Consider the following 1099130-nt stretch of genomic DNA (forward strand, 5'->3'; position numbering starts at 1 on the left):
GATTTAAGGACCTCGGATTTCAAAATTGGGGGATTCAAGAAGTTAAAATTATGCCACTAGCACCCTACTATTGAAGAAATGGGCAATGTTTAATTGATTTGCTGAAATGTAAAATACTTGGTTGAGTAAATATTACAAAAAAGTAGACAACAATAAAATATTTTTACAAATAAAAACCTATGTATTCCATTATAATTCGCTCATTAAAATTTTCCCCAAATTTTATTTATTTAAAGCAAGTTTCGGTTATAAGAAATTTCAGTTATAAGGAAACAAATCTAATTACTCTTCAATGGTCTTATGAGAATTTATTTTATGTTTAATTGGATTATATTCAAGGAACAAGGCTGATACATTTGGAAAATTCTCTTGGTTTTAAAAAACAGTTCTAATTTCGACTAGCTAATTAAGCGACTTAAAGGACGATCTTTTTATTCCGTTTCATACAACAACTAAATTTCAGTCCAATAATCTATTTTTGTCTAATATTGATTGATTAAACAGATTACTAAAACGGATGCATAAAATTTTTGCATTATTTTCATTAAATCACTTTAAAGCACACAAAATTGTTACAGGACTCTATTTAATTCCTGTGAGTAATTTCTACTCTTTAAAGCAGCATTGCAGTTTCGTATTAAAGTACTTCAAAACAAATTTGCAAACTGTACGTTCTGTATGTGGTAGTTTTCTGGTTGCATAATATAGTACTTATAACAGTACAATGAAAATGCGTTTTATAACTATGTGATTTTCAAATCATTGATATTTTACATTTGTACATACATTATTTGCCATATAAACTTTTCCTTTGAAACAACTTTATCTCATCTGCACAAATTTTGCAAATTAGTAAGTTCGTTTATATGTCCATAATTATTTTATACATATGACGGTTAGCATGCATATATCATAATCAAGTGGTCTAAATAACAAAATAAGCACTTACAAAGAAGGTAGGAAGAATGGAAGCTCCTTTGGATTAAATGTGAAGTATTCGCGCTTTGAAAACTGTAGTCTCGGTCGAAATAAAAATTTATGAGTAAAATATACTTGGAAGAGTTTCTTTGGAAGCTAAAGAAAGCGAAGTGTACGTACTTAAAATTCTTCATCTAAAGTAATGCAGGCTTGCCCTTTGATTGTCGAAACTGCATGAAAACTATACTTCAAATGCATAATGCAAGAATAATGCTGAATATAATGCAAAACTTAACACGCTGGGGGAAAATATTATAGCTTTCATTGATAGTTTTTTTTTTCAATTGCTTCAATTCCATAAATGGATACACATGAATAATAAAAGCGATGATTTATCATGCTATTGAAACTTCATAAAAAGTGTAGAAAACATGAATTTTCTGTGTTGCTAATTTTCTAGATCATAATGATTGTATTTATCATTTCATTTAGCATTTCTCTTGCAATAACAGGATAAAAACAATTTCAAGTACTTTATCTTTTAAGTTTAAATTAATATTTTTTCTAAGTTTTTAATATCTTTTTACTCTTCTATGTGTTACATTTAATTGCTATAACACTGATACGGCTTCTTAAATCACTTATGTGATTTTTTTTTTTTTCATATACATTGCTCTAATAGTCTGAATTACCAGTTATTGACTTTTTTCTTTTACATGTTTAGGAAATGAAGAGACTCACAAAGAAAAATACAAGTAAGTACATAAGCTATGTTTTTATTGTTAAGAAGCTAAATTTACGGTAATAATTTTGAAAATTATAGAGAAAATATGGTCAAATTCAAAATCTAGGTTTCATTGCGAAGAAACTTAATTCCTAGTGAAAAGTTAGAAAATTTTTGTATTCTGTAATTTTATCTTCGAACAAAAACTTTTAGAGCGCAGAGACTTATTCAATTCTATGGTAACATTTCCATTAGCTTCAAATGTAAAGATACTGTTATATGCATCAAATGAATAGCAAATGAATAACACAATTTTAAACAGGTTTCAATGTGTTTTCATAAATTATTAATTAAAATAGTCGCGTGAAAGGTATGCAGTTCTTTAATGTTTTCCTAAGTAGCAACATTTATAGTATTTCATCATTATAGCCTATATTTCATTTTTACAAGAAATAGCAATTTCATTTTTACAAAAATAACATTTAAGAAACTATTAAAGCATATTAATTTCCATAACCTCTCTTTTGAGGAAATGAAGAAAATTTATGCAATCTAAAATCTTCGTCAAAAGTTTTTTTTTTTTTTTTTTTTTTTTAAATTTTAGTATCAAGATTTATGTTATTATTTACTAAAATAAACAATTCCGTTAGTAAATACTAAGAGCAGTACATTATAAAATATCAGGCATATCAAAGCTTCATGCAAACACTTTATAAATTCTGCTTGGCATACTGATTTTTGTTACACGTTAACTAAGGTAAAGCATTGCATTATTTTATCTGGTACCTGAAACACAGATAGAAATAAAGCATAATGCAAAATGCTAATCCAACAACAATATTATTAACTGATGCAAGCCTTTTATGCCCATTTAAAATGCGAATACCAAACATTTCCTTTAAAAATCTTAAGTTAAATATTATAGAAATATTTAAGAAATGAATTTCATTAGGAATGCTTCATTATTGTGTAACAATGTTCCATACTGCTTGTTTAAATTTCGAAATAGAGTATATTGGATTTCGAAAAGCGTCTCTCCACTTAGTAACTATGTATTAACTACGTATGTTAGTAGTGTGTATTAGTAACTATGTATTAACTATTGTATGTACACTTAGTAACTATGTATGTATAATTAGTAACTATGTATTAAAAATACACAAAACTAAATGATGTTAAGGATGGCGTCTGCTCCTGCACTCTAATCTTGAGCTTATCCATATTCTACTTGATTGTTTCACTTCTTTGACTGTCTTGAGCGATTTCGAAGATAAAGGAGAATAACAAGTTCTTGTCCTCAGGATGAGTGGTCTTGATGAGTAGTAGCAGCTGCTTCTGCCTGCTTTTTTTTTCTCTTTGTGACGCAATAATACACGTATACCACAGCAGCGATGAGAAATATAACAGCACATACTATTTCAATTAGTTTGCCTGCTGGCACTTTTATTTCCCCTAAAAAAGGCACTTAAAATTAAAATTTAGTTATTACAGAAAGCATTAGTTCATAAATTTAGTTTATGACATTCACTATCATGACGCTGACAGTATTAACATTTGCCGTTATCTATAACTTATGTTCACATTACGAGAGTTAACAATGGGTTACATTCAGATAAATATGCCTTATATAAAATTTTTAGCAATCTTATTTAATAATTCGACTACTTATGTCATTTTTTCCAATCTCAGCAGACAATTGAATATTGTAAGAAATGTATAGTAAATTGATAGCCAATTAAAATAAACCCGTCAATGAATGTATTAAGAGTGAAAGAGAAAAGATATAAAATAATTCACGTTATTTTATAGATATTGACTATACGTACCATTTTGAGTGAAGAAATCACAATATCCCCCCCCGGGTTATATAAGTAAAAAAGCGAAACGCATTTCGTAAACCTTTACGTTACATGAACTTTTTGTAAGCCAAGTCGACTTTGTAAATTCCTTAAGTATGAATTTGAAGGAAACCGCAAATATTTATTATATATAGTATATGTATGATTTGCACTGCATTATTTTGTAAGTGAAACCTCATCGAACAGTATTTACTCCGCTATGAACTATAAAAGCATGAGAAACATGTAAAAAATGTAATAAAATATAATAAAATACATAAAAATAAACTGAAACAACACTTTTCATAACTATAAACTATAAAAGCATGAGAAGCATGTAAAAAATATAATAAAATATATAAAAATAAACTGAAACAACACTTTTCAAATTAAAATTATTTTGTGTGAGCTTATCTGGTTCTGCAATAAAACGCTGGTGATGAAGGTGGATGTTTCTGAAGAGGAAAAAAAATTTTGATCTTTTTCTAAACCTCTGAAATGTTGCCGTTCATCATAACAGTGATCCAATCTTGTGCGATCTTGAATCCACGAAAAGATTTTTTTTTTTCTTTCGCAATAAATGTCTGTACAGTTTATATCATTCTGCAGTAATGTTTTTCAAAACAACACTACTTTGTTAACATTAAATATTTGTTTAGGCAAATGCTCTCATTCATTAGTTATTTCTTGAGACATGCCGCCGAGACATGAAAGTGGTTAGTCTGACTGCCGTACCGAAGGCCCCGGTTTCGAACCCCGGAGAAGTCATGGATGTAATTTGTCCGTCCTTTCATATCAGGCAATGGTGTCCCATCTACTGTGTGCCTCTATAAAAAAGAGACCACCGCTTCCGGCCTTAGTAGGGGCCAGCACCTTGGCTAAAGCCCACCACTAGAAGAAGAAAAAAAGAAAACGTTCAGGACATTAACTTGTCGCATTTGTATTTTCATTTGTTGCCTCACCATTCACTTATTTATTCCCTCAACCGTGCTGCTGCATAGAGTTTTAAGCTTCTTGAGTCTTTCAAACTATCCAGTACTAACTTTAAATGCAGTCCCCATATCCGTGAGACCAGCCTTTTCTTGTGAATCTCTATATAAAGACCGAATCTTCTTTTGGAATCAGAAAATTCAAGATTATCAGCTTTTGTGTTAGATTCTTGATACAGTTAGACAAAAATTTCTCCATCTTCAAAATTGGACCCGTCCTCTTCGGTAAAAACTCTGTCCTTTAACGTTACCAGATGTTTTATTCTTTCAACAATGAAAACGTTATCCTTCATCATCTTATTCACTGTCGAAATAAATCGATTTATATCCAGAGTTGTTGTTGAAATAATTTCCACGCCTTCACATTGTAGAGTCATTAGGTTAATTGGAAGCCAGAGAAGATGAAAAATATACAACCGCCTTCGCCGGGAATCGAACCACGGACCTCTGGAATACGGGCCCAGCGCGCTTCCGTTACACCACGAAGGCATCCTAGGGAAGTGGGAGAAATACCTTATATACTCCCCTTTTTAAAGGGCGACTAGGATTTTAGGGGACCTAGTCGCCAAATCCTGGGTGCGGAGAATCATCATCCACAACCCTTTTAGTTCGGGCACCCATTTTTTTAGAGGCAGAAAAGATGAAAAATTAGTAACCGCCTTCGCCGGGAATCGAACCACGGACCTCTGGAATACCGGCCCAGCGTGCTGAACCAATACACCACGAAGGACGCTAGGAAAGTGGGAGAAATACCTTATAACATATACGAATTATTTTTAATTTTTCTTCTAAAGTAAGGGCAAACTTTAGTTTTTAAAATTTATAGCAGGGCAGTAGCATTTTTAATCCATTTATCAGAGCATTTGAGTTTCTAATCTATTTTAGTTAAGTAAACAATGATCACTAACAGTAATCAGTAAGGGTTTAAATTAACGTGCGAATATTGTTTGAGCGCAAGAACCGGGACAAGGAGAAATTGTTTCCGAAGCCTTATTTTGAACTGGTAAATTACAGTTTGAATGTTACGACATTTACTCACGTAATTATGTAATTTACGTAAGTCGCATATTACGTAAATCGGAGGCCTAGTGAACATTAAAATTTGGAAGCTGAAGCACATTGTATTCCCTTTTATTTAATGTGCATTATATTTTTTATCTATATTTTCAAATTTTACTATCAATGATTTTTAATTTAAAAGCTGTAATTTATATCGATATTATTATGTTTCATATTGGCATTTGATAGAATAAACTAAGTTTAGATTTAGAAATCACTTTTAAACATTCATTTTTTAAAAGCTTAATATTTCTGAAATTAACTTATTTCCTTCTAATGTATCAAGAAAGAAATTTTTTCAGGATCTAATGATATGGAAATTTGGATTTAAAAACAAAAGTTCGTTATAACAACATGGGACGCAAGTAGTCATTTTAAATTCAAAAATATTTCCTTGCAGTTTGAAAAATTATTATTTCAAGTTAAAATCTTTATACACAATGAAATGAAAAATTACACTGATCAACAACGACTTTAACAAATAAAAATCTTAGAGATTCTTGTAGTTAATTTCGACTCTGAAATTAGAAAGTTTCCAATAAGCGTCCCTGTTTGATAACAGAACTTTCAGCTAATGGTATTCTGCACTAGTGTCTGAAAATTAAGCAACAAACGAAAATATTACTATGCTTATCAAAAGAACATGCTAATATAGTCATAGCTTTTGCATTCATAAAAGGTGCACATACAAAACAATAACTAACCCACAGAAAAGTTTCGCATACAAATATTTTTTTAAAAAGGAAATATGTTAGGTATAAAAGAACCTGCATCTCTGTGTTAAGGACTTCACAAGTATCATCAAATTATAAAAAATGTGGGGACGACACCATTTGAGTGACGCCAGGTAAGGGAAAGTACCTGGCGTACTCTTACCCATACTTCGGTTGTCTTGAAAGGGGCCAGCGACAGTCGGAAATAGTCTGAACCTTAAATATGAGTCGTCCCATCATTTGCTACGTGAGGAACCCACGTCAAAAAAGTAAAGGAAATGAATCAGGAAGACCAGTTAAGGGACGTCCAAGAGTCAAAGCAGCTGAGAATAAGTGCTGCCTATGTCTTCAAGAACTACGCCACAGGGCTAGTCACTGCACGTCAGCCAGCTTCCAAACTTCCAGTGTTGAAGAGATTTATATCTCTGAAAATTACTTACAGACGTCGACGTGCATGTCATACGTGCACGACGTACAACATACGTGCACGTCAGCCGCCCAAGTGATATAGTGGTTAGTGACGTTAATACCGTACTGGTGGTCCCGGTTTCAAATCGCAGAGAAAACATGAATGTTTGTAAGAGTGCAGTGTCTGTGAGGTAAAGGGGTATTCATAATACCGGCGATCCAAAAGTCATCTCTAGTGGCTTTAGCAACGAAGAGAGGTGGGAGACCCCTGGACCGCCCTCTGGCGTGTTCTCCATCAAAAGTTGGGTGGAACTTAACAGTTAGCAAAGCCCGGCGCTACTAATATACCTTCGGGAATGGAAAAGTGGCGACTTTCCTTCAAGACGTACCTGTATATACAAATTACTATGTACACGTGTACAGTGGTTTCCATTAAACTAACGTCAGTTCCTCTATTAATACCTGTTTCAGTACCTCATCAAAGGTAATGCTCCGATTTTTCAGCATCACGTTGAAACACCTACTGTATTTTGACTCATGTAGACCTCACAACTTATCTACCACGGCTCATTTGTTTCACTGCATTTTTATTTCTCAATTTGAAGTTCTTAATCCAGTTAAATACATAATTTCGTCGGGGAAGTTCCTCATCCAACGAAACCATACAATTCTCTTCTGTTCTCGTGTACCCTCCATTGTACCAAGAATATACGTATTCACGGTCTTCTCCATCGTGTTTCAGGTGTTAACTACTCACTACTTGCTCTCGTGCTGGGACTAGGCGATCCATCTTATGCAGAATGGCGAACACACAACACAATCTGAAACAAGCTTCCCCATGACGTTAAACTGTTTGTTACACTTGAATAGCAGCACTAGTCCAAAATCATTATCGGATGTGCTAACATTTTGCGTTATAGTTGGTTACTATAGTTAACTCGATACGTCAGTTTAAATACATATATCTTAGGGAAAATTATTGAGCAGTTGAAGGGTGTTGAGTGTCAAAAAATCGTAATGAAAGAGTAATTGTGTTTAAGAGAAGCAATTGGACATTTCCTCTCAAAAGTATCTTTTGTTATACACCACGATCTGTGAAAGCTGTGAACGAACTCAAATAAATACTTTTCACACATACCCGCATTTTTTTCTAATTTTTAGACATGAATGAATGTATTAGGCCAATTAGGCTATCTTTCTCAGACTGCCGTATACTGTTTCCAACTAGTCTAGCTATGCTCTTTTCTGGCTCTGGTTATATCCCAAATGAGCTTTTTCCTAAAACAGACTTGACGATTTTATATTCTCCATATATTCCTAACCAGAAATAGAGTTTAACCATCATCCTCATCTCAGCTTTCGTTTTATCTTCTATGTATAAACGTAAAGGAGGAGGAATTTATAGAATGAGGTCGTACAATAAGGCTACTTCATAGCCAGGCGGTCGAAGTGACCTCCGATCTATCTTACAAACAGTCTGCTTTATCAAAATAAAGACGCATTTCATATTAGCTTATCTCTGCATTTGATCTTTCTTGAGGACCGCTTTGTAGCAGTAGGTTTTTTTTTTTTTTTTTTTTTTTTTTTTTTTTCTTTTATTACCTTGAAACACTGCACAACACTAGTTATGTTAGGAGTTCTTTTAACAAGTTGGAGTAAACTGAGACTCAGGAGGGCTGAAAAGCCCTAGTTTATGATGGCAGGTCTTTTAGATTGAAATATAGGTATAAAAGTGGACAATAGGTTTGCCGGTCTAATAGTTACTATGGAAGTATTCTCTTAAGTACAGATGAAAAAGTTATTGACCAAAAAGTCATGTATACAAAAGAGATGAAGCAAGAATTGAAATACAAAAACATAAAATCAGTTGCTTTAGAAGAAGTCGAAAAACTTCAGACGATATGTAAAAATACTATCGTCCATGCTTTAGGTTCAGATTTCGTTTTAAAGGTACCAAACTTCGAATCGAAAAAAATATTAATGTTTAGACATCGCCATAGGACTATGGATTCCATTCCTTGCCAGATAACGTATAAAACATCATTATTCCAGAAAAATTTTTTAAAATTTTAATTTCGTGGTGATGGTCAGAAAGGCGGAATTCTTGCATTCAGAAACGAAAATGTTTGTCAGCAGTCATGCTGTTAGTGATCTACTGCGTTTTGCACATAGCAATAGAAAGCGATCGTCTGCCGTTGTATTAATCTTTCGGCGTTCAGACCCGTGTCTTCTACAGCAGTTTTGGTCTCTTTGGTAACGGTTTCACAGCCTATTTGATGACACTATGATGCATATTCAGCTCTCTCTCAACAGCGTATAATTACCGATATGCCCGTCTTCAATGCGTTGTGATGTGACTGCGGGATTGCGTTTTATGTTAATTTTGGTTTCTATTTGCATTCGGGGATGCAACCTCTGCATATTTTAATTCCCCTTTTTACATTCATACCTTTTTCTTCACAGTTTATTGCTATATATATCTATGTAAGATAAAAAATATGAAAGCAAACTTCTAATTTTAATTGGCTATAAACTGTTTTGTTTTTTATTTAATTTGCGGACTACTTCTATCTGTCTTAAAAATAGCGCTGTAAGTCTGAACTGCGTCACCGAAATTAATCATGCGATCTTACTCAACGCATAATGCAAATACCTCTTGCGCAGTCACATAACTGTAAACCAAAACTTTTTAACTCGGAATTGAAACTTCTTGATTCCCTCCTTTCTTTCTTTGAATTGCAGCGTCCTTTTTCACTTTCGCTTAAGCTTTTCAGCTAGCCAGACGCTTTACTGCTAGGCTTACTCATCTAAGGATGACGTCGTACTTTAACCCTTTGCAGCACAGTGTGTCCAGTGTGGACACACCTAAAAATTTCCTTCTGTACGCACAGAAAATTGAATGAAAAAGGATTTATAGATTACTATAGGTTACTCTGAACCTTCTTTATTTATAGTAGATGGCAGCTCAACACAAACCAGTCCATATATTTCAGCCATGTTTAGTTTTTTTAAGACCCTCATTTTTCAAAGTAATCTTCCAGATTTTTTTAGGGTATATAAGGAATTGTTTGAAAAGAAATTTCTATGTTATTTTTTGGCTGTATTCTAATCTCCTTATTGTATATTAGTTTTAAATTTTTACCTTGAAATCTTGCCTAAAATCAAGCGGCGAACCCTAGATGTGCCCAGACCGGGCTCACCGATAATCTAGGGCAACTGAGATTCTGTATTTGTTTCTCTGCATCTCATCGGTCAATTCACTGACAACAATGCTCGTTTCAGCACTCTTTTCGAAGCTCTATTCAATCAGTGGGCCACTTTGGGCACACCCACAGAATTAAAACGATAAGTTCTATCTTCACAAAATTTTACTTGTGTACTCCTCTAGGCCTAATTAGACTGCCTAACTTTTTTTTTTTTTTAATCAAAACTCCGAATTTAAAAGGTAGCGTGCCGGAAAGTGTTAAAACTCGTTTACATGGAAATTATTGTATTCAATATTGATTAAAATATATCTTGTCTGCAAGAGGATGATTTGATAAGCGTAAAAATAAAGACTGTGATACTTCAATCTCAGTTGTATTAAATGAGTCATCATGCTTTCCACTCAGCCCTATCTACAGCCACAAGCTGCTAAAAAGTACCGGATTCCTTCATCTACGCATTGAAACTTGACATATATATATATAAATAATTCAGGGAATAATATAGGTATAGAGGTAAAATTTGACACACATGCTTGAATATGACATGGGGTTTTATCGAAATCAAAAATAAAATGGCAAGAAAGATCAACATATAGCGCTGGGCAGCAAAATGTCAGGGACGCTACATGAGAATCGTATATGAAATGAGCTGTAGTGAGAGAGAGAAACAGAGGCTGATTGACTGACTGGCAGGGTATTGCCGAGAATGCCGTGAAGAGTGCGGCGTGTCCGGCTCAGTTGAAAATTTTTGCTCGTACGGCGCATCACATGAAACTATCCTAACATGAATGAAAAGGTGGGCTGGGCTGGGGGTAACCGAAACATCGCAGGTGTGAGAAACGACCAGAAGATAGCCGAAACAGAAAATAGTCAGAACAAGAACGAGACTGTACAACAGTCATAAAAGGTTGCGAAAATTAAAAGTAAAATAGTGAAGCAGCGAAAAGCTCATAAGTGAATACTTGTGCAATTCAATGAGAGCTAATTAATCAGGTGGGAAATTTAGAGTCACAGTCAAGGGGCGAATATTCCTATCCTGATAGAAAATCTCGAACGTGAAGAGGTTAAAAGCAATCATGTACTCACACTTCATTGCTTTAGCGAAAAATCCTCTATTGAGCTTTCTTAGGTGATCTTTGATCGTGTTCAGTTTCAAGTCTCTGTGAAGTGTAGGATTGTTCACATAGAAGTGTGCATCTGTAATCAGTCGAAGTAACTTATTCTAGGTGACCTGTAATATATCCAAGCTCTTGTGAGAGGCTGCCGCCCAGGCCGGCGACGCAAAAGTGATGATGGGCCGGATGATCGTAATGTACATAAGTCTTTTCTAGCGAAGATCAAGCAGTGAATATTTCCCCAGCAGCGGAAACAGACTATTGATCACTCCAAACGTTTTTCTTTTAATGATCATGATGTGGACATTCCAACTAAGTCTTCATTAAACATAACTCCCAGGTATTTAGCTTTACTAACCTGGGGAATCTCCTCATTAAAGAGATATAACTTATTTCTAAGAGGAGTCTGTGAGCGTCTTCGGCGAATAATACGTAGCTGGGGCTTGCTCACATTTATTTAGATACGCCAACTGGTACACCATTTTTCGATACAGGGTATAATATCTTGGAGCTTGCTTACTGCGTGGTTTGTATTTGGGGACTTTACAGCCAAAGCTGTATTGTCCGCGTAGCATCCTAAAAAGTGATTTGAGTTGATTTGCGTCCTAGGAAAATGCGCCAGGTAAAACAGATAGAGGACGGGATCCCTGCAGTGATGACTCTTGTACTAGAAGCAAAGAATCTCCTTAGAGATTCTTTGTCTAGAAGTGTCCTTACCTATGGCAAGCGATAACTTTCTGTTGTAGATAAAAGACATGATAAGCTGTATCAATTCCTTGTCGAGTTGATAGGTTTGTAAATAAGCCCCTCATGCCAGACGCGGTCGAACGCTTTCGCCAAGTCCAGCATGAGGATGGCAACGCTTTGTTTATTGTCGAGAGCACCTCCGCAGCACCGGCCGCACTTATTGCTTAGAAATTTACCAGCCGCACTAATTGCTTTGTTGTGGATAATTTTTGCCTGAAACCGAATTGCTCCGGCTGTAACAGTTCCATGAACAGCTTTAATCTTTTAAGAATTACGCTCTCGTAGATTACCCTTCAGGTCTGGTGGCATCTTTACCCGGTTTGGGGAGAAGAAGGATTATTTTAGCGCGCTTCCAGCAGGTCGTAGTACGCATTTATGATGCTAGTGAACTTGTCAAAAGTGCTGAAAGGTATATTCTTGAGAGCAGCACTACCAACAGTGCCAAAGCCAGGAACTTTGCGATGTCAGTGACGCTGCATGAGACATTCAATGTCTTTTGATGTTATCCTGAACTCCCGCAGGTGTAGCCAGTTTTGGGCAATTACGAGCCGAGGGAGACGTTAAGCCAGTCTCTTACAATAAAACAGACTTCGTAAATACCCCGAGGAGAAACATTTGGGGTAAACTGTATTTCCCCAAATGATCAGCTAGAACTTGCGTCTTGTCTTTGTCATTGAGTGCAGCGCTGGTATCCGTGAAGATAGGTCTATTACAGCCATACTGGTTTTTGAGCTTCTTAATGAAAGACCAAAGCGAGCCGTCATTGGGACTAATATTGCGTATTTTCTCTTCCCAGAGATCTCCGTGCTATGCGATACTCTTTTTAATGTCTCTAGTTAACTTATTGAGCTCCTTCTAACGTGCGGACTCCAGGTGAGGTGCCTACACTTGCGTAGCTTATTTCTCTCCCTGATTTTATCTTTAATGTCTCTTGGGAGTCTCTCTGTGTGCGAGTTCCTGTTGATAATGCGGGAGCCCTTGTTGATAGCGTCATTAATACTGCAAGTGAGACTTTCCACAGCGGATTCGATGTCTTTTCTGGAGCTGAGTCCGCCGATAATGGGCGGGTTATTGTACAAGATCTCACTGTAAAGTTTCCAATTCGTAATTTTGGAATATATCAGGTTCGCAATTCTTAGAAGTGCCTAAAGTGGCAAGAACTGGATATGGTCCGAAGTTAAGGCATGAAACAGTCGCTTCATGACTTTGTCACTTTTCTATCCTCGCCTTCGGGTGTTGGTCACGGCGGGATGTGGATTTATGACATCAGTCGTGATCGGACCTTTTTTCTTCGAGGAAATGCGTGGTTCTACTATTCAAACTGTCAGTGTGATAGGTGCGACGTAAGCTGATATATTACAGAATTGCGTAATCCCTAGTCTGGCTGATAAGCACCTGTTGGAAGGTATGACTTTTATGCGGGATGGTGCTCCCCCCCCCATATTGCTACATATGTGAAAGATATCTTGCACACATAATTTGTTGAAGATCGCGTGCTGAGCCGTCACTTTCGTCATGTGTGGCCTCTCAGGTCCCCAGATCTCAATCCGTGTGATTATTGGTGGTGAGGTTACCTGAAATCACAAGTTTACCGCTATCGTCTGACCTCATTAAGAATACTAAAGACAAAATCCGACCGCAATTTCTCACCATACCTACAGATATGTTGCACAGTGCTGTTCACAACATTGTTCCTCTACTACAGGTATTGTTAATGAATGACGGCCGACATGTTGAACGTTTGTTAAAAAGAACATAATCTTTGCTAAAAATCAATTGTTACACTAATTATTGCTTTTGTTATCATATGAAGCGCCATCTGTTGGCCATTTTAAGCACTTTTTTGCTTTCAATAAAATCCCATGACATTTCAAGCATGTGTATCAATAATTTTTACCTCCTTACCTACATTTTTCCGTGAATTATTGAATTTTCAAATGTTAATGGACCTTTAGGGTCACTCTGTATGTAAGAACATAAGTGGAAAATTCCATAACTATGCATACGAAAGCATAAAAACGTATATAGAAAAAATCATGCAGTAAATAAATGTTGTTTAAAAATTCCTTCCGTTATATCGACAAATAAATCTAAATTTCTTAGCACTATAATTTTGATATTTTAACAATTATACCCTTGACTATCCTGTACTTACCACAGTCTTTTTGGTCACTAAAATCGCCACAGTGATTATGACCATCACATTTCAAAATTTGAGCAATACATCTGTAGTTGTCACATTGATATTCATATGGCAAACATGGTGCATCTGTAAAATGTAACAGAATAGAATTATAGAATATAATTATAGAATATAATTATGAATATGATAACAAGAGAAACCATAGATTAAGTTACATATAAAAAGGAATAGCTCACACGAACAAATCATTTACAAATATTTTTCGATTAAAATGCGATGATATTAATTATATCTATATAATTGAAAGGAAGGCAAAATAACATTTTTGGCCTATTGAAGACAGATTTCTGCAGTTTAAATATGATATTACCTACATTACACTTTAAAAAAATAAAAATAAATAAATAATACGTATAAAAAATTAATAAATCATTTGAGAAATTTTTATGTTTTCTTATGTCGTTAAAATAACTTTTCAACTATGATAATAGATTTGAATTTTTTGCAAACCTTTTGATTTTTTACAAAAACCCACTGAGAATACTGAGATCCAACAGTGCCCTGAGAAATCTGAATACTTTCCAACAGGTAAGCAAAAAAATAGATATATTTTAGCTGTAAAAAACTGTCCCCAGTTATTCAACCCACAATTAAACAAAATTTTTAAAGAAAACGCGTTTATTGAAATGTAACATTGCTGAAAGCATGCAAAAAACTTATTTCAATAGTAGATCAATCTATTATGAAGGCATCTTTTTTTGTCTGTCGTTCATTTTTTTTAATGTGTTATGAAATATTGCAAATGTTTTAATTTTTGTAAGCAGGATATTGTTGAATCTAAAGTGATAATTTTGTTCTGAAATGTCTCTTAAGTTTGGAATGAAATTTCTAATGTCTCATTTTTCCCCCCTTAAAACGGGATTCCATTTTCCTAACATTCTATTCCACTTATATAATTTAATATACGCATCTTATTTCCCTAACCACATTTCATTAAATATGTGTATCTTATCTCATTATTTATATTTCATTAAAATCGCTAATTATGAATCTTCAAACATCATGTTTAAAAGAAGATTATTTATTAAGCTTAAAACATTACGTTTAATTTAAAAGGGATAATTTATTAAGCTTCAAACCTTATATTTCGGTTAGAATTAATTCAATTAGACAATTTTTAGGAATGCAAACTTTTCCACACACAAATAACATTTTAATGAAACTTTTATAATTGATGAGTTGAATTAATATAAATTATTAGGAAGTAATTAGATTTAGTATTATCACTTCACTAAACTACATTAGGTTAAATTCTTAACATTACCAAAATATAATTGCAATTTTAAAACATGCATTGAAATACTGTTAGGTAGCTTTTACATATTTCGTTGAATACGGTTTAGATTTCCGAACAGAATAAACTCTCCTTATCTATCAAAGTTAAGTTCTTCTAACGTTCTGCGGATAAAGAAGCATTTTTTTAAATCCAATTTCCAGCACTTGCCTATTCAGCATTGGCCATTCAATGACCATTTTATTGTGGAGGAAACTAATAGGTGGCCACCGTTGCATCCTATGAAGGAACGGACAGTTATAGCCATGCCTTCTCCGTGATTCGAACCCGGGCCCTTCGGTACCGCAGTAGGTTCCCCTAACGACTACACCGTGTGGTAGCCGATGACGAAAATGATGATAATAAGATTCCGAGAACGAAAATGTGAATCATTCATGTACATTCACATATTCATTTGAATTGGAATTCATTCATTTGAAATAATGACCATACAAATAAAGTTAGTTTTACATAAACTAACTGAACGTAATAATGAAAATTAATTTAATGAAAATATTAATCAATATATAGATCATTAGCAAAAGTAGAGGAAAACCTATGTTCTCGACCTTTTTCCTCTCCTCCCCCCTTCTTTCTCAAATTCTTTGCATAACTTTTATTACGAAAACTTAACATAAAATTAATTAGACTTAAAGTAGTTGCATTTTTTATTGTTGCGATTGAGTTTTTAGAAAAAATGTAGCTTCAAGAACCTATTAAATTTGCAAAATTTGATACACTGAAGAATCCCTCCCCTTTACTGATGGATGGAGATGAAGCATGAACCATAATTAAATCTTGTTTCATTATAAAACTGTGAGTATGTTGTTATTACATAAAACTGTTACCTTTGATGAATATAAAAATGTGTATGCATACAGCTGATGTTCATTGTAACATTTAGTGTCCTAAAAGCATTCTCTAACGAGTAGGCATGTAATGAGAAGAATTTAATGTACACTCATTAGCTGGAGACTTTTTGTACGAGTCGTTATAAATGAACAGTAGCTATTGCATTCATTTTAACGAGCGGTAGTTGTAGCTAAGGTGCACTGTAAATAAGGCTGGGTATAACTTTGTGGTCTTCAAGTGGAAATACATCCAAACACGGCTCTACTTCTGTACATATTGCTGTCACTACTACTTCTGTGCATAATGCTATTATTACTTCAAATACTTTACATGATCAATATTTTCAGAGTAAAGTTATTATTATTTTGTTCGATGATAGTGTAGAGACATTAGGTATTTTGGAAGCAGGAAAGATGAAAAATGAGCAACGCCCTCGCCGGGAATCGAACCACGGACCTCTGAAATACGCTTCCAGCGTGTAGACCCCCTCACTACGAAGGCATGCTAAGTAAGCGGTAGAAGTGCCTTATATACTCCCCCTTTTAAAGGACGACTGGGGTTTTAGGGGACCCAGTCTCCAAATTCTGGGTGTGGAGAATCATCATCCAACACCCTTTTAGTTCGGGTGCCACTGTAGAGACATTAGGCATTTTGGGGAACAGGAAAGAAGAAAAATAAGCAACACCTTCGCCGGGAATCGAACCACGGACCTCTGGACGTAATACGCGCCCAGCGTGCGGACCACCACACTACGAAAGCATGCTAAGAAGGCGGGAGAAATACCTTATAATAGGAACATTCTTAAATGCAGCATCAAGTATAATTATTGGCTTTTACAGAGGATCAATAAAACGAGTTCTCAATATAAAGATATGTTTAAAGTAGTTACATATTGTGAAGCTTATATAGCTAACGTGATAAAGAAGCGCTCATTTTACATAGTTTTCTTCACTGTTTCGCTCTAACATGAGCATTTAATAGTAAATATTTAAACTTTTATTTAGATCAAGGTTCCCACATTAAAGATTTGATTTTTATTAGTAAGCCACACTATGCCAGTAGAAAGCTAGAAAATGTTCGAACTTATTAAACATAAAAATTTAATGTGCCAACTTAGTTTAAAACATAAAGATACAGATTAAAATGTCGAGCTCAAATCCTTAGACTAAAATGCATATATGAGTAGTAACCGAAGGTACTCGGGCGGCGGAAGTGACATCACAGAAATGGGGTGTGTCCACCGCCATCTCGAAATCACGTGACAATTGAAAATGACAGAGACGTGTTTGAACAACGTTTCTTTCAAAGTTTTATTTTTGTAGCAACGACAATCTGTTTTTGGTATGTATCAACGACTTCTTGAACCACGAGTTTGGAATGGCAACATTAGTTTCTTGTTTGAGAACATGCTATTTTGCAAAATGGAATGCATGTGGCATGCACACACTTAAGAAAGGTCGCCATAATACCTCAACATCGGAGGTAAATGGAATTAGCTTTATTTGAAGCTTTATCATCCTTTCGGGGATTCTTAATTTAAGAGGTACTCGATTCTAGAAACTACGTCCAATGAAATTAAAATTATTTTCTGTTAAATCCTAGAAACTGCTTTTCCTGTTGGACACAATTTTTCCTCAGAAACGGCGGTCTCCAAATTAGAGTACGAGGAGCAATTATTGGAATGTGTAGAATAGTCTTAGTTTATAATTCAAGGTTTAAATCATAAGTAAATTTCATAATTTAATTGTCAAAAATGGTGAAATACAAATTAATCTTTTATAATTTTCAGTAAATCTGTTATGAAGCCAATTAACCAATAACGTATGCAGTATTTTCTCTGCATTGCATATATTAAATTTTGTAAAACTTAACATATATTCGGGTTAATATAATTAGTATATAATGAATATACTCGAATTTTCAGAGTTCATTAAATTTGATAAAAATAGTATTTATTAAACAGAATTTATCTTAAATATGATTATGATTTTAAATAATAAGTTAGTAATATATTATAAGGTTAGTTAGTTCTGAGCATTAGCCCCCAGCCCACCTAGCAGGCAAAACCTGCCGTATGGCTATGAGAGGACAGGCCAAGCCACAAAGGCATAACAAAAGAACGTAAAGTAGATACATACATTCCAAACACTCTCGATGAAATAATATATAAATGTGTCGTTTCCATTTCTGTGTTTTTTCCTAAGTTTAAAGTCTTCATAAGTTTTACTTTCAATTAGTTATTATTATTTAAATCTTCATTATATTATCAAAATTCATCTTAAATCTATAAAGTTACCTCAATTATTTCTGTTTTTAGTATGATTTTCTGCTTTGTTATATCTCGATACCAATATTCTTCTTATTCTCATTCACAGTTTGCATAATATCTCTTGCAATTTTCTAAACAATTTATAATTACTAAATAAATCTTCAAACTTCGCAAATTTATATTTTTCTCTCACACTTGCAGTCAGGCAACAGTCCTCGACGAAATGCTTTGAATCGCCGAATTTATTACAAACTTTACATATATCATTTTCCTGGAGGTGGAACCTTTTTAAGTAAACCTTCTATGTGCAGTGAGAATTTGATTGACATCTGCATCTCCTAAAATTCCCATTTTTTGCTAATTTTTAAACATTTTAGATAGTTTTTGTTTCTTTCAAGAGAGATCCCATAATTTTTTCCTGTCTCTAATAAGCTTGTCATATATTATAGTACATGTCTTCTTTTTCGAATCTTGAATAAAAACCTTTTCGTTCCCAACCCCCAGGGAGGCTTCTTTCGCAAGAGCATCTGCTCTCGCATTCCCATAATGACCAGCGTGAACTGTGATCCAATGTAAATTCAAAATAGGCTTCTTTCGTAGTTCTAAATATATATGCTTAATTTCATTAAGAATATTAATATTTTGAAAGGGGCGGGAGAGCGCCATAAGAGCAGATAAGGCATTCTGAGTATAAATTAATATAATACCCCACGGATAATTTCTTGATCCAGGATAAAGCCATTTTAATTGCCAACAATTCTGCTTGATAAACTGAATTCCTTGGTTTTAAAGTAAACGTTTTGCAATCGATTTCAATACCGTGGAAAAATACAACAAAGGCACAGCCGATGCTCTCCGCAATCCCTGATCCATCTGTATAAATTTCAATTTCTCCAGCTGAAATATAGTTTTTATCGTAGGATATACCGTAATATTCGCTGGGATGGCTTAAAGTCAGATCATGTTCTAAAAAAGCCTCGCTGGTAATTGCTTTATCTTCATACATTATTTTCTGTTTTATATTATATTTCAGACAAAATTTGTCATAAGTAAATTTAAATTGTAGTGAGAGAGGCGGTACACCAGCCAGTAAGAACGCAACTTCTGTCGGGACTGTTCTAAATGATCTTGTAATTGCAAGTGTCCAGGCCCTCTGCAATGAGTCTAATTTCTGTCTTGTCTTGACCAGCTCCCCTGCTCGATCACCTCATGCGCCAATACCACAAAGAATTTTCGGTATAATAACATTTCTGTAAATATCCCTCAGGGTATAATATTATAAGGTATTTCTCCCGCCTTCTTGGCATGCCTTCGTGGTGTGGTGGTCTGCACACTGGGCACGTATTCCGCGGTTCGATTCCCGGCGAAGGCGGTGGTTAATTTGTCATCTTTCCTGATTCCAAAACAAAATCCTAATGTCTCTACAGTGGCGCCCGAACTAAAAGGGTGTTGGATGATGATTCTCCTCACCCAGGATTTAGCGACTGGGTCCCCTAAAACCCCAGTCACCTTTTAAAAGGTATTTTCCCCGCCTTCTTAGCATGCTTTCGTGGTGTGTTGATCTGCACTCTCAGCGCGTAACTGAGAGGTCCGTGGTTCGATTCCCGGCGAAGGCGTTGCATATTTTTCATCTTGACTGCTTCCAAAAAAAGTCCTAACGTCTCTACAATATTATAGTCTATAAATGATGCAATAATTGCATTTTTGATATATTGTTAAACTTTACTATTAATTGAATGGAATATAATTATTATTTATTAACTGCTATTATTTTACTAGCGTACTTTATCGTGTATTTGAAAAGACGGAGAGAAAAAATTGTGTGGGGCGTGGACGCGCTCAGTTGATCAATGTGTATTAATATTTAAAAATGTTTAGCAATATTTTTACCCGAAACATTGCGCACAGTAAAGTTTTTGATTAATTTCATAAGTTGATTTATTTTATTAATTTTGCTCATTATTGCGCAAAGTTTGAGTTATGTTGTAAAATAAAATAATTGATCCATCTGCGTTTAATCTTTATTCAGTATTACTTATTTATTATTTAATTGCATATAACTTTATCACCAAGCCTCAAAACATATATACAACAAAGTTGGGTTTATTCTGTACATTTTAATTCTCCTATTCCCATATAGTTCACATAGTAACGAGTTTCACGCGTTCGTTTATTCGATTTGTTAGATAATCTGGGGCTTACTAGCACTTTATAGCACTTTATAGATCTACAATGTAAATGATTTATGGATTCAACCATTCCTTCCGAATGCTCAATAAGTTATAGAAAATTCAACTTAGGATGAAATCTCGGTTTCTTATTGAATGTAACAAATCTTCTTAGTTTTAGCAAATTTTCATAGTCTGCTGTTAAGTATTTGCGGTTGCTTACTGCGTAGTCCGGGTGTCAAGAAAAGAAAATTTTGGGAAGACGCTAAAAGATAGAGTAGATATATAAGAGTTTTAGCTACATAGCACTTAATGGCTTTTAACTTTACTGCCATATATGCGACATTTCGCAGGAGTTTAGATGTTATAATTTTACGCTGAATGGCATCTTAACCTTGAAATGACCTTTTTTCTCCTTCAGCTTATTGCAGTGACAGCAACGATAAGATTTTCGGTGTGGAAATGAAATAGAAAATAGTATTAATTTTAGGAGGAAGGGGACAGATTTTTTTTCGAAAATTTCTCCAAAATTAAGATATTTGATGTATTACTTTCTTTGCGTTACCTTATACTCTTCGCTAAATTTTCTAAAATTACTTTTGCATAAATCAGTTACCTGAAACAACGGTAAAAGTTAATTCAAATCCATCATACATATAGGAACTTCCTGGTTGTGTAGAAAAACTGACTACTAAGTTTCCGCTTAAAGCGAAGAATGTTCTGATCTCATGTGGGTCTTCTTCTCGACTACGATATGGAAATTTGTTGCAGATCGAAATCCGTTTGTAAGTAATTGCAGCATCGTACAGCTGAAAATAATACAAGTAAATTTAACATAACAAGTAATATAAATAATTAATATAATGCAAAAATCATGATTAATTATATTATTTCAGTTTTATTACATAATTTAAACACATTGGGCTGCTTCATGTATTTGAGCCAGTTACTTAATTTATACAGGTATTCTTTTAATTAATTTTAGCTTCATTGTCTTATATAAATTTCTCAGCTAAATTTTGCCTTTCTTTAAGTGAACTGCATCATGAGGTTCTGTGTTTTTAAAGCTAGATTATGAATTTTATTTTATAAGTCCTTAATATGCTATTATTGTTCGTCCCGTTTATAGACAATTTTTTTGCTTTTGTTTTTATTGCAGTATGTCGACATATAAGTTAGTGCTTATACAATTATTTTAAGCCTGTTGCAAGTTAAGACCTCTATTTTAATACCTACATTATTTGACTGCCATAAACTCCAAGCAGACGATTTATTCTCGTCTTGTAGAGCTCCAAACTTTCCTTAACTCAATTTAACTCCCTTAACTCATTATTTAACTTGCAGATTATCTGCTAACTGGCCAGGCGTAGTAGGCCAGTAGGCAACCTTGTCATCACGGAAGGCAAACTTTAAGGCAATAGAATTAAAAACTTCAGAGTTCAGGCATGTTCGAGAACCCAAATAGTTATTTATATCTGTTTCAAAGTGAATTTCTCATTTTTAATTAATATGATTATTTAAAGACAGAAATAAATTATCCTTGTTGCTGTTGCTGTGTATTCAGTGAAGTATGTTCCTACGATATACAGAAATATCTTGTCAGATAGGGAAATAAGCATTTTTTTTTTTTTTTTCTGGCTTACAGTTCTTCCCTGCTTATGAATGTAATGTGATTTTAATGGAGTACACTAAAAACGAAAGAAAATGTAGTGTTTATAACAATGTAAATCCCTTTTTATAATGAAGAATAGCTGAATAATTTAATGAAAGGAGCTAGTGATTTTTTTAAGTTTTGCTATATATGCACAAATTTGGAAAGCATAAATTAAATGAGATCCCATAGTTGACGTTAGAGGAAAACTGCAAGTCAAGATAAGACAATTATTTTTAAATTTGTTGTTAGTTTTCTAATGTCTTTGCATAAAAAAGCGTAGTTCAGCTTTTTCCAGACGACCAATGGAAAATAAACCAAGTCTTAAATCATTTTACCGCTTTGTTCATCATCAGACATAAACTAAATCATCAAATGTCCTTTGCTTTCTAAAGTCCAAACTGCAAATAAATACGCAGTGTATTCAAGCAAAGTTTGAAGAACATGATCAATGCAGCATTTTAGCTAATACACTAAGACCCCGCTTAACGCGGGGAATACGTTCCATCAAAGTAGAGCGTAATGCGAAACAGCGCTAAACGAGGCTATCTTTACATGTAAATATTGGGGTTAGGGGAAGATGGCTGGGAAATTGGTTAGGTATTAAATTTAAAAAAGTATGTTTTTTTAATAAAAATAAAATCAAACATTTATTTCTTAAAGCCCAAATTAATACCACATTATTATTTCTTGCAAAAATAAAAACAAAATATAAATAACAAAACGAATATTCTTCAAAAAAAATAAATAAATAAAATTCTCAGTCAGTCATATTTAGTTAGCCTTCCGCGTTTTCAGTGTTCTGCCTTTTTGTGACAAAAGCATCTAATGTTGTTTGCCTTTTTCTTTTGCGTTGTTCTCTTAAAAGTTCTTCATAAACGGATAGAGCATCTCTAACACCACGCCTTACTTTTGAGCTCCTGTCAAAATTCGGATCATTTTCAATGAATTGATCCATTATTTCAGTTATGGTAGACAAACTCCTTTTTACAAACGCCATCGAAAGTTCTTTTTGCTCTTCTTCTGAATCACTGCTGTCAACATTTTTGTTTTCTTCTTGTTCAGTTAATTCCTTGAGCTCATCATTAGAAAGACTAGCCGCTGCTTCTTGAATTATTTCTTCGACATCTTCCACATTTACCCCTTCAAAATATGTCTGTACAATACCGCACCAAACAAGAAATACAAGTACATTCTTTCGGATATGTATTTGAAACCTATCGCTGCATAATATTTCGGGGAATCCCCGTATGCTGCGAGCGATTTCGTGGAATCCCCGGGTTGAAATAAAAGAGCGCTAAACCGAAACAGCGCTAAACGGAACAGCGTTAAGCGGGGTCTTACTGTATAATATTTTGTTTTTGCTACTTTCCCAGTAGACATCATCATTTTTGAAAATGCATTTGCCAAGGCAGTAAATCGCAGAAATGGAATTATTTGTGCTTTGCTTATCACTTTGTTATATTAATTATAAGCGTACTCTACAATCTACATAGTTTAAAATTAATTTAAAATTGTTGGACACATAATGTAATTCAAAAACTTAAGAGGCCCACCAGCGGCCGAGAGGTAAAGTCGCTGAACACTGGTAGTTCGGTCCGAGGTTCGAATCCCGCGAACGGGCTGGCTGCATGGGCGTTTTCGTGGTTTTTCCCATGTGTAACGTGTGTACGAGCCAGTTTCCCTTAGAAAGTCCTCCACGAAGGCATCCCTCCCCTTAGGCAGATAGCCCTCAAGGCTTTGCCATAATCACACACACACAAAAAGAACTTAAGCCGTCACTTGTACTGTGGAAAGATTTCTCTTTCAAATTATAACTGTATTTCAAAAATAAAACTATTTTTATTCAAAAATAAACTATTATTTGTTACAAAGAAAGCCGCATTTAACAGGCCAATGATTCGCAAGTAGCTCTCCAGCCGCAGTAGCAGTGTGGGGAAATCAATGCGTTTGTTTTTTACAAATTAATTTTCTCTATCTAAACTTCTTGTTTAGAAAATAAACTGAAACTTGAGAGAGATTTGCAAAACTTTGATTATTAGTGTTGCAAAACTTAGGTTATCGGTGTTACAAATTATAAGTAGAATATTATATAATTTCAGTTTTCTGGTAACAATAATATAAGTGTGTTACAATTACAATAAGAATTTATAAAATTTTGATGGGTGAGGGGAAAGGTGTTTCGAACCAAATAACTGTTTCATATATTATCTTATTCAATATACTTTACTGTGCTTCAAGTAGGTATAATTTCATTAATTTGAAATAAATGTTTTTAATAATCTAAAAAAAATAAATAAAATTTAAAATTATATTTTGATTGAGTTTAGAATTGTCTTTTAATTAAATCCTTATTTCTTTTATTATTGTTTACGAAAATATTTGCAATATCATGCTTCATGAAATGGTTTTGAAACGGCAAAAAAAAATTATATAATTTTCATGTAAAATTATCTAGAAAATTATCTTGACTCACATACATAGAAAGCTGCCTTGAGAAAAAAGGACAAACAAATAAATAAAGATTTCTGGGAAAAAATAATGTGAAAACAAGACACATATAACTACTAATAATGTGATAATATTGCACATCACTTCACACATAGCGATGGGTGAAGTAATCATTAATAATCATGAATAACTAAGATACAATAACACGCCAAACAATGAATAAATGTTAACATTTAAATGATAATTATAAATTAATTGACAGTTATTCGGAGATTGATACAATTATAGAATAATACGAGTATAAAGAATACTTTAAGGCTTTTCATGGCATCTTGATAGTTTCTGATCTAAACAATGGTAACAACTCATGTATTTTATATGGAAAATTATATTTTCTGGAATTGGCACCTATTACCTTTGTAAAAAATTAGAATATTAATCAAATGTGTTATAAGAGTACAGGATAACAGAAAAGACTGAATCGCCAAAACTGTCTCCTAACGTGGAAATTTCAAATGTCGCATAATGCTAATAGGCTGGCCTCTTTAATGAGAAAGCACCTTATACAAAAACAAAGTGAAAACTGTGGGCTGTGCCAAAAAGGGGTTGTTTTTCCTTCAAAGTCGAGAGCGCAATTGCCTTTCATCGGCTTTGCTTCAATAGCGTTATAACCAATAATTCCATTCCGTTTCGTACTCTCGTGGTGTTAAATGGCGGCAAGTCCGCCTATGATCTGTTACTTTAAAATGGGGACTTCAGACAACATTTGACCCACACAGTTTGCTTTGTAACCATGGTAACGACAGGTGCGGCAGATAGAGTTCTCTCACTTTCTCCCCACTTCATTTCCGTTTAGTAAGTTCCGCATCCTGGAAAGTGGATAAATGAAGGCTGACTTGTACTACAGTCTCAGATGAGGGGGAGAAAATAAGTACTGTGCGATGATGACGACATATGTTACGATCACCAATGGGGAGCTAGGTCGGAAAGTCTTTGAAGTGCCTATTTTAAAGTAAGCGACTGTAACATTCGGAAGATTCGGGATTAAATCTCGGGCAAGGCAGAGATGATTTTTCGTGTTTTCTACTCTGAATAATAATAATAATAATAATAATAAATAAATAAATAAATAAATAAAATGTCTTTACAACTTAAAAATAGATTTTTATGATACACAGCTTCCATTTCTTCTTAGTATGCGTACTAGTGGTATGCATTCATACTCCAGTATGCTTGCATACTCTTCTGAAATTAACGGTTCTGTTGCAAATTTGCTTTCAACCATACACATTGAAGAACAGTCTTGATAATGTTAAGTTATTAATTTATAAACTTATAAGGATTTAGTTAATTTTACTAACCAGTTATTTTATGTTAATGTGCTTTGCTGGCTTTTTGCTTTCCATTTTCCTGCCAGAATGCAAATTTCTAGTTCGCGTGCATTCAAATGAGGTAGAAAGGAAATAATATTTAAATCTTAGAGGGTAGAATCACAGCGTGTTCCGCCTGCTGAAGGCCATATTGCTAATTGATTCTCCTGAGAACAGTGTATGTGCGGCGTTGCGTTATTTCCGCCATTGGGCTTGTCACGCCGGTATTAGGTTAGAGCCAACTTGCGCGTTTCTCTGTCTGTATCCGTTGGGCCGAATTATATTTTACTTAGTCAGTCAGATTCTTTATTTTTGATTTAAGCCACAAATTACATTTTACTTAGTCAGTCAGATTCTTTATTTTTGATTTAAGCCACAAACACTGGCTTTTCTGCAAGCACGAGTAGTGCCTTCTGTTAAACTTTCATCTGAGTTAAATAAGAAGCTCTTTTACACCCTTCGTACGTTTCTGTAGCAAATTCAAAGACATAGTGAAAAGTCACTTAGAGTTCTCTCTTTGTTACCAAAGAAGACGAAATTATATAAACTTCACATTTACATTGTGTGAGAAAATATAAATACTTATAATTCTGGGGATTTTATGGAAATATATCTTCTTTAGTACTATTTTCTTTTATTTATTTTTGAAAATTTTTCAAAGATGGAAAATTTAAGCCACCATATCAAATCTCATAAATCCTTTTCTAGAATGAATTGTTGAAGTTGTAGGTTTTACTTGTGTAGAAGGTTAAAGTGATGCTCTTAAGACTTTGTTAGACTGACAAACGAGCTATCGATCTTCTATTAACTCTCTAAATTTACGAGATGGCTCCACTTGTGCTACAATACAAAACTCTGCCATTTGCTGGTAATTAAACTAATATAAGTGAAACTAAAATTCAAGTAACGTATTCGGAGACTGCACATGTGGTCTACTTAAGTTGGTTCAATTATTTAAGGTCGGCTAGCAAAATGGCTAAAACCGGAATAAACTTTGTCAGAGCTGGCGATACTATGTAAACTGCAAACGAGGCTTCCAAAAGATCTAAAACATTCAATTCCTCGGCTGAAATACACAAGCAATTAATTCGCATTCTGGTGAGGACTACGGAAAGAAAAAGTTACAACGAAGGTTCAGATCATAATAATTGGTTAATTAGCATAAACTTTTAAAGTCAGGCAACCATTTGTTTTACAAGGTGAAACTCATTAATAAACTCATTACACACATAAAGTCAGCATCAAATAAAGTACGAAGACTGCACGAAATAGCAAGCACTTTATTATCGTTTCAAGAAGCCTACATTAGCGTATAGTCTAATTTCATAAATCAATAAAATGAAATTAGCACAATAAAATTTAAGCGATATATTAATAATCTAGAATATGAAAATTGATTGATTTTGAGCTAAGTTCGCTTAAGCTGGGTTGGTCTATATCAGTTCGTAAATCCTTTATTAACGAACAAGAACTGACTAAGAAATTCTAATTTTTAAAATCTTCTAGAGGGAGGTTCGTGGTAGATTTTCAGTACGCAAGTTTAAGACCATTACTTACAACTACATTTCTTTGCATAGTAAAAAAGACGGTTTTATAACTTTTTGAATGTGAAACCATCAATTAACACATTAAATCAATTGCTTGACATGACCTGGTATTACTTTGATGACTCTGTGAGATAATGAAATGATACAATGTAACAAGCAGTAGATTCTCCTTCATTTTTATGCCCTCATAACCATTTTGTATAGATAATTACAGGAATTTAAATAGCAGATAATCTAAAGAATGTACATTTCTTTCAACTTACCGTTAGAATATCTTGGCAGAAAGGCCGAAAGTCTAAGAGACGAATGCTAGCCGTTATTCCATTTTTTGGCGGAGCTGATATTATTAAGGATCTGTTTCTTCCTGTGCTGTACGAAGTTCCGGAGTGGGATTTTAAGACACCGGAGGAAATACGTCCACTGCTTGTGCTTCCTAAAACTATTTTACTACTGGCAATATCCATAGCATCTGTTAATGAAAATAATTAAAACGAGAAATAATTAAAACGAGAAGAAGAATTTAAAAAGTGGTTATTTAACGGCATGTGCGCAATATGTTTAACTCTCATTCATCTCACAGATATCACAGACACTCCAGCTCAAAAAATAAGCAACAAAGGCAAAATTCGGAATAAAACAAAAACTGTTTAGTAGATATGCGTGAAAATGATTCATGAGCTTCGTGTGGCATTACTAGACAACATAGCAAACAACAAAGCAAAGACGTATAAAAAGACATTTATTACGACCATCAAATCGCGTAAAAACAATAATAACATCACGTTAATAGCGAGTATGACACCTTCTAGCTGAAATGCGTGCTTGGCAATGGTGAGGCAAGCTGACAATAGTGTGGTTTATAGCTTGTTGTGGCAGTAGCGCCTAGTCCTGTAGTAAAGCATGTCGAAGCTCGTGGAAGGTGCAATCTGCGATCCGCCGTCCCAGTATGTCCCATACATGCTCTATGGGATTCAAGCCCGGTGATTTAGCAGGCCATGGCAGCGGGCGTTATCGTCCATTAATATCGTGTCGGTACCCATTGCAGTGATAAAAAAACACACAAAAGGGCGTAGAATTTTCTCGCCATAGCGAACGGCTGTGATGGAACCACCGTGAATCATGTAAAGGTTGGGGATTTCGTCCTCTGCTATCTCAGCCTACACAAGTAAGCCCTTTTAACGATATTTGGCGCCTGATAGCATGCCCCTGGTTTTCGCCATAGCATTGCCCATTGGAAACCCTTCTGGATGTGGCTCCACTGCTCTGGTGTCCAACTGCGATGTTCATGGGCCCAGTTCACTCGCGCTGTGACATACGATGGGAACAAAAGTACAGAAACCACAGATCGGCGGGATTTTGTTGTTTCACCTTTGTGCAGTCGAGACGACACATTGTGGAGGGATATGGGCGGTCTTGCAGCTGCAGAGAGATGCGACGCCAGCTGTTATGCTGTTAATGATCAACGGCTTCTTGCACATAGCAACAAGAAGTGGTCGTCTGCTGTTGTGGTAATCCTCCGACGTGCAGACCAGTCTTCTACAAGGGTTTTGGTCCCTTTGTTAACGATTTCACAGCCTATTGATGACACTACGACGCACATTCAATTATCTCGCAACAGCGAGTGATCTTGTACCAGTTTGCACCATTCCGACGCATTGTATGTTTTAATTTCCCTTCGTAAAATTCGTACCTCTTCTTTTACCTTTGTTGCTTATTTTTTTAGCTAGAGTGTAAATGCATTTTAGAATTTATATTTACAACTTTTTCTAGCTGAATGTGTTCGCTACATATATTTCTTTTCACTGAAATCATTATCAACAGTTATTTCCTGATGTTTAGATTAAAACTGTATGTTTCAGATTATATTATTATGTTATTCCAATATTAGGAACATATGGAAAACTAAAAAATAAATCTTTCTCAAACTACAAGGCTCGTAATACTTCACGTGCACTTCATAGTTGTTTCGTATCTAATCGCTCATTTATTTTCACTGACAAAATGATCTTAGGATGTCAAACAGGAATATAATGTCTTTCTTCGATTCGATATGTTTCCACAATAGTTGTTCATATTTACCAAATTTCAAAATTCATAAGTGCTGTCTCTCTCATATGTGACCAACTTAGATGTTTCCGTGATCACTCATTATCACTGCATTTTCTGAATTTTAATGCAGTATTTCATATATAATAATTTCGTAAGTGACAGTATAATCAATATAAATACTGCGTTATGATTCGAAAATTGCTTAAAATAGAAATTCAAGCTACGCTCTCTTTTTTCTTTTAAAGTTTTTGCAATTTTTGAAAATGTTTTACTAGCAAAAAAACATTTTACGTGGAATCAGTTTTCTCTATCCATATTTATTAAAGAATACCCTGGACTTTGAGAGAAGAATTTTACCTCATTATAGGCTTCGAGTTACTTATCTTACAACACTGACTGTAATTGTTAACATCATAAAAATTTAATTATATACGTTTAGATTGCGTTTCAAACAAATACGAATTAAAACTTCTTTAGTTCAAATATTTGAAAATTCATATAGTTTGGTTTGGTTTTGTTTATTACGACAAAACACACTAGGGCTATCTGCCTAAGGGAGGGATCCCTTCATGGAGCATTTTTAAGGGAAACTGGCTCGTATACACGTTACACATGGGGAAACCACGAAACCTACCATGCAGTCAGCTCGTTTTCCTGGACTCGAAACCAAGTCAAAGCTACCAGTATTCAGATACTTTAGCGCTCGGCCGCTGGTAGGCCCAACTAACTCATATAAGGGGGTATCAAAAAGTTCCCGGTCTAGCTCTATAGCATGCTAATAAAAAAGACGATGGGGGTTCCGCTTTCAGCTATAGTGACCTTTAATCTGGATGAAGAAATGTACCGAGACACATCGCTGTTTTAGCATCAGAGACAAAATCTGGAACAACCAACCAACGTGGAATTTTGCGCTAAACTGAAAAAATTAACTACAGAGACATTGAACATGCATCGTTAACTTAAAACGATGAAGTAATGAGTCATATGCAATGATGGTGGTGCTCGAGCAACACAGTTGTTACAAAGACGGAAAAGCGTCCCCTGAAGACGATGATCGACCTGAAAGACTTTCTAGAGTATCATTCTGAAAATGTGAAATAAATTCGGGAACTTAAGCACATGGATCATCGGAAAGCTATGGAGGTTTCCGACTTCTTTCACCAAGCCAGGGCGACAACGATCGCCAAAAAACAATATTTACCTTTTGTATAAAATTGCTTTTTCGAAGGCTACGACTTTGAGATGTATCGAAGTGCATCAGTTACGTTCTATACCAAAACGGTACTTTTCCGTTTCGCAGGCGCAAATCTCGCCAAGCAGACTTTGTTAGCGACAATATACTGTATACACATAAAAAATGTTAACAAATGTTAATGCTAAGAATTTTTTATTTTGAAGGCATAAACATTTTAATATAATTTAAAATTTTGTGAAAAGTCAATAAATAATGACAATAAATTTGTAAAAAGACATTAAGAATTTTCTATGCTTTCATGGTACAACATCCTGATTCACGTAACTCCCAATAATCGCATCTCACGTAAACTACACTACAAAAGTCTAATTCTCTCAATAATTATCTACATTAATTTCAAGTTCAATCATAATTTGGAATTACAAGTTTAAATGCAAGAATTATTTCAATTCGTATGAATAGCTTACTCAGAAATTATGTAAAACCGCAGTGCTTTACTTTGCAAGTGCATTCTCATTAGAATTGATGAATTTAACACTTGATTTTGCCTTTTCTATTTTTGCCTTCGGGTGAGCGGTGTGATTGCATTATAATTGACTTAATTACCTCGAATTGTCTTAGAGCATAAAATTTAAATATCTTGTAAAAATTCTATGTAATTGTATGCCAGTATTGAAAGAAACAATCAATCTGATAAGAAATGGCTGCGACTTGTTTTGAAAATGAAGCGTAAAAGGTTACCAGCAAAGATATTCCGTTTGGCATCAGTTGTACCATTATTGGCGATTTTATCTTTGGCGCCGGCAAAACGGAAAAGTACCATCAAAACTTATCTAAGTTTTGATCTAGAACGATAATTTATTTGCATTCAAGCCATTTTCTGTTCTAAGGTAGCTATTCTTGCAAATATAGCACCATTGACATTTATGTTTGGCGAAACAGCATAAATTTCTTTTTCAGATTTCCTCTCATGAATTTTGTCAGCCATCGTGGCCAATTTGCCTAAATTTTCGTCACTTACGAGAAGAATATTTGTTTTTTTTATGAAATCAGGCAATTTATTCAGTCGTAAAGATTTTAGCATGTTTTTTCGGAAAATCGTCTGTGGCTAGACTTCTCCTTTTGTTCAAAAGCTAACTTGGCTTATAATCTCCGAGTTTTAATCCAGTAATCAGACGCTGAATTCGCTTATTTTCACTTTCTTTGAAAATATTTAAAAGTCTGTCCTTTGCCATAGAATATTTAATTGGGTTAATGTCTTTAATAATGTCCCATATGTTTTCAACATACTTGGGTTTAAGCTGGGATATCAATTAACTGAATCTAGTTTCTTCAGTGGGGATTTTATTTATTTAAAATTGGGCTTCCACTTGGTAAAACCAAATGTCCGATGTTTCTCGCAAAAATGGTGGTATTTTAATGTTTACTTTATTCGTTTCGGCAGTCACTAACGTAATTGCTTCTGTTTCGTTTTCCGTAGGCATATTAAATTAACAAGTGGAACGCTACAAGTCACTAGTTATTATTTTTTAGCTGAGAGGACGTAATAAGATACAGATAATAACTTACTACCTAACAGTATTTTATTATACTGCGAATAATACTACCATATTAACACAAAGTCGTTCATTTTTCACTATAGTAGTAAAACTAATTTTCTTTTAAAAATAAAACATATGGATTCTAAAAGGAAATCCAATATGAAAACTGTTACCACAAAAAGATAATTAATATTCAAAGTGAACATTTATAATCATTAAAATGTTGAGTTGCTTTTAAATTAATTATTTATATTTTATCTCGTTACAGTACAAAACATTAGTATTCTGAGCTGTTACTTGTTGCCACTATTATTTTTTAAAAACTCAGGGTTTAAAATCTCTGTAAAAAAATTTATTCGTAATAAGTTGGTATATAAAAAGCAAGTATACATATGCGGGCCTTAACTCTTAATTTCGACAATAAATATTAAGTTATCGATAATGGGTTTCCCGTCGTGTTATAACTACTTATTTTTTAATGTATTTAGCAATACTTTTCAAGAATTTCTGTAAGTATTTCACTTTATTTGAAAATGGACATTAGAATTTTCATAACATTTAGTTTTCTTGTTATAAAAAATTTCATGTTCCTGAAATATTTTTTAACATTCTAAATGCAACTTTTTTGTACGGATTGAAATGTTTTCATAAGTTATGTGATTCAAAATTCATATTAAAACTAAAAATTAATTCTACTTTTAGGCTATTTTGTATGAGAGTAATATAATTTTGCAAACGCAAACTATATAAAAAAATTATAATAAGAATGATGATCGTTTGGCCGATTCTTAAAGAAAATAAAGATATTATTTGACTAATGATTAATTGAAAATAAGGATTCATTTGACTGATGATTAACCCTAATAATTGGATTTCTCATTATTTAACATTTCAAGTGGACCATCATTTACACTTCCAAGATAATTTTTTAAGATTTTAATCAGTTGTTACGGATTAGAATTGCTTCTTTCTGGAATTTATAAAGAAAGCATAGTGCTTCAGTAGTTTCAAAAAGATGAGATAAAAGTCTGGTTTTTCTCATAAAGGAAGACATAGACATTCTCTTCAAATTAAGACGATTATAACATACTAAAAAAAAAAAAATTGTGCAGTAGATTTTCTAATCATTTTATAAAAGTGTACCTTGACAATACAGGTCTTTTGAAGATTCTAGTAATAATAATACATCAATATATCATATATTTGTCTATAAATGTTGAACAAGAGCAGAGAATGTTAAATCTGTTCATGAAATTTAAAAATTAACAGCTGGGAGTTCTCTCGTGTTAACTAATAGATTTTTGTTGAAATAGAGACATAAATATTTGAATAAAATTTTTCTTATGAGATTATTTTTAAATAGTAATTTAAAGTCAAGAAAAATTGCACTTAAAGTTGGCAACAGTAGAGTGAAATATGAATTATGTCTTATTTTAGATTCAGTTTATCAGCTGAAACATTCTAACACTTTTGTTTGTTACTTAACACGTGCCTTGGTGATGATCAGAAGTCAGATCTGAGAGGAGAGCCAAAAATTTAGGCACAAGTATATTAGGTATCTTTACGTAAATATTTTGGCCTTTCTTAATACAAAAAAATATTTTAAACAATTTTATGTGATCTGTAATCTACATGTTTTGTGCTCACTTATAAGTTAGCATAGATCACACAAAATTTAAATCTAGACATTTATAACCGTTAAATAGCTTTTCAATTGCACTTCTCTAACGAAAACATTATAGAGTTTAATTATCATGATAAAAATACCAAAAAAGTACAAAACTTACATGTGTTTAAAGCTGATACACCACAGAATGCACACTTTAGGATAATATGAAATGTAAGCCATATTTCCCTCATGCTAAAAATCTTAAATTTGTTAATATTCTTAGTTTTAGGGATAAGAAATTGGCAGCTTCTAGGGACCTTGAACCCTAGCAACTGAAAGGAGGAGAGGAAAGAATTCTGATCATTTGACCCGACTTTCGAACCCTTCTATTATTTAGATAACGATAGCATTTATCTTGGTAATTAATTACAAAGTAGTGATGACTGTGCTCAGATAAGAAACTATGGATGTTACTTGAATTCGCACAGAGATCTATGGTCTCTATAAATTTTTTGAGAAGATAACCTTCGGCTTTTTTCCTCCCACTGTTGCTACTTTTCTCTTTCATTAGTGAAGCAGATAGCCCTTATGTTCTTCGCCATAATCGAGTAAACCAAACTAAACCTTCACTGGCATGTACTAAGACAACTAATACATCTTTCCTGTAACCAAGAAAAGCGAAATTTACGAAAAAGCGCATGTTGCGAAAAGACAGTGTTTGTTTTAAGTTTTTACATTATTAAGTGACAACACAACAAACAGCAAATCAGCGTCTCCGTTTACATAATTCTAATAATTTATTTTTTAATAATAGCGTTTTAACAGCTTATTGTAGTTGTAAATCTGATGCCAGCAGGTGTGCATGAAGTATGTTGCCGACAGATGTAGCTGCTTACTGGGAAAGCACCAGCCTCACTTAATCTGTAGTGTAATTGTCCAAACAATGGATGACTTAACAAACATCTGTTCGGGAAGCGCTCTTGGTACGTGCGTCTCGCTGCTCGCCCATTTTCATCAACGGCCCCATAAATTTAATGCATATTGACCAGTTCCTCGTTACTAAACCGATACATTCTTCTCTCGCCAGAATTGGCTTCACTTGCCCATTTTCTAACACATTTGCGAACATCACTCTTTTTGCGGCGGCTGCTCACCGTTTCGGATACAATTGCCTATGTAAAATTTGTTCTCCATGATCTGACAGACCAGCATGTAAAGTTTGTAAACGACCTTTCACGATACCATGTGTACATTCGTTGAGTTAAATTCTCATGCTTACTCGAACAATTTCGCATAGTTATAATTGTGGATTGAATGTTGTTACATTTTATAGTATTACTGACGGGGAAAGTGCAGAATCAACCACTGCTTGGCGCGTTTTTAAGAATTGCACATACTCGGTATCCATGTACACATCGACCTATTTTCACTTAAGAAAAAAATCCCATAATTGCACAAAAATGGCATTGCGCACTTCCTTGACTTTACCCATGTACACATCGACCTATTTTCACTTAAAAAGTCAAAGAAAATTGACAAAAATCCAATTCTTCTTACTCTTGTAAAAAGCGCCAAACAAATGCCAAATAAATAAGTCGGCGATTCTACACTTTAACCTTACTGAAAATAGTATACTATGTGTTGTGAATTTACTTTGATCAACCTGTTATTTTGTATTTCAGTTGCTTCGTTAGTATCTGTTTGCCTGTATTCCTTCATGTATATTTTATTTAATTTTTACGTACTAAAATTTACTGTAAAAATTTTTTTATACTGTGTTTAATTGCTTTTTAGTTGTGTATGATATTAAAATGCTTTCATACAGATAACAGTAATAGAGATATAAATATTATCAGTATCTTCTGGAAAATACTGTAATTACTTAAAAATCATAAATATTATTTTTAGTACGGTTTTAAATAGTAATTTTTTCCTAGTATTCGACTGTTCCTGACATCATTAATTGTCTGTTGCATGTCTGTGAACATTTTTTTTTTTTTACTATGAGAGGCACTGCCGTTATAGGCGTTAGCCATTACTAAGGCCGGAAGTGGTGGTCACTTTATTAGGAAGGCACCTAACACGTGGGCCACCGTTACCTCCTATAAAGGGCCAGATAATTTACATCCATACCTTCTCTGGGATTCGAACCCAGGCCCATAAACTAATAGCGAGATAGATGGTTTTGTGTGATTAAGGCAAAGTCTCGAGGGCTATCTGACTAAGAGGAGTGATGCCTTCTAAGGGAAACTGCCTCGTATACACGTTACACGTGGGAAAAACCATGCACTCAGCCCGTTTGCGAGATTCGAACTTCGGACCGAACTACTAGTGTTTAGCGACTTTACCGCTCCGCCGCTGGTGGGCCCAGTAGCGAGATACAGCGTGAACATTTTCAATCATTGAATTGACATTTTAAAACACAGGCAGTAGCAAATCCCGTTGGGCAAATTTTGAGTGAAACAGACACCTAATGAATCTCAAGTAGAATCCAGTGGCTCTTAAAAACAAAGATAAGATAAAAGAAAATGTCCTCTATAGACAATTTTCTGACGTTGTTATAGAAGGGAATTTCGCATCCAAATAATAACTTCTTCCTCGTCATTTTCTATAAGTCGTCTACTCTCATTTGTATAGATGCATTAAAATTTAATTTAATTTTCCTTTGTTCCTTTCGTTTTTCTCTCCCCCCCCTTCCTTTTGTGTGTGTGTGCCTGCGCGCGCGCATATGTTTTGTACTGGTTTCGGTTTCCGAATCTCTGCTAAACAAACTCTGATGCGTCTCTCACCTGGAATTTAAGCGAAGGGAATTGCTGAAACTTTCGCAGCCTCTCTGCGGTGTTGAAACGTCCTCCACTGGTAGCTTCTTCGGTAAAAACCTTCTGTGCCTGCCCTTCGTTGTACATGGGAACAGGCGCTTGCCATCCTTGCCGCACTCCAAGCCTGCGTTGATTGTCCCTAGGCTGTTCGCACGAACTCTTGGATTCTTTTACTTTTGGCTTCATTCTTAGCATCTTATTCCTTCTAATGTCTGACTCCCTTCTTAACTTTTTTGATTTTCTTCCGTACTTGCTGTTCGCTGTCTCTCTCTCTTTTTTTTTTTTTTTTTTTTTTTTTTTTTTCAGGAATGTATATTTCCGATCTTAATAGAAACAGAGTTACTCCTCACTTACAGTTACTCCTCACTAACGTTACTCCTCACTTACAGTGAACGTTACTCCTCACTTACGTTACCTCAGCCTAATGTTACTCCTCACTTACAGTGGCTTTCCTTGTTGCTCTTCCTGCAAAAATTCTTTAAACACTTAGATATAACTTCTATCAAATTAAATCTAGATCTGATCAATGTTAGCCACTGTGTGCTTCCCATTACTTTTTCAATAAATTGCAGTCTCTAGGATATTTTCTATAACTTAATGGTGCTTCAGACCAACGACAGAACTTCCACATTCTTTTATCTCCAGCACGTGATAAATAATGTTAAGTACTTTACCTCTCACCTTGTAATTAACTTCTTGCCTTTTCCTTTCGTACTATAAATTCTGCTTTTTCCTTGTAATGTCTGAATATTTAAATTCTTCTTTCCCCTTGTAATGTCTGAATATTTAAATTATGGTGCTCTCTTTTAAACAAAAATTACTTTATTCAGTGGGTAATTAATTTTTGCCCTAAAAATAATTCTGCTGGAGTCTTCTCCCTGGGTCTGTGACACTTAGCCGATATCCATTTAGATACAGAGACACATAGACGACAGGGCATTTAGCCGTCAAGGACATCGAGCCGACAGGACATTTAACCGACATGATCATTTAACCGACATGATCATTTAGACCAGCGATTTTCAACCGGTGGTACGAATACCACTGATGGTACGCAAAAGAAAAATAGGTGGTACGCAAAGAAACAAAGTATTTTCAACTATTAAATCCAAAAATTAATGCATTTTCATTTTCACAAATATTCTTTCATCCACAAACGTAACAAAATTTGTCTTAAATGTCGTCTTTAAAAGGAATAATAGAAATTGATGTTGTATTTAATGGGAAATAAAAATAAGTTCCTATAAAAAGATAACAGCATCTCATTAATTATTTTAGAGTTGATCGATTTATTAGCATGTCTACACTTTATGTGACCACCATTTCCGTGCTCATATTGCTCTACTTTCAATTAGAACCATTTTTTTAAGTTGGTTTGTTATTTCTAACAACAGGTTATTTTGTCTTCTTGTTACTTTGTATTCCTTACTTTTCTATTAAATTTGAGAATATTTGTCGTTTGTTTCTGAAGAACTCGTAATATACTGTGCATTTAAATATTTGGGAAAAAAATAATAAAACAAACCCAAGATTTTAAAATTGAAAAATGGCTAGGATTGACTAAGCGGAAAAGTGATGATTCATGGGTGATGGATCCAGGACTATCTACTAGCACTAAGAATTCTGAAAAGAAAAGAAAAACTATTTAGAGAAAATATAATGAAAGTTATTTATCATTTGGGGTTACTTGGAATAGACATGAAATGGACTCTCCTCTTCAATGTGCTGTTTGCGGTGAATTATTATCCAATCAACGTATGAAACCATTGTTTCATAAAAGATATTTTGAATCTAAGCATACCAGTTTAAAGGATAAATCTGAAGAATATATAAAGAGGAAATTATCGAAGTTCAGAAATTGTAAACAAGTAATGAAAAGTTTTGTTACTTTAAATAAAATTTCTTTGGAAGCTAAGTTACCTAGTAAACCTAAGAATTCGGCAAGTCTGGGCAGGCTCACACTATTGGAGAAAATTTTATGTTACCAACAGCTAAACATATCGTTTGAACATAATTCAAAGAAGTCTGCCGAAGAGTATAATTCCGTAGTTTTTGCTAGTGGTATTTTGGAAGTTGGGTAAGGAAATGTATGAACATTATAGAGAAAAAACAAATGAACAGGAAAGGAAGTTGAATATATAATTTTCTGTAATTTTAAGAGTGTACATGTTTTTCTTTTGGTGATGATAAGGAAGGCTATCGTTTTTGACATGCTTCGAGAATTTGAAAATTGCTGCAACCAGTAGGGTAACTAAAATATGTTGGACCCTAATGACACTACTGATTATTAACAACAACAAAAAAAAAAAAAAAAAAAAGAGATTCGGGGTCCATGATTTACAACACTGTAAGAAAAACAGTAGAAAGTGAAAACAATTTCTCAAATAATGATGAATTTTGTCAGGATGGATTAATTATTAAGTAATGTAAACACATGCTTATAGGGTTCCATAACTAAAAGAGTGACAACAGAATTTTTTTGGTAGGAGAATTGGCAGAATTTGCTTCCCCTTTATTTTCTCTATTTTTAAGTCGGCAAAGTTTAAAAAGAGTGAAAACTGAGGGGCTCAGTTTTGGTAGGAAATAAAGAATCAACTGTGTTCTTACTCAAATACTTTTTGGGGGAATCATTTTTAGAGGCATTATGATTTTTTGAGGAAGCAAATGTGAAAAATCAGGTATGCGAGATTCAAACCACGAATCATCCAGTGCCACTAGTTAGACTTGCTACCGATAAAACCCCGAAAGCAAGTATAGAATAATGCAATAGTTCCTTATCTCACCGAGATTTGTAATGGTGGCAAATAAATAAACCTACATAGAAAAGACATCACAGGTAAAATATAAGATTTAAAGGGAATGTGTAAAATATATAACTAAGGAAAGGAGATCTATATTCGTGGAGAATGTATAAAAAGTTGCATTTTGTGCTTTGATTAAGATTCAGACAGCACGATAGGAAAAAAGGAAAGCGCAAAAAGAAGTTAAGCTAATAATTTACCATGATTTACTACCATACCATGATACTATGATTGAAGGTCGTACTACACCATAAAGTCATAAATACGAATTATTCAAAAATTCACAAAAGATAATTTCAAAGTCGTTTTACACTATACATTTATAATCTCAAAACCTGCGTTTTATGATAAACCTTAAAATATATACATTTTTATAAGAACCTTCATAAGTAAAATTCTTTAAATATAATATTTTTTTATAAAATTATGTATGCTTAAGTTTTCCTCCCCTGTCTTCTTTAATTTTTTCGGTTTCTACTTCTCTTTTTTCCTATGTCCTTTAATTTTTTTATAATTAAAATAATTCTGTTATGTTGCTTAAGAAATAATTTATTAGGTTAAAAAAACCGAGACGACACATTTTAAAACACTAACATTTTATTTTTCACACCTACTATGTACAAATTTACAACGCAACTGTATGAAATGAAGAAATGATGCAGATGAAATGTATCTGAGCATGCACGCGGCGATTTCTCCTTTCTATCCGCCGAGTCTCTAGGAGGGGGGCAAGAACCCTCTCCTCGTAAAAGGGGGATGCCATCGGTTTGCCAATTCGGCATCAAGTCTGACGGCTATCGCAAGTCAAAACAGCCGGAGTCCATTGGTATACAGAATTCAGAAACAGCTTCTGACAATGCCTATTTCGCAAAGACCCGCCTTAAAATGGGTTCCCGCTCACACAGGGATTCAAGGCAACGAAGCCGCTGACCTACTGGCCAAGCAGGCAGCCAACTGTACGGATATATTAGAAAGACCAACTAAACTTCCTTGGTCTCATATTAAGCAAAGAACTTTGACAAGTCTGCTACAAAATTGGCAAAGTAGATGGACAGAGGTAGTGGTAGGACGAAGGACATTTCGCTTACTGCCAAAAGTTAACATGGAAATAAAGACCCACTGTGCTAGCCTAACACAGTTCTTGACAGGTCATGGACCATTCCCAGTATACCTGAACAGATTCAGACTTAGGGATACTCCTTTCTGCGAATGCGGAGAGGGAGGCGACACGGACCATTATTACTTCCATTGTGTACATACAAGAACCTGGCACTTGAAGAAACCAGCGGACTGTGCCTGGGCAATGTGGACGACTAACACACTCAAAAACAGAATAGCCCTTGATAAAATAGAGAAAATCTCAGAACACTGCCTAAGCAGAAACAACCGTGGATAATATTATAATGTTTCAAAAGTTCAGAACTTAAAGCAGATAACCAGAATAACGCTTAGTACCTTGCAGTTAACAATATGTAAAAACTGTTATTAGTTTATAATATTCAACCTTGTTACTCTGGAGTCTTCCCCGCCGTGATGGTATATAATTCCGTTTGGTTCATGTCCGTGGTCGGAAGCCATCATAGCGGTGCACTCACTCACTCACATTAAATATAATAATTTTTTATAAAAATCATGTATGCTTAAATTTTCCCCCCACCCCCCGGTCTTCTTTAATTTTTTCGGTTTCGACTTCTCTTTTTTCTATGTCCTTTAATTGTTTTATAATTAAAATAATTCTGTAGCTGAAAAATGTGGCTGCTAGAATTAATGGCCAACAATCAAAATCCTAATTCATTAAAATTTGCGTTTTCTTACTTTCATTAATGAAGAATTATTTTTTAATATTTGGACATTCATATTTTTCAGCCATCTGAACTTCAGTACCTAATAGTATCAAGACTGCATAACATTAAACGCACAAAAGACTGGAATTAATACTCATTTCTTTTTCAATATATTTAATTTATAGACCATCACAAGAGTAATAACCGCTGATTGAGCACTCAATCAACTATTTTGCAAACTTCCAATTTACATCCTGGGTTGTTATTTATTTATTTATTTATTTTTTTTTTTTAAGGAAAAAGAAAAACGTTTAAGAATAATTATTGAATACATTGGTGCTTGTTCTCTACATATGTAGCCAGTTTTTTATAAAAACATTTCCTCAGATCTCTCTTTTGAAAGTTCACAATCTTGAAACAGACTGGTAACAATTTTCAGTTCGTTGGAGAGTTTCGTCACAAGATTTGAAAAGAAGGGAAATTTATTTACTTATAAAGAAGTGTCATCGAAAAGGAAATCTGTTGGCTTATTTCCTTAAATATTAATTCTAGATGCAATATGTATCCAAGCAAAAAATTGTCAGAAAGAGGCATGTAATTTTAAGAAAACAACTTTCGCATAGTATATGGGATGGGTTTCGTAAGTAATAAAATATAACCTATCATATAGCCCCCCCCCATCTAACCAAATTCACAATTAATGAAATATTCATTATGCAGTACCCGCTCTTATTATGTTAAAATTTCCAGCAACCAGACCAAATACATACTAATCAATAGAACAACCGCCGTTTATTAAACTCATCTCCTCCGCATATTAAAGTCTGATTGGCAAAAGACTCATACTTGTTCCAGAATGAACTACTTATACCTAACAAAGCTTTTTGTAGTTCATCCGTTTAACGAATTGTAAACCGTATATTCATATCGTTCAGGTATGTAGAATTTGAACAAGACTAAAAGAATGAGAAAGAGTCCAACGGTAATTATAATAGCAGATTTATTCTTCTCTCCTGAGCATGGGATCTGTGTTGTTAAATTTTGTAATTCAAGCTGTCTTATGTCCCCATTCTGCAAAGAACCCAGAATCCATATCTAAAGAAGCTTGTTTAATGACTGAATAACGAATTATATAATCAAAAGAAAAACCGGGTTTAAAAGTTTAGTCTACTGTTATAAACTATTGAACTAAATTAAACTATGGATTAATTCTACATTTAAAAGAACTATGAAGTTATTAATATTGCAGGCGTGTAAAATCTGCGCTGTCCCACAAAATAACGAGGTATTGTCCCTCCATCTACCTTCCAACGAAGTACAGGAATCCGAGGACAAGCATTCTCTTTAGAGTAATTTAAAACTCATATAATGGGTTTATTTGAGGTTATTCAAGGAACAGTATTGTCCTTTGAATTACGCTTTTAACCAGAATATCAATGGGCTTTAACCAGAATACCTGTGGGCACTCGCTATTGCATTGCATTGGTTTTGCGCTAAAAATTCTGTTGTTTATAAGCCTAGTTCGGAAGGCAATACTGAAGAATACACGAAAATACGTTTTGAATATTCCTGAATTTAGGAGGAACAGGAAAGGAAAGTGGAGAACTGCATTTTAATAAATATAAATAAATATACTCTTTCTATTAAAGTTGTAGCTATAAGCATGCAAGTTCTTATCTAGAACACAATATTGAAGTGGTACGTTCTGGAAACGGTTGATTCTAATGATCAACATTTCACGCTGTAAGAAATAGCAAAATTCTACTTCTTAAAGTTGTTTTACACGAGTAAGTTAAAATCAGTAGAGCTGAATTTAAAACGTTCACGGAACAAGCGTGAATTTGAAAACAAAGTTATTATACGAATTATCGATTTTCCTAAATTCGCAGTTCGGAAAAGAACTCTATTTTTCACCTTCTAATTCTTGTAAATAATGCAGTTTATTTTTCGTTAAATTCAAAAACATTTAAATTACAGTTAAATAAATTATTTAGTAAATACCTTACTGAGTAACATCACGTTAGTATATTTTCTAATTTGTCAGTCCATTAATTTGCGAAGCAGACGCTTGCATACACTCTGCAGTGGGCGCATGCTTTTCTCAAAATAGTCTCATTTATAAGCTGAAATTCATTTAAAGGCTCATTAAAGACTAAGGATCACTTATAATTTGAAATTCATTTAAAAGCTTATTTATTAAAGGCTTATTCATTTATGAGCTGAAAATGTGGAAATAAAAGCTGAAATTCATTTTCGAGCATCAGACATGGAATTTTTGTAGCTTTTCCAGAATGAATAAGCAAGAATAATAGAACACTTATAAGCTATTTTCTCCCTCCTTAAGCGGGCCTTCGCCGGATAAACGAATAACACGTCCAGCTAGCAATCGGCAAGTAAGGTGTTCACATCCTAGCGATAGTACATTACATTTTTCAAGTCTTCTGCATCGATCAACTGAAAAGGTGATGGTCGGTAATTCTTCATCTCCCACTACAGTACACTCCCGATTATCCGCGGAATTGGGTGGCGCGACCGCCGCGGATAACTAAAATCGCGGATAATCCGAAAAAAGCTAAAAACGGGTCTAGCAAAAGAGAAAACAGTCATTCCAACTTTGAAAAATGTATATGTACAATAAAACGTAAGATAAACAGTAGGAATGTTTAACTAACGCTTAATATTTTAGTACATCACTCAAAACTAACCTAAAATGCATTTTGTTAATGAAAACAGAAAAGTGCTTTGTACTTACGAGAGGCGTCAAGGATACACAGAAAAATTAAAACATATGTACTGTTTTAATACTATAATGTATTATGTAATTACAAAAGCATAACTGTAAAACTACACCTTTTAGAAAAAATCAGTCATTTGTGTTTGCTTCTTGCTTTGGAAGCATTTTCTCTTGATCCGAGATTGTATTTTTCGTAGCATAAGTTTCTAGGCCAACTCCGCGTCGTCTTGTTCTTCCAAATAGCTCAGCAATCCGTCGACTTGTTGCAAAGCCGCTTCCGCATCTGCACAGTGGGCTCTTCTTCGCCTTCACTTCACTCTCCTTCATTCTCTTCCCTTGCTTTCTTCACAATTTCGTCATCTGTCAAGCGTTCGAAGCCAGGTTCGTTGACCCAACCACTCGTTAATGTTTTCAGCATCGACGTTCTCACCACCCGGAACTGTTTTCACCATATCGGCAAGAGTTGCCGTGGGCGTGTCTACATCTTCATTCTCTTCTCTTCTTCACAACTTGAAGGGCTTAGGTTGTTGTTGGCTTCAACATTAGGCATGAGTTTTCTCCATGATTTTATGAGGGTTGACGGTTTCACTGAGTCCCATGCAGATGCAATGTCATAGATGCTGTCCAAGATTGCGTAGTGTTTCCAAAACTCTTTCCGATCATAACCTTCTTCAATTTTGGTCATTAGCAGCTTGGTTCGTATGTTCCCTTCATTGCTGCAATAACTCCTTGGTCCATGGGTTGGATTAGCGCAGTAACGTTTTGGGGGGGAAGAAACTTTGCAAAAATTTGTCCATCAGAAGACTTTAGCACGCTTGTTGCTGGGTGAGAAGGTGCGTTGTTGATCAATAGCACAGCTTTTTCAGGCAAGTTTTCGATTTAAGATGTTTACGCACTTGAAGAAAAAAGATTTTTTTCGAACCCTCTTGAAAAATGTTTCGGTTCATCCATTCCTTTTTTTTTTTTTTTTTTTTTTTGTTAAAGTAATCAATGAGCAAACTTTCTATCCTTGTGCCTTTGAAAGATCTCGGTTTTCTTTTACCTTCCAATGACAACAAGTCTAAGTTTATGCCCACCGGTAGCGTTGCTGCAAGACATGATAGTGATCTTTCCTTGCTGCTTTTATGGCCCGCCGCTTTACTTTCACTTTCAAATGCTAAAGTGCGAGTGGGAAGACATTTTCACAAAAGTCCCGATTCGTCGGCATTGTAAATTTGTTCAAAAGATAGCTCTTCTTTTAAAACAAATTCTTCAAATTCATCGTGGAAATCTTCGGCTGCTTGTTGGTCACCACTAAGTTTCTCCCCATGAAGTCCAATTTCCGTGTCGCTGCTTAAAACGAGTCAGCCAGAAGACGCATCAAAATTTCCTTTCAGGCCTAACAACTCAAAAAAGTTTTTTGCCTTCGCGGCAATGATAGGCCCATTTACAGGAGTACCCTCTTTTCGAACTTGAGCTAACTACTCTGTCAATGCCGTGTCTAGCTCATCAAAGGTAGAACCCTTCATAGTTTTTCGCGTTTTCATAGCGGAAGCACTGTCCAACGATGCAAAGTTCACCAGTTTGTCTTTTTGCTTTAGAATGTCACGCACTGTTGTTTCCGCGATTCCGTAATCCAATTCCATCTGCTGCCTTGTAGCGCCGTTTGCTACTTTGGAAATTAATTCTAGTTTTTGCGCAATCGTCAATACAACCTTCTTTCGTTTTCCTGACATTTTAAATCGGTAACGAAAAACACAAAACCAAAATGCACAAGCACTGAACACAATAAAAGATAAAAAATTAACTCCGACCTGTTCGCAAATACTATCAGGCTTAAACTAACAATGGCGAGTGGGAGGAAGTGGACGTATCAGTAAGATTAAGACGAGAGAGGGCCGTGGAGCGGGCACTGCAAGGGTGAGTAAGAAATCACTTACTCATCACGATGTTTAGCAAATTGAACGTTTCGCTCAGTTTCGTGAACATTTTTATTTTCTTTGCTGTACGCTTGTAAAAAAAAAAAAAAAAAAAAAAAAAAAAAACTGTGCGGCAGGCGTGGATAATCGGGAGTCTACTGCATTTGGCAATTGGGTCCGCTCCTCCCTAATCGCCCTTAAATGGGGAGTATATAAGGTATTTTCTCTCTCCTTACAGTGTGCCTTGGGGGTGTAAATGGATACTACGTCCAGCTAGCAGTCTGGAGGGGGTATACCGGCGAGGGCACTGCACATTTTTCGTGTTCCCTGCAGCGACATAACTTACAATATAACGCCAAAAATGTGAAAAACATATGTTAATCATAGTTATTTCTAAATAAACTTTTTTTCTTATTCCATAAAATAATTACAGACATTTTTGATTAAACTGGATGAAGAATATTTCTATGAATAGTATTTCTGAAATTTATTTGCATTTACTTATTTAATCAGTTAACTATAAATAAAATTTTAGAATCGCAAGAACTCAAACAAAACACTGTTTGATAGCAAGGCTTAAAGGTTCGTGATTTGAACTATGAAACTCAAATGCCAGATAATTTGACATTTTTATTTATATTTCAAATTATATAGTTCAGTTAAATTTTGCTCTTCATTTTCCACAAACACCAAAATATAATTTTTACATAATGTTGCATTGTAATGACAATATACATCAATATGATGAAAAATGTGACTGCATATTCGAGTAATTACTAACATTCTTCATTAATATTGGGCTTGGTAATTGACGGAGGGGTGAGACACATCCTGGACTCAATCCAGTAGTATTCCTAAAAAAATTAAAATATTTTAAATCAATATGAATAACATTTAATTTTAAAATACATATACATTCATACATTTAAGACATAGTAATTATTACACATTATATAAGTAATGCATATATTGGAAATATTTCCACTAATTCTGAATGTATGAAATTATCCAATTTTTCTCCTTTATTCGTTCATGAAATTTACTGCAGTTTTACACATATTACTTAGTTCTTTAAAATATTTTGCTTCCATATTTTCTTCAATGAATTAGAAGTCATTCTAATGATTTAAAGTTTATTAAAGCAAACAAAAAAGACAATAATTGTACAGATTTAGGATATAAATGCTATGTTCTTGTTGTTGTTGTCGTGTCTATATTACATGGTATATAAATACTTTACGAGTGATGCTAATATGCTAAGGTACTCAGAAAGGGTTAAGTTAGTATACATCTTTACCGTTTACCAAGAGTCATTCTTACGTACGTATGCATCTTCTAACTGGCTATTGAATAAGCGGAAGTATGAAGCAGCAAACAAAGAGGAAGAACTCCCCCTCTAAAATCTCCTTTCTCAAAAGAAGAACAACAAAGCCAAATAAAGGCAATTCTATACTATATTTTTAAGTACTGAATGTCATTCATTTGTTGGGCCTGTCAAAGGCTAGGATCTTGTTTGCCATATAAACTTCTTACAACGGAAAATACATAGCTATTTCGCTGAAGTAAAACATTAATTGCACAGGATCCTCGAAAATAATAATCAGGTTATAAAACCGTGTTATTCCTAAACTGTTAAAGACATCGAAATGATTTTAGCACGTGACGAAACATTTTTTATTTTGTTTTATGTAAGGTTAAGATGTAAGTAAGAAGTTCTATTAAGCCTCTGTAGAGACAGATTGACAAATCCAGTTCTAGAAAGAGAGGAAGCCCTGATCTTACTCAGCTTAATAGGGTAAAATACTAGTGTCCAAATATTAAGCAACAAATAGAAAAACTTTGCACATTCGGACGAGAGAAAAGAAGTTTCATAAAGCCTGTAGATATAGATTAACAAATTCAGTTTTACAAAGTGGAGAGAATCCTGATCTTACCCAGCTCAATAGGGTACACTTCCAAACACTTCCAAATGTTAAGCAACAAATAGAAAACTAGCATAATCGGCGAGAGAAATAACATGTAAACCATAAAATCTGCTTACGTAATAGATGGATACAAACGGAAACTAGCATAAAAAATTTGCTTACCAACGTCTTTTAACCGGTTAGGCGTTGTGCGGAGGCTGTACGTCTGAGTTATGAACTCGAAGGTCAATTATTGCAGATCAATGTACTTCCGAACATTCAGCGCCGAGAAGAGCTGTACTTCAGCAAACTATTTACATTCCGTTACATACGGGTATACAAGACGATCAGTGAAATGCGTCTCACTGACACCTTCGCACAAAGGGACCCTGTAAGGTCGTTTTTATAAAAATTAAAGAGCTCAACGTTTCAGGCAGAGGTAATTTTCGCACTGCCCTTTCATTTTCATTGCTATCCTTAGCATCACTTTCATCACTGCAATTCTCTCCGCAGCCACAATGGGAACGGTTCGCTTTTTTCTATATCCATTCCGAAACGTCATCTTGAAACGTCTTAGCAACATTTTATCCTTTGAAACGTATCTACGAATTCATTGTCTGTAGACATTTGACTGTTAGTGTTACTTTTGTCTTTAACACAAGTAAACCAAACCAACCAATGAATCAATCATTAATAAGAGAATTCGCTAATGTTATGAATTTCCTTTGCACCTTTTCTAATGTTACTACATTTTTCCTAATGATTTCTTTAAACTGATTGCTGACTCGAATAACAGAGACCACGGCCCTCAGCTGAGAGAGATTTTGTAAAGGTGTAGAGTTATTAGGTTATTTCGATGCTGGAGACATGAAAAATGAGCAATGCCCTCGCCGGGACTCTAACCACGGACCTCTCGAATACGCGCCGAGTGTGCTGGCCACTACACCAAGAAGGCATGCTAAGAAGGCGGGAAAAATACCTTATAAAGGGAGGCTCTACTGTACTTCAAGGAATAACGTTATAAAAACTATTAAAATTCGTGTTTTACAAGTGAACTACGTTAGCTATTTCGAATGTTTGAAACAGCAAAACAAACGATGTACACTGGTTATCATAAATTAAGGAAAAATCACAAAAATAGCAATAACTCCCTCAAAAAAAGCCAAATCGTGTAAAATTTGAATATGTTGCCAAGTAAGAGTAGCTGAGTAAAACTGCGATATGCAAATTAGTGGCGCTGCTTTCGGAATACGTCATCTGCGAGGAGCATAAAAGTCCATGTTTGAGAACAAGCCCACATATTTCACTGTGACAGTGACATCAGAAATCTGAGATAGCCAATTCGTAACAATGACCTCCAGGCATCATTTGCCTGCAGAACTGTGATGGAGAGCCATTGGGAGACTAGAGGCAGGACAAAGTCAAACAGAAGTGGCCAGATGGGCTAAATGTGAGTCTTTCTGTGGTTCATAGACTTTGGAGGCAATTTCAAACCACAGATTCGGCATCTAGGAGGTTCAGCCAAGGACGGTCAACTGCTGCGATGAGCGCCGATGACCGATATTCGACATTATGTGCAAGCAGGAATAGAACCGCTTCTCCGACTCTTCTTAGATCCTCCCTTGCTGCAGCTACCGGAAGGTTCGTGTCTAGAAGGCTTCACTAAGGTGGTCTGTATGCGAGGCGACCAACCATTTGTGTGCTGCTCAGATCACACCATAGGATAAACCGTTTTCAATGGGCGCGACAATATGTCCACTGGACGCCTGATCAATGGAGGGCGGTTCTCTTTACGGTTGAGTCCAGGTTTAGTTTAGAAAGCGATAGTAGGCGTTATTTGATATGGAGAGAACCTAGAATCCGTTATCATACGTCAAACATCCGTGAAATAGATGCATACGGAAGGGGCAGTGTCTGTGTTTGGGGTGGCATCTTTTTGGGTGGACGCACAGACCTCCATGTCTTTCCAAGGGGAACCGTGAATGCTCAGGTTTATAGAGAAGACATTTTTTATGTTTATGTGTGCCCATATGCCGGGGCAATAGGTGAAGCTTACAGGGCGACAACGCAAGACCACACAAGGCTCTCATCGTAGATGATTATCTTCAACAGGAAACAATTATGCGCATGGAGTGGTCAGCTCGATCCCCGGACTTGAATCTTATCAAGCACGTTTGGGATGCTTTAGGGAGACGTCTAGCTGTTCTCAATCCGCCCTCTCAAACCCTTGTCGCGCTTGCAACTGCTTTGCAAAAGCAATGGCTCTCGCTTCCTATGGAACAGATAGACCGCATAATTGAAAGCATCACACATCGCTGTATGTGCTGTATTGCTTCTAGAGGCGATCATATTCCATATTGAAGGTACTTTTCCTATAGTAAACTGACACCTTCGAATTAGTCAATTTATACATATGCTAATTTCTATACTACCATATTTGTCTGGTAATTTCTTTTTATGTTATTTGATACCTTACTATGTGTTGTATATTGTGGGTAAGTTTCATTAAATTCTACATGTAACTTTTTCAGTAATCGTGATTTTTGTGATTTTTCCTTAATTTATAATAACCAGTGTATGAGAAAATGAAGGATATCTTTCATTGTTGTGTTCCCAATGTAAATATACACTTTAATACTGAAAATACTTATTCCCTCCTGGAAACCTCAAATTCATATTAGGGAAGTACATCCGACGGCTTAAACTGTGTGATGGATGTGCATTCATTTCCATGAAGCTATCCTGTCCTCGGTTTTCAAGTGAAGTAAATCTTTAAAATATCGTGTAGCACTACAACATTTCCCCACAGTTTTGCTTATTTGTAGCAGTATTTTCTAAACTTTTTTCATTGCGGAATACATTTTAAGTTCTAAAAATTTCAAGGAATTTTAAAGTAAATTTGGGTTTTTAGCTACAATAAATGAAACACAGATATATTAAATAAACAATAAAATATATAAAAGTTTATCCCAATTTCTACATAATGCATATGAAAGACATGTTTTTCAGTTTTAATATTGCACATGAAACAAATAATATAGGAAAAAAGTAAAGCATATTTAATTTTCAATATCTTCAATATATTTGAGTCTTTGATTTAAAGGATTTTAACTAGTAGAAAACTTATCGCAAAATAATAAGTGAAACTTGACTTTACTTATATAGTTGTATATCTTCATCCCAACAGATAACAACAGTATTAATTTTTTAAGTCAATAGTATTTCTGATGATTAAATATATTATACTAATTAGTTAGCAAAAATTTTAAACTTACTTATCAGTTTCAAAAAGAAGATAAAATAGAAAAATAAAAAATTTAATTAAAAAGAAACTTATGCTTTTAAAAGGACAATGAAACACTTCTTCACTGTCCAGAAACATTAGAACTCAGAACAGAAACATTACCAGAAATGCATTCTACATATATTTATTACATTGGCAATGTAAGCCGTCTGGTGTTATGCTGCTTTACTAAATTTATTATGTGCACGATTTAAATCACTTAGTTTCATATTTTTTCTTTAAATTTCTTTTAAGAGTTGTTTTAAATTGTGTTAAATGCATAAACGCAGACAATATTTTTTCTTCTCAAAAATAAATTTCATAACTTTTTGAAGAACACTTGGTGACTGTTTGCGAAACACAGCTTGGGAAACACCGACTTAGAGAAACAGATGTCGTAAGAAAGCAAATGCATGCATTCCACGCAGAAGACTTTTAAAAGAATTTCTGATAATGAGACCTATGAACAAAGGTAAAATAAAAATGTTGCGTCTTACGAGTTATTTTGCCTTTTTGAAGACAGAGAAGTAGAAATTCTTCCACAACATTGTTTATTCCGCTGATAAATGACAGGTAGAGGTTTGCTAGGAGGAGCGGCTACCCAGTGCAGTTCCACAACACCTTCTTCTATATGAGAGCTCGACTTTATTTTAGTTTTAGCCAGCAGTTTACTTCGTATGATAAAAATAATGCTTTTTAGGAGTTCAAAAACTTCCAGTATCGTAATCAAGGAAACACCTATGTATAGTCCTAAGCATCCTCCAAGATCAGCAAACAACTGTGATGTCTGCGAAGAAATACAAAAATAAGAATAGTTACCGATCATAGATTTGATATAAGAATCGTATATATTTTAAATCTGTATTGCTGAAGGATATTAACAGTTAATAAAATAAAAAAACAATGAAATTTTTATGATTCTCTTTTAAACCATAACCTAGATAGTAAACTTAAACTTCAGACACTTATAGCCTAGATAGTAAACTTAAACTTCAGTCAACACATTTGTTGGAGTTAATAAGTATTAGAAAGGTTAAGGTGATCCAAAATTAAGCAAAATTCATAAACGCTGGTTTCGAGAAAAGTAATTTTTGTTTCTTGGACAAAAGGAGTCCTATGCCAGCGTCCTTCGAAATACGCAGAGTTTTTTTTTTTTTTTTTTTTTTTTTTTATAAAACCTAAGAAAGGTTTAAGGAAAGAACCTAAGAAGGAGACTAAGACTCGGTTTTGCTTAATTTTGAATTTCATATTACTCTGCCTTTCCTTGTATATTACTAAAATGGTTTGGAGATTCGTAAGGGACCACTTTTGTGGGAAGAAAAGCAATAAATGTGAAAATCCGTATTTAAACGGCAGATACGATGACTTGACTTGTATCATATGTATTACCTTCCAGTTTCATCAGATGCTGCGCACATATAATAATAAGCGCATCCTTCCGAGGACATGTGGAAGGAAATTCTGTGCTTGTTTCTCCAAGTTCGATGCTAGATGATATACAATGTGTAATGCCCAATGACTCATCTTGAATAGGCCGTCCAGCCGATAGAGTGCTTAGCGACAATGACTCCCGTACTGGTGGACCCGGGCTCGAACCCTGGAGAAGCCATGGACTTTTGTAAGCGTTAGTGTCTTTGCGACAAGGGGTCACTCATATACCGAAAGTCCTCTCGAGAGGCTGGTGCTAGGGGAAGGGCATGGGTGATCCTCGTACTGCTCCCCGGGGTTTTCTCGCTCCCAACCGGTGCTGAACTGCACAGTTAGTGCGGGGGACTATTACCTGTACTAACAATGGTGACTTTCTGGTCTCCCACCCCTTTCTACCTGTACTTCTGTCATCTTAAATATGACACACTTCTCATTAAAATGTGCCTCATAAAAGTTGGTTAAATTTCATAGGTTGATAGACTCGTTATGAATGAATATGATGAAGAATCAAATAAATGGTAATTGAATTTTGTATTCATATTTTTTGAAAGGCGTATAGTCATTTTATGTTCACACGAAAACAATTTAATTTTATTTATTTATTATTTCATTAAAAAATGTAGGTACTGCGCACAGAATACATAAAGGGCTTCAGCAAGATACCTCCCCTCGTTGAAAAAAGTCAAATGTCAATTTATATTCGAAATGTATAGATGTTGATAGATTTGAGAGAGGTCGTGTAGTTGAGCTCAAAGAAGCCGGTTTGTCTTATCAGCGAATAGCTCGACATTTGAGCAGGAGCGATGCCAATATTAGATGATGTTGGCAGGAATGGTTGAACCATGGCCGCACACAGCGTCAAGAAGGAAGCGGTAGGCCTAGAGAAACAACAGAACGTGTAGACCGAGCAATCGTCAGAGCAGCACTCACAGCCCCAGATGCATCATTATCATCGATTGTACGTGCAACTAGTGCTTCAGTGACCGCAAGGACCATTCACAGACGGCTAAAAGAAAGGGCGCTGATGTCACGGCGCCCCTTGCGCCGACTAACATTGACCCCTGTACAACGTCAAGCCCGTTTGCAGTGGTGTCGGGCTCATTCGCACTGGAATGTCACTGACTGGAGTAGAATAGTCTTCAGTGATGAGTCCCGCTTTGAACTGAGCCCCGATGACCAGCGAAGGCGAGTCTGGAGACGCCCCAGACAGCGGTATGATACCAACCTGACTGTCTTCCGGCAGACAATGATGGTCTGGGGTGCCATTTCATTTCATAGTAGGACACCTTTGGTTGTCATCCGTCGCGAGATCCTTACAGAGCAGCGGTACGTCGACGAAGTTTTAAGGCCCGTTGTGTTGCCCTTCATGTCACGTCAAACTGCGCTTACACTTCAGCAAGATAATGCCCGCCCCACACTGCACATGTTTCTACTGCTTGCTGAACATTACCTTGGCCAGCAAAGTTACCGGATCTCTCTCTTATTGAGCACGTTTGGAGCATTATGGGCATGGCCCTCCAATCGGCTCGGGATGTTGACGATCTAACGCGCCAGTTGGACAGAATTTGGCACGATATCCCTCAGGAGGACATCCGTAACCTCTATCAATCGATGTCAAGCCGAATAACTGCTTGCATAAGGGCCAGAGGTGGACAAACGCGTTACTGACTTTTTCTTTTTGTGAAGCTCTATCACTTCAATAAATCATCCAATTTTTCTCAAACTGTAATCATTTATTTTTCTGTACATGTACATCACTTCTACTGATTTTCGTCCCATTCGGATAACTCTTTCTTGGTGAGTCGTTGTTTTTGTCTAAGAGTGTAATTGGAATAAGATAACACACAAGAGATTAATTAGAATATATGCAGCAAATTTCATGATGCTTCATGACGAAGCTTCAAGAAATTAATTCATATAAGGAACTTGCATTTAATGTTTACTTACTGAATAAGCTGGAACATCCCGCACTGATAAATAATTCATCTCTTGAATGAATACATGGACGCGTAAGAAATTTTCTCTGAAACAATAAAAAATTTAAATTATAATATAATCACTTTCATTATTTGCTGTAACTAGATGGGCCAGTTAACTTTAATTACGTTGTGATCAATTTTTCAGACTTAAGCGCTGTTTACTTTCATTAACAGAATTTAAATTCTTTTCTCTTTCCACATTTTTGGTTTCAGTAGAAATTATTATTATTATATTCTGTAAGATAATTTAAAAGAAACGCTACCTATCAGACTAATTTAGAGGTTAATCTGTACTGCATCTCAAGGAATGTTTCCATATTTTCGTTAAAAACTTCTTCGTTAAAAATCATACCAGCTGATATGAATTAAACAATATTTATTCTTGAGAATATCCAGTCTATTTACGAATGCTACATACATTCTAATCAAGATGTCAAAATTCCATTATTAATTCATGGGCTGAAAGAAACATAAATTTCTATAAGTGAAATGAAATAATGGCCGCTATGCATAATGTCATGTTTGGGTAATAAAATGCTTGCCCACCGGTATCAGCTTCCAAATTCAAGTTAAAACGGTTAAGTCACGCATCAAAGGACTTATGAGACACTTTTACTATTGGTTTCACAGCGAAGCTACCGACGTTTTGTGTTTGAATCTCTGCAGAATTTTAGCATATCGCCAATTATCGCCAAATGGTCGATTTCTCGCCAAATGTGGCAACCCTGCCATCCCTTTCCATTTTATGGCAACCCTAAAACTGCTTTGCGGGGAAGCCATCTCACCGCGCCTTGACATTTCGTAACAATACATATTCAGAAAGAATTACAGGTAATTAAATTAGATTGTGAAGAGTTTATTTACTATTTATCCAATTTCATAATAATTTTAAATAATTTTATTCGTATAGTGGATTATACTTGTTTCTGAGATGCATGGTATAAACAGATATTAATATTATTTAAACAGCGTTCTAAGATTTTGAAGTCTGGATTTTATGACCTGATAGTAGTACGGAAGTAGTTCATACCTTATGTGCTGCAAATCAATAGGATCAGGTTTAGCCCCTACAGCACTGTAATTCCCAGATACCGCTTTAGGTCCAAATTTTTCACGAGAAGAAGGCCAGCGTTTCAGTACAAAAAAATGGTGCTTTTTATTCGGCCACTCTGAGCGAGATATTGTTAAATCATACCGAATATCCCTGAAATATTAAATAAAAAATGATACATGAACTAGGAATGAAATTTAATCTTGAAGAACATACATGTTATATAAATAATTATATTAATTTTGTTTAATCAGACAATTAACAAAAACATTGAAGAAAATCTGAAGATAAATAAATTTCAAAAGTCTCTTCAATTCAGTTTCATATTTAAGAATTATAAATTAATATAGTGATTTTTTTTTCTAAAACCTATCAGTGGTCTTCAAATTTTGCATCCTATTCAAAATACTTGCTAAATCTTGATTTAGACTTTATGAACACTTGGAGAAATTGCATGGAACCCCAAGTTTCAGTTCAACATAATTTAAAATTCATTGATCTAAAGGAAGTAGCTCTATACAGAATAAATATGTATACTTAAATTCTGATTCTGAAGTCCAAAGGCAAACCTCACAGCTTAAGATTAATGCCTCACAAATGAGTATGGTGTGCTTTATTTAGGTTAATCAGCAGTACTGAGGCTTTCTTTACGAATATATAAAGGAACTATTGCGTAAAGAATATATATATATATGTAAAATATTAAAAAATATGATGGCTTTGCTTTTCGCGAACACTCAACCTTTAATTCACTTTCTGCAATTCAGGATCTTCCCCCTCTTTTCCGCATGCCTTCGTGGTGTAATTGGAAGCATACTTGACGCGTATTCGAGAAGTCCAGAGTTCGAGTCCCGGCAAAGGCATTGCATATTTTCCACTCCTCATACTTCCTGCTTCACTAATCTACTAATGCTTTGCTCACCCGGCCTCTTGTTTTGAGAGGGGGGAGAATATGTAAAATATAAAAAAATACGATGGCTTTGCTTTTCGCGAACACGCAACCTTTAATTAACTTTCTGCAATTCAGGATCTTCCCCCTAGACAAGTACCTTCTAGAATTCGCTAGCCTATTACGCAACCGCTGCTATAAATAACGAATGCGCGCCATTTTGCGTCAAAAGAAGCTCGCCGCTCCTCCTGTGCTATACATCTCGCTGCTGCTTGATCTATCTTTCCTTTATTAGAAATAGTAATGACGCATAACGTTTAACTTTAGTCGTACTTGGTTTAAACTACTATTGAATATGTCATTTAGAGAATTTCATATGAAGTAAAGCATGATCTACGGTAAAAATTGAATTAAAGCTATGGAATAAAGATGTATCATTAAAAGCTAAATCAACTTGCCTCTTTATATGGTTTAGCCTTACCACTCTGCAAAAACCATGCCTGAACTTTGATGCCGAAATATCACACACACACACACACACACACACATATATATATATCCTTTATATACACACAAAAAAAAGAAACTCAAAATAGTACATGGCTTACTACTAAGCTATTGTGTTACCTCTTTTGACACTAAATCGCCATCAAAACGTATCTTTACATTTTACTATGTCCGAATAAAGAGATATTTCTATCCACAGAAAAGGAGACAAACCCATAGCAATAACAGTTTAAAATGTACCAGCTTGATTTAGATTGTAACTGAATCAAATATACCTGACACTTTAAAGGAAAATAAAATGAGCTATGTACAAATTAAATTCCTTGCAACCTAGAAGGATGGAAATTAATGTTAGATTTCGTGCCTTTTCTTCGCTATTCTGTAAGTAACAAAGAATGTTTTCAAATCTTGAACTCTCAGCTTATCTGAAAAATGTATATATGAATGTGTTCATTCAAAAATATACGTAATAGTTAAACACCTTAACTGCTAATAGTTCATAAATAAGCAGTTAAACAGTGTGAGAAATAACGAATTTGGCGAAAGAGCGCTGTTGGGTGACCTTCAAAGTTTTCAAAATGTAGTTTAGAATACTGTGAATTTGAAAGCTTGAAATACTGTTTACATTTAGCGAACTGTGAATTTTGAATGGCGTGAAATGTAGCTTCGCATCTTTGTACTCGAATCTTTCATTAAATTGCTATATATCAGGACACGGACCCTTCTCCACATATTTCTGCGCAAGAAATATGGCTTATCCGATATCTGCATATGTTGGGTACGCTAACCCGGAGTGCAAGAGATATATAAAGATACCGGGAGATATATAAAGAATTTTAAGGAAGATATTAAACGAACAATTCAAATTTGAATAATTTTGCATATACAATAATGAAAATTATAAATATGTAATTTGGCACTGAGACTCAGATTTTGGATATTTTTTGTTTTTTCTTATATATATATATTTTCTGGCCAGTCTCATTTTTTAATCATACGGCTCGCTAGGAGGATCGGGGCTGTGCCCTTGTAATGATAATGACATGATCTGCATATGTTGTGGAACAGGGAACTCCTGATCATTACACTTTCTCATGCCCTTTAACTGAGGATATTCACATAAAATCCCCACTAACTAATCTTTTGGCATTCCAAAGGTTTCTAACTAAAGATAAACATCAGTATCCGACGTTTCAAAAAATTATACAACTCTCTTCCTACGGCCTAGATCTCTGTCAAGTGTAAGTCCTCATACTGCATAAATTTAGTGAGTTTTACATGCCGTGATTATGGACAAAATGACTCCCTTCGTGAAATTTATAAACTGCAATAAACTTTTACATGTGAAATAACCCATGGACACCCACATCTTTAGCATTATTATTAGAATTCATTATAACATTGTGTTCACAGTATTAATTATAGTTATCTCATTATGTTTATCCGTTTACTAATTATGTTTATCTCCTATTTTTGTTGCATCAAAACAGATGTTCAATTTAATTTGCGAATTTCAAATTGTATTCAGACTATACTGTAATCTTCTTATGTCCTACATAATTATTTTTAATAAATACTGGATGTGGGGCGTACGGTGGGATTGCACGATATAACATAATAGGAGCAAACTCTAGACTAATTGGAAAGCATCAGTTGCCAGATTCTTCAACTATTCTGTATAAATTCTTATAAAACTTGCAATGTTTCTCTCTTTTTTAGAGTGTGGGAAGGCATTACCACTTGACCCACAAGGTACATCGCTGGTGTTCCCCAAACTTTCATCTGTGCCTTTCTCCGTTTTAGAACCATCTGTGTATATACTCGTACAACTATGGTACAAGCAGGTATCTCATTGAGATACATTGTATCGCACAGATAAATTCGGTTGGACGGAAAGATTTGTAAATGCATTGTTCTTAGAAATTACTGTAACGGTAGGTGTGGCTCCAAACTTTGGTTGTTTATTCCAGTCTGACAACTCTGGTTATGGTTTCATCTCGTTTTCAAACTAGGTCTAGGAGAAGGACTCCTGCCAGTTGCCGCAATGCCAGCCTCGATGAAGTTGTGTATGCTCTGCTTATTTGAAATAGCTATAACCTTTGTACGGACTGTAAGGATCGTCTCATATGGAAAGTGATACTGCTTCCCCTAGTTTAGTTTATGTTACAGTTTTTTTCATTATCGTTTTGCACCAGTCTTTAATCTTGATCAAGTTCGACATCTCAGTGATGCTGCACATTTTATGCGATTGTTTAATACAATATTTCTTCCTGTATGTTTTTTACACGTGGAAGCCATGAGATCCTATTGCGTATTGTAATTAAAAGGTGTACTAGTTGAAGGACACAATTAAGAGGCAATTCGGGTAGTTATACACTAGTTTTGCATTAGTTGTCTTTTGTAGCCAGTTAGTGAGTCTCATTTTTTGTACCGAGGCACAAAGTTTACGTATTCAGGCCCCATCAGTCCTGGGCTTTAGACTCCAGGTCGCCACCACTAGCATGAAATTCGCTGCATACGCCATTAAAGGCGCTAACTTCAAATTGTGAAAGTACAGAAATACTGTGCTTCTCACAATATTCCAAAGGGTTAGTTTCAGGCACAAGCCCTGCGGACACCCTCTGGTGACATTTTTAAGTTCCCACTATCCGTAGTGATTTGCACCCTTCGACTGTCGAGGACTGATTATTTAGCGGAGTAATGTTATTATATCGGATGAACAGGCCAATTGTTTTAGTATTGTAATCACGTCTAGCCAGAAAACTGTCAAATGCTCCCTTTATGTCAATGGTTATTGCCTGTGTATGCAAGCTTTGCTCTCTATTTTGGCTGATTGCTTACGGAATGTCTTTAATGGAATGCTCCATAGAGTTGCCTGTGCGGAATCCATATTACTTTGTATTCAGAGCTTTAGTCTTCTTCAAGAAGTATTTAGGTATGGCCAACATTATTCAGTTTAGCACCCAGCCTAAGGCAGGTAAGAGACATTCTGGTCTGTAGAATGTAGGATCCGTTAGTGATCATCCTGTTCTTCTGCAAACTAAAACAACTTCCGCATACTTCATCGTTTTCGGAAAGTATTGAAGTTTCTTGCAGGCTATAATAAGAGTTGGTATAAGCTCTGGTAAGTCCCTGTTTATTACCCGTATGAAAATGTTATCTACGCCATCCGGACATCGTACTTTATTGGTGACAAGTTTACTAATGATAATGACAAATTCCGCTTTTGTAGGCAGAGGTTCCTCTCTCTTTGTTGTAGTTCTTCATGTTGTATTATAGAATCTCCTCGCCTCTCGTTCCTCCTCTTTGTGGTCTTGAGAGCCGTCGTCACAGAATACTGCATTAATTTTGTCACTGACTATTTCTGTGTTTGTCATAATTGTGTAGCTGGCTGGTGCTGTTAAGAGTAATTGGTCAGAAGACTCTATTGAATGCTGTTTTCTGTGCTGGTCCGTATGGTTAGCTTAGCTTGTATGATCTTGTTTTTATATGCAGCTTTGGCTTTGCTACAGAGATTCATCTTCTCTTACCTGAAGCTTGGTTAGGTTGGTCGCTTGAGGTTTACCGCACAATGCCTTTACTCTGCTTATTTCTGCTTACAGTATTGGGGATCCAAGAAGATGTGGTGAGGTATTTCAAAATTAAATCAATGATTAAAAAACATAAAATTTGCTTAAGTGTTTTCTGTGGATTTTTTGAGAAAGACCTTTGGCAATATTCATCATTAATCTAATCCTTCAAGGAACATCAATCCAGATGGTCAATATATATTTTGCTCAAAATACGTTTTAATGTTAACTAATATACATTAAATTTAACAGACATATGTAGTTATATGAGGTGTTAAGACCGTCTAAAAATTTCTAAGTAATTAAGCACGAGCGAGCGTGCAGGTCTCTGCGTTCCTTCAGAGATCTCGAACCATCCACCATGTAAGTTCATAGTTGAAATATATCACTCTCACGATGATGTTGCAGATGAGGCGCCTTCAATCGCAACATGTGGTACTTCTTGCTTTTCAGAGTTTTTATGGGATATGCTTAATTGCAAGCCTGCAGAATGGTTTCCACTTTCGCATGTCATGGAAAGTCTGATTTCTCGTTTGGTTTATTATATTACTGTAAAGCGTACGAGGGCGCATGAAGAAAACCACGAAAACGTACATGCAGCAATCCCGTTCGCCATGATTCGAACCCCAGACCGAACTACCAGTGTTCAGCGACTTTTACCGCTCGGCCCTGTCATGGAAGGCATCCAGCTCTCCCCTATCTTGTACAACTTTGAGTTTCGTGATAAATTTTTCCGAGTAATGTATAAGATGTTCGATCAATTTTCTATGTTCTCTAAATTTTGTTTTGAAATGCCTTTTGATGATGTATTCTTGAAGAGTATCTATTTTATAGATGATGATTTAATGATCACTAAGCGAAGAAGTGTCACTTACTGACGAATCCTGTATTAACAGGGCTGTATTTAATGTGGCTAACGTTAGGTCTGGCCATCCTCGGGCTGTGACTATTTCGAATATTGATGAGGAATCCTAAGAGCTGATCACAGCTAGCTGTTCGTTTTCTGTGTATTCGAGACTGCTTTTTTTTCCTCAGGATTTTTGAGTGGGATTCCCAGAGTGGATTGGGGGCGCTAATTCCCCCCCCCCCGCAATGATCGAGTGTTGTGCTCCAGTTGTGCAAACTTTTAGTTCCCCCAAGAGAATTCTTACATTTTCACTTGGAGAGAAACAGACTACCAATACCATGGTACTGCAATTATTGGCATCTATCTAATGATGACGGTGTAATCTGTGGTCCTCAGTGCTACTGGAGTGAGAGGGCCTCTATAGATTATTGCTGCAAGGAGATTCTTTAAAGTAAAAGTTTGTATTGCAAAGGAGTACTTAGAATTGCTACATTGATGGTTTAGGGCTCTTGAAATAACCTTATATTTACGTCGGTCTGCAATATTTGAATTATATTTATTGTTGTGGGGTATCATTTCTGTAGGCTTCATTGCAAGATCTTGAGATTTGGAATCTGTTTACGTAAAAATCGGTTGGCTTATCGATAAGCTCTGCCCTTTTCGGCTATTTGCTCGAGATAGATTAGACAATTACTTAGTAGTTTCAGTAGGTTAAATTAATTGATTAGTTAGTTTGCTGGTATCTATGTTACATATGGTGAAAACCACAAAAACTCCCATGCAGACAGCCTCTTCACTGGGATCCGAACCTAGGTCGAACTATCAGTCTTAGAAACTTCGTGCGAGTACTTTTTTGACCTAAGACTATTGAAAAAGTAGAATTCTTGAAGCATGAAAAATCCTGAGTTTGCCTTTCTCCCCTCTACTTTGTAGGAATTTAGTTGTTGCTTTATTTCCGTAGCGCTTTTTTTTTTTTTTTTTTTTTTTATTTTATTTTTTATTTAACGTGTAGCATCAACTGCATTTTTGTTTTCTTTCGAATCAGTTTGAAGTTCCAGTAAGAGATTTGAGTATTTTGGAAAAACTGAGAAAGAGTTTTCAGTAAGACCTTAAATTTATCCGAAATCAAGCAATACATAGAAAACTAGAATAGTTTTTGCTTACTTAGACGCAAATAAAAATTTTTAAAAAATTAACTGCTAAACTGATGTAAATTAGAAAATTAAAAATATACAAATATAACTTCATTTGGCGATGCAGCGATCAATGAAGATTTTATGAAATTTTAAAATGCTGCCAAATTTCATCAGAAAGTTCTCCATTGGTGATCAAAAACTCAATATTTAAAATTTTTTCTGAGTATCATTAGAATATTATCAGCTAATTTTTTACTATTATATATTTCTAGGTGAGCACTTTCATATATATAAGTTTGAGTATACATATTGTTACGAATTTGGTATTTAAAAAGCTAATGTTAGTTCAATTATAAATTAAATGGTTTTATTTCTCGCGCAGTGCAGCGCGTGACGAATATTAAAAGAAAGCTAAGCCGGAAAAATTAAAAATACAAGAGCGCGTGCGTTAAATAAATAAATTATTATTTGATTTCGAGAAAGTACTGGAAAATTCTAGCGCGTGATTTTAAAATCTTATAAAAGGAGGAAAACATCTCAGTTTGTAGTAGTTGCTTAGTTTGTTGTTGTTTAGAAAACTACTGTTGTTGATTGTAGCGAATTCGCGGATTAGCGTTCTTTAGCTGTTTTGAATTACGTTCTATTGGACATTTGAGTAGTTAAAAGATAACTACTGTGAGGTATTGTAATACTGCATGATAATTTGAGAAGATTTAAGCATTTTCGTTGTAATAATAATAAATTTTTGTTCATTTTTCATCGGACTTGTGCATTCATTTCATAACGAACCCGTACGCACGCAACAATATATATACATACAGTGAGTCCCAAAATTGAGGGTACACTTAATGCTAACATAATTTGTAGGCTATTAAGAATAGAAATTATTATGCAAGTTTTCCTAGTTTTGTCCCATTAAAAAATATACATTTTTCTTCTTAATTACACAAAAAATAAGTTATAAAACTCGGTTAAAAAATATTATATTACTTAAACGAAAACCTTCAACTTCTGAAAGTCACAAAATTGAGAGTACACTTCTTAAATGACTGTGTAAAACTACCAGTAAAATTTTAAAAATAATTTGTATCTAAGATTTATACAAAAATACAACCTTTTAGTATCCAAATATTTCAACTTCGAGCTCACTACCTTTCTGTGTGACAAATATGGAGAATAGGAAAGAAACGACGATTGAGGAAAGAAAACTGGCCATTAATCTGTCTAATCAAGGCAAATCTTTGAGAAAAATAGGAGAAATACTTGGGAGAAGTGTAAATTGTATTAGAAAAATCATTCAAAAATTTAGAAAGGATGGTACGCTGGAAAACCAAGCAGGGAGAGGCGGGAAGAAAATTCTCAGTTCAGCAGCAGAGAGGAGAATTGTACACAAGTAAGGATTGATCCTACAATAAGTGCCCCAAAAATTGCCGCAAGTACTTCGGAAACTGTGGGTAAATCTGTTTCTGCAGAAACATTGCGCAGAATCCTCAGAAGGGCTGGTTATAATGGCAGAAATGCTCTCAAAAAGCCCTTCATTAGTAAAATAAATAGAGCTAAGAGGTTAAAATTTGCTAAAGAGCACATTCTAAAGCCTAAAGAGTCCTGGAATGAAGTTATTTTCAGCGATGAGAGTAAATTTAATGTTTTTGGCAGTGACGGTCATCATATGGTATGGCGCAAGAAAAATTCAGCTTTAGATCCAAGAGACACAATTCCAACTGTGAAGCATGGAGGTGGGTCAGTAATGGTTTGGGGCTGTATGGCATCATCGGGAGTTGGAAAGCTAGTGTTTATTGATGGAATAATGGATAAAATGGGTTATCTTAATATATTGAAAAATAATTTGAAGGACAGTGCTACTCAATTGGGACTAGGATCAAAATTCACATTTCAACAGGATAATGATCCAAAGCATACAGCAAATACTGTCAAAGAATGGCTGCTGTATCACTGCCGAAATCAGCTGAACACACCCCCTCAATCTCCTGATTTGAACGTGATCGAAAATTTGTGGTCCCACTTTGAAAAAGAGGTCCGAAAACATCAGATCACAAGTAAAGAACATTTGAAGCGTGTACTAAAAGTGGAGTGGGAAAACATTTCACCCGAAATTACGAAAAATCTTGTCGATTCGATGTACCGGCGGCTGGAAGCTGTCATCAAAGCCAGTGGGTATGCTACAAAATATTAATGTGTTGTTTTTTTATAATTTATGTAATAAAATAATTACATGTACCCTCAATTTTGTGAGCTCAGATTTTTGACGATTTCTGTTGTACATTTTGTTTCTGTATTTCATGCATTTTTTTTATGTCTATTCATGAATAAATATTAAGATTAGGTATCTTTCTATATCCTCTTCTAAAGGTTTTGGTGACTGTCTTTATCTGACAGTTTTTGTTTTCATTCTAAACATGAATTCTGTCATAGAATGGAGTGTACCCTCAATTTTGGGACTCACTGTATGTATATATTGAAAGAAAATGAGAGTTCAAGCTTGGAAGATCTTCCTTGCAAATAAAACTCAGCACTTATTAAGAGCTTCGTTCACCACTAACGTAGTACAAATTCAGAGTACGATAGCATATCAATGGTTAACAGTGTGGAAGTAGAGCAACTAATGGATCATAGATTCAGTATTAATTTAAAAACAGAAAATGATTATAATGTATTTCTCTTTTTCCGCTGTCCTTGTAATGATCTGTAGAATCTTTCTACAGCAAACTAATACAAGGCAGGTAGACCTAAAACCGAACTGCGTTACATTCATATAAATTCAGCATTGGTACAAATAAGGCTGGCTCCAAGCATAGGTGAAATATCCGCCTACCTTATGAACAGTGCCCTTTTATTTAAGCAGCATTTTTCCTAAAGATTTTTTCAGCACCGATATTCTTTGTCGAAATTCATATGAAACAGAATAATGCGGTTATTTTGCAGCGTATTTAGAGGGAAATTTTAACGAAGGTTAGGTTATTTGAATATGGCAAAGTCATAAGAGCTACCTACCTGAGAGCAGGGATGCTTTCGTGGAGGATTTATTGAAGGGAATTGGTATTCACGTTACAAATGTAGAAGACCAACCATGCAGCCAGCCATTTCGCCTGGGATCAAACCCAGTGCAGGTCAAACTACCATTATTCAGCGTTCTTTAACCACTCGGCCACTAGTGGAGTTCGGGAAATTTAATGAATAGTAGCGTAAAAATTATTTAAGTATAAAAATAATCCATCACATATTAGATGTATATATGTGATCGCGCCCTTTTCCAATAGATGTCCTTAATGGATTTGTTTTGTTAGTAATTGAATCTGAGTATATTTTCATTTGGTAGGTTTCATTGCAACCTGTAATATGTGTATGATATTCAACATGCGATAGTTTTTAAGATGTAAACAATAATTATTTTTGCCTCATTAAAACTGTCGAGTTTTGAGAGAAGAAAAAAGCGTTTGCCAGGACGTTTTACTTTATTGTTTTATTGCAAAGAAAAATGCAGCAGTAACGCACTGATTTATGCTTGAAATTTATGATAATCATTATCCACTGAATACAACTTACAAAAAGTGGTTTCGATGCTTTAAAAATAATGATTTTGACACGCGTGAGAAAGAGCATGAAAAACCACTAAATAGCTGTCGCAATCAAGTCAGACAATCAACGCTGAAAGTCAAAAAGAACTGTTAAACAGTTTGAATGAAGCATTGAAGCGAAAACGATTAGAATATCTCCCCAGTATAACAAAATTATCTTCCAGTATGATCATGCTTTCCCTCATGTTGCAAGACCATTCAAGGAAACTCAAGAAGCACTTCCAAAAAATTGAGTTATATTGCCCAACCATCGTATTTAGCTCCTTCATATTGCCTTTTATTTAGAGCAGTGTAGAGCGGCCTTCTGGAAAGCGTTTCAGTTCTTAAGAGAATATCTAAAACTGGCTTGATAACCGGGTTCTATCAAAATAAACATACTTGTTTTTTCAGGGAATTTGTTTTTTTGCCTGATAGTTGGGCGAACGTTATAGCTTCGGATTGTAAACACTTTCAGTAAATTTTTCATTTTGAAAACAAACAAGATACGGGTATGTCTTTTAGTTAATCGGAAAAAGGCTGCAGTCGCATTTATACATCCAATGTAATATAAATTAATGAAACAGTAGAAAAAATTCGGAATTAGCAAATTTATTCGGCATTAGCGGGAAAAAAAATGATATCCGCAAACTCTTAAAATTCGCCTGAATTTCGTGAGATTAAATTGCAGAAATTCACTTCGCGATAAATTTATTGCCTTAGCTATAAATTCATCTAGTCTCTATGCATTGAGAAAAGCTACAGTAAATAGCACCCTTAGTAAAAATGGTGATATCAGTTAATCTGATTTTAGTATGTATTGTGTACAGTAGCATTTGACCATGTACAGTTTTAAGGTTATTTAAATTAATCAGACCATTTTTAGATAATTATTTCTACCTTTTTTATTTCCTTCTGTCGACTTTCAACAAAATGTATATAATGTGAACTATAAAAGCACGAGTATGAATAATTTAGTTAGCTTCCATTGGCAATTATTGCTAATTGTTTGCTAGCGATCATCTCCTGTTGAATTTGGCTCCAGAGACAGAGCTATAACCGGTTTTGTGCGCATGATTTGCTTGCTATTTATCATTAATTATAGTATTTGTTTATGAGAACAAGATTTGGGCTAGATTAAGTCCTGTGTAAACTAAACATTTCAGTTTGCTTGCTTCAGTTTCCCGTAGCTAAAAGTGATGGTGACAAATTATGCAGAGTTAGATAAAAACTGAAAAAGAATGTTACATTTTAACTTAAAAAAGCCAAGAAATTTTAATTTCATGGCGATAAAAAATATTCTGTAAGCGATGTGACCTTACTTTTATAAATTGCAGCCCTCGGATATGGCCTGACAGCTAGTGGATGATGTCCAATGGTAGGGCACAAAAGTCTAAAAGTATAAAGCGAGGCACCTGCTTTCACAATGGTGTACTGTAGTTAAATTTATTAGTATCATAGCCTCTCTACAGGATATTTATGAAATCCTTCTGTAACTTTAAGGCTAACAATACGGGGCATATCTAAGTTAAAGATATACTGTTAACTCCATACTTCAATAAAATATTCTATTACATATTACTTTCCTCACTTCGTTCCTATTTTATATCTTATTCCTAACTAGACTATCACAAAATGAAAGCTAATGATAAATAAGAGGGATTGGAAAGTAAAATACGAGTTTAAAAGTTATCTTTCGTATTCTGAAAGGTCCATATTTCTGCAGTAATTAACAAAATTTATCTCTCATTTTGAAAGATACATTTGATGTTATGAAAGTTTTCCAAAATAACTTGCAAAAATTTCCCGAAATAATCCACAAAATAAATCTGTCATTTAACTCGATAAGCCACGGAAGATCTTTTCATTTGTGTCCGCTTGATCATGAACTGTTTAGCCCTCTAGTAGTCTTACTGTAAACCTGCGTGGGTTAAAGTACAGTTTGATAGCGAAATAGGTCATGGTCTCAGTGCTTGTTAAAATTTTTTCACTCATGATCCCTCTTTATCACCGATATTTTTTCACCACCCTAGATGTTAAATAGAGAACCAAAATATAAAAATAAATATTTTCCCACAAATAATTTTTTGGTGAACAATATAAATATGAAAAGAAGTTACTAGATTTGTTTCAAGTCAGGCTTCCCTAACCACTATATCGTCTGGGCGGTAGTTTGTTTCAACTATACAAAAGCTGATGAAAGAAAATCACGTTTTTATGAGGTGTGCTTGTTTTTTGCTGCGTAGCATGTTAAATTTCTTTGTGCAGTATTTGAGATTGCTGGAAGTAAAGTAGTATCTTCAACGTGTTTCAGTGTTGAATGGCATATGGATTCAATGAGCGTTAAAGATGAAAAAAAAATCGCGTTACATACTAAAAATGTGATGCTGAACGGCAGAACATCTAATGCTATTTCAGAAATACTAGCAAATCCATTCTCCTCCTTCTTCTAGCTCCGATCAAGAGTTCAGTCAGGGACTTTTGTGGAAACTCAAGGTTTTAAGTTTAAATCACTTGATAGCTCAACAAATTCCTTTTGGTCTTTATATGGCAGGTGATTAATTTCATCAATGATAATTAATTTAATTTCTTTAAAAGACTCGTTAATGGAATTTCTTTTAATGTCATGGCAATCAATGTAATTTCTTTAAATGTCTCAGTAATGTAATTTTGTTTTTAATCCTTGTATGAGAATTAAATTTTCGCTTTGCATAACATTTCGCTTTGCGACCGCATTGGGGATCGCAACCCATAATTTAAAAAACGCTGGTCTAACTTCTAATATTCTCTTCCAAACTCTACTTTCACCTCCTGTAGGAGCAGATAAGACCATTAAAAGCTGATAGTTTGACCCTGTTGTGGTTGTTGCAGCACTCCAGGTTATCTCCCCAAAATTTCATGGTTTTCTCTTCCTTCGTTTAATTTCAATGTGAATCTGTTTTTCTTCAAAAAGTTTTCAGAAAAACATCCAAATAGGGACAGATAACTGTTAGGTTTTTTGCGATAGTAATTTACCAACTTACGCTAAAAATTAGTAAAAGAAAGGCAACAGAAGTTTATGCATTTTTTAAATCTTACCCCTCAAAAAATATAGAAATATAACTTTTAATTCTTCAGATATCTGTAAATATGTTTGAACAGTTATGAGTTAAATGTAAAATAGTAGTTAAAAACCTTCTACTTTAGGACTTCAGGAGACTTTATCGGGGAAAATCATGAATTCTGCGTTAATCATTTAAGTCATATTTATATATTCAGTTTTCTTTACTTCTTTAATTATAAAGTAAGCCTTCTTTCGATGAAAAATTTTAAATTCATTGTAAATGAACAGCTCACATAAAATGAGAAGCCGTAACTTTATTTAGTTAGAGGTTACTGTTATTTTTATTGCAAAACTTAATTATGAAATACAGCCAAAATTTCCTGAGAGACCTATCACAGTTCCAGGCAAGATTTCCTACGGATATAGTGGCCTTTGGCGAGATAATGTTCGATACTTCGTGTATTCACATGGATCATCCAAAGGACAAACTATTATTTAAAAAAGTTTTTTTATATAATGAATTACCTGGCAACCCGCAAAAGCAGCGATCACTCTTTTTTCATTATTATTTTACATTTATTCTCAAAGCTGTGACAAAACATAAATTTCAAATGTAGTTTAGTTAAAACTTAGTTCTTAGCCAAACTTGGTTCTCAGTGAAAGAAAATGACTGATTTGCTAAGTTTTAAAGAAGTAAGATAGTTGATATATAATTTGTTGATGTATCTGTAATCTCAGTCATAAAATTACTGAGGATATCGAGAGGTACTGCAACTAAAATCAACAGCATATTAATTTTTCCCGTAAAACAACATTCGAGAAACAGGCTTGTAAAGATCAGACGAGAACCGGTACTTTCAGCATGGTATGGCCGTTGACAAGGATTGTAAGGAGGAAAACAAAACTTGCTGACAGAACCAGAAGGGCACTGAAAAGTATTATTACATCAAAAAGAAACACTACTGCAAAAAGATAACTGCTGACTAAATATGCATCTACGGAATCCATTTTCGAGGTATATGGGAACCACATAAGCAGAGTTCTTACGGAAGATCTGCTATCCGAAAACCTTTCATTTTACAAATAAATGCAAATAGAGAATACAGAGTTGTCAGAAATAAAAACCATCGATAATTATGCAACTAACAGAAAGACCAGAAACAAAAAGCAGATCGTTGATAAAGCCAGTAGTTTTGTTTTTCCGGTCTATTATTGTCGCTTGAGCACAGCCATCTCATTCGTCCCTTTCTCATCTCATTCGTCAAACCTCGAAACTAGTCCTGCAAATTTATGTACCTGATGCTCATTTTTGTTGCTTCAGTATCTTCAACATTTGTTCTTAGGAGTTAGTTTTAGTTAATATAGGAAATAAGTACTATTCTGTTTCTAGCAAAAGCCTTCGATCCAGACTTTCTGAATCTTACAGTAGAACATGGTGGTGGTTCAATTATTCTTAAACAGTTATATTGGGATTTTCAATAAGTTTATTTATAACTTTATAAGAATTAATGAATACCTTTGACTATACAACCATATTAAGCGACCATGTTTATTCAGTGGCACAGACAATGTTTCCTGCAAATAGCACCATCTTTCAAGATGTAATACTCCCATTCACCGAAGTCAAACTGCTCAGCCGTAGCTTGACGAACATGAAGTTACACATCTTCCCTTGCCTGCATAACCACCAGACATAAATGTCATTGAACCAGCGTAATCTATGTTGGAAAATAAGGTGCGATCCCAATTTTCTCTCCCAATCATCTCTCGAAGAACTGGAGCAATTTCTGATAGAAGAATGGTTTAGCATATCTAAATTACTAGTACTCAGAACTTTTATGTCTCCATTCCAAACGCCATATTATTAGTACGTACACAGTTTCTCATATGTTTAGGTGTTTGCATTATTTCAGACAAGCCCTGTATGTTCTCAGAAATACCACTCACTTTTAGAGGTGGTCTTCTTAAGAAGGTGGGTTCGCTATGTAAAGCTCAACTGTATACGAGTATAATGTTTGGCATATAGCTAAACATACATTGGCACTTCATGCAGTCCTCTGGAGCTGAAGATCGAGTCTGTAAACGGGTCTTAGAAGTGATAACGTCTGCAGTATATCAAATGTTACTAAAAGCACAGCAGAATTATAAATTTCTCAGTAGCATATAAAGGACCAGAAGCTTCAGATATGTACTAGGAAAAAGTTCCTATATTACATCTGGTAGAAAATGAGAATAGCCCCACACAAAGCGTCGCCTATCGTAGAACAAAGAAACTTTCCCTTAGTCATTAAATGTTAATAACGACTTATTTTAATTTCAATAGCATAACAATAAAAAGAAAAATACGTGCTAGTATCTATGTGCAGCATTTATCCGTACGTCCGTCTGTCTTGTACTAAGCCAAGTTTGTAGTAAAATGTTGCTCTTTTGTTTCAGCGGGTCTATTTTAACAACCCATTTGTAGTAGTTTAAACTATTCTCTCACCTACTCTTCATTTCCGTTGAGCGGCCGAGCGGTAAAGTCGCTGAACACTGGTAGTTCGGGTCCGAGATTCTAATCCCGCGAACGGGCTGGCTGCATGGGTGTTTTTGTGGTTTTCCCTACGTTCCTTAGAAAGTCCTCCACGAAGGCATCCCTTCCTTTAGGCAGATAGCCCTCGAGGCTTTGCCGTAATCACACACACACACTCATTTCCGTTGACATAGGATCACGAAGGCTCCGCCAATGGCCGAGCAGTTAAAGACTGCTGAATACTGATAGTTTTACCCCCAGGCGAACCAACTGGATGCATGTTTGATTTCCGTGGTTTTCCCCGTGTGTTAATGGGAAAATTATGCAACAATAATGACAAGAGGCCCTTATAATTTTTAATATGCGTGATGCATTTCGCATATTATCAGAGTTGCTTGTTACCACAGAAATTTAATACTTACGAACACGCAGGTTTGCAGAATTTGTGGCATTCTCTTGATCTGTGATTTCTGTTGAATCTTCTAAGAAAATTTGTTCTGCACATAGCTGAAATTTAAAAATGAGCATTTTTGTATTCAATGATTTATACACAGAAGTTCATATAACATATAATAAAATGCAAAAGAGATATTGACGAAGATCTGAAAAACTTAATCAATATGTATCATTATTCACTTTTAAATAGAGATTATATATTCCATTATGCGATCTCTTATAAATGTAGCACAATTTTCTCCTTTTTTTGCGTGATAATTTCTCATATCTGAATATTTTAATATTATAAAGTTAAAAAAAATTCATGTCTGTTTCTAAAATTTTGAAGTTTTTTAGCTGAAAATATTTTGCCAGGTGATTGAAGGTTTTAGAGTATTAGCCGGTACTCGGATGCCAACAAAACCACTGTGATTCTGCTCTCCTTAGAGCATTACTCTAGAAACTCACACAGGATTCTGCTTTTCTGAGAAGGTTAAGGCATATTTAAAAGCTGTTGACAACGTAGGGTCGCAGGGTACCAGACAGTACACAAGTACCGGTTTTTGAAGTGGTTAATTTTTTTTAAGTAGTTGCGGAAATATTCACTGTAACTGGAAGTGCCCATTTTTATTCTTACGCTGCTGTCTTTTTAAGCATTAACATATAAAAATTATAATTTTAATAATTATAGAGGTAGAAGTGTAAGACATAAAAATCGTAAAATAGTTTCAAACAATGTGCATATACAAATTCTTTTCCTAGTTAAAAAAATGTATAAAATTTATCATATAATTATTACTGCAGCGGAATTAATTTTATTTATCGATTTATTTATCTTAAATTTGACTTTTCTTGAAAGATATTTTGTAATTAAGTCTGAACTAAACTGATTTTAAATTCATCTTTTTAAATTGTGGTATGCAATTTGATTTGTTTTACTGATGAATTTGTCACATGAGGAAAGTTTTCATCTCTATTTGGATATTTCTAGGGCATGGTAAAATTCGTATGCGAGCGTTATTAAAAATATTTACTATATTTAAATAACTAGCAAACGTAATCAATATCAAATGTTTTCGTTTTTAATTTTCTAGCTATAATAATAAAGCGGTATGTAACTTTTGCATATGAATAAATACGATTCTTAAAGGTACAATATGTTTTCATTGTTCTATCATCTATTGAAGGCTAGGTAAAAGGTCAGAATCCTTTGCTATTTTTATGCATGAGAAAGAGTGAAAGTACACTGTAAATATACAATGTAACCTAAAATACATTTTATTATTTATACATTTCAGTTGGTGATATTTTTTCGTATGAAATTTGACTTAACAACTAAATTTTACTGTATTTGTGCAAGTAACAAAAGTTTTACACCTTCATTCAAATATCCTCCTACAGAGAGAAGAGGAAAATAAAAGGAGACGGAGAATACTAGTCCAAGTTTAGATCTTCAAAATTCAATTAATGCGTGCATATTATATATATGCACCTTAATTATTACTTCGTTTCTTTCAGATTTGATAATTTGAGAACGTACATGTTAAAAACTGTAATGTGTTCAAGTAGTATTCCAATAATATATCGCAAGTTTACAGGATAGATCTATCATGCCTTCCCTCATTCGACTAAACAAATAAGTCTTATAAACTATCAGGAAAGAATTGTTTAACGCTTGAATGTAATTTTTCAGTGTCCTTGGTTAAGGTTGCACGTCTTATAATTCGAATGTTAAAATTTTCGAAAGCATCTTTCTTAGAAAGAAATGTTATTTTACGTTTACTACCTTATATTTTACATGAAATAACATTTTATATTAAGACAGAATGAAACATTTTTTAAATTTTCTCCCGATATATTACTTTCAATAATTTAGTCCAAACTGCAACTGAAAGCTCGTTATAGATTTGTGCAGTGCCATAATAAGTCCGACCAGATTTCCATCAAGTAAGTACCCTAGCTGCTTTAATATTGGTTTACAAAAATTTGCTTTTACTTTTTTAATTTGTTCTTAAATTAAATTTAACAAATTTTTTTATTTAATTAAATTTTGCTTTTTAATTAAACTTTCTTTTTAACTTTTAAAATTTTTTTATTTAATTAAATTTTGCTTTTTTATTAAATTTTCTTTTTAACTTTTAAAAATTTGTTGTCTGTAAAAGTTACTAAAACCTGTTTTAAATTTAGGTATTCACTTTAACTTTTTATTTCATTACTGCAAGTAATTAAATTTTTTCCAGTGTTTTCAAATGAATATTATTGCGAATGATTTGAGACCAAATATACGAGTATGTGCTAACCTTAGTATTAAAATGCTAAATTTAGTATTATAATAAATGAAATGCATAAAATTAATGGTCTTGTGTAATCACAATTATAAATTCATTATAATGTAAATATTCAGCTAAAGTGAAAGGCTATATCAATAATATGGTCAGAATACCTTGCGTGATGTTGCACGGATCACAGAATCTGCTGTTGCCTTGCGTGACTTCTTCGGAGCAATCACATTGCTTTAGTAAATAAGCGTCTCTGCATAACGTCTGGCAGTACTAAAGGAGAAAGAAAAGTTTAACTTTTTATAAAGCAAGAAATAAGAACATAAAAAGGATGGATTAGTTAAATATGCACAGTAAAGCGTATTTTATTCTCTTAAGACAAAATTTAAGCAAAAATTCCGTATTAAAATTATCTGATGGATTAATTTTATGTAGAAGTGAAACAAATCTTAAAATTTTTCCCGAATCTAAATCTTAAAAGTTCTGAAATACTTAAAGTCTTGAGTCTGTCGAATCCTTCATATAAAGTCGAAAAGGGAGGGAAGGTATAAGTTTTTATTAATGTTAAAAGATTTTAACAAAAAATTTCAAATTTGCTTTTAATGAAACACAAATTTCAAAAATACATCAGTTTTCAAAAATACATCTAAATTTATTTAGAAAAAAGAAATGAAATTTAGTAAATGAAATAAATTATTAAAATTCTTGAATCCTGAGGATCGATTTCTCAATGTAATTTGACAAAACGTATTTGAGTAACAGTTCAGAATTTTTAACAATTTACTATTTAGGATTATTTTTAAACCAAAGCAAGTGTGATGGGGAGTGGGAATATTTCAAGAGTTAACATAGACATACAGTATACATGGAACTGAAGAAAATTAAGAGTGTGGCGCTCAAGTTAGGTTAGGGTAAGGAAGGATAAATTAGGTTATTCGAATACGGCAAAGCACACGAGAGCTACCTGCCTAGAAGAAGGGATGCCTTCGTGGTGGACTTTCTAAGAGTAACTGGCTCGTACTCATATTACACTTGGAGTAAACCATGAAAATTAATCGTGAATCCAGTTCGGTCGTCTGGTTTCGAAACCGGGTCAAACTACCAGTACTCAGCGATCTTAACCACTAGGGCCACTGGTAGGACCGAGGCACTCAGGACTGCTACAAATTGACACAGGTGATCCTAGTTCATTGAAATTACAACAGTCACATTCATTTTTTAATGAATGCTTCTATTGGGCGCCAATGAAACTAATCTTTCCAGACCCCACCCATCAACTCATATTATTTCAGGTAACTAAAGTATGAGAGGATGTAGTTTTGATAGCTCACCAGCAGACGAGCGGTGAAATCGCTTAACACTGATAGTTCGACTTGGGTTTAATTCCAATTGAACAAGCTGACTGTATGAACATTTTCGTGGTTTTAGCCCTGTATAACGTGGATACTACTCAATGCTCGCTTAGAAAGTCCTCCACGAAGGCATCCCTTCCCTTAAAGCAGATAACCCTCGCACGCTTGCTATAACTAAATAAACAAATCAAGGGTCTGAATTGCAGTTCGTCGGAAGTTGAATCACTGAAGCTATAGAGATTGGTTCCTTGTGATGTTCGAAATTTTCCCCATGCATAGCATATAAATACGAATCAGGTTCCCTTTAGAAAAATATATAAGAATACCTTTCCGTAAGCAAATAACTCGAATATTTATACAATAACTAATCAATCAGTAATTTGTTTGATTTGTGGTTGAAAACAGAATAATAATAAGGTCTCGTACAGTCCTTGATATCGGTAGAAAAGATATGCTTTTATTTTTCCTTTAAAATATTACAAAGGCGGATTCAAAATATTACATTAAATAATCTCTTAATTTCATTTGGTCATTTGTTTTTCATTTTTATTGCATGAATTACTTTACTTAAAATAACTAAACAAGAATATTCAAACAATATTTTTAAAAACTCAGGAATATATTTTGAATTGTCAGCTGTTAGGAAAAGAATTGTTTTCTTTCTAATAAGTAAAAGAGTACATTTTCAGCTAACTGTAAGTAAGTATTAATCATACTAAATAGTATATGAAAGAACATTTTGAATCAACATGTTGGTTATCTTTTTCTAGTTCAACGATCATAAGATTAAGAATGAAAAAACATAAAATATTTGAAAATGTCACTCTAGTTACTGCCAGGTATTATTAGTTCATTGTGAGATAATAGTTTTAATTCTGTCAATTGTTAATTAATGATAGAAAACATTTAATTCCTTTTATGACCTTGAATTAGAAGAGCATTTTAAGGATATTCTGTCTACAAAAATTCTAGAATCTTCAAGCGACCTCACCTGATGCATTTATCAATCAAGTATTTACCACATTACAAAAGCCCTTGAGCAACTAATTTTGTTTTCCTTATTTTAATGACAATGTTGAGTAATTAATCATTAAAATGAGTTGGAAAAAGAGTTTACATCTTTCTGCTGTTTAAAATCATCAACAGTTTTAGGGTAAAATTAAAAGCATATCTCTTCAGCGATATTAGCTGCTATGAAATACTGTATTACTGTTTTGTTTTCTACCACAATGGACTAAACACGTAAACTTAAACTTTAATATATTTTTACTTCGTGCTCTTCTGTCGCTATTTGTTTTACTAATAGGATGCTTTTATATACCACAAATATATTATCTCCGCTAAATCTTCTTTCGCAGTGCTTTTACTGTTAAACAACAGCACCTAGTTTACCTGCGAATGCAGACTAGATGTTCTACAAACACAGAATTCTATAAAAACAGAAATGAAGCAATTACAAAAGTATCCAAATTAAACTACGTCATATTAACTTTAGCAATTAATAGTAAATTATTAATTTGCTTTCTCTGTCTTTTCATTTAAACTATTGTCTCTGAGAATGTTTACCTAAAATATTTCCATTGGCTGAGTTATATCACAAGGCACTGGCTTTCACAAAACAACAGTATTTGAATTTGAATTTGAAAGTTAAAATAAATGGAAAGAAATCAAAATAATCTTTATAACCAAATATACACCATTTTTGCAAACTTCAAATGTCTTTAGAGTAATATAATTAGAGAAGCGAAAAATCCAAACTTCCCTCGAACCTCAATACAAAAAATTTTTGAATCGCTTGAATTTTTTTAATAAGAATATGAGAAGAAGTAGACTTGAGAAAAGAAAAAAAATTGCTCAGCATTAATAGTTATAAAATAGTAACTATTAATGCTGAATTATAGTTACTATTTTATAACTATTAATGCTGAGTTATAGTTACTATTTTATAACTATTAATGCTGAGTAATTTTAAATAATAAAGCAAAATCAAAATCTGGAATTTGTTAATTTGAAATTTAAGATACGGGTTGTTTTTTAAATCACAGCCTCATTTTTAGATAATCCAAAAGAAACTTACCAAATGATATGTGCATAATTAAAATTATTGAAGCTTAAAGTTCATTTTGTCAACAAAATAATAATACTTGAGTAACATTTCCTACGCTTACGTTTTTCCTGAATCCTTTCAAACAAAAGTAAGCATAAAGAGAATAGGGTTATATCAAGAGTTTACAGAAATAAACACTAAGCATCGATTAAAAATCCTGTACAGTAAATAAAGAGTACAACTTTCAGAGCCGCTAGGGGCTATTCCTATCTATGCGAATTATTTCTTTCATTGAACAGCATGATTAACTTAATTTTTTAAGAAAGCCTGAAACCCAACAATTTATATTAAATTAAAATATAAATACATACCTCGTAAGTATAAATTCTGTGCTTCAACAAATCACGTTGACCAGTTTTACTAAGATGAGATAGTAATGGAGAATGCTCGAACTCATCTGTGCATTCGCCATAAGGCCATGGCAGTCTATCAATCTTGCGCTAAATAAAAGAAGAAAAAAAAAAACATTTTGTTTCTCTTTCTTTTCACGAAAATGATAAAACTAAAATTGTGTACTTTTAACATAATACAAAAGCAATTGCCAAGAGATGCAATACATTTAACTTCAGAAATTTCAAAAAGTATTGTTATTAGCATGTCTTATTAGTTACTATGATATCATTCAGTTTTTTTTTTTTTTTTTTTTTTTAAATTCTCTAAAATGCATAATAACCGTTTTCGTAATTAAGTTTATGAAGCAGATTTTCTCGGTAGAATAAATATAAAGGTTAGGAAAGTCAGACTACGAAGGATAAGATTTGGTTTTGGTTTATTTGATTATTGAAAAGCCCTCAAAGACTATTTTAATTCTCTAAAATGCATAATAACCGTTTTCGTAATTAAGTTTATGAAGCAGATTTTCTCGGTAGAATAAATATAAAGGTTAGGAAAGTCAGACTACGAAGGATAAGATTTGGTTTTGGTTTATTTGATTATTGAAAAGCCCTCAAAGACTATCTGCCTAAAGTAAATGATGCCTTCGTGGAGGTCTTTCTAGGGAAAAATGGCTCATATAACAAGTTACACATGGGGAAAACCACAGAAACGCCCGTGCAAACAGTCTGTTCGTGGAATTCGAACCTCGGACCGAATTACCAATGTTCAGGGATTACCACTGGGTCATTTGGTGGGCCTACGAAGGATAAGGAACAGCAGAACTTCAGCATTTTGAATTGAGATTCGGTCTTAAATCTAGAGCTCAAAATCTGGTTTTCAAATCGAAAGTCGCACAGAAACTGGAGTTATTTTAAATTTATATTTTCAGAAAGTTAAAACTATGGGCATATTTGAGGGGGTTTAGTTTTTTACTTATTTAATTATTTGTTCTTATCATTATTTATTGTTTTTAAGTTTTATTACGGGCTGCTACATTAGGCACTATACCTAAAGAGAGGGATGTCTCAAGGAGGACTTTCTAAGGAAAACTGGTTCGTATCCACTTTACACATGAGTGAAACCACAAAAATGACCAGCCAATTTGCCGGGACTCCAACCCCGGACCGAATTATCAGCGTTCAGCGGCTTCAACTGCTCGGCCGTTGGTAGAACTTGGAGGCATTTGGTGTACAAACGTTTGCTTACGAAGGTAACGAACGTACATCAGTATCACTGCGAGTAATAAAAATTGACTCGTTTAGAATTTAATTCTTAACGAGTATTAGTTATTAAAGATAAGCACGATTTTGGTTTTGCGTTAGCGTGTGCTGCTTTTTTGATTACTTTAGAGTACTGTTTGTTATTTTTGATACTTTTGAATTCTTTGATGTAACGCTTACAGACTAACTGAGAATAAAATTCCTCCATTATACTAATTAAGTAATTATTTCTTCTTCGTGGTTTATTTAACATTGGACTAACATGTTCTTAAAAAATTAAAATTAGCCAATTTTAATAAAATGTTAAAAACTGTTAGAATCTCCATTTGAATTAGATTTAAATCTTAAATATAGAAAGGCGGCTCTTTTTTACTTCATTTATTCTGATTGAGTAAATGAAGAGATCTTTAGATCTGATCTTTAGAGAGTATTATAACTCTCTAAATAATTTCCTTTTATCGAATAGGATTGCTTAGTATTTTAGTCCGACTTATTTTTATGCACCGAATGTGATTTTTCTACTGATGCTACGAACTTAAATAATTGCCATGCATATTTTCCCCTTTCTGTCTAAGCGTTGTTTATTAGACTCATTTAATATTTAGCGACAAACTTTTCTTCTGTTATGTTTCCTGAATCGTAAAGACAAAACTTAACACCTGAAGTTAATCTAAAAACTGTACCCTCCCCCAATCATAAATATTTCTCTTACCGGCAAAATCCTAGTATACGGTGCAGCCTTGGCGCGATTTTAAAAATTATCGCCAACACCAAAAATTACCAAAAGAACGTTCTATGTATATATAGTGATAGTACACTATAAACTATATACATAGTATACTATGTATAACTATATATATTTCTTTAAATACCCGTTTACTACTTATCCTATATGTCCCGTTTTTACTGCTCATCATAAAAGTCGCCAAAAAGTAGCCAAATCCCGTGTGCACCGGATACTAGGATTAAATCCTCTTACCATTTTGGTGTTAATGTACGTAATTTGTTGCATGTTTTCAGAGATTATCAGACATTTCGACCAGGAAACATGAAACATTAACCGTGTCCTTCACGGGATTCAAACTACAGATCTTCCACTTGTAGCTGAACATGCTAACCACTTACACTGGAAAAGCACGAATGTAGAAATGCGATAATTCGATACTTTATCTTCTACTTAATCTACTAAATACGGTGGTGACGAGTTATGGTCCATCACATTTTAGTTCGGATGCCATAGTAGAGAATATTATAAATATTTCGGAGGATCAGGATCAGGAGAAATTAATAATGCCCTCACCAGGATTCAAACCATGGATCTTTCAGCCGTTAACTGGATGTAACACTAAGTAATAACCACTTAACACCCGGACAGCACGCACGAGTAAATTAGATAATTCTTTACACTTTGCTTCCTCTTCCAGTTTTTACTCGATGGCAAGTGTCTGATTCTCTCCAACCTTTGGTACGGCTCTTGATGTATACTCCAGGATTTAACATTTTTGTGAAGTCGCCCAGACGGAGCCTACTGCGGTACCCCGGGCTCGAATTCCGGCATGGTTGTAATTGTCCGTCCCTTCATAGGAGGTAACGGTTGCCCATCTATTAAGTGCTTCCAGAATAAAGTGGCCACCAATTCTGGCCTTAGTAGTGGCCAAGCCTAAGTCGGCTAAGCGCTCGCCAGTGGGGCAAAAAACATTTTTATAGTATATACATACATATATTGCGGATATTTTTATCAGTTCTAATTACTAGTTCTTTTTTAATTACTAGTTCTTTTTTATCATCTGATGCTTCTATGTAGAATAAAAGCTTAACCGAAGTTCTTCTGCGATGCATCATTTAGATGTTTTCTTAGTTCGGATTTTTCTTTCAAGTAACATTTAACTGACAAGCGCGTTCAATATGATTTTTTGATTACAGGACAGCATGTACCAAATAATTTTCATTTTCAGTACGGAAATATAAGCGTCCACCTGATACTTCTGACGAAAATGCATACTTCGGTCACGAATTCCAATAGAGAAACCGGAATAAAGATAAAAACCCATTTAAACAGATTTTAAGGCGACACTTCTTGCTACTTATTGGCCAGCCCTAAATTAAATGTACTGGTCTTGCTTTCAATGAAATGAAATGCTATTGGAATGACTAACTTACCAGACATATTTCTTATGCTTAGCAAACTTTATCATTATTGTATTTTATAAAGTTAAAGAAGCAGTTTATCAATTTTTACTAAATTTTTCAAAGTTTTAGTACTTAATTCAGAAGTCAAACAACAAAAATCAGCGTTATACCTACAAAATTTTCACAGGACTAGTTTCGATGGTTTTACCGAACCACCATCTTCAGCTGCAAAACCGCAAATGAACAAGATAGGAAATAATGTATTATAATTTATTATAGGAAATAATTTATTTCCTATCTTGTTCATTTGCGGTTTTGCAGCTGAAGATGGTGGTTCGGTAAAACCATCGAAACTAGTCCTGTGAAAATTTTGTAGGTATAACGCTGATTTTTGTTGTTTGACTTCTGAATTAGTATTTATTCGGCGTGTTATTGTGTCTTAATTTTAGTACTTATTTTCATTTCTGCAGCTTGGATGTACGTGTATCCTCCTTTCTTGCGAATCTAATATCGGTCTACCCCTTTCTTGCATTTTGGGCAACATTCTCGATGACGAAAAATCTAAATGACTGATGGATTCGGCCATTCCCGATAAATGGCTTCGAGCAATGTCCGACCATTGGAGGTGGGGGTGGGCGAGTAAAACTTTCATTTTAAATGCTTATTTAGAGATATAAAAGTTAAATACTACTAGGGGTATCAAAAGCTTTGCTTTCTGTTTTCAGTCCGATTCAGTTTTTAGTCCTATGGATAATTTATTCAAGAATGCTATGAATCTGCAATATTATGCTTCAATATCTTTTACATAATTGAAATTTTAGCATAAAGATTTCTTAGGTTTTACTACTTCTGTGCTAAAATTACTGAGATAAAATCTATATAGGCTTTAAATTAATTTCATAGTTCTTAAGTTCTAAATTTTCAAAACGCCTTTACTTCATTCCTTTAAAATAGGAATTTTCCGTCATAATTTAAGCACGTTTCATTCAGGTAGAACAGAATGATCAAAGAAATGCCAATTTTCTGGCAGTCTTAAGCAGCTAAAGTAACTAACATACAGTTAAGAAAGAAAATCAAGGTTCTTGGAATAATATACACACAATTTTATTTCTGTAAATGTAATAAGTATTCACAAATTTGGAATTTAATTTTCAGTTTAAGCTATGTGTTTTACATTCCTCCCTCTCCTATTATTAAGCAGAAAATGAATATACCTATACGGTTTTTTAATGAAATTTCTTTTACCATATAAAACAGAAGATTTACTTGTTAACGTTAAACGTTTTGGAATCATAATATTCAGAAAATTCATATCCTCTGTGGAGCATTCCTCCTGTACGTCTATGTTTAATCTCAAATGGAATACTCATTTATTCTCAGATTTATCAATAATTCGTAATGACATATTTCATACTTACCATGCGAACACTGACGTATGTTTTTGTACCAGGCTGCAGCACAACACCACCTCTCTGAAGTGTTGGATAAGTACCAGGAGGATGTACTAAGAGTCTCGCTCCGTATTCTGGAGATAATAGGTCTAAATACTCATTTCGCTGTATGTTGAGAGTTAGACGTAAACCTAAATAAGAAGAATTACTAACTGACAAAACATAGCTTGAATAAAATCATATTTTACGTGAATAAATCGAAAATCATATTTCATATGAATACGTCGAAGTTCGTATTGACAAAGTAGTCATTATTTCATTTCGAATTTGTTGGTATGAACAAAAAGTCATTACTTCAACCCTTGAATCAGTCTTAAGTTAGGCCAATTCTCATGCTGTTATAATATCAAATGGCACGTTTCCAGATCGCTTGCATATCATCTGTTCGCTACCTATTAATGTATTCGCAGGGAATTTACTGCATGTTTTTTAACTTTTTTTAGTGAATTCACTTCTAGCAATGAATAAATCTAACCCTAAATTAAAACCTCTATCATCTTAAATAATCGAGGAAGAAAAAAAGCGGTTATTATCGGCATTATAAAAGTTGACGCATTTGCGTTAAAATATATGTAAGATATATAAAACAATTATTGCATTTAAATTAATGCACATTTAAATTAACTGCACATAGTTTTTATTTCTTTATGTTAACTTAAACTAAATATAAAACAAGATATTATTGGAATATCCTTCTCAATCATTTAGTTACACTAGCACTTTTTATAATACTGACGAACTTATTCTGCGATATTCATTGTTAATAATTTATGTCTTTTATTTTTATGGTAATTAGATACTATTTTTAAAACGTAATTTTACTTTTACTTATTTTTAAGCAAGCTTTTCAAACAGTAGTGTTATCGTGCATAGTATTTTGAATATGTGTTCATGAAATTCTAAATTTTTATTGATATTTTCTTGAGAATGGAATATACTTAAAAAAAGAAATTTTACGTAGTGAAATTACTAATGTTTTTGCACTCAGCATGCTCGTAGTTAAGCAACTTTGTATAAATTCTATGTAATATTCGTTTATAAGGTATCAGATATGTACACATGTGATTTTGCGTAATATTCGTTTATAAGGCATCAGATATGTACAGATGTGATTCTGCGTAATATTCGTTTATAAGATATCAGATATATACAGATGTGTGGCAATATTTTCTGTTTATAAAAACCATAATTCTTTCGATAATTTTCTAAAAAGTACAAACTATTCTCTTTCAAGGCTAAAAGGTCCTAACTCTGAACCACATTCCTCCAAACATTGAAAAAAGTACATTTGAAGCAGTTTGATTAGAAACGGAATATTTTTAAAGTTCTAAAAATAAATTATCACATGTTGTACCGTTCGCTACTGTAAGTACATTTTAAAATCATTGTAACTAGATTTTAAAATTCATTTCAAGCGCCATTGTTTCAGGCACTTTGTATTAAAAATAACCGGTTTTATTCGTAGCTCCCCAAAAATGCTGTTTACATAATGAATATTATTCCTGATTGATATTTGCTGTTGTCGCCAGATTTATATGTTTATAGTACTTTATACTGAGACTGAGATGACTTTTAGTGATTAACATTAAGGAAGAAATTAATATATAATACCGTAATGAATCGCTTCCCAGTACTCACGATAACTGCTACTGTTTTCTGAATAAAAGAGTCCTGTTTTTTAAATGAACCAAATACCTGAGCATGTTACGGTTAGAGAAGAAGTGCTCTTTGTTGTTTGACTTCTGAATAAGAAGTGCTCTGTGAAATTAGTATTCTTATTGTCCCTTTTATCATTTCAAAAGAATGAATAAAATGGCATCATGTTGCTTTAATACCTACCTAGAGAAAGGCCAGGTCTTGTTACATTCTGAAGGGACATCTGGTTAACTGATATTGTGTGGCATAATCCGTACCGAGGAGAAGGATATGCATTCACTTGAACAATTGAATGCCTAAAGAAAAAAATACAGCATTTCAAAAATTTACAACAGCGGAAATATAATGTAGTTAGTCTGTTCTTTTGCATGAAAATGATTAAGTATGTAAATAATCATTATAAAATTAAACCGAAATGTTTACCCTCCCTTATTAGTCACAGGACATTTTGAGTATTCTTGAGAATTTAAACGAGTCTTTCAAGAAATACTCTGTATAATGATGCGTAATTCACGCAATATGAGGTTAAAAATACCGCAGCAGATACTTTACTTGAAGAGAGACATTTACAAGCATCTCATGTGTTGTTGCTACAAATGCTAAGAAATGAAAATTCGTTGGCATTTGTACGAAAAGCCATCTAATTAACCAAAACACTGACCATGCCTAAGCCCTGATTTAAAACGAAAAATGGAGTTAAACACTATATTAAGCGTCTAATAATATTCCTGAGCGCAGTATTCCTCCCAAACATCTCAGTAATAAATATATGTCCATTCAACCTCGATAATTTCTACACATGCATATGCTACTTTATATCTTAATGTGGCCGTGAATACGCAAATGACAAAGTAGCACGAAATCGGGTGCCTTATCTTCGCTGTTACTAGTTCGAAAATGAAAAGAAAGGAACGGAAAATATAGATACGCGAGAAGATCCTCTAGAAACGATGTAATGGGAGTATTATACGACAGATATAGCTCATGAGCTGAACAAATCTATTGTCAAAACGCATCTCAGATACTACAAGAAAATATATGCCAATCTCATAAATGTAGCAGAAGTAAATCTCCAACTACTACTTGGAAAAAAATCATATTTTGCTTCTTCCTTTCAGAAGATAGACCTGGTACTTTCACAGACGCTGCAGATATTGAACAGTGTATGTACACAACGACCCGTATCTCGATGAACGACTAGTAATAGGCTACACCATATGGGGTACGTCCAGTGCATGAGAAAGTGAAGGAACATGTTGACTTCATTCCAAGGGGAAAAAAAAGGTTTATTTTGTCTAATGAATAACTCTTTCCAGTTCTATAAGGAAATATCGGAAAACAGAGTCATCCGCCGAGCAAATGAAAAATCCATTCAAAGTTGCGCGAAGCAAGATTTTCCAGTCATTATGCATAAAACGCAAGTGTTTTACTTTTCTTGCTTTCAACGATTTTCTTTCATATGATGACACTATCATTGCACAGAAGTACCATAGAAGTTTGCGATAACATTCACTGTACTCAGTGACTCGACTTCGTCTATAGAAAGATCTGCTTTTCCCTAAATACTGTTTTGTCACGGCAGATACTGTTTGCTCTACCGCTTTTTAATTTTGTCAACATGATGTTCTGGAAGGGAATCCAAATTCATTTAATGTCAATCCCATCGAAGGTCTGTCGTAAACATTCTAGAAAGAGGTTATGGTTATGCGCCACTGACGAGGCTTCTGACTGTGAAAAGGCAGGTGAAACGTGCGCCGACATTACATGAGAAACTGGCCATGCCTACATGAAATCATATGGATATGCCTCTGTCCACCCATGTATATCTTACACAAGGAAAACCTACGACATCATTAATATATGCGAAAGTTCGGTACGTGAAATATATACCTTGTTAAGTTTGAGAGAAGTATCTAGAAAACAATGTTTGTGTTAAACCCCCTTTTTTTAAGTAGAGTATTTTGTTTATGGAATAAGTTTTCTTACAATTCTGAACAAGTCCTTTCTTGCGTTCATTACAGGATTGAGAGTAAATTTACAGCTATGGAGAAGGTATTTACAAGTACTGGGTTAGTAAATTTTGAATTAAATTTCATAATTTAGTTTAGTAAAATAGTTTTGCTAATATTTTGCCCTACAAAGGTGAAAATAGGATTTATAATACAGAAACATGTGTTTTTATTACAGAAAAATCTCTTCTTATTTTATTGAAAGCAAAAGCAATAATATAATTTGCAACACAAAGTGAAGGGAAATGAAGACTACAAAAAAAGTGCTTTACTGTCATGCATTCACAGTTAAGTTGATTCTTTATGCCTTTAGAGAAATTCATAAATCGAACTTCACAAAATGTTGAATGTTAGCAATTTTCGCGACATACAATAATCTACTTATCTCTCTATCTACATATACATTCTTTATCTAGACTGATAAAATTGCAAATACAATTGCAGCCAAATATCGATAGTACGCCATCCTTGGGATTGATAAAAATTAAATTATTTAGCGAGACGTCTTCTAAGGCGAAGTTAAAATAAAACTGAAATAATTTCTGCAGTTTTTTGTTAGATTTAAAATACAATCTAGAATCAAGAAGAATATATTTATTTTATTTTATTTTTAAACAGCTGTCCATTCAATTTTAGTTACATGTAGAATTAAAAATCAAATTATTTTTTTCCTCAATTCTGGGCAACATTTTAAGTGAGCAAAAATGTCATCTGTTTTTGCAGTCATGTATGAAATTCTTAAAAGGTTTGCGCAATCTTTTCTTAGTTGGTGTTTTCGAAAGCCCTTTTTTTAGGATCACCATCCAATTAAAAATTATTTACTTCTAAAACTTGAACTACCTGGGTGAACTTTAGTTTTGCATTTTTTTTTTTTTTTTTTTTTTGGTAAGAAATTGTAAATATCCATATTTTATAAATATTTTCCATTTAAATAACAAGCTAAATGGGTGATCACAAAATAACGTATTAAATAGAATTTTTCTTTGAATAAGGCTGGGCAAACGGAGAAAGTTGTATGAACGATTAATTGAGATATTTTGGGAATATGAAAAAATGACCTAGACTGATGTGTCATGCGGGTAACGGTTTAAACAGATTTGATTGTACAATGAAATTAAATAAAATGTTCATAAAGTCTGGAAACCTATTGCAACATTATGTCTGGAGTTTGTCTGAACCATAAAAGTTACGTTGGCTTTTTAGCTTTTCACACATCTCTCATTTTTCCTGCCCATTTTTCCCTTTAAGTAACCCTTCAAACTAAAAAGACCAGGGATGGCAAAAACTTCAGCACAGAATAAAATCGGAAGTTTTTTGTTGTCATAATTTCTTCAAAATAATGCGACAGTTGGAATTAAAAACTTTACTAGAATATTAGTTGCAGTTGAATTCTTGTAGCTAATTATAAGCTACCCACTACTGAATATGAAGAATCATACGATTGTTACACATTACGCAAATAATTTTGTTTTGAAGTAGTTGGTATTTCCTGACTTTTATGAAAATGCTGTCATTAATATCTAAGAGTCCATAAAAGACACAAAGCAATACTTTTTATTCTTAAGACAGATCAGACAAAAATGGCTCATATGTGCTCAGTATTCAAAATAATCCTGACTTAAAAATGTAGTTCACGAATTTCATGTAATCCTGCAGAAAATTCTCATTAATTTTAAAAATTAAAATTACTCTTTCATTGTTGCACTAATATTCTGGAATATTCAGCAGCAAATCAGAAAGCAGAATTTCGGTGATTGAAGTAAAATAAATCGAAACTTAAAATAAAAATCTGATCATGGAACATCGTTAAAGCTGAAAATTATCAGCTTGCAAAGCCCATGTTGTTCATAGATTGGAGAAGAATAGTTTCAGGCAGAATTAAATATAAAAATGAAAAAAAAAATCTTATTTTCGTTTCTTTAAAAAAGGAGAATTGACAGAACTGGGAAAGGACACTGTTGAGCTAAATGCACACAAGGTGATAAATGCACACCTGATTTCATATATGAAAAACATTGACACCAAAAATACATCCAACACTTTATTGATATATATAAATTTTAAAGCAAACAAATAACTACCAATAAGTACAAACATGTTTTTGTTTCATACACATAATTAATAATTTCATTTCTGCCAAAATATACAAGACTGAAAGAAAAACCCTTGAAAATAAAATTACATGTTGCATTTAAAATAAATATTAGCAGACGCTTGCTCCAAAAAATAAAGAATACACTAAAAAAACTTCTGTTGTCTTTGATAAATAAGGAAGTTTCTCTCTTTTGCTGCATGTCCGTTAGCTTTTGTTGTTGCTTCCAAACGTGGTGATGCAGACTGGACTAAGTTTCTAGTTGTAACTAAAGATACTTTGTCCCATTCTTTTTACAGAACGAGTTTCAAATTACTTTCTTGTTATTTTATGCTGTTTCACAGCCTTTTCGAGCATGGACCATAGATTTTTCAATGACACTGAAGTCTGGGGCCTAGGGAAGAGCTTACAATAATAAAGATACCACATTTTTCACATTATGCGCCGTATGTTTAAAGTCACTATCCTGGTGAAATAAGCCTAACTTATACCACTTATATCTTAAGCTTTCCTTTAGATTGCTTTTGAGTGTACCTAAATACAAATTCCCAATGTAGATTTATTTTATGCAGGGATTTCTCCAATGTCAAAAGTATAGTAATATAAAAAAATCTGAAAGGTCTCAGATTTTAAATTATGTCCAAAGGGGCGTTTTTTTAACGTTTTGTGTGTTACCTTTATTTATTTAAATATTTCGTTCTTTGCACTTAAACCATAAAATTCAGTTCAATAGCAATGTAGCAAAATAATTTTAAAATGAGCATATGTTTAGGATTTCCGATATACAGTTTCGCGCGCTGGAGATAAAAAGGTTTTTTTTTTCCCTCGTAGAGTGTTGCCATTGCTCGCTTTTAAATCGTTGAGTTTGCTACTCAGAAATTCGTTTAAGTTTTACAAAATATTAAATCGGTCATAAAACAAATTCCAAATTTCATATTTGACCTTCCACATGCCCATATTCGTAGGAGGATTACGTCATTCAAAATTCGATGGCTCTATGTACCGTTGTTTTATCACAATGCGAGAAATATACATACATTTATGCAGATTTTTCATTATTTAATTTATTCAAACATAATGCAGGACTCTAACATTTGGTGGTTTGAAAAGTGAAACGAAAATTTATAGTGATTCAATGCAAAATCGCAAAACAAAAACAGTAGCCCTTCAGGGACAAAGCTTCTTTGGACTAATAATCATTTACTTTACATCTTTACATAGTCGACTACATAACTTTAAATAATACTTAAATAAATCATTTTTATGTATTTCATAATTAATTTTAAATGCCTCTATTTTATTCTAAATAAATTTTGAGAAGAGGTATATCGTCAAACTACCGATATAAATTTATTATACTTGTGATTGGCCAAGTGATGAAAAGTAGAAAATTTGCGTCTAAAATATGTAACAAAAATTATAGATAATTTTCATTAACTATATTAGCCCTAAAAATGCATCAAAAGTCATATTAACTTAATCACAAATGGAGGAACATATTTTGCAAAAATAAAAATGCATCAGATTAATATTACAGTACATTATTATATATTATATATTCATGTACCTTCAGCCGCGCAACAGGAGTAGTGGTTAGTGACCCTGACTGCCATACCGAAGAGCCTGGGTTCGAATCCCGGAGAAGGCATGGATGTTTGTAAATGTATAGTGTCTGTGCGGATGGGGTCACTCTAAATATGCGGTAAGACGAGATTCCTCTCGAGCCGTTGATAATTTTAAATAGTAGGGAAATAATAATAATAGTAGGGAAAGAGGCGTGGGAGACCATTGGATCCGTCCAACCGGGATGCTCTCTATCAAAACTGTGGGTGGAACTGAGCAAAGTCGTACTGTCACCTGTATGGTGTTCAAGGCTCTTGCCGACGTCAGGCACAATGTTGCACTCCTTGCCACGATGAATTTCGTGGGCTTGTTCTGAGGTTACTATCAGAAAAGGGAGACAAGTCACAACAACAACATACCTTCATATTTTATTACTTAGCTGTGATAAATTACTTTTTGCTAAGATTTCAAGTCTAGTTTTTGGAAAAGAAATTCCCTTTTCATTTCATAAAAACGTTGCATCTGTTTTAGAATTCATTCTGCTTACTCTATGAATGATGTTTTGAAAACTTACGAATATTCTTCTACAAGACGACTATTTTTTTTTTTTGCTTCATCCTGACTGTTTCACATATGTGAGATATTCAGTGACAGAACTACTTGGACAACTACCGCTCTGCAATCGAGAACACTCCTAGTATAAATTATCGTCGATCTTTCTCTTTGTACACTATACGATACAACCATCGTTTCACAGATCCTACAGTTTTCATTTCATTATCATATTTCAAGTAGGTCCTCAGATATAGTGTTTGTGGTTATGGAGTGGAAAACCAAAAGCAACGTCGTGTACCACAATAAATTCCTACAGGAAAACGTGGCAGCCATAAGGTACTCCCCAATGGCGGGCACTAACCATTATAGGCACTGGCTACTACTAAGGTCGAACGCGGTATTATGGAGGCACGTAATAGGGGCCACCGTTGCATCTATGAAAGGACAGGTAATTTACATCCATGCCTTTTCCGGAATTCGAACCCGGGACCTTCGATACGGCAGTCAGAGTCACTAACCACTTTCGCGTTTGGCCGGGGGTAGCCATAAAGCAGATCTGTGATTTCTAACAAGGCCAGTGGACAGACAGTTAGGCTCATCTCAATACCCGAGTTCTATGACGTTATTTACAGAAACGGAAGAAATAAAGACGCAATTACGTTTAGTTACCCAAGACAGTAGTTGCTTTGGAGAAGAATATCAACCAGTGACGTCATACGCTAAAAGATTCTGGTCAGCTAAAGCAAATTTTGTAGTATAGTAACTTTGATTATGAGGCAGTTTACCTAAGAAAGTTCTCCGCGTAGATATCTTTTGCCATAAGCAGACAACCTCAGAGTAATTTGCTTTAATTTATTAAGTCTAATCCATACCGGATGTTTAAGCTTTTTAAAGACTATTCGTTGAACTCATTGGCATAATATTTAGGAATGTAATTTGTATTCAATGCTGCTGAAGTCTAATCAAACAACTTTGGAATCATGCATCATTTCAAATTACAGATCGTGTGAAGCCGATTTTTAACAGAAAATATTTGAATGGGACTATTCGCCGCCGGGCCGTTTCAATCGGGACGTTTTGCCGTCAAGACATATTTTTCTTTACACGACTGTATTATATCTTGCCGCATTATATTAAGTTGATTTAGTTTAATGATTCTGTTTAGATTAATAATTTAATTTAATAAACATTTTATATAAAATAATGTATAAGATGTTTTTGTGTAAAATTTTATACAAATACATCGTTACACATGACATATTAATTTTAAGAGAGTAATGTGCTGACAAGATTCCAAAGTAATTTCGTTTCTCATTCAGATTTCATAAAAATGTGAATTTCCTGCTTGTATGAGGGATTTCTCTGAACTAACTGATTAAAATTTCAAGAAATTTTGACGAATCATGTAAATATTGCAATAATTTTAAAATCGATAATATAACTTATATATTTATGTTATATTAGAGGTTTGGCCCCAGTTTTCTTTGATACTGACATAATTTTCCAAGTAAATATGTCTAATTTCTTTATATCTCATACTTGTAAACAATTATATACATTACGAGCAACCTTTATTAAGTATACAAAAGGTAAACAGAATTATTAAACCAAATAAATTTAATACAAGTATAATACGGAAAGATGTAACACAATTATGTAAAGAAAATATGCTTTGACGGCAAAACGGCCCGACGGCCACGGTGAAATAGCGACGGCGAAATGTCCTAGATGCGAAAATATTCATATTTCTCCCACTGAATAAAGGGCCCACGAGCGGCCGAGCGGTAAAGTCGCTGAACACTGGTAGTTCGGTCCGAGGTTCGAATCCCGCGAACGGGCTGGCTGCATGGGCGTTTTCGTGGTTTTCCCCATGTGTAACGTGTATACGAGCCAGTTTCCCTTAGAAAGTCCTCCACGAAAGGCATCCCTCCCCTTAGGCAGATAGCCCTCGTGTGCTTTGCCATAATTAAATACACCACCCACTGAATAAAGCTACTGTTGTATCATATCTTCGTACTGCCACCAGCTTTCACGTGGACTGTTTCAACTGTACTTTCACGTTTCAACTGTACTTGGCGTGTTCTTGTAAATGCAAACTTCTGTGTTTGAAATGAATAACTCCAATCTACTTTCCGAAATATAACCTTTGAAACTTATTTTAAATGGCAAATAGTTTCATGCTACAGCAAATAAAATGACACTGTGTTACATAATTTGCTTCCTTAAAATCTTAAGAAAGCAAGTTAGCAAATGGCTTTGATTGCCAATGAACCCCCCCCCTTTTTTTTTTTTTTCTTTCCAAAGTACTTCAAGAAATCCTGCGTATATTTTTGCAAAGAGCTAATTGAACTTCTCAACCTGTTTCATCTACATGCATCTTTAAACAAATTCCATCTTATCGAATAGAGCCAGTGCAGTCTCATCAGCTTCCCATATTACTATATATCTTTACCGCTAAAGCCGATTTTATCTGTTACTTTGCATTTATTGTTAATATACCCAAGCTAACAACATTTAGATTATTGTACACTGCTTCAATATTTAAGTCTACGGTTCTTAATTCGTGGCCTGTGGAACTACTGGTTCTCCGTGAAACCACTTCGAGTGTTCTGCGAAAAAATTATACACAGTTAAAAATTGCCGCAAAAGAAAAATCGGTGCAATGTAAAGTAAATTTTGTATGGGATTGTAAACATCAAACGCTAATGACAATTAAACCTTTTGTGTATCTTTTTCGTAAATACATTATTACTAGGAAAAATAACGTCATATACTAGACTAAGTGGTAAAGGAAAACCAAACAATTCTAAATAAGAACTCTTACATATGCAAACTATACGTATGTAAATATATGTATGCATTTTTGTAATAAAACAGTAAGGAAACTAACGTATTGTTATAACAGTTTCTGGCATTGTAAGTGCAGTGAATAATTAGTTCTTCTTCCTGATGACCAAACTTCTGCAGGCTGTCTTTGTTGACAGTGAGGCTCATCCAGATGTCGCTCAGATCAACAGTTTTACTCCGATACATAAATTCTTCGAACGGTTTGTAACAGATTGCAGTAGGGTCAATACCCGCAACACTGAGAGTGGCGTTGTAATAGAAAGCCTGTGTCACCTGCCGTAGAATCTCTAATTGTTTGTCAACATAGCTCTGTGGATAATATAAAAAAATAATAATAATAATAAAAGGACAGTTAGCATAAAATTCAAAATACGGCAATTTAATGTTTTTATTTATCAAAATTATCTTCACAAAATATGATTTATATGCAGACGAAGTATAAGTAGTTGCATAAAAAGAAAGAAATGGATGTCATTCGGTTTATGTATTTCAAGTAACAATTTTCCTTTGAAATTAAATATTAAGAAAAACACTGCAAGCAAGCGATATACTCGTATTAACAGCATCTTCGGATCTAAGATTTAAGAGGAAAGAATTTTCTAATAATCTGTGTAATGTCAGTTTTAATCTTCCTTTCTTGACGCATTAAAATCAAACTTTGCAGGTTAGACTGTGCTTTGAATAGTTCTTCATAGCAGAAATGATAACATCGAAATTTGCTTTCTGCATTTATATTTTATAAGATATCACACTTAAACGAAATATAAAAATATTGAGCATGGCCTTTATAGACTTACTATTTAACTACTTAAATAACAAAGTATATTATTTACTGTCTAAGTAATTCTAGTTTATCACACATGTCTACTAATTAAAAAAATTAGTTGAATTCACATCCATCACATTTGCAGTCTTTCAGTTGGTATTGTAGTCTGCTGATTCAAAGATGAAAAGTTTGTGCAAGGTAAATAAAATGAAATCTGTAAACCAAAATATTAATCAAAAGTGTAATTATTAGTGATACAAATTAACACGAAGTTAAGAATATTAGCGATTAGATGCGAAGTATTGCTTATGAATATATAAGGTATTTCTCCCGCCTTCTTAGCATGCCTTGGTGGTGTAATGGTCAGCACACTCGTCGCTTTTTCAAGAGGTCCGTGGTTTGAGTCCCGGTGAGGACATTGCTCACTTTTCATCTCTCCTGCTTCAAAAATACCTCATGTCTCTACAAATATTTAAATATTTTAAACGAAAACTAACTCTTAAATAGAAGCTGGCGTTTATTTTAGCTAGTGTGAGCATTATTGGTGCTATTCTCAATGAATATTAGGAATTATACAACTCGAGTTTTGGTTTTCTAATGAAATGCTTTGAAAACGAAATTCTCTCCTGTAAAATACGAGTTCAAATAGTTTTGGTTTCTGACTTCTGTCCAAAAATTACGAAACTGATTCAGAATTTAGATGTAGCATTGGTTCAGGTGATTCAGGTTCTCTTCTTGAACACCATAGTGGTAGTTATTTTGAGTTTTACACAACCTATAAGGTTAATCACTTGGCTTTTATTGAAGTATTTTTCTGGCTAGTCACCAGAGAGCACCCTGATTCCTACAGTTAGTCCAATAATTTATATAAATAGCAGAGTTTATATTAAAGGATTGGTTACACTCTTAATTTATTGACACTTCTTAACACATTTTGTACTTTAATATATTTTTTATATATATACTACTGGGAAAGTTTTTTTAATTTCATCATGTGACGTGAAGTAAATGGAATTTTTGAAGAAGATAATACTATTTTAAAACTATTATTCTAGATGTAGATCTCAAGGAATTGCAGAATTGCTCAGAAGGATTATTTCCTTCAAGGGCACGCATATTTTTAAGAAACTTCTCATTGCTACTAAATTTACGAAACTGTGAATTTGCATTGAATTAAAGAAGGAAATTCGCTAAATTACTTACCTTTTTGTAGACATTTAAATTACATACAGTTATTGAAGGAAAAGTGATTTCATCTGCATGGATTTCTTCAGTAATGGTCATTCGTGGGTAACTGAGGTACGTTCTCACCAGAAAGAAACAATGAAATGTGCATCCCGTCATAGCTAAAAGAAAAACAGTCACCCAAAACACTCGGGTGTACATAGATCTAGCTGTGGCAGCTCTACGAAGGCCATGTGCTGAGCTCTGAATAGCGAATCTTCGGCATAAAGTACAAAAAGAGCTATTTTCCGGTACACGAGATAACTGGGCAGCATTCTGGTAGATATCATTGCTGGAAGACATTGGAGATTCTAAAACTGCTGATGAACTACCTTCAAAAAAAAAAAAAAAAAAAATGTGTTATATGCAAAACAAGAATCACTTGGGGAAACTCTTAAGATTTGTTTAAAAAGGGGATCAAATTGCATTTTTAATCATGGGTCTTAACGAAAGTTTCTATTTAGCTTTAATTTGGACATTTTTTCTTGTGGACTTTCTTTTTCGCTCCCATTCTTAAAGAAAGAAAGGTTAACATATTACTATACAAATGAATGAATATACAAATATTTATTTTAAATTTAATTTATTAAATTAAATTTATTTTAAAGCTTATACGTTAAGCCTTTCAAAACTACTTTTGTCTCTCCGATAGTTAGGAACAGAATTGTGGCTGTTCTTGTTCTACGCCGTGAACCGGAAGTTTCTGTTTAAGACCCCGGAAGCTGATGTCTAAAGGTACAAATAACTGAAATAACTTTAAAATGAGAATTTTTCATTTGAATACTTTTGGTGATGTTCAAAAGATGAATCTTCTGTCTGTTATTAAGCGCTCGGGAACAACTAGTTTTGCAATTTAATTTTCTTATTTGTCAACATTTTCTTTTCCTTCTGTTTGTGTTTGCATTATATTAAACCTACTTTTTGAAAAGTATGTTTTTTTTTTTTTTTTTTTTTACTTTCCTGTTTGAAACAAATTGTAACTTAAAATATTACTAGGGTAATTTTATGAAACTTTCCACAAGTATTCAATGAAATATTATTAATTAAATGGAATAAAAGTTTAGGTTTATATGCATATCTAAAATTTTTCAGACAATTTTCTAAAGGAAAAGAAACAAATTTCTCAAATATAGCTAGTGCATGCACTCAAAGAGGTATATTTAATAGACATTTTACTTTATCACTTAGATTTTAGTGCATTTAATTTCTTATACCTTAATAAATATAAGTGGCAAATATAAAAGTAAAATGTTGATAGTTATCTTTGTGGGAATCTAGTTAATCTTAAAATTTAACGCATTTTTAACCTAAAATGTAAGACAAAATCAAAAATTACACTTTGATATTATGTTTATTATTTTTTCTATCATTTTAAATAGTATTCTGCTAAATAACACCAATAATAGATTTATTTATACTGTTTTCTAAAATTTGGGTGTCGAACGTATTCGGATACCTTAAATTTAAGGTAAGTACTGTAAACAGATGTATGACTTCTAAAGCTAAAAGACAGTTGAAAAGTGAATAAAATTTATTATTATCACCAAAAATAAAACAAAATGCTTAAAGTTCCTCGGATATTCGTACAATATCCCAATATCTCACAGTGGTTATATTTTAAACTACTCAAAACTTTCAACAGAACTTAATTTAAAACAGAAACTCGTAAAGAAAGCTAATCCAATCTCCGCGAATTCGCTATAGTAAACAACAATAGTTTTCTGAAAAACTGAACTGAGATGTTTTCCTCCCGCTTTTTATAAGCATTTTAATCAGCAGGAGAATAGTCTGGTATTTTCTGGATTTTCCCCGAAAAGCAAAAGCGTACAATTACGAGATATCTATTTATTAAATGCACGTGCTCCTGTATTTTTAATTTTTCGGAGTAGCTTTCTCTTGAAATAAGTCTCGTTCTACATTGCACGGTAATATATAACAATTTTAATCATTTCTATTTAAAAATAGCTAAATCAATACAAAAACCGTAACACTGCCCCCTTCCCAAGGATTGCACGTCCCGGGCAGTACAATCCCTGGACAGGAAGCCAAACTTACAACTAAGGCATCAATGGAATAATAAACATTACATTACAATAACAAACAACATAAACAATAATTGCAATAGTAACTTAAAACAATTTAAATACTATCAAATACTAAATATAAGTCAAATCAAATACACATTTAGAAACAAAAAGGACCATGGTCTTACACTATTTACAATTATTTACACTACGTACTATGGCCATAGTAAGGAGCTAATCTGTCGTAATGAACGACTTTAGGTTTACAGCTCGATAACTTATGAATCCGAACACCGACGTTCAGCCTGTTTAGCACTGTATAAGGACCATCTCAAGGTGACTGCAGTTTCAGACAGAGTCCTTTCCGTCGAGTCGGATTTCACAGCCACACCTTGTCTCTTTCGTTGTGTCGATGTCCAGTAGCTCTCGTGTCGTATCGAGTCTTCATCTTCTCCGTCGCCGAGCTGACTCGCTCTCGTGCAAAATTTTGCATCATTTCAAACAGGGCCTGGAGATCTTGGATGTATTCCTCAGGCGCATCTTGAGAGCGACCAAACAAGAGATCACAAGGCAGACGAAGGTCACGACCGATGAGCATTTGAGAGGGGGAATAGCCGGTAGTCTCGTGGACAGCACTGCGGAAGCCAGTAAAACTAAGCGGTAAAGCCAGTAAAAACAGTGGTAACTTCTTGTCCCAGTCCTGTTGGTTTCTAGAAACCACCAATGAGAGGTTATTATGGCTGGTTCGATTGAAACTCTCTATCATGCCGTCCGACTGGGGATGTAATGTCATCGTTTGGGTTTTGTCAATGCCGAGTAGCTTGCAGAGTTCTTTGATTACAGTCGAGGTAAAATTCTTTCCCCCATCGGAATGTAACTGAAGAGGCACTCCGAACCTGGAAATCCAGTGCTGTATCATTACCTCTGCTACTGTGATAGCCTCTTGATCAGGAATAGGATACAGGCCACTTTTGGTGAAGTAATCGATGACAACGAGGATATATTTGTTGCCATCAGCAGTTCGTGGCAGAGGTCCTAAGATGTCAAAGGCGATACGCTCAAAAAGTGCTCCTACATTGTAACGTTGCAGCTTGCCTCGGCTGCGTTTCTTCGGTCCTTTCCGATTTGCACAGGCATCGCAAGATAGGCACCACTTTTGTACGTCATCCTTTGCATTATTTCAGTAAAAGCGCTCACGAAATCTCTGTAAGATCTTCATTATGCCAAAGTGACCTCCTGTAAAGCTGCTACGTAGTTCTTTAAGGATATTCGGGATTTCGGAAGTAGCAGCTGCCATTGGAATATCTTTCTATAATCCAACTCGAATTTCCGGTACAAGACGCCGTTTCGAATATGGAGTGAATCTCAGAGTGCCCAGTATTGTTTTGTTGTAGGAATATAAATCGAAATGTCCTGCCAGATAGGTTTTCGGTTTCATGCCTCCATTAAATCAATTATGGGCTTAATGTCACGATCTTCCAGCTGGTCTTTCCTGACCATCATCATTCCACGGGTCTCGATCAGCCGATGCTGATGTTGTAATTTGTTTTGCGACCGGACTCAGCAGCTCGTATTTCGCTTCGACTCTGGAATAATATCGGCAGCTTTCTGGTCAAGGTCTTCTAGACAGGGCGTCGGCGTTTCCGTGTGATTATCCCTTCCGATAACAGATAGTGATATTCCTGGAGGTCCACCTGGCTATTTGGCAGTCGGGATTCTTGAAATTTAAAAGCCAGGCCAATAATATATGATCCGTGCGGAGCAGGAATATTCTGCCGTATAGATAATGATGGAAATGTTCTACGGCTTTGACTATGGCGACCAACTCTTTCCTGGTGACTCGGTAATTCCTCTCCGGTTTTGACAGGAACTTGCTCGAGCATGCCACTACACGTTTTTGGCCGTCTGTTTCTCGGGACAAAACAGCACCGAGACTTTCATTGCTAGCGTCCGTGTCGAGAATAAATGGTCTGTCGCGCTGAGGATACGTCAGGATTGGAGCAGATGTTAAAGCTTCCTTTAAGTTGTTAAATGCATCCTCGCATTCTTTTCTCCACAAAAACTTTTGCTTGCTCTTCAGCTTGTGAAAGGGTTTTGCGACGGAAGAAAAGTCCTTCACGAATCTCCTATAGTAGGTGCAAAGCCCTAGAAAGCTTCTCAGCTGATGGACATTTTCGGGACGTTTCCGGCTTTAACGGTTGTCACCTTTTCAAGATCCGTGCTACAATTTTGCTGTGATCGTGTGCATTTAATTTGTACTCTGCACAGAAGGCTCTAGCTCCCATTACAAATCTGTTTTATTTACCGCAGTTCAAACTGGCTCATTAATTATATTAATTGCCAGTATAATTCTCTTGTATCAGTATTTGGTAATATGTTTTTACGGAATGCATAAACAGTAGCATTTCTTATCAGAGCATTATGATTTAGTTTCCCTGTACTTTATTCTAAATTTTTATGTGTGGTAATTGGCTTACCAACGTGTTTTAATTAGGCAGTAATTAAACATAAATAGTAATACTATATTATTTGTGTGTATCCCTCTGCATATTATTTATTCCGTGAATGTATAATAGTACTATTACAGCATTCTGGTCACCTTTTGATTATTCTATTTTATTAATTAGCATTAATTAATTTGTTGATCATTACATATTTCTTCGAATAAGAGCACTAGCGTTACTTAAAGTGCAAGTGTGTGTGAATTACGAGCAGAGTTAGTGTCACAGTGAAATTTTACTGCAGTGAAAGGGAATAAGTGATTATTAAGTGCTTGCAGTGATACGTGTGCAAGCAATTAGTGCACAAAAAGTGCATTAGTGACTAGTGCTGATTAGAGTTAGTGTCACAGTGAAATTTTACTACAGTGAAAGTGAATAAGTGATTATTAAGTGCTTACAGTGATAAGTGTGCAAGTAATTAGTGCACAAAAAGTGCATTAGTGACTAGTGCTGATTAGAGTTAGTGTCACAGTGAAATTTTACTACAGTGAAAGTGAATAAGTGATATTAAGTGCTTACAGTGATACGTGTGCAAGTAATTAGTGCACAAAAAGTGCATTAGTGATTAGTGCTGATTAGCACAAGTGCATTTACGTTCAGTGAGTGGATTTACGAGCAGAGTAAGTGTCACAGTGAAATTTTTACTACAGTGAAGTGTATAAGTGATCTTTAAGTGCAACAGTGATACCTGTGAAGCGACTTCTGTGTGTCTCTATGTGATTTTACTCTTTGCATCAAATTCAGTGCGCCATCTCAAGTCCACAATTGTTTCTCGCATTGTATAGTGCAAGTGATTGCTACTATGACACGGCCATCAACCTCAGTGGCTGAGTACAACAATTCTAACTGCGACTCTGATCCGGCAACTCTTGCTGGCTCAGAATTAGACTATCACACAAAAATCAATAAGTTCTGCGAAAGTCTTAGAAAAACAGCCTCCATACAAAGACGAGGCAGATACCTTCTTCCTTCAGACGTAAAGGTATCTCTCCTGGATTTGATAGACGCAGTGCACACTTTGGCACTCGAAGATCCAAATTACATACCGAAACCAGAAGCAGCAGACGCCTGTACCAACACTCCCTCCATAGTCTGTTGCGGTTCATTGCACGGCACAGCTCCCAACGATTCATCAGCGCTTAGCGATACCGTCGTCAGAGTCAAAACATACGCGCAAGCAACCAGACCGAAGCCAAAACATACGGTTTTAATTTATCCCTCTGAGGGTACTGCACAGGGTAATAAGGACCTAAAAGCTGTCCTTAACGAAAATTTCCCTATTTAGAAGCTTGGAGTTAAAATCTCCTCCATTAGAAATCTACAGAAAGGAGGACTAGCTGTAGACTGTGTTTCCAAAGAGGACGTGACCAAGCTCACTACTACTTTACAAAACACGCAGGAACAAGTAATAGTCAAGATCAAGCAACCACTGACTAGACTACCACGAGTGGCTATCCACAACGTATCTCCTGACGTCCAGCCAGAAGAGATAGAAAATGCACTCGCCTCAGAACTCCACCTCACCAAAACAACAGCCAAAGTCATGTACCGACTCAAGGACAGAGGAAACACCGTCAAATGGATACTTGAATGTCAACCAGCGGCATTTAGAAGCCTCCTCCAGTCATCCAAGCTCTTCATTGGGTGGAGAGGACATAGGATTGCTGAGCACTTCGACACAAAATGATGTTTCCGATGCCAGGAGTTTGGCCATCTGCAGCAAAAATGCACCAATAGAATCTACTATGCCTTCTGCTCTGGAAGTCACAGTGTTAAGGACTGTCACGCCAGCAGGCCAACATGCAACAACTGTTCAGACACCAACTATAAAACGCGCAGCACAATGCCATGCAACCATCCGACCTATGATACCAACTGCCCAACGTATGGACGATACATCGAACGCGTCAGAAGGAGCACTCTCTATGAATAATGAACAAGAGCCGAACAGCACGACAAGAGAACAAGCGATACGCGGGCCAACCCAAGAAACTTCAAGTGCGGAAGCTAATTCTAATCAAGCACAGATAAAGTGCACACAAATTAACTTACAACGGGCGGTAGCCGCGACCACGCAGGTAGTCCAGCATGCTATTCAATATAACTTAGATTTCTTGATAATTCAAGAACCTTATTGTCGCGAGGGCCAAGTGGCAAGCCTACTACTGGCATGGAAAATTTTTCAGAAGAAAGCCAATGCAGAACAAGCACCACGGGCAGCCATTGTCTGCTGCAACCCCTCCTGGTCTCCATACGTAGTAACCACAGAAAGAGACTTCGTTACTATTCTAGTCATCTTTGAAGAGCAGCAATTCCTCCTAACCTCAGTCTACTGCCCGCCCACGGAAGGTCTTACGGATGTGACTTGCAACTTTATACGAGTGAAAGAGAAATGCCTAACAGTACCTCACGTCGTTGGAGGAGATTTCAATGCACATAATATTATATGGGGCTACCAAGACACAACGCCTAAAGGGAGAGACATGGAAGACTTTATGGCCTGTCACGATCTACATGTACATAATAGTCAAGGGGCACAACCAACCTATGACAATACATATCATAAAGGATGGCCTGATCTTACACTCTCAACTGCTAATTTTGCTAACAACTTTAGCTCATGGGATGTTCTAGATGATGAGAGTAACTCAGATCATCGATACATCCACTTCACACTAACACTTGAAGCCAGCATTAATATCCTCCAGAGATTCAAACTACCGGGCGGAAAGATACGACGACTGAAGAATGCCTTTCAGGAGCTGCTCATCAGAGAAGAAGACATACTAGAAGAGCTTACCAAGCCCCAAGAACTGGATGATTACACAGACCACATTCTGTCATTACTCAGACAAATATGTCAGCAGATCCTCCCTACAAGGACCGCCAAAAAACTCCAAGGCATATCCTGGTGAACGGGAAGACTGAGAGAGATGAAACAGAGGTGCAGAGCTCTGCGCCGCCGCCTCAGATCTGCTACCAACGAAATTGTAGCTTCCAACATCCTTACGGCCTTTCGGCAAGAAAGGGCCGCCTACAAGAAAGCAATTCTTGAAGCTAAAATTAATAGCTGGAGATCTTTCTGCACCAGTAACAGTAATCCATATGGAATTTTACACAAACTGGCAACGCAGATCTTCCAACCAGCGCAAGTACCAGTTCAACCAACAGCACCACATACTATGGACGTAGCGGCCTCCACCGCCAAGGAAGTTTTAAATGCTATCTTTCCCACAGATGATACACAAGCAGATACTTCAGAACAGAGGCAAATTAGACAAGATACAAGGTCGCCATGCACACCGAACGATATACAGTTTTCTGCACAGGAGATACGTAATATCTTCCGGTATCTGCCACTAAAAAAGGCCCCGGGTCCAGACGGACTCGATTACGCAATTATCAAAGTTGCATATCAGGCACGACCATCCTACTTCCATAAATACTACAACCAGCTTCTGCATTATAAAATATTCCCCACAGCTTTCAAAAAAGGCAATGTGGTATTATTTTTAAAAAAGGATAAAGACCCCCTAGTATCGAGTTCCTTTAGGCCAATTTGCCTTCTGTCGGAGATGGGAAAGATTTACGAGAAGCTCATCGTCAACAGGCTAAAATTTCATCTACATCAATACCAAAACATTAGCCCAAGACAATTTGGCTTCAAACAAGGCAGTTCTACCACTCATGCCCTGCAGCGAATCCATGAAGTCATAATTCAGAACAAATCGCAGGGCTACCAGACGGCTTTTATATCGACAGATTTGCAAAGTGCGTTCGATACCCTCTCAGGCAGGCCCTCAGAGAGGCAAGATGCTCAAGAAATATCTATCAAGTTCTGGACAACTATCTGGAAGACCAGCAACTGATGATCTCTAACAACACTAGTACTGTTTCAATAACACAAGTGAGAGGATGTCCACAGGGGTCCTGTGCAGGGCCTCTGCTATGGAACCTCACCTTTAATAAAGTCTTAGAGGCAAGGTGGCCACAACATACTGTGTTAGTTGCATACGCGGACGACGCGGCATTACTGGTCAGAGGCCGCACACGCGCTGAGCTTGAAGCCCATGGCAGTGAGTCATGCACTATCTTTGCCAACCTCTGCGAAGAGCTAAAACTCAAAATATCCACCACAAAGTCCACTGCTATCATCTTTCCAAGAAAGGGTACAAATCCAACACGTAGCCCATGTATCAAACTACAAGGCCGGAATATTAAGGTCGTAAAAACTTTAAGATACCTTGGGGTAATATGGGACCCAGGTCTGACTTGGCTTCCGCATATCCAGGCACAAAAGATTAAAACATCTGCAATTGCCAGGAGATCACGACAATTCCAAGGCCGGAACTGGGGACGGAATCCCCACATTCAAAAGGTACTTTATAAAACTGTAGCTGAGAAGGTGGCACTCTATGCGGCAGCTATATGGGCACAACCCATGACCGCACGCAAGGTTAAGCAACTCCTATCACTACAGCGCCCATTCGCCATAGGCTTATACAGAGCCTACCGCACCACTGCAACTTATGCAGCACTCACCTTGGCAGGCATCATACCACTTCATATCCAAGCGGAGCTAGAGGCCACATATACTAAAATAATACATCTACAGAAAGACGCAACCTTTGCAGGCACCTTACATAGCCCTGCAAATTACGAACATCCATGTACTCCTCTCCACACGCACCCAGCACACAAGGGACTTGGCATTCACCCTATCCTCAAACCGTCACGAAGTCAACCAGAAGGAAACCTTAATATGCACGCGTTCTACACAGATGGCTCGAAAACTGCTGAGGGTGTAGGTAGTGCCTTTATATACTACAGGCAAGGCCATGCTGCACACCATTGGAAAGGGTACCTCAATCCAAATAATAGCATTTTTCAAGCAGAAGTAGTTGCCATAACAGCTGCCATTGAATACGTGGCGCTCAACAACATCACACATGTGCAGCTTTATACAGACAGTATGTCGACACTGCTTGCTCTTGACAAACATAGTCACGCCTCCCCGCTCATAATACGACTGCAGCATATCCTAAAAGATAATTGGCATGCACATGTTGACCTAGTATTGATTAAAGCCCATGCAGGTAACATGGGTAATGAGACAGCGGATGAACTCGCTAAAGAGGCTGCTTCGAACCAAAATGCCAGACCGATATCAGTATCAGCACCACCATCTTTCCTCAAAAGTCAACTGCGAAATGCCGCTATCCAGTGGTGGCAAAGAGAATGGGATCAGGGCGACACGGGAAGGAGAGCGCATAGCTTCTTGCCAAAAGTAACCACGGAGCGCCTTATGGCAATTGCTCCCCTTACCAACTTCATTACTGGTCATGGTCCCTTCCCCGATTACTTCTACCGCCGCACCATCTCAACCACGGATCGCTGTGTTTGCGGGGGTGAGGGGTCACCGAACCATTATATCTTTCAGTGCCCACTCACGGAACAGTTCCACTTCCCGATACCAGCCAATATCTCAGCATTTCACAAGTTCCTAGCCAAAACAGAGCGGCCATAAATAAAATCTGCAAAATGATAACCACCATTGCAGCATATGGCCAGGACCTCTGTCAACCAGAGTAATAGGGCTTACATGCATTACTTGCACTGACATATGCACTCTAATGCTCTACCATCTAATCTCTGACTGCATAGGGAGCAGAAGAAAATTGAACACCATTTTTAGGTGTTTAATTTTCTTCTTTTGTTATAACCTATTAAGTGGGTTTTTTTTACCGTGCCTGTATGTTAATTCAAATGTACTTCAAATGCCAGATGTTAAACAGTTGCCCCTGTATGGCCATGTATCCACACTTATAACCATTAAATAAACTCCAGGGGAGGACGCAGGACATATGCCTGTTAACCTCTGTTAAACTTCAGGCGTCCCCGTCCTCCGTCACCTGTCACCTGCAGGGAGCTCCATTAATATGTCCTATTATGAAAACTTCATTACTGCAGCCTCTCACTGCAGAAATCGGAAGCGCTTTAAGCTGGGTCTTTTCATTATCTGGCAACCTCCGCCCCGCGAGATGCCCACTAATTAGTTTCCCTACTGCTTGGTAGGAGCGTTCTTAACATCCGTACCCTGGGGTGTTCTGCAGTTCCGTCGTATGTGTCCTTCAGTTCCCCAGTTACAACATATTAAGGTCGGTTTCTTGTCACTAATATTCCGTCTCAAGGCATTGAGTTGTCGGGTTAAATCATCAGCCATTTAATCCTCTAGCTTTTGGTCTTGAGCAATTCTGACTGGGTGGTGGTCTCTAGGAGTTGCTTGCTGGGCTGCCTCGAATTTCATGGCGTACACTAGAGCGCTTTTTAAATCCTTCACATCCGCCATTCTCAGAGCTTTCTGTATTTCAGAATCCCGGGTGCAATCAATGAAATATTGCGGCGACAGGATTTCTCTTTTTTCTGTTGGGCACTCCGAGAAAGCGAGGTGGGACGGCCTTTCAACATGCGTGGTGAGCTCCTGGAGCTTTTCCGTGGGCTTCTGTTGACGCGATTTTAATTGAAGCCTGCTGTAGTCTTTTAAACACTTTTCCCTAAAGCGCAGCTCCAAAGCACCGGACAGAGCTTCGAAGTCCAGTCTCTAGTTTTCGGTAACCATTCGCTTCCGCCAGTATAAAAAAATTGTATCATACCTTTGCCAAGAGGTCTTCCCATCATATGTAGATAACTTCAGAGAGAGACAATGTGGCATGTGTCAAAATTTAAAGCCCTCCGAATTGCTTCTTGCTGTCGCTATGCATCGCTTTAATGCGTCAAATTCTTTGGCGACGACAGCAGAAACCTTGTCTTCAATTTGTTGTTCGATTTGTACTTGCACGACAGAAACTCTTCAATTTGTTGCTCTATTTGTTGTTGGACGGCCGAAACTCTTCCTTCGATTTGTTCTTTAACGGAAGAAACTCGTTCTTCAAATGTGTCCAACTTTATTTTCAACAGCGTCAATTCTGCCTTCCATAGCCTCGAATTTGTTTTGTATTACGCAGGTAATTTCTCTTCTCATCTCCTCTTGACCTGCTTCAATCTTTATTTAAACAGTCTTCATTTCCTCTTTAACAGATTCTTCCCTCTTTTCTTGAACGGTTTCATCTCTTCCTTAACGGATTCTTGGCCAACATTCACCTCCTCTTTAACTGAGTTGACGGCCCCTTCCATCTTTGGTGCGCCCACCAGCGGCCGAGCGGTAAAGTCGCTGAACACTGGTAGTTCGGTCCGAGGTTCGAATCCCGCGAACGGGCTGGCTGCATGGGTGTTTTCGTGGTTTTCCCCATGTGTAACGTGTATACGAGCCAGTTTCCCTTAGAAAGTCCTCCACGAAAGGCATCCCTCCTCTTAGGCAGATAGCCCTAGTGTGCTTTGCCATAATTAAATACACCACACCACCACCATCTTTGGTGCAATTTAATGGCAGTTGCAAATGAGTATGACAGAGGATAGTTTCGATCGACTTGGAACTTCTGAAAGAATTTTAAAACTATATACGAGGTTACAGTGCTTGTTCTAAGAACCTGCTTAGAAACGAAGATATTCCTGATCACGAAATTCCTCTCTGGTCAGTTTTAGTTGCTCAGTCCAATGGAAATGGCAAAGGATTCCTCAAGTGTATGTGTAAAACAAAGTGCCAAAATATGAAATGTCTTTGAGTGAAAAAAGTAACGAAGTGAATTCAAAATTAAGACACAATAACACGCCGAATAAATACTAATTCAGAAGTCAAACAACAAAAATCAGCGTTAATTTACAAAATTTTCACAGGACTAGTTTCGATGGTTTTACCGAACCATCATCTTCAGCTGCAAAACCGCAAATGAACAAAATAGGAAATAATGTTTAGATAAGATAAGAAAGCCTGGACAAGAATAAGCAAGTGGCGCCATCTGTTGGCGAAACCAGAACTAAAACATAATTTCTCTAAAAGCCGAAGGCAAATTTGGATTGGAATTAGGATCGTTAACTAGAACAGAAAGATTTTTATGAATGTGAAATGCCTCTAGAAAATCCAGTTCTCCAATGGAAGATGTTTTTTGAATAATTTTGGCAGCAGAAAAATTGAAAGTGTGATTTTCGGACCAACAATGTTGAGCAACAGAAGACTTCTGTGTTTCCTTTTTTCTAACATATGCCTCATGTTCTTTGACGCGAAATTTTAAGGCTCTCTTAGTTTGGCCAATGTAAATTAAACCGCACTGGCAAGGAATCCTATAAATACCCCAGGAATTCATATCCGGAATGGGGTCCTTGAGTATAGAAGTTGGAATTTTATTGATGGGAGAGTAAACAACCCGAAAGTTAAATTTCTGCAAAATATGTGCAACTTTATAGCTAATTGATGGAAAGAAGGGAATGACAACAGAATTTTTATAATCTCCTAAAATAAGAGTGTGGCTTTTAGTGTGTTGAGATGAGAATTTTTTAACTGCTTGATTAATAATGTTGGGTGAAAAGCCCCTGTCAATAGCTATTGCTTTTAAATAATTTAGTTCTTCATCAAGGGCTAGTTTGGAGGAGAAAACTTGAAGAGCACGGAAAACATAGGAATAAAATGAAGCTAACTTTTGTTTAGTCGGATGACATGATTTAAAGTGTGGTGGAAGGCAAACCGATGAAGGTTTACGGTAAACTGTAGTACTGAAGTTGGATGCGTTACGTGTGACCAGAATGTCGAGAAACGGAAGAGAATTGCAAGTCTCAAGTTCAAAAGTGAACTGAATAGCAGGATCAATAGAATTCATTGTTGAAAGAACTCTATTTAAATCATCTTTATTACCTTCAAACAGGGTAAAAGTATCGTCTACGTAGCGGAACCATGCCGGGAAGTTTAAAGTCTCAAATAATTTTGATTCATAATAATGCATGTAGATATCAGCCAGGATGGGACTGAGGGGGCTTCCCATGGCTAATCCCTCAGTTTGCTTGTAATATTTATTTTGGAAAACAAAATGTGTTTGTTTCAAACAGAGTTGAGTGAGAGAAATTAGCTCATCAATTTCGATGCAAGAGAAATGAAATTCGCGAAGTCTGGTTTCTAGACATCTTAATGCACCCTCCACTGGGACATTGGTGAATAATGATTTTACATCAAAAGAAACCATGAGTAAATTACGAGGAGAAATGTTTTTAACCTTTTTTACAAACTCTATTGAATTTTTTATGGTGTAAATGTTATTGTCTAATAGAGTGGAAAATCTAGAAACTAAATATTTAGCTAATGGATACGAGGCAGTACCTAAATTTGATACAATAGGGCGGAAAGGAATACCACTTTTATGAATTTTGGGAAGAGCATATAATCTGGCACAATTCGCAACAGATGGGATAAGCGAATGTTTTAAGTTGCTTGAAATGATTTGCGAAGATTTGATCGCAGTTTTTATTTTGGATAAGTCCGAAGGTGAAGGATCTTTAGGGATCGGATTATATGGTCCTTCGTTTAAGAGTTTAGTGACACCATCGATGTAAGTGTTCTTATCCATGACGACTATCTGGCCACCTTTGTCGGCCTTTGAAATGACAATATCCGGGTTAGAATGAATCTCGCGCATTGTAGCTCTTTCTCTCGCAGTTAGATTTGGTTTCAAAGGTTTATTATTGAATTTCACATTATGAGCGATAAGATGCCTAATCATTTCTTTCTGTGAATCTGAAACTTTACTGAACTTGAAAGCTTTTTCGATAGGAGCCAAAATCTTTGGAATCGAGGGTTTACAGGTTTGTGAGAAGTTAAAATTATATTTTAGAATTCTCTCTTGTTCTTCTGAAAGACTAACATTAGAAATATTAACTATTGGCTTGATGTTTACAATGGGAAGATTTTTTGAACTACTTGGACTGGAAGACTGTAAAAGAAGTTTTTCGAATTTAACTGCAAGGGTGTTTTTATGACGGTTAACTGCATTCTCCGTTCTGGACCAAGACTTTTGTTCAAGGGCAGTGAATTTTGGATATGTTTTAGCGAGTTCCAGATGAAGCTTATAGAGTTCATGTTCAATTTTGGACAATTGCTGACGTGTATCCCTTATCACGGACCGAAGTAAGGCAAGTTTGCAATTTAACAGAATTCTTGAAACGCGACTCGAAGGTTTTTGATTAGATTTGATTTGAATAAAATTGGGGATCAATTTTTTACATTTACATTTAAGTAAAAAGTCAAGATGATTCAGGAATTTTTGCCGTTTCAGGCGTAATTTAGTGAAACGATTAACGGATGAAGGCATGATAAACAATGCAGAAAATCAAACTAAATTAACTGAGCTGATTTTTGTTGTTTGACTTCTGAATTTGAATTCAAAATGTCATACAAGCCTACCATGTTCCAAAAAATACGTTGTTACTTTTTATGTGAAATGTTTTTTAATAAAAATGCATACGTTTGTTTCGTACAACTGTCATTTTTCTTTATATATTTTGAATAAAAATTTCTTAATGGCACTCTTTAATTATTTTTTCGAAACAACATTTGTATTTTTGAGGAGTGAACGTAGCGTTATAATTAACTTTTTTCATACTTTGCCTAAAGAGCATTTCTCACTCTATAGAATGCCTAAGTATTATATACAATATGTATGTAAAGTATATAATAATTCTCATAGTTCATACTTTGTTTGAAAACGCTAGGCATTCTATAAAATGCCTAGGTATTCTATGGAATGCCGTCATTTCATACTTTGCCGGTAACATGCATACATATATACAGGGTGTTTATAACGTCTCGTTATAATGGTGCGTTATAACGTCTCGTTATAATGGTTACTTGTTAATCGTCATAATGGTGCGCATATGGGGATCTGAAAACCCCCATGAATACCGTGAGGCACAAAGGGATTCCCCAAAGATTAATGTGTGGTGTGGACTAATGCACGACCGAGTCACTGGGCCTTTCGTTTTTACAGAAAAGATGGTCTCATCAGTCGTATACTTAGACATGTTGGAAAACTTCGTATTTCCACAACTAGAAGAGCTTCAGCCACATGTCTTTTTGCAACAAGATGGTGCACCACCTCATTGGAGTACCACCGTTCGTAGTTCTTTGAATGACCATTTTACAGGAAGATGGATTGGGCGAGGAGGTCAAATTCCTTGGCCACCCAGATCACCTGATATAACGCCACTGGACTTTTTCCTTTGGGGATTCGTAAAGGACAACGTTTACAGGAGGAGGGTGTCGAACATTCATGACCTAAAAGCCAGAATTACAACCGCAATGGCCACTATGAATGTCGACATGCTTGCCGGTACCTGGCGTGAAATTGAATATCAACTTGATATTCTCCGTGCGACGAAGGGGGCACACGTGGACGTTCATTGACAATGGTCATGAGGCTTTTTGAGTCTATCTAACCATTTATGTTATTAATTTTAATCTATCTTTATTATTTAATGAGTTATTAAACATCAAAATGGGTCCGAGACTTTATAAATACCTTGTATATAACGCTCTTTTAATACTGGCATATTTAAAATAAATCTGTCATTGCTGGGCCCACCAGCGGTAGTACGGTCAAACCATTATTAAAGAAAGTAATATACAGGTTAAACTGGTGCAAGAGGTGGGCACTTCGGTTGCCTTACTTTTTATGGCTGGTGGACTACATGTTTGCTTGGCAAAAACCAACTTAGAAAAACAGATGATTTCAGTTTAAAATTCTGTAAGGGAATACTAGTTCCTCAATTCTCTTTCTAAAGCAGTGGTTCTCAACCTTTTTTGCCTCTGCAACCTTTTCGCCATTACTAGATGAATTTTGATGTTTAATAACTCATAAAATAATGAAGATATAAACAAACTTATGGCATTTATTGATAGAATAACTTATATATTTTCCTTTCCAGGTTTGAATAGTAATTCCAGGTTTGAATTGTTACTTTTGTAAATATCGTTTGCGCGTGTGGTTAATTTCAGATAATTTCATTTTCCAGTCTAAATACCTGTACTTTTCTAAATATCGTCTGCTTATTAATTGCATTTTTCTCTCTTTTGTTTTTGGCAACTATTGCAATGTTATGTTTATTTTTGATGTGTTTGTTCTAGTATTTTTGTATGTGATGTTTTATTCGACCGGATTTTAAGGAGAATGCATACACCACAAGAGGAAGCACAGATTTTATGGTGGTTCATAGAAACAAAATCCATAATGCAAACACAGAGAAATTCCAGAAGAATTTACCAAAAAGATCATTCATCCAAAAGCAGCATCTTGCGATGGAAAAAGAATTTTCTAGAAACTGGAAGTATCGCAGATAAGGAACGTTCCGGACGTCCGTGCACAAGTGATTTTCATGTTGAGCGTGTCAGAGAGACATTTTTACACAATCCTAGAAGATCTGTGAGGTCAGCGGCAAGAGAATTGGATATGCAAATTTCGACGGTGTACAAGGTTTTTAAAAAAATTAGGACTGCATGCACACAAAGTTCAAATTGTTCAAGTTTTGGAACCGGACGATAGGCCTAGGAGGATGGCCTTTGCAACAGATATGCTAAGGAGGATAGAAGATGATGCTGAATTTCTGAAGCGCATAATGTTCTCCGACGAAGCATCCTTTCATCTTTCTGGCATTGTTAATCGTCATAATGGTGCGCATATGGGGATCTGAAAACCCCCATGAATACCGTGAGGCACAAAGGGATTCCCCAAAGATTAATGTGTGGTGTGGACTAATGCACGACCGAGTCACTGGGCCTTTCGTTTTTACAGAAAAGATGGTCTCATCAGTCGTATACTTAGACATGTTGGAAAACTTCGTATTTCCACAACTAGAAGAGCTTCAGCCACATGTCTTTTTGCAACAAGATGGTGCACCACCTCATTGGAGTACCACCGTTCGTAGTTCTTTGAATGACCATTTTACAGGAAGATGGATTGGGCGAGGAGGTCAAATTCCTTGGCCACCCAGATCACCTGATATAACGCCACTGGACTTTTTCCTTTGGGGATTCGTAAAGGACAACGTTTACAGGAGGAGGGTGTCGAACATTCATGACCTAAAAGCCAGAATTACAACCGCAATGGCCACTATGAATGTCGACATGCTTGCCGGTACCTGGCGTGAAATTGAATATCAACTTGATATTCTCCGTGCGACGAAGGGGGCACACGTGGACGTTCATTGACAATGGTCATGAGGCTTTTTGAGTCTATCTAACCATTTATGTTATTAATTTTAATCTATCTTTATTATTTAATGAGTTATTAAACATCAAAATGGGTCCGAGACTTTATAAATACCTTGTATATAACGCTCTTTTAATACTGGCATATTTAAAATAAATCTGTCATTGCTGGGCCCACCAGCGGTAGTACGGTCAAACCATTATTAAAGAAAGTAATATACAGGTTAAACTGGTGCAAGAGGTGGGCACTTCGGTTGCCTTACTTTTTATGGCTGGTGGACTACATGTTTGCTTGGCAAAAACCAACTTAGAAAAACAGATGATTTCAGTTTAAAATTCTGTAAGGGAATACTAGTTCCTCAATTCTCTTTCTAAAGCAGTGGTTCTCAACCTTTTTTGCCTCTGCAACCTTTTCGCCATTACTAGATGAATAATCCCCCCCTTTTTTTAAACTTGAAAAATACTCATACATTTGTTTAAATTTAGATATTAATGTGTTTTATAAATTAAATGAGAAAAAGTGTAGAAAATATTGATGAACATTAAAACTTGAATAAAAGTTTTTTTTTAAATATTTATATAGTATATACTGATAAACTAAATACTTAACTGGTAAAAAGGCTAACCGCATTCCCTCTTTTAACTGTAGAACCCCCCTTTTAGAGGATGTTATAACCGAAATTTGCCATTAATATCATATGGGACTGAATGAAAGGTTTGTGCCCTATGCTCCTACAGTCGAAACTCGAACCTCGCTATGACGAATTTCAAGAGACCTGAAGTTTGGTTCGCTATAAACGGTGGTTTACCGAATCGAATGGGTAAAGAAAAATCCATTATTTAACAAAACCAAGTAAAAATTAAATAATGAATCCCTAAAATAACCTAATTAATTTATCAAATCAACCATAAGAAGTGAAAAATAAATCTAACGTTATAGCCTGCTAAAAAATAAGATTAAGCTTTAATTACAAATATATTGAGGTGTTATTAAATTTATTAGTTGCTCTTTTGCAGTTTTACTGTAAGTTAATCATTTTAGATGATTAATTGCTTAGAATAAATATCATGGTTCTGAATCTTCCCTCGAATTACACATTTATAATTACGAATAATTATTTTATCCATGAAAATACAGAAATACTAAAAATGAATTAGAAAAAAATATTGACGAATTTGCCTTTAATTTAAATTTTGAGTACAAAAATTATCTAATTTTTCTCCTGGAGTGATGCAGATTGCAAGAAACTTTTATCCATATTTTTGCCGAAAATTGAAGAGATTCTATCACTTACGGTTTTACAGTTTATATGAATAAAACCTTAAAATAAAATGCATCGTAGCCTTAGTTTTGAGTTCACTTTTTGCGTATTGTGTTTACGTAACATTTTCATCAGCATTTCTCATTTTAGTTTTTGTCACAGTATTTTCATCACTTGGATCGTCAAGTGTAACATCATCATTTGCATGACTGAAAAACTTCATATCATATTCTGAAAACAATGAAACGGCATTTTTTTCCCCTAGCAGCGATAAACAAATAATCACTTTCATCTTCCTCTTCAAAACCCTTTGCTAAACCAGTATACCGAAAACAATTTTGGATAGTTGATTCTGTAACAAGTTTCTTAGTCTCTATCCTTGAAAAATAAAAATTCTATCTTAGCATCAACATTGAATAGCGCTCTGTCTGACAGCTCATAGAATTTGAATGGGATCAAAGAACTCATTCGGATTCTTTGTTTCATTGGTCATGTACACCATACGGTGACCTAAGATGAGCTAACTGTTTCCACATTAAAATTCACCTGAGCTACATTAAAATTCAGAGTTCACACCTGTCTTACACAGCTATAGTTTAGAACACTCAGAGAACTGGGGGTGAAAATAAAAGAAAAGTAATGTAAAAGTTAAAGTCATTTATGAATGGAATATAAATCCTAACATTTAAAATATAGATGATTGGAAGAATTAATAATTTTTTTCGTTAAAAATTGTAGAAATTCTGAAAAAAATATGAATAATACAAAAAATGCTTCAATTGAAAATATCCTTATAGTTCGATACATCCGATTTTCATACCTTTGCAAGTTTGCTATAGCAATATGACATAACAATAAATGTATGTCATATTGCTTAAGAGATGGAACCAAAGGGTTTATTCATTGTGTCCGGAAGTTCATTAAGTCGGGATCGTTATAGCGCGTCTCAAGTGTACTAAGATTTAGCATATATTTCCCGAGATAAAAAATAACAAAAAATTAAGAATGGTATGCTACAGTTAGAAATGATTTAATTAGTTAAGCATTCTTCTAAAAAGGTCACCAATTAATGACTCCGTGTTTAATTTTTGCTGAAGTAAAACAGAGCACGGTATGCGATGAAATTAGATGGAACTTAAAAAAGAGAGATTTGTAATTAAAACAAGAGATTAAAAAGCGCAAAATCAAAACTAAACTTCCATCTTATATACAGAGTGAAACACAGCTGATGGTCACAATTGTAAGGGGTGACAGAACATGACGAAAATAACAATTTCATAAAACAATGCGTTGTGAAATGTAAACATGAAAACACAGTAGTAAGTACAAAAAACACGGGAAACAAAAGTAATTTTAATCACTGATATTTACAAAAAAATAGAGTTTGACATTTACATCAGTTGTTGATTGTTCGAATGAATGAACAACAACTGCAATACAATGATGATGGAGACTGATTTTCCTAATGACCTTGTCGTCCGAGTCGCAACTGCAGAATTATATGTGACACTCCAGACAATCTTCCAAACTTAACTGTCTCCCACAGTGTTAATGCATACGCAGGACAGTGGCTCTCCTCCTTGTTGTATGTATGACATTTATAGCCTGCTGTCAAAGGACTTTGCAATGTATAGTATGTATTACTCATTTAGCTTTTGCAACGTCTTGTGAAGAATTACTCATCCTGGTGCTTAAACATTGAAAAGATTTTTCACATTTGCAGTTTAAATTAGGTTAACTGATTAAGGCAAAGCAACTCGAGGGCTACCTGCCTACGGAAAGGGATGTCTTCATGGTGGACATTTTGAGGGAAAATGGCTCGTATTCACGGTACGCATGGAAAAACCCACGAAAGCTCTCCCAAGTAGCCAACCCATTCGCCAAGATTCAAACAGAACTACTGATGTTCAGCGACTTTACCGCTTGGATACTTACTGTTGGGCATTTCAGAGCTGGAAGAAGAACGAATTAAGCAATCTAAGAGTCCTTCACTTTATGAGGTAAAATTGCCAGGGAAATAAATAAATTGGCTAAAACAGGAAACTGGAAAAGTGCGATTCTGATAATGGTCCCCTTTTTTGTACTATAATATCGTAAATATGTCAGAAAATTCTGTAATTATTCTTCGATTAATCTCAAAATTTTTATTTATTGCAATATTTACTCAATGATCTTTTTCGTGTAGCATTTTTGAAAGTTCCCTTATTTTCCGTCTTATTTAAAATTTACATTTCTGTAAAATAATAACGATTTACTTCAATTATTAATAGTCTGTTTATGGAACGTAAAGTTAAAAATATGATCAACCTTTTTAGAGGCGGTATATAAAATAATTTAAACTGTGGTAAAATTTTGCATGAATTGTAACTTATGGACCCTAAGAACACAAAATTGAGACTTCAAAAAAATCTAGAGCGAAATCCTGAATTTTGAGAGCCGGTATATATTTTATGCCGGTGCCCCTCTAACTGCCACATTTTGTATTTAAATTAATTTTGCGTTCTTTTGATGTGTGTCTATAGATATGCGTGCTTGAATATAGTTTATATAAGTCTGAAGACAGAAACTTTTAAAATTTCGCTAGAAATTTAAAATTATGAAAATTAAATTTATGTTTCTATGCACTTTGATGATGAAACCCACCTCAACATACTTATGTAAAATATGGGCAAAAAGCTTTTGATTTAAATTCAATATTATTAGTTTATGAAAAAAATTTAGCAAATATAACACTGCTTGTGTGAAGCGTATCATGCTGTAACTGAACTAATATAATGTTACAAGGAGATGTAACTCAGCCGAAAAATAAAAAATTGAAAAATGAAACAACGACTCAGCTGAAAAAGAATGTTGCATTTTTGAAGTTATTATATTTTATGCTTTAGATAATATATAAAAAAGACCATGCTTCATGCTAAGATACCAAAAATCGCTCCCCTCCCACACACACACTTTAGATCATCGAGGACATTAAGGCCCCTTTTTTTATTTTTTTGTAAATATAGGTTGTAATACATATTTTTCTTCAGGAAGAAACGCCATTCTTTTAACGGCGTTTGATTTTCAACCCCTTTGGCCTCCTAGGGGGCCCTTTTCAATTTCTGGATAAATTTTGATTTGCATCTAACACTGGCCTTAGAAATACTTTTCCTTCTTTCACAAACAGTGAAAATTTATTTCGAAAACCACCTATTCGTATCCTAACCCAGAGGGAAAATTTCTCTTGTGTTCCCTAGTCTCTCAAATTAACAAAGACCTAAAGAATAGAAGCACGCTTTCAAATCAGCAGTTTTTCTATTACACTAAGAGATGGACCTAAAGTGCTTTTCCATTTCCCGTAGTTTTAAGTGAGCATTCCCTTTGTGTGATAAGATCACACAAGCGGAAGAATGCGTGACATCCTAATGACAAATTAGTTGTCAATCACCTCTTTTCATTTTCGCTGCATTCTAAGATTTTGGAAAACATGAAGCAACAGGAGTTTTTCGGGGCTAACATGCCAGCCACATTTGACCCCTACAATTGTGTAAAGTTTTGACGCCAGACGACAATTGTGAAATCGATGAGTCTTTCTCCTGGGAAAGGATGAAGTGCTGAAATTAAAATTTTAGCTAAACAGAGACGAATGAAACTCGAGTAGAGTAAACAAAGAATAAAAAAAAAAAAAAAAAAAAAATATGTACTTTTATTCAGTCCTAGTGAATGGTCAGTAAACGTTCCCCTCATGAACATAATATTGAATCCTAAACAACATGGAAATTAATCATAAAAAAAAATATTATATCAGAAACTGCTATAATATAAGAAATTCTGTCATCTCACACAGTAGAAAAGGAGAAGACTGGCGCTGCATCGACTGGCATGGTACCCTCAGAATGGGTGCTGGTATATATTATATACCGGTCTTAAAATCGTATAAATAATCTGCTAATTATCCCTTCTGACTGAAATGAAGTAAATATATAAGATTCAGCATGTGTGCGTCATATGCTCGCAGAGTTTGAATTTTTTCTTCGCCTCCAACAGAATTTATGAATCTTCAAACATGATACCTTGGAACGAGGTATATTAATTTCATAATTGCAAACTATTGAGCATTCATAGTGCTGCCATTTAGAATCAAAAGGAAACACTAGAAACTTACGATTTCAATTTTTGATGTATAAAAATTAGCATTTTTTAGGAGGTTAAAAAACTGAGAAACAACCGGTATATTTTATACACGGGTGCTCTTTAAAGGGTTAAAGTGACTGCATATTATGTTTAAAAAAATACTCCGAGCGTGTATGCATAATTTCATTTAGAAAGCTCCCCCTTCTTTCCGATCCAAATGATGAAACAGATTAAATTAAAAAGAAATAAAACAATAATTTAAAATATAATAATTTTATAAGGAAGGGGGGTATGCAAGTGAAAGCAGAACAGAACGATTACGAGAAAGTCGGAGATCCGGGAATGAAATAACCAGGTACTACTCAGGTAAACCAAAAAACACGGTCCTTTGAGTAAGCGGCCCAATGATGTCGGAGAATTTTTGTCCGAAGATGTTGGATGATGCCTTTTTGCGAAACATTACGGACCTTTTTTACTTTTCATATATTCGAAAATCGGCATAATGTTATCCTCGAGGTAGCGCACCTGCGCGGGAGCCTGTTTTGAAAGTCAACGTGTCGCCTGAACCGAGAATTTTGTTCGCTACAATTGTACTTCATTTTCAGCATTTCCCGGAACCCTCTCCGTTACCTACCCAAACAAGTTTTAAACAAGGTCAAAAAGCCGTACCGATGCGCATGTAATCGGCATGTGCATATTATCGGAGGTAGCTTTTACATATTATATGTATTATTAGAAACAGAAAAAAGTGTTATTTATGTTTTGATTTCATTGCTGAAATGAATAATTTTTATGTGACGCTAAAAACAAAAGAATATTAAAATTGAATAAAATATTTGGCACTTGAAAGTGATTTAAATTTCAATAATAAACTAAAGTCTAAAACAGTGATTCTCAACCTTTTCTTGTCGCGGCACACAGAGACAAAAAAAAAATTTAAAGTTGTTTACTTACTTATAATACAGTGTGTAAAATAGTTTATGATAATAATTTTGAATGTAAAATAAAATATGTACTACAAAAACAGCAGTACGTGTACTAAGAGATTAATTACAAGTTAACAATAAGAATACTTTTAATGAGAAATTTGAGCTTGATATTTTTAACAATTTCATTTATATTCGGTCGTAAAAATGACAATGCTACTCTCATATCGTCTTCTACATTTAACAGTCTCGATCTTTTTTTTTTTTTTCCTTTTTATGTTGGTCAATACTGAAAATCCGAATTCACACAAAAAAAGATGTAGACTGTAATAATATTTTTAAAGCTTTTTTGGCCATTATGGGATAATCGCATCTAATGTTAATCCAAAATGGATTAATTGATTCTTCCGACTATTTTAAAATTAAATCTCGATTATTAGAAAGCGAAATTAGTTCTTCCTCTTCGTTCAAAGTTAATTCAAATACAGAAGTCTTCGGCACCAAAATCGGCTTGGATACCACAATTGGCGTGCATATTATGTCTTAAAAACTGAATTTTGCCAATTCTCATGTGTACCGTATACTAGGATTAAACCCATTATAATTTTTAATATATGCATTTCTAAAATTTGGCGGCACAATGGTATAGAATCACTGATCTAAAAGAAATATTACTATTATGTTTTTTGTTTTGTTCGTATTTGTGCATTTTGCAAATTAAGGATCTAAGAGCAATGACATTAAATGTTAAAATAGTTGTATTAAAATAATGGCAGACCTAATAAATTAAAAAAACTTAATTTCGATTAAGATCTACGGCAACTTTCTTCTACAGCTCTATTCACCAAGGAATACCACGAGGGGATAGCGATATAAAATTTGCTTTCATCAAGTTAAAAATTGAATTTCTTAAGGATGAAAGCCTTCATGCCGAGAAATCATTACGAGTAATGGTGTATTTAATTACGGCAAAGCACACTAAGGCTATCTGCCAAAGGGAAGGGATGCCTTTCGTGGAGGACTTTCTAAGGGAAACTGGCTCGTATACACGTTACACATGAGGAAAACCACGAAAACACCCATGCAGCCAGCCCGTTCGCGGGATTCGAACCTCGGACCGAACTACCAGTGTTCAGCGACTTTACCGCTCGGCCGCTGGTGGGCCCATTACGAGTAAATTTGGTTTATTTAATTATAGCAAAGCACACTAGGGCTATCTGCCTGGGAATCCTTACGAAGGTTTCTGTCTTGAAGAATGGTTTAATTGTTTGGGTACCATTATGTAGCGGTCCCTTGCACCAACATCTGAATACGTAATCATGTATCAACTAGAAATGGGATATCAGTCACAGCTTGGCCTTACGAAAGGCGTGCTTGTTTTGTTTAAAACCCCTTGTCGCGCAGTGTTCGTGCCCCGAAAGGTTGGATTTATGGTTGGATACACTTAATAATACATGCACATACCAAAAAAAAAAAAAAAAAAAGAGGGGTCGCATTTCGCTTTGTGCTGGTGTCTGTGTTGGACGCAATTTCTATTTCATCTATTTCATTAAAAATGAGAAAACTTTTCCTCGGGCATAGGGTTGGAAAATCCTGCTCTAGAAAGCTCAGTGCTCGCGTCCTAAAACCGTTCACAATGGTGTTGACTGCTTTCAAATAGGAATGCTTATTTTTACCCGGATATAGAAATTCTTTGGATAAGAGGCTCTGAGAATCCGCTGAGTAATAAGTAAACAATACACAGTGAAAATGTCTGTCATTTCCAAGGATCTTTCTCTGAGCTCAACACGCTTGCTTTCTATACCAGTATTGTGATTTTATAAATTATTTTGTGCGGCCTAAATATAATGTAAATATATTTTGCTACAATTAAAAATAGAAATCGCGTAAAAGTGTTATTTAAATTTTAAATATTTTGGGACGAAATAGAATAAAATAAATAGAATGGGAAACGAAGCCCCCCCCCCCCATTAACATAAAAAACCACAATCTTCATGTGCCAGACGAAGGAAAGTTGGACATATGCCAGTAAAATGCAAATCCCAGCGGTGTACATTCTGTAGCACAAGGGAGAAACCTCACGGAACAAGATACATCTGCGAAACGTGCAATGTTGGTCTATGTATGTACCAAAAAAAAATCAAACATGCTTTCGAACAGTTTTACAAACAAACTTTATTCTTTGACATTTAAAAAAAAAATCACTGTTTTTTTTAATCCATTTATTGGAACGTCCTTATTATCTACGTTCTTGTGTTTTCACTGCTATAGAAAAATTGTATAAATGTTTATTTTTTCAGACGACTTTACTTTGTAAAATAATGCAAATCTTAAATACAATTTCTTTTTTTAATTCACAAATTTCGTCATTTATTGGAGAAATGCGCAAGGTAAAAAGTAAATTTCTTTTATCCTACTACCTCAGCAGTGGCGTAGCTAGGGTGGGGCAAGGGGGGACATCTGTCCCCCGGCGCAGCATTCAGGGGGCGCCAAATTGATGTTACGAAATTTTAGAATGAAATGTTTTCCGTTCTTGGCACAGAGAAGGGGGCGCAAAATCTTCAGTTGTCCCCGGGCGCTGAAAACCCTAGCTACGCTTCTGTACCTCAGTAGGTGTCAAAGCCCTAGACGCGTGCTGGTTTCACACTGCAAGCACCACCCACAGATCAATGAGCAAGAGTAGATTTTTTTAATTCACATATTATTTATTTTTAGGATCATGAAATTCGATTTCTAGAGCTTTTAATTAAAACATTATAAAAATAGTATCGCGCGCATCAAAGAGTTAAGCAGGCAATAAATTGATATATTTGAAAAATCAAAGTATTTCTCATACATAGCACGCAAATTCATGCATTATCTTAAGTGTTTTAGTGCAAAATAAGGGTATATATTTTACACAGACGGTTGTTTGATTTATTAAAGTAATTAAAATAATTTAAGTTAAAAATGAAACCTATGTATGTGGCATATATTTAGTAAATTCATACAATGTATGCAACATTATTTGAACTCCTGTAATAGTACTTAAACTGTTTAAAAATGTAAAGAAAAATTTTAGTTTGAGTTTCTTATTACCTTTACCATAAATTTCATTGTCATTTATATAATATACTTTTGATTCGGTTTATTTAATCATGATAAAGCATCGAGGGCTATCTGCCTAAGGGAAACGATGCCTTCGTGAACGACTTTCTAAAGTAAACTAGATCGTATATACGTTACACATGGGGGGAAACCACGAAAACGTCCATGCAGCCAGCTAGTTCGCGGGATTCGAACCTCGGACCAAACTCCCAGTGTTCAGCGATCTTTTCCGCTCGGCCCCTGGTGGGCCTATAATACACTTTTAATGATTAGATTAAAATTTATGACCTATGTCTGAACTATCTGAAACAGATTAGTTACAAGAAAAAACTGTACAAGCTATAAGAAATAACTGCTTACAAGCATGTATGTTGATGAACTGTGGAACAGATTTATTATACCCAGCAGAAAATTATCACATAATAATTTAAGCCGAGAAAGTAAATTATTCTCTAAAACAAACAAAAATATGTATTAAAAATGTTTTTATTTAATTTTTAATATCCTTCGCGCGGTTTTTTTTTTATTAATACTTAAATTTAAAAAGTACTTTTTGTTTAGGTTTTGTTGTTTTATTATATATTATATAGAATATTCTATTATGTAAGGCCTTTTAGTACTGTTAAACATAACAATTACTGAAATGTACAACTGTATTATTAATGAAAACCTTTTTAAAAATCTCAATCAAAAGTTTACACTGTATTTAATATTAACAGAAAAGCACATGTATAATTTTAACACTTAGAGTTATCTTTTAAACAAAATTTTTTGCACGAATTGTTGCAAGGTCTATTTTGCAATAAATATTGTTCTTTTAGTTCCCTTTTTTTGCAATAACTAGAATATTTTGCAATCATATTTTCTTTAATCGTTAATTAATCTTGTTTACATTTTTATTAATACATATGTTTAACTTATTCAAAAATTAAATGAATATTACTACAAAAGAAAATATACAATCAATGAAATATTTATTGTAAATACAGCATTTTAATTACCAGTATCTTCAAATTAAAAAAAAAAAATTAAGTGCTATTTAACTAATTTCCCTCGAATGTCATACCAGTCACAATCGCTCCTATTAGCATTATTTAACTTTCGAATCTCATAAGAAAATATTTAAAACTTGTGAATATATTTTCGTTTAATAAATGAACTGATTCAATATTTATGAATTCGACATTTTGAACACTTTATGGAGTTTGAAATTTTAAAATAATTTCACGCTTAAAGTGAGTCATATGAAATGTTATTGCCAAATCTCAAACATGTGATGCTACATTGGGGACAGCTTCCTTTAATTCAGAAAAGGCTGAACTGCCAAGTAATTCTTGAAGTTGCTTCAGCACATGTAATTGGATAATTATCAGAAATTTTATCTGTCCATAACGTTATCAGTGGAGAAATTTCCCATTGTAAATAATCAGCAGATATCTAAATTCATGCTATCGCTACTAACTGAATTGCAGTAAAGTAAGAAATTTTCCTCCGCGAAAGAAATTTAATTTAGTTTCCGAATCAATTTGCAAAACTGCATGAAATAAAACGCGACAAAAAAGAATGCTGTGAAAACGTAAGAATAACTTTATTTTTATTTAATTTTGTTAAGAGCCGCCAACTTATAAAGGTCATTTTTCTCAACAAAACGAAAATAAATTAGAATATTCGGTGGATTTGCACAAATTAGCACATTCTTTCAAGGAAGAAAGAGGAGGGTCAGAGAAAAAGAAAAGATTTATTTTTACATTTCTGAAACCTTGTTGTAAAAGTGCAAAAACGCGAATATTAATTTTGAGGTTTAAGATCACTCTGTTAAAAGATTTTAGGATGGAAAGCATCATTTTTGTCACTTCCTTTATATGCAATGAGATACAAACTTCACATGAAAGATGTTTGCCGTAATGTTAGTTTACTAATAAATTTTCAAAGGAATTATGAGTTTTTAACTATCTCAGTACTACACTAAGTCGAATACAGGACGGTATTTTTCTCCCTAAAATAGTAGGCCCACCAAACAGTAAAACAGCTGAATAGTGGTAGTTCAACTTGTAACTCAAATTCTAGAGACGGAGCCGGCTGCACAGTCCTCGTGACATTTCCTATATGTTTTCCTTAGGCAGATTAATCTCGAGTGCTTTGCCATAATCTAAATAATCCTAATCCCTTAAAATAGCCTTTTGAAAACTAGACTTACATGAATAGTTTCACACTTAAAGGAAATATTAAAATAATTTTCCACCTGCTGTTACATTTCATACTCAAAGAAAACATATTTATTTAAAAATTAGATAAAGGTATGGTATTCAGTCCATTTAATCGTAATTCTTGCAAAAATAGCTATTTAATCAATATTATCGATCAATTATTACTATAGAATTTTCGTTTAGTTCTTAACGAGTAAAATACGATTTTAGAAAATGACAATTTTACGTACCTTTTTAAACAATTAAATGCATAAGTTGTTTTCTATACTCTACTAATAACAGTAAATTACGTTAAAAATATAGTTTCAGAAAAATAAATACAATATAAAAATTCATTATTACCGCTAATAATTGACGAAAGCAAGGCACACAAGGGCTATTTGCCTTAGAAATTTTGCTGGTACTCTTCTCTGTTATTGGGACTGGATTCAGGAATGTATGTATGTATGCACGCGTGTGTGTGTCTATGTGCATGTACGTGTGTGTATACACGCACATGCATACGTATATAGATGTACACAGATATACGCGCACAGATATACACATACATCCATACATATCGGAACCCTGTCCTGATAACAGAAGAGTACCATTTTGCTTTCGTGGAAGACTTCCTATGAGAATCTGTCGGGTACCTATGTTATGCATGTAGGGGAAAATGCAACACAATTAGCCCATTCACAGGGAAACGATTTACCAGTATTCAGTGGTGATTCTTTGGTTAAGAACCCACTAGTGGCCAAGTGAGAAGACGACTGAACACTGATAGTTCGACTCGAAATCAAATCCCCTCATATGGACTAGCTGCTTGGGCGTTTTCTTGCATCTCCTCATCCGATAAGATGAATATTAAGCCCATAGAAATTCTTTTTCCAAACTATCCCGCTTTAGGCAGGTAGTCCTGGTGTGCTGTGCGATAATCCTAATAATTCAATACAATCCTTTGTTAGATTTTAAAATATAAGACACTACACAATTTACGTGTATGCACGTCAAAATGCATTCAAATTTTAATACGAAATTTAAAGCACCTTTACATGCATTGAGAAATCAACCAATACACAATTATCTCAAGCACATTAGAGCAATTCTTTAAAGTACTTTAAAAGGACCTTATGAATTAAAAATTATATTCCGAAAAATGCATAACCAGTGCTTCGTTTAATCATGTTTTAAAGTTCACGAGTTTCATAGTATGCTAGATAAAGCATGTCTTGAAATTAATTAATACTAATCTTACTCCATGTACTCATACCATTACAGAAAGAAATGTGTATCTTAAGAAAAAGGAAAAAAACATTTTTAATAAGAAAAATATATTATAATTCTATTTAACCTGACAGCAATTCCATATTAATAATGCCATTTCTATAATCATTACTGCACGAATTCCTATAAGTAAGAACTGTATGTATAAGTAAAGACTCTATGTGCATATATTTAACTATAAGAATTTATTAGGAAACAATATTATAATTTTTATTTATAAATTGACGCCGTATGCGCTTTGCACCAAAGGAAAGCATTAGTTTACATGTACTTAACAATACTGGAATGTTGAAAAGAATATATTTTTATTCCAAAAGTTTCTTTTATTTTGCATTTGGAAATACGAATTTATCATCTTTCATCATTTGGATGACTGATTTCGGTGCTCTTAAGAAGATGAAGTATTTAGAAAGTTGCAAAATAAAAAAAAGGTACCGAAATGGAAAAACAAAACTTCAGTTTTTTATAAAGGAGGAACAGCCTACAAAGAAGTCTAATTAAAAAAAAAAAAAGAGGGGAAACAACCAGCAAATATTAAAAAAAAAAAAAAAAAAAAAAAAACTGCGCTTCTTCACCAGAAATCTTCCACAGCTTGCTGGATGGACCAATTACCATGTGAGTGCCTCTGCGGAAGTGTGATAATTCTTGAGTTGAAATGAAGTCAAATACTTCCTCTAATAATAACTCTACGATAAGAAATTCATGCTTTAAACGCATAAGTTGTATCAACAGTTTTACAAACTATATGTGGATTGTTCTGTCAATTTGTGAACGTAAACCAGTTGAAGAAGCTTAAAGTAATTTATGGTTCTGCGAGGCATATTTGAGAGAATGCGTTCGTAATCAATGGTCTGATTCTCGACAGAACTTTGATAAACTCTTTAACAACACATTGACACGTGTTTCATTTAAGCTGTTCTCAGCAGAATATCTTCACGGATGTAAAGCAGTATCATTTTAACTTATTTTCACAAAATCTTCTTAGTGCATTCTTTTTTAAATTGCGGCCATGCGGTAAAATTGCTGACCACTGGTAGTTCCGTCCTGGGTTCGATTCCAGGCGAATGGGCTGACTGCGTAGGCACTTTCGTGTTTTTCCCGTGTATATGAGCCAGCTTTCCTTAAACAGTCCTCCACGGAGGCATCCTGCCCCTTAGGGCTAGATAAGCTTTGCCAAAATAAATCTTTTCAAAACTAATTTAATAGCGTATTTTTCGAATCAAGGAGAATAAACGTTAGTAACAAAGAATTTTTTTCAAAAATCCTTTTCCTAGTTTCTGTCAGGAAAAGTCAACATAAAAAGATTTCATGCTTATAAAACCCTTCAGCATTAATTACCTTTATTTATTTTATTATTTTATTCAAATTTTTAAATGCTTGAATTATTTTCGAAACAACGCTCTAGTCTCTTTCAAAAAAATTTCATGACTTTATTTAATGCATAAGAAAGGCGAAATTTTAACAAATTTGGTGTGCTCGCCTTTTTTATGAAATAAATTGATTAGAGAAATTTCTTCAAAAATATAGCATTTAAAAAGTATCAAATACGAAAAAAAAATTTTTTTTTACTTTTATTATTCGATATTTTTACTTAACAATGCTATTTCGCACTTTGAATACACGCATTCAATATAAATTAAGGACAAATTTTAGACTCTTATTATCAAAAGAGTGCCAAAGTACCTAATATGCCATATCAAGCCAATTATAATTTATATAACATTAAATATATCTTAAAGTATTTAAACTTTGCCATTGTAAACTATTTTTATAACTTACATAGTTACAATAATATGTCATATCATACAGTTTCATTTCACAGTTAAAATAAATTGTGAAAAAGAAAAATTATAAAGAAAAATTATAAAGAAAGTATTATATTGCATTATCCACGGATATAATTAAATACAAATACATTATTAAAAGTAAATGTAATGATCCATATTTTATATTATTATTTTACGAAAAATCAAATTATTACTTACACAGACATTTACTTAAAAAATGGTATTTTTTATGACACATTTGTAGCTATCAAACTGATTTTAATTATATTACAGAGCATATAGTGAATATGCATAATAAGAAATCGAATAAATAAGAATAATGTTTACCAAAAGAAAATATAAATGTAAGCAACACAATTAATATTGAAACATACCATTCACTTGCTATCCGAATTTTAGTTCATTTCTAGCATTGTTCCAGATGCAAATTCAGACACTGAAATGAAATTACATTCAAGTACACAATTGTTGAATGGTTTTTCAAATATCCACAAAATATATATACATCCAAAAATGTTTGAGTTAATAACATAGGAAACCTAGTAATTTACTGCTAGTTCAGTTTTTTTATCATTTTAAGCAGTTCAAGGATTCATAAAAATATATATGCGTTCATCCAAAACAGAGTTTAAGAAAATGAATAATTTCCTTCAGATGAAGTGGAACGTTCCGATTCAGCTAACGTAGAGGTCTGAGAAAATGTCAAAACTGATGTTTGCATTGCTGCTAGCCGCTTTCTGTCATATACCTCACGATAGCACGTAACTAATTGAAACAACCCCCGCTTAAATGCTGATGTTCGCTCTAAGTTCGGATCATTTTCGTCTAGAAGTTGAGTGGCTAAGTCCAAATAATAAAAGAATTTAGCAAGTGTTTCTGTTCCTAGAACTTTATTGTGTTGTTGTAATTCTTCATTATCTTCTTCAGTTAATCTGGCTACATCTAACAGAATTACCTCTTCACCAGTGTATTCTTCCTGGTGCGATCGTATAAGTTCAGCAATATCCTTTTTGTCAACATCAAAAAACCCTGCTTGTGCTGCTAATTGTAATATATCGTCTTTAATTTTGTTTAAATCCTTCTCAAAACTTCGGTGGTCGTAGACGTATTTTGGCAAAAGATTTTTCCAACAGCGATTCATATCGCTTTTAGTAAGCTTAGTCAGAGCGGTGTCTATATTTTCAATTCCAATTTTAATGTTGTAATTCTCCCACACTTCTTTGACTGCTATTTTGTCAATGCTTCCTAAATTAGTTGCGATGCATTGCATCAGTTGTAGTAGATAATAATGCTGAAAAGAAGTTATAACACCTTGATCCATTGGATGAAAAGTAGAAGGAATATTTGGTGGCAAAAATATAATACGTATATTGTCACAATATTCTTCGAGGTCTAAAGGATGATAAGGAGAAATATCAAGAATAAGTAAAGATTTGTTGACAAAATGATTTTTCGCATTATATTTATCTATGAAAGGTGAAAGGTACTCTACTATGTAGTCGAGGAAAATTTTTTTTGTAATCAAAACTTTCCGATTAGAATGCCAAATCACTGGTAATGTTTTCTTACATAAACCTTTCAATGCCCTTGGATTTTCAGTATGATACACAAGTAGAGGTTTTAATCTGACATCACCTTCAAGGTTTCCTCCAATGAGTAAAGTTAGCCTGTCTTTAGATGCTTTATAACCCGTAGCATTTTTTTCGTGCTTGGAAATAAATGTCCGAGATGGCATTCTTTTCCAAAAAAGGCCAGTTTCACGTAAACTAAATATCTGTTTTGGAGAATATCCTTCTTTATCTACAAGAAGTTGTAGTTTTGCTGGAAAATCTTTTTCTTCTTCAAATTCTGTTGATGGTGCTGTATCATCACGGATCTGAAGGAAAGAACGCTTTTTGAAACGTTCGAACCACCCGTGACTAGCTTTAAAAGATATCTGTTTAGCTTCTTCATCACCCTCTTCTTCGGCTTCTTTTTTCAGTTTGGCAAACAAACTCAAAGCTTTTTCCCTGACGACTGTGAAACTCAAAGGAATATTACTTTCATCGTGACTGTGTATCCACACTCTTAACATTCTTTCAAGGTTTTCCATTATTTCAGCTCTACTTTTAGTGATTCGTAAAAGACTACCACCCCCCACAATTGTTTCTGCCCTTTTTTTCCACTCCTCTTTCTGAGAAAGTATAGTACTGATAGTTGAAGAAGCTAAATTCATACTGACACTAACTTCTTTTGGCCTATACCCTTCTTCTATCTTTTTAATAATTTCTATTTTCTTAGCTAATGATATTGCTTTCCTTGGCCTCTTAGCTTTTGTAATACAATTTCCTGACATTTTAGCAGTTTTAGGACCCATGACTGCTCTGATTTCGAATAAATAATTCTTGGGAAAGCGAGAAAACGAAACTATTTGAAGCGCACGAAAAGCGAAAGCCAATAGCTAACCCGAGGTCACAGCTACGAAAAGCAGTCGCTATCTTCGGAATAAACACCCGACTTTGACTGTATTCACCCGCTGCGTTCGAATTTACGAGCTACGCGCCCTTCTCCTCCGAACGTTCTCTTTTCCGAATCGATTTTCCCCGGCAAAGCGGAAATACGACTTTGGAAACTACGATGGGGAAAAAGGCGCTCTTCCTTCGGTTATACGAAAACATGGATCACTACCATTCGAATAGTGTGGGATGTGTGTGTTTTAGACTCAACCATTCGAATAGTGGAGGGTATTACGTTTTCGGACAGCCGCTATCTAGAACGAAACTTGTTTGCACCTGGTACTTAAAAAGCGTCTCACGACTCAAGAGACTTCGCTTAGCTTCGTCGCTCGCCGAAAAGAGCGCCGTTTAAAAGTTGTTTACTTTCAGATAGATCTGCTAATGACATGTCTTTCCTAGTATCTATCGTACAGATGAAAAACGTACCTGTAAAAAGTTCATATTTACGTCATGTTTTTAATTTGTACGTAGCAGGTACGAAACAATATCACATAATTTGAAAATTATACTTCACATTTTCATTTTCTTCTTAGAATGGCTGTCCAATTTTTGAAAGACTTTTATGTAACATTTTCTTTTCAAAATTGTAAATAATGGACTGACTATATACTGACAATTTATGTATATTTAATCCCACATTACTCTAACCATTCCTTAAAAAATAAAAATAATGATGAAAAAAAAGGAATGATTTTTAATTGTTAATATTGAAACATTAAATCCAACCAGGTAGATAGGAACATTTTTAATACTGTTTGGAAGTATGCTGTGTTTACTATCACTATACCCGAAATATAAAGGAAAATAATTTAGCATGAAATGAGTAAAGCATACTGTTTCTAAAGATACTCTTTTTCTTTTCTTCACTCATGGAATGTTCGAAATATTCTTAATAATTAACACGAGAACTTTAATTTGTATGTACATATATGAACAAATTCAAGTACTGCAAGGTATAAAGAGGGGAGTTTATACCTTGTTATACTTTTCAGCGTCGGATAAATGTAAAAAGACCTGACCCATTAAGAGAATTTAAATAAATATCATCTAAAATAGCATTTAAAATAATTTAGAACTAAACTGAATGCTTTGAAATAATGGATAATCAGAAAAAAGGGAAGCATTTGTGTTGACTCTGTAATTAACAATTAATTTCATTTGTAAGCACTATGTGTAATGTGTATACGAGCCAGTATCCCTTAGAAAGTCCTCCACGAAGGCATCCCTCCCTTTAGGCAGATAGCCCTCGTGTGCTTTGCCATAATTGAATAATCCAATCCAATCCACTGTAAGCACTAGCTATTCCTTTGAAATGAAAGCAAATTACGTGACATATTCTATCTTTTGAAGCCATCTCTTCCGTTATTCAGATAACTCTTGCGTGCTTTACCTTAACTAACTATCCGACCATCTAATGATAAGTAACAAAAATTAATCGATTAAAAGAGCTTTGATAAACTAAGTTATAAAACTTTTAATAAGAAATTCATAAACACAGCCGCATTGTTAAAATTAAAAGCACTGCTCAACAGTGGCCTTTTTGTTTAGCAGTGTATAGGAAGACATCGAGGGTTATCTGACTGAGAAGAAGAATGCATGCTTGAAGAATTTTTTGAGGGAAAATTGCCCGAGTTCACGTTAAACATGGCGCAAAGCCACAAATGTCTTTGTAGCCAGCCTTTTCGGTGGGATTCAAACGTCCTCTTGGCCGCTGGGCGTTAAAAAAAAAGTTTAGATTAAATATAAAATGTGATAAGAGTAAATAAGGAAAAATTATGTATAAAAAAAATAGTATGAAAGCTGACAGATTTTTATATTACGGCCAAAGGGGCGTTTTTTTAACGTTTTGTGTGTTACCTTTATTTATTAAATATCATGTTCTTCGCACTTAAACCATGAAATTCAATTCAACAGTAATATCACAAAATATTTAAAAGAGCATATCTTTATTATTTCCCCTACAGAGTCTCAACCGCTGGAGATTTTTTTTTTTTTTTTTTTTTTTTTTTTCGTATAGAGTTGCCATTGCTCGCTTTGAAATCGTCGAGTTTCTTAATTAAAGACTCATAAATGCTTTACAAAATAGGAAATAAATAATAAAACAAATTCCAAATTTGGGCTTCCAGATGCCCATATTTGCGTGGAGACGTACGTTATTCAAAATCTGATGGCCCCTAGGTACCGTTGTTTTATCACAATGCGAGAAACATATACATTTATGCAGCTTCTTCATTACTTAATTCCGTTAACTATAATACAGGGCTCTAATATTTGGTGGCAATAATTTAAAAAGTGATTCGCCGTTTATAGTGAATCAACACAAAATGCCCAGACGAAATTAATAGCTCTTCTGGGCAAATTGTCCCTTTGAGCTAATAAGAGCAGGAGAATGAGAAGGCTACCCAGCTGGGAATGACGCCATCATAAAGTACTTTTCGAAAGTAAGTAAATTCGTGTATGTCTTTCACCCTCGCTGGAGAGCCATTAATGTACTCACCTGGTTAGTTTTTTCCCAGCTGGAACTAGATTTAAATGCCAAGAAAATCTCAAAATGCATAAATATTCTAAAAGTGAATTTAAAAGTAAGGTCATAATGATCACAATCATTTGACATTTTAAATTCCCGCATATTAATGTATATTCGGAACTCTTAAATAATACTATAATTTTTACTACTTAGTTTGATATTGTGTCTTTGCAAATATATGAATTCTGGGAGAACACCAGCATCGACACCGAGCAGTCTCCAGACCCCTATCCGATCTTCAAATTTTAGAAGCAAAGCGCTTCAATCTGTTCTCTCCCCGTCAGGTACTTATCTCTTTGGGAGAATATTCTTTACGGTTGTATCACAAGTCAGGCCCTAATGAGACTCTTTCAATAACTGGCAGCTCTAATGGGACTCTTTCAATAACTGGCAAGAGTAGGGATCACTATCATCTGCTGCAAACCAGTATACCGACCAAGCATCAAATAATACTATATAACAATACTTTCGTGTTCAAAATATCGATTTATATAACCTCTTCAAATCTTTTTTCCAGATTACCTCTATTAGACCGTCTCTCCTTTCTATGTCATGAAACAAAATCCACTTTTCTATTAGCGTTACAAAAATGTTGCATGCCTTAAAATAACATTCTTTCGTACTTGAATCTGTACAAATATTGGGTGAAAACTCCCTTTCTATGCTTCTACATTTCCCTTATTTGATAAATGCCCGCATTTAAGTCATTTATTTTAGAGATGGACCATTCGAATTCAGTGAATTTTCAAAATAATCGAGATTGGAAAACTCGAACTTTCGTTCTTTGCTTGCAATTCAAATCGGCGATGTCCAGTTGCAGTAGTGGAATTGAGCCGAAAATTAAATAGTGGGCTTTTAGCCGAAAATTCTCCCTCCACTTAATGAACCCATGGAGGTAGGAAGTAAGGTAGGGCATTCTTACATCCCTGAATGAACCCCACTTAAAGTCGTCGAATGCTCGATTTCCTTAGTTTAGTTGCACATTTGGCGATAACTTGCTAAACTTGGCTTATAATGAATAGCACTTTTTTCTTGACAGAGTAGTCGAAGAGCGGTGAAATACAATTCATGTGAATTTGATCATTTTTAAAATTAATTATAATTTAAAATCAAAGTGAAGGATACAAGTTAGTTTTACTATACTCTTTCAAGCACGAAATTGCCTAACAAATGTAAAATAAAATTTACATGGATTTGAGACTAATTAACAATAAACTGTAATCTAAACTTAAACTGAAAACAAAAATCTTTCGCACAGATTCACTTAAAACTAAGCTACAGGAATTCCTCGCATAGTCTGGCTAACCAGTCCCGTCATTATCCCACACTGTTTGAAATCGGACTATAACTGGGAAACTAAATGCATATAAAAAATGCTAATGTGTTCCCCAAAAATCTTTTTTTTTTTTTTCTTTCTGTTTTTCAAAAAATAATACGCAATTTATAAATTCAAATGCCTTTATTATGAATAATTTTTAAAAATGCATATTTATCGTAGTTCACATCTTCTTGTCTAAAAATATCTGCAGATGTTTTTCTAGCCTTCAGTCATTTCTCTGTGGCAACGAACTGTATCGTTTATTGTTAAATAAGTGTATATTGTCGCAACTAGATAAATTTTAAAAGCAAAATAAAAGTTGTTGATTAGAAAGAAACATTTCAAATAAACCGATAAGGATTCATAGTTTTTAATCAATGCTGCTGTTTATAAACAAAAATAAATCATTCTTATTGCTATTATTCTGCATTGAAAGAAGTACGTTTCTACTCCATACGAATTCTAAACTTTTCAACTTTGCACTGAAAATATTTTATTAGATTATAAAATCAAGTATTTTTTACGAATTTCCGTTTTAATCTGTTTATAATTACATATTTGATAACTGATTTTAAAAAGAGTGAACAGAATTCAAAAAGTGATGTTATAATCTTTATAATAACAAAAATAACTTTTAACTCAAGTTAAGAATTTTGTTATGTTATGTAAAGTATATAAGCGGAATTTTTTCTACTCTCAATCCATACACAGTTCTAAAAGAAGAATAAAAACCAGAGATATCGATAGCGTATGGTGAAGAGAAATTACAAATTACTTACTGAAAATATGTTTAAAATGCTACCAGCTTAGCACAGTTTTGCATAAAAAATTATCTTTCAGTTTTTTACGTAAAACTACATGGTGACCAAAATACAGAGGGCTAGCCACACCTAACCCTAAATCATTTGATTAATTCATAATGTTCAAAAAAATTCAAATATTAAACACAGTTTGCTTGATGTCATTCAATAAGATACATTGGTAGAGTGTATTCCTAACGCATATGTCTTCTAAAGCCGCCCACCCGGTATAATGGTTAGCGTCGCTCACTGCCGTGCCGAAGGGCCAGGGTTCGAATCCCGTAAAAGGCATGGATGTTTGTTAATGTGTAGTGTCGGTGCAGCATGGCGGTTCTCTAACTATGCGACGAGCCGAAAGTCCTCTCGTGTGATTTAGTGGAAGGGGAGAGGGGTGGGAGACTCTCGGTCCCGCCCCTCCCCGGGGTGCTCTCCATGAAAATTGGGGGCGGAACTGAGCTAAATCGCCCTGTCACCTGAAAGGTGCTCAAGGCTGTTGCCAACGACAGACGTAATCTAGCGCTCCTTGCCACGAGGACTTTCGTGGGCTAGGGCTGACTACGTCAGACAAGTGAGCATATGCAACAACATCATATATCTTCTACGCTGTCTCTATAATAGTTGATGTCTATTCTAAAAACAATTCCTTCAGAAACGAAATTTTCTGTCTTTCTTTATTACTTCGACAATGTAACGCGCTGTACGCATTTTGAAATAATTATACACATAATAATAATCAAAAGATTAACCCCTTAACTGCCGCGGGCGTATATATACGCCTTGCTCAGCCGATGCGTTAACTGCCCCAGGCGTATATATACGTCCTTCCAAACTGCTATCATTTGCTTTGCGCTGCTACACCTAAAATTATTCGCAAAGTTAACGCATCGGCTGCGCATCTGGGGCAGTTAACGCATCGGCTGAGCAAGGCGTATATATACGCCCGCGGCAGTTAAGGGGTTAAGTTACTGATTCGTATAAGCAAGCTTCGCAGCGAGAAGATATTTTCGTTTTACGAAGCGAGCCTCATGCAGCTCTTCAGTTTCATGGAGCAAATTTTGATGAACTGTAAAATTTCCGACCATAACGCAAAAAAATTATGATCAAATCTTATCAGTGCCTCGCAATTTTAGTTTGTTCGTTGAATAGCTTTTTGCAAAGGACTGTTTGCCTAAAGCGAGGATGCCTTACAGGGTCGGTTGGGGGGGGGACCTTTTAACTCTTTGTTACCTGACGGGACTTTAAAAGTTCCATCAATAAAATGGCTCAATTGTGTCTCGATGAGACTTTTAAGCCTCAATTTTAATTTTTTTTTTTTTTTTTAAGCATTGAGAAACTTATAACATTTTTGTAAGTTTAATGTGACATGTTTCTCATGCATAAAGAAATATAATAAAAGAGTTACAAACTTTTTTTTTCAAAAAGTAAAGTAATTTGGAAACTGGCTCCTATTCACGTTGCACATGGAGAAACGTAAGAAAACGGCCATGCAACCAGCTAATTCGGAAGCCTCGCATTTTCTGGAATGATGAAAATTTTAATAAACTGAAATTCAGTTTTGGAAACATTACTCTCGCAAAAAAATGTGTAGAAAGATAAGTTGATCTTATCTCTTAGAAACATATTTTTATAAACTTCACTACTCAGTCTTTTGAGCGGCTTTTTCATTTGATTGGAATACTTTACATAATTAATGAAACGACTTTTTTTCTTCTTTGGTATACAAACATTTTATATATAATTTCCTTTTCCCGAGATAAATGAGTTCGAATCAGTCTTCCAAAGTTCAGTTTTAGAAATTTTTTTTTCCCCAAACTGTTTGCAGTGTCTTTAAAAGCTTTAACAATCCATTAATACTGATAGCAATTTCTGTGCCTAACGGTGAAATATCAAATATAAGATTGAACTAAAAATGTCAAAATGCAGCCATATTTACCATAAATGTTACGTTTGTTGATTCATTTCATTTTTAAATAATAATTATAATTTATAACACATATCAGGGAAACAATTTTTATATTTTCTGCTATGAAATTTAATTTAGTAAAATAACCATAAATTAAAATGAAAGAATAATCTTCCGAGAATAAAATCTGAAAGCTTTACCGCTTTTTTTAAGTAGTAAGTCGAAAACAGAAATATTAAGCTAGCTGAATAACAAATTACTTCTAACACTTATTAAGGACGGGGGTTATTTATAAATCCAAGCATTTTAGTTTGCCTCAACTTAATTTGTATGGATTTTTTTAAAAATCAAAATTACAAAGAAGAAAATTTTCGTCTTTCCAATTCTAAATAAATCGTATTGTAAGCTGATCGAAAGAGAATAACTTAAGTAGTCTGCTCTGTGGAAGTTAGTGCTATTAATTAATATACTAATTTTGGCAAACGGTCGCCAAATTTAAGCCAATTAAAGACATCGCATTTAAGAAAAAGTTAACTCCCGAATAAAAGGCGGCCAAAGTTGTGGGTCTTTGCTAGGTGGGGAGCGTTTGTTCACTTGGAACCTACTTCATTTCCCTTTCCGTGTGGGGACACCAAGCCTTCGAATCTTTCCAATCTCCCCCTCGTCTCAAAAAAAAAAAAAAAAAAAAAAAAAAAACTGCTCAAGGTTTAAATTTCTTTCTTCCAGGGCCGGAACTTTCGCTTGTTAAGCGTTTATCGGGAAAAGCTGAGACACTCGGTCATTTAAGCGAAACCTTGAGCGTAAGAAATGCGAGAGAAATTAAATGGTTCGATAAAGGGGGAGGGGAAGCACTCACTGTTTCTGAGATAAAATTGGTTTGTATATTTAATTAAAGTAATCAAGGGCTATCTGCGTAAGGGAAGGGATGCCTTCCTGGAGGGCTTTCTAAGGGAAACTGGCTTGTAGCCACGTTACACATAGGGAAAACCACAAAAATGTCCATGCAGCCAGCCCGTTCGCAGGATTGGAACCCTGGACCGAACTACCAGTGTTCAGCGACTTTACCGCTCTGCTCGAGATACGCTCGAGATAAAATTGAGAGATTGCATATATTACATAAAACAAATAAAGAGCGTAGGCTATAATGTCATTTAAGATTTCAAGAATGAAATATTTCCTCAACGCATGAAGTTAATTCTATTAAAAAGCCGTCTGATCACGGAGAAAGTTACTGCTACTTTAGAATAAGCACTTCGTAGTCGTTTTCATGTTAGCGGCCTGAGGTGTAGTTGCGCCTGAGGTGTAGTTGCGGTAACGACAGCGGCGGAAGATGACTGAGTTCCGGCCTACCCCCACTTCATTTCCGTTTGACGCATTTCGCTTACTAAGAAGGGCACGAATGAAGGCTGGTGTGAACCATAATTTCAGATGAGGTGGAGAACGTTAAATGCTGTGCGGTGACAGCCACACGCGTTGCGATCGTAAATGAGGAAAGATCGAAAAACCTTTTGCAGTGTTTATTTTAAAGTAACAGATTATGAAAGGAGAAAGAGAGTTAAACAACAACAATCAAACACACTTTCTCTGGGATCCGAACTCGTTTGGCTGCATGGGCATTTTCGTGGTTTTCCCCATGTGTAACGTGTATACGAGCCAGTTCCCCTTAGAAAGTCCTCCACGAAGGCATCTCTGCCTCTAGGCAAATAGCCCTCGTGTACTTTGCCATAATTAAATAATAATCCCATCCCGAACCCGTTCCGAATAATATGGCAGCCAGCACAGATAAATACCATATCGAATAGGGCGGGAATTTAGAAAGAAAGAGTAGTTTTATTGAAGTGCAATAAAAACGTTCATTAAGAGAACGGGATTGTTGCAATTTCAGCGGTACCTGAATCATGAATAGCTCTTCTGAGCGGCCCTGATGGTGGCACTGTGAAATCAGCCTATATGCGGTCAAGTTGTTAATTTACAACCCATTTTTTCACGCGGGGAGCTGAAAAGGAGGCATAATCTTGCTCGGGATCTTTAAAAAATATGAGGGTCGTTTAAACATCTAACTTCTTTACATTCAGTTTTATACAGAGGAAAATACAAATTGTATTCTTCGAGTAAATGTAATTTTGTACAATAAAATGTATTATTGAACGATAAACTGTAAGGAAAATAACATCTTTTTTTTTTTTTTTAAATCCATAGGAGTAGAAAGACAGATATTTGTTACATCAATGAATTTGTAGTAAATATTGAGTTTTTCATTTCGAATACTATGTTACATGTATGCGAAGTAGCTGAGTATCTGAGAAAACAGTCATAACCCAAATGGCTTTCAACCTTTTCACGTCTAAAGGACTGTTTTTCAATTACATTGTGGTCGCTGCTGTTTAGTTAATTTTCTAATGACATATAAATAATGATTGTTTTTATTTGAGACTTATGAATAAAATAACGAAAACTATACTGCGGAAAATTTTTAGAATGAAGTTAAATAATACTGAAAAATACATTATTGATGCACTTTTGGGTTTTATATGTAGTAGTTAATATGGAATCCTTAACATTATATATATCTATGTATAGGTATATATAAACGGAACAAAATATAGAACAAGGTATAAAATATCAAAAAAAAAATCTTTATTATACAAAGTTCATTACCATACGTATATTTACGTAATATCAATATAAATAGTTAGGTTTCGTACATATATAATTTATTTTTATATTTTGTATTATATTCAGTGTTGTATATGTATCTGAAGTTTAATTTTATTTGTTCTCCTTTTTGGTTACGACTTTAAGTGAGAAAGAATTGCCTTCATAGGGATTAAATTATATGCAATCGATTAAAATCCGACTTTTCCTTTCTTTTAATAATCATATATATTTATATACTATAAATATACATAAAATATAGCAGTTTGTTAAGCTACATATTTATATATGTATTGTTTGGTCTGATTTGTTTGATTATAGCAAAGCATTCGACGGCTATTTGCCTAAGGGTAAGGATGCCTTATGGAGAGCTTTCTAAACAAAAACTGACTCGTATGCACGTTACACATGGGGAAAACCACAAAAACGCAAATACAGCCAACCCGTTTACCGGGATTCGAACCCCGGATCGACCTACCAGCATTCAACGATTTTACCGCTCAGCCGGATAGTGAGCCACACACACATCCACAAATATACATTAAATCATATTTACATGTCTTTTATAAAGTATAATTCAGTGGAATTTAATCATAAACATAAAAATAGTCTACGGAATTACTTCACTTCGTAGACTTTTTGTAAGCTTCGCGATATTTTTTAAAGAGAATCTCAATGCTAGTTCCATTTCCAAGCCGTTTATTTACCTTATTTTTTATGCTTTGAATTATATAGAGAGAATTATTTCACGTGATTATAGCTGAAAATGCAATTTTTTTAGTGAAGAATTTAAGGATAAGAAGAGAATTAATTCCTTTTCTAATTATTCTTGAAGCATTATATACAAAATTTTTAATATGTAATTAAAAAAAGGCACATTAATAGAGATCACTGAACTAAGGTGCTCGATAGAAGACAGATTAATTAGCTACTAAATTTTGATTTTCATTCAGTAAAAATGAATTCATCTGCTTCTATAAGAAAGCAAATATTCAAAAAATGTTTTTTATATTCTCGCAGTCATAATATTTTTCTTAAATATTCAGCTAATTCATATTCAAATATTCCAATCCATTATAATTAGTAATAAATCGATATAGTAAATAAACAATTAAAATAAATTAAATGGAATTTTTACTTCAAAACTTTTCGCATCCTATACAATTTGTTTTCATTCTAGTACCATGTACATCCTTATATACATTACTGACTTACAGTGAAGAATAGAGAACTCTGTAGAATACATTTAGTAAAATGAGACCTAAAAACGCTTTTCTTTTACAATATATCTCCCCTTATGATCCCTAACGCACCTGCTTATTTTTCCCTTCGCAATTAACGTCAAGTTCCCCTCTTGACCGCATTCGAGACGCCACCGGCACTGTAACTGTATTTTTATGAACTCTTAATAGAAAAACAGTTTTTTTATTTTTCTTAGTTTCCTGGAGAAAGCTTAATGTTACATGTTTAGTTTTTATTTATGTTGTTCTTCCATTAGCGAGAACTTGCCGACTTCGGCTTGGCTGCTACTAAGGCCAGAAGGGGTGGTCATTTTATTATGGAGGCACCTAATAGGTGGGCCACCTTTGCCTCGTATGAAGGGGACGGACAGTTACAACCATGCCTTCTCCAGGATTCGAACTCGGGCACTTTGGTATCGCAGTCGGCTCCCCCTATATCGTCTGTGCGGCCTGTTTAATTTTTATCAATGTTTTAACTTGGGAAATGATCCACCCTCCCTTCTCTTACTTGCTGTTATTTAAAGAGATTCTAGAAGACTCTACTCAAACTCAATTATTGTTATTGGAATATTAATTTTCAAATTTTGCTGAGAAAATAAATCTTAATAAATAAATTTAGATTTATTTTTAAAAGTTGTATTCTTAGATAAGTTTTCGGTTAAATGCTGATTTCAAAACTTTTAAAATTCGTTTTTTTTTTTTTTCACATTCTTCTTCTTATTAGTATTATTATTACTTTTATATCAAGGATTCGAGAGCCTTTTAGGATTCGCATTCAAAACAGTTTAGGATATCACCTGTAATTTTCTTAATACAACAATCCCGCACCTCGTAGAAATAGCCAATAGTGCTTTCCGTAATTCATCATTTTATTAAACGGTAAATTGGCAGGGTTGGTTAGGGGGTAGGTAAACAGATATAGAGATATGAATTGTTATTTTAGCCCCCTACCTCCCCGGTGGCTGTGTAGCTTAAGATCGCTGAACCCAGTAGTTCGATTCTAGTTTCAAATCCTGTGTCGTATCCATGTTACACCTAGGAAAAACCACGAATACACTCATGCAGTTGAACCGTTCGCCTGGAATCGAACCGTCCAGGCGAACGGAATGGTATCGCTGAACACTGGTAGTTTGATCTGGTGAGCGGCTAATCGGTCAAACAATAACAGAGATTTTATTACTCATATAAAATGAAATATTTAAAAAATGATTAAGAAACAGACCATCATAATAAGACATCTTTGACGAGTAAGTTTTTATTTGCTGTTACAGTAATACTTAGCATATGAATAAAAACTTCCGATTTGCATTGTAAGAGTATTATTGTTCAAATGATGGTGTTATGAAATTAAGGCAAAAACTACGGGGAGGGATATCTGGCTTCGTTCAGGACTTCCTGAGGGAAACTGGCTCGTATACACACGTTACACTTGGGGAAAACCACGAAAACGCCCATCCCGTTCGTGGGATTCGAACCTCGGACCGAACTACCAGTGTTCAGCGACTTTACCGCTCGGCCGCTGGTGGGCGTTCAAATGATGGAATAATATCAGAAGGATAACTTCAAACCAGAACATTTTATTATGTATAAATATAACCCGTATATTTTGTGCAAATAAAGTAAAAAAGGGTTGCACATTATATGTATGAAGTACTAAACTATAACTTATGATAATGATAAAAAGGCATTTGATTGTAACAACAGTTTGAGAAAAATCCACTACCCAAAGAGTTCAAGTTCATAACAGCAGATATAGTAACGACTTCTTCAGAATTCCGCAAAATTAAAGAAGCTGTTAAAGGTAAATGCATTTGGAAAACGCCTAACTCGCTCTTCGGGAAAGAGATCTGTACTTACAAGTTTTCAAAAGAGTTACTACTTCGCATGAGAAGCTGTTTGTCTGATGTAGTAAACTTAGCCGTAGCATGTACGTTGTAAGGGGGAAATTATGGATTCGAAGCTGGTATTTCTTCTCTCTTTTTCAATATTGTTTTTATTAATTCTTTTAACATCCTGCCCTCTCCCTTTTTGTTTTCAGAACATTTTATTTATATAAAGCATTTTTAAATAAATGACGCAAAGCGTGTAATGAACTTTCTATGGCATAAGATAAAAAAAATATAATTACAGGAATACATTTTTCTGTACATATTTCCTTTCCCTCCCTTTTTTTTTTTTTTTTTTTTTTTTCCCGGCCTATTTCCTTTCCCATTTTCAGTTTTTTTGCATATCTGCTTTTCTTTTCTTTTTTTTTTTCCCCCCATTTATTTGCCTTGTGCAGAAAAGAAAAGTCAAAATATTATAGTGCTCCCCCCTCCCCCATTCTGGGGGCAGAAGGGACACAGAAATAGAAATTTTTTTTCTGAAAAACCCATGACACATGTTCCCTTTCCTCTCTCTTGAAAACTAGCAATTTTTACAATCAAATTAAATTTAAAAAATATTAAACAGAGTAAAAAAAAATCTGTAGAAATTATGATAGTAAAAATAAACTGATGTATACAGTATAATTGTGGAGTTTTCTACATGTGTAGCGTAAGCTAGCTTCCCTTAGAAAGTCTGCCAATTAGGCATGTCATATATTTGGCAGACAGCCCTCTCGCGCTTTGCTAGCTCGATTGCAAACAAAATTTAAAACAAATAAAAAGTATAATTTAAAATCAACCTGCTTGATCAGTATGAAGGTTACTGATGCTTGTTGCCATATTGTTGTATGCCTGGGTTAGAAATGCGGGGAAGTCCCGAATGTTAGTAGGTGTATAATGTCTGTGCGATATGGAGGCATTTAAAACACTGACGAGGTGGAAGTCCTCACGAGAGGTTTGGTGGTAGGGGAAAGAAGGGTGTGAGACCCTTGGATCCGTCCCTGGGGTGTTCTCCATCAAAAATGGGACATAACTTTTCATTTCTCTTAGATGTAATTCGATCGTCGCTTGTAGTGTACCCTGGGCAATACTCTTTGCGATAACACGGCTAAACGACTGACGGGTATTGGCATTCTCTATGAATACATTAAGTTGCCGGTGTCCGGCAATTTACGATAGCAACACTTTGAAACAAACAAGAAATGTAGTTGTAATTTCAAAACCATAGTAATGCGAAATATTTCTCTTACAATAATGTTCATATTAAATTTTTTTAATATTACTTAGGTAAATAAAGATATATGCCTTCACATCACCAATCAATACATGCTGAAAAAGATAAAAAAGACAAAAAATGAAATGTTATAAACAACGTAAAAATGACAAATTTAAAAATCCGATGACGCAATTTTTAGAGTGGGACAAATCATGTCATTCACTACGTAATATTCTGAAATATTTTGTGTTTCAAATATTAAATCACGTTACTTATTCATTGCTCACAGTTTGTATCATGTTATACTTTAAATATATACAAGGATATATTGGTATATTCCGAACATTTTTGCACTTTTTGTAGCAGTATTCTATTAACCCTCTGAGCGTCATGAGATTTTTGGTCACTTCGTATATATGAGCTTATAATTTAAGAAATTTTCCTTTTTCTTACTCGCTTTAATATTTTAAATGTCATCTTAATGAATGTAATTTTTTGGAAATAGAGACTAAAATAAATAAGTAATTATACAAATTTTGCAAATAAATATTGTTTAAATACAGGTCTTCTTGGCAGATACAAAATTGCAAATAAATTTCTAGAAAACTCTGGCACAAAAGAAATATTATTCTTTTTGAAACTATTTGTATCACGGCATTGCTTGTGATAATCGTTTAAAAATATCATTTATAAATACGTTTTCTTGACCAAAGAAATTTTGAAAAGCCTAAAGGTATGATAACAATGATAAAAAAATCGTTGCATGCTTTTGAGAGTGGAATTCACGAATCCAAAAGCTCGAGTTTCAAACTTACGTTGGCTTAGGATTAGCAGAATGCATGTTGCAGCTAAAGCCACAACAGGAATAAGTGGTAACAGGAATTTATGTTAGCTATTTAAAACATTTACGGAGCCATTGTTCTTTCTTAGTGTTTCAGAAGTGTTTCACAGACGATAACATTTTGAAGACCACTTTACTCATATATACGCAAAAATTTGTCTCTCGCAATAATTTAATTTCAAATAATTACATTTTTTACTTTAAAAAATTTAAATTCCATATGAATGATTACATTTTAAAACAGTCTTTTAAAGTTTCATTTTAATTACATTGCAAATGTCCCCGAATACAGTTTACGTAATTGGCTATCTGTTTTTCTGTTTAGCATTTCAACGGAATTTTGACTTCAACTTTAGAACACCTCTGATCATTATATCTGATTAACGCATGCCTTATTCTCGGTCATCGAATGAGAGGATTTCCGACGAGTTCTGCTTCCCGCATTTGCGAAGAATGTAAAGTCACAGAAGCTAATGCCTTACCTACGGCTCGTACCCTGGCCTATTGATATAAGCGTAGCCTCTGTTTATAACTGTAACGATCGTGTGTCTGAAAAATCTTTAGATATAATTTTATGCTCCTAATTAGTTGTAATTAATAGCTGTTTTTGCATAGAATATTGTTTTATTCTGTCGTATCTCCTTCAGTTTAGACTCCATAATAGTAGTCTCTGATCCTGAAATGTCCTGGCTCACATTGGCCCCCTACACACTTTCACATATGAATAAAAAAAAAATCTTTATATCGGAAGTCCGGTTAACATATGCCGATTATATTGGTGACGAGCTGCTCTCTTTAGTACTTGTAACAGAGAGTAAATCATCTGACTGACTAATTAATGACTTTCATTATGAATAGCGCTGGAATAACTGGAACAGTGCTACGAACTTTCAAAACTTACTTTTAGAGATTTTGTACATCGCATTAACATACAGCAATTTCCCCTGTATCAGTATTACAGCTTCTCGGCTGAAAGCTTATCCTGTCATGAGTCAGCTGCTTGTCCAGCGACATCATTGGCTGATAGGAGAAAATAAACAACAAACAAACAAACAAACAAAAAAGAAGAAGGCATTAAAAAAATTATTATAGTATTTTTTGGGGAAAAGATGCAGCTAATGTTCAGCTCCAATTCTTTCCTTTTTAACTTGTCCAATGTTTTTACACAATAAAATAGCAACACCAAAAGTTAACTAATTAATTGCTTAAAAATACTTTCAATTACATATGTGTGAATAATTGGTCATCTTTCTGAACAGAAAATAGCACGCCTTTTTATAAATGTTATTCTATTGGTGCGCTACAATAATTCACATTAAAGCACATCTAAACACAATAATTTACATTATTGTAGCACATCTAAACACAATAATTTACATTATTGTATTTCTTAACAGAAATAAAAAGAGCATTAATTTCTAAAATTGGGTAAAAACTTAGCTAAAAGTCAGAAGAAGGTACTACATGACTTTTAAAGTATTCAATACATAATATTATGTAGATTATTTGTATTTATTTATTTGATGTTATTATTTACCTTTTTTTTCTTCCCATTGAACACGCTAGATGCTCGCTTGGATTAATTCCTCACTTGTCTACTCTGGAAAAGAAATTCATGAAATGACGAGACGAGCTAAAAAAACAAACCTTGTTATGACAAAAATCATTTTATCTGGACAACTAGCAAAATTTCACATCACACAAATAAGTCGGGCGACCTCGTTTGATCTCTCTGTCATTGTTTCTTGGATGTTATTTCGAACGAATATATATATATGTGTTTTCTCTTCCATCCCATCTTTTACTTAAGTACACATTTCTATCATAGATGAATCGATAGCCCACGTGACAAACAGCCATTCACATTTCTTTCGCGCTATGATTAAAAGGGCGCACTCACAAACTGAATTTAACAAGTATCCTTATTCCAGAAAGAACTGTTTGGCATCAGAAACTAGACTGTATATGAAACAACCGTGGAGCTTCTAGAAAAAAAATTAGAAGAAAGCTAATTTTTCGATCTCAAAATTAAAGTGAAAAGAATGAAAAAAGCATTAACAAGCATCTCAACGAGAAATTAATGAAATCAAAATGTATGGATATTAAAATAAATGAAAAGTGTTTAAGTTCGATGCGATAACTATTTCAAACAGAGGCTATTTATCAGCCTTTGATTAATAAGAAACCTACTTTATCCCGCACTTAATTTCATTTTTCGTCTTTATTAGCATGTAATTCTTCCTTTAAGCATTCTTTTTAAGTAAATTTTTCGAACTATGGTTTGAATTGTTACATGTTAAACGAAGAAATGATATCGTAATCTATAAGTTTGTAGCTCCAGAGATTTGAGTATTGGTTAATACAACTTTCAGATACGTATTATAATGGTTTCCGTAAGTTTTGGGCCAATTTTCTGGAGAGTCTTATGCCAGATTGTTAAATTAGAATTTTTTTTCTCTATAGTTTTATCCTATTCTTTATGAATCTACTTTATTCTGCAATCTGAAAATCTGCACAATCTTTATCAAAATATTAATTTAAACTTTTTTAAAATTAATAAACAACTAACCTTTCAAAAGCTAGACCACAGAAAATTTTGAAGTACCTTTCTTTTCCTTTTTTATCCCCCCCATGAGAAATTAAAATTAAACAAAAAGTTTAATTTGTTATGCTAATTTTGTTTTGAAAATTTGACAAAATTTAAATATCATTCAACTTTACTCTTGGAAACTTATTTCGCAACTTAATTTCAGTTAAATGTGCTTCGTAAAATATGTTACGTTATCTTAAAATATTGTACTCTCAAGCTAGAAAATTACTTTTTTTTACTATACGAATGATAGCTTTGCTAGAGAAATTGTTAAAAACTGTAAATTTACTGCATTATACTGTATTCAAGTTATAAAACTGAAAAAAGTGAGTTTTAAACAAGAAAATATGTGGTCATTTTTTAAGTTTATCTGAGAAGTTAGAGTTTTATACTGATCAAAATTTCAAAAAGTTCACGATTAAGTGCTACAAAATCTTTCGCAAAATTTAGTAAAATATGTGATGCATCAATTTCTCCTTAACTCTGAGAAGTGTGATTAGATCAGTCGGAAATCATGATCGTTCCACAAAAAGAACTTAGTGAGAAAACAATTGCTACCACAAACCATCAGAATAAAGCAAAATTTCTAAGGAAAATACAAAAAGGAGAAGAAATTGCCCAGGATAATAGCGCCTGCCATGGAATCATGACATATATACAAGTGCGCCAGAATATCAAAATAAACCAATAGCAGAACGCAAATGACTGACGAGGCCCACAAATAACACACTCAGATGCAAGCTTTATATGTCAAATTACGTGGCGGGATAGTTAGAACTCTCCAGCACACTTCTACCTCCACGAGAGAAAATTTCTTTCAGGTTTCTACTCTGTCAGGCCCCACATGGGATCACATCAGGAACTGGCAAGAGCAGGATTTTAACTTCCTGCTGAAAGCCAGTATAACCGCAAAGTTCCAAAGTTCCAAAGGGATAGTTAGAAAGTTAATCATTCACTGCATATTCTATAAAACTTTGTTAATTTACAAGTTTTTGACATGGAAAACTTGATTTATAATCTAGATACTATTCTGTATATAGCTCATAAAATTTATAAAAGAAATATCCTAACGTTATATTTGGCCCACCAGCGGCTGAGCGGTAAAAGCCGTTAAACACTGGTAATTCGGCCCGGGGTTCGAATTCCGGCGAACGAGCTGGCTGCATGGACGTTTTCGTGGTTTTCCCCATGTTTAACGAGCCAGTTTGCCTTAAAAAGACCTCCACGGGGCATCCCTCCCTTTCCGTGTAGTGCCTGAGGGCCGAGCACGTAATAAATAAAAATAACGTTGTATTTTAATAAATTTTGATTAAAATCTTAAATAAAAAATTTACATTCTTATAATTATTTTTATAATATAGTTGGAAACTACAAGGAATAGTCTAATAAAACTTATTAAGGTTTGATACTGGAACTCGCTTCGCTTGTGATGAGTTACTGTACCGTCACAGACTGACTGATACTGGAACCTTAGCCCTACAGCTTTACTAGACAGGTAGCGAGTTACCGTTATTTCTGAAAATAGTATAACAGAAATTTAAAAAGGTTTTAAAACGTTTTTATTTAACTATTAAGAAAACAGGGGCCGGCTCGTGCTAGAAATTACCATCGATTGTGGCGATGGAAATTAAATAATAACAGTCAAATAAATTTAAACGTTGATTGGCAGTCCAAGGCTTCACAGTTATATAACTAAGCTACAAGCTAGCTCAAATAATTTACCGGCTCATAAGTTAAAATTATCGGCTGCGAGAAAATGCTAAACCTAGAACATTTTCTCTGTCCCAAAGATCTAAAACCCTCAACCTAAATACACTACAAACTAATTTGCATTCTGTTGAGGAATTTTCGGTTTCTTGAGATTACGGCAAAGCACGCTAGAGCTATTAAGTTTTGCTCCTTGCTTGCATTATTGAAGTTTAGTGAAATTTTATCTGTTTAGTTGTGAAGATAAAAATTCTTCGGGACAAGAAAGATTAGACTGTCTGCGGTTAAACTTAATAAGATAACTTATTCCACTTTTGTCTAAATGCAATTGTTCAACCATCGTTTAAAACTTAATTGAAAGGTTTATTAAACAACTTCTTGTAATTTTCAGCTGAAAATTAGCAAAAAACTACTCATTTCTTGCGGGGTTACAGAAATTCAGGAACAGGGTGCCCAGGAAGGAAATGATGAAAAAGAGAGGCTTATATATCCGAAATTAATATGTTTATTGCACTGTGGTTTGCATTGCTGGAAAAATAAACTCACAAAGTTTTGTACACCTCTACGTGAGAGCGCCCTTTTTAGCATGGGCTTATGCGTAGACGACACTTCATCTCATTCCCGCAGATTGGAAAGCATCGCAGGTATGACTTAGTTCTACCATTTCTGTAATTCGGGTGCTCAAATCTGCAAAAAACGTAAAGTCCACTCCTTCCGGCGAACAAAATTCTTTGAGTTGTTCTTTCCGGTTATATAAACCACAATGCATATTAATTATGCGCACGGTGGAGCACACTGGTTTCGGATGTGTCAAACACATTGATTTTGGATACATTGTATCATTCTTTTTCATCACTTCCTTTCCCAACATCTTGTATTTACGGCAGTAAAATCCATAACTTCCCTTTCACCTGAAAACTCGGTTCCAATTAGAGTAGATTCTAATTCTTATGCTCTAAAAAGATGCTAAATTCACTCATCATCCAACAGTAGGCTACATGGAAGGCTGCTCCTTTCACGCCAGACAGCTATATTGGATGTGTGCCATAGTATTCTCCATAAATTCCAATTTCGCTCCCTATTTAAACTCGAACTAATTTACATTCTTGGAAAGGTTAGCGAAAGAAACAGAGCCTATAGTAAAGCATTAACTTAGACTTTATAGTGTGAAATAAAAGTTGATGCTTCAAACTCTTGAAAGTAAAACATAAAATGCGGCAATGAATCCGATATTTCAATGCTTTAAGCTTTTAATGAAAGAATATTACTAAGGACTTTTGATATTTTAAAATGTAGTGAATTAATTCCTAAAAACTGTAATCACATTCTCTTATCTTTTCATTCTTAAACCTACGGCAGTCTCTTATAAATGGCCTAGCAGTGTGCTGACAGGTTAGCTTGGCAATGTGGTTGGTTTACTGTAAGATATAAGAGAAGACAAGATTCTTCTTCAGTTATTTTCAGATTTGCATCAATCGCGGTAAGCAGACGCAGTGCCTTTCTGTTATCTTCCAGAATCCTTATAAAAGTGCCATGAGAATATATTTTATACTACGGATATATTTTTACTCGAAAACAAATTTTCGATTAAATAACATTACGAATAACTTTAACTTTGCCGGAAATCCCTTGGCCAGGTTCTGATTAGGGCAGCTAATCAATAGTCAAATGGATAACACCTCCAAATATTTATAATTTTCTTCTGGTGCTCGATTCCGGATGCAGTAAGCTGATAGCACGGGAGTTTTCGTGATATCCCAGCTATCTATATATATGAGTTCCCGCTTTCTTTTTCCTGTAGAAAATCCATGATGAAAATAGTCCTCGCGTGGGCTGCCTTCGTCGTGCTTTCTTTCAATACCTTTGCATGCTCCACCATTATCCGTTATTCATTTCGAATTAATCAGGATCAATCGTAAACGAAATGCGCATTCCGGCCGTATTAATTAAATCGAACACTGCCTGTTTAGTTGGAACCCGGGAAAAAAAAAAAAAAAAAAAATACAGAAAAAAATATAGAAGATATCACTGATTACATCATCGTTAAGAAAACAACTGATTAAATAACAAACTGATTTTCTTCCCTTTACCGAAGCTCGTACATAAATGTAGCAACAATTTAATTGCATTCTATAAAGGAAACATTTCAAAATAACACAAGTCGTTTTCTTCAGTACTATATTTCTTACATAACGACAGCCAAAGCTTTTACAATGTACATCTATCCACTGATCGAAGAGCAAATAGACGTAACATAATTATTACAGCTACCTTATTAAATTGTCTCTAGTTGTCTGCTCTTAAAAGCTAAAACTCTGTAATGTACGAAAGAAAGTCTGTTTTCCCCATGACTCAAGTCCATTTGAGAAACTTACTTTGACTGATCGCAAAATGCTTTTATCAGGTGTTTCCGTTTTCGGCTGATGAGCTTTTAGAACGTCAATGCATTTTTTTTTTTCTCTTTTGTTCTTTTTGCTTATTTTCTAATTCTCACTCAATAAACGTTTATCTTTTTGGGGGGCATCGAATAACAAAAATGTATCCGAAGGGAAAGGTGTCAGTCCATTTCTTTTTAGAAATTTTTGTTTTGTTTCAAGTATCTGCTAACTATTCAAATGTTGATGTGAGTTGCTATTTGTTGCCATATACTGGAAAAATGTAAAATGCTTAAAAGTTTTGTCATTGCATAGAAGAGCAGACTGGTATTTTCTCTAATGAAATGTTAAAATAATAATGAAAACCTTAGTATATCTAATCTAGGTAACTGGATTTGATAACATGAAGACTGACATCCCCTTAGTCAACTGATTTTATTTTATGCATTGCAAACATTACTGAATATTTTAAACTTCAATAATTAAATCAAAGATTGAAAGCAATATGCTTAGTTACTCAATAAAATATTTTTTTAAAATGTACACATTAATAGCATTATTTAGATACGAGGAAATATAAAATGAATATTCATTTCATTTGCACAGAGCTCATTTTCACGAAACATTTCCATAATTTTCATTGCTTGTGTGCTGATCTGATAAGTGCAACAAACAATGTCGAAAGCAGAACTGGCTTTGTGCTGTCTGAAAACTTTAGTCTGAAATTACAATCTAACATCTCGAAGAATTTAACCGTTATTATTATTTTTTTTAATATGGAAGATCATTCAGATATTTTGCCTTTCGTTTTAAGTTAAAAATAACGTTTACTGTTGTGAATTCATAAAATTAGATCTCTACTCTCGAATAAGATTAAACTTCCCCTCAAAAAGAATTTCAGTTTTAAAAACTGTGGTGTAGTTTCTGTGTTTCTTTTCTGAATGTAAAATATTCTAAGCAGAACAATACGAAAATATTAGAAAAAAACTGCTTGGAAAAAATTTATATATGTATATATACACTTACACTGTTCGTCAGAATTAAAGCATATAAATAAAAGTAAAAACTTAGCTCATATTTATAGGAAAGTAACTGAAAATAATTTGTACAAAAGAATTATTTAATATAAATTACCATGTTTGTCACCTGATTAATCTCAAAATATTGAATTTAAAGCCAAATTATGAAGCCTTAAAAATGAAGGAAAATTATCTTCACTGTTTTGCAGCAAGTGTTTCTTTATGATGTATGGTTACCTCTGACAGAAATATAAATCTCACACTTTGATTTCATAGACTTTACAAAACTGTTGATCAAGTCTGTAAATTGTAAGCCATTCTTCTAAAATTTTCTTTTTCGGATCCTGGAGGGCCCATGGAAACATTTGGTGAGCTGTGAGCTGCATTTTGAGAGCCTAAAGCATCCCCCACATACTCAGTGAGGTTCAAGTCTGATGAAGAAACTGGCCTATCCATTCGAGTGATATCTTCTATTCAAAGTATTCTCAGATCAGAGATGTTCAGTGTGGTCGAGCGCTGTCAGCCATTAACAAAATATGTGGATCAATGGATTAACAGCATATCTATACAAGAGTTTCAAAGACCTCATTCTCATATCTGTGACTGAATATAGAAATCTCTATCAAAGATATGCTACTAAGTGCGGCCATTTTTTATTATTCCATCATAAACCATGAAACCGCTTACGTTATTGGCACAATTGGTCCAGGCCCTATTTTCCCATTAGGCTCGGGCCTAAGACCCACTTCTAAAGGGGAACTAATGCTTAAATCTGCACCAAACTCAAGGTTGTTGCGTTAATAATTTAAATTTATCAATCAACTATCTTATTTTTGTTTGTTTATACTATAATATATATATATATATAGGATGGATTAAACAACAAATAAACAGAATATTACGTATTGCCATGGGAAAAAGGCCCGACAATAAAAACAATTTTAAAAGGAATTACTTCGGGTTAAAAACATTCTTTAAAATATTATATCAAAAATACTATATTAACAGGAAATAAGTATAATACTTTTATGCTGCTAGTATACATGGTGGGGAAAAGCAAAAAAGTAACTAGCATTCTTACGTAAACAAGTTGTTGTTGTTATTAATGCTCACTTGTTTGACTTGTAGTCAGTCCACGAAATTCCTCGTGGCAAGGAGCGCAAGTTTACACCTGCCGTTGGCAACAGCCTTGAGCTCCTTACAGGTTACAGGGCGATTTAGCTCAGTTCGACCTCCAATTTTGATACAGAGCGCCCCAGGGGGACGGGTCCGAAGATCTTCCACCCCTCTTCTCCTACCACCAACCTATTAAAAGGACTTTCGGCTCGCAGCATATTTAGAGTACCGCCATGCCGCACCGACACTATGGGTCCGAAGATCTTCCACCCCTCTTCTCCTACCACCAACCTATTAAAAGGACTTTCGGCTCGCAGCATATTTAGAGTACCGCCATGCCGCACCGACACTATACACTAATAAACATCCATGCCTTCTCCGGCATTCGAACCCTGGCCCTTCGGCACGACAATCAGCGACGCTAACCATTATACTGGTTGGGCGGCTAAGCAAACAAGTAGAAGTATTAAAAATAATCCAAGCTAAAACGTTGATTGAATTTGAAAATAAAAAGAGGTCTTTTGCATATTACAAATCAAATATTACGTATGTAATGTATTTTAAAACTTAACAAGTGAAATCTATGTTTTAATAATGTTTGAACTAATATGCAAAAACAACGCTACAGCCAAAATTTTACAGAAGGGAAGAACAGTTTTCCCACGAGCAAGACTTCAATAGCATTTGTCAGAACAAAAGCTCGTTTTTTCATTCTTTTGCTAACGAGAATCGGATATCTACAGCAGGATACAGTCCAAAAATCTCCTTCGATTTCTCTCACCTGATTAGCCTAAAGCAAAGAATTACAAATACCCTTACAAATTCTTTGCCTAAAGCAAGCCAGAAAAGTCTGGTTTAACCCATGAGAAAAATTAATTCGCTGATTGCGCACAGAAGTGTTTCTGTCTCAGTACGAACGGCAACACAAGCGTCAACAAAGTTTAACTGCTAAATCACTCTGTTGTTTTGATTTATTTGATTATTTATGAAAGGCGTTATTTGTTTGGTTTTGAAAGTGAGTAGCCAGTGAATGATATATTGATATAGTATGTACTCTACAAAAATTTCACGAGCATTCGATCAGGGAAAAACATTAGTCATTTGGTTATGCTATTTTAGGTCCATTTTAAAAATTGCCTTGAATTATAAACATCTGAGCGACAGTGAAAAACATAAGAAACAAAAAATAACAGAAAATGAGTGGGAAAAGCAAAAAAGGGCTATAGTATGATTCTTTACGTCTTTTCTACAAGGTCAAAATAAAGGTCAAGTTGAATCATTACCCTCAAACAGTGGTAGTGAAACATCTGAAACATCACCTTTTCCAAATGTGGAAGCAGTTCATAATTTTGATAACAACACTGAAGCTAAGAAGACAATATCAAGGAAAAAGATGACCAACAGACCGTTTCCTACTGATTTGGCAGACTGGCTCGATGTATATAAATTCGATTGTAGGAAAGAAAGGCACCGAGAAAAAAAAAGGAAACGGAAAATAAGTCACCATTTATTTTGCTATGGGAAAACTAAGGCATGTTTAGAAATGTCGCCAAGATAGGAGAGAAAAGTTTTATTATGACAGCCTTGACTTCGAAACAGCGGAAACTTCCTGATGATGATAGCAGGAAGATAAGCGACTGGCCTGTCCGATGGTAAAAACAAAGGGTATCCAGCAGGTCATTGTCAGGCCATCAATAATTGTTCCCCTTGCACCCTATGTGTTATAGCCTTAAACTGTCGCTACGTGAAACACCGACTGTGGCATACTTGAATAAGAGTTCATCTGAGCATTAGTATGAAAGCAATATTAAAACAAACCATTGTACATGGAACTTAAAGACACGCATTTTGATAAGAATATTACTCAGTTTTTAGATAAATAAGTGTCGCATTTTTTTTTTTTTTTCATTTGATTTTAATTAAAAGTAACATATTTGCACAGGGAATAATTGTTTCAGTTATCAGTATTTAACTCTAAATAGGAAAACAAGAGAATTACAGTCAGTAAAAGTTTAGAGATTTATTTAAAAATTATATTATTTTTTAATATAATTTAAATCTAATTAAAATGGATCCTCCCCGTCATTTGGATTCAAAAATTTAATAGACATTGAACCTTCTTGTGGAGACCTCTTTCAAAAGTTACCGGTATTTTCAAGAGCAGAAACTTATCCTAAGAATCACCTCTCTAAGACGACCACGTCCATTGAAGACCGAATTAATTAGAAACGCGGATGGTCGGCTTAGAGAGAATTTAATATTTTTTTTTGCTAGAATTACTTTTAAAAGTCAGTACGCAATGGACCCTTCTTGTGGCGACCTCCTCCTTAAGACGACCACTTTCAAAAGTGAACAACATTTCCTAAAGTCTAAACAAACACTTAACTGAACATCATCTTTCTAAGAGGATCACCTCCACAGGAAACAAAAATTTACTTGAAACATCGATGGACGTCTCAGAAAATATTCAATGTGTTTTACTCATGGCAGTTACATTCATTACAGTTGGGTGTAAAGCTTAAGGAAACTTAAAAGCGCCCGAGCGGTTAAGTCGCTGATTACTGGTTCCTGGGTGATTACCTGGGTTCGATTCCTAGCGAAACCACTGGCTGGATGGGCGTTTTCATGGTTTATCCTAACGTGGATACGAGCAACTTAGAAAGATCTCCACGAAGACATCCCTTCTCTCAGGTAGATGGCCTTCGTGTGCTTTGCCATAACCAAATAAACCAAATCAAACTAAGGAAACTTACTCATTTTTCTCTCTGGACTGCACACCAACTAAATCATACGTGGCAGCTTTTCATATTCAGGAGCTAAAACATTTCTGAAAGGAAAACTAAATGAATTTAATAATTTAAACTGGTTATCCATAATGTCAAATGTTAATTTACCCTTAGGTTCCACAATTTTCAGCATGAGTAATCATGTAATAAAACATAGACCGGTAACAAAACGTATGGCCTAAAACTAACCGAACGGAGAGAGCTTAGACCAGCTGTTAATTGGAATCGTATTCGAGTGCTGGCAAATGAACTGGCTGTTTGTGTGGTTTTTCCTATGTATAATGCGAATATATACAATGAAAAATATTGAGTGATAACTTAAAACAAAACGTCCTTTAATATAGCATCAGGAAATAAAACAATCAAATGCAACTAAAATTGTAAGACAAGAAACAGGAAACATGCTAAAGTTTTCTGATAAAATTCTAGCCTAACGGGTGAGAAGATTAAAAATTTGCAAAAGCACATTTTCTTAAGAAATTAAATTTGCGTATAGATATTAAATTTGAAATGATTAATTTAAAAAGGTTAAAAAACTATAATTCCCCATATTAGCATTTTTACATACATTTTTATTAGAAAATTATTTTATGAGTAGTAGGTTTTAAACACATTAGAGCTTATTTTTTTCCTTAGAAACTGCAATGCATTTAGTTTGTTTAGTTGAATCGTTTTTCAGTTTGTGTTTTTCATGCATAACCTGTTACAGCATATCATTTTTAGCATTTAACATAATATTAAATCTCTTCTTTAAAATATGTAACTTCAAAAATAAAATGTTTAAAAAATATTAAATTTACTGTTTTAATAGGTAACGTAAAAAAATTAAATTCATACCATATTTTAAGAAGAATTTTTATGATATATTAGAATGTTTTTAAACCTATAAGGTATTTCTCCCGCATTCTTAGCATGCCTTCGTAGTGTAGTGGTCAGTACGCTGCGCGCGTATTTCATAGGTCAGTGGTCCGATTCGCGATGAGAGCGTTGCTCATTTTTCACATCTCCTCCTTCCAGAAAATGTCTCTACAGTAGCGCTTGAACTAAAATGTTGATGGATGATGATTCTCCACACCCAGGATTTGGCGATTGGGTTCCCTAAAAACCCCAGTCGCTCTTTAAAAGGGGGAGCATATAAGGTATTTCTCCCGTCTTCTTAGCATGCCTTCGTAGTGGTCATCACTCCTGCTTTAAAAAATAACCTAACGACTCTACAAACCGATATGAAAAATTATTTAATATATTTCTTATTTATAGCAAGAATGATCTATTTTTCCTCACTGTTTGAGTTTTAGAATGTTCTTATTGCAATCTCCTTTTCCCTGTCTTTTTTTAATAATATTCTGATAATTTATATTCTTCATCTTCATATTATTTGTTAAGGGGAATGGAATACGATAATTGTTACACAGTAAAAATGCTGTATTAAATAATGAAGTTTATGTAAAATTAAGTAGTTTTCATATTTTCAGTAACATAAGTCTGCAAGATTACACAGATTTTCGGTACGAAAAGTTAGGGCACTGAATTTTATGTATCATTTGCAACTTATTCAGTCAGCACTGAAAGTGCTAAAGGTAGGGTAAGTCACGTCGGTGGTATCAGAGCAATTGAAATAACAAAATTTAAACAAAACAAAAAAAGAATTCAAATATAGAAGAAATTCATAATTAGTAAAAAGTACTTATGGTTACAGTAGCAGAGCATAAAGCAGAGTAGAAAATATTGTAATTTACTTAGTAGAAACGATACATAAATACAAGTAAAGAAGTAATAGACAAACTCTTAATACTTGAAATTATATGTGAATGTAATAATGAAAACAATAGACTCTAGTTTAACACTTGGTGATGCATTATTTATATAATGTCATAACACAGGAGCGCGGTTGGCCCTCACACTGACCAAATGTAATCATACAGCAGGCGTACATAGTTTTAATCTCACTATGTACGCCTGCTATGTTTGACGTGCTTGTCATACAGTTCTTGGCCCAGCTGTTCCGGTATACTTCACTAAATTTCGGATAAGGAATATGGAAAATAAATAGCAGTCGAAGACGTAATAGTTGGAATGTCTACAGCGGCGTAAATAAGGGTATGCAAAGAACGCCGTCGCATAGGGGACCGAAAGTTTAGGGGGTCCTTGAATTTCTTGCTGAACTACATTTACATTAAGACACAATAACACGCCGAACAAATACTAATTCAGAAGTCAAACAACAAAAATCAGCGTTATATTTTCAAAATTTTCACAGAATTTTGAAAATATAACACTCATATATAGGATATGAACATTTTGAAGTGCATTATTTTATAAATGAAAATACATTAAGCCAATCTGATTGCGTGTATGCATATATCTATATTTATATATAGGAAAAATCATAGTATAAAATAAATATATAATATATATGTTACCGTTAAAGCACGTAATTCAGTTATTTCATCAAATAACTAAATAATTCATGAAAAAAACTAGCCAAGTCGGTTTAGCTAATTATTCTAAAAAATAACAAGTTATTCTATAAACTAACTAATGATAAACAGTTTAAAGTGAAAAATAAACAATCTCTCACAAAAGCAAATCTGTTGTTTTTTTATAAATTAACTGATGATTAATCGTTAATGTTTCGAAACGTATATTTCATATTATGGATAGATTAACTGATAAATAGTAAATTAAAATAGAACGTATTATAATAAAATAACATTAATTGCTAGATTTGTTAAACAGCAATAAAAAAAATAACAGACTATACTGCGCCAATAGTTCTGTTTAAATTTTTACAACTCATAAAATATTATTAGGCTACTTAGTACTGCAGGCAAAAAAGCAGCTTTTGAGCGCCGTCTTTATTAACATTTCGTCATAACCAACACTTTAACGAAGGGTCTTTACTGATACTTTAACGATTAGACAATCATTATTCTATAAAGTAACCGTAATCAATTAATGTTATATATTTTAACCGATTTAATTAAGTAATTAATGAAATTAGTTATTTTAGGAAATAACGGATTTTGTGCTGCTGTGTTTTCTGTGTGTGTAACTGTTAGTTTTTAGTTTGGGATGGGAAATTATTTAGTTCTTCAGCCAGCAATCATTTAATACAACACAGAAGAAAAATTTGCTTCATATTATTAATTCTTTCCTTCCGGGTGACCAGCCCTCGTCATCAGTCTATTTTCGAAACGGGAGAAACAAGCGTAAGAATAAGCGAGGGAGAGTATACGATTTTCTCAGAGGCAAGCTAGAAAAACCTGCTTTCCAAATGACCTTGCTAGGCCAAAGAAAGCTAGCTCAAAGCGTGGCCTTCTGTCACGAAAGGTGTCTGAACTTTAGCGCTGCACTGTGGACACTGCAAGCGAAGAATTCCTAGTTAGTTTGTGCGCTGTTCGTTAACATTGCAGAGTGTTTTTTCATTATTCATGTATTTTTTATTAATAAATTTGAGTTAAGTAATTTAAGTAAAGTAGTTATGCTCTTTTGGTTTTTAAGTTAACATTGATTAGTTAAGTTTACTTATTTCTTTAGTATTTGTTAATAAATATAGCTGTCGACTTCTATGTAGAGCTAAAATGAGTTAACGAAGGCACTGTTATTTAATTTTTTTAAATTACACCCTAAATTATAAACGATGCTTATCCATGCATTTTTCTAGTAATCCAAAATACTTATCTGAGAATCTGACATCTCCGAGAATGAGCGCAGAGGAAAAAATAGCTAATATGGATACACATAGTTTTAATGAATTTTTGAAAAAGGGCAAGATTGCATCTTTTGAGGACTTTTCGTCTTCGTTACGGAATAAACTAAACATTTCAGATGATTCAGATTTAATTTCACATAAAATCTACTGATGAAAATTTATATTTTATAGCTCAGTTTTAATCTACAGCCTAGAATTAGGAAAAGTTTCTATGTATCACTTCATACAGCAGTGTTTCTTGGACAAGAAGCTGTTAAAATGGGAGTATTTATAAATAAATTAAATGGAAATACTAAACATACTTTATGGACTGAATTTGAAAAAATTTATAGTCATGTCAAAAGAATAGTAATTAAAAACATTACAATTGAACCATGAATTATCGGTATAAAGCTAGAATACGTTGAACAAAAATCACTTACGAACCTTACTTGAGGAATAGAACATTTTATTTTAGAATAAATGAAGATGTGTAATGAAAGTAAAATGGCTAGAAGGTCTTTACATATTCGTTGTATATTATCCCACCAGCCACAGAGCGGTAAAATCGCTGAACACTGGTAGTTCCGACCTGAGTTCGAATCCTGGCGAAGGGGCTGGCTGCAAGGGCATTTTCGTGATTTTCCCCATGTATAGCGCGTATATGAGCCAGTTTGCCTGAGAAAGTCCTCCGTGAAGGCATACCTCAGGCAAATACCCTAGTGTCTTTTGCTATAATAAACTAAATTAAGTCAAATCAAATCGTTATACATTAAGTAAGCTGCTTGTTATAGTTGCCTCTATGACAGTCAACTAATCTGCCTTCCATGCATTGACCATTTGTGAAAAATCTCTTAAAGCTTGATGTATCAACGAAAAATGAAACTAATTACAAGTATGTAAAAGGTAAAGTTAAAAATTTACTGGGGCATTAACAATTCGTGAATTTATATATTGATGAGGTTCGAGTGAAAAAAGGTGACATAGAAAGGTAAGAAAAAAAAAAAAAAAATATTGACTTTCCTAACAATCTTGAAAGTATTGAAGCATCATCTGTTCAGTCTTTTATGATTTCTTCTTTATTATCAGATTATAAAGATATCGTTACATTAGTAATAATTCGCTTGCTGTAATGCAGCACAAAATTACGCTTTATTTAATTTATGTTGGCAAATCCCAAGAAGATTTAAGGAGATTTTAATTTTTCTGCGACTTTTGATCTCCATTTCTTTTTGTTAGATAATTACTGAAAGGAATAAAAAATACATTTGCACACTTTTTTAAGCTCTGCAGTAAAGCATAAGATATATATTACTGATCGTTCATTCAAGTTATTCTTAAAATTAAAAACAGCAGTAATTATTAATAAATAATCATATTGTGATGAGTTAATAAAAAATCGTTTTTATGTCTTTTAACTGGTTAAATAGGGTTTATATTTTGTCGGTTAATTATTTATACTTTGGAATCATTTCATTCGTTTCCTTCCATTTTCCTTCACATCTGCAGAACATTTTATTTTGGAATAAATGAAGGTGTGTAATGAAAGTAAAATGACTAGAAGGTCTTTACATGTTCATTATACATTATCCCACCAGCCACCGAGCGGTAAAATCACTGAACACTGGTAGTTCTGACCTGGGTTCGATTCCAGACGAAGGGGCTGGCTGCAAGGGCATTTTCGTGATTTTCCCCATGTGTAACGTGTATACGAGCCGGTTTCCCTTAGAAAGTCCTCCGCGAAGGCATCCCTCAGATAGCTCTTGTGTGTTTTGTCATAATAAACTAAATTAAGTCGAATCAAATCGTTATACATTAAGTAAGTTGCTGATTATAGTCGCCTCTGTAACAGTCAACTAATCTGCCTTCCGTCCATTGACCATCTCTGAAAACGTCTAGTCCTGTTAAAAGCTTGATGGATCAACGAACAATGAAGCTAACTGCAAATATGTAAAGTTAAAAAAATACTGGAACATAAAACAATTCATGAATTTATATATTGATGAAGTTCAAGTGAAAAAAGTGGCATAGAAAGGGGAAAAAAATAATTAGCTTTCCTGTAAATCTTGAAAGTATTTAAGCAACATCTGTTTAGTCTTTTACGATTTCTTCTTTATCATAAAGATTCATTTATTCAGATCATAAAGATATCATTGCATTAATAATAATTCGCTTGCTGTAATGTCGCACAAAATTACGCTTTATTTAATTTATGTTGGCAAATGCCAAGAGAATTTTAGGAAATTTTATTTTTTCTGCGACTTTAGATTTCGTGTTCTTTTTGTTAGATAATAACTGAAATGAATAAAAAACACATTTGTGTACTTTTTGAAAGCTCTAAAGTATTTATAATTTTAAAGCATTGGGTATATTACTGATGGGTTCATTCAAGTTATTCTTAAAATTAAAAGCAGCAGTAATGATTAATAAATAATTATACTGTGATAAGATAATTAAAAAAATCGTTTTTATGTCTTTTAATTGATTAAATAGTGTTTATGTTTTGTCAGTTAATTTTTTATCCTTTGGAATCTGTTCATTCCTTTCCTTCACATCAGCGAAACTAAACCTGCAAAATTTGGGATCAGTGAAATCAACAGTAAATTTTGTAAATATATTTTCCAGAGTATTTATTAAATAATTTTACTTTAGTATCTAGTGAAAGTAAGAATGATCAAACTGTAAAGATTTATTTATGTTAATAAATAGCTACCTTTATTTATTTATTTATTTTAAAACTTTGTTTTCAGCAAATCCTAAAAAGTCATTATTATACAGTATAAAAATAATTGTACAAAATATCGTAAAACATTGGATAGAAAATTTCATGAATATTTCTTAAAATAATACCTATTAAACTATCAGTCTTAACTGTAAATGAATAAACGACCTTTTATATACGTTTTTTAGTAAGTCTATTACTATGCATTATTTAAAACAAAAGAATCTAAACATTTAACGAAACGCGCATATTCAAACCTGAAACAAAGTCACGGAAGACTCAGACAAAGAATATGTATTGAACATAGACGTTCTTTGACTCAAACGCCTTCCGTGACGTCACTCTGTAACTAATTAGGCCATGTTCTTCCAGTTGACCGTGCTATAATCTTGCTAGTTAAATTAGAATTTGGCTGATTTCACCCTCTCCGACTGGCGAGATTTTAGAGTTCTTTTATTTTCCGTTTTTATCCAGTGCCCTTCTTCCGTTTCTTTTTTTTTTTGTTGTTTTTTTCCCGGGTAATAATTTTTCTACGCACCATAAATTCGGACTTTCAGAGATATTTTGCTAAAATTCGGCCGAGGCAAAATATTGATAAAATTAGTGATTGCGAGAAACAATTGAACAGTAATAAAATTCGACAACTACAAAGTTCATGATTTTATATAAGTAAGGTTAATGATGGAAAAGTTCTTCGAGAATGGTTAATATATAGCCCAAAATCAGGCCGAGAGTATTGCTACGTGTGTAAATTATTTTCAAATAAAAGTATCACTCTTACTGGGGGCTTCAATAACTAGAGAAATATAAGCCGTAAATCTAAAACCGCTATCACATACACTATATGTTGCCGGAGTGTGGTCAAGTCTTTGAGGGTTCAAAAGAGACCTGGCTACCATAGATTGTTAAAAGCTGACATGACATCCAACGAGATTACACATGCCAATTCTTATTCTCCTTAATAACCTTCAGTAGGTTATCTAAAGCATCGATCGTACTTTTACCAGGGGTGAACCTGTACTGCAGCGTGACCTTCGAGAGGGAGCACTCATTATCCTTCTCATTAAAGCATAATAATTATTTTACTACAATCAACTCCGTATTAACCAAGGGGGGATTAACTGAGCCCTTTCTAAAATACAATTAAATTTCCTTATTGCTATGCGTTGGAAAAACTACTATCACATACATCAACGTAAAACAAAACTGTCGATGAAAAATAAAAAAAAAAAAAGAGAGAAGAAAATAGTGTGGAGTAATGTCAAAGAAAGCAGATGTTGTCTGCCATATGAACTTTGCCAAAAGACAAACATTTCTAACCAGTATTCATACGCGAATTTGAACTGAATGACATTCTTCAAGGTTTCCTATAAATGTTGTTCTTTAATGCCTTTAACTCAGTTTCTTTATTTCCAATGAGTATTTGTAGTGTGCTTTCTTTGTGCTTTGAATGCAGATTTAATGAGCTTATTCTCCAGATTATACTGCTTAAAAAATCAGGTAACTTGTTAATAGTATTTTTCTGTTACTTAGTATATGCATTATTCATCTTTCTTGTGCATTTTGAATAGCCCTTGGATTAACAGTGATTTTTGAGTTAACCTTGGATGTCTTCCTCAGTATTACCCCGGTTAATAGGGAGTCGACTGGAACTGGAACTTTTGCTTTACGGAGATCATATTTAAGAATGTTTCAATACAGAGTGTTAAAACAATTTTCGTAAAACTTTGTACTGTATTTGAAAACTTCTATAATTGAAAATACATACATAGAATAAATAAAAGGCCTTACTCACGTTTTCAGAATAAAACCTAAATAAATCCTTTCGGATGTAAGATTCGACAAACTTCAGGTAGTACGAATAAGATTCTGAGAAAAATTGTAAACGCTCGTTACCTGATTAGAATCAAAGTGATCCATGACGACTTGACTTAGATGTGATGCGGCAAATTTTTCAGATGTTCTTAGTTACCACATCATTTCACAAGATAATTTGATCAGATCATTTGCTACTAACATACCACAACTTCGTAATCTAGCTCCAACTGCCGACTTTTAACTCGTTTCCTTGCACGACGTGACTTTTGTCTCTCGTCGTTTTCCATCCGATTGGCGTACATTTAGTACAGGAAACAATGGTCTCCCTACTTTTACCTCACTTTCTTGACCGTTCCTGGACTTTCACCTGCCTGCTAACCAAGGTCATACGCCCTTAGGGGCTTAATTTTCTTACCTAACTTATTAGGGCACCTTCGGGGGCCACATAAGCAACTTCATAATCCGTATCTGTATCCTTCACTCACAGTAAAGTATTGATAAACTTTTTGAAATGCTATCTGACGTAGTAAAATGAAGAAACATGCATTTAAGTGAATTTTGTAATAATTTAAGTGTTCATATGATAAAATAGTTCTTGTATTTTTCTCACATACCCAAAGCGAATTCATAAGTAATGATTTTTTTAACTAAATGCACGGTACTATCTTATCATTTCAGCTCCCGTCATTTAAGCGGTGCCGACGCATATTTGCAAACCGTCGCTAAATGGGCGCTAGGCCTAATCGTGGTCACTAATACTCAGTCCGCCCGTTACTCTGATTAAAAAGTTGCCATATTGGCGTTGTCCACTACCAAGAAGGATAATACGTTTAAAGACCCACAGAGAGGTAAAGTCGATGAACGCTGGTAGTTAAGCCCAGATTTCGAATCCCAGCGAACGGCCGGCTGCAAGAGTGTTTTCGGTGATTTTTCCCATGTGTAACGTGAGTCCGAGCCAGTTTCTCTTAAAAAGTACTCCATAAGTCACCACACCCTTGGGCGAATACCATTATGTGACTCGTCGTAGTAAGAAGAAACAACACCAAAAAAGTATGTTTAAAGTTGTAAGTTTAGGGTTTGCATGAAAATTGTTGGAATTAGAAAATGTTTTTCACACTCTGTCAAAAGCTGAAATATGGCAGCCACAAAGTGATAAGAGGAATAAACATGTTTGTTATGCAAGTTCTTAACATTTTCTTAGTGAAACTTAGCTATAATCTTGACGCCGTTTATATAAAGGGATGCCGTAATTATAAGTAAGAACCTATAGACTGGGACTTATTCCGCAATATACTCGTGACTTCAAATTTGAAAATTGGAAGTTTAAAAACTCCTGAAGATATTGACTGAGCTGTGAACAAACTCATGGGACTTTCTAAACCTTGCAAAAACAAGTGCCACGAAAGAGATCAACCTCGATAAATTTGAACATCAGCTCACAGAAAGCATCAGAGTCATCATTGCTTCCCACAACAGGCTCCGGAAGATTTTAAATCGCAAATAGGATCCGTCAGTAAAGACGAAAATAAATCACCTCAACCGTCGTATCAAACAAAAAATTCAAACGGACAGAACTGCAGTCTGGAATCACAAAATCGAAGACCTAAACCTCAACAGTAATAACATCTGGAAATTCGGTGAAAATTTTGAAATGCTCCTACTCATGTAAGAAACCCATCTGTAACGGAAGCGGTTTTGCTTACACAGATGACGAGAAAGTCCGAACTTTTAGCTTAACGTTTTCTGAGCAATTTAGGCCAAACAAGTTTCCTACAAATTCGGACTCGGACAAGGAAGTCATGGAATTTGTAAATTCCTGGCTAAACGCCCCCAGTGCTTCGATTATCACGAACTTTGCAACGTCTCATGAAGTAAACGAAATCATCCCGGCCTGAGAGAAAAAAAAAAAACTCCAGCCAGTTATAAAATCAGTAAAGGCTGAAAAATCTTCCATTTAAAATGACCTGCAAACTGGCAAACATCTTCAACGCTTGCATGCACCTAAATTACTTTCCGCATTCATGGAAACGCGCGAACATTTTTCTGATCCCTAAGCCGGGCAAACCGCACGATAATACAGCGAACTACAAGGACATCAGCCTTTTGTCTCCAATCAGTAAAATTCTCGAAAGCCTTATCTACCACCGACTGACTGACTGATAACCTCAATTTTTTAGCAGACCACCAGGCATGGTTTCAGAAAAAAAAATTTCCACCACCACACAACTTGTTCGTCTGACTGAAATCATCTGTTCAGCCATGCAAATTAAAATGGTGTTGCCATCCTGATGCTAGACGTGGCAAAAGCTTTTGACCGCGTCTGACATCAACGACTTTTACTCAAACTCATCAAGATCGACCTTCCGCGCGACCTCATCCTCATGATAAATTCTTCCCTGAGTGAACGGACTTTTACGGTTAAGCATGGAAAGGCGATTTCAAGTGTAAAAAATAACCAGGCGGGCATTCTTTAAGGTAGTATTCTTGGCCCAATATGCTATATTCTGTTTGTAAACGACTTCCCAAATTCCCACGATGATGCTAACTTTCTCCCTGCAAGCTACGCCGATGATACGGCAATCGCAGTAAAATCACATCGTCCTGACCATGCGTTCACTAAACTGTAGGAACGAATCCCGGCAACTGAAGAATGGTGTAGCCGCTGGAGAACTAGTATCCAGTCGACTAAATTGAAAATCTTGGTCATCAGAAAACACTGAAGACGTGATATTCTCAAAACAAAAATTACTTTATTTGGATATCCTGCCTCGCTTGTCAAGAAAACCAGCTACTTAGGAGTCACGTTAAATCACAACTTCACATGGAAACATCACGTGACCCAGGACTAGTGATGGGCAACTTCGGTACTTTCTTGTACCCGGTACGAGAGTAGCGGGTACAGAAAAGTACCCGGTACAAAATACCCGTTACTCAAGTAACCGTTAAAACAGTTTGAAAAGTACCGAAAACCGATTTCAAGTACCGAGTACCCAAGTAACGATTTGGAGTACCGAAGTAACGAAATACAGGAGTAACGGTTTGCTGTACCGGAGTACCCTAGTAACGGTTTGCTGTACCGGAGTACCCTAGTAACGGTTTGCTGTACCGGAGTACCATAGTAACGATTTGGAATACCGAAGTACCCTAGTAATGATTTGGAGTACTGAAGTACCCTAGTAACGATTTGGAGTACCGAAGTGCCCTAGTAACGATTTGGAGTATCGAAATACGCAGCTAACGATTTTGCGCACTGAAGGAACTAAGTGCAGTATCGTCTAATGATTCTATTAATCAGGCATGAAAGAGCAAAAAATGCAAAGGAAAAAAAGGGAGAGACATGTATGTTTACATAAACATGTCCGGATAATTTCCGGTGTTCCATTCGATTGTTCCCCCCCCCTCTAATAAGCTCCAGAGGGAGTAAAAAAAAAAGAAGATTCGGACTGCCAGGTCAAAGATCACCTCTCTTCCTATCGGAGAAGCGTGGTCACGTCCTGGGGGTAAAGCAGGTTGACAGTCCTGCGTTAGGCACGTGACTTGGGTTTAGTTTTTGGCGAGATGAAAATCTGTTTTTAGAAGGAGGAAGAATTATCATAACTGAGTCAGTTATCTTTGTTCTTTCATTAGAAAAGTTTAATATTGCGTCTGTATTTTATGTTGATTGGCTTAGTGATCCACTAGATGCTGTGACATTTTCTGAAGTAGGTACAGCTGGATAAAAAAGCATCATATTTATTTAAAAAGGTTCATATGATTTACGTTGCCCTATTAAGCAAGCAAATTAAAAATATTTTTCATGATTTATGCTAAAAATATGTTGAGGAAAAGGAAGTAATCTACACTGCTCAAAACAATTAAAGGATATTGCGGTTTTAGGTGGATCTTGTGGCTGGGAAACTTTTTAGCTGATTGATACATGGTCGACAGACGTAGTAGGTTATATGAGAATAAATTACACATGTTTGGCAGAAAAAAATGCATTTTATTGCGCATTTGTGTACAAAAGGAAAAAAGCACAATTTGTCCATATGAGAAAAAAAAGAATAAGAAAAGGTGTTTTCTTCAAAGAAAATCATTTTCAGTAGGAGGTATGGTTTCCACGAACGGCCAGCAACGTTGAACACCTTTGAGGCATGGAATCAATGAGGCTATTAATCACGAGTTGGGGTATTCTGTCCCACTCTTTCAGAAGAGCTCTTTCCAGTTCTTGGAGAGTTTGTGGGGGTGGTTGGCGGCCAGCAACTCGTCTTCCTAGAGCGCCCCAAACGTGCTCTATTGGATTCATGTCTGGAGAACACGCTGGCCATTCAATTCATACGATTCCTTCCTCGAAAAGGAAATCCTCCACCAGGTTAGCACGATGTGGCCTGCAGTTATCGTCCATTAAAATGAAGTCATCTCCGATTGCTGCAGCGTAAGGGACTACAATAGGTCTGAGGATCTCATCTCTATATCGGCGACCAGTCAGAGGTCTATCTCGAATGATGTAGAGGTCTGGGCGCCCGTCAATGGAGATGCCACCATACACCAACACTCCCCCACCGCCAAATCTGACACTTTCGTTCACGAACGCAGGATTATTCCTACTGCCACGGTCCCTCCAGATGAAAATACGCCTATTATCACGATGAACAGAAAAACGAGACTCGTCAGAAAAAAGAACATAGCTCCATTCATTTCTCCTCCAGTTCACATGCTCTGTTGCCCACTCCCTGCGGTCGCGAAGGTGCCTTGATATTAGTCTAACACATACCATCAGTCGGCGAGCATACAGACCTACATCACGGAGTCGGTTTCGGACAGTCTGAGTTGAAACCGTGCTGCCAGTAGCCGAGCGAAGGTGTTGTTGGAGAAGAGTAGCATTCATATTTCGGTGTCTCCGAGTCGTTAACACTAAATAACGATCTTCATTGGCCGTTGTTGCCAGTCGAAGACCTTACCCTGGTCTTCGGCCTGCACTTCCAGTTTCCAAAAAACGGTTCCAGATCCTGGAAATCACACTTTGTGACACTCCAATGGCTTGCGCTACTTCGGCTTGAGTTTGACCCCCTTCTAAACTACCAACAACTCTCCAACCTTCTGAATCGGTTAAATGACTTCGCTGAGACATCGTACTCATCGAAACAAAGCAGTCACTGAATGCCGATCATCCTTGTCTTCATTGTCTTTTGCTCAGTTGAAAGTCAAATTTCATTCGCTGCCGCTGAAGCGACGTTTTTGACGTCGAACTCAAAATTAGCATACTCCACAGTTTGAAAATCAGAAAAATTTGCATTTGTGATCCTCTTCTTCCATTTTCGGCAAAAAAAAATTTCGCTTATATCTTTGTTTTATATAAAACTTACAATATCCTTTAATTGTTTTAAGCAGTGTAGTTGGTAGTTGATGCCATTCACCAATCCAACAACAGCAACTTACCAAATCAGTCATTTCAGATCCACGCAGTTTTTCTCCTACAAACGATGAAAAATCAAAACATGCACAATTCGGATTGCAAATCATCCAGCGCCTCCCTCTCTTTCCCTCCTGACTATACCGACTCCAACCACAAGCGAGCAATGTCGGCGACACTGACTCCAACTGCTACTATTCCCCCCCACAACACACAACGAACGGCCTTTCGAAAAATTTCTACTATTTCACACTCGTCCTCTCGCGCACACAAAAGCAATTAATTATACTACCTCAAACTCTAGTCTCCGTGACGAACGGAACGGAAGTTCCCCCATTTCACGTTTGCCATTCCATGCCCTATTTCAAGGTCATTCATGGACACAAGGAGCGCATACCACCATTTTGCAAATACAACCAGATACTATTGTCCTCGTACCAAAACCGAAGTGAGCGGAACCGTCATCGATCCTCCAGTAACGAATACCGAAATACCGAGAAGAGACGCATATTTTCGTTACAAAGTAGCGAATACCGAAAAGTACCCGTTTCGGTACAGAAGTAACGAATACCGAAAAGTACCCGTTTCGGTACAGAAGTAACGAATACCGAAAAGTACCGATTTCGGTACTGAAGTAACGGGTACTTGGATGTACCGATTTTCAGTACCCGTTACAAAATACCCGGTTCGGTAGTACCGACTCATCACTACCCAGGACTGCCGGTAAGCTTACAGGATCACGTTCAACCTTTTCCACTTTTAAAGAGTGAGAATTTATCACCGAACCTGAGAAAAAGACTATCTTTCGGTCATCCGACCTATTCTGACCTATGCCTCGCCTACCTGGGCCAATGCCACAGATAAGGATATCAAAGAAATTAAAGTTGTGCAAAATAAATTTATTCGCACAATCACTGGTGCCCCATATTACGCCCGAAATAAAAGTCTTCATTTCGACCTTAAATCCAGCAAACCCAGGGAAGTTTGCTGAGATAAACAACTCAGCAAACTTCGCTGATGCGCTTTCCTACGAAATCCTGAGCCAAGACAAGTTTCTACGCCCATCTACTACGAACAAGTCAGACCAGCCAATGAGAGTGTAGATAGCTTCTTACTGACGCCGGATTTAATTAACTCCATTTTTCTTTAATTAATGCATCGCAACTAACCTCAAAAGTGTTTAAGATGAACTGTGTGTATTTTTACGAGCATTTTAAGGGGTCATTCTCGCGACTTCGGCCAAATCATGCAATTTTAGGACTCTTTATTCCCTTATTGTGATTTTTGACGTACTGGACTTTATAATGCCACCGCTCAGCCAGGCAATCTCCGGCCCCCAGTAGCCTGAAAAGTCACAGCCATTTCATTGCTGTTTTTAAAGAACATTTATTCACCATATAAATAGTGTACACAGCAATTTTTATATATTTTATCTATTTATTTTGCATTATGTGTATACATCTTTTCAATTAGTGCAGTAGTTGGCCAGCCACGACACAAGCCACCACAGCAAACAATGACATTGGATGCACTGCTTTAGGCCACTTTGTGATTTAGGCTTTAGGTCACCGGCTGACCACAGAGAACACAGCCCAAGCTCTAGCAGGTTCAAAGACCTCCCTTTCAAGAAAAATGACTGTCTCTCCAGGACCAATCCGAGAGGGCGCTACCCCTTCCGGTCGCTGCAGAGGGAAAACCTCCCTCAAAATTTAATTCATCTGGGCAGAGACCGACGGGCGACCATCACATAAGGATTCACAAGGCTGATCTCCACCCAGACTACTCAGAAACTCAAGTTACAATTCCCACGAGCGGGGTTACCACTCCCTCTCGTGGTACTCTTTATACGGACGCAGAAAATAAATTACGAGTTCATACGTCCTTTCACATCGACCGAGAGGAGCCAACTCTCTCAGACGGCCAGCACCATCAACCATGTAGCGTCCCCACTACAAAGGTTCAAGACAAGGAAGTACCAGAACGGTCCATGCCAAGCCTAAACCTACCACCGAATAAACAATGGTTCTAATCTATGTGAAGACTGATTATTTGCTCTGCAGGCCGAAGCTGTCTAGACACAAGTCTAGCCAGCGATCTGGAAGCACCCCGGGTCTCCGCCCATAAATGGTCGGTTCCGGAAATTCCGCCCAGTCGGACCACAGAGTTGGTTGTCCAGCATCGTTAGCCTATGCCAGCCTATATCTAGCCTTTTCCGGCATACTTACCAGCGGGCGCTACGAGGAGGCCGATGCTGATCTGAGGGAGACGTAGCGAATCACCTCCATTCGGCACCCGCACCATCGGTTCAAACCGCGGGTCTCCTACCGCCATCGGTCGGGTCCGGCAATTTGTCCTCGGATACGGGCGCCGCCCGCCACCGGCTGACCACAAACTCTTCTACAGTTCCATCCAGACTTGACATTTTCTCACAGGAAGCAAAGGGTTTCAAAGTTTCTCCCACCTCAGCTTATACCGCACATGGAGAATACTATTTACGGACTTTCTCAGACGTCAGGACCAATTCGGGATTCACTCAGAAATCTGGAAAGAGCAGGGATAAGAATTCCCTGCTGCATGCCAGAATAGTAATAGTATCAAAGTATCAAAAGTAAGAATCAAAAGTACTTCTGAAGAAGCAGGTGCGCTAGTAAATTCAAAGCTAATATTAAACGATGGCAAAAATTACTATTTATTTTTTAAATGAGTATTTTCTAGCATTTGCATCATTTGGAAAGTGCTAAAAGAAAAGAAAATACTTAGTTCTGTTTCATTTTTTAATCCATTTAAACAAATAAGATTCGTTTTGCCAAATATTAATTCATTTTAAAAAGGAAAAACATTAAACATACTTATTGACATTTACAATGTCAATAAGTATGTTTATTACAATTCGTATTAAGGTAATAAAAGGATTTAATCCGGCTTTTGCGCTAAGCTCAAAGCCAGAATGGTTATCAAAATGGATATCAACTAATTTATCAGGCGATATTATTTTGGGAGGGGGCATTGTGTCTCCTGAAACTCATATCAGAACCGACTTTTCGGTATTTTTCATTATAGTTGAACATTCAAGTCTAAGAAGACTCGTTTTTTTAAGACACCATTTAGTTCTATTTTTTTCTGATAACTTAGGACAACATATTTTAGGACTGAGGGCAATATATTTTAGTAGTTACAGATGAAAATTTAATCTGCTCATGCAGCAGAAATTCATACCTCTGTTTGTAAAAGGATTAATTTTTTCTGAGCGAGAAATGGAAGAATTCGGTAGTGCTCTCGCTAAGACTCGAACCGTGCATTGCTCACTTGCTATTTGCACGTACAACTATGACAGAGCGCACAAGGCAATGCGATAATGCTTTAAAAGTTTAACGTATGCAAATAACGAAGAAAAATAACAGTTGTGTATGTAACATATTTATCAGTTTCGCTTGCATTTCGGAGCTGCAACTGCCTTCAAGAATATTTTACGATTTAAATGTAACATAAAATCCTAGACACATTCAGCAGCCCGAATTGTGTTTCATGACAAGGAAGTAAAGATCACATTTCATAAAAGGTACGTGGAAAATTCTCTGGATTATTTCGAAGTTAAACATCTCTTTCATTCTCCTATTTCTTTTTTGTGGATACGACGCCTTCAGAATGAAACCGGAAATTGAGCAGGAAATTGGAAAATATAACCTCAACAAAATACGTTAACATTTTACGTTTATAACTTAAACAAAGGCGAATGAAAAGAAACCCCATTTTTCCTAATAATGCATAGGATGAGTCAGAAACGTCTTTGAAGTAAACGTAATTTATTACTGTATGCTGTAGAGGGAATTGTGAAGAGCATTTTAAATTTGAAACTTTATTTTTTTATTTCAAATACTAGTCACGTGCCTGCGTTTATATTATTAGCCAAGACGGTGCTGAACACAGCACCGTCTTGGCTAATAATATAAATATAGCTTTAGTAGCTATTTAAAAAAAACTAAAAAGGCAGTATAATTAATGTAGATTTACTTCTTTTTAAGAAGTAAAAGACACGTGGGCCTGCGTGAGACCTTGTAAAGCTCTATCACTCCAATAAATCATCCAGTTTTTCTCAAACTGCAACCATTTGTTTTTCTGTACATGTACTCACTCGTCGATTTTCGTTCCATTCCGATAACTCCTTCTTGGTGCGCCTTTTTTTTTTTTTTTTTTTTTTTTTTGTCTAAAAGTGTATAATAGCATGAGCTAATAGAAACATGCAGGTTTTATCAGTGTTAGAATATCTATGTCCAAAGTTTTCCAAACAATTCCAGAATTTTTAAGAAAATGTAACTCACTGATTTCTTCAAAATTCTTACAGATTTTTACTGATGGTATACTGACATAATGTAGCACTCAGAGTCACCATAAAATGATTTTGCAGCATCAGATGCTAAAGAAAACTGCAACAATCATGTTCCTCTTTAACGATCGCTTCTGTCTGCCATCATTAAAACTGGTTCTTCCAAAGTTTTCATTAAAACGTTTAACGGTTTTTTAATTTGGAATTTGAAATATTCAAGTGAAGAAAAAAATATACTCTTAAAAACTCGAGTAAGGGAGTTTCGAGGGACTCGTGAATTCGAATATCCCATCCTCAGTAAATACATATAGTTTGTGACGAAAACAATGGATCTCAAAATATTGTATGCACAAACGTAGAACTGTGAAGCCTCTGTCTAGGAAACGACCGTCATGTAAACTGGCCGTCAGTGAAACGATGTAGATAGTCGTGAGCGTTGTTAAAACGCAACTCAAAAGATTACTCATTATTTTAAATAATATAAAAGTGTAAATGAATAGTAATACATACTTCACGATATAATGCGTATTTATTTATTAAAAATCTAATAATATGATACTTTGCGTTACAATTCGTATTTAGCTCGCCCTGTAACTATAGAAAATAATTTCAGTGTGTTATCCGAAATGGTTACGATCAACTATGTTTGTAAACAGGATTCTTCTGTAAACGAATTTAATCACTTCTACATTCAGAATTGCATAAATAGAAATAAATGAAACAGAAAAGTAAATTTTTATTTAATAATAGTTATGCAATTTCAGTAACAATACAAGAGTTTCATGAAAACATTGAAGCGCTTTGTATAATAATTGCTTCTTATCGCTGATTTCATGAAAAGAATTTTTTCAGAGAAACAAAAGACGTCTGGAGATTCAATTTTACGACAGTCTCATTAAAATACAACTTAAGCAAACCCACCACTGGCTAAGTGATTAAGACCACAGACACGGATTTTATCCTAGGCATGGCTTGGTTTTGTCTGACTGCATGGTTTGTTTTCATGATTTGCCCCATGTGTAACATGAATACCAGCCAGTTCGAGGCAGAAAATCGTTCACGGAGAACGAAGACATCCCTTCCCCTAGAAAGACAGCCGTAATGTGCTTTGCAATATTCAATTAGCCTAAAATCTTCAGCGAGAATCGCAAAGTTTTTTTTGCCCTACCCAATTTCGATGAACTTTACACGAATGGACCTTTAGTTACACAAAACTTATTGTATCCAGTGCCACTGAATTGCAGTCATTTTTTGCATCATTTGGATTATATAATTTGCCTACCTAATATAGTGATTTACGTGTTCAAACATTGATAATTAGACAATGCTAGTCTTCTCTCATCGCATCCTCACTCGCCAGTGAGATTTAAGTGACAATGCGTCTCAATGTTTTCTTATTTTTATTGTATTTTATCTTACTGTACACATCTTTATGGTGGAACAATTTGATTAGCCCTCGTGGGATTCCGTGATAAGCTCTAGTAAGAGAGGAATTAATTCCCGCTATAAACAAAAATATGCGAGCAAAGTATCCACGTTACACATGGGAAAAAAAAAAACCCATGAAAACACCCATGCAGCCAGCCCGTTCGTCGTAAATCAAGCCCCGGGCCGAAATACCAATGTTCAGCAGCTCTTTCACCGCTCGGCCGCTGGTGGGCCATTTCCTTATCTAAAGTTTCATAATTAAAATATAAATAGCTTGATTTTTGTTTTCTTATTATCTCATGACGCAGATAACTGTGAATTAATTAATACATCTACGGATATGTACATATGTTCGCAATGATTTATTATTTCCCTTCTTTTTCATTCCATAAAAATTGTATATGAAAACTTAATGCTAAAAAATAATAACTTAAGGAAATTTTTATTTATTTTTTGCGAAATGTATTGAATATGTGAGAATATTGCCATTTAATTAAAATAGTTAAGCAATTGAAATTAAAATGGTTTATTCATATATATTTCCTACCGTTGTATATATAACTTAAAACAAAATTCAGATATGTGTTATTGATAATGAACGCACTTGCATGCAGCATTTTCTAATCTGTGTGTAGTTGAATTTAATTGTTTTTATATATTTAAAATTACATATCACAGTGCTATTCTGGATCAAGTTTCTCCTGAACTGAGGGAAGCAGAAACATTATACTGAAATTAATTGTCTATTTCAGAAATGCAAGAGTTATTTCAGGTTTTTATTTTAAGTAAGCCTTCAGTGGGATTTAATTAGATTATTTATGCTAAAAATGTATTCTTTGATATCATTCTCATAAACTTTCAAATGTAATATGAATTCTATTGTTAGTGAGAGTTTTGGAAATCGTCCCTGATTATAAGAACTAATTTACTTAAATTAAAATATAACATTTAGTTATTAAAAAAAGATTTTGAATACTGAAGTTTGTTAGAACACATTTAAAGTCACCTAGTGTAATTTTAAATTTTTTTTCAGGGATTTTTCACATGAAACTTACCTTTCTTGTTTCAAGTTGTTATTTATTAACTACTCTATTTAAAGCATTCCTTATTTTATCAGACTGATTGATGATGCTTATTGCATGTTGAGTTTTCTGAAAAACATTTAAAGGCGTCTTACGATAACGGAATTCAGAATAACAATTTATTATAATGGGTCATTCTAAATCTGAATTTGTTGAACAAAAATCATAAATTAGTTTACATTTATTAGAAATATATAGCAAATGTTAGTTACAGTTATATTGATTGTAATAAATTCTAAATTGATCCTAAAAAGTTCATCCAAAAATGCTTAATATGATGTTTAAGATTTTATTAATCAGTTTATAAGTAGAAAGTATAACCTTAAATGCTTTAAATGTTAGCGAATTATATAGTTCCACTTATAAGTTACATACTTATTAGCTAATAAGAGCTATCTTCAGCAAATGCTATTCTCAGATGGTAGAAAATGAATGCAGAGTTTTTTATTTCAAAAATATATTTGGTGTTAAGACACTATTTGGTGCTAAGAACATTACATTGTGAGAGGAGAACTGGATCATTCTGAAGTTTCAGATGACTGTTAATGCCATATTTCTTAGTAGAAAAGATATTTTTATAATATACTTTCCATATATATGTCATTAATAAAATCCTGGAAATATGTAGAAAAAAAATAATGAATTTGGGAAATTATAGTTTTTTGTCTATCATAGTTTTTTGTTTTGGGAAATCATTGTTTTAGTCTGGGTGCCCTAATATTAATATTCTAATGATGTCGTATAATACGATAATAATTAAGTGCATTAATATTCTACTGGTATCGTAAAATATATGGAAATTAATATTAAAAATATCAGAAAAAGAAAACTTTTGTTTTCCATGCAAATATATGAAATAATCAATAAATTAAATTTTGAATCGCAGAGGGTACAAAAAAATTTAGGTAGCATAAAAATAACCGCACTGTATGATGTTATTCATACAGTGATAAAAATAACACATTATTTAAATTATATGGAGATATTAGTTAAAGGAAAGTTGAATAATGTTTAATTAAATATGTAGAGTTTGATGCAATATAAATTTAAACCTTATCTGTCTAGGTATTAAAATGCTTATATGTCCAATAAAAATAAATACAAACATTTTTGCTCTGCAATGACTTAATTTCTTACGTGTATTTGTATAAATTTACAAGCAAAACATTTCACTTAACATATCCACTGATTAATGAAAATATTTTCTTCATTTTTATTGTGGTAAATTGTTCAAAAAGGGAACCGATTTTATCATAGAACATCTTTCTCCATTCAGTTTGTTAAAAATAGTTTAAAATACTTCGCAGTTTTTATTCAATTTCATTTAGCAATGTTTATGTAATTAATTTTTTTAAATATGCAGTTTTACACAAATATTCTGAATAATAATTAAGTAGATCAATTTCAGAATTTTAGGAAGCATGGGAAAAAGAACTTCAAGAAAAAAAAAAAAAAAAAAAAAGAACCTGAAAAATTTAGTAAACATGTTTTTTAATAGGAAATATATACGATGCCTTTGCGATAGTCGCAAAAAATGTAGACTTGGAAGACAATAAGGCGTCATTATAACGTCGCAATATATATCGTCTGTTTCACGGTATACACCTGGGTACCGGGGCCAAAGGCCCTACCCGTATGAAACAAATTTAAAAAATTACTAATTATGTGAGCATTAACGCAAAGTAAATTTCTAAATTTAGAAAACAAAAAATTGAGCTATATGAAGAAATTTAAGTAACAAGTTACATAATAAATTTTGTCACAAATAACTTTAAGGCAAGTCGTTATATTATAATAAAAAGGTAATAAAGTTAAGCAAGATATTAACATTAAATTATTATTAACAAGTTAATATGAGATAAGAATTTAAAAGGTGTAGTGAAACAGAGTCGACTAATGGGGGAAGCATCTGGTGAAAGTTTTCGAGCCGGTGACAAGCGATATGTCGTCGTTACAACCTAATAACACCGTACGTTTTTGCGATGAAAATGGGGTATATAATGGAGCGAAAGCATCGTCTTTGCATAAAAAGAGGTAAAGATGTGGAATAGACATATTTGCAATAGTCTCAAAAGAGAGGAATTCCGCGGACATCTGGTTGTCTTAACCTCTTGAGACCCGATAAGTAATTCCTCAATATTTTATCTAATTTTTTTTGTGTGTACTTAAAATGAAACTATTAAAAAGAAAAAAAAAGTACGTTTTGAAAATTTTATTTATGTTAATTAAGTGGTGCCCATATGGGTATCTTGGAACTACATGCATATAATGTCATTATAATGAAGTAAAGAGTTACATCAATTTACATAGTTTTTTAAACAGTTATTTGTTATGGAATTCAAAGATGCAATTCCTGTTTTGTAAGCTTAGATACAAATCACAAATACATTTTACTCTTGATTTACACGGGCATCCTGGGAGGCGACATTTCATTTGATTTGCTCTTTTTACATGTTCAGGAAAGTGGCCACCTTCACGGGCAAAGGAACAATTTGTTGACTTTTGTTACGTTGAGGTCTTTCCTGTATGGTTTCTTCAGAACCTTACAGCTTACTTTTATTAAGCTCTCAGCTATTACAAGCTTGAAGTCTATCAAATGAAGTCCATTTTTTGGAGGAACTTCACATTGCTTACAATGACGAATATACATAATCCAGTCATTGCAGGTTGCCGTATTCAAACAATGTGCAAAGACACGCATTGTCCATTTTTTTGTTCGTATGGATATCCGGTAAAATGAGATTAATCTGTCCATCATATCAACACCTCCCATGTAAGTGTTATACGCCCTTACAATAGCAGGTTGTCTGACATCTACTCGCTGTCTTTGTTCTTTTGCCCACCTCTTATAGCTGCTTTCAGGTTTGATACCAAATGCACTTGACAAAAGAAGTACACATTTCTTGTCTTTCCATTTAACAAGACAAGCTTTTCCATCCTCACGTTTTCGACAAGATGATGAACCTTTCTCCATATATCTTTTGGAAAACTTGCGGCGACACCATCAGTACGATTGGTCATTACAGTGCCAGTGAGATATATGTTTCTACTTACAGGGTAATCTAAAATTGCTAGTCCTGTAAAATACCTGTCAGTAAATAAATGGGTTGTTTTTGTTGTTGGTATAGTACTAACCAAATGTTTCACAACTGCTCCTCCTAAACCATATAATCGCTTGTCTTCAACTGGAACTGTCTTCAACAGTTCCTGTGTAAGTTAAAAAATCCAAAACAAGTCCATCTGATGCAGAAAGTACAAAAATTTTTAATCCAACATGGTTTGGCTTTGATGGTAAGTACTGTCTCATAGGGCATTTACCGAAATACAGCATCATTTGTTCATCAATTGACAGACATTCTGTCCGAGGTTGTTTCAAACAGGCATTTCTAAAATTGGACGAACTAAAAACATTTTTTTTTTTTTTTTTTTTTACTTTCCGTTACTTTGTTCTTATTTAAAAAATGCAATGTATTCCTTAACTCAAAAAATCTGTTACGACGCATATTTTCTGTAATTGTAGGTACATTGTATGTTTTTGACCAGTACATCCTTACTTGAGGGATTTGCAGTACTCCCATTATTAAATGTATTCCAGCAAAAGTTTTTATCTCATTTATATCTGTACTGGTATAACGTCCTCCCACCCTTTTTTTTTTTTCTAAAGCATACAAATTTGTCTGCTCTGCACATTCTTTCCAAAAATTTTCAGGAAAGAAATGACTAAAATATTTTTTAGGAGATAAAATTTCACGTTGAAAGGCAATATCTTTAAATTCAGCAGGTAAGTCACCCAGATTGCTATTTATAAATCTGCAAAAGAAAAAATACATATATGAATAAATGAAATTCAAGAAAAGAATTTATATTGTCTCAATGATAATTATATTTAACAATTTTGAAGTCCTATTTTGTACTATCAAAAATACTTACTCAGAATTATCCCATTTCGTTCTGTTTCTCTGTCGTTCTTGTCCTGCTTTTGATGTCGAAGGCTGTTCAATTTCTCCAGATGTTCGAAAGTTTCCATTTTCTTCACATGTTAAAAGGCTTTCATTTTTTTCAGATGTTAGAATGCCTTCATTTTCCAGATGTTCAGAATCAGTATCACTTTCTGGAATATTTTCGAAGTCTGGATCATCAATATCAGAAAGTTCCCCATCACTTTATTCAAGCAACACTTTGATTTCTTCATCTGTTAAATATTTTACTGAAAAAAATGAAAACAACATCTAGCATCATAGTTATACTCTGATTCCAAGGTACCCAAACGGGTACTTTCGTTTCTAAGTGAAAAAAATTGAAAACAACAGCAAAGTAATTTTACAAAAATGCATGTAGAATAAAGCTTATAGACGTCTTAATTGAAAAAATGAGTAAAAACTTAATAATTATAATCATTAATATTAAAAAAAATAAATCAACTTACGGTCGAGACGCCAATTTCTCTCCTTTCTCGATTTCAAAGCTGTATAAAATATTTCGACATCAGCATGGTGCTGCCCTCTTTTAGCCGGCAATAAAGATAAGTTTTTTCCCAATTGGGTACTCTGGGAGTTAAGTCAAATAAACGTTTATTATTGGAGTAAATGCTAATGAAGTCCCCAATTGGATACCAAAGGTCCCCGACACACTGCGACATCTTTGCAACGTCATAAGCGAAGAGATTGCTACGTCATTACGACGTCATCATAGATATAACTGTCTTATAAGTAGAACTCATATTTAACTGGAGTAGCCGCGAATGCATTTAAGGAAATAACGCTGACAAAGAAAAATTACGAAGCAGGAATAGAAATATCAAAAGAAAAATTTTACAAAAGGACTTTAGTCGTTAATTCTTGTTTAAATAAGTTACACCTGTTAGGAAATCAACAGACGATTCGTTCTCCACACGATTCGTTTAAAAGCAAAATGTAACCACAAACTACATTAAAAAATTTTAAAAAGTACTAAATGTTGTTTCAAAATGTTTTACATTCGTAAAAACTGTTGGTTTAACAAAAGTTTTTGTTTGAAATGTAAAAGCGAAAGTCGTCATAGTTTCATTTGGCTGGGTAACAACACAAATAATACTATTGCAAGAATTAATCAAACGATTAATGCCCACCAGCGGCTGAGCGGTAAAGTCGCTGAACACTGGTAGTTCGGACCGAGGTTCGAATCCCGTGAACGGTCTGGCTGCATGGGTGTTTTCGTGATTTTCCCCATGTGTAACGTGTATAAGAGCCAGTTTCCCTTAGAAAGTCCTACACGAAGGCATCCTTCCCCTTAGGCAGATAGCCCTTGAGGCTTTGGCGTAAATAAATAACCTAACCTAAACCTAACAAACGATTAATACTGAGGATGAATATAAAGAATCACTGAATTTAGACTGTAATGCTGAGCATATTCAAAGTTCAAATAATTATGAAACTGTCATTTTAGTTTCACAGTGTAACGCAGGCAAGATGTGTACAAACATGTAAAATTGTTGCAAGTTCAGAATTTAATTCTAAAGTGACAAGGCTTTTTATTAGACCATGGTAGACAACGTTGTTTTTGTACTGAGCATCAATATTCTTAAACTAAAACCTATTCCCAATGAACTACTTTCCATTTATTCTTTTGGAATGCAACAAGCAACACAGAAAAAATATCCACTCGTAAATTTCGAGATCAAAGCGAGAAATAATAATCATTACTCAATTAAAATCGAAACTCTCGTTATGCCAAGCACATCTGGAGCCATAATGTCTCCTCCAGATAATAAACAAAACAAGTGTCAGAGTTTAAGGCTAGTCGTGAATCATAGCTCTCTGACTCAGGCTACGGAGATAAATATTTGAATGTTGAAATTCGAATAGGATCCGATTTGTTTTGGAACTTTATCTTAGATAAAATAACACCAACTGATTAACATTTGGGCGAGATAAAAACTGTCTTTGAATGGGTAATTACAGATTCAGAAATGAGAAAAGAGAAAGCTTGTTCATAATATACTGCAGTTACAAAAGAATGCCATGGTGAATGACCTACGAGGGTTTACGAAATTAGTTGGCATTTCAGAAGGAAGCGTGCAATTGTTTGTGAATGATAAACGAATAACTGACCCGATTTAAAAACTCTTATCCTTTAATAATAGTAGATAACAAACTAAATTACTTTGGAAATCTAATCTTGTTGAATTAAATAATAATTTTCAAACTGGAATGAAACGTTTTGAGATTTTGAGAGGTGGACTGGATAATGATATAGAAATGGGCAAAGACTATATACGAAAATAACGGAAGAACAATTACAAAACGGAATTGTTGAAGTATATCAAAGATCTCGAATCGGGTTATTTTGTGCCTCACAAAGTAGTGATAAGACCAGATGAAGAAAGTTCTCATGTTAGAATTGTTTTCGATGCATCATGTAAAGAAAAAATTCTAAATCCTCAAATGATTTATTACAGGCAAGACCTAATCTAAATCCTAACATATTAGATGTATTCTTAAATTTCGAGAACTCAGTATCTTTTCTTTTTTTTTTTACTTCCAATGGCAGATTGTGAACAGTTACAGTTGTAACAGAGTCCATTAATCTATATTAACGCCAGATGTGGTGGTCTCTTTATTATGGAGGCACCTAATAGGTGAGCCACCATTGCCTCCTATGAAGGGACGGACAGTTACAACCATGCCTTCTCCGGGATTCGAACCCAGGCTCTTCGGTATCGCAGTCAGGCTCCCCTAACCACTATACCGTCTGGCCGGCTTTTTTTTCCCCGCTGATATAGGAATAGCATTTATCACGATAATTACTCGAGGATTATCCCGAGGAAAATCGTAAATATTTAAGATTCTTTTGGTTTCAGAGTAACAGTTGTGATTCGTTCAAAATAATGCCCATGAGACGCTTACCATTTGGTCTACCATTCGATTTATTCGAGAAGCTGTAATAAAGTACTATGCTGAAAAATACATCACTAAAAAATCTGAAAGTTGTCAAATGTTGAATTCATCTTTGTATGTCGATAATTTATATTATGGAGCAAATACACAAGAAAAGGCATACCAGCTTTCATCTGATGCAGTAACCATTTTAAAACCTTCGGCGACTGCGAGATTACGCTATTCTTTTTTCCCAAATACGTGCAATATCTATGTCAGGGATAAATCCGTAATGCGAGTTTGTTCGTTTTGCCCACTGCGATGCGTAACTGAAATGCGAGCTGAGCTCTTTCACGACCAACAAAGGGTTAAACACGAGTATGAATCTACGTAAATTTAATTCAAATTATAAGAAGCTAAAGATATGTGGTTAAATAAACAGTTTTATCAATCAATGATTCTTTTGCACGTGCTAAATTTTAGGTCTTGATTGGGATACAGAAATTAGCTCTATTAATCTAAATTTAAAATCTTTAGAATCATCTTCAACTAGCTGTGTGCTATATATGTTACCGGCAAGGTTTGGAATCCGGCATTCTACAGAATGTCTAGGCATTGTATATAATGCCTAAAACTAGTCGACAATGTATGAAACGATTCACATTTCACACATTTCCTAGGCATTCTATAGAATGCCAAATGACAAACCGGCAAAGTATGAAATATATTTCCGATTTGTTTCGAAGAACCGAGACTGCTTATCAATAAATGATGTAAAAATGCGAAAATGACTACTAAGAAGGAACCACGAGACTACTGGCAGCTGAATCGGTAGGATATGATGTTTGTGGAAAACAAAAGTACATTCATTTATCCTGTTAAAGAAACCGTCAGTATAAGGTTCCTATATACCTTAGATACTATACAGTACTACGTCGGTACTATGCAGTACCACATCAGTACTATACAGTATTACGTCACGGACGCTGACTTATTTCCCGTACTTCACGAAAACTCATTTGAGTACTAGACACGGACTACGTAACAGAATATTGAAAGAACTTTCAATCAAATGCAAAAACGTTACACGTAATGATATTGAACTGTACAACCATCTTTGTGAGCCCTATCAGAAAAAATCTGATGTGTACACCACATGACTTCCTTGTATGGAATATTAAATCATACGCATTTTTTCTTGCATTTCATTTAAACTTATTGGGTTGAATTAAATCTACTTCGCCGACAGCGCATAAACCACGATAGAATAAATGCATTCTTTAAAATTCACTCTAGTATTTGTTTACCATAGCGACACTCTGGCGATAGATTCACTTAACTTTAATAATTATATAACAGTTAACTTATATAATAATTATATAACGGAAACTAAGTTAACTGTTATATAATCCAATAATTATATACCAGTTAACTCATATATTCCGTTCATATTATAACTCATAATGCACAAAATTTATATCATTTAAAGAATAAAATTATCTAATCGTTGCCACATGTTCTATTCAAATACTATAATAAAGCTAGAATGATGTATAAAAGAAATTAAGCAAATGAAACAAAAAAGAAACAGTTTTTCACATACGATTGAGTATTTTTCATTTAATTAATTCAGTTCTCACTTCGCGAGAAGGCAAAAATACATAAAAACTCAAAATAGCTATATTAAAAATTACGAAGTAAATCTCAAACACTTATTTCCTCGAAAAAATTCCAGAAAGAATTAAGCATGATTTAATTGGCAATAATAAATGAATGCGTTATCTTTGTTGTTGCGAAGTTAAGTTTCTCTAGATTGGCAACAAATCCACTAGTCTCCTGTTTCAAATGTAAACATCAATGGCCGCCATAAAAAAAAAAAAAAAAGGCTTAGCGGCACTTAGACAACTTTAAAATTGTTGATAATTCTAAAAATATTGCATACAGATTTACTAAAGGCATAAAAACCTTAAACGGAAGATAAAAATAACATAATACAATCATTTTTAAAGCAAAAAATGTACAATTTACAAACATATAAGAGTAAAGAAACTAAGATCACTGAGCCGGGTAACAGAGTAGATATATATATAGTATATAAATATTTATATATGTTTGTTGCGGCTGATTGCAACCAAAATACGAGGTGCACATCTACATGTTATAGCAGTCCTATATACAAAATTTCAACGTTCTGGGGCTACTCGTTTTTGAGTTATGCGAGATATGTACGTACGTACGTGCCACGAAAAATTCTCTTCAGAATTAATTTTAAAGCATTTTTATAATTTTTTTGAAAGAAAAGAGTCTTTTATTCTGTCCTTACGTACAGATATCACGCAAAAACATCGTTAAATTGCATTCCATAGCGGTCAAAAAGGATATTTTCGTTGAAATATGCTGCCTGAAACTTTTCGCGTTTACAATACTTCCTTTTTACTTCGTAAAAGGAAGTAAAAGTTATTAAAAAGGGCATTGTTATGAAACTTATGACTCTTTCTGAATTTAATTTCCGTTGTCAGGTAGATCTTACCGATTTCCAGTGTCAGCCAGATAGAAAATACAAGTTTATCATCACTATTTTCAAATTTCATCACTATAAAGATCATCTCACTATTTTTTTACACATTGTTGCGTGCGTTCGGGTTCGTAATAAATTGAATGCACAAGTCCGATGAAAAGTGAATAAAATGTATTATTATCACAGCAGTTTTCTAAACAAACTCATAAAACAAGTGAAATGAGATGTTTTTGATCCCGCTTAAGGTTTTTAAATGCACGAGCACATTCTGGCATTTTTTCGATTTTTCCAGAAAAGCAAATGCGTTCAATTACGAGATATCTATTTATTAAATGCGCATGCTCCCTTATTTTTAATTTTTCCGGCATAGCCTTCTCTTCAAATAAGGCGGGTGCAACATTGTACTGGGAAATGAAACAGTTTAATAACAATTCTAATAAAAATAGCAAACTAAATAAATCAATACAAAAACCGTAACAAAATTTTGAATAACAGTTTTTTAATGGCACGCTTTCATTAATTTTTCAAAATAACATTTGTATTTTTGAGGAATGAACGTCTATTAAATAATAGCCTTATCATAACCTTTTTTTCATATTTTGTCTAAACAGCATTTCTCATTCTATAGAATGCCTAGGGCAAATGTGTAAAATTCTCATATTTCGTACAATGAATAGAATAATACATTATATACAATGAATTCTATAAAATGCCGGCGTTTCATACTTTGCCGGTAACATGTACAAATAGATCAGTATTACAAGTTATAGCTAAAATCTATGATCCAACTGGATTTATGTTCCCTTTCGTGATTATAATTCAAATCTTGCTACAAAGGATACAAAAGTTCTTAATATGGACGAACAACTCCCATATGATACTGAAACGTGGCTCGCGGAAATAATTCACTTAAAAGAGACATCGGCTGATAGAAAATACATTTAAAATGTTGATTCTCGAAATAGTGACATTTTTTTTTTTACATATATTCCGTGATGCAAGTATAATAACGCATATGGAAGCAGTGGCGTAGCGAGAGGGGGGCAAGGGGGTGCATGATGCCCCGGGCGCCGCTCGTACAGGGGCGCCAAATGGTCTCCAAACAAGATTTTCCGGAAAATTTCAGTTTTTATTTTGATCGATTTCTGGAAAATATATTTAAAATTAATAACTATTGTAATATAATTAATTATTTATTTTCTTGATTTGTGTAATAAAATGCTTGCAGTACATCAGCCAAAACGTTGTTTCTGACCACTTTATTTCTCTAAAGTAGAGATATATTTTAATTTTTTAAAACGAAATGCACATATATCTCCCACTTTTTATTTTAAAACGATAACACGACCTTGTCCCGAATTTCTCAAATATATCCAGTTTCCAAAATCCGATTCCATAATCTGGAAATGACATTTTTTGAGATTTCGCTACAATGGATTGCGTTTGACTCTCCTGTAAACGGCTGATGGCCTTCCTGGCTACTGATTCAACTAAGTCATCTTGCTGAGACGTCGTATATTCACTGCTACGAAGCATTCAACGCATGTGAATTGTTTTAATCTTCTATTACAAAACGCATTATTACGCGTCCCTATAGCATATGCAGGTCGTTCCTTACTCCTTATCTAAAACGCATAGTTTTCGACGTCACAGACTAAATTTGCATATTCCCAACTTTGTAAACGTTATAATTTTCCTGTATAATCTCTTCTATTTTCTTTTGTTCAAAAATGTTATCGATTATATGGTTATTTCATACCGAACCTACAATACAGCTTAATTGTTTTGAGCAGTGACTGTGACTGCATGACGTTACTCCGCAGTAGAAAAGAAACAGAACCTAAAACTCCACTGCAGATCTATAGAGAATATGTTTTTCCAAACCTAAGAGTCGCACTTTAAATACTACTTACTATGAACGTTCGTTCAGGAAATTAAAATAAATTTTCACATATTTACAATCAACGGTGGGACAAGATCCCCTAAGTCATCTAGCATTTTTAAGTGTGGAAAGAGAAAAATTTGAAAGGATCGACTTTGAAGTAAATGATAAATTTGCTTCTAAATTTTCAAGGTAAGAAAAATGCATACATAATAATTAATTTTATTCACGTATTATATTATTATTAATAAATATAAGTGCTCGACCAAGTTGAGGTGCACGTGATTGAAGCGAGATGAGGACAAATTAAAATTTTTAAGTTGGCTGGTGGTGTGTCTGACAGTTTTAGATCTTTGGCACTCCAAGCATGATGGTGTCCAATTGGCTATGTCCTTTTGCATGCTATTCCATACGAAACGTTGCTATATCAGTTTCCTTAAAGCCTTGATGCCAGGATGTGACAGACGATGTAACTGACTAAAAATGGCATGGCGAAACACGGAGGGAACATAAGGTCGAAATCTTGAATCCTGAACATCACAATAAAGTGATTTTCCAGGTGACAGCTGCATAGGCTGCAAGTTGAGATTGGTGAAAGATTTGCTTTTCAAGAGGGTTTGTAGTTCTGAATCCCGGTGTTGTTCATCCGCAAGGGCAGCAAAGTTTATTGGCGAAGGAACGGCTAGTTCTTCAATACGAGACAAGATGTCTGCTACAATATTCTGCGAACCCGCAATATAACGGATTTATCTGTTGAAAATTGCCCTATAAAGTCTAGGTGTCTCATTTGACGAGGAGAAGCTTTATCCGAACGCTGCTGTAAAGTATAGATTAAGGATTTGTGATCTGTGAAGATCATGAAAACGCGTCCCTATAGCATATGCCGATAATATTTGACAGCTTCATAAATTCCTAATAATTCGCGATCGTAAGTGCTGTATCTGGTTTGTGCTAGTGAGAGTTTTTTAGAAAAATATGTTTATATTTTATTAGAAAAATATATTTATATTTTTCTAAAAACTGTGGTTTTTAGAAAAATAAGTGGTTTCCATAAAAAATAAGTGGTTTCCATAATTCTTGACCTTTTTGTTTTAAAACTGCTCCTATACCTGTCGTTGATTTGTCAACGTGTAGAGATATTAGGTTATTTTTTGGAAGCAGAAGAGATGAAAAATATGCAACGCCTTCGCCGGGAATCGAAACGCGGACGTCTGGAGTACTGGCCCAGCGTGCAGAACCACTACACCACGAAGGCACGCTAGGAAAGCGGGAGAAATATCTTATAAACTCCCCTTTTTAAAGGGCGACTGGGGTTTTTAGGGAACGCAATTGCCAAATCCTGGGTGTGGAGAATCCTCATTCAACACCCCTTTTATTTTAGGCGCCACTGTAGAGACATTAGGATATTTGGAAGCAAGAGAGATTGAAAAAATAGCAATCGCCTTCGCCGGGAATCGAACCGCGGACCTCTGGAGTGCCGGCCCAGCGTGTAGAACCACTACACCACGAAAGCATGCTAGGAAAGCGGGAGTCCCTCACCTTATAAACGTAGAGTGATAATGGTTTAGATGCGGAAGGATACTGCAAATTTGTTGCCGAAATTAAATCATTTTTGCATTTTTGGAACGCTTCGCGAGATTCTGCGGTCCAGGTTATAACACGTTTATCGTTTTTCTTGATTCCAACCAAAAAGGAATTTAGAGGTGCTTGTATGGTTGCTGCATGAGGTAAGAAACGTCGATAAAAATTGAGCATAGCAAGAAATCTTCTTAAGTCGTAAGTTCCTCACTGTAGATGGTTCGGGCATATCGCGGATAGCGGTGACTCTATCTGGAAGGGGTCGAACGCCATCGGAGGAAATTTCATGACCAAGAAAGGATACTCTTGACTGGCCAAAAACGCATTTGGAAGGATTAAGACTGAACCGTACCTTTGAAAACGTTCAAAAACTGTTCTCAAACGTGAAAGGTGTTCTTGCTCTGAAGAGGAGGCGATTAAGACGTCATCAAAATAAGGTACACAAAAGTCAAGGCCGTTTAGCACCTGCTTCATGAAGCGTTGGAATGTTTGAGAAGCATTGCATAAGCCGAAGTCATAACCGGAAGCTCAAATAGTCCAAAAGGCGTAATAAACGCAGTTTTTGGAATATCAGCTGGCTTAACGGGCACTTTGCGATACACCTGCTCAAGATCAATGGCTGTAAAAATAGCTTTTCACTCGAAAATTTGCATACAGCCCTTGAATATGAGGGATTGGGTAACGATGAGGAATTGTAGCTGCATTTAACCGGTGATAATTGCCACACGGGCGCCAGTTACCATTTCGTTTCCGAACTAGATGGAGCGGACTGACCCTAGAGCTTTTTGAAGGACGGCAAATTCCCTGTTCCATCATGTATTGAATTTCCTCTTTGGCGGCTTTAAGCTTGTCCAGAGTTAAGCGTCTTCGTTTAGCGGCAATCGGAGGTCCGGTAGTTTCAATATAATGTAATACATCTTGCTTGGGTTCGGAAATACCCATAACTGGGCGCGTGTTTGTAGGGAATTCTCTGAGAAGTTGATGCCATGGGGAGTTACCCGAAATCAGTTTAATGCTCAAATCTTGACTATTGAGAATTACTCCCGGATAAGTTAAGTTGGTTGTGGAATCTATCAAACGGCGATTTTTAAGATCGGCAAGCAAAGAAAATTTTTGAAAAAAATCTGCGCCAATAATAGGACTTGAAACAGTAGCAATAATGAATGGCCATTGGAAGTTGTGGTGCAATCCTAAATCAAGAGATATCAGGCGTTCACCAAAAGTTTGAATAGGAGTTCCATTTGCTACATAAAGTTGTAACTTGGTAAGGCGATTTTGTTCGTGAAAATGTGGTGGAACGACAGAAACATCAAAAGACAAGAACAACAAGAAACTTAAGCCCGAATTCTTTTCGATGAGAAAAAGGCGTGCAAAATTCCAGCCGCTGTCGTTCACAACTTCAAGCAACGGCCCTTCTCGTTTCCCTGGTCGTTATAACGACACGGTGGGCGGTATTTGTTTTGCCTTGTTTCGAAATTTGTGGTGGTAAAAACAAATACCCGGTCATGAAAAATTATAATAAATTCATTGTTACCGGTGATTTTAACTCTAAACATCCAAGCTGGGGCGCAGGAGATATTGATGCAAGAAGGCGATTGGTATTTGACTTTATCGTCTCTAATAATATAATTTTACTAAATGATTTGAGTTTTCCTGCAACTTTCAAATCTACCATCGGTGAGGTATGGACTGATCTTGTTATGACCTCACCAGGTTTTTCTATCAATTCTGGAGCTCTGCAAGTTCTGATGGATGAGAGTCTTAGTGATCATCGTTATTTGCAGTTGAATTATGATGAAAATATTCATTGTGCTCCTAAGATTGTTTTAACAAGAGATGTCCACCGGATTACAAGGTATTGTTATAAAATTGCTCCGATAATGCAGAATCGATTTAGTTTATTGAAGTTTTAGTTTATTGATAATTAGTTTATTGAAGTGTGAAGACTCTGATACAATTGAAAATTGTATTGAAAAATTTTTGAGGATCTGTCTATCGATGTTAAAAAGAAGTTACGAACAAAACAAAAGGGAAGTAGGCAGATTTCGTGGTGGACTCCACAACTTACTTGTATGCGACGCCAGATACGTGCTTTGAGGAAAAGTTCGCAAATTTTGAATTTAACTGACAATATACGTAATGAAAGGAAAATTGCATATAAAAAAGAATTGGCAACTTATAAACGTCTAATTTGGAAGACAAAATTTGAAACTAAGAAGAAATTTTTTCTTAATAATCTTTATTATTATAATGGTTTTTATCGAATTGCCTCTGAAAAAGTGAGACGTGCTGTTGCTCTGTATAATCCTCAGCACGCTGACAATTTGATTGAACTCAATAGACAGAAGCTTTTGCAGTCACTCAAATTGGGAGCTCTTGAGGATATTTCATTAGATGAGGATAGACTTTCTGATTGCCCATTGGATGACGCTGTAATTACAGAGGCAGAGATCAGAAGTGCAGTTGAACAAATAAGGCGTCGAAGCGCTCCGGGTCCGGACTGTTTTAATCCTATATTTGTTCAGATTCTAATTTTTACATATCTGGATATTTTTATATTGCTTTTTAATTACTGTTTTAAATTTTATGTGTTTCCAAGAAATTGGAAAATCGGTCGAGTTGTTTTAATTCCAAAATGACAGATATAGACCAATTGTACTTTTGAGTGTTTTTGGGAAAGTGTATGAAAGAATCTTGGTTGAGAGACTGAAGTTTTACCTGAATAGTAGAATGATACTCAGTCGGCGACAGTATGGTTTCACAGCTGGCTGTTCTACAGATGATGCATTATATGATACTATTGACTTTATTAGAAGCAATAAGAGTTCGCATCACGTAGTGCTGCTGTCCTTGGATGTTTCGTCTGCATTCGATTCAATGTGCTGGAACTCTATTTTACAAACCATGATTAACCTTAAATTGCCAAGGAGTTTGATTCAATGTTATAGGAGTTATTTTAACAATCGCAAAATCTTGTTTAATGCTTTTAAGGATGAGACTGCAGAGATAGAACTAGAGATTTTCATTGGTTGTCCGCAGGGCTCCTGCAGTGCTCCCCTGCTCTGGAATATCATATTAAACAAATTTCTTATTTTGGAATTCCCCAGTGATGTTAACTGTATTGCATATGCAGATGATCTTGCTGTTCTGATGTATGGTGCATCATTGGAAAAACTCGAGAAATCATTTGAGAATGTTATGTTAAAACTGGAAAACTGGAGAATCGGCGAGGGTCTTGAATTCAACTTAGAAAAAACTTTTGCAATCATTTTCCCGCGGGCTGGGATCAAAGTGAGAGCTCCACGATTTAGATATCAAGGAAAAAGAATAAAGTTTGTTGATGTTATTAAATATTTGGGAGTCAAGACTGATTGCAAGTTGACCTTCGCAGATCATTTTAAAACAATTCATCGGCTCTCAGATGATATGTTAATGTTTTACAGGAGATCCTTTTTCTAGTGAGACACTTTGTAACAAATCATGCATTCTTAAAGATATTTTGAATAATATAATTATCCCTAGAGTTTTCTATGGAATTGGTGCCTGGGGATCCAGTGCCGGGGATTTGGTCAGGTTGAGGAACAAACTCGATGCGATACAGAGGAGCTGGTGCTTAATGATTACAAGATGTTTCCGTACTGTCTCAACTGAGGTGCTCTGCGTTCTAGCCGGCACGCCGCCTCTTTCAATTTTATATAAATTATATTTTGAAAAATTTTTGTTTAGAACTGGTAGACTTGATTTTAAATTGTATAAAGATATTTTGATTACAAGGCATATGTTTGAAAGAATTAATAATATTTTGGTACATCCTTCTGATTTATGTGTTTTTGAATTTGATTGTAAACTCCCCAATAGTCGGAGAATTGGATATTTATACTGGCGGGTCCAGGCAAGATGATAAATTGGGAGCAGCATTTGTGATTTATCATTATGGAACTGAAATTGAAAATAAAAAATATAAGCTTAATAATTATAATTCTGTATTTCAATCGGAATGCTGTGCTTTAGTTAAAGCCCTTCAATGGGTTAAGAAAATTTTGACTTGTGTTAATTCTATTCATATATATACTGACTGTATGTCTTTGCTTCAATCCTTGACCTCGGCCCGTCCTACTAATTTATTAATATTTGATATTAAATGTCTATTGAAATTTTTGATGCAGAATATGTGCATTCATTTACACTGGATAAAAGCGCATGTTGACTTTGTTGGAAATGAAAGGGCCGACGTGCTGGCTAAAGAGGCGACCACTAATGATGATTGTGAATATAAATAGAAATTTCTGGTTTGAGAAGTTATGCAATTAGAAACATGAAAAATTTTTATAATGATATTTGGAATACTACTAGATGGAATGAATCAGAGAGGTGCGTGGGTCTTTTGAAGTCTATTAAAATTCAAAATGGTATGCGACCAATTAGTAATATTGATTTAAACCAGTTTTTAACTGGGCATGAAAGATTTCCCGCGTACCTCTCGAGATTTAATTTACAAAATTCAGACTTGTGTGGTCATTGTCATCAAGTTGGTAACGCAGACCACTTCTTGAATCATTGTTCCTTATTGGAAAATTTGAGAAAGAAATGTTTGGGAGATAAGTCATGGAACTTGAAAATCGTAAAAACATATTCTAAATGTGCAATGGATTTGATCAATTCTAATATTGAATTTGGAATATTTGTTTAGTATTGTGTATATTTATCTTTTGATTATATGTATTATATTCTCAGTTATGAGTATTTATAGGTTTACTACGAAAATTTTGAAATTTTTCTGTGTACTGTTTTATTTAATGCATTGTGGATGTTTTGTACATGCGGTATTTCGAAGAGATGCAGATGATTGTTACATAGATATGGCCTTGCAAATGTTGATAATCCTGATGCAAATGTTGAGAATCCTAAATTAGCGAAATTAGTGGTTTTGAGTTTTAGGATTTTGATTTTTAAATTTTAAATTTTATGGAATTTTCATATTTTTTTAATTGTAGTTTTTGATTTTAAAATGTTCTGAAATTTTAAAGTTTTAAAATTTTTCTTATTTAATGCATTGTGGCTTACATTCTGTTCTTAATGAAGTAATTACTAGGGTTTTAATATGATACATGGCAATCTTAAATTTTTCCAGTTTCGGTTATTGGCAGTCCTGGAGCTTCTTTTCTATGATTATTAAGGATAATTAATACATTTAAATTCAGATAGTAGTAGGACTATTAAAGTAAATTTTTAAAATAAATTAATAGTTTAAATAGAATTATGATTATACAAATAATATGCTATTAAAGCAATACTGTAGGGAATTCGGTTTGACCTTCTGCAGGTTATTTAAATTGGGAATTCCTCGATGGCTTTGGACCGCCTGTGCCTGTTCCGAAAATTCATGTGAATGAATATTTCTTGAGAGTTTCCGCCACTCTGTTTGCTCGTGGGGTTTTTCATTGTTTTTGGATTTTGAATGTTGGTGTTGTGCTTCGTTGTTTGTATGTCTCTTCCTTATTTTTAGTTCGTTAATTAACCTCCAGTTATTTTTAGATAATTAGCTTCTTTTTCTCTCTTCTTTCCTTTTGTGGTTTTGAGGGGGTCGACCTTTCATAATCATATGGTCCATGGGACTAGGAGGATTGGGTCTTCCCTGTATTATGACTATTATGACTCAAAGGAGGGCTTTGATAACGTTTCCTCAGTTGGCTACAGCATGTATTTCGACGTGATGCGGAGCGGTTGCGCTGGAAAGGTTAAGCTTGGATGACTACTAACTGAGCAACCTGTTTGGACAAATCATCAATATAAGCTTGTAACGCCACAATACCTGGACCAGGAGCCTGCACTGCGTGTATTTGCGCTGGAATGGCCATCTCGTGAATTTTATCAGCGATTTCGGGAAGATTTTTAAGTGGCTCGCTACTGGCCGCTAAAATGGTTTGCATGTTAGATGGGAGTCTAGTCATCCATAATGTTTTAAGAATGTTATCCGTTAGGTTACCGGCGACTAAATCTGACATTTTAGACAGCAAGTGAGAAGGCCTCTTATCACCCAACCGTAAATCATGCAACAGCTGCTCGATTTTAACTGTCTCGGATGCTTCATAAACAGAAATTAATATTTTTTAAAAGTATTGTATTTGTCCGCCGTCGATGGATTCAAAATTATTTCATGAGCTGATTGCAGTACCTCTGATTCTAACGCAGCGATTACTGTATAAAATTGAGTTTCGTTGGCAGTAATGTGACTCAACTGCGCATCCAATTGAATGAACCATAACGATGGGTCTCGGCGAGAAAAAGGCGGTGGCTTAACTGCCACTTTCGCCAATTGCGAAGCAGCATCGTTGTCAACCACTTTAGCTCAATCAAATATGCACAATAATAATATGTATAGAATATGCACAATAATAATATGTATAGAAAAATAATCAATATGTATATAGTGACACAGTTTCTTGGTACTTGAAATCAGAGAAATTGGAGGCTCAAATGCAGCAGACGATACATATATCCGCTGAAATTATGACAGAAATATGTTGACTCACCGGAATGCGGCAAAAAGCTTGAAATGACAGGTGAATGTCTTACTTGCATCTCATCACACTGGATAACTTACTGCTGCTCAGAATTTAGACATATAAACTCCAAACTTGTGCAACATTGAAGGTTGCCATTCGTAATAAATACGTGTCACCAACTATGGTAGTACAATTTTTTGAGACAGATCGTTAAACAAATATAACAATTGAATGGAACAAATATTATTTTTGTTTTTGGTTGCTATGGGTTATCAGACCGGCAGAGTTGAGTTGTAGTAGGCAAGTTGCCACATATCTGTTTACCTATAATGTATATTAAACTTTATTAAACTTGTTTAAAAACTGTACTTTTTAAAAACATTTATATATATATGTGTGTGTGTGAAATAAATAACACCTTTTTAACTAATTCTAGATCATCGTAGGTCAGATTTTTCCGCCGACACAGATGCATTTCCTAATCCAAGGCTAGTGCAGTTAGGTAGTGATTAATCTTTATATATTTTTGAGTATTTTATGGCAGATTCAGCATTTTATTATCATTTGCATTATTTTCTTATTACGAATATATTCTATACATAATATTACTGAAAGTTTTTTTTGTGGGGGGGGGGGCGCCAAAAAGTTATTTTGCCCCGGGCGCCAGTTATGCTTGCTACGCCACTGTATGGAAGTGTAGCATATTTCAAGTATGTAAATTTTTATCTCCAATGGTGGGCACTAGCCATTATAGGCGTTGGCCACGACTAAGGCCGGAAGCGGTGGTCACGTAATCTAGAGGCACCTAACAGGTGGGCCACCGTTGCCTGTTATGAAGGAACAGGCAATTCACATCCATGCCTTCTCCGCGATTCGAACCCGGGCCTTCGGTACGGCAGTCAGAGTTACTGACTACTTTCCCGTCTGTGTATCTCTGGTATGTAAATAAGTTTGGTGAAATTAAAACAAGTTTAATTTCATCGAAAACCAGAGCACTTGCTATTAAAAAGCTTAACATTACCCCGATTGAAATTGGTGAGAGCAGTTCATAACAGCTACAATGGCAAAGTATTTAACTAAATTAATTTCATCATATTTATCAACAGATATACTTTTGGACAGATTCGTAAATCGTATTACACTGGATCAAAGGATCTTCTAGAAATTGGAACCATTTTATCTCTAATAGGATTGCAGAAATTCAAGCCTTGACGAATCTCAGTGATTAGAAACATTGTAGCGGTAAGGGAAATCCTGCAGAGGTTTAAGCATTAACTCTCTGAAGAATTGTTCACTTTGGTCATTTGAACCAGAAAACAGATATTAGACATAAGAAAATTCAGCAACGTGTTGAAATTTTTAGACTTGTATCATGGATCAAACACTTCGTTGCTACAGCAAGAAACGTACATGCAAAGAGTGGCCCATTAGGTGCTTCTGAACTTAAAGAGGCTGAAATATTTTGTGCTCGCAAAGCTAAGACCTGAAATTAGGCACTTCAGGACTGAGAAGTCAATTTCTCCGAGCTCTAGTAATATTCAACTTAGCATCCTTTTTTGATGAAAACCTAATACTTCGAATTAAAGGATTAGAAGAAACCGAATATACAATAGACGAAAAACATCTAGCAGTTCTGCCTAAAGACTGCAGATTTATTAAATTAATTGTAAATAGAGAACATAACAACGTTCCACACGCAGAAGTTGCTGCAACTTCAGTAAACTACAATAATGAAATCCCTCTACCCGCTCTTCGGCAAATATTCTAGATTGGATTTATTTAAAAAAAAGACTCATTTATCTCTCCACGATTCGGCCCATCATAACCTATGCTGCTCCAACCTGGGCCGCCGCCGCGGAATCAGACCTAAATAAACTGCAAATCTTGCACAATAAATATTTACAGATTATGACAAACGCCCATTACTATGTAAGAAATAAACGCCAAGACCTCAAGATTGACACGATCAAGGGCTATTTACGAAAACTAAACGAGAAGTTCTACAAAAGTGGAGAAGAGTGTAATCAACTCAGTGCATTCAATTTATTTCATTGCGATATTGACGGAAGACAAACACCTTCGACTTTCTGCGGCATTTATGCTAAGCAAAAACCTAAAAAGTCTTCACCACATAGCTCTAATAATTTCGAATGTGAATGCTCATTAGCAGTAATGAACTGTTTACTACTTTTCAAGCAGTATCTCCATGGGTCACAACTCGGGAGGGTAAACCTCTCACGTGACTATTACATGATTATGGACTCTTGACTACGTAGTCCGTCTTATCGCTTACACATTTTGCCGGCCTGTAAATAGCGTATATATTGTACATAGCATCAAGGAATTTGATTACTTTTCTTATATTTTTTATTGTTTATTCCTATGTAATTTTGTGCAAAGCCTGTATTCTCAAACAGGCTTGCACAAAATTACATAGGAATAAACAATAAAAACAACTTGCCTGAAACTACAGCCATTCAGATGTCCTCAAATCTCTCACGTGACAAATGGTCACTCCCCCTACACCTGCAAAGTCATGCATTTCCTCACCTGATGTGCTTGAAGAAGCGTCTACCTTACGACAGTTGGCATTGCAGCCAGCTATTCGCGGCTGACAGCGGAACTTGGAAATACTCATTCGCGAGCTACCTTGGCGCGGAGGTAACACGTTCAAGTAGAAAATTCAGCGGGTACTTGGGGCATGTATTGCGGGTTCGGGCGCGTTGTTTTTTTCCTACCTTTTATGATGGTACCGAATGCACCAATTTTTTTTAACCTACCGCGACTTTTTTTGGGGGGGGGGCACAAGAAGCTTGTATTTATTTTTCATTTCATTCACATTAACCTAACTTTCGCTCGATATTGTGTGCATTATTCTTCTTTTGACGAGCCTTTGGTATAATTCATAAGATGATCTGATTATATTTCGTTTGATACGAGACTAGCAAAAGCGATACTGGTATTAGTATAAAGTTGCTATTTCATCTATTTAAAAAAATTTAGAGAGTTCTGAATTTTAAACGAGTGGTGACTAATAAACCATTTGTTTAAACAAAATTAAGAAAACTATTTATACAGAAAAGAAGCTCGTTAGTATGTAGCTAGCTGATCTTACGGAATACTTCTATGCATTTTAATGGCTCCATGTTTGTTTTTCTTAACATGCATGACCATTTTTCGAACAATTTATGTGTGAACTTAACCAGAGGTTTAATCTTGATGATAATTTTTCATTACTAAAGAACTTTTGCATGAGCATTAGCAAATTTGCTAATTGTGGAATTTAATTTTTAACGCAGAAAAAGAAGTATTATATAAAATGAAGTTCCTTCAATAAGTTTTAGGTAAAAATGACCTTATAAAATAAACCTTTAGATAGTGGCTTTTCATTAATGTATGAATGCCTAATTGAAGTAATTACTGTTACATTTAAGGTAAAAACTAGGTACATAAGGCAGAAACAAACATTTTTTAGAAAAAAATACTGTTATTTAAAAATAACTTTTTTTCAGTGTGATATTTAATTTAGTAATGCTGTGAATCCTACATATATTTAAACAAAATATACTTTTTTATTGCATGATTTAACTAACGGAAGTTCATTTACGGAAGCAGTTAAGGGAAGTTCAGACATCATGCAAAAACATTCATGGTTCTACCTCATGAAAAATTTACTCTTCAAAACAGAATTTGTTAATTATGTTTCAACAAAATTCATAAACAAATTAACTTAGATATACACAATGATCCTTTTCTGGGATATTCTATTCCTGTCTTCCAAAGGATTCTTTTCTGCGATATTCTGACAAAAATTAGTGTTCTACTTTTAAACAAGTAGTTATTTATTACACTTATGTCTAATTTTTGCACATGTCTGTGAGTGTCCTACATTCTGCAGCCAAACGCCTACCTAAATTCTAAAATTTTGTTACCAGGTGCTTCTCTAATTCCAAAAATTTTGCCGCTGCTCCTAGTCGTTTCTGAATAACAAATCAGTTAATTCTCAATTCATACAGCATTAAATGCAATTTTTTTGGCCTACGAGGTATCATTTACAAAATCTCCCCCCCCCATCCCCACATGGAAAGACATTTCTATTAACTTACATATTTTGCAGCTCGAGTTAGCTGGAGTCTCTGATCATCGCTAAGCGAACTGTCAACATAAAGGTTACTACGCTCTTTGATATTCAATTACTAATATTTAAAAAAAAGTAATCGGACATCGCGATGTGAGACGTTTCTTAAGTGTTGAACGCAAAAAATAATAAATAATGATTTGCTAGGTTGGTGTCAGGGATATAAATTTTTCGCGCCCTGGAACTTAAAACTAATACAAGTAACCCTCCTATAACACGGTATACAGGTTCCTAGAAAATGCCGTGTTGTATGAAACCGTGCTGCACGAGACTCAGAGCCAGCGCAAAAAGAAGAGTTACATTCTGAAAAATTATTAAAAAACCAAGTATTTTTTTTAATAGTACATAAATAATTTCAATTTTTGTTAAAAATATAAATGTATGTACAACACAAAACAAAAAAAAAATTTATTTTAATTTAATGCAACTTTAATTAATTTCCTTGTCATCATTGCTCAGTATAATCAACCGAGGATGTTTTTTCAGTGGAATGAGATCGCTTTCGATTTCAAAATTTTTTTCTTCATTTAAAGTTCTGGCACCTTCTCTCCTCTTTAAAAAATCTGTAAATTTACTTTATTTGCTTACTAGTTCTTAGCAGGTCATAATAAATTTCTCTATATGGAGCTAGACAGTTTTGCAACTCCCTTTTGAATTTGCGGCTTCTTTTAGTGGAAGGGTCTGCATTCAAGAAAAATGATTGGAGATTTTCAGCCAAGCTTCTTTTAATTCTTTTACAGTTAAATTATTAACTGCACCATCTTCATCAGTGTCCTCAGAATCGATTTGATTTACAGCTTCGGATGACATTTCCATCAAATCTGCTTCGTCAATTTCTTCTTCCACTAATAAAACTTGAACGTCCTCAACAGTCATAATCAGAAAGCCTTCGCCTCCGATTAACTTAGCAAGTTCCAATATGCCACCAATTTCATTTTCTGAAGATTCAAGCACGTTTTCTATTTCAACTGAAGAGGGCTCTACCTTCTTCCAATACGCATGTTACGCTGATGTTTTCAGTTCTTTTAGGGACAACAGTATAATGTCGATACAGTGCTTGATTGAAAATTTCTTCCAAGCTTTCATTCCATTACATTTTAGACGTAACCGAAAAATTCACTGTAACGCATTTTTAAAGGTATAAATAATACCCTGATCCAATGGTTGGAGCAACGAAGTAGTGTTAGCTGGTAGGAACAGTATTTAGAAGTTGGGATGATTCAAATGTTGTGGGTGACATGGAGCATTATGTAATAGTAATAGCGCTTAAATAGCGTTCAATGTCTGGCACAAAACAATTTTGAAACCAGTATTTAAATAAATTTCCAGTTACCCTGTAGAAACATTAGGTATTTTTTGGAAGCAGTCAAGATGAAAAATTAGCAATGCCTCGTCAGGAATCGAACCATGGACCTCTCAATTACGCGCTGTGTTGACCCTTATATAGTCCCCCTTTTTTAAAGGCCGGCTGAGGTTTTTAGGGAACTCGATCGCCAAATCCTGGGTGAGGAGAATCTTCATCCAACACCCTTTTAGTTCGAGCGCCACTGTAGAGACATTAAGTAATTTTTGGAAGCAGGAAAGATGAAAAATATGCCACTCCTCCACTGGGAATCGAACCGCAGACTTCTCAATTATGCGTTGAATGTGCAGATCACTACACCACGAAGGCGGGAGAAATACCTTATAACCCAAGCTCTTGGATTTCCTTTCCACTATACCGGTAAGGTATTTTTATTCACGCACCAGGATTTAAAGATCTGTAAACTAGCAAGGGTTTTGTCATAAAGTCCCCCGATGCATTACTGCACAAAAGTAGTGTTAGATGATCTTTTAGGCACCTTAAATCCTGGTGCTGTTTTTTTTTTTTTTTTTTTTTTCGGTATAAAGGTTCTACTGGGCATTTTTTCCACCACTGTCTTGTTCCTTTAATTGGCAGAATATCAAAGCTGATTCTCACTCGGAAAAGGCATATCTACACGGCAATAGTACGCCCAATTTTCACGTACGGCTTCTCTGCTTGGGCAATTCTGACTAATAAGGATTTAAAGAGACTGCAGGTCATTCAGAATAAGTTCTTGAGACTTATTACTAATACGGACTATTATGTGTCGAACGATACCCTGCATCGGGATTTAAAGATTGAAAAGGTAGAGGAGTTCATTCATAAGACCAACAGTAACTTCTTTGATAAGGCTCTCAATTGCCCACACCTTCAAATTTTCAAGGTGTTTGATTATGTAATTCTTCCCGAGGATTATAAGTTTTGACCATTCGCGGCCCAACTCGGCCGTGACTCAAATTTCCCGACGTAACTTTGCACACTTCCTAGGCAACATCGCTGTACATATGTAAATAGTTTGCTTACTGCATTGTATCTCGTATTAGTATTTTGTATTTGTTATTTCTGAATCTTATTTTATTTGTTGTATTTCCAAGTACCTTTCACAGACCAAAAACGTGTCATGAGTGTATTGTGATATTTTCCACTCACTCATCATGATCATGCACATCTCTAGCAACGCCTCTCCTAGTCTTTGAGCTAATCTGAGTTATCGTTACTTGTGATGTCTTGAATCACACCCTTCTTTTCTAAGTCCGAAAATCCACCTACCACGTCTTGTACTTTCATGCGCCCTTGTGGCATATCTATCATTCAGCCAGATACGTCGTGTATCCACTGCGACACTCCGGCATAAGCTGCATTGATTGATTGATTTTTCCACCACCGCCCAGTTTCGTCGGCATTGAAAACTTTATCTGCTGTGTATCCCTGCTCTCCTATAATCTTTAGCAATCTTGCTTTTAAGCAAGAAGATGAGGACTTTAGCGAATGCCGTTTCCTCCAGTCCGTGAGGCTGTCCTATAATATTTTGAATTTTTTCAAGAAATGACTTAGCAGCTTCATAATCAGCCGATGCAGTTTCTCCTTGAATTCTTATGCTATGAATGGCAAAACGCTTTTTGAAATTTCCGAACCAACCTTTACTTTCTACAAAATTTGGGTCTCCATGTTCTTTAAGGTGCTTGTATATTTTGAGTGTTTTTTGTTTAATGATATTACCATCCAACGGAATTCTTTTTTGACAACCAACATCAATCCAAATGCTTAGTGCCTTTTCCATCTTGTCAATTATTGGCGCCCGGGAGGCAAGTTGCACATTTTACAGATGTCGAGGATCCTGCAGCAACTGCACTTCTTATTTCTTTTTCTTAATAGTTCGGATTGTTGCTTCATTCAAATTAAGACTTTTTCTAATGTGAGATGCTTTTTCTCATTTTAAAAGATGATCCAAAATTTTTATCTTTATTTCTAAAGAAATAAATTTCTTCTTACTTGTTGTTTTTTTATATTTATCGGACATATTTCAGAACTGAAATTTAATGTCTTAAATGCCCGTAGCTCCACGCAGACTGACCAAAGAACGTCTATAATTCAAAGAACACCAATACATATCCTCTGGACTACCGACAAGCGGTGTGAGATAGGCCACGTAGACGAGGATTCGAATTTTGGAAGCCGAACGTTCAGGTTCGGCGTTTACTGTGACCTCATGTAGTTCTTCCGCGATACTGAGGTTCCTTGATTGTTATATGGTGACCGTGGTGTTTCGTGACTGGATATTATGTCTATTGTGCTATACTTTAACAGTCATGGAAGGAAACAATTTTCCCTTGTTACTGGTTAAAAATTGAAGGGTCAGTCTTCCACCATGTGGCTCGTCTCCCTGAGGATTTTTGTTCTTACGAGAACTGGATCTTGGAAGACAGTTGGCAGGATACGAAACAAGGATTCTAATGTGTTAACCTTTAAAAGACTGAAAAGTTTGGAAAGGTTTACTTAAAAAGACCTTTAATCAGACTCAGGAAACAGGAATGTTTCTTCCACCCCTTCAATTGCCATTTTAATAGGAGACTACTCTTTTGAAACCTTCCTCTTTTAGCTGTCGCCTTTGTTAATTTTAAGATAACAGACTACGGTGAAGGCCATCGAATAAGTGGCAGGGAAGGTTGTCAGACAATGACTATCTGCACACCCTGAAGGGTGAGGGGAGCAGAATTTCTCTGATCGATATTTGGGTCAGAGCCCTTTTTTTGAGACAATGAAAATCTGGTCTATATTTCGGCCACCGTCTTCAAAGTGGACTACATTAGATTTGCAATTATGACTACAATGACCTAGCAAATATGGACAGGCCCATGGCCCAACTGAATGCATATATTATGCAATATTTATTATAATGCTTTTACGGTTTATGTTAATCTTCTCTTATTGTATCTGCTATGTATTCTTTTAGTCTTACTTTCATAGAATTTATGCCTTACTTATCGGATTCAAATTACCAGTGTTCGCCTAACCTTGCCGCATTCATTTGGCATTGCTTAACATTTTGATTAGCATTTCCTAACTTCTCACTTAAATATAAATTCTAGATTATTCATTTTAAAAACTTTATTATAAAAACAAATTATATTAGATATCTTTTAGGTTATTTCATCATACCATTCGCAATTTGCAAACTATTCTACAAGGGGTAGAGCCTTGTCGCTCAGGTACCCTGGTGTACCAAACACTATTCCATGGAGAAGTGGACTATGTTGGTGCTTTGCTCAATATGGAAAAACTTCATGCGGAGTTCGTTAAATTTCTTGGGCAATTCTCTGATCGTATTTTAGTTACAACAGTGTTTTAATTTGAGATATATGCCAAACAAAAAGGTGTCTACGGAGCCAAATTATTGAGATTCATGCTAATAATTGATATTTTTTCATCAGTATGGAGGTCTTTTGTTTAGTGCCGAAGTGAAATTAAGTATCAGGACTCTCCGCACATTTTGAAGGAAAAAAAAAGTGCAAGGTGTAATGCATCTCTCCCCCCAAACACAAGTTGCTGGTGTTCCAGATTTTCGATCATTCCATGTATATTATGTATCTAGATTTTAACTTCGTACTGCATTACTTGAAGATCAATGATATTTAAAAATCAGACTATCCTTGAACACTGCCAACAACTTATATTGAATTTGTTCTTTCACAACTAACTCGTTAGTTAATTTTTACATAAATTTGAGGGCTAACCAGTTTCCAGTGACATAATACAAGCCATACACCATTATTTCCTATCCGCCTGACCTTGACCCTTTCATGCACGAAGCAGAAACTTAAAAAGAAGCATTTCTTTGAAGTTTGCAGATATTTAGTTAGAATAATCTGTTAGGAATCTATTACAGCAGAACTGTTTGATATAGAATAAAATTACAGACTCAAGTTTTTTATATGCCCTACATGTCTCATCACAGAAATGCATTTTATATTGAATGTCAATGCCATTAATAGTGCTACACTAAAGAAATATGTACTTTAAAACTACTTGAACTATAAGTGAAGAGTTTTCTGAACTGTTGCCTAAAGAACAGATTTAAAAAAAAAAAAAAAAAAAAAAAAAAACTCTTCTGATACCAAAATTTCTCTTAAGAATCAAACTGCAAGTTTTCCGTGTTTGAAAGAATTGCTTCTGATTATAACAATAAAATTTAAAAAAAGAACACCTTTTTATTCATCTATTACAACATTACTTGATAAAATTAAGGCATTAAAATTCACTTAAAATAATTTCAGAGGACTTATATGAAACCAAGTTAAACAAATAATAATAATATAATAAAATAAAAAATTCATTTCACAGAGAAGGAAAGTACACTTACACTATCATCACACTTCAACATTTAAAATAAACATACGACTGGCATATCTTAATGTTTTCCAACATTAGTCAGAAAATAACACAGTATCGAAGCAATGTTAAAATACTGATTAATGACATCAAATATTAGCATTTCTTGAAGTAAACAATTTAATGCATATTGCCAAGAAACAGATCACATGTTTACATGTTCACAATAACTATTTTTACTCAACTATTGGGTCATTTAAAAAGTTCTGTCATTCCTGACAACCATTTTCTGTAAAGCACTAGTACCACAGCGTACATACACATGAGCAGGAAGCACATTTCTTGTGTAAAGGAATGCATGATCCACACACTATACCCAAATAACAGCAGCATGAGTGATGTTTTTAAAAAGGCAAATTATCTGCTAACATCTGAGCAGAAATGTCAGTAGTCTATGAAACTTCATAAAGGAATCATAGCAAAGCTGGCAACAAACAACATTAATGAAGTAATCCGGATAGCAATGAATATAAGGGTATATCAGAAGTAATTTAAAAAAAGTTCAGAAATAGTGACTTCTCTACTCAGCCTGTTTTAAGATCCAAACAATGTTGTCACATTGATCTAGTGCAGCTCTGAGCTATAGTGGAAGACTGTTAACAATAGAATTACATATAATCAAAGGACCGTCAGCTATACACCAAGTAACAATTTCTGGCAACTGTATGCAAAGTGAAAGACAAACGAGGCTGGAAAACTGGTTTGGATGATTACACTCAGGACCAGAAAAACGCAATATTAACCTTTGTGCTTTCCTTTTGTTTTAACACTGCAAGGACACTTTTCTAGTTTTGGTTAGGTTTATTTAGTCATGACAGAGCATTGAAGGGCTGTCTGCCTAATGGGAAGAATGCTTTTGTAGAGAACTTTTTAAGGGAAACTGTCTTGTATACATTTTACACGTGGGAAAACACCCATGTAGCCAGCATATTCACTGGGATTCAAACCCTAGACTGAACTAACAGTGTTCAGCGACTTTACTGCTTGGCCCACTGGTGGGTCTTTTCTAGACTGGATCACCACAAGTATTGAAAATATGTGTTGCATCACAACACCCAGCACAAAAGACAATAGTTAGCACCGAGTAACATGAAAATGACTGCAGAGAATGATTGCCATGGAAAGAAAGTGGCATCTGGTACGGAACTTTCATTACAAGCTTATTGCTCCACAGTAAGGACAACATGCCTAATGAAGCACATAACAAAATATCAAAAGTCTTATTCCATACACCTGATAAGCCCAGACATGTCTGCTTATCATTTGTCTTCATCTTTGCAACAGATCTTAATTGTATAATATTTCCAAACATATGAAGCTGCTAAACAGAGTATCAAACACAGTATTTGCCACTAAGGCCCCTGCATTTTTTTATTGAGATGCTGACAGCTTGGTTTTCAGATGGTAAAAGGTGACAAACAATGATGATGCCTATCACCTTTTACCATTTGGATGTTACAAACATCTCATGTTACATAATTTGTTCAGAATTTCCCTTTAAACTTTTATGTTTTACAGTTTTTTAATTTGCTGAAAACTTTTAATCAGTAACTTCGAGATATTAGATCATAATCATAAGTTTTCAGAGAATTTTTTCTTTTTAATATATGAAATGAATAGCTGCACAAAAACATAACAAATTTTAGCATGAGAGGTTTTCTTTGTAATGATTAGAAGTGTTTTTCAACCATGCTGATTGCTTTGCATGAATTTAATGATGATATTAACTCGCATATAAATTAAATTTGCAGATTTAGAGCTACATACATTAGTGAATATCAGTGCTCTCCGTGCAATGTGACTTTACAACACGACTCAAAATTACAGAACTTTTAAAATGATCCAATGTATTATTTCTATCTACATGCTGACAACAGAAATGACAACTGCTATTAAAGAAAAAGATGCTACATTCCAGTAGAGAAGGTAACTTTGCCTGATAAAATATTATAAATGCAATCCTTAGACAGAAAAGCCTTACAAATGTGATAAAATAATTTAAGTGCTATGAACAGGCAGTCGGGGGGGGGGGGATATTTATGCAGATTTGAATGTACAAGTACATGAAAAATTTTTATCCATCCACAGTTGTTTCAACATCATTAATGTTAAAAACACAGATTAACAATTAAAACAGAGAAATTTTTAAACTTGAAATGACAGTATACTGTGCTGCAAAGAATATTATGACAAGAAACATTTATGGCACAAGGCTATAATAATTTTCTAACACAGAAATCAATTTAAGATTATGAATTTAGTGCACTTATGTATATGCCCAGCTTTAATATTATTTTACATAAAGCTATGAATTCTCAAACCAAAACATTTACATTTATGAATTCAAACTTGCACATGAAACAGAAGAAATCAATTTAAGATTGAATTTGGTATATATACATATATATATCCAGCTTTAATGTTACATATGCCATTACAAATTTTCAACAGAAAATATTTACATTCACTTACACTAATCTGAATATAAAACATTAACAATCTCTACAGAATTTCATATTCAGTTACACAAAAGAATTAGAAATAAGTCACAATTCGCCTAAGGACACACATATTACAAGGACTGGTTCTTATTGGTTATAGGAAACCATGAAGCCGGACGTGGCACTGCATCAAATTTTGGTTTATACTAAAAGCTGATGATATAAATAGATGGTGCTATTTTGCAGTATCATTAACGTTTTAATAGCAGCTAGTTTAAATTTAGGGAATTTTGGTGCAATGCTGAAAAAACCATAATATGCAAATGAATTAAGATGCTATAGCTTCTTATAACAGAAGAAAATTTTACCACAATAAGTTTTTTGTCCAAATGGTCCCGCAATGTGGCTACAAGTAGGTAAGAAGTGCTGCTAGAGGTGTAGCATCTTTGGTAGTTGCTGTACTGTAGGCCTTTGTGCGATGAACTGGTTTCAGGATCTAGGAATCATTTTCAGAAGCCTTATGCTTTATTTACTGTTTAGCTGATGAACTTACTTCTGTGTCATGGTGTCAATGTCAGACGGATTTCAGTCCAGAAACAATTGCGAGCATGAAATGCTTTGAGTATCTGCAAAAACGATTTATGAAGATCAGGGGAACAGAGAAGATTGCTGAAGCCTTGACAAAATTCTGTTCATGAAATTTAAAAGTAATTGTAGCCAATCACTTCCTGAGCAATCGGTGTTTGGCGGCATTTGCCAGAAAGTTAAGTAATGTTTTATGTGGTAGTAGTGACTAATTGGCATGCACTATGCTCGAAGAAACTTAAATACACTGAGGATGGCTGAATAATTTTTTTCACACTGCTACTATAGTTATAAAACTGAAGAACAACATTCAAAAGCATCAGCATAACTTCATGGATCTTGAAACCAGGACTCATAAGCAGACCATAGAAAGACTCTGGGGATTTATGAAATAAGAAGTATGGAGGCACAGCGAGACAGCATTTGGACTCGGATCTCACAGAATTCATGCGACACAGCACTGCTAGTAGTGATAAATTTAACAAAATTTTATTGGGAATACTTGGCTTACACCCACCACAAACCCCACTACAATTCAAGTTTTTATCATTAACGTTTGTAGTGGATTTATGGTATCAGAAAAATCACCAATGTGTGCTGCGGACAACTCAGAAAAGCAGTAACCAATACATGGTTCCTATAACTGATAAGAACCTAATAGTTTAACACCTCGAAGATGCAGTATTTTATTTAGTTATCATCATTTAAACTACATCTGACCAAAATTAAATCTGTATAAACAACCATGCCTCAGAAGGAATGATTGACGAAGAATGGAAAAAATCTAAGCATTTACCATCCACATGGCCTCAAACACAGCTAATTATTAACGCTGCCATTTGGTAAAGCATAATACCTTAATTTTTGATAAATTCTCATTAATTGAAATTATGCAAACATTTGAAGTTTTGTTGTAATGCATATATGTTTCAAACACCATATGTTATGCAATTTGCACAGAATTTCTTTAAAAACTTTTATGACCTTTTACGTTTTTTATTTCTTGAAAACCAAAAACTCTTCGAGATGTCAGACTTTAATCTGAAATTTTCAGATTTCATTTATTTATACATAAAACCGGTAGCTACATCATAAACATTCAAATTTAGCATGGTGGTTTTTTTCTCATGATTAGAAGCGATTTTTAAACATGCTGACTGCTTCATAAAACTTAAAATATGATATTAACTTACATGACTTACATGTCTTACATGTAAATCAATCTTGCAACTTTACACATCTTCTAAAACTTACACAAGAAAAATAAAACTAAAATGTGTAACCTGGACATTTTATCCCATACTACACATTAACTTACTGAATTCATTAAGTCAAGTTTTAAATTGAGACAAAAATCTTTGTTTTATACAAGGAAGTGAATTTCATGCACAAAATTCTCCATAAATATGACTGAAACTAAAGGCTCCTTAACCTTACTAATGAACTATTTCTACCACTACATTCCCTTACACACTTCTTGAGATATTTATTTTTATTCTCATGTACTGGACGGATTAATTGCTTTAGATTTTCATAATTAGCAATTCCAAGCAAAGCCTTAGTTGGGGAGAGAGGATTAACCTGTGCCTTTTGGTTTGTGTACTTTTTTAAAATTAAATCTATATTTAAAGTACATCTTCACTGCAATAATCCAGGTAACACTGTATGCAAAAGCATGATAAAAATAATTTGTAAACACATTAATAGTAACATCAAATAAAACAGAGAAACAAGTAGATGCAATAGATTAAGGAAATAATGATTTAAAACATGAATAAAACAAAATGGAAGATAGTAAGCAAAATAATTTTAAAGATTGTCTTATGAAAATATAAAAGTAACACATTCTATCTTTAACACACATATACACTCATAAATCTTTTAAGTAGCAAAATGTACAAGTATTCAGAAAACAAATCTTTCCTACAAGGACAACATAAGGACTTAAAAGTAACAATGTTACACATTTTACCGGGATGCGAGTGGCCATATCCAAACAAGGATAGAAACATCCAACAAATTGCTAAAAACCACCACTTTCAAATTACACACACTATAATATTTACACAATGCAATGCTTTAAGCACCCATTTAAGAGAAGTAGAAAAAAATAAGCTCACCACTTTCAATAATACATACTTATCTCTACAGAATTTTGCCAAAATTTGAAAACTGATAAAGGTAAAATAACTGTACTCTTAACAGTTAAAAATGAAACTGAAACGTTTCCTAAGCTCTTTTGATTTCATTCATAGGAAAGAACCTTCTTTCCTATGTGTATTATACAATAAAATACAATTATACAATAAAACAAAAAAGTTCCTGAAAACTTTTGAATTTACAACTACTGTGACTGCGGGAACAGGAAACAAATGAAACTTTGGCTTAGCATAGTACGAGCCTTAAGAACCTAACCATTATGTTTTATACTTTTTTTCGCTTCTTAATATGGAAAATAACATGAGTGTCACGGCGCCTACGTTTAGTGAAAATATCTAGCACCCTTTACCATAAACAAAATTATTATAATCTTTTCTATAACTGACTAAACATATATCTGAAAAAATGTTTACAAAAGTAGTTTTACGTTTTGCCCATAGGACACCATCATAAAAGTTACTAAGTTCTACCATACCATTTAAAGATTAACCTGAGAATTAGACTTGATACTTCCCAAAATCACATCTGACATTTTCCATTTAATTTTATACAAGTCAAATCACATAATTACCTTTATCCTATTTCTGTACTGCTTGGCACTTAAAAAGCACTTTCAATACAACTTCTGTAGGGTACGGTACAAGGATCTGGTGATTTTCATAACACTATGATGGCATGAAGCAGGTTAGACAGGTGCATCATACATGAAATTTTCTTACAAGAATGCATTAATTGTAATGGAAACTAACTTTGTAATAAAATTTTTAAGTATATGAATACAACTCAATTAACTGCAATACAACTTCTTCACACTTCTAACACAACTATAGTATATTCTTGACCCATTATCTTGTAACCCTATCTTAAGTAATTCCATGCTCATGACCCAATTGGTACTTTCAGTTAATAATAGTCCATGTTTTTCATCTGAAAATATTTCCTTCGAAACATCAAGAATGTTTTAGAACTAATAAATAAAGAGAGGTATTTTCCACTGAAGTTCTACGAGACTTGAACGCAGATTTTTTTTTTTTTTTAATGTTTTCTGCTTTGTTTCAGAAACAAGACACAATAAGGTAGGTAGATCTTCAAGAACATACCACATAAATTCACATTTTGAATTATAAACATACTCTTCAGGATTAACATTTATACATACATATAACATTACAGTTTTCATATCCTTTTAAGGATCAACTAGGCATTTTCCTTTACTGAAAACGACTGCCAAAACCTTACAGAAAAACTGCACAGGTAAAGTTTGCGAAACATTCATGTAGAAAATATAAAAAGCATTACAGAACTTAGTCTCAAAATACAAGCAATTACTACGAAATGCCTATCTATGAATGAATTTACTTGAATAAGTATCAGAATAATAAACTGCATTAGCAAGAACTTGCAAAGGACTCCAATTTCAGAGCAATCTTACAAAAGAAATTACAGAATAATTGTTAGAGGAACTGCAGTTTATGAGGTTAAACAGTAAACATGTTGCTTGGCAATAATTTTCCTGTCCCCTTCTTGCTACTAGCTAGGGTTATACTACAAGGTTTACTCCTTCTAACATGAAATTTATTTCAAAAGTCAAAATTTTAAAAGTCTGCTTCAACAACTACTACCCTAATTTCTCGTAATATGAGCTGCAGAAGGCACTTCAACTAGCAAATAATAATAAAAATAAGTAAATGAAAACTAATGAAAGTTGTATTAATTCTTTCTTTTTCAGTAGGAACAATAAAAATAATTTTAAAATCAATACAAATGAAAAAAATTTGTCAGAAATTCAAAATTTATCAGATTTTCACTTGACTTTCTATTTACATATAACTTTATCAATAAATTCTAAAGAAACCGCTTGATCATAAGAGCCACAAATGCTGTAAAATTAACTGAAGAAATTTACTGAAATATCCTCAATCTAATGATAAAAAAATACATAGCTAATTTGGTAACAGAAATATGCTTTGATACACAAAATTATAATTAACAGACGTTGAAAATACGACAATTTATACTTTTCATTTACCTTTTTTTCCCCAGAAAACAGTTTACATACAAGTTTACTATGTGACTCATATTTAATCCACTACAATATATTTTATCAGCAAATAGTTTATGGCAATTTAAAATATTAAAGAACTGATCAATTAAAGTCTATAATTCATCTTATAAATGAATCCTTTAGTAATACACAGAAAATGTTTTCAGAGAATAATTCATTAATCTTTGTTTTTGAGATCCTTCTCTGTCAATTTAGATAATTATTTTAAATTTTTTTGAAAAAAATCATCCTGCTTACTAGATGTATGCATAACAAGGTACACTGGCAGAAAATGCAACTACATCTACTGTTGTAACTAGGACTAAAAACAAATGATTGTTGATGGAAATATTTAAATCCTTCTCAATATTTTGACTTGTAAGGTTTATATGGACATAACTGGGTGGCTGATGACTTCAAAGGTTTTAATTTTAAAAATTAAAATGGATTCCATATTATAATATATAACATCAAAACTGCACTAAATTAGATCCTTCTTGGGCTTCAGTTTTCCTCCATTTTAATTATAATGTTTATCATTTGCCTAGTTTAATAGACAGCTTGCTTGTCCACTTTCATACATTGTGCAATTTTCATCTGAATCTTTAAATGGATGGATGTTTCTTCAAAATACAGCCCTTTAAAGTAATTGTAGTAGCAACAAGATGTTGCTACTACAATTATTACAATGATTCAAAAGATTTGAATTCCATACAATCTGCTTGGCATCTGATAACATCTTTATCCGGTTTAGTGTAAAATCGTTTAAAGAATCCTTTTGATATGTATTCTTTTTAGTTTGTTTTTATTGCTTAATCAGCTAAATTTGGTTTCATATGCATTTTTCTTTTTTCAGATATCCATTCTAAACTTTAAATAAGTCTTTGTTTTTCTTCAAGACAGTACCATCGTTTTTTGGTTGTAATTTTCTTTTAGTCTTATTCTAATGATTTTACAGATTCTTTCTATTCATGATTATTACATCAGTCATCATGATTATTACCGTTAACAATTAATGGTGCAAAGTTTACTTACATTTTCTTTTGATGTTTTATTTGTCACTTATGTAATTTTAATGATATTTTTTTAATATTCAGAGAGTGCATTGCATCATGTTTCAAAATGGTACAAGAGGTAATCCCAGAAGTTCATTTTGGAAATCCCCCTTAACACCCCAAAATCATCAGCTTTGAATTATATTAAGCAAATGATCATGATAAAACTGAAGTTTTGATTTAAATTGAAAATTAAGCCACTGAACATGACACTATAGAACAGCTCAACCTTCATCTGTCTACCAAGTTTATTAAGTTTGAGAATATTACCAATACAAGAAAACACAGCTTACAAATAAAATGATGAGAACAGCTTTAGCTAAGATTTTTTGACATCTGATTCTTGAATTTTGATACACATTCCCCCATTTCCCAAACATTTAGACAGAAATTAATGACTTCAATATGCATGCGGTATAATACAAATGACACATTTCACATTGAAAATAAAATGATGTCGTTATGTACAGTTTCTAAGCATTAAATTAAAAACTAATAATCAAAGTATGTATGAATGCATGCATAAAGAATGTCCAGTGTTGATTGAAATGTCCTTTAGAATATTTTTTGTACTAAAAGTACTAAACGTTGAAATACTTTCCATGTCACAGCAAGAAAGTATTCTAAACTTTGCATTTGTTCACTAAATACTATGGCAAAAATTATGAAAGCATAAAAAGTAAAGAAATAAAAATGGAAAAATAATTTTGATTATTTATCACAGCTGCATACATCCCTTCCATGCCTGCAGAAGAAATAATACTTCACAAAGATAAAAATTACAGGATGAGATCTAATGTGATAAAAAAATGGAAATGTACTAACATCGACTTAACTCAATGTCTAAAAAATAATCAGTCATTCATTTGAATTTCAAATGGGGTATATATAGAACTGGTATCATGTTTAAATCATACTACAAATGGAAAAAAAATTATAAGCATTATAGCAATGCACATTCATTATCACATGGAAGTGTAAGACAGTTAACGACCCATTCATTAATGCACACAAATTCCCCCCTCTCCACACTGAAATCAACATAATTTATTCATTTAATCATTCACTTTAAAGTTTTTTTTAACAGCATTCTCCATCTGGAAAGCCAATTACTCCTGCCAACATTACCAGTAAAAATGTCTCAGTCCTTTTCCTAACTTTGACAATGCTCATTTATTAGCACCTGTAGATTATAAGCTACAATCTGCTACAAATGTCTGGCACACTACATATTTCTTTTCATAACTTAGATAATGGACATTTATCAGCTCTTGGAGAGATCACAAAGTACAACATGTCATGTTGTCTGACACATTATACACTGCAGACAGAAGACACATTCTTTCATAATTTCAGAGTGAATTTTAAGGAAGCTGATGTACAAGTGTATGCAAAGTTTTATTTAATCAATTCAAAGTACAGAAAGTATATGGGATGCCTTTCTAAACGAAATTCATTTTCCTGTTATATATGCCAGACAATCATTCTGGACTTCATCCTCTAACTATTAGATCAAAACTTGTAGAATCCATATCAACAGGTGCTGAAGATTAGAAACTGTTAGATGTAAAAGAATTTTGGTAAGCTGTCCAGTTATGCAATAAATTACAGCTAAAATCTTTACCAACTTTAAGATGGTTTTCTGATACAAAAGTTTCATACGTAATGAGGATAAATAAATTTTAGTTTGGACAACATCTAAGCTATTACTGTTTAAACAAGGTCTTCATTTTAGCATAATACTACTTCCAGATTTAAATTAACATTCGACATCAGGTCCATGGAAAGAAGTTAAAACAGATATAATCAGTTTTGTCAATACTGGGTATTTCTGTTTGCCATTTTCCTTGTCATCTTCAGCCCGAAACTTTAAGAATTTTTTAGTTTCCGTATAAGATAAACCACACACACACACACACACACACACACACACACACACACAAAAAAAAAAAAAAAAAAAAAAAAAAAAAACCTTTTTGAACAAAATAAATTTAGTTTGTTCAGTTTGTTAGAAGTGTGGTCGCCTACCACAGATAATCTAAGGTTTATATTTAAGTAATTTTAAAATATCTTTGTTCTAAAAGAAAACTGGAACAATATTTTGATTTTATAGATTCAAGATCCTACATTTCAAAAATTCAGAAATTTTGGGTTTTAGAAAATTAGAAATCCAGTATTCTGGCTATATCCAGCCCATAATCACTCCTTTGAAAATATTAAATGCCCAACTAAGATGCTTGGAACAATAATCTACCCAACTGCACCAAAATCTACAGTCAAATACATTAAATGAAAATCCATAGTAAGCGAAATATAACTACAATATCTACACACATGCAACCCACTCATTTTTGCAGAAATCCTTGTTTTGTGAATGATACAGATTTGAATTTACCAACATTCTAGATTTAATTTTTACAAAAAAAAAAAAAAAAAAAAAAAAAAGAGGTAAAGAACAAATTAAGATAGTAAAGTAGTTCTGAAAGTTACACTCAACTTGTAAATAAAACTCAATATAGATCATTTTATGAACATTTTAAATAATCAGAATTCTCAAAAAAGCCAGGTAAGTCTATAAATAGATCTTTCTAAATAGATTATACTTTTCGTGATGCTTCAACTTTCACTGCACACGTCTATGAACTTTGAAATGACTTTTTTTTTTTTTGCCTTGCTGATGTTCTAACCCACTGCAAAAATTGCCTTTTAATTTCAATGTGATATTTGTAAATGCATGTTTATCACCTGCTATGACATTTCAGAAAGTTTTGATCTGAATTCTAACAACTCCTGATTAGCTGCAGTAAGATTAAAATTTTCTTTATCAGCCAACAGACAAAGCACAAATTTTGCTGTTATGCAATTTTCAATCAAAATTGGGTGAACATATTTTTGTAAAAGGCAATAATCTATCTAAAAAGGAAACAGTATAAGCAAGAGTGGCAGTTGCTTTAACATTATCCACATGTATAGACACATGATGAATCCACATGATGAATGTATAGACATCAACCCTAATTAACTATAATTTCATAGAAAGAAAAAATAGTACATAAATACTAACATTGATTAGATATTTGTAGACTGTTGCCCTCCTCTTTCTTATATGACTCAGCTTCTTGTACTATCAGCCTTCAAATGAGCTCACTAACTTCACAGTTTTGGAAGTTGAAACAGAAATAACATTTAGAATAGAAATAACATGCAATGTCTCTGCATGTTATTTCTATTCATATGGACTGGATATTTAACACATCATTCTTGTTTTTAATGTTGGTTTAAACTTTTGGGGGGGGGGAAGAAAAGGGCTATGAATTGGAAATGTTAAATTTTTTAAGGATATTAATGATGGTTACTTATCTACTTTGCACTATTTTTACTTCCAAAGGATTTCTAAGAAACCTATTCTAGTATAGTAGAAAATCTGAATCAAAAGGCCTTTCAATATCAATTGAGCAACATGAGTTTATGTCATTAATGAAAGAGCACTGTCAATTAAAGCACATTAAAAAAAAAAAAAAAAACTAATATGTTGTGCCTGCTTTATCTTGTTTTAAAACATACGCTATTCAAAACAGAAATGCCTTCATTCACACATTACAACAAAAACTGAAATTTTCTAAAAATAGCCTAACTTTGATCACAGACCTTGAAATTTGAAACTCAAAATAAAAAAAATTAATAGTCACGATTTTAAAGATGGCAATAAAGTACGACTAAATAACAAAACCTAAAGTTCTAATTTTGGTATTTAATATTAAACCTTAATTTTAGTTATTTATATGAACGCTATAATAAACAAATGTGCACAATTACAATCTAGACAAAACTTTTCATTCATTCACATTAAATATTTTCATTAACTGACAAATCAACATAACAATGCATCAATTAACTGTCAACATCTTATGCAGATCTGTACTCTGTCATAAACAATAAAACTATGTCAAATCAGAACTTTCTTCATACTATTAAGTATCAGTTTCTTTCAAATATGTACCATTTCATTGTTGGATTATATTTACAAAAAAATTTGATAAACACTTTCCGGAGATGTAAAATTTATATATGATTAATTCTCTGTTTGAAGATGAAGTTTTATGGCACTGCATTCGAACGAAGTCTATATTATAAAAGCTTCTGGATGAAGAAATTAAGTTGAGAATTGCCAAGACTCTTATTATATTTATACAAATAAACTTTTACAGTAGAAGAACGTTTATCAGAAGCCAAACTTTGGTTCCTAAGTGAATATCTATCTTACTTGAATGATTCTGATCATGCATAATTTCAAGTTTATTAATTTAATAATATTACTTGCAACTGTTTTGATATCTCATTAACAAATATTTCAAACATTAAAAACAGAATAAATTACATATAAATTTCATGCTAGTTCTTAAGAAACTTATAATAATAATAATAATACCTAATACAAAATTTGGAAGAACAGCAAATGGGAAGATTTCTTAAACCAGTATTTTACTATTTAACGAGATGGAAAGCTTCAATCTTCTTTTTGCTAAGCAAAAAAGTACAGTTAGGACAAAACCATTTTATCAGCCACTCACAAATTAAGGCACAAAATTTTACGTACATGGATACATAAAATGCACATTCCATACAAAACTAGTTTTTGCTATAAATAAAACTAATATTTAGAGGGGAACATTAAAAAAATCCTTGCACTATTCAAATATCTGATATTACACATTTTCTAAAGGTAACAATTTCTAACATACAAATGATAACAGACAGATAAGACAAACATGAATAAAAAGTACATGAACACCAGATATGGAGTGATACTTCAACTAATTCCTCCTAATCTAGGAAACATACCAATCTCGTGATACACAATTACTTATGAAGATTGCTCTGATTAAATTCAGAAACATGTAATATGATTTTATTTCATACAGGATTTTAAAAACAACTGATGTAAAAATTAATAATCAGCATAGATGTGGCTGATGATACACATAATAAACCCAACAGATGACAGCATTATCACTGCATCGATAATCAACATAAAAGTTACTTCAAATATTTACAGGGGGGAAAAAAAGTTAGATTTACTTCTATGAATAATTGGTATCTTTTTCACAACTTTCAAATTTTAATCATCCATAAATTATTGAATCCAGTAATACAGTACTGGAAAAAACTGTAAGCCTTCGGACATTTCTAGTAAAAGAAATTTTTAGAACTTAAAAAATTCTTCTATTAAATAACTACTTCACTCAATCAATTAAACATAAAACTTGGTTTTAGCTTCTTAAAAAACAATTTTCTAACAGTAAAACAGCTAAATGTTTAGTATAAACACATTTAAGTAATCACATGCAACTTTATTACCAACCTCCCATATAGAATGCTGGTTGCCAGAATTAACACTTCAGTCATTCTAGATGCAATTACATCACATAATACAAGTCATCAACATTAAGGTCATTTCACAGTTAAATTTTATTAAAAACATGCAAAAATTTTAACCACAAATTATGAATTACTCTGGATTATTTCATACAGATGATAACTCATAATGTGCAGTAGTTTATGTGTGTGTGTATATATATATATCAGGATTCTTGAAAGATTAAAGTATTAATACCATTTACAGTTAAACAAATAAATTCTGAACAAAACTGACAGACAAGAAGCACTGATTCTTAAAATTAGTGTCTTTGCCTATTTATGATTTACAGAACTCTCTTGTTATAACATGTTAGGTGTGGCCTGAATTAAAGCATATATGTTCTGCTGAAAATGAAGAAACAAGATAAAATATTTACATACAATGAAGGAACTATGTATATTAAAAATTTGGATATTTAACACAGTTATTAAATTTATACAGATATTAACATAGTTACTAAAAAGTTCATTTCAATGATCATTTTAAAGAATTGCAGCCAATAAATTATGGAAGTAAAAATTTAAAGCAAACAAACTTATGCATATGTAAATAATGGCTATCACATATTTGCACATATGCATTACAGACATTTGCTCTTTCTAAAATGTAAGCAAAAAATAATAAAATTAACAGCTGCCATTTCGCTGCTACCTTTTTTGGGAGAACTTAACTACAAATAACTGCAGTATTTTAATGAAAGCCACATCTAGGATTGATGCATCTACACATCACTTATGCCTCAACGCATCCCACAACTTTCAATGCTTTCTAATCTGAAAGTGACATTTGTTTCCAGTAAAGGGTCTTTCTGATTTGATTAAGATGTAAAATTTCTTTGAAAATAATCTGACTTCTTTTGCTGCTGGCTGATCTTAATTACATATGATTTTAAGCAATACACATCCTATATCCAATACTGTAGTATATAAAACAGTTATAACAGGAGAGTACTGTAATTAAAACAAAACTTTAAATATCTCTATAGTCAAAATTATTTTCAGGATAAAACTTCAGATGAATTTTCATTACAAATTTTACAATATTTTATAACAAAGTTTTGACAAAAGGCACACCAATCAGCTTTAACATTTTGAATTATTTTTTATTCAACAATAAAAACAAACTTTCAAACTTGCTGAATTTCACTCTTTGTTCTAAACAAGAATCTCATAAAATATTCTCAATCTCAGTTTTATGACAGATTCAAAGAGCAGATCTTTATATACAATAACAAATGAACATTAAAAGTTATCAGAAAATTTTGAAATATGTATGACTCATGGATTTGAACTTTGGAATGAAGCTTAACATTTCAATAGTATGAACACATTCAGCATGCACTGAAATTGTTAAACAGTCAGTTCCACTGAACAGTGCAGCAAAAATACATTTAAGTTTATAACTGAGCACAATGAGGCAGTGCAGCAAACTACACCAAAGGAACATACTGCACCTGTATCAGAGACATTTGTCTCTTGTACAGCAGCAGAGGGTAACCACTGATATGATTTCACTCTTACAACAAATGGAATCAGCAGCACAATGAACACTGTGCAATATGACATATCACATGGAACGATAAGGACCCTTCATTTTCAAAAACTGAAACACAAAAGAAAAATCATGTACTTCACATGAAGTATTTAAAACATTTAAAGCTTGCACACATTTTTCCAATGAAAAAAAAAAAAAAAAAAACTAATGATGTCTAAAATGCCTATTATAACAAAAAATTAATACTTACACTTTCTGGTTTCCCAAACATCATGTTTTCATCATTACTCCTATAAACTCTTTAGTATGGTAGTATGTGGGAGTCAAATAACATGAAAACCGTCTACTTTTGCAAATGCATTTCTGCTGAATTATTCATATAACTGCCCTGTTATAAAAATAAGCTGTTGAAAATTTTTAGATACGGATTTTTTTCTTTCAATGGAAAATTCTTAACCTTGGAGGAACACCCCAGAAATATATGATTTACTAAAATTTTGTGAAAACAGCTCAACATTATGGTATTCATAGAAGTTTAATAAAGAATGTGGGACAAAGAAAGCTTTTACTCTCTGTCACATATGATGAGTTTCAAAACTTAATACATGAAGATACATTAATACTTGAAGATGTAAATGCAGAGCCAGGTAAACGAAGGCACTGATAACGATACCGGAAAATATGGACAAAAATTATCTAAAGAAAAACATTCTACTTCAAAATAAAAAAGCATTATCACACTTACAAACAAAGAAATTTTTTACAAAGGCTGATGAACACTATGTGAAAAGAAGACCATTTCCTTCCAAGATGCCGCTTTACCAACCATTGACATGATTTATACATTTAAAAATCAAAATGCTAAATTGGAAAATTAGTGAAAAGAATACCCAATTTAATGACCACACTCTCTTCTAACTGTTATGGTTATGCTACTAAACAGAATCAATGAAACTTAGGGGAAGAGATTCCAGATTACATTTAGCAGGAAAAAAGTAAATATTCAAGCTATGAAATAGAAATTAAAGCAGTTGTAGCTCTAAAAACATTTCGGGTGTATATATTAGGGATTCCATTTAAAACAGTGACAGATTGTAATAATGCATTCAAACAAACCACCAGCAAGAAAGAATTATTATATTAAAATATCTAGATGGACATTAATGTAACAAGATTACGATTACACAACTGAACACAGATCTGTTACCCATATGCAACATGTTGACACTTTGCATAAAAACCCTGTATATATGGCAATTCAAGATGGTGTAACATTAAGCTCAAGAAACTGATACAAATAGAAAAGAAGTTTTGAAGTCTAAGCTGTATGAAGATTATTGCTTATGGAATGATATGCTTTACAAAATGGTGAATTGAATTTATAAAATGGTGAAATACTAGTGGTACATGACATTAAGCAAATTGAAATAAAGACGCGCATTTACAAGGTCATTTTGCTACCAAATGTACAAAGAACTTTGAAACAACACTTTTATATCCCTAAGTTAAAAAAGAAAACTGAAAAATGTATTACCAATTGTATTATTTGTATACTCGCTAATCAAAAATCTGGAAGGATTATTACACCCTTTACCTAAAGAATGTATTCTCATCAAAACTTAGACCACCACTTAGGACCTTTAGCAAGTTCCAACAAGGATTTAAATACATTTTCGGGGTTACTGATTTGTTTACAAAGTTTGGTTATAATCTGACTGAAACCATTTCTAGTAAAGAAGTAATAGCTTAACTTGAAATTCAGAAATCATTGCTTGGAAAGCCCTGCAGTGGCTGACAAATGAGCTGCACTTACTTCTCAAAAATTTGCTTATTACTGTACTAAAGAAAATATTTGTTTATCCTTATTCATAACAGGATTACTAAGAGCTAACCAACTAGTCTAACGTTTGAATTCCATTATCACATCAATCATTTCTAAATTGGTTATAAATGACCCTGCAAAATGGTATAAGCATGTAAATGATGACTGACAAATTATTAATTTGGCTTTTCTCAAGAGCATAAATTTGACACCCTTCGAGCTTTTGTCTGGCATGAAGATGAATAATGATAGGACGATCAAAGAACAAATAGAAATTGAAATCCAGAAGGACTCCATCAAATCTAGAGATAATCTATGTAAAAAGGCAAAAAAGTAGATTCAGAAGATTCAAGAAGAAAACTGAAGGGCTTAAAAATCAAAGCTGAAAATTCTGTTGCAAATACAAGATCAATGATATGGTAGCTATCAAAATCACCCAATTAGGGTCTGGTATAAAGCTAATACTAAAATTTTTAGGTCCATGCAAAATCATCAGAGTGAAACATAATGACACAGATGACGTGGAGAAGGTTAGATTTACCAAAAGACCTTTGAAGACTAGCACTTATGCTATGCTAAATACCTGAAATCATAATCAGTAGATCTTTGATAATACAACATCAATTCTGAAGATTCCTGATTTAGACCAATTCCCAACTTCACAGATTTCTCTCTATTTCACCAAAGGCCTATTCTTTTAAAGACATTAATTATTTAATTATTTTCAGAAGAATGAAGATGATGTGTAGAGTTAAAATGAAGATGGGTTAAGGAAGACTATGTTTGACATGATACAATTAGAAAATGTATCCAAAATGATATTAAAGAAGATGAAGAGACACTCCAACGATAATGTTCACTTTTTTTGCAGTAAAACTTGAAATTCCCTTTGTCTCTCTCTGTCTTTTTCATTTTGCAGATCCCTATAGGATGATGATGTCATTTCCAGCAGGCGAGGATACACACCTTCAGAATGGTCGACTGTATGTAGCATGTCCCTTCTCTCGACCAACAGATGGTGCTGCACACTGTCTGGGAGAATTCTGTTTTTGTGTGTGGGGGGGGGGGAAGAGAAGCAAACGAGGCTGCCATGACAAAGAGACACCTAACAAAAAGATGGTGCAAGTGCACTCAAAACACGAAAGGTCGTTTCTATTTTTCTTTACTCTGACAGTTTTCATCTTACTCCGACAGTTCATATCGTCCATTTTCATAGCGTTTAGAAATCATTGATATCTCCCTTTTCAGTTTAAATTATCAATTGGATTAGTCGATTATTTTGCCCTAGACATTAAATTCTTCAGCCATTCATGTAGTAAGTCATCAGAAGACAAGATAATATAGTAAGTATTCTAGCCCATAGAAAAGTTTAATTAAAAAATTTAAATCTTTTGGTAAATTATTTATTTTTAGTTCATTTTGTACTGCTAAAGCACACTTGGCAAAACAATTTCAAACATGAAGTATAAAAAGCAGTAAAATGCGTTCAAAATAAAATTTTAAAAAATACTATAAAAATTTTATTAGAGTTTCAGAGATTTTGCAGTTTTCTTGAGGTTTACTCTGAAAATGAAAATAATAAAGTTCCATATCATTATTTTCTTACATGTTACATATTTTGAAAAGGTCAACAATAAGAGCTATTTCATTTCTACTTCTACAAATTGCACTGTTTTTCAGAAATCACTGTATTATTGCGATAATAAAGATTTCTTTCAGTAAATTAACAGAAAATCAACACATTTATTATGGATATAAGGAGGATAGTGATATTTTGTCATAGATTGTTTTATGTGAAAACACACATAAACCCAAATCTCTAACAATTTAGGAATGCTTTTGATTGTGATCTATGATGATAAAACACATCGATGTTCAATTTTCCTTATGATTAAAACATGAAATAAATTGTTTGAACAAGTAATCAGTTCACTTTTATAGCTAAATATTTTATACAATTATACACAATGACATAAAATATACGAGTGATTAGTTTCAGAAATATTAAATTGTTTCTGTATGCTTAGTTTATTGTTTATATGTCATAAATAATAATATTTTAGTTGATCCTTTTAACTATAACTTTATTTATTTTAAATTAAATCAATTGTATGTGCTTACAAAAACCACAAGGCTTAATTGTTCAAGACTATTTTATTATTATTATTTTTAATTCAGCAAGAGACCTATGCGAGTATTTTAATACAAGTATTGTGCAATTTTTCATTTTCAAAATATGCAATTCTCTAAGCTTCTATAATCAAAGAAAACTCTATGAAAAATTTGATTATGTGATTATGGCAGAGCATTCAAGGGCCATCTGGCTAAGGGGAGGGATGACTTCGTAGAGGACTTTCTATGATAAAAACTGCGCTAAAAGTTTTATGAAAATTTAAGTTTAATTACTATGCATAATTTTCCCCACATCTGTTTTTCCATTTGGCTCAACAATGGCCCAGCAGTAAAGTCGCTGAACACTGGTAGTTTGATCTGAGATTTAAATTCCAGGAAATAGGGCAGCTGTTTCCATGACTTTCATTATGTGTAACATGGATACAAGCGAGTTTCCCTTAAAAAAATATTCTTTACAGGGCATACCTCCCTTTCGCGAGATACAAGCGAGTTTCCCTTAAAAGATATTCTTTACAGGGCATACCTCCCTTTCACAGATACCATTTTGTTTGTTGCCATTATAAAAAAAAATGTCTATCTTTTCGCTAAACATGTCTTATTTATCAGCATTGCATTAAAATCCACATCATAGTCATGTGAAAAATGCTGTTAATTTAATTATTTTTAATAGTCTATTGGTCATGGCTGCAGTGGTCAGACTATAGTCTACATTATCTTTCAAATGAATAACTGGCTCAATATTCACGGAAGATACTTCAGTGGATTAAAATTACTGGCAGCTATTAGACATACATTTTCACACTTATAGTACCTTTTCTTTGCTTCATAGTTAGTCAAGTTTGGTTCATAAGAACAGGGTAGAATTTCCCCCTAAAGATGAGATTTGGGGGGGGGAGACAGAAGGGACTAAGAACAGCATTTAGTGAGACTAACTGATCTGCAAGGCCCCCCCGGAAAACTTGAAACAAAATTCTGTTCACATAGATCCTAGTATTTACACACCTTGTCTCCACACACACACAAACACACGGAAGGAGGGACTATACTCAGAAAATATGCCCAGCAATCTTCATAGTCAACATGCAAATAAACACCTTTAACCAGGCATCCAAATGCTAGGTGAATCTGCAGCACACAGAAAATACGCGTAAGCCAAACAAACAGTATGTGGCTCGGCTGTTGCGCCAAGAGGATAGCAAACCCATTCAAGTGTAATATTTTGTCATTAAAAAGACCAGTTATACACCATGCAATTTGATGACCATGAATATCCACAAGAAGTAGCCACAGAGATTAAATCTTTCTGCAATACTGTAAAATCTCAACATGCTTAAAAGTTACAACATATATTGGCTGCAAGATTAACCCTGAAATGAGCAATCTATTACCAGCTCTATTAAGAATGCAAGAAATGAGCAGTAGTGATGGGAGTAACGACTTCATCAATAAAACAAACAAGCAAAAAAAAAAAAAAAAAAATGCCAATGCTCAGTTTCCAGGGCTTATTGCTACATATGGACACTATATAGTTTGAAAATACACAATTACTGGAGCAAAAGCAGGCAAAAGATTTCAAGATATGCTGCATAATCGGCTTCTAGTAATAAAAATATCCTGAAGAATGAACTATTTACACTTTTAAATGTAAAAATAAAATTATCAATTAATATACATGCTCTTGCATGTGTTTAATTTTGAACATTGAATTCTCATGTTCATTTTACAATTACACAAGAACATTTCCTTACATGTAAAGTTTTATTACATTTTTTCCAAGGAAATATTAAAAATTAATTTATAGCTTGTGACAGAGTTAGTGAACACAAGACTGTTTATTAAAAAATGCACCATATAATGATGTAAAACAAGGCACAAATAATGAACTGATTAAGAACAAACATGCTACAAATTATTAAGGACGGGAATTGAACATTTTAAGTTTCATTGATTCAATATTTTTCATTTACTGCACAGAAATGCTATCTTACGTAAACGTTAAAAACCTTGGAGATTCAGTAATTTGGGAGTGCGACAAAAAACCGCATTTGGCAGCTACAATATTATCATTCTTGCACAAATTGCATGCAATGTTTAAAGAAGCTTAATATGAACAATTTTTTCTTTTCATTTCTGGAGATCATCTTCAAAATTATTCATCTTATTGACTGATGCAGTAGTAACATTTGCTTTGACAAATGAAAATATCCTTAAGACCCACCCATGAATGGTATAGAAAAAACAACTATATAGGTTGGACACAAACTGCATCATTGCTTTAAAAAAAATTGGCCAGTTCCATATTCTTTACATAGTTTGTGCATAAACTTTGGTATCAAGCTACAATATGAATTACAGCTACATTGTGGTCTAAACCGGAAAACTTTAATTACAAGCACCATACATAAGAACTCTTTCTGTTTCAAGAATTATACTCTTTCTAAGCAGTACAACTAAAAATCGCAAATACGATATGAATTTCAATTCAGTACTTCTCCCCAAAAAAGCAGAAGTATTCATTTTTGCTTTCTCCTGTGATCTTCCAAATGGTGGCTACTGTTCAAATCTACCAGGTTAGAATTTTTCCTTGCAAGCAAGGGATTGTTAAATACTTAAAACATTCTTGCAGGAAAAAGTTAATAACAAAGATTGTTGATGATAAAAATGGAATTAACAAATATGATGCTTCAGAAATACTGCTTTTGATTGTACAAAGCAGTAACATAACATTAAAACATGATCAAACACTGCTTCCAGTAGTCTTGGTTCTTTAAAAGGCGAGTTTAGAGATTTTGAAAACTAACTAGTAAAACACTAGTACTAAAACAGTACTGAACTTACTGACATACCTGAGCGAATAAAAAGAATGGAAAGCAATTACCACCTCATAATAATATCTCGAAAGGAAAAAGGGCATACAAATTTATCTTTTAGTTACCAAAAAGGAACGATTTTATACCACACACCAAAAAATTGCTCTCAAACACATAGAATTAACAGTGCTTTACAGAAAATATGATTATGCAAATATTTCTATACATACAAACAACTGCATGTTGAGTGACATTAACAATGTAAGTACATTTCTTTCTGTTCAGTAATTATTTATTTAACAACAAATAGTTTAAAAGCTTTCCGTAATGGCCCTAACTTGAGAAAATTACTTATAACAATACTGCCAAAATTATTCAATGAATAAATTGTGGCACTTTCAGTAATTGAAACTGTACTAACAATTAAGGAGAATTCATGGTGGAAAGGCTTCCTATCATACTAACTTTATTTTCCCTCCAGCTATTAAAAAGAAAAAACTCCTTCCAATACATAAGTAAAATTCTATCTGCAACTAAATTTGTCAAGTAAACAGCCCAAAAATGTAATTAAATTGCTCAGACAAAATATTACAGATACACAATTTCAAAAATAATAATGAATTATAAAAAGCCGATTACCCACTTGAATGACTAGTGAAGGTCCACCATTTACAATATCTGGAGGTATCTGGGATAAAGGAGAATTCTCTATTCCCATGATCTGAAGATTGCTACACAATGCCAGCTCAAAAGGTAAATGATGAAGACTAGGATTATCATTAATGAGCAAGTTCTCCAAATTCTCCAATGTTCCTACAGAAATAATTGGGCAGAAACTTCAGTATAGCAATTTAATTATAAAGACTAAACCTTTGATTCTGAATTAAAGATATCAACATAAGAAACAAAAATAATGGACAAGAAAATTGTAACAAAATTCATTTTATCAACACATAAACATCAGATTTCACAAATACTTAAATCCAATTCTTTAATGCCTAGCAAAAATAATAAAGCAAAACGGAAAACCTGAACATACCAGGGGAGGAAAAAATTATATTTACTACTTTCACCACGTGCAGTTAGCTTAGCCTACAAGAAACAGATTAAATGCTTATAAATCAAAAAGAGTTTCTTTTTACCAAGAAGCATTTAATAATACTGTTTTATTGTGGAAGTCCTTAATTTATGAGCTCCAAATAAAAAATTTGTTTTCGTTACATTCAGCATCCCACTAGAACTCTAGATATCAGTCAAGCAAACACAGCCATCAGTCAGATACAATACAAAGTCCAAGATATATACTTCATACTACAGATTTCGCCTTCCATTAGTCGATTGGGACATTGCCTGTGCAATCAAAAATATCTTAACCTTACAAACGAGAAACTTCTGATATCATTACATCATCTTCATTTATTACATTAATACTTTCTTCTTAATTCTTTACAATTTCATGTTCATTTATAAAGATTCCACTGTTTATGTCCTGTAATTTCTATGTCCAGAATTACTAACTACTTTTCTTTCACAATCGGTAGCAATATTATCTGGATTTAGAGCCAGACTATGCCATTCATTTGTTAACTGGTGATTGGGGCATTGTCACTGGAATGAAAAACTCTTATAGTATCTTCATTTATTACCTTTTTGTTTGTGAAATCTCAAAACCTTGAAGTTCAAGGCTATAATCATAAAGCTTAGCTAGCATCCACTATACATTATTAGCAATCATAAGATTGGCACTGTTCCGCTGAATTATACTAGTTATTTACAGGGTTGCCACTCAAACAGGAGAATGAAATACCCTGACTTTTCCATATGTGTTTCAAGAAAACTCCATGGTATCTGCATAGTGTGCATTGGCAGTGCTGAGAGTAAACTAATTATGGTACCGACTGAAAACACAGAAATTTGCCAATTACGTACGACTATATATACATATATATATAGGCTATGAAGTGCATGAAGATATACTGATATTGATAGTATTCACGGCACAACTAATGGGAAGGTATTTTTAAGGGAATTCAGTATGCCTTCAATGGGGAAACTTGAAATCTATTACAAATGATGGAGGCAGAAACATGTATGATAAAAATAAAGGAGTGATTGCTCTTAAGGCTGTAATGGTGGATCAAAACCATTAGTCTTACACTGTATCATTCATCAACAGTCCTGCAGGAAATGTTTGGATTTGTCTGAAGTTCTAAAACCAGTCATATCAGTTGTGAATTTCATCAGATCCATTGGGCTGAATCACTGAGCCCTGGCCTAGATGACAGATAACTATTTTTTTTTTTTTTTTTTTTTACTGCAAAATGACAAATAAGGTAAATGCCAAATTTAAGAAAGAAGAAAAAGTTTAAAATATTTTGTTTAATACGAGAATGGGGGGGGGATTTAGTTTCGCTAAACTAGCACTGCACATGCGCATGCCAATCTCTGGATTCTTGAAGTTACTGGAAACTTGCTTTGCCTTTTATAAAGACAATCTGATTGGTGCTGCGAAATCAGCTCTACAGCTGCTGTCCAAATGATGCTCACACGATACATGATTTGCTAAAAAAAAAAAAAAAAAAAAAAAAAAAAAAAAAAAAAAAAAAATTGCTTCCAACATTGGCACGAAAAGTGCTTTTTTTGGGAATTACCATATGAAATTCCCTGACGTTTTTGGTCAATTTTCAAATTCCCTAATTTCACAGGTTGCATGGCAACCTTGTATTTATTACACTTATGCCTATTTCCTGCCCATGCTTAAAGCTTATCTGAGCCCTGAATAAGTAAATTCCCACACAAACTCTGGCTTATTCAGGGGTGGCACTAGACATTTTACGACCCAGTGCAGTCTCTGCAGAAACTGCTGCCAAGTGCCTAAAAATTTTGCATTCCACTCATTCATTCCCTAAATTCTAAATATTTTACCATTTCTAAATTTTGTTTTTCCTTGCTTCTCTAAAAAAAACCCTGCCTTCCCTAAATCCCATTACAGTTACGCCAGTTCTAGTGGCAGTAATGTGCTTATATGAATAAAAACCAGTTATTCTCAATTTAAATAGCACTAACAGTAATTTTTGGCCTTATAAGCATTACTTGCGATTTTTTCATATGGAATAAAATTTCTGTTAAATTTCTCCTCATCAATACACTCAACACTTTGCAGCACAATTAGCTGAAGTCTACAATCATCGCCAAGCATAAAGTAAACACTTAACTGTTACCATGCTGATTGGTATTCAATTACTATTTTTTTTAAATAAATTGTTTGGAGATTACAGCACAAGTCATTTCTCAAACTATCATGTGTTGATAGTCATGCAACGGATAAAAGTCAAAAACAATAATGATTTGCTATGTTCGCTTCAGGGTATAAATTATTCAGTAGGTGTAAAACCCTTAAGGTTTTGATGTTGAACATTTTGTTTTGAGACAATATGCCAAGCAAAAAGTGTCTATGAAACCAAATTATTGATTATACAGACTAATGTTAACCCGGCGGAAGTCGCACCAAGAAAAGTTACTAGAGTGGGTGCGTACCCCAATATTTAAAATACGATAAAAATAGTTTTATTTAGTTTTAAAGCTGTTTTTCTTGTTCTCGTGTATTATAAATACGTGAATAATAAATGGGGTTCAAAAACTTAATTTCCAAAATAATCTTAGAGTTAAGATTAATAAAAAAATAAACATCACGCCTCTAAGTTTCATTGCATCTCTAATACACAATGCTTATTTTATTTCTTCACACTTTGAACGAAATACATATTTCGTTCAAAGTGTGAATTCAAACGTGTTCTTGGCACAGAATGTTTTCACATTTTAAACATTGCATTCACATTCTTCTGACCTCGGCACGAGGGCAATTTATCACATCTTTCATACTTAGTTATTTCGAATTTCATGTATTCGTTTTAATTCTTCGTTGAAAGTTTTGCTTTTGTTTTGCATGCAGTACATCAGTTTCTTGGTAAAGGATTAATCTCTGATTCTTTGTTCAATACTTTTTTTCATTAATTGCAATGCTAAGTCCTTCAAAATTAGCGGTTGAACGTAATATAATTCAAGCATTTATTACAGCAACCTTCAGTGCAGGAAAGAAAATTACCATTGGCCATCTCCTGGTTATTCTGGCAATTGAATAATTGGCTGACATTTCATCCCCCATATCCACTGCTCCTTTAGTCATATTATAAAAACATATAATTCCTGATGTTTTATTTTCTCCAATAGTATCATCTATAGTATGATCCTTATATAATGTTATATAAGCATAAGAACAGTTTTCCCTTTTTTTAGGAACATTAGGAATTAATGTTTTATCTTATCGAAACCAAAACAGTGTAGAAAATATTCCTAGTTTCTACATTTTCTCATCTTCAGCTTCCGAAATGCAATCTTCATCGCTTTCAAATATTTGTAGTAAATCTCACAGGCGTTGGCATCTCCAATTCACAGGGAGTCATTCTTTTTATCATAATGCAATTAGAAATTTTTAAGAATTTAATGTCAAGTACTTTAAAATCACTTGCGAGTAGAAATATTTACTGTTACACTCTAGAAATAAATTTCTGAATTAAATATTCCGTCAAAAAAACACTTACGCGGACAGGCGTATGGGGTGTGTCATACCCCAGGTTCCAACAAAATACTGATAAATCTTTTTATGAAACACTCAGGCAAAGAAAAAGTGGTTCTAAACATCAACCACAACTAGCAACTCAGCTACTAAATACAGCACAGAATTTCAGTTTCACAAATTAGGAATATTCCACTTTTATGTAGGGTTGGGGTATGATACACCCCACGCGCTTTCCTGCGGATTAATAAAGGATTGCTTTTCAATATGGAGGTATTTTATTTCGTGCCAAAGTGAAATTAAAAATCAGGACTCTCGACATTTTATTTAATATTTCACAAAACAGTGTTTTAAAGCAAGTATCTTTCTCTCAAATGCCAAAAATTGTTTGGCAAAATATGATTAAACACAGCAGCATGAACTGTTTGTGCAGGCTGCATTTGCAGTGGTCGGAAACTTTCGTCAAAACCGAACATTTCAAAGGGCAGCAAATTCAATTTTCTTCCAGCCAGAAAGGGTGCTTTTTTTTTAAGCATTTCTACCTGACTATCTGCCGAGATGAAATGGGAACCTCATCATTAATATAGAAATCTCTGCTGCTGACCTAGTTTATATAATATAAATGTCCCACATTAAAAATTTGAAAATGAGATAGTAAATTAGCAACGCCTAATTTTATGACTAAAAGTAATAGCATATGAAATAAATACATTGCTTAAAGCCAATGACTTGCTGCCTCTTGTTTTATAGGGGAAAATGACTAAAATGAGATAATAATATAATTAGCAAAAATTACAGCTTGTTACAGTCATTAATTACATTACTAAGTCCCAATTTCCATAATTTTTTAAATTGCAATCAATAAAATTTTATGATTTAGATGAACAATTTAACATGGTTCATTAAATCACAAGTTTTCGAGTTCTCATTACAATGGTCATTAATGTTGATAATTAGAAGTCAGCTATTAGTTTGATGACATAACATCAGATTTGGCAATAATAAATTAATTATATTAATAATTATCCCATCTAATGCAAGCTCAGTACACACTTAAATACATATGCTTTTCAAATACACAAATAAGGTTCAAGCAATTCAGAACTAAATATTTCCCATCAGAACACATTTAAAGTTTGGTTTGGTTCATTACAAAAGCACATTAGGGCTATCTGTCTAAGGGGTGGGATGCTTTCATGAAGGACTTTCTAAGGAAAGCAGGTTCATATCCACATTACAAATATGGAAAACCAGTATGTTTGCCCAGAGTTGAACCCAGGTCTAACTACCACTGTTTAGTAACTTTATCGCTCAGGCACTGGTGAGGCCTACAGTAAAAATTTCTGACCATCAAGACTTTACTGCTAGTTCAAACAAACATAACAAGTAATTCCAATGGCATGAAAGATTTTTAATTTAAAATATGTATATTTAGTATAGTATTTCATAGTCATCCAATGAGACACACAGACAATCTTATACAGTCTTTAATCCGAACTCATCGGGACTTAGGCGATTCCGAATTATAGATCATCAGTTTAAATCTGGTAAGATGGCATGCAGAAACTATAAAATTAAAAATATGAATCCGTAATTTATGAAATAAAGAGCAATTATGATATAAAGGGTATCAAAATTTACAAAAAAAAAAAAAAAAAAAAAAAAAAAAAAAAAAAAAAAACAGCTTAATATTTATTTGTTTACTTTATTAAACATTACTTTCAACGTGCGCATGCATAAAGCATACATTACGCATAGTCGAAATTAGAAAATTGCAACCAGAAAACTATTTGATGTGTATTCGTGATATTTATAATGATGAGGAAATTGATTTAAATTAATCGGAGTACATCGAGATGAAACATTACATTTAGTAAGGAATTATAAGATGAATAAAATAAAAACATCCGCCCTGAAGATGAGGATAGTGCTGACAGATCAACTTCCATTGCACTGCGCGTCGTGACGTTCCTCCCCTTCCGCAGAGCAGCGTGAAATTGATATACAGATTTCGGAATGGTTAGAGAAACAAATCACCCCTCTGTCACTTTCTTCATGTCTTTATCCATTTTTTGCAGCAGTTCTACTTTTTGTTTAATGGACATCAAAACATGCTTTCGCTTTCTATATCCTTTGGCAGCGGAAATTCTTTTTGACATAATCGAAAGTTCAAGCTTACTTTTATAAAATTGCTCTAACAGTCTGCAAAAAATAATGAGCCGGATTCAATTCGAAGATTAAGGAACAACCCAATCTGCAACATTAACTGAAATAGATAATTAGATAATTTTAGCATAGCTTATACTGTCTGTTATACATTAAACACACTTGCGTAAACGTATTATGTGCATGCGCACACGCATATGCACATGCATAAAGGTATTACGTGCATGCATAGAAAATTTGCAGCTTTGAGGTCCGGATTATGGGTGCACGGATTAACGACTTTTGACTGTATAGCAATTACTAATGTTTTCTTAGTTACTTAAAAGCCTGAAAATTTGCAATTGATATCCATATATTAAGAGGAAATGAAAAAGAAAAGTATTTTGCAATACAAAAGGAAACAAAAATTGAAATGGAGAGAGAATTCATGACAACATACAAAAACAGTTGAGTTTCAAGTGTGGGGTTAAAAAAAAAAAGACAGAGAAAGAGAATGAGGAAAAAAAAAAAAAAAAAAAAAAAGAAAGCATACCAATTTCTTCAGGAAGAGATGTAAGGTTATTTTCTCCAACATTAAGCAACGTGAGATTTGATAATCTCCCTATTGCTCTTGGTAGAGTTGTTAGCATGTTGGACTGCAGAATCAATTTTTGGAGATCACTTAAATAACCTACAAAAGAGAATATGAAATTATAAGTTGATCATATGAAAGAACTATTAATTTACATGAAATATTTTATTATTTACATGAAATACAGTTGACTCTAATACATTAATTTGAACTGCATGAGCTCTTACAATGGACCTTTTTGAATAATTAACAGAATTCTTAGAAGTATTAACAGCAGTTAAAGGAAAGAAAAAAGAATCATACAGCTAAATGTCCAAACAAATGAAATATTAGATGTGCTAAGCATATACAAAGAGTGCAGATATATGTCTATTTCATAATTTAGTACCATAAAATATCAAAAGTTTTTTACAACTCAAAATTTGCAGAAATTAATAAATACCTGCAGATTTCGTACATAGTTAACTGTTGGAAAGATATGTAAACAAATGGGAAAATAAATCATAACTGCATGAAATAAACTGCAGTACACAATGCCCTAATGTATGAATTTTGCAGCCACTTTCAATAGCTAGCATGACAGTGAACTTAAAATATTGATACACATAAGACAGAACAGGTTTACTCTGTTCCACACATTCTTTTTTTTTTTTTTAAACATATTTTCCCGTAGTTTACTTTACATTAAGAATACTGGATATAATTTATGTAGCAATGCACTATTCATGTTGCTGGTAATATATCTGAACAACAGACTTGTTTGCAGATTTGGGACTGCCCTGGATTCTAAAGCCCCAAACATCTACATAATTCAAGGGCCAACTAAAACATTGAATGCAACAGTATTTAAATGACTGACACTGCAGAACTTATTCTGATAAATATAAGCATTGAGATAATACATTTACGGAATTCTTACCTATATCATTTGGCAACGAGTCCAGCTTATTTTCTTCCAAGTCCAAAACTCTCAGTTTCCGAAGATTGCCAATGGTTTGAGGAAGCTTTTTCAGCAAGTTATTGCTGAGAATGAGAACTTCAAGGGATTGTAGAAATTGTATGTCATCAGGAATTTTTGTTAGCTGGTTAGTACCAAGGTTGAGCTCAACCATATTTGTCCAGGTTCCTATGTCTTTAAAAAAATATTTTGCAATAAAATAGTGTCTTATTACAAATTTAAACATTAAAAAATACATACAAGACTTATTGCATAACCAGGACAAAACTAAACCTTAAAAAAGAGTAGCAGCTGACATACATGCTAGACAAATTATTTCACGAGACACCTGTTAATTTAGATTCATTGCCAATGGTACTAGCAATTTTTTGAAGGAAACCAATTAATCTTTTTGCTAAAAAGCTTAAACAAGTTCTCAGCATTATTAATAGTACAACATATCAAGACCACAATTTCAATTCTACGAAGGTTGATCCAAAAAAAAAAGTTTACAAGCAGAAGCATTTGAAACGTAATAATTGTGGAGCGAATATTTCCACCCAGGGTGGTTGACAGATGGTGCTAGTTGTCCTACAGCGGTTCTACGAGTAAGTAGCATCAGTACGCAGACACTTAAGAGCGACAGTAATGGCACGACATCTAGAAAAGTGGTCTCGCATAGAGGTGCGAGCCGTAATTTGATTCTTATGGGCCAAGAATGTGGCTGCAACCGAAATTCACAGACAAATCATTGAGGTATACGGGGACAAAGCAATGAGTAGACAACAGGTAGCAAAATGGTGTCATTCTTATCAAGCGGGCAGGGAGCACGTGGAAAACCGCAATATGGAAGCGAGCGGCCGTCCAAGCTCTTCAAGGATGGATATCAACACGGCACATGTTGAAGAAATCATCCAAAGGGATCGACGAGTAACCGTGCGTGAGATTGCCTCAGAGTTGGACCTGAGTTGTGGTATCGTAACCAATGAGTTGCGATATTCCAAAGTTTGTGCCCGCTGGGTTCCATGTGCGTTGTCCGCGGAGCATAAGGCCACTCGAATGAGTTCAGCATATCGTAACCGATGAGTTGCGATATTCCAAAGTTTGTGCCCACTGGGTTCCACGTGCGTTGTCCGCGGAGCATAAGGCTCGAATGATGTGCAGCCTCACATTTCTTCAGCAATACAATTCAGACGACCAACACTTCATTGATGGCATCGTTACCAGTGATGAAACATGGCTTCATCACTTCACCCCTACATCCAAAAGAGCCACGATGGAGTGGACACACGCTGGATCACCAACGAGGAAGAAGTTTAAGGTCACACCCTCTGCCGGTAAAGTGATGGCAACTGTTTTCTGGGATACGACTGGTGTTATCCTAATCGAGTATTTGGAGCGTGGCCATACCATTAAGGCCTATCGTTATTGTGCCATCTCAACGAAACTGCGTAAAGCCATCCTACGCAAACGGCATGGATTACTGAGCAAAGGCGTCATTCTTCTGCATGACAATGCCAGGCCCCATACAGCTCGCCAGACTACTAGAATTGCTGCAAAGGTTCAAGTGGGAGGTCTGGAATCACCCCCATACAGCCCCGATTTGGCTCCAAGTGACTAATTTTTCCGGCGTTGAAGCGATACTTATCCGGAACACGGTTCACCTCAGACAATGCAGTGAAAACAGCTGCTAAGAAATGGCTCAATGAACAGGGCCCTGATTACTACCAAGATGGGATAAACAAGTTGGTCGAATGTTCTGACAAATGCTTAAACAGGTTTGGCGACTATGTGGAAAAGTGAAGGCCAGATGTGTCTTTTGATTCCCATTTGTATCTTGTTTCTATTGTTAATAAATACTTTTTCATTTGCATTGTAAACATTTTTTGAATCACCCCTCGTATTATCAATAACAATGAACTGATTATAACAGCTCTCCATTCTTTGAACATAAAAAATATTAACTACTATGACTTTGAAAATCTTTATACTACTTTGCCATTAAAAGAAATTTGTGATAGTCTCTAAACTCTACCAGATATGTTTTTGTACTTTCTTACAATAGTCCCTTAAGAAAATTGGCAGCTTTACTTTTTGTTTAGTGTTTTTTTTTTTTTTTTTTTTCATAATTACATCAAATTTAGTAACACACTTTTTAAACAAATCAATGCAATACCAATAGGTTCAAGCACATCTTCTGAAATTTGCAATATATACCTTTTTTTATAAAAGAATTTCAGTTTCGAAAACAACTTACACACATGGACCTTATAAGAAATAGACTAACCCAAACGGGTTTTCTCCCTTGTCTGAGGTGTTGCCGGCTGTCCCCTTGATCACATCCGGAGGATTACGGACGACTTGCAGAAATTTAACATTTGTTGCCTATTGCAGCATGTATAATTGTCAAGAAAAAGCTGGTAGTAGTGCCTCTTTACACAAATTGGAATTTTTACATATTTTTATTTTTGAAATTGAGATTTATTTTTAAAAATTTAGCATATTTATCAAGCATAATTAACATTCCAAATAATTATAAAGCTATTGCATGCTTTCAGGGCTGGATATTTTTGTAGCTTTTCCTATGCTGTAAGGAAATTTGTAACTACTTCTTTTAGAAAATAATATTTTAAATCTGAACTAATAGAAAATTTCAAACAAGCAATTTTCTCTTGCAATTTTTATGCTTTTTACTGCTGTAAATAAGTAAAAAGTACTAAAATATTTAAAAACGAATTTTCGAAAGTTTTGTTTAAAATTCTAAATTGTGCTGCTTTTTTAAAATTATAGATGAGTATAACAGCACAATTTCTATAAAGGAATTTTATTTCAATTATATTTCATAATACATCATAGTGATAAACACTTTTTTCTCCTTAATAATTTTTATACATTTAATTCTAATATTAAAATTGCATTTAACAGTAATATTTAATTTTAATTGTATTTTATAGTGATTATATTTTAAATTTATTTTTAGTTCTGCATAAGATTTTTTTTTCTGTTAATTTAATTCATTAGCTCAAAGGGGCGGTAGCCTAAAAAGGCTGTTAGTTTCGAAGCAGCATTTTGCCCTGTTTTACTATAAATGTCTGTGTCTCCTTGCAAACTGTTGTTACCAAATATTATCGCCCTGTATTATATTTAAAGAAATTAAATAATGAAGAATCTGCATGAATACATGTATGTTTCTCGCACTGTGACAAAAATGACAGTATCTACAGCCATCAAATTTTGAATAATGTAATCCTCCACCCGAACATGGGCATCTGGACAGCTGAATTTCGAATTTGTTTTAATCTATTTCATATTTGATAAAACATTAACGAATTTTTGATTAACAAACTCAATGAGTTCAGAGACAGCACTGTACGGAAAATAGCAGTTTTATCACCAGTGAGGAAATTCTAAAGATATGCTGTTTTCAAATGTATGTGGTTTGTGGGCGAAGAACATGATATTGAATAAATACAGAAAACACTCAAAACGTTAAAAAAGGTTCCTTTTGGACGTAATATAAAATCTGAGTGCTTCTAGATTTTATTTTACCTTCCCCCCTTCATTACACGCAGAAAATTTTATGCTCCGAATTTTATAAATTACTAAAATAAATATTCCACTTTAATGTTAATAATTTAATGACGATATAATCAAATAAACGATTGTTTTGTAATGTTATTATAGTTTTGGAAATCACTGCCTGAAAATGGTCACTAAATTTTTTTAAAAAGTTATCAGACCTTGTTTAATTTTACCCTATTTATTTCAGAGCACCACGTACTATCAATCTTATTTAATTTTACGTTATTTGCACGCAAAATTAAGTTAATACATTTTGTGCCTAGTTTTTACCGTTTTACCAAAGTAAAGATGTTTGTACACGAATTAGGCGTGAAAAGTACTTTAATGAGATATATTAAATCCTATTTGGAAAAGACTGTGGCTTTCATAACCTCATCGCTATACAACGTATCACATTTAATAATTAAAAAAAGTTATGTGATACAAACGCCATAGGTTTCAGTGTTAAAGCAAACCAGATCGTCCCTACTCTTTCTTGCCAACATGTCGGTGACGCATCCCCGCCCAATGGGTTAGTCTATCTCTTATAAGGTTCATGCTTACACATGAACAATATACGTACAAGATCTACAGATATGTCAATGATGTAATTGCATTCAACAACTTTGATAAGATCGAAGAAGCTAATATTTAGTCTACATGATTCAAACTTTAAAAAAAACGAACTAGCATTCAACAGAATATTAACTACCTAGATTTACAGATTTTGAACTAGAAGGTATTTAAATTTATAAGAGATTTTAATTTTCATACAATTAAACTCATAAAGTCGCACTCCAACATCTTCAAGAAAGTTATTACGACTATTCATGCAAAAATTCTTAGAATAAAAAAAGTCTGCAATGAGATCGATAACAGTCAAGAATTAGTCATCTTTATAGATCTTCTCATAGAAAATCATTCCCAAATTCAATATATCCCATACTTTAAGAAACATTGGTATTAACATCATTTGCTTACAGTGATATGATAACTATTATCTCAACCTGTTAAGAAGGTGATAGTTGGATGGCTATAACACGAAATTTAATGTGAATATGTAATTAAGTGCATTTATCACCTTTCTACATAAATATTCTATGCTTTCAATCACAATTTATAATTAAAATTTTTATGATTTATTATCCTTAAAACCATTATAGTAACAATGGTACTATTTAAAAATTTATCTGTATCGATATTTACTCTAATTATGTATATACTATTGGTTGCGTCACCAGTGGTACCCCGCTGTTGCCGAGCGCCGGTCACCGGTGACCCCCACAGCAGTCAAAGTGTTAATGCTTCAAAACACTTTTCCCTTGACAATTTCTGTTTGCAGTGTTAAACAAAGAAGATTTCCTTCATTTTATCACACCTTTCAGCCATTTTTGGCAAAAATATTCAAGTATGATTTACACTGTAGTTCTAATAGTTTTTGATTTGGATACTTTTAATTTCAAACATTTTTCCCGTTCAATAGAATTAATTTGGTGATTTCACCAAATTCACGTAGAATGGATAATTAGGATTACCTTTGCTTTTGACATTAAGTTTAATTTTCGTTCCATCTGTTTTCCTTCACTCGGAAATTAAATAACTACTCACACATATTTCAAATTTTTCCTTTTTTGACATATGTATATCTTTATGTCCTGTGCACTCACTTATTTTTTCAGTGAAGATATTGATAACCATTTTACACAGATCAAATTTTAATACAAGAAATATGTGCAAATTGAATGTTATGTAGTTATGTTAGTAATATGTCAGGTGTCTGAATGTAAATGGTGTAAATGGGCTCACCGCATGGTTGGTTTTTGTAACTTTCCCTTAGAAAGTTGTCCGATTTATTTTCCCTCTTAGATAGCTCTCATGTAACTTATCATATTCAAATAAGCAAACAATCTTTCTGATTTGATGAATGGAAGCACAAAACTTATGTAAGTATGATATTTTTGCATAATACATACTTGCCAACCTATGACACTCAAAAATCAGGAGATTTTTTTAAGAAATCAGGAGATTTTTCGCAATGTTAAAAAGACTTTTTAAATGATAAAAATATAGTTTTTAATAATGAATTAACTTTAAATAGTTACTAAGTCTTAAATGCAAGCAAAACAAAAATACCTTAGACATAAAAAACATTTTTATTACTTTCATCGTTAAAAAAAAAAAAAAAAAAAAAAAAAAAAAAAAAAAAAAAAGGCACTTTAATCAGTTTTCATACAAATGTTATGGACAGTGGCAGATTTTGCTCTCGTTAAGAAAGAAACTTCATAATTTTGTTCATAGCAATTGCCACATAGGCCTGCTTTCGCTAATAAAAGTTTTTCTAATGTGTCATCACTAATATTAGATCTAAATTTAGTCCTCGTTTTCGCAACAACACTGAAAATCCTCTCACACTCTGCATTACTATGGGGAACTGTCAAGATGGCCAACATAATTCTAGAGAGTTAACGATATTTTAAAATTCCATCAGCACCTTTCAATTTTCCAATTAACCTCCACTGGGTGTCAATCCTAGCTGATTTTATAACTTCATTCAAGTTTTCTAATTGTAAACTGCAAAATTGCAACTGCAATATATCAGTAGCAACATTAATATCATCATCTTTCATGACTAAACGAAGTAACACAGGAAATCTGTTCAAAAAGTACCTTATATCAAAAAGAGATGCATTTGCTAGAGCAGAAACATCAGCAACTTTAGCATGCAAAATCACTTCATCGTTGACTGGAAATTTATGTAGTGTTTTTAATCACATACTCGACAAAAGTAACTTCTAACATGAAGATAAAACTTATTTTTGTCTTCTTCTGAAAGTTCTTCCACTGCTTTTGTAGTTGCAGCTCCTATTACCAAATCTTCATCTTCCTTCTCATTTTCTGTTTCACCATAAATCACATCATATATTGAATTACAAGACAAAACACAGACTGGTTTTACAAACTTTGATAAAATGTCTTTAAACAGATCATAAATAATTGATTACAAAACATGAATTAATGGAATTTTGCTTTGTAGAATTGTGTTCAGAACATCGAATGATGGCAAAATGAATTGTAAAAAAAAAAGCAAAAAGCTTTGTTAAGGTCTGAAGAAAAAAGCATAAATATTCGTTCTTCACAAGATAAACTTACAGTAATCGGAAAATGTTTCGTGTGTTAAGCAATTTCTTTTTTTTTTATTTTTTATTTTGAGAGAAATTTGTATCAGCTTTACGCTTATATTTTGCAGTATTATTTTGAGAACTGCCAGTTGAATTGCTGAATGATGCAGAAATTACAAAAAATCAAAATTTTTCTCATTTCAGTATTATGCAGCTGTTGGAACTGTTTCAATTTTTCCTTTCTTTTAGAACTCCTTTCAAGATAATAAATATCAACAATGTGTTCATCCACATTTAATGGTAAAGAAGCTGCCCCTTTTTCAGCTGCTAAATTTAAGAGGTGACAGGTGCACCTCATAATCTGCAAATCTGAATTTGCCTTTCTTAAGATGCCTGCAACACCAGTCTTCCAGCCTACCATTACTGGTGCATTATCGGCATCAAGCGCTAAGCAATTATCCAGAGGGACTGCATTTTATTTTAAAGTTTTAATAATTAGCTGTGCTATATTAAAGCATGTCGAATGTCCTAAAGTGGGGACAGAAAGTAAACTGCACTCAATTTCTGAAGACTCTGGATTAAAAAAAGAAACAACAATTGGATACAGTTTTGAATTGGTATTATTGCTTGCATCCGTAGAGAGACAGAACGGAGCTGTTTTAATGCAATCAATAACTGAAGATTTATTTTTCAAACCCATTTCTTTAACAATCGCACCTGTTTTGGTCCTTGCGCTTGAGTATTTCTTAGCGATTTCACTATCGGGAAACATTTTTCTAAATAAAGCTGCAGCGTGATCCGATGCATTCAGTGGCAGGTTGTGCTCCAGTAAAAAGGCAGAGAACAGACATTCTGCATTAATCACTTTTTGGTCTTTTGTTTCCGAAGAAAAATTTAATTTTTCGTTTTTTCAAAACAACTCATGTTGTCCTTGTGTTTTTGTGTACGCACATGTCTGAGAACATCTGCCCTTCCACAAAGCGAAATCGAAAAATCGCAACGACAGATGGTACACCTCGCAAATTTATTACATTTCCTTGAAGAAATAATGGAAGGAAAGTCAACTGTGTACGATTTTTGAAACGTGCACGAGTATTTCACCTTTCTCGCAGACATATCAAAAGACAATAATTTTTAAAACTATTTCCTAAAGGCACGTGTACTCACACAACTCAGGACAAGATGAACGAAATAGCGAAAGAACATCCAAAGAACGGGCAACGGCCTTGAGCTTGCTTTGTGCTCATTGGCTAATATATGCCAGATGACACGCAGTGGAGCTCAATGCCCATTGGACAACTGTAGAACGAAGTTTCTGGATACGTATGCTGTCACTCACAAAGTAGAAATTCTCATCTGATTCGCAAGGTTTCATTTTAGATATGATCTAGAGAAAATTCAGTTGCTTTCAGACGTCCAAAATCACTTTTTTTTTTGGTTCATATAACGAAGTATTAAGCCAAGTTCCATAAAAATCGTGAGAAATATTAAGAATAAGAAAAAGTCGGGAGAAATATATTGTAAATCGGGTTGGTGGGAGAGCGGTCGAAAATCGGGAGAGTTGGCAACTCTGATAATAGCACAGATTCTTTGTTTATGATGGCTACAATGAACAAAAGAAATAGCTGTGACTGTACTTTGATCAAATTGCGATGATTACAGATTTAAGTTAAATGAGGTAAGAAATGTTGATAAGGACAAATTTTAACAGCAGAATTTAGGACCCGCACAGACTGCATCGGGCAGTAAGATATCTATCACTGGCCCTTGATAACCCTTAAGCATGTGCAAGAAATAGATATAAGTATAATAATAAACTAAACTAATAAAATTCATGTTTAATTGTCTCACTGCACGATAAAAGGAAGACAAAATTTAGTGGAACAACTTGCCTTTCTTCGCCAGTCTCATAGTACATAGCCAATAATGTAGAGAGGATGCTATTAAGCTACGCTGAAATTATACTTCACCGACTCCAAGGAATTCCTATTACTATAACAGATCATGCTGTTCCTTGACTTTCTGTTTCCATCCAGCTTATTATGTTTTTCAGGCTGTTATTTTTATAGCAATTTCAGGAAAATCAAAGTTTGAACTTTTGATTATGTCAAAAAGAGTTTCTAATTCTGTAGCTGCAACAGGATCTACAAATTGAAAGCACGTTTCGATGTCCATTTAAAAAAGTCGAATTGTTGCAAAAAACTGATAAAAGTACATCAGTCTCAAAATTATGTGAGTATGGCTTTGGAAAGTTAACTGTATATGACATAAGAAAACAGAAAAAGGAACTTTTTGAAATTTTTGTCAATTCTGACATCCCACCCACGACAAACAAAAATTATTCATTATGTTAAAAGTGACAATCATGACAAAGTGATGATTGAATGTATCAGACAGTTTCACAGCAAGGGCATACCGTTGATGGGTCTAATACTAATGGCTCATGCCAAAACATTTCATTGAAGTAATGAATTTGAAAACTGAGTTCATATACTAGTCAGTTTGGAAAATCAAATTTAAAAGTTGCCATGGTATAAGGGAATCAAAATTTCAGAAGAAAAAGATTTAGCTTAGCTTTTGAACTATTCACAGATGAATTGACTGAACTCTTTAATGGTGAAAGCTGATTTCAAAGTGAGACTAACAATTTTAGCATGTGCAAATGCAGAAACCCACAAGTGCAAACTTCTCGTAGCTGGGAAAAAATATGCGACTTTAGAGCATTTAAAAGAGTGAAGATTTTGCCTATTATATATCGTGGAAACAAAAGAGAATGGATGACAAAAGTATTAATGTACGATTGGTTTGTAAATGATTTCATACCAGAGGCTTGGCAAAATTTGTCCTGATTGTAGACAACTGTTTGGCTCATACTTCACCTAGTTTTAGTGAAAGATAATGTATGTGTATTATTCTTTCCTCCAAACTGTACATCCAACATTCCACCTATGGATATCGTAACCATGGGCATGCTGAAATGCAAATATAAAGTAGCATTTTTAAAATCCACGTTACATTTTTTGAATAAAGGCAAGATTATGTATGAATTAAAAAATACTTTAGCATAAAAATCTGCTGTGTAGGGCATCACAAGATCATGAGAGGATGCATCTCCAGATACTTTAAAAAATGCTTACCATAATTTATAGTCAGCTACCATATTTCATGGTGAAGATGTCTAAGATGATAGCCGCAAATTTGAAGTCTTCTGGATATCGCAAACCTCAGGTGAAATTTTCTAGTTAATGGATTATGTGAAGTGGTAATAAATGAAGATGATTTAACAGAAGTTTTTCATTGCAACGGCAATGCCCCAATCATCAATCAATTAACAGAAGGAGAAGCGAAGTTTTGGGAAATGAAAAAATTTCGACTGACAAGTTAGTCGGATTTCTCGAAACTTGAACAATGAAACTTTGTAACCAAACAAGAAATTATGTCTGTCTATAGAATTAAAAAGCACAAAAAACGAAGCAACTGAAATGACTTACACTGAAAGAAATGTTTAATAAAGTAAACAAATAAATACAGTACAAATTCTGATGGTCGGACTTGTCGGGACTTCAGAGATTCCGCATTTGGGATTTTTCTAGATATTAGATCATCAGTTTAAAACCAGTAAGATGGCATGCAGAAATTATAAAATTAAAAGTATGAAATCATGATTTATGAAATAATGAAGCATTTATGATCTAAAAGGTATCAAAAGCTACAAAAATAAGCTTAATATTTATTTGTTTACTTTATTAAATATTTCTTTCAATGTAAGCTGTTTAAGTTGCTTCGTTTTTGTGCTAATACTCTTTCTTTAATTCTACAGACAGACATAATTTCTTGTTCAGTTACAAAGTTCCACTGTTCAAGTCCTGTAATTGATGTGTTGAGAATTCTGACTAACTTGTCAATCAAAATTTTTTCTTCAATAGCTTCTCTGTCACTTTCTTCACTATCGATAGCATTATTTTCTGGATCTAGAACCATAACTACAGATTTCGCCATAAGTTAAGTGATTGACGATTAAAACATTGTTATCACAATGAAAATCGTCTGTTATACGATCTTCATTTATTACCAGTTCGTCACATTTGTTTACAAAATCTATCAATTGGAAAATTTCACCATTGGTTTGCAATATCTGAAAACCTTCTAATTCACAGCTATCATCTTCTGGTAGCTGGCCATAAAAATTATGGCAATCATTTTTTTTTTTTTTTTTTAAGTATCTGGAGACACATCTCACGATGCCCCCACACAGCAGTTTTTACGCTAAAATAATTTTAAAATTCTACTTTATATTTGCATTTCAATGTGTGCACTATTTCCATAACTGTAACCTGAATGATGACCATACAATTTGGAAGAAAGAATAATATGAGTACATTATCTTTCACTAAAACTTTAAGTGAAGTATAAGCCATACAGTTGTTTAAAAAATCAGGATAATTTTTACGGCATCAGGTAAAGCAACCGAATTCAAGTTGCCGAGCCTTGGGTATTAAATGATTTTGAAACCAATCATTCATTGACACTTGTGTCATCCATGCTCTTTTATTTGCACAACAAATAACGGGAAATCTTTACTCCTTTTTAAATGCTAAAGGTCGTGTATTTTTTCTGATTATGAAACGTTTCACTTGTACATTCCTGCAGCATTTGCACACGCTAAAATTGTTAAGTCTCCCTTTGGAATCTTTGATACTTGTTGGAGCCTTTTCTATAGAGGTTGCCAAGGTATTTAAGGTACACATTGCCAGAAAGGACCAGTTTCATCAACATTGTAAAATTGTTCTGGAAATAACTTCACTATTAATGAGTTCAATGAATTCCTCTGAAAATAGCTCAGCAGCTTTAGTATTAGCTGAAGCTTTTTCACCTTAAATTTTTAATTCCCTTATACCATGACGATTTTTTAATTTGGTTAACCAACCTGATGAATTTGTGAACTCAGGTTTTAAGTCTATTTCTCTGTAAAATATAGCCATAGCTTGAGCCATTAGTATTCGACCTTTCAATGGCACACCCTCGCTGTGACTCTGGCATGGTGAAGATCATGGAATCATTCAAAATTGATGCCATGATCATCACTTATAGCATAACAAATAATTTTTCCATTACTCATTGCAAGTGGGGTGTCAGAATGCATAAAAATTTTAAAAAACTCTTTTTATGTCATACACAGTTGACTTTTTAATGCCATACTCCTTGCATAATTTTGAGATGGATATGCCGTTATCCATTTTTTGTAGCGATTCCACTTTTTATTAAATGGACTGTATAGATCCCGTTGCAGCTCCAGAATTAGAAACGTTTTTCGACATAAAGCTGGATCAAATCAGAAAGTTAAGGAACAGCGCATTCTGCTACATTGACTGAAAGTTCTTGGAATCAGTAAAGTATAACTTTAGTCTAGCTTAATAGCATTCGCTATACATTATTGTCTATGAGTTATGAGACTAGCATCTATCTTCTATCACACACTGAAACAATTAAGCCTGAAATGTATTAGTTTAGTTATTTATTATACTTACATCTACTTCTTGCACATGCTTAAGGCTTATCTGAGTCCTGAATAAATAAATTCCAGCATACACTTAAGGCTTATCTAGGGCCTGCGCTAGATATCTCACCACCTGATGCAGTATCTGTACGCCCTAAAGCCTGCTACCAAGCGCCTAAATTTTTGCCGCCCCTTAATTCCGGATCCCAGTACTTTCTCTAAATTCTAAAACTTTTTTCATCTCTTAATTTGATCAGTGCTTCACCAAATAAAAAAAAAAAAAAAATATTGCCTTCCCTAAATTCTGCCACCCTGAACAGCCATACAAGCTTATGCACCATTCTGGGTTTAGGTGAATAACAAATCAGGTATTCTTAATTCAAATAGGACTAAATATAATCTTCTGGCCTAGGAGTATCATTAACAAAATCTATTTTTAGCATATAAATAGAAATTTTTTTAAATGTTTTCTCGTCAACATTTATTAATGCATTTAATTTTAAATCTGCAATCTCTGCCAAGCGTAATGTACACATAAAAGATAACCTACTCTTTGTTACTACGTTACTAATATAAAAAAAAAATTGTTTTGGAATTGCTACATGAGTCATTACTCAAATTGTTATCTGTTAAAAAACATGTGGTTGGGCCTCAGGGATATAAAATGTTAGTAGGTGTAAAATCAATGATGTTTCAGTTTGAGATGTATGCCAAGCAGATACGCAGCTACGGAGCCAAATTATTGATCACACAAATTGTTTATTATTGTTTCTTCAATAACGAGGTACTTATTTAGTGCTGAAGTTATATTAAGATCCAGGACTCTACACAAGTTTATTATGGAGGGCAGAAAATCAAATGAGCATGCGTTAAGGTCTTGAGGTCCGGATTCTAGATCATTCCGGAATAATGGATGTCAGAATCTCGGACTCTGTACTGTATTAAGACTTTTTTTTTTTTTTTTTTTCAAATTTTGATACTCTCTAGATCATAAACTTCATTATTTAACAAATAATGATTTCATATTTTAGATTTATAATTTCTACATGCCATCTTATTTGATTTAAACTGATGATCCAATATCCGGAATCACTTCAGACTTTTTACTGTACTATACGTGTGAAAGCAAGGCAAATTAAGAAAAAGTTAAAAGTATTAAATTTCTGAGATGGGAATGTATATAAACCATAAACTGTGCTAACCTATTAGATTTTTTTTAAAACCTTACCTCCTCCTTAATCATTAACCTACAGTATGAGGTACACTGTGTAAAAAAGTGGGATAGTTCTATACTTCCCATTCTACTAGGCCGAATGGCAAAATTCAATTTGCATTTTTCTTGTCTCGAAAGCACGAATTAGGATATGTATTAGATGTATATATAACATTGTTCTAATGTACACATTTTACGACAAGAGCGGACCTTTTCTGAAATGACACATCAGTTTCTTCCATATTTCGATTCTACGACTCAAATTATGTCAAACTGCCAAGTTTTGTAAAAATTGCACAAGTAGTTTTTAAGTCTCACTCTCAAAATTTCAGCACTTCAATGTCAATTGCTTTTGATATATATTCATTAGTATCTTTTTTTTTTATTAAACTTATTTGATTCTTCCTTTCATGTTTCAAAATTTTTAACCTGTGAAACTTTTATCACCTTAAAGTTGATGCTTTTCTGAGCATGCCTTCAAAAAAGAGTTTTTTTATTCAAAATTTCTTAAGACATATGTGAATTTACATTTTGGCATGTTTTGAAATTTGGAGTATTTATTATAAGCTGTAACAAAGAAAACATGTTTTATACACTTTGTTAAAATTGAAATGTGGAAAAAATTTTTTATGTCATTTCAGAAAAAGTCCGACTGTACGTCAAAATACCTATGTTAGAGCAATGCTATAAATAAAATCTAATATATATCCTAAGTTGCACTTTTGAGACATGGAAAACTCAATTTGAAGTTCGTCGATCAGCTTAGTAGAACAGGAGATATAGAACTGTCCAATTTTTTTCTGCACAGTGTACTTCAACATAATACCTAGTCCTAAGACCAGGGAAATCTCTCAGCTCTCATAAAATCCAAAAAAGAACTAAATATCATATATATACCTCTCCCTGATACAACCTAAAACTATTGTAATAATTTTTTATTTGTACAAAATATTAGCATTTTAAAAACTTAATGAATGAATACTGAAATAAGGAAAATATCCATTTTAATAAAAGTGATACAGAAAAAAAGATTTGTAAAATGTTGTGGATAAAAATTACCTAGCATTTGTTACAGAAATACAACTTACCCAAAGGTAAGGATGTAAGCTGATTTTCCTTCATATTGAGCTTTGTCAAATTTTTGGCACGAGAAAAGATTCCAAAGGGTATCTTACTTATCTGGTTATGTTCTAAATTCACGGTCTGAAAAGAATAAATTTCACAGTGAAACAAATCAAATCAAATAAATCTATTTGTAATTAAGAATAAATATAGAAACTTGACCTACATAAACACTACAAAACTGAGAAGGACCCCCTACAGGATATGATGTAAAGCAATTACGAGACAGAGTGAGGCTAGTCAGATTGCAAAGGCTTGATAATAAACCTTCCTGCAATACAGTCAATATAATAAATACAATACACAACAGTGATATAAAACTTTGTTTCAATATTTTAAATCAAAGAAACTTAAAACGAATATGTGTATTACAATAAATGAACTAAGACTTACTGGTAGTTGAGATATATTATTATTTTCTACATTAAATTCCAGCATATTTACACATCTACTAAGAGATCTTGGAATTTCAGCCAACTGATTATACCTAAAAATGAAAACATTAGTAATTGGGTGGAAATTTTACTGTCCAAAAAATAATCATTACTAATTACCACAAATATAACAATTCAAATGAATGACTATGTTTTTGCATATACTTGAGAAAAATTTATATGTTCTTTATACTTAGATTTTTCTAAAAGTTAAAAAAAAATTAATTTATCATACAAATATACAAACATACAACAGAACTCCAATTACCCAAACTCTAACTTTCAATATCAAGTTATAAATAGGAACACCCAGGTATGATAAAATTTACAACACTCATGCAAGTATTTCTTGTAACACTATGCTCACACTACATTTTTTAGCCAAAAGTAATATCTAAATGCTTTTTGCATTAAAAATATATAGCCAGACATGTTAGGAGTGGCTAATACAAAGGGGGAAAAAAAAATATTTAAGAATTATAAATAGATACTGCATGATTTCTGAAGGCTGAACTTCTATGGTCTTCCTTTGAATTTTAATACAGTACAGTGCTAAGCTAGCCCTCTGAGCGGCATGACCGGATATTTTGCTTTCTTACTTTCTTTAATAATGTAAATGCAATCTTAATGAATGTAAGTTTATAAAAATAGAGGCTAAAATAAGTAAATATATCAATTTAGCTAATAAATGTTGCATAAATACAGGTCTTCATGACAGATTCAAAAACTCGTGCCGCACAGAGGGCTAGAACAAATTTTACTTTGTCTGCTTAACTATCCAAACCAGGGTAGGAAAGTGACGTTCATGAAGACAGAGCTATGACACTCATCAAGTAACTCAAGAATGAGTCATCTTTTATGACCATCATTTCAACCTGGTCATTTTTGTAGCTGACCATGCAATGTGTAGGCATTACCGTTAAACTAAGTCATTACCAAGTAGCTTTTGAAATCATATAGTTCTAAAATTTTACAATTCAATTATTCAATCTAGGGAAGGACCAAGACCTTCACGAGAACACCGTGAAACTCATCAAGAAATTCAGGAAGGGGGTCATCATTTACAACTACTTTGGCCCAGTCATTTCTGTACTTCACTGCATCATTTATGTTTTTGGCAATGTTAAATTTGTCAATAGACTATGCTACTTCAGCATGATCATTGCTGGCTGCCTAAATGTTATGCCAGTTAATTATGCTGAACTAAAGAACTGTGTTAGGATTTATCAATCTCTGAAAGATAACATGAAAGTGTTAAAAATTCTTAAAGCTTATTTTACTAAAACAATATCCTAAAGCTTATTACAAGTAAAAAAGTCTTGTTTTCAAAAAGTATGGTTATAAGAGGAGATCCTTTTACAGTAAAAGATAGGTACTGACAGAGAAATTTAAAACCATTTGGAACCTTAAATTATGAGTTAGATGAGAGGCAGTGCAATTCATGCAGCTGCATGACAGTTCAAGAAAGCTTCAAGTGAAACATGTTACTAACAGAACATCCAAACATTTTGTAAAATACCCAACATTTGATGAATTTGCTTGCATAAATATTCAGTGATGTACAACCTTTCTTAAGAAAACACTGAATAAATTTGAAGTATTTGTTTAAATCAACCTTTCTCTTGCATCAACCACTTTTAAAAGAATGTCTGTCTTTGTGTGTGTATGTGCATACCATGCTAGACTGTTCCTCAATTTAAAAAATTAGTTTATGCACCCATTATTTGTGTAAAAGTACAAAAGTATATGACTTTAGACCCCAGCCACCACATCTGACACAAGTAAATTCAAAGTATATTAAAACATGCAGTACAACTTACTTACCTCAGGCCAAGGCGGGTCAAATTCACAAGGTTTCCTATTGAGTCTGGGATGTCAGCCAATTCATTATGATGGACATCTAATGTTGATAACTGGACACAATTACCTATTTCTAGTGAGGAGAAAAAAATAAGATTTAATAACTATTAATCTTATTTCCTCACAAGACTTGGATCCCCCCCAAAAAGAAACTGCAATACATTTGAAATTTATTAACATTTTCATTTAAATTTCTGAATTTTATTATTCAAATAAATAAAAAAATACCAAGCTCATGCTATTATGTGTTTTTATTAATCAGCAAATAATGATTAAAAATAAAACAATCAAGAAAAAAGGGTGGTGGAGGGTAATATGGAAATTTTGAATGCCATGTTAGCAACTCTGTAGGACCAACCACTGTTTGGGACTGATGGGACATCATTTAGAAAGCTTTGCCACTGGGCAGTACTGGAGCTGTGAAGTGGTGAAAACATGTTTCTGTGAAGATGTTCTATGAATACTGTAATAGTCTCATGTACACACATAGGATATTTAATTTTATTACCAGCTATGATACCACAGTTGTATCTCATCAGCTCATACAATTACAACATGATTGCATAATTTTGAAGAAACAGGTTTGCCCTGAAAAAGAAGTCCCCAGGTACCATCAAGAGGACCCTTTGGTGATCCGTTGAACAACATGCATCAACACTATAGTAGAGGTGAAGAAGTGCATAAAGAATATTGCTTAATTTAAAAAGTTCCATCCCTAGAAGTTACAGTTTGCTCAGAAATACAATCCTAAAGACCCTCTGTTGCATAAGGCATTTATCTGCAAACAGATGTATGATAAGGTTAACCACGATACCAGATGTTTTTTAATGGCAAGTGGGGTATTGGTTAATGGCTATTTCCAACTCAGCATTTCAGTTAGCAAACAAAATTTCTGAAACTGGGTAAAGGAAAATCCTTCTCAGCAACACAAGTGTATTCTTCCAATCATCAATGAACTAAACTATAAGACTAAAGAAAAAATAATTGTTTTCTTCAGGAGACGAGACAATGACCATCCAAAGTTCATTCAGCAGGCCATTACAGCATCAAAATGAAACATATCTTTCAGATGTTTATCTTCAAAAACTACTGTAATGAAGAAGTGCCATTCACAATGGCATAATCTGCACATGCACTTTGATCATTATGTGAAGTTTTCCCTGTGTTTATTTTCGCATTTCATCAACTGGGATTTTCCTGATTCCCCACGTACAAACAAGGAAAAAGATATTTCTAGTCAATTTACAAAGCATGTTACCTGCAGGCAAATGCTTCAGATGATTGTTAGAAGCTTCAAATGTAACCAGTTGTGTCAGTTTCCCTATACCAGCTGGAAGCTCCTGTATTTTATTTTCACGCAAACTGAGCATGGCGAGATTCTACAAAAGGAAAATAAATTAGCAAACAAAAAATATTACACAAACATAAGACACACATTTAAAAAAGAATTGATAGTTACTGTCAGATTAGAGATTTCTTCACCCACAATTCGAACACGATTAAAGCGCAAATACAGTGTGACTAACGAAGTAAGCTTATACACAACCTCTGGAATCTAAAAAAAGAAAAGAACTCTCAGAAAAATTTTGATTGATGAATTTATTAGCATTTTAATATATTTTTAAGTATCTACTCAAAATGCAAAACAATCAAGTTTACTAATTCTATGCAAGTGACTACATGAAACGAGAAGAAAAGACATTAACATGACAATAAAAATGAAACTAGATACCTTAAAAATACTAGACAAAGGGGAAAGTATTAATAAAATTATGGATTTATGTGTTAGATGTACTATAATTAGGGTGGTAAAGGAAGAGGTGCAAAATCTAGTCTTGGTGTGCAAAAGCAATCGTTTTAAGAATAATCATCATCATTTCTTTCTTTAATTAATGTTATAAGAACCATCATTCAAATGCCTGTTTAATATTGCATATAGAGATATATAGTAGTATCAGACATCTTGATCAGGCATAGCTAAACAATGGATTGTGAGCTTCATGCAGCTCTTTGGTTAATTAAATAAGTCAGAGGACAAGTTTCAATAGATCGCAGTATGGTGGCTGCTCTACTACTTCCAACACCCAGACCAGTACCTAAGTAGTCTACAGACTATTTGGCACCTACACATCACATCTGCACGGTATGGATTTTAAAGGTGGAACCATGTAGTAGAGTTTTTATTGTAACAACAAAATGTTTTAAGCATATGGATTGTAAACAAACCAGCTATGAAGTGCATTTTTATTTAAATGCAATAGCTGCAGTTGTAGATAGTTAAACTCTTGATACATGATTAATAATTTTAACTACATAAATTTAAACTTAATACTAAAAGACAATGGAATATGCCCTTAAAATTAAGAGTTTATTAATAAAAAATTCGTTGAAATTCATGATCCAAAAAGAAAGCACCGACACTGGCAAGAAAATTATAATTATTTCAGTAATAGTAAGTTTGCTTCTTAGCATCAAATTTCTCCCGCCTTCCTAGCGTGCCTTCGTGGTTAGCACACTGAGCCGGTATTTCAGAGGTTCGTCGTTCCAATTCCCGGCGAAGCCGACTGCTAATTTTTCATCTCGTCTGCTTCCCCCCCAAAATACCTAATGTCTCTACAAAATATGTACTTTTTTCAAATATTTATTTTTGTATATATATGTGTGTGTGTAAAAGAAAAAAATGCTGATAAATTTGCCATACTGAATTTTCTGAATATTAAAATTTTGTCTAAAAACATTTAAACTGAAAGCAAAATACAACCATTTACAGATTATTGAAATTTTACTATGTAGTATCCTGAATATATATATATAAGGTAAAAAATAAACCTTTTCCTAACAAATACATACAGCAGAATCCCCTTAACTTGCTTCCCAATATCTTACATTTCCATATAATTATTCAATAATTTTTTTAATCGCTCAATTATTTCTGCTGCTCAAGCAGAAGACTATCTTTGAAATAATGCATTGGTCTACTAACAGAGTGTATTACTTTATAACATCTATCACACACAAAAAATAGGTACATTTTAATAACTACATTATCACAATTACAGCACGTATTTATGGGTATGAATGCTTGCGTGTTTTCATATTCTGCTCAGATTTGTTTTCGTACTTTAGCATGCGTCTTTTTTTTCCTTCTTTGAAATTAATTCCTGGAACTAAATCCAATTATATGTTTAGCTCTTTTCGTGGAATCTATACCATTCTCTCTCTCAGTAATGAAGGGGCTGAAGAAAGTCAGGTACTATCAGGCTTGCTTAAAGGCCGTATCCTATTTATTATAAGCTCAACATTTCGGATATAGTGTCACAGGCTTATAAATCTTGTGTGGTTTATAAAGAAAAGAAATTAACATAATGGAAATGAAACTGGATAAAGGGGAAAGTACTAATAAAATTGATATGGATTTAGATGTTGGATATACTATTATAATAGGGTAGAAAAACAAGAGGACCAAAATCTAGTCTTGGCGTGCAAAAACACAATGTACTAACATTTTAAAAGAAAGGAAAAGTACGAAAGGTAGCAAATAAAAGAAAATGGGTGGGACACGATTTCTGTTTGAACAGCAAAGGGGAAAATGAATACACACTTCAGGACCTATTTTACAAAAGAAAGCTTTCAAATTCCATGAGCAGTTTCACGAAGAATAGCCTGGAATTTACTGCTAGTGTTTGATGGCTCAACAGTGGAGGAATACATGGCATGACAAGTGCCACAGAGTTAATTGTTTGTGGCAAAAATCTATGTGACATTAATAAATTTAAGGAAACTTTCCACAAATCAATTCAAAAAGAGGCTGTATCAGGAGACCAAATTTATAAGTGTCAAAAACGTAGTCCATACTTCACTTATTGCTCCTTGCACATCAGCTGGCTCTACACCCCCGTTTCTCCGTCTTCTCGCGCTTTTCACTCCTCTTACAATACCAGCTCCTTAGGTTGCTCGACCTCTTTCCCCCCGACCAAGGCATTAGCGAACTCCGCGGCCCTTCGAGTTGCCATGACAACATTTCCCGGGACTTGGAGGAATTCGCCACCTGTTCCATCTTCTTTCAACCTGTTTCGATACCATTCACGTGACACATACCGGTAATCGCCTTAATACTCACCTCTTTCTCTCCTCAATTGCTGTGGTGGGAGGTCTTTGACTCCTACCTAGGCGAAGTTAGGAGTTGAAAGAAGTTTTCGTCCCATTGTGTGGACTTTTTATTAATCTCTCGTACCTTTAAACCCTTAACAGTTTTCGTTCTTTACTTTAGCCATGCTTACTCTTAATTATTCAGTTTTTCTTAACGAAGTTGTGGAGGTAATTGCTATTTTCAGCAAAGGTACTCCGAAAGCCAACGCCTTGGCCCTTGGTCAAACGTGGTCCAGGGTTGCCACTTAAAGAGAATAAAATTCCCTCACTTTTCCAGGTATGCTTTGAGAAAATTCCAATCTATATGCATAGCACGCGTTGGCTGCACTTAGAGGTAAATTAATTATGGTACACCACTTGAAAATACTAAAATTTGCCAATTGCATACGACTTATTATATATATAATCCTGAAAGCATTACTGTTATAGCTATAATAGGAGTTGTTTTCTCCACTGAAAATTGAGATTAGAATCTGCCTAATCTGCATTAAAAAATGAGTTTTTTTGCAGACATTTTGCAGCTAAACAAAAGAAAGAAATCTATTTAATGATATTTTAAAATAAATTCAGGTATATTTATTTAGCAGCATACATAAACAAAAATACGAGGGTTGGAACTTTAATAGTGGCAGCACAGCTGAAAAAACGCTACGCAACAAAACCAAAGAATACCGCGTATACCACACGTAAACTACATACCCACCTTACCTCTCAGCAAAAAGACTCGTCCTGCCTATGTCATGCGCATGCGGAGTGACGCGAAGAACGGATCCTTGTATTAGCTCGCGGTCTAAAGTAAGTGTTGTCAGGATGTTTTCAAAACAAGAACAACGATGTTGGATAAAATTTGAATGTGCCAGAGGTCGTACAGCACAACAGTGTCATCAAGGGCTTCAAGAGGCTTGCGGGGAATCTGCATTGCCTTACAGAACTGTAGCAAGATGGGTGAAAGCATTCAATGAAGGACGCCAAAACGTGGCAGACATGCTGCGGCCAGGTCGTCCGACTGTCAGAAATGCAGACGTGCAAGCTGTTGCCGCACTAACGGACAGTGATCGCCGCCAAACGATTCGTCAGTTGGCCGGACAAACAGGATTAGCGCATACGACTGTACTGCACATTCTGAAGGAACGCCTGTCCATGAGAAAAATTGCTTCACGATGGGTTCCACATCAATTGATGGAAATGCAGAAATGGCTATGATACGATGCTGCCCGAACCCACCTGGAGCACTATGAGCGCGAAGGAGATGCTTTTTTATGCCGTATCATTACGCTGGATGAGACTTGGGCCCGATTGTACCAGCCAGAACTGAAACGCCAATCAAACGAATGGCGTAATCACGGGTCACCACGACGTTCGAAATTTCGTCAGAACCCCAGCAATGTGAAAGTTATGGTGATTCTCGTGTACGACTGTGATGGTGTCATCCTAACGCATACCGTTCCCCCACAGCAGACCGTCACTGCGCAGTATTACTGCTTATTTTTGGTGCACAATCTCCGACCAGCTTTGAGAAAAAAACGGCGACACTTTCTGAAGAACGCTCCTCTCATTTTGCATGACAATGCTCGGCCGCATGCAGCGCCAGCTGTGACTGATTTGTTCAAGCGATGGGGCTGGGAAGTGTTTTACCATCCACCATACTCCCCAGATCTAAGCCCTTGTGACTATGACTTAATTCCTAAGATGAAGGAACCACTTCGTGGCACTCGCTTCCAAACTGTTCCTGAGATTCCAGGCGCTGCTACAGGTATTCTGCGACTTCCACATCGTTGGAAACGGGTTGTACACAATGCTGGCGACTATATTGAAGGACTGTAAAACATGGTGACATGAATCACTTTTGTTTTCCTTGTAAATAAATAGTTGCCACTATTAAAGTTCCAACCCTCGTATGTGCATTAAATTTCGTGATAGTATGTCATCATACTGCTAGATTTAGTTTCAGAATTGTGCCAGAAATTTGAAATATTATTAACTAATAATAAATAAATTTAAAGGAAAGAACATTAAATGATATAAATAACATTAATTACTTAAAAATTGAATTATAATAATCAATGCTATTTTGGTGAATTTTAAACGTTAGCCTAGATGACTGATTACTATTTTTTTTACTGCAAAATGAAAAATAAGGCATTTATTAAAATGAAAAAAAAAATGTTTAAAAGATTTTGCGGTAAAATCCTAGTCTCTGCTACGGCCTTTATACAATTTTGAAAACTGCCACCAACACCAAAATAACCGGTTTACTACCCAACACCTTATTAAACAGAGACTAAGAGACAGAATAATTAACTGTTGTTACTGCTCATCATATTGTCGCCAAATCCCGTGTGTACCGCACATGGAGGTTAGAATAAAAAAATATGTATTGTTAAGATAAAAAAACTTCTCCGCAACAGGAATGGCTCCCTGCGTATGCACGAAATATCTATCGCCGCAGCTCGCGAAGTTCAAAGGTCAAGTTTATCAAGAGACATAAAACGAATATTGTTTTAAATTTAATTAAAGGAAAAGAAAATATGTTTTGTGCGAGTAAATTAACAGATTAGCATTTTTGAGCAAAAAAAAAGTACAAAAATCTGAGTATAAATTATTGCAAAAGTCAAAGAACGTTTTTTCTTAACACATGCTCCACAATTTCCTGTACACATCGCGAAGGGGGAAATTCTCGCCGTCAGGTTCCGTCGCCAAATCCCTTGCCACGTTTCCCCCTCCACTTTCTAGCAGCACTCTAGCATACTGATTTACATTACGTCTATGGAATCTTTCTTCCTTTAGATAGACATTCTTACATTAGAACAGAGTAAATGGGGGCTATTTTAGCCTCCATAGTACCGTATATTAGGATTAAACCGATTTTGTTGCATACGAGAATGGGAAAGTATTTTCTTTAATTTAACATAACCTGCACATGCGAGTCTTAGGATTCTCAAGGTTACTGGAAACCAAACTTTCCAGAAACTTGCTTTGCCTTTCTAAAAGACAATCTGATTGGAGCTGCAAAAATTGGCTCTATGCCAGCTGCCTGAATGATGCTCATCCGATACATAATTCACCAACAAAGCCATTGCTTCCAACAATGGAGCATAACTCGCTTTTTGGGGGATCGCAGTATGACATTCCCTGACTTTTCCAGATTTTGACTAAAATATTTCAATTCCCTGACTTTTTCTGGTTTTCCAGGTAGCGTGACAAACCCTGATGGTCTGAATTTTTGAAAATGTTTTGAATCCAATGAGGATTTTTAAGGACAAATAGGTGGAAGAACCATTAAGCTTCAAAGAGTTAAACATTTGCCATGAAGAACTACCTGCTGATTTTAAATAAACTCACGGAAAACTTCTAGAGACTGACTGAAAAACAGGCACTAACTGGGGATCAAATTTACAATTTTATTAAATTTAGTCTGAATTTTTAAAAGCTGCCTTTTGAAATGCTTGTTGCCCCAGACTACAAAAGATGTAATCAGTTACAATAGCAATGCTACAGGCAACCATAAGCTCTAACTAGTGCTCACATAAGCAAAGGGAAAAAATCCCAGACCATTTAAAACATAATGGGATTAAAATCTGCTTCTGCAATCTGATGCAGGACTCTGTCAAATGCAAGGATGAGTGGTGTCACTTTTAAGAACTGATTTTACCAGCAGTTTGTTTCTTCAGCATAAAAGTATCTAAAATTGAAAAGTCTACAAAGAAAAGCATTTCTCATTCTTAGCAATGCTTCATTCCTTTTGAAAAAAGATCAATTACAAGGCAAAGACATACAAGCAATGTTTCTCCCTCCTAATATGACTGGTACACACACCAATGAACTAGGGCATTCTGGAAGCACTGAAGAAGAAAAACATATGTACATTTCTTTCATGTCTTCTCTTAACCACAGAACAGAGTTATGACATAATCAATAAACTTGAGAAAATAGACACACTGGGTACAGCTGTGAGGGCAACTGAATCTTGACATAAAATCTAGCATACAAGCCTCAAGTGTTCCTGCAGAAAATTTTTGGGTTATTTAGGAAATGAGTCTCAAAAAAGCAAAGAAGATATTGAAAATTGTAAAATAATGGAATTACTGGAAAAAAAAAACACTCTAGGCCGTGAAGAAGATACTGATGGTAACACAGTGAAGGACGATGCATCAAGATAAAATAAGTTGACAGACCGTCTAGCTTGACAAGACATTTCTTCCCTCCAAAGAAGTACGAGTCCCCCCTTTTTTAAATTTTACATATAATTTCTTTAACTTTTAACAACTATTTAAAGTATATTATACATTTCTGTGTCATGGATTGTGATATATCTTTTATTATAGTAATCAGTAAAATATTTCCTTAAGTTGAAAATAATCCACTTCTTACTTGGTAACTTGTCTTTCTCCAGTCTACATTAATTCAAACTTGTAGGCCTCTAATGCTTCACCTTGAAGGCCATAAACAAGCAAATTTAGATGCACAGCTGCTTTCAATAGAAACAGAAATACTTCTGTTCTTATAGTAACAAAGAAAAAACTTAGAAAATTAACCTGTTAAGCATCCTTGCCTGTTAAAGGAAAATATAAATGTAAGGATAGAACGAAATGTTTTTTCAAGAATGAGCATAAAATTTTGGCCAAAAAATATCATTAAATGAAAGTATTCTATCACTCCTTGATAACTGTACTGTACATTGCCGAGATCATAGGGGAAATTCGTATTGTATAAGAGCAGAATTTCTTTCCTCAGAACTCAGTTCTACAACCTACTTGATCATATGCCTTTTAAAAGCATTACATAAAATGAATGAAAAAATTTTAATTGGATTAGACATTGAAAACCATACAATTTACAGATATGCTAAATTGCTCACCACCCCAAAACACTTGGGATGAATATAAGCACACATTGAAGATTTGCAATTGATTCCTTGTGGCAGGATTTACTAAGGAAAAAAAATCTTCAAAATTTTTTTCCAATTCCTTGCAGTAATGAAGGTGTGGGACTTTGGCCACTGATGCAGATAAGGAACATGAAACTTTCTTAAAAAAGTGAAAAGATTATGCAGCATATGAGAAAAATACTTCATACATAGATTTATTCACAGAAAATATTACTGAAAATTCATTAAATTTTCAACTAATCTACGCTAGCAATTCTGCTGAAGAAACAAAGGAAAATATCTATAAAAATTGAATACTGCAAAATTTGTTCCAAAGAGAAGAAAATAGAAGCGAAATTTTTAATGCTGCATAATGCTTGCCAATACTTCAGAAGATGAGAAATCCATATATTTATAAATTTAATAATCCCTCGTTTGATTTTAAGCTTTTTCATATACAGGGTATCCCTGAACGGCGTGTACAAACTTGGAGGGGTTGTAGGGAACATCGTGAGAAACCATAAGTACATCGGAAAGCATAAGCAGAAACAAAACCCTAATGAGATAAACAAACACAAACCGCAACACATAATGTAGTGTAATTTGCTTTATTACACACACACAAAAATAAATAAATAAATAAATAAATAAAAACCATGACATTAAAGCATCACAAGAGGTGTGCGGAAACTGGCATATATGCAAGCACAACACCGCTGTGACACGTTAAAAAATACCTCGCGTTTCATGGATCGTAGCAGTAGTGATGGATATTTGTGCCACCAGATCCATTTCAGAATTCATATGCGTGTTGTACATGACACTCCAGAGAAAAAAAACCCAGAGGAGATAAATCAGGGTTTCTGGGACGACAAGTGATGGGACCACCACACCCAATCCACCTGTTTGGAAATATCTGATCCAAATGGTCATGCATACACCTTCCATAATGAGATGGTGACTTGTCCTGTTGAAACCACATGTGCCGTCTAACAGGTGTGGGGACACTGATAAGCAGTTCCAGAGGTACCTCCTGTAGAAAGATGAGATAATTGTCAGAGTCCAATTGAGGCAGAAGGATGTATAGGCCGAGTAAACTGTTCCCTACAATACTTGCCCACACATTAATAGTGAAGCATTGTTGTGTGGCTTATGGTCGGGTGCTATGTGGGTTGCTCAAGGCCCACATGTACGCGTTGTGCATATTGAACACCCCTTAATGTGAAAAGGTTGCTTCATCACAGAACAAGATGGAACTGGCAAAGTGCATGTCTGCCGCACTTAGGTTAACAAACCACTGTGCAAATGCGACATGTCGTAGGTTATCTGGCTGTAATAACTGCACCCTCTGTAGAAGAAACGGATGTAAGGTTTTGCCCTGCAGTACACGACATAGTTATTCGAGATCTTCCGGTTGCAGTGGCAAGCACCAGTATACTGGTACCGGGATTTCAGACCACAGCATGCAACACACCCTCTGTGAATATGGGTGTTTATGCCCTTCATGGCTGCTCAGTATCTTCTATCCTGGCTCCGAAGGATCCATGTTCCGCCTACCGTTTTCCGATGTAATTATGGCTCCTAACAATGTTCTCCACCTCCCCTCCAAGTTTGTACATGACATTTGATGACACCCTGTATGTAAATTCATGGTTTTTGAAAGGCAACATCTGGCAATAGATAACAAAAGCAAGCAGAGGTACCACGAAAATGTTAGTGAACATAACTTCGTCCATCCTGAAAGTTTCTTTTGAACAGTGTAATTTGAGGGTAATGTATGCTCTTGGAAAAAGGTTTCGATCATTGACTGTAATTCTAATTTGAACTATAAAATGGTGATTTTCTTATGTCAAAGAGTGCCCCTACACAGATTTTTAAGAAAAGCAGCGTATATAAACTTGTAGGAACTTAAGTAAAAGGTTTAATTTTGGCACTTTATTTCAATATTGAAACATATGAAATGCCAAATTTTGGCCTAATTTGTTTTGTATAAATTGAAAATGGATTGTTTCCTTACTCATGGCCTATATATCCACATGGATATCTGTCATGTAAGCAATCAGATGTATAGGGTTCTTGTTGTAGATTTTTATCTGGTTACCAGTTTTCTTAGATAAAATTTTAAATTGACTTTTTATTACAAATGACTGAAAGCATAAACATATAAATTACACAATATTGTCAATTCATTGGTTATTTGGAATTTCATAGGAACAGCAATTAATAAAAGAACTTTTGCTCATTTTTCAGCAACATTCTTTTTTTTTCAATCATTTGTCATAAACCATTTTTTTTAGGGAAAGTGGATTCTCCTAGATTACTGATTCTTAAACTATGATTCACTGATCTCTTGGCATCCACGATTAAATATTCGGAGATTAGCGAGAGATTCTGCATACTTTAAATTTGTTTTATTTCATTTTGAAAAGTAATGCTTGTTGTTACAAGTCTGGCAAAATATACATCATGTGAAACGAGTCTTTAACTCAAAATTTAAGAACCTTTGCCCTAGATGAGTTACAACATAAATAGATAAATATATGCTAATATTGTTTCAAATACATCACACTTTTCTAATAGTGAATAATTTTATTAAAATTACATTTTCACTATAATAATTTCAAGATAATTCAGAAATATGCTACATGCACCTGATCATTAAATTAATAGAGAAAAGACAGGTAGTTCATTTTCTGTGACTTGCTATTGTGGTTATGTTATTTTTGGAACAGACACCAGCTAGAAAAAAAATGAATAATGATTTGAGGTCAATCCCTGTGCATATATGTTGATCTTCCCATTATTTGGAAGAAAAAAAATCACACCAAACAATTTTGAATCAAGTTAAGCTGACAGATTACATTTTTTTTAAAAAAAACTTGATGTTAATTTCTGTGCAGTATGTGTTGTTCCAACTTATTTGTTTTCATTTTCCCAAGAACTGCATACGGGTTAATATTAATAAAAACTGCTGACTCTGTTTTTTAAATTACTGCATTATTCTTCATTAAAAAAAAGCTATTCAGATTATTATGAGGACCTCTGAGTTTTCTTATGATTTCAGCTTTTTTTCTATTAAAAATCATTTCACGATTCTAATTAAGAAAGAAAAAGTACATACTGGAAACCAGTACCTGCAAAGGCTGGGTTTTCTGCAAAGGATTGATATACTGCAGAAAAATTTAAAATCCGCATAGCATTAGAATATGCTCATCTGAATACACAGCTACAGTAACAAAAAATATTTGTATTTATAAATAACAGCCTTAATTACAATATTTACAACGAATACAAAGCCTTATTAGTTTGCTTGAAATGTTTTTTTGTTCACAGACCCATAAAAACTACTTTACAGCTTTTAAATGCATTGTTTTCACAAACATGAAGGTTAGTCAACCTTGTACTAGATATACACACTGGACTGTAAACTTTAAAAAAAAAAAAAAAAAAAAACAGCATAAAACCACTTTAGAAATTTCTGAGCAGTGTCATAGTCTTTGAACAAACTCCAATATATAATTTACCTCATTGAGCTTGTTGTGTCTCAGATCTAGAACTTTTAACTCTTTCAAATTAACCAAGGTGTCTGGCAGACTTGTCAATGAATTTTCACTTAGAGCGAGAGTTCTTAAATTGACTAATCCACCTATTTCAGGGGGAAGAGTTGTCAGCTTGTTGCCATACAGATAAAACTCTGTGAGATGAGTTAGATCTCTGACTGAAGGTGGAAGGACAGTTATCTAAAACAGAAGGAAAACAAGACAATCATTCAAAATATCATTCTTGTAAAGGAAAATTATTTCAAAATTCATTATTAAATTGACTGAAAACTTTGTATGTAGCTGAATCAACTACATTATATAAAGAAAATTATCAAGAATGTTACTAAAGAATTGATAATATATACCTGGTAAATATATTTTTTATGCTCCAGCTATCAAAATATGTATGGCTTTGCTATGTTACCACTTATGCATTACTCAATGAAATTATACATCCACCAAGTTTAAGTTTTCAAGCTATGGTTAATTCTTGATATAGGATATCTAATAGCACGAAAGGTTTCAGCAGAAGCTTAACACGAGTTGGTTAACATTTAGATCAGTTAAGATTCTTGTCAATAAAAAAGACTGCATTAAAACAAAATATTTTGACAAATACAGACAAGTAAAAAATGCAACTACAACTCACTACTTGTGATCAGTTAAATCTTTTATCACTTATAAACTATAGTAAATTAGTTACTTTCCACTTAAATTTTTGACAAGGAAACTAAATAAAAAAATTATAAAATTTATTCCCTCTTTTTTTTTTTTAAGTCCATCAAATAGTTTCATTTTATAATCATTCAAAATAACAGATACCTTTATTTCTACGTGAAATTAATTCAGTCACATGCCTAATATGAAATTATCTGTTTCGTCAACATTGTTTCTTAAACTATTCAACCTACATAGTTAAAAGGTTATTTAATATTTTTTTGATTCAGTCTAATATGCAGTATAAGCCACATTCCACTATTATGCTGGCATAAGAAAAAATATTTGGCACTAACAAACAAGCCTGCATTACAAATTTACGAGTATCAGATATATGCATTTGGTAAGAAAGAACTGTTTAGGTTTGCAATTGCTGAATGATTCAATGTAAGAATTTCTGGAAGCTTACCAAATAATGTGCACACACACACACACACACAAAAAAAAAAAAAATTAAATTAAATAAATAAAAGGGCAACATGTGAAGCTGAGAAGAATGAGTTCATCATTCAAAAAAAGCTTAGATCTTTCTGAAGTAATCTCACTTAATGCTGCAATAAAAAATTACATGAAACCTTTTTCACTTAAACATTAAAATATTGATAAACTAATCATGAATCATCATAACCTTATGCCTGCAATAAGTACAAAAAAATTAATGAAATGTAAAGACTCAACTGGATGCACAATCAATCAGCTTAACTTCTTACAGGCTAATGTTCCCAACTGGGAACATCAAACTGAAAATGAATTTAAAAATGGAATTTCATCCATACTGACATGACAAAATTTATAAATGAAATATGACTTGATTATAAAAATCAGGTTTCAGACATAAAATGGGCTGAAATTTAGAATAGGATATCCCCCCTTCCAGTTTTCACATTACACAAAAATTCATATAAAACTGAAAAACAATTCAATATTTCTAAAAATCAGGAGAAATAGTTATAAAGTTTCACTTTATTAAAAGAACATAAATAATAATAAGAAATTCATCTGCTATAATTTGATAATGGATAAACATGGATAAACTTCCATGTTTTCAACTAGGAACACCGGCCAGTAACCACTATTCTGTCAAAGGAATTCCCCTTACCTTGAATTTCCACTAAAACAGTGTGTATGTGTGTGTGGGGGGGCTTTTTTTTTCCTTAGATTTTTTTTAGAAAGGGGAAATCCCCTTACATTTCAGGAAGGTAATCCCCCTAGTTAATCCTTTCATTTGTACAAAGGGAAATTTCCTAATTCTGACAAAGGAAAATTAGATTTCTATTCATAACCTAGAATATTTGTCTCACATTCTGTGGTGAAAGGTGTTGAATATTTTTTAGTCTGTGAATTATCATAACATGGAGGCACATTTTAGAACTGTAGAGGCAGCTATCTGTTAAGACTTACCAATTTTATCAATCAGATGTTTATAATGAATCTGAAGTTTGTCAAATTCCTTCAGAAGAAACAGATAAAATCTCTGAAGAAGAGAACATAGATGACAATATTTTTAATCTTATTGTGCCTTCTGATGGTCACAGGTTAGTACTACTAACAGACTCTCAATTAGCAAAAACAGTTCTAAAGAACAAGTTACAGAGCCAACTTTGAACGAACAATAATTCATGAAAAAAGTGAAGTCTTGTATACCCAAATGGAAAAAGAAATCTGTTTTTAAAAAGGGCATCAAAAATGAACCAACAGAGGAAATTGGTTATAAGTTTCTAAAATTAAGAAAAGCAATATCTATTGATTTAAATTTTTTTTTTTTTTTTTAGATTCATTCCCTAGAAATATATAAATTAATTGGCCAAATGACATCAAATTATGCAGCTCAAAAGGGGAATAAATTACAAACATATAAACTGACTGAAAGGGTTATTCAAATACGGGGAAAGCATGTAAAAGCTATTTGCCTTAAACCGACTGGAAAGATATTGTTCCGTTTTTCTGATTACTTTTATTATGTGGATATCTTCAAGTACCATTTGGAAATGATTGTGTTATTACTAAAATATAGCCTCATCATTAAAATAAAAATATTTCTTTCACTCATTCAAGATAGAGAGCAATCTAGAAAACAAAAGACAAAACTTACTTACTTACCTGGGTAGTGTGATGATGAATTGAAACCAATGCATGGGAAATAAAAACTCGAAGAAGTTGATTCATCTAATTATATTCTATCTATACTACAACATAATACAATTAAACTAAAATATATACATTATTTAACAATTTAAGGGACATTTTACTGTCCCCTAAAGTTATTAAACATCTTAATCAATTCACGTCACGAGGTCAAAAGGGAAAAACCCTTTTTCTTTTCCTACTTCAATGACAGCCAATGCCATCTGTACCTCGTTCATCAAATGAAGAGATTTGTTTTTAATGTTTGTAAGATACTACTAATCAGTTTCACAATGGATTGCTACAGTCCCAGCTGTCCCTAGACGTAACGTAACTATTACGTTACGTCATAAGACAAAGACATTAAAAGAAACTTTCATCTGAAGGATAATTCTGCATTGCATGCTGGTGATAAACAGGATAAAATTCAACTAATTTATGATGAACTGGACAAAAATACATTCAGTTTTGGATTATTTCACAATGCAGTTAGCACTACTGAATCAATGTTTTCATTTTCCAGTCACCAATCTTCTAAAATGTTCATTTGTGAAAAACCATTTCACTCCGGATTCAAAATTTGGAATATTTGAGCTATCAATGGTTACATAAGATAAAAATTTATGCATTAAAACAAATAAATCAATATGCACCTCTTGATATTAGAATTGTCAATGAGTTTCTATCAGTGGCTACTAACCCTCTTCAAGTAGAAACAGTTCTTGATAACTTTTTTACTTCTTATGATTTGATGAAGGAAACTAAATATATACATAAAAGCTACAGGACTATACAAAACATCAAATCTAGAACTGTCCACTAATGCCTTCTATAGAGATGAAAAGAAAAACATTTATTTGATTTCATTTTTTTTTAGGTATATGCGATACCAAGATCAGTATTCATGTGCCACTGGAATGATAATTCTGCTGTGACTGCTTGAAATTATTGCTCTCACCTTCCAATCCAGTTAATATTCATGTGCAGAAATATAATAAAGATATTCACATGCAGAAAAGAAAAAAGTAGATGTACAATGACCAGATTCATAAATACAATTCTGGAATGAGTGGAGTAGATAGAATGTTAAGCAGCTACTATTACCATCTTTGCAATAAGAAATGGTGGTGGAATTTATTTGCAAATGCATTAAATATGGCTGTTATGTGATAACATCAAAAGATAGTATCCTGCTTTGAAAAATTTAAAAGGCTACACAAGTGTAAGAATTGAGCCTTTCTATATTGCTAGAACTGAAAACCGTAACTCAGAATGAAGTGCCATGCCGAAATGCTATTCAGAATGCTGTCACCAACACTGTAATTCAACTAAGTTGTGGCATTCTAATGCAGGTCATTAAACCTTATTTCAACTAAGTTGTGTTAAACACTGTAATGTAGGTCGTGAAACATTTGCAACTTAATAAACAACCTGCTACTGCAAACTGCATTCTCATCATTTGTTTTCCAAATTATTTTTTAATAGTTTGAGAGATTCTGATCCATTCCATTCCGTAACAGAAAAATAAATTTAAGGTATATATCTTAAAAGACATATCCCCTCCCAAAAGAGATTAAAGAGGAATATTATATGTAAAAAAACACACACAAATGTGTAGTGATTCAAATGATATCTGTTTTACAATTACAAAAATGAAGCTGAAAGTAAAAGTTGTTTAAAGTCCAATTAGAATTTTCAACACTACTCTGCACAGATGTATATAGAGAATTAAATGTATTGAAATTTTATGGACATTTTTAATAAATTAAAATTACATCCAACACAGTTGTGAAGAAAATCCTTTACAGTAAAATAATAGCTTTGTTTCTTTGATTAGGATTGTAGATAATTTAAATATTAAGAAAATTATAGGATAGACAATTTATTAAATGCAAAGTCGGGCACTTACGCTTGATTTACTTAAGTCCAGCCTGGTTGAACCTTCTTCCTTGCAACGAAGAAATTCTTTGGCAACGTCCTACAAACGTTAAAACATTAAAATTAATAGTTATTACAATGAAACAACACTATTTCCTTATTTATTACACAAAGCACATAAATATTAAAAAACCATTTAAGAGAATTATTCATTTAATAAGCATGCAAAAGTTTAACTCTCGCTATGAAACACCTTGCACTTTTCCTAGTAAATTCACAAGTGCAACCGTGATTCGTGATTTTAAAGTGTAATGCTAAATAGTAATCTGTAAATTAGGTAAATGCTAATGAGTTATATTTTATGTCTTATATCGGTATACCCTGATTAATAACAAATAATAAATTATGTTACTCATATCTATACAGCTTCTAGGAGATTACCGTAATTTCTGGAAGAAACGTCGCGGCGTTTACGTGTTTAAAACTTAAATTTTCAGCGGGTGCGGCGTTTAGGTGCACTAAAAATAAAATATTTCCTATGATGGTCATTGTACATAGTTTGGATGCCCTTGTGCATAGACTGGTGCTATTCCCACACAAAAGACCACTCAGTTGCTTTTTGCGAACGTTATTTTGTTTACATTCTTTCCCTTGAACGGACCTACATGCCTTATTCACCCTAAACAAGATCTCAGAACAATAACATTCTTCCCCCTTTCAAATCAACATTCTCATCAGTTTGAATAGTCTCTTTCCTCTGCCATTCGATGAATCTTCCAGGACCCGTCCTCTCCCCACCCCTGCCTTTTCTGCAATTTTTTTCAAAAGCGGACACGACTCCACTTGCCTTGCAATAACGAACTCTGACGTATTTCCCCTTCAGCATGAATGGATTTTTCTTGGCATTCTGCCAAATACAGATCCCATCAGTTTGGGTACAAGTACTTGTTGGGTAGTTTTTAAGTAAGAAGGGAGCGGAAAATTTTTGAAAATGTCTCTAAACGGCACAGAAGCTATACATTTCTTACCTTTAATTTATTTTTGAGTTATGGTTTCATTTCATGCATTTTTCTTAACTGGTATGTCATATATCAGGACTTAGGTTGAGTTTTTGCATCTATACGGCCCACGACGTTGTCACGCGCAATTTAATCTATTGTGGCGTTTCTGTGTAATTTTAATTTTTTCCCACCATTTTTATCGAGTGCGGCATTTACGCCGATGCAGCCTTTCTTCCGGAAATTACGGTAGTTTTAAAATGCATATGAATGCTTATAAATTTGTATAATGGCAATAAATGCATACTATATTACTTTGGTCATATGAGCGATATGTGCAGCATTCATAAAATATGAAAAAAGCAGATATTCAGATATATAAAAGAAAATATTCAGAAGTACATTTCAAAAGAAATAAACAAAACAGTAATAAAATGACAATGCATTGATTCTGCAGTCAAGAGAATCTGAGAATAATGACTAGGTGCAAAATAATAGCGAGGAGATGATAGGGGAAGAATCACACTTTTAGCCAGTTAAATTACAATGATCATAAAATTTATTTAGTCTTAAAACTGATTTATTAATGTGTTAAATTTTTTTTCAGTCCTCATATGCTAATGCCAATTGAAAAAATGCATAATACTTAGATTTTAAATTTATTTTCATGGTAAATTAAAATTAATACAATAAAATTCAAGTTTGGATGTGATATATATTCAAATCAAAAATACTAATATATGCATTAGATATTGAAATTATTATTCAGTTAAACAAGTACTTCACCACTGACATTTAACATAACTCGCAACTTCTGTGTTAAGTAGGATATTAAACGGTATATTTTTAAATTGGAGATATTAAAGCTCTAATGACAGATTTTATTATATAAAACAAATTAATATAAAAGCATTGAAATACAAAAATAGTTTAACTAACTACACACACACTAAAAAACACTTAAATAGAAGAACAGTGAAAGAACACATAAATCTCAGATAGAAAGATAAACACAATATTAAGCAGCTTATATAAGATGAAAATTTAATTTTAACATACTATATGAAGATGAGTGAATGAAATAACTGGAAAATGATGAGAATGAAGCATTATTATTCAGATAATGGTCTTCATGAGACATCTTCATTTATCTTTTCTTTGTCTCTTGGCAGCACTCAATTCTGCTTAAGACTTGGTGGGTCGCCCTTTTGACTCAAATTTTATCCAATGCAATTTGTTGTCTATGTTTTAAAATATTTTGAAAGTGAGAAATGATATTCTCATTAAAAATGTTAATGCTACAGCTTGCTACTGTATCATCAGAGTGATAACGTTGCATAAAAACTTTATATTTACAACACTTTGTGAATCCAAGAACTTGGACAATCTTTCCTTTATCCTCAAAAGACTTTCCTCCACAACTGCTTCAGGGTTCGTACACATTTTTGCACACGAAAATTAAGGACTATTAATGAAAAAAATTAAGGACCTATGAGCAATGAGAACTGAATAAATTCAATTAAAAATATTACTACGCCTGAATTTCACTTTTGTAATTTCATTCAAAAAATAAAATAGATCCCTAAGTATGACACATTATTATTAAACATGAATTAATTAAAGTTTGAGAATAAAATAAACTTCATGCAATTTATCAAGTAGCATTCAATATTTTACACTTATAATAGTTGGACATATTTGAAAGAAGACACGTGACGGTTACGTTTTACTAACAGCTTTATGCTGATTTTTTTTATGTCTTATTTTGTCACATACTTATTCACTCTAGAGGTTTACTAAATAGCATGTAGATTTTATGTCAAGCGTCATAGGTTAAAATGAAAAGTAAGATCATAATCAGCATGACTGAATGTTGTCACCGCTGATGCTTGTCTAGAGAGAGACCTGCTGATTAGAACAAACTTGAAAGGCCTGTTGTAGACACAGCTGGCAAGTTTTGAAAGTTAGTTGGGCTTTGTTTGATGCAGTTAGTGTCGTAGCTTCGTGTACAGTTCCAGAGGTTGTAACCAGTTAATATACAATGTACGTCCAGAAAGTAATAAAATTGTTTACAGCTACAGAAAAGTTATTTATTGCACAAAATTCAACAACTCTTAAACTACTTTTCCACATAACTGCCGAAATATTGCAGGCATTTGTCATAGCGTGGCACAAGTTTTTGTATACCTTCTTCATAGAAATTTGCCGCCTGTGTCTTCAACCAGTTGGAAACAGTTTCTTTCAGCTCGTCGTCATTGTTCAAGTGTTGACCGCCAAGGAAAGACTTAAGAATGTAAGAACAGATGAAAGTCGCTAGGAGCGAGGTCAGGGCTGTACGGAGGGATGGTCAAACACATCCCAGCCAAATCCCTGTAGGAGGTTTTTCATCACATTTGCAGTGTGTGGTCATGCGTCGTCGTGAAGAAAAACAACACCTTTTGACAGCATCCTCGGCGCTTATTCTGTATTGCGGGGCACAATTTCCGAAGTGTCTCGCAATAAGCATCTGCTCTGATTGTTTGACCACGCGGTAAGAAATCAATGAGTAAGATGCCTTTCCAGTCCCAGAACACTGTGCACATCATTTTTCGAGGTGTCAAGATTTGCTTCGGCTTAACCTTTGCTGGGGATGAAGTGTGCCTCCATTCCACTGATTGACGCTTACTTTCAGGGATGTCATAAGAAACCCAAGTTTCATCTCCTGTGACTATCTGTGTCAGAAATTCTTCGCCGCTTTCAGCATAACGGGTCAAAAACTGAAGTGCACTACCCATCCGTTTTGTTTTGTGTTGCTCAGTAAGAATCTTTGGTACCCAACGTGAGCAAAGTTTACGAAATTTCAGTTTTTCGGTAACAATTTCATGCATTAGTGATCGTGAAATTTGGGGAAATTCCACAGGGAGAGCACTAATTGTAAACCTACGGTTTTCATGGATCTTGTCATCAATCGTGTGAAGATGGACGCCCACTTCGTTCTTCATCATGCACATCACTACGTCCGTCATTGAACTTTCAGACCCATCTTCTCACCATTAAATCACTCATCGCTTTTGGTCCATAAACATCGCAAATTTGCCAATAAATTTCACTAGGTTTCACTTTCCTCGCATTCAGAAAACGAATCACAGATCTGATTTCACAAGCAGCGGGATTTTCAATCAACACTGACATTGTAAACAAGCACAACAAAGCGTACATGACTGACAGCGATCTCCAAATGGCACGCGTTTCTTCTCCTTGATACAGAGCATCTACTGCTCATGTGCGGAACTGCGATCGCAGAGCTGCAGCGGAGATAAATTGAAACGGGACTTACTTTCTGGATGTGCCTCGTACTTTAAGGTTCCAATAAGCCATTAAAGCACCAGAGGTGATAACTTATTTTGTATTATTTTAAGTCTCACTAGATGCAAAGAATAAGTTTTACTTGAATTTACTGTGTTTTATTTTGTGACTATGGTGAGGATTAATGAAAGGCAATGACTCACTTTAATATGCAAAGATAATTTTTAAGAGTAAGCAGATGGTTCTAAATAATTAAATTAGGTAGTTAGATAACCTTCGTCATTATGGATTTACATGATCGTCATTATAGATTTACATGATCACTGTTAAATTTTATTTTAATAATATTTTAAAAAAAGCTCTATTAAAATCAAAATCTAATAAAATTTCACAGTTTAAAATACATGTAATTTATGACATTGATTCTTAAACAATATTAGGATAATTACACATAAAAAGCTACAAAACATTTATGTTTTGTAACAACACTCAACAAGATATTTATCCGTCATTTTAATTTGAAGCCTTCCCAGACATTTTGGCTAATTTTTATCGATTTCCTTCTCTTTAAGCATCTTTTCTAAGAATCAGAAATTTGTCTCAATACACAAACCAATGTTCTGACTAGTTTTCTGCTTTATCTGCTAACTTGTCAACCTCTCCACAATACAACTATGAGGGTTTACTTGATCTGGTAAAAGTTAAATAGTTCCAAACCCTGTGACAGATGTGAAGCAACTTATTGCTATGTGGATTTACACGATCACTATTAAATTTTATTTCTTTTTTAACAATATAAAAAAGCCATATTTAAATAAAAATCGAATAAAATTTCACAGTTAAAAATATAGGTTAATTATGGCATTGAATCTCATGCAATATTACGATAATTATACATTAAAAGCTACAAGACATAAATGTCTTGTAACAAAATATTTATCCATCATTTTAATTTGAAGCCTTCCCAGACATTTTGGCTAATTTTTATCGATTTCCTTCTCTTTAAGCATCTTTTCTAAGAATCAGAAATTTGTCTCAATACGCAAACCAATGTTCTGACTAGTTTTCTGCTTTATCTGCTAACTTGTCAACCTCTCCACAATATACCTATGAGGGTTTACTTGATCTGGTAAAAGTTAAATAGTTCCAAACCCCATGACAGATGTGAAGCAAATTATTGCTATGTCTGAAAGTAACTATAATATCAGACAAAGTTTTAAATAAGCCTCTTATTTAAAAAGGACTTAGAACACAAAGGCATGTTGATGCTAGCAAAATCAATTACAACTCATGGTGACGTTATTAAACTTGAACAAACAAATTTAAACTTTTAGTAGTCAAAGATTATACAATTTAATTTTAATTTAAGGTGGCTCAGTTACACTATCATATGAGGTAATAAAAACAGGAAATTATAGTAAAGGCTAAAATCATAAACAACTGGGTAATTTACATAATAACTGTATATATCTTTGAAGAATAATTTTCTTCGTGTATTCAGTTACTTTCTTCAAATGGTTTCATTTTCATTTTAGAATTTTTGGATTTAATTAAGAATTTTTGTTATTCCAAAATAAAATTAAAAAAAAAAAAAAAAAAGTGCATTTAGAATGTAAAGAAAAAGCAGCTAATTTTATTACTTTAGTAATATGAACATTCAAAAGAAATACGAAATACATGTCGTAAGGGTGAGTTACAGAGCTGGTATGGCAGAATTTTTAGAATTTAGTGACACACTGAGCAACAAAATCTAGAAATGCAAAACTTTTAGAGCAGACATTAGAAGCAGAATTTAGAAAGGCACTAGGCAGCAGAAAGGTTGCACAGAGATTGCATCAGGAGGGAAAATGCCTAGTGCCAGCTCGGTGTATGATGCATTAAGATATATTAGATGAATCTTTTAAAAGCCTAAGTTTTCAATTTTTTTATTAATAAAAAAATTCCCTTCTATAACGCCTGCCCATGTGAAAATATTATAAGCATTTTTGATCTTTTCCATACTTGTATCTAGTGAAAAGTAGAGAAAATAAAAGGAAGATAAACATGTTAAGGGAAAGATTCTAGTATCAAAAGTAAAACATTCAAATATCATGCTTTCAGTGTTCTTCCAGACGTTCTCCAAAAAGTAAGAAATTCATTGCAAACTTTCTGTAAAATACATCCATTACGATTCATTATACGGTTATATTTTGAATGGGTTCATGGGTAACAGAAGTTCAAGATAGTGAAAGATAGCTAAATTTGAGGATGATAGCCGATAATTTAAAAGGTTTTTCGGATATCACAAAACAACGGTGAAATTTTCCAATTAACGGATTTTGTAAAATGTGGAGAAGCGGTAATAAATGAAGATGATATAAAAGAAGTTTTTCATTGTGATGACAATGCTTCTCAATCATCAATCAATTAATGAATGGGGAAATCTGTAGTATGGTTCTAGATCCAGAAAATACCACTACATATCGTGAAGAAAGTGACAGAGAAGTTACTGAAACCGAGAAAATTTTGATTGACAAGTTAGTCGCAACTCTCCAAACAGCAGTTACAGGACTTCAACAATGTAATTGAAAAAGAGATTATGTCTGTCTACAGAATTAAAGAGAAAGTAGTAGCACAAAAAACGAAGCAACTTAAACAACTTACATTAAAAGAAATGTGTAATAAGGTAAACAAATAAATATTAAGCTTTTATTTTGAAAATTTTGATACCCTTTAGATCATAAATACTTCATTACATCATAAATCATGATTTCATAGTTTTAATTTTATAATTTCTACATGCCATCTTACTAGATTTAACTGATGATCTATCCAGAAAAATCTGAATCCAGAGTCGCTGAATCCGGAGTCGAGTCCGGATTTTGGACTTTAAACTGTATATATGTTTTACATTTGTATTTCATAAACTAAATCATAATTTAACCAAGATTAATTTTCAAAATTTTGCTTTTATATACTTATACTTCAGTTTTGATTTCCCGACAACCTTTTTTCATTGATCTAATTCTATATTGAGAAACAAAACTTTTACAAAATATTTTTGTATATTTTAACCTCAAAATAATAATTGATTTGATTTTAACCTTAAAATACATGTAGATTTGAAATATGTAATAAACAAATAAGCAATTTTTGAAAATATTTTAATAAAAAAGGGTTAAAATGGGATGTATAAAAATATGACACCTTAACATTTCCAACAGTTGCAGAATTATAGTAAAAATAAAATCCTCAATATTTAAAAAGTGCTAAATCTAACGAGAAAAACCAACATCCATCCATAGGAGACTTTATCTTTGGCCATAAACACTAGTATGCAGCTTTTAATTTCCAAAATGATAATAAATGAGCAAACATAAGCCAAGCAGAGAACAATCACAAATATCATTTATTTCCAAATCACGAGTGACCATTTTGATCCTCATCAATTATTCTTTTTAAGAGCACAAAATTTGGAGTTGATATGACAGATCAAATGGCCAGAAAATATACAGCTAGTTTTCGTAGATGGTCCCTCCAAATATTTTCCTACATTTTAGGTTTGGCTGCTATAAATGATTGGATCCTTTACAAAGAAACGACAGAAATACAAATACAACAAAAAGAGTTCTTGTTTCAATTAGCAGAACAGCTTTCCACTGAATACAGAGCTGCAAGACAGAAAAAGTCATAAGAACATAAAAAAGACCCACAAAGATTAACTGTAACCCATACTAATAAATGTAAAATTTGTCAAGTATGACTGCCACAACAACAAAACAAATAATATATGTGGAAAATGTCAAAAGTACATTTGCGGAAGATGTACACATAAAAAGATTTCCACTTTCACTTGCAAAAAATGGACAAATAGTAAATAATGCATAAGTTATTTTTTTTCCAAGTGAAGTAATTTTTTTATTGTTAATATTTACTAATAACTTGTTATAAATATATAAAAAATATTAAAAATTAATTTTAAATAAATTTCTTTACACATTAGTTATTTTTGGCTTTGGGGATACCTAAAGAATGTTGTTTACAGTGGGTGCATTGGGAATCTAGCAAACTTGAAGGCGAGCATCACGCACCACATTCATACCATCAGCACAGATAGAGCTAACTGTTGTGGAACATGCCGTTTTGAGCTTCTAACTAGTAGTGGAATAAGGCGGAGGCCATATTGAACAACTTTATGCGTTAGTCATCTGTAAGGTGTTCGTTTCGTGAAGCTCCTCTTTTTCTCTTGTCACTATCATTGTTTTTGCTGTACACATGTATTCTTTAAACCTTTCACAGTGAAAATGTCATTTCGCCTGTTGTAAACCCTTGGAGTCTTATTTCCTTTTGGCTAACAACATTCCTGTGTTTAACGATTAGGTCTTATCCCTGATAGCACCACTTATCGGTACATTTTGGAACTATTTTTTTCTTCGCCAAACAAAATTCCATTATCTCACGATTGTTCTAGTAAAATATAATGTCACTCTGACGGGTAGTTTTAAAGTTAGAGCATTTTGAAATCGCAACTTTAATTATAATCACCCTGTATAAAATAGCTCAAGTATCACACCACAATGATAAATAATAAAAAAGAACACACATTCATAAAGTAAGAATCAGAATAAATGAACATGGGAACAAAAGTAAAAAGTTCAAAAAGTTCTGGCATTCCAATATAGTTTACTTATCTCACCAGGTCTCCGAGACTCTTTATTTAGTTCTGGGCATATAAGAATATGCTCTGTATTCCTGTTGCTCGAATTGCAAATCTAGCATATACAGTCAAAAGTCGTTAATCCGGACACCCATAATCCAGAATGATCTATTAATCCGGACCTCAAAGCTACAAACTTTCTGCGCATGTGTCAAAGCATGATGTGTTCACGCATGTGCATAATATATATACGCATGCGCGTTTAATGTATAACGGACGGTAGAAGCTAAGTTAAAATTATCTAATTATCTATTTCAGTTAATGTTGCAGATTGCGTAGTTCCTTAATCTTCGAATTAGATCCGGCTTATTATTTTTTGCAGACTGTTAGAGCAATTTTATAAAAGTAAGCTTGAACTTTCGATTATGTCAAATAGAATTTCTGATGCTGGACCTGCCAAAGCGAAAGTATGTTTCAATGTCCACCAAACAAAAAGTGGAATTGCTGCAAAAAATGGATAAAGGCATGTCCTTTGTTTCTCTAACCATTCCGAAATCTGTTTATCAATTTCACACTGCTCTGCTGGGGGGGGGGGGAACATCGCGGCACACAATGAATTGGAAGTTGATCTGTCAGCACTATCCTTATCTTCAGGGCAGATGTTTTTATTTTATTTGGCTTATAATTCCTTACCTAATGTAGTATTTCATCTCGCTGTACTCCGTCTTTAATATGATTTAAATCAAATTCCTCGTCATTATAATTCGCTTCCTATAGTGAAGAAAGTGACACAGAGGTTATTAAAAATGAAAAAATTTCGATTGACAAATTAGTCAGTTTTCTCGACACAGCAATTATAGGACTTGAACAGTGGAACTTTGCAACTGAACAAGAAATTATGTCTGTTTATAGAATTAAAGAGAAAGTATTATCACATAAAACGAAGCAACTTAAACAACTTACATTGAAAGAAATGTTTAATAAAGTAAACAAATAAATATTAAGCTTTTTTCTTTTTTTGTAAATTTTGATACCCTTTAGATCATAATTGTTATTTATTTCATAAATTACAGTTTCATATTTTTACTTTTATAATTTCTGCATGCTATCTTACCAGATTTAAACTGATGATCTATAATCCGGAATCGCCGAAGTCCTGACGAGTCCGGATTAAAGACTTTTGACTGTACTAGATGAAAGGATGCCAATTTTATTAAGATGATGTGAAATGCAATCATGACCTGTTCACAGTCTAAGTTTGCCACCTCTTTAGGGGTCTGGAACGTTAGCCCAGGATTTGCCTGTTGATTTTGCTGCTTGGTCAGATTTATGAGTATCCATTACTTTCTCAAAATTATGCTTTTATGAGGGAGGCAAAGTTATTCATGTCTGTGATATCCTTAATTCACACGTGCCTCCTGGGTGGTGCTAAATGAGTAAAAGCTATGACTAAGGTGGCTCAGAGTAAAGCAAACAAAGCAAAGAGCTCTTGTTTTTCTATCCTCCAGTGGAATGCTGGAAGATTATCTCATTTCTTCTGCAATCACTTCACACACATCAAGCACATACTTCAAACACTTGGAAATATGAATGTTTAATAAACTATAATTTCCTACAGTATATATTATTCCTAAATAACAAAAAATTTATTTCTCAGACTATGTAATGTATTACAAAATTTCAGGATTAAAAACCAAACTTAGAAACCTTAATTTTTTGAGATAATAAATATAGATTCATCCATTGCATTTACTAAAATTTAAAATTAATAAGAGCAATTTTATTTCCTTGTGTCTTAAAATAACAGAAAATTAATTTGGAATTTAAAACAATTAATTATCGAAAAGAAAATTACATTACTAACCACACTTTAAAACAGTAAAAAAAAAGTGGAATTGCTGCAAAAAATGGATATCTGAAGTCTTCTCACTTTTATTTATAAAAAATTTCATTCTTGCTCTTAAAAAAAAAACTCAAATCATAAATTTTTATTTCTGTTTCCAACCTGATTTAAGTATAAATAAGATTAAACTTTTTGAAGGAACAAATAATAAGATTTTCGTGCAAAATTACTTTACCAGATCAGCTTGAATGGAACCCTTTTTTTTTGAAGTTCGCTTGGCTTTATTGGTCCCTGGATGCGTAACTGTTACTTGTTTTGGTCGTGCAGCATCTCCACTGCCTAATGAGCCTGAACTCAGCTTCTTTTCCTACCACACACAAACAAAAAAAGAGAGAGTGATGAATATGTCATTAGCCAGAATTTATTACAGCAATACATTCAAAGATTGATTATTAATGAAAAGTCACACATAAAGACCTTTTTGCTTACTAATGCAAGTTGTACAAAAAATCACAAAATGAAGCTGGATTTTGGAGATGGTATTCAACTGCAATGCAATGAGATTTTAAGCATCTTTGAGTAAATTTTAGTTAGTGGCATAATTTTCTCAATAAAGCAGTTAATTCTTTTACTTTTTGAATTTTAAATCTGTAGAGTAGTAGTTTTCAGACTGAGTAGAGATTTCAGACTTTTGAATGCATTCAACAACAAGAAAAAAAAAATCAGATATTGGTGACATTTGCACCTAGCAAAGGGAAAAGGAAAAATACAACACATAATAAAAGACGAAAAAATATGAAAAACCCGATGTTTACTTAGTCCATTTTTTTAGAAAAAAAAATTTAATATACATTTTCAGCACAAAATCTTGCTTATTTCATTTTTCAAAATACATTATTCACCATCACTCATCAGCCTCTCACTTTCTAATATAATGTATCCACTCATTGAATTCAATATATGTATACATTTGAAAATCCACATGAGCATAAAAAAGTTAATTAAACTTATAATAAATTAACTGAGTTAATCACTGTTATCCTTAAAATAGCATAACAAATAAAAGCACACTGCTAAGATACATTTTATGAACTTGTACCGATAATAAAATATATCACAGTAGCGTATGTTAACAACTGACACACAGCTCAATTAAAGCATGAAGGTCTATTTCAAGTAACTTAGATTTTCATACTAAAAAAAAAAAATTCCAGCAATTAAAAACCAATTTGTACTTTGCAATGCAGAAACATACCTATATTTAAAAGACTAAGTAATCTCCTTCTGGGTTTTCCCCTCAATATTAACTAGTGGCTATGGTAGACACTGCTTAATGTGATTGCATTTAATGTTATCATTTGGATATTGTTATTGAATTGCCGAAGTTCTGCTTATTTTTTGTACACGAACACATAAAAAACAAATCGATTACTGGGATCAACAATCTGGTTAATAGTCAAAGTATTATTGAAAAAAAAAAAAAAAAAAAAAAAATTCAATGGAGTAAAGTTGCCAATTATCACCAAGAGATTATAAAAATTGTTATGCATCAAAAAAATGTCACCCAGTAAGCATATAAGTAATACAGACAAAAGTCTTTAATTCAGACCTCAAAGCTACAAACTTTCTGCGCATGCGTGTTTAATGTATAACGGATGGTATAAGCTAAACTAAAATTATCTAATTCAGTTAGTGTTGCAGATTGTGTTGTTTCTTAATCCTCGAATTGGATCCAGCTTATTTTTTTTGCAGTGTTAGAGTAATTTTATAAAAGTAAGCTTGAACTTTCGATTATGTCAAATAGAATTTCCCATTCTGGAGTTGCCAAAGGATCTACAAAGCGAAAGCACGTTTCGACGTCCATTAAACAAAAAGTGGAATTGCTTCAAAAAATGGATAAAGACATGAAGAATGTGACAGAGAGATGATTTGTTTCTCTAACCATTCCGAAATCTGTTTATCAATTTCGCGCTGCTCTGCGGAGGACAACGTTGCAGTGCGCAATGAACTGGAAGTTGATCTGTCAGCACTATTCTCATCTTCAGGGCAGATGTTTTTATTTTATTCGGTTTATAATTGCTTACTAAATGTAGCGTTTCATCTCGATGTACTCTGATATAATTTAAATTAATTTCCTCGTCATTATAAATATCACAAATACGCATAAAATAGTTTTCTGTTTACAATTTTCTAATTTCGGCTATGCGTAACGTATGCTTTACACATGTGCGCATTGAAAGAAATATTTAATAAAGTAAACAAATAAATATTAAGCTCTTTTTTTTTTGTAAATTTTGACACCCTTTAGATCACAATTGCTCTTTATTTCATAAATTACGATTTCTTGTTTTAATTGCATAATTTCTGCATGCCATCTTACCAGATTTAAACTGATGATCTATAATCCGGAATCGCCGAAGTCCCGACGAGTCCAGATTAAAGACTCTTGACTGTATCACCAAACAGCTTGCTTTTAATTTTTGTTAGCTATTCAAAATCAGGCAAAAAAAAAGCAACTTTAGTTTGGCTTGGATTTTGAATCACTCTTACCAATTTGTTGTAGATAAGGGTAAGGCAGTTTGCCTTATTTGCAACAACAGTGTAGCTGTGATGAAGGAATACAGCATTAAGAGACATTATGATACTAAGCACAGTGAGAAATACTCTGCACTGGAAGCTCATTTTTGAAATTATAAGGTGAGTTTATTAAAACCAAAACTAAATTTTCAGCAGTCTTTCTTCACCACAGCGAATAAACAATCTGAAAATAGTGTTCGTGTTAGTTACATGATATCAGAAAAAAATTGCTAAGCGTGGGAAAACCCTTTGCTGATGGAGAATTTGTAAAAGAATGTCTTCAGAGTGCAGTTGATGTGATTTGTCCATCACAGGCTTATCGAAGTCATATTGAATATTACCTTGTCTGATGCGACAGTAGTGAGACGCATAGAGGATCTTGGAACAGATATATTCGTAAATTAAAATCCAAATGCAAAATATTTGAGTTTTATTCTGTAGTGACGGATGACTCAACAGATACTGCACAAGTAGCCATTTTTATTCGTGGTGTGGATAGACTTCACAATTGTAGAGGAATTAGCCGGTGTCATTGGACTTACCGTCATTTATTAGCCGGTGTCATTATGATTTTTGCTGCACTTATCGGTGTAGTTGCACTTAAAGGTACAACACAAGGAACAGAACTGTATTCGAGTCTGACACAAACCTTGAATAAATGCGAGTTAGACTTCAGTAATATATCTGCTATAACCACTGATGGTGCTAAATCTATGACTGGATAGTAAATAGGAGTAATAACATTACTACTATTTTCTGATGTGAAGGCAAGTGGAAATAATACTATGACGATTTTTCACTGCATCATCCACCAAGAAAACTTGTGCAAGAAGTCCTTCTCAACCTTTGAACATATGATGAATATTGTTGTAAAAATGGTTAATTTTATTCGGTCTAAAGATCTTAATCACAGGCATTTTCAACAGTTCTTGAGTGATTTGGAAGCTGAATATGGTGATGTGTATTACGTTGAAGTACGTTGGTTGAGCCGAGGAAAGATACTTCAGTGCCTGTTTTCTTTGAAGAGCCAAGTTCAACAATTCATGGAATCTAAAGGGAAATCTATTCATGAGCTCAGTGATGAGAAATGGTTGAGAGACTTCGCATTTCTCGTCGATATTACAGGTCATCTCAATAATTTGAGTACCGCTTAATGGGAAAAGATCTACTTGTTCATAATATTTATTACTTTGTAAAAGCTTTTGAGACAAAATTAATCCTGTGGGAAAGTCAGTTGCTAAATAAGAATTCCACTCACTTTCCAAAATTGATGCAGTGTGCAAAGAACTCTAGATCATAGAATTCAAATAATTATATACAATGCATTTCAAATTTGAAACAGGAATTCAAAACCCGATTTTCGTGAAAATGAAATTTTTATCAGAATGTTCTCCCCGCCATTTTCAGTAGATATCAGAAGTGTTCCACCTGAACTTCCATTACAATTTATAGGTTTAAAGTGCGACTCTGCAGTAAAACACAGGTTTCTTAAAAATCCTACATTAATTAATTTTTATTCGAAGTATGTGACAGAAGACAAATATCCAGGAATTCATAAATATGCACTCTTCATGTCTACTACCTTTGGCAGTACTTACATATGTGAACAGCTTTTTAGTAAAACGAAAATCCTGAAATCAAAAACAAGACGGCTGACAGACAGACATTTGGAGGAAACTTTACAAATTGCAAAAACAGAGATTAAACTGGGTATTGACGCTTTAATAAATCAAAAATTAATGTCAAATTTCACATTAAAACTAAAGCAACTACAGTCAAAAGTCTTTAGTCGGGACTTCGACGATTCCGGATTATCGATTTTTCCGGATTATAGATCATCAGTTTAAATCTGGTAAGATGCATGCAAAAGTGATAAAATTAAAAATATGAAACCGTAATTTATGAAATAAAGAACAATTATGATCTAAAGGGTATCAAAATTTACCAAAAAAAAGGTTTAATATTTATTTGTTTACTTTATTAAACATTTCTTTCAATGTTTGTTTAAGTTGCTTAGTTTTACGTGATAATACTTTCTCTTTAATTCTATAAACAGACATAATTTCTTGTTCAGTTACAAAGTTCCGCTGTTCAAGTCCTATAATTGCTGTGTCGAGAATACTGACTAATTCGTCAAACGTAATGTTTTCGTTTTCAATAACCTCTGTGTCACTTTCTTCAGTATCGGAAGCGAATTATAATGATGAGGAATTTGATTTAAATCATATCAAAGACACAGTACATCGAGATGAAATACTACATTTATTAAGGAATTATAAGCCAAATGAAATAAAAACATAGACAGGGAAACAAGATAAGGATAGTGCTGACAGATAAACTTCCAGTTCATTGCGCGCCGCGACGTTTCCCTTCCCCCACAGAGCAGCGTAAAATTGATAAACAGATTTCGGAATGGTTAGAGAAACAAAGGATATGCCTTTATCCATTTTTTGCAGCAATTCCACTTTTTGTTTGATGGACATTGAAACATACTTTCGCTTTGTAGATCCTTTGGCAGCTCCAGCATCGGAAATTCTATTTGACATAATCGGAAGTTAAAGCTTACCTTTATAAAATTGCTCTAACAGTCTGCAAAAAATAATAAGCCGGATCCAATTCGAAGATTAAGGAACAACACAATCTGCAACATTAACTGAAATAGATAATTAGATAATTTTAGCTTAGCTTATACCGTCCGTTATACATTAAACGTGCATGCGTGAATGTATTATGCGCATGCTTAAAGGTTTTATGCACATACGTAAACTCCTGTGCGCATGCACCAATGCATACGCATGTGCAGAAAGTTTGTAGCTTTGAGGTCCGGATTATAGATCATTCCGGATTATGGGCGCTCGGATTAACAACTTTTGACTGTACCATCTCCTGCCAGTAATGTAAGTTTTTTGTTTATTTATTATTTTTTATTGTAAATGCATTTTGTAACATCATTTAGTACAATCATCTTTATACTTTCCCCCATAGTTTAAAAAAGTTGCAAAACATTTTAATTCAATTTCGATTTGACTTTTTAGAAACAATGTATATATCCAAAATATACAAATCTGTAATAAAATCTCTTTGCTTAGAATCAATTGTAGTCTTGCAAAATAAACCTCCTTTTTTATATACATTTTCTGACTACACTATTCTTTTGACAGACATGTTCTGCGGATCTTTCTGAATTTATTGATGAGTGACCTCAGGAGTGAAAGGTTGTAGAGCCCTATTTTAAACTATTCCACCCATATTTTTCTCTTCATGCTTTGATTTTATAAGTGGTATCAATAGTGACACAGACACTACCTACATTTAACAAACACACTATGGAGATAGGAACTACATGGACCACAAATTCTCAACTGATAAATAAATGCATGTTCATATAAATAAAAAGTATGGAGTTGATCCTCTGTGAAATATAGTTCATATTTTCCAAAAATATTCTAGAAATAAAATCATCTAATACTAATACCCTTGCAAAATCTCCCCACGGGAAAGCTAAATTATATTTCTCTTCCATCTAATCTGAGAGTATTGGATATACCAGAAAGCATACCATCTGAAAAAAAGGGATACTGTTCCGTTATCAGAGAGGGGGAGCAGGTTCAGAAATGTACGTATGTATGCATGTATGTAATATATGTATACATTCACATAATGTTAGTACAAATGTATATGTGTGTATACATACAAATACAGTATTAAGTCCGAGATCCTGACTTGTAGGGACTTCAGCCATTTAGGATTTTTCTGGATATTAGACCATCAATTCAAATTTAGTAAGATGGCATGAAGAAATTATACAATTAAAAATATGAAATCACAATTTATGAAATAAAGATCATTTATGATGCAAAGGGTCAAAATTTACAGGAAAAAAAGCTTAACATTTATTATTTTTATTTTACTAAACATTTCTTTCAATGTAAGTTGCTTTTTTTTTTTTTTTTTTTTTTTTTTTGTGCTAATACTTTCTCTTTAATTCTATAAATAGGCATAATTTCTTGTTCAATTACAAAGTTCCACTGTTCAAGTCCTGTAATTGCTGCGTCGAGAACTCCGACTAACTTGTCAATCCAAATTTTTTCGTTTTCAGTAACCTCTCTGTCACTTTGTTCACTATCAGTAGCAGCATTTTCTGGATCTAGACCCATCCTACAGATATCGTCGTCCGTTAATTGATTGATTGGGGGATTATCATCCCAATGAAAAACTTCTGTTATATTATCTTCATATACTACCGCTTCTCCACATTTCTTTACAAAATCCATTAACTGGAAAATTTCACCTTTGGTTTGCAATATCCGAAAACCTTCAAATTCACGGCTATCATCTTCATCATCCTCACCATGAAATACGGTATCTGGCCATAAATTATGCCAAACATTTTTTAAAGTATCTGGAGACACATCCTCTCACAATCTTGTGATGACCCAGGCAGCAGATTTTATGCTAAAATATTTTTTAAATTCTTGAATAGTCTTGCCATTGTTCAAAAAACTTAACATGGATTTTAAAAGCGCTACATGTTGTCCGTTGAAAAGTTTGCTGATAATACAATGGTTCAGTAAAAGCATAACTGATAACTTAAAAGTGAAATCCGACAGTCGTAAATCCAAAATCTAACCTACATAATTCACAATTCTACCCAGTCTCTCACTGGCAGGGAGTGGCAGTAGAACCAGTGCAATTGCACCAGGCAGCAACTCTTTTAAAACTTAGGAGTAAACTGGATGACAAAAAGCCCAGCACTGGCCTTGCTCATCAGCACATTACTATGAATGTGTAACTTCAGCCACTGTTTAAATGCCTCAAAATGATGAGATTATCTCCCCAGTATCCAGATTTAAACACTATTGAAACTATTTGGCAGATATGGCACATAAAAATTAAAAAACAACATGTGTCTTTAATCCTCTCAGCACCATGATCGGCTTTATCCAGTCACGATATATTTTTTTTTTTTGTCACTTGTTATATTAGCTTATAATTTAAGATATTTTGCTTTCTTACTTTCATTAATAATATAAATACCATCTTGATTAATGTAAGTTTATGAAAATAGCGACTAAAATAGGTAAATATACATATTTAGCTAATAAAGGCTCTTTATTTACACGTCTTCATGAGAGATCCAAAAACCTGGGCCGCTCAGAGGGTTAAAACACTGATTAAAACTAGTATTACTAAATGAGTGGAGAAAAATTAGACCAGAAATAACAAAGTTTAATAGACAGAGCTAGATAGCCAAGCAAAATAAGTACATGATTAGCACATCAAGGAAAAGGGACACCATAAAATTTCTCACGTTTTTATCACAGAATTTGTAGTGCAGCTTAATTGATATCAAAAGAGAAGGAATGGGGAGAATTAATGGATTGAACAGCAGACGCATGTTGGGAGGGGGCACCAAAAACATTTAAATGCTTAAGACATCTAAAGTCTTAATCCAGCCCAGCTATCAGAATGCACTAAGAAAAATTAAACCATTTCTTAAAAGCTAATGGCAATCCCCCCCCCAAATTTGTTTTAACTGTTTAAAATTTTTATTTGATTGAACATTAAGTGCCTGATCACTTCTGTGGCATGACTTTACAGCTTAGAACAGACAGTTATTTTTGAAAAAAATTACTTAATATTAATATTCAGACTGGGTTATATAAATTTCACAGATTTTTATAGTTTGTTTAGAGTAGGTAAATTGGCGCTTTGCAGAAGAAAAACCCTGTAAATTTTTTATGTCACCCTTCGGAAACTTCAAAGTAGTCGTTTACTTTTGGGAGACATTATATGTAATTCTAATCATACATTTATTCATCCCCGTGGTATCCAAGTTTGGCGCGTTTCCAGGTATTAATAGAAATTTTATAGCAACGATATTTATATTTCAATATTGTTATGCTCTACAGGTTTTTATTTGCCAAATATACTTTATCAGATTTTTAATATAACACTGCTTTCTTAGGCCTTCCCAAGACATTAAAAAAAAAAAAAAAAAAAAAAAAATTCTTTAAGCTTTAACTCAAACGTTTCCTGAGGCTTAATAAATAATTAAATCATGGGAGGGGGGACGTAAAATTTTAGATTTATACTACCGCGTGATTTAGAATGTAAGTAAATACTTTATTATCATCTTACTTTTCCACCATCTTTGGTACTCGATCCTGACGACTCTGGTTCGTGAGGTTCGGATTCCCCAACATGCGACAAATTTAATTTTTCCAACATTGCTGAACAAGAAGAATTTGTAAACGTTCCTGGGCTACTTCCACATGTACTCTCCGTATCAGGAGTACTAGGACTAACATTAGGGCTAACAGGTCCGAATGGGATACTGCTCGACGATCCTGCAGAAGCACAGCTACTATCCCCGCGATAATCAGCAAGTCTTTCTGCGGCTACTGAGGAACTTGATGAATTATCTGAGCGAGATTTTGAGGATTTCCGCATAGTTCGGAAAGCTATCCAGAAGTTTTCTGAGATCACAATTTGTCAAATATACCCAAGATCAAAAATTATCCGGCTAAACGAGAATAACTGGATCAACATGGATTCTCCTTCTTCAAAACAACGTACCACGATGATGATGATGATGATGAAACATTCATCTTCTTTGTTCACCTGTTCAGGTCTGGCTTTAGAAATGGAATAAGAATTCTGATAACCCTTTGTAAACATTATTTACCAATCTCAACAGGTTATTTTAAAAGTAATCGTTGTACTTCCTAGATTTTAACTGCACTGTATAATCATGTATTACTATTATTACTTAATATTTTTGAATTAAATTAACGTTTTTGAATTCTCACAAAATTTTGTATACTGATTTTGTCAAAATAAAATTACTATATTTTGAATAACTTGTTGAAAAGCGGGGGGGGGGGAACCCTCATGGGATTAGATCACTGGGTGAGTGACAGCAGTTAATCATAAGAAGCCTACCAACCCTTGTCAAGGTTCTTTAATTGGAAAATGATACTTATTTGCATTAAAATTGTAAATTATCTATCAGCGTACTATATTCAATTGTTACGTTTGAAGAAATATTAGATAAACAACTTGATTATAAACAGCATGTGATATCTTGACGATGTGACAAACAGTTGTATTAGGCGCATTTATGACAGAATTCAACGGCATCAGTAAAACTTAACTGGGTTGTTCGCAAGACGTATTCACATTTAAATGATTGTACAAAAAATGTTATACATTAGCCAACAGTGATTTCCATAAGAAAGCAATCCATTAAATGATAAATTCAGATGAAGGAACCAGAATCTGACTGCGTAGTGCATCTGTGTACATAAAAATTATGAAACATTCACAAATTTTCCTTATTTATAAATGGCTATGTATTGTTTAGTAATTTAAAATTACTTGTGCAATTGCTTTTTATAATAAAATATAAATAATTTCATCATTTTTCTTGACTTTATGACAATTAAACGTCTATTTATAACTAATAAATTCTCTCTGATAAAAGATAAACTGCATTTATTTAGTTGTTATGCATGAAAATATTTTCTGATTTGTTAAACATAAATATCAGATTTCTCACTTGTTAAATGTCTTATAAGTTTCAATATATGCTTGTTCAACATTTGCACTTTGCTTTTCATCAAGGGGAAAAAATAATCTGTATGACGGTAGGCATAGGCATCTTTTGTTTTAAAATTTCTGTGATTAGCAGTACGAAAAGTGCATTTTATTGTGTGCGTGCTTGCATTCTTGATCACGTTAACACTAAAATATGTTTAAAAGTACAGGGAAAACTAGAGAGTTTAGCATATAAAAAATTGCAATTTATGGTAGAAAAGCCAAATGAATGGAAGATGAAACTTCTGGTCTAAATTATAGAAACACTTATCTGATTTGTTATCAGCTTGACAATCAAAAGCCTACATTTAACATCATATAAGATTTCGAAGGAAATGTATGCGACTAATCTTTGGAACAGTGAAGTAGCGAGCATAACTGGCGCTCGGGGCAAAATACCTTTTTGGCGCCGCCCCCGGGAAAAAACACAGTGATATGATGAAAATCTTGATGAAAAACATTTGGCTCCCCTCTGCGAGCGGCGCCCGGGGCATCATACACCCCCTTGCCCTCCTCGCTACGCCACTGCTTTAGAATATGGCAACAGGTTACATGCATACTTTCATGAGGACTTTTATGGCGTTAAAAACTACTAGTAGATATTCTGAAGAATGATCAGCAGCAAAATAAAAATTTTCAGGTCACAATTTTATTCACATGTACAGCAACCTACCAAATACAGTTTTATATTTGAAGCAAAGAAACTAACATATTTTCAACCACTTTTTATAAATTAAAAAAATACGTTCCATAATTTAAATTTTATTTACCAAATATGCATAAAATCAGAGCCATGCTGAAGTATTTTTTTCATGAGATAAATGTGCCCCTTTATATATAGTCAAACTAACTATATTTCCATCATATTTTTATATTCAACAAATGTAGCTATATTAAATCCTATCGTAACTGTTATAACATTTTTTAATCATAACTTTATACATTCAAAAAATAATACACGTTGCTACTTTTAATTTTTAAAGGAAAACTTTAAAAAATACCTGTTAGATAAATAGCAAATATTGCTGAGATACTAATAACTAATAATACAATTAACACAAAGAGTGTTTGCTGAAGCTTTTTTAATCCTAAAAGTAGTAATATTCAATTCTAAAAATATTCTTAATATAGTTTTTAAATTCAGATGAGATTAAACTAAATTGTACTCCTGAATTATCCTGAAAAGACGTAACCTTTGTCTACAAAACTGAATAATAATTCTATTCTGAAATGACTCAGTTTCTGAAATTAGATATTTTCTGACGAAATTTCTAGAGCCTTTATATCATTTGGAAATTTAAGTGCGAGTTAAAAGGTTTTCATTTAAAAATACACAAGTTCGATAACATCAAATTTTCACCAATTAGAAACTAAAAAATATATCGCTTATTTTTCATATCTTTATTTTAACTGCAAGATTAAAGAGACCACATTTTTCTCTTTTTTTACTATTGCATTTGAATATTTGGTGTTCTTTGAAGAACCTTAGAGTTATGCATAGTGGTCGGTGTAAAACGAAGGTTTTCTACAGAAGTATAAACTCCACTAAGTTGAAAAATTAACATAAAATTGAATCGGTGACTTCTATCCTTAAGATTTAACAACATAGATGAATTTACGTGTCAGACCTTTGACACATTAATGAACTTATACGATGGATAACGTACGAATGTACTAGATTGGTACAACGTGATTTGATCCTGCTTAACAGTCCTTTTCATATAGGCATATTTGGCGATGTAAAACGATAATCCAGAATGCTTATGTAGATTCTTATTTCCACTGCGCTGTTCCTTACTAGGACTCCTTGCCTCACGTTTCTGCATCACGCTTGAGAGAATCACAGCTGCTGGCTACGTTGGCAAACATCATCATATAGGCGTAACAATGATGTCAGACTTCAGTACCATCAGAATTTGGAAGACCGTCTGTCCGTCTTTTTCTCCGTTTTTCGCCGCCTTCGTCGGAAGGAACCATCCGCACAATTATACAGTTCGCCTTTTCTGCTCAGCGCAATAGAGAACGGGAGAAGTGCAAATATTTATTTCTAACATTTACTATAGAAACACTTTTCTGAAATATTTTGACAATTTAGTTTCTTAACCTTCCTCTTGCCATTTCTTTTCAGCTGATGATGTATTCATTTTTAAAGCTTCGCATTCCTTAACAATATTTTTTCTCACCTTTTTTAAAGAGCAGAGTAATATTTCTGCTACTTAATTCACTTTGGCTAAGGAGAAGGATGCTTTTGAAAAGATTTTCTAAAGGAGAATAGTCCTGCATTTACGTTAGAAAGCGGGGAAACCATTAAAATACCCATCTAGCTAATCCTTTCGACAGGATTCGATATTAATCGCTCTCTTAAGTATGCAGTTTTATGTATAGTTAAAGATTTTGATTTCAAGGCTTTGTGTACAGTTTCTGATTCTTGCAGTATTAAATTCCACGAAGCATGCAGAGAACTGAAAACTGATTCGCTCGAAGGGGCTATTAGTTTTATTGCAATGATTTACCTTCTGTACCTCATTTGATCAATTTGTACATATATAAAGCAATAATAATGAACTAAAACCTGCACTCTTAAAAAAAAAGCACCAGGCACCCTTAAAAAATAATCCGATCATCTCGGAATTTTGTGGAAAATAATCCGCGAATGCATATTTTACCTGGGGCAGATAATCCTTAATTGCTTTGCCATAAACTAAATAAACAAATCCATTCCTGTAAAATGCGCAGAAAAACAGTATGGAATTCATTAATGGTTTGGTTTGGTTTGGCTTATTGGATTACGGCAAAGCATGCAAGAGTTATCTGCTTAACAGGAATAATTCCTTCATGGAAGATTTTCTAAAGGAAAATTAACATTAAACATGGGGAAAAACACGAAAATGCCCATGAAGTCAGTCCGTTTGTCTCGAATTAAGCCCAGGTAGAACGCATATTCACAAGGCCTACAGACAAAGCCGCCTGAAATAGGCTTTATCTTCAGGGGGCTTTGCTACAGACCGTTTCTTCTACCGTTTGCTCCGATTGGGTAAAACAGGAAACGTAGGGTTACAGAATCTTGTGCTTGGCGACTTTTGCTTCATCGCCTTTACTATTTGTATATGAGTATTGTGTGCGAAAAAGTGTGCAGAAGCCGTCGGTAAACCGCAGCTCAGTGGTAACGAACACAGAAGCAATTTTCGGACTTCTAGATCGCCGGTTTTATCCTCGCTTGTGATTTTTATTAACTTTCCCCTGCACGGATTTATTTTTATCCTAACATTACTGAATGACTTTGTCATTATTTGTCTTTTCACCGTCGGGTGCAGTGTTAAAAATTTAACACCTTTATTTTCTCTATTTATATATTAATGCTAATTTTTCTTATTTTTATTTACTGGTTTATACTCTTTGTAGTAGGTACCAGTAGCAAGATTACAATCCAAGATCCCGAAAAGCGTTTCAATAGAAATAGCGCATAATGGAATAAAATATAGTTTTAGTTATACTTACTTATAATTTGGGTAAAACGAATAGGTCACTGACGCCCTTAAATGTTTAATGAATGTTTTCATTTGGTTAATTTTTTAATATTCCTTTATTTGTATAAATTAATGCTCTATGGACAATTTACACGACAGACTCCTTCTAACAGAAATGACGAAAAAGTACATATGCCATTTCAATGTAAACACTTTTTCTTGCAAAATAATTATCGTACTTTTAATAGTTTAAATTCAAATACAAATAAACTATTAATAAGATCAGTAGGTTATTAAAAATATATTCCACACAATTCCCCTTAGCTTTCATTCATAAAACAAAAAATTATTGAATGAAATAAACGATGTTCTTCTCGCTGTACCCACCAGCTGCCGAGCGGTAAAGCCCACCAGCGGTAGAGTGGTAGAGCCCACCAGCGGCCGAGCGGTAAAGTCGCTGAACAGTGGTAGTTCGGTCCGAGGTTTGAATCCCGCAAACGGGCTAGCTGCATGGGTGTTTTCGTGTTTTTCTCCATGTGTAACGTGTATACGAGCCAGTTTTCCTTAGAAAGTCCTCCACGAAGGCATCCCACCCCTTAGGCAGATAGCCCTCGAGGCTTTGCCGTAATTAAATAACCTAACCTAACCTCGCTGTACTGAAAGCCCACAAAGGGCCCACCAGCGGCTGAGCGGGAAAGTCGCTGAACACTGGTAGTTCGGTCCGAGGTTCGAATCCCGCGAACGGGCTGGCTGCATGGGTGTTTTCGTGGTTTTCTCCATGTGTAACGTGTATACGAGCCAGTTTCTCTTAGAAAGTCCTCCATGAAGGCATCCCTCCATTAGGCAGATAGCCCTAGTGTGCTTTGCCATAATTAAATACACACACCTGAAAGCCCACAAGGTTTGTTTGGCGTTAATTACTACGTCTACAGGGCGATAACTTGCCATTCCAAATATGATTGCCAAGCAGATGTTTCATCCAATGAGAGCAGACCGTAGTAGAAATGGTCTGTAGGCTTTGTGAATATGCCGGCCGCTGGTGGGCCTGAGTGTTAAGTGTTGCCATACTTTTTTTCTTAATATTCGCTATGATGTTTCTTTAAAAATAATGCATCTGGTGCAACATCCTTTTGATTTGGAAAGTGATAGGGACAAAAAATGAGGATCGAGATTTCTGATACTGAAAACTACCTGAAGTTCGGAAAACAGTTTTCAGCAGCTGTCAAAAGTTCTATATGATGTACCAGCTGAATAGATTATTTAATTACCCATGAAGACGTTTTCAGTGTTACATTTCTTACCATTTCATCACGACCTCTATAAAATTTTATTTCCTAGCTACCGCAAGTGTCGAGATTTGTCATCACCTGTCAAAACTAAACCATTTCCATTAGAATGGCATCATTAGTTATATTAAGAGGTTTAACACAATTTTCACTTTCTAACTGGAGAAGGTACTCTCTTTCCATGAACAAAAATCGCTTAAAATTTTTTCACGATGCAGAGACCTTCTAATTAAAATTATTTTATTACTTGATGTACGACCAGCCTGGTGAAGTGAGAATGTTATCCATTTTTCCAATTAGGAAACTGGGCAGGGTTGAGAGGGAATGGCTCTGATGGTTCATAATGTACTTAAGTATAACTTGTATACTTGTTAAATATGTTAATGAGATGAATGAAACTGCGATTTCATTTTTAAAAGTTCCTTATATTGAGGTTCGAAGTGAGATGTACTGATTCTAAGGAACGAGGCTAAATGCTCATTTGTCAGTCTACTTCTGAAAAAATTCTTTCTAAGGTTTATTGTTGAAAACACTTGTTCACATCTATAAGATGAAGCAAACATAGCCCTGATTTTCTGGGCGTGAGATATTAAATTAAATAAAAGAAACTTACTTTCGATAATGATTTATAAAACTCAAACTTTGGCATATTTAGAAACAACTGCTTGAGATGATTGTTAGATTGCAAATCAATTAATTAAAGCTCCAAATATGGCCTCACTGCTTTACAATTTGCGTTGAAAGCCCATGGTAAAAGTATCCAGTTCTGTTTGAATGGCAATGAAATCCGCGTTCGAGTTCAAAATGCAGTTTTTTCAAGCCATCTTCATAATTCTTAAGCATCTCTTCATTTACTGAGGGTAATGAATTTAACATCGGGAAATGAGATAAGTCGTTCTTAGCTAGATGCCTAGCAAACAGATTAAGTTTTATTAAGTTTTAAGTTAAGATTAAGTTTTTTTAAGAGGTCTAATTCACATATATTGGATTCCCATATTGAAAGCTGTCTGTGCTTGCAATTTCCGTCGATTTATGTTTTGAGAACAAAAATAGAGAAAGGAAAAATATCGTTAGTCCTTTGAAAAAAAAGAAGGAAAAAATATTTAAACAAAGTAGAAAAGGAGATGGATACATAATATATAAATATATACTTCTTTTAACTTGCCTCAGACCGGCAAATTAAAATTCTATCCACGGGCCGGATAGAAACTTCCGGCGGGCCGTAGTTTGCCCATCCCCGGGCTATGTAGTCTTGGCCACGGAGGTATAAAATTTATGAACCTAGTAGTTCTCGAGGTCTCGGAAGGGTCACTTATTGGCCGGCCTGGTGGTCTGGCGTGTCTTAGAACAGTGAGGCTCTAGTAGCCCAGGGGTAGCGTCCCGGGTACGTTGGGTAATGTCCCACTGCGACGGGTAGCCCGAGTGACTGGCAGGTTCTGCCATTAGACGACCAGTGTCACCGTATCGCGATTAGTGTCAATGTCTCCGAAGTTCGGGAAAGGGGTTTGAACCCCCGGAACTGATCTGAGTGTCCATTCGCCGTGTAGTGCCGGCACCTAGCGTGGCGAAACATATAACATAGAACTAGTTACCCCTTCCTCGTCGGTAATAATTTTTGCAGACCGCACCCAACCATTGACAACCGCGCACACAAGGCATAACAGGGTAGGACATTTTGAGCACATGTTAAAATACTTAGTTCTGCCATTGAACACTTTGAACCTTATCGCATATTTTTTCCAAGAACTGCAAAATTTCGGCCACTCCAGAGCAATTTGAATTCTACTTTTTTTTTAGCTAGAGCACCGTTTGGTTATACGCCTAGAAGGTCGTGCTAAGATTTCAGTAAGTTTGCGTTTAAAATTTTTTTTCAATTATTGTTTCAAATAGGTTTTCAGTTTCTAGCTGTTTAAGGCTCAGATTTGACTTTTTTTATTTATAGAAATCTTTATATACAGTTTTTCGTTAGCTTGGTATTCAAAGTTTAGTTTAGCGCAATCAGGGACCTCCCAATTTTTTAGTTTTGCTTAAATGACTATTAGTTTTGCTCTTTAATTATACTTGCTTTTAAATTTCGGATTAGTATATATTGGTTTTAGACCAATTTATTTTTTTGAATTCCAATGTACATAATGTAAAGTTCTATGTTTTTTTTAATGGTCATTTTGGCACAATGTTATGTTTTGTTCTTTTTTCCAAGTGTTTTGAAAATGTGTAAGGAAAATTCTGGTACATTTGAGATCGAATTTTAAAGTCTTTAATAAAAATTTGATGAAATCTTTTTACGGTTTTTGATCTCAAATGGACCAGGAGAACGAAACATATTTTCGAAACATATTAATCGACTTTTACGCATAGACCTGTTACATACATTATAGCTCTATGCTTTTATGAAGTTTTAATTCATATTCCATTGATGGGTTTTGAATTGGAGTTTCAATGAAAGGAGATTAATTTTTATTTGTATAAATTTGTATATTTTCCTTTTCGCATTTTTATTTTTCGAGTTTGTTGTACTATGAATTCTTTCTTTAATTAATTTTGTTTTGATATTGTGTTAAACCTCTTATACATGGTTGCAATTATTTTATAAATAATTTGCCTTGATTTTATTCCAGTTTAATAACAAATTTAGATGCTTTAGTTTATTCTACTTCAATCCTGCCCAGAACTCATCAGGGGAAAATGAATTAAAGCTTCATAAAAGTCGATTAATATGTTTCGTTCGCCTGGTTCATATGAGACAAAACATCGAAAAAAGAATCTATTAAATTTTCATTTAAGACATTAAAATTCGTATAAAACTGAAAACTCGAATCTCAAATGTACCAGGATTTTCCCTACACGCCTCCGAAACACTTGGTAAAACGAACAAAACATGACATTGTGTTAAATTGACTACTAAAAAACCCCACAAATATATACATTATGTAAAAACACAAATCAATAAAATAAAATTGGTCAAAAATCTTTATATGCAAATCCGAAATTCAAAAGAAAATAAATATAAAGAGTAAAACAAATATACTTTACACCAAATTGTCCTTTAAACAACACTCAAGAATTGATGGTCCCTGATTATGCTAAACTAAGCTTTTAATGCCAAGAAAACGAAAAACTTTTCACAGAGATTTTTTAATTAATAAAATCAAATCTGCGCTTTATCAGCTAAAAACTGGAAACCAATTGGACACAAAAATTGAAAACAACGCATTAGTTAAAGACTCTTTGAGAAAAGTGTTTCGTTTTCTTGGTATTAAATGTTTATTTTAGCATAATCTGGGACCACCCAATTTTTGAGTGTTGGTTAAATAACAATTTGGTTTAAAGTATACTCGTTTTACTCTTTATATTTATTTGAATAACGGATTTGCATATAATGAATTTAGACCAATTTGATTTTTTCGAATGGTCTTTTTACATAATGTAAAGTTTTGTGGGTTTTTTTTTTTTTTTTTTTTCTTCCCTTGAATAGTCAGTTTAGCACAATGTTTTATTCTTTTTAGCAAGTGTTTCGAATGTGTGTAAAAAAAATCCTGGTACACTTGATATTCCAGTTTTCGGTTTCATATGAATTTTAGTGTCTTAAATAAAAATTTAATAGATTCTTTTTTCGGTATTTAATCTCAAATGAACCAGGAGAATGAAACACGTTTTCGAAACATATTAATCGACTCTTATGAAGCTTTAATTCATTTTTCTCTGATGAGTTCTGAATTGGAGTTTCAGTAAAAGGAGATCAATTTTTATTTTTATATTTTTATTATCTTGTATTTTTTTCCCTTTTGCATTTTCACTTTCAATTTTTACTTTTAGAGTTTGTATTCTTATTTTAATTTTGATATACTTAGATACTCTGTTAAAACTCTTATACACGATTGCTGTTATTAATAATGTTAATGAATAACTTTGCTTTGGCCTCCAATTTACTTTTAACTTTAGATTCTTTAAGTCTCTCTCTCTCTGTATATACATATATATATATATATATAAATACATATAAAGGAACTTAATAAGAGGCAAAAATTAAAAACAAATTTTTTTATACCCATCCTGCGCTATAGCTGCAGGACTGAAGTAAAATAAACTTAGAGCATCTAAAGTTAAAAATAAATTGGAGTCAAAGCAAGGCAATTCCTCAACAGTATTAATAATTGCATCCTTGTATAAAAGAGGTTTGACAAAATATCTAAACAGCTCAAAACTAAAAAAAGGATCATAGTAGTACAAACTCGAAAATTAAAAATGAAAAAGGGAAAAAAATTGCAAGACATAAAAGTATAAAAATTAATCTCCTTTTACTGAAACTCCAATTCAGAAGATCCAAATTGGAGTTTCAGTAAAAGGAGATTAATTTTTATATTTTTATTTCTTGTAATTTTGTTTCCTTTTGCCTTTTTAGTTTTCGAGTTTGTACTACTAGGATCCTTTTTTTAATTTTGAATTGTTTAGTTACTGTGTTAAATCTCTTATACAAGGATGCAGTTATTAATATTGTTGAGGAACTTTGCTCGTAGTCGTCATACGCAACTTTAATATCTCTGGGGAAAATTCTATAAGCGAATCCAGAAAATGATTCTTAGTAATGCTAAGATTATTATTACCAAACATTATCGTGCCACAATGCTTAAAAAAATCCCATTGTTTAAAGGTAGATTAACATTATGCTCATATCCTGGCTTAAAGCTGCGAGTCAAAATTAAGGGGGTTGCTCATAGGAAGCCTTAATTAAAAAGTAATTATAGGAAATGTTAATCAATGCTTAATATTGCCATCTGGATTAAACACTTACTCACTATTTAATCAAGTGTATGGCAAACAGATATTAGGGATTTGTAAAGAAAAGAAATTTGAATCGAAATGAATTATGTTTTCGTTTTTTCAACTGCAAAACCATCATAACATATTATCTGGTTTAATCTTTAAATTATTTCAATAATTTTCAGAACAATGGGGGGGGGGCATTATTCTTAACTATAATTCAATAATGCAAATCCTGTTTTGGTTTTAAACGGTTTTCATCAATTACGTTAATAATGTTGATATTTGTAGAAACTATTAGTAAAAATAGTTATAAATACGTTATTATTAGTGTTTATGTACTGTATTATTAAATTTTAATTACCTCAGTTTTTGTACGGATAAACAATAAAGTATTATAATATGAAAGAACAAAAGAAATTAAATTAATTATTTGCTGATATTTAGAAAAATTCATCAGGCATAAAAAGTATCTGTAATTGTTTTTAAACTACCTATTTCCAGCTCCATTCAACTTTTTATTCTTTATATATTGATACTGAACGAGTCCTAAAAACATCATCTTTCTTTTACAATACAGTAAGACCCCGCTTAACGCTGTTTCGTTTAGCGTTGTTTCGGTTTAGCGCTCTTTTATTTCAACCCGGGGATTCTCCGAAATTGTGCGCAGCGCTAGGTTTCCAAATAACATATCCGAAACAGTGCAGTTGTGTTTTTTGCTTGGTGGACGCATTTTTATCATTTGAAACATTTGTTGACATTATTGTAAGTTTAAATTTGTATAATACTATAACGATTAATACAGTGACAAATATTATGATCTTTAGTTTTTATCATGCGTGATAATAAAAAACAAGAAAAGAAAGCAACCAGAAAAAGCATTTCACTGGAAACTCAAATGCAAGTGATTAGAAGATTAGATTCTGGTGAACGTCAATCTCAAATTAGTGCTGCATTGATTTTGGTAACTTCAACAATAAGGACAATTCTTAAGAATAAAGAAAAAATACTGTCATCGGCAACTACAACTACGTCAAACTCTGCAACTAGAATTACCCGTTCTAGAAATTGTTAAAAATATATGTAAATGTGCCAGTCCCAATATTTACTTTATGAGAATTGGCAACAACAGTTTTGTTGTCATTCTATCCCTGTCTGGTGTGTATAGCTGTGGTTGCTTGTGCCCATGTAACCTGATATTCCCAATATATTTTTATTTGTTCGACCTGGACTATGTCATTTCTTTAACCCACGACTAATCTCGATTTTTATCACGTTATCAGCACGAAAAGCTCAAAAGGAAATGCCATTATGATCCAGGATTGAAGATCGCACCGAAGCCTAACCACGTTGTGAATCTGAAGTGAGCTGGATAACCATCCTTTAACGAAGTAAATAAAAATTGTTTTGGTTAATTTAGCTCGATATATTTACTTAAAAAATGACATCTGAAGATTATAAAATGCCGAAACTAAACGGCGATAATTATCACACATGGTGTATACGTTCGCGTGCCGTGCTGGTGCAGAAGAGATGTTGGGAAGCAGTGGAACCCGGATATGGAATTGAAATGAATGAAGCAGAGAGGAGAAAAAATGACGAAGCTCTTACCCTATTATTCCTCATAGTTGAAGATACATTTCTAGATGATATCGGAGATTGTATTAGAGCCAGAGACGCCTGGAACTGTTTAAAAGAAATGCATACAAAATTCGGTTTGCTTCACGTACTGCAGCTTATGAGAGAATTTTTTAACATAAATATGAAGCCAAATGAGTCTGTCCAATCCTATCTAGCAAGATTAATGGACTTACATAGAAAATTAGCTAATGGTGGATATGCATTCACAGATAGAGAAGTGGCCCTAGTGATGCTGTTGGGACTGCCTAGAAGTTATGAATCGCTTATCCTAAGTTTGGAAAAAGATGAAGCAAATCTGACAACTACAATTGTGAAACCAAGGCTACTCGTAGAAGAGAAACGTATAGTCAGAAATGAGAGTTCAGCCAAAGTGTATCATGAAGAACAAGTTCTTCACACTAAAAGTTTTGCCACTAACCAGAAGAAGCCTGCATTTGGAAAACCCATGAAGAAGTATGCAGCTAAAAGGCCAAATGAAGAAGAAACTAACAGAGGAAGAAATACTAAATGCTTCAGCTGTGGCCAGTGGGAGCACATATCTAAAAATTGTGAAGAGGCCAAATATCAGAAACAAAACAGTGCCAAAACTGCAGTTGACCTCAAGACAAACATTGCACTTCTGGCAAATGAAGAAAAATCAAGAAAAAGTAATCTGTGGATTTTAGACAGCGGAGCTACAGAACACATGACCTCTGATAAAAGAAAATTCTCAGTCCTTAAGAAGTACACATCTGAAGTTGAAGTTGCTAATTCAGAAAGAATAAAGGTCACTGGAATTGGAAATATTTCATTTTCTGTTGGAGAAGAAGACGGAGAAAAAAACATCACTATTGAAAATGTCGTATATGTTCCAGAACTAGGAGGAAATCTATTATCCATTGGTAGAATTGAAGAAAGAGGCTTAAAAGTAGAATTTGCTGAAGGAAAAGCCAAAGTGATTGATAAGAATGGAAATACTCTTTTATCTGGTGAGAAAAAAGGAAGACTATACATAATCGAAGAAAAGATGGCAACTGCCTACGCTACGAAAACTGAAAGTGCTGACTTGCTGCATCGTAGACTTGGTCATCCACATTCTTGTACAACAAACAATATTATCCCCATCGACAGAAACCTGAAATCAACAGTATTAGCAAATGAACCTTGCCAAGTTTGTATTCAGGGAAAAATGAAAAGGAAGAAATTTCCAAAAGCCGCTAGTACAAAAGCTAAAGACATCCTAGAAGTTATACATTCAGATGTTGTTGGCAAAATTTCTCCCCCTTCCTTTGGAGGCTCAAATTACTTTGTGACTTTCACGGATGAATTTTCTCACTATACCACGGCATTCCCTATGAAAGCGAAAAGTGACGTACTAGAAAAATTTGAGGAGTACCGTTGCATGGTAGAAAATCTCCAAAACAGGAAAATCAAATTCTTGAGAAGTGACAATGGTGGGGAATATGTAAGTGGAAAGTTTGACAAGTACCTTGCTGCGCATGGGATCCAAAGACAACTAACTGTACCTGACACGCCTCAACAAAATGGTCTGGCTGAAAGACTGAACCAAACATTGATAAACACAACGAGATGCTTGCTTATTGAGTCCGGAGCAGATCACAGGTTTTGGGCTGAAGCAATGGCCACTGCGGCCTATCTCCACAACAAGCGGCCATCTATGGCAATTGATGGCGATATTCCGGAGGAACGATGGTCAGGGTATGGAAGCAAAACAGACCACCTCAGAGTTTTTGGATGCAGAGCCTGGAGCCATGTTCGCTCACACTCAAGAGGAAGCAAGCTTGATCCTAAAGCTACAGAATGTGTTTTCGTGGGATATCCTAAAGGAGTTAAAGGCTACAAATTGTATGATCTGAAGAAGAAACATTTTTTCGTCAGCAGAGATGTCATTTTTGAAGAAAATGTTTTCCCTTTAAAACTGAGCAAGTGTGACAATCCTGCAGAAGAAGCTACCCTTAAAATTCAAGACTTTGAATCAGAATATCCTTTGGACCTACCTGAAACAGAAGCTCGTGACTCATCGCTAGATTATATAACTCCTGATGTAAATAACTTGGATGAAACCGAATGTCCCAATACAGATCCAATTTACCGAAATTCCGAAAGATGTCCAGACATACAGCTTGAAAATACTCCAGATTACAAAGATGAAGGCCAATCAGTTGCTCAAATACAAGACGTTGCTAATAACCTAGACCCTGAAATCGAAGTAGCAGCCAGAAATCCTACCCGTGGAAGTGAGAGAGGTGAAAAAAGAAAAACCAAAATTCCTAAACGTTTCGAAGACTTCTATCTGTACGATGCCCAAGAGATATAACAATCTGAAGAAAAGGACCCAGTAACCCTAAAAGATGTCCTGAAATCACCCGAAGCTGACATGTGGTTAAAAGCCATGGATGAAGAAATTCAGAACCTCACTCAAGCTCAAACCTGGGAACTAACTACAAAACCACCAGGAGCTAAGGTAATACCATCCAGATGGTTGTTTCGTAAGAAAAAAGACGAGATTGGGAACCGAGCAAAGTTCAAAGCCAGATTGGTAGCAAAAGGCTATCTGCAAATGTCTGGAGTGGACTTTCAAGACACCTTTTCACCAGTCATCAAACTCAAATCTGTAAGATTATTGCTTGCCGTAGCTGCAGAGAAAAACCTAGAAGTTCACCAAATGGATGTAACAGCTGCATACCTTAATGGAATCCTAGAAGAGGACATATATATGGCACAGCCAGAAGGCTGCATTGAGAAAGGGAAAGAACACCTTGTCTGCCACCTGAAGAAAAGCATCTATGGTCTTCGACAATCAGGACGTGCATGGAATACTTGCTTGAATGACTTCCTGATCCAGTATGGATTGAAAAGATCAAATGCAGAACCTTGTATTTACTTTTGTCATGAGAAGAACATCATAATTGGAGTTTATGTTGATGACCTCCTGATAGTTGGAAACATGCCAGAGATAAATGAATTTAAGGAAGGCATTAAGAAAAGGTTCAGTGTCAAGGACCTAGGTCCTGCAAGCCAGATCTTATCCATGCGAATATGCAAAGACGATAATGGGTCATACGCACTAGATCAAATCGTTTATGCATCAGAAATCTTAGAAACATTTAAAATGACTGAAGCAAAATGTGCATCCACACCACTGGACCCCAGCATAAAATATAAAAATGTAGATGAACAGCAGTGGGAAGAAATCAAAGAAAACAGCAAGGGAATCCCTTATAGACAAGCTATAGGAAGTCTTCTATATTTGACTCGTGGTACTCGCCCAGACATGGCTTATTCTTCCACTTATATGAGCCAGTTCAATGAAAAACACACGGAAGAACATTGGAGAGGTGTGAAGCACATTCTAAGATACCTAAAGGGAACACGACACAGAAAGTTGAGATTCCAGAAGACAGGTGAGCCACTTCAAGTCTACTCAGACGCTGACTGGGGAGGTGACAGAACTGACCGTAAATCTTATAGTGGTTATATAATGCTACTCGCAGGTGCTCTAATCTCATGGTCGAGCAAGAAGCAATCCACAACAGCTTTATCGACGACAGAAGCAGAGTATGTGGCAATGTGTCACACTGCCAAGGAAATCTTATGGATTAAAAATTTGATCAAGGAAATCTGTAGTGAATTAGCTGCTTCACCTCAAAAAGTGCTAGTCGACAACCAGGGAGCAATCTTCTTAGCAAAGAACCATGTTACTTCTGAAAGAAGTAAGCACATTGATATTAAATTTCATTTTCTGAGAGACCTAGTGAAGGAAAATGTGATTATATTTGATCATGTGCGATCCAGAGACAATCTCGCTGATCTCCTAACTAAGCAGACCTCAAAAAAACTTTTACGTGACATGAACTATGCCGAGACTTGTACGTAAAAATGATCTCCTTTGAAGTTTACGACTGATAGTGTCTGTGTAGAGACTTGACTTAAAATTTCAGAAAGAAGCCTAGATACAAATTTTTCTTAATTGCTTTTATGTAAACATTGTGTTTCCTAGTATAACTTAATATATGTTCATTTAATGATGTAATTCATAAGTAGAAGTCAATAGTGTTTAAGCATGTAATAGCAGCTACATTGTTTTTCTGTAAATGTGTACAACCACAGCGTGATGAATTTTTTGTGGAAGTATGTAAGTATCTTGCAAATAGTGTGACTGGCAAGGGGGCGCGTTAAAAATATATGTAAATGTGCCAGTCCCAATATTTACTTTATGAGAATTGGCAACAACAGTTTTGTTGTCATTCTATCCCTGTCTGGTGTGTATAGCTGTGGTTGCTTGTGCCCATGTAACCTGATATTCCCAATATATTTTTATTTGTTCGACCTGGACTATGTCATTTCTTTAACCCACGACTAATCTCGATTTTTATCAGAAATAACATTATAGAGGAAATGGAAAAACGACTGTCTATATGGTTTGACGACGAAATTGAACGCAATATGCCATTAAGCCAATCTATCATAATGCCTTCTTAACAAAAAGGCAGAAAATTGGAAACCCAGAATAGACTGAATCATCTGACTGAGAATTTTATTTGTTTTTAAAAGTATATGCGTTTATATTGTTTTTATTTTTGTAAGAAATAAATGTTTTATTTTATTTTTATTAAAAAAACATTATTAAATTTAATGCCTAACCATTTTTTATCTGTCTTCCCCTAACCCCATTATTTACATGTTAAGATAGCCTCGCTTAGCGCTGTTTCGCATTACGCTCTACTTCGATGGAACGTATCCCCCACGTTAAGCGGGGTCTTACTGTATATCTCTCCTTATAACCTCTTAACACCCCAGTCTACTTTCCTGTTTGTAATTAACGTCCTTCTCCCCTTCTTGACCGCATTTGCAACTACACCTCTTAAAAGCCTTGCTGGAAACAGTATATAAATGTGGTTCTGCCTTATTTAAATAATTATTAAACATAAAGATAGTTCTAATAAATTTAGTAAAACTGGAAAATTGATTGAGCGAACATTTAACACCTTTAAAGCATGATAAACTGCATTTTGAATATTTGATGTAATTTAATTATTAATTGCCTGATTGTAATTTCCTGAAAGGAAATATTGCTGTCGCTCATCCATGACATTTTCGCCTGAAGTTATACAAAAGCCTGTGACGTGGGTAAGGCAGGCAGGGTACTTGCTACGGACGCCTCTGGCAGGAGGTGGTACCAAAAATAAGTTACTAAAAACTTCTATTAACTTATTGAAATTAATATTTTTTTACTTTAATCTAATTTTGAACATTGAAGTTTTACAACTAACATGAAAAACTGAACAATGGAAATGATATATTATGTAAAATTGTACGAATGAAAACATTTGTTTTTAATAGGTTCTTGTTTAACTTTATATGGAAATATTATATAACTTTAGAAAAAATACTTTCAGTGTGTGTTCTTTGAAGTTTTAATTCGCGCGTTTATGAGACTGACGGAGCGCCATATGTGTTATTAGACTAGTTGTCATAGTTAATACACATAACCTGAAAATGTTTGCTTTTATAATTTTATCAGCGCTTATCGAGCCATAGGCAATTATTCATTATTATACGCAGTTAACTCTGAAAAGCATAATTAGCATTATTCAATTTTCTTTCAGCATTAAATGCAAATCCAGTTAGGAATAATATTAATGAAATATCATAATTTTTGTGAATTTTGAAAACATTTAGATGACATAATTAGGGCTGGACACAAACGCCCCATGCTTTCCTTTTTTATGGTGAAAAATATTACATATTTTCTAGCGTTAAAGGGGAACAAGCCTGAGTACCAACAAGGATCGAATGGCAGCCCGAGACAAAAACGAAGACAGTACAACTTGTAGAGTACCTTATTAACAAGTAAATCAATCCATTAAATATGTAATATTTGCCACTTATATGAATTCAGTAAAAATAATCATTTAACGTATGACACCTTTATTTTAGAGCATGGACACTGGGACCATGAAACGTTCTTGTGTGAAAAAAAGAAGGAAGCTAGTGCCGGTCTGGAAACGTGAAAGTTGGAGGCAAAAAGGAAGCCAGAAAGTCCAATCAATTCCTTAAGACTTTTCTTTAAAAGCCTAAATCAACAAAGTCGCCTGATTCTTCTGCAGGTTTGTTAGAATCTGCCAAATCATTGCCCAATAGACTAGAGATGGGCAAAACTGCTCTCTCATGGAATCATATTGGAACCGTTCGCTCACTAAAGTGAATCAGTTCTCTTTATCGATTCACCGCTCATTAACAGTGATCTTGATCAATGCCTTCGGAACAGGCGTGGATAATGATCGGTGTGCAAAAATAGGGAAAAGCAGAAAGAATTGAATAAGGAGTGGAATCGCTGGAATCAATGCAACCCAACCGCTCACTCCCTGGACTGATTTCTTTCAACTGCACGTTTGAGATTCTCTTAAAAAAAAAAAAAAAAAAAAAAAAAAAAAAAACCTTTCTACATAGAACCACAAAATTATGAAATAAAAAAATGGTAAATGTTAGAAAATAATGAAATCTAAACTCACCTTTGTGAAAGTTTACATTATTTTATTATTATAATTGGTATTTTATTGCTACTACATAACACAGTGTAAGAATAAATTTTCAGATTGAAAGCAGATCCCAAAGAAAAGGAAATTGTCTGCTGACAATACCAGCATTTTCCTTTTTTTAATCTAATTTGACAAAATGTTACCATATACCACTCGATGTTCGTCTATTCGGTAGGGTCCCCATTTTGTTCTGCAACCTTCAAAAAATACATTAGGTGAGAAAATTTATATTTATAAATATATACTAATTCTATACAAGATTAAAGACAAATTCACAGTTCTTGGTTACAAGATATTAGTAAAATATGTAAATAAATAAAAATATAATTTGTTATTTTATATAAATATTACAGTAATATTGTATAAAAAGGTAATACCCAATATACATAGCTATAGTATTACACAGTATTCAAAGAATCGAAATGAAACTCAAAAGAACAGCTCCGAGGAAGCGAAAAGAGCAAATAGTCAAGACTCCGCAGGATCCAGATTTGCGGCTACAGCAGGAGCGATGCAAAAAGCGAATAATGAAGACTCCGTAGGAATCACATCCGTGGCTAGAACAGGAGCGATAAAAAAGACGAATAATCATAAAGGTCAGGAATCCAAACAAGCTCGAAAGTTTCTTTCAGTTGGCCATAAAATTCGAAAGTCGGCGAGCATCGGAGAATTTGCATAAGGCGTGTTAAGGCAGAAGTTGTCTGGTCAGAATTCGAAATTTTCACCCCAGCAGAGGCACAGTGTAGCCAGAATAGGCAGTATCCCTATCGGCAAACAGATGCGACCGCAAAGGACGGTAGCAGAAATTCGAGGCAGGAAAAAAGACGTGGCGATCCTCAGAGTAAACAGCAAGAAACACAAGGGGCAGGAAAGAAACACAATTTTAACTAATTTTGGGTGACCGATGACGGTTACCGCTGACGAAGGAAAATCCCTCTATAGTCAAATTAAATGCTGTGGTCATGCAAAATTTAGCTCTGCCAGAAATACAAATTCTGTTAAATAACGTACCAATGACTGCTTTATTAGACATTGGAGCTGAATGCTAATTCCTGTCACATATTTTTTTTAGAAACAAATTTAAGCAGCATTATATCTTTAATAATATTAAGTAATGGGGCAGAAAGTAATCGCCGCTCAGAGTAAGCAGTGCATATACTTCTAGAAAGTGAGTCTGCACTTTCAAATTAAAGACGAGGAGCTACGTGTTACCTTCCTTGTAGTCATAAATTTGCTAGCGCCAATAATTTTGGGGGACTGATTTTTTGCTCGCGGCAGGCGCATAATTCAATTCTAAAGATGCTGCTTTACAGATTCGGACGGAAAGAATACAGGAGGAAGAAAGCCAAACATTCGAAATGGATCTCAGCCACTTGCCTAAAGAGGAAAAGAGAAGTTGGAAACTTCAGTAAGGAAATTTTATAAATTCATTTGACTATAAGCTCGGTTTTGGTCAGGCGGTTAATCACGAAAATCGATTCCAATAGTGCTTTCCCTGTAAAGTGCAAATGGTATTGATGTGAGAGGATTAAATAACAAATCACTGAGCAACACATTCAAAAAATGCTAAAGAATAAAATCATTATTCCCACAAACAATATATACTCGATTCCTGTAGGCTCATGCCATCAAAAGAATACTCTTCCATCATCGGATAATAAAACATCGCGATTTGCGGTCGATTACCGTAAGTTATTACCGCATTACTATGTATCCAGTATATCCACTGCCAATAATAGACGAAATTATTAGAAAAATAAAATCTACGAAGTCTATGACTATTTTAGACCTGACGTCAGGGTTATTTTCAAATTGGCGTAATGCCCGAGAACGTCCAGAAAACAGTGTTTATTACTAAATCAGGCGTATATCCTTTTAAGATGCCGTTTTCTTTATGATGGGCTCCGACAAAATTTCAAAGTATGATGGATATTGTGTTAAGTCCGTACTAGTAAAAAGCACTTTTACTCGTATATATCTGAATCATATAATTATCACTGGTAAAACAATTGACGAGCATATTCAACATCAACATGAAGTATTTTTTTTAGCCCAAGGTTGAAAATTGAATCAATTGTTTGTGATATGGAGATTCGTTATTGGATACAGTTGTTATACTCTGAATTTTTTATTGCTAAAAACAATGAAAAATATTACATTTAATGCGAGGATGGACTCAACACCTTACCTCCAGCTTGGGGCACTGATCGTTGGTTTAAGTACGCATTTACACGGAAAGAATTTTTAACATCTAGTGGGGAGTGTGAAAGTTAAAAGTTTACATGTTTAAAGTTATTACACCCACTGCGTACCACGGGGTTATTAACTGAAATTATTTACGGTAGTGCGAAGAATAAAAGTTTACATATTTAACAGTTATTACAGCACATATGGTATCTATGATTGTGGAGACATTAGGCACCTTTTGGAAGCAGGAGATGTGAAAAATGAGCAATGCCCTCGCCGGGACTCGAACCATGGACCTCTCGAATACGCGTCAAGCGTGCTGACCATTACACCACGAAGGCTTGCTAAGAAGGCGGGAGAAATATGATTATTAATTGAAATTATTTACATTGTGTTGACCTCCTCAAAGAAAGAGCAGTATACAAGATAATCAAAATCAGTAATTTCAAGGGCCTTTTCAGTGGTAGTAGCATTTAATCAATACTCAGTCGTAAGTATTGTGTATTGTTTGTTGTTAGAACTATAAAAAATATATTTCCGACAAACGCACTGGGACCACAAACCTCCCTTTTATATTAATTACTTCTTCAGAAAGTAACCTGTATTCTTAATACTAAATAACATATATTATAACTTTTCCAAGACAAACAGAATAACAGGAGACTAAAATTCTTTGACACAGTAGATGGTCATCTTAGAGATGTTCACTGTATTACGAATCCAAGATTTAAAAATCTTCTTTTTAATAAGAATCAAGGTTATGATAAAAGAGCAAAAATTATTTATTCTCAATAATAGGAAAAAACAAATTCTAATAAAAATTCTTTAAAAAATGCAGCATTTGTAAAATGAAACTTTTGAAATGATGAAAATACCGACCATGTTAATAAAGCAATAAATTCTTTCAGTATTGTTTTAGCGAAATAGCTAATAGAATTTAGCATTAATAGAGAAAAAATTTTATATGCAATTTCTCTATTCAAGAAGTATCTAAAAGGCTGAGTGAACTGATAGGAAGACAAATCAAGATAAGAAACTATTCAAACTAGCATAAACATATTTTTAACGCATAATTTCTAAAATCTTGTCCATCAGTACCTAAAACTAGTAGCTATTAATTCTGCAATTAAAATTCTGCAACAATTTCACGTGAAAAACTGGGATAGTAATAGTTGAAATTTGTAAAGGTTTACTGTGTATTGTGAATTTATGCAGTACAAAGAAGTTTAGTCCGTATATTTAATGAGCTAATGGAGGAATTTTGGTACAAACTAAGAATAAAAATTTGCAAACGTAGTAAAGAAAGAAAGAAAGAAAAAAAAAAAAAAAAAAAAAAACCCAATAATAATAAAAAAAAATAATTTACAGATTACGACAAATAGGCGTTTTTTTTAACGTTTTGTGGGTTACCTTTATTTATTAAATATCATGTTCTTCGCACTTAAACCATAAAATTCAGTTGTACAGCAATATCGCAAAATAATTTTAAAATGAGTATTTTAAAAAGAGTAGAATTTCCGATACACAGTCTCACACGCTGGAGATAATCACTTTTTTTTTGTACAGTGTTGCCATTGCTCGCTTTGAAATGACTGAGTTTGTAAATTGGTTAAAGTTTTACAAAGTATTCAATAGATAATAAACAAATTCCAAATTTTGGCTAGTAGATGCCTATATTCGGGTGAAAACGTACGTTATTTAAAATGTGATGGCTCTAGGTACCGTCATTTTATCACAGTGCAAGAAACATACATACATTTATGCAGATTCTTCATTATTTAATTTCTTTAAATATAATACAGGGCTGTAATATTTGGTGGCAACAGATTGAAAAGGGAACCGACATTTAAAGTTTTTAACTCAAAATGCCAAAACGATATTAATAGCCCTTCTGGACTAATAAAACAAAAAAAGAATGAAAACTTAGTTATAACGTTTAAAAGAACACTAACGCAATCGTTGTAAATATTGCTACAATATTAGTTAATTAAGCGAAAAAGGAATTTCGGTTTTTTTTCAAATATTATTTTAATTCAAATTAAATTTAACTTTACAAATGAATTGACATGTCAATTTTTTTTATAAACATTTTATGTTAACTATGATGCATAAAAATGTCAAGTAAGATCATATTCTGCTTATAATTACAAATAGTTGAATTTATTCATGACTTAATAAAATAAATTGTAACATATATCGTATTGCGTACTATCAGCGTTAACATTGAGATATAAAAATTCTAATAAATAGGATTGCATATAATCTCTTTTGATTTTCTCCACAAGATACTAATAAAAATGAAAATTTCCTTATTTTTACTTTGAAAATGTTTTTGTTTGTCACCGAACACAGCAGGACGTTTTTACGCATTTTAATATCCCCTTATAATCCGAAACTCTGTCTTTTGTGCTTTTGAAATTTTCTTCTGTGCTACCAAATAATTTCAGAGCATTTGATTCACCAAACTCTGAACCTCACACGTTGAGTTAAAGTTAATTTAACGTATCACTTCAACCGTCAGTTTCTCTTTCAAATGTGGGATCTCGGTTTATGTTTACGCGGATTTCTATGTCAGTGGCATTTCTAGGGTGTCGAGTTTTGCCAGCGTACTGGCAAAAAATTTAGTCCTTAAAATGCCACTTATACCTTCTGAAGCATGGAATATTAGATGCTTACAGAAATTTATCATATTATTTTAATATATTTGTTAAAGACATGAGATTTATATTTGTTAAAGACATTATATATTTGTTTATATATTTGTTAAATATTTGTTAAAGACAAGAAATATTTGTTAAAGACATGAATATATTTGTTAAAGGCATGAGATTATTTTAATATATTTGTTAAAGACATGAGAAAGGGGTATTACGAAGAAACTATATATACTGCTATCCATCAAAACTGCTACCCATGACGGAAAGCAATTAGAAAAATAATGTTTATTTTTAAAATGCATTAGAACAGAAAAATCAGATGAAGAAAATTTCTGATAATTTTGAAGTACGAAATGTGCAAATATCAGTACCCGAGCATCTGGCTCTAGCAGCAGTAATACACATTAAATGGCTGGGCATGGAAATCGAATAGACTTTAAATGGCAAATACGGGTACTGTAGTTCATGTGACTGCAGTTCAATGCTGGAGGTTACACTTTTAGTACTGTCTGGAAGGTTTTATCATGCCATATTGAGTAAGAATAGCCAAATATAGATTAGCATACTTACATTCCACTGATAGCAGTCCCTGCGAGAGAAAACAGTCGTTTTAAAAATTAACATTGTAATAATGTGCTGTCAGGATGAATACAGTTAAATTTCTCATTCATAGGATGAATGCAGAATAGCATCAACACTGGCATCTGATTGATACAATATAAAAGAAATTTTTATAATGATGTAATAACGCTAAGAGAATTTATACCTGTACAGAGTCGTCGCGGGCATGCGAAAGATATCGGCAGTAAGACTGACATGGCATAGGATGGACATCGACAGTTGACATAAGCATAGTGTACACAAGGGGCTTTAGATTTATAAATTAGCAACGGCGTATATTAAAGAGGGAACGAATTTAATTTATTAATTTTTAAGGTAACTACTTAGGATCGAAACCAGTTTTCAAAATGCCACCTAGATCGTGTACTAGCAGAGAGGTTCGCCATCCTGTTTGGGTGTTGATCATGTGCCGCATTCCCTAGCTAAATAGACAAAGAAGTAGAAACAGCAGTATACTGTACAATCAAGCCAGCTTCGAAGATTGTATTCTTGCTTAATTTTATATTTGACTTCGGGTTTTGTCCCTTCTGAAATTTTATTGCAATTGTTAATTGGCAAATCATGGGCACTTTGTCTATTGAAATACTAATCAGTTTCTAAAATATCCCAGTATTTCTATTTGTCTTTCGGTTACTATTTGCCTTATTATTATCATCTACCGGGAAAAAAAGGCACAATGCCGTTAAACATTAAGAATTAATGAACAACGGCCTGTACTTTGTATTACGCGAACAGAACTTCCAAAATATACAATTTCTCAACAAGTAAACTGCAAATCGGAACCTTCATCAAAGTTAGTATGCATTTTTAAGAAAAAATTAATTTTCTTTGAACTTATTTTTACTTCGATAGGTTTACAAATTGAAATAAATACCTTGGTTTTGCAAGTGACTTAAGTTAAATAGTTCTGTTAGTTACAACAAAATTCAAGATCTTTTGTAGGTTTCGAGTCTATATTTGAACTAAGAGTTTGAGTTTTCGTTAAACCTGTTTTTACTTCCTTGCACGAAGTAAAGGAAGTATTGTAATCGCAAAAAACTTTCAAGTATAGTATTTCACCGGAAATATCCATTTTGATCGTTCCCGAAGTCAGTTGGACTATTTTTTGGGTGACGTCTGTACATATGAACAGATTAAAGGACTCTTGTTTTTCCAAAATGGACTGTAAAATAGCTTTAAAATAATTTTTTTCCGTGACATCTGTACTTACGTACGTATGTATCTTGCATAACTCGTATGTATGTACCTCGCATAACTCAAAAGCGATTAGCCGCAGAATTTTGTATATGGGACTGCTATAACATCTAGATGTGCACCTTCTTTTTATTTCATTTGGCAGCACCAAACGAATATATACGCACACACACTTTCTGGTTTAAAAGTCCTTATCCGTCCTTTATTTTCGCAATCGTGGGTCGTAGTCATATACTTCCAACCACAGAAGTGTTTTATATGTACAAAAATATTCATGTTTTAGCAATGTCAAATTAAAATAAAAAATAAAAAAAAAAAAAAAAAAAAATTCGACAAATAACGAAATCTATTTTTTAGTGCCATCTCTCGGTTCTTATACTTGTATATGGGGAAGTTTTTATCTCTTATGAGAAAATAAAGTTATAAGAAGTTTGACTCTCTTACGACAAAAATTGGCAGGGATATCTCATTTCAAAATCTGCAATTTTTGATGTCATTTTCAGCTTGCCTTGAAGGATCGGTTCATCAAGTTAGAATAATTCGAGGAAATAAGTTTAAAGGAAGTACAGCAAAAAAATGTATATAGTTTAATAGGCCACACAAGGATAGTCATGTGGTGTTCACATCAAATTTTTTCTCACAGGTTTTTCACACTTGGCGCCTTGGGAAGATACAGGTAGTAATATCCCTAAGAATAAAGCATACATAAAATTTTACTCTGTAATTAATTTTAGTTCTGAGAGAAAGAAATGACAAGAGGCTCGCCAGATATAGAGATTATGAATTACTGGCCTGCTGCCAAGTTTTCTCAAGATAGCGCAGTAGTGTAAGCTTACTGATAAAAGATTTGTGTAGAATATTGTATCTTGACCCTGTACAGGCTTCGAGTGAGTGAGGTTAGGTTTGTCGAAGCAGTTAAAATGAAAAATGTGCAATTCCTTGCCAGGATTCGAACTGCGGTTGCTGGCGGGACTTGCATTCCAGATACAACACGAAAGCGCTCGGTAAAGAGACGGAAAAACCTTAGAAGTTTTCATAGATTCATTGTTAGTTTGGCGATTAGACTAGAAAGAAAATCTAGTTGAATTAGTTTGGTTAATAATATAAAAATGTCTGTAACTACTAGAGATTATGGTATGGTTGACCTCATTTGCATTTCGCCAACTATATGTAGCTGTCATGTTTTGTTGTTTAATGTTTATTTACGTTTACAAGAGAAGGAAAAGTTATTCTAATGACGAATTTTTAGTTAATTTTTTGTTTGAAATTTTGAAAGATAATTTTTGAAAGGTAACAAAATTCAGCGTACTCTTGGTATGCGCATATCTATTTTTAAAACTGTTCTTACAGCAAAAACTGAGTAACAGATAACCATTTTTCTACTGAAAATATATAAAAATTTGTCATTTAGCTTCTTTCAGTAATAGTTTTGATGATGATAATTTCGTTTCAGAGAGTGCTAAACAGAGTTTTTAACCTTTCCTCCCTCTATGTTTGTAGCATATTCGAGAATGTTCGAATGATTTTTCAGTGTGGATGCGCTTTATTTAAGAAACCCAACACCTCTGTTATTCAGGGCTTAATTTCTAAAAATTAGAAGTGCCGGAGCCCTATGGAAGACCGTGAGCAAAGAGGAACAAAAGTAAATAAATAAATAAAATGACTATTAAAATCATTAATAATTTAAAAATCAAATAGTTCATAATTATTAGATTAATTCTTAATTACTTAATTAATATGTATCAATTATTATTTAATTAATAATTATTATTTAATTAAAAATAATTAATCATTATTTCTTTAAATAATTAAAGATTAAGGTAATTAATTAACTGATTAAAATTAAATAAAATGTAAAGAGATAAACTAAAATTTAATAAGCGATTTTCAATGTAATTTTATTGTAAAAAATAAAATTTTCGAGATCAAATTTCTATTGAAATTGTTTTTTAGAAGTGCCGCAGCCTTCATATTTTGGGCTCCGGTGCGCTTCCCTTAGAATTCTGATTTATCCCAAAAATTAAGAAGTACCGGAGCCGGGCTCCGGTGAGCTCTGGCACAATTTAAGCTCTGCTGTTACTTAATTTTTGCTGAGGTCAGGTGCGGCCAAATCAGACGGCAGCAAAATTTTTAGAATTTTGATAAGCACCGAGGAACAAAATTAAGGGAGACAAAGTTTTTAGAATTTAGAGAAGGCATCTGGCAGAAAAAATTTAGTGGAAGCATCTGGATGTAGAATTTAGGACCCGCAGAGTGAGCTGATATACTTGGTGACAGCTTTGGTACCTTCTGAAACAGCATGTTTTGCCAATATGCTAGGCAACAAAAGTAGTGCTGCAGTTTATGTTTGTCGGCTAGTGATCGTGATGCTCTTATTGTAAGGAGCTAAACGAGAAGATTCTGCTGCAGTTCTCTCAAAGATGTTATTAATGAAAGAATTCATGGCACCCGGCGGTAAGATGTCTAGCACCAGCTCTCGCTAGGCTATGAATCCTTCTAAGAAACATAGGAACCATATTATATCTCATAGTTCTTAATTCATAAGAATTTTTAAAAATCATTTAAAAAAAAAGGAAATAGACAAAGAGACCGTAAACCCCCATTTAAATCAAATAATAAACAGTAACATGTTATATTTTCGTCGAAACAAATTACGCAAAAGCTAGTTCTTCACTAGTGGTAATGGAAACCGCTACACAGAACTTGAAATGTAATTAATTAAAGAATTTCTTATCAATGTATCCAGCTGAGAACATGGCTGATAAATGTTGAACTTACTAAAGGATAAGTTTCAGGTTTTGCAACAAAGCTTTATGGAATTAAAGCCCAATTTTCCTGGCTTAAAAGGTTATAATAAGAGTTTTCTTCCGTGAGAGGTAAATCATTGTTTCAAATGGAGCACATTTACGGCAGGAATCTGAACAACAGGCATTTGAACTTACACTTTTAAAAAAGGATTGCTTTACAAAATAGGAGGGAAACATTACTAAGCATTTAAAAATGATATAACTCCGCAATAGATGGCGCCACAATTAAAGTGTGTAAAGTACTCAAATAAGATTTCAATCCGTTCCTTCTCCATTTTCATTATTTGCATCAGTACGCGGATCAAGTCCAAAGAATCGGGGTCAAAAGACAAAGACCCTGTTCAGAATTTTTATTCAATGAAGTACAGAATATATCACAGTACAGAAGTCAGAATCTTCTTGCGTAAAAGTTGAGGTGTTGCAAATTATTTGAAAAAGCTGCCCTTCAGAAAGACGAAAACTTTGCGAGAAAATACAGCGTGAAAATTTTAAGCTCTTAAAAAATTTGTTCTCCCACTTCAAAGTGGGTCATTTTTGAAGATAAGAAATATTTTTATCTATTTCGAAGTGATGGCTGACAAGATTTTTCACTCTGGATTTTGTCAATACATCCTGTAGGCAGCGTCTGATTTTCGACAAATTAGACACGTGTCCCTCCCAATCATTTTTCAGTGAGCCCCCCCCCCCCAATTCTCTTGTAATTCATAAAATAAATAAAATTATACGCGTACTTTAATTCTAGGGCTTAAAAATATAAAATTAGATGCAAGAAAAATAATTGTGAATTTCATGTTTTGCGTCTTTAAACTTCATGTTTCGTAATGAATTGTATCCTTCTTCAGACACTGGGCCACTGCTTTTGCATTTTGAAAGCTCAATTATATTAGCCCAATTATATTGTGAAATTAGTGTTTTTGTAATTTTTAGAACAGCAATATATGTTTTCTTTCCATGGTGAAAAAAACGGTTTGAAGATGTAATTTCTTCTACGATGGAAAAAAAAACTGAACTTTTTAATATTTTATTTTATTTAAGTATTTAATGAAAAGAAATTTAATCCGGTCTTTTCTCTGAAATTTAATTAATCGTAGTTTGTAATCAATGAGAATCTGTTATGTTCTCTTGTTTTCCAGTTTATCCAACAAAACAAGATCCTGGTATAAAATACGTAAATTTATTCTTTATGCAACGCGTAATAAACTTCTTAATAAAAAACTTGAAATGTTTTTAATGAACATGAAAAAGAAGCGTACAAAAAGATGAAGCATATTATTTTTCATATAGATAATTAAAAAAATTATTGGCTTATTTTATGAAATACTTTACACAATTTGCACCAGTGATAGCTGTTAGTGAAAGATTAGAGGTGAGGCCTGTGCAAGAGGTTCTGCACTCGACCTCCGGTTTTATAAATCGGTTCCAGCCTGCAGGAACGTCCCCTCCCTTCATCAAGCATCACCAAAGACCTCTGAATATTAGCAGTTGTGGCAAACAGAGTTACTACATCGTTGGTTTACGTGGTTTCTCCATGCGCGACATGAATATGAGGCAGTTTCTCTCAGAAAATCCTCCACGAAGACATCCCTTCTGTTAGACAGATAACCCTCAGGGCTTTACCATATTCAGCTAATATAACCTAACCCTTCGCCATAATTTCCCAGACAATATTTTATCTTCTATTAATAGAAGCGCATTTTAGAACAAATTTTATGAATAAGTAAATATGTGCAATATATCAAATCAATATACCTGTAAAAGAGATTTGAAGTCATTGTTGTATCTTAATAATTCAGAATAGATGTATAATAATCTCTCTTTCTATATATATATGAATAGAGGAGATAATAATCTCTTAAATGTCCAATAATAATAATAATAGTATTAAATTGCTGAAGTAGTGAAACAATTTTAGAGCCTCTTAAATACAAATAGACAGAATACAAAATTTAACGGATTTGAAATACTGCGCATTTTGCGGAATTTCGAACTTCATATCCTTCGTGTTGCAGATACAAGTTCGAATCTCTATATTTCCCAGATATTCTTTTCATTGTCTTATTTATTTATATTTCATTTTGAGAAGGAAACTTTATCGATTATAATCAGTTTTAACACATGAAATCTTTATTTGTAATTATGATAATATCATTACCAATTTAACACATGCAATTTATTAGGCTGTTGCTCTTATGAAACGGTGATAATTTACCAGTCAAATAATGGATCAAGCCTCATTTGAAATACATGATTCAAAAAATTTTAATAAACAAATAAATTAAAAGAAATAGAAAAGAAAAGCACATTGAAATTAACAAATCTAGTTTTCGAAATCAGAAATGATCTAAACGTCGCTATTAATTACAGGTATAGAAAATACTTTATAAATGCATGTTACATGATTCTAGAAAATATTAAAGAATATTTTATAATATTGCTCATCTGGATATAATCAGTCATTAATTAACTTGTATTTCAATTTGCTTACTGTTAATTCTTAATTCAAATTGTCCTGTTGTCCACAGATTTGGGGAATTAATCGCCCATAGGTTGCTCAAATTTATATTTGCTTTCTTCAGCTAATCCAATTATGCATATCAAAAACAGATCTGAATCATTACAGAATAGATATAAGACTACGGTTGCTGAGTTGGCTTGCTCACTTGCTACATTACTGTTCATGACTTGGTGCTCTATTTAAAATCTAGATTGCTACTGCTGAATAATTTAAAACTACTGCTGAAGTATATCCATTCCGAGTGAGCTATGAATTTTTAATTTAGTTACTGATTAAGATTTATAAGCTCAGTAGGTATGACAGCTCTTTTCAAGTTTTTCCTTCAATGTAGGAAATATGTTTCATTGGATGCTGATCAAATAAAAATTAGCAAATGAGCTGCACGTTATTGGGTTTATTTAGAACCAATGAAGTATAATCAATTCAAAAAATATAATTTAAAAGTTTTTTATTGATACTTATTACTTCTATTCTTCTAGTGATAAAAGGTTTTTAACTGAAGCGTTTTTCGATTAACGAGAATCTTTTTCATCCCCGAATTTAATTTCTATACCGTTATCTAATAAATTTTGAAATTTACAAATAGATAAATATATTTTCTTTCTTTCTTCTTAGCTTCTTCTCTAACAGCAAGCGATGGCAAAAGTAAATATTGCTATATCGGTGTCTTTTTTTATTAGATATAGATTATGGAATATTAAACATTTAAGAGATCATTATCTCATCTATTCAAAATTAGGTGCATAACATGTGCTTTTCCAATGCATTTTTCGTTTTAATATCGCTACAACTACTAGTGGCTTGTACAGTATCTAAAACTGAGTACTTAATGTAGTAACCTTTGGGCTTATATATGACTTATTGTTTGAAACTAACCGAGTAGGCCCGTCATTAAACATTACGGGGGAATACTAACAAAGCACGTAAGATTGCGGCCGAACGTAGTGATTAGCTTAAAGCAACGACGTGGCCTGAAGGCAGAACACGCTTTACTGAGAACTTCTGAGCTCTTGTACTGAAGTGACTGCACTTCCCATTAAATACCTGCTCTACTTCATTTACATAAAATGGGATACTGAAATTTTATTTTGGCAGGGAGCTATAGGTGGAAAACAAGAATTTAAAGGAAAGGGTCTTAAAATTTAAAAAAGAAATATTAGAAAATTAAAATAATCCCTACAATTTACTATTGCGTAGTTAACTGTAGGAAAGCAGAGTAAATAGATAAGCATTCTTCCAACGATCTGAAAACTAAATTATTAGTTGCTTTTACGTTATTAAGTTGTTATCAAGAAAACTTGTGCTTGAAAAGGAGGAAACATCTGAGTTTGTGATTTCGAAAACCTTCTCCAGTTTTTGTCAAAATCAATGTAATTTCATTCTCTAGACGTGAATAGATATACACTACCTGACAATGGAAATGCAACACCAAGAAAGAGTGGCCAGAAAGTGAGGAATTTCGGCAAACAGAGAGAGACAGCAACGAACAATAAATGTTTTTTATTTCGAAATAATATGCATAATACCGAGCGAGAACAGCGTCGGCTCAGTAAGTTTTAGGACCACCTTGGACGCGATACCCGAACCAACACGTCTAGGTACAGAGCCAGTGAGACTGCGAATGGTATACATTCACTGTCAACTATTTGCCACAGTTCGTCTTCTGAAAGCGGCAATGGCAGGGACTGCAAATGGCGTCCAATCACATCCCAAATGAGCTCGATTGGCAAGTGATCGAGAGATAAACATGGATAGGGAAGCATCTGTACACCTTGCAAGACCACGTTGGCTGAATTAAGCAGATTGCGGTCGGGCGTTACCCTGCTGATAAAGGGCATTCGGCCCTCCTTGACGGTAGGGGAGTGTAACCATCCGCAGCACATCATCCACCTATCGTTGGGCCGTTATAGTTCCCTGAATACGAACTAGAGGTGACCTGGAATCGTACGCAATTACGTCCCAAACCATGATGCCACGCTCTCGCGTGGTGGGGCGTACCACAATTGCTGTCGGATTGGACCTGTCTCCACATCGACGCCACACTCGTAAGCGGCGACTGTCGGTGGAGAAACAGAAGCGGGACTCATCTGAGAACACGACCCTGTGCAATTACGTTGTGCCAAGCCCGGCACCATTGCAGACGTTGGCGTCTATGATGTGGTGTAAATTGCAGTCTTTTTAACGGAAGCCAAGAGTGCAGGCCACTAGCCACCAATCGACGGCGAATGGTTCTGGTCGATACCTGAACATCTAGGGTGTCTTGAACATGCTGCAGAATGGAGGTAGAAGTGGATTGCGCGTGCGCTAACTTTTGTTGTCGAATGCGTCGACCCACGCGTGCTGATGTCACTTTGGCTGCACCGGTAACCTTCGAACTTGTCACATTTCCTTGTTCCAACCATCGTCAACGGCACTGTGGACGTGTCCGGGTGTGTGTCAGCTGAGATTTACCGTATGGACCAACCTGCCCGTCTCAGTTCAATTACCATGCCCTTCGTAAAATCGTCTGTCTGCTGGAACTGCCTCCGTTGAAAACAACCTGGGATTCTTTCCAATACATGCGACCTCTGAGACAAGAACAAATTTTCTACAGTGATTGCCCTAGCAGAATAACGGCATGAAAATTAAACATTTTGCAGGTTCCTTCCTTTATATCGTCTTCAACGTTCGCTGGAGAGATGCGCATTTCACATTATTTGCATAACTCGGTGATGTGCGTCTACCGGGAAATTTGCATAATTTTCGGGACCCTCCTTGTTGGTGTTGCATTTTCAATATCGGGTAGTGTATTAAAATGACAACAAATAATTTTCTTGTATATTTCGATTCCTGGTGAAGGTGAAGCTGAATTGTTAGAAAATCCAGTAACTTAAAATTCTCTACAGGAACTTTTAGATTGCTTAATGTACTTCTTTTCGAACACTGTATAAATTAGTCCTTGTATAGTAATTTACATTATGATAATTATCTCGTGGAAGCTGTCGTGCATATTAATTAAAGAAAAAAAAAACGAGATTTTTTCCTCTGATCTGTAGGCACCTTCCTGTAGTTAAACAAGACACGGTGTCTATTATTCGATAGTTTCTCAGCAGGTAATTTTTTGCAGATTTATTGAACTGCGATGAACTGTGATGTTGGACGATCGTGTCGTATGCAGGGAACGATTTTCAAGTGTTTGAATTTATTGGCAAAATTTGCCTTTTACAAAATTCTCTGAAACTGAACTAAATTATCAAAATGAAAATGCATATTTGGAGCATTTTATTCTTATTTTTATATTTTACAGTGCGTCATAAGTGAAATTTCTCCTTTTTATGAAGAAATGTTTTAGTGAGTATATAAGGTATATAACTGGCAGAAACTACCTTATTTTTATAAGATAGTTTATGCGTCCTTACCGCCTGCCTTCGTGGTGTAATTGGAAGCACTTTTAGCTAGCAATCAGGTTGGCCGGAATTTGATTCCTGGTGTGCACATCTTTTGTATTTCGTACCCGAAATAAAATGTCTAATATTCTCTACAGTGACGTTCGAATTAAAATGGGCTAAACGATAATTCGTCAATACGAAAATTTGGCAGTTGGATCCTTGCCTCCCTTTAAGTTGACCTTTAAGTGGGGAAGAATGTAAGGTATTTTCTCCATTCTTTCTTTGTGCCTTTATAGTGTAATTGGAAGCACGTCTGGCTAGCAATCGGGAGGACCAGAGTTCAAATCTCGTCAAAGGCATTGTATACCTTTTCATATTTCCTGTTTCAATAAAACTAATGACTCTTCAACGTTACTGTTAACAACACTAAAGAGAATGACTTACGACTGTTTACGTTATTTATTAAGTTTTTTTTAAGTAGGTTATATGCTTAAACAACGTAGTTATTAATTTTCGTCTTGTGTTTCTTCAAATACAGCCTTAGGAACTCATCATGGGCTTGAAAATGGCGATCCTAATAAAAATTGGATAATACTACTGTAAATTGGCATGTTATTTTCCTTACGTAATTTAAGTAAAATTAAAATGTTTGAAAGGAAATTCTGAAAGTTCTTCTGTGCAAGATGTATTTAAAAATGATATTATTATTTAAACTATGAGTACTAAAATCATTCATTTTAGCTACGCACTAAAATGAAAACCTCCTCCACCCTCTTTAAACAAACTTCCATTCTCTTTCTAAAAAGAAATATTTTCAGATAGCATTTATGTGAAGTAGTTAAACTTTCCTGAGTTTGAAAAAATAATTCCTCTCGTTCTGGTTCGATAATTAAAAATTTACATTCTATGTGCCGTATAAAGCTAGTCTGGATGTAGACAACTGATTTTTGAATTTTATTGATTAACTTTAATTTGAATTTTTACTTGTAATTTTCGGCAATTTCTGTCTTACTTAATTTGGATATATCTGAAAATTTTACTCCCCCTCCCCATCTTTAGAGAATTCTGAAGAACAGCATCATCAAAATGCTCAAGATACGTAATTTCTAATAATTTCCTTAGAAAATTAAACACTATTAGATTTTTACTTCGTTATACAAAGTAAAGGGAGTGTTGGAATTGCGAAAAATTTCGGTATCGTATTTCAACGAAAATATCCATTTTGACCTTTCTCGATTCCCTTTGAATGATGTTTTTGCGTTACGTATGTATTTACGGATAGAATAAAGGACTCGTTTTCCTAAAACGGATTGAAATGTATTTAAAATAGATTCAGAAGAGACTTTTTTCCTGACATCTGTACGTATGTATCTCGCATAACTCAAAAATGAGTAGCCTCAAGAACGTTGAAATTTTGTATATGGGACTTCTATAAGATATAGATGTGCACCTTCCTTTTTGGTTGCAATCGGCAGCACCAAAAGTATATAATACATGTACTTAAAGCATCTAAAGTTAAATTAAATTGGAATCGAAGCAAGACAATTCTTCAACAGTAGTAATATTTGCAAGCATATTAAAAGAGGCTTAACACTGCATCTAAACATATCGAAATAAAAAAAAAATATATATGGGATAAAAACAAACTCAGAAGTAATGACCAACACGAATTTTGAAGACGTAGAAGTGCTGATCCATAATGAATAGGAAATTGGATACGAAGGCAGATTAAATCTTCATTTTTTATTTCAGCAAACATGTTGCGGCCATAAACAAGTTGGCCCGTTAAATGTGCCTATTCCAAAAAGTTTATTCTGATATTCGTAAGGCCTTTCTACAAATTGGCCTGAATTTTAGTGACAGAAACTTCCTCCGATTTCTTTGGATAAAGGGTGAAGATGGCTTGAAGCCTTTTCGTCATTGTCGAGTCGTATTTGGTGTAACTAGTAGTCCATTTTTACTTGGAGCTGTTATTCAATATCACTTAAATTCAATTTTGGAGAAAAATGATGCAGATGTAAAATATCCTTCCAACATTATTGTTAAATTAATGAATAGTTTCTATGTTGATAACTGTGTAACAAGTGTCGGAAGTGAAGATGAATTACAGCGCTTCATGAAAGTATCTTCAGATGTTATGGCAGAACGAAAATTTGAATTACGGGGTTGGGAATATACCGACTGTAGTTTAGAAACAGAAACTATTGCGAATGTATTAGGTTTGTTATGGGAAAGACAAGGCGATACTCTTCAAATAAATGTTGCTAATTTACAAAATCTTTGTTTCGAGAAAGTTACGAAAAGAAGTATTTTGGCAATAGCCCATAAAGTATTTGATCCCATCGGTATAACATGTCCAGTCCTTATATTACCTAAGATGTTATTACAGCTTACATGGGAAACAAAAGTAAAATGGGACGAAGAAGTTAACACCGAAATTAAAAGTAAATTTTTGAAATGGGTAAAAGACATTTTTCTTTTGAAAAACATTAAAATTCCAAGGTGGATACGATATCAGCCAAAACAGTGTTCAATCCATGTTTTTTGTGACGCCAGTCAAGCAGCGTATGCGGCAGTAGTTTTTATTCGTGTAGAAGAACCTGAATCAGTTAAAGTCCAGTTGCTTCAGGCTAGGTCTAGAGTTTCCCCTTGTGGTTAAAAGGAAACTACTATTGTAAGATTAGAATTGTTAGCAGCAACTATTGAATCTCGTCTTGCTGCAGCCGTTCTAAAAGACTTTGAGGTCAGAAGTACATTTTTCTGGACAGATTCAACTACTGTCCTTGCATGGATAAAAAGGGAAGAACAATGGGGGACATTTGTAGAAAATAGAGTACAGGAAATAAGGCTTTTGACACGTGTGGAGGATTGGAGGCATATACCTGGTCACCTTAACCCTGCAGATCTTCCAAGTAGAGGGTGTTCAGTTCGCCAACTCTCCCGGTCAAAATGGTGGGAGGGTCCGAGCTGGCTTTTAAAATCCCAAGAAAATTGGCCGAGTGCCGAATTTATAACTGATGAAGCGGAAATAGCCAGCGAGAAAAAAAAAGGCAGTGGTTTCATCTCTAGTGTCTACTGAAAGGTTTAGTTTGAGTGAGCGATTTTCTAGCTATCGAAAATCAGTTAGAGTTGTTGGTTGGATTCAACGATTTTTCTTTAATTGCAGAAATAAGAAAAAAAGGAAAGGTGAACTCACTGTTGATGAAATTGAGTTTGCAGAAAAGGCATGGATTTGTGTTTTTACATGCTCCGTTTATAGAGCGGTCCATTTGGAGTTGCTGACTTCTCTATCTACAGAAGTGTTTCTTCAGGCTTTTCATCGGTTCGTGTCACGAAGAGGTAAACCCACAACTGTGTACAGTGATAATGGAACTAATGATGTACCCGTGAAGCTGCAGAATGAAAAACATTTATTGTCTGAACTTAACTCAACATAGATGATAAATCTGTCAGGCCTGTAACACGATCTGGTAGAACTGTAACTCCGCCGGACAGACTGGTATATTAAGGCTCTTTGGCATTGTTTTACTTTGATGTGAAAGTTCACTTTTTTTTCTTTTTTTTTTCCTTAGGTGGAAGGATGTTAAATATTTGCATAGTCGCCTGTAGTAACGGCAACCGCCGGCAATAAAAGGAGGTGCTTTCCTTAGTGGCACCGCAGTTCCTTTTAGTTCGAGGCAGAATAGACCTGCCCGGGGAGAAGCCAGGGAATGAGAGATTCCGGTTCCCGCCCTGTTCCGGTTCCCGTCTTGTTGCGGATCCAGTCCTGTTCCGGTTCCCGTCTTGTTCCAGTCCTGTTCCAGTTCCAGCCTGGCCGTTTAAGTCCAAAACACGTAGGAGCGGATGTCTGAATTCAGCGAATGGAGATATACGCCGAAAGGGCTAGATGGATTCTGTCTTTTAAAGGAAAGTGTTCTTCACCGTGCCGGCATAGCTGTTACTTTAAAGCACTTTGAAGTTTTTCCGCCCAAGATGTTAAGTTTTCGTTTATGATGTTAAGTTTTCATCAGTGTTGAAGTTCTAGTTAAATAAACCTTTAAGTTTTAGACAAGGTTTTTGTGTTCTTCAGAAAATTTTAGATTCGAAGTCAGATATAGCACATAGGATTATTATCGGAAAAATCAACAGGCAGCGTCGCAAAGCGCAATTTGACTAACAAAAAGATCATGATTTATATGTGGTGGGATTTCCGTAGTATCAGAGTATTCCATCCACAAAGAGTATTTGGAGAAAGGTAAAACTCTTGATAGTAAGGTGTACAGCGAGATGCTAGTCCGTGTGGAAACTGCTGTCTAGGAAAACGTCGAATTGAGTTCCGGGGTAAAAAGATAATGCAAGATCACATGTGTCTGCATTCACCGGCTGGATTCTGTATGGACTCGAATGGGATATTTTGTCACACCCACCATATAGCCCCGACATCGTTCCTTCGGACTTCTTCCTTTTTTTTCTCCAAACCTGCAGCTACATCTTGCTGGTGCTATTTCCCATTCTTCACAGGATATCCAAAATGAGGTTGATCAGTTTTTGGACTAGCGGCCACCAAGTTTCTGGGCCAAAGGCTTAGAAATACTACCAAACGTTGGCAGAAAGTCATAGATTTGGGTGGTGATTAATACCCGCACTAAAGGTACTGCTTTTTTTTTTCCCTAACTTTATTAAGAACTTTTTTTTGGAGGAAAACTTTTTTTACAACCAAATTAGTTTAAGCAATATGCTTTTGCTTGTTTGTTGCAACTTGCTTTTAATTTTCCAAATCTTATAGAAGAAAATATCTATTAAATTTTTGATACGGCATGACATTTATTGAGAACCATAGAAGCGCTGAAATAATGTCAAGTATTTATGTGCATGAAATTTTTTAAAGAAGAGAAATTAAAACATTCATTAGGGGAAATGATTTTTAATTTATATAGCAAAATCTGTTAAAAATAAAAATAAGTATTCACAGTGTTTTTAACCTGCATGTAAGAAAAATATTAGCATATGAAATAAATGAAATGTATATCTGTAAGTTAAATATTAAACAAAGAAAAGGTTTATATGCAGACAGAAAAAAATAAATAACTAAAAGTGTAAGCTTTTATAACTACACTGAGGTCAAGTTTATCATTCTTTTTGTCGTTTTTGTCAGACATACGCTAATTTAGAAGTTTTACATTGAGTTCACTTTTGATAAGAGTTATGTCGTAAAATACCCTAAAGAGAGTGAAACGAAACCAAATATAAAATTAGTATCTTTTTTTGCATAAGTTAGTACGAAATATTTTTTGCTAAGAGGTCGCCCTGGTCATAGTTATCCGATACATTTTATTTGACGGACGGGATTGAACGTGTTCTCTGATTTCCCAGCTACTCCTTTCGTTAAACGCTTCATTAACGCTTCGTTAATGAATTAAAAACGAGAAAATTATGCAGTGCCCTGGCCGGGACTCGAATCCTGGACCTCTCGAATTCGCATCGAGTATGCTTGCAGTTACACCACGAAGGCGTGCTGGAAGAAAGGAGAAAATACCTTATATATTGCCTCTTTTAAAGGGCGACTGGGGATTAGGAGACCCAATTGTCAAATCCTGGTGGTGACGAATTATCGTCCACCACCTTTTAGTTCGGGCGCCACTGTAGACTGTAGACTCATAATGCTTTTTTGGAGCTGTAAACATGAAAAATGCGCAGTGCCCTCCCTGGGACCGAATCTAGACCTTTCGAAATACGCGCCGAATGTGCTACCGTTACACCACTAAGGCATGCAGAAAGGAGGGAGAAAATACCTTATAAATTGAATCAATGATTTAAAAGTTTCACGCTTGAAGAATGATTACATCAGTATTCTACTATGTGCAAGTAACAAGTGTTTTTGTTTTCTATTGCTCAAAAGAAATTCAGCCTTACAGAAATCTTTTTAGCATTAGCTTCGCAAAAGAAGATAAATGACTTTTGCTCGCAATCACGTGACTCTGAAGACGTACACAGAGAGACCAGGTGGGGGGAATGAAACCTTTTCCATTTTTAGAGCAGCATATATCGTAATCTTCTCAGTATCTAAAAGAGAGGAGGTTTTATACGCAGTAAAAGGAAAAGGAATATCAAATATTGGAGCAAATATATTTCATAGTATGCATATTTTGATTTTTGAAGAAAAGTATCCTTTCGTTAACTAAAAATTGTTTTCTTTTTTTAGCAAGCAATTTTTTATTGAATCCTTTTATTTCTTATTAAATATTTGTTTGTATAATTAAAACAGCAATTAAATACATAAGGTTTAAATTTTGAGATTGACGAACTTTGTTTTCTTCTTTCCTATTGTAATTTTCAAAAACTTGATTGTGATTGTCATTCTTTTTTTTTTTTTTTCAAAACCCTAACAAACAGTAACCAATTGTTACCTGTATATTAATACAATTGTTTCTCAGAAGCTTCTGAATGAGAATGAATTTGAAAGAACTATGGAAAGTTGAGTCATAATGTTAAGAGCGGAGATGAATTTGTACTGCTCTAGGAATTGGCTAATGATCTCTTCATTTTGATGAAAGAGATGAAATTTAAGAAAATACTGAGCTAAACTCCCCAATGCAAAAAGAATTTTTCTTGTGACAAAAATAAAAATAATACAGTGTAATAATAAAAACGCCCTCGAGGATATACTATGTATTTTTTTTTGTATTATTATTTGTCTGATGTTACTGTAAAGGGGAACGGAGAAAGGTGAACACCCACGAAAGTCAGACATGGCTAGTGCATTAAGGAAACCTATTAATACGTGTTCTTTCAGTGAACGAAAAGATTGTGATAGTGAAGGGAGTAAGCTTACAAAGAATACTCTTTATTAACACTTTATTTTAGATAGGAAAGACTTTGCTTCAGTTCAGAGAATCATGTCAATGGCGTTGTTTAAGACTAGGTAGAGAGCAAAAGTATTAGTGCTATAGCAAAGAATGTTTTTAGACTTTCATAAAATTGCGTAGGACTAGATCTAAAATTTAAGTATCTTTTTTAAAAATTTCCTTTAGCATTTAATAGCGATTTTAGGACCAAATTTGATTATATGATTTTGCAATGTAAACGTCGTAAGGCACTGTAAGACAATTAAAAAAATTTAAAATACCACCTCAGTGCAAACAAATTTCGATTATTCCTGCGATTTATCTGTGCGAAATGTTATGATTAAAAATACACTGGAATGATCTGAAGGCACAATGGTATAGGCTATATTGTTTTTAAAATTTTATTTTTTATTCCTGTGCTTTATGTAAAATATAGAGAAACACTTATTTTTCTAAAACTAGGAAGAAATTTGTATAGTTTATTGGAATTTTTTAAGTCACTTACAATGAAAGTTAGCGTTAGAGGAAAACAAATGGAACTGTAATCCTTCAAATAAACGTTATGGAATTATTTAAAATCCTTTGACCGGCAAGGAAGTATATATACGGCCTAAAGTATTTTTTGTGATGTTTGTAAGAACGTATATATACGCGCTTCTTAAAACATGTCCAAAACATTAAGGCAATACATTAAAAGTATATAAATCCAGGTATAAAACACGAGGGAAATTTTGACATTAAAATCAAGAAAATAATTCTTTCTCACTGTAGTTTCGGAAATTTGTCCTATCTTAGCAAAAATATGGCCGGTCAGAGGGTTTAAACTTTTCTCGAGTCTCTAAAGCTGATGCATGGTTTATTCCGAAAGTAAAAGCTTTTTCCTCTTTTTGAAAATCGTAAACATTGTTTTATTGTTTATTTTTGCTGACAATATCACGATACTATAATGGCAATATATTCTTAGAAACAATGACAGGCAGTTCTACTGTCTTGTTAGAATAGTATTTTCTACATGTCGAAAATTTAAATAAATGTAGTAGTCAATTCTAGGAAGAAAAAAAAAGTTCTATTGATGCTATTAATAGTTAAGTGATACATTGAATACAGAACAGCTCTAAAAATTACCCTAAGAATTAAATTGAAAAATTCTATGCCTACAGTTTGATTAAGTAGAAAATAATAATTTCTAGGTTAAAACAGATTGGCTGCACATATGTTTTTTTTTTTAATCTTTCTTTCTTTAACGTTTTCTTTGAAACGTTCTTCTATGAAGACAGTACTCTAAAGCAGACAGTATTCGCATGCTGTGTCGTTAACGAGGTATTTGCCAGCATACCTGAAGTAGATTTTTACTGACTCAGCTTGTAACTAAGCAATTGCATACTTCGTGCAACCGTTGCGTCTGAGATTATTACCAGGAATCTTCCTAGACTGGTTCTTCTTTTGATTTTATTTTTGATCATTTCACTGTGTCTAAACCTAGAAAAAGCTTTTAGTTTCACATGAAAATTTAAAATTCAAAACTTCACTTAGAGGCTTTATCAGTCTCAATTTTACATATTTTAATCATGTATGTTTATACATTGTGATCACAAAAAACTGTACCCGACCTTTATTTTTTCAACCGTTGGTCGTAGACATATGCTTCCAGCTACAAAATATTTCAATTAACGCTCATATTTATTTTTGGCATTCTTAAATTTAAAAAAAATCAATTTTATATATTTTTATATATTTTCCCGATTCTATATTTATAATTAGGAAGATTTTATACTAACTATAAAAAGTGAAATACAAAAAGTGAGACTCTTTTACGACAAAACTGACAGATAAATTTCATTTTAAATTTGGAAATCATATTTAATAGCCTTACACAAATAGAAAAGCGGAATGTATGCATTTTTACTGAATTCTGTACTACTGAATTAAAAATAAAATACCAGTTTGTAAGGATCTTAAGTTTTACTAACGTTTATTTTATTTTAAATCTTTACTATCACTTCTTATTTTCTACTTCCGGCCAGAATTATAAGCGTTAAGGTTTTTATGCAAAGTTTGTCTGGCGAACGCCAAGTATTTAAGTTGTGGCTTTTTGCCAAACGAGAGAGAGGAAGCAGTGAGTCGAAGCAGGCCGCTTACCTTAGAAGTTACGCAGTTGCATGTTGCCTTCCAGGCCAGAGGTTTTAATCCTCATTGATAAATTTTAAACGTATTGTAGTGTTTACAGTTCTCTGTACTACATACGCTTCCTGTTAATATAAGGCCAATCTTCCACGTTTATTATTCTAAAGTTAAATTAGAGTTTAGTTTTATCTTTATACTTTTACGTTTTGACCCCAAGTAGCGGGTCGGTGTATTCCGAAGTACGGAAGTCATTGTAAATAGAGAAAAATAAAGGGTTTTGTATACCCTTCTTGTGTATCCTGTTTACTTCCCACAGTTTTGAACATAGCTTTAGTAAGCTCTCTGTTCCGAGTCAGGTCCTTGCATGTTCCCGAGGAAGGTAAGAAGGAACATTGAACCTGATAGTGGCGCCCAACGAAGAAGAATAACCATGGCCGAGTTTCAAGAAGAACCTGTGCTGCCTGCAGAAACGGCTCAGAATCCAGAAATGCCAGCTGCCGCCCTGGAAGGATTTGGTTACATCGTCCAGACCATGCGCGCTTCGATGAAACCGGAAGCAACATTTAATGGAAACTCACCGGTAACCAGTTTTTTGGAAAAATTGGATGACCACTTCATGCTCTACCCCGTGCACGAGTTTCAAAAAGTTACCTTAGCTACCAGCGCTTTGAGGGGCCAAGCGCTTAACTGGTTCAAATGTATAGGCAGAAGTCTCTTGGGTCAAGCAGGAAGTCCCACCTATACTTACGAAAATTTCAAGACTGCCCTACTAAAAGCCTTCCCTGTTGTAAGGGATCGTGCGAAATTAGAAACGGAACTTTTTAGTATATATCAACAAAGAATCGAAAACCTCTCAAGCTTTATTTTAAGAAAAATTCACGTCTTCAAACTCTTGTATGGAAACCGTCCGGATCCTGAAATAATTCAAGTGATTTTGCCGAGGTTACTGCCCCAAGTGCAAGACTTTATTGAATTAAGAAATCCGACTTCACTGGAAAAGTTATTTGAGCTAGCAATCCAGTTTGAAAGTAGAAGAACGGCGGACGTCGAAAGAAGACGCCAATATCAACAGCGAAACCAATTTGGTACGCCAAGACTACAGCAAACTCAAGCACACGGCTACGGAGGCAAAGCGAATCAGTGGGCAAGGAAACCCGAGCATTCAAAAACAGCCGGCGAACGTCGACAGTTCAATAGCAACCCAGGAAAAAAGTCACAAAACCAGGGAAAAAAGAAGGAAAGCACGGAAATGAAAAATAATTTAAACTAAAACGGATTTCTGCTGACGGGAGGGTGCGGAAATCCGAAGGCCACAAAAACCCCTCTTCCTACAAGTTAAATACAGTAATGGTGAAAAATTTGACTCTTCCGAAGATTGAAGTGTTGGTGAATAATATCCCAGCCACCGCACTCCTGGATACCGGCGCGCAGTGTTCCTGTGTGGCAGAAGATTTTTTTAGGAAGTATTTTCGGAAATACCGCATATATAATTCGGATAATACGACAGTGTTAGCGGCGCAAGGAGAACTATGTAAGTGCATAGGTAAAGTACCTCTGTATATCCGTATCAAGGACGAACAAGTAAAGGTGATGTTTTTTATAGTAAAGAATCTGCAAGCACATATAATCTTAGGGATAGATTTTCTTTCAGACGCACAAGCAACACTGGATTTTAATGAAGCGTTCCTTAAGCTGACAATGAAACCAGTTCATTCAGAAAAGGCTGAACCGCCGATGTTAAAACTTGACCACCTCCCTAATGACGAGCAAGGAAGAATCCGACAAGTGGTAAGTGAATTTGCTTCCTTATTTAGTGATATTCCAGGATTTACTCAGGTTACTAACCATAGTATTGACACCGGAGATGCAATGCCAGTTCGTCAAAAACCATACCGGTATGATAAGAATAAGGAAAAAATTATAGAATGGCATATTACCGATATGCTACGTAAAAAGATCATAACGCCCATCTCAAGTAGTTATGCTAGCCCGGTGGTTTTATGTAAGAAAAATAATGACTATCCTTTGACGCATCCAAAAAGGTGGAGATTCGCTATTGATTACCGTAAATTAAATTCCATAACTAAATATCCGGTATATCCGTTACCGATCATTGAAGAAATTCTAAGGAACATAACATCAACCAAGTACATGACGACTTTAGACTTAACGACTGGTTATTTTCAAATAGGGGTTAGGCCTGAGGACGTGCCTAAGACTGCTTTTATAACCAAGTCTGGCACTTATGCATTTTTGCGTATGCCGTTTGGCCTTTCAGGGGCCCGGCAACATTTCAGCGATGCATGGACATTGTGTTAAGACCTGTTCTTGGAAAGTCCACATTTATCTATTTAGACGATATCATTATTACTAGTGATAATCTCGACCAACATGTACAGGATTTAAGACAGGTGTTTTCTTTATTAAATGAGGCCGGTCTAAAAGTTAATGTCGAAAAGTGCAAATTTGCAGCCCCTGAATTAAAATATTTAGGTTACAAAATATCTCAAAAAGGAATCGAGACAGACGAATCAAAAATAATCGCTGTACAAAAGTATCCGACTCCAAACACGGCAAAGAAGCTCTCTTCTTTTCTAGGACTTTGTTAATATTATAGGTCCTTTATAAAAGATTTTGCAGCTATCGCGGAGCCATTGTTAAAATTAAAAAGAAAAAAGGCAAGATTCTCGTGGACGGCCGAAGCCAATAGTGCTTTCGAAAAATTAAAACAAGCATTAACGCAAGCCCCTGTGTTGAAATTTCCTGAAAAGGATGATAATTTAGAAATTTCAGCGGATGCTTCGGATTATGCGGTAGGAGCGGTACTTTCGCAAAATCAGCAGCCCGTGGCATTTTTTAGCCGAACTTTAAATCAAACACAAAGAAACTATTCCGCGACCGAGAGAGAGGCACTTGAAGTTCTGTTAGCAGTGCAAAAGTTCCGAGTCTATTTTGGAAAGGCGCCGATAACAGTGTACTCTGATCATGCGGCGGTAACTAGATTGTACTCAGGGAAAAATTTATCCCCAAGGTTAATAAGATGGGCACTCAAGCTGCAAGAATATAATCTGGTAATCAAGCATACCCCCGGAAAGGAAAATATCGTAGCAGATGCCCTATCAAGAATTAAAATAGACGAACAAGGTAATACCGTAAAGGTGGCAATGCTTACAGCATGTACAATAAATTCCCGAGAAACTGTAATAACCGAACTGGGTAAGGATCCTGAGTTTGGAAGTATTTATGAGTATTTAAAGGATCCTGAAAATTTTAGCCACCAAGATATTGTGGCGATAAGAAATAGGGCGGCCCATTACGAACTAATAGATGGTCTATTATTTTATACAAAAACTACGAATTCCAACAACGAATTTCGACCTGTTATCCCAGCTAGTCTTAGATTAAATATCCTGCAGGAGCTCCATGACAGCCCTTTAGCTTCTCATGCTGGTATTCGAAAAACTATCCAACGCGTACGCGAGGCAGTCTACTTTCCTGAACTGCAAAAGTTAACAAGGGCGTATGTCCAGTCCTGCCCAACATGTCAAGTAGTTAATTATATTAATTTCCGCCCGGCCGGGTTTCTAAATAGTATTAAATCCGAATTTCCAAATGAAATAATTGGCATCGATTTATTGGGCCCTTTCCCAAAAAGTCAGTTAAATAAAAGTCGCTATCTCCTTGTTATGGTTGATCATTTTAGTAAATGGACCGAAATTGTTCCCTTAAAACGAGCCTCCGCGAAATTAGTTACTGATTCTATTTTAAATAAATATATTTTAAAATACGGGGCGCCCCTAAAAGTTATATCGGATAATGGTCCTCAATTTGTAATTAATATATTTGAAGGCATGTGCCAAAAACTGGGCATACGTCATTTAAAAATGGTCCCGTATCGGCCGCAATCAAATATAGCGGAACGGGTCAATAGAAATATAGTGAAAATTATCCGTAGTTATGTTAAAAATTTTCATAAAAGCTGGGATAACTATGTCAATGAATTTGCTTTCGCCCTTAGGACCGCAAAACATGATACAACGGGCAAAACTCCTGCTGAATTATTTTTAGGCAGAAAGATTATAACGCCGTTAGATATATTATTTTATGTGCAACAAAGAACCCCAGAATTTAAAATGGGTGATATAGAAAAACTAATAAAAGAAGCAAAAAAGAATACGGAAGTAGCACAAAGAAAACAGAAGCTCTATTATGATTTGAAACGACGGGGAGTAACTTATAAAGTAGGGGATGAAGTTTTAAAAATTAAGCATTCACTTTCTTCAGCACCAGAAGATAAAACTGCCAAATTTTTTCCACGATTTGAAGGACCATATGTTATAGAAAAAATAACTCACGCTGTAGTAGTGTTAAAAGCCAGAAATGGTGAAACCTGCTCCGCAAACATTGATCAAATCAAACCCTACTTCGATCGTAATAAAATGCAAATATTTTCAGATCTTTTGCAGGATCCGGCACGGCAGACACCGCAGGCACAAGCTCCAGAGGTGGAAAAACGACAAGTACAAGGGCAAGCCAGTAAGAGGCAGGAGCAAGTGAAAAGAAAATTTCCCCGCGGAAAAATTGAAGGGAGCAAGAAAAAGAAGCCGTTCCACCGTCCAGAAAAGAGAGTTCACGAACACCCCCAGAATGAAGAAGGGAGAAGGACGACGGATGTGAAGAGAACCAGGAGAAATGACGGCAACTATAACCCGGCTCTAAAACGGAAGATCTACTCATCCGACAGGACTCTCCGCAGCAAATGTCGCCGAACTGCGGAAGGGCCATCAGCGGCGGAGGAAAAGTTACAAGGAAAATTTGAACGGCCAGCAACGAGGTCCAAGCACGAACACGACAGAAGTTTCCCGGTTCCGCCAAGACCAGCTACCATCAAACGGCCAAGACCACAAACAGAGAAGAAGAAGAAGGTATTCAAGGGTGACCGAACTGGTGAAAAAAGGAAGCTTCCAGAGGAAGGCACTGAAGGGCGAGCCCGTACAAGAAGGAGGATAAATCAAACCACTATCTGCAATACCTTTAAAGACTGGGCCCAGAAAAGGATGTCCGAATATCACAAAGATAAATAAAATTTTATGTTACTTTGCAAACTTAAGTTAATCTTTCATTCTTACTGCAAGTGGCAGATTTCAAGAAGTTTTACCTCATGCGAGGTCTACCTTTATCGCCAAAAGGGCGAGAAATCAGTTGTTACCGATTTTGATATTATGTTTTTCAATTACTCGCGCGTAAAACTAAAGTTGATGTATAATAGCGTTGTGTAAAGACTTAAATATTGTAAAAAGTTATTGTATAAATTTTATTTAAAACATTCTAGCAAGAAAGAAGTTTAGTCTGAAAGACTTTTTGAAATGTAGTATTTCAATGTAGAAAGAATTGGCACTTGCTTTGAAAAGAATAGAAGTTAACAATGTACTACTAATGTATGTTTTCAAATGTGTAAAATTAACGGCATGTTGATATGTTATTATATACAATGTGAACTGTTATTTTAAATGTTAAGAAATACCGTGATATGGTAAAAGTGAATGTTAAAATTTTTTTTATTCTTGTGACTGTAAAAAGACTAAAGCATGGCGAATATGTGTTAAAGGTTGAATGATGTAGTTAGGCTCTCTGACGCTACACTTTAGAGTTAGCCACTTTTAGAATAGTACCTCAGGGTTTAGAGTTGAAATTAGGGTGTGTTAAGAGGTCTTGTTATGTTGAATTTTAACACGTTAGTGTTTTGATTGTAGGAGGAAGTGTGGAACACGTAGACAGAAACACATTCGTGTTTGGTGTTCTTTTACAACACATGTCAGAGAGCACGGGGAGAGATAATTAAAATAGTCATGAATGAAATAAGAATGTTAAGTGAAATATAATTATACATGTTACTTGCCATTTCATTGTGTAACATTTCATTAAACTAGTTTTCCTTCCAGATCTCTGGAAGGAACCAGAATTGAATAAAAGCTCCTGTTTAGATGCAGTACAGATGAAAAAAAGTGTGTATCCTGGGAGCTGCTTTTGTAAAAACAAATTTCTTTCTTTTAAATTTCTAGTTTCTAGCGAAAAATATTTGTGAAAGATTGGCCTCGCGTTAGATTCTAGAGCTAAAAGTTTTCAACAAGGTCGTTTTAGACCTCAGTTTCAAACTAATTAACTCTGGCGGGAAGTATGTAAGGATCTTAAGTTTTACTAACGTTTATTTTATTTTAAATCTTTACTATCACTTCTTATTTTCTACTTCCGGCCAGAATTATAAACGTTAAGGTTTTTATGCAAAGTTTGTCTGGCGAACGCCAAGTATTTAAGTTGTGGCTTTTTGCCAAACGAGAGAGAGGAAGCAGTGAGTTGACGCAGGCCGCTTACCTTAGAAGTTACGCAGTTGCATGTTGCCTTCCAGGCCAGAGGTTTTAATCCTCATTGATAAATTTTAAACGTATTGTAGTGTTCACAGTTCTCTGTACTACATACGCTTCCTGTTAATATAAGGCCAATCTTCCACGTTTATTATTCTAAAGTTAAATTAGAGTTTAGTTTTATCTTTATACTTTTACGTTTTGACCCCAAGTAGCGGGTCGGTGTATTCCGAAGTACGGAAGTCATTGTAAATAGAGAAAAATAAAGGGTTTTGTATACCCTTCTTGTGTATCCTGTTTACTTCCCACAGTTTTGAACATAGCTTTAGTAAGCTCTCTGTTCCGAGTCAGGTCCTTGCATGTTCCCGAGGAAGGTAAGAAGGAACATTGACCTTGATAAGTTTAGAAACATTTTTTTATGTCAACAGATTAAGTGACGGGTATTTCTACGGAGACTGTCATAAACGGTATCGATCGATATAAATTTTTCTAAAAGGAGATTTTATTCACAGAATCTTATAGAATTCATGTTCTAGAAAATTCCTGATGTATTGGCACATAGCCATAATTTGTATCAATTAACAAAGGAAAAATAACTCTAGTTTAACGAATTTTTTAACATCATTATAAGATTCTGATTCTAAAGTTAATAAAACTTCATCAGAATATTCATAACGTATTTTTAGAGTTTAAAAAGTTGTAATTTACCTGTGTGAAAACTCGTTCAGTATCTAGTTGAAACAAAATTGTAAATTAAAGAATGTTACACGCTAGTAAATAATTAAAGAATATCATTGTATGACATTTAAGGGAAAATGTGAACGTCGAACGATTCTAATTTATTTATTAACCAGTAGAATTTAGTGCTTTTTGCAATCATCCAAAATGTACAAAACTCTTGGTAAGACGTTAAGCGAATTAAGTTCAAATGCAAAATTTAAATTCAAATAAACTAGTAGCGATTCACTGGTGGTTCAAAGATTAATTTAACGCGAAGTTGGCTTAAAACTTAACCGCATGAAATTCAACTATCTGTAACTATAATACAAGGCCGAAGACTGCAATTCTTGTCTTATCTAGCAATCCTAGTAAGGTGGCCTCTGTCTAACGATGTACGGATACGGATTATGAAATTACATATGTGGTCCCCCAAGGGGGCCTTAATAAGCTAAATAACAAAAATGAAGACTCAAAAATGAGGGCACATGACTTCGTCGAGCTAGCAGATGAAACTCCAAGAATCGTCAAGAAAGTGAGTTAAAAGTGGGGAGATCATTGTCTCCTGTGTTGCGGGTACGCTAATCAGAAAGCGACAACAAACAAAAGTCACGCCTCGCAAGAAAACAAATAAACGTCAGCAATCAAAGCTAGGTTACAAAGTTGTGGTCTCTAAAGCATGTGAATAGTAAATGGTCTGATCAAATTATCTTCGGGAGTGATTTAGTAACTACTGAAAAATATGGTCTTACAGTATAGAAACCTCACCTTAAATACATGCGAACTAAATTGCATTCTGGCTGGAAAACGGAAGAGGGAAGTGACAGTAAAGATCCAAAACGTAAAATAATTGGTTACTAAAAATATAGAAAACAAACCGACCCCTCAAGGCAAGTATGAAATGACGCGAAATATTCAAAACTTTGAAATTAAAGATCTTGCGATTGGAGTCAATGTTTTGCTTTTATGATGAGTATAAATATTTTCTAAACATATGTATGGGGACCCAACTCTAGAGACGATCACCTGCCCTGGTACATGCCTTTCAGGTTGAACGTCCGAACTCCGGGACCATCCAAGCGGGCGCAGCACCCGTGGTCCCCCGTCGGCTTTATACGAAGCATGAGAACAAACTGAACGTTTAGACCAAAAAGTTACGAAGTCATCTTTTCCACGGGCACCACTCCGGGAGCAACAGAAAATTCAGAGGGTGTTTCGTAACTTGTCAGTCCCCGTGGAAGGGACCGAATGGAACCAAACCCCCAAGGATGGCCACAAAATCCAACTACGTTTCGACCCCACAGCCAAGGGGCAGACAAGACAGTACCAGCACGGTCCCTGCCAAGCCTGAACCATCCACAGAATGAACGGAAATTATAGCCCTGTGAAGACTGATTATATACCCCAGTGGTTGAGACTGCCTAAGTACAGATCCTAGCCAGTACTTCCCAGGAATTCTCCTGAGTCAACACCCTGAGGTATAGGAACCGGGGGATCATACAGAAAGTTAGGTTTCTTAGTTTAAAAAAATGGCTTTTTTTAAAACTTAAAAATACCAAAGGCTAATTCTTTGCGCCATTTAAAATATAATCGGAACTATATGTTTGCAACCAACGATTCTGGAAATAAAGGCCGGATAAGGACTTCTGTGAACACAGTGTGTAACACTACCCGACATTGAAAATGCAACACAAAGAAGGAGTGGATAGAAAGTGATGAAACTTGGCAGAGAGACAGCGAGGAACAATAAGTGATCTTTATTTCGAAATAATATACATAATACCGAACGAAAGCCGCGTCGGCTCAATAAGTTGTAGGACCACTTTGGACGGCAATACACGAACCAACACGTCTAAGTACAGAGTCAATGAGACTTCGAATGGTATCCTGAGCAATGGCTCTCCATTCCCTGTCAACTATGGCAGGTTCTGCAAATGGTGTCCAATCACATCCCAAAAGTGCTCTATTGGTAAGTGATCAGCAGAGAAATATGGATAGAGAAGCATCTGCACACCTTGCAGACCACATCCGCTGAAGTAAACAGAGGGCGGTCGGAAGTTATCTTGCTGATAAAGGGCATTGGGCAATCCTTGAAAGTAGGGAAGTGTCACCGGCTGCAGCACATCCTCCACCTGTTGTTGGGCCGTCATTGTGCCTTGAATACGAACTAGAGGTGACCTGGAATCGTATGCAATTGCGCCCCAAACCATGATGCCGCGATATCGTGCGTTGGAGAGTTCCACAATTGTTGCCGATTTGGACCTATCTCCACATCTACGACACACTTGTACGCCGCGACTGTCAGCGTAGGAACAGAAGTGAGACTCACCTGAGAACACGAACCTGTGCAATTACGTTCTGCCAAGCTCGGCACCATTTCAGACGGTGGCGTCTATGATGTTATTTGGTTTAGTTTGGTTTATTAGGTTACGGCAAAGCATTCGAGGGCTATTTGCCTTAAGGGATGGATGCCTTCGTGGAGGACGTTTTAAGGGAAACTGGCTCGTATACACGTTACACATGGGGAAAAGCACGAAAACACCCATGCAGCCAGCCCGTTCGCGGGATTCGAACCTCGGACCGAACTACCGGTGTTCAGCGACGTTACCGCTCGGCCGGCGGTGGGCCTATGATGTCGGGTAAATTGCAGTCTTTTTAACGGACTCCACGAGTGCAGGCCACTAGCCACCAATGGACGGCGAATGGTTTTGGCTGATATCTGAACATCTAGGGTGTCTTGAACATGCTACAGAATGGAGGTAGAAATAGATTTTGGGTGCGCTACCTCTTGTCGTCGTATGCGTCGATCCATGCGAGCTGACGATATTCTGGCTGCAACGGCACCCATCGAACTTGCCACGTTTCCCAGTTCCAACCATCGTCACTATAGCCGGTGCACTGTGGACAAGTCCGGGTGTGTGTCAGCTGAGATTTGCTGTATTTACCAACCTGACCATCTCAGGCCAATTACCATGCCCCTCGTAAAATCGTCCGTCTGCTGGAACTGCTTCCGTTGAAGATGATCTGACATTCTCTCCCATTACATGCATCCTCTGATACAAGAACAAATTTTCTGCGATGATTTCCCTAGCAGAATTGACGGCACGAATATTGAACATTCTGCAAGTTCCTTCCCTTATTTCTTCTTCAACGTGCGCTGGAGAGCTGCGCATTTCAGATCATTCGCATAACTCGGTGACGTACGTCTACCTGGAAATTTGCATAATTTTCGGGCCACTCCTTCTTGGTGTTGAATTGTCAGTGTCGGTTAATGTATATAGCTCATTTGATCGCATCGTATGAGGACAGTATTATGGCTAGCCAAAATGAGTTAATGCCTGTGAAAAATTATCTGTAGATTGAAGAATGATACTACTTCGTTTTATTGCCTTAAAATACTCGCTACTTTGAACGCTTGTGTAATTGCGCAGCTTTAGTGTAATTGAGAGTCCTTTAGGAAATTTATCTTTTCTGGACACTTCCTGCTATACACAGTCATTTGCTCCCCTTTTCCATAATTGATGACAATAATGCTACGTTAAAATGATGTCTTTTCAGTCTTAGGCTGCTATCACACGTCGGTTTGTTTCGGAAGAACAACTGTTTGGAACAATTTTTCTTTGTTACAGCAGCCAATCATCATAGATCGGTGTGGGGTTAACACAGGGAAAACTGGTTCCCCATTACAAACAAGCTGATAGCATTCGTAGCTGATAGCTGATTGGTTGAAAACGAACAACTTACATTTTTTTGGGAAAGGAAGGAAAAAGTCGCACGTCTTTCTTTCAATAGTAAAACAGGGAGAAAATTTGTCCGAAACAGTTGTTCGTGTGAAACAAACGCAGTGTGATGTGGGCTTTAAGACTACACACTTATTCTGGGCAATTTCGTTTTAGCATGGGCGAATGCAAACGCAGACGCATAGCAATTACAACTTGCTGCTGCGCGTTCAGTGTCAGTTTGGCTAATGAAACGGTTAGGGTATATAATGATTGTTATTAGAAATAAAAAAAAATTGATCAATTTGAACATTTATAATTTTCCCTCTACAGAATACAATAACACACTCATTTGCTTTAAAAGCGTAGCCATATTTCTGGCTTACCCTTAATGTACGTGTGTGCATATAGAGCAAAACAGGAAATTTTAGCTTTCATTTTTAAATTCTGCACATCAGTCCGAGGAGTTCGTAGCTAGACATTTTGCTTTAAATAAACAAGCAAAATGTTCTGTCATATTGCGACATACTGTTGCTATATGACATACGGCAGTTATTCATGTAGCTTACGTAAAAGAAGCATCTGCATTCGATATATCCTCGATAGAATTGAGTGTTTGGATTAAAGTTGCCAAATCTCACTAGAAAAGGAATAATTCAGCAACTAGTGAACCTTCTAAGCTGCTATTTTATTTACATATATTTTAAAAAATATTTTACTGTTACAAACGAAACAAACGAGAGAAGAAATTTGATAATTTAATTGTGTTAAATTTATTATGAATAAAGAGCACAATTCTGAGGTTTTAGGTTTTAAACATGTTTCTAAATGGGCAAAATATGTAGATATAACAAAAAAGAGTTTTGTCATTTAAGAAGACAAAACAGAAAGCCATAGATTATAGTTTATAGCATCGCTGTTATAACACCGGATTTCAAATAGCGATTAAAATTAACATCAAAAGTGAGAATTTAGCAGCAAACAAGAAAAAATAAGCCAAGGTTACTCATTTTTAGTCCATTTTCTCTCGCATGAAGTACTTCAAGTAGGCCAACTCCAGTAAGTAGGTGAAAAAATACAATAGATGTTTCATCTAGAATAAAAGCTAGACTATGTTCTAAAATTAATAAGATCATTTTGATCATAAAGGGAAGAAGAGCATTGCTAGATTTGTTCCCAAAAATGACCTGAGGGATTTTGACCTTACTTCAATGATCCATAAACCTGAAATCCTATTTTGATCTAAGGTTAGGGCTGCTGAATAACGAGAAGAAATTTAATTTGAAGTGGGCTCAGGAAGTGATCAATTCTGTGTAGGTTAACACAGATTATCTATAAGGGTCATTGGAGAATAAAATATTTCATTAATGAGAAGCTTGCAAATATGAAGAAAAGAATGAGGTCTGCTACGAATTGTCATAATGGAAAAATGGGCAATGAGAAATATGAGATAATTCACAGAAACTGTTTCTTTTGTTCTTGAATAGAAAAATAACTGCTTTATGTGGATATGAATCACAAAATCATCTTAGCAAACACTTGATAAAAAAATTTAAAAAAAAATTCCGTAAGGGCAGAAAGGACTGATCAAGGATAAAATAAAGATACTGTGAACGAAATTAGAAAAAGAAATTTTTTAAATTTTGGGTCAGTCCATAAATTCATGCGCACTTTTTGGTAAAATTTTAAATAATATAAAAAACACAATTTAACATTTTAATCAATTATATGTTTTTCTCCATTATTTACAAGGTCTCGCCATCTTACAGGCAGCTTTTTTATACAATTGTTGTAGAAAGACTCTGGTTTTGATGCAAAAAATCTTGAAAGTTCATTGTGTACATCCTGTTTAGAATTTAATTTTTTCCCAGTAAAAAACTTTGTAAGGCACGAAATAAGTGAAAAATCACTTGGGACAATATCCGGGGAGTAAGCAGGATGTGGCAAAAATTCCCAATTAAATTTACTAATTTTTTGCAGCTTTGTTCGAGCCGTATGCGGTCCAACGTTATCATGATGAAACCACACTTTCTTGACATTCACCAATCGTGGGCGTTTTTTGATCAATTCTGAGTTTAGACGGCAAAGTTGTTCACTATAAACTTCTGAATTAATCGTTTGATTTGGTTCTAACAGTTCAAAACGTCCTGAACGGGGTTCATCATCAATGGTGCTTTTTTCCAACTTAAATTTTTTTAAACCATTTCTGAGCAGTCCTTACACTAATAGTGTGTTCACCATGTACACTATTAATTTTTATCGCTGCAAACCTGGCAGATTCACCACACGAAAATAAAAAATGTAGCACAGCACGTTTGTACTGCTTATCTATATTCCTCTTCTATGGGTACTAAAATGCGTTCGATACTTAGAAAAGTTGGTGATGAACTGAATAGTATACTAGTCAAACGATGATAAGTTTCAACAGGTTCAAAATTGTATTGTTTTAGTAAATGCGTCATAGTGAATTCCACGCATACTCTTAATGCGCACGAACTTATGGACTGACCCGATATATATGCAGTTGTTGGAATTTTTTTCTTTACTTTCAAGCAACTGCCACTGATTCTGTTCTATTATATACTGAAGATTATATTCTATTGATATCAATTATATTCTATTTATTTCTATTATATTCTATTGACTTCTATTATATTCGAACAAGATCATAATTTCATGTAGCAGCGTTGATCCGTTATTTATACTGTCTACTTGATTATTGGGCGCGGTTCGAAACTTTGAGAAGGTTTTGATGATTTTAAGTGCATAGTGTCTGTGCGACATGGGGGCCCTTAACGTACTCTCAAGCCGAAAGTCCTCTCGAATAAAACACTGAATGTGCTACTGTCTTAATAATAAAGAAAATGGGTAGGATAAGTTCCCCATGGTTTTTTCAACCAATATCAAGGCGGAGAGGCCTCGTTCTTGCGATTATAAAATTTATCATCTCGTTGGTGCACATCGGGTAATGTTCTCGGTGATAAGATGGCTAAATGACGGGTTGGTATTGGTGATTCCCGACGAATGCATTAAGATGCAAGTGTCCTGGCATTTGAAACAGCAACAGCAATTTCATATTTTTTTATAAATTTTTTTTTGACGCTGAAGCCTAAATTTTTTAGATTTTCATCCTCAAAATTTAAGAATTTAGAATCATAAGAGAGAAAAGGGGGAAGATGGTATTGGTTTTAATAAAGAAGATAAATGCAGTGAAATAAAATTCTAAGGCAGTACTGGTCTAATTATATCTATTTCGTGATATTATAGGAAACTTATATTTCAGATTATTTTACTGACTTCTGTTTCACGAATTTTTTAATATAATTAATGACTTCAAAAATGGAAAAACAATAAAAAAATTACATTTTAGTACAAGCTTTCGATATTGAAAATAAGATATGCATTTTTAGCTTATGAAATGTTGCTAAATTTTCAAAAGCTATTTATCTAAGAAATTTGTAAAATTCTTGCACTTATATGTGCCACAATCACTGATTCAAGAGTAATAAAATTTAGTATTTTGTGTTTTGTTGCCTTATTAAAATGAAAAACAGTTTTTTTGCTCTAAAACGTATCTCTGTTTTTAAAATTAATCAAAAATTTTGATCGTATTACTTTTGAAAAAGGCAATAATCAGTTTAAGCCTGAGATAGTACCAGAATCAAAATAGAATAAATGTACAACGATATAGGCCTTTTGTTTTGTTCAAACGTCTCAAACACAGTGTAGGTTTTTGATGAAGAAAAATGTAAAATGCTATATATCATTGCTATCTTGCTTGCAATCTTGACGTAATATATATTTATTTCTGTCTGAGGTAAAAGAAGGCAAGAAAAAGGAAATGGCGGTAATGAAAACGAACCGGTTTTTAAGTAGTTTGTCCCCTCTTTCTTCCTTCTCCATCTCAGTCGTGGCTAAATGCGAAACAGTTCGAAACAGAGCAACTGCACCTACCGTTCAAGCTGGTTATCTGTTAAGGTAAGTCATCGACTTATACGTTCATATAATAAAACAACTTTTATGGTTTTTAAAGCTAAACTTGTGTAGCACATAAGTTGAACTAACACCCAAATGCCTAATATTTGTTAATTATAAATGATAGGTAATTCTCAGTAAATGGCCTATGAATATGAATGTTTACGGTTCACATTTCTTCAAAGTTCTGTCAATGGCATGAGCCGTTTTATAGCCTGTATAAGAGTTAAGGGTATTGGAAAAAAATCCGTTTTATTATAACTGTGTAATAGCATTCTTGTACGGTTTGCATGGTATAGTAATTTAGAAATGTTATAAACTGGGGTAAATTAAGTAAGAAACTAATTTTGAAGTATTTAGCGAAGTATTTCCCTTTTATGATATCATGACAAATTGCAAAATGGACATTCAGGCATTTTAATTGATAGGCTTTGTTTTAACAAAATTATTAATATGTTGATCCACAGATATGAATTTTAAATGGTAACTGTGATTGACCTTTAGCAAGAAAAGCATCATATTAAGACCTGAATGTGCTACTCTCTTGCTTTATGCAAACCTTAAGTAATTTCGTTACCTGTCTCAAACAAAAAATAAAAAAATTTCCGAACAATCAACACTGAAAGTTATTTAGACTTCCATTTTTCTCAATTATTTTTGCTGGCAGTTTCAAGTATTAGTGAAAGCAAACGCATTTGATTTCCTTAATAAAGTTTTTAGCGAGTATTTAAGGATAAAAGCTTCTTTATTTCATCCACCCGACAAATTTCATTTATTTGAAATTCTATTACTCATTTTTGCTATGAACCATTTTAAAACATCAACTAATTTTCTCTGCATGTGATATATTTGCCCTAATACAAAAAAGAAATGACACAGCACTAAAAAAGATCAAGTACTTTGCTATACCAAAGTAGTGCTTATTTATTATTATACTTCGCAAAGAAGTATAATAATAATAATAACTTCGGTTTAAGAAATTCATACAAACATTTCTTCTGTTTCTTTTGTGCCATATAGATTACTTATAGTTTTAAATTTATTTCTTATGTTTTCATGCCTCGCATGTAAGATCTGAGATATGTAAAATCGGAAAGTTCCCATTTCGGTTTACCATAAATTGAGAAAAACTGTATTATGAAATTTATAAGGAATAATTTTTTATACCAAATTAGAAAGTATATTTCTAAGGTTCCTCAAAATTTATTATATTTTGAGTGGAAGCTAATTAAGAGCACGGAATTGTTTTTTTTTCTCCCACTTGAAAAATATTTTAATGCTACACTTTTTGCTTTGCTTCCGTAGCAAAAAGATAATAAATTTTTCTTGACAGATTTTCGGTTTTGAATTCATAAATAGAATTCAGCTCTGCAATAATAGTTCCGCTGATCTTGGTAGCATAAAAAGGACCTAAACGAATAATTCTAGAGTATCTGGATTATATTATCTGTATTTAAAGTGACTGTTATAAGCAGATACGTTGTCAGTCAACTAAAAATCATCTCAAAAAGTTTTAATTAATTAATTTTTTGATAAACATTATGCAGCATAGTTTGTTCGTTTCAACATTTAAGAAAGAAATAATATTTCTTACACCGAATGGAAACTTTGAAATGCATTGGTTTAAAAAAGTAGTCCCCAAAAGTTCAAAATTTGTGGCAGCATTTTTTTTATTTATCAAATCTCCCTTTGCTCTTCCTAAGATTTTCATCAACGAATAAAACCCTAAATTATAGAAATAGCATTTTATCTGTCAAATAAAACAACAGCAGAGACTTTTAAAAACAGCAAAAAATTAGCTGCTTGCGACCTAAAAACGAATACTACGATATTTGAAGTACAGCTATGTACGCCAGTCATATATGTTGTTATATTAAGAAACATACTCCATGTACTTATGTCTGTGATCATTGCTTTTTGTTTTTCATATTGCGGAAGCACATAAAGTAAATTTATTTCTGAGAATGAACGATGACGAAACAGAGGAAACGAAGGTCAGAAAAACAGACTGAAGCGCATACAGATAACATTTCCTCCAAAAAAACCGGTAAAGGATCAAGTGCTTATGTTTGCTGTGGCTTAGGTTTTCTAAGAAAATTATGAAATCACTTTAAACTAAACGTCAGCAACAACACTAAGTGGAAACGAAGCTCATTTGTGTAGTTTTAGATCACTGCTAAAATGTTAAGTGTATACGTCCTTGAAAAATTCACCTTGAGGTCTCTTTGCAAAATGGTATCTAACACAGTCGATATTCCCCCCCCCTAAAAAAGGCTGTAGCATTTTTTATGAACTAAGCCATTTTTACGTACATATAATAAGTTGCATGTATCTATTTCTGCGTCTATACCTGCATTTATATGCATATATATATATATATATATATATAGATATAATGTTGTATGAACTTAAATCCATTTAGTGCGAATACAAGTTATTATTACTTGCGCAATTGCTGCAAAGTTAGTTAATAATAATTTATTTCCTAAACAGTATTGATTAATTGATTATATTATATCCTAAGTTTAATTAAAGTAGAATTATTTTAAAAGTGTGCATCCATACTGGTAAGTTATATTTTAAAAGATGTTTTGAAGTAATTTGAAAGCAAAATGTTAATAATGTTTTAACGGGGACTGGAGTTAAATAATCACGAAGAATAATATTTCAATTGTAAAAGGAAAAATTAAAACATGTAATTATTATCATTGATCGGAAATTAGTTGACTTTTCAAGGGGAACAAACCAACTCCCGTTCAATGAACAATAATTGATAAAAATACGTAAATATGAAAGTGTTTCGTCTTTACTCGAGTTATAAGTTAAAGCCAAACCGGCAATTCTAGTCAGGCCAAATAATTCCGCGAATAGTTGTTACTCAAAGAACTTATTCTCATGAAGCATTTTAGTCAATTCAATTTGGAGTAAAAATCAATTACTGTAGAGAAATCCTGTAAAACTCGAGTAACCGTCCCCGACACTATCATCTTTATGTATTTGAGTACAATATTATTTGTAGAAATTAAACATTGGAAATTGTCATTATGCAATCGAATTTAAAGTAAAGTTGAAATAAACATAGAAGATTATAAAAAAGATAAATAATGCAAACTTTGTAAAAACAAATCAAAGAAAACATAAAAATAATATAAAAATAATGTAGAAAATAATATAAATAAGATCAGTGAATGTACATGAAGATATAAAGGCCAGAAAGGTATTAAGTAACTTACATTCTTTCTAGTGGGGGAGTTGGCAAAGTGTTCTCTTCGTGTCTGACTCAGAAGTGTAGGGTGTCCGAAAATTCTGAGCGGCAGTAGGGGCTTTGAATAATATCAGTCGGTAAGACTTGGGTGAAGTAATTTATGGTAGTGGGTGGGACTTGGAATTCTTGAGGGATGTATTTTGTGGAGTTCTTATCTGAGAGAGACCGTCTGTTAAGATTTTTTTGATTTTTTTGAAAATACTAGTGAATGGAAATTAATTAATTTCTGGCTAATTGTCGTGTCGCAATGATTAAGAATTTAAGAAAGGAAAAAGGCATTTTCGCTGTCCAAGAGCTAATAGACAGTCTAAAGGCAGGAAATAGGCCCATTTTTTTAGTAACAGTATAGTAACAGTATATGTCTGAAGACAATTAGCTTTTTACAATATATACAATTGAGTAATTACACTATATACAAATCTTTCAACTGACAGTCATCCAACTTATACCGCCTTCTCAGGTTTAGGAATAAATTATCATATCCCTATCAGTTAAATGATTTAGAGTGAGTATTTAACGCCTGCTCTTTTAAGGCAATGGTTGATAAATTGAAAGGGAATTAGATTATTTTTGAGAATTTTGATAAGGATCAAAATTTCGCGTTGTAAATCTATTGTATCTGTGCATATAGTTTTAATTCGTTGTATTTGATTAATTATAGTATTGTTAATTACTTTTTTGGATATGTTGGAGTTCCTATTTATTAATTTGTTAGTATTGAAATTGAAGTTTCTTGTTTTGTCAAAAAGTAAAATTTTTTTGTAGTTAATGATTTGAAGATCTAGAAAGTCTATGCTATTTTGTGAATTATTAGTTTTATTAAGTTTAAGACAATTTGGATAAATGTCGGAGTTTTCAATTTTACCAAAATTATTAATTGTAATAAGGTCATCAATATATCTGTAGGTGTGTTTGTAGTAATTTAACTCTTGTGGTTGTAGATTTTTTGGAAGTTAAATTCTTTGACAAATAAAAAGATATTACAGATCGAGGTGCTGGAATGTAAGCCCATTGGCAATCCTCTGACTTGTTTAAAAAGTTGATTTTGAAACTTCATGTAGTTATGAAAAAGTGTGCATTTTAGGTAGTTTTTCCATTTGTCAAGAGTCATGATATTGAGTATATTAGGGAAAAGTTTTGGTAGATCAAGTAGACTGGTATAGATTTCTTCTAGAGGAAGTGAGGTATATAAGTTTTCAAAATCATAGCAGTTAATGTTTTGGATGTTAATGGTATGAATGGTATTAATGACAGGAGTGTTATTATGAATGATCCAGCAATAGTTATGATTAGTGTTACAATCAATGAAAATAAATTTACAGATTTTATTAAGTTGAATTGAAAAATAATAGTCTATATTTTTCTTGTAATTATTAGTTCCATTAGCTATAAATCTAAATTTTAATGGTGTTTTATGGAATTTGGGAATCGCATAAAGATTAGTAAATCTGTTGTAGTTTGCATTGAAAGTAATATTGAGTTTCTTATGAAAAGTTTTAATCCTGTTTATTATAGATGTTTCTGTAAGGTTGGCTAATTGATAAGTAGTTGCGTTGAGAAGTTCTTTATGAATAAGCTCAGTGTAAAATTGTTTTCATATAATGCTAAAGTTATTAGTTGCTTTATCTATTTTTGTAATAGTAAAAAGCTGTTTTAATTTATTAATATCTGATGTAAGTTGCGACCAATTCAGTGTACTTTTAAATTTGAGGTGACTGATTTCTGTGGATATGCGTTGAAGAATTTTAGCTTTCCATTCTAAGAAGGTATCTATGGGTAAATTCAGTTGATAGCTTGCTTTAACTATAAATTCGTTGATGTTGTTTTCGAAAGTCTTGTAACAGTAATTTGTAGTCATGTTTCTGACTGGTCTAAATTTTGTACCATAACTCATTAGTGTTTTTAGTTGATGGTTTTGTATGATATTCAGGTTGCCAATAATTATGTGCTGGTGATGAGAATCTACGTAATTGCTGTAAATTGGTGTCTTACAATGTCATTCTGCAGTTTCATCTATTTCATGGTGGTTAGTAAGCAAGTTGCTTAAGGTCCTTTGATATTTAAATGCAATCATTGGTATTGTGTCAACTGCGGGGAAGTAATCTTTACAATCTCTGATGATTCTTGAGAAATGAATATTGTCAAACTGCGGATGCAGAAAATTGACTTTAAAATAAATTTTGCGTTGAGTGAGACTATTAGAGAGTCTGAAAAGACTAAAATCAAGAATCATGTCTTTAATGATTTGTATGTCGTCGTAGCTTTCTTGAATGAATTTTTTTAGTTTGATAAGGAATTTATTAGTACAGGAGTGTAACCAGTTGAGAAGTTTCTTGGGAAAGCAGTCTGAGTCAAAAAAACATTTCAATTGTTTTTTCAATGCAAGTGTATTCAAAGTGGATAAAAATCTCGCATAATTTTTTATTTTGCTTCCTCTTTTTCCTCTCTGCGTTTTGATGCTGTAGAGTTTAAATTGGCTGAAAATAGACTTCTTAGAAGTATCTCTATGACTATGTATATAAGTGTTAAGTCCATATGGATAAAGTGAACGTTGTTTTAGTATATAGAGAGATTCCTGAAAAATTCGTGTTTTGTGATTGGGTATTATATCTAGTATCTGAAGTTGAATAGAGTTGAAGTCATGGTGTTTAAAGTGTTCTAATTCTGCTGTATTAAGTTGTGATGGTGTACTTATTTTAATGCTATTTTTTTGTGCTTTGAATTTTTTGATTTGAGCTCTATGGTTATTGATTCGAAAGTTAAGATTGTTTTTAGTCTGTCCTATATATTTAATATGTCAAGTACCGCATGTAATCATGTAAATACAGTTAAATGTTTTTCACAGAAATTGTTTTTTGGGTTTACCTGTAGCAGGCATGGCGTTAAATTTTCAAGTTTGTCATCTAGTGGAATGACATTTAGTGATTTCAATATGAGTTAAACTAGCAAGATATAAAAGTAAGGAGGCTGCTAACCTTCAATACAGTAAAGTTTTTGTATAAGAACTTTAAAACTTAAAAAGGATGGAGATAATATATAAAGTGGGTACATTAGGTAAGAGATAAATAGCGCTAATAGCTGCTATTTAGCATATCAAATGTTGTATGAACTTAAATCCATTTAGTGCCAGAAACTAAACACGAAATTAAAATTTTTCTTGTAATTTTTCCGTTTCGCTATGCATTTTATTTTTATTCTCATATTTATGCAATGTTAGTACTTTCACGTTTATATTTATACATTTTTATGAATTGACAAAATGAGGGAAATTCACATGATTATATATTTGTTTTTAGTTTACATAAGCAAACTTAAAGCCTTATTTATATATATGTATGTAATAGTTAAGTATTGCGCAAAATTAAAAAGAAAAGATAAAGCATCTTAAGCATCGTAAATAAAATCACTCAAATATTGTATACTTCTAGATATGCTTTAGGTTTCGGAGAGAATAATATTTTCATTATATTTACCTTCATTTCTTATATGTGGATGAGGCAAAATCACCTGATATAATTGCTTCCTTAATTTACAGGTATGAATGCATATGTATTATATTGCTCCTGTGAGTCTATTCATAAAATCTCAAAGTGTAACAGCGTCATTTTGAAGAGAAGATGATGCCAGAAAACAAGTTGAATAAAATTTCCCCTTCGGACTAATTGATTCACTGCTTATTTTTTTACGTTGTTTTTACTATACGTAAAGTAAATATAAGCCAAATCTGAATTATTTCAGAAAGGCATTTTCCCAAGATTTTCGTGTCTTTTAATAATGTCAAATAGCATATCCTTGCTTAGGAATAGCCTTTTTTCCAGAATAACGGGAAACTTTCTACCAGAATTGGAAAAGAAAATGTAGAAATTTCTGTTTGCCTACCATTATTATAGCGATACTTTTACTGTCAAAGTTTAATGATAGTAAATGTGTTATGCTATACTGAGAAAAAAATAGACGTATTTAGGGAAAGTGATTGGATGCGATCAGAAACTTAAGAACACTGGTCTAATTTAACAGCGCTGTTTAACAGCCTTCTTTGTGGTAACCAAAATTAGGAGGAGAAAATGAGCAGATTTTATTCAAGTTTTTGGACCTAAATTAAAAGCTTCGAAATTTAGGTTTGTGAAAGATCTAATTTTCTAGGCTCATTCAAGTAAGTGCAGTGAGTACAGGTACAAGATGAAGAAAGGCCGACACCTGTGCATCCAAAGACCCATACGCTTACAAGCATCGTGCATGCCCTTTACATTATTTGAACCCGGGCCCTTGTGTACGGCAGTTCTAACCACCATTCCGTCTAAGGGGCAATGAGAAAATACAGAAGTTCATTTTGAGAGTACTTCATAAAGTCTAAGTTTCTGCCCTGTTGATTTTTTGAATGTTTCTTTATTACTTCCAAATGTTGCCAGAATGCTATCATAGAAGATCATGCTTTTCTAGTTTTTGTTTAAGAGTTCCCTCGTCTCGCTGAGTCAGTTTTTTAAATTCGACGATTTTGTGTTCCATGATTGGTCTCTCAGATTAAGGGATCTGAAAGCCATGCAGTGTTTTCTCTTCAGTGGTTCGTAAAGGTTATTACTGAGTTAGAGAGAATGACGAAGGATATGCGATATGCGACATTAAAAAAAGCACTGGAAGAATTTAATTATCGTTTTGATGCTATTTCGCGTATCTCAAGTCCTATAAAACATTTCTATGTAAAATTTGATCAATTTTTCTTATTTTAATCCATTGCTTTTCGCTGTACGATAGAAAATATCAAAGAATGAAGTCATTCGAGATAAGGTCCATCGTTCTGAATATGCCTGGATTTAATTTCATGTTTTCTTTTCCTTTTTTTTAAAAAAATTAACTGCCTAAAGCCTTGTACATTTTGCAAAAGCAGCTTTCAAATTTAAATTGGAATATATAGTTGCGTAAGATCACATATATATTTTTTCTTTTCTTTCCACTTTATATCTAGGCAGATTAGAAATTATATCTGCAAATATTTGCTTTCCGCAATGAAAGGAGTAGCTTCTTATGAAAGCACCTTCGCTCTCTCAATTAAAAAAATATTTTATTGCCATTTATTCATAGAAAAATGCTATACACAGCGTAGAGTTTTCGAAAAATTCTTGTGAACTTCAAACGAAACACAGATAAGAATAAATTCTTCGAATTCCTCGACCGATTTGAAATTGCACTTCATTATTAATAGCTCTCAGAATGGAAATATCGGTGGAATACTTATATTTTTCTCTTCCAGAAGAAAGCAGAATTTACGAATTTTATTTAAATGTATCTCTCTTTACAGTTGTTGAGCTAAGATTACATTTATATATCAGACAACTGTAGGAGATTTTATTTGAAGGAAAGAGTAATTAATTTTTGTTTATTATGCAGTTATTTTTGCCCCTTTCTCATTTCAGGGCCAGTTTAATGCCCTCAAGACATTTTAACTGAGCTTTAAATTTTAATTTGAACTGACAAAAAGTAGCAATCATATATGTATAAATACCTGTGTAAAAGTTTGGCTTCTTACAACAAGGGAATGCATTCTGTGATGCTTAATTTTCAAAACAGGTGGGCAGCAGTCAGTCATACTTATTTCATATAATCATACTTATTTCATATAGTCCTACTTATTTCATATAGTCCTACTTATTTCATATAGTCATACTTATTTCATATAGTCATATTTATTTCATTAACAAACAGAAAAGGAGTTTTTCATGTCATTTAAAACAGAACAAAATTTTTTCAAGGACTTCTAGTCTTTGTTAAAATTTAGACTTGCATGTTTGTAATCAATACTGAAAGTATCAGATTACGCTTCCAACGTAAGATTTATATAAAAATTTTGCGAGCACATGAGGCTAAGCAGTAAAAAGCATATGAGACCTTCTTATGCTTAAAGCTCTTGGTGGGTGTTAAAATAGTATATAATAAAACTGCAGTATCTTGGTGTCAATAAGTTATAAAGCAAGAAGACAAAAACTGAAGAAAAAAATAGGAAGCTGTAACTTAAAAATTCATGTTTTTGAAATATTGTAAGTAAGTAAAACGGTAAAAAAGATATAGTACAAAATCTTGACAACGGAAATTTCACTGGTGGACTTCAAAAGAAATACTGCTTGTTATTCCCGTGAAGTTTGCCTTCTTGTTTTTGTCTTTTAGCTTCTCACCTTCGTTTCTAGACAAACAAGAGCTTCATGAAACAATTCAACCCTCCTGCATGCTACATTATAAAACTTCATTTTTTTAAATCTTGATTGCATAACATGGACTTTCATTTAAGGGAGCAGATCAACAATCTCTCTCTTTTGGGGGCAAAGTTTCTTCCTCATCTTTAATAGTAACTACCTTTTTAATACAGAAACCTTACACCGGCATGCATTTCAGAAATATTATTTGCATTAGTTATCTTCAACTTCAAGCTGTTCATCCATTTTGAAATTCGAGCCAATGTGAAATCGAATTATTAACTTAACGCTACGATCTCTTTTTCTGTCTGGATTACAAGTTGTTTTCTACTTTCATCGTCAAGTAACAAGGAATTTAATGCCTCTTTTATAAAGTACTTCTTTTCTGTATTCTCATACTTTCTGTTTCATATTCTTTTCGCGCGTTTAAGAAAAATCACCAAGGAAATATTTTTAATCACTTCGACTACTGAATCGGCAAGTGTACCACACTGTAGTCGTGGTATGATGCTGATACTGATGTTTAAATGATTTGATTGAGAGATCCGAAAAATTGTTCGAAATTAACAATACTTTACTGTACTGATCTTCCCCCCATTAAACTTTTCAGTACAGCTAGAGAAAATCTCCTGTTATTAAATCTGCGGTCCATTCCACTTCGAGCTCAGACTTATTGACATTTTAAAGAAATTGTTTATTATTTCTGGTAATTCCATTTCCATTAAAGCATTAACCCCCCGATCTCACTGTAATCCTTTGTTTTCTTTCTTAACCCTCATACAAATTCGAACTTTGAATATCAATGATTTATTCTCTAATAACCGATAACAAAGATCGGTCTCATGGTCTCAGTTCAGATCTTAATATTATTGACGATTGCAATCAATCTTCCATAACATTATCACAGAGGTATATAATTTCACTGTATAGGTTTTAACAGGAATATTTTGTCAGAGATGGAAATATTGTTACAGCTACTATATGCATTTTTTGATTTGAAGTTGCTGTGGATAACTTGCAGGTTTTTTCGGAGGGAATATTCAATCGCTTTCAATTTTTTTTTGCGCAAGAACCGTCTTCAAAGCACTTACTTTTTTACATAGATGAAAATTTTACTTTTTTCTTGCACTTTTTTTAGCATTTATGAATAATTTTACTTTTACTGCTTCTTTAAGATTTGTCTGTGTTTTACTACACTCGTAATATTCCAAAAACTTTTTTTGTAACATATCGCAGCTAACATCTTATAGAGTTTCTAAACGTTTTTTCTAAGTGTTTTTACGTTTAGCTTTGTAAAGAGCCTAACTGAAAGCACTGATGAATATTTAAAACAAACAATGCGAATGTATACGTATAACTCTCAACTTAAAAATAAACACTACCGATAGCAGCAACGACAAAAGCAGAATTTAGTTTCTTTCGCGTTGCTTGAATATTCGTCTTTTTGGGTAGGTGACGAGTGCGCAGATAGGTTGGTTGGTTGATTTAATTAAGAAGAAGCACTTGTAGGGTTTTCCTTATTTTGCATAACAAATTTAAGTTTTCCTGTTCTCAACTTTCCCTCACATTCTCTCACCAGGATGTAAATTTAAAGTTAAGTGCTATTTAAGCGTGTGGTTATCTCAGTTTATTCAGAGCGTGTTTTGCGAGCCAAGCGCACGTTTCGTTGTTATTTCGCGGTCACGCTAGTAAGCCTCTTGGCCTTAATCAGCTTAGTATCACGCCGGTTAGATTTCTGTGAGTCTCGTTTATTTTTCAGAATTTGATTTGTATTTTAGTCTACGTTTAGTTACCGCCGCAAGTCAACGGTGTTTTGTAAGGCACGAAGTCCGTGCTTTTCTGTTAAATTAGTTTGATTTAATAAAGGATTATTTTGCACCCTTCTTATGTGCTGGTATTTAATTCACGCCTGTGCGAGAATTCGCCAGGTTCATTGAAGGATCTAAGTTAGTGTATGTGGAAAAGTAGAGATAGGTCTTACACACTCTAAGACTGTCTACCAAGAATAAAGTGCCGTTGTGAAGAACATTTCGAAGAAATCTGTTTCCTATTCATAATAGCCATAGGAAAAGAAAACATATACGCAAATTAAGAAATTATGCAGTTGTTGTCGTGCCTACAAAGAAGCCTATTCAAGTAGTGCCATTAGCGAAGATGACAGCTCTGCCAATCTGCAAAATGTTATCATAGTTGAGGCTCAGTCTCGTAAACACTACCCCAATTTTTAACAATTTAGCAAGGATGACCTGACACTCAAAAATGCGTGCAGTTGTCAATTCTGTTGTCCGGGCAGTTATCGCAGTTTCTGTAGGTTTTCCCATCCCCTCTGTCAGTTTTCAGTCCTCTGTGATGTCCATTTCTAACTCTGACTATGGTTTTAGTTATAAGTCGATCTCCATTGATGTTATGGATCTGGTGCTTTAGTGAAATTAAAAGTAATGATATAGTTAACAGTATAATATATACAGCATAGAAATGTATTGAATCATTTATGGAATACTGTATCATAAACACCTATTCTAGCTTACATTATGAAAACCCCATGATGTAAAAATGATAAAATATATACATTTATTAACTGCTTAGCTCCGTAAAAATCATTTGCTATTGTATTAAAAACTGGACATTTAATTCTTTAGCTTTTGATTTGCTTGATGCATAAAATATTTTAAGAGTGATAACGAAATTGGGCGTTTTAATAGCATTTTAATGTCGTAATTTTGCAGTCGTATTGGCTCAGTGGTCTACGTCGATATAGTGAGTAGCTATCTTTGAGAATAATTTTGTAATTATCAGTACCGATTTTCGTTTATTGAAGTTCTCAGAGATGTTGGCCATTTTCAGAGATGGTCGTTTTGAGAAATTTCGCCGTATTTACTATTGAATTCGCAAAATTATTTTGTCTCTTAAATTTTAAACTTTACACATTAAGATATTTTCGACAATAGAAAATAAAGATGAGAAAAAAATACATTCTACATCTTATTTTAGATATGTTTTAAAAACTGATTTCAAATCAATGTCTGTTATCCCGAAACATCCTTATTAACTGCATTTACTTTTTGGCTATATAGCATGCACTTTCAGAATAAATTCCTTTTGAATTAAAAATTATATTTACTGTACAATAGAAATTTTTGATATTTCTTATCCTTCTGAGCTGAGAGGAATTCCATCAGGTCTATGAATTTGTCATGGGCAAAAGGTTGTGAGCGGCTGTCGTTGCCCAGGGCCTTAGGCACGAAATGTACACTAGAAATGTACCGCTTAGTTATATTCTGCCAAGTGGATTACTAATACAGTGCTGGCCACCGTAAATGCAACACCCTGAAGGAAGCATGCAAATAACACGAAATTTACAACATGCATTAGCGGAGGTGAGATATGCAAATGATTAGAATTTCAGCGCAGACGCACATCACGCGCGCCTGTGGCGCCACTTCCAGTTATTTTAAGCGCTATTTAAGGCTTGGAGTTTTCGAAGATTTCAAGCTCGGCAATTGTGTTTTTCTTGTGGTTTTTTTAAAAAAACGATCAATTATGCCTCGTAGTAAACATCGATCATCGTTTGATGAAGTATCCGAGTTCGACTGAGCAAGGATAGTGGCCTACCGAGAGTGTGGATTATCCTTTCAAGGAAATCGGTAGTCGTGTTGGACGAAACCAAACAACTGTAATGCGGATATGTGACCGTTGGATGTAGGAGGGTACGACGGCCGACGTGTTCGATCGCATCCACCTCAGTGCACCACTTAACGTGATGACAGGAACATTGTGCGCATGGCAGTGACGGATCGCTCAGTCACATCACGAACCATAGCACTGCACATTCAGTCTGTAACGCATCATGTCTGCGCGTACCATTCGACGCCGTTTACAGCAGAGTGGTTTGTCCGCAAGACGTCCATTGCTTCGCCTACCGTTGACGCAGAACCACAGACGTCACCGCCGCCAATCGTGCGATGAAAGAAGGATGTGGACGGCAGAATGGAATGCAATTGTCTTTACTGACGAGTCACGCTTCTGTCTGCAACACCATGATGGTCGGATTCGAGTCTGGAGACACCGTGGAGAGAGGATGCTGAACAGCTGCGTTATGCACCGCCACACTAGTCCTGCACCGGGTATTATGGTATGGGGCGGTATTGGTTATCACTCTCGCACTCCTCTAGTACGCATCGCCGGTAAGAGCGCTTTATCTCTGAGGTGTTGGAGCCAGTTGTCCTTCCTTATCTTCAGGGCTTGCCTACAGCCATATTTCAACAGGATAATGCGAGACCACACGTGGCACGCATTGTCCAAGGGTTCTTCGTCAATCGCTAGATTGAATTGCTTCCCTGATCGGCTCGATCTCCAGATCTTTCGCCGATAGAAAACATGTAGTCCATGGTTGCTGAACGATTGACCCAGATTACATCACAGGCTGCCACACCTATTCAACTTTGGCAACGTTTGGAAGCTGCTTGGTCTGCTGTACCCCAAGAACACCTCCAAAGTCTCTTTGAATCAATGCCGAGGCGTGTGGCAGCGGTGATCTCCAACAATGGCGGCTACTCTGGCTACTGATTCTGGAAGGAACCACACTTCACAGAAGTCTATAAATTTAATCATTTGATACTTGGTCAACATGTTATCTACTAAATAAATTTTGTTGTGATATTTCTTGTCTTTCTTGGTGTTGCAATTTGGGTGGCCAGGAGTGTATTCTTTAGTCATTAAGTTATTTTTAGTAGTTTTCGTCAATTTTATTTTTAGATAGTAGCTGAATGAACTGAACTGAGTTTCTGCGTCTTAAAAATGTGCGTTGTTTGAGAGCGCTGTTAAATGAACATTGAATTCATAACTGCCGTGTTCAGTTTTCATTTATAATATTGTTAATCATTATTTTGTTTTTTTTTAACATTTCTAATCATTTTGTATAACAATGAAGCTGTCTGATCTTTGTCAATCGAGTATTATATATCACAACTGTTGCAAATATATTTCTGCATTAAATAGGAAGAAAAATAAAAATTACAGGGATTTTAAACAATACACAAAAAGCATTATCCCCCATTGTTTTTTATGAAATCATTTCATATTTTCATTCTGAAGTCGTGTTTCTTTAATAAACAAGTTTTGAAGCTGAGATATGTAAAATAATTTTTGATAATTTTTTAAATAATAATTTGTTTGGTAATTTTTTCTTTGATGGTTTTAAATAAATATTTTCCAATCAGTTAAGACTTTTTATTGCTGTGACGTTAGTGCGTTTTTTAAAAAAACGAATATTTTAAGTTGTTTTTAAAGATACGAATTTTTTGAAGCGATAATATCAGTTAAATATAATGAAGGGACTGATATCTGTGTACCTTGTTTGTATATATGGTCCTAAATGCTATTATTCAGTTAATAAAAAGGCAGTATTCCAGTGATATAAAATACGTTGCTAAGCGATGTAAATTTTAAGACACTAGATCACCTAGCAGCGATGCATTTATAACGTGTCTCCTGCGAATGCTGAAAGTATCAATAGCAGAAGTTAAGCCCATTTAATATCCATCTCGTGCACAGTCTTGCATGAATTTACTAAAGTAAGTGTAAAAAAGCACTTGCTGGTTGTCTATCCCTGTAAGGCCTTAATTTAATTCATTTTTAGATAAAATGACTAATATTTTCATCAAATATGAAATGATGCAAACAATCAAGCTATTAAACCAGTAGTCTCAACTGGCGGCCCGCGAGTCAAATGCGGCCTGCAAATATATTTCAGTTATATATTTCTTGCAAATACGATGTTTCAAAGATTTTTAATTATCTAAAGTCCGAGTTTGTATCATTTTCATTTCCATTAAAAAGGAGTATGAATAACGCACCAGCAACTCTATAAATGGAGCTGATTAATTTACAGTATGACATAAATCTTATTCAAAGATCTGGAGATACAGATTTCATTAACATTTATTCGTACTTGTTAAAAAATAAATAAGCTCCGTTACGAGTTTTTGCACTAAGAATAATCGCTTTGTTTAGGAATACATTTATATGTGAACAGCACTTTTTTACAGTTGAAAATTAATAAGTAAAGAACCTGACTGACCGACAAACACCTACAATCTGTAATGAAGTTATTTCTAGTAATTTCTTACCGAGGCTACAAATGTGATCAGACTCGAAATGCAATCAATTGTTAAGTTATAGTAAGAAATAAAGCCGTTTTTAATTATTTGATACTAACATATGTATTTTATGCGTCAAAGAAACATTTAATATGTGAGAAAAAATGACTAGGTTGTTATTATTTTTTATTCTCAAGTTGTAGAGTTATTAGGATTTTTTGGAAGCCAGAGAGATGAAAAATTATCAACCGCCTTCGCCGGGAATCGAACTACGGACCTCGGGATACCGACCCAGCGTGCTACCGTTACACCACGAACGCACGGTAAGGAAGTGGGAGAAATACCTTATAAAGTTCTGGGTACTTGGCAGATATTTTCTGAAAACGTAGACGGTTTAGATGATTTGTTTATTTCTAGTTTAAATTAAAACACGATAAAATTATTTGAAATAAATTATAGTTTAAGATTTTAATATTTAGCTGTTAATGTATTTGAATTGCAAAGCGTAACATGCAAAAATATCTTACAGGTACTTAACTTTATTTCAGTAGAAATAAGTACAAATTTGAATTCTTTCTCTATGCGATGTTATTATCATTGTTTATGTACGTTTTAATAAATATTAGTAAGCAAAAGAATTTTTTTTATTTTGTTAATAAAAATTTCTCAGTTTTAATCAAGATAAGAGTTCTGGTCCATCAGTTGCTTTCAGGTCGCTCATTCTGCCTGTATGCTGTTTGAGTTTGTGACCATTAATTGCATTTTGTTTTTTAAACTGTTCAAAATCGAGCCTGAGAATAAACTACTAGTATTCAAAGCTCTCAAGCACTTGACCACTGGTGGGTCCAATAAAATAGTGAAAAATGTTGCTGAAATGAATGATAAAAAATAACGTAATGGGTTATCAGTTTCAAATGTATATAAAACAAGATGATCTACTTCGCAGCACCTCACAGAATGAAAATTATCAGGTTCAGCAACTCATAACAGCAGAAAGGTCTCGAATAATACAGTAAACTGATCAAAGCAAGAATTTTAGTTCTAATGATTGACAGCAGAATCTGATAGTAATTATATAATGTAAAGCTATATGCCCATTGTCTCTTAAGTAGTAACTCTCTTATTTATTTTTCCTAGTCACTAGTCTGAGCAGGAGGTTGGCGGATAAAGTTGCGAAACACGGTTAATTAATCTCGCATTTTATTCCGGGTGGTTGAATTGGTTAGTTTTACAGGTTTTCTAATTTTTCTCATAAGAAATGACAATATGTTCTAGTTTCTTTTATGAAGTTCATCATGAAGACATCCCTTTCCGTGGGTAGATAACCTTCGTGTGCTTTATCATAATCTAAAAATCCAATCTAATTCAACACATTATTGTGAACTTTGTAGAAAAGAGAAGCTTATTTGGAATACAATTGTTATCTTATCGTCGTTTGTGGGATTATTACGCTTCTATCCGAATACCATTCTTGTTCACACGTACGTATGGGGACGGCGAGTTGAATGAAGATACTCTAGAGTAGAGCCTGTAAGGTATACTAAGCAGAAACTCGGACTCATGATGCTGCACCTGACCATATATAGAATATTTTAGATAAGACGAAATGACAACATGAATTTTTTCATGGCTTTCCCCATTGTAACGTAAATAAAAGTCTCATATATATCAGCGTCTTCTCTCAATTCTTCCGTTCAGTGGGTATGTCGTTCACGTTAGGATCCTGCTTCTCAGTTTCCATATACATCTGTCCTTAGAGATACAGAGAGCACCTGAACAGCTACAGACTGATTATTCTTCCGGATTACATATGCTGTTTGATTGAATCATCTGATAATGCCTTGGTTCATATACTGAGCATAATAACAAATTCCAACTGATATATTCCTAGCTTTATTATTAAATAGAGCTATAAATGTTAGCTTTTATAATAATTATTTTACATGCGCTGCTATCAGCATAGCTAATTTAATGCATATGTTTCTTTTTAAGTGGGGCAACTTCGATGAACTGCAGATCGCGATTAGAAGTGATGTTTGCAGTTATATATTTCAAAAGGATACTTTAATGAAAATACTGTTGGAAGAGTTTTGCGGGAAGACTATTTACAGGAAGCATTTTTTAGGTGATGCGTGCATAAGGACTTTAAAAATAATTACATAAGCAATAAAACAGAGTAAAATTTTTATTTTCTTTCTTCATGTGCTACAAAATATTTATATACTGTCCAAATAATTCGCAAAGAGACCTTAATGATTTTATCAAAATCGCTTCATGTAAAATCTTGAAGTAATGAATGAGAATGAAGTAAAAAATTAAATATATTTAGGAATGATTTGAAGATAATAAATTTTAAGTAATATTTGACTTAATAATAATAAAAACTTGGGAATAATGTAGCTTGAAATGTTAGTTCAAAAATGATAACAAAGTAAGTTAAAGAAAACAAGAAGTTTATTTCTTATTTTCATTATGTTACAAAATAAAATTTAAATGAATTTCAAACAAGATGCAAAGAGACCATACTTTTGTGAACAACTGATTTCATGCTGTTTTAAGATTTTTTAATGAAATGTCAAAGGAAATCCAACTCTACCATTTGAAAAGAATCTTGACACGTTTTCCTTCCCTTTTTTTTTAAATTTTTTTATTTTACATTTACTTACCTCATATACTTCTTTCGAGATGTCCAAAGCCTTGATCTTTCTCAATTCTCCTTTTTTAAAGCTATTATTATTTATTGAAAATTCTTATTGTTTTATAATTCTGATTTTAAACAAGATTTTTGAAATGTTTAGTTAATTTAAGAAATTGTTCATAAAATTATCTGTTTTGTACCCTTTGGTCTATGCATTAGATTTAAGAGAACTACAAGAAAATATCTTGATTTAATATTGACTAACCTCATAATTTAATGTTTTTGCTCCTCAGGTAAGGATTAAAGAGTTAAGTTTTGCTTCTTACTTTAAAAAGGATCTCGAGAAGCTAAAATCAAAAGTTCGATATAAAGTATTTTCTTGTTCTTCATCTTTATAGTAAACTAAAAAGGTATTGTAATGCGTGATTGTGCAGCATGTTTATACTTTTTTAGTTGATCTGAAAACAAGGATTGGGCAACATTTTTCTTTTTGATCATTTAATGAAAATCTGCATGAAAGGAAGTTTGAAATGAAGGAGTGTTGATAATTTAAAAGATTATGAGAAGGAAAATTCTTCTTAAAATTTCATTTATAATTTAAATAATTTCTTATGACTATAAAGGAAGTCAGCTGTATTGCTTGAACTGCTTATGAAATTAATGACATTCTCAACATTTATCGATTTAATGTACTGCAGTTTATTCTACTAGAATTTATGTAAACTATTAACTTGTTAGTTTAATAGATAAAAATGCAATGAAATAAACTGCGACTTAAAATTTCACGCCATAATTTTTAATCAATTATTAAATACACAGTATGTCTACAACGTTTTGGGACTGAAATCATAAAATAATTAAAGGTTGATAAAAACGTGTGAACTATTTCTAAGCTTTCTGCTTGTATTTTCTTAATGTCATTCACCTCCTGGCACCTTCATAAAGCTGCTAGCTGCTTTTGTTGAAATCAGCTATTTAATATTATAATTAATATAATGCATTCTTCTAAATTTTTGAAGTGTTTTCAAACAGTGGCTCCTTAAGGTCAGATTTCACTTTGGGAACCAAAAAATAATCCATACGTAACAAACCAGGTTAGTAAGGGCAAGTAGGCGGTGGCAAACATTTTCAATGTTATTCGGTATAAGGGCAACCAAGCTTAGGTTATCATCAACATCTTCAAATAGCTCAACATTAAAAATCAAAAACTGTAGATTGCCTTATTGTTTGATCTCCGTAAATTGTATATCCACGTTTTGGTGTTCCTTTTTACTTTTATACTAAACTTTATCTCTAATTGTTGTTCATTTTATAATTTTGAGAAAATAAGTATCGGATGCATAAAAAAACAAACAAATAACGCCATATAAACTTCTCGTCTAAAAGAATCCATATTTTACAGTAAGAAAAGTAATTATTGATGCTAGTCGTTTCTGAGAGTGTTATATTACAGGTGCAATAATTCAGTCATCAAACTTTGCACAGGCATTATGTAAACGATAAAACTTTTGCATAATGTCTTCTTTTTACATTGCTTTCACTGATTAATGTTTTCTTGAACAAACAGCGTTTAACATACAAAACCTTTAAATATATAAGGGAAACATATGTTAAAGAAACTTCTTAAAGTTTAAAATAAGTCTACTGATATGTCAGATAAAGTTCAGACCATGAAGCTGTTTATTTCAGTCTTTTATGAATATAATCACAGAAAATTTACTTAATTTTTTTATTCATTTTAGGTTCAACAGCATGAAGATCTACTTTGTGATAACGTTACTCGGCATTACCGTAACGTATGCGACTCAAAGCGTAAAACGATTTCGTTCAGTACCTTCAGAGACTGAAGAATTAGTAAGGGCCAGTAATGGATTTGGATTTGAAATACTGAAGCTTTTATCCCAATCTAAAAATGTCTTTATATCTCCCATTAGCGTGTCAATGCTGATGGGTTTAGTATATTCAGGAACACGAAACATAACTGCTAGTGAAATACAAAGTACTATGCATTATCCACCAAATGTACATGCTGCATTTAAAAGCATATTAGGTGTCATTAAACCTCCAGAAGGAAAAATGAATTCTGCTCAAGGTTACCAGTTAGAAATGGCAAATGCTATGCTGGTGGATAAGTTTTTCAACATTTTGCCACGATACAAAGAAGAAAGTAGGCTGTTTTACGATGCAGCGGTAGAAAGTGTTAGTTTTTCTTTGCACCCCGAAGCTGCAGTTGATTCTGTAAATGGCTGGGTAGCATGGAGAACGAAAAACAAGATAGTGAAAGTACTTGAAGAGCCATTAGAGCCGTTAACCAAATTATTTTTGATGAATGCCGTTTACTTTAAAGGAACGTGGAAAACGAAATTTGATCAACGATTAACAATGCCAGATACATTTTACAACGATGGTCGAGTGCCAAAAACTGTGCCAATGATGCGACAGAAACGAAAATTTCGATACGGATTTGAGGGACGCATTCAAGGACACGTACTCGAATTACCATACTCTGGAGATGATATTAAAATGCTTATTCTACTTCCAGAAAAACGCGACGGTTTGCGTGAAATGGAATCAAAATTATCGAATAATATGTTAGAAGATATATCTACAGGACTTCGAGAAGTTTCTGTTCAAGTAACTTTGCCAAGATTTAGTCTGACAGACGAATACGATCTGATACCAATACTTAAAATGCTTGGAATTAATTCCTTGTTTGATGCTGATACCGCAGATTTATCTGGAATAAGTCAAAAGCAAGGACTTTACGTTACTAAAGTAGTGCACAAATGTGCAGTTGAAGTCAACGAAGAAGGAAGCGAAGCAGCAGCTGTTACAGGTGTCTCAGCAGGCGTTCGAACGGGAGGGCCATTGGTCCCTCTCTTCACTGCTGATCATCCATTCATCTTTTTCGTGAAAGATCTTCGGTTTAATTTGACTCTTTTCCTTGGAAGGGTAGCAGTTTTATAGAAGAAAAATAATATAGGGCTTATTCAGAGTCTTTTTAATTTCGCATTTATTGATAATTGGCATGCAATTTCTGTTATTCTGGAATTTAGAAATTATTGTTTTTATTCATATAAAGTATAAGTTGTCTGGATATAATCAAATTTAGTAGAACTACCAAAATTATAGACTTGCCAAAATTTGAGACTTATGCTATGCATGAGCTTCTAAATTTAGAGAACTGAGTTTAAGATAAGTGCCAAAAGTGTAAAATACATTTAGGAGTTTTCTTAGAAGTGCTGCAGGACAGCACATGAAGAATGCAAGGTTTAGTTCTTTTTTTTCGACAAAAAATCCAGCTTTTTGCAATAAAATGATTTTATAGCTTATTTTAAATTAGTGTTGTAATTTTTTTTATTGAAATAATCTGACTTCTGTTTAAACACCGACAGGAAAATTTAATTTAAATTTTGTGTTCTTATTTCTGTGAAAAAATGGGAGAAAATTGACCTTTATTTGTTTAGGGAAAAGACTCGACTGAAATAAAAAATTTTAAATTTATTACTTACTTTATTTTCATCTGACAATCAACTAACATCTCACAAATTCCACTTTTCCAAACTGAATCTCCCAAACTTCTAATTTATAGTTATTGTTTGAAGTTTCCTACGTAAAGCATAAGTATAAAATAAATTGTTTATACATTAACCACACCAGAAGCTCCTTTTACAGCTCAGTATCTGACCTTCTTTTCTTTCTTTCTTTCTTTTTTTTTTTTTTCTTTTTTTTTCTAAACTAACAATATTACCGGGTATAACTTTGAAAAGTACTAGAAGAAATGAGCCTTAAGTCCTTCCACATTGGAGGATAAAATGTTCTTCAAAGAATACTCACTCAGTAAGAAAGACCATTTGATTTACTTACTAAATTAGCAGATTTCTTTTCAATTAAGAATATTAAAACTATACCTATGCTTGAAATCATAATTTAAAAAGTTCTTTTATTTTCTTATAACTTTGGTATATATTTAAATAATATAAATGTAGGATTTCATATAATAACTAAAGTAGTTAACTAAAGTTAAGAAAATAACTAAAGTAGTTACTTGGACTGAATGCGTTTCCATAAATGCATATATTATCACAGCTTTTTCGAGGACAAAGTATAGCTTTATAATAAATAAAATTAAATGTGTTATTTGAAATAAAACATTGCAGATAATATTTAAACAAAATGGGATATATTTCTTGTTTTATTTTACATTTTACGAAGGCATATCATGCAAGCATTTTCATCTGCGTTTTTTCGGAAATATTTTGTTGCAAAAAAGAGATTTTCGGATGACATTTGAGTACACAGATAAAATTAGCAATTTTACCAGTTTTATTTTTCTGAATAAATTTTGTAAAAAAAATGATGATTTTAATGAATGAAAGTTGGGGCTTTATTTCAAGAAACCTTTTTACTAGAGTCTAAAACTTACATACCTTTGCTTGCTTAAGATTTCTAAAATTATTATTCTTACATTACGCTATTTCAATAGAACATTCTGTAGTCCTGTTGCTATGTAAAAGTAAAATCGGCAAAATTACTAGAATTCTTTTATGTTTTGAATAAAATCTCATTTTATATAGTAAACTTCTGTTTAATAATAACTTCCGGTTATGTAGTGATCTGCTATTTTAAGCAATTGAAAGAAGACGTGGGAGGAATCTTAGATTTTGTTGAAACCGAATCTTAAAAGGTTTTCGAATCTCCCTTTATATAACAATAAGACGAAGAAGGAAAAAGACAAATTACTCTTACTTCATATAAAACGGTTTCAGTTAAAAAAATTTAAAGTTAATAAAAAACAAATTTTAAAATACTATTTAAAAATTGACCCATATTAATTAAGCAAATAAAATCGAAATTCAGTATAAGTACATTATTGAAACTTGAGATACATTTTCTCAGTAAAATTTGATAAAACATATTTGACTAAAAATTAAAAACTTTTTGTATTTTTCCAGAGCCTTTTTAAATGAAATATAGAGTAGGAATTATTTTAACATTTGATATAGATAAATATATAATATGGAATATTATATTATCTTCAGAAAATTAAGAGTGACGTAAAGGGCGTTTAAGAGGTGATTTTGATGATCTAGACCATTTGAAATTGCAACAATCATGTTCTTTTATGAATGAATGTTTCGACAGGACCTCAATAAAACTAACCTTGCCAAAGTTTTGCCTTAAAACACTTACAAAAGATTGGAAACAAAACGAAAAATTTGAAAATAAAAATACAAAGTATTTGAAAAATAAAAAAAAAATAAAATGTATATATTTGAATTTGTTTACAAAATGTTTGAAAAATAAAAAATTGCAAAGATTCGAGGTTTCGATTCTGGAAGCCTTTTAAAGATTCATGGTATTTTAGGATTCAAGGTTTTTAGTATCCGACCCCTAGCTGAAAGCCAATAAAATATGTTCATATTTTCCATGTTTATATAATGCAAAATGTGAGTTTCTGGCGAAATTAAAATACACTGAAAAGGCAGGAAATCATGACTTATATGAAAGCTAGTTTTAAGTCCATTAAAGTTTTTTTTAAAAAGGTGTTTAATTTCGGAAAATTAAAGTACGTCTTTGAATAAACTTACACATATTATCTCAGTTAATCACTCAAAATTTCTTACTGTAAATAAGAAATTTCAAATTAAAATAAAAAAGTATTTAGAAGGTTACTCATACTTCTACGGTTAATTCTAAAATTTTTGCACTTATTGCCTAATCTCTTGCTTTAGATATTATGAAATACTTACCAGTGAACACAGAATTAACGCTAAGCTGTTTTCATTACATTCCAGATTGCGTAATAAATATACACATAAATAAATGAAGATGAAAGTTTCTTACCTCCTCATCCTCGAATTAAGCTCCTATATCGACAGATAATGGAGATTAAGTTATACAAACCTGATTTTATGCTTGATAACAAAGAGGTACACTAGAGTTTTACTCTTTATCCTTACCTTAAATATCCAGTACTTTTTGTTCGGTGACTGTCAGTATGAAAGAATAAACTACAAGAATGTTTGTTATTCTCCTAAATTTTATTACGGTCTCGACATTTAAGTAAAACAGTGACTGCTTGAATTACAAGGCTCTTGCATGACAGCGTAATTTTTCCTTTCGGCTTGACAGGAATTATTTGAAATGAACGAAAGTTACAAAAATATCCATTGGCGTACAAGCCGAGCCAGCATACTCTTGATCACGCAGCTTGGGAAAAGTAACTTAGAATATTGCGTGAGATTTGGACATAACAAAATATTAAGACATTGTGAACACGTATACCAATGTGCCATTCAAGTGATGTAAAGCGTCCATTGTTAATTAAAGTGTACAGAACACAGTTATATTTTAGAGACACGATGAAAATGTATAAAATAGTGAACTCTTTTAGAAAACACGAAATGTTTTTACAGTGTTACATACATTATAGAGAAGTGCGAAAGATGGGGTAATCATGTATGGTTGATTTGAATTTAATTATAAGTTGCGTACTATTTTATTATCCTACAAACCGTGTTACCAAAATGGGCGTTTCGCTACGCTTGAGCCATCACTGAAAGATGCACATTGAAATATTGTGTAAATAATGAAATAGAGAAATGCTTTGCATACTTTTCGGAAAGATAACACAAGAATATCACATACATAATACCGTACCTTGCATATTAAGGGCACAGTTAAATTTCTTATCAAAGACCACATAATTATTGCCTTTTGGTCCAAAAATGGAACTGATATGTTTGCAGGTGGTTCAACGATTCGAAGAAAAAACAAAGGTACTACAATAACAATGTCCTCTTTAATTTCTAATTTATGGTTCGGATTTATAAGACCAAAACTTTGTCCTTCCTAGAAATAAAACTTTGTATCCATATTGAAAATATATAAAATATAACATAAATATTGACGATCTATATAAATAACTTTAGAGAAAAGCATAAAAATCGACTACAACTCAATTTACATATTTACAAATAAGCACATGTAAAAAACACAGCATAGTCGAAGATAATCTGTATAATAAATACGACTTACACACAAATAAGTTAAACACATAAACATAATTAACTTCAATAAATTTCTACAATGTACACAAAGTATACTGAAGAACAAGTGACTAGGTTATTTGAAATACGCAACAAGATACAGTAAATGTTACAAACCGCATTTTGAAAAATATCCAAGCTCTTTAATAATAAATAATATTTTAAATAATAAGAGATTTTACATAAGTGACTAGTATTGCTCTCTTATAGGGTAAGACTCACATGCTGTAAATTTATGATACGATCGATGTGTAAGTAAGGAAATGTAAAATTTATTTTCGAGTTTTCATTCGAATTCTCTTACAATTCTCCTATGTCACTGGAGCTGCACTTTGACAGAAGAAAAAATAAATAAATTAGCAGCATTCAGAGCAGTAAATTAGTATCCTAATCATACAAAGCATCAAAAAATGCAAACAGCTCTATCACGAACATTTTTGGCACAAAAGTGAGAATAAAATAAGTTACAAAACACTAAACATGTACAGATTTGGCAATCAATGTGAAAGCTCTATGGAAAGAATACGAAACAAATTTTACGATGCTGCTCCTACAAATGGATATAAATTCCGAAAAATTTAATTTTTTCTCATGCGAAATTCAGCATATTATGTAGCAATGCCAAATTCAATAAAGAATATTTGTTTCAACACACGCTTTTCGAAGTATTTAAATTCGGTATATTTCATATCAGTTTCAGATTTTATTTTGACTTAATATTTTAAACATATTGCAGATTGAGTTTCTAGTATAGAAGTCAAAGCTTTTTTTGACGGTAATGTTATTTCTACATTGAATGATTAATTATTCATAAAGTTTTAACAAATTATTTACATTTCTTAAATTAAAAGAATAAACAATGCATGCTTGTGTAACGACAGCACTGATTTAGTAAAGTTTAATACGAAAATTTTGTTTCAGAGGAAATTATTTAAAAATAGAATAAAAATCTTTTAGAAATTTAAGAGTGGTATTTCAAAATGCCAGAGAATTAAATTTCAAAGATCGTTTTCTAAACAATGTAGACAACAACGGAATATAAAAAATATAAAAAAGGGAATTAATGACAAATATAATAATGAAAAACATGTGCACTTCGATCAATCAAACATGGTAAAAGCGTAAGAAAATTTACACCACGTGTGTCTCACTTCTGTTTCATCTTAAACGTAACACAATATGAAATGACACCTCCAAAACACGGTTTACTTTCACAGATTACATAAATAATAAATATAAATAAAGGCAAATAAATAGGACCACCTGGTCAGGAATGTTAATTTTTAAACGCTTTTTTGAGATCGGGAAACATTGTAATATTTTAATATCATAAATGTCAAATAAATAATCCATTTCTTGTACTGACGGCATAGTAAATTCTTATTTACCACAATTTGGCCTGACTAAACGTTTCAGTCAGAACAGACACACTGACATTATGTACATACAAAAAAATAAGTAAAAATGCGACCCTCCTTTCATACAATTGAGCGAAATTCTACAAAATACTCGTACCTCCGCGAAAATGATTCAGGATTCAATGTGTGTGAACAGTGGAAACAGAAAAAAAAATCTTTCTGTATGTAAAACAGAAATTCTAAACTTCAAGCTTCTTTCGCATCTCAACAAGCAGCTCTTTCTGGCAGGCATGTCCTAACACAGCCTTGTTTTTTTTTTTGGACAGGCCGTAGCATTATTCACAATTGCCAGATGTGTGGTAGATAGACCATAATGTTAGAAGTATTTATTCTTTAAAAAACACCAGTGTTTCATAATGCAAATCTGCATATTTATATTATGCTGATAGTGCTTTTCAATTAATTAAGAATAATAGGGCTTCATACATAAAGGAACTTTAAAGGATACAAGATATGCTCAAAATAGCAATACCGTAGCTGAAACTTAAAGAACATATTCAAAAAACGTGGAATGCTCAGAATACATCTTTGAAAGAATTACACATTTTGATACATTAATTTTATATTTATAGATAATTGTCGATGATGTAGTAGAGTAAATGAAGAATCATTAAAAAATCATTCATATTTTCCTGTTAAATGCAATAAGTAGTAAATATCATAGATCTTCGACAATGTTTCAACGCGAATAAAAGCTGATAGGACAAATTTTACGCTCTTTCTTTCTTTTTCAAGTTTAACGTTATTTCAATAAACTGGCATTAAATTGAAAAGGAGTGTGATTTATTATATACAAATCTTAATGAAATTTCCAATACAGGAATGCATATAATTTTTTAAAGTTTTCCGTTTATGGTCTCTCAAGCACACTTCTATTTAAGGTTACACAGTTGACTGAACAAATGAAAGTTTTTGTGTTTACAAAAGTAAGTAGATTGTCAAAGGCCTGTCGTGAAGAAAAACCAGAAAAACAAAACACGTTTGACATGTACATATGTATGAACACAAATATTTACATTATGCATATACTTCTGTAAAAACTAGAAGCATAAAAAAACTCTAGCATGATATAGACAAAGCCTTCAGCGCAATGTGCACAAATTTCACATCTAATTTGACATTGAAGTGTACTTTGGGAATGCGCTAAACCTTAAGTTCCAACTATACAAAGATATTGCTCTGGGGTGAGTTAAGTATCAATTGCCAAAGTGCTCTTTTTCAGCTGTATTATGTCAAAGACAATCAGAGCATGTATACACATGTGCTATCTTTCACTCATATTTCACTCACAAGTAGCAACTTTGTATTAATATTTTAGCCGTCATATTATCTTAGAATGCTTTTTTTTCACTTGAAAAAGCGAGGCGACAACAGCCAATTATAGCAATGGCTTAGCCATACAAAGTCCACTGCAATTACTTTGCATCGTTTCAGTATGAGTCTAACTTTCCATACTGATACAGTATGAGAAGTGAGAATAAACATCAATGTTTATTCCACCATAAAATTTTCATAGGACACTTCAAAAAATGTTTCTGATTACATTAATTTTTATTTGATACAGGTATACCGTTGCAATAATACGCAAAAAGTACGAAAGTGAATTAAGTGACTTTCATAAATCATTGCGTATGAAGTATACTCATTAAGAAACTTGTCAGAATATTAATTAGCAGTTATGTAACTATTGGTGCAAGAGATATTTATGAAATTTTCGAAACTCTTAAAATAAGATTTAAAATTTTAGTTCATATATCAAACTACGCGTTTGTCTTTCGTGGATTAACTCAGAGCTTCGGCGTAATGTAGTTGTAGTTGCAATGACTGTGTGAACAAGCATTATAAAATGCTTTAACGTTTTGAATGAGTACGTATTAATGAAAAGTACACCTATATAGCATTTTTTTTTCAGTTACTTATCTAAGCATTAAATTTAACATTTGAAAAAAAAATCCAAGCTATATTCTTTACCTATCATGAGAAAAAGTATGAGCAAAAGATCACACCAAATATGCCAATAGGAGTGATGTTAAGATAATTATTGAATCTAGAACACGCTTTAGAGACATACAAAAATATTCGACTTACCCTCCCCAATTTTAATTTACAGAGTGAATGTTGTAAAACACTTGACATACTATGTGCTAGTAAAAAAAGTGTGTTCAAAACACAGTCACAAAATTTTTGAAATGTAACGTGTAACAGTTATCGTTAGTTTTCATGTATGACATATTACTAACAATTCTGTTAAATAACGAAAATTGGGTTTCCTCTTAGGCATACGCTTCGGTTACATTGTATTTTTTTTCTAAATTGCAAAATGCATTCAACACGCGAAAAATTAATACTGAATTAAGATTATCTAATTCAATTTTGCTGTCAAAAATTCAGAAATTTACAGCGAAAACTAGTATTTAAAACTGCTATTTTTTTTTAAATATACTTTGAAGCGTTAAATAATTTATTACTGTAGAAAGTTAAAGTAAAGAACTACTAATAATAAAATATTGAAATATTAATAATGGTATACTGAAGTTTACATAAAATGATAAAACGACAGTTCTTACTGAAAATGTATTACACTGCATGATTCAATGGCTATGGAGAATATGAACTAGCATTTCTGTACTGGATTTGGATCTTTTTTACTCTTACTCATTTTTCTCCAAATTTGCGATAAAGTATGTGGTGTTAGTAAGTTAAAATCAACATATTATCTAGTATGACGGTCAAAAAGGTTATTTTTAACAAATAACATTTCTGAAGTGGTTCGCAAATTGTAATTCAAGACCGACTACTACTTTTGATAATTTGAAAATATTGCGTATGTGTAATTCACAACAATATCAGTATGGAATGCATTTTGCAAATATTACATAAATTTATGAAAAAATAGATGACGTCATCTATTGTGATTTCTTATTGAAAATTATTTGCGAACATAAAGAATCATTTAAAGGAGATAAGCCCGTAAGTTAATAAACGAATGATTTTACGAGGCTTATGTCATAACGCATTGAGATTTTGATTCAAATTTTCTTATTCTGAAACAGTGTTTTATTCTTTTAAGCACATTAAGGAGGAAAATTATAACATTAAAACTCATAGCGAAACAATTTATAGCTAACGACAATTAAATAAATTCAATAAAACTGAATTTTTACTGCTTGAGTTAATAGAGTGATATTTTAAACTTAAGTTAATAGTTTATTTTGATTTAAAATGACGTCATCTATGGACGGGAAATATTTCATAACACACCTTTCATTGCTTCCTAAAAATTATGAAAGACATGCAGAGTAAGACAAGAAAATTCTTGTATACATTATTGGCAATCATAGATATTCTGTTTGTTTCAAATTGAAATTAAATTAAATGTTTTAAACTTATTCAGGAATAAAATTTATATATTGTGACACAGAAAGTGTAGCCATAGTTTTCTATTATACCTAGTTTGAATGTTGTAGGCTGCTTCTATTAGACACAGTTCTCCACCGACCTATGAAACAGCACAGCGATGTATTTTAGGCCCATATTAGGACATCTACACTTTCTAAAATACCTATCACACAGTTGAAGGCGCTGGAATGTTTTTGTATTCAATTATATTTGTCACTTTAAATGTACTTACTTACCTCTAGCGCCTCCTGAAGTAAATACAGAGACTTTGCATAATTATAACCGCTCTGAGAGCATTTCCAACCTAATAATGGTAGTTAAAGTGAACAAGGTTTAGTTACTTAATAATAAAAGGACATTAGGATAAAATACTTTTGTAGAGGCTTTGTGTAAATGTGAACATATTTAGAATGTCAAATTATGCAAAACTGCTACTGATGGGAGTATTTAAAAAAAAAAAAAAAAAAAGAGGAGAGAGAGATAACTGAAAGAGCTTGTGGAAACACGCCACATGTAACTACTGGGAAAGAACTCAAATCACACCAAAATAGTTTCTAGATCAAATTGTCTTTTTTATCACACTAAAACGATGCCCCTGTTTAAGGCCATCAAACATATCTGCATGGATTCTGCTAGGAGTGATTTGCGCTGCGACCCAGCTCATTACATGGACACGGAAATGCATTCAAATGAAAAAGATATAGATTGCATAGATAGTGCTTAGAGGTTCTAGTAATATTCAAAAATACTTGTTCTGATTTTTTTTTTACTATTACTTACAGTATAGACTTTAAAAGCAATTAGCAAAACGGAAATACTTCCTCAGATGAAAGTTGTTAAAAAATAAGACCTTGTTCACTTTGAGAGACACAGATGAGCAATGGTAAGTTTAGGCTTAGCAACAAAGTGAACTTAGCCACATATACATGTATGAATATTTCTACTGAGACCCTATTCGAGTCTATCTTGTGCTTGGACAGGTGTGAGTATAAGTTCATGAACTCGACAAATAATTTCTGAAGTCTCGTAGTTTCACATAAACTACTTTTCTTCTTTTACTTCTGAGGTGGCTGTGATGCGAAAGAACTCCATCGCAAAAAGAAGCCGAAAGGTTTCTGTGGTTGAGCAAATTAATTAATGTGGCAACAATATATATGGATGAAATGATGTTGAATATTTCTAAAATACAGACCATACATTTTACCGCACAAAGAATCGTTTAATGATGACATTTTATATGAAACATCTTATTCTTATTTTTGTATCATATTTGAAAGAGGAAAGTTTTAAAATTTAGTCTTTGATAGAGGTAAATGATATATTGTTACAAAAAATTATTCTTTAGGATAAAAAATTATATTTCACAATGATTTAAAAAATCTCTGAGTTAACAGAATTTTAATGCAAATGAATAAATGATTTTCTTATATTGTTGTATAACGTTAAATTAAAGAACATTTTGTACATTTTCAGTGGAAAGACATGCCACATGCTCTCTATAGATACTTGCATATTCAATACTGCGCAAAGCTTCAGAATACTTCTTGTTAAATAAAGAGAATGATAACTGCTTTAATACGTTTTACTAATTACATTCAGAAGTTTCGAAGTTCTGTAAAAAAATATTTCAATTCATTTGAAATCTATAAATTAAAGTATCGTTATCCGAGTATTAATATGCGTTTGGAATTCTTTCGCCCACTCGCGCACTATGTCTTATACTTTTTCCAGCCGAGAAGTAGCAAGCTTAATAAACCAACTGGTCTTTATAGTTTATTATTTTTCATTGACGCTTCCGAATCATTTCGCATTTATCTTCGGTTTTTACTTTAAAAGAAAATCTGAATCCGAACTCTGCCATCTTGTCCATCCTGTAACTCGCAAAGCCCAGCAAAAAAGATGGCCGGTAGCCATTGGTTACGACGTGGTTACAATGGTGGTCAGTATAGTCGTCGTCGGTGTGCTGACCAGGTCAGAGCTGGTGGCATCGCTGCTGTTATTGGTAGTTGAGCTATTCTTGGTTGCAGCTGTCGTTGCTGTTGTGTTGCCACATTTGTCGACTTCCTCCTGCCATTTGTCCTGAGAACGTCGTCGGGCATTCATGAAAAAATTGCCCACCGTACTGAGCTCTAGTCCCAATTGCTGGGAGATAGTGATTTGCATTTCTTTTGACGGCCGCTTTGTCTCTTTGAAGATGGCCTGTAAGGTCCGCCTCTGGAGGTCCGTGAAGACAAGTCGCGGCTTTTTGGGCGTGTTCTGCTGTTTGGCCTGTTGCTGGTCTTCTTTCCGCTTGCATGCTGCAACACAAACAAATCATTACTACAATCGGAAAAATTCACTTCGTCACATTAAATCGTGGGTAACTACTCTGTCCTCTATTTGTGAGGAAATAAATTTCCAATCTTGGAAAACTTCCAATCACATTAGACTTAACATAATTAAATAATAAAGTTTTAACACCTTAACAGTTTATCCATTGTGATCAAAGAGTGCTTAAATCTTATTTTTGCTTCTTAAATACAACTGCATGCAAATAAAAACAAATTTTCTAAAACACATATGTCATGCGTTATATTTTTTTATTGCCAGACTTAAGCTGTTATTAAAAACTTTGTGAAATCAAGTACGGAAGAATTTGAGAGAAAGCAAGATTTTAAAGTAAAGTTTTGGAACATTATTAAAATTTCCCTTTTGAGCAGCAGAAAAACCTACACAGGATAAAAAAATATGTCAAATCTATTGGGCATTTCTATGATTACTACATTTAAAAGTTACATAGTGCTTAAAATTAATCTCAGAATAATATGCCTTCCCAGAATACGCGCGTATACTAAAGTGTTCATGATCTAGGTCATGAAGTATGAAATATAGTATTTGTATCATTTTTAATATAATGCAGATAAGCATATAAAAGGATGTCGGTTTAGTAAGCATAATACATGCAAACTGAAAGTTATTTATGTTTTACATCATAGAGAATAATTATGAACATAAAAATGTAAAAATTAATCTTCTTTATATACTGGCATATTAAAGCTTTTTTATTGTATCGGTACTTTCTCAGCTGAAAGCAAATATTACCTTAGACTGATATTTTAATTTTTGGATGACATTTTGTTTTAAAATATAATTTAATTTTAATCATGATCTAATGTTAATTTCAAAGTAATGATTTTATGGTTGAAAGAGATATTGAAACCTTTAATTAAGGAAACTAGATTTTTAGTTGCCTTGTTTTCTATCAGTAAGTTACTAATACTCAGATACAAAGGAAAGCAAAGTCGCTAGTTTGGCCTTTGCGAGTGAGGATTCTTGCATAATAACCATGTAATGAAAGCCCATAATTAGCATTGGCGGAGAGAGCAGATGATGAAAGCATTGACGATTATGCAAATCGATGCATAATTTGCCCTAATTCCATCAAGATATCTAGTTCTCTTCTGACGTGTTTCTTAAAGACTTTGAAATATACAACATTTACAGCTAGGAGCTTTAATGGATCTTAAAATTAAATCAATAATAATGAAGTATGCAGTGGTTGGGCCCAAAAAGACAAGTAAAATAAAAGTCACATTTCATCTCATTGCAGAAAGAGGATAGAAATTTCAAAAAACATGAAAAGAAGATTGGATTTCCACCCACCCCTTCAAAATCCTCTCCTACTGCGTCTCATAAATATTTAACTCTAGAGCATGTTTGAATTTTGCATTCGTAGAATCGGGTACTTGGCAATTATGTGATACCCATTTCAGGAAAATGAAAGAGAAAAATATTAATCACATAAATGTACTCTGAAGTCAATAGAAAATATGGTAAAGAACAAGTATATTTTTCTTCTATTTTATTTACTTATTTTTCATACTCTGAATAATTAACCAAGAAAATCTAAATTTCGTAACATGATCAGAATTTATTGCTGTCTTATGTTCAAAAAAATTTTGTAACAGCAATCATAGAAAAATAAAAAATATAATTTTGTAATGTATTATTGTTAATTGAAATAGAACTCTTTCTATCAGTATTTTAGATATTGACTACCATGCAATGCATTGACTCTGTAAAAGATCAAATAAGTAATTAAAGTATACTTAAATTTAAAAAAAAAAAAAAAAAAAAACCGATGTGTTTAAAATAGATTTCTAAGAGTTTTCATTTGGAAAGGAGAAAGATATATTGAATATTGGTAATAGTTTTTAATCATAATGAACATGAAAAGCAAATATTTGATTTATTATTATTATTTATTTTTATTAAATCATTTTGGGATAAGTTTAGAAAATAATTTTTTTTTTCTTTTTTTTTTTTTTACTGTGATGCGATAAAATTATGCTGTTTATTACATTTTTTAAGTTTTCAAGTTCAAAATTTTAAGAAACATTTTTATTTTCAATAGAATGCGAAAGAATCAAAATGTTTTGCAAAATTAAAAAAGGCTCCTAAACGAGGAAATTTGTTATTTTTTTAAAACTATAATTAATGTCTCCCTAACGTAATAAAAGCATTTATACAATATCAATATAATTATTAGTCTACTAGTAACAGGTACAGGTAGAAGCTAAAAATATACATCTGCAGTATCATAGGTGATTGAAGTATTGCTTCACTTAGCTAACTGTTAAGCTTTCGTCCCAAATTTGGAATTCAGAAAGAGAACACTCCGAAGGCGGTCCGAGAGTCTCCCCCCGCTCTTCTTCTACCGCAAACCTCTCGAGAGGATTTTGGCTCGACAGGCATTTTCAGTGTTCCTCTGCTGTCCAGTCACTATACGCTTCCAAACCCAATGCTTTCTCCGGGATTCGAACGCGGGCCCTTAGTACCGCAATCTTGATGCCGCCGCCGGTGGCAGTACTTATAGTGCTCACTGGAGTCACAATTTCCATCACGACTCGAGGAATGATGCCAGAATGTTGTTAGTTTTCTAGCTAGTGTGCGGGGCTAATACCTGCTTACTTAGGGTAAATATTAGGTGGCTCCCTCACTTCTACATAACATAACATAGTACGGCAATCAGTGTCACTAATGACGGCAATAGTTAGTAACATATAGTATAGCACCATAGAGAGGATTCAGACCCAGGCCATCGAATAGCTATATGGGAGTTACGCCCACTCTCAAGACTCCCAACGGTCAACATGGAAGTAGGCCCAAAAAACCCAGTGGTCGACCTTTTTCGTAATTAATCACCTAGCGATCACAGAAGCCTGAACTCGACAGTTCCGTTACGAGTCTCTGCCGTGCCTGAACATAGAAACTGTTCAGGCATGGCAGAGTAGAGAAATGAACTGTAGAAACGTTGGTTCTAGTCTTGTGAAGGCAGCTAACCTCCCATATTGTCCATATTGTCCACTTCCAACGTATGGACCCAACGTATGGACGACGTATAACCCATATTGTCCACTCTCAACGTATGGGCAGAGAGACTGACCAGCTCGGGGGGGGATCAATCAAATTTGTTTAACCTTTCCTGCAAATAAACGAAACTAAGCCCTCTTAGGCGTCAGGGCCGGAATATGTCCGTAGTAACCTCAAAAAGAGATTTTAATCACTCACCTTGCTACACAGCGGGGGCTTCAATCCGGCCTGAAGGCGGAGACTTTAAATTTGGACTCCCTTGTAAGATCCCAAGGCTGAACCGGGACAGCGGAGGCTCATCTCACCTCGAACCTTGGAGACTACCCCAGGGGGAGGCAAACTACAGACACCTTTCCGAACTGGAACTAGTCGTCAGAGTGCTCACCATTATTATGCCCGTCACCTTAGCCAACTTACCCAGCGTAAGTTGGCTAAGGTGACGAGATACTAATACCATCGGCTCTAGGACTTACACAAATCCCCTAGGTTCGTCCGTAAAGACATGGGATAGTAAACTTGGTCCCTACCGCCCATAGTGGCCGATTTAAGCTTTAATGATGGGCGGTAGAGGCCGAAGATGAAAATCCGTTCTCCCGCGCTCATCTCTCTCCAGTTTACATAACTTTATAAGGCTTTGGCACTTCTCTTAGGTGTTGTTCTGTGACTATAATGCGCATAATGGGATTATCACACCTTAAAGCGATAGGCTGGAAGAAAGTTTTCCGAGAAACGAAAATATCGTTTTCCTACCACTGAAGGTTTCCTAGCCGAAACAGTTTCGCTGGAACTGATGCGCCGGCTTGCTATGCGAGATATAAATTCTGTGTTTTATAAAATATGAGCAAAGTATAAATAAATGGATAAATTTAACTATGTATATTTTTGCTAAGCCTCCACTCAAAAATTACTTTGCCTTTTATGCTAAACTAAGTAACTGCGAAATCGGTGGGCAGTAAGGAAATTTTATTACCTACAAAGTGTGCGGTAGGTATAAAAAATGTTGACTACCCCGGTATAGACTAGCTTTCCTCGGGTTCTAGAACCGCTAGGCTCGTGTTTTTGTTCTCCCAGAGTGCTATTGCCATAATAAAATACTAAGTCAGTGTATACAGCCCAAGAGGTTCAGGGGTAATAATAGTCAGTAACAATCAAGTCAAAATCTAATTTGGAAATCCTTTATGAAATCAGAGTAATCTTACTTAATTTTGGATTAAATTAAATTTCCAGAACTCGACTACTAAAACACTGTAAACATATTTTTTAAATATAAGTTTTCATATCGGCCTTCAATATTTAATTTAAGTGACAAATTATGCAAAAAAGTTGGTAGAAAATGCAACTATCCTTATTTTTCCCTTAAAAAAAACACGAATTTTTATTCATTGCATTTATCCTTACATATTTTGTTAGTTACTGAATCCAAATAATGCTAGAAAGCAACTGTGTAAAAAGATCTTAATTCTGTAGAATTAAAAGTTTTGCAGTCCTTTGCAATTCACATAAACATTTGATGGCTTATATTATTTATGCTGTTAATTATTCAGTTAATAAATACATTCATAGAACAAACATACGCTAAAAAGAAATTAGATATATTTAAAAAAAATTGCATATCTTCGCTGCATTTTCAGTATCAAAGAAACAAGTAGGTGAAGAACTAGTTCTCTAAAATTTCATTTTTAATTCTTAACAGAAAACTTATTCAACTCTAACTTCTTCAAATAAATGTAACTGGAAACATTTGCTTCAAATGCTAATCAAATTAATTTATAGCATAACCACTTCTATGTTGATTTAATTCAGCTATATGAATCCTATATAAAAGTCACCATATTATTTAAAGGCAAACTTGTAAAATTTCTTATGATCCATACTAAATAAAGCATATTCATCAATACTATCTTGATACATTTACAACTCTTAATTTTTAATTTACTTGCACGACATTGATCTGAACTTGACCTTCCTGTTAATCGCTTCATTAAATGATAAGTAAACTTACAGAACTAAAAGAAATTAAATAAGTCTTAAAATATCAGATTCGTAATGATTCTTGTGATGTTTTGTAAAACCTTTCAAGGAACGGAAAAAATCGATAAATAATAATAAAAAAAAATTTAAAAAAAAAAAGATGAAAGAATCCCTAAAATTTTATTTATTTATTTATTTTTTAATTCTGAATGTCAAACTGATAGTTTTTTCATATTAAAACTGTGTAAAACATATTATTTTATAAAATGTTTTCATGAATATTTACGAAAGAATTAAAAATGATAATTGTAAATCATGAATATTTTTAAGTATTGTCTTATATCGAAACTTGTCACGCTTACTGGAGAAATATTTTACAGAAATTTAGAATTAGTACATGTTACTGCAGGCACAAAACTTATGCTTTCTGAAGAATACGCGAAAATACAAAGAACAGATACTGCAATCTAAATTATGAAGAGTAAAATTGTATAGTGATTATACTTTTGGCTGAATTAATTCGGATAAATTGTGAGTAATCATTAAGTTCATTTCAGGTGCTAGACATAGCGAAGAAAATAAAAGTTACATCTTGATCGAAGATTTATTTCTTATTTGACATGACGGAAAAATAAAGCAATTGAATTGAAATTCAGTTGCTTTATTTTTACGTGCAAACTAAGCCCAAGTTTATGAAGTAACTGCACATCCCACGTCCTTTGTGTGCATGTGCCCTCTGTCGGTGACATTTAAAACTAAACAGTTTCGAATCCTGGTATTTTTGGGTTTGGGCGAAATGCTGATCGAAATTTTCAAAATTTTGGATAAAGGTTTGCCATATTTTTGTGAAAATTTATGCATCAGGTATATTTAAACGGCTTATAAACAGCGATGAAAAGACTGACTCTTCTCATTAACATTTCAGATTCAGCCAACTTTGCTGAGAATGAATTTGGAAAGGGAATTAGAGATTCAATAGCCAGATATGTAGTTGGAGGAAAATATTCAGCGGAAATTAATAACAAGATTATTATTTATTAAAAGTGAAAATTTCGTTTTCGTGCTTTTTACATAATAAAATGAAATACCGTATTTAGTCGGATATTTCTCATCCTCTCGGATATTGCCTTATTTTTTCAGTCCATTGTTTAGAAACGTCTGATTTATATTGATAACGCAAATCGTATGCACTGATAGGAAAACATAATGCGTAAGCAAAAAGGGTATTACTGAAATTAATAACTTTGACCGACATCTTTGAAATACAGAATGCGACAACATTAGTATCTATAGTCTATATATGCCTTTTGATCATTGTTCTACAATTTAACTTTCCTGTCAGAAATATGATATGAAATGCGTAATTTTCCCTCTCGAATTTCAGGAGGTACATTCAGTAAAAAAAGGCGAAAATTAAGTGAGTAAATATGGTATTAAAGCCATTTTTGTTAAATGAAGTGATCTTTAGCATTAAATACTTATAACAGTAAATAGTGTCTCTGTTAAAAGTGTTCAGTTTAATTCGACCAAATAGTAAACTAATATATTATATCTATTTTCATACAGAGGATTATATGGCTTCAAAACTACATCTCTAAGACATAAATCGGTGAACATAGCTAAGCTTCACCACAGAATAAGGAATGAAATTATACAAAAGTATTTTGTACACCCTCCCCCGATTCCATATGCCAAGCGATGGCGTACACGAAACCCGGAGAAGTGCAGAGCGAAATATATTTATCATGGCAGTTGGTGCTTTGCTTTGGTCCAAAGGGAGGTTCTAAAATATTTATGCCGAAGGTGAGAACCCGTATTAGTATGCTAATGCTTGCGTGACGTCCTGAGATGCTTCCGTGCTTTCTCAAAATGTGGAAATCGCGAAAAAGATTCGGAATTGAAGACGCTAATGAAGGTAAAGTTTCCGCATGAATTTTGAAGTTCGTTTAAAATGTCGCATATGCTTAAGGATTCTTTCGATCGCACCACCACTAGTTACAAGAATTTGTTTCATTTAAAGTATTCGAGAAATTTCATTTATGAGGGTAGTTTTAAACTTCCTTACGCCGGATTTAGAATTTTTTATTATTAAAAGCTACAGTTCCTTTCTGACTTTATCCTTACTTACTGACTCCTTTTTGTTCTATGATTTTTTACGCTCGAATAAAGGAAATGGATGATAAATGATTTTTTAAGGTTATATATATATTTTTTAGATTAGTAAAAATTAAAATGTCGCACAAAATGCTATTTTACTTTTATTACACTCATTGACAAATTATTTCATATTTTTGAAGAAATAACTGACAACAAATAAATGCGTGAAAAGCTATGATAGTAAAATTTAAGGTTAAATGTTTAAGCTCTCTTGAAACTCTAATACGACTTTTGATTTAGGATTAACAAAAACTCAATGAAAAGAAATATTATTTATTTAAATTTATAAAGCCTTTTATTCCGTGATTGATCGAATAAATATTTTAAATATGAATCACAAAAATCTGATTTTTTCTAGCTTTTTAATATTATTTTTAGTTGTTCATTTTTTATACGTGCATTTTATTCCTATTCTTTTTTAATATATGGAATGTCTATGGCTCAGAAAATTCCTCTTTAAATCCCCAAAAGATTCGTAAGAGAGTATGTTTATTCATGAATTTTTAAATATCTCCAAAGGCTAATCCTTAATTTTAATAAAATTAAACGCGTTCTTCAAAATGGATATGTTAAGGACACTAGAATGTACTCCTTCTATGAACGGCAAAAGCTTCATTCTGGAAAGCTGAAAGGTACGAAATAACTTCGATTAACAGTTTCACTTTCAAGGAGAGGTAATAATAACAGTTTGAATTAGCACAAAATTGATTCCAGAGCTGCAGCAAGAACTTTTACACAGCATGTGAATCAAAACCCCCTTTAGTTGACATAATAATCTTCCAAATCTTTAGAGTCTTACACTTTAGTCCTGAATGGAAACTACCAACGTTCATGTGCAGCGAACTTTGCGAACTGATAATTATAACCCACTTCCAACTGTCAGAACAGCAGCAGGAACTTGCAGACCATGTGGATCAAACAATTTAGTTGAAATAATAATCTTCCAAATCTTTCGAGTCTTACACGTTAGCCCTTAATGGAAACTACCAACTTTCATGTGCAGCGAACTTCTGCGAACTGATAATTATAACCCACTTCCAACTAACACCACTACTTCACAAATTATTATCTCAAGGGCAGGTTCTTGAAAGCTTTATATCTTTGACGGGAGTTTTTGTCGAATGACACATTTCGAAAAGATTTCTTATAAGCATTTTTCTCTTTTTAGTATAGCAAGTAACCACACTAAAAAGAATACTTTCAAGGCTACTACAAATTAAAGTAAATATTTTATTTACACACATATGAATATATATATATATATGAGATAAAATATGAAAAAAAAACTATTAGCTTTAATTTAGAAACAGTCCTCTTAATTAATCATTTTAATTTTGCTAAGTCCCCTTTCTATCTTAAACACACTAATATATAAATCTAACGTGTGCCATGTGAAAATTAATCTCCATTACGCCATTGCGTAATAATAGCAGTGCGGATACTTTTTATCCAATCAGAGCTCAAAATTTAAACAAAGGAAACAAGCCTATAAATACCGCTGTTACTGCTTGTGCAGCCTTTTTTTCTTGTTTCACCTGCTGCTAGCTTTCCGCTTTGTCCTTTGTCTAAAAACGATGTAAGCTTTATAGAATTGTGGAATGCTCGGCAGCCACATAATAAAGACCTCCGTTCTTTGTATAAGGCAACTGCCCTTTTTGAACTGCACTAAAACATTTCATTATACATTAAAATAATTAAATACTGCATTATATATATATATATGCAAAATTTTATTTATATATGAAAAATTAACATTTTTTTATAAGATGGGAACCTTCAAAGTTTATCTTAACATATTCTATTTCTGCATGCAATTATTCATTAATTTTAACATTATTTACCATATTCTACACAAATATTTGAAAATTATTTCATTCATTTTTCATATTCACATCATTCGCAAAATAATTACAAAATTTTTAGCAACAGTTCAAAATTTTCAACGTAAATTCATAAACATATTAATTTATCATAATAATCTTTCCTAAAAATAATTTTTAAATCTTAAATTCTTTATTTAGTTTACTAAGTATTATTATTTAATATTATTATTATATGATATTAGTTACTAAGTAAAATCACTAAACCTAACCATATTTTTCATAGAACAATGTCCAATTTAGTAAGAAAAACATCAAATTATTATTATATAATATTAGTTACTGAGTAAAATTACTAAGCATAACTATATTTTTCATAGACCAATGTCCAATTTAGTAAGAAAAACATCAAATTGTGATGTAAAATGCTATTATCGAAATGCTAAAGTGAAAATAATTTTCTAGCGCACACTTCAGGCAGAATTTTCAATCCCGTATCAGTGAAAAAGAGCTTGACTAATTTATTTGCGTTAGAGTCGAATGAAGCAGTAAGTAAACACGCAAGTTAAGTGACCTTCAAAGCACTTTTAAACACATCGCTTAATCACATTATTATCAAAGGAATGTAAGTTAAAATGTTGAGAATCTGACGAAAAAAAAAATTGATGATTCACTCGATGATACTTAATTGATGAACATAATGACGACGTTGAAAATTCGAAGCAAATAATTTCGCACTACACTTCACTATTTGACCTTGACCTAATTCGAAAACATTCATTTCCCCCCCCCCTCTCTTTTTGAGTTGCAGTGTGTAAAGCTACGTTTCATTTTCATTGATTACGCTTTTGAACGTGCAGATTTCAATTGGGGTTTGTGGCAAAAGGTAACCATTCCGTCGCCTAATTAAATGTAATATAAATTCTGTATATATCTTGAGATTTAAAAAAAAGCTGCATGGACAAATGAAATAACATAACGTTGAAGAAAAGCTTTCAAATGTGGCTGTTGATTCAACACAGTTTTACATTCGTAATATAGCAGGCCTTGATACGCATAGATTCACATCATTTATGGGTGCGCTATGCACCCCCACAAGTTCTACAATTTATCCTTTTAAGCAAAGAATAAAATGGAGCAACAAACAATACGCAGCTAGTAGCAAGCGAAGCAGGGAAAAAAAAAAATGCCGCGCAAACAGTAACAGCGGTATTTATAGACTTGGTTCCATTGTTTAAATTTCAGCTGTGATTGGATAAAGCAATGCTACTCTTACGTCATTGCATAATGCGGATTAATTTTCAGATGACGCACTTTAGATTTATATATTAATATTTTAAGACAGATAGGTGGCGTAGCCAAATTAAAATGAGGAATTAAAAGAACTAAATTATAGTTTTCTTTAATATTTTATATCTCATATACATATATATATATACACATAATGAACATACATACATATATGTTCGAAGATATGAACATCAAATTCACCCATACAGGAGTTTCACGTTCTTGTACTTCCACTTGAAAAACACTCTGCTTGCAGATTTTTGACTTTAAAAGAAATGAATCATGATATTTGTATTAAAGATACTTCAGCAATTAAATATTCCAAATATTTATTGCCGTAGTTTTTAAGCAATCGTCAAAATTTTAATTTACATTCTTTTGGTCATTCAAACTGAAATGTAGATAAATTATATCAAATTTTTATTTTTTCTTTATTTCCAAAAAAATATCACTATACCAAAAGAAAAGTCATGTCTTGATTGTAAGAGGCAGCCTCGAAATGAATTTGAAGTACTGGGAGGCTAAAAGGAAAAACACCTTAAGAAATACGGAATAGTTTTTAAAATCCTGAATTCTCGTAATACGTAACAACGTCTTCTAACAACAATATAAATTTTGAAGCGGGCTTGACTGTGACGCGAATGGGAAGGTTCATAATGACGTAGCAGAAAGGCAGCGAAATGATTAAGCTAGCATTCCCGCTGATCTTACACTTTGCTGACTCGAAAGTTCCAGTGTGTCAGCTATTACGCAGACTGCTGACGTTTCACAGGGAGTCTGATTCATCGTGTGCAGTTCACATTTTATCACTCTTCATAAAAATGGCAGCAGTCATTTCCCCTTAATGTTACCATCCTTCGTCTGACTACAATAGCAAAATGTTCGCTGTGAATACCAACGGTTATTTAGCGTAGAGCGCAGAATAGATTCGAAAATGAAACAGTTGAAGGGTCTATTAAGCATTTTACAGCAAAAGCGAACGCATTTTGGTAAATGATTCTTCGATCAAGAAATTAAGATACACTAATCTAGAGTTTAAGCTGATTCGGAATCAAGAGAAGACTTTTATTTATTTTCATCTAAATTAGTCGAAAGCAGATATGATCATAATTCATTTTGCAAATCGGAATGAATAACAAACTTCATTGAGAGTTTCCTTCTCTTTAATTCCTTCTCTTTTTCACTCTTTAAAAATTGAAAATTTGTATCCCTTCGTAGTATTGAAGCAAACAGAGCGCAGAGTCGTTGAAAAAAAAAAAAAAAAAAAAGCAGGCTTATATTTTATCGATTGTTGTTGTTGTCGAGTCCATATTTCACGGAAAATTGGTTGACAGGGCTTTAAGGAGATTGGACTTCTACTTCCACCCCAATTTTGAGGGAGAGCACCCTGAAGGGTAGTCCAGGGTTTTCCCATCCCTCTCCCCTACCACAAACCACACGAGAGGGCTTTCTGCTAGCCACATATTTAGAATGCTCCCATGTCGCATACGTTAACAAACATCCATGCCTTCTCCGGGATTCGAACCCGGTCCCTTCGGAACCGCAGTATGCTTCCCTAACCCCTATAATATCTGGGCGTCATTTTATGAATTTATTCATTTATTTTAATAATAATAATTATTATTTATTTAAGGAAAACTGGTTAAATGATCGCTTGTCTTATGATCGCTTAAATAAGTTTGCAAAATTCCGAAAAAGTATCACTTAGAAAGTACAGAAAACATTAGGCTTTAAATTTCAGTTTCTATTTTAAATTTATTAACTGAAAACTGCATTCATTAATTAGTAATCAAATAGTTTCATACCTGGTTAGACACTCAATAAACAGGTAAAGGTATTTATGTAAGAAGAATGGCATTTGCCCTATAGATGAAGTTTAATTAACGAACAGCTTTCTAACCTACTTACGGTTTTCACCAGCGCCGAGCGGTAAAAATAGCTGAACACTGGTAGTTTAGCCTAGGTTTAAAGTTCTTCTAAGGGCTGGCTGTATAGAGGTTTCATAGTTTTTCATATGTGTAATGTGAATAAGAGTAATTTTTCTTTGAAAAGGTCCACCCCTCAGACACAGACCCCCCTTATGTGCTTTGCCATAACCTTAGTATTGTAGTCTAATTCATTTCTAACTTACTTTACTTTTCTTGGAGATAAAATATATAACAGTGAAGTGCCTATATGTTACTCTGTTAGAATAGAAATGCGATCCTCGTTTAATTGATTAAAACTAGGAGTGGGAAAGTTACTTAGAGTATTTTCTCATTCCTGCCTTTGGTGTACTTAGGAGTCATATTCCTACGCTTGGGAAATTCGTGGGAAAGTCATGTCACGGTTGTGCCATTTGTAATACTTGAAAGTGAGTATTAGTGGGTGTTATTGTACTGACGTATAAATATGCTTCATACAGTATAAATGAAATGTATGAAGTGACAACATTCAGAAGAATAGTTCATCTTGTAGTACAAACAGATTTTTAGCATTTTGCAACCATTTTGAGCCCAATGCGCATGAGAAAAAAAAGGGGAAAAAAAAAAAAAAAAAAAAAAAAAAACTTGTGTTCAAACTTTGCATTTTTATGCTGAATATGTCTTATATTGCATGAAATCTGTTAGAGAAATTTAAATTTAGCGCATATTTGTAAATATTTACATAATTTTATTACATTTTGTACATGTATTTCAACTGCAAATTAATAACTAATATTTCAATGTTTATTAACGAGCGGTATTTATTAATAGTTTCTGTTCTTTGATTTGTTTATATGTATATACAAATGTATATAAATGCATCGTATATATGTAAGAAAAATAAAGAATATGTAAAAGATTAAATTAGCAACGTAAATTTCCCTTCTCAATTCTAAAAATAGTAACCTCTCTCTGCACTGCGTCATTTCTAGATTAATCCACGTCATATGATTCTTAGGTAATTCTGGCGATGTAAATGGAACTAAAACTCAAGCAGCCAATAGTAATTTTGAGCAATATTAACTATCCAATCAAAATTCATTGAGAACCAAAACTAACTCAATCTGAATTAAGATTTCACTCTGAACTTAACGTACTTGCTTCCTACTCTTTGGCTTAGCTGCACTGCTGCCTGTCTGCTCCTTCTCTCTTATTGCAAATTTATGTAAAATTTAAAGGGATAGGCGCGTGTCATTACTTCTAAGTTTGATTTTATCATATATATATATATATATATATATATGAACATAGAGAACATGAGTTTAATGATCTTATATTCATTTTTTAAAAAATAATCGGAATCAAGCAAATTGAAAGTATGAACAGAAGAAAAGAAAATTTTGTGTAATAAATTAATTTATTTTTTCCTTAAGTTAACTAAAAGAGGGAAGAAAAAGGGCCCATAACAGCGTTATTTTAATATTTTGTTTTTCCAGTCAAACACTTAAATTTAAAAGGCAGATCTTACGCATAAAAATTTTCATAACTGAATAAAGACATCAACCAGTTTTAGCAAATATAAGCGTTCTAGGATTTCAAATTAAAAAAGAGCTCATATAAATGACTAATTTAAATTTATTATTTAAAAATAATTATTAAAATTAAACAAATTTCCGATTTTCAAGCATTTTGTTTTAAAGTAGTTATTAAAATAAATTTCAGATCTTTTTTTTTTTTTTTTTTTTTTTTTTACTTGGCCGAGACATTAACAACTTTAATACTGTTACATAAAGTAACTAAAAAAAGGGGGAGAGTAAGTGTTAATTAGATGTCTTTTCGCGTACTTAAAACTTCATAAGTATTTTCATTTATCCATACATATTTAAAAAAAGCGCGTTAAATTTCTCAAACTATTAAGAGAATTAATTATGTAGAACATGAGATCTTCAAAGCGTAGTTCTCGTGTGAACAATAAATGATGACAAAAACTGCCTCGTATTAACTTTTTAAATCTTACTACGTGAAAAAGTAATGAATCACGCATATTTTTCACTTAAGTAATTTTTCTTGGAAAATAACTGCTACATGGTTTGCAAATTCTTACGGAATGGAATGAACGCATTTTAAGAATTTGCAGCAATCTTGTATGTATTTTCTTTTATGGAAAGAGAAAAGCTTAAGTTAGCTATGAGCGTAAAGCTAAGGGAAAGGTGTTTAATAATTACATATTCAATTTTTTTCTTTTAAAATTTTCTAGGGCAATATTTCGCAAATTTTAAATAATGTCGCCGAACTAAAGCGAATTGGTTTTAAGTATATATATTTCAGGATGATTGCTACATATGGAAATTAAAAATACCTCACCTTATACGAAGTTTCATAGCTTTTAAATCGGATTATTCGGATAATAGCATAGAAGATTTTTACAGAAAATTAAAATGAAATTTCACAGGTAAATTTTATAGTGCACGCACACGTAAACGTCCTTCAATTCTGTGTACACAAGCACATATTAGACTGTAAAATTAGGACAGTAAAGTGCTTTTTGTTAATTTACGCATGTGAGGAAAATGTTATGAATTTGCTTGTGATAATAAATAATAACGCAAAGTAAATATCTTATGCTCTTGTGGAATATCTAAGGATTTATGAGAAACGATAACCCAATGAGCCGCCTGTTTTGCCATCAAAATTATTAAGGTATTAGTAAAACTGGTTTAGATAATAAAGGTTGATTTCACCATTGGCCATTAAAATCAAACCCGATAATTTGTAGCGATTTCAAAATAGTGTACGAAGTTGAACAGGTCAGATAAGGATTAGACAATTCAATCTTCAATTCATGTCTGCAGATCCTTTTCGAAATGGCAAACATGTGATAATATTAATCTGCATATTCTGAGCCGCCAGTCTCTTTTGTCCGATATTATTCATTGTTCTCGCTGAGATATATCACGTGACTTCCCGAGCGCAACGCCATTGACAGTTCCTTATTCTATCGTTCCCAAATCCCTCATCTCTTTTGTGCGCATTAATGACTATGCTTGAATTGGGAATAGACAGAATATTAATTTTTTTCCCTCAACCCATGGCGAAAAACAAGAATCATTTTTATCAGTAGACGGTGTTATTTTACATGCATATTTTTGGTAGCGTAATTAAAGCTTCGACTGGGAATAAAATGATCAGGGTAATCTAGTGCTCGATTAGAAGACAGAATGGGAGTACCCTTGAATTTTGTAGTTATTGTTGTTAGCTATATAAAATGAATTTTTTCAGAATGATTTGAATTTTTTGAGAGTAGAACTGCTGTAGATATTTCTGCAGAAATATTTCCTTAAACATCTTTCCTCACTCTAATAAAAAAAGCACGAAAAACTATTGAAATTTAAATGCATCTGATTCAGGCCCATTAATTACAGATTATATATATATGTGTGTGTATCATTTTCCATTTGCAAGAACTCTCTTTTTTATTTTATCTAGCTGTATATATATTGGATTCCTGGGGAAAATATGACCTTTTAAGAGCTTGACATAAAACTTTATTTTGTACAAAACCCAAAGCTTGTAATCGTGAAAACTAAGCATTACCCACATTGATGATCTTTTGCGATCAGACAGATTCCTTATTCCATATCTCTAGGCTTACGCTGCCTTAGAAACAAAACCATCTACCAAGCATTAATTCCTATGAGCCTGGTTGATGGAGACTTGGCTTTCAAGAGCGAAGTTCAGCGATCAGAAACGTAGAAGTCTGTTAATAATGTAAAGTTCGCGTTAGGCAGCGGTTACAAAAGAATTTCCCAGCTTAGCTCCAGTAGATTCTGTGGTAAGATGATCAGGCTATAAGAAAGAAATCGAAATTATCGAAATTAAAATTTGAAAAATCGAAATTATTTATTTCGATACTGCGTTTCAACAATTTTTTTAACAAGATACAGTGGTTTGTTGCCTAGCTAGAACAGCTCTTAAGCGTATGATTTAACCAAATGCTTTATGTGAATTAACCGAAAACATAGCATCATTTACGTAAGTAGATCTTTATTTCAACTGATGCATAAGCGGTTAGATCCTCATTATTGAAATTCACAGCGGGCTTTGCATTGACGTTGAAAACTTTCTTGACACCGCGTGACGATGGAATCCAGTAGGGGGAGACAGAAAAAATATATAGAAGTAAGCTATTTAGACATATGGGGAAAAAATAACGCAGCACAAAAGCAGAGGCTTCTTGCTCGCTAATTCGGTGGGCACACATCTCTTCAAAGAAAACGGCGCGAAGATGTTAAGTTATAGTAGTGCTATATTCTCTAAGATCTATATTCTCATGCACAGATGTGGGTGAAATAGGTGTAATCTAAAGGCAAACACCAGCTCAATACTGCCATCGAGGAAAGAGCATGTGCAAGGTTTCGTTTTAATTAATCAAATTATCTTATTACTTCGCTAGCTAATAGCTGTTAGTAAGCTCTAATAATATAGCTATTATTAGAGCTTACTAATAACTCTAAGCTTTGACCAGAACTCAAAATTAGTCAAAGCTTCTAGTTTTTCAGAAGGAACGTTTGGCAGCATGAGCTGACTGCTGCTTTTTCTGCTGTTGCGATTAGTTTTCTGCTAGCTGCAATTTCTTTGCGAGTGCCTAGACATGGGTGAGCCTAGTTTTAATCTTGGGATGTTGACTTTGTATTTGATTCAATTTGAACGTGTGTTATGGTTACTCCCAAGCTAGTAGTTTTGCTTTTGTTTAAACTTAAGTTTGGTTTGGTTTAGTTGATTATGGCAAAGTACACAGGGCTATCTGATTGAAGGGAGGAATGTTTTTGTGGAGGACTTTCTAAGAAAAACTGGCTCATATACACATTCCACATGGGAAAAATCACGAAAATGCCCATGCAGTTAACTCGTTCGCCTGGAATCGAACGTAGACCGGACCAGTGTTTAGCGTTTTTATTGCTCGACCGCTGGTGAGCTGAACTGAGCACGTAATAAAATTTTAAAAAAATGTGATGGAACGACTATTCAGGCTTAAGATAACCAGCCTGGCAGTGTATGTCTGATGGCACCGTAGAAATCACCTTAGACGGTCATAAGCGCACAGAGCGGAAAGAAGCAGCTTGAGAAGAATTAGTGAGTAAAAGTTTAATACTGTTTTTACTTTTAGCAATTATAATTTACGAACTGCTCATGATTTTCAAAACTTGATAAGAGAAGCAATACTGAATGACTACAGTTATCATAAATTCTGTATTTTTTTCCCCAAATGGTTTCTAACTTCCACCCCTGGTGAAATCGTGGTCAGATCAAATAGGTAAAATCAAATTTCATGAGCCATAGTTAGTACGTGAATCCTGAGTTATATAAAAATTATTGAAAGCTAAACAGCTGGCAACAGTAAATATCCTCGAAGAAGATGTCGTAGGCTTGATAGTAATCAGAGACCCAGTCCTTTACTGAAATGTCTGAATTCACTGAAAATTTTGAAAACGTCTTCTTTCCCTTCGATTTATTTTCAGTTTTTTAATTACTTTTCATTTATTTAAATTTAGTTGCACTTAATATTATTAAACCTTTTCGATATTATGAATTATTTTCGATATAGTGAAAAAACTATAGATCAATTATATATAAACGCAAGAAGATTAGTAAAAACGAAGAAATGAGCACCAATCCTTCCCACCGATTTTTATACTTCTAAATGTCCTAAAACAGCAGCTTTTAGCACTTTAAACAAAATTGCTTTTAAAAGTGCTGAATTGTTTTATTTGGTTCGAATATATGCAAAATCAATAAAAGTACAAAAATGAAATAATGATGCGAAAATGACGATGTTACGAGATTCATTACGTACTATAAAGCAAAATATAAATAAGCAGCTAAGAGCAGGAGAAAAAAGGGCCAACTTAGATTAAAATGAATCTTTAAATATCAAGGATGCTACTCCCCCCGCACACGTACAAGTAAACAACCAAGCAGTTGCATAAAATAAACTACAAACCTCACAAATATGAAAGGAAATACGAGAAATTAAAATAGTCTAGCTCTTTTTATCATACAAAAGCAGAAGCAGAACTAACGTCAATACAAACTCATTACATTTACAGCTTTTAGATCACCTAGTGCTATGCATTATTTACTTTCCCTTCATCTTCAGCAGGGCAGATTTCATAGGGAAAGTAAATCGTCGCAGTATTACTTTTCTGTTTACGGTAGTTCTGCCTTCTGCAATTCATTTTCTCTTTAAAATTATTTATGTTCATTTTTGTAGAGTATATTTATATCCGCATTTCACTCTTGTTCTCGTTTATAAAGATGTTATGTACATATATATAGATAGATAGATCGTACGCTTTACATACAGAATATTATAATTTAACACTTGGAAAAATACACTGAGAAAATACACATCTGAAAATGTACAATAGTGCACAGTGTCGCCTACCAGATAGTCCCCTTGCACATCTATACCTTGGTTTAATAGGCATTCCCATTTCTAGTAATATGCCTGAAACTTATTTTCCGGAATACTATTAATAACTTAAGTCACATCAAATGGATGTCAGTTACATTTGAAAATTTTCACAGCTTTTAATTTTGGAAATAACCAGAATTCACAGAGCACTAAACTGAAACGGCAGAAGATCTAATTGAGTAGCTGCTGTTTTAGCCAGGCACATATTCCGAAAAAAAAAAAATTACAGTTTTTCAATTAAATTTATTCTAATATTTTAAGAGTTTCTTAGGCTAACAAAGTTTGTCTTACCATGTCGTTGTCGTACAGTTTGTTAGTATTAACGCCTCCATTTTTTTTTTTTTGGTTATCTACGTCTGGAATTTATGTTTACACACCCTTTTCTGAAACTCTTATGCCGCTCAACCACAGTCAACCTTTTCTATACATCTCCTGACCTTTTCGATAGTTCTAACGCTTCATTAGCGCTATTTCAAACTTTCACACAAAGCTTGATCATAATATTGCTCTCTGAATTTCGATCGTGCAACTTCATACCGAAGTTCACACGCAGGTATCTGTTCCCTGCCCAATAACTAATAATTGAATCCGCCATCCTGGAATTTACACACATATTAACTCTGACGCTTTCAAATACAAATATTCGCATAATTTTGATATTATGACGCTACTAATGACAATCCGTGACCATTCTGAAATTTGTTTCTTGTATCAATACTATATTTGTAGTGTTTACAATAGTTTAGCATGTTTTACTAGTGAAAATAATATTTTATTTTCTCTAAAATTTTCATTTTTCATTAAACGGTTATCACATTTGATGCACTTCTTGTTTATATTTTGAATAATTTAGGTATATTCGAGCATTTTATTTTATTTCAATTTTTATTTTCGTTGCATAAGTTTTGGTAGACGCTTGCAAAAATGTAATTACTCTGTAATATATTAAATATTCAGTCTATAATATTCTAAGCGTATTTTGAAGTTAGAGAAGATGTATTTTACATTCGATAAAATATTAATTAAATAAATTTCTTGGTTTCAGTTTTTTAGAAAATAATTTAAGATGCATATTAAAGGGATAAAGAAGCTGGAAATAAGTACATGTACTAGTGCATACAGGAGAACAGATAAAAAATTCCGGTTCTTAAAAAGAATTCATATCTCTAGTTTCTAAACCTACTCAAGATGTGACATTGTTAGTGTTAGATGACATTCATTGTTTTAATTGGATATTTCTATCACGATTTCGGTTCAAACTAATGCAAATGCTATTTACATATTTTCATTATATCATCATTTCTACCTCGGGTATAGTAGCAGCTACTCCCTCTTCCTCAGACTCTATTTTAGATATGATCTGACCGCAGTGAAACAATCACACCAGAAAGAACTTTCAAGCGTTAAAAAAGTGTAAGAAACTAAATTATTTCTTTTCGTACCTATTTTATTAATATTAATATTTTTTACTTATATTTTATATTCTAACTGTATTTTGTTTAGGTGTTTGAAAGAAAAAGAAGCTTTTTAAAATGGTGCGCATATCTTAATAATATTTTGCAGCAAATTTCATTAGCAAATCTAAACGTTCATGTAATCACGGTTCAAGAAATATTACTTTAAATCGAAACAGTGCGTAATTAAAAAGCAAAGACCATCTACTTCAGGTTTTCAAGCTTTAAACTTTATTTCAATTCCATCATCCATTTAACTAGTGTTGCTAGAACCAAAAACATGCATCATGAAGCATTTATGCCCTCTATAGTGGATTAAAATTAATTTTCAGGAGAAATTTCTAACCTTCATAACACTTTTCATATAATAACTAAGCTGTTTTTAGATATTTTGGACCTTTGCAACAGAAATTTTTCTTTAGAATAATTATTTACTTAATTGTGCATCAAAATTAATACCTAAATGTAGTTATAAAATTCCATAACAGCATATGAACTAGAACCAGAGAGTTCTTTTTGGTAAATTTTTAAAATTTATTTTGTTTGTAAAAATTTATTTTATTAGCTGACACTAGACGGTATTATTTTTATTTAAAAAGCGAAGCTAAACACTTGTATGCTTTCTATTTAATAACTAAATAAACAATGTTTGGTTCGCAAATTTTCGGAACGTTACTTTTTTAGTTTACATTAAAAACAAAAGTTTTTATTTTTGGATTGATCCGATCATTTAGCACTGCAAGGATACCAACTTAGATACCTTTAAAGTGTTAAACCTAGAATATGAATCATCAGCTATCAAGTATTTTGACTTTCTTTCCCCACCCTGCAGAAGCAGGTACAAGCACATGTAAAGTATGGTGGACACCAGCGATGTACCATGGGTCAACTGGTAATGCCTTCCCATGCTAACTAAAGCTAAAATAGATTGTAAGCTTTATTTAGTTTATAAAGAAAGGTTGAGGAGATGAGCATTTGAAGCTTTCCAAAAGATCTAGAGTTTACATACTATGGTACATCGTGCAATCCCACCTTACACCCCGCACCCAATATTTATTAAAAATAATTCTTTAGGACATAAAGAAATTACAATATAATTTGAATACAATTTAAAATTTATGAATTAAATTGAGAATATTTGTTATGATGTAACAAAAATAACAGATAAACATAATGAGATAAATACAATAAGTACTAGAAACACAATATTATAATCAACTGTACTAATAATGCTAAAAATTCGTTTCAAAATAGCATCAACAAACACTGTGGGTGAGAAACTGAGAGCTCAGGGATTTGGGAATGCAAACATTGGAATTACAGCAAATCATATTGACAAGAAAGCAACATAGTTAAAAAAGTGCACTTATGCTGCAGTAGAATACAGCAGTTTATAAAGTTCAGAAGTGGAATCTTTTTGGACATATTCACAGGATATACAAGTTCATTAAATTTATGTAGAATGAGGAATTTACACTTGGACAAAGATCTAGGGCATAAGAAGACAATCGTTGCATAATTTTCTTTTAACTTAGGATACTGATGTTTATCTTTAATGTTCCTTTGGAATGCCGGGAGATCAGTTTATTGGGGTTTTAAGTGGTCATGCTTAGTTAAGGGGCATGAGAAAGTGTAATGATCGGGAGTTCCCTGTTTCGCACATATATAGATGTCTGGAGGTTTTTGGCTATATTCTGAGTTATTTGAAAACTTTACCATTATGTTTTAGTCAATTCAGTTTTCCATTTTAATTTGGTGGCGTACAAAACAGCTCTTAATACAGATTCGAATAAATTACTATGGCATAACAGATGTGTAAGGAAATTAACTGGTACCTTTTTAAGATAAATAAAAAGCTTTTGATGATTTAACCGTTAAGTTCACTAATTGCATGATATGTATAGTGTTGATATTGACATCAGTATACAGAATGTTATTAATATTGAACAAAACAAGATGTTAAATGTGGAATTGTACACTATCAATGATCAAAAGACTATCTTCATCATTAAAAAGACTATTATTAAAATTAAATTGCTACTTTTCTTAAGATAAATAAAAAAATTTTGATGTTTAACCATTAAATTTACTAATTGTATGGTACGTATAGTGTTGATGTTGATATCATTATGAAGAATTTTATCAATACTTATCAAACCAAGATGTTAAATATGGAATTGTACACTAACAATGATCAAAAGACTCTCTTTATTAGTCAATTTATGAAGCTTATTTTATGATAGTAGTAGATGTAATCACAAATGTGCACTTTTGCATGAAATTACTCACGTTTTGCTAATTGTTATTTTCGGTCGGTAAAGTGCAAGAACCATAAAATAAGATTCTACTCAATAATGTGATGTTTATTAATGTTCTTTCTGAATATTTCGAAGACACTTTTATTTCATTGCAGTTTACTGGAAACTTCTGTCAACGATATGATTGTTATAGCGTGATAACATAGGAATTAGGAACTCCACTAGGAATGCAAACCACTTAAGAAATCTACGGTGTTTAGAAAAATCCGATTAAAATAATGGCAATATTTTATACCTGCTCCACTTCAGAAAAGAAGAGATGCAAATGCAAACACAGAAGAGAAGTTTAATTTTCGTTTCATACGCAGAACGGATGTCCCGAGCTGGAAATTTTAATTAAATTACAGTTATACAATGCATGTCAAAACTTTATAAAAAATAACATTTTCCTTTCCTTGGAAGTAATGTTTGTTTCGGAACAAAGCCTTGCTTAAAACGCTCTCCTTATCAAATCTTGCAAAAGAACGTTCTAGTTATTTTGTGATTAATTCTCAAACGCCCACAAACAGTTCCAAGAAATGGGAAAAAGCACAGAAAATCGGGAGCATTTGGCTTCGCTCCAGAATTCTTTCCCCTTCCATATGTCTTTCACTGGGTATTTTATTTCAAATACCGTGACATTTAACTTTTCATTTTGTAAAGTTAGATTATTAACGCTATACATGCCTGTACAGCGAGTTGAATAAAGTGCTTAGAAGAAAACGCATTATCAGTGAATTCTGTTAACTCATTCAGCAGATAATTGTGCAGTTTTATTGATATCATAAAAAGTACATTGGAACTAAGATTCATTAATAGATAAAGATGCATTTGAGTTAAGTAGAACAAAGTTCTTACACCTGACCCTTTTAATACTATCGCCTATATTTACGGTACCTTGACGAATTGCAAATTTTTATTCAAGCCACTTGCTAGGCATTTAATGCTCTTAACAATTTGGAGAAAAAGATTGAATAAGATATCATGAAATCGCTTAGAAATGTATTCATATTTTAGATTTTATTGGCATTTTAGTTGTGTTTTCAGACTGCTTCTCAGCAGCTTTTCTAAGGTATAACTGAAAGAAAATTCTTCAGCCCTTTCCCCATTTTTAAGGAATTTATAAGTGAAATTTCCTAGAATGCTTTGCTCCTAAGTGGTGCATTGTAATTATTGATAAGATATGCCTAAAAGAAAGAGAAAAACTGGCAGAATTTGCTAAGAAAAATCTGAATTAGGGAATATATTTTTGGAGGTTAGGGTCAAGAAATAATAAGAAGAGAAAATTAATTGTCTTTGTTGAAATAATTATTACTAAACAAACAGACTAATATCTTATTTCTCATTTTTCAGTGATACGAGACGAAACATATTATAAGAAAATAAATTAAATAACTATATTGTGCATATGAATTCGTTAGGAGAAAGGATTTCTTGGCAGTGCATACAAAAAATTAATATTATTTAACCAAACAGTTTTGAGATAAAATAAAGTACATTAAAGGAAATACGATAATGGTAACATTGTCTATCTTATAACAAATACAAAACTCTTTGTTTTATGATAATTGCTGCAATTCTGATTCTACAGAACTAACACAATGAGACAATGAAGATGTATTAATTTATATTTATTTATTGATTTACGTATTTTTCTGAAACACTGAAGTTATAGCTTAGTTATTATAATATAAATAAATGAAATATATTTTAAAATAATTTTTTTAATTATTTCGGTAGAAAGAAGAAGCACTAAATCAAATAGCCTATGATAATAATGATAGAAAGTTAATGAACAGCAGTTATAAAGATAAAATAATTGGAAACTATTTTTAGTTTTGGATTTGAAGCGGACACAAAATTTTGAATAGAAGTTCTCCGATTTATTCGAGTATAAATCTACACAGAAATTATAATGTACTACCATTATAACGTAGAATATTCAGAAAAAGAGACAATGGACTACTTTTTTAATATTGAACTTAAAAGTTTCAGCACTGTATGCTGTGCAAATGCGGACTAAAAATGTAAAAAAATAAAATATGTAAAATAAGTGAATAAATGCAAACACATATACCATACTTTATATGGCTCTCGTAGAGCAAAACATTTAATTGCTAAAACAATTATTAAGCTTGAATAAGATTATTCACATGCTTTTAACAATATAAATGCAAGAAAGTTGCGTAATTTTACGGACATCATATGTCTGTGAAAAATTCACAGATATATGATTAATTATTTGTCAATTACAAATTTAACATCCCGTTTTCATAATGTTTTACCAAATAATAGGTTCTTGTTTACTTAACTGCTCGAATTTAGTGTACGAACAGAATTTTTTCTTAGTTCCTACTTAAATTTGGCTGAAATACTTAAAATTTCGAACAAGTATTTGGTATTTACGTATTAGCGTAACTACCTTGGCGCAGTTTGGCGGTTTCTACAGTGGAAAAAGGTGATTCGGTGAATTTAACTTAAAACTTATAAACTGTGAATTAAGCAAGATTAATTTAGGTCAAATAGATGTTCATCACTTGAAAAACTAAGATAATCGTATGAATTATCTTAGATGCTTCGAATATGACTTATTAAGGAGTTTTAAAGCTTTTAAATTTCGTAGAAATAAGGCTACTACCCTGTTTTAGCAAAGACTACAGAGTGAAACACTTTCATTTAAAAACATTTAAAATATCTTATTTTAAACAAACCTTATAGCTTCTGAAACTATTTCTGCATTTGTGTAATTAATGTTTAATATTAATTAGAGTATTAAAAGACAGTTTATTCCACTAAAATTCAACTGCAAGCGTGTACATTGCAGAAAACATTTTCTTCCTTGAACTCAAAAGAAGACATTAATTAAAGGATTTACTTTTGTCAAAGAAATTTGTTTTAAACAGCGTGTATTAAAATTTAATGTTGTAATACCAAAAATTATTAAAGCTTTGAAAAGCTTCAGAGGAGCATTATTAAAGCTTTTCACTCTATAATTTGACAGTACATGTAAAAGAAAAACATTTTAGATAGCAATAAACGTTAATTAAACATTGTGCTTGACATCTGAGACCCTCTGACATTTAGAGAAATCGAAGAAATGCAGTTAAGACTCGTATACTTAAATATATCGCAGGTTCCCCAAAAGTGATTTTAATTTCAGTTTTCAGGCTTTATAGTAGTTTCGGTTGTGTATATTAAACTGTAGATTATTGAAGATATTGAGAAATTTACTTAATTACTTTGAAAAAAACATTTCTAGCACTAAAAATACAATTCATAACTTGCAACTGTGAATCAGACCCATTTTTAAACAAAACTTTATGACATTTGCTTGATCGCTTCTTGATTTAGTTCTGAGAAATTATTAAATGAAAGTCAATTGCATTGTACAAAATTTTACTTATCACATTTATAAGAATAAGCTACTCAGCCATACACTTATCATTGTAATGAAGTACTGAAAACATTTTAACCGAAGAGACGAGCTTATAAACTCCATTCCTTAAAAAACATAAATTAATAAAGAAATAAAAATGTTCCTGTCATAATTTCAGCTTTGAAACTAATCACAAATCTATACAACGTGGAATGAGAGATAGTAAAAATAAATAGGAAAATAATATATATACAATTAATATAAATACAGTAAAGCAGAAAATTTGCAGAACTGAATAGCACAGAATTTGAAGAAAGAAGATATGCGAGGACGAGTTTCGTTGATTCATGTAATCAATTTAGTACTAACACATACCTGGAATCTGGGATCTCAGGAAGAAATCTTATGTGACAGCGAATTTTATTTTTAACCTAGGTTTTTGTCATAATCACAAAATCAAACTTAAGTTCTGGGATTTTACTGCTTTCGGGGATATGTTCAAGCATCGTATGTGGAATAACTTTATACTAGTTATTCTTATAATATTTTGTCTTTTGTATTACACATGTATAACCAGATATGGGAAGGAAGTTTATTATTCTATAATTTTTATAAAAATATATTATCTTTCAGGCATAAATCAAAGTATGATTTGAAACGTGCGCGAACATCTAACTGTTAAAAAGTTGCCGAAGATTCCGAATATTTCGGGAATTTATTCAAGTAAGATAAAATGTAGAGTGGTTGCAAAAGACATCCATTCATCTCCGGAATGGCAAGAAAAATCGTGTTCTCTGGCAAGCAGCACTCGAGCAGTCTTCAGTTGCTCTTAACGAAGTATCATTACAATGAAAAATAGGTATATTTTATTTTTAATATTTTTGAGCTTATATTTGCTCGCAACATCTTGCTCATATGATAGCTAAAGATCAGGTCAAAACTACATTATTATTTATTATTGAGACTTTAATTTATACATAAATGGTTGTAAAATATTTTATAACTAAATTGAAATTTTACATTTCAAGGCTATTCTAGTATTAGGTATGTATTTTATGTTATATATCTAAATATACGTTCTGGTATCTAAATATACGTTCTGATATATTTCAGGAAGAGACAGACGAAAGTTTAGAGCTAGTAGCTTGGAGTCGGATGAAAGATAACTTGATCTACGTTCTTTGGGAACAGATGTCCGATTCTCAAAGATTTTGAAATCGTAAGGAATGGGAGAAAGAAAGAAAAAAAAGTTATCAGTGTTGCCATAAGAAAAATAATGTGCGCCACAAAAATTTGTTTACTGAATAGATTTTCATTACTATTACTACCCTAACTTCAGTTAATTTATCATAATATACTCAAATTCAATAAAGTTAATTTCCAGCCATTTTCTCAAAAATGTTGAAGTTGCATGGTATGTTGCTAATTTTCTGTCATTGTTTTTTCTCATTATGCTTTGCCTTATGTCTATACTTACCTATAAATAGCTGAAAGAGTGTTTTGTGAATTTAAAACTTATTTAGATAATTGCAGTTACTGAAGGTTTAACATTCATATCGATAAGACTTTTTTCCTTTCACTGGAGTCAAGTCTGGTCGGCCTTCCTGATTGCGGCATGAGAATAAATTGGGTATGTAAGCCCCACACCTCAGAAACCTGTGAGTTTATCTAGATAACAAGTTAAATTTGCTCATAACATTGAGTATGTCACCCCTCCCCAAATCCAGTATATTAATTGTATTATAAAAATAATTTCTCTGCAAATGTTTTAGTGATTAAAATTTTCGCTCTCAGAAGTACATTTATATAGGACATTAGTTCTGTTATTATGTACGAGGTAGGCGCCTGAGGCACAAGGTAAGAAAAGTTGAAAACAACACGAAAGCAATTAGACACCACGCAGAAAAGCTACACGCTGGAGATTGCAGGATGCTTTTGGATGTATCGACGAAGGAGACTTATAACTTGAATAGGTAGCATCCATTTTGATACATATTTGCTTTTGCGATAAATTTTCTTCACAAGTAGGAAATATTGAAGCCACAGACAGCAATGAACACAATGAATGTAATAATGTTTTTCATGCTTTCTACGTAAACTTGATTCATCTTTCCTTGATTATATTCAGTGAAACTGTGAAACACTTTCAGTGAAAACTGTCTTTTTCCCTAATTTTCTAGCTATCTAGCCATCTAGCTAGGCTTTCTTTAGCTTTCATGAAATTGGTCTACTTTTGCATAAGATCGTGAAACCTTTAGCTCAAAATGGGAAGACACAACTCTATATTTCATTAGTTACCATTATTTTGAACCTAACATACATTATCTTTAATTTAAGTATAACTATGTACTTATCTATAATGTAAGTATGACTACACGCTGTTACATATGTAGATAAAACCCTACTACACTAGAAGGATTTTGTATTTCATGTAATATGCCTCGTAACTACGCTTGCCACTTAGCTGTTAAGCGAAACCACTTTCCTATGTTTCATCTGCGTTAGAAAGATTTATAGTTGTATCATCAAAGTTCTGTACAGCTGGAGTTAACTTACCTTTCTACAGAGATAAGTCAGTACAAGCAGTGGAAGGCTTAAGGAATAATATTATACTCTAACTGTAAAACAAAAAAAAAAATATTTTCACTGTTTTTCCATACGTAATCAATTTTATTTAATTTCCACCAGATGCTAAGCATTTAATGTTAGAAAAAAAGTTATTAGCCTGGATTTTACAATTTAAAAAACAATAGAAACTAAATGAAAGCTAAGTCACAGTAGCATAAATGCGATTAACGTAATTTAACTATCAATATAAAAATTCGGGGAAGCTTTTTTGTTTGGCTCTTTCTCTATCTTAACTAAATGTAACTTAATTTTAAAACATTTACCTCACCCAAAGTAATACATGGCTAATTTTGCAATGCGTGTAATCTAAATCCAGTCATATTGGCGAAAGGAAGAATTAACTGACTGTCTTCAAGTGAAAGAAAGCCAATCAGATTAATTTCATTTCGCTATAATTTCTATAAAATTAAATTACTGATTTTCGTGCCTTTAAACTGAAAGAATGAAACTAAATGGGGAAAGCAGGCAGGTTAGCAGAAATAAAAGGTTCGTATTTTAATTAATTAATTATCATTTTAAGGAATAAGGTTTGAAACTCAATGTAATTGGATTGAAATGTACATAAATAGTATGCAACAAACGTTTTCAGTGCATTATGAGTTAAGTGTTTTCTTTCCCATTTGATGAGGAATAAAATTTCAGTAGTTCCAACAAGCAGAGTTCCAACTATTTGACACAAGCGGGACTGAACGATTATCAGATAATCAGCAATGCCTGTTACTACTGAAATGTCAAAAATAAATTACTGAAATAGATTTGTTGAATAAAAAACTGTACTTTATTACAAGTTTCGTGAAATATAAGACTGACAAAATTTTTGCATTTGAAATCAGTGCAGAAAATATTTCAATTCTGTAATAACTATAATAAAATTTCAACTATAATAAATAATTTCAACTATAATAAAATTATTTCATTAGAAAATAAAGGTAAGTTAAGTATGAAACACAATGCATCGCACAAGAACTGATAAAGAGACAGAGGTAATGAATAAATTATGATGGATGTCAAACGAAAAAAATTATATGTACAAAGTAAATTCGACAAGCTGCTTAGTAAAAATATTAGTGTCGTTGTCAGAGTAACGTCAGAGTTCCATTTCTCAGAATGACTGATTTGGAAGCAGTACGAAGGCTGCTCACAATACGGTAATGAAACCCGCATTACCGAAAGGAAAATATATTATTAATATTACTTTTTATAATGCTAAAATGATCTTAAATGCTAAATGATCGTAATTTTGATTTTAATTAAATTTTGATTGTATGTCGCATAATTAGAACTTAATTATAATTCGTCAAGATGAGTTATTGTTAAATGTAACCAGAGTTTTATTTCATATGTTGTGCTATTGTGTCCCATTATTTCCTAATGAATTCTTCTCTGTTTATGATGCTGGAGTGAAGGCTCCAACTGCACCTATAATAATAAGTATATTTTTTTTCAAATTACAAATACAACAGCAGTGACAACGCAACAACGCAGCAGACACAAAGGGGAATTTTTCATGGATTTCTTTCAATAAATGTTGATAAAAATTACCACTGTAGACTAATGGCTACTAACCTTGTTTTCTAATAGCTGCTGCAAATATAGGTTAACCACACATTTTGGGAAAAATATTGAATATTGGATTAAAATTTTTAAAGTAAAATCTTCATAATTTATCTCCTAGTTATATTATCTTAAACAAGAATGTCATTCTGAACTTAGTAGTCAACAACTAATACTTTTGAAATATAAATAATGCCTTTAAATTTATTTGTCTTTTGAGCACATGAGATACCGATAGAAAGAAGTCTCAATATTTGTATGAAGTATCTGTAAACTCGAATTATGAAAGCCTTCATATATTTCGGAGTTTCATTTAACACGGTTTCTGTACAACGTGGTGCGAAATAACCGTTTTATTGCAGTACCGTCTGTACTTCTCTGAGTTAAGAAGATAAAAATGAATTTCGTCTTTAGATATGATTCAAATTAACCAAATATATCATTAAATGGGTATTTTGTTTTATTTGAAAAAAAATTAAATGTTTTTTCCATACATCTAACTTATTTCCCAATTAGCATTCTATTTCATTCTTTTAATCGTTCGCAAAAGGTGAGAACATTTAGTTCAGGATTTGAAAAAAAAAAAAAAAAAAAAAAAAAAAAAAAAAAAAAAGACCAAAACAGCCTGCTTTATATTCAAAGTTTCCTCTTCCGCTTTGGAAACTTTCCATCTTCCACGGAAACTCAATTTTAACGTAAGAAACGCCTGTATCTCTGCTTTTATTTCATTCAGAAAAATGCATGTTGATCGTCTAGCAAGAATGCTGCTACACAAGTTTAACACACACAAAAAAATCCTTGCATTTGTTTTTTGTACAATAAAAAATTTAATTAAATTACAAATGCAAATTTTATGTATTAATATATTACATATGAACGAAAACCTTAGGGAAAAATAGTTGTAATATTTAAATAAAAATTTAATTCAACGGAAACTAATTTTTCCATTACTGCACATACAGTTTTTCTCTATGTATTAGCAACAGATAAATTTACACTCACAAAACAGATTAACAGGAACTCTACGGTGAAAACTGCAATATGGTTACAATTTCTGTTGGGGTACTAAGAGTAAAAAGGACTCATTTGTAAAATTGGCTTCTATGAAATACCTTAAATATAACTTGCATTCAAATTTATGTTCGCTGATTTTCTAAAATCAAATCAATGCAATGCCTTGAAAATATTCCTTGGGCAGCCCATTGAATCTCGCCATATATTGGAGATGTTATAATTCAAGGATGAACTTAAAAAGGAAAAACTTGAGAATGAAACTTGATCGAGAAAAAGTTTTTTCTAAAGGGGATGAATATTCGGAAAAGATAGTGAAGTGATATGGTGTACCTGACAGTTAAATACCTGACAGTTAAAATTCTTGAAGGAGTAAGCAAAGTACTGAATGTTATTACGTAATTTTAACTTTGACAAGAACAGGAAGGAAATCTTAAAAAGAAATTTTTTAATACTGTCTTCCTGTCATTTCAAATTTTAATTCCAATAACATTTTGGAGTGTAAAAGAAGTGATGGCATTAATTACACTTTATAACGAAAGATTTATCAAAGGAAGCTTTAATTTGGGAAGCTTACATAATAATGCAACACAAAGAAAATGATTCCATAACACAGAAATGGCAATACATGAAAAAAAAAAAAACCCGAGGAAAATGAAAGAAACTTTTGTCTGCTTTTGTACCAATTTCAAGAACTGATCTTGAATTCCCTTCGGAAAAAAAAAGATTTATTATCATACTATTATGTTTTTAGAAAAGCCAAAAGAAAAATAGAATTTTTATCATTTAAGCAAAAGAGCAATGATCAACTCGCAGAGTAATTCATGAATACAGATTTAAGTATATACTGCAGGACAATGAATTTGTGTTTTTATCATCCTTGAGTGTATGGACTATGCATTTTTAAGAACTATCGCGTTGGTCCCGAAAAACCTTATATTTTTTAAACGCCACTTTCGTTTATGACATTTCAATTTCACAAACCTTTCTTGAGGTCCCCTTTCTTGCGAGTGCATAAAATTGAGAAATTTCTGCATAAATCAATAGAAAAGTACATACAATAGAATAATCAATAGACAAGTACAATAGAAAAGTACAATGAATTTCAATTTTAGAGCATTTTCCATTTAAAACCTTTAAAACGCTTTTTATTTTCTCGAGGTCCAAAGAATAAACTGTAACTATGAGTTGAACTAAAGCGAGGTTATGATCATCTTTTGAAATTTTTCAGTTAGTCTACTTCCTTCGAGCTAATCTTGAAACTATTGTTGCTTGAAATTAAACATAGCTTAAGGCTCAAGTATTTCAATAGGGAAATTAATAAGGAAAAATATTCAATTTTTTAGCTGAACTGAGACTGCTCAAAGAGTTTAATTATAAAGCATAACTTAAATTTAAACCTATCTTTTCTTGTCAAAACTGCTAATTTTCGAGGCAAGCATGTCAAAATAATACAAAGTCAGGCTAAAATAAGAAAACACAGTATTCATTAACCGAATTACATTTATAAAAGGAATACTAACAATAACTTAAAGAGTAAAAAAAATCTAAATACAGTTTCATTTCAAATTAAGTACTTTCAAATTTTTAACTCCTTTCTACTAAAATTTTAACTCTTATTTTTACGAACTCCTTTTTTTATTTTGTTTCTTTTCCAAGATGGGAAAGCATAAAGATGCTCATCACGCTTACTGAACGTTTAACGTCGATCGGGACACAAGAAGCCAAGTGGATAAAACAGCCGACTGTTACTCACACTTGAATCCAGGAGAGAGGGCTGGCTGTAGGGGCATTTTCGTGGTTTTCGCCGTGAATAAAGAGAATAAAAGCCAGTTTTTCTTAAAAAAAAAAAAAAAAAAAAAAAAAAAAATTCTCCATGAAGGCATCAATTCTCTTATGCAGTTTGCCTTTACGTGTTTTTTCACAATTTATTAAACAAATATGCAGGTACAGGATGAAGCAAGGTAGGCATCTGTGTATCCACGTAGGCATGTTAGGTATAGTCGGGCTTTGTTAATTACTAAGCTTCCATCTCGGGTGGGATTCCGAGAGAGAACACCGCGGCGTTCGGTCCAAGGGTCTTCCATCCCCTTTCCCCTCGAGTGATCCTCTCTTTCGAGAGGATTTTGGCTTGCAGTATATATTGAGTGTTCCTCAGACACATAGACACCATACGCTTACAAATGTTTTGAACCCGGGCCCTTCCGTACGGCAGTCACAGTCTCTAACAACTGTCCCGTCTGTATGGTAACCAAATATAACAATAAATAATACTAAAGTATCGCAGGCAATGGAATTTTCAATAATAAAGCAGAAATGCAATAAGTATTGTAATTTAAATGCATTTTAAGAGTGGCGAGTCAAGCTTAGCCTTGATGTAATACGGACGTTCATAAGTTAGCAGTCAAGCAATTATAGCTTATTTTGACTTTTGAGTTGTATGAAATTATGCTTCTTCGTTTATGTAAATAAAGACGAAATCGAGGATTAACGTCTCACTGTAGGTGTGCTAAAAATTGATGGGGCAAGACCAAAGTAACACCAAAAAAATTAATCAAAATGTAGGAAAATTCTAGTTAAAATAAAACTACCACATTTAGTATCATTTATATTTTTATCAGTCTTCTAAGAGTTAAGAAAAAAGAATGCTTCTAAGAGTATTAAAATCTTGCTTAGAGAAAACTGTAGTGGTACCACGACCTGATGAGATTACTAGAGATAAAATAAGCCTTTCCAAATGATGTACTTAATAAAAGTGTAATTAAAATATATAAAATTTCTAGTTCAAATAATTATTAGATGACAGAATATAATATACGTGTTAATTATATTTGGGGATTAGAGTCTGGAAAATATTTCATTTGAGTACACGCTATCATTACATTAACTCAGTACTCATATTAGTACTGAAGACTGAAATATAGCTGAAAACGTAATTGTGCTTCAGCTATTTTCCTTATTCACATTTTCAAAATTAGTAGTCAGAACGTTAATAGACAGATGTATCTTCATCTGTTGCATTTATTATTCCGTAATTCCACAGCTGGCATCTCTTAGATTTTTATCAGTTTCCTAAGAGCTAAGAATTAATAATGCTTCTAAGCGTATTAAAATCTTTCCACTTAACAAACGGAGAAAGACGCGAAATGAGCAAAGACTCTATTGCAAGTGAAATATCCTCATCTTCTAATGCTGGAGCAATGTTTCCATCATACCGCATTGTTAAATATACCGTATATACTTGAAAAGAGGTAGAAAGATATTGACCATTTCATAATTATTAAGAAACGCGTTCTCACTTTTAAAACTCATGTGTTATCGAAGACGCTGTTTCATAATTTCTGCTAATTCATTTTGCGTACCAAGTTTTACAGTTCTATAGCATTTTTTAAAAATCTGAGCATTTATTTTTATTATGCTTAGTAACTGCAAATCTTCCATACTTTGACGCCAGAACTTGCGTAAAACCAAAACACGGTTAGATTTTAGCTATGTTTCAGTCTTTAAACTGGAACTGATTATGGAACACTGGATATTGAGAAAATGACAGTGAAAATCCTACAGGTACGAAAGAAAAATCCATCTAATTCAAGTCAAAAATTGAACATTAAGTCGATAAAGTATATATGTATATATATTTTCTAATTTTAATTATATGTGGAAGCTCTGAAGAACCTTAAAAACATTTCGAGCTGAAGTTCTTTGTTATTAGAAGATTAATGAAAACAGAAGGAAAGATCTGGTGTAATCAGCTTCACAAAAATAGATGAATTCACGAATTTGTAAAAATATAGATAATTTTCTCTTGCAAATTTTTAGTAACATTAGCATTACGAAATCGTCAGATGGCTTAGCTACAAATTTAAAACGCCTCAACTAAATTAGTAACATGCAGTTAGTGCTCTAGCTAACCTTTCTAATGCACTGAAAAATGTAATCAAAATGGAAGTATGTTTCAGAACAATTATTTCAAATTCTGACACGTTAAGACATTTCCTTATTCACAAATAAATTTAAAAGAAAATTACTGTCATCATTAACCACATAATTATTTCGAAGTTCTAAATATATTAAAAAATATAAACTTTCTCAGTATAATAGATTATTATTCAACAGATTTAAGAGTAAAATGCAAAGCAGCTATTTCAGAAATGAACATCCCCCCACGCAAAGTCTCAACTTAAAAGAAAAGAAGAAGATATTTTTTATGCCTGCATAGCAAAATAAAGGACATTGTGAAACGAAGAACATGTTTGAAAAGGAAAATTCAGAGAAAAAGAAAAGGTTTAATATCTTTACTGAGTATGCAGGTAAGAAATAACAAAAGCTACCGAGTGAAGTTTGCTCACTTTTAAAGAAATCATTATGGGTAATAAGCTCATTTCATATTTTTCAAATACCTGAAACTATGGTAAAATCTTTCGCCCACAATCTGTTTATGCATTTCCGTTGGTAATATAAGCCGCGAACAAATATAAATGCAATAACTTGATAAAAAATCAAAAGTTGTAATATTATATCCTCAAAACATCGAAGTGGTATAATCGGCAGATTTTAAAAATACTTTGTCTCAATAAAAATGTAGCTAGAATATGATAGAAGAAATAAAAAGTATGTATCCATAGCAACGCCGCGTAGTTGGTAACAACCTTTCCAAACCTCTACCTCTCAGACACATACGTACTCAAAGGAGAAGAATAAAGAAAGAATGGCGAAATTTATTTTATTCTTTTACCTTAGTGGGAGCCTTGTTCAAAGCAATCCACGGTTTTGCTACTCTTTTAAACCAGTTCTTAGAATTTTATTCTTTCGTTCTTTCTTTTTTCTTTTTAAATTCTGAAGAGTATCCCCTCCTTTTTTTTTTTTTTTTTTTTTTTTTTTTTTTTTTTACTCACGAGATTTATTTCTTACGGCACTTGCGATGTTGCGGCAAGGGAAAGTTAAACTTATAAAATATTTGCCATTTGTCTCCCTATCTTATAAATAATACTTTTTCATGTTTAATAGCCTATTTGTAATGTATGTTTAACAGCCTTCTGTTGGCGATTTCACATTAGATTTGAATATCTTATAAATATGAATCGTTTAACATGAAAGAAAAATCTTTTTTTTTAATTGTACAAGATTTCGGAAGGTCTTCCAGTGCTAAGAAATGTGTCATGTTTATACTCTCAGATGACATTGCCATACATCCCTGTTCCTTTTTCATTACTTTGCTTTGTCTGGGGCTGCTTCTGCAGGCTTATTCTGAGGCGCTTCCTTTGATTTGTAAAGCCAAAGATGTGGCCAAACCGTGGCTCTTCGTCCCATCAAATGCAGTTTATATGTGTATATATGTAGTGTTGTACTTTTGGCGGGAGATAACAACAATTCACGTTCTAGCCATGGCCGAAAATACGGCTGCGTAGATGATTGCGAACCGCGACTTAGTGGAATGACCCGATGGAATTTTAGAACAAGCACGACCAGCCTGATAGTCAAACATAATTTATTTTTGAATGACGAATTTCTTAGCACGTATCTTCATAACTAATAGAAGAGTAGGGGTACTAAACGCGCCCTATAATTTTAGGTACGTTATTACAATTTAAACAATGGCGAACAGCTAGCAGATGCAGAGTGGCACGCTGTCAGCAGGCAGGCGGAAAAGGCGAAAGAGAGGGAGACTACACAGTTAATAGCTATTTACACTAGATAGACGTATAAGTACAGCTAATCTGTGATTGGTTAATTTTGGGTTTTAGTTCCATATTTCAAGCAGCGTTATGTAACATAGAAAGATCTCGAATTTGGGAGAACAGACGAATTTAGAGGAGAGAACATAAAATCTACAGTAGTTAATTTTGAGGTCGCCAATTGTTTCTCAAAGCAGCTATCGTATTTTGTTATGCCTTACATATATATGTTTCTTTTTACCTTAACATAGTAAACGTAACATATTTCATATAGTTCATTTGTATATTGCAGGGACATACTTTCCTAAATGCAATGAATATATTGTAAGAGCAACAAGAATTATTTATTTATTCTTAGAAACAACAGCATAAGTTTAAATAATGAAAAACTCGTGTTAATTTATTTGAAATCTTTCTTTCTATTCAAAAGCTACTCTTAAAATGATATAATATATACTTGCGATTCGTTGAAAATCTATTTGCTTAGGCAAATTTCTGAGTTATAACATTGGGCTCTGACTATCAGCCGCCTGTAATTTTATTCGTAACCCACTTCTACCATTTTTACACTTTCTTAATTTATTCTTCGGACTTATAGATCTTCAACAGAAAACAAAATTTGGATCTGGCTCTTCGAAATCGAAATAATCAACGCATCTCGACGGTGTAACTCTCTTTTTTCCCTTCTCTATTATCCTAATATGATTCAGTTAAAAGATTTTCTTTTTATATCCAAGCTACCAAATGAGATTAATATTGATTAATAGAATTATTTTTATATTAGGGCTTAGGCTTATAGCGCTGAGATGGATTGAATAATGTATTTTGCTTGTAATGAGCCGCCCCCCCCCACTGAGACAAATTTTTGTTTATTGTTCTTACTACTGTATTCGCCGGAAAAGATTTTACTTGCTTTGTTTCGTTAGGGTAAATGTTAATTTTATCTTTGCTTACTGGCTTAAAACTGCAGTAGGATTATTTGCTGCTTTCATTATTTTGTACTGTATTTGTTAACATTTTTCTTCTGCCGCAATTAATATTATTTTAAACAGTAATTGAGTTGTAAAATACAGTTTGCCGAGAAATGAGATAAAGCTAAGAGGCGTCTCTTAAAATAGACCGTTGTTGTATTTCGCTCAAAGTTTATACTATATCACTTTCCTGTAGCTGGTTTGGTTTGGTTTATGTGATTACGGCAAAGCTTCAAGGGCTATCTGCTTAAGAGAACGGAATGATTCGTGGAGGACTTTCTAAGGGAAACTGGCTCGTATAGACGTTACACATGGGGAAAAGCAAGAAAACGCCCATGCAGACAGCCCGTTCCCGGGATTCGAACCTCGGACCAAACTACTATTGTTCAGTGACATTACCGCTGTCACTTTCCTGTAGCACTCTACAGATTATGAAATCAGGTTCGAGTTTAAGAAATTATAGACAGCTCTCGATTAACTGGAGGCAGATTAACCGGGTTAGGGATTAACAGGATCTTGTCTAAAAAATTTGTTTATTGCAGAGCGATGAAAAAATGACTATCACAAACCATCAGAATAAAGCAGAAGTTCTACAGGAAAGCAAAATTCAGAGTAAAATACACGAGATAACGGAAGTGATACAATACTAAAATCATAATAATTCGTTTTACCCACAACAGTATGTAATTTAAGCGTACATAATCTGGAATGCATAATCATTGTTAAATCATCCATTAAAAATAAATTACTAAATCGTAAAAAAGAAAAAAAAAAGAAAGAAAAGAAAGAAATGTACCGCTATTCATTTGCCGTTTCAGACTAAATAATATCGGAATTCAAAAGTGATATATTTTTTTTTCTTTCTGTTCTTGTTCTGAGTGTTTTTCTGTTTTGAGGGCTGATTTAATTTACTTAGCCAAGTAAACTTACTCTCCAAATTAAACTGCATAAAACTCAAATAAATCGCTAACAGTATTTTTCTATTAATTATAGTATGTACTGCTCTTCTTCCCTGCGTTCTGTTAACATCTTATATTAATCCAAATAACATCCAAATTATTAAGAAATGAATTTATTGCTTTTAAAATTATTGCTTTTAAAGATATTTCGCCGAATAGAAACATTTTGAGAACTGGTTAAACGCAAGGTCGCATAGAAGATAAAGATTTTATATTTCGCTCAATGAAGGCAGAGCATGACATATTCCTGTCAGCGTAAAATAACATAACGAAAGAAAGTGGTCCAAAAATTTTGGAAATATTCCGCTAACGACGTTTTAATCTCAAAATGTTAAAAATAAAAAATACATAGGTCAAAATTATTGCAGTATTGTTATCAAAATTCGAGTTTTTATATCAGATATTTGACATAAATTTCATGTTGGTTTTCATCAGTTGCACTTATTTTTTCTTACAAATATTAACTCATGCAAACTTATTTCTTCATAGTAGCTATTATACCTCAAATAAAAAACGAATGAAATATAGTGAAATATATCTGCAGCTTGATATTTCAAATTTACAAGGTTTCATGCAAATATCTAGTAAGACATTAAAATACTCTTTCTTAGTAATAATTTCCATATATTGAATAATATGCAAAAATTTGTTCTAGTTGCAAACATAATAAATTATTCTACTTTCAATTAGGTAATGCTTCTTTCTTTTCACAGCTTTTGAGAAAATATAAGCGAACTCATAATCTCTCAAAAATACAATACATTGTTCCTAACAAAAATTGCAAGCTTTGAAGTTAAGTCGGTAATCTGAAAGCTTTGAAGTTAAGTCGGTAAAACTAATTTCTAAATTTATTTTAGTGTTGAAAATATTGAATAGAGTTATTTGGTATTTTCTCCCGCCTTTCCTCATGCCTTCGTGCTATAACTAGAAGCACACTCGACGTGTATTCGGGAGGTCCGGAGTTCGAGTCCCGGCGAAGGTACTGCGGATTTCTTCAGTTTTCTGACATCAAAAAATCCTAATGACTCTACAGGTGGCGCCCAGACTGGAAGGTGGAGAACGATAATTTGTCACTACTATGATTTGGCGACTGGGTCCCCTAATTCCCAGTCGCCCTTTAAAAAGTACCAGAAGCGGCCGCAGCCCGATCCACCTAGCGAAAAAACTTGGATTTTCTCCCTCTTTTCCGCATGCCTTCGTGGTGTAATTGGAAGTCAACTCGACGCATATTCCAGAGGTGCAGGTTCAAATCCTGGCGAGGGCACTGCCAGGATTATATTGTATTTCCATATTTTAATTATTATATTATTATATTGTATTTCCATATTTATTTAATTATTATATTGTATTTCCATATTTGGTCTTTCTTATTGATTCTGCATTTAATAACATTTCAGAAAGATAATTATTGAAAATTATGTTATGAACGTTTTATGCTTTTGAAAGCAATCACAGCATTTTTGGGGGGAAACACTGAGACTAATATTTTTTGTGAAATTATTTATTCCATATGGGAGTTCTTGGTGAAGAAAGCAGGGCAAGAATCTTGGTTGTGAATTATTATCTTACTGAACTCTCGAAATCGAAAGGAATTAATACTTCGAAGACGAAATTATGTTAAATTACTAATTATTATTACATTATTACCATAATGTCGTTTAAAAGTAATAGAGTTTATCAATCAGTTTTATCTCTTTTTTTTTTTTGCATTCAATTGCGAGATAGAGTGCTTAATATCCGGCACAGTTTTGACTTAATATTAAGAAAAATATAAATACTTTTCAGTTACATGATTTTAAACATAATATGCTCAAAAAGTTTCAAAGAATTTACTGTATCAATCAGCTGACTAGGGAAACAGAGTGGTTCTCCTCCACACTCTCCCCACCGCATTCAATTTATACTCTTGCATCCCCGCCCCTTGAGATAGCCTCTGGGGGAAACAGGACTCTCAGAATCAAATGAAAGGGGACTTGATGGATTAGTGAAGGAAATAGTTTTTGCACCAGGGTAGCAAACAGAGTCTCTTTGAGGGTTCGATAGACAAGCGCAAAAAATAGGCTGACCTAAAGTTTCAAGTTCCTCTAGAAAGGGATTATTGAATTCTTTTAAAGAAGTTATTGCATATGGTCAATATTAAAACATTTAACTACACCACCGATTCATCAAAGAAATAATGGAGTTATAAATAATTGAAAAATATAATATAATATTCTTTTGCTAATGACAGGAAAGACAATTTAAACCTTCATTTCCTAAAAATGAAAGTCACATGTTCTTTGTTTATTTAGTTTGTTAATAAACGCCTAATAAAATATATTACACGGTCTTAAGAAACTAGAAGATTGCATATACTTAATAAGCTAATACAGTATAAATAGGATCCTGTTAAAAATAATTATTAAAATTGAAAGCACAGAAGGAAAATGTTGTTTTAAACTTTAAAAGCCTAATGTACCCAAACTTAAAAGCGGGGAAAAATATTGAAACTTTCTAAACTCATTAATTGTCGCTGAAGACAGCGAAAAGATTTATGCAAATTTAATTTTAAACACAAACAGCATAACTGTTCACCAGCTGTCAAGCTGTAATGCTTATAGACTTGGTTGCCCAACCAGCGGAAATAATAATTGGTTAGGATATATATTTAACATAACATTCTACTAAAGTGTATTAAAAAGTAGACATTAGATGCATGATAAGAGCAAATGCAAATGCCGTTGTAGTTACCGATTTAGAATACAAAAACCACAGATACATAAAGCATACATTTCTGTTATGCATGGAAGTCTCAGCTTAATCTAGATCGCATTGACTTCAGTTTGGTTTTATTTTATGGTCTAGAGAAAAAGGATAGAAGAGACAGAGGGAAAGCCATTCCCAGCTTTTGACGATATTTCGGCTAGTCGATATGGGATTTTCTAGCTGGATTTCTAGTCATTCTATCGCCACTTACAATACAGAAACATACATACATTTCAAGTATTTGTCAGTCGTGCTTGAAGAAAAAAAGATGGAAAAGTTTTAATAAAATGTGATATTTCTTTAATCTATGAAAGATTTTTAAGAATGGTAATATGGCAAACATTCTCAACAACAACAACAGCCAAAAAAAAAAAAAAAACAGAAATACGTGGGAAGTACGCATTCAGCTAAAATCAAAAGTAAACAATATCTTATCCTTTTATGAAATGCTTCGATTGTCCGTCAAATAGTCGGCCACACTTCAAAGAAAGGAAAAGCTTCAAATAAAAACGAACGAAAAAAAAAGATCATATTAAAAGCTAAGGAGACGTTTTAACATAAAATGTTTTTCGCATAAGGAGTTCAGAACATTGATTTCTTCTAGTAAACACAAAAGGATGCTTGTAATATTTTTAAAATAGGATTATTTTAGTCCTCAGATTTTTATTTATTTATCTATTTTTGATTAAGCAGTTGGCATTTTTTGTACTTTCATCCTGCAGTTGCATTTCTTCTGATGTTATCTATGATATTATCCTTTACAGTTGCAAATACTTAATTAAAACCAACGCAGCCACTTGTTTGTCAATGCATTTAAAAATAAGCAAAGCGGTTTTATAAAGTTTCTTTAAACTTATGACGATATTTTTTCGAATGATTGTTATAGATTACTTTATATGTTTCCACTAGGTACTTGTTACTAGGGCACCCCCATCATACAGAATACAGAGATTTACTAATCCTTTGCATTTTATACAAACAGAAACAATGTTTTTTCCAATTACGATTAACTGCAGTTCAAACTTTGGATATTATGCGATAGTTTCGTTTTATAGGCTTAAATAATAGTAAAAGTAATAAGATCAATTTTAACTATCACTTCATATTATAAATGCAAGAGTTTATTTCGAACTAATTACTAATTCAGTTTTTATTTTACTTTCCTTTCAAATTTTTTCAATCACTTAATTCTGAAATATATAAATTTAATGCGTACATAGAAGAGAGAAAGCGTATTTAAAGACATATCAGTTATACAGATAGTTAGAGTAGACGGCAACATTGAGATCTAAGTTAGCCTTTGTCACATGACTGTTCAGCCATACTATATACTAGCCATACTAAATATATCATATACTAGCCATACTAAATTAGTAGCAGGAGCTAACAAGGAAGGCTATTAACTATTGAATTTTCAATAAAATATAAAATATTTATGAATAAATAAATAGAAATACAAAATGTAATGAAAAACATATATAGAGAGTCGGCTCAATCATAAATGCATAATGATAATGCATGTTAGCTGTCGAAGAGCCGCAGATAAGTAAATAAAAAAAAAAAAATAGCGATTTTGCGATTAAATATTTTTTTTCTTTTTCCCGTTTTTAAAGCTTTCTCGGAATTCCAAAATGCTGTTTTTCTAGCCCCCGAAAGATCGATTAGCAGAACGAAAATATAAAATAATAAACAAATAGATACACGCAGAATTTTAGTTTATGTTTATCTTTTCAAGGGCTTTACTCAGTACATTTATTACTTAAAGTTGCATTAACATATTTGTTGTCAGTCAATGTTTTCCTATAATTTTACAACAGTTTATGCAACAAGATACGTACTATTTTTGTCAGTATGAGCTGACATAATAAGATCAAACCCAACAGAAGAAATTTAGTATTTCAAAATTGCGACCAAAATTCAGGAAATTCTGAAAACCGTCTTATTATGGGAAAATGACTCATATTGCAGTCAGGTTCTCGCTGTGCAAAAAATACGTCCTTCATGTAAAAATTAGTAAACTGATTACGGCTTAAATATGCCAAATGTGGTATAATGAAAAAAAGGATAAAAAGAATAGTATTTTTTACAACATACCAAAATTGTAAATAGCGTTATTTTGCGCACCGAATGTAAATGGAACTATGGCAATAAGTTGCCTTTATGTAAACACATATAAATAAGTAATAAGCAGTCACTAACTTAAGAAAAGAAACAAGAGCTTGATACCTTTATTTCAAAATGTAGAATACTAATTTTTGAAATACTGAAGTGTTTTTGGTAGACCAGAGAAATTACTGAAAGTAAATCAAATGCACATATACACACACAAGCTCCCTTTCTCTCTGGAGCACGCTCACATACACACGCAAGAAAAAAAGAAAATAATTTTGCTTGTTAAGAAATGTATAGCTTTTTAGATATTACCTGCTATTCAATATGATACTATATGTTGTCAGAAAATTTCTGGTGGCGATCAAAAGCTTTATAATCGCCTAATTTTGTACTGGTAAAGGAAGTTAAATCAACTTCCGTAATTGCGAAATTTGTGACTTCTTAATTTCGATTTTTATAACCTCTCAGAAAAAAATTTACAAAAAGTGTTAAATTTACACATAGTAGTTACCAGTAATTAGTAGCTTGTAAACCATGGCTTGTTAAAGAGTGCAGTTAGTAGAATTATCTTATTTGTAATTATTTTTAGCCATGCACCTACAAGTCACTTATCAATAAATGTTTTAGATACTGCACTTATGTGTTTTCTGTAATCATTTGTTTAACTTTTAAGTTATGTTACAGTGATACTTTGCATCATAAATGCTAGATAGAAAAGCTGAAAATTTAGAATTAAATTTATATAGTTCGCACCTTATTTCAACAGACAAAGCTTAAAAACTTGGGAAAAAACCCCAGTAAGTTAGAATAACTTATTATGCATCTTAGTTATGAAATAAAAAGCACTATAAATCTCCAACTGCATACATCTTTCTTTTGTTAACTTTTTCTCCCTCCCTCCATGCTTTTTCCATGCATTTTCTCCCTCCCTCCATGCTTTCGTGGTGTAACGGTAGCACACTCGGCGCGTATTCGAGAGTTCCACGTTCGAGTCTTGGCGAGGGCATTGCACATTTTTCACGTTTACTTCTTTAAAAAGGAAAACAAAACACACTGATAACGCTACAGTGTCGCCCGAATCAAAAGATGGTAGATAATACTTCATGAGCACCAGAATTTTGGCGATCGAGTTCCCTAATCCCCAGTTGCCCTTTAAAAGGGGGAGTATATAAGGTATTTTCACTCTTCTTCCAGTATGCTTTCGTGGTGTAACTGTAGCACACTCGACGCGTATTCGAGAAGTCCAGGTTCGAGTACTGGCGCGGGCATTGCACATTTTCCACTTCTCCTGCTACATATGAACCTAATGACGCTACAAACTGAAAATAAGTGATTATCTAATTACAGAGTTTTAATACTTTAAAATCTACTTTAATTATCATCATTTACTGCTTATAAAAACAGAGTTATTTTACTTTGCTTTTGGCGTAAAATATGCATCACTACTGAATGCATATATGTATCAAATTGCTTTAACCGTCGACATAACCTAAGATCTTAGAATGTTTTTAGATAAGTGTTTTAATCTTTAATTGTTGAAGTCAATCGCGTTTCTTCCTGGTTTCTTTAAATTGTTTCCTAAGCTTAAAACCCGACCCAAACGTCCCTGCACTGCGCTACGAACTAAATGTCAATAACGAAGTGTAAGAAAAAAGTAAAGCGCTATTTGGCTGAGTCTTATTTCATGCGGCCAAATGTACTCAATCTAGAGTACATTTCACTCTAGAAATAATATGTCTAGAGTCAAATATAGGTATAATCTAGACATAGGTATATTAATACGGTTGCAAGAATTTGTTATACTGTACAGAAGTGTGATTACCGGAGAAAGAGCAGCGGGGTCTTCATTGCACAATTGTGCAATAAGTCAGATACTCTGAAAGTTTCGCTGTTTGGCGTAACAATAGTCAAATCGTAGAAGCATATCTGCTTATGGCAATGTAGGGTCTAAGAACGTGTTGAATCCAGTGGTTGAAGATCTATGGAGACCGATCTGAGCAACAATAAGCAAAAACTGAAGTTGCAGTATAATAGCAGTAAAAATGTATTCTCATAATTTCATGTTGCAGCTATAAGCATTATAAAATTTCAGTCGTAGGCTGATATAGTAAGACTGGTTTTGTCAGTCAGCTGAACGAGGTTTTCTTAACTGATAAAATTTTTCTGCTTCGAAATCAGCATCATTAAAATTAGAGAACGAAAAAATTTATTTGCTATATTCTTACCATGTATTCTTATATTTAAATAAATTTACAAATAAGTGTTATAGAATAGAAAAGACTATATCACGTGTTATCATATCTGAACTATAAATTATAAATATAGATTAAATGAAAACATATCTTTAAAGTTTAAATTCTAAGAAGTACATTTAGCATGTATACGAATAAAAATAGTCCGAAATATACAATGAAAAGAATATTTTTAAAATAATGCATATCTACTGCCATAAGAAACTGTAACGCCATGTGAAAACCAAATCCTGTTTTCGTTTTTAAGCAGGGATCCTTTTAACTATTCTGTAAGTTTGTAAAGTCATTAGGTATTTTGAAGCAGGACGTGAAAAAGGTGCAATGCCCTTGCCGGGACTCTGAAATATGCCCCGAGTGTGCTACCAACGAAGGCATGCTGGAAGGAGGTAGAAAATAGCTTATAAGTTGACGTGACGTTCAATTCTTTATGATGTTCTGTTTGTCACTGCTTTTTCAATTAAATGAACGGATTATTTTACAAAAAAAATGTAGTTTTAACAAATATTTCTGACAGCATTTTCTTTAAAATGCTAAAAATAAAAAGGGAAAAATTAGATATTTCCGTATCTTTAAATGCTGAGTTTAAGAATTTGACTTTGAATTTTTTATAAAGGCGACTGGAAATTATAATACATCTCTTGCATACACTATTAAAATTCATTAGTATTACTTTCAAAACAAATTGTGGAAAACTACATTTCAGGCAACAAAAGTTTACAGTCACAATAAAAATAACGCGATAAAAAACAGCCTTAAAATTTCTACAGTGTAAATTAAAAAGGGAACAAATTAGATATTTCCGTATCTTTAAAGGCTGAGTTTAAGAATTTGGCTTTGAATTTTTTATAAAGGCGACTGGAAATTATAATACATCCCTTGCATACACTATTAAAATTCATTAGTATTACTTTCAAAACAAATTGTGGAAAACTACATTTCAGGCAACAAAAGTTTACAGTCACAATAAAAATAACGCGATAAAAAAAACAGCCTTAAAATTTCTACAGTGTAAATTTAGACATTTAAAGTAATAAAGTGTTTAATGCAGAATCCCATGTCAGCTTTTCATGGAAAGATTACTGAATGCTAATTTATTTACCAATACTAGAAGAAAAATTAACTGAAACGGTTACTCATTTTCCAACATATGGCTACGCCACCAGGAATGGCATCTATTATTTTCCTTAATTGCTGAACATACCCTTAATATGCACGCGATAATCAAACTGAATATTTACCCTGGATGCTTTCTACTGAATCCTTAAATTTACAATAATCAATTAGTAAAGCCTTTACTTTAATCTGAGGTTTAAGTTTTTTCATCTAACCAAAATTTAAATTGCATGGTTTTTTTTTTTCTGTTTTTCGAATCAAATTTCGAAGTTATCAGCTAGAAAGCTATATTAAAAAAATTAAGCTTCCATTTCTAAACATCCTGAATTTCACGATGCAATGCCAAGCATATTGTACAAGTACAAAACTAATGAACAGATTAATGAAAAACCGAGGTTTAAATGTCTTAAAAATTATCATCTTAACGCTTATTACGGAAAGAGAGAGACTGTTACTTATTTTCTTAGCAACAGTAAAGTATTACATATGTAATAAGAAATAAAGTGCTTACTTTTTAAAATATTACCTACAAATGGATTAAAACATTAAAAATGCTCCCATCTCTACACCACTTTGTAGAGAAAGGGATTATTAAATACAAAACTTCAGTATTTACTAGTCTCCTTGCAACATAAAAAGGCACTGTTCCCATAACTTACTACTCCTCTTTCTCTTACCTCTCTGTTGCCTATTAGTGGACAAGTGGCTAAAACACTTGAGCACTGATTGACCCGATTTCCAATTCTACTAGACAGGCTGTTTGCATGAATGCTTTCGTGGTTTTTTACCAAGTGTTACGTGTATACGAATCAGTTTCCCTTAGAAAGTCATCCGAAAAGGCACCCCTTTCTTTAGGCAGCTTTCCATTGTATTTTATGTCGTAATTAATTTATTTAATTGTAACTTAGTACTAGCGTTAAGCAAATAATCAATAAGCTTGCCACTCAATATAATTAATCTATAAATAAATAATAAATAATCTATAAATAATAAATAATGTTGCTTAACATTTTTTGTAGGATGAAAGACTATCATTAGTGATACTGAATAAATAATTTAACATTTTATTCTCAGATTTATTTATACTTATCAAAATACCCAAGAATGTGACAATATAACGAAAAGTTTAAAGCTTTCTACTTCGAGGTATATAAGAGCTAGAAACTATTTGGTAGTGAACGGAAATTCACTACATTATAATGTACCACAAGAGAGATTAAAATGTTACAACGAAAGTTAAGAGTGACAGGTGACAACTGATATCTGGGTACAAAAATCAAAAATGGATTAAAGACTATATAAACTTTAAAGTAGATTTTAATTCTCAAAATTTTTTACTAAAACAGTTTTCTTGAACCAGTTAGGTAATTGTAATTTGCACAAACTTGTATAATAAGAAGCATTTTTTACAGTTTTAAACATATTTATGCCATATCGTTCAGAAAATACTTATATGCTATTTTCTAATCAGTTAATCAATAAGCTTTTCAAAGCTTTGAATTTGGAATCATTGTTTTTAATTAGCAGTTTGACTAAAGTGACCACATTTCCATCTTCAGTTCTGTTAGTTTCTAAAATATATAAGTAAATAAAAACTGAAATAAAATAAAATAAAATAAAAGTTAAAAATAAAATAAAATGAAAATAAACAAAACTTTATTGGGATAATTCTTCGAGATGCACAAATTTAATTAAAATTTTATTTGAGAAAGTTAACAACACTTTTAAGAATTCTTTGCAGAAAAAAGAATACTCAGTGGAAAGTAAAGTGGCTTTAACTCAGATAAGAAAAAACACGCAAAGTTTATGCTACACTAAGATTTTATTTCAAATTTGTGTCTCCTTATAACTTTGATAACAATGAAGATATTTAAAAGGAATTTTAGAAGTAGTTTGAAATTCCATGCATTACATTTGAAAAATGAAGTGCTGCCAAGGATAAGAGCTTTTATTCCTAGTACGTTCTATTTATGGACATAGCCGGTCTTCCATCTTTAAATCAAATCTAATATTTATGCAAGGAAGGATTTGGAGAATTTTTCAGGAAAGTGCAGCATGCCCACAAATTGCACAACAGAGATATTGTTCGACTTTCAAGCTCCACTGCCATTGGCTGGCTCTTTTGCAACAGAGCAGTCATTTGTACACCCCTTCTCCTATCCCCTCTCCATAATTATCACAGGCTTTTGTAAAGCGTCTTTGATTTCCATTCTTTTCATCACTCGGGGAAAAATTACCGAGTTCAAAGGGTTAATGGGAGACACGATTAGAAGAGGCCCTAGCTTCGCCATCTTGGCGGGGAGAGGTATCGTGTATTAAACTTAAGGTATTCAAAGCAAATAATCATAATTTGTAAGCTTTAAGTCCGCCTAAACGTTGTTTTCGCAATACTATTAAACCGTTTCAGAATAAAGTTGAGAGAGAAATTTATTTGCTATAATATAGTAGAATTTCGGAAACATCGTGCAGGTATTCACTTTGCTTCCAGAATCATAGTTCTGTTATACAGATAATATCTCTGTACATGTTTTCCACGATCTAAAATACATAAACGTAAATAATGTTTATTTATGCCTGTTACTTTTAAGTATCCACAAAAATCGGTCACGCGCAGAGTTACATTCCATACGGCTAGAACATCTATAAATCAATTTTATTTTCCGTGACTCCTGAAGAAACTGCTTCTTTACATGCGACTTACTACTGCAACAACGATAAATAAAGCCTCGACTTCAGACTACACTGCTTAGAGTTTTGCTCTATGCTCACAGAAATTCTACAGAAAATTTTGTGGATATTCGTTTCTTTTTCAATCACTCTGTTGTCAACTGATTTATTTTCTAATGAAAATGACCGTAGGCGATACACCTTTTAGCATCTGAAAAGAAGTAAATACTTAATAATGCCCTGAAACGCCCAGTCAGGTTTGGTTTTGGATATGCTGATAGAAGAGAAGCTTCGTTTATAACACATTTAATTTGGGATGGTCTAATAAAAATTTGCTATAACAAATCAAAAAGTATAATTAAGTGAGACAGAAGCTTTCACATATATTTTATTGTCATTTAGTAAAGCAAAGAAAATTGCAAAGAAAGAAGGCTGAATCGTTAGCTTAAAACATTTTCAAGACTATCATCTTAGCAATAATAATTTCCAATGACACAGGGCCTGATAGCGGGCATCTCACAGTCTATAAGTGATGCAAAGTACTATATTGCGATTTCAAACAATAGCAGAATTGCACTGGTTGTATTAAAATTATGATACTTTCATTATTTGTGGTTCATCTAATAGCATGAGTTAAGGAGATAAAAAGGTCAAGGACACAAAACTCTCGAAACAAATCATATTTCTATTTATTTATTTTTGGTTTAAAAGTACTGTAACATTGGAATCAAATAAATGCAAACCGCATGTTTCTACGACAATTACATCAGTAAAGGTATAAGATATGGTTTCTTGTCCTGTAAAAGACTCCTTTGGCTTCCTAAGACTCCTTTCCGTGGATCTAAATGGCCCCATCAGGTTTCACATCCTGTAAACAAACTTCATGTTTGCTTTACTTTTAATTATGTCTTTTTACCTGATAGCTTTTATGGAGTGAAATGATTTAATTTTCGTTTATAGTGAGTTCCTGTGCTTGCGTTATGTATATTAAACCAAAAGGGCGTTTAATCATATATATGTTTTACTCAAGTGAAATGATTGAAAATTTCAGTTTTGACTGCATATTAAATTCATTTTTCAGTTATTTGGCTTTACTTGTATTATAATAGGTTAGAACTATGCACATAAGCGGTAAGAAACCTATATGAAGAATTTGTTGAAAAATGAGTGCCAAAGTCTATATCAAAAAAGAGTGTGCGTTTAAAATTGAAATAAAAAAAAATAAGATTTAAAATTGTTCGAGAGTTTTTCACATGTAAAGTGATCCAAATTAAAACATAAACCTCAGGCAAAAAAAATTTCATTATAGATTATCCATGCATACAAACTAACAATTTGCGTTTCGAACCTTCTTGTTATAAAAATAGCTCCTTTAAACAGATAAAAAGGCTAATTTGTATTCATAAACAAAATATATATCAGAAATATAACAAAATTTCTTTGCAATTCAGTTGAATTACAGTCTCTTGTAAACTTGCCGAACAGCGGCTGAGCGGTAAAAGAGTTGAACATTGGTTAGCCGGTACATGGAGGTTTCGTGACTTCATGTGCAACGGAGGGAGAGCCAGTTTCTCTTAAAATGTTTTCCACGAAGATATCCCTTCCCTTATGCAAATAGCTCTAATGAGCACTGCTGAATTCAAAGAACCGAACTAATTTCTTTGGTAGTCATCTTTCTATTCTTTTAAATTATATATAGAGAAACTTATACAGCTTAGTTTTCTAGAAAAGGTCTCTAAAAGAGATAAAAGTTTGCTCAATGCTTGCTATTCGGTTTTGGAATTACTATATATTATTGAGTTTGTCGGTTGGGAACAATTCATTATATATGTCTTTCCTCAAATGATTTTTGTTTGCTATGTTCCATTCCACTTGTAAGTTAGCATGAGAAATTTCACTTATTATACTGCACAATACATATTTTTATAAGCTATTAAATTAAGTTAGGTTAATATATATGGCAGAGAGTTCAGCGTATAATTTTCGATAACATGTTGTCCGAAAGCATAAAGGGAAAAGCAGTTACGCTGTGCAGACAGACACACTGCTTATCTGCTTATTTCGTGAATCTTCTATTATACATATTTTTATAAGCTATTAAATTAAGTTAGGTTAATATATATGGCAGAGAGTTCAGCGTATAATTTTCGATAACATGTTGTCTGAAAGCATAAAGGGAAAAGCAGTTACGTTGTGCAGACAGACACACTGCTTATCTGCTTATTTCGTGAATCTTCTATTATACATATTTTTATAAGCTATTAAATTAAGTTAGGTTAATATATATGGCAGAGAGTTCAGCGTATAATTTTCGATAACATGTTGTCTGAAAGCATAAAGGGAAAAGCAGTTACGTTGTGCAGACAGACACACTGCTTATCTGCTTATTTCGTGAATCTTCTATTATTCAGAATAAGGCTACTTTATAAAATATGCTCTAAGATATTTTGTGTTTTTTATGCAAATAATCAACCATTTCTTCCTTTTATTACATTAAAAATAAAAGCATGGTTATGAGTACCGTTTTAGGGCCTATATGAAAAAAAAAATAAATTCATTCTTTTATTTTGTTCAGGAAAGCAAATTAAAACAATTTCATTGCTTAATATTGTCTAGTTAAGTTTATTTTCTATTTTACTTTAAAAGCGTAGAATTATTATTTTTTTATATTAAACGAAGCTAAAAACAGTTTTTAAAAATTTTTCATTAATGTTTGAACAATCATTTCGTTCAACCGCTATCTAAATCCACAGACTAGGAAGAGTTTTTTCAAGGTAACTATTTGAAAATTAAGTTTTCCTCGATATTCAAGCACGACGGGTCAGACCAATATGCTAGACGGCGCACAATTAGAGCATTGAGAAAGGTGCTTAAATTTGCTTTATTTCGTTCTAAAGAGCCATTTGAGGAGGCTAGGAGATCCTTGTCGACATACCCTAGTTCAGTGATGAGTTATCTTCCACCTGTTTATTTCAAATGACAGATATACAGAGCAGAAGATGTTTGGGGGATGACAAATATTTGAAAATGAACTCAATCATTTCTCAGAGTAGACATGGAGAAAACAACATTCACGACTTCCCTCCCCCCCAAAAAAGAGAGATATGATCTTCAAATATGATCAAAGAGATGATATATTACAACTTCGCTTCTTCGATCCACGTATGTGGACGTCTGCCCAGTTGTTCCAAAAAATATGCTATAAGGAAAAAAATGCAATTCTAACCTCCCAATCACACATATGAATTGTCTATTCATTTGCAATGAATCCAGTTACTGAACAGCGTATTGAAGGGAACGTCTATAGTTTCTTGCAATTGTACATTTAAATTACTTATTAAATTATATTTAAATATCTAGTAGATGGGAAACATTTCCCATTTATTACATTAGCAGACTGTCGAATAATAACGTGTTATTCAGGAGCAGTGTAATATAATTAATCCTTCCTCGAAATCTTTGACAATAATTAATAAATTTTGATATTGCTTATTTCTCATTTTAGAATCAAAGTGATACCTTCTTAAAAGGAATAAAAACAGATAATGTTTGTAAGACCAAAATGTGATAGATCGCAATGAATAACTAGTGCTTCCTGCTTGACTCAATTCGTGGAGAATTTCTAAAGACATGGAAAAAATCAATATTGCAAAAGGATTTATTTCTTAAAGATTTGCAAACTTTTATAAAATAAATTTTTATTCGAAGTAATTAATTATATTATTTTGGTACTAGGACTCATGCGGTTTCCATGCAGTCGAAGAGAAGTCAATCAATTTAAGCTTCGGTAAGTGTTTTCCATGCTGCAAAATTTTGTTTGGCAAATGAAGTAATCCTTAGCTTCATTATCTTTAGATTCTAGACATCGTGTGTGTTCTCCATATGAAACAAGAGCTCGCAGCAAAGTATGTGTAATTGCCAAAAGCAAACAGTTGATTAATTCTCAAAGCCTTTATTCTACTGCGCATCGAAATTGGATTCCTTGCGCAGTCCAACCCAAATACTCCACTGAAAGCAAAAGCTAAAGGCAAATAAAACTGATTCGCTCTTTCCTAGAGCGTAACGAAATTAGACGACCGTTAGGAGTGACGAATGAATTGCCGCCCTTCGTAATGCTTCTAAATGAATTCAGATTTTATTTTTGGCTATATTTCTTACTTCCCTTAGGAAGAATCTTGGGTATCTTGCTTCGTACATATATGCATAAATTTGGCGAATGAAATCGAGATAACATATTCAACGATGTTTGCATATATTAGAATTTCTGCTGAAGGTGGAATATAAAAATTATGGAAAGAAATAATAAAAGAGGAACGCAGAGTTAAATGTTTCAAAAGAAAATAAAACAGATGCAGATGCAATTGCGTAGATAAATTATGCTCAGTTTTAAAAAACATTATTCAAAAGAAAAACAAATTTAGACTATAAGGAAAAATGTTTCAAAACCATTAGGGAAATTTTTAATAATCTGACTTCAAGAAATACAGATAAAGTTAAAAATTACATTACTAAAGAGTAATAAATTCTTTAAATTTGTATTTTAAAAGGCAGTTTTCAAAAAGCATGAAAACTACCTTTTTTTTTTTTAAGTTGACATAAAAAATAAATTTGAACAAAGTGTACTCAAGCATGAAAGGGTGTATGATATTCTTACTGGCTGTCTTATCGAGTTTCTTTTTGGACACTTCGCAATGTTATCTATCTAACATCCAACCTATCTAACATTCGCAATGTTATCTATCTACATCTATAAAGATTCTGTGTAACAAGAGTCAAGATCAAAGATTGTAAATCAAAGATTTAGTAAAAATTGCCGTTTTTTGAGCACGCCAATAAATATATCTTTCTAATACTTCGTCGCATAAATAAGAAGGGAATTATTACATAAAGTTTCTTCTAAAAGAATTATTAAAATTTACTTTACTATCTATAAACATCTGTTAAGATAAGCCATAAACAAAGAGGATCCCAAATGAGAAAAAAAAACGCTGCTTACAGTGCCATATTATTTTTCATTTCAATAGACAAAGTTATTCTATTCTAATACGCTTTATGGAGGCTATGATGATAAAAACATGCCTTTAGCTGGTTGGTTAGTGATTTCGAGGTGCACAAGCTAGAAAGACGGTTGGAAAAAATTATTGTTTTCTAATAAAAATAAGGATTTTATGAAACAAGGTGTTAACATTTAACACCACATACCTTTTAGAAGAATTATTCTCTTTGTAATCAAGAACGCAAAATTGGAACTATTATTTCCATAAGTCAGAATACTTCCCATTTGCAGCCTAATGAATTATGATGGATATGGTCAACCTCAAAATTAATCATAGAAAGATTTTTCATAACACTAAAACGTCCCATTTCATTCGATAACAATTAACTATAAGGTATTTCTCCCACCTTCTTGGGTAGCCTTCGTGGAGTAGTGGTTCTGCACGCTGGGCCGGTATTCCAGAGGTCCGTGGTTCGATTCTCGGCGAAGACGTTTGCTCATTTTTCATCTCTCCTGCTTCCAAAAAAAATAACTTATGTCTCTACAGTGGCGCCCGAACTAAAAGGGTGTTGGATGATGGTTCTCCTCACCCAGGATTTGGCGATTGGGTCCCCTAAAAACACCAGTCGCCCTTTAAAAGGGGGAGTATATAAGGTATTTTTCTCACCTTCTTTGCGTGTCTTCGTAGTATGGTGGTCTTCACACTGGGCCGGTATTCTAGAGGTCCGCGGTTCGATTCCCGTCGAAGGCGTTGTTAATTTTTCATCTTCCCTGCTTCCAAAAATACCTAATGTTTGAATAATAGAGTTTTGTGACTTGGCTATGAAACTAGCAAATGATAATTATCATTTGCTAGTTTCATAGCCAAGTCACAAAACTCTATTATTCAAACTTCAATTGAGAGTCATAATATTATATTGAATTTGCAGGCCTCGTTTTCCCTTTAAGAATGGAATTTCGCATTAATATAACTACAGTTTTTCTACTGTTATAAGATTATGCCGTAAGCACCATCAAATGTCAAAGGCATCATTAATCACGAAAATATTTTATTCTGCTAATTTATATTCCAGCAAGTATATACATCAATTTCAAACGGCTGAAATTTTATCTATAAGAGTCAATTAAGGTTTATTAAAAGTTATCTTTCGATTTCTATGACACAATTTTTATGACAAATAAAGAAGAACGACCTTCTTAAGATAAGAAAATGCGAAAAAGTTTAGATTAGTGTTTTGAAAAATTCTTCATTTCAACCAATGTTTCATCTCCTTACTAAGTTATTTATTTAAATGCTATAAACGTAATATGCTCTAACGATATAAAATATTATTTTTATGTTTTTTTAAGGAAACGTGCATAAAATTTAGAAGCATTTTATCACAGTGAGAGACTGATACTTCAGTTTGTTCCTCAGTGGCGCAATTGGTTAGCGGACCGTACTTATACGATTGTATACTTGAATTTGCCTCTCTATCCTTTACTCAGAAATGTTATTTTCAAACTTATTGTAGATATCTATTCTAATCAAGGTTATTTTCTTCACTTATCAAAGTTTTGGCAAAGGATGAAGAAGAAGAAACACTAAATTATATTTTACACTTGTGGTTTATATAAAATTTGAATTTATGATTAAAATAATTTGTAATTCAGAACAAGAAAGATGCATTCAAAAAGGAGGACTTGTTTGAAGGCTTTCAGAAACAGAGCAAATAAAAATCGAAACCTTACAATGAAAATTAAGATTATTTTTGTATAATTATTTCAATTATATAATTAATTTATATAATTATATAAATAGTTAGTTTAATTATATAATTATATAAATAGTTTAATTATATAATTAATTTATATAATTATATAAATAGTTAGCTTAATTATATAATTATATATATTAATTATATAATTATATAATTATTTTGTATACGATTAAAATTAATTTGATTATTTTTTTATATGTTGTAACTTTATTTTATTCTAAAAAGAAAGTCTTTTCGTGTAATTTGGTGTACAAGATCTATGCAAATTCTTGCATAATCATTTCCCATATTCGGATAGATTAGTAATAAATATTAATCAAATTCAGATTACTTTTTTATTCGTGAGTATCAGAAACAAATGTCAAGTACTATATCTATCACAGATACTGGCATTTCAGCTCTGTAAAACGTTAAACCTGAATTTCAAAGAGACACACAACAAAATGTAATTCAGAAGTAAAAACGGATATTACGGTTTAATTTGGTCGGATTTTATTTACATTTCATTAAGATTTAGCAAATAAAAAAAGATTAATTTACTCAAATTGAGCTTTACTTTTAGGAAAGGAGCCTAAAAGTGTAAAACCAGCATCAAAATAATTCCGCAAGGAGAAGGAAAGCTGATTAAATTTTGCTTGTCAAGAAGCGAGAACCTTCAAGAGGCTGTGATGGCAGATGCTCTCTGAAGGTGGAGAAATTTTTAATTATAATTTAAGATCCTAACTCAGCTGCACAATATTCTCGTTCCGTGATGAGCTGCTTGACACAGTTTCAGAAAGCTACTGGAGCATTACAAGTATAATTACCATCCCTTAATAAACTGCCAACGCCTATTTCCTTTTATGAGCAGATTTTTATTTTTCGCAGAAACTTATAACTTACCTTTCTCATTTTTACATGCATTATTTATATTTTCAGATTTTCTCAAAATTATGTATCCTGTGAGCATTCCTGCTATACTGCACAACGTTTAAAACTCCAAGAGATGTTATCCTGAATTTTTGTAGTGCACAAGTAATAACAATATTCATATATTTAAGAAAATTATGCTTTTATATGTAGGAGTGTTCTTATAAAAAGTGTTCAGTGTGTGTATTTTTTATTAAATCATATAAAGTTTTATTCTTTTCAGTGTAAAATTGTTGTTGTTCATAAACTATCGTTTTATTTACGTACTACTTATATAGTTTGCTATACCGTACTGTTCGTATAGTAGTCGGGAACAGGTTACCATAGTTTTGGGCCCGGGCTCGAATCCAGGGAGAAGACATGGATATTTGTAAGTATACAATGGCTTTTCGGCAGTTTCAAAATATTGTAGAATTCGTTTTTATAAGGTTGCAGTCGTTTTTATAAGGTCGCAGAAGTCGTTTTCATAAGTCGTTTTTATAAGGTTGCAGGTGTAGGAATGCTGATCCATGTAACAGGGCGTTCACCATTAAAGCTGGGAGGGAGATGGATAAACTCGTGTTGTCATATAGAAAATACCCAACAGCTTCGCCAACGATATATGCTATCCTTTAAGTCTTGGTAACTATAAAATTTGTGAACCTGATACGGTTGAGGTTCGCATCAGGAGGATAAGTAATAGGTTATGTTATTTGAATATGGCAAATAATACAGAGACTGTCTGCCTAAGAGGAAGGGTGTCTTCATGGAGGATTTTTCTAAGGGAAACTGGCTCGTATTCAAGTTACATATGGGAAAAAAACCACGAAAATCACCCATGCATGCCAGCCCATTCGCCTGGGATAGCAACAGTAAAGTTTCCTACGGTTAGATAAAGAATCAAGGATATTCTCACCTGTAGTCGAGAGCTAAGACTAATTACAGAATTGCAGAAAATTTTCCGATCTTTTGCTTGAGTTTTATAGATTAGGGCTCCTTTCCCTTTACGGGTTCTCCAACCGCCGAGTGGTAGCTGAACACTGCTAGCTCATTCTCTAATTTAAATCCTGGTGAATGGGATGGCTGCATGGGAGGTGTCGGGATTTACCATGTGTAACGTCAGTAGGATTCAGTTTTCTTTTAAAAGTCCTCCACGAAATTAATCCTCCCCTTCGTCCTCGAATCTTTGTCATAATCTAAACAACCAAAATCCTTCTTAATTCCTTTCGTTTCATACTTACTGGTTGGAATAAAACGTGTTCCATCCACCTGAAGCGCCCTGGCCACCCACTCTTTAGGGAGTTGTAATTTAGAGGAAACCACTATTACAATTCATACGGAAGTTTAATTGGACTTGAAGATAGTAATTTGTTTCAAATTTCAGAATAGAAGAGCTGTGTTTGGAATTTTAGGATTCGTAATCGCGGATTTCTTTTATTATTTAAGTGATGTTAGCGATTCGAATATGGTTAACTTGATATTGTTATTTTTGAATTACACTACTTGTTTGTTCAGAGCAAGAGCTGTAAATGTTACTTCTGTTAGTTCTAATTTGTGTAGTCACAGGCGTCTTTATTAGAACTAGAAAAATCTGAAGAATCTTACACTAGCAAAATTTATAAACGAATTTTCCCTCCGAAAATTGTGTTACAGTTAAACCAATTTAGCATCTGTAATTTCTTTTTTGGGCCTGTTAACTCTGAATTGGAACATGAAGCAATTTCGTTTTCAACGAGAATAAATTCTGATGAACCTTCAGTGCTGGATTTGCGATTATTTAATAATCCGAATAGTTGGATAATCAAGCAATTTAATATTCTTTGGGATGTTATTTACAGTCAGACTGTATCTGAACAAATCACGGAAAGTTTAACAGAGCTGAATAATGTAACTCTTATTTCGTATTTCTTTATCTGTAGAATTCTTGGGAAATATGAAAATCATATTCCATTAAATATATATAAACATATTAACCCCTCTTAAAAGAATACTTAATTTATAACAAAACCATTTTAAACGGTTTTATAATGAACAATATAAAAATCGCTTAAAAATATTAAATCATGTTTAAATGATACAAGCAATAGTAATGTAAAGGGAAGAAAAGTAACTGTAATCTAATTCCAGAAGTCAAGCATCTTCAAAATATAGAAAATATTTTTTGTTTCATGTACTGCAGTAGTAACTACACTTATTGTATTGCTGTTTTTTACTATTACTACACTCACTGTAGTAATAAGATGGTGACGGACGCTCCGATTTCATCGCGATTAAAGTCAAATTATGCGTGTATCAGTTATGTGATGAAGTCAAATTATATGTGTATCAGTTACGCGATCAAATTATGCATATAATGTATTATGTCGTTAAGTAGAAATTATACAGAGCTGATTAGAGCATCCAAATAGCTTAGATGATAGACGCACTTGCTCTCGGGTTGACCCTAAATTGAAATTCAGGTGTTACAAGTTAAATTAAGAAAGAACACAAAAATATTTTCGATGATGTCTAGATTTAGATTTAAAAAACTCATTTTTTAAAAACTGATTTTGGGTAATGCTATAATAGGCAGAGACATTTATTTCTGGTATTCGTTACACCCTCAGAAACGGAACAGCTTACTTGAAATACAGTTTTAAGGGTGGATAAACTTAGTGATAAATGAGAAGTAACTTTTACTGGTTATAACTCATAATATCTTCCAATTTATGCGTGTTTTTAAATTTAAGTTTCTATTGATAACATGCATGATTTTTCATTCGGATATATGACTTCCACATCATTCCTTTCAATGCAGTATGCAATATTACTAATTCGTTTGCATCTAGCCTAGATAGTAATATTATCTATCCACATTTAATGAGGAAGACAAAAGGGAAGAAGGTAGTATAATTAAAATGAGAAGAAACAACAAGGAAGACAAAGTTATGAGTCAGGATTGCGTTAGAAAATAAAGCTAAATAATGAGAATTGTGCTGCTTTTTAGAAATTTAATGGCTGTATTATGTTGTAACATTTTTCTTGCTAGAAAGACTAGTTCTAGCTTTCCAGACCCTAGATATCTATTTGCGGGTTTGGGCATCTTAAATACGTCAGTTACCTTACCTATCTATCTGTCATCTTAGTTCTGTTGTTTGATGGTCAGTTATGCTATGACTAGAAAAAACTCTTCCATCTCAGTAATACCTTTAATCAGCAATACCTTCAATCAATCAATCAATTAGAAAATAAGAGCTATTAGTTGGTAAGGTTTAATTTTATTTTCTGATATTTAAGAAGTGTCTTTAACTTTGATTTGTATCTTCTTAATTCTTTTACTTTCAGTACTCCAGGAAATTCGGCTTATGCAAACAAAGAGTTCGGAATATAAGCAACTTTACAATTCAACTAGGATTATTAGGAACTTTACAATTCAACTAGGGAGAGTTCAAATATTAATTAACGGTCGTGAAATTCTGCGGCTGGGTCCGAAGACAGTTCATCGCTGCTAAGAAGTCAGATCAAAGGCTTCCAACTCGGCTGAGCAATTGCATTTATTATTTAAATGATTAAGTAAATATAGTTTTGCAGAGAAAAACCTCATAAACCTTCAAATTCTAGCGAAAAAATCAAAGAATTTGTTGGGTTTTACACTAATTCCCTTTGAGTTCTGATTATCTTCGACACATATTGTTAACGGCAGATGTTTCCAGATGCATAACTAAGTTGGTTAATCTGTAAGGATCTTAAGTTTTACTAACGTTTATTTTATTTTAAATCTTTACTATCACTTCTTATTTTCTACTTCCGGCCAGAATTATAAGCGTTAAGGTTTTTATGCAAAGTTTGTCTGGCGAACGCCAAGTATTTAAGTTGTGGCTTTTTGCCAAGCGAGAGAGAGGAAGCAGAGAGTCGAAGCAGGCCGCTTACCTTAGAAGTTACGCACTTGCTTGTTGCCTTCCAGGCCAGAGGTTTTAATCCTCTTGATAAATTTAAACGTAGTGTTCACAGTTCTCTGTACTACATACGCTTCCTGTTATATAAGGCCAATCTTCCACGTCTATTATTCTAAAGTTAAATTAGAGTTTAGTTTTATTTTTATACTTTTACGTTTTGACCCCAAGTAGCGGGTCGGTGTATTCCGAAGTACGGAAGTCATTGTAAATAGAGAAAAATAAAGGGTTTGTATACCCTTCTTGTGTATCCTGTTTACTTCCCACAGTTTTTGAACATAGCTTTAGTAAGCTCTCTGTTCCGAGTCAGGTCCTTGCATGTTCCCGAAGAAGGTTAGAAGGAACATTGACCCTGATAAATCTTATTAAATTTGTTCAGATTTACGTTTTGAGCAGTGTTCAACTTAGTAGTTATCTGTGAACACTTTATGTGTTGAATAAGTAATGTATAATTTGAAAAGTAGACAGAATGAGATTTTGTGAAGATCGTTTTACAATATTTTGGGAAATTTTTCCTTGCTGAAATATTTATTGCTATTATGCACATAGCATAAAAATACAGAAAAAAGAATAAAAACTTAATGAAAAGGAAGTTAATTCTAATGTTAAAAGCAAGAGAGCTAATTGACTAAATGTTTTTAATCTAAAACTATTTCAGGCCATAAAAGGAAAGAAATCTTTAAAGTGAAAAATGTAGATTTTCACTTCTAATTTAACTGATATACACAGACAAAACTAAAGAGAAATGAATGTAATCTGTCAAATTATCAATAATACCTTGATGTTTTTGCAAATAAACTTATTGTATGCTTAAAATGAGAACAGGAATATTTGAGAGGGGAATATCTCTCAAATTCTGGTTCTCAAAAGGAGCGTAACTCAAAAACATCAACAAGAAAACAGTCCTTTCATCAGATTTCATATTTTGCTATATTAAGACTTTGAAACGAATCATTAAGGTATGCACATATAATTTTTATTATGCTTTACAGTTGCTTAATAAGTGCAGGAAACACCATTCCTTTCCCGAATACTTTCTTACATAAATGAATTTTGTAAAGCTCATGGAGGAAAATACTATTCACAGTTTAATATTTAGTCCTTCATCTTATTTTATGTTTTGAGTTCTGCTTAAAATATCAAGAACAACAAAAAAATCAGGCTTTCTTGACATAAATAAAAGATTCTGATAGAAATTTAAATGCTACGTGTGGGAGGGAGCGATATCTTACGGAAATTTAGATATTATGAAAACATTCTTTTTGACTAAGCTACACTTTTTATAGAAGATTTAATCGCGCTCTCACTAATTCAGAGTAAAATATTTAGGCAAATATTTTCTTAACTTTATTATATTTTTCTTCCTGTTTATGAGTGTTCACAATTTTAAAACTGTCCATGAAACCTCTACGGGTTTCTCACACTTCTTTCTGAAACTTAAAAGAAAATAACCAAGAAGGACGAATTCGTGGAAACACTATAGAGTAAATACTCTGCTTACGAATTCTTTTAGAGTAAAATTTACATACGTAAAGTTTGATATATCTTGCACTATGTAAGGGATGAATAAATCAATAGGCGTCAAGTGCAAGAAAAGCAACGGATTGTAGAACAATTGCGAAGAATAAACGATAAATAATAGAACACGTTAAAAATTGCAATGAATTTCCAAGCAATGACTTATGGATGAACTTCCGACATTAAGCTTAAGCTGCAGCGACAAAGAATACAAAGGCTCCAGCAGAAAAATCTCGATGATATGAAATGGAAATAAGAAAGATAACAGAGCTATAATAAATCCTTTTAATGCATAAACAAGAGAAACACAGTATGCTATTTGTCATCGCCAGTTCAGAGCTATTGCAATCATTTGCTGTGACTCTATACAGCAAATATATTCATTCATTTCCTGAGTGAAAACTTTCTATAATTATGTCATCAAGTTGGGATGTCTTATGGCAGCACACTCATCCTGCTTCGTAGATCGTGATTTTTCCCTCTCTGATATCTGAAATTCAAAATGGAAGGCTGAAAAAAAACCGAAAAATCGCTTATTTGTATATCTAATTATGGCAAAGCATGCGAGAACTATCTGCCTAAGGGAAGGGATGCCTTCATGGTAGACTTTCTAAGGAAAATTGTCTCGTAAACACGTTACACTTGCAGAAAACCACGAAAACGCCCATGCAGCCAAAAAAAAGCCCGTTTTGCCTGGAATTGAACCCAGGTCAGAACTACCAATATTCAGCTACTTCCGTTCGTCCGCTGGTGGGCCGTCGAAACCGAAGAAGCAGTCTAAACAAATTACAACTTCACCTAAAGAAGCGATAAGAAAAGCTACGGAGAACTTCAGCCGTAGGTTGCAAAAATGCATACTTCTTTGGATAATAAGAGATTTTAGACTAAAATGATTAGCATTAGTCACATTGCGAACGCAATACTCACACTACGTGTTAACAGGTTTGATGTTGTGTGATTACTCAGAACAAGTGTCAATAATTAATTATTCACTGACGAAGTCAAATATCCCACCACGAGCCTTTTTGTTTGAACAATAATAGTGTATGTAGCATTTTTTTGTTCTTGTAACATCTATTTCTTTATTAAGAAGATATTTTGCCGGTCGCTTGTTTCTATAAGTTTAAATTTACCTTTAAAGAAAGCATATAAATGTTGTAGATTCAAAAAAAGGAATGAAACGCTTAAAATGCGTAGATGATACCATTCAGAAAAACCACATCATTTGTCCAAAGCTCATTCATCGTTACATCATGCCAAGCATTATGGTACGTCGACAGCTTCCCTGCTGAAGGATTTCCAAAAAAACTTGCATATTTTATTGAAACTAGGTATTTATAGTGTACTAAATCGGTACCACTTTAGAAGAAGTTAACAAATAGTGCTTAAATTAAAAAAAAAAAAAAAAAAAAAAAAAAAAAACCCGCTTACTCTCTTTTAGAGATAATGTTCAGTGGTTAAAAATATAAACTTCCCTTAATTTACCATAACAAGAAACTATAAACAATGGAAAAACAGAATCTGAATTTAGTTATTTTTCGAAAAAAGTGCGAGGTTTCAGTCCTACATTTGCACTGGCTTCTTATGTAATTAGCAATTTCAGAGTTTCCAGCAGCATTTCTGCTATCAGATTGGTTTCATTGTTTGGAAATTTAAACAAAATCAGAAGTAAATGTAAATATTTTGACAGCAGAATACATTTACACAGTTCAGTATAATTAAATATGCTAAGATGGTAGGTAATTCTGTAGTCATGCGATTAGTTAAACCACAGTGCGGATTGTAGTTATACCCATAAAGCTGCTAGCCAAAGAATGGAGAAGTAGTATAAATTTTCCAGTAAATGTAATGCTACCGTCATCTTCTTTATTCAAGGAGACCGAAATGATAACTTTATAATGCAATATGATGAAAATCTTTCCTTTAAAAATTCATGACAAGGTTTCATTTCTGGGGGGGGGGGGAAGCGGGCAAGGGTTGGTCTTCCGAAAGAAAAATGCATTATGTTAAATTTTCCGAGGCAGAGAAACCATGAAAAAGATCACAGTTGTGGAGTTTTTTGTAAGTCATTTATGTGTAGGTTAATATTTACCGTGTAGTAGATAAGTTTATAAAAGAGATTAAGTTTAGCTATGAATGTATGAGGAGTTATAATTAATTAAACGTGATACAACCTCCAGAAACATGACAAAGTTGATAACAGCATCTGATGAGGGCGTTGAAAAATAGCTCCCGGCAACAATTCTCTCTTTTCGGCTTCTGGGAAATAACTACAGTGTGTGAGAGGTAAAAAGAACGAAGAAAAAGCGCCCGCACATTTTCGTTGTGTATTTCCTTTTTACTTCCTGTCTTTTTTATGTATTTTTCGGGCAAAGAGTCATTTTTAGGAGGTAGTAAATGACACTTCGACGCTCAGGGCGGCAGATAAACAGGCTTGTTATTTACAAAAGGGGAAAAAAGAGAGAGAGAGAGAATAATAATAAAAAAAAAAAAGATCGTTTGGATCTTTTTAGTTTTTCGCGCCATTTTGTTATAGCTGCTGTAAAAAAGAAATGCTTACTGAAAGGGAAAGGCTTTTACAATAGAGGATTCAGATAGATTTGAGTTCTATCGAAATGAAAAAGGAGCATGCATAACAGATGAATTGCTTGGATTTCCTTCTTGGTGCAGTGCTGTGGATTTCTTACTTTTTTCCTTTGTTCGCATGAGAATATTGTTTCTGTCGCTGTTGTAGAGAAGATAGTTTCAGTCTTATCGATACGCACAGAAACATCTTTCACTTTTATAAGGGCAAAAGAAACTAAATTCATTTTGCTTTCTACGTGGAAAACAAATTAAATTTCTTGTCGTCTTCTGTTATAGTTTATGTACATTGAAGTTTATTGAATTTGAAATATTTCATTCTTTAAATAAATATTTATGGATATTTTCTTTTCGTTTGAAAAGAAAAGAATGTTATATGAGTTTGCAAAATACTGCAGTATTTTGCTCTCGCAGTTGTAACTCATTTAGTTTTAGGAATGTAATCAAACTAAAAAAAATCTGATAAATAATAAATGAACAGAAAAATACTGTTTTTTAAATATACATGTTGATGCAGAGGAAGAGAAACTGCAACACTTTCTTATTGATATTTTCAGAATATATCATACATAAATGTTATTTTGCATCAGAAAAATAAATAAAACTTGAGATTAAACGTGGTAAGAAATCCAAAAGCTCTATAGTTAATACCAGGTGCACCCATAAAGTAAACAGATATATTAAAAGACCAAGCGATAAATAATAAATGTATGTTTAGAATGAGTGACATCTCAACTCTTATTAAATCAGTTTAAACTGGTTATTTTGTCATTTGCATATCAAACCGCCGGAGTCGTTTTCATTTACTGAAAAAAATTAACTTCCAAATGGAAAAAAGTTTTAAATTTTGTAACATATTAAGTAAATCTGCTACCGAAGAGTTAGAGATGAATCGAACTGTTTATGGTGATGAATCATTATGAAGAAAAAACGTGTATGAATGATATAAACACTTTAAATGTGGGAGCGAAAACACTGAAGATGAATCAAAGCTAGGGCGCACTTCAATTTCAAATGTTACGCATATTTTGCGAATGGTTAGTTTTCTCGCCTATAAACGATGTTTCGATGACCTGGAGAAACGTTGAAAAATTTATATAGAATCGTCTAGGAATTATTTTCAAGGAGATAAATTTGTTTGAAGGTTAGTTATCTATTTTTTATTTATGAGAAATTGTCCGATTGCTTTATTAGCACGCCTTTTACAAGCATTGATAAATTAATTTTAAAAGAAGGTGAAATCATATCAGCAATATTTGGAAGTAAGGGCACAGAATAATGTAGAGTAAGTTTCAGCAAATATTCACTGTATCTGAATAAAAGCAAATAAATGAATATTTAATAGAGGTGAGACAAATCTTAAGATTTCTAGAAATCGAACTTAAAAATAGTAGTATTTCTTCTAGTTGAAAGAATCAGATTGAGAAAAACGGTTTTGTAGTAGCACAGGGGTGGGAAGGAGGTAATAAAATAGCAATCTGAAAAAAACTTCAAATTATAATCTAACTCTTCAATGCATATTTCAATGTAATATGCAAAACAATTTTAAGCTAAGCAATTACAAGCCTCCTATCTAAACAAAGTTCGCTCAGAAAGTAAGAATGGATTTAATCGGTCTAAGCTGGAGCATTGTTGTAACAGAAAACAATATCTCAAAATACAATAACTGAAAATTAATATATCTTCATCGCAAAGAAAATTAGAATTAATTTTGCTAACTTTTATTCGGCCCACCAGCGGCCGAGCGGTAAAGTCGCTGAACACTGGTAGTTCGGTCCGAGGTTCGAATCCCGCGAACGGGCTGGCTGCATGGGTGTTTTCGTGGTTTTCCCCATGTGTAACGTGTATACGAGCCAGTTTCCCTTAGAAAGTCCTCCATGAAAGGCATCCCTCCTCTTAGGCAGATAGCCCTGGTGTACTTTGTCGTAATTTCAACAAACCAAACTAAAGCCTGCGTTACAAGGTTGCTCTTACCTAATGAGTTAGGAAAACTATCACTCCGCTGCGGTGCTTTCTGTTCGGAAAGAAATTTGACGTATATCTACGAATGCTTGTATCTTCGGTTTTTCATAACGGAATTTACATTTTTTAAAGCGGAATTTACATTTGTATATCATTACTACGTTCAGCATTACTAGAGCTATGTTTTACTCTTCTTTGCTAATTGTACTCAGTGTAGAAATGCGCTGGTTAAATACTCTTAACTCTGTACATTTTATGCACTTATAAGCACACAAGGTTGCAAGGGTCTAATTTTAAAGTAACCAGTTATGTTTGGATCTATATTTTAACTTTTTCGTTTTGTATTCGTCACCAGATGCAAATTAGTTTGCTTGAGTGTTTGAGGTTTTTGGACATTGAGAGGGAGAGTGTTTATTCGAGAAAGTTAAGAACCGTGTAAATGATATAAATTATCTAAGGGTTATTCTTAAACAAAGGCTCATGTGGAATTGTCATATTAAGCACGCCATAAGAAAAGCCTGTGGTATCGCCAACCGACTTTCAGTTCTCCGTGGAAATTTCTCTGGATTGTTTCTCCACAAAAAGAGTAGGATATACCTATGCATTATTAGGCCAATTCTATGCTACGCATCTGAAGGCTGGACGTTAGCCTCAAAAGCAGATTTCCACAAGCTTTAGGTAGTACAGAATAAGATTCTGAAAAGAATTGTAGATGCACATTACTTGATTAGAAACAAACTTGAAAATCGGCTTGAAAATCAAACATGACGACTTGAAAATCGACCTTATAGTAGTGGACCATATTACTAAACTTAATAAGTGTTTCTTCAAAGCTAGACTTAGCTGTGATGCTGCAAAATTTTCTAACTCTTCGAAGTCTTGTGCCCTCAGTGGCTTAATTTTCTTATCTATATTATTAAGGCCTCTTCTGGGGCCACATAAGCAGCTTCATAATCAGTATCAGTATCAGAGAGAGAGAGAGAAAGTAATTCTGGCACTGAGCGCTACTTGGTTAGTTAGTTTCTTTGCCAGCTCTAGCAGTTGGAATCTGTCTCCGCTTTGCGTTCTCTCACCGCCAATACTTTAAACTAACGCACCAGGAATTTGTTGAGCCAGCTTTAATATTTATTGATAATAAATATAGATCTTGGATGCATACTTCCAATTTCAAAATTTCTCAAAATAAGATGAAGAATTTTATGAAACTGTGTGATCACTGGGGATGAGTGAATTCTGTAAGTATAAAATCTACTGTTTTATGTGGTCTCAGATGGCTGTAAAATGCTCATTACGCTTTAAGACGCAAATATAAAAATTCCCATATTTTTACGAGCAAAATTCGCGGAAATATTCGAGAACATGTTCATTGACTTAGATTACTTTTCACTGCCTGATTAACTGTCCTGCAGACTTGGATTCGAATGGCAGCAAAACTTTATCCAGATGATTGTCAGATACAGCTAGATTTTTTTCACTAAATTCAAATCGAAGGCAAGGGATGATTGCCATTGGCTTTTCGGCAAGTTTTGTAAGACAAAGGAAGATTCTAAATTAAGCTCTTTTTATTCTATCTTAAAGCTAATTTCTGTCATCGCAGCATTGAATTTCTATTACTAATTCCTTTTGAATATCATATCCTCATATCGAAACGGAAATCCGAATTATACAGCATCTCTCTCGGATAAATATAAAACATACATTTAAGGTAGCATTTTAATAACAAATATTTTTAATAATACGTAGAGATAAAAAATGGATACTTTAAATAATAATAGCAGGCAATATTTAAAGTAGTGAAAACTTTCAGGAGTTTTAATGGCATGTTTATTTGTTATCACACATGAGCTTACACTGCAGTGTCATAAATATCAGGAATTCTAATATCTAGAAGCTTTAAAACTGCCTGGTTCTTCATTATGCTGCATATTATTTGAAATTTAACATTCATGCTTAAGTCAAATAGATAAGACTGAAATATCGAAGATTAACGTAAACGTGGCCCCAGGAGTGGCAAATTGGTAAAGACTGCTGGCATTTTGACCTAGCTTGGGCTCGAACACAGGTAAACGGCTGGCTGCATGGTTGGCTTTTGTGTTTTCTAGCCAAAAAACAAAACGTGAAAACAAGGCCGCTGCAATCAGAAAATCCTCCATGAAGGCATCCCTCTTCTTAGGCAGCTAGCCCTCGTGGTTTTGCCGTATTCAAATAACTAACCTAACGTAACCGAATGTATATGTCCAAAAAATACAGGAGTTTGAAAAACTCTTACATTATGTTGAACAATGTTAATTTTGAGCAGTTTTTTGATTTTTGACATTGGTCAAGTATATATAATGAAACTTGCAAAAGCATACCCTTTTTTTTTGTTCGTTTTTGCTTTCACGTTGACATCCACTGTTTTCGAAATAAATATTTTTAACTCCACGCGGCAAACTTTAATCTTAAACCGAATGCCAGACCACTGACACGTATCTATGCAACTATGTAGAAATTTTGGGTGTGGTAAGCAAAGGTACTTGCCTAAGTTTCGTATGAATTAAGTATCGATTATAGCAATTATTTTTGAATTTGTTTGAATGCATGAAGCACCAAAAGTTTAATAAAAATTAAATATTAATTACAGCAGTTATTGTTGAATCAAAAATTTCAGAATGCATATGTTTTTGGATTCTTAAAAATCTTATTCATTATGGCCAGAAAACTACATCGCATCAGTTAATTGATTAAAAAATAAGCAAAAAATCTTGAATTTGAAATTATTTTTAAAGGTACACTAAAATTTTGTGTTCTTAATTTTTAATATACGAGTGTATATCTGTCTCTGACTACATTTCAACTTATTATTATTTGTTCCATTAGCCGCAGTGATTTATTCATACTCGTTTTGGGCGTGATATTCGGCATAATCTTTTGGATTGAATAATCATAGTGTTTGTTTTATACTCATAAGCCTTATTAGCTTATTATCGTGCATGTACAGGTTGTTTGAGAAAAGGGGTTACAAGTTTATTGAATCTAGACTTACATTTCGAGATAAAAACTTTCTTATGAATGGCAGAGAATAGTATGAGAAGAGTCTCAGCCTGTGAGTTGTTTAGAAAGAGAGGAAGTGAGAGAAACAACTTTCCATTAGGCCTCTTTTCTATAAAGTAAAATTTCGAAATAACTTACAGCATCACTCCCATTATCCATTTGAGTTTCGATTCTTTTTAAGGTAGATGAATTCTTTGACGCTTTGCTGTCTAAACAATGCCAATGTACATTAAAAAATTTTTTTTAAAAGAATTTTTACGTAGAACAGCTATTGAGGACAGAGATTTCAAACATAAGATGGTCCTCTTTACAGAGTAAGGAAATTTTCATTTTGAATCTTTTTAAGTTCATAGTTAGCAAGTTTCAAATCTTGAAAAATCTGTCATTTTGCGTACAACTTCATAACGTCTTTTAGGGATATTTGGATAGAACCTTTATGATAAACGGTAAAGCCATTCATTATAGGTCGGTGCACATATTCTTAATAAAGCGGAAAGGAACTTTCCTGCAGGTAAATAAAAATGTGCAGAAGAAAGATAGATAAAACAAATATCTGAATTAATGCTCTAATGTAAATAGAAAATGATGACATAATCAAGGGAATTAATGAAAAAAACATTTCAGAGCAGAAAGCAAAATAATACATTCGCATTTTCCAGTTTAGGTATTCTTTTTGCTAGGAAAAAACATGGCAATGCTAATACCTGTTCATAAATGATTACATGACTTCCATGCAGAGATAAGATATGATCATGAGATAAGAAGATCAAGTTTGAAACTATTGACAGTAATGGCAGCGTAAAGCTGAAACCTAGTTATGATGCATAAAACAAACATGTGGTGCTATTTCTGCAACACCGTATCTTTAACTTTAAGAGGATTAAAATACTCATCTCGAGTCAGCTGGACACTTTCTTTTATTATTATTAATGATATATTTCAGAGAAAACGCTCCAGATGTATTTGTTATTTGTTTGATGTAAGTCATCTAACGTAATTCGACCGAAAGCATTAACTTTCATAGGATAAATAACGGCTGCAAATACACATACACTACAAAGACCATTAAATCCTCCATATAATAAAATCATCTGATCGCTCATACTACGCCTTTGCTAAAAGAACACAGGTCTTGCCTCCTATATTCCTCCCGTACAAAAAAGTAAAAGAAGAAAGAAAAAGGAGCGAAAAGAAGCAAAGAAAAGAAAAATCTCCACCTAAGTCTGTGAAATTCCCTGTATATCTCAGATTACGAAAATAGGGCATCCCGAGATGTTTTGGAGAATAGAAGGAAGAGCCAGGAATAGCAGCGTCAATAGGAGCTAGGGGCGAAATACGTGCATAGACTTGGTAATAAGGCCAGATGTCGGAACATGAGCCTGAAAATGGGATCTGTATTTTAAGCTTCATAAACGTCTTCCTTAATCCTTCTTCCCAAGGGAGGACATATTAAAATTGCAGTAATAAAATAGTATAATATACTCACGTAATATATGGGTGGGTGTGTGAATTCATATAAGTTTCTGGAGTGTGATATTTATTCAAATGTATAGCTATAATGGTCTTGTATATCGAAAAGGTTGTTTATTTGTTTGAACACGAGAATTAGCTGCCTAAATTAAATTTTAACTTACTAGATTTATTGATCGAAGGAATTATCTTAAGGAAGTTAAATTTTTATTTTTTATTTTTATCTTTGCTTTCATTTATCTATATGTGTCTAGGGAGTTCAAAACAGGTGGCTAAAGACTTTATTTTTAAATATTTATCCTACACATGTTATAGTTACTAATTACAGTGTTTTTCAAAATAATAGAATTAATTTTAATATAACAATTCCAAGAATATAATACTTAATTTTAAGCAATGATAAAGTTCTCTTCCACTGTATGAATCACAAACGTCGAAAAGACGACGGAAAAGCAGTGCATAACTTCTGTTGCGCAAAGGAAAGGACACTTAGTGTCGATGCTTTCGAATTAGCACTGTGATAATAAATAACGCTACTTAGTCTACGTTTTAACTGACGACGAGTGACATGCTTATCACAGTGTTTGAGAAAACTGCACGCAAATATAGGATGTTAACCAAAAATGTGAGACTGAACTACATTGTTTCAAAAATTACATTTTATAAATGCTTGCTTTGATGCCATATGAAAAACTCATTAAATCTAACTTTAAATTTCTACATAGTTCTCTTTCTCATTTTGTAATTTTTCCTGGATTGCTTTCATGACTTCGACAGAGGTAGTTCTGAGGTTTATGTCTGAAGACACACCTCTTAGAAAAGGGAGGGAGAAGGCAAACTGCGATCCCAGTCTGTGGCCGTGTGATTAAAACAGCTGACAACTGGTAATTTAATCCAGGTTCGATCCAGCTAACGAGCTGGGTACCTGGTTAGGCTTCGTGCTTTTCCCAATATAGTATAACGTGAATATAAGCCAGTTGCTCCCAAGAGGTCCTCGACAAAGGCATGCCTTCCCTTAGGCAAAAAGCCTAATTATATGCTTTGCTATTATCCAAATAATTTAACCCAATCTAACTTACATACGAATTGCAACTTCCGCTAGAGGCATCACTAAAGTTTTACATCGATCAGACAGTCATTTCTATATAAGTAGATTCTAACTCTGCAGCACTAAAACCTCTCCAGTCGAAAGATAAAGGAATGCATATGTACTTTAGGGGGAATCATATATTCAATAATATACAACTGTATATCAAGATACTGAGGACTCTAGAGTGTAATTTCTACCCAGTAAAGCGAGCAAAAATTATTCTTGCACTATATATATTGTAACCCATGAAGCAGACAAGGCTGTTTTCTTTAGGATTTTTCTGTAACTTCACGTTACTGTAACTTCATGTTAGACTTGCGTTACTACAAAGAGCAAAATATAACTCTTTTCTGAGTCTGATTAGCAAATTTTTGTTAGTAACAGATGATAACACTGCCAGTTGACGCTGTAGTGGAAGTTTATTGCTTTATTATTTGCTGTAACTGAAAGGAATAAAGGAGGTTTTTCCCGACAGCCTCAATAGGCTGCAAATTACACTGGCATTCGTTCGATTTATTTCTTTTCATTTCTTTATAACTGAATGATATGCTCGTCTCATTCAAGTAGTGGGTCTAACTTAGCAGCACTGTTGATGTAGCAGAAATTAAATTCGTAATTAGTCAGTCAGATTCTGCACAGCCTTAAAAAAGAATGCCACCTGTATAACCTTACCTTACATGAGTAGAGCAGGTTTATAAAATTCAGAAGGCCGTGTGTTTTAAAGACGTTATGAATTAAGAAGCTGGCAATCATGAAAACCTCCTTGTGTCCTTACCGGGAGTCGAACATGCATTTCCAAATAAATGATTGTGTATTTTGACCGTTGTACCATAACAACGATTCTAAAACCTTTTCAAATCATGACACCTTTTTAATCACTGAAATTTTTCAGCGACCCAAAATATTTAATATAGAATAAAGCTATAAAAATAAATATTTTCTCATGAATAATTTATTTCTTTGGTAAATAATATAAATACGAAAAGTAGTAGTGTTAGGATTTGTTTCAAGTTTACAAAAATTAATGAAAGAAAAACCACATTTCAGTGAGGGGGATGTTTCCGTTTTCTGCAGTGTAACAAATTACCTCTTAATACAATGTTTGACAGAGCTGGACGAAAAGCCTTTTCAACGTTTTTCAAAATGGAACGATATTTAGATTTAATAAGCGTTAAAGCTGAAAAAAGTCGTACATCAGTATGTGGAGCTGAACGGCAGAAAAGCGCGCCATTTCAGAAATTGTGGAAAATTCAGTTCTAGCTTCAATCCAGAATTCAGTCAAGTACTTTTGCGAAAACTCAAGTTTTAAATTCGAGTCACGCAATAGTTTAACAAATTCCTTTCATGCTTTGTATAACAGGTGATTAATCTCATTAAAGGTATTTAATGTTATTGCTTTAAAAATCGCATTAATGCAATTTTTATAAATTCATGTATCTGAATTAAATTTTCGCGACCGCAACATTTCGCTTTGTAAGAAACTTTGCACTAGAGGAATACTCGGAAGGAATGCTTTTGATTTTTCACATTTTTTTCCACCTAAAGGGCCAGAAGGAGGAAGATCAGCAAACGCAAAGTGATAACGAATTATCATTCGCCAATTTTAGTTCTAGTACTAGATACGAGTACATAAAAAATATACTACAAGAAACTTTGAAATATTTCCTGTGCCAGCCTAAAGTCAAAGTATCGGCTCAGTGAGCTAACCGTTGCATAAACAAAAGCATATGGAAGTGATGCTCTTAATTCGTCATAGTATAATCTAAAGACAACCCTACTATACACTTATTCTTTTGTTGATTAAATTCCCTTCGCAAAAACACCTTAGGAAATATAATTTCAAAAGTCTGAACAGCTTTAATGGAGATTTACCAATATAACATTATGTGATTTATTTCCGAGGAAACCAAAAATTTAAACAAAATTGTTATGTATTTTTATTAGCTAAAGAGGATGATAAAGAAAAATAATGTGTTTTAAAATCCTGGTGTAGTGACATTAGATTTTCTTAGAAGCAGGAGTCATGAAAAATGAGGAATGCTCTCGCCGGTACTGGAACCTGGATCTCTCGAGTACGCGCCGAGAGTGCTACCGTTACACGACGAAGACACGTAGAAAGGAGGGAGAAAATATCTTATATGCTAACTAGACCTTTTTAAAGGGCGACGGGGTATTAGGAGATCCAAGCCACAAATACAGGTGGTGAAGAATCATCATCCACCACTTTTCAGTTCGGTTGCCACTGTAGAGGTTATTTTTCTGATACAGGACAGGTGAAAAATATGCAATGCCCACCCCGGGACTCGAAACTGGAGCTCTTGAATACGCGCCGAGTGTGCTACCGTTACACCACGAAGGCATACAGAAAGGAGGGAGAAAATACTTTGTACTGCAGTAAAATGAACAGATGTTATAATCAATCATAAAAAGTAGCTTTGCAAAAAACTGATAGCATTTGATAACTGTGATAAACAGTTTTTACCAAAGTTATACAGTTTATTGGAAAAATCATATTACAAGACTGGGAGTAAAACTTAATCATCGATGACAAATATTACTAAATAATGCTTAAATATTAATCATATTTTACCTTAAATTTCCATTTCAGAAATTAAATCTCAATCTATATTAGTTATAAAATTTATAGATTAATTCTTTTATAATTTTTTAATGTGACTCAATGATTTAGCTGTTTTATATGGCTGAAAAATAAACACTTTTATTTTTATCTTCTTAAAGTTAAAAATTCATTCTTTTATTAAAATGAAGATCGTGTTACGGTGATAAAAACCATAATGTAGTACTAGCAGGTGTTCCTGAGTGATATTAAATGTACATCAATTTAAAAATAAAGCAGCTTATTTTTAAGTTATTTATAAATATTTACTTAAAATTCTTATTAAGTAGCTTACGTAAATTTTTTCTCTGCACGTAAAGGGTTCATTTTTGGGAATTCATTTTCTTTAATTCTTTGGCTGAGAGCAATATACCGCTTTAATTCGTACTCATGGCCTACAGTTACGACCAACTGAGACATATTTTATCTTTTTATCCCCGCATAATTTGAATAATCTTGTTAGTACCAACTCATAAAGCACAGAAGTGTTTATCTCGAAAACTATGTATTAAAAAGTCATCAAAACCCTTGACAGATACCCAGCGAAGCTCTAGTCATTTATCTTCGTACGAAATAAGGAGGAAAACACTTTCATGGTCAAGAAGATGCCAGTTTTTGATAGATGGAACACAGAGAATGACTCGATGAAAAACATCAGAATCTTCAGCAGTAAAAATCATTACTCACTACAACTCTGGACTTTGAAAGTTGTTTCAAGGAAAAAAAAATTCTTTGGGAATTATCATGAAAGTGTCTCTAACCAAGAAATACTAAATAATGACCAGAAAAAATAGATGCTTTATCAAATTTTGTGGCTAACTCTCCATATAATGGAATTCTAATTGACACTAGAGGATTAAACAAAAAAACTATCATTAACTCGAACTTTTCTTTATTAGCCTACTTTAATCACAAAACAATACTTAGGTAAATTACTTAAAGAATGGAATATCTGTATTATCGAAGTCCAACTTATAAGCTAGTTCAAGAAATTTATCTGTTAGAATTGTCTAACACGGGATAGGTCACACTAGTAAGAACTTGAATGCTTCTAAATTAAATTTAATCTGAACTTTTATTTTTGTTTACTTCTAAATTATTTGAGAAATTAATGAATCTTGTACGGACACCTGATTTGGAAGATAATCATCAATTAAAGACGAAAATTAAAGTTCTTAGCATCGAGAGATAATATTTGCTTTGCTAAAATCGTTCAGCTCTACTACTTATTTTGAGTTGAACAGATAATTAACAAAATGTTAGTCATTAGGAGAAATAATTAGTAAAATTTCATTAATTCCATATTTAGGTTACGCAAATCTTGTTTTCCTATATATGGATTTTAATGTTTGTTTTAATTTTAATGTTTGATTGTGCTTTAAACTTATTCCATAATCGTCGAAATCCTTCCCACTAAATGCTATTTAATGTTTCAGAAAGTAAAAGACATCAATAAGATAGGGCCATCGTGTAAAGTGTGAAATCTTTCTAATCATGAGTGCCCATACTTCCTCTGCATGTTCTTCTTAATCGTATAACATTTAGTTTCTGTAAATCTATATTCGTAGATGAGCATGTATAAACATATTTTGATGTTCTCATGTAATAGAAACTACAGCCAACGTAGTTAGTTCATTTCTTATATTAATTTCAAGATAATTAGTTTATTTTTCATATTTATAAATTCTATGCTTATAGCACAATGCTCGGGCTAAGACCAATAACCAGTTAATGCTTAAAAAGTGAATTATTTTCCAGTCATGATGCATCTTCAAACAAATAAGAACATAGATGGATATACGAGGTACAAAAGAAATTATGAATTTCAAGTAAGAAAAAATTCTTGTAATTCTGCTAATCAGCTCTCGTAATTCTAGCGATGATCATTACTAGCAAAGCCCTTTTGATTAATTAAGGATCTTTTCGGAAACATCTTTGTTTTCGCAAATATTATCGGAAGCCAATAATGCAAATTTCTAAGGTTCTGTAGTATACTAAATTTACAGATCATTATATTTCAACGGTTATTATAAGAGCTGCAGATTGGAACTATTACTAGATTTTCTACACATTTACTGAAATTTAAATACCAAATTTTGATTATGGTTGTAATATTTAGCGATACACACAGGGCGACTGTAAATATAAGCAACACGGGGAGACGTTTAAGACGCCGATTTTTCAGAGCGAGCCGACAATCTAAGTTGCTCTCACAGGCGACAACAAAATAAAGATAGATTTTGCTTTGAATTATTAATATGTTTAATTTATACAGGCGCCAATTTCACTTTCGGCGTCTAGGGTGACGAAAGTGTTAGAATAGAGCCTGATTACAAATATATATGAAGCAGATTTTTTACTGCGCGATTAGTGTTACGAAGAATTATTGTTACAATCAGTTTCAGAATTCAGCAAATCTGAATGTTATGTGCCGACAGTATTTAAATTATCTCTCAACTCATAGCACTAAGACCTTTTGCCTAATGGTTATCAAGCTCAACTCTAAGTATCATTTAATTCGTTTTATAAGAGCTAAGTATTACAAAATTTACCAAATTTATATCATCTTATTTCTCGACCGACTTAGTGTAGAAATTTATTTAAATAAGTTAAAGAATATTTATATACGGAAGCAGACAACTACAAGTATCTAATTACACATGTTTAAAAAATTATTTAAAAAAAGTTCCGTCAGCGATGTACTCATTATTTTAATCCCCATAAAAGCTCGCTTCTTAGTAAATATCCTGTCAAGGAAACAGAGTTTTGTATGAGAATTAAAAAAAGCACTTTCCTAATTTAAGCGAAATCTTTTTGCTTTTCCCTACGCGATGCGTTTTAGAAAGCATTTGCTTCAATCTGTTTTAGAGCTTTTTTGTTCATCGGAGGAGTGAACTTCTATTTTCTAGGAGAAGAAAGAATAGTTCAATTATTTTTCTTCATTTCTTCAAAAGTTTCACTTCATTTCTAATGCACTGCCAGACGAAGCAATTTCTTTAGTGGAATGCGTCGACAGGATTTTTTCCTCTATTTAGCCTAATATAGTCATTTACAACACTTCTAAATTCCTTAAATAATCCGACCTTTGATCTTATGTTACTTCCATACCGACGCAATGTTTTCGTACAGTTATTATTAGAATACTGTAATGAATAAAAATTAATAGACTTGCATTAATTTCAAGCCATTAACCTCCGAAATAGGTTTTAAAGTAATGCACATTAATTTTCATATTACTTATTAAGACGGATTAAACGAAAGAAATAATTGAAAGTGTTTAATATAAACTGCATTGAAATTTATAATCTTCATCCATTTATAAATATCTGTTCTGAAAGAAATCGAGAAGAAGTTTTATTAAAATGTTGAAAGCTCTACATTCAGATGTTAAATTATCAATGAGCCACTAAAGTGCAACAGGGAAATTTCTAGAGATATTTTAATTAAACAAAGATATATGTTAACTTTGTAAATAGATATTTAAAAATATTTAAATTTTTATAAACATAAATGAAAAATACAGCGAAAATTGGAATAGTTAAATGCACTTTTTTAACTTTTAAATTTCACAAACTTTTAAATTTCACAAAATTTCGAATGATGTTGATTTCTCATTGAATTAAGATAAAACATAATTAAACCGCTGGAAATGGTGGAAGTACTTCTACAAGACGTTTTCATTAGAAATATTTATGGTTTACGTTTCTGTTCATGTTTTTCTTACTTTATTACGTTACGTTAAATTCAAGCTCTGTCACTGTAATGCTCATTCAAGCGACATATACTGTAAATGTCGAAAGTAGATAAATGTTACACAAGCACAGAAACTCACAATAAACAAACCTCAAATCATTTCACTTAGTAAGACACAACAACAACAACAACAACAACAAAAAAAAAAAAACATATTACTTAATTTGAAGGAAATCAAGAAGTTTATTTACAATGCTGACAGTCAAACCCGTATGTGTAAATCCAGGCAGAGACGTTTTCAGACATGGATAGTACAGGAAATGAAATCTTAAGATCCACATGAGTGTAATTGTCATAAAATGTGCTTTGCGAGTCTAAAGTTTGTTTTTAGTCCAAAAATATGTGATTTTTTTTCAAGAATTTTGCATTTCAGAAACACTTTATTTAGAGCTGTAATTCATCAAACATTATTTCATAACTGCAGCTCTATGTCTTGCTACAAATCCAAACTCATAGTACATTAGCAGCATTAACAGATTTGCAGCAATTCGCGCTAACTGTGAACAGCCGTAACGATGATAATGCCATTTCTGCCAGTTTCGTTTCTATCTTTTATTTTCAGTTGTTTTACATTTTCTTCGAACATTTTAGTAAGAAGAATTTTCTTGTGTGTTTATTATGTATTTGATTTGCGTTTATTAAAAATGGGAAAAATTGCTAACTGAATTATTAATTCATAATTAGTAAATAAAACTTTACAACGGCAATTATGCAAGTATTTTTGCATACTAGTTCGTCAAAATGTACTTTTATCAAATAAATATCACACTGTAAAATTGTTTTATGCAGGCAGCTTCCATTTAAAGTTAAATTTGCCTAATATTGAAGAAAGGACACCCAATAAAATATAACAATATAAATAAAAGTATAATGACTTTTAATTGCTTAATTTAATGATTAACGAAGTAATTTATGAGACACCCTAGTGATTAAGTACTTAAGTGAGAAATACAGTTTAGAGGGAGTCATGCTCATATTGTGTTAACCTAAATAAATTTGAATTTTGCCATTCGTTTAACGGTACATAAAAGACAAAATTACTTTTCTGTTTAGATTGGTTTAGCTGATTTAACACAGTACATTTTACATATTTTCTAATGAAATAATTACTTTATTAATATTAATCTTAACTAATTTTCATATACGAAATATCGAAGCGAACGAAGGATAGCATAACGAATGAATTTAGTGCTTTCATCATATCCGATGAAAAACAATGAAACTATATTTTTTCATTAAATAATTAAATATAATTTGCTATATAATCGATGTTCTAAAATTGAAAGACGCATCAAAGCCAAAAATTTCAAAGCGGAAATAAAAATTCCGTCATCCAAAAATTAAATAAAAACTCTGCTATCCGTTCCACCAAGTAAAATATTTATCGCGATAATCGAAATTTTCATTTTCTCTTTTCATTTAAGACATTGTTTTGATTAATAGTGCATTTAATTTTTAGTACTCATAGCTAAAAAAGGAAACAACATACTGCTTATAAGAATTTTACTTTTAGAAGAGTTCTTATAAACAGTATATTGCTATTATTACATTTTTTTGAGGAAATAAGAATGAAATAGTTCCTTGTATGAAATTCTTAACATATTTTCCTCATCATCTGAAATCATTTCTGCAATTTTTATGCGATTACTGAGAAAAATAATGGATCAAGTGTTAGTTAAAAAATCTTTCTGTAATCAATATTGTTACCAAGAGATTATCTTCTACTGCAGAAAGATATGCAATGCATTCATATGTGAATTTCTGCAGTAAATTTATAAAACTTAGCTAACACTGATAAATCAAATTTTAAATTCTAGGTCAACCAATATAGTATAAATGCTTCTCAGTAGGAAAGGGACATTCCCAAATCTTGCGAATGTTAAATGTGATTCGAATTACTGAGAGTACGTTTTTTCGTCATTCGAATCTTATGAATCCTAACCTTAAAAAAAATCTCTTAATTGTTAACTTTTTTGCAATTGGCTTAGGTTTGTTAAATTTTGATGCATTTATGAACTATTAAAATACTCAAATATTCTAATTTGTCTTAATTCTCTGGAAAAAATTTAATATTCCATGTTTAGGTTTTACCAAGGCTGGGGCATTCGAACCCTCAGCTCACATATTTTAACAAAAATTGGATAACTAGAAGTTCCGTGCGTTTTTATCATTTGAATCTTTGGAATACTAGTTTAAAAACTTGTTAAACGTTTTAACCCAAAGTACAGAAACATTAGTTTTGTAGAGTCATAAGTTTTTTTTATGGTAGAGACGAGAAAAATGAACAATGCCCTCGCTGGTACTTGAACTTGGACATCTCGAATACATTCCGAGTGTGCTACCATTACACCACGAAGGCATGCTGAAAGAGGAAGAAAATACCTTATAGTTTGATTTATATCCAATGGAAGTATTCATTGAAACAAGAAAATTCCTGTTTTAATGTTCTGCTCTGCTAATTCAATTAATCTGGATCCTCGCTATCACCTCTTAGCGGATCTAAGTACCATACTTTAAACCTTTTGGACAGAAGTTAACATTCCACATTTAGTGTCTATCTTGGTTATCTATTGAAATAATACTTCATCCTCTACGTTTTGAAGTATTACTTAAACGTAGATTATTAAACTGTATCCAGAAAATGAAAGTCTGAACTCGAGAGATTGAATTATACACTCTTTATACTAAATTTCATTTGTGTCATCGGAATCAAAAAGCTTTCTCAGGAAAACATCCATTATTCCAGACAATCTTGCTCTTTCGTGGAAGTAGTCGCTTCAAAGAAATGACATTCATTATTGACATTTATCTGCGTTCTTCTAAGTATTAGTCACTTTTAGATGTGGTCGCCAGCAGGGTTCATTATTTTTTTAAATTCTTATTTTTCGCATTATTATTGCGTAAACAATTATTCGAGAGTTTCGAAAACTCTTAAGATTCAGATACGAAAACATTTAGGAATCATTTCCCCTCTATTTCCAAAAGTTTGTGTTTTAAAAAACATTTCATGTTTATACGTGTTATGATGCTATCATTATAAACATTTTCCATTAGAGGATAACTTTATATTTGATTCTATTAAAAGCTGATATGATTTTTTTTGCAATGTGCAGCATGTATGAGTCAGATTCTTAAAATGGACACAAAAAAGGGCAAATTTTATTAAAATGCAAAGATTAATAAAGTACGCTAGACATATTACAAAAACACTTTAATTTCATGGGTGGTTTTTTTTTATCTTTTATACTGTAAACGAATGCTTGCTACCTGTATACTTTAAAAGGTGGATGACCTGATCCAACGCTTTTACTTTCGTGCTCTGAAGCAACTTCTTTTATTTTCTTGGAAGATAGAAAGGAAAAAAGAACTTCTAAGACTTCAACGAAAGCCAAACATTTGCTCAATCTCTTTCTAGAAGAGCTGGGGTTCTTTTGTGGCCTGGGTTGTACTTTTCACATTGACGTCATTTGCTGTGAATATTTTAAAGCCTCACTATTCACAGTTTCTCTATGCCACTGAATATTTTTGTCGTTTTTTTTCCAATTCGTTGCTATGCTCTGATTCCGCTACATCACCTTTGTTCAATTATACACTCTCCATTATTAATTAAATAAAAGAGCTGAATGCAAGAGGAAAAAAAATTCTTTACATTTTTATGGATACAAAATATTACAGCTCAAATTCGAAAATTCACTTGAATTTTGCTCTGGGTAATTTGGTAATAACATCACATAATTTATCTTTAGATTGCTTCGGAATTTTAGAGTCGAGAATATCTACGCCCAACACAAAGTTGTTGCTTTGCCTAATTTTATATTTATGTTTGGTGTGAAAGGTTCCTAGAGAACATTTCTCATAAGAATATTCAGATATGATATTGCATCAAATTAACGACTTTATGCCATTTTTAAATTTCACAGTTCGTTTCTAATTATATGTGAAACTGAAATTTGAATTTAATTGTAGAGGACCTTTTTTCCCCTGCTATTTAGTGATTTTTCTGAAATAAAGTTCAACGTTTAGCTTTCGTTCTTAGAAATTTTGCTTTTTGAGAAAAATACTAAGTCTTGTATCTCAAACAGAAACTGGCTGGAAATACATGTAGTTGCAATAGATTTCTTCTTGGGCGGGGGATGGGAGGATTAAAATCATTTTAAAGAAGAATGCTGTCCTTTTTATAGTAAGTTTATGTTGCTTTATAAAATGAATTTTTTCAAGAATTTTTTTGTACTGAATAAGCATTGTTTTTTTTTTTTTTTTTCTATTTCAGAAATTAAAATCGATATTAACACATTTATAACAGGAGATTGCTTGAAAATCCCTTAAAGAAAAACAAACTGCAATAAATAAATTAAATAAGTTACAGATTTTTAGTGTTTAAGTTTCAATAGGTAAATTAAATCTTTTATAACGACCGAAAAATGTGAAATAGACTTCTGTGTTGCATCCTGTAAGTAATATCTTCTCAAATTTAGAAAAGAAATATATATATCAGTATATGAGTTGATCTTAGTTCTCGTGCGATGAATTTACAAATGTACTGTGCAATAATATAAGCAAATAAGTAAAAAAACCGGTACGGCAATGTATTCCCAGAATCGTCAAGGTCACATCGTGGGCTAGTGCCAAAAAACGAAACTTTATTACGTATACTCTGCAAATTTTAGTTCAATATAGACATTTTTTCAGTGAAAAGTTAGGCACGACTTTGTTGCAGCTGTAGCTTTGGCGTCTTGGACCTCTGATAATGAGCAAAACTCTTTTTCTGGCTGTGGGGGATAAAAGCAGGTTTCGGTAAGATTACAGGATTGGATTTATGTAAACAACCTTTCTAACCTTAAGTCCTTGAAAATAAGCATTATAACAGAATTCTAGCTTTGTTTGCAAGACATCGCTTGTAACACTGAGGTCATTTCCAGCATTTCCTTCAGGCCTACATTATTTACTCCAACGTCAATGAAAGAAGTTGCGAAGTTAGAAATAAAACTATGTTCATACATAATGCAAAAATTAAACTTAAAATTCAGTAGCTATACGATTATCTTATAATTAGTATGTATACAACACAGCATCCTCTTATAACCTGCATAGGCGTTTTGAAAAAGCGTAAATTGAAAACTTTTTTTGGAGATGACACAATTTTTTTTTTTACAGAAGCTTCTGTGTTTTAGTCAAGTAAAGGTAATATAAATCTTCACTATAGAATTCCACCGAGCAATTTTTTCTTTATTTGGCTATATGGATATATCTCAATGGCGAAAAAATTAATTATTTCATATTCCTACGGATTACAGTTAACATAAGGAATTATCATAAAGAAATAAAAATGCACATTATTTTTCAAAAATTCGAATATCTTCAATAGATAAATTTTAGTATTCTCAATATTAATTGTGAAAATCTAGAATTAATCCTTTATAACGAGTTTAATCTTTTTCTCTCTAACAAGTATAGCAATAAGAATTAAAAAAAGCAATTAATTAAACTAATATAAGTCAGATTAATATCATCTACATCCAATTAGCAGGCTTTCGTTAACAAAATAGAAATTACTCGAAAGTTCTAATACGTTATTTGCTTCCCAAAACAAACATTAAAACTAGGGATGGAACATTTGAATTCCACGAATATTGCAAAAGATTCAAATCTTTGCAATTAGAAATTTTATATTGATGTCACTGGCTCATCATCTGCTCCAAAGCTGTGTCTTCGTTTCTCTCAATTCTGTAAATGAATTGATGTCATTAAACTCAAGCACCTCTTGGAAGAATCTAACTTCGCTTGTCTACTGACCTTGCTAAGTGCCACATTCTTAACTTTCTAGAGAGAATCACGCTAACTATTTTTAGTGTTTATGTATGCTAACTCTCTAAATAATCCTCTCTTATGTATGCTTGTTTCAATTTGAAAAGAAACTGGAAAATACAAAAAATCTGAATTATACTATAACAAGAAAATAAACCTTAAAATTCAAGAGTTGTTTTAATAAAGAGTTCGTTTGCTAAATTTCATTTTAGTCTTCTTTTTAAATAAGCGTACTTTTAAAAACGACACTTTGAGTTCATTTTTCATCGAACATTGATTTCGAATTTTGCTTTAATTGATTAAAGCTTTTAATCTCATTAAAAGGATTTTTTTCACTTCCTTCTTATTATTTTCATAGGAAAGTTTCAAGATTTAAAATATTCCAGAAATTCAAAAACATTATGGGATTTAAATTCGCAAAAATTTAGAATTTAACCTGCTTTTAATTAAAATTAAAACTGATCTGTTAATTAATATTCCAGACGCTTAAAAGAAAACATTTCAGAGAAAATTTCACATTTTTAATAATAAAATTCTTGTTTCCCATAGTAAGTAAAATATAATTTACTCAAAATGATAGCTTAATCAATATACAAAGATTAATTATTGAGTATGTTAGAATACCAGATTGCATATAAGTATAATTATATAAGTTAGACTTTGTTTGAAAAATTTGGACCATTCATTAGTTTAACAAATGAATTGCTTACTTAATTACATAGTGACTTTAATTAATTACGTAATTTTCTGTTGACATTTATAAGAAAAGTTTAGATTATAGGTTTTAGAAGCTTTTTGCTTAGACTCAAATATTAAATGCTACATATATTTACAAATAAAGTAAAACTTTCCTCTCTTTCTTTCACTCGACAAAGATTTGCTTTTCTTGTCATGTTATAAGTCAAGTTTTGTAGATAAGTAAGAATAAAGGGAATGCAAGCATATACCTAAACTTATATATATATAATATTCAGAATTATGTTTCTATTTTACATGTAAAGTCACGTTTCTGTGTGCTACATTATTGCTTATGTTTTTAGATAAGCTTAAAAAGTCTTTTACAAAACGTTATGTTTTATTATGTGAATTGGAAAAGAACGCTTTTAATAACTGACTGAAAATTGAAATTAATACTTATGATATATTAACATCAAGTACTTTTAGGCGCATACGCCGTATATTGATACAGCAATTGTTACAACCTTAACTGTATCCGGTATCGATAAATGCTCAAATAATCCACACGGGTTTATTATCGGCAAAGCAAGATACCCTATATAGAATGCCTAGGTATTTTACAGAATGCAGTATCCGGCATTTCATATAATGCAATCACATTATTTTTAAGTAAATAATGTCTGCGATACTTTTTATACACCTCGAAGGTTTGGTTTGGTTTAGTTTATCTGATTACAGCAAAGTCTCGAGGACTATCTGTCTGAGGGGAGCGATGCCTTCGTGGAGGACGTTCTAAGGGAAACTGGCTCATATACACATTACACATGAGGAAAACCTCGAAAACGCCTATGCAGCCAACTCGTTCGAGGGATTCGAACCTCGGACCGAACTACCAGTGTTCAGCGAATTTACCGCTCTGCCGATGGTGGGCCGCATCGAATGAAGTGGATCGTTTCCAGTTAATATGTAAATTCTGTAAAATCATCTCCTGCCAAAATAAAATCGTGCACATTAAACAGACGGATAAAAGAGCAGAATTTATCACCCATGCGCATTGGAAATTACTGCCACTGCACGAAACAAAAGTTCTGCTGAAAGCCCATATGTTACATAGCTTATACAAAATCTTTATTTTATGTTTTTTTAATTATTATTTTTTAAATGTTTTAGTGGTAAACTTTTCTTCGAGGTGTTAAGCTGTCATCTGAAGCATTCAGAATGAAGTTTCATTGATTTATTTTTTAAGCGTATTAAAAGTTCATATTTCGAATGTAATAAATAATTCCATTTGCTTTAGGAAGATTTTCTAAGGCGCGCTGGTTCGTATTTTAGTTAAAAAGGTATTTCTTCCGCCTTCTTAGCATTCTTTCGTGGTGTAACGGTCAGCACGCTCGGCGCGTATTCGAGAGGTCGGTAGTTCGAGTTCCGGCAAGGGCATTGCTCATTTTTCATCTCTCCTGCTTTAAAAATAACCTAATGTCTCTACAGGTTCAGCGTAGGAAAGACATGAAAACGTCCATGTACAATAGCGATGGGCGTTTTCATAGTTTTACCAAGCATCATGACTTCGAATAAGACACAAATAACTCAGCAGGTTCCATAGAATTATTTAATGTTTCTAAAGGGGGAAAATATTGTATTGATACGTAACTTTCAGTCTAGAAAAAAATCCGGTGCTCTGTCTTAATCCCAAGCTTCCTCTTACCGCTTATTTTGTTAAACTAACCCGGTGTATATTTCAATAAAATACACTAATTCTTATTTTGTGAATGATAAATTTAAAGATTACAGTAAACAACCCTGCTCAAGAACTTCTGTATTTTGTGTGAAATTTTGATTTATCCTGTTTTCTTGTTTTTTTAAGGATAATTTTTTTGGACGAAACATTAATCGGAATTTAGAATTTAGGCATAAATTTTATAAGTAGAATTGCATGATTTACTCTTATTTGCTGTGATTAAGGCGTTTTTAATTAAACATGGGAAATTCGAATCCTCGAATACTATGAAACTTGTAAAAGACTAGAGATTCCGGCGCTGGAAGCCTCTGGCTTTTGTCATCGTTCGAATCTTAATCCAAAACTCCGTTAAATGCTTCAATTCAAAACGTTGGAAAAGTTAGTCAAATCTATCACTACTTTTAATTCTCACAGACCTGAAAGCACCATTCTTTTTTTCAGAATTCTAATACATCAGCATTTTTTTATTATATCATTTTTAACTCTTGAAATAATTATTTTCTCTTTCCCCTTACTTTGATTTAAAAAATAATTTCAAAAAATGTAAAAATTAAACAGCTACTCAAAAAACATTTATTAAATTACATTGAAAAAATAAAGCACAAGGTTTAAGATTTATAATTATGTATTTAATTTACTAAATATTTTTATTTAGTAATTAATATTTAATTTTTTTAATATTTAATTTACTAAATACATTTATTATTTATTTATTTTATTTACTAAATACAATTTAATTTACTTCATTTAAGTCATTAAATTTTTACTAAATACATAATTATATTAAATTTACTAAATACATAATTATAACTCTTATTTATATGTCGTTTATATATTTTTAATAAATAAGCGTTTAGTGGTTAGCGATGCTAGCTGCTGTACCGTTGTGCAATGGTTTGAATCCCAGAGAAGGATTGGATGCTTGAAAATATGTACTGTCTCTGCGGAATGGGGGCACTTAATGTATTGGCAAGCCGAAAGTATTCTCTATAGATCCTTGGATCAGTCACTTGGATTATTCTCCATCAAAATTGAAATGAAGATGTTCGGTAAGTACAGTGGGACTATATCTGTGAAACCATTGCTGAAGTTCTGATGTTCCGGTTACTTCTTCCAGTCCTGTCCTGTAGGTGATCTATGATGTTGTCCTAAGACAGATTTCCAATTCCTTTAATTAAAAACTTTCAATCTGGAGGTATTTGAGAACCTTTTGTGACTTAGATTGAGACTGAATTCGAGAAAACTTAGGATTCATCCCATCTTTATTCTTATCCCATTCAGGTAAAAATATGAATGTATACTCATAGAATGAAAAGATGTGGAAATAGTTTTCTTTCGTCTAATTTTTGATGAATTTTGAGTTTCTTATATATTTACAGATGAAGGCTACAAAACTAGGAATAATCTTTGAGTCATGGCTGACTTTCATTACCTTTCCACTATTTACTTTTATTATTCAGCAGATTCACTATATTAAACAAAACAGAAACAGGAAATGAAACCAAATTCAGAATACGAAAATAAAAAAGTAAGAAACATAAAAGATAAATGTTCTTGTTGGTATGTTCACGAAAAATTATCTGGAAGGCAAACGTATAAATCTTCTGAACTTGTAAAGTTAATATGAGAAATGCGAAAAACCTGTCGGGAGGCTTTATCGCCCAAGGACTTCACGAAGACAAACTGAAGGAATTTCGAAAAAATAAATAAGACTTATTTTTGGAAAGAGTAAAAAAAGTCTAATCTTAAACCATATAAAGCAAAAGTTACTCTGAAAGTAACCAGGATAAATTTCCCATTATTCGATAACTGCTAAGCTTATAAAAAGAAGTAGAGGATCAGAGATAATTCTTACAATAAATGAAACTTCTTGAGTTAGTAACAACTTGAACGCATCGGCGTGTACAAATATTAGAACTGAAAAGCATTTAAACATCACGGAATAGTTTAGGTTATTGGATTGCTTATACAAGTGTAACAGAATAGTTTTTATTTTTATTTTTTAAACATCCTCGACTTAAAGATGCTTTCAAATTCAAAGAAAACACGAATTAATCGAGGCTGTAAAAAATTAAGTACTATTAGTTACTTAGCATTGGGTATACCTCATTCATTTTCTTAATGAGAATCATTAAACTGTTATGGTTAAAGCATGTAAACAACCAAGTGAAATTTTTATGGCATAATAACTGAGTAAAAAAATGATTTTTGGAGTTTATTGTCTTTGTCGATATTTCATCATTTCGTGAGGAACATAAAGCAGGTTTTAATTTGTTCGCATACTCATGGTGCTACTGTATTTAAACCGACTAGCAATGTATCCTCCTGCATGGGTGAGGAAGAGGGTAGAAATTTTGAGTCTAGAAATAAACATTTGGTTATTGGCTCATTACCGCAAACACATACAAAGAATAAACCTTATCTTCTATATCACACGGGCTTATAATCAAATACTTTACTCTTGTTTCTATTTTTAAATCCTTCTTTAACTCCTTATAATGCATGAACTACCAGTATGCTTAAGGGTATGTTAGGTACCAGTATGTTTTATCATTTAAATTTCATAAAAAATCTTCAGAAAAAAATTGACTTGCTATGTATGAGAAATATAACACTTTCTTTTAGCCTAGGAAGCAATTTATCTGCTTTTCATTAAAAGATATCCACATATTTATTTCTGTATTCCATTGCGCCCATATTTTATCGATGGCGGCAGTTCTCTAGTTAGATCTCCATTTACATTAAACTGATATCTTTTACCCGATTAACAATTGTCATTAAAATTTCTGTTGGATTGAGTGACAGTAAACAGCAAAAGCAAAGATTTATATATTATACAGCGCGGTAAAGCGACTGTCTTTAATCAGCACAATGATATCGAATTAAGAGCTATAACATCGATGCAATGGAAGATCCTTTTGTGAGATTAAATTACGAGAAAGCGCACGGAGACCGAACTGAAATCATCTCTCTCTTGCTCTCATTCTGATTGAGCAAAATGTGATTCAGCGAAATATTATTTCATCTTTAACCTGAGCGCATATGCCCCGTCTCTACAGAAAGCTTATGTGTGTTTTCCCCCTACATCACGTTTGCCTAATATAATGAGTTAAAATGAAGAATAATGCTGAACCACGAAGGAGCTTTTTAAGAAGAATAAAAAAGCAACGGAAGTTTTAAAATTAACCCATAGAGATTTGAAGATTGAATTAGAATCCGCTGAACCTGGACTTATTTCTAACATGGAAAATGAACGACTGATTGTAATGGTTTGACTCTTCATCAAAACAACCATGAATGCGGGTTTCAGTTACTGCTTAAACTGGATTCAGAAATATTAAATTAATAGGATTCAACCTTAATTAATCATATCATTCTTCATATATGTCTACGTGTGCATACCTATGTATAAATACGTATTTCTTCTGCTCTAACACGCACTCTTAAATTTCAAAACCACCAACAGGAGAGTTTAAAAAAAGAGACTCCTCCCGTTTATTTTATTTGCTTGAAATTTCATTCTCAAATATATCTAGCAAAAATTCTTTTAATGTATTTCGCTTTATTAGCATCACACTGTCCACGTAAATATTTAGGATTGAATTGGATTATTCAATTATGGCAAAGCACACGAGGGTTATCTGCCTAAAGGGGGGAGCGCTTTCGTGGGGGACTTTCTAAGGGAAACTGGCTCGTATACGCGTTGCACATGGGGAAAACCACGAAAGCGCCCATGCAGCCAGCCCGTTCGCGGGATTCGAACCTCAGGCCAAACTACCAGTGTTCGGCGTCTTTACCGTTCGGCTGCTGGTGGGCCCGTAAGTGTTTAGGAAATATTGATTACATCAGAAAAATTAGCCTTCAGAAAAAAGTGCGATTCTGAGAGATTTTGGATTCTAATATTCACCTATTTTTCAGAGGAAAAAGGTGAGCCTTATATTCACCTCATACGGGGGAAAATATGCCTTAGGTTCGAAGAAATCCAATAACAACGCAGCTATAAACTTTTAGGATTACATTTTTTTCCAGCAAATTTCAGCAAAGTTGCCAAATGGTAACTTTTAATAATGATTCTATTCACATCTTAACTTGCAATTCAAATATATTAAAATATTCTGTGATAACGGGGAAAAGTTCTAAAGGAATTTCTATGCATTCGGATATCTGCTATTATGGATTCAAAGTCTGAATACTTGAATATACTTCATTATTCTGCAAAACGGAGTCAAAATAATTCTCGCAGAGTGCAACTGCCTCCAAACAGTGTTAAAAATGTTCAGTTTAGAAACAGGGTATTTTTCTTTTTCTTTCTTTCCTTCTTTTTCAATCAATTTTTTTATTTATTTAATTTTAAAGATAAATATGTTTAAAAATCTCAACCTAAATTATACAAGCTATATAACTAACTTTGTTTGCAGCACGGATAAAACATTTTGAGAATTTTTAAAATTAATGTAACAGGAAAAATGACTATTAATTTAGAACAATTAAATTTAGAACTATTAAATTAGATCGCTTAATTTAGAACATTAACATGAACAATGACTGTTCTTTTCCAATCAATGATGCTTCATTTTACTGACACAAATGATCCACCTGTCTGCTTTATTAAATATAGCTCCGTTAATTAAAAACCCCGTAAAACGGCCCGTATATTATATATTAAATATTATATAAAAATAGCAATTACATAAATTACAAAAAACGCTTATATACACAAACTTTCATAACCGTACACTTTATAACAAAACTTAGACTTAATGTTTAAGAAAACGGTACTCGTTCTTACATTGAATGAGCAAATAAAGTTCTTGAGTGACTTTAGCGGAAGAGTGAAACCATTTCTTAGCACACAAAACAGCTTCATTATTTGCGCATTTTATGAATTGCTGTATGATGTAGTCAAGGTAGCAAAATCAGAATATTCTTAACTTTTTTCTTTTTCCGCCGTAGCCCGTAGCAAGAGGTAGGCATTGTGATAAGCATCACTTTTTAACTTTTAAATATCACTTTTAAACCCTTAACTCATTTAAAATGAAATCATTCTTGCAATCTAAATAACTTTGTTCTCCAATAGCGGGCCCTCAGTCGATTTCGGCTTGGCCACTACTAAGGCCAGAAGTGGTGATCACTTTATTATGGAGGTGGGCCACCTTTGCCTCCTATGAAGTGACGGACAGTTACAACCATGCCTTCACCGGGATTGGGACCGGGCCTTAAGTATCAGAGTTGGCTCTCCTAACCACTATACTTTCTGCAGATTCCCATAATGATTATTATATAGCCCACCAGCGGCCGAGCGGTAAAGTCGCTGAACACTGGTAGTTCAGTCCGAGGTTCGAATCCCGCGGACGGACTGGCTGCATGGGTGTTTTCGTGGTTTTCCCCATGTGTAACGTGTATACGAGCCAGTTTCCCTTAGAAAGACCTCCACGAAGGTATCCCTCCCCGTAGGCAGAGAGCCCTAGTGTGCTTTGCCATAATTAAATACACACACATCGATAATGATTGTGCATTAAAAAAAGAAGTGTTATACTGAATTAGGTTCTTCAGCAAACGATATTTAATAACTTTATGTTTTATTATAAACTTTATATTATTTTATAAACTTTATATTTTATTATATATTTTTTATTATTTATATGTTAAATATTATTTTATTATTACTATATTTATAACTTTAGAGCATCTGGATAAGTCATTTTAAACTGATTGCATTAACCACAGTAAGCACTAAGTACGCCGATTTCCGGAAAAATGTTTGATCCCCCCTTCTTTCTAAATCTGCTGCACTTAATGACAGTACCACATACTACAGTATTATCGAAAATTTTCTGTCACCATTAATTTTGTAATAAAAGAGAAAGGAAGAAACGATAAAAAAGAAACAGTTGTTCAGTCACATTTGGTTTTCTGAATTCGCGTGCCACATGTTCATTATGAAACTTTCTTCACCGACGTTTATTGCACTCTGCAGCATTTCATCACGGCGAGAAATAAATACTGAACCGAAAGTGAAGCGTAGAGAAGGAAAACACGTGAAAAGGAGAATAAATAAATAAAATAAACAATACAAGAAGATCAGCTCCGTAAAGGATATGCACGCTAACAAATATCCCTATGCGGTGCAAACGAAAAGTTTCCATTACTAGCATTTTATGGAAAAATGTAAGCCTAAATACATGAGAAATTTGCAGTTATTAAAAACGATATATGTGTACATATGTTATTATTTTATCTATATCGCGAAATCGGCCGCGCAAAGGCCATGCTGTAAAGGCGCTGAATAGTGTTACTTCAACCTGAGCTTAAACCCTACGAACGGACTGGTTACACTGGTTTTCCAATGTGTATCATGACTATGAGAGAAATTTCATTAAAAAGTCCTTCATGAAGGCATCCTTACCTATAGGGAAAATAGCCCTCTAATACCTTACCAGAATCTAAATAATCCAAATTTTAAATTACTAAGGAATTTAAAATTTGGATTATTTAGATTCTTGGGAAAACGTACATGAAATCAAATATAGATTCCTCGTTTTACGACAGTTCGCTTTAACGAAATGCCGTCTGTGTACTTGTTTTAGTTAATCGAAAAATATCCGAAGAGGTTTTTCATTTTTAGGAAAGAAAACGAAAAGCAAAAATCATGTTCAAAGTCCATTTAATGTAAGCATTAAAAAAAAAAAAAAAAAAAAAAAAAGATTGTAATTTGCTGTAAATCATGTACATGCGTACAAGGCAAGCTGGACCATAAAATGCGAAGAAGGGGAATTTTAAAACTCAGTCTCTGCACCAAATATAGCAAAAGTGAAACCTTAACTTGCAACCCTGCGGCGGGCTGTAGACTTTAATCACCGATTCAAACCACAGTAAGAGGTCGATCAGGTGATCCTCTTTCCTTTCCCCCCTTACATCCTTACATCCTAATATTTTCAATCTCTGACGACTCGAGTCATCATTATCATATTCACAGCTTCTGGGACTTCCAGAGTACTTGCTGGCTTTCTTCACGTTCCTGAAGATGTTTTCCTAACAATACCATTTTTGTGTTTATCGTATGTTAAAGTTAACTCGAAATTTTATTAGTTATTGATATTATTCGATGTAAATATTTGTTGGTATTTAGAACGCTAAAAAAATTTCTCATGTTTGGTGGTAATTGTATTTTCGCTTTACTTCCCACTGCCTACGAACAATATGAAAGAAACTCTTTACTTTCTCAAAAAGGGTAGGTTAGGTTATCCGAATGAAGCAAAGTATTGGCAGATCTACCTGCTTAGGGGTAGGGATGCTTTCGTGGAGGTCTTTCCAAGGGAAAAAAGCCTCGAGAACCAACCATACAGCTGGTTTCTTCCGTTCGCATGGTTTCGAACTCCCATTTCAGCGGTCGTAACCGCTCGGCCATTGATTTAGTAATTTTTGTTAAGAACAGGAAAGCTGCGTAGCATGCAAAAATTCCAACGTAAAAGTTAACTGTGAAATTTAGGTTATAAATTTAATTTGCTTTTAATCTATCGATTTCTTTCCTTTTTGCTGCGCTTACTTTTCGTTGATTTTTATTAAATGGAAATTTTGCGTTTTTCTGATGGATGTTTGTAACAAGGGATGTATTGAAACAAGCAACTACATTAATTCATAGAGTAAACCGGCTTATATTGTTCGCAGAAAAATAATGCAGTTCGGACAATTTATGTTTGGATATGAGTAAATGTTTAAGTTCAGCCCTCTTTGTTTTTTTCTTTAAGTAAAAATGCCCCTGTTTTTCTTTCTTTGCTATAGTTAGAATTTTCCATTTTGCAGGTTAAAAAAAAGTACATAAAAAGCATTTTCTTCTCAGTAAATATAAGAATTTTCCATAAGAAAAAGTTTAAAATAGTTATCAGAAACGAATATTTAAATTGCTTTTAAAAAGAGAAACGGTTGACGTTGTAACATACTTACTAATAATTATACAAAATAAACAAAAAATGCGAAATGAATTAGAAAAGAGAGAACATTGTTTAGTTGCCTTGATATGACAGTAAAATTCGAGGTAAATGCGAGCAATTTTATAAGAATTCTCACTAATTCTTTTCTTTATCAAACAAAAGTATCGTGTTCAAAAGTAAAGAAAGAAGTCTTTCAGCTAATGAAGATCACTGAGCTTTGTTACCAGTGTTAAAAAAAGTAAGGAAACTCTTGCAGCACCTTTTTCGCACGCGATTTCGTTTCTGCCCGTTAAGACAAGCTGCACGTTATCGCCATCTATCGGCAAATTGTGTAAATAAATGTCTTTTCTCTGTAGTAAACAAAATGCTTCTATTTTGCTCCTAATAAGAGACAAACAAGAAGTAAAGCACTATAAAAAGCAAATTATAAACTGGAATATGTAACATATTAGATATCACTATGTGTCTTTTATTTAAAAACGATATGAGAACCGAATTTTATCGAAATATAAACTTTATTTGTTGAGCTATAATAGAAGTAAGATTTCCAGAAAATCAGGAAGATGTTCGATATGAATTATTAATTCTGAAATAGAGGGAACATTTAAATTGTCCAAAAATTAGATAAATAGCAAATACTTAGTTATTTTATAAATTTAAAAATGTAATTAACAAGGCAAATTAACTCAATTTTAGCAAAGAAATTTATTCACGAAGAGGAACAGCCAAGAAGAAAAGACGTCTAAAATCAACCAAAAACTTCATGTAATTTTTAAAGATTAAATAAAATCCGTTAAAAATTATTTTTTTGCAATTTGAATTAATTATAAATTTCTACATTATTTTAAGGAAGAGAAGTAGTATTTTGCCTATAAATTTTATTGTGGTTTAGAATTTCTGAAAAAAATCTTTTATTTTTGAAGAATAAGGTTTTTTTTCTTAAGCCATATGAAATAACTGAAGCGTTGCTGATAAAAATATTGATTTTTATTCCGTACTAGGATTTTCCGTACTGACATTTTTGTACTCACATAACAAGCTAACTTCCATCTAAATAACTGAGTGTCATATATATCATATATATCAGAAGAATATATCATTTTATCATATAACAAGAAGAAAAAAAATTACTTCTGTTAGCACAAGAAATTGCCTTTTTTATTAAGATTAATATGATATTGCATTTTCAGCATCGCCAAGTCTAATGAATTATTCAAAGCAAATTAAATTAAATTAAATATTAAAACTGAATACTTCATCAGCATTTTTTAAGCCCATTTACACTTTTGCGCACATACAACATCTGACGTTTACACTTGAGCATCTTTCCATAGTGAAAGGTTAGGGTAGATCACACAAGGTCTGTAGCTGACTGGTGTTTATATTATACTTCAGGAAGATAGTAGAAATTTGATGCGGCCAACACATTCATCGACACAAATCCTGGTGAAATCATCAGCATTCTGCAGTTGAATCCATTTGGTCACTGGTGAGCTTGCATACTCAAAAAACGAATGGCTGAATATTTTTTTTTTTCTGTTATTCCATTTGTTTACAAAATATAGCGGGAAAGCCAAAACTTATTATTAAACGTAAATAAAATGTTAAAAAACAAAGCAAGTTCTCTTAATATTGGTGTGCCATTCCACAACAAATTAAAAATTTTAAGTAAAGCTAATTCGCTCCTAAGCAGAGTGTATCAATACTTATGAGCGCTACATCTTAAAATTTCAACATTAATTTAAATAGATAGAAGTAGCTTGCAAAGGCTGAAAAATGTAAAAATTTCAATCCATATTACAGCCAGAAATTTTGAAAACTCAAATTTTCTCACTCAAATATGAAAGGTCCTCTCTTACAGCTTATATACCTCTTGCCAGAAGTAAAACACACAAGGGCAACCTGAGGAGGAATTCCCTCGAGGAGGATTTTTCTAGGATAACTCGCTGGGAGTCCTGTTATATTCGATGTCAGTCAGTTAAGAATAAATTCAGATGAACCGTGAACAGAGAACAGAACTGTTACCTCCCGTTATTATTATAAAATGCAAGAGATTTCTTCAGTTCTCAAGTAGATGCTGCAAAGAATTTCTATGTTTTCTCGTAATGTCTTGCAATGTAGTATTTCTAAGGCTTGTGACTAAATATCTAGTATACATCGTACAGAAGAAAAAAGAGATGAAGCATAACATTAGAGCAAAGCTCCTAAATAACAGATAGTATTTTCAACAATTCAAAACATTTTCAAATTTGATTATGCTTCTCCATGTAATTTATATATGAGCGTTTAATCTGAAATGTGTAAGAGTAAAACATTTTAAAAATGATTTCTTCCCCCTGGGGGGAGATACAGAGGTGTACCTAGAATACTACCAAAGGATGATCAAACTCGTATCAGGAGAATTTTTTTTAGCGTAAGAACATGAATATGAATTACAAAGCATTGAAAATTTATCAGGATAATAAAAACATTCTCAATCATATTTTTATAATTCTTACAAAGTGCCTTTGAAAACAAAATGATAAACTCTGTTTGATCATTTAAAAGAAGCTTAGAATTTAAACAATAACTTAACTTTAAAATCAAAGGCTGTCTGGATTCAAGTTGGCGAATTTTAAATTTAAAAAATAATACACAGTCTGTGCATCAAAAATATTTGAAACTATTGTGGTAACACGATTCAGAAAACTTATCATGATCCAAGAAGGCATTTATACAAGAAAAGCAAATGAGAAATGCGAAAAATTAAACTTGCAAAACTGTTTTAACACACATGAAGCTGCAATTAACAAAAAGCAAAGAAACAAAGAAAAACTAAGCAAATACGTAAAAAACGTTAAGCTTGCTAAGTCATTTCAGAAACTGAAAGTATTTAATTGAACGAATTTACGAAATTTTTCTCATCTAGAGCAAACGGACAAACGATCAGTTTGTGCGAAATATTAATAAAAATAAATGTAACACTAGACTTAAAAAGAAATACAATTTTGTGAAAAGGACTAAAAACATAAATAAACCATAATAAATCAAACATTTAAGTCGCTTCCCCCCCCAAAAAAAAAAAAAAAGATTCTGAAATGAAGCATAAAGAAATCATCAGTGAGGCAAAATATGCTGTGGATAATGAAATTATACGTATGTCTTCGAGGAGTGTGTGGGGGAAGAAGTATATTTGTCTCTCTAATATTTTGAACTCCCGCCCCGTTCAATGAAGAACAATGCGGGGAGAAGGAAGCATATGTGAAACATAGTTTATGAACAATAAATTTAAGAAGCGTAGCTAAAAGAATTGCTCATGTCTACTCCTCCATCCCTTCCAAAGAAGGCATATACATCATTCTATTGTTCACAACATCTTTAATCACACTGATCATTTCATGTGGTTCCACTTTAATATCTAGCTTTGTATTTTACAAATTTGTGATTGCAAATCCTTTTAATTTATCTTTAGTTTCATTTTTACATTTCATTTGTATTTGAGCAAATTAATCCTTTGATCTCTTTACTCTAGAACAGGGGTTCTCAACCGGTGATACGCATACCACTGGTGGTATGCAAGAGAAAAATAGGTGGTAGCAAAGTATTTTTAACTATTAAATTCAAAACTTAAAATCCTAACATCCTTATTGAGTTTTTTATGTAACACTCGTAAATTTATGCGATCTGAGTTTTGTTCAAGAGTGGTGGTGGTAGTAGTACTTTGTAGCGATGGTACTAAAGGTTTTCAGTTTAATGTTTAAGTGGTACGCGTTAGTCAAAAGGTTGAAAACTGCTGCTCTAGATGATCTGTTTACGATCAAAATCTCTAGAAGATGTAGTTACTTGATGAAGATCGTATTAGATGGAGAAGATCTATTACTATTTTGATCTATTTATTCTAGATACATTGCATTAAATACTCTTTTTTTCAGTTAACTTTACGAGCTTACGCTTATGCATTTATGTCACGTATAAAATAGTTTGACCACGTATAAAATAGTTTGACCCGTATAAAAAAGGAACAACTATTTTCATATATGGCCCGAATTTTAATCCCTTTGATATCAATAAAAAAGAATATTATTTTAAAACCATCGAGAGAGTCTTTGACTAGTTCTGTATTGTTAGATCACTCATTCAAAGAACTTTTGCTATGATAGCAGCTTAAGGCTTGCGGCTTTGTCAAAAATAAATTCATGTAGCCTGGTAACTTTGAAAATACTCATAATTAGCTGTACAGAGAACATCAAAATACCTGCTGTGAGGTTTTTGAAATACACATGTGCCACTACATGGACATTTTACAACCTATAAGAACGCGTACTTTCCAGTTTCTTGTATAAATGAAGCTTACTTGCTCAAGAGCCAGTGAAAGATATATCAAACCTGTGAAGAAAATATAATCATTAGCAATTCAAATTAGAAGTTCTTAAGTTTATATTTCGAAAACTTAAGTCACTTTAAGCTAGCTGAAAATTTTGTATTACTATTTCATTTATTCAATTAAGGCTATTAATTACAAAAATATGAACGAAAATATATTTGCTAAGCAGATTATTAAGTCAGTAATTATCAAACTATCTAAATCATATTTGATAAATTGATTATATATCGTTAACTGTCGAAACAGCAGCTGAATTTTGAAATTTCCGAAAAATTGAGGAATGAAGCTTAATTCCAAGCTTTTCTAGTATTTGATGGGAAAATAATTCAGGGCTTCGTACAACGTAGTGCAATTTAACAAATTTCAGGAAGATTAAATTCCTTCATGAATAGAAATTCCCAAGTATGTTCTTGCCAGACACTTAACTCGAAATCAAACATATTTCTTGAACTTTGACACGCATTTCCATATTCTACTGGATTAAAAATATTACTAAACCTCATTTCAATCTACTTATGTCAAGAGTTCTGAGCGAAATTGCGTGCTTTTCAAAGGGGAAAATATGAATAATAAATTCCCTAAAAGTGTTTATGGTCACAAAATGAAAGTACTTTTCCATTTTATTTTATTTTAATATTTTCTTGGATTTTATTCCTAAAATACGGAAGCTTTACAGCTCGTTATTCAATATATTTGAGAATACATGCGCTTCATAAGCCAACATGCACGTCTTCTACATTTTTATAAAATATGACAACACTTAAAAAACTATTTTTAAAAATAAATTTAATACATTGACCGCTGTAATGGTCACTAGCTAGCAATGTCAAATAAATGTATCGGGCACTTTACTACGATATATTTTGCAAAATTGCATTTCATGGTTCTTTTAAATTTAAAATGCTCATTTCAAACGTTGGGAATAAAATGACAGCAAAAATAGACACACAATGGCAAATGTGTTACAGAAGTAGTAAAGTGAATCTTTAATTATGGATACTTATGATTTATTAAATTTTGCAATAGTAATTGACACAGTACTCTTGGATGCTCATTAATGATAGTTAGGAGGTAGTAAGTATGCCTTACTAAGCATTAGTGTTGCAAAAAGGGGACAGATTTTTTCTCCTGCCTCTTTGTTGTAATAAGATAAGGATTAAGAAGATACAGAGATTTATTTGTTCTAGTAATATACTGTTATAAGTGCTTTCCTATTTATTTCATATTCATAAACTCTGACACAAATTTTCAATGTCTGTCTTGCAGGTATTATTGGGAAAGTCTCGCCGTCATTAAAATAATAGCACTAATAGACTTGACGAAATTTCATTGCATTGCCAGTTAAAAACAAATGCAATCTAAAGACTTCAGATTTTAGGGTAAGCCTCAAAGAATTTACCATCAAAGTTTCTATAAGAAGTTAAAATATTAAAATTTTTTCAAAATATAAAAATCGCAAGATAAAAAAGAAACTGCAGTCTAATCACGGTATTTAGATTTCAGTATAACACTTGAAACCCTTTTAAGCTAAGCAGTGTGATAGTCCTACTAGTTTATAAATTAGCTCTAAAGATAATAAAGATTCAAAACATGAAATCTTATATATAACACTAGCGGTTCAAAATTATAAAGTCAAATGGTAGGGAAAAAAGCTTCTATGGCATTATTTTGTCGTAAATTAACAATGTTCGCCTTAAAGAAAGGATTTAATTATTTAATTCGTAACCGTGAGTTTATTTTACTGAATTACTTGTACACAAGACTTGGACTTGCAACAAGCTCTTAGATCGTAACACTTTTGCACGGACACAAAATCCACGATGTCCAAAGGATAACAATAAATGATATAATAAACAAAATAAATTATTTCTTTTATTATTCATTACAAGTGATCAAAAATTCCATTATAAGTGTTTAAAAACATTATAACGTAATTTTAAACTTTCATAATGAAATATTACATTATAAGTGCTTAAAAAATGTGAAACGTAGGGTTATAAATATGCATTAGTTAAAAGTCTGTACCTAGTGTCATTAAGCCTAATATTTTGTTTAACATCTTAATTTTTAAAGTTACCTAAATATACTACTTACTTTTGCAGCATATTTAAACTTTTTTTAACTATACTTTTAGTTGTGCGGTTATTTTTATATTCAGTATTTGCCTCTGTTTAAAGTATGCAATTTTTGAAAAGGAAAAATGGTCGAAACTGTTCATAGACGGTTTAGTAGACGGTCAAGGTAAGATTTTCAGGCAAAAGAGTGGATAAATACTTCAATTCGTTTTATGTTCCGTGTACCTTTCAAGAAGGAATAAAAATCTATCATAAATATTTTTGTATTTTTTTAAATTCTTATGGCAGTAAAGCACGAGACTGGAGTTACATAATTCTTTAAATCACGAATTTTATTTCTGCATATATAAATAGATAAAGTGTAAGAATGTGATATTACAAACAGAACTTTTATAAAATTATTTACAGCAAATATAAGATTCAAATTTCGCATAGAAAGAAGAATCTTTTCTTTAGTTTGTAAGGTATATTTTAATTTTATATCAGTTATTTTAAGTTTATGACACTTTCCTAGCTCTTCTAGCTTCAGCTTACAATTCCTTACCAGAATGAGTTTTTACACTCATGTCCATAAATTAAGGATAATTCGGAGTCACGCTGAAATCGAACTCTAAAACAAATATATCACCTGTAAAATCACTACACATATCTTCAAGAATCATATGCGAATTTCAGGAAGTAACCAGATGACACCGATGGTACGTCACAATGACGAGAGTGTAAGAGAGTGATATATAAGGAATACAGGCAAAGAAGTAAAATTGCTGGCTGGCGCTTTACAAGCATTTCAGTGCAATAATCGAATAGTTATGACACAAAGGACGCATTTGGATGATTTTTTACGTGGTAGAATTATCGGCTGTCTGGAATGTGGGCGTACCCAACTGGAAGTATCAGACGAACTTGGAATTGCCCAGAGTGTCATCTCCAGGCTTTGGCAACGATTCCAAGATGATGGTAATGTGAGTAGACGTTACAGCACAGGTCGCCCCAGAGTTAGAAAGCCGAATAAGGACCCGGTATTTGACAGTTACTACCAAAAGAAACAGGCGGAGCACAGCCTCTGACCTGTCTCGTCAGATCTGTTCAACCACAGGTACGACAGTTTCAAGGCAGACCATGTACAGACGCTTAGGGCAGATTGGTGTATATGCTCGTAGACCTGTCAGATGCCTTCCACTTACTGCAACTCACTGTCACCTGCGGTTAGCCTGGAGTAGAGAGCACGCATTGTGGACACTGCAACAGTGGGCTTGTGTGATGTTTTCCGACGAGTCCAGGTTTATCTTGCAGTCTGATTCTCGTTGGACTTTCATATGGAGAGCTCCAGGTATCTGTTACCACCAAGAAAACACCATTGAACGACACCGCTACGGTGGTACAGGAGTGCTCGTTTGGGGTGGAATTATTCTGGGTTCCAGAACTGACCTGCATGTTCAAATTGGAACCATGACAATCCAAATGTATCGGGACGTCATTCTGGAACAACATGTACGTTTGTTTCGGGGCGCCATGGGCGCACAATTTGTGTTTATGGATGACAACGCCCATCCTCACCGTGCAAACATCGTAAGCGAATTCCTTCAATCGGAGGATATCACCCGTATGGACTGGCCAGCATTCTCACTGGACTTGAGTCCAGTAGAGCACATGTGGGACACGCTTGACCGACGAGTTGCAGCCCGTCAACCTCCTTCTACATGTCTACCGGAACTTCGGAGAGCATTGCTTTTTGAGTGGTGTAATATCCCCCAGGATCAGATGGATAATTTGATACTCAGCATGCCTAGGCGTTGTACGGACTGTATTGCATCGTCTGGGAGACATACAATGTATTAACAATCCTACCAACCATGTAATATTGGTTTTTTGTAAATAGGTTTTTTTTTTTTTTTTTTTTTGATAATTTGCTCCAGGGAGAAAAATCGCTAATTTTTTTTAATAATATCAAACATATAGCATCTTTTTTTGCTCTTTACATTTTGTTTAATAAATAAGCTTTACAAATAAGTCAAATTTGTTTTGCTTCTAACTCTTCCTTTGCCTGATTTTGCATTATTCTTAATTTATGGACATGAGTGTAGAATCGCGTTAAGTGCAAATGAGAAGTAGAGCAGTATTTAAGTCAAAGTTTCACTGACTTCGAGAGAGAGTTAGGATACCTGAATAGCACGGGTTTGCCTTTCGGCTACGTCTCTCTAATTGTTACTACGCTCAGCCGTATTACGAGCTTTTTGACAGCTTTGCTGTTTAAGTTAATATTACAGGTCAGATAGCTTAGGATTGTGTTAGCTTCGAATAAATCTCTTTAGTTAGTCATTATTTAGTTCTTATTTCTTACATTTTGAGTTTAGGCCCAAGCGGAGTGTTGTTGATGCCTTGAGAAAGGAGACAACTGTTAAATCTTTATTTTCAGCAAATAAAAGCTAATTAACCCTTATTGAGTTTACGTTTTTGTTCTTGGACTTAAGCGATTATTCGCTTAATAGTTCACTAGGTTCCTCGGCATTGCACTTAGTTAATAGAATACAAGTGAGGAACCCTACAAGCTATTAAATAAAAGATATTTCTTAAATGAAGCGTCTTCTAACACAACAAACGAGTAATAAGAAAGTACATCTATTATTAAAAGTATGTCCTCGAAAGAATTCAATATGGATTTTTTTCATAAGTATTTTCTTCTTATTAGAGTTTTTAGTTCAGTCAAGCATTTGAAATTTAGAAAATGATTCCAATCTTCCAATCATTCATCTCCCCTTTCCTTCGCCTCTTCACCTCGCCGTGCATGATGAAACTTAAACTGAACGAATGTTAACACCTAATTTTGCTTACTTCAGTTTAAAATCTTCTAATTTTACTTTTAAACATAACCATAATAAAATTTATTTATTTAACCTCAGCTAACTGTTGTAGAACTTAAATTTAGCACGGTTTTATAATAATGAAATTAAATATGCTAAGTATTCATCGCTAATAAATATTCTTCATAAATATAAAAATATTAAGCTCTATTCAATGCAGATATATTTCAGAAACAGCTTTAAATCATTAAAAAAACTAACAAACAAACAAACAAATTTAAAAAAATCTACACATATATACAGTGGTGAGTGTGCAAGTCATTCTCTAAAGCTATTGCAGAAAAGTTAAACTTATCATTATTTCAATACACGTTTTCAGTATCTGATGTGACAAAATACATTTTTAGTTACATTTTACTTAAAATATTAAAAATTTTACTTAAGATAATAATAAGCTTTTTTTATAGTCTATGTAATTCATAATTCAAAAATGCGTGTATGTATCTAACGATGATTTGATGTGAAATATCATAAAACTCCATAAGTCTTGATTTTGTAAATTTACATTATACGGATCCGATGTATTGCAAAGCTAAATACTGGCTCCGTGTAAACAGCCAGGCGACTAAGAACTCGAAAGAAGGTTTTCAATAAACCTGCTATTGGAACTTGAAATTTAAAAACTACACAGCTCATGTATCACAACATAAGTCACCGCTTTTTACGAAATTTAAGCTAACATAAAACATTAGCGTAAAACTTAAGTAATCGGAGGTATGAAAATTTACAAGGCTAGTCCTATTGTAAGCTTTGGCTCAGGTCCACTTATAAGGATCTTAAGTTTTACTAACGTTTATTTTATTTTAAATCTTTACTATCACTTCTTATTTTCTACTTCCGGCCAGAATTATAAGCGTTAACTTATTTATGCAAAATTTGTCTGGCGAACGCCAAGTACTTAAGTTGTGGCTTTTTGCCAAGCGAGAGAGAGGAAGGAGTTAGCCGAAGCAGGCCGCTTACCTTAGAAGTTTTACTCAGTTGCTGGTTGCCTTCCAGGCCAGAGGTTTAATCCTCTTGATAATTTTAAACGTATTGTAGTGTTAACAGTTCTCTGTACTACATACGGCTTCCTGTTAATATAAGGCCAATCTTCCACGTTTATTATTTCAAAGTTAAGTTATCGTTTAGTTATATTTTTATATTCTTACGTTTAGACCACAAGTAGTGGGTCTTTGTATTCCGAAGTACGGAAATTATTGTAAAGAGAGAAAAATAAAGGGTTTTGTATACCCTTCTTGTGTATCCTGTCTACTTCCCACAGTTATTGAACATAGCTTTAGTAAGCTCCCTGTTCCGAGTCAGGTCCTTGCATGTTCCCAAAGAAAGTAAGACGGAACATTGAACCTGATACACTAACTATCACGCAACAAAACACGGCTAGCAAGGGCTTAAACTGGAGGAGCTGAGCGAAAATAGTAAGGAGGTTAGTGGTGGCTTAGAAAGCTCTCCCTTAATTTAAAGAACTCCATTCTTTTTTGCGTTAACTAGGTGACATTAAAAATTAAGATAATAGGTAAAAATAAAAACAAAAAGATAATACATAAAAATAAAAATAAGGTAATGGGTTAAAAATATAAAATCGTACAACATTATTTTCTGAAGTCAATTTAATTCATTCTTTTATCCCGAGAAAGTTATTTAATGCCTATTTTACATATTTTTTAATATGTTAGTTAAAGCTCATTCCAAATGAGAAATCAAATGCATAGTCAAGAACATCTATTTTAAATAAGTCTATTTCTCCCTTGTTTTACCCATGGTACATTACACGTGTTTCATTATCTCACTAAACATTGTCATTAACATTAAGAGATAGCCGAATTTTGAATTTGAAAGTATTTAAATAGCTTGAATTTTTAAAACACTCAACGCAGCTTTAGTGTACTTCAAATTTTGGAAAAACATCAGACTATTTAATATTCAAAGATAAATTACTCAGAAAGTAAAAACACAGAGAGTAACTTACAAATGATTGAGTTAATACTGTATTATACCTAACAGCAAAGCTTTTAATAATAAAACAGTCTTTTCAGAACGAATGCGCAGTTTTCTTGCAATCAATTTTATCTAAGGTTTGGTTAATATTTCAGGAACTGGCAAATGTAAAATTGCATGGGATTTGACATCTGAAATCATCAGAACAGAAATTAGGTTTTATTTCTAGCTATGTTTCCATGACTACATTTAGATCAACTCATACTCCTCGTAAGATTTAAATGACTTTTTGAATGTTTAATTTTATTTCGGTCAATTGTGTTTTAGTACACAGCACTTGATAGTTGATGTTAATATATTAACTTGTTATCTACGTCTAAATAACAAAAGAATTACTTATGAAAGTCTAATTTTACAGCAAGAGTTTCCCCAAATGAGTACAAGTTATAAAAGAAGTCAATCTTTTACTCTAATGATAGAAGGCTCGTCGCTAAATTGATAAATCGCGAGTTAGTCTCATTTGAATTCTTGATATTAGAAGCATACTCAAGTCAGGTAATGATAGTAATGTTGTTGGCATTATGGTCGAAACAAATATTTTGCATTGCCCTTCCCAGCACACGACGCCGATCTGTTCCTAAAGCAGGGCGCTTCGTAACACATACCGTTTTCTAACCGTCGACTCTCATTGTAACAACTGCTCGTGTCCTAAAGAAAAAAAAGTTATATCGAACAATTCCTATACAGAAAAGGAATTTAACGTATTGTCACCGGCTGAAGACCGTTTGCTCTAGTCGTTTTAATTTAACAGTGGCTGTAATAACCGGCTGTTATAAAAAATACTGTACTACTAATAATATTGCAGTACTTCAGTAATAGAACTGTAGTATTAAATTTGTTTAAACTTTAAATTTAAAAATAAGTCTTTAAAATAATAAAAGTATAAAATGTTGGTAATATGTTTCTGTTGAACGTAGTTTCACAGGAAAGAATTTGAAAGTAAAGAGTGATTAGCAATAAACTGTCGATGAACTTGAAGCAAATTTTCCTTGGAAAATTAGTTAACATACAATCTTGTTTTTAAAGGACTCTAAATTTAACTTTGTTTCACAAACTATTAACTTTGACACAATGCTTCTGGATGCAAGAAATTCTTGTAAATTCAGTCGAAAGCTTCATTCCTGATTGAGTAGTAAGAAATTTAATTCTAAATCTGATTAAGCAATTATATATTTAAAACGCTTCTTTTTTATTACGCAGTTCAAGTATAACATTTTTACATAAAACAATTCTTAGATCTGATAAACCCAGATTAATTAAAACGATAGCCTACCTGCATTATTACCCCTTCAAAATGTAATTAAATTCAATGACTCATTTTCACATATTTAAAACGTTTTGGGTATTTAAAGTAATTTTTCTGATGAAAATATCTTAACCATTGCTCATAATCTAATGAGCGCATTATTATTGTATTTTAGACGTCAATTAGAAGTTTCATCGCATGCAATAACAGTACCATCTAGTTGATATGATGTCTCTGCCTAAAGATATGTTCATGACTGGGAAAGATACACATGCAAGCAACATGTTTATAGGATGAGTTTTCTGCAAGAGAATCTATGGGAGAAATCCTTTTGCCCCTTGTCTAATTAACACTTCTGAAAGTTTTACCGGATAATTTCTTATGCTTTCAACATGCGTGTTCGTTAATCCTTTCTCAACGTGATATAATTAAAGCTTGCATGCACTAAATAAAGTAAATGATTTTGTTTTAAATAAAAGCGTCTATTAAAACAAAAAAGTCTAAAATAATCAACGAACCATAGCCAAAGCATTTGCTTTTTAGAATGAACAAATATTGAATTTTCCTTCTGATTTTTGACTAAATAACATGCATATACTTCGCTGGATACTAAATCGATTTGGACTTTATTTTATGGTTACTATGAGTTGCTGAAAATCTGATTCAAGGTTCAAACAAAACTTTGTTTCCCTTTTCATGTAAGCTGAAGCTAGATTTCTCTCAAATGGCCCATGAATAAATAAAGAATCTTTGAACTAACTACGAATTCAACAAACTATTTATCCTAAAATCAGTAAGTTTCATAAGCTATTCGAAAATGTTATTTTTTAATTCAGTTCATCGATATAATTATAAATTATACAATACACAAAAATTATCTCTATCGCTCACAAAGAACTTGAAAAATTTCACCAATATCGGCCCTTACTCTGTCTTTTACAGAAGAAATAAACCTGAATAAACATGCACAAAACAGACACAAAATATACATCCTGTAACTGTTTACAGTATTTTCGGAGCCAAAAATCTCGAAAAATCAACTGTGCCCTTGACGGAATTCGAACCACGAATGTTTCAATTTCTATTATATGGATTTACACTCATATAAATTAACCACAGAAATTTAAAACTAAATAATAAATAACAGCTGAAGTTTAAAATAAACCATGGAAATTTAAAACTTTGAGGGATATGCTTAATTTTGTTTTCAAGTTTATGTTTATTAAAATAACTTAATCAAGCTTAATACAACTACGCAATGTCCTTCCGGGTGATTGTCATTCTCTCCTAGCAGCTACAGTATAAATGTTCCAGCTCACTCATCCAGCTTACACTCGTATCTGAAAGGAAATAAGGGAAAGTGAGTGGTTGTTATACTCAGATCTATTCAGTCATAATTCGCACCTTTTCTTAACGCTTTTTATCTTTTCCTATATTTATGTATTTCAAAAACGAAAAGCGTAACCAAAATGAAAGGTGCGATTGGAAAGGTAAAGAAAATGGCAACTTCCTATTAAAAAATAAAGAAACTTTACATTAAAAGTTTATTATGGATATAGTAAAATTCGCAATTTGTTTCTCATATCATGGACCTCTAAAATTCATTTGAGGACCATGCCTTTAATCTAACACAAAATTTAACGGTAAATGAAAAAAGAGTGAGAGAAAAATGGCGCTCACGAATATGCTAAATTTTCTGCTATAGAGAAATGAGAATTGGAACAACATACCTCACTTTGCCTCGGAATGACTGGTACAATATGAAAAGTGCGACAAAGTGGTGTGTCTTAAGATGAATGAGATTTAGAAAAGAAAGAAAATAACAGTTGCTTGACAGAGATAAATGTAGGAGCCTTAATAACCCCTTTCATACCAATATCGCGTTTTTAGAATTTTTCATTTTCTGGACTTTTTATGTTACTGTTATTGTTGCTGCTGTTTTCTTTTATTTCGTTTTCATTCATCACCTTGATGAGCCTTTCAGGATAAACTAAAAAGCAAGAAAATTCATCGATTTGGTGAACACTTAAATTAAATGCACTCGAACTATCACTTTCTAACAAGTCGTATATTAGTTTAATAAACAGCGTATGCATAAAGAATAGACATTTCAGATTTGTTACCTTTTACATAATGGATTTTGACATTCATAATTTCCATTATCTTCTTTCGATTGAAGAGCATCCTGGGTTACGTTTCAAACTAACTAAGTTAAATGTGTCGCTTCATTTCCATTTGTTGTTGCCTGCATTAATAATTAACGTTCTGAAGCAAATAAATGCAATTAATTATATATTTATCAAAATTTTCGAATAAGTTATCTAAAAGGACAATGTTTAAAGTTAAGCGCCTTTTATTAGACATATTCTGAAAATTAAAAATAAACAGAGGAGGAATGCCAACGAAACCATGTAATATGGTAAATAACGTATGAGTTCTCATATAAAAGTTGAGGTAACCTCATATAAAAGTTGGTTTTCGAAATAAATTCGTTTTACTTTGGGAATGTAGAAGTCCATCTCCATACAATTTAAATGTGACATTCTTCTTCATTTATTCTAATGCGACTTTTATTTATTTTTATTTATCAATACGAATAACAATAATGCGTGTTTATAGAATATATCAGTTACTTGTTTTATACAAGGGTTGGAAAAGTTTTGAGGCTGCCTCTGTTTCTTTTCTCCAATATTAAGCGTAGCCAACCCAATACTGAATTTTAAGATCAGTAGACAAACAACCTCTTCCCAACGCCGACGTCTCTTACTTACAGAATTGTGAGGAACGAAGACACAACAGAAGGGAAGGTGTTGCTTTGCAGTACAGTAATATTACCGGATTTTGTGAAGAATATACATCGGCTTGTTTTGAATTTACAGTAGGACAACTACGGTCTTCAGTATTTGGTCACAGCGAGTGGAAATACCTAGTTACGGCAGATGAACAAGACGCTTGTGTGATTATACGACAGAGATATGATTAGTTTTTGGGTTAAACTTGGGAAAAAACGAAAAGAAACACTTGAAATATTACATTATGTATTTGATGATGGAGCATTTAGGCAAGCTTCGGTATTTAAGTGATGAAGGCAATGCAAGGCGATAACATAAGAGTGATCGACAAAGCACGGTCTGGCAGGCTATCACTGAGGTTGTGGATTTTAAAACTGCACACAGATCAACAGATAGTGAATAGTGACTATTATGTGAATGAATTGAAAATCACTTGCATGGAGGAAAAAACACCATGTTTTCTCAAGTAAATAGTGATTTCGCTCTTGGACAATATCCAGCTGCTACTATGGCATTGGCAGCACTGTGTGAAATTGGTATGTCAGGCCCACAAATACCCTGAATATAGACTAAATTAAGTGACATGAGATTTCTGGGCGCTTTTAAGATTGTGATTCAACTGCGCGGAAAAGGATTTTCTTCAAATGAGAAGATGAAAAAAGCCATGCTCCTATTGCTAAAAAATACGACAAAATAGTCTGTTTTATGTTTTTAAATCGTCTGTAAAATACTCACTGTGTTGGTTTGGTTCAGTTGATTATGGCAAAGCACACTAGGGCTATCTGCGTAAAGGAAGAGATGTCTTCGTGGAGAATTTTCAAGGCAACTGACTCATAAACACATGGAACATGGGAAAAATCACAAAAACGTACATGCAGCCAGCCTGTTTGCTTTAAATGGAGCCCAGGTCGGAACAACCAGTGTTCAGCGATTTTAGTGCTCGGCCGCTGGTAGCTACTCAGTGTGCAATTCGTTATTAAAAAGTGTAATTCGGAATGGAAGTCAAAATTTGAAAATCAAATATTATAAGGCTCGTAGAATCATCTGATTCTGAGTATTTTGCATTAAAATAGCTAATCATTTGATCAGTCCTAAAACTTTTCATTCAGCCTATAGGCATTGTAAAACCAGCGGTTCTATTAAAGGTAACTAATTATTGATCCTTCAGTATAGATTTGATTAACATATACGGTTTAGCAGTGAAAGTAGATTTGGTTAAAAAAAAGATTACATGTTGTGCATAACAGTAGTGATAAATTTCCATTTACACATGTTATCAGTCATATAAAAGCACTTTTATTGTCCGTTTAGATGATTAATAACGAGATAAAATTCTGAAAATCAGTCGCATACAATTCAATGCTTCCTTCGTATTTCTTAATATGTTAAAAACTCAATTTTCGCTTCCTTTAATGAAACAAAAAACATCTTCCTCGCTTCAAGCTAGAAATATTGTCTTTTTTACTTTCTTTTCTTGTGAGGAAAGTTTTAACGCAGTTGAAACTTAATTGACATTTTTTACAGGCGTTTGAGCATTATTTTCCACTATCAATCTGACTAGGTACTAGTTGTCTGGCTGAAAATTTAACTAACCTGCAACAGTGGTCAAGCAAATTTGATTAGGTAGATAGTAGCCCCCAAAATAGTAGCTGTTAAACACTTAGTGTAAGTTTGATGTAGTGAGCGATTTAATCGTACAGGTTTGATCATGCAATTAGTATTGGTATTACAGTATGGATTCATATAATGTCTGCACTTAATGTCCAGATTTTCAAGAAGGAATATATAAAAAAAATTGGCCTATACAATTTTCGCCATAGCGTTTTTGTGAAAGAGGAATAACCACACAGAATTATTGCATGAATGCAGCAGAAACGTTTGAATGCACTATAATTTTGTTGTGGGTTATGCGAAGTCCGAAGATCGTCTCAAGGAATAATGTCTCAAGACCTTATTAGGAAAAGTTTTAAAAAATGGTATATTCCAAACACAGACAAATGGAACAAAAGATGATTTACTGTGAAATTGGTAGGGGGGCTCCAATCGCGATAGCAAAAAGTGGCAGTGAAACTGATATTTCATCTTAAGATGAGTGATCGGAAAACAAGAACCACAATTGTACGTAAGATTAACAAGGTGTGCGTGCCTTTGTGATGGAGTAAATAGTGTAAAATCTGTTTCAGATAACGTGACTGAAACAAGTTCTTTAAAAGCTGCTACTAACTGCAAGGGCTTTCTGTCCGTTTTGAAGGAACTAACTCAAAGTTGCTTAGGTGCTTATGCAGGAATTTAAGATTTACTGTGTAAAGATTTAATTACTAGTACTTTCATCTGTGTTTTTATACATGTCATCTACTTTCATCTATGTTTTTATACACAGTTATAATAGGACTTCCGTGATTGAATAAGCAAAAATGGTCAATCTGTGGAACTGAATGTGATTCGTATAATGTCGGAATCTGAAATTTTGCATTAAAATATTTGGGTAAAAAAATCGGACGTTACACGAAAATGTAAAATGCATTTTTGTTACAAAATTTTGCCTTTGTTACAAAATTTTGCTATACAGCACACTATTTTATAGTTGACTGAATTATAACGTTTACCATCATTTAATATACTTAGCGGCATAAATTTTCATTTTCTAACACATGGGGAAAAGTTGTGATGAGTTTACCACAAGAAAACTGTAGTGCAACAAAATCCACAACAAAACTATAGTGCATCTAATCTTTTTAAGCAAATCCAAACAAAAATAATTAAACATATCACTAATAAAAGTGCAAAATATTATGTAGTGAAAATCGTGTTGTGCAAACTGCTCTTTAAAAAACTGTTTTTACTTATAATTTCATATTAGAAGAGCAAAGAAATCAATGAGCCTATTTCTTCTTAACAGAGTGTATAAAAAATAGAGATTTATTTTAATCCTTAAGAACTTCACAGACTAATTCATATTTACTTTACAACGAAAATTTTAAAGAGCTGTGGTTTTCTCTATCATTCTTAAGCATCTGCTGGTTATAAATACCACAAACACCGCAACGTAAAAACTTCTGCTACTGCTATTTAGGTAAATTAATTAACCTTCGAAGAAAAATGCTAATTTGCCAAAGGTTAATAGCAAAATTTTATTCTTTTTAAGTCTTTAACTTTATCTAAGAGCTTTAGCGATAAGCCAGTACTAATAATACTGTAGAATATTTTTGAAAGAAAATTATTCATCGTAAACAATAATTTTTCCCCTGTAAGTGACTATGCATAGAAATTCTGTTTTATTCAATATCATGCTGTTCTTTCTTTCCCATTCTCTCCGCAGAGTTAATTAATTTATAATAGTCAAAGTATAACAATTTTATTTCATAAGCTGCATATGCTTGTAAATGAGCCCATTTGAAATTTAAGAACTTATAAAGATCATCATAAAACTTCATTTTAATTTATTAATAGCTATTTAGGTTTGGGAATTGTTAAAAAAAGGAAAAACTTAAATAAAGGATGACATTATATTTAACACGTTGTTTTAATCATATTCTGTGGTTACTAATCATTACTTCTCTATCCCACTGATGAAGAACGAGTAAGCTAATATTTCAGAGTTTTCAAAACCTGTTGCTAGTTTTGTTTTGGAAAGCGTTTTAACTAACGCTCATATTAATTATGAAAAAAAAACAAGGTTATTTACAATTAAGCTAACAACTGTCACTAAATAACGTTGTCTTCTTCTATTTTCTTTTACCTGACGTATTATTCTTTACCCATCGATGCACATATTACCCTGTTCAGCCAGAATTTACCCAAAACGTGAATGCAATTGCATGAATTTCATTAGATTCTTCAAACTGCATAATCTGGAAATATCGTAACAGTTAATAATTCACAAACATGCTGGACCAGCTAAGTATCTCGATACAAACAAAATTTACTAAAAATAATACATTTTATTGATAGGGAATTAATCTAGTAAAAACCTCTTCGAGAATTTCGAGGAAAAGCGAAACATACAACAACTAAAACAAAATTAAGTAATATACCTCCATAGAATCTTATGGTTAAATAAATAAGAATTTTTAATAACTTCTGTTTAGCGAATGAGAATATGTGAAGGAAAATTGTGAAATACAGAATTTTAGGTGATTTGCTTGAAGTCTTCAAAGCCAATTCTAGGTCTCTTTTATATTCAAAGGCATGACTGATTTGCTACGAATGCAATTGTTGATGTATTTGTAATACTTAAAAGCAAGACAAAATAATTAGTTTAAATCCACTTGGTGTAAGGTTAATTTTTTTTGACATCATGAAGTACTAAGGCGCTATGATTGATAATGCAATGACTTGATCCCACATATAAAAGGCGTGAAGGAGAAATTAAGCTTAATAACTTCATATTAAAAACCTCGGTAGAGAACTGCATCTTCACAGTTGTTCAGAATATAGTACAAAGTTGTGGCCGAAAGAATCGTTCCGCATAAAACTTCAGTATGCACAGGGGGGATATCAAAGTACTATATGGAAAATGGCCTGTTAGATGTGCAAACGCTCCTTCTGAGCATCTGTAGAGGGTGCAAGGTAAACCCAATTTAAGGCTTAAATGTCTTAGCGGGTTTGCCACCCTTCCATTACTTTGCATAAAGAGAATCTACTCTGATTGACACCTTACGACTAGAGAAGTATAGCACGCTTTGAGGTTTAACATTCGTGGGTATACAAATATGTACATAAAATACATTAACCTGTATGTCATATGGCGGATTTTAATTTAACTAAAGACGGCAAGCAAACACTAGATCGTTCCAAAGAATCTGAGACATATGCGGAATGATCTAAGGAAGAAGAAGGTGGTTTTCGTGAATTACGTATTAATGTTATCATGGAGCATGAAAATTCCGTACATACAGTTATTTCATATATGAAACTGAGACTGCCTTTCGTGGGGCGCTGAGATACGCAGCTACTAATCAACACAGGACTAATATTTGTTCTGACTCCGCATCTAGCCTACACGACATTTATAGCACACATTCAAAGAATCATATTGTTAGAAGCATGAAAAGGTTTTGAACTAAGGCTTTTAATTTTATGAAAAAGGCCTAACAACTTAAGGTCCTCCTTATAAGATGTGCCTGATCATACTAGTTAAAAAAAGAGAACATAGCAAAACGAGTAGCCCCAGAACCTAACATTTCAGTTGTCAATATACCACTAATCCCGTCTTGTCTTTCAGACGAGAGACGATTAGACGAAGAATATTCGATGTCAAAACATTTATGAAACCAAATTCACACAGATTAGAGGACATTCGAATTTTTATTGGGTATCACGGATTTTGTGCAGTGCAGTAAACCTTCGCTTACACAAGTTTTTTTATAGGCCAAGCAGCCTGTCTCTAGAAACCTGGAGTTATAGGATGACTAATGCCACTATGGGCAGATTAGGGATTCTAAACATTATGTGATAGATTTATGTACATAAAACAGTTACATCAACGATAACCGTCATTTGTGAATTAGGAATGTTGGCTGGACAGTATAGTCAATGATATTTATGTAAAAAATTGTAATTTAGAGTCTATGAAGCAAGCTTTAACTCTGGTCTATAGTGTCAGTGAATAATCTTTCCGGACTTACTCCCACTTTTATGTCACCATGCCACTTACCCCCTAAGTCTGCACAGTGTCTCATAACTTTATTTTGCATATTATGCCTCGTATATTTGTACCTGCATAGATTTGCTGTTGATATTTATTATATATTAATACCCGGCATACATTGTATATTTATGATAACTGCATTTTAGATATTTAAAAAAATTAAATAACTGTATACATATTTTCTGCATATATAATTTATTTGTTGTATTACGTCATAAGTTATTTCTGTTTTTCGAAAATCAGTTAGCGTCACATGGTAATTTGTCAGATCTTCTTCACATTATAATTTCTTTCTTCCTAAGAAAGAAATAGGAATCCCTTTCCGTATACCAAACTAAAAATTTTTATATCCGTACAAATGTTGCATTAATAAAACTTATATCATCAGATTTAGATAGTTACCTTGTATAGACATTAGGTATATTTTGGAAGCAGGCAGGATAAAAAATTAGCAACCGCCTTCGCCGGGAATCGAACCAAAGATTTCTGGAATCCCGGACCAGCGTGCAGAACCACTACACCAAGAAGGCACGCCAAGAAGGTGGGAGAAATACCTTATATGCTCTTCCTTTTAAAGAGCGACTGGGGTTTTTAGGGGACCCAGTCGCCAAATCCTGGGTGCGGAGAATCATCATCCAACACCCTTTTAGTTCGGGCGCCACTGTAGAGTCCAGTTTATGAACCCTTCTCCTGTGTAGTTTCCTGTTACTCCAGTATACAGACAGAAGTTTATAAAGTGGACTCTACAACCTCATTACAGTTCCCAAAGTTAATATTTATATACTTTTCCTAAAAAGGATTTCGATGCCAACTTTAAACTATTTCGCATTCATATGCCATCTTTAGGTTTGGTTTGGTTTATTTGACTATGGCAAAGTACTCGCTATCTGCCTAGGATAGCGAGTACTTTGCATTTATGCCACTAGGGATGCCTTCTTGCAGGACGTTATAATATGCCATCTATAGAATACACAATTACTAGTTAAGCATCATTAACTAACATTTAGGGCTAAATAATGTATTTAATTTCGTATAATATTTTAAATAGCTAACAAGATATTACTACAGGGCAAGTTCAAATAAATAAAAATAATAAACTAAAAACAAATACAAATGACTTAATTCTATATTCCTAGCTTTCCGCAACTTATATCTAGCTGGTGATTTAAAAAATATGTAGAAATTTTTAAAGATGAATGAACATATTTCTTCGCAAAATTATTGTAAGCTGTTACTGATATAATGCATATTTTAAAACGTTTTATCAACTTAAATAAATTAAGTTTAATATCGAATATCATTTCCTTTAGAGTCTGAAATTTCTTTTGTGTTTCTTTAAACGGTATTATTTTTATACTTCTTTTGAGTTCGATATTAAAAAGCAGAAGTATTTAAATTTAAAAGCATTATATTTTTGGTACTCTCAGATGTCTAGGAAGCAGTTAACATCTGCTGAATAACAAAATTAAATAGCATTTAGTTCACTTTAAAAGGATGGCTTATTCTATTAAATGAATTTTTAGAGTAAATTGACCTTTTAATGGACATTTATTCCTTCGAAACTTACTCCTGAAATAATTTTTTCTTTTATGTGCTATAAGGAAATTATCTTTTTGTAAACTTTGTAATTTGATTAGATAAGAGATAAATAAACTTAACCATTCCTCCTCTTGAATAATAATCTTCTTAGTATAAGAATTTTCTATTTGAAATTCAGTGTCACAGCAGAATTACTAGAGTTTCTGTCTTAGAAAAAGTGGTGATTATTTTGCACGATTTGGCAAAGAATCAAGGAAAATCGGCTAATCGAATTTTGCGTGTGTGCCAAAAGTCTCAAATGGAATTTCGAAACTTAAAAAGTTGCGTTTACATGGCGGAAATTAAAACAAGAATTTTTGGATCATAAAGCACGAATTCTGAATTCTTGGCATGTAAAGCTTCTGCACTTACAAACAAAAATAAAATCCATTTTCTTGTTAGTAATAAAATATATTTTTATATAATCGTTAAAAATCTTAGAAAAAAGGTGAATCAAAGACTATGTAGAATTTGGTATGGTGCAGTGCATTGATACGTTTAAGCATAGAAGTCAGAATTCTGCAAAGTATTTCAAAAATTAGCTGTGCTTTTATTATTTGCAAAAATATTTATTTTTATTTTTTAAATTTTATTATTTGCTTTGCTATTATTTTCAAATTGCTTTAATGTAAATAAATTGGACCAAGATGTTTTGAAACAATACTACTCCAGGTGTGGATGTTGTGCGTTTTATGAAGTTAATTGTAATAAATATCCTGTTTGATGAAATATATTACGAATATAATATACTGCGCTACACATGATGTACCAGAGTTTAGTTGCTTTACTTCGTGAAGGCTAAAATAAAAAAAAAATAACTTTTGAACATTTGATACAAGAATCGTGCCACGCATGAGTTGCGGAACCGAAAAGAATATCACGTAAAACGTCGAATTGGGTATTACAGAATAAAATACAGCAAATATACGCACGTGGGCATTATACTTATAGTTAAGTATTCGCATTCCGAGGCATCAGCAATGAAACAAGAGGAACAGCGTCGTACCATAGAATGACGTACACTCTTAAATAATCTATGGGTATTGTGAATACTCATTAATCAACTGCCGAAGTTTGTCTTATACAGAAACAGAATGAATATAAACTTCTCAGAAATTTCAGAAATAGCATACAAGTAATACAACAGATTCATATTAAGGGATCGGGCCTTCTATGAGATGAGACTACATCATGTAATCCAACTACTATCATTCTTGCGACTAAGATGTGCTCGAATATTCTGGGAAGAATATGAAAGTATCACATACATTGATGTGTAGTTGGGTGCAGATGATCTAAAAGCAGGGTTTCGTTTTCCAAGAAGGTAATGACTGTCAGAAAGTAGAGTCAAATGAAGATATTATAAGGCTTTATTTTAACTAATCCACCTGTTTATTATTTTATCTGTGCTATAATTTTTGTCAGCTTTCACGAGAATACAAATTAATTAAAGTATAAATAGGCTTCTTCTTTTTAAGTTTCTATGACAGATAGCGTTTGGTAGCATAAATTAATCGTACTTCGCTTTGGTTTCCTTACTGTTGACATTTTATAGCGCAAGTTTCATATAGCCGCGATTGCTTCGCGAGCACTTAGTCAGGGTGAGTCAAGGTTTAGTTAGGCGTATTAATTTTATATTCTGTATTTGCTCAATTTGAAAATGTATTTTTGTTACTCGTGTGCTAGTGGAATTTAGTTTCTATTAATCATGTTCAGTTTATGTAACCGTCTAGTCGATATGTTTTATTTTAAAATTTTAGTTTAGTTGTGATCCTTTTAGTTAGAAGGCAAATGGGATGAAAGGTCATCTGCGCATCTCTTATGTTTACTCAGATGAGAGCTGGTAGTTTAAAACAATAAGATATTCCTATAGCACCACTAATCATAACGCTAACCAAATAGAAGCGTAACTGACATCAATTCTGGGCAATAATAAGCAGACTGATTATCTACTAGTGACAATTTCTAAAGGATACCAAATCGCTGGAATTGTGCTTCATACATAAGCATCAAGTCAGCAATAAATGTGGAATTCTTGCTCCTCGCCCGCATTATCCATCGTATAAAATACTATCCACTCTAATTATCATTCTCTACTATCACCTGTAGATGGTGCATATTGTAATATACAGTTCCCCTTTATTGAAGGTATGATAGGTTCTATTATAATTTAGTAAGCCGGCTACTTCTCATCTGATGATCATCCTGGCAACTAATGAAGTCGGGTTTGACTCTTTTCTCTTTTAGCAACAGCATTCTCACATCAGATTGCAGGCCATGATTTATTCCGTTTGCTGCAAAAAATCCACCTCACGTAGTAGCCGTGTCTGTGGAACGCTTCGAATGAGGATTTTCGGGAATTCTTCGATTAGTACATGTTCTCGTCTAGGCACTGTGCGTTCTTAGAACGGTGGTTCTCTCGCAAGAGAATGAACTATAGATATGTCAGCAGTCTGAATAATAAAACATAACGCAAATGTCACCTAATACCCATGTTACGGTCTCCAGCATCCGCTCTTTGTAAAACTTGTCTTGCGGAATAATTCCTACAGTACGCTTTTGTACTAATCGGAAACTAATAACTCTTCTATTATGTCATGCATTTGTACTTGAAAGCTTTTCCTGTTATTTTTTGTGGAACTAAAAGCACTGCACATATTCTTTCCACTCAGAACGTTTTTCTGCGCTTCTAAGGCTTCTATCTACATCACTATGAATCTACTGTTATTCGTAACGTGCTAGTAAAATAACTAACTTCATAAATTAAATAAGGAAATATGTGTCATGATTATATAGCGAGAAAAACTATCTGGGTAGGTTGTAAACAATGTAATAGCAACATTATCCAAAGAAGATCATATCTAATGCTAAAAGATATAATTATGTGTTATGTTGAACCAGCATCGATGCTTGGAGGGCCAGAACGTGCTCATGCTAAAAGATATGGGATGTGTTATGTGGAACCAGCATTGATGCTTGGAGTGCCAGAAGAAGTCACTGCAATGAGAACTATTGCTACTGCGCGCATTTTATGTAAACAGCTTAGTCTGTGTAGTAGACCTTGAACGACCATCTTGGATAAAAATTCGGGAGAGAAGCGACAAAAATGCCCATGAATGTCATCAAAGCTTACTTGAATAATGTGATAATTATACGGTACCGTGCCGGATGATTCAAATATAAGTTCGGTGCGTTTTCGAGTAAATGTGACAACACTTATCAGATCTTTAACCTATTCTTGCTGAGAAAGTAGAGTTAATATGATGTATTTTTTTTTTTCTTTTTAACCGATGAATTGCTTGAGAATTATCTGCAGAAGTTGGGTTCAGTCATCAAACTGTGTTGAACATCGTAATTACATTCAAATATCAGTTCTCAAGTCTTTTGTTAGATAAAACATTTTCATGCTAAATAAGTCTTGTAAAGATGTAATCGTATCATAGGCCACTCCCACATTTGCATTCATTACTATTTTTTGCTAACTGTAGATTAACATTGTAGTTTCAAGCACAATGTCAGTTGTCAAAGAAAGTACAGTTTCCAAAGTAATTAGCCCTGGTAGACTGTTGTTAGATTACCTTATGGACTGGACTATTCAAATCGACGTGTGATTAGAAACCAGATGTTTTGTCGAGATGAAAAGAATGAAAAATATTTCAAAAACTTTGTATTGTAAGGCATTTCTTAAATAAACTTTAGCTTTTTTTTTTTCTGTAGCATATTCACATACAACATCATGTATAAAATAAGTTAGAACTTTGACATATTTTGTAATTAATGTAGCAAAATAAATGTTTTATTTCTTCGAAAACTGTAGCAAAATTTACAAAATCTATCCTCATAAGCTATCTCATTGAAGATGAATATTAAGAAACTAGCATCAATACGCTTTTACTTCGCTGTCATAAAATACTCAGAAGTTACAAATTCAACTTGAATCAGACATACTAAAGTTAAAAAAAATCGAGGGACAAATTGTTAATCATTCATTTTAGAGACGCGAAACACGCGACAAAAATGTGTCACTGCTTTCAAATATTCTTCAAAGTACTTTTTATTTCAAATAAATTCTGTGTTATTTTACACGTTTCCAGCATTTTATTCTTCCTGCTTTTCTTTCTTTTTTTCAGTTCGCTTTGTACATTTTTTCGTTTCTAAAGTTTTCAAGACTTTTATTTATTTTACGTAATTTTTTATTTGATTCCCTCTTTTGACTCTTAAGTATTTCTTCTCATTTGGTGGCCACTTTCTATTCGCTTTTACTTTCACTTTTTTTTAAAGAAACTAGATGAAAGTCGAATCAGCGCTTAATACAGCAGCGATTATTCAAGTCTTGAATTGAGGTATTCGATAGAAACGAAATTTATGCTAGTCAATAAAAGATGCTTTAGAAATGATTTAGATAGGACCAATAAAAAAATAAGGACTTACGATAATAAAGCTATCACTAGCTTCATTTTTTTATTTTCATAAAACAAATAGCATTTTTTAAATGAAAAAAAAATTTAGATATGTGTAGAAAAATTGTTAATAACTGAATGTTTAATAACTGAATAAGTTTATTCTTGCCATTTCTAACGACAAGTCGGAATTTAAAGGAACAGAGTATAATATAATCCCAAAGCTTAAGTAATCTAAAACGCAGTTTCTGTACGCGAATAACGGACTTTTTGGTTCTAGACGAAAAGCTATTGATTTCATGAGCAATAAAACATCATTTGAGCGATAAAATCCTATTCAACATATACAGACATTGTTGCCAGTATCATTGGTGTTATAAAATTGCATTGTTCAGTAACGCATTAATAATTTATAATCATGTTATCTGGAACAATAAAAGCGTGGGTTTGGTTTGGTTTGGTTTGGCTTATGCGATCATGGCAAAGTCTCGAGGGCTATCTGCTTAAGGAAAGGGATGCTTTCGTGGAGGATTTTCTAAGGAAAACTGGCTCGTATACACGTTACACACGCGCAAAACAATAATTTCAATATTTTTCTTATCTGAACATATAAAGCGATATTTTTTAATAGGAACACGTATCCACTTGATTCTAGATTCTATTATTTGAATATGACAAACTAAGTTATTGAAGGGATAAGCAGTGCGGCATGTTGAAATAACAGTTTGATGCTAGATGCAAATACTAAATTACCAATTAGGCCTGAAATGAGGTATTTCATAGATAAATCTTTTATTTTTCATAAAACAGCGCCTTCTGGTTTTTTGGAAGCGCGTTCGTTATCTCCATCAAACTCCAGTCAGTTAATTATACAGTTATTTTCTATAAAAGTGGGAACATTTTCTCAAATTTAAACACAGGAAATTAATGATTTGTTAGATAATTAGCATATAGGAATGTTAATTTCCCCTCCTAAATTATAACTATATCCAGTTTATGATATATAATTGATGCATAGCTTGTCGATGTATGAAGAATGCACAAGGGGAAAAAAAAAGAAATGTATTAACTTTAGATGCTTTATGTTAATTATAAAATGCAGGTAATTATACATGTCTCCAAAATTGCAGAGTAATATACAGTCTACATTATCAAAGAATTATAACATTATTTATATTTTTTCTATTCATCATGTTTTTTTAAGGTTTTTAAGGTTTAACTAAATTTTTTAAGGTATAAAAATTTACATTTATTTCTTCATTAATATGCTAAACTAGCAAAATTAGGCTGCATATTTTAAGTACAATAGATATTTTTTTAGATTTTTTAGTTTTCAGAGAACTACTTTTCAGAATTTTTCTGGAAATTATACAAGAAGTAGTAGATTACAAAAAAGGAATTTCATGTTATATAATTAATTACACTTTGTTATGTATAATTATGAAAAGCATTCTCAAGTAAATTATAAAAGACATCAATAATGAAACATTGCAAAACTTACTTAAAGTGCAAACCATTATTTTTCAATTTTTAAAGGAATTTATGTAAATAGATTGACTTGGGAATGAAATCCATGGAATATTTAGCGAACTAAAATTTAAATTTTAAATGATCGGGATTTGTAATTTTAAGTGTGTTTTAATATTTGTTAAATAATGCTAAGCCCCAAGAAAGTGCGCTGTATATGGAGAAGTAATTCTCGAGAGGGAATTCTAAATGAGTGGGTGTAATTTTATTTATAAAACATTTTACATTTGCTATCAAGAAAAATAAAAATTTTAGGCAGAAAACAATAAAGTATGAGTCATATAAACTGATAGGCAAAAACTCTTATGCAACGGAAATAGTGATTCTGTTGAAAGATTTGATGTTACTTAATGCAATCAAAGTATGAAAGAAAAATTAAATTTTCCATTTTCCTCCTATTCAAATTTCAGGCCTCCCAGAGGCCGCGCGGCAAAGTCGCTGAACACAGGTAGTTCGGTCCGTGGTTCCAATCCCGCGAACGGGCTGGCTGCATGGGCGTTTCCGTGGTTTTCCACATGTGTAATGAGATAGTTTCCCTTGAATAGTCCTCCACGAAGACATCCCTCTCCTCAGACAGATAGCCCTCAAGGCTTTGCCGTAATAACATAAATCGAAACCTTCTATTCAAATTTCAGATTGCTTTATTATAAACTAATATCCAAAGCAAAATCGGAAATTAAATCAAAATATTGTTAAAAGTTACTTTTACTGTATGCTAAATATCATACTAATAAAAATTAAACTCGCAAGAATATTTTTAGAAAAAAATGGTTTTTCTAAAAGGTTTTTTTTTTTTTTTTTTTTTTTTTTTTTTTTTTTTTTTTGGAACCTGTGGTCTATAACGTAAAATATTTTTAAAAAGTGAAAGAAAGAAAAAAAATAATCTAGATAAATAACCTACGACTAATGCTCTTTATAAAAGCACACATTCTACATGCAAAGATAAAAGAAACGCTCAGTTCTTTCACTAATTGGATTTTTAAACTTAGTGAAACAGAAGCTCTCGTTCATTCGTCATTATCATCTCATTCATTCGCCATTGTTTTAATGTTATATTAATAACATTATGATTACTTAAATACTTTATATCCACATACAAAGCTTACATTAACAGCTTAGTAACAACTTACGTAACATATTAATACATCCACCTGCACAGCTTACATTAAGATATTGTCAATAAAACATCAGCTGATAAAAGGAAGGAAAGGACTGTTTATTAATGTGCAGCTTTTTGCTGCACTTCCACATGTTCATGAAATTCTTCGTTGAGAAAAGACGCTTATTATTCGAAAGCATAAAAATAAAAAGGTGTTATAACAGCTTCTAACAGTAAAGACTACGCAGAAGTTGAGGAACTATAACAATTATATTTGCGCTCGAATGTTTCCAGTCCTGTATAAGACTCGTTAACCGTAGTACGATATTTTTCTCTGCCAAAGGTAGATTACTCTGGTATAATTTCGGAACTCATCTAGTCTTGTAACACTTTTGGGAAGATAGCGCAGATATTATATAAGATTGTACCTGTTCAAGGAGATATTATTATACCCTTCCCATCCAAGGGGATATCATTATATCTTCAATTAGTCTAATGATTTTATTGCCACTTCAGGTCATATTGTAAGGAATTAAGGGTTTACTTCCCGTATGTTGTTGTGGTGCAATAGTCAGCATTTCTTTCGGGTACTTGGAAGATCCAAGTTTGATTCCCGATAAAAGAAGACATTTAAAAATATTTGGCTGTAAATTTCTTAACGTCTCAGAATAATGTAGCAGCCTTTTCTTCTCGAAACTTCCACAAAATAACCACGAAAGTATCCCTTTTGAGAACAACGTTGCTTCGAATGAGCTTAGTAAATACTACGTTTCTGTTACACAAAGCGGCAGGAAAGAGATATTATCATTTTAAGTTGTTATTATTAATGACCGATCTTGCGTTTCTTATTTATGAGTATCTTCTCTATCTTCGAACTATCTGCAAAACTCAGAGATAAATTTCAAGAGTTTTTAGCCATGTTGCTGCCTACACATACGATTGCCGTTCTGTTAGTATGGTAATAGGAAAGTAGGCTGCCATAGCTTTGACTAGAATTCGGATCCCGAAGAAGGCTTAGATGTTTGCAAGCGTATAATACTTCTGTGGAATGGGAGCACTTAAAATGCTCTTGAGCTGAAAGTCCTTTCGAGAGCCCGTTGGAAAGTGAAGAGATGGGAGGGAACCTCGAATTCGCCGATAGGGATTATCTTTCAAAGCTGGGACGGAGCTGGGCAAATTCGTTCTATCACGTATATAAGATGTCCAAGGCCTATCGAAGGATGGTTACTCTCAGCTTTGTCCTTTTGGCCATTATTAAATTCGTGAACTTGATCTCTTGTTACTGTGAGACAAATGAGATAGGTTACTTAGATACAATGTATAAGATTACATAGGTTCTGATTTTCAATGTTATATAAATATAACGGCAATTGCTAATAGTAGAAATCCCAATAAATAGATCTTAAAGACATCTAGGGATAAAAATTAAATTTCAAATTTCTTAAGTCAGTGTTTTCTACCAACAACACACTGTGAAAAATGAGCTAACCAAAAACTATATTGACATTAGAAACCATGAACAAATCATTAAATACTGAGAAATAGTTCAAGTTCTTTACATTTTCCTAGAATATTTTTAATTCTCCAACCGCTCAAAGGTCTTCCCACGAAGGCACATAGTTCCCGAAAACATTATGAGGTAGAGGTATTCTCTTGATTATTATTCCGGAGGGTTGCTCCAACTTTTCTTTTCTACTCTTTCTTGACTCTTTTTCTTCAGGTATAAATAATGGAATCCTAACCTAAAAACCCGTTGAACACCTTAACTCACTTTGGAAAAATATGTTTTAGTGAGTTCAGCAGATGAATTCACTGAAAAAGAACTGAATTATTAAACTTAAAACCCTAATTATTTAGGCACATTTCACGATGCATGTGTATATATTTACTTAAACGCGATCGAGAAAATATTATTGAATGTATATTCTTTAGCTTGCGCAGCTGGAGTTAAATTAAAGCAAACTGATTATGCCAATATAGAAAGACACTAAACATGGCACGCTAATTTTTCTAAATAACTAAAAGCATGACCCTCAATATCGTCATGAGGGGATATTTAATGTTTATACAGATCACCGGTAGTTTCAATAATTCAGTTCTTTTTCAGAGAATTCATCGGCTGAACTCGTTAAAACATATCTCTTCAAAGTGAGTTAAAGCGTTAAACGGGTTTTTAAGGTTAGGATTCAAAGGATTCGAATGACAAATATAGATTCGAGTTTTGGAATGTCTGTCCTTAATCTTTAATATTATAGTTATTTAACTGAGCTGCCACTTTTTTTACTTATTTACAAAGCCATATTTCGTATTCTTAATTTAGGACTATTCTTCAAATAGTATTAATGTGATTAAAACTAAAGACTTGCGGTGCTATAAAGTGAAGTTTCAAATTTCTTAAATGTCAAAAGAAGCGGAAATGCTTTGCATGTCATTAGTTAATACTGATTTACTAAAAAAAGCTTATCAGTTTTTAATAATACTAGGTCGTTGGAACTTTGCCTCTTGCTCGTTATTTCTTATTCTAAGACTTCATTCTCCGTTCTCACCATTTATAAAGACTAATTATCGATCGCACTGCATTTAGCTGCTGTTAAAGGTTTTAATGAATAAAATATTCGTATGTTTTATCCTCATAAAGAAATGTTAAAAGATCTGTCATTTAAGCAAAACAGTGCAATTTCATTATATTTAAAGAAGTTTCAATTTAATTTTTCTACACCAAAGCTGAACTATGTTAGTTTAGTGAATGTTTTTTGGGGGGAGGTTCAAGATATTTAATTTTAATAGTTAAAGCCGATTGGAGCAGTTAAAATGTAATTTAAATCAAAAGAGATTAAAACTGAGTTTTTGTAAATTAAGTTTAAAAGTTTTTTTCCGTTGTTGAGGAGAATTAAAAATGCTCATTTGACTTTGCGTTTAACTATATATTGTTGCTGAAACACAACTATAGGAATTTTAGATCAGCCGTTTGTTAATAGATTCCAGTAATTTATTTCAAGAAATACAGCCTTATTTTGGGTTTATTTGAACGTGATAAAAGTCCCTGTAACCTTTATCAGGTACTATTATATAACATTTATAACATTTAATTAAAGCTAATTTAGAACACTGGATTTGCTTTTGAATTTGAAGTTTTTATTCTGTTAAATAATTTCAAGAATTTAAATTCAACAACACCTTTTTTTAAGGGTTTTTAATTCTCGTTGTCTGTATTTAAAGCAAGTAATTTAAATAATGAGTTTATGCCAAATTTATCATTTTAAGTTTCCATTCACTATCTAAATTCACAGCAGAAAGATAAAATACTAGCTTTTTAACAAAACAATAAGCGAAGTATGACACCGTTTTTAGTCGTAATTCTTTCACTGGCACAATAGAAACAAAAAGTAAATTGCATACAAAAGCAGTGGCAGAGTATATAATTCTGTATTAATTTGCATATAATATTATTATATTAGGACTAATTAAAAACAAAATATGCTTTAAATTATTAACCGAATGCCTTAAAGGTAACTTATCGCAAAAAATAAAAACTTGAAATTATGCAGTTATATCACTAAAAATATTGCAACTATATAATAAATTATTTAGATATATTGATTTTCCTCGAAATACAGGGTTCGCATAGATTTCGGCATTTTCAAAAATCACCGAAGATCAACAATTGCCATGTAAGAGCCAGTATGAATCTAAAGACTCATCACAAAGGCTGATTTTTTGCCATAAGGTAAATTTTTATTCAAACTTTCACAGATAGATCGCATTGTTGTAACGTTATAAGAACTGAAAGAGAACATTTTGCATGGCATTTATTCCTTTGCATTTTTGATAGTATATTACAATACTGTCATTTAATGTAGCAGTTCATCATAAACTTTGCTGCACATCTTATTTCAAAGCATAAATTAAGCTTTCACATTTTGAGGTATTAAAGATACATCGCCACCTGTTAGTAAAATTTGAGATGAAATGACATTATCAACAACTACAACAAAGGAAAAAACGCTGCTTCTGTGTCTTCAAGCTCCTGTAATAAGTTTTTAAACGAAACCGCACTCTGATACTACATATTCTGCAATAAGTTATTGATTTTATACGATTTTTCAAAATGTGTGCAAATTTATGTGATTCTTGATAATCTTAGGAACAGAAAATTCCTCGATTATCCCGGAAATAAGTAACTCCTCAATTATGTTCGAAAATTCTTGAAATGGTTAATTAGGTATAATTTCATGTTATTATTCCGAAAACATTTGTCGCATGACAAACATAGGTCTCCGACCATGTCCCATGTCCATGTCCTTTACCATGTCCTTCAAAGTGTTTCATGGGCCAGATTATGTCGCAACCATTTTGCTTGCCGTTTGGGTGAAAACTTCATGTATTTTGAATAAGATTTAAGAAACATTATATGCTTTTCTTTGGCAACGCCTTAAAAGCAATAACTCTGTTTAATTTTTACCGATAAATTTACTAAATCATGCTAAATTTCTATCAGATCTCATTTTGTTTTAAGATGGTGTGTATGAGAAAAAGAAAAGTACCTAATGCTTTGCATAATGTAAGAAGTAAAACTGGTAAGATACAAAGAGGCCACGGTAGCGTGCTTTCTAGGATAAGTAAAAAATTAGAACTACAGTGGCTTAGGTGTGTAGCAGGGCCTTATTAAAACAGTTATGGGGGACATTTTTCAGGCCCACTCCAATGCCAACTTTCCTCGTTGTTTTAATATAGGAAACACAGAACAAGATTATGCACATTTTTGTGGTGATCTGGCGGCCCGCTACACCTACAGTTTTAAGTCCAGCTTACTAGGCCTAGGCAGTAATCAGATCCTGGTTATAGCTCTCTAATGTAGACCGTGAAATCCTAGATTTGATTCTGATCTTGAAATAAAGCACCGAGGTCTAATGTACTTTTATAGTGCTTGGGACTTTCAAATTTGGAATGGATTGTTAATGCTAATAGATTATAAACACTTTTCTTAAAATCATATGTTTCGGTTTTAGGCATCTTTTCAAGGGGATTATTTTGTTTCACTTTCCTTTAGAATTTAAAATTAGGCAAAATTTAACTACAAACTGATGCTCATTTCAAACAGAAAGGGTCTACGCCAGGCTATTCATTGGGCTGAATGGATTATAGCGCAGAAGCATTACTGATTCAAAGACGCTTAAAGACGAAGTATATATTTTTTCCCAGTTATGGACGTAACAATCTGTTTAACTGAAGTAGTATTTAATCGTCCAAAATATTAGGGGTTTTCTAGAAATTTTCAAGTAAATCGTTGATAATATTTTTAGGATAATTTTAATCCGAACTTTTGTTCGACTGCCTTTGTAATAAAAACATTATGTCTCTTATATTACATGCTTAAAAATTGCCATAAAAATGTATGATTTCATTTCAGCGGCACCACTGGCAATTAACTGCATTAATATATCTACGTTCAGAAATGAGCATACCGAGGTGACTGCTAAAGAGCCAGTATTTCAAAAATATAAAGGAAGCAGGATGAACTATGTTAAAAATTTTTGAATTAGAACAAATAAGAGTAGCTCGGAATCCACGTAGAAGGTATCCAACTCACAAATTTATTGACTAATGTGACACTATTAAAACTTGAGCGTAATCTGAAAACAAAACTGAGTCGCAAATCGAGTGAACTTTCGTTAGTGCTATGAACAGCTATATGGTTATTGAACACTTCTTACACCAATTGTTATAAAGAAACATAATTTTATACTTCGAAATGAATTAAAAATTATCTGTGGTCAGTTAAATAAAATTAAGTAATTTAATTAGTCTGAATATATTAGAAAAAATAGGTCACGGTAAAATTATACACAAATTTGTAGAAAGTAAATGCCAGAAAAATTTTGCCATTTTAAGCTATTTTGTTTTTCTCCATTGTCGTATGCATCTTTATAACTGGGAATTCATTTCCCACATTTTATTATAAATGCTGCTGAATTAAATGAAAATTAGCAATGTCAATATATTTCAAAATATTTTTTGAGCTGAAAGATACATAACTAATTCTATACGTTGTTTAATTATTGTATGATTAAGAAACCGAGTTAAACTTGAGCACCGAGATTTGTTAAACCGATTTTGTTACGCGCTTCAGAAAACAATTTGGGTAAATATTTGCTCATCGTCAAACAGCATTCGGGATCTCTAATTGCACTGAATTAAATACAACTGGACTTATTAAATACAACCGGAATACAACCGGACAACCGGACACTGAATTAAATACAACCGGAAAATTTGCTGAGCGAAATCGAAAATAAAAAGATACAAATTAATTTAAATTTACTTAGTAAGTGACACTATATACCCAACCGTATTTCAGGGAGTGAAGCGCATGTGCGGAAAACTTGCTTCCGATGAAAAAAAAATCCGTTTCAGATTGTTTAACATCAAAGATAATTTAAAGCTGGCTTTCTTCTAATTTTAAAACTTAAAATGAAACTTTTCTTTTATAATTGCCTTCCTTCCTCTATCAATCTAAGCACTTTATTACTACTAGGAATTTGCGTTAATACTTAAAAGTCATGTAGAAATATATTTTTAGGCTCTTAAATTATGTATACATTAACAGTTTTTTAAAGTATTATTACTTAGATTACAGGACATTTAAATTAAACTGTAACAGTTACCCTTGTAAGCTTCCCAAATCTTGTTGAATTTACCAGTTATCAACTGTAAATTTTTCTTTGTATTACTATCGTAATTTCCTTCTACATTGTTCATAACTGCATTCAAATAAGAAAAGTGAATTTCGCATTCAGTAGTCTCTCACATCTTAACATTCCAGTACACTATTATTTAAAATTAATTATTATATAATTAATATAAAATAATTTTATATAAAATTTATAAAGAATATGCCATGTTTTAACTAAATATTCTGTTATTCTGATTTCATCTGATGAAATATGCCTTCTATTTTTTCAGACATCATTTCTTTTTCGCTGATTATGATGTCTTATTATTTAATAATTAATATCGTATTTCTTTATTTTTACCAAATTCAATATTTTTCTATAAAAAATTTCGTTAAACTCCCTTCCTCCTCTCAATATATCAAAATACCTGTTACTGTTACCTTCCCAAAGCGCCAAATCAAAGAGCTTAAAGATAGGGAAAAGAAGATTTTCTTCCCAATAATTCCGTCAACATCAAAATAAACCACACACCATCGCGAGCGATGTCACTTCTTTTCCCGCGCCTGCGTCATGCTCTGCACCTTCTTTAATCTCTGTTCTGAACATCTCATGGACTCAGGTGGGAGATGGGAGATTTAGGGATAAACGTTCGAGAGTCTGAAGAAATATTTGTTTAGTTTTCTCTCTTTTCGGTGTGGATCACTAGGCGGAGGGGAGGGAGGGTTCGGAAATTATCATTTTGTTTCTCGGCTGATGACGCTGCTCTTAAGTGAGAGCTATTTTGAGATCAATGACGGATAATAACTTCATTTAGAGTAAATAAGTAATTAGCAATGTTTGAATTAAATAGATTACTGCCGAGTATTTTATTATACAGACAAGATTAATTGATCCAAACAGCAAATAATTCCAGGATCTCTATGCAATTAAAAGTTATTATTTATTCTTTATTAGATTGAAGATACTTCTTATTTTATTATAATGATGGATCTAGAGAGGAATTTAAGATACATTTTCTTTTCTTTAGAATGAACGGTAGTTACTTCCTTGGAGTCGTATAACAAGTATAGAGCAGGAATTAGTTTTCATTTTAAATGAAGCATGTCTTCTTCAGTTAACGTCAAAGCATACCCATCTTGTAGTGTCTTAATTTCTAAAATTTTAAGTGTGGGATATTTGTAGAAGACGTTTAGGAATGAATAAAAACAAATAAATAAAATATTAATAAATAAAGTAGTATATGATGAGCAAATTAAAATTAATTAGAAGGAAATACATAAATAAAAATATTAATAAATGAAATTAAGTTATAATTATACATATATAAATACTAAATGTATCATAAAAATTAAAGGAAATAATAAAAAAAGAGGTAAGGTGAGTTAGTTAATAACAAGATATAATGTCGAAGGTAAAAGAAAGTTAAATATTTTGAACAATATTCACCATTGCTTCTTCAATTTGGATTAAAATCTATTGAAAGCCATTAAAACTTATGTTGCAGAAAATTTTAACAGTTTATCCGAGTAATTTTGTGAGAGAACTGCTTTGTTACTATAGATTGAGACTGAGTTGCCGTCTTACCACACGAAGAGACCAATTTAATACGGCAGATTTAGGGATAACTTTTGCTTTAAAAAATGTGTCTGTTTTTAACTTTAGTTCGGAAGATATCCATAAAATTTCGCGGATTTCCTTTCCTATTACTCTTTCTGTATATATATACATACATTTTATTCCTTTTTTCAAAATTAATTTGCTAAATTTTGGTAATTTCCGGATAGGAATAGGAACTATGGAAATTATGCCTGTAAAAGCTAAAAATTACTAAAACAACAAAAACTAAACGCACATAAAATGAAATTGGTTTAGTTTTCAGATGAGTTTTAATTAAAATTTTTTTTTAGTTTTTATAATCACCATGATAGGAAAAGTCTTCAGCTACTATTTTGTATTAAGAAATTACCAGTTTTTTTACAGAAATTATAGCAGTCTCCAGCTGGAAAAAACCCATGTTCCTGCAATTGAGAAAATGAAGCGTCTTTAATTGGTATTCATAACGAAAGATTTGTTTTAAAACTTTTCACAAGAACAATGGATTTTGTACACGATTTTATAACGTTTCAGTTAGTGATTCATATATAAATTCACTACATTTATATTTTGAAGATCTTCAACATGCGCTCAATTGAATAAAAATTTCGAAACACTTTTAAAATAAAGGCAATTTATAAATTTATTAGACAAACTAATAGGTAATAGGTTTGTAATCGTCACTAGAACACAATAACCCTGAGTGCAAAAATATTACTTAAAACCTTTACAGAGAGACATTTTAAAAGTATTTTAAATCAAACGGAACTTTAAAAGAATTAACCAAAACTTAATTGGAGAAAAGTTTTCGATTTTTTTCTATTGTACCGTTCTGAGGTCAGAGTAGGGGGCAAAGCTCTTCATGGATGAAAGGTACGAGAAATTTTATTCCTATATATTGGTAAATCATTGATATTTGCAACGTAAGCAATAATAACCTTTGCGTAAAAATTGTCCAGATTAAATGCAGAAAAAATACGTATAGAACTACTTTTCCTGTATGCGATTCTGTCAGTTTTGTAAATGTCACAATTATTTTCATTCTGCCGGAGAGATATTTCCTGCTTTTAAGTCTGTTAGTAAAAGTCAATAAATGAAACGAGAAGACCCCGTTGCGAAAATGATATACCGTTCTAAAACTCTTGTGTTATTAGTAATGCTATATATTACATATACCTGTTTGATATGATGGCAGATATATAGGCAGATTACTTTTATCTTGAATTTTATGATTCTTTATGGATTTTGTCTTTCAACAGAATTAAAAGAAGAAAAGACAGTCTAGTTAAATTTGAGATTAATAAGGATTTGAAGTGGAAAAGACCATACAAAAGCTCTATACAAAGACTTAACAAAAAGCAAGCAATAAACTTATTTTATTTCCTTAAGTAAACAAGGCACTTCATTAATTTTCACTTACTTTTAGACATAAAACTAAACACATAATTTTATTTTATTTTTATAGCACTAAAAACAAAATTAATATAAATTATTTCTTTATTATTATTAATAATATAAATTATTTTACACTTATTTAAAATAAAAAGAATATCCAGTTTTTATTCAAATAAATTTAAAATAAGAGATTATTTTTATTGGTCTAAGTTAATAAAATTAGAAAATGATATACATATGTGTGTGTGTATTTAATTACGGCAAAGCGCACTAGGGCTATCTGCCTAAGGGGAGGGATGGCTTTCGTGGAGGACTTTCTAAGGGAAACTGGCTCGTATACACGTTACACATGCGGAAAACCACGAAAGCGCCCATGCAGCCAGCCCGTTCGCGGGATTCGAACCTCGGACCAAACTACCAGTGTTCAGCGTCTTTACCGCTCGACCGCTGGTGGGCCTATGATATACATGATAAAAACTTTATGCTTATAATTCGCATAAAAATATTACTTTAAAGAAAAAAGACATTTAAATTAATTTTTAAATTAAAAATACCTAATGAATAAACCGGAAGCTGAATTTTACCTTGTTTCAAAATGCAAGTTATCCGTATCTTTCGATTCCTGTTTCATCTAACATCTGAAATTAGTTAAATAAAGACAAACATCCACATATGTCGGAGTTTGTGAACGTCATATATGTCGGAGTTTGTGTTGAGTTTGCAGTCGGAAGTTTGTGAACGCTTTCAGCTTATCTTATTTATCCGCTCCTTTCTAGCCTTTTTAATAAAATTTCAGAATTAAAATCATACTTTCATAAAAGGCATGCTAGTGTTTCTTCTGGTGGTTTCGTAACAATAAATTTGTAAATGCACACATGTACAACTCTTCAGAAATCAAAATTCTAATTCAGTATTTTAAGGACACTAAAATTCTGCTTTCGCTGTCTTCCTAGAACATCGTGCGTATTGTATTCAAAATTGAGTAACTCAGTATTCTAAGAAAGCAAAGAGTCCGAACGTTTCTGCACTTTTGAATATATCTATTTACGACTGAAACACCAACCACCGTTATAAATGCCCCCATATTACAATTATTGATGTCGCATCTTGCTTTGGTAGCATTTTGGTAATAGAGACAGCAGAAACGAAAAATAAATTAATGTGATGTGCCTTATAAATTTTGCTTCAGTTAATCTTAAAACTTTCTTATGCGCATTTCTTTGTTGATTCCTTTAAAAGGATTTTAACACATTTTCATGAAGAATGATTGTAAAGCTTAGATTCGATAAGAATTTTTCGGTAATGAGCGTTGCTTCACGTTCAGCATTAACGAACTGGTGCTATAACGAACCGAATAATACCCACTAGAGTTGCAATGATAGCACAAATAAACTGCGATGTGTTTCAGTGCGTTAAATAATTCTTTGTGTTTGTCTTGGGAATGAGCAGCGATTCTGTTTAATCCCTCCGGATTTGAATGATCCCGCGCTCGAGTTTTTACGCTGGGGGAAAAAGAGAAAATCGATTTCCCCGAAATGCTTTCATGGGTAATTACCCATAACAGACAATACAAGAACTCAACAAGAGAGGCATTTAGTCTTAGACGAATCAAGAGTAAGAATTTCGTAAGGCTTTTATCTCACAAATACATTTTACATGAACTAAGAAAAGACATTTTCGCCCATTTTCCTCTCCTCGTTAGCATTTGTTAACTGGGGAATTTCTAAACTCAGTGATATCAAACAAAGAAGGAAAGCTGAAACGCCAAATTTAGATTAAAAGTAATAAGCATGATTTTATTTTCAGCTTTATATAAACTTTAGCTTAAATTCTTAGAACATACAGCTGCATGGTGAGTAAAATGTTCTCAATCGAAAGAGAAGATCTTTAAATTATTGCTAGCCAAATTCATTACTGATTTTTTATCATTTCAAAGTTTTCCAAAATATTGGAAATAAATTATTGGTAATATTAATTATAGCAAATAGTTGAAAGTAAGAAGCATAATAAAACGAATTTTAAGATGATATTTTGGAAAGTTCGCCATTGACATCTCCTGTAGAATATACCGCGAGAAAACTATTTTATGTAACATCCAAATAAAATGAAATAAACAAACGAAAGGAATTTCCATTAACGATGGCTCGTTTATTTAATAAAATTTTTTTTAAAATTTCTTAAAAGTATTGCCAGAAAGAAAAATGAAAATATTTCCAGTTATTTTTCTTTCGATAATGAGCAAAAAATGAAAAAACAAAAAAATTTGTGGGGTATTTTAAATGTCTGAAATAAAGTTACAAAGCACTGTAGGCAGATAATTTAGTACTGTGTAATAATCAATGGATATCTCGCTTAGAATACTGCAAGATGCTTTCCAATCTGTTTGAAGTTAATAACGTTTCTGTCTTACGTAATTTTACATAATATCAATAAATAATATGTCCTTCTCCTAGATACTTAGATCTAACGAGTAACTACTTAACATTTTCATATCATCATAAGAGCATGTTATGATGCATGTTACATGTTACCACAACAGCATGTTGTACCTGAGCATAGTTTAATTTATTACATTGCTTTCATTGGTCAATCTGCTTAGCACTCTTTTAAAAAATCTGTTCTTTCTTTTCACCGCGTGCCGTCCTAATGTAATTGAAGCACATTCAAGTAGTAATCGGGAGGTTCGGAGTTCAAAATACTGGCATTATTCATGTTTCTTCCTCCGCAATAAATGCCTAATGACTCTAAAAAGACTTTTTGGACTACTTTATAGCTTTTCATTGTAAATCTCAGTTCACCAGCGGTCGAGCGGTAAAATCGCTTAACACTGATAGTTCTAACAGGGTTCGATTCCATACAAACGGGCTGGCTATGTGGGAGTTGAAGTGATTTTCCACATGTCTAACATGTATACGAGCCAGTTGCCCTAAGAAAGTCCTCCACGAAGGCATCCTTCTTCAGGCAGATAGCTCTACTGTGCTTTGCCATAATCTGCTAAACCAAATTAAACCAAGCCTTATAAATCTCACTGAACAAAGAATTGGAAATTCTTTAAAAAGCTTTTTAGTTTTACATATTTACGGGCAGGGCTGAGTTCGAATCCTGGCGAACGGGTAGGCTGTATGGGTGTTTTTGTAGTTTTCTCCATGTGTAATGTAAATCTGAACTAGTTTCTCCGAGAAATCCTCCACAATTATATACACCAAATAGCCTTTCATGCTTTCGTTTAATTAAAAATCAACTAATTAATCAACCAACTAACGTTATTTAATTCTACCGCTTGAGTAGTGGTAATCACGTTGCTTGGAGAAAAAGAGCAGGTAGTGGTAAAAATGCTATAAAGTTTAAAACTTTTAAAATCTATTCTTTGAATAAAAATATTCTTTCTTCTTCAAAATACTTAAAAATTTATATTTTAACACTTTTTCAGCATTGCTTCCTGTTACTTGTTTTAAATGTTCCAACACTTATCTGGGGCTTAATCGAATCTTAACTAACTCCAGAATAATTTACCTAGGTGTTACCTGAAGTTCATGATTGATTTTCCCCACTAGCTGAACAACAGACAACAATCCTACAAGCAAGCAGACACAGGTATTACTTCAAATTTAAATTAATTCTGCCTCACCACTTCTGAGGGTTAAACTAAAAACAGTACAGCACAAAGTTACAATCGCTTGAATCTGGCTGTAAACACAAAGCTTGTTTTTAAAATTTCTTGAAACTATACTATCTAATTAACTTTTGACAGATGCTACAAGTTCACGGATAGCCAATAAGAGCAACTCAAAATCTAAGCCTGGTCTACATTGAGAATGTATTCTTACGCGAACCAACATCATCTATTCCGCAAAGTAACAAGCTGGATGTTAATCCAAAATTTCACATGCGGTTACGAGCTATTCCTCTGACTTTATAGCAAACCGGGTTGCCACTCAAAACTGCGTGAAGTATAGAATATAGCGAGCTTCGTGGCGAAATGTGGCAACAGGAAAGATGTAAACTAAAACTAGCTTTGCAATTGAAACACAAACATAATGCTATAATAAATGTTGCCTTTACTACTGCAAGAAATCATAATGCTAAAAAAGTTCCGATCACACGAAAAACCAATCGATTTATTAGGGCTGTCGGTGTTGTTATGACTAATCTCATTTGTCTTACCTAATCAGAATAAGCCCACGATGTTTATCATGGCGAGGAGTACACGATAGCCTCTGTCTTTGGCAAGAGTCGTGAGCACCATACAGGCGACAGTACGACTTTGCTTATCACCAATTTCCCCTATCACCAACTTCTCGAGAAGCCTTTCGGCTCGCAGTATACTTTGAGTGTTCCCATGCTGCACAGACACTATACATATACAAACACTGACTTCTCCGGCATTCGAAACCGGGCACTTCGTTTCGGCAGTCGGTGCCGCTAACTACTTTTCCGTCTTGGCGGCAACGGTTAATAAGGATTTTAGCCACGTGTAGGATAGTTCGGTATGCTCGTGAAATCATAATCTCTTTTCAGTTTCTTGCCACATACAACGCTCTGTAGGCGGCTAGGTAACATAATCTGTTATTCATTGGCAACTTTATTTTTAAAAATTTGCATACGACAAATAACTTTTCGTAATAACACCAACGATAAGCTAAAACGTGGAATATCATACGTTAACGATTTCACTTTTCTCAAACGCAGAGAATATTAGTAAGATGATATTGCTGAGAAAATGCCACTACTATCTCGAGGATTATTTAAATATAATTGCTTTCATTTCACTTATAAGAACAATGACTATTTTGCAATGGAATTTACTAAACATATGATGACCAAGTAAAAAATATTTAATTCTCTTCATAGACAATATGACATTTATAAACTGACATCAATTGTAGGAATCTGTCGTAGCCAGAACGCTGCAAAATGTACTTATAAGGATCAAATATGTTCTGTTGACATTGATGCTTGAAAAGTAACGAAAAATCATACAAAGTAGTATGTTATTGGATAAAAACTTCTCACATAAGAAACACATCAAAGAAGAAAATAAATGGTAAACTATTTGAGATGTTACTTGCTGTCGAGTTTGAGATCATCCATTTCGCTGTGAACGCAACTTCATGTGGCGTGTAAGGCTTCATCATAATTGCCTTAAGTTTTAGAGGATTAAAAGCATAGTCAGAGAATTAGAAAGCGGAAGTTCTAACTTGTCTTAACCTTTGGTTAATATTTTTCCAGTATTTAAATATAACTGTCTATTTCATTGTCGGAATCCGACCTTTTCCAGCATATTAGAGTCTACAGCAAAGTTGCTATTTCGGCAGAAATGCTATGTTTTGTGACATCAGTTGAAAACAAGAAAAGAGAATTTTTGGATGTTAGCATTCCATGAGAATATTGAATTGTATCCAGCATATGTGCAAGAAAGTAATAGACATTACTTTCTTGCACATATGTATATGTATGATTATATATTCTTGTATATATAATTATACAAGACTGTATGATTTTCTAGATGCTTGTAAAATAAAATTCTCATTAAATAATCTCTGTAAAACAGCAACATTTACTAAAACTGTTTTAATGATAATTAAACTATTTACTGATTTAATCACATTTAATTTAAATATACTGTTTCGAGTAACTTCTTATCCTGTTTCATCACTTGAAACAGGAAATCTGGGAAAGTTCAAAAATGGAAATATTGGAAATACTATCGAAAGCCGGCTTGCAAAAAAATAATAAATACTTTCCTCCCTTCTTCTTTTCTTCGGGAATGTTCGCATGTGAAATAGTACGATAATGTACGAACATATATAATAAATTCGAATAATTTAAAATGATTTCAAATAATTCTTTACATTTAGAGCATAACCTTTGTATTACATTTGAAGTATTGCATTAAAGCTTCCATTAGGAACTTTAATGCTTTAATTCGTGAAAAGCAAACAAATATGTCTAATTATTCAAGAATTCATTAAAAATATTAGTGAATATCCCAATGCACATTAAAGATAATTTATGCTATGTATCTTAAAATGAAATTTAACAATGTTTTGGGATCAAATCATTGCATAATTGTTTTATTTAAACTAAGCTATAAAGACAAACAGCAAGATTTATTATTTTCCACAATTAATACTAAATAATGAAGTAAAAATAAAATAAATTAAATCAATACATCTCTATGAGTAGTTAGTAAAAATGAGCGATCGATCAGTTGGATAGAAAACTTTTGTGCAACCAGGGGACCGAAAATTATTCAAAAGAAATTTCTTCAAAGCACAAACCGTACAGCAAAGTGACTGCAACTGAGTACCATGAATTCACAGAAAACGACTCTTTTACTGTCAAATGTGATGCAGAAACTCCTTCTGCGTATATGTGCCATGAAATCTAAGCCAGATTTCACACCAGCAAAACTCTGGGAAATGACGCTGACACTGGTGAAATGTCAATCAAGAAGATTTGAGTGATGCTGTGGCATTTGCGCATTATCTTTTCTCTCGCCAGTAAAGTTTGTATGAACACATAGTGGACGTACTATCAAGTAATGTAGTTCATAACTACTGCAGTGTAATAAATACATAAGCGTAATATGCCTTGAATGTGCCAACAGAGAAAATATTTAATTATAACAAAAATTAACAGAAATGTAGTTGTTTAAGAAATGTTCTTTGATAAATTCGAATTAACACTGAGATTTAAAATGCCAATACAGCAGTAATTTGTGTAATTTAACACAGCACGAAACTCATCAGATCAGAAGACTGAATAGCAAAATTAAAAAATTATTTAGTATTTCTTCCAATGATTCAATTTCGATGCAGCATACAAGAATCCGAGTAAAATTAAGCCCGAGAGGAATGACTATTACGCTTTCGCTTTTATCAGAAAACACAGTTCTATAGTAACGTACACAATAATTCTTAGATGAATTTCAATATCTTTTTATTTTACAATTGAATAATTTAATAACAAATATTCTGAGAATTGCTGATCAAATAATACACGGTAAACTATTTTCATACGTAAAGCATTCACTTTAAAAATGTAACATAAACATTGCCTCCAGAGTAAACAAATATCAATAATCACCATGAAAACTAAAGTTATGTATCAAATTCAGTAAATAAAAGGAAAATTAATTTCTGATTTCTTTCATGAATGTAAAATTTATTTGAATAAAAAGGTATTTTCTGTAATTCTTTAAAAATTTATATTATATTTAAATATGTTCACGGTTCTTCATCTTCCATATAAAGCTCCTTATTAATATATTTGCTTTCCTTGCCATTAGTTTTTTCTGATGGATTTTCCAGTATTGTTTTATTAATGGTCTTGCATGTTTTTCAATACTACTCCAAAAATTTTATTTTCTAAATTAAGCCGCAGTCTAGCTGTTAAAATCTTAAGGATTCCAGTGAAGTTTGATGAACATACACACACATATACATTTAGAAATAATTAATGTAGGTAAATAGGATTTTTTATTATAATTTTAACAGAGATAGTTAAATTAATAAATAGGACAACTGCATTTAACAGGAGGCCTTTAGCAGTTTGTATTAATTTAAAAACTACTTCTGTAATATATCAGGTTAAGATTTATAGAGATTTGAATTGCTACTTTTTGCTTTCACTAAATAGTTATTTTGAAATTGAAACAACTTAATATTTTCAATTTGTATGTTGTGCGTCAGAATTAACCTGCATTGAAATAATAAGAGTAAAAATATTTACAAGAAAGTTTTAATAGTGCACTTTGAGGAGAAAATTTACAACTTTTGCCTTTGTAGACTCAGCATCTTTGCAGCCTTTTCAGATCAAATTAACATTTAGTTACTTTAAAAATTGCATTTATCCCCTCCCACAAAAATTACTTACTGAATAGTTGTGAAATTGCCAGAAAAAATACTAGGTTACGATCTGAAATGCCAACTGGAATATAACTTTGTAGTTCTGTAATGAAAAAGAATTTCAATTTAAACTACTCTTTCCCTGATTTTTTCGAGTAGTTCGGTGAATTTTCTGTCTTGGTATATGTAAAATGTATGATGTTACATAGCGTTAAGAAACAAAAACAGTCAATTTAACGTCAACGATGAATTTAAAACTTTATCGTATAAAATTTTAAAAGAAATTATTTAATTGTTGATAAGTTAGTAATGAATATAACTATATGTTAGTAATTTGTGACCCAGACCTTCTTTATACTTATGAATCACTAACACGCTGAAGGACGTAAGAACTTAATAAAGGAAAACGCGCTACGAAGTTAAGGTAAAAGGCACTCAAAACAACAGATGTTATTGAGGTAAAAGATATGAAATCCAACTTCAGGGGTTGAAGACAGAACCCAAATTTTGCAGTTTGCACAAAATAAAGTTAACTTTGTCCGATAAATATCTTCTTCAGTTTAGGTGGCATTCATGTTCGTTTACAACATTATGGCATCGAACATAAGGACAATAAACCATAAGGCTCGTGTGACTTAAACGGGGGTGAAACTGTAAGCAGCCAGTACATTCGCCGGAGGCCAGAATCCAGGTCGAACTATCAGTGTTCATGGGTTTTATCCACTCTGCCACTGATATGAATTGATGTGGAAATTGTAATTTAGAAGAGAAAGAGGCTAATTTATGTTCCTTCTATTTAGTTTGATCGTTAAACGTCAGTGTTAGAGACGTTTTAGGGACCTATTTGCTGGTTTTTTTTTTTTTTTTTCCAGAAAGTAAACTAACTATATTCAAAAATATCTCACTTGATAATAGGCTTTTCTTCTGTGTGAGCTGGATTGGATTATTTGAATTAAGAAAGAGCAGAAGAGCGCACAAGTGCTATTTGCCTAGAGGAAAGGGTGCCTCTTAGGAGAACGCTTTAAGGGTGCCACTTAGGAGAACGCTTTAAGGGTGCCACTTAGGAGAACGCTTTAAGGGAAATTGGCTGGTATTCATGTTAACCGTTTTTCCATTGCATTTATTGAATATTTTTCATTCACATAAAATTTTTACTTGAATATACAATTTAAAACATTTTAAAAGGGTCTGCTTTTTGTTTAATTAACATCCATTTTCAGAGACCGAGAGTTAAACAAACTTTTCAGTTACAAACGTTGTAATGTAATGCACTCACCGTTTGATGTATAATCTTATCATGAAAGCACAAATGTACCATTTTACACCGAAAAGTCGAAGAATGGATAAACACCCTTCTTGCGTTGCGACAAATAGTAAAAAATATGCTAGTTGCGGAAAAATCTATGAAGAGGTGAAATACCAAATAGCTTTTGAAAAATGAAGGCAGACTTAGATTTGTGCCTCTGGATGTGTATTTATGAGTGTGTGCTATTCCAAAGTACTCGCTCCCGACTGCTAAAGAGGAACGCGAAGAATTTGATCGGAGAAGGGAGTGATGATAAAGAAGGATAACCAGGTTTTCATTTCCAAATATCAGAACAGCTTAAAGATGCTTCTCATATTGAACATGAAGAATAGTAGCAGTCTGACTTCATTTAACAGCTGTTGTCCTAGTAAAACTTGAAAATGAAATCCTGATGAAAATTATGAAATGAATTATGAAAGTCTATAAGATGCTTATGTTTTAAAAGTTACATAATATACTTATGGTCGCATTAGTTACCTCAAGCACATTCTAAATTTAAATTTAACAAAGAGTGTTGCTTAACTACTATAGCTTTATTAAAACTATCAGATACAGATGAAAATAAAATAAAACAAATATTGAAATAAAATAAGTTGTTGAAGAATTGTGATGAAAAAATTGATTGTCTGATTGAAATTTCTGATCCAATATGCTATCCTTTATCAGATCTATGAATTAATATACTTTAGTACAGTTACTTTTAAATTGTGATCTAAGTATCCCCTCGGGGTCCAAGGGGGAGTAGTCAGGGGCCGAAAAGCAAATTTTAAAGCTAACTTTTAATTATTTATTTACTTTCATTATGAGCACTATAAAAACACAAGTTAATTGCTATAGGTACGTCAAAATGCGCATTTTAGGTAAAGGGTCTGCTGTTTTAATGCAAAGAAAAATTGTATTCCATCCTTTTATACTTATCATTGACTGATTTCTTATGTATATACATAAATGTATACAGGCAAAAAACAAATGAAAAAATTTGAAAATGTGACAAAATAGTAAATATTTTCGAGGAAACCCAAAATGATATCCGAGGAAGCGTGAGAATGGAAAACTTTAAATAAAAAATGATGATAATAAGTAAAGAAAAGAAAAAGTCTAGGAAAAGACTGCCTTTTACAGATTTTATATATTGAACCTGAAAGATGACACTTTCCATCCGAAAGTTCACTCAGATAATACATTATTTTTCGGCATAATTTTATGCCACTGCATGGTATTTGCATTTATATTCATTTTGTTTTAGGTCTGCTTTTGTTAAATTTAACAATACCTGTTACTGACTAGTCAAGTCTTTTCTTTGTTCATATTACCACATTTGAATAAAGCTTTGGAGATTCAAATTTAACTGTTGACGATAGAATAATATCTAATAAAATAGTAAACGCAAAGGTCTCTTTCTGCTTCGTGCATCGTTACTCATTCTTTTGGACATTTCGCTGACCACCAGTTATGACAAGGACTTTTCGGTAAGTCCACTTTTCAGTTTTCTTGAGACACACATGTGTATTCTTACTTCTCTTTTCCGTATTTCTGTTTTTATATACTTAGTAGTAGACACGGTAAGGAGAGAACATTATTCTGATTTTTAGCAGGAAAATATGATATCGTTGAGGTCAAGGAATTTTAAAGTTACATAATTCTACTCATGTGTTCTTACACAATGTTACGCGAACCACATTCATAAATAAATTAGAGTAACTAAGCATAAATACACTTGAGCTGGCATTACTTCGAATATAAACTAAGACAATTTCATATTTATAAAGCCCTAAAAGCGGTGTGTCATTAAAAAAGTTACTCTTTCCAATGCAATTTATTTCAACAATATTACTTGCCTTGACAATTATTGACAACTCATAACATTAGTAAATAGTGAACTAAATTAAATTTCATTTCTTCATTGTATTTAATCGGTGTAGTTCTCAAATACGACTTTATTGAATTTTCATTAGAAAATATGTCATTAGTTTCTTCAGAATGTTTTCGTACCGCAGTTGATCACAGCAGGAAAAGATAATTTTAAAAAGGATAAAAGAAACGATTCAAAATTTACAAACTCCAAGCCAAGCAAGAACAGTCTAAGGTGATTTAAGCGCTTCAGTTTCTCTCATTCTTCTTATAGATACAATGTATGCTGGAAGTAAAAATAACACTTATAGTTATAACCAAAGCTGATGATAGTTTAGACAGAACTTTATCTAAACGCGATCAGTTCTCTCTCCCCAATGCAATCAGGAAATACGCTTGAGTAATATGAATGAACATTTCAGGTCTATGCAGAAAAGCATGATTTTCCTTGTCCTCCCAACCCTGACTTCCCTATATTAAGAAGTACAGTAATATATCTTATGTTTATCCCTGGTTCTTTTTTTAAGGATTAGATTAAAGCTGCAGAAACCTGCACTTTCATATTTGAAAAAAAAAGAGAGGCAGTGAAACGTAAATGCACTACGTACTGCAAAATACACTTTGTTTTTACTAGCATATTTGGCGTTGCTAATGTCTTGCTGTACATAATTTATCCCTTTACCATGCTTACGTATGTTACGTAAACACAGTATTAAATATACCATTCACTATTATGCTGTAGCTTCACATATCCGAGATAGATCTGAAAACATATTACCTTCGGATATTGGATACTATTCTGTTTTCCTTACATTATAGACAGGTTTGGTCAATATGGTATATTACAGACACGTGTGAGAGTGTCTGTAATATACCATATTGACCAAACCAGACATCGAGACAGAACAAGATTTCAGAGAGTTATTAATGGTTACATGTTTATGTTTCAATGTTAATGCTCAAACATGAATTTATGTTTGAGCAATCTGGATCTGAGAATTTATTTCTAATCTGTCTAAATCTGAGAATTTATTTGTTACGCTTAACTAATATCAAGAAAAAGCGTATCGAGAAAAACCATTGTTACTGATGTTTCCGCTACTGTTCATAATCGCAATGAAAGGTGAGGAAAGAAGGAATGTAGAACGTCACATTTAAAAAGAGAAGGAAGAGATTAGAGCTTTAGCCAGAGAGATTAGTGATTTTCATTTAGCTCACAGAGATTTCATCGCAACTCTAATACAATAAACTTGGATATTTCAAATATATTCGACATGGAATATCGATATGAAACACTAGAAATTAAAAATATATATAATTTTCCATTAATTTTAATAAAATGCTCATGCGTATTAACTATTTGATATAAAAACAAAGCACTAACTAGGCTGTTTTAAATGCTTATTCCATAGCTCACCACTTTTTAATTAATAATTGTCTAGGTTAAACCGTTGCATTACATTTTAAGCCTTTCTAGTGTTATCTTAATAGTCACCCAATATAAACCTATATATGCCTTTTGTTATCCGCAGTTAATTATGTGAAACTACGAATAATAAATACCATTGATTTTATCAGGATAGCACTTTTATGAACAAAAATACTATTCGCAATTTAAGGTAATATCCTTGAATTTTTATTTAATGATCTTTCTTTGAGTTCTACTGTTTTTATCTAAGAATGAGGGGCATAAACATGATCCAGAGCAATTCATTTCGAATATGAGATGGAAAGAATTCTTCCAGGGAATATCCTTAGGTAACGCGCTAACCAGCTTCTCGTTACTCCCCGCTTTTTCTTTTCTTTTTCCGCACAAGAAGATCAAATTCAATTCATGTCAATTATCTCACCAAGAATAAAGCTTCATCAGTTTACTATGGATTGGAAAGGTGAAGACAAAAACGTTATCTTATTCTTTGTTGTGTTAGTCTGTAGATTCCCTCTAATAATTTGACGATCTCTTAAGGTTTAAAATTTTTTTTCAGCTAAATTGAAGGTATTGTACTTGATATTTTATCAGATTAAAGAATATTTCTCTTCTTTGTTGAACTTTCACAGGAAACATTAACCCTTTCCGGCACGCTACCTTTTAAAGTTGGAGCTTTGATAAAAAGAAAATGGTAGGCAGTCTAATTAGGCCTAGAGGAGTACACAAGTAAAATTTTGTGAAGATAGCACTTATCGTTTTAATTTTGTGGGTGTGCCCAAAGTGGGCACACTGATTGAATAGAACTTCGAAAAGAGTGCTGAAATGTTGTCAATGAACTGACCAATGAGATGCGGAGAAACAAAGAATACAGACTCTCAGTTGTCCTAGATTATCGGTGAGCCCGGTCTGGGCACACCTAGGGTTCGCCGTTCGATTTTAGGCAAGATTTCAAGGTAAAAATTTAAAACTAATATAGAATAAGGAGATTAGCATACAGCCAAAAAAATAACATCAAAATTTCTTTTCAAACAATTCCTTTTATACCCTAAAAAAATCTGGAGGTTTTATTTGAAAAATGAGGGTCTTAATAAACTAAGCATGGCTAAAATATATGGACTGGTTTGTGTTGAGCTGCCATCTACCATAAATAAAGAAGGTTCAGAGTAACCTATAGTAACCTATAAATCCTTTTTCATTCAATTTTTCTGTGCGTACAGAAGGAAATTTTTAGGTGTACCCAGACCGGACACACTATGCCGCAAAGGTTTAAAGAGATATGAAATAACGCTCGAGGTTGTAGACCATCACTATTGTTTATTATCACTTGAACAAATACTTTTAATGCTTATTACTCTGGGACACATAATGAAAATTCATTTTAATTCAGACATGGGATTTTTTTAAAAGATTCAAGAAAAATGGTGCAAAGAAAATTCTAATTTATGTAAACTTTTAAAGTACAGTAATACTCTCATTCATAGCGAGTAATTAAAATTGGTTCCATGTTTTGATAATAAGACTGATTTTATATTTAATATGATCAAATGGCTCGCTCAAAAATTATTTTTAATGAAACAATACAGTAGATTTCCGTTAGTAAGCTCTACGATAAAGATAATAATGCACAAAAATCATGAGTTGCTATTACAAATATTAAGGTTTGGCTGGGTTATTTTTAATAATTTTGCTAGCATCTGTACAACGAATGTGAGCTTTCCGTCTGTAGTTGCAATTTTTTGTTATTGCCTATCATTGTTTTTGTTCAGATCGTCATTGTTTGTCATTATCTGTTAAGTTTGCATTCACCACAAAGCCCATACAGATATGAAGTTTTACTTTTTTGACCTACCGAATTTTATTACAATGCATACAAATTTCTTATTTTGAATGAGCTTTTGTGATGCGTTAGTATATGCAGATTCAATTCTGAGTTTTTCATCTTGCGCTTCATGTTCAGTATTATCTATTTATTCATAAGCAATAACTGCTTAAAATAATAATAGAAAAAAAAAAAAACAGAGAATTGTCTAAGAGTTCGAAAAAAATTATATGTATTTTGATTTATTGACAAGAAACTCGACCTCATTTTTCCTCAAAGCTGTTTAATGATTCAAGAGATGTTGCATCTGAAAGCTAAATAACGGTCGATAACTGAAACGAAGTCTATTGCCCTGAGGCTGTATTTCTTCCAAACTGGAAACCAGCTGCTATTGTCCTTTCCATGTTATTCCGCGACTAAATTTTAAATCAAGTGTTCCCTTTATGTTTGTTTCTAATGCATTAAGCAGAAAGAAAAAGTCTGACCTTCTTTGTAGGTCTGACAACTTTATACAGACTTAAATAGCTTAAAACAGAGCACTAAAGGCATAGAAAGAGAAAATTGGAAAAGCATTTGAATCTCACCACACAAGAAAACTCAGCGAATTAAACGGAAATGCATGCACAGTTTCACTGTTCACTCCAAAGTACAAATATTTAGATTTCAAAGGCAGTGAGTGATTTGCAAAAACAGTTGCTTTTCGCAGTTTAAATAAAAAAGCAACGAAATGTTTAAAATTTATAATTCAGAATAAACTCAGAAAATTTATATATGACGCGGTTACTGTAGATTTATAATGTTCTGATAATTTGAACTGGAAGTTTCTTGAAATTTGTATCGTATATAATGTTTTTATTGTTGTTGTCTTGGCCATGAATTTCATGGAAGAATGGTTGCCAAAGCCTCAAGGAGTTTATACTTCTACTTCCAAAACCAATTTTGAGGGCAAGTACCCCGATGCGTGGTCCAAGGGTCTCCCACCCCTCTCCCTTATCACCTAACCACACGAGAGAACTTTCGGCTTGCCATAAATTTAGAGCGCCCCTGTGCCGCACAGACACTACATATTTACAAACATCCATGCCTTTTCCAGGATTCGAACCCAGGCCCTTGGGCACCCATTAGGCTTCCCTAACCACTATACCGTCTGGGCGGCATCGTGTATAGGTGTTTAACTTATTACTATAATTAAATGGAAATTTGCATAAAGTATGTTTTATATAATAGGGACCGGCTGAAAAATCAGAGTCTATCTAGAGTAACAGATATTAAATTAGGGCTGTCACAGAAAATAGTAATTTAGTTCAAATGCTAGTTATCCAAGACCATTTCAATATTAGTCTATATTTGCACTACTTTAAATTCCGCTGTATTAAATGCATAAATAAGAAATGATATCTTATATATCTTTATCATCTTATGAAACAGCATACCGTGCGTCTCATCAATAAGAATGAATAGGAAGAGCATCACAAATCCACTGCACATCTTGTAGATGTAATGTAATAAAAAAAATCGAGCTACATAGTATATGTATTTATCGTAAAAAATTATTATGATAAGCATATTCGCAGGTTAAAAAATTTTAAAACCATGCAGAAAATCATTTCGAATTTTGAAAAGTGCTGTTTCCTTCCATGCGAATAACGGACTATTTATGAATAAAACAAAAATTTTAAATTTAATACCAATCACAAAGAGAAATCTTGTAAAAAATCCATGAATTAATGGCACAACAATCAAACTGGTTTCAAGTAAAGCAACATATGTAATTAAATATGTTGTAAAAAGCTGGATTTAGGTCTGTTGAATTAATTTATTTGCAAGGTAAACTTTCACTTTTAGATTATCCTAGGACTCTCTTTTGACTGATTTCGAATTCTTCAGTAGCTTCTTCGCTGTGCTTGCTTGGATTAATTCCGAACAGCTTTTTAGTTGTTAGAATAACATAAATTATTTACTAATAATCATAAAGCAAGGAAATAGAGTTTTGCAATAGCAAAATATTCTGCAATGCAACTGCGGAGAATTTTGATTCTGGTATGAACGAATAAAAAAATCAACATCACAGAGAGATCATTTTTAGAATTTCAGCTTTTCATTTCGAAATTTGCAATCCATATCAAGTTTATTTTTGAGTTGCCTGATAAGTATTTATGCACATTTTGATTCTTATTTCTGTTGCCAAAATTTCTCTGGATTTCTATCTAATTTACCTTCAGAATTTTCGTTAATTCAGCTGTCATGATTTCTATGCACGTTGATAAGACAAGAGTAAACTTAAATAAAGAGGGAGAAAAAAAATATCTGATCGTTTAATCATGGAAACTATAATAACAATCGGCAAAAGAGTTATTTAGTTAAACTTGGATATCATTTATTGCTTTGTACGTTTGAATACAAATGTAATAATTTAATCCACATTCCCTATAGACTAAAATTGAACAGCTCAAATAACGCAGAAGTTTCGGTTTCATTCAGATGTCATCCTGGGCTTTTGGCAACCACCCGAGGAAATAAAAATTCTAAGTGCAGTTTTCGATTTGGTAAACAAATGCATATAAAAAGAAAGTTCTTCGACTCCGAAGTCCATCATATTTAACCGAAAACATTGTGCGGTACTAAAGGAACACGCATGGACGATTGAAAACTCCGGAATATTAACCCTTGCTTTTCGTTTGCAGCCACCGCTATTTCGTGTTGATGTATGTATCATAGCACATCTCCCCTCCTTACTCTCTACTTCCCCCTTTCAACTACACGTTAACTCATTAAACCACAAAATCCTACTCCCTCTACCCCTCCGACCCCTCATTCCGGTTGCTCCCTCCTCTTTCAAAGTTAGTCGGGGGGGAGGCATTATCCTACTTTCTAACACCATTTGTATCCTGTCGGTAACCATGGAAACCATTCCTCTCCACGCCCACGGACTACCGGTTCTGCACATACGTTCCCATCTGGTGCTTTGCCCGCTCAGCAGGCAAGTCTTGGGATCCATGCGAAAAGTTGGAATCAAAAAGAAATAGGTCTAGGGTACACGTTAAAGAGAGTTAACGTGCGGACCATTAGACGAGAATGTACAGGTTTCAGCTGGCAATCGGTACGGTTGCATTTGTTTGGATGGTTTCATCTCTGAATAGTTCATGTATCATAGCAAAGTTTGGTCGTAGATTTCAGGGAAGTGCGGAACACAGAATTTAGCAACGTAGATTTCAGGGAAGTGCGGAACACAGAATTTAGCAACGTATATATAGCAACGTGCCTGATATCTTTTACCCGCAATGAATATCCTGCTCTCTACATTTTTCAACAAGATAGGAGTAAAAATGCGTGTATTTTAATAATTATATGTAATCATGTGTGGGTAATCAGTTATATGGCTACACAAACGAACACAGAGAAATTCAGTTAAAAAAAAGATACTGAATTGCTGAAATGTTAAAAAAAAATGTAAAAGTTAAGCTTTTAAAAATATTCAATATTATTCATATTACATCTTTTGCGCATAAAATCATGCTCTCTTGCGATTGGCGTTAGAGTCATTCAGTTCAGTCTTTCACTGAATTTAATTCCTAGTACCCAGCTCCAAACTTTACTATATTCATTAATAGAGATCATAAACATAGGTTTATAAATGCAGCAGGATAAAAGAAAAGCCTCCAATATGGTATCCTTTGGGGGACTTTTCTTTAGGCTTTATAAATGACATTCAGTGGCTTTCATTCAATTCATGGATTTTGCTATAGCAGACTTTTTTAAATGAGGGCACTCTGAAAGCTCAAGTTTTCACTCACAACCTATCTGACATTAAAAGCCTTAAAAAATGCAATTCATGAGCTTTACGGCAAATGTACCTGGGAAAGACAGCAGCAAAGCTGTCGTGAAGGACATCCAGGCATTGTATTGAAGAAATGAGATTTGTGAATCCAAGAGACTGATTTATCTAACTGCATGCAATTGGATTTATGATTGGATAAAATAAACGTGTTATACTATTTTTAAAATGATTAATGCACAATGTATTAATTTGTATTAAACTAAAAGCAGTTTTTAACAAATTTTTTACTTTTACATATTAATTATACATTAAAAATAATATTTCCTATGAATGTCTCTCTTTTTATAAAATACCACGTTTGTCTAGTTTGTCGTAAATTAGCGATTTTTTTTTTTTTTTTTTTTTTTTGTTTCAGTCCTACTTCTTTGTCACTGCGTTAAAATTTAGTAAGGCTGCCCATCAGCTCAGCTCTGCTTTGATTGTTAGTTTATTTACCCAGCAACTTGTACTTCACAATGGACCATAAATTTTCTATGGATTCATGTCTGCTCTATTTCGTATTACCTGCATCTTAATTTTGTAACTGCAACCTTGTCACTATATTTAACATTATAGCATGATGCACCACGATGCATGAGTGCATTTTGCATTCGAAAATCAGTCTTGAAATAGACGCATTTTTCTCACTCTAAGGGCTTTCAAGAACTAATTTTTTAAACAATGCACAGTTATCAGATCATGCATTTAGTCACTATAGATCGTTCCACCACAGATGCTGAATATATGACTATGAATGAAATTCGTACGGGATTTCCCCAAACAACACTTCCTTCCTCGTTAGCATTTTTTATCTAGTACCTGAAGTATTGAAATTTCTCAAGAAAGCAAACTGTTTCTGCGGCCAACGATTCAAAACTTATATGCTAGAGCTTTCAGCTATTCCTAGCCCTTCTAATAATTTTGTAATTCCGCCACATTTTTCTCTACAACAGTGCTGATACATTTCTCTACGGTAAGTTGCTTTTCATACCGCTACTAGATTTCTGAGAAACTGTTAATATGTTAGTAATTTTATTTGCGTATCGCGCAAACTTTACTTCTTCGAAAAAATTTTGTTTTCATCCATGATCAAAACAAAAGTTCTACAAAATCATGCATGAAAATCTAAAGCTATAATTAAGCAAATCTAAAGCTGTCAGTTAAGATAATATTTGAAGTCTTTTAAATTAATCTGTAAACTTTAAATAAAGCCCTCTTATAATAAGAAAACGCGAATGAACTGAATAAAAAACTATTTCTGAAAAAGTTTTAAAAATTACAATGTAATTTTTACAAATAACAAAGGGTGCACATTTTTTTTAAGAAAATTTCTAATATGATGAAAACCAAAAGTTGAGAAGTATATGGTTTATGAATTTCAATTAATTCCAATGTGAATATTAAATTACCTGCAAAGCAGAAATTGAATCAAAATTATTTCATTTGAAATCTGACATTTTCGGCTATTATAATCCAGAACTTATTAAAATTTCTAGTTCGGGACACGAAAATCTCGAAAAATTCACACTGTTATTTCTTTAGCCTAAAAATTTCAGTGGATGTTTTAGAATCATATAAGGTATTTCTCCCGCCTTCTTGGCATGCCTTCGTGGTGTAGCGGTCACCACACTCAGCGCGTATTCGAGAGGTGCGTGGTTCGAATCCCGGCGAGGGCATTGCTCATTTTTCATCTCTCCTGGTTTCAAAATAACGCAATGTCTCTACAGAGGCGCCCGGACTAAAAAAGGTGGTGGATGATGATTCTCCACCATCAGGATTTGGCGACTGGGTCCGCTAATCCCCAGTCGTCCTTCAAAAGCGGAAGTATATTACGTATTTTCTCCCTCTTTTTAAGCATGCCTTCGTGGTGTAACTGGAAGCATACTCCACGCGTATTCGAGAGGTCTAGAGTTCGAATCCCGCCGAAGACATTGCCCATTTTTCACATATCCAGCATTAAAAACCTAATGACTCTACAATTCTGTACGTAACAGTTTTAAATGCAGTGTATAAAAAACCCAGTTTTTCATTTCCTCTGCATTATTAGTATCATAATAGACTTATGCATTTAAGTGGTAGAAAGCAAGGCATATGAAGTTTAGAAAGGAAAGACTATGAATTTGTTAAAATGGGAGTGCCGAAATATTTTAATCCTTTTATCTCTGGATGGAATTTTTAACGCGTTCTCAATTTTAAGGTAATATATCTAAATTAATGAATTAAGAACATACATGAAATTCTTTACACATTTAATTAAAAAAAGTGAAATTTTTTGCCTCAAAATCAGTTTAAGAAAATAATGTGCATATAAATCCTGACGGCAAATTGATAGCAATACATTTATGTGCATAAAAATGAAAGAAAGATTATGTAAATTTATCATTTTTTCAGCAGTTATTTCAGCAATCAGAAATTTAAAATGATTAAAATTTAATACTTAAAATTTTTTGGAAAAATTCCTTATAAAAAACATTTATACGTAAAAAATTTAAAGTTTTGCGTCTTGAGCATTTTTAGGCAATGGTCTAAGAGAAAATATTTAAATCATATTTGGTTTTCATTTTATCTAAAAAACGAGATTCATAAAAATGTACCGAAACACAGTAAGCACACTGTATTCAGTTTAAATAACAATGTTTCTTTGCTTTTTGTAACTTCCGTCCCTATTTGTTATTGTAGAAAGAAAAATATAACTTTTGAGTGCAATATTTCTTTGCGGATGATGAAAAGTTCAAATATTATCTTAACTGACAGCTTTAAATAAACAATATAAACTTTGGGAGTTTGGTCTCTTAGTAAACATCCATTTTTAGGTTAATCTCATGAGCTTCCTTGTTTATAAAGCTCAATAAAAACAAACTTTCTTATTTTCGTGGTTGCTCTTTTTTTTTTTTTTTTTTTTTTTTGTGCTGTAATAGCATCAGCTTATCTAACGGTAAATTCTTTTTTTTCCAGCTGCATATCTTTCGCCCTTCGTTTGCTTTTATAAAAACCGAAATTTTATGAATTTTGTAGCTGCCTAAAACTATCTTTAAAACAAGCAGTTAATAAGGGTATGACTGATGTATCTCAGGAGTTATTTAATTTCAAAAGAAAAAAATACGCTTTTCCTGACTTAAAACCAAAGTAATGTTAATTTCGATTCTTCATAGTGAGTTCTTGCCTGAGTGTTAGTCTGCATTTATTGCTGTTGTTTTTGCGTTTAACCATACGAATTGATTCAGAAACTAACTTCTTAGGTTCTTTTAATAATTCACTAACTATAATATGGTTGCTTTTCCTTGATAAAGAAAAGAACAATTTTTAAAAGAAGCATTTTTAATTGCAATATTGGTCTGATTAAAAATTCTTTTTATTTGTTTACACTAAAACGTTAAAAAAATTCCCTTTTGATAGTTTTATGATTGAAAAAGAACTTAGTATTACGTTCATAAAAATTATGTTGAAATGCATCACTGTGTTCCAAGTTTAGGTATCAAACCCCTTAACTGAGTATAAAACACGCCCACTGTTATGAACACAAATAAAATAAAACTGTTCATACATCTTTCATTTTTATTTTCGTTATTCATCTTGAATTCAAATAATAACAGCAAAAATAATAGAACAAGTATATCAAACGCGTTGTACACGAGCTTCAGCGATAGATACTGTAAAATTACTGAGACCTATCATAACTTGAAAAGTTCTACCATAGGGTTGCTAGCAAGACATTAAGCAGCAGTAGTTCTGCCATAAAAAGGCGCAAAGAAAAATAATCGAGTGACACATGCAGCAATGTGCAATCACTAAACTAAGCAGTGCAAGGAGAAATATTAATTTAAATGCTTTTTCGCCGGTTTTAGGAACAAAGACTGACCTTTATTTGTTTTGTCATTTTTTTATTTGTGATTATTAAGACGACTTAAAAAAACCTGAGTGAATGACCTCTGTAAAAACAGAATGTGGCTTTCTACAGAGATGACTACGCCTTATAAAAACACTTAACTGTCATCCCATATGATCACCACTTTTATGATAGCCCTTATAATAATTCCTTAAAAAATAAAGAAAAGTAGCTATATGGGTCTATATTGTAAATTTATGGAAGCTTTTAGAAAGCATGGAAATTAATTCGTATTTTTGCTGCACGGGAGAAAGAGGAAAACACTGACATGAAAGTCTCATTCATCTATGACTTAACCACTTAAATGAAACAAGTCTTTGGATGCAGTTGAACCCATGATAGTTGAGCAATTTAAGCTGCGTAAAGCCGGTAGTTTGTCCCACGTTCTATTCACGACAAGTGAAATTCCTCACGTGAGATGCCAACGCAAACCAGTTTCTCTTAGAAAGTTTTCTACCAAGACAGCTCTCTCTTCAGACAAATAGCCGTAATTTGCTGCATCGTAATATTAAAATAATCTAACCAAATTTGACGCATTTATTGCGAACCACAAAATGAGTAAACAAAAACACTTAAATTAAGCTTAACTATGTCACATGATTACTTTAGCTCAGTCTACCTCCATGAAGTACATTACAGTGTTTACTTGTTGATTTTATTGCTTCGGATAAGGTAATGTGAAGTTGAAAATATAGAAGCTATGTTTACAATGCTTAGGAAGACGTCAAGTCAAATGTCCTGCTAAGCATAGTAAGTACAGCTAAGTACAGTAGCCTTCGGATCACCACATTTCTGTCCCACGTGGTATCTTTTAACAACAAGTATAACACATAGCATTTAATAAAAACACGCGACATAATTTTTAAATGGCTACCGTATTACTTTATGATAAAAATACGCGAAAATATTTCTGTATAGGATCCTCAGAAAACAAGCATTAGTGAGAAAAATGCTTTCGATAGCCGAATTAGGAACTCCTCTCCCCCCCCCCCCAAAAAAAAACTTTCAAAGGTTTAAAGCAATCCAAGATTAAAATTTTTCGGGGCTGTATACATTTATTGATGAAATGTTAAATGTTTTAACAGGGGTTCATTTCTAAAACTAGAAGTGCCAAACTTTATAAAAAGCCATCAGGAAAGATAAACAAAATTAGCTAAATAAAATAATAAATAGTAAATTATAAACTAAATAAAATGTAAAGAACTAAAAAAACATTAAATTAACCAAAAATAGTTAAATAATAAACTAGATACCTGAACTCAAATTATTTGGGCTCCGGCTGGAATTATGATTTTAGTCAACTAGTCAGAAGTGCCGAAACAGAGCTTCGTCTAAATTTAAGCCCTAGATATTAAATACAAATGTTAATTGTTTGGAATTTATATTTCTGCAAGGTATTCTTCGTGTCAAGTAAATTTAAAAGCATAAGTTTTGAATTACCTTATGCAGAAGTGCTAAAATTTGAATTTCAGTATTTAATGCAGATCAATTTCACACGACCTCTCATCTTGAATTTATGTATTTATTTTTTGAATATAAAGTGACTTAAGAAGTTTTATAATTTTGAGACTTTCTTTAACGATTGCTTATCTTTCTGAAAAAACTTTAATATGATAAGGACCAACTTAATAAGTGGAACTTTCTTCGTAAAGGACCTACAGAACATTTTTAGTTTCCTACCTTTTTTATTAAAGGCATTTTGCGACCAAACTTCATAATGTGTTTTTAAGTAAAGTTCGGAAGCAGTTATGCTTCTCAAAGTAATACTGAAGACTGAAGTCTTCTTGCACATCCCTTAGCACGAAAGCCCGGCGAGGTGTAGTTGCTTGGTTTTTCTGGAATCTGCAGATCACAGCGATGCTAATGTGCATTTACAACTGCTGTTTCATATCTCATAAGAGAATAGAGATAATAAAATACATTATGTTAAAGGTTGCAGGAAACCAAGAAAGAATTAAATGCAATGTAAAAGGAAAGCTCAGAATGTCCCTTTACTGGACAAGAGTAGGAATTTGCTATTTTCCCTCCATATTAATTTGAAATTAAAGAGAGGCATTGCGAGAAATTCGAAGTAAATTAATCAGTGGGAATATTAGTGTTTTCAGAAGAAATTCTAAAATATCAGTGCTACTAAACTGGAAGAGAGGATATTTGCAGAAGCCATAGTCATATTATAAGGTATTTCTCCTGCCTTCTTAGCATGCCTTCGTGGTATGGTGGTCTGCACGCTGGGAGCGTATTCCAGAGGTTCGCATGGTTCCATTCCCGGCGAGGGCGTTGCTCATTTTTCCCGTCTCCTTCTTCCAAAAAATACCTAATGTCTCAACAGTGGCGCCCGAACTAAAAGGATGGTGGAGGATGATTCTCCACACCCAGGAATGGATCCCCTAAGAAGCCCAGTCGCTCTTTAAAAGGGGGAGTATATAAGGTATTTCTATATAAGGTATATAAGGGTCCGAAAGTCGCCCATGAGAACGTCCCCCAAAGCATAATACCACCTCCACCAGCCCGTGTATGACCTACTGTACAGCGTCAACAGCTTCAGGCAACTGATTGTACAGCTTCAGGCAACTGCTTGCCTGAAAGGTGGCATAACCTGATACGACCATCGACGTGATGAATGAGAAATCGTGATTCATCTAACAAGTTGAATCACGGACAAGCAACTGAAAGCGGAAGGCAAACAACTGTCTTCCGCTTATCCATCTCGCTATTTTCGGTCCAGTCTCGCTATTTTCGGGCCCACTGTAGGCATAGAAGACAATGACGCTTGGTCAACAGAAGCACACGAGTGGGACGTCTGCTGCGCAGTTCAGTATCGAACAGTGTCAGCTGAACTTTGTGTGGTCCGAAACACTTGCACTTGAATCTGCGCTGTATAGGACTGTCAGCTGTGCCACTATCTGGCGCCGATTTTCCTGTACCAAGCGGGACAGTCTCCGACGTCCTTTTTTTTGATGACGAGTAGACGTCCAATACCTTGGCGTCTACTGCTGGTTTCACCGCCATTTATCCGCTTTTCATATGTACTAACAAATGAAGATCATGGACAACTAACCTGTCGTGCAGTTTCGGAGATACTCATTCGAAGTCTTCGAGCCATTAAAATCTGCCCTCTATCAAATTCACTTAGATCAGCAGCGGTTCCCATACCTTGCAACGTAAGTGCAATAATGATTCCTTAATTTCTCCAGAAATATTTAAATGTCATTACCACATAATCACGTGCCCTCCACGTCATTCAGAGGAGTTCATTGAAAAATGTGGTGATGATCATAATGTTTTGGCTGATCAGTGTATATTTATATATAATGCGAAAATAAAATATACATTACTGATAATGGGAAGTCTCTAACCACCCTGTGTAAACTTTGATTGACCTTCTGCTATCGTGTAACAAAGGCATTAGTATTTTCGTATACGAAATATTAACGACCCTGAAAACTGAATTCATTGCTCTGTATATCCTAGGAATGAGAACAGAAATTTCATCTTGCTGTATGCCTGATTAAACATGATGTAATCATTTTCTGTTTTAATTACTTTCTCAAAGAAATGATTAAGATATTTCGATTAATTTTAAGTAAACTGATATGTGATATGAAATCTGAAAAGAGTTGAATTTAATATGAATCAGATATTTTGCATTTACGCATGATACCTAAATGCACAGTAATCCGTATACGTCTAAACAGAGAAAGTACTTTTTTCGCATTCATTAAGAACCTGAGAAGAATAGTTCATGTTATGAAAAATGAAACCATGCGTATAAAATTCATATATTAGCATTATTAAATGTCTTATATTTAAATGGATGTAAGGTATGAGCAAACTTATTGCGTAACAATTAGTTCACTGTTTTCAGAAAAGCAGCACTTTTATAATGCGTAAATAAAATATTCTTTTAACTACTTATAGTTTTGCAGTATATTCATATTGTTTTTATTAACTTAAAGCTAAAAATTAGTAGTAGTAATACATTTTTCAAACCATTGTTTTGATGTGAATTGTCACCACTATACCTTCAGAGCAGGACGACGCTTTGCCATTCTAAATACGTAATTGAGTTAGTTTTACGTCCAAAACAGCACTTGCCAGCATAAAATCAACGAGTGTATAATGCTTTGGCAGCAAATGTTTAAGCCTGTGATTTTGTTTGTTTGTTTGTTTGTTTGTTTATCTCGAAAATTTAATTTGCATCTTAGTAACTTCATCATTTTTAGTTTAAAAAATTCAAAGTATATTTTTAAATAAAATTATCAATTGCTTCGCTGAATAACATATTACTTATTTGAAAGATTTTCCCAAAAGCTTTATATAGGACCCAACAATACTAGTTGCACATAAAAGTTTCATCATATTAATTGAAGGATGACGCCTCGTAATCCAGGTGGAATCTAAACTCAGAACCGCAATCCGTGGGGAGGGAGATGATTTTTATCAATAAACCTTCAAAGCCGTTGATTTCTATTTTATGATGAGACGCCCACGATCTGAATTCTATTCTCTCCTTCACACTCCATTTGGAACGGTACTTTTTCAAGTACAATATCAGTTGAGAAAAGCTTGTAAGCCCCTTCAGGGTCCTGTTTCACTTTGATGCAACCGCAAGCAACTATACTTCGGGAATACAGCTTGAATTATATAAAAATACAGCTTTCTTCATGCGGTCAAGCTGCTCTTACTCAGTGAATTACTATTGCAAACAGCCATCTAAGAAAATTGTTCGCTCAGGGTGTTTGTCATTACGATCAAAAGAAACTCTTTCCTGATAGGCTAGTGAGTCAAATTGTGCAGGATTTATGAATAACAATACAATGTAGTGAAGCGATTTCTTTTTGAACTTCTATTAATTTTTTTTATTTTATATTTAAAAAAGTCTAAATCGAATTTTGAAAAAAAAAAATCACTTTTTGTTTGTTAAAAGAAGGTATGTGTAAATCTAATTTTTCGCAAAAATCTTCGTTTAATAAGCATATGTCAAAGTGTCCGAAATTCACTGTTCGCAGTACCGTACAGAGCAAAAACAGTCTTTTACATGAAATTTGTGTGAAACTGTTAACGTAATTCCCTTTTTTTTTTCCGAATTTTCGGAACTGCTCCATTTTTTGGAGTATCAGATATCCAGTTTTTTAAAATTTCAACACTAAAAATATATCAGTCACAAAGTTATTACATTTTCACAGATAATAAAGCAAAAACTCAGAATGATAAAAAGATATCAAGTAGGCGATTTAAAAAAAATTGCTATAATATTGAAACAAAAAGAGAAATAAGTTTCTGTATCTCAAAAATAACAAGACTGATTAGCGTTTAAAGTTACTTACAATGAAATCTACCGTAACATTTTAATTTTTTTTTTCATTTCGTAAGTTATATACATTTTTCTCAGTATTTCATTTTAAATCTACCGTACCATTTTAATTTTTTTTTCATTTCTTAAGTTATATACACTTTTCTCAGTATTTCATTTTAAAAGTTGTTTTTTCTAATTTCATTGTGGAGCACAATGTTATGTTCTGTCATTGGAATTTAAAATTCTAGCATCCAAAAAACGTATTATATAATTAAAGATATAATATAAGTTAGGTTTAAAATTTTCAAAGGTTATAAAACAAGTTCTCCAATATTTTTAAAAAAGGAATTATTAAAAAATATTAATTGGGCGATTATCTAGAATATTTTAAACCAACCGCGTTTTTAAAAGCTTCTTACCTGACTCACTGATGCTATTTGTCACTATGGGCAGAACTTTGCTGTCCGTTTTTAAACTATTCTTTGATAAGCTATCGAGAAGTTAACTTTGAAACAACTTTTCGCACATATCTTTGTTTAATAAACAAATTAAAACTCTGGGTATATTACTATTTGCAACACCGGATAAAGCAGAAAAATACCTTCTAAATGAACGTGATATGAGAATTTAATTTCTGATTTTATATCAGAGATTATTTTAGACAAGTGGACGTAATAAAATTGTTAGAAGTAAAAGAGTGTTCACTCGCTGTTGAAAAAATGATTCGCAACTATTTTTTTATTTTCAACGTTATTGAGACTAAAACATTGAAAATAAAAAAATAAAAGTTTTTACAAAATAAGTTTTTATTTAAATTTCATAGAATCATTAATGAATTAAAAGGAAAAAATAATTTATCATAGAGTTTAATGGGAGCAAGAGATTAAATAACTCTATTTACAAAATTCATCTACGGTTTTATGTCACGAATATTAAAAGCTGATAAATAACGAAATAAGAGTAATTGAAGGGCATTGTCAAAAGTACAAGTCATTTATCTTTAAAAATTTATCAAGCACATTCCCACGTTTTTATTATTCGTGATATAAAATTGTAGATGAGTTTTCAAAGAAAGTTATTCAATCCCTTTGTCCCATTAAGCTATAAGATAAATTATTTTTCCGTTTTAGTTCATTTGTGGTTTTATGAGATTTAAGTTAAAAGCTTATTTTACCCACCCAAAACTTTGTTTTTATTTTTATCTTTTTTTTTAAAATAAAAAATAAGATTCAGTTTGTTTTTCCTTTTCTTTGGATCTGACAGTGATTTGGCCTTCATAATAATACTTAGGTCTTCTGTTGTGCGATAGAAAAGTTGAATTCAAAAGCTTAATATACTTCCAAAAATGGTGAAATTATTTTTAGGAAATAGAAAACATTATTCCTTTAAAAGAGTTGCACTACCACACGTTTTCTTTCTTACGGGCATTATGATTTTTTTGTTTTGTTTATAAAACTAAAGGGCGAGGTAGTTACTTTATTGCATTTAAATATACGGTACACGCATTCCTTATCCAGCAAATTTAAATAAGTATGCACGAAATGGTGCATTTTAACAAAGTTTTTCTAAACAACTTTTAAATTAGTAAAGGTGAATTAAAATAATGAGAAGACAGTATTTTTATATATATCACATAAATTTAAAACGTGCACGTTATTTTCCCTCTTAGATGGAATTCATATTTCGTATACAATATTTATTATCATGACACGCACATTTGTGCGCTCAGTTAATAATATTGTATTTTCATTAATGAATCAAAAAATCTTCTCAAAATAAAAGCATTTCTAATATTTTCGTAAAAACGAAGCATTCATAAATTAAACAGAATTTTAATCTTAAAGGAAACAGATAAAAGTTTCTTAATCTTAAGTGAGTGCGACTTAAATGTAAAATAGCTATTACCTTATATTTATGATAAAAATAAGCATAATTTTACGCTGATAATGTTATTTAGTATCATATTGGCCACTGTTTCCCTTAACGATTTTATGAGATACTTTTAGAAGCTTTAATCGCGCCTTATCACGAATGCTTTTATGAAAAGGAGAAAAAAGGAAAGAAACAGACTGAAGAGAATTCTTTAAATGCCTAAAATTACTCTTTAATCAAGTAATTACATATCACGGAAAAATGCCTCAAACTTTCTTAAACGAACTTGAATAACAATACCATTAAAAATATGTTGAAGTTCACTTTAACAAGCTTTATCTTATTTATCCTTTTTTTTAGTTAACAAAATTTATCACAAAATGCTATAAAGGCAGCAACAATGAATTTTTAATAGCACCAATGTACGTCGATCTCTCAGCCAATTTACAATTCATAGCTTTCTCCGTTAATTGCTATCTTTTCTTGGGACGGGTAGCAAATTTTTTTCTTTGTAATCTTCTATCGATTGAATAATTTATAGAGATAAAAGCACGTTCTCTTGTAGATCATTTTATTTTTAAGTGCTCATCATCTCCAAGTGACAGTTGTGATTTTAAACTCGCATATCGGACTACTGAAACTGCAGATTTACATATGTATGCAAAAGAGGCTTCTTCACAATTTTTAACAATCAGAAACCATATGTGGTATTCTTACCGGAAATACCAAATTCAAGAATCCTTTCACCTGAATCATACAAGGATATTTCATTAACTCTAAATTAAGATTAATTCCTCATCAACATGCGATTGTCATTTCATTATAATCGTGCAGTTAATTTTACAAAATATAAAAGATAAAATCAAATTTTGTAGCTAGGAATCATACTTTTTATGAAAACGTAGTCGCGAGCTGATTGTCATATACGTGGAATTAAACGCACTCAAGCCCTTTAATCGATAACGGCAGGAGGAAAGGTTGGTGTTGGTGTATTTAATTATGGCAAAGCACACGAGGGCTATCTGCCTAAAGGGAGGGATGCCTTTCGTGGAGGACTTTCTAAGGGAAACTGGCTCGTATACACGTTACACATGGGGAAAACCACGAAAACGCCCATGCAGCCAGCCCGTTCTCGGGATTCGAACCTCAGACCGAACTACCAGTGTTCAGCGTCTTTACCGCTCGGCCGCTGGTGGGCCGGCAGGAGGAAAGAGAAATAAAGTATAAAACAATATTATATTGTAATACAGTAAATAAAATTATGCTTATTACAGAAAAAACTAAAAAATTGAAAGTTATTTAAAAAAAACTATTATTTCTTACTTTTATTCCAAATTCAGCTTTGATTCCGAAATGCGTTTTGTAATCTCTTAATATTATTGCAATTAATTATATAAATTTTTATATAATTTTATTTACTGTATTATTTAAAGGTATTTAAAGGTATGCTTTCTACAGAAATAAATAAATAGTTTATTAACGACGATTAAAATGTATTTTATTTAATAATATTTTCGATGAATGCATTTGATTAATAATATTTTCAGAAATTCGCCCCGCGTTTCTTTCGTAAACAGGAAAAAGAATGATTAATTTTTCTTTATTACGAGGCGTATTCGGAAACTAAGTACCGTTTTGAAAAAAAAAATAGTAAAACAATTTTTTCGAATCCAATTTTATTTTTACATGAAAATACATGTCTTAAACTATTTTTCAACATAGTTTCCGCCAATGATCAAACACTTGTCATAGCGGGTGACCAGTTTTTGTATACCATCGTCAAAGAAACTTCCCGCCAGTTTCGATAACCACGACTCCACACTTTTCGGTGAATGAGTGTGTCTCCACTCCATCGATTGTTGTTTCGATTCTGGTGTGAAATGACACACCCCAGTTTCATCACCTGTCACAATTTAGTTTAAAAAGTTTTCTCCCTCATCACTGTACCGCGTGAGAAATGTCAGGGCACTACCAAGTCGCTTTGTTTTGTGAACATCAGTGAGCATTTTTGGAACCCATCGGAAACACAGTTTGCGATAATTCGAGCGGTCAGACACAATTTCGAACAAAACAGTACGTGAAATTTGTGGAAATGCCTCTGAAAGAGTTGTCATTGTGAAGCGTCTGTTCTCATGAATTGCTTCATCAACTTTCCTTACCAAATCATCGGTGACAACAGAAGGCCGACCACTCCGAGCCTCGGCGTGGACATTTGTTCGACCTGCATTAAACATTCTTACCCACTTTCTCACCATTTCATCACTTATCGCGTATTCACCGTAAACCTGTGTCACTTGACGATAAATTTCGGCCGGTTTAACATTCCTCGCGTTCAAAAATTTAATCACGGCACGAATCTCACAGTCAGCGGGAGAACTAATTGTCTTAAACATTTTGAATGTGCACAGCAAACTGAAAACACAACATAGAGCAACCAAAATGGCGACAATTGAAAGTCAGTGAACAAGAAAGACTAGTGCGCATGCGCGGGACGCCTACCACGGCGCGGCGACGGCGCTAGAATGAAACGGTACTTAGTTTCCGAATACGCTACGTATAATTATTCATGCTTCGTTAGCATAGGACTTCTTAAGGAATAACAATCTAGTGAAAAATGTCCCTCAAAAGGCATAGAACCTTTCTAGAAAATCAACATCGTTCTAAGGTAAAATTTTTACTAATTTTAAATCTTAAACCAGAGAATTTCTTCTTCTTATAATAATAACGCTGTCTCCGAAAGACCACATTTTTATATTTAAAGATGTTGATTTAAAATGCAAAGTGGAAATACAGTTCCTGGAAAAAAAACTTTTAACTTGGATAATTATTTAATACTTTTGATATATGTTTTTAAAAATTTTCCTTCAAAAGGACTGTGCTAGTTGTGAGAGAAACCGTCTGCGCTTAATAAATTTGAGTTCCATCGAACGTTTCTTCCTTACCCATTTCGTGTTTTTAGTCATTATTATATATAAGATGCTTTCTCGTCCAAGTGTGCCTTTTTGAGTATTTTCTTCTGAGCATTTCCTTAATAAAAATATGATATGCTACACAGCATATGCGTTGCATTTGTATACTATATAATTAGATTTTCTTTATTAATTAAAATTTTTAGTCAAGATTCGCATTTAATTTCTATCTTTTTTAATTTAATTTGCTGTACAAGGAATACTGTATGTAAAGAAACGTGCGAAATTGTATTTACAACCTTTCATACTTGTATAGATTAATACGAAAAATGATTAAGATAGTTTTAAACAAGAGAAAAACTGCCCTTAAAATGGAAAATTTAAATGAAATCCTTTATATGAATAAAAAGATTGTTTTTACTAATGTAAAACTGAATATATGTTATCCTTTTAAATAACATTTAATATACCTAAGCAGCAAGAATTTTCAACAAATCGCCGACAAAATTTTTATAAAAGTCTTCTTTCTGCAAGTCATCACTTACGCAGGAGAGAGCATAATTAATAAAGATGCAAAGATATTTTAAGACTACGGAAGGAAAAAAGGAAAACTTAAAAGGGAAGTGTATTCAAATTACAATTTAGACGTATTTAACGAGATTTTTCCTATAATGAAATGTTTCGAGTAATTAGTCAAACTTTTTCAAGTAGTTGCTTGTCTAGGAATTACTTGTTTCGTAATAAGTTTTGTAATTTCAGGGTTGCAATTCTCGGGACGTCGCGTTCGTAAGAAGGAAGAAGAGCGTGCAGAGTATTGTTTACGCCTTGTATTATCAGGATCGTTATAATAAAATAATTTGATGGCATTCCCGTCGAATATGAATTGTTTGTTATTTATAGCACCTTAATATTCATGAAAAAAAAGCGAGACAAGATCTTTATTTAATAAACGTTGAGACAAGAATTATATTTGATAAATGCTTCACGTTTATCATGTAAAACGCTAACTTATTTGATAATCTTATAACTTTTCTTTTATTTGATAATGTAAGTACTTGAATTTTATGGAAAAAAAAAAAAAACCCCTTTTTTAAGAGAATTTATAAAAATCGTAATATGACAATACGTATTGCAATAAAATACTGTTGTTGTTGTTGACTAATGCTCACTTGTCTGACCTATAGTACGCCCAAGCCCACGAAAATCCTCGTGGCAAGGAGCACAAGATGCGCCTGTCCTTGGTAACAGCCTTGAGTACCTTATAGGTGACAGTGCGATTTAGCTCAGTTCCGCCCCCCAGGCCAAGGGTCTCCCACTCCTCTTCCCTACCACCAACCTCTCGAGAGACATTCGGCTCGCTGAATATTTAGAGTGCCCCCATGCCGCACGGACACTATACATTTACAAACATCCATGCCTTCTCCGGGATTCGAACCCGTATTCTTCAGCACGGCAGTCAGCGCGACGCTAGCTGAACTAACATTTCTTTCTAGTGTGTTATAAATATGTACGAAACTTTAAACGGGAATAGCAAAATAAGTGCCATGGTCATTGAGAAATTGCGAAAATGTAAAATAAGTGTCCTAAATTGAAAAAAAAAAGGGGGAGGGGTGCTCGGATTAGTCTGACGATGTCACAAATATCTGAGATTACTTTTTATTTTAATACTTGCAATATAAAAGTACGATTAAGTAGAAGTACTTGCTAGTTATGGTGAAGCCCATATATTTTACCTACTTATAGGCTAATGGCTTCGATGAGAATTTTCTGTGAGAATAGGTTACTATGTTTGTGAGAAATTGCAAAGAAAACCCATGCAAAACATTTCATCATTCGATCCTAAAGATAAAAGCATTGGATAAGTAAGCCATTAGCCTATAGAAATGCTATGCTTGTATGATTGGATTTTTGGTTCAAGCAATATTTCCAATTCCTATCATAAATTCCTACTTGTTAACTTTACCTCTTAAAATTTTTATACCGACTTCAGAAGTTAAACTTACTAAAGGGATAATATAATTTTTAAATGGGAGTTTTCAGATTATTTTCTTCTGCATGCACTGTAATTTGTATTCATTGACTAAAAACTCATTGTACCACGTCAAAATTTTTTTAAAATTATAACATAATATAAAAAATGTTTCTTTTGTAAGTATTCCATAAAATTTTCTATGGAATACTTACGTTTTATCGCCCTTTTTTCTGGCGGACCTTTGCATAGATAAACAAAGAAATGTGTTTCTGTGTTGGTTTGTAGTAAAAATGCATTGAGTATGCTAGGACTAGTCATTTTAGCATTTGTGCGTTCCAATACAGAGGAATACTCTGCAGGTGATGTATAATCCCAGGTTGAAAACGCTCGTAGAAAAGCCTTTAATGTTCTATTTGAAACGTAAAAAATAGTTCCTGGTCACCTTTGAAGTAACAGCCATTGAACGCACGTATCTGCTTCAGGGCTCCTCCCATTTCTGAAAGCGCTGATAGAAAGTCTCTTTTGGTATCTGGCATAGACTGCCCGCCACACTATTTTGAATCTGAAAACGTTGACCCTGCAGAACCCTCTTATTAAGAGAAAACAGAGAAATCTAGAGTCCTATAATGAGAAATCTGGCAAATCAGATGGCTTGGACGGGCATACCACGGATCTGTTTCTGATTAAAGAAGTCCCACTTTCTTTTTCTAAAGAAAGTATTCGGTGCGATACCGTATTTGCTTACAATGCGGTATCGCTCCGAATGGTCGAAAGATTCATTATTTCTGTTTTCACTACACTACGAACTGCGTTACCAGGATCTGTTACTTTATATATTCGTTTTATAGAGAGTACATTAACTCACGCTAGCAACCAAATTCATTTACTGCAAATTTTACGTGCGTGACAGACCCTTGTGAACTTTTTGAACAAAAGCGTGTAATAACAGCAAAATGCTAGCAAATTAGTAAACAAGGGACCCAATAAATTAGACCAGAAAGTATATTCAATTATACTTTCTGATTAGTAATACTTCTAATATTTTGTATAAGCATGACAACTTTAAGTTACTGCAGATATGAAATTTTTTAAACCTGTAACTCTTATCATAATAAAGGACTGTAGAGATATTAGGTTATTTCGAAGCAGGAGAGATAAAAATGAGCAATGCCCTCGCCAGACTCGAACCCCGAATCTCTCGAATACGCGCCAAGCGTGCTGACCACTACACCAGGAAGGCATGCTAAGAAGAAAGATGAGAGAACTACTTCATATACTTCCCTTTTAAAGAGCGACTGGGGATTAGGGGACCCAGTCTCCAAATCCTGGTTGTGGAGAATCATCATCCACCACCCTTTTTTAGCTCAGGTGCCACTGTAGTTTATTACGTATTTGGAAGCAGGAGAGATGAAAAATGAGCAATACAGCCAGGACTCGAACCACGGACCTCTCAACTACGCGCCGAGCGTGCTGACCACTACACCACAAAGGCATGCTAAGGCGAGAGAAAAATACCTTATAGGATAATCACATTAAGGCATTAGTAGCATTGTCTATCTAGAGCCATCACTATTCAGTATTACCGTAATAATAATAGTAGTATAAAAATGCATTAGTTATTGAAGTAAATCTGATTGTGAAAAGTCGCAAAGTAAAGCAAAATGATTAGGAGTTTAAAACCTCTAGGTGGCGCTAGGAACCATTTTTCTTAATGCATTCTTCTACCTTCCTTTACCCACTGTTGAAGTTTTACTCAAAACTTTCTATAAATCGGAAATAAATTATTCGTCTCGAGAAGCCTTTCCGAAGAGGATACAAGCTGATTTGAAAATCTTTCCAAATTTTGCTTTCAATTAATTCAGAGTAAAAAAGTAGCGGTGCAAAAATGACATAGACGGCTGATTCGCGTTCATAATTTCATATTGCTCGGAATGTCGTTTGTGTCAGTAGAATGAAGACAAATGGAGCACTTCGAAGAAAATGGATTGAAAAAATTAACATTGAAAGGAAAGAAATTTTCTTTCATTCCATTAGAATAAAAATTGTATGATCAGTTTCAAGCAACGTTTCTGAAGTAAAGTTCCATCTTACGGAAAGCTTTTGTTACTGTCGTTCATTTCATATACCATCTGAGAATTCTGAACTGGGACAATGGCATTCCACATAAAACGAAAGCAATGTATTGCGAAAAATATGTTGCTTTATAATAATCAACATGACAGTCTGAATATGCAGTCTCATATCTTATTCATGTATAACATATACGTCACATGTATTTTAAAAGTTAGTGACTTTTGTTATTTAATGCGGTTACACATTCCCAGTCTTTAAATGAAATTACATTGCTGATGAAACTGCAAAGTTAGGTGAATCAACATAAAAATTGAATGTACTTTTTTATTTCCAATAGCAATTACTACTTAGCCATTACTACGGCTGGAAACGGTGGTCACTTTATTACGGAGGCCTCTAATAGGTGGGCCACCACTGCCTCGTATGAGGGGAACAGACAATTAACATTCATGCCTTCTCCAGGATTCGAACTCGGGCTTTTCAATACGGCTGTCAAAGGCACTAAACGCTTTCTCGTCGAAGCGGTCAATATTGGCAGTAAATTGTTACGACGTAGCCGATTGTTTTTCTTGCTGATATATCACGATATTTTCTATTAATCTAATACATAAAATATAGGTAACTTCGTCCTTGATCATGAGTTTGACCATACTCTGACCGAATGCGTCTTTCATTAACCCCTTAACTGCCGCGGGCGTATATATACGCCTTGCTCAGCCGATGCGTTAACTGCCCCAGATGCGCAGCCGATGCGTTAACTTTGCGAATAATTTTAGGTGTAGCAGCGCAAAGCAAATGATAGCAGTTTGGAAGGACGCATATATACGCCTGGGGCAGTTAACGCATCGGCTGAGCAAGGCGTATATATACGCCCGCGGCAGTTAAGGGGTTAAACCATACCTGGAAGTGAAAAATATCTTATAGTCAATGTTTTGCTTAAATTTGAATTAAGTGATTGCTCATTAAAGTTTGGAATGAAGGAACTTAATTTACTCGAGTTTTAGTACGCAAAAAAAGCATTTATTTTTTAGTATATTGAGAAGCATTCAGCTTATTTTAATTTTATTTAGAAGTTTGTTTTGAGCTATACATAGTTTATGCTATTAGTACAAATCTTGAATTCAAATTAGAGTTTGTACGTAATAAATAGTTTGTACGTTAGTAAATGTTTGTTTTCCCAAATAGTGGAATGCTGTACAATTTTCAGTCTGATCTACTTATGTAGTATATAATGTTCCACCCAGTTTTGTGAATGGCATTGTATATCCTGCGTTAAGCTATTTTTTGACAGTGGTATTTCCTATAGTTACTTATACTACAAGTTTTGCTCTTCTGGACCAAAGTCACCTAACGTGGGCTGTCGACGTCCTGCTCCAAAGCAAGGTTTCTCCCATTTCTGTGGGTAAAATTAAGTCACTGAGCAGATAGACAAGATTCGTCACTCTCTCCAGCTTCGGAAAGAGAAAGATTCAACCTTGAAAGATCATAAATTTGTCTACTGCCCTTGGTTTTATCATTTTGTCCCTCTGAATTTTTATATTTTCCACATGCAGAAACACTTTATTCTTTTCATTCAAATTAGTTACTTTGCTGCATTTTTTTGTGCACAAATGTTATTTCAATAGGATTATGAAGCTCATTTTGCTTTCGGTTTTCTTGAATATTTTTCTAACGATTTGCTTCAATAACTTTCATTTAGCTCCTCAAGTTTCCTTCTCGTAGTGATAAACAAATTTATAGGTCACGTGAGCCGTAAATACTTTCTGTTTTAAATAAGCCAATTTTTACCGCTAAAGTCAATATTTGATTCGCTTCGCAGTTGATACGCTCTCAGCTGGCTAAATGTAACATCTTAATCGTACCGCAATAACTTTTGATTATAAAATCATTCATAACAGAAAGAGAATATTTTCGGTACAGCTTTGAATTCAATGAACAAAATTTTGAGACGAACTTTGCATTTCCTTGTGAACTCTTTGCTGTTCCCTGTGTCCTGGTATTACAATTTTTTAAATAAATCTAATGTGGACACCACATGACACATTGGTCTATAAAATTACACATACATTTTTGCTCTACTTCATTTACACTTACTTCCTCAAATTAGTCTAACTTAATTAACCGACCTGTCACAGAAAATTGAAAATGACATCAAAAACTGTAAATTTTGAAATTTAATATCACTGTCAGTTTTTGATGCACCGGAGTCAATGTTCTTCTAATTTTTATTTCTTCATAACGCGTATAAATTTTTTCAAATATGGGAACCAGGAGACCGCATTAGAAGTCAGATTTCGTTATTTGTCGAAAACAGAATTCTTCAAAATTCGAAATTGCCAAAACATGAATATTTTCGACATTTGAAACACTTCCGCAATTGGAACTATCTGACTATTACCGAACCCCGATTGCGAAAATAAAGACCGGATAAGGGAGTGGGTGCATATGTATATGTAGTATATATACGCGTTTTGTATTGTCGATTGCAATAAAAAGGGAGGTGCCAAGCTAGGTATTATAGCAGTCCCATATACAAAATTTCAACGTTCTACCACTAATCGTTTTTGAGTTATGCAAGATACTACATACATACATATACAGGTACGTACGTACGTAGAGACGTCACAAAAAAAGTCCTTTTTGAATCTATTTTACAATCCATTTTGGAAAAAAAAGGCCTTTATTCTATCCGTACGTAGAAATGTCAAGCAAAAAAATCGTCTAAATGGATTGTCGAAAGGTCAAAATATATATTTTTGAAATATGATACCCGAAATGATTTGAGATTACAATACGTTTTTTACTTCATACAAAGAAAAAAAGAGTTATTTTTTGGTTCAGGAAAAAAAAAAAAGGTAAGGCTAGAAAGCAAATATTTTAAAATTAATTTCCTCGTTTAAATAATTAACTACTAAAGCACGAGCAAATTCTGAAAATATTTGATTTCCCTTTTTTGAATAAACTCTTTTCGGGAATTAAATGCACAGTAATTTCCCATGCAAATCTAACTTTCAGTTCATTAACATAGTAAGGGTCTAACGGCAGCTACAAGTAAAGCTTACTCTACAGCTCTGGCACTTTTTCCACCTATAATTGGTGTACTCTTTTAAAGCAGAGTTAGCGCTTCTAAGTTTTTGGTGCGCGTATCCCGCGGTGTACAATTATCAGTAGAAACGGAAAATAATTATAAAATGATATGATAATTTTTATAGATTATGATAATTTTTATAAAAAAGCAAAATATTCATAAATTTAAATTTTCCAGTGAATATAAAGAAATGCGAACGTTTTCAATGTGTAAATTCCTTCTCGAAATGTGCACAAATGCAATTTTTTTAATTATCTGGGCGCTTTATTTAATAGCCATTACCCATGCACCATTACAGTTGGCCATTTCATTACGGTGTTTGTATTTAATTACGGCAAAGCACACTAGGGCTATCTGCCTAAGGGGAGGGATGCCTTTCGTGGAGGACTTTCTAAGGGAAACTGGCTCGTATACACGTTACACATGGGGAAAACCACGAAAACACCCATGCAGCCAGCCCATTCGCTGGATTCGAACCTCGGACCGAACTACCAGTGTTCAGCGACTTTACCGCTTGGCCTCTGGTGGGCTCCATTTCATTACGAAAACGCCTAATATGTGGGCCATTGTTGCCTCCTATGAAAAGACGGACAGTTAAAACCATGCCTTTTCCAGGATTCGAACCTGGCCCCATGCCTGCGACAGTCTGGGTCACTAACCACTATACTGACTGGGCGGGCACAAGAAAAGCAATGTAGTTAATTATAAAGTATAGTCCCGCCCACATACATAGCTTATTACATGATTCCTTATGCATCACATGCAGCCACTCGTTTCTCCTGCCTGCCACTGTGTGTCTTTCAAAGTGACTGGCAACCAATCAAACCATACTCTTGATATTCAGTAAATCGTCAAGACAATTATGCATGTTCTGTCTTTTTTTTCTTTTCTTTTTCCTATTTTTTAACTGTGGCAATTAAACTAGTTTGATTGTAGCGTTTTGTTTTTTTAAATCTTGAATGTGAATTGTTGCTTATATAAAAATGGATAAGTAGTTAAAAAGCGGATCTTCGCAAGCAAGGGAAATTGCTGCTGATAACAAAAAAACCTCTGAATTAGCAGCTACTATAAACTCTCCTGCGAAGAGCACACATTTCAGAATTATGTATTTTTTAAATACATAAATTCAATTCAGAATTACAGAACAGTTTCATAGCTATTTTCAAAATGTCTGACAAAACTGATGCGATGATCAGTTAGTTAAGATTTATGGAAATCACTTACTGAAAAAAAAGGAGGAACCAGAGTATTTGAAATAATTTCAAATTTTTGCTAGAAAATAAGGTTCAGCGTACACACGAGTGAAAGAAGACATAATATCTAAGATAAAAGGACTCCAAGGATAGCTCAAAAGTTACTTTTCTAAGCGTAGTGAGGAGGACAACTGGATTTCAGATCCTTTCAATGAAGATTTCTCTAAAGAAGCCTCAAAATTACTTTTCTCTGAGAAAGTAGAGCTTATTGATTATATTTTTCTGGTCTTATTCATTTAAGTCTATTAGTTTTATTGTATTAAAGAACTACAGTTGTAAGATATATTACGGGAATACTAGAGAGGAGGGGATAATAAGTTCTGAAGAAGAAAATTAGGAGTATTTTAAAATTATAAAGTTTTATTAAGGAATACAAGGATACGCGAAAGAAATAAAAGGTGGGAGCCAGAGAGCAGTTTGTCTCGAGTTTTAGTTTGGAATTTTGTAATGGCTGCATGTTTGCATAATTAATTTAATAACAATTTATATAATGATATTCTATATCCCTTACGTTACTTTGTGTTTTCAGTTGCGCATTAATGTGCCAATCACGGACTGTGTATATTTCATGTTTCTTCCTCTGAAATGCTTGGACTATTAATACATCTAAATCGAAAATGTGTTCAGTATTCCTGCAGAGTAATTTAGAACTTTTAAATCTCGTCAGGAAACGCGAGACAATCAACTATGCACTCGCCGCGATTCGAGCGCCGAACCTTCCGATTGCTACCCGGGTGTGCTTCTAAAGAACAACAAAGGCGCGAGGTAAAGAAGGAGAAATTTCTGAACTAGCGTACTGAGTTTCGCAAAAATCAAGCAAAAAAATTGGGACAACTAAAATGAGATGCTGCGAGTCAAAATCATGAATTTTGATGGACAGAGTTACAAATAATTCAGAAATCGAAATACACTAATGCATGAAAGTAAAGTACTCATTGCTCATCATTTATTAAATCTGCCATTTTATCAAAGCTCAAAATAGTCCGTTAAATTAAAAACCCCTGTCGAAAAAGAAGAAAGTAAAGCAACATTTTTACACTCTATTCTTACCTAATACGTTAACTTTGTCATTAAAATATTATCCGTTCTGATTTTTTTAATTTCTTAAGTTTAAAACAAAGATATTTGTAATCATTTAAAACATTTGGTCGATCAGTTAGAATAAATTCATGCACTTAGGCAATGAATCATATAGCCTTAGTTAGAGTAGGTAGCAAGTTGTTTTAATTGATGCGAAAGAAAATATCTAATTGGCCTTACTTATCCCCACAGAGAAAAGTTTTCATCATTTCTCTTACAAAAATAGCTCAGAAAGAAATTCTGCAATTACTGCATTGCATATTCTGACTTATAGTAAGTAACTAGGAGATAAGTGTTCAATCCTGTTAGCGTCATTCAGCATCACTCAAGGATTAAATTAAGTGAGAAATGCTATTACTGTAAATTGCCTTTACAGTGAGCTGTCGCTGTAATTGCCCTTTAACTAACACCTAGCTGTCGAAAACGCATGATACCTAATTTATGACGATGAAGACCTCAAGAGGGGAAAGCAAATTAATCTAAATGTAGAAATACTGTAGAATACACTTAAGAGTATTGCTACTGTAATTTAAGAATATAAACTATATAACTAATATAAATAAAATTAAAGGAACGACATTCATTTTAAAAGATAGTATAAAATACAGTTGTGTACTGAAATTGAAATCAGTTAAAGGTCTTTACAATCGGGTAAGTTTTCTAGGAATATTAATATCTGAAATTTCGCAAAAATTCCTGAGGAAGATATAAGGCATGATACTGGCATATACTATTTTCACCTGTCATTAGAACTGTCGAGTGATAATACTCTAAAATTACTTTATTTCGAAAACAGTAACTCATTGTTAACAAAAGAACAAGAAATTGGTGTTTCAATTAAATCGTTAAATTATGAAAGGCTTTTTTCAGTGCTCCATAATGGAATAATGGGAAATGTGTGGTGTATTTAATTATGGCAAAGCACACTAGGGCTATCTGCCTAAGGGGAGGGATGCCTTCGTGGAGGACTTTCTAAGGGAAACTGGCTCGTATACACGTTACACATGGGGAAAACCACGAAAACACCCATGCAGCCAGCCCGTTCGCGGGATTCGAACCTCGGACCGAACTACCAGTGTTCAGCGACTTTACCGCTCGGCCGCTGGTGGGCCCGTAATGGGAAATGAAATATACGCTTACAAATAGTAAATTTTACATTAATAAAATAAATTTTGAAATTTTATAAGCACCATCATCCCATTTTTGTAAATATTTCCAGTTTTATTGTTATGGCATATTTTTTAAATCTCTTTGCATAAAATTCTCGCTTTAAGAACTCGAGTTTTACCTAAAAACAGGAGTTATTTTTGTTCTGTTTCAAAACCCAGCTGTCAATTGTAGCTTCTAATTTAGAGCTATTGATAGAGAATAAAATATTTATTTTCAATGTTCTTTGACAAAATTAATGTAGGAAGCTTGTAAAATTGTTAACTTTTACATAAATTAAGTTCTTTTATTATTAAATTAGTTCGTTCCTTAATTACAATATTAAGTTCGTCTATTCATCATTAATTCCTTTATTAAGTGCTTGTTCCTCAGACTGATCTTATTTCGGATGCTTCGTTTATGTGCTGTTATCTAAAAGGAAAATTTAAAAAAAAATTGATGTCACCTGTGTAGTGTTCAAGGCTTTTGCCAACGACAGGCGCATTCTTGACTTCTCACCAGGATGAATTTCGTGGGCTTGCTTTGATTTCAGACAAGCGAGATTAGTCACAACAACAACAAAAGTTTTTGAACTGCAGAGCTGAACAAAGGAATTTCGTCCTTTCAATAAAGCTAACTTGTCGTATTAATATGGACTATTGTCTATAAAATCTTTCGCATTCTCACATCCGACTGAACATATGTTAAAGCACACAAAGAGCGTGTCTAGAATAAATTTTCTAGTTTATGGAGATTTATAAAGATTGAGCTGAAGCTGTCATCTGCATATTCAGATGAATGGGGGGGGGGGCATCTGGAGGTTCTCTTTCCTGTACATTGGATTGGCTGAGAACATTTTCACGAAAGGAATTTCTACCATAAATGCAACATTTGATATCCGAGTTCTTCAAACTAAATTTTAGATCATTGACTGTATATTCGTAAGTCAGAAAATCAAATATGCCAAATTTTTAGAGCTTTATCCTTAGTTAATTTAGCCAACTGAGTTTCTAATTTATTCTGTTCTTTCGAGCCTTCCATCTTTAAAAATCACATTACCAATTACAGAAATGTGCAGCTGAGCTAGTAATAAAAGAAAACACTAAATGGTTATATTATTCAGATGCTTTGTCCGCCGGCTATTATGTGAGGCTAAAAATAAACGTGAGCAACATCCAATTGGGATTTTTATAGGATAGGTTTAATTTACGTTTTTACAGGATAGAAATGTAGAGGTTAAGATTAAACCAGTTAATTACCCCTTTAGTGCATGAAACTTAGAAAAATTGTTGAACTATACATAAAGCCTTATCGAGTTCTGTCCAAGTATTTTTTCTTTGCGAGAAGTACTGGTGTTAGTTTTTTATTAACTGGTAGTTATTAATAAATTAGTCAGGTTAGTTATTAATAAATTAGTTAAGTTAGTTAATTAGTTAGACGTTAGTTTGTTGTTAACTGGTCACTTATTAATAAATATATTAATTATTGTTTAGTTTCATTAGAGTTGTTTAGTGAGAGTCTTGCGAATGCTAATCCGGGCAGTCGCAAAGCTTTTTACAGGATTGACACTGCTGCATAGGGTCGACGTGTATAGAATCGATATTGCACACAGAGGAGAAACCACACTGGCATACGGCAAACAACAGTTACCGGCATATGATCGACACGATAAAAAAAAAAGAAATTTGATGATGATGTAACAAAGAGTAAGAGTTATCAAGGCACATTTATCACCTCCACAAAAGCATCGCAAACATACAATCAAGGCTGCGTAGGGTCAACGAAACACAACAGAAACAAGCATTTGAAATATCAAGTCTTTGCCATATGGTGCTACAGGTACTGTTCGCTATACAAAAGATCCAGTATAATAACTTACAAGTCTCTGAGCTATCACATCGAAACTTTTTATGCAGTTGTTACTTTTAATGTATCGACACTAGCATACTACGGATACGGCGAATGTCGACACGAGCATAGAAACGATACTGTATTACATCAGCCTTACATATACTCGACACCAGCAGCATACATTTGACGTGGCGTAAGATCGACACCGCCATACAATATATAGGGTGATCCAAAAGTAACAGAAGAGTAAAGTTTCAATAGCGTGTTGAGTGTTTCATAGAAATGTTTAAAAAGACAACTGATGTTTGAGATGCGGTGTCGATTCTAAGGCGGCAGAGAGGTTGTCGATCCTCTGTCGCAATCTGTAATTAAGGACTTAATCTTGAAAACTTTACGGAGCAGAGACTGACAGTTCAACTTGATTAATTCGAAGGAAAATTTTGCGAAATATGCTTGCAATAATTTTGAACTTCAGCAAAACAAGGTACTGGGATTTCAACGAAATGACTTTCGAATGCTGTCATATAATAAATATACATGAATACTGAGTTCTAGATTCGAAAGATTTAACTCGCAAATTGAGTGCTAACACTTATAAGCAATGTACTGTTTATCTTTTAAGGAGAAGTCATGCTACTCAGCGACGAAGAAGCAAAAATCATTAAACAAACAAAAACACTGCATGCATACATATACACAATAAACGTAAGGAATAACACCAAAAACTTCGAAAGAGCTGGAAAAGAAAATGCCTTTAGAAACTGGAAATCGATACATACGCAACGAGTTTTATTTCGGAACATTTCCCAGAACTGAAAATATTTTCAGCAACATTTAATTTTGATATTTTTGTGTTTGATATTTGATCCCTATCGATTATCTTGCCTTGTGAGCGTAGGAAGGGAAAGTAAATAACATAAAGAATGAAAGTTAATGGTATGTGAATCAATGAATATTTAAATGCATATAAAATGACTGAACTTACGTATGTCATCATTGTAACTGGAAAATTTTCATTCCATTGATAACGACAGAACAGATTTCTCATTAATTATTTAAATGTGAAGTAATTCTTTAGGTAGAACGCAGATATAAATTTAAATATAAGTACTGAAATTCTCTCGGAAAAGTTTTGTTTTTGGTTTGAAAAGGAAAGATCTGAAATACTAATTTAAGATCCTACTTTCTGAACTGTACAATAATCATAGATAAAACCATTTAGTAGCTTTCGATGTTTCATCCGTGCTAAATGGTATAAGTAAGTCTAGGTTTGAATTCCTAAATCTAATCCTGAAATTTCAGAAAAACATTCATTAAAATTTAGAAACAAGAACTAAGACTTCTTAAAAATTAGTCTTAATCATTTAGTCTTTTTTATGAATTTACCAACTAAAATTCTACAAAACATTAATGAGTTAAAACTTTAACTCCAGTTCAGCATATAGAGGAGAAAATTACATCATTGGGGGAGGGGTATCCTTTAAATCATACAAAACGTATACCTTTGCCTAAAGACATAAAGCTAAATAAAGTGTTAGGTTTATTATTTTAAATATTTTACCGTTGCTACTCAGATGCATAATCACGGACCTTTCTCAAAGAGCTGAATTAACATTAAGGTGTACGCTATGACGAAAAAGGGTTCATTAAAAATGATATATTATAATATTTGTGAAAATCTCCATTTAATATCGTTAATGTTGCTTTCTTAAACAGCAAAAATGTTGCATCATTATATGATAATTACTTTTAAAACGTTATGTAAAATTCAGCTTTCGAAAAAAATTTAGAAAAGTATATGTTGAAAGCCATTTAATGTAACTCAAAAAAGGATAGTGGAAAGGAAAAGCGTTAAAATAAATAGTTGAAATGGCCGAAGAAAGAATCTTCCGTCTTTGCTATCTAACCTCTTTAAAATCCTATTAGCAGCGGCGACAGATTTGTCAGAAGGATCGAATTTAGGTCAGAGACAGTTCATGGCTGACGGCTTTCTTGCAACTTAATTTATTGTCCGTTACTCTGTGAAAGTATGACAATCCTTCATGCACCAACTTCTGTACATATTTATCTGCACTGAACAAATATTCTATACGTCTGTCCCTCAAAATACGACTGATATTGATGTTTTGCAACAGCTAAAATGCGTTCTCGGCTGCTATTTTTCTCATAATACTACTATGGGAAGACACTGCAAATGTAAACAGGAAAATATCGGTAAAATGAAGAAGTAGAATACGCATGTAATTAAGCAAGGAAAAATTAAAATAATGCATTTTACTATAATTTAAAAATCTGATTTGTGTTTTATGTTGTCCTTTGGAAACCTTCATTTTTTTTTTCTTTTCCGTAACATATTATTCCAAATCTCACATAAATTTATCCACTATTTAGGATTATAGACTACAGATTTTAAAATTAAGTTTCAGTATCTGTTTTAATTTAGCTTTCACATGTTATTATCAGGTTTTATTAGTCTGACGAAGAAACATAATGGATCTATATACCTGAATAAATATGCCTTCACTCTAGTACGAGTACCTCCATTAAGTCAAACGATAACAAGTTTTGACGAAAGATGATATGCATCGTTGAAGCAGAAATTTCAAAAGTTCTATAAAATTGAATACAGCGATGTTTTCGCTCTCTGCTGGCGATTAAATTTTTTTTCTTGCAAGTTCAAAATTTTTTCTTTTTGGCTGGGCGATTAAATTTTTTTCTTGCAAGTTCAAAATTTCTAATTGATATAGAATCTGCATTTGTGTGCTCAAGTTATTTAACAATAAACTGCAAAGATTTGGAAGTCTATGAAATATTCAATCACAGACTGAAAAATGAAATTAAAGCATTCATGTTTTGTTGAATAGATGCCTTAATTTTTCCTATTCTGCTATAGTGCACTCGTTGGCTTCTTGATGTATAAACGCTTAATATCCTTTAATGGCCATGTAACTGCGTAAAACCAGTAACTGTAATATAAAATTTTAAAGCATGTAGATCATTTGGAGAAATATAATAGCATATAAAATATATATGTGTAAATTACAAAGGTATTCGTCACCGTTTCAAAATATAAAGTGATAAAAAAATGTCTTAAGTATATCAAAATAATATACCTGCTATTAAGAGACAAAAAAAGACTATTTTGATTTGCCAGGCAAGAATAAAATTTATTACAATTTAAAATTAATATTGCATATAAAAAACGAACTGTTACATTTTCTAACTATTATTTAACTACATTCAAGCACTATTTGCATAATTTTCCTATTACAACGGAAAAAAATAGCCTAAAATTTTAGGCTTGATATAGCCTAAAATTTCATATCAGTTTGCTTTTATCCATTTCTTTTAATTATAATGGAAGCCTTCAAACTGCTTTCGGCGAAATGAGGGTAAGAACGCACACTTTTATTTTATGTCATTATCTTCATCAGTTATTTTGACAACTAATTGCAATAAGCAACAGGTGATTACATTTTGGCCGGCCATTCCCTAGGAGGCTTTCTGTAGTAAATACTGTTGTAAATACTGTTGTTCAGTCGTATTTTGAGGGACAGACGTACTGTTTTTTCTGTAGTAAATACTGTTGTTCCGTAAATATTAAATTAATTTGACTGCATTGTCATTTTTATGTGTTATTTTAATATGTATTATGTGTAAATGTTATGTGTTAAATGTTACCTGTTTCATGCATTGCTTTATTTATTTATTAATTTATTTCTTGTGCGGTGCAAATTTTCGGGTTTATTTTTGTATGTAACTGAATTTGTGGCTACATGTTTTACCTATAAGTGTTCATTTCGTACATGGAATTGTAAATCTTTCAGTTTTCAGTAGAACAGCGTTTAAATTGTAAAAATAGTTCATGTAGAACGCGAGATCTGCGTAAATATGCTTCTGACGGATCTCGGCGCAGTTTTTGTCGCCGATTTGACGACGTTTCGAAATTTTTACGTCAACTTCGCAACTGTTTAGAAGATTCAGGAAAACTCATTTTTAAACCCTACGACCGAAGTTTTCAGAAGTCCATGTATTTTACACCCATGTTCGTGCTTCGCTATATAAATACAGCTCTGACCAAGGTCCTTAAAGTGAAATTTTGACTCATTTTACTAACCTTGACTTCCGACAGCCACGACGAGTGAACTGTTTGTTAATCAGCTGTGAGAGTGAGCAGTTTAGAGAGAGTTAGCTGAATTGCGTCTTATAGTTTGTTCTGTGAGTAGAAACTTACGATATTTTTCATGCGCTAAAGAGAAATTGCTGAATATCCGAGTTCTCTTTCTCTAGTTACAACTTTTATTACTTACATTTATTTTGTTAGATATTGTTATTTATAATAAATTTTTAATTTCTTCCAACTTATTCGGAGCAATTATTTTAAAAGCCAGTCATTAACCCTTAGCATGTGTACCGCTCATACAAGGCAGATTTCCTTAGAAAGTCCTCCAAGAAGGCACACCTCGCCTTTGGTAGAGTGCAATTCGCCGTAATCAAATTAGCTGAAACCGAACCTGTAGTCCCTCCCCGCAACAGAACCTTAATTTAACTTGATACGTGTAAAAGTATATATCCGCTTTTTATTTTTTCTTCTAGCTTTCAGGCTCACAAAAGAAGTTAGCAATTAAGTACCTTTTAAAATTGGGCAAGACGGCAACTTTAGATTGGTGTATATTTTGCCTTTTATGCCTAGATTTAAATTATAGCATTGGTGTATATTTTGCCCTTTATGCCTAGATTTAAATTTTACATTGGCATGGCTTAAATATTATGCTCCTATTAAACTGTTTAAAAGCAATTTAATATCAGCTCATAGCGAAGATAATTAGGAAGTTGTGTTCGGCTCTTAGTGTATTTTATTTCAAATCTCTAATCGGTTCTGCCTTGTAAAATTTTGAAAGGTTTAAGCGAATATATTTTAAATACATTCTGTACACAGATTCTTCGGCAGAGTAAATTCTTGCCATTATTACGACAGAAGATGCATATTATGAAAGTAGTTAAAGTATTTGAATCTGCATTCCTCTGACATGGTTCATCTAAAGAACTGTCACATATCTCTATTTAATACTTAATCAAGGAAAATATTTGCCGTTCACTCTTTAATGGTATTCAATTATAATTAATTTGATGGCTGTGGACTTAATTTACCATTTCTCTCTATAACTGTTTAATTTAATTCCAGTGCACTCTGAAATGAGTTGGCCGAAGTAATCGATAAATTTTCATGAGCTAATCAGATTTGCTACCAGCATGAAGTATAGCTCCCAATTGATTCAATACTTGTCTGTACACAAACATATTGAAAATTTAAATCCTTGAGAGGTTTTCTTCTTATGTTAGATCTCTACTGTTGAGTTTTAGTGAAAAATAACGGATTTTCCTTCTTTTGTGAGAATTTAAAAATAATAATAATAAGCTTAGTAATTGTTACTGTTAGATTTTCCTTGATAACATGACGTCTCAAAAACATCGTGCGGCATTTCGAAAGCTCAATGAATTATTATAGTACAGGCACTTTTGAATAGTTTAAGCTATACAGTTTGAAACGCAATGTATTTGTAATATTTAAATGAAGTCAAATTTTATAGTCTGACAGATTCAAGTTCTCTATTCTAACTGTATAAATAGGATGCAAGTTGAATAACGTATATATCTATCTTTAACTTTCTGTCTCTGTAAGTTAACGACCTTAGGAGACAACATACATTTCAGTACTATCGCAGTTTGTGCAAAAGAAACTAGAATTTATACTCCAATAAGCTGAAGCAAATCTACTCAAGCTGAAAAACATATTTTAGATTCTCTGTTGGGAAAATATGTTGTTTTTAACGTACAGTTCATATGTACGTTACGCATATTCGTAGTTCATGCGTTTATTCAAAAGTATTGGGTATTGCATAAGAACATGCAGATTTAAAAAATTAAATATAAAGCTTGGCATAAATTTCAGCTCACTTCTTGACTGATAGTGCATGATAAAATTGCGTTCGAAGTTTCTCTGAAGACGCTATCTTAACACAATGTTTTAGTTCGTAAAGAATATTATTAAAGTTAAACATGATTCATTAAAATTTGAGCATTCGCATAATAAAACAAAATAAAAGATTTGTTTTCCTTGTTAAGATTTATGTCAGTTGTTTCAAATGAAACATGAAATTTCATGCATGATATTAAAATTAACTGCTTAGATTAACTAAAATGATAGATATTTTTCAAACATTAGTTATTCAGAATTTAGGGTTTTAGTCAGGTATCTATTACACTCAATAAACTTCTACCTGACGCCTGCGGTGAAATGCACTTCTAAGGATTAATTATTTTTCAAATATTTTAACTAGAATCTAAATATCCTTTCATAACTCAGATGAATAAAAACACTAATATCATTAAGTGGAATAAAGAGAAAACTCAGATCATGTATTATAAAAATTTAACGAGCGACAAATTGTGAAAGATTGCTTTTTACAGAAATTAAAAATGGAGCCAACCCTAAATTTTCTAGAATTGGCCTAGGAATCCTAAAAGGCTGTCAAATCTCTCAAAATCTTCGTGTAAGTAAAAGAACAACAACAAAAAAAAATGTTAAAAATTTTAAATCAAAGCCGACTTTAAATCTGCATGATGATAGTTTTCAGAATGCACCTTTTTAACATTTACTAAGATATTTGAACCACAATAGTCAACTTTTCAGTATAATTTGACAGAAATATTTAAGGAAAAATATTTTCTTAGAATCTTTGTAAATCAAAGCAACTGCGGATGCGAAATGATTATTTCAAGCGTTAGTACATATAAACACTAAAGAAAGGATGCCTAATTTTTTTACGAAATTTGAAGAATAGCGCTCAGAGACGGCGCAAAAATAATTCATGTCCTCTAAAGTAACTTTTTTCATATCCTTTTTTTCAGTGCTTCTATTGAACGTCAATAAAGTTAATCTTTTGAAAGTTTTGATTAAAACCTTAAATGATTTTTATGGTTAGAATTCTGAAAATTTAAATAACGGAAAAAAACGCGAAGATTCGGGTTTTTGAATTTCGGGAATTCGAGGAGTCGGATGTGCCAGCTAAATAGAAATCTTCCAGACTGAATAAGAAATTTATTGTCATAATTTATCCCTTCAAGTGTGAAAAGACGTTTTTAAATAGAACCATCTGTGAAATCTAGGAGCAATTTTATTTAAGACATTTAATCCAGACTTGATCAAGGAGGCACGTTCACATATTTTTCAAACATCTCAAAAAGTTTTATTAATTTTATCCATTTCTCTTTATACCAGATTAAGGAAACGCCTAAGATGCTACACGTTAAGAATCCTTGAAGAAGGTTATTAATTCGGAAGCTGATGGCCGTATTTTTGCACTGCTTGCAAAATGCAAATAACATGGAAATATTTCAAGAAAAATGGGTGTGATCTAGAGGGATGTTAGTGCGTTACGCAGTTTGTTTACACAAACAAATAAATAAACGGAAGTGAGTAGTTGGTCCGTGTGATGAATGGAAAGAATAAAAGTATACTGTAAACGTAAATCAGAAATAAAGGTAAAAGATATTGTAAAAAGATGAAACAGGAAAAATTACCTTCTTTCTTTCTTTTTTCTTTTTTTTTTTTTCTTATTTTACACTTTCTGCACAAGTTAATCTTTTCCGTTAATTTTGTTTTCGGTTACTTTTGAGGATATTTTTGTTCGTTTAATTCATTTTGTATATGTTTCCTACTAGTCCTCAGAGCAATTATTGGAGTTTATTTTTAAATTTTTATTCACTACGCCTTGTAATGCAACAACAGCTATTACACATAAAAATATTACTTTATTTCATTGATTCTGACAAATGTCGTGCTATATGTAAATATTTTATACGTAAATATCTTTTAATGTGGGCCGATTTTCTCTTTATGAAACATGATTATAAGGTTCATGCTCTACAAACTGAAAATTTTTATTTAATGCTATATATGAATATAATTTGTTTATACTTTAGTTTTTTTATATCTTCAACAAGTTCTAAACAATTAATGCTCATTTTCAGGAGGTGTATAATAAAAGGCTGTACAACCGTACAAGGGCTAGCGAGTTTTTTTATGCATTTAAAAGTAAATGTTTTTATTTTCTTTATGCACATAATATGACCTATGTATAATAAATAACAACATAAGGTACAAGTGCTAGTAAGTTCTTCCATGCATCTTAGAACATATGTTTTTCTTTTTTATATGCACATAATTTAAGTGCAACAACAGCAAAAAATATGCCAACGAGACATTTGGTTATTAAGAAGGTAGGACTGTTTTTGTATCAAAACAGTCTTCAATTCCTCCTCCAAAATTTCGATAATAAACTGTCTAAAATTTGAAGCGTACATGGAAAAGTTATATATATCCGCCTTTCACACAAACATTTTTCTGTGTTTCATTAGTTCATACTTTATATTACGGGAAAAAGGGTAATTTAAGAGCAAAGATATTGAAATAATTCGTTGTGCTCTAGTATGGAATCAAGCAGTTGAAACTTCAAACAATCGTCTCCGTATGATAACCATTACACTACAAAAAGAACATAGATGGGGTTTTAATATCTTACAAAATGCTTACAGTGAAGAAAAATATTTTTCGTTTGTATTTATTACTTTCATTCATACTAAACAAAAAGGATTATTGCAATATTTTCTTAAGTCTTCTAAAAATGATCATAATATGAAGATTTACGGTTTCTCCTTTATAATTTTGTAATATTTAAGAGTTACTGTCTTCTCAATCTTTAGACAAATGTTTACTATACAAGTTATTAAAACATGAGCTTTTTGGTACTTATTTCCCTTTTATCGAGTGCTTTTACGCTTTATCAATTTAAACTACCTCAGACCCTTTTTTTTAAAGTGGAATACCATGAAGATGCGCTTTAAGAATATCGATAACTTTGTTTTAGTAGGAAATCGCTGTAACATTATTATTTTATTCTTTCCTTGATCTGTAAATAAATGGTTCCCTCCTCCCCAACAAAGAAGATTTCGAAACCATTCTTTATTTCATCTCGTTTTCATCTTAATCAAGAAAGCTCTTAAAATTTTCAAAGATTTTTTAAAATTATATTTAACATTCTAGTCTTAAGCATTTATCATATAAATAAATAACAAATTTATACCTGATTTGAAAATTAACTTTAAAAATCCATTTAAAGCAAAACCCCAAACTTGACTCAAAATTATTCACTAGCATTTAATGAAGCCAAATATATAAAGCACATGAGAAATAAATTATCTAAACTAAATTTAAAGTAACTCAGTGAAGCAATTGAACCTCATGGCACAGTATTTCATAGTGCGTAATTAAAACATCTATATAAAGGTTTTTCCACAATGATGTTTTCCTTGTTTGATTTGAATGATTACCTTTCGAAATTCAGATTCTGAGATCGGCATTAGAAAACTTATCTGTCACTGTATTAAAGATGCAAGCCGATGATTCAGCGAGCATATGAAAAAATGTCGTTGACTGCCACATTGCCCACTGGGCACTGAATTGGGATTGGCTGGGAACTCTGTCTCAGTCTAAAGAAAACAGAATGTAGAAAGGGGGAAGGAAACAATTATTGTGTCAAAACTGCGTAAATAAAATCTGCTATTGATTTTTTCTTTCTTTTTTGAAAAGTCTTCAATCTCTGCTAAACTCCGAGATATAAGCCTGCATGTTTCAAAATCATTCTTCTTTGCGAATGAAACAACTTGAGCATCTTATGCAATCAATTCTGACATTCGTGGATTCCCACTTTCTAAAAATCGATTTTCAGTACGATGTTTTTATTTCCCAAAACACTTTTGTTATTTTAAAAATTTCATGTTTAGAGACATCTTCCTCCCCCCCTCATTAATTTTCTGACAAATCTTGTATTCAACTCAAAATGCGTTTGGTATTCTCTACAACTGACTTCTACAACTCTCTATATGCAGTTCCTTTACGAAGGAAATATTTTTGTTTTTTTATCATCTATGCATTTGCAAGTTATTTTTAATCTCCCTTTGTGGATGAGAACTTAATTATTAAATAATTTTAGCATACGTATTTTTTATTTAATTTTTTTTTTTTTTTGTCTTTTTGAAAAGAGTAAAATCAGTTTAAAGTACTTCTAATTTTTAATATATTTCGTAATGACCTGCATATAATATTCTTTTTTCAAAAACCTGAAAAACATATATATAGAGAGAGAGCATATAAGTATGATTTAAATTCATATGATGAGTGTTATACAGTACTGCTTATGTTCTTTTATTTTGGATGACAGCTTAATAATTTCTTGTACATATTAATCTATGGTTTGAAAACACTTTTATTCTAATACATTACATCTGAGTAATTAATTATTATGCCAAAAGGTTTCTGGGTATGTTTTTAGTTTCAAAACTTTGTTCTTTATAAAGAGAAAAATTTACTGTAGAGAAAACATCCTCGAATTTTTTTAATGTAATTCTCTAGAATAACATATTTCTGAAAATGTCATTCGGACTTATGCTGGTGAAAATAAAATACTGCGGGGATTAATTTAAGTTAGACTCGGCAGCTTAAAACCGTTTCCGTGTTCTCGGCGCTTTTTCGCCAACCAAGATGATCTTGTTTGACCTTGATCTAAAAACAAAGTAGACATCTTCCCTTTGCATGTCAATTTATTGCTATCTTCCTTGTAAAATTTTCTTTTCTTTACATTGTTCTTTTTATGAGCATCTAAACGATGAATAAAACTTTGTTGGGATACGCGTAGCGATACGGTTAGACACAATGTTTCTTCGTTATCTTAAAAAAACTAAATAAACGTCTCCCCTTAAGAGCTGCTTAAAGACAAAACAATTATTATTAAATTCTAAAGTAGCTTGAATTATTTAGCAGATATTATTTCTGTTTTTTCTGGTGATTTTATTTTAGTCGAAGGCTTATAAAAATATTATTTAAGCTTAACAATTATATTTAAAATTTGCAATAAATTTCATGTCTGTAAACTGTTATATTTTAAGTAAAGATGATGAAATCCCAAAAGAGAAAATTAAATATTTTGCTGGCAATTTATGCTACAAATTAAAACAGTGAGAAAATAAAAATGAGAAACTAATGAACTTTTCTCCTATTACTGCTTGCTATTATTTTGAAATTTTAAATGTTTGATTTGCACATTTGATTCTGATAATTCACATTTGAGCTTGACAATGTTTGATTTGCATATCTACATTTAACCTTGAATCTGAGATGCTCAGGAGATGTTTTTACTTCGAAATGTTGGCGTGACGAATAAAATAAATAGAACAACTTTTTCACAGTTAAAGCGCGTTATCATTACTTTGAAGAGCAGAATTAGGCATAACAAATTGTTAAAATAATGATACTTTCGAAACAGATACGTAAGTGAGAATAAAATAAAACAAAATGGAATTCAAAAACAATAGTTTCTTGAAACAAAAAATAAACAGAGGGAATAAAAGTACCTAAAAATTAGGTCATTTATTTATAAAGAGAGAAAATATAAAGAACCTTGAAATTCAATGGCAAATGCATAATCTAGCAATTCTATATTTTGGAGTCCTGTCACAATTTTTAACTGTTATAGAATTGAGAAAATGGCAGCAACTGAAGTTGGCAAGCTTGACACTTATTATTAAAGTATCAATAAAATAGATTTAAGGTTGATTTGCATTAAATTTTGCAATACTTTTAGTTTAATTCAATTGATATTTTAATTTATTTTATTTCTTTTCTATTACTTTATTGAGCACATTTTATATGACGCAATTTTTTTGCTTCACTTCCATTATTCCATTTCAGTCTTTCTCTTCCTTTAAATGCCCACCAGCGGCCGAGCGGTAAAGTCGCTGAACACTGGTAGTTCGGTCCGAGGTTTGAATCCCGCGAACGGGCTGGTTGCATGGGCGTTTTCGTGGTTTTCCCCATGTGTAACGTGTATACGAGCCAGTTTCCCTTAGAAAGTCCTCCACGAAAGGCATCCCTCCCCTTAGGCAGATAGCCCTATTGTGCTTTTCCATAATTAAATACACCACACACCACAACACCACACCTTCCTTTAAATACATTTGTATATGTTACGCGAGTACACATGCACTCTAAAAAGAAAGCAAGGAGTAAAAACAGGAAATAGTGATGAGATGCATGCAACAATTTCATTGTGTTATTGCATTTAGATGTCGAAATAGTTCTAAAATAGACAACACGTAGATTGTTTATATCTTTAATGCTGAAACTGACATTTTTTGTCAGTGTTTAAAAATTTAATGAGAAACTTTAGTAAAAAAATCAAAATTTATTCTTATTTTCGTTACTTGTGCATATAAACATCTCGAAAATGTTAAACTACGATGATATTTTCAAAACTTAAATAACAAAAAATTAAATTGAAGAATAGATTTGATTCTTTATATCTAATCATCGTGTAACATTAAATTTTTGGGAGAATTTCAAGTCAGTTCAAGCCTTTTAGATTCTCAAAAGAAATTGTTTAACATTTTTACTGAGCTAGACAGGAGATAAACATTTTTCGGATAAAAGTTACAGAAATTTTGCCTCTTGCTGCAAGCTGCAACATTTTAGGCAATAAAAAATTATAACAGCAAGTTTACATATGAATCTTTTCAAAGCAATATAAAAACAGTTGTGTTTTTCAGCAAACCTAAATGTGAGTAATTTTAAGTATAAAATTTATATAACTATTATATCAAATTAAGCATGTGAACTAATCTCTGAGTGCGTACATGCCATTTTTTATGGTAGAACGTTTCGCAGGCATTATATTACAAAATTAAACTCTTTTAGTTACGGTTTACACAATGAATTGCAGCTCTTAAAAGCTTTTCATGGTATCAAAATTTTATTCATAGTCTTTCTCATCAACGAAATTTCGAGCAGTATGCAAATAACATTGCAGGAAAAGGGTCCCGTCCAGTTCGACAGTTACCGTAATTATTATCACAGTTTCCTAATACGTGTAACCTTCAAAAGTTCTTCTAATTCATACCCCTTACTCATTTTCCTGATCCCTATGTAAATTATGACAGTATTTTTCCTTCAAGTGGAAAACTAAACCTGTTTTAACTATACTTTCCTAAAAAATTATTTTAATAGCTTACACGAAAACTTTGTGTCTTTAAGCAGAGTTTAAATGAACAATAAAAAAGTAAGCTCAGAGCAGAGGGAAAAAAAGGGAAAAAAATGTCATTTAATCCAGAAATAAGATCTTTTTTATTAAAAAAAAAAGAAAGAAAGAAACTCTACTAGATATTTGAAATGAGTGTTTCCATGGTTACAAAAGAACGTTACTCCCTTTCCTCATTCGTCGTTTCAATTATGTTGCCACCCCAAGTAATAAAAATTCTCATTTCTCGTTAAATTTTCAGCCATCTGTGCACGAAGCGTTGCGTTTTCCCGCATATAGAAGCACGAAATTTTGCATGCTCTGTGGATATGTGAAACTGTGCGAATGACAAGTTTCACTGGATGGTTTTTAAAATATTAATAATTAATTATTTTTGTGCTTAAAAATTTTTTCTTTTCATGACTGAAAGAGTATTTGCTTAATATTCGTATTCTGTATGGTTGTAATATAAGAGGCTATTGAAACGTCTCTCAACCAATGGATTAACTAATGATATATGATGGGGATAAGAGACAGCGAAAAGAACTCGCTGCATTTCAATCACATTATCTTGTCACTACACTCAGTTAACACGCTAGACGAGAAAGCATATTTGTTTATAATTCATTCAGAATCTTTCCATTTTGTAGCACAGTAACGAATTAAAGTTTGTTACCAATCAATCCAGCGTTTTATTTCCAGCATTACCGTATGCTTATAAAAAGTAAGCTTGTAGGATTCCTCAGTCTTTTTGTCTAAGATAAACGTCGAGGAACGTAGTGAATTGTTTAGCGACTTATCTCTGAGTTCAAACAAATAAAATGTGGACTCGAGAAGGGTTAAAATACCCTTTATTTCACTCGAATAAGAATAACAGTCGGCCCCTTTCTCGGGCTTACAACAAAGCCTCTACTTGGGCTTTAACTCAAAATAAGAAATAAGAAACTGAACTATAACTAACTAAAGGAGACTTATCCGAAGCTAAACATTAGAATCTAACGTACTTGGCGCTTAATTTAAACTAGCCGGGAAATATCAAAAGGCACGTAATTATACGGCCAAGCGTAACAGCTTCACGAGAGACTTAGCCCGAAGGCAAACACCCGCTTACTAAGATTTTAGGATAGGATTAGGATAAGGATTTCTAGTCCATTCTCACGAAGTAAGTTGAACCTTCCTTAAATACTTCTTCTATTTCATTTGCATTTAACTTGATTCTAAAAACTCATTCTGGTAGGGAGTTGTAAGTGAAAACAAGAATTGAAAGGAAAGGTCTTCCAATTAAAATAACTGTTATAAAATTAAAATATACCTTACAAGCTTAACAAAAGGACGTTAATTCCAAATTCTAATAATATTCTGTTGCATTTCACTTACAAACATCTGTAACTCAAAGAGTTGTTAAAGACATATCAGTTAGATTCAAACCGTTTACTTCTTCTGTGATTCTTAGAAAAGCATTAATTTCATATGCAGAACAAAAAAAATGTTTGCAAGCAAAATTGCCTGGAAGCTGAAAAATTAATTAACAGATTTCTGCACAATTATTACTATGCAGATCCATGTACTCGTAATTAGTTAAGGAAATTTAACTTTAAGGAAATTTAAGTTCAGAAATCAGCTATATACCAAGTAGAAAACCCCAACATTATACAAAACTAAAAGGTAACGAACACTGAAGTTTCAAGTTGGATTCAGAAGAGAGGTCATAAATAGTTTTGAAATAAAGTCCACTAAGTATGAAACAGCTAAAAACTGTTCAGGAGATCTCAACTGCTGAAGCAATGAAAAATCTGAATTGGCACTCTCATTAAAAATTTATCATTCTGGAATAGATTTCTAAAGGAAGGTTTCTATTGAACTTCTAAAACAGTATCTTAAATTCCTCATAAAACTTTCGTAAAGATTACGACCAATAATTAACTTTCGGTCCTGAACAAAATAATAGTATTCTTCTTAAAGCAACTTCATGCGCATATTGAATTTATGTAATAAAACTGCTACTGCTTTTGCGTAAATAAGCACAGTATCAGAAAGGTCGGCGCTTGACATATTGTGTTATGCAGTAGATTTGAGCATCGAAAGCTTCTCTTTTGCAGTCGTCATACAAACCCTCTGACAGCAAATGTCTTTTAGATTTGTTCTTAAAGTGCTATGTGTATTTAGTGTTTTGGGCCTTGTTCTTTTATGATGATGAATTTCTGTTCGTGTTTTATAATCTTCGGATTGTAACAATGACTTCCGAATCACTAAAGAAAGTAAGGAGGCAAAACATTTTAATAAACAAAGGTAGTGCATACAAAATACAGACAGTTATTATGTTCGTCTGTAAGAGGCTATTGAATGTGGTTATATGTTTCACTCTTAACTTATCTAAAGCATTATAAAAGATCACAGAAGCATTTCTGATACATTAAGATCTGTAACTGCTGCGGGCGATATTCGAATGACAGAGAGAAGTTTTTATTACACAACGAGAAGAGCTTACTATTTAGATTTTCTTCGTAGTTGCTTTAATTTCTAGAAGTAAGTAAACTCTTAACTTAACCAGTTTTAGGGGATAAGAAATGTAATTTTAGAAGGTGAACCAGTTGTGAGGGGTTGGATTAAAAGGTCGGATAACAGTGCACTTATATGATTGCGTCTTTTATACCATAAATTTTTGCTCAATTGTAAACAAACTATGACGTAAATGAAAGCGTATGCAGAATATACTGATATGCATATATAATACATACAGGGTGGTATTAAAAAACGTCCTCGATATATGAAATCTCTTACAGACCTATCTGCTGAAACAATCGAAACGAAATTTCAGTCATTGTTATCTGAAGGTATGCGCTCGAGATTGTGATGATTTAAAACAACGAAGCTCTCACGGTTACGGCTACAGTGAAAACATTTCAAACTTTTCGAATGGCAGCATTCACCCTTTTTCCTGCACAAACTGATCTGCGCATTGAAAAACTATAAATGGCGTTGGAACGATACACGTAAAATGAAAATTGTCACCGTAAAACATTTGAAAAGAAGAACATTGTAAAGGATCAATGACAACACAGGAGATGAAAAACCTTTTATTGGTAATTAAGTTTTCAACGTGCCCAACTTCACAGACGATAACGGGGGGGATTGTTGACAACAATAACGAACCTGACCTCGCAGGAAAAAAAAACCTTATAATTTCACATTTTATGACATCTTTCAATTCAGACAAATCTCATGGATTTGATGTGTGTATCTTAGATTTCAGATAACCCGAGAAACATAAGTCCATTGGAATGAGGTGGGGTTATCGCGGGGTCCATGAAATTGCAAAATTACGGGTGATGAGTTTATCTCCAAAGTGCTGTTGCAGCACTTGCCGAACACATGTGACGAGGAGTGGAGGAGCACCATCTTGCATCCATACAATGCCATTAACGTTGCTGCAATTCTAAAATTACATAATTCTGCAATATTGTTCTAGGCCGAGCATTTATAATGGAACACATTTTCATACCTGTAAATGTGATCTCTTCGAAGAAGCACGAACCCAGAATGAATGTGCTTGCGATACCACACCACACAGTCACTTTAGCTTCGTGAAAAGGCGCTGGTGCCACATCGTGAAAATTATCGTCACGTGCCCAGAACGTCACGTGAAAATTATCGAACGTGCACACCCTCTTAACGGTGTGCACGTTCCCAGTTAAGGAGAAATGCGCCTTATCCGTCCATACTACCCTCAGTGGCCACCTGCTATCATATCTCATAAGGAAAAATTCGAACGTCGACAGTTGCTCATCTCCAAGTTACAACATATGCACGCTTTAGAATCCATAAGAAAACATCTGCAGAGCAGAGCGCAGAAGCTTCAGGGCTGTTATTTACCAGTACATTCAAACAGCGAATAACATTTCTCCCAGTATGAAATGGACCTGCAGCAGTCGTATAACGCATTTACACAACAGTACGCTCTATTACATATGCATCCAGTATCTTCAGTTTTGTTTTTACCAAATCATGTACAGTTTCTACGGAACATGAACTTAGTGTCATGATTTTACCGATAAAATGGCACTGCTTCGGCAGCATTTTCCCCGTTGTTTCACCTCGTTGTTTTTCTTTAAGAGTTATTTTGTTAGCATGTTCGAACACCTGAGTAGAGAAAAAAATCTTACCACTCTTCTCATTAAAGGTTTTCCACAAGCAGTGCTTTGCACATGGTGTTCTTTGTCTACTGTCTATTCCTGTGAATTATGCAATGAATGAAATATATATGGATAGATTGTTTATAATATATATGGATAGAATGCTCTTTTAGAATGCTCTGCTTTGCAAATGTTTTAAGCCGAAAATGTTCGTCATATGCGTATCTTTCTAACGTCATTTATGGCTTTTTAATGCGCTGATCAATATGCTTAGGGAAAAAGTGGATGTTTCCATTCGAATATATAGTAGCTTAAATTATCAGACGATAAGTTTTAAAAAAACAGGATCCATTATTTATTATTCAGGAGAAATAGCAGTTACAAAATCAGATATCCGTAGTAAATAAAAATAATTACTAATAACTTTTTGTATTGAAAAGTATTTTTATATTAAATGTAAGTTTACTGCATCGTGACATTTAAGAAAAAGCCCCCGATATTCCTTTTGCGAGTCCTTTTATAGCCTCTGGAAAGGCGGAGCTTCCAAGAAATGACGTCAGCCTCGTCAGCCAATCCAGTTCGCTTTAAATATTTCCAGAACATTCTATAACTGTACGTGTAGAAAAGGCGGGAAAAGCAACTTGACTACGGGACTGTGGAATTAATTCCACGTACCTTCAAATAAGAGAACGTCGCCATTAAAAATGAAAAGAACATACAATTAGAATTTTAAGTGTATTCTTGACTATGGAATTTTATTATTACATATATATATAATATATGTGTGTGTGTGTGTATGTTTGTATGTGTATGCGTGTGTACGTAAGATATAAAATATGAAAGGAAACTACTAACTTTAATTTGGCAATAGTCTCTTTTATTTCTCATTTTAATTTGGCTACTTCTCTTTCCCCTCTTAAAACTACTAACTGTTTATAATATATATGGATTTAGAGGTGTGTCATTTCAAAACTAATCCACATCATTCCATATTATGCAACGCGTAGCAATGCGAATGTCTTTTATCTAATCACAGATAAAAATTTCAACAAAGAACCGACTCCATATTTCTGGCTGCTGCTGAATGCGTACTTACTTTCTCACTTTCCCTTGCTTTGCAAACACGTTGCTGCTAATTTCTGCCTACCGTTCATTGTCTGGAAATGTAATCGTCCAAACACTGTGTGGTTCCTTTTGCGCCCATGGTGATGTGTGAAGAAGAAAATGTATTTCAAGAATTAGTTTTGTCCAGCAATAAACTATCCAAATCCATTGCAGCTAACACCCAATCATCAACGAATTACAGATTATATTGCATATATATGAAATTATAAAACTTAGGGCATAAAATAATTAAATTTAGCGTTAAAGTAGCTCACATTGAAATTTTAATTTGACAAATTAAAAATTTTAGTAAAAATACATTTACTAATTACTGTCATAGAAGCTAACATAAAATACTGATTAAGAAAAATTAGTAAAACGTTTTTAAGCAATTAAAGCAAAGTACCAGTCAAACGTTTCTTTAAAATGAACTTTGAAATAAGAATAATTTTTTAAACCACTAATGATAACCTGCAACTTAATTACTCATAAACAATGCTTCAAACAGCCTCATCAGGGGCAATTATTTAAAACATTAAACAAGAATAAATGAAGAGTTCTGAACCCAAGTTTCGTCCTTTTTGACTATCTGAGTGAAGAAAAACAAAGAATCAAATTTAAATTAATATATATGAAAAAGTTTTACAAAATTCACTCCCCAGTCTTAAATAGTCAAGAACGAGAAATCAGACTAAATTGAAAAATAAATAAATAAAATAAAAAGAAATGAGTATTACTGTGAAAAATAAATAAGAATAAAATAATAAATACAAATTCTAGATATAAATCACGTCAGTTTTACAAGAAGCCAAAATATATTATTTCGAATACCCTTATTTTCTATAGTAACATTGCTTGCTTTTTAGGCTAAGCTGTGCCCATAAGGATAAAGCATTTTAAGCTATAAAGTGTAGAGTGATTCTACAAAACGCCTGTCCTTTAAATTGGGAACTAAATGCAAAATTCAAATATTAATATTATTGAAGTGATGAAGCTGAAAAGATCCAGTTCTGCATTGGCTTGACCAAATTTATTGAACTTAGTAGGTTGCTGATAAAATTTTTTAATGTGTGATCTGTGATCATTTATTCTTAGATTCAGAAAATTCTTAGTCTGATATATATAGATTAAATTATATGCTTTTCAAGTAATTTGGTATATACAATTGTAAGTTTTTCAAAGAAATTGTTGTTTGTTAGTTAATTGATTATTGGTCATGGCATTAAAACTACAAGTTTTTCACTTGGAACTATTACATTCTGATGTATTTATATTAATTAAGGAAGCCTAAATTTAAAGTAAAGAGGGAGCTAGCCTACATTCCAGTTAGGTTTTTAATGACAAGAAAAAACTGAAACCTGGTTCCTAGACAGGAAAATTCTTAAAAGAAAAAAGTAAAAGAAAAGAATGAAAAGTTTTGAGCCTCATAGCGAAGGGTGTGTTTGAACTGTAGGTTCTCATTATAATTTATCTGTATAATCAACCCCATATCAATGCATTTATGTTGTGCAGCAATTTGTTTCAAGTCTTCTTATAGAACGATTTGTTCTCACGCCACTGAACGACTCTAAACGACTACCTCAGTTGGTGAACCCATGGACCCTCTTGTAAGGTCCATGGGCGAACCATGTTAAAGTGACATTCTCGAAGTGAATTCTTCATGGCAGAAAACAGATGAAAATCTGAAAGGACCAGGTCGGGACCAGACCAGGTGAATATGGGAGGGAGAAGTCAAAATCGACGAAATGCAACGACAGCATGATGGGGAGGTGCGTCAACTTCTGTTTCCGGTTTATAGAAAACATATCAGTTTCATAAAATTTCGCACAGTGTGTAAAAAAACTCCAGCCTAACTTCCTGAACAATTTTAATTACCTAGCAGCACTTCTTCCCTATAATGTTCCCTTAAAACATTTCCTCCTTATTACATACAAATTGCAACGGGAAACACCAAAGATGCCGTAAAAAAACAGCCATAAACAGTTGCATATCCAGAGATGAGTAAATCATGTTAGCAATAACAAAGAGTAACCTTAAATGTTATTTAAATAGATTGTCAGAAATGAAAGATTCTATGGGCTACAATATCGCAGGCAGCTTTCTGTATATTACTGGACTCAGTTAATGCCAAGGAAGCATAATCCTTTGCGAAGTGAAGGCACGAATTAAATGCAAGTTGTTTAAAAAAGAAGGAATATATTTTACTACTTGTTTGAAAAATTATTATGTCTTCCAATACAAAAAATATTTCATATATTGATTGATAAGGAAATGAAAAAATTTCATGTTTCCCAGTTCACATATATTAAACGTATTTGATTTGAATGAAAATTAATCTATCCGTTGGATCGGTCGAAGCGTGCTATATGATCATACATTGTGTTCTTGGTCTCCAGATCTGATCATTGTGAATTTTATTGCGGAAAACATAAAAGTTGTCTTTAAGATATGGAGAGCTTCAACCTACGTTTAATATTCTTTTCACTAATCAAACTGTCCGTGCAGTTCCTGTTTGTCAGAAGCCAAACATTTCTTGTGATACTGAAAATAGAACCGTAGCACTAAGTAAACTTTGTTTCTGATGAATGGGAAAAGACGCAATTCCTTCAAATATATAGGGTTTCTTTTAAAAGAAAATTTCGCCAAAAATTGATTGAAAGATTTAGGATGATAAAATAAGTACGAATAATAACGTCACTTAAGAAAGGATGAGGAACGTTAAAGAAACATTCTCAGTAGATTAGATCATCTTAATTACAGCAATTAATTATTTAAAACATCGAAAAGCTTAACCGTAACTTTTACGTGCATAATTTGCAGCCATCCGCATAATTTCGTATGTCAAGGATATTTAAAATCTCTTATACGTTCATCTTATTTACCATGTAAAACTCATTGTAAAAGTTGTAAGGATCATTCCGTAACGTTAAGGTCTACAAATTTATTTACATTAGCTTCTTCTGCAATAAAATGCTTACCACTTAACGGAAATTTAGAATTTTCCATTCTGACTTCCTAGGACAAGCCACGTAAAATTACGTTTTTGCTTGAATTTTTATTTCGCTGCATTAATTTTTCATTTTTATTTCTTGTTAACATTAGCTGTTGTAATATCTATCGATTGAGCCTACTGCACAGTTTTGCTTTGTATGTAGTATTTTTAGTAGCCTTTTAACCGTTAAAATGGCAAGCAAGAAAGAGTTTTCTATGGAAGATGCGGAAATCTGTGAGAAAATTTATGCAGATAAGGTATCCGATGTAGGAAGTGATAATGAATTAGAAAATTGTAAGCGGAACAAGATATATACGTCAGTTCTATCAGACTACACTTCATAAGAGTGAATATTTTACAAAATATCACACTCGTAGCAAATAATAGACATGTAAATGAATAACTTCGCATTATTTTATCAAAAATAGTGTTGGTTTAACAAAATCTCAACGCTCTAAAACCATACATACATGTTTATGTTTAGAAAGACAGAGAACAAATAACCCACTTGTTAAGCGTTAAAACAGAACGAAGAACTCCCTTCAGGTACTATTATTAACGGCTGAAGCGCTCTTGAATATTGTGTTGCGCTTTTTCAGTTAGATTCAAATCTTTTCTCGAATATCTGAACAATTAAATTTTCATATCTAAATTTTATTTAGAAAGATAAGAATTCAAACTAAACTTCTGCAATGAAACGTTAAAATACAAACAAACCTAGTTGTGACCTTTATTGCTCCTTATAAATGGACTTCGATGCTCTACTATTTATATTACCAATTTTATGCAATTCTGTGGAAATTCCCATTATGTAAAAATTGACTTCTTGAATTATTTTATAAAAGTTTTACAAGTCACACCCTCGATTATTGGATCGTGTAAAAAGACTACTTGAATCACAGATTAAAATTGCAAAAATTCTCATAACAAGTCACGGAAACTTTTGAGACTTTATTTGATGTACGAGTCGTTCAATTTTAACTAGATTTAACGAATAAGTGTTACAAAGAACTAGAGACTGACCTAGGGCATTAACTTGGAAATACTCTGCTACGAGAATTATAATTTTAATAAAATATTTAAAATAAATTTGGCCAAACTGAAAATACAAATACAATAGACCTGGTGATTATGATTATTAATTATGTGACTGTGAGTCTATGCGTAGTTGCAGATACTGAAAGGAATTGTCTTTACAACGTTTCCAAAACATGAATATTACTGTATACCGAATTTCAGATACTGAAAATAATTATTTTTATATCGCTTCTAAACATTTTAAATCTAGTTTGTGATAATTTGTAACTCAATATTATCAAGGTAAAACGCTATAATATAACGTTTCTGATGCGCAAAATTCAAATACTTTTTAACTATTCCAAGTAATTTAAACCCCAGACATGGGTTACATCGTTTTATATCGCAACGCACGACGGTTAATGTCTTAGTCACATTTTCCTATTCCTTTCTCTCATTCTAAGAAACATTCATTCTCTTCAGTAGATGGCAGTTAGCTTAAATTAAAAGGTGAAGGAGGAGCTAGTGGAAATATGATTGATCGTTACTGCTCTTTGCTGTTAGATCGACTTCGCTACCGAGAATCTTTTAATGCTGTCCTGCTGTTGATCACGCTAAGATTAGTAAGTAAGCTATCCATTTGCGTAGTTCCGAATAACGGTTATGAAGTTTTAATTTCGCGTAAGTTAGACAGTGACTCAAGAGATCCTAAAGAATAGTGAACTGAGATTTAATTATGAATAGTTATATATTACGATACTTTAATTTTTGCAAGATCTGAAGTATAGCTTATTTTGCCCATCTTTAGTTTGTGAAATCTCAGGTTGGTTGCAAACAAAATGACGGCGATAACTCTTCAGACAGCTGAACTGGGATGGATAGCAATAAAATACAGCTAAGCGCTACCAACATTTATAAGGATTAAAAAGGATACAATAGATATATGGGACAACATTCAGTTTTCCTACCTGGAAAAAGGGGATGGTTATTTCTGTAAAATATCTAAGTCTTTGGACATTTCTGCCAAATTTATTTTAAGTTTTTTAAATAACCATACGCAATGATTTTAAAATAGTGGCAACATGTAAATGCATAAAAAGAAACCTGCAGACGTGGCCGGGTTAAAATATTCCTTTTTAATCCTCACAGACAAATATTTTAAAGCCAGCATACATAACGCTGTGCCACAAAGAGAGCCTGTTTTAGAACCTTTTAGATTTTTGAAGATAGCGAGCAGGTAGTTGGCAGTAGCGAAGCGAAAAAGCAAATACGAATGCTTTTTTTTTTTAGAAACTAAATCCTCGGTCAGAGGAATTGGTTTCAGTTTCGATTTAATTTCTATTAGTTAATTTTAAGGGTCTAAAACTGTTATTGGTTAAAGAGTTATGTAGGTTATGTGCGCGTCATAAGCGCTATTCAAAAATCACATGGCAGTGATTAATTTTGAAATGGCGCAGTTTAGAGATGTTTATTATATGCAATTACTGTTTTTAGGAAGGAAAGGAGAAATAGCCAGAATGAAGAGTTTAGTGACTGTTAAAATGAAGAATTTAGTGACTGTTGAAAATTAATCATTTTATTAATTTTTTTTACCGCTTATTTTAGACACTGCTTATATAATTTAACAACAGGTATTCTTAATATTATTTTTCTTTTATATCTGCGTGGATATCAAATAAGTTTATTAAATTTCCTAAGAGTATCTGTTTACTCTAATAATTTGGGATATCGAAGAAATCTTCAGATAAATTATTACCCGTTTGCACTGAACATGCCGAAAAAATATCAAAATGTGTTTTGGGTAAAAGAAAATTCAAGTGAATATTAAATTTTATAATTTTTCATTTCATTCAATAAATTTTTACATTTTTGTTTCCGTTTATATTCATTTTCAGGCGTAATGAATAGCGAGCGAGATATTATTATTCATACATAACATAGAAAAGTAGTTTTTATTTTAGTATCAGTTTGCAACATTTGCCCAAAGGCACCTTGACATTTCGCTCGAAATAAAGAAGACCTGGAAACTTACTCCGAGGTTAGCAAAACATGTAAGGATCGAGTGCTAAAAATATGCTAGTCGTTAATTTCTGAGTCAGAGAAATTAAATGTTAGAACAAGAATTTTTATTTTCGCTAATTATTTATTGAAGCACAAGAGTTGTTCGTACGTGAGAACGCTTTGCTCGAGAGAATTTTTTTAATTTTCGCTTTAGCTGTTTCTTGCAAAAAAGATGTTATGGTAATGTAAATCAAAAGAAAAGTATTCATTACGTGGAGGAAAGAAGCTGTAAATTTGAGCTCCTAATTATCCCCGCATAAAAACAGCTGTTTTTGTAGTCAGTTATTACGAAGATTATCTGTCTAGACAGTCGGGCAACGATTTTTTTAACCGCGATTTATCATTAGAACTTCGAGGTTTACTTTAAATATTTCTTATTATTCGAAATGTATGCCCATTCATAATTTAAACTGTGAAACACAAATTCTATGAAATGCAAGGTTTAGCAGAAATCAGAACACAGTCAAGAGGTAAGAATACTTATACATTCAAGCATTAAATGCATCGAAAAGTTTATTTAGGCAATTTTTTCTGATGTTCATGGTACACTAACTTTCCATATTCCTTTTTTTTTTTTTTTTGCTTGTTAACTTTCCTATAGTGTACATTATAAGGTATTTCTCCCACTTCCCTAGCGTGCCTTCGTGGTGTAACGGTAGCACGCTGGGCCGGTATTCCAGAGGTCCGTGATTCGATTCTCGGCGAAGGCGGTTGCTAATTTTTCATCTCTCTGGCTTCAAAAATTCCTAATGACTCTACAACATTATCTGTAATATCAGTTTAAAATTATTCGAAATAGTAAAAAAAAAATCATTTTGTCAATGTTTGTAGTTTATGAACTTTAAACAGAGAAATTATCGAAGTTTTCAATCATAGTTTGAAAGCATTTTCTTAAAAAAAGATTTAAGAAAATGCTTTCAAAAGTTAAATATAATCATAAATTAAAAAAGAAGATTTTTGTATTTGAAAGAAAAAGAAGTTTATGCTTTAATTTCACTTTTTTAAAAATGTGTTGAAATATATAATTCGTGCTAAGCCTTTCTAAAGTTATTAAAAAAAAAAAAAAAGAAAAAAAAAAAAAAAAGAAAAAGAAAAGGCCCAGAAAATGCAACTTGGTTTTACTCTATCTTTCAAATTCAGGGCCTACCAGTGAAGCGGGAAATTTTAAAACCATCCAGTTTTTTTCATGAAACATTTAATAACAGAATGTTTTTACAGTTTTGAGTTAAGCATACCATTTTACTTTTTAAAAATAACGCCGGTCAAGTGAGAGATATTTCTGTGTAAACATTCTTCTAACCCCGAATGAAAATTTTCCATCATTTGACGAAGCAGGTCAGGCTCAATCTTCGGAATTTCTTGTCTGATGTTTGTTTTTAATTCAAGTATGGGTTGTGATCTATTAACATACAACCTGCTCAGAAATCTGCTTCAGAAATCCCCAAAGAAAAGTGTCGCATGTGGACAAATCTGCAGATCATGCAGGCCAAGAGATATCGCCATGTTTGGATATGAGTCCGTTTGGGAAGAATTCTCTTAAAGCAGCCATGTACCAGCAGTATGACTTGTGGGCTCATTCTGCTGTAAATATTATTTTTTGGAAACCTAGAGAGCTGTTGGCATCAAACATATTCTGACCATGTTCATGTTTGCATTAATGGTTGTAATGTTTTCTCTATTGTCTTGAAAAAAATATGGCCCAGTAATACCAGATGATTAACGTGCACACTAAATCATAAGTTTCGGACTAAGTAATGGCTTTTCATGCTACTCACCTGCGTTTCTATCATTCTAATATCGATTAAAGTCACACAGTCAGCCTTGTACAACGTGCAGAAACGTGCATTCTTGTACACTGGACCACCGTTCCACGTTTAACAAATGGCATTAAAAGTAAAAAAAATTATCCAAAGCCTTCATGAACCATCGTGAACAGAAAATGAACTATAAGACTTTTAAAATTTCCCGCTTTAATGGCAGAGCCTATATGAACAAAGCGAAATATTATTGTGTTCCACCCTAAGGCACTACACGGAAGGAAGGGATGCCTTCGTGGAAGACGTTTAAGGGAAACTGACTCGCATTAACACGTTACACATGGGGAAAACCACAAAAACGCCCATGCAGACGGCCCGCTCACTGGGATTCGAACCCCGGGCAGAGCTACTAGCGTTCAGGGACTTCACCGCTCGTCACTGGTGGGCCAAGCGAAATATTATGCAGGGAAGAGGATGTTAAGGAACGCTATTATAACAACTGGAGCTTGAGATGCATATTTTATAAAACGAATTTCATGACTTTCAGACGCTCCATCTCGAGTGGTTAAAACCGCTGAATACTGTAGTTCGACCTGAGTTCGAATCCCAGAGAACAGGCTGGCTTCATGGTTGGTTTCTGGGTGTTTCCTCAGGTGTAACGTGAATACGAGCGCAGAACGAGCAGCCATGGACAAAGGAATCCCGGAGCCATGGACGTGAAATCCAGGAACGAAAGCATCCCTCTCCTTAAGCATCTAACCTTCGTGTGCATTACCATATTTAAAATAACCTAATTTGTATTGACTTTGAGAACGTAAAATGTTATTGAAAGATTACGTGAAATTTAATTCAGATAAACATAGAGGTGAACAGAAACAGCCTAGCATAAAGACAGCATTATAATTTCTATGAAAGAGTGAACAGTAAAATATTGAATTATTATTAGCAAGATATTGAGAGAAGGCTCGTTTATTAAAAATTAACAGATATTTGTGCTATAATGATACATGGTGAGAGAGTGGTCTAGATTCTTGCTATAGAATTAAACTAAGAGCTGCCTAACAGAGTTGATGTGAGGAAATGATTAAAAGTTTTCATAACAAAATAGTAAACATAAACTTTTATTTCCTAAGAATTATTAACGTCTCTGCCATTAAAAGCCGATTCAAAATAAATACAAAATTCAAGTATGATATTGCTAAAAAACTTATATTAAAAAAGTAAATTCGCAAAAATAATGGATGTAATAAATTCGTAAAGATAATTAACTTCGATGTGAAACTGCTTTAAGATTTGTATTTCTTCAGTGTTATGAAACAGGCATTTATTTTCTACTGTTAAAAGTTCAGCCTCATTTAAACAATCCTGACATTTTATCATATTCCATTCTTGTCTGCTCAGTGTACATCAAAATTTTGATTTAAACAAAATTAAGTTTATTTTTAATATTTTTTAAGCTCAAAGGCTTATTCAAAATATTTTTATAAATAAGATAGTAAAAAATACTCTATACGTATGTACATAATATATGATGTCACACACATCTGTTACTAAATGCACTAATGATGCAAATGGTTTATAGAAATGATCAATTAGATATACTTTGAACTACATTCAGTCCCATGCGTCATAAATCATAGTGCTCAGATAAATTATTAAAGAAATAGTAATATAAATTATTTAAGTATCTTTACTGAACTTATGTGTGTTATGCAGACAGGTATTTGGGAGTTTTGCCTTCATCAATCAACCAAGATACACCTCATGAAATAGCAAACCTAGTAAGAACTCGTAATTTGCTAAACAGCATGAGCGTCAAATGCCTTTGTAAGGAATTCAACATAATGTAAATTTTTAATAAAAAATAAATATGCTAATCTACAAAACTTTCTAACGTCATTAAATTTCTCAGATAAAGTAAATGTAATGCTTCAGTCTGAAACACAGCTTTACGTTTGATTTTAAAACTTTTCACGTCATCCTGTTTGATTTAGTGTCTGCGGATAAACTTTTATTATCACTATAATTCTTTTAATGCATCTTCTAGTTAGAGAAATTAAGAAGACAAAGTAATAGTTTAATGATGGAGTAAAGATTTTAAATTTTTTAAAGAAATTTCCAAAAAACAGTTGGTGAAAACGAATAATATCCCGAAATCGCATAAACTACCTATGTCGAAAAACTGTATAACTACTAATTAAGTAAAAAACTATTTTTAAATACATACTTAAGGAATATTATTAAACTGTTCAACAACTAATAAAATTGGAACTGGACACATAAATTCAATTAGTGGTGCTCGATTAAATTTAAAATTTCATCTTTTTTTTCAATGTACAATAAATTCATTTTATAAAACAAATTGAATTAAAAGATAGTTTCATTTCAACAAGTTTTGATCAGCCGTAGATATCAATGAAAAATGTATAATTCAAATAAGGAATATTATTTGTAAATTCAGTTATATAGTTTATATGCATACCTTATTAAATTTTCCTCAATGATCTTTTTCTGCGATTAACAGATATTATAAAGATCCTATAATTTTATACATTTATAAGCTAGCATGGAAACTACATTCTGAGGGTTTTGTCCCCTTTTATCGGAAAAAGAAGGTTTTCATATATGCTTCAGAGTAATTTCCTACAGTTTTTCTTTGCATTAAAGCCTCAAACATTCTTATCTCTATGTCTTATAAACCTTATCTTGCGTTAGTCTACAATTCAATAACTGTAAATAGGCCATCTAATATCTAAGAGTAGAATTATAGAAAAAGAGTATTTCTGATTAAATGACACAGTTGTAAAGCTCCCGAATTCAAAAATGAAATTTTGCATTTCAGGACTATATAGCTACATAATTTTATTTTCAAATTTTCAACTTATTTCATTGATCGTTGAAAAAATAATGTTGTCCCGAAGAAGGTTATGAAAATAACCTCAGATTCCCAAGCGATAAAATACCCACGCAATTCACTTATTATTCCCTTTCGCGTCATAGTCACCAGCTACAAAATACCCACGCAATACTCGCACATCGCACCTCAACACGGAGGGCGTATACAGCTAAAGACGTTTATTTTCATGACGTCACGCGGGCGTTTGAATTTTCTCTTCTATCAAATCTAATCCTGATTCTTTTTCCCAGTGTGAAAATGTCAACATTGAAGTGATTAAAATTCAGCCTACGTGGAAACCATTTTGCATTTTGAAGCTCAAGTAAATTACTCTGCAAGTATGCGATGCGTCTTCGATAAGTTTTTGAATCTGTTGCCACATCAAAGTTGGGGAGTTTTGCGACCATCTTTTACGCAGAATAAATTGTGTTTTGAAAATTGAAATTTTTATCAAACGCAGGAGCCTGCACAGATCACGTAAGAACTGTTAGTTGTGATGACTTCTATTTGATTTTACCTGAATATTATAATTATTAAATATAAATGTATTATTTATTATATTTGAAATTGCATTAGATATAGTAGTTAAAATAATGAATCAAGTTTCTTAAAAGTCTATATCACTATCAAATCCAAAGTCGAAATTAATAAAAATCGCTGTGGTAATATTAACTTAGTTTAAGCACTTTCTGAATTAGATAACAATTTTACAAACCGCAAAATATAAATCACTGAAAAAACAGGATAGAAGAGCTACTTTCCCTTTCGCTATTCATGAACGACTTTCCCATCTGTTCTAAACTTGCCTTTTTCAATCGATGAATGCCGTGCCATCCGAAATAAGGTAGTAAATTTATAGTAACACTCAAACAATTGTGAAACATAAGAAAAAGCGTGGGCTGACTTTATTGAGGGATCTGAATAAAAGCTTTTTCACAAGAAAAAGGTGAGATATTTAAGTGCCTCGTAGGCGAATGATTGCTAACGGTAAAAAAGAAAAAATTCAATTTCATTGAGCGCCGTTTGAGTCGAGCATGGAAATGTTCAGACCTATTTTTAATTTTATCCCACTGTTCGTCGAATATAATAAATGACATAACCAGCATAACAGGTTATTACATTCTTCATATTATACGAGAGAGAATGAAATGATGATCAATAATGACGAAACATAGATGTAATATAAACGGCCAATTGAAATGGTCATCAGTTTCTAAATACATTAGACACTAACATAAATTTAGATGGAAAGAGTTGACAAAGGAAATAAGATAAGGAAACCTAATTATTTGTCCATGTCTATCTAAGAAAGAAAGTTTAAAGTTCACATGAAATGTTAAAGATTTGTTCAGAAGATAAACATATCTCAAACTGTTCGTTACACACGTATGTACCATAATTAACGAAGCGTATGAATAAAATCGGCGAACACTCCCAATAAACATTGATATAACGTTAAAGAAAGCGAATAATTTATAATTTATATGGAACATTAAAAAAATAATCGATACCGTATGTTAGGAAAGAAAAGTGACTGACTTTTTGTTGCGGGAAGGAAAAAAAAAAGAAGCAATCGATTTTTGCGTAGCCTGAAAGAAAAGTGATTGGTACTTATCATAGAAAAGAAAGATAATGATTCTTTTCTAGAAGCCAAAGAATAATTGACAGCGCTAAGGAAACGAAATTAATTGGTTCTGGGCCCTGAAAACAAGATTAATAGTTATGCATTAACGGAAACAAAATCAGCATTAAGTTACTGAGTAGAAAGAGAAAATCAGATTGCGGTATTGCAAACGCTGTATATATTCACCTTTTACAGTTTTTTAAAGGAAGTTACTTAAAGTGAAAAACAGCTGAATTCCTCATGATTAATCGTAAAACACCATTAATTTGAATACACAGATTCTTTTTTTTTCCTCCAAAGGAAATCAAGCGGATAAGCAAATGTTAGAAGAAAGTAAATTAAATGTTCTTTTTGATTTGTTTCCGATCTCGTCAATAAGATATCATTTACAGTCAATCTTATCACCTGATGTTTAACTAATGAAGCAAATGAAGTCCTTTTCTTCCTCTCCAGGTGTTTAATAAGCATTATCTTAATATCATCCTGCTATTAGTCAAATTGTGTAACAAATATAAACCGTTTCTAAAGAATATTCACTGTAGCTTATTAAATTATCATTAGTCAAATAACGCATTAGTATTGCCAGTTTAGAATAGTATTCGAATGGTAGTTTGTTTTTGTGGTGTTGCTTTCCGCGCTGCTCCGAAGTTAGAATCTATCTTTTTGTTTATATAATTCAAAGAACTCTTTTCTATTTATGGCCGAGGCAACTTATTCTCTGAACAGTTTACTCTAGTAAGAGCTACAATGCATATATTTCTCCTCGAGTGCAAATATCTACCTTGGGAGACGTCAAATAATGCCTACGTAAGTTATATTTCTTAATGCTTGAGTGATAAATTTATTTACAGAATGGTTTTGAAACGGTTGCTACAGCAACGCTCATGCAGTTCTTATTCCCAAACCTAAAACGTTGCCTTCTTCAGAAGCAATAAAATCCATGTAATGTTAATAGCTATTAAATATGGTTAAATATTCAACAATACCTAAGTTGCTTTAGATACAAATAGAAGTTTGTAATCTGAATATCGCAGCTACGCATCTTAATTAAAACATTAAACAAAAAGCTAAAACATTCAGGTTTACAGTGACTATCAGTATTGCATCAAACTTTTGTTGCAGTTTATATGATATTTTCTACTGAAATTAATCATATTTTACAAAGATTAATTATTTTAAAACAATCCCGTTGTGAATAAAACTAAATGAAACGGATAAAAATTTCTTATTGTGTGAATGGTGCCACGAATGCAATGTGGACATCGGAATCATAAAGGATGATATAGTTATTTATGTTTCAATTTTAGTTATTTGATTCTGCATTGTTAGAAATTAAATTAGAAAAAGTTAGATTATTAGAAATTAACAATATGTATCCTTTATTTCTTCAGCCTTTATAAGTTAGTCTAATCAAAGTTAAGCGTTTTTGAGGTCACTTGCTTGTGTCTCGAAGTAAGCGGCAGGAGAAAAATTGCTAAAAATAGTATTGTATATATCTCGGATAGTTTTAGCCTCTGTATTTCTTTAATTTCTTCAATATGCAAATCAGAATTAAACGATTTACAGACTCCTTGGTCTACACGAATAAATTTGTTACCTATCGAAATAATGAGCTGGGATATTAAATTAATGTATTAGCTAATTAAGTGTCAGTTTATGCAAGCGTTAAAACGCTAATCCTTAGAAGAGGCTTTAAGAAAAAGGTTTTCAGATATACATATATTGCGTAAGTGTGCTGTTTTTCACAGAACATCGAAAATGTTCAACTAATATGTTTTTAATGGTGAGCCCTATTTTTAACACAGAAATCCGATCATCAGATAACGATTAGTTCTGCCAAGTCTGAAATGAAAAGTTCTGGGGCTTCGATAAAATATTTCATTTTTCTATTCCCATGGATTTTGATGAAAATTTTACCTTGCACTTTAAATCTTGAAATGTAGTAGTAATGAGATAGAATTTTAAAAAAATCTCAAATTAGCATTTGCTCCCCAAAATCTAAAGAGTATAAATTTGTTTTAGCTTTTGGAATTGGTGAAAAGGAATGGCTGTATGGTTTGAATTATTCACAGAAATGATTTACGTATATCCTTTATGAGGCAGAAACACTGACATATTTTTATAAAGTAATATGGAATGACAGAACATGCGTATCTACTGGCAATATTTCTTCAAATGCGGAATTGGTGCTTTAACAATCGCTATATATTCTAAAATAAAAAGCAGGAAGAGAACATTCATAGAAGTTTGTACTAATGAAAGTTATCAATTAAAATTTACGTTTACCTGAAGGGTAGATTTTATTTTATACAGGATGGATGTTATTCTTTTAAAATATACGTTACATCACAAATTTAACTTACAGAGAAAATATTATTCTTGTTTAGATTATGAGGAGTAAGAAGAACATCACCTTCAGGAATAATTTAAAATAAATTGTACTTTCACCTGACATCTAATACCGGTTACAGGCTAATCTAATACCGGTTACATGCTAGCCGTTGCAGAACCGTCCTACTAATAGTTGCATCAGAAGTGAACGTAGAAGGAGCATATTAATTTGTTACAAGCTAAACAGTGTTTAAAAATTACGAAATAAATGAAACAAATTTTACCGAGACCATTGAAATTCTTGAATAAAGCAATGCAAAATTACACTAAAGAGAAATATTTTTGGTAACCTTAATTGAATATTTTAACTTTCACCGAAGATAAAGATGGTTCAAGATATTAAATCAGATCTCAAATATAAATGAGTGATTGCGGCTGATAAAAAAAGACTGTTAATAATTTATCAGATGTTAAGCATAACAAAAAAATATTATTGAAAGTTTCTTGCAGCTATTCATTTTCAGATTTCTATGGGTATCGACAAAAGACATAGTTTCATTCAGTCTTTAAATAAAACGCAAAATGATCCCAGCAAACTAATTTTCCTGTCGAAGCCGAAAAGAAGTAAAGGAGCGATTTACAAAGGATATATTTTCCATAACATCAATGAGGCAGCTGAAGCCAAGAAATGTTTTATTATGTACTATGAGCAATGAGAACTTCGTTCCCACTAATAAAAACTGCGACCATGGCTACAGTAATCAGACAGAAAGAATCACATCATTCCCTTCTCCTCATTTAACATCCTGATTCCTCAGCATTCACTTCGGACCCGCAATTCACATTTGCGGGAGGTAGAAAACAGAAACGCCGCGACCCAATCAATTCATCAGTCTCCTTTAACTCTGACCCACGATCATTAAGTATAGTCTCCTTTAACCTCTGGATATTGATTCGAGACAAGGCTTTAGGTGAAGGCTGCCGAGAATACCGATAAGCAATCTAAATTGTTTATGTAACAGTACATACACTTTAGGCATTTTCAATGTTGTTTATATATGTACACATGCAAATGGTTCCATTTAAAATGCAGTTGCAAATTTTATTTTCGTCTGTCTTCAGATAGGAGTTAAGTTAAATGTATAAGTTCTTGTTAAAATTACACCAACAAATCTCCAGTCTCAATCAGAGGTATTATATTATGTGAGAAAATTTAACACCAAATTAAATAATCATCAATTTACAATAAAGTTCCCAACTGTCTCAGAACCTAGTCATAAAGATTTTATTTCCTCTTAGGTCATACTTTATCTTATACTATACTTTTATGTTTGGAACTTCTAGATAAATGTTCTCCCTCTTTAACGAAGTTATCTCCATAAGAAGAAAAACAAACTTCACAGTTTAAAAATTTATTACCTCAAATATTTTCGCTAAAATTCGTTCCTTCAATACGTGTTTAATTCTTGTATAAGATGGAATGCGTTGAAAGCGAAGCGAGAATATTTGATAATCAGGCGTTGATAGTTGAACTCAAACAGATTTCTGTTGATGCACAACTGATGTTAAATACGTGTTTGGTGCTTATCTGAAAAGATTGTGTATATCTTTGTCTTTCTATTTATCAGCATGAATTTAAATCACATCTGTTTTTTGTTTGAGAAAGCAGTGGTGAAGCAAAAAACTATCTTTTATTTGACATTTTAGATATAATTTGGAAACATGCTAAATATATGATGAAATATGTTTAGACTTCGGGAAAACACATCTCTACTGTTTAAAAAAAAGAGGGAGAGGGAGAAAGAAAGAAGTGATTTCAAGTTGGTTCCAATTCACGCCTTGAATATTTCACGTAAATTCGTATAAGGTGGGTGCAGAATTGCGCTACATGGTTAGTTCAAAGAAGAGTTCGTTAGATAGCTATTCAGATTAAGATTCATTTCCCTATTCGCTTACATAACTTAGAAAGAGTTTACTACACATCATTTATGAGAAAAAATTTATGCACTGCATTTTATGAAGAAAATATGTGGGTATTTAAGAGAGAAAATATGTAGCAAGAAGCTAATGTGTAGCAAAAAATTAAGAAGCAGCTAACTTTACAAAAAGAGGAATAATCGTTTTGAATAAAAAGAGCTTAAAAAATTTTAATTTTAAATTGTTTTTCTTTTACATACACACCCTTATACATATATATATATATATATATGCAATTAATACACATGTATATGTGTGTGTGTATGCAATTAACAATAATAATTAACAGAGAGTACCAAAACCTAATTCAACAAAATTAAATCAAAATATTTTTAAAATATGCGTTTTTTTAATATGCGATATGTATAAAACGCAATAATAAGTGTATCAATAAAATCTGTGCATGAAAATTAACAAATAAAAATAAATAAAGAGAGATAGAGGGAAAAGTAATGCCAACACCTTATGAAATAAGAGAAAATCTTAATTAATAGGCGCTTGTATCAACCTTTGACTGTCTGAGTACATACGATATGACTTATTACATATCATATGCTACGTGAGATGGACAGAGAGATATTGCATAGAGTTTAAGAGAATATGAAATCATTTCTCATGCAGAGTATAATCTAATTCAGAAAGGTCAACTTGGAGGCGCAAACACAGAACTTTGTGCATCGATATAAAATACTGGATTCAAAACATCTAAATGAGCACTTAACTTCTTTGGAATGCAAAATGTACCTATAAAATATTCCTTAGCAAAGAAAACTTGGAATTGTGAATTTTTTATATTGTTAGTTAAAAAACAAATATGAAAATGAAAGTTAACGGATTTGGAAATCTGAATAACTGCTTTGCAAATGAAATGTATACGTTCAGAGGAGTTTTTATTTGAAAAGAAAAACATTTTTTGTCAATTACTTTCCCATATGTGCGTACGAAGTAGTACAGATAAAAAATAATGTGAAAAGGGAATATCAAAAAACGATAATGTCAAAACTTTTGGCTAGTCTTTAAAGCCCGTATTTCTTTTGTAAGGTCAGATATTATGATGCAAAGTAAGATGAAATTGGCTTGTGTAGGTAAAACCTTTAAAGTACATGTTCGTGTTATCAGTCACAACTAGAAGCATTAGGAATTCAATTGCCGAATACTCATAAGGAAATTTTACATAGTTTGGGTATCTTTTATCAAAAAATAAAATATTGCTATGTTACATATATATATATATATATATATTATATGGCGGGAAGGGGATAATTCAAAAATAATTAAATATACTAGAAAGAGTTCTTGTACGATGATGCCATAAACACATAAGTATTTTTTAGAATTGTAGTAACTACCATATTGCTCCAAAACTAAATTTTACCGCTCACGATTTCAAAATATGTAGTCATACCACAAGCAGAAAAATTCAAAACCGGCAAGAATTAATTTATTTAATGCATATTATAAAAACATATATTGTGAATTTATCTAAAAATGTTTTACGTTTATTTTATTTATTTATTATGTCTGTCTTTTGCAAGCCCACCAGCGGCCGAGCGGTAAAGTCGCTGAACACTGGTAGTTCGGTCTGAGGTTCGAATCCCGCAAGCGGGCTGGCTGCATGGGCGTTTTCGTGGTTTTCCCCATGTGTAACGTGTATACGAGCCAGTTTCCCTTAGAAAGTCCTCCACGAAAGGCATCCCTCCCCTTAGGCAGATAGCCCTAGTGTGCTTTGCCGTAATTAAATACACCACTTACTGTCTTTTGCACCATTAAACGAGAAAAAAATTTTCTTAGCAAACTTATTAAGAAAAAGTATTTTCATCTTTCTTTACATATGCTTTGTTTAATTCTAAATTATAATCTTCATTGCTTTAACGCTTACACGACATAGTGTTTATTAGAAATTAATTCCTTATTTACATTATTTTTCTATGAGGATAAAACAGTGCAGAAATTTTTATACATCACTAAAAATTTTAAAATAGTACTTGGTCTTTTTCTAAGAAAATTTAATAAGATTTAATCAGTTTTGCTATGTTTTTATAAATATATTTAATTTATAAAACGAAATTTTTATAATTCAATTTATCATTTCTTTTAAACTTTTATGTCATTATCTCTTTAATAATAACTAGTCTATTCGTGCACGTGCACGTATTTATATAAATGTGCGTGAGCAAATATATATTAATAAAAAATGTGTGTGTGTGTTATTATGTCAAAGCCTCGAGGACTATCTGCCTAAGGGAAGGGATGCCTTCGTGGAGGACTTTCTAAGGGAAACTGGCTCGTGTACACATTACACATGGGGAAAACCACGAAAACGCCCATGCAGCCAGCCCGTTCGCGGGATTCGAACCTCGGACCGAACTACCAGTGTTCAGCGACTTTACCGCTCGGCCGCTGGTGGACCCTAATAAAAAATGGAAACAGCAGTTGAAAACTGAAAAAATCATACAAACTTTGATACACAATCTAAATATTGACACTTAGCACTGAAGTGTGAAATACATAACAGTTTCATTATATTAAACTCTAAAAATTTTCTGAAAAACATATTTATGGTTGGAAGGAAAACTCAGTTTTAAAATTTGAAATAAACCAATAATTAAAAGGATTTTTTAATGTGGGAAATTGAACATAATGAACAAAAGACAAGTTTATTACATTAAAGCACCAAATTAAATCCATGGCAATCCTAGGCTAAATTTTAGTATTATTTTTCCTGTAGCTGCGTACGTTATTTAGATATTCCGTACAGTTTGGCAGAACATGAGATTATATCCACTGAAATGAAACACTTAGTTGTATTCTCATCTTCATGGACACTGCTGCATAACATAGTCTAGAAATTTATACTGTTTTGTTTACTAAATTTAACAACTTACTTGCTAATATCTTCTTTTATTTTTTGCATGCTACTTTTTTATATTTTATTTATTTCCAGTATGCGTATTTCATTCGTTCTTAGTTATTTTTACATGCTAATTTCCTTATTCTTTCATTTGCAACTTTTGCCATCCTCCATATGCCCTTTGGTTCTATTTTTATTTTAAAACGAATCTCTCTCTTCCTCTGCATCCCTCATTTCTTTCTCAACGCTTTTTAAAGATAAATGTCTGTTATGTGTTTTATATAATAAAAATCATTATATTAAATACATTTTAAAGTTTTGTAATAACTTATAACCCATTTTCAGAAAAAAAATATATAAATACATACGGCTTAGAATTTTTTTCGACTAAATTTAAAACTTTGTTTCTCGTCTCTTTAAGCTTAATCGTAAGAACTAATACATAAGAATCCGTGATATTAGTATGTATTTCTAAGCAAATGCTTCATACCAGTATAACATAGTTTACTTTCGCAAAATGTAAGGACACCTTATTTCCCGGAAATTGAAAAAGGATGAAATATCCCCCCTATTTATATAACTTGTAGATTTCATAGATGGATGAAAGTTGTAGGTTGTCTTCGGTTCCCAATTAGCTCTGTCTATCGTTTTCCATCTGTCAGCTCACCATGTTTCAGTTTCACTAACCTCTATAATGATTTTTGAAAAGAATTCTTCTTGTTGGGTTTGTACAAATTGAAGAGACATTATGTATTTTGAAGAGGAGAGATAAAAAATGAGCAATGCCCTCGCCGGGGCTCTAACCACGGACCTCTCGAATACGAGTCGAGCATGCTGACCACTACACCACGAAAGCATGCTAAGAAGGCGAGAGAAATACCTTATAAAGTTACGTTACTAAATGATAATACATTTTGTAAGTAGATCCTTATTAAGTACAGAAAGCTTTACAGTAATAAAATTTTATAGCTTTCATTATTGTATAAATCACTCTGCATTTTAATTTAAACCAGATGCATGGATTTAGAACACATTAGGTTCTCCATGTGAGGCAAGAGAGGCTTCAAAGTTTCTTTTACTATTCATGTTATGCATGGAAATGAATTGAAATCACCTTCCATAATAGGTTTTGAAGATGTTTATCGGAATTTGACAAATTTTGAGTTACGAAATTAAAAAATAAAAAACATTTGTGAGACAATATAAATATAGCAATAAATCTGTGGTTATGTAATATAGCAATAAATCTATGGTTTCATAAAGTGCAGCTAAATAAATCCTGTAGTTAATTAACTCTACGCCAAATTCATCCTGGATTGACGTTCTGCAAATTTAGAACTCATGTTTACAAAAATCTATTTTAGTGTGCTTTTTTTTCTTTATAGCTTGCGATCATTATCTTTATCATTAGTGCTTGGACGAATATTATCTTAATTTCATTTGCCTAAATCTCTTAGCTCTTTCGAGCCCTGCCATAATTATCTGAGTGTACATTTTTCTAAGCAGAGCGATGTGAAGATACAGCAAGTTTTCCTACCATTTACGGCTCTCGAACACTTTTTTTTTACTTACAGTTAATAGATTGTTATCGCAGAGTAAATTCTCTATTTCCATTCTCAGATGTGGAACAAAAATTTCGTCGTATACATTAAATGAAACATTACAACTTCTATAATTCCTTTAATTTAAGAGATTTATTTATCAATGCGATATTTTATTTGTCTTCTTACAGACAAATTCAGAATATTAACAATCGTTTTGCCAAAATTTACGTTCTGCTTTAGCTCTTAAGTCAATTGTTTCGATGATTTGAACTCTGATCCTTATACGTTATGCAAGATTCCTTTTAAATTTATTTCAGTCTTTTGACAAAATTTGAGATTTTGAGCTAAACGTTATTTCTATATCTCCGCCTGCGATTAAATATTATCTAGTTGAGGGAAAACTCTCCAGTGAATATTACACTTGCTAAAGATTTAGTTTAGTTTTCTAATACATAATTTGTGCCCAGACTGCTGAAAGATGTAAGAGAAGTATGCTAGTGTGAACTTTAAACTAGAAAAAATTAGTCTAAAAATTAAATTATATTCAATTACAGTCAGTTTTATGAAAGGCTTCATTCATTGTCTTCAGAGTTCGAGAAAGGTCTCTTTTTTTGCAAAGATTATATATAACAAACCGAAAATAACTGTCATTAATTATGCATATTAACTCAAATTAAATTCTTGCATCTGCTGTTATCAGTACCAGTAATTCTAAACTCTTTCTGTTGAAAGAATGAAATAAACACAAAGGATCTAAATGCATGCATAAAATGATTTTAAACGCAATTCGCTTTAAAGCAAAGTATATTCCCTTACATGTACTGTTTGAAGGAACATGAGATACAGAAAATGTAATTCAAATGAAATTACCCGTACAGGATGCTGATGTCATTTATAATTTAAAGCATAAAAGGAAAAGAATGTCAGGAGCTCATGCTTCAGTGCATAAAATATTAAATAAAGGCAAGTGTTTGAAAAATGATTATATCCTTACACGAAAATTTGAGTAATAGATAAGAATAAATATAAATGAATGTTGCTGTTTTATTAATTCCATTTTTAGAAAGAAAATTGCATCTTTTCCCGAACGGTTTGCTTTATCTTATCCACGTATTTTCTGCTTCTAAACTATGCTTTCTTCATCTGATAAGGAAACGTAAAACTGCAATCATTATCTCTTTAATGATTTATGACATACGCTATTACTCAGGGATTGTTTCAAATAACGTATTTTCTCTCTCTTTCTAGAAAGAATTAGAGCTTACAGCTGAATGAGCTTTCAATGGCAAGTATTTAAATAGTAAAATACTTCTCATGAAATTTGTTACAGAATAAATGTAAAAGTTTAATAAGAATAGTGCAGAGACTGTATAATGTAGAGGGAAATGGTGAATGGTATACTAAACTTGAAACTTCATTATTTTTTTTGTCTCAATTAAGATTCATGGAACTCAGCTTATGTCATTAACCAAGATGCCGCTGAACACACAATTTAAAATTACAGTTGCAGCATGCGTACCAGCATACCACTGTAGCAGAATGCACATCAGTAGTATACAAAATAATCATCAGAGACTGGAGAGACGAGATTTTAATGAATCTTTATTGCCGTCGGCTATGGAAAATTAGAGAAAACTACTGCTTACAACAGAAAATATCGAAAACCGAAAACCTCCTGAAAAGACTCGCAGTAGTCCTGATGCAGCAACATCGATAAAGACTGTGAAAGCGTACGAAATGGCAAGCAGTTTTGATGAAAATATAGGGCTGGCTAGTATTGCTGTGTATTGTTCTTCAGTTTGAAGACGTGATTATTACACAATGCGATCAAACATTTACCCGTACTTCTGACTCATCCTGGCTACCGAGTGAACCTCAAAATTTCTTACAGAACAGATAAGAAATTTGAAAATTAAATTTGCTTTAATTAAATTGTATTACAAAACTTTCAGTACTAAATGCGTTTGTATTAATTTAGTAGAAATGAACAATATTAAAAAAAAAGAATCAAAAAGGATGCGTTAGAAAAACAGCTTCATACTCTGCTTCATGCTATTTACTGAAAACATATGTAAAAAACTAATTTCAAGTATTTAAACTATTTTAATATTTAATTGAAAGGTAATCAAGGCACAGGCACATTTATTTACAGTAGTGAATAACCAAAAACAAGAAATTTTCAACGGAAAAAGTACTTTTAATCGTAATTCAGATTAAAGCAAGCTGAAATGTTTCAGTAATCTTAGAATATACTCCAATATAATCGAAAATTAAGAATGAAAGAGAGTTCATTCTCTCCTTTTTAGCTTGGACAGAAAGCATCATTAACAATTTTAGAAAAAGGGAACTTATGCGAAACTAGTGCTTCCCAAGTATTCACATGCGTTTAAATATTAACTGCGTTTACTTTCTCAGTTCTTCATGGAAAACATAGTAGTGTAAATGTCAAACCATAAATTATACAAATATATTAACACATAACTCACTTTTATATTTCCATGAGATAGTTTTAGGCCAGTCAGCCTAAATAATGTATTCAGGATGATTTTTTCCGAAATTTAACCAAGATTTATTTAAAATTTATACCTTTGCGATACTTCACGATTAAATTCATAATAATTTAAATAATCAATATACATGCCAGCAAGTTTTATGTAACAGAAAACCGAACGAAGTAAATTGTTTACTTCTAAGCTAGTAAAATCGCAATAAAACATTTTAACTTGTTTATATTTTAAATTAACGTGGCATATGTTATTAAGCAGCCGAGAGAATGGTCATCAGATTTCTTTTATAGCAAAAAAAGTCTATTGATAGCCAGCATTTACGGGAGTTTGGAAAACTCTTAGAGTCATTTAGCTTATAACTGCACCGACATTGATAAATTATATGCATTATATTGGGATTGATATTAATTGTTGCTTACAAAAACAGTAGTTTGTAATAATGAGGGTATTATGTCTCATTAAGTCAGCCGTGAGCTCATTAGTGACATTTGGTTTATACTTGCCCTATCATTACCTTGTAATTACACATATCAGCGTCCTTTTTCTAAAGATACATTCAACAACATTTTGCATTTAGTTTAACAGAATTAAACCTTAAGTGCCTCCCAAATAAAACTGCCCGTAAACATACTTTTAGACTGAACACTTACAGCTTAAAATTCTGTGAAACTGTCTACAGTATTTAACTTATTTTTTCCCCTATACACAGTTATCATCATTTAACAAATTCAGAACTGAAATAAGCCTGGATTAGCTGTAACTAGATTAGCTGTAACTAGGTTGCAGCTAGCTAAGTGATAGATTTCGCCTTAATTTTGAATAAAAACATGAAATTTCTGTTTCATGAAGAATTCATTTTTAAGCCACAGTTTTTAAAATGAAGTTTTCTGTAATATTATGTTTTTATCAGTGGCTATCATTATTACATGCCAGTGGTTCTCAAACTATTTTGCCCCATGCACTCCTTTCATCATCGGTGGAAAATCATTCCCCTCCCCTCGTTTCAAAAGCTCTAAATATATATGTGTGTGTGTGTGCGTGAGTGTATGTGAGTGTGTGGATATAGATTTAGGTTATTTTTAACGCGCTTTATGAATTAAAGAACAAAAATGTTGATAAATACCAAAGCTTGAATAAAAGTAGTTTTTTTAATATCCATTAACTAAAATTAAGTACGTGACAGCTAAATAAAAGTTTGACAGTATTCCTTCCCTGAAGCCATGAAATCCTCTACAGGGGAAACTCCCCTCTGGTTGAGAGCCCCTGTTTTATATAGTATAAAAGAAAAATAGATATAACAGATTATATAGATACATATCATGCATCTCTTTAATTATCATAATAGATATAACTGAATATATAGAGATTTATACATATATATATCAGATAAAAGAGTTTCTGAAGCAAATTTAACTTTTTTTCTAATGAAAACTACCACAATCGAAATGAAAGCTTTGAAGTATGCTAACTATGCAGCAAATAGTTTTAAAGTGGAAAGAATTAATTTTAAGCTATCAAACATTTCGTGAACTTTTAAGAGAGAAGGCAAATTTGCTTCAATTTCCTCAGAAATATTAAGGGGAAACTATTGTAAATGTACACATGTACACACACTGCAAATAGACTCGGATATACGTTTATATGAAAACAATCAGCAGTGTAAAATTGCATAAAGACTTCGCTTGTTTGTTGCTGTCTATTGTTTAAGTCTTGCATTTGAATTACCGCAATCAATAGGCTAAAAGGTACTTTAATGTTCTGAATAATAATAACATAATACTTGTAATTAGCATACAACTAAATGCAAAATTCTTTAATTATTTACATAAATTAGATTTAATTATATCTTGGAAGGACTAGGTTAATTTTTAAAAGATCTAGCTAATTAGAATACGCTTCTTGAAGGCCTCTTATTTACAACGCACTTTAAATATTAAGGAATTTACATAATTTTAAAGATGCTAATAACGAAGTTCGTCCCGGTAAGTTTGAAAGCTGACAGATGTTACGCCGCGTTTAAAACGACAGAGATATGCTGTCTTCGGGTAAACAAATATGTAAAAAGGTATATCATAAAACTAAAGGATTGGAAATTTTTCTTTATGACATTTTTATTCTAGAAATATTACAACTTTAGATCCTATCTATGTGAATTCATTATTACATATTTTAAACGATTTGTATAGTTAGCATTATTTATTGCTTTCAAGCTATTAATATAGGTGTTATTTTATATTTCTCAAATTTCATAAAAATTAATTTTCAGTGTAACACAAAATCTGGAGATTTTATACTGTACCACTTTTTATTAATACATTCTAATTTATGATCCTGCCTTTTATATATACTTTAAATACAATTATAGGATTAATATTTCACATACGAGCAGAGTTAAAAGTGTAATACATTTTGTTAATGGTTATTAATCATGAAACAAAAGTCTTCAACAAATGCTGAAGGAAAACGTAAAGCTTAATTTTCAAATGCATTTGAGAAATTTCATTTCAGACACATATAGATAAGGAAAAACAATGACTAATTAAATTCTGCCTTTTCATGTGATACTTAGTTGTGTAGCCCCATTACTTATTATGTGATTACAATGTAAGAAACAATTACAATGTTTAAAATTACAATGTAAGAAACAATTACAATGTTTAAAATTACAATGTAAGAAACTATTATATTTAATTCTCACATATAATCGAAATACTTAGCACTTCAGAAAAAGAAATTCCTTTTCTTATTTGCAGATATCTATATATATGTACCAGAAAATATTCAAGAAATTCAATATTCTGTATTATAAAATTTGCAGTCTCTAAAATCAGTACTCTAAATTTAAAAGTCTGGATTTTTATGAACGCCAGATAAAAACATACGTAATAATCCAGACTCTCTTCAATTTTTTCAAGATAGTTAGTTTTTAATTAGCGTGAGATACGAATCACGATTCAAGCGTATTTTAACAAAATCTTCTTTATTAATATTTTTTTCCGTCAAAGTAAACTTTCTCACTTGATCCATAAACTGTTCATAAGAATTCATTACCTACAGTGTGAAGAGTCCGATGCACTATATTGCTCCTTGAAATGGGTAATATTTTGTTTCATTTTCTAATACTACACCTAAATCATGTTACAAGCAATGAAGTGTTTCCAAAACTTTTTAACTTTTAGCCTCGCGAATCTCATGCCTCTAACTGCTAGTTACAGACTAATAACTATTCCGGGCTGGAAAAAGGGGGAAGAAGGGAAGGAGATTCCCTCCCCCCAAAAAACAATATAATAATGAATAATTATTAGCAATTAACTGATAATTATAAATTAATTCATAATAATCTATGTAATCATACAATTAGAAAAAATTATTTCAAATTTTTTTTTATGACGCAAGAAAAATTTTCTCACCACCCACACTTTGAGAACCACTGTTTCAAACCAAATTAAAAAATGTTTTCATTTTTAGACCATTCTCACCCCTGTCTTAATCTCGGCATTCGACCTAAAATTTCCGAAGCGCAATCTATATGCGCTCCCTGGTTTCAGAGGCCATAGATCCTTCCAATCATCACGAACATTTTATACCTATTTTGATTACGGGTTCAGTCCACTTATCTCCCTAGCAACGCTATTCTGTTTATCTCTTGACAGGTTGCCTATTAGATGGATCCAGTTCATTTTGCAAAAGAATACTGTATGTTCGATAGCATGTTTTGTTGCCTTTCGTTTAGCATGAAAGTTGAGGGGGGGGGAGAAGCTTACAGCTTTACGAGTCGTCCGCACACGCATATGAAAAAGGAAAAGTCTCTCTTTATGTTTGCATTTAGACTGTTGTTATTATAAAATGTGCTCCAAACGAGCTTTTGTATCAAAATCCAATATAAATATATCCAATTTCAGTTCAAATTTCCAAATTTTCAGCTCCAATATCCAATTCAGCTCTTAATATTGTTAATAGTGTTTTTGAAATCATTTCTGTTCTCGGAAAAATCTCTAGTTCGGAAAATTTGTCCTAAGAGCAATTGAAAAAAAAACTTAAAGTACTTAAAATATAAACTTCCCGATTTTAGTGAATCACCTAAAAACGTATTATGTTCTTCTTTCTTTAGCTTTATTTTTATTTCGCCTACACTCTTTAGCAGAAATTGTAAAATTTAAAAAGTGGTTTCAAGATTATGGAAGATTTAATTTTGCAATTAATTTTTATTTCCTCTGAAGAAAAAATATTTTAAATTTGTACAAATTCCGAAAATGCTGAAAAATCGAATTACTATTAAATTCATTGACTTTTATCTTAAGTTGCTGCAAAATACATCTACGCAAATAGTAAAATATGAGCGATAATGATTATAAAACGAAACGGTAAAGCGTTTAATTCCAGCAGCCCTATACAGAAAGTTCCAAGTAGCGAGAAAATTTCATTCAATTCGAGCTACTGATTTTCTAGTACAATTTCATAGCTTTACATTTTATCAATTTCCTATTCCTATCAAGCCAAATTCAATATATTAAGTATTATTCATCCTTTAACCCTGCAAAATTTTCACAACAAAACGTTGTTCTTTCTTAAATTACTTACCTGGAACATTGTCTAACAGAGGTCTTACGTAAACAACTAATACAGATGACTATTAGGAAAGCGGAGAAAATAAAATTTTTCTTAAGCTTCTGGCATCTACCACTATTTAAAAAAATTATAGGAAAATATTTCAAAAATACAGTAGAATTTCAAACATCCAGAAGATTAACTGTAACCACATCCTAGCTAGACATTCGGAAAGTTCTATCCTGATTACCTTTTCTTTTCTTCTTTTTTTTTTTTTTATTTGTCCTGCGGTCCAAATACGCATGTATTGTGATGTAAATAATAGAATATTTTATTTTTTCTATTGTATTTATCTTTTCTATTGAATTTATTCTATTAATATATTATCTCCATTGCATTTATTTAGTTTTCCATAGAATTAATTTAATTTCTATTTATCTTTTCTATGGAACTCATTTTTCTATTGTATTTTTATTTTTATTTCGTATTTATCATATTTTATTCCCAAAACTTATGCAGAAACAATCAAATGTATGAATATATTTTTTTTACCGAAAGATTTTTGTTTCATTTAAAAATTATATAGTTAGAAAAATAAAGTACCTATTTTGATTTTCAAAAAGAATTTATAAAACATTAATAAAATAAAATAAAATTTAATTACCTATACCGCTCTGTATCTCAATTAAAATAAAACAATTAAACTGATTTTCTTACACATAGGCTCTAAAACGAAATACATATAGTATGTTGGTACTCAAACCAAACAGGTAAATTATTTTTTATTTGCTTAAAACGAAACATACATCTTATTTCTATTTAATTAAAATAAATTTGTGACATTATTTTTATTGACGTAAAATAATAGATTTTATATCACAGCATATATTATTAAATATTAGGGTTTATATTATTTAAATCAATGAAAATATTAAAAGCGCGTAAATAAATTAGCAGCTGGCTCTATTTGGTCTGGCTTGGAAACAAGCAGAAAGGATTCGAATAATTAGAATTCCAGGTATTTGGATAGTTGTAATTCTAATACATCATTTATTTTCACATTTTTTGAACAAAATGAAAATTTCGAAAACGCGTATTCTTTATTAAAAAAGAACAAGCTAAACCCATTTACATCTCTTTCATATTTAAATAAATGTCACACGCATACAAATGTCTATGAGCTCCTTATATCTAATTGCCCATCAACCCAATGCCGCAGAAAACAAGGCTTCGCTTTCTGTCTATAAGTGTCGATAAGCACTTTTCCCGAAGCAGTTAAGAATAACTATGATAGATAATAGCAGCAGTTCTAGAAATCAATATTTAACACGAATTTAATTAAGATGCCAACCATTTCGTGTAACAGCCTTACTCATCAAGTAAAAAGAGTTCACCAAGTTTTGACATGACCAGAGTTATTGAAATGCTTTATGCAAAGGATAGAATCCAAATACATGTTTAGTACCAAAATCTACAAATTTAATGTGCACTTCAATTCATAATGCTGCATAGAAAGCAAAGCTTTACTTTCTACTGTTACGTTCAGTCGTTTTCCATGAAGAAGTTAAAATACTATTTCAGATAACAGCAGCAAGTCTAGAAATCAATATATAACACGGATTTAATTGAGATATTAAACATTTCGTGTGACAGCACTACTCAGCAAGTAAAAATTCAAAGAAGCTTTGATATGACAAGAATTACTGCACCACTTTATGCAAAAAAATAGGATACAAATACATTAATGTGTGTGTGTGTGTGTGTGTGTGTGTGTGTGTGTGTGTGTGTGATTATGGCAAAGCCTCGAGGGCTATCTGCCTAATGGGAGGAATGTTTTCGTGGAGAACTTTCTAAGGGAAACTGGCTCGTATACACGTTACACATGGAGAAAACCACGAAAACGCCCATGCAGCCAGCCCGTTCGCGGTCGAACCTCGAACCGAACTACCAGTGTTCAGCGAATTTACCGCTCGGCCGCTGGTGGGCTGGATACAAATACATGTTCGCAGAAATGGCGTGTTTAGGTAGTGCAGGGTGCTGTTGAGAAGAAGATAAACATGTTCTGGTAGTGTAAACAGTTGATCCCCATGCAGTTTTGATAGGTAAGCGTCACCACATGAACTCTTCGATATGCATTTTATGCATAGGACTGTAAACAGAAATAGACCAACTGCTTTGAAAGCAGGTAGTCGAGAAGCATGTAGCCGAGTGAGTTTCACATTCAAGAAACAATGCATACCGCTCGAAATTCGCACGGAGAATGAAGCAAAATGCTTACCACCCAGTACCACCTCAACGTGCCACTTCTTCAAAAATATTCCATTACAAAATCTGCTTATTTCGATCCCCTCTACCTTTATATTTTTTCGCATATTTTTGAATCCTCCTATATGTCTACCTATATGTACTCCTATATATCTACCTATATATTAGTTTAATAATTTTGTTAATAGGATTGCCGTTTTCAGTATCAATGGTTTCGTTTGACGATACGTGCCTGGGTCATTGGCTTGGTTGAAGATTTGAGGCCCTTTTACCTTGATAAGTCTGTATGAAGCCTTGAAGAAAGTGAAATGACTATATATTTTAATTTTATTTATTTATTTATTTTATTTTATTTATTTATTTTTGTATAAAATTTCTCAATATTTTGTAAAAAGTTTAAGTTTTTTTAACGAGCCAATTTTAAATTGTTTTATGGGTTTTATAAAACAATTTTAGTATTTTCAGTAGTTTTTTTTAAACGAACCAATTTTGATTTTGTTGTATAGCTTTTCATAAAATTTTTAGTATTTTCAGTAGGTTTTTTTTTAATGTACCAATTTCGATTTTGTTGTATATGTTTTATAAAATTTTGTAGTATTTTCAATAGGTTTTTTTCGCGTAAAATTTAACTTCTTTCATTTAATGTAATTGTTATAACTTGGTGTTACATGTCAACTTAAGAATTAGCTACATCAAATGTGCTTTAAGGCTTTAGCTAGTTTTTAACTTTCCTTTTCTTTTCAATCTATTTTTAAAATTAGCAGCTCAACGCGCAATTTTTGACCAAATAGGTCTCACAACTATACTACTTTCTGCTTCTACCTATATATATACATATATAGGTAGAAATATATATATATATATACAAACTTCTAAATTTAATTGGCTATAACCTCTTTTATTATTTATTCAATTTGGGGACTTCATCTCTCCGTCTTAAAAACAGGCTACAAGTCTAAACTGCGTCATTCAAATTAATCATGCGATCTTACATAACGTTTAATGCAGATGCCTCTTGACCAATCACCAAATTATAAACCAAAACTTAAAACTGAAACTTATAATTCCTCCCCCTTCTTTCTCTAAACTGATACGTCACTTTTCGCTTGTGCTTTCCTCGTGGCCAGACGCTTTGCTGCAATGATCTATGTGCTGCTATGATCGCTTCTATCGCAATAGTGTCAAAAAAACGTCCCGGAAATAGGCATGATTGAAGTGCCAAGTGAATTGTGGCCACCAATGTTAGTTTAAATAAATATGGAATTTAATCCAGCTTGACTGTTTCTTCTTCAAAATGGATGGACGCTCTAAGCATCAAGTATCTATGCCCATCAGTATTCCTACGTTTCTACATCTTAGTGTCCTTATATCAGTTCTTCGAAATTTGTGCTTTCATTACATTTTTCGGCCAGTTCTAATTATGAAAAAAATCCACACGGGTTTTTTCACAGTGAATCATGGCAAAAGTCCTGTTTCACTGAAAATTTTAATGCAAGTTTTTGCCGCAGTTTTGTTACACATAAATATAAGCTTTTAAACATTAATTTAGATAGACAGATTTAGATATATCTATATATATGTGTATGACACGTATACATAAAAACCAAGTTACACTTTCCCGCTAGATGTACTAAATATTAATAACATTTAATTATGTACAGAATGAAAAAAAGTCATTTTGATTTTTAAAGTTAACAATGGAATTCAGCACTTTTTATTTGTTTCGCGCAAATTGATCAGAAATTTCTACACAGCGGTTAAAAGATGGCTTGAAATTCAATATACTACTTAGATACTTGAATTTCAGTGGCTGCTGCAATAGCCCGGAAAGTTATCTGGTACAAATACGCATCCAAATAAACATGATCAATTTCTCTTGTGTTCAAATCAAAATGCTTGTCTTCCAGTTTTAGTCCCTTTGTAGAAAATATTAGGTTTTCTAATGCAGGAAACGTGAAAAATCTACTGTACCCTCACCGGAATTCGAATCATGCATCTTCCTCTGATTGCTGGACTTGTTAATCATTTACAGTACGATAGTACGCACGAGGAAATACGATAATTTCTTACACTCGAATTGCATAAAGATTCCAATTTGAATTCAGAGTCTGTACATTAACATGGAACAGTTAATTGTTGTATTATTTAAACTGGCCATGGAAAATTTCCATGGTTAGAAAAAATTGACAAATATTTTATTTATTTAATTAAACCTTTTTTAAAACTAAAATTTATTTTAGTTAATTTTAATTTTAATTAACTAAAATTTATTTATTTAAACTAAAATTTTAAAAATTAATTACGAGTGGTCTGTCCATCCATAATTGATAGTTAAGCTTAAAGTTTAGGATCAAATTCATAATTGGTATAAAATAAAGGAGATCGTGCATCCAGATTATTTACGAAATGACCAAAGTGGTAATTTTTTATAAATTTTCATGATTTAATTTGTGTAAATAAATTATACAATTAATGCATAAAAGTTTAAAAAATTAATCTTTACGATTATGAAGGCGACACTGCATCAGATTTTTTGATGTGAAATATTTATTTAATTCATGAGTATTTGTAAATATGGTTTCGGGAGAATTTTTTCATTATTTTAAATGCTCCGATGAAAATTAACCTGTACTGTAATTCGAAAGGAAAGAGTTTTACAGCAACAAAATAATAACAAAGGACTTAAGTTTCAGTGTAAATCAATCTGTCTTTCTTAACTGCTAAATTCGTTTCTTTTTTTCTCACGTATATATTTCTTTAAAAATTGTTTGCATCAGGAAACTTTATTTGGGGTCTGTTTACAACTATTTTTGCAAAATATCTTACTTTATGCAAACGGGTCTTACCAATGCTATGCATTTTATAAATACTTAATTAGTTAAAATATTTTTTTGCAGTTTTGCCTTTGTTTAGTTTTTATTTAATTACTATCTTGTTGCAAATTATGCATAAGTGTAATACGATATACTTATTTATTAGTCCTTATAAAGGCGTGATCTCAACTGCAATTTGAAGTTATTACTTCGCATATATCGTTACTATTCACTTAGGTTTCGAACGCCAGTAAAGGGCTCGGATATTTTTTACTTAGGTTTAGTTTATTTGATTATAGTAAAGCACACTTTTTAGCACGCTATCTATTTAAGGGGAGGGATGCCTTCGGAAACTGACTCGTTATTTAAATTATGTTGTTAAATTACGCTTATTCCCCGCGTTATTACATGGGGAAAAACCAAGAAAACGCCCATGCAGGCAGCCCATTCGCCTGGAATCGAAACCAAGTCGAATTCCCAATTTTACTTGGGAACAAATTTCAGAAAAACAACCTCGAGGATACGATCTGCTGTTGTAAGCAGATTTAATGTTTTCGTCTAATCGGGCGCACTTTTCCCAAGTAGAATAATAAAAATATATTTCTGTAAGTAATTTTAAAATATTAAAAACAATAACTTAAATTGAGTTTTAACCCAACTCAAAATCTGAAGTTTTCTGAATTTTACTGCTACGTCCTTTATTTCAAAATGAACTATTTTTTCCTAGCTTCAAAACCGAAATGAAGTAAAACACTGCTAATAAAAGCTTGTTCTTAAGAACTTCGCGCCGAAAATAAACCCTTCTGAAGCCTTCGTTTCATCGAAAGACCTTCGACTGCCAATGAAAGAATAAAGTAAACGCAAAGCAATTTTGCACCAAATCCCACCATCAAAAGCATTATTCTCCACGAAAGTTTTTGTTTTGCAATGTTGAACAAACAAATTTGTTTCGAAAACACCATAGCAACTGTTTGCTACTCAAAACACGAAATGTGTTTCTTTCTAGTTGCCAACACGCTCTAAAAGGGAAAAAAAATTTTTTCCTGTTTACCATCTATCGTGTTGAAGCAATATCTAATTGAGCTTTTTAGACAAAATTAAATAATAACATATTCATAAGAATATGGTAGGAGATGAACGGTTTTCCTTGCAAATTTTGATCGATACAAAATTCCTTGCGTGCATCATAAATTCGAGCGCAGCATGTATTCATTGTTAACCGCTTTATTTTAGCTGCAATGATTATCTCGAACATATATGTATTGTTATTTCTTCTTTGAATATTAAATCAAAAATTCTAAAACTTTGCTCTTCGTTTTTGTTATCAGAAGGAGTTAATGCTTTGAAAAAGCTTTCAAGCATAGAACTTAAAAGCTTAAGTTCTATGCTTTAAGCAAATTACTGAGGTTTCATAATCCTCTTTCAACTGAAGTATGAACAAATCATGCATGATGAGTCAGTCGGTTACGATGATTACAGTTTATAGTGATTTTAGAACAGAAAGAGTAGTGATGATGCATTAGTCATAAAGGTTTCAAAACAGAACCTTCAGTCATATGAACAAATATTATAGAATGAAATGACTAGTTTAAATCTGAGAATGTTAAAGTAGGAATGAAATTATTATAGATAAAATCTAAAGCAATTATTTCTCATATCAGTATGAAGATATATATTTTTGCACAGCTTTTAAAAACTCAAAAATGATCTACGATGAACAAAAATAAATGAAAATTGCGAATTTCGCTTTGCTTTTCTGCAGAAGGGGTATTATAGCTACTTTTACAAGCAACCCAGCAAGCTGTCTTCAAAAGTTTCGATTTCTTCTGCTCCATATCAGACAAAATGCCGTTCTTGTTTCATAAAGGAATTGAAGCGTTAGAATTATTTAAAGTCTTCTGTCTATTAGATTTTCAGATAAAGATATTTAAACGGTGAACTTCATTAACTTTATCTTAATCACCATTTCTTAGCAAATCCAAAGCATTTATTTCAAAGCAATTGTAATGAATACCATAAATCTTACTAAATATCAATAATTTCGCTACCATATACCCAAATGCAATTGTGAAACTATGTTTTATAACTTATACATCATTTTAAGCTTTCATTCGTTCAGTAAAGATGAATTTTCAGTAGTGCAAACTTACTGTTAATTTGCTGTTAAATATAGTTACAATCTGTTATTACAATGAAGCGAACCTGCGTAAAATTGATTTTTAGGACATTGTTTATTTTTCTGAACTTTATATATTAAAATTAATCCGTTAAGTGCAATATGTAAACATGACTCTTTTGTTTTTAAATGTAGCAGTTTTGTTTTCTTGATGTACGTAATTGTAAACCGTTGTAAAACTACATTCATAACTTTACTAAACTATTTGATACTGTTAATCCCAAGTGGTCGGGAATCAAGATAGTGAACTGCATATGCCTCCATTATCGCATTCAATAATAATGACTTCTGATACATATATACTCGACCTTAATAGTTTATCAACAAACTACATAAACTGTCAAATGTAATGAAATATTTTTTTTTTCTAGAACATTTTAATTAAAAAATGCTTGATATTTTCACATCTTTCACTGAAAAGTTGGCATGAAATTTTACAGCTCTTTATGCGCTACAAAATGTCCCCCTGTGAATTTCACTTTAGTAACCACATTTTTAGTATTATCAATCTTCCAGTAGTAAAAGTGATGTCATTATTTCTGATCAAGCTAACAGTAGCAAATCAAATATTTTTACAGTTTTAAATTATGAATTATACGAAAGTCAAAATTTAAAGAACCCTTTTTAAATAACATAATAATATTTAACTCAGAAACAAAAATAACATCAAACAAAATAGTCGAGGAAAACAAATAGCGATGTTCACGCTTGTTTTAATATGAAGAAATGAAGAGTCTACTTAAGGAACATTCCTTTTCGTTTATAAATAAAATATCATGGATGAAATTTAGAGTGAAAAAAAAAGGAAGAGCAATATGATGAAGTACTTAAAAAACATACCAAATTTTATACCTATTTCACTGTTATGGTGCATATTCAACTATCGCTTAAATTACTTATAATGGGAAATAATGATAGAAAAATTAAATGGAAACACTTCTTCCCCGTCTATTTGGGTATTAGTAATTAATTAAATTAGCATTTTTAGTAATTAATCAAATAGTTGGGTTAATTGTTTATTTATTGTCAAACAATTTGAAGTAATGAAAAACTATTGGTTTTACCATTAGCTGTCAGTTATCAGGAATATAAACATGGTGAGTAGTTTTGAGAAAAGTAATATTTAAACTTGAGGCTTTATCTGAAAACCAGAAGGGTGTTAAACAGTTACGAATATTTGTTTCATTTTAATTTAAAAACGGGTATAAGTAACAAATTACTTTTGTGCTTATACTTCTTCCTAAAGAGTTGTGCCGAAGTTAATCTCAATAGCTTACAGATTTTCTTATTTCCATCTTTGATTCATTTTTCATTAATAATGATTACAGGAAACTCTAAAATTTTACACTAGTTCAGGTAAAAAATTATTGCTTTTTGGACCACAAAAGTACTTTTAACAGTTTTATGATAAACTGACTTAGGTGAAAACAAAGTAATAATAATAATAAATAAATAAAAATAAAATAAATGTTAATTTCATGGTAGAAGTAATCACACAAAATTTAATATATTTTTGGCCTGAAATTTAAGATTAGAGAATAAATATTGCTCAGCATTGCTTGAAATTAAAATTTTTTCATGGAGTTTTCATATCATTCATAATTTTTCTTCATCATTTTTTGCAAATACTGTTTTCATAATATCTTGGCCCACCAGCGGCCGAGCGGTAAAGTCGCTGAACACTGGTAGTTCGGTCCGAGGTTCGAATCCCGCGAACGGGCTGGCTGCATGGGTGTTTTCGTGGTTTTCCCCACGTGTAACGTGTATACGAGCCAGTTTCCCTTAGAAAGTCCTCCACGAAGGCATCCCTCCCCTTAGGCAGATAGCCCTAGTGTGCTTTGCCATAATTAAATACACCTAATTAAATACATAACATCTTGTTTTAAATCTATGTACGTTAACACTAATGTTTTACATAGTGAAGTTAAAAATTATGTACTGGTCATGGAAAATCCACAGCTGGAATCATTGTAACCGGAAAGGAAACATAAAATAATTCTTCTTATTATGTATCATTTCACACTTTATGTTCAACTTCACAATATTACTATTATTCGCTACGACAGAAAATATTTCACGCATGAAGAAAATAGATAGTATGTAAATTCAAATGCTGGGAGAAAACACTGAAGGTGAGAATTAATCATATTTATTAATCAGTTTCACGAAATTTTAAAAAACAGTGATAGATCAACACATTAAACAAGTTAAAAGCAAAATTACATGCATTGCTTTGGCTTCCTCGTTTATTTTAATCAATTGCAGGAAATTTCACCAGACGTTGCTAGGAGAACAAACACATTAAACAACTTAAAAGCAAAATTACAGTCATTGCTTTGGCTTCCGAGTTTATTTAGTTATCAACAAGCAAAACAACTTCCTTATCGCTAGAGGGGAGAAAAACTTCCCAGCAAAAATGAAACTTGGAAGCAAGGTATCGCACATGTCGCTTATCATAAAAACCCTCTCCCTACTTGACGACCAATCGAGAGGTAAGACAAAGACAAGGAGCATTTTAATCCAAAATAACTTTTGTGTAATAAAAGCGGATTCATAAAAAGTACAAGCCCGTTAAGCAAAGGGCACAAACCTACACCTACCGTATATCCCTTTGTAAGAGGCGGGGTGGGTTTGAGGAACGGTCGCTTAGCAACACATCTGACTCAGCTATAGAACATGGACTTTCCCATTCTGCAGGAAGGGAGGCAGTTTTCTTTTTTCTTCCTCTTAGAGGTGTCACTAAAATCGAGGCTAAACACAAACCAGAGCACGAGTGCGTAAGCAACGTGCTTAGATTATTCATCTTAGGGAATATTGTGCAAAATAAAAATTTAAGTTACTTTTTCTCACTCTCACCGAGTTCTTCCGGAAGAGCGCACTATTTAAGCTAGTAAATGAGACTTTGATCTCCTTCGGTTTTTGACATAATGTAATAATATATTTTAAATTTTATTAATGATGAAAGATACTAGCATGTTTCACATCACACATCTAGTCTGAAAATTAGGTATCTTTTAAAGCTGACTTTGCAGTTACAACTCATAAAATTTTACTTTTATAATTTTTAACGCGTATAAGACTCCAGCATCAGCAGCTCGTTCAGAACGTAAAATTTCATGAAATAATTGTTAAATTTTTTTCTTTCATTTCCTTTCAATATATTAGCCACAACATTAAACAAAATACAATATTAGTGTAATTTATGAACTAAATAAATTAATTCTTCCACTGGAAATAAATGCAATGCTAAAACAGCTTATACGGTAATATATGTCTGATTTTAGAAGATAACAGAAATAAAGTAAGAACTGGCATTTAGAAATCAAATACCTAAAATAGTTACTAGGCGAACGGCCGACATTCAGAATGCGTTTTATTTTCGAAGCCTGAAGTAGTATTAAATTAACTGCTCAAATTGAAATCTTTAATAAAAAAATGCTTTATGTTGTTATTCGAAACTTATGCATTCTTACGGAAAATAATTCTTAAAATATACGCAAATGAAATACAATAACTAAATAATAAATGTTGCTTTTGTCTTCTTTCGCAAGTTAGTAGCAACATCATATTTCTTTATAAATGTCAAACATATAAAATTTCTCAATTTCAAATATGTTTTTGGATGGAAAAGTAGATTCAAAAGAGATATGAAAAATAATGAAATTCTATTAATAGACTTGGTGTTCTATTGTAGTTATACCATTATGTTATTTGTCTAAATCAGCGGTGTTCAACCTTTTTGACTGACTCATATCATCTAAACAAAAATTGAAAAACTTTAGTATTACCACCCCATTTCACCACATTTACTCTTCAGTTTCTCAATAGAGATATTAAAAAAATTATATTTTGCCATTTGCACAACCTATTGACTATTTGTATTAAATATGCACATATAAAAATATTAGATTAAAATGGTTACCATTTTAAGTATCAAAATTTAAGTTATAATACTTTATAAGGTATTTCTCCCGCCTTCCTAGCGTGCCTTCGTGGTGTAGTGGTTCTGCACGCTGGGCCGGTATTCCAGAGGTCCGTGCTTCAATTCCCGGCGAAGGCGACTACAAATTTTTCAATTCTCCTACTTCCAAAAATATACCTTATGTCTCTACAGTAGCGCCCGAACTAAAAGGGTGTTGGATGATGATTCTCCTCACCCAGAATTTGGCGACTGGGTGCCCTCATCTCTCCGGCTTTTCCAATTAACCTTATGTCTCTACAACGTTTATCCTAAAATTTAGTGTGAAATTTGGGTCTGTTTAAGTGGTTTCTTTATGTCTGATCTTATTTCCCTTAGTTTTAACTGCAAATTAGTTGTTCTTACTTGACCCGATATAAAAGTAAGCTCGCCAACGTAAGAATAGCCTCTTCACGTGGGCTGTAGAGACTAATTTTTTATGTACTGGAAGATCTTGCGGAATTACTATATAAGTAAGTGTTGCCGGCTTAAAATCTAAGTCTATTGAAATTAAACCCAGCGCTGCATATAAATAAACAGTGATATATGAATTATTCCATGTAGTTAGTTCCATGTATATTACTTCTTGTTTGTTGTCTTCGATAAATAATTTTGTGACTTTTGCTCTTGTATCTTCGATGATGGAGCGCTATTTGAACAGTAGTAAATGTTTTTTTCCTTTAACCAGTGGTCTTTTAACCATACTAGGCCGGCCACCTTTGCCTCCTATGACGAGACTGACGGTTAAAGCATGCCTTCTCTGGGATTCGAATCCGGGCCCTTTGGTATCGCAGTCGGTTCCCCTAACCACTGGGACCTTCCGCGTGTTAAGCGGATGTGATAACCACTACACTATCATGATAACGTATATGTATGGGTGTATATATCAATATGAGTGAGAATATGTATACTTTTATTTGTTTCGGAATATCTATGTATGTAAGTGTGTATATATCTGTATATGAGTTTGTATTTATATGTATATACATATATTTTGATTGTACTCTTCTTCAAGTGCCTTGTATGCACATGTATATATTTATTTGTACATTGTTGAACACTTCTTCACGTGCCTTGTATGCACATGTATATCTCTTTTTTGCTTTTTATAAATGTCATCTGCTCAGCCGGGGCTGCCCAGGGCTGCGGCCTGGTAGCTAGTGGTTGACTCCCGCCGAGTTGGTAACCAATTCTGCATGGATATATCTGTACCTGGGTCGGAAGCGAACTCAGCGGTTTACCTCCCCTAACCACTATACCATCTGGGCGGCACAATTGTAAATGTAATAGGGCAGATAAAGAAAGTATATCTTCAACCAGTGTCTCGACTATCAAGAAACGAAAATATCATATATATGATATATATGATAACTGTAATTAATAATTTGGTTCTACGTCAACAGAAATAAATGGTGAAGAGAGACTACAATGTGCACTGTGTGTGAAAATTTTGGAAGCGGACTGTATGCTTTCGTGTAAATTGAAGCGTAATTTAGAAGTTAATCATCACAGCATGGTTGTCAAACCTCATGATATATTTGCCAGGAAGTTAAAAAGACTGAAATACACACAAAAAGAAAAATACATTTTTAAGACCACATCAATATCAAACAACGCTTTGCTAGCATTTTACAGAGTGGTTTACAGAACCACGAACTGTAAGAAACCTCAACTTTCATAGCAGAACTTATTCAACTGGCTGTTGTAGATATGATGAATATTATGGTTAATAAGTCTGCTGGGAAGGTGCTTTTAAAAGTGCCTTTGTCCAATAGCACAGATGCTTTTAAAAGTGTCTTTGTCCAATAGTACAGTTAAGTCGGAGAATACAACATATGGAGAATATCAACGATCAATTCATTGAAAAAATTAAAAGAAGGAAATTTAAATTGCAACCTAGATGAGGCTTCGAATAATAATAAGGATGCTCATTTTGATATGCTCTGTACGATACATACATGGTAATAATATTAGAGAGCACATTTTGTTTTATAAAAATATCACTACAAAATCAAAGGCTCAGGACCTGTTTCAGGTCCTTGATACATTCATATCCGAAAATAATTTGAATTGGTTAATTGTGTTGGTACACTGATGGAGCTCGCTTCATGTCTAACTTGCTATTAAGGACTGGCACTTACTCGAAGCAAATCATCAAATGGCAATGTGGATCCATTGCATAATTCATAGCGAAGCGCTTGCGTCAAAACATTGGAGTCCTGAACTGAATCAGGTGCTAAAAGTGTGGTGAATGAATTTTATAGTATCTCGTCCAATGAAAGCAAGAATTTAAAAAAAAAAACCGTGTGAGGATATGGGAGCCGAACACTTGTCTTTGTTATGCGGTGCACGATGGCTTTTCTCCTGGTAATGTTTTATCACGTATCTTTGAATTACGGAATGAAATTTTTTTAAAGAGTTAGGATACAAAGACGCAGAAGATTTTGCTGATGTCGATATTTTAACAAAACTGGCATATTTATGCGAAATTTTTTAAAAACTGAATTCCTTTAATCTCTCTCTGGGAGGGCAAAAACAGGCAACTTTTGAAGTCGGTGGGAAAAAATATCTGCTTTTATAAAAGAATTCAAACTATGAAGAAGGAAATTGAATAAAGTTGCATTCAAAGATTGTTTTCTAATATTGAAGCAATTTTTGATGTCAAATGGACTTGATCTTTCTCAAGATATAAAAACCATGTTTGAAAGGCATTTATCACAGCTAATTATCTGGTTTAAAAAATACTTTTAAAATGAAAATTTCGATAGGTTTGCATGGTTTCAAGATCAATTTAGTACTAGTGCTCCATCTGAATTTATTCGTACGGCAGAAGAGAATTTTATGGAGTTATTTTGCGACAACATTTTCAAAGCATAGAATTGACAGAATTTTGGATTTCAATAAAAGATGAAAGAACATGATATTTAATAAATAAAGGTAACAGACAAAATGTTTTAAAAACCCATTTGGACGTAATTTAAAATCTGAAACATTTCAGATTTTCTTTTCTTTTCTTCTTCTTCTTTTTTTTTTTTTTTTTTTTTAAATTTTATACGATTCTTATCTCAGCGAGATACATACTTTTACTTTGGACGGGCGCCATGAAAAAAATTTCAATTGAAAAAAAGGCGTAAAAGGTTTGGGAACCATTGTATTATTTTACGGTAGGAGAAAGTTAGTTAGATACAAACTTAGTAATCAGATCTATTTTTTTTAGAATATGTATTAGATAATTAACATGTTTTTCATCACAACAAAGTGTAGAATTTATTTTAATAAAAATTTTATTAGCTTTCTCCTTTTTTATTACTTGTGTTTAGTTAAGATATTTAATTATTTTCATGCAGCTGTTTAATAGAAACCGAATGGAGAAAATCACTGGAAACATTTGGCGAACTTTATCTCAGCTGCATCCGAAATTTTCAATTCTCATATGCAAACGTAAAATTAAAACAAAGTGATAATTTTTACAGTAAAAACTGAAATAAATAACCGGAGTTTGTTTTATTGATATTTTTAGGTAATTTGATAATGATTTAAAAGAATCTGGTGTGGACACCACGTTTTCCTTGCGCAGCCTATTAAATTACACACATTTTTTGCTGTACTCCATTTAAATTTATTTCCTTGAATTATTCTAAACGATCCCTCAAAGCAAGTTGAAAGTGACATAAAATAGTCTAGGTTTTGAAATTTAAAATATCCTGGTCAACTTTTCTTGTATGAGAGTCAAACTACTTATAATTTTATTTTTTCATAACCAGTATAAAACTGTCTCAGATATAAGCATAGGAACTGAGAAACCGCGTTAAAAGTTAGATTTCGTCATTTGTCGAAAATGAATTTTTTTTTCTTAATCTGACATTGCCAAAACATGCCGATTGCAATAAAAAAGGGTAGTTGAAAACTAGATGTTATAGCAGTCCAATTTAAAAAAATTCAATGTTCTAAGGTTAATCGTTTTTGAGTTATGCGAGATACATACATACACACGTACGTATAGACGTCACCAAAAAAAATCTTTTAAATCCCTTTCAAATCTATTTTACCATCCGTTTTGAAAGAAAAAAATTCTTTATTCTCTCCGTACGCACAGATGTCAGACAAAAATGTCGTCCAAATGAATTCGGGAATGGTCAAAATGGATATTTCTATTGAAATATGATACCCGAAATTTTTCGCGAGTGCAAAACTTCCTTTACTTCGTACAAGGAAGCAAACATGGAAAAACTAGAAATAAATTAAAAGTAAAAAGCTTAACAGAATGTATATGCGTCTTAATATGCAATGTCGCATTTCATTTGATTTAGGTTTCCAAGGCTTTTCTCTCTTTATTTTAGCCTCATGCAGTTACAAAATCACAATAAAAACTATCTGAAACTTATGTGAAAAAAATTAGCCAGTTAAACAGCATATTTTATTTCATTTTTACATTAAAAACATCTTCAAAATTGTTAACCAATTATTTTACATTCGGGTACTCTTCCAAGTATTTATCATCTCCGCGATCTGTCAAGTGTTGCCGTTGCTCGAAGTGTAAAATCTTTAATTTACCTACTAAACGCACTCACAAATAGCCAATCCTTAGAGTGCTGATATTTGACAACGTATAAGATCTTTAATTTATCTTTCGAATTCAATCGCTCTTTAACTTTTTAACAATCTTAGTGATTAAAAATAATAAACTCATTCATTATTAACTTAAATCTCTACTTTATTTCTCATATAACGTAGCTAACTCACGTAATTTATAATAGATTTAATTTACGATGCACTTAATTTACTATCAAATACATTTTCAGTTATGTCAATTAGATATGATTTTAAATGAAACAAGTGATATTTTTGTGAACATTTAGAGCATTACTGTATTTAATAAAAAGAAATTTCTAACACTGTACTTTACATACTTAAACACAGGGTTGTTGACTCCTTACCTCAAATCATACGAAAAGAAGTAAAACACTTCATAAGCTTATCCTCAAACTACAGATAATATCAATGCCATAAGTTTAAAGATTTGATGAACACCATTCAAATTATGCAAACTAGACAACCTGACACTAAACAAGTTATACAAAAAATCATAAATTGTTTAATAATTCAGTCAGTTTATAAGGTATTTTCTCCCTCTTTTCCGCATGCCTTAGCGGTGTAACGGTAGCACACTCAGCGCGCATTCGAGAGGTCCTGGTTCGAGTCCCGGTGAAGGCATTGCACATTTTCACGTTTCCTGTTTCAAAATAATCCTAATGACTCTACAGTGGCGTCCAAACTGGAAAGGTGATGGATGATCATATTTCATAACCAGGATTTGACGAATGGGTCCGTTAATCCCCAGTCGCCCTTTACTTCCCAGCATGCCTTCGTGGTGTAACGGTAGTAACCTCTGCGTGTATTCGAAAGGTCCAGGCTCGAGTCCCAGTGAAGGCATTGCACATTTTTCCCGTTTCCTGTTTCAAAATAATCCTAATGACTCTACAATTTGGCTCAAAAATTTTCCGCTTACATTTTGTATTTCGTCTTCATCGTTATTTTCTGATAGAGTTTATAATTATTTTTCTACTGCTTCAACGATATTTACAAATTGATTTGATTCTGTTCCTGAAAAATATTATTTCAAAATCCTTAAAAATTTGATTTGGATTTCTGTCCTCCAAATCGTTCTGAGCATATAATAAATATCGCATCAATAAATAATAAATAATATAATCCAATAAACATCGTATCAAATTCTTGAGCTCCAATTTTTATATGCAAACCTCAGAGTAAAATAAATGAAGGAAAAGCTTACCGTAGAGCGCACGCGCTATTCTCAAAATATGACGCTAGAAATGACTTTTATTAATTAGAATAACAATGCAATCATTTGAACACATCATAAATTATATTAATTAAAATACTAGCTTGTTTAAGAAGTTCGTCAAAAATATATTTCAAGCAATTTTGCTATATTTGAATTTAATAGTTAGAAGGCGTTAGTCTACTCTCTATAGGTACAATTAAACGTGAGCGGAACACAAGAATTTTACCATTGGTGTTATAGGCATAATCTATAATATTTAACATTGGTGTTATAGATATAATCTAACGGCACTAAATATGTAACTCTACCCCAGTTCTGATGGAGAATACACCGGGAGACGGATCTAGAAATCCCCATCCCTTTTCCCTATCACCAAACCACTCAAGAGGATTTCTGGATGGCTAATAAGGCCAATATTTTAGCGCCCCCGTGTTACGCAGGCATTTACTATAATGAATGAATTATAAACTTACAAAACTCCGTGAAGTTCTGGGATTCCAGCCCCAACGATAAGACAGCCACCATCGCTAACCAATGTGCCAGTCAGGGCAGCGTCTGTGACACCATCCGAGGCAGCGAAATTCGTGATACAGTTCAAATGGAGTTAAATCTTTCTACCATTTCTCCCAATTTGAGCACAAGTTGAGCTGCCAGCGTTCAGAGATTTTAAGACTCATCCACTAGCGGCGTGTGTTTGAGTAACGGAACTCTTGTTTCTTTAATCAGAAATAGATCTTTGTTATGCCACGACCACTGGAAGATGACTAATTAACACTTTTTTGCATTTCAAATAGGATTCACTCAAAGAGCATTTTCCGAAAACATTTTCAACATAAAGTGTACATTCTGGAGCTATTGCTAACCTCTCAACAAATCAACCAAGATTCTTCCACCAAAGAATGGAATAAATGTATGATAAATTAATAAAAATACGTCCCAAAGGAGCCCAAATTATTCACAATCATTAGCTGATTATTTCTTATACAATTGCTGCATAATTATTACTTGTGCATTGCTAAAAGCCTGAACAGTAGGTGATACGTATGTTTTGTTAACAAAAATCAAACAAACAGCAAAAAAAGAAGAGGGGGTACCTTTGAATGAATTAAGAGCAAACTTAACCAAATTTAAAATATAATATTCATTGCAAAAATAAATAAATAAAATTTAACCTTTGATAAACTTTTATTTAAAGTTTTTAGATGTTAAATGATTATGTAAATGAAGCTGAAATTTATTCTGTAAGTATTAAGCGATATTATAAGGTATTGCACGCCTTAAGCATGAAACATGTGTAATGCCCCTCCGGGATTCGAAGTCTAGACTTTCCGATTGCCAGCCGGACGTGCTTCCGATTACCCCACAAAGGCACACGGCAAGGAAGGGGCGACGAACATTCGTCCACCATATTTTAGTTTGAGCACCACTTGTACAGCGATTTAGAATTTCTTTCTTATTTTAAGCAGGGAAACACGAAGAATGAATAGTACCCTAGCTCAGATTCAAACTCCGGATCTCCTGCCTGCTAGCCAGATATGCTTCCAGTTACACTACGAAGACACGCGGTAAGGAGAGAGTGAACACTTTACAGCGTCCCCACTTAAACGGTGAATGTGGTGGAGGAGACCCAGTCGTCAAATCCACGAGGCGACTAATTATCGTTCACCACATTTTTAGTTGGGGCGCCGCTTGTAGTATCTTCTAGAACTTTTTGGAACAGGAAACCGAAGAAATGCCGTCGCCGGATTCGAGCCCCGAAGCTCCCGACTGCTGGCCAGAAGTACTTCTGATTGCATTAGACACGTGGTATGGATGAAAAAATAATTTACATACATACGTAATGGTAAATGCTTCGCAGATGATTTAATTGCCACGTTTTTGACTGAGAGTTAGTTGCATTTAATATTAAATTTAAAAACTTATCACTCCGGTCTTGTTGATTCAAAATACTCAAGAAACAAATCCAACAATGTATTAACAAGCTCACTTTCTCTGATAGTAGAAAATAGCTTTTAATTACTTTTTATCAATCTAAAGTTGAGATTTTTAATTCTCAGTTACTCAGCCCTAGATATCCTGCCTGTTATGCACATCAGATTCTCTCCATCTAAATATATAAAAAAGAAAGTCTGTGCGTTTACTCGCTAATAACTCAGTCACAACTATAGCTATCGTCACCAAAATTTCTACAATTCTTTTCTAGGTCCTGGAGAAGATCGACGTCCACTTTTTTCCAGGAAAAAAAAATCTGAAATCAGAGATATTAATTAAAAATTATTAAAAAGCTAATTTTCGCCCTCATTTTTCTGAGTGGCACAGTGATGTTATCAGCAACATTGTTGCGGATTGAGAGAGAATTAATTAATTTTTCTATCGAAATTTTTATGTGAATTCCATATCGCTCAAAACAGTTCATTTTGCTCAAAATAATGATGTATTCGTTTTTATTTTTGAAGATCCAAATGGCAATTCCATATGTCATATGAGTATATATACCATATGATCCTATGATTAGGTAGTCAGTTGTAGTACATGTACTGAATATTACTTTGTTTCTTTAGCATTTTTTATGCATTGCAATGACGCATCATATTCCTTATGACGTGTAAAATGCTATTATACGAATTGTCAAATGATGTCAAGAGTAAAATAGTACATTGCTTTGAATCTAACTTAACTGGCATCGGGTACTTCAGCTAGTAAATGAATAATTTGTGTCTTACCAGTTTGAATAGCATTTTCTTGTAAAAAGTATTATTGTCTTGGACGATTCCATGTGTTCCAGCAACATTAAAGCTATTGGATATTAAGGCTACCTTTCAGTATTTTTGTTTGATATTAATGTGCTATCAAACAACTATGCTTTGTAAGGTATTAGGTTACCTCTATCATTATTACCCTTTCTAGGTCATTTAATATCATGAGTTGAATGACAAATTTTCGGAATAACTTCAGAAAGATCGCATAAAATATATAAAATAATTTTCTTTTTTAAATTATTCTTCATTTATTTGTTTCGATAAAGCTGCGACACAGAGTTTTCCAACATTATAAAAAGAAAATAACTAGAAACTAGAAGTTTCATTTTATTTAATCATTTGTAAGGTATTTTCTCCCTCTTTTCTGCATGCCTTCGTGGTGAAATTGGAAGCAAACTCGACGAGTTCTCTAGAGACCCAGGGTTCGAATCCTGGCGATGGCATTGTCTCTTTTTCATGTCTCCTGCTTCAAAAGTACCAAATGACTAAGTACAAATGGCAACCGAATAGCTAAGTACAAATAGCCCCCGAATGAAAAACTACTAATGTCCCCGAACTAAAAGGTAGCGGATGATAATTCATCACCGACAGGATTAGGCGACTGGGTCCTTAGAAGTCGCACCTTAGAAGGGGGAGCATATAAGGCATTTTCTTTTTCTCTTTCCAGGATGCCTTCTTGGTATAACTGGAAGCATACTCGACGCCTCGTGCCCTCGATACTCGAGGTCCAGGGCTCGAGTCTTGGCGAGGGCACTGCACATTTTTCACGTCTCTTGCTTCAAAAATTAAATAAATAAATAAATAAACCAAATGACTTTACCTATTAATTAATTTCGATTTATTGTTATTCAGAAAGTCATTTATAGTAGGAGTAGGAGCTGAAAAATAAAAATTTTTAGTCTTATCCTTTTAGATTCATGATTATCGTTTCTAATGAATAACTTCTGTTCGATCTCTGTCTTTAGTTTTGAATGACTAGATATAAAGTACAGAAATTTAAAACACGTAATCTTGAAGAAACTGCTTAAACTATAAACGCATGAAATGTTTGAAAGTAAAAAACAGTAACACCCATTAAATTTGGATACAAATAATATATAAATGTCAATGTTTCAATGCATCGCATATGGCCACAAAGTAATCAAACGTACTCATGAGACAAAGTTTAAATTTTAAATTCTTGGAAATCTACATTGTTGTCTATTTTACGTTGCATATTATCTCCATTTTAATCAACCTGCTTCCGTAAGTACAATACGCTAAAGAACTTGGCAGAAGGAAAATACTACGGTATTTTCCTTCTGCCTTTTACAACAAACCTTCCATCGTAATATAACCACAGGTTGCGTAATAACGGATTATGGCGATTGCATGATGCATTGATCCATTTGTAGGTGGAAATAGCGTTTTATTTACTTCAGAGAGGGATTTGCCCAAACATATGAAGCAATCGCTATCGAAAAAATAAAAACAGCAAAGGAGCAGTAATTTCTCTATGTCTGAGTATTTCTAGGTATTGCATATGTCTATGTGTGTAAGTTAGTCTTTCTGATGGAAACCACAGGTAATTTATTTCACGAAAGATCTCCCTGCCGTATTCTAGTACTTAAATATAATTTTCATTTATTAGTTGTGAGTGAAAATAACATCATATTAATAATTGCAATCTATTTCTCAGATTTAAAGTTCATTTGAGAAGTAATGAAAAAAGCGGAACAATAAGTCTCTGCAAGTAAATAAAACGTATTATTTCAATCATTATTCGAAGGGAAAAAAGGTGTATTCACTTAAAATTTACAATTTTTTTATAAATATTCATTCATACGTTAGCTAAAAAGTAAAAGAATCAGCATCGATTAATTTCAATAACGTGTAGATCTAAAGCTTTTATAGTTTTCGAATGCAGGTATTCACGAAAGCACGTTGAGTAGAGATTGCAATTTTTGCCCGATCCCCAGCGAATGGAATGCAAGACGAGCATCGATTTGGGGCAGTCGAACTCCCTACCTCCCTATCTTTCCATGAATACCTGAGGAGAAGGACAACAATTCCCCTTTTAATTGATCCCCCATTCAAGGTCAAGGTTAGAAATCATTGATTAGCTCTCCTTTCTAGCTTATCACACGTCGTTTCGGAGAGGGGTATATCAACGCGAGAACTAATACTGCGGCCTTGAGTATCTTTCTTGGCAAACAGGAAACTTTTCCTCTCGATAACCTCTCGTGTTCTCAGATATCCAAATTACATAAAAGCATTTGCGTTGTAACATTTATCAGTGGTGGATTTTTTTTTCTTCTGCCGTCACAAGGAGCCGTAGGATTCAGAGACTATAATTTTTATAAAATGGAAATTGAATCTTTGACGGAAATTTCGTTATTGGTCCAAACTTCGGATTTCCAAATATACATACTCATTTCATCTATTTAGACATTTTAAGCAATAAACGCGTATCGTACTCCAGAAAAACTAAAAAGGACTTTAGTAGTTTCTTTAGTATTAAGTTAGGATTAGTAATCAACTCAAAACCCGATTTATATTTAAAAATGAGTTCCGAAGTCAGAAGCATAGTAAGTACGAAAGTTTCTTTGGCTACTAAGAATCCACCTAATTTTATATCCTTCATTTGCGTATGAGATCTCGATATTAAAGTCGTATTCTCTTCGACTGCTTATGAGATCCTGTCATTGAAAGCTTTTTCTCTTTGATTGCTTATGAGATCCTGTTATTAAAATCTTATTCTCTTCGACTGCTTATGAGATCTTGGTGTTAGAATCTTGTTATCAAATAGAAAACCATAACTGAACATGACGTGATAGTTTAGAGTAAACATTCCAATTGTCAGCTGCATTAGTTATAAAATTCTAATATCCGTCTAAGAATCATGAAACATCCTGTTAGAATGCAATACTGGTGAAAGCAGAATGTAAGAAAATTGAAGATGAATCTTTAATAACTGTTGTATTCCGCATTTAGATATTCTATGGATAGCATTTAGATAGTCTTTTGTATAACGTAATTAACGTTTATAAATGAATTTTAAATATTGTTGTTCATATATAATTTTGTAGAATTATATATGTAACTCTTCACAATTTTATAACCTGCAAAGGCCAATTTAGAGTAAATATAAAACTTTCAGTTACATTAATTATCAAATTTTAATGCTCGCCTAACGATTCGGAAACATTCTCTTGGAATAATTAGCTGGTTACTTATCTGGTGAGAATAGACACTACGATTAGAACGAATTCAGTTCTTAATAATTGTAGTATTCCTCATTTAAATATTCTGTAGGTATATATACTTTATACTTAATGTTCATAACCGAATTTTAAATGCCTTTTTCATTTACGGTTTTGTAGAATCTATATATAATGATTTAAATTTTTACATCCGAGAAAGGCACAGCTACATTTTTTCCGATACGTTATAGTTAGAAGACTGATAGCTTTATGTTGAAAACTCAAAATAAAGTTTTGTGTACAAATATAGCACCCCTCGAGCCACATGGTAACAAAAGTAGTGGTTTACAGTTGGAAGTGATTTTTATGCACTAAGTTTAGTAGCCACAAGAATTATTCTGCACGCGGAGAGACTATTTCGTTTCTGGCAGAGAAATGTGGCGAATCAGCTGTGCCCTGGTAGGGAATGGAGCCTCGAATCTCTTTCAGTGCAAGCTGAGTGACCTATATTCTGAGAGTAAATTCGACGCAATGCTATAACGCCTTCAGCCTTTTTCACTCAAAGGGCTATTGAGGACAGGCACGAGATTCAGTTTACCAAATGCAGAGGGTGAGGAGTTATCATTTTTCACCGCATTTTAGTTCTAGAGCCTTATACACATTGCTACGTTTATCGAAGTAGAAACCATGAAGAATCAACCTTCCTCTTCAAGATTCGAACCACTGATCTACTGGTGCTAGCAGGATGTGCTAACTACTTATACCACGATAGTACACTTTGTATAACGCAGATTTCTTGTAAATGACTTATTTTTATCCATTTATTATTACGGCATATTTTCATTTAAGTAACCATCTTAAGTTTCGCATACAACGGGCACTTAAATTCAGCTGAGGCTTAACGGAACTCGACACATCTGCAGCCAGCCTAAAAGTTTTTTATACCCAAAATATTCCTTTTAGCATTTCGTAAGCCTGGAAATGATACTAAATACTGAATGTACCTCTTATTTTACATGAAAAGAGTAAAGACCTATCTGCTGTGTCAATAAAACGAGCATAAGAAACATAAACAGAAAGCTGCTTTTTGAAGGAATATTTTATCTAATTGACGTAAAATTGGTAGAAGGAATTTGTGCATAAATTTAAGTACACAAAACATAGTTTATCCAATTAGAGTTACATGGTATTTTGTTAACATTGATTATTAAAAAGGGTAGAGAAAGATTAAGCAACAACTTTTGATTAAAAGTTATTGCTGAATGCGAATTTACGGAAAAGTTTGAGATCAAATATCACTCATCAATTTGTGACTTATAAGAATAAATCTAATCAATATTTCCAGATTTATATTTAAAAATTGTATCACATAATTTTACACATCCATAGTAAAATTGTTCAAGGATACGTTTTTGAATTTATCGATACATTTTTTGCGAAGTGTTTTAAAACAAATTGTACTTCGTAGTTTCAAATGAACTGATATATTGTTCAGAATATTAATTTTTATTTTATCTTTCATATCATGTTTTACTGTTATTGTTTGTTTACCATCCACACGTTAAATTATTTCATATCTTTTTATGACATATATATTTTATGTATTTAACAGAAATATTTATTTCTGTATTGCAGTTTATTTTTATACTTCATAATACTTTAGTTTTACTTAGTTATTATTTATCGTTTTAGTAATTATGTTATTAATTTTTTCAATTCTTTACATACTTCAATAATTCTGAGGCATTCTTAGTTTTAAAATCTATGCTTTGTAGAATACCCTACTCCTCTCTTCAAAGTAAAAAATTCCGTAGCTATCAATATGGTACATGATCTGTTCTTAAAAATAGACGTAACTATGTGAAGCTAAAAATGACTTTCTACTTTAAAACTTCAGGTACTATTTTGGGAAGGACTATTACTAAAATTAGTCGGGATTCGAACCGCGAATTTTTTTTAATACAGTTTCAATGCTATTAGTATTACCATAATTTAAGCACGAACTGAAATTTTAATTACAGGGAAAAGGTAAACCACAAGCAACATGCAGACATGTTTACTTAGGTTTACAGTTCATTTGCTCTATAAAGGGACTTTCGATTTAAAAAAAAATCATATTTATTTTGTTTAAATGATGTTTTTACAAATAAACGATGACTTGTCACTTTCTTAAATAAAAACGACAGAATATTTTCCCCCCACATTTTCGCTCAAAGCGATTAATGTTCTTTTAGTTTTAACACAGTTATTGCAATTTTTGAGTCTTTCATATATTGTGAAATGTAATTTGGATTTATTGATACTTTTTATTTATATAACCTCTCTTTAGTTAGATAAAGTTTTGTAGAGTTAAAAATACATAATAACATTTCACCGACGCTTTGGAAAATTCACTAAAACTTGCAAAAAATGTGGTTTTTTTGCATGCATTAATGTAATGGAAATAAATGTTCTCTCTCTCAAAAGCTGTGTGTCACTTTGTGTCTTTAGCTTCAGTACTTAACTGACTTTTTTGTTTTGATTTTTCTAGATGTGAAGTTTTAAAAACAAAATAATACATATTCATCTCTCACCATTCAAATGCTGATGATTTTCTTATTATAATGAAGTCCATCAAATGTAAAAGTTTTAAGTACGAAAGGTCAAAACCTTAGCACATCACTGAAATAGAGACACATTGTATATGTAATTTAATGCAATATAATGTAAATTGTTCTATTTTAATTTCTAGTTTTCCGGAGCACTTTAGCGAAGTGCTTTTATTGTAATAAAAGTTTCCTTTTCAAATGCAATCAAATTTTGGTGATAAATTCAGGAATTTAAATGCACAAAATGAAAATATTAATGAAATTCTATGCATGTCAAACGAAAAATCGTAAAACTGAATACTGGATTGTAAAGCAAATTTTAATGTATAGGAAAACATATTTTTGTACACTGAAAATTTTCCTAATCATATGAAATTATTTGGCATAAATATTCGGCAAAACTTTGTTCAGAATTACTTTGTATTTTAAAGCAATTATGTGATAAGATGTGTCATCGTTAAAGTTTTAATTTGTGTACTATTTGAAAAAAACTATAACATATGTGGTATGATCTAATTACTATCTTTTAATGATTAATCGGATATTAACTTAAGATCCGATGAAACCCTAACAGCAGTTTTCTTCGAAGTTATGGCACTGAAAGGAGCACAAAGAAAACTTACTAAACGACGAGGGGATGACCTTTGAATCCCCCTCATCATACCTTTATATCAGAATAAATGTTTGAAGGAAAAAAATACTTGCAGTCTGCATATTTCTCAGGCGACTCTGACTAATAAAAATTATTAAAATTTCTCTGGACATACGTACGCTTTCAAAGTTACAACCTGGGCTGTATTTTTCTCGTAATAATAATTTTTAAAAAATAAAAATTGTTTAAAACAGAAAGCTGGAAACTAATGCTTTTATGTAACTGTTAATTTACCTTGCTTATCGCAAAGAAAAATTGTTGAATTAAGGATGATTAATTAGGACTTCATAAATATCTGTAACATACTGAAACTAAAGACGCATGCACATTTTTTTTTCTTGAATTCAAGTTAAAACAGAATATAAAGAGCTCGTCATATATGCTTTTTAAAATAATCTTTTTAAAAAAAGATTCTACGTATCAAGATTTCAGTTGCATTAATCATAAATATAAACTTTTCTTTATAGTTGCTAACGCATTACTGCATCTCGATTAAAATAAAACAAATGAATCGTCAAAAAGCATTCGATAGCTGTTATCTGAAAGAACCGAGAGAAAAGAGAAAAATGGGAACAGAAGCAAATTCAAAGACAGCTCCATATACTAACATGAGCAAAGATTATTACTATTTTGTCATCACAGAAATATTCTGCAAAATTTGATTTTGGGTATTTTAAGCTATATCACCTTCCTTCAATTTTTAATAATCCTTATTCGTAGTCATTCCAAGTACATTAGTAAGTCTTACTTAGTTAGTTGCAGTTAGTCAATTAGTAATCAAAAAGGTTTTAATTTAAAAGAGGGTTCCAAAAGTACAGTTTTCGAAAAGCTCTTGTTTAAAAACTGATATGATGAACGGCATCAGTGCTTTTCATCTTCTATCACCAACTTATAAATATCTTGCAAATGATTTTGGCCCTATTATTTATGCATTTTAACGCGCTGGGCAGCGCTTTGCAATCTTTAAATAATAGCGTTTAGAGACGCTGGGAAGTTTCTTTAAAATATAGCGGTTAGAGACGCTTGGAAGGTTAGCGACGTTGAGAAGATGAAGAAGGGAAAGTGATTAGAGAAGCTGACTGCCATACAGAAGGGCCCGGCTTCGAATATCGAAGAAGGCATGGATGTTTATAAATGTATAGTGTCTGCGCGACTTAGGAGCACTCAAAATTTACGGCGAGTGGAAGTTGAAGACCCTCAGATCCGCCCCTTAGGATGATCTTCAAAATTTGGGGCGGAAATGAGCAAAACGTCCGACTGTCACCTGTGTGGTTCTCAAGGCTCCGGCCAACGGCAGAAGCAAACGTGCACTCCTTGCCACGATAATAGTTTGTGGGCTTGTTCTAATTACATCAGACAAGTGAGATTAATAATAGAGATTTAAAAGTAAATTTATGACTTTATGTAGGATAAAGAAAAGTTGACTTGATATTTGAAATTCAAATTTAATTAGTCAAATGAAACACGAAGTCATTTTACAAAGACCATTTACTGTACTTTGCAGGATTTTTGCATTTTTAAGGTCCGAAATTAAACTATTCTTCTAAAATCAACATAAAAACACGTTTCTACGTACAGTATCCAAAGCTTCGCTGCGTTAAGTTGTGTGTTAAATTGGGGAAGTTCAAGCTAAACTGGAAGCGTAAAAGGAGTTACTACCCAGCAGCTCGCTAGAAAACTGCAAAAGCAATTAAATAGCGCAAAAGTTTTCAGTTGCAATTAACACGTCCTATTTATATTTGTCTTTAAGAATTTCTTTACATTAATTAATCTACACATTCCTCTGAAATGAGTTTTGTGTATACGAAATTAAATGAAACAGGTCAGAATAAACATTAAAGATAGGTAATTACGACTTTGTTAAAAGCTATCCATGATATTTTTAAAAATGTACATTTGCTTGAGAACAATAATGCAGCTTCCGTGTTGTATTAAAGTTGTGAGCAAGAATCTTAAAAATGAATAGTTCTCTCGCCAAGAACCGAATCTTAGAATTAAATCTAAATTACTTGCTGGATATGCTCGCCGTTATACCACAAGGAATGACTGGATGATAGACTTTAGTGCGTGGATGGGAGGAGAAGAGATCCAGGCATTCAGATCAAAGTGATGATAATTTACGCCTTTCACATTTTTAGCTCGGGCGAATCTCTGTATCTTCCGCAGCCGAAATCTTAAGAAAGCAATCATAACCTAACTGGAAATGGAACCCGTGTCTTACCAGTTTGCTACTTAAATGTGCTGACCACCACAATGCAAGGATGTACGGAAGGAATGCTTATAATTCCTTGCATTGATAACTTAGATATAAGGGAAGCAGGGCCGGAATAAGAATTTTAGAGGCCTCAAGTACTAAAAGATTTTGGTGCTCCAGGTATGTTTCAACCAGTTTTTTTGGCTATTCCTTCTCTCTGTCGGTTTTGGTTTAACTGAACCATGAATTACATGACAAAACCAACAATGGGATATTTTTATTAGTTTTTGAATACCTTTTTTGCGGTGCTATTTTTCCTTGAGGCTTTAATGCAAGGAAGTGTTCCTGCGTCCAGGTTAGTTTAAAGAATACTGAAGATTCTTCTGCTGTACACACTTCCTGCGTCCAGGTTACTTGAAAGAATACTGAAGTTTCTTCTGCTGTTCAAAACATATCACACATAGAGAAACAGTGCTTTGAAATTCTTTTAATGGAGATATGGAAATTTTAATAATTGTCACATATTTCGGCCTTTCATTTTCCATTTTCGAATGAAACTCACGATAAAAGAATCTCAAAATTTGAGAGCAAAAAATCTGCCATAGGTCTATGATATTGAATTCAAAATTACTACACTATTATAGAATTTATCAAAAATAATAAATAGCACGGATTTGAAGACTACACTTGCCTTTCAAACAATTTATTTTGATACTTGAAGCTTGATAGGTCCTTCTCGTGTATTGTAATTTTTAATGACGATATACTCACGATCAGCCCAGCTTCACCAGCACAACTGCGATTGAATAATTTAGATAAATGATTAAAATAGTTTAGTATGATAATTGAGGTTAGTTGTCCAAATATCTAAGGAAAATATCAAGTACATACTTAAACACTCATTGCTAACTTTAAATATGCCAATATATTTAACGACAGAAAATGTTCTTTTTGCACATTCAAAAAATATTCGTAACATACTTTCTTAAAGTATCTGTACCTAAATATATAAAAATATATTCACATTGTACTATCTAAAAACATGTATTATAACGTTAAATTTAAATTATTTTCAGCTTGAAAAATTTCTCAGTCAAAACGCAAGTGCTCAAAGTTGGATTATTCTTTAGCTGATCCCCGAAAAACGGGACTGCAATATTTATTCATATGTATATATTAAGGATGAAATTATAATATTAGTGTAGAGAAATATTCTAGTGTCGTCATAAAATACTCTTAACGGATTCTCTCTCTGTAACTGTCTGTATATTCAAAAAGAAAATTAGTTTACCATTCTACTTTCCTTGTAGGTAAACAACATTATACAAACAAATCGCTTCGAATAGGATCAATCCTAAAAAGAACTTCTAGGAACTAAAATTTGTATCAATTGATGTAACTTCAGAAAATGTTTGTATAATAATGCCTGAGTATTTTTTCTCCAAGAGTCCAAGAAACGGCCACAATGACACGGATGTTTCCAAAATGTTGCTAAAGCATTGAAAGGATGATATATATATATATATATATATATATATATATTAAAAAACACTGACAAAAAATGAGACGATTCTTTGGCAATAAAATTTTCCATTTTGCTTTTCTTTCTTCCTCCCACCCGTACACCATAAGATTTCACTTTTAGAGCATGACAATACAGTTACAAAAGGAAAAGTATGTTTACATCTAAAATCATGATGAAAATCAGTCATAGAAAATATAACAAAACTCGGGCTCTGAAAATTAAGACGCACTCTTGTTGGGCGTATTAACTAGAATTCTAATTATTATGGTAATTAATCTTTAAAAATCAAAACAGCATTTTAAGCTCCTATGCAAAGACCGGAAATTATCATTGTTTTAATTTCTGCATCAAGGAAATATCGCTTCAGTTGAAATTAACGTACATTAATATTAAAATTTAATACTTTCAACAAAGTTGCATGTCTAAATTTCCCACAAATCTCAAAATGTCTTTTATTAATGAATTTAAAACAGAAATGAATATCTTTAAAATGAATTTAAACAGAAAAACAGCCTCTTTCTATCACCTCAAAATTTATGTATTCACCTAACCGAAATATAATAGCACAGGTTAATACCACAACGATACTTTGTTGATTTATAGGAGGTGGAGTTAAAAATGATAATTAAGGTATCTGAGGAGAACTAAAAAAGTTAAAAACATCAGTTTCAATTTTTTAGGGTAAGCCGATTACACTGGTTTCAGATATTGTGCTTTACTTCGTTTTTATTAATATTATTTCCCTTTGAAAACTCTTTTTATTATCTATTAAGAGTAGAATTATTTTTAAATATTGGCAACTTATCGCTGAGTCTTAATTTGCTTTTGATATTTAATTTACGTTTTTTATAAATTTTAATTACTGCTTTTCCCCTTCAGTTATTAATTCTGACTATCACTAATTGAATTTTTTCTTTCTTCTTTTTGTTCTTTTTTCGCATGGTCTAAATTTTTTCGCAAAAATTCTTGGAAATTTGCATTCACAAATATTGATTTGTGAAATATTTCCTCAAGACATTTGAGCAAACTTCTGTCTGTAATAATCGACAGCAAGATTTGTGGAAAGAAGCTAAACAAGATTGCGCTGTAAATTAAGCGGCGTTTGAAAACTATACATGTGTTGACTTTCAGATCATAATTATAAATTTCACCAAATAAGTATTACATTAACACTGAGCTAAAATAAATATGATAGAATCAGTTAACGGTTTAAACTTACTCATGAACATTGTATAAACATAATCACCCATGAAATCCTGCTTAGGAGTTCAGGTATCTAATATTTCACATTTTCCCCAGAAATCATTAGAAATTGGAGAAAAAAATCAGTAAAATGAATAAGTGATTTTAATAATAGCATAAGGAGCTTGAAGCCCAATGAAATAAATCAGAGCACCTAAAGAACTGAATGTTCATGGCATAGCTTTAAGATATACGTGACTTTAAGCCATATAGTGACTTTAAGCCATATATCTCTAACATCAAATCAGTCAAATCTCTAACATCAGCAAACTACATAGGCGAACGAGAATAGCGATTAACTGCTCTTAAACTTAGGATACAAATAGAAACTCCACAGCAGACCAACTTACTTATCAGCAAACACGGGGAAATCTGCTTTAAAATAAATCTGTTTGCTAGGCTCGTGAAGATAAATTTTATGCAAGATGTTCAGTTATTTGTTTCCCTTTGGTGGTATTTCGCGGAAGTGTTTCGTTGAAATGATCCTGGGCATCAGAATCGGAAACAAACTGGTCTCTTCCTAGAAGTTCTGTTTTGATCTTCAAATTAATTTTCGACCTGCATTTTAAATGAAAAGATTCTCGAAGCCGACTTCTTAGAAAGGTTTTGGAAAATAAATGCTTTACAGTACGAGATTTATTGCTTTGGATTACTATTAAAGTAAATGACGTGCATATTTGCCTATGAACCGAATGATTTTTTTTAAAGGAGAGCTTGATTAGGTTTTTCCTAGCAACACACAGTCTTATTTCTACGCCACTAGACAAGTATTCTTACATCAAACTTGTTTAAGAATCCTTCATTTAAAAATAGAACAATAATACAGATTTTTTAGATTTAGTGACTGCAGACTAATCCTAATATCTTTCTTAAATATGAACGGGAAACGGAAAGCTATAGGCTGTGAAAAACCTCTTACACAAGCTCAATATCCAAAACCCTTGGAACATAATTGAAAAACCTAAAGTTACCCCTGAAGTCGCTACTTGTAACAATACTAGCAACATATCGATCGAATCAGCGAAGAATTTTTAATGTTATGCATGATATTAGCACGTCTTTTGGACTTGATTTTTTTATTGAAAATGTATAAGTAGTTTTTTAAATAATAATTGTCTAGTAAAATATTTTAATACGAATTAAATCCAGTTGTTTGTTTATTTTTTCTTACGTTAGCTTACCCTTCCAGCGACCGAGAGATAAAGTCACTAAACACTGGTAGTTCAGTCTGCGTTCGAATCCCAGCGAACAGGCTGGCTGTATAGGTGCTTTCTTGGTTTTACCCATGTCTAATTTGTATAAGAGCCAGTTTCCCTTGGAAGGCCCTCCATGAAAACATCCGTCCCGTTGAGCAGATAGCCCTCAAGTGCTTTACAATAATCAAATAAAACAAACCAACATTTGTTAACATAGTGATAAGGCATAATTTTCCATCGAATGCTAAACTTCGAATTTTTTCTGCTTATCGTCATCTAACGCTAGTAGTAATACGATAATTCATAACATTCTTTTAGAGTTCAGGTCCATGGGTTATTGAATAACTGTATTTTTCTTTTAAAAATTGTTTTCGTTAGCAGAGCATCTAATTAAAAATATTACTTAGAAATGTATCCCACAAATATGAAAAAGATCTCTAATTTTAAATTTAAGTCTCTTTAAATCCAGTTATAGCTTTCTATGTTCCTTAACAAAAACCCTGTTCACAATTTAATGATGTCATTCTATGAATTAAAAAAAATCTTTCCGACCGGAATGCATTTCAAAACTACTGCTTAATTAATACCAATTATTTTCAGACGCATTTTCTCTGTTTCAAATACCTTGAAATAGACCCAAGCGTTAATGCTCAATCTCGAAAGGTCATCCAAATTTATGAACAAAAATTCGCGTATTTCATAAGGGAAATTCTGAAGATGAGAATTCTGACAACTACATGACTACCCTCTTAATAACAAACATTCCTCCCCCTAAGGAAAATCCCATTAGTTTAGCCAACAAAAGTCTCGAGTTTACAGTTACCCAGATACCTGAGATATTTTTCAAATTCTTATCGATTTTTAGGGAAGAGTTATTTTTTGCCCCCCCCCTTCGTTCTCGTCCAAGTAATGTAATAAATGAAGTTTTTGCAGTTGCTTTTAATTTTTGGCGGCATACAAATGAGATTAATTCGCTCGCAGCACAATTTTTGTAATCCCCCCTTCTTTTGAGATCTCTTTTTATCTCTCTTTACGGTAAAGCTTACCTTAATAGTTCGTTTTGTTTCCACATCAGTTAATGTATAATAGCTTGAGGCAGATTTTTAACGCATTTAAAAAGAAAGGAATTGAAAGATTTTTTCCTTCCGAAGCTTAATTACGGTACCGAGTACGTAATAAAATGATGGAGAGAATGCTTAACAATTGTTTCTATGTACATTTCAGGCTATGACAATAGGTAAATATCTTTACTTAAATTCTGAAATAAAAAAAATTAAGTGAAGGCAATTAATCGAATTTTATGCTAACGGTTGTGACAAAGCTCAGTGCGAATGAAATACTGAAGAAGATAAAACATATGTAACAACGAGGAAAATGCATAGAAAAACGGAGCTGAAAATTATTAAACATTGTAGATTTTAATTTACTAAAAATCCAAATCTAGATGACTGGTCTGTGATTATAAGCATAACGGAGTACAATACAAAAGACTGCAAAATTCATTTAACAAATTGTAAATTCTTAAAATTCCTTATTTAGATTCCAAAGATCATGCATTGTATTTCAGCAAATCAGAACCTTGAATAACGGAAAATAAATTCTTTATCCTTTGGATGTCGAACACTTTTTCAAAATTTAAATTCAGAATTTGTTTCCGGATTGTATATTAATATAATTTCACTTACATTTTTAATATATCTTTCATAAATATGTGAATAAATGATAGAAATCACAGAAGCCGATAGAAAACATTTTTAGTGTTACAGATGGCAAGATCTTCGCCTTTTACGCATGCTTTTTTCACCCGCTCCAACGAGCTTGGCTGAGTTCGACTTTACACCTAATGATATTGCTTTCAAGGCCTTAACATCAAATGCTTGGCTTCCACACACACGATGTTTTAACTTTTCCCCTAGAAATAAATCTGCATTTATCTAATTTATTTTATTGTGAAAGTCATGATTCTAAATCGATTAAAACTCGGAGCATGTGTGGGATCTGTTATTCGTTTCTGAAACTTAATTATATTATTTCACTCTATACATGATGGAGACACATGATGGAATCGTGACAAGTTCTTGAAAATTTTAAAGGAACTCTTAGCAGTTGCTGTGGAAGTATGCAAAGTGTTAATAAAAATGCGCACACTATTGTTTATAGTTTGGGTATCTTGCAGTCCCCCTGCATGGCATAACAACTTGGAAGGCAATTTTGGCGCAAAACACTTAATCAACAACACATATATAGTATAATATATATATATATTATACTATTATATATAATATAATATAATATATATGTGTGTGTTTTTGTATATATGCTATGCTATATGTTATGTTTTGATATATGTTACTTTACAAATCTAAAATTTCAAAAGTTCTGAATTTTACTAGTAAATCCTAAAGGTCCGAAATTTATCGTAAATGTTTTCGTTTTGGGTTTCATCAAACTATTTCTTTAATTGCCTTTGTTTACCACCAATTGTAATGGTTCAGTCTGTCTAGTTCTAATTCTGCTTTTTAAATATACATGATTTAATTTTTAATTATTCTTTAAACACGTAAGTAAACAAGATCTCGCTCTTTTTTCCAGCACAGACTCTGTGGTTGAATGATATTTATTTCTGGTTATTGTCCAAATCAAGAGAGATGGGTAAATTCATTTTCATATTTTTCAGATTACGAATGAAGAATTTAACTTTGATGAATGGGGACATAAACACCTTGAGAGATGTGTTACCCTCTCGAAACGGTTGTATGCATTATTAATAGACATATGATTTCTGAAAACGATTATGTAGTCAACCACATTCATTCCTTCTAACAAGGTGATAGCTGGATCTGCTGGAAGTCCCGACATATTTGCCCACAGCATAACTGAACGACTCCGTATTTTACTATGAAAAGCTGACAGTCTGAATCCAAAGCTGGTATTATCTCGTCCTGAGGTAAGAAATAATCTGAAGTTTAACTCAGATGAAAACAATGTATGATTCCTAATGTGTTCCTGTAGATGCATATGTAATTCTCAATTGTCTCCTTTTCATAGTAGGATTTATTCTTGACATAGTACTTCTCTTTTAACATTCCTCTGGATCTGCCAGTAAGTTTCGTTTTATCCCCACAATTATGCTTTGTAGCGATGTTTTTCCAACAATATCTTACACTGTCGTGACATCATACACAGTGGCTTTCCGTATCCGCAAGTAACATTATAAGTAAGATTACAAACACAGCAATTATATGATATATTTGGAACTAAGTCAGTATTTTTCTTCACTGTGAATGAAGCTTTAAAAACCATAACTGCAGTTTCCTACTTTACTCAACCTTGAGAATGTATGTAAAAAATAATCGTACAAAAGCACGGTGGTTGCTTTTAGGAATTACTATGTAACTGATAGAGACATAATTATTTTTAAGACCAATTATTGCACACACACATATATATGTATATATATATATATATAGACTTAAAGATTCTAAAGTTAAAAGTAAATTCAATCAAGCAAGGTTATTCCTCAACAATATTAATATTAGCAATCGTGTAAAAGAGGTTTAACACAAAAATCCAAATATATCAAAATTAAAAATTAAAATAAGAATTCATAGTAGTACAAACTCTAAAAATAAAAATGAAAATGCTATAAGGAAAAAAATTACAAGATAAAAACTATAAAAATAATAAATAATCTCCTTTTACTGAAAGTGAAATTTCTTTATTCCCAGATGACAAAACATGTTCCTTTTTCTTTATTGGAAAGGAATTGGGATTTAATTTCTTGAAAAGGAAATCAAAGAGAACTAATTTTAAAGCTTTCTAACTTTACTCCCTGCCGCTAATATCTTTTGCCGTAAAAAAAGGAAGGTTATTTCCTTTCATCTCTAATTTCGCAACTCTCTGTTACAAGCTCGTGCAGAGTTTTCTCAATTTGGTACTTGTTCTAAGCATTCACTAACTTCTTTTTTCCTTCCATTTTTAGAGTATCTATTTTCGTTGCAATTATCTTCCTATTTTTACGTAAGTATTTATATTGTTCCGAGCATTTACATAAGAGTTTGAAACAAATTTCTAGTTGTGATCGAAAAGACGTAATAATTTTGTGTAACGTATAGTGTAAAATGCGTAATACTGGAAGTTTTTTATGAACTTAATTATTTGGTAAAATTCAAGGGCTCTGATAAATTGAAATTATGTGCTAAAAACGTCTAAAATCTTTCTTTAAATAAATGTGTAAAGAGTTTAAAAAATTAAATTTATAACAGTTGGATTACAGAAAGAGCAATGTATTACGTGCCTGTAACGAATGGGCTAGCAAAAAAGTTACGCAGCTATTCACGAAGTCTTAAAAAATAATAATAATAAATCAACAGTTTGGCCTTCAGCAAAAACTGTCTTGTCATACAGTAGCCCCCTCCTCTTTTTTTACTAATTTGATCTTTCGAAATTCTAGAGGGGAAAATTATGCGAATAATTTAATTTCCGAAAGACGAGGTTACAATAAGTACACAACAAATGAAAAGTAGTCATGGATAACAACTACAAGTAACTCTCACAATATTACTTCTTTTAAAGAAACAATTCCAATAAGAATACATAGCAATATTAACACTACATTCCAATAGTAATATTAACATTACTATATCTAATAACGTATCTTCATTTCTGCTGCCTCAAATCATTCATAAATAATTAGAGAAGGTGAATGTGCAATTGACTCAGCGAAATCAGAGATTGAATGTCAGTTCGTGTTTACGTCGCTGTGATTCGTCGGTTCTTGTATTAGGTTGGCATAAATTTCAACAGTTAGAAGGGAAATATTCAGCGTAACATTCGCAGGTAGTTTGTGAGAATTTGTCTTTGTTAGTAAGCCGAAAAACAATCACTACAAATCCGTAATTGTTTAATTAACTTTTTTTAATTTAGGGAAGCTTATTTTCTGAGTGCATTGAGGAAGAGGAAAATTACGCGAAAATTTTTACAATTTTCAGAAACCACTAATAAGTTAGATGAGAAAATATGGTATCTCATATCATACACACTTTCATGTTGAGAAGCTTTCTATTTCAATGTTAAGTCTTCAATGTTAAACTTACTAATTTTTATTCCAATTCTCGAATAGAAGTTTGAAAGTTAATCGATGCCACAGTGAACACGTGTTCGGCCCTTTAAATTGCAAGGAAATGAAAATAATTTATTAAAGTAATGCTTTGCCTTATTTGACATTGCTTAAAGCTGCTCAGTTTATAACTCGCAGCTACTTTTGTTTAAGCTGTAATAGAATACCGGTCAGTAATTTTTAAATTATTGCTTTATAATTATTAAATTTGTACTATTTTCTGTCAACAGCGTTAACTCTCTGCTCAGCAATATTGAAGAATTAACTAAAATGCCATTGGAAAAATTAAAAGAAGATTAAATCTTTTGCACAGGAACAAGAAGGGAGTAAAAAAAAAAAAAATTTTTTTTTTTTTTTTTTTTTTTTTTTTTTTTGTGCTTTTTACTTTTTTTTTTTCAACGTGTTCTTCCTGCTCACATATTCGAATTTTTCATATCACCAACGATACCGTTAAAAGCGAAATGTGCGACTTATTCAGGAGGAAAACCAAACATTTCTGCACCAGACACATAAAATACGGTGAGAAAAGCATTTTTTTAGTAACTAAAATTACACTGCTTGTATTTTAATTGATATCCGTTAGATATATTCATAAAAATAAAATAATGAAAGAAATTATTAAGAAATGTGTTTATTACTTTAAACTGTCCAATTTATTAAGAAATTCCGGATTGTTTGAAAATTCGAAAGATAAATTAACCACTTATGTTTTTCCCAAAAAGGAACATGAACATTTTTGAGAACAGGTTAAGTGCGAAATCGTGGGAAAGGTTCCTTATAGTTCATGCTGTGACAATACTTGCCAAGGCGATGAGATAATATATTTATGGCAGTGTTATGATCCAAAACCTTTTATCCAAATGGTTCAATATTTGGTCTAATGTTGGCCCAAAATGGTCCAAAAATCTTTAATGTAACGTAATGGTCCAAAAAATGTTTGAAAAGTCTCCTCTAAAGTCGTTCCCAACGCCAGCTGAGTTTTATTGAGTTCGTACCTAGTAATGCAAAAAATATGAAGTATTACATTTTAATACATATTTGAAGTTTTGACAGCTTTTTTTCGTATATCTTTCTTTTTATCATTTATTTCAAGAGCATTAGCTATTAGGAGTCAACAATGTTTCGTTCAGATTGCGCAAGTAAGGTGAGGCGAAACAGAACATACTGAAATCCCCAAGACAGTATTTTCTAAAGCAGGCAGAGTTCAGGAGAGTTAACTGCAGTTTAACTACATTGTTTCTTTTGTTTACCAAGTATAACTATTAATAAGACAGTAGCTCCACTGCATAAATATTTAAGCCAAAGCCGCGCATGAATATATAATCAAGCTCATTACGACAAAGTTTGGGAAAAAGTGAGGCAACTATACCACAATAGTCTCTCTACACATGCAAGTAAGTTTAAGGATCAAATGTTTCAACGCATTTAAAAAAGGGGATATTTGAAAATTCATGTTAGAACTGGAATTAGTACAAAAACCTTATTAAGTTAAGAATTATGTTGATGTGGGAATATGATTTTCTTTATTATTTTACGATGTTTTTCTGACCATTAATTATACAAATATATATGGTATAATTATTTCGTTATGAGTATTTAGACAAAGTTGCAATTTACATTTAATATTCTTTTCACTGAAAGACATTTACTGGTGTCATACGGAATGTAATTAACTTACTTCATTTTTAACTGTTGAAGTAAATAATTTTAGATCAGAGTTTTAGTTCAATTTTAAACTAAAATTTTTGATTCTATTGAGGGTAATTTTGATAATTTTAAATACCAGATGTAAAGGATAGCTTCGAAAAAATAACACTTATACTCCTAAATAATTTAGTACTGAAGTTATCTTAAAGATAGAAATGTAGAGAGGAAATTTAGGAAGATAATTATGCAAATGAAGTGCAAGGAAATGAAACTTCTGTGCTCTTTCCGTAAAGATTGTTGTTGAAGTTACATATTTTTCACCAGATCTTATACATTGTGGCATACGGAGCCCACCAGCGGCCGAGTGGTAAAGTCACTGAACACTGGTAGTTCGGTCCGACGTTCGAATCCCGCGAACGGGCTGGCTGCATGGCCGTTTTGTGGTTTTCCCCATGTGTAACGTGTATACGAGCCAGTTTCCCTTAGAAAGTCCTCCACGAAGGCATCCCTTCCCTTAGGCAGATAGCCCTCGAGTGCTTTGCCATAATTAAATAAACCGAACCAAACCAAACCATTGTGGCATACGTATTAAATATGACATAACCCACATTCGTAAACTAACGTAATAAAATTGGCATAAACCACATTCGTAAAGACATTGGTCAGTTGAGTGTCTTATTATGCAAAGAAATCTCTCTACTCGCTGAAGATTATGATGAATAATTTACGAACAGTAAGGCAGGTAACAAAACGTTTACTTTCATTTGTCCCTAAATTCATGACTCGAAATCGCATAAGGAATTAAATTATATTATCAGATGCTAAATTTTCCTAATTAGATGATACTCATTTTATGATATTTGAGGAAAAAACGTCAATTTACATGCAAGTCTAAACATTTAGAAAATACAGTGTTTTATTATACCGCTTAGTCCTTACTTTTGTAATAACTTAATAATAAAGATTTACATCTTTATAAACATTAACAACAAACAATATCAAAAATTTACCGACAAAGTTTGTTGACCTTGAATCATAAAAGAAGTTCATGAAAAATGGTAATCATACAAACTAACAAGCTCTCCGTTTTATGCTTTGAGTGTAAAACGAATAAAAGCTTTTAGCGTCATAGCAACGTTGCTATAACACAAAAAGCTAAGATTTTGTATGGCAGTTGTTGAATAAATAACGAACTAACTATTTAATCGCGTTGGTATCATTCATTTCCTAATTGATGGCGTGATTATATTTGCAACATCCATATAAGGTAGTGCAATTCTGCCTAATCAAGCACGCAAAACGAAGAATACAGCCTCGGAGCCTGAAGCATTTTAGCATACGAATAACGGACTTTTAAGTTTCTCTGACATAAAAGTCCCTCATTTTATTTCACTTCACAGCACCAAATTCAATACATTGCTCAAGTAAATTCAATTATTCTCTTTAAATATACTGTTATTTTCCTTAGATAATTTAATTCATATGCCTTCTTAAACTACGTAGTGTTACATTCTTTAGTAAAAATGGCATAATAGTATCTTGCTTAAATAAAATATGTCCTTCTAATGCAAAATATTTTCTACACTTTTTAGTCAGCAAGAAAAAACTGCATTAGAGAGATAATAATAAAAAGCAACTAAACAATACTTCAGTTACTTAAAACCTAACATTTTAAAAGGATTATTCTTCTTCTAAAAGTCAAAATGCAGCTACTGTGAGCAGTTATCGTGCCATTACATTAAATCTGATATTTACCAAGTGAGTGTCTTGCTTGCATCTCTCTTTTGAAATTTCGTTTTTTTTTGGGGGGGGGGAGAATATTTTTCACCATCCTAAATCAGTTTAATAAACACTGATAAGTTATCATACCTTGAAACGAAAATAATTCTTGCATTCATCACTCTCCCTCTTTTAGCTAGTTATGCTAATTTTAAGTAAGGTGGACTTCACTTTACAGAAACTTTTATACCCCTAAATCTTTTACAGAACACAGTCTTAAAGCTTTTACAGAAACTTTTACAGTTGCGTTGCAGTATACAGTTTACAGTTGCGCCTCATACTGCAGAGGAAACTATTATTTTCGATACTTTTCATTGCTTAGCTTATCACAGAGAAGTTGAAATCTCTTTAGATTCCTCATTTTGTGTTTTTGAGCTCAAAAGCTACAAGTTCGTTGCCTTTTCTGCAATTTTAAAAGCAATTATATACATATGAAAAAAGGTCCAGCTATTGTCGTCGTTACTTAATAGATATCTCTTTCTTTACTCTAGGTATGAAATATGTGCAGAATATTCAACGTTGTTTTGAATTCCGATTCGGAATTATATGGTAATTTCTTTTGAATTGGTTAATGATCTTCAGTGTTACCATTCTATTAAATTTAGCATAAAATTCCCGCTGTTATTGTGCCGGGTAATTACAGGTGAAATTCTTTTTTATTTGAAATGTTGAATTATTTTGAAATATTTCTCCTTCTTACATCAATGAATTTTGCCTGAGAGGCAATTATCATACCACTGATGCTTTGATTAAATCAAGCAATAAATCTTCACATAGTTTTTCTTGACAACAAGATTAATTATTTGTTAAACTCTGCTTCACACTGATACTTGATATTATTCTTCTCTCCTTTCTACAAAATACTGGGCTCAAGAGATGAAAGCTAATGAAAGTTCATAGCAATCTCACCCAAACAAACTCTAATAATTTAAATTCAAGGATTTCAGACTAAATTCGAAACGAAAAGTGTTTAAAGACAGTTATAAATATCTCTTTCTCAACATGAAGGCTCGAAACAAAGTCCTGTATCTTGAAATGAATCCCAGCTAGTAAGAAAAGGAGGCATTAACATTTAACTTTACAGTGCTTCACACATTGGAATAAAAACCTCCTATAAAATTAATAAATGATATTCTACTAAAAACAATGCCTACTCGTCCATCTACTTAATTAGCATTCACTAGGTAACTGTGTCATGTGTGAGTTTACAAAAAATTAAGGGCCTATAGGGCTAGGACATTGATTGTTGGTAATTTTTTCTGGCATCCATTCCCGAGAGTTGAACGTGTTAACCAAGGTCAGTAGACAAACAAGGTTGGGCTCTTCCTAACGCTGACGTCACTTGCTTAAACAGGTGGGAGAAAAAGGCACAAAGGAGTAGTTGCTTTTGAGCAGACTGAAAGATAGCGACGTTAAAAAAGAACAAAACTTCTTGCATAGAAACCTTGGGGTTAACTAGATGTTGCCTTTGTTTGCGCCATGTACATTACGAATATGAGTTGATCTCCCTTACGAAGTCCTCAAGAAAGCATAATCTCTGAAACATATAGTCTTTGAGTGCTTTACCGTAATAAGATATTTTCTCCCTCTTTCCAGCATGCCTTCGGTGTGTAACGGTAGCACACTCGGCGCGTTTTCGAGAGGACCAGGTTTGAGCCCTGGTGAGGGCATTGCTCTTTTTTTATATCTCCTGCTTCAAGAAACCTAATGACACTACAAAATAATTTTTTAAATAAAAAATTTAACTTCAATAAATAAAAAATCAAATTTAAATTTTCAATGACGTCGAATAGTTTCCAAAGTGTAGGCCGCGAGATAATACTTGGCGTTTTTCAAAAAGTTTTGAGTTATTATATAATTATAAATATTTATTTACAATTATTCATTAATTTGCATGTATTGCTAATTTTTATAAAATACGTGCATTTATTTGTAATTACTTCTCCATTATATTATTTTCTTCTAAGGTATTCATTCCTTCCTTTCCTATTTTCTTTTCCAAAGTAGTTGTATGCAGATGGGTCGCGATACTAAAAACGGAAGTTCTGCTTCAGACAACTTTTTTCTTCAATGTGACTTTCTTTGTTCATTTGAGTATGTGTATGATGCAGTCCAATTAAATAAATTTGTATTAGGTCCAATTAAATAAATTTGTATTTGAAAGCTGCCTCACATGAATAGATATAAATTGAGACAATCGGTTCAAAATATGTTTGAGTACGTAAGTCTATTTTTATAAGCGGTTTGAATGAGCCGGGTTTTTCTCCATAGAGCCAAAAAAATTGCGGCGAAACTCATACAGCTAGCACGTATGTTACCGTTTTAAAATTTTTAACAAGCCATTTAAAAATTCTTTTCAATACAAAAACCAGAAGTCTTTCCTTTTGCTTTTTCATGATAGCTGTAAACACTACAGATTTTTTTTTAAACTCGGATGCAATCTAGTATTTTCAACATTTGATCCCCCTCCTCTTACTGTTTTCCCCAGCTCTTCCAGTGTCATTGAAGATCCCCTCGCAGTCCCTTCTTGCATCCCCCTGGGTGAAGGGGGAAGAGATGGTTATATCCGCTCGAGTGACTCTGTAGATGAAAGTGCACCGTGGGATTTTCAGAGGGGGGAGACGGAGTGCGCATTGCTACTTACGCTCAGAACTCCTTTCCTCCCCCTTAAACTGTTTGCACAAGCTGTTGCCTTGCCGAAAGGGGCCATTCGCAAACTCCAAAAATGTAAAAAGATAAATAAATCCTTCTTTGCAGCGGATTCAAGAGCCCATGATTCTCCCTGAGAGGTTTAGATATATCAACCACAAAGCACTGTCATTTTTCCAGAAGCATATTCATGTCTGACTCTTGTGTCCGACTATTCATATTTTGATATTAAAGCTCCGATTTTAACTAAATATAAGTACTTTTGAAAATCTGAAACCAGAAATCAGTTTTATCACTTTCGTGTGCCACCCTAGATACTTGAGGTATTTTTCGTAATATTTGTGTAGGAGGTATTAGTATGGTGATTCTCTAAGTGTAAGTCGGAACAATGGATCAGAAGAATATTTTTTTGTTGGTCGCGAAATGTTTCGAAGCATTCTTTTTGAAACATATAATCGTGAATGATTATGTAAAAACATAATTATTCACGATTATATTTAATTACGAATTAAATTGTAATTGTCAAAGAGTTGTTAATATCTGTGCATAATTTTATAATATCACTTCATTATTACATTATTTCCTTTTAAAAGCCTTCGCCTAACTCTTTTCTTTTCGCAGCAAGTATATGCATGTGGGTCGCGATAAATGGTAAATATGTAAATGTGGATAAGGAGCTCATAAAATTTGTGAAACGTTGTATTATAAGAACAGTGAACAGTTCCGTGACTTCTTGTCATGGAAATCTCCATCAAAATGCAAAAATATAGTCATATTTCTTATAACTAAATGTCGCAAGTTACCAAAAACTTCAAGGGAAAAAAATAAACCGCGTGACATTAAATTCAATAAAAACTTCAAAATATTCAGTAAAGTGTTATGAACATATACATGCGCACCCATAAGATATCATCAGAGATAATTTCCTTACATTTTTGGGGAGAAAATTGGCATTTCTGGATCATAATACAAATTTAATTTTTCCTCAACTATGCAATATTTTATAGCATACATTGTATTAAAAGCCCTAAATCTTAAGAATAAAAACGAAAAACTGAATGCATGCATACACACACACATATATTACTTTCACAAAAGGAATTCCTTTTCGATATATTGCATAAATTTCTAATATCATCTTTCACGATGTAAAAAGGAAAGCTTCGCTTAACATGCCCTCTTTTCAATAACTCAAGCGTTCCGTATATGAACTCGAATCTTTCTAAAATTTAATAGAAATGCCTGGTGAAACTAAAGTTGCGCATCATATCCATATCCGTAGTCATCCCTCCTCCAGATAATATATAAAGCATAAGGTGTGTATTTTATTTAATTATTTATTATTATTACATCTTTATCAAGACATTTTTGGCAGTATATGTGAGCTAATAAAAATTAGCATGAAAAATTGCAACCAGTTAGGTACAGTACTTATAGTAATTCAACCTAAATGCCTACGAAGCACGACGTTTACTTGTAGACGGTAAGAAACGCTAAGTTCCCCACACCTTCTCAAAAATATTTAAAAAAATTATAAAATTATGAAGCTTCAAAAATAAAAGTCCTCTAACACTGAAAGGAGTTGTTAATTCAAGACTATTCATTAATGTGTAGGAACACAGAATATAAATATAGAAAGGATTAAAAACATACTAAATAAAGTTTAAAAGCTCATAAAATTTAAAAACGTAATAACAGGAACAAAAAGCATGAAAACAGTCTAAAAACATTTCATTAAAATTAGAAGCTGTTCAAAATAGTCAGCCAGCCCATAAGGCTTGAGTCATAAATCTCGCATATCAGCATTACTTCAAAAATATTTTCCGAAGAAGATGGACAGTTTTAAATGCGTTTGGCATCTATCACTTCGTTATCACATATGTAAACAACTGTAAATAACTTGCTAAATAACCACATTCCATACATTATGTAAATAACTTCACATCCACTATGTAAATAACTTCCTAAATAACCACATCCCATTTTAAACGGAAAACTGTTATAGTGTGTCCTCTTGGGAAACTATGAATTTTATCCAGTAAATGAGATCAATCCTTTTTTTTTTAATTTTTTTAATCCAACGTGTTTTTTAAACATCTCACTATGATCGAAAATCATATGGTATAATTAATGTAACATGAGTGAACAATTTCTGTCCATCTCTTTGCTAACAATTTAGCGATCTCATTGTGAAATAGACCACGGTGCAAGGGTACCCAATGAAAAACAAAGTTTTCTAGTTTTAAGAATCCCGAATTAGCATATAACCTCTTTCACTCGCTTTGAGTCTACAAATGAGTGTAAAGAAATAGCATGAATTGCTGCCATAAAATTGGAAAAAATTACAGCATTAAAAAACTTTTTTTGCTCCTATAATTAAATATTGAGCTGACAACCTGACAGCTTCTATTTCTGCATCGAAGGAAATAGCGTTTGGTTCAAAGAATGACTCAAAGAAGCTTGATAATCAAAGTTACGTATATGGAAAAAATCATACGAATGAGAAATAAAATAAATATTCTTCTATAATAACATGAACGTATAGGTTCAATCTTAGCTTGTGGAACACTACTCGCCACAGTAGCTGAAAAACTAGCACTGATATACTTAATGATATAATAAATCATTATATACTATAATTACAATATTCATAAATCATTATATACTATAATCATTATATACTATAATTAATATTATAATACATTATATACTGCACTGATATAATAAATCGAGGAAATATTTCATCTCTATTATATTTGCCTTTTCTGCCACGGGAACGGTACTTCGAGGAAGTGATTGCATCATTGAGCTAAATGTTTGAAAATTTTATTTACATTACATAATAAGAGGCTTTATTCACATTTCGCGGTTTCAGTCAGCGTTCCTACTGTTCATATTACACTCATCTAAGCAGCACATTGCACAAATTCATAAAAATTTCTAATTAAATATAAGCTTTAACTCTAGAACTGCAGAAAATTTTCTATATGTAGTATCATGGCAATTATCTTTTTACCGCCATTTTAATTTTTATTTAAAAAAATGTCTACGTAATATTAAACAAAAGGGTTGATTAATTATATAAGAGAGGGAAAGCCCAATTACTTCGATCAAAATTTGTCTTCATCGTTATTTGCGCAATTAGAATCTTAGTAAAATAATAAAGACCATGTTCTTTCAAGACTGTTGATACACGAGGTGATATTAAACAGCATACTTCTCTGGTGGCTTTCGTATGTTTGGGCTACTACGTAAAATTTTAGCAGCATTTATAAGTTAGATTTCATGATTTTGGAGCCAAATGCAAGAAATTATCGTGTAAATTACAAGTCTTTCTAAACAGAATAAACACACAGAACTGTTGGTCTAAAAATCTGTATTAACCAACAAGAAAAAGTCAAGAAAGCTGTGCCTACTTTAAGTCTTTTCCAGAAAGTTTCATCCAACAGCATTAAACAACTACGAAGCACACCATATACCAATAAAATCTCAGTCTTTGTATAACATATAATGGTTACCCTCTCGACTTGCTAGATGCTATACTTTGCTCTTCATACACCTTAGCAAATAATCATCCATAACTATCCTTAAAAATTTTGCCTCGGAAGAGTAGAGTTTTTGATACGTTATTTTTGCTTTGCGTGTGTACAAATTTTGTTTCCAACTTCATAGCATACATTTTTATCTCCTTCTTTGTTTGCTCCAAGTTATGAGCATCGATTTTTTTTATTTCCACAGTAGACGACAGAACAAACAGATTGGATATATTTTATGCGTTATAACTTCGATTTTTTTTAATCATGAAATACCTCCTCTTGAAATCACCTGAATGATTATGTAATATTCGTGTTTAGGCATATACGTATGACACATAGTATATAAATTGTATGTTTTTTTTCTCAGCTCATTAGTAATAGGTACAGTACGATACAAAATTCTCAATATAATTAAACTGTGGTAAAAAGTAAACTGATATGCACTGCAGACAACTATGCAGGATCTTAAAATGCATAAGATTTCTCATATTGGAATGAACATTTAAAATTAAATCATTACCAATGAATTACAACTATCATATAACACTTTATCTTATCGAGAATCAGAAGCATTTTATGGGCTTGCGCAAATCGCAGTTGGGAGGACTCCGTGTTCACAGGGGCCCAGGGCGTTCAAATCATTAAGTGATTAAAAAAGTAGTAAACGCAACGTTTGTCTTAAGATGAATGGCTCCGAAACCTTGAGGTGAGAGAGGACCTTCATTTCATAATTTCGCCATTGCCAAAGATGCGAACATTTTACTTAAAAAGAAAAGTAGTGAAATATTTGTTACGCTTTTTTGATTTTAATATATTTTTTTCAGTATTCTGTTTCACAAAAATAACTACTTAAATGTTTAAGTTATGCAGAACAGTTTGTTATATATGCCATAATTTTATTACATTTTTACACTGCAAATTTCTGCAGAAAAAAAAACTTATCTTTGGAATAGTAAAATTTATCCACCAGTATAAATAAGCCAAAAAAAAAAAAAAAAAAAAAAAAAAAAAAAAAGAAAAAAAGAAAAGAAAAGAAAAAAAAAAAAAAAAAAAAAGAAAAAAGAAATAGAAGTCGTCGTCGGTTTTCTTTTTGTATGTTCCTTAATAACCAGGAACAAGCTGTTCATAAAAGTCGTCTTTGGTTTTCTTTAATATATTCCGCAATACGGATGAGCATATTTTTTCTTTAGCGTATATCCCTTAATATGTTTAAATTACACTACAACTTAAAGATAAAACTTGGAAAAATTGAAATACTATTTTTTAAGCTTAGAACAAACAGAACTGAGAAAATGAAATAAATATTTTCGAATAGAAATTAGTAATATTTCACTGTCTCGAATTTTCAGTCAGCGAAAACCACCCTCTCTCAAATCGCAAAAATAATACGAGTTTCATTCATGCTCTAAGGAATTTATATAAGACAATAGAATTTCTATGAAATCGAAGCACTGTAAGAGAAAAACCATATAAGATATTTGACAGAATGCCTAATTAATTACAAGCTAGTACTGCAAAAAAGTATGCGTAAGGAATATTACCAGAAGTAAGCACATTTGATACTTAAAATAAGCTGATTTGTTATAGCGTGAGTGAGTGAGTGAGTGAGAGATTATGGCGCAAAACCAAGGATGATTATAGCGCGTCAAACACGAGATGGGATGATTACAAATGATTGATTTGTTATAGGAATTTTAAGCTTTGTAAATCCCGCAATGTACGCTACACAAATCATGTTTTTAAGAAACATGAAAATAACAGTATGATGTCTCGACTTATTTTACAGCTAAAACTAGACAGCATGCGTAAATTTCTTCGAAAATTTAGTATTAATTGGCGGAGTTCTCTTTACTGAAATAAATTAAGTCCACTTTCCAAGATGATGATCTCATGAGTTTTTCGGAAAATGTAAGTGACAGATTGCACGAATGCGTCAACTAATCATTAGTTTCAATAGTTTTAAGGCTGCTGCATACTTTTATAATCAAGAGCAAAATAAGTTAAGTTTGATTTTGCTAAATTGTATTTTGCAAAATGAAGTGAATTAACGGCACTACTAATGAATGTTTTCATTTTTCATGAAGAACAGTACAACAGATGTATTTATCGCTGATCCTTCTCTTGCTGTGCAATTAAATATGTTTCTTCAACAATGCATTTTAGATGGGAAAGCTCTTACCAACAATCTAGTTTTTAATTTTCGTTTGGACATTTTAAATGAGAAATATCCTATCTATTATACAGTTTTTCATATTATTGACAAATGAATTATTATCTTACAGAATACGTGAAAAATAAATTGCTTTATATTTGAAAACATGTTTAAACAAATAGCATACGCACCTCTAGATTTGATGTTGAAGATATTTCGGCTACTAAGTCATTTCTTTCAACTAAATAGCTTCAGATAAAAATATATATTTTAACCTTAGCCTCAGGAATCCAAAAGTCGGCAGACAAGTTAATACACTTGTAGCTGTTAGGTTGAAAGCTAACAAAAGCAAGCCCTTATTGCTTTCGCATTACTAAGGCTGTTTGGAGATAAAAGGGTTATAACTGTATTTTTCATCCTACCTCAGTTCTTATCACGCCAGACCATTGTACAACCACAATAGGTGTAGCTACCCTGAATACATTGAGAGGTGCCAATTTGTTAGCTGAAGCTGTTCACCCAGCATAGCCCCAGGGAAATTGAAAGTAAGTGGAATAGAAAAGAAATTCGGAAAAGTATTAAAGAAAAAAGAAAAGAAAGAAAAAAATGAAAGAAAATGCACGCAGAACGTGTCTTTTGTCCTGACTGTTTTTAAGAGAAAGCAGTTTTTTTTCCCCAAAATTAGAACAGAAATTTATGTTCTATTTTCTTACCGCTTCATTTAATAAAAAATCTGAAGAGAAAAAGAAAAAAATTCATAGAATGAACTTAATTTCTATCACAAACGAAATATGCAGTTTTACTTTTCTTTCTTTCTTTTTTTTATTGTGTGCAAAAAGACATTTGGGAGGAGAGAAACGTTATAAAGGCAATAACCTACCTCGTAAATAATCATAAAATATCGAGACCTAAAGAAATTGACGGAGTACTCAAGCCAATTAAAAATTAATTTTTTTCTCTATGCTTGTAAAAATCCTGTTATACATTCTCATACATGTCAAAGGTTTGAAGTCAACTAGAACTCATTTTTTTTTTCCTTTTTATTTGTAAGCATCCTGTATTGCATTCTCGTACATGTCAAAGAATCTCTGTAAAGAATTTTCTCGTTCCTTACTGCGTGCTATGCTGTTGAATGCACTCTCGGCTATAGAATATTTGTTAAAATAGGCACTTCAAGGCCGTTGCCAGCCCTTCCTGTTTGCGATCGTAACGCATATCGTCGTTACCGCATATCACTTATATTCTCCATCTCATCTGAGTTGGTAGTTCAAGTCAGCCCTCATTCGCATGCTTTTTGCGATGCAAAGCACGCTAAACGGAAATGCAGTGAGGGAAAAAAAATATGTGACGTGAGCTTCGACTGCATCTGCCGCTCCTATGGTTACGAGGCAAGCCGGGAGGCAGAAAATGACACAGAAGTTCCTGTTTTAAATTAACACTGGAATGGGGGGGGGAGTACGGAGTTCGAATCTCAAGAAGAGCACTGCTGATTTTTAATGTTTCCTGCTCCGATAAAAACTAAATGTCTGTACACTCTTTTCTGAATTTTCATGTTTCTTGCTCCTATAAAAACTAATGTCTCTGCATCCATTCTCATTTTTTCACATTTGTTGCTTCTATTTACTGCTTTTCTTTGAGATGTTGATAACAGTTTTCTAACTATTGAGTCTGTTTAATTAAAATCTGCTTTAGTTTCGTTAAATATTAGAGAAGAAAAAAATTTAATGATTTACATTATAAGACTATAATTTTCTATACCAGGTAGAAAACTGGCAAATTTCAATTTCGGTTATATTACTGGTGAATGTAAATTATATTACTGGTGTCATTTTCATACATTCCTTCGTGAGGTTCAATAATACACAGATGAGTGAGGAAAAATAAATCACTTTCTTTAGGAAGGAAATTTAAAAAAAAAAAAAAAATATTTTTCAGCTACTGAAAAAAGTATATAGATCATAAATATGCTGAAACTTTATCAGCATAAATCAGTTTATAGGAATCTTTACAACGTTCTGCTTTCTTTGACAGCACTTTTTTTCCTTAAATTAAACTGACAAGCCTGCATCAAAATTTATTTCGTAATACGTGCATTGAAAAGAAAAGCAACAAGGCTATTCTGTTGATAGGGAATAAACACTGATAAGCCCGAGGAGCAGATAGAGAATCTTTCGGTTTCTTCCTTCGGTCATAATCGATACAAAACTATGTTGCTGCTTTAATAGCTTCATGTTAAACTCAAACTGATAAACTTACCTTCACAGTACTGTTGAAATTCGTAAGCTTGGAGTAAAGAAAATGAATCGTTACCTCTTTGTTTTTAGCTTTATGAACTAAATGCTTTTCACCTTTATGAGCCCGGAGAAATGCATCGAACCCCTCTGTGAAGTTTATTTAGCAGTATTAATTATTTTAATTAAAGCACTGCTGAAATAATAATTCTACAGATGAATTCGTATTTAAATGATGCTAAAAAACATCCCGGAGCATGCTGTTCTATTGAAAGACTGATTTTGTAACAAAGCAAACATACCTTTCCGAACATCTCGGGGTCTATGGGACTTATTTATGAAAGGTGAGCTTTAAACTAAAAATTTATTCATTAAGATATATAAATGATGATATCCGCTTTAGAGTAAATGAAGTATTGCAGCATTCAAATTCAGTTTATCAGAATTTTTCAGAAAATTTTAATGAATACTGTACGTGATAATGAAATCTTTTATTTCAGATTGGAGATAAAAAGAAGTCATTTCTCACTCATTTACCTTATTAATGGAGTTGAATAATGTCCATTGCTGTGTACAACTGAAAGCTGCTTTGCTGTCTCGAAATAAAAAGAAGGCTAGAACATTTTTATTACGTAAGTAGAAAACCAACATTCTATGCTTACTTTGCAGGCAAGAAAGGAATTAGATAGTTTTGCAAGGTAAACTAATGAATGCTTTTCCTTTTCGATATGCTAAGAGAAATTTTAGAAGTTGTATCTGGTTCTAAAAAAATGGTTTTAATTAAATCTATTCTTCAGATGCATGATAATATCTATGCATGTTTCTATTTCTTGTATCCGTAATACCGTACCTTATGGTATTAATGAATAATCATTTATGGAATTTTAATATTTATTCTTTAAGTCAAAGCTGTGCTCTGTCAAAGAAAACTTAACTTTGACGTTTGTGTAATGATATTACTTTTTCCTAGTACCTTTGTACTTGCATAATATCTGAACCAATGAGATATCCTTACATTAAAAAGAAATTGTTTAATTTTCGTTTGCGATTAGGAATTTGCTCAATGCAGAATGATTTTAATTTAACAGAGAAAGTATAACAATGAAATGTGAGTTACAAAGTCTAATGATAAATTAAATTTTTGAATAATTTACTGATACTTTAATTTGGTTTCATTTTTATCGTTCCTGTCAGTAAAAGATGAACTGCAATATGTCTCATTGTTGGCATTATTTAATATATAAAATGTTTTAATTTAATACATCATGAAAAGAATTTTATTTTTTAATTTTAAATAGTAAAAATAAGTAATAAGTATAAAATGAGTTAAGATTCTAATAATAATTTGTTTCTTTTTATCCCTATGAAATATACTCTTCAATGTATCAGGTTTAAATAATACTTTTTCAAGCAATTAATTAGACAGATTCTGCTGCATAAAGAATAAATTTGACATATGAAAATTCAGTGTGGGTTTACTAACCACCGGGTCAGACGCCAATTTAGAATGAATCACGAAATGTCTTAAAATCCTCTATTTCCGATTGTATTTTTAAAAGTGATATTGTTTGCACAAAATTAAAAATTTTTCTTATGTATTAGAATTACATTATTTTTATTTTCTCTCCATCTATATATGTACAGATCATGATAAATCGATCGCAGCGGTATGCATATGAGTCACGAAGCTAACAATTTCGAAAAATACAGCAGATACTGAGTTTTCAATACAATACTTGATGCAAAGATAGCTGATCTGCTAAAATTTCATTTCTCTTTTCCATTAACTGGCCTTTTTATTATTATTATTATTATTTAGCTTTTCTTCATTAATTATTTTTAGTGTTTAATAAGAAATTTTATTTTTTCCGTTAATAATACATTTTCCTTTCAATATTACTATGCATTTTACAGCATAGATATCATTTCCCAGACTTTTGCCAGCATGTCACGTTCGTTGTCTATTATGTTTACATTAAATTGTATTCAATTAATGAGGACGAGTTAATTTATTACTCTATATATTGCTGAGTTCAGTGGTCAAAGAAAATAAGCAATTCAAAAATGAATTTTGGAAGTTTTGTTATTACATTAGTACGTGTCAAATTAATAGATAGTCCAAAGATTTAATTTGTTTGTTGAGTTTGTAATTATTAGTTTAAAAAAATTCCTCATTTCTGTGTGAAAAAGAATTGCTTAAAACAATATGTCTAAGTATTTTCAAACTTAAAAGAATGATACATGTATTTTTAAACTTTAAAGATATATGTAAGTATTTTTAAGTTATTAAGATAAATAACTCTAATTTATTTACTTAACATTACTTAGCAGACCATTCAAGCTTTTTTGGAAACATACGCTTGCAATGTTACTATCGCTCTTCCTCTTATTAAACAAGAGTACAAATTTCTACTTAAAATAAAAAGGCTTGTATTTATTTAAATAAAAAGTTAAAGAATTAAAATTGAGATCGAAACCAATTCTGGTTATGTAATAAGGTCGCATACTAATTTTGTATCCAACACTGCTGATTTGACTTGTAACATTCAGACTAAATTCTGAAACTAAATGGCACATAAGCTAAATTGCACGTCTCTCAAAAAAGTGTAAAAAATAAAAACTACAAGAATTCGCCATTATCCCAACATCAGTGCTACAGGCAGAATTCTTATGATTTATCACAAGCATTAATTAAACTCTGAAAAATCACTTTAGTGACTATTAAAATTCTTTAAAAGAATTCCGCAGATTATGAAGAATATTATATTTACTTAATGATTTAAAGTTGCTTTCTTTATTATGGTATTACTAAATGTTTTACAGCTTTATTTTATAGGATTAAACTTATGGTGACAAATTAAAACGTATTTATTTTTATTTACGCCTGTATAAACGAAAATCAAGTAATGCTAATTATCCTGAAAAATATATAGGTTTTCGCAATAATCGATTAACTTCACATTGCGTTTAGTTTACGCATACTTTTATGCATTTCCCTAAGCCTGATAAAGCTTCGTAAAATTTTCAAAGCCTATATAACTCTTTAACTTACTTTAATAAATAATAATGGCAATCCTTTACATCTGAAATTACATTTTATTCGTTAAAACATTTAACTTATTATTTAAAATTTCAAGAAGTGTTTAGTTAATATTTTGTTGTCTCATTTTTGAATACTATAAAATTAAGTTACTTTTTATTGTCCAAAATTTCCTTCATAGTTTTGCTATTTCACAAAAAATGCTAGTGATGAATAACAAACTAGAATTTACGAATATGTGATACGCATAGTTACTGTACTGAAGTTAATTTTCAATTTGAGGTGAAATCGAATTAACTGAAAATACTGTAATAAAATATTTTGATATTTTTTACCCGTAAGTGAAGCGAATGTAAACAGCATTGGTTTGTTTCTAATGTTTAAATAAAACATTCATTGACATGTATCCGTGTGATAAAACCATGAAAGATGCTATAAATTTAAATTCAATTTGACGCAATTATTTAAACTTCTTCTAAATATTTATTTTCAATAAATGTAAGTTTTTGAAACAACTGTAACAGTTACTCAAGTTCAGATTACTAATAATAATACAAAAGGGTATCTCGAAGTGAGCGTATTGCTTAAGAGATGATCCTTTTTATTATCTTTTCGGCTTTTAGCAAAATTACTTGTTATTTCAGCTTCGAGAAAAATATTTAATCTGAGAATTTTAATCTTACTCCACCTTCCTCAACTAAGTATGTTTTCCTAAAGAAAACAAAGCATAATAATCTTAAAAAACCTAGATCATATTACTAGAAGAAATATATTTCTGCTGTTGGTGGTGATATATTTGATATTAAAATCAAATATTCGACTCTATTTTATTGAATCCATGTTCATTTAAATTTTAACTTGTTTGAAGATTTTCTAAAAATTCTAGACTCAGAAACTAAACTGAACGGAGGGCTATACAAAACTGCTTTTATTTTAAAATGCAGTTAAATGTCATACAATTAAATGATTGATCTTTTTGCAGTTATGGTACAAAATGTTGAAGATATATTACATTATACCAGTGTTCAGCTCTAAATTGATAAACATCTTAACTTTCCCCCTGTCTTTTACTTTTGTGGAGGGGTGGGAGAGACAGGAATTAGAGTTTATTAATAAAATTTTTAATCATTTTTTTCCGCGGAATTTAAAGGCAAGTACATATAAATTATTCACTGAGTTAAGAACATTATGCAAGCTCTCTCTCTGTATATGTATACAATGTAAAATACCTATCGACTCATCTAAATTTCTATCATTATTCATTCATAAATCCAACATATTTATTAATGTGAGCTGTTAATTTCTTTCAAATGGTATAAGATTTGCTAAAAATAAAATAATTTCCATTGTAGTGATATTTTAGAATTTCTCAGCTTGACTTGAAAAGCCTTTACTTTTTTATATTTTTTCGTAGACTAACGCAATTAATTAAAAATAAAGAATTTTTAATTTATAAAATTAAGCTTAAAGAGTAAACTAATTAAAAATTAAAAACGAAGGAAATGTCAAGTTAAATCAAATGAATTTTACTGATAATTTGCATACAAACTAAAAAGGCGTTTTATAAATAAATCAATGCATACAAGAAGTTATGTGACGAGATTGCATTTATACAATGCTTTTGTGTAACCCCTTATTTTATCGCCTCTCACTTTTGTGTGATCCACAACCCATTCTCTCCACGCATCCCAACTAGGCGTGCCCTCTAGTGGATGAGTCAGTGTAGGTTTCATTGAAATGCACCCCACCCATCGCTGCAAACACGGGAGAAGGTCACACGTCAGCAGTGGACACGAACAGACCATCAGCTGTGATCTTACGCTTGTACAGCATATGTCACTGCGGATGAAATAAAGTATTCTTTTCAAAAATTAGCCGGTGCATCATTAAAAATACGTTTTCACAATTTGGCGTTTATAAAAATTATAAAAGTTTCTTAATGGCAGTGTTGTATCAATAAAAATTGTTATAAAAGTTGTTAAATTCCTGATAAAGATTAATTGAAAAACCACTTTAAGGGCTTAATTATTGAATTAAACTGTATTTTTAACTAAATCTTCTGTACATAGCCATGCCATATTATTAAACGGTGTAAACTGTAACCTTTAACTAAGCGGAAAAATTGCAAACTTCTGGAACCCTAATGATTTCCTTGAAGCAAACCAAGCCTGATTAACTCGTGTAAATTCTTTAGAATACAGATAGCCTAGAACTTACCGGCTTCAAATTGGAACTTTTTTCTTTTGAATGAGGCGTATTATTAAGAATGTAGTATTTGAATAATATGGAGGTATGTTATGAAGTATTTCATCCATATAGTTAATGACAATTCAATCAAAATCGGTAGTGTATCTTGATTAACAGAATGTGGCAAAGAGGATGCAGTGTACTTTATGCATTTGAAGGCTACTTTTCTCTTATGTACATTTAAAAGGGCATTTGCCAAAGTGCGGGTCGCAAGCCACTCACTGCTGAGTAATTAGAAAGCTTTTGCTGGGTCGCAAAAATTTTGATAATATTTCCTCCCTTATCTGTTTTTTTTTTGGTAATATAATTGCAGTTATTTAAAATTACTAATTACTAATAAAAAATATTACATATAATAAAGTGCGGGTCGCAAACCACTCACTGCTGAGTAATTAGAAAGCTTTTGTTGGGTCGCAAAAATTTTGATAATTTTTCCTCCCTTATGTTTTTTTTTTTTTGATAATATAATTGCAGTTATTTAAAATTACTAATTACTAATAAAAATATTACATATAATAAATTATTAATTAATTGTTAATTGTTTAAACATGTGTATTTATGATTAGTCCTTTTTATATTACTCTCTTCCTGTTTTCTTCAGAAAAACTTCTTGTGTGTGGTTCACGATAAGTCGCAACCATATGTGTGTGGGTAGCGATACTTAAAGGTTTGGGAAACAGTGACTAAGAGTATTAAAGAATAACTCCAAAAAATATTATTAAAATTTAATGTTTTTTTTTTTTTTCATTTCTTGTGGATGAAATAAAAGAATGAGGGTGCGCTGATAAAGGGCAATGATGTCTCTCTATTTAATCTTTTATCTTTCATTTTATGAATGCAGTATTTTGGATCTATATCAACATAAAATGTTACTAATGTCAATTAGGAATTGAAGCCAGTTATTATTAAGGAACCACAGTTCTAAAATCAATTACTTAAACGGAGTTTTTTCTTAAATCGTTGATTTAGAAATTTTGATTTTTAAGTGGCATTAGAACACACTATATATGAGAAAGACTGACCTAAAGTTGATAAAATAAGTTTAATAATTTAGTTCCCGTTTCTTCCATATTCATAGTTGATAAGAAATAGATATAAGAAGTATTATAAAATAATATTTTTATTGCCGGTGGCAAAATTTAAGATATCTCCAAAATGCTTTAACGATAAGGTGTTGCTTCCTTTCACCGGTTAAACTGCCTTCATTGTTGAAGCAAATCTCATTATAGCAGTCTTTAAATGAATTCCTTTGTTTCTCTGTAGTTAATATTGTATAAATACAACGACATAACAGGTTTCAAATTCAAATAAGCAACTGTCGTTGCTAAAAATATACAGACGTTTATAATTTCTTCATATTTTAAATGTATCTTTTCTATCACATCTACAGATCCAAACAATAGCAATAGTTTGAATAGACGAGAGTTTCCCCTTCTATTGAAGCGTATGTTTAAAGATACCTTTACAGTAACGTATCCATTGAGTTTATGTTTATATCTTAAATTATGTTATTAAACGATTTTGCATTGTTTTACCTACACAATACCCATGGAAATCGTAAATAACTACACACTTGAAAGAAGCAGTTTTTCATTAAGCTTCTGAAAATGTATACGCATATTTTCTAAAATTTTTCTCCTTGTTCCTAGATGTTCTGCGATAAATTAAAATAATTCTTCTCCAAAGAGGTTATATAATCATAAGGTAGCACCTTCTTAAATGCTAAAGTATCTCATAATAATGCGTTTAAATTTATTTTTCCCTTGTTAAGTGTACCTTCTAATATCCTATGCAATTCTTGCTGGTATTAAGAATTAAATTATTTTCAAGTGTTGAAATTAAGCTGCTTTGTTTGAAATTCCTTTCTACTATTTAAACCCAATTAGAACTAAGTATCATACTGAGAGCAGTAAAAGGAATATCAAATTATTAATGCTTTTAAAAATAATCTATGCAGAATTTATGCATTTTATAGTAAGAAAATGGAAATATTCTTGCTTTTTACTGAATGGTTTAAGCCTATAATATCATGATTTCATATTTGCGCAAAATAAGTTTTACATTAAGGCTATTTAAAAGCAAATAATAATAATTATATTTCTTTCTTGCCAATTGATTCTGAGTAAGCAAATTACATGGATTTGGAAGATGTTTTCTGCAAAAAGCTGCTGCTAATTAATTCTCAGGTGCAAAATATGCGGGACTTGGAAGATTTACTCAGAAGGTTCTAAAAAGGTATATTTTTAAAAAATAAACAACATCATTTTGTTGAAAGAGAATTATAATCACTATTCTTTGCAACTAGAGATGTTTTTTTGTTTTGTTTTGTTTTGTTTTGTCAAGTTTAATGAATGCAATACACATGCTTAGACAAAGAAGACATATTCACCATGGTCAGCTCTTTGAGAAAGCAGATTTTGCATCTTTTAGTTATTAACTCTGTTCTATATTTTGTCTCAAGTTTAAATCTAATATTAAATTATCATTTGATTGACATTGTCTTTTGTATTTGTAAATGCAGGCAAATTTCACTCTGGGATTGGCTTTAGGGTAGGGCTATTAATTAAGAAAGCGTAAGATCACAAACTAGTAAGTGATACTACCATGTACCATTTTTAATCAGATTGAATACTTCAATTCATTGTTTAACTGCTGTGTCTTTTTTTTTTTTTTTCTTTCTAAAGGTGATGGTTTAGTGAGATGAGGGTTTACTTCCTACCTGTGGACGTAGAAGGGCAGGAAGAAGAGGAGGGTTGCCGGTCCAGCAACATTCGGGAAAACGAGCCTCCGTCTGCAAGGGTAAGAGAAAACAAAAGAACACAAAATCACTACCAGGACAACCCAAAACTAAAACAAGGATCACAACAAATCAAATTCCAAAATACATGCTTTTTTGGACAATACAAAAGGCTTAAATAAAAGAGGTCAATTTGACACAATTGAAATTAGGATATCCACTCATGACAATTTACTTTTGCTTTCAATTAATTGGGATTATATAAAAGTTTTTTTGCACAAATAAAACAAAAAAATATATTACAATAATTAAGATGCTAATTATTTGCCATTATAACTGGAATGTAACATATAGTAAAAATTGCAAAATGTTTTGAAAGTATATGTGAACATTTCTGTATACTGATAAATATTGTTGTAAAATTGCGTTCTGCCAAATTTAATGTTATACAATGCATTTTAAAAAACAAAGTGACACACTTAAAAAATAATGTGTTCAGAAAACTTTATTTCAGTTTTTGGGGAGGCGTGTTAGACGTATGCTTATTTATTTAGAAATTACGGCTGGAAAACATTTTGTTCTAACTCTGTCATGTAAATGTCTAAAAAAATTAGATTAATTCTTAAGTCGAAAGACATTAAAATTTGTGTGTCTATTTTCAAATTTTAATAAACATATTAAATTAGTTTACTGTGCTATAGACTAGGCATGTTAATTATAAAACGTAGGCTAAGTTATTTATTATGGCACAGTATTCGACGCGAAATCTCCATGCAGTCAACATCATCATTCGCCGAGCTTTAGAGCAGAAAATATTCAAAATACTCTATACTGGTTCATCCTTTATTTTAAATATCAATTTAACTCTGATTCTTTTTTCCTGATGTAAACAGTATTTAAGTTATTCAGTCAAAAAATACAGCAATTTCGACTAAAAAAATGCTTATGAAAACTTTTACTTTCGTACCAAAGTCCGGAAAATTGTTTTTAGAATGTTTAATATTAGAAGTAATATATTGCGTTAAAAAGATGAAGCTTTGCTATTTTTTTAATAGGAAGAAATATAGCTGTATATGTGTAATCTTTGGTTTATTGATAGGCGAAACTAATTTTCATATGTCAAGGATTTTAACTTTGTTATGTTATTATATCTTATTTTATTTCCTGTATTTTACTTAAATCTGCAATATTTAGGTTATAATGCTGTTCAGAATACTGTCTTAAACATTACAATATTGTTGCAATTAAAAAGTGTTTGCTTTGCGCGTTTTTTGTGTAATAAATAGCACAGAAACAAATTATTTTCCTTACATTAATTTGACCAAAAAATGTATATTTGAATGCATTTTATTCTTAGGTGTTTTCAAGATTTTACAGGTTTTAAGGGGAACTAGTGTGCTTAAATTTTTTATTTCTTACGCCATTGAAAAATCAAGGATTTGCATAGCATGACAACAGTTTTTGTGTTCTTCCTAAATTCAAATAAAGCGAATAAAAATACTCATCAGCCTAAATTTGTATAAATTATCACTAAACTTTAACTGAGTTTTTTTTTCTACTAATATAGTGTGCTTACTGTTGTATTTGAAGGAAAAAGGTATGTTTAATGTGCAGATGTAAAACGTTGCTACAGAAAATTGATAGTCATGTTATGCATTATCCAGCTAATTAATAGCGGTTAATTAATAATATAAAATTATAACATTGTCTTTCGTGCATTGCATGTGTTAGCTAAGAAGCGACGTGTAAATATTTTCTATTTTCATTTCATCGATAAAAATATCAGCGATTGATTAATTATTCATTATACTATCAAATTTTCTTGCGCACTGAAAAGTTAAGGGCAACTTCAAAATGGAAAGGCATTTTGTAAAAATTAAATAAAGCTAAGTATACGGAAGTTGACTTCCTGCTATTCTTTATTTTATACTGTTGGGATTACAATTACTTTTTACTGTTCGGATTACAGTTACTTCTTTTACATGTAGGATCTTCTGTTCGTTGACATGTTTACCTTAATGTTGAACTGCATTTTATAATTTACTAATTTTAAATGAGATCAAAATTTACTTTCTGAAGCTTTGTTTTGCTAATTTAATTTGATCTATTGTAACTTACAGGAATACATGTTTTCTAATATGTAGAAATTTACGTTAACCTTTTAGTACGTATTTAAGTGTATCGAAATAACAAAATAGATTGTTAGACACAACACACATAGAAAACACATTAAAACACATAGATAATGTATTAGAAATAGCAATCACATAAAAGTAGCAGAACAAAAGCAGAGCAAAGAAGTTAAAAAGCCATATTTAAAACACGAACAATTGGTAAAATCTACGTTAAAAAGCACGTAACAGGATTGCATGATTATAAAAATGATTACATCTAAAATAGACATTAAAACATTAAACAGGATATGCACAAAAATACATGATGCAAACAATAAACGCCACTCAATATAGCAGGTGAAACAGTAAGATTTTGAAATGGGGAAAAAAGGTATGAAAAAGACACAGCATGCAGTGAAGGAGGAAATAAAAATAATATACTTAGAAAAATAAAATTATTCAGAAAAGTAAGTGATATATTTGAGTGATGAAATATTTCTAATTTTTAATGTGATATCTGAGAAGAGTTTCCTGTCACAAATTTGGTGTTCAAGGAAAATGAGAGTAGTATATTGATTTTAGATAAAGAAGTTTTTTCTGAGTAATATCAGTAAACAATGTTTAAATCTAGTTTAACCTAGTTTTGAACAAAGGGACTTTCAAGAAAATTATGAATTGGAATCGTAGGAATTTATCATATGCCTATGTGTGACACTTTTTGATTGCAACAATTATTGACTACTATTTACAATTTTAAAAGGAAAACAACATAAACAAATTTCATAACACTTTTCTTGCAACATTTTTTAGACTTAAGAATAAAAATAAAAATATGCACACTTTTTATACAAAAGATAAAGTAAATATAAAGAAAACCAAACAAAGGTATTATTAAATTTATATATTAATTATTACTAATACTAATGCTAAACGTACCTTAAGCATGATTTCAAATATACAACATTTGGAATTAATTTCTTTTACCAGATACATGCTACAGAAAGTGTATACTGAAAATTTTTGGAAGGTAATATTCACATTTTTAAATATTGGAATTAATGATAACAATATTGCCTCATTATTATGATTTTGACAAATACAGGAACGTGAATTGCATTAAACTGCAGTAATGAAATAATCAGATATCTGCAAAATTCCAAGTAATATAAGCTTTAATGAAATAATCACAATTTTGAAAATAACAAAATGAAGCCGAAAAGAATACTTCATCGCTTCATTATCACCCAACACCTACTTTTCAGAAAAGCTTAAAAATCAGATATATATATATAAAGCAAGGAAGTAATTACAATTTTGAAAAACTAATTTTGGTTTAGAAAACATCTTGCGCAATATGCTGCAAAATAAGTAAAATATTTATATATATATGTATGTATGTGTGTGTGCGTGTGTGTGTGTTTCTCCTAATATTGTTCATGAAAATGCTTCATTAATAATTTCTACAAATAAATTACAAATAATATATTTTTTCTATTAATAACCCTTTTCTATAATTCTTATTAGCTAGTTTTTATACTTATTTATAATTTTTAACAAAGAATGAAGAGTTACTTTTTTTTTCCTACACACATTGAATTTTCAAAATGCATGTGTTGCAATTCTCAGATTGAATGTCGAATGTCATTATAGTTTTTACCCAGTAAAGCTAAGAAATATTAACTATCTTTTTAACCAAGCAGTAACTTATGCATCATGGTACTTAATGCTTCATTCATCAAAGAAAGTATCACTGCATGGCGTTTCTCCGTAAATATAGATGTGATTTACAGAAACAGATCAGTAGAGAAAAATGCATGCAGTATGAAGAATTTGAACCATAATTTTTTCTACATTTTATTAATAAAATATTCCCGAGCAACTCTGCAATAAACTTAAGTAAATTAAAAACCACTATATTTTAATTTCGTGATCTGCTGTTCCCAATGTAGAAAAAACGTAGCTAAATTTTTAGTATCTGTTCTACAGGGAATCTCAATTTCGATATAAATATAGTTAAATTTTTCCGATATTCTTGCTTGATTCATCCTCAAAATCTTTAAAGAAACCCAATTAAATTTTAAAAATACGAAAGTTGTGTGATTTTTTTAGTGAAGCTAAGGAAATGAATAAAGGAGTATTTCCACAGCAGAAAGGAATAATTCCGTCGCATATTTCTAAAAGAACTGTTTTTAATTTTTATTGAATTTGGATGTCTGTTCTGTAATTCGTTTTATAATCGCTTTAACTGAAGTTTTTCTAAATGCGTCAGGAGTGAGCAGACTGGATACCACAATTTAAGAAATCCGTGCGTTTTTACCAATACTAGTATCCTAACTTTAATCCAAGTGTTATCTACGAATTTAGACTAAGCGTAGCAGATTGAATCAACAAAGTAGCAAAGCAAGCTATATTTCTCTGTAGAAGTATTCTGCAATTAAAAATCAACTTTTATGTGAGTATGTTCAATAAGTGTTTGCCCCGTCATTTTGAAAACTAATTCAAGTTTCTGAATTCATAGTACAACATTTCGTGATACGGATATCTTTTTTCCACTATATTTTGCTACATAAAAACAATTAATGCTGTCTACCTATGTATAACTTTACGTAAACAAAATGAGTTGATCGTGTATTAAAAAAATCATTCGTTGAAACATTTGTGGAGGTTACTTTTCTCAACTATTTACTTAAGCTAATCGTTGAGTTCGGAGTATGGATTAAAAAGAGGAGAATTTGGGTTGTGATTGACAATTTTGCTAGTGTGCTACTAGTAGACAATATGATTCAGCTGTTAGGTCACATTTCGCACTATGTAACCTGTGAAATAACGTAACTGAATAAACGTTTTTTCCATGTATACTCCAAAGTTTAATTATTTTAATTTCAATACTTTAGCAGTGCAATAAAATTTAAAGCAGATGACTCGGCTTCTTTATCACTAAATTCCACGCCAACAGATTGTTTGAGATAGAATATAAAGAATAGTGTTTACAGAAAAAAAATCTACCTGAATTGATGACTGTAAAACAGACAATTTTCAGCGTAAAGTGGATGTAAACAATACGTGTTGAGAGCCATGGAAAAACAAAACGTAGGCATTGTTATGCGGATATTTTACCATCTGTATCATAGCTAATTATTTTCAGTACTTTCTGCAGATCCTTAATACATCTATTTAAATGTTGAATAGAAATACAATAAAAAATCGATTATCCGAACTAATTAAAGCCACATATTGTATGGATTAGCTAGGTTTTCGCAAAATTATTTTATAAATGATTATCGTGGAAATAGCTGTTCTACTTTTACAACCTAAGAATAATTACAAACTGAATTAAGTGACTGAGTTATCCTTTTTTTTTTTTTTTTTTTTTTTTTTTATCTTTTTTTAGTAACAAAAAGTGTTAATTAGTACAATAATATTAAGTTATATTAATAAAGCTTGAAAATTACAGAGGTTTGTTTGATTCCTTTCCCAAAACAGATAATGAATCTAATGAAGTACATTCAAAATTTTTCTTTAACGCGAAATTTAATTGCACGATAAATAAGACAGCAAAGGAATTAGTCCGACCACGTGGTTAGACCACGTTGCCCCTTGAGAAACTATGCTGGCGTAAGTAGAAGAGTGTGCATGAGCCTATGCGCAAACGCATGTCTATATGCATATGTTGTTGACCCACCAGCGGACGAGCAATAAAGTCTCTGAACGATCCGAGATTCGAATCCCGCGAACGGACTGGCTGCACAGGCGTTTTCGTGGTTTTCCTCATGTGTATCGTGTTAATACAAGCCAGTTTCTTTAGAAAGTCCTCCACAAAGGCATTTTCCCTTCCGTGTAGTGCCTTTGAGCGGAACACGTAAATAATAATTTAATGCATATGTTATGTGCATGTTGCACCAAAGAAATATGTTTTTGCGCAATTCGAAGCCTGCTTTTTTACTAACCTCTATTTTGACCTAAAAATCATCCGAAAGCTTAACTCTGGCGTTTTCAGTTTTCAAAACAGGCCTTCAGACTACCCTGGTAAAATTTTCATTTCTTACTTTACTCGGTTCAAATAATCGTAGTTTTGGATAGCAAAATTTCTAACGTATATCAAAATTGTAAATAAAATTATGTTCATAAAAATTCGGGAAATTAAAATTTTAGTTTAGAGGTCAGGTATTACAATTTGAAGTTTATGCGCAATTTTAAGCTTTTTCTTTTAACTACAGTAAATATTTCAATTATATTGTATTTGTGTACAGTTTTTAAATTCTCTAGTCTCACTGCAGTCTGATTTATTTCTATTCTTTCACTCTAACAGAAATGTACGGAGAGTCGTTGATTTGACATTTTATGTTTTTATGGCTCTCTATTGATACTTTTTATTCGTATATTCTAGTGCTTCGCTAATTTTGTGTATTTCTTGGAGGAGATAATTATTTAGCACCTGCAGAACAGAAGTTAAGTATAATCTTCGCAAGCTTTTAGAGTTTTCCAGCTGCTATACTTCATGTTTATCATAACAGAAAAGATTAAATGGTCCTAAGCTGAAAAGTGCGTTTTAACAATATAAAATAATAAACGTTTTCAAATCTTGGTTTTGAATGTAACTCTAATATGTTAACCTTATAATAAGTTACCTAAGGTCTACTTATTTGAACTATCAAAAGAATAATGTAAATAATAAATATAATGAAATATTGTTTTTAGTAATATATGTATGTATGATTATTTTTATTAATATATGTTCTATTAAATTTTATAAAGAGGTTAATTCCTATTTCTATTAAATTTGTTATAGTGAAGAAAGCTGACTTTAAGCCATTTTTTGAAAATCAGTAATTAAAGCTAACCTTTTTTTTTAAATTTATTTTGAAAATAAAAAAGAATTTTTCCAAAAAAAAAAAATGATTGCGCAATCAAAGCGATTGAATTTCGGTTTTCTTCATTCGGTTTATAAATTTTAGATCATAAACCTCTTTTTATGTAAAAGTCTCTATAAACCTTTACATGTTATAGTATAAAGGCACTGCGAACGTGTAAACAAATAACATTGGCAATGAAAAGTGATCTATGACAAAATGAAAGTTTTACCTAGTTTTTATAATAGCACAAAATTTGTTTTTGCAAATGGATAGTAAGGTATTTGGAAGCATTTTCAAAAGAAGTCTTGGTTTGTTTACAGTTAAAAATGCCATACATACTATGCAGCTTTTTTTGTACTTTTAAGGCACTGTAATTATTATTTATATATTTTAAAACATTATATTACATTTTCGAAACATTCCAACCTGTTTTATGATACAACTTTTTAATAAAAAATATTTTTTAATTTAATGTGTGATTGAAATCAAAATACCTATTTCTATCGCATTGAATTTGTGGACAATGAATTACAGTGAGCTTTTACACTATCAGAATCGGAATACACTTCGAAACACTAATATATTAAGAATATTTATTTCAAAATGTTTTTTGATTTATTGCATATTTTTAAGCGTGAAATTTCCTTTTTTTACTGCACTGAAATTTGCATTATTACACATTCTTTTGAAATTATATGTCTTTGCACAGTCGGATAAATAACTTAAGAAGTATAAAAATAGTTTTTATGCTTTGATAATTTAATTTATTGCATGGTGAAATCTTGCTATGTAAGTATTTATAATGCGTATTTATAATACATATTTATAATGAAGTAAGGAAGTCATGCAGAGATTTATTTTGAATGATTTGGAAGTTCTAATTTTAAAGAGACTGCCGTTTAAAATGCTTTTTTTCCTTCCCTTAAGCTGGATAATCTACAATGCATAACAAATGATTTTACGTCTCTTTCTCGTTTCTTCGAGAAAACAGAGAGGTAGGATTACCGGAGCTCCATTTTCCTTTGTTCTGAGATTACAGGCTTCTTTAGAGCTAATTAATCTTTACCTTTTGTTATAAAAGGAGGTGAAATAGTTTTGTTTAAAACTTTTTCTCCCATCGGTTGTTATTCAAATTTACTTTGAAAAACAAGTTATTACGCTCTTGTTTTTCAAAAGTTTAAAAACATTTACAGAAGTTTAAAAACATTGAAAAAACGTTACCATATTATGATGTATTTTTTATCTTTCGACACAATAGGGGTATTTTTCATATACGAATTATTTTGTTTCCTAATAATAATTATTTGATACAATGCTTTCAGGTCAAAATATTGCTGTTCGTTTTACTAATAATATTTTAAACTTAACAGTTTCCGGTTAAATGAACTTTTACTATTTAGTTCTTGGTAATTTCTAATATAATTACTCAAGGAAATGCAGTTGACCCTTGTTATTTACTGGTTTAGAGAAGACAATATCTCACGTAATTTCGAAACCGTGTATAATTTTGACTTCTGAAAAATTTAACAATGAATTGCTCTTTAACAAAAGCCTCAAAAATAGCATACAGCGTTGGTGTTATGCTCAAAAATAACATACAGCGTTGGTTTATGTGTATAACAACGCTGCATTCTTAAATTAAAGCAAGTTTTTTTTCCAATGGCAGATTGTGTACAATTACAAGTGTAACCCAGTCCATTAATTTATACAAGGCCGGATGTGGTGGTCTCTTTATTATGGAGGCACCTAATAGGTGGGCCACCATCGCCTTTCCCATGAAAGGGGACGGACAGCTACAACCATGCCTTCTCCGGGATTCGAACCCAGGCCTTTCGGCATCGTAGTCAGCTTCCCTGACCACTATACCAACTGGGCGGTAATTAAAGCAAGTTTGAGGAGAAAATACTCTAAAAGAGAAAATCATGAGCAGGAAAAAGTACAATTGTATTACTGCACTGTATTCATCCATATCATAAGTTTATGTCATCTGTTTTACAATTTGAATCCTCTAGCTCAGGGTTCTCAGCCGGTGGTATGCGTACCACTGGTGGTACGCAAAGAAGTAAAGTATTTTTACCTATTAAAATCAAAAATTAAAACCCCAACATCCTGCTTTAGGTTTTTCTTTAACGCTCGTAAATTTATGCGATCTGAGCTTTGTTCAAGAGTGGTGGAGGTAGTAGTACTTTGTAGTGGTGGTACTAAAGGTTTTCAATTTTTGTTCAGATGGTACGCGTTAGTCAAAAGGTTGTGAACCTCTGCTGTAGCTCACAGCGTTTATTACCATTATTCTATATATCACAAAATACTGCAGATGTTACAGACTAACACTGGGCATCCAATAAGAAAAGATTTGTAACAAATGAAACGCTTAAAAAATTTACAATACATATCAGGTAATTTTATTATTATTATTTTTAAATTATATGAATTTTAGTATTTATTGGAATCTAAGACAAACGTACTTCTGATGAGAATTTTTGTTTTATTTAAGATTTGTTGTGTTATTTATAACTTGCAGCAGTACACAAATATTAGGAAAACTAAACTGCGAGAGGTCAGACTTCATCGAGTTCAAGACTTAGGTGCAGTTTTCACTTATTTCAGGCCCCTGAGCATAAACCTCATCCTGAGTGTAGCAACGTAGCGCTGCGCATAACATTTTATATCGCATAATGTGAAAAGTTCTTGGCTGAGAATTTAATTTCTCAGTGTGTGCTTAGATAAATCTTCGCATAAACATTCAAAGTTACTCCGGATAAACATGTCGTTGGTGTAATGGCAAGATAGGCTACTGTTTCCAAGCAATATGGCATTGATGGTTGACTCACATTATTGGAATTGATTAGTTGGTCTTCAGGAGATAACCAATGTCTTATCTCACATTCTAAGCAAATATACGTAACATCATACTCATTACAACACTAGCAGCAGAAGGTAGAAGCGATGTTATTTTAATAATATAATATTACGCAGTTAAGTTTTTAATTCATTTTTACGTTTATTTACATTTCACTTATTATTAATGACGCCATGTAATATTTTGTATAGTAAACACGCGGGCCAGTTTTATCTTTTTATAAGATGATTTTGCTTATTGTATGTGAATAAATAGTAAAATTAACTATTAGCTATATACTCTAACTATTAGCTATATACTTTGTAGACTTCGTCGTCTGTCTGCTAATTTTTTTAAAATACTCTAAATCTACAAAAACATTTCAAATGAATTTGTTGAATAAAAACAACGGACAAATGAACCCACTTCAAATTTAAGCTATCATAGACGGGCTCAAGTAGTAGGATTCCATTTTTTATTTCAAAGTAATTTGTAAGGGTATATTTTGTTCACCTATAATTATATTAAGATAATGCAAATTATTGCATTATTATGTTTATTAAGCATTATTATGCAAATTAGTGCATTATTAAAATAATTCAAATTGATCTCAAAATTCCCAAATTATAAACTGAAGATCTTATTTGCTTGTTCAAAGATGTGATCAAAATTTTCAATAAATTTCGGATACATATGCCACGAACTGTTTGGCTGAAAATGTTGATCCATCAAAGGTAAAGCGAGCAGACATTTTCAAGTGATATAATTTACAAGTAACATCACATGTGTAGGGGCACATACTTTTAGTATTTGTAACCACCTATCCATTACTCTGTAAATATGTAACTGGAATTGTTCTTCACGCCCGCAATGCACCCTTCTTCCATCATGCACTATCGTCTTCGTCCAGCATTTGTTTGCACTGCCCCCAGCAGTCGTCTTGAGCACAATATGTATTTATAAGTGTGTCTTTTGTTCAAGTTATTTCCGTCAGCGGGGTTACCTGGCCGATATGCTAACTACCCAGTGGACCGGCTGCCTCGCTGTCGGTGGAAAGAAAGAAAGTTATTGCGCGAATAATAATTATTCTTAAATTTCAAGTATTTCATAGTTTTGCCCGTGTTTTATTTACTTTGTGAAATTAACGTTTTGTTAATACTGATATTTATATTTCTGTCTGCTGAATGGCAACAAGTTAATTGCGATTATTTTATGACTGAATTTTGATTTTGTTGTTTGTGTTATTCTAAGTTGCAGCTCATGTTGTAGTTAAAAATGTAAGCAGTACACTTAGTTCAAAACATCATCGCTTATGATTCTTGTTGTTTCTAAGTTGTAATAGAATTTGAATATCGGTAGCCCAATGGCCAGGCATGCGTTTGTCGTAAGTTGCATGCGTAGTTGTTTAAACGCATGCAACTACGCATGCGTTTAATTTCTTTTACACAGCTACGGAGCTTTTTCGGTAATTCCAAGTTGAATAGTTTATTTGCAAAACCATGCTCCTTATATTCTCATGGAAAATAATCTAAAGATTAAAAATCTGGTGGTCGAAAGGACAAAGCTGCAGTTGCCTGAAATGTTTGTTGATTTTTTTCATTGTGAAAACGTCGATATTCACATAATTAAAATTTAGGGCGAACACATAATCATTTCTGGCGCTGAGCCAAACTGCTTCACAGCTATGCATAAATGTGCAACATGACCACGACAAATTCTTGAAATTTACTGCCACAAAACACTTCGCTTACAATACGTATAATAGTTGTTCAATTCGAAAGCTTTCCGATAACATTGGATAATATATTTTCAATGCACTGATTTCATAAACAGACTCAGTTCAGAAAGTAAAGTGCTAAAAAGCATTTCCATGCATTCAAAGGCTGTTCTGGCTGGTAGTGGTGAAGGTAATAGCTTTAGTGTGTGTGTGATTATGGCAAAGCCTAGAGGGCTATCTGCCTAAGGGGAGGGATGCCTTCGTGGAGGACTTTCTAAAAAAACTGGCTCGTATACACGTTACACATGGGGAAAACCACGAAAACGTCCATGCAGCCAGCCCGTTCGCGGGATTCGAACCTCGGACCAAACTACCAGTGTTCAGCGACTTTACCGCTCGGCCGCTGGTGCGCCAAATAATAGCTTTAGAGAACGTACGTAGCGATGATGCTCAGTACCGAAGCTTATTTTTGCTTTTGCTTTCAGAGGTGGGGCCGAGCGGTAAAGACGCTGAACACTGGTACTTCGGTCCGAAGTTCGAATCTCGCGAACGGGCTGGCTGCAGGGGTGTTTTCTTGCTTTTTCCCACGTGTAACGCGTATACGAGCCAATTTCCCTTGGAAAGTCCTCCACGAAAGCATCCCTCCCTTTAGGCAGATATAGCGCTCGTGTGCTTTGCCATAGTTAAATAATCCAATCCAGTCCTTTCAGAGGTGGTCATCTACGAGACATACTCGCCGTGAGAGGTTTCGCTGTTTATTTCCATTAGTGAACAAGTAATTTTAAGTAAGAAATTATTTAAATTATATTCGATGCTTTTGTGTTGTTAGTTTAGAAGGCTTAGACTAATAGTTATGCTTCATTGCTTAAAAATAATTCATAGCTGAGCTTCTCCTTATTTTATTCATCACATAATTGAACAAATTATTTTTGTGTACCTAGCAATTGCATTTTTGAATGGATGTAAAGAAAAGAACGAATATGCTAATGCGAGTCTAAATGATAATGGGCAGTTTTCTCATATAGTTCATGCAGCATGATTTCTCATTTTTGATATAATTTCTGTTTCAAATTAGGCAAAAGAACAACCTTATGTTTGGCGCAAATTTAAAAGAAACTGTATCGATTGCGAAGGCGAACAGGTACAGGTCCGTCTTCCTTAGCAGCAAAAAAATTCTGCAAAGAAAGGAATGTATAACTGATTTTTGCTCCTGGAGAAGAGGGACCGATACCTGTTCGCCTTCGAAATCAATTAAGTTTATATTAATTTTGCTTGAAACACACGGTTGTTCTCTTTCCTAATTTGAAATTTTACGTTGACGTGTTTCTCTTCATTCTTTATCATTTCTTCCCTTTTTGAGCTATGATTTAAGCTTGGCGATTTTCTTAAATTTGCTCTTACGTATTAATTTTCTTTCTTATTATATTATTACAAAAGTGAGCCCTTTTTTTTCTTTTTCTCACAAAAATGCATTTTGATGCATGTGCTGTAAATATTTCATTCTTTTAAGGTTAAATGTATTAAAACTCTTAGGAAGATTGATGCAATGTATTAGTGTGCTAAAACGGAATTCGCAGTAGTCATATATTTGCCTCCGAAGATATAAATCTTTATTAAAGTGAACTTTTAGAAAAATACAAAATACAGTCTACTTCCTGTATATTCAACAGATGAAATAACTCAGTGAAATATTTTACATCAATAAGATATTTTATAAAAACTCCTTTTAACTTAAAATTTGTTTTTTAGATTGTTAATTTATGAAATAGTTTTCTAGAAGTCTCACTATTTGTATTAGCTTTTAATTTACTTTTTTACGAAAACTCTACACCGAAGAGAGCTGACAGGTAGATGTCGAGTACTTCAAATAGAATTTAAAATATGCATACGGTTTTTAACATACAAAATTGAATAAGAAAGTATTTATCAACCTTTATGTTCAAATTTAAAAATAAAAATAATAATGAACCCCTATTTGGACATCAGAGACCTTTGAAGAAGCGACTGAAGAAATATCTAAATAATGACCTTTCAGTCACATATAGTCTTTAGTATCTCTTAACTTAGATGCATAAATTACTCATACATTTTTGTACATTTGCTTTACATCTGCTTCCTTCCTACTGTCTGCTTGCTGTAGGTTAAAGTTGTCATAGCATTTTTAATGAACCGAGTTGTTAGGAAAATATTTAGATTCAATATTTCTGAGTCAACAATTTAAAGTCGGCTCTTAATTCACATCTGAGTAATTTTCGACCTCAATCAATGCCTATCTTGCCCAGAAGGGGACAGATATTGACCATTTTGAAGACGCCTGGATTAAACTATAGCCTATTATTTTCTCAATAGCTACTTTTATAATTAATTTTGTCTTCTCACTTTTTTCATTAAAATAGTACGATGTTGCCAGGAGAAAAATGGATATCATAAAAATTAAATGCGTTCAATAGTTTAGAAGCGGTTTTACAGCTTTGAAAGAAATGAAATACTCAGAAAGTTTCCTATGCATTTTGAAGTTCTTGTAGAAATTAATATTGCTGTGATTACTTAGAGAATGTTAAGATGAATAAGAGAATATGAGAAATTAGAATTGCTATGATTGCTGCTAGCTGTCATTAAAACTGCTATGACTGCGCTTGTTTATTTGATAAATAACTTAATGTTAAGAATGTTAAGATGAATTAGAGAATATGAGAAATTAGAATTGCTATGATTGCTGCTAGCTGTCATTAAAACTGCTATGACTGCGCTTGTTTATTTGATAAATAACTTAATGTTAAGAATGTCAAGATGAATTAGAGAATATGAGAAATTAGAATTGCTATGATTGCTGCTAGCTGTCATTAAAACTGCTATGACTGCGCTTGTTTATTTGATAAATAACTTAATGTTAAGAATGTTAAGATGAATTAGAGAATATGAGAAATTAGAATTGCTATGATTGCTGCTAGCTGTCATTAAAACTGCTATGACTGCGCTTGTTTATTTGATAAATAACTTAATGGAGAAAAGGCTGCATCAATCAAGGCATTTCTTTGAAAATATATATGTTTAAAAGTTTATAAATGTGTTAAATGAGCAAAGTTATTATTCTTGCCTTTTGGTCTTTGAATAGTACGGAAGTAATCAGGAAAAGAAGAACGAAGGGAAAATTTAGTGTAATTATTATTAACTAATAGTTTAAGACTTATTGTATTTTCTAATTATGTTAGTGTGTAGAATTTCCAGAAGAGAAGGTATTAATTAAAATGACCACAAAAGAAGAAGAGGAACCTTTTCATGTTAAATTATTTCTTTATTTTGTGTAACTATTTACAAATCTAACTCAGATATCCTTAAAGGTTAAATATAGTGTTCTGCGAAAAAAAGTAACATTAAGTACTAGACACAAAAGATATGTCAATTAATTTGTTAGCAATACGTGTTTTGAAATATTTATCTTTAGTATAGATATTTTAAATCTATACTGAAGATAAAAAAATTCATATCTTTAGTATACAGTATTCTAATGTGAATCGAAAAGCTGAGCTTTTCTTAGCACGCTATGTCGTAATCAATTTCGCAAAAGTGAAATGTATCTGACAGCTCATGGTCAAATTGAAAGATAGTGCCTGCAACTGAAATATGACGCAAAATCTTAACTTAACCTTCTTTTTGTCATTTTTCTGTAGCATTCTTGAGCTTTTAATAATATAGCATTTACTCTGATGAAAACACATTAAGATTAGTAAGTACTTTATTCACAGCTAGTTTTCTTTTTGCAGAAATCTCAGAACATTTCATTTATTTATTTAGCTAAAACATAATAAAGCTGATTATAGAATATCCAAATGAAATACGTTCATTAAGAAATATCAGGATTTCGATTCCCGAGAGATAATAATGTAAGCTGCAACATTAACAGACAGCATTTACTCTGCTCAGTGAATTTAATGCTGTTATTTTATTGAAAACATCCACTGTTTAGTTCTAAAATGATTTAGTAATTCATAGCATAAAAGTATATATATCTGATTTAATTTAAACAGAAATGAAGTTAATAACGCAAATTCTAATGCCAGTATATTATACGTATTTTCCTAGTCTAAAAAGATATGAAAAGTAACTTTTTGTCTTCCTATACCGTAAAAATATATTCTGATGTAAATATTTTCCATGTTTCTGCAGTCGTATGTAATATATCTTGAGTTTTAGCTTGTCATTGACAGATAAAAGATTTCTGCGATTGGTAACATCGCAAACCTTCAACCATCAAAAATTTTCGCTTATTAGATACGCAATTTATAGCTTAGAAGATTCTATATAATGGGATTAGGAATTTGCCAAAACGTTTAGTTTCAAGTTATAAGGTATTTCTCCCACTTTCCTAGCGTGCCTTCGTGGTGTAGTGGTTCTGCACGCTGGGCCGGTATTCCAGAGGTCCGTGGTTCGATTCCCGGTGAAGGCGTTTGCTAATTTTTCTTCTCTCCTGTTTTCCTATTAACCTAATGTCTCTACAGTGGCGCCCGAACTAAAAGGGTTGTGGATGATGACTCTCCACACCCAGAATTTGGCGACTAGGTCCCCTAAAACCCTAGTCGCCCTTTAAAAAGGGGAGTATATAAGGTATTTCTCCCACTTTCCTAGCGTGCCTTCGTGGTGTAATGGTTCTGCACGCTGGGCCGGTATTGCAGAGGCTCGTGGTTCGATTCCCGGCGAAGGCGTTTGCTAATTTTTTTTCTCTCCGACTTTTCCTATTAACCTAATGACTCTACAAAGTTTTATAGTATTCATATGTTGGAATTTAAATTAGAGAAGCTAGCTTTGAAAGGTGTAAATACCAACGAAATTTCGAATAAAAATATAGGAAATAAATAAGCCTTGAATAATACTTTATTAACATTAATAAAAATGCCTTAATAAAAGTTCTATGGATTACAAAATTTTATAAAATGGCAAATTAAAAACTTTTCTCTTATTTTGAGCATCTTATATTTAAATACAGCTTAGGAAAACTTTTTTGCGAATCGTTCATCAGAAATATCGCTGTAAACAACAAATTTGTAAAAGGTATGCTTGCTTTTAAGATTTTCTTATTTAAGTTTTCTCTTCGCTTTATTGTGATATTTTAATATTTTACTCTCTCAAACCCTTAATTCATCTTTAGTTTTAAAGCAGATATGTCATGGTCAGCTCACTGGGCAGTGGAAGAGACCTGCAAATTGATAGCACCAGCATTTTCAGCTTTGAGTTTAAAAAGTTGGGATTACAGTACTAAAATTCGATTATTGTATACCCTCATTTCCTTTTAGAAGTCGGCATTTGCCGTATAATTGTCTTATGAAAACCCGTGCTACAAATGGGGACATATGTAATTATCAGATTTGTATTCCAATAGATTAAGCTATACAAAATAGCAAATTCCGTAAAATTTAAACTACGTAGGTCTTTTAGAAATTTAACTCCAATTTAATCTTTTTAAAATTCAGTAGGTGAATCTATATAAAATAATTAATTCTGTAGAGATTAAACCATGGAACATGGAAGTTAAATTAGGAATTTAATTGTTGGCCAATTAGGATTATCTGTTTTGGATTTATGATTCCTAAAAGAAATTTAAAGCTGAATTATTTTCATTTAGTTATGATACATACTTTCGGTTCAATAATGTCTGCATGGTTACTTTAAAGAGTGTGTGTGTGTGATTATGGCAAAGCCTCGAGGGCTATCTGCCTAAGGGGAGGGATGCCTTCGTGGAGGACTTTCTAAGGAAAACTGGCTCGTATACACGTTACACATGGGGAAAACCACGAAAACGCCCATGCAGCCAGCCCGTTCGCGGGATTCGAACCTCGGACCGAACTACCAGTGTTCAGCGACTTTACCGCTCGGCCGCTGGTGGGCGTTACTTTAAAGAGAAAAACCATAAAGTTCAGTAAACTTAATTCTTGAAACTGATAGGAATCACAGCAAAACATTAGGCATTCCTTAGAAAACGAAATTGGACAGCCTGTTGATTCGGATGAACTGTGGATGCACAGCTGAATTGATGAGTAGATTATGCTTAATTATTAGTTTAAGAAAATGAAATTTTATGACCAACAGTTGACGATATACTGTCCAAAGAAAGTTCCTCCCCCCAAAAAAGTATACTTTTCTTACTTTTGATTCCTAATATCCCCATATTAAAAAATGTTATATAAAATGGAAATGGATGAATACAATTAAGGTACGGTTACTTAAATTATATCTAGCATTTATGCTTAAATTATATCTAGTATTTTATAATATCGCAGTAAAAGTCACTACAAATATTTGCTTTGTTGCCGAAAGGCTGAGTGTGTAGTCATCATTATTTAAAAAATAATAATTCCTTAAATTGCAGAAAGAAAAACGTTACTTATCCAAAATGACCAAAATTGTGATGCTTTTAAAATTTTCTTCCTATAATTTTATATTTTCTTTCAATGTGTGACCTGTTTAGGTAGTTTCTTTTTATTTCTTGTTTCGTAAGAGCTTCTAAATTGAATGCACTGTGTGAAATAAGTTTTCCTTATTGCATACAGTGGGGGGGGCATTACTTATAAATGCTTGGATTTTATTCATTGACAAGCCAAATGTAAGCGTTGCTTGCTATTTAATTAACAGATATATAATCGTCCGGTTGCCTTCAATTAATTATTCATGAGCAGCAATAAACCAAAGTTCGCACACATTTACAAATAATAGTTAATTAATTCTGTTCACCTTTGCAACATGCACATGCTTGTAGATTAATCAAGGTCTCGTAAGTCAAATGAAAAAAAATGTCATTGATGAACATTTAAATTTACACATATTTACGTTAATGGCACTTTATCTCGTTAGTGTAGCAAAGGGATTTAGCTAGGGATTTTCTAGTTTTTGTTTACGAATTTTATTTACTTCAAAATTACAGTTGGGGAAGTTCCCTGAAGTAATTTCTTCTGAATTCTGTTTCTGATGACGCATTTTATTAAAACGCACGACACTTCTAAGAAACAACTGACAGCTTTTAAGAGAAAAAGTACGGATCAGTGATCTGAGCAGTTATAAGTTTCAGCTGCATAAATAGGCAAGATGTATTTCTTTCTTTCTCAGTATTATAAAAGTTCCGACGCTGTTGTTACTTTACTCTCGGCTGGAAATCCTGAACGTTTAAAATATATCAAGGCTGATTTTCGTTCAACGCTCTATTCACTCACACCTTTGTACTAGAATATTAAAGTGTACAAACAGCAACTCCAGTAAATACTTATGGTCTTTTAGTACTACAAAAAAGTGCTTAGTTTCCTCTCAACTGCGGCTGGAAGTTAGAAACAAAACAGCTACTACTCCTTTTTTGTCATTTAGCCAAATTTACACTTTTCTTTTCTGACCGTCTATTTTCTGCTTCGCACACTTGCTTTAGATTGAATTGGTTGGATCTAGAACTTGGCTTAATGACAGAGAAGACATATTGACGAGAAAATCCGTTAACACCCAAAAGCTTCGTAATTACCCAGGGCTAAAAAGTTTTTTACAATTTAAAATTTTAAATAAATTCGATTGCACTTTTCAAATTGACTTAAAAATTTTATTTGATTTCATGTGTAATTTTGTTTCCTTTATTTCCGAAATGAATGCATTTCTTTCCGTCATAAATGCATTACTGAAATTTAAATAAAATATGCAATTTACTGAAACTATGTTACACATTCTTATGCGCAAAATCCATATCCATATTCAATTATACACAAAAACTACGCATATGTTTACGTCTAAAACCTTTTATCGGCTTCTTTACTAGAAAACAATTAATAAGCTGACTTTAGCAATGTAGTTAGTTAGGTAACAGTTAAAATTTATTTCATTGCATTATGTTCTCATACCTAGCAGAAATTCCTAGTTTCACACAATTATTTCACTATCATCACATATTTAGATAAGGATTTTATTTTGACTTCTGGCTGTTTTCGGTATCTTGAATAGATCTTATTCTGATGGACTTCATTCGAAATTATGATACCTGGTAGTTAAACTATTTGTATACTGCACTACATATTTGTGCACTGCTTTGGGAAGATTGCTGTACTGAAAGAATTTCCTAGGAAAAAAAGTGGCTTGAAAAGTGAATTTGAAAGAGTGTAGAAAATAAAGTTTTAGACTCAGAATAGAAATATGCGTCCTTATGTAAAAGATAGTAAAGTTACCTTCTTAATACAAAAATAATATTCATCATTTTATATTGCGAGACTCTCAGCAAATTCTAACTATTTAAAGCAAAACTTAATTGGTTAGTAAGTTAATTAGCAAATTTCAAGAAAGTAACTTACTAAGAATAGAAATCTATGACAAGGTCATGCATTTTTTGTTTGATTATATAGTTTTATATGCTAATGCTAATAAGCTTTCAAATACCGGACACTGAGAGCTGCAAATGAAAAGAAAAACTAAGTCACTTACAAAGATTCACGGTTAATGAGAGTAAACTTCAAATCAGTTTCGTATATAAATATTTCTAGTTTTCTAATTATCAGTAAAATTACAAAATAATAAGGCGTCCTGTTATGTGAAATTATATATTACACTCTGCTCCATACATGTAAATTCGTTACTTTTTAATTGCTCCTAAGAAACTCGAAACTTATAAATGAAAACAGTCAAATAACGGTCTTGACTCTTGTGCGATTTTAGTTATGTGTTATTGTTTCATTGTTTCAATGATGCTGTGCCGCAAGTAAAAAAGAGAACTGTATCAATTGGCCATGGCTACATCCTCATCATACATAAAACCATCCACCTCATCATCATTGTCGTCGTTTAACGTCAGACCCAGACTTTTACGCTACATATATATTTGCACATGTTTAATTGGCAGAAGAATCCATTAAAATACCAATTGTAGATGTATTTAAAAAAATATTGCCATTGATGGGACGTAACTTCGATTTAAACGTTTCACTTATTAATTACTCGAGTCTTCTGAGTTGTAGGTGGTAAGAAACTAAACCTCTACTTCACAAACACTACGATTCATTTCCTTGTAAACTTTATTTACTGTATCAAGAAAGACTTGTTCTGTTTGACGTTTGAATGCTTAACAAGTGAAGCAGAGCTCTTTGTTGAGTACCAAGGAAAATAATGTACATTCACTTGAGAAATAATCAATAATACCCTTTTAAAAAGGGAAGACAGATTAAAGTGTTTCTCTGCCTTCAGAATTGGGGTTTTGAGAAAGTAGATTAATTTAGTTCAAGGTAAACACGCATTTGTCTTCTGGCTGTGTTTGCCCAAGCCTTCTTTTCAAACAAGTAAGTTTCCCTTGTTTGAGAAAACGGAAGATTTGAATTTTCGGGACAGAGAAGAAGCACGGAAATTGATTTTAACAAAGAAGAAAGGAAAATTTTGGAAGCAGCACGTTGTGACTCAGATTGTTCTCCCTCATCTGCGAATATTTGGGGACAAGAATGTAATGCTTGAGACTAGGAATAAGAAATCCGTAAACTTGGATGAATTTCAAATAAGGAAAATTTCTAGTTCGATTTCCCATTTTGTAAAAAGCTCCATTTTGCTATTTACTCTGCCATCGATTTGAATACATTATATTACGTTACAACCAAACGTTTTACAATTTAATTTTCGCAGGGAAAGATTTAACGGGAAACCTTTATTTCTACCCAGTTTACGTAACGTTAGTGCAGTAATACTTCTTTAGCTTTATGTCCTTAACCCTAGGTAGATTTGGGCCTACTTTGGTTGATTAAGAAGAGATACTTGTAAAGAAAAATTATCGCCAGTGCTTTTTAAATGAATATCATAACAAATGTGATGGTCAGAAGTGAGATTTCACTTAAGACCTCAATAATATGAAATAGAAGATGGAAAATAAACTAACGGATTTGAGATATGAAGCTATACATTTATTTCCTGTGCTTTTCTTATACTATCTTTTGAAATTTAATACGAATTTTGGCTGCTCCCTTTACCTTTCTGCGGATAATACGAAATACAATTTTCGATTAACACTCATAAATATGGTAATTTTATAAATTATATAAATATCATACCACAGTACATTGTCGACATTAAGCAAAGTAATAATAAAGTATACCGTACATTGAGTGCACTTTCCAAGTATACCAATACGTATTTCCAATAATGTATAATTATACATTATTAAGTTATAATAGTGTATAACAATACATTATTTACCTTAATAATGTATTTTCAAAGTGTGAGTAAATACACTACGGTATTTTCACAGAACACTCTTCCCAAGTATATCACTGTATGAAAGTTCGCAGTTTTGCATTTATAGTACGAAAATAAGGGACTCTGAATTTTTATGCTGAAAGACGAAAATGGAACAAAATATTCAGTTACTCTACACAAAATTCCTGCAGTTTCAAACAATCAGGGAAGACAGATCAGTAAAAATCCTGTTTACCCATCAAGGTACTGCATAAGCAACGAAACTCTGTTGAGAATAGTGAACTCTAGTCTGTGCTTAAAGCCTTCACTGCTATAAATCGATGTAATTGTGGGCGTCAGAATGATTCACAATTCGTACTATAATTTCGGAAGTTTATAGCAAAATAATAAAACCAATACAGAAAAAAGTTGTGTCGCAGAACATAAAGAATCTCTTCAAGTTTTCACTTGCAATAGATTCTATCCCGTAATTGTAGACTTAACCACACGTTGTCAGTATAACGCAAGCATGGTATTCATAGCTTATTGGTTCCTAAAATTCAATAAATACGTATCGGTTTTTGACCATATAGTGGACTCCCTACAAAATATCAGTCAAAGGAAACTACAGTCAAAACAATCTGCGCATGGTTTTTACAGCATGACAGGAATAACATGCGCGATACCAGAACTTTACCATAAAGGTACTGTCTCGTGATGTTACTGAATGAAGAATCCTACAGAAGCTCCATGCAGACATTCCAAAATATTTTCATGCAGTTATTATCTAGAATTTATGTACTAGTATAAAGACTTTTCCATAAATTGGCTGCTTGTACGAAACGAATGGGTCATCGACTAAGACTAAAACTTGCCAAACCACTAAAGGCTCATGCAGCGAAAATCTGTGTAGTACAAACTTGGAGAGATTCTTTATGTACTTAGAAGCACATATATTTTAACGTATTTATTACGGTGATTGTACCACAAATTTTCGAAAATCCGTGGAGGAAATTAGAAATCTCCCTTAATATCAACTTATTACAACTTATCAACCTCACTTGTCTCGTGTAAATTTTGAATCGTTTATACGTTTAATATCGAAAATTAACATGGAGCCGCAATAAACTGCGAATAACTGAAACCAAGGACATCAAATCAGAGGATACTGAAACGCGTATAAAAATTTACTTTAAAATGTCTTAAGTGCTTTCAACTTTATGAGGAATTCCTCTATATTTTATGCTAATTCCATATTATAAGTAAGTTCAGTGCTTCCCAGTTAATATATTTCATTATATTTTAAATTGTAATAAAATGACATTTCAGCTTACGCTTTGATCTGGTAAATAACATCTACATTTAAAAAAAGGATTATTATTTTTTTTATTTTTTCGAAGCCATCATTTACATGAACACGATAAAATTCACGCATCATGAATCCCAAGGCATTGTGTTTCACTTTGTTTTTATTCAAGTAAAATATTAGCCGCAAAATCCATAAATCTGTCTACATTATATTTATGTACGTAAATATTTCACTTCACTATCTAAAACGGCTAAATTGATTAGCCCGAAACATGTATGATTCTACTTCTACTCCGTACATCAACAATAATCACATTGTTATACGATTAAAGGTTAAATTAACCGATAAAAGCCTGTTTTTAATGTTAGTTACTTTAAAGCGGAATAAGAGCCGTTAAAAAAGGCGGTGTTCAGATCTAAAAGGGTGCAAAACAGTAAAAGAGTTTCCCTGTAAAATTTATTATCCAGGCTTGTGACTAAACACTACTAACTTTTGAAAACAGGAAATTTTTTTCTCTTCAAGTTCAGTTGATTTATCATTTCATTAATTGATGGTTTTCTCCTGCATTTCACAACCTTTAAAAGCATATCATGTTATAAACGAATTTGAATTATGTTTAATGTTATTAAGTTTTACATAAGGTAAATATAAAATACTCATAATTAAACAGCTGAATAAAATTTTATAAAGTTGAGCTTAATTAATATATTAAATATGCATCAGGTTTGTAAAGGAGGAACCATATTTAAGAATTAATATCCCCTTTTTGCAAAAGAGTAGTGATCTTTAAACCGCATTCCACGTACACTAAATTTCCAAGCTATTCATTTAAGCGTCAAAATCAAAGGCTAAGCACGGTGAAAAGTAAATAAAAACCGAAATTAAAAAAATAAATAAATAATAAAAAAACACTTTCGAATATCACATGAATTGCAAAACTAAGCGTCTTAAATAATTAATAAAGCACTTATTAATTTACATGGTGATAAAAGTTCTACGAAAAAAAAGTACTGTTATATGTTCCCTGAGTCGACAAAGCTTGACAATCATTGCAAAAGAGGAAGAAGATAGATAAATTATCGTATGGCTATAATAATAATGTCACTTTCATTTATGGACATCAATGTTTTTAATCAAAGACCATTTTATTCAGCATATCAGCATAGTTCTTAATATCATTTTGTTAACGCATTCAGCGTGTTATGAAAAAGAAACAATGAGAAGTTAAATGACCCTTTCGTATAACCCAGTATTCTGGGCTTGGTAAAAAAATGAGTTAGTATAATCCTGATCCCTACCAAAATTTAACAGATTTTTAGGTTTTTCTCAATTTTGTGTTCAGCTCCTAGCGACAGGAAGGCAGCAAGTTAAGGAATTAGATCTATTCTTCGCTTGCTTCATAGGCACTCCAAAACTGTAATCAACATATATCAAAATACGTTTTATTCATGTATTAGTTCTCCTATGAAATTAAATGAAAGTACTGAAGAGTTATATCGGAAGTAATTTCAACGTATTAAGAATTGAAAATTTATAACATTTGGTTTGCATGGTTGGTGTAATGTCCATCGAAGAGTTAAACTAATTTATGAACTACTGAAATAACTTTAATAATTAGAAGAACTAGGAAAAATTTCGGAGTTTCATCAAATACAGCTTTATTCTGTGGATATTTGCAGGTAGATGTTAACATGCTAAGAAAAACGTTCAGCAGCAGGACAGCCTCTGAAGTTAGTGTGTATTTATGTGCCGTCCGGAATGATTGTCATTTTCATGTGATGATGAGTTCTTAATCTTACAAAAATATGAATGATGTCTGCGTTTTCATTAATTTCACAGACCTAAAGTTTTTATCTAATTGAATTGTCGTCGAATCTGAGCTATGGTGGCATCACTTAGAGAAATAACATTTGATGAGCTGTTTATTGAGAATTCCTGGCCTCAACAGCAGTTCATCAGTATTTCTCTGCTCTGCCTTCGAATACGCTATGGGCAGGATCCATTGCATTATACAGGACTTCTTTAACAGGAAAATTTTATTAAGAGATGTGCATTTTGGGTAAGTCCACAGTAAAATTGCCGCATTGCCCTTGTGTTTATTGCAGTAATAAAGATAACTTAAGAGAAAAATTTTATAACCATCGCTTATTCTTCTATGCTAAGAAACAAATTTTATGTCAGATCTCGTTCTAAACAATAACTGCAGAACCAAGTATTATCTTCATAGCTTATTTCTTTATTTCACTCAAAGTGAATGCAAAATGCATAAATATAAAATCTACACTACTAATATTTAAATAAAAATTTTCTTTTAATCCTACGGCGCGCACTTGCCTACTGAGCACTGGCCACTCCTAAAGCTAGAATTTTATTGTGGAATTATTTACTTATTATAACTCCATTTTATTGTAGAGGCGCCTAATAGGCAGCCACCGTTGTCTTCTATGAAGCAATGGACAGCAACAACTACACCTTCTCCGGGATTCGAACCCGGGTCCTTCGTTAGCGCAGTAAGTTCCCCTATCCCCTATACCGCATGGACGGCTATTTGATAAAAACTGAGTGCAAAAACAGAAAATTTCTTGCGTGCAAACTATCAGGCATTCAACGGTAATGATCAAGTTGAAAAAATATTCGTTTGACAAAAAGATTCAGCGAAAAACGACGTCAGTGTTTTACTGAGGCCCACGAGCGGCCGAGAGGTAAAGACTCTAAACACTGGTAGTTCGGTACGAGGTTCGAATCCCGCGAACGGGCTGCCTGCATGGGCGTTTTCGTGGTTTACCCCATGTGTAACGTGCGAACACGAGCCTATTTCCCTTGGAAAGTTCTCCATGAAGGCATCCCTCCCTTCCGTGTAGTGCCTTAAGGCGAAACACGTAAATAATAATAATTTATTGAAGCAAATGAGTTCATATTTCACTTTGCAGAGTGTCAAAAGGTAAAATGGAATTAGAAACTAAATTTTTAAATATTATTTTATGTTTTCACAGCAGTTCCAGTTGCTGCATCTAAGAAATAAATTAAGTATAGTAAAGTGATATAGGTTTCATTTAAGCAGTGTTTGAAAAGAGTTTCAAACATTGCTTGATTAATTCCTCTTCGAAACTTGGTAATTTTTCTTATCATTTTGGTTGATAAATATGACAGTCAGGAAAAATCTTAAAATACTTCTTTTAATATCTTTCTTTATTACCTTATTCTTTATTATCTTAAATTCTTCTTTTAATAAACTTTCTAAGTGAATTATAATTTATAAAGTAATGCATAAGAAGCTTATAAAATGATCATTAAACAAAACGAAGATATTTTTCACACAGGTTTTACGTATGTATCCAAATACCTCAAAAATGGAAACTAAGTGTATGGCAGAGCAAAGTTAAATTATAGAAAGTTTTGAACACATGTATTGCTAAATGTAAACTTTTCTTTTCGAATTATAATATACAGGTCCAGAGCAATTTTTAAATGTGATATAAGTTCCTTTATGTCACTGTGATACATATAAGACTCCAATAAGGTTTTTGAAGAGACTTTTACAGAGATATCTATTCACTATATTTTCTTTTGCTAAAACTCTCCCCAAATTATCGAAGAAACAGGCTATTCATGAGAGATTATATAGAGAAACATATGTTATGTAAAAAAGTACGCTCATCTTTTGAAGCGCATTTTTAATGAGGAGAGACGAATGAATGTTACGTCATTTTTTTCGCATTGCAGAATGGAAATTTTTTTTTAACGTACCCTTTTTTTTTTTTTTTTTTTTTTTTCAAATAGCCCTATTTTTCCATTTATGTATTTCTGCTACAGAAATAAGCAGCATTTTAAAATAAAAAACTGTTTTAAAAGTTTATGTGATGAATTAAGTTAAACGATTATGTGATGTTATTTAGATTATTAGTCTATGTGCGTTTAGTATATCAGATTATAAATTTAAAATACTTCTTTAAAACAACTGATCCGAAAGTTCTAGAATTGGTAAATTTTATTTCTTTCAATATTTAAGGGCATACGTCGTTACCAATAAATTACACCCTACTAAATACTTTTATCAAACTTCTGATCACTTTAACATCAAATATTTGTGATATATGTCATAGGAACGTAATTTTTAGTAGGTTTTTCATTCACAGTTATTTCGTCAATTTCAATTGATTCTGTATTCTTTTGTGTATAAGTCACACTTTTTTTCAGAAAAAAGGCAGACTAAAATCAGGGTTGCGTTTTATGCATGCGAATAATTAGAAACAGGTGTATGTAAACGTGTGGCAGCATAGCAACGCGTGTAATAGAGCAGCGTGAATTAACGATTGAGTATAAACACATTGATGTTGAGGGGGGGAACGTTACATAGGATTCTACTAGTTTAGTTGTGGCTGCATGTCTGATACTGCTGCTAGCGACAGTGATACTGATAGTGCAGACAAATACTCTAGTACTATCGGCAGTTAAAATGAATAAAAGATGCTAAGCACAGAAACATATTATTTCCGACCGGTAATAAAAATTTTGTCTCAGTGCGTGGTATGCCCTGTTTTCATTTTAACTGCTTTCACACCTCCAAACAAAATATATACTGTAGATGGTAGATAGGCCATCCGCGGCTTATCCTCGGAAAAGAATTTCTTTTAAAATTAGAAGTAAAAATTAAGACTGTGGCTTATACACACGTGTATGTTATATCCATATCAGATAAAGAACATTAGAACTGAGTTAATCGTGACCCTAATAACATCTGGTTTAAAAAAATAGCTAACCTACAATGAAATAATACATTAAAACTGTTCCTTACCGAGGCTCTTTGTATGCCCCGTTATGAAATATCTTTTGTTAGTTCTAGTACCAAACGTGCATATATTTGTAAAAATAATGTGCTGGATCTAACATAAATTAATTATACTTCAAATTCGGTCGATTATAAACATTCTTAAAATAAAATTAAGCTATAGGTTACCTGTGAATGATAGATTAACGGTCATTGATGCAAGGCGTCGCAATGAATTATTAACTGCGTTTATGACATATATCTCCCAGTTTTTAACAGCTACAGTTATTGCATTATAGGTAACTTAAAGCTCTTGTATCACGTCGAATGATAACACCTTTGCAAACTAGCTATTTACAGATGTATGAAAGAAAATGTTAAAATATCATGTCTTGTGCAATAGCAACACTTGCCAGGTCACTTGAATAATAAATGGCCTGGTAAAGTAATGTAACGAGACATGACGTAACGGCTCCAAAATTTAATAAGACTTCTCCAAAGACGATCGTGACGTTAAAAATTTCTACAAAATATTTCATTATTGAATTTTATGTCATTTTACAAATCTTTCAAAAAAATAGATCTGTAAATTAGTCTTTACCCATTTCAGTAGAGTAGCTACGCTGTTTGGTAAAGCACAATCAAATTACTCTTTTTAGGTCTGATAGCTGATAACGAAACATACGGGTAGAGCATAATAATTATTATGCAACAGAACTGAAAGGAGGACAGAAATATGGAAATTGATTGTTTGAGAGCTAAATGTACTCCTAGATGGATTTCACTTACCTTCATTTACATTTAAATGAAGGAAAAAAACATTCTGTGCCGCACATGATTCCAATCTCAGCACGTATCCATTTACCATGTTCAGTATACAGTAACAAACAGATAAATAGATGGGGCATTTTCTTTCATACAGAAGGGATGGCTTTGCATGAATGATTATTAGAGATTAAAAGCTGAACTCATTGAAAGAAAATGCACACGTTTTGAACTGACGGAACAATGGAAAAACACTTCTAAATTCCCTAATTTCCGTTATTAACGGTAAAGTTTATTAATTTTAGATCTGAAACCAAAACTGCATGAAGTTATATGCTACTGGTGGAAATTAACTTTACTTAATTTTAAGATTGATTATTCATTCAGTTTCATGACAGTATAAGTATTTAAAATACATCAAAAGTTTGCCCATATTCTCATACATATGTACAAAGCGACTCAAAAGTAATAGTATAAAATAAATTCTTTTTTTTTTTCCTAAATGAAATGACGCATACCACCATATCGAAATGTAAATTAAAAAAAAGTCAGCCAAGTTCCTTCATCATTATAAGTATTCGATGTCGAGGGCCATTTGTGATGCGACCCACAGATACAGGTACAGGTTGATGCACGGCCAGTACTTATGCCGGAATCTAGGCATATTAGGGACAGCCGACCTTGCTCCCTGGTAAACTTCTACCCTGGGTGGAATTCCGAGGAAGAACACAGTGTCTCCCAAACCTCTTCCCTTACCTGCAACCTCTCGAAAGGACTTCCGGATAACCGTGTATTTTAGGTCCTCCTTTGCCACGCAGACACTATACTCTTACAAACATCCCTGCCTTCTTCAGGATTCGAAACCGAGCTCAATCGTACGGCAGTCAGCGTTACTAACCACTATACCAGCTGGGTGGCGGCTGCTGATATATTAAGATGGTACCTAACTTCTGTCGAAATGTATCCTCAGAAATCGATTTCAAGGATGGCTATCGTTTCACCATGGCGCCCACATCGAACACTTTAAAGATAATATAAGAAACTTTGATTTGGCGTCAATATGATTTAGGTGTGGCGTTTTATATAGGAATACATAAGACTTAATTTTGTATAGTTACTTTTCAATTATTCTTTGTATTTCTTTAGAATTAATTTAAATACAATCAGTGCTTAAATTACACCCGACCCGGCTCCGGCACTTCTTAGTTTTTGAGCCAAGTGGCAATTCTAACCGAAATACACCGAAACCCTTAATAAGGGAAGCTCCGATACTTCTGTTAATGAAACTGAAGTATAGTTCCAGCAGAAAATTCTTTTTTGATCTCGCAACACCTCGGATTTTAGTAATTAAAAAAACTTAGAAATCGATATTAGCTAATAAGAACTGCCTTCTTCTGGATGGAAGTTTAGACGTTTGAGCCTAGAAAAGCCCCACCTACCGAAACCTTACCCTCCACGAAGCGCAATAACCTTGCTTGACCGTATTTGGGAATTTTCATTTCCAAAACTACTAATGGTGATCTCCTCGTCATCGTCATTTCCGTTAATTCGCTAACGGCATTTTCAGTTAAGTACGATTTACAAAAGAGTAAGGAAGAATGGCCATTGTCTACGTTCCTAAATGCGCTCTAAGTCACAATGGTGTCTTAACATAGTGAAATACTAAGATACTAGTGAGTTCTTACAAAAAAGAGCCCTTTCGGATCTTTAGTAAGCAAACATGGGGAAAGAAAAATATTGCGTTTGCATTTAGCTTATAGATAAACCTCGGATTGGGGGTCATTTTTTTCTTCTCTCTTAACTTCTGCTTGACGGTTACAATTTTATCAGTAAGGATCATGATTAGAAAATGCTTGATTTTTTTCCTCTCTATTTTATCTTTAAAATTTTCTTCTATACTCTCATTATATTTCAGTCTCATTTTTCTTATTATTAGTAACTTTTCAGCCGCTATACCTTGTTTTCATTGGTGTTCAAAAAATGATTTCTGTTTCTATTATCATTTGAAACAGCACATTACACTATATATTCAGAACTTAACATTCAGCCTGAACCTGACTCCGCTGTAGACTTACCTTTTAAGTGAAATTTTAATACTTTAGCAGGAGCTCTAAATAAGACTAAGTCCGATATTTTATTTTATTATTTAACCGTTAGTAATTAATTTAATTTATGATATTTTATTTCTATCTTTCCTTAATTATTTATTACTTCAATCGTTCATTAGTTTATTAATTTATTTTTTATCAACTCCGGCATTTCTACCTTTAGAAATTAAGACTTACACATGTGTCAATATATTTTTTTTTTATTTTGATCTGTCTACTTTTCTGCTTTAGTCTTATTTAGCATTTATTGAGCATGTAGTTTATTAAGTTCGCCGCCCAGATGGGAATCTCGAAGAAGTATAAATAGTTGAAATTACTTGCCCTACAATCTTTGGACTCTCTCACTAATTTCTGCCTAAATACCAAACAACCACATAATATAATCTGCTCATCCTATATGGACCTTATTCTACAATAACGCTCCACTTAATTTAAATCTTTCGAAAAGAAATTTTTGCAGCAATTTCCAAATATTATTGTATTGTGGATCATTAAAGAATTTATCTGCTCACTAATCAGTCTTTCTAAATTTAATGCGTTGAGTCAAGTGATTCAGCATTTGCAAAGTTTTCTTCTTCTATACAGAATAAATGTAACTCGCTTTATTTCTTACCTACTCTAAAGCTGAAATTTCATACGCTGTTTTGAATGATAATTACGAAATGGGTTACAATATTCTTACATTTCATTATGGAATAAGAAACCCTATATTAGGTTTACTGTTAATAAGAATCACATAAATAAGCTAGTATTAAATATGATTTTTATATAGGTTCGCCGCTCAGATGGTATAGAGGTTAGGAGAGCCTACTGCGATACCGAAGGGCTCGGCTTCACATCCCGGAGAAGGCATGGATGTTTGTAAATGTATAGTGTCTTTGCGTCATGGAGCATTCTAAATATGCGGCGAGCCGAAAGTCCTCTAGATAGGTTGCTGGTAGGGGAAGAGGAGTGGGAAACCCTCGGATCCGTTCCCTCGAGATTCTCTCAATCACAATTGTGGGTGGAACTGAGCAAAGTCGTATTGTCACCTGTGTGGTGTTCAAGGCGGAGAGACTGCGCCTGCCAACAATAGGCGCAATCTTGCTGTCCTTGCCACGATGAAGTTTGTTCAGATGTTACTCTCAGATAAGTGAGATAAGTCACAACACGCAATATTTTAAAAAATCAAATTTGAATATGCAGTAATTAATAAATTTGTAAATAGTTTCTTAAATTGTAGAGACATTAGGTATTAATTGGAAGCAAACAAGATGAAAAATAGCAACTGCCTTCGCCGGGAATCGAACCACGGACTTCTGGATACCGGCCCAACGTGCAGAACCACTACACCACGAAGGCACGCTAAAAAAGCGGGGGAGATACCTTATATACTCCCCCTTTTAAGGGGCGACTGGGGTTTTTAGCGGACCCAATCGCCAAATCCTGGGTGTGGAGAGTCATCATCCATCACCCTTTTAGTTCGGGCGCCACTGTAGAGACATTAGGATTTTTTGGAGGCCGGAGAGAGGAAAAATTAGCAACGGACCACGGACCTCTAAAATACCGGCCCACTACACCACGAAGGCACGCTAGGAAAGCGGGAGAGATACCTTATAAAATGATGACTGCTTATATTAATTTCGATGACAATGACTTCACTTCTGTTGCACAATTTTGTTGCAGGTCAACACGTGTTTGAATCGTGAAATTTTCGGAAAATACTAATGCTGCTTTAAGAAGGGTTTTAAGTAAAATTTACTGTGGATTGTGATTATACCAACCGTGCAAGCAGTGAATTTTGATCCATTGTTCACTTTGTGATAGGTCCCTATTTCGAATTCACCGATAAGGGAGAAGAGCATTCTCTCCGCGATACGATGAAGATAACGATTCGTCGCCGGAACGATTTCTATCGTTATCGTAGTCATAACCGGCGGCAGAAACTTCCCTCTAAGAGTCCCTGATAAACAAAATGTATGCACATGATAAGGATAAGAGTGATGGCTTCATCCCATGGTCTTTCTGTCGATAAGACGCGCGTGAAGATGAAGGAACTTTTTATCGATTGGAAATGTTTTAATTCCGTTGATTGGAGTGCGAGAAATGATTTCCATATACTGAAACGATTTCATTCCTGAACTGCAAATAGCCTCCTGAGTTATGTTTCTGCTTCAGATGGTATGGCGCATTCGAGCGCGAAAAAATATCGGTAATCAAAAGTACTTGCAGCGTTTAAATCGAAAGTTTCATCTTCGGTTTCATTTTATTTGGACACAATCACATTTATCTTATAACAATTTCTGTATTGGTAACGGAATTTCCATAGTCTGTCTCGTTATTTGAATCTCAATAAATAAACTGAACATGATTATTTTAATCGATCTGTTTTCCTTTAGTAATAATTGTTATTTCTAACAGCTCTGCAACCTCTATTTTTAAACTCTTTATGTACTTTGAGTATATCTAACGCAATGATTATGAAATGCAACATACAGAGTGTTTGAAAGTGAACTCTTCATCCGGAAAATAAATATATATCTTAATGAAGTATAAATCATATGCTGAAATAACGTGCCTCTTATTCAATGCTTCAATGCTTATTAGAGTATGTGTCCATACGTTTCCTTATGCTTCTAACAACCTTAAGGATCTTTTCTTTATATATAATTTGGATGGCAGTAATGATGTTCATTTTTAACTCATATAGGTGCATGTATTTTTACGTACATAATTTATTCTAAGTGTACTCAGAAAAATAGGTCTGTACTGTTAAGGTTTGGAGGTCTCGGTGGCCATATTCTTTAGATATGATTTTGTCGTCCAAGCGCTGTTCAAGCGTTTTTGTAGCGGAATATGCTGCGTGGAAAGCTTCCCAATCTCTGTAAATCTAATTGATGTTTATTCTCCTGAAGTAAGGTAACAAACCTCTGGAAAATATCTTGGTATAATATCAATGATGCATCATAGCAGATCTCAAGCTAGTTACTTCAATGAACAGGGGCGGTTACAGCCGAAAACATCGCGGCAAAAACATCGCGGACGATAACGTCGCGGAGAAAACAACGCAAGGCGAAAACGTCGTGCTACAAAACATCGTGGGAGAAAACATCGCAAAGAGAAAACATCGCAGTTCGAAAACATCGTGGTACAAAACATCGTCGTCGAAAATAAAGCGGTTCAAAAACTTCGCAATTTAAAAATATCGTCGTCGAAAATATCGTGGTAAAAAATAAAGTATCTACAAATCATCGCTTGACGATAACATCGCACACATGCTTTTTTCATACATGCTTTTCGCAAACATGCGTTAATAACTGTAAATGGATATTCCCATAATGATTTGTGAGCGCAAAATGGAAAGAAGGATAATTTTTACTTTCACATTTTTTTATTAACTAATAAATTTTTTCTGAAAAAGTAAGAAGGAAACTTAAGCATAGCAAATTAATGCAACTTATAGCAATTAATAGAATTTTAAGCCGACATAGTTAACTAACAAAGGCCATTAATAAATAATTTTTTATAAAGTTTTTACTGGTAATTTTTCGTGAAAAGTATAATCTATAAGTTGCATTTAATTTTCCATGCTTAAGTTTCCTTCTTACTTTTTCAGAAAAAATTTATTAGTTAATAAAAAATGTGAAAGTAAAGATTATCCTTCTTTACATTTTGCCCTCACAAATCTTTATGGGAATATTCATTTACAGTTATTAAAGCATGTATGGAAAAAGCATGTCTGCGATGTTATCGGCATGCGATGATTTGTAGATACTTTATTTTTTACCACGATATTTTCGACGACGATGTTTTTAAACTGCGAAGTTTTTGAACCGCTTTATTTTCGACGACGATGTTTTGTACCACGATGTTGTAGGACTGCGATGTTTTCTCTTTGCGATGATTTCTCCCACGATGTTTTGTAGCACGATATTTTCGCCTTGCGTTGTTTTCTCCGCGACGTTTTCGTCCGCGATGTTTTTGCCGCGATGTTATCGGCGGACACCACAGGGGCCCAGTATTCATTGCCTTGAAATAATGCATAAGATTTCTGTTTTCGCAAGCTGGAAAAGATACTCTGTAGACGCAGACTTTGAGAGCTTTACGTTAGAGGATTTATGAATGAAGCTGTAAGGAAAACAAAAGTCAGAAATGTGAAACGTAATGTGACAGTATTCAAAATATTCTCCCGAAAATTGATTAATCAGTTCTTTGCTTCAGAAGAATTCAGCTTACCCGAACTGGTTTATCCACTTTAGTGTAGGAATTAGAGAACCATTCATCTTTAACAAAATGCGCACAAAGTTCTACTCGCTGAAATCGGTGGTTCATTTTTTAATTGAACCATCGATATTAGAAATAGAAGTATATTAAACTACTATTTTCTTTAAATTTACTCATGCTCTCAAATTAGAATTTTCTCTTTTTCAAGTTAGATGCAATACATCACAACATAATTTGAGATCTGTTCTTTCTCCATAAAAATGCTAATTTCATCAGATGGAATCTTCCGTTTATAAGCTTGCAACAAGTTATTAATGAAAATAACAATTAAATTTTTTCTTTCATAACTTGCATTTTTGAGGTAACGAATTGAATATTAACAACGAAATAAAATAGTAATTAATTAATAAATAAAAATTTCAGAACTCTTAGTAAAGTGCTTAGAATGCTTACTAGCATATTCAGTTAGCATAAAACTGAATATATACAATTCATACTGAAATATGTATATTTTCAGTTTACAGAGTACATAAAAATTTGTTGCATTTTTAATTATACTCTTTCAATTTTGTTACTAAGCATATATTATAACACGACGCAAATCTATTAAAAGAAAAATGAAAATTGGATAAACATAAATTACTATTCTTTTATCTGAAATCATTAACAGGATTTTGTTTTTAGCGCTTAAAAATAATTATTATCTTCCTTACAAATTTTGTTAGCCATTACATTTCGAACTTTTATTATTTTATTTTACTATAATAAAATGTTATGTATTGGCAATATTACCTATTATTAAAATACTCATTACTCACTTGGAAGTAAAAAGCAGCGCTTACTAGAACAGCCAGTAAGAGTTAAAAATATGCGGAATATAACTTAAAATACTATTTTTAAGACTTTCGATATTCAGCGACTACTGTACTACAACTTACATTTTGCGAATAAAGTTGAAGAAATCGAGAATGTTTCCCCTAAAATTGAGTTACGGACTCATAGAATACAATCTACTGTATAAAAGCGTGAGTTAGAAAATCAGCTGTAGCTTTAAAAAACGATGAATAGAGAATAACATAATATTTTCGGAAGTTATAAAAAATTACTATGCATTTTCGCGAGTTTTGAAAACGTTGATCGGAAGGTGTTAGGCGAGGCTGGTTAAAGACTGTATCGCTTCTGCATATGAGATTAAATTTAAATAATTCATAGAGGTAAGTTTTATTAACCGCATTTGAAAGTTAAAAAATTGTTCACGGTTTTTCGAGTTTCGTTTATTTTTTATTTTGTCCAAAGTCTGTTACTCTGATCTCTGTGTCCATAAACAGAATACAGAAACTTTCCTTTGCATTCTTTTCCAAAAAATAATATCGAAATGGGACTAATTTAGTCTGAGACAGATTATTTACCTTAATATGCACTTATCTAATTATTAGTACAGCATTTTTCACAATTTAGCTTGAAAATATTCATAATTTAAAAGAAGAAATATTTTACTGATGTGATGATATGTATAACATGTCAGTTAAATAGTTATTTAAAATAAAGCAAAATATCGTAAATTATACTAATTAATTAATTAATTGATTAAAGGAGGTGCAGTTATTTCAAAAACAATGAACATTAACTAGAAAAATACAAAATCTCAGGCTTGCATTCAATATTTTAATAAATGATAAACATTCGATATAGCACTAAACTCTAAAGCAAAATGATCTCATTAAATCTGAAAATCAAAACATTCAAAATGGTATGGTATTTAGTTAATAAAAATAAATAAAGATTATTAATACATAATTTTTAAATTCAAGAAAATATCAATATTGATATACAAAGTATAGGATATATCTAACCAAATTTATAAGCAAGATAATAATTATTTTTAAGTGTTAAAGACAAAATATGTTACAAATTTTTGCATTTGAGGTAAAAGAAAACTAATTTCTGCTTGCCCAATTTTCCTTTTTTTTCCTTGAAAACGCCAAGGCTTAAGATAAAATCTTTTGCAGGGATATGTTTAGAAATTTGATGTTCTTTTCATATGAAATCACTGTAACCTGAGGTGAACTACTTTATTTAATTTTAAAACTTACTTATACTGCTTCCTTAGTGAAGCAACTAGAATTGTGCGGTATGATTTAATTACATGTAACAATTATTTTTTTACTCTTCTTGCTGTTACTGCTATTATCGAAATTCTTTCCGGTGATATTAAAAAAGTTCAAAAATGAATAGGGATTATCATAGCTTACATATAAATATTTGTGCATATAACCTCTTCAGGAATATGAAACACTTGATTTGTCAGTAACATGGATATAGTTGTGAGATCAGGAAAACTGAAAACGCATCACATTTGACCATTTTATAGTACGTCCGTATCTGGTTAACAGGAAATTTGACTTATTTGTAACACGTCCGTATCTGGTTATTCTTACAAATATACGCGTACAAACTCGATATAAAATGAGAAGAAAGATCTAAATAGATAGATATTAAATAGTTAGCCGAATACGATAATTTCACGCATTGATATACATGCAAATAGATTTATAACGAAAAGAAACTGAGTATATATATATATATATACAAAATGAAACATAATAATAGGCTAAAAATCAAAACAAAATTTTTAAACCCATCCTGCGCTATAGCTGCAGGATAGAAGTAAAATAAACTTAAGGCATCTAAAGTTTAAAATAAATTAGAATCAAAGCAAGGCAATTCCTCAACAATATTAATAACTGCAACCGTGTATAAGAGGTTTAACACAATATCTAAACATATCAAAATTAAAATAAGAATTCATTAGTAGAACAAACTCCAAAATTCTGGATACATTTGAGATTCAATTTTTCGATTTTATATGAATTTTAATGTATTAGACGAAGTTTTAATTGAATTTTTTTTTCGGTTTTGGACCTCATGAACCAGGAGAACGAAGCATGTTTTCGAAAGATATTATTCGACTTTTATAAAACTTTAATTCATTTTCCCCTGATGAGTTATGAATTGGAGTTTCAGTAAAAGGAGATTAATTATCATATTTTTATAATTGTGTACATTTTTCCTTTTAGCATTTGTATTTTTCGAGTTTGCTCTACTAATGAATTCTTATTTTAATTTTAATATGTTTAGATATTGTATTAATCTTTTATGCAATTATTAATATTGTTGAGGAATTGCCTTACTTTGATTCCAATTTAATTTTAACTTTAGATGCTTTACGTTTATATATATATATATATATATAATTGTATATATAAATAAAAAAATCTGAAAGGTTAAAGATTTTAAATTACGTTCAAAGGGTCTCTTTTTTAACGTTTTGTGTGTTAGATTCATTTATTAAATATCATGTTCTTTGCACTTAAACCATAAAATTCAGTTCAACAGCAATGACGCAAAATAATTTTAAAACGACCATATCTTTAGAATTTCCAATATACAGTTCTGCGTGCTAGAAATAAAAAGTTTTTTCCCCCGTAGAGTGCTGCCATTGCTCCCTTTTAAATCGTTGAGTTTGTTAATCAAAAATGAGTTAAAGTTTTACAAAATATGAAATCGATAGTAAAACAAATTCCAAATTTCAAATTTGGGCTTTCAGATGCCCATATTCGCAGTAGGATTACGTCATTCAAAATTAGGTAGCGTTGTTTTATCACAATGCGAGAAACATACATACACTTATGCACATTCTTCATTATTTAATTTCTTCAAATATAATACATGGCGATAGTATTTGGTGGCAACGATTTGAAAAGTGATACGCTGTTTATAGGGTTCCTACGCAAAATCGCAAAACGAAAACAATAGTCATTCATGGACAAAGTCCCTTTGGACTAAAATATATATACATAAAATACGCACTTTCTTTATAGTGTATATAAAAAGAAAAAGTAATTAGATAGATATAGATATGTAAATATGTAGAGGGATAGTTAGACAGATAGAGATAGAGAAATAAATAGAGAGAGAAGATACATGTTGGTATAAACTTCAAAGCAAATGTTTTTGTGGAATAACGTATTCCTGACAGGAAATGCTTGGACAGAATAGTTGTAAAACAAGTTTTCGAGTATTCTTCCGTTCAAGTCGATAATAAATTAACCCCTGAAAAGATATCAATGTTATACAACAATAAATATTGTTGCGTGAGTACGGATTCGTAATAGATTGAATGTACACAGAATGAATGGCAGCTTGATAAAATTTATTTTACTAACAGAAACACAGCTCCTTCACAGTTCTGGAACTTTCCACAAAAACAGTCGTACAACGTTTCACAGTATCAGAGAGTACAATCAGTAGTTACACTTCAAACTACTAAGGATATTAAACATAACGCAAAGCGCATCTAAAAAGCGAAGCTAACCCCGAGGTATCTCAGTACTCCGAACTCACGCTGAGCTAACAACTAACAACTGAGAGCAAGTGCTCTCTCCGGTCTTATATAGTTTCACCCGGTATTATATAGCTTTCACCCGGCCGCAGAGATATTTTCTGTACTTGCTGCTTCTCGAAATTATTGGAAGGCCTATGAGGACCGAATACAATTACAGTTACACAGAACATCAATTACAATACTAATTCAGAAGTCAAACAACAAAAATCAGCGTTATATTTACAAAATTTTCACAGGACTAGTTTCGATGGTTTTACCGAACCACCATCTTCAGCTTCAAAACCGCAAATGAACAAGATAGGAAATAATGATTAGATAAGATAAGAAAGCCTGGACAAGAATAAGCAAATGGCGCCATCTGTTGGTGAAACCAGAACTAAAACATAATTTCTTTAAAGGCCGAAGGCAAATTTGGATTGGAATTAGGATCGTTAACTAGAACAGAAAGATTTTTATGAATGTGAAATGCCTCTAGAAAATCCAGTTCTCCAATGGAAGATGTTTATTGAATAATTTTGGCAGCAGAAAAACTGAAAGTGTGGTTTTCGGACCAACAATGTTGAGCAACAGAAGACTTCTGTGTTTCCTTTTTTCTAACATATGCCTCATGTTCCTTGACGCGAAATTTTAAGGCTCTCTTAGTTTGGCCAATGTAAATTAAACCACACTGGCAAGGAATCCTATAAATACCCCAGGAATTCATATCCGGAATGGGGTCCTTGAGTATGGAACTCGGAATTTTATTGATGGGAGAATAAACAACCTGAAAGTTAAATTTCTGCAAAATATGTGCAACTTTATAGCTAATTGATGGAAAGAAGGGAATGACAACAGAATTTTTATAATCTCCTAAAACAAGAGTGTGCCTTTTAGTGTGTTGAGATGAGAATTTTTTAACTGCTTGATTAATAATGTTGGGTGGAAAGCCCCTGTCAATAGCTATTGCTTTTAAATAATTCAGTTCTTCATCAAGGGCTAGTTTGGAGGAGCAAACTTGAAGAGCACGGAAAACATAGGAATAAAATGAAGCTAACTTTTGTTTAGTCGGATGACACGATTTAATGTGTGGTGGAAGGCAAACCGATGAAGGTTTACGGTAAACCGTAGTACTGAAGTTGGATGTGTTACGTGTGACCAGAATGTCGAGAAACGGAAGAGAATTGCAAGTCTCAAGTTCAAAAGTGAACTGAATAGCAGGATCAATAGAATTCATTGTTGAAAGAACTTTATTTAAATCATCTTTATTACCTTCAAACAGAGTAAAAGTATCGTCTACGTAGCGGAACCATGCCGGGAAATTTAAAGTTTCAAACAATTTTGATTCATAATAATGCATGTAGATATCAGCCAGGATGGGACTGAGGGGGCTTCCCATGGCTAATCCCTCAGTTTGCTTGTAATATTTTACAATTACAATATTCATTACGATTATACAGAGATCGGACCAAACTGTCGCCAGACAATTAACAAATTTGGAGACAAAGATTAGTCGCTAAAACCACTGCCAGCTTGGCGATATCTCGCCAAATTAGCCAGATAGCCATTTACTCAATGTTAAATATACTTGCCCTTGTATTCTTACTCTTTCGCAGAGCATCGTATCTCCAGATTTGCATGTTACATTATACAGAAAAATATAATTTCACATGTAATTGCACTAAAATCATCTATCTATATAAAAAATTTGTAATATAATTTTCGATATATAAAATCTGTATAAAAATATACTTCCGTAAATCGTTACAACTCTAGAGTTCCTCGGCAATAACTTTTAAAAATATTACCTAATCTACCAGCGAGTTTTCATATCACTGAAATAACCGTATTTATAAAGGTCTGAAAAAGAATGAGAAATTTATATTTAAAAAAACTGAAAATACAGCTTTAATTATACTCCCATATTACTCAGAGCCATTTCAATTTTGCATTCATTATAAAAATTTTAAAAATTAGTCATTTTGCATAACGAAAAAGAGTTTGTCGTATTTTCATATCAAATCTCCTTTGGAGGCCTCAAAGTACAACTAAAATATTTAGCCTTTTTAACTGTAAGCAGAAGTTACCCTAAAGCATAAGTATCATTTTTTTCTTAGGCTTTAAATTTGACGCAAGAAGATGTTTACTCAGTTAATAATATATTATACATTTCAATTGCATATATTGAAAATGTTTCGTAATTTCAGAACTCAAATAGACGTAGTTCCACACAAAACTGATCTTTATAGTAAGTCTCCATGCATCTACGTATTTAACCGCTTAAACGTCACTAGTGGAGTTCAGGATTAATAGGATTAGCTGTCGCGAGACTCAGATAATTGGAAGGGTTAATCCAATCATGTATAAGGTATTAAAACTATTATAAGGGGAATAAAGTTTATCAGAATATCTGCTTCTATTGTAATGAAATGAAAGCGTATAATTATGAGAAAGTAAGAACTAACATTCTAATTTTCGTCCTCTTTGAATAATCATTCTTAGTAAATTAAAAGTTATCGGGACAACCGGCATTTGAAAGCCATCATCTGATGGTATCAGTGAATGAATCAATGTACTTTACACGAAAATACTTTTGTTAAAAATATTGTGATACTCAAAACAATATTTTCATGTTTGCTCATTTTAATTTACGATTAATGGCAGTTTGCTTACCTTTATTTAAGTATAAGAATGAGAGTAGCAGAATAGCAAGGAAAACGTTACTTTATACTATTTCCACTTATTTTGCTTCTTTAGGACTGACAATACCAAATATTTCGAATAACGAAATAACGGAAGTTACAAATACAGAAGACTAGCCTTGAAACCTTAAAAGTGGTCGCTAACTATTTTTAGCCATTATGGGGATCGAATTTTCCTTTTGACTAATTTTGGCCTGTACTGAAAAATGTGTCTAAAATCATAATTAGTTTCACCTACAGCTTAATTAATGCAATATTGAAGAAAGGATAATAAATTCACCTAAACAGATGGTAGAACATATTTCAGAGAAATAATCCTAAAGCTTATCAGCTGATAAGCTGATAAAAGTACTCCCACTACGTAAAAATCCCTGTTCATTGATACAAGTGCCTTATAACATCCAGTAAAAAAACACAACTGTAAATCAAAAGATACTCTATTCTATCTACTATTGTTAAAAGCTGAAATTTTTGTGCAAGCCTTTGTTCTATATCATCATATTGTGAAAAGGAAAACGATAATCATCCGTCATGAGCTTAATGCAGAACAGTGTATACCAGTTTATTTAATCGTACTAGTAGATTTTCAGTGACAGGGTTAATGATTTTCTAAGATGAGAAAGAGGCCAAAAGTTAATAAATATGTAAAACTAAAACTAAGGTATAGATTTGAAACTTACGTTTACCATAGTATTATGCAATTTTTCTGCACATGAGCTGATTCTGGTCGATTTGTTATGTATACATTTACCTTCACTTTAAAACTTTTAAGAGAACTATATAATACCCAGAAAAGATAATGTTACCAAAATTTATTAGCATCTTCAAACGTACTTCAAAAATTAAAGTGTAAGTGAAAATATAATTTCTTACTAATCAATATTAAAACATAAAAGGTGCAAAGAGTACCTAAATTTCAAATTTTTGGCAGAAAATCAGCAATATCAACATAATACAGCTTTTTTTAATCAGTATCTAATTTGCACACATTTGCTAGTGAATTCGGGAGTATACAATCGAAAGGAAATGAATAACTGAGCATTCTTCGAGAAACATTTAGAATGATAAATAACTCCTAGAAATTGCTATAATTCTTAGAAAAGTAAATAAAATTTTCAGCTTTGACGGACAGTCTTATTTCAGCTTAAAAAATTCTCAAATATTTCCTATTTCTTGAAGTAATGCATTTCGCCACATTTTATGTATTCCTTGAGTCTTGGAAAATTAACTCTGTAGCTAAGTATGAAAACCAAATTTATGCATATTGAAAATAGCATCGTCAGAATTTTGCATAACTGAGCAGATTAGCATAACACTTGTTAATCATATACATGAGCAACAGCTTGATCAAATTAAGGGACTCTTCAGTTTATTTAACGAAAACAGAACTCCGTTTATCTTGAGATTAATACTACTCGAATAAAACATTTTTGAATCGAGATCAAAAGAAGAACATTCAGCGCATAAGTTCATTTCCTATAGGAATAAGCACTAATTTGAGCAACTGCATTTCTCTGGGGACAATATTCTGAAGTCTCGGATAACCTACAGTACTTTGGGAAGACGCTTAAGACGGTATCTTGTTGTAGTTCAGTAGCTCATTAAGTACTAGAACCCAGTCTAATTACCGATAACTTTTGCAAGCAAGAAACATAAAACCAAGGACTTAAAAATTAAAGCAGACTGCAGTGTTCACGTAGTAGAAACAAGGAGATACTAAGTGTATACCGAAAGAAAATTCAGCTGTCTTTGAGGGCGAATTTATCAAGTATTTATCAATTATCAAGTATTACGTTTAAAAAAGAGATCTTTCTAAAATAGTGAAATACTAACGAATTTGAGTTAAATTTAGAAAATTTTAAACAATGCAGGTTATTAAATATTCAAAGTTTTCTTTCTCGGAATTACTACAATGGGCCTTTTAAAAACATTGAAAATAAAATTAAGTGTCAAATTAAAGAATATTATAACATTTACAACATTCTAAAGAGAGGTTGGCATTAAATTAACAGAAGTACCTTTTCAGTATAATGTTTACAGTATTTTTCAATGATTAGTAAGTTTCTTTGAATAACCTTAAATAATAGGAATTTATAAGTATCAGAATGTTCTATATAAGCAGTTTATATCATGCTAATATATACCTGCAAACATTCATGTGCGGCTTGTGACTCTGAAGGGTATATTTGAAGTACTGTGTTTAATTTCAGATCATGATTATTAAGATGGATATAAAAGCGAATCATATTACTGAGGAAAAAAGAAATTGATTGTTTAAACACAGAATAAGTATTTAAGTTAGCATCCTATTTAGTTACTACTTCAGGGTATATCAACAATCGTGACAATGACCTTTAAAATTATTTTCCATTTATAAGAGAGTTTCGAGGTCTATCTGGTCTATATTAATTTACGTAATATTTAAAAATCAAATTAGATTTCGTCTGCAACTAGATAATAAATAGTTGAAATTACTCTTATAAAAACGTTTTTGCTATTACAAGACTGATTTTAAGGTTCCTGAGCTGAGAATTAAAAATATCTAGGATGTTCTCTAAGGAATAATTTTAATCAGGATTCAAGAGCTTACCAAGTTTACATCACACATATGTTCACAATACACATACTAAATCCCATTATGTAAGAAATAATACGATTTAGTTTCAAACTAATGAATAATAATTTTAGTTTCAAAATTTCATAACCAGTTTTGATATTATCCTTAGTTCAATCACTTCAAGGGTTAACATTTCCATAGTAAAGAGAATTAAACATGTATTTACTGCAAATGCAATTCTGGCCTTCTTGCCCACCAGAATGCTAATCTAGAGATTGCTTTCTCCAGGAACATTGAAAGGAGGGTGTTTATACAAACCCACTTAAACCGAATCTCTTGAAAATAGGTATTATTAGCTGTTCAGAGGAAATAAAGCCGTCTGTTCTAAAAGACGCGTGCCGATGAATGGGTATTCTGTCAGCTGTAACATTAATGTTAGTTTCAAAACCTTTTATACTGTTCATTATTTTCTCAAACATCAATGGAATATGTGTCAGAGTTATAAATAGTATCAATAAATGAAGTTAAAATAATTTTTTTTTAATTTAGAATTCACTAACTTTATCTTACGAGGTAAATAAAGAATATAACCAAAATGGTTGATATACGTATTAAATACGAAAATATTACATACGAGAAGACAATTAAATCTAAGAACGTATTACGTAGATATGAAGAAAATTTTTAAAACATTTTTGAGGGGGAGTGGAAGAAAAGTTTTTGAGGGGGAGTGGAAGAATAGTTTTACTGAAACTATTGCCAGCTGTTGACCCTAATTTCTCATCTTTTAAAAATTATGTCTCTCGTAAGGAACAGAATTATTTAATATACATATTATTGAACAGTATTATCGAATATACGAAAACAAATTCAATCATCGAACTTCAACACGCGTTAGTGATTCAGCACTGCTAGAAATTGCAGTGATACAGAGCTTATGTCGAATATAAGGGTGCGTTTGTAATGGAAAAGGCATTTATCATCCACTGAGGTATATTACCGACTGGAATTCTGCCGCATCACGAAAACAGTTGTTCCTATTGAACACCCTTAAATAAAATTTTACGTTTCCATTAAAATACTAGTAATTACAATTGTACTATCTCTAATGCTGCATAAAAATTGAAACGATATCGATCACGTTGAACATGAGTTTTGAAACCTGTATGGGCTACAAAAATGAATTATATGCACCGATTGCTCCGCTGAGCAATCGGTGCTAAAATGAGAGCACAGGCTGCTAATGCTTTTTACACATTAACATTTCAATCTCTAGGTACGCCATGGCAATATTCATATGATTTCTTATGATGAAAAACGTGTGTTTCAAAAAAGGGTTGCCACACCCATGAACATTCTAATTAACAGATTATTTCTCTTTCTTAAGTAAGTTCGCTCTTTGACTTACAATATAAATAAGAGCTTTTAGTTTTCAGCCTAATTACTTGCTTTCCTATTTTAGAAAGTTATATTAACATGTTTTTTTTAAACAGCCCTCTGGTTTTAAGGAGTTTATGAACATCAACTATAAGCTTAGACCAGACAGGTTTCTCTGAAGTCAACTGAAGATAATAGAAAATTCTACCCTCAAAATAGACGTGAGATACATCTTACTTAAATTGGATATCTTAATAATTATAAATAACTTATAAAATGCATGTTTTGCTGTCAAAATTCTATCTCTGTTGTAAAAAGTCTAAATACGCTACGAATATAAACACTAATATAGAGAATATCAGTAAATATTAGAGAGAGCACCATTTTTCTCCTTGCAGCTCTTAGGATAAAAATAAGTTTTGATTTACTTTGTGAAATTATGAACAAAAGTGTATTTAAAATAAAGCTGATTTAATATTTAGTCCCCAAAAAAGTGTGCAGTATCTCTGATTGGAGCTACAAAACAATATTTTCGTTTACACTGCTTTCTGCTATGGTAGAAAACGCTTCAAATAAACTCCTATGCTGATTTCTGTACATTGTCAACAATATTCATGTGATTACACAAATGCCTCCTCTCTTTTTTGGAGGGGGGGAGCTTTTGTATTAATTGTGCTTTGGGAATACATTATTTGACTTTTACGTATATATAGAAAATGCGCTTAAAATTTGGCCATAAAATACCTTTATTTATAAGCTAGAATAATTTTTATTGTGGATAAATAAAGATTACATGAAGACACTTGTAATTTTTAATACATTTATAATACTTCATCTAAAACAAGCCATGCTAAGTTTAGCGAGAGCAATAGATCGAATTCAAGTACCCGCTTAAAGCGCAGGAAGTTTCGCATGTTTTAAATTATTAGCGTTCTCGCTGTTGAAATTAGCAATAAAACTTGACACTCGGATCTTATTCGCTTGTACAAAAATAAAACTTGAAAGCTTTCAGATTTTATATTACGTCCAAAGGAGCGTTTTTTGTTCATTTACATACGCATACACGTTTCGAGAGCATATGGGCTACTGTCCCTTCGGACTTTGAAATACCATGTCTTTAGAATTTCCGATTGACAGTCTCGCGCGCTGGAGATAAAAGTGCTTTTTCCCGTACAGTGTTTCCACTGCTCGCTTTGAAATCGTTGAGTTTGTTAATAAAAAATTCCTTAAAGTTTTGCAAAATATGAAATAGACAATAAAACAAATTCGAAATTCCATATTCGGGCTTCCAGGTGAACGCGTTTGGGTGGAGAGCTACGTTATTCAAAATTTGATGGCTTTAGGTATCGTTGTTTCTTCACAATGCGAAGAATATGCTTGGATGAAGATTCTTCATTATTTAATTTCTTTAAATATAATACAGGAACATAACATTTGGTGGCGACAATTAAAAAAATGATACTCCGTTTATAGTAAACCAACGCAAAATGCCGTTTCGAGACCAATAGCCCTACTGGGCTAACACTCCTTTGGGCTAAAAAAAAGTTTTAGTTTATGTGTGTGCACTCCTAGCGAGGAACTTATTTTTAATTTGTTGAGTATTGATTAAAATAAGAAAATTCTAGACAAAAGGTTTTACTTAAAGAGCTATAATGTAATTAAATCGGAGACTTTCAAGGTACGTTCCGTGAAGCTCCAGTGGATTCAGGATACATATTTTATGCTTTGAAGTATCTTTTTTCTTATTGTATATTATTTATATTTGCATGTAATTAATAATTAAATTACAATTATCAATTAATTGATAATAATTATATATATATTTATTTATTTTTACTTCATTATTACATTATTTCTTTTAAGGAATCTCTTTATAATCTCTCATATTTTCATAGCATTTACATGCATGTAAGTCCCAATACACTGCAACTGAATGCATGTGGGTCGCCAGGCTACCGTGTTCGTGAAGCACGTGGCCCAAAGATATACTCATCTGGGTTTGCAAATTTGGGATAACATGTGAAATTTTGGGATATTAGAAAAATAATAAGGTATAGTAAGCCCAGATATAATTCACATTTATCGGCCGTTTTAGAGAAGATTTGTCATTTCATTACATAGAGAACGTAAGTACTAAGGCATAATAAAATTAAATTTTGAATCTTTCATACTCTGTTTTCAGTTTTATCAATACATGCACAAACACACGCAGTTACACACGCGTACATTTACATACAAACTTGTATCAGTGTGGAGATTACTGTAAGTGAGACATAGCTGAAAATGAGAATAACATAATTTTAAAAGGTTCAAAAATATTTCCTATATTTATTATCAAAAGGCGAAACCTCTTCACCTCTGAGGAAATATATTCGAGGTATTTTTTATTTTCAACTCGCAGACTTCTTATCCTTACAAAACAAGAAGTATTGTCACTTGAAGAAAGTATTTGCTCCACGCTTCGTGGACAAGCTATCTAGTAAAATGAGCGGACTTTTTTTTTGGCCTTGATAAACTTAGTCTTTTCTTTATTAAATAAATGCATAAATCTACATGTGGCAGTAATTTACGATGAGAAATAATATAAATTTTCCCCTCTCATTTGGTTTTGCTATTTTGATCAGCTCCCTTTAAATAAAAGTTTATATACTCTTATCTTTAATTTCTAGGAGATGAAGTCTTAAATTAATAATCCTAGCCTAACTGCTTAGTTTAAAATTGTTTCAGGTGTTAGACTGAAATCTGTATATCAAGGTTAGATGGTGGTTTATTTTTAATTGTATTAAAATATTTTTATTTTATTTATATTTTTTAACTTTTTATTTATATTTTTAACTTTTATATTTTAACTATTTTTATATTTTTCAAAAAGATTTAATTTGAAACTTCAGTGAAAAATCGTTCAAGGTTTTCGCTACGATATGATGTCAACTTTCTTGTCGAAAGGAAAAAAATCAAGTATTTTCATTCTGTCAGTAACGAAATTAAGATTATGAAAACAATAGCATTGCAATCTAAATATAATCCTTTAAAGCCACATCTCTGATGCATACGTCATCTTCTAACAAAGGAGCGTAAACTTTTTAATGAGTCACAATATCCTAAATTGATTAACAACCAGGAATAAAAAAGACTAAATAAAGAACGTACTTTCAAATTCAGTTGTGTTTTCCTATATTATTTAGCAAGAAAAAATAACATGTCTTTTGATAATATGCAAATTTTCTTTTTATTAAGAATAAATTCTCCTATTTTGATAGAAATAATAGAATTATCAACATAGCGAATAAATCTTTTAATTAAGAAATTCCCTCTTTTAAATTTTAAATTCTTTAATGTAACATCAATCAATCATCGTTAGGGTAAAAAGCAAATATCAGTTAGTATGGAAGAAAAGCGCTGAATAGGAATATCCATTATATCCGACAGTGAACTGTTTACTTAGATCCTTCTCTTAGGACGCAAAAATAATATACAAAATTGCTCAAATGTATTATTAGCTCGTAACATAATACGATTTTATCAAACTGAGTCTTCTGAATATTAGCTGGCTGTGTTAAATGTTAAATCAAGTTAAAAACAACAGCTTTTTAATGCTATTAGATTTCTTGACATTTTTTGACATAATGCTTCAGATTAACCCGAAATGCATCAGATGCTTTGAAAAATGTGGTGGCAGTAAAGTCAGCTGACAGAACGTGGGGCTTGAAATACAGATAATTCATGGACGTTCATGACTTTATAATGGTCTTTGCGAAATAAGGGCACCTGAAATCTATTGATCACAAAGTTCTCTCAAGGAGCTTGTAACAGGCGTGAGGGAGGTAGAAGACTTTCTAACTTCCTGCCCCATGATGTTTTTGATACATACAGGTAGTGAACGGGGTATTCGGTGTTCTGTTAATACTGGTGCCCAAGGCATTTGAGCATTTCTATCAATAATTTTTAATATGCTCTTTCATTAGTGAATATATATTTGGATGTGAATTTTATAGACAAACAAAAAGACTTCATTTCAGGAATAAAAACAGAAATTCTTACTTAAAAGATAAAATTTTTAAGCATAATATTAGCTCACATGACTCTGCATTTTGTCAAACTCAGTCATCCAATTTAGCATCCAGATTTGTAACGTGCTGAACTAAATCGACATTACTTTTTAATATTAAATTAGATTTTTTTCGGTTTTAAATTGAATAAAATTTCTCACATTAGCAAGAAATAGATCAGCATAAAATTAATTTATACTCAAAGAGTGTTTTATTTTTTTTTCAGAAGTGAACAGAGTTTATTGCATTTAGGGTTAAAGTTTTAAAAGGTAAACCAAGCCTAAATAATGAAGAACATCACTTTTCAACCAGCCCTATCATATTGAGTTCATAAATTTAAAAAATGACTCTCGATTTAGCCCGAAAGGCATTATTTAACATCATTTTGTGTGCGTAGGAGAATTAGTTATTTGTTTTAAAACACCGATAAAGTTTCAGTTTATCAAAACCTCCTTTAGATAAAAATTACTTCATGAAATGATTACTAAACATTCACAATAAACACAATAAAAATGGTATTTTCTCTCGGAGCTAAATAAACTGCGCATTGTTTGAAAAGAGTTGGTTAAAAACAAAACTTTGCATTTTACGATTAAAAATTAATAAATTCTAAAAAGCAAATAATCCTAAAATTATGCTGAATAATGGTAAGAAAGGGTTAGTAGCTAATGGCAAGAAAAGAAGGGTGCAAGGCCCTCAGATTTTTATTACCCAAATATCTTTAGTCAAAACTAGGATGGATCCTAGGCAAATAGCTTTCCTGAGCTCTTTGTTTAAATTAAATAATCCTGTCCACCGTGCTCTTGTGATACAAAGCCTAGCACATCGCACCAGCAATACAGACTCAAATTCATGTTCGGGCTTATCTATTTACTTTCGATGCCTCTCTCCAAGCTATTATCTATCTAAGCTATCGTACAAACTAAAAATAGTGGACAATAATTTGCCATCGAACTAAAATTTGTAGACAAACATTCTTCCATCCTCCCCCTCTCAAGTCGTCTTTAGCTAAGAGATTTAAGAAATTAAGATATTTCTGTTACGTATTTATGTGGTTTGAACGCAGGTTCTGATCAAAGGAGATCAAAGAATTCAAACAGAAAGACAATTGTATATTTTCTTAAGGTACCTCACTCCAAGGTGTTCCTCTTCTGTCTAAACCAATTAAGTTAAAAAATTAAAAGATTTGATTACGATTATATTTGAGTAAACTTTTAAGCAACCCAAATGGTCAAGCAATGAATTACTTCTCAGGCACTAATATAAATTTGAGTATAGCATCATTTTGTTATGATGGCCGAAGAATTTGAAAGCAGTTAATCGGTTTAAAATGAATTAAGCGAATTGAATATATTGCGTTCCTTTGAGGCGGAAACTGAAAGAAACAGCAGGTGATAATGAGTTACCTCACACTTTCCTTCGGGAAGTCTATTCATATTTGGTCATTTTTTTACTTTAAAATTTTACTGAAAAATTAAAGTCGCATTTAAAATGCATTATAACATAATAAGAATTTCATTTGCTTTCTCTTTATATTTCCCTAGATATAAGCTTCGCAAACTTTTCAGCCTTGCGACCCATATTCATAAAATTGCGACGTACCATCACCCTCATATATACAGTTATTTTGAAAAAAAAAAAAAAAAGAAAAGGAGAATCCCGAAAGAAGACAGTTTAATAAGGAATTTATAATAAGTACGCATATGTAGCTGTTAAGAATTAACTGACAATTATAAAAGCAGTAATTATAAATAAATATGTGTAATTATCCAATAAGAAAATGAGTATTTAAAAACCTTCGGGAGCCACACTTTCAAAAGTACTGCCCTAGATTATTGTTTCTCCTTGCTTAGACTAGCCAGATATTTTCTCATCTTTAATTCTTTTATATATTAGAAATTTTAAGCTTTTATGTTAACTGTAATACTTTATGAATCGATGCATTTTTATACAAAATGTACCAAAGCATAGCTTTAAAATAAGAAGAACTATTCCTCATTATCTTTAAGTCTTTTGTTTAAATAACTGAGTAACTAAGTAAAGGATTTTCGCAATTGATGTCGTCAACTGATTTTCTTTTACAAAAATAAGTTTTCTTAATACTATTCCTATACATTGAAAAGGAAAGAATTTCTATTGAATCAAATAAATCTCTTCTTGAATAAATCCTCTGTGGGTCTGGAATATGAACCCCTGCTTTGGTTGTTTGTCCTTCCTTAAAGATGATATTTTGTTTACCTTACATCTAAAGATAACTCCAAATGAGATCTTACGAAATCAGATAAATCTTTTTTATTATAAGTATCTTGCACGTGTAATATCGTAGGAATCTTAGGTTGTCTTATATTCTTTAAGAAGGTATTTGAAAAATTTTAGCTAGATTTAAGCAATGTTTTTCACTTCTTGGAATTTAGATTCTCGTTACATTAGATCACAATGTTGTTATTTTAAAGTCCGTTATTTAGTTTTGAGTTGAGAAACAAATATTTGTATTTTTCTTCTGGTGAGAAACTGAGGCCTCAGAGTCCTTAGTCGTATAGTCTATTTTTTAGATTTGAGTTGAGAAGCACATATTTGTCTTTTATTTCTAGTGAAAGAGGAAAATGTGAAAACAAACCGTTAATAAAGTATTATGACAGTTTTTAGAATTCATAAAGTATTATGACTTTTTTTTAGAATTTATTTTTAAAATTAATATTAAAAGAAGTTAATTCATTTGAATATACTCTTAGTTTTCATAAACTCCCATGGCTTACTTTTAAATTAATATAATAAGTAAACATTATGTCACATTTTAGATCGAATATTTTATGATGTTAATACTATGGTTTCTAAGGTATTCTAAAAACAACCCTATTGAACAGGATAGAGATAACCCTATTGAAGAGGATAATGATCTTTCGGAAAAACTTATGAAAGTCTCACATTAGGAATATTTTGTTTTGCATTTCACTTAATGCACAAAATGTTATGTATGCATCCATATAAAATACACCAATATTATAGTAATTAATTTGCTTTTTTTAATAACTCAACTGTAGAAGAAAAAATAAAAAATACATAAATAGTGTGAAAAATTCAATAAAATAAAATAAATTCCACAAAGTGCACAATATGGCAAAATGGGGAAGTAAACAATTAAGAATGAAAAAAATATTAAAGCATAGTAACTGAATTAAAATTAAAAACAAACTCAGGAAATATATTTTCAAGGCCATAGAAAAAAAAAGCTACTGCAGCAGAAAAAATGAAAACTGAGATAAATAAATAAATAAAAAGCAACTGACAAGTTTTCCGCTTCCTTCCTCAGCAGAGTAGTTTCAAAAATTCTGATTTTTTGCCAAAACACTTCAGATTTTCTTGTATCGATTTCAGGTCTAGATCTTTCATTAAACGAGGTAGGTAGCCTATTAGCTCACAAAGGGCTTCACTTTGTGCTTTTTTTCTGCTTCTCATTTATTGCATTACATACCCTGTAGAGTCTTCTAGTATGTTTTGGAATCATACACTGCAGACCATAAATGAAAAGATTAAGTAGGGAATTCTCACTAGGTCTTGGAAGAACAGATGATTGTAAAAGGCGGCTTAAATAAACTTGTTATTTGAAGTTCAGAGAAAATGCACTCGCACGGTGCTCACAGTCTACCGCCACTTGTGGCTAAGTAACTTAACATAAAAATAAGATGTAAAATCACAATAAAGTAAGATGGGCTACACGACTGACTCCTTATTCATCTAAGCCACTAAATCGCCTGCACACAGAGAAGCCAAACCTAGAGTATCAATATAATCAAAAGAGAGTGGCTAAGTACCAACTATTCACGTACAAAGGTACTTCAAACACGGGGCATAAATTTGGAACTAACTTTCTTCTACTACAACTCTTTAAACAGCTGCTTAGATACTGATTCCAAACTCACTTAGATTGGCATACAACTTCGTTAAAATTTATACTTTGGCAGGAAACTGAAATAAGAAAGGAAAGAAAGGTATATAAGACTAAAAATAATTGGTTAGAATAAAATGAGGTTTTTTACAGCCCAGATATATGCATGCGTTACCCAGATATTTCTCATCTACGTTATTAGTTACATAGACAATATCAGAGATATCACCGAGATTTATCCGAATGTATTTACATGTTAGAGGAAACTTATAAAAATAGTTTTATCTAAAAACTAACCTATATAATTAACAAACATCAATAATAGCAATAATGCAATGAGCTAGTAACAGATTAACAGGTAGACAACATTCGATTTACGTGACAATTTTATACAAACCTCATAAAAAATTTCATGCCTGTTTTTATGACAACAATAATTATGTAAAGTCGTGGCATGCGACTAGACATTCTTGCTGCGTCAAGCTATTTTTCCTTACTCAAGGTTCGAAACCGAAACTTCAGTAACGGGATCTGAACGACATTTAGCTTCGTAATTATATAATATAGCATAATACGGGAAGAAGATCTCTTCTCTAAAGAAAGAAGTTACTTTTGGAAGAAGTTACTTTTGGAGAATATTTTTAGATCTAACATTATAATGAGAAAGAAAACTGAGGCTTCAGAGTCTTTCGTCCTATAGTTTTCTAAGTATAATTGGATATCAAGTTTGGAAACATTGTTCCGTTTCATATTAATCACGTGGCTTTTCCTTTGTTTAATGCCAATATTAATGCAATTTCTGTTCGAAAACTTTTTCACGAGACATCTCACTTTTAATAGGTAGTCCTCGATTACACCGCCATCATTAATTAATTAATCATCCAATCCATGCTTAAGGCAAGCAGACCTTTTAAAAAATAAATATATTTTTTTTTTATAATTTAATGCCGCTGTATATTGGAAGAAAGTGTAGACTCGTTGCTCTGACAAGATATAATTTTATGGATCAAAGTTATGCGTCCATCACTTCACTGTAAAAAAGATTCTTCTTACAAGTATCATTTTGAAATTTTATTTAAATGCAACACAGAAATTCTTTCTCAAGAAGTCTTTTCTTCTTGAAATTCGATATATATACATGACAGTTAAATTTTTATAGTTATTTTTATGGTTAATGAATAAATTTGTGTCATTAACAGGTCATAAACAGGCTGATTCATTTATCTCTTTAGTTACACCAACCTCCTGACGGATATATTGGCGAAGAATGTTACCTTTTTGTTTTTCTTATAGAATTTTCCTTTTTGGTATACATTGTATTTGCACCTTTTCATGCAATTATTTACTGTGTTTCTCGATTTTATTTCTAAAGGTGTGTCACTTGTTGAATACGGAATGAATCTAAATGCTTTACTTTTATTTTACAACACTTTTTACTTTGTATTTATTTATTATATATATATATATGTGTGTGTGTGTGTAATTCATTATTAGAAAATTTTTTTAAATACACGCGAAAAAATTTTTATTACATTAATTAGAAAATTTTTTTAAATACATTAATGCGATGAATTATTGTAATAATTTAGTTAGTATTTTAAGTATAAGTTCTAGCGCAGATTTCTAGCGCAAGTATTCGGCTTTTTAAATTACTCATAATTACTTGTTTACTCATATATATATATATATAATGAATATACATAAAATGAATAACAAAAAGAAGAGAAATATACCTCCTTTTTGTTATTCATTATATATACATATATATAATAATGTAATATTCCGTTTTTTGTGATCCATTATATATACATATGTATGTTTGTGATCCATTATATATTATATATACATATATAATGGATAACTAAAAGAGGAATAAAAATAACTTATAAAAAATAAACAAAAAAAAAAAAAAAAAAAAAAAGGTGACAGAGATCTTCACCAATATTTTAATTTAAAATTATTCATTAATTTTACTTTACAATTAACTACATATATACATATACATATATATATGCACACATAAGGAACGAATTTTAAGAAACTAACACAAGAAATTTTAAAGAAACATTATTAAAAAGATTATCCAACCTAGGAAAGATTGTTTAGGTTATTAATATTTTCTTATATTTATTTGTAGTGAAACGTGAAAATATTGTTATCGGATTAACTATTAAACCTGGAAATTTTTTTTAGTAAAAGGATAATAAGGAATATGTAATAAAAGTTTGGAAAAGTATAAATGTGAGAAAAAATAAAAATTCTTAACCACCCTCTGCTTTAAATAGAACTTTTCAAGTGGTTACTACTTAGAACATCAAATTTGGATGGTTACAGATTTGAAACTAAAATCTAAAACTGTAAAGCCATTTAGAATCTTCTTATCTTTAATTTTATTTATTGGCTGTGGAAGCTAATTTCTTCTTACAGAAGGTGTTTATTAAATAAAAATCACAAACGTATATTAAAACGAAAAGAAAGTAAGTAAGCGTAAGATTAAATACTAAATTTCGAATCCTGATTGAATTCAATTTTCACTTTTACAGACTTCTGTGCGTAAATTATTTAGATATATGAATCAGCTTAGTTTTTTTAATCTTGACATGAAAAATCTTATTCAGATAATTTTCGTATTGTGTGAATAAAAAGAGTATGAAATCGTATTGTTATTTATAGATATTCTGTAGTATATTTATAGTAATAAACGTTTAAAAATTTTCATAAGACACTCCATGCCTAAAACTCGCAATTTCATTAAATTACATAAAATAAAAAATAAAAAAAAACCTTCAATGAACTCTTTCTAACCTGTTCAACAAGCAAAAGCTATTGTAACAATATTTTAACAAAGATATCATCACCAGAAAACAATAAGAAAATCCAAAGCTTAAATCGAACTATTATAGATATTATGATTCATTTATTCTAAAAAACTGAATATCCTACACACTGTCGAAAGAATTTCCTCAGAGTTAAGGAATACTGTCTGGTTCAATATGGCTCGGGTATACGACTAATAGCAAAATACCAATTTTTAAAGCTAAGTAATACATTCCGACTATAATTATCTGATACGTTAACACTTTCATAATGAAAAGAACAGGGGTTAGGGAAAACAGGTTTGTAATAACATTAAAACAAGGATTTTGTAATTCTTAAGCATTTAAATACATTAAATAGCGTTTGAATACTAAAAAAGTAGATTTTGTGAAGAAAAGCAAAACTATTATGAGATTTGATAATAAAACTAGTTATGAAAATATATGCTTGACGAAAATGCAGAAAAATTTCTTCTATATAGATAAAACATATGTCTCTGGCTTCGAATTCTTTTACAAGACAAAACTAAAACTATAGTACCCTAACTCCTTATTTTACCAGCGACTTTTTCAGTATTAACAGTTTCTGTTAGAAACTGTTAAGTTTACTATTAGACACTATTAGATACTATTAGAAACTGTTAAGTTACTGCATAGTAAAGAAATTTTAAATGCTATACATTTATCATTTAATTAGCGAGATGACGCTTTAGCGGTTGATACTAATATGGGTATCTCTCAGGAAAGGTAGTACATTTAAATATGATGATAATCACGCCAGAGGTATAAGAAGTACAAAAAAGCGATGAGACATCTAATTCATTCATTCTCAAGATAAAAGTGTCAAATATTCAAGGATAATCTGCTTAGGATGTTCAGCAGCAAAAAACGAAGCTTCACTTTTGACATTTTGGAGCTCCGTCACGTAATGCAAAACAGGTGTGGCTACCATTCTTTTATAGATATCTAACCTTAATGATGGTAGGTGACCTTCGATTTAGAGTCTTCTTATGTCCCAAATTTGTCGTAATTCTTGATTAAAAGTAAAAATTGTGGTTCTATTAACTGCATAACAACTAGGGAAAAATACTTTTGTTCCCCTCCCCCAAAAATTGTGTTTCATTATATCATTTTTCAACATATCATAGTAAAGAAAATGTAAAAAGATTATTTTATAATATATTGCTATTTATTTTAATTAAAATAGAGCCTATTGCACAAAGAATGCTAAAGAAAGCTCTTAACTGGAATCTTAAATATTTTGAAAATTTTATCACATTTGGGTATTAACTTTTTGTATTAAATCTAAATGTAAAATGTTAGTGTAGCAATATGCCACTTAGAGAAATTCTACTTATTATATTACTTATTGTGTACTTAATGTTACTTATTGTACAAGAAATATGAAAACAATTATTTGTCAAAAGCATAAATATTTTCATGGTACATTAAATTTTAAATGCTGTACATTTATTATTTGTCCCAGCGAGAAAGTTGAGAGAGCTATACGAACACATATTGATAGGAAATAATTATCCAGTGACTTAACTAAGAGGTAAATTAAATGCTTTAAACATAGTACTTTAAAAGCTGAAAGATTTGTAAATAACTAGTACAGTTTCCTTTGGTGCTAATCATACATTTATTTTGGACTTGAACGGCTATACCTGTCCTGTATTATGTATTATCTTAAGAATAGGATGTTAATGAAGGTTTCTTTAAAGTGTATCACTTAATTTATTTAAAACTTTAAATATCAATTGTTGTTAAATAAAACTTAGGGCTTATAAATGTAACTATTTCTCCTGCGCTTACTGACAAATAAAAAATTAGAGTAATGAAATATTGATGTAAAGCTTCATGAAACTGTTATGAATGTCCTTATATTAACAGATAAGCCGAAAACTAATGAAAAAAATGGAGTGTTTTGCCTTTTTCCTGTACTTGCTTTTGAATTTAAAAAATGTAAAAAATCTCTAATTCGTATTGGAAAGTTATCAGAATATTGCCGCCCACACGGTATAGTGGATAGAGGAGCCTACTGCGGTACCTAAGGCCCGGGTTTGGATTCGGGATAAGAATATGTGTCTATAAATGTATAGTGTCTTTGCGTCATGGGGGCACTCTAAATATATGCCGATCCAAAAGTCCTCTTCTGTGGTTCGGTGGTAGGTGAGAGGGGTCAGAGACCCTCGGACCACCCCCGGGATGCTCTACCTCAAAACTGGATTGAAAGTAGAAGTCCAACCTCCGTGAAGCACTAGTAACCATTCTTTCATGAAATACATAGAGAAGACAACAACCACATCAGAATATTACATTTTTTAGGCGAGAAGCATCTGCGCTTGTAAAGAAATTATAGCACATTAATTTTCAACTACCTCAAAATATTTGCTCTTTTGTACAATACATCATTGTTAGGGATTTCAGTCACATTTTAATTTGTCTAAATTAGGCATACGTCTGCTACTGCAGTTAAAATAACACAATATAATTACGCGCAGTACGAGCCATTAACTTAGGAGCTTTAAATGTGGCCTCCTCAAACAAGTTCAATAATATAAAAGAAAATATAAATATAGTACAATTCTTATTATCTGAGATTCAGTTAGCCAGATTGCTTTTTTTGCTTTTGAAGACCTGCTAATTTAAATTTGCAGTTATTTATTCAAGTTTTTATATATACATTTTTATGTATTTATATTTCGAAAACAAGTTTATATATGTTTTCATATTTCAAACTACATGTTTTTAGGAACTAAATTTATTTAGGTGAACACATACGACATGTTCATTAGCTTGCTATAAAAATATCATACAGTAACAGGTGAAAAACGCGTAAAGCCTTCCTAACAATGTAATTTTTAAATGAATTTTAATTATATGAAAATTTCGCAGTTACCTTGAAACAGCTCTTTAAAATGTTCTTTCTAAGTATGAGTGAGAATATTAATAAATTTTTTAAGAGTAGCAAGTGCTTATTTATATTTAGAAAATCAGATCTGCGTTTCAAGAAATATGTTTCTGATAAAACAAAATGTGAGGTTTTTGAAAAAAAAAAAACATGCAGCTATGAAGATCAAGAACTTAAAACCAAGTAAGCATATAATAAACCAAGATTTATGTAAGTGGCACGATAAAAATGAAGTAACTATATATTAAAAATTAAATTATTTTTATTTATGCTGCTTTTTTATTTCAAGAATGCTAGTCTAAACTAACTTCTTAAATTATCATCATATTATGGTATTTAATTTTTCATCGCATGGTAAAATGCTTAAACTATACGGTATTCCATAAATATTTCCCAAATCAATTACTACCCGTTATCGTATTTTACTCTCACGGTATTTCAGAAACGTTTTTTCTGGGAAATTCTAGATAAATATGTATTGGGTAGATTCTGTATAAGGAAATTATAGGTAGATGTACATTCTAGTGGCTGTTCTTTAATTGAAATATTGCTTTAGGTTTTCATTCTTATTAATCCATACTTCACTTGACATTTGAAAATAGAAGTAATATGCGTTACGTAACAACTTTTATTAACAAAAATATAATAATTCGAAAAGCGTTGGGGGAAGAAATTAACATAGTTACAAAAAATGACTGTTTCGTCAAAAGCACTTTTTTAATTTTTGAATTTGAAGCTTATTTTGTGCACCTTTAAACAAAAATTTTGTGAAATCACTATTTTTTACAATTTACTTAAAACAAAATTTAACAACGGATATGTTTCTTTTGAAACTTAGAAATAATTTTAAATTCTGATATAATACGCCTTTTTTTTTTTTTTTTAATTCTCAGCACAGTTTGTAAATTTAACTGAAGACTTATTCGCTATGTTGAGCATAATTAATTCAAAACCCGTATTATATAAATTTTGCAATGCAAAATGCTGCTTTTCCTTCCTTAACAATAAAGTATCGAATTTTAACGCGTGTGATATTATAGCATCTTCAAAACGTCAAACAAAATACCGTTCTAAAAATTACTTTGTGACTATTATAACAATAAATTTTTGTCAATTTTTTTTCTGAAAGAATAAAACATTTGCGGTTTTATTGTAATACTTTAATATCTTCTTTTGTAAGAAAATCACTTATCCCGTACTTATTTTCTGCTTCAAGCGATACGAAATTTTTATGCATTGAGTCGAATAAAATATACACTGTAACGTTCTGTTATTCAGAGCCTAATAAATGAAGCTCCTAATAATACTAGCGCTTGCCAAAGCTACACATACACTTATAATATAATTATGATGAATGCTACATTTATATTCTATCTCTTTTGCGAACATTTTTATCGAAATCCCCCACACGAAATCCTTAAAGAGGGAAACTAAAATGTAGTTTCACCGCACACTGACTTTATGTACAGTGAAGCTGGATGTACAGAAAGAGGAAACAGAAACGCGTTTGTTGATTTGAATTTAAACAACGTTTTTACATGATAATAAATGATCTAAATACTATGTAAGCAACGTATGATAGTACATTTGTTATCTATTTGATATTTTATTTCATTTCATTACATATGAATATCTTTAAAAACTGAGTAATTTACGTGAAAAAAATTTACTAAATTTCAAATAAAAATATTTGTTTTTCTAAACAAACAAAAATTTTTTTTAAATCACGATTCGAATTTTTCCCTTCATTTATTTCTACAAAAAATATTACTTAAGTTATTAAATTAGTATCGAACTGCTTATCTTATATGAATGGTGTAGTTTTCTTTATTGACATGCTGTTGTTCACTGTGCGTGAAACACGCATGAATCAAAAGTCTTCAAAAATATAGCTACCAGCTTTTCTTAATATGTAATAGAAATTATGTATTGTCTTTATTTGTAGTGAATTATATACAGATTTTGATATAATTTAGCATGATCTAAATTAATTAAAGTATTTCTTTTCTAAGGAATAGATGCTTCATATTTAAATATAAATTATCACACAATCATTAATAAAAATAAAATTTAAGTATATTTAGTAACAAGAAACACACATTTATAGGGTATAAGATATACATGGTATGAGTGTTTAAAGTCACGGTATATTACATATCTTTCATCGGAGACTTCTGACTGGCAGTATCCAATATTAAGACCATACACCGGTTCGAATATATATTAAAAGCAATTTTTAAAGGTAAGAAAGGATGTCGTTTACTTAAAAAATGCATACCGTGGAATAAAAATTGCACTTTAGCTTTTAGATAATATAATGTACAACGTTTAGAGCTTGAATCTTTAATAATTAATAACAGATCAAATTTTTTTGTCGCAATAATTGTGTTGACAAATTTCTACTCTACTTAAATGCTTTGATTCATACTGTTGATTTAGGTTCTTGGAATAAATAGTGAAAAAGTAATGTTTTGAATATACAGCATATATTTTAAGTGTTTCAATATGTTTAAAAAATTCAGTCCCAAACACAGAAATAAACTTTCAAAAAGAAGAAGAAAGTGTGTATTACTAATATAAATGAAGCAAGTGTTACGTCAAGAAGGAAGAAGAGGAGAGTTTTTATAGAATTTTCTTCCTATATATTTATGATATCCTAAGATGCATAAAAATATAAATGTCTATGAAATGCGAAAAAATTGATATTGTACTTTACCTGCTAATCTGAGGGCAGACATTCGTTGAAACTCCGGTTCTTCGAGCCACTTGTACATCCTTCGAAAAGTTTCCCTTCCTGATTTCAATTTGCTCCAAGGCTTTGGATTTCGCAGCAGGTCAGAGAGAGTGCCTTGGGACCTGCACAGTACCCTTTGGGCGAAAATCGCCTGGGGTATGCTGTAACGTTTGAGTTCAGCACTAATCCTCTGCGCCAGCTCTTTTGTGTTTATTTCTTCAACTTCGTCCCCACTACTCTTTGCAGATGATGGAGACACCGCTGTTGCAACCATAACGGTCTTATTAGGGGGTGTTTGTTGAGGCTGTTGCTGAGTTTGGGGTTGCTGCTGTTGTTGAACCACAGGGGCAGCTACGACAACTTGCTGGGGCTGAGGCGGCGTGCTGACAATTGTAGCCGCCGGCTGGACAGTCACGTGCACTGGGATGGCCGATGCGAGGGACAGAGCAACGTTGAGAGCCGAAGGGGCCAAACTGACCACCGGCACGGTCATGGGCCCCGGGGAAGGCTTGCTCGGGGGACTTGGGGCTTGCATTTGGGCGGGCGGCGGGCTGCCGGGGACGTTAAGGCCATTCAAAGTTTGTATCATTGAGGTGGGCGTGTGCAAAGCTGGGCTGTGAGGAGATTCCAGCTCACGATGAGAGTACTCAAATCCCGTCGGACTGAGCGATTTTTCTGGGGTATGAATTCCGTTCTGGGAGTAAGGAGGTGACGGGATAGACTGAGAACTCAGTCCATTAGCGGCCAGCATGGACACAGCGGACGCATGTGTTACTCCGAGTGTGGGACTCATGTTCATGACACTCATGGAGCCCAGCTTGTCATACTGGAAATTCATTCCAAGGTTATTTTGCATCAAGGTAAAGCTCCCGCTGACATTGCCATGGTGGGCATAGTGCGAGAACTTATCTGACATGGTTGAGATGGGGGGTAAGGGTTGTAAAGGAGTTAGCGTAGCGTAACTGGAGGCCGTCGAGAAGCCGGGGCTGAGTCGGCCGTTCAGACTCGCGTACGCCGGACCTTCGGACAAGGCCCTGAAGTCGGCCGCCTCGATCATGTTGCCGCTGACCTCCTCGGAGTCGGAGCGGGAGAGCAAATCCACGGAAGGCTCCACGTTGTCGACGACGGAGTTTGCGTCTTCCTCGTCGTCGGAGTCCGTCGTCCGTGGGACCACGGCATCGAGCGGGGGGGCGCCACCTCCGCTGTTCTCCTGTTCCACGGACACCACGACAACCCTGGAGATACGATCGTGGCTAACAATCTCGGCCATATCCGCATTCATTGACTGCCTAGTCCGCACTCCTCATGAACTGCCCGTTCATCAGAACACAACAAGAATCGCGTTTTCGCTCTGGAAAACCGGGTTCGGAGCGATTATCCACGCCGCACGCACCACAGACGCCAGGAGCTCGCCGCCATATTTGCACACTTGCTCGAAGGGCAGCAACTGCGCACCCTCCCAGGCGCACGCTCCGACATACTCCGCTGAGCATGCGCTGATACGACTTCGGAGTTCCCCCTTTTTTATTTTTTGTTTCCTCCGTTTCATTATTATTCCCTCCTAGCCACCCCCTTCCGTTCCCCATTCCCTTTGTCTACGAACCCTATTTCTTTTTTACCATGCAAAAAGCTACTGCCCTCTTGCAGCACGATTGCTTTACCTCCAAAGCTCAGAGCGAAAACTCTTTCTATTCTCTCATATATTTCTCTCCGATCCGTTTAACTATTTTCCATTACATCAGTTTGCAGCGAAATTGTTACTTTTCTCTCATTTACGAAAAATAACATAAATTTTATTTTCATTTCAGAGAATACAACATTTAATTCGGAGTTGGCCTTGCGTAGGTAGTAGAATTTGAAAGCATAATTGTCAACACTTAAAAACGTTTATATGCCTTTATATTTCGCACTATATGTGGATTTATCTGTCATACATTATGAAAAGAATATTGCGGGAGAGGATGGCAATTCAAGTTTTGTAAGACGGTTTACTTTCCTATTAAAATTTCACCGGTGAAAATTACAGAGTCTATACACGAATATGTTTCCTTTATTAACGCAAAAATTAATGTTAATAGTATTTTAATTGTTATTAATATTATTATATTGTTATTAATATAACGGTTAATATTATTATACTATATTAAGTAATGTTGCTGTTATATTAATACATAATTGTTATGAATATAACAGCTAGTTTTATTAATATAACGTTTTTTTCATAAATACATCTTATGGTTTAAAGGAGAGTCATGCTTCTGTAAAATTAAATTGAATGAAATCTCAATGTTGTAACGAAATGTCTTTATTTCACAACGGTTTTAAAAAAAATATTCAAGCATTCATTTCTCATAATATATAACTAAAGTATTTCTTATTTAGCTAAGAAACGTTTTGCTCTGAAAATACTTGTAAAAGGTTTACATGACTAATTTATGCAATTGTTTCATTCTGATATTTATTTATTTTTTTTTTTTTTTGAAATTTAGATAATACAATCCTATTTAATCAGAAACAATCTTAATGTATGCAAGTGTTTTGGAAATTATAATTTCAAATACATTAAGTATATGACATAAACATAATCTTGTAATTTGTAAAAAGTTTGAGACCTATTTCTTTACCTATATAATTTGTATCAGAATGTTACAAAATCAAATTAAACTAAACAGTATTAAAAGCATGAAACTTTCGTACTTTGTTGCATTGAAATTGCATGCAATTCAAAACTTTTTTTGTTTTGTTTTCACGTTAAAAGTTAGAACAATAAGTTAAAACTTGTAATGATGTCGATTAATAGAAATGTTTTAAAATACTGGAATTTTGTCAGAAGGAAAAGTGGTTACATGAACTACAGATGTAGTGTCATCGCTTTATAATTAACAATGAAACATTAATTGCTATTATATATTGAACGAGAATTTTTTAGCATTCTATTACAGGAGAAATAAAATTTAATTTTTTTTTTTTTTTTTTTTTTTTTTTTTTGTTGAGGAGAAAATGTATTTGGCATATTTTGATGTTTTGCTTGAGTTATGCAATATATACGCTAAGAAATGGAGCTTTGTCAAATAATTAAAATTCTTAGCAGATGGTTCGCATTTAATAATGGATTATTACATTTATAATAGCAAATCACAAGTCTAAAATGCATAACCGAAGGGAAATTAATATAATTTATAGGCAAGAACGTGATCTTTTTGTAGCTGTAGTAATTAGTAATAATGATATTCCACACCTCATAATGTCATTTTAAAAATAGTTCCTAAAATGCATTTCAGGTATAAATTTAAGGTGTTAAATGTTTTAATTAAAATGATTTAAGTAATTTTTAAAGCGAAATGTTTTGAAAGCAAAAAGAATATGTAGTTCTAGGTTTAGCCCTAACCATAAAAAATTTAACTCTTTCAAAATTGTTAATAAACTTTGATTATCTTTTTAATAGCCTCAAAAGCTTAGCAGATTCTTTTCAAGTTAGATAAAATCAATTTAAAAGGAAAGAAGCAGATTTCATCGAATTGATAATCGAGAAATTTTAAGAGAATATAATAGTACTATTAAATTATCAAGACCATATACCGTCTTAAAGTTATTTACATTAGGAAGTTGCTACTTACATTATGTGAGATAATTAAGTTTCTATTTTAATGGAAATTTTATGGCATAACAAAATTGCTTCATCCCCCTACTTCTTGTTATGATATATTGAGCCTATCCTGTTTCAAAATTGCTAGCGAAACAAAAGCTCATTCTTAAAATGATCAACGTCAATGTGATTGTAAACATTTCTGCTTAAGAAATCTGATATATAGGAATAAAATACACGCATAGGTTCTGTCTTTGTAGCCTAAAACGCCTTCTATACATTAACATATTTAAAAGTTAAAAAATTAAGTTGCAAAAATGCACTTGAGCGTTGCTCAACAACTCAAACGTACTGTGATATTTCAAAAATCCAGTTTGAGACACAAATATTTTCTTAAAATAAAATTTTAGGACATTTAATAACACCCATTAAATTTTATCCATCACCAACGGGGAAAATGATGAGAAGGTGACATGATAGGTGGGAAGTGATGAAAATTTTGACAGAGAAATGAATGTCTCTCTTCCTCGATACAACTATAAAGCGATCGAATAACGTTGCTTAGAATTTGGTGAGCCGATATCAGAAAACGTAACCGCGAGCGCGACGGAGACGAAGACGACAGGTGTGACAGCACAAATGTAAACAAAGGCAGCATGCTTTGCCCTGCCATGCGGGGAAGAGGCTAGCAGACGAATTTCCGATATTCACTACGTATTAAGAATAAAAGGATCGATACACTGATCCGTAGTGAGTGGATGCGGGGAATCTAACAGTGCTTTGCCCTCCTACGTCACAAGCAGTGAGAATGCTAGGAAATTGCGCTCAAAAGTAGAAGCATGTTTTGCGAAACAGTTAATTTAACATTCTGAGCAGTAACCTTGTTATTAGGTATTTCATTTGACGCCTTTCTCAACTACGATGGCTTCTTTTGATGTATTTGACTTCCTTCTTCGTGATAGTGGGACGAAAATCGTCGATTTAAAACGAGCGTGATGTTTACAAAGCAACTTTTACGATTTCTTAACAACTTGCATATTTATAAGTTTTTTACATTTTTCTAAATTAATTTATTATAATTGTGTAGTAAGTTTTTCGTTGAAAATCACAACCATATAAAATAGGTGTAAAATATGAATTGCTTTATGCTGTACTTCAGATGATTCATAATCAGACATAAGATGAATTTTCTCCCAAAGAAAAAAAAATAAGCTTTTAAGTTGTCTAAATGTAATTTTTATTGAGCGTGTTTGGATATCAGTGCTAAAAATGTCATCTTTTCTTAAAGTTAAAAATATAGATATTGCCCTCTGTAATTTACCCGCAACTTTATTCGTTTTATCTAATTTTCATTAAAATTTAAAAGTGCGTGAAATGAGTTTCTTTGCTGGAATTTCCTGTTTTCATATTCACTGATGTTAGCATTCATAATAAACCCACTTAGAAAAACGAAATACTGGAATATTTGATACATAGTGCAATCTCATTTTTAAGAGCTTCCATATTTCATGTTAGTTTTTTCACAATATCACGTTGCATCTCCAAAAGGTGATGGTTTTCATATGCCGCTCCAATTTACGAATGTTTTAGTTTCATTTTTCATAGCTTATTCGAACTGTCGCTTGCAAAATCTAAAACCCACTGTTTGGTGAATTTGCTTCATACTAAAGTGATCTATCAACTATGCTTTCATTCTGAAAAAAAAAATAACAGTCTTTTGTTACATATTTTTAAATGCCTACGTTTAATCGAATAAAGTGCTTAGTAATAAGTGCAGAAAAAAAGTAAATTTCTTTGATTTTTTCAGAAATTCGATCTCGAATATTTGCTATTTCATAACAACTTCATATTTATTTTACGTTTATCATATATTTCAATGACTATTACAAAAATTTATACATGCAATCTCAAAATAATTAAGTTAGATTTTAAATAATCAAGTTAAAATTTCTTTTCTTATTTCTTACACTTACGTTTTGCCCGATTCTTGCTCAGACTAATGAAATATAAATAATTCTACTGAAATTTCCGTGCATTCGTGTTTAGCAGCTGCTAATAAGGTTAGGTTATTTGAGTATGGCAAAACTGGCGAGGGCTGTCTGTCGAAGGGAAGGTATTCTTTCGTAAACGACTTTCTAGAAGAAAATAGTTCGCATTAACATTACATTTGGGGAAAATCAAAGAAATTAGCCATGCATCCAGCCCATCCGCCTGGAGGGCCCACCAGTGGCCGAGCGGTAAAGACGCTAAACACTGGTAGTTCGGTCCAAGGTTCGAATCCCGCGAACGGGCTGGATGCATGGGCGTTTTCGTGGTTTTCCCCATGTATAACGATGCATTTCCCATGTATATGAGCCAGTTTCCCTTAGAAAGTCCTCCACGAAGGCATCCCTCCCTTTAGGCAGATAGCACTCGTGTGCTTTGCCATAATTAAATAACCCAAACCCATCCGCCTGGGTAGAAACATCCAGTTTTTCGCGGTCTCAACTATTCGATGGGTCACTTATGAAGACTAATTAAGTACCAAAGTCTTCAAGTTTAAAAAAACTTTCTATGCATAATGTAATATATGGATCTCATGTAATATTTTATGTCCTTTACAGAGTCGTCTAACAGGAGCATTATTCGTATTCGCAGTTTCTTAATTTTAAACACTGTTTTCAATATTAATTCTATATTTAAATATTTTATTAAAATGCTATAATTCTAGTTATCACTATCATTGCCGGTAATGATATTTTAGCTGTTCTACCCTTTATAGCCCGGGAAAAGTATAATCTGTGATATAATTAGAAGTCTATCAAATGGTTAATGTTTTCAGCTTGCACAAAAATAAAGCGAAATACGCATAAAATAGTAAATGTAACAAAATTTATCATCCAATTCATTGCCTGTATATAAGTAAATGGAAAATAGGGGAAAGACTATAATCTTATTAAAGCAACAAAGCAAAAAGACTTTATTGTTTCCCATTTTTTACGATCAAAACACTTTCTCTTATCTGTAATTAATTCAGCTCTTAGTATAAGGTACGTTAACATTTCTTAGTTACGCTTAGTTAGTCAGTCAGTTACGCTGCACTAAGTCTAATTTAGTTAGTCAGTTACGCTGCACTTAGTCTAATTTAGTTAGTCAGTTACGCTGCACTAAATTAGAAATTAGTTAGTCAGTTACGCTGCACTAAATACTTACTCGTAATAAGTGAAACAGAAAACTTCACACATTTAATCATGAATTTTGAAGGTTTTTAACTTTTTGCCTCCCACCAACCTATATACATAGGTACGGGAGCTAATGTTTTCGGTCTAGTAATTCGATAGTGAGTTTTCAGTGAATAAGAACTAATTAGAATCTCCACAACGCATTTTTTTATTTTTACAATCATGTCTATCTGTCTGAGTGTACGTGTGCGACTACGTTTTCGTCCACGATAACTCTTATATCAAACTTTCAAAAATTTCTGCTTTCCGTATTTAAACTTTCTGTATTCATGTAAAGCATTGATTAAATTTTGGGTAAAACTGGACAACAGGAAGTAGTACTTGAAGTCCATAACAATTTATAGGCAACCGTAAGTGATACTTTACTTAAAGCCTATAACAGTTCTGTAGCAATCAGTATAACATACTGTTGCATATATGAACCAAAACATATTATTCAGTTTAAGGAGTATTGTTTACTGACAGCTAAATATAAAGGGAATGTACATGCATATTAAAATTAATTTAGATGTTTTGGTGTTATAGACATAGCGCAAAAGAAACTTGAATTATGGTATTCGTTTCAAGGAATTATTTTAAATATATTATAAGCACTCTGTTTCCTTTATTTGAAAACCATGTTGTTCAACTACCCAATAAATGTAATTTTTAATAAAGTAATAAAAGGGCAAAAATTTGATTATATTCGCATAAATTTAGAAAAGAAAAAAACATTTTACGCGCGGCCATTTGCATCTAATAAAATATAATCCAGAATTTTGTATTACAGACTTTTCTATGTATGGGAACAACGAATTAGATTTTCCTTGCAAACGGATAACCTGAAGTGTAAAGTGATACTTTACTTAAACCTCGTTGTTGTTTGAAACATGGAAATGGTGGAAGGTCATGTTTCGGACGCAAATAACTAATAATTTATACCATCTTACTAGTAATACATTTTTCGACTGGTTCGGTTAAGCTGAATATCGAAACGCATGTGAGGGCTATTTGCCTGACTAAAGATATGCGTCCCTGAAACGTTTCTAAAGAATACTCACATTCACGTTACACATATGAAAAAAACGGGAAGACGAGAGCAGCCAGACCTTTCACCAGGATTCAAACCGAGTCAAACTACTAATGTTCACCTGCCTTATCCAAGCTGCCTTTAGTGACTGGAAACAAATTTATAATATAAATGTATGAAAATATGCACCGGGTTAGAATTATTAACTATTTGCGAAATTATAATTTTAGAACCTTAAATGAGAAAATACATTGCATGAATCAGCATGTAATGGAAAACATGCATACTATACAAATATATAATTTGTCTTAAGACATACAGAAAAATATATCCTCGTTTTTAGTTTACAAAACTATCCAAAAAAGAGCAAGGTTTTATTTTTTCGGTCAAAAAATGTAAAATGATTAATATATCCAGAGGAAACCAATTAATATTATTTACATAGATTTAAAGATGAATTTTTAGACTCTTGATACTAAAAATGAGTTGAATTTTAAAAGAGAATAGTAAATAAATGCAAATATAAATAGAAACGAAAAATGATTCATAATTATTCAGACCAATCTAATTTATAAAAGAAAAAAATCCAAGGACTGTTTCAGTATTTTTCAATTTTTATTCCTTACCGATTGTATTTATGACTAATTTAAGTTACTGATTGTTTTTAAATTTGAAATTTTTATTGCAATAGAAAAGTATATTATTGTTGTAGTTTAAAAAAAAGTACGATTCAAGGGAGAATTCAAACAGATCTAAGATGCAAATATGCCAGAATCTCAACCAAAACCTCATTCACCGAACGACAAAATCCTACTTATACATGGTTGAGTCAACATACGCCTCATTCGAGTCATATCTGAATCAGATCTGCAGGATTTGTTTCGATCCGATGGCCTGAGTAACAAACATGTCACCAGCAGGCAAATAATACTCGTTTATCTCATCCATGCGTATAAAACAGGAGTTTTCCTGAGTATGTCTCACGTTAAGTTTGCGAAAACCTATTTATGAGAACATTCGTTTTCCGATAGAGATGAATGACATTTATATTAACTAGTATCTATTGGAGAGCTACAAAGAATTGCGAAAGAACTGGAAGAGAAAAAGACAATCCCTTTGATAGAAAGTCACGGCAACATAAACTCTGGGAATTTCTATGTATATATTCTTTCAAACAGAGTATGAAAGAGTCCCTTCTCACTACGCATTATGTATGTGTGAAAGGACTTAAAACACAGAAGAGTTTGGTTCCCATGGTAACCAGAGGAGTTGCGTGTCGTAGTCGGTTCTGGGTTCGCTTTGATTGGCACCAAACACAAATAATAAAGATCCCCATTCATAGCCCCCTATAGCGCAGGGCACTCGCAGTTTTATGCATGTGATATATAAAAAAGCATGAAATTTTTCGGGAAATGTTTCTCGTCATTTGAATTGCACAGCTTGATGAAATCCAAACATATGCATAGCGACGTATTTTTAACGTATAAACAATGCATGCAATTAAAATATTAAGTAATAATTCTAATGAAAATCGTGTTTGAGCAAAACAAAAAAGATCTTAGCTTTTTATACAGAAAAGAACTTTGATGTATATTTTCGTTTTTGATTGTCTGTTTTGAATAAAACGAATTCCTTTCAAATTATGTTTCATTTGGTACAAAAGCTCTGAAAGTTTCTTTACCATTCGTAAATTTGTTACCTTTCATAACTACGGTAGGAAAAAGTATAAAAATATTTAAAATTTAAAACTGATTTTTTTTCGCAAATATGTTTTGGCTTATTGTGCTTAAATCAGCAATAATATAATGATTATTATGAGTTTCGCATTTGATCGCTTACATAATTCTAAGTAAGTACTGGAAATCGGCCAAATTCCATACATTAAATAGGATAATTTTTTTGAAACTTCTCTATAGTTTTCTTTCCCTTTTGCACAAATATCTTAAAGTATAGAATGAATTAGATTATTAGAGAAGAAAGAGTTTGACTGGTGTTTTTTTTTGGGGGGGGATGGCGGGCATTTCTCTAGAAAGAAGGACATAAGGGATGTGAAACATTTAATGTGTTTTTCCATCATTATTTCCCAGAAATGTATAAGTCTAACCTCCTTGAAGCTCTGGCAACCATTCTTTCAAAAAATATATGGACAAGACAACAACAACAACCACAACATTTCCCAGAAATAGAAGCAAAGCCATATTTCTTAAATTACATACATAAATATAATTGTATAATAATTAGTTAATCTATAACGTTCTAGTTGATTTACGTGTCCTTCGCTACCAGAACTTTAATGAAGAGTCTAGCAACTATTCGCTAGTCTTCTTACAACTATAAATATAAATCTAAAGAAGGGTTAAAATATCCTTTTATTCGCTCAAAGAAATAGTACAGTCGGCCCCTTTCGGGCTTACAGGAAAGTCTCCGTTTGAGCTTTAATTTAACATAAAAAATAAGGAACTAAACTATTTGCAACCAGCTAAACTTTAGCCGAAGCTGTGCAAAAATAACTACCTAGATGGCCTGTAATTAACTCTCACCGGCGAATACTAACAGGCATATAAATCTACGGCCGAACGTAGTAAGATAGGCTTAAAGCAACGACGTGGACCGAAAGCAAAACACACTCTACTGAGATCTACGGAAGTGACTAAACTTCCCATTAAGTACGGCTTCTAAACCCAATATTAAAATCTCATTCTGGCAGGGAGTTGTAGGTGGAAAACAAGAATTTAAAGAAAAGGGAAACTATTAGAAAATTTTAAAAAAATCCCTATAAATCAGTTAGATGACCCATATTCTTTTAAAATAAAATTTTAAATCATTTTTACCCACTCTGTTTTAAGACGTCATAAAAGGCAAAAATTTATTTGCACTTATATGTTATCATCATTACTTGAAAGCATTGATGGATTTCAAATATTAGTCACATAAAATTTGAATGTCATTACTGAAATGATTTAATTAGTTAACAAATTTATTACATTTCATTTCAAGGATTTGGCAGTTTTACAGAAAATGGCAATAACTCTTCACAGAAGTTATCATGTGGGTTTACAATTCAAACTTTCAGTCAACTTCAGTAAGAAATAAAATATCATAAGCGTGTTTGCTTCTTAAATACTTCAGTTCTTAAAGCTTGTAACTATTAGTGAGGCTTTACAGCAGAACATGATTGTAATGGGTTATTTTGTAATGGGCTTCTCATTTTGTTTATATTAACGGCTAATCAGTAATTTGACTATACTTTCCTTCGTTTACTTTTTTAATAAAAGTTATAGAAATTCGTTGATGTAATTTAGTATACTGTAAAATATTTAATGTTTTTGGAGAGATTTTGAAGCAAAAGTTTCATATTCACCTATTTTGAAAATACCTTTTGGTAGTAGCATGTTTTCCGAGAAATATTTTTAAATTCGCAGCCGAAGAATTTTGTCTACTTTTTCAGTCTGAAATGTTTGTTTAAAACACAGTTCACAAATCTGTTGCTGTAGGACATAGTGAATTATATAGTAAAGCACGATAGCAGTTTCATAAGGCATTGTCAGGCGGACAAGTGAAATCTACTTAACTGGGTAATGTGTGGTTGTAACAGTTTTATTAAATGAAAATTTGTCTATGTTTCAGTCATGGGCTGTATAAATTCACAAGACACCTTCACATTTATCTACCTCATAATGCACAATATTGAAAAAAATTCATAATGTACTTCATTTATTAACACTGCTCAGTTTCATATTACTCAAAGCATAGTTTCAAAATTTCAAAAAAAAAGTCAATTTGTTTTAAAATTTGCAACACAAGATTTTTTAAACTCTCAAAATTCTAAGGTACATTTAAATAATTCATTTATATTCAAGCTGTCTGTTTTTTGATTATTAAATACAGACAATATGCTACAATTAATTTTGATAATGGTATTTCCAGTTTGTGGTGAGAAATAAAATGTTAATTAAAGAGGACATAGTTTAATTCAATGTCATATAGATAACCCTAAAAATTTCATACATGAATGTAATTTATGTTTATATTACTATCTTTCCGATCGCATGCATTATTATTTATCATAAGCCACATTTTTTTTACTCAAAAATACGAACATTTTTCTTTCTCCTAAATGCAGCTCAAAACCAGAAGCAATCGTATTCCAAATATATTTTAATTAAAACCAGAAACAAACAAGGAGAAAGTCAACCAAACAAGGAAAAAATCGTGGTTATAAATTGTAGCGCGCCTGAAGTCTTTCAGCACTTACAAAACTCCGTGAGCTATGTTCCCATCTTTCAACGCGGTCCATACAATTCGACGTAACTCATTTAAAAGTCCAGCAACATTGTTTCTGCTCATGAAGCCATAAAACCGAATTTTCCCTACCCGTAGACTCGGGACGCTTGGATATCAGCGTGCGTTGTGTACCTAGTTGCGTCACGAGCATCGCGTGTGGCTAGCCAATGCCAAAAGCAGCTGGCTCCGCCTTTGTACGGGTCGCCATCTTGGATGAGACCAACTGCTGATTCACATTGAATTGGGGGACCAACTACAAACTGAAAGAAGGAATTTATATAAAAGTACAGGAGAAATTTTCGCATTTTGGTAAATACCCTCAGTTTTGAACCAGTGTCCAACAAATACATTCTACTAAATAATTTATACAAAGACGTTTTAAATACACACAGAATCAAAATGATACCAAAATATATTTGAGATTTTTCTACTTATTTAGTAATGTCAAAAACTTAAATTGTGTTCTCTAAGATTAAATATATTATTCCTTTTTTCCCTTGCTAATCATAAATAAAACACTTGTTAGGTTTACTGCAGGTATATTTCATAGACTGAGTTAATCTGTAAAAATATTTTACTGATTATCATTCCATACTGGAAAGTATTTTTAATGAATTTTATTCAACTAATTCAGATTTAAAGTTGATAGTTTCAAAAGAAAAAAAAAAAGATTATTCAAATTTTAAGAATACAGATTTTAAACTAATAAATGAACTAATACATTAGTAACTTTAATTTGAATTAGTTCTTTAATAACATTAATAATATAATAAAATAATTTAATTTAAATCGCCTAGCATGTTTTACAGAATTACTCTGGGGATATAAACGCTAAGCCTTAAACAAGCATGATGAAAACAAGGTCTTTTAATAAGCCAATTAAACAATCAGTTTAAAACTATTACTTTTAATGTTGGTTAAAATTTTAGTTTTTAAACTGATAGCTTTATTGTCAATGTACTTCATTTGAAGTTTAATGATCCTTCCTTACTACAACTTAAATTTATTTTAATTTACTTATTTATCTCTTACTTATAAAAAACTCGTTACTTTTCTTTGTCTTCTTGGACTTTGATTAACTTCTGACGTATATTTTATTCATGGTTTCCTTACTCAGATTTGCTTCATTCTTAAAGTTACTTTAACTTAGCTGCAATTGTACAGCTAGTTTAGGTTAAGAAACCATGATTCAGATAATACTATCTTTACTTAAAGAAATCACAATTTAAAAAATGGTCTACATAATTAAGGCTTAACTGTTGGTGGATCTGAGTCCCCACTCATCTGCTGAGACCAGACGCTAAGAAAAAAAATAGTTATTGCAATTAGAGTAATTGTTAGATAAATTTTCGGTTCCAACGTTCGTGGATTTCCCTTCCGGCTAAAAAAAAAGTTATGTTTTTCCTTCGCCAACGTATGGTAGGAGAGAATTTAATATAAAATTTCTTCAACTGGAACAGCAAATATAGTCGTGACATTTTATGCTGCCGTTTTATCTCTTTGCAGCTAAATTAAGTTCAGTGTGCACAGTAGGATTATTTTCTTTCTTTCTTTTCTTTAAACGCTGAAAAATCTTACTAATTTATCAAAACGTCTTGGTACTTCAGTCTGTGTATGTGTCACAAAATACGTTTATTTATTTATTTATATAATATATTAATATTATTTAGACCGAAATTTATAAGTTTATGATTATTTCTAGTGATAATTATAATAGAACACCATAACAAGCTCCTGCATAAGTAGATTTTCTTTCTAAGATATTTAACTTCTAATCGATTACCCGATTTCTTATTATTATTATCTAACTATCGAAACGATCGCACGGTACGATCAGTCTGCTCAAGTGATTAAACTTTAAAAAAAGATTTACGCAGTTTTCACTTCATATAGCCAAAGCAGCTTGAGCAGTAATGTTCTAGTTGTATTAGGTTGTGTCAGTGTAGAGTTATTCAATTGTACTTGCATTGGCTCAATTAAATTGACTCAGTTAAGATGCTTGTGTACGAACGTGGTAATTTTGCTTCTCTTTCCCTGTATTAGATGAATATGTTACTAATCTATTGCTTTTAATAAGCTTTATTTCTTAATACGTTTTTTACTTAAGAAGTTCTTAACCCTGTGGATCTTGAAAAATTTTTTAATAGATTACTAGTGTAGTTTTTAAGAAATAAAGTCCTCCGCTTATTACCGTGAGCGGAGTTTACTTAGAAAAAGTTTCATTCATCTCAGGCAATGAGCTACACTCTTCAACAAATTATAAATGCTGCTGTTGCATGAAAGAAAGAAGATAATTTTAACTAAAACACGAAAATGACTGCAAATCTTTCGTATAATAAGACTTTTTTGAGTGACAATAACTGTTACTTCTGAGAAGCTCGGTTTTTAATTCCAAAGCTATGTTTAAGTGTCTCTAATTTATCAGTAAATTAAGCTTAATTTAATATATTAAATAAATAATGGAAATGTTCCTTTTTGCTTTAAAAATTCGCAGATTGTGATACACGTGCTGATGTTAAAGCATATAGGTATCATAAGCGGTTTCTAAAAATGAGAAATGATTTAATATTTACAGATATTTTTCCTCTTTTGTGGTAGGTATTACTTTCTCTAACAGAAAACAGCAAAGTAGTTCAATATATTAGAGTCTTATCTACCTTGATATCTTTTCTGTGTTTTTTTAATACCCTGTAGGAATCTTTCTCCTTAACTGTCAGGCCCAACTTCAGTGTTCTTAGGAAGATGTCCAGCTAGGATTGTAGAAAGGAAATTTTAATCCTAGCTCGGGAACTATCTAACAGCTCTTGAACTAACTGTCAGCAATTTCATGCTGCATTATTTCCCAGAAATCTGTGATTGATTCCACCAAAGACCTTCTAGACCTTCTATTTCATCACATCTTTTAACTTCTTATAAAAATATTATTCTTTTTAAGTCTCATAATTTGAGGTGGGCAAGGAATTTTCCCTCTTTCATATTCGTATTATTAAACTTTAGAAACTGAAATCCTAGATTTGCATATTTAACAAAGTTTTTCATTAGATCTAATTTTATATAATGGTAGCAATATCTACAGAGTGAGTGGAACGTAACTCCCTATTTTGAATTTGCAATAGCTATTGATGTTATATGTAGATTGCAATGAGAGTTACCTTGTTTTGTAGACTGTAGCGTGGCATTGTTTGTAATATTTTCCCTTTTCATATATGTGTAATAATTTTTTCTTTTTCGTTTTTTTTTTCAGAGTCTCTGAATGAGAGACGTCACAACGATTAAATATTAAGAACAGAACGAAAATTGCAGCAAAGTATGAGGTGTTGCAATCTGTAACGCACTTTCAACAGTGGTGGAGGGGGGAACATGGGAAACATGCGTTTTGGATACAAAGACAATTATGCCAATTAGACAATCTCTGAAAAAAAAAGAAAAAATATTATACATATGAAAAAGGAAAAATTATTACAAATAATGCCACACTACAGTCTACAAAACAAGGTAACTTTCATTGCTATCTACCCATACCATCAATAGCTATTCCAAATTCAAAATATTGAGTTACTTTCCACCCACCCTGTAGTTTGAATTTAGTTGAGTAACATTTCTAACACATATTCTGGTACAAAAGATTCTTGCATGGATCATTAATTCATAGTTTAGTTTGACTCAGTTGCGCTACTATCCCATTAGCCAAGAAAATAGCAATACTTCGAAAATCCTTTTTGTAATCCCAGGAACATGGCAATTTAAAATTATTCCTACATATTCCAACCTTATTTGTTATTATGATTCACGATTGTTATTACGGTTTTCTTTGCAGTTATATGCTAATATTAGATTATCTAAAAATGATTTTGGTGCTAACTAATATTTGATAGACACTATGCACTGTTAACTTGCTCAACTAAATTCGCTAATTATATAAAACGTTTCTGTTACGTTGAAGAAATACAATAAATATGTCTCATTAGCAGACTTGAATATAACATTTTGTCCATCTGATGAAGTTCCTTTGACATTAAAACACTTGACGATGCTCATAAATCTGAGAGAAATACAGTGATTTTATTAATAACAAAGTAAACTGTAATAACTAAGTAAGCGAAGTTTAAAATTATTAAGGAAATCAAGAAATTTTAAGAAGAAAAGGGGGATTTGTTTTCAACAAATATAAATTTGCAACAAAATTTAAATTGCTTTCCATACCACCACAGACATTTTGAAAAGTACAATTATGCGACCAACAGTCTCGCTGGTAAAATTATTCGCAAAGAATACGCAATAATTATTTTAATGATAAGAATAAGTTTTGTAGTGCAAGATTTGAACATTAAAAAATATACTCTTTGATTTAAAATGAGTCATACCTACTTCTGAGTTGTTCAAAATGTTAAAATCAAAAGGTAAAAATATGATTTTATTTAATCATATTAATGCCACATGGAGACTCTTGCATTTATTTAATAAAGAAAATACTAAATTAAAAAAGGCAAAACTGTGCATTTATTTCATTGGTTCACTTTGACAAAATGCCTGTAACAAATATTTTCCTCGAGTGGCAAAGCCTTCTATTTCGGGGAAGTGGAGAATGTGCGATCTGGAAACAATAAACACCTCGTAAAGGTTTCCATAGAAATGTTTAATAAATAGTCTTTTCTAGGAACTTTAAGCAAGATTAACATCTGTTTCTAGGAACTTTAAGCAAGATCTTCATCCCTCTTTAAAATAGAACATTTTTTCATAATAGATGCATTAATGCAATAATAAAATGTATTGTTAAATATTAACTAAAATTTTATGATCTCCGTATTTTACTCATACAGATATTATAGTTTTGCATTCATTTTTATGTGTTTTTAATTTTACTTTCGGTTTATTTACCATTATTTTATCCGCGTAGAGAAAAACGCATAAAAAAACCGTTGATTAACAAAAGAAAAATTTTAATTTATTACTTCTGAGTTTATGTTTAATTAATTTTTTAAGAAACATAACGTTAAATGTGTTTTATAAAATATTAAATATTACCCAAAGTGTGGCGGATGTTAATTCAAAATATTTACTTAATAATAAAGAAAAATTATATAAATACAGTAAATATATAGTATTAGTAAATATACAGTAAATATATAGTACATAAGTTAGATAAGCAGCATCAGTTTTGGAAAAAAAAACCGCACCAGGTACTGACGGTCCCTCAACTTACCATGAACTTACGTCCTGATAAAAGAAATGCAATTTTGAAATATCGCAAGCTGAAAATGCGTCTAATACACTCTTAATTTTCAGAACTCGAAATATAACGAAGATTACATTCAGTAAATTACTTAACTCTTCCCAAATGACTTATAATGGTTCCTAAGCAGGCAAACCCATTTCTTAAATCCACAACAGTTTAAAAAACTAATGCATGATAGCTCAGTAAATTAATTAATGTTTCTCTGATGGCTTGCACTAATTCATAAACAGACAAATTGATTTTCACTCTACCAAATATCATAGTTTAAAAGCTAAGGTATGATTGTTCAGTAAATTACGTATAACTTCTCAAATGATTTACACTTTTTCATAGATAGTCAAAATCCTTAACCTAATGAATATCTTAGTTTTAAAGGTGTAGATATAATTTTTCAGTCCATTATTTAAGTCTTCGTAGGTATTTTCCATTATAAAAAAGCAAAACCATTTTCTAAGGTAGTGGCTTCAAAAGGGGTCGGTATTGATCCCCTGGAGATCAAGGACATTTAAAAGGGGGGTCAGTGATGAACCAGGGGTCAACTGGGGGTCGATAGCCTAACAAACATCGGCAATTGATCGGCGTGATCAAGATCCCACTGATTACAAAAAATATTAATAAAACTTATGATTAATTTTTATTGATGTAAAGCTTTATTATGTAGTAAGGAAGAAATCAAATGAAATAAAAGGAAAAGGCACAAAAATTATTTAATATCTATATTTTAAAAATCAATAATATTTTTCTAGAATATATACATTTTTTATGTAATACGTGCAATATAAAAAAGGAATACGCAGAAACACAGAAAAACACAGCCCAAAAAGTACAAAGAACGCAAAACATCCTCAGAATATTTGTTGTTATATACAAGCCACCTGCAAAATGTAAAATATTTTTTAATATTCACTTCCAAGGCACTGGAATTTGAATGTGCCAGCATGGCTCATAGAACCGCTGAACTGCGATATATTTGATCTCGATATTAAGATGCAAAAAGAGTTTATTGCATTGAAGGAAGTTGTTCAAGCACAAGTTGAATTCAAAACACATGGGTATGCTTTTATTTGCAGAAAAATATCTCAAAATAAAAATTGTTGCCGAACCAACATTGACTTTTCTGTTTTCTTACCTAGTAAAAGCAGGCTTTATTCAAGTCAACAATTTACTACGGAAAATAAAGAAACTTGTTGAATATTTTAACGGCGTGATTTAAAAATTAAATTAAGCGATTTTGTTCTAAGTGAAATCAGTACATGAAGCGTAGCCATCACGTTAATTCAAATCGAAATTTTGTGAAATTAAAATCTGCGATTTTTGTTTCTAGGACTGTTCATATTTCTGTTCATACGTATAAAATAAAAAATAATACAAAAAATGATAAAACATAAATATACTAAGCCAATTTTGTTTTAAAGTTTTGTTCGTGTTGTTCATATTTTTAGTACAATTGTTATCTTTAATTTACTTATGATCATTTATTTGTATTATGATTATTTTATATGCTGTATGTGTTATAAAGAAAAATGTAAAGGGGCGATAAAGAAAACCATTCTTTTAAAAGGTGTCGCTGTAAGAAAAAGGTTAGGAACGTCTGGTTTGACTATGATATAATTATTTGTTCAGTAAATTACTTAATTCTTCTCCGAATACTTACAATAGTTCATAATCAGGCAAAAGCATTTAACACACTCTCGAAGATATTAGTAAAAAACACTAGAGCTTCAACACTTGTTGACGGTTTAACATGCATAGTGTTCTTCGGAAAAATGTCACGTTTAGACAAAGCAATTTGTTTCTTCTCTTGACTTTCATTTCTTACAGCAAAGAAGAGCGTCTTATATCTGTCTGTCAACACCCTTGCCAAATGCCTTGCACGTATCGAATTGTACCGCGTATTGGCGGCCTGGAAAATATATAAATTCAGAATTCGAAGTACGTTGGCTGGGAATTCTTATCACTTTTACACCATCATAAAGTCAAAAAAGGCCTATGTCGAACGATAGTAAGCAAGGGATCGTCTGTATATGACAATATTTCATAATTTCCAATAAGTGTTACTGTTTTCAATTGTTAAATTACTTTTGAGAATGGCTGTTATATCTGCAGAATAGTCTATCTTACTCATACCACTTAGACTTTTCCAAATTTTCCTTAGAACTTTCTCAGACGTGTTTGTAGTGAAACATAACTGTATCTGTTATCATAAATATCACAAAATATAGCATGCTTTGGAATGTAATAGAATTTCTTTCTTTAATTTAAGAAAGTATTCCACTAAATAAAGTTCATTATTACATAATTACAATTGATTAACTTTGCAAAAATGAGGAATATTTCATTGTGACCGTCTTCGTATCAGACAAGTTCCAAAGTATAACTTAAATGATTGCATATCAAGAGCATATTTTGGCGTTCTAAATTCATTATAATGATATTTAAATCTGATTTAATTACGCCCAAAACGAAATAAAGAAAACAGTTTTCCTATTATGCACAAAACATATTTGACAAGTTTTAACAATTAGTTGGTAGTTATAAGTGAAATTCGATTAAAATTTAATATACTTACTGAGCAGTTTTACAATGGTTGGAACATGTCACCCCTCTCGTTGCAATATTCATATTGCTAACTTTTACAGAAATAAAATTTAAATAATTTCTCGGTTCGTGACAAAAGTTATCTCACTGAAACAATTAATGAATGTGTAGAGTCATTAGGTTAATTGGAAGCAGAAAAGATGAAAAATATGCAACCGCCTTCGCCGGGAATCGAACCAAGGACCTCTGGAATATCGGCCCAGCGTGCTACCGTTACACTACGAAGACACGCTAGGGAAGTGGGAGAAATACCTTATATACTCCCCTTCTTAAAGGGCGACTAGAGTTTTAGGGGACCTAGTCGCCAAATCCTGGGTGCGGAGAATCATCATCCACAACCCTTTTAGTTCGGGCGCCACTTGTAGAGACATTAGGTGTTATTTTGAAGCAGGCAAGATGAAAAATTAGCAACCGCCTTCGCTGAGAATTGAACCACGGACCTCTGGAATACCGGCCCAGCGTGCTATCGTTACACCACGAAGGCACGCTAGGGAAGTGGGAGAAATACCTTATAAATGGACTTAACACTAGCATAGTTAAAACTGCACATGATAGAATTTATTATTGTTAGAACCTCACGTGTCGGGAAAACTGTAGAAAAGTGCTTTAAACTCGGAAGAAAATTATTAATTATTAACTAATGAGTGCAAATAATTAATTTTGCATCAAGTATTTCACCACAGAAAACGATGCTTGATTAATTTTAAAATTTTATTTTATTTTAAAAGAGTATTTAATTATAAAACAAAACTAGGAAATCAAACTTGGAGACTTTTCTACCAGTACTTTGAGTGCGGCAAATTCAGAAATATGGGCCAAAAAAGTATATTGTAGGATCATTAGGGTTTTTTTTAAGCTAGAGACGTAAAAAATGGGCAATACGCTCGCCGGGACTCGAACCCTGGACCTTCTGAATACGCGCCGAGGGTGCATTCGCGAATGCAAAGGGATAAAATACTTTATATACTCCCCCTTAAAGGGTGATTTAAAGAGTGATTGGTAATCAGAGAACTCAATCGCCAAATGCTGGTGGGGACGAATTATTGTCCACCACCTTTTAGTTTGGGTGCCATTGTCGAGTTATTAGGATTTTATGTAAGCTGGAGATGTGAAAAATGTGCAATGCCTTCGCGTCACTCGAGCAACCTTTCGAATACGCGCCGAATGTGCTACCGTTATACCACGAAAGCATACTAGAAAGAGGGACAAAATATCTTATAATTAAGAATATTATATCAAAAAGGAGAAATAGCTTTAGAAAAAGGAGTAACGAAAAATATACAATTCAGGAAATGAAAAATAGAATTAGTAGTTCCTCTTATTTTCCTGTTCATATGCCAGAAACCTTTAAGTCACTATATGTTCTTGCGTTTAGTAGCAATAAAGTTCTATTTCGAATATTAATCAGGGTAATTTCATAAACTAGAAATGTGGGAAAGAATTTCAAAGCAGCCATCTTTACTCAAATTCCTAGTTTAATTTAGAAAATAATGCTTTCATGACAAGAGGTAAGTAACATTTTTTGACAAGAAGTTAAATAAGAATTAAATTCCCGTAGAAAATTACTGCTCTCTCAGCCGCTGAATTTCTAATACTCTTAAATAATTTTGTGGAAGATATTAATTTGAAATTTTAAAAACCTTTCTCTGAAAAATGAAAAGAATTTTCATGATGCTTTCGTATAATTTTCGTCTCTTTAATTTGTTATCGTAAAATTAAAATACTTTCCTATTAATTATTATTTTTCGATTAAAATTTTATTTTATTTTTTCTTAATGTATAGGCAATTCTCTTCCAAACAATTTTTAGATTTCGAGCATTGTACAACACATCAAACATTGTTATGCACTGTACGTTTTCATTTCGAATCTATTACGTCATGAACTTTTAATTTATTTCATGAACTTTACGCATTCTGCATCGAAACTTTCAAATTATTTCTAACGTTGTATTTCATTTGGTTCCGATAACAAATAAATTCTGAATTATTATGTATGCGATGAAAATCTCTTAAACTTCATCTGGTAAATATTTGTTGGTTCCGATATAAATGAATTTATAAATCAAGCATATTTATTTGGGTATCTCATAGGTATATTTACATAAATTAGGCACATAGTGAATTTGAAATTTTTTCGAATCTGGATAATAAAAGATGATCGAATTTTTCGAATCCTTTGTATGGGAATAATTAAAAAAATAACAAAAGGAAGAAACTTTTTTATTGAATATTAAAAGTTAATAAAACCAATTTGAAATCTGTGTTCAATAAAACAATTTAAGAATAATATCAAAAAGTACACTTGCGTTATTGAAACAGCACAAATGAAATGTCGGCAAAAGAAAATACATAATCTATCATCTCTTGAATATTGAGAAAATCTTGAAATCTTGAATCTTGGGAAATGCATCTCTTGAATGAGATTAATTTTCTCGGTATAATTTGGCAAAAGATATTTCGGCAATAGATAAAAGTTTATTAAATCAAAGCTATTTTAGAGAGTAGAGGATTAGTTTAAACGTTAACACAGATAAATTCTAAGCATGGAATGTTAAATTCTCTCTATGTGGTAGTCAGGGCAGCTAAGAGATAATTTTAGTGATTCAGCTCTCCTGAAATTGCAACAATTGTTTGAAGATTCGTGCGATTAAAGGACTCAAGTATCAAACTATTATAAATAAAATACTTCATTTAAATTTTTTTGTATGCGATGACATAAGAGTAAGCATTAAATATTATTATTCGTATACAAAACAGTCGATATTCAGTAGTTCATTAAAAATATATTTTTATGGATTTCATAAGAAATAATCTTGCCGCAAGGAGGTTTTACTTCTAAATGCATTTGTTGTATTTTCATATTTTAGGTGCATTTTCATATTCTTTCATCATATTTAAAATGTTTCACGTTGATGGGAAGAGTAAAAATAGAAGAATTTGTTCCTGCTCATGGTTATTTTACTGTGGAATATTATCTAAAACTTCATTTACCTATGAAGCTAATATTATAGTTGGAATTTGAAACTCTGAAAACGAAGCAATATTTTTAATTGCTCTGCTTTCTGAGTTTCATTCCATTCAAAGTAATTAGATTAATGCGAGTTTTCCAAATTTTAAATTCATTCAAATAAGCAATACTGGTAAGGATAATGATCAAAATCTATCCATCGGCCCCAATAAAATTAATTTTGTATTAAAAGGTACGATTCAGATTGTGAGTAAGAAATAAAACCCGTAATATTGAGACATTCTACGGAATAAAATTCTTTATATTAAAGAGGATTACTCTTTACTTTTAGGATTGCGTATAATAGCCTATGTTTGGGTGAGCCTCTGCAGCACAAGGAGATTAGATATATGGAAAATAATAGGAAAACTCCTCTAAGCTCACCTTCCCCTGGATGGCGAAGGATCAGCTTCAAGCATCTTTCCCCAACGCGGAGAGATAACATTGAAGGATCAGTGAAAGAGGACGGGAGATGCTCTGCGACCCTAGCGTCCGAGCCTTTCGTTGACAGACTGTAACCCCTCAGGGCTGAGTCTCGTATAAACAAAGTTAACGGCGCGAAATTCGCGGTGGGTAACTTCGTTACTCTGGGCCGAAAACAAATTACAGACCGTAAGCGCTTAGTTTCATCAATAAGAATCTATTGTGCACGTTATATGCATTACTTTCTGCTGAATGATGCAGAAACAGTTGGATTAAAGCTTACGATAGCTGCTCTTTTAAGTTTTAATACTGCAGATAAAAGGAAATTTAAACAAGAATAGCTGAAAACATAAGAAATGTATTAGTTTAAAACATGAGATTTTCCTTGATATCGTATTTTAGACTATATTAACATCGTCCTTTATTGAGTAGTAGACAGTTTTGGTTTCATGTTGTTCAAGAAAAAAAGCATTAGTATAAATTAATTAAACTACTGTCTAAATCAATATGACTGACATTTACCACAGTTTTAAGAATTTGAGGTGCTTGTTATGTAAAGACCTTAATTTTATTCTAACCAATTATTTTTAGTTTGACTTTTCTTTCCCTCCTGATTTCAGTTTCCTGCCGGAATATAAATTTTAATGACGTAATATGCAAAATCTAAGTTAGTTCAGAAGCAGTATTTAAGCTGCGGTTTTAAGAGTTCGCGGGGTTAGTAGCGGAGTTAGTTCCGAGTTTATGCTGCGAGTTTTGAAATTGCTCTATAGTTAGTGTTAGCCTAACCTCGTCAGATTATATTGGTATTCTAGGCTCGGGCTGCTCGGGTGAGCCGATTTAGTTGTTTAGATAAATACGGAGGCAGTCGTTTAACTATTGTGATTTTACATTTTTATTTTCTGTTCAAGTTACATTATCACAAGTGGTGGTAATGGTGAGCACTGAGTGAGTGCAACCTTTGCTACGCTTAGTTCAAATATAGAGGTTATTTAAAACCTTCTTCTGCAGTATCTGTTCTTCAAGAGACATAGCGAGAATTCGCTACGCAGTCGTTTTACGTAGGCTCTATTGTGAATGTTCCCGAAAAGAACACGAAGATTCTACAGTAACACCAAAATGCTGGATATAGTTCACTACTATATTTTCAAATTAAAGAATACTCGCTGTATGCGTTTTCACATCTTTACAGCGTGAAAGTAAATTAACTGTTTTGTAACTAGTAGTTAAATATTTCGATTCTAAACTAAAAACATTCACTCTTATTATTCAAGATAATGTTCCTTTCAAAGTCAAGCATAAAGCTTACGATTTTTCAAGACAAATGACTACTAGAAGTGTTTTTATTCGAAATCTGAAAAATATTTATTGATGTCTAAATATATTTCAGATATTCAATCTAGCTTATTTCTAAAGTGCTTCTTCTAATGCACTTTTTAGACTCACACCATCACCTCTAATGTCCAGACCAAGGGCGATTCTAGCTTCTCGCTTACTGGAATAATAGAAGCATGAAACAAACATTTTAAAACTATAAAAGCCATTACATACATTTTGCAATCAGCTGAAGTCAGTGAATGTCAAAAAGTTTATATTATCAGATTCATCTCGAAGATCTTTTCCAACATATTTATTATCACACAAAAATGTGTAATGAATAGACAGTTTGTATTATGGTGAGGAATTTAACAAAAAATTAGGAAAAAAATAGAATTTCGGAGAGTATTTTCCTCTGCTAAACATTTTTAAACAAACATATTAAATGAAAATCAGACTAAAATTATTATTATCATTATTCATTGCAAAAGCCCTTTATCTCTTTATTCAAAATGATATGTGTCCTGAGTTACGTATTCATAATACCATCTGTCCAAACCGAACTTTTTTTGTTCCGAATAATCAAATGCCCAAACAGCTTGGCCTGTTTTTTCTTAGATTACAACTGCCTATCCAGGAATGGCTACATTAAGTTTTTATATCGTTTAGTAGCATTTATTTGAATCTAAAAAACTCAGTATTTTTCTTCTAAAAACGGTTACAGTCTCAGAGAAGACTGTCTGAATCACAAACATTGAGCAGTCGCACAAAAGGCATTAAAACGTTAATTAATACATTTATTTTGCTTAGTAATATGATTTAACAGTACATATTTTTAAATCTGAGTTGACTGATTTGTCAGAACGCCTTTTGTATACGAAACGTATGTAAGTAATGCAAAGTAGAAAACTTAAGGCTTCAATAGCAATTTGGAGTAGCTTTCTGCTACAGATTTTTTATTTACCTCCCTGCTGAAGTAAAATTTTACAAATTAATTAATTAATTATAATGATATACGCTTGGGCTATCTACTTTATCAAGACTTACTTTATCAAGCCGTTAACTTTGTTTACTTTATCAAGACTGCAGACAAATAAATTTCAGGGGTATAAATACCCTACTCTCATGGTTGAACCTGAAGCCAGACTAGTTGTAATTCTTAGATACTTTTGCTCGTTTGATCGGTTGGACATCAATCTATCTGAATTAAATTTTTACTTCCTTACTTCCTCTCTATAAAGGTCAAGAGCATTAAATGTCATGGTTTACTTTGCACTGTAAAACCTTCCGTTAAAGGACACTCACAGGAATAAGGCTTTTATCCGCTATCAGGAAGCTTCTGCTAAATAGAATACATTGGTCTTCTATTTCGAGAGTCAGGGGATTCAGGAATTATCCGTTAATGCGGAGCGTCCCTTAACAAAGGTTTGACTGTATTACTCTTTGGTCATTCCCAAGAAAGGTCTTATGGTAATATAAATGACAAATTTATTCATTAATTAAGAGAATTATATGGCTACTGCTTAGGATTACTACCGTATATATTCAGGAATATTTAGGGTCTTTGTAGGGTTATACTCTAACTAGTAAATTGTATTTAAAATTATGAAGACTTTACTGGTCTGCTAGCGAATCATCGCTGAGTCTGAATCGAATCGCAAATACTGAAGAGGATTACAATAACATTTCTTTATTTAATCATAAATGGCACGCGTAGGACACAGCTTCTGATACAACTGACTTGCGAGTATTAAAATTTCAGCGTAACGTGGATTGAGACTAAACACAAAACAACCTATCTAGGCTGACTCAAATATTTACCAGAGCATAGCTTTAAAACCTCGACTCGCAAGACGCTAAAACCGAAACACAAATTAAACCGAGCTGGTGAGAGTAAGTAATAGCAAGACGCCGCTGCCAGAAGCTCTTATCTAAACATTCAAAACCCTTAGCTTTAATACACAAACGCTTAATTTGAATTCTGGTGAAGAATGCGAAAAAAAGGAAATTATACTAAAGGCTTAAAGCATAATAACTCTTTATTTAAAATAAAATACCTTACATTGTCAAGGAAGAAAATTAGTAATGTTCATTTGTCTAAGAAAAACATCAACTTTAACAACTATATTTAAATTTAAATTTACGATCTAAACTCCGTTTACAAACAATGCCTTCATGAAGCAAGCAAAAGCCTTGATCCACTGAGCTAACTAGGTGATAAACTGCATCCACCCTAACTACAATCTATATACTCTGACAAATAAAATAAGTAGTAGCTTTTAAAGATATCAGGCCTTTTGTGACTGTTATACTCGTTTGAGAGTGCATTGTTTTGCTATATCAAATGCCTAGAGATTTAGAAATTTTACGTTAATGGGGAATATCCGCTAACAGAACTTCGACAAAATGTGAAACAAATCTAGATTAATTCTATTTCACAGTTTCTTGATTATTTATCTTCAGGCACAAAAATACCAATCTTCTACCTTCTTCTCAAAAGCAGGGTTTACGAATTAGAAATAATTAGTTTTAAAACCAAACTTACTTAAGTTAACACAAGTAATCTAATTGAAAACTATCTTAATTTTTATTTGTAAATGATACAGGTTTACAAAAGATGCAACCAGCATTATATAACTTGCTTTCGATTTCATGTTATATGCATTTTAAGCGTAGAGATTTCTCTTCTGCATTTTCTTTGCACTAAATTGAAGGATTAAATAGTTTTAAGTAACATATCTTATGCCCTTAAAGCAAATACTATTAATTTAATAATCATTAAAAATAAAATAAATTTGTCTGTAGTAGCAACAAAAAATTAGACCTTAGTTTATTATTCGGTATGCAATCATAGTCAAACGAAACAACAGTTTTCCAGTAAATATAAAAGATTCAGGTTCACGAGCTTGTAATTTAAAAGAAGTTGCACACACATGGAGAACACTTATCACGTAAATTCAAAATATTTTTTTTTAATATTTATTAAAATTTCGGTACACTGGTCTTTTAAATAATAAAATAAAGACTCACAAAAAAAAGACAAAGCTTTTAAACATTAAAATGAAGCAATATTTAGGTGACTTGAAACATAGCATCTTACCTGCAGCAATTGAGTAGATTGTCTCTTAGTTTTTACACTTTGATTATGAAATCTTTTCAGGAAGCTTTGACTAATGACTTGCTAGTTTATATATACATATATGCTATATTTATATAGAAAGAGAGAGAGAGAAAGGAGTTAGGTTAGATTATTTGAATATGATAACGTAAATAAGAGCTATTTGTTAAAAAGTGGGGAAGCCTTCGTGAAGGACTTTCTAAGGAAACCTAGATCGTATTCACGTTACACATTAGGAAGTCCATGAAACCCACCATGCAGATATCCCAATTTCCACATTTTGAACTAATTTTAATAAAGAATGTGGATTCATTTTAATAAAGAATGTGGATTAATTTTAATAAAGAATGTGGATTCGCAAAAGTAACAGAAATCAAAGATGTGGGCGAAGTGTCCTCCTGTAATGCAGGTCTCACATCTCCATCATGGGAAATTCCGAATTTTCTGTAAGATTCTGTGCTTATCTTGGATTTTTGCGGCAACTACTGCAATGCGTGAAACCAGATCCTTGAATCTGTCAAAGGGAATTTCACACAACAATGTTTTCATATACCCCCAGAAGACATAATCCAGTCATACTGATAGGCGATCTAGCAGCCCGATGCACCAGATCACCACGTCCTTTCCACTGTTGGTTAGATGTCACGTCCAAATGGTTACTAACGTTACGGCTGAAGAGCTCGAAAGCCCAAATGGGCTACAACGACAATAAAGTTGGCAAAAGACTGTTCGTCATCCAAACGCTGTAGAAACAAGTGCTCTGTAGCTGTGGTAAATGTCACAGCATGCATTATGCATTATTGTAATATAAAAAGTTCTATCAAGTGCTGCATCCATTCTATACAAAATTGTTCTTGGCACACCTTTTTTAAGATCTGCTGTCCTCTGTACGTAATTATAAAAGCTCCTTATTATTATTTTTTTTTTCAGGATACGTCCAAATTATGTTGTTTCACTATTACATCTCTTTGAGGTATTACGTCATTCAAATTACTTTTAATGTTATTAGTATTAATATTATTCTCATCCACTACCACTTGAAAAATCTCACCATTTTTAGAATCTATTTTATGTAGCTACTTATAACGCAACCACTTATATCGCTTTCATGAACCAGATATATCGCAAAATAAGTTATTCCACCACGCAAGGCTTTAGCAATAAAATCTAGCACATAATCTTTCAAAAACACATACACATTAGCAAAATGCTGACAACTACACAAAATTTATATACAAATACAAAATTCAGTCTTCACGAGAAGTGTAAATAACTCAAAACATAAAAATTCAAATCTGGAGTTAATTTTAGCTAATTTTCAAAACTTTGCCCAGCAGAATTTTTGGAACCCATATCAACTAGCCTCTGGTGCAGGCATGCGAATTGTTTATGACTAGGAGTACGCCTTCTTCCGATAAATTACTCTTAGAACCACTGTACGGTTCACCCGTTACACCCCGTTAAAGTGCTTAAAGGTTTTCATAGCATAAAAGTAAGTAATTAGAGCATCCAAAATGTTTTTATAATCATCAGATATAAAACTGAACTGTCATAATGATATTACTTATTTTTAAAATTTAATAAAATAAAATAAAGACTTGTATGTAATTCTATTTTTATAAAAATATCAAACTAAAATTTTACGGGAGAGCTTTAAATTTCAATATTTATATTGACAAAGTTCACTAACGAATTTTAAAAACATCTTCAAACATTTTATTTAGAAAAAATTAATAAATTTTAATGTAATAATTATTATAATTTTAAATTATTGTTAAAAATTTTGAATTATTTTAAAAACGAGATAATATTGATTTTAAATAAAGCAAATGAATAAAACAAATTGTATTTTTGATATTAATATAGAAAATATTAAGTATTTTGATAATTAATATAAAATATTAATAATTTATGAAAGTGGATGATTGTGACGAAAACTGGAAGTATAATTCCAGAGTAAAGTGAATAAAAGAGAGTAATTTGAAACTATGATGAGTGGATGTTATAATAATGTCAGAAATAATTAAATGTTGAACAGAATATGTTGTAAGGAGTACTGGTTTAGAATCATTAGAGTATCTTGTACTGCTGATTACTGTCTGATATTTTACCTCTCTATTTTTTACCTTAACCTCTTCTTTACTCTCTCCGACAAGAAATGTTGAAGGCTATCCTTTTAGGTCAGTTAGCGTACAACAACCGGAAGTGTTTTTCAGGTAGCTGTCAATCAAACCTAAATAAGTGGTGAAGTAACAAATCAGTCAGTTAAAAGAAGATATGCTAAAAATGGTATATCTTCTTTAATTGACTGGAAATATAAAAATATTTCCATATATGACATGGAAATATTTGTATTTACAGAAGCGTGGAGCCTTCAGTTTGTGTAAAATTCGGAAAGAGAAAAAATTAATAAGAATGAAAAGATAGTTTCAGTAAAATAAAATATTAAATATACCCTTAAGGGATAAATTATACATATGAAAATTAGAATGTTGTATCATTTGTTGTGTCATTTTTTGTGTCATTGTTGTGTCATTATCCATCAAGATAAATAATGGGCATATTTTTATTTGTGGTATTCTACGAAAAAATGTCTGACAAAATTTTCCTGAAGAATCAGAATTGTCATTTGGGCTATAATAAATACTATAATAAAAACCATGACTTTATTACAAGCCAGACCAAAATTTTAAAAAGACTCTAATTCTAGAACTCTAAAATTATTATTTAATTCAAAATGTCATGATCTGAATTTTCCGTATAATATTCCTCTTCATTTTACATTGTTTTAATGCTTTTTCTGTAAATAGACTTTTTTCTCTTTGAAGAAGGGGTGAATATAAAATATATAAATCAAATTATTTGCCTTTAATCTACAATAGAGCCTTAATTGTCTGTTTTAATTTGAGTATTTTCCTATTTTCGGTCTATAAATGGTACCTGCTTAGAGTGAATCCCTGTAAACTGCATCATTTCAAAATTGACTCATGGTATGTTATAAGGTATATCTCCCGCCTTCCTAGCGTGCCTTCGTGGTGTAGTGGTTCTGCAAACTGGGGCGGTATTCCAGAGATCCGTGGTTTGATTCCCGGCGAAAGCGATAGCTCATTTTTGATCTCTCAGTCTTTTCCAATTAATCTAATGTCTCTACAGTGGCGCCCGAACTAAAAGGGTGCTTGGATGATGATTCTCCTCATCCGGAAATATCCGATTGGGTCCCCTAAAAACACCAGTCGCCCTTTAAAAGGGGGGAGTATATAAGGTATTTCTCCCGCCTTCCTAGCGTGTCTTCGTGGTGTAGTGGTTCTGCACGCTGGGCCGGTATTACAGAGGTCCATGGTTCGATTCCCGGCAAAGGCAATTGCTCATTTTTCATCTCTCCAGCTTTTCCAATAAACCTAATGTCTCTACAATGTAATTCTCGCATAGCGTTGGTGACTGGGACGCTTACAAAAAACTTCAGTTAATAATAATTTCAGAAATTTAAAACTAATCAATCAAAATGAAGCTAAACCCAAATTAAATCATTCTGAATCTGACTTTCATCTTCTGTCTCACTAGACTGCTGCCGCTTCTTTTCTTACGCAGCATCTTAAAAAGTGTGAAATTTATTTACGAATAGGGATTATTTACCAGTAATGTTTGTCAACGAAAATAAAGAAATATTAAAATAGGCAGACCATGACTGCCGCTACTTCTTCTACATGTCTTCAGTATCCAAATTATTTCATACATGCACACATATGATGGACAAAGAACTTGATGGAAGAAAGGGACAGTTACTGAAAGAATTCTAGACCTGAAAATGTTTGAAATTACTGTTTTTTTCTAAGAAGCGTACAAATGTAACAATTCGTAACCTTTTAAATTTTACTAATTCCGTGGAAATGTTTATGTATTTTCGGTACACTTTATATGAAAACGTGCAGTACACAACAATGAGAATAAAATAAACACATAATGTTTACAGCCTGCCAAAGAGTTTTTTCTAAGAAGCGTACAAATGTAACAATTCGTAACCTTTTAAATTTTACTAATTCCGTGGAAATGTTTATGTATTTTCGGTACACTTTATATGAAAACGTGCAGTACACAACAATGAGAATAAAATAAACACATAATGTTTACAGCCTGCCAAATAAAACGCTACATCGTTAAGAAACACAGGAATTGTCACATAAATCTTTGTGGGAGTGTACACGTGCAAGTTATGCATTAGTATGCCATCAGACAATTAGCACACGAAATAAACATCAGAAATAAAGCTCTGAGCATGAGCTTTATCACGGATATAATACAACATTTTTCTGACGTTTCCAATTCTGTTGAACGCAGAAAAATATGCTTTAAGATTAATTCAATTAAAGTAAATTTCTAGGAAGGGCGCCAAATTAGCTACAAAACTTTAGAAGTTCATTCAAATGTTCATCTGTGAAGCACATTAAGAAGAGGGTACTGCAAATTTTTCACGTCTCTTGATTAAAAAAAAATCCTATTGACGCTACAAGTGGCGCCCGAACTAAGGTGGTGAAAGATAATTCGTCAACCCCAGGATTTGGCGATTTGGTTCCCTTATCCCCAGTCGCTCTTTAAAAGACGGATTATGTAAGATATTTTCTTCCTTCTTTCCACGTGCCTTCGTGGCATGATTGGAAACATACTCGACGCGTATTTGAGAGGTCCAGGGTTCGAGTCCCGGCGACGGCATGGCACATTTATCACGTCTCCTGCTTCAAAATAACTTAAAGCCACTACAACTATTATCGAAAACTGTTACTTTCTTGACATTACGTTTTTTGTCGGTTCTGCGTGGCTTAATGTCCAATTTTCTGCACCCATTTTTCGTGGTCATCTTCTTTATAAGGATAGTGACTCTTATTTTATTTGATCCAGCACAGACTCAACGTAATAAGTAACAAACCTTTTAAACGTGAATTAACTTGTTTACTTTTTCCCCTTAACGCAAGTTTATTTCTGAAGTACATATTTTTTCTTTGCATAATTTCCATAATTTAAGGACAAAAGGTCCAAAAATATTTTATATTATGAAAAACGCAATAGCAGTTTAAGTAAAGAATTAATGAATTTAATTTATTCTCTAAAGCTCTAGAGTTTTACAGAACTGTATACCCTATTTTCTAATATTAAAATTTACTAATGGAACTAACGTATTGACAATGATTTATGCTTAATAAAATGCACTGACTAAATTGCCTAAGAAACCAGATAGAAGCATCGCAAATGTCACCCATTTCGGTGCTTTTATTTACTTCTAGCTTTCCCTGCAGTTTTCAATATAAGAAATCCCATTAAGCTGAAACTAGGACAATTTTGCTATAACATGCTTCCTAAAGTCCACAAATTGAACATGGAATGGCGTGACGTTTGCTTAGAGTTTATTTCAGCAAGATATAATGCATTAAAACTCATTAGAATTGCACCATAAGATTAAATACTGTTTCCTGAAAATGAAATATATCTCATTAAGAGTTTCTTGATCCATTTTTCTTTAAGAAGTTTTCTGTTGATCCAGGCGTAGTCTTCGAATTTTTATGGTATTGTGTTCATATTTATTTTCTCTCAGAGCTGCACAGTTCATTGCATTTTCAGTTATTCCTCTAATAGCTGAAGTTATTGTTAGATGGATTAAGCGAATCGGCACATCAGTTTTATTTTCTGCGATGACTGAAGAGTAAAGAGAGTAGGTAAGGCGTGACTCTCCTAAGTTTTCCATTGTTTACGTTGCGTATAAGGTATTTTCTCCCTCTTTTCTGCATACCTTCGTGGTGTACGGGTACCACACACGTTGCGCATTCGAGAGGTCCAGGTTCAAGCCCCGGCAAAGGCATTGCTCATTTTCCATGTCTTCTGCTATCAAAATAACATAATGACTGCACAAAGTAATGGTAATTATTTATCTTACAGAGGCTGAGTAAATAAGATCCGTGGATGTTAATAGCTCGACTTGGATTCAAATCCTGCTAGCGGGTTAGCTGCATAGGAGTCTTCTTCGGAATTTTCTTCATCTGTAATACGAATACGAAATAGGTTGTTCCAAAGATTCCTTAAAGAAGGAATTCCTTCCGTCAGGCAGATATCCTAGTGCTTTCTCATAATCTAATGAATAAAACGATTCACATGCAACGGAAATATGAATTAGTTTCTCTTAGAAAGTCTTTCACAATGGCTTTCTCTGCAGATCGCTCTTACGTGCTTTAGTATTAATCAATTAACCATATCAAATCAAACATTACTTTATTTTAGACAGAAAAATCAATATTTAAGTCATTTTGTATAATTTTGCTTATACTTTGTTAAGCGTTATTATTCCTTAACGCTTAACAAATATGCATTATATATTAACAGGTAATATATATTTCATCAAATTTATATAAAATATTGAATGCTAAATCATTACAGTAGGCTGAAAATAATAGCATCCTGAAGCAAATCGGTTTTAAATTTATATCTATGTTATTTGCATGGAATTTAATACTTAAGAACGAAAACCGTAAATAGTCTTTAAATCAAAAATTGTAACTGTACGCCTAATAGAAAGATTAATCTCGGCTAATGGAGTAGCTGCATAGATGTGTTCGCGGTTTTCTAGTATATATATATATATATATATATATATAATAAGTTAGGTTGTAAGTACAATACAAAAAGACCAATTTCGTCTAAAAATTTTTTGCGCAATATGCTGCAAAATATATATATATATATATAAGTATAGCTTAAATATGAGATTGTTTCATTTAGAAATTTTAAAGGCCTTAGGCGATAGCTCTCGTGCACCTTGCTCCTTGCTGCACTGAATTGAACAAACAAATACACTAAAGTAAAAAAGGAAATCAAGCGTCAGATTAAGTCAACATTTAATACTATCTGTCACCATGGGAAACCCGTTTTTCGTTTCAAAAGACACACATATTTTAAGATATACCTGTCACATGATACCGAAGTCAATTTTAGCCCTCAGACGTTTCCATGAGGAGTTTTAATTTTCGCCTGCGAATGGCTAGTTGGTTTTTCTATCGCTCGTAGCTGAAACGCACTTACCTGAGTACATTGTGCAAAGGATTTGGAAAAGATGGATAGAAGGAACGTGAAACATGCCAGCGGTACTGGGAGTCATAGACGGACGTCAGAAAACATGAAGAGACGCATCCGAAGGCAGGCATAAGCACGCCAAACAACGATGGTGGTACCCCACAGATCATGACTGTCAGCATGGCGCAGAATGTGCAAGGAGTTTTGAATGCTCCAGTATCAGCAAGAAAAGTTTCTGGTTGAAAGTGGTTTACAGTCATACCACGCTTTACGAAGATTCCCATTAAAGCAAAGCCACTAATGCCAGCGAGTGAAGATTGCAATTGTATCAGAGCAAACCACTTGGACGACTGAATGGCACAGTGCAAGTCAGTGACAAGTCTCGCTTTTGTTTTTGTTTCTTTACCTTCAGTGGTTTCAAAATGCTACTTTTCTTCATGATAACGTCCCACTGCACACCGAAATCATCAGCAGATAACAAAAGGTATCCAAACATTTTCTTAGTCAAGGAGGTCTTCATATTTCACACCGTTCTAGCATATGCTGGATGTGAGTGGCCGTTGTCTGCTTGATTTGCCCTGGGCCTCAATCGGAGGACAAACTGTGGAAGTCGATTAAATCATAAAGCCATTCATTCGTCACGATACTCTCCACCCTCTGATTTCATTTGTACCTACTGATAACTCTGTAAAATAGATAGTTGTAATACGTTATCCTTTTTAAAACAAAATCACTGTCTATGAATTTGCATGACGTTAACTCACTTTTTCAATGCGTTGTATTTTCACTGCCAGGCAGTGTATAAGAAATATATGATAGATGTTTTGATAATCCGAGTGATTCAAAATGATGATGTGAAACATCAGTATATGAGATGAACATATATATGATATTGTAAGGATTATGTTAATTTTATTAACAGTTAAATTTTAAGTTAAAGTTCCTTTCCTGTCAAATTCTTAACTTTAACTTACTACTTCCGGCCAGAACGTAGTTTTAGAATCACGTCTGAATACATAATGAGGAAGAGCGGTATTTAACCGCAAAGTTCTTTGGTCTTAGCGAGAGAGAATCAGAGTTTCTGATTTACTCGCGTCTGCCTTTTGACCACTCTCTCTCTGTAAGCTGTTATTACGCTCGGCCGTACTCAGGCCCTTGATAAGCTTCGTAGTCATCTGGTGTTTAAGGGGCCAACTGCATTAGAAACTTGATAGCTTCGGCTATATTTCTTTAGTTAATCTTAGTTTTAGTTTAATTCTTAGTCTCAGTCTCTTAAGTTCAAGGCCCAAGTGTCGGCTTCAAGACGGAGTTTTGTTAAATTTTATTGGAATAATAAAGGGTTAGTTACCTTTCCATCTTGTTGTTTCTTGTCACACGAACTTAAGCGATTATTCGCTAACTAGTTCTTAAGATTCGTCACTTTCTACAGTAACTGAGATTTACACAGTGAAAATTTTACAATATGAAAAATTAAACAAGATGTAAATGAAAAATGAACGAGATATTTTATTAACCTGTAAAAAATTAATGTCTTTAGATTCAGGTAAATTAAAAGAAGCAGTTTAGAGTTAGCAATTTAATGTCCAAATGATATAAATGCTGCCGAAATTGCATCAAAAATATGTAAATTAAAAACCTGGCTATTTTGGACACTATTAAAAGCATAAATATAGGTCTTTCAAAGAAAAGAGCCCACCAGCGGCCTAGAGGTAAAGTTGCTGAGCCACTGGTAGTTCAGTCCGAGGTCCGAAACAAGCTTCCTGCCTGCATGGGCGTTTTTGTGGATTTCCCCATGTGTAACGTGTATACAAGCCAGTTTTCTTTTCAAAGTCCTCCACGAAGGCATCCTCGAGTGCTTTGCCTTAATCAAATGAATTAACCAAACTTTCAAAGAAGATTCACAAATTTAGTTTATTTCAACTTTATCCATATGGATAAAAAAACTACAGCAAACTTAAACTAGCAAAAAATTATGAAAGATCTTCATATATGTCAAAACCATTTCCAAACACGGCTGTGTTCTCCGCAGGACACGAATCAAGAAATAATGCCGATTTTGAAAAACATTATTGCTGATTTTCCTTTTTAAAAAAGCAGAAAAAGGGCTTAAACTGCAATATTTCATATTAATTATATTACTATTTATACCATTCAATACTGTTTATCAAAAAGATATTTTTAAACATCATAAATCATTTTTCTGAATATATAATCTTGCGAATAAATGTTATTATAAAAGCTGTGTAAAAATCGTAAATCATTTTTCTGAATATATAATGTTGCGTATAAATGTTATTATAACAGATGTGATTTAAAATAGTTAAATTTGTATAATACAAAATATATTCATATTCTGTGGATCAATTCTAAGAGGATCATTTGTGGTTCCAGATAATTATGGTCATCTCTAGAGGTAGTTACTTTAGAAAGGCATTATTCAATACCCATGCTTATTTACATTGCATTTTCAGAAGTAATGGTCACTTTCTCAGGGGCTCGTCTGAGGAAGGTGGTAACGACAAGGGGTTCATTATAGATAATATATCTGCGTGTAGGGCCTCGCATTTTCCTCCTTGCTTCAGATGAAAAATTATGTACATATAGTTCTTCTTTAAAACGCCGTCGTACTGAGTATCAGCAAATGGACGAGTTCACGAACGGCTTAACATTATTTCTTGGGTCGTACTGCGGAGGAAATTTGGGTTAGTATCACAGTTTTTGATCGAATTTAGAGATAATAAACTCAGGAAAGGTGTAACTGTATACGAAGACAGACATCAGAGCCTACCAATCGCCGTATCTGACATCACTTGACGTCTGACCTATTATCCACAACTAGAGAAATCTTGCAAAGTGTACAGTATATAGAGACATTAGAATTATAGTTAGAATTAAGTACAGTATATAGAGACATTTCGAAGCAGGAGACATGAAAAATGAGCAATGACGGGACTGGAATCATGGACCCCTCGAATACGCGCCGAGTGTGTTGGCCATCACCCCACGAAGGCATGCTAAGAAGGCGGGAGAAATACCTTGTATACTCCTCTTTTTAAAGAGCAACTGGGGATCAGGACATCCAGTCGCAAAATCCTGGTGGTGGAGAATCATCATCCTTTTTAGTTCGGGCGCCACTGTAGATACATGAGGTATTTTTGCAAGCAGGAGAGATGCGAAATGAGCAATGCCCTCACCGGGACTCGAACAACGGACCTCTCGAATACGCGCCGAGCGTGCTGACCATTACACCACGAAGGCATGTTAAGAAGGCGCGAGAAATACTTTATAAATATATTTTCATTAGACTGATATCGATGAGACTTTCCCCCCGACATTTGACTGATGCAGGTTTAGTGTCCAGCCGTCCATCACGTTAGTTAGTTATTTTGAATATGGGAAAGCACACAAGGACTGTCTGTCTAAGGGAAGAATGCCTTCGTTGAGGACTTTCTAAGGGAAAATAACTCGTATTCACGTTTCAAATGGGAAAAACGGCGAAAACAGAACATGCACGCAGCCCGTTCGCATTCGTTTACAAAGGTTTTCGTTGACTGCGACGCGTTGTCGTGGATGTTTCCAGTAATATCGCAACGAAGTTGAATGAAATGTATTATAACAACATGTTATTACAACAATGTTTCCAGTAATATCGCAACAAATTTGAATGGAATGCCGAATGGGACTCCCGTTTAAGAACCACCAGGACAAGATGTTGTTTGAAATTATGTTTATAATAGCAAAAAAAATATTTCCTACTTGCGGGAAAGAAACAAGAAATTCCTTCCATACATAACCATCTTATATGTAAGAAAATACAACTGAAAGAATTAAATAGTATTCTTCCCTTTAAAAATCTCAAATGGGAAAAAGAATTACTAATAAACCTCGCAAGAGTAATTACACACATTGCTTCAATCAGAGAAAAAAAAAACTTAATACTATTGAAAAAAACCTTCTTTTCTTGGAAGGGAAAATGTTTGCATTTTCCCCTATGTTATTAAGCAGCAGTTTAACTAAAATACTTGGAAAAGAATTTCTTTGATTAAGAAGAATGGGACAGTAAAAATTATTTAAAGGAGAGTGCTGTCTGGCTTGCGATTGGTTGTGTTGGTGTGCTGCTGCAACCTATTATGCAGTGATGTAATTCTGAAAGAGATGTTTTCATTACTTCGTAATGAAATTGTTTATGATGGAACAATTCGAAGTAATGAAAAATTATTTTTCATTACTTCGTAATGAAAAATAATTTGAACTAAAAACTTGTCTTTTCTTCCATAAATATATATCACAGATTTCAAAAACGTTTCTTAATTGGAAAATGAATATATCGCTAACTTCCAAAATATATTCATCGAGGAAATGTATGAATTTTCAGTGAATCGACTTAAATGCACAAATGATGTTTAGGTTGTGTGCTTTTGATACCAGCTTCATGATATGACCGCTTTTAGACGTGGTCGTTTTAGCATCTTTTCCATAGTTCATCAGCGTTATTTTTAGAATGAAAAGAGACTAAATCTGCCCTTTCAAGAATCTGAAATCCGCATAAGATTTATTTTGCAATGTTTCATAACTTTATTTCATCTAAATATGTTAATCTAAGGTAGATTCATGTAATAAAATATAAATTTAATATAAATACCTTAATTATTAAATTTAATTAGTACTAAAAATACGTGCTAAATTATTGTTAAAATTTTGTTAAAATAATTAATACTTAAAATATTTTTTTATAAATATTATAGCAAAATATTTAAAAATGGAACTAATCTATAAAGTAAGTTATTAAGTTATGCATTTTATATATTTTAAAAAATCCTATTTCCGAAATCAATGCAAATCACATGTTAGGAATTATTTTTCTGCTGAAATATGACTTTATTTATTATTTTTGAAGTAAGGACGAATTTATTTGAATGAATATGATGACATAATATGAAACATTTGTACCGCATACTGAGCCAAAAAGTACAATTTTTGAGAAGATATGATAGTACGTGAAGATGTATTCACGGTTATAAATGGGGCGATTTTAAGAGTTCCGAGGAAACGTCCAGTGTTAAAAGACGTTGCATATCCATGCATATTTAACGACTATCCAATATATCTGACGGAAACTCACCGACAGTCAGGAGAAGCAGAATGGAAAATTAATGAAAAAGGAGAAAGAAATATTATCAATTTTAATGGAAAACGACAAAATTAATGTCTTTGATAAATTACTAATAAATGTTAACATCAAAATTAGAGAAACAAAAATACGAAATTCATTACCTATAAAAGTTCTGATGAATTATTTGTTACGTTTTTGTCCATCTCCATGCATTTAAAAATCCTAGTATACGGTAAAATTGGGATTTGGCGATATTGACATTATAAATGTTTTAGCGAGCCCGATAAATACTTTTTTGTAAATATAATCTTGTGAATATTGTTCGTAATTCTATTCAGTTGAAATAATTCTTCTATGCCATTAAAAAGATTCTGTTAAATTATCAGAAGAACCGTCGAAAGGTTTAACCCTTTGACGCGCGGTGGTCGCGCCCTGAAATCACCATTTTCCGAATTTTTTTTTTCTCCTTTTTTCTGAAATTTTTGAGTGAAAATAAATTGATTACTGATCTTTTACATCTAAATAACACAAAATGATTGTAGAATCATATATATTTTAGGCATTAATACTTCAGATCGGATGCCTTTTAAAATTCGTTTTCGATGAGACACAATAACTTCCTTTTATTAATATAAACAACTTTAAATTTCAAAAGTTAGTCATCGCACATCATGATTTCCATCATAAACAATAAAAAATTGCAGTAATTAAACCGCATATATAAAAAAAAACTCTATATGTATGGCATTTGCTATGCGGTTTCAGGGCGCGACCACTGCGCCACTAGAGCATTTAGAGCATTGTGTCACAATGCTTACAATCCTCTAGAGGCTCGGTGGTCGCGCCTTGAAACCACTGGCGTTTGCTTCTCAATGGCGTTCTCTTGCTTTTCAAATAGGACTGTTTATTTTTACTCGGATATAGATAAAGGGCTTTGAAACCACAGAGTTATTTTGTTACTAAAGAATACATGCACCTGGCCAATAAAAAGGTCTTTCTTTTCCAAATACTTTTCTCTGATCTCAACACACTTGCTCCCCAAGCTAGTATTGTGATTTTATAAATTATTTCTTGTGGTTTAAATTTAATGTAAATATACTTTGCTATAATTAAAAATAGAAATTGCGTAAAAGTTTTATTTAAATTAAAAATATTTTCTGAATATTTTGGGACGAAATACGAATAAAATAAGTATGAATGGGAAACGAACGATCCGAAGCCAAAAAGACCAAGTCCTCCCCCCCATTAACATAAAAAACCACAAATTTCATGTGCCAGATGAAAAGAAACTAAATAACGCTGGACATATACCAGTGAAATTTAAATCCAGGCAGTGTACATTTTGTAGCACAAGGAAGAAACCTCATAGTACAAGATGTATGTGCCAAACGTGCCTTGTGGGTCTATGCATGTACCAAAAAGATAAAACATGCTTTGAACAGTGTCACAAAAAAAAATTTTCTTTGAAATTAAAAAAAAACATAGAGTTCTTTTTTATCTTTACTTTATTGAGTTTTTAAATCCATTTATCCAAATGTCCTTATTATGTAGGTACTTATATTTTCACTGCTATCGAAAAATTACATAAATGTTTATTTTTAAAATTTTTCTGACAATTTACTTTGTAAAATAATGTAAAAAATTATATATAACGCAATTCTTACATAAATGTTTTTAAAATCCGTAAATTTAGTCATTTATTGGAAACGCACGCGGAAAATGGTAAGTTTTTTTTTTTCCTACTACATCAGTAAGTTTCTAAGTCCTAGACGCGCAGTAGTTTCACAGTGCGACCACCACCCACAGAACAATGGGCAAGAGTAGATTTTTTTTAATTCATATATTATTTGTCCCTAGGATACTAATATTCAATTTCTAGAGTTTTTAGTTAAAAAAATTATAAAAATAATATCGCGCGCGTCAAAGGGTTTTAATACCATCGTATAAACCGCTGAAAAGTTTAGACTGAACTGCTGTTCGAGAGATTGACATTCCATGTACATATTATTTACTGGATGATTATATAAACGAACATCTGAGCTCGAGGCTTGCACGCTTTGGCTAGCTGCCAAATTCGAACAAGTTAGTTAACGGCGCAATAATTTCAGGCTCCATCTTATTTTCAGAAATATTTTCTTCACGATTTTGTAATTCATTGTCGGAATTAAATACTGGAGAGCTTAAATATAGCAAGAGAACGATGGAAAAGAATATAATGATTACAGCTGATTTTGAATTGTGGACAAATCATGGTGGTAATGCCGAATTTCTGCTTATTTTGTTTGTGAATATATGCTCTAAAATGCAACGTGCTAAAATAGTGTTCTGTTTTGGTGTTTTATGTTTCTGGTGATTAAACTTACATGGTGGTGCTCTCCAATCTTGAGTGATCCAGCGGTGCAATATTTAGGTACACGGATTCGGTTATAACGTCCTAAGTGTTATATCGTATATCATTCATATTAAACGAACAGATTGGTTCTCAGACTTTCCGCATATGATCGAAAAAATAGTGTCAAGGAAACATTAGGATTACTATGAAATATTGTAATTTATAAATATGCGATATTTAAGTGTGTAATATTAAAAAACACTAAATATTTTTTTATTGATTGCAAATTGCAGTTTTATTACTTATCGTTTGGTAGCTATTCTTCCAAACACTGTGTAATTCGCGTTTTTTTAAATATTGCTCTTATGTATATCTATTAGATTATCTCAATAAATGAATGTTGGAAATTAGGTTTTATTCTTTACTAAATTTAAGCATCTTCTAATTTCTTCGCTTAAATTTTATGTGCATGCGATAACAAACAAATTCATAATAAAACAAAAGTTTCATCGTGTGCTATTTAAGGAAGAGTTTCCTTTAACGTACTTAGCTTACTATCGTATACTATAGTACTGAAATTATTTCTGTACAGTATCAAAAGAAACGTTATTGATTATAAAAAGTGCATGAAATGATCATTGTAACTTACCACTATTCTAAAATGTAGAAACTAATAGTAAGTAAATACGTTTACATATGATCGAATGAAATGGTGTTAAGAATCATCAGCATTACTAGTAAATACTGAAATCCATAATTATTGCTCTTTTATATGCTAATTATTTAAAAAGCGCAAATATTTTTTTTTATTAATTGGAAATTTTAATTCTGTTACCTTCCTTCTGCTATTTAAACTTTCAAACACTGCTAGTTCATGCTTTTTCTTAAATAGTGCTAATGTTGTTTGTTAGGTTATTATTTCATTTTAGATATGAATATGGGAAGTTTTTTGGTTATTAGGTTTAGGTATATTTTTATATGAAATATTTTTAATCACATTTATTAACTACTTTATAAAGTCTTTCATTTGCATATCTCGGAGATATAGAAGTTAATGGTTATATTTTTTACTATGAAAAGCGAATAAACTTATACTTGAGTTCAGGTAAAATACTGATTATGTTACCTTACGCTTCCTAATTTATCATGACAGGAGCAATTTTCATTGTCTCTGAGATTTAACAGAAATGTGATAATGCTGTTATAATCAGAAACACTGTTTTCTTTACCCACATATATAACTTTACTTTTATTTATGTCTGATTGAGTTTTATTTACTTAAAAACCTACTATTATTGTTATATATTTCTAATAACCAATTTCATGATTACTCTCATTTACATATTAAAGGATTAAGGAAAAAAATGATGAAATCTAAAATAATCGTAACTTAGAATTTAAGTTGTTTAAAAAATATAGTTTAAAGTACTGAAAATAATTAAGGCTATTATTAATTATGCATATTTAGTCTAAAGAGAAAAAATTGTATTATTTTCTGGTTTTCAGATAATGATAAAATATTTAAACTTTAGAAAAATACAAGGAATACAAAATTTTTAAATAAGAAGAAAAATACATTAATTATTAAGCTTATTTTTCTGCATAAATCAATGTGTAACACAAGGACGTCATAACTAAGTTTTCACAACTGTTGCAAAAACGTTGAATTCTGCGAACATTTAGGCGTCGTTAAGATGTTGCTATACACAACTTTCACAACCAAAATATAACGTGAGAAAGACGCGATAACGACGCCTATTCAACATAGACCTTAACTGAAAAGACGTAATAAATACGTCTTTGCAACGGTTGCAAAACAGTGGAGTTTCGCAAACATCATAACATATATTTAATAAGAATTTTGAGGTTTCAGTTCGAAAAACATTTAGAATTATATTAGTCGAGGAAATTCTGAGGTAAATGTTCTGAAGATTTAAACTTGCCTTTATACGTCTGAAGGATCGATTTTCGAATAAAGCAATCAGTTCTGTGCAAGATGGCTTGCCCTTAAAATTTAAACGTTCGCAAAATAGTAAATAAGATTTTTAAGGCATAACATTTAACATCATTCCCATAGATAAAGCGCAAAAGCCCTCAAATTAATTAATAATATTTTGTATTGTGAAAAAATGTATTCCCAGGTGTCGCATCTTCCAAGGTGACTGTCAGTCAGATACCATGCCTTAAAAGATAAGCTTTCATGGAGGGCTTTATGGCTGAAGAGCTTCCTATTCCTATAACGAGTTAAAGAATCGCAAAATCCCTATACAGGTAAGATGGGCTTTTATGGAGGGCTTTATGACTGAAGTGCCTCCTATTCGTATCACGAGCTGAAAAATCGCAAAAACCCAATACAGTTCTCACGTCCCGCCATCATCATTTGAACCAAGGCGTAGTTACCAGCATTCAATGGTCTTACCCTTATTTCGCAAATGGGCATGGCCCTGATCACTAATTGATTGTTCCATGCTAAAGAAAAAGTCCTCTTTTATTTATTTAATTTAATGAATTTGTCTTTATTAGTTGGTCAAAATAGAATAGATAAAGGAAAATCATTTAAAATTACCAAAGTCATTATTTACATCTATATAAGGAATCCAACTAATATAGAAAAGAAACTAATAATCTCAGACCAAACTTGTGTAAATCAGACGAAGTTAATTTTGGTGCAAAAAATCATAAATAAGCGCTTATAAATATTTTGTTACTTGCATATCTATATAAAAATTTAAAAATATCTAATTGTTTATCAATGTTATTATATTAAAAATCTAGATATGCTGTTTTTACGTATTGTATAAAATTTTTTAAATGTTGCATCCTTTCATGAAGAGTAGAATTTTATGGTATCAAAAATTTGATTTTCATAATTATGTTTAATTACGAATTTAAAAGATTAGTAAACATTTTATTTATGGAAGGTTATTAACATGATTGATATATTTTTGCATTATTGTTTAAATACTTTTGAAATAATATTCTGATTTTTCTTATTATTTTAACAAAGAAATTTTTGTTTAAAAATTTGAATTCTAAGAAAGAATTTTCTAATCATTTTTAAGAATGAAGTGACAAACTTTGAAGGCTCCCACTTTTTCCCGTATATAATAATAATTATTTTTTAATATAATGGAGTGTAGTTGATTTTTTAAGTAATGGAATGATAGGCCAGTTGCCTCTATCCAAGGAAGGGAGGCCTTTTATATCGTAACTGCCAATTTGGCATTCTTTTGGCCACTGGTTCAGAATAAATGCACCAGTTCGCTCAATTGGATATGCCAATATGATGGATATATTAGTATTTAGAGAAAGCTGTGAGGTCTTCAGGTTTTGTAAAGAATAAGTAAACTATAAATATCTAATAATAGTAAAAAGCATAATTTCAACAAAATATTTCAAATAATGTTTCGAATGATGAACCAATTACATTATAGTATTTTGAAATTTCTTGTAATTTTGTAACCTAATTTATAGATGTATTTAAAATTTTTATATTTGAATAGTTAAGAAACACCTTTCCTAAGCAGGTAAAATTATGAAGTTTGTTTAATCTGTAAAAAAAAATTTTGGTTTTATTTTGACAACAATTTTTAACAAAGATTTTCAAGCCAAGGATTGCAAAATATGATTATGATACTCAAGTAAATATTCCAAAAACTGTGAACTTTTAAGGTTATTTCTTGAAAAATTAGGACTTTCTGAAAGAGGGGGGGGTACTACATAAGATAAATAAAACGCAAATAAAAATTATAATTTAAAATACCTCTTAATTGCTCATTTTTAATTTGGGTATTTTGTCTCTGGTAATAACTTTCTCTAAACTGTGTCATATCTGAAAACGTATTCCACATTATGTCATGTTGAAACTTCTGCATTGCCTATAAGTTTTAGCCAATCAGATTAACGAAAAATTTTACTATAAGTCTTGTTGTAATCCTACCCCACCCTCTTTCTCTGTTTGTGCTTGCTGGTTGAAGGACGCCTCTTGATTTGCTGCTTTTGTTTAAAACGTAATGCGCCATTATCAAAATTGTGGGGTGCAGATTGCCCCCCATTGTGAAGTGCGACAAGTAATAAGGTATATTTGGAATATCAAGTGATTTTTGAGATTCTTCAAAAGTTCCGATTGCCAAACTAAATTTTATCATCACATGTATATATATATTCATAAAATTTCGTGATAAAGCCAACATTTTTAGCTTTTAGTATGAGCAATACAAAAATGTCCTTAAATTGTCACTGGCTTTGTAATTAAACAGTTATGAAGCGAAAATATTTCATAACTAACTCGTCTTCTTCTCTGGGACGACGATGAAAGCTTTTTTGTAGTTTTATAATACCATACCGGTAAAAGAGCGTAAGAAAAGTAACAAAATTAATATTTCAGTTAGTAATTTCATTGTTGTCTACGATAATTTGCGAGGCATTATTTTAAATACCTTAAATTAAAATTTAAAAGAAACAAAATTTTTATTCTTTCAAAATGCTTCAAATTTTAAACATTTTTCTTAAGATATCTCTGCTGCTTTTGATCTTTTACCTTAATATTCATAGAATTAAATCTCCCATAGCCTTTCTGTGGCTTTATAGATAAATGTCACCACTCAAAACGGATTCAATTTTGCTAGGTATGTTTTAAAATACGTAAAAGTAACTGGTGTTTTCTGATTTTCAATAATATGCAATCATCATATTGTTCGCATTCTCAGATGCTTATCTTAAAAATTTATTTGTAATGTATAATTGCAAATAATTTAATTGGTCATATTAGTGAAATTTGAAGCTGAGATGAAAAATACTGTCTGTTATCTTCAAATATTGTCTGTTATGTTGTATATTTTTAATGAGCACATTAATGCATGGGTGCAATAATTTAAGCATGTGCATTTTATAAATAGAATATTGTACAGTGTATTGCGAATAATGTATTGTATAGAACACTATGTATAGTACCTCGGTAAAATGTGTAAGTGCTTGTAGCATGAAGAGCTATGCTTTGAGCCGCAGGAAGCATAGTAATTATATCTGTAGTACTACAACTTAATGTATTCAAGAGCACAGAATGTAAATAAATATTATAGTAGTTATATGTATGGTAAATATTATTGAATTCTGTAAATTTTAGTGTATTGAGTGATTTATATATAGCAGTGTGTTAACGTGCATATTATGAAATGTATAGTGCTTGGCAAATACGGTATTTAATGTATCTAGCACATGTAATTTTTAACTGCAATTAATTTAATCTGTAATGTTTTCCCTCAATGTGTATTTCTAACAGTTTTTTAAAGCTTTTTGTATTAAGAATTATGTTCTATATAACAAAGAGTTACTACCACTGCCTATATTATTTAATCAAGAGTAATGTTCATTGTAATATGTAGCCAATACATACAGTGCATTAAGTGTAGAAATGAGTTTTGTAAGGTGTCCTAAATATAGTGCAGTGTTCAATGTAACATGTATTATAAAAATTTTAGTGTATTGAGTGTTTTATATATAGCAGCATGTTAAGGTGCAATGTAACCAGTAGAATGCTTAATTACAAAGCTATTTTTGGTATGTTTTAAGAATACAGCAAAATTTATGCCACAGTTAACTTTTAACATGTTATTTAATCAAAAGTAATATGGGCTGTACTGTGTCCTTAAATCAGTATTTTCTTTTATTATATTATAAGTGCAGCACAAAGTAAACAATGTGTATTTCTGTGTGCAAATGTGTAATTTGCTTGTAATGTATAATTTTGCTCTTTATTTAAAAGCTCTTAATTTATTTATCTGTTGTATCAAGTTATTTATTTAAGTCTGTCTTATATAGTAACTAAGTTGTGTACTATATGATCACGTTATGTCTTATTTAAACAATTACATTGTTCATAATCTATGTTGAATTGTAAAGAATAATGTTCAGAGTAATATGTTACAAAGAATATATCGTGTATTAAGTGTAGCATTGAGTTGTAAATGTGCCTTAAGTACAATGCAATGATCAATGCAATGCATATTATGAAATGTATAGTGTAGCGAGTATGTGTAGCAATGTGTCAACTTGCGATGTAGCCAGGAAAATGTTTAATTCCGCATGCAGAAAAATCTATAATTTGCCCTTGTATGGTCATGTATATTGCCCTTGTATTATTTTCGGAGTGTAGCTTCAGATAGTTGCGGGATCCGGACGATACCCGATTGGTCTATGTAAGCCGTCCGGGTGTCCGGACCCGCTCTCACCTGTCACCTGTTATCTCCATTTATTTCTACCACTGTAGTTTATTTTAATTAGAACGTCTTTCAGTTAATTAGTTCTGATGGCTATGCCTTCAACAATTTTATCGGCTTTAAACTGCATTCTTATCACATCTCTCTTTCTACCCTATCCTTCAGAAAATTACTTTTTCCTGACTCATTTACTTCTCGGAATTGGGATTTTCTGCTAGTATATAATTTGTAATTGTGAAACCGAATCTAGAAAATTCAATTAAAATATTAGTTCGCCTTAAATCTAAGGACATAGTTTCAATGCATTTAGATCCATGTTCTGTTTTTAACAGAAACGAATCATTACAGTGGAAATCAAAAATTAGAATAAAAATTAGAACATTTGGAAGAGCTCTCACCACTGCTTCACAAGGTCGGTATACTACATTATGCTCTTACCACCATTAGAAAGATCATTTGATTCTGGAATATTCAAACAGAAAATGTGGTCACGATTTTGATTAAGTATGGTAATAAATCTCATATTCCAAACAGAATCAAACTCTAACTTTTTGAAACAGCGTTATCTAATATTTTTACGGGTTGCCTTCTAGAAAATAAACATTTTTAACATTTTGCACTATAAGATCTTTGTTTTTTTATGGCAGATGCTCAGTTGTTTTCTTGTAATTATACTGATAATAGTATCCTGTATTTTATGCCTAAGGAGCATTATGATAGTTCTCAATGATGGGAAATAACGAACCCCCCCCACCCCGAAAAAACCAATAGAGCAGTATAATATGTTCAGAAAAGAAGTACGTCCAGCGAGTCATACTCGTTTGGTAATATAGGAGAAGAACGTAAATATTGGTTCAACAAAACCTTTTTATTTTGAAAGTACATATCTTCTTCAATTATACCTCAAAGGAATTCATGATATTGAGGTTTGTATAGTATTTAAGAGCTGTTTTATTTGTCTTCATCTCACACTTCTACCAGTCCGTAAGAAATGTAGTTGCTATTTGAGAAGCTCTTCGCTTCGTTGTCATATAAACCCTTTCCCCCTAAAAACTCATTAAATTCTATGAAAAGATGGTAAACGCTGTGCGCGAAACCGGGCTGAAGCCGAATGCTCCCAAATCTCCCACAGAGTTCCGAAAACAGATGGTGGGTGGACGCATTGACATGCGGCAGGGCTAGAATAATGAGTGTTTTTTGGTTGTTAATGGAAAAAGATCAGGTTTTTTTTAAAAGGCGGTTTGCCGACACTAAAGAATTCCCACAAACATTAACTGTATTTTTCAATAGACTAGCGGTGGAAGTGTATGACGTAGATATATAAAATGCTCGTCGGTATGATAAATGCCTCAGCTCTCTTAGTGTCTAAGTAGAATAAGGTACCATGATATATACCAATATAGATAGACTAAGACATTTTCAAGATGGAAATTTTTTGTTCAATTTATTTCTTTCATTCTCTCTTTATTATTGAATACAGTTTTTTCCTTCTCTTTTCATTAATTTAAAACACCGGAAATGCTTATTTTGGTTCAGAACTTTTTTTTATTCCCGCCCCTTTTTTGTTACAAAATAAGAAATGTCTCCCAATAACTGAGTCTCGTGTGTTTGTGTGTGTATCAGAGCAGTTACAGGAGGGAAAAAATTAACTAAATTACAAAACATTTTTTTCAAGCCCTAGAATACCCAAAAACGCAGTTTTTGAGTCTTGCAACTTTAGTTTTACTTTTATCTTCTATTTTTACAATAATTTATACTAAAGGTTGTAGAGCTATTAGGTTATTTCGAAGCAGGAGAGATGAAAAACGAGCACTCATTTATATACTCCCTCTTTTAAAGGGCAACTGAGATTTTAGGGAACCAATCGTCATATCCTGGTGGTGAAGAATCATCATTCACCACCTTTTTAGTTCGGGAGTCACTGTAGAGCTATTAGATTATTTCGAAGCAGGAGAGATGAAAAATAAGCAATGCCCTCACCGGGACTCGAACCACGGACCTCTCGAATACGCGTCGAGGGTGCTGCCCACTACATCACTAAGGCATGCTATGAAGACGGGAGAAATACACTAGAAAGTTTACTAAAAAATCTTATGAATCACAATTTTAATGTTTTAAAATCATTCTATTTATGCCAAACTAACACAGAGAATAAAAAGCGATTTGGCAAGGATTACCCACTTTGCAACCTGTTATAAAGCTAATAGAACTAATTTCAACACTGCTCCCTAGCATAATTTCAAATTAGACAAAATTCAACTTTAGTTTAACGTTGAATCCAAATAAAATTACAGAAATCTTTGAAAATACAGCAAGGGGATTCAGAGTATAATTCTGATGCATGACGATGAGAACACAGTTTTCTTTGAAAGCGGGAAAACAACGTCTAACTAACGCTAGTTTTGCCTATTTTTAAAGTTAATTTGCAAAGATAATTTGACCGTATATTAATTATCTCTACTTCTAGGGGTTAAAAAATTTATAAATCTTAAGATTTTATGCAGGTTTTCTCTATGTGTACTCCAGAATCAGTAGGATAGATTAATTAAGTAAGACTAATCTCTTTAAATTTATCCACCTTAGGAAAGAGATAATTCAGTAAACAAGTGGCTTGTATTTACGTTATACGTAAGAAAATCAAGAACTCTCACGGAACTGACTATTGAGATAGGAGTTGGATTGAGACGAAGCTAACAGTATTCAGCAGCTCTGTCACGGTATTCTATAAACCTATGCGTTTATGGCTGAAATAAAAAAAACTTTTCTTAAACTAAATCACAATATTTCAGTTAACTGAATACATAATTTGAATATGCATTTGTGCAAAATGAATCCTGCACATGAAATCTAATTCTGAATTTAATCTTTCTTATCTTTCAAACCAAGCATAAGGCTATTTGAGGAGCTATGTCTCCTCATAATATAGTATGCAGTATCTCTTGAGCGAAATTTGAAAACCTAACAAATGCATACAAAAAATGTTTAGTTGAAAATTTAGCTCTTTTGTATTATTAACGATATGAAAATGTTAAAGTTACGAAAACTATCCGGGTCTTCAGTGAAAGGAACTTTAAAACTCAACTGTGCCGTCATTGAGATTCGAACGAAGGATCTTCCCAATGCTAACTGAAAGTCTTAACCGCTTACACCCCGAAAGCACACATCCGAGGAATACGATAATACTTTATATATTTATTTCTACTTAGAAGGCGTCTAAAACGAAGCGTGAGACCCAGTATGCCAGATCCAAGTGGTGATGAGCTATGATACACCACACTTTTGTCAGGCCACCTTTGCAGATCCTAATAGGAGTTTCGAAACAGAAAATGGGAAAACAGAAACGGGAAATTTTGCCCATGCTGTGATTCGAATTAATTATTTTCCAAATGTTTATTCGACTGATTACGCACTTATTTCACGAGACACCCCCAATGGAGCAATCAATAATTTTTTATAAAATAGCATAAAACATAGCTTTAAATTGCTTTAAAAATAATAATAACGTGATACTTCATTTCGATTTTTCTTAAATCTGCAAAATCCTTAAAACTGTATATTGTCTCTTATTCGGTCCGAATCCGTACTTAATAAACTGTCAAACGTACTCATTCATTTTAAATATTAATAAACGAAATCTTATACACTGATAAACCTAAAAGCTTTAAAAGAAACAAAGTTACACTTTAAAGTCAAGACACCTATCAGTTGATTTCAAGAAAAAGAAATATCTCTAAACTTATTTCGTTTCTTATTCCTCGAGTCTCCAATTTTAATGGAATGTTCAGCATTGAAGGGAACACCGCCGCAAAAGAGAAATGGTATAGAGAAATAATGAAATGAATTACCTGAGTTGTAAAATTATTGCTCGTTTAAATTCCACCCCCTTCACACCCCCAGTACGATGAAACTCTTTTCATTATTTCGCTATTGCCTTGTTTTAACGCTTTCCGTCGCTGTCAGCGCCATCTAGTGATGCCAATGATTCCCAAGTTCATCGATTAGCACTGATCTTAATTATGCTTTCACGTGATGAAAGAGCGCACTCGATTGAGACTGGGCTTTCCTAAAATTGAACAACTTGTAACAATAATGAGAATTTAATGTATTGTAAATTACCCGGGTACGGGCCAATTCTTAATGGGCCTCGGCGCTACTCAAATCTAACTTTTCCGAAAATCAACTTTCAGAAAGTTTCCACGATTCAAAGACCGGCCATGGTAAGTATGTAATTAACACGGGAAATTTAACTAATGTCGATAGTCGAAATTCCAAAGACTGATTTCTAGATCACACAAATGTGATCAACCTTTTAAGAATTACAGTGTGCTTTTATTTTAAACTGCGAGTAATCAAAGCGAAAGAAGTTCAAGGTCTGTTACGGGGATTGAAGTACTAGTGTCGTTTACCTTCTAGCGAAAGTTTTATTTTATCTTTGCACATTAAATGAAGCATATGTCTCGGAAGTCAGATCCTAATCCTTCAGCTAAAAGCAATGGATCACAAAAAAAAAAAAAAAAGGCCATTTACTTTAAAGACTAGATAAACGACGGGATGGAGTTCAAGGTATAGTATTTCGATTATAAAAGTAAAGCGTTTATTTCTGCACGAAATTTTAGTTTGGACTTTTGGAATAAATCAAACAAAACGTATTAGTCTCATAACAAATTTCAGTGAATAGCATTGAAACTTTCATGATGTGCCATTTCCAAATAGAAGAGAACTCCTTTTTAAATAACTGCGTTAGAAGTAGTTCTTGATCTTACTTTCCGGAATCAGCCGAAATCAGAAATGTAAATTTAGTTAATTCTCCTGTATTTAGGAAACATAGAGGTAAGAAAATGTAAATTGCTGTCCATTGAACTACAGTTACCTAAGAATCATATCACATTAGAACGAAACTGTTGTCTGCACTTGACTGTTACTTCACTTTAGTTTAAGATAGGACTTAATACTTAAATAGGACTTAAATAGGATACTTAATACTTAAGATAGGACTTATACTGAAACTGTTCGCCATTCCTAAAGCTTCCAGAATCCTTGCCGATGTTTATACACGGTGCTACTGCGGGTCCTTTCAGAAAGTTTCTTTCAGGTCCACTACGAGGTGGCTGAGTGGTTAAGGCGATGACTGCTAATTCATTGGGCTCTACCCGCGTGGGTTTGAATCTCATCCTCGTCGAATAGTATTGTTACGTATGACTTTTTTGGCGTAGCCCGTATGTGGTCACAGGGCAAACTTTGTTTTGCAAGGTGGACCGGGCTACGCCCTAACAAAACAATAGATTGAGAATTTGGGATATTTAAGCATTGGGGAACATAATAACATTGATTAATATTGGGAAAAGGCTTAAATTTCGTGCCTTACACTAAAATATAAAAATTCCAAACTTAAGACTGTAAACTTGGGAAAGTGAAAAAACGACTGCTCAAAAGAAAAAAGACATCCAGAGAAGAAAATTTCTTGAAGTGACACGCAGTAACAAAGATGCAGCAACATCCATTACAGTGGTGAAAGCATTCGTTACTAGCAACAAAATAATGAATCTGATCGGTATTGTCGTGCATTGTTTTTCAAAATGAACAAGAGGTTTTCCATCGGCACTATCTCACTTCCCGTAGTTATATTACAATGATCACATGATACGCTCAAACGTGGTAACCATACATCTGACTTACTATGTATGCTCCTGTCTACTAAAATCAAACCTAAATCAAAGTTAGCATTATTTGACTAAAGAATAATTGTTAAAATTAATTCAAAATTATATTATTCAACAAAATAACTGGAAAATAATAAAATGAACTAAAAAATGCATTGCTATATAGATTAAATAAAGTTAGAAAACATACATCAGAACATATCTAAGAAAGGATCCAGTTTTAGACGGAGTTTTTCAAAAGATTACCCTTCTATTAAAACAATAGGTTATAAGAATATTAATTAAAACAACCAATAAACAGAGTATTAAAATGTTCCTCACGCAGTCTAATTTTTTTTCTCATTTAACTTTTTTTCCTTCTTTTTGGGTCTAATAATCCATTAAATTGGATGCATTTGCAAGGAACGAACCACATGAACTGCACTCACCGATTTCGAATCACTTGTGATAATGGCCACTTGCGATTTTGAATCATGCTGTTAATGATAGTTTTCTTTGATCCTAGTTTAGAATACTCTCAGAATACCACCCATCCACTTGCATGTGGTTTATTTATAACAAGTAATATTTGTCAGCTCTTTTTTTGCTTGGTACTTTTAATTAAGTATGGTTGTTATTACGACAATGATAAGAATGCCTAGTATATTAGAGCTAAGCTCACTTAGTTTTAAGGGTGATTTAGCAGTTAAGGTCTAAGCGCAATCTTAATAACCTACTTAAGTGGTTAAATGATTATGACAAAACATTCAAATGGTATCTGTCTTACGAGGGATGCTTTCACGAATGAATATATGTACAAAATTTAATTTGGATGTTCAACAGAAAACTAAACGTTGTGTTAAAACGTTAATACATGCCAGATACCACTTTGGCGTCGGGTATGCAAGACAGTGACACTAAACTATCACCAGATGGTGCTATCAAGCCTGTACGCTATAGGAACATGGCGATATAGGACAGGGATATGGGAAATAGTTTGACAAAAAGGCCGTGCTCATATAACAGAGAACTAAACAAGATCAGTTAAGTTTTGTAAGAGATTTGTTAATTGGTACGAAGGTACGAAGCCTATATACGTTCATCTTCAAATGAGAATTTACTACGATGACAGGTGCATGAGTAGTAAATAAACAACTGTATGAACCAAGAAGATGAGCTCTTCGCGAATGTGAAGAATTCTCCTCGCTCGCATACCACTAGAGCCGCAGAGAACGTGATATGGAAAACTGGAGCATTACAGTGAAGACCCTGGAATACGACGAGCTAAGTTCTGCAAGTTAAGTTGCTAGAGGGGCACGCAATAGCTTGATATCTGAAATAAAAGAAAGATGTGTAGATGCTTATTCAAAGTTTCTACATCGCTATGTAGTTGATGGTGAAGATTTTCTGCAACGTATTGTCATAGAACATAAGCTTTGGGTATACTCGTTTGTGCAGCAAATGAAAATTGAATATTTATAAAAGTTTTTCCCCTTCGCAGCTACTTTTCCGTTAAAATCATTTGTCAAATTGCGTCAACAGTTACTGCATTCTATTAGCACTTTATGCTTTCCACCCTTTCATTAAGCCAACTGCAATTTGCAGGAAGTCATCAGTCGTCTCATCATTCTTTCATCTCTGACCTTTATCATCATAAACATCTATATACTCGTCCTTTTTGTAGCATTTTATGCACTTTATACCATTATCAATCATGAAGCTTCTTTCATGAACGTTACACAATACACAATAAATTTCGGCTCTATTTTGTCTCTTAGCTTGAAAACGCCCGAAAACAGTACGAACCAGGAACATTAATTCAGTGAGGTATATTACAATTTATTACACATGCATTACACAGACAGGTATGAATATGTGCTAAAAACATGGAATAGCATAGTACCTCTCCAAATTTTGTACACAATTAAAAGGTTTATCTCCATTCCGATTTTCACTTCTAAGCTATTTGGAACTTTTGCTCGAATTTGTCATTCAGTGTTAAAGCATCAGCTTATATCCTTCGCATAGTGACCAACTGATTTCTCGAACAGCATGATTCCAGGTCTTGCATCAAAGAAGAAGAATTTGAGGAGTATAATTTTTCTTTGGGTGAATGTTCTCGAACACCTTCGTAATAACATCTAATATGGAACTTTGTTGAAAACTGTATCATTTACGGGTACCCAAAAGGGGATTCAGCAATCATTGAATCAATGTCATATCGAGTTAACGACTGCATCACTCAAAATAATGGCTGTCTTTCTTCCTGATCACCTTGCAAATTCGACCACTGAGATCATGTAGAAATTCGTATCAAACTTTTAGAACTTACTATTATACCCAGTTTATGTGTTATATTTCCTTCGTAGTGCCGTCCATTTAGAAATATATGCATATATAATGTTATTCAATGCTTATTCATTTGCCGTCAAAATAAAACATACTAAAATTTCAAAAATACCATAAAGAAAAACTTTAAATGGGATTCTAACTTGCATTTATGATCACTACATAAAGGCTTGCTGACTGCATTACAGGAAACAATTGTAATACTTTTGTGTATGCAAATTTACGCAGAAGACTATACAGCTGAAATGTTTTTAAAATAAAATTTACTATTGAAAACTCTTATTGGTGCAAGAAGTGAGAAATAACTCACTTAAAATATTTTTGCAGATACGCTATACGATAATGGCTCAAATTCGATGTACACTTTTTTTGTTGAACGTTGATAAACTAATTTAAAGATATCAAAAATAAACGATTCTTAATTAAAATAATGCTTATTATAGAAAAAACGGATATATGAAATCTTTAAAATATTCTATATTATTTTGCTTAAAATAAATTGTAATAGGAAATTCCTACTAAGTAATTTCGATTTAAAAGTTTTTTTTTTTTCGCTTTAGATTAAATTAACATAAAATAAGAATTCTAACTATTCCCACAGTAAAATGTATTAAGCGCTCTCGTATTTAATATTTCATTAAGAATATTTTAAACGACGCTACTCCACTAGTGGAATTCTATATTTAAATTGATTTTTCAGCATTTAAGGCGAGAAAAATGCAAAAATTTAAATTAGTATTTGTTTTTAATATTTTAAAACGGATACAACTTTTACGCATTGATAAAGAGAAAGCGGCTGATTCAATTTTCAAATATTAATTTGATTGCTTTGAAAAATGTTTATGCTTTTTTATATTCCGAGATTAGATTAAAATTTTAAAGATTTCTTTCGCAAAAAAGAAGTGGATGCATTAAAAATACTTAAATCTAATACAGCTTTTAATATTAATAGCCTCGAGAGCAATTTTCTTAAACAGTTAAAAGAATACATTCGTGCGGCGAACCGTGAATTTCAAATCCAGGCTTTCAAAGGTTTCAGTGAACATGTTTGGATAGCTTTTCTTGCAAATAATATTACAAACATAGGTTCAACGCCAATAAATCTCTTATTTTATTTCCTGCTTCAAGAAAAGAAAATTAAGTAAAAGATTTTCCAATAAAAGTATCTGAAATAGTTATCCTATATCTCATAAAACTAATTAAAAATATCTATCCTTATAAAATAACAAATAAGGAAAACTTAAAAAACGCATTTTCGTACGAAATAATTGCATTCATTTATAGAAGGGAAAGTATTGCGACAGTACACATGTTACAAATATGTTTCTGTGTTTTAGGTTTCATTTACCCAGACAGACTTAATAACGTTTTGTAAAGTATCTCATAAATACAAAACTAATATGAATATCATTTTAGGCCGTTGTTATTTTCAAGTATTCTGAAGGTGTTCCTGCTGTACGAAACTTCAAGTAAAAACTATAAAAAATAGTTAATATTTTATACGTTTTAGTCTTTTCAGCTATCATAAATTGTAACCAAACATAGACAGAATAGACAGCCCGACAGTGAATTATTGAAAATAATATCGAAAATAACAACTGAAACTTGAAAAGGGTATAAAAGACCCTATTAAAACGAAAGAACAGATAGTACACCTGGTGCTTATAAATTAGCCAGAACTTATGACGAAATAACTTAAACAATAGTAAGCTCAAATTTAAAGTAAAGTAATAATCAAAGACTAAACAATTAAATTTAAAGCAAAGTTGGCTGCTTACAACCTCGCCGGTGTAGGTATTCAAATATAAGAAATTATAACGCAAGACTAGAAATCTTATCTGAGCTAACAGCAACTTAACGTGGTCTCGAGAGGCAGAACAGACTTTGTCCTACAACTTAAAACCCTCATTTTAAATACACGCGAGCTAATTTGCTTCTGGCGAGGAGACGGAAGGGAGAAGTGACAGTAAAGCCCCAAAACATAAAGTAATTGGTTAGATTAACATAATAGAAAGTCACAATTCAAATGGCACAGTGCACGTTTCCTCATCAGCCCATGAGGAAGTCAGGAGAGTTGATTTCCAGGAGAATCAAAAGTTGACAATGGCGTGCAACTAAAGAACTCGGAGAAAGGTTTAGGTGGGAAGGCCTTGATGTTTCCTATGGCTAGAACATGCTTCGTCCCAGGTGGAAGAAAAAGAGGGAGGGTCCTATCGGGTAAATTTTAAGTAGCTATTAGGACAGACCGTACATCGGTGATGTCCTCAAAACCCTCTTGTCTGAGGATGCAAAGGTCCAGGTATCCGATTTTAGTCAATAAATATTTGCAATGGGATAGCTCTTCACCTTTAAAACAAATTAATTTCAAATATCATTTGAAACAGCTCGTAACTGAGACTTGAGCATATCATCGAAAAAAATAACTTAGAACAGCGCTTCTCCTCAACCTTTTGACTAACGCGTACCACCTAAACAAAAACTGCAAATCCTTAGTACCACCACTACACTGATATTAAAAATAGATATAGAAATATTAAAAAACTATTCTGTCATTTGCACAACCTATTGACTAATTTCATTAAATATGCACACATAAAAGACTTAAGAGTTGGTTACTATTTTAATTCTCAAAATTTAAGTTATAATACTTTAATTCTAAAATTTGCTGTGAAATCTGGGCCTGTTTAACAGAGATCAATTTGTTTATAGCTAGTCTTATTTCTCTCAATTTTAACTATAAATTGGATCCACTTTCAGTTTTATCTTTATTTTTCAAATATAACATGATTCTTGTTCACACAAATAGGTTGTACAAAATGGCAATAAAAATTTAATAGCTTTATTTGATATAAAGTCAATAAAAAATCTTCAGTTAGAGTTCGATGAAAGGAAATTTCTATCAATTGTTTTTTTCTTCTCGAGATTTTTGAAATTAATAATTAAAAATACTTTGCTTCTTTGCGTACCACCTGTTTTTCTCTCGCGTACAACCGGTGGTACGCTGAGAGTCGCTGACTTAGAGTATTTATACCATGTTTTACTCGAGAACTCTGCAAAAGTCCTCATTCCTAGTGACTGCATGGTAACATCAGATTTCAAAAGGAAATGAAATAAAAATTTCACAAGCCTGTGCTATTTTTATCTACTTAAGCCACAAAATCAAATTCTACATCATTACGCTTCATTAAAATGCCTATTACTACCATCAGATATGTATTACTATTGTAAATATACCTCATTAAAACAGGTATTACTTTTATCAAAATAAAAAATCCGGATTGTTAATTTCTTATCATGATTTCTCCGGAAGCAACATAAAAAAAAAAAAAATTTTGCAGCTGAACAAGATGATTCCTGCCTGATTTAAGTACTTTGAACAGAGTCACGAATAACACGAATGACAGCAAATCTTTTAGATTATTAAGTCAACACATTAAAATTCTAAAATTATGTTTATTTAATTATTAGATGCGGTACTTGAAGAAGAAAATAATAGTTGTTATGATGTATTATAAAACAAAGCAAGTATGACAAAATTCGAACATGAATGATATTTTCTTTTAGGATATTTTTACAGAGTATTGTTTTTAACAAGGTATATTGGCTGTAGTTTATATTCGAAGCCAAAATTACTTTCTTTTCGTGACAAATTAATTGAGTAAACCAGTTTGAAAGTCCCATAAAGACAAATAATTATTTCTTTCTTTTGCAGCATTTTATGCTTTGGAAATTTGAGTATCCTTTTTCTGTTAGGTTGTGCTGAGGAATGCAACGTATTCATTTAAGAAGAAGCGATAAAGAAGAAAGGTGTTAGGTCGGTAATGTACTTATAGGCTCGAAGCATACAAGTCCAACGAAGGATATCCTTTCACTAAGTTATGATGAAAATTTATCGAGGCAATATGCACATTTGTGGGCGATGATACAATAATACTAGGAACTGTCATTTTTCCGAAATGATGGCGTAGATAAACAGTGGTTAAAAGAGAGAATACGTTCATAGCGATGGAGCTGAATACGTTAGAAAAAGATTTCATTATTCTGAAGCTTCGGCCTTGTCATTCCTAATATCAGATCTAGCTAAGAGTTCGGTAGCATGAACCACCCAGGAAAATAGCATCCTAATTACCAGGAAGCTTCAGGACAAAAGTAACCCCATATAGGAGGGTTTTCAAACCTAATTCATTTTGATTTGGTAAAAGTGCTTATTCGAGAAGTTTGAAGCTCTTATGTCTGTTCCGAGCTCTAGAATTGCTATAGTTATCCAAGTAGTAAATTATTAACTGTGCTACGTTTGTTTCCATTATAATTTCCGAGTGCATTTCTGTATGTGACCGTACTCCTGCTGAAAATGTCTAGCATTTGGGATTTTGTTTTCCAGTGTGATTCCCGTAGATCTAATCTGATACAACGAACGCCAGTACAGTATCTCCAGAATAACGTGCCCTTGTATTAAATTCTTCATTTTCATCAGGAAAAACTTGATCTACCTTTTAATGGTGGCTCACCTGCGGCATCATTCCTAGACAGGGAAAATTCCTGATATAATTGCAACATCGCCCATAAATGTGTGTGTCATGTTATAAGGCATTTCTCCCGCGTTCTTGGCATGCTTTCGTGGTGTGATGGTCTGCACACTGGGCGCGTATTCTAAAGGTCCGTGGTTCGATTCCCGGTGAAGGCGTTGCATATTTTTCACCTTGCCTGCTTCCAAAAAAATACATAATGTCTCTGCAATGTTTTTAAGAAAGTTAACGACATAACTTACGAACTTGCAAACTTTGTCTAAACGGAAATTTCTTATGAGCCTGAAATGCCCTTTGTTATGAGAAATCTCAAGCTGTGGATTCTCCTTATATTTTTATCGCTTACCTATACTTACTAATTTAATATTTAAAATTCTTTCCTAGTACAAGAAAGATTTTCCTCTTTAAAATATACATTATTAAACAAAATTTAAAAAAAAAATGGAAACGGAAAACTTTTAACCCTCTGACTGCTTATCCCGCGATTTCCACGGGCAACTCAAATGTAGCAAAATCTGCTCATCCCGCAATTTCCGCGGGCATGTGTTTTTCTTCCTTTATTGATGAGCGCATTCCGTTTTTTCCCCATTTGACCACTGAAATAAATTATATACAGTATTAGACGTTTAGTTTACGTTTAGACAACAAATATCGTTAGTTGTCCGCTAAATTGGGACGTTTGAAAGCACGTGGAATTACCGCTCAAACACGACATTTTGCCGCTTTTTTCTTACAGCGATTATCTTGATTATTTAATTAAATTATTGAATTATTAATTAGATTTTTTATTAGATTAATAATTAAATTGATTATTAATTAGATTTATTGAATCTCTTGCAAAAACTGTGAAGTTGGACTTTGCCTTGAACCCCGTTTTGAACTCTATCATACTAAACTGCATTTTTAATGTATTTTTTTCCTCAGTGCTTTATATTTTCTTAAATTTTATAATTTTACCTTTTATATTATGCAATAAATAGACATTAACTGTGATTCGACTGAATTTGTTTTTAAAAAATTTTTTTGGTGATAACATTTAAAAATTGGTATTTCTGGCAACTTAGTTTCTCATGATAAAAATCTATATAAAAAATATTTTCTAGAAAGAAAAAATGCATTTTTCAATTCTCCAATTAATATAGATTTAAAATTTGCAAAAAAAAAAAAAAAATTACACAATTTTTGAAGCGATTTCGGTCCACAAATTGAGCAGTCAGAGGGTTAATGACAGTTACAAATCCTTATTGTAAGAGAATAACTCGATTCAGATATTCTTCTTCTTTACTAATTCGAATTCCATTGTTTCTGATTCACTAATGTTAAACGATTTACCTTGATTACACATGAAACTACAATGCAACCAAAGCCAAACAAACTTTGGATTTTGCCAATCACTGACAATCAAGTTTTACATACATTTGGTTACATCCTATTTACATCCAATTTTGTTCGCATACCCAAGTATTTTAGAAGTATTAATTTTAGAACACACAATTATAACATTTAATGTATGAAAACATAAGTACTATACATAACGAGTATCATTTAAGAACTCAGTTTCCCTGCATCCCGAGTAACTTGACCGTGAAGAAACATTTCAAGGGCACGTAGTAGAGCGAAGAGCTCATGAAATGATATGCGCTCGAAGCGAAAATAATACAAACGAATATATTAATAGAATATATTTATAATATCCCCTTGGCCGAGAATCGCAGCACTTAAAAGGTCGTTTGAGGGCGGGAGAGACGATGGCCGTAACCTCAGAATAAAAAATAAAATATTGATAGTTTAGAGCAGGGGTTCTCAGCCGAGTGCAGGGATTCCCCAAGCAGGAGGAATTTCGTGATCTCACGGAGAATAGCTGAACCTCAGGTTGTGAAATAAAAATTTCACATCAAAGGGACAGTGAGATCTCGTGATCTAAAATGATTGGGGAAATGCGAAGCAAGAATATATGTGAAGCAAGAATATTAAAAACGATTTGTTAATTATATTTATCAAATATAATAACTGTCTGTACCTTAACAAACACATAATTATTAATTATGCTTTTTTAATACACACTAAAATAAAAATTTTCCGTTTTACCTATTATTCGGAAAGCGCTAAAGAAAACAAAAAAAAATTAGTAAAATAATGCTGAGGGGCAATGACATTATTACACAAAAAGAGAAAGGGAGGGAATCGAACAATTAAAAATTGAGAGCTAAGAATTTAGAGTAAAAATCTGTTTTTATATTATCTCTTTTCAGTTAACTTTAACATGCGTAATGCACATCATTTTTTTCCTGTAAAATTTCTCTGTTTCAGATATTTTAAATTCAAATTAAGTTTTTCTATATTCATATATCTGGCCTTTATATCTTCATGTACATTTCACATTTTACTTTCTTATTATATGTATTTCAATTTTTCAAACTTTATTTGATTTGTTTTTGCAAAGATAGCATTGTTATGTTTCTTATTTTTCTCATGTTTATTTCAATTATTTTGAGTTCTATTTCATAATTCCAATTAAGATTATTGCTGTTTATTATGTTTATTTTTATAAAAAATAGTCTTGAATTAACATGCGTAAAAACGAAAGTGTCGGGGGACATTTACTCAAGTATCTTGTAAATTTAGTATATAAATCGGCTTTTCCCTCAAAATTTCTAAAGAATCTTGTATTAGCAAAAATTCTTCATTCAGAATGAGTTCTTTGGTACTCTACTTTAGTTATAAATTCCATCACTTCACGGAACTCCAATTTTGGCCTAACTTTTTGCCAGTTTGACATCATCATTCTTATTTGGGTAAAAGACGAATTATCAATTATTGTTCATTGAACGAGAGTTGGTTTGTTCCCCTTGAAAAGTCAACTAATTTCCAATCAATAGCGACAATATACTTGTTTATTAATTTATAATTTCTTTTCCAAAGTTTGAAATTTTGTTATTCATGACTTAAATTCAAGTCCCCTTAAAACGCTCTTTTCATGATTTACATTCAAGTTACTTTAAAACACAATTTTCAGAATTAACCTTCCTACATATGGGTTCCCTCTTTTTTGATACATTCTGCTAAATATATATTAGGAGATAATATAATCAATATTTATTAAATAAAGGATTATTATCTTACTTTGCAGCTATTCCGCAAGTATTAGTAAAACTTGTTTTCGAACTCAGTGAATTTTAGATCATTCTATATATAGATATTATATATATATATATATATATAGTATACGTATATATAGAGAGAGGAGAGAGAGAAATTTGTAAGATAAAAAAAATGTGTAAATCAATATAATAACTTTATTTATAGTCTCTGGAACTCGTCATTTTAATTTGGACATTTCGATTTTCTATTCCGAAAATAGTCATTTTTAAATAAGCATATCTAAACAGGTTCGTTTCAAAATTAGTAGCCATTATATAACTTCTACGTAAAGCTCGTGACACAGATAACTTACATAAGGCTTCAGACACTAATGCACTTCTTCAGCTTAAATATTATTCAGTCGAGATAAAGTGAATTCAAACTAACGTTTTAAACCAAAGTCGAAATTACTTTGAAACTAACTTCCATTGAAAAACTTCACATTTTGCTTTCTTTCCGTCTTGTTGCAACTTGTTGCAACCTTCTTCAAACTTATATCTCAACACTTTCTCAGTACTAATGTCTAGTGCATTTCGTTCTTCAAGAACATGTGCTTATTGCGCCAATTTATTTGTGTTGACTTAATGTGTATCAATCAAAAGCAAAAGGAATACTTAAATTGGCAATGACTGCAAGTACGTTTTTATGCTTTAACATCGTCACATCAAGAATTCCAAATTATTACGCACACACAGATATATATATATATATATATATATAATGTTTTGTTTTATATATATATAACAATAAATTAAACATAAAACGTTTAAAGAAGCATTTATGAAATCAGTGTAACTTTATCACTCACATAAACAGATATTTTACTTTTGCTAGCAAAGCACTTAGGCTCTTTATTATATAAAAAAAACTTCAGTTATCTTGTAAGGATTTTAAGTTTTACTAACGTTTAGTTTATTTTGAAACTTTACTAGCCTCTCTTATTGTCCATTTCCGGCCAGAATAAGCGTGAGTAGATTTATTTATGCAAATGAGGTTATAGGCTGTATAGGTATTTAAGACATGGCTTTTAGCCAAACGAAAGAGAGATACTTCTTGCTGCCTTACCACGTGCGTGATTTCCACTCAGTTCATGTCTGCCTTTAAGGCCAGAACTTAGTTCTCGCTGCTGTTTGAAGCGTACTGTAGATTTTTCGCATTCTACATACGTAGCGTTAAAAGGCCAATCTTCGTGTTACTACTCTCTGTATAGTATCTTAGTTCTTATTTCATTAAGTGAGTTTATTTCTTATTTTCTACGTTTTAGACCATAAGTGCTGGTCTCTGTATCCCGAAGTGCGGGAACGGCTGTGCGCTGTGAGAAATTAAAAGTAAATTTAACCCTTCGTATTTATACTCTATCTTCTACACACGTACGAACATAAGTTTTGAGTAATCTTCCTGTTCCTACTCAGGATTCCAGTTATGTTTCCAAAGGCAATTAGATGGAACAGCAGTCCTGACAAGCTTTTTACAATCTACTATTCTAAGACACATTCAAAAGAGCCATGACATCAGTTCAGCATCAGTTCTAAATTTTCTTCTCAGAATCCTAATCCTTTTAAAATCCTTCTAACACTCATAAAGCCTTCTTAAATGTAACGAAAATTTTGTGAACCTCAATGTCCAGCTTTATTTCCCTTTTATACGGGTCATAGTAGGCGTTAAGTACCAAAATAAAAAGGAATATTTAAATTGGCCATGATTGCAACTACTTTATGTTTCAACATCGTGACTTCAAGAATTCCAAATTATTACACACATACACACATATATAAATATATAGAGAAACTAGAAAAGTAGACAAAAAGGAAACATAATAAGAGGCTAAAAATTAAAAACAAAGTTTTTATACCCTTCCTGCGCTATAGCTGCAGGATTGAAGTAAAATAAACTTAAAGCTTTTAAGGTTAAAAGTAAATTGGAGTCAAAGCAAAGCAATTTCTCAACAATATTAGTAATTGCAATCGTGAATTTTAGAATCGACTATCACCCTCCTCGTAGGTAATAATGTTTACATGCCGCACCCAAAGTTTGGCACCTCCACACGCAAAGTTTAACAGGATAGGACATGTTGAACACATGTTTAAATACTTAATTCTACTATTGGACACTTTGAACCTTATCGCATACATTTTCCAAGAACTACAATTTTTTGCTTCTCCAGAACAGCTTTGAATTCTACAAGGAACACAGTTTGGTCATCTGAAGAATTCAGTAAATTTTTGTTTAGAAGGTAATCCTAAGAATCCAGCAAGTTACGGGTTTTTTTTTTTTTTTTTTTTTTTTTTAATTTTTGTTTCTAATAGGTTTTTTTGGTTTTTAGCTGATTTAGGCTCAGATTTGATTTTATTATTTAAAGAAATGTCTATGAAAAGTTTTTCGTTTTCGCGGTAATAAAAGTTTAGTTTAGCATAATTGGGGACCATCCAGTCTTTGAGTGCTATTTAAATGACAATTTGACTTAAAGTATATTTGTTTCGCTTTCCATTTGTATTTGCTTTTGAATTTATAAGGCATGCCTTTGTAGTGTAGTGGTCAGCACGCTCAATGCGTATTCGAGAGGTCCGTGGTTCAAGTCCTGGTGAGAGCATTGCTCATTTTTCATCTCTCCTACTTTCAAAAAATTCCTAATGTCCCTGCAGTGGTTCCCGAACTAAAATCTAGTGAATGATATTCCTAAACCTCCCCAGGATTTGTCGATTGGGTCCCTTAATCTCCAGTCGCCCTTTAAAAGGGAGAGTTTATAAGGTATTTTTCCCGCCTTCTTAGCATGCCTTCGTAATGTAGTGGTCAGCACGCTCGACGCGTATTACAGAGGTCCGCGGCTCGAGTCCTGGCGAGGTCATTGCTTATTTTTTATGTCTCTTGCTTCAAAATAACCTAATGTCTCTACAAATTTAGCATTTTCATATAATGGTTTTAGACCAACTTAGTTTTTATGAATGGTCATTGTACATAATGTAAAGTTTTATGGATTTCTTGAGTAGTCAATTTGGCACATGTTATGCTTCATTCTTTTTTCCAAGTGTTTTGAAGGCGTGTACGGAATTTCTGGTACATTTGAGATTCGATTCTTCGGTGTTACATGAATTTTAATGTCTTAAATGAAAATTGAATTTATTTGTTTTTCGGTTTTTGATTTCAAATGAACCAGGAGAACGAAACACGTTTTCGAAACATATTAATTGACTTTTATGAAGCTTTAATTCATTTTCTTTGATAAGTTCTGAACTAGAGCTTCAATAAATGTAGATTAATTTTTATATTTTTATAATCTTCTATATTTTTTCCCTTTTGCATTTTTATTTTTGAGTACTACTACGAATTCTTATTTTAATTTTGATTTGTTTAGATTTTGTGTTAAACCTCTTATACACGGCTGTAATTATTAATATTGTTGAAGAATTGCCTTGCTTTGACTCCAATTTGCTTTTAACTTTAGATGCTTTAAGGTTATATGTGTAGATATATAGATATAGGTATAGATATAGATATATGTGTGTGATATATATAGATATAGATATATGTGTTTTAGCTACATAGATATAGGTATAGATATAGATATATGTGTATGATATATATAGAGATATAAGTATATGTGTGTGTGAGATACATATCGATATATGTGTATGATATATATAGATATAAGTATATGTGTGTGTGAGATACATATAGATATATATGTGAGATATATAGATATAAATATATGTGTGTGATATAATAGATATAGATATATGTGTGTGATGTATATAGATATATATATGTGGTTATATGTATGTGTGTGAGATATATATAGATATGGATATATGTGTATCTATAGATATAGATATATGTGTTTCACACACATATATCTACTATATCTGTATAGATATAGTGAGTAACGATCTTAACGAGAATACTTTGTCCTTGAGACTATAAGTCCTTGAGGCTTTTGTAGCCGAGTTCGACTGAAGGGAATAATGTTCTCTTGATGATGATATTGGAAACAGATCTTTTACTATCAAACGAAGCTCTTAATTTATTCCAACTTGCGAATACTGTATCTGTAGTTTGTCCTTATAACGATATGTGAATATTTCTGGAAAAGAAAGCAATGTTATGCTTATATTGTATTAAATAGTAAGAGCGTTTTTCACATTCTCACACACATATATCTACATCTATATCTATATCTGTATATCACACATATATCTACATATATATCTATATCTATATTGTTACTATTTAATACAATATAAGCATAACATTGCTTTCTTTTCCAGAAATATTCACATATCGTTATAAGGACAAACTAGAGATACAGTATTCGCAAGTTGGAATAAATTAAGAGCTTCCTGTGATAGTAAAAGATTTCTTTCCAATATCATCATCAAGAGAACATCATTCCCTTCAGTCGAACTCGGCTACAAAAGCCTCAAGGACTCATAGTCTCAAGGACAAAGTATTCTCGTTAAGATCGTTAATCACTACACTCTTGGTGAAAATGAGTAAATATGTATGGGAAAATTTGTAAATTAAAATCCATCCTACTTCGCATGTCACAATCGTAAACGCATTCTATCTACACTCTTTATAGACACAGTCATTATTTTTGTGTAAAACTCTTTATTATTATGTAAGTTATGCCCCAATTCAGTATCATTGCTGCATTTTAATAATTTTAAAACTTATTCTCTAGATTTCAAGGATCCGTATTAAGCTCTCTTTGCTGTTTTCGCTCCCATTTTAAAATTTGTTATTACCATAACTTATCATAATAAAACTTGGTTTATTAAGAATCAAACATTTAATGTTCACTTGAATTTTCTTGGATTCATGTTACTATTATTATTCTTATGTGGAAGATCTGAAAAGGAGAATACGAGCTTCATTCTTTAAATATTAATATTATACTTCGTGTTTCTAATTACAAGGTTTCACAGAATTAGGTGCAGCTTTCCGAAGTCATTTAGTAACGAATACCCCCAGGCATTTAGTTGAGAATTATCTGGACCCATATGCTTATAGTTACTATAAAATAAAAATTTTTTAAATGTAATAGTTTTATAAAATGATCTTTTATTTAGAGACCTTGTTAAATTTATAAAAATAATGGCTTATAGTTTTGACAGTGCAATTTGATTTTGTTATTTAAAAGCCCACGCTTTTATTATTCGTGATATAAAATTAGAGATGAATTTTCTAAAGAAGCTTATTTAATCTCTTTTTCCCATTAAATTACATGACAAATTATTTTTCTCCTTTTAGTTCCTTACTGATTTTATCAGTTTTAAATAAAAGCTCATTTTATAAAAACTTTTTTTTTTAATTTTTTTCATTTTCATCCTTTTATTATCAAAGACATACTCTCAATCCTATTATTCAATTGAAAATTGAATCATTTTTCAACAATGAATAATCACTCTTCCTTTTTCAAAAATTCTGTTACATTAAATGACCTTAAAAAAAGCAGAGACTTTGACAAAAAGATCAGAAATTACATTAAAATCTCATATAAAGTGCCTTTAAAGGAATTTTTCAGCTCTATCCGATATTGCACACAGTACAATCCTGAGAGATTTACTTCGGTCATTAAACAAGATATGTACCAAAAATTCGTTTTAAGATTATGTTTTAAAAACTTTAAATTCAATTTCGAAAAATTCACTTTAGCATATTATATTATCAGCCACGATGAGGAGTATGAAAAATTTTAGCTTGATATCTTATCAAGGTATAGTTTAAATAATTGATGGCAAGGTTTTGTCTATAGTGACAAATAAAATGATCAAGGTGAATAAAAGCTAATAAAAAATGGCTAGTTTTAAAAAGTTCTGGAAAGTCGCTTAATTAATATTTTTTATTATTCTTGTTTCAAAAGCGAGTGAAGAGTTCGTTTTATAACCTTCCAAAATTTCAAATCTTTATAGAATTTTTTTTATGTCGGAATTTTAATAACCCGTAAAAAGAATGCAATATTTCGCGTCATAAAAGAATAATTGGAATAATAAAATTACGAAAAATCAGCTTTTAAAAGGAAATAGCCCACCAGCGGCCGAGCGGTAAAGTCGCTGAACACTGGTAGTTCGGTCCGAGGTTCGAATCCCGCGAACGGGCTGGCTGCATGGGCGTTTTCGTGGTTTTCCCCATGTGTAACGTGTATACGAGTCAGTTTTTATTAGAAAGTCCTCCACGAAGGCATCCCTCCCCTTAGGCAGATAGCCCTCGAGGCTTTGCCATAATCACACACACACTTTAAATGGAAATACCGAGAAAAATATGTATAAACTTATGAAATGGAAAGAATTAAAGATGACGCTGTACATTTTATTGCAAGTAATTTTAAATGATAACCAGTCCTGTTGTTTATGATATACGTAAGCAAAAAGAAGTAACATCATGTAATAATATCATAACTTTGAAACTGATGAACCGATATTTCTTCATCTGTTTCATACAGTAGCTTACTTTTTTAAATGTAGAAAATCGCTTAATTAATCTTTTTGTTTTTCTTGTTTAAAAGATTACGAAGAGTTTCTTTTATAATCTGTAGAAATTTGAAAACTTTATAACCGATTCATTTTTAGATGTTGAAATGTTAAAATATTGGACGACAAATAGTCGAATAAAACTGAGCGATTTAAAAAAAAAAGTTACCATAAAAATCAGAAATTGTGCTGAAACGATAAAACAAATTTGATTTACAAGATTTATTTTACTCTATCTGATGGCGCAAACTGAAATATTTAGCTTGTTCATTAAACGAAGGTGTGCAAAATTTCGTTTCAACATTAAATTAAAACATTCTTAAACCAAATGTTTGAAAATATCGCTTCATTACATCGTATTGTCATCCACAAACATTTTGTGTGAAAAATGTGAACTCGAAACATCGATAACTTGTCAGGAAGTAGTTTAAAAATTGATAACAAACTTTAACCACAGCCACAAACGTCATGAGTGAACTAAATAAAAGCTTATGCAAAGAAGAAAAAAAGAGATTCCCAGACAAGTGCAGTTATGAAATAATAGTAATACATACTTATATATACAGGCAATTAACTGATAACTATAAATTAATTCTTAATTACAGATAAATTCATATAATTTTACAAGTAGAAAATGAGTGTTTTAAAAACCTTTCTCAGTCTACACTTTAGGAAGCACTGGAAAAAAGAAACTTTCTGAACACAAATTCTGAGCGTAAATATTTAGTAAGAATAAAATCTAATTTATTACGCAGTACCTGTTAAAATGTACCGTTAATTAAATAATCAATATGTTAATTATGATCTAATGGATTAAAAAGTTTTAAGATTTTTGTATGCAGTAGAGATATTCACGAGCGGATTTAACGATTTCGTTACTTTTTGTATGCCCATTTTGACTTAACTCCGAGGCTTTTCAAAACAAATTTAAGAAAACAGCTTTCTTCATTTCTTTTATTTTCTGAGCTTCAAAATGATAGCTTATTTTTTTTGTTGACTAATACTATTTTCATGGTTGAAACAGCATTTGTTATTAAATTTGCAGCAGTCTTTTGAAAGTATTTACTAAATCTGCACATTTCGTCAGAATAATGCGCGGAATTTTTTTCTTTTTAAATAAACTTCATTTTTACCTACACCTAATACATTGCTTATTACATATGAATTTACCAAGGATTGCATAAAAAGTTTTACTTTTTCAGAACACCATCATTCTTAGTGCTAAATTTTCTTTTTGGTTTCCTAAGTATCTTGTTTTATATATTAAATATAAGTCTACCTACGATTTTGTTTCATTCATGTGTCACCAACTAAGTCTATACTTAGCCTTCATGTAACTATTGAAGCATTTCGATTACTGTATACAAAACATCTTTTAGTGATATAGTCTTAACAGCTTAAATTTTATTCATTAATGATAGAGGTTTTGGTTGTGCACTAAAGATTCTCAGAAAATTGACAATTAATATTCGCTTTTAGAAACTCCAGTAGTTATCGTATTACTTTTCTTGCCATTTGCGACTTCCCTCGGGATCTTATTTAACTTAGAAATAACTTCTTTTCAGTAAACTCAAGCAGAAATTTTCAGGTTCTTAGGTTCTCCGTCCTTTCAGTATGGCTTCGTGGTGCAATTGGAAGTATGCTCGATGTGTATTCGAAAGGTCCAGGTTCGAGCCCCGGGACAGGCATTGCACATTTTTCACGTCTCCTGTTTAAAAAAAAAACCTTAATGACTCTACAATGTCAAAGCACGCAAGCCGTGGAGTTAACGATTAGAGAACATCAATATTAGGTTAGCGATTTACGAGGCTTTAGATTTCTGTTTACGTAGTTGTTTCTCACCGCACAGCGAACATAACGCACTTCAGTTCGAAAATAATCTAGCACTTTTTCATTATTTTTTAATTTCACAGTCATTGTCTTTAAGATTTTAAGTAAGTAGATGGTTTCCATTTTAAGAGGTTAAACTTTATGTTACTCTCATTTTATATTACGCTACTTGGCCATTTACCATTCACGCAGTTTGGCAAGTCCTTGCATTCTACATTCCATAAAGTCTTTAATTTATCTTTCAAATTCAAACAGTATATTTCTGAACTTACTGAGAGATTTAAAAGAAACGTACGAACTTCTTCATATTTATGTTTTTACTTTAATATGACCTTAATATGTACTTGTATGTACTTGTATGTAATATGTACTTAATATTTTAGCTTTATGTTTTAAGCCTCCTTGCTCCTTGCTTCCGGTTAGCAATCGAAAGGTCCCGGAAAGTTAGAATGATGATTGATTGTTGATTTTTCAATTTTTATTTCTTCGAAAAGCCTAACAGACTTTAAAACTTTATGCATTTCTTTCTTATAGCATGCTAACGCTCTCTAACAGAACAATTCTTTTGTGAAAATTTAACGCGGCATGAATTTTCCATTAACGTCTTCAAGCAGCACACATTTAATTGACGTAATTTATACTGTTTTTAATTGAGCATTTTCATCATTATTATAACCAGCAAAATCTATTTCTCGGGTCAAATAGTGGTCTAGGGTCAAATAGTGAAAGTCTCGTACCAGAATAATCGTTTGTTCGGCGCTTTTTCTCTTTAGCTTCATTCATTTTTCTCTTTTATTTGCATATAAAAAAGCAGCTAAAGAATTTGATACAATGTTTAGGTGCAAAACAATGCTGAGATACATTGGGATGAGAGAAATTCAAGTAATATATCTTATTACCTCGAAATAATACTTTCCAAGAGTACATGAAATCTTTTTATTAATATCGTATGTTAAACTTCTCCTATAAGCAACAGATTTACTATTTCGAACGCAAAAGCCTTAACTAAAGAGAGATATAAATTCTAAAGCCATATCGGCAAACAACCATAAAAACGAAGCAAAAACATGCCTAGCAAATTTACGAGTTAAGTGACCGAACATTTACATAATTTGTAGCGTCTTAGTTTTTCAGTTAGCTAAATGGTTTAGTTTCAGCTCAAGATAAAGAGAATAATTATACTTTTCAACAAAGTTGAAATATTGTTTGAAAAAAGGAGCTTTTACTTTATTTTCTAGGTCGTAGTTTCGTAACCTTACCTTCAACATCTAACAATATTTGATAAGAAAACTCTTTTGCTTACCTTTCTCTTAAGAAATCCACAGGACACTTAGAATTCTTTTCCATTTTATCACATGGGAAATTTTATTTACAGCTATTTACAATTCGTTTGCTTACAGAAAAACATTCATTATTTTTTCAGTCGTTGCTGCTACATCTCAATCAAAAAATCCCGCAAAGCGGTAAGAAAATACTAAACATAAAATGAAAAAGCTACGACCTCTCGTGGCCAGTAACATGAAACTGTAACAGGAGCAAACGGGTAATCCAAGATTTATTAGAATTAGTTATGCAAAGTAGCTTACAGTTCTGTATATTTGCAAGCATGTTATTTTAAGGTGCATTTGATTTATGGAACTTTATGAGTATTAAAGCTGGTTTGAATTATTTGATTATAGAAAAGCAGACTATCTGCCTGTCACAAGTTATACGTTCATGGAGGCTTTTAAAAGCAGCCTAAGTTGTATTTATGCTACATTCGAAGCAAGTCTTAAAAATGCAATGCAGTCAGCCTATTAACTTGCTAGAATAAATCTCGGGATAAAAAATAGATATTATGAAAGAGCAATCAAGAGCTATGGATTGCGAAGTGAATGAAGATCAACGTTCCAGTTGTAAATAAAAACTAGGATGAGACAAAACGGCTCTAAGAGATCATGTTTCTGTTACCCACTGAGCTACCACAGCCATCAGTCGGAGTTTAAGTTAATTTTTAACGAACAACGGTACTGGAATTGTCTAATCCGAACAGCTCCGCCATTCAAACTGGTTTAGTGATCTCATCTGCTAATGGATACAGAATTGTCTATATTTAAAGCTATGCAAAAAAGCAATTTTAACTTGGCGTATCTTTTATGCTAAGTTTTAAATTTTTAACTGACATGTTTTTCTTCTGTTTGATAGTTGACATTGTTAGGACAATAAAATTATGAAATCATCTTCGCTCATATCAAATTTAATTACAAAACAAATCCTGATTAGTAATATTTTCTCAGACAAAAATATCTGATTATTCCGTTCTAATTTTTTTTCAGATGTACAAATTTATAACTATCTCACTTTATAGTAATGAATTTTTAGGATGTGGACTTCGATTAAGTCTCAAATCTCAGACCTCCTCCGCATGAAATATATAGACACCGCAACTGAAGCTGCGAATAATCAGTCTCTCATTCAAATAATCTATTTGAATGTTCTTTGATCGTCAACTCCATCGCAGTCGTTCTTCTCTATAGAATTAGAGGCAATATGGCCACATGCAACTTCAAGAACGAGAAAAAGGGCAATCCTGCTTTTCAGAGGCTTCTGTTTCAAATAGCAACCCCTGTTAATTGTCTACATTTCAATAGAAAAATCAAGCCATAAAAGCTCATCATTCAAAGCGGTGTTCTATTTCAAAGCGGTGTTCTATATTTGGCAAACTTTTATGAACAGGCTGCGCCATTTTATGTTACAGCTAAGCATACTACGTTCTAGTTAACAGTATGATGCGTAGAATAAAGTTCGTTGAAATAACAGTCCTTTGAATGCACGACTTACGTCACCTTTTGAGGATTTAATAGGAAATCTAGCCAAAACTGTAGCTTAAGTGTTCATAGGGATCCCTGGAACAAGCACTTTTTTTGACTCATTTGCAAAATTTTAGAACATACTTCGCGTACTATTAGATTATTTGTCAGTGACCAAAGAACAACTTATAACACTAGCTTTAATAAACACTCAGAAAACTTAAGAAAGATGAATACACCATCTTCATTAATCATATTTGAATTTTACAGAGCTTGCAAACTATGCCTAAAAAGTGTAGATTGATATGCTTAATCACTAATTTTCTTAATCAGCTTAATAATCTGGCCACCATTAAATTTCAATACGCACATTATCAAGAAATGCATGTCAGCCAGAACCTTAAAATTAAGGAAGATTTAATCTTAGACTGAATACATACAGCGGAATGATTTTCTTCCTTAATGAAAATGGTTCTAATTCAGAAAATGTATGCAGCTTTTCTGTAAAACTAATGTCAATTTAAAATAGAGTTGCCGTAGCAGAAGTATTTAATGTAGTAGAAGAATTTAGAGACCGATACAGTCAGCGAATCAGCCTATTATTTTTTACTTGATAATGAATCCTTTTGGAAGCTAGTAAGTTCGACAGTCAGTGTGCTTACAAACATATTTCATTAAAAAACTCCAAATTGCTTATATAAATGCTTTCAAATGAAAGTGTGTTTGCCCCTTTTTTCATTAAAAAATGAGATAATAAAGTGTTCGTTAGCGGGCGAGAGAATTTTCACAGGTATGCAATATTAATTATTAATAATACATCTTGTGAAATGGAAAAAGGATTTAAAAGTTCAAATACGTGATAATGAAAAATAGCCTAAATGTTAAACTGAATTTCGAAACAAATGACAATTTTAAGTGTTAGGAACAATAAGATATTTTTTCAATGATTTATAAAAAATACTGGTAATTTTTGTTAACAGAAATCACATACACGTGTAAGATCAAAATTTAATTTTAACTATAAACCCTATAATTTCATTCTTAATTTTAAACTTCTCCCTTTGAATTACCTAATTTAAATCACATTCCATTCTCAGCTTTATTGCAGAAAAATTTTAATGTGCATTTATTGATTGGTGACTTCATTGGTAAAATCCTGAAGCAAGTGAAAACAGAATTCAACCTGTTCTAGGGAAGGTGCTCGTATAATTTGATCCTCAGTGTAAGCTTCGCGTCTCTATACTCGAATCTTTTGTTAAATTATTATATAACGGGACATGAACCTTTCCCCACATATTTCTACGCAAGAAACATGGCGAACTCCGACATCTGTATATGTGGGGAACAGGTAACTCCTGATAATTACCTTTTCTTAGGCACCTTAACTGAGAATAATCACATAACATCCCCACAAACTGATCTTCTGGCATTCCAAAGGTTTGTAATTAAAAATAAACTCTACTGATCTTACCTTCCGAAGTTTCAAAAAAAAAAATCCATGCAGTGGCTCTGTTCCTACGGCTTATATCTTTGGCAAGCATAAGTTCCTCATGCTGCATAAATTTAATGAACCTTTACATCCTGTGAATATGTCCAAAAGGCTTACACTTGTGAACTTTGTGAACTGTAGTATTCTGCTCCAGCGTACTATTTTAAGTGTCTTTTTTTAAAACTATGTTGGTTTCTTGTCAAAATTGTTTGCTGTATTCTCAATTTTTGCATTCTTAAATCTCTAAACTCTCATTCTCATTCATAGTGTTTTCTGGTGTTAATTCTCAACGATTTGATCCTGTGAACATCTCTTTACCATTATTATTGCGATTCATTATAACATTGTGTTCCGATCTCATTACATTTATCTGTTACTTTTGTTACATAGAAACAAATTTTCTCAATTTAATTTGTGAACTTCAAATTGCACTGAAACCGCGTTGCAATCTCTTTATGCCCTAAATCAGGGTTTCTTAAACGTTTTTCAATCGCGACCCCTTTTTTATCACTAAGATTTTTTCGCGACCCCCAGGACCCCATAATGTTTACAAAAATTTTGTGGGACCTCATTAAGTATTGTGCAAATTCACTTGTAATGTACAATTGCAGTTTTAGGTCATTAAATTTAATTTTTAATTTTAAGGCATAGAACAATGGGAAAATTTTAAATAAGTAACAGACGAAATGACAGCGTCACGTGCAACGCAAGGAAAATGAACGTTTATATTATAAAAAGCATGCGTCGAACCTTTTTCGTTTTTTTCTTTGTCTGTATTGCCTTATCTTTATCTATTTTCAGATACATTGTGTAAAAATATTTGGTAACTGTAAAATTATTATAATAAGTTAAAGAAATATCAAAACTGCTAAAATTTTTGACGACTTCCTGCTGCAGGTCCAGTGATCCCCAAGGGGGCGCGACCCGAAGTTTAAGAAGCCCTGCCCCAAATCATTGTTTTTTTTAATAAATACCGGATGTGGGGTATACGGTGAGATTGTACGATAAACCATAATAGCTAATCTCTAGATTCTTTGAAAAGCTTCAGTTGCTCATCTCCTCAAACTTTCATTGTAAATACTTATAAAGCTTGGAGTTTTATTTTACTCTTTAGGGTTAGACAGTATGGAAAAGCATTACTGGTTGATCCACGGTGCATCGTTGGTGTCCCCCTTACCTTTTACCTGTACCTACCTGCACTACCCTTGATATCTGGCCTTCCACTACCGAGAAATGTATAAAAAAGCTTGTTAGTCTACGAAAGGAGCCCAAGTTTCTTTCAGCCTGTCTCATATAAACTAACATAACAGATAGATATCCCGGAGAAGGTATGAATGTTTTTAAATGTATAGTGCGTTTGCGGTATGAGAGTACTCTAAAAATCTGGAGAGCCGAAAGCCCTCTCGTGTGGATTGGTGATAGGGGAGAGGGGTGAGAGACCCTCGGACCACCCCCAAGGGTGCCCTTCCCCAAAATTGGGGTGGAAATAGAATTGCAATCTCCTTGAGGCTCTGGCAACCATTCTTCCATGAAATTCATGAACAAGACAATAACAACGGGAGATAAAACATGCTAGAATCAAGGCAGGGGGAAAAGGAAATGTTTTTTATACATATACATGTGAATGAAGATTACAAAAAAAAAAGACTGTTTACATAAAGGAGCATAAACAGTAAAATGCGTGTGATAATAGAGTGCAGATTGCGACGAACATTCAGCAAAGATTCTTGAATATTTAATAAATCATTCAAAAAAAGCTTAATCTTTCTATTTTTAGCATTTTCCCCGGAGATCTTAAATTATTTATTTTATTTTATAAATTACAGTTGTACACAAAATATCCTACAAGAAATGTAGAGATTTGTTCAATTTGAACGAATCTGAACAACTGTGCGAAGATTAAAGGGAAAAAAAGAACAGATGTCGTCTTAAAAGTTTAAGTTACTTGAACCGGAATTATGAATTATTTCAACATTGGACAAACAAATAAAAAATTATTTTCAAAATATGCTTTCCTTAATTTAAGGGGAGAACATAAATTTATAACAGACGTTTTTCAAATTTTGCATATATTTTTCAAACATTTCGTGTAATTAAAAATAAGACATTAAAACGTTAAAAATGAATTAGAATAATTGTAATAGAATCTGTCATCATTAGCACTCAAATACGTCTAGCTATCAGCAAACGGCTTTTTAAATAGCACTGAAGATTTCGCTTACTACATAACATGATTCAGAAAATTTTAATGAAATGATAACGACCTGTTATATGAGCATTCGATCCACTCGAGATGAAAATGCAATAAGAAAAAATGTCGGTATCAGTCATAGTATACTCGCATTACAGGCTTCCACAACGCCATGACTTGTGACTACGGACGATAGGGTACGGGGTTTGAACTCTGTTGAAACCTTTGTACCAAGGCCATATTTAGAGAAACGCCCATTAGTGCGTTCTCTCTACGAAAAATAATTAAAGATAAAAAAATAGCCCCTCCCCCCAAAAAAAATATTAAAAAGAATGAAAAGCTTAAATTATCTCATCACAATCCTCTCTTGAAACATTTATATCCTACAGTGTTTCTTTCCGATATTCTGTTAATGAAAATCATTTTTCGTCATTGGACATAGTTGTAATGTTTCGTGGTGGTAACTGTACTATAAAGCAGAGAAATATTATGGATGTTCATTATGGAGAGAAAAGGATATTCGTCAACACAATATTCTGAACGCTTCTATAAATGCCATTTTTGAGCAAGTGATAATATTTATTTCCTGAAAATCTGCATGCATGCTTTATTGTTAGTTCTTCTTCTTATTTCTACTATTACTGCAAAAAGAAATTCTTCCAATTAAACGATTCAAGTCATACATAAAGAACATAGTATCTAAATCTTCATCAATTACTCTGCTTTTTTATCCATATACTAAGATATTGAAAAAATTCTTGATTAGTTTGCTAGTGTGCTGCGAGAACTTTGCATACGTTTTGTTTTTCAGAAACAAAATACACTTATATAAAATAGTAATTAAATAATTAGTTTTACAATAACCAAAAAGGACTTTTTCTAATGTAGGCTCGGACTTTTAAATTTCATTAACTCGCATTCAAAAGTTTTCAGTTTCTTTTTACAGGTTTCACTAAATTATCGAATGCATTATGTACATAACTTAGCAATTATTTTCATGCAATCAAACGTTATGCTTACTTTAATACCTTTTAAATCAAATCATTAATATAATTACTGCACAAATTGCTTGTAATCACGCAAACTGCTCGTTAGTTGTTTCAGTAACATAATTTTTATGCAAATTGTATTTTAAGTGCAGTTGTAGAACCAGTAATTTCTTTTAGAGTCAGGAACGCGATAAATCAGCGTTGCGCACTTCGGGATTCAAACGCCGGACCTTCCTATGGCTAGCCGGATGTGCTTCCCCTTACACTACGAAACCAGGTGGTGAAAAGAATGGAAAAACCTTGCACAGGTTTTAATAATGCATAATTGTATTTTAAACATATGTTTATCTTTTTCTGTTCAAACTTAGTTGCATCATCTGCTTACCTTGCATTATTTTCGTGTTCCTTTAAGATAAGCTCATAAATGCAGAGTGGTTAAGAGCACTGAACGCTGGTAATTAAACCCAAGAGCCAATTTCAGTGAAAGGATTGGCTGCATTGGTAGTTTTAGCAGTTTTTCCCGTATGCAACTTAACTTACGAAATATGAGAAAATTTTCTTTACAAAGTCTTCCACGATGAGTCCCTCCCCTCACGTAGATAGCTCAAACGTGCTTTGCTATATTTCTGAGATAACAAATGCACAATTTAAATATTAACCCAATCAAGAAAATATATAAATTTAAATAAATCAAACTGTGCATCTACTAGCTCAACCAGGGGGAAATTTCACAGTTAAGAGGGAGAGCGAGTATGCGGTGAAACTATTATTTACCTGTCAAGCATTTAATTTTAATTTACTAAAAAAAACTACTTTTATTAACGTTCTAGTATATACCAATTTTTTCAATACTTTTCCATGTTTAATTTATAAAACATATTAAAAAATAATCTAAATTAAAATGTATATGTATTTTTTTGAGTTTTGGAAAGGAGAAGAGAAGTTATTGTCTAGCTATAGTTAAAGGAGTACGGCCAAAACAACTTGAGAACCACTGCAAGCTGGAATCGGAAAAGCACTTTGTTTAAATTAAATCATAATTGAATAATGAATCACAAAAAGAAAGTGAAGTCAAAAACAAAAATAAGTTAGTACTAAGAATAATATAAGATTTCTTTATAAATTAATAGCTACTATGCGGCCAGCCTTCGTCTGGCTTTTAAATGTATCGGGAAAATGCCTAAAAGGAACACCAAACATTAAATTTAAAAACTGCACAGAATTTTACTGTGCAGAACAACTTTATCAAAAAACAAACAAATAAAAAAACACAAATTTCAATAAAAATGTATTACATATAAAAAATTACAATGAAATAAGCAATATCCCTTAATAAAAATATTAATTAATTATCCTCATAAATAAATTAAGCAACTCCCCGTTGCCTTCTCTCGACAAACGTCCAGTGTCCAAGAGAAACATTAAATTTAAAAATTGCACAGGATTAACGCCCTCATTTTTCTGACTGACGATAGTGCTGATTTTAGCAACAATGGCAACAGTGACAATGACAACAGTGATATCTCAGCAACAATGGCAACAGTGATATATCAGCAACAACGGCTGCTTGCCATTGTTGCTGATATAATGACAGAGAATTATCGATTTGATGCTATTTCATCAAAAAACCTAAAATAAAAAAAAATAAAAAAATCTCATTCGAATTTTGAATGAGGTGCACTGCTCTTGTCTAGATGAACCCCTATGTACCAAATTTCGTAGTCCTGGGTCTGTTAGTTTACGCGCAGCACAAACGAAAGGCACAAACATAGACAGACTCTTCCTTATATATATATATAGATTTTAATAATTCCGAAAAGCATCTTCAAATAAAAGCTGTAATATGGAAAAACGAAAATAAATAATTTTTGATAGCAGAAGTGTGTAAGAAATAAATAAGAAACATAAGTTTCTTGTTGATAACAATAAATACATAATTAGTAATACAAAAGTTACTTAAATTAACAAAACTTCACAAATAAATCAAAGAAAATAGAAAGCTTTCAATTATAAATTTCATAGCACTGGAATTCAGTTTTTCCCCCCTTCACACTGAGGAATAATTTCTTATGTATTGCAGTACTGCACTACTATGTACTACAGTCAAAATTACACTTTTGTTTTATTTTGATTTTAATAATTATTACCACTGAATTACCGCTGGTTAAGCCCGTAATTTGGATTTTAATTTCAGAACTCTCTCCTTTTTTTATTTAAGTTTATTATAAGTTATTTCTCCTCCCTTCTTAGCATTCCTGCGTGGTGTAATCGTCAGCATACTCGACACGTATTCGAGAGATCCGAGGTTCGAGTCCCGGCAAGGGCATTGCTCATTTTTCATGTCTTCTGCTTCGAACTAACCTAATGTCTCTACTATCATAGATACCATATGTACTGTGATACTTAAATATGTAAACTTTTATTCTTCGCACCACCGTAAATAATTTCAGTTAATTACCCGTGGTACTCCGTGGGGTTAAAACTTTAAACATGTAAACTTTCACACTACCCACTAGTTGACACTAGGCACTACTACTCTACAAAATATTTATTCTTTTCTTCTATGGTACGCCACTCAGTGTAAAACTAGATGTATATTTCTTTGCTGTAATTACATTTCACGTGAAAAAGGGAAATAATTTTAACTGTAGATGAATTACAGCTACATTTGCGCACCGTAATAGAAAGAATTCGGTTAGCTGTCGTAAACAAGAAAAGAAAGATTTTACAGTTTGATTTCAAAAATTTAAGAATAAGTTCAATTAAAAAAAAGAGTCAAAGAATGTAAAAAATAATTCTACGCCTTATTAAAACAGTATTTTGACGCTTACATTTTAAAAAAGTCCTTATGCATTATCACGCAAAGTAAAAGAATCTGAAATCCACCAGTACAGGACAAGAACAAAGTCAAAATCTACAATTAAATTTCTAGGGTAAAAATAGAAAAAGAGCCTGGTTTCTAGTGTATAACACATTTCAAATATTCCGGAAAAGTCTCTTTTTGTACCAACGATTTACGACTGCATTTGCGGACTTTTAAAATTTGCGTTTTCTACATGGCAACCAAAGACAATAGACAGATTGCAGAGAACAACACAAGAAGTGTAAGTAGTAATTCCTACGGTAAACTTAAGCAAACATTTTCGTAAGCGTTTCTATTAAGAAAGGTTAAGCTTGATAGCAAACTAAAAGAATTATTAGATTAAAAACTCACAGTTTTTATTATAAATAACTGTTTTGTTGCATCAAAATCGTTCAAAAATATGAGAATATCCTCTGTAATTTAAAAGATTGTAGTTTGTGTGCTTAATATTTCATGAGCAATGAGTTCTGACTATCTCGTTAATAAATGTTTCAGTAATATATTTTTGCTTATGAATGACCAAAAGGTATGAGAAAAAAAGAGCTTCTCTTCTAGTCGACGTTTTATCGAGTGCGAAGCTTAAAGGAACTCTTTACAAAAATTCCACGGAAATAAAAACTTATTCCCTTTCATCTTCGACTTCTTAACTCCAAAGAAGCGACCTCGGAAAGTTTGCCTCGAGCATAGAAAGATCAGAGGAGGGTTGAAGAAGGGGATGCAAAAGCAGACAACGGATTTTTTTTTTATGTATTTGGAAAGAAAGATCAACTGTTTTAATGATTAAATCAACACAAATGTGGATTCATTTGCAAATTTGTTACAAGCGTTTAATCCCAGAAGAGAATTCCTGATAGATGAACTCGTGTAATTTCGAGTGACATACTAACTGCATAATAACATAAAAAACTGAAAGCAAAATAATAATTCCAAATGGAATTAAAAAGGAAAGGAAATGTGCACAAGGGGGTAGAAGAATTAAATGCCAAAAATTAAGAAATAAAAAAATTATAATTATTATTGACTTTAGTAGAAAAATAACTATGACAAGAAAATAAAGTCTACTCGCAATCACAAACAGCACACTACATTGGTTTCAGATCGCGTTCATTTACTATAGTTAGATCCAGTTAAGACATATCAATTGCTTAGGCTACAAAGAGAAATTAAATTTTATGTGGCGCATGAGAATTTTTAAAATTTAGGAACTGTAGGAAAGGGACAGAACTGCGATTAATATTTACTTTCGCAATATAACTGCAACTAACTCAGATCGCTTCTGAAACCCTTTCAAGAAATTTTCAAAATGATAAACTATTTTATTGCGTCTAAAAGAAAAACTTAAATCAAACTTTCTCAAGCATTTTTTATCGTGGAAGAAATCTGTAAGTAATTTTAAGCTGTCAGGAGGGTTATGTAAATTTTAATTACACTACTTGGTATTTTAATAAGATTAGTTAATAAAATTGATTGATTAATAAACACAAAAATAAATAACAATGATCTGTTTTAATAAAGAACATTTTTTATATTTCGATTCATACTGCTTAACTTCATCGCAATGAATCTTACTTAATCGCAAACACAGGTCAAAATTATAAATTTCGTATCTGTATCTTAATGTAGGGTAAAATATTCTTTAGCAAATAAGAGTTTTGAAGAGGACTTATTTTGACATTAAAAGTAAGTATTAATAAAATTTCATTTCGTATTGCTAAAACCCAGTACTCAATCAACTTATTTTTTATGAGATACGGAAAAGAAATTTTCCTGAAATTCAAAAATAGCTTTTCGTACGAACTTCAGGAAAGTATTTTGTGATAAAAAAATTTGAAGCTTCTTAACCTCTTCAGCTAAACTAAAATATATCTGTAATTTGTAGTTCTTGTAGTAAAAGAAATTAAGGCTTTTATATGAGCATTGTAGTCAATTATTTTTAATTAAGCGTCATCTGAAGTGAAACAAATAAGTGTTATACTTACACAAGAAGGCTTCTTGCATTAGATCTGTTTAAAATTCTTTCTTAAAATATAAATCTTATGTTACATGTATAGATCATGTGTATCACAATTACTGAATATCAGTAAGTCTCCGGGCCCACCAGCGGCCGAGCGATAAAGTCGCTGAACACTGGTAGTTCGGTCTGAGGTTCGAATCCCGCGAACGTGCTGGCTGCATGGGTGTTTTCGTGGTTTTCCCCATGTGTAACGTGTATACAAGCCAGTTTCCCTTAGAACGTCCTCCACGATGGCATCCCTCCCCTTAAGCAGATAGCCCTTGTGTGCTTTGCCATAATTAAATATACACACACACCAAATCAATAAGTCTCCGATTCTCTAACGAAGCGAATAAGCTAACGCTAAAACACGCTACGGTATGAACTGCATGGGAATGAGAATGGTAGAATTAAAATGTGGAGAATAAATTCAGCTTTGAAGTTACCATATACATTTTGACATTTGGAGATAAGATTAAACGAAGTTTAATAATAAATAAATAACATTAATTAACCGACTAATTAATTTATTGTTTTATTTTACAACATAACTCAAACTTTGCCCATCAATGAGCAATAAAGTTAACAAATTAAATCAACCCATGAAATTCCAATCAAAAACTTCACTACACCCAATGTTTCGAGCAAAAACACTGCTAAATATTGTTAGATATTAATAAACATTGATCAAATGAGTGCGTCTACGCCACGCACACATTTGTTTTTCTTCACCTTTTCTAATGTCAGATATCAATTATCTTAGAAAAGTTACTATTTATCCTTAATGTATCTCTAATATAGTTAACATCTTTTTCTTTTAAAAGTGCATATTTAAAAGTTTAGAAGTAGTAAATTGAAACCGTTCAAGTTTGATAATTCTATTACTCCAGTTCTTTAGGTTTATTTTCCACAAACACTTCAGGAATATGCTCAACTATTTGGTAAACTGTTTAATGTTATTTTAATTGTCTTCGAAATGATCATTTGAATCTTTTGAAGAGATTGTAAGTCTACATTTCCCAGTTATTAATGTAATATCACCTTTAGACCGTAATGAAGAACGCTGCCACTTTAAGTTTGACATTTGCTGAAAAAGATTTAACCCTTTGATTTTCACCGATAATCAATCAAACCTTTCCTCCCATTCTTTTAACCGCTTGCCTGATTATCCCGAGTTATCTCGGGTTCGTATTTATTGCAGTTAATTATTATTTCTGAGAAAACTCGGGCGAAGCAGAATTTGTTAGTACGATTTCTTTTATCACGGTTTCATTCGGTCTGGAGGAAATGAAAGGAAATATGCAGCTTTGATTGGCAATTTGCCAAATTTTGTTGGTTGCGCGATTCTTTTGGAGGGCCTGGTCACGTGTTTCCCTATTGTATAGTATACGTTGGCTTGTGAATTAGTAATGTATAAAGAAGGATGCATGCGTTGAAAAAAAATAAAATAAGGGTGATGATTTTTCAGATAGTGATTATGAAGAAGTGGAAAAAAAAAATTTTTTTTTAAATCAAATCCAACGAGACAGTGTACTCTGTGCTCCCGTGAGAGATTCCAGTGATAAGCCAGTAAGAAAAGAGACCAGATACCAGTGTAGAATGTGAGGTATCACTCTGTGTTGTCCCTTGTTTCAAAAACTATCATACAAAGATTAATATTTCACTTTTTTCCGTTTGCCCGAGATAACTCGGGATAGTAAACTGATATTGAAAATAAATGCTTTTACACCTTCAAAAAATTAAAAATTCAACTTAAAACCTACATATTTTGATTTGTTTCGTTTTGTTGTATTTAATAATAAAATAAAAAAAAATTTATGAATTTTTGCAATTTTTTTCAAAAAAATTTGTAAGGGAAGCGGTTAATGCTATGTTTCCATTTCATATGATCATTTTCTAAAAGAAACCTAAGAATGCTTTTCATATTTAATAATATTGACGAAATATTAAAAAGAAGGATAATTAAGGTTCCAGTGAGCCTTCCAAGCTAAATTTAAATCAATTAGCCTTTTTGTTCAATCGGTGCGTGATGTAGTAGGTATTTAAATAGGATTGTCTTAACTTACTCCTTTCAGGAGAAATATAGCTGCTACGTATGATAATGTTGCTTTTATTCAAATACAGACACGTCTCTGGTGGGATTATGATATATTATTTATGAATAACACCTTACCTTTTATTATGGTTGTAATAAACGAGTTGGGTCAGAAGCACCTCAAATACGGCTTTCCTCATACCCCAACACTTTAATAAAGCAGTAAGCTTAAATATTTGTGCGCTACTGAGTAATATTTAGCTCTCTAAACTAAAAAGTTATTTGAATGAAAAAAAAATGTAATGAACTAAGTTTACAACTGACCTGTTGTAATATAATAAAAGTTAATTTGGCTACTAAGTCTGGATCTGATTACATTTCTGAGCGATATATAAGAACTTAATGCTGATGTGCGTCATCACTTGGATTTGAGAATTCTGAGTTATGAAACCCAAAGCTTTCGGGTATCCTGTTTGTATTTTAAGTAGTTAAATAAATGTCAAATATAACATTCTTACACGAGTAAATTTTAATCCTGCTAGGTCAAGTTATAAGGTACTTCTGATGTACCTAATGGCCTTTACAGTGGCGCCCAAACTAAAAGGGGGTAAATGATGATTCTTCACGACCGGGATTTGGCAATTGGGTCCTCTAAAACCCCAGTCGCCCTTTAAAAGGGGGAGTATATAATGTACTTCTTCCGCCTTCTTAGCATGCCTTCGTGGTGTAGTGATCAGCACGCTCGACGCGAATTCGAGAGGTCTGTGGTTCGAGTACCCCCGAGGGCATTGCTCATTTACACATCTCCTGCTTCGAAATAAACTAATGTCTCTACAATGTTACGACCAAATTCTAAAAAATAGGAATGGTCAGACTGAAATTAAAATAAAAACTATAAAAAACTAGAGACAGGTTTTGATAATAATACTGTAATATGTATATTTTGTAGATGAGCAGTCTCTGTTCTCGAATTTCGCTTTTGCTTAAATTATGCGAAAGCACTAGACTATGAATTTTGGAAGACCGATAGTCCATATGTCTGAGACACACCCCTATCATAACCTAGTGTTAGAAAGAGGTCCCCTGGTCACTCACGGTCAAATCTTAATCAAATGAAAGAGGTCAAATCCAGTGCCTCAGACAGAAGTCATAAGAAGTCAGTTACCGGCTTCCGCAGCGAAGAGATAACGTGCCCGTCCTTTGAACAGAAAGTTCTAAAATCAAGTTTCAGACTTCATGAGGTAACTCATGTATTTCTAAATTTTTTTAATACATGTGTCCGGGAGTGCTATGCTGCATTCAAATTATAATCAAGTGAAAGAGGTCAGATCAGTAATTCAGATAGAAATCATAAGAAGTTGGTTAATTAACAACAAAACAATCATCTTTTGTTTTATAGCCGCTCCCTAAATTTTATCGGAAAAACATAAATTTCTCTCTACCCCAGGCACTGAAAACTGGTCCAAATCAACAAATTTATTCTCCACTATTTCAGCGACTGGACATGGTGGTAAAGAACTATTTGTATTTAATTTATCAAAGAGTATTGAAGCTTTACTAATTGAAACTGGCGCTCTACAGGGATCATATGAAATGTCAACTTTTAATTTACAGAACCGGTCTTCTGTAGCGTTGGAACTTTTTTCGTAATATTCACTGTATTGGTTAAAGAAAACTGAAGGTATATGTATAGGACGAATGCTTACAAAATAAATCCTATATTTTTTATCCTCACATATAGATAAAAACAACAAGGTAAATATCAATTAATTACAACTTTCTATGTCTTAGTGAAGACATCCATGAAATGACGATCTCCAAAAGTGACCAATAATTCTGACAGCGTAGACCAGGGAGGTCAAAGTCAGTACGTCATATGGATCAAATGGTCACAATGTCATTTCCATCTTTAATAATGTATTTAAAAAGAATGAATTCGTAAAATCTTTGCTACTGCTGCAGTTCTTTAAAAACCGAAAGGAATATAATGAAACCCGTGCAGTAGATGAATACCCAATGTTTCAAGACACCTGACATTTTTTCTTGCAACAAGAGAGGGTCTTGAAACACGCCGCGGAAAACCTTGAGAATAGCAATTTTCGGAAAATTAATTTTGTTATTTTCCTTATGTGAAACGAGAGCAAAAGAAAATTAGTCAAGGGAGTAGTGGATGGTCGTCTTAGTTAGGGTTCACAGTATCTAAATATGGTATACATTTCCAAACTCCGTTCAATGAGAAATTAACAGCTGAATTATTATTATAATTATAAATATGGTATACATTTCCAAACTCCGTTCAATGAGAAATTAACAGCTGAATTATTATTATAATTATTATTTTAAACTAAATCAATATTATTAATATTGCAGATGTGTCACACTTTACCATTTTTATTATTATTCCTACTTTCTAATAATAAAATCATATGATAACAGTGTTTCAAAACACTGAATATTATAAGAGGTAAAAACTAAAGGGGAAGACATTTTATTCAAAATATTCATTAAAAATTTCAAGATATTGTAATATAAATCTTGTAATTTACCGCATTATCATAGAATTCTATGTTTGCATTCACCTAGATATTAAAGAGAGCTAACTAAAAACCCGAAATTTAATCTCACTTCCCTAATTCCACAATGCACTAAAATTTGATAATATGTAACAACTACGTCACTTAGATAAGACAAAGTGAAAATTCTGATAATAGTTATCGCATAAAATTCTGAACCCTTTATACAATCATTCTTTATCTCTATTCATAAATAAATGGCTTAAGTGATTATAGTCAAACGTTTGGTTTGGTTTACTTGATTAAAACACTCGAGGCTATCTGCCTAAGGAAAGGGATGCCTTCATGGAGGACTTTTTAATAGAAACTGGCTCATACAACTCTACACATGGAAAAACCACGAAAACGCCCATGCAGCCAGTCCTTTCGCGGTACTCGAACCTCGAACCGAACTAACAGTGTTCAGCGACTTTACTGGTGGGCTTTATAGTCAAAGGATGGTTAAGCTAGGTTAGGTTATTTCCTACGGCAAAGTATTTGAGGGTTATCAACCTTAGAAGTATGGCCTTCTTGGAAGACCTTATAACGCAAACTGACCAATATTCGGATTTCGCGTGAAGAAACTACTGAAAGTTTCATGCAGCCAAGTTATTAATAATGTGTTTTTTTAAACGGCGAGCACTAGCCATTTTTAGGCTTTTTGCACTACTGAGACTAGAAGTGGCGATCATGGATTATTACGGGGGCTCCTAATAGGCGGCCGCCATTACCTCCTATGAAGGGATAGACAATTTACATCCATACCTTCACCCAGGCCCTTTAGTATCGCAGTCGGCTCCCTTAATCACTATACTATCTGGGCGGCAGTTACTAATAATGTACATTTGTAAGTCACGGGTGTTGAAGGGTTGAATGTTGAATGGCGTAACGTTGAATACTTTTATCAATCCATTCAACAGTATTGTTGTTAATTTATTTTTTCCTACTTGTTTTGATTAAATATTTCTATTACATCGCTAGGACCTCCATATGTTATCCTATAGAAGAATGATATTATGATCTGTCCTACTGGCGGCCGAGTGGTTAAGACCTCCGAATACTGCTAGTTCGACCTGGTTTGGGTTCGATCTCAGGCGAACGGGCTGGTTGCATGGTTGGACTTCGTAGTTTTTCGCATCTGTAACTTGAATACGAGACAGTTTCCCTCAGGATATCCCTTCCCCGAAAGTATCACAACTCTTATTCCGACAGCCCTCTTGTCTTTGCTGTATTCAAATAATAAAACCTGTATTATAATCGTTATACAGTTGAGTACTATTTATTTGTAGAAGTAATGAAATTCCAGCTAGGTATCGTGTTGTAAAGACATTAGGAGGACTATTCGTTCACCAGGAATTGTATCGGGTAGTCAGAATAAAAGCATTGATATGCTGATAGAGGAAAAGACATCGCGAATGAAAACGTCGCTAAGCATGAGGAAAATGTGTCCTGTTAAATGTCATGGGAGAAAAGAAAGTAACGAGAAGAAATCACAGTTCTAAAACATCTTAAGATAAAACATTGTAGTAAAAAAAAGGCAGTAAATAAAATTTCGAAGTTTTAATATAACATCGTGGCAAAAAATAAAGCATATATAAATCATTGCATGATGATAACATCGCAAACATGTTTCAAATTTTAAAAGCTTTAAGTGTAATTTCATCTAAAGCTGTGTAATAAAAAGGAATGAAGAAAACTTTTACCTCTATAATTAATATTTTTGAGTTAACTAACAAATTTTTACTGAAAACGCAAGAAGGAAACTTTCGTAATCAAAAACGGAAAATAAGTAGAAAATTAATTCTAGGCATAGCAGTAAATAGAATTTTAAACTTATGCAGTTAACTATTAAAGGCCGTTATTTAATAAATTTCTTTTATAAAGCTGGATTAGAAGTAATCCCTTAATAATGTTGGATCAGTATTGCTAACACGCATGTAAAATTTATAACAACTGTAAACGCATGTTTTCCATGTTATATCATTATGGTAGTTTATTTATATTATAGGTGGTTTATTTTTACCACTATAATTTCTACAGCATTCTAAAACTGAGAATTTTTTCCATTTTTACGGCCATCCACCCCGAATGGATACCACGATGTTTAGAACTGTAATATTTTCTCTTTGTTCTTTTTCCCCCGGGGATATTTTTTGCACGGCGACTCCTTGGTTTTTCTTTATCTGCGACTTTTTCGGCGGATACCTGATACGCTGACCTCCATATAACAAGAACACATAGAAAGAATTTCTTTAATTCCTTGCGTTTTTTCCCTAAAGGAAGATTCTGGGAAGGCGATCCCTGAACCCCCAGGCCTAACTTAAGCTGGCCTTGGTAACGAGATTTTAAATCGGCTACCACTAAAGGAACTGGTTCAGGTAGAAGCAAAGCCAGTACCTGAACAACTAAGGTATATTAGGTATGGTCGGGCTTTTCTAACTGCTAAGCTTCCACCCCTGATAAAAATTCGAGACACAACACTCCGGAAAGGGCGGCTTTCTAAGGGTCTTCCATTCCTCTTTCCCTACCGCAATCTCTCTACACGTTACCGGCTTATCGTATACTTGACTGCCCCCTTTCCGCACAAATTCTATATTCTTACATACATCCATGTCTTCTTCGGGATTCGAACCTGAGCCCTTCAGTTAAGCAGTCAGAGTCTCTAACCACTATCCCATCTGAACGACTGATACAAGCAGAAGCTAGGCTAGCATCTCTGTACAACCAAACGCGATAGAGGTATCGTTGAACCTAGCTAACTGTTAAAATTCCGCCCCATTGTCAAGGGAAAGTCCCCCAGGGAAAGGTCAGAGGGTCTGCTATCCCTCTTCCCTTATCAGCAACTTCTCGAGAGCACTTTCGGTTAGCCGTGTGTTTTGGGTGCCCCCTTGCCGCACAGTCTTGAGTATAGCCCACTGATATGTTGACAGCTACATTAAATGAGAGGAGTGCTTTGAATTCCTTACAGTTTAATTGATAAAAGGTTCTTTTTTTTTTTTTTTTTTTTTTTTTTTTTTTTTTTTTTTTTTGGTTATAAAATCGTTACGTAAATTTCGTTTCGTTGAAACCTTTTAAAATTTGCGATGTGGTTAAAGGAAACAAATAACAATGCTTGTTTAATTCCCTGCTTCATTTTTAGTTAAATATTAAAATATTAACTTTTGTAAAAACGTTAATTAGTTTAACATGAATAAGAATACATTTATATAGTTTTTTAGCTGATGAAAATTACTGAACGATTAGCTTTCAGAGTCAGGAAGTAATCTGTGCTGTCAATGACTGAATTATTGAACATTTTATAATTTTTTGCTAAGCTCAGTTTTAATCCTCTGTGCAGACAAGATGGATTTGAACTTGTTGACAAATTTAAAAACTACATACAGTGGCAGAATATAGCAACTACTGAGCAAAGACTGAGATTCCTAGATTAACTCTGAGTAAACAAAAGCCTCTACATTGTCTTAAATTTCATGGATACTTGTTTTACTCTTTGTATAAATTCGAAAGTGACTTTGTTCTTGTAGTATTTAAAAAATGCACAAAGGGATGAAATATGAAATATGTTCAGTAAGTTTTTAACTAAATTCCTGAAAATATATTAATGCTTTCTAATTCATAACAACAAATAATAAATGACATAGCTACTTAAATCATATGATCAAAAAATGTTCATTATTCTTAAATCAATAACTATTATTTTTTCTTCTGTCTTCATTCCTCTCAAATGAGTTGCAGAAACTTTCCGAATGATTTCCGAAAGTATTTATATGTTTACCTTGTAAGGATCTTAAGTTTTACTAACGTTTATTTTATTTTAAATCTTTACTATCACTTCTTATTTTCTACTTCCGGCCAGAATTATAAGCGTGAAGGAGTTTATGCAAAGTTGTCTGGCGAACGCCAAGTATTTAAGTGTGGCCTTTTTGCCAAGCAGAAGAGAGGAAGCCGTGAGTTCGAAGCAGGCCGCTTACCTTAGAAGTTACGCAGTTGCTACTTTGCCTTCCAGGCCAGAGGTTTTAATCCTCTTGATAAATTAAACGTATTGTAGTGTTCACAGTCTCTGTGCTACATACGCTTTCTGTTATTATAAGGCCAATCTTATTTATTTTGATATCTTTTAAGTTAGACCCCGAGTGGAGGGTCATTGTATTCCGAAGTACGGAAGTCATTGTATATAAAGAAAAAATAAAGGGTTTTGTATACCCTTCGTCTGTATCCTGTCTACTTACTACAACTAGTGAACATAGCTTTAGTAAGCTCTCTGTTCTAGTCAGGTCATTGTATGTTTCCGAAGAAGGTTAGAAGAAACATTGAACCTGATAACCTGAGGAAATTAATGCAAAATTTCCGCATTTTTACCTGACACAAATGCGTATGGCTATAAGCAAGAGGAAAATCTTGCTTCCTTCAAAATGCATATAATAAACAAATGAACATTCATCATATTTTTCTCACATAAAATTCCAGTAAAGCATTCAGTGTATATAATTTCTTTATATTCCTGGCAAATTTGTGCTTTTTTTTCTTAAGTTTAAATTTGAGATTAGCTTAGAAAAATAATACTGTTTTTATTCTCAAACAGCATTTTCATTAGTTATATTATGCGTCTAATAGAAGCGTATTATAAGAGATTTATGAAACTAAGCACAGTTTATTAGTACTGAAAAGAAATTTTAAGTTTTGCTTTCTGCCGAAAAGTAAGGATAGTTATCTTTCTTTTATTTACTGGCAGGAAATTAATTTTGATGAAAATATGTTGAGGATAAGTTAAAGCTTTCACTCATTCTGAAATTTTAATAAACCAGAATAAGTAGTACCTACTTTAAGAAAATTAAAAATTTTAGTACTATGTTCCTAAATGAGCAAAGAAATATTATAGTTTAAGTTTATCACCTAGAGCGCAAATATGAGCAAATCACGTTCAGTATGCTTTATAAAGACCTAAATAGATATAAAATCTACCGTTACAAACAAACTAACAAGAAGCTAAACGGAAAGAAAGAAAGAGGTTACAAAGGAAAGCCTTCTGTTCCGATGCTGATTACAACCTTAACCCTACGTGGGTTGAATGCTTCAGTTTCGCAGCACAAAGCGTACAGAAATAATTAAACTGTGAAGGAGGGAGCTCTAGTGTAGCAGTTGGTTGCTATGACAACGGAATGAAAAAGGGGGGAAGGATTTCTGTCGACCTCATAGCGAAGGGGGGAAAGATGGGGGCTCGGAACATACTTGGGGGTTTTTCACTGCGTGGAAAGGTTTTCGGGTTTCCCATGGGCTGGCAAGTTCACTGGTTGCCAGCTCGGTTGAGTTTCCTGCAGGAGAATAAAACGCACTAAAGCGTGAGACTTTTAGCGGCAGAAAGGCATATGCGCCAGTTATCCGTTGGTCTCCGGATGACAAATGGTAAATGCTAATAATAGCATTCATAAATGGCAACAGCTGAATACAGATCAAGTGTCCTCATTTTCTTACTTGAGAATTCCATGCAAACGTAACCGAGGGAAAAAACTATGTTCCAAAACATGAAATGCACTTTTTCTTAAGACTTAGCTAAACTTATTAAAAAAGTCAACAGAACAATTTTCCAGAATAAAATCGCTTTTACAAGTCTATGCGCGCACACATACCTAAATACACATACACTCGCACACATATAAATAAGATTAAGTACATGTGTATTCATATCAGAGGAGAAACTACAAAAGTAGGAGTTAAACCCAAAGTCTGAAAGTTTCACTTCATCAGAAATTACATTTTCTGAGAGTAAGTAAAACTTTGTTACATCCCCAAACTGTTTATATGTCGGAAGAGTTACTAAAAAAGATAGATTTGCTAAATTTGCTAATAATGACTAAGCGAACTCTTACTTAATAAGACAAAAACATTTCTAAAAAAAGATAGCTATTATTACAGTGAGATATATATATACACACCTCGCTTACACACGTGACACATATGCTATATGCACAAACATCAAGAAAACCGCAACTATTAAAATAAGCTTTTAGAGAAGAAAAATTATTGCTATCTACCTATCTACCCATACATACATATAAATGCACATTACAGAGACAATGATGAAACTGTTTTAAAAAAATCTTAAAAGTACAGCCGAGAAAACAAAAAAGTAATAAAAGCATGCTGTTTTTCAGTCCTGTGTATCAGAAATAAAGTTATTAAAATATCAGTACCTGATTAAGAGAAATATGCATCATATTTTAAATAGGAACCTCCAGTTTTTCCCCTTCAGCATCGTGAAACACAACTGAAAAATACGATTGTGTTGCAAAATATAAACCTGCAGTATCAGTTTGCTATCTTTACAGTTTTTTTAGTAAAGAGATAAACTTTGTTGCTGTTGCACTATTTTTTATCTACAGAGTTAACCATCTTTTAGCTAATATTTTTTGAAGGAGAAGCTTCATTCATTGAAAAGATCGACATTCAGAAAATAGAGTTCCAAAAGGTCGTCTTGTAAGGTTTATTTTAATAAACCTTTTATTTCTTCTGTTTAATCTGCCCAATACTTCTATTGTTCCATTTACTCTGGCAGAATAAATAAATCAAGTGAGTTTCAATAGGAAGGGGAATCTATGTTTAAGGTGGTGGTGTGTGGTGGTGTATTTAATTATGGCAAAGCACACTAGGGCTATCTGCCTAAGAGGAGGGATGCCTTAGTGGAGGACTTTCTAAGGGAAACTGGCTCGTATACACGTTACACATGGGGAAAACCACGAAAACACCCATGCCGCCAGCCCGTCCGAGGGGTTCGAACCTCGGACCGAACTACCAGTGTTCAGCGACTTTACCGCTCGGCCGCTGGTGGGCCTATGTTTAAGGAGAGAGGACTGGTAGACACGGGCTGCCGTGGTGAAAACTCCTATGCTACTGCCCTGCCTTTACAGCTAGTGCTATTAACTGGTGAGTTTTATTAAAAATAAAGTTAGCAGTCGCAAAATTGTGGAGCCAGGTGTTTAGCTTTAAACGTAAACGTTGGCTTGTAAATGCTTAGAATCATTGTTGCTGTCTGTACCGCAAGGAACGGAAGTTAGTTTTGTTCACTCTTTGTGTTTTGGTACTGAAAAGTAAAATGAGACGATGATTCGTCCGGCAGTCTAGAAGGCAGGACTAGCGATTACACTGAGGTAAACTGAGTTTAGCCTTACAGTCAAATTTTGTGTTTTTAAAGCATTTATTAATATTTAAAAACTTTTATTAGACAAATTACATGCTCTTGATAAAATGAAACATTTTTATAAAGACCACTGTAAGGAGATTAGTTTCAATATAATGCGTATACAAATACAGGCGCATAGCCAGGGAGTAGCTTGGGCGCACGAGTACCCCCTCCCCCTCTTCACCGCTACCTATGCTTGAAAAAAGTGCTAAATAATTTTCAATAGATAAACTTTAAGTTTTTTAAATATGGCTCTCCACCTTCCCAAAAAATTCATGTGATTAACAAAGATCGAACGGAAAGTCTACGATTTTCCATTTAGAAATAAGATCAGGAAAAGTCATCTTTCCCCAGCAAACAAGCGGCGGGAAAATACTTCGAAGGTTATGTGACACTTTCAATTGATAAAGTTTTTGTTCTTTTAGAGCTTTGAATAGTTTTCCGTATGCAGTCCCACTTTCTCTCTAGCTATCAAGCTTAATGTCTCTAAAGAAGAAAATGGCCCTTTCGTTTCGGACCAAGCATCCAAAAGCATAATGGTTAAAAAAATAAGGAATTTAAAAAGAAAAAAAAATTAAGTTGGATACTTAATTTTAAGATTTGCTACTTATTATCTAAATATTACACAAAAGAGTAAAATAATTTTTAGTGATTGTCTTTTACATTAATTTCGAATTTCAGTTAAGTCAATAAATATAGCAAACATATTATAAACCTTTGTTTTGGAATAATATAGAGAGCATGTCAACTTCGATGCTTTCAATGCAATGAATTTTATTTTCTTAATCATCTAACAATTTAAACTCTCGTTACTTAAAATTATTTAATAGAGCAGTTGTTAAATAAGCGGATGGTTCATTCACTGCCAAGTATTTTATTTCATTTTATTATTTTTATTTTATTTTATTTTATTACTTTTATTTTATTTCATTATTTTTATTTTATTTTATTTATTTATTTTGTGTGCATCTGTGTTTATGACAAAAAATCAGATAATTACCGATTAAAAGGAAATATAAAAAAGCTAATATAATAGAATGCACAGACTATATAGCCCATTTAGTGGGCAGAATGTATAAGATTGCTTAACAGCGCTAGTTCGACGTAGGTCAGAATATCAGCGAAAGGCCTCCATAAATGAAATGGCATCCCTTCCCTAGGCATGTCTAATGGGAAGGCATTCCTTCCCATAGACAGATAACATTTGTATGCTTTGCCGTACTGATTTATACAAACAGTAGCAAGCATATATGAACTACTAATTATAATGATAAAAATTTGATGTAATTGTACAATCAATTGTAATATCAATTGATCGTCGACATCAAGCCAAAAATATGAATCAACAACATCCCTTTCCAAAGGAAATAATTTTATTGTCATGGGCTTTATTTTGCAAAAATTAATGTTCTGCATCATACTACTAATATGTTTATCAAAAACAAAGGCATTTTACTTTTTAATCATAATGCAAAACAGAAAAATAATAGAAAAAAATTCAATATTAATATTAAAGGGTATCGGTGTTGTCCTCGAAAGGGAATGCGAAAATATTATTCATTGTTTTCTGGTTCATTTACATTATATAAGAGTTTAGATTTAGCCTAAAATTTTAAAATGATAGTTATTCATTTTGAAATTCTATAGTGTAGAACATCGATTTTCGCAAAATCCTCAAAATTTCTTTTTCTTTTTTTTTTCTTTCTTCCCCCGCCCCCAGTTCTAAAGCTTCTGTTCTTTTTTAAGCAAAAACTATATAAAAATAACACAAAATGTAGGCATATACTCTCTACACTCTTCTTCTGTTTAAGAACAAAGGCTGTCGCGAATAGAACCGAGCCATTTTAATATGCGGAAATCATTATAGGAGATTCAATCAGCCCTTAGGGATAAACTATGAGGGGTCTAGCCAATTTGATCATGAGAAAGTGAAAAGTAACGGAGCAGATCTAACGTCTTTGAAAGTTACTATGTTTTCATACAAATTTTGCTGTGTGTTTGTGTTACTAGAAATAATGCTTTAATTTGTGTTGAGTTAATATAAATAGCTTAATATGGGATGACCTGAAAAATGAAAGCATAAATTAGAAAAATTGAAAAAAAAGGGTAAAAAAACCGAGTTTCTTTTCTCCAAAAACTTGTACATTTTCTAACGAAGTGAAATCTACTGGAAGCAATTCTGTTTGGGAAAACAGTAATCATTTTTTTCCGCTCATTTGAAAATTCTACCTATTATATAATTATAGCTATTAGAACACTAGATATAACTATAATAAATAAAATAACTTTTTATGCCATTCAAAATTCATGCAGTATGCGCAATTTCGTATTTAAATTTAAACTGTAAATTTTGCTAAGTGTTAAATTTGTTCTATTGTTAATTACCTGAGGTTATGAATTGTACTCGAAACATTACTTTCATTTGATATAATCTTAATTTTACTTAATTATACTATTCATAGATATTACCATACAGATAGTTAAGGCTTCCAGGTTTCGCAGTTAGAGGAAATAAATTTCTTAACAAAATTATTTCTTTAATGTATGATATTAATGAGGAGATAATACTTATTTGAAGTTTTTCTTCAAAGAGCAACACTAATCACAAAGAAATGACTAGATTAAAATTTTCTAATAATGTCTCAATTTCACAAGAGCTGTAAAAGGGAAATGTCTTATACTTATCCGTATGCTGTGACATATTCCTTGCTCCTATATCCAAGACTTAAATTGTTTAATCTCTCCTGCTCTATTAAAAATTCTAAGAAATGAGAGAATCATAGAGTTAGTGACGGGAGAAAAGTATAAAGTCCTCTTTCTAGCTCTTTTACATTGAAAAATCAACCGTAAAGAAGTTAATCTATGCTGTTTCTGTCAATTAAAAAGGCCGAGTCCATATGTAATTATGAAAAATCTTAAATGTGATCGAGTATATCTAAAGTGCTATAGAAGCTTTCATAAAATTCTAATCCATAAACTAATAAACTAAATAAATTAAATACAAAGTCCAGAAAATAATTGAATTTTATATTTCTGAGCGTGAAAATATAGAAAAGTGTTTTGAGAGTATTTTTGATCATGGTGGGCAAATATGTATAAAGTTAGATGTAGAGCTTAAAAATGCCACACATTATTCGAAATCAAGCCTATCGAAATAATGCTGATTGTGATTCTGTGTTTAATTACTGCAAAACTATTTTAGCAATCCTTTTACTTGAAAATCTCATTTCCCATTTAAAATCTCAGCTTTTAAATTTAAAAAGACTGCATCACCCCTGTTTTCCAGGAATATGGATTTTATATATTTATTTATCTTTACAGTTGTACTAAGAGACCAGAGTAAGATGAATTTCAAAATTCTTTTAATATTTCTTTGTATGTATGTGAGTAAGTACGTCAAAAATGAAAACTAGCCTTATTCTATTTTTGTTATTTATTATTTCCTTTATTAGGCTTTTAAAAATTGCTTTAATAAAGTGTGAAGCGGTTAAGGTGTAAAACAAAAATATTGAGTTACGTATTAAATATGTTTCTAAGGTAATAGTTATAAATGCGATAATTAAATGCAAGATATCCATAATTATATTATCAATAAAATTTATAATATAATTATATTTATATAAAGATAACTGCCATTAACATGAAACATTCGTCACGCAATAATTACCTATATACTTGAAGATGCTATAATAGGTAGAAGAAAAGTATAGCCACAGAACACCCTCCCCGTGTTTTGAGCTGGCTAGGCCCATGAAACAGGCTTGAATCATGGACTAAAGGGCCTTAAATTCCAGTTTCATAAGTTTAAAAATTAATATCTATTTATAATATTATTATTATTATTAACAGAAGTATTCAAACTTGAATTATTAATCTGTATTTCTGTTTTTACTCGTATTTAAAAATTTATTTACCAATCTGAAAGCTACGCCAGCCGAATTTAACTCATAACTCTCAAGCTGCATAAACCTCAAGGCTAACCACTCTGCTGATTTAATTTGGGAATTTGTACCCATTGTTAAAAATTAAACATCTTTCTGAGAAATAAGTGAATAGAGCTTTCGACAAGGCTGTAAAAAACGGTCAAGCTAGTTCGTGTGATGGAAATTAATGAAGAGTGATCTAAATCTGAGACTTTATCTTTAACAGTTAAAGGAAGGAAGAGAGCGCTTGCAGCAGGCGACTCAGGCTCTCGTAAGGGTGAAAATCACATCAAAATCAATGGTGACAGTTATATTTAACTAACAATAAGTGAGAATGCTAATTAATTTATTTGTGAGAAATTTAATGAATTTGGAATCATATATTATTTGGTTTCTTATTCATGAACGATATAACACATGTTTTTCTCCGTTGTTAATAATGGAAACCACAAGAGGGTTATCTAGCCAATGGTATGGATGCCTTCGTGGAGGACTGTCTAAGAGAAAATATGAAGAAATATAGAAAACCCACGAAGGCACCTATGTAACCAGCACGTTCGATGGGATTGGAGCGCAGTTTGAATCACCAGTGCTCAGGTCTTATCCCCTAGATTACTAAAGAGCACGTGCTTTTTATTCCCCCTTTTTTTTAAAGCGCTTTAAATTTTCTTAAATTTCTTCAAAGTCGTGATTATGAAAACTTTATTGCTCCATCACACTGGAAAAATTTTAAGATGCATTTCCAGTCTATATATGTGGCACTAATAAAACCTGACTTTATCGTGTGCATGTGCACATACAGTTTTATATTTATTCAGATACGTGTACAGCAAACTTTTGATATCCCGATTATGTTAGGTTAAATTTCCGTTTGTGACAAAATTTTAGTCTGTCTCTTTCTGACCGAGTTCTCCACCCCCCCCCAAGAGTAATTATGGCAAAAAATTTCGTCTTAACCAAGTATTATTAGTCAATTTAAATGCTAATTCATTAAACTCAGAGATCCTAAACTGATCGATATCGACTCTAAGGGATTCAATAAGGGATTCTTGGTAGTTTAATATCACTCAGGTTCACAGGGGCCACAAAGGCTCACTAGGGGTTGACTAGAAATTGTTTAATGTGAGAACGTAACAATATTTACTAAAATTTGCTCTCCATGATTCATTAAAAATTGTTGCTCAACTCAATATATTTCTTAATCTGATCCGTTCTGAATTTCGTATTTCGAGTTCTAATTACTTAGAATTATAAAAAATATTTGTTAATCAACTCCAAAAAAATTAAATACTAGTTCACATGTCTGAACAAGAGATCTATTTGCGTAATGAAAGAGTGACAAGCCTTCTACGTAATTTTATTTTGTTAAAATGGGCTTGCGAACAACATATCCTGATGTCGCTAATAGAAATGATGCAGTTGGTAATCTCCAATAATAGTATTAATATATAGTTATAAATATTAGTATTGCTTGGCAACTTACAACATATATTCTTTCTGATGCTGTGTATCTCTTCACGCATTTCGTAGAGCTTCTGGATTGCTTTGTAAAAGTCAACACTTTGAACACTTTTTCATCTTATCGTTTACAATGTTCTCACTTTTCGATTCCAAAATTTATGTCCTTTGAGGTGATACTTCACCTAAGAAAATAGAAAGCAAATGCCGAATCTGCTGAGTAAGAAAAAGATTATGAACATTTATAACTTTTTTAAACTACTTCATGAATTGCACTGCGTGAAGAAAGCTTTCTTTCTCCACATTGTCTAGTCATTGAACCCAAAGGTAGAGGAATCGAATCCATTCAAACTTCTTTCTTTAAGCGACCTAGTTTTAAGGAAGCAAGCTGAGATATGGTGGCAAACACGGGTTTAGTTATCGTTTTATAATTTTTCTGGGATTTTTCTGTGTCTTCTTTCATTTCAGATCTCTGATGTTATAATTTTATCAGGCATATTCTTATTACAAATTTCCATCGTGGTTCCTGCCACTACAAATATACCTTCTTTCTGAAATAAGCAAATCATAGATTAAGTCAAATTTATTTTTAAATAACTTCTGAAAGACTTAAAATATTGTATCGGAAACCTGTATTTAAATCATTGATGATTTTCAAACCCTGTAAAATTATATGCAAAAGAATATTTAACATTATATAACAATTATTCGTGCACTATGTAATCTTCAAGTCCGTCTGTTGCGTCATATGCGGCAGGTTTTTTCTCACCACGGATAAAATTTTAAGAATTCTAGAAACAGCCCTGAAAAAAAAGCAGTGATTTATATGCTAACAAATAGAAAGCTGAAAATCAAAGTCGGAAATGTATTAAAATTTTTATTTAAGTCCTTATAATTTCCAATTCTAAAAATAAGCTACTTCTAACTGTTAAATAACAGTTCATAGTTAAAAGGAATAAGTATCCTGCCAGTAACATAGAGATGATTTTTCCTAGAACAAACTGAGGTCTTTTACATACACTGACTTGTTAGTGAGTCTATCATTTTAATAAATATTTTAAACCACAATACACAATTAAGACCTAAAGATACTACATACGCCATAGGTGGGTATAAGTCTAAAACAATATTTCCAGAAAACTCATTGCATCAAGCAGCAAATGAGAAGTACCATTTCGCATATTACAATGGCAACAATAGTAAACAGTGTCAACTATTTGAATAGCTTTCTCTGGCTCATATTAAACTCTTTCTCGAGCTATCTTTAACATAGTAACTTACGTTATAGACAAAACCTGCATTACTGGCAGTTCTGCGATAGCATTTTGCACTAAGAGTGAAAAAAAGTTATAAAGCAAGAAGTAAAGCTTCAGATTCAAAGATAAAGCTTAAACTCTTAACGCAAATAACAAGACCCTCGAAATGAAGTACTATAGCAAGGTACGTACTTTATGTCGTATAAAGTCTATAAACTTTAAGATGCAATTAAATAGACAGAATTCTCAAAATCTGTATTGAAAAACCTATCGCAACCAATCTATTCCTTTCTTCCTAAATTAAATTTGGCTATAAATTTATGAGACTCCCTGTTAATTCTTCAAACCTTATTTAACTCAGGCGAGATATGGCAGTTGCTACTGATTACCTAGTCTCTAAATAATAATAATTCAGATAATGATCAACAACTAGTAAGTATGTTTTACAACTTGTTTAGGAAGTATATTTTACAACTTGTAGTAAAATCACAAACTAATAATACAAAACAGATTTTTAAGAAGTATTTGCCGCAGGGAATCAAAAGAAATTGAAAATTTTTAAATCAAAGAAAAGTTAACAATCTAATTTTTAAGCTTCAAAACTCTCTCATCAGATAAAATATATCTACACTAAATAATAAATTTTAAGCAATATCTACTTAACCGAACCGGTTCTAGCTCTAGCTCAGCAATTTAATTAGGCGCAGAGACAAGACCATTGCCTTACAACAAGCAAATGTCGTTGCCAATGCGAGATAAATAAATTCTGCTTTTTTCGCGCTCTTAAACGTATTTACGTTCCAGTCAAGGCTGACGGACGAAAGTAGAAAAGAATTAGCCTAAAAATGATTGGTTTTTAAAAAATAAAATAACTATACATTTTCGCTCACTATTTTTATAGAGGTACTCAGATTGCTTCGCTGAAAATGTTTCAGTTAAATAGCAAATTTTTCATAAAATCTGAATTAGCATTCTTCTGGTAACCTACTCTTCTAAAATAAGTAGCTCGAAATCAAGCTGGATTTCAGGTCGCCACTTTTTAGAGGGAAAGGGCGTTGCTTGTTTTCACGTCACCTTTCCGTAATTTTCAAAATCCCCTTTATTTAATCTGGTAAACTGTCTATGTCGTTAAACTTCCCAAGTAAAAAAAAGTATTGAAAATTCCCAAGTATTGAAAAATTCCCACGTAAAAGTATTGAAAATTCCCAAGTAAAAAAAAAGTAAAGCTCTTTGAAATAATAAAGCAAAGATGGAATACAGAGAATGAAATAAAATGTGGTCATTAAATGAGATATTTGGATCTGGTGTAATGCTAATTGTTTATCCATATTTGCCTCTGTTTGGTTTCAACAGCACACATAAATTTCCATGTTTAACTTCTATCGACCTTTATTTCTAGAATTTTAGATCAATGGTTACAGCTTATGTTTAGTGCATTTTCTTAGATGCAAAAAGGAAAGCTGATATACAAACGTCTGTAAACTCATGGCTGTAAAGGTTCACTGAGATGATCTAGTAAAATTGGGGATAACTAAAATGTTTCAATAATGTAATGAAATAAGTGGTAATAGTTAAACTTTTCAAACACATTCTTATTTCTACGAGCTGCTCGATGCATTTTCTTCTGCACTTAGAACTGGCAACGCCTCGTACTTCCACATGACCTCGGTGTGAATCTCCAGAAACTGTTGCATAAACCAAATTTCTCTCTTATTCGTGTGGACAATTCATGTGAAACGATAAGAAGTTTGAATAAATATCGGAAGTTTTAACTTTAATGGTAAAAGGAGTTATTATGGACAATTGACTGAAATCTGACTGTATCTTTTCAAATAATAGTTAATAAAAATAATAAAGCAAATTCAGATACCATACTCAGTTCGTCATAGTAGAAATAAACTATTATAAAAACTAAATTCAAATAAAAGTAAATAATTTTTACATCTCTCAGGACATCGTTTTCAGAAGGTTGGTATCTCGAAAAATGGAAAAAAAAGTTAGCTTGTTTCTGATTCAATCAATGCACAACCAATATTCTAATTATAAACACGAATAAGAGAATCTAGGATGTTCACAATCTAATTGAATACCACTTGATCCGACCTCAACAAGCCGAAACAAATATACTTAAACTAATAAAACATAAATATCAATATTAAAAATTACAAAATAAAGTAACAATTTTCTCACCTTATAAACTTTTTAAATTAAAATAAATTATGCTGCTATTCAAACAAAATCAGTTAGAATATAGTAGCAGCAGTAGTTGAAGTATTTAATATTGTGATGGAAGAATTAGCACTACTTAAATTGGAAGACTAATAAGATAAAATAAAGTAAAAGTATAAATATTGAGGGAGGGAGGAACAGGAAATTAGAACTAAAATAATTAAAATATTAAAACATTAATTATGTAACATAAATAAATACATTTCCGCAGTATTCGAAAGAATATGAATCTAAATTTGAAGACTCCCAATAGAAATAATTCAAATAAATCCCAAACCAAATTACGCGCTATAAGCTGCAGTATTTCCGTGATAATAATTAACAAATATTAAAGCCAATTCAGATATCATACTCAGTACGACATAGTAGAAACAAACTATTATAAAAATAGTAGAAATAAACTATTATAAAAATTTTCAAATAAAAGTATATAAAGCAATTCTTTAGGTAAATGACAACGGAACAACTTCAGTTCAGCTTATACTTTTATAATAACATTTTGAATCCATTATTTGTGCATTTTTATTGCTGTTAACTTCTTGACACTTAACGCCTGACTTGTTCAAAAGCTGCAAAGAGAGCACTTTTATTAGCATTTGTAAAATAAATTAAGAGTAAGTAGTTTCTTAAAAGTTTATTTAAATATTTCAATACAATTTTTCACGGCTTTAAAAGCTAGAAGTAGAAAGAAGAAAATTTATTAATGGGTGAAGTCTGTTGAAATTTAGAAATGAATTTCACAGCCTTTCGAAAGAAATCTCTGATTTCCGTCCGCCGAATTAAGACTGCATGTAATACTAATAACAACAGTTAAAAACACTTTCATTACTTAATTAATATCAAAGTCACTCCGAAACTTAAAAATGGGAAATCTTTCAATATTAAACACCGGAGAGGAAAACAGCTCAGCTATCGCTGATTTCCTGGTTTATTATTTTAAAAGCAATGAATTAATCGATCTCTACCTTGCACTTTCACCTTTTACTCCTTTTGTGTAGTATTATTTTAGGAATTATTTATTAAAACAAACATTTTCTTGAAATTCATTAAACGTAATTAGTTTACACTTTTTGGTCTTACATCTTTGTATAATTGAAAATTATCGCACCTGCTTATAGATACCATACATGAATATTTTAGGAACGGTGATTCTATGTTTGAAAGTTATCGTAGCTGCTTATAGATATCATATACGTATAAATTGGGAACGGGAAATAAATTAATTTAAAATGTATATATATATATACATATATATATATATATATATGCACACTTTTAAAATAATTCTACTTTAATTAAACTTAGGAGATAATATAATCAATTAATCAATACGGTTTAGGAAATAAATTATTATATATATACATTTGTATAATAAAATGTATATATATATATAAATATGTATATTTGTATAATAAAATGTATATATATATATATATATATATATATATGCATGTTTTCAACTTAAAATTGATAAACGTTAAAATATTATTTTGATACCCTTTATTCTTGCGCATCTACTTCTCTCAAATATGTGCACTTCACGACGTGGATATTTCATGTATCTATTTTAACCAATGGAATTTATGTCATTTAACATGATTCTCCTGTATATGTATTTTATAAAATAAACAGAATACTTTTACGAGAAATAAAACATCTAATAACAGAAAAAAAATGCTCCAATAGACAAATGAATCCTTCCATACAAATTATTATGAATGAATATGCCTACGTTTGTTATGCTATCAATGATAACTTTCGTGCATCCAAAAGGAGCAAATCGAAAAGGATATTCATCAAGTTTCTTCCTTCTTATGCGGAATAAAAGACACAAAGCCTACTTCAACTGAGAAATAAAGGTAGAACTTTCAAGTGGTAGATGATCATTTACCCCTTCCGAAACTTTTAGCTGCACGTTGAACTTTAATTGGTCGGGTGTTCCTTCATAGCGTAAGCTTGATCGTGGTAAAATCTTACATCAATACTGTATAGTTAGTACTTTATATACTATCATTACGAAAGAATTTTTCATGTTGCGCTGTAACTTTGCAAGAAAAGTTAACCATATTTCTTCAGTACCATTCATTCACGGAAAGAGCGAAAAATCATTTAAAAATTAGTTTTTAGCCAACGTAGTTTAATGCTACGTGAAACAACATTGTAGAGTCATTAGGTTAATTGGAAGCAGAAAAGATGAAAAATACGCAACCGCCTTCGCCGGGAATCGAACCACGGACCTCTGGAATACCGGCCCAGCGTGCTGAACCACTACACCACGAAGGCACCCTAGAGAAGTGGGAGAAATACCTTATAACATTAGTAGCAGAAATCATCAATAACCTAAAAGATTATGGGCTACAGAATGATAAAAACTTTAGCCTACCATTCCCATACATATATATGTATGGGGATACATCTCAACTTTCTTCAGCATTTCTAGTATTAAATTTGGCTTAAATGTGTGAAAAGGTTAGCAGCATCAGAAATTTATAAATTATGGTAATAGTAAATTTTCATAAACAATAAGTATAGCAGATTGTAAGCAATAATAGAATAGGTATAACAGATTGTGAGAAAGTGAGTTATAAGCAATAAGTATAGCGTAATGATAACTGGTGAGTAATAAGATGATCTTTAAAAACAAATTTGAATCTCTGGCATTCTAAAGCAAACTTTTCATCTGCTTTTCTTTCACCGGATACCATCAATAGGCTTGATGGTTCGCGATATATTAATTTTGTCTCTCAGTAAAAAAATCCAAACTTCTGTGTTTTTGGATAACATGTTCTTTAGAACAAAGTAAAAAAAAACCTCTGACAAAAAGACTTGATTAAAAACTACTTTTGCACTGTTAAAGAAGACGGCAAGGAATTTAATCATAAATGAAAGCTCATATTATGCTTCTTGTTAATAAAAACCTATACTGAATACATTGTTTGACATAAAAAGAAACGAAATGAGTAAACTTGGAATGTGAAACAAGAGTGAAAAATCCTCTCCTCAAGGGAAAAAAGACAAATAAAGACTTAAAATTAAGAAAAGCAGAAAACATCGAAGGAAACGAGGAATGCTGAAGAGCAAAATAAAAAAAATAAACTAACAAAAACAAAGTATTGATAAAAGCGCATTACTTATTTGCAATAAGGAGGAAAAAGGACTCAACACATCTGTTCAAAATTCCTTTCTCATTAAGGACAAAAGAATTTACAGCTGTAAATAATTAATTTAAGGTTTAACAAAAAAATTATAATTTTTTTTATTTTAAACATTACATGCCTCAACAGACGTCATACCTTTGGGAAATCAATTAATGAAACTTGATTATTTGAATGACGTTTAAACACTCGAGGGCTTTTTTGCCTAAGGGAAGCTATGCTTTTGTGGAGGACTTTTGAGTGAGAACTGACATGTATTTGCGTTATACATGAGGAAAACTAAGAAACTTCCTATGCAGCCAGCCATCCTGCTGGAATTTAAACCATATCGAACTAATTGTTCAGAGATTTTACCTCTTGATCCCTGTTGGACTGACAAATTCCTCCAAAGAAAAGCATTAGGCGGAAGTCTGTAGGTCTTCCCTGTTAGTCATGTGTTTGCATCTTCAATTATAGCACGTTCTTCTTCAGTTTTATATGTACTCGCATATTAGCTTTGACTTTCTATTCAGAATATTCTTTTCTTTCAAAGTTTTCTGATGCCAATTTTATGATTTAATTTTGGACTAAAAACTTCAGCTGTCTTCTCTTATAGCTCATGCTTTTTCATACTTGAACTGGCTACATAGCCTTATGTTCCATTGCCTATACAAAATGTTTAATTGCATTAGCGCATATTTTATGCAAATTTGGGAGAATTTCGTACTGTGTGCATTGAAAGAGCACGAAATTCAATTGTAAATTTGTCTAGAAACAGATTTTTCTCAAAAAAAAAAAAAAAAAAAAAAAGAGAGAGAGAGAGAAAGGAAGTGAAAGAAAAAATGTTTTCATTGCATTTTGCTTACAAACAGATTCTATATGGCCTTTCGATTACTGCCACTTTTAATCTCTAGTGTTTAATTTAAGATTAACTGTTATCAATGGATGATTTTCAACTTTAGCTGAAAATTATTTTTAACATTTTTCTCATAATGCTTAAAATTTCCAAGAATTTTTCTACATACTGCATTTTAATTGATTTAAATCTCTCGATACATGATTCAGAAACTAAATCTGTAATTTAGTTCTCTGGGATAGAAATTATTATCTAAGAATAATCCCAATTAATAATCATAGGATGCAATCAAAATCCGAGAACATCACTAAACTAGTTTAATAAGCAGAGAAACTATTGTGATTCCCTACTTACTCTAAAAGGTATTTCTCCCACTTCCCTAGCGTGCCTTCGTGATGTAATGGTAGCACGCTGGGCCGGTATTCCAGAGGTCCGTGGTTCGATTCCCGGCGAAGGCGGTTGCATATTTTTCATCTTTTCTGCTTCCAATTAACCTAATGACTCTACAAGTGTCGCCCGAACTAAAAGGGTTGTGGATGATGATTCTCCGCACCCAGGATTTGGCGACTAGGTCCCCTAAAACCCTAGTCGCCCTTTAAAAAGGGGAGTATATAAGGTATTTCTCCCACTTCCCTAGCGTGCCTTCGTGGTGTAACGGTAGCATGCTGGGGCGGTATTCCAGAGGGCCGTGGTTCGATTCCCGCCGAAGGCGGTTGCATATTTTTCATCTCTCCGGCCTCCAACAAAATCCTAATGTCTCTACAACTCATGCAAACAGTGTAGAATTCAAAAGAAATCCAAAATTCAATATTGTACATATTTGAGATTGATCTGTAAAACTAATAAAGTATTATGTTTCGGTAGATTATAATGGACTAATAAAAAAACAAGAAAAATTTTTCCGTTTGTAAATCTGTAATATACCTGTTATTATAAACGATGTACATTATGAGTCTGGATATATAACTGTGCTTCCATTTGTAGGTATGAACGTGACAACAGACTACAGGAAAAAATTTTAAGGTAAGCGAGAATCTTGAAAAAAAAGAAAAGGCCAAAAAATCGAAGGAGAAGAAAAAAAGAATCAATTTTATATGTTTCTATTATTTTTTCCAGTTTTATAGCATATTACATTATTAAAATTGAATTAAATTATAGTACACACCGAAAGAAATAATTAAACATTTAGAAGCAGCTGAATTATGTTACAGAAGCTGTTTGTTTAACAATAAGCATTATTAAACAAATATAACCATTAAATTATAATTTAATTATAATTCTTAAGAGTGTTAACTAAATGTAGTGTATTAACGGAAAGTGAAATTATAAAACTGTTCATGTCTTGAAATTGAATTTAAAATTCTAAATACAATTCGCCAGTTCTGAATATTGACTCTGCAGATTAGACGCCAGCATTTGTCTTAATGCTTTTAATAATCCATAACAAACAATTCGCATTATTTCAGTTGATAATATACAGTAGTTTAATGCAGACTAATTCCTTTAAATACACCAATTTTTCATCTGCTAAAAATATAGAAATAACATCGATTGTTATAACAGTATATTTATAAACTTCATGACTTCATTATTAAATTTCACAGGATGAAAACCTTATTTATATTCCAGAATATTAACTTGCAGCCCTTGCACTAACTCCCACTGGACTCCATTAATCTGCTGCTCACAATTCCAGAGCATGCATTTCCATCACACTGCTTTCATTCAGAAGATGCTAAATGTACTACTTTCTCTCTTAATATTCAGAACTCCCTTGTATGTTAGCATAAATGTAGCAGGAAAAATAATCTTGCCCTAAATTCATTGTATTTTTATTTTGGATTCCCTTTACATCATTACTGGATGCTCTGTGCTCCTTTCAGTCGACACGACGAGTATAAACAAGAGGAGCTTGCAATTAAGCCCTTGCTATCTCAGGACCACCCCTAGGTTTGAATCGCTTCCCCCAGTTCCGAGATGAGTCGGGTAATTTAGTTTGAAAAATTAGCTGCAGATAACGAGGGAGACAAATGCCAAGGCATGGGCTTAATGCGGCGGCAAAAATGGATAACGAAAAATTCTGCGTTTATTAAAAGTGTCAATTCAGGATTCGCACGGATGGGTTTTTTCCCCTGTAGTAAAATCCTGCTTCTTTGATACGAGGCAATAAATTTGTGTCCCTGATAAAAACTTGCATCTGGAATCAAGTCTTTAAATTTTACGACAGATCATAGTAGCTGACAAAGTTAAAATTCTTTTATTAATATATTGCAGATTTAATGGATTAGTGAGATACAATATAGTAATATATTGTTGTGGATTATAAGTAGAGATATTAAGTATCGAATTTAATAAATTAAAGAAAAGTCATAATTGAAAAAAATCATATAAGAAAGAATTTGATGAAAACAAAAAAACTATGACATATGCTGTTATGAAAACTTGAGTTACACGAGCTTGTGAACAGCATAAAAATATTTCACGTGCAAAACATTTTGCATCAAAAAAACTACCAAATAGAAGAACTGTACAAAAAGGGAATTTCGGAATGCCTTCTACTTTATTCAATACTTTTCCTACAAGAGTATGATACTTTTATCAAAATACATGGGCATTCTTTTCACTAAAGCCAGCCTAGCAGCAAATTTCCCAGAATTTGAAACGATCAATTAGTTTAGTAAGGAATAACCAAAACAATCATGCTTTAATGATCCATAACAAACAATTCGCATTATTTCACCTCTTAATACCATGTATTGTTCTGAATAAAGTATCACATCCATATATAGTATCTAAAACATGCATATTCATTCGGATTTAGATCAGCAGATGCACCGTTTGTCCCAAAGGTTCCAGAACAGGTTTTCTTCTTAGTATATAATCTTAATTGGGAATCATAAGTGAGATTAATCTCGGAATCTTGGGTGTCATGGATTGTGCAAGAGAACAATGAAAGTACATGGATTTCTTCTTGTTGCACGAAAATCCACCCGCTCTCACGGCTGGGGCTGTTGTGCAGTTTCTAGCGAAAATCTGTGTGTCAGTTCTCAAACACCCTTCATATTCAACCAAATTGGCACCAAGTGGCATTTTTTCATTCCCGAAAATCAAATTTCACATGAAGGATCAAAGTCATCACTATTTAACTGAAATTCAAGCTACAGTGACACACTTGTTGAATAATTCACCAAACAAGGACTTTTCTGACAGTTTAATATAGTTTTTATAAATTTCTGAGCGTTGTACCCAAGTGGAGGAGCTATGTGGAAAGCATGAAGCATTAAACCTAGCATAGGTGTTTTAACCAGGCGTTTGCTGCGGAAGCCCATAAGCAGCAATGTTCGTTGAACCGTTGTTGAAGATACACTGTTGCTGTATACTATTACTGTAAAGAATACTGCCCTATAACAGTGAGTCAGCCACAATTTTATTCTTTAACTGGATTATATCAAATTATTCATAGAATTAGCTTAAAATTATTTTAAATCTTTCTAACGTGCCTTTCTCAAGCAATCTACATTCATACCTTTCAAGAAAGGTGACTACATGATGTAATTTTCATGGTTCTAAATGGAAGATACACTGTTGCTGTATACTATTACTGTAAAGAATACTGCCCTATAACAGTGAGTCAGCCACAATTTTATTCTTTAACTGGATTATATCAAATTATTCATAGAATTAGCTTAAAATTATTTTAAATCTTTCTAACGTGCCTTTCTCAAGCAATCTACATTCATACCTTTCAAGAAAGCTGACTACATGATGTAATTTTCATGGTTCTAAATGGAAGATACACTGTTGCTGTATACTATTACTGTAAAGAATACTGCCCTATAACAGTGAGTCAGCCACAATTTTATTCTTTAACTGGATTATATCAAATCATTCATAGAATTAGCTTAAAATTATTTTAAATCTTTCTAACGTGCCTTTCTCAAGCAATCTACATTCAGACCTTTCAAGAAAGGTGACTACATGATGTAATTTTCATGCAGGGTTGGTTCTAAATGGGTTTCATGCAGGGTTGGTTCCAAAGCTTTGTTTTAAAATAAAGTTGAAATTTCTCGAAAATAGTTTCAACTTCGAGTTCCGAAAAAATAAAATCAGTTTTTATATGATTCATCTATGGTTATAATTTTATTCAGAAAAATTAAGTTCCATATATTTATGTGCATATTTTTCAGGATATGTTTGATTTCAGCAGGTTGCCAGAGTTTAATAACAAATGCTGACTAGTTTAATAATGAATACTGCTAAAAGTGAATGATTTACCTTAACCCGACGCATCAATCGTCAACACGTATTTGCTTTGCAATCGTCAAGTTTTACTTTGATTTGCAAGCCCTCCTTAGAATAAATGGACGATGCATTTAAAAATAACTTAAGTCAATTAATTTACTCTTGAATATCTCCGCGAATTCTCGACTAAAAATAGAATTTTCTGCTTTTAACGTATTAAAGCCAAACGAATATTTCACTAATTGAAGCTCTACCAGTTTTATATAAAAGTCTGGATTTTATATTTATGGAACTCTCTCGCTCTCCGTGTTTGAACTATTTTTGTAAAATTCTGTAGTCTACTCTATAACTATTGTAAAATTTCTATACTACATTAGAAATGTTTACGAATTTAAGAAAACCTGTAATTCCAAAATCTTCTTTGTCTGGGACTCAAATCTTTTCTGGGTCTTATTTTCTTGTTCGAGGAAATTAAGCTTGGAATCTCCTTTTTTTGAACTCCTTATATACGTCCTATTTATAAGGATTTTAATAGTTTCACGAAATTATTTTCGGTACTGGAGATTTTCATATATAAAGTAATTGACAAATGTTTCATATTTAGAAGATAATGCAGTATTTGTAGAAATTTTGTTGTAATTTTGTAATGGCCAGTTCCTTTTAAATTTCATATGAGAGAAGTGAAGAATTTTGTTTTTTTTTTTGTTTTTTTTTGTTTTTGTTTATTAAACATTGTAGGGATTATGTTAAAATTTATTTACAGTTAAATTTTGATTTAAACTTCTTTCCTGTCAAATTCTTAACTTCAACTTACTACTTACGGCCAGAACGTAGTTTTAGAATCCCTCCTAAATACATAATGAGGAGGAACGGTATTTAAACAGCGAAGTTCTTCGGTCTTAGCGAGAGAGAATCAGAGATTCTGATTAGCGCGCGTCCGCCTTTATAGTTACTCTCTCTCTCAAAGCTGTTATTACACTCGGCCGTACTCAGGTCCTTGATAGCTTCGCAGTCACCTCGTGTTTAAGGGGCCAACTACGTAAGAATCTTGATAGCTTCGGCTATATCTCTTTAGCTTAAATTAGTTTTAGTTTACTTCTTATCCTCTTAAGTTCATTCCCAAGTGTCGGCTTTTATTGTACACTCCAAGACAGAGTTCTGTTAAATCTTATCTGAATAATAAAGAGTTATTTACCCTTCCATCTTGCTGTTTCTTGTAACACGAACTTAAGCGATTATTCGCTTAAGTTCTTAACTTTCTACAGTAACTTAGCATTTACAAAGTGAGGAACTTTACAACATAACTATAAGACGCAATAGTTTAAGCGGAAAGGCTTGATAAAAAGGAACATTTGAAAAAGACCCGATTTAATAATGAGGAGAACTCTTAGGAAGCATAAATTTAGAATGCAAAGTGACTACTGTGTCCTTCCCGTTTCGAGTCAAGAGCAGCGCAAGCGCAGAACTGTGTTAGCTTGACAGGTTTTTAATGAATACTTCCTTCATTTCGCAGCAGGAGAACTCATTACCATTTTCGTACGGAATCTTATTAAAAATTTTGTATTGCATTATCTTCTTAGGAAATCTTGTTTAATTAGTTTGGGTAAAAATATGATATATCTTCTTCAATAAATATTTGCTAAAGTGTAAACAAATTCTGACTAAAAACTAATATGTAGGTAAATCCAAAATTTTCTGGCCTAGTGTATTCCTGAAAGAAATTGAGAGATATTTAATATTTATTTTCATTACGTTCTCCTTAGACTTCTAAACGCTTTTTACATCACTGGAAACGTAAACAGGAGGTTTATCTTCAAAATGTTCCACAACTGTTCCTTATAGGCCATTATCATCATTAAATCCCTTTCCATGATAATAATCATTTGAAGCTAAATTTTGTCTGTAAGGAAAAGGTTCAAGCTTATTTTCTAAACTATACCGACACTTTGCTATTTTTGAATTACTGAAAGAAGTCAAGTATCCATTTTAATATTCATGTGAAAATGTTCATGTGCATAGCACAAAACAGCTGTTTTAGATCATATCTTGCTTCTGTCTCCTTGACTTTTAATCTCCTTTAGCTCAATATTTCCTCCTGGACACGAGTAATATTTTCTGATGTCAGTGCTTAACAATGGTCGATCTTCATGAGAATCATCTTCAGATTCTCACTCCAGTCGAGATTGTTTCACCAATTCTTTCACTGCTTCGTCTCCTTTCTACTCTGAAAAGGAGACGAAGCTCTGTGTAACACCTCTACGGGCTAAATCTATTTTTCAGCTAGTCAAATACAACTTCTCTCTTTCACGTATTACTAGGAAGCTAACTCAGTTTTTATTACTAGCTTAAATGCTGTCTGAAAACAAACTCAAGGATTCAGTTCAAATTAAATTTATTTTACCTCACCACTTGTGAGAAAAAAACGAAAAGTATTATAATAAATATACAAAGTCACTTGGAACTGGCTGTAAAAACAAAACTCGCCTTTAAAAGTCTTATAAGTACAATACCCAAATACTTTATAATACAGGGTACAAATTGACAGATCGACTACTAACAACTACTCAGAATCTTAATTTACCAACCAAATATGCCTTTACAAGTTTATTTTTACGCAAGGCAGAGGATAATCACAAAATGACATATTGAAAATCTAAGCACCCAACACTAATCCAAACTTTCATACAATTACGAGCTATTCATTTTACTTTATACTAAACTGCATGTCCTCAAATCAACATAATCTCTGGAATGAGAGGGCACGTAACGAAATAAGGCAACTGAAAATATGTAAACTAAAAATCAGATTGGTTAAAGAAACTCAAAATTTGAAAATGTTAGCCATGCGCATGTCAACCATACAAATGATCCAAGCATTGTTTCAGTTCTTTGGGAATAAAATCTCCTTCAATGAAAAATTTATTCACAGAATGATAGTCAGTTTTACACATTTCAGAGCAAAGTAGCTCATCCCTTCATTCAGTAAGCAGTCAAAAAAAGAACGCATACAATTTCTCTAATGAAACTTTCAAACTTATTCATTTAGTATTGACACTGCATGCTTGGAAGAGGAATTTATTACCAAACATTTTTTATATGTCAAGCTGGAAATCTTTGGATGTACTTATGACAGTTGTTGGCAATAATTAGTAAATAACAGTACATACAAAACTTATTTTGGAAATATACCAAATAGAGCCTGTATAGCCAAATATCATTATAAATGAAGTTTGCTTGCATGCTTACAACATTTTTTAGTTTAATGTTTTAGGACTGTGTGTTGTAGATTATAAGATTAAAAGATTTTTTGTTCTCAAACATAGACTATTTAAGTTGGGTAGACCTTCCTTGTGAATAGGGCTTCATTTTCATAACAGCGTCATCAAGCATCCTACAAACTAACAGCTCAAAGGTTTTAATAAAGGGAATGATACAAAAGAGAAGATCTGACTTACAAAAATGTACTCGTTTAATCAGAAAAGATAAAAGAGCTGAGAGATAATAATTGGTGGCCATGCTTCATAACATGTTTTAACTTCTTTACCTTTAAAATTTCCTCTCTACAGAAAGATTTTAAACGGAATTTTTATATTTCAGTTTTCGCAACCGATATTCACTATTCTGAATTAAAATGAAGAAAAAGGGTGATAATAAAATTTGATTGAAATGACAGATAGCAATCTTAAGTTATTTTTTAAATCGTTAATAATGGCGACTATTAATGATTTATTTTTTATTATTATAAAGCAGAAATGCCTAACATTGTCTGCATGGATAACAGAAAATAAGGTTCTTGAAGCTTCGAGTAAAGACCATATTGCTACTTATTTTGGTTGGCTGGTAATAATTCACAGGAAAATTCGCATAAAGGAGAATGTAGTACATTCCCTATTATACGAAGTAAAAACAGGTCCGACGTTTGGATGTAATTCATAGCGTTATACAAAGAAAAAACTTATTCAGCTCTCATATTTTATTGTCCTTTGGAAAAATACAACTTTTGTCAAGTTTTTGTTTACAAAGAAAATGGTAACTTTTATTACTTACTCGCCAGATTTTGAGACTTATGGATTAATTCCTTTTCCCTAAAATAAAAACTTAAATAAAAGGATACAGTTTTAGCACTTAAAAGCTTCAGAAATAGATGAGGTAAACAGCATCGAAACGAATGAAGGTAGAAGGTTAAATAGTGATAAGACCATTATTTATTTGTTACTTTTTCCCCAAATATATTTTCCCCTTTTCAATTTAGTTCTAATACTCTATAAGAGCATTTCGTGTATATAGTTTCTGTACATATATCTATATTTGAGAGCAGTATATTGTGGACAGTTTATAAGATTGCCTTTTACCTCTCTTAAATAAATAATGCAAATTTATTTTGTACGGATCAGTTAACACTGCTACAACTAAGCTGGTCTGTATTGAACTTCGGTAGCCATACACATGTACACTAAAATTGTAGTGTTACAGAATTCAAAAACCAACTTTAATAAACGTTATCCACTACTACATGCGAAAGTATAAATTAAATCAAATATTTAAACTAAACAACACTATAAATAGAACTTAATCTTTACTTCTTAAAAGTCTTGCTATCACCAGCTTCGCACAAGGTATTAACAATATGTTTGTTAATATACAGCAGCAGTTCAGACGAATTACTAAGAAGCGAACGCGAAGAGTCTCATTCGATCATTAGATGAACAGTCAATTAGATGTTGGCAATACAATAGCTAAAATAGCAACTCAAATTAAACCTAATCTGCGTTCTGATGAAAGCCGATCGGAAAAGAAAAGAACTGACATAAAAATAACTGATTTATTTAAATAAAACCTGAGACGTTAACTGGCTATATTACGTATAGCTAAATGTAAATCAAATTAAAGCAAAGGCTTCGTAAAATTATATATACCACTTATCTATTAATCTACTATTCACATTCACAGTTTATGTTCTCTAATATTTTCATTCTCTCGCTGTTTCTGTGTAAGCATTATATTTTATGTAAGTATGCAATATTTGTTTATCTAAACTATGCATGCATCCATATGGTGGATTCAGCCAAAGGTATTCACAAGCAACAAAATTTTTATGGTAATGCATAATGAAAAGAAAAGAAAACTTTTATTACACAGTTCCAAGCAACATTATTATAGAAATAAGGCTTCATCTTACCAACAAACATAGAATTAGCAAATTATTGGGGCAGTAAAGTTTCTCTACGTCTAGACAGGCAGTCTCTGCAAAGTAAACAAAACATTCAAAAGTTCCTCTGGTGTTCAGCTGGAACTGCTTTTGTAATTTTTACTTCTCTAAGCATTTCTTGCTGAATTTAATGTTATTTTTTAATATTGGCTTAACTCCAGACCCAGTATTCATAATTTGATGTAGTTTTGAGATTTAGTTTGCTCCTAGTGTCGTGCGTTTTAATCCATACTGTCTTGTGGGCTCTTCTCCCATACGTGCCAGATAGGATAATTAGGGTGATTAGGAGGTGCATATTGTAGTTGTTTCAATATCCATTCCTTAGCTATCTTTCCCGCATGTTCTGGATTATTAAGTTGTTTAAAAAGTTTAAGTTGTTTAAACTTTAAAAAGTTTGATTTCTCTCCAGTACTCTCCAAAGTCTGAGTTTCCAGCATTTCATGATACGTGCTGATCTTACATTTCTTTCGGTGTGTACGGACCCACTGATTCACTTACCTAAATTTAGTTTCATATGAGACTGTCAAACGAATGATCGCCTCAACTTAGTAAAACAGATATACCCAGAATAAGATAAACAAATATTTTTCTTAACAGTTTGAACTTAACAAAATTCACAGTTCGTGCTTAAAAATCAGGCTTCTCGACTTACGGAATTTAAACCGACGGAAGACTATTAAAGTAAGTTTTTAGCATAAACGCTTAAAAATTTACAACACAAAATCTTCTTAAGCTTTGGCACAGACTTTCTAAAGCGTGAGCAACCCGGCTAGCGAAGATTCAAACCGAACTAAGCAAGTCTAATGAGTTGAGATAGAAATATGACATGGGGCGATTTTTTCGAAAATTGACAATTTGGTATAATTTGAGGTATAATAAGGATCGAAACGTGGAAAAAAATCGGTATGTACGAGTTAGTGTCAACATAGCTATGGTAGAACTATACAGAAACCTAATATATATCCTAAATCATGCTAAACACAAGTTTAATTTCGTCAATCGTCCCAGCAGAATTGGAGACACAAAACTCAACCCCCCCTTTTATTTGATTGAATGTACATCCTAATTTATTTTAACTGCAAAAGCAAGTTCTGATGGTCTGAAGAATTATTTGGTTTGAAGACCCACTACAAAGTAACTACATGCTTGCATTTCACATGTTAAGCTAAGCAAAATAAACAGATGCATGAAACTGAAAATTCACGCTACTGAAGATGTTCTTAAAGATTTGAAATAAGCTTTTAAGAGTAGTTTTGTTCATCAGAAGCTTTCTTTAAATTTTTCCATATTTCCTTTATATTCAAAGTGATTTTGTGATTTCTTTACATCATTTACATTATAGCCATTTTTATGAAAAATTCAACCAAACTACAAGTTTAATTGGTACTTCTTTGTTATAGCTTTGTTATATTTGGCGACTTTAGATTTGCGCCAAGATCTCAGAGCTATAATTTCGCCAAGCTCGTGAAGCTCGAATGCAAAATTAAACAACGCAATATATAATAATAATGTCATTCACCTCATTACTAGGTAAATTAAATTAACGTCATATTCACAAAAAAGCAATGAATATAGTTTTAAATAAACAATGTGAATTCGAGAACCTCATTAAAAGTGAATAATATAAGAACACGCGGCGAGAACAAAAATACAGAACGGTGTCAATATATGTAGGATTACGTGGTGAGGCATAAGCGCACGCAGCCGGTGCTAATATACGATCACGTGATGAGGTATAAGAACAGGCAGCAGGATTTTGGGGAGATACTTCAGTTGATAAATAATTCGATTTCTGGGGTTGCTGTAACAAAAAAATACCGTTTAATTAATTCAATTTATATGTATTTTGTGATTATTTTCTTAAACTTTAATTTAGAAAATCTTTACTCCAAACAAATATTCCTCCCAGCAAAACAAATCAACCAAAATGGGTCGTCATAAATCATAGAAAAAATTTCCTAATGAATTTACTTTAGATTACAGTTTTTTTATATGAAAGGCCAAGAAAAGAAATGATGCTTATTTCTGCGCAAACGATAATTTTATTGATTTAAAAAACTAGATAAATCTGGTATTTTATGAGGGTACTTTACAAAAGTACTCAAAGAGGCACAGAAAATGGCAGTCTCGAAATAATACTATTAATTAAATTTGCTTAGAATTTTTTAACTGTGATAAATCATTATCTTCCATAAGTCCTTTTTGCTTTGTTTTTCCCTCCCACGTCGTTTTGTATTGATTATTGATAATGAACGAGAGGTTTATTTGTCTTAAGAGGGATACTTCCGTGAGGAACTTTTTAAAGTAAAATTCCCTTTACATGGGGAAAAAGTCCACTAAAATACCTCTCAATCAGTCCAGTCACTAGGCTCTGACTGAAAATCAAATAACCAGTAGTCAGGGATATTTATTCATTAAGCAATAGTTGAGTTTTACCTACTTCGGAAAATAACAGTTTGAAAGAAATAACATTTTTTTACAAAATTCGGAAACAGTTGAATTCGAACACTATAAAAAAAACTTTACTTTTGAGAATTTTCTAAAGACCTGATATTGTATTTGAAAGGAATTAAAAATTATTATTTGCTATATATTGTTTATTAAACTGTAAGTGAATATTTATAAGCATCTCCTAGATACATGTATATATGATTAGAAAGAATTCAACAAAAAAAAAAAAAAAAAAAAGCATACTTCGGGTAAGAAAACAACTTTATTTACATTTGAAAAATCTTTAAATTAAATTTTTTTAATTTATGCTCCTCCTGTTTTAAGTTCACCTGTGGCCAAATGGATAAGATTGATAAATACTGGTAGTTTTGCGCAAATTCAGTATCTGACCAAAATATTAGCTACATGGAGTTTTTGTGGTTTTCTATCATGTGCAATGGGAATATGAGCAGTTCTCAGGTAAATAACTTTCACAAGATTTGCCCTGATCAATTAACCAACCAATTAGGTCCTATTGGAAGGGTCTGTGCAGTATTTCCTTTCTTTTCCTGGTTTAAAGAAAACAACATTGCACTGTTGTTCAGAACTTTCAGAAGCTGTTTTGTTCTAGATTTCCTCCCTTTAATTCCAAAAATCCTTCGTCAATCATTTTTTAATAATATTTTGTAATCACTCGTTTCTAATTCCATTCTAATGCCTTGACAATATGTTGCTTTAATAAGCACTGAGCCTTCACATCAGAATATTGAACGGATTGCAGAATGAGTATCTTCTCAAAAGGAGATGGAATTAACGTTCTTAATACATTTGAAAACGTAATCTTTCTGGAACTTTTATAGTCCTTTCTATTCCGCAGGCAGTATTTTTTAAATATGTATATTAAACTTTAATGCACAGATTGTATTAATGATGTGGTATTTCTAGGCATGATGATCCCATTTTTATTTTCATGGTGTTCTGCCAAATTGTTTGGATAACTAGGTGTCTTCTAATAACAGAAATATTTTGAACAGAAAAGCATTAAATATGGTGTTTTCGCTATTTTCTCTTTGTGTCAAGTGAATTACAAACTAGTTTCTCTCAGCAAATTCCTCTACGAAGGGATTTTCCCCCCTAATGCAGCTACCAGTCTTGTGTTTTGTCTTAGTTGATTAAACGGCAACAGTAAAAATTATTTAAAAGCTGTCTCAAAAGATTTCTTATCAGGCTTCCACTATATCCTGGAAATATTTTTGAAAGCTTTTAACTTTTTACACAATAAACTGCCAATGAATTTCTTTTGCAATATCCTGCAAGAAGGGTTAACTTCTTTTGATATATACGTTATGTATGTATGCTGTGTATGATATGTATGTTTGTTAAATATTGGAATATTTTTCTTAGTTAAGATGAGTAAGAAAGATTTGCCATTTTCTTTCTTCTTTCCTTAAAAATAAGAATCTCATATTAAATACGGCTAGAATCGCTAGAAATTCAACAGCTGAATTTGACTGATTCATCCCTTTCATAAAGAAGGCCTAATGCTTTCCTTTATCCAATACTTTAATACTTTCAAAGCTATTTTTCCTTAAATATAAAAACGACTTATTTTATTGTTATTGTTTTTTTGTTTTTTTCCTTGAAATAGCCAATATTTTACTAGTTTACTTCTATTAAATAAATTTGTGACAGCACTAGATATATTGTACTAGCTAAATATCAGAAATTTTTATTTAATTACTTCCTGGAAAGACCTTGAAATTTTCGTTTTACTGTAAGCATTGAAAGTTCACTATTTTGCATAAAAGTATAGAATAACTCCAGTTGCCGGGATCCCTTGCTCTTCTTCTGAAGCCATTTTAAATTAGGCTTAACTGTTAATTTACTAAAGTACTTTTAAACTTTTATAAAAATCTTAAAAAGATGATTTTTCTAATACGAAAACTCAAAACAGTTTAATAATGCATTTCTTAATAATCTTTTAAATTAATTTTAATTTACATGAATGCTATGACATGCTTATTATATACCAATAATAATTAAATTATTGCAAAATTGCCATTAAATCTGTCATATATTTTTATCTCGTGTTATTCAATAACGTCATTTGTTTCAATACATTGCAGATTGCTTTAATAAGCAAACTCAAGTAACGATTGATCATTTCTTATTCTTCGCGGAACAAGAGATCCTTCATATCTTTTGAAGCCATTTTAAATTATGCTTACTATTAATTTACTAAAGTACTTTTAAACTTTACGTTCATTTTTCTAGTACGAAAACTCAAAATAGTTTAATATCATCATAATTGCTATTTTTTAAACTTCCTAACGCAAAAGCTCTAAAATACTGCTGTGCAAAAGTAACTTTATATTTGATTGGCACCTGTATTTGGTATCACAGCTAGGGTAAGAAAACCATTAGGGTAACAAATCTAGTACTGTTTAATAGGAAAAGAAACACCCCAATGTAAAATCTAAAATTATATGAAAAGTCAACTTTAGATTGATGTAAGAGGCAATCAAACATGAGTTTTCTTCATGAGAAAAAGGTTTTTACATAATTATGAATAATTAGGCAATAAAAGATTTTTGGCGAAAATGTTTTGCTTCTAAAGAAAAGGAACCTAGGTCTGACTGCCCTCAAAACCAACTGATTTCTGGTTCAAAGTCTATATTGATAAGAGGTTGCCTTTTTGCAGACAGCAACTAATGTGTTGTTTTTATCAATGAAAGCATGAATTAATTTGAATTGACAAGAAAATACATAGCTGGAAAGGAAATTCGCTTATAACTGTAAATGTAAAATCTTTATTAAAATTACATTTCAGTTTAAACCCCATGTTACAGAATTCTATTTTTCCTGAGAAATGTAGTGATTTTGCTTTCATTATTTGCAATCAAGAACTGTAGTTTTTCATAAACCCTATTTTATTTTATTATCTTCTCGAGATTGAAATTTGTCACCATTTAGTATTGATTACCCTTAATTAGCTGCTTTTAATTTATGTAGATTCAAAGAAAAATATGCTTATTTCCAAGTAATATGATAAAATTACTATCTTTTTTCATATAAATTCATTTTTGAATTCAAAACTGACAGCGACTGAGTTAGACTTTAATCCCTAAACTGATTTTTACAGCATTTTTAAACCTACCTGTCATCTACAGTATGTTTGCATAAAAACTATACATTCTCTTCAAAATATTTTCTATCGAGAGAGCCGGATTAAACGGTGATTAACACTGACGCTGAATTCGATATGTATCAAAAAATAAATTGCATTAAAATGTTATCAAGCCTAAAGCTAATCACTAAGCACTTAACAAAACTCTGAAGACTAACTGTATTGTAAGCAATTAAAAACAATTCTCTAGGTTTAGGTTTGTGATGTTGTGATTAGTACATCTACCTAGCAACCGAAATATCTCGGATTCGATTCCGAGCGAAAACACTGTTGAGTTTTCAAGACTCTGCTGACAAAAAATCCTAATAAATCTACAGTGCGTCAAAAATAAAATGCGATTGCCAATAATTTGTCACTACTCTTATTTTCTCAATCAAATCTCGCTTCCTTCCCCACTTACTCTTTTTAAATAGATAGTGAGAGCATAATGAACAAAAGTCACTCCATTTAAATGGCCTTATGTTGTAGTGTTCAGCATATCTAGTTATCAAAAGAAGGGTATTTGGTTCGAATCCAAGACTTCTACTAAAAATTTTAATTAAAAAAAAGAGTTACAGCTTTACAATATCAAGAAGTCAATATAAATTCAAATTCTATTCTGTGAAGCAATAACACAAAAAAGGAGCATAGCTAGAACACCGATATTTTGTTTTGTTCGAAGATCCAAAATAACTGCATCTGGCCCTGCTACTATATTGCGGTATGAGTGTACGGATTGCTTTTACTCCTGCTGTGTCTCTGCAATGCCTTTTGTTTCTGAGAAGCACAATTACACTCACAAACCTACACCACAAATAGGAAACCACAAAACGCTCACAAACTATAACTTCTCTTTTCCGTTTTTCACCCAAATGCAAATGAGATGCTAGTAAAACTGAAGTTTTTGGAAATTAAGATAGAGCGTGTTTCTGGCTTCGCGTGCAGTTCTACCTGTTAGTTCCTACCAGCTCTGATAGTTGTAATCATTCGGCTTTGCATTTATCGCTGCTGACAGCTTGATTTTGGCGCTGCAGTAAAATTACTGAGCCAGCTTAGAGTAAAATCTAAATTTTGTAGTCCTTGACTACTGTTCTACGTTTAAACTAGTTCCACAATCGTTAACGTGTTTAGTTGCATCACCACGAGCTGTGGCTCATATTGTTAGCGCAAGAAAATGCGTTTATATAGTAAGTTCTGTTTAAAAAAATTATTTAAAACCTTCTCACGATTTTTAGTTACTTCAGGCACTGCGATCATTCGCTTCACATATTTTGCAGTTATTAGACTAATTACCAGATCCAGTTGAAGTAAATCCCCACATACATACACACATATAATCAATTAATCAATACTGTTTAGGAAATAAATTATATATATATATATATATAATTTATTTCCTAAACAATATTGATTAATTGATTATATTATCTCCTAAGTTTAATTAAAGTAGAATTATTTTAAAAGAGTGAATCCATACTGGTAAGTTATATTTTGAAAGATGTTTTGAAGTAATTTGAAAGCAAAATTTTAATAATGTTTTAATATATATATACGAGTATATATCGTCTTAAGATTTCAGTAAGTTTGCGTTTTTTTTTTTTTTTTTTTTTTTTTTTTTTTTTTAATTTTCTTTCTAATAGGTTTTTTAGTTTTTAGTTGATTTAGGCTCATCTTTCATATTATTATTTAAAGAAATCGTTATGAAAAGTTTTTCGTTTTCTTGGTATTAAAAGTTTGGTTTAGCATAATCGGGGACCACCAATTTTTGAGTGTTGTTTAAATGACAATTTTGATTTAAGTCTATTTGTTTTGCACTTTATTTATATTTTCTTTTGAATTTAGGGTTTGCCTATAATGGTTTAAGACCAATTTGGGTTTTATGAATGGTCATTGTACATAATGTAAAGTTTTATGGGTTTTTTTGAGTAGACAATTTGGTGCAATTCTATGTTTCATTCTTTTTTCCAAGTGTTTCGAAGGCGTGTAGGCAAAGTTCTAGTACATTTGAGATTCGATTTTTCGGTTTTATATGAATTTTGATGTTTTAAATGAAAATTTAATTATTCTTTGTTTTCGGTTTTTGATCTCAAATGACCAACAGAAAGAAACACTCTTTTGAAACATATTAATCGACATTTATGAAGCTTTAATTCCTATAACCCTAATGAGTTCTGAATTGGAAGTAAAAGGAGATTAATTTTTATATTTTTATCTCGCATATATTTTCCCTTTTGCATTTTTATTTTTTGAGTTTGTACTACTAATTTTAAATTTGATTTGTTTAAGTATTGTGTTAATCCTCTTATACACGGTGGCAATTATTAATATTGTTGAGGAATGTTTTTGCTTTGACTCCAATTTACTTTTAACTTTAGGTGCTTTAAGTATATTTTACTTCAATCCTGTAGCTACGCAAGACGGATATAAAAATTTTGTTTTTTATTTTTAGCCCCTTACGTTTCTTTATGTATAAAGAAATATAAAAATAGGTTAAAAATTTAAAAGCAATTTTTTTAAACCCGTCCTACGCTATAGCGGCAGGATTGAAGTAAAAAACACATACTCCAATTTAATATGAACTTTAGATGCTTTAAGTTTATATATATATATATATATTTCATGTTTACTTATAAATGTAAAAATTAGTATGGTATAAAATTTTAAGATGTACCCATTATTCCCATTATTCGTATAATTAATGGGTATATAAAATTTTTATAATTGTGGGCAAAAATTTTTGGAAATCCTTTTCCCTGAAGTATCAAAATTGTGATGTGAATGTTCCAGAAACAAGAACTTTTTACAGATTGGAGTCAAATCTTAATAAGACTCTAAAAATGTTCAATTATTTTAAAAGAATAATACTGCTCAAAATTGTTATTGAATTTAACATTTTATGACTTATAATGTTTTAATTGTTCAAAAGTTAATTTTATGTTTTATATTTTCAAAATTATATCTCTCATATTTTGCTGCTATAATGCTTTTCTCTCAAAAAGACCTCTCTGTCGCTCTGTTTTTTTCTTTTGAAGGGGGGAATATGTAAGATAAAAAATATGAAACCAAACTTCTAATTTTAATTGGCCAGAATAATCAAATATATTGTACATATCAATTTAATTGTCTGTATAATGCCAGATATTTCTTATTAGCTGTATAAAAATAGAAATGTTATTGAATGTAATAACGATCTTCTTTCCTTTTTCTGAATAAGGTATAAGCAATATTGATATATTTTCAGTGGGTTTTTATTATTTATTTGCCTGCTGATATGGCAGGGGTTTCACATATATATATATACCAATATACCGATTCTCTGAGTAGAAAAATTCGAAGCTCATTCCTTTATAATAATTGCATTGAGGAACAGTATTTAATATAAAACTTTATATTAAAAAATAGAGTTTGATATACTATCTTTCAAAGTAAAACTTAAATGAGAGCTATGATCATGTTATCAAAGGAATTTAATATACTCTTGTAATCAATGAAATACAATTACGAAGTTCACGATTACATAGTTGCAACATTGTATACTCGAAACAAAGATAAGATTTAAGAAAACCGCCGCTTCTGAATGAGTGTCCTATTATTAAAAGTGGATCTCGAGAAAGCCTGATTACAAAGTAATTGCATGTTTAATCTAAGTTTTAACTCTGTATCTACTTATATTGTTTTTCTGGAACTGCAATATGTGCGTGGGAAAAAGTATTTGAGAAGAAAGTATAATTTCCAGAGCAAAAATCCAGAAACAGGAGTTCTGTAAATTTTTTCATTATTTATTTCGAAATATACTTTTTTAAACATCGAAGCGCATTACGTTGTCGTCACTGAACATCTTTTATTTAACAGAAAAATGTATGAACATTATGATAGTATAATAAAGTCGGAAATCTGATTTTTTATCACCTAAAAAAACAGGAAATATTATACCGCTAAAAAAATTATAACCGCTGGAACAATTTCTTCAACCACTAACAACAATCCTGCACAATGACAGTATTCTCGGTTTCTCCATTTTCTTAATTTCTTAAGACTTAGTGATATAGTTATGTATTCTAATTTCAATTTTATTACATTTTCTGTGTTTTTAAATATCTTTTTATATTTAAATAGACGAAATTAAATTCATTCGGTTTTAGATATCATAAATTCATAATAAATTCGGAAACATTGCAAAACCACCTACCTTCGTCCTAATATAGAGATTCAATAAATTGCATCAAACGTAATTAAGTATAAATGTTGTTAATAGAATTCCTCTTAAGGCACTAGATTTTCCTATCAGAAATCATTTTGATGAAAGATTCAGGTTTGCTATTTCATACCAACCTCTTCTGTTCCAACGTTGATTGCAATCTTTGCTGCCACAGGTAGGTTTGTGTAAGTAGCTCAATTAATGAGCGATTGGGTTTAATTGAAGATGGAACAAGAGGATAACTTATCGCTTTTCTTTTCTCAGTTGTACAACATGTCTCATTAATGAAAGGGAACGAAAACAGGATTTATATTTATTGGCTTAATCCATATCTTACACTGCCAATTGACAGACTCCAGTCATCTACTCCAACCAACCAACTACGATACAGCACATAACAAATTTATAATAAAAACTTTTGAGGCAATTAATGCAATTTGTAGAAGTATCAACATTATAGCAGCGAAGGGGCAAGATATATATTAGCCAATCTAAATTAAAACAATCACTAAGCTACCATCTCATAAAGGATTTCTTTTTATTTTATTATTTTATTTTTCCCAGATAATCTTCCAAATTTTCTCACCAGTGGCAATGCTTACATCAGTGAAACATTATTAACTAATGAACTCATGAACATTCTAAAAACTGTTAAAAACTTTAAATCATAAACTAACACTTATACAGTATAGAATTACAATGCAGACACGTCAAAACAGCAATGTACTGATTTATTTTTGTTATATTGCTTTATGTGTATACTTTTATGTCGTATGTTTATATTCAGGTATATGTTGTTTGTTATGTGTATGTATATAATGCAAGTTTATGCCGTACGTATATATTCAGGTATATGTTGCTTGTTATGCGTATGTATATACTGTAAGTTTATGTTGTATGTATATATTGTATGTTATGTTTAGTTTTATGTTATATTTTATATTTCTATAAGCAAACCAAAGTTACCATTCTGTACCACATGTAACCAATGTAAAAACCATTAGCTTTGTAAACTTATGCTCAAAATACACAAACTCCTGAAGCGGCACTCTTGTTGCCCCTGTGGGGTTCCTTTGGATTGAAGATGGCATGGAACATACAACTGTTTACCTATATTAGACATCAGGTGTCCCTGCCCTCCATCACCAGTCCCCATTAGCTACAGCGCAATATATTACCTTTATTTCATTTTCAAAGTTCTTTACCATAATATAGCTCGTAAAGTTATAAAGGATCTAAATCTGTCCTTAATCTAACATAGCATCAGTTATAGCTCAACACAAACCATTTACTGAGCTTAGGATTTGCTATCAATAAAACATAATATAAAAACAAATTTACGGTAGCTTAAAATACATTAAGAAAACATTAATTTTACAGATATATCTATGAGTTGCACGTTAGCAAACTATGCACAATCTCAGGTAAAGAAAGTATTAAAAGTCGTGTTTTAATACATCGACTACAAGAACAGAGCTCCGTAAGCGGTAATTTCTCATACATTAACTTCACTATCTTCCACTCAATAAATATATATCAAGATATAAGTCTGTGTGTTTGTTTGCGATTAACTCAGTCTCTACTAAAGCTATCGTAAACAAACTTTCTACAATTTTTTCCTGGGTCCTGGAAAAGGTGAACGTCCACTTTTTCCAAAAAATAAATATATCTAAAATCAGAGATATTAATTAAAAACGCTAATTTTCGCTCTCATTTTTCCCAGTGGCAACAGTCTCACACGCCGGAAATAAAAATCTGCTTTATTTCGAGAAGTGTTTCCGCTACTCGCTCTCAAATCGTAGAGTTTGTTAATAAAAAATTCTTAAGTTTTACAATGAAATAAAAATAGTTTATTATTCCAACATTCCAAGCATTAAATACATTATTCCAAATATAAAATTAAATATATTATTATTAGCATTTCCAAACATTAAATACATTATTCCCGATTTCAAAAATTCGTGAAAGCCCTTTCGACTATTCCCATTTTCGTACAACTTTAATAAGCCGAGGTATTAATTAAAAACTCTGAAAACACTAATTTTCGCACTCATTTTTCCAAATGGCAACAGTCTTGTGCGTTGGAGATACAAATGCTTTATTTCGAAAGTGTTGCTACTGCTCGCTTTCAAATCGTAGAGTTTATTAATGAAAAATTTGTAAGTTTTACAAAATCTTTTTGATTTCTGATCGACTAAAAGTGAATATAGATGAAATATTGGATGGAACATGAGCTTTTACGACCATTTGATTAGAAAGACGAAAATCATTAAAAACTGCATGCCATTGTTGCTGATATAGTGAGAGAGAAATAGTTAATTTTTCTATCGCAGTTTTTTATGTGGGTTCCATATCGCATCAGACTGAAAAAAAAAATGTATGACTGTGAATCGCATTTTTTGCATCGTTATTAGAGAAGTATTACAACGTTATCGTTCTCGCTGTTGTTAGATACATTGCACTCACTCTAACTTAACTGGCATCGAGTACTTCCGCTGGCAATTGAATAGAATTCGTTGTTTGTTCAAAGGCAGCTTTCTTGGTTAAAAGCAATGCTCGATACATACTGCAAAGGCAAATTAGGCGTTTGAAGTTGCGAGATTGACAGAAGTATTGATAGATTTATGACTGAACTAGAAAGACAGTCAAAAGTAGTGATATATTTATTACCGGTCCAGAAAACATACCAATCTTAATCGATTCCTTAAATGTTTAAATATATGACACTAACATATTAGAGTTAGAATGCTTTTCTGAAGAAAATAAGTATTAAGTGAAATCTAAAACCATAACTCTTCATTCAATTGCCAAGTGATGATGAAATCTTAGTATTAAAGTTTTTGCACTTGTGTCCAAACTGTCTTTGCATGCCATCAAAGTGTTAGCTGAAAGAATCTTTGAGGCAAACAGCCATCGGCTACATAGAAGCAGAGCAAACAATGTGAAAGTTGCAAGATGACTAATGTGCTCTTTTTCTTTTCAATAACGAGACGTGGCTCAGTTTAATAATTTAATCTAAAGTGTTATATGTTTTGGGAGCCAGGAACACGAAACGTTCTCAACGACATCAGGGGATACAATCATTGTTGCAATGCAGATGTGTTGATATTTAACACTGAGGATTCAATGGCTGTACTTCTCTGTATCTGCTAGACAACAGACCTGTTTACGTGATTTTCCCCATCTGTAGCTTGAACACGAGCCAGTCTCCCTTAGAAAGTCCTCCATGAGGTTATACTTCTTCTTACCTCTCGTGGCTTTGCCACGAGATAGCCTAACTCACCTGAACATCGGAAGTAAGAAAGAAGCAATATGGAATTATGCTGTACAACGCGTTTAATATCATTAATTTTAACTCTTGCCTTTCTTGCAGGCTAATAAAACTGATACAGAACTAAGAAAATATATAACCTTATTGTTAGTGTAGATCGATATAAAACTCTCTAGATTTTTAAGTCGATACTGGCATAGATTATAAGCCTCAAGTATTTTAATTTTACGTTTTACATTAACATGTGTGTTTTCCATAAAAGAATTATGCTATTGCGTAACAGGTCAGCATAATGCTGAAATTTAACGGTGATAGGTCAAAAGTAAGTTATTCCAATGTTCAATGTCATCTGATGGATATAAGTGCAACTAAAAAGTAAAAAATACTTTTCATAAAGAAGACACAATTTTCTGCGTTTCTATACTAATTGCCCTTTTAGGAATCCTAAGTTCGCTGAAATGAAAATTTTTAAAATGTTTAGCGACTTTCTTGCGTTGTAGTAACACATGACTAGCAGGAGTTCTATAAACGGTATTGAATAAACAAAACCACTTCCTACTGTTCGTTCAACTGGGGTTCGAATCCTGTCAAACCGTGGCCTTCGAGAACAAGGCCTTACAGCTCAGTGACGTAGCGCGCGTGACGTCAGTACGGAGAGTGCACCCCTCTTTGGGTTTCACGGCAGCGTTGGGTCAAAGGTTATTGTTAGTCGCCATTGCTACGAGAGAAGTGGCTGAACTGCAATTATTGACCTAAAATCTTAATATATACCGTGCTTTTTTCGTAGTCGGACACTTTAAATTTGAGTTTTTTTGCAATTTGTGTGTTGTTCCAGAAACAAAATAATGTCTTACATGTGTTCAGTGCCGCGATGTTTCTCGAAGGTCACGGTCAAACAGGCTAGCTGCATGGGCGTGTTTGCAGTTTTTCCCGTGTGTAACACGAAGAGGCGTCAATTTCCCTTAAGATGTCCTTCACAGGAAAAGCACCCCTTCTTTAGCAGAATTTCAGGTTACACGCCGTTAATACGAGGGTTGGAACTTTAATAGTGGCAACTATTTATTTACAAGGAATACAAAAGTGATTCATGTCACCATGTTTTACAGTCCTTCAATATAGTCGCCAGAATTGTGTACAACCCGTTTCCAACGATGAGGAAGTCGCAGAATACCTGTAGCAGCGCCTGTTTTGTTGATAGTTTGAATGGACCGGTCTACTGCCGCAAGAATCTCAGGAACAGTTTGGAAGCGAGTGCCACGAAGTGGTTCCTTTATCTTAGGAATTAAGTCATAGTCACAAGGGCTTAGATCTGGGGAGTATGGTGGATGGTAAAGCACTTCCCAGCCCTATCGCTTGAACAAATCAGTCACAGCTTGCGCTGCATGCGGCCGAGCATTGTCATGCAGAATGAGAGGAGCGTTCTGCAGAAAGTGTCGCCGTTTTTTTCTCAAAGCTGGTCAGAGATTGTGCTCCAAAATGAGCAGCAATGCTGCGCAGTGACGGTCTTTAGTGGGGGAACGGTATGCGTTAGGATGACACCATCACAGTCGTACACGAGAATCACCATAACTTTCACATTGCTGGGGTTCTGACAAAATTTCGAACGTCGTGGTGACCCGTGATGACGCCATTCGTTTGATTGGCGTTTCAGTTCTGGCTGGTACGATCGGGCCTAAGTCTCATCCAGCGTAATGATACGGCGTAAAAAAGCATCTCCTTCGCGCTCCAGGTGGGTTCGCAAGCCTTTTGAAGCCCTTGATGACACTGTCGTGCTGTACGACCTCTGGCACATTCAATTTTTATCCAACATCGTTGTTCTTGTTTTGAAAACATCCTGACAACACTTACTTTAGACCGCGAGCTAATACAAGGATTCGTTCTTCGCATCACTCCGCATGCGCGTGACGTAGGCAGAACGAGTCTTTTTGCTGAAAGGTAAGGTAGGTATGTAGTTTACGTGTGGTATACGCGATATTCTTTGTTTTTTTTTGCGTAGCATTTTTTCAGCTGTGTTGCCACTATTAAAGTTCCAACCCTCGTATTTAAAATCGAATTCTTTAGCAGATAATTCTCCCGTGCTTTTCCTTAATTAAAACATCAACCAACAAGATGTTTGCATTAAAAATGAATCTACATTTCCCTGTTGTTCCAGCTTTTACCTTTGCCAAACAAAACTGAATTATCTTACTCTAGTTTTTCGGCTAAGACTATTAGTGTTTTTTAATTGCATATTCAGACGCAGTAAACAAACTAAACAGGTGAATGGGAAACAAATTTGAGAGCAATTAATTCAGAGGAGGAGAAAAGTGTGGTCCAAGTTACGATAAATCAAGTGATCGAAGTAATTCAGTACGAAAAAAAAAGTAATTTTGGTAAAGACAAGGTGAAAAGTCCCGAAGTGAATTCTTAAAACAGAACTAACTGTCCAGTTAGATCTGACCGATTTGTTTTATCATTTTTCACATTTTTCTGGATTCTGTTTTGTTCAGCGTTCAGGCGAACAAACTTTCAAACTTGATAGAAGTTTGTCTTGGAAATTTTTTTATTATTTTTTTTATTTTGTTATTTAAATATTAACAAAGTTTTTTTTTTTTTTTTTTTTTTTGTATAACATTTGATTGTAATTTTCTTAGCTGATTATAATCATAAAGAGCTTTTCATAAATTTTTCACGCATTTAAAAATTATTTTATTGAGTGTTTGGTTGATTAGCAACATTAAACTTATTACTGTTAATCTCATTATTGATATTTTAACAGTTTGAAAATGTCTGAAGATTTATAAAATGTGTATCAAATATTAGTAAAACTTTCAAACTTCCAACTTTACACAAGCACCTGCTATATTACATATCTATTAGAAAAAGTTTAATAAATTTTTTTAAATCAAGCAATCGAAATTTATCAAAAAATTACTTCAATATCTTTTTAAATCTCTAAATTTGTACGAAAGAAAAATCACAGGGTTGTTAATTAATAGTGTTGCGAAATGCTCAGCTGCGGTAAAATAGCTTCCCCGCAAAGCGGGTTTAGGGTTGCCAAATTTCGCCCGGAATCGCCCATTTAGCGATATTTGACAACAAAATTGGCGATATGCCAGAGACGGAGCGAGAACATTCTAGAACGAATTCTTACTGGTTTTCCCAAGAATATTCCCGAAGGCAAGTCAAAAGTTATATACCCTGCCTATACGCACAGCAGAGTATCTGTAGTATGTTGAGTTCAGTAGTAGTGCCTTCAGTTCACAGATTAGCTCTAGAGCTATGGATCGAGTCGGGGGGGCTGTACTTTAGTGCTTTGCCATGAAGCTGTCTTCACCTTCATAGCCTGATAGTCTGAAGGCTGTGTTGCTGATTGCTTCAGCGTGTTTGTCCAATTTTTTTATGACTGTAACTCGTCTTTGGAACTATCCTGTGTAATACTGATGAATAAATTGTGTTTTGATTCTTCATCAAGTGTTGTTGTCAATCCCTTTAAGTTCACGAACCCGTAGAGCGCAGCAATATTTTTATTTATCACAGGATTGTTAGTTAATAGCTAATAGTTGAGAACAGCAAGAAGATTAATTTTAGAATTTATTCTTATGACGGCCTTCTTTCTACTAAGATTTTTTATAGAGATTTCTACAAACGGGTGGTTTCGAAAGAAACGAGGTCTTGGTCTCATCCGCTGACAAGTCTTTGAATTTTTTATTTGAAATCAACGTAAAAAAGATTAAATGTCATCTCATTTTAAAGTTTCTATGTATTTTTCATCAATCATCACCAACAGCGAATGTAAAAAAAAATTATGTTTGATTTGAAGACTTTAATCACAGTAGTTGTGTTGCTTGGCGTCTCAAATGTAACCGATTCTACTTTATCAAACCATGATAGAAATATTACTATTGAAAGGCAATTTAAAATTTTCGTGCTTTGGAGCAGTCAGTGAAAGAGTGAATGACTATGCCGATTGAATGACATCAATTTCTTTTCGTAAGTTTAAATTAGTCAACTATTTATTAGATAAATTATCATACATTTTATAACAATTTCTATAATGTATCATGACAATTTGTTTTACATCAGTTTGTGTTTGCTTTCTGTGCACTACAAATGCATCTAATAATACATGGATTTTAATAACGAATCCAATTATCAAACCTCCCAACAATAATTGGAAATGTTTAAAATTTTACCAATCCTTTCTGTTCTGAAAATTTACGATTGCAATCTAGCATTCATTTCATTACTTAGAAACCTACCGTGAATTTGGACATTCTGTGTTGTGAAAGAATATCAATAAGCACTTACATCAAAATAAATGGTCAACAGAGTTACAATGTGCACATTATAACTCTGAACTGAAAAATGAACTACTCAATTTTCTTCTTAAAACATGATAACAAGTTGTAAATATTTTCTTGAGTTTAGAGTGTTTTAATGGGCTTTTGCATAGGAGTAGAAAAGGTTTCGTCTCAGTAACTCCATGCTTTTTAATCCTATCTTTTTCAAGAATTAAGGCTTAGTATACTTTTATTGGCTTCGTTTGTTTCAATGTAAGTCCCCTTTTTAAGCTTAAGAGCACAAGAAAATTATAGCGTTTAACAATATATCTTTAGAAATACTTGTTTCAGAAGTCACGCACAGACAAAAAAATAGAAAATAATTTACTCACAGTTTGTCAGAAAAAGAAATGGAACTCAGAAATCTTGAAAAATCTTGCACACATCTTTCTAAATATTAATGGTAATAAATATTAATGAAAGCAAATGTTTCCCAGTTGCTTCTGACAAAGGTCTATTGCTTTCTATAAGACTGATAAAGATATTTAATAACTAATAGACTTATTCATAAATCTAAAGACCTTTTACTTAAGTAATCATAAATCAAAAATTTTAAAGAATACATAGAGATTTGGACTTTAAAAGGCCTTCTGATTCAGAACCCTATAGTCTGAAACAAATATGCTACTATTGCTTCTTAAACCGTTTGACATATTCTTAAACCGTGTGATATATCACCACAAGCTGTAGTTGATATTGTTAGCACAAGAAAGTGCATTTACATCATAAATTATGTTTAAACCTTACTATTACTTTGTAGTTATTCCAGATATAATGATAACTCTCGCTGATGGGCTCTAGACCTAGCGGCCAAACGGAAAAGTTGCTGAACACTGGTATTCCGACTTCGATTCGATTACAGGCGAGTGGGCTGGTTGCATGGGCGTTTTCGTGGTTTTCCCCATGTGTAACGTGTATACTAACCACTTTCCATTAGCAAATCCTCCACGAAGGCATCCTTTCCCTTAGGAAGGTAGCTCTCGCGAACTTGAACGTCATGAGAATTTGAACATCACATATTAGATTCAGGAATTCTAGCAGAGTCGACACAAATCCTCAAAAAGCACTTGCACAATATTGCACATCATTTTCACACAACACGACCACCGATAGGTGTTCATCCTATAGCTGGTCACTAAGCCACCGCTTTCAAAAGCTATCGTGGCTACGACGCTAAACCCACCGGTAATGGAGGCTAGAAGGGAGGACGCGCCTCTTAACCACTGAACCTCGCATCTGTCTCGGAATCCATATCCATATCCTTTTCCTTATATTTGGTATTCGGCCTTAAAAAGGCCTTTACCAAAACAATTGTCGTTTCCTGAAGAGGAATCTTGCGAGAGGCGTGAAACTCCGTTAGAAACGGTGTAGTTAGCACATCCTGAGTGCTACATGAAGAAGTATCTTGTAAGGCATAACATAATGGCAACTGTCTCGAAAGCAGTGATGATCCGAAACTGGTTTGCAGATCACGTGATTTGCACCACCAATAAACTTTCGCAAGAATTCCGAAGTAGGGCCAGTGTTACTTTTAGAGAACATCATACTAACCTAGCTTCTGAAATAATGCTGTAGGACGGCATAATAAATGATAAGTAAGCCCTTACCTGCTTTGTACACTGCTCAAAAAAAAAACAAAAATGGGACAGTGCTATATCTCCCGTTCTACTGGGCCGATTGACAAAATTCAAACTGCGTTTTTCATGTCTCGAAAGCGCGACTTATGATATATATTAGATTTATATATAGCACTATTCTAACATAGGTATTTTGACACAAAATCGGACTTTTTCTGAAATAGCATACCAATGTTTTTACATATTTCGATTCTACGACTCAAATTATGCCAGAATACCAAGTTTTGTAAAAATCGTACGACTAGTTTTTAAAATATTAGCTCTCAAAATTTTAGCTCCTCAATGTTAAATGAATTTGGCAAATATTTATTAATATCTCTTTTTTTATTAAACTTTTTTGATTTTTTCTCTCACATTTCGAAATTTAGGTTCATTCCAAATAAAATTTACCCATTTTTTGTGTTTTATTTTTTAAACTTTTATTTTTAAATAATTTTTATAAATTTTTCGAAAAACATTTTGAATTATAACCTATAAAATTTTTACCATCATCATAAAGTAGGTGTATTTTTAAGCATATCTGCAAAAAATTAGACTTTTTTATTCAAAATTTTCTAAGATATACACGAATTTACATATTTTCGCGTTTTGAAATTTGGCATCTTTTTTTTTTTTTGAGCGATAATAACGCCAAATGTGGTCTATGGATTTTTGTTACACTGAATTGCCACAGCTATTTTTAACCTTAAATTTCAAGTAAAATTTTACGAAGAATTAATTATATAACATTTTTTCCCTCAATGAAGCGTAATAAATATTTATTAATACTATATGAAAAGCTATTTTTTTAAATTATAGATGACATTATTCAAATTTTAACAATGTTTTTTAATTTCTCTCTTTCTTCCTTTTTTTTAAAAAAATAAGAGTACATTTTTCTAAGAATAAATTTTTACCTTCGTTTTATCGTCTGCTACTTTACTTCGTTTAAATCGAATTGTCTAAAACTGATAATTTTCGTTTAATGTTTATTTGAATTTTATGAAAATATTTTAGGCCCACCAGCGGCCGAGCGGTAAAGTCGCTGAACACTGGTAGTTCGGTCCGAGGTTCGAATCCCGCGAACGGGCTGGCTGCATGGGCGTTTTCGTGGTTTTCCCCATGTGTAACGTGTATACGAGCCAGTTTCCCTTAGAAAGTCCTCCACGAAGGCATCCCTTCCCTTAGGCAGATAGCCCTCGAGGCTTTGCCATAATCACACACACACACACAATGAAAATATTTTACGACATTAACTGCATAATTTATTTTTAAACAAATTGTTGCTTTCGAAGTGGCTGAAAGAGCGGCAGATACTATCATCCATGTTTTTAAGGGACCACCAGCGGCCGAGCGGTAAAGTCGCTGAGCACTGGTAGTTCGGTCCGAGGTTCGAATCCCGCGAACGGGCTGGCTGCATGGGCGTTTTCGTGGTTTTCCTCATGTGTAACGTGTATACGAGCCAGTTTCCCTTAGAAAGTCCTCCACGAAGGCATCTCTCCCTTTAGGCAGATAGCCCTCGTGTGCTTTGCCATAATTAAATAATCCAATCCATATTTTTAAAGCACAGAATATTTTTTTAGAAACATAAGATTTAGAATAATAATTTATATAAGTCAAATTATGATATAAACATACAATCCTTAGAGACTGAAGTAGTGGAAATTCAATCGTTATGTAGAAATGATCTGCAGCTATTTAATGGCTGGATAAGTCAGCAGCTTCTGTGGACAAGTAAGAATAATTATATAAACGGCACACAACATTCTGGATTCAATTAACAACGAGGATACGATGTTTATTAAATGAATTTAAGAAGTTTTAAAACATAAAAAATCAATAAAAAATCAACTCATTTTTTTATCCTAAAATGTATTTTTGTGCGTAGTGTATTTTCATTATATCCTTAAAATTCTAATTTATGTAGAATGTAATTGTCAAGAACTGAATCCTAATCATCAGTAATATAAAAAGTAATTATTACGGTTATTAATAAATCCTTCTTATAAAGTAATTGCAAATATTTCAAAAAACTTTGTCTGAATGCAAATATTTTTCTATGCAAAATTTTTAATTTTATATTAATCAAGATTGCACACGATATTATTTATTTGCACTTCAATTTTTACCGTCAGCTCTAGTAGAAGTTACAAATAAATTATATTTAATTAAGGATTGGATTGGATTATTTAATTCTGGCAAAGCACACGAGGGCTATCTGCCTAAAGAAAGGGATGCCTTCGTGGAGGACTTTCTAAGGTAAACTGGCTCGTATACACGTTACACATGGGGAAAACCACGAAAACGCCCATGCAGCCAGCCCGTTCGCGGAATTCGAACCTCAGACCGAACTACCAGTGCTCAGCGTCTTTACCGCTCGGCCGCTGGTGGGCTATTTAATTAAGGAATGACCATCTAAATTTAGAAACAGCGTACCGTAAAAGCAATTTAATTATTGGCGCCGTATCTTTCATGTTACTCTCGATTGGCAAGCTACATGATTTTTAATGAGTATTCGGGTTTTGCTAGTAACTTCATTTGGAAATCGCGCTTAAACTAAGTTAGTTGGTTATTTGAACATAGAAAGAACATGGGAGCTATTTGGTTAAGACGCTTTCATAGAGAACCTTTGTAAAGAGAACCTAAAAAACTACGAAAACAACCATGCAGCCTGGGTTAGACTTCGCAACAAACAATTAGTATTTAACAATCTTCAAATGCTAGGCAACTGGTGAGGCTCCAATTAAATCTCGAATTTAATATTTTATTTGTAAATATTTAAAATATTGTTGTATACTTAGACACAAAAAGCAGAATTTAAGTTTTGTTAACTCGTTAGAAAACTACCAAGCCGTAGTGCAAATGAATATTCAATTTCTTTTGCAATAATTGTATTCACTTAATATTCTTGGAATATGAGCTAAAGAAGGAACGTTCTCGGAAGATTAAACAAGTGTTTAAATCCAGTGATATAAGGTTTGTCTTACAAGCTCAGGATCAAAACAATTCTGTATTTGCCCCAGTAGTTGACTTGTAAATGGCTGTGAATTAAGCAGATGACTTTTAATCTTACGTTTTCAGTCAAACAACGTATTCCAAATGTTTTGTATTGCATGACAATGCATCTTTTCATTATTCAATAACCAGTCGGAGAACTGCTTGTGTTCCGAAAATAAGTATGTGTACTCAATCGTCCTGCATGTTTTTCTAATTTGTCTTCTTGTGGTTTTTTTTCTTTCCCAAAATCTAAAGTTGCCTCTCAAAGGAAAGTTTTTTGATATTGAAGAGACAAAAGGAGTATGACATCTACTTTTAGAGGCATGTCAAAAACAGATCTGTACAAGCCTTCTCTTCCATTACATGTTGTGCAGTGGGACAAAAAGTTGCATCAGCGTAAATTCTATAATCTATTTTTATTACACCCTGATTACTTTATTAACATACAGTGAATATATACTAAATCTTTTACTTCAGCTTAAGTAATTCGGAATTTTTGACTGAATTGTTGTCGGAACTAGGACTTAGAAGATAAGTTAAATTAAATATTTCGATAACCCAATAAATTCAAGGTCGAATTTCAATATTTTATTTTCGAAGGGAGGGGAAATTTTTTCAGTTTTGGTCCATTAACCTAAGTATATTTGCTTCGATTCTTTATTTTTCCATAAAAGCGAAAAATTTACGTATGGTATACATACAACGCATAGCTTCAAATGAAATTTAATAATATACGGAGTGGTTATAATTAAAGTTCCACATTGAAACGGTCATAAAACGAAAACTACTGGATCAAATGTTATCAAACCTGGTAATCGTGTAACGGAGGTCATAGGAATTTGTTTTCCGCGAAAAAAAGGAATTTCCAAACCTCACCACCAGGGGCAAAATGGCGCAATGGCGCTGTATGCAATATTTTTAAACGAAATATTCGGCCCTAAAACATGAAGATACTGATTCAAAACGCTTTTAATCGATTTGGGCCAAAGAAATCCCTCGTGTTATCTATCTAGTTCCATTGCATTCTCCTACTGCATTCGATTGCATAGCAGTCATTTCACACCGTTTAGTGTTGAATGACAGCTATTTTTATAACTGAACCATTTTTCTCTGAAGAGCAGTCGACAGCTGAACTACTGTGATTGCAGCTCACTTAGAGTCAATGTTAAAATGTTTCGTGATACATGAACTGCAGTAACGTGGCATTTTAGATACTACGATTTTTATGCAGGGCTGGGCCCCACCTCACGTGTGTCGCACAGTTACTTAGGCAACATTTCACGAATGAACGTCTTATAGGCCAACACTTCCCCTCTTCCCACCAGACGTCAACCTCTGTGACTTTTTGCTATGGGGTTTTCTCAAAAGCACTGTTTATGGTGATAAACTAAATAATTTGGCAGAAATGAAAAATGTGAAACACTGATATGTCCGTAACATTCCTCCTGATATGCTAACAGCTGCTGTTGAGAATGCAGTAACAGGATTTCACTTGCTTTCGGAAAATGCTGAACGCTACATTGAACATGCTTTGTAACACGTTTCGGAAAATATTAAACACATTTTAAGCAGATGTTTTCGTGTCTTATTTCATTTAACAATCTTGTATACAGCGCCATTTTTCCTCTGGTGGTGAGTTTTTGAACTCTTTTCTTTTTTTTTTTTTTTTTTTTTTTTTTTCTTCGCGGAAAATAAATTCCCATAACCTCCTTCACACTATTTCCAAGTTTGATAACATTTGGTACGGTAGTTTTTCTTTTATGACCATTTCGATTTGGAACTTTAATTATAACCACCATGTAAATTAAACTTTAAAAATTTTACAGTTTGGTTCAAGTCCCAGCTTTAAAAATATATATATAAATATAATCTTTTATATTAATCCTCTTAGAAAGAATGTTTTAGGAAGCTAATTTTTCTCGCCGTTATAGATTGTATAAAAAACATGATCTTTAATATGATTTAGATTGTTTCAGCCGATATAAGAATCGGGTCACTCGGTGGTACAGAATAAACCCTGCTGGACTGTTTTATTTCTTTGTCATTTAGCAAAAATCTTTTAATTAAAATATTTATCCTTTGGACTTCGCTTTAAACTTTATTTATAGGTAAAATGACTAGAAAATGAAAAGCTGTCTTCAGCTGAAACGCAATTCATGTAATTGATATTTTAAAAAATTGACAAGAATGCAAAATTTATGGAAGTCTAGCAATCGAAAAATCTTAATTTTCTTGTGTGTGCACTGAAAATAACTGTAGAAAGAAAGAAGAAAATTAGGGAGAAAAGTAAGCAAAAATTTGCAGTGAAATTTGTCTGTCAGACCTACCAAGATGTTTCAAAAAAATGGACGCTTTTAAATATACTTTCAGGATACTTCAAAGAACTTAGGTGTTCAAAGAAAAAACACTTGAACGTGTACACCAGCAAATACTATCAATTGAGCTTGTGGTTAACAGAAAAGACAATATGGTTTAAACTATATGGTTGTATAAATTTAAATTACGTTATAGAACATCATATCTTATCATAAATGGAGAATCCCATGATTTTCTCATTCGAATTATTTGAAGATTCAGGAGTTTATCCAGTGATGTATGTGGATGTCACCTAAAGGTGCTTTTTTTTTTCCTCGTGATGAAACAGCGGCCGAGCGGTAGAGTTATCGTCTTTCATTTCATAAAGGCCCACAAACGGCCGAGCGGTAAAGTCGCTGAACAGTGGTAGTTCATTCCGGGGTTCGAATCCCAGTAAACGGTTTTTTTTTTCCTCCTGATGTTTTTTTTTCCTCCTGATGAAACAGCGGCCGAGCGATAAAGTCGCTGAACGCTGGTAGTTCTGTCCGAGGTCCGAATCCCTCGAACGGGCTGGCTGCATGGGCATTCCCCATGTGTAACGTGTATGCGAGCCAGTTCCCCTTAGAAAGTCCCTCCCCTTAGGCAGATAGCCCTAGTGTGCTTTGTCATAATTAAATAAACTAAAACCTCTTGATGAAACCAGTCTTTCCTTTCATCTCATACCTTTAAAATGTTTAGCCTCTAAAGACTGATAAAGGCTCTGACCAAATATTGATGAAATGGATTGAATTGAATTATTAAGTTACGTCAAAGCAGGGCTATCTGCCTAAAAGGAAGGATGCCTTTGTGAAGAACTTTGTAAGGGAAATAAGCTGGCATACACGGTACACATGAGAAAAATCCACGAAAACGCCCATGCAACCAGCCCGCTTACCGGGATTCGAACCCCGGAGTGAACTATCAGTGTTCAGCGACGGCCGTTTGTGGGCCTTTATGAAATGGAAGGCGATAACTTTATTTAAAATGATTGTCAGAAATATCAAGATATTTCGAAAATTTGGATGCTTTTTAATATACTTGCGGAATGTCTAAAGAAAAAGAGCAAGAATAAAGTAGAATGCCTGAAGAAAAAGAGAAGAAAAAATAAATTTTACTGTAAAAAATTTAGTATTTGTATTTTTTTAAAATTTAAAACTTTTTAATCTTATGATATTTCATTTTTACGATTTCAAAAATAAAATATTTGATTAAAATATGAATAACATTTAAGAAGCCAAATGTAGGATAAAATTGTGTAAAGCAATGGGCACAATGATAAAACTGTTTAAAGCAGTGTATGCAAGTCATCCTAAGTTAAAATGTCGCAATCCTAAGTTAAATATCTCTCTTATTTATATATATCTTTTCTGAACGGAACATTGAAAGGCGTGTTAACTGTGCTTTACTTTATTTTCTCTTTTAATATATGCAGTTTTCAAACGCATCGTAGTCTGGGTTACAAAGTATTCCTCCGAAAGAAACGCAATTCAAATAAATAAAATCAAATTCTCGAAAATTTATATTAATAAATATATTTAAAATGCTCAATTCGAAGGAATAAATAGAAACTTTTAAAACAATTATCTGAAGAAACAATGCAACACAAACAATTAAAATAAAAGTTAATAATTTAAAAATTACCTGAAATAATAACTATGACAAAAAATATATATAAAGAAAACTATTTGAAAAAAAATTAACGTCACCTTTATTTACGCAGTTCGAATAGGTAAGTATAAATTTTTAAAACAGTTATTCGAAAAAAAAAAAAAAAACCATGCAACTTAAACAATTAAAATGAAATTCGAAAAAGAAAAAATTACTTAATAAGTTATAATTAAAAATATAAAGAATATTATTTGGTAAAAAGGAACGATGGTGGCTTTTTTTTCTCTCACGGGAAAGGAAACTAGGTTGCCATATATTAAGAAGTTCGCCAAGTGAACTATTCTTGGCGCAAACTGACAGAAAAGTGCCAACATAAATTTGTGAATTTTTCCGTAAATTTAGCTCCAAATTTTACAAAATTTCATATTTAGGCGTAATTTGAGTCGTAGAGTCGAAATATGCAAAAAAATTGGTATGTTATTTCAGAAAAAGTCCGATTTTGTGTCAAAATACCTATGTTAGAATAGTGCTATATATAAATCTAATATATATCCTAAGTCGCGCTTTCGAGACATGAAGAACGCAATTTGAATTTTGTCAATCGGCCCAGTAGATCTGGAGATATAGGACTGTCCCATTTTTTTTTTTTTTTTTTTTTTTTTGTGCAGTGTACATTTACAGGTCAAAGTTATTTCATTTTTATCATTGAACCTTTAGCACAACCATTCTTACATGTTGCCTCAGAAGCTATTTTTACAACACTACAAAGTGGGGCTGAGTGTTGCTTGTGCTGCTGCGAATAGCTTACGTGGACTGATATACAGCTGACTGATATATAGCTGACTGCGAATAGCTTACGTTCGTCGTATGTCTGAACTTATCTGCCATCCGCCACGTCTGGGATATAATTGGTCGACTATTACGAAAGAAAGTGATCGCAGCATGGTAAACCATTTCGCATATAAATGATCAATCACATCAATAACAACATGCAAAGGCTTGCAAGTGCATACCTTTCTGCAAATGTTAGCTATATTCCATAATGAGTAAAAGAGATGATTTGAATGTTTTATTTCCAGTTTTTCAATAATTTCATATAATTAACAGATCTATCTACCTTGTGAATTCCACATAAGATGGTAATCATATTTCGTAATGTATAAAAGAGATAATTTGATTGTCTTGTTTCCAAATTTTTATCAATCGCATATAATTAACATATCTATCTACCTGTGAACTCCAAATTTCTGTAACATTTCTTTCTTGGTATAGCAATTTAAGTGATGAACAGTAGCTATGTAAGTAATTGGTTTAAATATTTTTATTATCACTATTTATTTCAGATGTATTAGACATATGAGTTTGGGAAACACCCATTTTTTGCCAAGTGCCTTGAAACGGTTGAAAAGTGTACATTTAATGTCTCAGTAATTTCTCGGCAGTTTATCGAGGATTTGTTTTGATTTAATTATTTAATTCATTCGAATCAATGAAGCAAGAAAGGTGGCCAAAAAGTTCATTTTGTAGCCTCAAATCTTTTGAGTGAAATTCTGCTGACCAAATGGATCACCCATTAGTTGTTACTCCACCGATTTCTTATTTACGGTTTTTATTGCAGCTTCTACAGCACTTCCACCCTGGTAAGTTTCTACTTCAACTCGTAAGATATAGCCAGTCTTAATTGATTGGATCTCATGACAAAACAAAACAAATACTACAACTGCATTATCCAAGTGTAACGCTGTCATATCACATAAAACCATTTGCATAAACTTCAGCGCTTGCTCACGTCCGCAGTTAATAGAAACCTGACTCCCTTCAACCACCTTTTCATTTGCTACAATCCAAATCTTATGAAGGATTATTATTTCATATTTGAGGTATTTGATGCCTGTTTGAAGATTCTGGACTGATATAATATTTCGAAGCATTTGTCAATGATCAGCTCCTAATAAAATTTTAATACATCTCAACGTCTAAAACCCTCTCATTGTTCGTTACTTTTACTTTGAGAATACAGTGCAGAAAGAAAGAACTAAAAAAGCACCATTGAGTCCCCACTGACTGAAAATGAGAAAAATGCGTATTTCATTTCCGCTGTTTTTGCTTTGAGGAAACAATGGAAGCCGAAAAAAGATATTATACAATCCACTAATTAATGCAGCTTTCTTACCTAATTCCACTGACATTTTACTGTTTGACAATCAATAGCTACTAATTTACTCACCGAAGTTTCACTTAAACTGCATTTAATAATACGAAGAATGGTAGATTTTCGTCCTCTTCTTAATCTGAAGATCATCAGACAATTGTAGACACATTTAGAACGTTCTGTGTAAAGGATTGGAAATCAGCCAATCATAGTTTCTGAGCCTAACTGGTATGACTACTTCTAATCGCATAGAAAAACAATAAAGAAAATTTGAATAAATAATAAAGGGATAAAAAAATATTAAATAGGAAGGAGCTTTAAAGGAGAAAATGCTCTTGGTGCCATGTCAGTTACAGAAATGGCGTATTAATTAGAGATGATTTATTAAAAAGATTAGCGTAAAAAAACACACTGCCTCTATTTTGTACAATTTTTCTCTTCGTAATTTATCTTTTTGCCAAGCAGTGGTTTGAAACTAAATGTGACAGAAAGTTTTAAAAACAAAATTCTGAGATAATACTTAAGTGTTGCATATTTCAGTTTTTCTGAAGAAAATCAATTTCTTTCTAAGAAAGTGAATTACGTAGTTAACATTATTATTTATTTACTTATCTATAACTATTTAATTAACAGTAATAAAATATGTGAAATTTAAATAATTCTGTACATTTTTCTTTTTTCCTTATGCTGCTATCACAAAATGCTACATCTGAGCGTTTTCTAATGAGCACACTATTAAAGTCGTTCATTTCGTTCTCCAAGGTGAAGGTTTTAAAACTACTTTCCCACGGTAGAAAATAGCTCGGCTTCTTAAATATGACCAAACAACTACCAGCTAATTTATTACGTGATTTTTTTACACATGCCAAATTTCGAATAAGGTTACAGAATTTGATAGAATTTAATTATAAACAAATTAAACGTCAGTTTTTTTCCTGTGTTCTTAAATATAAGTTAGATTAAAAATCTATGAAATAATGAATAAACACGTCTTTTACCAAGATTTTATAAAACTTATATTCTTTAAGACATTGCTATACTTTATGATATTTTGTAAAAACTATAATTTTGTAAACCAATTTATTAAAAAGGGTGAAATCCAATCTCGTTTCGACTATTATTTGATAAAGAGAAAACAATTTCCAGATAAAACATTCTCGAGTTAAGCTTCAATATGAAGTCCTTAATAGTTCTCTTTGTAAAGCAGATTTCAAAAAAATTTCACATTATAAATCATCAAAAGGCATTCTTATTTTCATTTGAATTATGAATTATTTCGCTACCTAGTCTGAATGCATAAAGTCTTTTTCATTCGCACCCTATAAAGCAAGACTACTTAGTAACCCATTTTTAGCTTATTTTTTATGTAGAAAATAGATTTTTCAAGGTCTTTACTTGAGTAAAAGTATTTCTTGATGAAAATTACAAGTTTTTATTTCTAATTTATAGAATCAACTAAAAAATAAATGAAATATCTCTTGAAAAGTCACGAACAAATAACAAAAACTTAATTCATTAAATAAATTATTATTGAAACTTCATCTTATTAAGGAAAATTTACATTGATTTCCAGTTATACTTAGCTCAATTTACAGAGATATTTAATTAATCAAAGTGCTTGTAATCGAATATCTGTTGTATACTAGATTACTATCATAATTAACATGAGTACAAATTTTTGACAAGAGTTACTTATTATTGGATAAAGGTAACATATTGAAACATATTTTCGAAGTTCATTATAGGTAACACAAAATATAAATTACGTTTTATGTAACAATACTTCATGCAATAATACTAAAACAAAAATATTGCACCTTTAAAGTTTTAAGACAGAAATATTAGACAATTGATTTTGATTGGCTCATTTTGAAATTCATTTTAACATCTAAATTTGCTTTAAAGTTGAGAGTTTTAATTTATCGCATTGCATTTTGCGTAGGTGTATAACAATAAAACTTAAATATATTTGATTTTATTAGCACTTTGACCAACAGCTTCTGCTTAGCTACATTCCTTTTACAAATATCTTAAAGTTTCTCTCTATAAGTTTCAAGGTATGCCCTGTTTTGAGGGATCACTAAATGACGCCTGTATCGTAGATTCTTAATTATTGCTTAATATTTTATATTTTAGATGGGAAACATTGTAAATCCTAAAACCCGAATGACTAATCTACAAAGTGTTTCTCAACCACAGGAAGTAAAAAGTATTCTGTATTTTTTATACTCTAGTATTTACAGCTTGACTACATTAATAAAGTTCACCATTCCTCATTGATAATATATAAACCGAAATCTAATCCCTGCAAGATGCTTATAGTATATAATGGAATCTTTCAGAAAATTTTACTTTAGTATTCTCCAATTCTTATTTTATGCTATCATCATAACTAGTTCATATACAACTTTGAAAACATTACCCGTTTCAATTTGTTTTCTTCAAGTTTCTCTTATTTTTGTCCATTCCGGAAGATTATTTGAAACCTGAGGAAAAGGTTGAAGTCTGGAGGACTCACGTCTGTCACTAAATCGGTTAGGCTTTACCGGGTTCTGACGTGTACTAGTGTGTAAACCAAATGTGGCCTAGATTATTCGAGATGGAGATGCCCCCACTTTAATATTAAATCTTATTTTCAGCACCCTTGCAATGACCACTTTTTTTTTCTCTATTCAGTAATAAAGTAGCGAGGGACCTAATGGGCCTTAACTTTGTCTTTCCGAAAAACTTCAGTCAAAATACAATATTCTCATGTCGATAAAATCTTTGCAATCTGTGATATATTCTCCCACGTGACTCCAAAATCCTTTTCAAGAAAGTTTACATTTTCTTTCAACTATTGTTGCATTTGATCTCCCCAGCCTTTGATTATCTTTTATGCTGACATATCCTTCAAAAAAAAGTAAGCTATGTGAGACTGTTCCACAGGCCACAATCCGAATACCACAAATTTTCCGTAAACACTATGAATTTATGATGGAGCTTATCTACGTAATCTTTCCATTTTGATAGACGATCTTCGATTTGCTAGTCCCAGCACTCGCCCTTCAAAACAAGGTACATTATAGAGAACCCATTAGCATAGGCGCTACTGCCACTAGTCTTCAATTAACAGGGGGTTCAGATTTATTCCGGTTGTGTCATCCATTCTGCAATTCTATTATCTCATGCAGTAGTTTTAAATGATCTACATATATAAAATGATTTGCAGTCACTGCGTGTAAACGCCTACTCATAACTTTTGAATACAACCTTTTTCCATAACGATCCCAATCTTTTTTACTTCTTTGTACGAAGTAAAAAGGAAGTATTGTAATCGCGAAAAGTTTCAGGCATCATATTTCAACGCAAATATCCATTTTCACCGCTATCGAATGCAATTTAACGATGTTTTTGCGTAACATCTGTACGTAAGGACAGGATAAAGGACTTTTCTCCCAAAGAAAATTGGAAAACTACTTTTAAATGAATTCTGAAGAGAATTTTTCGTGGCGTCTGTGAGTACGTACGTACGTATTTCGAATAACTCAAAAGCGAGTACCCTCAGAACGTTGAAATTTTGTGTCTAGAACTGCTATAATATGTAGATGTGCACCTCGTATTTTGTTGCAATCGGCCGCACCAAACATATATAAATATATGTATATATATATATATCCACTCTGTTACTCGGCTCAATGATCTCAGTTTCTTTATTCTTATATGTTTGTGTATTGTGCATTTTTTGCTTTAAAAATGATTGAATTATGTTGTTCTTATCTTCCGGTTAAGGTTTTTATGCCTTTAGTAAATTTGTATGCAATATTTTTAGAATTAGCAACAATTTAAAAGTTGTTTAAGTGCCGCTAAGCCTAATAATTTTTCTCATGGCGGCTATTGTTTACATTTGAAACAGCAGAATAGTAGATTTGTTGCGAATCTAGAGAAAGTAAGCTTCGCAATAACAAAGATAACGCCTTCGTTTATTATTTCGAATTAAATCATGCTTAATCCATTCTGGAAGTGATTTACTTCATGATTTTCAATACAGACATCTTGAGTTTTAATGTATTTTTTCCTTGTTGCGAAGTAAGAACTGAATTAATTGAATGAGAAATACTGAATCGTCTATGAAAAACTGTTTCGTTTTTTCTGTTGTTGTTGTTCTTTGCTTAATTTCTTTTATACATCGTTTTAGATTTATTATAGTATTTGAATAGAACATGTGGCAACGATTAGATCATTCTTAAGATGATATAAATTTTGTGCATTCTGAGTTAAAAACTGAAACACTTCCAAAATAACAGCTTTAAAAAGGTCAGGAGCTGTAAGTACGGACAAAATCACAGATCCAATACCTGTAAATTAAAACCAGATGAAAAACCAACTTGCATTTACTGTCACGAAAATCACGTTCCTTCTTATCGTGGTTGTAAAGTATACAGAAAAAGATTCAATCATTTAGAGAAGATAGAAAAACCACAAGAAATTCCCACTAAAAATGACTTCCCCGAATTCATTCAAGCTTCAGGCCAAACTAATCAAGAAATGCCTAAAAACCTTTACAGTGACAAAGTTAAGCAGAAAAACCCGAAGGAAAATTTAGCAGAAATCATTCACATTTTCGAAGATCAGAAAACCCTTTATCTCATGAAATCAATAACCACAATAGCTCAGATAATTAAATCAGCTAAATCAAATATGCAGAAACTTTGTCTAGCTTTTCAAGCCATCGAGATTATTTTGAACTTTGCAGATCAAGATTAATTCGCAGCTTCTCTCAAGACAAGCAAAGCCGAGAGGCAGAAATCCTCAAGTTGCAGATCCTCACATCGTGGGGCCACGTTTACTTCTCTTCTAGAGACTCTGCACTAGGTGCAAAAAATACGTTCCATCTTACTGGATTCAACTCATCATTAAAGACACCCTACTTATAATATATTGGTAAAGGCCGCACTATGCCGATTGCCTCTTAATTGTGTTACGACATAGACATACGATGTTTTAGAACGGTGCCTACCGAGGCCGTCTTTGTGTTGGCTGGGCTGCCTCCTCTCTCAATTTTATACGAATTTTTTGAGAAATTTTTATTTAGAAATGGACGAATGGAATTGAAAATGTATGAAGATTATTTAATTACAAAGAATGTTTTTGAAAAATTTAATATTCATTTAATACATCCTTCCAATAGAATTGGTTTTGTTTTTGATAAATGTTATCCAACTGTTGATGTGTTTGATATTTATACAGATGGTTCTGGGGTCGGAGGGAGCGTAGGAGCTGCTTTTGTTGTTTTTTACTATGGAACTGAGGTGGATTATAGAATGTTTAAGTTGAATATATATAATTCAATTTCCCAGGCAGAAAGTGAAGCGTTCAAACAAGCCTTATTATGGATTAAAAATACCTTGTTTATACCTTGTCTGTAATAATAAAAATACCTTGTCTGTAAATAGTTACACTGACTGCCTGTCACTTCTCCATGCGCTCTCCCGCCCAGACAATTTCAATCCATTAATTGTCGAAATTAAGAGTCATTTAGAAACTTTGAGTTCATATTTAAATATTAAGCTACATTGGGTTAAAGCCCATATAGGCTTTATTGGTAATGAGAGGGCCGACAGCCTGGCCAAGCAGCAGTCTCAAATGTTAGTGCAATGGATATTGAAGTAACAGGTTCGAAGAGAATTGCAATTCGAAGAATGAAAAAATATTACGTTAACAAATGGAAAATACAGTGGTTCTCTTCACCTAAAAACAAAGAATTTATGGAACTAATTAAAATCAGAAATAAAATGAAATGTATGAACAACATTGATGTTAATCAGGTTTTAACTGGACATGGTAGGTTTCCGTTCTATTTCAACCGATTTAAACTGCAGGAAAATAAATTATGTAATAGTTGTCAGGTTGATGGTGATGCTAGGCATTTCGTGGTTGATTGTAGTTGTACAGCCCCTATTAGACAGATTTTTAACATTACTGATTTTAATGCAAGTGTCATTAATTTTAAAGTTTTTAAATCATATTCTATTGCTCTAATGAAGTTTATGAATGAAAATAGGGCGCTGGTAGGAATCTTCTGTTAAAATTGAATTTTGTGTTTGTATGGGTTTGGATATCTGTGGTGTTCTATGTTGTAAATTTGTGTTTATGGATTTTTTTGTTTGTTTGTTTGTCTGTAATATTGTGTTAGATGTGCTTATTTAGTTTTGATTTAGTATTTTTGTTTGTTGTTTAGGGGTGGCCGGGTTACTGGCTGCCCTCGTTTGTGGAGATACGGGGCCCCTTCTTTTGAGCTATGGGGACACTTGCGTCCAGGTGGGCTGAAGGGAGCCTCCAATTCGTACAATAGACATACGACGTAGTTAAAAACTGAATGAAATGTAATGCTTTTAAGTGAACCTGGGGCCAGAGTGTCGCTGTGGTACACACATATAGTGAATTTTAAAGAGTACATTTATTCCATTGTGGTTTATGCGCTATCGACGAAGTAAATTTAATTCAATCTAAAAAGTTTAAATGAAATGAAGGAAAAAATGAGTATAATTTAATATTCCGTACAAGAAAGTCATGTGGTGCACACATCAGATTTTTTTAATAAAGGCTGAATACTCTTGCGAAATATTTTAAATTCTTCTTTTTTACGATTTCTTGCTAATTTTGGCCTTCAAAGTCTCTCTTTATTTCTAATGCTACCAACACTTTTGTACTTCATTACGATATATTACACAGGAGTCTTACTAATAACTAACTGAAAGAATGTCTTTTCCTGTGATTTACTTCCTTAGAATTTTCCATCCCTGTTATGATGTAGAGACATTAGCTATTTTTTGGAAGCAGGAGATGGGCAAAATGAGCAATGCTCTCGTCGGGACTCGAACTACGGACCTCTGGAATACGCGTCGAGCGTACTAACCACTACACCACGAAGGCATGCTAAGAAGGCGGGAGAAGTATCTTATATACTTATCCTTTTAAAGGGCGACTGGGTTTTTAGGGGACCCAGTCTCCAAATCCTGGTGGTGAAAAATCATCATGAACCACTTTTTAGTTCGAGCGCCACTGTAGAGTCATTAGGATTTTTTGGAAGCAAGGAGACACGAAAAATGAGCAATGCCCTCACCGGGCTCGAACCACGGACCTCTCGAATCCGCGTCGAGCACATAACTATATAAAAGGCACATAACTATATAAAAGTGTTTCAAGTAAACGTATTTGTACGGTAATAATTATCTCGCATTTAAAATGTGAGGAAAATACCAGCCGTTCCGAGAAATTTTATTCACATTACGACTCTCGTGAGCTGACTGCTTTAATTTGATTAAGGTTACTTTGAAATAGTTTTCTTGTTTTTTCTACTGGTTTATTTTGGGGTAGAAATCTTTAAGATTCGATAATGTTTCCCTTCTGCTAGAAAATGTCGCTTTGTCTTTTCTGGAACAAAATTAAGAATAAATTTTTAAAGGTTTGATTACAATTGCGATAATTTGTTATTAACGACAATTCAGAACTGACTTTTAAAGGTAAGACTTTTGCATTATCGAACTAAGTTAGAGGATTATCTTAACAAAATTTAAGTTCAGATGTCCTAATATAATTCCAGTTATCTATATAACTGTAAAAACAAGATGTCTGCCACTTTAAATAACTTTTACGCCAGCCCGTTCGCGGAACCCTCAACTCAGAGTATTGCGGGCCCACCAGCGGTCGAGCCGTAAAGTAGCTGAACACTGGTAGTTCGGTGCGAGTTTCGAATCCCGCGAACGGGCTGGCTACATGGGACTTTTCGTGGTTTTCCCTATGTGTAACGTGTATATGAGACAGTTTCCTTTAGAAAGCCCTCAGCGCATCCCTCTTCTTAAGCAGAGAGCCCTTAAAGGTTTGCCGTAATCTCATAAAACCAAAACCAGAGTATTGCGATCTTAGATTTAAGAAGCTTGCTCCAGAATATAGTTTCCCAACCTTTTAAAACTCAATACTACATTTTCAAAGCTTTTTATTCAGTGCGCCTTACAGATCTGAACAGAGCTCCCAACGCCTGCATCTGTGATATACAAGTATTAGACACCTATTTGAATGTCAGATGTAGATACTGATAGAATAAGCATTAAGATTTTTAGGTGCTTATTTACTACACTTCATATGCATCAAACGTTTTACTAAGCTTTGTCACGACATCAGGAAACAAGAGTGGTAATGACTAAAGTTTCTCTCGTGTTTATATTCATACCAACAAGCCTAGTTTGTTACCAGTGCACGCACGCTAAACTTGCAAGAATATTAAGATCGAAGAACATGTAAACTGCTTGTAATTGTTGCCATTTGAATTTTGTGGCTTCAATACGAATCGCTGAAATTAAAGTTCTGTAATTTTATGAGATAAAGTTCCAGATTCTTGTATGAACGTCTGGATTTAAAAAAATAAATATGACAGCTAATATGATTACAATATTTTAAACTTATCAAAATGCATGAAACTATTATTGCATCTTACAGATATTTTATGTCACACCGGAAGAACTCTCATCTGGAATTCCTTTATTCGACCCTATCATAATTAGGAGTTTTATACAGATTCGTTTTCATTTGATCAAACTTATATCGTTCTTAAAAACTAAGTTCGAAGGGCTTGCTTTAATATTTTGCTAATTTTTGTTTATACCATTTTACGTTCAAATCTGAAATACAGAAGCAAACGCCGTAGCATTTAAAAAGAAATTCGTTTTGGACTGAGTTTTAATTTTATTCAGATGCCTTCGTTGAGGACGTCCTGAGGAAAACGGGCTCGTATTCGCGTTACAATTTGGGAAAATCAACCACGCTGTCAATCCGTTCGTCTGGAATAGAACCCAAAGCAGGTCGAACTACCAGTATTGAGCAATTTTAAACACTCGGCCACTGGCCGGACTGAGATATATATATAAATATTACGTAATATGAATATGAATACTTGTAACATATGTGTAATATGTATATGTAAAATGAATGCATATATATTCATATTTTTATATCTAACGAGACATGAACGAAAATTTTATTTTAAGTACTTTTCTTAAAGTTAAATGACCCAAATTATCTTAGTCTGAAAGCCTGCTTTATTTTATTCATTTTTGAAACCGTAATTGTTATCTATAAGCAATCGTTCAAGAAACATTTGGTCATTCAAGTTCTTTAAAACTCTATGAATATATACACTTGTGATTGTGAGTTGATATACTCTCATACCCAATTCAATAAGTTTTGTTTTATGCAAAGGACGTAAAATTTAAAATTAGACCAATTTTTTTGAAGTAGTCGGAAGAAACAGAATCATATAATCGGAATTTTATCTCGAGAACTACTCCCGGATCTTACTTTTCTTTCACATTTGCTCTTCAGTACTTTATAGTCTTTATATCCCGTGACCAACTTTATAGAAATGATAACATTTGAAAGGTTTCTTTTCAGCTTTCACTTTTTCTTCTGTTCTCTTTGTCCATCCTCATGAAGGAATTCTCGTTGTTTTTGACAAGCAGCACAGCACTACCGGAGGATGCATTCAAATATAAGAGAGCCCACCAGCGGCCGAGCGGTAAAGACGCTGAACACTGGTAGTTCGGTCTGAGGTTCGAATCCCGCGAACGGGCTGGCTGCATGGGCGTTTTCGTGGTTTTCCCCATGTGTAACGTGTATACGAGCCAGTTTCCCTTAGAAAGTCCTCCACGAAAGGCATCCCTCCCTTTAGGCAGATAGCCCTCGTGTGCTTTGCCATAATTAAATACACCACACCACAAATATAAGAGTTTACTCATTAATATCAGCTTGGATAGCACTTTTTCTTCCATTAGGAAACGCGGATATAAAACACTTAATTTAAGAATTAATTTAAGAAGTAATTTAAGAACATGTTAAATTAGTTGGGTTGAACACTAAAGTCTTCACGGAAATTGAAAAGGATGCACTTTTTACAAAATAAAAGTGAAAGTTTTCTCAATAGATAGGTTTAGACGAAACCAACAGCAAATTTTAGCATTATTTCTAGACAGGAGTATTTTATATTAAACATCTATGCTTTTTTATCTTTTATGCTTTGATTGTAGAGACATTAGGTTTGTAGAGACATTAGGTTATTTCGAAGCAGGAGCCGTGAAAAATGAGCAATGGTTTAGGGGACCCAATCGCCAAATCCTAGTGGTGAAGAATCATCATTCATCAATCACCCTTTTTTATTTCGGGCGCCACTTCAGAATAACTTAGAATTTTCCAATATCAGGAAACCAAAGAAATGAGCAACGCCCTCGCCAGGAATCGAACCTCGGACCTCTCGAATACGCGCGAGTATGCTACCATTACACCACGAAGGCATGCTAAGAAGATGAGAGAAATACCTTATAAGGTGGTATAACATTAGACAAAAAAATCAAAACCTTAAATACATATGAAACCAGTGGAATATATTGGAAGTACGATGAAAATGGTTTTTATAAAATGTTTCATAGTAAAATATCGTTTCTTCCGGGCTTTAGAAGACAGAAGCCAAAACACTTTTAAATAACGAAAAGAATACCTTTGTAGAAGAACAGGGATGCAATCTATTTAGTTTAATATTCATTGGATGCAATATATTTAGCATAACGGGAAATGACACGTTGATTGTTTTAATCTGAAAGTGAGGAGCAATGTTTACAAAATTGCATTGATCAATAGCAAAATGAAACCTCAAATATTTTGGTACGAACAAGAGAAAAGTCAAATTTAGATCAAAAGGAACTTACCACCGTATATTTCCGAATATAAGTAAACCCGTATATAACATGATTTTTTTTAGGGTCAAAATTAAGGTGTCGGCAACGATATAACGCAAAGTCAACTAATTACAACTGCCAGAGGTGGTAGGAACTAAACGTAGCGTGCACACACAGCCAGAAACACGCTCTGTCTTAAAATCCGAAAACCTAAGTTTAAATACTAGCTAACTCATTTGCATTCTGGTGAGGAAAATGCAAAGGAGAAGTTATAGTAAAGATTCAAATCATAAGAACAAGTTAATTTAAATAATAACCCAACAGATTTCATTTTAATTATTTGAGTTGCGTGGTTGAATTATAGTTCTTCAAATAGCCATTTAAAAAATTTCTGTTTATTTATTCGCATAGTGTATTTTAAACATGTTTATTCGCATACTTTTTTTAAGTCCAAAACAGCTATTAGTTTTGAAATGGGATTTATGTAAATTCACTTTAAACGGTGTCTCACTTTTCCATTTATTACCACCAAATATTATCTACCTGTATTATTTTTAAAGAAATTAAGTAATGAAGAATCTGCATGTAAGTATGTATGTTCCTCGCACTGTGAAAAAACGACGGTACCTAGAGGCATTGAATTTTCAGCAATGCAGTCCTTCACCCGAATATGTGCACCTGGAAGCCTGAATTTTGAATTTCTAATTTGTTTCCTTATTTATTTCAAATTTTGTAAAACTTTAATGATTTTTTGATTGACCAACTCCTCGATTTGAAAGTGAGCAGTGGCAACACTATTCTAAATAAATCATTTTTACCTCCGGAGAGCGAAACTTTTATCATTCGAAAAATTTAAGGTATTTATCTTTCAGTTTCACTTAAAATTGGGTTTTATGAAAACAATGTGTTGCCGTGGCCGGAAATAAAGTACTTTTACCTTTCACGCGCCAGTGCGTTGACCTACAATAAAGCCTAAGATACTTTCAAATTTAATCTGAAAGGTTACTGAGTAATAAACTAAACGATTGAAAGTAAAAAAACAAAGTCTTTAAGAATATTTTTTTTTAATTTTTATTGTGATTCATTTCAATTAAGATGTATTAAAATCATGAGATGTCTAATTAGAAATATTCAACATTTTTAATGAAATTACACTAGCTGGGACTCATTGAAAACATTATATACCTTTCCTTTTTTCTACTTTTTAAAGAAATACTATAGCAAATATAAAAATATGTGCAGCAACCTCTAACAGGTTTTCGGAATTCTAAAGATATGCTGTTTTTAAATATCTTATGATTTTGCTACGTAATTGAACTTTAATGTAGCGTAAGCACGAAGAACGTGATATTTAATAAATAAAGTTAAGACACAAGAAGTTTAGAATAAAAAGACAAAAAAAATTCTAAACCATCTTACGAAGAAAATTGAACATTGATATAAATGAACTGAGAAACGACCGGAAAAAAATTTAAGATGTATGCCAACATTTAACGTTGCATCGGGAATTCTAAACATATCCTGCAGTGCTGCTTTAAAAATTTTATAATTTTGCTGTTGAATTTTATATGGCCTAAATGCGAAGATAACGATGCTTAATGATAAAGCTAAAAAGACAAAAAAAAAAAAAAAAAAAAAGGGTTAGCATGAAATGCAAGAGCATACTGGTGAACTGCCATCTTAGCTAGAGCGTAAAAAACTTTAACAAACCATTTTGGGTGACCGTTAAAATCTAAACCTTTCAGATATTTTTTTTAATTTGATTTTATTTATCTGAATAGCATTCTTTTCGAAAGAACATTCTGTCACTCAGTATTTGTTACGACGCCTTTGAAAACTGCGTTTTGTATTAAAACAGAAAATACCGTAAAGCACTGTAGTTAATATGTCTTTTAATGGGCCGTATCTAATGAGAAAGTTGTATTTTCTAAATTTTAATTTCGAATGATATGCATACAAACAACTTTCCACGTTTCATCACAGTGCCAGTGCTTTACACAATTTTATGATCCTAAATTTAGTTTCTTAAAATATTATTCATATTTTCGAATAAGTTCAAATTTTTAATTTTTTAAATAGCAAAAGTCAAATAGCGTAACATAAAAAAAGACTACATTTTATGTTCGTGAATAAATAAATAAAATAATTAAATAAAAATAAATTAATAAATATTTTACTTTCTTAATGCGTTAATTTTTTTTTTCCCTTAATGGCTAATTGCCTCAAAAAAACCTTAATGCTTGAATGATTTTTTGAGGCATTCTGAGGACACATCCGCAATCCTCCTCCTTTGTTTACTCGCTATGTACCATACTCATTTTTGAAACAGCTTATTTTCTCTCACATTCTTAGCTTTGCGTGTATTTGAGATGAGGGATTTAAGTCTTTAGCTGAGAGAGCTTCTGACAGTCGCTTCTTGCTGTTAGTATTTGTAACCAGCTCTGTTTTTAGGCTTTAGCTATCTTGCTAGTCGATGCTTTAAATACGCGCCAGTAAAATATATGGCTCACCTTATTCTATTTAATGTGTATTGCTCTTTTCAGTCTTTCAATCTTCCTCCCGAGACCCATCAGCGGCCGAGCGGTAAAATCGCTGAACTGCTGAACTCTGGCAGTTCCAACTTGGTTTCAATTCCAGGCGAACGGGCTGGTTGAATGGTTATTTTTCCCCATGTGTAACGCGTAAACGGGCTAGTTTCCCTTTGAACGTCCTCCCCGAAGACATCTCTCCCCTTAGGCAGATAGCCCTGATGTGCTTTGCATAATCAACCAAACCATTCTCCCGTCTTTAGCTTACATTCCAAGTACTGAATACTATAACAGCAACACGGTTTCATAGTTTCAAAATTAACGCGTTTACAAAACTGCAGCTTGTGCCTGAGAATGTAATAATACATTAAATATTTGCAAATCAAATAGTAAATTAGAGTTCGTAGGGTTGCTATTATAACTGGTTGCGAAACTGATCAACCATCCTTAGATTTAGAACTGTACGATAAAAATGAATTTTAAATTATATTTTTATATTCTTTTTGTATTTTATATAGTTTAATTATGTTTTAACAAATGTTGTAAAATGATAGGGTATGTTTTGATATTTTTATTTTTACTTCTTATGCGAAGCTAATTTTGTATTTTGAGTCAAAGCATATAGATGGCGTTGGATGTCGGGGTAAAAAGAGAAGTCGGGATTCCCCTTTCTGATGTCAACAGAATAATATGTTTTAATTTTTTCAGGGACAGCAGAAAAGTCTTCCAAGAGGATGATAGCTGTAATTTTGTTGAATTGTATAATTTTACTGTCTTGAGTTGGAATTATAAGTTTTAAAAAATGAAACAAACACGTTCGTATTTTTTTTTTTCTTTCGTAAGATTATCTCCCCATTTCACACCATCCAGTTAAGTTTTCCCAGTTCGTTATTGTCTCTGGATTTTCCTATACCGTGAATAAGTGAAAGACGTTTTTACTAGCAAAATATGTTACATTTTGAATTTGCGAATGTCTGGTAGACTTATTTATTAGAGTTGGGATGGAAATTCCTTTTTGGCTTCGGATAGTGCGCGGCAAATGAAAGTTAAACTGCTGGCCATTAAAATTTAAACACCAGGTAGGAATGATCTGACGAAAGACAAAATTACATGAAAGGAAGAAGAGGTTCGGATATGCAAATGATTAGTATTTCGGCGCATTTAGACAGCGCACGAGGGCGAATCGACGTTTGAAACGCTGCATCAAAGAAAAGTTGTGTAGTGGATTTCTCATTTGGAAAGTGCCTTGTAAGGTCGGAATTTTCTCAGAATATCGTATTATGTCTCAAATAATAATAAGAAATGTTTACCAGCAAGTGTCGGAATTCGATAGAGGCAGGATCGTTGCCAATTGAGAGTGTGGATTACCGTTTCGTGATATCGCCCGTCTCACTGATCGACATCCAAACACTGTCATGCGAATATGGAATCAATGGGTTGATGAGAGTCATACTGAACGGCATGCAGGATCTTAACGCCCTCCCATGACTATCGCCCGAGATGACAGACATATTATCAGATTAGCCCTGCAAAACTGTACGACCACATCACATTCCTGACTATTCATCAGGAAACGGGCCTGTTTGCAGCACGCCCAGTGTCCGCTTGTACGGTGCATCAACGTTTGCAGCAGCATGGACTATCAGCACAGCGACCATTACTTCGGCTTCCCTTGACAATGCAACATAGACAGAGACGGCGATTCTAGTGAGACGAACGACAGAGTTGGGTACAGGAGTGGCACAATGTCGTCTTTTCAGACGAGTTTTGTTTCTGCGTGCAGTATTCTGATGGCCGTATACGTCTGGAGGCTCCGAGGAGACCGAATTCTGACATCTTCCGTTCAATGGTTGTGCCCTAACTTCGAGGCTTGTCAAACGCCATCTTCCAACAAGATAATGCAAAACCACGTGTTGCACGTCATGTTCTGACCTTCCTCGACACACAGGGTATTCAACTGCTTCTCTGGCCTGCACGGTCTTCAGATCTGCCACCCATTAAAAACATCTGGTCATGGGTTGCTCAGAGACTGGCCTGCCACCTCTCTCCAGCTAATACGATTGATGAAGTGTGGCATAGATTTGAAGCAGCATGGAATGAATTGCCCGTTTCTGTAATACAAGCCCAGTTCGACACCATGCGTAACTGGGTAAGAGGCGTTTTAGCTGCCAAGGATGGCAGCTGTTTCTACTAATTTCTCACCCCTGCAATCCTCCAAACTGCTTACAAATTTAATTATTTTGTCTTCATGCCATATTGTTTACGTACAATAAATAAATTTTTGTATTTGCTATCCGTCATGGTGTTGCAATTTTAATGGCCAGCAGTGTACTTTCGTTTTCAGTATACTTGTTCCCAGAGTTCATGTCCTAACAGAAGCCTCATTAGACAGATACTGAATTATCACTATGTCTTCAACAACTCTCAAAATATAGAAGAAGGTTTAAATAATCTTTTTATTTTACTCTCAGTTTGAATATAAAGGTAACTTGTACTATAGATAAAATTTGCACAACTTGTGGATATTTTAAATTAACAAGACAGACAATGTAATACTGCATAATAAATGGAATAAACTAACTATATTTCACCAGCAAGTACTTAAAGCCACAGTTAGCAAGAATTCCAAGGCCGAAATATAATTTTTAAACAGAGCTGGGTAAAAGTACTAACAGCAAAACGCGACTACCAGAAGCTCTCTCAGCTAGAGATTCCAAAATCATTAGCTTAAAATACACACAAAGTTAATTTGCATTCTGGTAAGGAATATGGAAAGGAGAAATTATAATAAAGACTTAAATCATAATAACTTGTTAGTTAACATGAGATACTTTAGAAATCTAATAACCTGGCTCTTAATTTAAACGGTTCCACCAGTGGTAGACCAGTTAAAGGCTGGTGATAGTTTGCCGCGGAACGTAATCTAGGCGAAAGAACTGGCTGCACGGTTTTCGTGATTTTTCCCATGTGAAATGTGAATATGAACAGTTTCCCATAGACAAGTCCTCCATGAAAGCATTTCTTCCGCTATGCAGATAGTCTCTGCGTGCTCTGCCATGCTTAAATAACCAAACAGCCTAATTTATGCGCGATTTCTTAACTATGAAAACCAGAAACTTACCTAAGCCTAGTGTAATGATTAGAATTCAGACCTTGACAAATCATTTAGTCGAAACATCCAATTGTCTCGTTAGCTAACAATTTTCTTTGGCTTATTTGGCCTTAGAAACTGAGATTCTTCAGATATATTATCAAATACTTCATTTGAATAGGAACTGAACTTTTGACGATGCGTGTCACTATCTGAATTGTGCATTTAAGGTATATTTATTAATATTATCAAGCATAGAAATCGAATTACTTTTCTTGAGTTAATTCGAATTACTTCATTACCAACTTTTTGTTCTTTACTGAAACAAGAAACACATCTTGATAACCAGGGTAAATGATGTCGAAATAAACAATATCATTGATTTCTTCGATTTCTGTTTTATCTTCCAATAATTGGGAATATTGCGATTCCCCACTTTAATGAGCGGTCTTTTACTTTTTTTTTAAATTTTAAAATACATTACATATACCTTTTATTACCAGTTAAGGTTATTTTGATTCTTTCCTTTATGCCTTGTTTCCTCATGTGTTCGCTCAATCGAGAGGATTAGTGAATTTTATGGCTTCTTTTAGTTTAAATTGAGGAGTACAACGTAACCTGTATGACTTGTAGTAGGGATTTGATTATAGCCGTCATCCGGTCTATTAGAGAGAAAGCCTCAGATTAGAATAAACATGAGGCCTAATATTCGGCACAGTTTTGGATAAGTGTTGATTATTTGTAGTGTCTGATTTATCCGATCTCATTGGTACTGTAGCCTTGCGAAGGATACCTGAAGTTTTAACCAATTTATATATTGTAATGCTCTAGCAAGTGCTTAGTCAAGAACAGGGGTCTCCAAACTTTTCAGCCCGCGGGCCATATTGGGGCTTTAACGAAGCTTCGAGGGCCAAGATCCAGTTAGTTCATCATCCATGGCGATGCAACTATGATGAACAGCATACAAGTTTTTAAACGAGGCAGTGAGATTTTTGTGATTGGATCTATACGCTATGATCTTACAAAGAGATCCTTGTTTTTTAGACTTTCATGCAGTTTCACCTAACATAAATTTCTTAAAGCTGTTTTTGAACATTTGCAAAAATATAATTTTGTCCAAGAATATTAGAGATTTCTTCGGTTTAGTATGTACTTTGCTTTTCAATCGATTTATCAGCGCATTTTGTTTACATTTTGATCAGCTGCAAACATTCGTTCCATAAGCAAATTTTTTGTAAAAAAAAAAAAAAAAAAATCTCGAAAATTAAAATAAATTACAACATATATAGAAAAATTAAGATTTAAATAAAATCACTACTGAAAATTTCTATGAAGCAACTTAGAATGCTACTATGAAACTAGAAAAGATAACACACGAAACCTTTATTCTTGTAAAGAGTACAATGAGAGTTTTCTACTTCCTTGTACAAAGTAAGGGAAGTATTGTAATTGCGAAAAATTTCGGATATCATATGTCAACGAAAATATCCATTTTGACCTCTCTCTCTCTCTCTCGAATCCATTTGAACTTTTTTTTTGGCGTGACATCTGTTCGTACGGACAGAATAAATGAATCTTTTTCTCAAAATGGATTCAGAAGAGATTTTTTTCGTGATGTCTGTACGTACGTATGCAGGTATCTCGCATAACTCGAAAACGAGTGGCCTCAAAACGTTGAAATTTTGTATATGGGACATGTATAACATGTAGTTGCGCACCTCCCTTTTTGTTTGCAATCGGCTGCATCAGAACTCTATGTATATCTACCCAATCTGTTACCGGAGACGGGGAGTTTAGTTTTTTAGTCTTATATGCTTGTAGATTGTGCGATTTTTGCTTTCGAAGTGACTCAGGGGGTTAAGGTTTTTATAACTTTATTTAATCTGCATGCAATAGTTGTAGAATTATCAATATTTTAAAAGTTGTTTAAGTGCTACTAAGCCTACTAAAGTCGCTATTTGTTTACATTTTCAACTCCTGTTTTGTTTGAAGATGTTTTGAGTTTTTATGTATTTTTGCCTCGTCACGAAGTGAGAACTGAATGAGGAATCCATGTGTGTCCACATCAGATTTTATATAGAGCATATTTCCCTCATAGTAAATTTAGAAATGATTGTATAATGTCCATATTATGTTTTATATACAACGCGCATGATAGGCAACGCATTTCTAGATTGGCTGTTATTATAAAATATTTAATGTGTATGTTATTTGTTACTTTAAATTTTAAAAATTTATTTTAAAAAAACCCCTGGCGGGCCGGATTATTAGATTTCGCGGGCCAGATTTGGCCCTTGGGCCGTAGTTTGGAGACCCCTGGTCAAGAAGATTTAAGTTGTTGTAGAAACAATGGAAGTCATATGTAATGAAAATCTCCCTCTTAGAAAACCTAAGATACTCCAAGGCATTAACTGGTGGTCGAGTGCGCTCAGAATACAGCAACGAAAGTGCAGAGCACTGCGAAAAAAACTCAAAAGCGAAAGACGATTGGAGATAGAGTCCAACACCCTCACTATATTTCAACGGGAGCGGGCGCGGTACAAAAAGATGATTATTCAGGCTAAGATTACTTCCTGGAGGGAATTCTGCACCCAAGCAAAAAAGACCTATGGTATTCACCACAAAATAGCTACCGGTAAAATTTTTAAACCTTCGCAGCTACAGATCCCTCTCTCAATCACCAACAGTCAAGAGTACACGGCAGACACCCTACGTACGCTCATAAACACAGTTTTTTGCAAAGACCATGTACTGCAGGATACAGCAGAACAAGCTCTTCTCAGGACAGTAACAACCACACTGGACACCCAACAGACCCGGATATTACAATTAATGAACTTCAAAAAGTTCTTGCAACTCTGCCGCGCAAGAAAGCCCCTGGGCCCGATGGGATGGACTATGCTATCACCAAAGCAATGATCAAAGCTCACCCTAAATTCTTTGTTGACTATTTCAACAAGCTTCTGGCAGCAGGTATATTCCCAAAACCCTACAAGATAGGGCAAGTTATTTTATTTCTGAAAAAGAACCGGAACCCAGCTGATGCCACATCCTTTCGTCCTATCTGTCTCTTATCGGCAATGGGAAAGGATTATCATGAACAGGCTACGGTACCATTTACACACGCAAGGATTCTTAAGCTCAAGACAATACGGGTTTAGGACGGTGGTACTTCTACAGTCCACGCACTCTTCGATATTAGAGAAGCAATTTTAGAGAATCGACATAGAGGCCACCATACTGCCATGATAAGCATAGATCTCAAGAACGCTTTTGATACATTATGGTGGCCGGCTATCAAACAGGCTCTGCGGAAGGCAAAATGTCCGAGCAACCTGTATGAGATGCTAAGCAACTATCTACAGGATAGAAGATTACTAGCAGTTCACAACTCAGGCATAAAGAACAGGAGCAGACGAGAGGCTGTCCACAAGGGTCGTGCGCTGGTCCACACCTGTGGAATCTAACTCTCAACGAAGTTTTAACAGCTACATGGCCAGCGCACACCCAGATCTACGCCTACGCAGACGATGCAGCGCTAATAGTGAAAGGTCGAACCCGAAGAGAATTAGAGTCTCACTGTAACGAAGTGTGCCAACAATTCTACGCCCTATGTGACCACCTTAAACTGAAAATTGCAGAGCACAAATCCAAAGTGTTATTAATACCTAAAAAGGGAGGTTCTCTTTCAAGAAGACCAACCATTAAGATCAACAATCAGAGGATACAAATAGTTAATCAACTAAAATATCTGGGCCTTACGTTCGACCACAAGATGACCTAGATACCACACATCCAGGACATCAAAATTAGAACAGTGACAATAGCGAAGCAAATGCGATTATTTCATGGCCACAAATGGGGCCTCAATCCTCATATTCAAAAGGTCCTCTTCACCACAGTGGTGGAAAAGATAGTCACTTATGCAGCAGCAGTATGGGCTCACCCAATGCAAAGCAGGAAAATTAAACACCTTTCTACCATTCAAAGACCCTTTGCATTGAGTATCACCAGAGCCTACCGCACAACCTCTTCAGATGCGATCAACGTGCTGGCTAGCCTCCTTCCCCTACACATCCGTATCGAAGAGAAGGCAGCAAGACAAATCGTCCTGCAGCTTAAAAGACTTGTCACCTTTGACAAAGAATATTTTAATCCAGAGGACTATGAAGCTAAATGCTGCCCTCTGAAAATCCATCCAGCAGCCAAAGGCACCGGAATAAGCATAATTACCAATCCAACTACGGCCACCGTCCAGCACAGATTACCATCTTCACTGACGGGTCGAAGATAGACGAAAACGAGGGAAGTGTCTATATGGTCATGCTGCAAGATACAGTCATACATCAATGGAAGGGTCAACTAAGGCAATTTAATAGCGCTTTTCAGGGAGAAGCAGTGGCAATTGCGCAAGCAATCCGCTACCTGCAATCCCACCACTCCAGCAACGCTACAATAAAGACAGACAGTCTTTCTTCGCTATACGCAATAGGAAATCCTGACCACATATCCGATATTATTCAGGGAATACAGGAAGATCTGCGAAAAAATTCCCAACTCCATACAAGACTTGAATGGATCAAAGCGCATGCCGGCCACCACGGCAATGAGTTGGCTGACCATCTAGCCAAAGAAGCTGCCACAGGAGCAACATCTCAACAAATCAACATCCCATGGCCAGTGTCTTACCTGAAAAGAACATTGCGCTTAAAGGCAATCGGGAAATGGCAACAGACATGGGATAACAGCGATAATGGCCGACGGACTTATTACCATGTCAGCTACGTGGACATTACCAAAAATTTTGCAAACATGCAATTGGTAAGATACATCACGGGTCACGGACCATTTCCCGAGTACTTTAACAAACGCGGGATAAGTAACACTAGCCAGTGCGCCTGTGGACAGACTGGTTCTCCAGAGCATTATCTGATCTCCTGTCCCCTTACAGAAGGGCTACGCATCAACCTTCCGTCGACCAATCGACAAGCTTTCTGTAAGTTTTTGATAAAACAGAGGCACTTGGTTAGAAAAATAGGGCTTTTAATGGATAAACTGGCCGACCTTGACACAGACCTGTGCCATACTTAGTCAGCCATATAGACGAATAGTAATTCAGTGTCTAGCACCAACTACCAACACCACAAAATAACTGTGAATTATCGTAAGGAGTATCCAACACTCCTAGTAATACAGCAAGAATCAACTATTTAATCAATTTGCATTATGCCAACCAAACGAATTATGTCTATTATCTCTACCGCAATACGTAAATAAGGACCATCTGTACATGTTTATAAATGTATCTTAAGTACCATCACCATGTAGTTATGTTTTATGTATGTATATGTCTAATGCACCCGATGATTCTATACTCAATGTAATTATGCGCCTTGTATTTGTATATATATGTTCTAGTATAAATGTTACTTTATTGATCATTAACTGTATTTATCATTGCTGCATTATTGTATTAATATTATTTAGCATCATCAAATTAATAGCACCAATTGAACCTTATTACGTACTTTCAAGTCTACGAGACTAAGGTACTATGTGCATTAAGATTGTGAGCCCAATGATTACTATGTGCCTAATACTATGTATATATATCCTCGTATGTATGATAATGTAAACATGCATCCGAATATAACATCACGCAACATGACACTTTACCGCATAGTGTTAATCTAAAGTCTTAATTCTAAAAAATCCATTGCATTAACTAACTTCTATAGCATTATTATTATATATATTATATATACATTTGTTTATATATTATGTATCGTCTGTATATGTACCATGTATATAATGCTTATAAATCCAATGATTACTGCGTGCCTAATAATTGTGTATACGTGTTTTAAGTATGTATATAACTGAATCCATAGCTCCGCGCATATCATCCTGTAGCATGGCACTGTACCACACAGCGTTAAACTAGGATCTTACACTAAAACTAACAGCACAAATGAATTGTTCCAGCATTGTACTAATCTTATGTATTATGTACGTATATGTATAGTGCATCTAATAATTATGTATCCTATGTTAATTATGCACCTAATATTTGTATATTTATATATATATATAGTATTAACAAGTAAAAATATTACTGTATTCATGCGTCAGTATTTAACACTGTGTAACATGAAGCCGTTTCGCATGGTGTTAAACTAGAATCTTACTATAAAATTAACTGCATTTATTACTTTCTATAACACTGTATTATGAACCATCTGTTTATATATGTATATGTATACCATGTACCTAATGTTTGAGAATCTAGTGATTATTATGTGCCTAAAAGTTGTGTATATGTATATTAGTATATATATTAGTTTATCCATTCAATCGCCTACAGCATCATGTTACATGTCAAAATAACAGCACCAATTACTTGCCCTAGCATTGGTATTAAGAAACTAATATATGAATATGTATATGCGCCTAATGTATATGTACCCAATGACAATTATGCACCTTATAATTGCATATAAACGCATTATTTTTAAAATACTATAAAATTAATTGCATCAATTATCCTCAACGGCACTCTACAATGTACCATCTGCTCATGTATATAAATGTGCCATGTACCTATTGATTATTAAATCGAATGATATAAGCATTGTAAATAGGAAAACAGTATAGCATTGTAAATAGGAAGCTGTACCCATGCACCCGCATACATTTCTACGTAACGTGACACAGTAAGGCAAAATATCAACCTAGTGTCCTATTATGAAATTAATAAGCACCTATTACTAGTTATAACATTATTTTATGGATCTAGAGTTTAAGTATATGAAGTAAGTACCAAATGTTTATGTTACCAATGACTATTATGTACCAAATATAAGCGTATATACGCTTTTGTCTATATGTAATTGTGTACGTCCTTGTTTATATGTAATTGTACCCATGTATCTACTAGTGTTATCACATATCTTGGCACTGTATAGTTAATATACATCAATTACGCACTGAATAATCATGTATTTAATGTGTCTGTACACAAAATGTCTGTATATATGTATATGTTCTGTATATAATCTAAATATGCATCTGCACATTTCATCCTGTAACACGGCACCGTATCGCAAAGAACTAACTAGAGCCCCACTCTAAAATTAATTGCACCAATTATCTGTTCAGCATTGTATTAAGTACCTATTGTTAATGTATGTTAAAGTAGCACTTACCTAACGCTTGGGTATCCACTAATTACTGTGTACCTAATACACGTGTTTTAATATCTTTGTACATTGGTTAATGTACTTAGGAAACAGTACAAATAATTCAGTAGCAAGACACTGTACCACACAGTACTAATCTAGGGTCTAACTTTTAATTCACTACTTATTCCAGCATAACATTGCGCACCTAATATTTCAGTATGTACATGTCTTCTGTAATCTAATGATAATGCTTCAAAGGATCATAGTGTACTCAACATATGAGTACACACGTTATGTATATGTGCTACCGTATCCATGCTTTTGCATACACCTTGTAACATGGCAATGTATTATCCAGTGTCTAACATTAATTAGCTTTAACGCCACTGTATGAAGTACCAAATTTGTATGTATGTTTATATATTAGTATATTAGCAAATTAACACGTATGGTTATCTAGATAAAGGTGGACGTGGCGCTATACCGATTAACCGTATTGGTAGAGGGGTGGTGCCCACGTCCTCCGTCGCATGTATTACTTTGTAGAGACATTAGGTATTTTTTGGAAGCAGGCAAGATGAAAAATGAGCAATCGCCTTCGCCGGGAATCGAACCACGGCCCTCTGGAATACCGGCCCAGCGTGCAGAACCACTGAACCACGAAGGCAAGCTAGGAAGGCGGGAGAAATACCTTATATACTCCCCCTTTTAAAGGGCGACTGGGGTTTTTAGGAGACCCAATCGCCAAATCCTGAGTAAGGAGAATCATCATCCAACACCCTTTTAGTTCGAGCGCTACTGTAGAGACATTACGATTTTTTTGGAGAACGGAGAGATGAAAAATTAGCAACCGCCTTCGCCAGGAATCGAACCACGGATCTCTGGAATACCGTCCCAGCACGCAGAACCACTACACCACGAAGGCACGCTAGGAAAGCTGAAGAAATACTTTATAACTTCATCTCCTCAGCGGTGAAGAAATAAAGTCATCTTTTCCATTTGGTGTTATTGCTTGTTTTCAGAGTCAGGTTAAGAAAAGAGTGATAGCTCATCCACTTAGCAAAGGCAAGGTTTGAGGGTGAGTGGCTAATAGAAGAAATAACCAATAACTCATGCTTCAGTCGTTATAAGCAAACCTCTGCTTTTCGTCGACTTCTTTTTAGTTTCAATTTTCCTTTTCAATTTTTCAAATAGCCACTCTGTTAATTTCTCCCTGTACCCAGAATTTTTTCCTACCACCCAGAACTGTATAGAAAAATAATATAAAAAATTAATTCTGCTTCTTAAATAAAAATATTTTTAAAAAATTACAAAAAATAACCGAGTTAATTATTGTTTGCATAGTTCAATACATTTGGTGGGGTTTTTATTCTTTACAACAATGTTTTACATACGAACGTATTGCACATGGGTCTTATTATCTAATTCATTATGAATTTGTAAAGGAGTGGTTGTGATGTTGGGTTCGTATTTGTATGCGTTTGTGCGCCTTTGTACGTATTTGTGTACAGTCATTATGGGGCCTACAAACTGTATGCCTTCGACAAGAAAAATGTACTATCCTAATGCTAGCAGAAAAGCATAGCAAGAAATGTGAGTTATTAAAATAAATAAGCAAATCTCGATGGTAGACATGAATGCTTTCATTGTTGAGGAGTGATAAGTGTCTTGCGCACGGGTCCACGAAAGTCAAATTATTGGCAAAAGAAATAGAAGATATAAATCACTTCGTAGCATGCCTGGGCAAACCCATCACTTTTACGGCCAAATACGTAATTGGAATAGGAGAAAAAGACTTTTGCAAAAGAAACAAGTGTTCTTGAATGTGCATCAGAGTGAGAGGTTGAGCCCTCAAGAGAAAGTTAGGTTAAGTTATTTAATTAGGGCACAGCCTCGAGGGCTCTCTGCCTAAGGGGAGGACTTTCTAAGGGGAACTGGCTCGTATACACGTTACATATAGGAAAAACCACGAAAACGCCCATGCAGCCAGCCCGTTCGCGGGATTCGAACCTCGGACCGAACTACCAGTGTTCAGCGACTTTACCGCTCAGCCGCTCCCTCAAGAGAAGACTTGTGCCTCGGTGGAACGTATCGATTCGGCAATCACTGATGAAATATACATGCTGCAGAGTTTAGCATTCTAGGATCGACAATTCAAGATCACATAAACAAGGACCTGCAATTTAAATGATTTTGTCCCCCTACGTACATTTTGGATCTATAGAATATAAGATGCAATGTTGTATTTTATATTGTAATTGCATTTTAAATTATATCAAATATGCGGAATAATACAAAAATGTGACCACATAATTTTACATAAGTCATTGTAAATGGACTTTTCAGTACGCCTGATGTTGAAATTATGTAAAAAAGTGCAAGAACAATCAGAGCCTGTTAAAATCTGTTGGGCCTTGGCGTCAAATTCTGTCGCTAAGGTGGCCATACTTGACAATTTTGACATTAAATTTGGCGAAATGTGTAGAAACATGTTCTCTCGAGCTAAATGTCACGTGGAAGTGGAGATTTTCCCTCCTTCAGAATATTTTAGTAGCTCATTTTTCTTTGCCTTTCCTTTAGCAAAGCTGAAAATAAGAGAATGCGTGAGCCCCAGAATCAATCAATTTTTTTACATGGTGATACTCAGTAATTTCAACATTTACTCAGTGAAACAGTTTGCAGTTCAATGCGCTTTTTGAACTTTGAAGCTATGGATTTTTGACCCGATGATCGTATAATTTTCACTGACTCTGTGATATTTGTTTACATAAAAGAGGATTTGACTAATATCTCTCTTAATGTGCTGGAATAATTGTGTCTTGCAATTGAAGAAATGCTTAAAAGTTTATTTTTCAACCGGCTTGCTTATTCAGAATCCTTACAAGAAATGTTAACACCCAAAATATTGTTTAATTACCACAAATGATCAGTATAATTCTAGTTAATCAATAAAATTACTCTTTTTTCCATATAAAAGTTATTGAAATTTGTAACTTGCAGGTTTCTTGCGTTACATTTTAAAGTGTTTTAAAGAAAATGTACATCGATTTCCCAACACGCGCTTCCCAGTTTAACACAAAAATTATCCCACTTAAGACTGCATAAATAATATGGATATAAATATTGCTACAGTTGAATAGCACATAAAATAAATGAAGTTTTAAAGAAATTAATTAAGGATGTTTCTTAAATTTTAATGAGCATTACTGAACTTTTAATAAGCAGATTTCCTAATTTCTAAATACTGACGCTTATTTTTTTCTTTACTTGATAAAAAGTACCGGTTATCATCATTATATATGGATAAAAGTATAAACAGAAGAAACAATTTTTAACTTCATATTAATGAAAATTTTAAATAAGCTTTCGTGGTTATTATTATTTTATTATATAGTCATTAATTTAGTTAAATTTTTCTCGAAATTTTTCAATCTAACATTCGTTAATTAGGGAAAAGGATTTCAGTTATAAATAACGAGGATATGACTGTTACTTTTTTAAACATTTAAGCAAAAAAAAAAAAAAAAAAAATAGTTTTCATTATTTAGAAGTTATAATTGCAACATTGTTGGTAGTTAATACTCTAGTACAATTATATGCTTTAAATTTAATTTGAGAAAGATATTTTTATGTCGTGTACAATATAGCCACTTAATTATGAGACGCAATTTTGACTGAGAACTTTATTTAGAAAAGTTCTCTATGGTAGCCGAGTTTTCCTTTGATGATTAATTGATATAGCCTTAGTTGTAAATAATTATTATGTGTTTTCACTAAGATATCGATTTTATGCATATTATTTTCCGTTTTTTCTTCTTTTTTTTTTCAATCTCCCCCATGCGTAAACCTTCAAGCAGACGAGTTTTGAACAGGTATTTTTCAGTTTATACAAATCTCTTTACTTCAACTTTTCTTTCTTTCAAATTTATATACGGGGTGAATCTGAACAAGTGGACAAAACTTTAGGGGATGGTAGAAGGCAGCCATACGAGTAATATTCGTCATAGAATGTACGGTCGGAACGCAAGCGATGAGAAATTAAAGGGTAGTTTTCCACTGTCACATTTAAAAAATTAACAGAAGAATAAGAGGAGATACTTCAAAAAACAATTTCTTAGCAGGAATGTAACTGATGTACATTCTCAAATATTGCTCAAAAGACCTTCCGCCAGCTGTAATGCAGGAATCACACCTGCGGGAAAAGGAATGACGCACATTTGCGAACACACCAGACATTTCCCGAGTATCGCCAGCAACAACGGCGATCTTGGCGACTAGATCCATATTGGTTTCAGCGAGGCACTCGCAGATTACGCTTTTCATATGGCCCCACAGGAAAAAGTCCAAACACGAGAGATCCGGTGATCTTATAAGGTACTTCTCCCACTTTCCTAGCGAGCCTTCGTGGTGTAGTGGTTCTGCACACTAAGCCGGTATTTCAGAGGTCCGTGGTTCGATTCCCGGCGAAGGCGGTTGCATATTTTTCATCTTTTCTGCTTCCAATTAACCTAATGACTCTACAAGTGGCGCCCGAACTAAAAGGGTTGTGGATGATGATTCTCCGCACCCAGGATTTGGCGACTAGGTCCCCTAAAACCCTAGTCGCCCTTTAAAAAGGGGAGTATATAAGGTATTTCTCCCACTTCCTAGCGAGCCTTCGTGGTGTAGTGGTTCTGCACACTAAGCCGGTATTTCAGAGGTCCGTGGTTCGATTCCCGACGAAGGCGGTTGCATATTTTTCATCTTTTCTGCTTCCAATTAACCTAATGACTCTACAAGTGGCGCCCGAACTAAAAGGGTTGTGGATGATGATTCTCCGCACCCAGGATTTGGCGACTAGGTCCCCTAAAACCCTAGTCGCCCTTTAAAAAGGGGAGTATATAAGGTATTTCTCCCACTTCCTAGCGAGCCTTCGTGGTGTAGTGGTTCTGCACACTGAGCCGGTATTTCAGAGGTCCGTGGTTCGATTCCCGGCGAAGGCGGTTGCATATTTTTCATCTTTTCTGCTTCCAATTAACCTAATGACTCTACAATCTTCATGGCCAAGCTATGGGACCACCTCGATCAATCAACGCCCTGGAAATTTCGTAGTTCGTATAACCAGCCATCCGCTCGGCAATCGACGGTAGAAAATGCCATTGGGATACTGCGATATACTGTATTTTACTGGGTTTCTATTACCGGAGCAATACTTCCCAGTCATGCCAAGAGTTCCATGCAGAGCCTGATATTAGAAAATTCCTTATAGAGTTTCTTCTGAGGAGATAAATAAGAGGGAGAAAAAGCAATACGGTGCAATTTTCGCCTGGGCTCAGAAGCTGGCTCGAGCTATTTGCAACACTAGTCCAAAGAAGAACAACTCCAAAGTAGTTACACCTAAAAGTCAGTGAAATGCTCGTAACCTGCTGCCGCTTCACTGTGATTGGTCGAAATCTAGTTGGAATGCTTGTCAGAAGAAATGATGTGGAAAGATGCACATGGAAAGTAAGCACAGAGTACTGACGAGTAACATTAATTATTGGCTTGCCTAATTAAGTGTGCAGCATAAGGTCCGATGAGCAAATCGTCCGGGATGATTTCATAGCTCCGAATATACGCAAAGTGAGCTGTAGGTCTTTGCTTTCCTGAAAAAGTTTCCATTTAGCTTGGATATAATACTATTGGGTGCGAAAGCCGACCCTTTTTATATCATTTACAACGCCACCTAGCGGCTCGCCGTTTGAGTTATGACCATACATTCTATGACGGATATTGCTCGTATAGCTAGCTGCCTTTTGTCACACCGTAAAGTTTTGCCCATTTTTTCAGATTCACTCTGTATAATTTTAATTAAAACTTATTACTAGAGCCACAAATTTGCACACAGCAGCAACGTTCAGGCATTATAAACGTTAAATAAGTACACCAGAGCATTGGTTCCTGAAATACAAAACGCGATGGGATTTTTGCAATCTTGAAAATTACTGAATTTTTTTCACTTATATATAACTATTTATCACTTATAAATATCGATTAATTGTTATAATTTTGCACATTCATTGATCATTACTTCGCTATTTTTTCTACAATCACCTTGTCTCTCGGTTTTATCACGAGCTACAGTATCGCCAAAAACAATTGACTTTTTTATTTCAAAATTGAATAGGCAGCATAATTGCTGTACGTTGCTGCTGCAAGAACATGATTTTCAGAAGTATAGAATACTCCCTGCAAAGCATTGCGATAAGGAAGGTCACCACGGTCAGTGTAGTTGGGAGTTACTAAGCTTTTGTCCATGCAGCATCTCATCTCATAATGCAACTTATAACGCAGTATCTCCTTATTTAATTTCAATAAGTAGAATTACCACTACTGGGTCCCAATGAAACCACACGAACTATATCAACATCCCTTGGTCGTTCTTCTGACATCATTAACCCTTTCGCGCCGACTGCCACGCATACTTGCTAACAAGAAACGCACTCGTTTCCCGGCCCGCACGCTGGAGTGCCAGAGCGTCTTTTCGTTCACTCCCGGCTATCACATATTTGTGCCAGTGTCCAATAAGGTTATAAAGATCACTAGATGGCATCCTGGTCCAATACTTTTGAACTACTTCAATACTATAGTTTTAGGATTCCTGACCTTCAGTTTTATCACATCCTGAGTAACGTTGGTGTCAGGTGATGCAGGGGAGGAGAAAAAGCGTTATGTAAACAAACTCGTCTCTTTAACTCGCCAAGTGATATAAACATTCGCGTTTCTGATATTCCTAAGAATCTTTCTTTATTCTTTTTTCTTTACCTTATAGGGTCTTTTAAGGTTAATGTGTGGAGTTTTTAATGTTATTGTTTGCTTTCGGATATATTTCGCGTTCTTCCCTTTTTATTTTGCAAAGCCGTTATCCAGTTTATTATGGCGAGAAAACTTTATTTATCATAGGAGGGATATACTCGCATAGTAAATGAGCCAATTAATGACTTGGATGAGATTGATGATTCCTTTTCTAAAGTGAAATTTCTAGTACGGTCATTTGTCAGAGATTGAGCTCTTGAGTGCCTGCCTTCCACTTGCCATGAAAGATTTCTTACTTCTTCCTGTAAATAGCCTTTTTTGTAATTTTTAAGTTTATTACTATGTTTTGTCAACTGAAACTTCGGAATAATTTGAAGAGCTCGTGCGAAAATTATTTTTAAAGTAAGCAAGTTTTTTAATATATTTTCATGTAAAGTTAAAAAAAAAAAAAAGGGACTATTCAATGCTAATTTTAACGTATACGATAGCTTAAATAGTAATCTAAAATGGTACCAAAAATTATGATGTTACGACTTGAACTTTTTCTTGTTGATATTTCTTCTAAAGTTATTCTTACCTACGCAAAATCCCCCGTCTTGTTGGAGCATTCCTTTCGACTCTCCTTGGTCTCCAGGGAGCATTTTAAACAAGGCGTGCCGTCCCGAAAGGACTAAGCAATATTTCTTCAAAAATGAAGCAGGCGAATCAGTTCTTGTGAATGCCTCAACAGTACAAGATCATCAAATCTCAACGATTTACAGAGCGACAGATTAAGTGTTATGGGAACATTAAATAGCCAGCCAAATCACCTGATTTTACTGTATCTGACTATTTCCTTTGGAGATTACCTCAAAGGCAAAGTGTGTGGAACACTTTGGGCTCTTGTTACCATTACTGCATCACAAAATAGAATTCGAGAAGAAATTCTGAGGCAATGCAGTAGCGTTTTTACTACATAGGGGACTGCATGAATGTATTCAACAGTACGATGGTGGCATGTCCATATTCAAAATCTGATGTTACCATATCAAAACTACACATGAGAATACGCATATCTTCCCTTTGCTTACCTGTTTTATTTATTATTTTTTTTATTAATTTTTTTCAGAAACCGTCAGATGCTTTAATGCATCTATATAGTAACATTCTGGTTACGATAAACTGCAAATATAGGGAAACTGAAAAATAAGTTCGCAATGCTAAAACGTTTAGGAACAACAACAGTGTCTAATTAACATTTCAAAAATATTTTTGAGAATAAATGCAAATGACACAGCAGCATATGCAAATAATTTTGTTTGCACGACCACATAATTATTATAAGTAAAAAAAGCATTTAATTCTGAAGAAATAGATTCAAATGCGTACATGCAGTGTTGCATACTTAAATTTTATGATTTGTGATTTGATACATTGTAAAAGTATTTTATATGGAATATTAGTATACCTTACCAAATTCATTCAACATTCACTAACGCTACAATAATTCATCACAAGTTGTGTCAAAGTATTATAGGATCCCAATTTTGTAGTTTTAATTCAAAGTCCTTCAGACCCTATTAAGCTGGCAAATGAATTATCGCTCTCTGAAATACAAAGTTTCAAGAAGGTTAAAATAACCTTTCCATTAACTTTAAATGAACAAAAACCACAATTTGTTTAGAAATAAACTCCACTACTTACAGATATTTAAAATTTCAAATTGCAGGTATCGTAGTCGGAAGCTACACAAGCTGACCTACTTAAGCTGACTCAGTTTGCAGATCAGCTACCATCGGCTAGCAGCACAGCTACAGCCTGAATATTCACTAGCAGAACCAGCGATAGAACTTTAACTGCAGTCGTCACTGCGAAGAGCTCTATATCCAAAACATTTACAACACTTGCCGTAAATGCTTTTCAATCTAATTTGCATCCTGGTGAGGTCTACAGAAAGGACAAGTTATACTAATGGTTTAAATCCTAATAATTGGTTAGTTAACATAAACTACCTTGTACTGTCACTTTTGATAATACTTCGGCCCCAAAAAACAATTATTCCCTTTCCTTCATCGTGGTTTCATTAGAGCATAAAAGGTTTGGGAAGAAAGCCGACAAGCCTTTTATTTTCAGAAAGACTTATGCATGCTCAATAGGCTTTTTATCTGAATATATGACTGACCAGTCCATCCTTTAAACATGCTAGCTCTGCAGAAATCAATCAACAAGCTGAGCTTTTACAGTCATTAGGTTATTTTCGATGTCAGGAAGCTGAAAAATGAACAATGCCTTCGCCAGGACTCAAACCTGGACCTCTCGAATACACGCCGAGTGTGCTAACTGTTACACCACGAAGATATTCTGAAAAGAGGGAGAAAATAGATAATATACGCTCTCGTTTAACCCTGGAATACTATACTGGGGTACTAGATTCCCCAGATCATTTTTACTATCTTTTATTTTTTTTACTACTTTTATTCCCCAGATCTATGGGGATATACAGTTCCCCAGGGTAGTATCAGTGTCCTCAGCAACTACTGTAGTACTTCAGGGTTAAAGGGCAACTGGGGATTAGGGCACCCGATCGCCAAATCATGGTGGTGAAGAATCATCATCCACCACCTTATTTAGTTCAAGCGCCACTGTAGAGTCTTTGGATTTTTTTAATTGTGGCAGACATGAAAAATGAGTAATCGAACCTCACCGGGAATCGAACCTGGACCTCTCGAATATGCGCTAAGTGTGCTACCATTATACCACGAAGGTATGCAGAAAGGAGGGAGAAAATACCTTAAAAGCTTTGTAATTCAAAGAGACTTAAAAGAAATATATAATTTAAAGCTGTTACGAGAATTTTATTAAAATAATAATATAATAATAAGGGATAGCAGACCAGCAGTCTGATTCCTCTTTAGAGCACTTGGTTTGCCAAATAAGCGTTCCGCAATATTTGTTCAGCTTAATACCTTCCTAAACCGCTACTGTATGCAATGATTCAGTTTCCAATCTAAACTGAAGATATCTCTTAGTAAGACAAGTCTGAAAGATTCTCCTAGTACGTCTAGTAGCTGAAAAGCGTGCACTGCGTTGACACACACAGGCGTACTAGCCAAGGAGCTACATATAGCTCTCCACGCAAGAACCTAAAGGGCTCTCCGTTTTCAACAGAGGTTCTGTAACCGGAGATTGCAGTTGTCAGGAGGTGATCCTTCCCCGTGTACGTCTGTTCCGAAGTACCATTGGCGCAGACTTCGTTTTTATGGATGACAATGCACAGCCGCACTGGACTGGATCGGCCAGCATACTCCCCTGATTTAAATCCCATAGAACATGTAACGGATGCCTCAGGATTGCATCCTCCAGGGAACACCCAACAACTGAAACAGATGCTGAATGAGGAATGGGCACTTTTACCTCATGATCTGTTGGACAATCTGGTGCTGAGTATGAAGAGATGGGGCGAAGCAACTACTGCAATAAAGGGAAGGGCATATCCCATACTAAGGAACATCTGCTTGTTGTTCTTCCTCTTGTACAGACAATCATGTGTTAGGATACTGTGAGTTCAATAAAACCTTTTTTTTTTGTTGTTGTTGTTGTTGTTTGTTTGATTCCATACTGTATGCATTTAATTCATTTTTGCACAACCTTGCTTTTGTCATCGTTTAAATACAAAATGCCGTCTCTCATCTCTGAGTTTCATGTCTCACAGGTGATTTTTTTTTTAGTTATAGCAAAAAGAACAACTGTTAAGTTTTGCACATCAGTATATTTCAAGGTTTGAAGATGCAAATTTGACTAACTCATGTTCGTATTTATCAAAAGATACATATCTTCCTTTTATGAAATTTTGCAAAAAGAATTAATCGCATTGTTTGGGAGCATATTTATATGTGAACAGTTTTTTCCCCCCTTAACTGAAAATTAATAAGTTTCAGAAAAGGAAGTTGGTCTGTGATACAAATAGCTTCTAACATTTTTTTTTTTTTTCCAAAACTTTACCAGAATCGAAAACCCATACAGTATCATGTTGTAGTAAGAAATCTAGAAGTTTAATAACTATTTATATACAAACCTACACTACTGGCCATTAAAATGCAACACCATGAAGATGGAATCCACCCTATGCCAGATTACATAAAAGGTACTACATTGGAAATATACTTTGATACTTTGTTTGTTATTCTGGCATGCAGCAGGAGATGCACTACTCCTGCGCTTTTCAGATGCCTGAATGAGTACCCTTAGGGTCCTGACATATGTAAAAGTTCAAAATAAAGCTTCTCCAGTTCAGATAGCCTTATAAAAGAAATAGAGAAGTGAATCCCTGAGCTTCGGTGATCAGCAAGCCACGTATGGGGCAGCTGCAGGACAGGAAGGTGAGGAAAGCTGGCCGAAACACACGAAAAGGTTTGTAGAATCCGAAAGGCGGTGAGCTTTCAAACTACCGAGTGAGTAAGCTGAGCTCTCTTTGGTTGGTTTAGGTAGACTGTAACAAGTCAGCGGTGAATGGACAAAAAAATTTATTTTCAAAGTATTTTGTAACTTAAGATATTAGCGAAATTAGCCGGGTTGTAGGTAATCGTTCTGTTGAAGAATTTTTCATTGATGTGATTAATAAATTATTGAATTTGTTCCAAGTTTAAATCCGAGTGCAGACTACGATTTCTGATGAAGTAAGGAGCTCCGGTGATTATTCTTAAGGACTTGAAGCTTTTGTAGTCCTTGTCCTTTGCGTTTGCCCAGGCAGGGAAAGCATACGTGAAAATCAGTAGCTGGAGACGATGGATGTGCGACTTTTAAAAAAATGTGCTTAATGTAATGTGAATAAGGATTAGGGGATTCTCCAAAGACTGCTCAAGGTAAAGCTTTTATAATCATTTTTCCTTCGGAAGATCATGGATCAGCTTGTAAGTGATTTAATAGCACAGAATAGAGCTCTAATGGAGAGACTTACTTCAGTTATTACTCCACAAATAGACAATTTGAAACATTCAGTTCAGTTTGAAAAATATAATAAACACGAAGAACAGTTTGATTCCTTTTTGGAAAGATTCGAAAGTTATTTAGATATACAAAATGTTTTAGAGGATAAGCGTGGGAAAGTACTGATTTCTAGTTTGTCTGGAAAAACGTATAGTCTCTTAAAAAACTCACTGGCTCCTGATAATCCTTCCGATAAAGATTATGATATGTTAAAAACTACATTAAGAAATCATTTAAATTATAAGCCACTTATAATTCCTAGCAGACATTTATTTTTAAATTGAAAGCAGCATGAGGAGGAAACAACTAGTATGTACATGGCAGAGTTAGTCACTTGCCATACCGTGTGCTTAAGACCAGAACATGTTAAATACGATGTTGCAGGATGCATTTGTTAGTGGGCTCAAAGATAGGGCTATTACAGATAGAATTTTTGAGCAGGATAATATCAGTTTAGATGACACTTTAAAAATAGCTTTGGCAATGGAAAAAGCATTAAAAGGTGCAAATGAAATAATTGGGAAACCAGTGGAAATTATAGAATTTAGTACCATGAATAAACGTAAATCTAAGTCAGTCGCTCCAAAACAAAAGTTTGAAAAACAAAACTTTGCAGCTAAAGGCAAATTGTGTTCGCGATGTAGGGGGAAAGACAAGTGCTTGCAGAATTTGTACGAAAATCAGGCACATTCAAAGGGCATGCTACAACACTAAAAAAATGAAAGCGAAACAAAAACAATAAAATGTAGGAAATGAAAACACAGTTTCTATAAACAGCATACATTCCAGTGAAGTGAGAAATAAGAAACTACCCATAACGGTCCATGTGAACATAGAAGGAAAACTGGTAGCTGTGGAAATGGATACAGAGGGTGCAGCATCGGTAATGAGTTTAAAAAAATTCCGGCAAATTTCGAAAAAGAAAATTAAAAATACAAGTCTGTTATTTAAAACATATAATGGAGAAAAACTTATACCTTTAGCATTTACTACAGTTAAGGTAGAATATAAAGGTCAAAATAAAAACTTAAATCTCTACATTCGAGAATGGCTTTTAGAGATAAATTTAGATTAGTCCTCAATAATGTCAATTTCTGTCTCTCAAAAGAGTAGTTTAAATAAATTATTGGAACAATATAAAGAGATTTTGATGGAAAATTAGGAGAGATAAAAAATTATGAGGTTCAACTTGAATTGAAACTAAATGTTTCACCACAATTTTGTAGAGCTAGTTAAGTACCATTTGCGTTAAAGAGCCAGATAGATGAAGAAATTGAGGGATTGAAGAAATTGCTTGGAAAAAGAGGGTATAATCGAAAAGGTTGAAATGTCGGAATGGGCAACTCCGGTAGTACCAGTTGTTAAGCCAGACAGCTCTATATGACTTTGTGCCGACTACTCGGGGACAGTAAACCTAAATATTGTTACGCATCAACATCCTTTCCCGACCATAGAGGAAATATTTTCATGTTTGAGCGGGGAAAAGCATTTTTCAAAAATTGATTTTAAACATGCTTATTTACAAATGAAAGTACACCCTGAGACTCAAAAATTGCTAACAATAAACACACAGAAGGGATTATATAAGTGTAAGAAATTAATGTTCGGGCTAAATGCAGTGCCGGCAATCTGGCAACGTTATGTAGACGGTCTATTCCACGGAATAGGAGGGTGTAAGGTCTTCATGGATGATGCGCGGATAACAGGGACGCATGATGAGGCACATTTAAATACTTTAAAAAAGTTCTTCGAGAAATGTAAAACTCATGGACTGAAATTAAATTTAGAGAAAAGTAAATTTTTTCAGGATGAAATACAATTTTTAGGTCATAAAATTGATGTTAATGGTTTACATAAAACTGATGAAAAAATATTAGCAACTGTAAAAGCCCCAAGACCCAGAAACGTCCAGGATATTCAAAGCTTTTTTGTATTGGTTAATTTTTACGGAAAATTTTGCCCTAAATTAGCAACAATCGCAAATCCTTTATATCAATTAACTAAGAAAAATGCAAATTGGGTTTGGACAAAGGATTGTCAGGAGGCTTTTCTAAACATTAAAAAAGAATTGTGTTCACAAAAAGTTTTGATGCATTATGATCCAAAATTGGCCCTTACCACTAGCAAATGATGCATCACCAGTAGGGTTAGTTTCGGTACCTTCTCACAAACTTCCTGATGGAACAGAAAGGCCAATTGTATATGCTTCTAGAACACTGACTGAAACAGAGAAAAAATATTCTCAAACTGATAAAGAAGCTTAATCAATCATTTGGGGAATATTTTTTTTTCGGTATTTAAAAGGCAGGAAATTTACACTAATTACAGATCATAAACCTCTTGTTAAAATTTTTGGCTCAAAGCAAGGCATGCCAGTTTTGGCAGCAACAAGACTCCTACATTACGCTTTGGCTTTACAGTCATTCCAATTCGATATCATTTACCGAAAAACTAACGAGCATGGTAATGCTGACTTTCTATCACGATTGCTGACAAACTCAGAGCAACTGTCTAACTATTTTTCAATTACAGCAGATTGAAACTCTTCCAATCACGGCCAGAGATTTGGCTAAAGAAACTAAAATTGATGCAGAACTCAGTCCTCTGTTACAAATACTTCAAAGTGGCAGTGAATTGAAAGGAAGGGAGATGGAGTACAGTCTCCAAGATGGCTGCATAATGTACGGTCAACTCGTTTATATTCCAAAATGATACAGTGCTAATGTTTTAAAAGAGTTGCACCATGAACAGTTAGGGACTGCAAAGATGAAAGCAATTGCTAGATCTTATGTATTTTGGAATGGTATAGATAAAGATATCGAAAATATTTCCAAAAACTGTTCTGAATGTACAAAACATAAAATAGATCCTCCTAAGGTACAAGTTCATCATTGGGAGTACCCAAGCGCTCCAATGGAATGTATTCACATCGATCATGCAGGACCTGTTTTTGAGCATATGTTTTTGATAATCGTCAATGCTCACTCAAAATGGCTAGTAGTCTATACAATATCCTTGACTTTCAAAACAATAGAATGTTTACGGGACTTTTTGGCACGATTTGAATTACCAATATTGTTAGTGAGTGATAACGGACCACAATTCACTTCACATGAGTTTAAGATATTTCTACAGAGTAACAGAATCAAACGCAAAATTACAGCACCATTTAAACCATCTAGTAATGGGCAGGCTGAATGGTATATGCTTACAGTAAAACAATCTTTAAGAACAATGCAAAATTATTCAGGAACATTGAAACAAAAACTCAGTACACTTTTGATGCAATATAAAAAAGCTCCGAATTTAACTATTTAAAAAAGCTCCGAATTAACTCTGCAGAGCCCTGCAATGCTAAAGGTGAAGAGGGAAATTCGAACAAGAATAGATTTATTGAGACCAGATCTCGAAAGGAGGGTGGAAGACGAAAAGGAACCTACGAGTTTGCAGACCGAGGATTTAGAGGAGATAGAGTGGCAGTAAGAAATTATTGCCAAGATGATGGACGATGGAGATTTGGAACAGACTAATCCAAGTATGAGCAGCTTCATTACACCATAAATGTAGATGGTCAGCTATGGCGACAAGATGTCGATCAGATGCGTGATGGAGGAACCGTAAACGATGAGAGGTTCATATGTCCACCTCCAGCTCTCGTAATTTCCAAAGAGCCTGATAAGAGTGGAGTTCCAGAACCATCCAAAGATAATAGCCACCAGGCAGATGAGTCTGTGTCATCCTCTGAACCCAAGGTTATACGAGATGTTGCATCCACTGGACCTGTTGCTGATACAACCAGGTTACCAAAGAAACCTGCAGTGCAACAACCTTTGTGTCTGTGCAGTAGAATTCGATGTTCCCCAGATAGACTGCAGTTATGATAAAGGGGGAGGGATGTGGTATATCAATAACTATCGATGTGGTATACCATAATCAGACTTAAAGCTGGCACAGCGCTAAGCATCGAAGCACGCACAATAATAAGAAAATGACTGGAATGCGAGTAGTGTGTATGTGAGTGATGATACACTTTGTACATATAATAAAGTAGCATGTAGAGTAAAAGAGTGTGTCTTGTGAAATAAATTATGCACTAAAGGATACACGGTAACTGTAATATAGTCTCTTTTTCAGATGTAGAGATAGCTGTTCACATTTAAACAGTGGGAACAGTCTGAACATAATTTTATAGGCCTTTCCATATACTGGGTCATGTGATCGTTCCATGAGAAATTACTATTGAGGGTAACTCCGAGGTAGCTTGCTTTGTTACCCTTGGGATTGGGGAACCAAAAAGGGCGACTTGAGTTTTAATTTGGTCGAGTCTGAGAAGAATTTTACATATTGAAGATTGCATGCTGGTTTTCCAAAAACCACACCATTTTTCTATGGCTGGAATTTTTTCTTGCAACCTGGCCAGAGCATGGTCTGGTCAACCTGATCTGGAAACAATTACCATGTCATCAGCGTAGCTGGCTAGGAGAATGTTAACGTTGTTTGGAAAGCTGGGGAGATCGTTAACGTAAATTATGTAAAATAAATTCCCAAGGATGCTACCTTGCGGAATACCAGCTAGGATATTCTTTACAGTAGAAACAGCCTTTCCATGTTTGATACTGAAAGTGCGCTTTTCAACAGTCACACTGGAAGAACTGACTGATTAGGTATCGCCGGAATACCGTACGAAATGCGGTTTCTCCGACTCAATCAAATTACTGCCACATGGGAGCATCACTTGAGACTGTCAGTACATTAACCATCAGTAAAGAGGAGGTAGGTAAAAGGAGACCAGAGAATCGCACGGTCAGAAATCCAGCAATCATGAACAGACAAAACATGGTGAGTGTATAGTCTTAACTCAGTGAGTGAAAGCAAGCAAATCTAAAAATATTAAATACAAAAAATAAAAAATTACATTACAATGTCAAGACTTTATATAATATAGCAGACAGAGCAGTGTTCATCTAAGGAACTGATGTCCTTCACAGAATACTTCCTAATCAGCTGCGAATCACCAAAATTAACAGCTTAATTATAAAAGAGATTTATTGTGCATAACCATGTTTAGTAACATACTGGGAAATGCTGTGGATAAATAATGCAGCTTGCAACACTCACTTATGGGATAATTCACACAGGCATACTACAATCTGCGAAATATAACTTCATGAAAAAATCAAAAGCACTTAATTTTCTCACCATCAAAGTCTGGGTAGTGTTCTTGTCCTCATCATGGTCAAACAAACAACAAGACTTCTGTCACGAAATGAACACTTTTAAGAATCTTCTAAAACATTGCCTAGATACATACCAGCTGAGCTAGTACCTCTGACTTATAAAATCTCTGAAGTTGCAATATGAGAAGTTTATTGGATATGGGTACTGGTTTTAATCATCATAAACTCACCCAGTTAAAAAATGACTACAAATATAACAGTCATACAAATTTCCAGGTACATATTTAAACAAACTTTATTTTAAGTATGTTCATTTATTACTTTATTGTTTTGGGAAATACACTTTCTTTCGATAAACATGAAAAATGCTAAAAAATAAACAAAAATACTTGGTCTAAATTAATTTTTTAACACCCTCACAGAATTTGCAGATTAATCTTATCATTGAATCACTTTTAGTATAATATCTTACCTTCACATATCACCTAAAATTGGCAAAATAGAATGAATAACAAAAATCAAATATTTTTTAAACATTTATTTCACTTGAAAAATGTAACAAATTTATAACACATTATTTAAAATATGCAAAAAAATATTAAAGTACATAAAAAACAGAACAAATCTATGAGATACAAAATTTTCAAAAGTAGAAATAGGTCCTTAATTCTTGAAATAGATCATCATCATTCACTAATGTTCAAAATTAAAAAAATTTGTCTGTTTTGACTTCTTTTTTTTTTAAGTCTAGAAAAAGTAAAATTACGTTTCCAAATACAAAATGCAAATTTTTAGTGTCCAATGTACATATGGGCCAGGTAAAGGCACTCGTTAAAAGCATACATGGCATTTTCCATGTTTCATTTGATTGCACTTTTTGCTGACTTTCGTGGTTCCCTCCCCCAACATTTGGTGAAATTCAAAACAGCTGAAATTAGTAACCATCAATGCTTGGCTGAATACTGGAAGTAGGGTAGTCTCAAATGTAGGTTGCCAGACTTGAACATAAGGCTCCGTTCAGACGAGGGCGTAAAGGGCATAAGTGGTTAAAGCCAAGCTCCGTTGCCAAGGCAACTAGTCACTGCTATGTCACAGAATCTGGTTTAGGACTCGTGGCATAGGGTTCAAAGCTTTCAACTTTATGCCGAGTTTGGGATAAGCGTCAACCAATCAGAGCGAAGCTAAAACGAAGCGGCTTTCTTTAGACGATTTCGCTGTCACATTGAAGGTGACGTTTTTTTTAATATGGAACACATCGTATCTGAACGAAATAAAGAGTTGATCTCGCAAGAAATCTATGATGATGACATGCATTTTTTAATGAGTTTTTAATGCATTTTTAATGAGTTTTTCAATTTATATTGAAAAATACGGATGAAACTCATAAAGTGAAAGTTGAGCTCAGGATTATGTACGCTGTGTATGATCCTGTAGATGATTGATCCCATCCAATATTTTTCATTTTATTATGAAAATTCTTTAAGATGGTTGCAAAAATGCTTTAAGATGGTTGCTTTGGATGCTTGCAAAAATTTTATTTTTTATGTGTAAATTATTATTATTACTCTCTTTCTGTCTATAATTTTTTTAAAATTATTACTATATTTTTTCCCTTTTTAATTATTTTTGTAATTAAGAATAAATTTATTGAAAAAGCTGGAAATATTGTATTGCTAATTTTTTTTCCAAATGCTGATTTTCTTTCCAAACAAACTTCATGAATTAATTTTACTAAAACATCAAATCAATATCAAGAATCTGCTGTTTTTTTAACAGTAAAAATATTACTTAAAAAGAAAAAATTATTTTCACTTACTTAAGAATAGTCACAATAGTCAATTCAATGGTGTAAGCTTTGTATAAGTAATAAAAGATTAATCTTTTGAGAAAATGCTCTTATGAATTCCAAGAAGGAAAAAATGTAGTGAAATATCCTTAAAACAACAGTCAACAGTCTAGATAGTTTTGTGTCCTGTTGAATTTCTGTTCTGTTTTTTAATTACGTTCTCCATGAAAGGAATTTACTTTTAATGAAACTGAATAGCAGACATAATTCATAAAATGGACTATAATTTAATGAATAGTATTTGTTATTATTATCCACTCTTTATTACTATCATTTGAATGGAATTTTGATCATTAAATTCATGCTATTTCTCTGGTAGAAATTCCTGGATCAGGTATAAATGTTTATAATTTTGATGTATTTGAAGACTTGGGTACCTAAAATTTGTCAATGTGAAATTACTTTTGAGATTTGGTCGTAAACAGAAATGACAGCGTATGTTGAAATTAAATTCAGGGGTGCGGCTTATACATGCAAATTATTAGAAATAGATGTATACAAACAGCTGGCAAGACAGCAAAATGTATTTAATGATTGAGCATGAAATAGATTGTTGGGTGAACGTTTCCTAGTATTGTACTAGTTGTGGTTGCTGGTCATTGTGACCAGTTGTGGGATACTAGTACTAGTGATAATTGATACTGTAGTGCAGCAAACTACTATAGTGATAGACAGGGAAAGTGAATAAGGAGTGCTAATCACACGTTTCACTGTCACAGAAACATGTTCCTTTTGATTGAAAATTTAAATAATAATAATAATAATGTAATAATAATAAATAATAATAATGTAATAATAATAAATAATAATAATAATAATGAAAATTTAAAAAATAATAATAATAATGTATGGTAAGTATTACTTTTAGCTTAACTGCTTTCAAACCTGCAAAATGGAAAAATATTATATAAAGACTATCTGTTAGTTATCCTCAAGATTTTTTTTTAATTAGGCATATTTAGAATATTGTATTTCTCCTAAGAGAAATTATATATAAAAATTGAAGAAGGTTTTATATATATGCATGTGCATGTTTATAGTATAGAGAGTACTACAGTACAATGCTAAATATATTCCATACTGCTTTGCACAGAAATATATGTGCCAACTAAATATTGGTCTTTCAAAAAAATATCTCTAGACCATTTTGTTATTTTTCTTTTTTTTTTTACCTTCTTCCATTGCCTCTTGGCTTATAAGCAGAGCAGATAAAAGAGCATTCTGCTGAACCAGTAAAACTTTGTGGTCAGCTGAAAAAGCCATGACACAAAATAACGAAAACGAGCAGAGCGAGCGGGAGAAATCAATTGGGCTAGAAAACAGCGTGCGAAAGGTGTAGACACATCCACGCATGCGCAAATTTAGCTTCTCTCATTGGCCACAGCTTAGACCCCCGTCTCGCAGGTGTGAACGGATGTTCCGTATTTTATGCCCTTATGACTATGCCTCTATGCGCTTTATGCCCAAGTCTGAACGCAGCTTTACGCCCAACCTCTTGTACAACTTAAGAAAAATGTTTAAAGATACCATGCCTATTAAGAGAAATAACATGGTCAAGCAAGGCGTAATATGAGTATTGTAACAACCTTTCAGCTCTCTCATGACTCATGAGGCCACAGAAAGATGGGCTTCAAGAGTTACTGTTTCCCGAAGGCTATATGCGAAAGGTCTGTTTGAAAGACCTGCTGTTTGCATCCCGACTTCTGCACACATAACAGTCTATTTAGTATGGTGCAGATAACACTGACTTTAAACCAAGCATTAGTAGGAAATGCTCCTTTCAGAGATGAGTTTCAATTCAGCCTAACCACTGATTCCCAAAGTACCTTCATCTGGAAAGTACCAGGGAAATGTTATCTGTCCTCCAACACCCAGTATAATGGACCAGTATAGCATTAGAGTTTTGAATGAATGTCAGTGCAGCATCGTGCTACACAGATGTAAAGACCTTCACATCTTTTCACATCACATGCTCCATGACTGGCGCAAGGAAGATATTTTAGACACCTACATACATCTTTTCAAGGATGCAGTTTACTTTAAGCTCATTTTTATGGATGACAACATTCGACCACATAAGGTTATTCCAGTGAAGGATTCTCTGGAAAGAAAGGATATTAACTGGACAGTTTGGCCGGCCATATCTTCAGATCTTAATCTATAGAAGATGTCTGGAATGTTCTTAGGATAGCAAGTGCAACTTGCATTCCCTATCCCAGAAATCTCCAAGAGCTGGAAACAATGCTGCTGCAGAAATGAGACTAAGTGTACACAAAGATTGATAAACTTATTTCCCCAGTCTGAAATCATCTTATGTCAACTCCATGATAGTTAGAGAGGTTCATACTCCCTATTAGCCTTCTTCAACGAGCTTCACACTAATAGGGAGGAGAAGTCCACACACTCCAATACCCTTGTGTGCAATATGACTGTTGTATAATATATTGTTTTGTATTCTATTAACCTATGTGCATACCAAACTTCATTAAAATCTGTCTATGAGTTCTGACGATAATTGATCAAATGTGAAAATTTTTTTAATTTTGAACAACAGCATATATACTTTTAAATCCAATTTTCTTCTAAAAAATTCAAAAAATATTACAAATCAGGACAGACGAGGTAGCCACAATAAATTCTAACTTCTTAAAACTCTTGACTAATTTTGCAGACAGGCAAAGCATCATCTGGAAAAGAAGCAAATATCAGTTTTGATTCTACAAACTAAATACACTATAGAAATAAATAAAAACACTAATACTTAGCACTTATATCTTTGAATAAATATGATGTTTAAAAAAGATTGCTATTACACATTTACTTTCTACAATATTCATCCTAAACATTCCCAATTACAAGTTTTCTTATATTAAGATAGAGAATTTTATGAAACTATTTCAGTACTGTCAGTAGTACAGTTTTATAACACGAAAGTATTAGTTTTTACATGATCTCAACAAAGGCGAAATTCCTGTTGGTAACCTTAAGCAGATAACAATCTTCTGTTGACTTCTTGTTCCATTTTTCAAGACAAACTCAGGTTTTTCCTAAATTTTCATAATATTAGTTTTATTATAGCATATTATTATAGTTTTATTATAGTATTATGTGAAATACCAAAACAGTTTGGCAGCTGTTGAAAATCGAATCCCATCTTGCAATATACAGTACACTTTGCCCACGTCCAAGTATTATCAATACAATTCAACCAAAAACAAACTAATTTAAATCAGCATTTTTAATCCATGGCCACTGTCTCTTATTTTGCTGCCAAGGAATTCTGATACACATGCTGTTTATCAAGTATACCATTCTTCATCTAACAGTTAACTAGAGGCATTCTTTTACTTATTCGTATCACTAGAAACAAAACCCAAGGTTTACAAAAAGGCAGAACATGTTTTATTAGTGTACCCCAAAGATGAAGGGGTGACATCCAAAGATGTCAAAGATACAATAGAAAGGAATACTACTCCAAATAAACTAAAGACAGGAGTCAAATAGGTCAAGAAAATAAGACAAGGGGTCATTATGATCCAAACAACTAAAGAGAGGACTTGAGAATCTTAGAAGACGCGGTAAGAGAAAATGCCAGATTAAAAGACTTAGCTGAACCAAAAAAGCCAACTAAAGCAAATCAAAAGATAATCATTTACAGTGCAGATGAGGAAATAAAAGAAGATAACTTGGTAAAATACCTACAAAATCAAGAATCATGAGTTAAAAGAAGTGGAATTAGAAACCAAATTCAAAATGAAAGGTAGATTTGGAAATAACTGGGTGGTCAGTATAGACCTCAAATCATTTAATCAAATAATGAGAATCAAAGAACCAAATATAAAATAGAAATGAAAACAGGTTTGAGTATATTCAAAGACACTCAATGTAAGCAATGCTTAGAAATAGGATATATCACAAAAATGTGTAAGGCAGAAAAGTACTGCCTCAAACGTGGGAAATGCAAATGCACATTAGCAAAAGTGGACCTACAAGAAAAAAAAGTGTGTAAATTAGAGAGAGAAAAAAAAAAAAAGAAAAGAAAAGAAAAGAAAAGAAAAAAAATTATTGTTCAAATTAAGCTTAGAAACAAACTATAGTAGCACTCACAGAAACTACCCGTCCAAAATAAAAGAACTATAAATACTTAAAATTCAGTTAAGGCTTTAACCCTTTGACGTGCAGTATATAAAATAATTGAAATTGTGCTAAAACTTTGCATGGACTTATGGACCCTGAGGACACAAAATCGAGACTTGAAAAAATCTAGAGCGAAATCCTAAATTTTGAGAGCCGGTATATACAGTCAAAAGTCTTTAATCCGGACGTCCATAATCCAGAATGATCTATAATCCGGGCCTCAAAGCTATAAACGTTCTGCACATGCACATATGCGTTTACGCTTGTGCATAATACGTTTATGCATGCGCGTTTAATGTATGGATGGTATAAGCTAAGCTAAAATTATCTAATTATCTATTTCGGTTAATGTTGCAGATTGCGCTGTTACTTAATCTTCTAATTGGATTCGGCTTATTATTTCTTGCAGACTGTTAGAGCAATTTTATAAAAGTAAGCTTGAACTTTCGATTATGTCAAAAAGAATTTCCGATTTTGGAGCTGCCAAAGGATCTACAAAACAAAAGTATGTTTCAATGTCGATCAAACAAAAAGTGGAATTGCTGCAAAAAAAAAATGGATAAAGGCATATCCTTTGTTTCTCTAACCATTCCGAAATCTGTTTATCAATTTCACGCAGCTCTGCCGGGAGGGGGACGTTGCGGTGCGCAAATGAACTGGAAGTTGATCTGTTAGCACTATCCTTATCTTCAGGGCAGATGTTTTTATTTTATTCGAGTTACAATTCCTTACTAAATGTAGTATTTCATCTCGATGTACTCCATCTTTGATATGATTTAAATCAAATTCCTCGTCATTATAAATATCACGAATACACATCAAATAGTTTTCTAGTTGCAATTTTCTAATTTCGACTATGCGTAATGTATGCTTTACGCATGTGCGCGTTAAAAGAAATGTTTAATAAAGTAAACAAATAAATATTAAGCTTCTTTTTGTAAATTTTGATACCTTTTAGATCATAATTGCTCTTTATTTCATAAATTATGGTTTCATATTTTTAATTTTATAATTTCTGCATGCCATCTTACCAGATTTAAACTGATGATCTATAATCCGGAAAAACCGATAATCCGGAATCACTGAAGACCTGACTAGTCCGGATTAAAGACTTTTGACTGTATTTCAAACCGGCGCCCCTCTAAGACATTTTTTTCCAGGTAGCTGCCAATTGTTAATTTTTGTTTTTTAAATTAATTTTGTGTACTTTTGATGTGCATCTGTAGAGATGGGTGCTTGAATATAGTTATGTAAGTCTGAAGACAAAAACTTTTAAAATTTTGGTAGAAATTTAAAATTTTAAAAATAAAATTTATGTTTTTATGCACTTTGATGATGCAAGCCAGGTGAACATACTTATGTAAAATATGGGTAAAAAACTTTTGAACTTGATTTCAATTCAATATTATTATTTTATAAAAAAAATTAGCAAATATGGCACTGCATGCGTAAATCGTACCATGCTGTAACTGAACTAGTATAATATTACCAGGACATATAACAGCCGAAAAATAAAAAAATTGTAAAATGAAACACTACGACTCAGATGAGAAAGTATGTTGCATTTTTGAAGTCATATTTTACGCTTTAGATAATATGTAAAAAAGCCATGTTTCATGCTATGATACCAAGAATCGCCCCCCCCCTACGCACACACATTTTAGATTATTGAGGACCGTAAGGGCCACTTTTTTATTTTTTGTAAATATAGGTTGTAATATTATCTTTTTGTTCAGGAACAAACGCCATTAAACAACTTTATTATTTTATACACCTCAAAGCTCTTATTTTGATTTTCAACCACTTAGGCCTCCTAGGGGCTCCTTTTCAACTTTTGCATAAATTCTAGTTTGCATCTAAAATGTGCCTTAGAAATATTTTCCTTCAATTTCCCAACTGTGAAATTTATTTCATAGACAACCTATTTGTAACCTAACCCTAAATTTCTCTTGCATTCCCTAGTCTTTAATCTGAAATTAACAAAGACGATAATAAAAGGATGCTTTCAAATCACCAGTTTTTGTGATTACACTAAGAGGTGGACCTTAAGTGCACTTCTATTTCCCATTATTTTTAAGTAAGCTTTCTCTAATGTGTGATCTTATGACACCATACAAAGGGTGACTCCCGAATGACATATCAGTTATCAATCACCTCCTTTCATTTTCGTTGGATTCTAAGATTTTTGAAAACACGAAGCAACTGGTGTCCTTTGGGGGCTAATATGCCACATTTAATCCCTACAATTGTATAAAATTTTAAACCCAGACAGCAATCTTGAATTCGATAAGTCTTTCTCTTGGGAAAAGGGGAAGTGCTGAAGTTAAAATTTTAGCTAAATAGAGATGAATGAAACTCAAGCGGCGTAAAAAAAAAAGAATAAAAAGAAACAAATATACTTGTGTTCAGTCCTAGTGCAGGGTCAGTAAACTCCCCATCCCTTCATGAACATAATACTGAATTCTAAACAACTTGTAAGTTAATCATAAACAAATTGTTACATCATAAACTATTATAATGTAAAGCAATGCTGTCATCTCACAGAGTAGAGAAGGAGAAGCCTGTTACTGCTATCTATTGGATCTATTAGCAGAGTACCCTCAGTAGGAGTGCCGGTATATATTATATACCGGTATTAAAAACATATACATAATCTTCTTTTAATTATCAGTTTTGATTGAAATGCAGTAAATATAAAAGGTTCAGCATGTGTACGTCATATATTTACAGATTTTGAATTTTTCCTTTCTCTCTAATAGAATTTATCAATCTTCAAACATGATACCTTGGAACGAGGTATATTAATTTCATAACTGCAAAATATTGAGCATTCATAGGGTGGTGCCCCATTTAGAATCGAAAGGAAACAGTAGAAACTTACGATTATAGCTTTTGGTGTAATGAAATTAGCATTTTTCCATAGGTTAAAAAATTGACATATATATTGGTGCCCTGCAAAGGGTTAAACAGAATAATGCAGATCAACTTCAATCAGAATAATCAGAATAATGCAAGCACTCCTGGAAAAAATCCCTGCAATTAAAAACAGATCTTGAGACTACAATAAATAATCAGTCAACAGAATGCATTCAGGAGCTATACTTAATTAAAAATGCATTAAGCGGATTTTCCTTAAACTCATTGTCACAGACAGAATGCAACAAGCACCATTATAATAAAGGACAATAAAATCCTCAAAGTGTGAAGGGCACATTTTACATACCATCACAGCTTACATAGATCAGAAATCACAAACTGGGAAGTGGACACAAAAGAAACGTTGAGTGACCACAGAGCACTTAACTTCGAAATTAATGTAGCATTCAAAATCCCTCACTAAAGACTAATGAGGATCGAAAACACAGAATGGCTTAATTTGCGACAAGATGTCTCAAACCTAATTGAAAATTTAAGCTAAATATAAAAGAGATTAACAGTGTAATAAAGCATATCTCAGAAAATCTAAGATCCCTTTATAGGGAGCACAAAAGAATTCACAAGCTTGCCAAAGCCTACAAAAACACAACCTCATAGTGAAACAACTCCCTTACGCAGGATAGGAAATAATTAAAATGCCTCATAAAAACTTCCAAAATGCTAGAGATCAAGATAAAAACAATAAAAGATTAATATACAATACAGCTGCTGCAGTTTACAAAATGCATATCTTCGATGCTAAATTAACGGCATGGAAAAACTACTGGGACAGTTTACAAATAATATGTCTCTCATTACATACAATGACATAGCAAAAAGAAAAGCATAAACCACTAAAAATATGTAAAAAAATCAGAAACAGAATGGACAGGACAGACACAGTGGAAGAAACTATATACATTGAGTGTTCACTTCCTCCATGACTTAACAGAAGATGACTTCATTATCCAATTCAGAAAATGAACAGAAGAGGACACATAGGAACACAGTGCAATGAGACATGTGGCAGTTTCATTATCTAATCCAGAAAATGATCTCCCAATTGAAATAGATGAAATTTAAAAAACATTTAATTCCAAGAAAAGAGGCCAAAGCCCCAGGGGTGACAAACTATCATTAATATAATAGAAGAGCTATTTATAGCCAAACCAGACCTAATTTGTGAATTAAAGTATAACTCCAATTATCCCAAACTCCGATTATCTGAATCACTTTCAGAATTTAAGAAAAATTGAGATGGAAACATAGTGTTGGACAATCAACGATTTAAGACATTAAAAGGAGCAAACCTACTTTTAAACTTCGTGTCACTGCTTGAAAACGAAGATGGAAGTTCTTCAAGAAAATCAATGAAGGGTGCAACAAACAAAAATTTAGAAGGTGTCGTTTTCAAGTGGTTTTTGCAGCTAACATTCTATGGGTAACTCAATCTTGTGTCCAATTCTTCGTGAAAAAGCTAAGATCTCAGCTCAGAAGCTTGGTTGTTCATCCTATAAAACGAGTATCGGCTGGCTAAGAAATTTTAAGTGCAGGCATGGTATCCATCAAACAACTTACATTGACCGAGATGTTTAGCAAGCAATGACTTTCAGCACTTGTAAGTACTGTACAGTACTCTATATAACATGTACATAAAAGTGTTGCCTTTATAAATTAAAACCTATTTTTCTTTCAAAATAGCTTTCTCTCCCATTTTCAGCATACAGCACATACAGTAATTAATTAAAGTGTACATAAACCCTTTCTATGGAAAAAATCCAATTATACGAATGGGATCTAGTCCCAAATGATTTGGATAATTGGAGTTCTACACTACTTAATAAATGCTTAGATAACGGATACCTCCCAAAAAATGGAAGATATACAATTTCGTCCTCTTCCACAAAGAAGGGAAAACAAGGCATCTACAAGCATAATAGAGACCCATCTGCCTTTTGTAGACATGGGGAAAAGTCATGGATAAAATAATAGCAAAAAGGCTAAGTAGCTAATAACAAAAGGCAAATCTCCAGTAAAACTCTTAATCAAAATCAGTATGAGTTCATCCCAAGTAAAAGTACCATAAATGCAGTGAATAATCTGATCAATACAATACATAAGAACAGGCAAACAAGCTGCACACACGTGTAGTTTCACTAGACATGGCCTCAGCTTTTAACAATCGCTGGTGGACAGGCCTTCTCATGAGACTTGATTAATTGCTCAAAAAAATCTATACAAAATAACCCAAAGTTACCTGAATGACTGAAGTATTGAACACAAAAGAGACAGTGTTGAAATAATGCACTCATACTAGAAAGGCACACCCCATGGATCAAATCTGGGCCATTTTTTGGAAAGTGATGGTCAGTACAGCCCTAAATCTAGATTTCAAAGGAGGGGTAAAAGTACAAGCTTATGAAGATGGCTTCATAACAGCAGGAGACTACAAGCTGAGACTAGAGGAAGGAGCACACAGAGCACTGAAACTCTTAAAAACTGGAACTTCAAACATAAATCCAGCATAGATAAAAACAAATTCTCTTCTCATAGAGAGTAAAACTTCATCAATCTCCACCCAGGATAAAATGGGATAATCTCCCAATTCCAGATGTGACACCCTAAAATATTTAGGGTTTACCCTAGACAAAAAGCTTACCTGGATCCCACACCTAGCACATGTCACAGAAAAGACACAAAACCTAAGCTAAACAATAAACAGATTAGTTGCTCAGAAATGGAGTAAAAAAATTAAAGCTTAAAGTAGAGAAATTTTTAGGATTGAAAAACAAGAGCAGGGACACAATAAGGAGGTAACCAAGAAGACATACTCCAAATTAAGACTGTAAAGAAAAGACGATATAGGTATCTCAGAACAGCAAAACAGAAATGGCCCCATATCTATAAGAAATGCATTCCAAAACATACTGTGGATATTCTAGGTCATTGATTATTTTCACACTATACAAAACAGGACATCCACATAACACACATAATAAATTGATGAATTCTACAAGATTGTCAAGATAAATTGATGAATTCTACAGTGAAAGATAAACCAGCATTAATAAAACCATAACAAATCATATTATACACTACGCTGTGCAATTAAGCAATTGAAAATATATATTACAGCATTCTTTCTCTCCATGTAAGAAAAATAAGGAATTATGACACTTTATAGACTTTATAATGTGTTCCAGTTCCATACAACTTTGCTAGTAGTTTCGCAAGTAAAAATCAAAATTTAAAAGATATTTTAAATATCATGTGGACTGCAAAATTAAATAATTCCATTTTATTTCTATTGTTATTGTAGCATACAAAAATATAAAGTAGATTAGCTTTTATAAGCAAAACTATAATGAATTAACGATTCATTTTACTTTCCATATATAAAGTGAACACAATGCATACATTTTTAACGTTTTTAACATTTACTTTCTAAAATGGTAGGATTTTTATAATATATATGTGTATCTACCTACCTATTTGCATATATACAAATACATTATTTGAGGGGACGGTCCCTAAATTGCAAAAATTGTTTCTAGGATTTCCCAAGTCAAAAAAGTTTGAAGACTATGGTCTACTATACAAAAGACAGCAGAATAGTTTCTCAACCAGTACTAGTTGAAGGGATGATAGAAATAAAATTCACACTTTTTTCATTAAAGCAGTGAAACATACAATTAATTCAGCACCAATAAGAATAAGAAGAATGCTAAGAGCAAGTGAATACAAATTTAATGGGAAAAGGTCAACTACTCTCTACCATAACCATAATTCTCTGTCAATGTACTTAAGGCTATGAAGCAGAGTATCTGGAGAGAAATGTGCAAATCTCAAGGGTAACTTGCTAGCTGAGAACATACATAATCAGCAGCATACTGTGGATTTCAACACAAGAGATTAGATATGAAGAGTTATTTGAATATGACTACTAGCAAGTATAACAATGTGTAATACGCTTCAGGTACAGGTCTGAAAAATGGAAATGTAAAGGAAACCATAGTGATCATACCTAAGTACATAATTTTTCATTTTATGTTATAATAAATCATTCTATTTAAATAAGTAACCTGTCTCTTAAACCCTTCAGAGGCAGTATATAAAAGTATTTAAATTGTGGTAAATGCATGAATTGTAACATATGAAACACAAGAACATAAAACTGAAGCTTATAAAAATCAACAGTGAAATCTTGAATTTTGAAGACCAGTTTAGATCTCATACTATTGCCCCTGTGAGACATTTTTTTCAGTGTTTACCCTGCCAATGTTTTATTTTTAAAATCTATTTTTGCAATAGAAATAGGTGCTTGAATGTGATTACTTAGGTTCGGGGGTCTAAAATTTGTGTTGAAATTTTTTAAATAAAATTTACATTTGTACGTACTGATTCCACCTGGTTGAACATACTTATATAAAGTATGTGAAAACAGCTTTCAAAAATGATTTAAATTAATTATTATTCTATCAAAAAATTTAATAAATATAACACTGCAGGCATAAATTGGATCATGCTCTAACTGTAAGAGTACAGATTTATAATCTGAAAGGTTTCAGATTTTAAATTACGTCCAAAGGGGCATATTTATAACATTTTGTGTGCTACCTTTAATTATTACGTATCATGTTCTTTGCAATTAAACCATAAAATTCAGTCCAAGAGCAATATCGTAAAATAATTTTAAAATGAGCATATCTGTAGAATTTCCGATACACAGTCTCACGTGCAGGAGATAAAAATGTTTTTTCTATACAACGTTGCCATTGTTCGCTTTAAAATCCTCGAGTTTGTTAATCAAAAATTCGTTAAAGTTTTTCAAAATATGAAATCGATAATAAAACAAATTCAAAATTTGCGCTTCCAGATGCCCATATTCGCAGAAGGATTACGTTATTCAAAATTTGATGGCTCTAGGTAACATTGTTTTATCACAATGCGAGAAACATACATACATTTATGCAGATTCTTTATTATTTAATTTCTTTAAATATAATACAGGGTGATAATATTTGGTGGTAATAATTTGAAAAGTGAAACAACGCTTGTGGTGAATCAACACAAAATGCCTCTTTGGTCTAATAAATAAAATGGAAAGGGTAAATAAAAATTGTTTTTTTCTGTATGAACGATATATTTAATAATCAAGTTTGGCAACATGTCGTCAATCGGCGACGAAAGTTTTTTTTTTTTTTTTAGTCGATCACCTACTTCGAATATTGATTTTTTCTTAACATTGTCGACTTATACGCAGGTATACATGGTACATAATTTTGTTCAGGAAAATTACCTCTTTACTAGAAGTAAAATCCTGGTTCACCTAGGAGTTTTTTCCCCTCTATTATCAGAGCCCAGTACCCTGTAGAACCCCTACTACTTAGTAGAATCACTCACCCTGTTCATCTCTAACTGCACCAAGATTTTTTGGGAGTTATCAAGACAGCTATATAAAAAACGCAATTCGATGCTCATGTTGCTGTCAAGCATTTTGAAGATCTAAAGTTGCTGGATAATTTTGCTGCAGTTCTGTGCTTGTGTATTTCCAAGAAAGTATTTGACAATGTTACTGAATACCAACCAATCATTCTTTTAAAGTTCTGTCATTATTCTGCTGACATGTTCATCTTTAGGAGCTGCCGAATCAGTGGACCATCCAACACATTGGCCTTTATCTTTTCAAATGACAGGCTAGTATATGCCAAAATGAGGTATTTTAAACAAGTCTCCATCAATTGGCAAAGCATTAACAAACTGCTTCATTAGACCCAGTTTTATATGCAGAGGTGGAAATAAAATGTCCTTTTGGTCAACAGGTGGCTGATGTAGAAATATCTGGATCAACAGGTTTCAGGTCAGATCTTGGCAGCCAATCTGACTGCACCCAATGCTTCTCACAAGCTCTGCTACTCCATGTACACAAAAAGTAGGGATACTTAATAAACCTACTTTACTGACCAAGAAGGAAACAGAGCATTTTAATGTCAACGTATATGATCCATTGGTGCATGAGATATTGCAACAAATTGATGACTCTATGTCTTCATATTCTTCACACAAACTGAATGTTATACTGAGACTGCACCAAATATATTTCCAGTGTGTAGGTGATCACACTTCAAGCTCCACTTTGAGCCATCGATCAACAATCATATTGAGTTGCATTATATGCTGAAATTCCCAATTCTTCCATGAAACTAAGTATGTTATGGCAATACATTAACCCATCATCACTTTGAATGTACTGCAGAAACACACTTCTCTTGACTGAAAGTAGGATGGATACCTATCTCCTTTTCCAAACAAATTTTTCTCATGCAGTCTAGATGCTAACAGCTCTGAAGCTTTTTTTGTACAGTCCCAATCATTCAATTGTGCTACATCATTCAACTCACATTAGTCAAATCCCTTACGAATGGCATCATCTTCAATTTCAAAATCTTCATAATTGGATTCAAGTCTATATTCACCAGAATTGTATTCCTATATTTCCAAAGTGGGCAATGCTTTGAAAACTGGCACTGAGAGTTTATCTGGGTAAAGCAATGGTCATACAGCTGATGGTATTCTATTTGATATCCGTTTTTCTCATTATATCCTGCTGTTTTCATCTAATAATCACTTGAGTGATCTCCGGGCTCTCAGCAAATCATAGGTATACTAAATGGAAATTTAGAATATGTTCCCTTCAATCCACATCCATAAACTCTCAATGCACTCCTTACACACTTTTGCAAGGGAACCATGACTTCCCCTGAGCACCAATTCTCATTTTAAAATAGGCAAAAATAGGCAAATGTGCTGATATTTGTCTTTTGGCTGCGTGTGATGGCAAGCTCTCATATTTTTCACTGAGAATTCCATTTCAAAATGGCAACAGGTTGTCTTGCTAAGACTTGGAATTAGTGATGTTAGCAATGTTTCAAGATTTCATATCCTTTGCTATGTTATTCTTTTACGACGAAGTCACAAATGTTATTTTATGACTGGTGTTAGTTATGTAGGTTTGTGGTGACCAAATATTTATCAATGTGCATGCTACACTTCGTAGGTTTCGAATAAATGTTTCATAGGTGATGATACTACGCTTTCTTCTTTGGTACTACACATGGGTAAATCAATGTTTATATTTTATTTAATTTTAGGTTATTAAGGCATACCAGAATCAAATCTTACTCTTTTATTTGGGTCATTTCGGCTGCAGCACAGAAAAATAATCAACATATCTATCCTTATTAAATATTTTATTAACAATTTTGATACTGTGACAAAGTTTAAGAATGCTAGGAATGGAAAAATTTCCACATACATAACAAAACAAATCGGGACTGTTTAACCACATACAACACAAAGTAGCAGAGACAGGCATAAGGAAAGGTTTCAATTCACATACAAGAATACATAAATAAAAATTAATCACTGCTAACCTTGTATACAAACAAGAACTCGGACTCAACACTGGAATGCACTTCACTATATCGGAGCAGCACAGTCTCACTACTGTATCTCAGGTGTAACTGAACTAATCTAGACAAGTATGCAACTGTCGTTGGTCTCCTACACTGTCATTTCACCCAGTGCCAATCTGAGGGTTTACGGCAGATAATAGGAGATTCAAGCTCGATGTTGCGGAGAATTGTCACATTCACATAAGGTGCAGAGAAAAAACTTGCTGTGGTAGAGGAAAACTAACTACAGTTTTGAAATCAGCATGCCTATTTAAAATGACACAAAAATCAAACTCAACAGAAATCATGTTACAAATTATTCCCCAGTGTTATTGATAGAGCTTCTTTTAAAAGTATAATATCTGAAAGAATATGATGGATAGGCAATCATGATTACAGCATTATGATACTGTCAAAAGATTAACGGGCTGACTGAAAGCAGTTCTATAGCTTGCTTGTGGCATAATCCTCTTACATGGGACTTGCTGATCTTACTTGGTCTATGGCAGAAATCCTCATTGCAGTGAGTGGCAAAATTCATCTTTGCTGTGCAATATGCATATGTGTCATATTTGCTGACCTGAAGTAAGAATTGCACTGGTGCACTATACGTTGTAACTATACCTGCCTTGAAAACTGGTTGCGATTTCGCCCATTACTTTATATGGAAGATGCTTCTCCAGTTATAAAATCCTGAGGTCCAAAACTTATCTGCATGGAGTATGCTGCAGTTATGTTTGAGGAATTTTTGAGCAACTTGAATGGATTTTGTGATTTCACTGAGGTCAGTATGAATGATTCTTAAGAAGATTTTGGTGAAGATTTTCATCAATTTTTGTGTCATAATGGAAACTGAATTATTTTATAAATTATCCATTCTTCGAATATAGGGTAGAATTAAATTATTTTTCATATGATTGTTTATTTGGAATTTAAGAGTAAGTGTTTAAAAAAAAAAAAAAAAGACTTTTAGCTGATAATTCTATTGGATTTTTGAAATATTTTTAGAATATCTTTAAAGTGTATTTTTTAAAGAAAATATTTTTATTATGTGTTCTTGGCATTCATCAGAGTGAGTTTTTTTTCTTATTGATAGCATGTACAGAATGTTTTTATGAGGTGAATATTTTACATTTTGTTAATATTCATGTGTTTTTCATTCTTATGTGTATCCCTAATGGTTATAGACGTGTAATAGATCTTCTATCCTTTTATACCATGCTTTAGTATTGATATTTTTCTTCTTAGAACTGTATACCTTTTCTACATTTAACAATCATGTTGTGTAATGAAAATTCTACAGATGATTTTTCAACTGAAAATCTTAGCAGTTATGCAGCTATCGCATATTTCAGTAAAATGACTGCCTTTTTGGAAAACAAGCCCTGTCTTATGGTTTGCTAGATTGGAATCGTAGCTTTCTGTTTCAAATACAACTTTGAATTTAACAGAATTTAACCATATTTTTGCTGCTGTGGATTCTCTACTTAATTCTGTTGGTAATATCATTCTGAAACCTCCTGCTACAGGAAAATATGATGCCATAAAACAAAGATTGATTGCAATACATTCTGAAAGTGAAGCATCAAAAATTCATACTCTGTTACAAGGTCTTGAGCTTGATGACCAGTGCCCTTCTCAGTTGTTGACTCATATACACTTTAGCAGGTGATACCATAGGTGAACCCTTGTTAAGATCTTTGTGGCTTGCTATAAAACATGATCTGTTTTGGCTCCTTTTAGTGAAGATGATTTGAGTAAATTTGTTATGGTCGCTGATAATATTACTGACCTCGCATCTCACTCATGTGAATACAGCTGTTGTGACCCCTCAGCCAAGTCAATCTGTTATAACTCATTTGGCAAAGCAAGTTGGTGAGTTAACTACTGCCTTAGGATGTAATTCTCGCAGTCCTAAGAGCAATTTTCAGCATTCATATGGGCACAGTAAGTTGCATGAATGCACTAATCGCTATAAAAAAGCAAACAGATGATGTTTGTTTCTATCATGTAAATTTTAACAAGTGTGCAAGGAAATGTCAATATCCATGTTCCCATCAGAAAACAGGAAATTTCAAATTGCTTGCTGGCCAAGGTGGCATTTGAAGGGTCAATTGTACACTTTTGGCCAATCCTTGTCAAAATTTAAATATTTAATTGATACTGGGACGGATTTGTCAGCATTACCAAAAAAACATATACTCAGTATTCTAAGCCTTTAGTTTTGTTTGCTACAAATGGAACTAAGATTACCATATTTGCCACTAAACATCTTACTCTGGATTCAAATTTATGTCGCACTTTTACTTGGTTACTTGTCGTTGCGGATGTTAATCAGCCAATTTAGGTTGCTGACTTCCTTAAGAAATATGGACTACTTGTTGACATTGCTAATAATTGTCTTATTGATTCCGAGACTAGTTTGTCATCACATGGCAAATTGTTTAAGAGCTGATTTGATTTGGGCATATCTGTACATCTTCGCTACTCTAAATTTGATAAATTACTAGCCGAGTATCCTAACTTACTAATCTTTCCTATGTAACCAACAATACTGAAACTTCGACAATTTTCCATTATGTTGAAACTAAAGTTTCCCTTGTATTTTCTAAATTTCATCATTTGTCACCAGATTTACTCCAGGTAGCACTGCAGGAGTTTGCGCACCCAGAAGTGCTTGGGCCAGCCCACTTCACGTGGTCCATAAGACATGGTGACTGGGACCCCAGCAGTGAATACGGCTGCTTGAAAGACGTGACTGTTATTCCGTATCATAGATTCAGGACTGCACAGGGTTTTTTTTTTTTTTTTTTTTTTTTAAATACTTTTCGACACTTGATTTGGCTAGTGCAGGGGTCTCCAAACTTTTCAGCCCGCGGGCCATATTGGGGCTTTAACGAAGCTTCGAGGGCCAAGATCCAGTTAGTTCATCATCCATGGCGATGCAACTATGATGAACAGCATAGAAGTTTTTAAACGAGGCAGTGAGATTTTTGTGATTGGATCTATACGCTATGATCTTACAAAGAGATCCTTGTTTTTTAGACTTTCATGCAGTTTCACCTAACATAAATTTCTTAAAGCTGTTTTTGAACATTTGCAAAAATATAATTTTGTCCAAGAATATTAGAGATTTCTTCGGTTTAGTATGTACTTTGCTTTTCAATCGATTTATCAGCGCATTTTGTTTACATTTTGATCAGCTGCAAACATTCGTTCCATAAGCAAATTTTTTGTAAAAAAAAAAAAAAAAAAATCTCGAAAATTAAAATAAATTACAACATATATAGAAAAATTAAGATTTAAATAAAATCACTACTGAAAATTTCTATGAAGCAACTTAGAATGCTACTATGAAACTAGAAAAGATAACACACGAAACCTTTATTCTTGTAAAGAGTACAATGAGAGTTTTCTACTTCCTTGTACAAAGTAAGGGAAGTATTGTAATTGCGAAAAATTTCAGATATCATATGTCAACGAAAATATCCATTTTGACCTCTCTCTCTCTCTCGCGAATCCATTTGAACTTTTTTTTTGGCGTGACATCTGTTCGTACGGACAGAATAAATGAATCTTTTTCTCAAAATGGATTCAGAAGAGATTTTTTTCGTGATGTCTGTACGTACGTATGCAGGTATCTCACATAACTCGAAAACGAGTGGCCTCAAAACGTTGAAATTTTGTATATGGGACATGTATAACATGTAGTTGCGCACCTCCCTTTTTGTTTGCAATCGGCTGCATCAGAACTCTATGTATATCTACCCAATCTGTTACTGGAGACGGGGAGTTTAGTTTTTTAGTCTTATATGCTTGTAGATTGTGCGATTTTTGCTTTCGAAGTGACTCAGGGGGTTAAGGTTTTTATAACTTTATTTAATCTGCATGCAATAGTTGTAGAATTATCAATATTTTAAAAGTTGTTTAAGTGCTACTAAGCCTACTAAAGTCGCTATTTGTTTACATTTTCAACTCCTGTTTTGTTTGAAGATGTTTTGAGTTTTTATGTATTTTTGCCTCGTCACGAAGTGAGAACTGAATGAGGAATCCATGTGTGTCCACATCAGATTTTATATAGAGCGTATTTCCCTCATAGTAAATTTAGAAATGATTGTATAATGTCCATATTATGTTTTATATACAACGCGCATGATAGGCAACGCATTTCTAGATTGGCTGTTATTATAAAATATTTAATGTGTATGTTATTTGTTACTTTAAATTTTAAAAAATTATTTTAAAGAAACCCCTGGCGTGCCGGATTATTAAATTTCGCGGGCCAGATTTGGCCCTTGGGCCGTAGTTTGGAGACCCCTGGGCTAGTGCATAGCATCAAATCCCTGTTAACCCCGAGGACATGCTTAAAACAGCTGTAACTACTCCCATTTGGATTATTTGAGTTCCTTAAAACTCGCTTCATTCGTGTAACATATGTCAAACATTCCAAAATTTATTCATCGAGTACTTTCTGGCTTAGACTTTTGCATTCCTTATTTTGATTATTTACTTGTGGCTTCAGCAAATAAAGACGAGCATGACAGCCACCTACATGTGATTTTTGGTAGATTGCAAAAGTATGGGTTTAAACTGAAGCCCTCTAAATGTATTCTAAGAAAGTCATCGTATCATTTCTTCACTCAGCTGATAGCCTCTTCCTTAAACTGCAATACTTTCTAACTTAATTAAACCTATAGTAATGTCTGAAATAAAGACGATTTTGTTAATGCTGCTGAATTTCTGTTGACGACTTTTGCCTAACGAAGCCATTACACAAGTTCTGCTTCATTCTCTTTTAAAATATTAAGAAGAATGATAAACATACTGTTTCTTGGATAGCTGAAACAACTGCGGCCTTTGAAAAATGTAGCACTGATTCGTGTGTTTAAACATTTAGACTCCTGCAAGATGTGTTTTCCTGTTTTAAATGTAAAGATATGGTTGGTTTTAACTGTTAGTTGAAGTTTTGCGTCTTTCTGATGAAGACAAATGGCGATAAAACATTGTCAAAAATCCCTCTCTCCAGAGTATGGAACTTCAAATTACTGAATCAACATATTTTACTTTGAAGGCTTTTTCTTGTGTCATGTGAATCAATACATTATACTTTGAATTATTTTAACTATCATAGAAATACTATCATGAATACACACTAAAACAGAACACTGAAAGTTTCAGTAACACATTTTTTAAAAATACGAAAATAAAAATTTCTAGCAACTTAAGAGCATACTTAAAATGGCTATGAGAACGTAAAGAGTAGCTAGTCAATCAAATGTAGAGCAAACTCAACTTAAAATCATCCAGATTTGTACATAAATCTGACTACAGCATAACAATGCATGATCTCAACAGGTAAAATAACATTCTCTTCATTGTTTTTTAAATGTCCAGTAAACATTTATTGGGAAGTGTTATTACCTAAAATGTTAGGGGATTAGTTTAGTCCTACCAATTCCATTGATGAGACTTCACAGTACACTAAGTTCTGTAGCGATTATTTTCAACTACCATATTCGATTACATCAGTCTGAAACAAGCACGTAGCTGCTCACACCTGTAGTTACTACAAGGAGACAAGAATGTTGGGCATGTCTCAGAAACTATTCTGGTCTGCACTAACTCAATATCCCCTTAGCAACATTTCAGTCCATTTAAAAAATTGCAGGCACAGACATATATCTTTCAGAATTAAGTAAACAAGAGTCATGGAAGTTATACAGTCACACTGTTACTTTTGTAAGAGAACACAGGTACAAACAGTTTAAAATAACTAGAAAAATTTATGACTTGATAAAAATATAACTCAGATGAGATTACTACGCAATCAGAATAAAAAAGAAGCAGATGGCTTTTCTGGTCTCATTTAGAAGAAACAAATTTTAAGAAGTTAAAAATACTGAAATAATCCTATAGTAGATCATGAATTCCAGAAACAAATGAAATTAACACATGCAAACTTTATACTGTATTCCTCAGGATTATAAGAGAGATTAAAAAGTATTCAGAAAGTTATTTCTAGTTTTACTTCTAGATACTATCTTTCATTGCGAACCACTCTAATTAGTTAAAAAATAAGAAAGCCATTCTCATTAGTACTACTCCCACAGAAAGACTTTACTGCCAACCAGGAAAAGTAGAAACAGTTCAAAGAAAAACTACTAAAAATATTTAAAAAAATTTTCAATTAACCAACAGTTGCATGATTTCACTTTCTGATCTTTGGGCATTTCAAAGCAATCAATAAATGCTTGAATATGTGTATTAACAATTCCAAAATACATCAGAGTGCATTAAAAGGATATAATTAGCAAATTTTGCATGATAAATATTTCAAATAATAGACACATTCAAATATTTTTTTAAAAAAATATTTGAGTGCATAAAAATTAACCTCTTTAAAATGCATAAGTGTATTACAATGATTTAATTAATATATTTCAAGTATAAAATATTTTAAATGCATATAACTCACATTTTAAGGCCAACATATATATATATATATATAATATATATATCAAGCAAGGTAGTAATTACAATTTTGAAAAACTAATTTTGGTCTAGAAAACATCTTGAGCAATATGCTGCAAAATAAGCAAAATATAAAAATGTAGTAAGCTCGCCTAAAAGACACTGTAAAGCAGGCTAGCTCCCTCTTTCATGTTTAATGGTTTGATTTTCATATGTATTAATTTTTTTAAAACGTGTTGAACTTTTTGGAGCAGCAGCTCTTGGTAACTTTTCGGTGAGCTTACTACATTTATATATATATACTGAGATACAAAGTATTCGCAACACTCTTTTGTGATATGGGACCAATCTACTAACTGACATAGTTAGCCAGGAAATGTTTATATCAGGCATTCTCATTTTCAGAAGAAATAGTTATCACTGCAGTTAGAATGAAAACAAGTAATGCAACAGATTTCAGTTACTTTGAATAAGAATTATCAAGGTTGACAGACTTAGTTCCAAAATCTTTAGAATGGCTAATGTTCTAGGTTTTGTTTATGCAATGGTATCTCCAGTGTTTAGAAAGTGACAGTTGGTCAAAAAAAAATTCTCAGAATGAGAACACTTCTGGTTGGAAAATGCTTGTGAATGAGAACAAACAATGACAAGTGGCTGACAACTCATCTGTAGCAACAGGAAGGCAACAACATGACAAAGGGCAGCTTATCTGCAGGTTAACACAGGTACATCATAAAGCATGTCAAAACCATAACAGAACTGACCTTACAATGGGTTCTAACAACAGAAGACCATCAGGTTACCAACACTATAACTAAAAACATGAAATTGCAGTTCTTGTGGTCCCAGAAGTACCTAAATTGGACACTTGATGATTGGAGGAGAGACATCTTAGTATTATGAACATTTCCTGCTACACTGTGCAGAAAACAAAATAAGAACAAGGCTAGTTACCCTACCTATGGACTTCTCACTCCATTCTGAACAACAAAAGATGGATTTAAAGCACAATGACTAAGACGTTTCTTACTAGTATACATCCAAACATAAAACAGGCTTGCAAGAATCAGCACCCAATTCATTAATGGAAATATCAATATTTACTTATTTAGCTAAAGGGAAGATTATCCCAACTCTAGACTTTAATTATTAGAAAGAATATAAATTTGTTTGTATGTTAAAAACATAGATCTTGAAGAGGACAACAATATGATGTTTCGCTCAACATTTTAACTTATAAAAGTGGTCCCTACTTGAAAAAAGTTTGGAAAATGTTAGTCAAGCAAGATTTTTTTTCCCTGAAGTAAATGTCTAAGGAAGATTTCTTTTCCCTGAAGTAAAGGACTAAGGAAGATGTTTTCCCTTGAAGTAAAGGTCTAACGGAGATTTTTTTTTTCCCCAGACGTATATTTCCATTTGATATGTCCAGAAACAACATTCAACACAGATTACCTCCATATCACTGCTGATCATGTCAACTTGTTTTGGCTTCAATTTCCTGATGCATGTAATCACTTTCAATGGGGCAATGTATCTTGTCAGCATGCAAGACTGGTTTTTTAAATTGGTTTAAAGAGTATGATTCCTAATTCAAATTACATTCACAGGCAGCTCAGTCCTTTGACCTCAGACCCATTCAGCACTTGTGGGATGAAATAGAAATATCACTTCAATGCTTAGAGATACAACCACCCAATCTGAATGAACATATACTTGCAATTACATAAGAATGGGCTAATGGTCTCAGGAATTATATTAGGACATGCTGAGGCCATGCCCAGAATATCAGCTGTAATCAAAGCTAAAGGTGGACCAACCTGTTATTACAGGTGTCTCATATTTTGATTACTCAATGTATGTTTGAATATGGAGGTGGTGGTTTTAAATTTATTAAATATTTCACACATTGAAATATAATAGTTGTGCTGTTAAATATATATGGCCTATGATAACAATACTTCCTTAATTTTTTTTAATCTTTATATTACTTTTTATTTCAATATAACCAGTGAATAAATCTTAACACCACTTGGCAAAAAAGATATAAAACCAACAGTTATCGGATAAATCATTTGGCAGAACAATCTAGCTTTTGCACTTTTTGCAACTACAGTCAAAAGTCTTTAATCCGAACTCATAGGGACTTCGGCGATTCCGGATTATAGATCATCAGTTTAAATCTGGTAAGATGGCACGCAGAAATTATAAAATTAAAAATATGAAACCGTAATTTATGAAATAAAGAGAAATTATGATCTAAAGGGTATCAAAATTTATAAAAAAAAGCTTAATGTTTATTTGTTTACTTTATTAAACATTTCTTTCAACGCACGCATGCGTAAAGCATGCATTACGCATAGTCGAAATTAGAAAATTGCAACCAGACAACTATTTGATGTGTATTCGTGATATTTATGATGACGAGGAATTTGATTTAAATCATATCAAAGACGGAGTACATTGAGATGAAATACTACATTTAGTAAGGAATTATAAGCCCAATAAAATAAAAACATCTGCACTGAAGATAAGGATAGTGCTAACAGATCAACTCCCAGTTCATTGCGCACAGCTATGTTTCCCCCCTCCCCGCCCGCAGAGCAGCATGAAATTGATAAACAGATTTCGGAATGGTTAGAGAAACAAAGGATATGCCTTTATCCATTTTTTGCAGCGTTTACATATTCCACTTTTTGTTTGATGGACATCGAAACATGCTTTCGCTTTGTAGATAGATCCTTTGGCAGCTCCAGAATCGGAAATTCTATTTGACATAATCGAAAGTTCAAGCTTACTTTTATAAAATTGCTCTAACACTCTGCAAAAAATAATAAGCCGGATCCAATTCAAAGACTAAGGAACAACATTATCTGCAACATTAACTGAAATAGATAATTAGATAATTTTAGCTTAGCTTATACCATCTGTTATACATTAAACGCGCATACATAAACATATTATGCGCATGCGTAAAGGTTATTACTCGCATGCGTGAACGCATTATGCTTTGACACATGCGCAGAAAGTTTGTAGCTTTGAGGTCCGGATTATAGATCATTCCGGATAACGACTTTTGACTGTACTACAAATCATATGAAGTTTAAAAGAATGTTCAAATTACCCCTAGTTTAGCACAATGAAACCTCCCCTAAAAATGATTCTGCAAAGAAGCTCTGCTGTCTGTAGATAGCCTATAGTTTACATTTGTCCCGTCTTATGATAAATAAAAGTATGCATCTATGGCAAATTATGATTAAATTACCCCTTGCAAATTTTCATTCTTTAGGGGGAAGTCAAAAGCAGGCTATAATGACCTAAGAGGACAGGCTGTCTCAGCTATTTATATGATAAGTTCACTCTGGTGTTTGGGTCACGAACTAATAAATTAATAAGGCATCACGTGTTCACAAATGTTGCTTTGTTTACAGCAAAAATGGCAAATGCCAGACCATTTGAAAGTATTATGACTTAAAGATTTCATTAAAAATCATAATCAGGGAGAACTTAAGATTGCAAAACCATCTATCCAGGAAATACATTTTGCTGAAATCTTATGACATAATTTGGGCTCATTGCTGTTGGAAAGAAGAGGAAGAATGCAACAAGAGTTATATATACATAAAATAAAATGAACACTATGAAATCCAGGTACTGAGCAACAGTTAAAAAGGTAACATTGCTTAATACTTCTTCCCCCCCCACAGGAAAAAAGGTTACAAATGTGAAAATGCAGGGTAAGAGAATGTAGAGAATATAAACATTACAAAATCCTATTCTGATAATAAAGAAAAGGCAATAATACTATGGCTACATGTTTCACAAAAGCATCCAAAAGAAACTTGCAAAGCATTTCAAACTAATGTAAAAAGAGATATGCATCTAATTTGTAATTCTAGATATATAAAAATAATTAAAATGGAGAATGCAAAACCTAGAGTCCAAAACACCTAAAAGGCTTTTGTTTAAGAATTTCTGAGAGAAAAAATTCAGTTCCTTTTCCCAAGAAGTAAACTGCTGAAATATTAACAAAAGCTTTCTTAAACAAAGTGGTTATTTCTTCCTTGGAACAGCTGTAATGAACTAATATTGTTCAATGTGTTTCTATCAGCAGAAATACATTGCAGATGTCCATAGATGCACAACCACATGAAAGAAGTACAGTACAACCAAAAACATAAACAATTCGTACATAAAAATGGTGCACTAAAAGTACTTTGGTAAATAAAAATGTGGAAAAGAATGTTCAAATAAGAGAGATAATTCAATAATTACAAAAGGTTGATAGACAACTTAATTAGAAGTCCTAGAAAACCAACGAGTTATGCAATAACATGTTCGAGGAAAGACACCCAGCTAATGCTGTAATGAATAGGTGGCTTCCACTGTAAAAGACTTAAAATATCAAACAACTGTCTTTGTCTTTCAATGCAAATGATGACATAGTAAGCTAAAATACTACTCTCACTAAAAAGTTCTTTAATGTAATTCTTAGAAATTATTCTTATAAGTTCTTATAAGAAGTTTTGTAATAAATTATGTTACAATTTCCAACATTTTTTTCACTCCCTTTGCAATTTAGCTTTTAGGTTTACTACAAAGTTTGCCTAACCAAAAAAATTTTAAGCGCATTTCCTATAAACATTCATTTCATCTAAGTATTCACTATAAATTTATTATACCCAAAACTGAACACATAAAAGATGATGATATAACATATTATATATCATTTTAAAAAGTAGTGAATGCATCTAAACATCTCAAACAATATAGTTTTATGGTAAACCCCACAGTAAAAGTGTCTATAACATGCAAGGTAATAGCAACTACACCTTGTATAAAATATAATATAACCCAGTAATAGTCCAGTTGGCATAAAACTAACTATTAAAAGAATACACCTATTTAGTTAAGTAAAATATCCAAATATTTATTCAGTACGAAACACACTTTAAATCTGGTTTCAGTGTTATAGCATTAGAGTACAGCATTACAGTACACTCAATTTAGTAAATAAAAAAAATGAAACGTACCTTTTAATCATACAATGTGGAAGTTGGCCAATTTCCCATTTAAAAGTATTACCATAAAGATTACTTGCAAATATAATCTCTGCAAGGTAACAACACTTAATTAATATCTAGTGAAAACTTTATAGACCGGTGGGATACCGGGAACACAATAAGAGAATTCTAACAATTATAATTTCAACGCAAATCTTTTTTTCAGTTACAAGAAAAAGCAGAAGTAGATTTACTATAGTAAAATTTTAAAATAGGATGTCACCAAAGATTATTTTTGAGACAATTTTCAAAAACCAAATATTAATTCAGGAATTTCACACCACAAAACAAAATTACATAAATAGAATAAATTTTTAACTATGAATTTTCTTCTGGAACAAAAATTTACACCAGGTGACAGCTAAGAAATTTACTTCCAACATCTTGATTTTTTCCCATCAATACAAATGGCTGAAGCAGCATCCAACCTTACCACTTTCTTCATGACCTCCATGAGTGCCTAATACTAAATCTATAAAAACAAAGTAAAAAATAAGGAAATTTAAGTACAACTTTTTCTTCTTTTGGTGAATCTTTGGACAGCATTAGTAGCTCTCTCCTTTCTCACAACAGCCACTTTCATCTTATTTTTCAGCCTTCCTTACAGGGTATAAGACAGCACCTTCTCTTTTCCAAGCTACGCTTCAAAAGTTCCCACCGATGCTCCTGTTCTTCTTTTACCGATAATTTTCTTTCTTGGCGAGGAAACTTTTCCCCATTCTCATCTAGCAACCCCAAGAGGGTCAGCAACACCAACAGCATTAGTGGTGCTTCTTAGGAAAGTGTTGACAGAATAGTCTACCAGAACTTGGCAAAAATCACTCCTTCCTCATGGGCACTCCAAGGACTCCAGACAAGGTCAACATCCTGACCAACCCCTTGTGCCCACTGGCCTTCATCTTTCAACACTTTTTTAAAACAATGCATTACTATCATTAGCCTCGTCAGCAGTCAGTATTTGCTAGATGTGACTTTTGAAGAATCACAACTCACTTGGTAATCCACCAAACATATTTTTATTACTTTATCATCTGATTACTCTATTCAGGCACATCTTACAGCATGGCACATCCCAAGAGGAGCAATCTGCACTTCACAATTTTAATTATGAGGCATTACATTTTTAATAATAAATAGAAGCAGCCAACCTAGAGGCATCCTTTAACTAGCAAGAGTAGGCAACAAAAAGAGAATGTAACAGTTGCAGTAGTTTTTATAATCTCAGAGCACTTACGTGCGTGTGGATAAAAAAATATGTAAATCAAAACTCAGATTTACAATAAACCCTTAATTTTTTTTATTTTCATTTCGATATTTCTCCTCTTTATCCTCTTCATAATAACAATGATGTAGCTGATTCAGAACTTAGAGCCAAAATATGCAAACCAAAACCTTTCTCTCTCCTTTTGAATTAAGCCCCACCTTGAATTACGCCATACTTACTTTCTGCTTCTTTGCCTATCTAGACTGCTGCACTGCTGTTCTCTCTTATGAAAACAGTACCAAATGTAAATGTTCCAGAACAGGCATGATTAGTGCAACAAGTTATTTGTGGCTGCTAACTTAAAATAAAAGGAATATAATTTAAATCAGCTACAACTTCTTATTAAATTTATCTTGGCTGCTAAATTTGTTTTCAATTATGAATCAACATCAATGCAATCTACTTTTCAATTTCACTACATATACCAATTTTCTCGAATATTTTTCCCTGTAGCTTTTTAGAACTTAGCTCCGAAAATCTAAAAAATATATACATAATTCCTCCCTTCTTCTACTGTACGTAGTTTATCCCTCTGAGGCTAGTTAAATAGTAAAGTGATTAAGACACAATAACACGCCGAATAAATACTAATTCAGAAATCAAACAACAAAAATCAGCGTTATATTTACAAAGTTTTCACAGGACTAGTTTCGATGGTTTTACCGAACCACCATCTTCAGCTGCAAAACCACAAATGATTTGCAAAACCGCAATCATTTGCGGTTTTGCAGCTGAAGATGGTGGTTCGGTAAAACCATCGAAACTAGTCCTGTGAAAACTTTGTAAATATAACGCTGATTTTTGTTGTTTGATTTCTGAATTAGTAAAGTGATTATTTTTATTTTTATTCAGTGTATTCAATCTGTATCTACATTTCAACCATTTTATTTCCTCTTGCATTTATTATTCATAATATATTTTGAACAGAATCTTCATTAAATTTGTCAAACATAGGCCATGTTCTCATACTTAAACTTCCTAAATGTGATTTCACCATAATTCTATAATTTACATTCCAGCTTGTTGTAGCCTATCTGCTGCTAATATGTTCGATCTTTCAAAACCCAGGTCTTCTGTTCGCCCTTCTCCTTCCTTCTTCTAACATCCCTCTTGGGAACTACAGTTAAGACTCATTTATATCAGGTACCACTGGTACAAGGTAACTGAACAGGACACATCATGCTCTGTGCGAGATTCGTGGCTTTAACATAATATTCGGTTGAATACTTTATCTAGAAAAATGTTTCTTTTCATGTATGTGTACTACAGACATAATGCACCATGAATCTTCAGAACCATGGGGAAAGAAAATAATCACAGCCACATAGCAAAATTTAAAGTTTTAAAATTTTGTTGAAGTTAATGTGTAGTACACAACTTGGTGTTCAACCTAGCTTGAGTTGATACTGAAGAAAACAAATAGATGCACCAAGGAAGTCAAATTCAAAGCGGAGTCCATTTCGAGGACCGAAAAAATTTTCCCTTAGTGGGTTTAGGGTTGCAGAAAGTGGCAAGGAATCACCCATTCACTGACAAAAATTGGCGATATGCCATAGTCAGAGCGAAAATATTCTAGAACAAATTCTTAGCGGGTTTCCCGAGAATACTCCCGAAGGCAAGTCAATATATACCAGAGATGGCCAAACTTGAAGACCATGGGAACCAACTGCATGATAGATTTTATGAACATTCAAGAGCCACAAGTACAAATTTATATTGTTTCAAAAAAAAAAACCAGACAGGTTTTGAATATAAAGAAACTTTCGAAGTAAATTAATGAATATGTGATTAACATGATTACATATAAATATGAATAACTACATCTTAGATCTACTGTTTTGTGTTCAGAAAAGTCCCAAGAAAATAAAAATTTGTAACTCTTGTACTAAGCAACTGAGCATTTTTTCTTCAGGTAGAGAAACTCAAATATTTTTTTCTGCTTTCCTTCATACCTTTTCATTTATAATTATTGTTATTTTATTTTAGTAGAAGTAAAATGAATTGGAAGCATATTCATTGGTTTACAATTACATAAAAAATGTTATTTGAGTAAATTAAAAATCATTATTGAAAAGAAAAATGAGTTTTTGTTGGGGGACATGAGCAGTCTTTTAGAAAGGATAAATTAAATAATACACATCAATGCACAGTGCAGAGAAACTGTTATTCGAGAAAGAATATTTATTTAAAAAATAAGCTATTAAATTGTTCAGGCTTTTTCTTTAAAATAATTTTGTTTCTCCACACAATTAACATAATGGCCAACATACTGAAATCATTCTAATATTTGGATCCCGACCTAAGAAATCAAACATTTTTTCCCAAAACTGTTCTTAACAACTATTTTTACCAATGCCCAGTATAGAATTCACCAAAAAAAAAAAAAAAAAAAGAAATGATTGCAATTTCACTGGTATCTGAATAATCAGTATATCTCATGACGGCCCTAAACTGATACAGAATTTCAGAATGTATGGTCCCTAAACTGATACAGAATTTCAGAGTGGCATCTAACAGAATCTGCCAGAATGCTTTAGTAATCAGTATACTGCGCATCATTGAAAAATCTCGAAACTATCTCTTGAATAACCCCAATAATTTTGGACGCAGATAAAGTTCAGGCCTATCATTGAAAATTCTCAAAACTATATCTTGAATCATCCCGATAACTTTGGACGTATACAGGGTGTATCAGTACAGCATTGACTAACGTTCAGGAGAGAAAGAGTACACCTAGATGATGGAAAATTACATAGGAATGTATGGTCGGAACCGCTTTCCTGACTCGGTAGTGACGACACGAAAGTCAAGAAAGAAAGGACATGAATGGAGTAAGAAAACATGTTTATTATTCGAAGTACAACAAAAACACAGAAAAATCAACATAAAGAGACAACAATTCTCATCAAAGAACATGTTCAAAATTAAGGAACCGCACATCCTGCATCTTCCATTTGTGATACAGATCTTCCATGCGAAGATGAGAGGCCTGCCATCACGATCTGGGGGCATAATTTCAAACACCTTCTTTAATGACGATTGTTGTTTTTGTTCTTATTTGTAGGTTTCTGCTGTATTAAATATAATAAAACAAGTTTTGTCTCACTGTTTGTATCCTTCCTTTTTTTCCTTTTTTTGTGTTGTCACTATTGTGACAGGAAAACATTTCCGACCATGCATTCCTATGTGATTTGCCATCATCTAGGTGTACTCTATCTCTCCTGAAAGTTTGTCAATGCTGTACTGATACACCCTGTATAACGAAGTTCATGTGAATCATTGAAAACTCTTGAAAGTATCTCTCGAATTGTCCTGATAATTCTGGACATAGATAATTAAGTTCATAATGCATCATTGAACAAACCATCTTTCAAACTGTCTTGATTATTTTGGTCAAAGATAACGAAGTTCATGCACATCATTGAAAATTCTCGAAACCACCTCTTAAATCATTACCATAATTCTGGGCATACATAACCTATTGCTAATAAATCTAGTAGTTTAAGCCGGGCCATATAAATGCTTCGTTGAACACATATTCCATCAGGCTTCAACCAGGCTGTTTTTCAAATGCATGGCAAATCGAAACTAATGTTACAGAAAGAAACCTGCCACTACTATAATGAATTTATTTTGCAAATGCAAATATAACATGAATGTGTAACTCTTCAGATTTCCATGGACATGTACAGATGTTCGATGTGGACCCTTTTTGTAACACGACAGATGTCTGCACAATAGTTTAGTTCTTAAGCTCCTGCCAAACAGATGAATGAATCCAACATATTCTAATTGGTGGATTCATATAGGCGGTCAAATGTCTTACTGTCTTGAATTTCTAAATAAGATAGCTCAGAAGAAAGTTTAAAATAAATAATTATCAGCCTAACAGTTACATAGTACAACTTTCCATTGGGTTACCTAACCTGTGTACGCAGGTTAAAAAATCTCAAATGGAGTTTGAAATGGAGTCTGTAGGCAGAGTACTTTAGAAAATAAAAAATCAGACCTTTAAAAATAAAGATTAATGGTAGCAAAATTTCACATTACTGCCTGAAATTTGTAGTGATCAAGCAGTGGATCATTGTACAACTTTTTGTTTGGCTACTAAGCTTTCATGAAGGACTAGTCAAACGTACACGATGACTGAAAATTAGGAAGACAAAAAATATCAACAGATTAAAACAAAAGTAATGCTGGCATCAGAGCCAGGGCAACCAGTGCAGCTGCAAAGCAGCAGTACTAAGGGGTGAAAAATTTTAGATATTCCGGGCAACAAAATGTCTCTAACCTAGTGTGATATTTAACTGCCACTAACCTAGTGCCTCTAACCCAGTGCAATAAAATGACGCTAAGGCAACAAATGTCTCTATTATGCCGTAGCGTTAAAAAAGGCACCTCGTTCCTACCTTTTTACATTGTGTATGAGCAGAAAAAAATTCGTATCATTTCTATTTCCAAATAATTTTAGAAAGTGTTTAAACCACATCTGATGTTTTATCGCTTTCAACAAATATGGAAAATTTCAAAACGCTCCGATATATACATTCACCTATATCTTCGACAATTTTGAATAAAAAACTGTAATTTTTTGCAGGTATGCTTAGAAATACGTCTACTTTAAGATGATGGTAAAAATTTTATAGATTATAATTCAAAAATTTTTTGAAAAATTTTTTTAAATTATTTAAAATACAAATTTTTAAAATAAATCAAAAAATGGTGAATTTTATTTGCAATGAAAATACATTTTGAAAAGTGAAAGGAAGAATAAAAAAGTTTAATAAAAAAATAAAGATTAATAAATATATACCAAACTCAACATTGAGGAGCTAAAACTTTGAGAGCTAATTTTTTAAAAACTACTTGTGCGATTTTTACAAAACTTGATAGTTTGGCATAATTTGAGTCATTCAATTGAAATATGGAAAAAAATTGGTATGTTATTTTAGAAAAAGTCTGATTTTGTGTCAAAATACCTATATTAGAACAATGCTATTTATAAATCTAATACATATCCTTAGTCGCACTTTCAAAGACATGAAAAACACAAGTTGAATTTTGTCAATCGGCCCAGTAGAATGGGAGTTATAGAACTGCCTCCCCCTTTTTCTTTACACAGTGTACATTACTAAAAGAAATGAAATATTTGCCCGGCACCATTTAGCATCTAGATTTCAACAAACAGGTGAGTATGTAAATGAATATTTACAAATATTAAAACAGCTGAGAAAGGATTGTGAATTTAAGTCTGTTACTGCGGAAGAATGTAAAAATGAGTATATTAGAGATGCATTCATCCGAGGTGAGGTTTCTTACACATTTGAGAATGGTTATAAGAAAATGCCAGTATTTTGTTAGAAAAAGCCTATGATCAAGCTAGAGCATTAGAATCTCTAGCTTGATCACAGGCTTCCTTCCATTTCCTTGCTGAACATCCTTCTGCCTCATAGTTAACACGTTGACTGCCATGGCACTTTTCAGATTCTGGTCCGAGAAGCCAAATCGATTTAATCATATTATGTTATTAATTTTTATAATTATATTTCTGTTTGTTTTTTAATAAATTTTCTGTTCATGCAAGCCAGCTTTGATTTTTTGTTCTTTCCCCATAAGCCATCTATCAATATTAGCACTGATATATTCAGAGTTTAATCATAGCTGCACAAAAATGGCAAGTAAATACAGTACGAGATAACTTTTAGTTGGCATCCTAGAAAAGAATGCAATCTATGAGTTATCTCATAGTTGGCAGTCAATGTGTTAATATCTTCCTCATCACCAGTAGCTGCTGTTGAACAGTGCGAGTGCAAAAATGACGATAGTGAACAAATAGCAGTAGTTGCTTCTATTCAACACAGAAAATGTTTCTTTTGTGGAAGAGAATTATCATTTACGAAATAATTGCCCATCTGAGGATGCAATATATCGAAGATGTGGTAATAAGGGCCATTACCAAAAGGTATGCAAATCCAAACTTGTACGCAGTACTACTAATTCCACAGCAGCAGTCTATACACTAGCATCATGCTTCTTCACTATCTTAACCCTCTAAGCGGGAAGGCCGTATATATACGGCCTAGAATACTTTTTGCGATATCTGTAAGAAAGCATATATACGAGCATTATAAAATATGTCGGAGAAATTAAGGCAATATATCAAAAGTACACAAATCCAGGTATGAAATACTAGGTGTCGCGTTTGCTTACTAGAACTTTACTTCCACGAACGCCCTCTGGCGTAAGAGACTAAAAGTAGTCAGTTGAACGGCTGACGCGTCTAACAGATGTATAAGGATAGACCGTCTCCGTATAAATTATGCTTGTAATCATTATAACTTGTAAATATTTTGTAGATATCTTTCATACGAATTAAAATTTCTTAAAAAGTTTATAGCTGTGTTTCGAAGTGAAATCGAAGTTCTTCATAGAGACGGATACCTACAAGAAGGAAAAGCAGGCAGTTCAGGGCAGCCCTATTTAGAAGGTAAGTGAACTTTCACTTATCTATTTAATGATCAAAAAAATTTTAATAGTACAAAGTTGATAAAATTTTTTAACATGGCGCCCGAACAGGGACTGCCAGTAACTGCTGTTTTCCTAATTATTGAAACTGTCTAAATTGATATCAGTTATATAGATAATACATAAGCATAAATAATTAGTGGATTGCTGATACTTGTTGAATTGTTGATAGATAATACATAAGCATAAATAATTAGTGGATTGCTGATACTTGTTGAATTGTTGAATATTAAACAATGACGGAATTCATCGATACATTGAAAAGGAAACGCGGCCACATAAGGGCTGCCGTTACAAAATTAATTGGCCGAATCGAAACTGAATTACCAAAAACAGAAGTGAATGCAGAGGAACTAGAAATTTCTTTAGAACTCTTAAATGAAAAATCGAACGAGTTAAAACAAATAGATGCCGATATAGAAAAATTAATAAACATAAAGGATCTAGACCAGGAATTAAACGGTGTTGACGAATATCGTGAAAGAATAACTACATTTAAATACAAAGCTAATAAAAAATTGAAAGAAATTAATATAGAACAACAAAAATTTAATGTGTTACGAAGCACTGAACAGTTAAGTGAAAGTATTATAGAAAACGTTAAAATCGAAAGTCATAATGTGAAGCTTCCTAAACTTACGATTCCGAAGTTTTATGGCGAGAGCTGCGAATGGCTGACATTTTGGAACACTTTTTCATCAGCCATACACCAAAATAAAACGCTTGACGCTATAAGCAAATTTAATTATTTGAAATCCTTTTTGGGAGGTACTGCTTATAACACCATTGACGGTTTCGATTTAACCGAAGAAAATTACGAAACTTCAGTTAAACTCCTCACAGAACGATTTGGAAATAAAGATGTACTGATAAACGCCCATATAGATAAATTACTGAAAATAAGACCTCTAAAGGATTCTAATGACATTCAAGATTTCCGTAAGTTATTCAATTATATACAGAAACATATTCGATGTCTTGAATCATTAAATATGACCTCAGAAACATATGGAGCTTTATTAACGCCTATTTTGCTTAAAACATTGCCCACAGATTTGGTTTTGGAGTATAATAAAACAGTTCGGAAATCAAATTACGATTTGAATCACCTAGTGGAATTTCTTTCTGAACAGTTAGTTGCACGGGAACGTACATTCCAGAAGGTCCAGCCAAAGGTGGCGCCGCAAAAGCATAACAAACTGAGTGAACCCAGACCTATTGCGAAACACACAGCTTCGGAGTTAACGAACGCAAGTTTGCGGGGGGGACAAACACCACGTGTTTTCTGCGACTCTTCTGATCACGAGTCTATAACGTGTAAACAAGCATCTTTATGGTCTACTGAGAAAAAAAGGGAGAAATGCAAAGCGAAAGGGATCTGTTATCGCTGTTTACACCCACGGCATCTTAGTTTTATTTGCACTTCTAGAATAAGGTGTGAATTATGTAAACAACGACATGCCACTATAATGTGTTTTAAAAACGAAAACGGAGAAGTTAAGGAAGAACAAATTGAAAATAAGGCCTTAACGAATAATTCATCCTATGAAAGTGTAATCTTGCAAACTTTAATTGCCAATGTTTACGGAGATGGTGAAAGCAATTTTACACGAATAATTCTGGATACCGGAAGTAGCAGATCATATATCAGCACATTTCTTGCGGAGAAATTAAAACTAAAATCTTTAGGTCAGGAAAGTGTGACTCATGGGCTTTTTGGAGGAATAGAAAAAAGGGAAAATCACAACAAGTATCTGATTAAGTTAAATAATCCAGAAACAGGATTCACATGCGAAATGGAAGTTTTGAGCCAAAAAACCATATGCTCACATATTCCAAAATTGGAGGATAGGGAATGCTTAAAGAAACTAAGAGGTTACAAAATTTTTCCCAGTGATGTAACTAATGAGAATTCTTGTTTATTTGAAAAACACCCTAACGAAATACACATGCTTGTAGGAGCAGATTATGCCGGAAAACTCTTTACAGGGGAAATAATACACGTAACGGAGAGTTTAGTAGCGATGAATACACACCTTGGTTGGACAATATTAGGGAGAACAAAGGTAAAGGGAAAGAATTTTAATGAAATTCTTTTATCACTACACATTAGTGACAGAAAAATCTGTGACTTGTGGTCTCTTGATTCTATCGGAATAACTGAACCAGCTCTTTCTCAAACAAAACAAGAAATAGAAAAGGCTACAGAAAATTATTTCATCCGTACTTTAGAAAGAGATGACACTGGAAGGTATCAGGTATCACTGCCATGGCTTCAAATTCATCCTGAGTTGCCGGATAATAGAATCCTTGCAGAAAAGCGTCTGAAGTCTCGCGTGAAAACCCTTCAGACTAAGAATTCCTTAGAAGCCTACGAAACTGTTTTAAAGGATTGGGTAGAAGAGGGAATAATTGAACCTATCGATATTTCGGAGGCAGAAAAGATCAAAGGGCATTATCTGCCACATAGAGCAGTGTTTCGAGAAAATTCGACTACCAAAATTCGACCAGTGTTCGACGCATCTGCAAAGGAGAAAAATTCGGTATCTCTGAACGACTGCCTGGAAAAGGGTCCTAATTATCTTGAATTGATCCCCAAAATTTTGATAAAATTTCGAGAGGGGAAGTATGGAGTAATTTCGGATATAAAAAGAGCATTTCTTCAGATAGGTGTGAATCCAGCGGATCGAGATTTTCTCCGGTTCCTATGGTGGGAGAAAGGACAGCCTGAAAAACTGACTATATATCGGCACCGAAGGGTTGTATTCGGCGTAAACGCCAGCCCCTTTTTACTCGCTGCCACAATTAACTACCATTTGGAAAATGTACCAAAACATCATCAGGAAATAGCTTCAAAGCTAAAGAAAGCCATGTATGTGGATAACTGCGTAGCGAGCGTGGAATCAATTGAAGAATTAAACTCATTTATCAAAGGATCTAGAGAAATAATGGCTACTGCAAAATTTGACCTAAGAGGTTGGAAACATAATAGACTTAAAAATGAAACTTCAATTCTAAACCTTTCTGATAAAGATTATGAAGATGTTGTGTCAGTATTGGGATTGAAATGGGACTTGTTTGACGATACTTTGTCTTGTCACATAAAATATGAAGAAAACCCTGTATTGAGCAAAAGATCTGTTCTTTCCGAATTGAGTAAAATCTTTGACCCAATTGGGTTTACTAGTCCAGTTACTCTCTTGCCTAAACTGATTCTGCAAGAGTGCTGGAAACAGAAAATTAACTGGGATACTAATCTGCCGAATGATCTAGCAAGGAAATTTTTCACATGGTCATCTCAGTTAAAATATTTGAAAGACATCAAAATTCCTAGATTGCTTCCCAAAATAGACGAAAGTACCACTCTGCATGTATTTTCGGATGCAAGCAAGGACGCATATGCGACCTGCATTTTCCTTAGACACAGCGGTGAGAGTGGAGTCACTTGTCAATTGATACAATCTAAAGCGAGAGTTGCTCCCCTAAAAGCACTCACCATACCTCGACTAGAGATACTCGCTTGCACTATTGGAGCCAGGCTCTCTCATACAATAAGAGAAGACTTGAAACTAAAAGAGGTTCCAGTTTTTTACTGGACGGATTCCACAAATGCTCTCTTTTGGATAAAACAGAAAGAAAATTGGTCCACTTTTGTAGCCAATCGAGTAAATGAGATTCGAAAATTGAGTAACCTAGATCACTGGCATCACATTCCCGGAAAGTTTAATCCTTCGGATTTGCCATCACGCGGTTGCTCTGCAAAAGAATTGAGGAAATCCGAATGGTGGAAAGGACCAGATTGGATTTATCGACCTCCAGAAGAGTGGCCTATTGCAGATGGAGAACATCCTGACTTCGATATAGTAAATGGAGAGAGAAAACGAACTGTGGTTTCAGCCAGCAATAACACGAATACAGATAAATTTAAACTTTTTGACAATATTTCAAAATTCGAAAAGATCATAAAGGTTGTATCTTGGATCTTTAGATTCATTAAAAATGCTACAACACCACCATCTGAAAGAACTCATGGGAGAATTTCAGTCGAAGAACTAAAAGGAGCTGAAACAGTGGTTTTCCGACTCATCCAACGAGAATCTTTCGAAGGATTGAAAGATAAAAGAATACGTGCTTTAGAACCTACCATGGACTCCAACGGCCTTATAAAAGTGAAGACACGTATCTTTCAGAGAGACGATGATGCTGACTTTCGTTACCCAGTTTTACTTCCCTCAGAACATCCATTAGTATTAAAACTGATCAAATCTGAACATGAAAGGCTAAGTCACGCTGGAGTACAATTCGTTATGTGCGCTTTGCGTGAAAAATATTGGATCATAAAGAGTAGGAAGACAGTACGCAAGGTTATCCAAAACTGTGTACGATGTCGAAGGTTCGACTCTGATTCATATAAGATTCCTCAAGCGCCACTACCTGAAGACAGAATAAGAGATGCTTTAATTTTTGAGATTATTGGTGTTGATCTGACGGGTCCCTTAATTTTAAAAGGAGGCCAAAAAACATGGATCGTCATTTTTACTTGCGCAATATATAGAGCAGTTCACTTAGAGCTAGTCTCATCTCTATCAACCGAAAGTTTCCTGCACGCGTTCAGGCGATTCATCGCTCGAAGGGGTAGACCTGTCACTGTATACTCTGACAATGGAACCAATTTTGTTGGATCAAATAATTTGTTTAAGACCATAGATTGGAATTCTATCTTAGAAAATGCAACAGTTAAGAAAATTGAATGGAAATTTATACCCCCTTCCTCGCCATGGTGGGGAGGGTGGTGGGAAAGATTAATTGGAGTACTAAAGAGAATTCTTCGAAAGGTACTAGGAAAATCTTCTCTGAACTACGAAGAATTGTTGACAATCATTTGTGACTGCGAGAGCATTATGAACAACCGTCCTCTCACGTATTTGTCAGAAGACGTAAAGGATTTAAGAGCTCTCACCCCAGCAATGTTTCTAACAGAAATTACAGAGACTGGAGTTCCTGAATTAGATCTTTTGGATTCTAAATCCATCAATAAAAGATACCTTTACAGAGCCAAATTGAGAAAAGATTTACGAAAAAGATTTCGATCAGAATATTTAGGGCAACTAAAACAAAGCTCAAAATTCATCCGCGAACCATCTTCTGTGAAAGTTGGTGATCTTGTAATTGTGTCCAACAACGAAAAAAGGATAAACTGGCCCTTAGCTAGAATCGTGGAAATTTTGCCATCCCACGATGGACACATTAGATTAGTGAAACTGAAAACTGCACAAGGGGAGATTATAAGACCTACTAAGAACCTCATACCTCTTGAACTCAACTTTACACCTGAGTCGGATATGCTAGTGAGGTACAGAACTCGACGTATGACGAAATCTCAAAAGACTTGAACTACAGGTCAGTTGAGGTCCATCCTCTGTTGATACTGGACCTCAAGGTGGGAGTGTCGCATTTGCTTACTAGAACTTTACTTCCACGAACGCCCTCTGGCGTAAGAGACTAAAAGTAGTCAGTTGAACGGCTGACGCGTCTAACAGATGTATAAGGATAGACCGTCTCCGTATAAATTATGCTTGTAATCATTATAACTTGTAAATATTTTGTAGATATCTTTCATACGAATTAAAATTTCTTAAAAAGTTTATAGCTGTGTTTCGAAGTGAAATCGAAGTTCTTCATAGAGACGGATACCTACAAGAAGGAAAAGCAGGCAGTTCAGGGCAGCCCTATTTAGAAGGTAAGTGAACTTTCACTTATCTATTTAATGATCAAAAAAATTTTAATAGTACAAAGTTGATAAAATTTTTTAACACTAGGAGAGTTTTTACATTAAAATCAAAAAAAATAATTTGTTCTCATAGTAGTTTTAGGAAATTTTTGCTTTCTTAGCAAAAATCCTGGCCGCTTGGAGGGTTAAAAGGTCAATAGCTTAAGTCCTAGTAAATGGACTTCAGCTGACTACCCTAATTGGTACCAGCAGTTCACCAAGTTTGATACAACAGTGTTTTGCAAAAAGATGTCTTCAAATAAAACCATATTTTGGTAGAATAACCATGGCTAACTTTTCTCTAAGCTCGGATATTACAGGCTGTTCTTTAGTTAAGATCAAATTGCAAACCCATGTATACACTAATGTAGAGGTATTAATTATGAAAAACCTCTGTGCAGACCTTTTTATCGGCCATAATTTATTAAAAGATGATTCTTCTTTTGAGATAGAATTTAAAATGTGACAGACCACTGCTCATCAGCAACTGGTCTTGCATCCTATGTCATTGTTCTCCAATTTAATGCCTGAATGTAGGCCTATTCTTACAAAGTCAAGATGCCAAACTGAAGAAGATAAAACATGCATAGCTACAGAAGTATGTAAATTACTTTAAAAAGGTGCTATTGAACCAAGTCCTTCTTCTCCTTGGCATGCATTAGCTTTTGTTGTGAAAGGAGAACATCATAGACCCAGAATGGTTACAGATTATTCACAGACTATAAACAAATTTAACTCTGTTTGATGCTTACCCTCTTCCCAAAATTGAAGAGTTGATCTCACAAGTATCAAAATATAAAATATTTAGTATAACTGATCTCGAAGTGCTTATCATCAGGTTCCTATCAAAGAATCAGAAAAACATTATATAGTGCAACCTCAAGATACGAGCACCTCTCGAGAAATTTGAGATACGAGGAAAGTATGAGCGAAAAATTTATCTCTAAATACGAGCATTGACTCGAGTACCGAGCAATTAGCCAGGCTACTGGTATGCGTGGTGCCATTTCCCGATCCTGCTCAACTTGAGGAATCCCCTCGTCAGATCACTTGGTGTTCTTTGAACTACATGTCTGTGCTTGCGAGTTAATTGTTTTTTACATTTAATGTGAAAGTAATTATTTCGCGATGCCTCTCAAGAATATTGCTGCCTCAAACAGTGATGCAAAGAAAAATAAGGAACCCATGGCCATTGAAATTAAGAAAGAAATCATAGATAAACAAGCATGGTGTACAAGTGACGAAATTGGCAAAAGACTTACGGCCTTTCGACATCGACAATTAGCACTATTCTAAAGAAGAAGAAAGAAACTAAGAAACTTGATGTAGCCAAAGGAGTTATGTTACTTTCATTCACCGTCCAAAACTTCTAGATGTTGATAAGCTGTTGCTGGTGTGGATTAACGAGAAACAGTTAAAAGGTCAGTGTCAGAAGCCACTGTACTTTACCAGTGTTATTTATTCGAAAAATTGATTTGTATGTTGATATTTTTGGGGGTGCGGAATGGATTAACTGGATTTCCATTATTTTCAATGGGGAAGTTTGTTTCTAGATACGAGAAATTTGCTATACGAGCTCAATGCTGGAAAGAATTAAATTCGTATGTCGAGGTTCCACTGTACAGTGTTTGACGTTGATGGTAAATTATATCATCTTCTATGTGTTCCATTTGGTGTAACAAATGAAGTTGCTTCTTTCCAAAGAATAATTGATGAAATAATTTCAAATGAAAATTATCAGGAACCTTTCCCTATCTTGATGATGTAACTATACATGGCAAGAATGAAGCTGAACATAATAATAAGTTAAGAGAGATTTATGGCTGCTCCTAAGAAGTATAACCTAACCCTGAATGAAGAAAAATGCACATTTTCCATGAAGTCTGTAAAATTCTTGGACTACTCTATAGCTAATAATATAATAAAACCTGATCCTGATTGACTGAAACCGCTGATGGATTTAGCGATTCCTACAGCAATCTCTACAGCGAGCACTGGGAATGTTTACTCATTACTGGCATTGGATTCCCAATTTTTCTGAAACGATTTGCCTTCTTTTGACTAAAGGACCTTTTCCCCTTAGTATAGATGCCGAGAAAGCCTTCAGCTCCCTTAAGACAGATACAGCCAAAGCTTCTTTAGCTGCAATCGAGGATAATATACAATTCACAGTTGAAACTGATGCTTCTGAATTTGTAATAGGAGCAACCTCAAAAGTCAAGCTGATCATCCTATAGCTTTCTTCTTTAGAAAACTAAACTCTTTACAACGAAAAAACTCTTCTATTGAAAAAGAAGCATATGCTATTGTCAAATCTTTACGAAACTGGAGACATTATTTAATTGGAAGGCACTTCAAAGCTTTTACAGATCAAAGATCTGTGGCATTTATGTTTGATCAACAGCACTCCAGTAAAATTAAAACGAGAAAATTATGTGCTGGTGATTAGAACTTGCTTGTTTCAAATTTGATATTATATATATATACTGCCTTGGAAATAAAAATGAAACTGCTGACACTTTATCCAGAAGAAATGCAGCTATAAAGCCTTAAATAGAACAAAAGACACTACATGATGAACTTAGTTATCCCGGAATAACTCAAACGTATCACTGAATAAGATCTAAAAATGTGCCTTTTTCACTAGAAGAAATTAGAATTCATGTATATGCTGCAGTGAAGCAAAACCTTATTTCTATAGATCCGAAAAACACTTATTTAAAGCAACTGCACCTTTTCAAGGAGTAAATCTAGATTTCAAAAGTCTTCTGCCTACAGATTCCAGGAACCGTTTCCTTCTTACTATTGTGGACGAGTTTCTAAGATTCCATTTCGCAATACCTTGCCCTTATATGTCATCTGCAAGTGTTATTGCTCATCAGCAAAATATTTGCTCAAATTTTAGGATGTTGGCCTACATACGTTCTAACAGAGGATCTACATTTATGTCTTGTGAATTAAAATGCTTCTTAACTTCACTTGATACAGCAACAAGTCGCACAGCTGTGTATAATCCTCAAGGAAATAGCCAAGTAGAGAGGTATAATGCAGTCATATGGAAAACCATCCAGCTGGCACTAAAATCAAAAGAACATGGCTATCGAGCATTGGGAAGGAGTTCTGCAACCTGTTTTGCATTCGATCAAGTCACTTTTATGTGTAACAACAAACGCCACACCACATGAGCATATATATGTTTATCCATGCTAGAAGATCATATAATAGGTGTTCTTTACTTACGCAGTTAACACAATGTGGAACAGTATTAATGAAGAACCATACCAAAGCTAATAAATATGAATTATGTAGGAAGTAGAGCTCACTGAGGATAATGCAGATTATGCTTGCATTAAACTTCTCGATGGTTGTGAAACCAATGTTTCAATATATTTAGCACCCAAAGAAGATACTCCTATACATGTCCATGAATATTGGGTTGGGTGGAAACCAACAACTTTCAGATTCTTTTGCTCAACAGAATGAAGATTTGGCCACTGAAATGCTTCTTAACTTTACTTAGTACAGCAAAAAGTCACACAAATATGTATAATCCTCAAGGAAATGGCCAAGTAGAGATGTATAATGCAGTCATATGGAAAACCATGCTATTTTGGATTCGTTTAGTGGCAATTTTGGGTGCAAAAATCATGGCTACACAAAGCCAAAATAATAATTCAAATAACTGCACAAACTCAGTATACATGTACACATCGACCCATTTTAAGTAAAAAAAAAATCAGAGAATTGCACATACTGGACATTGTCCCTTGACTTTGTTCATGTATACATCAAAACACAAAAGAAATATCCACTTACCTTATTTACGAATTTATGTGTCTTCTGACAAACAAAATTCCTTAACAGCATCCAAAAACCTCCTAAAATTATCTGAACAAGAATCAGTATACTGGGGTCACCACATAAATTCACAAAAGTATCCTCCGTAGTGCCGATAACGTCCGACCATACGCATTTCCTTCCTACAAACAGGACACTTAATAATGCCTACTAAGTAATCTTTCATTTACACACCAGTCAATTAATGCTTTTTTTTCCCTTTCATTTCAAATAGTACAGAAACTTCAAATTGATCTTGCCACGTCCAGCCATTTTACCATGTAAACCACAAAATAACAACATACTTCTTACCCAAAATCTGACACATACTTTCCAAATCTTTTCCCACAATTCCAGTTGACGGCAATCGCGCAACAAATTATGTCATAATAGGGTTTCCATAGCATTCAGCTACTCAGGTTACCATAAATGAAACAACTTGCCGATAAATGAAACAGCAGCTTCGCGATAATCTAAGGGGAACCCTTAAATCTACTATAACCATTCTTTTTATTCTAATTACAACAGTTTAATAGAAAATTTTACGTTTTTGTGTTAATGGAGGTTTACAGTAGGTAGCTTTATTTTGCATGAGCGTTCATAGATTGTGCAAAGGCCTCTATATTTTCTGTAGGAAGCACATTAATTCTTTTTGGGGGGTAATAGCTTTTGAGAGCATTGCTGTAGTTAATTAGGCAAAACATTTTATATTGTTGCATTCTACATGGTTCGTGGATTTGGTGATTGACGACAACACTTGATGAAGAATCAAAACACAATTTATTGATCAGTATTACACAGGACAGTTCCAAAGACGTATTACAATCATAAAAAAAAAATTGGACAAACACGCTGAAACAATCAGCAACACAGCCTTCAGACTATCAGGCTATAACAATGAAGACAGCTTCTTAGAAAGCACTAAAGTATAGCTCCCAACTCGGTCAATCGCTCTCGAGCTAATCTCTGAATTGAAGAAACTGCTGTTGTAAATATAATAAATCACGGCTAATCTTTGGAATATGGTAACAGGTAGTTTGGCAACATTTAGGTAAGGCGATAAAGGTTACTAGCTAGGACTTTAGCAGTGTACATGGATAAAGTCAAGAGTGTGCGCAATGCCATTTTTGTGCAATTCTGGGATTTTTTTTAAGTGAAAATAGGTCGATGTGTACATGGATACCGTGTATGTGCAATTCTTAAAAATGCGGCAAGCAGTTTGCAATTCTGCACTTTCTCCCAATTTCGCACCTAATCTTCATCATGACTAAGCACTTTTGTTCCATAAAAGTTCTAGCATAAGCGTAATTCGGCTAGCAAATTGTTGGAAAAAAATGTTGAGTAAAAAAAAAAAAAAAAAAATGGCATCCAAACAAAAACTAGCAAGTTGCTGTAGCAGTGTTGGCCACCAAAGTTTCGCCAAAAAATCGCCAAGTTACCATAATTCAAAGATTAACCTAAATCACTTTCCTTAAGAAGCTGAAATGAAGCTTTAATCAACTAAAACTGTACATAAAACAGAACATCAAATGCTACGTTATAAGAACAATATTTTAACAAAGAATGACTCCAATAATAATAAATATTATACCACATTTCCCGCTCCCAGAAATTATTAATAAGTTACATAGTCTGCTAGATAAGAAGCCTCTGCTTTTTTGGATGCAAGGATTCACTCCCATACAAGTTATTTTCAAAATCCTCATCTCTGCTAGTGCACGGTAAATCACTGCCTTGGGGATCCTCTTCTGTCAATTTCCTTACAGTTTTCGATACGAGTTCAGGAGCTTCAGTGGCCAAATCTTCATTCTGTTGAGCAAAAGAATCTGAAAGTTGTTGGTTTCCACTCAACCCAATATCATGGACATGTATAGGAGTACCTCCTTTGGGTGCTAAATATATTGAAAGATTGGTTTAACAACCATCGAGAAGTTTAATGCAAGCATAATCTGCATTATCCTCAATGAGCTCTACTTCCTACATAATTCATATTTATTAGCTTTAGTATGGTTCTTCATTAATACTGTTCCACATTGTGTTAACCGCGTAAGTAAAGAACACCCATTATATGATCTTCTAGCATGGATGAACATATATATGCTCAGGTGGTGTGGCGTTTGTTGTTACACATAAAAGTGACTTGATCGGATGGTTTTCCATATGGCTGCATTATACCTCTCTACTTGGCTATTTCCTTGAGGATTATAGCTGTGCGACTTGTTGCTGTACCAAATGAAGTTAAGAAGCATTTTAATTCACGAGACATAAATGAAGATCCTCTCTCAGAACGTATGTAGGCCAACATCCTAAAATTTGAGCAAATATTTTGCAGATGAGCAATAATACTTGCAGATGACATATAAGGCCAAGGTATTGTAAAATGGAATCTTGAAAACTCGTCCACAATAGTAAGAAGGAAACGGTTCCTGGAATCTGTAGGCAGAGGACTTTTAAAATATAGATTTATAGGTCGATGTGTACATGGATACCGAGTTTGTGCAATTCTTTGACATGCTATTTTAGATTCGTATAGTGGCAATTTTGGGTTCAAAAATCGTGGCTACACAAAGCCAAAATAACAATTCAAAGAACTGCACAAACTTGGTGTCCATTTACTGCAAAAAATTGCCAATTATTGCCAAGGAGCACCTGTAAATATATTTGGTTAATCTTTGGATTATGGTAACTTGGCGATTTTTTGGCGAAAATTTGGCGACCAACCCTGCTACAGCAACCTGCTAGTTTTTTTTTTTGTTTTTTTTGGGGGGGAGGCATTTTGTTTTTCCCAACAATCTGCTAGCCGAATTACGCTTATGCTGGAACTTTATTTATTATATTTTACTTTCAACACTGCGTGTTTATCAATACATGACAGCTTCAGTAATGACTCATGCAGTGATGTCTAAACTTTTTTTTTATATTAGCAATTGAATAACAAGTGTATGGCAACCTTTTATGCTAACATTACTCTTGGCGATAATTATGGATTTTTAAATGCTTTAAGAAATGTTGACGAAAAATTCAACAAAAATTTCTTTTCATATGCTAAAAATAGATTTTGTTAATGAAACTCATAGGTCAAAAAGATTATATTGTAATTAAGAATATAGTGCTATTGTAATTAAGAATAACTGATATGTTATTCACCATAAACCCAGAAGCGGCTGCAGAATATGTCATCACAGGACGGCAGAATTTAGGGAAGACAAAATTTTCGGAATTTGAGGAAGCACCAAGCGGCAAAATTAAGGGATGAGAAGTTTTTTATGACTTAGGAAAAGCACCTGGAATCCAAAGTTTAGGCGCAGTGAAAATTTAGAACTTAGGAAGGCGCTTTGTAGCAGAATTAAGGACTCGTAGAGACTGCACCAGGCAGTATCTAGTGCCAGCCCTAGATAAAGCCTAAAGTAAATCTGGGAGCTTATTTATTCAGGACTCAGGTTAGTTTTAAGCATGTGCAAGAAATAAACGTAGGTATAGTAAATAACTAAACTAATACAATTCTGGCTTAATTCAGTGCGCAGTAGGAGCAAGTCAATTAGCAAAACAACTTGTCTTTCGTGAAACAATCTTGTGATACACAGCCAATAATGTATAATGGACGCTATTGAGATAGGCTAAAATTATCTTTCCAATTCTGGGGCTGCCTGAGGATCTACAAAGCGAAACCATGTTTCGATGTCCATTAAAGTGGAATTGCTGCAGAAAATTGATAAAGTCATATCCGTAGAATTGCTGCAGAAAGTGGATAAAGGCATATTCGTCTCAAAGTTATGCGAGAGTATGGCATTAGAAAGTTGACTGTATATGACATAAGAAAAAGGAACTTTTCGAATTTTTTGTGGAAGCAACTTAAACAACTTACATTGAAAGAAATGTTTAATAAAGTAAACAAATAAATATTAAGCTTTTTTTTTTTTTTTTTTGTAAATTTTGATACCCTTTAGATCATAATTGTTCTTCATTTCAAATTTTTAAATTGTATAATTTCTGCATGCCATCTTTCCAGATTTAAATTTATGATCTAATATCCTGAATCGCCGAAGTTCCAACGAGTCCGTATTTCAGACGTTGTACTGTATAACAGTTTACTCTGGCATAACTAATTCTTACATTAGTATTACATTTAGGACAGTTTTTCTTTCAGGATCATCACCCAAGAATTTGCTGGAAAAATTCCAAAATGAATGTGCGTAGCATTATCTGAGCTTTTTACATCATGCCACTTTTATATGAAAGAATATCTAATACAGTACTAAGCCCGAGATCCAAACTCACCGGGACTTAAGCGATTCTGGATTTTGGATTTTTCCGGATATGAGATCATCAGTTTAAATCTAGTAAGATGGCATGCAGAAATTAAAAATATGAAATCAGGATTTATGAAATAATGAAGTATTTATTATCTAAAGGGTATCAAAATTTATTTAAAAAAATGTTTAATATTTATTTGTTTACTTTGTTAAACATTTTTTTACAATGCGAGTTAATTTCAGTTTTTTGTGCTAATACTTTCTCTTAAATTCAGACATTTAGTATAATTTCTTGTTCAGTTACAAAGTTCTATTGTTCAAGTCCTGTAATTGCTGCGTGGAGAATTCTGACTAACTTGTCAGTCGTAATTTTTTTGTTTTCGATAACCTCTCTGTCACTATCGGTAGCAGTATTTCCTGAATCTAGAACTATACTACAGATTTCATTATCCATTAATTTATTGATGATTGTTGCATTGTCATCTCAATGAAAAACTTATGTTATATCATCTTCATTTATTACCACATCTCCACATTTCTTTACAAAATCCCATTAATTAGAAAATTTGACCTTTGGTTTGCGATATCCGAAAACGTTCAAATTCACAGCTATCATCTTCATCATCCTCACCATGAAATATGGTAGCTGGCCATAAATTATGCTAAGCATTTTTTAAAGTATCTGGAGATGCATTCTACCATGATCTTGTGATGCTCTACACAGCAAATTTTATGCTAAAATATTTTTTTAAATTCTTTCATAATCTTGCCTTTATTCAAGAAATTTAACATCGATTTTAAAAATGCTACTTTATATTTGCATTTTAGCATGTGCACTATTGCAATATCTGTAAGCTGAATGATGGACATACAATTTGGAGGAAAGACTGATACTGATACCTTATCTTTCACTAAAACTTTTTTAAGTGAAGTATAAGCCAAACAGTTATTTACAATCTGGGCAATTTTTGCATCAGGTAAACCAGCCAAATTCAGATGTTTCCATTTCAAACCAATCATTCATTAACACTTGTGTTATTCATGCTCTTTTATTTGCAGGATATGTAACAGGAAACATCTTTACTCATTTAAAGGCTCGAGGTCATGTACTTTTTTCGATTACGAAAAGTGTACACTGTGCATTCTTGCAGCATTTGCGCATTCTAAAATTGTTAGTCTTGCTTTGGAATCTTTGACACCAGTTGGAGCCTTTTCTGTAGAAGTTGCCAAGATATTTTGCTGTACATATTGCCAGAAAAGACCAGTTTTATCAGCATTGTAAATTAGTTCTGGAGATTACTTTTCACCATTAATGAGTTCAATGAATTCATCTGCAAATAGTTCAGCAGCTGAAGCTTTTTCACCTGAAATTTTTAATTGCTTTATAACATGGCAGTTTTTTAATTTGTTTAAACAACCTGTCAGATACGTGCGCTCAGTTTTTAAGTGTATTTCTTCATGAAATAATTTGGCTTGAGCCATTAGTATTAGGCCTATCAATGGTATGCCCTCGCCGCGATGCTGTCTGACCCACTCAATCATCAATTTGTCATGATTGTCACTTTTAGCATAATGAATATTTTTTCCGTTATTCAATGCAAATGAGTGTATGAATTCACAAAATCTTCAAAAAATTCCTTTTTCTGTTTTCTTGTGTCATATAGAGTGGACTTTCTAATGCCATAATGCTTGTATTATTTTGAGACATATAGATCTTTATCCATTTTTTGCAGCAGTTCCATTTTATGTTTAATTGACATCGAAACATGCTTTCACTTTGTAGATCCTATACTCTTTTAGTTCTTTGTAGATCCCAATACTCTTTTCAATACAATCAAAAATTCAAATTTTAATTTTCATAAAATTGCTGTAATAATAAGAGCCTGCTGAAAATAATAAGCTGGATCAAATCAGAAAGTTAAGAAACAGCGCAATCTGCTATATTAACTGAAATTCCTTGGAATCAGTAAAGTATAGTTTTAGCCTAGCTTAATAGCATCGTTGGCTAAGATCATTAACCATGTTTCGATGTCCATTAAAGTGGAATTGCTGCAGAAAATTGATAAAGTCATATCCGTGGAATTGCTGCAGAAAGTGGATAAAGGCATATTCGTCTCAAAGTTATGCGAGAGTATGGCATTAGAAAGTTGACTGTATATGACATAAGAAAAAGGAACTTTTCGAATTTTTTGTGGAAGCAACTTAAACAACTTACATTGAAAGAAATGTTTAATAAAGTAAACAAATAAATATTAAGCTTTTTTTTTTTTTTTTTTTGTAAATTTTGATACCCTTTAGATCATAATTGTTCTTCATTTCAAATTTTTAAATTGTATAATTTCTGCATGCCATCTTTCCAGATTTAAATTTATGATCTAATATCCTGAATCGCCGAAGTTCCAACGAGTCCGTATTTCAGACGTTGTACTGTATAACAGTTTACTCTGGCATAACTAATTCTTACATTAGTATTACATTTAGGACAGTTTTTCTTTCAGGATCATCACCCAAGAATTTGCTGGAAAAATTCCAAAATGAATGTGCGTAGCATTATCTGAGCTTTTTACATCATGCCACTTTTATATGAAAGAATATCTAATACAGTACTAAGCCCGAGATCCAAACTCACCGGGACTTAAGCGATTCTGGATTTTTCCGGATATGAGATCATCAGTTTAAATCTAGTAAGATGGCATGCAGAAATTAAAGGCAAGGTATGGACATATAAGGGCAAGGTATTGTAAAATGGAATCTTGAAAACTCATCCACAATAGTAAGAAGGAAACAGTTCCTGGAAGCTGTAGGCAGAGGACTTTTGAAATCTAGATTTATAGGTCGATGTGTACATGGATACCGAGTTTGTGCAATTCTTTGACATGCTATTTTAGATTCGTATAGTGGCAATTTTGGGTTCAAAAATCGTGGCTACACAAAGCCAAAATAACAATTCAAAGAACTGCACAAACTTGGTGTCCATGTACTGCAAAAAATTGCCAATTATTGCCAAGGAGCACCTGTAAATATATTTGGTTAATCTTTGGATTATGGTAACTTGGCGATTTTTTGGCGACCAACCCTGCTACAGCAACCTGCTAGTTTTTTTTTTATTGGGGGAAGGCATTTTGTTTTCCCGAAGTAAAAGCTTTTTTTTTTTTTTTTTACTCAACATTGTTTTTCCCAACAATCTGCTAGCCGAATTACGCTTATGCTGGAACTTTCATGGAACAAAAGTGCTTAATCATGACGAAGATTAGGTGCGAAATTGGGAAGAAAGTGCATAATCGCCCACTGCTTGCCGTGTTTTTAAGAATTGCACATACACGGTATCATATATGTACACGTCAACCTATTTTTACTTAAAAAAAATATCCCACAATTGCACAAAAATGGCATTGCGCACACTCGACTTTATCCATGTACACTGCTAAAGTCCTAGCTAGTAACCTTTATCGCCTTACCAAAATGTCGCAAACTACCTGTTAGCATATTCCAAAGATTAGCCATATTTTTTTACCAAAGGAATATTACCTTGCTGCATGTGAGCCCTCATATACGTACATTAATAATTTTCTGCTGCACAGAGAAATAAAGCAAGTAAAATTTACTACACAATACTCTTTACAACTTGAGCTTTACTTTTCTCTCATTTATTCAGCTTTTCATTTATTCAGCTAACGCAATTTCAACTAATGCACGATTTTGGCCAAAATGCACAATTACAAGTCAGACTCTCACTTTTAAATTGAATACATATTTCTCATAATGCAAGTGGAGATATTTTTAAGTGTCATTTCCTGTGCATTTTAATTAAAAGGAAATTTTTAAGTTCGACATTTGTTCATAAATCTCTAGGTTTATATGCATAATGAAATAGCAATGATTCTTATTTGTTCATAAATCTCTAGGTTTATATATAATTAAATAGCAATTCTTGCAAATTTATCTTAGTTATTTTGATAACATTAATACTATACATAACTATTTTCCTCCCCCAGTATAAATAAAATGGAAAATTACTTTAACAGCTTTGATTATGACTATATTTCCAGTACAATACATCAGGGTCAAATTTCATATTAGTAAGAGTTGCACTGCAATACTCAAGCAGCAATTAGATTTAAAAAGAGCTACAAGAACTAGATATTTATATCATTTTAAAAACTGTAAAACAATTTTCAAATAATAAGAAATATTTCAAGTAATTTAACAAATATAGTTTTTTAAAATTAATATGGTTATTTAATATAAAAACAAATAAAATTACTCTTGGTTTATTTTAGTCTGATTATGGTAAACCATGCAAAAGCTATCATTTGCCTATGGGAAGATTGAGAGATGCCTACGATGGAAGATTGAGAGATGCCTTCACAGATGACTTTCTAAGGAAAACTGGCTCTATGCTATACGTGGGAAAAACCACAACACCCATGCAGCCTATTCAAAACAACTCAAGTGTTCAACGACTTCACCGCTTAGCTGCTAGATGGCTAATCTTGGCTATATTTACGCAAAGATTTTCCAAGATACACACAAATTTTAAACTTTAGTACAATGCACTGATCACTCTCTTTTCAAGCATACATTCTCCTTTCACAGAAAACAAAGCATTCTCTTCTACATTCCAAAAATTTATTTCTTTATTTTAATTCTCAACTGATTTTAATAACAGTAAATTAACAAAAGAAGACATAACTTTCTTTACAATTATGTAAAAATCTTCACATATTTAAAAGCTTTTAAGAGAAGAATAACAGAGCGATTTGAAAAACAGAATTAGCAATTTTCCTTAGTTCTAAAATAAATGGGAGAAAAAGCACTGTACAGAGGTACTGCAATTGTATATATATAAATAATTTAAAAGTCATAAACTTAAAAATAGTTTTACATTAAAAAACAAAGAATAAAAAAGGGCACATGGAGAAACTGCATTTTGATGAAAGAAATTTATTTAAAATAAACTGTCGGCTTAGCACAATTTTTGAATAAAAAATAATAGTTTAGTTTCTCTACACAGCTAATAAGAGGACCAATACGCAGAGCTAAAAATAATGCTAAAAGATTTATCTAATTTGTTAAATGCGAGTTGGATAATCATGTTAATATAATTAAACATAATCCAGATAATCAGAAAGTATGTTTCTTTTCTTTCAATATCCAAGTTCAACAAAGCATATTCTTCGTGTCTTCAGTAAGATTTTAAGTATATCATCAATGTAACATGCGGTTGATCTTTACATTATGGTAACTTGGCGTTTTTTGGCGAAAATTTGGCAACCAACTCTCTTACAGCAACCCTCTATTTTTTTTTCCCGCCGCCATTTTGTCTTCACGAAGTAAACACATGTTTCTTTTCTTTTTATCTACTGAACACTTCTTCCAACAATCTACTAGCCGAATTACACTTATGCAAGAAATTTTATCTTAACAAAACTGCTTAATCATGACAAATATTCACTGCAAAATTGGGAAAAAGTGCACAATACCATACTCCTTACGCGTTTTTCAAAATAACACATACACATAAACCATGTACACGCCGACTTATTTTTACTTAAAAAACATCCCAGAATTGCACAAAAATGGCATTGCTCACACTCTTCCCTATATCCATGTACACTGCTTTTTTCTCTTAAATTAGAAAAATTTCACGAAAATACATGACAATTTTCTCAATCTTTAAACCCGGTAAAAAGAACATATATGAAATTACCTGATCGCGAAAAAGTATTTACCCTTTCCAAATATGAACATTTCCACATATAAAATAAATAAAATATCCAAAAACTTTTACCTCTAAATCATCTATTACATTATACACGTCACCAACGAATTCATACCGCAAGCATTACAAATACTTAGTATCAAATATTTAAATTATTTCCATGCACGTTTACTTCAACTTAAACGTATACCAAATTCCTACAAACATAAAATTCACAAAATAACTATCATTTAATTAAAATATCACTAAACCATGTACACGCCGACTTATTTTTACTTAAAAAAACATCCCAGAATTGCACAAAAATGGCATTGCGCACACTCTTCACTATATCCATGTACACTGCTTTTTTCTCATAAATTAGAAAAATTTCACGAAAATACATGACAATTTTCTCAATCTTTAAACCCGGTAAAAAGAACATATATGAAATCACCTGATCGCGAAAAAGTATTTACCCTTTCCAAATGTGAACATTTCCACATATATAAATAAAATATCCAAAAACTTTTACCTCTAAATCCTCTATTACATTATACACATCATCAACGAATTCATACCGCAAGCATTACAAATACTTAGTGTCAGATATTTAAATTATTTCCATGCACGTTTACTTCATCTAAAACGTATACCAAATTCCTACAAACATAAAATTCACAAAATAACTATCATTTAATTAAAATATAATTAAATTCAAAAACACTACTTAAAATATAAATGAGCACATACATTAAATTAATACATACATAAATACCCATTTTGAATTCACTTTAGTTACGGCCATTGGGATCCAAAAATTTACGAACACTGTTTCACACAACACGGAATAAAGCCAAATACAAAATTTCCAGATTTTTTCCCCGATTTCCCCCCTTTTCCGATTAAAGAACCGTAATTCGTCCATTAATATCACATGACATATCCCACGATCTCTCATTTCCCTCACACAAAATAATGCGTAATCGGAACCGAGTACTGCTCACATTATTACCAAAGTCCCAGGTAGTAACCTTTATCGCCTCCAAAATGTCGCCAAACTACCAGTTACCATATTGTAAAGATCAACCTAACATGCAGCTAATATATCTGTCTTTTATGATCTTTTATTTATCAAGTATGATACACTTATTTTAATGACATTTTAAACTTATTTAAAATATTAAAAATTTTCAATTTATTATGTTGTTAGCTATAATAGCAAAGCTATTTTTCTCATTCTATACAACTCATTCCCAGAAACTCATTTCAGTTATAAGCCTATCAGCTTATTTCTCTACCTGAACAAATTAAATATCCTATCCCATCTACATCAGGTAGAAAATGTATAGCAGCTGAATGAATTAAAATACACTCTGGATAAAAGAAGAATATGGCTGAATATATTTACAAATTTTATATACCATGTCAGATTATATATCACCTGGTATCCAAGGCATATCTTAGAAATTAGAATTTAAAAAAAAAATTTTTAGAAAGCAGATAAGTAATTATTATTTGAATGGAATTTTGGCAGTAATCAGCTTACCTCTAATGGAATGAAGTATTTTTGTATATATTGTATGTAATTAGCCAGGAGCTTAAATCCATCTTGCTAAAAATTCCGATAAATATTAAAATAAAGAAAATACTAGAACACAAATATTATATATTCATAAGCTTCATTATCTGGTACTTTCTGAATATCTTCGTTCCTGTTTCAACTTTTCACAGAATTCTTAATTTTTTGGTGTATTTTCAGGTTATACACAGAGTCATAGCTAGGGTTTTCAGCGCTCAGGTCCAAATGAAGATTTCGCTTGCCAAGGATGGAAAACATTTAATTCTAAAATGCCGTAACATCAGTTTGGCGCCCCTTGGATTCTGTGCCCGGGGACAGATGCCCCCCTTGGCCCCCTCTAGCTACGCCCCTGGTTATACACAATAACAATAATCTACACATGTACATACCTTACATTTATATGAGTACACACAGATTTACATTCAATATGTAATGGTCATTTCAGAAAACAAAAAATCGACTGGCTGTAAAAATGTAAATATTAACTACTTAGATTTTTGTTTTTCCTCACAAAATGGTATTTCTTAAATCACTTTTTATTATTATTTATAAAAAGAGCAGTACCTATGAGATGTAAAGATAGTCAAAGAAATGTTCTCTGAGAATTCATAAAACTGTCAATGAGTTACCAACTTTACTTGGGGGTACAGATAATCAGAAAGTAGGCATTCTTTTAATTTATAACAAACATAAATTTCTCAATAAAAAGATTAAAATAATATAAATCCTAATAGAAATATATAATTATTAAATAACTGTTCTAATAATTCCTAATATCAACAAAAATTCCATTGCATTGCAGAATATGTCGAAACAAAAAGATTATTTCCACACAATTCTCATAAACAATGCCAGTTACTTACAGAAATTTAAGAATATATCAAATACAGCACATAAAATCAGTTTAAAACTCAGTATGCTTGTATTAATTTTATGTAGGGAAAACACTGAAATCTAAAAGAGAGTGCAAAATACATTACATTGGTAAAAGTACTCAAATACCATACATTTCTGTCAAACTATATTTTACAGATCTCATTTACTAGCCATTCATTTGGAGCTGCGCGATGTACAAGCAGCCGAAATCTGCAAATACTACTTTTTAAATTCAAAACCTTTTCACGTATGGCAATACTCTTGTTAAAAAAGAAAGTCCGATTTTACTCATTTCGCTCGAACATAATTATTTTATAGCTAAATATTAGTACCTAATATCTGAAACCATTTATCATTATTAAACAAACTAAAAATAAATATTCATGCAGGATTATGTTCTTTTTCTTCAACATATAAGGAGTGTCTAGTAAATATACAGATTTTATGCCTATAACCCATAGACAAAAGTTATTCAGTTTAGTAACCATTCCACGCGTTGAATATGGTGCGGACATATTTTAAAGTTGTTACTCAAGCGGCCTTAGTCTACACCTACGATTTAATTTTATGTATTCCCCCCCCCCCTCTCAAACAAAATTGCGCGCTTTATATTTGTCTTTCCTTCGCACCTAAGCTTGATTTTTCGCCCTGCGGGCAGAAAGACTTAACGGGGTGTAAAACAAGACATGTGTTTACTTTGGCCGTGGTCTCTGTTGGTAATAGAAATAGATGTTCTAATATCATAGCGATGGGAGGGCAAAGCAAACTCCCATAGACGCAAAGTAAATATATTGATACCGTTGGCTACTCACCGAGTCTGATCTGAGAATTTCGTTCTTCTAATATCAAGCAAATGCATGAAAAAGTCCCGGTGGGTGCATCAAACACAGTACTGAAATGAATGGGGTAATATAAAGCTGATAATGTATCGGAATGAGGTGAGGTAATGATTGTTAGGCTCGTATTTGATTGCTTCTGATGTAAACAATCCGAACTTATATGTACTGCGGCCTGCGGTCTATCTCCTAACCACCTATGCGTTATGTTAAGGGGAAAGCTAAGCGCTTTGGTAAGTTTCGCCAGCCTGGCCTGTAATTTTTCAAGTACCAAATCATGTAATTTCTTGTAATGCTAGTGCTTTTAAATATTATTTTATGTTAAAGTTGGTCAGATACAGTATAATATAAAATTACATAACTATTTTTAAGAGAATTGAGTTCAGTTTGGAGCTACAAAATGTAATAAATGATATGTAAGATGGGAAGCACTTCCGCAGAGAACCCGGTAAATGTAAACATCGCCAACTTTGGCGGTAATAGTTCAAACCTGGTAACCCAACGGATTTGTCCTATTCCCTAGTTCGAAGTTTGCAACCATTCCTCTTGCGTTTATTTTGTTGAATTATCACTGTCGTTTTTCGCATTTGCAGATTTATATTATTATTCTCTTATTTATTATTATTTTTTCTGAATTTTTTAACAACGAATAGATAGAAATATTTTCATAGATAGATGCCGGTTCTCGGTTCGGGATGAAAGGAGGGGTGAATGCAGAAGCACTTCCGCAGAGGATCCGTTAAATGTAAACATCGCCAAAATTGGCGATAACAGTTCAAAGTTGGTAACCCGGCGAATTCGGTGGTCGTAGGTAGCAACCTGATTCTTCAAACGCTTAGACAACGAATCTGTTCTCATATGTTTTGTGCGTGATCCGTTTTGCCGCTGGCTGGTGATGCATCACTACCGGATGAGCAGGTGAAATTGCGGCGGAGGGGGGGGGGGCTTATTGATAATTGGTAACACGCCTGTTTAGAGTAGTATGACTGTGTTCTTAATAATTAAAAGACTAAACACTCAGAACCATAGGGTACCCGAGTCCTAAAACATGATTAACGTGGGCCGCAATAATATAATGTTTTAAATAATTAACTAAAGTTTTTATTTTTATTACTCTTATTTTTATCTAAAATAATAGGAATTACATCACTTTTCATGCTTAAAAATTTGACATATTTTTAATGTATCTTAGCAATTACCTTTCAGAAGATGCTAGGTGTTTATATATGATAGATGATTAGAAAGAAATAAAGAAGTAATAATGAATAAAAAAAAAGTATTATTGGTTCTCTGAGATGAGATTTAAAAAAAAATTTTTTTTTAAGATTTTTTATTGGTCATCAAAGTTAGTAAACCACTGCTTTGAGTAATTAATCAAAGTTTGACTTTGAAAGATAACAAAATGTATAATGTTCTTATAGTTTTATTTACAATGCTACTCTAAAGGATTTGAATATTATTGAAGATTCTTGGCAATGTCCAGTTTATTGTGAAAAAGGCAGTTGTTTCAAAATAAAATATTTTAAGCTATCAGCAAGTAAATTCAAAAAATAACTTTGAAAATTGCTTGCATAAAATGGATATTTGAAATGTATTATTCTGTAATGAATCCATTAATCTATTATATGTACAGTAGCACTTAACATATGAAACACAATTTTGGGAATATTGACAAGCAAAGCACTTAATGAAAAAGACACTTTTAAATGTACTAAAATATTAGTATCTGTATGAACAACAGAGAATATATGTAATGAATAATACCATGACCAAATACCTATATAAACAAAACAGAATTAAGTATTCTCATCCTCGACACTTGAAAAAGTAATCCTACTGTGCAACATTTAGTGAATTTCTGATTGCATGATATTGCAAGCATTTTGTTAGATTTTTCCTACTAGTGCTTAAGACCATTGAATACTGGTAGTTTGATCTGTGTTCATATCATGGTTAAAGGGCTGGCTGCATGGTTGATTTTTCTAGTTTTCCTCATATGTAATGCAAATACAAGCCAGTTTCCCTTAGAATGTTCATAAAGGCATCCTTCTTCAGGTCAACAGCTGGTATGCTTTGCCATATTCGAATAACCTAAACTTTCCTTCAGATTATACATTGAAAGGTTATATCTGTAGTAAGCAGGCAATGATCATTCAGCTTCTATCCGTGTGGAAGGAGTATATTTAAAACATGTCAGAACCATGGGATTCATAACAAAATCGACCATTAATCTTGAACATTTTATCAAGTGTGCCGTTTTTCTTACGTTATGGGTTTCACTAACAAGATATTCATACTTTTGTTCAAGTTCACAAGCAGTTCAGCAATACAGTTGCTGGATACTGGTAGTTTGACCCTAGTTTGAATCTTCAGTACTCAGTATCTTGGCCATCACACTGTCATGGCCCCTAAAGCTATTACTGCTTGGCATAATATAAGCAAAGCATTTACGACTCATTTATGATACAACATTCTGAGAAGTGTTTCATCTGCCTTTCTCATACACCTGAATGCATCATTCAAAAGAAAATGATGTTGCTGCGTTTAATTTCATCAGGCCTGATGAAAGGTGTAGAATGCTGCAAGTGCTGGTTTTTTCTCACATCTGTTTTAAGGAGAAATAATTTCATCGATATCCTGGAACTAGAATTATCCTAGTTTACATATGAATTTGTCAACAGCATATGCTATTTCCTAAAAATCAATGAAAATATTGCTTTTTTCATTCTCATTTTGGATATTTTAAAATGCAGTAATGTATACAGCATTGATTTACATCCATTTTAAGATAAATTTGCTGATCATTTCTTATAAGTTTCCAAACATCTTTTTAGAGATGGACTTTCTTCTTTCCAAAGTGAAATGTGTGTCAATACAATTTATTTCAAATGACTATGGCATGACATCTAGTCTTCACTTTGGCATTCATGTTTGTTTCATTATTTTACGGAGACATTGCTATTTATTTTTAAGTGTTTTTAATGTGTTATTGAAAATATTTGTAATATACGCATTTACAAAACTTTGCACTGACCAGTGATATAAAGTTAGTCTTCGGTTAAAAGACTTGTTTAGGATTGTGTAAAGTTGAACAATTACTTTGTTTATATAAGTTGAATAGGAGACTGTTGTTTTATGATTTTTTTTTTTTTTTTTTTTTTTTTGTAATGTTGGATAGTTTCCACAGGCTTTGGGAATTTTCTTCATTTGATTATCTCTATGTAGTTGAATAGAAAAATATTTTGAAATTATCAAAATAAATAAGTTATCTATTTTGGAGATTAATTTTGATAACCAGCATTTTGTAACAGCATCATGTTCTTAGCATATGCTAAGAATATCGTCAAAAGAAAAGAGTCAACCAACGTGTGCAGATCTGTGATAAATTTTACTACTTTTTGTTATTCCCATGTTTATGTAGTTATATAATGATTTGAACAACTGTAATTTTGGAACACTGAGAAACAACTGCTTCAAGTGATTGTTAGACTGTAACTAAATTACTTCAAGTTGCAAATGTGGTCTCACGGCTTCATAGTTTATATTGCAAGGCATGCTGAAAATTTCTAGTTACATTTGAATTGCATTGAAATCTGTGTTTAAACTCAAAATCAGACTCAAAATGCAGGTTTCTTTTTCAAGCTATCTTCATAACTATTGCATTTTGACATTTAAATTGTTCATATGACAAAGAAATGTGAAAAATGCTAAGTTGAAAACCATGCTGTATCAATATAAATTAAATCCTGTGACTAATCACTTACTAGTCCTGTGAAAATTTGCAAATATGACTCTGATTTTTTGTGATTGCTTTCTAAATTAATTGATGCTATATATTTTAAAATTTCACACTTTACAGAACAATGTTTCTCATTGAAGAATGGCACAATTTCGTTAATCAGTTGCCAAACTTTCTCGAAAACACATCTTGCACTAAGCCATCTTACTTTTGTTTTGTGTAATACAGCACATGCAAGTATTCAGATTTTAAGGGCTTAAGTAAATCTCGTAATTCCCTGTGGGTACATCAACAAGATTGAATACTATTCCCAAGCCTCATGGTTACATCAAGCACAGGTTTAATGTTCAATGGAAATTTAAACAGACCACTTGAAAATAGTTAAAATTTCCACATTAAAAAAAAAAAAAAAGATTACCTTTCTTCATTTCGTTACATTATCAGTAATTCTCGCTTTCTGGGGAATTTTCAGTGCGAGATCTAAATCTTGTTATACTTATCTGTGTTCATGATGTAACAAAGTCGATGAGCACAGTATACATGTCGATGAAGTGAGATAACAGATATCTATGTGAACTTATGTTATGCGCAAATCACGTGATATTCCTTTACGTTTTATTTATACAAATACAGTATACATTGTATAGCCAAAACAAAAATGAATATATATTTACAATATACATTATGTATTGCATAGTAAAATCCTAAATATATTTTGATAATTTGCTGAATAAACAGGTAGTTGTTCACTGGCCATAGTTTGTCCATCCTTGAACTCAACTTTCGGATTTGATAGAGTGAGATTGTGACTACATTTTCAGTAACTTATTTGATAAAATTATGATTTGAAAATTCAAAATAGATTTAAAATCAGAAGATGAATTTAAAAGAAATACTGTGCCTAAATATATCATTAATAATAATTAATGAGCCCACCAGCGGCCGAGCAGTAAAAGCTGCTGAACACTGGTAGTTCGATCCTGGGTTCAAGTCCCGGCGAACGGGCTGGCTGCATGCGCGTTTCCGTGATTTCCCCATGTGTAACATGGATACGAGCCAGTTTCCCTTAAAAAGACCTCTACAGGGCATCCCTCCCTTTCCGTGGAGTGCCTAAGGGCGGAGCACGTAATAAGAAAAAAATAAAAATAATTAATAACAAAAAAATTAAGTAATCATATAATAAATATATGCAATATCACACTTACATGATAATTTATACAAAACTATTCCTACATGATTTTTCAATGAAATTTTTTTCTTATTCACTGATCACTCAGCATAGCTCTCCAATAACAATAACCGAAATCAGATTAGGGTTTGAGGGTTAGTTAAGGAATATTTGGAGTTTAAAATTGCTGGTGGCATGTATCCGTTTGGTTTGGTGTGTTTTAATTATGTCAAAGCATGCAAAAAATATCTGCGTAAGAGAAGGTGTGCCTTTGAGGAGAACTTTATAAGGGATTTTTGGCTTTGCATTCCTGTAACATATTGAAGCACTGTGAAAACACCCATGCAATTAGCTGTCTTTTTTTAGATTAGGACCTAAATCAAACTACCAGAATTCAGTCACAGAACATCAGTTGGAAAGTAATGAATCATAGTATGCTTGTTAGAGTTACATGCAAAAAAGTTAAATTCTGCCCTTACTGTTTCTGAGGTTAGCATGATTGTTAATAAAAATAGTGGATATGTTAGTTTTTATTTTATGACACATGCACACATAAGCACACATTTATCTATGCATGCATAAGTAAGTCAGAGCAGAATATAATTTATTCCTATACAAACTTTATTTTTTACCTAGTCAAACAGTTGCAATAGTTTATATTTCAATGAAAACATTGTTTATTTCATTTATGTGATGAGAATTTATTTTCACTCATACTTTGGAAAGCATTTTGAAATTATGTAATGAAGGTACAAGTAGTAAAAGTGCCTTTTTGTTTCTCTTGTGTTTTGACAATTTCCCAAGAAACTGCACTGTTAAAAACAGGAATATTTTCTAATTTTATATTCTTAAAGCATATTTAAAGAAAGATATGAATTTCACTAAGTTATTTTTCAACAAATTGATAACTTTGCCATGAAAGACTCATTATTTGCTGTGATCTGCAAATATGATCTGGTTCTGTTTTAAATGGAGAAGACATGTATGTATCACCAAAATAGCTAATGAACAGTCAATTACGATCAACGCATTTCGCGGAAATTCGTTAACAGGCTGTTTTTCATTACAAACAGGAAATGGCATACTGCAAGCCAGAGGGAATATGGAGTTAGGGGATCTATGGGAACATAATATCCAGTCCTTTCATTGCTATTAACGATTTTCAGTTTACGGTTTGTATTACCGTAAACTGAAAATCGTGGTTTGTATACGATTTTCAGTTTACAGTTTGTATTACGGTTAACCTTTTTAAATATCTTGTAACGTAACTGTACACCGCTAAACTCATGGCCGATTAGCCGTTGACGAGCTTGGCGAGTAAATACGCTTCGCCGCCAACGGATCCTCTCCGGAAGAAAACCCGTGAATGCTAATTTCTAACATGGCTGTTCACGTTGTGTTCTTAATTATTAACAGCTCTAGGTAAAATCCTAGTATACGGTGCGGCCTTGGTGCAATTTTTAAAATTGTCGCCAATACCAAAATGATGCGTTTACGTTTGTCGCCAAATTTTTGGCAATCTCAAAGTAAAGCGTCGCCATAAGTTTGAGTTGGCAAAAAAAGTAAACAAAATGATAATCATAAGATAATAAATCCTAAGCATACGGTGAGACACAAGAAAAAAGGCAAGCATTTAGAAATTGAAAATAATTTTTAACAGACTTTATAACAAATAAAAATATAATTTTCATCATGCATCGCAACAAATACAAAACATTCACATATCAAATATAATAAATTAAATACCATGGCTCAGTGTCGCATATGTTTTAGGGTCTATATCATAACTCAAATGCCATGGCCCTCAAACTCGGGTGACGGATATATTGCTTTTGTTGCAAATATAAAATCTTTCATTTTTTCGGATGACGATTTATTATTTTTCAGGTGCCGCAACATATATTCCGCCAAATAAGAGTCAAACTCTTCACTTACCTTTTTCATTCCCTTCATCCCACGCTTAACAGCACTCCACGTTCCTTCCAAATCCTAGTATACGGTGCGGCCGGCGCGATTTTTAAAATTCAGCAGCAATCTGGCATCTTCTGCCCATTGAATTACAGCAAGCTTTCCTTCCAGTTCCAACTTCCAAAAAAATTTCGTGTTTAAATATTCACAATTCATAGCACTGCACATCATAATTGAAAAGTAACGTTATCCAACTGTAGAACAAAATACGTTAGCAAATAGAACTGTAGAACAAAATACATTAGCAACTCGAACTGTAGAATAAAAGACGTTATCAAAACTAAAATCATATTCAGTATCTGACCAAAAACCGATTAATTAAAAAATATTAACCAATCAGAAACTCGGCGGAACCACTACTGTTATTTTAAAAAATGCAAAAAATTAAAGATAAATAAATTTTACCTGAACATACGTTATCCTTTCTCATTCAGTTCAGCTGAAGACTGAAGATTAACGGAACTTCAAACAATGGTTTGAAATAATTCTTCTCTTTCATCTGTACCAATCAAAACTTCTCAATTTAAAATATACATTGAGCATGCGTGAAAATGCTCCCAAATGCACTCTCCTCCAGTGCATTTAAAATCGGCTTGCTTACCACAATTGGCGCGCTTATTAGTCTCTTAAACCCGAATTTCGCCAACTCTCATGTGCACCGTATACTAGGATTAAGCCCAGCTCTAAGAACCATGAGGTTTTCAACGTCTAAAATTTGTTTTCGTAGACCGCAAAAATGTGCATGTGCATTTTAACCCTTTATTCAAGTTATTTTGATGATTTGGGTACACAAATTGTCAAATTTTTTTATTGCAAAAACCAAATGTTTAGTACAAAATAAAATATACTTAAGTAGTTAAAAATTGATATTTTGACGTACATGGGTAAAATTTTTAAAGTTTTGTAGCCACTGCATATTTTCTTTGAGGCAGCTGTCACTCAACATGGCAGTTGCAAAGTTCGCTTCTAGTGGAGCATTATTTTCTAAAAATAAGAAAAATTAACTATTTTCTAAAACATAAATAAATATAAGTGAATACCTATTAGTAGTTCAGTAATTCAGTCTTATGTGGTACAACTGGAAACACTTTTCCAAGCACAAACCAACTCCACAATCACTACACCAGAATCGTGATTCCTTCCTTATCTTTTCCCCATTTTTATCCTTTTTCGAACAACACACTTTGCACTGTCTTGTAGGCTCACGTTTCGCAGGAATAGGAGGAAAATAGGATATAAAATGTCGTTCAGTAAGACGGGCAGGGTTATCTATTGTAGGTGGTCTGCCAACATTCTTTTGTCCAGAAGCTGCATCATCATATTTATGTAAAAGCTCTTCTACAACTTGGATTCGAAATTCTAAAAATGTAATACGTTTCGCAACTACATTTTTATAGAGCAAATATGAGTTCCAGAGTACCTTGTCTAGTAAATGTAAAAATATCTTTTTATAATGTTTTATCTGACGTTTTCGGATTGTTGGATGAAAGGATATTTCCTGATCACAGCGATCTACACCTCCCATAGTTAAACCGTAATTAGAATCTTCGGCTTGAGTATATCTCCATTTTTTATTTTTGAGGCTGACCATGGAAGTATCATGAATACTGCTCATCAAACACACATCCTTCATCTTCGGTTGAAGAATCTAAATCATCTATATAACGTTTCAAAGAACTGGACGCTATTTTATAACAAAAAGATCCCATGCACCTTGAACCAAATAACCTCTAACCTTTGAAATCTTCAGTAAAGTGCTGTCATCTATTGAACTGAGCGCACATTAACTTTTCCCAAGATACAGTCGGGTTTGACAAAGAGATGAAGCCGAAATAAACGTCTCCCGATATATATTCGGGTATAACAATACGATGCACTCAAAAAAAAATTACCCCGAGTAATACTCGGGCGTGGCATTTTCGAACACTAGTGCTGTGCCGTTAAAAGGTTAAATAATTAAATAATGCTTTTATTTTTATTTTTGGTTATTGTCATCTAAAATTATAAGAATAAATCAATTTCTATGGCGTAAAATTTTAACAAGATAATATATTGTTAATGCTTTTCTAACAATAACCTTTCAGAGGATGGCAGGTGTGACATAAATAGATGATTAAATTGAAATAAAAAAATATTATTGATTATCTAAGATGACAGAATAGTTTGATGCATCACCATGGTCATCAAAATTAGCAAATCACTGCTGGTGTAAGGAATATATTGTTTTCTGTGTTAACTGGAATTTAAGACAATTTTTTTTCGTATATCATGTTTAACTGGTAAATTTCAGTATATTAATACTAATTTATATTTTTTAAATGAATTTTTATTTCCGTTATAAATGCTTATATATTGTCTTATGCTTAATAATATATTCTTTTCTGCGCTAACTTGAATTTAAATACAAATTTATTTTCGTATATCATGTTTAACCAGTTAGTTTTACATCTACATGCTTATTATCTGTGAATTTTTACTACCATATGCTTAATATATTGTTTTATCTGCTAACTTGAATTTACATGCACTAAAAATCACGGTACTTTTCCGTTTTGCCGGCGCAGGCGATAAATCACCAATAATGGTACAACTGATGCCAAACGGAATATCCTTGCTGGTAACCTTTTAAGCCTCATTTTCAAAACAAGTCGCAGCCATTTCTTAACAGATTGATTGTTTCTTTCAATAGCATACGATCACATAGAATTTTTATCAGATAGTACAATTTTATGCCCTAAGGGCATTTGTGGTAATTAAGTCAATGAGAATACAATCACACTGCTCACCCGAAGCCGAAAATATAAAAAAGTCAAAGTCAAAGGTTAAATTCATCAATTCTAATGAGAATACACTAGCGAAGTAAAGCACTGCAGTTTTACTTAATTTCTGAGTAAGCTATTCGTACGAATTGAAATAATTTTTGCATTTAAACTTGTATTCCAAACGAAGATTTAACTTAAAATTAAAGTAAATAATTACTGAGAGAATTTTGTTGCGTAGTTTACGTGAGATGAGATTACTTGGGGTCACGTGATACAAACCGGCAAATCAGGATGTTGAACCATGAAAGCATAGTAAATTCTTAAATTAATGTATTTAGAAATTTATTGGTTTTCTACAAAGTTTTAAACGCTATCAAAATGTTTATGCCTTCAAAAGAAAAAATTCTGTCAACTAACATTGTTAACATTTTTTATGTGTATACTATATGTTGTCGCCAATAAAGTCTGCTTGGCGAGATTTGCGCCGGCGAAACGGAAAAGTACCAAAATCACGTTTACGGCTTGGCTCATCGTTAGCTTGGCAAGTAAAAATGCAACGGGTTCTCTGCGGATGAAAACCCATAAGATGACTTACAGATTTTTCTTGTAGAATTCTGGTAAGATATTTTGTAAAATCTCAGTATATGGTACGGCCTTGGTGCGATTTTGAAAATTGTTACCAACACTAAAATGACTCATTTAAAACACCGTGTTTACTGATTGCCATAATGTCGCCAAATCCTGAGTGTACCTTACACTAGGATTAAACCAGATATTTTAGACTTGAGATAGTGCTCGTCAGTGATTTATCCGGTAAAAGTTTACAATTGGGTGGCTCTTGTTTTTTGGCGATTCTTTTTTGACACCAAGATCGGCACCAAGAAGACACAATTTCAAGATGGCCGCTACACAAAACCAAAATAAGAAGTCAAAGAATTGCATAAACTCTGTGTCCATGTACACATCGATCTGTTTTCACTTAAAAAAACATCCCAGAATTGCACAAACTAGGCATTGTGCACTGCTTTAAATTTGACCACGTACACATCAATCTACTTTTATTTTTTTAAAAAATCAGGAGGCTAAAGCAAAGTTAAACTATCATGGTAACCAGAAATGAGATTTCATCGCCAAAATTTTTCAAAAAATTGTCGCTAATCGAAGGGGCACCCAATTTTATACTAGAGCCATTTATCCATTCGACATTGTATATCTCTTGCATTGCATATCACCAGTAGCTCATATTGTACAAGTAAAGTGACATCATAAAAATTATCAAATAAACCTTCTGAAGATATATTGTACTAGCCAAACCGAACAGGTATCCCACAAAGCGTCCGGCTCAGGGTATTAAAGCCCAGTGCGCACATGACGTTATAAGTCTGGACCACTAGCAAAAAGAGGATTGAGTTGCGAAAAAGGAGGCAATCATTGTTGGCAAAACCTGAAAAGAAAATCGCAGGAGCAGTAAATAGGAACACGAAGCGCTGCCTGAAGCGTCATTGTACTAGCCCCATAGCAATCTTGCATTTGAATCAAAACTGTAACCTCCAAATTTCGCTACTATCAGTCTGTGATAGATAGGTAGAATACAGCAATAAGTAAGTTGCTGACTTTGAGACTTAACTAGTTAACTGAGTAATAAACATAATGGCATTTGTAATAACTAAGTTTTTGATGGTTTATTCAGTACTATGTACTTACAGTATTTAAAGGATATGTATGTATTTTCAAATTTCACTGTTGATAAATATTAACTAAAAGCAATGTATCGGGCCATACAAATGCTTGAGCAAACAACCAAGGGATGACTAACTGCTTGATATCATCATAGCCTATCCTCCTCTCGAATGTGTATCTGCAAGGAGTAATTGGTTATAATTCCCCACAGAAGTATACTTCTAATTATTTTTTTCTCCCTTACAGACAGCTGAGCATCTTTGTTCTAAGATTCTTCTCTAGAGTGTTCTTTGTGAAAAATTAAGAAAAACTTTCATTGCGATCTTGCAGGAAATTTTGGCTGTTGTAATATTTTGAGTGTTCAGCATAGCAAAACCCATGGTATTTAAGAGTTAAAACAGAAAAACCTTATAATGGAACAATGATATGTTTGAGATGTAAGCTTTCAAATAACAGGAGAATGGACTTTAGAGTATCAGAACTGAACATAAAATTCTTTTAGGTATATGTAATATTTCCCACTCATATTTCAGCTATTACATGTTGTTCCTTTTAAAGAAATGTAAAAAGTATGGTTTCTAAACAACATGCCTAGCAACAAAGCATGTGAAATTACTTTTAAAGAAATCTTTCTGTCGAATGAAATTTAGATAAAGGTGAAAAGAAACACGTGTAGAATAAAGGTACCTTCAAACAAATAAGCTGTAAAACTGATTATATTAATGGTCTAAAGCTTAAAATATAAATTCCTTAATAAACATACAGTTATCAAAGCTGGGAAATTATCCACGTTCAAATTTTCAGTTTTACAGAAAAATATAAAGGGAAAAAATATTTTGGTAATTTTTTTTTTGAAAAAATATATGTAGTGTGTTTTTATTTACATATTATTGTGTACAAACAGTTGTTTTTATTTACTTCTAATGCATTTACACTTTCAATTTTTTTTCTTTTGTAGTTAAATATCTGGAAAGCAAATTAATGATCTATGTTGTTCATGTACATACGGTACAAAGTCCGTAATCCGGACTCGTCGGGACTTCGGCGATTCCGGATTATAGATCATCAATTTAAATCTGGTAAGATGGCATGCAGAAATTATATGGGTTGATCTTTACATTATGGTAACTTGGCGATTTTTTGGCGAAAATTTGGCAACCAACTCTCCTACAGCAACCCTCTATTTTTTTTTCCCGCCGCCATTTTGTCTTCACGAAGTATGTTTCTTTTCTTTTTATCTACTGAACACTTCTTCCAACAATCTACTAGCCGAATTACACTTATGCTAGAAATTTTATCAAACAAAACTGCTTAATCATGACAAATATTCACTGCAAAATTGGGAAAAAGTGCACAATACCATACTCCTTACGCGTTTTTCAAAATAACACATACACATAAACCACGTACACGCCGACTTATTTTTACTTAAAAAAACATCCCAGAATTGCACAAAAATGGCATTGCGCACACTCTTCACTATATCCATGTACACTGCTTTTTTCTCTTAAATTAGAAAAATTTCACGAAAATACATGACAATTTTCTCAATCTTTAAACCCGGTAAAAAGAACATATATGAAATTACCTGATCGCGAAAAAGTATTTACCCTTTCCAAATATGAACATTTCCACATATAAAATAAATAAAATATCCAAAAACTTTTACCTCTAAATCATCTATTACATTATACATGTCACCAACGAATTCATACCGCAAGCATTACAAATACTTAGTATCAAATATTTAAATTATTTCCATGCACGTTTACTTCAACTTAAACGTATACCAAATTCCTACAAACATAAAATTCACAAAATAACTATCATTTAATTAAAATATCACTAAACCATGTACACGTCGACTTATTTTTACTTAAAAAACATCCCAGAATTGCATAAAAATGGCATTGCGCACACTCTTCACTATATCCATGTACACTGCTTTTTTCTCATAAATTAGAAAAATTTCACGAAAATACATGACAATTTTCTCAATCTTTAAACCCAGTAAAAAGAACATATATGAAATTACCTGATCGTGAAAAAGTATTTACCCTTTCCAAATATGAACATTTCCACATATAAAATAAATAAAATATCCAAAAACTTTTACCTCTAAATCATCTATTACATTATAAACGTCACCAACAAATTCATACCGCAACCATTACAAATACTTAGTGTCAGATATTTAAATTATTTCCATGCACGTTTACTTCAACTAAAACGTATACCAAATTCCTACAAACATAAAATTCACAAAATAACTATCATTTAATTAAAATATAATTAAATTCAAAAACACTACTTAAAATATAAATGAGCACATACATTAAATTAATAAAAATTACCTTACAATCCTAATTACTTTAAACTAAATCATTGCTAATAACAATTTTCCCAATAATACCAAATTCCTTTCCACCTTACATTTAGAACAATGCATAAAGATAATATCCTCAAATAATTAAAAATACTAACTTACCTAATCTTCTTCAGAATCTTGATTACGTGTCCGATAAACGTTTCTTCTTTCTGTTTCAGGATCTTTAAATCATACTTATATTTCACAGCAAGGTACCAGGTAAAATAAATAACTTAATAAAACATCTTTATTTCTATCTCGCACAACCTTAAACAAGCATTTATTACTACCCTTTTCAATACCACTAAATACCCATTTTGAATTCACTTTAGTTACGGCCATGGGATCCAAAAATTAACCAACACTGTTTCACACAACACAGAATAAAGCCAAATACAAAATTTCCAGATTTTTTCCCGAATCCCCCCTTTTCCGATTAAAGAACCGTAATTCGTCCATTAATATCACATGACATATCCCATGATCTCTCATTTCCCTCACACAAAATAATGCGTAATCGGAACTGAGTACCGCTCACATTATTACCAAAGTCCCAGGTAGTAACCTTTATCGCCTCCAAAATGTCGCCAAACTACCAGTTACCATATTGTAAAGATCAACCATTATATTATTAAAAATATGAAACCATAATTTATGAAATAAAGAGCAATTATGATCTAAAGGGTATCAAATTTTACAAAAAAAAAAGCTTAATATTTTTTTGTTTACTTTATTAAACATTTCTTTCAATGCACGCATGCGTAATGTATGCGCATTTGCTACGCACATGCGTAAAGTTTGTGGCTTTGAGATCCGGATTATAGATCATTCCGGATAATGGATGTCCGGATTACAGACTTTGTACTGCAATTATTTTGCTATATTTAAATGTATGATTTTTTTGTTTTCAAATCTGTCTTATTTTAACCATTAGTCATTAAACACATGTTTGATTCAGGTCCTATGACATATTATAATGAGGGTATACTGTATGTACACTGCACACACACACACACAAAAAAAAAAAAATGGGTGCTATATCTCCCGTTCTATTGGGCCAATTGACAAAATTCAAATTGTGTTTTTCATATCTTGAAAGCGCAATTTAGGATATGTATTAGATTTTTTATAGCAATGCTCTAACATAGGTATTTTGACACAAACTTGGACTTTTCTAAAATAAGATACATTTTTTTTTCCATATTTCAATTCTACAACCCAAATTATGCCTAGATATTAAATTTTGTAAAATTTAGTGCAAAATTTATGGAGAAATTCAAAATTTATCTTGGTAAAATTGTTTTCAGTTTGGCCAAGAATAATTCACTTGAGGAACTTCTTAATATATGGCAACCAATTTTCCTTTTTCTTCCATTATGCCGGTGTGTTAAAAAAAGGCACCTCGTTCCTACATTTTTATATTGTGTATGAGCTGAAAAAAATTCACATTGTTTCTATTTTCAAATAATTTTAGCAAAGTGTCTAAACAACATTTGATGTTTTATCGCTTTCAACGAATATGCCAAATTTCGAAACACGCCAATATATAAATTCGCGTGTATCTTCAGAAATTTTGAATAAAAAATTGTAATTTTTTGGTGGGAGGTATGCTTAGAAATACATCTACTTTAAGATGATGGTTAAAATTTTGTAGATTATAATTCAAAATTTTTTTGAAAAATTTTAAAAAATTATTTAAAAATACAAATTTTAGAAATAAATCATGAAAAATGGGTAAATTTTATTTGGAAAGGACCTGAATTTCGAAATGTGAAAGGAAGAGTCAAATAAGGTTAATAAAAAAAGAGAGACTAATAAATGTATACCAAACTCAATTAACATTGAGGAGCTAAAATTTTGAGAGCTAATTTTTCAAAAGCTACTCGTGCGATTTTTTTACAAAACTTGGTAGTTTGGCATAATTTGAGTTGTAGAATGAAAATATGGAAAAAAATTGGTATTTTATTTCAGAAAAAGTGCAATTTTGTGTCAAATATCTTAATCAGGATCCCTTCTTGAAGCATTCATGCAATGAATATTTTACGGTGTTTTGGGCTTCTTTCTTTCCAAACTGCAACTGTACCACAAGATTTCACTGGCAGTTTCTGCAGATAGAATGCATTTGCCAACTGTGCCACATTGGTGGTTTTTTAGTGTTTTATAGAGTAATGAAGCTGATTTTTCACTGTATGGAAGTGTAAATGTGCATTATAATTACATATGGACATCTTCCAATACATGTGTGTACACTCAACAGAACCTCAAAGCCACAAACATTTTTTTTTTTTTTTTTTTATGCGCACATGATTTTTCCTTCCATAATAAAATGTGTGGAAATTCTCTCTTAAAATTTCAGATTCTTAATTTCACTTAGGGACTAAATAAAATACCTCGTTAATGAGAAACTATCATGTAAGCATAAATTTGTGAGATTAATAATTTGGCTCCGTAGTTGAGTATTTGCTTGGCATACATCTCAAACCAAACATTCACCTATTTTATATCCCTGACACCAACCTGGCGAGTCATTATTTATTATATTTTACTTTCATCACTGCGTGTTTATCAATACATGACAGCTTCAGTAATGACTCATGCAGTGATGTCTAAACTTTTTTTTTATATTAGCAATTGAATAACAAGTGTATGGCAACCTTTTATGCTAACATTACTCTTGGCGATAATTATGGATTTTTAAATGCTTTAAGAAATGTTGACGAAAAATTCAACAAAAATTTCTTTTCATATGCTAAAAATAGATTTTGTTAATGAAACTCATAGGTCAAAAAGATTATATTGTAATTAAGAATATAGTGCTATTGTAATTAAGAATAACTGATATGTTATTCACCATAAACCCAGAAGCGGCTGCAGAATATGTCATCACAGGACGGCAGAATTTAGGGAAGACAAAATTTTCGGAATTTGAGGAAGCACCAAGCGGCAAAATTAAGGGATGAGAAGTTTTTTATGACTTAGGAAAAGCACCTGGAATCCAAAGTTTAGGCGCAGTGAAAATTTAGAACTTAGGAAGGCGCTTTGTAGCAGAATTAAGGACTCATAGAGACTGCACCAGGCAGTATCTAGTGCCAGCCCTAGATAAAGCAATAAAGTAAATCTGGGAGCTTATTTATTCAGGACTCAGGTTAGTTTTAAGCATGTGCAAGAAATAAATGTAGGTATAGTAAATAACTAAACTAATACAATTCTGGCTTAATTCAGTGCGCAGTAGGAGCAAGTCAATTAGCAAAACAACTTGTCTTTCGTGAAACAATCTTGTGATACACAGCCAATAATGTATAATGGACGCTATTGAGATAGGCTAAAATTATCTTTCCAATTCTGGGGCTGCCTGAGGATCTACAAAGCGAAACCATGTTTCGATGTCCATTAAAGTGGAATTGCTGCAGAAAATTGATAAAGTCATATCCGTGGAATTGCTGCAGAAAGTGGATAAAGGCATATTCGTCTCAAAGTTATGCGAGAGTATGGCATTAGAAAGTTGACTGTATATGACATAAGAAAAAGGAACTTTTCGAATTTTTTGTGGAAGCAACTTAAACAACTTACATTGAAAGAAATGTTTAATAAAGTAAACAAATAAATATTAAGCTTTTTTTTTTTTTTTTTGTAAATTTTGATACCCTTTAGATCATAATTGTTCTTCATTTCAAAATTTTAAATTGTATAATTTCTGCATGCCATCTTTCCAGATTTAAATTGATGATCTAATATCCTGAATCGCCGAAGTTCCAACGAGTCCGTATTTCAGACGTTGTACTGTACAACAGTTTACTCTGGTATAACTAATTCTTACATTAGTATTACATTTAGGACAGTTTTTCTTTGAGGATCATCACCCAAGAATTTGCTGGAAAAATTCCAAAATGAATGTGCGTAGCGTTATCTGAGCTTTTTACATCATGCCACTTTTATATGAAAGAATATCTAATACAGCACTAAGCCTGAGATCCAAACTCATCGGGACTTAAGCGATTCTGGATTTTGGATTTTTCCGGATATGAGATCATCAGTTTAAATCTAGTAAGATGGCATGCAGAAATTAAAAATATGAAATCAGGATTTATGAAATAATGAAGTATTTATTATCTAAAGGGTATCAAAATTTATTTAAAAAAATGTTTAATATTTATTTGTTTACTTTGTTAAACATTTTTTTACAATGCGAGTTAATTTCAGTTTTTTGTGCTAATACTTTCTCTTAAATTCAGACATTTAGTATAATTTCTTGTTCAGTTACAAAGTTCTATTGTTCAAGTCCTGTAATTGCTGCGTGGAGAATTCTGACTAACTTGTCAGTCGTAATTCTTTTGTTTTCGATAACCTCTCTGTCACTATCGGTAGCAGTATTTCCTGAATCTAGAACTATACTACAGATTTCATTATCCATTAATTTATTGATGATTGTTGCATTGTCATCTCAATGAAAAACTTATGTTATATCATCTTCATTTATTACCACATCTCCACATTTCTTTACAAAATCCCATTAATTAGAAAATTTGACCTTTGGTTTGCGATATCCGAAAACGTTCAAATTCACAGCTATCATCTTCATCATCCTCACCATGAAATATGGTAGCTGGCCATAAATTATGCTAAGCATTTTTTAAAGTATCTGGAGATGCATTCTACCATGATCTTGTGATGCTCTACACAGCAAATTTTATGCTAAAATATTTTTTTAAATTCTTTCATAATCTTGCCTTTATTCAAGAAATTTAACATCGATTTTAAAAATGCTACTTTATATTTGCATTTTAGCGTGTGCACTATTGCAATATCCGTAAGCTGAATGATGGACATACAATTTGGAGGAAAGACTGATACTGATACCTTATCTTTCACTAAAACTTTTTTAAGTGAAGTATAAGCCAAACAGTTATTTACAATCTGGGCAATTTTTGCATCAGGTAAACCAGCCAAATTCAGATGTTTCCATTTCAAACCAATCATTCATTAACACTTGTGTTATTCATGCTCTTTTATTTGCAGGATATGTAACAGGAAACATCTTTACTCATTTAAAGGCTCGAGGTCATGTATTTTTTTCGATTACGAAAAGTGTACACTGTGCATTCTTGCAGCATTTGCGCATTCTAAAATTGTTAGTCTTGCTTTGGAATCTTTGACACCAGTTGGAGCCTTTTCTGTAGAAGTTGCCAAGATATTTTGCTGTACATATTGCCAGAAAAGACCAGTTTTATCAGCATTGTAAATTAGTTCTGGAGATTACTTTTCACCATTAATGAGTTCAATGAATTCATCTGCAAATAGTTCAGCAGCTGAAGCTTTTTCACCTGAAATTTTTAATTGCTTTATAACATGGCAGTTTTTTAATTTGTTTAAACAACCTGTCAGATACGTGCGCTCAGTTTTTAAGTGTATTTCTTCATGAAATAATTTGGCTTGAGCCATTAGTATTAGGCCTATCAATGGTATGCCCTCGCCGCGATGCTGTCTGACCCACTCAATCATCAATTTGTCATGATTGTCACTTTTAGCATAATGAATATTTTTTCCGTTATTCAATGCAAATGAGTGTATGAATTCACAAAATCTTCAAAAAATTCCTTTTTCTGTTTTCTTGTGTCATATAGAGTGGACTTTCTAATGCCATAATGCTTGTATTATTTTGAGACATATAGATCTTTATCCATTTTTTGCAGCAGTTCCATTTTATGTTTAATTGACATCGAAACATGCTTTCACTTTGTAGATCCTATACTCTTTTAGTTCTTTGTAGATCCCAATACTCTTTTCAATACAATCAAAAATTCAAATTTTAATTTTCATAAAATTGCTGTAATAATAAGAGCCTGCTGAAAATAATAAGCTGGATCAAATCAGAAAGTTAAGAAACAGCGCAATCTGCTATATTAACTGAAATTCCTTGGAATCAGTAAAGTATAGTTTTAGCCTAGCTTAATAGCATCGTTGGCTAAGATCATTTTATCACGAGATTGCCAATGAAAGGCAAGTTGTTCTGCTAAATTGTATCTTGCTTATGTCATGCACTGAGACAATTAAGCCTGAATTGTATTAGTTTAGTTATTTATTATACTTACATCTATTTCTTGCATATGCTTATGGCTTATCTGAATCCTGAATTTATTTATTCACATATACTTAAGGCTTATCCAGGGTTGGCACTAGATATCTTACCTACTAATGCAGTATCTGTGGGTCCTAAATTCTGCTACCAAGCACCTCCCTAAGTTCTAAATTTTTGCCGCTTTTAAAGTTTGGGTCCCAGTGCTTTTCCTAAATTCTAAAAATTTTGTTGCTAGGTGCTTCTCTAAATTCCAAAAATTTTGTCTTCCCTAAATTCTGCCACCCGGTGTGGCCATAAGAGCCCTGGTGCCGGTTCTGCGTTTATGTGAATAACAAATCAGTTACTCTTAATTCAAATAGCACTAAATGTAATCTTTTGGCCTATGAGTATCATTAACAAAATCTATTTTTAGCATATGTAAAGAATTGTTTTTTAATTTTTCTCATCAACATTTCTTAGTCCATTTAACTTAAATCTGTAATCATCGGCAAGCATAATGTCAATATAAAAGTTTGCCATACTCTTTGTTATTTAATTACTAATATAAAAAAAAGGGTTTAGGCATCACTGCATGAGTCATTGCTCAAGTTGTCATGTGTGAATAAACATGATGGAAGCAAAACATAATAAATAATGATTTTCCAGGTTGGCATCAGGGATATAAAATATTAGTAGGTGTGAAATCAATGATGTTTGAATGTTTGAGCTTGAGATGTATGGCAAACAGGTATGCAGCTATGGAGCCAAATTATTGATCACACAAATATATGCTAAAATAATTGTTTCTTCAATAACAAGATATTTTATTTAGTGCCGAAGTAAAATTAAGAATTGGGACTCTCTATATGTTTTATTATGGGGGGGATATCAGATGTACATGCATAAAGCATAAAAAGACAAAAAAAAAATGGTTGTTGGTGGCTTATGTCTAGATCTTGAATCGTTCCGGATATTAGACTTCCGAATCTCGGACTGTACTGCATAACCTTCATGCTGGATGGGGTACTCTTTCATTTTGCACAACCAGTAAAGACATTCTTCAATGAAGACAGAATATTCTCTTGTCATTACAAGATTCAGTAGTCTTCATGATTCCCTGTTTTGACTATAATAATTTTTGGTTGTGAGAATATTTAAAGGGGTGAATATATCAATTGAAAACTTTTATGTAGCTGCACCTGAAAAAATGCTGTTCAGCATGGAGTACTTTCTCTTTACATGTTATTTTCAGCTGTTGTGGGCTTGGTAACTTGACTTGCTTGTGTTGCATATTGTGCCATTTGCAGGACCAGTTTCAAAGGACTGACTTGAACCTGTAAAACTAGTCCTGTAAATTTTGAAAATTATGCTTGCCGTGGTAACTCCAACAGTGAAATATGTTAGTAGTTGAAAATGTCCATAAATCTAGGAGTTTAATGCTTAATTGATTTCTTTATCTTTAAACTAGGTTACAACCCAGTAGAAACTGATGCATATAGTCAACTTGAAGACCATTTTGTATGACCTTATTATTAATATAGTTGGTTGCATTTGTGATTAACTTGAGGATACCATTTAGTATAAGTTGTAAATTTGTTATATTGTTTTCTGTGACTGTGACGCAGGATGTAACTGTGCATGAAAATTGGTTTTGTCGCAAACTAATTTGTCATTTGAGATTGACATGGGGCTGTGTTAACTATTAAGAAAAGTAAGCACATCCCTAAGATATAAAGAGAAGATTTCCTTTCTCAAATTTTTCATATTTATTCAAATTTATATAAACCAGCAAATGGCCCAGTTGAATCATATTTCACTAAAGGGGTTAAGTGTTACTCATTAATAATACTTTGCATCGGGCTAGCCTAAGAACGTGTACAACAATGACGACTGAATCACAGCTTTCCTCCCATTTTTCTAAGTTATCCGTATGCAGTAATCACTCACAAAAGTCTGAACTTTTCGATCTTATGTATACAGTACAAAGTCCGTTATCGGGACTTCGGCGATTCCGGATTAGGGGTTTTTCCAGATTATAGATCATCAATTTAAATCTGGTAAGATGACATGCAGAAATTATACTTAAAAATATGAAACCGTAATTTATGAAACAAAGAGCAATTATGATTTAAAGGGTATCAAAATTTACAAAAAAACTTAGTATTTGTTTACTTTATTAAACATTTCTTTCAATATAAGTTATTTAAGTTGCTTTCACAAAATATTCTAAATGTTCCTTTTTTCTTGTGTTATATACAGTCGTCTTTCTAATGCTATACTCCTCGCATAATTTTGAGATGGATATGCCTTTATCCATTTTTTGCAGAAGTTCCACTTTTTGTTTAATGGACATCGAAACATGGTTTCGCTTTGTAGATCCTTAGGCAGCCCCAGAATTGGAAACTCTTTTTGACATAATTGAAAGTTCCAGCCTAATTTTCATAAAATTTCTCTAACAGTCTGCAAAAAATAATTAGCCGGATCCAATTAGAAGATTAAGGAACAGGGCAATCTGCAACATTAACTGAAGTGCCTTAGAATCAGTAAAGATAATTTTAGCGTAGCTTATACCGTCCGTGATACATTAAACACGCATGTGTAAACGCATTACACGCATGCGTAAAGCATACAAAAAAAAGTTTGTGGTTTGAGGTCCGGATTATAGATCATTCAAGATTACGGACTTTATACTGTATATATGGCAGTTGTCTGCCAAACTTGATGAATTTAATCAGCAAACTTCTTTTATTTTCCTAAGAGATGTGTGATGAAGTTGAGAGCTGAAACTGATATATATGATATTTTAAAGTGAAATTTAGTACATATGTATTGGTCAGTTTATACATCATTTACAATTAAATTGAAATGATACTATCCTTTACCATTTGGAGCCTAATAGAAAACCGTAGGAAAAGATGAACAACATTACATAAATAAAACAATGAATAATTAGTAGAACTCAGTAAAAGCAGAGAGCTAAATAAAAAGATTATGAAATTAAATTAAAACTCAAACAATTAGCTAACAAATTAAAATATAAGAACTCATCTAATACAGGATTTATCTGAAATTATTATTCCATGTGAAAACTAAGTATTACAAGAGCTGGCTCCAGTAAGCTCCAGCTGAACTTATGCTCTGCCTTTGCAGTTTGGCTTGAAAAGCTCTTTAAATCATATTCAGTTAGTTAAGAGCAAAATTCCAATTGCTTCAATTCTTTGAACGTCAACAGTCCTGAGTCGCACCTTTTAATTTTAGTATGACCATCAGAAAAATAGTATCTTTGATTCAAAGCAATTAATTAAAAAAAAAATTTAATAAAATTTCTGAAAGGATTCAGATTTTAAATTGCGTCCAAAGGAGCATTTTTTTTAAACATTTTATGTGTTACCTTTATGTATTAAATATCATGTTCTTTGCACTTAAACCATAAAATTCAGTTCAACTAGAATGTCGCAAAATAATTTTAAAATGAGCATATCTTTAGAATTTCCAATACGCAGTTCCGCGCAGTGGAAATAATTTTTTCCTCCGTAGAGTGTTGCCATTGCTCGCTTTTAAATTGTTGAGTTTGTTAATCAAAAATTTGTTAAAGTTTTTCAAAATATGAAATCAATAATGAAAATTTCGAATTTGGGCTTTCAGATGCCCATATCCGCAGTAAGATTACGTCATTCAAAATTGGATGGCTCTAGGTACTGTTGTTGTATCACAATGTGAGAAACATACATACATTTATGCAGATTCTTCATTATTTAATTTCTTCAAATATAATGCAAGACTCTTCAAATATAATGCAAGCATCTGGTGGCAACAATTTTAAAAGTGATTCGACGGAAAATCGCAAAGCGAAAACCCTTCAGGGACAAAGCCCCTTTGGACTAATAAAATACTAAAATATATTTAGCAAATAAATTTTTAGTGACAAGCTTTATTATTAAAATAATTATTTTATTTATTAAAAATAATGTATATCAATTGAAATTAAATATGTTAAAAAAAGTGAGGAATTTGTTCAGATTTTTGAATTATAATGTTTACAGATTAATCAGATTTACTATTATTTAAAATATTCAATTTAAATTTTTTAGAAGGTTCATAAAAATTATTTCATTAACTTGTGTAGTGACTTTAAAGCAAATCTCTCAATTTTAGTCATTTACTTCAATCCTTTATGTAAAATTTTCATTTTGAATCTAGGCTTCCAGTTGCAATTAATGCATTAAAAGATGTAATTCATCGGCCAAACAAACAAAAAAAAAAAAAAAAAAAAATGAGGATAAAATTTTATTTTGCAGTTTGAAGTCAGATTGCAAATGTGCAATGCGTATAGCTCTGAAGAAAAATCCCAGCTCAGTTTTCAAAAGAAGAGGTGTAAATGATAGCAAAGAAAATGCAGGCTAATTAATTTTAGTAAAACACTTAACGAAAAGATCATTCAAAACAGAACAAAGCCGTAAAAAATGTTGCTGAAATATATTTCTAAAGGATAAAATTGGTTTTTTTATTTCCAGTATCATTATTACATGTTAATTTATCATTTTTATTACTGGGAAAAATTCAAAATATTGATAGGTATGCATCCCTTTTCACTATCAAATTTAATAATACATAATAGAAACATTCATTATTTTACTCTTAATGGAACTTTGGAATTACTTATGCTAAAAATAAGGCACACAGAAATTTCTCAGTCTCCAGGCGCATGAAAATTTAGCTGTTGGTAATTCCCTGCTGAGTGTATTGGCCCACGACAATTGCTTTCCATTCTTCAAGTCAGGGAAGAATTGGTTATTTTATTGCTTCTCTTAGATAAAGAGGGAGTGTGGTTGAGGGTTACTGCAATTTGTGCAATTTTGCCAAAAAAAAAGGGAATCTATTCCTATTGGTCATCAAGTGTAATTCATACATTACACTTGATGTAAACTCTTTCACTTTTAAATAAAAATATTAGAGTGAATATTTTCCCCTCAGTTTGCTTTTCTAATTATGTTTTTATCTCAACAATATTCATACTTCATTGTTTAATTTCTAAATTACAGCTACTAGAAATGATAGAACTATATTCTTCAGCATATGCACATGCTTTCTAACATATCTAGTTTTCTCAGCTTAACTTGGAGTGGAGTGAGTGAGATTGTTGGCACAAAACCGAAGATGATTATGATGTGCCAAACACAAGGTAGGATGATCTAATTTGATGAAATCAAAAATTTATTAATAAATCAAAAAAGGCAGACAAATGTACCAAATCCAGAGGATGAAATCATATAAAAAGCCAGGTAAAAGCACAAATTAAAATACAATACACAATCTTCAGGACAGATTGCATTAAGTAATAAAAGCCAGTCTGTTTTAAATAATTAAATAAATTACAAATGACCTCTCTTTCGATTGAACGGTCAAGAGATAAGTCACAGCTATTAAGTATTTCTGACGAAGACTATTAAAACATGGACACTCAATAAAAATATGATGGACTGATTAACTAACATAACAATTTGAACAAACAGGCTCATTCTCAGCTTTCAAAAGGTAGTTATGTGTCAGTCTAGCGTGACCAATTCTGAGGCGAGTCAAAAGAACTTCCTCCTTACGATTTCTAGTAAAATCCCAATGCTGAATTCTAGCCTTTACATTTCTCAACTTGTTTTGAAGCTGAACATCCCAAAGTTGCTGCCATTTCTTTCGGATCTTCTCTTTGACAACACAACAGATGTCTCTGAAAGGGATGAGGTGACTGAACAGTTCAACAGCGCATTTCGCTGTGATATCTGCCAGCTTTCCATTCTTCAACCCTTTATTCCCGCATGCCCGGGAACCCAGCAGTACAGGATTTCATATCCACGACTCATTAAGTTTATAGGAATCTTGAGAACATCCACTATTACTGGATTTTGAGTGTTGGGGAAAGCTTCTAATGATTTAAGCGCACTATAGGAGTCCATATAAACTATAAACTTTTTGTGGCAAAGCTTTGAGTTGTAAAAAAGACTATAATATATTGCAGTTAGTTCAGATGTTAAGACAGAGAAAGCATGTTGCAAGTGTCTGCCCTCTATGTGATCTTCAATTACAAATGCCATCCCGACATGATCGTTTGACTTGGATCCATCTGTATGTATTGGAAGATAACTACTATATTTATGCCTGTGCTCAGCAAAGAGTTGTCTGTAAACAATGTCGTTAGTGCTTGCCTTCATGTGATGGTTGAAAACATTAAGAAGCTGGATCTGTGCATTTTCTCAAGGTGAGATTTCTAAATTCTGCACTGCTTGGGGACACATATCAGAAAGGGAGAGTTCCTCAATGATAGGGCGAACTCTTAAAGGAAAGGTAGACACACAGGATGGACGTGTTTCAAATGAAGTACTACACACATTATCAAGTAAGCACAGCTTATTAGGATATTCAGGTTGCCATAAAATATTAAAATACTGCAAAAGGGACAACTGTTCACGCCTTAGATAAAGTGATGGTTCGTTAGAGTCAACATACAGGCTCTGGACAGGAGATGTCCTGAAAGCTCCAGAACAAATCCGCAGAGCTTGATGGTGAACAAGATCTACTTTTATCAATACTGATGACCGAGCAGATCCGTAAACAACTGAGCCATAGTCCAGTCTAGAGTGGGCAAGTGCTTTGTAAGTGCGAAGCATAGAGGAACGCTCTGCACCCCAGGAGGTGTTCGCCAAGACTTTTAAAATATTTAGTGTTTTTGAACACTTTTTTCTCAGGTTTAAAATATGAGAAAGGAAAGTCAATTTTCGGTCGAACATCACTCCTAAAAATTTTACTTCTGGCGCAACTAGAATAATTGTACCATTCAGATATAACTCAGGCTCAGGATGGAGAACTTGCTTCCAACAAAAGTGCACACGTGAAGTTTTCTGTTTCAAAAAAGTAAATCCCTGTTTGTCTGACCATTCTTGGATCTTATTCAGAGTGATCTGCAATTGCCTCTCTACGTATATCATGCCTGCCCCTTGACAGCTAATCTGTAGATCATCAACATATAGAGATCCCAAGATGGTGGGAGGAAGTTCTTTCAATAGAGCTTATTTGTAAGCTGAATAGGGTTACACTAAGCACACAGCATTGAGGCACACCCTCTTCCTGTTCAAAAAGATCCGACAAAACAGAGTTAATCCTTACTTGAAAAGTTCTAGGGTTCAAGAAATTCTGAATGAAAAATGGTAGGTTGCCAGACAAGCCACTATCATGAAGTATACCATATCTCCATGCCTTATCATAAGCTTTCTCTATATCAAAGAAAATTGAGACAAGGCGATTTCTTCTTATAAAAGCTTAACGAGTAGTTGTCTACAAAAGGAGCATGTTATCCATGGTTGTTATTCCCTTTCGAAAACTGCTTTGATAAGACGAAATTATATTATTCTTCTCCAAGAAATACACTAATCGGCTGTTTACCATTTTTTCAAACAGTTTGCATATGCAACTAGTCAGGACAATTGGCCGATAGTTCGAGGGATTCCTCTGGTCTTTCTCTGGCTTGGCAATGGAAATCACAACAACTCTCCTCCATGCACTGGAAAAAGTTTGCTCTTTCCGCACCCTATTGTAAAGAGTGAGAAGGGCGGTTAGTGACTTACAAGACAGATGCTTCAGCATTTCGTAATACACGCCATCAGACCCAGACAAGACCTACGAGTCTGCAACAAAGCTCTCTTTAACTCTAGCATAGTAAAATCTGTGTTATAAGGCTCAAAGTAGGAAGAGTTGAAAGTGATGGGATTTCTCTCAGAGCTCTGCTTGATAGAAAGAAATGCGGGTGAATAATTTCTGCTGAAAGAAATGACAGCAAAAGTCTCACACATTGTATTCGCAATTTCTTCTATGGAGCTAATCACTTGGCCATCTTTTTAAAAAAGGAAAGTGAGTGATCTTTATATATTCTGCATGCTTTTTTATTCTTTCCCAACCCCGCTTACTAGGCATAGAGGATGTTATTGACGACACGTATGAAATCCAGGAATCCCTCTGGCTTGGCCTTCTTACTTTTGGTGCACTTGCTCTGGCTTGTTTAAAAGCTATAAGATTTCGCAAAGTAGGGTATCTGTGAAATATTCCCCATGCTTTTTTTCTGCTTTTTCACTGCTTCATGGCAGCCAAGAGTCCACCACGGTTTTGAATACTTTAGCATTTTTCCTGGTGTTCTAGGTATAGAGAGCAAAGCTGCATGAATAAAAGTATTAGTGACTGCTTTAGCTGTGGCATCGATTTGCACATCTTCTACCATGTTCTCCGTGAGCTCTACAGTGGAAGAGAAGAGTTTCCAGTCTGCCCTATCAAGGATGAATCGAGGGGATCTCGACATGGGGTTTGTCTTTGTGCAAGAGTTACAAAAATGGGATAATGATCGCTGTTGTAAATATCGTTTCCCATACTAAAAGTGCAAAATGGCGATAGAGATGGTGAACAGATGGCAAGGTCAAGAGCGTGGAATGTAGTTGAAGTCTCATGGAAGTAAGTATCCTGCCCATTATTCAGGAGACAAAGGCTATGATCTGCAATCATCTGCTCAATTTGTCTTCCTTGGGAATTTGTATTTTTACTACCCCAGAATGAACTATTGCCGTTAAAAGCTACTATTATGATAAAGGGCTCAGGCAGCTGCTCTATAAGACCATTTAAATCTTGTTGATCAATGTGCTCATTTGGAGGCAAATACAGAGAAACGACTAAAACAACAATATCAAAATTTGCTTGAATAGTGACAACTTGGAGGGATGTCGTCAAAGAAAGTGCATTTGATGGATAATCCAATGAGGTGAGGAGACATACACCTCCATTGGCACTGTGATGAATTCAAAAGACAAGAGATAGCGTAAATAAATTTATTTGGGTTCTTTTTAGGCTATATGCAAAAAAATAAAAATAAATAAACTTATAAAATATTGTTCTCACAGTAGGGTGAATAAGTTCCTGTTTAGAACTCAGCCAAGATGAAAGTTCTTGTTTGGAAATAGTTCAAAATGAGGCTGTCTTGAATAAATCGAATCTCTAAGCTGGTGGTTGATGGAGTGAGCTGTGTCCAAGCAGGATGCTCTTCGTAAGGTAGCGCCGAACCCAGCTACCTCGCTGTAAATCTCTTAGCAGAGATATTAATATTGCTCTACGCAGAGCGAAGCAAAAACTTGCTTGTGGCTGAGCTGGAAAAAAACTGAGAGAAGGTTTCTCTCTCTACTTACTGCAACTAACTCTCACCTTTTTTTCTCTGGAACTGCGTAAGGTAGCGGCAAACCCGGCTACCTCGCTGTAAATCTCTTGGCAGAGATATTAATATCGCTCTACGTAGAGCGAAGCAAAAACTTGCTTGTGGCCGAGCTGGAAAAAAACCAAGAGAAGGATTCTCTCTCTACTTACTGCAACTATCCCTCACTTTTTTCTCTGGAACTGCATTCCATGATTTTGTTAAAGTTTTCCTGGGCGAGTCGGAAAAACTTCTAGGATCCTTATTTGTCCGTAATTTTTAGAAGCGCCTCTTGATTGGCGAGAGCACTTTGATTAAAAACTGGATATGATGAAGACAGCCTGGGAAAAAGTCCGTGGGAACTTTCGGTTCCAACTGGGGTCTCAAACTGGGTATTCCGAGACACTGAACCTATAAAGTGATGAAAGGAAACTGAACAATGTCTCCTTTCGAATAACTATAAGAGGAACAAAAAAGCTGAGATTGTTTTGTGACTGCTGGTCACTTCTTCTTTCCAAGAATTTGCTAAGAAATACTCTGTCCATGGGAACTTTTGAGGTGGTCATTCCTTTTCTCAGAACTTGTGGTGGTCAGTAAAATAGCTTAAGACGTTACAGCTATATTCCTTCCCCCTTGGGAAGAACTTTTCTTGAGTTTAGATAAGAGAAAAGTTCACCTCACTTCTGCACTCGTAAAAACAACACACAGGAGGTAAATATCTCTGTCCTCTAAATAATATCCTCAAGCACGTTTATACAAGAACACTGTTCCATTTAGTAATAATAATACTAATAATAATAATGCCACTAATAGATAGTTCACATATATGTCAATTAGGCATTACCCTTAGAGGCAAGAACTTAATAAATCCAATACATATATATACACACATTACAATATGCTTAACAGGAAACAAATTAACCTGTATATTAGTCGGGTATAATATTTATACAGTATAAAAAATACATATCAATAACCGAACACCCTAGCATAGACTGTTTCCTCTAGACAACTCAGCCCATCGGCATTTATTTAGACTGCCTGGGTGATAAACAACCCCAAAGTTGCAAGGCTGCAACTGTACTATAAAGCTAAGGAACACAATAAATCCTACATAATTCTAAAAGGACCAACACACAATATGGAAATACGAAGTACTATAACAAACAAAACAAAAATTACTGTACTTAAACAAGTTCTCGACTCCTATTGGCACCTAATTCAGATAAAATCTCAATTTATTTGTTGTGTTTTTGCACTTCCAAGCCTTCATTATGTCTGTGAGTTTTCCACTTACGGTTAATTTTTTTTTTCCTATCTTCCAAACTACTTTGTCAGTTATCTGCTCGATTTCGATGTTCAGCTTCCAATTTCAGAACAGCACATCGTTAATGGAAACACTCCGGGGATCTTCCTGCACTCCTTTCTTTTCGAGTTCTTTCTTCTGGGATTCCAGACAAAAATTCGTCCAGGCGGAACAGCGTCTTTTTCTTAGAAAAGTTTTGCTTTCTTCGTAAATCTAAAGAAGCCCATGCACTTCGTGGGTTAATGACCACTTTCGTTATCTTGATTTGTCCATTTCTTGACCTGTTGTCCGAACGGTGAGGACACTTCACCCTTTCTTTGCCTCAGGCCTTAGCTGACTCGACGGGGAAACTTTCCTTTTTCATCTGTACGGACTCCCTGACTTTCGTCTCCCTTCTTTTGTTTGGGTTAACGGCTGCATCTCGTTGGGGCATCTTCGCTTGCACTGCATTATCTTTACCAAAGATCTTTATATCACGGTCAATCAATTGAGCTGTTCGATTACCCAATAAGTAGTATTCCTGATTGAGATCTTAGCTAATTACTGATGCTTTGATGATTACCTTCCCAAAATTCTCTCCTTCAAGTTCTAGTTGTGCAAGTGGCAACCGTACCGGTTGCGGGTCCAAAGGTTGCTTGATCAAGACAGTTTCTTTTAACAACATTTCTGATGTTACATGATCCTTTCCTATTAAGTCAATAGTGGATCCAGTATCTCTAAACATTTTAATCTTTCTATCGTTGACTTTCACAGTACTAATATATGGGTCAAGCCACATGTTTGGAGTATCCAAATTATTTACGACTTCGATGGATTCCATCGTAGCTTTTAATCGTGGGCACTGGTATCGGAGATGATTCTCTGAATTGCATTCATAGCATCTAAGTGCTCTCCGTTTTTTGAATACATTTGACTTCCGTTTCTCGGCAGTCTTTTCTTCCGCACCCTCATCATTACGACGTATTCTGTCTGCAGATTCACGTTTCTTCCTTTCTTTAGAGTCTTGTTCGGTGCTTTTAACAAAACCTGTCTGTTTTTTTATGGACCTGCGTACTTCTTCATATTCATCTAATTTTCTGACTAATTCGTAGGGAGATATTATATTCGCCCAATCATCCACGAAATGTTTGTGAATTTCGCCGTTTACGCAACTTTTAATTTGATCTGTCAACATCAAGTCTTTCATAGAATCAAAATCTCGCACTTCCACTCCGTTCAACCACTCATCCAGATAATTCCTCAGCTCGAAGGCAAAATCTTTATATCGAGTACCTGCACGGTGCTGGTGCTGGACAAATTTAACACGAAAAGCCTCTAGGCTCAACTTGAAACATTGTAAAAGAATTTTCTTTATGTAAGCATAATTATCAAGCTCCTCTTCCGGTTCCCATAGAATAATAGAAATAGTGTCCATTGGCAATAAAGCCATCAAATGCAACACCCAGTCTCCTTCGTCTACATTCGCTTTGCGAGCCTGACGCTCAAGCATCGCTAAATAAAGAGAAATATCCGATGATTCGGGATTATATCTCTGCATTAAATTTTGCAATTCTGTTATTGACCTAGGAATATTATTCTGGTAATTTTCTATGACATTGTTGGCATTTGTCAACCTAAGTTGTTCCAATTCAAACTCTCTCTTCCTTTCCTTTTCTGGTCTCTGCTGTTCGGCTTCTTCGAGCCTATGCTGTTCTATCCGAGTTTCAATAATGGACCCTAGCATTGCCTCGACAAATTTTTCATCATAATAAAGACTCTGCACAATAAGGTTTTTAAGATCCTGTATTTTTGCATTGGGGGTAATCTCTAAACCTAATTCCTCAGACAGATTTATGAGATCCTCTTTCCTACCCTTCCCAAGGTATGACATATTTCAAATTCCAAAATTTCAGATCATACACAAAATAAAATAGTTTTTCAAAAGTATTAGCTGCTTACTATCAAAATCTTTCACACTTTAACATTAAATAGAATAACGCAGAATGACATTGCAATTTATGATATACTTGACATAGACTACTACAGTCAAAAGTCGTTAATCCGGACTCGTCGGGACTTCGGCGATTCCGGATTATCGATTTTTCCGGATTATAGATCATCAGTTTAAATCTCGTAAGATGGCATGCAGAAATTCTAAAATTAAAAATATGAAACCGTAATTTATGAAATAAAGAACAATTATGATCTAAAGGGTATCAAAATTTGCAAAAAGAAAAAGCTTAATATTTATTTGTTTACTTTATTAAACATTTCTTTCAATGTAAGTTGTTTAAGTTTTGCTTTGTTTCATGTGATAATACTTTCTCTTTAATTCTATTAAACAGACATAATTTCTTGTTCAGTTACAAAGTTCCGCCGTTCAAGTCCTATAATTGCTGTGTCAAGAACACCGACTAATTTGTCAATCGAAATTTTTTTGTTTTCAATAACCTCTGTCACTTTTCTTCGCTATCGGAAGCGAATTATAATGACGAGGAACTTGCTTTAAATCATATCAAAGACGGAGCATATCGAGATGAAATACTACATTTGGTAAGGAATTATAAGCCAAATAAAAACATCTGCGCTGAAGATAAGGATAGTGCTGACAAATCAACTTCCAATTCATTACGCGCCCGCCGCCGAGCAGCGTGAAATTGATAAACAGATTTCGGATTTCAAAACATACTTTCGCTTTAGATCCTTTACATATTAACAAATATATATCGGAAATTCTATTTGATATAATCGAAAGTTTAAGCTTACTTTTATAAAATTGCTCTTACAGTCTGCAAAAAATAATAAGCCGGATGCAATTCGAAAATTAAGGAACAACGCAATCATCAACATTAACTGAAATAGATAATTATTTAGCTTACACGTCCATTATACATAAAATGCGCACGCGAAAACGTATTCTGCACTTGCGCACACTCATATGCGCAGTCGTAAAAGGTCTTACGCGCACGCGTGAATGCCTCTGCGCATGTGTCAACGCGGCGCATGCGCAGAAAGTTTTTAGTTTTGATGTCCGGATTATAGATCATTCTGAATTATGGGTGTCCGAATTAACGACTTTTGACTGTATTAAAATCTTTCCCACTTTAGAGTCTGGTAGTTCGGTCCGAGGTTCGAATCCCACAAACGGGCTGGCTGCATGGGCGTTTTCGTGGTTTTCCCCATGTGTAATGTGCGTACGAGCCAGTTTTCCTTAGAAAGTCCTCCACAAAGGCATCCCACCCATTAGGCAGATAGCTCTAGTGTGCTTTGCCATAATTAAATACACTACCCACTTTAGAGTTAATAAGAAAAACACAAAATAACATTGCAATTTATGATATGCTTTACACAAACTACTTGCGATTAGCAAAATGTTAAGAAGTAAAGATAATTTAGAACAAATAATTTCAGCTAACAATTTTAAATAAAATATTTCAGCTCAAACAGGTAATAATGCTCAGTACAATAAGCAAATTTCTAAAATACTTTTAGACAAAAGCAGAACAGAACTTAATTTATAAATAACACATGCCTCTTAAATTTGAAAACTTGACATTAAAATTAGGTTTCTCAAAACCATTCAGGGTTGTGAGGGACCTATCAATTTAAACATATAAATCTGAAACAGCAATTTCACATAATAAAATAAATATTGCCTCTACAAAAGTTAATGCCCAAATTGACTTACCCCATTTTGCAGACAAGCAGACACAGATCTTTCTAATCAATACAGAAGCACTTGATCGTAACTTTGGCACTATTTGTTTCCTTTCTTATATCACTAAAGAAAACACATTTTTTTTTTTTTCCTACTTAGCAGGGAAATCACTATTCACTGAACACTATTCAGGATGCAGCAAATCACTTCATATTAGGTGTCACAGTTGGAGGTACTTCTTTCAGCAAACGTGTATTCAAAGATAAGATCGCTGAAACTTGCTGTTGTCCACATAAGAGGAAACTTTCTTCTGTCATTTTGCAGGCACTTTTTGCACACAGTTTTCCACACAGTCTTTGTTATAGCTGACACTACGCGGGAAACGGAGAATTCTCAATTACTTCTTCCTCCAAGATCCCACCGCTGCCACCATTTTTACACATAGCCTCTATAGCTGTGACGAATTCGAAAGACAAGAGGTAGCGTAAATAAATTTATTTGGGTTCTTTCTAGGCTATATGCAAAAAAATAAAAATAAATAAAGTTATAAATTATTGTTCTCACAGTAGGGTGAATAAGTTCCTGTTTAAAACTCAGCAAAGATGAACGTTCTTGTTTGGAAATAGTTCAAGATGAGGCTGTCTTGAATAAATCGAATCTCTAAGCCGGTGGTTGCCGGACTGAGCTGTGTCCAAGTAGGATACTCTTCGTAAGATAGCGACAAACCCGGCTACCTCGCTTTAAATCTCTTGTCAGATATATTAATATCGCTCTACATAGAGCGAAGCAAAAACTTGCTTGAGGCCGAGCTAAAAAAAAAACCAAGAGAAGGATTCTCTCTCTACTTACTGCAACTAACTCTCACTTTTTTTCTCTGGAACTGCATTTCATGATTTTGTTCAAGTTGTCCTGGGCACGTCGGAAAAACTTCTAGGATCCTTATTTGTCCGTAATTTTTAGAAGCGCCTCTTGATTGGCGAGAACACTTTGATTAAAAACTGGTTATGATGAAGACAGCCTGGGAAAAAGTCCGTGGGAACTTTCGATTCCAACTGGGGGTCTCAAACCGTGTGGTCTGAGACACTCAACCTATAAAATGATGAAAGGGAACTAAAAAATGTCTCCTTTCGAATAAATATAAGAGGAAGAAAAAAGCTGAGATTGTTTTGTGACTGCTGGTCACTTCCTCTTTCCGAGAATTCACTAAGAAATACTCTGTCTGTGGGACCTTTCGAGATGGTCATTCCTTTTCTCAGAACTTGTGGTGGTCGATAAAATAGCTTAAGACGTTACAGCACGCTCGTCGGCAAGGTGATCCTTCCTGATGAAAGAAAACCTCCGAAATTTTGCTTGTTGTTCTGGTTTCAGATTTGTTTCCTGTATTGCTAAGCACACAGGATGATAAGCATTGATTATAGCTTTGATGTCGAACAAATTTTGGTGGAAACCACGACCATTCCATGAGACGAGGGTGGCCAATTATGATAGGTTTTTGTTCCTTCTGTGCTGCTTTTAAGTTTTTCGTGGAAGTAGATGCCTGGGAACTTCTAGACCCTCTTCTACTTCCATACTATCTGAATCCACAGATTTAGAAACCATTCCATCAAAAGAGCTATGAGTGGCATTTTGGGGTTTACTTTGAATGACTGTTTCTTTTTTTTTTTTTTTTTTTTTTTTTTTTTTTTTTTTTTTTTACTAAATGAGTTGGATTTTCTTTTTTCTTGTTTGTAATCGGTTGAGTTTTATTTGGTAGAGTCTGTGTACCAATTGAAGTTTGGATGGCAAATGTACGAGATATTTTCAGAGCATAGGCATAAGATGTATTTTGTCGAACCTGTGTACTTTGTACTAATCTTTTGGCTTCAGCATATGTGATGTTCCTAGTGACTTTTGCAGTTTGCACTTCTTTTTCTGATTTTCATTTTGGGCACAAGCGAGAAAATGCTGGGTGTTCACCCTTGCAATTTATACACAATGGTGCAGCGGTACAATTACCACAAGTTATTGAGAGGGGGCAGTGTTACGAAATGTACAGGCGCGGTAAGATGGCTTCCTCGCAAAGTAATTTTAGGGTTGCCATAAAATGGCAAGGGAACGCGGGGTTGTCACATTTGGCGACAAAATTGGTGATATACCATGGACGGATGAAGAACCATCTGGAACGAATACTTACCGGTTTAGCCCAGAATGTTCTCGAACACAAGCCGAAAGCTATATAAACCCTGCTGGCCTGCAGTCAGAGAGTGTGCAAGATAGAGTGCAAGTTAGTCGGTCTCATCTAGTTAGTCCATGTGGAGACGATTGAGTTGACAGCCGGGCAGCGAGTGCCGAGTGGGTCGTCGAGTGCACCGAGGGAGTCTCTTAAGCCCCGTTCACAAGAGCAGATTCGACCGGTAGCGAAAACCGGTTCTTCCAACATGTCCTGTTCACATGGCATAAGCATTAACTGCCTCGCCGAATTGGAGGTAGAACTTGGTTGAATGTTTCTTACCTCTCGGGAGCAGGGCAAATGGGGTGATTTTCCGTACTATACTGCGTGGTTCACTTAATTTTAGTTACTGCTCCCTGGACTGTCAGCGAAACAATCGCGCTGATACATGTCTGGGGATGTGATAGCATGCCCCAAAAAATTAGATAGAACTGTACAAGATACGGAAATTACAGACAAATACAGACAAGGTTATCTAATGCTAGGTATTCCAGAAATATCGTTCAAATTAAAACTAAAGTTAAGACAACTTAACTTTAGTTTTAACTTTAAAGACAAGTGCATATCGGCTTCAACGCAATAAGGGACTCGGTACCTTTTGAATGATTTTTTTTATTATTATTTAAGCATTTTCATCTACTTTTTATGAATATTATTAAATGGTTTTGTGAGACAAAATAATTTTAAGCTGAAAAAAGGTTTTTGCTAGTATTTTTTTTAATTTAAATGTTTTAAGAAAAATTTTACAATTAAAATATCTTTCTTCTCCTACAATTTTCAATGTCTCCCCCCAGTTTTTTATTGTATTTATTGGAGTGTTCTTAATAACTTCAAGGAATGATTTTGCAAATAATGAATTAGTTTCTAAGGGAAAAAAAATAAACTGTTATCTAAAATCTTTAAAACAAATATGATCTCAGTCACATTTTAATTTCAAATAATTTTTCCTTTCAGTATTTTGCAAAACCCATCCTTGTTTTTATAAAGTATATAATTTTAAGTAAGCAGTAAAAATAATAAAAAATTTAGTCCATAGCTGTATATGTTTTAGGACTTTAAGTAAAAGGATTTATTGAAAAAAATGCAAAAGGTTTCTCAGTTTGCATTTGCGGTTTAAAGAATACAAACTGTCTAAATAGACATTTAATCATTTCAAATCTTTAAAATTTTATTACTGAATTTCAATACACACATATGTATATAAATCAAACCTAGTGCTATTTATTCAATTGATAAATATAAACATAAATTACAAACCATTTTTTAAAACCTTATGTGGCCAGAAAAATTGCAAAAACTCATAAAACACAAGCAGAATTTTTCTTTACCTGTTTTTGTTTTGTAAAACACGTTCAAAAAAATTTTAATACTTTAATTAATTATAATATTGTTGCGTGCGTACGGGTTTGTAATAGATTGATAATAGTTCGTAAATGTTTGTCATTGCACTCAAATCCGATGATAGCTTAATTAAATTTATTTTATCAACATAAACACTTCAAAGTTCTGGAATTTTCCACAGAAATACTCGTACAAGTGTTTAGAATATCACTAAGTATATTCAGTAGTTATGCTTCAATCTAATAAGAATGTTAAACACAACGGAATGCAAAACGCATCTTAAGAGAAAGTTAACTCAGAAATATCTCCAATCTCGTGCTGAACTAACAACTGGCAACAATAACAAATTATATAGCATAAATAATGTCATAAAAATAGTGTGGTATAATGAGATTATTACTTTGAAACTGATGTTTCGAATTGATGCCCAAGAAGAACCAATATTTCCCATTCTGCTTCATTGCATATCTTTTAAAAAAGTAAAAAAATCATCCAATTATTCCAATTTTTTTAAATGCGAAAAGTTTGTTTTATAAGCTGTGAAAATGTCCGAAGTTTGTAACCGATATATTTTTAGATATGAAATTTTAAAATTAATGAGCATAAAAAAATCTAAAAAATATGAACGATTTTCAAAAATTCTCCCAAAATATTTTTTAAAAAATTATGCTAAAAATTTCCTTTTTTTTTTTCTCCACAGCATGTTATGGTGCAAACTATAATATTCTGAGATTCTCAGTTTATTTGTTAATATTTGCAGAAAGTCGTTTCAACTTTAAATTTGATAAAACCCTAATCCTCTAAAAATCAAAAGCGTGGCACCACACCCACAAGCAGTGTATGTACAAAGTTTGAGTTCTATATCTTATTGGGAAGCAGTTTAAAAATCCATGACCATCTTTTAACCATAGCGACAAGCACCAAGAGTGAACTAAATAACAGCTTATAAAATAATAATAATAATTAAAAAGTATATATTTTTCAGGAACCATTACGAAATTTCAGGTACCAGTTGCGAAAGTACAGATTACAAAATTAACAACAGTAAACAGCGTTGAAAATGTGTAAACAGTATTAGAAATCTGCCAATTTGGAGACGTGATTGTTCACAGAGGCTTAGGTGTAAAGGAGAAGGAAGACGGTGGTCTTCTGAATGAGTCCTAAAGGCAAAACTCTTTCATGTCTCCTTTTTCTCCCCTTGCTAACGGAAGCTGTGCGAAGGAGCATTGCATGTGAACAGGGCTTTAGTGCATCGTCAAGAGAGCATGTTGAGCTCCGGGAACGAATGAACCGAAGAGTCGGGAGCTGTGCTCTGTGCGTCGTCGAGTGCATCGCGAGTTGTAGTATCTTGAGAGTATGTGGAGTTCCGAGAACGACCAAGCAGAGTCGGGAGCTGTACTCTGGTGCTTTGCAGTAAAGCTGTCTCTACCGTGATGGCCTGATAACCTGAAGGCTGTGTTGCTGATTGTGTCAGAGTGTTTATAACAGTTCGACAACTGTAAACGAGATTTTGGAGCTGTCCTGATTAATATCGGCCAATAAAGCGTGTTTCAATACTTCATCATCAAGTGTCATCATTATTCATTCTAAATCCACACGGACCCCGTACGAACTGGTGTCAAAGAAAATAACGTAACAACTGGTGTCAGAAGAGTGAAACACAACAATATGCTCAATATAAAATTATTTTGCGATATTGCTCTTGAACTAAATTTTATGGTTTAAGTGCAAAGAACATGATCTTTAATAAATAAAGGTAACACACACACAAAAAAAAGGGAGAGGGTAGGGCCCTTTGAACGTAATTTAAAATCTGAAACCTCTTTTTTTTTTTTTAAAATGGCTCACTTTGAGTGTGAATTAACATTTTGGAGTAATATTCTTGGTGATGTGCTGACAAATATGTATTTGATTGGTTAACGTTTGAATTCTTTACTACTAAATATAAATGGTGGATACTTGAGTTTTAGTTGTGAGGCGCTGCCTTAATTGAAACATTTCAAAATTATTTCTTTTTAGCAAATGTAGAGTTCGTAAAATATTACATAAAGAAAAGCTTTCTATTGCCGATTTATCAACATTTTTTCAATTTCAAATTCAGCTTGTATACTAATTGTTTTAGGATATTTAAGAATTTTTGGATTTTTTAATATAAACATTGATAAATACCAAAGAAATAATGATAATATTTTTAAATTATGTTCGAGAAATAACTTTAAAATAAAACATTTTCATTTTCTCCTGTAAATAACATAGTTAAGCAATAATTTTAAAATAAAACATTTTCATTTTCTCCTGCCTTATTTTAAGTGACATTACTTTTCATTTTTGCAACTTCAGAATATTTTGATTTTTAGAAATAAATAAAATAATAAATGCTATAAATATAAAACACAGTTTAGGAAACACTTTTGAGAATAAAACAAAAAAATTCTACTGTAATTATTTAAAAATTAATTTCATTTGTCTTTTATTTTTTCTCATGTAATTGCATCAAAATATTTAAATGCATAAGTTTTCTCTTGCAAATTCACTTCACTTTTCTTTTCTGAAGTCCCTCCTCAAAAAAAATCTACCTTTTTACTTCTACAGAGTTGGTAGGTATTTTAGACCTAGCACCTCAGAGGGTTTAGAATGATTTAAAGGCAAGGTTTATAGACCTACAATTCCAGAAGAACGTGATGAAATTTAAAATGTCTACCTGGTATTAACATGTTATTTAGGTGTTTCATAGGAAATTTGTGATGCTTTTCATTGGAAGAATAGTAAAAACAAAAAATTTTTAATTTTCTCTTTTTTGATCATAGAAGTCTTACTCTCAGGATGTTTATCTTCCCTTTATTTTGTTATCTTTCCACTAGGCACAATCATCGAAGCAAGCAAATAAATTAGAAAACTAACAATTTATTAAAAATTTCATCTTATATGTCAAATCAAACATTGTAATGAGAATTTAGGTTCGTTCAGAACATAAAACTGATTTCTAACTGTTGTTTTTTCTGTTAATGTATAGAAGTGCAAATTTTATGTTTCAGTGCCTTACAATGATTGAACTGTAATGATGAGACACATTGGAAGCAAAATATTGCAATATAAAATTTTAAATTAACCAAAAAGCACAAACTTGTTTGGTGTAGTTTCTGAATATCAGTTGATTTCAAAGACGATCATAGATTGTTCTTGTTTCTTCAGGAGCAAAAACTTTGTTTTTTTATTTATTCCCCCTTCCTCCCCCTTTTTATTATTATTATTATTATTAATATTTGTTCTGAAGGAAAGGGACTCTTCACCTTCGAAAGTTAGTTTTGAATTTTATATTAGTGCATTTCTCTTTCAGTTTGATAAGTCATATTTTTATAAGGAATTTGCCATTGCACTTATTTCTTCTGTGAAAATAAATGTTAAAACATATTTCTGATAGTAATCCAAATAAATTTTGACATTCTCTTCTACTTTAAGTTTTCTGTTTTAAGAGAACCCAGTAATAGCCATAAAACCTTTAGAAATATAACCTTTTTTTTTTTTTTTTTTTTTTTGTCTTGTCCTTGTTTTCTCTGAACCAACATATTAAGTCTCTTTCTCCTCTTTTTAGGTAGTAAATCGGTCTTTTTCTATTGTAGTCAGATAAGTATATTCATCAGCTATAACTATATATTTCCATTTTTCACTTGCCAAAAAATTCTCATACAGCAGTCTGCAAATAGTCTTATGCTGAGAAATATGTTTCAGCATTAGGTGATGAACATCATGTTTTTTGTTGCTGTTTTGATTAGCTTTTAATCAGATTTTATAATTTTGTTCACAGTTCTTATAGAGATATTTAAAGATTTTGCAGTATCTCTTTGTGAGGCTGGATTTGCCTTTAAAACATGAGATGTGACTTAAGATTTAATAAGAGCTGTACGTACCTTTGTTGGGTATGCATTTTTTGCCTTTTTTTCTAGTCTTAAATAATTGAATAAGAGTATAAACAGTATAAAAATATAGCCTTCGATCCATTGTTTATTTTTTAGCGACATTTTAAAGAAAAGAATGTTTTTAATACTGCAGACGATAATTAAACCTTATTCTAATTTGATGCTAGTCATGTTTATGTTTTAAAATTAATACATGTAGAAAATCAAAATCATTACAAAAATGTGTAAACACCCTCTGTATGTTTTAAAACTGTGTTCTCTCACTCGTAAGTATTGTATTGATATTTTCTCTCTTGTGACAAAAAGAATTGAAAAAATGTTCTGAAAATCCTATTTTGCTCCCAGATTTTAGTGTGATATAGAAAACAAACATGCATTGCTTCTTTCCTTTTTTAAATATTATGTTGTATAATGACTCACCTTAATGTGTTAAAATATAATATTTTTCCACTGAAAATGTCCTTTCTGACATCTCTAAAGAAGTGACATATGCCAATATCTTCCTGCTTGAGATGGCTATAATAATGTAAATGAATGCAAGTTATCCTGTGCAAGAAAAATGCACTTAATCACCCTGCTACAGATAATTATCTACAGACTCAATTGCATAAAATTAAGATTTAGATAATTAAATTTGATCTATACCTGCCCCTTCAGAATGCCTGTTATATCCTACATCATTATAAAAATTAAAATGAATATTTTTTTAAAATATATATATTTATGCAAAAATCTCATTATACTTGTAATTGGAGACTCAGCTAGAAAGCATTTCAAAATTGGCATTTTATTGTTTTAATGAAACAATTTTTTTAAGATTTAAGTAATCATTAATTTTCTAATTTGTAATCAATTATCACAAAGCACTCTAGATCTATAGTTTTGGAAGGATATCTTCATGAAAGATTTCCAAAGGAAAATTACCTCATTGCATAGGAAAACCATGAAAATACCCATGTAGGCTTTATCTTCCTCTAAGAATTCAATTATACATGAAACTACTCCAATTGTTTTATCTTGTTGGTTAATATTTTATGTTTTTTATTAATTATGCACACTACACTTAAAGGCTTATTATTTAATATGCATATCAGGGATTGCAAATTATATAATAAATGATTTCTGTTATTTTTTATTCTTCTCAAGTTTCTTCAACATACTTTTTTTTTCCAGGCACTTCCAAGAATTTGGAAAAGATGTCGGCATCTTAAATGCATAGTATCCCTTTTTATTTACTTACTAATAAGTTTGATTGTTTTTCTATATTTGAAATCGCAAATTTTTCCTGATCCTGTGTTTTGTCCTGTGCAGAACTATAGTAACAAAACTGATATTGAACTGATTTCTGAAATTAAAGCTTTCTTGACAACATTTTTGAAAGATACACGCTCAGATGAAGAGGATTTTATGAAGAAGAAAAAATGGCAAGAAGTAGCAAAAGAGATCTTTGTCTATTCTGCATTTATTGAAAAATGTCCCTCAGATTTACCATTACCTGCTTCATATTGTGTAAAATATATTGGAATTACTTTATCTAATAGAAGTAATACAGATTCTTCTGCATCCAATTTAAAATGTGGTTTTAAAACTGAATCTCGTATTGTAAAGACTGGATTTGCTGTTTCTGAGAAATTACCAGAGGATCATTTTAAACCATGCTCTGCTGCCTTTTTTTATTGTTCTCTTAAAGAAATACATGATGTTTTCTCATGGCCTGAATATGCTACTCTATTTGAATCGTCAATTTTAGCATGGATTCCAGTAGAACATATAAGAAACTTAACTGTTAACTTAGCTTTAAATGTATGTGTAAGACCAATTTATGACAGCTACTCTATTTTGCACTTGATTGAATTTTTAGCATACCATTCTACTATGGGTATTGATCATTTTATACTATACCACCATAACACAACCCATTCAATGCAGATGCTTTTCAAATTTTTAATGGTTTTTAATATGAGTATTGAGATTTTGCCATGGGACATACCTCTTAATAATGATTTAATTCATGAATATGGCCAAATTGTTTTTACCCAGGACTGTATATCTCGTAGCAAACATAAATTCAGCCATGCCCTTATAGTTGATTTAGATGAATATATCGTACCAAAAATCCATCCAAATATAAAACATTTATTAGAATACTTAGATAATCAGCATCAAAATGCTGGAAGCTATACTATTCCTATGGTATTATTTTGTCAGGAATTTCAATTTGAAAAGTCATTATCATCACCTTTTCACATTTTATATCATAATAAGAGACAGAAAACTCCATGGAAACATTGGTACAGGTCTAAGTATGTTGCAAAACCTGATAGAGTGCGTTATGGGGGTATTCATTTTGTATGGAAACATTCTGATGATTGGCAAGAAATTCCAGTCACTGATTCACTGGTTATGCTTCATCATTACAGACATTGTTGTGGAATGTTACAAACCTGGTTTCTTCATTTATTTAAATTTTATGTTTTAAGTGATAATGTAGTGATTGATAATAGTTTGATAATCCATAAACCTGAAATTCTAAATCACAGGCTGTTAAATTTTTTTAAATATCCATTAATGTCCTGAATTTGTTATGTCTGTATATATGTCTGTCTTAGCAGTACCACTGTTGTTTTCTTGTTTTGATGCTATTCTTATTAAGCAAATTAAAACTAGCTGTGAAAATTTGATTTTATTCAATTGAAAGCTACACATTTGGTTTGGTACTAATAATAAACTACACTTTCATGCAAGATTTCAAATATTATACAGGAAATTCTCTTCAGAAAGAACACTTTCATTTATATCATATGCAGCAGGAACCAGTGTATAAAACTCAAGAACTTTTGAGGTTGAAACACTAAAAAATATCGGGTTTTAACAAATGTTTCCCACCACCACAAATATCGTTTGCAAAGGCCATTCACGTTGGCATGTTTAAACATATTTTGTCAAATGATTTTTGGTATATGAAAGAAAGAGACTTGCTTTAGAATACCGTGTTGTGAAATTTGTAAAAAAATATCATTATTATTAAACACAAAGTGTCTGAAATGGGACTATCACACTACCAGATTAGAACCATCATTTACTTCCAGTTCTGTTGCAGAACTTGAGCTGCAACAGAACAAGAACTTGCTTGCAGTCGAGAGCTTGCTAAGGAGTTAGATGTTAGTGTCATGACTGTTAGTCACGCTATGCATTGCATTAACTTGATGTACAAGTTGAATCACTGGGTGCAGCATGAGCTGACTCAAGCAGATAAGGACAAACATGTTCGGGCTGTTCAAATATCGACTCAAGGACAAAATTCTGGACCTGATTGTCACTTTTAATGAAAACTGGATTTACTTCTACAACACAGGCTAAAAAAAAGGATGTTGGTCTGCACCCGGTTAGCCCACCGGCAGCGTCGCAAAGCACAGTTTAACTAACAAGGAGTTCATGCTTTGTGTCTGGCTGGTATTATCCACAAAGAGTACCTGGCAAAAGGTAAAACCCTCAACAGTAAGGTGTACAATGAGATGCTAGTCTGTGTTGATGCTGCTATCAAGGAAAAACATCAAACTGAGTTCTGGCACAAAAAGGTGATGTTCCATCGAGATAAAGCAAGACCATGTGTGTCTGCATTCACTGGCTGGACCTCTGTATGGGACTCCAATGGGATTTTTTACCACATCCACCATATAGCCCGACATTGCTCCTTTAGACTTCTATCTTTTTTCACACTTGCAGCTACATATTGTTGGTGCTGTCTTCCATTCTGCACAGGACATTCATAATGAGATTGATCTGTTTTTGGACTCGCTGCCACCAAGTTTCTGGGCTGAAATCTTTGAAAACTACCAAAACTTTGGCAGAAAATCATAGATTTGGGTGGTGATTACTATGTGCACTTAAAGATACTGCTTTCGTGTTTTTTTATCTTTATTAAAAACTTTTTTTGGCACAAAACTTTCATTATAACCAGATACTTAGGAAAAATTCATAAGCAAATTATACACCTTAGTTTCAATTAAAAATTTTATCTTAGAAAATTTTTCCTCGAATTCTGAGTAATAGCTGTCCTTGAGCTCCTATCACTTATTTTTGTTATATATATGGTATCCCACTAAAAGTGCCAAATATAATATGTCCAAAAGAATATGCTTAGGAAACAGAAAATATTTTGCATAATAACAACAGGTAAATGTTCCAGTTTAAAAATGTCATGTTTGATCTGACCTAGTAACTGTGGCATATTGTTCCTGTCAGTTCATTTCACAGTTTCATTTTTAACTTAGTTAACAGGGAACTCCACACAAAGCAACAGTGAGTTTTGATTGTGAAAATTCATTGCAAGAACTGCGAGCATTATGCACAGACTGTTAGAAAGTATCGTGCAGGCTTTGGACATGAACGTGCACCTTATAAAACAATAGTTCAAGATTGATAAAGAAATTTGAGGACACAGGTTTGACAGCCGACATAAATCGCTACACTCTCAATCTAGCCAGTCTCTTGAAAACATTGCTGTTTTGCATGGTAATGTTATTGCAAGTCCCAGAGAATCTAAACTTAAAAGAAATAACAAAAAATAATAATAATAAATAAAAATAAAGAAGAAATTTATTGTGTCATTAGCCATCAGGATAATCAGATATGTGAAAATGTGATTACAAATTTCATTGAGAGAGCGTGGTGCTGCAGAGCAAGCATTAGAGGACATATGCCATACATTATTTTTCATTCTTAAATTGGAACATTTACTTACAGTACATACGTTAAACAATTTTCCATTTTCTTAATATAAAGTATATCGTTGGGCATATTAAATCTGGTCCTTTTGTTGGAACACCCTACATATTGGAAACTTCAAATTGAAGTTCAATCTAGAATTCTAACCTGTTAGTACAAATTGAAGTCTCATCTAGAGACTTTACTGTATTCTTAAGTATGAAATGTTTAGTCTGAATGAAGGATTTATTTACGGAAATCTAACAGTGTACATGAATTCTATTGAAAGTAGTGTGAAGCAATAATCAGACATTTATATACAGAACAAATATTTAGAATGTACGTAATTTTATAAAATTATCTGCTTTCTGAGGGCCGCAATGGCAGTTTCTCAAAACAAAAAATTTCTTCTTGTGACCATAATAAGGAGCTAACTTACCTTATATTTAAAAACAAGTATCTTTTGTATCTGTGTTATAACATTTGGTTTCTTAGTTCCAGTGTGCTTAAAGCTCTTCCAACACTTACAAGAAAGTCACTGACACAACACATTGGCTTGTGCTAATTTAAGTTTCTACTTAGTTCTTTTTATATCATATCAGATTTCCATCTTATTATTTATAGCATAAATTGTTTGACAGAAAAATGTGCATATTCTTAACAGGCATGCAATTATACAAAATAACTAATAGTTTAAAGTTTTACCACTTAGCTGCAACTTATCTACTTAATAGTCTTCTGCATTGCTGCACTGAGAAAGAAGATGCATTCAGCAATCATCTAAAGTGAATTTGAGGTAAAAAAAAAATTCAGTTGAAGATTATTTTATGAGGAGATAAAACTGGTACTCTTGTGAATGGCACTTCCTTTGGCACAAATAAATGGTAAATACCTCTGTAATATTTCAGTTGTGATTGCTTTTGTTTTTTTATTTCAAAACCTCTAAAATTATCTGCCTGTAGTTGTGTTTGTGGAGAGAATGGTGGCTTTATCCCTTTTAATTTTTATTTTTCTCATATATGAATATTCGTTTTTAAAAAGGAAAATAAAATTTTCAGAGAGAGTGCTTTAATTTTGGTTTAAATCCAAGTGTGTGTTCTGTTAGAAGTAACTTTTCTTTTAAACACAGGTGTGTAAGCTAAATTTTGGCCAATTTCTACAGAAGATTACTGAATACCTTTTCCTCAATTTTAATTGTTATTTTATTTTAAGTAACATGGATAACATAAAATTTTGGTGTACATTCATGTTTATCCTTTGCTAAAAATAGCGATTCTAGTGTTTAATGCATGTGTGTAGTATTATTTTTCTCATAGGTCTATATATCACAGGCTGCTCTTATTTTATATCATGGTTTAAAGCTCAGGCTTTTAGAAATATTTTGCAAGTATTATGTACTTCTGAAAGTATACTTTCATCATCAAACATGGGATATTTTATTTTATTATCAAACTGGTAAATGAAGAAATGTTATTTCGAAAAGTTTGCTAAAATTCAGTGTGCAGTTCTTAGTAATATTCATATCTGTGTTTACTTCTTAAATGTACTTATTTAATCTGTCTGTTTGTAACATGAAGGATTTATGTATAGATGCATAGAGCAATTTGTTATTACATATTTAATTATTAAGTTTTAATTTATGTGTTTAAATTTTTGCGAAGTTATTCTTTCAAATGTATTTTCTGTTGTGCATGTGCATAAATGGCATCAGCCAGCTTATTTTCAAATTTTGTATTCTAAGCTAGCGTTTATATAATTTTGATGGCTGCAAATTCTAGAGTAGTTTTAGGGTATAAAAAATGTTATAAGTCTGCAAAAGATCTTGATTGTTTTGTTCATCAATGTTAATTTTTATATGCACTCAAATCTAGATTCAATAATTACTCAGGAGACAGCCTTATTTTTTTTTTTTTTAATCTGGAGGAACTAATACTGGCTTATAAGCATATATTGAAGTGAAAAAAATTTAGATACTCATCTCAATGTGAATATGTCACTAAGGTGAAATAATCAATAATATTGATATACAAAGTCCAGTTTTAAAAGTTTTAAAAATTGATTCATTAGTGTTTTTTGAAAAAAGAAATCTTAATTAAAGAAATCTGGTTAAAATATACTGTTTCAAAATTTTGCGCTCGGTATTCTTCTGTTATATTTCAGGGAAACATTAAATGCTTCATCTTCTAATTAACAATTAGGTATAAATGTTGCTCCCATCTTTAAGCCAGAAGAAACACCCACAAATGAGAATATTGTATTGAGTCATGCATAATATGAAAATTGGCTGCTCTACAAAATAACAATTTACATTTTCAACAGCTCTTAATAATTGTTGACAATTTGCATTCAGTTTCATATTGTATTGAAAATCCAACTTTTTAAAATCTATTCTTTATAGTGTTTGTGGTCACTTCATTTCCTGAATGTAGGGTAAAACTCATCAAATGAAGAATTTTGAGTTTATATGTCCGAGTTTGTTATTTCTTTTCCAAATTTTTCCAATATTTATCTAAGCAATAATTTCTTTGAATTATTCCGATGTGCGAGATGCAAATGTACAACAATGAAAATGAAATTTGAAAATCATACTGACAGTATCTTCTTGAAATGTTAAAGATCTTTCTTAGAGAATTGTTGACTAATGAGTTTTGTGCCAAAATATGCAAAATCATGCTTCCTAAGCTCATCTTACTCTCTTGACCTGATCCTCATGCATTTTTTTCCTGTTTCCAAAATTGAGATATGCTTCAAAAGAAGAAAGCTACTTCACTGTCAACAATATCGAAAATTCGCAGATAGAGCCCCACCAGTAGTTGAGTGACAATAACTACTAAATACTGGTGCTGTGGTTTCACTCGGGCAAATGGACTGACTATATATAATAGTTTTTAGAGGTTCTTCCCATGTGTAACATGAGTACAGGTTAGTTTCACATAGAAAATCCACTGATGATTTCAACATTTTAATTGAATTACATTATCATGTTTTGATTCAAAAATTGGAAATTTGGCATCGGGAGTGCTGTATCATTGAAGATAAAGATAGACCTTGAATATAAAAGTCTTAAATAAGTTGGAAATGAGCGAAATTATAAAATTAAAAATATGAAACCGTAATTTATGAAATAAAAAGCAATTATGATCTACAGGGTATCAAAATTTACAAAAAAGAAAAAAAACTTAATATTTATTTCTTTACTTTATTAAACGTTTCTTTCAATGTAAGTTGTTTAAGTTGCTTCGTTTTATGTGCTAATACTTTCTCTTTAATTCTATAAACAGACATAATTTCTTGTTCAGTTACAAAGTTCCGTTGCTCAAGTCCTGTAATTGCTGTGCCGAGAATACCAAATAACTTTAACTTGTCAATCAAATTTTTTTCATTTTCACTTAACCTCTCTGTCACTTTCTTCATGCCTTTATCCATTTTTTGCAGCAATTCAACTTTTTGTTTGATGGACATCGAAACATGCTTTCTCTTTGTAGATCCTTTGGCAGCTCCAGAATTGGAAACTCCTTTTGACATAATCGAAAGTTCAAGCTTACTTTTTATAAAATTGCTCTAACGGTCTGCAAAAAATAAAAAGCCGGATCCAATTAGAAGATTAAGGAACAATGCAATCTGCAGCATTAACTAAAATAGATAATTAGATAATTTTAGCCTAGTGTATACCGTTCATTATACATTAAACGTGCATGCATGCGTAAATGTATTATGCACATTCATAACAAATATGCGCATGCGCAGGAAGTTTGTAGCTTTGAGGTCCGGATTAAAGACTTTGTACTGTACTATCCTTAGTTTGAGAATAGTGTAATGGAGCTCTTCCATTTATTGCTGTGACATCCAAATAGCTGGAACTCGTACAGCATGCATAAGAATATCAGATTTGTCGAACGAGATATCCAACATTGTACCAAATCTGAAATTAATTATATTCAGTGAGAAACAACATGTCTTCCTGTCTTTCAGAATCTTAATCAATCTATGCTTTGATGCATTTCTGAGACACTAACTCGGCAAAGAGAGATACATATTTCAGGTCTTGTATGATCCTAGTGCTTTGATATTTTTTTAAACCTGAAACATAAGGAAATCCTATTATGATGGCATATTTTGATTATCTAGATTAGCATAAGCATATAATTTAAACACAATGCTTAAAAATAATTTTTGTGTTTTGCTAAGAACTGGAATAAATTTGTTCAGTCTTTAAATTGGAAAAATATATGTCACACAATTTGTAAGATAAACTGCTAGTCCATATATTTGTACATTAAAAAGTTTATTTGCAGTTTTCCTAAAGCAATGAATTACTAACACTAGATTGCCCAAGGAAGTCATTTTGGCTGCTGCTTTTTAATTTCAATTAGAAAAACAATTAAGTATATAATGACACAATCTCTTAGAATTTTGTGACTGACATATAAATGCGTTTATTAGTAATGGTACTTAACCCCCTTCTTTCATTTCCGGTATATATATGTTTTATACCTATATTGGCCCAAAGCAGTCATTTTTACTGCTTGAAATTTTAAATAATCAAATGATTCTTATTATTGAATTGAGTAAATTTCTTATATGACCAGTTCAGCTCTGTATTGAAATAACAGTTTCCATTTTTTTCAGTTACCATCACATGATAACATACAAGTACATGATAAATTGTCGATTTGGGTGTATACGTGATAAGTTGCAGTTTCTCAATAAGCTAAAGTAGTACATGTGATTCGAATCTCAGTGAATGTTCTGAAACTTGTCAAACCATATACAAGCTGAGGAAGAAATATCATGACTGATAACTTTTCCACTAGCATGTCACTCGCAACAAAATTTACTATTAGAGTAAATAGTAACTCGCAACAAAATTTACTATTACAAAAAAAAAAAACAACTCTAATTTTTACTATTAGAGGAAACAAAAGAGAACTACCCAAGTCAGCCAAACAAACGAAGAGTAACATGCCTCGTTTTTTCACTCTGATATATATAAATCAGAGAATTGTGTTCTTACAATATATAAAAGCAAACCAAATAAAAGTGTAGCCGTTCTTAGCATAAATTTGTGAAAATTGATAAAAGTAGTAAAAAAAGTTACCAGAATCTATGTAATTTTATAACAGCACAAAATTTGGAGTTGATATGACAGATCAAATGGCTAGAAAATATACAGTAAAAGCTAGTTCTCGTAGATGGCCCCTCCAAATATTTTTCTATATTTTAGGTTTGGCTGCTGTAAATGCTTGGATCATTTACAAAGAAATGACAGAAATACAAATACAACGAAAAGAGTTCTTGTTTCAATAGCAGAACAGCTTTCCACCGAATACAGAGCTGCAAGACAGAAAAAGTCATCAGAACATAAAAAAGACCCACAGAGATCAACTGCAACATCATCAAATGCAACCCATGCTAACAAACGCAAAATTTGTCAAGTACGACTTTGCCACAACAACAAAACAAATAATATATGTGAAAAATGTCAAAAGTACGTTTGCGGAAGATATACACGTAAAAAGATTTCCACTTTCAATTGCAAAAAATGTACAAATAATAATACATAAATTATTTTTTTTCCAAGTGAAGTAATTTTTTTATTGTTAATATTTACTAATAACTGTAAATAATATAAAAAATATTAAAAATTAACTTTAAACAAATTTCTTTACACATTAGTTATTCTTTCAGAATGCAGTTATTTTGACTGCTTTTTTTGGGCAATATAGGTATATACTAAGTTTCAGTCTTCCTAGTGTTAAATCATACTGCTGCCCAGATGGTAAAGTGGTCAGAGGAGCTGAGTGCGGCACCAAAAATGGTCTTGGTTTGAATGCCAGAGAAGGCATGGTTGTAACTGTGCATCCCATCATAAGAGGCAATGGTGGCCACCTATTGGGTGCCTCCACAATAAAATGGCCACCACTTCTGGCCTTAGAAGTGGTCATTGTCGAATAGACAAGTGTCCGCCATTATACTAAAAAAAAATTAAATCATACTTCTGAAGAATGTGCAGCCTTATGTAAATTATGATGGATTTCTGAAAAATATGTTGCTACAATATACATTGCTATGATTAAGAGTGATTAAAATTAATATTTTGAAACAAAAGGCTTTATAATGAATATCCAGTATTAATTCCAAGCAATATTACTTCATTTCAGTATTTAGTATGCCCTATAGTTTTTTATAATTCACAGATTCTTTTGGGCATTCCATCTATAAAGACTTTGCAGTGCTGCTGTACATCTTTGTCATATATTCATATTATCCATATTCTGTGGGCTCTTTGAATTAATTAAGCCATGTGTGTTAATTGTTCATGGATTTTATTATTGAAAGTGTTCCATATTCCTTCAACAGATCTTATATCAGGCAATTTGCAGGCCACTTAGAGCCTTTGGAAATGAAATAATTTTTTGGTATCCTGATTGTACTGAAAAGAGGCATTATCTTCTGAAAAAATTGCCACCCTTTGAGGAAACCATTCATTAACTGTAGAAAGAAATGCGTTTCCAAGATCTCCTTGAATTTTTGTGAATTTACACTCCCTTTAATTATTTATTGTGTCTATATAAGTAGTTCTAAATCATGAATAATAGAAGGTACTCCACCTTAGTTCAAATGCAGCCAACTTTGCTTCTTTTTATACTCTACAAACATGTATCTTTAAGTATTAGGTTTAATTTTTCATTTAGAAAAACAATCTTCTAGGGGGAAAATATTAAGAAAAATAAAAGAAATGTACCTCATTTAGGAAGCAAGAGAGTAAGAGGTTTCAAAAGATTAAAAAATGAATAAACTTCGTGTGAATGAGAAAAAAAAAATTAAATCTTCAATGAATAAATACTATGCTTGAATTTTGAAAAGGCCATGTGATGTAAGTTTGGGTCCAAGAAAATCATTTCGATTAATATCTTGATGTGTCCTTTCCATTCCTTATTTAAATCTTTCTATATACCCATTTAATCTATTAAATTAATTTAGTAAAATAATGCAAAAATAAGTAATCTAAAGATTAAAATAAATATAAAAAACTTAAAGGAAAAACAGTAGATTGAAATGAATGAATAAAATCAATTTAATCTGAATATTAAATTTATTATACTAGTGAAGTAAAAACATATATAAGTAACTATTCAAATAAGATCAATCTTTTTAAAAGAAAGAAAAATGCATAGAATTTATGTACATTGAAGAGATTAAAAACATGTTGCCACTTCTGTTTTTGAAATGAGGTATCATAAATTTAATTTAAAAACATTGCTTCTGAAACAAGTGCTGCGGGAAAAACTTGTTACATAATAATATAATAATAAGTAGTGTTATTTAAATAATCACTTGTAGCTTTCTGTACACATTTTAAATACAAACTGGTTGCTTTTTGTGATGTGTATATGGTAGCTATATTTAAAGAACCATTCCCTGTTAAGGTTATCTGGTTTATAATAATTTAGCATTAGTAATATAACCATTAAGCTGTGATGATGACTGTTTATATAATTCATATTGTGTTTATTAATATATTAAAATGCTCCTGTTTCATGTATAAAATCAAATGCATATTGTTGTTAAATATAAAGATGATCTGTACGTGAAGTATTAAAAGATTAGTGTACGTACAACTGGTAGTACTAAAGTAGCTAGTATTGTTATTAATGCTGTTAATCTTTTTTCATGGGGAAGGGGGCTTGTCAAAAGCAGTTAGCATGTAGGATTTAAATATTATAATGCACCCAAATTTAGCCTTTGTTTTTATTTATGTCTGTCTAACAATAATTTTTGCTCACAGTTGTTGTTGTTGTTGTATATTAATTGATCTTTGAAAATTTGCATTCACTTAAAATAGGTGCACTGCGGGGGGGGGAGTTTTATCCTCCCATTCTACTGAGCCGATTGACGAAATTCAACTTGCATTTTTTATGTTTCAAAAACGCGACTTAGGACATGTATTAGATTTATATTTAACAAATATTCTCTCATTCGTATAAAGCTGATTTAAAGCTAATTTAAATTTTAAATTATGAAAATTTAATTGTATACAAATAAAAGATTAATTATTGCTGCGAACTAATTTGCAATATCATTTAAATTCAGAGAGCGTATGTAAATTATGTGTAAGTATCTAAAACCATGAAAAAATATTTAATAATCCAAAAAATTAATCCTATTTCCCCCCCCCCCAGATTTATTTATAGCATTGTGCTAACATAGGTATTTTGACACAAAATCGGACTTTTTCTGAAATAACATACCAATTGTCGTAAAAATTTCGCAAGTAATTTTTTAAAAAATTAGCTCTCAAAATTTTAGCTCCTCAATGTTAATTGAATCTGGTATATATTTATTAACCTCTCTTTTTTTTTTATTATACTTATTTGAGTCTTCCTTTCTGATTTCGAAATTTAGGTTCATTCCAAATAAAATTCGCCCATTTTTTATGATTTATTTTTTTAATTTGTATTTCAATAATTTTTATAAATTTTTCGAAAAAAATTTTAAATTATAATCTATAAAATTCTTACCATCATCTGAAAGTAGATAGCTGCAACGAATTAGAGTTTTTTTATTCAAAATTTCCAAAGATATACGTGAATTTATATAATGGCGCGTTTTGAAATTTGCCATATTTGTTGGAAGGGATAATAACGTCAAATGTGGTTTAACATTTATTCACACTTTGTTAAAATTATTTGAAAGTAGAACAATGTGACTTTTCCCTCTCATGCACAATGTAAAAAGGGAAAGGAAAATAGGTTGCCATATATTAAGAAGGTCGCAAAGTGACGTAAACGGAAAAAAAAAAATGCACAAAGATAAATTTTTGAAGTTCTCCTTAAATTTCACACTAAATTTTGTAAAATTTAACATGTAGGCATAATTTGAGTCGTAGAATCGAAATATAGAAAGTAATTTCAGAAGAAGTCTGATTTTTGTGTCAAAATACCTGTATTAGGACAACGCTATGTGTAAATCTAATATATATTCTGCATCGGCGCTTTCGCGACATGAAAAACGCAATTTGAATTTCGTCAATTGGCCTAGTAAAAGCTTTTTTTTTTTTTTTTTTTTTTTTTTTTTTATTGGCAGCGTATGTGTTTTTCACTTTTACGTAAAGGAAATTCTTTTCTAATAAATAAAATTTAAAAAAAAAAAAAAAAAACTGTGTCTGTCATATATTACTTAGTTTTCCATTTTTATTTTTACAATGAAAATATGTATATTAATATCTACATTTAATTCAGACAGTTTCTTGGTCCCCCCCTCTTGAAAATTTTCAAAAATCAGCACTTTAAATAAATTGCTTTAAAACAAAATAAGTGTCAAATTTATTTTGATATTATAATTAAATCTGCAGTATAATGCCATTACTATGTAGCTCACTAACAGAGCTCAAATAGCGTTGGAGCCCGGCTCCTGTACTTGTCAATTTTTTTATAAATCTTTTAGTTTGAGTATATCGAAGCCCTAAATAAGAGGGCTTTGGTAACCGATTATGTATATATATGTGTGTCGTTATAATGCTTATTATATCGCATTTAACTCCTGATTATATCAGTTTAGGATTCTCCCTTTAATGAGTGCCCACCAGCGGCCGAGCGGTAAAGTCGCTGAACACTGGTAGTTCGGTCCGAGGTTCGAATCCCGCGAACGGGCTGGCTGCATGGGTGTTTTCGTGGTTTTCCCCATGTGTAACGTGTATACGAGCCAATTTCCCATTAGAAAGTCCTCCACGAAGGCATCCCTTCCCTTAGGCAGATAGCCCTAGTGTGCTTTGCCATAATTAAATACACCAAATACACACCACCCTTTAATGAGTGCTATCAACTACTTTATTGCTTTTAGTCATGACAAGCATTATTAGAGTAAAATGCAATTCATTTGCCCTTGCTAGATGTACTCTGAAAATAGTACACACGCAAAACATGAAAGTTTCCTTTGACATGTAGAATAGGTAAATCCGCTTGAAGAAACTGTCTGATGTTCATGTCACACAATTAGAGAAATTTGATGATCTGAGCTAAAATAGATTTAGCGTCGAAAAAAATGAGTAATTTGTGATCCTAAATGTTAGAAAACACTCATCTTGTTAAAGTGTTCAGACATATTTCCTTGTATGTGATTACTTTGTAGTAGATCTGATATTTTGTATTTTATTTATTTTTGTTATCTAAATGCTTCCAGAGAAAGTGGGGTTTATTGTGAGACTTTTTAACATTTAGTACAAATATTTACTTGTAAGTGTGCTTTTTTATCTGAAAACTACTATTTTCTCATAAAGCGAGTTGTTGCATGATGTTCTTTGTAACTTATACCATGGTAGCTTTATATTTCAGTCATAGCTGTAAAAAGTGGTTAAATTATGGTATTAAACCTCCTGTATATTGAAACATTCACTTTATTAAAGTATAATCTATACTGCTGTAAAAAATTCATAATGTGAAGCGGTGATGAAATAAAGAGCTTTTTTACATATTTGTTACAAACTGACATCTGGAAATCCGAATCATCTGGTTTTATATATACATATAAACAATTTTACAATTATATGCTTGAGCTACTAATTAATGTCTTTCATTGTTAATAAAGTTATTTTTCTTACGTTTGGACTGCTTCCTTTGTGCATTACGCGATATATCGATCACGACATTCATTCTGTGATGAATTAATGAATGTTCTTTAATGAATTTGCATTGCTTTTTGAACATAAATGGATTTCTTTATATTACATTTTAAACTATGAACGTCTGGGCATGTAGTACCGTAAAGACTTACTTTGTTGCTTATTTTACTGGAAATTTTCTGGTAATTATACCATATGATAGGAACCATGTGACTGCTTCTCAGTATTATTTATCCCGTTAAAAAAAGTGGTTAAATTATGGTATTAAACCTTCTGTCTATTGAAACATTCACTTTATTGAAGTATAATCTATACTGCTGTAAAAAAAATTCATTGTGATATGATCCCTCGAAACGTTTTCCCTCAATTTTATGTTGAAAAATATGTGACAAGATTTGAAAGGGAAAAAAATACTTTTTTTTTTTTTTTTTTTTTTTTTTTTCCTCTCTTCTAACAAAATGATTAATACAGAATTATATCATTGGCTTCTGAGCAGAGTTCTGATGAAATATCACTTGCGTTATAATAAGAACCTAGGTAATATTTTAAGAGAATAAATGCAATTAGGATTTATCATCAGGCCCGCGCCAACAATAGGTGCAAGGTCGTGCGGCGTCAAGTCAAAAAGGCTTCGGGCAATCATTAAAACAAGGAGTTCGTCTTGCTGTCTGAACAGAAAAATTCTTTTCTTGTTTGAACGCCCCTCCGAAAGTCGACTTTGGTAAAACCTGGGAAGCTACTGATTAGGATCTGTACCTAGGCAGTTTCGACCACGATTATTTAAAATCAGTTTCCACAGTACTGGAGTCATCGCTAGCGATGGCTGTTTCAGGCTCGGCAGGAACCATATGGCGTTCTCCTCTGTTCCGCTGGTTGTAGTTGAGCTATATATTTATGGTTGACCGGGGCAAAACATCCCATTCGGTGCAGTAGGTGAATTCAGCAAGCCTTTAAAATGCTTGGGGTTTCCAGTGGGCGCCTAAAACCGACATCTGTATACCATGACGTAGTGTTAGTAGGGCCGGATTGGTGGCCCGGTCTGTCTGACAGTGTTTAAGTGACTTCGTTCTGCTGTCCAGGGTTGAGACCCCTGTTGATGGCAGATGTTTCTACCATACTTCCAGAACGGGGACGTGAAATGTGAGTTGCTGAGTATTCCTGTCGACTCAGCGTAGTCTTCGCTCGTCGTCTCGACCGATTGGTTAACGGCGTCTTGGATCGCCTCTAGGGATTGAGGCGTTTAACTGTGTTAAGGCAGCCTCGAGCTTGCCAGGTCTGAATGCCCTTTCCTCCTGGCACACTGTCGTATTTGACCGAAAGTTATAACCAGAGCAGGAGTTCGTCCGTCTCTGGTGTTCTTTTGGATCGCTTCTAGGGCTTGAGGCGTTAAGGCAGCCTCGAGCTTGCCAGATCTGAGTGCCCCTTCCTCTTAGCACTTTGTCTTATTTGACCGAAAGTTATAACCAGAGCAGGAGTTCGTCTCTGGTGTTCTCTTCTGTCTTATTTTGATGCCGATGGGTATGTAAGGGTAGACGTATCGACAAATTGCTTAATCCTTATTTTGTGTCTACTGTTGCGATAGTAGTAATTTGTGCAACATTTATCTTTTTTGTGATTGCTTGTTATTGTTTTTCTACATAAAAAAGGGTAAGTGCAGTTACATATTATGTTAAACTTAGATTAACTTTTTAATTCGGAAAAGCAACGATTTGAGCATAATTACGCGAAAACTGTTTATCTCTCCTGTTTGAACCATTGTCGTAATTTTGGCCGCTTAAATTACAAAACCATTTTCCACTATATTCTTTAATAAGAATGTTGTTCGTCCTTCACTGGGGCCCACCAGCGGCCGAGCGGTAAAGTCGCTGAACACTGGTATTTCGGTCCGAGGTTCGAATCCCGCGAACGGGCTGGCTGCATGGGCGTTTTCGTGGTTTTCCCCATGTGTAACGTGTATACGAGCCAGTTTTCCTTAGAAAGTCCTCCACGAAGGCATCCCTCCCCTTAGGCAGATAGCCCTCGAGGCTTTGCCATAATCACACACCCACCCACGTCCTTCACTGGTCGTATCAGTTGTAACACCAAAATATTAAAAACCTTTCCTCAATACTCATGTTTGTATTTTCTAAATTAAGATACCTCATACAAATTAATATCTGCTCTTGATGGTTGTCATTAGGGGTGCAATTAAGTAAAACAGAAAAATACTTTGCCTGTTTGACCTTACTTAAAATAATTTGCTTTATATTGTCCCCTAATAAGCTAATTGTTTCATTTTGAATTTTATCTTCTAGGTAATGAAGCATATCTGTTTTGAGTTTGAATTTTATTAATTTATACAGACATGATAGGGTCAGATTTTGTGATCATTTCTATACACTTTAAAAACTCATTATTTCTTTTGAATAACTTGTTACTGGAACCACGAAAGGCTAAGTAGTTTTGTTTGGCTAAAAACTGAATGGCATAGATAATTCTTTCAATAACATCGCGCCAATGCTTAGTTTTTTTTTTTTTTTTTTTTTTTTTTTTATATATATAATAAATTTTGAAGTTCCGAATCAACAGGTTTATTCTTTCTTAATCGTTCTAAGAAATCGGACCAAAGATGTAGATTCCGAAAATGCATTTTATTTATTTATTTATTTTTCCATGAAGTTTTAAGTATTCATTTAAGTGATTCCATTCATTAAATTCAGAACTACTCAGTTTTGCTTTGCTGAAACTGTTCAAAATTTTGAAACAATAAACAAAATTTTTTTCAGCAGAATTTAGCAATCTTTTAACCCTTTCGTTGTGTGGCAAGATTCGATAAAATACATCTGAAAAAATTTACGTCCACTTTTGTCTTTTGGAAAACCGAAACTCGAAACCAGGTTATCCAGGACCATTTTCTATTAAGGCTTGAACTTGGAATGGCAATAATGGACTTGGGCGTAATCCGGAATCATCAGGAACCGGAAAATGCGTATCTATTGCAGAAAGTGTAGATTTCACTAGCATTTCTTCTGTTTTTTCGGGGCCCACCAGCGGCCGAGCGGTAAAGTCGCTGAACACTGGTAGTTCGGTCCGAGGTTCGAATCCCGCGAACAGGCCGGCTGCATGGGTGTTTTCGTGGCTTTCCCCATGTGTAACGTGTATACGAGCCAGTTTCCCTTAGAAAGTCCTCCACGAAAGGCATCCCTCCTCTTAGGCAGATAGCCCTAGTGTGCTTTGCCATAATTAAATACACACACACACTTCTGTTTTTTCGACCGGCTGCATTGAAGTTAAATGTAATTCCCGCGTGAAAACATTTTCTAACTTTTCTGATTATTAGGTTCTTTTGGCAATTAAAGTGGTAGCTGAGACGTTTCATGGACAACTAATGCTAGTAGCGTCAGCCTCTGGGTTTTGGAAAAACTAAGTACTTTTAAAGTTCTGGTTTATTAAGGCTTCCTCTCACTTTCTTTTTCTTCATTGTATTCTGATCCCGAGACAGGTTTTTCTGTTTTCCCACCAATATCTGGGAAAGAGTGAAAACAGAAAAAGCGGAAGTAAAAATAAAAGTAGAAAATATCTATTATAAGAACTATTGCATAAAGCACTTCTTCTTAAGAACACTCGGAAAGTCACTGTTTCAAATATTTTACCTTACTTCTGAAAAACTGAGTGTATCTTAAACCATCGCTTGGAAAATATACGAACTATTGGATCAATAGCAAATAATTCAAGGAGGTGGTAGTACTCTTTTGTTTATTAAAGTAAATAAATCTAACTTAAAGTAAAACTTAATAACGAAACATTTTCCTTCGGTTTTCCATATTGCTGAAAATCGGAAAATGGCCAATTTTTGATTTCAGAATACCTTGTATATTTTTGCTCCTTCAAATTTTAAATAGGTATATTTTAAATTCAGTGGTACCTCGTAAATACGTCAATCCTTTCTTCTCGAAAGATAATAATTTTTAGTTTAATAAACAAATGGTTCATGAAAAGAAAAAATTCTTTTACGAGTCATGCTGAAATCGTCGTTTTCAGAATCAAAAAGCTAACCTAAGTTTAACATAATATGTAACCGCATTTAACTTTTTTTTGTAGAATAACAATAACAACAAGCAATTACCAAAAAAAAATCACAAAAAAAAGATAAATGTTGCACATATTACTACGATTGCAACAATAGACACAAAATAAGGACTAAGCAATTTTTCTATCGCGTCTTCGGCGGTTTCTACACATATATTTACAAGATCGGCTCAACTTATGCCGAAAACTGCAAACAGCATTAACTGATAAAAATCAAAGCGATATAAGTAGTATAGATCTTATGCATTATATAATATATGCAGTTTTTGAAAACTTTTGGAAGAAATGTAGCATCGCGGATTGAAACTCTAAGCTACATTGTTGTCAACAACATAGCGGTGTGTAAAAAAATAATTTTGAATATATCCCTAGCCCTGGAGCATTTTTTTGTGCCTTGTTGTAATCGCAGTTTGAACCTTGTCGTAAACTACGCTGCGAACAACAATTTATTCAGTGCAAACTTATTAGATATCTAAATTAATTTGTTTTTAATTTTAAGATAGTAAATAGTGTTCAGCAATATATTTGGTATCCAATGCGTTTACTATATTATTTCCTTTCGCTTGCAGTGTTACGTTTGCATAACATGTTGTTGTTGTTGTTGTTGACTAATGCTCACTTGTCTGATGTAGTCAGCTCAAGCGCACGACATTCCTTGCGGAAAGGAGCGCAAGATACTCCTGTCGTTGGCAACAGCCTTGAGCACCTTACAGGTGACAGTGCAATTTAGCTCTGTTTTGCCCCCCAATTTTGATGGAGAGCATCCTGGGATGACGTATTCGAGCACCTCCCACCCCTCTTTCCCTACCATCAACCTTTCGAGAGGACTTTCGCCTCGCATATTTGGAATGCCCCCTGCCGCACGGACACAATGCATTTTCAAACATCCATGCCTTCTCCGAGATTCGAACCCGTGCCCTACAGCACGGCAGTCAATGTCATAAGTGTATGTATAATTTTTCAATAAATATGCTTAAGTGTGGGTTTTAACAAAGCACAAAAAGTTTGCATATTTAGACAAATTAAAAGATATTTTTTTTTCATATGGTAATAATGCTTCCTTTTAAATGTTAACCATAGGCGATATCCCTTTGATATCGTCACTGCATAAAGGCGCTTGCTAGACATTTGCACGACAGCGACGACTAGGCTTGGCGCGGGCCTATCTCCCATAGTTCCTTACGGTGCGTAGCAATTAATTTCTTAATGTCCTTCAACTTGTTAATTTCTTCTTAGTGTGAGGATCCCAGGTAATGCGGAATCTTTTCCTGAGGCTGTTTCTATATTTCATACGCTCTTTAATATGACGAGCAAGTCGGTCTGTAATTTGTTGCTTGGATATATTTCTGGTAGCCTTGTTTTTTCAGCAGCATTTGCCCGTGTCCGTATTTGGGAAGGTGATCTCGCACGTGACTGGTGTTTGCGAATCAGAAACTTTTGGTGTCGCATTTTCTCTCGCACTTCTCTGTGAATTATCTGCATATTTACCTGTTTATCTGCATATTACCTGTTTATATATTATAGTTTCATCACCCTGTTACTAATTTCTCATTTCTCATATCTTCTTCCGTACCGTCTGCGCAAGTGTGTCAAAACGTCGGAGGGTGACTTCTCACGTGACTGGTATTGGCGAATCATATTTCTCTGCACTTGCATCTTTTACCAGCTGTTTGTGTTTCTTGTCTCATTTCTCCTGTTGATATGTTACTGACATTCTTTAATACAAATTTACACAGGCTAGGGCCTACACTATTTAAACATAAGTGCAGTTCACTCATAGGGACCCTTATTTGCAGATTATATATGTATGACCTATCTGATGTGCTGGTGATCGCATGATGGAATTCATCGCTGGCGCCAAAGTATGATGGTTGTTAGTCACGTGTTTTGTAATCGTTTGTTTACACTTTGTGCTTAAGATAAGAGATAGTGTCTTATTAAAAGGTGTTCAAAATTCCGTGAATATTATTATAAAATCCGAAGTTTCTTTGATTTTTTAATTTATTAATATAGAAAATGCCTGAAGCATGGTTTATGGATAATTCCAGTGATGACCCGAGATCCGAGCATCATTTAAATCCTCCAGAGTTTTTAACTTTGGAAGACGTGAAAACTTTGTCTGGTGTAGAGTATTGGAAGGTATTTATAATCTTAATTTATCTCAGTGTTACATTTTCAGTCGTGTAACTCGAGAACTGCCATAAATTGTTACCGAATTATGTGTGCTGAATGGTAGTTTCCGTCGTATAAGATCAATGAAAATGTAGAAATATATAAATTATGAAAGTTAAATTTAAGTTTAATCCTAGTATGAACACGAGATTGTAAATAATGGAATCTTTTTATATGGATTTGATTATAATTTATTTTGCTGTAGCTTCTGTTATTTACCATGCATTCGTGAACGGATATAAGAAAGACCAAAAATAAAATGAGACTATCATGTAAGTGTTAAAATCTTTTGAACCATAAAATAAAATGTGACTGTTAATGTAAAAGTAAATTTATTGGATTAGAAATAATGTTAAAATATACATATTATGCTGTGTCATAGATAAGTACTCATTTTTTTTCTAATTTAGATTGATGTTGACAACTTAGAGCAGGATCATGAATATTCTACTCTTCGAAAAAATAGAGGATATGATTATGAAGATCTTGTTGAAATATCAAAGGACAAATTGCCAAATTATGATGAAAAGGTTTGTTGTTTTTATTTATCTTCTGCGTTCTAATATTTATTTAATTTTGCCATCTTATAACTATATAAAATAAAATATGGTAATTATATGAAAGAAAGGTTGATCTTTGGATTATGGTAACTTGGCGATTTTGGGGCGAAAATTTGGCGACCAACTCTGCTACAGCAACCCCCTATTTTTTTCTTTTCGCTGCCATTTTGGCTTCACGAAGTAAAGACATGTTTCTTTTCTTTTTATTTACTCAACACTTTTTCCAACAATCTGCTAGCCGAATTACACTTATGCTAGAAATTTTATGGAACAAAACTGCTTAATCATGAGAAATATTAACTGCAAAATTGGGAAAAAGTGCAGAATCGCAAACTCCTTGCTGCGTTTTTCAAAATCGCACACACGCAGTAACCATATACACGTCGACTTATTTTTACTTAAAAAAAATCCCAGAATTGCACAAAAATGGCATTGCGCACACTCTTGACTTTATCCATCTACACTGCTATTTTCTCATAAATTACAAAAATTTGCAGGAAAATTTTGTGAATCTTTAAACTCCGTAAAAAGCACATATATGAAATTACCTGATCGCGAAAAAGTATATACCCTATCCAAGGATGAACATTTCCACGTATAATATAAATAAAATATCCAAAAACTTTTACCTCTAAATTATCTATTATAAACGTCACCAACGAATTCATAATAAAACATTAAAAATGGTTACAAATACTTAGTGTCAAATATTTAAATTATTTCCATGCACGTTTACTTCCACTCAAACGTATACCAAATTGCTACAAACATATAATTCACAAAATAACTATCATTTAATTAAAATATAATTAAACCATGTACGTGTCGACTTATTTTTACTTTAAAAAAATCCCAGAATCGTACAAAAATGGCATTGCGCACACTCTTCACTATATCCATGTACACTGCTTTTTTCTCATAAATTAGAAAAATTTCACGAAAATGCATGAAAATTTTGTGAATCTTTAAATTCGAAAAAAAGGACATATATGAAATTACCTGATCGTGAAAAAGTATATACCCTTTCCAAGGATGGACATTTGCACGTATAAAATAAATAAAATATCCAAAAACTTTTACCTCTAAATTATCTATTATAAACGTCACCAACGAATTTATAACAAAACATTAAAAATAATTACAAATACTTAGTGTCAAATACTTAAATTCTTTCCATACACATTTACTTCTACTCAAACGTATTCCAAAATACTACAACCATATAACTCTGAAAATCACTATCATTAAATTAAAATATAATTAAATTAAAAAACACTACTTAAAATATAAATAAGCACATACATTAAATTAATAAAAATTAGCTTACAATCCTAATTACTTTAAACTAAATCATTGCTAATAACAATTTTCCAATAATACTATATTAATTTATTTACTCCTTACATTTAGAACAATGCATAAAAATAATATCCTCAAATAATTAAAAATACTAACTTACCTAATCTTCTACAGAATCTTGAGTGCATGGCGGATCACAAAATGTCCATTTTCACCAGGTTTCTTGCACCGCCATTGAAACTATCTGTAATATCCTTCCTTTCACACAATCTCATTTCATTCCCACATATTGGACATTCATACTTATCTGCAATTAAGCAATTCTTTTCAATTACACATAAACACTATAAAAATTTCGGATTTACTTTATATACGGCCATGGGATCCAAATATTAAACAACACTGTTTCACAGAACATAGAATGAAACTACTGCTATAAAGTACAGCAGATATTTTTACAAATATATCCCCTTTTCCGATTAAAGAACAGTGATTCGTCCATTAATGTCACATGACATATCTCATGATCTCTCATTTTCCTCACACAAAATAATGCGTAATCCGAATTGAGTACTTCTCACATTATTCCCAAAGTCCTAGGTAGTAACCTTTATCGCCTCCAAAATGTCGCCAAACTACCTGTTACCATATTCCAAAGATCAGCTAAAAGGGGGTTAGTAAGCAACAGATTTGGTAAAACTCTGGATATCAACAAACTTTTTAATTTAGACATTAAGAATGAAAATTAAATTTTGATTAGTTATCCTACTATCGGTTTATTGCATTTTTATTCTTAAATATGCATTAAAAATATCCATTTGTTTATGCTGAATCTTTCTCAAAATCTGGTATTATGAACAGATTCAAATTATTAGTTTGTTGATGTTTTCCAGAAGAATTATAAAAGGTAGCAGGAAATAAGTGGCAAGTAATTTGTATACTTTATTCTCTAATTTTCAGAGCTTAAATTCAGTTTAGCTCAGGTCTGTTACTTTTCAGTTTTTGAGCAAAATCGTATTTCCAGTTGGAGCCCCATCTAAGATGAGTTTACTGTGCTTTTTGTTGTATAAATGGATTCCATTATTACTGTATTTGATAATTCTGTCATTAATACATTTCTTTTAACAGATAGTAAAACAAATATGGAAACTAGTTACTGAATATATGTCTCGCTTTCTTACCCAAAAATAAAATAAGCTGATAAGTTTGAGCAAGTTGGAAGAAACAAAGATTTGAAATACAGTCACTTCAGGAAAAAGAGCATCTATGGGCTGCACACATTTGTCATTTTATTTAATTTTAATTTATAATTACTATTTATTTTTGTTTACTATTCCTGATGATCTTTTGTAGAGCTCTGGCATTTCTAATTTTGTAAATTAAACTTTGCTATTTCTATCCTTAGATAAGAGAGAATGTGCGCAGTAGACAAGCACTATAAACCATAACATCAGAAAAGTCTTTTCTGTTGTTGTGACCTGCTGGTCTGACAGTAGCATGAGATCATCAAGTCCATAAATTTTATCATGTCTAAGAGCATAAGGACTGTATTTTAGATATCCAAGGCTTAGACCTTGGATATCTTTTTGGAGATGCTATGGATGAGCCTAGCTTCATCCTAGTTTTGAAAGAAAATCCTCCCTCCCGCCGGAGTATGGTTTCAAGGGTCTCCCACTCCTCTTTTCCTTCGATCAACCTCTCAAGAGGACTTTCAGCTTGACAGTATTTTAAGCACCCCATGCTACAAAGATATTACACACTTACATACATTTATGCCTTCTCAGAGATTCAAATGTGGGCCCAAGGCTATGACACCATGTCATCAGAGCAGCCTGACATTTTCGTTGTGTGTTTCTCGTTAGATTTGTATATTATTCATTATTAAGAAAGGTATTAAAATATATTGACTACTTTTGTAAACAGGCTCATAAAAAATTATTAAGAATGGTTTGTAGAGGGAATGGGCAATTCTATTGTAAAGCTAGGGAAAAAGATCCATTGTTTAGCTGTAGGCAATATCAATTTGTGATTTCATTAGACAAAATAAGTTATTAACCAAACCATTTAGTTATGATATATTAATAACTGAAAATATTTGATAGTGTCATAATCAGCTGAAAAGTAAAGAACTTGGGTAAATTTTATATCTTGCCATGATTGTAGCAAATAATAAATATATGATAATAAATTATGCTACTATTCGGTTTTGAGGGCTGTAAAAAATCGCCAAACTATTGTTGATGCCAGTGCTGCCAAAATGAATTGCGGCAACCCTAACGCGAGAAAGAAAGTATGATAGTAAATAACTATTTAAGATTGATGTTTTAATTTAGATGAAATGTTAATTTCATATAATACTTTTTTATTATTATAATTTATATAAAAATTGCTAAACATAACTGAATAGATGCCTGTATCGCTATTTCGCTACCGAGTTATCGCTAAAGCATAATTTCATTTCGTTGGTTGTTCAAACATAATTTTCTATAATGAATGATGCCTTTCCTATGAAAAAATACGCGGTAAAGTGCAAAATCGTCCACTTATTTGTTTGCCGCTTTTTATAAGGGTAAAAACAATTGGATTTTCGTCAATTTTCTTTTACTTTTTAAGTGAAAATAGGTTGATGTATTCATAGATAAAGTTAAGGGTGTGCACAGTGCCATTTTTGTGCAATTCTGGGATTTTTTTTAAGTGAAAATAGGTCGATGTATACCGAGTATGTGCAATTCTTAAAAACGCGTCAAGCAGTGGGTGATTCTGCAATTTACTTAAAATTCTATTGCAGACATTTCGTCACGGGCTATTCCCAAATTGTTAAATCCATAGGATATCAAAAAAGGATTTAAAAATTAAACTAGTATTTCAATGCCGTCTTAAATATAGAACTATATAAACTTACGCAATCTAAAATCAGCACGTACGCTAGATTTGGCGCTTTCTCGCATACATTTTTGCTGCAATTTTTTCATTGTCCTCAAAACGAAATAGTACCTAAATTATTATAAATTTCATACTTTTATAAGGTCCTATATATATTAGGCTTTTATAAGGATATGCAAATGAGATAAATTATTATATCAAATTGATATCGAGCAGTGTTTTAGAATTATTTTAATTGAACTTTATTTCTATGGAATATTTTTTTTTCTCCTGTAAAAATAACTTTAAGAATGATCTTATTTTCATTACATCTGATTAAAAGAATGCTTTTTTTATATTGGTCATGTTAATAGGTTTAGTTAAATATATCAGTATTCTCCCCCAATTTGAACATACCTATATCATATTTGATACAACCATTCTGGTCCAGTCATGTGCTTTTGGATTATTTGATTTGGAACATTCTTGACCTCTACATAAATTTTTATTTATAGTATTTATTTATAGTACCGTATGAGCTTTAAATATAATTCTGTGCTGCATAATCATTAAGAAAGAAATTCCGAGATGAAAAGTTCAGTATCAAATTGTATTAAAATTGGTGTTATGCTTTATTTTCTTAGCTAAAAGTATTCTACACTGAGCATCTTCATGCAGATGAAGAAATACGTTTATTTTTGGATGGAAGTGGCTATTTTGATGTTCGAGATAAGAATGACAGATGGATTCGTATCAAAGCAAGTAAAGGTGATCTTCTTGTGTTACCTGCTGGCATATATCACAGATTTACTTTGGATGCTTCGGTATGTAATTTTATTAATTTTGTCATATACATAGCGAAATACACTGCTAGCTGTCTAAAGTGCAGTACAATGAAGGAAGCATTCAGCAGGCTTGAAATTTGTGCCATGCATAGACCTCAAGAGGATATGCAAATGATCAGCATTGCTGTGGGTATGCACCAGTAATGTGACCTACAATCACTATAAAAAGGGAGAACAATAGGTTGAGTTTACCGTACACCTTCACAATATTTATCGTGTGTCTTGCAAGAGTTTAGGAAATTTTATAAGGTATTGGGTGAAATTAGTAGCTGTGAATGTATGATGATATAGTGAAGTGGAGAATTGTCACTGGATTAGAGCAGGCCAGTCGCAAGCACAAGTGGCTAGAGAGCTCAATAATACACCTAGTATCATCTGCAGTTTGTGGAAACAGTTTCAGGTCACTGGATCCATATCGAGAAGACCTGGACAAGGTTGACCAAGATCCTCAGCGGTGAATAAAAAACATTATTTGGCTTTTTTTTTTAGTGTGGCAATACGAAACTGTTACAACTCTCGCATGTATACTGCCAAATGAACCCAAGTTTCATAGCCTACATGTGCCTGAAGGCTTAATAAGTTAGGACTGCTTGCCAGAAGACCCACTGTTTTTATCCCATTCCATGTGTTTAGCATGGTGCAAGCAACATGCGCCTGGGACGGATTTCCGTGGAGTACGGATCGTAGTCGATATTCAGCCTGGGCACTGATTCTCCACATGTGTATCGCGAGAGAGCTTGGAATGCAATACTATCCCTCTGTCATCTGGGAAAAACATCATTACTGTGGTGGAGGTGTAATGGTTTGAGCAGACATTATGTTGGACAGTTGACACACATACATGTGTTTGGCAAAGGTTTCCTGAAAGTATAGAGAGGGGAATCTTAGAGTGCTACGTTCAACTTTTCAGGGACACAATTTGTCCTGGGTTCCTATTGTTGGACAACATTGCTCATCCACATTGGGCTGACCTGGCCAATGATTACCTGAAAGAAAGGATATTCACCAGTGGATTGGCCAGCCAGGCCTCCTGACCTTAACCTTATAGAGCATGTCTTATTTTCTTTCAGGAGTTCAGTTTCATTTTACCATTCCCCTTTGAGGACCATCCCGGACTTGAAAACTGTCTCACTGCAGGAGTAGGATCAACTGCCACTGGGAATCCTTCAACTAACTCTTGCCAGAGAGGCACACGCAGTATGCCATCATGCTGCATGCTCTGAATTTTCGACATACCTGAGCTATGAGCTGTACTGATAATCATGTATACATGCAGTTTTTTGAATGGCATATCTCTTTCTTTGTTATAAATGTATATTCATGCCAAATTTCATTAAAATCTGTCAATTAGTTTTTTAGAAATTTAACATAATGTGTAAATTTTCTTAATTTTGCACATAATTGTGCATGGCCCAGTTCCCATTATATAAAAGTTAGGCCTATGTTGTTCCAGAGGTCAGTGACATTAGCCATCTGAGACGGTAATGTGACGACTAGTCCTTTTGTTGCTTTTTGCTTTTTTTGTCCAACAAGCTCCACACTCTTCATGTTGTGTCTGAGAGATATTTTGATGCATATTCCCAGGAATCCTTATCTGGAAGGTGCGGTCTATTGTGATTTATTAAATCTGTATTGTGAGCTTGCTTCTCCTGTCCAAAATGGAGAGCACGAAAGTGGTGAACCATATAGTATGGTCCGTGATACATAAGGAACTTCCCTTACCTTCAAGCCTTTTCTGTGGTGAAGTTTCAAATGTGCAGCCATTCCTTGAATTGAATCTTCTACAATTTTTCGTTGCTCACCAGGTCATACTGTTGCCTTGGCCTCCCACTGCTGAGCTGGTACAGAAGTTAATGACTTTGAGAGTCTGTGTGGCAAAGGAACACTCAGAATGTACAGTGAGCTGAAAGTCCTCTCGAGAGATTATGGTAGGAAAAGAGGGTGAGGGAGACAACCCCCTGGGTGTCCTTCCTGAAATTTGGATGTAACTACAGATTTAGTGCAGTGTAACTATACAACTAATGATGAAATTCAGGTGTCCCACCCTTTTCTGTCTGTTCTCCCAGTGTGTCACTTAAAAAAAAAAAAAAAAAAAAAAACAGTATTTTGTTAACCATGTCTGGTGAATGATTTGTAAACCAATGTTTCAACATATGCCATCTGCAGCCACAGCGAATAAACTGACATACCTGAAGCTTACACAGAAAGCTTTTTTTTATTATTATTATTATCACTGAGGCATATTGTAGCTGTTATTGCCTGCCTTGGTAGGTGCAGAGAATGCTGGACGCCTATTCTATGATCACTAGATCTATCTACATCCTGAGCGAACAATATTGACCAAAAAAAAAAAAAAACAGTATCGTCAGCCATTTCCAACTTATCGTAGAAAGCCATTCTCTCCTCCTCAGTTGGTGGGTGATAGGGTCCATTTGACTCTATTAAAAGGGGACAAGGCTTCAAGGAGCTTTAGATCAATCGCAGTACAGACGAATGACAAAATTTATAGCGCATGCTGCCTGAAGTTCTAGGAATATTCTCACATTATTTCACTAACTCACAGGCTGCATTTGTAACTTGAAAAAAAAGTGGCACAAAACAGTATTATGACCAAAATGCAGCAGAATATGCTGTTGTGTTTATGTTAAGGAAAATGTCGTTTTTTAAGGGGAAAGTTAATGCAGGAATTTAGGGCTAAGAAACAGAGATGTGGGATACCATGAAAATATTTTTTCAATATAAAATATATAACGAAAATTATAATAATCTATTCTGTATGTGTGATTAATTCGTATTGCAATTTTTGTCATACATATATTAGTAATACTTTTTTTAATATTACATTGCTGTTATTTTATATATATATAAGAACTGCTTATTTTAAATATTCTCCTTCTCAAAAGATTTTATTCTGTGAAAATAATTAAAAGTTAGTAATATTATTTTTACAAGGAAGTACTAAAGTAAAAATTATCAATGTAGGTCTCCTGCAGTTGAAGAAATCCTTATCAAAGCAGCATTTTAACACTTTGACACATTAAATAGAAAACTGTAATAATAATCAATATGTCTTTTACAATATAAAAATGAAAACTCTGCTATGAACAGTTTTTTTTTATTATTATTATTTAGTAGGCAAAGAAACAATAATTTTTTAATACTAATAGATTACAAAAGTACTATTTCATGAACAACCTTCAGTCATATAGCATTGTTACTTTATAGCATAATACAATAATAATGCAGTATAGTTTTGCTAATAAGCCCATCAGCGGTAGAGTCACTGAACGCAGGTACTTAAACTGGACTAGAAGAGAAACACGTTAATGTGACCATCAAAATCGTAAAAACAACCTTGTATTTAGTGTAGGTATAATGAAACACTCAATCGATTTCGAGGGCTTTTGATGCAGGTACTTAAGTTTGAGTCCTGTGAATAAGGGGCCCGCATCAGTGTTTTTGTGGCTTTTCCCATTGTAATGTGTATACGAGCCAGTTTTCCTCAGAAAGTCCTCTCTTCAAAACCAGTTTTAAGTCATAATAAAATTACACACACACACAGAAAAAAAAAATCTGAAAGCCTTCAGATTTTATATTCCCAAAGGGACGTTTTTTAACGTTTTACATGTTACATTTATTTATTAAATAGCATGCTCTTTGCACTTAAACCATAAAATTCAATTCAACAGCAGTATCATATAATTTAAAAAGAGCATATCTATAGAATTTCCGATACACAGTCTCGCGCACTATAGATGAAAAATGTTTCCCCCCTTCCCCCCCAGGCTACAGTATTACCATTGCTCGCTTTGAAATCGTTGGGTTTCTTAATCACTCATAAATGTTTTACAAAGTATGAAATAGATAATAAAACAAACTCCCAGTTCCGAATTTGGGCTTCCAGATACCTATGTTAGGGTGGAAGATTACATCATTCAAAATTTGATGGCTCTAGGTACCATTGTTTTATCAAATTGCGAGAAACATTCATACATTTATGCAGATTCTTCATTATTTAATTTCTTTAAATATAACGCAGTGCGATAATATTTGGTGGAAACAATATGAAAAGCGAAACACCATTTATCGTGAAATGCCACAAAATGGCAAAAAAGAAATTAATAGCCCTTTATAAAACTATTTTATAGTTTATATATAGTATTTTTTTTTTTTTTTTCATTTTTATTTTACGGCAGTGTGAATTTCGCGTAATAATGAACGGCACTTCTTATTGTCTTCACAATATTGTTGTTCGTAAAGTATTCCACTGTTAGATTTTAAAATAAACTTAATTTTTGCTGTACATGAATCGAGAAGACGCTTCTCGGATGTCTATATTTTTATTAACTGAAGAAGGGTTATTATATTTTTATTACCTGAAGAAAGATTATGTGCTAGATAAATACTTATTAATCTTCTACATTTTTAAACTATATAATTGCTATATATATATACATAATTTCCGGAAAAGTATAAATAACCTTTCTTTCAGTAGAAATTGCGTTCTTGTTTTCTGAATGTGGCTCCAAATACCCGCTCATTTCATCGTAAATTAAAATAACTATAAATTTTGGCAATCTGAATTAGGCAATGAAAACATCTTCTGGCAGAGCAAAAGCATCAACATATTTTCTATGAATTCACTGCCGATTCAGAGATCTATGACCACATTCTTCATTTAAATACAAAAAATTAGCAGCAAAAACATGTACAAAGCCATTGTGTACTTAGAACATCAATTGAACAACCGTGATTGACGATGGGGCAACACTTTTCCCCTCACTTCTGTATCGGACGGCTCACAAACTGCTGTCGACTCTCGGAGCGTAGAATAGCCATCCTGATTTCATCATGCTCTGAATTCAAATAGGGCTATAATTTTTATCAGTTCACTCTTATAGCTTTCGTATCTCTTGTTTTTCAGAGTGCTGCATTTTGGCTAACCAGCAGTGTATTTAAATTATTTATATTCATTTGCAGTAAAAAGTAAAATGATTTTTATGTTACTTAGCTAACCAAAATTTCACACAAAAAAAAGTGTAAAAAGAAATCCTGCTTGAAATGAAAAATATCCATGTGAGAAATCACTGTACTGAAAAATATTCACATAGAAAATTCCTTGGATTGACATACCTAGATCACAATTAAATTTTTTAGATACACGAAGGTTTTTTTTTTTTTTTTTTTTTTTTTTTTTTTATGAAATTTTAGGAGTGTTCAGTTCAGTTTCCTCCAGCATCACTGCACTTCTGTATAGGCGAATTTTCTACAAATTCAATGCCTTATTCCATTCATTTGTTAGAATAAAAAAAATTACATTTATAGCTTGCTCAATCTCATCTTTGAAGTAAATGAAAATCACGTCCATGTAAGTTCTTTTTTAGATTAAAAGATAGCCAAAAGTCGCACATACCTAGATCGAGCGAATAGGGTGGATGTTCTATCACTTTGATGCATTTTTGTTCAAAAAACTTTACTGTTAATCTTAGTGTATGAGACGATGCGTTGTCATGGTGGAGCATAAGTCCTCTAACATTCACTTCTTGAAGAATTTCTGGAAGACAGTGGTGTACTAGTTAGTTGTGATTGTCTTCTGTCCTTCCAGTTTGATGACCTTGACTAGTCCTGTACTTTTGAAGAAAATGGCATACATTACTTTTTTCATGACCTGTTGTCTTTTCACCATTGTGGGCATGGGATCATGTTTAGAGATCTATACTTTACTCTCTTAATGTGTTGGAATGTCAAAAAGTGGTGTGTATGTTTTATCAACAGTTACAACTTTAGAAATAATGCCGTGGCAACCATCTTTAAGTAATTTAAGTGTTTCTCTATTAATTCTGACATGCTGTTCTTTTTGGTGCTCAGTAAATTATGAGGAACCCAATGGCTAAGTATTTTTTTCACAGTTCTTCATGAAGGATTTTATGTATGGCAGCAGATCCAAAGTAAAGTTCCTTCTGTATCATTTGGTAGATGCAGCAATTATCATCGATTAACATTTTCCATACAGACATGTTATCCAGGATTAGTGTTTATACCGACCTTCCTGTGTGTTCTTCATCCTGAAGAAAATTGCAAACTCTGTGAAATTCTGTAATCCATTTTAATACAGTAGGATTATATGGACCTTCATTTCCAAATGCTAACTCTAGATGTTGAGCACATTCTTTTTGATTTAATAGCACTTTAAAATCCTAGAAAATCATAATGCAATAATGTTCTTGCATCAACTGCATTTTCCCTTCTGCCTAAAATTTATTCTATGCTAAACTACTAGCAATTGGCCAATAAAAAAGTCACCTGCTAGGCTTTAAAATAGTTCATATTTTACAATCTAATCATTAATTTTTTCCTGCCACTTATTGTCTGCACGTATCTCAAAAATTTCAGAGTGACCTCCATATAATTGAATGCTGTGTGACAGCTGAAAGAACTCAAATTCAATTAGTGTATTTAAGCTTTTTGCCATAATGCATCAATGGTTCTTTGGCTCAATATGTGCAGTCTCCTGAGATATGTTTATTCTGTGTCCTGGTGCTCCAAGATTTGAATGCTACACCATCCTGCTGTAGCATTTTGTTTAGAACACAAAGAAAGATATCAAGAATGTAAAAGAGCAAACATCTAAAGTTGTTTTTCATTATTCTAATACTCTAAATAGGATGAATTTGACAGTTAGTAATTTTTCACTTCAAAATTGAAGAAATGCTGGCGAAAAGCTTGAACGTACGAATAATTTTCATTTCAAGATATGTATAAAGTTCATTATTTCTGGTTTTTACCCATTTGAAAGTTCATTGATAGCTGTATAAAATAACATGAAATGTGTACAAAATTGGACGGACAAAAAAGCTCATTTGTTAAGGTTAGGGTTCATTATAAGCCAGATTTGCTGCGTACTGTTTCAGTGTTATAAGGATTACTAGCAGTTAACCATAAGAACAATTAGATTTAATTTTTTATCTGCAAAATCTTTCTATATATTATTTGAATAGTATAGATACAGCTTTTAGTGCTATTTCTGTTATTAGTTGGAGCTGTTGAGAACTCTGAATTAAGGTTGTAATATAATTTACTAACATGAAAATGTTTTAGTAAAAAGAAGTGCATATTGTGTTCTCAGACTGGTTTGTAACTCTCAAGTAAGTATATCATCTTTTTGAAAAGCCAGTCTACTAACTATTATTTTGATATTATGCATGAAAATTAAGCTTTGTCTTTTTTAATTTTATGTTCGAGAACAGACAAACTGTGTAAAAATTTGACCTGCTGTTCTCAAATACATGAAACAGAATATTTTGTTAAATTATATTGATTATTATTTGTAAGGTAAATTGAATTTGTTTTCTTTTACAAGGACTAGTTTAAAGAAATCTCTTTTGTTTCTCTATCTTTATATATATATATATATATAAAGAATATGATGTCACATTTCAAGGTGTTAATTTATTCATCATTCTGTTGTAGAATTATGCTAAAGTAAAAAGGCTTTTTTGTGGAGCACCAGTTTGGACAGCTATTAATCGACCTGCTGATGATCATCCTGCAAGGAAAAACTATCTAGCTTCTGTTGCTGCCTAGAACTAATTTTTCTAGCAATGAACAGAAAAAAAAATATTAATAAATTTATTTGTTCAGTAATTGTTAATTTTTTGATAAATGATATGTTTGTTTTCTTTTTTGACATATTCTTAAAAAATTTTTATTTCTTACCTAAAAGTTCAAAGCAAATGGAATTACTTTCATATCATGTAATATTAGAATAAACCATTTTTGATATTGTGCTATATTTTACATCTGCATTGAAAGTTTAAATCATAACTTGAAAACTTACAATACTGTGGTGAAAAAGACACAGTATATGTCATTTTTATATTTGTATAATAAATGGAAATATTCTGCATTTCTTAGAAAGCGTACTATAAATATTTTTTATGCATTAAGTTGTGTTGTGTTTTTAAAATGCAGTCGAAAATCAAAAGTGCACATAGCTTGTGACCTGAAGTTGTGCATATATTTTTGCATTTCAGATCACTGATCTTAAAAACAAAACCATTAGGCTCGCGAAAAAATAAAGGAGTTAAAAATGGCAGCACATAAAAGTAGTTGATTTCTCCTTTTTGACATTTTTGGGGGTAGAGAATTAATGTATTATATGCATTTTAATTTTATATAAAGAGAAAATAGAGATTAAAGCATATAAGAATTATTTTTTATATTTTTCAACTCTCTGTTTACAGTAGTTTAACTAAAAACTTAGGGGTGTTTTATTTTGAGTCCACTTCTCAAGTTGTAGTTAGTACTTTTTAATCAGGTGCACGGTTACAGTATTCTAAATTTGTCTACCCTCCTCACTAATACTTGCAGGAAAATCGTAATGTTATTTATAGCTTGCCATTCTGATGTGATGAAAATGTAGTTCTGGTTGTAATCAAAGTTTCTGGTACTTTTCTTATAATGCAGAATAAGTTGTCGCTAAACATAAATGTTGACGCAAAATGTAGTCTGAAATAGTTCTCCTTCACATCACTTTATATGGATGGGTCTCTTAGTGTCATACTTTGTGATGGTAGTGAAGAAACTGGGTTTCTGTTGCTTTATGTAATGCTTCCCAGTTATCTTGAAGCAAGTCTATAAGGGGGCTATTCTTTATCTTATTCTCAAGACTAGTGATCAAGAGAAAAGAGACATCTTGCCTCTTGGATGAAAATTGATCTGGACTGTGCCATATGCAATTAGTAGCATTATGTATTACCTAACTTACGGCACTACACTGAGCCATATAAAGCATCCATTAAGCGTATCAAGCATGAACTAGTAATGACTAATCCTAACAATTCAAGATGCCTTGCTACTTGGAAATATTAAGTGGTTATTTAAAAACAGTCTTTCTCTATGGATAATTTCTTTTATTGAAGAAATTTCATGGCAGATTCTTCATTATTTAGCAACTGCCAAATAATAAAATGCATCCTGGTTCCGTTATCAAAATCTCTCACTAAAGACAGTGTTTGGATCAAAATATATTGAGGCATAAAAATTTGTGCAGCTTGCAGTATAATATTGTTTTTGGCGCTTGCGCAAATTTTGGCTGCTGCCTATTAATAAAAGAATACCCAAATTCCAATTACTGTGATCTTGATCGATTGAAGCAGCATCGTGTTAGACTACACTAATATTTATGTATATTTGAGTACTTCTACATGGAAAAGCTTTGCATCATGTTCTTAAGGAAAATCATAATTTAATATTAAAGCAATATTTAAAAGTCAAATTCATATATAAGTTTAAAAGTTTGAAGCACACTGCAGTCGAATTGTTTATGTTGTTTTAATTTCAATAATTGCTATAAATGAAGTGATGACTTTATAAAATCAAAGTTTCATAAGAGATTTATCTCATGGATTACAAGATGTATTCAGACTGCTATTTAAATAAGAAAGTGGGAATACTTTTAAAAAGCATACATATTGTTAGCATTATTTATACTTTTTTAACATCCGAAATTGGATAATCTCGCCTTAACTGTGCCTAAACATGCCTCTAATTTCATAATTTTTAACCATGCAAACGCGGGATCCATGAATAACAAGTTCACGTTTTATCCTGAATATACTCGGGGAATACTTTTATCACATCGACAGAAATGGATTTCAAGTGTGATCAATTTCCCAGGAAGAAAAGTTATGTTTTTTTAATGAATTTTGCACCCGTTGTCAAAGGGTTGAATATTTTCCTTAAGAAAAAGACTTTTTAAAGGCCATCAGCTAATATGCCATTCCCATCATCATTTTGCTTGTAATAGATAGACAGTTCTTCACCTCCAAGATTCCTCAAAAAGATACGGGGTGGCTACAATTAAAGTGACCGTACTCAGACCTATGTCGAGCCCATTATGACTGACGTATTTTGTTGAAATTTTCTATGTATTCGCATGTTTTATAGCCCATGGGGAAAAGAAAACTGCAATTAAAATGAATAGTTCAAATTTCAACCACCAGGAGAAAGGGGGTGCATAAAGAATAAGAAATGCAAATTTGAAATGGAAAACCTTTTTAATCACATCGTTTGTTGAATGTATATTCCATTTATGTCAATCTTATGTTCAAAGCATCTTGTAGCATGTACATCAACAGTAGTGGAGTGTTTTTTTTTTAAACTAGTCATGTTATACTTGCTTTTAATTCATACAGAATCCATATGCTTCCTCCATAGACACCATCTTTCAAAAATCTCTGAAACTAGAAGTTGCAGGGTTAAAGTTCGGAAAATGAGGAGCCTTGGCATTCAGAAAATTTTTTTAGCACTCATGATGGTACATCTTCTTAGCTCTTGAGGAAAAAGAGAAAAGAAATAAAATCGATACAGTTACGAATCCAGAGGCTCAGAGTACATTATACACATAATTAAATCCTACCTGATAGGTAGACATTTCTTGCTCACGTCACAGGAACTACACCTGAGCCTATCCTTGCAGGTGACCCACAGGGAAGTCTTTTTGGACCTTTACTTTTTAATATATATGTGAACGACATACCCGATCTGTACAACACAACACTCATAATGTATGCTGATGACACTGTGATTCTTACACAAAATGCATTTGTGAGTCTAGCTGTACAACGGCTACAAAAACACATGCATGCATTAGAGACATGGCTCATCAGATGGAAAAGTAAGGTTAACGTGGAAAAAACTCTGGCAATCCTGTTCACAAAAAAGAAGAAATTCAACAAAAACCTACAGTTCTACAGAGTATCATTTCTCTGGTCCAGGCAAGTCCTTTATCTTGGGGTGATCCTCAGTAAAACTCTCTCATAGGCCCCACACATTACATCTATTATCAGAAAGTTTCGAGTACGTAAACATACACTTTCCCCCTTAACAGCTCGAAACAGCATTCATTCTATACACAACAAGTTACTCATTACTCTTCTACGACTAATATTGTGTTATGTTTGCCCTGTTTGGGCTTATTCTAAAAGATTCTTAAGAAAAAACTGCAAAGAACGGGGTTTTGAGACAAATTACTGATGTCCCATGGTACGTTCGAAAACGCAGACTGCTTGCTGAACTGAAAATTGACCATATTAGAACCTTTTACTTTCGCCTTGCTAAGAAATTTCATAAAGACCTAGAGTCCATTAATAACCCTGCAATTAAAATTTATGATTATGATGTAAAGGATCAATGTAACATCAAAAGGCCTATGGCCATTCTTAGTGACATTCTTGATTAAGCTGACCTGCACCTTGGCTACCTTCTGTATGGCATGATTTTGTATTGTATAGTACTGTATATTACTGTTACTTTTTTTTAACTTGTACTTTTACTTAAATTATTCTATGATTGTAATCATATTTTCTTTTAATATTGCACACTGGGTCTTGCATTTACTAAATTTTTGCATGCTAATTATTATGTTCTACCATTTTTTATCCTGCTGGCTCGAAGGACTTTGCAACTTTTCTGGACGACATTTTCATCACTGAACCGTGTATGCTTTAATCTGTTACTGATATTCATCCTAACTTCATTTGTTAAGCCCATAATTAATTCTTTCATTAATTCTTTAAAAAAACTTAAGTTATCCTGGGCATATTGAGAACAAAGGAAGCGCAGAAGAAGCCCTGCAATCAAGGTAGGATTGTTTTAATTATCTGGTAAACAAAATATCCGATAATCCTACGAGCAATAATTAAGATTGCATTACATTTACACACTAGCAGTCACCTAAATAGCATCAGGGTAATAATAGCTGTTTAAAACTTATGATTTTGTGCATTCAATTAGGAGCTGGTAAATTAGCTGCGTATTCATTCCTTAATCCTGTATACCACCCTCCTAAATATTAGCAGTTTTGCAAGGATTCGTTTCAGTGATCGTATCTTGTATATTTTCCTGTTTTATACATTTAACTATATTTATATTTGTGAGTGTTTATATATCAGTAAGTGCTAGTATCTGGTGTAATATATTTCTAACTTAAATAATAATAATAATAATAATTAATTAATTAATTAAGTTTTTTTCCCTTGATGTGCATTGTATAATTATATAATTATGGCTTACAATAATTTAACTAATTAAGTATTTATGCTGATTTTTGTGTTATATACTTCTAGCTAATAATAATAATTTAATTGATTTAGTTTTTATACAGAGAATAGTTTCAGCGCTTGTATTCTGTGTCATATCATGTTCTATACCTTTATTATGCGGCCCATAGACTTATTCATTGATCTTTACTAATTAAGCAGTTGTCAGCGCTACTGCTACTTTATTAATTGAGCAGTGCGTTACCTGTGATATTTGATTGAGCAGAGTATTTGTCATATTTAATTCAGTCATATTTGATTCAGTGATCGTATCTTGTATATTTTCCTGTTTTATACATTTAACCATACTTATATCTGTGAGTGTTTATATATCAGTAAGTGCTAGTATCTTGTGTAATGTATTTCTAGCTTACAAAAATTTAATTAATCAAGTTTTCCCCCTAATGTGTTGTATAATTATATAATTCTGGCTTACAATAATTTAGCTAATTAAGTATTTATGCTGATATTTTGTGTTATATACTTCTAGCTAATAATAATAATTTGATTGATTTAATTTTTATACAGAGAATAGTTTCAGTGCTTGTATTCTGTGTGATATCATGTTCTATACCTTTATTATACGGCCCGTAGACTTTTAATTGATCTTTACTAATTAAGAAGTGTACAGCTCTACTGCTACTGTTTTAATTGAGCAGTGTGTTACCTGTCATATTTCATTGAGCAGAGTATTACTTGCATTACTTGTCACTTTCCCAGATTGAGCAGAGTATTCCCACTATTCTGATTGAGCAGTGTATGACCAGTGCTTATGTATACTCATACAACTTAATGCAACTTATCTAGCGGCATTTCTAGACTGGTAAATACACCAAAATACCCCTTGATTGCTATACTCAACTTCATCATCACCCATATTCCTTCCAGCACAAACCAGCACTATGCCTGATGCAGAAGCGTCAGTGCGCCTTTGCAAATTCGACGCAGCAACAATCGTAGTAACTGAAAGTCTTAATTACGAACAAAAGATTAATACACTCTACGAGAAAGCCAAAGACATTGGCACCAGTACAAAAAGTAACAAGTACCTGTTACCGACAGAGCAAAGAAAGAAACTATTGGCCATTTTAGAGGCCTTCCGGACTCTAGCCACCAGAGGACCTGCTGCCACTCCACCTCCAGCTAAAACCAACACAGGTGTTAATACTGATTCAGGACTCTCCACCTCAACCAACAATACACCCAGCAGCAGCTCCGGTTATCGAGCGTTCCTACACGCAAGTGGCATCGCATTCTACGAAACACACACTTCTTATTTACCCAAAAGAAGACTCGAACGCCACAAGGAAAGTACTAAAGGAACACCTGAACGCCAAATTCCCTCTCCCATCACTAGGTGTAAAAATACACTCAGTTAGAAATATCCAGAAGGAGGGGATTGCTGTTGACTGCGCCACCAAAGAGGATCTCACCCACCTCACAAAGACACTAAGGCAAACAATTTGCCAAAACAAAACTGCCAGCAGTCAGACTGCCTAGAGTCGCAATCCATGACGTAAAACTAGACGTCACCAAGGAGGACATTGAACGGGCACTAGGCTCTGAATACAACCTTACCAGCAGCACTACAAAAGTCTTATACCGGCTAAAAGATAAACCAAATGGCGTCAAATGGGTGCTGGAATGTCAGCCATCAGCCTTCCACCGCATCATGCAATACCCCAGATTGTATCTTGGCTGGAGAGTGCACCGAATTGCTGAATTCTTCAACACCAGACAATGCTTCCAGTGCCAGGAATTCGGGCACACGCAGCAAGACTGCAAGAACAAAGTCTACTGTGCGTACTGCTCTGGAAGCCACAACGTCAAGAACTGCAAATCCGGGATGGCCACCTGCATCAACTGTGCAGACTATAATTACAGAAGTAATAACAAAATATCTTGCGCCCACCCCGCCTATGACATCTCCTGTCCCACCTACAGCAGGTACGTTGAAAGAATCAAACGCAGCACAACCTATGAGTAATAGCACTGCGGACATCCATCAATCTATGCCTACAGACCACAACAACCAAGTAACATTTAGCCCCATAAAATGCGTCCAGATTAATCTACAAAGAGCGCAGGCAGCGACATCTCAAGCAGTCACTCATGCAACATCCCACGATGCAGATCTACTCCTGATACAGGAACCTTATTGTAGAGAGGGTCAAGTAGCAAGCCTTCCCATATCGTGGAAAGTCTATCAGCGTAAAGCAGAAACTAACGAACAATCCCCCAGAGCCGCAATAGCATGCACCAACCCATCCTGGTCTCCAATAGTCATCAAGCAAGAACGAGACTTCGTTGCCATCTTACTAGCATTCAATAACACACAGTACATAATAGCTTCAATTTACTCTTCCCCAACGGACAGTATCACTGGCACCACCTCATACATTCTTGACACCATACAATGATGCCCTTCAACCCCTCTGCTTCTTAGTGGTGATTTTAATGCGCATAACACCATATGGGGATATGCAGATACTACGACGAAGGGACAGGAGCTTGAGGACTTTCTGGCAGCCAATAACATTCATCTATTAAATACACCCGATTCCCCACCTACATTTGATAATACCTATCATGTGGGCTGGCCAGATCTCACCCTCTGTTCAAGCAGCATCGCAAACCTAGTGCAAGACCGGACTGTGGTCGATGATGAGAGCTGCTCCGATCACAAATACCTTCACTTTCTCATAAACTGTGACACGAAAATCACAGTCCTACGTAGGTACAGGCTTCCAGGTAGCAAGATCCGCCCCCTCAGTTGCTCCTTCACACGCATCTTAAGTAATGAGGAAAACAAACTTGCGCTTCACAACAGCCCAGAAGGCATGGAGATTTTCACAGACCGACTACTTGAAAACCTTAAAGCAGCCTGTAGTGAACTACTCCCCACATGCGCAGCAAAGAAAATACAAGGAGTTAAGTGGTGGACGAAAGAGCTCAGACAACAATGGCAAAAATGCAGAGCTATCAGACGCCGCATACGTTCCACCACCAATGAAGACAGGAAAATCCAACTATTGGCGACATTCCGCAAAGAGCGAGCTCTTTACAAAAACAACATACTAGAAGCCAAAATTACCAGTTGGAGGAAATTTTGCACCGAAAACAGCAATTTGTATGGAATCCTCCACCAGCTAGCCTCAAGTAAAATATATCAGCCAGCTCAAATCTTCATGCAGTCACCAAATACAAGCAACGACAATCCAGTACAAAATACAGCCACCACAATCCTCAACGAAGTCTTCCCCACAGACAATGCGGAGGAAGATACGCCAGCACAGAAAATTGTTCACATGAATACCACCATCCCACCGACTCCACGATATACCATTTAGTGACAAGGAAGTCAAGCAAATTTTCCAACACCTACCCCTGAAAAAGGCCCCCGGTCCGGACAGCTTGGACTATAGCATCATCAAAGTTGCCTACAAAGCACGCCCCTCCTTCTTCTACAAATTCTTTAACCAACTGTTTGACAACCAAATATTCCCGCAGGCATTCAAGAAAGGACAAGTTGTCCTATTCCTGAAAAAGAATAAAAGCCCGCAAGACCCATGCTCTTTTCACCCGATATGCCTTTTGCCAACCCTGGGCAAAATTTACGAGAAATTAATTGTTAACAGACTAAAATATCATCTCCATAGCAACAATCATCTCAGCCCCAGGCAGCATGGCTTTCGAACTGGTCTGTCCACTACGCATGCCCTCTGCAAAATTCGTGAAACAATTCAACGCAATAGCACCACAGGTTTCCATACAGCTTTCATATCCATTGACCTCCAAAGTGCGTTTGACACACTCTGGTGGCCAGCGATAAGACAGGCCCTCCGAGACGCACAGCGTCCATCCAACCTCTTCAGCATTTTTAGTAGTTATCTAGAGAATCGTAGTCTTCTCATAGCCATCAACAACGACACTACCTTCAAAGTGCAAGAAAGAGGATGTCCCCAAGGCTCTTGTGCTGGACCGATTCTCTGGAATTTAACATTCAACGCTGTACTGGATGCAAACTGGCCACGACATACAAGTGTCATCGCCTATGCAGACGACGCAGCTCTTCTTGTCAAAGGTTGCACTCGTGCGGAGCTCGAGAAAAACGGCACCGAAGTCTGCTCCCTCCTCGCCAATATCTGCAGCAACTTAAAGCTTACAATCTCTACCGCAAAGTCATCAGCAATAATAATACCCAAAGCAGGCACGAATCCAACGTGCCGCCCCTGCATCAAACTACAAGGAGCCAACATAAAGATTGTCCAAACACTAAAATACCTAGGTGTAATCTGGGATGAAAAACTAACCTGGATCCCTCACATCCAAGAACTAAAAAACAAAACATCAGCTATAGCCAGAAAGGCGCGCGCCTTCCAAGGTAAAAACTGGGGTCAGAATCATCATATTCAGAAGATCCTCTACCATGTGGTAGCTGAAAAAATAGTCTTGTATGCTGCTGCCGTATGGGCCCAACCGATGGGAGGACGAAAGATCAAACATCTTACATCTCTTCAACGACCATTCACCCTGAATCTCTGTAAAGCGTACCGCACCACAGCCACCAGCTCAGCGACAGTCCTTGCAGGGCTCATTCCACTCCACATACAGGCAGAACAAGAGGCAGTCTACACCACCCTCATATACCTCCGCAAAGATGCAACATTTGGCAACATAACATACAGCCCTCTGCAATTGCAATTTCAAAGCCCAGGTAACACTCTTCACACTCATCCTGCACGTAAAGGCACAGGAATAAGAATTAACATCTCACGGATACAGCCACTGTCAATGACGCGAGTTTCAAGGGATACGCAAAGATACACCGACGGCTCTAAGCAGGAAGACGGAGTAGGCAGCGCCTTTGCACACTATGACAAAGGAAGAATCATCCATGTATGGAAAGGACGCCTTGACTTAAACAACAGTGTGTTCCAGGCGGAGGTGCAGGCAATTATAACCGCGGTAGATTACATTTTCAATAATAATATAGAACGGGCGAAAATTTTCACTGACAGTATGTCAACGCTTCTAGCACTAGATAATCACAACCACACCTCGCCCTTGATCATCAAATTACAACAACTTTTACAGCGGAACCCGCAGAAACATCTCTCCTTAACATGGATCAAGGCACATGCAGAAAATGAGGGGAATGAAGCAGCTGATAGCCTGGCCAAGCAAGCAGCCACTGATCCAGAAGCTGAAAAAATCACAATCCCAGCCCCTCCTTCCTACCTCAAAGGGCTATTACGGGGTCAAGGCCTAAATCTTTGGCAGGAAGACTGGACGCACTGCACAACTGGAAGACGTACATACAGCTACCTCCCGAAAGTCAGCACTGAACGTAACATTGCAATAGCTCCTCTTACGGCTTATATTACGGGACACGGCCCATTCCCGACCTACTTCAATAGACATGGCATAACAACCACGGACATATGCGCCTGCGGAGCGGAAGGCTCCCCAGACCACTATGTTTTTGAATGGCATCTGACAGCAGGAAATCACCTCCCTCTTCCCATCAACAATAGTGAAGCTTATCACCGCTTCCTTATAAAGCACAAACCGGCAGTAAATACAATTTGCAAAGTTGTTAACAAGCTCAAGAGAATGGGCCAAGATTTGTGCTCTCCTCATTAACCAAAACTCTCAAGGCATGATACACTAACGAAGTCAGCATGCAGTTCCACATTCTCAGACAGATAAGTCTACTCCTAAAACTTACATAAGTCCCTATTACAGACACCTTTCAAATAATGTACAATCGAATGTATTTAACATTTCCTCTTCTGTATATGCATAATACTTAATTTTTTATTTTTATTTATTTATTTATTTTTTTTTCCCCTATTAGCCTGTATTTTGATCCTATTATTTTTTAACTGTATTTTTGTATCTGTATATTTAATTTGTATTTTTATTAGAATTTTATTGTGAATGTGCAAAATTAAAAAATTGTCAAAACGGTAAAACGAATGCAATCTGCCCTTGTATGGCCATGTAAATGCTCTTGTTAACATCCTAAAAAGCTCCCGAGATGGCCTCCTGAGGCCCCAGGGAGTTGTTCCTGGTTAGTGGAGGGCGCTGGACACATGCCTGTTTACCTCAGTTAGACATCAGGCGTCCCCGTCCTCCGTTACCAACCAACCAACCATCACTCTTTGCTTAAAATTGAGACTTGCATGAGAGCGCAGCTTTTGCATGATGGATCTAATAAAACATTTTGACCAGTAAAGCTTGAACTTTCTTCTCTAAGGACTTGTTGAAGAATCATTTTAGGCATTGACTACTGGCATCTTAAAGAATTCATAATTTGCATAAGTGTTCACCTGTGACCAAGTGATAAAATTGCTAAATACATATAGTTTGAATCCCGGTTAACAGGCTGGGTGCATGGACGTTTTCATGGCTTTCCCCAGGTGTAGCGTTTATATGAGCCAGTTTCCTTTAGAAATTCGTCCATGGAGGCATCCCTTCCCATGGGCAGATAGCCCTTATGTGTTTTACCATAATAAAATAAGCAAAATTTAATTTGCTTAGCGTGCTTTTGACACTTCTTGAAAAGTGTCGACTAATGGTCGAAATTTGAATTATTTTTCTTTTTCCTCATGATGTACCGAGCTCAATGAAATATGTCATGCAGTCTGTATGCAAGTCTGAGTAGGATTATTTTTAATTTTAACCACCTATACTTCGGCACTGTAGAGAACTGTTTTCACTAAATAAATCCTGAATTATGGAAGTTCGCAGACAAACTTACTTTCTCAAAGCACTTGACATACCTTTATTTGCATTCCAGAAGACACAATTTAAATGAAGATTCGAAATGAATTGGAAGATAAAACTGAGTTTCATAATCGCAATGCCTTTTGTTCATTTCAAATGAGCAGTTGAAGAAAATATATTGAACTCACATTCTCTACATTTATTATATATTCTTTATGAAAATGAATAGTTAGGCAAAATAATGCATAAGACAATTTAATGAACATTATATAACATTACAAAACTAATTTTAGAATGGCTACTATATGGCAGGCTGTCAAATACTGCATTTGTAAGTAAATAATAGAAGCATAATATTTCTATCGTAGTTATATGAGAATTGAATAATACGAGATTGTGGTATAGTTAGTTATATGAGAATATTTTAAATAATAATATTTTCACCAGCATACGCATAATGTTTTAATACTTAGATTTTCAAAGCAGAAAATATTGTTATAAACGCACATTACTCGACTTTTAATGCTAATTTATCAATATAACAGAACCAAATTAGCGATTAGTTACCAAACAGACACAAACACATCTTAATCCCACTTTTTGCCATATATTTTCATTTTCTCCCTAGCTGCAATTACTCACATGATATTTACTTCCGTTGGCATAATGAAATGTCGCCCGTACCCTTAAAGAAGCCAAGTTGGCGCAACCAAGGCTGTTCTCCGAACAATATGCTTGGATTAATTTGTTACTTCATGAAATCATTAGTATTTTTACGTAAGTAAAGCTAATTTTTGAAGATTGGTATGTGTACTGTGTATAAAACCAGTGCTGAAATTTGCCGAGACAATCATTGTCTGTTATATACAGCCTATTATCTATTATAATAATATAATTATGAAATTACTAATATATAATTGTGAAATCAGTATTATATCATACTGATTTTATAATTTTGTCTATTACGCTTGGGAGTTGCAGTTTCGTTGTCTTAGATCTGTCACTTGTTTCTGACTAACCTTTGGCCTCTGAATCCAAAAATAACCTCAGATTTTATCTTTTAAACTACGTCAACTTTTTAAGCTACGGGATATCCTCTGTTTATCTCAAAAGTCGTATAAAATATGCATATAAAGGGAAATGTCACCAAATATACTGTTCACAAAGAGTCATACAAAGGCCACATATACACTCCTCAAACGTGAAATTGCAACACCAAGAAAGAATACCCGTAGCGTCATGCAAATTTCAGGAACAAGAGTTGTGAGGTGGATAGGCAAATGATAAAAGTTGCGCACGCATTGGATGACATGGTACGCATATGCGCGCTATGTAGGTCAGACACTTTCTGTTCTCATAAACAGCATCTGAGGGTTTACGGAGCATTGGAGACTTTAGAAGGAGCATAGGAAATGCCTCTGAGACATCGGCGAGCTCAATACCATCAGTTAACGACCGGGGAACGTGACCGTATTATCGAACTCCATGAGCTTGGTTTGTCGCTGCGCACAATAGCCATCCGTGCGGGGCACAATGTGAGTGCCATCCAACGTTGTGCCACACTATGGATTCAGGAAGGCGTACGTGCACGTCGAAGAGGAAGCGGTGCGCACGGGTGCACGTCAGAGCGCAGACCAGCGTATCCGGCGGTCAACAGCTGGAAATGCTTTCTCCATGTCACGTGACATCCGAAACCGGTTGCTTCCAGGAGCAGGTGGATCTGTGCTGAACACAAGACTAGACGCCTGGTGTGGTGTCAGCGTCATAGTGCATGGACCATCGAATGGCATCGGGTTTTGTTCACTGATGAATCGCGTTTTTTTCTGTGGAGGAATGACGGCTGGCGACCCGGAGAACGCTACGAAACAGCCCATTTCGCCGAGCGTCACGCCAGTCCTGCAGAGGGGATTATGGTTTGGGGTAGCATAATGTTTGATCACAAGACCTCTCTGGTACACATTAACGGCAGTTCGATAGCGGACCGCAAGTTGTGGAGCCTGTTCGGCTCTGATTGCAGGGCACACCCAACACGGTATTCCAAGAAGACAATGCCAAGTGGCATGTCGCACGGCGTACTGGATGATCTGCGTACAGCAGTTGATGTGGCTTGGCAAAGGCTACCTCAGGCAGCTATCAATGAACTCGCTGATAGCACGTCTCGCCGGATTGCGCCTTGTATCGCTGCCCGAGGTGGGCACATTAGATGCTGAATAAAATAGTTTGTAATGATTTTATGTGTCTTATTTTTTTAATTGCATATCCATCTCACAACTCTCGATCCTGCAATTTACATGGCCCTACGAGCATTCTTTCTTGCTGTTGCAATTTCACTTTTGAGGAGTGTAGTTACGTCAAGTTAAATTTTTTTCATACAAATAGTAATTTTTTTTACCGAATGGTAAACATACATTTTAAGTTAAAAATTTTTGCTTATGGTTTTCCTGAAGTGTTTAATTTGTCCATATTCCCGCCTTATGCTCCAACAATAGTCAGCGATTATATGTCTATCCCATCTACTGTGGTACCGTGCCTCCATGACCTTCAAATCTTGGTAGGATCTCTAACCCGTTTCATCACTAATTGCGCCATGACCTTTCGAGAAGTTATCAAAATGCCTATGTACAAAATGCATATTGATGCTTATGTTGCAACTAAGCATTTTGAAGTTTTTCAAAAGTTGCTGGACAATTTCAGTGTAATTTTGTGCTCGTGATTTCCAAGAAAATTTTTGACAATATTATTGAATGCTAAACCTACCATTCTTTTCAAGTTCTGCCAATGTTGCGATGAAGTGTTCATCTTTAAGGAGCTGCGGAATAAGTGGACTATCCAACACACTAGCCTTTATCTTTTCAAATGAAATGCTGAAATGAGATACTTGAAACAGTCTGCTTCAATTGGCAAAGCTTTAGCAAATCGCTTCATGATACTCAATTTTAGCAATTTATGTAGAAATATGTTGTTTTTTCTGTCGACAAGTCGGTGGTGTAGAATGTTTGGATCACCATGTTTCAGGTGTAATCTCGGTGGCCATTTCGGCTGCACCCAATGCTTCTTACAAGCTCTGCTTTCCCACAGAACAGAGATACTTAGTATACACGCTTTGCTGGCCAAGAAGGAAGCAGACTATTTCAAGGTCAACACAGATGCTCCATTGGTGCATGTGATATTGCGACAAATCAATAACTCTCCTTGGGTCTTCTTATTCTTCACACAAACAAAGTGAATGGTATATTGAGACTGCACCAAATACATTTACATTGCGGAAGAGGACACGCTTCAAGCTCCGCTTTAAGTTATCGATGAACAGTCGCCATGGAGGTGCGTTATAGGCTGAAATTCCGAACTCTTCCATTAAATCATGTACGGTAAGGCAATACACAAATCCATCATCGCTTCGAAAGAACTGCATAAATGCACTATTTCTTGACCAAAAGTAGGATACTTTAGCTACTTTTTCAAGCACAATTTTCTCTTGCTGTCTTGATGCTAACAGCTTTGAAGGTTGTTTTGGATACTTAAAATTCTCAGGCATCTGACGTAGTCTAGATAACTATTAACTTATCGCTGGTGCCCTACGGCTCCAAGGAGGAGAGCAGTTGTACTTCCTATGATCCACCATCGATTTTGAAATCAACATGCCTATTTAACTCTGAAACTGCTCCGAAATCGAACTTAGCAGAAGTTTTAGAATGACAATGCCTTAAATCTCGAGCCTTACTGCATGTGTTAACCGCCTTTGACTGGCAGGATTCCGCAATAATCTTGTCAAGCGCCAGTAAATGCATTTCCTGTCATTTTCGAAGAGGTTAGCATATTCTCTTTTTAATTCCTTGCCTTCTGACTGTTGTTCCCGAGTTCCTGTTTGCTTCACTAACTGTCTTAACTGTTTTCTGTAGAGATATTCCCGTAATGTAGGAAGGATTTTCACGCAACAAACATTAAATATATGTAAAAAAAGTTTTGGATTCCAAGATATTAATTTATCTATATCGGTAACATCGGAAGTACTTTTAATACCAAGTAGAAATATACTTGGAGTCAAAGCGATCGAGTCTTTCGTTTCTTTACAAATGTGGATTGATAAAAATGAACTGATACAGATAATACAGTCATATAATACAGATAAGTACTCATATACTTCCTAAATTTATTTGTAAGATTCCTCAAGTTATAATTCCGCCATCTGCCGTGAGTTAAATCTCAGATATGACGGTTTTCCTTTCTGAGAAAATCTAAGTTGATAGTGTATGACATAATTAGTGAAAAGCACGTAAAGTTAGTATAAAATTAAGCAAGTAAACAATCTTAAATTGGCGTAAGAGTTTAATTAAATTCTGTCAATTTTTAAGGCTACTGACATGGGTCTCTCTTTCCCAGGAACATTTTTTTGGCTTGTGAATTTCCTTTATTTGAAAATTACGCCAGTCTTTTTCTTTTGTCTAATTTAATGTTTTACATCAACTCGTTTCTCCTTTTACACACCTTCAGACATAAAGCTCGTCCCATTCTTTGGCTAAGAAACTGACGGTCTGCCTGGTGCTACGGGCATGTGTGAAACGTCACAATAACAAGATATGCTTCCGTGGGTAGTTTAGAGACAAATTCTAAGTGAACAATTCTTAGTACACACGGTACAAAGAAAAGTCCGTAGACAATTTTATTTCGAAATGAACAGTCTCAGATTGCCCGCGCACATGAAAAATCTAAGTTTAGCTTTATTAATGTGAACGTTCTTAATAGAATAAAAGTGATTGTATTACCCAAATGAAAAATTAAGGTTATCAACCAGCAAAGGCAGATAGAATTAAATAGCCAGTTAACGAAGTTTTACAGTAACAGGGGAATTTCCATCGTACATTGTGATACTATTTCTACCATACATAGTGAATGCTATACTTGTTTAAATTTCCCTCAGTCGTTAATCATTCACGTTTGGAATTGTAAAGGCAAGTCCTGGAACGGAGCATACGGAATCAAAGGATCCTGAATATCTAGGGCTGCTAAATCGAGAACGTTATTAGCCGCTATAAACGCAAAACCTGCAGTACGGAATATCAAATTCATCTTCCATTTCATCCTTGCAGTACGGGATATCCATTTCACCCAGGATATATTACAACTTTATGGAAAGTGTAATCACCATGCCAGATATTTGGTAAAGTAGTAACCACAACACTTCCTTTCAATACATCTAATTGACAAAACTACATCCAAAACAGTCCGCGCTCTCAAAAAGACAAGTATAACACTCCACCCTCAATTTAGGCAGGTCGTTCAGGTACTTCATTAACAACCGAAACGGCATTAGGATATCCTTTTTCTATTCCAAATCTGAGCATAGAGGTGCAATGAGAAACATATACATTAATACCTTCTCAACGAGTGTGACAAATTTATTAACGCGTGATAGAAATATCAAGAAATATGATTAAACCTCATGCAGAATTTTAACTATATGTCAAATTAATGCATTTGTAATTAATTTACATTTCATGGTCTGTAAATGGTAATTATCACTCGTTAATGCACTTCTGGATGTCGATTCATAATACTTAGATGATGATGTACAGCTGTGTAACAACTCACAAAATCTTTTTCCTCGTTTCGTTGCTGAACTAGATTTTATAACTTCTCTAATTTACTTATCTTCTTTGCTAATTCACTCCAATTACTGTTATTCAATCCGTCATAGAGACCAAATGTCTTCCGAGAGCGAATGGCATGGTATTTTTTAAGCGACTTCAAAGTAGAGGAACTCGATTTAGCCCCAGATTTTATTATTTTATGATTGAAAAGATTTCTCATAAAATGCCAAGCGTCAAATATATGAGAAGATAGTAAGGATTTTAAAGAATATATTCAATTAATCTTCCTGCAAAAATACTAATCTTCGGCAAGAAAAGTGGCTAGTAAAAGGATATCTTAATCAAGCGCTGTAATTCGAGTTTCCTTCGGGATATGTCTTATCCATTTGTAAATGTGTTCAGCGAACAAATTTCTTCCATACTAGAAAATGCTAGTAATCGAATCAAAATCTTTCCATTTTCTTTAACTTCATGCGCTGAGAACAGTAACTTCTTTAACTCTTCTACGGTAGTTGAAAAATTATTTTTAAGACTGTAGAGTCATTAGGAATTTTTGAAGCTGGAAAATGAGAGATTAAAAATGAGCAACACCTTCGCCTGGAATTGAATCACGGACCTCTGGAATACGCCCCGAGCGTGCAATCCACTGCACTACGAAGGCACGCTAAGAAGGCGGGAGAAATACCTTATAAAACTACTGGTTTAATGATTAAGGAAAAAAATGAGAATATATTGCCATAGCAGTCCATGTCGCAATCCGAAAGACGCGTGTGGAATAAAGTATACCTTTTGTTACTTATAAAGGTTTGAAAAGCATTCAGAGTTTTTATCAGGCAAATCATCTTTCGATAACGAAAATGGATTTTCTAATCATCTACAAGAAATCAAATAGAGAGGTGAATACTGTCTTACTTAGAAGTAAGTCAGAAAGATTTGTGACCCTTCAAATATATCTTCAGGAATTGCCGGACGATATGTATTCTTAAAACCTTGAAACTTCTAAGACTGATCTTTTTCTGCGTTTCTTGAACGACCATAAAGTTATAGTTGAACCGCTTTAATGATAGGACATAGTGTGTTAATGTTCACTTATGAATGTGTTTATGTAGAACCTGCTGAACATGTCATTAACAAAAGATCGCATAATTTTCATCAAAATCTTCATAAAGTGGCTATTTTACTGAAAAATTCAGTATCAAGTTTGTAAATGAAGTAAATTATTAAAATCAGACACAAGCTCCTTCAGCTAAATTGCTTTACCAATAAAATCTGAAACAAGCTATGCAGTATCACAGATGTGAGAAGGAAAAATTGATACTGTAGTCTGTCAAACTCATTGTCACAAGGAATAGCATCACTTCCTACAAATAGAAACCCTTATGGCAGGCACTAGGCATTTTAGGATTTGGCCATTACTAAGGCCAGAAGCTGTGGTCATTTTATTATGGAGGAACCTAACAGGTGGCTACCGTAGCCTCCTGTGGAAGGGTAGACAATTTACAACCATGCCTTCTCTGAGATTTGAACCCGGACCCTTCGGAACGGCAAAATCAGAGTCACGAATCACTTTGCCATCTGGGCAGTGGCGTAGCTAGGGTGGGGCAAGGGGGAACATCTGTCCTCGGGCGCAGCATTCAGAGGGCGCCAAATTGATGTTACGAAATTTTAGAATGAAATGTATTCCATTCTTGGCACAGAAAAAGGGGCACAAAATCTTCAGTTGTCCCCGGGCGCCGAAAACCCTAGCTACGCCTCTGCATCTGGGTAGTACATTTTCAAAGGTAGAGCATTGGCTTTGGTTCGAAACAAACATAATTCATTTCCTGTTTTCACTGCCGATCTCCTAAAAAAGGAAGAAGGATAAAGTTATCGGCAAGTGTTCCATAAGCATAACCAAACATAATTCTGATGAAATGCTTATTCATTACATCTTTAAATTTTTCAATTTCTTTAATGAGGTATTTCTATGAGCCACATTATAAATCTTCCATCACGATATTATATGAAAGTGCATGCTTTCAATCAAAATTCAAATCCAAGATTCCTAGTATAACTTCTTTGGAACTATAATCATTGAAATTAGTAATCTTAGTATTTTATTATAGTAGAGACACTGTAGAGTCCCCATTCTGTATTACATTCACTATTTAAATTAGAATAGAAAATATATTAATTTAGCACATATACTCAGATAAAAAACATACATATAAGACAGTGGCGCAGCTAGAGTGGGGAAAGGGGAATATCTGTCTGGGCGCAGCATTCAGCGGGCGCCAAATTTATGTTACGGAATTTTAGAATGAAATGCTTCTCATTCTTGACACACGGAAAGGGTCGCAAAATCTTCAATTGTCCCCGGGTGCTGAAAACCCTAACTACGCCTCTGATGTAAGATGTGAGTCGCTCGACATATTCAAAGAATTAATCTGCATTAATAACACGCATGCTAGTTCGCGTGAAAATGAGCCAGTATTGCGCGACCAGAGCAAGGTCAGTTGGATGCTTCACACTATCTGCCACTGGATCAGCATTGTTTTGTTGAGATATTTGTTGGTCGATTACGACTTAATTTTGAGAAATACCGTCTTTTTCTGAAAATAAGACATCCTCCGAAAATAAGCCCTATCTGATTTTCGGAACTTTTTGTAAAATAAGACATCCCCCGAAAATAATCCCTAGTTAAAATAATGTGACAAAAAGAATTCGTTAAAAAATGCTGTTGATTTATTAAGTAATAATATGTTTAGCTTTCCTAATACTCGTATTTCAGAGAAATGTTTGAAACAAAATATTCCGAGAAATTAATTGTTTACCTCTACAGTTCGTTTCAAATTAATTCTTGGAATTTATCTTAACCAGTTCACCGTTTGTCCCGAGAGAGACACGTTCACAGGAAAGGCATAGTCATCCGTTAGCGTCGGCAGACTCTCGTCGGGGTGAAATTTGGACTGAACCGTAACCCCCGAGACACATACGACGCAGCGACCTTTTTCCAACCCCCACAGAATGAGTCGAAAATCAAAAGGGGTGATTGATGGGTTACTTATCTTCTCAGCGGGGCTGTTTCAGGAAAGTAAAGGATGGTGACACTTTCTTCGAATAGCTACCCCCTCAGCATATCTTATGAGATCCACAACAGCTTTCTCCCTTTCTATTAACGAACAAAGGGATTTGAATGCTATCTTTTCAATTCTTAACGATTCAATTCTTCTCTTTTGTTACAGGCCATCAAGAAAATAATAAAACAAAATTCAAGGACATTTCAAGAAGTATTAATTTAACGATAACTATATCGCAAGACATGAGAGATTCGGACCAATGATTCAACAGGAAATGGATTTAGAAGAAAATCAGAATATAATTCAGAATTTTATTTATGCCGATGTTCCAGAAGAAGATGACACGACTGTAATTGAAGAAATTTAATTTCTGTATTCTGTGTAAAATAAATATTAAATAAAATATATAAATATACTTTTATTTTTGCCCTCCTCAGAAAATAAGCCCTAGCGCGTATTTTAGACCAAAAAAGAAAGTAAGACAGTGTCTTATTTTCGGAAAAAAACGGTTTGGAGGGATGTGCTGCACTAAGTTGTTCCAATCATTCTAAAAAGAACTTTAAGATATTTCGTTATCCCCAAAATGAAGAAAAAAGAAGAAAATGGGTAATTAATTGTCGTCGAGATCAATGGATTCCGGGCCCAGTAGCGTGATTTTGGGATGTAAGTTCAGCTTCGTATTTTTCCATAGAATGTTAGAAAAATTACTCTTCGTATTTCTTCAAAATGTGCATTTTCATTTAACTGTCACTTATTGACGATCAAATGATTTTATAAATACAGAATCAATTGCGGAATGTGTGTGTGTTTGTTCAGTAAAATATCGCCAGTATTGTTTCTGATGTTTCTTTTATTATCGTGAATTGTTTATACTGTTTGTAAAATTGTATACTACATTTCTTGTAAATTTTGTGCTCGGTTAGAAATGTGATGTGCCTTTTTTATTTTAATTTTACTGTGTGGTTGGTGATTTAAGGTAGCTTGCTATATTTTGTACTGTATGTTAAAAATTGCTAATGTTGAAAATTGGACAGAAAGTACTATCTACATTATAAATTATTTAGGTTTTTCGTTATTGTAAGATAAATATATTCCGTATTTTTTAGGCATTTTGAAGAAATATCAATTTAAATATTCGATGCCTCATTTTGAGCCCATTTTCATGCGTTATGTAGTAATAAACCTTGTAAGATTCCAACATTTGTGTTATAACTAAGATGAGGAACCTTATGAACTGGTAAGCGAATAATTGCTTAGTTCAGTGGACAGAGAGCAGAGCGCAAGAAGGGTTAAATACCCTTTTTTTGTTCAAAATAAATTTAACAGACGACTCCTTCTTGGAGTTTACAATAAAGCCTCCACTTGGGCTTGAACTCAGGAATACTAAGAACTAAAACTTAACTAAAAAAATGTAGCCGAAGCTATTGAGATTCTAACAGAGTTAGCCCCTTAACGCTAACTAACAGCGAAGCTATCAAGGGCCTAAAGTACGGCCGGGCGTAATAATAGCTTAAGAGAGAGAGTAGCCTAAAAGCCGAATGTGCGCAGCTCAGAATCTCTGGCTCTCTAACGAAGTCAGTAGAACTTCATCTTTAAATATGTGTTCTTCCTTCATTTGCATTTAACTGTGCTTCTAAAAACACATTCTGGCCGGAAATTGTCAGCTGAAATTAAGAAGCGATGGGAAAGTGGCTTAAACTAAAGATTAACTGTTAAAAACGTAGAATAAACCTTACAGACTTCGTGTTGTATTTTTAACTGTAGTTACTTTATTTTCAGTGTATGAACGGGAAATATGTTTTAAGTAGCAGTATGAAAATAAGCCTTATTCAATTAAGTTTGCAAATTTAGATGGGGTTAAAAGACCTTCTCCTGAAATTTTTAAATTGTGCCTTCTACGTGACAACATAATTAAAAATTTTTAGACAAAATAATACGTGGAAATATACTATGGATGAAGAATTTATAAATATGTTTTGTACTAAAGCAGATGTGGTAAATATTTCTTCTTGTTGTAGTATCAAAACAAAGATCATAAAATATTATTTGACTGCCTGTGGAATTGGTTTCAAGAAGCATCTTCGAAATAAAAACGCAGCATGAGCAAAGTTTTGGATTTCCTGCTTTTAAAAGGAAGAAACTAAATTAGAATCTAAATCGACAGTTTAAGAAGTTTTTACTGTTCAGTTCTGTCTCTGAAAAAGGGCAATAGTTGTTGCTGAAAAATCATTGCCTATCTCTTCAAAAAATAGTTAGCCTCCCCTGTAGCTGAATGGTTAAGGTCACTGAATGTTTAGATTTCATCTTGTGTTCAATAGCTGAACAAGCTGGCTATATGGTTGGTTTTTAGTAGTTTTTCCCTCCATGTGTAATGTGAATATAACCCAGGTATTCTTAGAAAGTTCTCCAAAGAGGCATCCTTCACCATGAGCAGATAACCATTTTGGGTTTTGTGATATTGAAATAGCCAAACCATTATGGTAATAAACTTAACATAATAATAGGTAATAAGCTTAACATCAGTGAAAACATTGCCCATAAATTTGTCATGGCCCATCTCATGGTCTGCTAAATTCAGTTTACTTTTGTGTGACTTCTGAAGCACCAATAGTAAATCTGTTTTGGCATATTATTAAGAAATATGATTGAAAAATTAATTCCTACTGTGAAAAAATGATCAACTGATGTTTACCTTACTAATCAACGCCTTATAATATTGTTATGAAATGTCCAACCGAGGTAAGATAGCTTTCCCGCAAAGCGCGTTTAGGGTTGCCAGAAAATGGCAAGGAAAGGCGGGATTGCTATATTTGGCGACAAAATTGGCGATATGCCATAGACGGATGGAGAACCTTCTAGAACGAATTCTTACCGGTTTGGACCAGAATGTTTTCGAAGGCAGTCCAAAAGCTATATAAACTCTGCCTGCACGCGGAGAGTCTAGTGTAGAGAGTCAGTCAGTGTCTCGTCTCTCGAGCTGATACCTCGTCGAGTTTTATCTTGAGTGTGTTGAGCTCCGAAAATTACTGAACCGAGTCGGAAACTGTACTCTACTGCTTATCATCGAGTGCATCGCAAGTTGTAAGAATCTCGAGAATACGTAGAGTTCCGAGAACGACTGAATCGAGTTGGGAGCTGTACTCTGGTGCTTTGCCGTGAAGCAGTCTCCACCGTTATAGCCTGTTAGTCTGAAAGCTGTGTCGCTGATCGTTTCAGCGTGCTTATCGTAGTTTCCGACGACTGTAAACGTGGTTTTTGGAGCTGTCCTGAGTAATACTGACTAAATAAATTGTATCTGACTCTTCATCAAGTGTTGTCGTCAATCACTCCAAACCGCACGAACCCGTACCGAAGAACGCAACAATATTGTAATGACTTGTATGATTTTTCATAATGTGATGTTGCATTATGTTTTACTCTTCTTTGATATCAAATAAGTAAAAAGAGTATACTCCTAATCAGATATTTCTTCTTTCGTAAGAGTGTTATGTCTCATAATGTGATGGATTTGTTTTTGGAGTACATAACAGGCTTTCTTATCTTATCTAATCATTATTTCCTATCTTGTTCATTTGCGGTTTTGCAGCTGAAGATGGTGGTTCGGTAAAACCATCGAAGCTAGTCCTGTGAAAATTTTGTAAATATAACGCTGATTTTTGTGGTTTGACTTCTGAATTAGGAAATCATTAATCACTAACCCAAACTTTTCAATTGTGATTTCTTTAAATTTAAAGAAAATTTGGAGACTCTTTAGAGAATATTAACTTTTGTTCTAAAATATGCCCCGAAAAGTATTTAAATGAATAAATTTTTGCAATATCTTCATAAATTTTGCGCATGATAGCATATTTCTAAAATTTAATCAATAAAATTAAATGTTATGAGAAATAAATGTTCTATAAGGTACTTTCTCCCTCCTTTCTGCATACCTTCGTGGTGTAACGGTAGCACACTGGACGCGTATTCAAGAGGTCCAGTTCCGGCGAGGGCACTGCTCATTTTTCACTTCTCTAGCATCAAAATTGCCTAATAACTCTACAGTTCATTGATAAACAATGTAGATATAGGGAATATTTTAGTAATTGCAATTTTCACTGTGTAGGAATCATTTTAAAAATTTTAATTTTGTATTTTCAAAATCGTCTCTACCCGAGTGTTGAAACTGATCAATATTACATAAATTTATAAGGAACAACACAAATCTCATCTAAAGGACTTAGCTCTTTCCTAGACTATAACTTTAGGGAACTTACATTTCTCTCATGCAGTGCTTCGAATACGGTAAGAATTTTTGTAGTTTTGCTGCTCTTTTAAATCACAAAGCTAACAGGTGAATAATAATCTGAATTATATATTTCTGTTAAGTTAATGTTTTAACTTATAACTTAAACGAGAAGACGCAAATCGCTCATAATCAAATCTGCTGAGAGAAAATAGTAATGGGAGCGGATTTAAATTGATATATTTCACTGTATTACAGGATGCTTTACTTGCTTTTTAATCATAAATTTAAATGCATCCTTTTGTCCTCAGTAAATCACAGAAAGCGAATCTACTGATGGGGGGAACAAAACTAATCTGTTCTAAGTATCGTAGGTGATATCGTCATACAATATAGTCTTATCGCAAGAAACAGAAAGGGATGCATAAATACTGGGTATTTAAAAAAATCAAGCAAAACTCTAAAGGCAGATTGAGGGGCCAAATTTAAGCAGATTTTATGATGGAATGCATGGAAATGGCGCATTGAGATGGTACAGGGCGTTGCTGAATAGTACAGTAGACGCCGTTAATGTCATCGCGGTTAGTGATATTGTTGTCGGTTTATCGAAGTTCCTCCTGTTATTATACAATTCTTATGAAGTCGAGACGCCCAAATCACGCAATGGCTAAACTACAAGAGAAGATCCCTATTATTGAGGGCTGGTGTGCGAAATTGAAAACATTCATCCAGCCAGAAAAACCACAAGTTCTACTTATAAGCAAGTATCGTACGTAGGATAACATCACCAACAACATTACTCTCTCTTCGAGCATCATGTTCTCAAAGTCAAACCAGGCTGTTTATCTAGGAGTTAAGTTAAATCTCTCATTCACCTAGTCAACGCAGATCAACGAGCTCGTAGCAAGGCCTGAGGAGTTGCCATGAGACTATACCCCCTTCCTTAAAGATCAATTTCTGACGCTAAATCACAAAAGGCATATTTACCTTTCTGTTAGTCGGCCCATACTTACATATGCCTCTTCAACATGGACAAATGCCGCGAAAAGGATATCCAGTCTCTGCAGATAATACAGAATAAGATTCTCGGGATTATTACTGGAGTCCCGGTACTACGTACGAAATAAAAATCTTCACGATGACCTCAAAGTTGAGCTCATCTCCGAGTTTCTGCGCAGACTAAACTGAAAATTTTATGACAGTCCATCAGAAATACGTCAGCCTGCCTTTCGGATATTTTTCTCTTTGAAATACTCGACGAGGACAGGACTATCAGGCCTAACTCAGCATTTCTTCACGAAAGTCAGAAAATGCAGAGCCATGACATTAGCAGCAGATAACGTTCCGCCCAGCCCGTATACTAGGATTATTTCACTCAAATTAACTTTCCCTTCGTTAAAGCTCTTTGTTATTTAGTGCCTTTGAGTTGGGAACATTTTTCTGAACATTTTGACAAACTATATGTATATGTTTTGCATAATATGTGCGAGCATGAACTCTATAGCTTATTTTACTGCAGCAACGTAAGTGTTGGAAACAGGACTGTTACCCATGTGACCTATGTCACTACGCTGATTGGCCAGTGCTCACTCTTAAGATACTGAGAATTGGTTACTGCGTAGCGTTATTTGTTTTTCTGATACTGCATTTATTTTTTACATTATTTTCATATATTACTTGTATTACTTATTTGTATTGAAAAGCATACTCAGGACTTTACTACTTTTGACGATTACATAGTAGGATTCACATGACTATTTTATCGCTCCTGATTGGACTTCAGCTTATCATACTGTCACCCGCCAGTGAGTCTGCAGAGACAAGATGGTTTCATTTTATTAATCTCAAGTGTTCACATCTTTTATGGTGAAAACATTATGAAGAGCCGTTATGTGTGAAGCTCCTAGTAGGATTCCGTGATAAGCTCTAGTAAGAGCAAGATAAATTCCTGCTGAACACCAGAATACGCAACTAAAGCATACGAAAAGACGGAAAATACGTCGTTTATTGTGAAAAATAATTCGGTTAATATGATCAAAATACTACAGAATAAATTCTTTAAACTGAATTAAAGTATTCAAATAAAAGATGATTCGCCAAATAAGATCAAAATAAATTATACAAATGACCCAATGACAGAGAAATAACTCTAAGCCAGGGTTTAAGTCTCCAAACAACTTGTCTTCAATTTTAATCAAGCATTTAAAATGAAACAAAAAACGACTTTAGTTTGAAGTACATTTTAAATAAGTCTATGGATTTTGAGGGTTATCAGACAAAAGTCTTTCTTCTTCAGGATCAAAATACGAAAATTCTGCAGAATTCTTTCTTTTCCCTTGGAAAGTAAATTCCCTGAAAATATCTACGACAAAACTAAGGTTTCTTTCTTCCTTCATATTAAAATTTTTCTATTGCTATCTTTCAGTGAGGATGTCTTCCAAATATTAAAATTATGGGTGCAGCATCGATCAAATAATTTCCAGAAACGTTGTGAACGTTTCATAATTTAACTTTTGCATTGAAGACCTAATGAACAGTTGATGAACAAAGTTTTGAATATTCTTATTAAAATGCTGGGAAAATACCTCTTTATATGTTTCTTGATAATTAATACTGAATTAATTAAATTTCATTGCTGTTCTGAAGGAAATGTTTTCTCATCGTTTAATGTTATCATTCCGCTACCGTTATCAAAATGGCCGGGGACAAACAAGATCACATTAAGCAGCACCTACTATAGATAAAAGCGTTCTGCTTACATAAAACATTATTTCCTATGCGTATTTCAAGCGATGTACTGTAGGAATGTGGAAGTCGCTGATACGTGTTGTATATGAGGCTGCGGAGAGAAAGGAAGCAGCTGCTCAAAGGAGGTATTCGAGGATTGTTCTCTGTGCATTTTTTGAGTGATTACTCCGTTTTAGCCTCATCCCTATAAATAAAATCCATATCGGAGAGCTTTAAATTCCTGTAACAATACATACCGGTCGAAATCCGCACAGGAAATGCCTATTTTTGCCAGCAGAATGCTTTTATATATCGCTCAACAGCGCCCTGGGCCAGCTCAGCACGCTGTTTTAGGATACACATTCAGTCAAAATTTACTTATTTTGCTTATTTTAAATATATTTTTGCCAGATATTTTTTAATCCCCTTCTATAAATATACATGCATTTCTACATTTTTGGAACAACTGGTCTAGTTTTCAACGGACTTATCCATTGTTGAAAATGAATAATGATATCGCCCTAAATTCATCTTTTGTGGCATGGCAACAAAATGTTTTACGTTACTTTTGAATTTCTTCTTGGCAGTTGATTAAAGATGTGAACCTGCTTTATCTCCGTTTTTTTTTATTTATTTAGCGTAACACCTTAGTATTTAAAAACCTATAATTGGTGAAAACAGAGTTAAAGAGATTCGAGATCACAGCAAAGCAAGAAATATATACCAGGCATCTTAAACCCTGCTGGTTTACTGTTATGAGGATACTATCCTTTGCAACTTCTTAAATCACAGTGGTGGACAGTACCTGAATTTCTGATGAAACTTACAGAAACTTGGCCTTCAAGTGATTTTGGTTCCGATAAGGAAGAAATCAACGGAGAACAATGTCGAACTGCCATTTCGCTGAAGAATTCAACGATTGAAAGCATTCTAGTTAAACTTGCATCCAGATTTTAAAAATATTCTATGATCTTACGAACTATTGTTTCGACGTTGAGATTTCACCCCACTTACTTCAAAACTGAAATTCGTCGGGATAATAAAGCTGTTGAAGAATTCGAGAAAGCAGAAAGAATCTATTTTTCCTTATACAGAATGATGCTTTGGATGAAGAATGAAGAAAGACTGATATGAAAAATTTTCAGTTTTTAAAGTTTTGGATAGTAATTTTCCCATGTGCAGTTTTGTACCTTGAAGTAATCACTAAGTCACTTCCTTTCACACTAGCACCCTTATAGATGCGTTTAGAAGTTTCATTTTGAATTGAAGTCGGACAACGGTTCGAATTTCCTAGGTTTAAATAAAACTGTGAATGAGCTGGATTGGACTGATGTAGCATAGAAATGTACCTTAATAAAAATAAAATGGAAATTCAGTCCTCCCACAGCGTCATGGTGGAGAGGATCTTGGGAGATGTTAATAAAAATTTTAAAGGTTTTTCTCCGGACAAATTTCAGACATGCTTGTTTAGAATATGAAGAGTTCCTATCCCTTTTGTGCGACTGTGAAAGTTTAATTGAACAGCAGACCTTTGACTTACCTGTTCGGGAAGGTAGTGATTTGATACTTTTAAAACCCTCTAGCTAAGATTACAAAGCTTAACTGGTAGCAATGTGTGTGATCTAGATGAAATTCATTCTGTGAGTATAATAGAAAGATGGAAATATTTAAAAGTTAGAGAAGGACTTAAAATTGTTTTAAGAATGAATATCTAGGATTTCTTCGAAATACTGTAAAAGGCAAGAAAGGAATAATTAAAGTGAATATTATTGTTCTCATCGGAAATGATAACAAAAAACAAATGTAATGGATTTTAGCTCGAGTACTTGAACTGCTTCTAGGTAAAGATAATATCACGTGTCTTGTGAAGTTGAAAACATCATCTGAAGTTGTACTTAGGCCAGTTGAGCTCCTCTTTCCTATTGAACTAGATACTAACTAGGAGGTACTTCCTTTCGAAACTAATTCCTTTCAAAGTGTAGAAAACAACCAAATTTCTCAAATCGAACAAAACGAATCAAAAGGCTCGATCTACGCGATTTAAAGAACAAATAGTAAAGACATTTAGAATGCATCCTCCACAAAAAATGAATTTGTGAACTTCATTCATAATTTAGAACTTTGTAAACTTTATTGATAATCTAGAACTTTGTGAGCTTTATTGTTAACTCAAAAACCTCGTGAACTTTATTTGTAGTTTAGAACTTTCAGCTATCTTTAATGTTACAAAATTCCCATTTTGTAAGATGGGGAAAATGTTGAAAAGAAATTAAAAATTAAATTAAATTTATCTCTTGTAAAATAGCAACAAAATGTTTTACTTTACTTTTGATCCTGGCAGTTGAATAAAGATGGGAGCCAGTTCTAGCTCCGACTTTTTTTATTTATTTAGCCTAACACCGTAGAATTTAAAACCTGCGAAATGGAATTTTATTATTTTAGGGCCATTTCGCCATTGATGTTATGCATGTAAAATGTGTGTTTATCTAAACGCATACACTTTTCGTTGAAGTTTTAAAGCAAAGAAGACAGAAATGAACAATTCACGTCAATTGACATTGACGAAATTGATTGACTGAGTCCAGATTTATTTCACGTTACAAAATATCTTGTACTCTTAGTGAAAGTATGTAACGTGATAATTAGGAAACACATTATTAAAGAGATAAACAGGAAGCACTTTCTTGCTCAAATAAATTAATCACGAATTGGAAAACAGACAGTAGACATATAACGTTGCGCGCCTCCAACTTGCACGCAACCAAGAGGTGACTGTGAAAACTTGTATAAAAGATAGAAGCTTGTGAAGGGTTTAAGTCCCTTTTTATTCAACGTAATAAATTACAATTGCGTTCTCTTGACGCCTACAGACGGTGCCAACTTGGCAGTCAAATAAAAATAATAACCTGAAAAGAAAATAAAGACAAGATTCTAACTACGAGGCTCTCTAAAATAACTACCTCACCGCGTTTTACAATACCGCTGCTAATTCAGCAGACTTGAAGCTCACTGGAACAATTACCACTACTTCCCGCCAAGCACATAGGCCGCAACGCGGGGTTCTTCAATTCTCGCTAACTACCTCCGCGCTTGCTAAGTAAGAATATCTCCCACACCGAACTCGTTTCGTTCTATTTAAATCATACTACTTCCGCTGATAATTTGAATCCTTGCGCGTTCTACTCAAATTTACATATTCTGGCATTGGCAGTTCCAGGGGAAAGTAAGGCTTGACAGGAAAAATAGTTTAAACTTAAAATAAATGTTAGTTAAAATAAATATAAACCCTACATTTGCCGCTGCCAGAATTTGGAAAACTTGGAAGCAGGTCCTACAAACGACCTGTTGTAAGTTTCTCTAATTCTGAACTAACTGGCGAGAACCTCGTTTACAAAAAAAAAAAAAAAAAATATCTTATGTCACAATTATACTAAAATTCTGTTGCTCGTTACAAAGCTTTCTTCTTACAGCAACTTTTCCTGGACTTCATCAATCAATCTTGTTCTTTCCTTCCAGCATCTGGAAGGAATAAGTATCAGTATCTTTCTACATACATTATAATTTACACTTTCTTGACACAATAATTTTTTGTTTTTAAACGATTCGTTTTTCTTACTTATTGCTTACTTCACATTCATTCAATTTTTCAAGCATTAATTTAACTTTACCCTGGCTCTCCACCGTGTGTGGTGTCAAACGGGAATATTCGTGTTTTAGTCTTACAACACTTCCCCTAACCACCATGATTTGTTAGAATTCAACAACCAAATAGACACACCTTACTCGACATTCTACAACTCAAGGAGCTACTTTAATATTCTTAAAAATTCAAATGTAGGTGGAGAACCCTACAAAACACATTCATTCTAACTTCCCCCTCATTCATCTTTAAACATGCAGGCTTTCGCTCTAAAGCATGACTTTATCTACAATTTACTACTTAAATTTTGACTTCATTGCTTTTAAGCATTCACTTTTAGCATCTACAATTTTATGCTTCTAGACTAAATTCTACTTTTACATAACCTTCAAGTATTTACATACATTTACAAAATTTTATACATATGCTTTTTACAATTTACCATAAAATGAATAAGAGAAAATAAATTTTTACTTTACTCATTCTTCGCCAAGCTGGCGGCACTGAAACTAAAATTCTTATTAATACAGGAATACGAAGTTATTTTTATCTCCGGCCAAATTTTGGCTTTAACATAACAGAATTAGTCTTTCGACCAACAGAAAATGCTTGTTTTTAGCTTTTACACTTAAAGAAAATAATACTTTTGCCTTAGCTAAATAAAGTAAAACAAAACTAAGTCTCAACCGAGACATATTGACTTTCGTCAAAACATAGAACTTCGTACTTATGCATAACATTTCGGAACAAAAGAGAAAAAAAAATTATAGAAGGTTTTAACTTATCTTTGAGTTTTCGATGCTTGAAATTCCGTCATCCGTTTTTGGCAAAATTGATCCCAAGTTAGAGGTGTCATGGATGTCAATCTTCTCCTTATTGATCTCCGAGTGTCGTCCACGTGGCTCTTTCTTTTGCGTCCTCTACATGCTGGCCTCTTGACGGAGTAATCGTCTGGTTGTTGGCCTTTGCGTTTCTGCCTGGGACGGCTGGTCTTGACGTCCTCCGGTCTGGAGTCCTTCTTGAATTTCTTCTGTTCGTCGTATTTTTGTGCCTCCTGTTGGCGTTTCAGTTTCCGGAACGGCGGCCTTGCTGGCACCTGACTCTGTGGCCGTGTGCGCGTTCTCCTTGATGTGTAATTTCTCCTGCCATCCTTTGTAGGTGGTGTTTTTCTCTTTACCACGGTTTCTTTACCCGGTTCATCTGTATTTTTGTTTTTCTTAAACGCCGGAGTTTGAAAATCATTTTTTCTTTTTGATACCGACGTCCGGGTTGTAGAAGTGCTAGGTCTCTCTTCAGTTCTCTGTTTCTTGGGTGGTGGAATAGTTGTTGTAGTCTCTGATTCTTCTACTTCGTTTAGACTTGAGTCCTGCAAGAAACTTTTAAGGATTTCAAAATCATTTGGATTATAGTATTTTTTCACCTGGTCGGGACTTGCTTTACAGATTTCCCCTCTCTCGTTTTTAAGATATAATACTACCCCTTTGATTTCCTGAATTACATAGGGGCCTTCAAACTTTGGAGCTAGCTTTGCCATAAAATTGTCTGGGGCACTTGATAAAGAAAATTTCCGCTTCAATACTTTATCCCCAACTTTAAAATCTGCTTCACGGCGTTTTCTATCATAATAAAGTTTATGCCTATTTCTTGCCGTATCCGAGGTTTTAAGCGCCTGATCAATCAACTTTTGCACATCTTGTTGTTTAAAATCCTGCTCTCTTTGTTGCACAAAGAATAATTTATCTAAAGGCGTAATTAACTTTCTGCCTAAAAATAATTCTGCTGGAGTTTTTCCCGTAGTATCATGATGTGCCGTTCTTAAAGCATAAGCTAATTCATTTATGTAGCCATCCCAGCGCTTGTGATGTGTGCTCACGTAACTGCGAATTATTTTTACTATGTTTTTATTAACTCTTTCTGCTATGTTAGCCTGTGGTCTATACGGAACCATTTTGATATGGCGTATGCCAAGTCCATTGCATATGTTTTCAAATACTTGACTAATGAATTGTTTTCCGTTATCGCTAATGACTTTTATCGGTGCACCGTATTTTAAAATGTATCTGTGTAAGAATGCATCTGCGACTGTTTTGGCTGACGCGCGTTTAAGAGGAACAATTTCTATCCATTTTGAAAAATGATCTACTATTACTAAAAGAAAACGATTTTTATTTAACTCGCTCTGGGGGAAGGGACCAAGGAGATCTATTCCTAAAATTTCATTCGGAAATGTAGCGCGAATGCTATTTAAGTACCCGGCCGGGCTGTAATTAATATCATTTATTAACTGACATTGATTGCAGGACCTGACATACGCCGTTACTATTTTGTATAATTGCGGGAAATATACCGCCTCGCGTACCCTTTTTATAGTCTTTCTGACCCCGAGGTGGCCCGCTGTTTTTTCTTCGTGCAACTTCTTCAAAATGCTTAATCGAAGCGAGGCTGGGATGACTGGCTTATACTCAAGATTTTCGTTTGTTGTTTTCGTATAGAATAATAAATTATCTATTATTTCATAGTTTTTTGCTCTATTTCTTATCGCATCGATATCTGTGTGCTCAAAGCTTTCGGGGTCTTTCAAATAAGCATAGATATTTCCAAATTCAGGATCAGCTTTCAGTTCAGTAATAACCGTATCTCTAGAATCTAAAATTTTTGAAGTCAACACAGCGCATTTAAGTTCATTTCCTTCGTCGTCCAGTTTTATACGAGAAAGTGCGTCAGCTACATTGTTTTCCTTACCCGGTTTATATTTTATTGTGATATTATATTCTTGGAGTTTTAAAGCCCATCTTATTAACCTGGGCGTTAGGTTTTTTCCCGAGTAAAGTCTACCAACAGCCGCATGATCCGAAAAGACTGTTACTGGCGATTTGCCGAAATAAACTCGAAATTTGTGTACAGCCATTAATACGGCTAATGTTTCTCTTTCTGTAGCTGTATAATTCCTTTGTGTCTGATTCAATGTTTTACTAAAAAATGCCAGCGGATGGTTATTTTGCATAAGAACCGCACCCACCGCATAGTCTGACGCATCTGCCGCAATTTCCAGGTTTTCGTCCCCCTCAGGGAATTTTAAAACAGGGGCATTAATAAGCGCTTCTTTTAATCTTTCAAAAGCTGTGTTAGCTTCCGCTGTCCATGTAAATTTACTCTTTTTTCTTTTGATTACTAAGAGTGGTTCAACAATATTAGCGAAATCTTTTATGAAAGATCGATAGTAAGAACATAATCCAAGGAAAGATGAAAGTTTCTTGGCGGTGTTGGGCGGTGGGAAATTCTTAATAGCTTTTATTTTTGAATCTTGCGTTTCTATACCCTTTTGCGAAATTTTATAACCGAGATATTTAAGTTCTTTAGTTGCGAACTTGCATTTTGAGGCGTTAATTGTAAGACCGGCCTCTTTTAATAATTTAAAAACTTGTTCGAGGTTATTAATGTGTTGTTCCAACGTACTACTCGTTATAATTATATCATCTAGATAAATTAAAGTTGATTTTCCTAGGACAGGCTTTAGAATATTGTCCATAGCTCTCTGGAATGTTGATGGGGCCCCACACAACCCAAAGGGCATGCGTAAAAATGCATAACTGCCCGATTTTGTTATAAACGCGGTTTTATGTATATCTTCGGGTCTCATAGCTATTTGATAGTAGCCAGACGTTAAGTCCAAAGTAGACATATATCTTGTCGATTTGATCTGTCTAATGATCTCGTCTATAACCGGCAAAGGGTAAACTGGAAATTTAGTGATACTATTTAGTTTTCTGTAATCAATAGCAAACCTCCAAGCCCTTTTATCCGAAGGAGGAAACTCGTTCTTTTTCCTACATAGTACGACTGGACTCGCGTACTCACTATTTATGGGCGTTATTATTTTATTCTTTAACATCTCCTGAATATGTTCTTCGATGATTAAGTCTTTTTGTTTATCATAGCGATACGGTTTAGTCCTACAAGGTTTTTCGGCATTTAATTGAATCTTGTGAGTCACGATTTGACAGTTTCCTGGTTTTTCTGAAAACAAATGAGAAAAATTACTCACCACTTGCTGTATTGCTTTACTTTCCTGGTCATTCAAATGGCTAAGGTCCAATTCAGGTGTCTCCACAGGTTCCACCACCCTCTGGTCCATCTCCAGCACCACGGAACTATCTTGAAAATTCAATTTGGCCCTCGCGGCCCTTAAAAAGTCCATACCTAAAATAAGAGAGTGTTGCAGGTGTTTCACCACAAAAATTAATACTTTGAGATTTTCCTCTTTTACCTGTACGTTTAATGATACTTTCCCGATGCAGTGACATGTTTTTCCTTGCGCCGCTATAATTTCCGTATTTCTGGTTTTAAAGAGTCGTATCCTATAAAAATTCTTTTTGAAGAACTTTTCACTCATGAAATTTCCTTCTGCTCCTGTATCGATGAGGGTTTCTACTGGTACATCGCCAACCAGGACTTGTATAATTGGTAGCTGTGAGTTTTTTTACGATGACTGTATTTAAATGTCTATGTGAGGGTTTTTTTAAAACTTCCGGGGTCTGGACCCTCCCTTTCACAGGCCCCTCTAGTCGTTTAAAGCTTTCCTTTCAATCTGTGTCTTCTGGGTACGCGGATGCTTATTTTCAAATTTTCTTTTTGGGCCTTGACCTTCGAGTTTCGATGCGTTAGCTTGATAGTTCTTTCCCCCATATGAGCGATTTCCATTTCTGGTTTCCTCCTTCCTTCGGGTATGTTGAGAATATGTTTCCCCTCTCGCTTTTTCCGCTATTCTGCGATTTTGAAACTTCACCGCCAATTCGAAAAGTTCCTGCAATGTGTTTGGGTTTCTAATTTCAAAGTAGTCTTGGACAGCGGGTAACAATCTTGGTAATATTATTTCAATAATCTCCGCATCGGGTTTTTTCCCATACAGCATATCCGTTAGCTTGATTTTTCGTAAAATAAAGTCCGTCAAATCTGCTGTATCCCGTTGATAGAAACTATATAGCTCGGCTTCCAGCCGTGCGCGATCTTTCACTATGGGGAAGGCCTTTACTAACGATTTTTTGAAATTTTCAAATGTATACGTCGGGCTTCCAAATTCACCTAGAAGAAATTTGCCTATATTTTTCCACCATAGCGCGGCCTGTCCTCTTAGTGCTGATGTGGCGATGGCAACTTTTTGTCTTTCAGGCACAGGGTAGAGCTGAAAGTGGTTTTCTATACCTTCTAAAAATACGGACACCGAATTTTTTCCGTCTAAATAGACGTTTGGCTTTATTGATGCTCTCAAAGTCTGGACCAGGTATCCAAATCCTTCTAACTGCGTTGTCATTTCTTGGTGTTGTCCAGCGGCTTCCATCCAGTTTTCGGCCATTTCAGTTCGATAAGTGTTCGGGCGCCAATACAACGTTGCGCGCCTCCAACTTGCACGCAACCAAGAGGTGACTGTGAAAACTTGTATAAAAGATAGAAGCTTGTGAAGGGTTTAAGTCCCTTTTTATTCAACGTAATAAATTACAATTGCGTTCTCTTGACGCTTACAGACGGTGCCAACTTGGCAGTCAAATAAAAATAATAACCTGAAAAGAAAATAAAGACAAGATTCTAACTACGAGGCTCTCTAAAATAACTACCTCACCGCGTTTTACAATACCGCTGCTAATTCAGCAGACTTGAAGCTCACTGGAACAATTACCACTACTTCCCGTCAAGCACATAGGCCGCAACGCGGGGTTCTTCAATTCTCGCTAACTACCTCCGCGCTTGCTAAGTAAGAATATCTCCCACACCGAACTCGTTTCGTTCTATTTAAATCATACTACTTCCGCTGATAATTTGAATCCTTGCGCGTTCTACTCAAATTTACATATTCTGGCATTGGCAGTTCCAGGGGAAAGTAAGGCTTGACAGGAAAGATAGTTTAAACTTAAAATAAATGTTAGTTAAAATAAATATAAACCCTACAGACATATGTCTTGATTTGCACCATAAAACCTCGAAAGTATTTATAAGTTAACAGCGGTGGAGGAAGCAAATTAATGAATAGGTAAAGAAACAGTTTGATAAAAAGAGTTATAATTATTTATTTCCTTTAGGAACTTAAAGCTGCATTAATACAATGTAATCCTATTTTAAAAGATAAAAATATGAAGTTGCATATATCAATACAAGTCACACAGTACCTGTTAGAGTATTTCCAAACCCTACCCCCACTTTTAGAATTTTTGACGTCACGGAAATATCAACTAGTTTCGCCTGGTAAATAGAAGACGGCGTACCCCACTTTTGAATACTACGGCGCGCTTTCGAAAGCTTTTCAGAAGGGTTTGGAAATATGCTACCTGTTAAAGCTTACAAGGAAAACTAACACCGACTTTTCTAGTTTTCAGTACTTAAAAGTCTAAATCACACTTCAGCACGAAGTAGCCATTAATTAAAGACTCGCATCATAGGTTTAAAATAGTCATAATCACTAAAACACTATAACTGCGATGATTGTTCACAGAAGAGAATCAGTTTCAACGAAAACAATCTTTATTATGACGAAAGAAAAGGTAACGCTGTAACATCGTTCTAACCACGGAGTATAAAGTGTTATTCAAGTGTTCGTGGTTCTAACACTTGAATATCAAATCTGGCTGATATCTGAGACACCGAAGAAGGAGGTTTACCGGATGTGTACCGGCCTCAGGGCAAGTAATCTCCAAGGAGGTTAGAATAGAATATGGAGGTAGGAAGTTAAAGCGTTATCACATACAATATTTGTTGCCGGAACAAAAGGTTTGATGGAACAGTTCTGAGAAACGCTCTTTGGCGAAATAGGGTTACCATCTTCACTTGGTAAACAGGCTGAAAACCAAACAAGAATCAGTTATCGCTCAGTTTGGCGAAAGTGACGTTTCCTTTCAACTGACGTTTGCTTCTTCCGTGTTGTTTTGTATCGCTCACACTCTTTTCGTTTTAAACTTTTTTGTTAGTAATGGAAGATAATAGAAAGGTGATTGCTATCAAGTTAATCACTTTGATCTCCAAGTAATAGATAAACACACTTCTGGTTATAGCAATCAATTACATCAGTAATAGCCAAATTCTGTATACACTAAGAATAGTTTAAAAACGTGTGCTGGATAAGTCTATTTATCAGACATCAGTTATGTGTATTTTCTGTTGTCTGCATTTCAATGAAAATTTGATGGCTCACTGGAAAATTTGTGACCTGGTGAAAGCATTTTCTTGACTTTATGGCTCTTTATGGCTCATAATTACTGTTTTGTCCATTCAAACAGACAGGCAAAAAAAAAAAAAAAAAAAAAAAAAAAAAAAAAAAAAAACTTTTATGACAAAAATCTATCTATATGGCTGATATTTACATCCTCACAGCCAGCAGATACTATTCAGCAAAATGAAGATCAAATAAAGCATATGAATGCATGAGCAATCAAACATGTGCGAGTTGTTTACTGTCCCATAGAACACGTGGTAATATACCTAAAACACATTAATTATACCAACTCTAGAAATTAGGTGTGCACATCATGAGTTTGTTTTATGTGATTACGGCAAAATCTCGAGGGATATCTGCCTAACAGGAGGGAACCCTTTAAAGAAGATTTTTTAAAACTGGCTCGTATACCAGTTACAAATGGGGGAAACCAAGAAAACGCCCATGTAGCCAGCCCGTTCGCGGCATTCTAACCTGAGACAGAACTATCAGTGTTCAACGACGCTTCGGCCACTAGTAGGCTCGTGCACTTAATTGGAAAGTACAATTCATTATGTAAACAGATATGAAGGTAATAATCAGTTGTGCACTGTTTTAAGTAATCAAATGTTATAAATGCACAGCTGTTACATTTCTTATTATTTATTAGTCATGTTTATATTACGTAGATCGTACATATGATATAATTATGAATTAACCCAATAACAAAATGTGTACCCTCTTTAGTACTCAAATGCTCATCAATTAATTTTCAACTCATTATTACATATCAATAATAATTTGCAAAGAACTGATGACTACAGTTGCTGCCAATTACATGATCGTTATATGAATTAAAAGTAACTTCAAATAAACTTTTTGGCAATGTTCATTTTTGTATTCATACATACATATATATACACATCTAATAAGTCATATATTTACATACAGATAGAGATGCGATGGTTTAGAAGTTGTTAATATATACTATTTATTAGTATTAATGTAATGAATAAGATTTATATTAATGAATGTATATACAAATGTTTTTCATCATGAATAATAATAAATCCATAAATTTCCAATGTAGCATTTACAATAATAGTATAGTTTCTAATGTATTTATAATCCAAAAAGTATTTCATTAATAACATGAAAATAATAGACAAATTTAATGAGTATTCTCATTATTACATAAGCTATGCTTTTCTTCTTTTATGCATCTTTTATGCCGTTTAAACGTGACTCTGATTATGCAATTAACAATTTAAAAGATAAGTAATTAGAAGAAAAGCCGCGCATATACAAACGGATTTAAAAAAATTATTCAACTTAAATTTAAGAAATAAAATTCTATTATACAAGTGATAATACACGATCAGCACGAAATACGACAAATTTGGCGACGAACAATTTGTAAACAAATCCGAACTGCAAGTACGTCGTAAAATACTGTCAACTGAAATTTCCACGATTATATATTTAATGAATATATAAACATTTTAAAAATGACTCAGGCAGTTATATTATTACAACAAAACAGCAATAATTAAATCGGCCTCTATTTCCACCGTCCATGACTTCACAGTGAGAGCCATCGCCATATTGAAAGTTACCCGTGATCCTTCAGAAGCAGAACTTTCGTCTGATTGGTTGAACGTTCGAAGAACACGTCTCCAGCCGGAACATTTTAGGAAAAGTTTTAAAATGATGCTCGTAGCCGGGACATGTTCCTCCTAGCTAGACGAAACATTTCTCGGAAGCCTCCCGCTTAAGGCTGCTATCACACGTCGGTTTGTTTCGAAAGAACAACTGTTTGGAACAATTTTTCTGCTTTGTCACAACAGCCAATCACCACAGATCGCTTTGTGGTTAACACAAGGGAAACTGGTTCTCCATTACAAACAAGCTAACAGCATTCGACACTGATAGCTGATTGGTAGAAAACGAACAACTTGCAACTTTTTACGAAAGGAAGGAAAAAGGGCGCACGTCTTTCTTTCAATAGTAAACCAGGCAGAAAAATTGTCCGAAACAGTTGTTCGTGTGAAACAAACGCCGTATGATACGGGCTTAAAGCAGTGCTACTAGAATCTCGTTTCTCGGAATTATTTCGGGTAAGCGCGCGCGTCCCTAGAAGTGATAGCCTCTTTAGATGGAGTGGCCCTAAACCGGTTTACCCATACCCTGCTTTGAAGCACTGGCGATCCCTTCTTTGGTGACCAAAACATTGGGTAATTTACCATTGAGTTCAATGGGTTTTGACACGATCGGATGTAAATATTTTGTAATTACGTCGTAAATATAAATGTATATATTTTCCTTTTCTACAATACTTCAAAATCCTAAGTATATGAAAAGAATACATTTTTAAACAACATTTCATTCTGAACGGAATTAAATGCTATACTTTTCACAGAAGAGTTTGCTCAGAATGGTTTGATTTGAAATATTTTCACAAGTTTTCGTTAATTACATTAGAAAAAAAATTAAGGTAATTCGATTTGATTCGGTTAAGGATTACGAAAATTAAGATAAAAGTTTATTGTATTATTAAAATTATGCATTATTTCTTTTCTATTTATAGAGCTTCTTCCTAAAATACTTTCTCAAATATGACATGATTTTTTAGCTTCTGAGGCATCTTTTAAATCGAAAAATATAAGTCAATTTATAATTAATGCTCTATTCGGTCCATTTCAAATTAGAGCATCTTTTATTTTAATAGCGAAATAATACTTTAAATAGTACTTAACTTTCTCTGAATATTTCTGAAAGGGAATAAAGTAAGGATTATTTTTTAAATATTATTTAAAACTTGTAACTTGACTTATTATAAAATGTAAGGGGAATAATTCTTTTACTTATACTTATTAGATTTTTTACCCTTAATTTCAACAATACATATTCCAAAACAAAACTCTTCTTTATTTCTTTCTTAAATACGCATCTCATAGAAATTGCTTTACAATACCTTTTAACAGATTGCTTTCCAGTACGAACAATTCTTGCTTAAATAATTTTATAACGTATTTGTCAACAGGGTGTCTGTTTATGTTTACAATTCAATGTTAAGATTATTATATATTTAGATAATATTTATAATCATTATAAATTTAGATACATTTAATAATTAGATTTCTTCACAGTAACTTTCACGGTTGTTTATGAATGAATAAATCCTTCATTTCAAATATATTTATAAATAATATAATAAATATTTACGTATTTTGTTAAAGGCAGATACATGCTTTTTGGAAGCACGTGCATAAATACCCATACATATTTAATATTTTTCATTTCCGGCATATGGAAATCTTGAATTTCTGTGCATTCACTATATTTTTCGAGTAAAGTAATTTACACTAATTTTAAAAAAGTACGTTACAATAATATGTGGATGTGAAAACAAATTATTTTATTTAAAACATTTTGGCGTTTGGAACATAAAATAAAAGTAGCGAATATTGTATCAAACGTATCGAACATGTTTGCTAAAATCTATATTTTTGTAGTTCAACAGCTTAGAATTTTATAAAACAAATTCATAATCAAAATCGCTGTTGTTAGTTAACGAAAAATAACCAAGATGTGATTTTTGCGTAAATGTCACTAAACTATACAAATTGCTATTATCCACCACACTAAGAATTTTCTTTTATGCCGAAGTGTCCCGTTTTTCAATTTGTATGGAATTGTTGTGTGTCGAAATACTATCAGAGCGCTGTCAAGCGGACTTCTGAATGTAAACAAAAAACACCCCATCTGATGACCGAAGCTTCAGAGCGGTGCTTCACTTCTAATGCCGGTTGGCCACTCCTTCCTTTCTTACCTCCACTGAAAAGAAGGAGGGAGGGTTCGCAGTTTCCTCCACTATCGGGGAAGGAAACTCCATTGAACAAGCGACGTCCATGTTTGTAATTTCAAAACATTGCATTACTCCAGTGAAACGTACGTGTTTCTAAGCTGTTCCGTGTATGTATTTTCCAGTAAAAATATATTAAGTTTATAATGAAATGCTTCACTATTCTTGATTTTTTTGTTTTAAAGTTATAAAGATGATATCCGTAATTTACTACGTACAGAAAATCATTAAGAAATAGTTCGAAATCGAAATGCATGTGCATAGCATTAAAGCCTTTGAAAATGATGTTTCTGTGTATTTCAAGAACTTGTTTAGGTTTTATTAGCAACCTGTTGGGTGAACTTTCCAATTTTTCTTTTAAGAAGTGATATTTCTGATTTATTCACAATATTATCATAATTTATTAAAGAATCATTTCATATACAAAATTTAAGCGATGGGAAAGAAAGTTATTTTAGTATGCTTAAATACTTCAGCTTTTAAGTTGTAATGCACTAAAACAGAAATTGAAATATTATTTAGCAGTTGTAATAGCTAATTTCAGGAGACTGGTCCTTGATGCAAATAGTATTTCATTTTTTAAAGCATTTATTGGCATACTTTAAAAATTTAAATAATTCTTAATTTCAATTAAAATAACACATTGAAACTTTTATCCATTTATCAATTTTTACAAGTATTTTAGTGGAGGGGATGACTGTTTTTGTGGAAATCTGAGAAAAGTGTTAATTTTGATTAAGCTACACTAAATGAAATAACTTCATGGAATCAGAAAATCTAAAATGCTAAACAAATAGAGATAAAAATAAACAGAAAATAGATTTGCATTACATTGCATGTTTGCATTTATGCATGTCAAAAGCGACAGCTCATTAAGGGATGGTGGATTTAGGTGGTTGCTCAGCTCGGTGCATCTCCAAGTTAAAAAAATTAAAAACATATTAAAATTTTATTCTGACTTATTTCTAATGCTTTCCTGATCAGAAAATTTCTACGCATAATGGGAAAATGTCTTTGTCTGATATTGAATAAAAAAAGCAACAGTGAAAACAATATCATCACATTTCATATTTATGAATCTCAAAGAAATTGCTTTGAATTAAGCTGAATTACAGAAATATACCAATATAACTTTTTGGATACAACTTTCCACATGTTCAATTGTGTAGATATTGTACTTGCTTTTATCGCTATACTGCCCAGAAATTTGTAAGTTTATGCAAAAACATTTTAACAACAGAACAAATCTTGATCAAATGCACAAATTATATTCGGAACAGTTCACAAAACTTAAATGAATAATAATTAATACATAAAGAAAAGCATTGCTTTATTTAGCACCTTTACAATTCATAAAAATAGCAACAATTGATTTCTTACTTTTCATGAATATTATAAAACGAATTATCTAAAACGTTCAAATTATACAGTTTAAATCCTAGCATATATCATTGTATGTTAAGAAACGAAGACGGAGAAGTTCCGTAAAATACTTTTCTCTTCTCTTTAGTGTTATAGTATCAAGAACTTATGATTATCGTTATACATATGCATGAATTAAAACTAATCAATCTCCTCAAAAATACATTAGATATGTGATTTTACTCATGCATTATTTCTTCGCACATAGACAAATACTAGAAATATATATTTCTGGCATATATGTATATAATATTTGGAGTGTGCAGTAGTTTTTAAAATACATGAAATTTTAAATATTGAAATTTATGAAATCAGATTGAAATCTGTGTTATATTTTATTATGTATTTAATGGAGAGATATTTATTACTTATTTATTATTGAATTAATGGAAAGATACGTTTTATTATATTACGTTTTTATTGTCGAGTGGAGTAATCTTTGAAATATTATAAAAACTGTGTAATGGATTTTTTTGCTAAGCAAGTTTTTTCCTAACATTACACTCTGTTAATTCTTTGTTGAATACGTCCACTGTATTATGAAAGGAAACGTGACTTTGTATTAAAACCATATTTCCCTAAAAGTTTTAAGGAAGGCAATTATTATTCATTTTCTCAAATATTTGTTTTTATATATTACGTAACGAATGTGAAAATTTGTATAACTGTTTGGTTTTTATGATTGCAACTTTGAAATCAATCAAAAATAAATATTTAGGTCAAAAGAATTGTGTATGTAATAAAAATTGTCCAAATATATATTTTCATGTTAACAGAATTTGTTTTTAATTTTTTTATAATGCACAATTAAGTCACAGTTCATCAATGCAAAGATTCCGTGTTGATTTCTACAATAATTTTCCTTCTGTTCTTACTCTATAATTTTCCATTTGTTCTTACTCTACAATATTTGTCCTTACAATCGTAAAACTGCATATTTGCGAAAAGTACAGATACATTTTCTCTGAAAATAAAAATAAGACTGTTAAATAGTGTCTTAGATAGCAATTGTTTTATCTTTATTTACAAATTAGGGCATAATCCGGCAGATTACTCAGAAAATTTAGATGACTGAAAAACTAAAGAATTTTGAATGCAAGAATATTAGATAATTTTGGATACAGATTTTATTGCTTATTACTACATTTAACTACACTTGTTATTGCAGCTAATGTAAAATTTATTGTTTCTGGTTAAAAAGTTGTTCTTTTTTACATCTTTTCACTTTTATGAAGAAAGTTGGAAAGCAGAAGTATGGTGCAACATTTATTTTATGTAGACTGCAGAATCGTGGGACCAATTATGATTCAACAGGAACAACAAGGAAGCCAACAAGTTTAAGGAAGTGTCTGCAGATATCAATCTTAACAGCTAGGTATATTATCCTAAACATTATTTAAGAGTAACAAATTTTTAACCTTTTAACCCATGTGGGCACTTAAATTATAGACATAGTGATCTTATAGATTCAAATAATGAGATATTAATAAGTTACTGTTGCCAGACACAAATTACTAAACTATACTAACAAAATGTATTGTTAAAGCCAACGCATTTCTTGCAAATTCAAGTAATCAAACTGGGAGAAAGATAATGGGCACTCTTAAAGGAAATAGACTACAAACTGAACCCCCAGATGCTGACTCTCACCGTTTTATTCTCAAAATCATAGAACAAACACGTCTTAAAGCCCATACATTTCTTCTGCCTGAAGAAAAAGTGATTAAAGTCGTAACCAGAGGCTTGTCAGTGACCATGAACACCAATTATATTGTCCAAGAAGTAACAAACCAAGGGTTTACCATAAATCATATCACTATGATGAGAAACAGAAAGGAAAATAAGCCAATGCCGCTTTTCTTACTTCACCTTCCTAAGACTGAAGCATCAAAAAACATTTATCACATCAAGCACATCGGATATATGAATGTCACTGCTGTAACCTTAAAACGGAGGCTGGCCCTCAACAACGTTATCGTTGCCAACAATACTTCCACAGCTCACTTTTATGTACTCGTGACTGGATTTGTGTGCGTTGCGGTGGAAATCATGAACCTAAAAATTGTCCGGTTGATAAAGATAAGCCTGCCACTTGCTGCCATTGTGGTAGTCCACATCTAGCTAACTTCTCCAAGTGTCCAGCCATACCGCAACAAACCAAGCAGAAGTTCACACCCAGCAATCCACCAACCAAAAATCCTTGGAATTTACAAGACAACAACTTTCCCCCTCTCAAAGAAGAAATAGATTGTTGCGTTTTTCTTTTCTTCTGACACCAGTTGTTACGTTATTTTCTGTCTTCACGTTCGTACGGGGTTCGTAGATTTGGAGCGAATAACGACGACACTTGATGAAGTATCGAAACACACTTTATTTACCAATATTAATCAGGACAGCTCCAAAACACTTTTACAGTCGTCGAAGATCTACTATAAACACGCTGACACGATCAGCGACACAGCTTCCAGGTTATCAGGCTATCACGGTAGAGACAGCTTCACTGCAAAGCACCAGAGTATAGCTCCCGACTCTGCTTGGTCGTTCTCGGAACTCCACGTACTCTCGAGACTCTCCACGCTACAACTCGCTATGCGCTCGACGACACGCAGAGCACAGCTCCCGACTCACACGCTCTGTCGACGATGCACTAACGCGATACACTAAGAGACTCTTTCAGTGCACTCGACGACCCACTCGGAACTCGCTGCCTGGCTGTCAACTCGATCGACTCCGCAGAGATTGACTCGCTAGACAAGACACCAATTCGATAATGACTAACTCTATGCGAGGCACTCTAACTCGCCCTCTCGACGAGGCATACACTCTGAGACACTAACTGACTGCGGATTAGCAGGGTTTATATGGCTTTCGGCTTGTGTTCGAGAACATTCTAAGCTAAACCGTTAAGAATTCGTTCCAGAAGGTTCTCCATCCGTCCATGGGGTATCGCCAATTTCGTCGCCAAACGGGCGATTTCTCGCCAAATGGGGAAAACCTGCCCTCCCTCGTCATTTTATGGCAACCCTAAACTGCTTTGCGGGGAAGCCATCTTACCGCGCCTGTACATTTCGTAACAAGATTCTCCGAAGCCTGAAAATAATAAGAACTCCAACTTATCTGAAACTCGAACCACAAGCTCCGCTTTTTCAGAATTATTTAATTTGGATTCATTAAAAATAAGGGCAATTGTGGACATTCTTGACAAAATTAGTAATTGCCTTTAACATGCCACGCGGTATTAATCTGAGAAACATCAGGATTCTTTCATGGAATTCTAAAGGCCTTTTCTAACAAAAAAGATGAATTTGGAGATCTTCTTCTGGAACTGGAACCTGATGTAATTCTTATACAGGAAACGCATTTGAAACCTGCGCTAAAAGTGCTTTACGCAAATTATTCTATTTATTGTACGGATCGAGAAACCGGACGCGGAGGTGGAATTATAGCTTTTGTTAAAAGGAGCATCCAAAATCATCTCAAAAAAAATTTTTCTACCTCTTTTGAAAGCAATATTATCGAAATTCAAATTGAGCACAAAAAATTCATTATCGCTAATAGCTATATACCTCCTAATAATAGTCCAATCATTTCTGAAATTGAACAGCTACTGGATCGTAACTTTCCTGCTTTAATTGGAGGAGATTTTAACGCTAGGCATCAATGCTGAAATCAAGGAGCTAGCAATAAAAAAGAACAAGAAATTTTTTGCACGATTAAAAAAATTATACCATTCATGCCTCTGATAAACCTACGCATTACGGCTATAACAGTTTTTATTATTTACTTTTTTCTAACAACCTCGACTAGAATTGTCAAATTTCTGTTATTCCAGCTCTCTCATCTGACCATAATCCTATTCTTCTTGAAATCAGCATAAATAGTACTTGTCTTCACTGGGCAAGAGTATTATCGTTACATACTGGAAAAAAATTCTCAAAAATCATTTCAGATACCATTCCTGGAAATCCCAAAATTACCAATGAAGACGATACTGAGTGTGAAATCAAGAAGTTTACCACCTATACTCAACATGCTATCAATTTTTCAACCAATAAATTCATAAGCTCTCATCCTTTTCTTCCTCTTCCAGCCAGCATAAGACAAAAAATCAAATGCAAAAATCGTATTAGGAAAACCTGGCAAAATACAAGTCACCCAAGGCTCAAAACGCAACTGAACGCCCTTCAAGGTGGCATTAAAAAGGACATTAGTAACTTCAAGACGCAACGCTGGCGAAACTTCCTCAACTCTCTCGCAAATGAAGATAATTCTGTTTTTGACATTGCAAAGAAATTTAACAAACCCTTCAAGCAAATTCCGCCACTTCATGGTACCAACGGAATGATTTATTCAGACGAAGATAAAGCTAACACCTTTGCAGATGTACTAGAAGGAACGTTTACTCCCAGTACTACCCCCTACGACAACAATCATATCTCAAAAGTTAATGATACTGTTAATACGTTCTTAAAAATCTCAGGTCCTTTGAACTTTACATTCCTTGCCACGCCTAAGCTGGTTGCCGATTATATTACCTCCTTAAAACCCAAAAATGCTCCAGGTATTGATGGTATTTGCACCAAAGTATTCCATATATTAGGAAAGTAATATATGGTATAATGGAAACATGCCATCATCGTCGTCTTCCCAAAACCGCAACAAAATTCAACGTTTCTCCAAAACTACCGCCCAATCAGCCTTCTCAGTCAACTCTCTAAAATAGCTGAAAAAGTTATTCTATATCATCTTAATCAAATTATTCCACAGAGCTCCTACATTCCAGAAGAACAGTTTGGCTTCCGTCATTTTCATAGTACTAATCACCAGCTGCTTCGTGTCGTCAACAATATTACTGACGATTTCAATTGTAAGTTCCCTACCGGAGCCATTTTCTTTGATATTGCGAAAGCTTTTGATAGGGTATGGCACCGGGGACTTATATACAAACTTATCAAATTAAACTTCCCCGATCATTGTATTAGACTTATTGTTTCCTATCTCCAAGACAGAATCTTTGCAGTGAAAATTGGCAGTTCTGTTTCTTCCACGAGAAAAATTTTCGCTGGAGTGCCCCAAGGATCTGTACTTTCTCCATATTTATATAACATTTACATTATCATGTTCCTAAGGACCCACAAATTACCATTGATCTTTTCTCTGATGATACTGCAATTATGTCCCATCTTCTACTGTTTCTGTGTTCCAGCTCCTCTTTCAACATTACCTCAGTCATCTAGAAAATTGGCTCACTCTTTGGAGAATTGCAGTTAATACCGAAAAATCAAAAGCAATAATTTTTCGCAAAGGCCAAACAAATTTCACTCCACCTAGACCTTTTCTGTTTGATGAAGAAATTGACTGGGTTGACGAAGTTAAATATCTAGGAGTCATTCTTGATAAAAAATTGACTTTTCAGAAACATCTCAGGGAAACTGTGAAAAAAATTAATATCACGCTTGCAATTATGCGCCCACTTCTTGGCAGAAGAAGTCATATGTCCGCTTTTAATAAACTCCTCTTATATAAATCTATACTTTGACCAACATTACTCTTTGCTAATCCTGTCTGTGGCCACGTTGCCAAAACTCACCTTCAACACATCCAAGTTCTTGAAGACAAAGCACTCAGAGAGATTATCAACGCGCCATGGTTCATTCTAAATTCGTATATCCACCGTGATCTCAAAGAAGATACAATTTAAAATTATATTCAAAAACGTGGCAGAAATTTCTTCTACTCAGTTCTAGCTCATCCTAACAACTGCATCAACTCTCTTAGATGTTCTCCATTTCCGGAGAAAAGCACAAATATCCATCTGTCATTCTCTATCCTTAACATTTTTTACTTATACTAGATTCTTCAGTTCGCTGATTTGGACCTTCGACCAGAAACTCACCTTTTTCGTCGCCTGATGTCGGCCACCTGACTTTTACTTTCGTCTTTTTGTTTTACTGATGTTCTTCACGTGATGCAGAGTAAAAGGAGGCGCTGTTTCTGAAACACAAATTCCCTATATATTCTTAGTAGTTAGTAAGCGAAGCTTGTTCATGAGCCAGGAAATATAAAATACAAAATAATAAACATTAAAATAAGTAATGTATTCTTAACACTACCACCTTTAATAGGAGCTCTTTCAAAGTAATAGTTGCAAACCAGAACTGTAGGGTAAACTGCTGAGCAAATTGTTTTTAGGATGTCGAGTAGCTCGGTGATTATATATCTTAAACGTTAGCTTCTCCCTCTTTTTGTATGGCGGGCACTAACCAAGTTTAAACTTTCGCTGCTACTAAGGCCAGATATAGTGGTCATTATATTATGGAGTCACCTAATTGGCGGCCACTTCCTACGAGGGGGCAGACAATTTACGTCCATGCCTTCTCAGGAAGTCGAACCCGGGAACTTCGGTTTCGCATTCGATTCCACTAACCACTATACCGTCTGGACGGGTATAGATATACATAATTACCATAAGTTAATAGCATGAGGAATTCAATCAAGAGTTAT

At 33.0% G+C, this 1099130-nt stretch overlaps 8 protein-coding genes, 3 long non-coding RNA genes and 1 other non-coding gene across 18 annotated transcripts; 5 read left to right on the forward strand and 7 right to left on the reverse strand.

The window, feature by feature from the left end:
* Positions 1–1684: 1684 nt before the first annotated feature.
* LOC146992978 (uncharacterized) lies at positions 1685–34213 on the reverse strand. Its single transcript, XM_085808975.1, has 5 exons — positions 34074–34213; positions 27765–27970; positions 21099–21291; positions 13873–13986; positions 1685–3094 (listed from the first exon to the last, which is right to left on the reverse strand). The coding sequence occupies exons 1-5, from the start codon at positions 34144–34146 to the stop codon at positions 2940–2942; spliced, it is 741 nt and encodes a 246-aa protein (XP_085665101.1). The 5' UTR covers positions 34147–34213; the 3' UTR covers positions 1685–2939.
* Positions 34214–46543: 12330 nt separating this feature from the next.
* LOC118202943 (acid-sensing ion channel 4-A-like) lies at positions 46544–146620 on the reverse strand. Of its 3 annotated transcripts, XM_035375178.2 has the most exons (13): positions 146410–146620; positions 128386–128447; positions 95692–96044; positions 93766–94031; positions 84840–84952; positions 82968–83131; positions 78136–78264; positions 74530–74638; positions 72074–72158; positions 55556–55729; positions 54494–54569; positions 51616–51905; positions 46544–46785 (listed from the first exon to the last, which is right to left on the reverse strand). In XM_035375178.2, the coding sequence occupies exons 3-13, from the start codon at positions 96013–96015 to the stop codon at positions 46668–46670; spliced, it is 1848 nt and encodes a 615-aa protein (XP_035231069.1). In that variant the 5' UTR covers positions 96016–96044; positions 128386–128447; positions 146410–146620; the 3' UTR covers positions 46544–46667. The 3 variants fall into 3 exon arrangements, with proteins under 3 accessions (XP_035231069.1, XP_035231076.1, XP_035231050.1); XM_035375185.2 differs by lacking the exon at positions 128386–128447; XM_035375159.2 differs by lacking the exon at positions 146410–146620 and having other exon boundaries at positions 128386–128514.
* Positions 146621–179119: 32499 nt separating this feature from the next.
* LOC146992979 (uncharacterized) lies at positions 179120–183986 on the reverse strand. The gene is made up of 3 exons (XM_085808833.1): positions 183961–183986; positions 180853–181083; positions 179120–180732 (listed from the first exon to the last, which is right to left on the reverse strand). The coding sequence occupies exons 1-3, from the start codon at positions 183984–183986 to the stop codon at positions 180324–180326; spliced, it is 666 nt and encodes a 221-aa protein (XP_085664959.1). The 3' UTR covers positions 179120–180323.
* Positions 183987–189615: 5629 nt separating this feature from the next.
* TRNAA-GGC (transfer RNA alanine (anticodon GGC)) lies at positions 189616–189689 on the reverse strand. The gene has a single exon. It is a non-coding gene; the product is annotated as a tRNA-Ala (tRNA).
* Positions 189690–205931: 16242 nt separating this feature from the next.
* Positions 205932–290413, reverse strand: LOC118182543 (leucine-rich repeat protein soc-2 homolog). The gene is made up of 14 exons (XM_085809452.1): positions 289909–290413; positions 281426–281557; positions 270460–270528; positions 265692–265907; positions 254611–254706; positions 254410–254530; positions 253116–253224; positions 251251–251344; positions 251024–251128; positions 250824–250938; positions 236328–236540; positions 235370–235507; positions 228739–228908; positions 205932–221438 (listed from the first exon to the last, which is right to left on the reverse strand). Exons 1-14 carry the CDS (start codon positions 290218–290220, stop codon positions 221403–221405), a joined length of 1926 nt encoding a protein of 641 aa, XP_085665578.1. The 5' UTR covers positions 290221–290413; the 3' UTR covers positions 205932–221402.
* Positions 290414–347982: 57569 nt separating this feature from the next.
* Positions 347983–369823, forward strand: LOC118205426 (intracellular coagulation inhibitor 1-like). Its single transcript, XM_085809186.1, has 2 exons — positions 347983–348136; positions 368062–369823. The coding sequence occupies exons 1-2, from the start codon at positions 348000–348002 to the stop codon at positions 369284–369286; spliced, it is 1362 nt and encodes a 453-aa protein (XP_085665312.1). The 5' UTR covers positions 347983–347999; the 3' UTR covers positions 369287–369823.
* A 189-nt stretch (positions 369824–370012) lies between these two features.
* Positions 370013–729118, reverse strand: onecut (homeobox protein onecut). Of its 2 annotated transcripts, XM_085809184.1 has the most exons (3): positions 727681–729118; positions 665419–665490; positions 370013–380485 (listed from the first exon to the last, which is right to left on the reverse strand). In XM_085809184.1, the coding sequence occupies exons 1-3, from the start codon at positions 728978–728980 to the stop codon at positions 380106–380108; spliced, it is 1752 nt and encodes a 583-aa protein (XP_085665310.1). In that variant the 5' UTR covers positions 728981–729118; the 3' UTR covers positions 370013–380105. The 2 variants fall into 2 exon arrangements, with proteins under 2 accessions (XP_085665310.1, XP_085665311.1); XM_085809185.1 differs by lacking the exon at positions 665419–665490.
* On the forward strand, positions 387276–407757 carry LOC118185839 (uncharacterized). The gene is made up of 3 exons (XR_015038952.1): positions 387276–387426; positions 406918–407143; positions 407398–407757. It is a non-coding gene; the product is annotated as an uncharacterized LOC118185839 (long non-coding RNA).
* Positions 588734–838407, forward strand: LOC146992981 (uncharacterized). 3 transcript variants are annotated; one of them, XR_015038954.1, is made up of 4 exons: positions 657389–657756; positions 657913–658044; positions 665384–665498; positions 838082–838407. It is a non-coding gene; the product is annotated as an uncharacterized LOC146992981 (long non-coding RNA). The 3 variants fall into 3 exon arrangements; XR_015038955.1 differs by lacking the exons at positions 657389–657756; positions 838082–838407 and adding an exon at positions 588734–589038 and having other exon boundaries at positions 665384–665907; XR_015038953.1 differs by lacking the exon at positions 838082–838407 and having other exon boundaries at positions 665384–665906.
* Positions 838408–915587: 77180 nt separating this feature from the next.
* LOC118196798 (uncharacterized) lies at positions 915588–973270 on the reverse strand. The gene is made up of 3 exons (XR_004759466.2): positions 972861–973270; positions 942919–942997; positions 915588–919597 (listed from the first exon to the last, which is right to left on the reverse strand). It is a non-coding gene; the product is annotated as an uncharacterized LOC118196798 (long non-coding RNA).
* A 168-nt stretch (positions 973271–973438) lies between these two features.
* LOC118193402 (uncharacterized) lies at positions 973439–1030262 on the forward strand. 2 transcript variants are annotated; one of them, XM_085809183.1, is made up of 3 exons: positions 973439–973825; positions 1016130–1016174; positions 1016338–1030262. In XM_085809183.1, the coding sequence occupies exons 2-3, from the start codon at positions 1016168–1016170 to the stop codon at positions 1017531–1017533; spliced, it is 1203 nt and encodes a 400-aa protein (XP_085665309.1). In that variant the 5' UTR covers positions 973439–973825; positions 1016130–1016167; the 3' UTR covers positions 1017534–1030262. The 2 variants fall into 2 exon arrangements, with proteins under 2 accessions (XP_085665309.1, XP_085665308.1); XM_085809182.1 differs by having other exon boundaries at positions 1016130–1030262.
* Positions 1030263–1036023: 5761 nt separating this feature from the next.
* On the forward strand, positions 1036024–1049880 carry Adi1 (acireductone dioxygenase 1). Its single transcript, XM_035364483.2, has 5 exons — positions 1036024–1036214; positions 1036366–1036491; positions 1036935–1037054; positions 1041890–1042069; positions 1049561–1049880. The coding sequence occupies exons 1-5, from the start codon at positions 1036188–1036190 to the stop codon at positions 1049672–1049674; spliced, it is 567 nt and encodes a 188-aa protein (XP_035220374.1). The 5' UTR covers positions 1036024–1036187; the 3' UTR covers positions 1049675–1049880.
* Positions 1049881–1099130: the final 49250 nt, after the last annotated feature.

This window comes from Stegodyphus dumicola, chromosome X2 (genome assembly GCF_044657685.1).
Source record: "Stegodyphus dumicola isolate Sdum_Otavi_A_Nest chromosome X2, ASM4465768v1".
NCBI lineage: Eukaryota > Metazoa > Arthropoda > Arachnida > Araneae > Eresidae > Stegodyphus > Stegodyphus dumicola.

Bases quoted from the DNA above. Each gene is read 5' to 3' on its own strand.
- LOC146992978 (XM_085808975.1), bottom strand. From the start codon at position 34,146: ATGAGGGAAATATGGCTTACATTTCATATTATCCTAAAGTGTGCATTC. The intron at 13,987-21,098 runs GTAACTGATTTA...TACATTTTACAG, and splicing joins AACTTTTACCGTTGTTTCAG to ATGCACCATGTTTGCCATAT. The intron at 3,095-13,872 runs GTAAGTACAGGA...TGCCTTTTTTAG, and splicing joins TAGTGACCAAAAAGACTGTG to GGGAAATAAAAGTGCCAGCA.
- LOC118202943 (XM_035375185.2), bottom strand. From the start codon at position 96,015: ATGTCTTCCAGCAATGATATCTACCAGAATGCTGCCCAGTTATCTCGT. The intron at 54,570-55,555 runs GTATGAACTACT...TTATTGTTTCAG, and splicing joins ATTGATTTGCAGCACATAAG to AGAAAATTTCTTACGCGTCC. The intron at 46,786-51,615 runs GTAAGACGCAAC...TAATTTTTTTAG, and splicing joins TCAAAAAGGCAAAATAACTC to GAATACTACTGGATTGAGTC.
- LOC146992979 (XM_085808833.1), bottom strand. From the start codon at position 183,986: ATGGTTACTGCATCAGATGAAAGCTG. The intron at 181,084-183,960 runs GTATGCCTTTTC...GCTTGAATAAAG, and splicing joins ACTGCATCAGATGAAAGCTG to TGATGGGGAACTTTCTGATA. The intron at 180,733-180,852 runs GTAAGTATTTTT...TTTCTTTTGCAG, and splicing joins ACGAAATGGGATAATTCTGA to ATTTATAAATAGCAATCTGG.
- LOC118182543 (XM_085809452.1), bottom strand. From the start codon at position 290,220: ATGCGGAAATCCTCAAAATCTCGCTCAGATAATTCATCAAGTTCCTCA. The intron at 270,529-281,425 runs GTAAAGTAATTT...TAACGTTTGTAG, and splicing joins GTTCCATTCAAGCTGATCTG to GACGTTGCCAAAGAATTTCT. The intron at 250,939-251,023 runs GTAGGTCAAGTT...TATTCTTTTCAG, and splicing joins CTCAGTTTTGTAGTGTTTAT to ACCGTGAATTTAGAACATAA.
- LOC118205426 (XM_085809186.1), top strand. From the start codon at position 348,000: ATGGCGGTAATGAAAACGAACCGGTTTTTAAGTAGTTTGTCCCCTCTT. The intron at 348,137-368,061 runs GTAAGTCATCGA...TATTCATTTTAG, and splicing joins CAAGCTGGTTATCTGTTAAG to GTTCAACAGCATGAAGATCT.
- onecut (XM_085809184.1), bottom strand. From the start codon at position 728,980: ATGAATGCGGATATGGCCGAGATTGTTAGCCACGATCGTATCTCCAGG. The intron at 665,491-727,680 runs GTAAAGTACAAT...TTACCCTTGCAG, and splicing joins GTCTGCCCTCAGATTAGCAG to ACGGAGGCTCGTTTTCCCGA. The intron at 380,486-665,418 runs GTAGGAAGTAAA...TTTGTGTTGCAG, and splicing joins CTGCCCTTCTACGTCCACAG to CATGCAAGCGGAAAGAAGAC.
- LOC118193402 (XM_085809182.1), top strand. From the start codon at position 973,799: ATGTTAAGGGGAAAGCTAAGCGCTTTG. The intron at 973,826-1,016,129 runs GTAAGTTTCGCC...TTTTTTTTCCAG, and splicing joins GGGGAAAGCTAAGCGCTTTG to GCACTTCCAAGAATTTGGAA.
- Adi1 (XM_035364483.2), top strand. From the start codon at position 1,036,188: ATGATGGAATTCATCGCTGGCGCCAAA. The intron at 1,036,215-1,036,365 runs GTATGATGGTTG...TTATTAATATAG, and splicing joins AATTCATCGCTGGCGCCAAA to AAAATGCCTGAAGCATGGTT. The intron at 1,036,492-1,036,934 runs GTATTTATAATC...TTTCTAATTTAG, and splicing joins CTGGTGTAGAGTATTGGAAG to ATTGATGTTGACAACTTAGA.